The sequence below is a fragment of the Nematostella vectensis genome, chromosome 14, assembly GCF_932526225.1.
Source record: "Nematostella vectensis chromosome 14, jaNemVect1.1, whole genome shotgun sequence".
NCBI classification, from domain to species: domain Eukaryota; kingdom Metazoa; phylum Cnidaria; class Anthozoa; order Actiniaria; family Edwardsiidae; genus Nematostella; species Nematostella vectensis.
The window spans coordinates 3,469,385-4,606,259 of NC_064047.1; the positions used below are offsets into that span (position 1 = coordinate 3,469,385).

The window sequence follows — 1,136,875 nt, forward strand, 5'->3', positions numbered from 1 at the left end:
TGATTGTTCACGCGCGTCTTTTGATTATCTACGCGCAATGCTAGTTGTTTTCTCATTAATTCTGATTGTTCTCGCGCGTCTTTTGATTATCTACGCGCAATGCTCATTGTTTTCTCATTAATTCTGATTGTTCACGCGCGTCTTTTGATTATCTACGGGCACTGTTTATTGTTTTCTCATCAATTCTGATTGTTCACGCGCGTCTTTTGATTATCTACGCGTACTGTTCATTGTTTTCTCACCAATTCTGATTGTTCACGCGCGTCTTTTGATTATCTACGCGCACTGCTCATTGTTTTCTTATCAATTCTGATTGTTCACGCGCGTCTTTTGATTATCTACGCGCAATGCTCATTGTTTTCTCGCTAATTCTGATTGTTCACGCGCGTCTTTTGATTATCTACGCGAAATGCTCATTGTTTTCTCATCAATTCTGATTGTTCACGCGCGTCTTTTGATTATCTACGCGTACTGTTTATTGTTTTCTCACCAATTCTGATTGTTCACGCGCGTCTTTTGATTATCTACGCGCAATGCTAGTTGTTTTCTCATTAATTCTGATTGTTCACGCGCGTCTTTTGATTATCTACGCGCAATGCTCATTGTTTTCTCATCAATTCTGATTGTTCACGCGCGTCTTTTGATTATCTACGCGCAATGCTCATTGTTTTCTCATCAATTCTGATTGTTCACGCGCGTCTTTTGATTATCTACGCGTACTGTTCATTGTTTTCTCATTAATTCTGATTGTTCACGCGCTTCTTTTGATTATCTACGCGCAATGCTCATTGTTTTCTCATCAATTCTGATTGTTCACGCGCGTTTTTTGATTATCTACGCGTACTGTTCATTGTTTTCTCACCAATTCTGATTGTTCACGCGCGTCTTTTGATTATCTACGCGCAATGCTCATTGTTTTCTTGCTAATTCTGATTGTTCACGCGCGTCTTTTGATTATCTACGCGAAATGCTCATTGTTTTCTCATTAATTCTGATTGTTCACGCGCGTCTTTTGATTATCTACGCGCAATGCTCATTGTTTTCTCATCAATTCTGATTGTTCACGCGCGTCTTTTGATTATCTACGCGCAATGCTCATTGTTTTCTCATCAATTCTGATTGTTCACGCGCGTCTTTTGATTATCTACGCGTACTGTTCATTGTTTTCTCATTAATTCTGATTGTTCTCGCGCGTCTTTTGATTATCTACGCGCAATGCTCATTGTTTTCTCATTAATTCTGATTGTTCACGCGCGTCTTTTGATTATCTACGGGCACTGTTTATTGTTTTCTCATCAATTCTGATTGTTCACGCGCGTCTTTTGATTATCTACGCGTACTGTTCATTGTTTTCTCACCAATTCTGATTGTTCACGCGCGTCTTTTGATTATCTACGCGCACTGCTCATTGTTTTCTTATCAATTCTGATTGTTCACGCGCGTCTTTTGATTATCTACGCGCAATGCTCATTGTTTTCTCGCTAATTCTGATTGTTCACGCGCGTCTTTTGATTATCTACGCGAAATGCTCATTGTTTTCTCATCAATTCTGATTGTTCACGCGCGTCTTTTGATTATCTACGCGTACTGTTTATTGTTTTCTCACCAATTCTGATTGTTCACGCGCGTCTTTTGATTATCTACGCGCAATGCTAGTTGTTTTCTCATTAATTCTGATTGTTCACGCGCGTCTTTTGATTATCTACGCGCAATGCTCATTGTTTTCTCATCAATTCTGATTGTTCACGCGCGTCTTTTGATTATCTACGCGCAATGCTCATTGTTTTCTCATCAATTCTGATTGTTCACGCGCGTCTTTTGATTATCTACGCGTACTGTTCATTGTTTTCTCATTAATTCTGATTGTTCACGCGCTTCTTTTGATTATCTACGCGCAATGCTCATTGTTTTCTCATCAATTCTGATTGTTCACGCGCGTCTTTTGATTATCTACGCGTACTGTTCATTGTTTTCTCACCAATTCTGATTGTTCACGCGCGTCTTTTGATTATCTACGCGCAATGCTCATTGTTTTCTTGCTAATTCTGATTGTTCACGCGCGTCTTTTGATTATCTACGCGAAATGCTCATTGTTTTCTCATTAATTCTGATTGTTCACGCGCGTCTTTTGATTATCTACGCGCAATGCTCATTGTTTTCTCATCAATTCTGATTGTTCACGCGCGTCTTTTGATTATCTACGCGCAATGCTCATTGTTTTCTCATCAATTCTGATTGTTCACGCGCGTCTTTTGATTATCTACGCGTACTGTTCATTGTTTTCTCATTAATTCTGATTGTTCTCGCGCGTCTTTTGATTATCTACGCGCAATGCTCATTGTTTTCTCATTAATTCTGATTGTTCACGCGCGTCTTTTGATTATCTACGGGCACTGTTTATTGTTTTCTCATCAATTCTGATTGTTCACGCGCGTCTTTTGATTATCTACGCGTACTGTTCATTGTTTTCTCACCAATTCTGATTGTTCACGCGCGTCTTTTGATTATCTACGCGCACTGCTCATTGTTTTCTTATCAATTCTGATTGTTCACGCGCGTCTTTTGATTATCTACGCGCAATGCTCATTGTTTTCTCGCTAATTCTGATTGTTCACGCGCGTCTTTTGATTATCTACGCGAAATGCTCATTGTTTTCTCATCAATTCTGATTGTTCACGCGCGTCTTTTGATTATCTACGCGTACTGTTTATTGTTTTCTCACCAATTCTGATTGTTCACGCGCGTCTTTTGATTATCTACGCGAAATGCTAGTTGTTTTCTCATTAATTCTGATTGTTCACGCGCGTCTTTTGATTATCTACGCGCAATGCTCATTGTTTTCTCATCAATTCTGATTGTTCACGCGCGTCTTTTGATTATCTACGCGCAATGCTCATTGTTTTCTCATCAATTCTGATTGTTCACGCGCGTCTTTTGATTATCTACGCGCAATGCTTATTGTTTTCTCGCTAATTCTGATTGTTCACGCGCGTCTTTTGATTATCTACGCGAAATGTTCATTGTTTTCTCATTAATTCTGATTGTTCACGCGCGTCTTTTGATTATCTACGCGCAATGCTCATTGTTTTCTCATCAATTCTGATTGTTCACGCGCGTCTTTTGATTATCTACGCGCAATGCTCATTGTTTTCTCATCAATTCTGATTGTTCACGCGCGTCTTTTGATTATCTACGCGTACTGCTCATTGTTTTCTCATCAATTCTGATTGTTCACGCGCGTCTTTTGATTATCTACGCGCACTGCTCATTGTTTTCTCATCAATTCTGATTGTTCACGCGCGTCTTTTGATTATCTACGCGTACTGTTCATTGTTTTCTCATCAATTCTGATTGTTCACGCGCATCTTTTGATTATCTACGCGTACTGTTCATTGTTTTCTCGCCAATTCTGATTGTTCACGCGCGTCTTTTGATTATCTACGCGCAATGCTAGTTGTTTTCTCATCAATTCTGATTGTTCACGCGCGTCTTTTGATTATCTACGCGCAATGCTAGTTGTTTTCTCATCAATTCTGATAGTTCACGCGCGTCTTTTGATTATCTACGCGCAATGCTAGTTGTTTTCTCATCAATTCTGATTGTTCACGCGCGTCTTTTGATTATCTACGCGTACTGTTCATTGTTTTCTCATCAATTCTGATTGTTCACGCGCGTCTTTTGATTATCTACGCGCAATGCTCATTGTTTTCTCACCAATTCTGATTGTTCACGCGCGTCTTTTGATTATCTACGCGTACTGTTTATTGTTTTCTCATTAATTCTGATTGTTCACGCGCGTCTTTTGATTATCTACGCGCAATGCTCATTGTTTTCTCATTAATTCTGATTGTTCACGCGCGTCTTTTGATTATCTACGGGCACTGTTTATTGTTTTCTCATCAATTCTGATTGTTCACGCGCGTCTTTTGATTATCTACGCGTACTGTTCATTGTTTTCTCACCAATTCTGATTGTTCACGCGCGTCTTTTGATTATCTACGCGCAATGCTCATTGTTTTCTCGCTAATTCTGATTGTTCACGCGCGTCTTTTGATTATCTACGCGAAATGCTCATTGTTTTCTCATTAATTCTGATTGTTCACGCGCGTCTTTTGATTATCTACGCGCAATGCTCATTGTTTTCTCATCAATTCTGATTGTTCACGCGCGTCTTTTGATTATCTACGCGCAATGCTCATTGTTTTCTCATCAATTCTGATTGTTCACGCGCGTCTTTTGATTATCTACGCGTACTGTTCATTGTTTTCTTATTAATTCTGATTGTTCACGCGCGTCTTTTGATTATCTACGCGCAATGCTCATTGTTTTCTCATTAATTCTGATTGTTCACGCGCGTCTTTTGATTATCTACGGGCACTGTTTATTGTTTTCTCATCAATTCTGATTGTTCACGCGCGTCTTTTGATTATCTACGCGTACTGTTCATTGTTTTCTCACCAATTCTGATTGTTCACGCGCGTCTTTTGATTATCTACGCGCACTGCTCATTGTTTTCTCATCAATTCTGATTGTTCACGCGCGTCTTTTGATTATCTACGCGCAATGCTCATTGTTTTCTCGCTAATTCTGATTGTTCACGCGCGTCTTTTGATTATCTACGCGAAATGCTCATTGTTTTCTCATCAATTCTGATTGTTCACGCGCGTCTTTTGATTATCTACGCGTACTGTTTATTGTTTTCTCACCAATTCTGATTGTTCACGCGCGTCTTTTGATTATCTACGCGAAATGCTAGTTGTTTTCTCATTAATTCTGATTGTTCACGCGCGTCTTTTGATTATCTACGCGCAATGCTCATTGTTTTCTCATCAATTCTGATTGTTCACGCGCGTCTTTTGATTATCTACGCGCAATGCTCATTGTTTTCTCATCAATTCTGATTGTTCACGCGAGTCTTTTGATTATCTACGCGCAATGCTCATTGTTTTCTCATCAATTCTGATTGTTCACGCGCGTCTTTTGATTATCTACGCGAAATGCTAGTTGTTTTCTCATCAATTCTGATTGTTCACGCGCGTCTTTTGATTATCTACGCGCAATGCTCATTGTTTTCTCGCTAATTCTGATTGTTCACGCGCGTCTTTTGATTATCTACGCGAAATGTTCATTGTTTTCTCATTAATTCTGATTGTTCACGCGCGTCTTTTGATTATCTACGCGCAATGCTCATTGTTTTCTCATCAATTCTGATTGTTCACGCGCGTCTTTTGATTATCTACGCGCAATGCTCATTGTTTTCTCATCAATTCTGATTGTTCACGCGCGTCTTTTGATTATCTACGCGTACTGCTCATTGTTTTCTCATCAATTCTGATTGTTCACGCGAGTCTTTTGATTATCTACGCGCAATGCTCATTGTTTTCTCATCAATTCTGATTGTTCACGCGCGTCTTTTGATTATCTACGCGAAATGCTAGTTGTTTTCTCATCAATTCTGATTGTTCACGCGCGTCTTTTGATTATCTACGCGCAATGCTCATTGTTTTCTCGCTAATTCTGATTGTTCACGCGCGTCTTTTGATTATCTACGCGAAATGTTCATTGTTTTCTCATTAATTCTGATTGTTCACGCGCGTCTTTTGATTATCTACGCGCAATGCTCATTGTTTTCTCATCAATTCTGATTGTTCACGCGCGTCTTTTGATTATCTACGCGCAATGCTCATTGTTTTCTCATCAATTCTGATTGTTCACGCGCGTCTTTTGATTATCTACGCGTACTGCTCATTGTTTTCTCATCAATTCTGATTGTTCACGCGCGTCTTTTGATTATCTACGCTCACTGCTCATTGTTTTCTCATCAATTCTGATTGTTCACGCGCGTCTTTTGATTATCTACGCGTACTGTTCATTGTTTTCTCATCAATTCTGATTGTTCACGCGCATCTTTTGATTATCTACGCGTACTGTTCATTGTTTTCTCGCCAATTCTGATTGTTCACGCGCGTCTTTTGATTATCTACGCGCAATGCTAGTTGTTTTCTCGCTAATTCTGATTGTTCACGCGCGTCTTTTGATTATCTACGCGAAATGCTCATTGTTTTCTCATCAATTCTGATTGTTCACGCGCGTCTTTTGATTATCTACGCGTACTGTTTATTGTTTTCTCACCAATTCTGATTGTTCACGCGCGTCTTTTGATTATCTACGCGAAATGCTAGTTGTTTTCTCATTAATTCTGATTGTTCACGCGCGTCTTTTGATTATCTACGCGCAATGCTCATTGTTTTCTCATCAATTCTGATTGTTCACGCGCGTCTTTTGATTATCTACGCGCAATGCTCATTGTTTTCTCATCAATTCTGATTGTTCACGCGAGTCTTTTGATTATCTACGCGCAATGCTCATTGTTTTCTCATCAATTCTGATTGTTCACGCGCGTCTTTTGATTATCTACGCGCAATGCTCATTGTTTTCTCGCTAATTCTGATTGTTCACGCGCGTCTTTTGATTATCTACGCGAAATGTTCATTGTTTTCTCATTAATTCTGATTGTTCACGCGCGTCTTTTGATTATCTACGCGCAATGCTCATTGTTTTCTCATCAATTCTGATTGTTCACGCGCGTCTTTTGATTATCTACGCGCAATGCTCATTGTTTTCTCATCAATTCTGATTGTTCACGCGCGTCTTTTGATTATCTACGCGTACTGCTCATTGTTTTCTCATCAATTCTGATTGTTCACGCGCGTCTTTTGATTATCTACGCTCACTGCTCATTGTTTTCTCATCAATTCTGATTGTTCACGCGCGTCTTTTGATTATCTACGCGTACTGTTCATTGTTTTCTCATCAATTCTGATTGTTCACGCGCATCTTTTGATTATCTACGCGTACTGTTCATTGTTTTCTCGCCAATTCTGATTGTTCACGCGCGTCTTTTGATTATCTACGCGCAATGCTAGTTGTTTTCTCATCAATTCTGATTGTTCACGCGCGTCTTTTAATTATCTACGCGCAATGCTAGTTGTTTTCTCATCAATTCTGATTGTTCACGCGCGTCTTTTGATTATCTACGCGCAATGCTAGTTGTTTTCTCATCAATTCTGATTGTTCACGCGCGTCTTTTGATTATCTACGCGTACTGTTCATTGTTTTCTCATCAATTCTGATTGTTCACGCGCGTCTTTTGATTATCTACGCGCAATGCTCATTGTTTTCTCACCAATTCTGATTGTTCACGCGCGTCTTTTGATTATCTACGCGTACTGTTTATTGTTTTCTCATTAATTCTGATTGTTCACGCGCGTCTTTTGATTATCTACGCGCAATGCTCATTGTTTTCTTATTAATTCTGATTGTTCACGCGCGTCTTTTGATTATCTACGGGCACTGTTCATTGTTTTCTCATCAATTCTGATTGTTCACGCGCGTCTTTTGATTATCTACGCGTACTGTTCATTGTTTTCTCACCAATTCTGATTGTTCACGCGCGTCTTTTGATTATCTACGCGCAATGCTCATTGTTTTCTCGCTAATTCTGATTGTTCACGCGCGTCTTTTGATTATCTACGCGAAATGCTCATTGTTTTCTCATTAATTCTGATTGTTCACGCGCGTCTTTTGATTATCTACGCGCAATGCTCATTGTTTTCTCATCAATTCTGATTGTTCACGCGCGTCTTTTGATTATCTACGCGCAATGCTCATTGTTTTCTCATCATTTCTGATTGTTCACGCGCGTCTTTTGATTATCTACGCGTACTGTTCATTGTTTTCTCATTAATTCTGATTGTTCACGCGCGTCTTTTGATTATCTACGCGCAATGCTCATTGTTTTCTCATTAATTCTGATTGTTCACGCGCGTCTTTTGATTATCTACGGGCACTGTTTATTGTTTTCTCATCAATTCTGATTGTTCACGCGCGTCTTTTGATTATCTACGCGTACTGTTCATTGTTTTCTCACCAATTCTGATTGTTCACGCGCGTCTTTTGATTATCTACGCGCACTGCTCATTGTTTTCTCATCAATTCTGATTGTTCAGGCGCGTCTTTTGATTATCTACGCGCAATGCTCATTGTTTTCTCGCTAATTCTGATTGTTCACGCGCGTCTTTTGATTATCTACGCGAAATGCTCATTGTTTTCTCATCAATTCTGATTGTTCACGCGCGTCTTTTGATTATCTACGCGTACTGTTTATTGTTTTCTCACCAATTCTGATTGTTCACGCGCGTCTTTTGATTATCTACGCGAAATGCTAGTTGTTTTCTCATTAATTCTGATTGTTCACGCGCGTCTTTTGATTATCTACGCGCAATGCTCATTGTTTTCTCATCAATTCTGATTGTTCACGCGCGTCTTTTGATTATCTACGCGCAATGCTCATTGTTTTCTCATCAATTCTGATTGTTCACGCGAGTCTTTTGATTATCTACGCGAAATGCTCATTGTTTTCTCATCAATTCTGATTGTTCACGCGCGTCTTTTGATTATCTACGCGAAATGCTAGTTGTTTTCTCGCTAATTCTGATTGTTCACGCGCGTCTTTTGATTATCTACGCGTACTGTTCATTGTTTTCTCATTAATTCTGATTGTTCACGCGCGTCTTTTGATTATCTACGCGAAATGCTAGTTGTTTTCTCACAAATTTTGATTGTTCACGCGCGTCTTTTGATTATCTACGCGTACTGTTCATTGTTTTCTCATTAATTCTGATTGTTCACGCGCGTCTTTTGATTATCTACGCGTACTGTTCATTGTTTTCTCATCAATTCTGATTGTTCACGCGCGTCTTTTGATTATCTACGCGTGCTGTTCATTGTTTTCTCATTAATTCTGATTGTTCACGCGCGTCTTTTGATTATCTACGCAAAATGCTAGTTGTTTTCTCGCTAATTCTGATTGTTCACGCGCGTCTTTTGATTATCTACGCGTACTGTTCATTGTTTTCTCATCAATTCTGATTGTTCACGCGCGTCTTTTGATTATCTACGCGCAATGCTCATTGTTTTCTCATCAATTCTGATTGTTCACGCGCGTGTTTTGATTATCTACGCGCAATGCTCATTGTTTTCTCATTAATTCTGATTGTTCACGCGCGTGTTTTGATTATCTACGCGTACTGTTCATTGTTTTCTCATCAATTCTGATTGTTCACGCGCGTCTTTTGATTATCTACGCGCAATGCTAGTTGTTTTCTCATCAATTCTGATTGTTCACGCGCGTCTTTTGATTATCTACGCGCACTGCTCATTGTTTTCTCATCAATTCTGATTGTTCACGCGCGTCTTTTGATTATCTACGCGCAATGCTCATTGTTTTCTTATTAATTCTGATTGTTCACGCGCGTCTTTTGATTATCTACGCGCACTGCTCATTGTTTTCTCATCAATTCTGATTGTTCACGCGCGTCTTTTGATTATCTACGCGCACTGCTCATTGTTTTTTCATCAATTCTGATTGTTCACGCGCGTCTTTTGATTATCTACGCGCAATGCTAGTTGTTTTCTCATCAATTCTGATTGTTCACGCGCGTCTTTTGATTATCTACGCGAAATGCTCATTGTTTTCTCACCAATTCTGATTGTTCACGCGCGTCTTTTGATTATCTACGCGTACTGTTTATTGTTTTCTCACCAATTCTGATTGTTCACGCGCGTCTTTTGATTATCTACGCGAAATGCTAGTTGTTTTCTCATTAATTCTGATTGTTCACGCGCGTCTTTTGATTATCTATGCGCAATGCTCATTGTTTTCTCATCAATTCTGATTGTTCACGCGCGTCTTTTGATTATCTACGCGCAATGCTCATTGTTTTCTCATCAATTCTGATTGTTCACGCGAGTCTTTTGATTATCTACGCGCAATGCTCATTGTTTTCTCATCAATTCTGATTGTTCACGCGCGTCTTTTGATTATCTACGCGAAATGCTAGTTGTTTTCTCATCAATTCTGATTGTTCACGCGCGTCTTTTGATTATCTACGCGCAATGCTCATTGTTTTCTCGCTAATTCTGATTGTTTACGCGCGTCTTTTGATTATCTACGCGAAATGCTCATTGTTTTCTTATTAATTCTGATTGTTCACGCGCGTCTTTTGATTATCTACGCGCAATGCTCATTGTTTTCTCATCAATTCTGATTGTTCACGCGCGTCTTTTGATTATCTACGCGCAATGCTCATTGTTTTCTCATCAATTCTGATTGTTCACGCGCGTCTTTTGATTATCTACGCGTACTGCTCATTGTTTTCTCATCAATTCTGATTGTTCACGCGCGTCTTTTGATTATCTACGCGCACTGCTCATTGTTTTCTTATCAATTCTGATTGTTCACGCGCGTCTTTTGATTATCTACGCGTACTGTTCATTGTTTTCTCATCAATTCTGATTGTTCACGCGCATCTTTTGATTATCTACGCGTACTGTTCATTGTTTTCTCGCCAATTCTGATTGTTCACGCGCGTCTTTTGATTATCTACGCGCAATGCTAGTTGTTTTCTCATCAATTCTGATTGTTCACGCGCGTCTTTTGATTATCTACGCGCAATGCTAGTTGTTTTCTCATCAATTCTGATTGTTCACGCGCGTCTTTTGATTGTCTACGCGCAATGCTAGTTGTTTTCTCATCAATTCTGATTTTTCACGCGCGTCTTTTGATTATCTACGCGTACTGTTCATTGTTTTCTCATCAATTCTGATTGTTCACGCGCGTCTTTTGATTATCTACGCGCAATGCTCATTGTTTTCTCACCAATTCTGATTGTTCACGCGCGTCTTTTGATTATCTACGCGTACTGTTTATTGTTTTCTCATTAATTCTGATTGTTCACGCGCGTCTTTTGATTATCTACGCGCAATGCTCATTGTTTTCTCATTATATCTGATTGTTCACGCGCGTCTTTTGATTATCTACGGGCACTGTTCATTGTTTTCTCATCAATTCTGATTGTTCACGCGCGTCTTTTGATTATCTACGCGTACTGTTCATTGTTTTCTCACCAATTCTGATTGTTCACGCGCGTCTTTTGATTATCTACGCGCAATGCTCATTGTTTTCTCGCTAATTCTGATTGTTCACGCGCGTCTTTTGATTATCTACGCGAAATGCTCATTGTTTTCTCATTAATTCTGATTGTTCACGCGCGTCTTTTGATTATCTACGCGCAATGCTCATTGTTTTCTCATCAATTCTGATTGTTCACGCGCGTCTTTTGATTATCTACGCGCAATGCTCATTGTTTTCTCATCAATTCTGATTGTTCACGCGCGTCTTTTGATTATCTACGCGTACTGTTCATTGTTTTCTCATTAATTCTGATTGTTCACGCGCGTCTTTTGATTATCTACGCGCAATGCTCATTGTTTTCTCATTAATTCTGATTGTTCACGCGCGTCTTTTGATTATCTACGGGCACTGTTTATTGTTTTCTCATCAATTCTGATTGTTCACGCGCGTCTTTTGATTATCTACGCGTACTGTTCATTGTTTTCTCACCAATTCTGATTGTTCACGCGCGTCTTTTGATTATCTACGCGCACTGCTCATTGTTTTCTCATCAATTCTGATTGTTCACGCGCGTCTTTTGACTATCTACGCGCAATGCTCATTGTTTTCTCGCTAATTCTGATTGTTCACGCGCGTCTTTTGATTACCTACGCGAAATGCTAGTTGTTTTCTCATCAATTCTGATTGTTCACGCGCGTCTTTTGATTATCTACGCGCAATGCTCATTGTTTTCTCGCTAATTCTGATTGTTCACGCGCGTCTTTTGATTATCTACGCGAAATGCTCATTGTTTTCTCATTAATTCTGATTGTTCACGCGCGTCTTTTGATTATCTACGCGCAATGCTCATTGTTTTCTCATCAATTCTGATTGTTCACGCGCGTCTTTTGATTATCTACGCGCAATGCTCATTGTTTTCTCATCAATTCTGATTGTTCACGCGCGTCTTTTGATTATCTACGCGTACTGCTCATTGTTTTCTCATCAATTCTGATTGTTCACGCGCGTCTTTTGATTATCTACGCGCACTGCTCATTGTTTTCTTATCAATTCTGATTGTTCACGCGCGTCTTTTGATTATCTACGCGTACTGTTCATTGTTTTCTCATCAATTCTGATTGTTCACGCGCATCTTTTGATTATCTACGCGTACTGTTCATTGTTTTCTCGCCAATTCTGATTGTTCACGCGCGTCTTTTGATTATCTACGCGCAATGCTAGTTGTTTTCTCATCAATTCTGATTGTTCACGCGCGTCTTTTGATTATCTACGCGCAATGCTAGTTGTTTTCTCATCAATTCTGATTGTTCACGCGCGTCTTTTGATTGTCTACGCGCAATGCTAGTTGTTTTCTCATCAATTCTGATTTTTCACGCGCGTCTTTTGATTATCTACGCGTACTGTTCATTGTTTTCTCATCAATTCTGATTGTTCACGCGCGTCTTTTGATTATCTACGCGCAATGCTCATTGTTTTCTCACCAATTCTGATTGTTCACGCGCGTCTTTTGATTATCTACGCGTACTGTTTATTGTTTTCTCATTAATTCTGATTGTTCACGCGCGTCTTTTGATTATCTACGCGCAATGCTCATTGTTTTCTCATTATATCTGATTGTTCACGCGCGTCTTTTGATTATCTACGGGCACTGTTCATTGTTTTCTCATAAATTCTGATTGTTCACGCGCGTCTTTTGATTATCTACGCGTACTGTTCATTGTTTTCTCACCAATTCTGATTGTTCACGCGCGTCTTTTGATTATCTACGCGCAATGCTCATTGTTTTCTCGCTAATTCTGATTGTTCACGCGCGTCTTTTGATTATCTACGCGAAATGCTCATTGTTTTCTCATTAATTCTGATTGTTCACGCGCGTCTTTTGATTATCTACGCGCAATGCTCATTGTTTTCTCATCAATTCTGATTGTTCACGCGCGTCTTTTGATTATCTACGCGCAATGCTCATTGTTTTCTCATCAATTCTGATTGTTCACGCGCGTCTTTTGATTATCTACGCGTACTGTTCATTGTTTTCTCATTAATTCTGATTGTTCACGCGCGTCTTTTGATTATCTACGCGCAATGCTCATTGTTTTCTCATTAATTCTGATTGTTCACGCGCGTCTTTTGATTATCTACGGGCACTGTTTATTGTTTTCTCATCAATTCTGATTGTTCACGCGCGTCTTTTGATTATCTACGCGTACTGTTCATTGTTTTCTCACCAATTCTGATTGTTCACGCGCGTCTTTTGATTATCTACGCGCACTGCTCATTGTTTTCTCATCAATTCTGATTGTTCACGCGCGTCTTTTGACTATCTACGCGCAATGCTCATTGTTTTCTCGCTAATTCTGATTGTTCACGCGCGTCTTTTGATTATCTACGCGAAATGCTCATTGTTTTCTCATCAATTCTGATTGTTCACGCGCGTCTTTTGATTATCTACGCGTACTGTTTATTGTTTTCTCACCAATTCTGATTGTTCACGCGCGTCTTTTGATTATCTACGCGAAATGCTAGTTGTTTTCTCATTAATTCTGATTGTTCACGCGCGTCTTTTGATTATCTACGCGCAATGCTCATTGTTTTCTCATCAATTCTGATTGTTCACGCGCGTCTTTTGATTATCTACGCGCAATGCTCATTGTTTTCTCATCAATTCTGATTGTTCACGCGAGTCTTTTGATTATCTACGCGAAATGCTCATTGTTTTCTCATCAATTCTGATTGTTCACGCGCGTCTTTTGATTATCTACGCGAAATGCTAGTTGTTTTCTCATCAATTCTGATTGTTCACGCGCGTCTTTTGATTATCTACGCGAAATGCTAGTTGTTTTCTCGCTAATTCTGATTGTTCACGCGCGTCTTTTGATTATCTACGCGTACTGTTCATTGTTTTCTCATTAATTCTGATTGTTCACGCGCGTCTTTTGATTATCTACGCGAAATGCTAGTTGTTTTCTCACTAATTCTGATTGTTCACGCGCGTCTTTTGATTATCTACGCGTACTGTTCATTGTTTTCTCATTAATTCTGATTGTTCACGCGCGTCTTTTGATTATCTACGCGTACTGTTCATTGTTTTCTCATCAATTCTGATTGTTCACGCGCGTCTTTTGATTATCTACGCGTACTGTTCATTGTTTTCTCGCCAATTCTGATTGTTCACGCGCGTCTTTTGATTATCTACGCGCAATGCTAGTTGTTTTCTCATCAATTCTGATTGTTCACGCGCGTCTTTTGATTATCTACGCGCAATGCTAGTTGTTTTCTCATCAATTCTGATTGTTCACGCGCGTCTTTTGATTGTCTACGCGCAATGCTAGTTGTTTTCTCATCAATTCTGATTTTTCACGCGCGTCTTTTGATTATCTAAGCGTACTGTTCATTGTTTTCTCATCAATTCTGATTGTTCACACGCGTCTTTTGATTATCTACGCGCAATGCTCATTGTTTTCTCACCAATTCTGATTGTTCACGCGCGTCTTTTGATTATCTACGCGTACTGTTTATTGTTTTCTCATTAATTCTGATTGTTCACGCGCGTCTTTTGATTATCTACGCGCAATGCTCATTGTTTTCTCATTAATTCTGATTGTTCACGCGCGTCTTTTGATTATCTACGGGCACTGTTTATTGTTTTCTCATCAATTCTGATTGTTCACGCGCGTCTTTTGATTATCTACGCGTACTGTTCATTGTTTTCTCATTAATTCTGATTGTTCACGCGCGTCTTTTGATTATCTACGCAAAATGCTAGTTGTTTTCTCGCTAATTCTGATTGTTCACGCGCGTCTTTTGATTATCTACGCGTACTGTTCATTGTTTTCTCATCAATTCTGATTGTTCACGCGCGTCTTTTGATTATCTACGGGCACTGTTCATTGTTTTCTCATCAATTCTGATTGTTCACGCGCGTCTTTTGATTATCTACGAGTACTGTTCATTGTTTTCTCACCAATTCTGATTGTTCACGCGCGTCTTTTGATTATCTACGCGCAATGCTCATTGTTTTCTCGCTAATTCTGATTGTTCACGCGCGTCTTTTGATTATCTACGCGAAATGCTCATTGTTTTCTCATTAATTCTGATTGTTCACGCGCGTCTTTTGATTATCTACGCGCAATGCTCATTGTTTTCTCATCAATTCTGATTGTTCACGCGCGTCTTTTGATTATCTACGCGCAATGCTCATTGTTTTCTCATCATTTCTGATTGTTCACGCGCGTCTTTTGATTATCTACGCGTACTGTTCATTGTTTTCTCATTAATTCTGATTGTTCACGCGCGTCTTTTGATTATCTACGCGCAATGCTCATTGTTTTCTCATTAATTCTGATTGTTCACGCGCGTCTTTTGATTATCTACGGGCAATGTTTATTGTTTTCTTATCAATTCTGATTGTTCACGCGCGTCTTTTGATTATCTACGCGTACTGTTCATTGTTTTCTCACCAATTCTGATTGTTCACGCGCGTCTTTTGATTATCTACGCGCACTGCTCATTGTTTTCTCATCAATTCTGATTGTTCACGCGCGTCTTTTGATTATCTACGCGCAATGCTCATTGTTTTCTCGCTAATTCTGATTGTTCACGCGCGTTTTTTGATTATCTACGCGAAATGCTCATTGTTTTCTCATCAATTCTGATTGTTCACGCGCGTCTTTTGATTATCTACGCGTACTGTTTATTGTTTTCTCACCAATTCTGATTGTTCACGCGCGTCTTTTGATTATCTACGCGAAATGCTAGTTGTTTTCTCATTAATTCTGATTGTTCACGCGCGTCTTTTGATTATCTACGCGCAATGCTCATTGTTTTCTCATCAATTCTGATTGTTCACGCGCGTCTTTTGATTATCTACGCGCAATGCTCATTGTTTTCTCATCAATTCTGATTATTCACGCGAGTCTTTTGATTATCTACGCGAAATGCTCATTGTTTTCTCATCAATTCTGATTGTTCACGCGCGTCTTTTGATTATCTACGCGAAATGCTAGTTGTTTTCTCGCTAATTCTGATTGTTCACGCGCGTCTTTTGATTATCTACGCGTACTGTTCATTGTTTTCTCATTAATTCTGATTGTTCACGCGCGTCTTTTGATTATCTACGCGAAATGCTAGTTGTTTTCTCACAAATTTTGATTGTTCACGCGCGTCTTTTGATTATCTACGCGTACTGTTCATTGTTTTCTCATTAATTCTGATTGTTCACGCGCGTCTTTTGATTATCTACGCGTACTGTTCATTGTTTTCTCATCAATTCTGATTGTTCACGCGCGTCTTTTGATTATCTACGCGTACTGTTCATTGTTTTCTCATTAATTCTGATTGTTCACGCGCGTCTTTTGATTATCTACGCAAAATGCTAGTTGTTTTCTCGCTAATTCTGATTGTTCACGCGCGTCTTTTGATTATCTACGCGTACTGTTCATTGTTTTCTCATCAATTCTGATTGTTTACGCGCGTCTTTTGATTATCTACGCGCAATGCTCATTGTTTTCTCATCAATTCTGATTGTTCACGCGCGTGTTTTGATTATCTACGCGCAATGCTCATTGTTTTCTCATTAATTCTGATTGTTCACGCGCGTGTTTTGATTATCTACGCGTACTGTTCATTGTTTTCTCATCAATTCTGATTGTTCACGCGCGTCTTTTGATTATCTACGCGCAATGCTAGTTGTTTTCTCATCAATTCTGATTGTTCACGCGCGTCTTTTGATTATCTACGCGCACTGCTCATTGTTTTCTCATCAATTCTGATTGTTCACGCGCGTCTTTTGATTATCTACGCGCAATGCTCATTGTTTTCTCATTAATTCTGATTGTTCACGCGCGTCTTTTGATTATCTACGCGCACTGCTCATTGTTTTCTCATCAATTCTGATTGTTCACGCGCGTCTTTTGATTATCTACGCGCACTGCTCATTGTTTTTTCATCAATTCTGATTGTTCACGCGCGTCTTTTGATTATCTACGCGCAATGCTAGTTGTTTTCTCATCAATTCTGATTGTTCACGCGCGTCTTTTGATTATCTACGCGAAATGCTCATTGTTTTCTCACCAATTCTGATTGTTCACGCGCGTCTTTTGATTATCTACGCGTACTGTTTATTGTTTTCTCACCAATTCTGATTGTTCACGCGCGTCTTTTGATTATCTACGCGAAATGCTAGTTGTTTTCTCATTAATTCTGATTGTTCACGCGCGTCTTTTGATTATCTATGCGCAATGCTCATTGTTTTCTCATCAATTCTGATTGTTCACGCGCGTCTTTTGATTATCTACGCGCAATGCTCATTGTTTTCTCATCAATTCTGATTGTTCACGCGAGTCTTTTGATTATCTACGCGCAATGCTCATTGTTTTCTCATCAATTCTGATTGTTCACGCGCGTCTTTTGATTATCTACGCGAAATGCTAGTTGTTTTCTCATCAATTCTGATTGTTCACGCGCGTCTTTTGATTATCTACGCGCAATGCTCATTGTTTTCTCGCTAATTCTGATTGTTCACGCGCGTCTTTTGATTATCTACGCGAAATGCTCATTGTTTTCTCATTAATTCTGATTGTTCACGCGCGTCTTTTGATTATCTACGCGCAATGCTCATTGTTTTCTCATCAATTCTGATTGTTCACGCGCGTCTTTTGATTATCTACGCGCAATGCTCATTGTTTTCTCATCAATTCTGATTGTTCACGCGCGTCTTTTAATTATCTACGCGTACTGCTCATTGTTTTCTCATCAATTCTGATTGTTCACGCGCGTCTTTTGATTATCTACGCGCACTGCTCATTGTTTTCTCATCAATTCTGATTGTTCACGCGCGTCTTTTGATTATCTACGCGTACTGTTCATTGTTTTCTCATCAATTCTGATTGTTCACGCGCATCTTTTGATTATCTACGCGTACTGTTCATTGTTTTCTCGCCAATTCTGATTGTTCACGCGCGTCTTTTGATTATCTACGCGCAATGCTAGTTGTTTTCTCATCAATTCTGATTGTTCACGCGCGTCTTTTGATTATCTACGCGCAATGCTAGTTGTTTTCTCATCAATTCTGATTGTTCACGCGCGTCTTTTGATTGTCTACGCGCAATGCTAGTTGTTTTCTCATCAATTCTGATTTTTCACGCGCGTCTTTTGATTATCTACGCGTACTGTTCATTGTTTTCTCATCAATTCTGATTGTTCACGCGCGTCTTTTGATTATCTACGCGCAATGCTCATTGTTTTCTCACCAATTCTGATTGTTCACGCGCGTCTTTTGATTATCTACGCGTACTGTTTATTGTTTTCTCATTAATTCTGATTGTTCACGCGCGTCTTTTGATTATCTACGCGCAATGCTCATTGTTTTCTCATTATATCTGATTGTTCACGCGCGTCTTTTGATTATCTACGGGCACTGTTCATTGTTTTCTCATCAATTCTGATTGTTCACGCGCGTCTTTTGATTATCTACGCGTACTGTTCATTGTTTTCTCACCAATTCTGATTGTTCACGCGCGTCTTTTGATTATCTACGCGCAATGCTCATTGTTTTCTCATTATATCTGATTGTTCACGCGCGTCTTTTGATTATCTACGGGCACTGTTCATTGTTTTCTCATCAATTCTGATTGTTCACGCGCGTCTTTTGATTATCTACGCGTACTGTTCATTGTTTTCTCACCAATTCTGATTGTTCACGCGCGTCTTTTGATTATCTACGCGCAATGCTCATTGTTTTCTCGCTAATTCTGATTGTTCACGCGCGTCTTTTGATTATCTACGCGAAATGCTCATTGTTTTCTCATTAATTCTGATTGTTCACGCGCGTCTTTTGATTATCTACGCGCACTGCTCATTGTTTTCTCATCAATTCTGATTGTTCACGCGCGTCTTTTGATTATCTACGCGCACTGCTCATTGTTTTTTCATCAATTCTGATTGTTCACGCGCGTCTTTTGATTATCTACGCGCAATGCTCATTGTTTTCTCGCTAATTCTGATTGTTCACGCGCATCTTTTGATTATCTACGCGTACTGTTCATTGTTTTCTCGCCAATTCTGATTGTTCACGCGCGTCTTTTGATTATCTACGCGCAATGCTAGTTGTTTTCTCATCAATTCTGATTGTTCACGCGCGTCTTTTGATTATCTACGCGCAATGCTAGTTGTTTTCTCATCAATTCTGATTGTTCACGCGCGTCTTTTGATTGTCTACGCGCAATGCTAGTTGTTTTCTCATCAATTCTGATTTTTCACGCGCGTCTTTTGATTATCTACGCGTACTGTTCATTGTTTTCTCATCAATTCTGATTGTTCACGCGCGTCTTTTGATTATCTACGCGCACTGCTCATTGTTTTCTCATCAATTCTGATTGTTCACGCGCGTCTTTTGATTATCTACGCGCACTGCTCATTGTTTTTTCATCAATTCTGATTGTTCACGCGCGTCTTTTGATTATCTACGCGCAATGCTAGTTGTTTTCTCATCAATTCTGATTGTTCACGCGCGTCTTTTGATTATCTACGTGAAATGCTCATTGTTTTCTCATTAATTCTGATTGTTCACGCGCGTCTTTTGATTATCTACGCGCAATGCTCATTGTTTTCTCATTATATCTGATTGTTCACGCGCGTCTTTTGATTATCTACGCGTACTGTTCATTGTTTTCTCACCAATTCTGATTGTTCACGCGCGTCTTTTGATTATCTACGCGCAATGCTCATTGTTTTCTCGCTAATTCTGATTGTTCACGCGCGTCTTTTGATTATCTACGCGAAATGCTCATTGTTTTCTCATTAATTCTGATTGTTCACGCGCGTCTTTTGATTATCTACGCGCACTGCTCATTGTTTTCTCATCAATTCTGATTGTTCACGCGCGTCTTTTGATTATCTACGCGCACTGCTCATTGTTTTTTCATCAATTCTGATTGTTCACGCGCGTCTTTTGATTATCTACGCGCAATGCTAGTTGTTTTCTCATCAATTCTGATTGTTCACGCGCGTCTTTTGATTATCTACGCGAAATGCTCATTGTTTTCTCATCAATTCTGATTGTTCACGCGCGTCTTTTGATTATCTACGCGCAATGCTCATTGTTTTCTTATCAATTCTGATTGTTCACGCGCGTCTTTTGATTATCTACGCGCAATGCTCATTGTTTTCTCATCAATTCTGATTGTTCACGCGAGTCTTTTGATTATCTACGCGCAATGCTCATTGTTTTCTCATCAATTCTGATTGCTCACGCGCGTCTTTTGATTATCTACGCGAAATGCTAGTTGTTTTCTCATCAATTCTGATTGTTCACGCGCGTCTTTTGATTATCTACGCGAAATGCTAGTTGTTTTCTCACTAATTCTGATTGTTCACGCGCGTCTTTTGATTATCTACGCGTACTGTTCATTGTTTTCTCATTAATTCTGATTGTTCACGCGCGTCTTTTGATTATCTACGCGTACTGTTCATTGTTTTCTCATCAATTCTGATTGTTCACGCGCGTCTTTTGGTTATCTACGCGTACTGTTCATTGTTTTCTCATTAATTCTGATTGTTCACGCGCGTCTTTTGATTATCTACGCGAAATGCTCATTGTTTTCTCATCAATTCTGATTGTTCACGCGCGTCTTTTGATTATCTACGCGCAATGCTCATTGTTTTCTCATCAATTCTGATTGTTCACGCGCGTCTTTTGATTATCTACGCGTACTGTTCATTGTTTTCTCATCAATTCTGATTGTTCACGCGAGTCTTTTGATTATCTACGCGCAATGCTCATTGTTTTCTCATCAATTCTGATTGCTCACGCGCGTCTTTTGATTATCTACGCGAAATGCTAGTTGTTTTCTCATCAATTCTGATTGTTCACGCGCGTCTTTTGATTATCTACGCGAAATGCTAGTTGTTTTCTCGCTAATTCTGATTGTTCACGCGCGTCTTTTGATTATCTACGCGTACTGTTCATTGTTTTCTCATTAATTCTGATTGTTCACGCGCGTCTTTTGATTATCTACGCGAAATGCTAGTTGTTTTCTCACTAATTCTGATTGTTCACGCGCGTCTTTTGATTATCTACGCGTACTGTTCATTGTTTTCTCATTAATTCTGATTGTTCACGCGCGTCTTTTGATTATCTACGCGTACTGTTCATTGTTTTCTCATCAATTCTGACAGTTCACGCGCGTCTTTTGGTTATCTACGCGTACTGTTCATTGTTTTCTCATTAATTCTGATTGTTCACGCGCGTCTTTTGATTATCTACGCGTACTGTTAATTGTTTTCTCATTAATTCTGATTGTTCACGCGCGTCTTTTGATTATCTACGCGTACTGTTCATTGTTTTCTCATTAATTCTGATTGTTCACGCGCGTCTTTTGATTATCTACGGGCACTGTTCATTGTTTTCTCATCAATTCTGATTGTTCACGCGCGTCTTTTGATTATCTACGCGTACTGTTCATTGTTTTCTCACCAATTCTGATTGTTCACGCGCGTCTTTTGATTATCTACGCGCAATGCTCATTGTTTTCTCGCTAATTCTGATTGTTCACGCGCGTCTTTTGATTATCTACGCGAAATGCTCATTGTTTTCTCATTAATTCTGATTGTTCACGCGCGTCTTTTGATTATCTACGCGCAATGCTCATTGTTTTCTCATCAATTCTGATTGTTCACGCGCGTCTTTTGATTATCTACGCGCAATGCTCATTGTTTTCTCATCATTTCTGATTGTTCACGCGCGTCTTTTGATTATCTACGCGTACTGTTCATTGTTTTCTCATTAATTCTGATTGTTCACGCGCGTCTTTTGATTATCTACGCGCAATGCTCATTGTTTTCTCATGAATTCTGATTGTTCACGCGCGTCTTTTGATTATCTACGGGCAATGTTTATTGTTTTCTTATCAATTCTGATTGTTCACGCGCGTCTTTTGATTATCTACGCGTACTGTTCATTGTTTTCTCACCAATTCTGATTGTTCACGCGCGTCTTTTGATTATCTACGCGCACTGCTCATTGTTTTCTCATCAATTCTGATTGTTCACGCGCGTCTTTTGATTATCTACGCGCAATGCTCATTGTTTTCTCGCTAATTCTGATTGTTCACGCGCGTCTTTTGATTATCTACGCGAAATGCTCATTGTTTTCTCATCAATTCTGATTGTTCACGCGCGTCTTTTGATTATCTACGCGCAATGCTCATTGTTTTCTCATTATATCTGATTGTTCACGCGCGTCTTTTGATTATCTACGGGCACTGTTCATTGTTTTCTCATCAATTCTGATTGTTCACGCGCGTCTTTTGATTATCTACGCGTACTGTTCATTGTTTTCTCACCAATTCTGATTGTTCACGCGCGTCTTTTGATTATCTACGCGCAATGCTCATTGTTTTCTCGCTAATTCTGATTGTTCACGCGCGTCTTTTGATTATCTACGCGAAATGCTCATTGTTTTCTCATTAATTCTGATTGTTCACGCGCGTCTTTTGATTATCTACGCGCACTGCTCATTGTTTTCTCATCAATTCTGATTGTTCACGCGCGTCTTTTGATTATCTACGCGCACTGCTCATTGTTTTTTCATAAATTCTGATTGTTCACGCGCGTCTTTTGATTATCTACGCGCAATGCTCATTGTTTTCTCGCTAATTCTGATTGTTCACGCGCATCTTTTGATTATCTACGCGTACTGTTCATTGTTTTCTCGCCAATTCTGATTGTTCACGCGCGTCTTTTGATTATCTACGCGCAATGCTAGTTGTTTTCTCATCAATTCTGATTGTTCACGCGCGTCTTTTGATTATCTACGCGCAATGCTAGTTGTTTTCTCATCAATTCTGATTGTTCACGCGCGTCTTTTGATTGTCTACGCGCAATGCTAGTTGTTTTCTCATCAATTCTGATTTTTCACGCGCGTCTTTTGATTATCTACGCGTACTGTTCATTGTTTTCTCATCAATTCTGATTGTTCACGCGCGTCTTTTGATTATCTACGCGCACTGCTCATTGTTTTCTCATCAATTCTGATTGTTCACGCGCGTCTTTTGATTATCTACGCGCACTGCTCATTGTTTTTTCATCAATTCTGATTGTTCACGCGCGTCTTTTGATTATCTACGCGCAATGCTAGTTGTTTTCTCATCAATTCTGATTGTTCACGCGCGTCTTTTGATTATCTACGTGAAATGCTCATTGTTTTCTCATTAATTCTGATTGTTCACGCGCGTCTTTTGATTATCTACGCGCAATGCTCATTGTTTTCTCATTATATCTGATTGTTCACGCGCGTCTTTTGATTATCTACGCGTACTGTTCATTGTTTTCTCACCAATTCTGATTGTTCACGCGCGTCTTTTGATTATCTACGCGCAATGCTCATTGTTTTCTCGCTAATTCTGATTGTTCACGCGCGTCTTTTGATTATCTACGCGAAATGCTCATTGTTTTCTCATTAATTCTGATTGTTCACGCGCGTCTTTTGATTATCTACGCGCACTGCTCATTGTTTTCTCATCAATTCTGATTGTTCACGCGCGTCTTTTGATTATCTACGCGCACTGCTCATTGTTTTTTCATCAATTCTGATTGTTCACGCGCGTCTTTTGATTATCTACGCGCAATGCTAGTTGTTTTCTCATCAATTCTGATTGTTCACGCGCGTCTTTTGATTATCTACGCGAAATGCTCATTGTTTTCTCATCAATTCTGATTGTTCACGCGCGTCTTTTGATTATCTACGCGCAATGCTCATTGTTTTCTTATCAATTCTGATTGTTCACGCGCGTCTTTTGATTATCTACGCGCACTGCTCATTGTTTTCTCATCAATTCTGATTGTTCACGCGCGTCTTTTGATTATCTACGCGCACTGCTCATTGTTTTTTCATCAATTCTGATTGTTCACGCGCGTCTTTTGATTATCTACGCGAAATGCTCATTGTTTTCTCATTAATTCTGATTGTTCACGCGCGTCTTTTGATTATCTACGCGCACTGCTCATTGTTTTCTCATCAATTCTGATTGTTCACGCGCGTCTTTTGATTATCTACGCGCACTGCTCATTGTTTTTTCATAAATTCTGATTGTTCACGCGCGTCTTTTGATTATCTACGCGCAATGCTCATTGTTTTCTCGCTAATTCTGATTGTTCACGCGCATCTTTTGATTATCTACGCGTACTGTTCATTGTTTTCTCGCCAATTCTGATTGTTCACGCGCGTCTTTTGATTATCTACGCGCAATGCTAGTTGTTTTCTCATCAATTCTGATTGTTCACGCGCGTCTTTTGATTATCTACGCGCAATGCTAGTTGTTTTCTCATCAATTCTGATTGTTCACGCGCGTCTTTTGATTGTCTACGCGCAATGCTAGTTGTTTTCTCATCAATTCTGATTTTTCACGCGCGTCTTTTGATTATCTACGCGTACTGTTCATTGTTTTCTCATCAATTCTGATTGTTCACGCGCGTCTTTTGATTATCTACGCGCACTGCTCATTGTTTTCTCATCAATTCTGATTGTTCACGCGCGTCTTTTGATTATCTACGCGCACTGCTCATTGTTTTTTCATCAATTCTGATTGTTCACGCGCGTCTTTTGATTATCTACGCGCAATGCTAGTTGTTTTCTCATCAATTCTGATTGTTCACGCGCGTCTTTTGATTATCTACGTGAAATGCTCATTGTTTTCTCATTAATTCTGATTGTTCACGCGCGTCTTTTGATTATCTACGCGCAATGCTCATTGTTTTCTCATTATATCTGATTGTTCACGCGCGTCTTTTGATTATCTACGCGTACTGTTCATTGTTTTCTCACCAATTCTGATTGTTCACGCGCGTCTTTTGATTATCTACGCGCAATGCTCATTGTTTTCTCGCTAATTCTGATTGTTCACGCGCGTCTTTTGATTATCTACGCGAAATGCTCATTGTTTTCTCATTAATTCTGATTGTTCACGCGCGTCTTTTGATTATCTACGCGCACTGCTCATTGTTTTCTCATCAATTCTGATTGTTCACGCGCGTCTTTTGATTATCTACGCGCACTGCTCATTGTTTTTTCATCAATTCTGATTGTTCACGCGCGTCTTTTGATTATCTACGCGCAATGCTAGTTGTTTTCTCATCAATTCTGATTGTTCACGCGCGTCTTTTGATTATCTACGCGAAATGCTCATTGTTTTCTCATCAATTCTGATTGTTCACGCGCGTCTTTTGATTATCTACGCGCAATGCTCATTGTTTTCTTATCAATTCTGATTGTTCACGCGCGTCTTTTGATTATCTACGCGCAATGCTCATTGTTTTCTCATCAATTCTGATTGTTCACGCGAGTCTTTTGATTATCTACGCGCAATGCTCATTGTTTTCTCATCAATTCTGATTGCTCACGCGCGTCTTTTGATTATCTACGCGAAATGCTAGTTGTTTTCTCATCAATTCTGATTGTTCACGCGCGTCTTTTGATTATCTACGCGAAATGCTAGTTGTTTTCTCGCTAATTCTGATTGTTCACGCGCGTCTTTTGATTATCTACGCGTACTGTTCATTGTTTTCTCATTAATTCTGATTGTTCACGCGCGTCTTTTGATTATCTACGCGAAATGCTAGTTGTTTTCTCACTAATTCTGATTGTTCACGCGCGTCTTTTGATTATCTACGCGTACTGTTCATTGTTTTCTCATTAATTCTGATTGTTCACGCGCGTCTTTTGATTATCTACGCGTACTGTTCATTGTTTTCTCATCAATTCTGATTGTTCACGCGCGTCTTTTGGTTATCTACGCGTACTGTTCATTGTTTTCTCATTAATTCTGATTGTTCACGCGCGTCTTTTGATTATCTACGCGAAATGCTCATTGTTTTCTCATCAATTCTGATTGTTCACGCGCGTCTTTTGATTATCTACGCGCAATGCTCATTGTTTTCTCATCAATTCTGATTGTTCACGCGCGTCTTTTGATTATCTACGCGTACTGTTCATTGTTTTCTCATCAATTCTGATTGTTCACGCGAGTCTTTTGATTATCTACGCGCAATGCTCATTGTTTTCTCATCAATTCTGATTGCTCACGCGCGTCTTTTGATTATCTACGCGAAATGCTAGTTGTTTTCTCATCAATTCTGATTGTTCACGCGCGTCTTTTGATTATCTACGCGAAATGCTAGTTGTTTTCTCGCTAATTCTGATTGTTCACGCGCGTCTTTTGATTATCTACGCGTACTGTTCATTGTTTTCTCATTAATTCTGATTGTTCACGCGCGTCTTTTGATTATCTACGCGAAATGCTAGTTGTTTTCTCACTAATTCTGATTGTTCACGCGCGTCTTTTGATTATCTACGCGTACTGTTCATTGTTTTCTCATTAATTCTGATTGTTCACGCGCGTCTTTTGATTATCTACGCGTACTGTTCATTGTTTTCTCATCAATTCTGACAGTTCACGCGCGTCTTTTGGTTATCTACGCGTACTGTTCATTGTTTTCTCATTAATTCTGATTGTTCACGCGCGTCTTTTGATTATCTACGCGAAATGCTCATTGTTTTCTCATCAATTCTGATTGTTCACGCGCGTCTTTTGATTATCTACGCGCAATGCTCATTGTTTTCTCATCAATTCTGATTGTTCACGCGCGTCTTTTGATTATCTACGCGTACTGTTCATTGTTTTCTCATCAATTCTGATTGTTCACGCGAGTCTTTTGATTATCTACGCGCAATGCTCATTGTTTTCTCATCAATTCTGATTGCTCACGCGCGTCTTTTGATTATCTACGCGAAATGCTAGTTGTTTTCTCATCAATTCTGATTGTTCACGCGCGTCTTTTGATTATCTACGCGAAATGCTAGTTGTTTTCTCGCTAATTCTGATTGTTCACGCGCGTCTTTTGATTATCTACGCGTACTGTTCATTGTTTTCTCATTAATTCTGATTGTTCACGCGCGTCTTTTGATTATCTACGCGAAATGCTAGTTGTTTTCTCACTAATTCTGATTGTTCACGCGCGTCTTTTGATTATCTACGCGTACTGTTCATTGTTTTCTCATTAATTCTGATTGTTCACGCGCGTCTTTTGATTATCTACGCGTAATGTTCATTGTTTTCTCATTAATTCTGATTGTTCACGCGCGTCTTTTGATTATCTACGCGAAATGCTCATTGTTTTCTCATCAATTCTGATTGTTCACGCGCGTCTTTTGATTATCTACGCGCAATGCTCATTGTTTTCTCATCAATTCTGATTGTTCACGCGCGTCTTTTGATTATCTACGCGTACTGTTCATTGTTTTCTCATTAATTCTGATTGTTCACGCGCGTCTTTTGATTATCTACGCGCAATGCTCATTGTTTTCTCATTAATTCTGATTGTTCACGCGCGTCTTTTGATTATCTACGGGCACTGTTTATTGTTTTCTCATCAATTCTGATTGTTCACGCGCGTCTTTTGATTATCTACGCGTACTGTTCATTGTTTTCTCACCAATTCTGATTGTTCACGCGCGTCTTTTGATTATCTACGCGCACTGCTCATTGTTTTCTCATCAATTCTGATTGCTCACGCGCGTCTTTTGATTATCTACGCGAAATGCTAGTTGTTTTCTCATCAATTCTGATTGTTCACGCGCGTCTTTTGATTATCTACGCGAAATGCTAGTTGTTTTCTCGCTAATTCTGATTGTTCACGCGCGTCTTTTGATTATCTACGCGTACTGTTCATTGTTTTCTCATTAATTCTGATTGTTCACGCGCGTCTTTTGATTATCTACGCGAAATGCTAGTTGTTTTCTCACTAATTCTGATTGTTCACGCGCGTCTTTTGATTATCTACGCGCGATGCTAGTTTTTTTCTCATTAATTCTGATTGTTCACGCGCGTCTTTTGATTATCTACGCGTACTGTTCATTGTTTTCTCATTAATTCTGATTGTTCACGCGCGTCTTTTGATTATCTACGCGTACTGTTCATTGTTTTCTCATCAATTCTGACTGTTCACGCGCGTCTTTTGGTTATCTACGCGTACTGTTCATTGTTTTCTCATTAATTCTGATTGTTCACGCGCGTCTTTTGATTATCTACGCGAAATGCTAGTTGTTTTCTCGCTAATTCTGATTGTTCACGCGCGTCTTTTGATTATCTACTCGTACTGTTCATTGTTTTCTCATCAATTCTGATTGTTCACGCGCGTCTTTTGATTATCTACGCGCAATGCTCATTGTTTTCTCATCAATTCTGATTGTTCACGCGCGTCTTTTGATTATCTACGCGCAATGCTCATTGTTTTCTCATTAATTCTGATTGTTCACGCGCGTGTTTTGATTATCTACGCGTACTGTTCATTGTTTTCTCATCAATTCTGATTGTTCACGCGCGTCTTTTGATTATCTACGCGCAATGCTAGTTGTTTTCTCATCAATTCTGATTGTTCACGCGCGTCTTTTGATTATCTACGCGGACTGTTCATTGTTTTCTCATCAATTCTGATTGTTCACGCGCGTCTTTTGATTATCTACGCGCAATGCTAGTTGTTTTCTCATCAATTCTGATTGTTCAGGCGCGTCTTTTGATTATCTACGCTCACTGCTCATTGTTTTCTCATCAATTCTGATTGTTCACGCGCGTCTTTTGATTATCTACGCGCAATGCTCATTGTTTTCTCATTAATTCTGATTGTTCACGCGCGTCTTTTGATTATCTACGCGCAATGCTAGTTGTTTTTTCATCAATTCTGATTGTTCACGCGCGTCTTTTGATTATCTACGCGCACTGCTCATTGTTTTATCATCAATTCTGATTGTTCACGCGCGTCTTTTGATTATCTACGCGAAATGCTAGTTGTTTTCTCATCAATTCTGATAGTTCACGCGCGTCTTTTGATTATCTACGCGCACTGCTCATTGTTTTCTCATCAATTCTGATTGTTCACGCGCGTCTTTTGATTATCTACGCGCAATGCTCATTGTTTTCTCATTAATTCTGATTGTTCACGCGCGTGTTTTGATTATCTACGCGCAATGCTAGTTGTTTTCTCATCAATTCTGATTGTTCACGCGCGTCTTTTGATTATCTACGCGCACTGCTCATTGTTTTCTCATCAATTCTGATTGTTCACGCGCGTCTTTTGATTATCTACTCGCAATGCTAGTTGTTTTCTCATCAATTCTGATTGTTCACGCGCGTCTTTTGATTATCTACGCGAAATGCTAGTTGTTTTCTCATCAATTCTGATTGTTCACGCGCGTCTTTTGATTATCTACGCGAAATGCTAGTTGTTTTCTCATTAATTCTGATTGTTCACGCGCGTCTTTTGATTATCTACGCGAAATGCTAGTTGTTTTCTCACTAATTCTGATTGTTCACGCGCGTCTTTTGATTATCTACGCGTACTGTTCATTGTTTTCTCATTAATTCTGATTGTTCACGCGCGTCTTTTGATTATCTACGCGTACTGTTCATTGTTTTCTCATCAATTCTGATTGTTCACGCGCGTCTTTTGATTATCTACGCGTACTGTTCATTGTTTTCTCATTAATTCTGATTGTTCACGCGCGTCTTTTGATTATCTACGCAAAATGCTAGTTGTTTTCTCGCTAATTCTGATTGTTCACGCGCGTCTTTTGATTATCTACGCGTACTGTTCATTGTTTTCTCATTAATTCTGATTGTTCACGCGCGTCTTTTGATTATCTACGCGCAATGCTCATTGTTTTCTCATCAATTCTGATTGTTCACGCGCGTCTTTTGATTATCTACGCGCACTGCTCATTGTTTTCTCATCAATTCTGATTGTTCACGCGCGTCTTTTGATTATCTACGCGCAATGCTCATTGTTTTCTCGCTAATTCTGATTGTTCACGCGCGTCTTTTGATTATCTACGCGAAATGCTCATTGTTTTCTTATCAATTCTGATTGTTCACGCGCGTCTTTTGATTATCTACGCGTACTGTTCATTGTTTTCTCACCAATTCTGATTGTTCACGCGCGTCTTTTGATTATCTACGCGAAATGCTAGTTGTTTTCTCATTAATTCTGATTGTTCACGCGCGTCTTTTGATTATCTACGCGCAATGCTCATTGTTTTCTCATCAATTCTGATTGTTCACGCGCGTCTTTTGATTATCTACGCGCAATGCTCATTGTTTTCTCATCAATTCTGATTGTTCACGCGAGTCTTTTGATTATCTACGCGCAATGCTCATTGTTTTCTCATCAATTCTGATTGTTCACGCGCGTCTTTTGATTATCTACGCGAAATGCTAGTTGTTTTCTCATCAATTCTGATTGTTCACGCGCGTCTTTTGATTATCTACGCGAAATGCTAGTTGTTTTCTCGCTAATTCTGATTGTTCACGCGCGTCTTTTGATTATCTACGCGTACTGTTCATTGTTTTCTCATTAATTCTGATTGTTCACGCGCGTCTTTTCATTATCTACGCGAAATGCTAGTTGTTTTCTCACTAATTCTGATTGTTCACGCGCGTCTTTTGATTATCTACGCGTACTGTTCATTGTTTTCTCATTAATTCTGATTGTTCACGCGCGTCTTTTGATTATCTACGCGTACTGTTCATTGTTTTCTCATCAATTCTGATTGTTCACGCGCGTCTTTTGATTATCTACGCGAAATGCTAGTTGTTTTCTCGCTAATTCTGATTGTTCACGCGCGTCTTTTGATTATCTACGCGCAATGCTCATTGTTTTCTCATCAATTCTGATTGTTCACGCGCGTCTTTTGATTATCTACGCGCAATGCTAGTTGTTTTCTCATTAATTCTGATTGTTCACGCGCGTCTTTTGATTATCTACGCGCAATGCTAGTTGTTTTCTCATTAATTCTGATTGTTCACGCGCGTCTTTTGATTATCTACGCGCAATGCTCATTGTTTTCTCATCAATTCTGATTGTTCACGCGCGTCTTTTGATTATCTACGCGCACTGTTCATTGTTTTCTCATTAATTCTGATTGTTCACGCGCGTCTTTTGATTATCTACGCGCAATGCTAGTTGTTTTCTCATCAAGTCTGATTGTTCACGCGCGTCTTTTGATTATCTACGCGCAATGCTCAATGTTTTCTCACCAATTCTGATTGTTCACGCGCGTCTTTTGATTATCTACGCGCAATGCTAGTTGTTTTCTCATTAATTCTGATTGTTCACGCGCGTCTTTTGATTATCTACGCGCAATGCTAGTTGTTTTCTCATCAATTCTGATTGTTCACGCGCGTCTTTTGATTATCTACGCGCAATGCTCATTGTTTTCTCATCAATTCTGATTGTTCACGCGCGTCTTTTGATGATCTACGCGCAATGCTAGTTGTTTTCTAATTAATTCTGATTGTTCACGCGCGTCTTTTGATTATCTACGCGCAATGATAGTTGTTTTCTCATTAATTCTGATTGTTCACGCGCGTCTTTTGATTATCTACGGGCAATGCTCATTGTTTTCTCACCAATTCTGATTGTTCACGCGCGTCTTTTGATTATCTACGCGCAATGCTAGTTGTTATCTCACCAATTCTGATTGTTCACGCGCGTTTTTTGATTATCTACGCGCAATGCTCATTGTTTTCTTATTAATTCTGATTGTTCACGCGCGTCTTTTGATGATCTACGCGCACTGCTCATTGTTTTCTCATCAATTCTGATTGTTCACGCGCGTCTTTTGATGATCTACGCGCACTGCTCATTGTTTTCTCATCAATTCTGATTGTTCACGCGCATCTTTTGATTATCTACGCGCACTGCTCATTGTTTTCTCATCAATTCTTATTGTTCACGCGCGTCTTTTGATTATCTACGCGAAATGCTAGTTGTTTTCTCATCAATTCTGATTGTTCACGCGCGTCTTTTGATTATCTACGCGCAATGCTCATTGTTTTCTCATCAATTCTGATTGTTCACGCGCGTCTTTTGATGATCTACGCGCAATGCTTATTGTTTTCTCGCTAATTCTGATTGTTCACGCGCGTCTTTTGATTATCTACGCGCAATGCTAGTTGTTTTCTCATCAATTCTGATTGTTCACGCGCGTCTTTTGATTATCTACGCGCAATGCTAGTTGTTTTCTCATCAATTCTGATTGTTCACGCGCGTCTTTTGATTATCTACGCGCACTGCTCATTGTTTTCTCATCAATTCTGATTGTTCACGCGCGTCTTTTGATTATCTACGCGCAATGCTCATTGTTTTCTCCTCAATTCTGATTGTTCACACGCGTCTTTTGATTATCTACGCGCAATGCTAGTTGTTTTCTCATTAATTCTGATTGTTCACACGCGTCTTTTGATTATCTACGCGCAATGCTAGTTGTTTTCTCATTAATTCTGATTGTTTACGAGCGTCTTTTGATTATCTACGCGCAATGCTAGTTGTTTTCTCATTAATTCTGATTGTTCACGCGCGTCTTTTGATTTTCTACGCGCAATGCTCGTTGTTTTCTCATCAATTCTGATTGTTCACGCGCGTCTTTTGATTATCTACGCGCACTGTTCATTGTTTTCTCATTAATTCTGATTGTTCACGCGCGTCTTTTGATTATCTACGCGCAATGCTAGTTGTTTTCTCATCAATTCTGATTGTTCACAAGCGTCTTTTGATTATCTAAGCGCAATGCTCATTGTTTTCTCATCAATTCTGATTGTTCACGCGCGTCTTTTGATTATCTACGCGCAATGCTAGTTGTTTTCTCATTAATTCTGATTGTTCACGCGCGTCTTTTGATTATCTACGCGCAACGCTAGTTGTTTTCTCATCAATTCTGATTGTTCACGCGCGTCTTTTGATTATCTACGCGCAATGCTCATTGTTTTCTCATCAATTCTGATTGTTCACGCGCGTCTTTTGATGATCTACGCGCAATGCTAATTGTTTTCTCATTAATTCTGGTTGTTCACGCGCGTCTTTTGATTATCTACGCGCAATGCTCATTGTTTTCTCATCAATTCTGATTGTTCACGCGCGTCTTTTGATTATCTACGCGCAATGCTCATTGTTTTCTCATTAATTCTGATTGTTCACGCGCGTGTTTTGATTATCTACGCGTACTGTTCATTGTTTTCTCATCAATTCTGATTGTTCACGCGCGTCTTTTGATGATCTACGCGCAATGCTAGTTGTTTTCTCATCAATTCTGATTGTTCACGCGCGTCTTTTGATTATCTACGCGCACTGTTCATTGTTTTCTCATCAATTCTGATTGTTCACGCGCGTCTTTTGATTATCTACGCGCAATGCTCATTGTTTTCTCATTAATTCTGATTGTTCACGCGCGTCTTTTGATTATCTACGCGCAATGCTAGTTGTTTTCTCATCAATTCTGATTGTTCACGCGCGTCTTTTGATTATCTACGCGCACTGCTCATTGTTTTCTCATCAATTCTGATTGTTCACGCGCGTCTTTTGATTATCTACGCGAAATGCTAGTTGTTTTCTCATCAATTCTGATTGTTCACGCGCGTCTTTTGATTATCTACGCGCACTGCTCATTGTTTTCTCATCAATTCTGATTGTTCACGCGCGTCTTTTGATTATCTACGCGCAATGCTCATTGTTTTCTCATTAATTCTGATTGTTCACGCGCGTCTTTTGATTATCTACGCGCACTGCTCATTGTTTTCTCATCAATTCTGATTGTTCACGCGCGTCTTTTGATTATCTACGCGCACTGCTCATTGTTTTCTCATCAATTCTGATTGTTCACGCGCGTCTTTTGATTATCTACGCGCAATGCTAGTTGTTTTCTCATCAATTCTGATTGTTCACGCGCGTCTTTTGATTATCTACGCGAAATGCTAGTTGTTTTCTCATCAATTCTGATTGTTCACGCGCGTCTTTTGATTATCTACGCGAAATGCTAGTTGTTTTCTCATCAATTCTGATTGTTCACGCGCGTCTTTTGATTATCTACGCGAAATGCTAGTTGTTATCTCATCAATTCTGATTGTTCACGCGCGTCTTTTGATTATCTACGCGCACTGCTCATTGTTATCTCACCAATTCTGATTGTTCACGCGCGTCTTTTGATTATCTACGCGTACTGCTCATTGTTTTCTCATCAATTCTGATTGTTCACGCGCGTCTTTTGATTATCTACGCGAAATGCTAGTTGTTTTCTCATCAATTCTGATTGTTCACGCGCGTCTTTTGATTATCTACGCGTACTGCTCATTGTTTTCTCATCAATTCTGATTGTTCACGCGCGTCTTTTGATTATCTACGCGCACTGCTCATTGTTTTCTCATCAATTCTGATTGTTCACGCGCGTCTTTTGATTATCTACGCGTACTGTTCATTGTTTTCTCATCAATTCTGATTGTTCACGCGCGTCTTTTGATTATCTACGCGTACTGTTCATTGTTTTCTCGCCAATTCTGATTGTTCACGCGCGTCTTTTGATTATCTACGCGCAATGCTAGTTGTTTTCTCATCAATTCTGATTGTTCACGCGCGTCATTTGATTATCTACGCGCAATGCTAGTTGTTTTCTCATCAATTCTGATTGTTCACGCGCGTCTTTTGATTATCTACGCGCAATGCTAGTTGTTTTCTCATCAATTCTGATTGTTCACGCGCGTCTTTTGATTATCTACGCTTACTGTTCATTGTTTTCTCATCAATTCTGATTGTTCACGCGCGTCTTTTGATTATCTACGCGCAATGCTAGTTGTTTTCTCATCAATTCTGATTGTTCACGCGCGTCTTTTGATTATCTACGCGCAATGCTAGTTGTTTTCTCATCAATTCTGATTGTTCACGCGCGTTTTTTGATTATCTACGCGCAATGCTAGTTGTTTTCTCGTCAATTCTGATTGTTCACGCGCGTCTTTTGATTATCTACGCGCAATGCTCATTGTTTTCTCATCAATTCTGATTGTTCACGCGCGTATTTTGATTATCTACGCGTACTGTTCATTGTTTTCTCATCAATTCTGATTGTTCACGCGCGTCTTTTGATTATCTACGCGCACTGCTCATTGTTTTCTCATCAATTCTGATTGTTCACGCGCCTCTTTTGATTATCTACGCGTACTGTTCATTGTTTTCTCGCCAATTCTGATTGTTCACGCGCGTCTTTTGATTATCTACGCGTACTGTTCATTGTTTTCTCATTAATTCTGATTGTTCACGCGCGTCTTTTGATTATCTCCGCGCAATGCTAGTTGTTTTCTCATCAATTCTGATTGTTCACGCGCGTCTTTTGATTATCTACGCGCAATGCTAGTTGTTTTCTCATCAATTCTGATTGTCCACGCGCGTCTTTTGATTATCTACGCGTACTGTTCATTGTTTTCTCATCAATTCTGATTGTTTACGCGCGTCTTTTGATTATCTACGCGCACTGCTCATTGTTTTCTCATCAATTCTGATTGTTCACGCGCGTCTTTTTATTATCTACGCGTACTGTTTATTGTTTTCTCGCCAATTCTGATTGTTCACGCGCGTCTTTTGATTATCTACGCGCAATGCTAGTTGTTTTCTCATCAATTCTGATTGTTCACGCGCGTCTTTTGATTATCTACGCGAAATGCTAGTTGTTTTCTCATCAATTCTGATTGTTCACGCGCGTCTTTTGATTATCTACGCGCACTGCTCATTGTTTTCTCATCAATTCTGATTGTTCACGCGCGTCTTTTGATTATCTACGCGCACTGCTCATTGTTTTCTCATCAATTCTGATTGTTCACGCGCGTCTTTTGATTATCTACGCGCAATGCTAGTTGTTTTCTTATCAATTCTGATTGTTCACGCGCGTCTTTTGATTATCTACGCGAAATGCTAGTTTTTTTCTCATCAATTCTGATTGTTCACGCGCGTCTTTTGATTATCTACGCGAAATGCTAGTTGTTTTCTCATCAATTCTGATTGTTCACGCGCGTCTTTTGATTATCTACGCGAAATGCTAGTTGTTATCTCATCAATTCTGATTGTTCACGCGCGTCTTTTGATTATCTACGCGCACTGCTCATTGTTATCTCACCAATTCTGATTGTTCACGCGCGTCTTTTGATTATCTACGCGTACTGCTCATTGTTTTCTTATCAATTCTGATTGTTCACGCGCGTCTTTTGATTATCTACGCGAAATGCTAGTTGTTTTCTCATCAATTCTGATTGTTCACGCGTGTCTTTTGATTATCTACGCGTACTGCTCATTGTTTTCTCATCAATTCTGATTGTTCACGCGCGTCTTTTGATTATCTACGCGCACTGCTCATTGTTTTCTCATCAATTCTGATTGTTCACGCGCGTCTTTTGATTATCTACGCGTACTGTTCATTGTTTTCTCATCAATTCTGATTGTTCACGCGCGTCTTTTGATTATCTACGCGTACTGTTCATTGTTTTCTCGCCAATTCTGATTGTTCACGCGCGTCTTTTGATTATCTACGCGCAATGCTAGTTGTTTTCTTATCAATTCTGATTGTTCACGCGCGTCATTTGATTATCTACGCGCAATGCTAGTTGTTTTCTCATCAATTCTGATTGTTCACGCGCGTCTTTTGATTATCTACGCGCAATGCTAGTTGTTTTCTCATCAATTCTGATTGTTCACGCGCGTCTTTTGATTATCTACGCTTACTGTTCATTGTTTTCTCATCAATTCTGATTGTTCACGCGCGTCTTTTGATTATCTACGCGCAATGCTAGTTGTTTTCTCATCAATTCTGATTGTTCACGCGCGTCTTTTGATTATCTACGCGCAATGCTAGTTGTTTTCTCATCAATTCTGATTGTTCACGCGCGTCTTTTGATTATCTACGCGCAATGCTAGTTGTTTTCTCGTCAATTCTGATTGTTCACGCGCGTCTTTTGATTATCTACGCGCAATGCTCATTGTTTTCTCATCAATTCTGATTGTTCACGCGCGTATTTTGATTATCTACGCGTACTGTTCATTGTTTTCTCATCAATTCTGATTGTTCACGCGCGTCTTTTGATTATCTACGCGCACTGCTCATTGTTTTCTCATCAATTCTGATTGTTCACGCGCCTCTTTTGATTATCTACGCGTACTGTTCATTGTTTTCTCGCCAATTCTGATTGTTCACGCGCGTCTTTTGATTATCTACGCGTACTGTTCATTGTTTTCTTATTAATTCTGATTGTTCACGCGCGTCTTTTGATTATCTACGCGCAATGCTAGTTGTTTTCTCATCAATTCTGATTGTTCACGCGCGTCTTTTGATTATCTACGCGCAATGCTAGTTGTTTTCTCATCAATTCTGATTGTTCACGCGCGTCTTTTGATTATCTACGCGTACTGTTCATTGCTTTCTCATCAATTCTGATTGTTTACGCGCGTCTTTTGATTATCTACGCGCACTGCTCATTGTTTTCTTATCAATTCTGATTGTTCACGCGCGTCTTTTTATTATCTACGCGTACTGTTTATTGTTTTCTCGCCAATTCTGATTGTTCACGCGCGTCTTTTGATTATCTACGCGCAATGCTAGTTGTTTTCTCATCAATTCTGATTGTTCACGCGCGTCTTTTGATTTTCTACGCGCACTGCTCATTGTTTTCTTGCTAATTCTGATTGTTCACGCGCGTCTTTTGATTATCTACGCGCAATGCTCATGTTTTCTCATTAATTCTGATTGTTCACGCGCGTCTTTTGATTATCTACGCGAAATGCTAGTTGTTTTCTCGCTAATTCTGATTTTTCACGCGCGTCTTTTGATTATCTACGCGCACTGCTCATTGTTTTCTCATCAATTCTGATTGTTCACGCGCGTCTTTTGATTATCTACGCGCAATGCTAGTTGTTTTCTCATCAATTCTGATTGTTCACGCGCGTCTTTTGATTATCTACGCGTACTGTTCATTGTTTTCTCATCAATTCTGATTGTTCACGCGCGTCTTTTGATTATCTACGCGCAATGCTAGTTGTTTTCTCATCAATTCTGATTGTTCACGCGCGTCTTTTGATTATCTACGCGAAATGCTAGTTGTTTTCTCATCAATTCTGATTGTTCACGCGCGTCTTTTGATTATCTACGCGCACTGCTCATTGTTTTCTCACCAATTCTGATTGTTCACGCGCGTCTTTTGATTATCTACGCGAAATGCTAGTTGTTTCCTCGCTAATTCTGATTGTTCACGCGCGTCTTTTGATTATCTACGCGAAATGCTAGTTGTTTTCTCATCAATTCTGATTGTTCACGCGCGTCTTTTGATTATCCACGCGCACTGTTCATTGTTTTCTTATCAATTCTGATTGTTCACGCGCGTCTTTTGATTTTCTACGCGCACTGCTCATTGTTTTCTTGCTAATTCTGATTGTTCACGCGCGTCTTTTGATTATCTCCGCGCAATGCTCATGTTTTCTCATTAATTCTGATTGTTCACGCGCGTCTTTTGATTATCTACGCGAAATGCTAGTTGTTTTCTCGCTAATTCTGATTGTTCACGCGCGTCTTTTGATTTTCTACGCGCAAAGCTAGTTGTTTTCTCGCTAATTCTGATTGTTCACGCGCGTCTTTTGATTATCTACGCGAAATGCTAGTTGTTTTCTCATCAATTCTGATTGTTCACGCGCGTCTTTTGATTATCTACGCGAAATGCTAGTTGTTTTCTCATCAATTCTGATTGTTCACGCGCGTCTTTTGATTATCTACGCGCAATGCTAGTTGTTTTCTCGCCAATTCTGATTGTTCACGCGCGTCTTTTGATTACTAACGCGCACTGCTCATTGTTTTCTCGCCAATTCTGATAGTTCACGCGCGTCTTTTGATTATCTACGCGCAATGCTAGTTGTTTTCTCATCAATTCTGATTGTTCACGCGCGTATTTTACATCCATCCATCCTATAGCTTCCGTCTTTTACGGCTATCACATCCATCCTCTGGCTTCTAAATCTATCCCTTAGTCGGTGACCAGTCTCGCCGATGTATACTTTGGTGACACATTTTTGCACGAAATGCAGTAAGCTAAGCCTTTTCGAGGTGTATGTATGTCTGCCTTTTATCTGTATTGTTATGGTGGGATTTTGGTTCACAAATGGATATGTTCGGCAATCTCGTCTGCCGCAAGGGTAGGTTCCTACTACTTGATCAGGGTTTTAAAGGCATGCTGCTGTAACCCAAGATGTCCTCCAAGTTCCGATCACGTCTGAATAAGGCTTTCAGAGTGGCTTTAGTGAACATTTCTTTCGTATTGATATCGTTGCGTAAGATGGTAAAATTACGTTCTAGGATGGTGGACACCTTGCGGTTCTTTTGTCGAAAAGTTGTGACAAGTGGTTTTGATTACGCGCAACGCTCATTGTTTTCTCATCAACTCTGATTGTTCACGCGCGTTTCTTGATCATCTACGCGAAATGCTAGTTGTTTTCTCATCAATTCTGATTGTTCACGCGCGTCTTTTGATTATCTACGCGAAATGCTAGTTGTTTTCTCATTAATTCTGATTGTTCACGCGCGTTTTTTGATTATCTACGCGCAATGCTAGTTGTTATCTCATTAATTCTGATTGTTCACGCGCGTCTTTTGATTATCCACGCGCACTGTTCATTGTTTTCTCATCAATTCTGATTGTTCACGCGCGTCTTTTGATTTTCTACGCGCACTGCTCATTGTTTTCTTGCTAATTCTGATTGTTCACGCGCGTCTTTTGATTATCTACGCGCAATGCTCATGTTTTCTCATTAATTCTGATTGTTCACGCGCGTCTTTTGATTATCTACGCGAAATGCTAGTTGTTTTCTCGCTAATTCTGATTGTTCACGCGCGTCTTTTGATTTTCTACGCGCAAAGCTAGTTGTTTTCTCGCTAATTCTGATTGTTCACGCGCGTCTTTTGATTATCTACGCGAAATGCTAGTTGTTTTCTCATCAATTCTGATTGTTCACGCGCGTCTTTTGATTATCTACGCGAAATGCTAGTTGTTTTCTCATCAATTCTGATTGTTCACGCGCGTCTTTTGATTATCTACGCGCAATGCTAGTTGTTTTCTCGCCAATTCTGATTGTTCACGCGCGTCTTTTGATTATCTACGCGCACTGCTCATTGTTTTCTCGCCAATTCTGATAGTTCACGCGCGTCTTTTGATTATCTACGCGCAATGCTAGTTGTTTTCTCATCAATTCTGATTGTTCACGCGCGTATTTTACATCCATCCATCCTATAGCTTCCGTCTTTTACGGCTATCACATCCATCCTCTGGCTTCTAAATCTATCCCTTAGTCGGTGACCAGTCTCGCCGATGTATACTTTGGTGACACATTTTTGCACGAAATGCAGTAAGCTAAGCCTTTTCGAGGTGTATGTATGTCTGCCTTTTATCTGTATTGTTATGGTGGGATTTTGGTTCACAAATGGATATGTTCGGCAATCTCGTCTGCCGCAAGGGTAGGTTCCTACTACTTGATCAGGGTTTTAAAGGCATGCTGCTGTAACCCAAGATGTCCTCCAAGTTCCGATCACGTCTGAATAAGGCTTTCAGAGGGGCTTTAGTGAACATTTCTTTCGTATTGATATCGTTGCGTAAGATGGTAAAATTACGTTCTAGGATGGTGGACACCTCGCGGTTCTTTTGTCGAAAAGTTGTGACAAGTGGTTTTGATTACGCGCAACGCTCATTGTTTTCTCATCAATTCTGATTGTTCACGCGCGTTTCTTGATCATCTACGCGGTTTTTTTTATAAATCCTTTTGCATATTATCTACTAGCACTGTTCATTGTTATCTCATCAATACCGATTGTTCACGCGCGTCTCTTAGTGCTTAGACCATAAGACAGGGGGACTCCACACAAGCCAAATATATCCAAAGCTTTTTATTTTATTCGATATAAGCACTCAATTAAATCTACCATTTTATATATTTTAGCCTAGTCTAAAATTTTACAAGTCGGGTCTGCAGTCGAATATCCTGATCCTGATTAGGACGCTGATCTACCAATCAAGGATTCGAGACGAATCACTTAAATGACGTCAAACCGAGTTCTCAGGTCCTCACGGCCATGTGGTGGTTACGAAAAGACTGGGGACGAAACCGTTATACAAGACGTCACTCAGGGATAGGGGGATGTTAACGAGTCTTAGGCGCAAGGCAGGAAGAGATGGAAATGTTTGATAGCCTTCATGAATACACCTTATCATCACTGGAATTCTTTCGCAGGGTAGACAAAGGAATTTTTATATTTAGGTCTATAAATGAAATTTTGATCAATTTGATTATGTGAAAATGTCGTCCAAAACTACTCTTATAAATCCATATCTGTTTTGTACAGCGAGTGCTGAAAGGGTGCCCATTCCATAGTTGTTATTACAAAAAAGTCAGACCTGCCCCACACAGCCTAAATGCTAGGTTACATGAGACGCAGTTGATATTAGAGTTCGGGTAATATTATGGCATTTTGTTGAATGTCGGATAATTGCATATTATATTAAAGTACAAAACTAAATCAGCCTAGTATTCAATGTTCGTGTAGGTGGGTTAGCATCCCAGCTGACGGAGACATGTGAAGAAAGAATCCACGTCACCTGAAATAAAGAAAATTCAATTTTACATATTAGTATTCATATCATGTCAACGTCCAATTTCAAATTCTACTACGCTTATTGGATGGGACTGATCATTATCACACCTCATGCACCCCACCCCACCCACCACCCTGGTAAAACAAAATGGCCAAAAATTTCTTATTAAGGAATCTTCCTTTTTCCGTGAGGAAAAAGGAAGAGTCAGGCCTTCGGTTTGGGAGCTTTAAAGAGCAGTAAGGGGAATGGCCTTATAAGCCAGCGTAAGGAGCAAAACAAAACATAACCACAGTCAACCGTTACAGTGAGGACACAGAAAACGGGCCATGTTGAACTTTGACCAATCAGATACAGCTTGAACACCGTAAACATTTTGAAAAAGAAAATCCAGTCAATCAGGTTAGGGTGTTCCCACGCTTAATCGACAAAAATAGAAAAGTAAACATTCTGAGAGGAACTACTTTCGATATACACGCTGTGCAATGAATTATCCGGTAGAACTAAGGTACATTTCCTTGTGATGTGAATGAAAAATAGACAAAAGTCTAAAGCAATCTTGCCCAAAACATATATCCGATAAGGCCCGCACGGGCCCGTGTTTCCCACGGTCGACTGCACATACGAGGTCAAATAAACAACGTCCGGCCTCTCATTGGGTTACGGTTTTCAAGCCGAATCTGATTGATTGGTCAAAAGTGAGGTAGCTTTCTGTGTGTTTCTGGTGTTCCCCAGTACTTTCTGGCACACATCTGTGCTAAACTTCAGAATACCAGTCCACATTTTAATGCCTCTAAATTTCATCGGTCCGCGGTCCGCAGTCCAGAACTACTCCAGAATATAAAGTCCAGAATATGAAGTATACATCATTGCACAATTAATTTATAATACTACTCAATATAAAATATCCATCATTGCACAATTAAATTATAATAGGATATGTCATGTTGGTTCGCGGTCCGCGGTCCGCAGTCAAAGACTACTAATTCATCCATAGGCCTCACAGCAGACTGCGGACCGCGGTAGCGGTGACTTAGATTACTTAAAGTTATCATTTTGATACTTCGTTCTATAAATATGCAAAGCGGCTTCACAGCGGACCGCGGACTGAGGACCACGGTAGCAGTGACTTAGATTAATTAAATAATTTCGTTAGATGAATCTGAAAGACAGCTCCACTGCGGACCACGGTTGTAACGTGGCTCCACAGCGGACGGGTATTCTGAAGTTGCTTGTCTGACTGACCTGACAATGGCAGGAATTACAAGTTCTCAAATTGGTCAACACGACTTTTGGTGTTCCCTTGTCGAATCTGTTTTAGCGTTTTGTACTTGTCACGTCCGTGCCTCGCGTTTTCATCGTGGAGCTTGTCATAATGAGTCTGTTTCTTCTCATCTCTGGCAGCAGCCAGGTCCGCACTTAGATCCTGGCGCAGGACAACAAACAACATTTAACACGAGTAATATACACAAGGTTTTTACCCCTACTGAAGGGCCTCGAAATCACAAAACAACATTAACCAATAAAAACTATATTCGGCTTGTGATCAAACCTGTTTGTAGATTATTGCTGTCAGTACTGGAAAAGCTCTTAAAATCAAAACCCAACTTACTTGTAAAGCTTTGCTGCGATTTTGAGGTTGGCGATTTTCCTCAGATCGATCGCCAACAATGCCTTCATGGCACAGGTCAGAGCTTCTATCTCCCTGCTCGTCCTTATCAGGGATGTGCTCCGCTGGCATCATCTTGGACTGGACGAGCATTTCCTCTTGCATTCGGAACTCCTCTTCACGTCTTTGTTGGTCAAGTCTAAGCTCATCCAGCTGGGATGAAAAGGTACAATAAGGTGGTATCAAGTTCATAAACCTATCTCTTATTGGTTGCACTCCAAGAATCCATGTGCTCTAACCTGTATTGAATCGTAATTTTGTGACATGAACAGCATAATAATTTCAGTAAAAAATAAAATAAATACAATACCCTTCCAAGTTTTTGTCCATTTTGACATTGACTTTTTTCGCTTCAATACTAAGTAAACTTACATTTTGATGTTGCACAGCATGACCTTATCCTAGCGTTAACAGATATGCAAAGCTATTAAAGATTCACATCTACAAAAACAGCGAGTTTTGACTCGCTTTAAGCGAGAACTGTTTGACAAAAAGAAAAATAAATAGCACATATAAAAAATAGATGGCTATCCAAAACCACTTGAGTAGGATTTTTTTTAATGTACGCCAGCATGTTTTGCCTGTGCAAGTATCCTAAAGGAAGGTATTGATATCATGGTATTTTAATTATACATATTACATTTATTGTCTTTGTAAATAATTTATAATTGAACAGTAAGTGTTCTGGTTCTCGCTGCAATCTACAGTAGTTCAAAACTTCAATAACGATGAGTTAATAATATTCACTCTATCGTGCCCAATATGCAGATACTAACATTTTAAACATACTTTGTTGCAAAGCTAGAGAGTATTGTTTTAGTAAGTTGGTGCTAGTTACAGTAGAGCAGAGTGGAACATAGTCGAGACGAGTTGATTGCAGTAAAGAGAGAACAAAACAGTGACGGAAAGAAACAAAGATGGAACCGAGAGAAAGGTTAGCACTTTCCTGGCATGCTTAGAGTAACACATGCAACTAGAATAAGAGGAAAAAGTGGTTTTAGGTAGCTGCAGACTAGCTAAAACAGGGGTAGGACCAGTTTCATGCATGGCTTCACCCATGCAAGACTAGAGGCTACCTTCCAGAACTTGCTGTAAAGGTTGGTAAGCTTTCCCAGCTTTATCCTTGTTTTCTCCGCCTTGGCTTCTACTTCATGATACTATTCGCAAGGTGGTAACAGAGGAGAAGAAGACAACGCATGGATGAGTAAAAGGGGAAAGAAGAGATGTGACAAAGATGGAAAGATAGCACTGAAAGCCTGACTGCAAATCAAGCATATTTTGCAAAAGATGGTAACAGAGGAGAAGACAACGCATGGATGAGTAAAAGGAGAAAGAAGAGATGTGACAAAGATGGAAAGATAGCACTGAAAGCCTGACTGGAAATCAAGCATATTTTGCAAAAGATGGTAACAGAGGAGAAGAAGACAACGCATGGATGAGTAAAAGGGGAAAGAAGAGATGTGACAAAGATGGAAAGATAGCACTGAAAGCCTGACTGGAAATCAAGCATATTTTGCAAAAGGTGGTAACAGAGGAGAAGAAGACAACGCATGTATGAGTAAAAGGAGAAAGAAGAGATGTGACAAAGATGGAAAGATAGCACTGAAAGCCTGACTGCAAATCAAGCATATTTTGCAAAAGATGGTAACAGAGGAGAAGAAGACAACGCATGGATGAGTAAAAGGGGAAAGAAGAGATGTGACAAAGATGGAAAGATACATAGCACTGAAAGCCTGACTGGAAATCAAGCATATTTTGCAAAAGCCTTATTGGCAACAGAAAAAAAAATAGGTGAATTAAGAAGTGAACCCAACAAGACTGTCTTACAGTAGTTTACGTATAACTACATACATTGCTTGTAGATGGTAAACTGGTTGCAAACGAATCCTCATAAGCTCACCTTTTTTAAGTTATCCTCCAGTTCTCTCTGTGTTGCAATTTTTTCCTCTTCCAGACGCCTCCGCCTCTCCTCTTCTGCTTGTTTCTCTTCTTCCCTTCGCTTGGCTGCTTCAGCAAGCTCCTCTTTCTCATGCATAGCATTTTCACGTTCTCGGGCCTGGGTCATGATAACAAAAATGTTTAAATTTATATTATACAATTCACACATTATTAAAGGTCCACAAAGCAAACCCAAAGTAAAAGCTAAAAATCATATTAACAATCATAAGAGATAAAACAAAACAAAACCATAAAGCTCTGAAAAAAATATGTGAACAAGTTACTTCACTATTTTTGGATGATCAAAACGAATGGGTTAAGAAAGAAATTACAAAAAATATATTGTTTATACAAAGAATACTAGTTATCAAAAGGTGGGGAGGAAAGCTCTTCCCGTCGTATCTTTTGTTATAAATTTCGCACTTTTAAGCGACAGGATCATAGCGTGCGTTTGAGAGATCCACGCTCCTCTTAGAAACCGTCCAATGGTAAGCTATCTGCTGTAATATTTACCTTGTTCTGTCTATCATTGATTTGTTTACAAGATCCGGGCCTTTTGAGGGTTTGCATTTTCTGTTTGTAGTTTTCATGTCATGCGTGGCGCTCTTCAGGGCTGGACGACCGCAGTGTTTAAAAAAATATTTAATTATATTTTATTGTGCCCTCGCTTACGAAGTGCTGCATCGTTCCGTGATTCCGTTTGTTTCGCTTACCACGCTGCCTACTGATTTGTTGTTAGTAAATCTTTATATTTTCGGGGAGCTCATGATTAGCATTAGCCTTGGTTTTTGTATGAGTCTCTTGCCTTACCATTTCTGCCTGTAGTTATTCTATATATAATCCAACTGTAATTATGGCAAACAAATAAACTGAATCCAGTGCAATAAACAATTCTTCGCTGTTCTCTAGCTCGTTGAGGTGTCTCATTGTATGAAATTGGACATGCGAAATGTTTGCTGTTGTAATAGGCATTTTTACCCTGGAATCTAAACAGTATATATATATAAATATATATAAACAGTTGAACAGTATTCGACTTGTCAAAGTCCGCAGCTCGTACAGATCGTTTCTCTGCGGTGTCCTTGATCAACTGACGCCGATAATATAAGTTATTAGCAATGCGTGCCGGGAATTAGGAGTTTCTGTGTATGAGAAAGGTTGATGGGATGTGTAATACATCTGTAATACTGCTACTACATAGGGATACTGTATCTTACCGCTCTTTCAAATTCTTCTTGAAGTCGCTGGGTCTCGGCTTCTTGTTCCTGAACTCTCTTTTCGAGTAACTCCCTATTCTGCTCAATCAATTTTCTCTCCTTTTCTAGTTCCTCCTTTATTCTCCTTTCTGGAAGAATAAAAAGTTATAAATATATATAAGTTATTAGCAATATATCTACATATAACAGGGGATTACAAAACTAAGATTATGTATTTTTCAATTCTTATAAAGAATTTTATTGTTATAAAGAAAATATAGGATAAAAAAAATCATGACTCCGATAAAAGTAATAATAAGATAAATGGAAATAAAAATAAAATAAAAATAAAAAATAAAACAACTTCCTTTAACAACAACAATAATAATAACAATATACTTTATTAAAGCCTTTCGTAAAATAATTGAGATAGTACAGGCGCTCTGATTGGTGGGATTGGTCACTTTCATTACATGATAAAGGTCATGCGATGCCGCAGCATAAAATTGTGAAGGGGAATTCGTGCATCATCACTCAACAACCCTGTGAACTCCCAAGAACTTTTACCTTTTAACACTAAAAAATATTATTCTTCAGGAGAAAAACGTGTGTCAAAGAATAGGAAATGTAAATATTGCTTGGAATCTGAAGCAGTTTTTCAAACTGTTTTCTGCACGTGCGCTGACGTACACTTGAATAAACCCAATAAGTGCACGCTGTTGTTTTTTTATCGTTTGTTCTCTATCTTTTGCGTAGGATTTAAAATAATTTTACAAAAGAAAACATTCTTTTTGTGCCTTATTTGAGTTTTTATTTCTTAATTGTAGTGTGACTGAATTACAGGCTATGTGTGCAACTAAAGTTGATATCTAACAGTAACAAATTTAATCTGTATTTATGGCGACAGGGTGAGACCTCCTTCCAGACCTAAGGCACATCAGATCCAAGGCACATCAAACCTAAGGTGCATCAGATCCAAGGCACATCAAACCTAAGGAGCATCAGATCCAAGGCACATCAAACCTAAGGTGCATCAGACCTGAGGCACATAAGCTATAAGGCACATCAGAATCAATGATTCTGTTATGAATCAGGGCATAAACAAAACTACTAGGCTTAATCTGATGCCAGCATGCTGGTTGATGTTGGCGCTACTGCATTTGGATGGAGCTTTACACAATACTCAATAACAGGGAAGAAGAATTCTTTACAAGGTAGTGCCATAGCACCATACTCTATGTGCTTCACATTTCAACATGTGGGTGTTCTTAGACTTTTACCTTCTTCCTGGGCAGCCCTCATTTCTTCTTTTTCGGCCTCACTTTGTTTTAATTTTTCTTCAAGTAACTTTCTATCATTCTCAGCCTTTGTCCTTGCTTCTGCCTCCTTAACAAACGCATTTCTGGAAATAACACACAACCGCCATGTCATGGAATTTTTAAAAGTGAATAAATAAACGGTATCAGGGACGATCGCCGTCACGACGATCACAGTTTATCATGATCCCCTACTTAGAAAGAACTATCACATTAGTCGTACTTGGCATGCTTCTGACAATTCTCATAGCAACACTTTCCCCCCTTCTCCCCCCCGATTAATATGGGTGAGAGGCGATTTTTCAGCTCAAAACACAGTCGCTAGGTGATCATTCACCCTCCAACATTGAGGAGGGGGAAGTTTTGTAACAGAACTGATTATCTCAGAAGTGGAATGATTGGAATTTGTCATGCACTAGCCATTTCCTTGTTTTAATATCACACAATTTGCGAGGTGAAAAATTGATATATATCGTGTGTATGAATGTGAACAGCAATTGTTCAATAACGATGAAGATAAAGAGTCGTCAAGTGCCTAGCGTGTATCTGATAACTTATACCCAGGCTGATATAGAAAAAATTGCCACTAGAAAGTTTTTTGTGGAAATTGAGAGAGGCCTTTGAATACTCTACCACTAGCCTAGTTAAAAACCCTCAGTCATCTCATATCATTTCCCAATGGGTGTGCATCAAGGAACAACACACAGAGTCAGGGTTTCATTACCACATGGCAGTAATATTCAAAATGTTTCGAAGGGGCTTGCAGCTCTCAATACGGAGCCAATGTAAATTTCTCCAATCAACACTCTAATTACTACATAGACAATACCCAACTAAGGATGATAGAAACTTCATAAAATCCGAAGGCTATCCGGATCTTGCAAATGGCGAAGCCCCAAGGACCGAAAGAGCAAGCCAAGCTCGACAAGCAGGGAGACGTCCAAAGGGAAAGCAAGCTTGCAAAGCATGGTTTAGTGTGTACGAGTTGGAAATAGTTGCAGCTAAGAAAATCAGATCTTGGCTGCAGTTAATGGCATATGCACAAGCTCAAAAAAGGAGGGGGGCACAGATATTGCTGAGTTCATCACTTATCGAGTTGCAAAGAAAATAGAGGAGGCTATAAGCATTGCATGGGAGTTAAAAGAAGCACCAGAGAAGCAAAAGAGAGCGCAATTGTCACGTATAGACATGGCAAATGGCTCCCACTAGCCTAAGAGATACTTGGGCAAAATGGCATCGGTATTTACGACTTCTCGGAGGCAGTGCGATTGTTTCTGAAAAAGGGAAGATCTGCAGATCTGTGAAGCTCGGAAGGACGAGAACTGGAGTAAATTGTCGTATCGTGGTGACCGTCGATGGGAGATGAGTTTCTAAGTCAGAGACATAAGTTGAAGAGCATCGGCCCGAGGATGGATCTCTGGGAACACCAAAAGTCCAAACATATCCAGTAGTGAAAAATATTGTGACGATAAAGAGTCAGGAGCACCCAGTAGATCGATATTAGTGTCACCTGTGAGCACCAGCATTCCATCGTAGGAAGAGGTCATATATGCTCAAACGCCTCCGCCTATCCTCACCTGACGATGACGGAATTCCATTTATTCTTAAGAATGCGTACAATTCATCATAAAAAAACAGTGTTAGTAGAAATTCTCTGATTAATTATTTTCATTGGAATATTTTACATTGAGAATACTAGGTGATAACTCGGGCCACAATATTGCTAGTCTAGTCTAAAGGTTCTAAGCACTTTAACCCTTTCACCCCTGGGTACTTTTGAGAAAAATTGTAAGAAAAACAGACTGAAAACAGATACCTCCCCCTATTTCAAGTCCAAGACTACCAGTTAAGCTACCGCTGACCCAAGATGGTATGCCTTGAAGTTTCCAACAATGCACTGCGGTGCCTTTTCAATCTAGCAACGGCATTGCTACAACCTGTTGCTTACAACCTTTTTTTGCTTGTAATTTGCTTCAAATCTATAGCTTTTTCATATCTTGAGAGTGCCTTAGGACATCATGAAGTCTATTTGGGCATATCAGTGCTTATGGATGTTTGCATGATGAGGTTGATTCAATGGGATAATTCCTTGTTTGGGTTTCACCGAGTGAGAAAGAAATGTTCTTGTGAATGGCCTTATACACTCCAATGTGAATGTATTTCCAAACTCCCATTATGCAGTGCAGGCATCCAATTTAGCCTAGACAGGGAGACTTGCTTCTAATGAAGGTTTTAGCATTTATTATTGTGGCTGATGGCTGTTAAAATGGGACCTGATGGAGCGCAATAAAGGTATCTATTTGTGACTTGATCTGTGTTTGCTTGTCTCTATTTGTAGTTCAGAATTTCATGTCTTTTTCGGTATGAAATGTTTCTGAGTTTAAGCATTTGTTTACGAATTGGTAAACAATCAAGGCTAATATTTTGCAGTGGAGTCAATTCTATTACATTGCTTGGATACGCTTTTGAAAGTCGTCTATGCCTTGGATGAATCCATAAGTATCAGGGTCTGGTGATGTTTAGTTTGCATTTCTGACGAGTTGGGCCTGTATTTTACAGGCGTCTGAGGACGTTATAGTAACGAAAGACCTGACTATATACTGAAGGCTACACCTACCTTTCCTTTTCCCTGCGTACTTTCTCCTCCCTGGCTTGCGCCTTCATCTGTTGAACTTCTATTGTGTCAGGCTTTCTGCGACGCATGTAAAGCTCATGGTTACCCATGCACAGAGCCAGAATACGCTTGTTCGACCTCAGACGTGGAGAGAAGAAAATGAAGTCCTAGAGAAATGAGTACTTAAATGTAAGCTGAACAGTAGTCAAAGATGTAAGACTTATCCACAAAGCCAGGATACACTTATTTGTTCATTAAGTCGGAGAATTGAATATATAACCAAAAAAGGAGAAAATGTTAGTGAAAAATAAGACGTTTTGACACGAACCTCATGGGCTATTGACTCAGAGAACATTCAGGCTTCAGGATTAATTGTAAAATAGATGAAATCTAAGGCTTGTTTGCTTCTAATTTAATCATATTTTAGCAGAAATACCAATTGGAGAAGAAAAATTGGAGCTATTATTTAAACCAGGTAAGTTTTGTGTATACATTATGTATACAATTATGACAACATTTGAAGTTATCTTAATTGACTACACCCACTAGACTGGACCCTTTAGACTGGACCCAACAGACTAGACCTGCTAGACTAGACCTGCTAGACTGGACCCACTAGACTAGACCAAACAGACTAGACCAAACAGACTAGACCAAACAGACTGTACCCCACTAGACTGGACCCCACTAGACTGTACCCCACTAGACTGTACCCCACTAGACTGTACCCCACTAGACTGTACCCCACTAGACTGTACCCCACTAGACTGGACCCCACTAGACTGTACCCCACTAGACTGTACCCCACTAGACTGTACCCCACTAGACTGTACCCCACTAGACTGGACCCCACTAGACTGGACCCCACTAGACTGTACCCCACTAGACTGGACCCCACTAGACTGTACCCCACTAGACTGTACCCCACTAGACTGTACCCCACTAGACTGTACCCCACTAGACTGTACCCCACTAGACTGGACCCCACTAGACTGGACCCCACTAGACTGGACCCCACTAGACTGGACCCCACTAGACTGGACCCCACTAGACTGGACCCCACTAGACTGGACCCCACTAGACTGTACCCCACTAGACTGTACCCCACTAGACTGTACCCCACTAGACTGTACCCCACTAGACTGGACCCCACTAGACTGGACCCCACTAGACTGGACAAAACAATCTAGACCCAACAGACTAGACCCAACAGTCTAGGCCCTACTAGACTAGACCCAACAGACTATTTATGATCAGCTTACCGGTGCTTTCTTGTCAATGGGTTTGATACAAAATTTCTTATCATTGAAAGATATATTCCTAATTTCACTCCAAGGAAAACCAATCTTGGGAGTCAACCTATAAATCAGAGAAAGAAAAAACATTATTATGGTCTGTAAAGAGTCTATTTCAGTCACCATTTTGTCATCCTTGCAAAACGAAAGTGTGAGAATGCATCCATTTGCAACAGCTGATTTGGGCAGAGCTACTGCGTCAGTACCATCGAAAAGTTTAAGCTAGCCCAAATTTCAGCATCTGAATTTCGGAAAACTTTTAAGGCTGTTGTTTTTGATTTTCGTTTGATGTGAGCTCTTCATCTGTACACCGTACTTTCCTAAGGCTGGGACAGCATTAAGGAGGATTCATGTTATTAGGGGAGCAGACAAATGTGATTATCGAACAACCCCTCATATGTATGAAAAATGTTTGGGGTTTGATGTTTACATATGTAATGTGAATGCGGAAAGCATGTTGCTGTTGCGTAGTCCAGACATTGGAATGTAACACATCTCAAGATCTTTACATTCATCTCACTGTTCTTGAACCTCATGATAACGATAAGTAATTGAATAATTATTTTAGGGTATTGTTTGTCATAAAAGGCTTATTGTTTGAACGGAGGCGCTAACGTTTGTAAGAAGCACGCAAATGACTTTTACAAAATAATATTGTTTGCACATGCTGTAATAAAAATGTTAATGAATATTTCGTTTACTGTATTGATTGCGAGGTCTTGTATTATTGATATTTTGTTTGTGTTATTGTTATGTATCAACGCGCAAATGAAAATAGATTTTTTATTCCTGGTTTTTGAATAGTGTAAATGAATGTGAAGAAAATGCAATTGTGTGCACTCAATTATGTAAAGGTCGTTTATGTATTTCCTTTTAGTTCGAATGATTTTACTTTCGTTTAAATGACAGTACATCGGCGTAAATGTTTGTAATTTTGGCTAAAATGAATGCATATTTCTCGGTAATGAAAAACAAAAGGTGTAATATTGATGAAAATATTGGCATTTCAAGTGAAATTAGGTGTTATTATTCACTTTGCTTAAACGGGATGTCTCGAAAGCATTCTGCAAATGTGGCAAGTGCAACATTGACTAAGGTCACTTCAAACTGGATTTTCTACATAAAAGCTACCATTCCACATGGCCGCCAAGATATTTTTGAACACCTGAATAAACAAGCTTTTAATTGAGCCTAAGCCTGCGTGTTCTCATAAAATGAGTACCTGGACCCAATTTTGGGCTCTTAGGTGATGGACTAACAAGCTGACAAGGGATCTTTAGTACTAATGAAATTGTCTACAATTTTATAATTAGGCACTTTAAATCTCTTTTGCTTGGATAATTAGCTGTTTACATACTTGTCGTTTTGATCATAGATGTTGAGTCCCAGAGCATCAACACCTAGGTATAGATCAGTGTGTTTCTTGTTCTTAATTTGGAAGTAGTTTACTCCATACATCTCCAAATCCTGTGTAATCTTCAAGTATTCAATGACAGCATCTTCCCTACAAAGCAACGTAAGAAATAAAAAATTTAGGTCTGTTAAGAAAACGGCAATTCGTTTTATTATGATTCATAAGTGTTTACTGAGCTATGCTCAAACATCAATAAAAGTAAAAAACATCGAGAATGAAGTGGTTTTAATGTGTTCTCTATCTCGAGCCAAAAAGCAGGAATGCTCATTTGAAACCCTCTAATTATTAATGTTGTGGACCTTTGCACATGCAGAGACATTTCGCAAGGGAATAAAATGACACTATTGTTATGCAGCAAAGTTATTTCAAGATTGCATTACCAGTTTGCTACATAACACTTGAGAAATGTCTCTATGCACGTGCAAATGTCTCCCAGGTGCCAACATAAAAAAATTAGTGTTAAAAATACTTCATTCTCGATATTGTGCTTCAAGATAAGGACAAAACTTGGTGAGTAACTGTATTGTAGGTTCACTAAGCTCCATTAAAAAGAGGAAGCACGGAATTGCTTGTTTTTCGATTTTTAAGCGAAGACATTGAATTTTTAAGAGGATTCGAAATATAAATAATAATTGTAAGAATTCTCTCTTTGGTCATGTTGAATCGAAATAATCTACACCTCTGTCCTTTGCATATATATGAAGACAACCACTAAGCTTTCATTTGCTGAAAACAACAAAGGTGTATCTGCTTTCTCTAAAACAAATTGAAGGATAACGCAACGTTGCCCGAAGCAAAGGTAGAAAATGGGGTATGAGGACATAAAATTTTACATGGTCAGTTTAGACTTGCCACTATGATCCCATCATGCTTAAGTGTAAGTTATGTCTCTCCGCAAATTTAAAGAAAAAGCATCGGTTATTTTTGGAAATATATCGGAAAGTTCATAAAATACTGGTCCGTTCATATGTTAAATAACGTTTAATTGGTAACCGATAAATAAAGTAAAACAGTAGCACATCAAATACGGATGATTAAATATCATCCTCCGAAAACATGAATGAAATCGACGAGATGTGAGACTACTAGATGTCAATTTTATAACGAGTAAGTTGAAAAAAATGCTATAAAGAATTACTTTCGATCCTCCTTAATCACAACGTTTTGTGACCAATGTGTTAACCCTGTTCTATTCCTTTTAATAGAAACACATTGGAACATTGAGTATATAATATATATAGTATATAATCAATTTTTCCTTAATATCACATAAGTATCCAGGTATGAATTTTCTTACTTTGCCATCCGACCATGCTCCTTCCACCACAGGATAATTCTCTCATCCCATTGTTCCTTGGACAGTGTGTGCTGGTCCAAAACCCTGTTTAAACAACACACACAAAGTATAAATTTTAATGCTTAACAACTCCACAATCTAAGTGGTGCAAACATACTTAGAAATGACAACACATGTGACACTCAACAAACAATGAGCAAACAATGGTGCTTCTATAGGAGTAAAACAATACATTATTTACACAATTGGTCTGTGGAAAGTTTTCCCCTAAGACTGCAAGTACTTGGGATTTTTGACACTATAGCCATTAAAAAAAAACTATATGTAGCAATGTTTCTTGTACTTGGGCATGGAATTATTCTTGATTGTCAGGGATTGCTAAGTTGCTATCTTTACCTGTCTGGAAGAAGTTTCTCATCTTTTATTAAGGCTGCTGATTCATCAGTATATTCTCCATGCTTAGCTTGACACTGAATGGAAATAAGGTCAAATTTTTATACAGTTGTCTGCATATTTGCTTTCAATGCAATAAATTTCTATTAAAAATGGCAATATCACAAATAATTCAGCAAGTCAGATGTACACAAAAAACATGTTCCAGTAAAAAAAACTATTGATCCATTGTCTCCTAAAACTTTATCAATCATTTGCATCATTTTAGTTTTAAAACAGTTATAGTTTTCATATCACTTAAAAAGACAAAATGAGGGGGGGGGGCAAAAGCTTAAAACCACTGACATTATTTATACAATCAGTGCTTAGAGCAACTTTGTCACCAGTTAACTTACTTAAAAACACGAATAATTGTTAAGGCAGCAGCATGTCTTTTGGAAGTTTCTTCGATTATATGATTGATAATTTGGAGTGGATGCTTCCTGCACACTAGCGCTCATCCCTTTGCAAAAGGTGAATTCCTTCCCAATGTGGTGAATTCTATTGCTAACTACATTTGCAATTGTGGCAATTGCCCGTTTCCTATACTCGTGAATTTTGAATCACAATCTTTCACCTCAATATCATATTTCTAAGGGATGGGATGGCCTGTAAAATAGCATGGATTCTGATAGATTCTTTTGTCTCTAGTGGTTGAGGTTTCCATAGACAATCCAAAGAAATACTTGGTGATAATGTCGCTTTAAACTCTTTTAAATACTGTAGGACAGCAATTTGAAAGGGACAAGAATTGCTCAGGAAAACAGCAAGTGAAAAAAACAATAAACAATGTCATAATACTAATTAGCACACGGGTAACATCTGATCAACCTTTTCAAATCTATTGTAAATCTGAATGATTATTTTTCTCCTGCACTCTGTTTACAACTTCTTACCATGTAAGATGCAAGCAAAACAGTGGTCTCAGGAGGACAAAAAACATCTGAGGTGAAGATGGCTTCCTTGATTTGAAGGAAAAACATTTTCTGAAATACAAAAAAGGGGTCCATCATTATTCATGGCAGATAATAAATGCACTGGTCAATATTTGCTCTAAAATTGGTCTACTCAGCAGTACACAAATTAATTATAATAATTGTTATAATATTATTTTTATATCATAATACAATACTGCAGGAATTTAGAGTGTCATTTTTTGGTTATGGAGTGTTGTAAAATTCCAACTACCAAAGTCCCTCAATTGGACACTGGGCCAATGCCACGGGTGGATCTAGAGGATGGCCAGGCAGACCCCAATGCCCCCATTTTCAGATATTTGGCTTAAAAATAACAAGAAATATAAGAAAAATCCATGATAGAACAATGCTCTGCCTCCTCCTTTCTTAAAAAGCCTTGTTTTGGCCGCTCCTTTTTGGATCTCATGGCCTCGCCCCTGAATGCTCCCAACTCACTTGGGTGACTTCTTGGATGAGCTCCTCAGCGACATCCTCAGGGAAGAACTTGACACGGAACTTGAACTGCAAAGGAGTTTCCTTCTTTACATCCTGACTCATTACCTGGTGTTAAAGGAATTCAACATGAGGTTGGTAAGGCAACAGTGATCTATTATTCTGTAGAGAACTCTAGAATAGTTAAGCTTTAACACTGAAGTTTGTGAAGTTTTGTTAATCGTCTCTCTTTTGGTGGACTTAAGAGTGTGGAGAAGAGGGAAAAACAATGTCATGAAGTAGTTACAGGAAGCCAGTTACGATTTCACAAAATCACTTAACTGCATGTTTTGTTAATTAAGAGTTTTGCATACAGTGATTTTTCATAATAAGAGAGATTGGAAAAGGTAGCATAAAGATCTATAAGAAGCTGCATTTGGTTTTCTTAAAATAAAGGGTTTACTTGGCTTTTTAATCAATTAAGTCAAGGGGAAATCAATATGCCTGGGCAAAAAAAATTTTGACTAGATTGGAGTTTAAAGCAAAGAAAGATATACATCTAAAAACGTCATAATGTCCACAACCACAGTTTTCAAGCTCATTAGGAAACTGTTACACTTTAAATCAATTGGGTGTTTATATTGTATGGTACAAAAAGCGCACTGAATAGATTAGCACCTAATAATGTTTAGTATTATGTTAGATCCTTTTACAGTAGGCAAAGGAAGACTATAGGCTAGATGGTGCCTCCTCTTGTAAGCAGTCCAAAATAGATTCAATATAGGAACATTTTAACCTAGACGGGGACCCATTTACTACGACATAAACAGGCATAAACCCTTATTACTGGAGCTCTGTATGACAAGACTGAGGCAATGTGATAAAATTAATAGGTCTGCTTCCAATCCAGCTAAAAATAGAAAGAAATGTTTAGTTTATCATATAGTTTTGACAAAAATTGAGCCAAACAGCCAAAAGCCTTTAGCAGTTTTTGCTAAAAAGATTTTAAAGAAATTATAAATTGGCAAGTTTTATTTTCTTTCCAGGTATAATTGAAGATTGTCATTTCTACATCTACAGCATGTTTGCATGCCCAGACAAAGTCTTTTTATTTGGTGAATTGAATTAAATTTACCTAAGATCTACTGTAACAACAATTTCTAGGTACAACCATTAATTACTTTTCTTGGACAGAATAATTTGTTTGCCAACTACAGGCTTACAGATAATGTTTGAATCTATGTGTACCTCACATAAGCCTTTGTCTAAACCCTTGAATGATCCCTCAAAACACAAATATGATAGAAAAGGCCAAATTTAGATACTGTTTATTATCTCTATCCATAGAAACAAAAAATATATACCCAGTAGAAGAAATAGCACAAGGGAAATTTGGGTAACACACAATGATCATGGCCAGTGCTGCACAATGGTTGGCTGATAAAAAAAATTATTATATATGTATGAGCCAAACAACAACAAGCTTTAGATATCTGGAATGATTCACTCTGCTAAGAGCTGACTGAACACATTCTTAACATTAAACAGAGAATGTTATTCAAAAAGTGTGTTTTGATGGGGTGGTGTAAATATATCACATCTACAGAAAGCTTTATAAACTCAGACTTTTCTTAGAGGTTTCCACATCCAATGCAAGCAGTAGTCTAGAGGTCTCTATTTTGTGAATGGGAGAAGTCAAGCAAAAAGAGCAAAAGTGGGGTACGCTAGTATGCATGACTGCATTGGGGCTCAAATCCCACTTTAAGTAAAATATTTTTAGAAATGTTGTCGTCACGTTTGCATTTCTGAAAATTACAGCTTCAGATCAATTGAATTGACAGGTGATATTAAGTGCAAAAGAAATCGGTTTGTATAATTTATAACAAAAAAGCCCTATAATACGAAAATTTTTTCTAAAAAACGATATAGAGGCACATTAAAACCAAAGATTATCTCACGCGAGGCATGAATAGAGAGATCAATGGCATAGGACAAATGGAGTCTTCCGATCCCAGGGGAAGAACGACCATGCAAATTCAGCGTGCCATAACAACAACGCAATAAAGAAGCTAAATCATAGACCCGGCCTCTATAACAAAGGTTCACACGAATAAATACTAAGGGTCCCGGGAGATATTATGGTTTAGACTTTAAACCGAACTTAATCGAAACATTCTTTAAATATCCCTAAAGTTAGTCATTATTGTGCATGTTGCAATTATAAATAGCACTGAGTAGCTGACAATCAAGCAATATCGATTCGATTGGGCAAGCTTTTGCTCTAACACGCAATCAAAACAAACACAAATGGGAACAAAAATTATCTCTGGATCCATCTACGATTTTTGTATTATGTTTGATTATTTTCTTTTGCTAACCTTCTTGTTCAGTTTGAGCCAGGAAGCGTCTCCTTTATTATCAGTGAATTGCAATCCAAAAAACCAAATCTCCCTCAATCCGATGGTTTTGACGACCTAAAATTCGTTCAAGACAAGAAATTATACAAGGCATTTTGGAGGAGTGACAATATATAGAACATTTCCCAAGTTCATTAAGCAAGTATCAACAACACATTACAGAGGACCAACGTGTTTAGGGTTCGAGCTTTGCACGAAATTTGCGTGCAAACATCCTTATAAATGTATAACAAAATTACTTGCCTGGTCGAATAGTTGTTTGCCGGTAGTACTGGGTTGGATTGCGAATTCCAACTCCGCATCCATGGTGGTAACACGGACGTTTATCTAGAAAAGGAGTTTGGAATTATTATTCGTGGGAATTCGAAAACGTTGAAATGTGGATGTTTAAGTAATTCGCAACGATAAACTTCAGCAAAATAAAATTCCTAATGTCCACACCAAGGTCTTGTCAAATGGTTATTTAGATTCATAGAATATACTTACTGCTTTCGGCATTTTGGTCGTGGGATGCTAAACTGCGTTAGCTAAATCAGGAATAACAGAAACAAAATGTGTAGATTTTGAGAGATTTCGAAAGGTACCCCTCTAAACCAACTTGCAGAAAATCTGTGGAAATAAGAGAAATACGAGTTAAAATAGTACAGAATTTGAGTGAATTCTGGTGTTACAAGAATAGCTGCACAATAAATAAGTGGTTCCCTCCCTATGTATAAAATTCGCAATGATAAATTCATTCAAATTTGGCTCATTTTCCAGTCAGTTTTGAACGAAGTTGTCTCGTGCAACGACGAGGTTGAGAGTGCCGATTAACAAGCTGTGAATTAGCCTTCACGATAATTCAAAATTTACCAAATTTCGAATAAAGCAGCTTCAATGCTTGGTCACTAGTCCTATGGAGTTTCTTGAGGATTTAGAAAATTTAACGGATAGTATCGCAGAGTTTTCAAACATACCTGAGCAAGCCTACGTTGCAACAAGATGGGTGTGCCAAATAGTCGTCGGTCATTGAGCTGACCCCTTACGCATTATAATGGACCCCCCTCAAAGGACTATTGTACCGCTGGACATAAAAGCATTCGGCTCAACACCCGGAAACGAAGTCCCTTGTGTACTAGTCTTAAATACTGTATAAGGTTATACGATTTAGATGTTTAGCAGTCCGACTCTGAAGACATGTTTATTAGTGGAAAGTGGATATATAAATTTCGGAATTTCGCCACTGACCGCAGACCCTAGGTTGTTTTTATGTACACCACAGGGGGCCCATAATAAGGACATTATCCCGGAAACGGCGCATCCCCCGTGACATGGATTTCCGGTCGAGTCAGTAGATCCTCCCAAAGGGGGAAGGGGTCTGGTTCCCGTTTTCTCTATCGCGTTTTTCCCATTTCAGTATTCCCGGCCGCTTTGCAGAACACCGTTTCCGGATATTGTGGCTGAATCCGTCCCAACGCAGGAAAACATGTCTCCTGTCCAAAGTTTTTTGTCTGGTTTGGGCTGAATGCATTTTTTCCAGGCTTTTTATAGTGTATGAATTTGTTTGTTACCTAACCAACCACGGCTTCACTTTTCTAAGCGTAAAGCGAGAGGAAGGGAAGGGGGGGGGGGGGGGGTGACTATTTCCGCCTCGTTCTGCGAGTCAGCGGCTACACGTAGGCTACGTTACGCTGACGATGCCCTGTTGTTTCTCGAGGATGTTTGTTGACTAATTCTCTTTGCACCAAAGGTAGCAAGTAAAAGAGACTCACATTATTAAATAAACCCTCTATTTTGCTATTTGGGTTGCAAATCTGGCAAACGTACATTCCTTTGTTTCGATGACAATTATTCGAACAACGCAGTATCCCTATATTCTGCCACTTTTTTTCTCAGAGCAACCGGTCCTTTTATATTTGGAAAAGAGGAAAATGACCAAATGCGAGAGGTGTATCCAAGGGGAGGAGGGGGGAGACAGGGTCGTCGCGCAGCCCCCTCCCCCCCCCCCCCAAATAACCCCCCCACACACCACACACGCTTTTTTCGCCAGTAGAGGTGGCTGTGCAATGTCCACGTCATGTCTTTGTATCGTCGGTGGTATCGGAGATGGAGTATATATGATGGAATATACGCGCGGGCGTCAAATGTGCATATTTTAGCCCCGAGTGTGAAATTTTCTTACGAGGTGGTGGTAGCTAGATCGATCACTGTAATATATACCGACTACTACAGAAAACTCGACCAAAACCGGGAGTCGATAAGACTTCTTTTTGTACATTTTTCTACTTTTATCCCTTGGATCCCTGGTAACTTACCCCGAATTCGAGGCATCGGAAGTTAACTTAACGAGAACAGACGGATTTCGAATCATATTAGAGCGGGTAAAGCCCGGGCTAAAACGCATCCGGACTGCTTTGACACGCCTCGTTTAGCAACCTTATGCTGGAGGTGAAATACGATAGCCTCTTCCTTTTAACGATTTTAGAGGAGTGTTTGCCATTTCAATGGGCAATTCGATGCTTGAATACTTCATCTAAGTGTGTTTAGATAAGCCCTGTCTAGCCTAGCCGGCTCGGCTGAGATTCGCTGGTGCCTAGCCCCCCGCAGGCGTCTCGAGTGTTTTGGGCCTTTTATTGGGGGAAAGTAGAGGAAAAGGGTTTTTTATCTTTTTCGGGCTTCCTGTGGTGTGATCATAAAAAAAAAAAAAAAAAAAAAAAAAAAGCGAGGGTCTGGGAGGATAGGAAGAAAGGTAGGGATAGTACCATAGGAAAACCAATTCATAAAAACAGATGCTGAGATAGTACAAACACTCGAGATGCCCACGGAGGAGGCAAACTGGGGCCGAGGTTAATAACCCCAAATAAGAGTCGACCAGCAGGGTATGGCGTTTGCTGACTAAACATCGACTTTTTTTTTTTCAAATGTGCGTTGTTGTAGTCTTCTGCGCAGCAGCCCTTACGGCAGTCCTTAGTGTCAGTCTCGACGAGACTGACACTAAGGACGGCTGCGCAGGAGACTAGCGTTGTTGTCGACTTTTTAATTTTACAGTGCAACCAGTAAAACCGTGAATACATAAAATATGTGTGGAATGTTTATAGTCTTCTGAGGAATCAGACGCGAGAATTCAGACACTGGGACTTGTGTTGAGACATGTTTTTAGTTGACTGTTTGAATATCTTGCGAGGTGATTGATGATCGGAACAAGTTTTGCAGAATTAACCCTCGAATCACGACTCGGGAGCTCAAAAACGTAAATTATTTTCCAAAGGAAAAAGGTTTTAGATATCTTTGCCAAAATTGACGCATTAGGGATAAATAGAATCTCTAGTGCTGATCCAGTTGCTGTTTATTTTACACGCCCCATGCAAAGGCTAAATTCTTTAATGAAGAAACACACAATCTACAAGATTACAAGTTTGATAAGCGAGATTTGACATCCCCGCAAAGGTCTGATAATAGTGTCCATTTGACTTTATCTTCACTTTTTTGGAATTAACTAATGCATAGCTTACATAGTCTTGGAATTCTTTAGAAATAGTCAGTGGACCGTTTTCCGGATAATGATATTCTTGTGGTGCAGCTTATTTTTACTATAAAATCCATGGTATAGATATATAAACCTCTATTGCTTAAAAGGTTACACACTATTTTTTTTTGACGGTTTGAGCTTTGTCAACCTAATGCGCAAGGGTCTTGGGTAGCTATAATGAAATACCATTAATATTTACGATAAACCCGTGAATACACACTCTTATTATCCTTGGTATATAAAAAAACACATAAACCTCTATTTCAAAAAAGGTTACACTCTATCACAATGCATGTGTCCAAAATAAGCAAATAAACTAAAAAAAATAATGTTTGAAGAGCTGTTACATTCTTGTACAGTAAAAAAAACTGTTATCTATAAGCCACTGCGGGCAGTAACACTTTTTTTCTAATCATAGTTACTATAATAGATGAAATCACAACTCGAAATTTATTAAAACTTATGATCATCTCTTAAAACTGTCATCTTTGAGTGCCCGAATGTATATAAATAAACAAAGTGATTTCACCCGATAACAAGAGCTAATTCAAACTTAATTGAACATTTTGTACATGACAGTGAAATAAAATGGACTAGAGCAAGCGAAAATGGCGGCCGTTGAAAAAGGCCAATCACGCCACCAAAGCATCCATTCCCATCGGCTAATTCAAGCAAGTAAACAAGATATTCTCAATCAAATATCGCCAATAACATATCAGACTTCATTCATATATTGTTTTTGGAGTTTTCTTTGCGAATAAACCATTATATTTGCAATTATAAACAATAACAAAGGAGTGATTGATAGATATTCTTTAGCTTTCTTTTTTCTTTGTTAAATAAGCAGTTCACCGCCTACAAACATGTTTAGAACATGCTAGCACTTATCAGGAAAACATGTTCTCCTGCTTTTTTAAATACCTGCAGGCGTAATAGAGGAATTGAATTGGGTTATTGCGAGGTTGTACACGTAAAAAGCAGGCCCTTGTAAATTTGAGAATATGACAGAACATTCCAGACCGCAATCAAATGAGCCGTATGTATGGAATTGCTGCTCGCGAAAAACATCAATTTTCCCGCTAAAAAACACAGGTAAACCAACAGTAACAGTAGTGAAAAATTTTATATCCTAGATTACTTTTTGACAAAAACTTTTACATGCATTTTGTTGTTGCGATTAAAACCCCCTGCGGCCCGTTTGTGCGTGAGTGTGCCGCATCCGTGACGCATTTGCGTGACTAGCCGACCGTGACGTGACACGAAAAGAACACACGAATTAAAACTTCGCCTAAAAAGGCAATTGATTAGATCTTTATCTAAGCGTTTACTGGTGTAGTTCATTATATATTTTAGAAAAGTGTCTAAAAGAAATTATCGAGTGAAAAGCTAGGAAACTAATGTTAAAATCTCTCAAATATATTACATATCTGAAAATTATGAAGAATGGAAAATCAATTTACATCACCCATATAATGGTTCGAAATGGTTAGTCATTCTCATAAGAACGCTAGCACGTTAACGCTATTTTTGTTTTCTTTCAATTGATGCCATAATAATGAAGATGCACAACGGTTTGTCGGAGTTTCTTGGGAAACTATTCCGACAATTTAATAATTATTATGTAATATGAGCTGTACTAACCTTAATACCGTGGAGAGTTGTAAAGATGTTCCAAAGTCTCTTAGAGGTTGGAATTTTTAAAGCCCTAAAGCGAATGATGCTGACAACAACCGTCTCGATGAACTCCTTGCTTCGGGAATAATCAGGCAAAGAATGCGAAGAACAGTGTCACACTGAACTGAATGATCCCAAAGTGTTATCGTTTGGTAAGCAAGTGAGGTAGAACGATTGGTTGAAGGCTGACGTGTGGGGGTGTAAAGTATGATAACAATGCAAAAACAATGGTTTCCATGGAACAAAAGATCAAACTAGAAAAGCTTTAAGTTGCTGGTTAATATCAAAACTGCAACATCTTTATAAAAAGATGTTACTCATTTTTTAGATTCAAAACGTAGGGAAAAAGCAAGATCATTTTTTTCTTCCAAGTTCTGAATTTTATTACATTTAACAAGCGGTAACAATACCCATGACGAACATATTTTTCAGTTATTTGCTAAAGTTCTTGTGACATACAATCTGACACTTCTGTGTGTTATATCTCTTTATCAAACGATTGTTAACACTTTTAGATATTTAATTATCCAAATTAATTGATTTTCAGTCTTTCTTTCATAACGCTCTAAGCATGCTACCCTATGTACCTATGTACCTATGTACTTCGTAGAGTTTTAAACGACAACAGCCAAGATCCAGTTTCACGTAAAAAAGAACAATATCAGACAAAACCTCTCGACCCTTATCTCTGATTATCTGTCTGTTTTATTTTCTATGTACAGCAGACATCAACACTTCGCAACACGTCATCAACTCATCAACTAGTATCAAAAACTTCACGAAGGGCAGAACACTGGAAACGAGGCCGCGTCATCCCCAAAGCATGTAAGAACAGTTTGAGATATTATAAACAAAACATAAGACCAGGTTGAAATAGCATTTTACGTAGTTCCAAAACATGTAAGAACAGTTGGACATTTGAAAACCATACACCGTAACAGCCAAACATGTAAGAGCAGTTAGAGACAGCATTTACCGTAAACCCATAAACACAAAGAATGTTGTTAGTTTGAACCCCCAGCCGCAAAATGCATCAATCATTAAATAAATTAGTCTTCTTCGCAGACGACGGTGCGTGATTGGAGCGTTGTGATAAATAAGCACCATTAAGATTGTTTTGACGGTTGAAGCGTAACAGGCGTAACGGCGTGAGAAGTGAACCAGCGTTGCGAATCTAAAGGCCTGGCTAAACAAGACGACATGTCACATGCATGTCTCACAATTAGCCACCCAGCCCAGGGAGACATTGACGCGCTTTACAAAATTTGTCACGCACTACATGTTTTTGGCGGTGGCTAAACTAGGAAACATTTAGGGGACATGACTCACGCTACATGTCGCCTAGTTTATCAGGCGTGGCTCAGTTATTTGTTCAATAAAACCACCACGTATTAAAGAGCTTCCCCCCCCCCCCCCTCCCCCCTCTTTGGTATAGTTTTCATAAACTGAAACACATTTCCAAATATGTCTGGATCATCATTGCTTCGTCGCCCGGGTCGAGTCCAGTGCCCCCCTCGACACAGGAATCCCGAACCCCCAAAAACAGTAATTGCCGAATAAATCCACGAGAGAGCCTGCTTCGGCTAACAGTCTCGTGTGCGGTAGACTCTTGATTTGATCCCCGTGTAGCTTAAAGCCGCGTTGTCACCAGTTTACTTCCGGAGGTCCGACGGAAACCTCAACCGTTTAAAGACAAAAGAATCTATTAGAATCCGAGATATTTTACAGGCCATCAGCTCTAAATTATCGATCACATCTTCAAAGAAACTTCCAACAGACACACTGCTTTCAATATTTTGAAATATTTTTCGCGTTTACCGTTAAAAATCATCGGAGATTGCTGCGTAATCGACCGGAAGTAAACTGGTGACAATGCGACCTTAAGCCTCTCGCTTTTGCTTATCTATCAATCATTATGCTTTGTTAGGGAGAGGGGATATAGTCATAGATATCGTATGCACCTAGCCAGGCATTATAGACATAACGATATTAAATTAATTTTCTCTTGTTTATCGTTCTAATGTTTTGTAATGCTGGTTTGGCCTGTAAGGCCGTATCTCCTAATGGCGATGGGGTAATATAAAGAAAAACTGTAATTTCACTAAATTCCTTCTATAAGGGCATCTCCTCCCTGTGTACACCAGCATCCCCCCTTGTAAGACAAAAAAGATTAGAGTTTCTGCCTACCAAATAAACACAGCCATTGAAGTAACAGGGGGGGGGGACGGCTGGGGGAGGAACGAGGACTGCTCTCCAGGGATTCCCGTTGGAAAATTGGAAAAATACGCCGACAAAATACCTGCACGCCAAAAATTTCTACCCTAAAAAATACATCAGAAGCCCTAAAAAATACCATTTCTAAGAGAAAAGCCTATTTTTTTTTCTCGGATACCCCCTAAAAATACCTGAGGCCCGATTTTGACCCCTAAAATACGACGAGCACCCCTATCAGGTCGTCATGGGAAGAACCCCCCCCCCCCCCCCCCCCGGTTCCCTTAGATCCCATGTAGCCAAATACAGCCAAATGGCAAGATGGCAAACACTCAGCGTCTTATCCGTTTTGTTTTATCAGTCTGGTGATCGATAGACAGTCCTTAGCCACTCATCACGCTTAATTGATTTGATCGGTAAGCCAGTGTGTCTCCTTCAGTGTCACTGATCTATATCACTGGGTGCCATTGCCGTTTATTTGACGCCATTTCGTGACTCTTGTTCAGCCTTCCTATTAGTGACACTCTCGGCTGATGCGAAAATTGTCATTTTCTTGAATTAAAGTAAAATAAAGCGAGACATATGGAATACTTTTTTAAAGAATACTTGAGCAACGGAATGGTTTAAAATGGAAAACATAGTATTGTTGCATTTCCGGGGATTCATTTCAGTTTGTGCTCACCAATTGTCATGTAAAAGTCGAGTGTGTTAAATTTTTTTGGCTAAGCTGGGATTGGTCTGTTAGTTATAGTCCACATCACAGGGCGTGTAGATCATGTACACTCTTTTTTATATAAAAAACGTCTAATTTTCAGATGATAAGGCTGGACCGTTCGTATTTTAGGAGCATTTTAAGGCTGAGCACGTTCTTAACGGTGTTTTCAAATTTTAGTGTATACAAAAATATAATACTCAATAATACCCTTATTTGGCAAATGATCAATAGCGATGATATTTAAGGTTGTGTGAACACAATTCCATTCGTCATTTTAGAACGAATCAGAGCCTCGGCATGTATTTAGCATGTTGTCAAGATGTTCAGAACATTTCAAATTAAAATCTGGTTAAATCTCAGGCTGGGCGTTCATTTAAAAAAGGTTTTTATAAAAAAAAGAATGTATCGCTTTAACAAAACACAATTATCTTCTTATACTTATCAACAATGGCGAGGGATTGTTAGGTGTTTTCCAGCATATATTCCCTGGTGGTTTGTTTGGGATACCTGTTGTTGGCCTCGAGGCGAGAGAGGCTGGGGAAAGCCAACCCACAGGGGAGAGGGTGATGTCACGTCAGCAACCTCAGGAAACCCAAAACACTATAAAAACTAAACAGGCAAAGGCAAATCATTATAAAAATATATTTTTCTTTCATTCAATAAAAGTTATTAGAATCACAACAGCATGTACATCTTAATAATTAATAGAAAATGATCGTTGAAAGTCTTTTTCGTAAAGAGTATACGTATAAAAGTTTTGAGATGCGTTCGCCTGCGAACTTTCCTTATTTTTCATTACAATCTAGTGTCTCCTTTAAACAATGTCTCGTCGGCCTTGATAGTAGGGGACTCGGGACGACCCAAAGAATCCGAGCCTATATCGATTTTTTCCGTTCCTTCGTCGTCGGTCATCGGAACTAGTTGCAGGTCGTCCTTGGGTTTGTGAAAGAACCAGGAGAGGAAGAAGAAGAAGAATGTGATACCTAACATGGAAAGTAAATTATTAAAATATCGTGCGAAAGAACCGACAGTTACAAATGCGAGAGTAACAATATTTACACGAGTTTACGATTAATTGTAAGTTTCGGCCAGGCGTCGCGTCGGCGTCTGTTCGTGCGCCACTCGGCAGCTAGAGCTTGCAGCTCAAATTTTGCAAAGTGGTTTCTCAAGCAAACACAGAGAGCGAGTCAGTGCAAGTTCAGACAGGACTTTGTAGTTTTATAATATAGCCTAATAAACTCTAGCCTATCGCATTTGAACCTTCCAATATCATCAATAGGAATCTATGCAAACGTTAAGCAACTACAACAGCAAGGAGGATAAAAAAATACCACTTTGTGTTTAGAGCTCAATCCCAAATTAGATTTTACATATATTTTTTTCTTTTTTTCTTCTTCTTCTGCTGTTGCCGAGCCTTTGTTGCCTAAAAAGGATGTCCGGGAAAAACTGGATCAAGAACCCCCTTCCCCCCCCCCCCTTTCACAACATTTACACATGCAAACGATGTCACGTACCTCCAACGATAAGTCCCATAACGCCAAGGTAAATAGACAGGGTACCCATGTCGTAAACCATACAATTACCGCGCTGTCCGCAGCTCTCCCCCCATAGGATGCAGTTCGTGTCGAATAAATACCCGTAGAATATGGGACTTGGTAACGAGCCTAGGGCCCTGAAGAATACGAATTGAAGACCAAGGGCGTACGCGCGCTGATTGTCGGGAACGCACCTGTACACGACAGAGGGTTAACGTTAGGCGTTATGGGATATTTGAAGAAGAGATGATGACCGAAGCAGCCGGTGGTTTTCATCATTATAATCGCCTTGATCACTATTATTATCATCATCGGTGGTCTTGACTAGACTAAGCTGTATTTGCGTTCTTGTAGTCACTGACATCATTAACATCATCGTGGTCGACGTCTTCATCACCATCATAATCACCACCACATTAGCCTGCCAGCCGGCTTTCCATTGTGTACATTCGGAAACTAAAGCTGGCTCCGCTTTTAGGCAGTGCCTTTGACGAACGATTCGAAAATTCCAGTTTTGGGGGTTTTGGCATTTATATCGACGAGCTATCGAATTTTTTTGCACCACATGGAACCTGTCTCCCGAAAACGAGATTTTCCCCAAAACAACAAAATAGCCGGCTCGCAGGCTACCACCACCTCTGTCAACATCATCATTGTCGTCATCATCAACATCATATTTGTCGTCATCATCGTCATAATCACCTACACTATCAACAGCTTCATCAATCTACAAGATCCTCTTTGCGGCATCATCGCCACCATCATCATCATCATCATCATCATCATCATCATCATCATCATCATCATCATCATCATCATCATCATCAACATCAACATCTATATCATCATCATCTTCATCATCATCGTCGTCATCAATTTACAAGATCCTCTTCGCGTCATCATCAACACCATTATCATCGCCTTATTATTCATCCTAAACGTCTTACCTCAATACCACTGTCCGACTCGGAATCGCTTTTAAAAAGACAGTCAACAGTAGAACCAGGATCAAGACCAAGAATGCAATGTAATTACTACAGCCAGGTCCGCGATCACAGAACCCCTGTACAGAGGTCTGCTGGGTCCAGTTTGCTTGTGGGAGGACACAGCTACAGTTTGCATATTTCTGATAACATAAAACTAATTTTGGTGATTATATTTGAAGAGAGATAATAACAGACGCTGCATTTTTGTGTAACGTGCTCGTGTTACGTTATATTCTCGTGTAACGTGCTCGTGTTACGTTATATTCTCGTGTTACGTGCTCGTGTTACGTTATATTCTCGTGTAACGTGCTCGTGTTACGTTATATTCCCGTGTTTCGTGCTCGTGTTACGTTATATACTCATGCTACGTGTTCTTGTTAGGTTATATTATCCGGTTACCTGCTCGTGTTACGTTTATATTCTCTTGTTACGTGCACGTGTTAAGTTGTATTCTCGTGTTACGTTGTATTCTCTTGTTACGTGCTCGTGTTACGTTATATTCCTGTGTCAGTGTAACGTTACGCGCCCATGTCGCGTGTTGATGTTACATGACATCCTCGTGTTATGTTACCTATTACCGCTTCGTTACCTACCGTGTCTTCCGGAATCCCTCGACAGCCTGCGTGACACGGTGTGAAATACGTGACGTCATCAGCACCGCAGACCGGGTTGAACTGGGACTTGACGCATGCACAATCAGCGTTGCACGTCGCGTCCAGCCCAGCGAAAGAAATTGAACTATTAATATGGTATAGCGTTAGCCAAAAAATACTGAATACTAATTTGAAAGGGTCGAACGAGCCCACACGCCTAATTGGTGTGGGCTTCTTGGCACACAGGGGATCCATTTGCCTGGGAAGCATTATATCACAGGCAACCCACTCGCTTCGTTGCGTGGGGCTTCTTTGAACACAGGAAACCCACTTGCCTGGGAATCATTATACCTGCAAAGGTAACCCACTCGCCTTATTGATGTGAGGCTTCTGGAACACAGGGACCGACTTGCATGGGAATCATTATAATAGCACAGGCAACCCACTCGCCTCATTGACGTGGGGCTTCTTAGAACACAGGGACCCGCTTGCCTGGGAATCATTATTTTAGCACAGGTAACCCACTCGCCTTATTGATGTGAGGCTTCTGGAACACAGGGACCCGCTTGCATGGGAATCATTATACTAGCACAGGTAAACCACTCGCCTCTTCTTGAAACACAGGAAACCCAGGTAGCTTATCACTCACCTATTGACGTACGGCCTCCCCACCCCTGCAAGCTCGATCTGATCACATCCGGGTATGAACCAAGCGGTTGGGCCAACCATGGAGACCACTGAGAAAATGACAAGCAGCCTGGCGGCCATTCTGCAAGACTCGCGGACCTTGAATCGACGAACCAGGATTCCACCAAGCATGATACCGACTGGGCAGGAAAAGGGATTTAGACTTGGATACAAAATCTTCTGTGAGTATTTACGTTGTTGTCACTTTAACAGTTTTTTTAACTAACCCAATAAGGATGCAAAGAATCTGCAACTGAAAAATTTCCCGGTACATGATTGATTGCTTACTTGAGCATTGCCAGTACATTATTGGCTACTTACTGGACATTCCCAATACATGATTGGTTATTTCCTGAACATTCCCGGTACACGATTGGTTACCTCCTGAACATTCCCGATACATGATTGGTTACTTCCTGAACATTCCCGATACATGATTGGTTACCTCCTGAACATTCCCGATACATGATTGGTTACCTCCTGAACATTCTTGATACATGATTGGTTACCTCATGAACATTCCCGATACATTATTGGTTACTTCCTGGACATTTCCCCCACACGACTGGCTTCTTACTGAACATTGACTGTACATTTTTGGTTACTTACTGAACATTGCCGATACATAATTGGTTAATCCTGAACATTCCCGATACACGATTGGTTACTTACTAAACATTCCCGATCATGATTAGTTACTTACTGAACATTCTCGATACATGATTGGTTACCTCCTGAACATTCCCGGTACATGATTAGTTATTTCCTGAACATTCCCAATACATGATTGGTTACCTCCTGGACATTCCCGATACATGATTGGTTACATCCTGAATATTCCCGATACATGATTGGTTACCTCCTGAACATTCCCGGTACATGATTGGTTACCTCCTGAACATTCCTGAAACATTATTGGTTACCTCCTGAACATTCCCGATACATGATTGGTTACTTCCTGAACATTCCCGGTACATGATTTGTTACCTCCTGAACATTCCCGATACATGATTGGTTACTTTCTGAACATTCCCGATACATGATTGGTTACTTACTGAACATTCCCGATACATGATTGGTTACCTACTGAACATTCCCGGTACATGATTGGTTACCTCCTGATCATTCTCGATACATGATTGGTTACCTCCTAAACATTCCCGATACATGATTGGTTACTTACTGAACATTACTGGCACATGATTGGTTACTTACTGAACATGCTGGCACATGACTGGCTATACTTCATGAACATTCACGGATTGGTTACTTATTTAACATTCCCGGTACTTGATTGGTTACTTACTCAACATTCCCGGTACATGATTGGTTACTTACTGAACATTCCTGGCACGATAGCGGCACCTATGCTGAATCCGGTAGAAGATGACGTCGTGGCAAATTTGTCCTGCAAAATCTTAGGGAGAAAAGAGGAGATCCCAGCAGCAAAGAATTCTGCAGCGGTGGCAATTGTGTTCAGCAAGTAGGTCTTGTTTCGCAGGAGCTCTTTGGTAGCCGGGAGAAGATCCTTCAAATAAGACAGGTACAAAAGTAAAACAATGAACATGTTTTAGTATAAAATAGGTAAAACTGATAAATAAGTTTTGAATTAGGGAAAGACGACGAAAAGAAGGAAAAAAGACGATAGATAATATATATATATATATATATATATATATATATATATCCTTTTTCTTGTTCTTCTATAAGATGTCGGTGAGGTAGAAAAATTGTAGACAGAGAGGCTGATGAACAAGAGGATGACGATGATTATTATAGCGACGATGGTGGTAGGTGTGGTGGTGGCAGGTGTGGTGGTGGTAGGTGTGGTGGTGGTAGGTGTGATGGTGGTAGGTGTGATGGTGGTAGGTGTGATGGTGGTAGGTGTGGTGGTGGCAGGTGTGGTGGTGGCAGGTGTGGTGGTGGTAGGCGTGATGGTGGTAGGTGTGATAGTGGTAGGTGTGGTGGTGGCAGGTGTGGTGGTGGTAGGTGTGATGGTGGTAGGTGTGGTGGTGGTAGGCGTAATGGGGTAGGTGTGATGGTGGTAGGTGTGATGGGGTAGGTGTGGTGATGGTAGGTGTGGTGATGGTAGGTGTGATAGTGGTAAATGTGATGATGGAAGGTGTGATGGTGGTAGGTGTGGTGGTGGCAGGTGTGGTGGTGGCAGGTGTGGTGGTGGTAGGTGTGATGGTGGTAGGTGTGATGGTGGTAGGTGTGGTGGTGGTAGGTGTGATGGTGGTAGGTGTGGTGGTGGCAGGTGTGGTGGTGGCAGGTGTGGTGGTGGTAGGTGTGATGGTGGTAGGTGTGATGGTGGTAGGTGTGATAGTGGTAGGTGTGGTGGTGGCAGGTGTGGTGGTGGTAGGTGTGATGGTGGTAGGTGTGGTGGTGGTAGGCGTGATGGGGTAGGTGTGATGGTGGTAGGTGTGATGGGGTAGGTGTGGTGATGGTAGGTGTGGTGATGGTAGGTGTGATAGTGGTAAATGTGATGATGGAAGGTGTGATGGTGGTAGGTGTGGTGGTGGCAGGTGTGGTGGTGGCAGGTGTGGTGGTGGTAGGTGTGATGGTGGTAGGTGGGGTGATGGTAGGTGTGATGGTGGTAGGTGTTATGGTGGTAGGTAAGATGGTGGTAGGTAAGATGGTGGTAGGTGAGATGTTGGTAGGTGTGGTGGTAGTAGGTGAGAATCAGTCTTTTCTTTTTATAAAAAAATTACCAAAACTTTTTGCGTTATTATCTATGACGTTAAGCCGAAGATCTCGTCTAGACAGGAAAGGAAAGACCGTCCCGGATTCACATATCATTATCCTTTTTTATATCTATATTCGAATGTGTAGCACTGAATTCCATATGATCGAACACGATCGCAGCTCATTTGACAGTATGATTGCAACGGATCGCAGGGTGAGTTTCCATATAATCGTACACGATCGCAGGGTGAGTTTCCATAGAATCGTTCACGATCGCAGGGTGAGTTTCCATTTGATCGTACACGATCGCAGGGTGAGTTTTCATAGAATCGTACTTGATCGCAGGTTGAGTTTCCATATGATTCTACACGATCGCAGGGTAAGTTACCATAGAATCGTACCCGGTCGCCTTGCGATCATATGGAAACCAGCTTTTAGAGATCGAGCTTTTTTATAATCGCTTTACAAAACAACACTCACCTTCAGATTTCCCTTCATTTGTTTATTTCCTTTGGGAATATCCCCCCTCCTCATCGCCTCTTCGCGCATGGCTCGCGTTCCGGGTAACTCCGCTGGAAAACCCAGTAGACCGAAGGCGCTTACGAAGAGCACACTCCCGCCAATAACAAAACCGAGCCACCAGGCCCCAATCCATCTCGGGTCATCGGCATCGACGTTCACGCCTGAGGGCTGAGAACAAACACAAGAATCAAGACTGCTTTGCGCATAGATATCATAAACACGACTCAAACTCATCACTTTAATCTCTGCAGTAAGTAGGCTGAGGACTGATGTAAAAGAACCCTGAATAAACCAGTTTTACATGTTTGAAGCCACCAAACATACGTTAAAGCTCTGGCTCAACCGGTTTTACCTGTTTAAAGCCAACAAACATACGTTAAGGCTCTGGCTTAACCGGTTTTACCTGTTTAAAGCCAACAAACATACGTTAAAGCTCTGGCTAAACCAGTTTTACCTGTTTCAAGTCAACAAACATGCTTAGGAAGTACCCGCCAACGACAAACCCGAGCCCAGGCCCCAGGATAGTGGCCGCGTACCAAAAGGACAAATAGATTGGCATAGACTTGGGGTGGACATTCTCATCAATGTACGCGGGCCCCAGACTGAACAGCGGCGTCGTCCCTGCGCCCATGAGCAGCTGTGCGATCACGAAAACAAGCAAGTAATACCTAAGGAAGATAACACATAAGATTCGAGATTCGTCTTCCTAAATCCGTGGAGTTATGGCGCCTTGATAGCAGCGATGGGGAAGGGTGCTCGCTTGTATCAAAAAGTCTGTTTCACACAGACTATTTCTCAGTTGGCATGTCATATACTTCATTAGTCGAATCGCACTATTGGTCTGTTATTTATGCTCCATTCTGATGGTCAATTGCTCAATATGCTAGGTCAATTGGTCAATATAGTGCATTCTGATTGGTCTATTGTTTGGTCTGGCAAATGACCAGAACAAACAAAGTTTTTGTCTTTTCAGGCCTTAAAAGAATTGACGTTTTCTCGATGTTGTGTGGACATCCGAAATTTAAGTGGAGGAATCTATAGCAGCTTCTTTTTAACACAAGAGCGCCAGTATACATTTCCCAAAAGTAAATTTCCGATGCGCGCGCAACATCATGAAAGCTGCCAAGGACTTTTCCTTACCTCCTGATGATAAACCTTGAACTAGAACATATGTAATGTTGCTTTATATTTCAAAGAAGTTTTGAGACCCTACCAGTCGCTCTTGTAGGCTGAGATGCATGCCACCTCGTCTGCTGAAGTAACGTTTTGCGTGCGGTAACATAAGTCCTGTTCCGTAAAGCTACGGTTTGCAGAGAAAGTCCCGGGATAGTATGGACCAATCAGGAACTGAGGAAGCGCGAACATGAGACACCCAATTGCTAGTAGGAGAAACAAGTAGCTTACATAAGAAAAAAGTAGGAGCGGAGAGGGGTTGGGGAAGGGGACGAGAGAAGAGGGGAGGGGAGGGGTGGGGAGGGATAACATAACAATTTAGAGCAGAGAAAGGAGGGGGAAATCAAAGAATTGTAGAAAAGAGTAGAGCAGAAAAAGGCATTTTTTATACCAGTAAGATATGCACCATATCCAAGCCAGCGAATCTTGTTGCCATAGCCACCAAAGAAGCTGACAAAGCAGACAAGAACCAGGGCAGATGCGTCGTTACTGGCCGCAATAACACCAAGATCTGTCCCTTTGAATTGGTAGCGCCGCTCAATGTCGGGAAGTATCAACTTAGTGAAACCGTTCACTGTCATGCCTAGAAAGAAAAGATTCAATGCTGGTATCAATGACATAAACAGCAATGCCGATCGTTTCGGCACCATAGGTGTTTTATTTTGGAGGACCTACCTAAGCGGGCGTTTATTCGCTATCTTAGAGAGAGTGGGGGCACTATCAAACTTGAGTCTTTGTGCGCAAAACACCGGGTACCAGAAAGAAACCAGTTCCATCAAGTTATGAGGGAAACCTATGTGTGTTTATTTGAGAATGTATTTGGTAACTGAAGTAAGATACTTTATTTCTAAATAATACCTTCAAGGTTTGTATTTGATGTACTGTATAAAATCTATAGCACAGGTGCGATACAGTACTGGTAGACTAAAAGCAGTAGCCGCTTTGTTGAGTGTAGTGGTGACTCCTTGAAACTGGGGGCTGGGCACTGTGAAGCCCTTTCTGGAAAAAAGAGGGGCAGGCTCCCCCCACCCCTTAACTATTGTTTCAAAATATGCTCCCACATACTTTCTGCTGCCTCTTTTGATAGGTTAGTGGCTCACAGTTATTGTTTATGTGTTTATTTACTCAATCTCACCTTGTATACTTGAAAAGATTATGAGGAAGAACAAGAACCATTTAGGACCATTGAGAAACTGCAAAAATCCTGGCCTGAAACAACCCCACCCAAAGCGCAAGTCTCTTTTTTCTTCTTCAGCCATCTCGATATCTAGAGGAACATACTGTCAACATACATCTTTATTGCTTGTGGTTAAGAATTCATTTATGCAAGGCTGCACCCTTGAATGGGATGCTTAGTCTGTTTTGGGCCTTTGCTATTTTTAATACTGATATTATTATGGCTAGCATTAGGGGGGGGGGGCAATATCGTTTTATAGCCTTCCAAGGAAGTTCAGGAGGGAAAGGATTTCTCCCCTCACCCTTCAACCCCCACACCCCCTAAAATTAAAAAATCGACCTCTTGGTGATTTAAATATTGGAGTCCCCTTTTGGTGTAATCCCCCTGCCCCTCCCCCCTGGATAAATCCTGAACACAGAATCCGATCCTGACTGTTACAAGTGGGTGTGATTTAATTTAACACCTGTTGCTATCATTATCATCATCATCATCGTCGTCACCATCATCACCTCATAATGTGTTCTCTATTAGGCAAATCCTTTCTCTCACAGTGAACCATAATAATAAATCATAGTACTGCACTTCAAACAACTTAAGCATCCTACCTTGATGTTCTTATTACACCAATGAACTTAACAACTTTAATCCCAGCCTGTACGACAATCATTGCGCATAAGGCTATATCAGGTTTTTTCTTCGATAGGTAAATTACTATTCCTCAAAAGAATTTTAGTTGAAAAACATATAAAGATGCAGCAGCGTAGCCATGATTTTTAACAGGAGGGGGCCGAAAGGGACTTTAAATGCATTTTCTCCTGTATTTTATATAATGTCTCATACATTTACTTTTTTGGCTGCTTTTAGGGGGGTCCGCTAGGCCATCCCCCTGGCTACGCCACTGAAGATCATATTATGAAAAACATTTGTTTTGAAGAATCCGAGGATAATTGTTTCAGGAACCTCTATATTTTGGCCCTTGCCAATGTAAACAATGCAAAGATAATTTACATAATTTTAATTGAAAATAGGTGAGACATAGCTGTGAAACCTAGCATTTATCAGTATATCAACGGTCCGAATTATACCCGATTGATTGAGCAAATGCAGAGTGTTGAAGTATTTACCAGGAAAGTTGCTGGAAAACTGTTCAAGTGTGTTGCGCGAGCCAGGAAATGAGAAATTGATGCAACGAAAGCAACTAAATTATATTGCGAAATTATGTCACTTATATTTGTCTTCAAGTAAAAAATAGTTCAAGGGTCTTTGCTTTCAGTCAGGGAAATGTGAAAGAGCAGAAAAAATAATTGTAGCTAAAAATTGTAGCTTACCCGATTTCATATCAGAAGAACAAAATGTCACCAAGCCACCATGAGCGAATTTGATTGAAACCAATGTTGCTTGAAATCTAGCGGTGCAACCATGCTTGAGATTGTTCGAACTTTGTTCTAGGAATTACTGACCTTATAGCAGGCTCGATACTTGTTTCCACAAATGCAGGAATCAGTTTAACGTCAACAGTTTCTTGTCGACTTGTCTGTTGTTCTCGAGCAGCACTCGTCCCCATTCCGCGAGACAATGATTAAATGTCACGCAATAGATAGGTTGTGTGTCACGCACGGCGCAAAATCAAATCACTTCTCTTGGTTTATTATTTTGTATTAAATAAGCATATTTCTTCTGGAATTAAAATCAACCTGAGGGGTATGTGCAGTCGTAGATATCATTTGGAAAAAGATATAATTTGACGATCTTTAGCTATCTTTCAAAAATAAATGACCCATTTTTCCGGGGGGGGGGGGGGGGGGGGGGACTTTGAGAAAAACAGACGGGGTGCTTGACAGCAAAATCAATTTTAACCCTAAGGAATAGCACTTAGGGCGTGGTCAACAACAATTCGTACCCCTAAGAAATAGCACATTGGGTGTGGTTGAAGCAATGTTTAAACCTAAGAGATTAAAAAATAACCAAAGATAGTTTCAGATACAAAGATAGTTTGAGATACCTAGATGCTGTGGTTTCTCTTGTAAACTGTCAAGCCATTTGGTTGACATTTCCAATTAAGCACACTCGAACAATGCCCGTTTTAATTGGCTGACAGATCCTGTATTGTTATGTTGCCGACAATAAAGCAGCAAGTATCAACCGATCAGCTGACTTGTGGTTTACTGTAAAATATGTTTCGAGCGATTGGGCCACCATTTAGTGTGAGACACCCTAAAAGAATCAGAATCTGAAAAATCCTCCTCCCCGGGTGTGAAAACCCCGGGGAGATATAGCAGTTTCGAAAAATCCTAAAATACCCCTAAGAGATAGCAGTTGGTAAGTATTGCCTAAAAGATAGGTCAAGCCCCCCGTCTAGTTTTTTTGAGAGTCCCCCCCCAGCCATTTTTGCTGGCCAATGGAGTGCACATATATGCACATCCCCTGTGCACATGCCTATGTACTAGCCCACCCTCGATAGTAACCAACTCACCTAACAGAGCACTCGAAAAGTGAGAGGGGCTGAACCCTTGGAAACCCTAGAAGAGGGTAAAGGATTTTCATATTATTGTACCAACAATGGACATTTGTTAAAAAACAATAAGTACACAGGGGCGTAGCCAGAAGTGTGGCCAACCCCCCCCCCCCCCTCTCCTCTTCTAGAAGCCCAAAATACAGTGGATGTATGAGACATTATCTAAAATACAGGAGAAAATACCTTGAAAAGGTCTTTATGGCCCCTTCCTGTCGCCACTGTTAGGGATAGGATCCAAACTTATTAAACCTAAAGGTTAGCCTTATCATAGGGTGAAGTCCTCTTCACAGGCATTTTGAATCGACCTGCTCCACCTTACCCTCCTTCCTTCATCCCGCCCCGCCCTCCCCAGGCACACTGTGGCTAGAGGTAGGGCAGGAGCAAGCAAACCACACATCCCTCAGATGGCAAGAACACAGTATCATTAAAGAATAGCCAAATTTTTATATCTAAATTTATAAATTATAATTTTATATCTCAAATATAAATTTTTATATTTGCTGTGTCTACAGAGGTGGATCTAGGGGTAAGCTGAGCTGGCCCCACCCTCAACCCCCCTATTTTCAGATATTTGGCTTCAAAATAACAAGAAATATAAGGAAATCCATAGAAGAACAATGAATCCGGCCCCCCTTTCTTGTCCCCCCTTTTTTTGGACTCCTGAATTGGCCACTGGTCCCTAGCAAATCCTGGCTTTGCTTCCCCTTTCAAAAGAAAAACAATGCAATTAAAATATACAAAAAAAAAACCTTAAACGAGACTCTTTATTTTTCCAACATTTTTTGTTATCCTATCACACAAGAGTCTTTGAATAATGTATTAACAGATTGTTATGTTTAATGTGCACGACATCTTCTATTGTCCTCATGAAATACAAAATTATTGCTGCAAATATGATTGACTGCAAAGCAATATCGTCTCTCTCACTCTCTCTTTTCAACTAAGACTGCCATGGTAGATATTCCAGCTGCAAATTCAGTTTTTTAAAAACTCTTCCAAAAACTCTCCCTCAACTGCAGCATCAAATTTGTCATAATCCTGAAAAATAAATGTCAAAGTCAATGGTGTATGCACAAACACTCCTTTTGCATACTCGACTTCAGGGGGTGCAATAATATACAAGTTATTTACTGGCTGATGGTAAATTGATGGGCACTTCCTTTCGCAGTTAGTGAATATGAGAGTTTTTAAAAAGAAAAGAAAAAAAAGGCCCCCTTCAGGGGCAGATACAGGGGAGGTGTATTGGGTGGATATCCAACCCCCTTTTAGAGTAAAAAAAATGAAAAGTCACTTTGTAAGAAGAAAATAAATGTCTGAGGGACGGCAGGTATTGTCCATTTTCCTCCGCCTGCTTGACTTTGCTGAAGCGACAAATCCAATTAAGCATCAAGTATTGTACGATCTATGCGATGACCTACCAAGAACGAATTGATCAGTTATAAGTCGTCAATCCGGCAATAATCCACCCCCCATTTTGAAATCCTGGATCTGCCCCTTCCCATTCCCCGTACATTATCTAAATAGTCAAGTCTCAAATTCCACTTACCTACTAGTCAATAAGGATGCATAAAATAAATTCTATAAGGTATCAAATAATACATAGAAAGTTGTACTTTAAAAAGGACTGATGTAAGTTTTGAATATTCAAAACAAAAACAAAACAATATTAACACGCAAGTCAGATCTAGGAACTAGATCTAGAAAAAAAATTACCCCTTACCCCTAGGTAGACTCCTCCTCTAGCGATCTGTGGTACGATAGCATGCTCATTTTTGGCAATGTCCCTCATTTCTGCCTTCAAGTCATCACTGTTTGCTATATCTTTGTACTCAATCGTGATTTGCTTGTACTTTGTGCCAAGTATGTCCTCTATTCTTTTCTGTTTCTTTTTTATCTGGAAAATTATAAGGAAAAGCAAAGTTTATATGGAATTAATGAAAAGAAGGACATGATGTAAGCTCTTACTTTTCCACTTTAAAAATAATCCTCCTTTTCCCACATTTTCCCAGTATTGCCTAGTCTCCAGTGCATTCATTTGTATGGCAGCTAATGGGAGGGGTTTCAGACCGATAAGGACAGCGGCACAGGATACCAATAAGGCTGTAGCAGACAACTTTGTTTAGGGGGGCAAGCCTGAGGTAGCTTATTTCTTTTATTTGCTTCAGGAGCAAACACTATTTCTTCAAATGATTTTTGTAAATTCCTGAACTTCTAAGGGGGTAGCCGTCATCCCTGTCACCCTGCTAGCTACTTACCTGAAGACTAGATATTGCCAAGGTATGTATGCTTGCAAAAAGACACAGAGAAAAACAACTCACTTCCACCAAAATCTAGAGGTGAATACTTATCTATTATTTATTTCGGCATTAGTGGCACAGTTCCAGTGCTAACATAAAGATGGGCGAGGGGTGGGGGTAGAGGCTGAAGAGGAGGTCCTCAAACAATATCATAAAAATTTAAATAAAAAATCGAAAAGTTTCTGTGATGCACTTTGAATCTAAATTGCGTATTTTTGCGAAAATACTCGAAAAGTGACGGTCCTTGTAAACATATATTTGTTAGGCAGGATAAGGGTATTATTTTTTGTGCTTTTTGACCAATGACAAACTGTTGGCAAGTCCTCCAATTAGCGAAAGAGGAACACAGGGTAACACGAAAACCTATTGGTTTTGGAGCGATATTAAAAAAATAAACAGTAATATGGAACATTATTATTATGTATTTATCTATACGTCAATAGGTTATGCATCACCAAACATCGCGAAATAACATTCATGCGAATGCATTATCCATTATTCATAATATCTGACATTTCGAGCTGCAAAATACGAGCTACGTACAAAGCTTGCAACAGTTTTTCACTATAAAACATTATATCCATAACATTGCGAGAGAGACAAAGGAATATATGAAATTCACAACAAAAGAATATATGTGTGTGTTTCTTTGGCTTCATTTGCTCTATTCAGCGAGAGCTGAAGCGGAATTATAAAAAAAACAAACTTGGTTTTGGGAATATAGTGATACTTACATCTAATGTGCTGCAAATCGAAGAGTAGTAGACGGTAACTTTATCTCCCATGGTAGTATCTCGTCTTATTTTTTCTTTTTGTTTTTTGTGTGGGAAGAATTAAGCGTAAAAACGTTCGTCAATTTTGGGATTCGAGAGCAGACAACAGCACACCCTGAATACACGATCGGGAATAAGGAAACCTTTCAAGTGTATTTATTGGATGCCAGCATTTCTGATTGGTCAATCGTCCCACGTCACGCAACCTCACATCTCCTCTACAGGGAGGAGAGGGTGGGTGAGATTTCTTGGTTTTTCTTTCTTCTTCTTGCATTTTTTTGTTTTCTATTCTATGTATTTAATTTCAATTCTTAGTTTTTGTTTTACTCTTGCACCGTACTGGATATCTTTTGCTTAATTTTGCATTTGCAGCCTGTTTAAAATATTTGCGATGGGCCGCTGGCCTTACATAGAACATTTTAAAAATGATTTAAATTTAATGCCATCTGCTGGTCTAAGAAAAGAACTCTTCGATTTTTTGTTTAGCGTATATTTAATTGCCTGCCTATGACATTATCATGTCTAAGTTTATGGGTGGCCTGTGGTTCACCTAGTAACGCCTAGCTAACTTGACCTGGGTGTTTCAAGCAGTGATTTTCGCCTTCTCTCGTGCTGAGACCAGAAATAAGCAGAACAAATTTCCTTTTAACTTCTCAACGGTAAAGCAAGCGATCATGGGCAAGACTAAGATTACGGTATACATTTCCAGGCAGTCAGCTAATAATCAGGTACAGGATTAGCCTTGAGTCATGTTTGATAGTTATCGATGGCAGAATGCTTGACATTAATGGTTGTTTCCGTCCGCAAAATATAAGCTTATAAAGAAGTAAGCTCAAAGACTGACAAACACAGTTTAAATTCCCTTGACAACTTTATAAAATAACTAACCTCTAACTACTCAGGTAAAATTTTGTAAATGCGGTAATATAATCATATAAGTATATTTAATGAGATTTTGCTAAAGTCAAGGGTTTTGGTCAGGAATTTTCTGCCATTGAGATAAAGATATGAAATTGCAAAAAGCTTGAGAATAATTTATTAACTTAAATAACCAAACAATGAGCAAAAAAATGGCAAAATTGAAATTGTAAGGTTGTGTTAGCTCATATTTTGTTGATATTTTGCCTAGAGGTTCCTTGCACAATATAAAACAAAATAAGCTTTAGTACTTTTTGGTAGATTTTTTGTTCTTGAGATATTACTTTTTGGTAGAATGTTTGTTCTTGAGATATGATGGAGCAAAGTTGCCATAAATCATTAAAAAAGTAGCAAAGACAACCTTACAATCTGAACTTTGCCATTTTATGCTCCTGTTTTATGAATGTATTAATAAATTATGACAGCAGTCCTAGGTTATATATTGGTGAATGGTTATTCTTGAAACCTTAAGTTTAATTATTTCTGGTTGGTTTTGATGCATTCTCAGGGGTCATGTTTTGCAGTGTTTTTTTTGGAGACCTTTGTTTTCATTGAATTCAGTTTTTACTATTTAATTTTACAAAATTTCTTTCATTGTTATTTATCAACTATCTTAGATTTTTTTTTTCTTGAACCTACCATGACTGCAAATTCAGCAAGAATCTCTATTGAGATCAGACTTCTTGATGAATATACTTACATTCTATTTACAAAACAATAAGAGGGATTTCATGTAAAATATCTAATCTTTAATTGCATTTTATTTTTTCAAAAACTATTCATGAAGAATATATCAGAATAAATGTACCATTTGACATTTGTTTTGACCTTTTCTGGAATTTTGTTCCTCTTCAGATGAAAAAGCAGCAAAATTGGATTGATATGGTCCTGAAATCTGTAACAGATATTGAGGTTGAGGTGGTAGATATTTCTGTTGACCCAGAACTAAAAGACAAGATGCGGGCACTTATGAATGACGAGACAGCATTGCCGCCACAAATATTCAATGGAGAGCAATACTGTGGGGTATGTTGTACTCATGTATCCCCAGGTGATTTCCCAAGAAAACATCACAGTGAAGGATCTAGTAGATGAGATAGTGCTCTAATTTTCCAGTGATCAGGGACTGCGGAGCGTGTTGAAAAGTGGGTTGGCTGACAAAATTATCATATTGAAAAACAAAAAAGAAATTAATCGTAGCATTTGACCACAGCCGTCCCCCTCTGTGGTGCCTGGTCATGCAACTCAAAAAGATGTTTACTTCCTATGAGGAGAAATTGCAGAATATATTTTTTTAAACTTCCCCCTCCCCCCCCCCCCCTGCAAGCAGTTCAATATAATAGTTTGTAACACTCCTGTTACATGTATGGAATATATTATAATAAGTCATGTGACATTTGTAACATTAGAATTATGTTTTTAATGGGAAAACCTTTTCAAAATCAGCTATTATTTCTAACATTTATTATCAAACAACACCTTTCATCGCTCTGTATTTACATGTTTAAGTTTTCTTGTGAAATCCTCTGTCCGCAAAACTCTCATCAAATCTCTTCTGACACAATCAACAAAAACTATCATAAGCTCTCTCATGTTTGATTTGAATTCTATATAAGAGAGTGTGTGAGATGTCTGAGCATGCTCAAGGGGGACCCCTATCAGAGGAATTTGATTTGGAGTTGGACCCTATATTTATTTTTATATTCATTTGAATGAGGATAACTGCTGCACATCAACATATTATCACTTGTAATTTTACTTTTGATGTTCTGGTTCCTTTCAGGGCTATGATGAATTGTTTAACGCTAATGAGGATGGAACTTTGGAGGAATTTCTGAAGCTGTAGTAGTCCATATTTAGTTTTCATCTATGCTTTTAATTAAGCTTTGTCTGGTCTCAGTAAAATAACACTCTCCATTGGAGGATGATAAAATGTGTCTACACACTAATTATTTCCATTCAAGGACACTTTAAACGTATATACTCAATGAAGCTACCCACAATTCAGATTACACTTCTCTTTCAGCATATTAACTCAGTTCCCTGAATTTCAATGTCAAGTTATGGAAACCTCATCATGTTTTATACAGCCATGTTTTCTATGCATCATTGAAAATCAATTAGATTTCTAACATAGCCTACAATCAGTTAGTGCAGAGCCTAGTTTTCTGGGGGTTAGCTTAGATAGTTTATCTATGGCATCCCCAGTGGCTTGATTCTTGTGCCTAAATACAAATTTCTTTTTTCTTATTTTTTTTTTTTTTTCATTTTTGTACTAAGAAAATATAGGGGTTTTTGAATAAAGAACACAAAAAATGTGTGTTTGTCTGTCCTCTTCAAATATTTATATCAGGTTGCTAATATTTGTCATTCCCCTCACTAACATTACTAGAAAGATGACAGAATGAGGGACCAATAATATTTAGACTATATAATAAATACGCCCATAGACAATTCTTATCTTCATTGTGAGTTCATACAAAGAAAATCCTTCCACTCCAGAGCAATTTACTTGCTCTAAACTTTGAGCGTTTCGTCCCTGAGTATGAACGTGCCCAAGGATGATCAAGGAAAAAAATGTAAAAAGCTAAAATCTGGGTATGCGTATTTCGGCCTCAGGTTATGTGTTTGAAGTCATTTCGGAATACAAGAAACCGAAGGCCATTGTAAGAAATCGTGTCGTCTCTCTCGAATTTCGATTTCTCCAGGTTATTCCGTCATGTCATACCGTCGTCGTACATACTTTTATTTCACCCGATAACAAGTGATATATAATTTCTTAGCACTAATATAGGTAGGCATGCAGACAGTAGATATGAGCAAAACGTACATTTTATAAAAGAAATATTTGTTATTTTGGCGACCATTGGGGTAGTCGCAACCAGATAAGCGGATACCTTTGTCAAAGACTTACCGCAGTTTACGGGAAATGTTGAGGCACAAGCTATGAGTATTGTTACAACGGAGGCAAAGAGTCACAATCTACACTCCCACCGATTATTTGTTTTTTAATGTTTTTTTTTTTTAGTTTTCCTTAGTCAACTATTGAACTAGTGAAATTTTACATTAAAAATGGATGGGCACGATACAGATGCACTAAGAAATATTGGGGCACAGCCACGCCCCTACTGGTCATTTCCTTATAACAGAAGGATTGATCTACAACAAAAACGGATCCAAGTGATCGGCTCCAATATGCAGCTGGCAACGACTCCACAGAATTATCGTATATCCCTTTGCATGGTGACCAGTTTAACGGGTAATTTTAATTAAAATATAGCATCGTGAATAAGTGTTTGATAGGGATAAACCAAACAACTGGCTATAGAAATAGAAAGTAAACAAAACTTTGCCCACTTTTAAATCATTACCTCATTACTACTCAAAATACCGTCGACAAAATTAATAAAAGTTCTTTAACTTCGAATCTATACCTTAGCAACCCCTTATCTCGTACCCCTATAAATAGCACGCCAATTCTCGTCACTTTTCGTTCGTCCGTCTCGTCCATCATACGACCATAACGAGATTTTCTTAACCAGGGCAACATGATGTTGACATATCTCCCCCAGAGTGGTGGAGAGCAGGTGACGGTCAAACCCTTCCCCTGGGGGATGGTGTGAGACACTCCACATCTCGCATTGTTATTGGCCATTGTTCGACAGACTATCGCCAGTGAGAATCTCAATGTCTCTAAGATCCTGGTTAGTTCGCCGGGACAGTAGTCCGACCTGTTGGAAAGGGCTTGGAAACAGATTAAGCCTGTAATTCAGGCGTTAACCCGGTGTTTTTATAGCGAAAACCAACCTCGAGCGATTCGTGGCCGCCATTTTGGATTTTGAGCAGAAATCCCCCCTTGCCCGTTTTTCATTTCAGCACAAAATCCAAGACAGCGGCCACGAATCGCTCGAGGCTATTTTTTTATACTGCAAAACACACAATCAACAGTTTTCACATGGAATTTTTAATATAAGATTGCATTCACTATAATATACGCTCGGTGGCTCGTCCTTGGTTTCATCTTGGACGGCAGGACTGAGCTCCTCTTCGATGGCAGGAGCGATCACGCTAGGACCACGAAGACCAGCAAGAAAAGTAGTAACTAGCTAGTAGAGTGATTTTTATTAACCCGTGAACTACACTTTAGCGTATTACACTTTATTTCGATCTGATTTTATTGTTCTCTTTTGTGTTTTACTATTATCGTTTGTTTGACTACCACACTTTGTTTCACGGTTTAATGAAAAACACTCTAATTCCTTTCTAGTTACTTGTGCGACATCGAAATATTTCATTTGACTGGAGCTCTGGTGATATTTTGAGTAGCTTTCCCTAGCTGCACCTGTTTGGCTCCTGCCCCAAACTGCAGAGTACTAATTGTCTCACTAAGGTTCCACTCTGCAGGGCTAACATTAACAAACATACATGCCTTCCCATCACCCCCTAAAGACCCTTGCAAAAGCTGAGTCAGTTTAGAATTCCTGTAAGGGACATGCATGGCGTTGGTCCGTAGTGCTGTGAACACTTGACCTAGAGCAGAGAGCGACTTGTTTATCGCTGCGGCTTCTACAAGCCTTTGCCCGGTGGCCTCTGTCTTTGAAATTCTCTCCGAGCCGGCGAGGTCGACTAGAGTTAGAGTGCTGTGTGTGATCGCGTGGGATATTTTGTCGACTCCGTTAATGTGCAGGATGAGAACAAGGTGGGATCGTGAGCTACTCGTGTTCATCTTCGTGGCACCAACTGATCTGTTTGCATCACCTGCAAGAGTTTAACAGTCCATTTATTTACAATTTCCACCAGTTATACTGGTGCGGAAGGTACAACAGAGCTAGTTTCACATCAAGTACCCCCTTGAGTGTATTGCCTCTGCCAGAGGGTTTATTGCACCCCCGGTGGTTCTTTTAATTCAGGTTAATGTATAGAAGAGACGGGACCTCCGGTTTAGTGACCTTATCCGAAAAGACTGGAAACACGGGAGAATAACTACAACTCACATGTGACACAAATTCGAATCAAGACAGGAACCCGGGAAAAATCCCCAGTTTGAGCCAGGATTCGAACCTGGGCCACAACGGTGAGAGGCCGACGCGCTAACACACCAGGCCACCAGTGCATCCACATGCTCGGCAAAATAAAAGCAGCAACAGCAACTTGTTCAGGCGCTTACGAAAAATGCCTTTTTTCAGAAAGGGTTTAGTTTTATTTAATTTTTTTCGTCGTTCTTTGGTGTGACGGGCGCAGTCCTTTCTGTGTTTATTTTGGTTTGAATTTGCCACCCAAAAAGGTCACGTGATCTCTTAGCGTAAGTCCCCTTATCAGTAAATGGAGTATATATAAAACTGTTTTCAATTGAGGTTGCACTCAAGAATCCAAAGTAACCCGAAGTGCTTCACGAGATAGAAAAATATGAGTAAAATCACTGTAACTGAAGACGGAACCACAAGCCTGCGTTCCCATTCTTGTCCAGCTTCTCTAGATGCTATATGATGACCACACCCATTTTGATATCCCTAAGTTTATACTCTATCTTCTCTACGAGAATATTTGACTTTTATGGGGGAGTCCCCTCCCATTTCCCGACCCCTCCCCGGGTGGAAACCCCATACCTTTGGCCATGATAGTCCTGATAGCCTTGGCCGAGTTGACCTGTATCTCCGTCAGATGCGGCACAACAACTTGCTTCCCTTTTAGCTGAATACTTAGCTGGGTTCCACCACCAGAGCCGAACTCTTCTAAAAGGTCCTTCAGTGTCTCGTTATACACCTCAAGCATAGACAAGGACAAGGTGTAATCCACATTGGGTCTCTCGTTACAAACTCGCAAGAGTTCAAGTATAGACCTAACATTCACTCCAGGGTTATCTTCAGGCCCCATCATGGTGAAGGTTTTCCCAGCCCCTGGGAAAAAAATAATGCCATTTTGTTTGCTAGCAAGAGACAATGGAGGCAGGGGATGAAGTAGAGACGTAAGGAATGAAGGAAGAAGACATGCGAGGCAGGGAAGGAAACAGAGTCATGAGTTGAAGCAGAGATGTGAGGCAAGAAAGAAGGAAGCAGAGATATTAAGCAAGAAAAGGAAGCAGAGTTATGAGGCAAGGAGAAGAGCATGTTAGGCAAGGAAAGAAACCTAAAAGTGAGGCAAGAAAGGAAACATAGAAGTGAAGCAGGAAAAGAAAAATAGAAGTGAGGCAGGGAAGGAGACGCAAGGAATAAAGCAGAGACATCCGGCCAAGGATGAGCGAGAAGAAGGAGGAGGAAAGAGAGTGATTGTTGTCATGAAAGAGGCACCATTTCTAGAGGAGGGAGAAGGTATGCTATTCACCTTCCCCTGATCTTTCCAAAACTAGTTGCAATGCACCCAGGATAAAAACACATTTTTATAATTTTGATGCCTCATCTCAGTTTCATGCATGTGTCGCAAAGGAGAGTTGTGGGAAAACGTGGGAAAGGTGAATAAGTGAAAGGGATAATTTTGGATAAGGGGTGCCATTCTTTGGGGGAAGGGTGCCATGTTACAAGGGGGGGACCCCTATGTCAGTGGAAGATGGTGTCATGTTCCCTCCACCCCTCTTTTGCTATTGTATTAGTGCCATACCTGTTTGCCCATATGCCATTATACAGACATTATAGCCATCAACACAAGATGCAATGAGTGGCAGTGTATCCTCAAAAACCTGTTCCTGAGTGCTGTCCGGAGTAAAAACTCTGTCAAACATGAATGTCTTTCGGCCTGATGGGCCAACAGCCTGGATTTCCTGGTCGGAAGGAAAAGTCACAGCAACCTCTACAGTAGGGTCACGCCTACACCTACAGAATACCCGGATATTTCCACGCAACTCTTGTAATTTATTATAGAGGAGTTTTCTGTGAAGAGCCTCTTTATGGTATAGGGCTTTTAATTCTTCTATTTCGCTGTCATGTGATTTATTATTGAGTTGTAAGCTGTTAATAGCTTTTGATGCTTGCTGCAAGGTTTCTATCACTTCAGATCTGCCTCTAGAAAACACTTCCCGAAGATGACCAACCTCATTGAATAGCAACTTGAAAGACATTTTGACTGAAGAAGCTGTTTTCATTGAGATGTTTGCTTTCATAGGGGATTGCATTGGTGTTGATTTGGGAGTAGTAGGCTTTGCTTCAGTGAGTTTCTTTTCTGCAACGATTAACTCTCTTTTAAGACCTGTGACTTTGGAATAAAGATCATTTATTGTTGAGTCAGACTCATCTAAATGATACTTCAATCGTCTCTCAACATCTAGACTCTGCTCAAGTAGGGAATCTTTAGATTCTAAGGCCGCTTCTAGGTCAGTCACTTTTCTTTTGAGTCTTGTGATCTCAGAATTTTTATGTTCTAGTGCAAGGTCAGATTCCCCTATCACAGGATTAGATTTCTCTATTCGTTTTTGCCAATAATCCCCATGTAAAATGGACAAATAAGTTGACACCACCTCTTCGCTGTTATAGTTGCACTGCCGTAACATCGCAAGGATATCATGCCTGTCAGTCCAGGTCGGCAGTGTGTCCTGGATGCTGTCAATCATTTCCTTGATTGGCGGGGAATGCAGCTCCCAGCTCAATGGCAGCTTAAACCAAGTACCAGACGCTGGGTCGAACATGCAGTGCACATTACGATGCTCCTCAAAAAAGTATGTCATAAGATGTCCTAAAAAACATGACAACATATTGTGACACATGCTTAGATAATAATTATTAGTTTCATGATAAATCCCAACAGAATTGAACTAGTTGGATCAATGGGTATCAAAAATATAGTGTTGACAGTTTAACATAATTAAATTTTTGGGCTTACCATGACAAATTACTGTAGAAATAGTTTGGATGATTTTGTTAAGCAATTATGATGTTTATAAACATCTATAGCTCTACCACATCATTTTAACCCACCCTCTTCAATAAGCCCCCCCCCCCCCCTTAGCCACTTTCTGCTTAAATGTAAGTGCACCCTCTCTCAACCCCCTACTTCTCTTTCCCTTAGAAACATAAAAAAATATAATGTAAAACGTCTCTTAAAGTACAAGCGTTTCTTGCATGGTTAAAGGGCACCAAATGTTATTTATAATGTAGAGATAAGCATAATATACACTAATTTATGGTATCTTAGGCTTTTGTTAGGGTCAAAATACTTAGTATTGAAAACTGGAAACAAGATTGTGAAATAAGCCACCTCTCTCTGACATGACAAAAAAAACCTGGAAAATGCACAATTCTTAGAGAGAAAGAAAACACAATTTCTTACAATGGCCATAGGTTCCTTGTATTCAGGAATGATTTTTCAGGGCGGAAATGCACATACCTAGATTTTGGCTTTTTAAGAAATTTTTTCCTTGATCATCAGAGCCATAGCAGGCCGCATTAGTTTGAGGGGGGGGAGGCACTATGCAGAAACATTAAGAAAATATTGGGGGACACAGCCACGCCCCTACTAGCCATTTCCTCATAGTTTTTGAAAAATATTTGGAAGGGACATGCACCCAGTGCGCCACCCGCTGCTACGGCCCTGATCATCCTTGCGCTATGTATGAGCTCAGGGACGAAAAGCTCAAATTTCAATTACACTTAACAAAAAGTTGCATCTATTTTAAAAAGTTGCATTTAATATTTTGTTTGCTATTACTCACTAAGTACTTAGAGAAATTTTCCACCTTATTAGATGTGAAATGGGCTTATTTGAAATGCCATGACATTCTCTAAACCAAAGAAGAAATCCCCCAAGGGACTTAAATCAGAGATTTTAAAGTAAACCTGCAATGTACCTTTTGTAGGGTGGTCCAGGAAACCCAAGCGGTCATCATTCATATCATTTGTGGAGCTGTTCCCAGTCTCATCGAGTCTTACATCACTTGTGGAAACATTCTGAGATTGGGGATTGTTCCTGTCATTGCTCTGGATAAATCCACAGGATAACCACTCATCTGGGAAGGGCTGCCATTCATCTAAGGGGAGACAATCACAAATTAAGTGCAGTTCACGTACAATTTGTTAAATTGACAAAAAAAGCAATCACAATATCACAATACTGTATACTATGAGAAACCAGAGTTGTAGCTAGTGGGAGGCTGGTTGGGGGTTGTGGGAGGTACACTTAATAGCAATTGAATTTTTCCATTTATCTGTTGATGATAATCATTTGTTGAACATGTATATTAGTGACAACAATATCAGAGATTGTTCACACAGTTTACAATCAGGATCATAAACTAATGAATAAAATGAATATCTAATGTAGGTTAAAAGATGAATTATGAATTAGTTACACTAATGCAGTATAGCAATCTTTTAACAGAAATGGTCAAAGCCAGGGGCTCATAAGTAGTGGGAATCGGCTTCCCCACATTCTGGTGTTATATAAGTGTCACGGTACTTGTTATTCACGAATCGCCATCTCCCACAGCTGGCCCCAGCCCCCCTTTACCATCAGTACCTATTGCCCATGAATCACAGATGTCCCATAACCCCACCACCTCCCTTTACAATTAGTAATTGTTATCCATGAATCACTAATTCATAGATCTAATGTGTGCACGATTACCCAATCAGGAAGCAGCAAATAGAAGCCAGGGAAGTTGAAACCAAATGCCTCACAAATTGTATAACATATCAGATGCGGACAGTGAATCCTGCTTGTTTATCTAAGACGTTTACAGAGGTTTTCCTGCTACTTGGGAAATATAACACGGTCACCTAACATGATGGAAACTTGTCTTGTTGTCCAAGCTTGGTCTAAATCTTATTGAGAAGCATAGAAATAAATAACTTTGAGTTTCATTGTTGAATAGACAAGGCAGAATCCAGATCAAATATAAAAACTTTGGAATAATAAGATAAAGCGGTGCTCTCTTTGGTATGTACTATGTGTTTATGTGTTTTCAAAGCTGCTTTTTTGTCAACTTGCAGAGATTTAAGTGCAGGAAAAATAGAAGAGAAAGCAGAATTTGCTGTTTACGCCTGACTTCTAACCACCTTTTTCGGCAAACCTCAAGATTCACATAAAAAAAATAAAAACGACAGTCTCATTCTTATATGTATGGTCGATTATGTAACATCTCCGATGATTTTAACGGGAAACACAAAAAATATTTTAAAATATTGAAAAGTGTGTTTATTGGAAGTTTCTTTGAGGATGTGATTGATAATTTAGAGCGGATGGCCTGTTTAATATCTCGGATTTTAATAGATTCTTTTGTCTTTTAACGGTTGAGGTTTCCGTCGGACCTCCGGAAGTAAACTGGTGACAATGTGGCTTTAATGGTAGGACTTACACTGCTCTTCCATGTGGTTTGTGTTTTTCTGCAATTTGAGTCCCAACTCTCCACAAAAAGTGGCTGGTCAAAGAAAACAGGGCTAGCAATTTCTACGTTGACTGGAAAATGCTTATTTGCTTGTCCATATTCGCAGAAAAATATCCCAAACCAATCTTTTTTGCTGTCGATTACCAACTTTTTGTGGGACATTTGTGGGACCACATGGCTGTTATTGCATCATCTCTTTCCTGATTGGCTATTCATGCGTGTGTGATTGACATGTCAGATCTATGAATCTCCTCTGCCCCCTCCCTTTATCATCAGTACCCATTGTCCATGAATCACCAATCTCCTACCACCCGCAGCCCCCCTTTTCTTCACTATTTGTACCTATTACCCATGAATCAATGATGTCTCACCTCAACACCCCACCACGTCGCTTTACCATAAGTACCTGTTGCCAATAAATCCCCAACCCCCCACCACACCCCATCCCTATACCATTAGTACCTGTCGACCATAAATCTCCAATATCCCACCACACCCCACACCCCCTTTCTTTACCATCAGTACCCATCACCTAAAAATCTCCAATATCCCACCAAACCATACACCCCCTTTCCTTCACCATGAGTACCCATCGACCATGAATCGCCAATATCCCACCACACCCTACACCCCCCTTCCCTTAACCATTAGTACCTGTTGCCCATGAATCCAAGTAAAATCTTGTGCCGTCCTTATTAATGACAGTATACTCCCGGCCACTACGCTGATCATGGAACACTTCAAACACAATTTCATCATTAGCACTTGTAGCCCTGTTGTTATTTCCTTTAGGCCTCGTCTCACTATGCCTCTGTTTCTCTTTTTTCCCATGGTGTCTCTCAAGTCTCGGTTTATGAGTTTCTAGACCAAAGTCTCTTACTTGGGGAGCTAAAGCACTCTCTATTCCCTCGTCTAGTTCGTCCGGCCCGCAATCCGTGTTCACAATTTCATGTTGCCTGTTGTAATAATTCAGTTGCTGGTTGTTGTTTACAAAACCATAACTTGGTTGCTGCGGTTGTGAAAATGAATTTGCTGCACCAACTCTTGGCTGAACTTGGACAATTTTCTCAGTCCCTGTAGCTGCAGAACTTCCATTTCCCATGGTGAAGAACCAAGATTTTCAGTTGCAAAAATATCAAAAGACTGTTCATTTGAATTCATTCGATTGCGATTAGATGATCGGTTTGGAAAACAAACTTGAAATTTAGTTAGTTCAGAGATGCAAAGCCACTCTAAACAAACTAACAACAAGGGACAATACAGTCGAGCCTGATCCTGTCATTATTTAGCATCGATGATCAAATTTCTCGAAATTTTCAATTCATTATTCAAGCTTGAAGACCCAAAATGGCATAGTTTGCAAACATCGTCAAGGAGAAATGACCCGCGGGCTTCGGGGTCTTCCCGCTATGTTCCGTTCTCTCATTGGTCAAACGGTGACAGCTGTCAGACGACAAGAGCTATTTCGCGCAAGACTTTTTGCACATAGCCGCTGTTTCTTTGCGGGCTCACCCTTTAATCCAAGATGGTGGACGTTTTCAGTGCAGTTTTCGTATTTTTATGGCTTGTATATTTGTGGGAGTCGTACCTTTCATATAGACAGGTATTGTACTTACCTAAATTAGGCATGAAGCCATCTATTCATCATAGGTTTATATTCTTTGAATGTTTTTTTATTCTGTCTGTATATATTTTTTTCTTCTACTTTCGTCTTCTGTTTGGTGTCAGAAGACGAAACGTACTATGATTTCTAAATTTTATTGTTGTATTTTATCACGGTTATACTTTGCTTTCAGCATAAATTATTTAAGGAAACTGAAGACATCCCGGTCGAGCTCAAAGATGTGCTTGAAAAAGATACGTTTGAGAAAGCTCGCAAGTATCAACTAGATCGCAGCACTTACGGCTTCTATCATGGAATTTACTCACAGATAGAAACAAGTGTAAGGCCTTCTTATGTACGAAAAGCGATAAACAATCTATCAAGCTAAAGCCCACACAGGTGCAGTCATGGTGCAAGGATGTACCTAGGATTTGCTGAGGGGGGGAGGGGGGGGGGGCAGTGGTTCGGAGCTAGACTACAGAATTTAGGGCCACATCCAGGTTCATTAGCATTTCCGTTGTATTTATTGCGCCGTTCTATAGGAATCAAGGTGTGAAGTCCCACCGGCCCTGTACTCTGTAGTCGCTCCGTATTTGTGGCAAGGCAAGGGAAAAACGTTTTTTTGGACAAATCTGGGAGATTAGGGAACGCTTTTTCTATAATTAGGGAACAATATTTTTAATAATGAGGGAGCGATGTTGCTTTGTTATATCGTTCAGAAACAATCTTGTTCCCGGGGCACAATTGCAAGAATGTTTTTTTTTAAATTCAGAAGTTTTGTTTCTTTCAAATTCGAAAAAAACTAAAGTTCAAAAGATTGTTCTCTAAAATTCGGAAAGTTCAGAAGATCATTCTTAAAATTTGAAAGATTGTTTTCTTGAAGTTTGGAAGACATTTTTTAAAATTTGGAAGAATGTCCTTGGTATTTGCAAGGTTTTTATTAATCTTGTCCCCTGGAGAGAGCAATCAGAATTTTCACATTTTGTTTAGTTTATATTGAAAATACTTGATAACTTACAGTGTTGCAAATGTTTGAGCCGTATGCAAACTAAGAAAGCGAGTTGACTCTATTTGTCTTAGCAATACAACGACATGTTAATGGTGGTGACAACAACATGACGGTTCTCGCTTGCTACTAAACTTGCGCATCAAACAGACCTCTCTAAATTATCTCAGCTTTCTTTTGCCATTAGAATAGGCGTGATCCGTAAAGTTTGTTGTATGCCGAATGCAAATTAGTGAGTTGGCTCTTGATATTTTCTTGTCTTCTCAAAACAACCAAATGTTAATGGCGACCACTATAACTATGACAGCTTTGCTCTTGCTACATATTGCACTCACACATTAATATCTGAGCTTTAATTTGCCATTACGATCATCGCGATAGGTAAAGTGTGTTCAAATAGATCATGAGCCATATGCAAACTAAGAAAGCCAGTTACATAGCTTTTTAACTTTTCTTGTCTTTTCAAACCAACAACTTGTTAAACCGCAGCTTTAATGTCACATATGTAGGCTAAGCTGAAACAGCTCAAAATTAAAATTAACAAACCAAGCATTTCTCGAGAGAGCAATGTTGTCTTTTTGGTAACAATTATCAAAATCAGAAGAACATTTAAACCTTTGGGGCTCTCTTTCACTGTTTTTTTTTTTGTAAATCCTGGAGAGAAGTTCTTGTCTTCGTGAAGCCGATCATTTCTTCAGAAGGACAATCTTGAAAATCAGAAAAACGTTCTCGCCTTCGAGTGTAAAACTCGTTGATGAACGATATTAAAAACAGGAAAAACAATCTTGTCTTTAAAAAACCATATTGCCATCGGACAAATGATCTTGACTTCTGAGAAACAATCTAATAATCGGAGATAGGATCTCGTAGAAACCTGATATCATTCTGAATATCGTAAAAGCATTCTGCATAATCTGTCGAACGATATTTTTCGTTCATAGCCTGAACGCTTTTTCTCTAGTGTACGTTTTCCATTGCCGGGTCACATTTGGTAAAGGTAGGGGTGTAGGGTATGCTCGATGGTAGTATTTTCCTCCATATTTTTATGCATCACCATTTGTAAGCCCACCACTTTTGTCACAATTTTCAAATTGAATAAAAGCTAAAATTATTGTTCTTTTAACACTGTTACTAAAACTGTTTTATCTTTTTAAGTTTTAATTTGATTTACCAGCAAAGTTTATTCTGATGTTTTACTTCTTTTTATTTTGCAGGTTATTCTTCTACTAGGTGGAATTCCATTTTTGTGGAACATCTCTGGTAACCTTATAGCTAAGTTTGGGTTCACTACTGAATACGAGGTACATACTGTATGGTACTTGTATAACCTTGTAAGGTTACTATATAATTAGCTTTTTATTGTAGGTACAAATTGCACATGTATTTTTATAGTTTAATTCATAAAATTTTTTATTTCAATTATTTCAAATAACTCAATAACAATAATTCACTTGTTCCATGAGACTTTGTTAGTGCTATTTTATTATTATTTTTATTTTTATTTCACTTATACAGTAAAACTCAATAGTGTTATTTTCGTTTTGTTATTATTAGATCACTAATTTTATGAGACTCACTAAAATTTTATTTTCTGTGTTATTATTAGATCACTCATTCCATGAGCTTCCTGATCTATGCAGTGATATTCAGTACAATCACAGATTTGCCTTGGAGTCTGTATTCTACATTTGTGATTGAGGAGAGACATGGATTCAACAAACAGGTCGGTCAAACACACATAATTGTTTTCTGTTATCAGCAACATCACCTTCATGTTTATACATTTGTCATTATGATCCATCGCTTATCCTATCATCAGGATTATGTTATCATGTATCATCATCATCTCATGATGATGATATCATGATGCATCATCATTATCATCAAAATCATCATCATCATCATCATCATGGTCGTCATCGTCGTCATCATCATCATCATCCTGTTATCATTATGAGTCATATCTTATTGTCATTTATTATCATCATTTTCATCAATGATATTGTATTGCTTGGTTCTCCCCATTATCTTCCTCTTCAACATTGTCATGTTCATTGTAGTCATTGTTATTACCACCATGGGTCTTGCTTCTCCACCTCCTCTTCACCAATGTCATCATATCACCTCATTTGTTAGCCCACCCTCATGGCAATATGCAAAGCTATAGAATGAAACTCCAATAGGGAAAAACACTAGTTTATTGGCTTTGAAACTCCTTTACATACTTCTTGATAATTTGACATTTTACTTGTCATCTGTACACAGACTCTTGGTTTCTTCATCAAGGATAGCATTAAGAAGCTCGTGGTGATGATGGCCATTATGTTGCCCGTCTCGGCAGGCCTTATTTTCATCATCAAGTGGGGAGGACAGTATTTCTTCTTGTATGCCTGGCTGTTCACCATCTTTATCACTTTGGTGGGTGAATGAATATGTAAACAGGCATTTGCACAGTGACATTTCAATGACTCAAGTTATATGATTTTGTAAAATTACATTTTAATATTTTAGTCTTTTACTATGGTAATACCACAAGGTACCATGCATTGGTAAAACCTTTGAGCACCTGTATCATCAGAAAGCCAGTAATTTGTATGTAATGTGGGCTTTTTCCAACCAGTAAATGTTGCATTTTTTGATATTGTCATGAGTTAAGGAAAGCAAGACAGAAAAGTTGATAAGTTAGAAAATTCTTGGGTCTTGGAACAACTTCAGTTGATAAGTTAGAAAATTCTTGGGTCTTGGAACAACTTCAGCAATACCTTTTCTATTCTTGAGTTTCCATCGATATGGGAGCAAGCTTTTCTTGACTTCAATTTGTGGTCCTGATCAAGATACCTTTCAAATCAGTGGCAGATCTAGGGGGGTGGTTGTGGGGGTTGTACCCCCCTCCCCATGAGAGAAAAGAAATGCAATATATATTATTTAAAAAGTTTCTTATTTTGTTTCCATTTTGCAACCCCAAACTTAATTTTTTTTTAATTTTTTGTGAATCAGCTGTAAATTAAACCTAAACTTATTCCGTTTATATTCATTAATAGGTTATTGTGACCGTGTACCTGGACTACATCGCCCCACTGTTCGACAAGTTCACACCCTTACCTGAAGGAGCCCTGCGCACAGCGATAGAAAAGCTGGCTCTCAGTATCGACTTTCCCCTCACTAAGATCCTTGTAGTAGAAGGGTCTAAGAGGTCATCTCACAGCAATGCGTACTTCTATGGCTTTTACAAGAACAAAAGGATTGTTTTATTTGATACCCTTTTGGCAGAGAGCCCAACCAAAAAAGATGAAGATGAGATATCTGGAAAAGACAATGATAGCAAGACTGACAGTTCTTCAGAGCACAAGGTTTGAATATCAAAGTCTCATTTTTAGGAGTTCAAAAACTGATGAAATAGGTCAATACAGGAATGGGGTATATTATATATGAATGGAGGTTTATATACCCCTGAATAAAAAAAACTAAAGTTTTTTTCTATGATAACCCTATTTTCTATGATAGCACTATTTATTGAGGTTGATTTTACGTATGATGTGCTATTTGCAGGTTGAAGATATAGAAAAGCCCAAGCAAAAGGGATGTTCTAATGATGAGGTGCTTGCGGTGTTAGGACATGAACTTGGTCATTGGAGCCTTAGCCACAATCTCAAGAATCTCATTATATCACAGGTAAGGTCCGGGTTGGAGTACTTCACTGCGAATATAATATGGGCTCATATGCCAAACATTAGGGACTTGGTGTCCCCTGGAGCCTTCAATGATTTCTTAATCGGCCCACCACCAGTCCCCTCATCCTTGTCAAACGAGAACGCAAAAGGACAGAGACGTGACACAGATAATCGAACTGATAGAAACAAACAGGAAGAAAGCTGTGCTAGCAGGGTACCCAGCAAACATATCTGTTATGTTAAAGAACTGCTCTACAAGGCAGAGTTGTTATTCAGTGTGTGTACTTGGTTGTCTAATTATTCATGTAGACTGCTTGCCGTCAGTGTCGCTTGGATAGTAGTCTGGATGAAACCACAAAAAAAGATTAATTTAGAGCAGTTCAGCCTATGGCTGCAATTCTGAATAGAGTCATCCCTTGTTCTTTTCCTTTCTTTTAAAAAATATATACCGAAATAATCCGAAATAATTATACCCAAATAATTTTTTAAACTATAACAGACAAAAACAAACAAACTAAAAAGGTAAAGGAAAAAAATTTTGGACTCCCATCCCCCTGTCAGGCTAAGTCATGCTGCCCATCCAATGTAGATTATATTTTTTATTGGTGATAACATCTTGCAATCAGAATTGCTAATACTGTGTTATAATATTCTGTTGCAGTTTAACACACTGTTTTGTTTTCTGATCTTTGGCATCCTGATGCATGAGAAAGTCCTGTACGAGGCGTTTGGATTCAACAGCCAACCTGTGCTGATAGGTCTCATCATTATCTTTCAGTTTGTGTTTTCCCCGTATAACGAGGTGAGAAATTGGTCTTCAAAGCATAACGTTTGTTATTTGCATGGATGGCTTTTGTGTGAGGGTGTGTGTGTGTGTGTTGGGGGTGGGGGGGGGGTGGGGAGGGGGTGTAGTCAATGAAAAAAAAATTATTTTAAGCACACACTCCCTACACATGGCACACAACAGTTCTTAACATAAACCTTTCACATTTCTTCTACTCTATGCTATTGTGTCATCGTCTAAGTTATCTAACCTGTCCTGAGACTCCTTAGTACTATTTTCTATCTGTTTACACCCCTCTACATGAGACATTCAAATGTGCTCAAGCCACATAAACGTATTTATCTGAAAGACCAAGGAACATAAAATGAATCTGGGCATTTATTTTAGGTCCTACAAGGACTGATTCTCGGGCTAATTCTCCCTACTTTCCCCACATGTCAACTGATTTCCCTCCCTCTCTTTCTTTGACTCAAGTTTTTGCCTGGAGACAAGTGTGGTTGTGGCAAGTTTGCTGTAAACTGGCTTCATATGCAAATTGAAATTTTGTTATTATTTCTTTAGTTACTAGGTTTCCTGATGACCATCCTGACTCGTCGATTTGAGTTCCAGGCGGATGCATTTGCCAAACAGCTCGGCTTTGCGCCACACCTCCGCTCAGCACTTATAAAGCTGCACCAGGACAACCTTGGGTTCCCTATAGCGGACAAGCTTTACTCTGCCTATCACTACTCCCACCCACCTCTGCTAGAGAGGCTCAGGGCCCTAGGCCTTAAAAATGACTAAAAGTTGCTCCTTTTTACTTGTACAGAGAGGCTTATAATGTCACTTTATAGGAGTAACTTAATAAACTGCTTAAGATAGCATTAATCAGTATTTTTTATTGGAAGGCACTACTGTCGATGGCTTCTGATCATGCCAACTTAATATCAGTCAGCAACCAGACTGGGATTCTGTTCTGTCATGAGTCAAAAAATGTTAGGGAAGGGTATCATTTGACATCACATTATCACAACCACAGGAAACCCGAAACACCACAGGAAACCTGAAAGAGCACTGGAAACCCAAAAAGAATGCCTAAGCTTCACTCCAAATACCCTAGGTACCAGAGCCTCCAGACTTTTCTCATCCAGTGACCCTCAGCCAAAACGCCGCTCGTCTCAACTTTTTAGCTGAGCGTCACTGGGCGAGAGAAGTTTGGAGGCCAGGGTACACGCCAAACCAATCAGTCTAGAAATTAAGATGAGCATTTGCAGAAGAGAGTAAATTGCAAAACTTTTTTCTAATGGGAGCTGGTTTTCCATTTGCCCATTTGATCGTTTTAAATTGTTCAAATGTTTTTTGGTCTCTCTGCTATTGATCAAGATTTATCTGTTATCAACAGCTTTCAGGTTTGTCCTGTGTAGTTATTTATTCCAGCTGACAAATGTTGAAGTGTTTAAAATCAATGAATAGTTACCAAAAATTGTCTGGTATTCTTTTTTATCTTGCTTAATTCATAGTTGAACATGCATTGCATCCTGGAACAAGAAAGTTTTCGGCCCTTTATAACTAACAGGGTAGTGGACAACAGACTTCCAGTGAATGAATGCGTGCTACTGCAGAAATCCAAGAAATATAATTCTTACAAGACCTTCAATTCACAGATTTTAATTCCCTAATTACCTAGATGTTGCTTGAATAAATATGTTACATGGGATGGCAAAAAAAAAAAAAACAATGTTTGCAATCTTTATGTATGTATCATAAGCACTGACCACATAAACTCCCTGGTACAAAAAATAGGCTTTGGAGGCTTAACAAGTTTGATACTCTGGATATTTAGGAGCATAACCATGTTTCATAGCTGTCAACTCACCTGCAGCGGCATAGCCAGGATTTTTAACAGGGGGGACCCAAAAGGCCCTTTCAATGTATTTTCTCATGTATTTTAGATGTCTCTTACATTTACTGCTAGAAGGGGGCACCCCTGGCTACGCCACTGACCTGCGTTAGGCGGGTGTCACAAGATTCTCTCTAATTTTTGTGAGAATGTTCTTATGTTCTCTGTATTCACCTGCATTGGCTCTCTTGGGTTTTTTCACATATTAACTGTATTTCACAAGATTTGTGTCCAGGTTGACAGATATGACTTTTAGAAAGGGTGCCGCACAATTTCTCCCCTTGTACAAGTTTCCTAAAAATAAGGATGTCTCAGAAACCCTCTGGGTATAAAGCAGCTTCAAGTACTTTTTTTTTTTAGCATGTATATAAGTTATTAGAAAACCTCATTGAAATCAATAAACTTAAATAACTCCAGTAAGCTTACACAAGAGTTTATTCCACTTCATACCCTAGTTTCTATTTTCTTTCCATTCATCTGCACAAAGGCCAAATCCAAGGAATACAAGCCTAGCATGGGAAAACATGTTCTAATTATTATCCCCTCTTTTCTAAACCCTTCCAGTCTTTTTCTAGCATGTTAAAACAGACATGAACTCAGTTCTTTTTTTGCAATGTTTCAAGTCACAGCCACCATCTTGTTTAAATAAATAAATTTAAGCTAAAATCAAGTGCTAAATGCCTGCACATGGGCTAGTCTTTTTCAGCCCTTGTCTCCACCACTACCCTCTTCTGCCTATCTCTTGCATGTCTTCTTATTAAAATCCCTTCCCTAAATCACTCATCATGCTTTCGTTTCGTCTTCTTTGGATGTCTAGACCTACTCTTGGCCTTGCAAAGAGGGCAGATGGGGGCATTTCTGTGGATTTGCTGATGACAGGATAGGCATGCCTTCATGGGCGGGGGCTGCTGTTGGCGAAAGTGCCGCTCCCCAGATGGACCCCTCTTGTTAATAAGCTGTTGAGCGGCGGCAGCTGCTGCAGCAAGCTGTGAGGCAATGGATGGTGGTGGCGGTTCTGGAGGCTCTGGTTTCCATCCGCTTGGGGCCCTCTCAAGAATACGTCTGTGGAATACAAACAACTCGGTCATAAAGGCACTTTTAAAAACACTCGAGATTTGGTGTGATTTTAGGTGGCTTGTTAGTAAATCTTCTGTGGGGGGAGATGCCCTTCCCCCAAGTCCCCCCCCCGGCCCCCCCCCTTCCTCTTTGGTTTTGGCCTTGCTGTAGACTGGTTACAAGAGGTACCAGGCTTTAAAAATAAGCAAAGGAAGGTTAAAATCATGCCAGATCTCCCATGTTTGGGGATTTTATTGATAACCTCTCCCACCAGGTGAAGTGCTCTTCACACTTACTCGGCCATTATGTCTTCCTCTTCCACCTGTGGCATGTTCTCTAGACCAAGAGCAGCTCTCATCCTCTCTATCTCATGCTTTACTGGCTTATACTCATCATGCAGTCGGCGGATTATCTCCAACCCTCGCTCTTTCTCAGCCTCTGATTGTTTGATGGTGTTCTCCATCTGTCACAAAGGCAAGTGATGAAGTCAAGAAATTGGTTATTAAACATTCAGACAGAGTTTAAAGTTGATGGGGGGATAAAAAACACAAAATGTTAAAATATTGGATATTGAAATCTTATTGCTTTGGGCAATGGGCCAAGAGATTGATTGTCTTTCTTTATATAGAAAGTAATTTTATTTTGGGTTGGGAGCAATCAGTTTTTTAATATGACATTTTCTTTTGTGTAAAGGTAATTTACCAAGTTGATGTCAGCGTGTATCAGTCGAAGTTCCTCCACATGGGCCATTTTCTCATGCAATAAGGCCTCCATCTCTGCCTTGTAGTCCTTCAACAGCCTCTCTTCCCTTTCAGTGGCCTCCAGTTCCATACTAAGCTTGTTCTTTAGTTTACCTAACTGGGATGTCTTTGACCTATAATGTAAGCAATCCAAGGTTAATTACAGGTGGTCTTAGATGTGTGGTAAAGGCTTGGTGGAAGGAAAGTTTCTAGTTTTAGCTTCACTTGAGGATATTTGGATGAGCCAAACACATGCCAGTTGAGGTTTGTTCCATGGCTTGAAGGAAGAAAACCTCAGTCATTCATTTTATTTAATGGGGAGGGGGGCAGGTGCCATTTATTCCATGTTTTTTGTAAACATTCTGGCCCCACAGAGCCCAATATACCCAGTATTCACACAAGAAAGCAAGAGTAAATACAATTAATACTAGTAATTTAATAATCAGTATGTTGTTTTCTTGTATAGTGAATTAATCATATGGAGATACTCTCACATTGCAGATATCAAAACTTGGCAAATCTTCAGAATCTGTATTTTACTAATAAATATGAAGAATCTTACATCTGCCCTCCCCTCCCCTACCCTCCCCTTAACTCCCAACAAATACAATAAATGACTTGGGCTTGCCTCCCCTCCCCCAGGCAAAATTAATTAGCTAAAACCACGTTCATAATGAAAGAAACTACAACCCAAAGTATTTTGTGCCGATTTTTGTTTCACCTGAGATTGTTGTGGCTATACAGTAAAAAAATCAATTCCAAAAGAACTATTAAAAGACTATAGACTGTAATTTTCCTGTATATGGATTTTTTGCTGTTAAAGGGTTAGCCCTTTGAAACTGTTTTATTATTTCTTTTGTTGAGCACCTGTTTCAAGATAAACAAAGCATCAAAGAAACATTTACAGATCCATATCTAATCCAAGTATTTTATCTCATGTGACTTTCTTCAAATATATTCTCTCCAGCTAGGAGGAATAAATACTCTTGTTGTATTAGTGATACGTGTGTATTAGTGCTATTATGTTCAAAATTTTAATTTTCTAATCGCGTCTGGATTTTTTTCCACAAAGATATCATGATAGCGAAGACATCAACAAAAGATATAACCAGTTTAAAAAAATCATACCAATTTTTAAAGCAGTTACATTTCAGATTTTATGCCATAGAATCGGTGCAATAACCTCAAAGGTTTTAAATTGTCATAAGATAATAGCGACATAGGGATATACTTATATACCTACCTTTTACTAGTAATTTTGAAGACATCCCCATCCAAAAACTAAAAACTGATAAATTGTTTACACTAAACTTGTGAAAATTAACCAAATTAAATCTTCGTATGAAATCGACAAGCAAAGAATCCATTAGCTTAATGTCTTTAACTTTAAACAGCCAGTCGAAAAGTGTAAGCGTAAAAGAAGAGTTTCCCGTTACCAAATTCAATGAATGCTCAATTTAGTGCTAAACAAAGAAAGCAGAACCAACTAATTTTTGGGCTCATATTACGTTCAACTTGATTCAGTATACCGGTAAATAGTTTTAATCTTTTTTAAACTCACCGTATTTCCTGGATCGTCTCCAGTTTTTGCAAATAGAGTTCAGCGTCTTCTTGGTTAACCGGGCTAGATGCCATTTTGACGCCGATCTGATATTCTGAGCTTCCTCGCACTTACTAAAGAATATATCGAAGCTCATTATTGGCCCCTTTACACAATCGAAACTAATACGAACCAATGAAGTTCGGCATAAGAAACAATCAGGCAGCTGCAATGTTTTTCCGGAGTCTTTGTTTGGTAAAAACTTGAAAAAGCTTATTGTTGTTTTCGGAAATAATATATTTGAAACATTGCTAATGAATGGTAAAGAAAAGTTTTGTAAATATAGAAAAAATGAAATCGGAACATAGATTCCCTTTTCCGGGCCAACAAATTATAAAAGTAATCATTTAATTTTAAAAATTCAAAGCTAGAAATCTTTGAAAAAAGATCAGACTATAGAGTTATTGGTTAGGTTGAAAGAAGAAAAAGAGCAATATAAGTGTATAGGGTATAAAAAAAAAAACTAAAAATTTTAAGCGCCCGATAAGGGGCTCGAACCCTTGACCCTCAGATTAAAAGTCTGATGCTCTACCGACTGAGCTAACCGGGCCGCTCCTGTACGCTGAAGTCTTGATATAAATTATAAACTAAACTTCAATTAAGTAATCCATTGTTTGGCCTGGATTCTTTACAAACATTATCTATAACATGTAACTATTTGCAAATTTTTAAGAAAAGTGTATTTGAAGTTAATTTTGCCGATATTTTCATAATTTTATCCTCTCGTGATAAACTAATAACCTAAATAATTTAACATGTATCTTAAATAAATAAAAAACAGTTATCCGAAAAAAGAAGTGAAACGTGAATTTTTCATTGTCGATATGGGCTTTTTGTGTTTCCCTCCTCGTCGAGTAGCCACACCACAGGAAGACCGCATCTGGTAAATAAATTTGTGGTAGCGCGCACGTGCACATGCTCTGTCGTCCTAGATTATGTAACCGGTTTTTAGCCTTTTTTTAGGTTTTTAGCCACAGCCGATACCATTCTTACCAAACTTTCAGCTTAACCTTTGCATTAGGTGGTACACCTTTTTTTATAAGAACCTTTTTTTATAATAACGTCCAGTCTAAAATTTTAAGAACATGCCGAGGCTCAGATAGCATAAAAAAATCTTTTTTTAGTCCTGATGCGTTCTAAAATGCAGAATCAAATTGGCTCGTAGAAACAACCTTATTATTGCTATTGATCATAAGGGTAATTCTCTTCATAATGATTCATTGGGTATTATATTCTTATATACACTAAAATTTGAGAACATCGTTAAGAACATATTCAGCCTAAAAATGTCCAAAAAATAAGAACGGCCCAGCCTCAACTGAAAATTAGACCTTCTTAAAAAAAAAAGAGTGTCTTATTTGTCCTGTTTCATACGGGAACACTCTTAGAGTACCTCTCTATTCCAAAGCCTTTCTTCCAATTCCAAAAGCGTACTCTTAATTCCAAAAGCTCACTTCCAATTCCAAAAGCTTACTCTAAATTCCAAAACCTCACTCTCAATTCCAAAACCTCACTCCAAGAGTGAGATATCTAGAGACTGGGTCGAGCTCTTGGATTCCAATGCAGCACGTCTTCACGTTTCATGATGTTTTGCTCGAATTGCGGTAATCCATGCGATTGTGGAGCACGTTTTTGCTCACACTATGGACACGAAATCACCAACAGGTATGACAGGTTTGTTTTATTAATTGCTACTTTATTACAATTATTGCAAACTTTTTTTTTTTTTTTTTTTGCTTGTTTATTGCCTACCCGGTTTCCTGGTGCAGTAGCGCTATCCTAGAAATTCTTATTTCAGGGATACACGTATACATTACCGTAAATGATCTAATGAACGCCTCCTATCTAACGAACGCCCCCCCCCCCCCCCCCCCCCCCACCTCAGGTTTCTATTAAACGCCCCCCCCCCCCCCCCCCCTTCGGTTTTGGAATTTGAGGTTTTGGAATTTAGAGTGAGGTTTTGGAATTGGAAGTGAGGCTTTGGAATTGAGCGCGAGGCTTTGGAATTGAGAGTAAGCTTTTGGGATTGGAAGTGAGCTTTTGGAATTGGAATTAAGGCTTTTGAATTGAGAGCAAGGCTTTAGAATTCGGAGTTTGTATTTGGATTCGGATTGCACTTATGGGCCACCGTAGCAATATAATCTACAAACTTAGGTAGCTTCATCCACAAAAATTATACAAATATTATATTTGATTGACGATATATTGATAAAGGGAGGAGTCATTACATTCTTTTTTAAACAGCTAAACTGCACTCTACGGATAACATATGAGACAGAACATTTATTATTTCGTAAAACCTCCTTGTCTCGCAAATCATCAGAGATCCCTTGGTGCGATATTTTAAAATGGGCAATTTTGCATTATTTCCAAATGTTTTTTACTTTCATATTGCGGTTTTAGAGAATCACAAAACTACAGAACTGCAGTAACAAATTAACAAAATAACTAAATTAAACAGCCAAATAGTACATTTATATTTTATAATATTGTGCTAATGATCCTTTGGCGATTTACCTTAGCTCTATTGATCGCAAGCGATTATTTGAATAAAAATTACCCACGCCCTCTCCAGGCTCTGTCCGTATGTTAAAGGAATTTACAAATTAGTTTAATTTACAACTAGGGTATTGGTCACAAACCCAAAAGGATTGGAATTCAAAACAGGTTTTGGCCATAAAATATGAATCGCATTTCGAATCAATTAGGCATAAACCGTTCAGCATTTTCAGTGACTCTTATTTTAATATTGGGTTCACTGGAAAGAAAAATGCTGGGTATAAACAGATATAGATAAAGCTTGGATATTTCTACTGCCAATAAGAATATCTAGAGTTCAATTCTACCGAGAGTGCTAAAAGGAGATCTATTATGCAAAAACCATATCTTGAAACCCAATCGATCTTTCTCTTCTAGCATTTCATGCTTTGTTCTGAAGCGTGGGCAATTTACAAAAGGCAGACAAATCTTGAGAGAGATCTTCGTCCTTCACAATGCATCTACAGGTGAGAACACAAACCGAAGCTCAACGTTATGGTGTTACACTTTTATATATCGTAAAAGATGAAGGAAATTCTCCCTTCCTTTAATGGTGCTCGTTTTGAAAGCCACGTTTGATAAGTGTTTTCGTTTATTTTCTAGTCTTTTCTTGCATCTCACGTTGATATACTGCCACCATCGTTTGGTTGTGCCAACATAAAGTCACTTTTCGATGCTGTTAATCAAGTAATCCTCCACACTTCACGAGTCGGTTTTAATAAATGCGAATTTGGCCGTCAGTTTACGGCTTGCGATGATAGCAAAACTCATCAAACAATCTAAGCTTTTCTTCGAACACGTTTCGTGTTATAAAGCAAATAAGATAACTTATAACACCAGTATATGTATTTCTACGCATTTTGTGGATGCAACACACAAAACTAGAATAAATTACATTATCCTTGAAGTTCACCTGCATGATATGCCATCCTATTTCTCTTAGGCTATTTATACAAAACAGTTCAGCGGCGTAGCCAGGATTTTTAACAGTAGGGGCCCAAAAGGTCCTTTCAAGGCATTTTCTCCTGTACTTTAGATAATGTCTAAGACTGTATTTTTAGCTGCTAGAAGGGGGGAGCCGCCTCTCCCTGGCAACGCCCCTTCAGTTAATTTTTTTTTAAGATATTACGCTTACTGCCGTTTTCAGTGTTCTGCGAATCTCAAAATCGCCTTCTGGCTTCCATCATTTAAAATAACTGAACCGTTTTTATTGGCAGGGCCGTAGCAGGGGGTGGAGCACTGGGTGCACGTGCCCCCCCGCCCCAATATTGGGGCTGTGTCCCAATATTTTCTTAATGTTTCTGTATCGTGCCCCCCAATATTTTCTTAATGTTTCTGTATCGTGCCCCCCCAATATTTTCTTAATGTTTCTGTATCGTGCCCCACCCAATATTTTCTTAATGTTTCTGTATCGTGACCCACCCAATATTTTCTTAATGTTTCTGTATCGTGCCCCCCCCCCCAATATTTTCTTAATGTTTCTGTATCGTGCCCCCCCCCCCCCCCCAATACGGCCTGCTACGGCCCTGGTATTGGCCAGCTCTGAAATGGTTTCCAACATCTAACCCATCTCCCTAAGTCACTGACTTATCTAAAAACACCCAATTGTAATTCCGTTAGTTTGAATGATGGAAGCCAGAAAACGGTTTAGTAGTTGGAATTTGTAGACGGGAATTCGCAAAATATTTCAAATCGCAGTAAACGACAGTTTGGGCTTTTTGATTCTATTCAAATCGCAGTAATATACACCTATTTCAATAAAGGTTGTCAGCGCAAATGGCGAATGGCAATTGACAATTGGCAGTTCTACGATCGAAAGGTGCTTATGGGTATTAATTATTTGTGAAAATAAAGGTGGTAAATAAACTCAAGCGATGTCAAAAACATAAATTTATTACATTTAATGGAAAGTCGTATGTTTTATCGATATGTTTCCGAATTTGAAGTAATTTTTTTGGATCCATGGGTCGTATTAATTATTTGTGAAAATAAAGGTGGTAAATAAACTCAAGCGATGTCAAAACCATAAATTAAGTACATTTAATGGAAAGTCCTATGTTTTATCGATATGTTTTCCGAATTTGGACTAAATATATATCCTTTCGGTCGTAGAACTGCCATTTGTCAATCGCCATTTGCCATTTGCACTGACGTTTTTTATAAATAGGTGTATTTGGGGGGGACTGGGGGGTTTTATAGAAACGAGTAGGAGGCGTGATTCGCGCCTCCGGGCCTCCCAGCCCCGTCTCAGGCTGGGGGCTTTCAGTGGCACCGAAACGAGTTTCGGTGTAGACTAACAATTACTGGTTATTAATCTACGTCGGGACCACTTCGCGCAGATCCGAGCCGCCATCTTGGATAATTGAGCTTGGTACTTCATGACATACGTTTTTAAGAGCTTTCTGAGTCGCACTCTAATGAATAAAGCTGTTATGAAGTACCATTGCTATATTTTTCCAATGATGCAGTTCAAACCCCCAAGGACTTGCAATTAGACCTCCGTCTGTCCTGTGGTATACCGAGCGTTCGAAGGATGAAGTGCGGAAAAGATTATTGCGGGTGGCTAAAGATCGGCCACGCAAACACGTGCGGCCAGAGGTGCATGGACACCTACTGCAAGGTGCACCTCCAAAGGCTCCGTAAGGGCAGCCCCCTACCCGTGCCGTGCAGGATCTGCGGCATAGGGAAGCAGTGGGAGACGCGGTTGTGCCGCCCCTGCGGAGCGAATCGTGAAGGGCAGGGGATGCGCGGCGTCGAGAGGCGCGCTCGGGGATGGTTCGCACTCGTCCTGTCTGACATCGCAGCCCGCGGTACGGGCGATTAGAGACTGGGTGGCACAAGGCATACCCAAACACTCGTCCTGTCTGACATCGCGGCCCGCGATACGGGCGATTAGAGACTGGGTGGCACAGGCATACCCAAACACTCGTCCCGCCGGCCGTGGTACGGGCAATTAGAGACTGGGTGGCACAAGGTACACCCAAACACTCGTCCCGCCGGTTGTGATACGGGCAGTTAGAGACTGGGTGGCACAAGGTGTGCCCAAACATGGACGCTTACATAGAGGAGGTTCTCAATAGCATGCGTGACAAAGAGGCGCCCGCCGTACTGGCAGGGCTGGTCCAGAACATCCTGGACGAGGACATCCCCGACGTATCAAACACAAACTGCTTAAGCCGCTCGTACCGGCGAAAGTGTGGACAGAGGAAGTCTGGCGCGAGTTCGACCCTTTGCTGCCGGGACGGCGGCAAAAAGGCCCAGAGAGCTTAGACCCGGAGAAGTACTATTCTCTCTTCGTCGGGGGCGCCCATCTTCGTTTCCCAAGCGTGGATGCCACTCTTCGGGGCCGAGACATAAGCGCCGGCGTTTACCAGGAGATACGAGATCTTGGTGGAGCAGGTGTTATTGCTCTAAAGCCGGTTATGCGGGGGCCTGACATTAATGACGATGGCTCGGTGTGGTGGGTCTCGCACGAGCGGGAGTCTCTGCGGGCAAACGCAGTGTTGCCACCGGTGCTTGAGATGGTGGACCCCGACCGGCGTTACAGACTCTTTACGGTCGTTGGTAAGGCCCCCGCAGAGCCATTGGCGCCAATCACAGAGGAGGAAGCGCGTTCGGAGCACAAGATCGGTGGGTCATTAGTCAAAAGAGGGGGCCAAATCGCAGTCGGTGCCCTGGAAGGCATCGATGCGGGTATTTGGGAGAAAGGACAAGAGTATCTCGTCTACGTGAGATACGATCTTCGCCCTCTACCTGAGCAAAATGGTGAGCCTGGGCCAATGTTTGTGCGAGAGGGGAGTGACGCCTTCGTTAACTGTGTTGAGAGCTATGTTGCCGACTTCTTGAGGAATCGCGGCACCTCGCGCTCCCTTGGTCTAACCAAGACACGAGGCAAGATCCTCGAGCGATTTGACAAGAAGCTGGCCACCACGGGATGCACCAAAGAAGACCTCTTTGAGATGGAAAGGAAGCTCGAGGTAAAGCTAGTAGCCGTGGATGACCTGGGTAACGTCCTGTGGGACTCGGGGAAGTACAAGACTAAAACGAGGATCACTATCCCTTGCCACAATAACCACGCCTGGGCGGAGCTTCCGACTGAACCACCTGCGATCGCGAGCGTTCACGGCCTAGACTTCGAGGCTGAGGGGGAGCTTCGTTCGTTGTGCCAGGGGGAGGCAGCGCCTCGCGCTACCAGTAACGCCACAAAAACGCGCGAGGCAAAAGTGCGAGAGGTGCTCATTCGCTATATAAACAGGGCGATCCCCAGAAGCTCGAGGATCTGGCTGTGTGGGCGTGTTATAGTCACGCACGAAGGCAAACTGTACCGATCGGGACAGGACGGAGCGGCTATCGACATGGCGTTTACAGACGAGACAGGATGTGATCCTCAATGGCTCCCTGATGACCACCCAGCCTACCAAGAGTACACCGAAGCTACGCACTCGATGGGCGGTGCAATAGGGTATCGCTTCAAGAAGTGGATCCAAAGAGAAAACATCAGGCAAACGCCTCTTAAATACAGGACGTCTGGCGAGCGGCGCAGGTTTAGTCCAAAGTGTGGAATAGCAAGGAAAACTTAGGGGCGCAGCCTCATGCGCACATCGGCATGCGTGCGGCGTACCTAGGATGCGAGGACAGTGTCTTCGGCGGCGCCTCGGACGCCATTGATCTGGTACGGAAATACGGCTTCCCTACGAACGTGTATCGTATCGCGGATGTTGTGGGACGCCCATTGAGCGAGGTTCTTCAACTAACCGGGGCCATTCAGCTGACCGAGTGGGAGTTCTTTGAGGCCTGCCACCCCTACACTTCCGGGAGGGTGGGGCAGCACTTGGAGCGGAACGAGGGCTGAATCACCACGCCAGAGCTCAAATACCTGTTAGACTCGGGTGACCTCGTCATGGCCGCGGCGAGGGAGGTGTTGTATAGCGTCGGAAAAAAGGACTCCATCAAGCTCCCCCACTCCATCGCGCGCCGCCCCGGCGGCGAAGACTCGCAGTATTCTGAGGGTCGAGACCTCGCCGTCCGTTTCGTAGGCAGGTGCGCTCGCCACGGCGACGAGTCCTCGATCGTAGTCCGCGACCGTGAAGAAGCCGCGTATCTGACAAACCTCCTTGCGGGCACCGACCACTTACTTAATTTCGAGCATGCCGACGGGGCTCACCTGATCCAATACAAAGACGGTGTCCGGCGCTCACAATGGTACCATATCAGGGCCTTCGTCTTGGCGTACACAAACATAGCGTTGCGACGCATGTTGAGGCGGATCCCTCGCGAAGACGTCCTCCGAGTGTGCACAGATACCATATACGCAAAGGCGGTGCCCAGTAATGTAAAGGTCGTGGGGCGAAATCCGACGTATGGAGAGTGGCGCCACAAGAAGCCTGGGTACGAGTGGCGACCCGAAGCGGCTTGGGGTCCGAAGAAGTCGGGGAGCTTGGCTAGGGAGCCAAGCACTGCGCCGAGTCTGCCGTGCGATCTAGTGGCCGCAGCCTCTGCAAAGATGTATCTAGCCGGCCAAGGAGGATCGGGGAAGACCGAGTGGGCGGTGAGCATGTTCCGCGGCCGCAATGTTGTGGTGCTCACCCCCGAGAACAACCTCGCCCTCGACCATCGCAACAACCCGCGCCTCGCGGTGAAGGCTCAAACCTACCACCACTACTTCTGCATACCAGCGGAGAAGCCGATAGAGGAGTGGAGACCTTCCGAGCTGGGGCACAAACTCGACCGTCTCGCAGATGTAATCATCATTGACGGTACAGACTAAAGTGCTACGCGCCATCCTAGGGTATGTGGCCACGCGGCCGTATCAGGTAGTGTGTTGTGGCGACTATGGGCAGGTCCCGCCCTGGGGAGATAAAGAGGGGCCTCACGATATGCTCAAGGAGCGGGCACAAGGGAACATCCGCTGGTTCGAGTCCGACTACCGCTGCCTGTGTGAAGACTGCGGAAATCCGTACAGTACATGCGACTGCGGTTCTGCCGCGCCCTCCTCCAGCCTCCACGACATAAAGGGCCGGATTTGGTGTCAGCCAGATTCCCAACAGCTTGAGGTGTTTCGAGAGGAGTGGGATGGGGTGGCGTTCGACGCGGCGATCGAGCACCCAAGCGATATGTGGGTGTGCTCGACCAACAAGATGGGGGCCCTTGTTTAGCAGCGATTGGTAGAGCACCACAGGAAAAACTACCCCCGATTGCCAGCAACCATCCGCTTTGACCCCGATCCTAGCGTCGCGCATCGTTATCGCAAGCAAGGGCGGCCGGTGCCCGTGCCAGGCAAAAGGGGTGAGAAGGTCGATGCGTACAAAGGCACGGTAGTCGAGGTTCCTCTCGACGTTGTCCCTAACGGGCTTCCCCTCGGGTGGAAATACGCGGGCTGGGGGACAGTCCACCGGGTGCAGGGCAAGACTATCCAGATTCCAAGACGTTTGTTTATCATAGACCACAGCTTAGAGGGCTGGATCACGAATGCTGTATACACCGGCATCTCCCGCGTGCGGCGCGCCGACCAGATAGTCCGCGTGATCCCCCCCCGATAACACCCCCGGTGCCTTGGTTCCCACAGGACTGCAGGCTACGCCCAGTGAAGAGCCCATTATAGCGCGAATCAAGCGATACGCTATAGACGACAGGCAAAAGGGTCGCACGAAGTACACGGGAACGCACCACGTTCTGACGGTAGACCACGTACTCGGCATGATTGCTGACGCGGAAAAGAAGTGCACGGTCTGTGGCACTCAGCTTCTGCTTCAGGGGTACACCAAGAGTCATCCCCAATGCTTCAGTATCGGCCGGCTGGACGAAAGTCAGGGTCACTACAAGTGGAATGTCAGACTCACGTGCCTTAGCTGCAATAGAAGGCACAAGCGCTGATCACGCTAGCGTCACGCTAGCGTCACGCTAGCGTCACGCTACGCAACTGCGAACGCGTGAAGCCGTGCTTAGAGTACGCCGTGTAATACAACACTGGCTGTCCGGGCTCCATGACCCTTTTTAGTATTGGGTATGCCTTGCTTGTCCACCACGGGTCCGTCGCTCGCCGTCGGCCCTAGTCCTGAAGGTCTTTTCGTTGCGTTTATGTCCGAGATGACGATTGGCAAAGCAGTAACCCACTCGCGGTTTGTCTCGCCGGATGCAAGCTCCTTCGAGTACTGCGCACGAAATAGGCGCTGTGCCAGCCAGCGATGGAAAGACTCGGCGAAAGCTTGGCTCCTGTGGTGCCCTGACTCAGCCCGTCGGACCTCCACCCCGTGGTCTGTTAGGGGCTTTGTGGTAGCACCCTTGAACTCCGGCCGGGAGGCCGCGGCGCCGACCTCAAGAAGACTCTCAAAGTATTCGTCGCTCATCATGCACCCTCCTGCCGTGGCTAAGGTGCAACACGTGGATCAATGCGTTATGCCCTAGGGCATACGTGGGCGGTGGTTTACTGCGCTTACCGTTCAACTAGGGCGATGGTATAAGGGTGACGCAAGCAAAACTCTAACTTCGAGAACCTTTTCGTCTTGAGGGCCTTCATGCACTCTTTCATCTTCTCTTCTGAGAGCTCCGCGCCGTAGTCATGCAGGATAGCTTTCATGTCCGCCTTGCTCGGGGTATAGAAGACCACCAAGGCCGCGATGTTCTCACGGAACGGCTTCGTGATGCTGGTAAGCTGCTGCGTGATCACCCACACGCTAATACCCACGTGGCGCGCGCTGAACGCCAAGTTGACGAGCTGGTCAGAGCGCCTTTTTACGTCTTTCGAGGCCGCACAGTCGTCGAGTATGATTAGCGTATTAGTGCCTTCTAAGAGAGCGGAGACAAACCTCAGCAGTATGTCGATCTGACCCGCCTCAGGTGCGATGACAAACAGACGATTGTCGCCCTCGCCGAAGCCGTCGTATGTTTTGTTGTAGACAAAGGTAGGGCACATGAGTACGATGTAGTCAAACTTGCCCCGGAAAGGGCCGCGCAGCCGGTCCACTACGAATTGGGTCTTCCCGCATGACGTCGGGCCCACGATGAGAGCGTTAAATGGGTTGTTTTTTCGGGTCCATACCGCGCTGCCGCAGCGCTTCGCGCAGAAACACGTTTCGGTGTCCGTGCTCAGTATTGTATGGACTCTAGCTGTCCGTTCATAAGGTTCATTTGGGCGTCGGCTACCACAAACACGTGACAGTTTACGGTACCCTTGCCGCTTGCCGTGCGTTTTATCTCGAGGTGCACACCGTCGCGGGTATTGACCAATCGGAGACCACCCCCATGGATAGCACTGTCGTCCGTCGTTCGAAGGTCGATCCACAGAGCAAACTTTGCTAATCACGAAGGTCTTGTTAAGGTTCACTTGCTCGTAGAAGAACGTTGTGCCGTTTTGGTAGGCGGCGGCTGCAGACCGGGCGAGGTTGTCGTCCCTCAGGCTTTCATATTCCAGCTCTAGATTTTTGATGCCATAGGATAATTTGGTAGCATCGCTTCCGACTACTACCTGGTCAACCGTTGCGAACGTGATCTCGAAGAGCAGCGCCTCGGAGAGCGCCCTTGGGTACAGTACGCCGTGGTCCGTCAGCAGAGAATGGTCTAGCGGGATGGTGTACCTCGCCCCGTGGGCGGCGTTTAGAGCGTTCTCCTTGGCGTTACTAGTCGCTTTATCGCCAGCCTTGGAGCGAAGCTTGCGCATGTTTTCTGACTGTATGCCCTGCTCCAGGCGGTCCCCTCTCTCGACTTTGGACAGGTAAAGTTCCTCATACGTCTTGAAGACGTCGTAGCGGTTGGTGTCCTGGAGCGTTTCTCCTGCAAACGTGATTTTCAGGCGGCTCACGAGATTTCGGCCGACGTTGTTCACTACGGTATTATTTGCATGGCCTGAGATGGAGAGATCGAGACCGACCCTCAAGGAGCCAGGCACGAGCGTGACGCCTTCCGATAGCTTTGGGACCGCCACATATAGCGTCTCGCCTGGGGAGGCCGTCGACGGGTTGAGAGTGACCCGGTGAACAGTTCTCTCGGCTTTCAACCCCAGAGGAGTTCTGGGTGTTCGTTGGGGGTCGAGTTTATCGCTGACTGACATTACGTATATTACGTATATTATATATCGTATACGTATGTATACATAAAGTACGAAGCCGCGTGGCTATGGTGCGGACTGTTAGACATGTCTAATATAGCATAGCACGAGTTATGCGCACGCATCATGGGTGATGTTGACGTTGACATTGACGATACCTTGCCGGGTGCGTCCGCCGATCGCGGAGCGGGGGACGACGAGACGACGCCCCTTATCCCGTTTGACCCCGACGATGGGGAGTCGATCCCAATGACGAGCACGTCATCGCGTATGCATGCTGCGCATAGCATGGCTACGCGAAGCGCAACGCAAACGACCGCTGAAACCTCGTTCACCACAGAGGGTGCAGCGACAAGACTCGGTCTCCAGTCCCTCAGGGAGAAATACCCAGACCTTAACGAGAATCTGATACGGTTCCAGTCAGACCAGAGGGGGAAGACGCTAATACGGGTTCGTAACCTTGGCAAAGGCGGTTGGACTGAACCAAGACAGCTGTTCAATGAGGACGGGGGCGTTCGACAGGACGTTGCAAAGCTGCGTTGGCAGAGATAGACCCGGTCATCCAGGAAAACACAGAACGAGTCCAAGAGCTGCAAGGGGTGGTAGACACAGACAGGGAGACCATCGACGACCCTAACACGTCAGAGAGTCGCCGCCAAGAGGCCCGTGAGCGCAGCGAGGAGAGGCTGTCCGCGATTGACGAACTAGAACGCGAAAACCGAGAGCTCGAAAACCAAAAGCCGCTAAGAGAGCGCATCAAAGCCATCTTCAAAAAGTACGGCTTTACCGTCACCGCTATCGGGTTGGCCGTAGCGACGACGATCGCGGCCATTGTGACGTCGCTCTCCTCCGTGGCCAGAGGGGTCGGTAACGGGCTTAAGGCCATCGGGAAGAAGCTAGGCGAGCTTCTCCCTGGGTTAGTAGGCAGCATCGCGAACTTCGTGTTTAAGGCTGCAGGACAAGCGGTGAAATTCCTTGGCGTAAATGCGTGGCTGCTCATTCTAGCCGTAGCCGCGTTCTTGGTTCGTAGAATGCAAAGCAGTCATCGGAACAAGTAATACGCCGCGGCCACCGCGAGTGCCGACAACCCCGCCTTGAGGGCGGTGTGGTCACTTTTTTCGCCCGGTCCGGGTGCGCTTGCCGTGCCGGCGGCAGTCATGCTTTGCGCAGCGTGCGTACGTGGAGAGGGGGCAGGGGCCGCGCCCTCTGCGTGCACTTTCGCAGGGGCGGAAGTCTTGCTTCGCACCTCGCGGTCGATCCCAGGGTCAGTCACGTGTTGCACCCTAGGATGCCCACCGGCCATGTTATGAGCACCGACTGGCTTTGTCTCGGTGTTGATCGCGTTTGCGCGAGCGTCATGGAGTCTGTGGCTTTCTGCAGCTTATTGTTGTAGCCCACGACGCTTTGCGTGTTTATCACTAGATCGCTTGGCATCAGCCACACTCCTGGTGCAACCGCAAGACTCAGTCCCACCTTGGCCTCCTGCACGGCTAACCGGTACCTTTGCACGCTTTGAGCGATGTCGTTTTCTATGATCGCGTCTTCAAGCAGCTTCGTGAACTCCGCCTGCGCCTCCATGGCCGGCCCACCGGCCCCCGCGATATTGGAGCGGACGTTTACCTGCTCGCCAAGCACTGTGTAGACGAACGCCTCGACCGAGCGATCGAGTCTTTCTAGCCTGCTTTTGTCAGCCCCTCACCTTTGGGAGGCGCAAACCAGCTATATTGCACGCCCCCGTGGTCGTCGTTGCGTATGTAACCCACCTGCTTCCCACTATTGTACGTCCCACCTTCGTCGCTAAACAGATTGAGGTGGCTCGGGTACTCGTCCGCCGCCGTGTCGTAGCCACGGATCACATGCACGTTGCGATACCCCTCCCCCGGGTAGAACACAAACACATCGCCTAGCCCGTGGTTCCGCCCGCCTTTCCATCGGAAGTCCGGCTTACGCGGCAAACCGAACTCTATACATAGACGCTCGAAAGCGGCCTTCTTGTAGGGGTTACCTTATTGCGTGAACGGGCTGTCGCCAGGCAGGGGGGCGCCGAGCTCGTAGAGTATCCTCCGGGTGGTAAAGTAGACGTGAAACCTTAGAAATCCCCTGATGACAGAGGGGAGCGTGGCGAAAGCGGGGTCGACTAGGGACACCCCACATCCGGCGGTTGAGCACCAGACCGCAAACTTCAGTTGCTGTGGCCAGTACCCATAGGAAGGCTCCGATAGCCACCGGCGAGACTCCTTGGCGGACTTGTGTGTGACTACTGTCTCTTTGAATATGTCTCGGACCCTAGTCATGAATGATTTGTCCTCAGCCACGTGTATCTCTAGCTGCGTGAGTAGTGGGGTGATGTCTGAGGCCGTGCTCTCCACGGGGGTCGCGGGCACGGCGTAGAGCAGCTTTTGCGCGAGGGTCAGAGACCTAGGGAAGCCGGTTTTTGCGCGTTTGACTTGTTCGGCTATAGCGTGTTTGATATGTTCGGCTATAGAGGCTCCCGCCGCAACTGCCGCCTTCTTCGTCTCTTCCTCCTCCCTTCGGGGAATCGCCTCCTCGTTCAGCATCCGCCAGCCTTCCCAATCCATGCTCAGCCCTATTAAACACGAAGGCGGGCTATGTTCAACACAATGGTGGTCCTACATGCTGTGTTCACCGAAGGCGAACTGACGCTCTTCTTCGAGCAGCCGATAAGGCGCCCACGCTTCGTGGCGCTCCGGCAGTGCTTGCTGTTTAACAGCTGGTATAATCTCGAGCGGGAGCATCAGATAACGACCATAGCCCCCCTCCCGCCCATCGCTACTCTGCCAGCCGGGCACCACACGGCCGAGTCCATCGTGGAAACGATCAACCGCGCTGAAAGCAAGATTCTGACCGCGAAGCTGGATCCCCTCACCGGGAAGATCGCGCTCATGTCCAAAGGCGTTGCGTTCCTGAATGCCGAGCTTTGCGCACTATTTGGCCTAGAGGCTAAAGACGATCAGTTGGGGGGCGGGGCCTCGCACTGCGCTTGGGGGGGCCTCACTTAAGGTGACTTTGCCGAAAATAGAGGCCCTCTACATCTTCTGCGATATCGTAGACCGTACGCAATGCCTCGTCTTAGACGAGTCTTCAAACGTTCTCGCTTGCCTAGAAACCCGCGGAAGGCCGCACGAGAAAGTCGTCTATGGGCCCGACAACCCCGTTTGTGTCGCAGCATCTTCCTCTGAGTTTGTCTCGAGTATCCAAATATGGATCAGGGATGACCGCGGTAGACGGGTGGACTTTAAGGGCAAGCCTGTTCGCCTCGTATTAGAGCTAACCTAGGTCCGACATAACAAGCATGGCAAACAGCGACGTTAGCAGCGGTGCCATATGCCCCTCGCTTCCCAGCGTCTGCCCCCCGATTTGCCCGCAAACGCACATGACGCCCACCGCTCCGGCAAGCATCGGCGGCGACGTGCAAAGCTTCCGACTCCAGAAAATATGTGACACTCAGGCGGTTCTAGACAACGAGATAACGCATCATCGACAGGTGCGGAAGAAGTATAAGCGCGCCTTCGCCGTTACCCATGCTGTGTCTGTGGCATCCGGCATCGCTGCAGGGGCGCTTTCCAGCGCCGGGGTGGGGATCTCTTTGAGTGGGATAGGGGTTCTGATCGGCGGTCCGCTGGCAGGGGTCGCTGGGCTGGTCGGTGTCGTGGGCGCGGGGGTAGTCTCTAGGGGTCTTACGAGCAAGGTGGCTAAACACGATGGTTTTAGCGGAGAGTAAGAAAAACTCGATCAGCGAGCTGGTCTCTAAGGCTCTGCAGGACGGGCATATCTCAGACGAAGAGTTTCGGCTAATACTTCAGGAACAAGAGAGATACTACGCGCTTAAGGCCGCTATCAGAGCTCGACACGGCCTCGCACCGAGTGATAAAAAAAGCAGGAAAGGGCCCTCTCTGGAGACACGCGAAAAGATGGAAAAGAGGCTGCGAGAGATTCGCGAGGAGTTCGGGAGCGAGGTGTTCGAGTAAAACTCAGGTTTAAACGCCAAGCTAGCGGCTTTGAATTTACGGCCGAAAAACGGTTATTCCGCGCTCCGTAGGTTGGCGGCCCAATCCACGTTCCTCGTTTTCACGGCCCTCAGGTCCTAGCACAAGGCGCTGGCGTCCCCGACATAGATTAATGATTGCTAACCATCGCTAATTACCCATCTACGCGGAGTATGTTTTGCGTAGATTTACCCGGAGGGGCGATCCGCGCCTACCACTAGTTTCTATGAAACCCCCCAGTCCCCCCCCCTCCCCGTATTTTTCTCCATACTGAATGATCGCTTTGTGTATTCCTTTTCCCCACCGTGCAAGTTATATGGCAAAAAGCTACCAATAGTAAATAAAAAAACCCTCTGAATAGAATCAAAAAGCCCAAACTATTGTGATCTCGTAACAAAACAATGAATACAATACAATTATTAAGAAGACGGCAAATATTTTTGAGTCTGCCCTGAAGAAGTCTTATTTAAGACGAGAATTCCAGTTTTTGGTGTATTGTAAAAAAAAAAAAACTAAAATGTATCAGACGTAATTTTCCTAACGTTTTTGGTCGGTATGTCCGGCAACTTGCTCACTGGCTCGTTCCTTAGCTCACTAATTGACAGGTCTGTGAGCAACTGAACTGCCCCCTTGCTTTCCTTCGGTAACTTACCTTCGGTAAATGTCTTTTTGTTTATTTGTTCCTTAGGCTTCGTACAAGCCATGTTTGGTGTTTCGCATCACTGTCCTGCGAGGACGTGACATTTCTAAAGGCAAAGTGGCGGATTTGAGTAAGTAAATAACAACACTCATAGGTCCATATATGGACTCATTTAGATTATGATATTTCGTCATCAATCATCATTGTTTTATTATTATTTTTTTGCAGTATTTATTATAGAAGCCGCAAGAGACTTGGAGGGCGCATCTGGCGATTTTTTGGCATATTCGTACTTAGCAATCTTATTACCTTGGCTTGCGCTTCTAAAACCTCCCCCCTCTCGCCCGCCCAAACAGACACATTCGTTAAACTAGTTTAAGATTATCTCTGCGGTCCGTCTTCTCTGAAGTATGTTATAGTAACTATAGCTTACTTTAAGCTCTAAAATCGTGGTTTGTCTTCATAGTCGATACCCCTGACCCCTACGTCAAAATCCACATTCCTACCGCACCGAATGGAAAAGCCCAAACCAAAGTCATGGATGATAACCCGAATCCTGAGTGGCACGAGACCTTCGAGTTCCTTCTCGACCCAGACAGAGAGAATATTATGGGTAAGTCACGTGTTTCCGGTTCCTTCTCGATCCAGGCAAAAAGAATATTATGGGTAAGTCACGTGTTTCCTATTACTTCTCGATCCAGACAGAGAGAATATTATGGGTAAGTCACGTGGTTCTGGTTCCTTCTCGACCCAGACAGGGAGAATATTATGGGTAAGTCACGTGTTTCCGGTTCCTTCTCGATCCAGGCAGAGAGAATATTATGGGTAAGTCACGTGTTTCCTGTTCCTTATCGATCCAGACAGAAAGAATATTATGGGTAAGTCACGTGCTTCTGGTTCCTTATCGATCCAGACAGAAAGAATATTATGGGCAAGTCACGTGGTTCTGGTCCCTTCCCGACCCAAGCAGAGAATATAATGCTTAAGTCACGTGTTTCTGGTTGCGCCTGGTAGCGACTGCCTGGGTTTCCAGAGGGCGGAATCGTTTCAGATAAAATTCTCAGATAAAAAACTAGCCGTTTTTGTTGAACGGATTCCCTTCCATATAAGAAAAATAATCAAGTGCTTTGATTCTATTTTTTTCTTTAGAAATAACTCTGATGGAATCGGATCTTGTAAGCGATGATATTCTGGACAAGCACACGTTTCGACTCAATGACCTGGAACGAGAAACGCGTGTTGAGCAGACCTTCAAGTTTGCCGAGGTACAAAACACGAGGGTTTCGGATGACGTAATACGTCAACCACAGGAAACCCAAAACACCACAGGTAGCCCCGAAAAAAACGTCAGGGAAAAGACTAGTCTCATGCAGACCTTAGACGACTGTAAACATGTAACTTTTTTTCGCAGTAAATAAAATTCTTCCTGCGCTTCTCTCAGAGTCTGAGTTGTGCGAAAATGAAAACACACGCGAAAGATTAACGATGCAACAAAATGAAAGAAATAATAGCGCGTGAAAATTATTATTCGTTCATGTTGTCACTTGTTTTAATTCTAGACCTCTAAAGTAGATGTGGAGATGGAATTATGCAGTTGGTGAGTAAATGGAAAGAGAATCTAAATCACATTAATTCGGGTGACTAATAATGGGTCTTGGGTTAGTGATACTCGACCAGCTCGTACCCAGGATTGGCTGAAGGGCGGCGGGGGCCGGGGGGGGGGGATGGGCGCTAAAAGCATAGTATTTGAAGATTCATTAATAAGAAATGACCCACATTTTGGCCGCCAAGAGGGGATGCGCGCGCACCCTGCGCACCCCAATGTGTACGCGCCTGTATATTACGAACTTTTCGCTGTGAGCTGAAAAAGTTTATCACGGAAACTAGAAGCGCAATATTCGTGACAAATTTAACTTGTACGGTACCCTGTTCGCCACATCAGAGATTCTCTTCAGTGCTATTACATTTTGTTGTTGGCAATAAAAAAGATTTTGTTGTCCTAGAAGATTTATGTAGTGGGTCTTGTCAGCGGTCACCCTCTGAACATTGCAAAAGGAACCGCATAAGCAAAGTGATACACTTAGAGGTAAAAATAGACAGTATAAAAAAATAGGAAATTTGTATAGTAGGGAGGCAGTGGCCTTTTCTTTCCTCGACAAAAGAGATTTTCAGGCGCGTATCTAGGAACGTGCACACTGGCCCTTGCCTTCCTCCGGGCGCGTAGCTCGGAGCGTGCATAGAGGGGACACGCATCCCCCTACCAAGCGCGCACCACGCCCCTCCCTCCCCCCAGACATACCTATCCTTATGATTTACATATCGCCGCACCCCCCTTTCAGCATATTCTTACGCGCCTGGGCAGTGTTAGTAAAAAACAGTGTATGAGGCAAACGGTTCGGTTTTCCAAGGTTTACGTTATTGAAACGTTGTGTTTTTTTATTTTTATTGTGTTCAGCCCAGATCCCAGCGATCTTCGCTATAGTATTGAACTGTGTGATGAGGAGATGAACTACCTGATAAAGCGACGAGAGTTTGTCTACGAAACGATGAGAGAAGTGCTAGGAGATCGCGGCCCGAAAAATATCAACGAGGTGAGTCGTCAGGGACGTTGGGGAAAGTTAAAGAATGTCGGACAAACACTCTTTTGTTGGCATCTTGAAATACAGCTTTTATTTTGTAAGAAAACCTTAAAATAACAATCTACGATTGAAGTCTTTTGCTTTATTTAAAAAATATTGAAAGTATCTCAGTTACTCGCTTGAATCAGCCGCGGAAACGGATGCCTTATGACTCAGTATTGTGCGAGCGAGCCAATGGCGACGTGATCGGCCTTCTTTGATTGGTAAAAAAAAAAATATTCTCAATTGATTAGGGCTGGTACATCAGGACCTTAAAAGATTGCTCTCCAACTAAGCTCAATTAATCTCCTCGTATGTACAAATCGTATAGAAAACTGCTCAACCAGTATATTTAACATTCAAACCAGTGACCATTAAGATTGCGTCTTTCTTGCGTCCTTCTCGTACATGTTTGCGTGTAGCGCGCAACCTTCTCATCAACATTCGCGTCTGTTTTTGCGTCCTCTACATAAAACATGCATCTATTTTTACACTTAGTTCATGTTTGTTCGCGCCTCTTGAAAAAAATTATTCGCTTTTGACTTACCGTTTTCGCACATTTGCACCCCCAAGGTTCCCACTATCGCAGTTCTCGGATCCGGGGGGGGCTTTCGTGCCATGACAGCCTTTAGTGGCGTATTCTGTGCACTCAAAGACACGAAGATTCTCGACTGTGCGACGTACACCGCTGGCCTTTCGGGCTCAGCATGGTACCTCTCGTGTCTGTACTCGCATCCCGAATGGCCATCGATTCATCCACGACAAATAGTCGAGGAGCTTCGTGGGAACGTCGGTCAAAAGTGGACGCGTCGGCTGGTTCAACCTTCTTGGATGTACAAACACATGCAGACGATAAGCAAAAAGAGGGAAAATGGCCAGCCTGTTAGCTTTACGGATTTCTTTGGGCATTTAGTGGCAGATACTATTATTGCTGGGGTAAGGAAGAATTACCGTTACAGCTCTAAGCGCCGCGCTTTTATTTAAGTGACAATCTCGGGCGGATAGTTAAATGCATGGATAAAATTCAAGGGACATTGATTTGGGTTCGAATAAGTCAACTGTATTTCAATAAAAGTATTGTTTGTTAGTCATGATATTTGACCTTGACCTTGCATGTCATGATACTTGACTTTGAATATCATGATATTTTACCTTGACCTTGCATTTCATGATACTTGACCATGTAATGTCAAGATATTTGACCTTGACCTTGCATGTCATGATACTTGACCTTGTATATCATGATATCTGACCTTGACCTTGCATTTCATGATACTTGACCATGTAATGTCATGATATTTGACCTTGACCTTGCATGTCATGATACTTAACCATGTATTGTCATGAAATTTGACCTTGACCTTTCATGTCTTGATATTTGACCTCGACCTCTTCCCAGCGAGAGGAGTCTAAATTGAGCGAGCAAAAGGACAAAGTTGCGCATGGCGCCGTCCCACTACCGCTGTATACTTGCGTCCACGTGAAAAAAGACGTATCTGCGCACGCCTTTTGTGGTAAGTAACGCGCATTTGTTTATAAAGAATACCGCTTTCACAGTATCAGTCTGTGGACGCGACTCCATGACCTTCTGCACTACAACTAAGCTTCCTCGTCCTGTGCATAACGTGGACACAATATTGTAATAAAATACAGCAGCAGCAACAACAACAATGGACAGTAACGATAAATGCAGGTTTTTTGGTTGTGCAGAATGGTTGGAGTTTACACCCTATGAGGTTGGCTTTCCTAAATATGGAACTTTCGTTAGAAGTGAACTCTTCGGAAGTAAATTCTTCTGCGGAAAACTGATGAAAAAGTTTGACGAGTCCACACTACAGTACCTCCAAGGTAAGACCTCATCCTCACGATAGTCTTAGATTTAAAACGTTTTTTAAGGGGTGGTGGGTGTGGCTATTTGGGTGGGGTTGGGTTGGGGTGGTCATTTTATTCAGCGTACCAACATTATCCACATAAAAAGTGGCGCATTTCAAACTATTTATAGTAAAGTTCAGATAGTAAGCATAGAAAGTCCATGTATTTTTTCTATATCTTTGGGTGTTTTCTTGATATGCAAGGTTATGTTTAAAGCACTCTGTGCTTTGTTTCAGGGTTATGGGGAAGCGCGTTCACAATTTTACTTCAAAGAGTTGTCAAGGACGGACTTAAAGAACCCGACGAGACAGTTAGCAGCGTACAGAATAGAGGCGATTTGCGAAATGAATTAGGTAAAGGTTTTTTTTTTTTTTTTTTTCTCTCCTCGTCTTTTCTTCCCTTTTTTCTTTTCTCTTTGTTTACTCGTATTTCTTCCCCTCCCCTCCCCCTCCCCTCTCTCTTTTCTTGCCTTTTTTCCTCCCTCCTCTTTTTTCCCTTCTTTCTTCTCTATGCTTTCCTTCTCTTCTCTGTCTCCTGCCTGTATCTGAATAACGCATCAATTGTGTTGCGCAAAAAGCATTTGCAGATATTCTAATGCTGGTTTTAATGGTGGTTTCCAGAAGAGATGATCGCTTCCGAAGAGGATGACCATAACGAAGACAGCGATGACGAGCAAGCAAGCGATTCAGATGAAAAAGACGCGGCCAAAAATTCAAATGGTGACGACGACAAAGAGCAGAGCAAATTAATGGAGATCGTAGAGAAGGTTATTGACCGTTTTGATGTCTTCAAAACGAGGCAGGGACGAGCGGGCCTGGTTCATAACTTCCTGCGCGGATTACAGATTGCACCATCGCGTAAGTAGAGATGACTCTGGTTTGTCGAACACAAAGTTAAGTGTTTACCTATTTGTTTGACTAGAACTAAAATGGTTACCAATCCTCTCTCCCTCCCTGCCCCTGGGGAATGGGAGGGGTGGACCCTGAATCACGAGGATCATGGTTACCGTGCCCGCGATGGGGGGCAGAGGTAGGAACATACGGCGCATGTGCACACGCTATTAGAATCAGACCCCAAGAAAGAAGTGCTCTGGTTGTTAGTCCCCCCCTTTTTTTACTGGGCGCAAACGGTAAACTGACATCAAGGGAGGTGCTTATTTGGGGAAGGCGCCTCGAGCAATTACGGTTCTCACATGTATAACCATTCTCAACAGCCGATAATACATATGTAACTATTCTCAACAGCCGATGACGTTGACGCTGTCGCGTACCAGCAGCTCGTTTCCGAAGACAAAAGAATCTTCTTAGTAGACAGTGGGCTAGTGTTCAACTCACCCTACCCCCCTTTACTCCGTCCCGAGAGGGGGGTGGACCTGTACTTATCGTTTGATTTCAGCGCGCGAGACAAAGACGAAGAGTTCCCGTTTAAGGTAGTATAAAGGCGGCACACGCTTTTCATATGCACTTCGAGTTAGCCGTAGACACGTCTGAACGCCTTTTTTTACATTGATGCTGTTTCAGGAGCTTTTGCTTGCAGAGGAATGGGCCAAGAAAAACAATCTTCCGTTTCCCCCAATCAATGCGCATGAGCAGTATGAGACCGCTGGCCTCAAGGAATGCTACGTATTTCGTCATCCAAGCGACCCAGCATGCCCCGTGGTCATGCACTTTGTTCTTGTCAACAAGAGTTTTAGAGAGCACTCCAAGCCAGGTAAGTGGGCTACAGGGGCCCTTAGTCTAGGCGTTCTTACCCGGGTTTCTGATCGGGTTAACAGATGTGGCTCCCAGACCCTACGTTGCCTCATGGCTTATTTCCGAGTTCAGGATTCTAGGGAAGAAAGATTGGGACTAGCAGGTGGTTAAGAGGAGAGTTTTTCTTTAGTTGGTTTTACGTGCTTTCGTCCATTCTTAGATTTCGAGCAGTGTATTTCCGTACTGGTGACATACTTGACTCCTTGTGTCTGAGCGCGGAGGGATCAAATGGGGCGAGATGGGTTAAAGTGAGAGGTATCACGATCGTAACAGATCTTGATCCTTAGCAATGAGAGAGTAAAATCTGATTCAACAACGGACTCCGACAAGCCCGTACACATGTGGGGGGAGGGGGAGGAAAGCGCACCCTCCTTGCCGCCAAAAAGTGGGTCATTTCTTATTAAGGAATCTTCAAATACTATGCTTTGTCCAAATACCTACCACTGCCCCCCCCCCCCCCTCAGCCTAGTCTAGGTACGCGCCTGTCCGATGAGTTGCAATGAGTCCGCTTACTAGACGACAGAGGGAAAAATGGCATGAAATTTTCCAATTCTCAATATATAAGCTTAAGATTCCGCATACAAGTTCCTCTGACCAAAAGCTTAATTCCAAATTTTAAAGCAATTTAGAAGATATGAAATTTAGGTATTCGCGAGCAAAGTTGGGTTAATTTCTGATCAGAGCCCGACTTCTCCCTAAAAAAAAGAGAATTAATAATTTGAACATTTGAAAATTGCACTTCAAGCCTCATATCTCGAAGACGACTCCATTAGAAAAAAATAATTTTTGATATGTTGGTTTACATAACATAAGGAACCTCTATGCAAAGATTCAAGCTAACCGAAGTTAACCAGACCTTATTTTGGGAAAACTTGCCATTTTTTTGCTCTGTCCTTACTAGACCTGTTCCGTGTTATCTAGGTGTGCTGCGATTGACAGAAGCCGACAAACTCCAAGCAGAGTTCTCCATCTTCGAGGATCCCAAAGGCCCGTATAGCACGTTCAACTTCCATTATCCTAACGAACCTTTCGACCGTCTCACCTCACTCACGGAATACAACACTTTGATGTGCGAGAGACTTATCAAGGACGTGATGGCGGAGTGTATACAGAGGAGACGTGACAAGATCAACCCCAGGGGGAGAGGGAGAGTAGGGAAATGCGTCTTGCAGTGAGGTCATGTCCGTGGTGTGTTCTGGGTGAATCAAAACGGTGACCGAGCCACTGAAGAATGGAAACCATTACTAGATGGTCACATGATTGGTCTCGTGACCAAAGGACTTAGATTGAAATGCCAGATATGTACGCCTCTTCCCTCAAAAAATTCGGATCCGCCACTAGTTGATGATTAAAAGCCAGAAGTTTGCAAGAGTTGTTTAGCTGCATAAAGGCGGGTAAAAATAGCAAGAATAAAAATAAATGTATTAAAAAGGTTAATGGTTTGGTAGGTCGATACAAATTTCACTTGGTACCATAGACGAACAATAGCTACTTCCCCAAGTCCCTGTTTTTTTGTCTTTTTCAATCAAAATTACACTAAACACATAATGACAAAACAACTGTCAGCCCAAGAACATTTTATTCATCCTTGAATGTATTACTCTACGCATATTACATTGCAAGAAAAAAGAAAGTTCGACTCGTAGTTCATACAACAATTCACACGCATATTACATTGCAAGTGAAAAGAAAGTTCGACTCGTAGTTCATACAACAATTCACACTGATTGAAAGAACAAGTGATCACCGTAGAAATCGTATAATCTCTATCGAGTCCCCCATCTCATTTAAGTCACCCTTCCCCTAAATGCACTACGCTAGGATTTTCAATAGAAATGGCTACTAGAGCTTTTAAGGTATGCCAGTCTCGTAGATTATTCACGGAAAATACCATGCGCATGGTATACAACCACACGCATTTGGCAGCCTGGCTCTTTATGTTGATCCGAATTCCGTCATCCAATCCACGTATTTCTTGATATCTGCATCAGACACCGACTTGGAGACCTTCTTGAGGGCCATGTCAAAGTCCTCTTGATTGACAGGCAGGTCAAGCTCCTCTTTGGGGAGGTTCCTGATCTCCTCGGGGGTGAGACCTTTGATTCGTCGACGCATGGCCATCATGGACGCGTCCCTGGAACAGACGGAACATTGGGTCAGGGCTCAAAGCTCGTGATTTTTACTAGGCGCACGTGTGCGACCGGTTTTGACATCGCAGTCGCATTTAAGTCACTTAGGTTTTAGTAAATGGGGGGTGTACACTTACACAGATTCACAGACTAGCTTTGCAAACGATTGTTAACGCGTACTGTTGCTCGTTTTATTATAAAAAAACCCGACCAATCCAACCAGTTGATAGAAATAAACATCTCATGCTACAGAGTGCTAAATTCTTTTTTCATTTACTTGTTTTATAAAATCAGCTAAACCCTACAGATAAATACAGTACCTAATGCTGTCTTAGCAAGCAAAGACAGACCATGAGCTCTTGGTATTTTCACGTCGTATTGTTTCTATTACTATCGGGTGTACTTCGCTCGTAAGGTTATGCGTGACTTGGGGCAAATCTTAGAAATGGAGAGCACACAAGCAGGAAAAGGGGAGGTGGCCAAGTACAGTAGGCAAGGGGAGGTGGCCAAGTACAGTAGGCAAGGGGAAGGGGCCAAGTACAGTAGGCAAGGGGAGGTGGCCAAGTACAGTAGGCAAGGGGAGGGGGCCAAGTACAGTAGGCAAGGGGAGGGGGCTAAGTACAGTAGGCAAGGGGAGGTGGCCAAGTACAGTAGGCAAGGGGAGGTGGCTAAGTACAGTAGGCAAGGGGAAGGGGCCAAGTACAGTAGGCAAGGGGAAGGGGCCAAGTACAGTAGGCAAGGGGAGGTGGCCAAGTACAGTAGGCAAGGGGAAGGGGCCAAGTACAGTAGGCAAGGGGAGGGGGCCAAGTACAGTAGGCAAGGGGAGGTGGCCAAGTACAGTAGGCAAGGGGAAGGGGCCAAGTACAGTAGGCAAGGGGAGGGGGCCAAGTACAGTAGGCAAGGGGAGGTGGCTAAGTACAGTAGGCAAGGGGAAGGGGCCAAGTACAGTAGGCAAGGGGAGGTGGCCAAGTATAGTAGGCAAGGGGAGGGGGGTTACTAGCCGTGATGGGTTGTCACTTACCTGCACACGTTAGTGATGTCAGCACCGCTATAACCATCCATCTTGTTGGCGACTTCCTCCAGGATGACATCCTCAGACATCTGAACACCTCGAAGGTTAATCTTTAGAAGCTCAAGCCTGCCCTCCGCTACAAGCAACCACAACACCAAGTTTACTCAAAACATGGAATACAACCCAGCCCTAACACCTCCCTGGTGATATCTTCTGTATACAGTCGATTGACGAAACGTTGTCGCTGGCTTAGCGACTATGCAACAAGCCCTCATGTAAGCATGGGTAAAACCACTGAAGCGTTAGCTGCACATAGCACAGCATAACTTCAGGCAGACGCTGTGGCTAATATAGTAACTAGGCACTTTAATGGTTTTTACCCATGCTTACATGCCGGCTGTTCTGATTTTCGTTATTTTTGTATGTTAACTAGGAAATTTCTGAAAACAAGTGCTGCGCAGCTATGGGCTATGTATATTTGCGCCACGCAGCTATAAGCTATGTATATACTTGTACATAATATATTTATTTGTATATAGGTCAGGTTAATTTCTTTTTTGTTCATATAATATATATTATTATTATTAGTCGCAATGCCGGTTGATGACAATGTTTTGTCAATCGACTGTACATCTAGCATGATTTTCTGAGCATCTCACCTGTAGGGAGGGGAATGTAGATCCTTTTTTCCAGTCGACGCCTGAGAGCCTCGTCCAGATCCCATGGGAAGTTTGTAGCAGCGAGGACCATGACTTGCTTGCTTTCACCATCATCTGATGAACCTCCGACACCTATGGAAAAATACAGGCACACAGTAGTAAGAACCACCAACACCTACATAAATTTGCTCTCTACACTGGAGACTGTTAATTCAGTGGTGAGTTAAGGGGATCCAGATACCCCCTTGCACTGAGTTTCTAGAAGGAAAGTATGACAGCAGGTAAAATCAATAAATTGACATCCCATTGTATAATTTTATATCCTGTATATCATGTTGTTTCCAGTAAAACATGCTTAACGTCTTATATTTGTATACAACTATTTCAAAACAAACAATCAGTGCAAACAGTGAATGTCCTACGACCCAAAGATGCTTATGGTTACCAACCAACCATATTTTTTTGGATTTTGAAGAATATTGAGATTCATAGTTTGCCATTTGCACTTTTTTAGGTGTTTTTGAGGGTAAGAAGTACTGCACAAAGGGAGATGTGCTTCTGCCACACAAGCGATAATCCATGAGTTGAAAGTAAGTCTACCCTACCATCCATTTGCACCAGGAGCTCGGACTTGACACGGCGACTGGCTTCATGTTCACTGTCAGACCCTCTACGACTACAGATAGAGTCAATCTCGTCTACAAAGATTGTGCTGGGGGCGTAGAAACGGGCCTGAATAAATAGAGAAACATGGCACAAAAAGTTAAAAAACAGTGCAGTTTCATATACAATAAAAAAATACTGTTTAGGTCGATGAAATGGGCATGGACGGATAGATAAAACACGGCACAAAATGCAGTTGAAGAGAAGAAAAGAAGAAGCGAAGAGACTGTCCTGGATACTGTATATACAGTAGAATGGAGAAAACAATGTCACCAAAATCTGAAAACCAGTTGCTGATTCGTTTGAATATACTGTAAAGTTCAACTTTTTTTTACTTAAAGTTCAACTGATTTTGCTTCAGTAATCCATGCAATAAAGTTTAATTGTTTGGGAACCTATTCAAATAGAGCATATAAGTTTTGTAGTTATTCCATGCTCTCATCTGTTCCACTCAATAAACAGCATTTTCCAGAACAAGGTTAGGGCAATGAAAAGGCAATGTTCTACTGTGTTATTATCTACAAGTAGAGCTAAGTCTAACCATTTCGAATAGAATACGGACAAGTTTTTCGGATTCTCCTCGGTACTTGGATGTGAGTGTAGATGATGACACATTGAAGAAGGTGGTCCCGCACTCAGTGGCCACTGCTTTGGCCAGCATGGTCTTGCCTGTTCCAGGAGGACCTACCATCAACACACCCTGCCAGGGAGAGTGACAGAGTCAGCATGGCAAATTAAGACAGATTGATCTAGAAATTCAAAGCAATTTGATCAAGCAGCAGCCAAAAACCTTGTTACACTTCTTACCCGCCATGGTCTCCGAATACCCTGGAAGTAGTCAGGCATAAGCAATGGCAGAACAACAGCTTCTTCTAAGAGTTTCTTTGCTTCGTGTAGGTCAGCAATATCAGCCCTGTATACAAAACACTTCCATCTCATCAATACTTTTTCTTTTTACAGCATTTTTGATTCTTGCTCTCAATATACTTTATATTTATATAAAGGTATATATAGGTATATTTTGAGTTTGAAAACTTTCCCCAAAATAACAGCACTTGGGGTACAAAACTTGTGGGCATCTGGGGGGTTACATTTAGCTCAGCATTATGTAAACATGAAGCAGATTGGAGGTTCTAAGGATGGCATATTAATTAAAGATTTATCTTAAAAGGGGGGGGGGGGGGGGCGAAATTGTGAGGGTAGGGTATTTTCTGAGGTGGAATTTTGTATAATGGTATTTCCCGTCATGTTAACACCAAATCAAATCTCGTTTAGACACATACCAGTGTACATTAGGGTTTTTCTGCAGAATGTCTCGTTCCAAGGCTTCAACCAAATCCTTATCGCATCCACTTGGGTCAAACTTCTTCTCCCCATCCTCAGACTACAAGGAAAAAATCATAACAAAAACATTGCATTACCTATGTTATATGAAGCCTACACAACAGTATAACGTACAGTATAAGGCAAAGAAACAACCCAAAAACTAACATTTTACAGAGAGACCAACAGGGTGGGCAAAGCAAAAGTTTCTAGGGAGGGGGGTATATTTCCTTATATTTCTTGTTATTTTTAAGCCAAAATGCCTGAAAATAGGGGGGTCCCGGGCCCCCTCAGATCAGCCCCTGTATTATACACAACACTAAGCCAAGACTCACTTACAATGTACATATATCTTGGAGACCACATTAAAAAATAAATAATTGTATGTACATCTCTTAGTAGAAAAAAATGTGTTTAACAGCCTTGAAATAGCTTCACATACAAATTTACATACATTTTTTAGTTTAAAAATTTCTTATTCATAAAATATGATTAAAGTGCAAGATTGTTAGGGAACTTTAACACATTCGCCCATTAAAAAGTGGCTTTCCCATGAGAGCAAAGATTACCTTTTCGTCTGATTTCCTTCCCTTGTCCTTTTCACCCTCCTTACGTTCCTTGCTGTGACCTGGCCGCCCATGTGCTGGTCGTGACGGCTTGTTGCTGGGCGGAGCACCCTTACCTGCCCTCCTATCACCTGGTTTTTCTGGCCGTTTAGCGGGAGGGGCGTGTCGGCCAGCAGGTGAATAGTCATCATTTTTCTTCACCACAGGCCGAGGCATTGGTTTTGCAGGTCTGCAATAGTAAGATTTATAATACAAAAAAAAAAACAAATCAACATTTATATATAGCACTTATAGCTTATAGCCACTTGTGATTTCTATGATTTTTGGTGAATTTTTTTTATGGTCAAAGGACCATATATAACTTCCAGTTGTTTTCTTATGCATATAATTATTTTGGTAAAAATGGCTAATGAAATGTTTCTGTAAACTTTGAATTTTTTTCTGGGGTTTCCTTCAGTAAGGGGAATTACAGCTTATCACCTCAATACCTTTCAAAATAACCCCACCAACATGAAAAGGTTTCTCACTTTTAAGTACCCAAGTTTTCTTTACCAGGCTTGCTCAAATTGATGGTAGCCCTAAAACAATTTGTCTTAAGTGGTATCCAGCTTGAATTGATAAATTTGCAGATGATTATTTAGCTTAGAAACTAATACAAGGTACATCCAAAACTAATCTATAAGCATTACCTGCTATCCCTCTCTACGGGAGTTGGCGGAGGCCAGACATCAGGGTCCCTCGTAGGCTCTTCATGGCCGTGTTTGAAGCCTCCATAGTGCACAGTATCTTTCTTGAAATTCGCCAAGGTCTGGCTGATGTCCTTGACATGTTCATACTCTGTTGCGATTTCCTGGCGCACCTGTCCATTACATACACAATCAACTCTGTCAACTCTCACTTTCATGTCAAGGGCCTTTCACATGTGCATTTTTTTTCTCTTGCAACTTGTCTCACAAAAATTAATTCCTTGTCTCACTTTTCTCACCCATCTAAACTCAAGAGAAACTCAAAAGTGCTGAGAATAGTGAAAATGTACATAAAAATTCTGATTGAAATATCTAGTAGTAAAATAGCCATAGTGCTGTATAAGGGTGTAAGCAAACTGAGATGTACACTATATCCAATCCCATCCGCTTACTCAAGCAAGTAAATGACATATTTTTCATTAAAAATTACCATTGTTTGAAGTTTTCTTGCAAATAAACTGTTGTATTTAAAAATTTAAACAATAACAAAGGAGTGGTTTATCTATACTCTTTAGCTATAAACTAAGGGGTCGTCCACACTAACACAGATTCAAAAGTGTCTTGATTTGTTTGGCCGAAAATGCATCACTTGATTCGCGTCCACACTATTGTTTTTGCATCTTGTTCGCCTGGATCCAGCCGTCCACACTAACACAGATTCAAACGTTTGAAAACGCTGAAAGGTACAGGGTGACGTCATTTTTATGATATGCGCATGCTCAAAGCAGCGTGCGCCAGCGATATGACGCCATTACTTTCATTTTGATACTGATTCGACCATCCACCTACGGACGTCCGGATTTGCTGGATCCAGCACGCGTGTTAGTGTGGACAGAAGGCCTAAACGCATCAAAAAGTATACGGATTGAAACGAATACCTGTTGCCACTTTTGCTTCCTGGCGGGGTCCTTAATCTGAGACACCAGTTTCAGTATCTGTTGTAGGACACCCTGGTAATAGACCAAGGCAGTGTCATAGTTCCCAAGGAGGGCGTACTCTCGTCCCATCTTAGTATTCTCACAAATCTCACTGACGCTCATGACTGTGTCCTACCTAGTTCCTACAGTATAATAAATTAAAAAAAGTACAAGTTAGTATTTACAATTACATTTTTGTATTATCACAAATCTTACCGACACACATCATTTTGTCCTACTTCTTACAGTTTAATTATTATTATTTAATTATAAGTAAGGAATCACAGCATTACTTTTCTAAAATAAGTAAATATCCTCAATGACGGAATGAAGACTTTCATTTGGATGGTAGACAAATCACCTCGATTTCTTCGACAAGTAGTGAGGTTTTAATAAAAATTTCCAGGATTGTACTCAAATGAGAAATCCTTTTATTCATCGCATAACAAACGAATTATGTATTTTCAAGAATCTAACCATCGAAATCAAGGAAGAAGCCATTTAAATGATGGTAATAACAGAAAGAAAACCCCGTTTCTCGGGACAGAAACATCCCGAAAAAAACAACGCACAAGAAAAGAACCTCTATACCCAATAAAATGGCTATTGTGAGGACGTATGGATAATTAAATAGCAGTAAGATTCCTTTATACAGTACTCACCAAAGGAAATCCGATGAAAAATTTAGGCGCAACTTTCAACCGAAAATAAACTGAAGTTTTGGTGATAAGAATTCTATTGCGCATGACCATTATACTCCGCTGTGCAGATTTGCCGCGGTCTTAGATAATATAAGGACTGGAACTGAGAAATATAATACGACGAAAAACGACCAAAACTTACCATAATTATTTTTTTGCTTCATTGCTTTTACAGATTTCATTCCTCCCTTGGGGATTTTGCGCAGCTGTCTTTGTTAAAACGTGAATATTCGCACGTTTTGTACGAATTTCACCTCTTTACTTGCCACGAACTACACAAAATTTTAAAGAAATATAGTCTTATTCAACTACTTTAAATTATAATGATTTTTAAATCTATGATGATACCATGTTTTTGAATTTGGAATTTTATTAGGCTGGACATAAACTAGAACAAAGGGGCTCCCTGTGGCACGAACGCAAGGCATTGTGGTAAACAGAATTTTGCTGAAGACTTGCAAAACATGGCGATAACGTGAGAAAGACTTCGTTCGTAAAGTCGCCCCTGCTACTCGGCAAAAGGGTTACAACTGTCTACAGCCAATCGGGAATACTCTTGGATAACTGTGCTACGCCTCACAAGGCATTATTTACAAGTACAACTTTTGCTGAGGGTAAAATTGAAAGGTTGTTCGAGTTGCTTTTTTCATCATCTGTGCGGAAATTGCCAAGTTGATGGCAAACGTTTCACTAAAATGACATCAAATCTACGTGTTTGTTTTTTTAATACCCTGCCTTCGCTAACTTAAATCATTGAGCAATATTTTCAGTTAGAATTACTAACTGTTGGCACACATCAAGGATCCAATACTTTGGCTAACGGAACAGATCATCTGTTCGATTGAAGCAAGCGGTTTTGACAACAAGCATCAAAACATGGATTCCTCGTTTGACGAAGACGATTTGCAGTGCGATTCACCTCCGGGATTCGTGGAGGAGATAGATAGCGATGAGCTAGAAGTCATAGAGGTATGCCAACCTAAAACAGCTAGGCGCTATTCCCTATAATAACCTATTTATTTCTGTTGCAATAAACTCATTTTGTTTGTTTTGGTTTCGGTGTTGCGTTGTGAAATTCACCAGTCTTAAAATATTTTCGGAAATTGTGCAATACGAGTCGTTCTAAAAATTCATAAGTTCTATCAGTGGGTGTGGGCTATTGGTACGTAATAGTCATTTTGGTTTTCTGTAAGGAAAGGGCAGCAAACTGTATTGTAGGTTAAGTTTTAAGTAACTTAGGTGTTTACAGAATTGTCTGATAACAATGTTATTAACATAGTTGTTTTCACCAAGCATAAAAAGCCATTTCAAGAGGTTATTAAAGCACATCTCGAGCTTTTATCAAAATAATATTTTAAAACTTACTACTGCAGAGATACTGTAGATTCCATCACTCAGGTGCTATTTACTAGCCTTGACGTGTCGGTTACCCTTGGAAATAACTTATCCAGCCATTATTGATCTACAAAAAAACACACACCTTAAGTGGAACAATGAAATAAAATCACCTGGAAGGCTTTTCTGATATTCAGCTCTTATATCATATCTGTTTTGAATTTTTTTTTACATGTAATTATATTTACTTTTTTTGTTCATCTCTTGATGCATGTATCAGGTTCCTGATGTGGTGCAATTCCTGTTTTCCAAACTTATTTTATTACCTTATTTTATCTTACTCACCATTGCAGGCCCGTAGCCAGGATTTTGAGTGGGGGTGGGTTCATATACCCATTTAGCGGACCATTTTTTCTTAGATAGCTTGCCCTAGCTTGCAGTGGTACTCAATTTTCCTTCATTAGAGCGGACCTTCCAGTCGAGTGGGGTGGTTCTTCCGAACCCCCCCTGGCTACGGGCCTGCATTGACTACCACAAATCTCATTCCTATTCTGCTGAATTATGTTTCTTAGCCTTAAAAAGGACAAATTCTGCTTCCCATTTGGCCCTTTCATGGCCCTGTTATCAGGGAGCAGGCTTTTCTGACAGTTAGATATACCCCTATTTTTGAGCCTCTCACATGTTGCAATGATATACACTCGAAATGATTATTATTATGACCTCTGAGGCTTTGGTAAGCCCTGATGTCTATAAAAAATTTTTTTTCAGTGGAGGCAGCTATGACCTCCTGCGATCTTTTTGTAAGGATGCTTCTAATAAAATAAATACATTCTCAACACACATTCACTGCGTGCTTGTGTCTTTTATAGAATGTTGGGCGTGGTGCCTTTGGGGTCGTGTACAAGGCTCGGTGGAGGGAAAAATTTATTGTTGCAGTAAAGACCATTGAATCAGAAGCAGAGAAAAAGGCTTTTATTGTTGAGGTATGTACAGTGTTCAAGAGGATGGTAGAGTCATCAGTTTTTTGTCTATTGTGCAAGCTTCTATGGTATGTCATCCATCTTTGATGTGACGGTTTCGCAATTAAAAAAAAGGTACTAGCCAATCAGATTACTAAGATTTGCTTTTATTTATAGAACTTTAAAACTATGAGATTTCCATCTCAGTTCAGTTAAGAATTTCTTTGTTATGTTGGTTACAAAAATTTTTGGGAAGTTCATGTCAATCAGAAATTGACTCTCATGGTAAATTGTTGTGGTGGCAGGGCCATAGCAAGGTCTGAGAGAATTGGGGTATGTGCCTCCCCCAATATTTTCTTAATGTTTCTGTATTGTGCCCCCCCTCCCCCAATATTAATGGGCCCGCTACAGCTCTGGGTGGCCATGGCTATGTAAAATGTCACTTCTTTCAACTGTTTTTATTGGTTTAATCATCTTCACCTTAGCAAAAGTATCCTTCACATTTGTATTGTTGTGTCTATTGGTTAGAGACTTTTGGCTCAGCTAAGGTAGCCCTTGTTATATTAAAGCTTATATGAGTAGGTTTTTAGATGTATATACAAAGTGTTGTTCTTCTGTTTAGGTCCAGCAACTTTCTAGAGTGAGCCACCGAAATATCATCAAACTATATGGAGCTGTCACTAAACATGAACCGGTAAAGTGCAGTTTGAGTGAACAGTAGTTTGATTCTTTTTAGGTTTCATAAATCATTTCAGCACTTCAAGGAACCCTTACATCATTCTTTTTTATATTCAGGTTTGCCTTGTTATGGAATATGCTGAAGGAGGTTCACTCTACAACTGTAAGTACTGTATTCCCCATCTGATACATATCGTTCTCTGTGTCAGAATTACTGTACATTTACCAAAGAAACTGTGGATGGCAGAAATATGTATGGGGTGTTTATCATTGTGTTTGTCATTGTTTATCATGCTTTACAATATGTATTGGGTGTTTATCAATATTTATCACATTTTACCAAATATATTATTATATACATGGGGTTTTTATCAATATTTATCACCTTTTACCAAATATATATATGCATGGGGTGTTTATCATCATGTTTATCACATTTGTCTTTCAATAGACACTATATAATCAAAAGTGGCAATAAAGACACTTATGCTTGGTCTTCGAGAAAAGTTTCCATTAAAGTGTAATTGAATTTTACTAACATTTAGTTGGTAAAGGGTAAAAAGATGTTTTTTATGGTATTATATGGATAGTATTCGACAAAATTTCATTAAGAAACGACAGACTTTCTCAGACTTTTTGGCAGCCTGTACTCCATTAGTATGTGCCTTGTGCTGAGACTTGTAAAAAAATCCATCAAGGAATTGTGTGGCTGGTAACCACTAGACACTGATGAAGATTAAAAAGACAGGAGCCTAAAAATCTGTAGTATCTGTAGTCTGTAGTATCTTTTTTTTTATCTTTTTTTGCCCTATTCAATTCTATAATATCATACTTTGCTCTGAGTCTTTTAAGGTTTACATATCAATTCCTACTGTTATTCTATTTTTCAAGTGCTTCACTGGAAGAAGTCAACAAGCCGTGCACCCATCTACACAGCGTCCCACGTTATCAGCTGGGCACTACAGTGTGCTAGCGGGGTAGAGTACTTACACAGCATGAAGCCGAAGGCCATCATCCACAGAGATCTAAAGCCACCCAAGTAAGCAATGTCGAACCCTTATAGAAAAGACCTTGTCAACCTTCGTACTTTAAAAGCCCTAGAGGCAAAATTTGGAATAAGTTAAAGGCCATCATCCACAGAGAGAAGTGTAAAATTTTTCATACAGTGGGCCTTTCAAGAAGAGGGAGGGGAGGGGGGTGGTGCAAACAACCCTCCTTTTATGTGTCCACAAAAAAAATCTGGAAAAAAATGTGGAAGGGGGAGAGGGTTGTGGGGTGGGGCAATTGTTCCGTTGGACATAAAACTATATAAGTTATATGGTGACTAGGGGATATTTATGTCACCTATTGTAGGTACCATCCTAATCAGAATTGTTTCTTACTTCATAGCCTACTGCTAACTAGATGTGGGACTGTCGTTAAGATCTGTGATTTTGGCACAGCGTGCGATTTAAAGACCTACATGACTAACAATAAAGGAAGTGCTGCATGGATGGCGCCGGAGGTTTTTGAAGGTGAGAGCCGAATCCAGGGAGATTTTGCAGCTTCAAATAATATCATATCTGCTATGTGTTAATGTCAGTCATAAAGTGTATAGCAGAAAAGAGTACTGTAGCTTCCGTTTTTAAGTAACATCACAGGCAGCCCAAGGCTACTGTCGGTGGTTTATAAAGGAATGTATGGGGGAATTTATATGTTAACAAAAAAAATACTTTATCGTGAAAAATAAAACTTTAGACCATGTAATATTGTGCTTGAGTCTTCCTTTATTTAAATTTTGCCGATAGAATGTCAGTAGAACTAGTTTGAAGCCCACTAAGAATTGTGTTTCTTACTGTATATAAATATAAGAAAGGCTGGGGACTTCATCGGCTAACTTCGAACACACATCTACTTCCATGCCCGATAAAACTCGCAAAAATCGACAAGCCGCCAATCCAGCGCCAAAACACTTTGAAAACATCCCTTAGCTTTCAATTGAACCGTGTCTCATGTCACCGATTTGCGAATTTCACTCATATTTTTTCCACTTTTTACCACTGACTGTCGAATTCACCATCTGCTCACATCAAAAGTCAAAAATATATGCGTTTTCTTTTAATTATTTGCAGGAAATAATTACACAGAGAAATGTGATGTATACAGGTAGGCCATCCTGGTGCAATAACATCATTTTCTTTTCAAAGTTTGTGCTTTATGAAATTATCAAAAGAAGGAAAACTCTTCCTCTTAACCGTATTCATCATGTCTGTTACTTGGTTGCTTTTAGCTTTGGAATCATTTTGTGGGAAATGACATCTAGAAGAAAGCCATTTGATGACATGGCAGGTTCTCCACCCTTTAGAATCATGTGGGCTGTGCATATTGGTAAGTTTAGATGCATTTAATAAGATATTAATAAGAGAAAAAGTAAGTAAAAACAGGACATGAACAGCATTCTACCATGTTATATCATCTTGCATTACATATTGGTAAGTTAAGGTACAACAGTCAAAAGATATCATGAAGATATAGATATGATACAACAATAATAGGTTACCATGAAGAAAGTCACATGACAACATGTTTGGCTTTCCACTGTTTATAAACATGTGGTAAGTCTTTTTTCTTTTGTACATCTGTCCATACATTTGATAGCCAACAAGATTTACTTTTGTGTTATGTAAGGTCGCAGACCACCACTGATCAAGAATATCCCCAAGCCAATCGAAGAGCTTATAACCAGGTTAGTGAACACAGTCAATTAGGTCTGTTAATTGGATGTTGTCAGTGGAGCCATTAACACATGTATTTTGAAAGCTTTAAAGATGCTCTTTACAGTAGACCCTTTTTTTGACTGATTTTTGACAGACCCCACAAAAACACGTATGTTTTATAAATAATATATACCTCATGCACAGAGCTTTCTGTGTTGCCTGTTTCCTTTGCTCAGGGTAACATGTGTATATTGAGTATATTTTAATACACAGGGCAGACGTCTGCCCTGAAGAAGCCTTATTAAAGACGAAAATTTGGCAGAGTCGATTTCCAGTTTTTGGTGTATTGTATTCATTGTTCTGGTACGAGATCGCGACAGTTTGGGCTTTTTGATTCTATTGAGTACATTTTAGGTAGACTCAAAAATCATTCCACTGCCAATGAAGAAGAAAACAGTTCTACTAACCTTTTTTGTTTCTTGGGATGCATGCTTTAAAACATTATTTGTGTATGGATCAACATTCAGGAAAAATCCATTGTCATAATTTTGTTCCCTCTTTAGCTGTTGGGATAAAGACCCTGATAAAAGGCCATCATTTAGCAGGATTGTCATATTTCTTAATCATCTGATGCAGGTAGGAATGAAAGCAGTTTATGGATTCTACAGAACCCACTGTAAGCAGAAGCAGGGGCGGATCTAGAGGTGGGGCGGATCTAGGGGTGGGGCGGATCTAGGGGTTGGGTGGATCTAGGGGTTGGGTGGATCTAGGGGTGGGGCGGATCTAGGGGTGAGGCGGATCTAGGGGCTGGGTGGATCTAGGGGTGGGGCGGATCTAGGGGTGGGGCGGATCTAGGGGTGGGGCGGATCTAGGGGTGGGGCGGATCTAGGGGTTGGGTGGATCTAGGGGTGGGGCGGATCTAGGGGTGGGGCGGATCTAGGGGTTGGGTGGATCTAGGGGTGGGGCGGATCTAGGGGTGGGGCGGACCTACGGGTGGGGCAGATCTAGGGGTGGGGTAGATCTAGGGGTGGGGTGGGTCTAGGGGTGGATCTAGGGGTTGGGCAGATCTAGGGGTTGGGTGGATCTAGGGGTTGGGTGGATCTAGGGGTTGGGTGGATCTAGGAGTCGGGCGGATCTAGGGGTGGGGTGGATCTAGGGGTTGGGCGGATCTAGGGGTTGGGCGGATCTAGGGGTTGGGCGGATCTAGGGGTGGGGTGGATCTAGGGGTGGGCTGAGTGGACCCCACACCCGCTATTTTCAGATATTTCTGTCTTAGTTCCCTTTAGTCTTTGCTAGCTGTCTCTAAAACTTTCTTTTTTGTTGCCAGTTCTTCCCTGGTGCAGACACATGCCTAGTATTCCCACCAGGGTCCCCTGATCTCTTGGGCGAGCAGCTCCTCACCCCTGGCGCAATCACCGGGAGCTCCACCCAGTACAGTGACATGAGCGACACCGTCATTGAAAACCCTCCTTCTGATGAGAGTGGCGGTGAGGAGGAGGAGGGTGCATATGAAGTGGACAATGAAGAAAAGGAGGACAACTTGGCAGAGGAGGAGGGGCTTGCCTCGGAAACCCCTACTCCTGTACCCGCTACCCCACAAGGACACGCCCAAATTTACACCCCTGAGACACCAAGCCCTAGTGGAAATAACCACTCCATGGGGAATAATGGGGTTGCTAGTAAGGTAAATGTCCAGAAAAATAAGGGGAAACCTGTTAGTCCAATTCCTACCTGTCTTGCTGGAAAAGTCCCTCTAAGTCCAGATCTGGCTCACATCCCCCGAACACCAGGTGAGACAAGTGCGACAGGTGGAAGCGAAACAAGTCAAGTTCGCACTTCAAGTCCTAAGACTACATTTCCAGGCATTAACTGGCCAAGACATGGCCCTCAGGTATTTCCAAATTTTCCAGTTTCCAGTCATTCTGGATTATTACACCAAAGACCTTTAGTTGTGAACACTATGTCAAGTCATGACCCTGCAGGAGGTGTTAACCTCAGCCCTGGTACCCACACAAGTCCAGGATTTCCTCGACAGCTCTCTGATCCAGGTGGTAACCATCATTCCAGCAGTTCTGGACCATCCAACCTACCAGCCAGCCTTTTTGAAGAGGTCCCCATTTCTGCAGGCATCTACGCCGTACCTGGACAACACGGCAGTGTGTCAATCCCAGAGGGGCTACCTCTCTACACTCAGCAACTTACCGGACACCAGCTTCCCCAGCACGACTTTCCATCACCAACTGGCATTGGCTCTAGGTACAGCAACTCTATAGCCAGGCCAACTGCCGTGCAGCCTGGACAGGGAAATATGTACCCCCCTGAGGATGGGAGAGTGATATATGTACCCCCGACTCCTGGTCAACAGCAAAAGATTTACTACCAACCCTCAAGGTAAAATGGCTGTGTGATTTTCTTTCCCTGTGAGCCACCGTCTTTTTGTCATTTCAATTTTTCAACAAAAAGTATAGCGCCGTTATTGGATGCGAAAGTTAGTAAGAGAAATAAGCTTAATACAATAATTGTTATAATTGTCAGTAATTACTAATTATTAGTTTGGAATAGAACAAGTTAGGATTCTAGAGTATCTTTTTTATCTGTATTTCAAAAAATGAAAGAGATCGCTTAAAATTGATTGTAGGGTTTTGTAAATAATTGTTGACTGCCAACTAAACATTTATTTTTTCGTTCTGATTTGGCCCAGATAATACGTATTGATGATCTATCATTGTCGTTTTACAGATACCAAAAACCGGCTGGCCCTTCTGGTTTTACCCCTGTTCCCCCAACCACGCCCAGTAACACTCCTATACAAGGACTCGAGAGCATCGAAGACAACATGAACCTGGAAGCAATACGTAATGCTTTACGTGAAGACCTAACCCCTGCCGAAGGGCGACCCCCCTCCAGCGGCTCTAGCGGGAGGTCCACCCCTACAAGGTGGCATCCGAGGACTCCAGGTTCTGGCAACTCTAGCCCTTGCTCCTCCTCAACAAACAGCCCCTACGTAGTCAGAAAGTCCAGCGACCCTGGGAAGCCATCGCCAGGGTATGGGGACAGCCATGCTGGGTACAGAGAGCAGCGGCCACCGGAGGGGTACGTGGAGTTGTCACCCTCGGGGTACATGGAGAGGCCGACGCCTGGGTGGCAGCAGCATGGTGCTGGGGTTACTACTCAGGGCCATGGGATGAACCGGTCAATATCTGGCCCACCTCAGACGACCAGGAAGGTCAGCTGGGAGAAGGATCCACGTATTATGCGTCGATTTAACTCGGGTAAGATTAATGTAAGATGATTTTGCTTATCATCACCGAGTTCTAAGCGCTTCACATTTAAAATCATAGTGTAAAGAATAACCCATGGAACAGAGGAATACAAGCTTCTAGCTAGCGAACATACGTTCAACAATTAAAAGTAAGGGCCGAGAAAAAGAAAGGCGCCATTTTTGACCGTGAATCGAACCCTTTCGATTCCATAAACTGACGGGCTAACACACTGGGCCATTCAAAGCATTCATAAGCTGAATGAGGGCGTGGCCCCTTATCCCCGTGAAGATTTCATAGCTCCCGCTTTTGGCTTTGAAATTGGCGTCAATGCGTCAGACTTTTGAGAGTATTTTGATCCTCTGTCATTCTCGATCTGAAATAGGTCTTCAGTCGTCGCGTTGGACTGAACGAAATAACAATATGTTTGGAAATCATCTGTAGACTACCATGATTAAAACAATTATAGTTTTTATCCTCATCATATATATTAAACTACGTACATAAAAATGAATGAGTAAACATTTGATTTGTTCCCCTCGTTATGCAAATAAGATCGCCAAATTTTTTTTGCAGTCCAGTGACTGCAGGCCTATAGGCTGCGTACGCCCCTGGTTGGGGAAAACTCACGGGAATAGTGCTATATGGCCTCAAGCGAGTAAAGAAAAGCATATCATAGCGCATCAGAACAGAGCAAATCAATCAAAGCAATTCTTTGCCGAATTGTGGGCTGCATTTCTAAATTGTTTTTTAACCTTCACTTACATTTTTGTCTTATAAAGAAATGGAAACCAAACGGAAGAATTTCCGTGGTAAAATTCATCCAACAAAATCACTGCTAATAAAGTTCAATATCTAGTGTACTCATTACCGTTCATCTTATCCGAAAAACATCGCTGAGACCGGTAGAAAGTACGTAATACATTAAAAAACGTTCCACACTTTTGGTTTTTGCTTTGTCCGCAGTACTGTTCTACTGTTGATCTTTAATATGGCACGCATAGGTTGATGCGCAAAGCTTTGTTCACTCGTTTTCCTTTATAAACTCATCACCTTTTCATTTCAGAGAAAACAAAGCATACTTATGAGTTGTTGGAACCGCATTTACAGGTAAAAACTGGTATTCAACTCTATTTTCCTTTTACTATTTACCTCTGAGATACTTTATCAAGTCATAAATCTACTTTTTAACAAATCTCGCTGTATAAATACCCAAGGCAAAAGAACGTTTTAATATATTTCTTTCATCTGCAGCCCATAACTCCAAACCCCGATATACCGCTCTCCATGGAGCTCTTTCATCAACATCTGAAGGTGAGGCTCCCAAAACAACATTTTTAGCAGGGTTCTCCTCACTCTTCCTCCTCATACTCTTCGCTCTCTCCCTGCCTCCCTCCTCCCCTAGCCCTTGTCCTTGCCCTTGCCCACTCCACCCCCGCCCCCTCTTTGCCCCCTCTTTCTCCTTCTCCTCCTACTCCTCCTTTAGCAACTTCCCACCCACATTTCCAGAGTGCACTACTCTCCCTCTCCACCTCTATCTAAAGCAGTAAAAAACACAAAAAAGGTACTGAAGGTTTTTTTTCTTCATTTTAGTATGCTGAGGAGTACATTAAAATCCAGACCGATCTGGGGCATCTTTTGCAACGGAAGTAAGTCAAATAAAAGATTCTTTCAGTCGCCATCTTGACAGCCTATATACAAGTGTCCGGAAGCGTCAATTTCCATCGATTGATTTAGGCAAGCTAGTGCAAAATTGTCGAGCGAAGAAATATTTGACGCCTGAATAAAATATTGTAGCTACGACCTTGAATATTTCGGGACTTTGGAAAGGGGCTTTAATGAAGGGTAGTCCATTTAAGTCCATAGTCGCTTTAACATAGGTGCCATTGTGATTTGTCTTACAGGGCAGACCTGGAGCGGCAGCTAGAAGAGTACGAGTACGAGCAGCAACGTAGCGCCCCGTACGTGGAGCAGTTCGCCATGCTCGCCAGCGAAAAGGTGAGCCCGTATGCCGTCACAGCGGCCAAACGTGCGCATGCGTATTATAACAAATCAATGGAGCAGTTCGCCACGCTCGGCAGCGAGGTGAGCCCGTAGGCCGTCACAGCGGCCAAACGTGCGCATGCGTATTATTACAAATCAATAGAGCAGTCCGCCATGCTCGCTAGCGACGTGAGCCCGTAAGCCATCACAGTGGCCAATTGTGCGCATGCGTATTATTACAAATCATTGGGAAGGGGATTTCTTTGAGGGGGGCTTGCGATTGGTGTGTCTTCTTGAAGCCATGTTCCCACCGTTTTTTTGTCTGAATTCCCGCAATAATAATATACTAATACAATTTTATAATCCTTCGCAGGAGAATCTCCTCCTTCTCCACCGAAATCTTCGAACGCAACTAGAACAGATGCAACCACGTCAAACCATGCCATACCGATAGTGGAATGTAATAATGTGTTGGCAGCTCAGTACCTGGGGGTTGTTTTGGTTTCCCTGTGGTGTTTTGGGTTCCCTGTGTTTAGTAGTGACGTCATTGAAACACGTTCAGCCCCTCTCGCCTCATTGCCAACCATAGGAATCCCGAGCAGACCTCCAGGGACTAAGCTGATGTTCTGCAGGATAGCCTTTGCCAGTTACATAGTACGGTGGGACCCGTTTGATAATCAATTTTGTACATGAAGTATTTACGAGGAAAATATGAATTCTTGAGGGATTTCAAGTGCCTGTTGACTAACGACAATATCGTGAATTGATAAACAGATAAATAGAATTTATTTTTACATTTTGCCTCCAAACCTGAGTGTCACTCAATTTTCGTCTTATAGTGCTCTTCTTTTTTCATCCCCGTATGTGCGCAATGATTTTTGTGATTTGAAAGGGAATTGTATTGCGCATGCGTAGGGTACTTGTCCCAGAAGCCTTAGGGCTCTTCACGGGTTGTGCGAGGATTACGCACTCTTACTGTCAAACAAAAAGGCTAATTCACATGTTCCCTGTAACAAAATTCTGTAATTGGCTTTTGGGTATAAAGTCGTGTTTAAAATCCTAACCAAGAGTTCGAAACCCGAGAAAGCAAAATCCTTATGACTTACAAAAAGTCATGGTCATTTTGATGTACAGAAAATTGTAAGAGCATTTTTTAGAAATATTTTAAACCCCCGACCTTGTGTAGAGGGTGGCTTGTAATCAATGTTTTAAAAAAAAAAATAAATTCCGGTTATTTTGTATATTTTGTAGTGTTAGTAGAAATTAGTCTATGTTGTGTTAAAGTATCGTGGTGCCATTTGAAATAAAATCAATCGAGTAGGATGTGTTGTAATTTTGTGTCTGATATAAATTTAAATATTTCCTTTGATTTTGGCTCATTGCGAGTACGAAAACCTTATGCTACCTTCAAAATAGTTTAACCTCTTCTCACAATTCAGGCGTGGCGGAACTAGGAAAGTTTATTTTTTAAAAAGGACAATGTTAGTCTACCATCACTCAAAAAGACTCAGCTAATTTAGTCCCTAATTCACCACAGAAATGCGCCTAGTTCTGTGATATAACTTGGCAATACCATCTTTCTTTGTATAAGTCAGCGTAGCTTTAGTTCACTCAATTCGTTAACGTGCTATCCAAGCGATCTTCCCTTAAAACAACAAAAACGCGTATTTGCATAACCCTATCACCATCTGTTCCATCGCACTAGTTCCGACCAATGCTTATTTGCTCAAAAGGTAGTTATCGCTTGTGCCTTAATTAACTTTAGCTGACCCATGTCATGTTATACAATGACAACGTGTTCTCTTGGAGGTGTTGCGAGATACCTGTCAAAACGGGAAAGACCAGATGGTTCAAAATCAAGCCACTCCCCATGAAAAAATGAAATAAATAAAAGTAAAATTCAACAACAACAAAAAGAGACCCAAAATCACCCATTGGATAATTCTCACAAAAACAAGTTAAACTATTCTATTTTTTTTAAGAAAAAAAAAATTGTGAAAAAATTAAATAACATCCCCAGCTATGTTGCTGCCACCATAGATAATGTTTCTCCATACAGAAGGCTAAAGATTTTTGACAGCGAATAAGCTTTTTCTGACAATAAAATTAAATTCTTATCCTTTCGTTTGAATGGTAAAAAATAGGTGTGATTTGCTTTTGCTTTGTTTTGTGATTTGATTTCCTTTTTTTTTTGTAAATCCAAGACTAAATTTTTTTGATAGCGAATAGGTTACGTCTCTCGCCTTGTAATGAGGCGTCTAAAAAGGCCCATATATGCGTACAATCTAAATTAACTACAACGGGTGGTTAAGATGATTCGAGATGAGCTGATGAAATGTCGAGCTGAGCAATAGGGCCTGCAATAAAAATGACATAGTTAACCTTGACGTGACAGTAAAGAGCCCCCAGATGGACGTCTAATAATTTCTTATTTCTATTCGGCTTTTTGGGGGATCATGGTTGATAATACACAGAGTCATTGTCAGATTGTGAAAGTTGAGTATTTGTGAATCTTATGTTTTATGGTTACAAACCTCCAAAAAATAAAGACAAATCTATTGAAAGAATTGGAAGAAAATAACAATAGCGATCTAACTAGAAAAGATAGAAGTAGCTAGTAAAAAAACATACAAGAAAATATCCAAAGGCCCCCAATTGCGCATAGGATCAATAATTGGAATCAGTGTCAAGGCTTTTCAAGAGAATTCGCCGTATTTGATCAAGGTCTTGGATGCGTTGTCGTCATTCAATTTTAAGATATGATTGTTGACAGTTTCTAATTAGTTTTTTACTTTCGGTAAGAACGATTGTTTTTATCGCATAAGACGAAATATTAAAGTGAAACACAAAAAGGGTGCCTCGCTAGAACTGTCGTGCCCTCAAGAGTGTTCGATTCAAAAAAGTTACGAGAAAGGTACGTGATTTGAGTTCATGGTGTTCAATCAAGCATTTTGATTAAAAATTGTGCAGTTGAATTCCAAAGTTTGGGGGAAATAATGAGCGAGCCCAACAGACACCCAGTGGCCATAGATTTCGAACAGTTTTTAATTGTTCTTTCTAGCAATTGTAAAATTTGTTGCTGTTTTGTAGAAGAATGTTTTGAAAAGAAAGCGGGAATGGTCAACATTATAACACTATCATACTGTATTGTTGTAGTACATTTGGAATGAATACTTCGTAGTATTTCAGGGGGGGGCATCTTTCATCAATCTGCAACAAGCCACTGCGCCGGATATTTTTTCCTATCCGCTTATTTCCCATTTTCATTAAAAAATAAATAACTTTTGAAAATTCTTTAGAATATTCATTGTATTTTAAGCTCCTTGTCATAGATATCTGACCTAAAACCTCAAAACATCTGCTTCATGCCTTTTTGAATTAATTGTCTCATATGTTTTAAATTTTACTTTGCATTTGACAGAGTATACTAAGGGTAATCTACCAGATCTAGCTGATGGCTCACTTTCCTTAATATCTGTTTTAGAGTTAAGGAGGGTATGTCGCCTTTTAAAGACACAGAAAGAGCTACAAACTAATTTCAGAAGCCCAGGTGGCTCAGTTGGCAGAGCGTCGCTCTGTAGTGCCTGTGCTTCTCACCACAGGTTTCCCGGTTCCCCGGTTAGATCGCTATAACAATAGCGGTCTAACTAGAAAAGATAGAAGTAGCTAGTAAAAAAACATACAAGAAAATATCCAAAGGCCCCCAATTGCGCATAGGATCAATAATTGGAATCAGTGTCAAGGCTTTTCAAGAGAATTCGCCGTATTTGATCAAGGTCTTGGATGCGTGGTCGTCATTCAATTTTAAGATATGATTGTTGACAGTTTCTAATTAGTTTTTTACTTTCGGCAAGAACGATTGTTTTTATCGCATAAGACGAAATATTAAAGTGAAACACAAGAAGGGTGCCTCGCTAGAACTGTCGTGCCCTCAAGAGTGTTTGATTCAAAAAAGTTACGAGAAAGGTACGTGATTTGAGTTCATGGTGTTCAATCAAGCATTTTGATTCAAAATTGTGCAGTTGAATTTCAAAGGTTGGGGGAAATAATGAGCGAGCCCAACAGACACCCAGTGGCCATAGATTTCGAACAGTTTTTACTTGTTCATTCTAGCAATTGTAAAATTTGTTGCTGTTTTGTAGAAGAAGGTTTTGAAAAGAAAGCGGGAATGGTCAACATTATAACACTATCATACTGTATTGTTGTAGTACATTTGGAATGAATACTTCGTCGTATTTCAGGGGGGGGGCATCTTTCATCAATCTGCAACAAGCCACTGCGCCGGATATTTTTTCCTATCCGCTTATTTCCCATTTTCATTAAAAAATAAATAACTTTTGAAAATTCTATAGAATATTTATTGTATTTTAAGCTCCTTGTCATAGATATCTGACCTAAAACCTCAAAACATCTGCTTCATGCCTTTTTGAATTAATTATCTCATATGTTTTAAATTTTACTTTGCATTTGACAGAGTATATTAGGGGTAATCTACCAGATCTAGCTGATGGCTCACTTTCCTTAATATCTGTTTTAGCGTTAAGGAGGGTATGTCGCCTTTTAAAGACACAGAAAGAGCTGCAAACCAATTTCAGAAGCCCAGGTGGCTCAGTTGGCAGAGCGTCGCTCTGTAGTGCCTGTGCCTCTCACCACTGAGGGAGACTGGGTGGCGCAGTTGGCAGAGTGTCGCTGTGTAGTGCCTGTGCTTCTCACCACAGGTTTCCCGGTCGCTCTGTAGTGCCTGTGCCTCTCACCACTGGGTTCGATTCCCGGTTCCGACGTGAGTTGAGTTAGTTGGTCTCGCCTTTGCTCCGAGGGTTTTTCTCCGGGTTCTTAGATACGGTTTTCCTCCCTCCACAAAAGCAACAATTTCGATCCCCCTTCCCCCCCCTCCCTTTTGGATCAGCCACTGATACGCAAACATTATAAAAAATTGCGAGGGCATAGCCACGCCCCTACTGGTCATTTCCTTTTAATCTTTAACCAGCCTGTCAGATATCAATTTGATCAGTCAGTTATTCCTCTAACATGGCTGTAAAACACCATTCTATACACAGCTGTCTTTACTTAGTTAACACTTTTGAGTGTGTAAAAAAAACACTATCAGTTTTTGCCCGTTTGTTTTGCGTAGAAAGTACGCTTGTTAACATTTGAATGACATCTGAACATGACGGTTGAAAATTAAAGTTGCCTTCTTAAACACGATTAACTATTTCAAGATTTGTAGAAATTCGCGGAATAAAGCATTATTTTGCCACTCAAAGGTTAAGAACCCATCATTTCAGTTAGTAACCCAGTAATTGATCAGTGAAAAATAACTTTAAATTTCGTACGCGATGACTCTTTTCGACTGTTTATATCGATCGATTCTTCTTCACTGTAACTTGTGTCAGAATGTTTGTTGATCGCACGTTCTTCGCTGAAACTTGGGTGAGATGTGTATATACCTAAAGTAGCGATCCCTACAAAGACCTTTCATATAATCAGCATCAGAACATCATTCTTAAAAAGGTAATATTGAGTATGAGATATATTAATGTCAGGGCCGTTAGCCAGCAGGCGGACAGGGGGCAGCTGCTTATACAAGGTCAGGAATTCTACAAAAGACATATAAAAAACCCTCTGCCCCCGAAGCAAATAGGAATATCTGAAGATTGCCTCCCCCCCTAAAAAAACTTTCTAGCCACGGCCTTGAATGTGTTCGTAACGTTATATTTTCTTCCTTGCTTTATTTACAACAAATATTTATTACTGCGTCATGACGACGGGTCATTAACGGTAAGAACGCTTTTTCCCTACTATTTGCACGGTGATTAAGTGGGTGAAAAATCTGTTCAAATTGCTTGTTTCTCCAAATTGCCTCCTATTTTTTTCCTACCTGCTTGTCGAACCGTGTTTCTGAACATTTAGATGAAGCTTGTTGTGTAACCGAATCATTTGCTGTTAGAGCAAAAGGTAGTGCAAGCATTTCTGGTAAGTCTTCTCCTTTGTAGAACTTTAGACTTGAAGCCATTTTACACGATTGAAATTCACCCAATTTTTGCTAGTTTCTCGATAACGATGGATTGCAAACAAAATTTGGAAAGAAAATGAAACGCACAAGAAAAAGAAGGTTAATCCCAATAAAAAAAGAAACAAGCTTATATCAATGAAGAAAGAAATGATATGTGGTCGCTTTTGTATGTATTTTATTCATGTTTTTAGTATATTTTTCCTTATTGCTTTATTTAACGAGAGCACAGATGCAACGTGACTCGAAGGCATATAAAAGCGCAAGTCATTGATAGAGCTCATGTTTGACCACTATAAAGTCACAGCCCTGGTCAAAATTGTTGGAGGGAGGAAAACCCAGTATAAATCCTTGGAGAAGATGCAAGAACCAGCTATTTCAACTAAGAACCGCGAATCGAATCCAAAAAACACAAGCGTGACGCAGAGGCCCTACAGAGCGCCTGTATTTCGTTCTAATGCTAATCCACCAGATCACCATCTTTTTTTCTTTCTTTTTCTTTGTTCGAACATCGACTAACTGATGTTTGTATGACATACATTAGCTATTGCTAATTACAGCTTGCTTATATAGAGAATATGCAAGTTTTAAAAACGCTTTGCTAACTTTTTTTACTCTTCCGACGGCTTGCTTCCGATTATTTCTTTCAATCCTGTGACCTGTTAAACAGGTCGTAATTGTTGTACAAATAATATTGAAATACAAACAGAACAAGTTCTATAAAAGGCTGCACGTTTCCCCGACAACTCACACAGGGCTTTATAGTTCATTCTTCTTATTACAATGTTTTACTACCCCCTATTCTAGTACGGCACGGCTAAAAACAACTAGGCTATCTGCGTAGGCAGATGTAAAGGCCGGCTGATAAAACAGCTAACTGCAGTTTTAAATACCCTACAAAGCTATTGAGCCTAAATCGCCTTCTGACTTCGGTCATTCAGAGTCATTGAAGCCAGTTCTAGGCATCATATTGTTTTTAATCACTTAACCTCTCCGTAAGGCACTGACGACTAAAAAAAGTTACACCTGTAATTCCGTTAGTTTAAATGGTGGAAGTCCGAAACTGTGTAGCAATTGAAAATTATTGTCGAAAGCTCGCAGAAATTGAGAACCGAAGTAAAGCAAGACAAAGAGACCTCACAAACAAGCGTTGGGACAGAAATGAAATCACAAGTATTCCCATGATTTCTAAATATGATAGCAAGAAACACAGCAATCTATGTGTAGCCTCTTCTCGAGCAGCACAGCAACCCCATACACACAGACTTTAATTCTAGCCGCTCGTGCAGCATGACGTTGTTCTTTCTTCCCAGGACCTAACGAACTAGCGTCACTGATCATGAATATCACTGGTTCTCATGCAGCAGCCAATCAGAGCAACCTATTTCACGTGTGCAATGACGTCAGCAGTATCGTTCAGGTGGTGCTAATCACCATCATCATGTTCTTCTCGGTGATTGGCAACGGCATCATCTGTATGCTGCTCGTCAGGTTTAAGTATGTGGTGTATGAGCTGCGCACATGGCGAAAGGTGGGGGGTGGGGTAGGGATGGGAGCTGCGCACATGGCGAAAGGTGGGGGTGGGGATGGGAGCTGCGCACATAGACGAAAGCTGGGGGGTGGGGTGGGGATGGGAGCTGCGCACATGGCAAAAGGTGGGGGTGGGGATGGGAGCTGCGCACATAGACGAAAGCTGGGGGGTGGGGTGGGGATGGGAGCTGCGCACATGGCGAAAGGTGGGGGTGGGGATGGGAGCTGCGCACATAGACGAAAGCTGGGGGGTGAGGTGGGGATGGGAGCTGCGCACATAGACGAAAGTTGGGGGGTGGGGTGGGGATGGGAGCTGCGAACATAGACGAAAGCTGGGGGGTGGGGTGGGGATGGGAGCTGCGCACATAGACGAAAGCTGGCGGGTGGGGTGGGGATGGGAGCTGCGCACATAGACGAAAGCTAGGGCTGGGGTGGGGTGTTAGCTGCACAAATAGCCGGAATCTAAGGGAGTGGGAGCTGGACTATACTTATATACTTATACGAACTGCTTGCTCTCATCATTTACTCTAAAAGCAGGCGCGCAATTCCAGAGGTTTTTTTTAAACCTGTTTACGAAAGTAGGTCAAGATTTTTAGATATTTAAAAAAATAATTTTTTGTTAAGACTATAATAGTGTATTTATGTATTATCCCGGTATTAAAAACAGGTCATTTATTGAACTTACAGCTTCGGTGACTTGGATATTGATAAATTCACTCAGTTAATTAAGCTCGATAACGGAAGCTAACGAGTCTAGCAAACTAAGACGCATGATGAGAAAAGTAATTTACATTAATTATGAGCTGCATGTGTTCATTCTGTTAATTAAGGCGACAGAGTTCAGCGCTTTTTTCGTAACAGATCAAAATGCTTCCGCGCCTGCAAACGGCCAATTTATCGCCCGGAAGTGACGTCACGTACCAGTAGCCATATGCAAACACCACCGGCACTACTGGAAAGTTCGACCGTAGAACATGCGTCTCAGCATAATTCAGTTTGCTCGTCTCTGAGCATGAAAGAAGGCATTTACACGTGCGTGCGTGCGTTGAACAAAGATCAAAACAAAGTCGGCCGTAACAGACGGCCGTGTCATTCATGATGGCGACATCACTACGATACTACAGGAACACACCAATTCCCAACAGACGCAATTGTGAAAAAGACCCCGATATTCCCCACTCTACATCTCAGCAAGCTGTGCTTGGCGTAACCGACTAAAAAGGCCTGGGATCCTGGTTATTGCCTCCCCATTAATGCGCGGGTACCCCAGGTGCCTTTATGTTGTACAGTTCGCTAGATAGCGGTGCTGGAGCCGACATCTACAGTTTAGTCGTAAAGTTTTAAGCTGCCATACGGAGTTTACGTTTGGAAGTATGGTCTATTTTTTCTGATTTCATTTGATCATATAAGGTTAGAACCTCGTCCAATAGCCCTTTTTTCAAAAAACCTGAACAATACTTTTGTATCACTTCTTACATGTCAATGGGCTTTTCCAAAAAAGTAAGGGTTTGCCGACTTGGGATATGCATAGGCAGAGCAAAGACCGCTTTTTCCGGCGGAGGGGATTCATGGAGATCGCGCTACCTATCCTGGATCTAACTGACAATACATAACATCCTCGTGGCGAACCTAGCTCTCGTTGACATCGCGTGACCAACATGACACCATTTTCTCTCCCCCAGGACCTTACGGACAGTTCCTAACATCCTCGTGGCGAACCTTGCTCTCGTTGACATCGCGTGACCAACATGACACCATTTTCTCTCCCCCAGGACCTTACGGACAGTTCCTAACATCCTCGTGACGAACCTTGCCCTCGTTGACATCATTAACGCCCTGACCAATATGCCGCTGTTCATATCGTGGTACATCTGTCAGACGAGGTCCCTCAGTGGTCCATCCCTCTCGTGGTTTGTTGTGATGTTTTACGTCCTCTTCATGTACTTGACAGGTAGGATGGTCATACTACATACTGGTAATTGTCGTCTGGAAAAAGAGGAGAGATGGATAAAGAAGGTTTTTTTTCTTCTCTGTGTATATAGAAGAGTTTCACTGTTCTAGGGGTGGGACTGAGAGTCTGATTTTTTAGTAGCAGACGACATTTTATCCTCTGTATATGTCCTTCGTAATCTCTCTAATGCTCTGCCACCCTCCCCTTCACCCAGTCTAATAGCTACGCCCTGGTAAACTGGCCATACTATTCGTAGCTCGTCACAGCTACGTAGCAAGTTGTATTGGTGAGAATATGCTGGCATAGCTAGATTGAGTTTTTTAATACGGCGAAGAGAGTATTTCCATTCCGGGTGGGGGAGGGGGGGACTTTGAGAAAAACAGACGGGGATGCCCGACAGCAAAATCATTTTAACCCTAAGGGATAGCACTAAGGGCGTGGTCAACAACAATGGGTGTGGTTGAAGAACTTTTTAACCCTAAGTGATCATCAAAAATATCAAAAACAAATATAGTTTCAGTTTTCCTAAATTTTATTGCGGTCTTGAGATACTGCCATCAAGCACATCTCTTTTCTAGGCAGAATCGGAAAAAATCCTCCTCACCCCGCATGAAAACTCCTAATTTGAAAAATCCTTAAACACCCCCTAAGAGATAGCAGTTGGTAAGAATTTTATATTCTAAAAGATAGGTCGAGCACCTAATCTACTTTTCTGGAGAGTCCCCCACCGGGATTTCCATATAATAAATAGCCAAAAATTGCCATTTTTGTGGAAAGATGTATTTTCTTCGTATTTTGTGGGAAGATTTCATGGCTTTCTTTTCCGGATTTCTGTAGTTGGCCGTGAGGCAAGAGTGAGTGCGGGGAATGGTTTCGGAAGCACCACAGGAAACCCGAAAAGCACGCTAGGAAAGAAGACACCCTGATCGCTGGGGTCATATATTTTCTCGCTAATCTAGAAAACCCTTAGTCCCTCCAAATAAGTAATTTCTCTCCAGCCGCATTCACAGGATTAGCTGGAAGGGGGTGCACAGTCTTGGGTAGCTGGAAAAGCATAGCATATCAATCAATGGCTGTCGTTTTTCTAAATGGTATAAAAGAGCCTGGGGCGAGCGCGCGGGAGACCTGTGATATCCTAAAACGTTAGGGACTAGGCTCCATATCCAAGTTGACTGCCAGCAAAATCGTAGTAAACACGAATTCCTGCAAGTTTACGTGGAAATTCTCGACTTACAAAGCTCTAGAGCGATAAAAAAAGGCGAAAAAATGATAGAAGCGGACTCCCAAATATGGTATGTAATGCCTAATAAGAAAATGACCGAGCGAACTAGAAAAACGACAGTTTTAAAAACAAGACTGACTGATATGTATTTGACAATTCCTTAATAGGAAATGACCCAGTTTTTGGCCCCCAAGGGAGGGGATGGTGGGGGGTGCGCGCGCACCCTGCGCGCCTGCTCTCTACTAAAATCATTGACTTCTTCTACCTTCAGTTGCATCCCTAGTGGTTCTAATGCTGGACCGTTACGGCGCAATTGTACATGGACTGCGTTATCACACGTGGAAGACCCGGAACAAAGCCTACGTGTCTGTGGCGGTAATCTGGTTAGCTGCGACTGCATACGCTCTGGGGATGTTCAGCTTAGGAGTTCACATTGACATTGGCGATAAGCCGGTGTGGATGTACCGTATTTTGTACTTTAAAAAATTCGGACGCTCGTTTTTGATTCCAGGATACTTAGTTCCCTTTGCAGTGATTATCATTTTGGGGTATCTTATTTGGAGAGAAGTTCGTAAAAGCACATTGTTGAGAGTCTGCCCGAGGAGCAGCCTGGGTAAGCATGCGCGAACAGATATCAAAACCGCAAAGACTATCGGGATTACGATCTTGACGTATTTTTGGATGGGATGTTTCCCAGTCCTTCTCCACAGTGTTGCGAGGATTCACGGCAGTTGGCTACACTTCCTCGCGTTCTTTTTCATCTACATGAATAGCATGGCGAATCCTGTGATTTTCTCTTTGAGAGCTCAGCGCTTTCGAAAGGCGTTTGTTCTTCTTTTTCGGGAACCCTTCGGACACAGCCAGCCCATCGAAACAAGGCACACTACTTCGTCTGGGGTGACTAACTGGTCGAGTGTTAATCAAGCTATGATATAGTTGTTACAGTCCCGCTCATCGTATGTAAAACAAAGAAGTTTCTATCATTCTAAAAGTGTCATGGAAGGTGTCGCACCCCACGTTATGCCTTGTGTACCAACATTAACTTTCCCGCTCTCCTGTCAACTCTACTAAAAAGCTGAAAAGTTGTGGTGGCTAGTTTAAGTTTATGTTCTTTTTGTGTGTGAGCGAGTGTGACAATGATACATGAAATGAATAATAAATTGGTTAAAAAAAATATAGATGTCTCTATACTATGATTGCGCACGCTGTAGTTTTGTTGTTTATATTATATTCTTCGGATGGTTCTGCTGGCAAATTTGTGGAGTCGGACTAGTTGTGCTGGGAATATTTTTTGGGGCGCTGGAGCGGATGCTTGGGAGAAAAACGTCCCGATCGGTTATACGGGCAATTATTCATGTGCTAAAATGCCTAACCACTGCTGGCTGGGAAAAAAAAATTCTAACCAATTCTGGCTGGGAAAAAAAAATTCTAACCAATTCTGGCTGGGAAAAAGAGGGATGGTCCTTCCTATTCTGGGAAAAAGGAACATTTATTTTATTTTTCCCCAGCAACTTTTAAAATGGATATTTTTGGCATCAGAACATATCCAAACGACTAAATATGACATTTCGGGAAGGTAGGCTCTTGTTCTTCCTCCTCTTCTTCTTCTCTTCTCTTCTTTTCCCCCGTACCCAGGGGGATGCACAGGGTGCGAACCCCCCCCCCCCCCCCTTTTACGGCCGAAGGTCAACTTTCGGTTCCCAATGGACGTGCTATTTGTTTCGATCACTCTGGTATGTAGCCAAATCCGACAGTAACGTCCCGTGAAGATACTGCAAAGGCATAAAAAATCCCTTTTTCTTTTTTTTGGTGGATGGTCAGATTTTTATCAGAGAACTTATTCCCACCCACCCCCCCCCCCCCCCCCCCCATCAGAAAAATTAGGTCCACTTTTTCGGATTTCGCACCCCCCCCCCCCCCCCCCCAAGAAAAATTCTGGGTACGGGCCTGCAGTTATATTATTGAATCACACAATTGGTTGCTTGCGTACCTATAATTGGCGCCTATCGTTGAATATGGTAGAAATTTGAGTAAAAAAAAGGGAGGGGACACCGATACAGAAACATTAAGAAAATATTGAGGGCACCACAAACTCAATCAGAGTATCAAACTTTTGATACTCTGATGCGTCTGGGGGTCCCTGTGGTGGGAGTCCCGAGGGTTATTTCCCATACTGCCCCACTCGATGCGGAGGCTACCGCGCAAGCGTGGTGGTGCCAGTACAGGAAAGCTCCGTAAGCCGGATGAAGTATCGGCGTTTTGGTCTTCCATCAAAATTGCGAACTAAAACGCCTCAAATACTAAACGATCTAACCCCATTACCTCGCTGAATCCCAAGTAGTATTATCTAGCAATTTGTAGTGTTTAGACCATTGCGTGCGACGAAATGCACTAATAATGTTTTGATGCATAATCGAAGACGTGAGAAAGAAGACACGGTAGAAATTCCATTCAATGTTGATGTTAATACTGTACACCGGCTTCGCCTTGTAGAATCACACATCGATAGACTGGCAAAGGAATAACAAGTCTAGAAGTTAACCATGGCTGGTCTCGGCTCTCCCCAAGGTAGGATTAAGGAAAATTTCGAAGTTGATTTTGATTTAGTTGCAAAGCCCCCCTCTTATGCGAGCCGAGACAACTCCTAGTTCGCACACTTCTTGTTATAACGCAAAGCATGGTTTTTCTTTCCGATAGCACATGGACCATGGGTGATTGCACCGGAAGAGAGGACTAAACACGAAGCGACCTTCCATTCTTTAAAGCCGTCTTGTGGATTTTTATCTGGTAAATTTGTGATGTTATTTGACCTCTGTTTGTACACAAAACTAAGAGTTCAAATCGTTTTTTTAGCTACAAAAACATTAAAATAACTATAACCTCAATTAAGTTAAGTAATCTCGATGTACTCGAGTTTATTTTACCAATCCAATCTAACGTGATCAAGAGAAAGTCGAGGCATTTACAAAATCATACTTAAATATCTTAAATCTGAATTTTATTCTGAAATTCTAGATTAAATGCTGTTTTAAAGCCAGACTACCAAATAATATTTGGCATTTATTATATGATTCACAAACACCTTAAAATATACCCATTTGTAATCAATCTTGAATGAGGTTTCATTAATGTGCATAAATGATATTAGAAAAAGTATTGTTCATCAATGCACGATAATAATAATTCTAATCCTCTGAAAAGCAGGAGTATTTTTTTTTATATTACACAGTAAGTAAAAACTGTATACTCAAGCAATAAAGATTCTGGCAATTTAATTTTACTCCAATTCTTTTTTGTTTAAGATATTGTTTTTCTTGGTGTATTTTAATGTACTGTAATTTCAACAATAAAGTCAGATATGAATCAGATATGAATGTTCATGTCACATAAAATATTTGACTTTCTGTTTTTGGTCAATTTTGAATTAAGTTCTAGACACAGCAACTATACATATTTAATCCACAGACCTGAGAAATCCATTAGCTTTTATATCTTATTGGCTAGAGTTTCTGTAATTATCAATATTCTGTGAGCACTTGTCAGTGCTTACCAACTTACTTAACTGCTTCCTGGCTTCTGTCATTCAAACGAATGGAATTGCATTTTGTGCTTTTTGACTGGTCAGAGCATTGCTGGGAGGTTGTGTAAATTGAAACCATTCAGTGTTGGCTGAAGAATACTACGCTTCAAAGATTTTGAATGACAGAAGCCAAAATGTGATTTAGCCTTTGCAGAGAGTTTGTAGAATATTAAAAATGGCACTAACACCACATGTATTCCCCCAAAAGTATAGTAATGTCTGTGTATTGTCACTTTCATATCAGTCTTAGATGCCGTTTATTTTCAAAGGTGAACAAGCCAAGCAGTTTTTTCTCAAGTCCAACCTACCTGCCATGGTCCTAGGAAAAATCTGGTCAGTAGAGAAAACCTTGGGTTATGTGTTTAAAAATAAACCACTACTCTAATTATTTTGGAAAGGCTGGGTTGGTATTATATTTGGGAGGGGATTGGGCAAATACATCGGAAAAAACAAGAGGAATAAATACAAAAAGCCCAAATAGTCATGTTCGTGAACCAGAAGAATGAAAACAAACCCCAAAAACTGGAATTCAACTCTGCAGAGTCGAATAAAAAAAAAAAAAAAAAACAAGAGCATACAGCTTTCTCAGTTAAAAAAATCATAGCAGAGCTGGAGAAATGTAGGTAAACTTCCATAGGAAATGAAGTATTTATGCATCATAGAAAATGAAGTATTTATCCATCAGTGCAAACATTAATTGTCTTTAATAGCAAGCATACAAATATGTAATTTTCCACATAAAATGCTTTAGATTTGTTTATTGTTGATGAATTTGTTTGTATGCAAGATGTAGAAAACAACAATATTACATTATTGGAGTCTGACCCAATTCCTTTTGTTCACAGGAGCTTGTCTGACATAGACAGGGATGGCAAAATGACAATGCAAGAGTTTACCATAGCCATGCACTTGATACAAAATAAACTAAAGGGCGTTGAGCCCCCATCTGTACTACCCAACACTCTAAAGATGACATCCCTCCCTAGCACTTTCAATAGGAATCAACCAACCGCAAGTCCACAATACAGCCCGAGTGGTGTTCCTAGCGGAATATCTAATGGGTTTAGCTCCATGACTCTACCAAAGGCCTGTTTGAGCACAATGTCTGGTACAATGACTCTACCAAAATGTTCTGGAATTTCCTGGTCTGGCGTGAGTCAGCCTGCAGTGTCAGGATTTGGAGTATCTGGACTGAACCAGCCAGTTTCAAGTTCTGGGTTTGGAATGGGACTCCACCAGCCACCCAAACCACCAGTGTTTGGAATGGGGTTTAATCAGCCTGGTAATACACCCACGTCAGGATTTGGTGGCCAGGCAATGAGTGGTATAGGACTAGGAACATTAAATGTCAGCTTGGGTGGTTATGGTACGACAACAACCAATATGGGAATGCCTAATGGTCCAGGCATTATGGCGAGTAGTGTTCAAGGTCAGTCAGCAACTTCAGGGACGGGGCTCATGGGTGTTGCCCCTCTTGCTGGACAGACAGGGAGTACTATGACCTCTATTTCATCAGTAGCAAGACTAAAGTATACCCAGATGTTCAAAGCGCAGGATTTCAAACAGACTGGATTCTTGTCTGGTGAGTGAATATGAATTGCTGCACATACTGTATCGACTAACTGTAAATAAAAATACCAATGTTCTATAGCACATTTGTAAGGCACACTGTGATTTAAACCTCTTGGCAAAAGAGATTGTCTGTCGGTATCAGAAAGTGCCCCTAGGGCTAGGGTGTGAGTGGTGATATACTGGTGATCCTGTGACAGAGATGTTATTAAAACTTGTTATAAAAAATGTTATAAAAAATGCTCACACATATACTGTCACCTTGTTTTTCTCTAGCTTGCTGAATTGTGTTTCTAGTTATAAATACCTCTTTGTACTATCTACTGGAAGGACTGTTGGTGCGAGGTGCATGAGCCATTAATACTTTGTGCTGTTTGTTGAACAGGAGAGCAAGTGAGAAGCATGTTAATACAGTCTGGACTACCCCAACCATCTTTGGCACTAATATGGTAAGAACTGCATTAATAGGTACAGACTAATGCACCGACACACTCAGAACTTATGTAGTATTTATGGTTAGGACTTTATTACTATTCAGTATGAACACAAGCGTACACTGATACAGTCTGGACTACCCCAACCATCCTCAGGACTGTATCATAAGGACTACATAGCTGTCAACCCAACTTGGACAGAAATCTTGTGAAATCGGGTGAAATACAGTAAATATGTGAAAAAAACCAAGAGAGCCAATGTGGGTGAATACAGAGAATGTATATGAACATTCTCACAAAAAATTATTCTTTTGATTCTTGCCTAATGCTGGTGAGTTGACAGCAATGGGACTACAGTACATCACTGTTAACACAAACATACATTTATCCATTACGGTTTTCCTTACCCACCTTTAGCACTAAAATGTATGTTAAGGACTTCATCACTATCACAGACATAATGTGTACATTGATACAGTCTGGACAACCCCAAAGCATATTTAGCACTAATATGGTTACGACTGCACCACTACAGTGTGTAAACAGCAATACATTGATGCATACTGGTCTACCTCAACCATGTTGCCTACAAACTAAGAGTCACAACGTAGCATGATCACACACTGTCAGCTTGGGGTACCTGTTCTGTAACTATGCACCTGAAGTAAGTAGAATAACAAAGTACGAGTGACTCACTGTTAATTTTTTTCTAGGAAATTATCTGATGTTGACAAAGATGGCCAGTTAAATCAAGACGAGTTTATTCTTGCCATGCATTTTGTTGACATGGCAAAACTTGGCCACACCCTCCCACTAGTCGTCCCCCCTGAACTCCTGACACCCGCCATGCAGACAGCCAGCCGCCAGCATAGCGATAGCATGAGTAGTAATGACGGTCGAGAGCGATCTGGAAGCAACCTTAGTATTGATGGCCGTTCAAGGTCTGGTAGCACCACAGATGACAAGAGAACTATTTGTGAGTAAGAATCCTGGGTCTTTGGGATCTCATATTTTGTTAGCCTGTGTAGCAAGCGCATGGGGCTGGTGAAAAGGGAGATAGCACATGTCTGGGAGAAGGACAAGTGAGAGGGCACTTGAGGCTCCATCTGTCTACTGCCTCTCGGCTAGTGCACATGGCTGTGTGTGTTCACATTGTTCATTTAACTGACTGTGTGGCTGACTCAAAGATCGCATTTAATACAGTAACAGCCTGTTGCGCCTTCTAGCATGGCTCCACTATAAGTGGAGAAAAAGATGCAAATGTTTCATAAGAAATATTGAAAACTGACATCATGACAAGCTCGTGGAAAGCTTCTTGGTCAACCAGATCACAGTTTTACCTCTCATTAGAATTAAACTTTTTTGGGAAAGTATTTACAGTATATACAGGGGCTACTGCTCTAGAATTTGTTTACAGTGTGTCCACTGTTTTGCACAGTTTTTTGTACCTTTTCCTCCATCTTGTCTTGTTGCATACCATCTCATTAGAGCTCAGGTGTGGCTGACTTGTTCCATGCTTCTTTTTGTTTTTGTTTCATGAGGTGCTGTGGTGCTATCCATGGATTATAAGAGGATCCTCACATGTAAAAATGAGATCTACTATTTGTTGGATGAGACTTGGTGATCTCAACGATAACTGTATAATTATTAAACCTTACAGTGCACACAAAAGATTAAATGGGTTCTTTTATTGTTTCAGTTACATTTGAAGATAAAAGAAAACAGAACTTTGAGAAAGGGAGACTAGAGCTTGAAAAACGAAGACAGGACCTGCAAGACAAATTGAAACGCGAAAAAGAGGAACGTGAGGCTAAGGAGAGGGCAGAGGAAGAAAGGCGTCAGAGGGCAAAGATGGAGGCAGAGCAGAGGAGGCAGGCAGAGTTAGAGAAGCAACGGCAACAGCAAATGGAGATGGAGAGGGAGCAAGAGGTGCTACGGAAACAGATGATCCAACAGAGACTCCAAGCACAGATAGAAGCTGAGCGACAGCGGCAGAAGGAATGGCAGAAGAGGAAGGTTGAAGAGTTGCTGAACCAGAAAGGGCTTGAACAGGATATTGTTAACAATCTCAAACAGAGGCTAAAAAAATTGGAAGAGGAGCTGGCCACTGTGGTAAGCGTTTTTAGTCCAAAAATTTTTTATATTAAATTAAAATAAAATAAAAAACTGTGCAAGTTAATAAAGGGATGTATTAAGTTTATACAACCACACTCATAAATCACTAGCTCTGATTGGTCAAGGGTCCATGTGTTATTACAGGACACACACATGCTTAGCGTCAGCAAGTGTGCTCCCTTCCCAAACTAGCTCTGATTGGTCAAGGGTCCATGTGTTATTACAGGACACACACATGCTTAGCGTCAGCAAGTGTGCTCCCTTTCCAAACTAGCTCTGATTGGTCAAGGGTCCATGTGTTATTACAGGACACACACATGCTTAGCGTCAGCAAGTGTGCTCCCTTTCCAAACTAGTAGATTGGAACTTAAGAAAACATTTTTATTGTTGTATAAAACAAAATTATCTCGTTTTTGTGTGTGTCTGTCCTGTAATACGTAGATGCACAGAAGACGCCAAAGTGCATCATAAACAACAGTCACAGAGCGTCACGATGTCACAGTGTGTTATGAAAAAAGTGTGCAACAAGACACAGCCCAGTTGTGGACTGTTGTTCATGACATGGTGTATTGTCTTCTGTGCATCAATTAAAGGACAGACCACAAAAATGATCCAAAGAAAAAATGAATTATATTTGTTTTTGTACAAGAATTTAAACTTTGTTTTTATTACAGCACTCTTATAACAAATGGACCCTTGACCAGAGCACACATTTGGGAGTGGTATAAAATATGGCATTTAAGAGTTGCTTATAAAAATTTGATTATCAAAGCACTCTTGATTTCCCTGGCAACTGCACAAACATCACCTGTAGCATGAGGTGTGGCTGTGCCCCAATATTTCTTAATGTTTCTGTATCATGTCCCCCCCCCCCCCCCCCCCCCCGGATATTTCGAGGCCTGCTAAAGCTCTGGACTAACAGACTTGTTGGGTTATGTGCAGGTTGGCAAAAAGGCTTCTGTGCAGATGAGTTATGACCAAGAGCAGAGGGCCTGTCAAGATGCCAAAACCGCCTTGAACAAGGTCACCACAAATAGGGACATGAGAGTATCAGATATCAGCAGGGTGCAGTGTGATATTAAGGTACATACACCATGACAAACAGGGACATGCACACATCCAACATAAGTAGGTCTCAGGTAACATTCTATCATTCTGCCATTCTACACATGCAATGAGTCCTCATTAGCACTCTCACCACTCAAGAATCGAGGCTTGCACTTTTAATGAGGCAATTTTTAATAAAGTCACTTTTCTCTCACAAAAGTCTCACTGCTCACACACAAGGCAAGTACCAATGGTTTAGAATGATCTCCAGGAGCAATGGTGAAGGCATTTTTTTCCATATATGAAATTTTTGACACTATAAATGCTTGTGCAAGTGTTATTGTTTTCCACGTACAGTATGTATAGTGGTCCTGACTCAAAAGTCATTGTGCGAATTAGAAGATAAACTATTTCAGTGAACCTTTAAACCAGCAAAATTATCTTGGGTTTTAAATCCTGGCTGTCTTTATTAGAAATTTTGAATCTCTTAAGTAAAGATGTCTTTCAATACACTTCAATAAACTGTACAGATGCTTCGCTTAAACGCTGACTCACGCTTATTGATTGTAAACTGCAAGGAACAATGTTAATTTGTGAAAAGCAAATACCTAACATTTTATTTCATTTCTTGTTTCATACTTATAACTCAGTATTTATTTTCAGGAATACCAGCAACGTATTACAGCCCTTTCTAATGAGCGTGAGCGGGTGGCGCTAGAGATGAATAAGAGAGACACAAGCACACTAGCAGAAGCCCATGGTAATGCTATGGCAAGCCTCATTGATACGAAAGGCACCATCCGGAGGCTACAGGCCACTCAGACTACCATGGAAAAGACTTTAGAGGAGAGGCTGAAAGAAGTGGATAACCTTAACAATCAACTCAAGGTGTTAATAGATCTTGAATTGCTAAAACATGACCAGCAAAATATTTGCTCAATCATTTGGCAGCCAGTGGTTTGATTACAGAAATGTACTGTAGCCCTACAACTTACTTTTGATCAATACTGTACATGATCAATTTTAATGTGAGGAACTTAGGAAATTAGTAACTGTTATTAATAGGCCTCTGTAAACCTTGAGGTACAAAGGTTATTGACACAGTCTTGTGGGCATTCAAAGCATATTGGAAATCATGCAAGGGCAAATTCATCAGAAAAAAGGCCATCTACATGTACAGTATGTAAAAAAACGTTTAGCAGTACTAATAATATCCTTCATATAGAATTGCCCAAACCTCCCCTCAGAAAATGTTCTGTGCCTGAAAGACATCATTGTAGCTCTGAAGTAATAGGTCAACAAATCTTGCATGCTGATTGTTATTTTCGATGGTTGTTTATTTGGTAGCACAGTGCCACTTATAAAGCAGTCTAAACAAAAACGCACACAATTGTAGGTTTAGAAGCTAGTCTAGGATGCTTATTCAGTCCTAATTCCTTCCTTTCCCTTTCCTCCAAAAGGAAATAAAGACAAGTGTCCAAAACACGACAGCAGAAAACAGCCGTCTCCAGCATATGGCAGAGGCCAAACAGCGGGAGCATGTGCTGTGGAGGCAGCGTAAGGAAGAGGAGGAGAGGGCGCGAAGGGAAATGGAGGCAAGGCGCCGTAAGGGGGAAGAGGAGGCACGCAGACAGAAGGAGCGAGAGCTTGAGGGTATGGTTAACAGAGCAGTATGAGACCTGACACACCCAAAAGAGCCTGATAAAAGTGATGCCAAGAATGTAGTTTAGTGTTTCTAGCAGTTACAAGGAAGTGATGATGTAATTTGCGTCGTAGGGTGTGTGATGGTTACAGTTTGCCTTCTGTTATATGCCACTCTACCCAAATGAAGACAGCAAATCCATACTGAGTCAATTTTTAACCATTTTTGTCTCAATGGAAAAGAAATAACTATGTTTGGCCAAGCATTGGTGAAGTTTCTTCTGTTTAAAGCTCTTTTTAGTGTCAACTTATATCAATTATTAGAAGCCAATTAAAAGGTACCTGTGTAGATGAAGCCTTACCTCAAAAATATCGCAAAAAATTGAAGAGCCCTCCAGTTATTACTGGAGTTTTTGAAACATTAAGTTTAAAAAAAGTCACCAGTTTGGTTATGTTAGTATTTGTCTTTTGCAACTACCTTGTTATTTGCCACATACAGCAATGAGGCAAGAGCAGGAGCGGCAGAAGAAGGACCAAGAACTCCGCCGCCGCATGCAGGAAGCAAGGGAAGCTGAGGCACGCCAGAAAGAACAGCAACTCCTTAACAAAGACAAGATCGTGGTACAACAACAGCAGAACCTTGTTAACAAACAGCCTAACCTACCGGCCTGGCGGACAGAACCCGAGGGGGGAGGGGGTGAGGCCAATATGGGCAAGGTCTTGAAGATTGAGGAGAAGTTTAATCTGGAAAAAGTTGAGAAAGCACCCCAGCTGCAAGGTTTGTGTACATGTTGAATATACTCAACCAAGCCTGGTCTTAAAGGCATCTCCAGGAGTACAGGTAAACAAAAAGGTAGAGAAGGCAGCCCAGCAACAGGGTTTGTGGAGATATTAAATATACTCGATGGAGTGTAGTATGGCATTGTCAGGAATAAATGTAAACAAAAAGGTTAGAAGGAACTAAAAAGGAGAAAGTGCAATGTACAGTGTAATTGTATAGTTCTGTAAATGTAATTTTGGGGAAAAAATGATATTATGTTTTTTGTTATTGTTATTGTATTGTACTTATGTATCTTTTTGTATTATTAATGTAAAAAAATTATGTTGAATATCATAATAAAGACTGGAATTTAAAAAAAAGGTTAGAATGCACTCTAGCGACATCACTTCAAAGGTGATAAAGTTGTAGAAATCAGCTGGTTAACAGTATTGTATAGTACCTTGGCCTGTGATTTTACATTGTGCCTCTCTCTCTTCAGAACCCATGCCAAGACCTCGACCACGAGCTGTCAAGAAGCCGCTTCAGTACTATCGTGTACTGTACGCATTTGAGCCACGTAACCCGGATGAGATAGAAGTTAACGAGGATGACATTGTTACTGTGAGTATTGTAAGGGGAAAAGATCTGCTCTGACCATTCCGTTTGTTGGTTTGTTGATGAGTAGAGTTTTGGGGCAGAAAAATATACATTGATATTGATGTATATAAAAAAAGGCTTTGAAATCTTATAATCTCTTGTATGACATTGAAGTCTTATAAATCTTTGATCTTTAATTGGGAGAATGGCATTTGACCAGTGCTAATTTTATAATCGTGGGTGGGGATAGTAGCACAGCAATTATGTGTTGTTGCTTGTGATCATTGCTGCAGCACTTTTGTTACATCAGAAATAGTTATTACTTTCAAACATCTTAACATTTTTAGTTAGAATGTAATGGTCTTGACTTTGTTACTTTGTTTTTTTCTGAAGAACAAGAATAACTAAAAATATGAGTCTCTAAAAAAATTCATTTCTCCCTTACAATACTTTTTCTTTTTGCATAAGGCTTAACGTTATCCTCTGCTGTCCCTATTTTCTAGGTTGACCATGATAACTGCACCGCGCCCCTGGGCTGGCTGAGGGGCAAGTGTCATGGCAAAACAGGGCTTTTCCCAGCAAATTATGCAGAGAAAATCAGTGAAGAGGAGGCCAAGCAAGCACAGTCCCCCGGCACTACCCCACTGGAGCCAGAAAAGCCCCATCTAGAAGTATCAGTCAAGTCATTGGCGGCTTCCATTAGTCAGCAGCTTGTAGGCGGTCAACAGGCTACCAGCCGTTCAGAGACAGCAGTGACTGCGAAACCACCAATCACTGAGGTGAGAGAAATTTTTGCCATCCGCCATTTTGTCATCCTGGCAGGTAGCCGAAAAAAAAATTGTATCACCCTTTAAACAATTCTTTTGGTATTTTTAATGGCTTGATTGGTTAAAGCTGCATTGTCACCAGTTTACTGCTTGTTGATTACGTAACAATCTCTGATGATTTTTAAAGGAAAACACGAAAAAATATTTTAAAATGATGAAAGCAGTGTGTCTATTGGAAGTTTCTTTGAGGATGTGATTGATAATTTAGAGCGGATTGCCTGTTAAACAGTGCAGATTCTGCACTGAGGTTTCCATTAGTCCTCCGCAAGTAAACTTAAAGCCAGTCGATCCGATCTGCGCGACGCGTGGTTTTGTAGGCTATGAAAACCCCATGCATGTGAATAAATTAATGCTTAAATTTAACCCATCCTACAATAAAATCGACTCGATTATATTTCTACGATATCAAACAATGCTGGGTAAGTTATATTTTTCTAAATGATGCGAGTTCTAAACATCCAAAAAAATAAAAAATAACAGCGTCACACAAGTCGGATTCATGGACTTTAAGACAATGCGAGGCGCTTCAGATTATTTTGTAGTTTTATCCGTAAATAATGCAAAGCAATACAAAGATAATGGAGAGTACAACCGAGCCGATTCCTCAGTTACTTGAATAAAGCAGTGACTAGTATAGGGTGTACATAGTTTGGCTTTATTAAAGAAGTGATGATGTACAGTAATTTGCGTCGACGGGTGTGAGACGGTACCTTTCAACAGTGACAGCATTGCTCAGGCAATGTTGGTGCAGTTTGCATGTGGCTATCTATACAGTCTCAAAATCTATACATACTATATCTATACATCTATACAGTCTCAAAATCTATACACATCTATACGGAGGATGTAGTTTGATGTTCCTGCGTTTTGCAAGGAAGTGATGATGTAATTTGCGTTGTTTCTGATCGATTTGTTGTTTCTTTGGTAGGGTGTGACTTGCATAGGTACTACTTAAAATTTCTTAAATCTTAAATCTTATTTCACATTTATTAGGCCTTAAAAAGGTCTTAAATTTAGGGAAAAGTTTTATAGTAGTCTTAAAAAGTATAAACGTTTAGAATTTCTTGCGAAGCTTATGCTTTGTGCGGTTCTAATTTGTTGAGGGAAGTGGTGATGTAATTTGCGTCATAGGGTTTGAGATGGTTACAGTTTGCCTGCTGTTATTTGCCTCTCTGCCCAAATGAAGACAGCAAATCCACACTGATCCTTTGTCAGTAGTTTTTGATTTCATTACAGCTTCTGTTGCTATAGGCCTCTTTCACTTTCGTGGCCTTTTGAGTGGCATACACACGGCCAAAATAAACACAGAAATGGAGGCGAAAATCATGCCAGAGAGCGACAAAAAATTAAATATTTCAATTAAAATAATCCTTTTCTGACATTGAAACTAACTGCATGATTCGTAAGTGCTGAATAAGATGCTTTTAGTTGTTGTTATTTTACCAGCAACGGCCGGAGGACATGCGAGTTCACCATCCCCCCAAAAACACGTTATTTCTTAGTGCAGCCGTTAATGAATTCAACTTTAAACTGCTACTTTACTGAACTAATAGTGTTTGTGAGAAATTCATGGCTGTTTGTCGCATTCTCAGGGACCCAAGTCTGGAGGTGGTTCCCTCGCACCCCAGGGCTTGACCGCAATTGCCCTTTACCCTTACCGGGGCAAGAAGGACGACATGCTGTCCTTCAACAAGAACGATATAATCGCTATCAAGGAGCAGCAGGACACGTGGTGGTCAGGCGAGCTGAACGGCAAGATAGGGTGGTTCCCTAAGACATACGTCAAGTTGACAAGCACTGCTGTCAAAACGACTGGGTGGGTACCCTGTGTGACGGATGGGTGAGATTGGGTGGTTGGTTGTTTGTTAATTAAATTGTCGATGTTAGCTAATTGTTTTACTAAAATACTAAAATTGCCTTCAGTACCTTTTCTAACACTAACCGTTACCCTAAGAGATTTCTTTAATCTTAGTATTTTCAATAATATAAAGTGATGATGTTATTTCTGTGGTAGGGTGTGACTTGCATAGGTACTACTTAAAATTTCTTAAATCTTAAATCTTATTTCATATTTAATAGGCATTAAAAAGGTCTTAAATTTAGGGAAATTTTTTATAGTAGTCTTAAAAAGTATAAACGTTTAGAATTTCTTGCGAAGATTATGCTTTGTGCGGTCCTAATTTGTTGAGGGAAGTGATGATGTAATTTGCGTCATAGGGTTTGAGATGGTAACAGTTTGCCTGCTGTTATATGCCCCTCTGCCCAAATGAAGACAGCAAATCCATACTGATCCTTTGCTTTTTCTTGACCTATGAGATCATTTCGTACTCAACTCTGAACATGCCTCATCCAATGTGTCGTGTTTGAGCAAGGTTGTGTTTTGTTGGCTGTATGTTGATGTTGGGATTTTGCCCCCCTTATGTACAATGTTCCTTCCCTTCAGGCAAGGGGTTTTAAAATTGATGGATGTGGACTAGAAACTCAAATATTTACCTCCACATTCCTGATATTTTGCATCCTCTAACTAGGTCTTCGAGCAGTAATATATCGACCACACCCACTCCTACTCCGCCCTCCGAGCCACAGTTAGCCCAAACGGAGGATCTACCCATTCTTTTTGGTAAGAATATCGTGTATAAGTAGCAAAATAAGCGAATAGTGAATGTGTTACCTGTAGAGTAAGATAATATTTGAGACTGTTATTTAAGGGTATTGACTTCAATCACAGCAAAATACATGTAAAACAGCAACAACAACGAAAAATGCACACAAAAGACAGCAACGAAATGCAAAAAAAAAAAAATACAACAAGATCAACAACAACATGAACGAATAATGCACGTAAAAACAAAAACAGCAACGAAAAACAACGACAAAAAACACAAGAACAAAAGCACACATTGTAAAAGGTCATAATCCGTCGTCCAGAATGTGTCGCGCTGTACACTTATAATGTACCAGGATAAGGTGATATCTGTCAGTCATTCTGATTGAAATTCGTTCCTCATATACCCGCTTGAATCCCCAGAATGTTTCGCGCTATAGACTTATAATGTATCAGGATAAGATGATATCTTTCAGTCTTTCTGATTGAAAATCGTTCCTCATATACCCGCTTGAATCCCCAGAATGTTTCGCGCTAAACACTTATAATGTATCAGGATAAGATGATATCTTTCAGTCTTTCTGATTGAAAATCGTTCCTCATATACCCGCTTGAATTCCCAGAATGTGTCGCGCTGTACACTTATAATGGCGAGGAAGGTGACCTTAGCTTTAAGGAGGGCGACGTCATCGGTATCACTAAGGACGAGGGGGAATGGTGGGAGGGGAGACTACGGGAGAACTACGGACTCTTCCCTGCAAACTACGTCAAGAAGAAAGAGGCAGAGGTAGGGGGCAGAAGCTCGCATTTGTTTTTTGAAATCTTACGCCAGGCTAAGTTCAAGCGTTTTATTATCCATGAGCCGTATTTACTGCATATTAATAAAAATGAACCAGGCGTATTGTTTTATTTTCATTCGCCTGCATTTGAATACGGCTCATGAAAAGTACGACGTTTGTGCAACGCCTCAGTGCCCTTTTGTTTCGGACCGAACATTTGACATCCAACACAAGGTAACATATTTTCCTTGGCCAGTTAGGTTGCTCTATTTTGTTTTATTGGAATTTACCCGTCGTCGTCTTCGTCATCGCCTTCATTCATTTGTAATTATAATGCATCGCTCGCTATTCTGGCCACCATGACAAAGTTTTTAGAAAGTTGGTCAAGTAGCATGCGTGATTCAATCTTTTGGTTGATAAGAACTTTATAAGTAGGAGGATTTAATCGTGCTTTGTCGTGCCTGGAAGCATTTTTTGACACGCTGTTTAGCTAGTGTGGATTTGATTATATAAAGATTTATTAAAAGCATTTCCTTCCTTTCTTTGACCATAGGTACCTGTTGCTGCTCCAAGATCGAAACCTGGTGAGTTTTAGCCACTAATAGACTACCGGTCACTGCTTTTTCAGCGTACTTAAGCAACGCTGGAAGCAACAGCAGAAATCAATGGTAAATTTTAAATTTTCTTGGCCAGGGCAGGGTCTTAAGTTCAACTCCCTAGTTTGATACATTTCAGCAGTTCTCCTCCAAACCCCAACATGCCCAGATAAAAACGAAACTCCCAAGTATTATCCTTCAAAAGTCAATGTTACGTATCTGTTACGTCCTTCTATTCATTTGTATAAAGCGTTTCACCAAGCGCAAGTCTACTTTATCTCTTAACTCACTCTTTTGTTTGTTTTCAGAAATCGCGACAGTGGTTTCTCCGTACACTGCGATTGCCGCTGACCAGCTAAGCCTCGCCCCAGGTCAACTCATACGTGTTACTCGGAAAGACCCCAGTGGATGGTGGGAAGGCGAGCTACAGGTTCGTAATTTGATGTTCGCCCATAACGTATAAAATACATGCGTGATTAATGGTGCCCCTGATCACTCATTTCAAGGTCAATAATAAGCATTACTTGTAAGATAGCCAGTGCTGAAAAAAAAAGCAAGACAGTTTCCAGTTCCCTGTGTTTAAACCAGCCTTTTTGTTTTGAAATGGCGGCTTTTTACCTGCGAACTGTCACATTTTGGCAAATGCCAAGAAAATTAGCTCAAAGCTTAGGCTTTAATTTTCTTTTCGACTCCCTCATTATCTAACATATCTGTCGTCTTTTGTACAGTATGGTTTTAATGCTGTACACTTAGTAAAAACAGCGACTGAAGTCAGCCTTTCGTACCTTTACTCGAACGATTCAACACTCGTGGCCCCCTCGTGCGAAGTTCGTGGACGATCTCACCTTACTAGAAATAGTGCCTAGGAATTCTCCCCCGGTCATGAACTTCCTCGTGGAGTATATCCACGATTATGCGAACAGTCACAATATGGTTTTGAATCCCAAAAAGTGTAAATCAATAACCGTTGACTTCCTTGATTATAACAGCTGTGTGTGGGGTCCCATTGTTATCGGTAACGCAGTCGCGAAGCGCGCGAGCACTTTCAAATTACTCGGTGTTGTTATTTCTCACGACCTCACATGGGACGCTCACTGTGAAGTTATAATCAAAAAAGCCAACAAAAGGCTATATGCACTACGTCAGCTTAAGAAAAGTGGTTTAGGGGAAAGTGATCTAGTCAATGTGTATTGCGCCCTGATTAGATCGGTTGTTGAATACGGCTGTGTTGTTTTCTCTAATTTACCTAAACGCCTCTGCTATTCCTTAGAAAAGATTCAGAAACGGGCGCTCTCCGTTATCTACCCGAATCTGAATTATGAGAATGCACTTGTACAGGCTAATCTTCAAGACCTTGAAAGCCGTAGGCAAGATCTCTGTAAAAAATGCATGTGTAATTTATCAGAAGAAAACCCTGTACATAAACTTATATTGTCAAGGACTATAACAACGTACAGCCTGCGATCGAGTGTAACCCGGCGTGCTGCACCGTCAAGAACCAAAAGGCTCAGTGACTTTGTTTCTGTCAAGTATTTAAATGTTTTGTAATTGTTCCTGTAATTCAGTCCTATGGCTGCGATAGGAATAAATAAACACATTAGTTCACTATGATTGTGCTTGTTTTCGCCAGAGCACGTGCATGCGCATGCGCTATTCAGCACTGTCTATAAGGTAATGATGAGTGTATCAACGTCGGTGTGCGGTTTCCCGTTTTGCAGGCTCGCGGCAAGAAACGCCAGAGCGGGATCTTTCCAGCCAATCACGTGAAGATCCTCGCCAAGGGACCAGGAGGCAGCCAATCAGGATCCAGCACATCCACGCAGCAGCCACCTGAGGGGGGGAATGTAAGTAAATCATGTCACCCTGCTTAAAGTACGAAGCGCGCTGACGTTCAACCAAGGCTAAGTTCGACCGTTGTAATATACGTAAGCCAAACTCAATGCAACTGCATGGAATAGTCATTCGTCTCATCTTCATTTGCATTGAATATGTTTTATACATGATATGACGACTGAACTTAAGCCTACGATGAAGTTTTGGAAAAATATTCATTTAGCATTCAAGAATAGAAGTTTTCATTGACACGAGCCTGGAGGCTTCTGTCTTGTTTTGATACGCGGTTAGCTAGTGAAACAAATGTCAATCAGATAGTACTTTGTCTTGCATCTTGGCCTACTTCTTAAAACTGTCAAGGTGGCCACGGTAGCGGACTTCGACCTGTATTATACATTTGGTTAATAATTGGTATGTCTGTGGACGCTTAAAAAAGACAAGACACAGCAGTACTTATGCGATGTAAAACACTTGGATATGGGTATTCAAAAACTCAAGGATGATAATTTGCGTCGTAGGATGTGAGAGTATCAATTTGCAAGAAAAATGTTTATGAATTACTTCACACCATCTTCAACATGGTGTAGAAACAGTGAAAGCGTTGGTCCAGCAATTTTGGCGCGGTTTGCATCTGGCTTGATATTGCTCTGTTTTGATGATGGACGGAAAAGACTGAGCACCTTAGTTCTTACGAGTATGACAGAACAGATTCCACAGTTAACTGAATACAGCAATAGCTAGTAGAGTGTAGTTTGGTGTTCCTGGGTTTTACAAGGAAGTGATGATGTAATTTGCGTCGTAGGGTGTGAGATGGTAACGGTTTGCCTGCTGTTATTTGCCTCTTTGCCCAAATGAAGACAGCAAATCCACACTGATCCTTTGCTTTCTCCGATTTGTTATATAATATTTTTTTAGTTTGTTTGGAACATTCAAAACTCTTATCATTCATCAAAATACAGCTTTTACTGTAATATTTGATATTTTAAAAATAGAATTTAGCTGTTTTAGTTGCATGATGCATTAACTGACATATATCAGTAGACAATTATCTGCTTTATTTGTAGATTTACGAGGTTCCCAGCTCACTTGTTAGCGCAACACAAGGTAATTAGTCTCTCTTCACTGTCATCATCATCATTACCATAGTTGGCGCCTTCAACATCATAATTTTTGTTACCAGCTCCGCCCGCATCACTACTACAAGTAGCAACCAAGTTCTTGTTTTGACAGTTTTACTCCCTCTAAAACAAGTCTTCCTTGTTGTTCCCTCGTAACAAGTGTCCTTTGATTTTCCTTGTAACAAATGCCCCTTTATGTCCCCTCATAACATAACCCTTTATAACCCTTGATACCTCTGCAGGTCGACTGGAGCAAGTCCTGGCGATGTTTCCTTACACGGCCCAGAAAGGAGACGAGCTAACATTCTACAAGGGCAGCGTCATCAATGTCATGAGTAAAGATGGAGAGTGGTGGAAAGGAGAGCTGAATGGACAGGTCGGCATGTTTCCGTCCAACTACGTACAGTCACTTGGCGACCTTCCAGCGAGCACCAAACAATGTAAGTACTGAACCTTGCTTGAGTATCTTAGGCTAGGCCAGGAAATCAAGCTGAGTTTCTACATACACACGAGTGTTTACCAGACATAATTCAGCCGCCCAGTGCCTCTTTCCAGACGTCACAGTTCGACCGTAGGTGGCGCTTAGATGTAACTTTCCCTTAAAGAAGGCTTATCACGCCGCCATTACACGCTCCTGCACAATACCAAGTAACCTATAGCATCCATTTCCAACAGCTAATTCAAGCGAGTAACTGAGATACTTTCAATGTCATATCTTCTATCAAGTTTCTGACCTCTTTCGTGGATGGTTTTTCTGAGGTTTTCTCCTGACAATGTAGTATACATTGTATTTTCTAATGTGAACAATAACATTGTTAGACTTAGGCCTTATAACCGTATGGCTGTACAATAATATAACAAGGCAATTTGAAAACGAAAAGCGTTTCAGTGTAATGCGAGAAGCGAAAAGATGGGTAAAGTGAAATCAGTTCGCCGTGTCTAAATACGGCACAATAAAGGTCAATAATAGTCAAGGCTGGAGAGAACCAAATGGAAACCGACTTGGCATTCCTCCTGTCTACTCGTCTGGCATACGATGGCAGAGTGATAGTTATTAGGAATGTAGGATTAATGTTGTATCTTCTTTAATATTGAGATGTTAGTTCAGTTAGACAGATAAGATGAAAAAAAAACAACCCTAGTAGTAGTGAATTTTGTAGAGCTAGGACAAGCATATTTTTAGAGGTAGTCTCAGGTAGCTGTAATAAAATTTTCATCATTTAATGTCGTCCACTAGTCTTCTCCTCTGCCCCCCTTGACTTTTTATTCAGTACATACATCCCATTTGATCTCATCCAGCCTTAGTTGTGTGTAGTCAACCCTCGCTGCGTTTCCCGCCTTTTTTGCCTCACTTTCGTGCTCGTCCAATTAAAATTTAATACGGATTTATTCTCTTCCAGGATTGGCTCACGGAAGAAAGACCATAATGCTTTGGGGCCAGACTACTAGTTTGTAATTACTTCTCGTGTACTGTGTGTGTTGAATTTAAAAACTGACTTACTCTGTGTAAGTTGTGCCAAAAGACTGTTCTATTTGACTGGCTTTTGCCTTTGTGGTTGAGGAAAAGATGTATTATTATTTTAATCACATTATGGAATTCTTTTGCTTATAGAAATATTAGGGTAACGAAATGCTTTAGATAACTTTCTCGCTAGATAAGAAAAATATAATAAAATTTATAAGCTTTAAAAGTAACATGGTTTTTTTTATTATAGATCGGTTTTAAAATCCGATTCTTATTTTTTTATATTCTCTGTAACCATTTGGCAAAGATCGTTTTCGTCTGGTGGAGTGCGCGGGTGGTTGTGTAAGCTTGTTGTAGTTAGAATATAAAAGGCTTGTAATCTGGAGATAAGCGAATAAACAAACACTTCTGTCTCTGCTGTCTTATGTGTGCTTGTTTCCTGGTAGATCTGTTCCCAAAGCGATGGGTCTTTTTGTCGTGAACCAGTTCCTTCCTTTTAATAAATATAATCAGAACTTTTACACTCGTTTTCAGTCACTCGTCAGTCACAGTCACACGGACCTTCTGTTTTTCGTTTCCGAGCCGCTACTGGTTTTTCGTGACAGAAGCCATTTCGCAGAGGACTGCTGCCGTAGGACCGCTTACCAATGAGAGGGCGCCGAAAAGCACCAAGCGCCGAGGAGACAGCAGACGAAAACTACATACGCACATACTCACAAAACCAAAAACAACGCAAAGCTAAGGAACAATTCAAACTTTATTCAATTGCTGGCTTTGTGTTTATCGGTATTTTCTCGGTGACAGTAGCTAAAAAGGCGATCCACTTTAATGTTGTTTTGTTTGTGATCGATCTAAAGCTGTAGATACAGAATTGGAAGAATTCGTGAAGTCGTGATGACGTCCACCAAAAAGAGTTGTGACTCGTAAACGAAAAGCACAGGGTGGACGTGTAATGCCTAGTGCACACTAGCGACATAACAACATAACGACATGGGCGCGCGCACTATGTTTAACCCGACATAACGACATAAACGAAAAAGCGAATAGTATAAATCCACTCACATAATATCACGAATCTCGCAATTTAATTGGCTCCCGTACTCACTATCTTTATAGCCACAGATAGTGAGTAGCGAAAAAGCCGGCGTTTTCACAAAAAAATACTGAGAATTATTAAAATCGTCATTGATTTGAAGGTAGTATGTAGTGGATTTATACTAAAACAATTGTACTAGTCGTTCTCCTTTTCTATGAGTCGACTTAGCGCCTCGTTGACTATCTATTGACTCATAGAAAACTCGAACTCGTAGTCTAATTGTTTAATATAAAAAACGCATGTAAGTTCTGTTAGTGGCCTGTGTAGCAACTGTTTTTATTTATTTAAATGTTGGTGATATCTCAAATAGCTTTTCGAATGAAAAGAAATGAAATACGTCAATCAAGAATACCCCCGCCTCCCTCTAACATTTTGGTCAGCGGTTTCACGTTGCATTCTCTTCACTACCCCCGTGATTTGTCAGTTTCTGATAAATATGATGCAACCCCGCTCTTCTGTTACAGGGTTCGCCGCTATCAAACAAAGAGACAAAAATACCAAATGACCATATCAACAGCACTTCCAAAACAAATCAGAAGGCATTATTGTCACAAAATATTCAAGATTCGTTTTGTAAATATTGAAATCTGGGCACCAGTTCGTCAATTTGCTTGATTTGAACGAAAAGCAATATGCAAATCAATTAAAACACCCCACATGCATTTATAATGAGGTGTCTTTTTGGCGCGAAAGCGTTACGTTATTTCTGCCAGCGTGTAAAATATGACGATTTCTGGCGGGCTATAAAATGAACATTCGGGTGGTGCTTCACACTTTTGCCGAGAAAAAGCGAGAATTATTTACTATTGATTTTTGCGTGGTCCGTTATGGGATTTTCCCGTGGGGAATTCTCGTTTCTAACCGGTTTGCGTTCATCGGCGAGAAATATACACGTCAAGTCGAAGAGCAGTAGCAAGAGAAGTAGCAAGCGTAGAAAGGCGGAAAATCATAGAGTCACCATAACCGGCGGATCGAGTTATGTGCAAACCGGTAAAGCAAGTTTTTTCCGTTTTCCCATATCCTTTTTACATTTATGGCATTATTTGTTTGATCTTCATATTTGTATCTGTGGTGAAACTTGATTATTTTTCTACGATCTTTAATACCTATTATAAATAAACTGTTTTTCAATTCTCTCTCTTTTTGCGTAACGAATTTTTCATTCACGCGAGAGCTTTTATTCGCGCGATACTCAAAACGCGCGAAACCTCAAAAGCCGTCGTGGCTTTTGAGTGGCGTGGTTCAAAGTTTATGGTATAAAATCTTTTACAAAGTGTACATGGCGATGTCTTATGTTTATGCAAAAAAAAATTAGCCAAAAAACAAACAAACACATTTCTTGTTGTTGTTGTAGGGACTGGTTCATTCGACGCTGCCATCCTCGCTTCCATGTCTGACACTGAGCGCATGCGCCAGGTGAGTGATCGTTGACTTCACCGTTTGAGTTCTCAGTAGTTTTGACTAGATCTTCTTTTTCCGTGTTCTAGAATGCTATCTACGAATTGATTAATTCAGAACAAGCGTACATGGACCAGTTAAGCCTTACTCTTGAGGTGAGTGGAGAATGGCGGGGTTTGTTGAAATATGTATGGCGTATCACACATACTACGGAGTTTGTTTTTAGAACCCCGAGTTTTGTATGTATATAGGCATGAGAGCAATATATATTGATGGTGTTCCACGGAGTTTCTTCCTGGGACCCCGAGTTTTGTATATATTTAGGTATGAGAGCAATATATATTGGGGGTATACCGCGGAGTTTCTTTCTAGGACCTCCAGTTTTGTATATATGTAAGCATGTGTGCAATATATATTGATGGTATACCACGGAGTTTCTTTCTGGGACCCCCAGTTAAGTATATATTTAGGTATGAGAGCAATATATATTGGACCAGTGTTTAAACAAGTAACAAGTTTAAAGAAGACAAATCACGCCGCCATTTTATGCTCCCGCTAAATGTCGAGTCACACAAAGAATCCATTTCTATCGGCTAATTCAAGCGAGTAGCTGAGTTCAGACTTCAATCGTGGATGGTTATTTTGAAATTTACCTGCAAATAAACCGTTGTATTTTCAATTGTAAACAATAACAAGGGAAGGTTGATCGACATTCTTTAATGATCGTGCGTTGATTTTCAGGTGTTTTACAACCCTCTAGCGGAGTCTGGGCTTTTGACGGCAAACGAAATGAACACTATCTTTGTCAACTGGAAAGAAATTATCCATTGTAACATGAAACTGTTAAAGTAAGTAAAACTACCAGATAGAGCGCTGCATCAGACTCGATAACAGTGAGCTTAAGCTGGACATGTTTCTACGTGGTGCGATTTCTGCACAAGTTTTTGCGGAAATCAAGCGCCAGAATAAATAAGAAACCAGACATATTAAATGAAACTTTAAGAGAACGCGAAATTAAAAGAGCGCGAATATAAAAGTATGCGCGAGTACAAGTGCGTGAAACAAAAGCTCGCGAAAATAGGACCGCGTGGAAATAAATGCGCGTGAAAATTAAAGCATGCGAGTAAAAGTAACGCTAGCTTGCAAGCGTTTACCCGGTGTCTTTCGAGGAGTCTTGAACGCCATTTTTTTTTTCTGGCCGCGCGCGAGCTGGGGAGGAGAAGAGGGGATAGCGGCTGTAACTTGGCGCGTAGCGAGTATACGCTTACAAACAGTCTACGCGCAAAAAAGCACCGCGTGGAAGTAAACGCGCGAGGAAATGAAGTATTGTAAAGCCGATTTTATCTTCCATTTTAATGGGAACATTGTGTCATTGTCCTTCAGGGCGTTCCTTGTCCGTAAGAAGATGCAGAATAATGGGATGATCGTGATGATCGCAGACCTTATGTGCGAACAGGTGAGTCAATCATTTCAAGCAAGTGGCCAGCTTACAAACTCACTCTACCCATCATGCATTGCTTCCATAGCATATACATATTTATGATTGCAAAAGTCAACGCTTTAAAAGGGGGCAACTTGCACGGTTAAAGATTAATTTTCATTTGGAAGGCTTGAAAATCCTCGAAAAACACGCGAAATCAAAATACCCGTGAAGGTTTATTAAACGATGTTTGATATCTTAGATGAGTATAATAACGTGGTCTAAGCATCATATATCAAGCGGAGGGAAATGGATTGAAAATAATACTTTTCCGTTTTGGCACAGGTCTCAAGGTTACTAAAACCGACTAGATCATCTGCATAGCATCGATTCCATTGAAAATGTGTTCCTTTCTATTTATTGCACCTGGTGGTTATGTTACTACTAAAAAAATAGCATGATCTAATATTACTTTTTCCTTTGAGAAATGGTTTGCAAATATAGATTGGAATAGCCTTCTTGGCTCATGTTTCCTATTTGACATTTTGTAGCTCCCCCACTTGACTCCATACGTCCGGTTCTGCAGTCGCCAGCTGAAGGCGTGTCAACTGATTCAACAAAAAATCGAGACTTCATCGGAATTCAAACAATTAGAAAAGGTACCTGTACTGTTATGTCATGGTCACCTTTCTCTCAATCGGCATATGCATTTATTGTCATGATCATCGTGTTATCTCATTAGCCACCTTATCATCGTCACCTCTAGTGGTGCCACCTTCATAATTGGGATCCCTCCACCTATCTGGAACACGTAGGATGGTGTCATCACCACCAGCATCATCACCATCATTACCAACACCATCATCACCATCACCACCAACATCACCATCACCATCACCATAACCAACATCATCACCATCACCACCACCATCACCACCACCATAACCAACATCATCACCATCACCACCACCATCACCATCACCATAACCAACATCATCACCATCACCACCACCATCACCATCACCATCATCACCACCATCACCATCATTATCATCACCATCATCACCATCATCACCACCATCACCATCACCATAACCAACATCATCACCATCACCACCACCATCACCATCACCATCACCATCACCATCACCATCACCATCACCATCACCATCACCATCACCATCACCATCACCATCACCATCACCATCACCATCACCATCACCATCACCATCACCATCACCACCACCACCACCACCATCACCATCACCATCATCACCACCATCACCATCATCATCATCACCACCATCATCACCACCATCACCATCACCATCACCATAACCAACATCATCACCATAACCAACATTATCACCATCACCACCACCATCACCATCACCATCACCACCACCATCACCATCATCATCATCATCATCGCCATCATCACCACCTTTATCATCACCATCGCCATCATGATCATGATCATCATCATCATCACCATCATAATATCAGCATCACCATTAGACAGGTACCCAGTAATTGCTGAGAGGGGGAGGGGATGCGCAGGCATGAATATTATTTGGAAAAATGACAGTATGTGATGATCTTTCAATAAAAAATGGCCAAGTTCTCCTGGCGGCCAGGGGGTGGGGTGGATTGTGAGGAGGAAGGTTCGTGTGCACCCCCCTGTGTACATGCCTGTCACGCTATTATTATCATCATCACTACATAATCATGAACAACAATAGTCATCGTCACCACTACATAATTATGAACAACAATAGTCATCGTCACCATCGTCATCAAAATACCTCCCTCCTTTTCACAATGGTCGCCCAATATAGTAATTGAACATCTCTATTTATTTTCTATCAGAAATGTTGTTCAGATCGTCGCGCAAGTGGTCTTCCACTTAGTAGTTACCTACTCAAGCCTCTTCAGAGAATCTGTAAATACCCTCTACTTATTAAAGAGGTATGTTTTGGATTTCAGGGCATCTGTAAATACCCTCTACTTATTAAAGAGGAATGTTTGGATGTCAGGGAATCTGTAAATACCCTCTACTTATTAAAGAGGAATGTTGGGACTTCAGGGAATCTGTAAATACCCTCTACTTATTAAAGAGGAATGTTGGGACTTCAGGGAATCTGTAAATACCCTCTACTTATTAAAGAGGAATGTTTGGATGTCAGGGCATCTGTAAATACCCTCTACTTTTTAAAGAGGAATGTTTGGATGTCAGGGAATCTGTAAATACCCTCTACTTATTAAAGAGGACTGTTGGGACTTCAGGGCATCTGTAAATACCCTCTACTTATTAAAGAGGACTGTTGGGACTTCAGGGCATCTGTAAATACCCTCTACTTATTAAAGAGGACTGTTGGGACTTCAGGGCATCTGTAAATACCCTCTACTTTTTAAAGAGGAATGTTTGGATGTCAGGGAATCTGTAAATACCCTCTACTTATTAAAGAGGACTGTTGGGACTTCAGGGCATCTGTAAATACCCTCTACTTATTAAAGAGGACTGTTGGGACTTCAGGGCATCTGTAAATACCCTCTACTTATTAAAAAGGAATGTTGGGACTTCAGGGCATCTGTAAATACCCTCTACTTATTAAAGAGGAATGTTTGGATGTCAGGGAATCTGTAAATACCCTCTACTTATTAAAGAGGAATGTTGGGACTTCAGGGCATCTGTAAATACCCTCTACTTTTTAAAGAGGACTGTTGGGACTTCAGGGAATCTGTAAATACCCTCTACTTATTAAAGAGGAATGTTTGGATGTCAGGGAATCTGTAAATACCCTCTACTTTTTAAAGAGGAATGTTGGGATGTCAGGGAATCTGTAAATACCCTCTACTTATTAAAGAGGAATGTTTGGATGTCAAGGAATTTGTAAATACCCTCTACTTATCAGAGGTATGCATGAATGTGGCTCATGTTAGTCTCAGTATATCTTTTGGTGTGGCACGTTTTCCATTCGCCTTTCAAAAAAAATATATTTATGTATATTTGTGTGTAACAGTGTAATGATTTTAATAGTCTTTAATACTATGGCTATTTGAAGTCTAGACCAAATCGATTTCCATGCATAGATTCTACATTAATGGAGTCATGAACATAACTTAATTATTATTTTTTATTTATTTACCAGTGTTATTACTTTATTCTAGATTCTGAAGCATACCCCAGATATCCACCCAGACCGAATGAACCTCGAAATCGCCCTCGAAAAGGCCGAAGAGCTTTGTAACCAGGTCAACGAAGGCGTTCGGTCCCAGGAGAACTCTGACAGGCTGGAATGGCTACAGAACCACGTCAAACGAGAGGGACTGGGCGAGGTGAGTGTTGCGCATGTCACAATATGGAGAGGGCGCATGATGAAAGGCCACGTTCGCTTTTTTGTGATTGGGCTCTGCGCGGTGCCAGCTTTTACGACCTTATCATTAAGCTTTATTGATGAGAGAGATACTATCCTTAATGAAGGCGAATCACATTTTACGCTCCCTTACAATACCGAGTGACTAAAAAACATCAGTTTATGTTCGTGTGACTTTAACGTAAGCTGTTATGTCTCCTCCGCTTACTTTTTCGTCTCTGCCTCCTTCGTTTGTGAAAAGCTGGCCTTAGACAGTTTCATCATTCAATGAAGACGACAGGGTAGGCGTGACCGAGAATAATACTGTGCATATATTTGCCTTTGGAACGTCACATAAAAAAAGCCTTTTTGTTAGGCCTAAGCAAGTCAACCTTGCAAACGTCAACCTGGAATTTTTCACCTTAGAGTTTTCACGTTGTAACTTTATGGAAGATGGCTGAAATAAAGCAGAATGCATTCCTCTAGGCTTTTGGATTCTCTATTGTTTTCTGCGTTTGTCGTCGTATCTGCCGGTCATATTATTAGACGACGTCATCATTGGTCATACTCTGCGCGTGTTGCTGAGGTGGATTTACAGGCGATTGTTGTGAAAATGGGAAAAATAAATTTAAAGCTTCTCAGGAGTTCTACACATAAGCGACAAATTACGTTCCCCTAATCTTTGGTGCAATGTGTTATTGACATATTTTTTTTCTGTTTCTAGCAACTGATATTCAACTCGGCCACTAATTGCCTCGGGCCACGAAAGCTCTTGCACTCGGGAACATTGTTTAAGGTAACTGCTAATGTTTTGTCCGCCGGCTTAGTTCCCCGGTGGCGGGGGGGGGGGGGACTTGCCAAAACACGGGGAAATTGTTTAATAAAAAGTTAATTCCGGGATCGCATAATTGGTCTCGAGAAAAGATTTGATTTTTCAAATGATTTTTTTACTGGCATAGTAAGAGACTTAATACTGCTTCAGTAGTCCAAAGCGAGCTCAATCGGAATTAATGTTTTTCGCATAGGTTAAGAGCGGCAAGGAGCTGAAAGCGTTTCTCTTCAATGACTTTTTACTGCTGACCAGGCCTCAAAGTACGATCACGGGCACCCTTTCCAAGAAAATAGGATTTGAAAGTAACGATGCGTCCATCCAGTACACTATATATAGAAAGGTGAGGCAATTGTACATTATATATAGAAAGGTGAGGCAATTGTACACTATATATAGAAAGGTAAGGCAATTGCACACTATATATAGAAAGGTGAGGCAATTGTACACAATATATAGAATGGTGAGACAATTGTACACTATATATAGAAAGGTGAGGCAATTGTACACTATATATAGAAAGGTGAGGCAATTGCACACTATATATAGAAGGGTAATAGTGTTGGTGATAACGATATGACGATGGTGATAAGGGTAATAGTGTCGGTGATAACGATATGACGATGGTGATAAGGGTAATAGTGTTGGTGATAACGATATGACGATGGTGATAAGGGTAATAGTGTTGGTGATAACGATATGACGATGGTGATAAGGGTAATAGTGTTAGTGATAACGATATGACGATGGTGATAAGGGTAATAGTGTTGGTGATAGTGATATGACGATGGTGATAAGGGTAATAGTGTTGGTGATAGCGATATGACTATATGGTGATAAGGGTAATAGTGTTGGTGATAACGATATGACGATGGTGATAAGGGTAGTAGTGTTGGTGATAACGATATGACGATGGTGATAAGGGTAAAAGTGTTGGTGATAACGGTATGACGATGGTGATAAGGGTAATAGTGTTGGTGATAACGATATGACGATGGTGATAAGGGTAAAAGTGTTGGTGATAGCGATATGACTATATGGTGATAAGGGTAAAAGTGTTGGTGATAACGATATGACTATATGGTGATAAGGGTAAAAGTGTTTTTGATAGCGATATGACGATGGTGATAAGGGTAATAGTGTTGGTGATAGCGATATGACTATATGGTGATAAGGGTAAAAGTGTTGGTGATAACGATATGACGATGGTGATAAGGGTAATAGTGTTGGTGATAACGATATGACGATGGTGATAAGGGTAATAGTGTTGGTGATAACGATATGACGATGGTGATAAGGGTAAAAGTGTTGGTGATAACGGTATGACGATGGTGATAAGGGTAATAGTGTTGGTGATAACGATATGACTATATGGTGATAAGGGTAAAAGTGTTGGTGATAGCGATATGACGATGGTGATAAGGGTAATAGTGTTGATGATGAAAGAAAAAGAATAGAAAAAGAAAAATGAATCGTAGAAATGTGGTTGCGTGCCGTTGAAATGCACTTTCTTTGTAGATTATTTCAGTCAAATTTTCTCATTAAAATCAAGCAATAAACCAAAATATTACAGCGTTGTTATTATCACTATAACTTTTAGATTCCAATTTAATTAAGCTCCCGTAAGCGATCAACACCTATTGTTTAAGTTTTTGGCGCCCAGTGTTCGCTTATGAGAGCAAGCTCTCGTAAAAGACCAGCCCCGTTAACGAACACAATTCTCAGTTCCCAAGGTGGTCGCTTACGAGAGCTTCAACTGTATTACGTTTTTTGTGTGAATGTATGTAAACCGAATACTGGGAATCCATTGATTTTAAGAATTTATTTTCTTTTCAGCCTATTTTTCTTAACGAAGTTGTCGTCAAAAGGCCTGCGGATATGAACAGTAAGTTTCCAAAAGGGTTAAAATATATTTTTCTCTAAAATTGGCCAATTGACTGGTTATTTAGCTTTAAGATCTACTCACTAGGCAATTGTACAAGTGTATGGTTACTATATGGTTCATCAACACTTCGGGATTTTTGCGTTGGTTAATGCGACTACTAAAGTACTTTTCTTGATATATTGTTGCAACTTGCATTGTATATTGAGTCTTATATGGATGACTATCCACTATTAGTTTTGGTTGCCTTCTTGAAACTTTAATGCAGCATTTGCTCAAATATGATTGCTTTTGCACTCTCAAAACGGCTGAAATGTATCAGACAAAGTGCAGAGTGAATGTTCATGCCGTTGTCATCAGCGCAGACCTTGCTATTCATTATCTTATGGTGCAACGTCAACCCTGACCATGGGGGACTGTCTCTTTCCCTGCAAACGCTGCAGGTAGATCAGTTGCTCTTGATAAACCTCTGGTGCCACAACATTTACCCTGACAAAGGGGACACATCTATCGCTTTCTGAAATCTTCGAGCAAGTAAGAGCGCAACGAATCTTGCGAAGTTCTCTCCTGAAATCTGGCATCCGGAATGAATACACTAAAAAATTTGCAAGGGAATTTATGTATAGTACGGTCATTACGTACTTGTGGGTAGTTGTAGCAGAATACCTCACCCATGACATGTAGATGACGAGGAATACCGTTGGGAAGTAGCAGAAGTATGATATCAACGTCACAATGAATAACGCCGAAGTCAGCTTCGTGTTCCTTGGGGCCACACTAGCCGTATTATCACAAGGCGGGAAGAACTTGACTTTGACCCAAATAGCCAAGTAACATGAAAATATAACAGCGAGGGCCGCTCCACCTGAAATTACCTTGTACGAGTAGAGTATGTTGTACTGTTTTTTTGTTAACAGCGAGGGGTCGATGGCATTGAACAACCGGTGAAGGTCAAGAGTAGTTAGTATTATCCAGCCTAGTATGATAAATACCCTGTAGTGTGTTGGGCTCAGTGTACGATGCCAGAAGGGAGCTAACACAGCGAATCCCCTCTCTATTGCAATAATCATTAGAAACATCAGCGATGCGCCAGCACTAAAAAGATTAAAATAAACACAAAGATCATACGCTTTGCCTTCTTCTTTGCGAAGAAATCGGAAAAGTGAAATTATAATAAGGGTTAATCCGACCATCAGGTCAGCCACGGTCAGGTTGACGAGAAGATAACTCGACTTCTTCACCCGAAATGTCTTGCTCAGGAACACAGCGAGCGCCAGTGAATTTACAATAACTATCAACACAGCTTGTGTGCATTGGACTGTGAATAGTACCACTAGGGAAGTTCCAAGTGTTGCCGTGTTGTTAGAGTCTGTTGCCATTTTGTACATTTTGTAAATGTAGCAAGGTTAAGTTTGTAAAACTAGGTGTGCAGAGACCTTGGACGTGTTTAACGAAATGAGCTGATTAATAGAAACCATACAAAAATCGTTTTGTTTGCTTAACTTATTCATTCAGCTTTTACAAAGAAATAAAATATTGAAATGATTGGATCTGAAATTGACACTTGTGTCTTATCTTGAATCTAGCCAAGGGTTGGTTCACTTGCGAAGTGTTATTAAGGTCTTCGCATTTTTATATTTGTGGATGGTACTTAATATAAAATAAACAACTGTCAATTAAATTTGTATTGCTTTTTCAGTAAGTAATTTTCAGTAAAGAATAATCTTTTCAACGTCTTTCTTTGTTTATTTTTTGCGCTTTTATAACTTCAATTCCGATATCTATATATCTACTTTCTCTTTTGGAGTTGAAGCTGTCATGAATATTTTTTGTCACGCGCTCTCAACTTATTTACTAGTTTGCTTTCCCAACGCGGAATTGAATCGCAAGTCAAATCATACCATAGCTGAGTAGATACATTTCTGGATATTGAACATTTATTACCGTAAAACAGACTCGAAGTGAGCTTTTGTATTATGACTGAAATGAAATCTTGAGTTTGGACCCGCTTTTCAGTGTTTTTAAAATCAATCTCTAAAGTGAGAATTTATGTTTGAGTCAAACAGTGCCGAAGGAGGCCTCTCAATATTGGGGGCACAATACAGAAACATTAAGAAAATATGTGGGGGCACGGCCACGCCCCTAATGGCCTTTTCATTATATATTTTTTGAAAATATACGTGTGTGTGTGTGTGGGGGGGGGGGGGGGGGGATGGGGGGCGTACCCCCCAGTGCCCAACCCCCCTTCTACGACCTTGGTGCGATGACCTTGGATTTTGTCGTTTCATTTAAGGTGAAGAACCCGTGTTTTCGGTGTCCCACATCGATCGCGTTTACACGTTCAAAGCCGAGTCCAAGGGTGACAGGTAATACAGGTGTTGTCTGATGGTATACGCCTATTTCAAACAACGTTGCCAGTGTAAATGGAAAATGTCAAATGATAGATTTGCTATCGAAAAATGCAATGGATTTCGTCATTTTTCGTATTGAATACAGGCAAATATAGATAAATTATTAAATTGATTTACTTAAAGGCTCTACTCCTACGAATGGTTAATACCCATAGGTACTGGTCGGTCTTGGAACTGCTATTTGTAGTTTCACCATTCGCCAAATTTGCACCGACGTTTTTTGTGATAGCTGTTTTGTGCTTAATTTAGTGCGGGTTTTTTAATTTTGGAGAGGGATGGCTAATTTCCAATTCACCTTCCTGCCTCATATAAAGTAAAGCGAAGTGTCGAATATTTTTCAACGCGATGCTATTGATTGTCGAAAGCACATTTTTATTTTATTTTTCAAGTATGTAAGAGCAAGATACCATGGACACCCGCTGTATGTTCCATTTTACTTTATTTTTTTAATGTATCCTCTTTTTTGTTCTAGGAATCGATGGATTGAGAAACTCGAGAAAGCCGCTGAGCACTATATTGAGACTGAGCGATTTATGAGACAAAAGATGCATAGAAGTGAGTATTTATTATTTGATCAAAAGCATAAACAAAATATAATAAAACCTTAAACGGACTCTCTTACGGGGTGACGCGCGCTACCGTGGTCACCAAATTAGACCTAGAATGAGTCCATGCGAGAAATGTACTATTTCGGGCATGACGAAAAAAATGCGCAATTCTAGATAGAGAAAGAAGACATAATTTCTTACAATGGCAATCGGCTCCTTGTATTCCGGGCCGATTATTAAAACACAAATGACGTGAGGCCAAAATGCACATACCAATATTTTGGATTTTTAGATATTTTTTTCCTTGATCATCCTTGCGCTATGTATGGGATCAGAGACGAAAAAATCAAATTTCAATGACACTTTACAAAAGTCGCATTGATTCAAGAAAAGTCAGTTTGATTTTTTTTTTTTTTTGCTATTACTCAATAAGTACTTAGAGAAATTTCCCGCCTTATTAGATGTGAAATGGGCTTATTTGAAGCGTCATGTCACTATTTGGCTGACGTGAACTTCCTTAGCCAATTAGCGAGACAAAGAAATGCAAACCATGACGGATCCTTCTAGTTATGAAAAAGAAGAAAAAATGTGATTCTTGCTTGGTAATTAGCAAAATATAACAAATAGCAAACATATAGCGCGTCGCACTATATGTATTGGTGTGGCCACGGTAGCGCGCGTCACACTGTAACACGTTGTAGTGGTCACGGTAGCGCGCGTCGCACTATATGATACCCTAAACCTGTGCAATCGAATTAATGTGGTAATAAAAACAGTCAAAACGTTCAAACAGTGTTTTAAACACGTCAAAATAAATCTTTATGCTGGCGAGTTATAAAAGTAAGACGCAGTTTGAAAAACATCTGTGGCTTAGCACATGATTTAGGACATATTTGTTTTCTTCAGCTCGATCTATTCGTACGTCGGGCATCGGCAAACTTGTGGTTACGATAGTGGAGGGTGTGGATCTCAAGTCATCGGACCCGAGTGGTAAGATCTTATTGCAGAAACCTTAAGTGCAGTAAAAGTAGGCAGAGTTTTAGTTTTTTTTTCTAGTCAGATGAAAGGCGAATTATTTGACTTCAAAAACAACAAGAAAGTCACAGAATTCGACTCGCTTAAATCATTTTTTTAGAGAAAAATTCACCCTCTGACCTTCAAGGAATTTCAAGGGTTTAAATAACAATCATAATAATAGAAACGTTCTCTATAAAATTCTTAATTCTCAAAAAAGGGCTAAACGCTCGAAACGTCAAAGAAACTACACTGTTTTCACCTAGGCGTAAAACATACAATTTCAACGTTGTGATTTAGGCCTAGTTCAAACATCGTATTATCAATTGGCCATATTCAAATGCCAGAAATGCATGCAAACGAATCGAGTCGATTGTCTTATCTTTATTTGCATGCATTTGCATTGAAAACACCTCATGGATAATACGACATTTGAACTTAGCCTAATTATATGATTTCACCACGCCCACGCAGTCTATCTAGTTATTCTACAGCTTGCCTGTAGTTGTTCTTGTCATAACATGTGCACTGAGTGAGCATGTTTCCAGGTATGAGCGATCCGTACTGTGAAGTAAGCATGGGGAGCCAGGAGCACAAGACGCGCGTCTGCCCTCAGACTCTCAACCCGAAATGGAACTCGACCATGACCTTCACAGTCAAGGACATGGAGCAAGATGTGCTTTGTATCACAGTGTTCGACAGGGACTTCTTCTCACCAAACGGTAAGGACACTAAATTAGCCATTACGGCAATTGATCATATCCCTGCCTGCTACTCTTTCTCGGGCTGTTGTGGATGCACGGGTGGCCTAGTGTGTTAGCGCGTCGGCCTCTCACCGCTGTGGCCCAGGTTCGAATCCTGGCTCAAACCGGGGATTTTTTCCGGGTTCCTGCCTTGAATCGAATTTGTCACAAGTGAGTTGAAGTTATTCTCCCGTGTTTCCAGTCTTCTCGGATAAGGACACTAAACCGGAGGTCCCGTCTCTTCAAGCTGCACTACATTAACCTGAACCGAAGGGACGTAAAAGAACCACTGGGGGACGCAATAAACCCTCTGGCAGTGACCACCCCCAGTGACAGTGCTTACTTACCGAGGAATCGGTCTCCTAGTATTAGCGAAAGCTACCTATAGGAGTAATAAATCAAAGTTCAAAGTCAAAGTCAAAGGGCTATTAGTGCTGTAAGAGTGCCTTGTATAACTGGGTTCGACAGGGACTTATCGCTAAACGGTAAGGACACTAAAGGCCCTGTCACACGTAGACTTTTCGGTTGCAACTTGTCTCGCAAAAAAAAAAAATGTTGCAGGTCGCACGCGCCCTGTCACACGTGTTTTTTCCTGCGATTTGAAGCAATTTGTTGCAGAAAGTAGAAGAGCGTTCTACTTTTCATGCGACTTTGAGAAATGCAAAACAAGTTGCAAAAGGTTGTGTAACACGCAAAAAAAAAAATGCGCGTTCTCGCGAGAGAAAAAAAAAAACGTACGTGTGACGGCCTTAAAGCAGCCATTACGGCAATTGATCATATCCATACCTGCTACCCGTTCTCGAGCTATTTAGAACTGTACATGCTCTGTCTCACTGGGTTCGACAGGGGTCTACTTTATAGTTTAATTATTGCAAACTATACCAAACTTTTTCATAAGGGTTGTACTATTAAACCTATGGAAGCAGCCCGGCTGTAACATAAACCAGCTCAAAAAAGGTCCACCTTAAAAGAGTAGAGTTAAGTATAGATTTTTAAACAAGGACATATTTTTCTAAAAAGAAGACCACATAGAGCTACATTTATCCTCTTTTATCTTTTTTTTCACAGACATTTGATTGTTTTCTAACCACTGTTTTATTTTGCCAGATTTCTTGGGTCGTACGGAAGTCAGTCTTGCAAGTCTGTTAAAGAAAGGCAAGGGACCGTGGCACGAGAGGCTACTTCTACACGAGGTCACTACGGGCGAAGTGCTGGTTAAACTGGAGCTACATTGACTCACAGGGGACAAGTGACTTGTGGGAGAGGTCATAGTAACATAGGAGCTACAATGGCAAGTTACGTGCAGGGGGGGATTTTAGTCAAATTGGAGCTACAATGACAAGTTACGCGCAGGGTAGGTCTTAGTCAAGTTAGAGCTGCCGTGACAAGTGACTTACAGGGGAGGTCTTAGTCACATTGGAGCTACAATGGCAAGTTACGTGCAGGGGAGATCTTAGTCAAATTGGAGCTGTCGTGACAAGTGACTTGTTGGAGAGGTCTTAGTCATATTGCAGCTACTGTGATAGTGCCTCCCCGAGAAGGTCTTAGCCTCAAAGGAGAGGTCTAAGTCATATTGGAGCTACCATGACAAGTGACTCACAGGGGAGGTCTTAGTCATTTTACAGCTTCTGTGACAAGGTGGCTTACAGCTCGCCTTAGTCATCTTTGAGTACTGGTAACACAGGGATGTCTTGTTTTGTCCATACTATCTTGAGGAAGGCCTCAGAAGAACCATTATTAAGAACCTACAAATGGATAGCTTAACACTATTCACACACTCACAGCCCTAGTGATAGATAGACCAGGCGGGAACCACAGAGACCTAACAGTAGACAATATGGACCTTATACAATGATAGCCTCTACAACATTGAACTGGGAATTTGGTGAGGAAAAAGTAGACCAGGAATTTCTTGCTTTAGAGCTCCATGCCATCTTTCCAGTGCAAACAGTAAAACCATGAAGAACTGAAATATCTGTGGCATGTTTTTTGACTTCTGACGAATCAGACACAAGAATTCAAACACTGTAAATTATTAGAGACATTTAGCATTGCGTTTTCAGTTTTTTATCGCGAATTGCCGTTACCGGTTTGCTGTTTGACGTACTGGCGAAATCATAGTGTAGCACATTTGGCGGGAAAAAGTGCAAAACATGTGCTCGACTTCAACCAAGCCAAAAAGATTAGTAATAGTAAAGAATCAAATTATAAAGAACGCTAATTCATGGTTTCTAACATGAGCTCATAAAAAAAAAATGAGGGGAAAACTGCCGAGGTAAATCACTTGCCGCTAGACGGTGCTCCTGAGATCAAAGCGCGAAACGCAGACTGCAAACTTGACGCAAGGCCTTGTCACGTGCCACCCAGAGGTTTGACGTTTCCGAGAAAAAAAAACGCAGTGCTAAATGTCTCTATTGAGACATCTTTTAATGTGTGAAGAAACATTCTACACATATTTGCAGTGTTCACGGTTTTACTGATTGTGCTAGGTGACAACCTATCCTTTGTTTTTAACTCTCAACTGTGAAGGACCTACCCTGGTACCAAAGCTTCCAGACTTCTCTTGCCCAGTGACGCTCAGACAAAATGCCGAGACAAGGGCGGGTAGGAGAGAGAAGTCTGGAGGCCTTGGTACCCAAGGTATGAAGGTCCCACCATCAAAGCAGTATTAAGAAAAGCCCTACTATGGCATAACTTTTTTCCATCTAAATAAAACTATAGCAACACAATATTACAGACATTTTTAGTCTTGTATGTTTGAACTCTGAGTCAAACTATTTGTGATTTGTATCAATGCATCATTTTTTGCAAACATGTTTATTCCTGACCAAAAGTAGAAAACAATAAATGAACAAGTTAAACGGTTTATATTAGAAAAGGTATTTGTTAATTACATACAAAATGAATGTACACACAGAGATAACCATAAATGAACAAATTGAAGAAATTTGTTAAATAAAACACAATTGTACATACAAAGTTTTGAGAATAGATTACCATGATTATCATCAATTTATCAGCCATTCATTTTTCTTAAAACAACAGACCATCCCAGCTACAGTATAAGCTTGCATGCGCGTTTTTATTGTAACCTACCTCAACTACCAGAATGCAGCATGCAAATTTTTTAAGCTTGCACCAAACAAAGCGTGTGCTGCATGACGGTAGTTGAGGTAAGTTGAGCGCACGTGCATGCTTATACCTGGAGTGGCCTATTGGCACGGCGAGCAACTTGAAGTATTATTATTTGAATTTTTTTTTAAGGAAACTAAATTGATCTTGAGGACTTCAAAACACTAAAAGGCCCACAGTAAATGGCTCTTCTGTTGTGTAACCCTGCCACTTGTGGCGAAAATAAATAAAACTCAAATTTTAAGTAATGGGGGAATGGAAAAAATTGTCAATCAATGGCTGTTGTTTTAGGGGGAAGGGAGCAAGCAAGGAGTACAATTTTCTATAAGAAAAATATCTGAATAATTTTTTTAACCACTATCAGTTTAAGTACATTTTCCTTCCCCACATTGTTTTCCATTTGGTTATGTATTGACTGCAGCACTGATTTGAAACTATAAAAATCTTTCCACGATCAATTTATTTAATATAAGAAACAGTTTCTTTGGCCTTGAATGGTTCTTACTTTGAGGGTGCTTATTCTAGGCTACAGGTTTTTTTACTGTACTAGGTGTAAGGTTTTAACTGTACCCAACTTTTTTTCTCGGCATGAGCTAATTTCTGTGCTCTGTGAAATACATGTCTTTTCTCAAGTGATAATTTTCCTGTCCAGGAAGCTCCTCTTCTCCTTAACTTCCACACCAATCTTAAATTTCCTAAACTTGTACTTATTCCACTTGCTATGAGGGCTTTCTAGCTCAGGTATATTCAGCTCTTGAAGGAGTTGAAGGTAACCTGGAAAATCCTTGTTTTTTAGATGCTTCAGCTTTTTCTTACGCTGGTCTGTCAGCCAGTGTAGAAACACTTTGTTGTGTTTATCCTACAAGAAAGGTAAAACAATCACAACTGATGGAATCCAACCCACCAGCTGACCATCCTTCTGTTACTTGTTCAAAGAAAAGTCTTCTTTCTAGTGCAGGGACAAAATTTTGCATCCCAAATATACAGTACATTACTAAACCCCAAAGAGGCAAAGTTTTTAAACCCTAAAAAAATACAGGCAAAAAAATTAGAACACTTAAAAGATATCAAACCTGCTTCCAGGTCATGCCAATATCAGAGCAGCCCTCCCCTCCCCCCTGGGATATCAATACTTACTTTTGGCCTTTCTTTCATGTGTCTTTCAAGTGTGTTGATCTTCAAAGTCAGTTCAGCAACTAAAAGAAAGTTTACACAGAAATACAAAAACAACTTAACAAAAATGCTGCAAGAAACAAACATGCCAATACCTCCCAACGTTTTAGAATGCCCCTAAGAGCCTTAAAACATGAGTAACATTAAATTGACACAATTTAAGTTGTAAAGGACAGAAAGACTGGAGGTTACTCTCCTTTCCCCCCACCAAGCTTGGTTTGTGGCAGAGACCTGCATGACTCCATCAAAATCGGCTGCATAGGAGACTAGTCAATTACCAGATCTTTGTGAGTAGCCTTCATAGTTGTTTTTCACTTCTTGTTCTTCAACTTTTCTCTTCTCAACCTGTAAAATAAAAATTGGAAAATTGGAACTTGCATCATAAGGTTTGGCCTGGATTTGATTATGTGACTGAAAGCTTAAAGTGAAGAATAACGTAAGATAAAGATTGGGATGCAAGGGTTTTTCGCCATTTTTGTTTGATGTGGAATTGTGCTAAAAAATGATGTGTATGTGGGATCCAATCCTCATCAAAACTTTTATGTTCCATACCCTGTTCGCATTCTCAAGACTGAAGATTCTTTTCACATTCTCTGGTGCCCTGAGTACAGAATAAAGAATGAGAGTCAGATAACGTGCATGAGCCAGCCAGACATATTGCAAGTGCATGTGACTTTGTTCTCGAATGAGAGTCAGATGACTTGAATGAGCCAGCCAGACATATTGCAAGCATAAGTGACTTTGTTCTCGATTGCCTTTTTAAAAGTGTGAGTCTCAATTTCCATGTGTTGAGTTTTTATATAGGGCTTAAACCAGGCAGCACGCGACCTCGGAGTAATCATCGATTCGAGTTTATCTATGACAAAACATGTCAACAGCATCTGCAAATCAGCCTACCATTCTATAAGGAACATTGGCAGGATACGGAAATACCTTGACCGCAATAACTGTGAGCAGCTCATTCATGCTTTCATAACTTCAAAACTAGATGCCTGTAATAGTCTTCTGTCTGGACTCCAAGAAAAAGAAATAGCCAAACTACAGCGTGTTCAGAACTCTGCCGCAAGACTAATCGTTGGTGCTAAGAAGAGGGACGCCATTACACCCATTCTTAAGGAACTTCACTGGCTACCTGTTGCTTCTAGAATAGACTTTAAAATTCTTACAGTCACACATAAAGCTCTCCACAACCAGGCTCCTGAATATATCACTGAACTCTTAACACCGTATACGCCATCTCGATCCCTTAGATCTGCTAACAAGAACCTTCTCGTCATTCCTAAATCACGAACAAAAACTTATGGGGACAGATCTTTTTCAAACTTTGCAGCTAAATTATGGAACTCCCTCCCCCTACACATTAGAAACACCGACTGTCTCGGCAAATTTAAATCGTCTTTAAAGACGTACTTATTTTGTAAGCACTACAATAATTGATTAGTTTTTAACCATTAGAAATATAAGTAGAATAGAGTAGGATGTTTGTAAAGCATTGAGATTTTTATAATGCTATATTAAATTATTATTATTATTATTATTGATACTTGGTGCCAGTACGGTATCTTTAATTCTAGGATGGAATGAAATTCACCTTGATTCGAGTGCATTATTCACTACTATGATGAATATCTGAGTTGCATAGGATTTGTAGCCATTAAAACCACGCAACAGGCAAGCCAACAGACTTTTATATGAGCTACATACTTTTTCCCCTTTGGTTTGCAAATTTTAGGAAGTGCAACTGCAACTTGACATACTTACGCTTCAAGCTCTTTGATATTCTCATAACCACAAATCCACTTTCTTCCCATGGAAGAGTCTGTTGTTGTTAGGTCATCTATGAAAAGCAATAAACAATTACAAACAAAATTCATAGCGTGTTTAGCCACAGTTGTCCCCAAGCTGCAGTGGATGTGTTTTGTGTCTGTAAAACCTACGATGAGTAATTGCTTGTTAACATTCAATTGAGTAATTTGAAGAAGTTCAAGGGGTTACCTACCCAAGTTACCTACCCATTGCATAGTCACTATTTGAGAAGATTGTTAAAAATCTCAAATAATAGAAAAAAGCTGAGAACTTGACCCAAAGTGTTTACTAATTGAAAAACTAGAAATATTCTTTATTTCTCAGGCATCCATTGCAAGATACAGTAGTGACAAAAAATCCATTCTTTGACTCAAAAGATGTGAGGACAGAAAATTGAGTAAATTGTGACGATAACTGCCATGCAGCTCCCAACAAGTGTGACACATGAGTTTTGTATTTGTTACAGAGAAGAAACTACATTTTCAACAATTATGGTCTGTTTTATTAAAATAAGCATAATTTTTGCATTGTTTTCACAAATCTGCTGTCTGATAATAGGTTGTAATAGCATCCGATAATAGGTAAAAAAAACACTATTTGTCATTTAGGTTGTAGTACAAACCTAGGGTGTCCAAAAACAAGTATGACGACCATTCATGAGTAAGAAAAGTTTTTTCATAAACTCGTTGGAATTCTGAGATGGTAATAACACAAAATATTTAAAAAGAGTAGGAAAACCATGTAAAGCAGAGGATTTTATTTGAAAAAAACAAACTATCATTATGTTTATCATTTTAAGTTTTAAAAAGAGAACATACTTATGGGAATGCCATTGAAGCAGCAAATGTGCCAAAAAAAAACCACAACCTAAAAAAGTCTGCTATATTTTGCAGGTTTGTTTTCGTGAAGCTGAACAATTAGTAGTATCAGGTTTAGATACTAAGATTACAGGAAAATTTGTAGCCACACAATGATCTTCATCAACAACTAAGAAGACATGAAGAAGGGGACTAGTATATAATAATAATAATTTAACAATAATTATTAATTTATAAAGCGCTTAAACTATGTTAATACATTCTAAAGCGCATATTTAAAAGCATGCACATATATTTTCTTATGTGTTTTGATTGACATCTCGATCTACATCACAAATGACCCTGGCCTTCTCTTTCACAGTTTTTTTTCCGAAGGTTCACCATAATATGTAACTCAATATCGCAGGTTCTATTAACCCACACTAACACATAGCCTCCTCCACAGGCATCTCTTCTCACAGAAAGAAAAAGCGTTCTTTTTTCGATGCGGTATTCCTGTGGCGAATAGAGGAGAAAAATAACGCAGGGGGGAGGGGGGGGGGCGAAAAAAGTAAGAAGAAAGAGAGAGATGCCTACCATATATTGACACACTGGATGACATCTGCGCATGTGGCACTGCGCATAACGTTTTCTACCATCTATGGGAGGGTAATTAGGAATTTGTAAAGAATATGATACTAACTGGGAGGAAGAGTAGAAATTCATCCACATGTGGATCGTTTTATTGAGTCTCTCACTGAGACGAAGCAATTCGAAAACCTAAAGAATTCATGGCCACATCCAAACTTATTTGCATTTCCATTGTATTTATTGCGCTGTTCTATAGTAACCAAGGTGCGAAGTCCTGTATTCTACAGTTGGTCCGAAATTCGGGTTTATGCTTCTGTGCTTAGAACGCTAAAGTCCTAAGACGGCGAAGCCTCAATTGAAGTGAAAACCGAGACGGCGAAGTCTCAATCAAAGTGAAAACTCTAAACCAAGCTGAAAGCATCCAAGTCAATAAAGACAACAGAACAGTGCTGATCGAGCTTGATCACGTTGCCGCCGGTGAAGGCAAACATTCAGCATCGAATTCACTTTTTAGAATCTATGGTTCCTTTCTTTTCAATAACTTCCTGTAAACCTTGTTGTATCCCATACTAGCAAATGGCAAATGGTTTTTGACATATCTAGGAATGAGTTCGCTTTGAAGTAGAAGCTTCGCGTTCGCTTGCCATGTTTTTTTTCGCAATTAACCAGGATTTTTTTGTCGCGACATTAGTTACCTGTGTCAGCCCCGGTCAGGTAGGCAACGTGTCGTGTCCACTGAGGCGACACGCAATGTACCAACCGTTCGATATATGGCAGGCAACTCTTTTATCCCCTCCTCCCTCCCCTCGGTACCAGTATCCCGCGTCCTAAAAACGCAAACACAGGTATCCCAAATCTGAATAAAGGCCATTACAGAGTATAGTAGAGCTGCCTGAGAAGGAGGCTAACTAACACACATCTTTTGGAAAACCATTAAGGGGAAAATGTTCAAGAGAATTGAAAACAGAATTCTCTGTATTCTCCCGCATTGGCATTCTTGTTTTTTTTTTTTACACATATTTACTGTATTTCACAAGATTTTTGTCCAAGTTGGGTCGACAGCTATGACATTTATAAACACCAGGCCCTACCAATCGATAAAAATTGATCATTGGAAACTAATCGAATTAATCAATATTAATCGATATTAATCAGTTGATTATTACTGATTGATATTGGAAATCGATAATAAATCGATACTCACAGCCCAAGAGTACTCAATCATATTGATTATTATCGATTAACATCCGGTTTTATCGATTTCTTATATTTAAAACTGACCACTGGAAAGCAAGGAGGACGCAACGGCTAGGACAACACTATCGAAAAAGATGTTCTTGCATGTGGCGATCAATAAAAATTTGATAGCAATGGAATAAGCAAAACATTATAGTCAGAGACAGATAAAAATTAACTAAGGACATTATTTCTACAGTAGGCAACGAAGTTAGTGGAGTGGAGTTTATAGTGCAAACGTCCGCGTCCTTTACTGAGGGGGAAACTTAAAATTGTCATGTCGTGGTTTTATGGAAAACGGCTGAAATGTATCAGACAGAATGCATTTCCACTTGCTGCTATTGAATTCTTAATCAAATTCCATTGTTTTCTGCCGTCGTCATCCACGTTGCCGTCGTCGCTGCTCAAGGTCCCTGATTCATCTAGGTCGACATAATGTTGATTCAGATGCCATACCAATTGCATCATTCCAATGGGTCAAAAAGTTACTGTTGCATTGCAAAAACCAAAACAAATGCGGCACAACAAGGCTCGACGTTTAAAACAGTGTCAAACTTTTGCAGTGCCACATGTAATTGATTTAGACGTCGAGGTTTGGCGCGGAAGAAGCGCGGCTCGATATCTTGTATATCTTGAATGTGGTTTGCAAATGTTAAAATTGAGCCCTTTTGAAGCAATATAATGACTCACTTTGTTTATCTTACCTTGTTTATCTGATTTTATTTTTTGAAAAAGCAGTCAAACAATTGATCATGTCGGTTAAGGATGATACATTTTGACGGAATGGAAGAAATCGATATTTATCAATATAATCAATAATAATCGATAAGATTTCAATATTTTTTGATAAAAATCGATAATAATCAATACTCACACAGTTTCACGTTATTGAAACTGTATAAGTATCGATTTCTATTGATTTCAGATATCTATCGATTGATTGATTTTGATTTTTGATCGATTACTATTGATTATTATTGATTATCGGAATTATTATCGATTGGTAGGGCCGGGATAAACGGTTAGGTGGAAAAGAATACGACATATATTTACCTTGAGGTTTCACAGCAGAAAAAGCTCGAATTTGAGCTACGTTCACGAAACTAGATCGCAGTAAAGTTCGACTTGCAAGTGAAAGCCTTATCATAGTGTTTTCTAGTCCAACCTTCTAACATAACTTCTCTAAAGCCCTTGCTTTCACATGGGAACCGCCATCTTGGAAACAAATAGCGGCCAGCTATCGCAGGCTCACAACAGCTGGCCCGACAAACAATTTTAATTAAATTAAAAATTAAATTAAAATTAAAATTAAAATTAGAATTAAAATTCACCCAGACTTCCCACAGCCTGCGCGTCGCAAAGAGTTGTGGGAAGACGTAACGAGTCCAGAATTCGTGGAAAAGCGGAAGCAATTTATTCTAGATTCCAAGCAGTGAAACGCTCAACACAACGGCTACTGCTTGGATTCTAAACGTATTCGCGATTCGAGGGACATAAATCGAAAGATGTTTTTTGAAGTCCCAGTCCCGAAGTGAATTCAAAATGTCTATTTACTACGACGTGGATGATGAAGAATACGATGATGATGATGAATACGATGAAAGCGATTCTTACTATGATGATGACTATTTTGATAATTCTGATGATGACTATTTTGATAACTCTTATTACCCCGCTTATGGGCGCCGTTCTTTATCCCCGCCGCCCAAGGCTTTGCCAACGCTGGTCGACAGCTGCTGCAAAATTCTTTCTGCAAATTTCCCCATCAGTTATGTACAAGACCAATGGGAAACAGTCCCAGACGAGCTTCAGTTGAAAGTGATCTCAAGTTCTTTCCCTGCAGAGTTTCCTGCTACTGTTGGATCATCAAGTTCAGATTCTTCTAATCGTTGTTATTGCATACCTACCATCATCCAAACAGGTAAACATGGTCTAACCCACCAAATGCTTATCGCCTTGTGACAAAGAGTAGATTCAATTCTAGACGACATAAATTAGACATAATTTTAAATTCTTTTATTTAGTATACATAATCTAAGAGATAACTACAGGATAAGCTGGCTTTTCAAAAGAAAAATTAATGCACTAGTCACTTGAAACCACCAGCCCATGGAAGGGTGGAGGATTAGACTTTGATCCTGTACAAAACTGAGAAAAGCTCCCACCCCCTCGGGGAAAAACTGCAGTCAAATGCCCCTTCCCCTCAGGACTATAGGCGACTACCTGGCATTTGAGATAAAAAGTCATCTTAAATATCTTTCAAAGCAAGTACACTTAACTGAGTACATTTGTACCAATAACAATTAAGATAACCGTTACTAAAAAATGGAAAAATAAATAATCTTCATTTTGCATTAGCTATCACTCACATTTGTCTGCACACATATTGTCGTGCAGCTTGACACAGCCTAATACACAGAACTGCTTGCTACAGAAGAAAGTCTCAAACCAGAAACTGACTTGACTTTTGCAAAGTACATTTGTGAGGCTATTCACTTGTCCCAAAACCCCCAGGCTGGAGACAAACCTTAGAGTAAAAAACTGTCAATTCCCCCACCCCTCCGGATAAATTTTTGTTAAAAAGTGCTCTAAACCCCCACTTTTAACACCCCACTTCCCCGGGACCATGGGGGTGGGGGTTTCAAATGACAAAGTGCATAATTAAAAATTTTAATTTACTTGAAAGATCACTCAAATATTGATTGACAATTTTTTTTTTGATATACAACTCTTGCACATTTTTATATATCGTTCGAGAAACTCGTTCAAACAGCTCCGGAAGAACTTTCTGGATCCAATGTACGAAAGCTGATGAAACTCTGGGTAGGATTTTGTGCGATTTCGGTTTGCAGGGACACTATCCAAAAACCTCAAACTCACCGATACGGAGGGTACAAAATGCAGGTTGCAGGTCGTATGAAGGTTGAGTACAAAATGCAGGTCGGGTGATTTTATAGTTTTTGTAGCTATTGCGCATGTTCGAGTAGATGCTATGTCATCACGTCGAAAAAAAAAAAAAAAGAAAGAATCAAGATTTGCCGCGGTGTTTGCTGGGAAAATTTGACTTCGGGATATGATCGTTACGAAGCGCCAGCCTAGAATCACTTTATAAAGAAGAAAATATCAAAATAATCAAAAGATTTTGGGGTTTGTTAAACAATTCTTACATATTCGCTCCTATGCTAGCTTGCTTTGATAAACTCGAACGCGGCTGCATTCCATTCACATTCCGAATGATCTTTCAAACTTTACGTTAAGTTATTGATTTATAAAGAGTTTGCAATACGTGCCCAAACACACGAGCTCATGTAAAAACGCTCTCATTTGGTCATTTCGAGTATTTAAGCTCGGGTTTTTTCGCCCGTATCCGATTCCTTTTGACATTAAATCAAGTTGCAAAGCTTTATTGAGACAAGAACTTGCCCCCGCAAATTTACTTACGAATGATGATTTTGCACTTTTGATATTATATTAAGCAAAATACATATTGTACAAGAGTTATGTGATCAATTGTAGCAGGTATATCATCTTTGTGAAAGAAAAAGTAACTGGAATTCGACATGCTCGACGTGTCTTTTCGAACAGTTCAATACAAACACTAATCAGATTATTTTTAGAAGATATATTTTACGGTGTTGGCTTTGTGGCTAAGTGGTTTAGGTCAGTGATCGGAGTCCGTAAGTTACATGAAACCACGGGTTCGAGTCCTCCCCCCTGAATTTTTTTTTCTTTTTTTTAATCTTTGGGAGTCTACCGTTCATCAATACTTTTTATAGTATTATTATACTAAGAAATAACCTAGAGATATATGATAACATGCACGTTACGGGCCTATTTTTTCTTTTTGCTTTCTCTATCTCATTCAATTTCTAGGGCTCGCGTGACGCGTTAAAATATTGAATACTTAGATTCCCGTTTATTACTAAGCAATGACGACCTTTTGGAATAATACGAATATATCGCCAGCGATTTGCTGCACATAAAGCAAACTTGGGTCAAGTAACGTATAACAGTATAACAGTATAAATATCTCATTAAAAATTGTATAACAACGTAAACCCACGAATTTTTCTCCGCTACATGTTTAACGTACCGGTGCACCCCCGTTTCTCCCCTTCAAAAATGTCTAGATCCACCCCTGCTGTCCATTGCACTTATTAAAAAAGCTATATACTAGAAAGTAAACCATTTATCTAACAGATATAGTCGCCACATTATGGAGTTTATTCAATTTATTTTTGGTTGACGAGCAGCAAATCACTGGCGAGAAATTCGTAGTTTTCCAACGGTCACGTGATCTGTTACGCAACCACCTATACATATTTTTTTTCACTTGTCCATCTACCGTTATATATTAATTGACCCAAGTTTGGTTGATGTGCAGCAAAGTCACGGGATTGCTTATGCTTAGTTATGAAAGAGAATCTGAGCGTCACGTGAGCCGTAGAAATTGAATGAAATAGAGGAAGCAGAAAAAAACACAGTAAAATCACCCGACCTGCATTTCGTACTCAAACTGCATCCAACCTGCACCCGACCTGCAACCTGTACCTGCATCTTGTACCCCTCCGGTTTACCGGCGAGATTTAAATAATAAGAACGTTCAGAATCCCGCTGTTTAACTTCACTGTTTAAATTGACTGTTGTGTTTAGGTGCTAACATTTCCACGGTGTTTATCAAAATGTCTCCTTGCTAAACGAAAGAAAATTAAAACACACCCACACATAAACACACTGGACCTTAACCAACTAACACAGGACTAAAACTTTGCTTCACTTCTGTCACTTCCCTCCTCCCTCATATCTAATTACGCGTCCTCCGTGACTGCACACTCGCTCGATCTTGTTCAAGGGGGTAGCAAACCAGAAACCTTGGTAAGAAATGGACTGTGAAATGAGAATGTCAGGCCGATTTCAAATCCAGTATTTTGATCTGTTTCTCAGACAGTCCATATGGTTGTTCAATCTTTTGAATTTCACATTCGCATGTGTTGGATTTTCCTCCTTATATCTGAAAATAACTCATAGTGTTGGCAAACATTCCCTGCGATAAGCTGTACCGACATTCATGGCGAGCGGCAAATCAAAAGTGACGTCATTAACCGCAAAACCAATAGAAGCCAGGAAACGAGGCTAAATAACTCGTTGTTTTTCAACATCATGCCTAAGGTGGTCTATTTCTACAATGATAGCACTCTGTTTTTTTTGTACAAGCATTATGTTTTCTGGGAGCATATCCCCAGTTGACTGGAAACAAGGTATTCAATTCGATTACGTCATTTTTAATTAGCAATGTCAAACACAACACAAAAATCCATTTTTACGCATCTTTCTAATTTGTAGAGAGTATTTACCCCATTTTACATTCTGCGTAGAAGATTGCTAACCTGCTTAAAGGGCGATAAACATTTACCATTTTTATGTTTTGCTTGAATCAGAGTCAGAGTCCAATGCGATCAAATGCAATCCTGTTTAAGTCCGCATAGCAAAAGGTAGCAAAGCGAAGCTTGAAGAATGGAGAAGAAAAATTAAAGAATGTTCTGATTATTTCTTCTTTTCCAACAGGTTGTGAAATAAGGGCTACCGTTATGGACAACTATGTGACCATTCACTTTGATCGTGGCAAGTTCACCTCTGTAGACTGTACATGCAACTATCATAAGAACAGGGCCGAGGATGATCCCATGAATAGATGGTGCGCCCATGTTAGGGAAGCAGTTGCTATGCGGATCAATTATCCTGAAAAGATTAAATATTACCTCAGTCCTATCAACGAGTCACTTCAGAAACTTGACAGAATGAAGCTCCTAAAGCTAACAGGCTCTCTTCTTAATCGATATACCAACAATCCTGTTGTAGATTCTGCTCAAGAGCATCTCGATCAGCTATTGAACAAGACCAAGAACAGCAAGGCTTTCATCGATGTTTCGGGTAACCCAATTCCATCAGCTAGTCCTTTTGTGGCTTGTTCTTCAAGCTCATCAGGTTTTGATTCTGTCACCCCTTTTTCGTCATCCCTGTCGTCTAAAGGATTCAAGATGTATCACGATCTTAAAGACAATTCGACATCGTCTTTAAAACAGACGACAGTGAAAGAGGCTTGCGTCAGATCGCTAGTGGACTGCTGCTGCAACGTTCTCTCTGCAAATTTCTCGATCAGTTATGTACAAGACCAATGGAAAACAGTCCCAGACGAGCTTCAGTTGAAAGTGATCTCGAGTTCCTTCCCTGTAGATAAAGAAAAAGTAATGAAAATTGCAAATTTTGGTAGGAAAGAACACATGTATGGAAGCTATAGTGACCCTTTGAAAGCTATGTTCAAACCTAAAAACATAAGGGACATGAAGCAAATTGGTAAGTCCATTCAAAAGATCCTAAAAAAGGCTGTAAATATACTAAAATGCTCAATTATTTGTTATCTGAAGTAGCAAAGTTTTTTTCTCAGCCGAAACTGGAGTAGAATTAGGGACTCCTGTTTGTGAATTAGCACTAAAACGGCTAAACATTTGAAAATTTACCATTCATTTGTGACACGTCTTTTTTTTTTCTTTTCCTCAACTCTCTGTTTTCTGCGGCGTCCATGCGTGTTCAAAGCACATTTTAGTTAAAGTGTACAGTGCAAAACAGTGTGGTTGTGGTTATCTTCCAGGTTGTCGACTAAGTGCAAAGGTTTTTGGTTTGTTTTTTGTGACCATTTTCTTTGATCGCCGCAAGATCACTTCTGCCCACTGCTCATGCCAGTCACAGGGACCTTGGTGCAAACATGTGCAAGAGACAGCTCTTGAAAGGATTCGCCATCCCGAGAGAGCAACCTACCACCTACCAATCACTGACTCACTTTATCAATTGAACAGAGATGAACTTCTCAAGTTGGCAAGCATGCTTTTGAATTATCCTGATGAGATTGAAATGGTAGACAATGCCTTTCAGTTGATGGATGAGCTGTTGAACAAGAATGGCCAGCATTGCCATGCATAAATCAATGTCATGGATGGGGTGCCAGACGCTACCGCAGGACCAGGTATTTATTTAACGACCACTCGATGGTCATTACATGGCGTGGATAATTTGAGATAGCCCTCGATAGCCCACACATTATATTATCAGTTTTCCGTTGCTTGTAATTTCGAAACTCTTCAAATCGTCAAACATTTCCATTACCCCCCCTTCAAAGTGCATTTGTATACCCTTTTGTAAATATGAATATCAATATGGCTTTTGGAAATTGTACGACACACGGTGACATTACAACTACTTATACCGCTCTAGAAAAAGGTTTTGTTCTATGTTAATCGTTATTTGCTTTTTAGGTTTTCAATGAAATTATATACATTTCTCAAATAATTGAGAATATAGAGAAATCACAAAGAATAAAGTCCAACGCAAAGAATTTGGATTTTAAGCTCTTTGACCAATAATTTAAGGCCTGCCTGTTGCCTTTCTGTGGTTTTGGATATTCTTCTTAATGTTTTCAGTGTTCGATGTCACCCCAAGGTGCTGACCATTCAAAGGACGCTGTGTGTTTATATATTTTAAATTTAGTTGTTCAAATCGAGTGAACCGCTTATATTTGTTTGAAATGAGTCCTTGTGCTCAAAGCTCTGAATGCATAGAATGATGCGAAATCTAACAATGTTTCTTCCATTTCAGGTGTTGATGAAGAAAGTCATTGGGTGATATCTAAAGCAGATATCTCTCAATTCTTCATTGCAACCTACAGATTAGTGCAACCCATCATTTTTGAAATCAAAATATCTTCAAACACTCCTGCCAGCCCTTCATACACTCAAGAATCTCAAGAGCCCCAAGAGGAAACCCGCCATTGCAAGAGACCTTTCAGAATCAGTAGCCCTGTAATAAAAGGTGAAACCATTAGAATGTTCATATTAGAAAACAATGATGAAATAGTTTCAAATCACGCCACCTATGAATAAGGCACTGACCAATCAAAAAGCATGTAATTCTGTTATAGGACGGAAACCAGAGAAAGCGGTTAAGTTAATTATTGACGACAGTTAGCAGAATAGTGAATATCGCATCAGTAAATGGGCTACCTGTGGTAAATGGTGTTATAAACGGAGTTTAGATATCACAGGAAACTCTGTTTTTTTCCAGGCACCTGCACGAAGCATTTCCACAGCATTCACTTCCTCCCTACGAAACTTTTGGATACAGTCTATAGTCTGCTCTATGAAGACATTGACGAAGTACCCTTTATCATGACAAAGACCCTTGTTGATGGTCTGGAAAATAATGATGTGGCAAAACGGACATGGTGGACAGACTATCTTGATCTACCCATAACCTCGCTCGCTATGTCGTTCACTGCTACTCCTTTCAGGTAAAAATGCACTTTACACGTCCCCCCCCCCCATTGAAAGTGTGTATAATACAAACCAGGAGAATCAGATACGTATTTTATTTAAAAGCGTTAGACAACGCAATATGCATTTCTCCAAAAAGTATTTACCCTAAAATGATTATTGGTCGTGTATTTTGATATCTCGTAAAAGATTAAGGTCTTCTTACCACCCTGAGATATTTTTTAAATCATAACTTCTTTGACATCTTCAGCTGTGGGACGCTGTGTGATGAGCTGTCCAGACTTTGGCTGCTGGTTGTCCTCAATCCCAAGATGTCACACAGAAAGAAAGACGTTCTGACTGGATGGCTTGAGGAATTGGATTTGGAAAGTAAGTTGTCATGTTAATCTAGCCAAGATGAAACAAAGGATAAACGAAGTTCCTTAATGGGAAGTAAGTTTAGGTGAAAAAGGACGTATACACCTATTTCATAAAAGGTTGCACTCGAGAGTCAATGTTTCGTAACCCGCGGTGGTTCATGGGTAGCGCATAAACGGCTAAATCTTGTATCTGAAAGCCATGTGAATGTCCATAAGGACATAAACAAGAATTCTACAGCTTTTGAAACCTGTATTTGTATTTCATTCACGCTTATTTACTTGATACCCATGAAGCACCGCGAGTTACGATACACAGATTCTATGAGTGCAACCTTCGTTTCATAAACATGTGTTTTAGTCAGGTGTGGATCCAGAAGTTCTATATAGGGGGGGAGCAAGGTTTTCAGGAATGGGGGGCGGATTCGTTGTTCCTTTATGGATTTCCTTATATATGTTTCTTGTTATTTTTAAGCCAAATATATGAAAGTAAGGGGGCGGGCCTGTTAGTTATTATTGTACATTTTCTATACAGCAATCAATCAGTGTACCTCTCTAGGTTATTTCAGATATGACAACACTGAATGCGAGGTCTGTAGTTTACAGGGTCTTCAAGGATAAGCATCTTTTGCCTTGGATCGGTGTTGAGATTGCTCTTAACGTTTTACGGAATGTGGATTTGACAAGAGACGAGCTGAGATGCATAACAAACGAAGATGTTCCCTTGGCTACTGTCTCGGCAGTTAAAATGGTCCAGTTCAACCTCCAAAAATCAGACGTCGAACCAAATGAGCAAAGGGTTCGGCAGCCGTACACAATAAGGATTGGCACCGTGGATTTGGAAATTCAGACATGGTGTGCCATTATCCAAGCATTACAGTTTCGTCAATGCGATGCTGCGGCTACAAACTTGGCATTTGAAATCTCTGCAGCTTTAGTGAGCTTCTTCTTGGGTCAGATCCTTGGTCACTGCGACACTGACAAGTTGCCCTTCACTTTATGTGATCTAGCTAGCAGATCTGACGCCAAGTCGTACAGTCTTGAAGCAATGGAAGACGAGAAAGAGAGCAAACGCCCAGAACCTATTTGGCAACGAGATACCATTGTGGACGTCTCCACATTTGCTTTCCTGTTTGATGTCCTGAGTGTGGATGAAAGATTGACACAAGCGGCATTTGCACATCATCGCAAGTGTATTCTGAAAAGGCCTGACCAAGACGAGGAGGCCGTGAGAGGAATACATTCTGGAAATGAGATCCGGGATCTTATAGGACTGATTGGGCTGTTTCTTCCAAGAGTGCCTCTGCCTTTAACTGACGTAAGTTCTATAGATACAGTACCACCTAACTCGAACTTGGATTTTGCAAGATTTCGATTGGACTGGGTCGATTAAACATTTAAGATGAGCAAACTGTTATCATCTGTATATGCTTGATTTTACCACTCAATAATGTTTTTATTTAAAGAAGAATCACAATCTATCAAAATTACTATTTTGGGGAGAACAGAGAAAAAAGCTTGAGCTAACAGGGAAAAATCCGGGTTTTTGTTTAAGTTATGAGTAATAGCTGAGAATAAAACGGAATCCAAAGGTAATTTCACACTGATAGTTGTTTTTTCTTAAAATTATTTTAGGTTAAAATGATGTGTATAAAAATGGCATTAAAGTGCATGTATTTTGTATTGTCAGACTGATCAGTTTGACGCTGATAATTGGCTCGCAGTTCAACTGATGTCCAGACCAATCACTGTGAATTGGATGGTTCTCTGTCAGATAGCACAGTTTGTCCGTGACCACACAGCACACTGGTACCTGGCCCCGCCCAGCTCGCTCATTCGGGTCATCCTGTACCACGCCCCTTCGAACGCAGAAACCCTGGAGCTGGTTCTCGAACCTGTACTTTGTTGTCTTAGCTTTCCTTGTCCCAAGGCGGCGGAGACGGAGCATTTAGTGCTTTTGAATTCAGTGAATTCTCAACTCGTTGAAGAACTAGCAGTATTGGCGATCCTCAGATTAAGCGACTATGTAGATCGCCAGAAGATACTTGACGCAATCTTCACCCAAAATGGATACCTTAGAAAGAAGTTATTCGACATTGCCAAGTCTCTACGAATCAGAATGCTCCACAGTTCCATTAGTGTACAATGTGACACCGATAGATTGTCGTACGTAGCAAGAGCTTTGAAGGTCAGAAAAAGTGAGATTACTTTACGTTCTTACTGTCCGGACCATGATAATCAAGCCGACGAGCAGAAATTGATGCGGCTCATATTCAAGCTATCAGAGCACAGTCTGAGAATGAGCAAGTCGTGCAAGGGATATTCCAGGTCTGACGATCTAAGGTAGATAAATGTCATCTTCACGCCCTTGAAATACCTCTAATGATTCATCTTTTTTTTTCTGAGCGGTAGGGGGTTACAGTGTGCGTTTTTGAGAAAGCTATTCAATCTGGATAAGAAAATGGCATTCACAAGCTATTGACTATTTCTATCCCTACCCAAATGAATGATGCGACTTTGCATTTAACATTCGGCTAAAATATAAAGTTTCAGGAAGTTTACTTTTATTGTTAGCTGTAGACTGCAAAGCATGGGGGTATTCCTAACAAAAGGGACATGTTAAAAGCAGCTGTGAAGAGGGCTGCAGTGGCACTCAATGATCATGATACTTATTATTTGTAGGTTACTTTTAATTGTTGCTGATTCGTTTTATTGTAAACATCTTTCTAGCTGGCTGACGGAGCGAGTTCTGGAGATGGGAGAGCAAGGATTCTCTTTCTTCCTCACTTGCCTTGGTGGTGACTTGAGTGAGATGATAACAGCTAAAGAGGCTTTTCGGATGTGCGAAAAGTTCCTTGAGGTACCATTATGTATTGCTAGATGATATCATGAAAGAGGATATTAAATTGAATGATATTCCTGGATAACTTTATTTTCTCGTAACTTCCTGTTTATCTCTTCAAGAAATTCAAAATCTTCTTCCCGCTCGATGCGCCAAACAGAAAGACACCGGATCGTCCTGAGGTGAGAAATGAGATAATCATTTTGTTATAGAAGAAGAAAAGATGGAAAAACAAGTACTTGACGTTTTCTTTTAATTTTTTTTGCGTCAAACATAAGCCATGGTCCTGTATTAGTCTTTCAAAATCATTGTCCAAGAGGCCGAAAGATCTAATTGTTTTCAACTCACCAACGAGATGGCCAAACTTAGATAAAAATAAGGGACGCTTGAAAATGGTTTGTTTATCGGCGGTTGTTTTTCAGTGCTGGTCAATGGCCGCTCGTATTAGTTGCATTGAAGTGACTTCGAATTCAGTGCCATCATTTTGTCGAACAGAAGCATAAAGAACTTGAGACAGCGATTCAGCTAGTCATATCTTTTATTGGATAACTGAACTCTGTTTGACTTCTTTTCTGTAAATGAAAACCCGATAAAAATATTGCATCTCTCGGAAATTTCCCGCTGAAAGCTGGAGAACTTGAAAATATTACATGATGAATTTTTCGTTTTGGAGTTGTTTTCTTGCCGTTGTAAATCCCTTTTCCACTCTTAGTTTTCTCTTTAACTCGTGCTTGCAAAGCATTTACGAGTTATTGGAGGGACTTCTGTGTCACTCGATCATCGGATGATTGGAAGGATAACCCGTAAACTTTTTGTGGACTTTCTGTGCTTTCGCAACACAGCAATCCTTAGATCATCCTGTAAACTTCAGGTGTTCAACTTCCGGTTAAAGCTTAGTACTATATAGCCTCGTTCCCAGGCTTCTCCTTTGTAAGCTCTTTTTCCTAGGCTCCATGATGCAACGCGGTATTTTGTTTTCAAAATGGCGGAATGTTGTAGCGCTGACACTGCTTGAGAAAGCGGCAAATCAAACGTGACGTCACTAACGAGAAGCCGCGCAGCGAAAAGGAGCCTGGGACGAAGCTAAGTACTATAAATGAGGGCATCGACCTGTGACCGATACGGTCATTTCTTAATAAAGCCGTTAAGCATATAATAATATATAACCTAGTATTTTCAGAAAAGTCTTCGATGTTGGTTGAGCATGCGCCTTCGTCACCGACGTCAATCGATCTTTTACGGTTCAGTCCAATTCAAGTTGTTAGTTTGCAAACAAAAGACGTAAAATGCTAGCAAAGCTTTTAATTCTCTTTGTTTTAGTACTTGCCGATTCACGTCTCTGGGTTTTCGCGTTGTTTGTTTGAATTTGTGCTGAAAGAACAAATAGCCAAAACTTCGACTTTTAAGTCCGAGAAACATGAGGTGAAGGCTCGGTTACCTGGGTCTCTGTTTGCAGGGTAATAAAAAAAAAAGCCTCTGTTAGAAGGACAAAATAGAAGAGGATGGATTTCCACAAATTAATTTTTCACAATTCTTCCCAATCAACTAAACTAAATATCAAACAAAACTCGTACAAACACATACCCTGGTTCCAGAGCCTCGGACGTCTCTATTAATGGCCTTCGAGGTTGAGCGAAAAGAAAACTGTCAGAATTTCTTGGTTTCCATGGCCACGCGTCAATTGGCCAATCAGCGACCAAGTTCAGATTCTGAACCTTGCAGAAGTCGAAATAGCGCTTCGAGAGGCCAGAGGCTTCATCTTGCTTGCCACTAAACAGAGAGACGTTCGAGGCTCTGGAACCAGGGTAACAAACATATGGCCCCTGATTATTCACCGAAACAATTTTGCGCCTTTTTAGAATGTTAACATGCATAAAACACACTGTATGATAGTAGCGTGATAAATTATTGCGGGTATTTAATTTTGTTTCCGGAAAGAATGTGCTGAAAATTTCACATGCTAGCAAAAAGCTTTTCGATTCGTACGATACCAATAGTACTAAAGCTAATTTTAGTTACACGTCGACTCAGTAATGCCACGTTAGTGTAGCGGTGCGGACACTTGTCTCCGACCAGAGCGCTCTGCGCGAGAAATGGATTCCATGTCCAATACACCAAATCAATAACATAAGGATGAAAATATAATATGACGTAAAATTTTTGTTGATAGAAATAAATGTCACGTGAATAAGAGGCCCCGCCTTTTATTCTAGGACAAATTTCTAGCCCATATCGATATTTTTCCCTAAGTCCTCTCCAGATATTATGTAACGCATGGTTATCTAGCCTTGTGTGAATTTTTAGAGAGATCTGTTAGAGCGATTAAAAGCGAAAGCTTCGAAATATAGCAAATTTATTTAACAGCAAAGTTGCGATGACTACTTACGGCTCAATTTAAAACATCATTTTATGTTATATGTTCCTATCTCTGCCACTATGTTTTGGTATTTCTCAAGAAGCTATTCAGATGAAAGGGTTCACGCGATTTTGAATAAAAAGTCCATAAAGGTATAGTGGTGGCAATTGGCATATCTAAATAGTCCTTAAAAAAGTCGTCGCTATCCCACTATCGCACAACAGTCTTGACGCAGGGTCAATTCCTGTGCTAAGAATGTTGTTTTCTATTCGTTTCTCAGGTGGAAACTACAGATACGCTGTAAAGATACTGTTACTGTTAGCGATAGAGTGATTTTCATTAACCCGTAAACTACACTTTAGCGTATTACAATTTATTGTGATCTGATTCTATTGTTCTCTTTTGTGTTTTACTGACCATTACGCTTTGACTATCACATTTTGTTTCACGGGTTAATGAAAACCACACTACATATTCAAAACAGTATTAACAATTGGTCCAGTGAAGTGATTCCTGTGCTGGATTCGTAATCAAGAAATTTGCTGGGTTGGAAGACGTCATTAAATTAAACTGGCTTCCAGTTAAAGAGAACGTGAAATTTAATATATTAAAACTTGCTCACAAATCTTTATACAATAATAGCTTTCCTGAATATTTAAGACTAAGTGTTCGCAATGATACTGGATATAACTTGAGGTCATCAGCTGCTCCTGTTTTCTCAATTCCTAGAGAATCTGGAACTTTCCAACACTCAGCTGCCACTCTTTTTAATAAACTTCCACCATCGCTTAGGAACACTTCGGACTACAATGCTTTTTTGTAGGAACATTAAGAAGGACTTAAGACAGTCACTTTGAATACACGTTTAATCGACATTTTATATACATATTCTTAAATTGCATATAGATATTATAACTTAGAACTTACTATATTAGAATTTTTTTTATCAGTAGTGTATATTGTAGTGTATATTGTTAATTGTAAGTATCTAACAGAAGAAGAGCCTCTCAATTGTTGGAATCTGTAATAAACCATTATTATTATTATTATTATTATTATTATTATTATTATTATTATTATTATTATTATTATTATTATTATTATTATTATTATTATTATTGTTATTGTTATTGTTATTGTTATTGTTATTATTATTATTATTATTATTATTATTATTATTATTATTATTATTATTATTATTATTATTATTATAAGTTCTTCTTATAGAGTCTTTATGTTATTATGTAAAAACGTCATTTTTAGAAAGTGTCTAAAAGATGACTATATTGATTCTTTATAAACAGGGGGCAACTGCTTTGGTCAATGGCATCTTGGAGCTTTTCACAGATGTAGCATACAAGAATTCAAACTGGAGTGAAATTGAACTTTGCATTTCAAGGTATAACCGAAATACTGTGCCAAATGTTCGTTTTTGTGCCTAGCATCCACTTTTTCGAATAAAACTTCTGGTACGATAACGGAAAAGTTGATGGGTGTGGAGTTACTCACAGGAGGTGTACGTTTCAGTCCTGTCAAATCCAAAATATAGCTTTTTAATAAGATTTTTCTATTTAGGCCTTACCCATTCACCATTAAGGCGTTTTTTTTTTTATCACATTCAATTGTCACGCATTGGATAGTATGCCGTCCTCTCTGGTCCCCTGGATGGCTCAGCATCTCCGTGTGATAGCCCCTGACAAGCAAGTACCGTCAAGCATCCTACTATCTACTTCCAAGAAAACGTTCAATTACTTTAAGCAGGTAGGTTATATGGCCATATGTTAGAAAACTGTAATTCGGTTAATATGCTACCCTCGGTAAATAAAGATTATTGCATTGTATTGTAGATATCCACAGCGTTTGCTAATTCAAAGCATGAATTTATCGTGTAGTATTGTCCAAAAAATAGAAATAATTAATTCTGGTAGAATAACACACAGTTGCACCGCCGTATCAGGGGGTGGGGCGCTGGGGCATGTGCAGCCCCCCCCTCCCCCCAACATTTAAAAGAATTAAAAGGAAATAACAAGTAGGGGCATGACAGACCCCAATCAACGATTTTTTTTTTCAAAAATGGTAAAAACAAGGCGTTGGCAGTTCTGAAACACAAGAATGGGTAACCTCCTTTTTATTCCATATTAATGATTTGGAGAATAATCCACTTTCAATCACTCCGTTTTTTTTACATTTAAATCGCCCTAAATGAACTCGCTTCGTTTTTTTTGTCAGAATTTTCGGTCTTCAAGGGTCTTTTCCATGTCTCTTCAACAAGATGTGTATGAAGACACGACCCCTTTGTTGGTTGACCTGGCTTTTGATCTAGGCGTCCTGGGATTGAAAGCTTTCTCTAGCGAGTCTCGCAGGGATGATGACACGACAGACAAGATGCGTAGTTACATCAGTAACTTTTGTGACCATGATAATCAAGCCGACGAGCAGAAATTGATGCGACTCATATTCAAGCTATCAGAGCTTAGTCTGAGACTGAGCAAGTCGTGCAAGGGATATTCCAGGTTTAACGATCTAAGGTAGATAAATGTCATCTTCACGCCCTTGAAATCCTCTGATGATTCATCTTTTTTTTCTGAGCGGTAGGGGGTTACAGTGCGCGCTTTTGAGAAAGCTATCCAATCTGGATAAGAAAATGGCATTCACAAGCTATTGACTATTTCTATCACTACCAAAAAAAAATGATGCGACTTTGCATTTAACATTCGGCTAAAATATAAAGTTTCAAGAAGTTTACTTTTATTGTTAGCTGTAGACTGCCAAGCATGGGGGTATTCCTAACAAAAGGGACATGTTAAAAGCAGCTGTGAAGAGGGCTGCAGTGGCACTCGATGATCATGATACTTATTATTTGTAGGTTACTTTTGATTGTTGCTGATGCGTTTTATTGTAAACATCTTTCTAGCTGGCTGACAGAGCGAGTTCTGGAGATGGGAGAGCAAGGATTCTCTTTCTTCCTCACTTGCCTTTGTGGTGACTTGAGTGAGATGATAACAGTTGAAGAGGCTTTTCAGATGTGCAAAGAGTTCCTTGAGGTACCATTATGTATTGCTAGATGATATCATGAAAGAGGATATCAAATTGAATGATATTCCTGGATAACATTTTATTTCTCGTAACATCCTGTTTATCTCTTCAAGAAATTCAAAATCTTCTTCCCGCTGGATGCGCCAAACAAAAAGACACCGGATCGTCCTGAGGTGAGAAATGAAATAATCATTTTGTCATAGAAGAAGAAAAGATGGGAAAGCAAGTACTTGACGTTTTCTTTTAACTTTTTTTGCGTCAAACATAAGCCATTGTATTAGTCTTTTAAAATCATTGTCCAAGAGGCCGAAAGGTCTAATTGTTTTCAACTCACCAACGAGATGGCCAAACTTAGATAAAAATAAGGGACGATTGAAAATGGTTTGTTTATCGGCGGTTGTTTTTCAGTGCTGGTCAATGGCCGCTCGTATTGGTTGCATTGAAGTGACTTCGAATTCAGTGCCATCATTTTGTCGAACAGAAGCATAAAGTACTTGAGACAGCGATTCAGCTAGTCATATCTTTTATTGGATAACTGAACTCTGTTTGACTTCTTTTCTGTAAATGAAAACCCGATAAAAATATTGCATCTCTCGGGAATGTCCCGCTGAAAGCTGGAGAACTTGAAAATATTACATGATGAATTTTTCGTTTTGGAGTTGTTTTCTTGCCGTTGTAAATCCCTTTTCCACTCTTAGTTTCCTCTTTAACTCGTGCTTGCAAAGCATTTACGAGGGTTATTGGAGGGACTTCTGTGTCACTCGATCATCGGATGATTGGAAGGACAACCCGTAAATTTTTTGTGGACTTTCTGTGCTTTCGCAACACAGCAATCCTTAAATCATCCTGTAAACTTCCGGTGTTCAACTTCCGGTTAAAGCTTAGTACTATATAGCCTCGTTCCCAGGCTTCTCCTTTGTAAGCTCTTTTTCCTAGGCCCCATGATGCAACGCGGTATTTTGTTTTCAAAATGGCGGAGTGTTGTAGCGCTGACACTGCTTGAGAAAGCGGCAAATCAAACGTGACGTCACTAACGAGAAGCCGCGCAGCGAAAAGGAGCCTGGGACGAAGCTAAGTACTATAAATGAGGGCATCGGCCTGTGACCGATACGGTCATTCCTTAATAAAGCCGTTAAGCATATAATAATATATAAGCTAGTGTTTTCAGAAAAGTCTTCGATGTGGGTTGAGCATGCGCCTTCGTCACCGACGTCAATCGATCTTTTACGGTTCAGTCCAATTCAAGTTGTTAGTTTGCAAACAAAAGACGTAAAATGCTAGCAAAGCTTTTAATTCTCTTCGTTTTAGTACTTGCCGATTCACGTCTCTGGTTTTTCGCGTTGTTTGTTTGAATTTGTGCTGAAAGAACAAATAGCCAAATCTTTGACTTTTAAGTCCGAGAAACATGAGGTAAAGGTTCTGTTACCTGGGTCTCTGTTTGCAGGGTAATAAAAAAAAGCCTCTGTTAGAAGGACAAAATAAAAGAGGATGGATTTCCACAAATTAATTTTTCACAATTCTTCCCAATCAACTAAACTAAATATCAAACAAAACTCGTACAAACACATACCCTGGTTCCAGAGCCTCGAACGTCTCTATTAATGGCCTTCGAGGTTGAGCGAAAAGAAACTGTCAGAATTTCTTGGTTTCCATGGCCACGCGTCGATTGGCCAATCAGCGACCAAGTTCAGATTCTGAACCTTGCAGAAGTCGAAATAGCGCTTCGAGAGGCCAGAGGCTTCATCTTGCTTGCCACTAAATAGAGAGACGTTCGAGGCTCTGGAACCAGGGTAACAAACATATGGCCCCTGATTATTCACCGAAACAATTTTGCGCCTTTTTAGAATGTTAACATGCATAAAACACACTGTATGATAGTAGCGTGATAAATTATTGCGGGTATTTAATTTTGTTTCCGGAAAGAATGTGCTGAAAATTTCACATGCTAGCAAAAAGCTTTTCGATTCGTACGATACCAATAGTACTAAAGCTAATTTTAGTTACACGTCGACTCAGTAATGCCACGTTAGTGTAGCGGTGCGGACACTTGTCTCCGACCAGAGCGCTCTGCGCGAGAAATGGATTCCATGTCCAATACACCAAATCAATAACATAAGGATGAAAATATAATATATAGATTTAGGCACTGCCTAAAAGCGGAGCCAGCAAGCAATCAATTTAAGCCATATTATAATACCTATATATGTATGTATATATGTAATGTGTGAGTAAATCCATCCATAGAAAAGTGCTTGATGCACAGGTGTAGAGTGGAATATGTGTATATATATATTTTTATTGTTGTTTTACCCGGAAAAACTTGTTGGGTGTATATGGAGGTATCATACAATAGTGAATATTGAAGAGTTGAAAATGAATTAAAGTTTTTTACAGTAAAATGGGTGCTTTTTTATTCTCTTTAACATTTAAAACCATATCAGCACACAACGCGTTTCTATACATTAGCATATCGTTTTTGCCAGTAAATGTGCTCCATACTTGCCTACACTGTCCAAATTTACTTTCTTCCTTTCACATAGCACTACTACTAGATTTTTATAATTTTCTCTCAGTTGAAGGGTAATAAAAGTAATTTGGTAGAAATTACAAATATTGGGTAAACAGTTTTATCAACCTTCTTTACTGTTTTTTTTTTTGGCTAATACTCTTTGAATTGACACTTTGTCTTGGGTGGATCGTACAAAACACTGACCCTCGATGAGGAGAGCCATGGACCCACTAGATCCCCATGTTGAAGCATCATGGTTTCAAGGGTATGTAGACCTGGTATTTTTGTTTTAAAACATAAAATAGTGCCTGGTGTGGTATTACAAAAAGATGCAGTTTGTCAAAAAAAGGTAGCTATATTTTCATTTCACATCACTTCCATGAACAGTGCTAAATTATCTTTGAAATAACTGCAGGAAAGGTCAAATGGTACATTGCTGTTGATTTTTGCAAATATCATCTCAGATTCCTAAGTATTGAGCTGTATTCATATCAGCTATTTGAAAAGTAGATTGCTCACAAAACCCTGTGCAGTTAATTAGTTCAAATTGAAACTATATATTTTTTTTACTAGAAAACCCATTTAGTCCATTTGCAATAAGGGCCAATGTTGGTCAGTGTTTTGTACCAGCCACTTTGTCAAAGGGTGAATGAAATAAACCACTCTAACTTGTTTTCAAAGTTTCTGACTACTTTTAGTTTATTTTATTTGCCTGGTTAGTTTTTTTATAACAAGTTTTCATTTGTAACTATTATCTATCTTTTTGTTACTTAGCTGTATAAATGAATACATCCTGCCCTACACCATGCCTTTAAAGCTGTCAGCTTACTTGAGTTGGGATTCGCCTGAAAAAAAATTTGAGAACAGTGACAAAACGCTACGGAAGAATACTAAAGATGTAAATGTTATGCTGCACAAAACCTAATTGATAAACCTAAAATTAAAAATAATTCCAAGTAACCTTTAAAATAGAACATTGAACAGAAAATTAATATATGAAGTCTGTTTTTAGGGGCTAATGAGCCAGAGGTTGAATTGCCTTTTGACCTTTTTCTTAGGAAAAGCTGTAGAGAAAAACTATAGATATCGAACTAAATGCTGTCTTTAGTTTTCTATGAAAAATGAAGAGATAGGAGTTTTGAGATGTTGTATGAAAACGTTGAGCTGGGGTATTTAAGATTTCTTTTTGTGAAAAAGAATCATAAGCATAAAGGGAACTGTGTAGGTAAAGCAGATCTTTTTAGAACCTATTACCTCCATGAACCTTTTTTCTACATTAAATTTTATAAATGTTATTCGAACTCACAAAATATAAACTAAAACATTTCCTCGCTCGATAATTTTCTAAAAGAGCTGACAGAACTTAAATGTGATGAAGAATCTCCAGATAAGAAATCGTTCTTTATTTACAGTTAAAAAGTTATCCCACTTAAGTTAAAAAGGTTAAGATAAGGTTAGTTCACTTCTTGGATGAATTAAAAGCAAAGAAATAACAACATTTTCTAAAACAAACGCGACGTTTGTTTACGAACAATCAATCGCACAATTTCTATCCTTTTTTATGGGATAATGTACGAATAAAGTAGCTGAATTACTAGTTAGGAACTAGACATAATAAAACATCAACATCCCATCATGGCTTTAACTGTTTGAGTGCTAGAAATTTTCCATAGCTTCGACGAAGTTTATAAAATTGATAGCCTGCGAACAGGTTCTCTTTGTGCTGAATCGGACGTTTAGCCTTTTGAAGGTTCCTCTTTGTGCTGAATCGGACTTTTAGCCTTGCTAGTGTTCAGGAGCCATGTGGCGAGCGGTTTTAGTTGGAGGGGGCTTGGGGCCGAGCAAAGAAGTGCTTCGCACGTCGTAAAGCGTCCACAACAAACTGCCCACACAAACAAACTTTTCGCTCGGCCCACACACTAGCGCCTGTGTGCAGGCTATAAAATTGACGTCTTACTTACCTTCTTTTTCCAAACCCATCCTTTGTCCTTCCATTCATCGTTTGTACGTCTTTTTATTATAAAAGTGTTAAGATGTGTCGAATTTCTTTCTTGGCTTTAGCCACGGCGAAAATAATGCAAAAACTTTATCAATTCACGGTGTCGGCCGCGAGTTAGAAGAGCAAAACGCGGGAAAAATTAGACGCAGGGTTCCCGTGAGTGTAAATACAAAAACACTAGAAACTAAATAATTGTAATTTTTGATGCAACTTTCGGGGTTTTATTAAGTATGTAGCATTCTCGGATAGTGCTATAATATATTCTTGTAAAATTATTTCACTGAGGTGGCGTTTTGCTAAGTTATTGCAAATTGTGCTGGCTCCACGGACAGGCGGGCGACACCACAGGGTACCCGCGCAATGACCAAAAAAACTTAGTCGCATAGTTATATACCATTTCTCTATGCCTATGGAGCTTCGCGCGCGGCCTGCGGCCGCGCTGGATCCGCGATGAAATAAATGTCACGTGAATAAGAGGCCCCGCCTTTTATTCTAGGACAAATTTCTAGCCCATATCGATATTTTTTCCTATGTCCTCTCCAGATATTATGTAACGCATGGTTATCTAGCCTTGTGTGAATTTTTAGAGAGATCTGTTAGAGCGAAAGCTTCGAAAAAGCGAAAGCTTCGAAATATAGCAAATTTATTTAACAGCAAAGTTGCGATGACTACTTACGGCTCAATTTAAAACATCATTTTATGTTATATGTTCCTATCTCTGCCACTATGTTTTGGTATTTATCAAGAGGCTAGTCAGATGAAAGGGTTCACGCGATTTTGAATAAAAAGTCCATAAAGGTATAGTGGTGGCAATTGGCATATCTAAATAGTCCTGAAAAAAGTCGTCGCTATCCCACTATCGCACAACGTCATATTTAGAAAGTGTCTAAAAGATGACTTTACTGATTCTTTATAAACAGGGGGCAACTGCTTTGTTCACTAGCATCTTGGAGCCTTTCACAGATGTAGCATACAAGAATTCAAACTGGAGTGAAATTGAACTTCACATTTCAAGGTATAACCGAAATACTGTGCCAAATGTTCGTTTTTGTGCCTAGCATCCACTTTTTCGAATAAAACTTCTGGTACGATAACGGATAAGTTGATGGGTGTGGAGTTACTCACAGGAGGTGTACGTTTCAGTCCTGTCAAATCCAAAATATAGCTTTTTGATAAGATTTTTCTATTTATGCCTGACCCCTTCACCATTAAGGCGTTTTTTTATCACATTTAATTGTCATGCATTGGATAGTATGTCGTTCTCTCTGGTCCCCTGGATGGCTCAGCATCTCCGTGTGATAGCCCCTGACAAGCAAGTACCGTCAAGCATCCTACTATCTACTTCCAAGAAAACGTTCAATTACTTTAAGCAGGTAGGTTACATGGCCATATGTTAGAAAACTGTAATTCGGTTAATATGCTACCCTCAGTAAATAAAGATTATTGCATTGTATTGTAGATATCCACAGCGTTTGCTAATTCAAAGCAGGAATTTCAGGTCTAGTATTGTCCAAAAAATAGAAATAGTTAATTCTGGTAGAATAACACACAGTTGCACGGCCGTATCAGGGGGTGGGGCGCTGGGGCATGTGCAGCCCCCACCCCTCCCCCAACATTTAAAAGAATTAAAAGGAAATAACAAGTAGGGGCATGACAGTACCCCAATCAACGTTTTTTTTTTTCAAAAATGGTAAAAACAAGGCGTTGGCAGTTCTGAAACACAAGAATGGGCAACCTCCTTTTTATTCCATATTAATGATTTGGAGAATAATCCACTTTCAATCACTCCGTTTTTTTTACATTTAAATCGCCCTAAATAAACTCGCTTCGTTTTTTTTTGTCAGAATTTTCGGTCTTCTAGTGTCGGTTCCATGTCTCTTCAACAAAATGTGTATGAAGACACGATCCCTCCGTTGGTTGACCTGGCTTTTGATCTAGGCATCCTGGGATTAAAAGCTTTTTCTAGCGAGTCTCGCACGGATGATGACACGACAGACAAGATGCGTAGTTACATGAGTAACTTTTGTGACCATGATAATCAAGCCGACGAGCAGAAATTGATGCGACTCATATTCAAGCTATCAGAGCTTAGTCTGAGACTGAGCAAGTCGTGCAAGGAATATTCCAGGTCTAACGATCTAAGGTAGATAAATGTCATCTTCACGCTCTGGAAATGTCTCTGATAATTCATCTTTTTTTCTGAGCGGTAGGGGGTAACAGTGCGCGCTTCTGAGAAAGCTATCCAATCTGGATAAGAAAATGACATTCACAAGCTATTGACTATTTCTATCACTATCCCAAAAAAATGATGCGACTTTGCATTTAACATTCGGCTAAAATATAAAGTTTCAAGAAGTTTACTTTTATTGTTAGCTGTAGACTGCAAAGCATGGGGGTATTCCTAACAAAAGGGACATGTTAAAAGCAGCTGTGAAGAGGGCTGCAGTGGCACTCGATGATCATGATACTTATTATTTGTAGGTTACTTTTGATTGTTACTGATGCGTTTTATTGTAAACATCTTTCTAGCTGGCTGACGGAGCGAGTTCTGGAGATGGGAGAGCAAGGATTTTCTTTCTTCCTTACTTGCCTTTGTGGTGACTTGAGTGAGATGATAACAGCTCGAGAGGCTTTTCAGATGTGCGAAAAGTTCCTTGAGGTACCATTATGTATTGCTAGATGATATCATGAAAGAGGATATCAAATTGAATGATATTCCTGGATAACTTTTTATTTCTCGTAACTTCCTGTTTATCTCTTCAAGAAATTCAAAATCTTCTTCCCGCTGGATGCGCCAAACAAAAAGACACCGGATCGTCCTGAGGTGAGAAATGAGATAATCATTTTGTTATAGAAGAAGAAAAGATGGGAAAGCAAGTACTTGACGTTTTCTTTTAAATTTTTTTTTTGCGTCAAACATAAGCCATGGTCCTATATTAGTCTTTCAAAATCATTGTCCAAGAGGCCGAAAGATCTAATTGTTTTCAACTCACCAACGAGATGGCCAAACTTAGATAAAAATAAGGGACGATTGAAAATGGTTTGTTTATCGGCGGTTGTTTTTCAGTGCTGGTCAATGGCCGCTCGTATTAGTTGCATTGAAGTGACTTCGAATTCAGTGCCATCATTTTGTCGAACAGAAGCATAAAGTACTTGAGACAGCGATTCAGCTAGTCATATCTTTTATTGGATAACTGAACTCTGTTTGACTTCTTTTCTGTAAATGAAAACCCGATAAAAATATTGCATCTCTCGGGAATTTCCCGCTTAAAGCTGGAGAACTCGAAAATATTACATGATGAATTTTTCGTTTTGGAGTTGTTTTCTTGCCGTTGTAAATCCCTTTTCCACTCTTAGTTTCCTCTTTAACTCGTGCTTGTAAAGCATTTAGGAGTTATTGGAGGGACTTCTGTGTCACTCGATCATCGGATGATTGGAAGGACAACCCGGAATTTTTTTGTGGACTTTCTGTGCTTTCGCAACACAGCAATCCTTAAATCATCCTGTAAACTTCCGGTGTTCAACTTCTGGTTAAAGCTTAGTACTCGTTCCCAGGCTTCTCCTTTGTAAGCTCTTTTTCCTAGGCCCCATGATGCAACGCGGTATTTTGTTTTCAAAATGGCGGAATGTTGTAGCGCTGACACTGCTTGGGAAAGCGGCAAATCAAACGTGACGTCACTAACGAGAAGCCGCGCAGCGAAAAGGAACCTGGGACGAAGCTAAGTACTATAAATGAGGGCATAGACCTGTGACCGATACGGTCATTTCTTAATAAAGCCGTTAAGCATATAATAATATATAAGCTAGTATTTTCGGAAAAGTCTTCGATGTGGGTTGAGCATGCGCCTTCGTCACCGACGTCAATCGATCTTTTACGGTTCAGTCCAATTCAAGTTGTTAGTTTGCAAACAAAAGACGTAAAATGCTAGCAAAGCTTTTAATTCTCTTCGTTTTAGTACTTGCCGATTCACGTCTCTGGTTTTTCGCGTTGTTTGTTTGAATTTGTGCTGAAAGAACAAATAGCCAAATCTTTGACTTTTAAGTCCCAGAAACATGAGGTAAAGGCTCTGTTACCTGGGTCTCTGTTTGCAGGGTAATAAAAAAAAGCCTCTGTTAGAAGGACAAAATAGAAGAGGATGGATTTCCACAAATTAATTTTTCTCAATTCTTCCCAATCAACTAAACTAAGTATCAAACAAAACTCGTACAAACACATACCCTGGTTCCAGAGCCTCGAACGTCTCTATTAATGGCCTTCGAGGTTGAGCGAAAAGAAAACTGTCAGAATGTCTTGGTTTCCATGGCCAGGCGTCAATTGGCCAATCAGCGACCAAGTTCAGATTCTAAACCTTGCAGAAGTCGAAATAGCGCTTCGAGAGGCCAGAGGCTTCATCTTGCTTGCCACTAAATAGAGAGACGTTCGAGGCTCTGGAACCAGGGTTACAAACATATGGCCCCTGATTATTCATCGAAACAATTTTGCGCCTTTTTAGAATGTTAACATGCATAAAACACACTGTATGATAGTAGCGTGATAAATTATTGCGGGTATTTAATTTTGTTTCCGGAAAGAATGTGCTGAAAATTTCACATGCTAGCATAAAGCTTTTCGATCCGTACGATACCAATAGTACTAAAACTAATTTTAGTTACACGTCGACTCAGTAATGCTACGTTAGTGTAGCGGTGCGGATACTCCGACCAGAGCGCACTGCGCGAGAAATGGATTCCATGTCCAATACACCAAATCAATAACATAAGGATGAAAATATAATATGACGTAAAATTTTTGTTGATTGAGTCCTCTCCAGATATTATGTAACGCATGGTTATCTAGCCTTGTGTGAATTTTTAGAGAGATTTGTTAGAGCGATTAAAAGCGAAAGCTTCGAAATATAGCAAATTTATTTAACAGCAAAGTTGCGATGAATACTTACGGCTCAATTTAAAACATCATTTTATGTTATATGTTCCTATCTCTGCCACTATGTTTTGGTATTTATCAAGAAGCTATTCAGATGAAAGGGTTCACGCGATTTTGAATAAAAAGTCCATAAAGGTATAGTGGTGGCAATTGGCATATCTGAATAGTCCTGAAAAAAGTCGTCGCTATCCCACTATCGCACAACGTCATTTTTAGAAAGTGTCTAAAAGATGACTTTACTGATTCTTTATAAACAGGGGGCAACTGCTTTGGTCAATGGCATCTTGGAGCCTTTCACAGATGTAGCATACAAGAATTCAAACTGGAGTGAAATTGAACCTTGCATTTTAAGGTATAACCGAAATACTGTGCCAAATGTTCGTTTTTGTGCCTAGCATCCACTTTTTCGAATAAAACTTCTGGTACGATAACGGATAAGTTGATGGGTGTGTTACTCACAGGAGGTGTACGTTTCAGTCCTGTCAAATCCAAAATATAGCTTTTTGATAAGATTTTTCTATTTAGGCCTTACCCATTCACCATTAAGGCGTTTTTTTTATCACATTTAATTGTTACGCATTGGATAGTATGTCGTCCTCTCTGGTCCCCTGGATGGCTCAGCATCTCCGTGTGATAGCCCCTGACAAGCAAGTACCGTCAAGCATCCTACTATATACTTCCGAGAAAACGTTCAATTACTTTAAGCAGGTAGGTTACATGGCCATATGTTAGAAAACTGTAATATGCTACCCTCGGTAAATAAAGATTATTGCATTGTATTGTAGATATCCACAGCGTTTGCTAATTCAAAGCAGGAATTTCTCGTTTAGTATTGTCCAAAAAATAGAAATAGTTAATTCTGGTAGAATAACACACAGTTGCACGGCCGTATCAGGGGGTGGGGCGCTGGGGCATGTGCAGCCCCCACCCCTTCCCCCTAACATTTAAAAGAATTAAAAGGAAATAACAATAGGGGCATGACAGTTCCCCAATCAACGATTTTTTTTTTCAAAAATGGTAAAAACAAGGCGTTGGCAGTTCTGAAACACAAGAATGGGCAACCTCCTTTTTATTCCATATTAATGATTTGGAGAATAATCCACTTTCAATCACTCCGTTTTTTTACATTTAAATCGCCCTAAATGAACTCGCTTCGTTTTTTTTTTTGTCAGAATTTTCGGTCTTCAAGGGTCTTTTCCATGTCTCTTCAACAAGATGTGTATGAAAACACGATCCCTCCGTTGGTTGACCTGGCTTTTGATCTAGGCGTCCTGGGATTGAAAGCTTTCTCTAGCGAGTCTCGCACGGATGATGACACGACAGACAAGATGCGTAGTTACATCAGTAACTTTTGTGACCAAGATAATCAAGCCGACGAGCAGAAAGTGATGCGACTCATATTCAAGCTATCAGAGCTTAGTCTGAGACTGAGCAAGTCGTGCAAGGGATATTCCAGGCCTAACGATCTAAGGTAGATAAATGTCATCTTCACGCCCTTGAAATCCTTTGATGATTGATCTTTTTTTTTCTGAGCGGTAGGGGGTAACAGTGCGCGCTTTTGAGAAATCTATCCAATCTGGATAAGAAAATGGCATTCACAAGCTATTGACTATTTCTATCCCTACCCAAATGAATGATGCGACTTTGCATTTAACATTCGGCTAAAATATAAAGTTTCAAGAAGTTTACTTTTATTGTTAGCTGTAGACTGCAAAGCATGGGGGTATTCCTAACAAAAGGGACTTGTTAAAAGCAGCTGTGAAGAGGGCTGCAGTGGCACTCGATGATCATGATACTTATTATTTGTAGGTTACTTTTGATTGTTGCTGATGCGTTTTATTGTAAACATCTTTCTAGCTGGCTGACGGAGCGAGTTCTGGAGATGGGAGAGCAAGGATTTTCTTTCTTCCTCACTTGCCTTTGTGGTGACTTGAGTGAGATGATAACAGCTGAAGAGGCTTTTCAGATGTGCGAAAAGTTCCTTAAGGTACCATTATGTATTGCTAGATGATATCATGAAAGAGGATATCAAATTGAATGATATTCCTGGATAACTTTTTATTTCTCGTAACTTCCTGTTTATCTCTTCAAGAAATTCAAAATCTTCTTCCCGCTGGATGCGCCAAACAAAAAGACACCGGATCGTCCTGAGGTGAGAAATGAGATAATCATTTTGTTATAAAAGAAGAAAAGATGGGAAAGCAAATACTTGACGTTTTCTTTAAATTTTTCTTGCGTCAAACATAAGCCATGGTCCTGTATTAGTCTTTCAAAATCATTGTCCAAGAGGCCGAAAGATCTAATTGTTTTCAACTCACCAACGAGATGGCCAAACTTAGATAAAAATAAGGGACGATTGAAAATGGTTTGTTTATCGGCGGTTGTTTTTCAGTGCTGGTCAATGGCCGCTGGTATTAGTTGCATTGAAGTGACTTCGAATTCAGTGCCATCATTTTGTCGAACAGAAGCATAAAGTACTTGAGACAGCGATTTAGCTAGTCATATCTTTTATTGGATAACTGAACTCTGTTTGACTTCTTTTCTGTAAATGAAAACCCGATAAAATTATTGCATCTCTCGGGAATGTCCCGCTGAAAGCTGGAGAACTTGAAAATATTACATGATGAATTTTTCGTTTTGGAGTTGTTTTCTTGCCGTTGTAAATCCCTTTTCCACTCATAGTTTGCTCTTTAAATCGTGCTTGCAAAGCATTTACGAGGGTTATTGGAGGGACTTCTGTGTCACTCGATCATCGGATGATTGGAAGGACAACCCGTAAATTTTTTGTGGATTTTCTGTGCTTTCGCAACACAGCAATCCTTAAATCATCCTGTAAACTTCCGGTGTTCAACTTCCGGTTAAAGCTTAGTACTATATAGCCTCGTTCCCAGGCTTCTCCTTTGTAATCTCTTTTTCCTAGGCCCCATGATGCAACGCGGTATTTTGTTTTCAAAATGGCGGAATGTTGTAGCGCTGACACTGCTTGGGAAAGCGGCAAATCAAACGTGACGTCACTAACGAGAAGCCGCGCAGCGAAAAGGAGCCTGGGACGAAGCTAAGTACTATAAATGAGGGCATCGACCTGTGACCGATACGGTCATTTCTTAATAAAGCCGTTAAGCATATAATAATATATAAGCTAGTATTTTCAGAAAAGTCTTTGATGTGGGTTGAGCATGCGCCTTCGTCACCGGCGTCAATCGATCTTTTACGGTTCAGTCCAATTCAAGTTGTTAGTTTGCAAACAAAAGACGTAAAATGCTAGCAAAGCTTTTAATTCTCTTTGTTTTAGTACTTGCCGATTCACGTCTCTGGGTTTTCGCGTTGTTTGTTTGAATTTGTGCTGAAAGAACAAATAGCCAAAACTTCGACTTTTAAGTCCGAGAAACATGAGGTAAAGGCTCGGTTACCTGGGTCTCTGTTTGCAGGGTAATAAAAAAAGCCTCTGTTAGAAGGACAAAATAGAAGAGGATGGATTTCCACAAATTAATTTTTCACAATTCTTCAACAAAATTCGTACAAACACATACCCTGGTTTCAGAGCCTCGGACGTCTCTATTAATGGCCTTCGAGGTTGAGCGAAAAGAAAACTGTCAGAATTTCTTGGTTTCCATGGCCAGGCGTCAATTGGCCAATCAGCGACCAAGTTCAGATTCTGAACCTTGCAGAAGTCGAAATAGCGCTTCGAGAGGCCAGAGGCTTTATCTTGCTTGCCACTAAATAGAGAGACGTTCGAGGCTCTGGAACCAGGGTAACAAACATATGGCCCCTGATTATTCACCGAAACAATTTTGCGCCTTTTTAGAATGTTAACATGCATAAAACACACTGTATGATAGTAGCGTGATAAATTATTGCGGGTATTTAATTTTGTTTCCGGAAAGAATGTGCTGAAAATTTCACATATTAGCAAAAAGCTTTTCGATTCGTACGATACCAATAGTACTAAAGCTAATTTTAGTTACACGTCGACTCAGTAATGCCACGTTAGTGTAGCGGTGCGGACACTTGTCTCCGACCAGAGCGCACTGCGCGAGGAATGGATTCCATGTCCAATACACCAAATCAATAACATAAGGATGAAAATATAATATGACGTAAAATTTTTGTTGATAGAAATAAATGTCACGTGAATAAGAGGCCCCGCCTTTTATTCTAGGACAAATTTCTAGCCCATATCGATATTTTTCCCTAAGTCCTCTCCAGATATTATGTAACGCATGGTTATCTAGCCTTGTGTGAATTTTTAGAGAGATCTGTTAGAGCGATTAAAAGCGAAAGCTTCGAAATATAGCAAATTTATTTAACAGCAAAGTTGCGATGAATACTTACGGCTCAATTTAAAACATCATTTTATGTTATATGTTCCTATCTCTGCCACTATGTTTTCGTATTTATCAAGAAGCTAGTCAGATGAAAGGGTTCACGCTATTTTGAATAAAGAGTCCATAAAGGTATAGTGGTGGCAATTGGCATATTGAAATAGTCCTTTAAAAAGTCGTCGCTATCCCACTATCGCACAACAGTCTTGACGCAGGGTCAATTCCTGTGCTAAGAATGTTGTTTTCTATTCGTTTCTCAGGTGGAAACTACAGATACGCTGTAAAGATACTGTTACTGTTAGCGATAGAGTGATTTTCATTAACCCGTAAACTACACTTTAGCGTATTACAATTTATTGTGATCTGATTCTATTGTACTCTTCTGTGTTTTACTGACCATTACGCTTTGACTATCACATTTTGTTTCACGGGTTAATGAAAACCACACTACATATTCAAAACAGTATTAACAACCGGTCCAGTGAAGTGATTCCTGTGCTGGATTCGTAATCAAGAAATTTGCTGGGTTGGAAGACGTCATTAAATTAAACTGGCTTCCAGTTAAAGAGAACGTGAAATTTAATATATTAAAACTTGCTCACAAATCTTTATACAATAATAGCTTTCCTGAATATTTAAGACTAAGTGTTCGCAATGATACTGGATATAACTTGAGGTCATCAGCTGCTCCTGTTTTCTCAATTCCTAGAGAATCTGGAACTTTCCAACACTCAGCTGCCATTCTTTTTAATTAACTTCCACCATCGCTTAGGAACACTTCGGACTACAATGCTTTTTGTAGGAACATTAAGAAGGACTTAAGACAGTCACTTTGAATACACGTTTAATCGACATTTTATATACATATTATATATACATATTATTATTATTATTATTATTATTATTATTATTATTATTATTATTATTATTATTATTATTATTATTATTATTATTATTATTATTATTATTATTATTATTATTATTATTATTAAGTTCTTCTTATAGAGTCTTTATGTTATTATGTAAAAACGTCATTTTTAGAAAGTGTCTAAAAGATGACTATATTGATTCTTTATAAACAGGGGGCAACTGCTTTGGTCAATGGCATCTTGGAGCTTTTCACAGATGTAGCATACAAGAATTCAAACTGGAGTGAAATTGAACTTTGCATTTCAAGGTATAACCGAAATACTGTGCCAAATGTTCGTTTTTGTGCCTAGCATCCACTTTTTCGAATAAAACTTCTGGTACGATAACGGAAAAGTTGATGGGTGTGGAGTTACTCACAGGAGGTGTACGTTTCAGTCCTGTCAAATCCAAAATATAGCTTTTTAATAAGATTTTTCTATTTAGGCCTTACCCATTCACCATTAAGGCGTTTTTTTTTTATCACATTCAATTGTCACCCATTGGATAGTATGCCGTCCTCTCTGGTCCCCTGGATGGCTCAGCATCTCCGTGTGATAGCCCCTGTCAAGCAAGTACCGTCAAGCATCCTACTATCTACTTCCGAGAAAACGTTCAATAAGCATGTAGGTTACATGGCCATATGTTAGAAAACTGTAATTCTGTTAATATGCTACCCTCGGTAAATAAAGATTATTGCATTGTATTGTAGATATCCACAGCGTTTGCTCAGGAATTTCAGGAAGATGACGGTTCCATGTCTCTTCAACAAGATGTGTATGAAGACACGACCCCTCCGTTGGTTGACCTGTCTTTTGATCTAGGCATCCTGGGATTGAAAGCTTTCTCTAGCGAGTCTCGCACGGATGATGACGCGACAGATAAGATGTGTAGTTACATGAGTAACTTTTGTGAGCTTGTTCACTACATAGGTCAAAAGAGATGGTCAAAGAATTGGGAACGCACAAGGGAAAACGTCAAAGAGCGGCGAAGGTTGGAAAGACGAAGAGGTTGGCGCTGTGTAAAGAACGGTGCCGTTGGTGAGTCATTTTAAGATGCAATCAACAATCGACTACGTCCAAGAAAATCAAAGGCACAAAAAGGATCTGTTCCGCAGCCCGTTTATTTAGCTGGCTGGGAAGATGTTAGCCCCCTCGGATGCCGGGAAAAATTTGAAGAGCCGAACTAGTTGTGCTGAAAATAATTTTTGAGGCGCTGGAGCGGATGCTTGGGAAAAAATTGCCCCGATCGGTTATACTGGCAATTATTCATGTGCTTAAATGCTTAAACCACTGCTGGCTGGGAAAAAAATCCTCACAAATGCTGGCTGGGAAAAAAAAAGAAATGGTCCCTCCTGGGAAAAAGGAACAGATAACTTTTTTTTCCCAGCAACTTTCAAAATGGGTATTTTCGGCATCAGAACATATGCAAACGATGAAATATGCCAGTTTAACCTTTTTCGGGAAGGGGGGGTCGTTGTATGCCCTCGGAAAAATCCAAATTGTTCCTTTTTAAGAGATGCGCTGTGTAAGCGAACGACTCAATGGGTTGGGTCACCCCGCAGTCACGCAGCAACGAATTTAATGTGGAAAAAAGCGAATCAAAGGTTTTTAGGAAACATATTAATACTGTACATTCAAGGGCTTCTTTATTTGACTTTTAATTAACTTCTTTTTATATGGCGCTGGTATCTCGTGTTTTATTTCGATTGTTATTCATTCTTCAGCTTCAACCGCGTTTTGGCGGTCAAACTCCGAGCTCGAGAGTGCGTACCTCTCTCCGTTTGTTGACGCATTGATAGAAGCCGTGTGCGACCCAATGCTGCTTGACCAGTGCTTGCGAGAGGTATGTATAGGGACGAACCTAGCCTCCACAGGCATCTCAAAGACCAGAAAAAGAAAAAAAAGGATTGGGTTTCCTGTGGCAAAAAGACGGAAGTGACAAACCGGTGTGGCAAAAAAAACGGAAGTGACAAACCGCAATTTCGCCACAGGTAACCCATTCTTTCCGTCCTTTTCATTATGAGTTGCCTGCGGAGGAGGCTAGGACGAACAAAACAAGGCTGTAATTATTGCTACTTGATACACTCTTTTTGTTTTATAAGAACCTTTTCTATGTGAACTCCAAGCCTGAGTTTTCAACAAATTCTAAGAACTTGCTAAGAACATGTTAAAGCTTTGATATAGCAGCAAAAAAGGATTTGTTAGTCCGATGCGCTCTTAAAATGACTAGTCAAATTTTGTTCACAATAACAACCTATTGATAACTTCGTGTAATTCTCTTTTTTATCTTTTTATATACACTGATATGTTAATGTCCATTCCATGTCAAGGATTCTGTATGCTTAGAAAAACAAAAACATGTTCTGCTTTATTTATCACGGTTTCTTATTAGCTTAAGTAATGTTCATTTTGTTATTTCTTCAGGTATCTACTAGTCTGTATTCGTATCACAATAAACTAAACTGGAGAGGTTTCAAGGCCTGGTTCCAAGTCAGTCGTGCTGTTGATTGCTACTCTTCACTCAGCAAGCTGCTCGTAAAGTAAGTAATAACGCGCGGCCTGCAATCACCGATTTAACCGACCTAACAGGTCAGCTTCTTTATTGTATCAGTGTGTGGGGTAACTGTTCTAAAACACTCTTATTACAACTTTTACTAATCCAAAAGCGCGCTGCTAGAATTATCCTGTCTGCGGACTTCTCTGCTCCCCCCGTTGATCTTTTTCAAGAAATCAAATGGTTGCCTATTTTTGACTTGATAAAGCTTCGGAAATTACATGTATTGTATTGTAACAAATCCGGGTCTCACTCTAAGTGGTTGTTTCACCAACAAAGGTGATATAATTTATGGCTTAACTCATGAATGCTTGCAAACCATTTACTAGTTATTTGGGGGACTCAACCCTCATGGAATACTTTTCTAACAAATCTACCATATACATATACTTGTTACAGTCGTTATGAACTCGTTAAAGCCGCATTGTCACCAGTTTACTTCCGGTCGATTACGTAACAATCTCCGATGATTTTTAACGGAAAACGCGAAAAATATTTCAATATTTTGAAAGCATTGTGTCTATTGCAAGTTTCTTCGAGGATGTGATTGATAATTTAGAGCGGATGGCATGTTAAATATCTCGGATTCTAATAGATTCATTTGTCTTTTAACGATTGAGGTTTTCGTTGGACCTCCGGAAGTGAACTGGGTACCTTATTATGCAGAAGAGCCTGAATGTCTTTCCTCCCTTTTTTATAAAGGTCAAGAATGTAGAGCCATTTAAAATAATAATAATACTGGCTAAACGCATATATTCCGTATGTTTTTTTTTTCGTTTAGGACGATAGAAGCATTCAAAAAACGTGTCCTTGGCCCGAAGACAAAGGAACTTGTAACTAAGTTCATTAACCAACCAAACAAGCCTCCCCACAGAAACGCGAGTGAGGAGTTCAGTATCGGATTGAGATCTTATCGACCACAGAGGCACAAGAACAGTCTGGTTGAAATCCTAATGGCTGCGAAGGGCGTGATCAATACAAGAGATCCATTCGGTAGCACATATCGAGAGCTAGTGACTAGCCTAGTGACGCAGGAACCCGCCTTGAAAGATTTCGTCAAGTTCTGAGTCACGATTTCTAGATAGCGATCAGTGATGGCGGTAGTTGGGGAGGTGGGGGGGGGGGGGGGGGGGGGGGTGAGTGGGGGGATGGGGCTGGGCCAAGACCCCCCACCCCACCCCACACAACTTCTTACTAATCAGCAGTATTGCTGTGTTTATCAAGGGTTGTCATTCAGATCCCTCGACTAAAAAGAAAAACTAGCCTCGTATTTAAGGTATGTAGTCTGTAGTAGACACACTCTAGGTAGTGCGTATCTAGTTTGGTGGGTCCTTTTTGTTAGGATAAGCACATGGTTAACGTTCTGTAACCTGTAAGGGCCAGTGTATCCATAGTCCGGACCTGGGACTCTCTTTGCGCTCGACATTCTGGCTCGCGTGAAAGAGGGTCCAGTATTTAATGCATGCGCATGCGCGAAAATACACCGCATATAAATACACCGCATATATGCGGTGTGGCCTGGTTGCTTAGTTCAAGATGGCTGCGAAAGGGAAGAGCGAGGGTGTATTTCAGAAATAATACGCTGATTTTGGTCGTGGGTAAATACTTGATTGTCAGTCTTTTCTGAGATAAGGACAGATGATAATTAGAGTCTGGAAAATTATCAATCAAAGAGCTTTTCCGTTTTCGTTATTTTAAAGCGCGGGAATCGACCCTCCTTAGGCACGTTCGTTATTGCGCGCGCTCGTATTTCAACTTTTGCCGTGAAGATCGCTGATTGGTACATGTTCGCGCATGCGCATGCAATAAATACTGGACCCTCTTTCACGCTAGCCAGAATGTCGAGCGCAAAAAGAGTCCCAGGTCTGGACTAGTGTATCCAACGCATGAATACTTTTCGATTAACATATCTAAGTATAGTCATAGCTTGATAGAAAGAAACGTTGCAGTGAAACTTATATATCACCTCTAAGGTCGGTGAGGTTAGTTAAGTCAGAAACAGTAATGTTCAGGGTTCATATATAAGTAGTTACTTGAATGAATTATTATTGAGCTGTCATTTTCTCTATTACTATTTGAATTTTTAGATTTTTTTATGACATTAATAACTTGCTTTTACCACAAACCCACATATCCAGTATTCAGTGGTTGTAAATAATGGAATAAAAATTCCTGCAAAATCTGGAAATTGTCTTGAAATTGCCCATATCCCACTTCACTAAACCCCACCCATGATGCATTGCAGTACTATACCTGACATCCTGTAAACATGCAAAATAATTCACATATTACAGGGGTGGGGTGGGGCACTGCGAGCACGTGTTCCCCCTCCTCAGTATTTTCCAAAAATATAAGGAGATGATCAGTAGGGACATGGCTGTACCCGGATATTTCTTAATGTTTCTGGATCGTGCCCAGCCCCCAAAATAGTATTTTTCCTCGCGAACAGCTATCAGGGAACGGAGATCTATAGGTAGAAATGATGGTATAACTCTAGTCAAAATCGCATGGTAATGTGATAATTTCACGTGTCCTCAGTAAAATAGTTACATATTTATATACCTGTGCACTATTCGAGAATGCTTATAGACTGTCTTAGCCCCTCAGTTGGCGAACGTCAGTAAAAATAAGAAGAAAATCGGCCCTAGCCTATGTACAGCGCTAACTACCCTGACAACAGGCATTGTTGCAAGGTTAGTTAGCGGTTGTACACAGGCTAAATAGGACCGTGACGTGCGCGGTTCCAGCTCACCACAGGTATGTTTTCGCATAAGTTAATCGCTCTGATCGCCACACAAGGAGAACCACCGTAAGAAGGGGGTCCCCACCCCTGTGGCGCGACAAACCTATGGCCTGTGGTGACCTGGGACCGGCGCGCGCAACACGCGTATTCTCATTTTTACTGACGCTCGCCAAAGGAGGGGCTGCAAGTAGTCTAGAATGCTAAAATATTTGTTAAACCCCGCCAGTTAAACTCAAATCTACAGTAGTTTCATTTTCGCGTTGTTCACTTTGTTAGACGGCTACTGGAATACACTTTGCGGACCTGCCCTATTATTCGGTGTACAAAGAATGCAGTTAGCACCCCCCTCCCCCCCCCCGTCTTCCAAACCCCTCCCTCATGTTTGTGTTCCTTGTCTCGCCAATATGCAGGAAAGAAGAAAATTTTCATTTGCGTGCAATTATATTTTGGAACTTTTTAACTTGGCCTTACTTGCCTTCAAATAGCCTACGTACGTGTTACACCGAGAGCAGATCGGTCTTGATAGCCGTCCTAGTGTTTTTCTCTTTCGTCGGCAGCCATGGAAACCCTGAATTGTAGTATCATTAACCAATGTCTAGGTGGTGAGTTTAATGAAGAATCTTTCAGCTGTCACATTAATGGGTAATCAAAGAATCATTAAAAGTATTTGACATCTGCTAGAACCAAACTGAAAAGACTCAAGAGCGATGCTGGAGGGTAGAAATCTGCGGTATTTTACCTTTTACACTGCGGTTTTCAATATCCTGCGAACTTTCGTCAACAATTCCCAACTGCTCAGTGGAATTACATTTAATACTTTTTGATTGGCCAGCGCGGAGAGGTGGTGTTAGGGGAAGCCATTTCATTGCTGGCAAATAAAAATGCTCAAGGATTTTGAATGAAGGAAACTAGAATGCAATTAATCGTCCCGAGAGCTCACAACATAATTGATGGTATAATGCTTTCTCTGAAATAAGTGTACAAAAGAGACAAATGTCCTGCTTAAAAAATAACTTAACAGCATTAATTCAGACAAAAAAAAAGAAAAAAGATAGGATACTCGCTTTACTTGCGCAATTTAGTAAACCGTTGATATTTTTTAATGACACGTCCCTAAATCAAGCTCAATCAAATCTAATATTTTTGTTTACTGGGTGGCCGTGGAGACAAAAAGGGACTGGGGAGATTTGAAATCAAAGGAACACCCAAAAGGAAGACCAGAAAACAGTGTTGGGTTCTCTGTCCTCTGAGGGAGCGCACATAGCGCTTTGTTTCGAAGCCACGGACAAAGGGCACCGCTCAAAACAATTCAAACTATATTAAAACCGTCAAGGTGAGTTCCCTGACTGATATTAGGCAAATCTTCTTTCCTGTTCAATTTTTTGAAAACCTGTCTACGCCTGTAGTGTGTTATTGGCTGCGCGTTACGATAACATTAAAGATACGTTTGCTATTTCTAAGCTTTTATGTTATACTCAGATTTGATCTTATGGATATTGGGTATTGTCAGTGCCTGCTTGATTTGACAGGGTCAACATCGTCTTATCTACCTGAGAGGATTTCAACACATTTTAATTCTTCAACTGATAAAGATGAATTGCTCACGAATCGAAATTGGATAATGAATTGATGTTGAATGATCATTTGCTGAGTAGTAGATTACCCCCATTAGAATCCCCTTGAAAACATCTCATTCAATCAAATATTCAAGGAGTGAGGTAAATGGATTAGAAGACTGATAAAGATTGTGCTACCTCATTAATTAACAGAGGCTACGAATATTCAAGAGGGAGATCCTCCAGGCAATCCAAATCCTATGCGGCCTGAGAAGTTTACAGCTGGCGAAACTTTATATGGTTGAGAAAGACAAGCTGTGGAAATCCTTAAAAATCCAAGAAAAAACAGATTGTTCGTAAAATAAGAAGGGAAAAAGCATTGTTTCATGCTGATTCTGTTCTAATGCGTCACATTGCATGTCTGAAGTTTACGGCTAAATCCCTTCGTTCGTCATTGAAAACTTCAAGCTGTGGCTACACGATTACGGATCCAGGAAAAACAAGTTTAAAAAATGTGTATATGTGGACAGATTACATCTTTACGGTGAGAGGACGCATTCGAAGTTAGACGGATACAAAACGGATACAAAACACCCGTATGAATACTGCAGATTTTCTTATAACACAAGGCACATCATTGAGAATAGAGATGCCAAGAATTAATGCAAGCTCAAATTGCACTCTCCCTGAACCAAGCAACAACTGCGCAAGCGCTATAAATGTGGCATTTCTCACCGTAATCGGAGTCACAGCCCTTATCGCCAATATCATACTAGGAGTCGCATCGCATTCCATCTGGGCTCAAAACAAATCAGCAGACAAAATCTTAATTTTTAATCTGATGATGTCTTGTTTGGTCATGTTGGTTGGTCTCTTTCTTCATATAATTGCAATCATTAACATGGATTTATTCCTTGCCTGTGACAGTACGATTTATTCTGTCTACAAATTTAGAAATGCAACGTATATCAGTGCGATCCTCGCTACCCTAGCAACGCTAGTAGCCATTGGTTATGATCGCTTTGAAGCTTTAACGAAGTTTCCAGGGCAACGAAAACTGACAGTGAGGCGGTCTTGGGCCCTTGCAATTTTGACATGGGGCGTGTCGACAGCTGTGGCAGTGATACTTTACAGGGGACCTTTGGAACCAAATTGCGACAAAAAATGCGTCAAACCCGATCTAACCCTCGATATTTCAAGCAATCATACAAATGCACATTTACTCGGAAGGGTCCTTATGGTATCTGCTTACATCTTTATTTGTTGCGTGTTGACTGTCACGAGTTTACTTAGAGCGACTTGGGCGATACGTAGACCACCAGCAAATAGATGCGATGTATGGTGTGATGCGGGCTCGAAAAGAGGTCGACTTCACCAAAGTATGCGCTGCCATCATGGTAACTTACATCCTTATGTGGTCGCCCTCCGCACTGAGTCAAGTTGTGCGGTCCTCAAGACCGAGTCTGAGGACACTATGTGCTAATTATTGGTTGACGTCATTGGCTTTCAGCAGCGCGTTACTTGTGCCGGTTATTTATATCACACTTGATAAGCGCTTGTGGAAAGGTTTAACCAGACGCAAGCGACGTTTTAGAGATGAGCAGCAAAGAGATCACTCTCGCAGCCTCAACCAGTCAAGTGTCACCATGTTTAGTCATGTTACACATAGTAGTACGACCACACCGTTTTAAGTAATGCTCCGCGTAAGAGGCAACCCAACGGCAAATGCACGCTGGCATGTCAAAAATGCCAAAAAGGCCAATAAAACACAACATGATTCATAATATTTTTTTAATATTTTGGTAATAGGGTTAATTACTATGTCTGATCCAGCTTTTCAGGTACATTTTATATGGGGAACCTTGTAAATATAAGACGACTAACAGCTATTGTTCTGGCTTGTTCTGATTGGTTCACCCCAAAAATCACCACTAAGGTATATAACAAAGGACATGAGCAATTTCTTCAAAATCTTACTATCTTCTATGTGTCCTGCATGCATGTTTGGTATAAAAAAGATCCTATGTGGGAAAGCTATAATTAAGCTTTTTGCCGCAGGACAATGGGACTTTGTCTAGTTTTCACACGGAGCATTACTTAATACATTAAAATCCGTAGGCGAATCGTAAAGTATGCGGTACGAGGTCTAATTTTAAATTCAGTTAACCATAGTTAGTAGAGTTAACTATGAGTTAACAGCAGGCGTTTCAAGTTCTTTTTTTTTGCAGTAGTCCGGCGGATATGTGCAGTTTTTACCTTGAATTGCGCACTTTTTGCTAAAGTTACCAATTTTAGCATAGTGATAGTTTTTAATACCCCAGTTTGAAGAACATCTGTGGCTTAGCACATGATTTAGGACATATTTGTTTTCTTCAGCTCGATCGATTGAACTTAGCCTAATTATATGATTTCACCACGCCCACGCAGTCTATCTAGTTATTCTACAGCTTGCCTGTAGTTGTTTTTGTCATAACATGTGCACTGAGTAAGCATGTTTCCAGGTATGAGCGACCCGTACTGTGAAGTAAGCATGGGGAGCCAGGAGCACAAGACGCGCGTCTGCCCTCAGACTCTCAACCCGAAATGGAACTCGACCATGACCTTCACAGTCAAGGACATGGAGCAAGATGTGCTTTGTATCACAGTGTTCGACAGGGACTTCTTCTCACAAAACGGTAAGGACACTAAATTAGCCATTATGGCAATTGATCATATCCATGCCTGCTACTCTTTCTCGGGCTAAGTTCTCTAAGAGTGCCTTGTATAACTGGGTTCGACAGGGACTTATCGCTAAACGGTAAGGACACTGAACGCCCTGTCACACGTAGACTTTTCGGTTGCAACTTGTCTCGCAAAATAAATGTTGCAGGTCGCACGCGCCCTGTCACACGTGATGTTTTTCCTGCGATTTGAAGCAATTTGTTGCAGAAAGTAGAAGAGCGTTCTACTTTTCATGCGACTTTGAGAAATGCAAAACAAGTTGCAAAAGGTTGTGTAACACGCAAATAAAAATGCGTGTTCTCGCAAGAGAAAAAAAACGTACGGCCTTAAAGCAGCCATTACGGCAATTGATCATATCCATACCTGCTACCCGTTCTCGAGCTATTTAGTACTGTACATGCTCTGTCTCACTGGGTTCGACAGGGGTCTACTTTATAGTTTAATTATTGCAAACTATACCAAACTTTTTCATAAGGGTTGTACTATTACACCTATGGAAGCAGCCCGGCTGTAACATAAACCAGGTCAAAAAAGGTCCACCTTAAAAGAGTAGAGTTAAGTATAGAGTTAAAACAAGGACATATTTTTCTAAAAAGAAGACCACATAGAGCTACATTTATCCTCTTTTATCTTTTTTTTCACAGACATTTGATTGTTTTTACCACTGTGTTATTTTTTCCAGATTTCTTGGGTCGTACGGAAGTCAGTCTTGCAAGTCTGTTAAAGAAAGGCAAGGGACCGTGGCACGAGAGGCTACTTCTACACGAGGTCACTACGGGCGAAGTGCTGGTTAAACTGGAGCTTCATTGACTCACAGGGGACAAGTGACTTGTGGGAGAGGTCATAGTAACATAGGAGCTACAATGGCAAGTTACGTGCAGGGGGGATTTTAGTCAAATTGGAGCTACAATGGCAAGTTACGCGCAGGGGATGTCTTAGTCAAGTTAGAGCTGCCGTGACAAGTGACTTACAGGGGAGGTCTTAGTCACATTGGAGCTACAATGGCAAGTTACGTGCAGGGGAGATCTTAGTCAAATTGGAGCTGTCGTGACAAGTGACTTGTTGGAGAGGTCTTAGTCATATTGCAGCTACTGTGATAGTGCCTCCCCGAGAAGGTCTTAGCCTCAAAGGAGAGGTCTAAGTCATATTGGAGCTACCATAACAAGTGACTCACAGGGGAGGTCTTAGTCATTTTACAGCTTGTGTGACAAGGTGGCTTACAGCTCGCCTTAGTCATCTTTGAGTAACATGGCAACCCACAGGGATGTCCTGTTTTGTCCATACTATCTTGAGGAAGGCCTCAGAAGAACCATTATTAAGAACCTACAAATGGATAGCTTAACACTATTCACACACTCACAGCCCTAGTGATAGATAGACCAGGCGGGAACCACAGAGACCCTAACAGTAGACAATAAGGACCTTATACAATGATAGCCTCTACAACATTGAACTGGGAATTTGGTGAGGAAAAAGCTGGTAGTCTAGTAGACCAGGAATTTCTTGCTTTAGAGCTCCATGCCATCTTTCCAGTGCAAACAGTAAAACCATGAAGAACTGAAATATCTGTGGCATGTTTTTTGACTTCTGACGAATCAGACACAAGAATTCAAACACTGTGAATTATTAGAGACATTTAGCATCGCGTTTTCAGTTTTTTATCGCGAATTGCCGTTACCGGTTTGCTGTTTGACGTACTGGCGAAATCGTAGTGTAGCACATTTGGCGGGAAAAAGTGCAAAACATGTGCTCGACTTCAACCAAGCCAAAAAGATTAGTAATAGTAAAGAATCAAATTATAAAGAACGCTAATTCATGGTTTCTAACATGAGCTCATAAAAAAAATGAGGGGAAAACTGCCGAGGTAAATCACTTGCCGCTAGACGGTGCTCCTGAGGTCAAAGCGCGAAACGCAGACTGCAAACTTGACGCAAGGCCTTGTCACGTGCCACCCAGAGGTTTGACGTTTCCGAGAAAAAAAAACGCAGTGCTAAATGTCTCTATTGAGACATCTTTTAATGTGTGAAGAAACATTCTACACATATTTGCAGTGTTCACGGTTTTACTGATTGTGCTAGGTGACAACCTATCCTTTGTTTTTAACTCTCAACTGTGAAGGACCTACCCTGGTACCAAAGCTTCCAGACTTCTCTTGCCCAGTGACGCTCAGACAAAATACCGAGACAAGGGCGGGTAGGAGAGAGAAGTCTGGAGGCCTTGGTACCCAAGGTATGAAGGTCCCACCATCAAAGCAGTATTAAGAAAAGCCCTACTATGGCATAACTTTTTTCCATCTAAATAAAACTATAGCAACACAATATTACAGACATTTTTAGTCTTGTATGTTTGAACTCTGAGTCAAACTATTTGTGATTTGTATCAATGCATCATTTTTTGCAAACATGTTTATTCCTGACCAAAAGTAGAAAACAATAAATGAACAAGTTAAACGGTTTATATTAGAAAAGGTATTTGTTAATTACATACAAAATGAATGTACACACAGAGATAACCATAAATGAACAAATTGAAGAAATTTTTTAAATAAAACACAATTGTACATACAAAGTTTTGAGAATAGATTACCATGATTATCATCAATTTATCAGCCATTCATTTTTCTTAAAACAACAGACCATTCCAGCTACAGTATAAGCTTGCATGCGCGTTTTTATTGTAACCTACCTCAACTACCAGAATGCAGCATGCAAATTTTTTAAGCTTGCACCAAACAAAGCGTGTGCTGCATGACGGTAGTTGAGGTAAGTTGAGCGCACGTGCATGCTTATACCTGGAGTGGCCTATTGGCACGGCGAGCAACTTGAAGTATTATTATTTGAATTTTTTTTTAAGGAAACTAAATTGATCTTGAGGACTTCAAAACACTAAAAGGCTTAAAGGAAATGGCTCTTCTGTTGTGTTACCCTGCCACTTAAAAAATAAAGTGGCGAAAATAAATAAAACTCAAATTTTAAGTAATGGGGGAATGGAAAAAAATTGTCAATCAATGGCTGTTGTTTTTAGGGGGAAGGGAGCAAGCAAGGGGTACAATTTTCTATAAGAAAAATATCTGAATAATTTTTTTAACCACTATCAGTTTAAGTACATTTTCTTTCCCCACTTTGTTTCTATTTGGTTATGTATTGACTGCAGCACTTATTTGAAACTATAAAAATATTTCCACGATCAATTTATTTAATATAAGAAACAGTTTCTTTGGCCTTGAATGGTTCTTTGAGGGTGCTTATTCTAGGCTACAGGTTTTTATACTGTACTAGGTGTAAGGTTTTAACTGTACCCAACTTTTTTTCTCGGCATGAGCTAATTTCTGTGCTCTGTGAAATACATGTCTTTTCTCAAGTGATAATTTTCCTGTCCAGGAAGCTCCTCTTCTCCTTAATTTCCACACCAATCTTAAATTTCCTAAACTTGTACTTATTCCACTTGCTATGAGGGCTTTCTAGCTCAGGTATATTCAGCTCTTGAAGGAGTTGAAGGTAACCTGGAAAATCCTTGTTTTTTAGATGCTTCAGCTTTTTCTTACGCTGGTCTGTCAGCCAGTGTAGAAACACTTTGTTGTGTTTATCCTACAAGAAAGGTAAAACAATCACAACTGATGGAATCCAACCCACCAGCTGACCATCCTTCTGTTACTTGTTCAAAGAAAAGTCTTCTTTCTAGTGCAGGGACAAAATTTTGCATCCCAAATATACAGTACATACAACGCTTACTAAACCCCAAAGAGGCAAAGTTTTTAAACCCTAAAAAAATACAGGCAAAAAAATTAGAACACTTAAAAGATATCAAACCTGCTTCCAGGTCATGCCAATATCAGAGCAGCCCTCCCCTCCCCCCTGGGATATCAATACTTACTTTTGGCCTTTCTTTCATGTGTCTTTCAAGTGTGTTGATCTTCAAAGTCAGTTCAGCAACTAAAAGAAAGTTTACACAGAAATACAAAAACAACTTAACAAAAATGCTGCAAGAAACAAACATGCCAATACCTCCCAACGTTTTAGAATGCCCCTAAGAGCCTTAAAACATGAGTAACATTAAATTGACACAATTTAAGTTGTAAAGGACAGAAAGACTGGAGGTTACTCTTCCTCAAAGCAAAAAAAAAAAAAAGAATTGATTATTACTAGTCTCCTTTCCCCCCACCAAGCTTGGTTTGTGGCAGAGACCTGCATGACTCCATCAAAATCGGCTGCATAGGAGACTAGTCAATTACCAGATCTTTGTGAGTAGCCTTCATAGTTGTTTTTCACTTCTTGTTCTTCAACTTTTCTCTTCTCAAACTGTAAAATAAAAATTGGAAAATTGGAACTTGCATCATAAGGTTTGGCCTGGATTTGATTATGTGACTGAAAGCTTAAAGTGAGGAATAACGTAAGATAAAGATTGGGATGCAAGGGTTTTTCGCCATTTTTGTTTTATGTTCCATACCCTGTTCGCATTCTCAAGACTGAAGATTCTTTTCACATTCTCTGGTGCCCTGAGTACAGAATAAAGAATGAGAGTCAGATAACGTGCATGAGCCAGCCAGACATATTGCAAGTGCATGTGACTTTGTTCTCGAATGAGAGTCAGATGACTTGAATGAGCCAGCCAGACATATTGCAAGCATAAGTGACTTTGTTCTCGATTGCCTTTTTAAAAGTGTGAGTCTCAATTTCCATGTGTTGAGTTTTTATATAGGGCTTAAACCAGGCAGCACGCGACCTCGGAGTAATCATCGATTCGAGTTTATCTATGACAAAACATGTCAACAGCATCTGCAAATCAGCCTACCATTCTATAAGGAACATTGGCAGGATACGGAAATACCTTGACCGCAATAACTGTGAGCAGCTCATTCATATTTTCATAACTTCAAAACTAGATGCCTGTAATAGTCTTCTGTCTGGACTCCAAGAAAAAGAAATAGCCAAACTACAGCGTGTTCAGAACTCTGCCGCAAGACTAATCGTTGGTGCTAAGAAGAGGGACGCCATTACACCCATTCTTAAGGAACTTCACTGGCTAACTGTTGCTTCTAGAATAGACTTTAAAATTCTTACAATCACACATAAAGCTCTCCACAACCAGGCTCCTGAATATATCACTGAACTCTTAACACCGTATACGCCATCTCGATCCCTTAGATCTGCTAACAAGAACCTTCTCGTCATTCCTAAATCACGAACAAAAACTTATGGGGACAGATCTTTTTCAAACTTTGCAGCTAAATTATGGAACTCCCTCCCCCTACACATTAGAAACACCGACTGTCTCGGCAAATTTAAATCGTCTTTAAAGACGTACTTATTTTGTAAGCACTACAACAATTGATTAGTTTTTAACCATTAGAAATATAAGTAGAATAGAGTAGGATGTTTGTAAAGCATTGAGATTTTTATAATGCTATATTAAATTATTATTATTATTATTATTATGATACTTGGTGCCAGTACGGTATCTTTAATTCTAGGATGGAATGAAATTCACCTTGATTCGAGTGCATTATTCACTACTATGATGAATATCTGAGTTGCATAGGATTTGTAGCCATTAAAACCACGCAACAGGCAAGCCAACAGACTTTTATATGAGCTACATACTTTTTCCCCTTTGGTTTGCAAATTTTAGGAAGTGCAACTGCAACTTGACATACTTACGCTTCAAGCTCTTTGATATTCTCATAACCACAAATCCACTTTCTTCCCATGGAAGAGTCTGTTGTTGTTAGGTCATCTATGAAAAGCAATAAACAATTACAAACAAAATTCATAGCGTGTTTAGCCACAGTTGTCCCCAAGCTGCAGTGGATGTGTTTTGTGTCTGTAAAACCTACGATGAGTAATTGCTTGTTAACATTGAATTGAGTAATTTGAAGAAGTTCAAGGGGTTACCTACCCAAGTTACCTACCCATTGCATAGTCACTATTTGAGAAGATTGTTAAAAATCTCAAATAATAGAAAAAAGCTGAGAACTTGACCCAAAGTGTTTACTAATTGAAAAACTAGAAATATTCTTTATTTCTCAGGCATCCATTGCAAGATACAGTAGTGACAAAAAATCCATTCTTTGACTCAAAAGATGTGAGGACAGAAAATTGAGTAAATTGTGACGATAACTGCCATGCAGCTCCCAACAAGTGTGACACATGAGTTTTGTATTTGTTACAGAGAAGAAACTACATTTTCAACAATTATGGTCTGTTTTATTAAAATAAGCATAATTTTTGCATTGTTTTCACAAATCTGCTGTCTGATAATAGGTAGTAATAGCATCCGATAATAGGTAAAAAAAACACTATTTGTCATTTAGGTTGTAGTACAAACCTAGGGTGTCCAAAAACAAGTATAACGACCATTCATGAGTAAGAAAAGTTTTTTCATAAACTCGTTGGAATTCTGAGATGGTAATAACACAAAATATTTAAAAAGAGTAGGAAAACCATGTAAAGCAGAGGATTTTATTTGAAAAAAACAAACTATCATTATGATTATCATTTTAAGTTTTAAAAAGAGAACATACTTATGGGAATGCCATTGAAGCAGCAAATGTGCCAAAAAAAACCCACAACCTAAAAAAGTCTGCTATATTTTGCAGGTTTGTTTTCGTGAAGCTGAACAATTAGTAGTATCAGGTTTAGATACTAAGATTACAGGAAAATTTGTAGCCACACAATGATCTTCATCAACAACTAAGAAGACATGAAAAAGGGGACTAGTATATAATAATAATAATTTAACAATAATTATTAATTTATAAAGCGCTTAAAACTATGTTAATACATTCTAAAGCGCATATTTAAAAGCATGCACATATATTTTCTTATGTGTTTTGATTGACATCTCGATCTACGTCACAAATGACCCTGGCCTTCTCTTTCACAGTTTTTTTTCCGAAGGTTCACCATAATATGTAACTCAATATCGCAGGTTCTATTAACCCACACTAACACATAGCCTCCTCCACAGGCATCTCTTCTAACGGTAAGAAAAAGCGTTCTTTTTTCGATGCGGTATTCCTGTGGCGAATAGAGGAGAAAAATAACGCAGGGGGAGGGGGGGGCGAAAAAAGGAAGAAGAAAGAGAGAGATGCCTACCATATATTGACACACTGGATGACATCTACGCATGTGGCACTGCGCATAACATTTTCTACCATCTATGGGAGGGTAATTAGGAATTTGTAAAGAATATGATACTAACCGGGAGGAAGAGTAGAAATTCATCCACATGTGGATCGTTTTATTGATTCTCTCACTGAGACGAAGCAATTCGAAAACCTAAAGAATTCATGGCCACATCCAAACTTATTTGCATTTCCATTGTATTTATTGCGCTGTTCTATAGTAATCAAGGTGAGAAGTCCTGTATTCTACAGTTGGTCCGAAATTCGGGTTTATGCTTCTGTGCTTAGAACGCTAAAGACCTAAGACGGCGAAGCCTCAATTGAAGTGAAAACCGAGACGGCGAAGTCTCAATTGAAGTGAAAACTCTAAACCAAGCTGAAAACATCCAAGTCAATAAAGACAACAGAACAGTGCTGATCGAGCTTGATCACGTTGCCGCCGGTGAAGGCAAACATTCAGCATCGAATTCGCTTTTTAGAATCTATGGTTCCTTTCTTTTCAATAACTTCCTGTAAACCTTGTTGTATCCCATACTAGCAAATGGCAAATGGTTTTTGACATATCTAGGAATGAGTTCGCTTTGAAGTAGAAGCTTCGCGTTCGCTTGCCATGTTTTTTTTCGCAATTAACAAGGATTTTTTTGTCGCGACATTAGTTACCTGTGTCACCCCCGGTCAGGTAGGCAACTGAGGCGACACTGAGGCGACACGCAATGTACCAACCGTTCGATATATGGCAGGCAACTCTTTTATCCCCTCCTCCCTCCCCTCGGTACCAGTATCCCGCGTCCTAAAAACGCAAACACAGGTATCCCAAATCTGAATAAAGGCCATTACAGAGTATAGTAGAGCTGCCTGAGAAGGAGGCTAACTAACACACATCTTTTGGAAAACCATTAAGGGGAAAATGTTCAAGAGAATTGAAAACAGAATTCTCTGTATTCTCCCGCATTGGCATTCTTGGTTTTTTTTTACACATATTTACTGTATTTCACAAGATTTTTGTCCAAGTTGGGTCGACAGCTATGACATTTATAAACACCAGGCCCTACCAATCGATAAAAATTGATCATTGGAAACTAATCGAATTAATCAATATTAATCGATATTAATCAGTTGATTATTACTGATTGATATTGGAAATCGATAATAAATCGATACTCACAGCCCAAGAGTACTCAATCATATTGATTATTATCGATTAACATCCGGTTTTATCGATTTCTTATATTTAAAACTGACCACTGGAAAGCAAGGAGGACGCAACGGCTAGGACAACACGATCGAAAAAGATGTTCTTGCATGTGGCAATCAATAAAAATTTGATAGCAATGAAATAAGCAAAACATTATAGTCAGAGACAGATAAAAATTAACTAAGGACATTATTTCTACAGTAGGCAACGAAGTTAGTGGAGTGGAGTTTATAGTGCAAACGTCCGCGTCCTTTACTGAGGGGGAAACTTAAAATTGTCATGTCGTGGTTTTATGGAAAACGGCTGAAATGTATCAGACAGAATGCATTTCCACTTGCTGCTATTGAATTCTTAATCAAATTCCATTGTTTTCTGCCGTCGTCATCCACGTTGCCGTCGTCGCTGCTCAAGGTCCCTGATTCATCTAGATCAACACAATGTTGATTCAGATGCCATACCAATTGCATCATTCCAATGGGTCAAAAAGTTACTGTTGCATTGCAAAAACCAAAACAAATGCGGCACAACAAGGCTCGACATTTAAAACAGTGTCGAACTTTTGCAGTGCCACATGTAATTGATTTAGACGTTGAGGTTTGGCGCGGAAGAAGCGCGGCTCGATATCTTGTATATCTTGAATGTGGTTTGCATGGTAAAATTGAGCCCTTTTGAAGCAAGATAATGACTCACTTTGTTTATCTTACCTTGTTTATCTGATTTTATTTTTTGAAAAAGCAGTCAAACAATTGATAATGTTGGTTAAGGATGATACATTTTGACGGAATGGAAGAAATCGATATTTATCAATATAATCAACAATAATCGATAAGATATCAATATTTTTTGATAAAAATCGATAATAATCTATGCTCACACAGTTTCAGTTATTGAAACTGTGTTAGTATCGATTTCTATTGATTTCAGATATTTATCGATTGATTGATTTTGATTTTTTATCGATTACTATTGATTATTATTGATTATCGGAATTATCGATTGGTAGGGCCGGGATAAACGGTTAGGTGGAAAAGAATACGACATATATTTACCTTGAGGTTTCACAGCAGAAAAAGCTCGAATTTGAGCTACGTTCACGAAACTAGATTGCAGTAAAGTTCGACTTGCAAGTGAAAGCCTTATCATAGTGTTTTCTAGTCCAACCTTCTAACATAACTTCTCTAAAGCACTTGCTTTCACATGGGAGCCGCCATCTTGGAAACAAATAGCGGCCAGCTATCGCAGGCTCACCACAGGTGGCCCGACAAACAATTTTAATTAAATTAAATTAAAATTAAAATTAAAATTAAAATTCACCCAGACTTCCCACAGCCCGCGCGTCGCAAAGAGTTGTGGGAAGACGTAACGAGTCCAGAATTCGTGGAAAAGCGGAAGCAATTTATTCTAGATTCCAAGCAGCGAAACGCTCAATACAACGGCTACTGCTTGGATTCTAAACGTATTCGCGATTCGAGGGACATAAATCGAAAGATGTTTTTTGAAGTCCCAGTCCCGAAGTGAATTCAAAATGTCTATTTACCTCGACGAGTATGGACACGCTCATCGATGCTATGATGAATACGATGAAAACCAATATTCTTACTCTGATGATGACTATTTTGATAATTATGATGATGACGATTTTGATGATTCCTATTACCCCGCTTATGGGCGCCGTTCTTTATCCCCGCCGCCCAAGGCTTTGCCAACGCTGGTCGACAGCTGCTGCAAAATTCTTTCTGCAAATTTCCCCATCAGTTATGTACAAGACCAGTGGAAAACAGTCCCAGACGAGCTTCAGTTGAAAGTGATCTCAAGTTCTTTCCCTGCAGAGTTTCCTGCTACTGTTGGATCATCAAATTCAGATTCTTCTAATCGTTCTTATTGCATACCTACCATCATCCAAACAGGTAAACATGGTCTAACCTACCAAATGCTTATCGCCTTGTGACAAAGAGTAGATTCAATTCTAAACGACATAAATTAGACATAATTTTAAATTCTTTTATTTAGTATACATAATCTAAGAGATAACTACAGGATAAGCTGGCTTTTCAAAAGAAAAATTAATGCACTAGTCAATTGAAACCCCCAGCCCATGGAAGGGTGGGGGATTAGACTTTGATCCTGTACAAAACAGAGAAAAGCTCCCACCCCCTCGGGGAAAAACTGCAGTCAAATGCCCCTTCCCCTCAAGATGCAAACTATAGGCAACTACCTGGCATTTGAGATAACAAATCATATTAAATATCTTTCAAAGCAAGTACACTTAACTGAGTACATTTGTACCAATAACAATAAAGATAACCATTACTAAAAAATGGAAAAATAAATAATCTTCATTTTGCATTAGTTATCACTCATATTTGTTTTCACACATATTGTCGTGCAGCTTGACATAGTCTAATACACAGAACTGCTTGCTACAGAAGAAAGTCTCAAACCAGAAACTGACTTGACTTTTGCAAAGTACATTTGTGAGTCTATTCACTTGTCCCAAAACCCCCAGGCTGGGGACAAACCTTAGAGTAAAAAACTGTCAATTCCCCCACCCCTCCGGATAAATTTTTGTTAAAAAGTGCTCTAAACCCCCACTTTAACCCCCCCACTTCCCCGGGACCATGGGGGTGGGGGTTTCAAATGACAAAGTGCATAATTAAAAATTTTAATTTACTTGAAAGATCACTCAAATATTGATTGGCAAAATTTTTTTGATATAACTTATGTGAAACCTATAGAATTTAAGGTACAATACAACTCTTGCACATTTATATATATCGTTCGAGAAATTCTTTCAAACAGCTCCGGAAGAACTTTCTGGATCCAATGAACGAAAGCTGATGAAACTCTGAGTAGGATTTTGTGCGATTTCGGTTTGCAGGGACACTATCCAAAAACCTCAAACGCACCGATACGGGAGGGTACAAAATGCAGGTCGGGTGATTTTATAGTTTTTGTAGCTATTGCGCATGTTCGAGTAGATGCTATGTCATCACGTCGAAAAAAATCAAAAAGAAAAAAGTAAGATTTGCCGCGGTGTTTGCTGGGAAAATTTGACTTCGGGATATGATCGTTACGAAGCGCCAGCCTAGAATCACTTGATAAAGAAGAAAATATCAAAATAATCAAAAGATTTTGGGGTTTGTTAAACAATTCTTACATATTCGCTGAGCGGCTCCTATGGTAGCTTGCTTTGATAAACTCGAACGCGGCTGCATTCCATTCACATTCCGAATGATCGTCCAAGCTTTACGTCAAGTTATTGATTTATAAAGAGTTTGCAATACGTGCCCAAACACACGAGCTCATGTAAAAACGCTCTCATTTGATCATTTCGAGTATTTAAGCTCGGGTTTTTTCGCCCGTATCCGATCCCTTTTGACATTAAATCAAGTTGCAAAGCTTTATTGAGGTTTTCTGTAGGTTCAAACATTTCGTACAAAAACTTGCCCCCTCAAATTTACTTACGAATGATGATTTTGCACTTTTGATATTATATTAAGCAAAATACATATTGTACAAGAGTTATGTGATCAATTGTAGCAGGTATTTCATCTTTGTGAAAGAAAAAGTAACTGGAATTCGACATGCTCGACGTGTCTTTTCGAACAGTTCAATACAAACACTAATGAGATTATTTTTAGAATATATATTTTATGGTGTTTTGTTTTGTGGCTAAGTGGTTTAGGTCGGTGATCGGAGTCCGTAAGTTGCATGAGACCACGGGCTCGATTCCTCCCCGCTGAATTTTTTTTCTTTTTTTTTTTAATCTTTGGGAGTCTACCGTTCATCAATACTTTTTATAGTATTATTATACTAAGAAATAACCTAGAGATATATGATAACATGCACGTTACGGGCCTATTTTTTCTTTTTGCTTTCTCTATCTCATTCAATTTCTAGGGCTCGCGTGACGCGTTAAAATTTTGAATACTTAGATTCCCGTTTATTAATAAGCAATGACGTGACCTTGGGAATAATACGAATATAGCGCCAGCGATTTGCTGCACCTCAAGCAAACTTGGGTCAAGTAACGTATAACAGTATAACAGTATAAATATCTCATTAAAAAATTGTATAACAACGTAAACCCACGAATTTTCCTCCGCTACATCTTTAACGTACCGGTGCACCCCCGTTTCTCCCCTTCAAAAATGTCTAGATCCACCCCTGCTGTCCATTGCACTTATTAAAAAAAGCTATATACTAGAAAGTAAACCTTTTATCTAACAGATATAGTCACCACATTATGGAGTTTATTCAATTTATTTTTGGTTGATGAGCAGCAAATCACTGGCGAGATATTCGTAGTTTTCCAACGGTCACGTGATCTGTTACGCAACCACCTATACATATTTTTTTCACTTGTCCATCTACCGTTATATATTAATTGACCCAAGTTTGGTTGATGTGCAGCAAAGTCACGGGATTGCTCATTCTTAGTTATGAAAGAGAATCTGAGCGTCACGTGAGCCGTAGAAATTGAATGAAATAGAGGAAGCAGAAAAAAAAAACAGTAAAATTACCCGACCTGCATTTCGTACTCAAACTGCATCCAACCTGCACCCGACCTGCAACCTGTACCTGCACCCGACCTGCACCCGACCTGAACCCGACCTGAACCCGACCTGCACCCGACCTGCACCCGATCTGCAACCTGCACCTGCATCTTGTACCCTCCGGTTTACCGGCGAGATTTAAATAATAAGAACGTTCAGAATCCCGCTGTTTAACTTCACTGTTTAAATTGACTGTTGTGTTTAGGTGCTAACATTTCCACGGTCTTTATCAAAATGTCTCCTTGCTAAACGAAAGAAAATTAAAACACACCCACACATAAACACACTGGACCTTAACCAAGTAACACGGGACTAAAACTTTGCTTCACTTCTGTCACTTCTCCCCTCCCTCATATCTAATTACGCGCCCTCCGCGACTGCACACTCACTGATCTTGTTAAAGGGGGTAGCAAACCAGAAACCTTGGTAAGAAATGGACTGTAAAATGAGAATGTCAGGCCGATTTCAAATCCAGTATTTTGATCTGTTTCTCAGACAGTCCATGTGGCTGTTGAATCCTTTAAATCCAACTTCGCATGTGTTGGATTTTCCTCCTTATATCTGAAAATAACTCAAAGTGTTGGCAATCATTCCCTGCGATAAGCTGTACCGACATTCATTGCGAGCGGCAAATCAAAAGTGACGTCATTAACCGCAAAACCAATAGAAGCCAGGAAACGAGGCTAAATAACTCGTTGTTTTTCAACATCATGCCTAAGGTGGTCTATTTCTACAATGATAGCACTCTGTTTTTTTTTGTACAAGCATTATGTTTTCTGAGAGCATATCCCCAGTTGACTGGAAACAAGGCATTCAATTCGATTACGTCATTTTTAATTAGCAATGTGAAACACAACACAAAAATCCATTTTTACGCATCTTTCTAGTTTGTAGAGAGTATTTACCCCATTTTACATTCTGCGTAAAATATTGCTAACCTGCTTAAAGGGCGATAAGCATTTACCATTTTTATGTTTTGCGTGAATCAGAGTCAGAGTCCAATGCGATCAAATGCAATCCTGTTTAAGTCCGAATAGCAAAAGGTAGCAAAGCGAAGCTTGAAGAATGGAGAAGAAAAATTAAAGAATGTTCTGATTATTTCTTCTTTTCCAACAGGTTGTGAAATAAGGGCTACCGTTATGGACAACTATGTGACCATTCACTTTGATCGTGGCAAGTTCACCTCTGTAGACTGTACATGCAACTATCATAAGAACAGGGCCGAGGATGATCCCATGAATAGATGGTGCGCCCATGTTAGGAAAGCAGTTGCTATGCGGATCAATTATCCTGAAAAGATTAAATATTACCTCAGTCCTATCAACGAGTCACTTCAGAAACTTGACAGAATGAAGCTCCTAAAGCTAACAGGCTCTCTTCTTAATCAATATACCAACAATCCTGTTGTAGATTCTGCTCAAGAGCATCTCGATCAGCTATTCAACAAGAGCAAGAACAGCGAGGCTTTCATCGATGTTTCGGGTAACCCAATTCCATCAGCTAGTCCTTTTGTGGCTTGTTCTTCAAGCTCATCAGGTTTTGATTCTGTCACCCCTTTTTCGTCATCCCTGTCGTCTAAAGGATTCAAGATGTATCACGATCTTAAAGACAATTCGACATCGTCTTTAAAACAGACGACAGTGAAAGAGGCTTGCGTCAGATCGCTAGTGGACTGCTGCTGCAACGTTCTCTCTGCAAATTTCTCGATCAGTTATGTACAAGACCAATGGAAAACAGTCCCAGACGAGCTTCAGTTGAAAGTGATCTCAAGTTCCTTCCCTGTAGATAAAGAAAAAGTAATGAAAATTGCAAATTTTGGTAGGAAAGAACACATGTATGGAAGCTATAGTGACCCTTTGGAAGCTATGTTCAAACCTAAAAACATAAGGGACATGAAGCAAATTGGTAAGACCATTCAAAAGATTCCAAAAAAGGCTGTAAATATACTAAAATGCTCAATTATTTGTTATCTGAAGTAGCAAAGTTTTTTTCTCAGCCGAAACTGGAGTAGAATTAGGGACTTCTGTTTGTGAATTAGCACTAAAACGGCTAAACATTTGAAAATTTACCATTCATTTGTGACACGTCTTTTCATTCTTTTCCTCAACTCTCTGTTTTCTGCGGCGTCCATGCGTGTTCAAAGCACATTTTAGTTAAAGTGTACAGTGCAAAACAGTGTGGTTGTGGTTATCTTCTAGGTTGTCGACTAAGTGCAAAGGTTGCTGGTTTCCATTTTGTAACCATTTTCTTTGATCGCCGCAAGATCACTTCTGCCCACTGCTCCTGCCAGTCACAGAGACCTTGGTGCCAACATGTGCAAGAGACAGCTCTTGAAAGGATTCGCCATCCCGAGAGAGCAACCTACCACCTGCCAATCACTGACTCACTTTATCAATTGAACAGAGATGAACTTCTCAAGTTGGCAAGCATGCTTTTGAATTATCCTGATGAGATTGAAATGGTAGACAATGCCTTTCAGTTGATGGATAAGCTGTTGAACAAGAATGGCCAACATTGCCATGCAGAAATCAATGTCATGGATGGGGTGCCAGACGCTACCGCAGGACCAGGTATTTATTTAACGACCACTCGATGGTCATTACATGGCGTGGCTAATTTGAGATAGCCCTCGATGTGTGACACACGTTATATTATCAGTTTTCCGTTGCTTGTAATTTCGAAACTCTTCAAATCGTCAAACATTTCCATTACCTCCCCCTTCAAAGTGCATTTGTATACCCTTTTGTAAATATGAATATCAATATGGCTTTTGGAAATTGTACGACACACGGTGACATAACAACTACTTATACCGCTCTAGAAAATGGTTTTATTCTATGTTAATCGTTATTTGCTTTTTAGGTTTTCAATGAAATTATATACATTTCTCAAATAATTGAGAATGTAGAGAAATCACAAAGAATAAAGTCCAACGCAAAGAATTTGGATTTTAAGCTCTTTGACCAATAATTTAAGGTCTGCCTGTTGCCTTTCTGTGGTTTTGGATATTCTTCTTAATGTTTTCAGTGCTCGATGTCACCCCAAGGTGCTGACCATTCAAAGGACGCTGTGTGTTTATATATTTTAAATTTAGTTGTTCAAATCGAGTGAACCGCTTATATTTGTTTGAAATGAGTCCTTGTGCTCAAAGCTCTGAATGCATAGAATGATCCGAAATCTAACAATGTTAATGTTTCTTCCATTTCAGGTGTTGATGAAGAAAGTCATTGGGTGATATCTAAAGCAGATATCTCTCAATTCTTCATTGCAACCTACAGATTAGAGAAACCCCTTATTCCTGAAATCAAAATATCTTCAAACACTCCTGCCAGCCCTTCATACACTCAAGAATCTCAAGAGCCCCAAGAGGAAACCCGCCATTGCAAGAGACCTTTCAGAATCAGTAGCCCTGTAATAAAAGGTGAAACCATTAGAATGTTCATATTAGAAAGCAATGATGAAATAGTTTCAAATCACGCCACCTATGAATAAGGCACTGACCAATCAAAAAGCATGTAATTCCGTTGAAGGACGGAAACCAGAGGAAGCGGTTAAGTTGATTATTGACGACAGTTAGCAGAATAGCGAATATCGCATCAGTAAATGGGCTACCTGTGGTAAATGGTGTTATAAACGGAGTTTAGATATCACAGGAAACTCTGTTTTTTCCAGGCACCTGCACGAAGCATTTCCGCAGCAGTCACTTCCTCCCTACGAAACTTTTGGATACAGTCTATAGTCTGCTCTATGAAGACATTGACGAAGTACTCTTTATCATGACAAAGACCCTTGTTGATCATCTGGAAAATAATAAATGGACATGGAGGACAGCCTCTCTGTATCTATCCACAGAAAATGAAAATGATTTTGCAAAATTGTCATGGAGGAAAGAGTCTCTGGATCTACATATAACCTCGCTCGCTATGTCGTTCACTGCTACTCCTTTCAGGTAAAAACGCCCCCCCCCCCCCCCCCCCATTGAAAGTGTGTATAATACAAACCAGCAGAATCAGATACGTATTTTATCATTATTTAAAAGCGTTAGACAACGCAATATGCATTTCTCCAAAAAGTATTTACCCTAAAATGATTATTGGTCGTGTATTTTGATATCTCGTAAAAGATTAAGGTCATCTTACCACCCTGAGATATTTTTTAAATCATAACTTCTTTGACATCTTCAGTTGTGGGACGCTGTGTGATGAGCTGTCCAGACTTTGGCTGCTGGTTGTCCTCAATCCCAAGATGTCACACAGAAAGAAAGAAGTTCTGACTGGATGGCTTGAGGAATTGGATTTGGAAAGTAAGTTGTCACGTTAATCTCGCCAAGATAAAACAAAGGATAAACGAAATTCCTTAATGGGAAGTAAGTTTAGGTGAAAAAGGACGTATACACCTATTTCATAAAAGGTTGCACTCGAGAGTCAATGTGTCGTAACCCGCGGTGGTTCATGGGTAGTGCATAAACGGCTAAATCTTGTATCTGAAAGCCATGTGAATGTCCATAAGGACATAAACAAGAATTCTACAGCTTTTTGAAACCTGTATTTGTATTTCATTAACGCTTATTTACTTGATACCCCTGAAGCACTGCGAGTTACGATACACAGAATTTAGGAGTGCAACCTTCGTTTCATAAACGTGCGTTTTAGTCAGGTGTGGATCCAGAAGTTCTATATAGGGAGCAAGGTTTTCAGGAATGGGGGACGGATTTGTTGTTCCTTCATGGATTTCCTTATATATGTTTCTTGTTATTTTTAAGCCAAATATATGGAAGTAAGGGGGCTGGCCTGTTAGTTATTATTGTACATTTTCTATACAGCAATCAATCACTGTACCACTCTAGGTTATTTCAGATATGACAACACTGAATGCGAGGTCTGTAGTTTGCAGGGTCTTTAAGGATAAGCATCTTTTGCCTTGGATCGGTGTTGAGATCGCTCTTAACGTTTTACGGAATGTGGATTTGACAAGAGACGAGCTGAGATGCATAACAAACGAAGATGTTCCCTTGGCTACTGTCTCGGCAGTTAAAATGGTCCAGTTCAACCTCCAAGAATCAGACGTCGAACCAAATAAGCAAAGGGTTCGGCAGCCGTACACAATAAGGATTGGCACCGTGGATTTGGAAATTCAGACATGGTGTGCCATTATCCAAGCATTGCAGTTTCGTCAATGCGATGCTGCGGCTACAAACTTGGCATTTGAAATCTCTGCAGCTTTGGTGAGCTGCTTCTTGGGTCAGATCCTTGGTCACTGCGACACTGACAAGTTGCCCTTCACGTTATGTGATCTCGCTGGCAGATCTGACTCCAAGTCGTACAGTCTTGAAGCAATGGAAGACGAGAAAGAGAGCAAACGCCCAGAACCTATTTGGCCACGAGATACCATTGTAGACGTCTCCACATTTGCTTTCCTGTTCGATGTCCTGAGTGTGGATGAAAGATTGACACAAGCGGCATTTTCACATCATCGCAAGTGTATTCTTAAAAGGCCTGACCAAGACGAGGAAGCCATAAGAGGAATACATTCGGGAAATGAGATCCGGGATCTTATAGGACTGATTGGGCTGTTTCTTCCAAGAGTGCCTCTGCCTTTAACTGACGTAAGTTCTATAAATACAGTACCACCTAACTCGAACTTGGATTTTGCAAGATTTCGATTGGACTGGGTCGATTAAACATTTAAGATAAGCAAACTGTTATCATCTATATATGCTTGATTTTACCAGTCAATAATGTTTTTATTTAAAGAAAAATCACAATCTATCAAAATTACTATTTTGGGGAGGGAAAGAGAAAGAAGCTTGAGCTAACAGGGAAAAATCCGGGTTTTTGTTTAAGTTATGAGTAATAGCTGAAAATAAAACGAAATCCAAAGGTAATTTTACACTGATAGTTGTTTTTTCTTTAAATTATTTTAGGTTAAAATGATGTGTATAAAAATGGCATTAAAGTGCATGTATTTTGTATTGTCAGACTGATCAGTTTGACGCTGATAATTGGCTCGCAGTTCAACTGATGTCCAGACCAATCACTGTGAATTGGATGGTTCTCTGTCAGATAGCACAGTTCGTCCGTGACCACACAGCACACTGGTACCTGGCCCCGCCCAGCTCGCTCATTCGGGTTATCCTGTACCACGCCCCTTCGGACGCAGAAACCCTGAAGCTGGTTCTCGAACCTGTACTTTGTTGTCTTAGCTTTCCTTGTCCCAAGGCGGCGGAGACGGAGCATTTAGTGCTTTTGAATTCACTGAATTCTCAACTCGTTGAAGAACTAGCAGTATTGGCGATCCTCAGATTAAGCGACTATGTAGATCGCCAGAAGATACTTGACGCAATCTTCACCCAAAATGGATACCTTAGAGAGAAGTTATTCGACATTGCCAAGTCTCTACGAATCAGAATGCTCCACAGTTCCATCAGTGTACAATGTGACACCGATAGATTGTCGCACGTAGCAAGAGCTTTGAAGGTCAAAAAAAGTGAGATTACTTTACGTTCTTACTGTCCGGACCATGATAATCAAGCCGACGAGCAGAAATTGATGCGGCTCATATTCAAGCTATCAGAGCACAGTCTGAGAATGAGCAAGTCGTGCAAGGGATATTCCAGGTCTGACGATCTAAGGTAGATAAATGTCATCTTCACGCCCTGGAAATACCTCTGATGATTCACCTTTTTTTTCTGAGCGGTAGGGGGTTACAGTGCGCGCTTTTGAGAAAGCTATTCAATCTGGATAAGAAAATGGCATTCACAAGCTATTGACTATTTCTATCACTACCCAAATGAATGATGCGACTTTGCATTTAACATTCTGCTAAAATATAAAGTTTCAGGAAGTTTACTTTTATTGTTAGCTGTAGACTGCAAAGCATGGGGGTATTCCTAACAAAAGGGACATGTTAAAAGCAGCTGTGAAGAGGGCTGCAGTGGCACTCGATGATCATGATACTTATTATTTGTAGGTTACTTTTGATTGTTGCTGATGCGTTTTATTATAAACATCTTTCTAGCTGGCTGAAGGAGCGAGTTCTGGAGATGGGAGAGCAAGGATTCTCTTTCTTCCTCACTTGCCTTGGTGGTGACTTGAGTGAGATGATAACAGCTGAAGAGGCTTTTCAGATGTGCGAAAAGTTCCTTGAGGTACCATTTTGTATTGCTAGATGATATCATGAAAGAGGATATCAAATTGAATGATATTCCTGGATAACATTTTATTTCTCGTAACTTCCTGTTTATCTCTTCAAGAAATTCAAAATCTTCTTCCCGCTGGATGCGCCAAACAAAAAGACACCGGATCGTCCTGAGGTGAGAAATGAGATAATCATTTTGTTATAGAAGAAGAAAAGATGGGAAAGCAAGTACTTGACGTTTTATTTTAATTTTTTTTGCGTCAAACATAAGCCATGGTCCTGTATTAGTCTTTCACAATCACTGTCCAAGAGGCCGAAAGGTCTAATTGTTTTCAACTCACCAACGAGATGGCCAAACTTAGATAAAAATAAGGGACGATTAAAAATGGTTTGTTTATCGGCGGTTGTTTTTCAGTGCTGGTCAATGGCCGCTCGTATTGGTTGCATTGAAGTGACTTCGAATTCAGTGCCATCATTTTGTCGAACAGAAGCATAAAGAACTTGAGACAGCGATTCAGCTAGTCATATCTTTTATTGGATAACTGAACTCTGTTTGACTTCTTTTCTGTAAATGAAAACTTATTGTAAACAAACCCGATAAAAATATTGCATCTCTCGGGAATTTCCCGCTGAAAGCTGGAGAACTTGAAAATATTACATGATGAATTTTTCGTTTTGGAGTTGTTTTCTTGCCGTTGTAAATCCCTTTTCCACTCTTAGTTTCCTCTTTTACTCGTGCTTGCAAAGCATTTACGAGTTATTGGAGGGACTTCTGTGTCACTCGATCATCGGATGATTGGAAAGACAACCCGGAAATTTTTTGTGGACTTTCTGTGCTTTCGCAACACAGCAATCCTTAAATCATCCTGTAAACTTCCGGTGTTCAACTTCCGGTTAAAGCTTAGTACTATATAGCCTCGTTCCCAGGCTTCTCCTTTGTAAGCTCTTTTTTCTAGGCCCCATGATGCAACGCGGTATTTTGTTTTCAAAATGGCGGAATGTTGTAGCTCTGACACTGCTTGGGAAAGCTGCAAATCAAACGTGACGTCACTAACGAGAAGCCGCGTAGCGAAAAGGAGCCTGGGACGAAGCTAAGTACTATAAATGAGGGCATCGACCTGTGACCGATACGGTCATTTCTTAATAAAGCCGTTAAGCATATAATAATATATAAGCTAGTATTTTCAGAAAAGTCTATGAGGTGGGTTGAGCATGCGCATGCGCCTTCGTCACCGACGTCAATCGATTTTTTACGGTTCAGTCCAATTCAAGTTGTTAGTTTGCAAACAAAAGACGTAAAATGCTAGCAAAGCTTTTAATTCTCTATGTTTTAGTACTTGCCGATTCACGTCTCTGGGTTTTCGCGTTGTTTGTTTGAATTTGTGCTGAAAGAACAAATAGCCAAAACTTCGACTTTTAAGTCCGAGAAACATGAGGTAAAGGCTCTGTTACCTGGGTCTCTGTTTGCAGGGTAATAAAAAAAAGTCTCTGTTAGAAGGACAAAATAGAAGAGGATGGATTTCCACAAATTAATTTTTCACAATTCTTCCCAATCAACTAAACTAAATATCAAACAAAACTCGTACAAACACATACCCTGGTTCCAGAGCCTCGGACGTCTCTATTAATGGCCTTCGAGGTTGAGCGAAAAGAAACTGTCAGAATTTCTTGGTTTCCATGGCCAGGCGTCAATTGGCCAATCAGCGACCAAGTTCAGATTCTGAACCTTGCAGAAGTCGAAATAGCGCTTCGAGAGGCCAGAGGCTTTATCTTGCTTGCCACTAAACAGAGAGACGTTAGAGGCTCTGGAACCAGGGTAACAAACATATGGCCCCTGATTATTCACCGAAACAATTTTGCGCCTTTTTAGAATGTTAACATGCATAAAACACACTGTATGATAGTAGCGTGATAAACTATTGCGGGTATTTAATTTTGTTTCCGGAAAGAATGTGCTGAAAATTTCACATGCTAGCAAAAAGCTTTTCGATACGTACGATACCAATAGTACTAAAACTAATTTTAGTTACACGTCGACTCAGTAATGCTACGTTAGTGTAGCGGTGCGGATACTCTGACCAGAGCGCACTGCGCGAGAAATGGATTCCGTCCAATACACCAAATCAATAACATAAGGATGAAAATATAATATGACGTAAAATTTTTGTTGATAGAAATAAATTTTACGTGAATAAGAGGCCCCACCTTTTTATTCTAGGACAAATTTCTAGCCCATATCGATAGTTTTTCCCCTCCAGATATTATGTAACGCATGGTTATCTAGCCTTGTGTGAATTTTTAGAGAGATCTGTTAGAGCGATTAAAAGCGAAAGCTTCGAAATATAGCAAATTTATTTAACAGCAAAGTTGCGATGAATACTTACGGCTCAATTTAAAACATCATTTTATGTTATATGTTCCTATCTCTGCCACTATGTTTTCGTATTTATCAAGAAGCTAGTCAGATGAAAGGGTTCACGCGATTTTGAATAAAAAGTCCATAAAGGTATAGTGGTGGCAATTGGCATATCTAAATAGTCCTGAAAAAAGTCGTCGCTATCCCACTACCACACAACAGTCTTGACGCAGGGTCAATTCCTGTGCTAAGAATGTTGTTTTCTATTCGTTTCTCAGGTGGAAACTACAGATACGCTGTAAAGATACTGTTACTGTTAGCGATAGAGTGATTTTCATTAACCCGTAAACTACACTTTAGCGTATTACAATTTATTGTGATCTGATTCTATTGTACTCTTCTGTGTTTTACTGACTATTACGCTTTGACTATCACACTTTGTTTCACGGCTTAATGAAAACCACGCTACATATTCAAAACAGTATTAACAAGCGGTCCTGTGAAGTTCTTTTTATAGAGTCTTTATGTTATTATGTAAAAACGTCATTTTTAGAAAGTGTCTAAAAGATGACTTTACTGATTCTTTATAAACAGGGGGCAACTGCTTTGTTCACTAGCATCTTGGAGCCTTTCACAGATGTAGCATACAAGAATTCAAACTGGAGTGAAATTGAACTTCACATTTCAAGGTATAACCGAAATACTGTGCCAAATGTTCGTTTTTGTGCCTAGCATCCACTTTTTCGAATAAAACTTCTGGTACGATAACGGATAAGTTGATGGGTGTGGAGTTACTCACAGGAGGTGTACGTTTCAGTCCTGTCAAATCCAAAATATAGCTTTTTAATAAGATTTTTATATTTAGGCCTTACCCATTCACCATTAAGGCGTTTTTTTTTATCACATTTAATTGTCACGCATTGGATAGTATGTCGTCCTCTCTGGTCCCCTGGATGGCTCAGCATCTCCGTGTGATAGCCCCTGACAAGCAAGTACCGTCAAGCATCCTACTATCTACTTCCGAGAAAACGTTCAATTACTTTAAGCAGGTAGGTTACATGGCCATATGTTAGAAAACTGTAATTCGGTTAATATGCTACCCTCAGTAAATAAAGATTATTGCATTGTATTGTAGATATCCACAGCGTTTGCTAATTCAAAGCAGGAATTTCTCGTTTAGTATTGTCCAAAAAATAGAAATAGTTAATTCTGGTAGAATAACACACAGTTTCACGGCCGTATCAGGGGGTGGGGCGCTGGGGCATGTGCAGCCCCCACCCCTTCCCCCTAACATTTAAAAGAATTAAAAGGAAATAACAAGTAGGGGCATGACAGTACCCCAATCAACGATTTTTTTCAAAAATGGTAAAAACAAGGCGTTGGCAGTTCTGAAACACAAGAATGGGCAACCTCCTTTTTATTCCATATTAATGATTTGGAGAATAATCCACTTTCAATCTCTCCGTTTTTTACATTTAAATCGCCTTAAATAAACTCGCTTCGTTTTTTTTGTCAGAATTTTCAGTCTTCTAGTGTCGAGGAAGAAGACGGTTCCATGTCTCTTCAACAAGATGTGTATGAAGACACGACCCCTTTGTTGGTTGACCTGGCTTTTGATCTAGGCGTCCTGGGATTGAAAGCTTTCTCTAGCGAGTCTCGCACGGATGATGACACGACAGACAAGATGCGTAGTTACATCAGTAACTTTTGTGACCATGATAATCAAGCCGACGAGCAGAAATTGATGCGACTCATATTCAAGCTATCAGAGCTTAGTCTGAGACTGAGCAAGTCGTGCAAGGGATATTCCAGGTCTAACGATCTAAGGTAGATAAATGTCATCTTCACGCCCTGGAAATACCTTTGATGATTCATCTTTTTTTTTCTGAGCGGTAGGGGGTTACAGTGCGCGCTTTTGAGAAAGCTATCCAATCTGGATAAGAAAATGGCATTCACAAGCTATTGACTATTTCTATCCCTACCCAAATGAATGATGCGACTTTGCATTTAACATTAGGCTAAAATATAAAGTTTCAAGAAGTTTACTTTTATTGTTAGCTGTAGACTGCAAAGCATGGGGGTATTCCTAACAAAAGGGACATGTTAAAAGCAGCTGTGAAGAGGGCTGCAGTGGCACTCGATGATCATGATACTTATTATTTGTAGGTTACTTTTGATTGTTGCTGATGCGTTTTATTGTAAACATCTTTCTAGCTGGCTGACGGAGCGAGTTCTGGAGATGGGAGAGCAAGGATTCTCTTTCTTCCTCACTTGCCTTGGTGGTGACTTGAGTGAGATGATAACAGCTCGAGAGGCTTTTCAGATGTGCGAAAAGTTCCTTGAGGTACCATTATGTATTGCTAGATGATATCATGAAAGAGGATATCAAATTGAATGATATTCCTGGATAACATTTTATTTCTCGTAACTTCCTGTTTATCTCTTCGAGAAATTCAAAATCTTCTTCCCGCTGGATGCGCCAAACAAAAAGACACCGGATCGTCCTGAGGTGAGAAATGCAATAATCATTTTGTCATAGAAGAAGAAAAGATGGGAAAGCAAGTACTTGACGTTTTCTTTTAACTTTTTTTGCGTCAAACATAAGCCATTGTATTAGTCTTTCAAAATCATTGTCCAAGAGGCCGAAAGGTCTAATTGTTTTCAACTCACCAACGAGATGGCCAAACTTAGATAAAAATAAGGGACGATTGAAAATGGTTTGTTTATCGGCGGTTGTTTTTCAGTGCTGGTCAATGGCCGCTCGTATTGGTTGCATTGAAGTGACTTCGAATTCAGTGCCATCATTTTGTCGAACAGAAGCATAAAGAACTTGAGACAGCGATTCAGCTAGTCATATCTTTTATTGGATAACTGAACTCTGTTTGACTTCTTTTCTGTAAATGAAAACTTATTGTAAACAAACCCGATAAAAATATTGCATCTCTCGGAAATTTCCCTCTGAAAGCTGGAGATCTTGAAAATATAACATGATAAATTTTTCGTTTTGGAGTTGTTTTCTTGCCGTTGTAAATCCCTTTTCCACTCTTGGTTTCCTCTTTAACTCGTGCTTGCAAAGCATCACTCGATCATCGGATGATTGGAAGGATAACCCGTAAACTTTTTGTGGACTTTCTGTGCTTTCGCAACACAGCAATCCTTAGATCATTCTGTAAACTTCAGGTGTTCAACTTCCGGTTAAAACTTAGTACTATATAGCCTCGTTCCCAGGCTTCTTCTTTGTCAGCTCTTTTTCCTAGGCCCCATGATGCAACGCGGTATTTTGTTTTCAAAATGGCGGAATGTTGTAGCGCTGACACTGCTTGGGTAAGCGGCAAATCAAACGTGACGTCACTAACGAGAAGCCGCGCAGCGAAAAGGAGCCTCGGACGAAGCTAAGTACTATAAATGAGGGCATCGACCTGTGACCGATACGGTCATTTCTTAATAAAGCCGTTAAGCATATAATAATATATAAGCTAGTATTTTCAGAAAAGTATTCGATGTGGGTTGAGTATGCGCATGCGCCTTTGTCACCGACGTCAATCGATCTTTTACGGTTCAGTCCAATTCAAGTTGTTAGTTTGCAAACAAAAGACGTAAAATGCTAGCAAAGCTTTTAATTCTCTTTGTTTTAGTACTTGCCGATTCACGTCTCTGGGTTTTCGCGTTGTTTGTTTGAATTTGTGCTGAAAGAACAAATAGCCAAAACTTCGACTTTTAAGTCCGAGAAACATGAGGTAAAGGCTCGGTTACCTGGGTCTCTGTTTGCAGGGTAATAAAAAAGTCTCTGTTAGAAGGACAAAATAGAAGAGGATGGATTTCCACAAATTAATTTTTCACAATTCTTCCCAATCAACTAAACTAAATATCAAACAAAACTCGTACAAACACATACCCTGGTTCCAGAGCCTCGAACGTCTCTATTAATGGCCTTCGAGGTTGAGCGAAAAGAAACTGTCAGAATTTCTTGGTTTCCATGGCCACGCGTCAATTGGCCAATCAGCGACCAAGTTCAGATTCTGAACCTTGCAGAAGTCGAAATAGCGCTTCGAGAGGCCAGAGGCTTTATCTTGCTTGCCACTAAATAGAGAGACGTTCGAGGCTCTGGAACCAGGGTAACAAACATATGGCCCCTGATTATTCATCGAAACAATTTTGCGCCTTTTTAGAATGTTAACATGCATAAAACACACTGTATGATAGTACCGTGATAAATTATTGCGGGTATTTAATTTTGTTTCCGGAAAGAATGTGCTGAAAATTTCACATGCTAGCAAAAAGCTTTTCGATTCGTACGATACCAACAGTACTAAAGCTAATTTTAGTTACACGTCGACTCAGTAATGCCACGTTAGTGTAGCGGTGCGGACACTTGTCTCCGACCAGAGCGCACTGCGCGAGAAATGGATTCCATGTCCAATACACCAAATCAATAACATAAGGATGAAAATATAATATGACGTAAAATTTTTGTTGATAGAAATAAATGTCACGTGAATAAGAGGCCCCGCCTTTTATTCTAGGACAAATGTCTAGCCCATATCGATATTTTTTCCTAAGTCCTCTCCAGATATTATGTAACGCATGGTTATCTAGCCTTGTGTGAATTTTTAGAGAGATCTGTTAGAGCGATTAAAAGCGAAAGCTTCGAAATATAGCAAATTTATTTAACAGCAAAGTTGCGATGACTACTTACGGCTCAATTTAAATCATCATTTTATGTTATATGTTCCTATCTCTGCCACTATGTTTTGGTATTTATCAAGAGGCTATTCAGATGAAAGGGTTCACGCGATTTTGAATAAAAAGTCCATAAAGGTATAGTGGTGGCAATTGGCATATCTAAATAGTCCTGAAAAAAGTCGTCGCTATCCCACTATCGGACAACAGTCTTGACGCAGGGTCAATTCCTGTGCTAAGAATGTTGTTTTCTATTTGTTTCTCAGGTGGAAACTACAGATACGCTGTAAAGATACTGTTACTGTTAGCGATAGAGTGATTTTCATTAACCCGTAAACTACACTTTAGCGTATTACAATTTATTGTGATCTGATTCTATTGTTCTCTTTTGTGTTTTACTGACCATTACGCTTTGACTATCACATTTTGTTTCACGGGTTAATGAAAACCACACTACATATTCAAAACAGTATTAACAACCGGTCCAGTGAAGTTCTTCTTATAGAGTCTTTATGTTATTATGTAAAAACGTCATTTTTAGAAAGTGTCTAAAAGATGACTATATTGATTCTTTATAAACAGGGGGCAACTGCTTTGGTCAATGGCATCTTGGAGCTTTTCACAGATGTAGCATACAAGAATTCAAACTGGAGTGAAATTAAACTTTGCATTTCAAGGTATAACCGAAATACTGTGCCAAATGTTCGTTTTTGTGCCTAGCATCCACTTTTTCGAATAAAACTTCTGGTACGATAACGGAAAAGTTGATGGGTGTGGAGTTACTCACAGGAGGTGTACGTTTCAGTCCTGTCAAATCCAAAATATAGCTTTTTAATAAGATTTTTCTATTTAGGCCTTACCCATTCACCATTAAGGCGTTTTTTTTTATCACATTCAATTGTCACGCATTGGATAGTATGTCGTCCTCTCTGGTCGCCTGGATGGCTCAGCATCTCCGTGTGATAGCCCCTGTCAAGCAAGTACCGTCAAGCATCCTACTATCTACTTCCGAGAAAACGTTCAATTACTTTAAGCAGGTAGGTTACATGGCCATATGTTAGATAACTGTAATTCGGTTAATATGCTACCCTCGGTAAATAAAGATTATTGCATTGTATTGTAGATATCCACAGCGTTTGCTCAGGAATTTCAGGAAGATGACGGTTCCATGTCTCTTCAACAAGATGTGTATAAAGACACGACCCCTCCGTTGGTTGACCTGGCTTTTGATCTAGGCATCCTGGGATTGAAAGCTTTCTCTAGCGAGTCTCGCACGGATGATGACGCGACAGACAAGATGTGTAGTTACATGAGTAACTTTTGTGAGCTTGTTAACTACATAGGTCAAAAGAGATGGTCAAAGAATTGGGAACGCACAAGGGAAAACGTCAAAGAGCGGCGAAGGTTGGCAAGACGAAGAGGTTGGCGCTGTGTAAAGAACGGTGCCGTTGGTGAGTCATTTTAAGATGCAATCAACAATCGACTACGTCCAAGAAAATCAAAGGCACAAAAAGGATCTGTTCCGCAGCCCGTTTATTTAGCTGGCTGGGAAGATGTTAGCCCCCTCGGATGCCGGGAAAAATTTGAAGAGTCGAACTAGTTGTGCTGAAAATAATTTTTGAGGCGCTGGAGCGGATGCTTGGGAAAAAATTGCCCCGATCGGTTATACTGGCAATTATTCATGTGCTTAAATGCTTAAACCACTGCTGGCTGGGAAAAAAAATCCTCACAAATGCTGGCTGGGAAAAAAAAAAGAAATGGTCCCTCCTGGGAAAAAGGAACAGATAACTTTTTTTCCCCAGCAACTTTCAAAATGGGTATTTTCGGCATCAGAACATATGCAAACGATGAAATATGCCAGTTTAACCTTTTTCGGGAAGGGGGGGTTGTTGTATGCCTTTTCAAGAGATGCGCTGTGTAAGCGAACGACTCAATGGGCTGGGTCACCCCGCAGTCACGCAGCAACGAATTTAATGTGGAAAAAAGCGAATCAAAGGTTTTTAGGAAAAATATTAATACTGTACATTCAAGGGCTTCTTTATTTGACTTTTAATTAACTTCTTTTTATATGGCGCTGGTATCTCGTGTTTTATTTCGATTGTTATTCATTTTTCAGCTTCAACCGCGTTTTGGCGGTCAAACTCCGAGCTCGAGAGTGCGTACCTCTCTCCGTTTGTTGACGCATTGATAGAAGCCGTGTGCGACCCAATGCTGCTTGACCAGTGCTTGCGAGAGGTATGTATAGGGACGAACCTAGCCTCCACAGGCATCTCAAAGACCAGAAAAAGAAAAAAAAGGATTGGGTTTCCTGTGGCAAAAAGACGGAAGTGACAAACCGGTGTGGCAAAAAAAAACGGAAGTGACAAACCGCAATTTCGCCACAGGTAACCCATTCTTTCCGTCCTTTTCATTATGAGTTGCCTGCGGAGGAGGCTATGACGAACAAAACAAGGCTGTAATTATTGCTACTTGATACACTCTTTTTGTTTTATAAGAACCTTTTCTATGTGAACTCCAAGCCTGAGTTTTTAACAAATTCTAAGAACTTGCTAAGAACATGTTAAAGCTTTGATATAGCAGCAAAAAAGGTTTTGTTAGTCCGATGCGCTCTTAAAATGACTAGTCAAATTTTGTTCACAATAACAACCTATTGATAACTTCGTGTAATTCTCTTTTTTATCTTTTTATATACACTGATATGTTAATGTCCATTCCATGTCAAGGATTCTGTATGCTTAGAAAAACAAAAACATGTTCTGCTTTATTTATCACGGTTTCTTATTAGCTTAAGTAATGTTCATTTTGTTATTTCTTCAGGTATCTACTAGTCTGTATTCGGATCACAATAAACGAAGCTGGGAAGATTTCAAGGCCTGGTTCCAAGTCAGACTTGTTGTTGATTGCTACGCTTCACTCAGCAAGCTGCTCGTAAAGTAAGTAATAACGCGCGGCCTGCAATCACCGATTTAACCGACCTAACAGGTCAGCTTCTTTATTGTATCAGTGTGTGGGGTAACTGTTCTAAAACACTCTTATTACAACTTTTACTAATCCAAAAGCGCGCTGCTAGAATTATCCTGTCTGCGGACTTCTCTGCTTCCCCCGTTGATCTTTTTCAAGAACTCAAATGGTTGCCTATTTTTGACTTGATAAAGCTTCGGAAATTACATGTATTGTATTGTAACAAATTCGGGCCTCACTCTAAGTGGTTGTTTCGCCAACAAAGGTGGTCGTGCCCGCAAGAAACGTCGACCGGATGGAATAAACATCAAGATATTATGCAACTAGGGTTACTTCGAGGTCATGTTAAATTAATTATATCAGATTGCCCGCAGAAATATTAACGATTTGCCCAAGAGAAGTAAGCACATATAATTTATGGCTTAACTCGTGAATGCTTGCAAACCATTTACTAGTTATTTGGGGGACTCAACCCTCATGGAAAACTTTTCTAACAAATCTACCATATACATATACTTGTTACAGTCGTTATGAACTCGTTAAAGCCGCATTGTCACCAGTTTACTTCCGGTCGATTACGTAACAATCTCCGATGATTTTTAACGGAAAACGCGAAAAATATTTCAATATTTTAAAAGCATTGTGTCTATTGCAAGTTTCTTCGAGGATGTGATTGATAATTTAGAGCGGATGGCATGTTAAATATCTCGGATTCTAATAGATTCATTTGTCTTCTAACGATTTGAGGTTTTCGTTGGACCTCCGGAAGTGAACTGGTGACAATGCGGCTTTAAGCCTCGGGTACCTTATTATGCAGAAGAGCCTGAATGTCTTTCCTCCCTTTTTTATAAAGGTCAAGAATGTAGAGCCAATTATAATAATAATAATACTGGCTAAACGCATATATTCCGTATGTTTTTTTTTTTTGCTTTTGTTTTTTGTTAAAATTTTTCACTATGCACTTTGATTGACATCTTTTTTTTTCCTTTACGTTTTTCGTTTAGGACGATAGAAGCATTCAAAAAACGTGTCCTTGGCCCGAAGACAAAGGAACTTGTAACTAAGTTCATTAACCAACCGAACAAGCCTCCCCACAGAAACGCGAGTGAAGAGTTCAGTCTCGAATTGAGATCTTATCGACCACAGAGGCACAAGTACAGTCTGGTTGAAATCCTAATGGCTGCGGAGGGCGTGATCAATACAAGAGATCCATTCAGTAGCACATATCTAGATCTTGTGACTAGCCTAGTGACGCAGGAACCCGCCTTGAAAGATTTCGTCAAGTTCGATTTCTAGATAGCGATCAGTGATGGCGGTAGTTGGGGAGGTGGGGGGGGGGGTGAGTGGGGGGATGGGGCTGGGCCAAGACCCCCCACCCCACCCCACACAACCTCTTACTAATCAGCAGTATTGCTGTGTTTATCAAGGGTTGTCATTCAGATCCCTCGACTAAAAAGAAAAACTAGCCTCGTATTTAAGGTATGTAGTCTGTAGTAGACACACTCTAGGTAGTGCGTATCTAGTTTGGTGGGTCCTTTTTGTTAGGATAAGCACATGGTTAACGTTCTGTAACCTGTAAGGGCCAGTGTATCCATAGTCCGGACCTGGGACTCTCTTTGCGCTCGACATTCTGGCTCGCGTGAAAGAGGGTCCAGTATTTAATGCATGCGCATGCGCGAAAATACACCGCATATAAATACACCGCATATATGCGGTGTGGCCTGGTTGCTTAGTTCAAGATGGCTGCGAAAGGGACGAGCGAGGGTTTATTTCAGAAATAATACGCTGATTTTGGTCGTGGGTAAATACTTGATTGTCAGTCTTTTCTGAGAACAGGACAGATGATAATTAAAGTCTGGAAAATATATCAATCAAAGAGCTTTTCCGTTTTCGTTATTTTAAAGCGCGGGAATCGACCCTCCTTAAGCACGTTCGTTATTGCGCGCGCTCGTATTTCAACTTTTGCCGTGAAGATCGCTGATTGGTACATGTACGCGCATGCGCATGCAATAAATACTGGACCCTCTTTCACGCGAGCCAGAATGTCGAGCGCAAAGAGTGTCCCATTAACATATCTAAGTATAGTCATAGTTTGATAGAAAGAAACGTTGCAGTGAAACTTATATATCACCTCTGAGGTCGGTGAGGTTAGTTAAGTCAGAAACAGTAATGTTCAGGGTTCATATATAAGTAGTTACTTGAATGAATTATTATTGAGCTGTCATCTTCGCTATTACTATTTTAAATTTTTAGATTTTTTTATCACATCAATAACTTGCTTTTACCACAAACCCACATATCCAGTATTCAGTGGTTGTAAATAATGGAATAAAAATTCCTGCAAAATCTGGAAATTGTCTTGAAATTGCCCATATCCCACTTCACTAAACCCCACCCATGATGCATTGTAGTACTATAGCTGACATCCTGTAAACATTCAAAATAATCTACATATCTGTAATATGTGGGTTGGGGCACTGTGAGCACGTGTTCCCCCTCCTCAGTATTTTCCTGACTGGCTGTACCCGGATATTTCTTAATGTTTCTGGATCGTGCCCAGCCCCCAAAATAGTATTTTTCCTCGCGAACAGCTATCAGGGAACGGAGATCTATAGGTAGAAATGATGGTATAACTCTAGTCAAAATCGCATGGTAATGTGATAATTTCACGTGTCCTCAGTAAAATAGTAACATATTTATATACCTGAGCACTATTCGAGAATGCTTATAGACTGTCTTAGCCCCTCCGTTGGCGAACGTCAGTAAAAATAAGAAGAAAATCGGCCCTAGCCTATGTACAGCGCTAACTACCCTGACAACAGGCATTGTTGCTAGGTTAGTTAGCGGTTGTACACAGGCTAAATAGGACCGTGACGCGCGCGGTTCAAGCTCACCACAGGTATGTTTTCGCATAAGTTAATCGCTCTGATCGCCACACGGGGAGAACCACCGAAAGAAGGGGGTCCCCACCCCTGTGGCGCGACAAACCTATGGCCTGTGGTGACCTGGGACCGGCGCGCGCAACACGCGTATTCTCATTTTTACTGACGCTCGCCAAAGGAGGGGCTGCAAGTAGTCTAGAATGCTAAAATATTTGTTAAACCCCGCCAGTTAAACTCAAATCTACAGTAGTTTCATTTTCGCGTTGTTCACTTTGTTAGACGGCTACTGGAATACACTTTGCGGACCTGCCCTATTATTCGGTGTACAAAGAATGCAGTTAGCACCCTCCCCCCCCCCCCCCCCCCGTCTTCCAAACCCCTCCCTCATGTTTGTGTTCCTTGTCTAGCCAATATGCAGGAAAGAAGAAAATTTTCATTTGCGTGCAATTATATTTTGGAACTTTTTAACTTGGCCTTACTTGCCTTCAAATAGCCTACGTACGTGTTACACCGAGAGCAGATCGGTCTTGATAGCCGTCCTAGTGTTTTTCTCTTTCGTCGGCAGCCATGGAAACCCTGAATTGTAGTATCATTAACCAATGTCTAGGTGGTGAGTTTAATGAAGAATCTTTCAGCTGTCACATTAATGGGTAATCAAAGAATCATTAAAAGTATTTGACATCTGCTAGAACCAAACTGAAAAGACTCAAGAGCGATGCTGGAGGGTAGAAATCTGCGGTATTTTACCTTTTACACTGCGGTTTTTAATATTCTGCGAACTTTCGTCAACAATTCCCAACTGCTCAGTGGAATTACATTTAATACTTTTTGATTGGCCAGCGCGGAGAGGTGGTGTTAGGGGAAGCCATTTCATTGCTGGCAAATAAAAATGCTCAAGGATTTTGAATGAAGGAAACTAGAATGCAATTAATCGTCCCGAGAGCTCACATCATAATTGATGGTATAATGCTTTCTCTGAAATAAGTGTGCAAAAGAGACAAATGTCCTGCTTAAAAAATAACTTAATAGCATTAATTCAGACAAAAAAAAAAAAAAACGAGAAAAGATAGGATACTCGCTTTACTTGCGCAATTTAGTAAACCGTTGATATTTTTTTTAACGACACGTCCCTAAATCAAGCTCAATCAAATCTAATATTTTTTGTTTACTTGGTGGCCGTGGAGACAAAAAGGGACTGGGGAGATTCGAAATCAAAGGAACACCCAAAATGAAGACCAGAAAACAGTGTTGGGTTCTCTGTCCTCTGAGGGAGCGCACATAGCGCTTTGTTTCGAAGCCACGGACAAAGGGCACCACTCAAAACAATTCAAACTATATTAAAACCGTCAAGGTGAGTTCCCTGACTGATATTAGGTAAATCTTCTCTCCTGTTCAATTTTTTGAACACCTGTCTACGCCTGTAGTGTGTTATTGGCTGCGCGTTACGATAACATTAAAGATACGTTTGCTATTTCTAAGCTTTTATGTTATACTCAGATTTGATCTTATGGATATTGGGTATTGTCAGTGCCTGCTTGATTTGACAGGGTCAAGTCTTATCTACCTGAGAGGATTTCAACACATTTCAATTCTTCAACTGATAAAGATGAATTGCTCACGAATCGAAATTGGATAATGAATTGATGTTGAATGATCATTTGCTGAGTAGTAGATTACCCCCATTAGAATCCCCTTGAAAACATCTCATTCAATCAAATATTCAAGGAGTGAGGTAAATGGATTAGAAAACTGATAAAGATTGTGCTACCTCATTAATTAACAGACGCTACGAATATTCAAGAGGGGGATCCTCCAGGCAATCCAAATCCTATGCGCTGTGAGAAGTTTACAGCTGGCGAAACTTTATATGGTTGAGAAAGACAAGCTGTGGAAATCCTTAAAAAATCCAAGAAAAAACAGATTGTTCGTAAAATAAGAAGGGAAAAAGGATTGTTTCATGCTAATTCTGTTCTAATGCGTCACATTGCATGTCTGAAGTTTACGGCTGAATCCCTTCGTTCGTCATTGAAAACTTCAAGCTGTGGCTACACGATTACGGATCCAGAAAATACAAGTTATTACCAGTCAAACAAGTTTAAAAAATGTGTATATGTGGACAGATTACATCTTTACGGTGAGAGGACGCATTCGAAGTTAGACGGATACAAAATTATCGTACTTGAAACTACAAACTGTGGCTAGACGCGGTGCGTGGGGATTTTTAGCAAAACACCCGTATGAATACTGCAGATTTTCTTATAACACAAGGCACATCATTGAGAGTAGAGATGCCAAGAATTAATGCAAGCTCAAATTGCACTCTCCCTGAACCGAGGAACAACTGCGCAAGCGCTATAACAGCCCATATCGCCAATATCATACTAGGAGTCGCATCGCATTCCATCTGGGCTCAAAACAAATCAGCAGACAAAATCTTAATTTTTAATCTGATGATGTCTTGTTTGGTCATGTTGGTTGGTCTCTTTCTTCATATAATCGCAATCATTAACATGGATTTATTCCTTGCCTGTGACAGTACGATTTATTCTGTCTACAAATTTAGAAATTCAACGTATATCAGTGCGATCCTCGCTACCCTAGCAACGCTAGTAGCCATTGGTTATGATCGCTTTGAAGCTTTAACGAAGTTTCCAGGGCAACGAAAACTGACAGTGAGTTTGTCTTGGGCCCTTGCTATTTTGACATGGGGCGTGACGACAGCTGTGGCAGTGATACTTTACAGGGGACCTTTGGAACCTAAGTGCGACAAAAAATGCGTCAAACCCGATCTAACCCTCGCTATTTCAAGCAATCATGCAAATGCACATTTACTCGGAAGGGCCCTTATGGTATCTGCTTACATCTTTATTTGTTGCGTGTTGACTGTCACGAGTTTACTTAGAGCGACTTGGGCGATACGTAGACATCACCAGCAAATAGAGGCGATGTATGGTGTGATGCGGGCTCGAAAAGAGGTCGACTTCACCAAAGTATGCGCTGCCATCATGGTAACTTACATCCTTATGTGGTCGCCCTCCGCACTGAGTCAAGTTGTGCGGTCCTCAAGACCGAGTCTGAGGACACTATGTGCTAATTATTGGTTGACGTCATTGGCTTTCAGCAGCGCGTTACTTGTGCCGGTTATTTATATCACACTTGATAAGCGCTTGTGGAAAGGTTTAACCAGACGCAAGCGACGTTTTAGAGATGAGCAGCAAAGAGAACACTCTCGCAGCCTCAACCAGTCAAGTGTCACCATGTTTAGTCATGTTATACATAATAGTACGACCACACCGTTTTAAGTAATGCTCCGGGTAAGAGGCAACCCAACGGCAAATGCACGCTGGCATGTCAAAAATGCCAAAAAGGCCAATAAAACACAACATGATTCATAATATTTTTTTTTATATTTTGGTAATAGGGTTAATTACTATGTCTGATCCAGCTTTTCAGGTACATTACATATGGGGAACCTTGTAAATATAAGACAACTAACAGCTGTTGTTCTGGCTTGTTCTGATTGGTTCACCCCAAAAATCACCAGTAAGGTATATAACAAAGGACATGAGCAATTTCTTCAAAATCTTACTATCTTCTATGTGTCCTGCATGCATGTTTGGTATAAAAAAGATCCTATGTGGGAAAGCTATAATTAAGCTTTTTGCCGCAGGACAATGGGACTTTGCCTAGTTCTTACACGGAGCATTACTTAATACATTAAAATCCGTAGGCGAATCGTAAAGTATGCGGTACGAGGTCTAATTTTAAATTCAGTTAACCATAGTTAGTAGAGTTAACTATGAGTTAACAGCAGGCGTTTCAAGTTGATCTTTTTTTGCAGTAGTCCGGCGGATATGTGCAGATTTTACCTTGAATTGCGCACTTTTTGCTAAAGTTATCAATTTTAGCATAGTGATAGTTTTTAATACCCCAGTTTGAAGAACATCTGTGGCTTAGCACATGATTTAGGACATATTTGTTTTCTTCAGCTCGATCTATTCGTACGTCGGGCATCGGCAAACTTGTGGTTACGATAGTGGAGGGTGTGGATCTCAAGTCATCGGACCCGAGTGGTAAGATCTTATTGCAGAAATCTTAAATGCAGTAAAAGTAAGCAGGGTTTTAGTTTTTTTCTAGTCAGATGAAAGGCGAATGATTTGACTTCAAAAACAACAAGAAAGTCACAGAATTCGACTCGCTTAAATCATTTTTTTAGACAAAAATTCACCCCCTGACCTTCAACGAATTTGAAGGGTTTAAATAACGACCATATTAATAGAAACGTTCTCTATAAAATTCTTAATTCTCTAAAAAAAAGGGCTTAACGCTCGAAAAAAGGCTAAACGCTCGAAACGTCAAAGAAACCACACTGTTTTCACATAGGCGTAAAACATAAATTTTCAACGTTGTGATTTAGGCCTAGTTCAAACATCGTATTATCAATTAGCCATATTCAATGCAAGAAATGCATGCAAACGAATCGAGTCGATGTCTTATCTTTATTTGCATGCATTTGCATTGAAAACACCTCATGGATAATACGACATTTGAACTTAGCCTAATTATATTATTTCACCACGCCCACGCAGTCTATCTAGTTATTCTACAGCTTGCCTGTAGTTGTTCTTGTCATAACATGTGCACTGAGTGAGCATGTTTCCAGGTATGAGCGACCCGTACTGTGAAGTAAGCATGGGGAGCCAGGAGCACAAGACGCGCGTCTGCCCTCAGACTCTCAACCCGAAATGGAACTCGACCATGACCTTTACAGTCAAGGACATGGAGCAAGATGTGCTTTGTATCACAGTGTTCGACAGGGACTTTTTCTCACCAAACGGTAAGGACACTAAATTAGCCATTACAGCAATTGATCATATCCATGCCTGCTACTATTTCTCGGGCTATTAGTGCTGTAAGAGTGCCTTGTATAACTGGGTTCGACAGGGACTTATCGCTAAACGGTAAGGACACTAAAGGCCCTGTCACACGTAGACTTTTCGGTTGCAACTTGTCTCGCAAAAAAAAAATGTTGCAGGTCGCACGCGCCCTGTCACACGTGATGTTTTTCCTGCGATTTGAAGCAATTTGTTGCAGAAAGTAGAAGAGCGTTCTACTTTTCATGCGACTTTGAGAAATGCAAAACAAGTTGCAAAAGGTTGTGTAACACGCAAAAAAAAATGCGCGTTCTCGCGAGAGAAAAAAAAAACGTACGTGTGACGGCCTTAAAGCAGCCATTACGGCAATTGATCATATCCATACCTGCTACCCGTTCTCGAGCTATTTAGAACTGTACATGCTCGGTCTCACTGGGTTCGACAGGGGTCTACTTTATAGTTTAATTATTGCAAACTATACCAAACTTTTTCATAAGGGTTGTACTATTACACCTATGGAAGCAGCCCGGCTGTAACATAAACCAGGTCAAAAAAGGTCCACCTTAAAAGAGTAGAGTTAAGTATAGAGTTAAAACAAGGACATATTTTTCTAAAAAGAAGACCACATAGAGCTACATTTATCCTCTTTTATCTTTTTTTCACAGACATTTGTTTGTTTGCTATTTTTCCAGATTTCTTGGGTCGTACGGAAGTCAGTCTTGCAAGTCTGTTAAAGAAAGGCAAGGGACCGTGGCACGAGAGGCTACTTCTACACGAGGTCACTACGGGCGAAGTGCTGGTTAAACTGGAGCTACATTGACTCACAGGGGACAAGTGACTTGTGGGAGAGGTCATAGTAACATAGGAGCTACAATGGCAAGTTACGTGCAGGGGGGATTTTAGTCAAATTGGAGCTACAACGGCAAGTTACGCGCAGGGAAGGTCTTAGTCAAGTTAGAGCTGCCGTGACAAGTGACTTACAGGGGAGGTCTTAGTCACATTGGAGCTACAATGGCAAGTTACATGCAGGGGAGATCTTAGTCAAATTGGAGCTGTCGTGACAAGTGACTTGTTGGAGGGGTCTTAGTCATATTGCAGCTACTGTGATAGTGCCTCCCCGAGGAGGTCTTAGCCTCAAAGGAGAGGTCTAAGTCATATTGGAGCTACCATGACAAGTGACTCACAGGGGAGGTCTTAGTCATTTTACAGCTTGTGTGACAAGGTGGCTTACAGCTCGCCTTAGTCATCTTTGAGTACTGGTAACATGGCAACCCACAGGGATGTCCTGTTTTGTCCATACTATCTTGAGGAAGGCCTCAGAAGAACCATTATTAAGAACCTACAAATGGATAGCTTAACACTATTCACACACTCACAGCCCTAGTGATAGATAGACCAGGCGGGAACCACAGAGACCTAACGGTAGACAATAAGGACCTTATACAATGATAGCCTCTACAGCATTGAACTGGGAATTTGGTGAGGAAAAAGCTGGTAGTCTAGTAGACCAGGAATTTCTTGCTTTAGAGCTCCATGTCATCTTTCCAGTGCAAACAGTAAAACCATGAAGAACTGAAATATCTGTGGCATGTTTTTTGACTTCTGACGAATCAGACACAAGAATTCAAACACTGTGAATTATTAGAGACATTTAGCATCGCGTTTTCAGTTTTTTATTGCGAATTGCCGTTACCGGTTTGCTGTTTGACGTACTGGAGAAATCGTAGTGTAGCACATTTGGCGGGAAAAAGTGCAAAACATATGATCGACTTCAACCAAGCCAAAAAGATTAGTAATAGTAAAGAATCAAATGATAAAGAACGCTAATTCATGGCTTCTAGCATGAGCTCATAAAAAAAGGGGGAAACTGCCGAGGTAAATCACTTACCGCTAGACGGTGCTCCTGAGGTCAAAGCGCGAAACGCAGACTGCAAACTTGACGCAAGGCCTTGTCACGTGCCACCCAGAGGTTTGACGTTTCCGAGAAAAAACGCAGTGCTAAATGTCTCTATTGAGACATCTTTTAATGTGTGAAGAAACATTCTACACATATTTGCAGTGTTCACGGTTTTACTGATTGTGCTAGGTGTCAACCTATTCTTTGTTTTTAACTCTGGTACCCTGGTACCAGAGCTTCCAGACTTCTCTTGCCCAGTGACGCTCAGACAAAATTCCGAGACAAGCGCGGGTAGGAGAAAGAAGTCTGGAGGCTCTGGTACCCAGGGTATGAAGGTCCCACCATCAAAGCAGTATTAAGAAAATCCCTACTATGGCATAACTTTTTTCCATCTAAATAAAACTATAGCAACACAATATTAGAGACATTTTTAGTCTTGTATGTTTGAACTCTGAGTCAAACTATTTATTTGTGGTTTGTATCAATGCATCATTTTTTGCAAACATGTTTATTCCTGACCAAAAGTAGAAAACAATAAATGAACAAGTAAAACGGTTTATATTAGAAAAGGTATTTGTTAATTACATACAAAATGAATGTACACACAGAGATTAACATAAATGAACAAATTGAAGAAATTTGTTAAATAAAACAAATGTACATACAAAGTTTTGAGAATAGATTACCATGATTATCATCAATTTATCAGCCATTCATTTTTCTTGAAACAACAGACCATTCCAGCTACAGTATAAGCTTGCATGCGCGTTTTTATAGTAACCTACCTCAACTACCAGAATGCAGCATGCAAATTTTTAAGCTTGCACCAAACAAAGCGTGCTTCATGACGGTAGATGAGGTAGGTTGAGCGCACGTGCATGCTTATACCTGGGTGGCCTATTGGCACGGCGAGCAACTTGAAGTATTATTATTTGAATTTTATTTTAAGGAAACGAAATTGATCTTGAGGACTTCAAAACACTAAAAGGCCCACAGTAAATGGCTCTTCTGTTGTGTAACCCTGCCACTTGTGGCGAAAATAAATAAAACTCAAATTTTAAGTAATGGGGGAATGGAAAAAAATTGTCAATCAATGGCTGTTGTTTTTAGGGGGAAGGGAGCAAGCAAGGGGTACAATTTTCTATAAGAAAAATATCTGAATAATTTTTTTAACCACTACCAGTTTAAGTACATTTTCTTTCCCCACTTTGTTTCCATTTGGTTATGTATTGACTGCAGCACTGATTTGAAACTATAAAAATCTTTCCACGATCAATTTATTTAATATAAGAAACAGTTTCTTTGGCCTTGAATGGTTCTTACTTTGAGGGTGCTTATTCTAGGCTACAGGTTTTTATACTGTACTAGGTGTAAGGTTTTAACTGTACCCAACTTTTTTCTCGGCATGAGCTAATTTCTGTGCTCTGTGAAATACATGTCTTTTCTCAAGTGATAATTTTCCTGTCCAGGAAGCTCCTCTTCTCCTTAACTTCCACACCAATCTTAAATTTCCTAAACTTGTACTTATTCCACTTGCTATGAGGGCTTTCTAGCTCAGGTATATTCAGCTCTTGAAGGAGTTGAAGGTAACCTGGAAAATCCTTGTTTTTTAGATGCTTCAGCTTTTTCTTACGCTGGTCTGTCAGCCAGTGTAGAAACACTTTGTTGTGTTTATCCTACAAGAAAGGTAAAACAATTACAACTGATGGAATCCAACCCACCAACTGACCATCCTTCTGTTACTTGTTCAAAGAAAAGTCTTCTTTCTAGGGACAAAATTTTGCATCCCAAATATACAGTACATACAACGCTTACTAAACCCCAAAGAGGCAAAGTTTTTAAACCCTAAAAAAATACAGGCAAAAAAATTAGAACACTTAAAAGATATCAAACCTGCTTCCAGGTCATGCCAATATCAGAGCAGCCCTCCCCTCCCCTCCCCCCTGGGATATCAATACTTACTTTTGGTCTTTCTTTCATGTGTCTTTCAAGTGTGTTGATCTTCAAAGTCAGTTCAGCAACTAAAAGAAAGTTTACACAGAAATACAAAAACAACTTAACAAAAATGCTGCAAGAAACAAACATTTATGCCAATACCTCCCAACCTTTTAGAATGCCCCTAAGAGCCTTAAAACATGAGTAACATTAAATTGACACAATTTAGGTTGTAAAGGACAGAAAAACTGGAGGTTACTCTTCCTCAAAGCAAAAAAAAAAAAAAAAAAAGAATTGATTATTACTAGTCTCCTTTCCCCCCACCAAGCTTGGTTTGTGGCAGAGACCTGCATGACTCCAACACAATCGGCTGCATAGGAGACTAGTCAATTACCAGATCTTTGTGAGTAGCCTTCATAGTTGTTTTTCACTTCTTGTTCTTCAACTTTTCTCTTCTCAAACTGTAAAATAAAAATTGGAAAATTGGAACTTGCATCATAAGGTTTGGCCTGGATTTGATTATGTGACTGAAAGCTTAAAGTGAGGAATAACGTAAGATAAAGATTGGGATGCAAGGGTTTTTCGCCATTTATGTTTGATGTGGAATTGTGCTAAAAAATGTGTATGTGGGATCAAATCCTCATCAAAACATTTATGTTTCATACCCTGTTCGCGTTCTCAAGACTGAAGATTCTTTTCACATTCTCTGGTGCCCTGAGTACAGAATAAAGAATGAGAGTCAGATAACTTGCATGAGCCAGCCAGACATATTGCAAGTGCATGTGACTTTGTTCTCGAATGAGAGTCAGATGACTTGAATGAGCCAGCCAGACATATTGCAAGCATAAGTGACTTTGTTCTCGATTGCCTTTTTAAAAGTGTGAGTCTCAATTTCCATGTGTTGAGTTTTTAAATAGGGCTTAAACTAGTGAGTGGAGGTTATGATACTTGGTGCCAGTACGGTATCTTTAATTCTAGGATGGAATGAAATTCACCTTGATTCGAGTGCATTATTCACTACTATGATGAATATCTGAGTTGCATAGGATTTGTAACCATTAAAACCACGCAACAGGCAAGCCAACAGACTTCTATATGAGCTACATACTTTTTCCCCTTTGGTTTGCAAATTTTAGGAAGTGCAACTGCAACTTGACATACTTACGCTTCAAGCTCTTTTGATATTCTCATAACCACAAATCCACTTTCTTCCCATGGAAGAGTCTGTTGTTGTTAGGTCATCTATGAAAAGCAATAAACAATTACAAACAAAATTCATAGCGTGTTTAGCCACAGTTGTCCCCAAGCTGCAGTGGATGTGTTTTGTGTCTGTAAAACCTACGATGAGTAATTGCTTGTTAACATTCAATTGAGTAATTTGAAGAAGTTCAAGGGGTTACCTACACAAGTTACCTACCCATTGCATAGTCACTATTTGAGAAGATTGTTAAAAATCTCAAATAATAGAAAAAAGCTGAGAACTTGACCCAAAGTGTTTACTAATTGAAAAACTAGAAATATTCTTTATTTCTCAGGCATCCATCGCAAGATACAGTAGTGACAAAAAATCAATTCTTTGACTCAAAAGATGTGAGGACAGAAAATTGCAGTAAATTGTGACAATAACTGCCATGCAGCTCCCAACAAGTGTGACACATGAGTTTTGTATTTGTTACAGAGAAGAAACTACATTTTCAGCAATTATTGTCTGTGTTATTTCAGTTAAAAATAAGCATAATTTTTGCATTGTTTTCACAAATCTGCTGTCTGATAATAGGTAGTAATAGCATCCGATAATAGGTAAAAAAAAAAACACTATTTGTCATTTAGGTTGTAGTACAAACCTAGGCTGTCCAATAACAAGTATAACGACCATTCATGAGTAAGAAAAGTTTTTTCATAAACTCATTTGAATTCTGAGATGGTAATAAAACAAAATATTTAAAAAGAGTAGGAAAACCTTGTAAAGCAGAGGATTTTATTTGAAAAAAACAAACTATCATTATGTTTATCATTTTAAGTTTTAAAAAGAGAAACATACTCATGGGAATGCCATTGAAGCAGCAAATGTGCCAAAAACAACCCACAACCTAAAAAAGTCTGCTATATTTTGCAGGTTTGTTTTCGTGAAGCTGAACAATTAGTAGTATCAGGTTTAGATACTAAGATTACAGGAAAATTTGTAGCCACACAATGATCTTCATCAACAACTAAGAAGACATGAAGAAGGGGACTAGTATATAATAATAATAATTTAACAATAATTATTTATTTATAAAGCGCTTAAAACTATGTTAATACATTCTAAAGCGCATATTTTAAAGCATGCACATATATTTTCTTATGTGTTTTGGTTGACATCTCGATCTACGTCACAAATGACCCTGGCCTTCTTTTTCACAGTTTTTTTTTTCCGAAGGTTCACCAAAATATGTAACTCAATATCGCAGGTTCTATTAACCCACACTAACACATAGCCTCCTCCACAGGCATCTCTTCTAACGGTAAGAAAAAGCGTTCTTTTTTCGATGCGGTATTCCTGTGGCGAATAGAGGAGAAAAATAACGCAGGGGGGAGGGGGGGGGCGAAAAAAAGGAAGAAGAAAGAGAGAGATGCCTACCATATATTGACACACTGGATGACATCTGCGCATGTGGCACTGCGCATAACGTTTTCTACCATCTATGGGAGGTTAATTAGGAATTTGTAAAGAATATGATACTAACCAGGAGGAAGAGTAGAAATTCATCCACATGTGGATCGTTTTATTGAGTCTCTCACTGAGACGAAGCAATTCGAAAACCTAAAGAATTCATGGCCACATCCAAACTTATTTGCATTTCCATTGTATTTATTGCGCTGTTCTATAGTAATCAAGGTGCGAAGTCCTGTATTCTATAGTTGGTCCGAAATTCGGGTTTATGCTTCTGTGCTTAGAACGCTAAAGACCTAAGACGGCGAAGCCTCAATTGAAGTGAAAACCGAGACGGCGAAGTCTCAATTGAAGTGAAAACTCTAAACCAAGCTGAAAACATCCAAGTCAATAAAGACAACAGAACAGTGCTGATCGAGCTTGATCACGTTGCCGCCGGTGAAGGCAAACATTCAGCATCGAATTCGCTTTTTAGAATCTATGGTTCCTTTCTTTTCAATAACTTCCTGTAAACCTTGTTGTATCCCATACTAGCAAATGTCAAATGGCTTTTGACATATCTAGGAATGAGTTCGCTTTGAAGTAGAAGCTTCGCGTTCGCTTGCCATGTTTTTTTTCGCAACTAACAAGGATTTTTTTGTTGCGACATTAGTTACCTGTGTCACCCCCGGTCAGGTAGGCAACGTGTCGTGTCCACTGAGGCGACACGCAATGTACCAACCGTTCGATATATGGCAGGCAACTCTTTTATCCCCTCCTCCCTCCCCCTCGGTACCAGTATCCCGCGTCCTAAAAACGCAAACATAGGTATCCCAAATCTGAATAAAGGCCATTACAGAGTATAGTAGAGCTGCCTGAGAAGGAGGCTAACTAACACACATCTTTTGGAAATCATAAGGGGAAAATGTTCAAGAGAATTGAAAACAGAATTCTCTGTATTCTCCCGCATTGGCATTCTTGGTTTTTTTTTACACATATTTACTGTATTTCACAAGATTTTTGTCCAAGTTGGGTCGACAGCTATGACGTTTATAAACACCCGGCCCTACCAATCGATAAAAATTGATCATTGGAAACTAATCGAATTAATCAATATTAATCTATATTAATCAGTTGATTATTACTGATTGATATTGGAAATCGATAATAAATCGATACTCACAGCCCAAGAGTACTCAATCATATTGACTATTATCGATTAATATCGGGTTTTATTGATTTCTTATATTTCTTATATAGGACAACACGATCGAAAAAGATGTTCTTGCATGTGGCGATCAATAAAAATTTGATTGCAATGGAATAAGCAAAACATTATAGTCAGAGACAGATAAAAATTAACTAAGGACATTATTTCTACAGTAGGGAACGAAGTTAGTGGAGTAGAGTTTATAGTGCAAACGTCCGCGTCCTTTACTGAGGGTGAAACTTAAAATTGTCACGTCATGGTTTTATGGAAAACGGCTGAAATCTATCAGACAGAATGCATTTCGCCTTGCTGCTATTGAATTCTTAACCAAATTCCATTGTTTTCTGCCGTCGTCGTTTCTCAAGCTCCCTGATTCATCTAGATCAACACAATGTTGATTCAGATGCCATACCAATTGCGTCGTTCCAATGGGTCAAAAAGTTACTGTTGCATTGCAAAAACCAAAACAAATGCGGCACAACAAGGCTCGACGTTTAAAACAGTGTCGAACTTTTGCAGTGCCGCATGTAATTGGTTTAGACGTCGAGGTTTGGCGCGGAAGAAGCGCGGCTCGATATCTTGTATATCTTGAATGTGGTTTGCATGGTAAAATTGAGCCCTTTTGAAGCACGATAAAGACTCACTTTGTTTATCTTACCTCGTTTATCTGATTTTATTTTTTGAAAAAGCAGTCAAACAATTTATCATGTCGGTTAAGGATGATACATTTTGACGGAATTGAAGAAATCGATATTTATCAATATAATCAATAATAATTGATAAGATTTCAATATTTTTTGATAAAAATCGATAATAATCAATACTCACACAGTTTCACGTTATTGAAACTGTATAAGTATCGATTTCTATTGATTTCAGATATTTATCGATTGATTGATTTTGATTTTTGATCGATTACTATTGATTATTATTGATTATCGGAATTACCGATTGGTAGGGCCGGGATAAACGGTTAGGTGGAAAAGAATACGACATATATTTACCTTGAGGTTTCACAGCAGAAAAAGCTCGAATTTGAGCTACGTTCACGAAACTAGATCGCAGTAAAGTTCGACTTGCAAGTGAAAGTTTTATCATAGTGTTTTCTAGTCCAACCTTCTAACATAACTTCTCTAAAGCCATTGCTTTCACAAGGGAACCGCCATCTTGGAAACAAATAGCGGCCAGCTATCGCAGGCTCACAACAGGTGGCCCGACAAACAATTTTAATTAAATTAAAAATTAAATTAAAATTAAAATTAAAATTAGAATTAAAATTCACCCAGACTTCCCACAGCCTGCGCGTCGCAAAGAGTTGTGGGAAGACGTAACGAGTCCAGAATTCGTGGAAAAGCGGAAGTAATTTATTCTAGATTCCAAGCAGTGAAACGCTCAATACAACGGCTACTGCTTGGATTCTAAACGTATTCGCGATTCGAGGGACATAAATCGAAAGATGTTTTTTGAAGTCCCAGTCCCGAAGTGAATTCAAAATGTCTATATACCACGACGAGTATGGACACGCTCATCGATGCTATGATGACTATTTTGATAATTCTTCATCTTCGCCGCCCAAGGCTTTGCCAACGCTGGTTGACAGCTGCTGCAAAATTCTTTCTGCAAATTTCCCCATCAGTTATGTACAAGACCAATGGAAAACAGTCCCAGACGAGCTTCAGTTGAAAGTGATCTCAAGTTCTTTCCCTGCAGAGTTTCCTGCTACTGTTGGATCATCAAGTTCAGATTCTTCTAATCGTTATTGCATACCTACCATCATCCAAACAGGTAAACATGGTCTAACCTAACCAAATGCTTATCGCCTTGTGACAAAGAGTAGATTCAATTCAAAACGACATAAATTAGACATAATTTTAAATTCTTTTATTTAGTTTACATAATCTAAGAGATAACTACAGGATAAGCTGGCTTTTCAAAAGAACCTTATCAAAAAAATTAATGCACTAGTCAATTGAAACCACCAGGGAAGGGTGGGGGATTAGACTTTGATCCTGTAGAAAACAGAGAAAAGCTCCCACCCCCTCGGGGAAAAACTGCAGTCAAATGCCCCTTCCCCTCAGGATGCAAACTATAGGAAACTACCTGGCATTTGAGATAACAAGTCATCTTAAATATCTTTCAAAGCAAGTGCACTTAACTGAGTACATTTGTACCAATAACAATTAAGATTATCATTACTAAAAAATGGAAAAATAAATAATCTTCATTTTGCATTAGTTATCACTCATATTTGTTTTCGCACATATTGTCGTGCAGCTTGACATAGTCTAATACACAGAACTGCTTGCTACAGAAGAAAGTCTCAAATCAGAAACTGACTTGACCCACTTCCCCGGGACCATGGGGGTGGGGGTTTCAAATGACAAAGTGCATAATTAAAAATTTTAATTTACTGGAAAGATCACTTAAATATTGATTGGCAAAATTTTTTTGATATAACTTATGTGAAACCTATAGAATTTAAGGTACAATACAACTCTTGCACATTTATATATATCGTTCGAGAAATTCTTTCAAACAGCTCCGGAAGAACTTTCTGGATCCAATGTACGAAAGCTGATGAAACTCTGAGTAGGATTTTGTGCGATTTCGGTTTGCAGGGACACTATCCAAAAACCTCAAACGCACCGATACGGAGGGTACAAAATGCAGGTTGCAGGTCGGATGAAGGTTGAGTACAAAATGCAGGTCGGGTGATTTTATAGTTTTTGTAGCTACTTCGCATGTTCGAGTAGATGCTATGTCATCACGTCGAAAAAAAAAAAAAGAAAGAATTAAGATTTGCCGCGGTGTTTGCTGGGAAAATTTGACTTCGGGATATGATCGTTACGAAGCGCCAGCCTAGAATCACTTTATAAAGAAGAAGATATCAAAATAATCAAAAGATTTTGGGGTTTTTAAACAATTCTCACATATTCGCTCCTATGGTAGCTTGCTTTGATAAACTCGAACGCGGCTGCATTCTATTCACATTCCGAATGATCGTTCAAACTTTACGTCAAGTTATTGATTTATAAAGAGTTTGCAATACGTGCCCAAACACACGAGCTCATGTAAAAACGCTCTCATTTGGTCATTTCGAGTATTTAAGCTTGGGGTTTTTCGCCCGTATCCGATTCCTTTTGACATTAAATCAAGTTGCAAAGCTTTATTGAGGTTTTCTTCGCACAAGAACTTGCCCCCGTAAATTTACTTACGAATGATGATTTTGCACTTTTGATATTATATTAAGCAAAATACATATTGTACAAGAGTATTGTGATCAATTGTAGCAGGTATTTCATCTTTGTGAAAGAAAAAGTAACTGGAATTCGACATGCTCGACGTGTCTTTTCGAACAGTTCAATACAAACACTAATGAGATTATTTTTAGAATATTTATTTTATGGTGTTTTGTTTTGTGGCTAAGTGGTTTAGGTCAGTGATCGGAGTCCGTAAGTTGCATGAGACCACGGGTTCGATTCCTCCCCGCTGAATTTTTTTTCTTTTTTTTAATCTTTGGGAGTCTACCGTTCATCAATACTTTTTATAGTATTATTATACTAAGAAATAACCTAGAGATATATGATAACATGCACGTTACGGGCCTATTTTTTCTTTTTGTTTCTCTATCTCATTGAATTTCTAGGGCTCGCGTGACGCGTTAAAATATCGAATACTTAGATTTCCGTTTATTGCTAAGCAATGACGTGACCTTGGGAATAATACGAATATATCGCCAGCGATTTGCTGCACATCAAGCAAACTTGGGTCAAGTAACGTATAACAGTATAAATATCTCAGTAAAAATTGTATAACAACGTAAACCCACGAATTTTCCTCCCCTACATGTTTAACGTACCGGTGCACCCCCCTTTCTCCCCTTCGAAAATGTCTAGATCCACCCCTGCTGTCCATTGCACTTATCAAAAAAAGCTATATACTAGAATGTAAACCATTTATCTAATAGATACAGTCACCACATTTTGGAGTTTATTCAATTTATTTTTGGTTGATGAGCAGCAAATCAATGGCGAGATATACGTAGTTTTTCAACGGTCACGTGATCTGTGACGCAACCACCTATACATATTTTTTTCACTTGTCCATCTACCGTTATACATTAATTGACCCAAGTTTGGTTGATGTGCAGCAAAGTCACGGGATTGCTTATGCTTAGTTATGAAAGAGAATCTGAGCGTCACGTGAGCCGTAGAAATTGAATGAAATAGAGGAGGTAGAAAAAAAAACAGTAAAATCACCCGACCTGCATTTCGTACTCAAACTGCATCCAACGTGCACCCGACCTGCAACCTGTACCTGCACCCGACCTGCACCCGACCTGAACCCGACCTGCACCCGACCTGAACCCGATCTGCAACCTGCACCTGCACCCGACCTGAACCCGATCTGAACCCGACCTGCACCCGACCTGAACCCGATCTGCAACCTGCACCTGCATTCTGTACCCCTCCGGTTAACCGGCGAGATTTAAATAATAAGAACGTTCAGAATCCCGCTGTTTAACTTCACTGTTTAAGTTGACTGTTGTGTTTAGGTGCTAACATTTTCACGGTCTTTATCAAAATGTCTCCTTGCTAAACGAAAGAAAATTAAAACACACCCACACATAAACACACTGAACCTCAATCCACTAACACAGGACTAAAACTTTGCTTCACTTCTGTCACTTCCCTCCTCCCTCATATCTAATTACGCGTCCTCCGTGACTGCACACTCACTGATATTGTTTAAGGGGGTAGCAAACCAGAAACTATGGTAAGAAATGGACTGTGAAATGAGAATGTCAGGCCGATTTCAAATCCAGTATTTTGATCTGTTTCTCAGACAGTCCATATGGTTGTTCAATCCTTTGAATTTCACATTCGCATGTGTTGGATTTTCCTCCTTATATCTGAAAATAACTCATAGTGTTGGCAAACATTCCCTGCGATAAGCTGTACCGACATTCATTGCGAGCGGCAAATCAAAAGTGACGTCATTAACCGCAAAGCCAATAGAAGCCAGGAAACGAGGCTAAATAACTCGTTGTTTTTCAACATCATGCCTAAGGTGGTCTATTTCTACAATGATAGCACTCTGTTTTTTTTGTACAAACATTATGTTTTCCGGGAGCATATCCCCAGTTGACTGGAAACAAGGCATTCAATTCGATTACGTCATTTTTAATTAGCAATGTCAAACACAACACAAAAATCTATTTTTACGCATCTTTCTAGTTTGTAGAGAGTATTTACCCCATTTTACATTCTGCGTAAAATATTGCTAACCTGCTTAAAGGGCGATAAGCATTTACCATTTTTATGTTTTGCGTGAATCAGAGTCAGAGTCCAATGCGATCAAATGCAATCCTGTTTAAGTCCGCATAGCAAAAGGTAGCAAAGCGAAGCTTGAAGAATGGAGAAGAAAAATTAAAGAATGTTCTGATTATTTCTTCTTTTCCAACAGGTTGTGAAATAAGGGCTAACGTTAAAAACTCTTATTCAAGGGACTACTTTGTGACCGTTCACTTTGATCGTGGCAACTTTACCTCTGTAGACTGTACATGCAACTATCGTAAGAACAGGGCCAAGGATGATCCCATGAATAGATGGTGCGCCCATGTTAGGAAAGCAGTTGCTATGCGGATCAATTATCCTGAAAAGATTAAATATTACCTCAGTCCTATCAACGAGTCACTTCAGAAACTTGACAGAATAAAGCTCCTAAAGCTAACAGGCTCTCTTCTTAATCGATATTCCAACACTCCTGTTGTAGATTTTGCTCAAGAGCATCTCGATCAGCTATTGAACAAGAGCAAGAACAGCAAGGCTTTCATCGATGTTTCGGGTAACCCAATTCCATCAGCTAGTCCTTTTGTGGCTTGTTCTTCAAGCTCATCAGGTTTTGATTCTGTCACCCCTTTTTTGTCATCCCTGCCGTCTAAAAGATTCAAGATGTATCACGATCTTGAAGACAATTCGACATCGTCTTTAAAACGGACGACAGTGAAAGAGGCTTGCGTCAGATCGCTAGTGGACTGCTGCTGCAAAATTCTTTCTGCAAATTTCCCCATCAGTTATGTACAAGACCAATGGGAAACAGTCCCAGACGAGCTTCAGTTGAAAGTGATCTCAAGTTCCTTCCCTGTAGATAAAGAAAAAGTAATGAAAATTGCAAATTTTTGTCACCCTCTGACAGCTAGGTTGACACCTGAAAACATGAAGCAAATTGGTAAGTCCATTTAAAAGATCCTAAAAAAGGCTGTAAATATACTAAAATGCTCAATTATTTGTTATCTGAAGTAGCAAAGTTTTTTTCTCAGCCGAAACGGGGGTAGATTTAGGGACTTCTGTTTGTGAATTAGCACTAAAACGGCTAAACATTTGAAAATTTACCATTCATTTGTGACGCGTCTTTTTTTATTCTTTTCCTCAACTCTCTGTTTTCTGCGGCGTCCATGCGTGTTCAAAGCACATTTTAGTTAAAGTGTACAGTGCAAAACAGTGTGGTTGTGGTTATCTTCCAGGTTGTCGACTAAGTGCAAAGGTTTTTGGTTTGTTTTTTGTGACCATTTTCTTTGATCGCCGCAAGATCACTTCTGCCCACTGCTCATGCCAGTCACAGAGTCCTTGGTGCCAACATGTGCAAGAGACAGCTCTTGAAAGGATTTGCCATCCCGAGAGAGCAACCTACCACCTACCAATCACTGACTCACTTTATCAATTGAACAAAGATGAACTTCTCAAGTTGGCAAGCATGCTTTTGAATGATCCTGATAAGATTGAAATGGTAGACAATGCCTTTCAGTTGATGGATGAGCTGTTGAACAAGAATGGCCAGCATTGCCATGCAGAAATCAATGTCATGGATGGGGTGCCAGACGCTACCACAGGACCAGGTATTTATTTAACGACCACTCGATGGTCATTACATGGCGTGGCTAATTTGAGATAGCCCTCGATATTATATTATCACACCACATTATATTATCAGTTTTCCGTTGCTTGTAATTTCGAAACTCTTCAAATCGTCAAACATTTCCATTACCTCCCCCTTCAAAGTGCATTTGTATACCCTTTTGTAAATATGAATATCAATATGGCTTTTGGAAATTGTACGACACACGGTGACATTACAACTACTTATACCGCTCTAGAAAATGGTTTTGTTCTATGTTAATCGTTATATGCTTTTTAGGTTTTCAATGAAATTATATACATTTCTCAAATAATTGAGAATGTAGAGAAATCACAAAGAATAAAGTCCAACGCAAAGAATTTGGATTTTAAGCTCTTTGACCAATAATTTAAGGTCTGCCTGTTGCCTTTCTGTGGTTTTGGATATTCTTCTTAATGTTTTCAGTGTTCGATGTCACCCCAAGGTGCTGACCATTCAAAGGACGCTGTGTGTTTATATATTTTAAATTTAGTTGTTCAAATCGAGTGAACCGCTTATATTTGTTTGAAATGAGTCCTTGTGCTCAAAGCTCTGAATGCATAGAATGATCCGAAATCTAACAATGTTAATGTTTCTTCCATTTCAGGTGTTGATGAAGAAAGTCATTGGGTGATATCTAAAGCAGATATCTCTCAATTCTTCATTGCAACCTACAGATTAGAGAAACCCCTTATTCCTGAAATCAAAATATCTTCAAACACTCCTGCCAGCCCTTCATACACTCAAGAATCTCAAGAGCCCCAAGAGGAAACCCGCCATTGCAAGAGACCTTTCAGAATCAGTAGCCCTGTAATAAAAGGTGAAACCATTAGAATGTTCATATTAGAAAGCAATGATAAAATAGTTTCAAATCACGCCACCTATGAATAAGGCACTGACCAATCAAAAAGCATGTAATTCCGTTGAAGGACGGAAACCAGAGAAAGTGGTTAAGTTAATTATTGACGACAGTCAATACAGCAGAATAGTGAATATCGCATCAGTAAATGGGCTACCTGTGGTAAATGGTGTTATAAACGGAGTTTAGATATCACAGGAAACTCTCTTTTTTCCAGGCACCTGCACGGAGCATTTCCGCAGCAATTACCTCCCTACTGAACTTTTGGATACAGTCTATAGTCTCCTCTATGAAGACATTGACGAAATACTCCTTATCATGACAAAGACCCTTGTTGATCATCTGGAAAATAATGAATGGACATGGAGGACAGGCTCTCTGTATCTATCCATAGAAAATGAAAATGTTTATGCAAAATCGTTATGGAGGACACAGTCTCTTGATCTACCCATAACCTCGCTCGCTATGTCGTTCACTGCTACTCCTTTCAGGTAAAAATGCACTATACACGTCCCCCCCCCCCCATTGAAAGTGTGTATAATACAAACCAGGAGAATCAGATACGTATTTTATCATTATTTAAAAGCGTTGGACAACGCAATATGCATTTCTCCAAAAAGTATTTACCCTAAAATGATTATTGGTCGTGTATTTTGATACCTCGTAAAAGATTAAGGTCATCTTACCACCCTGAGATATTTTTTAAATCATAACTTCTTTGACATCTTCAGTTGTGGGACGCTGTGTGATGAGCTGTCCAGACTTTGGCTGCTGGTTGTCCTCAATCCCAAGATGTCACACAGAAGGAAAGACGTTCTGACTGGATGGCTTGAAGAATTGGATTTGGAAAGTAAGTTGTCACGTTAATCTCGCCAAGATGAAACAAAGGATAAACGAAATTCCTTAATGGGAAGGAAGTTTAGGTGAAAAAGGACGTATACACCTATTTCATAAAAGGTTGCACTCGAGAGTCAATGTGTCGTAACCCGCGGTGGTACATGGGTAGCGCATAAACGGCTAAATCTTGTATCTGAAAGCCATGTGAATGTCCATAAGGACATAAACAAGAATTCTACAGCTTTTGAAACCTGTATTTGTATTTCATTCACGCTTATTTACTTGATACCCCTGAAGCACTGCGAGTTACGATACACAGATTCTAGGAGTGCAACCTTCGTTTCATAAACGTGCGTTTTAGTCAGGTGTGGATCCAGAAGTTCTATATAGAGGGGAGCAAGGTTTTCAGGAATGGAGGACGGATTCGTTGTTCCTTCATAGATTTCCTTATATATGTTTTGTTGTTATTTTTAAGCCAAATATATGGAAGTAAGGGGGCGGGGCGGGGCCGTTCGACCCACCTATAGATCCGCCCCTGTTAGTTATTATTGTACATTTATATACCGCAATCAATCAGTGTACCTCTCTAGGTTATTTCAGATATGACAACACTGAATGCGAGGTCTGTAGTTTGCAGGGTCTTCAAGGATAAGCATCTTTTGCCTTGGATCGGTGTTGAGATCGCTCTTAACGTTTTACGGAATGTGGATTTGACAAGAGACGAGCTGAGATGCATAACAAACGAAGATGTTCCCTTGGCTACTGTCTCGGCAGTTAAAATGGTCCAGTTCAACCTCCAAAAATCAGACGTCGAACCAAATGAGCAAAGGGTTCGGCAGCCGCACACAATAAGGATTGGCACCGTGGATTTGGAAATTCAGACATGGTGTGCCATTATCCAAGCATTGCAGTTTCGTCAATGCGATGCTGCGGCTACAAACTTGGCATTTGAAATCTCTGCAGCTTTGGTGAGCTGCTTCTTGGGTCAGATCCTTGGTCACTGCGACACTGACAAGTTGCCCTTCACGTTATGTGATCTCGCTGGCAGATCTGACTCCAAGTCGTACAGTCTTGAAGCAATGGAAGACGAGAAAGAGAGCAAACGCCCAGAACCTATTTGGCCACGAGATACCATTGTGGACGTCTCCACATTTGCTTTCCTGTTTGATGTCCTGAGTGTGGATGAAAGATTGACACAAGCGGCATTTGCACATCATCGCAAGTGTATTCTGAAAAGGCCTGACCACGACGAGGAAGCCATGAGAGGAATACATTCGGGAAATGAGATCCGGGATCTTATAGGACTGATTGGGCTGTTTCTTCCAAGAGTGCCTCTGCCTTTAACTGACGTAAGTTCTATAGATACAGTACCACCTAACTCGAACTTGGATTTTGCAAGATTTCGATTGGACTGGGTCGATTAAACATTTAAGATGAGCAAACTGTTATCATCTGTATATGCTTGATTTTACCACTCAATAATGTTTTTATTTAAAGAAGAATCACAATTACTATTGTGATTACTATTTTGGGGAGGACAGAGAAAAAAGCTTGAGCTAACAGGGAAAATCCGGGTTTTTGTTTAAGTTATGAGTAGTAGCTGAAAATAAAACGAAATCCAAAGGTAATTTTACACTGATATTTGTTTTTTCTTAAAATTATTTTAGGTTAAAATGATGTGTATAAAAATGGCATTAAAGTGCATGTATTTTGTATTGTCAGACTGATCAGTTTGACGCTGATAATTGGCTCGCAGTTCAACTGATGTCCAGACCAATCACTCTGAATTGGATGGTTCTCTGTCAGATAGCACAGTTCGTCCGCGACCACACAGCACACTGGTACCTGGCCCCGCCCAGCTCGCTCATTCGGGTCATCCTGTACCACGCCCCTTCGGACGCAGAAACCCTGAAGCTGGTTCTAGGACCTGTACTTTGTTGTCTTAGCTTTCCTTGTCCCAAGGCGGCGGAGACGAAGTATTTAGTGCTTTTGAATTCACTGAATTCTCAACTCGTTGAAGAACTAGCAGTATTGGCGATCCTCAGATTAAGCGACTATGTAGATCTCCAGAAGATACTTGACGCAATCTTTACCCAAAATGGATACCTTAGAGAGAAGTTATTCAACATTGCCAAGTCTCTACGAATCAGAATGCTCCACAGTCCCATCAGTGTACAATGTGACACCGATAGATTGTCGTACGTAGCAAGAGCTTTGAAGGTCAAAAAAAGTGAGATTACTTTACGTTCTTACTCTCCGGACCATGATAATCAAGCCAAAGAGCAGAAATTGATGCGGCCCATATTCGAGCTATTAACCGATAGATTGTCGTACCTAGCAAGAGCTTTGAAGGTCAAAAAAAGTGAGATTACTTTACGTTCTTACTGTCCGGACCATGATATTCAAGCCGAAAAGCAGAAATTGATGCGGCCCATATTCAAGCTATCAGAGCACAGTCTGAGACTGAGCAAGTCGTGCAAGGGATATTCCAGGTCTAACGATCTAAGGTAGATAAATGTCATCTCCACGCCCTGGAAATACCTCTGATGATTCATCTTTTTTTTCTGAGCGGTAGGGGGTTACAGTGCGCGCTTTTGAGAAAGCTATCCAATCTGGATAAGAAAATGGCATTCACAAGCTATTGACTATTTCTATCCCTACCCAAAAAAATGATGCGACTTTGCATTTAACATTCGGCTAAAATATAAAGTTTCAAGAAGTTTACTTTTATTGTTAGCTGTAGACTGCAAAGCATGGGGGTATTCCTAACAAAAGGGACATGTTAAAAGCAGCTGTGAAGAGGGCTGCAGTGGCACTCAATGATCATGATACTTATTATTTGTAGGTTACTTTTGATTGTTGCTGATGCGTTTTATTGTAAACATCTTTCTAGCTGGCTGACGGAGCGAGTTCTGGAGATGGGAGAGCAAGGATTCTCTTTCTTCCTCACTTGCCTTGGTGGTGACTTGAGTGAGATGATAACAGCTGGAGAGGCTTTTCAGATGTGCGAAAAGTTCCTTGAGGTACCATTGTGTATTGCTAGATGATATCATGAAAGAGGATATCAAATTGAATGATATTCCTGGATAACTTTTTATTTCTCGTAACTTCCTGTTTATCTCTTCAAGAAATTCAAAATCTTCTTCCCGCTGGATGCGCCAAACAAAAAGACACCGGATCGTCCTGAGGTGAGAAATGAGATAATCATTTTGTCATAGAAGAAGAAAAGATGGCAAAGCAAGTACTTGACGTTTTCTTTTAACTTTTTTTTGAGAACTTGAAAATATTACATGATGAATTTTTCGTTTTGGAGTTGTTTTCTTGCCGTTGTAAATCCCTTTTCCACTCTTGATTTCCTCTTTAACTCGTGCTTGCAAAGCATTTACGAGTTATTGGAGGGACTTCGGATCGGATGATTGGAAGGATAACCCGTAAACTTTTTGTGGACTTTCTGTGCTTTCGCAACACAGCAATCCTTAGATCATCCTATAAGCGTCCGGTGTTCAACTTCCGGTTAAAGCTCAGTACTATATAGCCTCGTTCCCAGGCTTCTCCTTTGTCAGCTCTTTTTCCTAGGCCCCATGATGCAACGCGGTATTTTGTTTTCAAAATGGCGGAATGTTGTAGCGCTGATACTGCTTGGGAAAGCGGCAAATCAAACGTGACGTCACTAACGAGAAGCCGCGCAGCGAAAAGGAGCCTGGGACGAAGCTAAGGACCATAAATGTGGGCATCGACCTGTGACCGATACGGTCATTTCTTAATAAAGCCGTTAAGCATATAATAATGTATAAGCTAGTATTTTCAGAAAAGTCTTCGATGTGGGTTGAGCATGCGCATGCGCCTTCGTCACCGACGTCAATCGATCTTTTACGGTTCAGTCCAATTCAAGTTGTTAGTTTGCAAACAAAAGACGTAAAATGCTAGCAAAGCTTTGAATTCTCTTTGTTTTAGTACTTGCCGATTCACGTCTCTGGGTTTTCGCGTTGTTTGTTTGAATTTGTGCTGAAAGAACAAATAGCCAAAACTTCGACTTTTAAGTCCGAGAAACATGAGGTAAAGGTTCTGTTACCTGGGTCTCTGTTTGCAGGGTAATAAAATAAGCCTCTGTTAGAAGGACAAAATAGAAGAGGATGGATTTCCACAAATTAATTTTTCACAATTCTTCCCAATCAACTAAACTAAATATCAAACAAAACTCGTACAAACACATACCCTGGTTCCAGAGCCTCGAACGTCTCTATTAATGGCCTTCGAGGTTGAGCGAAAAGAAACTGTCAGAATTTCTTGGTTTCCATGGCCACGCGTCAATTGGCCAATCAGCGACCAAGTTCAGATTCTGAACCTTGCAGAAGTCGAAATAGCGCTTCGAGAGGCCAGAGGCTTTATCTTGCTTTCCACTAAATAGAGAGACGTTCGAGGCTCTGGAACCAGGGTAACAAACATATGGCCCCTGATTATTCACCGAAACAATTTTGCGCCTTTTTAGAATGTTAACATGCATAAAACACACTGTATGATAGTAGCGTGATAAATTATTGCGGGTATTTAATTTTGTTTCCGGAAAGAATGTGCTGAAAATTTCACATGCTAGCAAAAAGCTTTTCGATTCGTACGATACCAATAGTACTAAAGCTAATTTTAGTTACACGTCGGCTCAGTAATGCCACGTTAGTGTAGCGGTGCGGACACTTGTCTCCGACCAGAGCGCACTGCGCGAGGAATGGATTCCATGTCCAGTACACCAAATCAATAACATAAGGATAAAAATATAATACGACGTAAAATTTTTGTTGATAGAAATAAATGTCACGTGAATAAGAGGCCCCGCCTTTTATTCTAGGACAAATTTCTAGCCCATATCGATATTTTTTCCTAAGTCCTCTCCAGATATTATGTAACGCATGGTTATCTAGCCTTGTGTGAATTTTGTGGTGGCAATTGGCATATCTAAATAGTCCTGAAAAAAGTCGTCGCTATCTCACTATCGCACAACAGCCTTGACGCAGGATCAATTCCTGTGCTAAGAATGTTGTTTTCTATTCGTTTCTCAGGTGGAAACTACAGATACGCTGTAAAGATACTGTTACTGTTAGAGTGATTTTCATTACCATAGTGAAGCTGGCAGGCAACTCAGCAGGCAACTCGGTGAAGTTAGCAGGCAACTCAAATGTGATGATTTGTGTAATATCTCGGCAGGTATTTGGCCGATTGTCACGAAATTTTGACACGATTGTACAAAAAGTACAACAAACATATTCATGCATGTATGATATCAAATATTATTAATCACGTGACTGTGTGACGTTGAACGTTCCAGCAGGCAAGTCGTTACATCACAATTGTCGCGATAACTACGTCCCCTTTTTACCGATAGTCATCAAACTTTAACCTAAGTGTACAAATGTAATAACGAAGACAACGCCGTATTAGTTATTCTCATGACGTCATCAATCACGTGACCGTGGGAAAAAACATTTTCTCGAGTTCCTATTGAGAAAACATTACGAAACTTTCGAAATATGACAAATAGCACATGGGATTTTACAATCATGAACTTTTAAAATATGACGTCATCAATCACGTGACCGTGGGAAAAAAAGTCGATATCTAGAGTTCTGACTGAAATAACATTGCAAAACTTTCGAAATACGACAAATTATGTATGTCGTTATTAAAGCCTAACTTTTTTGGAATGTTTTCGTGATTTACTTTTATAAAAACTTTTAGCAGGCAACTTGACAGTACAGCAGGTAACTCGTGATGCACTGGGAATATCGTATTCGTCGTTATTAAAGCTTCACTTTTTTGGCATTTGTAAGTGATTAACTCGAATAGAAACATATACTGGAAATATCGTATTCGCCGTTGTTAAATGTTCACTTTTGGCACTTGCACGTGATTTACACATCTTAACCTGCACTGTAATTCCTACCGTTTCTCTGCCGTATCTACGCGTATTATTTTCGCTCGATATGGGCCATCGCTTAAGCTCATCGTCACTAACCTAGAGCGCGAATCCTAACAAACTCTATCTCTACACGACACAATATAAAAAACCCATACTCAAGGAGCCAACTGTCCAATACTTATATAACCACTATCTATCTTCTATTTGCCATCATTGATTTGTCCCCTGCACGCTTTCAGATATTATTCCTCACCGGTCTTGTTATTGACTTGATTTTTCACAAGCTCACATTACACTCACAGGAAATTATCAACAGGTAATTATCACCCTCGTTCAAAGGTCAAATACACTGTTCTGCCCTAACTCCAAGCCCGTTTTCTACATTTCATTTATAGCCACAACTCTTAACTAACATCCCCAATGCAATACACCATATATAATAGCCATAATTGCACACTTTAACCGGACCCTTTAACCCACACACTAACGTCTATCACCATACATTTTATAACCCCACACAGCCGCCTCGGTACGAATACCAGATTTAAATGTTCACTTTTTGGCATTTGTACGTAATTTACTCGAACAAAAACATATAACAGGCAACTCGACAGTACAGCAGGTAACTCGTTATACACTGGGAATATTGTATTCGTTGTTGTTACAGCTTCACTTTTTGGCATTTATACGTGATTTACTTTAATAAAAACATATAGCAGGCAACTCAATAGTACAGCAGCTAACTCGTTATGCGCTGGGAATATCGTATTCGTCGTCATTCAAGCTTTACTTTTTTGGAATTTGTACGTGATTTACTTTAATAAAAACATATAGCAGGCAACTCGACAGTACAGCAGGTAACTCGTTATGCGCTGGTAATATCGTATTCGTCGTTGTTAAATGTTCACTTTTTGGTATTTATACGTGATTTACTTTAATAAAAACATATAGCAGGCAACTCAACAAGCAGGTAACTCGTTATGCGCTGGAAATATCGTATTCGTCGTCATTCAAGCTTCACTTTTTTGGAATTTGTACGTGATTTACTTTAATAAAAACATATAGCAGGCAACTCGACAGTACAGCAGGTAACTCGTTATGCGCTGGGAATATCGTATTCGTCGTTATTGAAGCTTCACTTTTTCGTATTTGTACATGATTTACTTTAATAAAAACATATAGCAGGCAACTCGACAGTACAGCAGGTAACTCGTTATGCACTGGGAATATCGTATTCGTCGTCATTCAAGCTTCACTTTTTTGGAATTTGTACGTGATTTACTTTAATAAAAACATATAGCAGGCAACTCGACAGTACAGCAGGTAACTCGTTATGCGCTTTGAATATCGTATCCGTCGTTATTGGAGCTTCATTTTTTCGTATTTGTACATGATTTACTTTAATAAAAACATATAGCAGGCAACTCGACAGTACAGCAGGTAACTCGTTATGCGCTGGGAATATCGTATTCGTCGTCATTCAAGCTTCACTTTTTGGGAATTTGTACGTGATTTACTTTAATAAAAACATATAGCAGGCAACTCGACAGTACAGCAGGTAACTCGTTATGCGCTGGGAATATCGTATTCGTCGTCATTCAAGCTTCACTTTTTTGGAATTTGCACGTGATTTACTTTAATAAAAACATATAGCAGGCAACTCGACAGTACAGCAGATAACTCGTTATGCGCTGGGAATATCGTATTCGTCGTCATTCAAGCTTCACTTTTTGGTAATTGTGCGTGATTTACTTTAATAAAAACATATAGCAGGCAACTCGACAGTACAGCAGGTAACTCGTTATGCACTGGGAATATCGTATTCGTCGTTGTTAAATGTTCACTTTTTGGAACTTATACGTGATTTACTTTAATAAAAACATATAGCAGGCAACTCGACAGTACAGCAGGTAACTCGTGATGCACTGGAAATATTGTATTCTTCATTGTTTAAGCTTCACTTTTTAAGCATTTCTAAGTGATTTACTCTGATAAAAACATGTAGCAGGCAACTCGACAGTACAGCAGGTAACTCGTTATGCACTGGGAATATTGTATTCTTCATTGTTAAATGTTCACTTTTTGGTATTTGCAAGTGATTTACTTTATTAGAAACATATAGCAGGCAACTCGACAGTACAGTTCAATGCTCACTTTGTAGTATTTGTAAGTGATTTTCTCTAATACACAGGGCCGTAGCAAGAGGTGGGGCACTTGGTGCAAGTGACCTCCCTAATATTTTCAAAAATTATAAGGAAATAATCAGGAGGGGCGTGTCTGTGTCCCCAAATATTTTCCTAATGTTTCTGTATTGAGCCCCCCCAATTTTGATGAATATTGTATTATTTGTCTTTGCTATAGCTTTCTTTCTATTGTATTTGCACAATTTTAACATTAGTAGATATAGCGGACATAGTACAGTGTTGCTGTATTATATCTACTTTCAAATATGATTAGGGGGTTTGGTATTCTTATTATACTGGTGTTTTAAAATTTGAAAATAAGGAGTAATATAGTATATGTTTTTATCAGAGTGTATCACCTACAAATGCCAATAAAGTGAACATTTCACAACAATGAATGCGGTATTCCAAGTGCATAACGAGTTACCTGCTGTACTATCGAGTTGCCTGCTATATGTTTTTATTAAAGTAAATCACGTACAAATTCCAAAAAAGTAAAGTATGAATGACGACGAATACGATATTCCCAGTGCATAATGAGGTACCTGCTGTACTGTCGAGTTGCCTGCTATATGTTTTTATTAAAGTAAATCATGTACAAATACCAAAAAAGTGAAGCTTGAATGACGACGAATACGATATTCCCAGCGCATAACGAGTTACCTGCTGTACTGTCGAGTTGCCTGCTATATGTTTTTATTAAAGTAAATCACGTACAAATTCCAAAAAAGTGAAGCTTGAATGACAACGAATACGATATTCCCAGTACATAACGAGTTACCTGCTGTACTGTCGAGTTGCCTGCTATATGTTTTTATCAGAGTAAATCACTTACAAATGCCTAAAAAGTGAAACTTAAAAAACGTAGAATACGATATTCCCAGTACATAACGAGTTACCTGTTGTACTATCGAGTTGCCTGCTATATGTTTTTATTAAAGTAAATCACGTATAAGTACCAAAAAGTGAACATTCAACAACGACGAACACGATATTCCAAGTGCATAACGAGTTACCTGCTGTACTGTCGAGTTGCCTGCTATATGTTTTTATTAAAGTAAATCACTTACAAATACCAAAAAGTGGACATTAAACAACGACGAATGCGATATTCCCAGTGCATAACGAGTTACCTGCTGTACAGTTGAGTTGCCTGCTGTATGTTTTTATTAAAGTAAATCACGTACAAATAACAAAAAGTGAACATTAAACAACGACGAATGCGATATTCCCAGTGCATAACGAGTTACCTGCTGTACTGTCGAGTTGCCTGCTGTATGTCTTTATTAAAGTAAATCACGTACATATACCAAAAAGTGAACATTTAACAACGATGAATACGATATTCAAAGTCATAACGAGTTACCTGCTGTACTGTAGAGTTGCCTGCTATATGTTTTAAATAAAGATAATCACGTACAAATGCCAAAAAGTGAACATTTACAACAACGAATACGATATTCCAAGCGCATAACGAGTTACCTGCTGTACTGTCGAGTTGCCTGCTATATGTTTTTATTAAAGTGAATCACGTATAAATACCAAAAAGTGAACATTTAACAACGACGAATACGATATTCAAAGCGCATAACGAGTTACCTGCTGTACTGTCGAGTTGCCTGCTATATGTTTTTATTAAAGTGAATCACGTACAAATTCCAAAAAAGTGAAGCTTGAATGACGACGAATACGATATTCCCAGTGCATAACGAGTTACCTGCTGTACTGTCGAGTTGCCTGCTATATGTTTTTATTAAAGTAAATCATGTACAAATACGAAAAAGTGAAGCTTGAATGACGACGAATACGATATTCCAAGCGCATAACGAGTTACCTGCTGTACTGTTGAGTTGCCTGCTATATGTTTTTATTAAAGTAAATCACGTATAAATACCAAAAAAAGAACATTTAACAACGTTGAATACGATATTCAAAGCGCATAACGAGTTACCTGCTGTACTGTCGAGTTGCCTGCTATATGTTTTTATTAAAGTAAATCACGTACAAATTCCAAAAAAGTGAAGCTTGAATGACGACGAATACGATATTCCCAGTGCGAAAGGAGTTGCCTGCTGTACTATCGAGTTGCCTGCTATATGTTTTTATTAAAGTAAATCACGTATAAATACCAAAAAGTGAACATTTAACAACGACGAATACGATATTCCCAGCGCATAACGAGTTACCTGCTGTACTGTCGAGTTGCCTGCTATATGTTTTTATTAAAGTAAATCACGTACAAATTCCAAAAAAGTGAAGCTTGAATGACGACGAATACGATATTCCCAGCGCATAACGAGTTACCTGCTTGTCGAGTTGCCTGCTATATGTTTTTATTAAAGTAAATCACGTATAAATACCAAAAAGTGAACATTTAACAACGTCGAATACGATATTCCAAGCGCATAACGAGTTACCTGCTGTACTGTCGAGTTGCCTGCTATATGTTTTTATTAAAGTAAATCACGTATAAATACCAAAAAGTGAACATTTAACAACGACGAATGCGATATTCAAAGCGCATAACGAGCTACCTGCTGTACTGTCGAGTTGCCTGCTATATGTTTTTATTAGAGTAAATCACTTACAACTGCCTAAAAAGTGAAGCTTAAACAATGGAGAATACAATATTACCAGTGCATAACGAGTTACCTGCTGTACTGTCAAGTTGCCTGCTATATGTTTTTATTAAAGTAAATCACGTACAAATTCCAAAAAAGTGAAGCTTGAATGACGACGAAAATACGATATTCCTAGCGCATAACGAGTTACCTGCTGTACTGTCGAGTTGCCTGCTAAATGTTTTTATTAAAGTAAATCATGTACAAATACGAAAAAGTGAAGCTCCAATAACGACGGATACGATATTCAAAGCGCATAACGAGTTACCTGCTGTACTGTCGAGTTGCCTGCTATATGTTTTTATTAAAGTAAATCACGTACAAATTCCAAAAAAGTGAAGCTTGAATGAAGACGAAAACGATATTCCCAGTGCATAACGAGTTACCTGCTGTACTGTCGAGTTGCCTGCTATATGTTTTTATTAAAGTAAATCACGTACAAATTCCAAAAAAGTGAAGCTTGAATGACGACGAATACGATATTCCCAGCGCATAACGAGTTAGCTGCTGTACTATTGAGTTGCCTGCTATATGTTTTTATTAAAGTAAATCACGTATAAATGCCAAAAAGTGAAGCTGTAACAACAACGAATACAATATTCCCAGTGTATAACGAGTTACCTGCTGTACTGTCGAGTTGCCTGTTATATGTTTTTGTTCGAAAATTACGTACAAATGCCAAAAAGTGAACATTTAAATCTGGTATTCGTACCGAGGCGGCTGTGTGGGGTTATAAAATGTATGGTGATAGACGTTAGTGCGTGGGTTAAAGTGTGCAATTATGGCTATTATATATGGTGTATTGCATTGGGGATGTTAGTTAAGAGTTGTGCCTATAAATGAAATGTAGAAAACGGGCTTGGAGTTAGGGCAGAACAGTGTATTTGACCTTGGAACGAGGGTGATAATTACCTGTTGATAATTTCCTGTGAGTGTAATGTGAGCTTGTGAAAAATCAAGTCAATAACAAGACCGGTGAGGAATAATATCTGAAAGCGTGCAGATAGGGGACAAATCAATGATGGCAAATAGAAGATAGATAGTGGTTATATAAGTATTGGACAGTTGGCTCCTTGAGTATGGGTTTTTATATTGTGTCGTGTAGAGAGAGAGTTTGTTAGGATTCGCGCTCTAGCTTAGTGACTGATAATCGATGAGCTTAAGCGATGGCCCATATCGAGCGAAAATAATACGCGTAGATACGGCAGAGAAACGGTAGGAATTACAGTGCAGGTTAAGATGTGTAAATCACGTGCAAGTGCCAAAAGTGAACATTTAACAACGACGAATACGATATTTCCAGTATATGTTTCTATTCGAGTTAATCATTTACAAATGCCAAAAAAGTGAAGCTTTAATAACGACGAATACGATATTCCCAGTGCATTGCCAGTGCTATATGTTTTTATAAAAGTAAATCACGAAAACATTCCAAAAAAGTTAGGCTTTAATAACGACATACATAATTTGTCGTACTTCGATTTCACTGTTATTTCAGTCAGAACTCTAGATATCGATTTTTTTTCCCACGGTCACGTGATTGATGTCGTCATATTTTAAAAGTTCATGATTGTAAAATCCCATGTGCTATTTGTCATATTTCGAAAGTTTCGTAATGTTTTCTCAATAGGAACTCGAGAAAATGTTTTTTCCCACGGTCACGTGATTGATGACGTCATGAGAATAACTAATACGGCGTTGTCTTCGTTATTACATTTGTACACTTAGGTTAAAGTTTGATGACTATCGGTGAAAATGGGACGTAGTTATCGCGACAATTGTGATGTAACGACTTGCCTGCTGGAACGTTCAACGTCACACAGTCACGTGATTAATAATATTTGATATCATTTATGCATGAATATGTTTGTTGTACTTTTTGTACAATCGTGTCAAAATTTCGTGACAATCGGCCAAATACCTGCTGAGATATTACACAAATCATCACATTTGAGTTGCCTGCTAACTTCACCGAGTTGCCTGCTGAGTTGCCTGCCAGCTTCTCTATGGTGTTTTACTGACCATTACGCTTTGACTATCACATTTTCACGGGTTAATGAAAACCACACTACATATTCAAAACAGTATTAACAACCGGTCCAGTGAAGTTCTTCTTATAGAGTCTTTATGTTATTATGTAAAAACGTCATTTTTAGAAAGTGTCTAAAAGATGACTATATTGATTCTTTATAAACAGGGGGCAACTGCTTTGGTCAATGGCATCTTGGAGCTTTTCACAGATGTAGCATACAAGAATTCAAACTGGAGTGAAATTGAACTTTGCATTTCAAGGTATAACCGAAATACTGTGCCAAATGTTCGTTTTTGTGCCTAGCATCCACTTTTTCGAATAAAACTTCTGGTTCGATAACGGAAAAGTTGATGGGTGTGGAGTTACTCACAGGAGGTGTACGTTTCAGTCCTGTAAAATCCAAAATATAGCTTTTTAATAAGATTTTTCTATTTAGGCCTTATCCATTCACCATTAAGGCGTTTTTTTTTATCACATTCAATTGTCACGCATTGGATAGTACGTCGTCCTCTCTGTTCCCCTGGATGGCTCAGCATCTCCGTGTGATAGCCCCTGTCAAGCAAGTACCGTCAAGCATCCTACTATCTACTTCCGAGAAAACGTTCAATAAGCAGGTAGGTTACATGGCCATATGTTAATAAAATAGAAATAGTTAATTCTGGTAGAATAACACACAGTTGCACGGCCGTATCAGGGGGTGGGGCGCTGGGGCATGTGCACCCCCCCCCCTCCCCCTAACATTTAAAAGAATTAAGAGGAAATAACAAGTAGGGGCATGACAGTACCCCAATCAACGATTTTTTTTTTCAAAAATGGTAAAAACAAGGCGTTGGCAGTTCTGAAACACAAGAATGGGCAACCTCCTTTTTATTCCATATTAATGATTTGGAGAATAATCCACTTTCAATCACTCCGTTTTTTTACATTTAAATCGCCCTAAATAAACTCGCTTCGTTTTTTTGTCAGAATTTTCAGTCTTCTAGTGTCGAGGAAGAAGACGGTTCCATGTCTCTTCAACAAGATGTGTATGAAGACACGACCCCTCCGTTGGTTGACCTGGCTTTTGATCTAGGCATCCTGGGATTGAAATCTTTCTCTAGCGAGTCTCGCACGGATGATGACGCGACAGACAAGATGTGTAGTTACATGAGTAACTTTTGTGAGCTTGTTAACTACATAGGTCAAAAGAGATGGTCAAAGAATTGGGAACGCACAAGGGAAAACGTCAAAGAGCGGCGAAGGTTGGCAAGACGAAGAGGTTGGCGCTGTGTAAAGAACGGTGCCGTTGGTGAGTCATTTTAAGATGCAATCAACAATCGACTACGTCCAAGAAAATCAAAGGCACAAAAAGGATCTGTTCCGCAAAATATCTGTTCCGCAGCCCGTTTATTTAGCTGGCTGGGAAGATGTTAGCCCCCTCGGATGCCGGGAAAAATTTGAAGAGTCGAACTAGTTGTGCTGAAAATAATTTTTGAGGCGCTGGAGCGGGTGCTTGAGAAAAAATTGCCCCGATCGGTTATACTGGCAATTATTCATGTGCTTAAATGCTTAAACCACTGCTGGCTGGGAAAAAAAATCCTCACAAATGCTGGCTGGGAAAAAAAAAGAAATGGTCCCAAGGAACAGATAACTTTTTTTTCCCAGCAACTTTCAAAATGGGTATTTTCGGCATCAGAACATATGCAAACGATGAAATATGCCAGTTTAACCTTTTTCGGGAAGGGGGGGGGGGGGGGGGGGGGTCGTTGTATGCCCTCGGAAAAATCCAAATTGTGCCTTTTTAAGAGATGCGCTGTGTAAGCGAACGACTCAATGGGTTGGGTCACCCCGCAGTCACGCAGCAACGAATTTAATGTGGAAAAAAGCGAATCAAAGGTTTTTAGGAAAAATATTAATACTGTACATTCAAGGGCTTCTTTATTTGACTTTTAATTAACTTCTTTTTATATGGCGCTGGTATCTCGTGTTTTATTTCGATTGTTATTCATTCTTCAGCTTCAACCGCGTTTTGGCGGTCAAACTCCGAGCTCGGGAGTGCGTACCTCTCTCCGTTTGTTGACGCATTGATAGAAGCCGTGTGCGACCCAATGCTGCTTGACCAGTGCTTGCGAGAGGTATGTATAGGGACGAACCTAGCCTCCACAGGCATCTCAAAGACCAGAAAAAGAAAAAAAAAGGATTGGGTTTCCTGTGGCAAAAAGACGGAAGTGACAAACCGGTGTGGCAAAAAAACGGAAGTGACAAACCGCAATTTCGCCACAGGTAACCCATTCTTTCCGTCCTTTTCATTATGAGTTGCCTGCGGAGGAGGCTAGGACGAACAAAACAAGGCTGTAATTATTGCTACTTGATACACTCTTTTTGTTTTATAAGAACCTTTTCTATGTGAACTCCAAGCCTGAGTTTTCAACAAATTCTAAGAACTTGCTAAGAACATGTTAAAGCTTTGATATAGCAGCAAAAAAGGTTTTGTTAGTCCGATGCGCTCTTAAAATGACTAGTCAAATTTTGTTCACAATAACAACCTATTGATAACTTCGTGTAATTCTCTTTTTTATCTTTTTATATACACTGATATGTTAATGTCCATTCCATGTCAAGGATTCTGTATGCTTAGAAAAACAAAAACATGTTCTGCTTTATTTATCACGGTTTCTTATTAGCTTAAGTAATGTTCATTTTGTTATTGCTTCAGGTATGTACTAGTCTGTATTCGGAACACAATAAACGAAGCTGGGGAGATTTCAAGGCCTGGTTCCAAGTCAGTCGTGCTGTTGATTGCTACTCTTCACTCAGCAAGCTGCTCGTAAAGTAAGTAATAACGCGCGGCCTGCAATCACCGATTTAACCGACCTAACAGGTCAGCTTCTTTATTGTATCAGTGTGTGGGGTAACTGTTCTAAAACACTCTTATTACAACTTTTACTAATCCAAAAGCGCGCTGCTAGAATTATCCTGTCTGCGGACTTCTCTGCTCCCCCCGTTGATCTTTTTCAAGATATCAAATGGTTGCCTACTTTTGACTTGATAAAGCTTCGGAAATTACATGTATTGTATTGTAACAAATCCGGGCCTCACTCTAAGTGGTTGTTTCACCAACAAAGGTGATATAATTTATGGCTTAACTCGTGAATGCTTGCAAACCATTTACTAGTTATTTGGGGGACTCAACCCTCATGGAATACTTTTCTAACAAATCTACCATATACATATACTTGTTACAGTCGTTATGAACTCGTTAAAGCCGCATTGTCACCAGTTTACTTCCGGTCGATTACGTAACAATCTCCGATGATTTTTAACGGAAAACGCGAAAAATATTTCAATATTTTGAAAGCATTGTGTCTATTGCAAGTTTCTTCGAGGATTTGATTGATAATTTAGAGCGGATGGCATGTTAAATATCTCGGATTCTAATTTGTCTTTTAACGATTGAGGTTTTCGTTGGACCTCCGGAAGTGAACTGGGTACCTTATTATGCAGAAGAGCCTGAATCTCTTTCCTCCCTTTTTTATAAAAGTCAAGAATGTAGAGCCATTTTAAATAATAATAATACTGGCTAAACGCATATATTCCGTATGTTTTTTTTTTTTTGCTTTTGTTTTTTGTTAAAATTGTTCACTATGCACTTTGATTGACTTTTTTTTTCCTTTACGTTTTTCGTTTAGGACGATAGAAGCATTCAAAAAACGTGTCCTTGGCCCGAAGACAAAGGAACTTGTAACTAAGTTCATTAACCAACCGAACAAGCCTCCCCACAGAAACGCGAGTGAGGAGTTCAGTCTCGAATTGAGATCTTATCGACCACAGGGGCACAAGTACAGTCTGGTTGAAATCCTAATGGCTGCGAAGGGCGTGATCAATACAAGAGATCCATCCGGTAGCACATATCGAGAGCTAGTGACTAGCCTAGTGACGCAGGAACCCGGCTTGAAAGATTTCGTCAAGTTCTGAGTCACGATTTCTAGATAGCGATCAGTGATGGCGGTAGTTGGGGAGGTGGGTGGGGATTAGTGGGGGGATGGGGTTGGGCCAAGACCCCCCACCCCACCCCACACAACCTCTTACTAATCAGCAGTATTGCTGTGTTTATCAAGGGTTGTCATTCAGATCCCGCGACTAAAAAGAAAAACTAGCCTCGTATTTAAGGTATGTAGTCTGTAGACACACTCTAGGTAGTGCGTATCTAGTTTGGTGGGTCCTTTTTGTTAGGATAAGCACATGGTTAACGTTCTGTAACCTGTAAGGGCCAGTGTATCCATAGTCCAGACCTGGGACTCTCTTTGCGCTCGACATTCTGGCTCGCGTGAAAGAGGGTCCAGTATTTAATGCATGCGCATGCGCGAAAATACACCGCATATAAATACACCGCATATATGCGGTGTGGCCTGGTTGCTTAGTTCAAGATGGCTGCGAAAGGGAAGAGCGAGGGTGTATTTCAGAAATAATACGCTGATTTTGGTCGTGGGTAAATACTTGATTGTCAGTCTTTTCTGAGAACAGGACAGATGATAATTAGAGTCTGGAAAATTATCAATCAAAGAGCTTTTCCGTTTTCGTTATTTTAAAGCGCGGGAATCGACCCTCCTTAGGCACGTTCGTTATTGCGCGCGCTCGTATTTCAACTTTTGCCGTGAAGATCGCTGATTGGTACATGTTCGCGCATGCGCATGCAATAAATACTGGACCCTCTTTCACGCGAGCCAGAATGTCGAGCGCAAAAAGAGTCCCAGGTCTGGACTAGTTTATCCAACGCATGAATACTTTTCGATTAACATATCTAAGTATAGTCATAGTTTGATAAAAAGAAACGTTGCAGTGAAACTTATATATCACCTCTAAGGTCGGTGAGGTTAGTTAAGTCAGAAACAGTAATGTTCAGGGTTCATATATAAGTAGTTACTTGAATGAATTGTTATTGAGCTGTCATTTTCTCTATTACTATTTTGAATTTTTAGATTTTTTATCACATTAATAACTTGCTTTTACCACAAACCCACATATCCAGTATTCAGTGGTTGTAAATAATGGAATAAAATTTCCTGCAAAATCTGGAAATTGTCTTGAAATTGCCCATATCCCACTTCACTAAACCCCACCCATGATGCATTGCAGTACTATAGCTGACATCCTGTAAACATGCAAAATAATCTACATATTACAGGGGTGGCGTGGGGCACTGTGAGCACGTGTTCCCCCTCCTCAGTATTTTCCAAAAATATAAGGAGATGACCAGTAGGTACATGGCTGTACCCGGATATTTCTTAATATTTCTGGATCGTGCCCAGCCCCCAAAATAGTATTTTTCCCCGCGAACAGCTATCAGGGAACTGAGATCTATAGGTAGAAATGATGGTATAACTCTATGGTAATGTGACAATTTCACGTGTCCTCAGTAAAATAGTAACATATTTATATACCTGAGCACTATTCGAGAATGCTTATAGACTGTCTTAGCCCCTCCGTTGGCGAACGTCAGTAAAAATAAGAAGAAAATCGGCCCTAGCCTATGTACAGCGCTAACTACCCTGACAACAGGCATTGTTGCTAGGTTAGTTAGCGGTTGTACACAGGCTAAATAGGACCGTGACGCGCGCGGTTCCAGCTCACTACAGGTATGTTTTCGCATAAGTTAATCGCTCTAATCGCCACACGGGGAGAACCACCAAAAGAAGGGGGTCCCCACCCCTGTGGCGCGACAAACCTATGGCCTGTGGTGACCTGGGACCGGCGCGCGCAACACGCGTATTCTCATTTTTACTGACGCTCGCCAAAGGAGGGGCTGCAAGTAGTCTAGAATGCTAAAATATTTGTTAAACCCTGCCAGTTAAACTCAAATCTACAGTAGTTTCATTTTCGCGTTGTTCACTTACTCTGTTAGACGGCTACTGGAATACACTTTGCGGACCTGCCCCATTATTCGGTGTACAAAGAATGCAGTTAGCACCCTCCCCCCACCCCCCCCCCCCCCCCCACCTCGTCTTCCAAACCCCTCCCTCATGTTTGTGTTCCTTGTCTCGCCAATATGCAGGAAAGAAGAAAATTTTCATTTGCGTGCAATTATATTTTGGAACTTTTCAACTTGGCCTTACTTGCCTTCAAATAGCCTACGTACGTGTTACACCGAGAGCAGATCGGTCTTGATAGCCGTCCTAGTGTTTTTCTCTTTCGTCGGCAGCCATGGAAACCCTGAATTGTAGTATCATTAACCAATGTCTAGGTGGTGAGTTTAATGAAGAATCTTTCAGCTGTCACATTAATGGGTAATCAAAGAATCATTAAAAGTATTTGACATCTGCTAGAACCAAACTGAAAAGACTCAAGAGCGATGCTGGAGGGTAAAAATCTGCGGTATTTTACCTTTTACACTGCGGTTTTTAATATTCTGCGAACTTTCGTCAACAATTCCCAACTGCTCAGTGGAATTACATTTAATACTTTTTGATTGGCCAGCGCGGAGAGGTGGTGTTAGGGGAAGCCATTTCATTGCTGGCAAATAAAAATGCTCAAGGATTTTGAATGAAGGAAACTAGAATGCAATTAATCGTCCCGAGAGCTCACAACATAATTGATGGTATAATGCTTTCTCTGAAATAAGTGTGCAAAAGAGACAAATGTCCTGCTTAAAAAATAACTTAACAGCATTAATTCAGACAAAAAAAAAACGAGAAAAGATAGGATACTCGCTTTACTTGCGCAATTTAGTAAACCGTTGATATTTTTTTTAACGACACGTCCCTAAATCAAGCTCAATCAAATCTAATATTTTTTGTTTACTTGGTGGCCGTGGAGACAAAAAGGGACTGGGGAGATTCGAAATCAAAGGAACACCCAAAAGGAAGACCAGAAAACAGTGTTGGGTTCTCTGTCCTCTGAGGGAGCGCACATAGCGCTTTGTTTCGAAGCCACGGACAAAGGGCACCGCTCAAAACAATTCAAACTATATTAAAACCGTCAAGGTGAGTTCCCTGACTGATATTACGCCTGTAGTGTGTTATTGGCTGCGCGTTACGATAACATTAAAGATACGTTTGCTATTTCTAAGCTTTTATGTTATACTCAGATTTGATCTTATGGATATTGGGTATTGTCAGTGCCTGCTTGATTTGACAGGGTCAACATCGTCTTATCTACCAGTCTACCTGAGAGGATTTCAACACATTTTAATTCTTCAACTGATAAAGATGAATTGCTCACGAATCGAAATTGGATAATGAATTGATGTTGAATGATCATTTGCTGAGTAGTAGATTACCCCATTAGAATCCCCTTGAAAACATCTCATTCAATCAAATATTCAAGGAGTGAGGTAAATGGATTAGAAGACTGATAAAGATTGTGCTACCTCATTAATTAACAGAGGCTACGAATATTCAAGAGGGGGATCCTCCAGGCAATCCAAATCCTATGTGCTGTGAGAAGTTTACAGCTGGCGAAACTTTATATGGTTGAGAAAGACAGGCTGTGGAAATCCTTAAAAATCCAAGAAAAAACAGATTGTTTGTAAAATAAGAAGGGAAAAAAGCATTGTTTCATGCTGATTCTGTTCTAATGCGTCACACTGCATGTCTGAAGTTTACGGCTGAATCCCTTCGTTCGTCATTGAAAACTTCAAGCTGTGGCTACACGATTACGGATCCGCGTAAGAGGCAACCCAACGGCAAATGCACGCTGGCATGTCAAAAATGCCAAAAAGGCCAATAAAACACAACATGATTTGTAATGTATTTGAGAAAAACCTTAGGATCAAAACGAATAAACAGTAATGGCGGACTCTCGTTGTTTATTGCTATTACCCAGAAAACCTTGCGGTCATACAAACAGGAATCCCAAACATTACATACTGCCCCACCCAAGTTTACAACTAAAAGATACTTGCTTGCTGAGGCCAGTAAAACTATCAAATTTATACACACAACATGTCAATAAGTAAAAAACAACAACAATGTCCATGACAAGTTCTTGACAAGTTGTCAATCCATCAGATCCGGAAAAATGTACACAGTGTGTGATATGCTGCTTAAAATTAACATACATAGTCTTTGAAGTGAGTAGGTGTGGTTTTGATTCGAGTACTTCTTCGCAGAGTACTTGCAGGTTCAGAAGCTGGAAGCTCTGTCTTCTTCGGTTCCAATGAAGGTTCTGGAACTGTGATCTCAGGTTCCTTAAATTCCTCTGGAATCTGCTTGGGTACAGTTGTTTGCATTGGAACTTGGGCCAATTCTGTTGAACTCTGAAGATCATTGGCGACTGTGGGTGTGCTTGTCCTCAGGCGAAGATGGTCAACATGTCGTCGAAACACTCCACCTGAACTGAGTTGAACGACATACGAAACCGGTCCTGACTGTTGAATAATTGTTCCACATAACCACTTTGGACCATATGAAAAATTCTTGACAAATACTGGGTCATTCACTTGAAATTCTCTGAGTGGCACTAGATTGTCGTGTTGTTTCTTCTGTGCGAGCTGTTTATCTTCTACACGAGTGCGAATTGTGTCCTGACTAAGGGGGTTTACCAGGTCCAAGCGCGTCTTCAGCTTCCGGTTCATTAATAGCTCACCAGGTGTTTTACCAGTGGTTGCATGAGGTGTGGTACGATAGCTTAGTAGAAATCTGCTTAACTTCGTGTCTAAGTTTTCCTTTTCCCCTCCCATCTTCTTCATTGTTTCCTTGAAAGTGCGAACATATCTTTCAGCAAATCCATTGGATGCTGGGTGTTTAGGTGCTGAAGTGATGTGTTTTATGCCATTCTCAGACATAAAAAGGGCAAATTCTTCACCTATGAAGGCAGTTGCATTATCAGATACAATGATATCAGGCAGTCCATGTACTGAGAAGCATTCTCTTAACTTCTGGATGGTTACTGCAGCAGTACTGGAGTTTGTCTTGAATACCTCGATCCACTTACTATAGGCATCACCGATCACCAGGAACATGTGTCCTTCGAAAGGTCCTGCATAGTCAATATGTATGCGAGACCAAGGTCTAGACGGCCACTCCCACGGATGTAGGGGTGCAGTAGAAGGTGCCTTAGCATTACTTTGGCAGCTTGTGCAATCTTTCACCTTTTGCTCAATATCCGCGTCCAGGCCAGGCCACCAGAAATAGCTTCGGGCTAACATTTTCATGCGAACCATTCCAGGATGTCCATCATGTAGTTCCTGAAGAAGCTTGACTCTTCCTTGAGGAGGAATGACTACGCGAGAGCCCCAGAGTAGACAGCCATCCTGACAGCTAAGTTGGTGCTTTCTATAAGAGTAGGGCTTGAACTCAATGCGATCATTTGAATTGGGCCAACCGGACATTACTTGGTGTCGTACTGCACTAAGAATAGGATCTTTTGAGGTCCAACGCTCAATGTCCTTGACTTTAACGGGTGTGTTGACTTCAAGATGATTCATTACAAACATAATGTCGCCAGGCACTGGAACATCTCTGGTTTCATTTGGCAATGGCAGCCGGCTCAGGCCATCGGCATTACCATTTTTCTGGCTTTCTCGATATACTAAAGTGTATGAGTAACCTGACCGGAATACCGCCCACCTCAATATGCGTGGTGAGGCTGAGGTCGGTATTTGTTTAGTTGACTGTAGCAGACCCAGCAGGGGTTTGTGATCAGTGTAGATGGTAAAACTCCGTCCATATAAGTATGAGTGGAACTTCCTCACCCCGAACATGATGGCTGCTGCCTCTTTGTCGAGCTGTGAATAGTTCTTTTCGGCTGGGGACAGAGTACGTGAGGCATATGAAATAGGACGTTCAGTCCCATCATCCATCACATGTGAAATAACACAACCAAGACCATATGGTGATGCGTCACAAGCAAGGGTTAACTCTCTTTCCAAGCTGTAATGCACTAGAAGTTGTGAAGAGTGAAGTGTGGACTTGGCTTGGTTCCAAGATTTTTCATGTGCTTCACTCCAGTTCCAAGGTGTGTCTTTGACTAACAGCTGATGTAAAGGAGATAGTATTGTAGTGATGTTAGGTATGTAACAAGCGTAATAGTTAAGCATGCCTAAAAAGGCTTGCAGTTCTTTCAGATTAGAAGGTCTCGGTGACTCTTGAATTGCTTTGATTTTCTCGTCAAGGGGATGGATACCATCTTTGTCTATGCGGTGTCCCAGGTAAGTGACTTCAGGTGCTTGAAAAATGCACTTCGAACGTTTAAGACGGACGCCAGCTTTGTCCAGACGTGACAGGACTTCTGTTAGACTTTTGAGATGATCTGCTGATGTCTTCCCGGCAATGAGAATATCATCTATTCGTACTACAACATTCGGAATACCCTGCAGTAAATTTTCCATTGTGCGTTGGAAAATCCCAGGGGCTGAGGCAATGCCGTAGCACAGTCTATTGTACTCAAATAGGCCTTTATGAGTGGTGATAGTGGTGTACTTCTTTGATTCTTCATCTAACTCAAGTTGTTGATAAGCTTGACTCAGATCTAGTTTTGTAAACTGCACTCCACCTCCAAGTTGAGCTAGCAGATCCTCTGTTTTAGGAATTGGGTAATTGTCAAGTTTGCTAACTTGGTTCAAAGTAACTTTGAAGTCTCCACAAATGCGTATAGACTCATCAGCTTTGACAATGGGCACAATGGGTGTTGCCCATTCCGAAAATTGAACTGGACGAATTGTTCCTTCTTCTAACAAACGGTCCAATTCTCTCTCTACCTTCTGACGTCGTGCATATTCTACCGTGCGAGGTTTGAAGTACTTGGGTTTGGCTTGAGGATCAACGTATATCTTTGCTTTCACTCCTTGAATTGTCCCTAGTCCTTCCTTGAATAAATTTTCATGTTTCTTTAGCAGGTCAGACACATCAGGGGATACAACTTGAACTAGGAAAATCTCTGGCCATGACAACTTAACATGTTGTAACCAATCTCGTCCAAAGAGACTGGGCACCTTGCCTTGTACAACTATAACTGGCAAGTGTTCAAAGAAGTCCTTGTACTTGACTTCCACTACAAGCTTTCCTAAAACTGGAATTGTCTCCCCGGTGTATGTTTTCAAGGTTAGCTTGGTATCTTGCAGATTGAGAGATGAACCCTCAATGTTCTTCAATTGATCAAAAATGTCCTCTCCGATTACTGAAAGTGATGCACCAGTGTCCAGTTCCATTTGAACTTTAAGACCATTTAATTCAACATCTACTACATACGGATTTTGGCGGTTGCCTTGACTGACAGCAAACAATGGATATATATCTTCATCTTCTATTTCTTTATCAGTATCCAGGACATGAATTGCTGGTTTCCCTTGTTTTGGATGGTGGTTTGAATTTGGCTGGGTTGTCTCGGACGACTTTTTTGCTTTTTTGAGACATTTGGCAACAATATGTCCTTTCTTTTTACAATAATGGCACGTGGCCTCCTTGAAACGACATTTTGACGGGTGGTGATTTTTTCCACAACGATAACACTCTTAATTTTCGCTTTTAGAACGCGATAAGGGCGAAGAACTGACCTTTTTTACAGATGCAGACGTTGAACCTAACGTAGAAGGAGCAGATTGAAGATCGGCCATGTGCTGTGCGGTCGTTTCCATAGACGAAGCAATGTCGTAAGCTTTTTTGAAAGTTAAGTTCTCTTCTGATAGCAAACGCCTTTGGATTCTTTCATTGTTAATTCCAGACACCAGACGATCACGCAGCATATTTTCCAGACTGCCACCAAAATTGCAGTATTCTGCCATGTTTCGTAGAGCCGCTACAAAGTCAGACACGTTCTCCCCGCTCAATCTGAAACGGTTATTGAACTTGTGCCGTTGCACGCTTTCACTCGGTTTTGGGTTGAAATGGCTCTTTACCAAGGTGCACAAGTCAGCATAAGATTTCTCTCCAGGTTTCGCTGGGGCCAGCAGATCAGACATTAATTTGTAGGTTTTTTTCCCTACCGAACTGAGGAGGATTGCACGGCGTATTTTCAAGTCATCGTCAGACGTAGTTACTCCATTTGCTTCAAAATAGAAGTTTAGACGCTCGATATACTGTTCCCATGAATCAGAATCTCTGTCGAATTCGTCTATTTTGCCGTAGGTTGCCATTTTCGAAATCCTCGTCGCCAAAAAATGTAATGTATTTGAGAAAAACCTTAGGATCAAAACGAATAAACAGTAATGGCGGACTCTCGTTGTTTATTGCTATTACCCAGAAAACCTTGCGGTCATACAAACAGGAATCCCAAACATTACATGATTCATAATATTTTTTTTAATATTTTGGTAATAGGGTTAATTACTATGTCTGATCCAGCTTTTCAGGTACATTTTATATGGGGAACCTTGTAAATATAAGACAACTAACAGCTGTTGTTCTGGCTTGTTCTGATTGGTTCACCCCAAAAATCACCACTAAGGCATATAACAAAGGACATGAGCAATTTCTTCAAAATCTTACTATCTTCTATGTGTCCTGCATGCATGTTTGGTATAAAAAATAGCCTATGTGGGAAAGCTATAATTAAGCTTTAAGGCGTTTCAAGTTTTTTTTTTTTTTTTTTTTTTTTTTTTTTGCAGTAGTCCGGCGGATATGTGCAGTTTTTACCTTGAATTGAGCACTTTTTGCTAAAGTTACCAATTTTAGCATAGTGATAGTTTTTAATACCCCAGTTTGAAGAACATCTGTGGCTTAGCACATGATTTAGGACATATTTGTTTTCTTCAGCTCGATCTATTCGTACGTCGGGCATCGGCAAACTTGTGGTTACGATAGTGGAGGGTGTGGATCTCAAGTCATCGGACCCGAGTGGTAAGATCTTATTGCAGAAACCTTAAGTGCATTAAAAGTAAGCAGAGTTTTAGTTTTTTTCTAGTCAGATGAAAGGCTAATGATTTGACTTCGAAAACAACAAGAAAGTCACAGAATTCGACTCGCTTAAATCATTTTTTAGAGAAAAATTCACCCCCTGACCTTCAACGAATTTCAAGGGTTTAAATAACGATCATAATAATAGAAACGTTCTCTATAAAATTCTTAATTCTCTAAAAAAAGGGCTAAACGCTCGAAAAAGGGCTAAACGCACTGTTTTCACATAGGCGTAAAACATACAATTTCAACGTTGTGATTTAGGCCTAGTTCAAACATCGTATTATCAATTAGCCATATTCAACTGTTCAATGCAAGAAATGCATGCAAACGAATCGAGTCGATTGTCTTATCTTTATTTGCATGCATTTGCATTGAAAACACCTCATGGATAATACGACATTTGAACTTAGCCTAATTATATTATTTCACCACGCCCACGCAGTCTATCTAGTTATTCTACAGCTTGCCTGTAGTTGTTCTTGTCATAACATGTGCACTGAGTAAGCATGTTTCCAGGTATGAGCGACCCGTACTGTGAAGTAAGCATGGGGAGCCAGGAGCACAAGACGCGCGTCTGCCCTCAGACTCTCAACCCGAAATGGAACTCGACCATGACCTTTACAGTCAAGGACATGGAGCAAGATGTGCTTTGTATCACAGTGTTCGACAGGGACTTCTTCTCACCAAACGGTAAGGACACTAAATTAGCCATTACGGCAATTGATCATATCCATGCCTGCTACTCTTTCTCGGGCTATTAGTGCTGTAAGAGTGCCTTGTATAACTGGGTTCGACAGGGACTTATCGCTAAACGGTAAGGACATTGAACGCCCTGTCACACGTAGACTTTTCGGTTGCAACTTGTCTCGCAAAAAAAAAATGTTGCAGGTCGCACGCGCCCTGTCACACGTGATGTTTTTCCTGCGATTTGAAGCAATTTGTTGCAGAAAGTAGAAGAGCGTTCTACTTTTCATGCGACTTTGAGAAATGCAAAACAAGTTGCAAAAGGTTGTGTAACACGCAAAAAAAAATTGCGCGTTCTCGCAAGAGAAAAAAACGTACGGCCTTAAAGCAGCCATTACGGCAATTGATCATATCCATACCTGCTACCCGTTCTCGAGCTATTTAGTACTGTACATGCTCTGTCTCACTGGGTTCGACAGGGGTCTACTTTATAGTTTAATTATTGCAAACTATACCAAACTTTTTCATAAGGGTTGTACTATTAAAACTATGGAAGCAGCCCGGCTGTAACATAAACCAGCTCAAAAAAGGTCCACCTTAAAAGAGTAGAATTAAGTATAGAGTTAAAACAAGGACATATTTTTCTAAAAAGAATACCACATAGAGCTACATTTATCCTCTTTTATCTTTTTTTTTTCACAGACATTTGATTGTTTTCTAACCACTGTTTTATTTTTCCAGATTTCTTGGGTCGTACGGAAGTCAGTCTTGCAAGTCTGTTAAAGAAAGGCAAGGGATCGTGGCACGAGAGGCTACTTCTACACGAGGTCACTACGGGCGAACTGCTGGTTAAACTGGAGCTACATTGACTCACAGGGGACAAGTGACTTGTGGGAGAGGTCATAGTAACATAGGAGCTACAATGGCAAGTTAAGTGCAGGGGGGATTTTAGTCAAATTGGAGCTACAATGGCAAGTTACGCGCAGGGGAGGTCTTAGTCAAGTTAGAGCTGCCGTGACAAGTGACTTACAGGGGAGGTCTTAGTCACATTGGAGCTACAATGGCAAGTTACGTGCATAGGGGAGATCTTAGTCAAATTGGAGCTGTCGTGACAAGTGACTTGTTGGAGAGGTCTTAGTCATATTGCAGCTACTGTGATAGTGCCTCCCCGAGGAGGTCTTAGCCTCAAAGGAGAGGTCTAAGTCATATTGGAGCTACCATGACAAGTGACTCACAGGGGAGGTCTTAGTCATTTTACAGCTTGTGTGACAAGGTGGCTTACAGCTCGCCTTAGTCATCTTTGAGTACTGGTAACATGGCAACCCACAGGGATGTCCTGTTTTGTCCATACTATCTTGAGGAAGGCCTCAGAAGAACCATTATTAAGAACCTACAAATGGATAGCTTAACACTATTCACACACTCACAGCCCTAGTGATAGATAGACTAGGCGGGAACCACAGAGACCCTAACAGTAGACAATAAGGACCTTATACAATGATAGCCTCTACAACATTGAACTGGGAATTCTTTTCAGTGCAAACAGTAAAACCATGAAGAACTGAAATATCTGTGGCATGTTTTTTGACTTCTGACGAATCAGACACAAGAATTCAAACACTGTGAATTATTAGAGACATTTAGCATCGCGTTTTCAGTTTTTTATTGCGAATTGCCGTTACCGGTTTGCTGTTTGACGTACTGGCGAAATCGTAGTGTAGCACATTTGGCGGGAAAAAGTGCAAAACATATGATCGACTTCAACCAAGCCAAAAAGATTAGTAATAGTAAAGAGTCAAATGATAAAGAACACTAATTCATGGTTTCTAACATGAGCTCATAAAAAAAAATTGAGGGGAAAACTGCCGAGGTAAATCACTTACCGCTAGACGGTGCTCCTGAGGTCAAAGCGCGAAACGCAGACTGCAAACTTGACGCAAGGCCTTGTCACGTGCCACCCAGAGGTTTGACGTTTCCGAGAAAAAACGCAGTGCTAAATGTCTCTATTGAGACATCTTTTAATGTGTGAAGAAACATTCTACACATATTTGCAGTGTTCACGGTTTTACTGATTGTGCTAGGTGACAACCTATCCTTTGTTTTTAACTCTCAACTGTGAAGGACCTACCCTATGTACCAGAGTCTCCAGACTTCTCTCGCCCAGTGACGCTCAGCCAAAATGCTGAGACAAGCGCGGGTAGGAGAGAGAAGTCTGGAGGCTCTGGTACCCAGGGTATGAAGGTCCCACCATCAAAGCAGTATTAAGAAAAGCCCTACTATGGCATAACTTTTTTCCATCTAAATAAAACTATAGCAACACAGTATTAGAGACATTTTTAGTCTTGTATGTTTGAACTCTGAGTCAAACTATTTATTTGTGACTTGTATCAATGCATCATTTTTTGCAAACATGTTTATTCCTGACCAAAAGTAGAAAACAATAAAATGAACAAGTAAAACGGTTTATAATAGAAAACGTATTTGTTAATTACATACAAAATGAATGTACACACAGAGATTAACATAAATGAACAAATTGAAGAAATTTGTTAAATAAAACACAATTGTACATACAAAGTTTTGAGAATAGATTACCATGATTATCATCAATTTATCAGCCATTCATTTTTCTTAAAACAACAGCGAGCAACTTGAAGTATTATTATTTGAATTTTATTTTAAGGAAACGAAATTGATCTTGAGGACTTCAAAACACTAAAAGGCCCACAGTAAATGGCTCTTCTGTTGTGTAACCCTGCCACTTAAAAAATAAAGTGGCGAAAATAAATAAAACTCAAATTTTAAGTAATGGGGGAATGGAAAAAAATTGTCAATCAATGGCTGTTGTTTTTAGGGGGAAGGGAGCAAGCAAGGGGTACAATTTTCTATAAGAAAAATATCTGAATAATTTTTTTAACCACTACCAGTTTAAGTACATTTTCTTTCCCCACTTTGTTTCCATTTGGTTATGTATTGACTGCAGCACTGATTTGAAACTATAAAAATCTTTCCACGATCAATTTATTTAATATAAGAAACAGTTTCTTTGGCCTTGAATGGTTCTTACTTTGAGGGTGCTTATTCTAGGCTACAGGTTTTTATACTGTACTAGGTGTAAGGTTTTAACTGTACCCAACTTTTTTTCTCGGCATGAGCTAATTTCTGTGCTCTGTGAAATACATGTCTTTTCTCAAGTGATAATTTTCCTGTCCAGGAAGTTCCTCTTCTCCTTAACTTCCACACCAATCTTAAATTTCCTAAACTTGTACTTATTCCACTTGCTATGAGGGCTTTCTAGCTTAGGTATATTCAGCTCTTGAAGGAGTTGAAGGTAACCTGGAAAATCCTTGTTTTTTAGATGCTTCAGCTTTTTCTTACGCTGGTCTGTCAGCCAGTGTAGAAACACTTTGTTGTGTTTATCCTACAAGAAAGGTAAAACAATCACAACTGATGGAATCCAACCCACCAGCTGACCATCCTTCTGTTACTAGTTCAAAGAAAAGTCTTCTTTCTAGTGCAGGGACAAAATTTTGCATCCCAAATATACAGTACATACAACGCTTACTAAACCCCAAAGAGGCAAAGTTTTTAAACCCTAAAAAAATACAGGCAAAAAAATTAGAACACTTAAAAGATATCAAACCTGCTTCCAGGTCATGCCAATATCAGAGCAGCCCTCCCCTCCCCCCCTGGGATATCAATACTTACTTTTGGTCTTTCTTTCATGTGTCTTTCAAGTGTGTTGATCTTCAAAGTCAGTTCAGCAACTAAAAGAAAGTTTACACAGAAATACAAAAACAACTTAACAAAAATGCTGCAAGAAACAAACATTTATGCCAATACCTCCCAACCTTTTCGAATGCCCCTAAGAGCCTTAAAACATGAGTAACATTAAATTGACACAATTTAAGTTGTAAAGGACAGAAAGACTGGAGGTTACTCTTCCTCAAAGCAAAAAAAAAAAAAAAAAAAAAAAGAATTGTTTATTACTAGTCTCCTTTCCCCCCACCAAGCTTGGTTTGTGGCAGAGACCTGCATGACTCCAACACAATCGGCTGCATAGGAGACTAGTCAATTACCAGATCTTTGTGACTTTGTTCTCGAATGAGAGTCAGATGACTTGAATGAGCCAGCCAGACATATTGCAAGCATAAGTGACTTTGTTCTCGATTGCCTTTTTAAAAGTGTGAGTCTCAATTTCCAAGTGTTGAGTCTTTAAATAGGGCTTAAACTAGTGAGTGGAGGTTTTGATACTTGGTGCCAGTACGGTATCTTTAATTCTAGGATGGAATGAAATTCACCTTGATTCGAGTGCATTATTCACTACTATGATGAATATCTGAGTTGCATAGGATTTGTAGCCATTAAAACCACGCAACAGGCAAGCCAACAGACTTTTATATGAGCTACATACTTTTTCCCCTTTGGTTTGCAAATTTTAGGAAGTGCAACTGCAACTTGACATACTTACGCTTCAAGCTCTTTGATATTCTCATAACCACAAATCCACTTTCTTCCCATGGAAGAGTCTGTTGTTGTTAGGTCATCTATGAAAAGCAATAAACAATTACAAACAAAATTCATAGCGTGTTTAGCCACAGTTGTCCCCAAGCTACAGTGGATGTGTTTTGTGTCTGTAAAACCTACGATGAGTAATTGCTTGTTAACATTCAATTGAGTAATTTGAAGAAGTTCAAGGGGTTACCTACCCAAGTTACCTACCCATTGCATAGTAACTATTTGAGAAAACTGTTAAAAATCTCAAATAATAGAAAAAAGCTGAGAACTGGACCCAAAGTGTTTACTAATTGAAAAACTAGAAATATTCTTTATTTCTCAGGCACCCATCGCAAGATACAGTAGTGACAAAAAATCCATTCTTTGACTCAAAAGATGTGAGGACAGAAAATCACAGTAAATTGTGACGATAACTGCCATGCAGCTCCCAACAAGTGTGACACATGAGTTTTGTATTTGTTACAGAGAAGAAACTACATTTTCTACAATTATGGTCTGTTTTATTAAAATAAGCATAATTTTTGCATTGTTTTCACAAATCTGCTGTCTGATAATAGGTAGTAATAGCATCCGATAATAGGTAAAAAAAAAAACTATTTGTCATTTAGGTTGTAATACAAACCTAGGGTGTCCAAAAACATAAGTAAGAAAAGTTTTCATAAACTCATTTAAATTCTGAGATGGTAATAACACAAAATATTAAAAAAGAGTAGGAACACCATGTAAAGCAGAGGATTTTATTTGAAAAACAAACTATCATTATGTTTATCATTTTAAGTTTTAAAAAGAGAACATACTCATGGGAATGCCATTGAAGCAGCAAATGTGCCAAAAAAACCCACAACCTAAAAAAGTCTGCTATATTTTGCAGGTTCATTTTCGTGAAGCTGAACAATAAGTAGTATCAGGTTTAGATACTAAGATTACAGGAAAATTTGTAGCCACACAAGGATCTTCATCAACAACTAAGAAGACATGAAGAAGGGGACTAGTATATAATAATAATAATTTAATAATAATTATTTATCTATAAAACGCTCATACACATATATTTTCTCATGTGTTTTGATTGACATCTCGATCTACTTCACAAATGACCCTGGCCTTCTCTTTCACAGTTTTTTTTTTCCGAAGGCTCACCAAAATATGTAACTCAATATCGCAGGTTCTATTAACCCACACTAACACATAGCCTCCTCCACAGGCATCTCTTCTCACGGTAAGAAAAAGCATTCTTTTTTCGATGCGGGATTCCTGTGGCGAATAGGGGAGAAAAATAACGCAGGGGGGAGGGGGGCGGCGAAAAAAAGGAAGAAGAAAGAGAGAGATGCCTACCATATATTGACACACTGGATGACACCTGCTCATGTGGCACTGCGCATAACATTTTCTACCATCTATGGGAGGGTAATTAGGATTTTGTAAAGAATATGATACTAACCAGGAGGAAGAGTAGAAATTCAACCACATATGGATCGTTTTATTGAGTCTCTCACAGAGACGAAGGAATTCGAAAACCTAAAGAATTCATGGCCACATCCAAACTTATTTGCATTTCCATTGTATTTATTGCGCTGTTCTATAGTAACCAAGGTGCGAAGTCCTGTATTCTATAGTTGGTCCGAAATTCGGGTTTATGCTTCATGTGCTTGGAACGCTAAAGACCTAAGACGGCGAAGCCTCAATTGAAGTGAAAACCGAGACGGCGAATTCTCAATTGAAGTAAAAACTCTAAACCAAGCCGAAAGCAGTCACAATTACATGGTCAATAAAGACAACAGAACAGTGCTGATTGAGCTTGATCACGTTCCCGCCGGTGAAGGCAAACATTCAGCATCGAATTCACTTTTTAGAATCTATGGTTCCTTTCTTTTCAATAACTTACTGTAAACCTTGTTGTATCCCGTACTAGCAAATGTCAAATGGCTTTTGACATATCTAGGAATGAGTTCGCTTTGAAGTATAAGCTTCGCGTTCGCTTGCCATGTTTTTTTTCGCAATTAACAAGGATTTTTTTGTCGCGACATTAGTTACCTGTGTCACCCCCGGTCAGGTAGGCAACGTGTCGTGTCCACTGAGGTGACATGCAATGTACCAACCGTTCGATATATGGCAGGCAACTCTTTTATCCCCTCCTCCCTCCCCTCGGTACCAGTATCCCGCGTCCTAAAAACGCAAACACAGGTATCCCAAATCTGAATAAAGGCCATTACAGAGTATAGTAGAGCTGCCTGAGAAGGAGGCTAACTAACACACATCTTTTGGAAATCATTAAGGGTAAAATGTTCAAGAGAATTGAAAACAGAATTCTCTGTATTCTCCCGCATTGGCATTCTTGTTTTTTTTTTTACACATATTTACTGTATTTCACAAGATTTTTGTCCAAGTTTGGTCGACAGCTATGACATTTATAAACACCCGGCCCTACCAATCGATAAAAATTGATCATTGGAAACTAATCGAATTAATCAATATTAATCAATATTAATCAGTTGATTATTACTGATTGATATTGGAAATCAATAATAAATCGATACTCACAGCCCAAGAGTACTCAATCATATTGATTATTATCGATTAATATAGGGTTTTATCGATTTCTTATATTTAAAACTGACCACTGGAAAGCAAGGACGACGCAACGGCTAGGACAACACAATCGAAAAAGATGTTCTTGCATGTGGCGATCAATAAAAATTTGATTGCAATGGAATAAGCAAAACATTATAGTCAGAGACAGATAAAAATTAACTAAGGACATTATTTCTACAGTAGGGAACGAAGTTAGTAGAGTAGAGTTTATAGTGCAAACGTCCGCGTCCTTTACTGAGGGTGAAACTTAAAATTGTCACGTCGTGGTTTTATGGAAAACGGCTGAAATCTATCGGACAGAATGCATTTCCACTTGCTGCTATTGAATTCTTAATCAAATTCCATTGTTTTCTGCCGTCATCATCCACGTTGCCGTCGTCGCTGCTCAAGGTCCCTGATTCATCTAGGTCGACATAATGTTGATTCAGATGCCATACCAATTGCGTCGTTCCAATGGGTCAAAAAGTTACTGTTGCATTGCAAAAACCAAAACAAATGCGGCACAACAAGGCTCGACGTTTAAACAGTGTCAAACTTTTGCAGTGCCACATGTAATTGATTTAGACGTCGAGGTTTGGCGCGGAAGAAGCGCGGCTCGATATCTTGTATATCTTGAATGTGGTTTGCAAATGTTAAAATTGAGCCCTTTTGAAGCAATATAAAGACTCACTTTGTTTATCTTACCTTGTTTATCTGATTTTATTTTTTGAAAAAGCAGTCAAACAATTTATCATGTCGGTTAAGGATGATACATTTTGACGGAATGGAAGAAATCGATATTTATCAATATAATCAATAATAATCGATAAGATTTCAATATTTTTTGATAAAAATCGATAATAATCCATACTCACACAGTTTCACGTTATTGAAACTTGTGAGTATCGATTTCTATTGATTTCCGATATTTACCAATTGATTGATTTTGATTTTTTATCGATTACTATTGATTATTATTGATTATCGGAATTATCGATTGGTAGGGCCGGGATAAACGGATAGGTGGAAAAGAATACGACATATATTTACCTTGAGGTTTCACAGCAGAAAAAGCTCGAATTTGAGCTACGTTCACGAAACTAGATCGCAGTAAAGTTCGACTTGCAATTGAAAGTCTTATCATAGTGTTTTTTTAGTCCAACCTTCTAACATAACTTCTCTAAAGCCATTGCTTTCACATAGGAGCCGCCATCTTGGAAACAAATAGCGGCCAGCTACCGCAGGCTCACCACAGGTGGCCCGTCAAACAATTTTAATTAAATTAAAATTTAAATTAGAATTAAAATTCACCCAGACTTCCCACAGCCCGCGCGTCGCAAAGAGTTGTGGGAAGACGTAGCGAGTCAGGAATTCGTGGAAAAGCGGAAGCAATTTATTCTAGATTCCAAGCAGCGAAACGCTCAATACAACGGCTACTGCTTGGATTCTAAACGTATTCGCGATTCGAGGGACATAAATCGAAAGATGTTTTTTGAAGTCTCAGTCCCGAAGTGAATTCAAAATGTCTATATACCACGACGAGTATGGACACGCTCATCGATGCTATGATGACTATTTTGATAATTCTTCATCTTCGCCGCCTAAGGCTTTGCCAACGCTGGTTGACAGCTGCTGCAAAATTCTTTCTGCAAATTTCCCCATCAGTTATGTGCAAGACCAATGGAAAACAGTCCCAGACGAGCTTCAGTTGAAAGTGATCTCAAGTTCTTTCCCTGCAGAGTTTCCTGCTGCTGTTGGATCATCAAGTTCATATTCTTCTAATCGTTATTGCATACCTACCATCATCCAAAAAGGTAAACATGGTCTAACCTACCAAATGCTTATCGCCTTGTGACAAAGAGTAGATTCAATTCAAAACGACATAAATTAGACATAATTTTAAATTCTTTTATTTAGTTTACATAATCTAAGAGATAACTACAGGATAAGCTGGCTTTTCAAAAGAACCTTATCAAAAAAATTAATGCACTAGTCAATTGAAACCACCAGGGAAGGGTGGGGGATTAGACTTTGATCCTGTAGAATACAGAGAAAAGCTCCCACCCCCTCGGGGAAAAACTACAGTCAAATGCCCCTTTCCCTCAGGATGCAAACTATAGGCAACTACCTGGCATTTGAGATAACAAGTCATCTTAAATATCTTTCAAAGCAAGTACACTTAACTGAGTACATTTGTACCAATAACAATTAAGATAACCATTACTAAAAAATGGAAAAATAAATAATCTTCATTTTGCATTAGTTATCACTCATATTTGTTTTCACACATATTGTCGTGCAGCTTGACATAGTCTAATACACAGAACTGCTTGCTACAGAAGAAAGTCTCAAACCAGAAACTGACTTGACTTTTGCAAAGTACATTTGTGAGGCTATTCACTTGTCCCAAAACCCCCAGGCTGGAGACAAACCTTAGAGTAAAAAACTGTCAATTCCCCCACCCCTCCGGATAAATTTTTGTTAAAAAGTGCTCTAAACCCCCACTTTAACCCCCCACTTCCCCGGGACCATGGGGGTGGGGGTTTCAAATGACAAAGTGCATAATTAAAAATTTTAATTTACTTGAAAGATCACTCAAATATTGATTGGCAAAATTTTTTTGATATAACTTATGTGAAACCTATAGAATTTAAGGTACAATACAACTCTTGCACATTTATATATATCGTTCGAGAAATTCTTTCAAACAGCTCCGGAAGAACTTTCTGGATCCAATGTACGAAAACTGATGAAACTCTGAGTAGGATTTTTTGCGATTTCGGTTTGCAGGGACACTATCCAAAAACCTCAAACGCACCGATACGGAGGGTACAAAATGCAGGTTGCAGGTCGGATGAAGGTTGAGTACAAAATGCAGGTCGGGTGATTTTATAATTTCTGTAGCTACTGTGCATGTTCGAGTAGATGCTATGTCATCACGTCGGAAAAAATCAAAAAGAAAAAAGTAAGATTTGCCGCGGTGTTTGCTGGGAAAATTTGACTTCGGGATATGATCGTTACGAAGCGCCAGCCTAGAATCACTTTATAAAGAAGAAGATATCAAAATAATCAAAAGATTTTGGGGTTTTTAAACAATTCTCACATATTCGCTCCTATGGTAGCTTGCTTTGATAAACTCGAACGCGGCTGCATTCTATTCACATTCCGAATGATCATTCAAACTTTACGTCAAGTTATTGATTTATAAAGAGTTTGCAATACGTGCCCAAACACACGAGCTCATGTAAAAACGCTCTCATTTGGTCATTTCGAGTATTTTAAGCTCGGGTTTTTTCGCCCGTATCCGATTCCTTTTGACATTAAATCAAGTTGCAAAGCTTTATTGAGGTTATCTGTAGGTTCAAACATTTCGTACAAAAACTTGCCCCCGTAAATTTACTTACGAATGATGATTTTGCACTTTTGATATTATATTAAGCAAAATACATATTGTACAAGAGTTATGTGATCAATTGTAGCAGGTATTTCATCTTTGTGAAAGAAAAAGTAACTGGAATTCGACATGCTCGACGTGTCTTTTCGAACAGTTCAATACAAACACTAATGAGATTATTTTTAGAATATATATTTTATGGTGTTTTGTTTTGTGGCTAAGTGGTTTAGGTCAGTGATCGGAGTCCGTAAGTTGCATGAGACCACGGGTTCGATTCCTCCCCGCTGAATTTTTTTTCTTTTTTTTAATCTTTGGGAGTCTACCGTTCATCAATACTTTTTATAGTATTATTATACTAAGAAATAACCTAGAGATATATGATAACATGCACGTTACGGGCCTATTTTTTCTTTTTGTTTCTCTATCTCATTCAATTTCTAGGGCTCGCGTGACGCGTTAAAATATCGAATACTTAGATTTCCGTTTATTACTAAGCAATGACGTGACCTTGGGAATAATACGAATATATCGCCAGCGATTTGCTGCACATCAAGCAAACTTGGGTCAAGTAACGTATAACAGTATAAATATCTCAGTAAAATTGTATAACAACGTAAACCCACGAATTTTCCTCCGCTACATGTTTAACGTACCGGTGCACCCCCCTTCCTCCCCTTCGAAAATGTCTAGATCCACCCCTGCTGTCCATTGCACTTATTAAAAAAAGCTATATACTAGAAAGTAAACCATTTATCTAATAGATACAGTCACCACATTTTGGAGTTTATTCAATTTATTTTTGGTTGATGAGCAGCAAATCAATGGCGGGATATACGTAGTTTTCCAACGGTCACGTGATCTGTTACGCAACCACCTATACTTATTTTTTTCACTTGTCCATCTACCGTTATACATTAATTGACCCAAGTTTGGTTGATGTGCAGCAAAGTCACGGGATTGCTTATGCTTAGTTATGAAAGAGAATCTGAGCGTCACAAGAGCCGTATAAATTGGATTAAATAGAGGAAGCAGAAAAAAAAAACAGTAAAATCACCCGACCTGCATTTCGTACTCAAACTGCATCCAACCTGCACCCGACCTGCAACCTGTACCTGCATCTTGTACCCTCCGGTTTACCGGCGAGATTTGAATAATAAGAACGTTCAGAATCCCGCTGTTTAACTTCACTGTTTAAGTTGACTGTTGTGTTTAGGTGCTAACATTTCCACGGTCTTTATCAAAATGTCTCCTTGCTAAACGAAAGAAAATTAAAACACACCCACACATAAACACACTGGACCTCAACCAACTAACACATGACTAAAACTTTGCTTCACTTCTGTCACTTCCCTCCTCCCTCATATCTAATTACGCGCCCTCCGTGACTGCACACTCACTGATCTTGTTCAAGGGGGTAGCAAACCAGAAACCTTGGTAAGAAATGGACTGTGAAATGAGAATGTCAGGCCGATTTCAAATCCAGTATTTTGATCTGTTTCTCAGACAGTCCATATGGTTGTTCAATACTTTGAATTCCACATTCGCATGTGTTGGATTTTTCTCCTTATATCTGAAAATAACTCATAGTGTTGGCAAACATTCCCTGCGATAAGCTGTACCGACATTCATTGCGAGCGGCAAATCAAAAGTGACGTCATTAACCGCAAAGCCAATAGAAGCCAGGAAACGAGGCTAAATAACTCGTTGTTTTTCAACATCATGCCTAAGGTGGCCTAATTTCTGTTACGATATGATCGGTCTCCCTGTGGTAGCGCCCGCTAGGAGTCAGCGGACTTGTACAGAGCGAACACTCGACTTGCAATGGCCGAATAAAGACAAGTTCTAAACCCAGCTAGTACAGTAAATATGTACCGAAACAATTTCTACAATGATAGCACTCTGTTTTTTTTTTTGTACAAGCATTATGTTTTCCGGGAGCATATCCCCAGTTGACTGGAAACAAGGCATTCAATTCGATTACGTCATTTTAATTAGCAATGTCAAACACAACACAAAAATCCATTTTTACGCATCTTTCTAGTTTTTAGAGAGTATTTACCCCATTTTACATTCTGCGTAAAAGATTGCTAACCTGCTTAAAGGGCGATAAACATTTACCATTTTTATGTTTTGCTTGAATCAGAGTCAGAGTCCAATGCGATCAAATGCAATCCTGTTTAAGTCCGCATAGCAAAAGGTAGCAAAGCGAAGCTTGAAGAATGGAGAAGAAAAAATTATAGAATGTTCTGATTATTTCTTCTTTTTCAACAGGTTGTGAAATAAGGGCTACCGTTATGGACAACTATGTGACCATTCACTTTGATCGTGGCAAGTTCACCTCTGTAGACTGTACATGCAACTATCATAAGAACAGGGCCGAGGATGATCCCATGAATAGATGGTGCGCCCATGTTAGGGAAGCAGTTGCTATGCGGATCAATTATCCTGAAAAGATTAAATATTACCTCAGTCCTATCAACGAGTCACTTCAGAAACTTGACAGAATGAAGCTCTTAAAGCTAACAGGCTCTCTTCTTAATCAATATACCAACACTCCTGTTGTAGATTCTGCTCAAGAGCATCTCGATCAGCTATTGAACAAGAGCAAGAACAGCAAGGCTTTCATCGATGTTTCGGGTAACCCAATTCCATCAGCTAGTCCTTTTGTGGCCTGTTCTTCAAGCTCATCAGGTTTTGATTCTGTCACCCCTTTTTCGTCATCCCTGTCGTCTAAAGGATTCAAGATGTATCACGATCTTAAAGACAATTCGACATCGTCTTTAAAACAGACGACAGTGAAAGAGGCTTGCGTCAGATCGCTAGTGGACTGCTGCTGCAACGTTCTCTCTGCAAATTTCTCGATCAGTTATGTACAAGACCAATGGGAAACAGTCCCAGACGAGCTTCAGTTGAAAGTGATCTCAAGTTCCTTCCCTGTAGATAAAGAAAAAGTAATGAAAATTGCAAATTTGTGTCACCCTTTGGAAGTGTTCAAACCTAGAAACATAAGAAACATGAAGCAAATTGGTAAGTCCATTTAAAAGATCCTAAAAAAGGCTGTAAATATACTAAAATGCTCAATTATTTGTTATCTGAAGTAGCAAAGTTTTTTTCTCAGCCGAAACTGGAGTAGATTTAGGGACTTCTTTTTGTGAGTTAGCACTAAAACGGCTAAACATTTGAAAATTTACCATTCATTTGTGACGCGTCTTTTTTTATTCTTTTCCTCAACTCTCTGTTTTCTGCGGCGTCCATGCGTGTTCAAAGCACATTTTAGTTAAAGTGTACAGTGCAAAACAGTGTGGTTGTGGTTATCTTCCAGGTTGTCGACTAAGTGCAAAGGTTGCTGTTTTCTATTTTGTAACCATTTTCTTTGATCGCCGCAAGATCACTTCTGCACACTGCTCATGCCAGTCACAGAGACCTTGGTGCCAACATGTGCAAAAGACAGCTCTTGAAAGGATTCGCAATCCCGAGAGAGCAACCTACCACCTACCAATCACTGATTCACTTTATCAATTGAACAGAGATGAACTTCTCAAGTTGGCAAGCATGCTTTTGAATTATCCTGATGAGATTGAAATGGTAGACAATGCCTTTCAGTTGATGGATGAGCTGTTGAACAAGAATGGCCAGCATTGCCATGCAGAAATCAATGTCATGGATGGGGTGCCAGACGCTACCGCAGGACCAGGTATTTATTTAACGACCACTCGATGGTCATTATATGGCGTGGCTAATTTGAGATAGCCCTCGATATTATATTATCACACCACATTATATTATCAGTTTTCCGTTGCTTGTAATTTCGAAACTCTTCAAATCGTCAAACATTTCCATTACCTCCCCCTTCAAAGTGCATTTGTATACCCTTTTGTAAATATGAATATTAATATGGCTTTTGGAAATTGTACGACACACGGTGACATTACAACTACTTATACCGCTCTAGAAAAAGGTTTTGTTCTATGTTAATCGTTATTTGCTTTTTAGGTTTTCAATGAAATTATATACATTTCTCAAATAATTTAGAATATAGAGAAATCACAAAGAATAAAGTCCAACGCAAAGAATTTGGATTTTAAGCTCTTTGACCAATAATTTAAGGTCTGCCTGTTGCCTTTCTGTGGTTTTGGATATTCTTCTTAATGTTTTCGGTGTTCGATGTCACCCCAAGGTGCTGACCATTCAAAGGACGCTGTGTGTTTATATATTTTAAATTTAGTTGTTCAAATCGAGTGAACCGCTTATATTTGTTTGAAATGAGTCCTTGTGCTCAAAGCTCTGAATGCATAGAATGATCCGAAATCTAACAATGTTAATGTTTCTTCTATTTCAGGTGTTGATGAAGAAAGTCATTGGGTGATATCTAAAGCAGATATCTCTCAATTCTTCATTGCAACCTACAGAAAAGTGAAACCCATCATTCCTGAAATCAAAATATCTTCAAACACTCCTGCCAGCCCTTCATACACTCAAGAATCTCAAGAGCCCCAAGAGGAAACCCGCCATTGCAAGAGACCTTTCAGAATCAGTAGCCCTGTAATAAAAGGTGAAACCATTAGAATGTTCATATTAGAAAGCAAAGATGAAATAGTTTCAAATCACGCCACCTATGAATAAGGCACTGGCCAATCAAAAAGCATGTAATTCCGTTGAAGGACGGAAACCAGAGAAAGCGGTTAAGTTAATTATTGACGACAGTTAGCAGAATAGTGAATATCGAATCAGTAAATGGGCTACCTGTGGTAAATGGTGTTATAAACGGAGTTTAGATATCACAGGAAACTCTGTTTTTTCCAGGCACCTGCACGGAGCATTTCAGCAGCAGTCACTTCCTCCCTACGAAAGTTTTGGATACAGTCTATTGTCTGCTCTATGAAGACATTGACGAAGTACTCTTTATCATGACAAAGACCCTTGTTGATCATCTGGAAAATAATAATGTGGCAAAATGGTCATCGTGGACATACTTTCTGGATCTACCCATAACCTCGCTCGCTATGTCGTTCACTGCTACTCCTTTCAGGTAAAAATGCACTTTACACGTCCCCCCCCCCCCCGTTGAAAGTGTGTATAATACAAACCAGGAGAATCAGATACGTATTTTATCATTATTTAAAAGCGTTAGACAACGCAATATGCATTTCTCCAAAAAGTATTTACCCTAAAATGATTATTGGTCGTGTATTTTGATATCTCGTGAAAGATTAAGGTCATCTTACCACCCTGAGATATTTTTTAAATCATAACTTCTTTGACATCTTCAGCTGTGGGTCGCTGTGTGATGAGCTGTCCAGACTTTGGCTGCTGGTTGTCCTCAATCCCAAGATGTCACACAGAAAGAAAGAAGTTCTGACTGGATGGCTTGAGGAATTGGATTTGGAAAGTAAGTTGTCACGTTAATCTCGCCAAAATAAAACAAAGGATAAACGAAATTCCTTAATGGGAAGTAAGTTTAGGTGAAAAAGGACGTATACACCTATTTCATAAAAGGTTGCACTCGAGAGTCAATGTGTCGTAACCCGCGGTGGTTCATGGGTAGCGCATAAACGGCTAAATCTTGTATCTGAAAGCCATGTGAATGTCCATAAGGACATAAACAAGAATTCTACAGCTTTTGAAACCTGTATTTGTATTTCATTCACGCTTTTTTACTTGATACCCATGAAGCACTGCGAGTTACGATTTACAGATTCTAGGAGTGCAACCTTCGTTTCATAAACGTGCGTTTTAGTCAGGTGTGGATCCAGAAGTTCTATATAGGGGGGGGGGGGGGGGGCAAGGTTTTCAGGAATGGGGGACGGATTCGTTGTTCCTTCATGGATTTCCTTATATATTTTTCTTGTTATTTTTAAGTCAAATATATGAAAGTAAGAAGGCGGGCCTGATAGTTATTATTGTACGTTTTATATACCGCAATCAATCACTGTACCTCTCTAGGTTATTTCAGATATGACAACACTGAATGCGAGGTCTGTAGTTTGCAGGGTCTTCAAGGATAAGCATCGTTTGCCTTGGATCGGTGTTGAGATCGCTCTTAACGTTTTACGGAATGTGGATTTGACAAGAGACGAGCTGAGATGCATAACAAACGAAGGTGTTCCCTTGGCTACTGTCTCGGCAGTTAAAATGGTCCAGTTCAACCTCCAAAAATCAGACGTCAAACCAAATGAGCAAAGGGTTAGGCAGCCGTACACAATAAGGATTGGAACCGTGGATTTGGAAATTCAGACATGGTGTGCCATTATCCAAGCATTACAGTTTCGTCAATGCGATGCTGCGGCTACAAACTTGGCATTTGAAATCTCTGCAGCTTTAGTGAGCTTCTTCTTGGGTCAGATCCTTGGTCACTGCGACACTGACAAGTTGCCCTTCACGTTATGTGATCTAGCTAGCAGATCTGACGCCAAGTCGTACAGTCTTGAAGCAATGGAAGACGAGAAAGAGAGCAAACGCGCAGAACCTATTTGGCCACGAGATACCATTGTGGACGTCTCCACATTTGCTTTCCTGTTTTATGTCCTGAGTGTGGATGAAAGATTGACACAAGCGGCATTTGCACATCATCGCAAGTGTATTCTGAAGAGGCCTGACCAAGACGAGGAAGCCGTGAGAGGAATACATTCGGGAAATGAGATCCGGGATCTTATAGGACTGATTGGGCTGTTTCTTCCAAGAGTGCCTCTGCCTTTAACTGACGTAAGTTCTATAGATACAGTACCACCTAACTCGAACTTGGATTTTGCAAGATTTCGATTGGACTGGGTCGATTAAACATTTAAGATGTGTTTTGTGAGTAATAGCTGAAAATAAAACGAAATCCAAAGGTAATTTCACACTGATAGTTGTTTTTTCTTTAAATTATTTTAGGTTAAAATGATGTGTATAAAAATGGCATTAAAGTGCATGTATTTTGTATTGTCAGACTGATCAGTTTGACGCTGATAATTGGCTCGCAGTTCAACTGATGTCCAGACCAATCACTCTGAATTGGATGGTTCTCTGTCAGATAGCACAGTTCGTCCGTGACCACACAGCACACTGGTACCTGGCCCCGCCCAGCTCGCTCATTCGGGTCATCCTGTACCACGCCCCTTCGGACGCAGAAACCCTGAAGCTGGTTCTCGAACCTGTACTTTGTTGTCTTAGCTTTCCTTGTCCCAAGGCGGCGGAGACGGAGCATTTAGTGCTTTTGAATTCACTGAATTCTCAACTCGTTGAAGAACTAGCAGTATTGGCGATCCTCAGATTAAGCGACTATGTAGATCGCCAGAAGATACTTGACGCAATCTTCACCCAAAATGTATACCTTAGAGAGAAGTTATTCGACATTGCCAAGTCTCTACGAATCAGAATGCTCCACAGTTCCATCAGTGTACAATGTGACACCGATAGATTGTCGTACGTAGCAAGAGCTTTGAAGGTCAAAAAAAGTGAGATTACTTTACGTTCTTACTGTCCGGACCATGATAATCAAGCCGACGAGCAGAAATTGATGCGGCTCATATTCAAGCTATCAGAGCTTAGTCTGAGACTGAGCAAGTCGTGCAAGGGATATTCCAGGTCTGACGATCTAAGGTAGATAAATGTAATCTTCACGCCCTGGAAATACCTCTGATGATTCATCTTTTTTTTTCTGAGCGGTAGGGGGTTACAGTGCGCGCTTTTGAGAAAGCTATTCAATCTGGATAAGAAAATGGCATTCACAAGCTATTGACTATTTCTATCCCTACCCAAATGAATGATGCGACTTTGCATTTAACATTCGGCTAAAATATAAAGTTTCAGGAAGTTTACTTTTATTGTTAGCTGTAGACTGCCAAGCATGGGGGTATTCCTAACAAAAGGGACATGTTAAAAGCAGCTGTGAAGAGGGCTGCAGTGGCACTCGATGATCATGATACTTATTATTTGTAGGTTACTTTTGATTGTTGCTGATGTGTTTTATTATAAACATCTTTCTAGCTGGCTGACGGAGCGAGTTCTGGAGATGGGAGAGCAAGGATTCTCTTTCTTCCTCACTTGCCTTGGTGGTGACTTGAGTGAGATGATAACAGCTGGAGAGGCTTTTCAGATGTGCAAAAAGTTCCTTAAGGTACCATTATGTATTGCTAGATGATATCATGAAAGAGGATATCAAATTTAACGATATTCCTGGATAACATTTTATTTCTCGTAACTTCCTGTTTATCTCTTCAAGAAATTCAAAATCTTCTTCCCGCTGGATGCGCCAAACAAAAAGACACCGGATCGTCCTGAGGTGAGAAATGAGATAATCATTTTGTTATAGAAGAAGAAAAGATGGGAAAGCAAGTACTTGACGTTTTCTTTTAACTTTTTTTGCGTCAAACATAAGCCATGGTCCTGTATTAGTCTTTCACAATCACTGTCCAAGAGGCCGAAAGGTCTAATTGTTTTCAACTCACCAACGAGATGGCCAAACTTAGATAAAAATAAGGGACGATTAAAAATGGTTTGTTTATCGGCGGTTGTTTTTCAGTGCTGGTCAATGGCCGCTCGTATTGGTTGCATTGAAGTGACTTCGAATTCAGTGCCATCATTTTGTCGAACAGAAGCATAAAGAACTTTAGACAGCAATTCAGCTAGTCATATCTTTTATTGGATAACTGAACTCTGTTTGACTTCTTTTCTGTAAATGAAAACTTATTGTAAACAAACCCGATAAAAATATTGCATCTCTCGGGAATTTCCCGCTGAAAGCTGGAGAACTTGAAAATATTACATGATGAATTTTTCGTTTTGGAGTTGTTTTCTTGCCGTTGTAAATCCCTTTTCCACTCTTAGTTTCCTCTTTTACTCGTGCTTGCAAAGCATTTACGAGTTATTGGAGGGACTTCTGTGTCACTCGATCATCGGATGATTGGAAGGACAACCCGGAAATTTTTTGTGGACTTTCTGTGCTTTCGCAACACAGCAATCCTTAAATCATCCTGTAAACTTCCGGTGTTCAACTTCCGGTTAAAGCTTAGTACTATATAGCCTCGTTCCCAGGCTTCTCCTTTGTAAGCTCTTTTTTCTAGGCCCCATGATGCAACGCGGTATTTTGTTTTCAAAATGGCGGAATGTTGTAGCGCTGACACTGCTTGGGAAAGCGGCAAATCAAACGTGACGTCACTAACGAGAAGCCGCGCAGCGAAAAGGAGCCTGGGACGAAGCTAAGTACTATAAATGAGGGCATCGACCTGTGACCGATACGGTCATTTCTTAATAAAGCCGTTAAGCATATAATAATATATAAGCTAGTATTTTCAGAAAAGTCTATGATGTGGGTTGAGCATGCGCATGCGCCTTCGTCACCGACGTCAATCGATCTTTTACGGTTCAGTCCAATTCAAGTTGTTAGTTTGCAGACAAAAGACGTAAAATGCTAGCAAAGCTTTTAATTCTCTTTGTTTTAGTACTTGCCGATTCACGTCTCTGGGTTTTCGCGTTGTTTGTTTGAATTTGTGCTGAAAGAACAAATAGCCAAAACTTCGACTTTTAAGTCCCAGAAACATGAGGTAAAGGCTCTGTTACCTGGGTCTCTGTTTGCAGGGTAATAAAAAAAAGCCTCTGTTAGAAGGACAAAATAGAAGAGGATGGATTTCCACAAATTAATTTTTCACAATTCTTCCCAATCAACTAAACTAAATATCAAACAAAACTCGTACAAACACATACCCTGGTTTCAGAGCCTCGGACGTCTCTATTAATGGCCTTCGAGGTTGAGCGAAAAGAAAACTGTCAGAATTTCTTGGTTTCCATGGCCACGCGTCAATTGGCCAATCAGCGACCAAGTTCAGATTCTGAACCTTGCAGAAGTCGAAATAGCGCTTCGAGAGGCCAGAGGCTTTATCTTGCTTGCCACTAAATAGAGAGACGTTCGAGGCTCTGGAACCAGGGTAACAAACATATGGCCCCTGATTATTCACCGAAACAATTTTGCGCCTTTTTAGAATGTTAACATGCATAAAACACACTGTATGATAGTACCGTGATAAATTATTGCGGGTATTTAATTTTGTTTCCGGAAAGAATGTGCTGAAAATTTCACATGCTAGCAAAAAGCTTTTCGATTCGTACGATACCAATATTACTAAAACTAATTTTAGTTACACGTCGACTCAGTAATGCCACGTTAGTGTAGCGGTGCGGACACTTGTCTCCGACCAGAGCGCACTGCGCGAGGAATGGATTCCATGTCCAATACACCAAATCAATAACATAAGGATAAGAATATAATATGACGTAAAATTTTTGTTGATAGAAATAAATGTCACGTGAATAAGAGGCCCCGCCTTTTATTCTAGGACAAATTTCTAGCCCATATCGATATTTTTACCTAAGTCCTCTCCAGATATTATGTAACGCATGGTTATCTAGCCTTGTGTGAATTTTTAGAGAGATCTGGTAGAGCGATTAAAAGCGAAAGCTTCGAAATATAACAAATTTATTTAACAGCAAAGTTGCGATGACTACTTACGGCTCAATTTAAAACATCATTTTATGTTATATGTTCCTATCTCTGCCACTATGTTTTGGTATTTATCAAGAAGCTAGTCAGATGAAAGGGTTCACGCGATTTTGAATAAAAAGTCCATAAAGGTATAGTGGTGGCAATTGGCATATCTAAATAGTCCTGAAAAAAGTCGTCGCTATCCCACTATCGCACAACAGTCTTGACGCAGGGTCAATTCCTTTGCTAAAAATGTTGTTTTTTATTCGTTTCTCAGGTGGAAACTACAGATACGCTGTAAAGATACTGTTACTGTTAGCGATAGAGTGATTTTCATTAACCCGTAAACTACACTTTAGCGTATTACAATTTATTGTGATCTGATTCTATTGTTCTCTTTTTTGTTTTACTATTACGCTTTGACTATCACACTTTGTTTCACGGCTTAATGAAAACCCCACTACATATTCAAAACAGTATTAACAAGCGGTCCAGTAAAGTTCTTCTTATAGAAAGTGTCTAAAATTTGACTATATTGATTCTTTATAAACAGGGGGCAACTGCTTTGGTCAATGGCATCTTGGAGCTTTTCACAGATGTAGCATACAAGAATTCAAAATGGAGTAAAATTGAACTTCACATTTCAAGGTATAACCGAAATACTGTGCCAAATGTTTGTTTTTGTGCCTAGCATCCACTTTTTCGAATAAAACTTCTGGTACGATAACGAATAAGTTGATGGGTGTGGAGTTACTCACAGGAGGTGTACGTTTCAGTCCTGTCAAATCCAAAATATAGCTTTTTGATAAGATTTTCCTATTTAGGCCTGACCCATTCACCATTAAGGCGTTTTTTTATCACATTTAATTGTCACGCATTGGATAGTATGTCGTCCTCTCTGGTCCCCTGGATGGCTCAGCATCTCCGTGTGATAGCCCCTGACAAGCAAGTACCGTCAAGCATCCTACTATCTACTTCCGAGAAAACGTTCAATTACTTTAAGCAGGTAGGTTATATGGCCATATGTTAGAAAACTGTAATATGCTACCCTCGGTAAATAAAGATTATTGCATTGTATTGTAGATATCCACAGCGTTTGCTTATTCAAAGCAGGAATTTCTCGTCTAGTATTGTCCAAAAAATAGAAATAGTTAATTCTGGTAGAATAACACACAGTTGCACGGCCGTATCAGGGGGTTGGGCATGTGTAGCCCCCCCCCCCCCCCCCCCGACCCCTAACATTTAAAAGAATTAAAAGGAAATAACAAGTAGGGGCATGACAGTACCCCAATCGACGTTTTTTTTTTCAAAAATGGTAAAAACAAGGCGTTGGCAGTTCTGAAACACAAGAATGGGCAACCTCCTTTTTATTCCATATTAATGATTTGGAGAATAATCCACTTTCAATCACTCCGTTTTTTTACATTTAAATCGCCCTAAATAAACTCGCTTCGTTTTTTTTGTCAGAATTTTCGGTCTTCAAGGGTCTTTTCCATGTCTCTTCAACAAGATGTGTATGACAACACGATCCCTCCGTTGGTTGACCTGGCTTTTGATCTAGGCGTCCTGGGATTGAAAGCTTTCTCTAGCGAGTCTCGCACGGATGATGACACGACAGACAAGATGCGTAGTTACATCAGTAACTTTTGTGACCATGATAATCAAGCCGACGAGCAGAAATTGATGCGACTCATATTCAAGCTATCAGAGCTTAGTCTGAGACTGAGCAAGTCGTGCAAGGGATATTCCAGGTCTAACGATCTAAGGTAGATAAATGTCATCTTCACGCCCTTGAAATCCTCTGATGATTCATCTTTTTTTTCTGAGCGGTAGGGGGTAACAGTGCGCGCTTTTGAGAAATCTATCCAATCTGGATAAGAAAATGGCATTCACAAGCTATTGACTATTTCTATCCCTACCCAAATGAATGATGCGACTTTGCATTTAACATTCGGCTAAAATATAAAGTTTCAAGAAGTTTACTTTTATTGTTAGCTGTAGACTGCAAAGCATGGGGGTATTCCTAACAAAAGGGACATGTTAAAAGCAGCTGTGAAGAGGGCTGCAGTGGCACTCGATGATCATGATACTTATTATTTGTAGGTTACTTTTGATTGTTGCTGATGCGTTTTATTGTAAACATCTTTCTAGCTGGCTGACGGAGCGAGTTCTGGAGATGGGAGAGCAAGGATTTTCTTTCTTCCTCACTTGCCTTTGTGGTGACTTGAGTGAGATGATAACAGCTCGAGAGGCTTTTCAGATGTGCGAAAAGTTCCTTGAGGTACCATTATGTATTGCTAGATGATATCATGAAAGAGGATATCAAATTGAATGATATTCCTGAATAACATTTTATTTCTCGTAACTTCCTGTTTATCTCTTCAAGAAATTCAAAATCTTCTTCCCGCTAGATGCGCCAAATAAAAAGACACCGGATCGTCCTGAGGTGAGAAATGAAATAATCATTTTGTCATAGAAGAAGAAAAGATGGGAAAGCAAGTACTTGACGTTTTCTTTTAACTTTTTTTGCGTCAAACATAAGCCATTGTATTAGTCTTTCAAAATCATTGTCCAAGAGGCCGAAAGGTCTAATTGTTTTCAACTCACCAACGAGATGGCCAAACTTAGATAAAAATAAGGGACGATTGAAAATGGTTTGTTTATCGGCGGTTGTTTTTCAGTGCTGGTCAATGGCCGCTCGTATTGGTTGCATTGAAGTGACTTCGAATTCAGTGCCATCATTTTGTCGAACAGAAGCATAAAGAACTTGAGACAGCGATTCAGCTAGTCATATCTTTTATTGGATAACTGAACTCTGTTTGACTTCTTTTCTGTAAATGAAAACTTATTGTAAACAAACCCGATAAAAATATTGCATCTCTCGGAAATTTCCCGCTGAAAGCTGGAGATCTTGAAAATATTACATGATAAATTTTTCGTTTTGGAGTTGTTTTTTTGCCGTTGTAAATCCCTTTTCCACTCTTGGTTTCCTCTTTAACTCGTGCTTGCAAAGCATTTACGAGTTATTGGAGGGACTTCTGTGTCACTCGATCATCGGATGATTGGAAGGATAACCCGTAAACTTTTTGTGGACTTTCTGTGCTTTCGCAACACAGCAATCCTTAGATCATCCTGTAAACTTCAGGTGTTCAACTTCCGGTTAAAGCTTAGTACTATATAGCCTCGTTCCCAGGCTTCTCCTTTGTCAGCTCTTTTTCCTAGGCCCCATGATGCAACGCGGTATTTTGTTTTCAAAATGGCGGAATGTTGTAGCGCTGACACTGCTTGGGAAAGCGGCAAATCAAACGTGACGTCACTAACAAGAAGCCGCGCAGCGAAAAGGAGCCTGGGACGAAGCTAAGTACTATAAATGAGTGCATCGACCTGTGACCGATACGGTCATTTCTTAATAAAGCCGTTAAGCATATAATAATATATAAGCTAGTATTTTGAGAAAAGTCTATGATGTGGGTTGAGCATGCGCATGCGCCTTCGTCACCGACGTCAATCGATCTTTTACGGTTCAGTCCAATTAAAGTTGTTAGTTTGCAAACAAAAGACGTAAAATGCTAGCAAAGCTTTTAATTCTCTTTGTTTTAGTACTTGCCGATTCACGTCTCTGGGTTTTCGCGTTGTTTGTTTGAATTTGTGCTGAAAGAACAAATAGCCAAAACTTCGACTTTTAAGTCCGAGAAACATGAGGTAAAGGCTCGGTTACCTGGGTCTCTGTTTGCAGGGTAATAAAAAAAGCCTCTGTTAGAAGGACAAAATAGAAAAGGATGGATTTCCACAAATTAATTTTTCACAATTCTTCCCAATCAACTAAACTAAATATCAAACAAAACTCGTACAAACACATACCCTGGTTCCAGAGCCTCGGACGTCTCTATTAATGGCCTTCGAGGTTGAGCGAAAAGAAAACTCACAGAATTTCTTGGTTTCCATGGCCAGGCGTCAATTGGCCAATCAGCGACCAAGTTCAGATTCTAAACCTTGCAGAAGTCGAAATAGCGCTTCGAGAGGCCAGAGGCTTTATCTTGCTTTCCACTAAATAGAGAGACGTTTGAGGCTCTGGAACCAGGGTAACAAACATATGGCCCCTGATTATTCATCGAAACAATTTTGCGCCTTTTTAGAATGTTAACATGCATAAAACACACTGTATAATAGTAGCTCGATAAATTATTGCGGGTATTTAATTTTTTTTCCGGAAAGAATGTGCTGAAAATTTCACATGCTAGCAAAAAGCTTTTCGATCCGTACGATACCAATAGTACTAAAACTAATTTTAGTTACACGTCGACTCAGTAATGCTACGTTAGTGTAGCGGTGCGGATACTCCGACCAGAGCGCACTGCGCGAGAAATGGATTCCATGTCCAATACACCAAATCAATAACATAAGGATGAAAATATAATATGACGTAAAATTTTTGTTGATTGAGTCCTCTCCAGATATTATGTAACGCATGGTTATCTAGCCTTGTGTGAGATTTGTTAGAGCGATTAAAAGCGAAAGCTTCGAAATATAGCAAATTTATTTAACAGCAAAGTTGCGATGACTACTTACGGCTCAATTTAAAACATCATTTTATGTTATATGTTCCTATCTCTGCCACTATGTTTTGGTATTTATCAAGAGGCTATTCAGATGAAAGGGTTCACGCGATTTTGAATAAAAAGTCCATAAAGGTATAGTGGTGGCAATTGGCATATCTAAATAGTCCTTTAAAAAGTCGTCGCTATCCCACTATCGCACAACAGTCTTGACGCAGGGTCAATTCCTGTGCTAAGAATGTTGTTTTCTATTCGTTTCTCAGGTGGAAACTACAGATACGCTGTAAAGATACTGTTACTGTTAGCGATAGAGTGATTTTCATTAACCCGTAAACTACACTTTAGCGTATTACAATTTATTGTGATCAGATTCTATTGTTCTCTTTTTTGTTTTACTGACTATTACGCTTTGACTATCACACTTTGTTTTACGGCTTAATGAAAACCCCACTACATATTCAAAACAGTATTAACAAGCGGTACAGTGAAGTTCTTCTTATAGAAAGTGTCTAAAAGATGACTATATTGATTCTTTATAAACAGGGGGCAACTGCTTTGGTCAATGGCATCTTGGAGCTTTTCACAGATGAAGCATACAAGAATTCAAACTGGAGTGAAATTGAACTTCACATTTCAAGGTATAACCGATATACTGTGCCAAATGTTCGTTTTTGTGCCTAGCATCCACTTTTTCGAATAAAACTTCTGGTACGATAACGGATAAGTTGATGGGTGTGGAGTTACTCACAGGAGGTGTATGTTTCATTCCTGTCAAATCCAAAATATAGCTTTTTGATGAGATTTTTCTATTTAGGCCCTTTCACCATTAAAGCGTTTTTTTTATCACATTTAATTGTCACGCATTGGATAGTATGTCGTCCTCTCTGGTCCCCTGGATGGCTCAGCATCTCCGTGTGATAGCCCCTGACAAGCAAGTACCGTCAAGCATCCTACTATCTACTTCCGAGAAAACGTTTAATTACTTTAAGCAGGTAGGTTACATGGCCATATGTTAGAAAACTGTAATATGCTACCCTCGGTAAATAAAGATTATTGCATTGTATTGTAGATATCCACAGCGTTTGCTTATTCAAAGCAGGAATTTCTCGTCTAGTATTGTCCAAAAAATAGAAATAGTTAATTCTGGTAGAATAACACACAGTTGCACGGCCGTATCAGGGGGTTGGGCGCTCGGGCATGTGTAGCCCCCCCCCCCCTCCCCCCAACATTTAAAATAATTAAAAGGAAATAACAAGTAGGGGCATGACAGTACCCCAATCAACGATTTTTTTTTTTCAAAAATGGTAAAAACAAGGCGTTGGCAGTTCTGAAACACAAGAATGGGCAACCTCCTTTTTATTCCATATTAATGATTTGGAGAATAATCCACTTTCAATCACTCCGTTTTTTTACATTTAAATCGCCCTAAATGAACTCGCTTCGTTTTTTTTTTGTCAGAATTTTCGGTCTTCAAGGGTCTTTTCCATGTCTCTTCAACAAGATGTGTATGAAAACACGATCCCTCCGTTGGTTGACCTGGCTTTTGATCTAGGCGTCCTGGGATTGAAAGCTTTCTCTAGCGAGTCTCGCACCGATGATGACACGACAGACAAGATGCGTAGTTACATCAGTAACTTTTGTGACCAAGATAATCAAGCCGACGAGCAGAAATTGATGCGACTCATATTCAAGCTATCAGAGCTTAGTCTGAGACTGAGCAAGTCGTGCAAGGGATATTCCAGGTCTAACGATCTAAGGTAGATAAATGTCATCTTCACGCCCTTGAAATCCTTTGATGATTGATCTTTTTTTTTCTGAGCGGTAGGGGGTAACAGTGCGCGCTTTTGAGAAAGCTATTCAATCTGGATAAGAAAATGGCATTCACAAGCTATTGACTATTTCTATCCCTACCCAAATGAATGATGCGACTTTGCATTTAACATTCTGCTAAAATATAAAGTTTCAAGAAGTTTACTTTTATTGTTAGCTGTAGACTGCAAAGCATGGGGGTATTCCTAACAAAAGGGACATGTTAAAAGTAGCTGCGAAGAGGGCTGCAGTGGCACTCGATGATCATGATACTTATTATTTGTAGGTTACTTTTGATTGTTGTTGAGGCGTTTTATTATAAACATCTTTCTAGCTGGCTGACGGAGCGAGTTCTGGAGATGGGAGAGCAAGGATTCTCTTTCTTCCTCACTTGCCTTGGTGGTGACTTGAGTGAGATGTTAACAGCTCGAGAGGCTTTTCAGATGTGCGAAAAGTTCCTTGAGGTACCATTTTGTATTGCTAGATGATATCATGAAAGAGGATATCAAATTGAACGATATTCCTGGATAACATTTTATTTCTCGTAACTTCCTGTTTATCTCTTCAAGAAATTCAAAATCTTCTTCCCGCTGGATGCGCCAAACAAAAAGACACCGGATCGTCCTGAGGTGAGAAATGAGATAATCATTTTGTTATAGAAGAAGAAAAGATGGGAAAGCAAGTACTTGACGTTTTCTTTTAACTTTTTTTGCGTCAAACATAAGCCATGGTCCTGTATTAGTCTTTCACAATCACTGTCCAAGAGGCCGAAAGATCTAATTGTTTTCAACTCACCAACGAGATGGCCAAACTTAGATAAAAATAAGGGAGGATTGATAATGGTTTGTTTATCGGCGGTTGTTTTTCAGTGCTGGTCAATGGCCGCTCGTATTAGTTGCATTGAAGTGACTTCGAATTCAGTGCCATCATTTTGTCGAACAGAAGCATAAAGTACTTGAGACAGCGATTTAGCTAGTCATATCTTTTATTGGATAACTGAACTCTGTTTGACTTCTTTTCTGTAAATGAAAACCCGATAAAATTATTGCATCTCTCGGGAATGTCCCGCTGAAAGCTGGAGAACTTGAAAATATTACATGATGAATTTTTCGTTTTGGAGTTGTTTTCTTGCCGTTGTAAATCCCTTTTCCACTCTTAGTTTGCTCTTTAACTCGTGCTTGCAAAGCATTTACGAGGGTTATTGGAGGGACTTCTGTGTCACTCGATCATCGGATGATTGGAAGGACAACCCGTAAATTTTTTGTGGATTTTCTGTGCTTTCGCAACACAGCAATCCTTAAATCATCCTGTAAACTTCCGGTGTTCAACTTCCGGTTAAAGCTTAGTACTATATAGCCTCGTTCCCAGGCTTCTCCTTTGTAATCTCTTTTTCCTAGGCCCCATGATGCAACGCGGTATTTTGTTTTCAAAATGGCGGAATGTTGTAGCGCTGACACTGCTTGGGAAAGTGGCAAATCAAACGTAACGTCACTAACGAGAAGCCGCGCAGCGAAAAGGAGCCTGGGACGAAGCTAAGTACTATAAATGAGGGCATCGACCTGTGACCGATACGGTCATTTCTTAATAAAGCCGTTAAGCATATAATAATATATAAGCTAGTATTTTCAGAAAAGTCTTCGATGTGGGTTGAGCATGCGCCTTCGTCACCGGCGTCAATCGATCTTTTACGGTTCAGTCCAATTCAAGTTGTTAGTTTGCAAACAAAAGACGTAAAATGCTAGCAAAGCTTTTAATTCTCTTTGTTTTAGTACTTGCCGATTCACGTCTCTGGGTTTTCGCGTTGTTTGTTTGAATTTGTGCTGAAAGAACAAATAGCCAAAACATCGACTTTTAAGTCCGAGAAACATAAGGTAAAGGTTCTGTTAGCTGGGTCTCTGTTTGCAGGGTAATAAAAAAAGCCTCTGTTAGAAGGACAAAATAGAAGAGGATAGATTTCCACAAATTAATTTTTCACAATTCTTCCCAATTAACTAAACTAAATATCAAACAAAACTCGTACAAACACATACCCTGGTTCCAGAGCCTCGGACGTCTCTATTAATGGCCTTGGAGGTTGTGCGAAAAGAAAACTGTCAGAATTTCTTGGTTTCCATGGCCACGCGTCAATTGGCCAATCAGCGACCAAGTTCAGATTCTAAACCTTGCAGAAGTCGAAATAGCGCTTCGAGAGGCCAGAGGCTTCATCTTGCTTGCCACTAAACAGAGAGACGTTCGAGGCTCTGGAACCAGGGTAACAAACATATGGCCCCTGATTATTCACCGAAACAATTTTGCGCCTTTTTAGAATGTTAACATGCATAAAACACACTGTATGATAGTAGCGTGATAAATTATTGCGGGTATTTAATTTTGTTTCCGGAAAGAATGTGCTGAAAATTTCACATGCTAGCAAAAAGCTTTTCGATCCGTACGATACCAATAGTACTAAAACTAATTTTAGTTACACGTCGGCTCAGTAATGCCACGTTAGTGTAGCGGTGCGGATACTCCGACCAGAGCGCACTGCGCGAGAAATGGATTCCATGTCCAATACACCAAATCAATAACATAAGGATGAAAATATAATATGACGTAAAATTTTTGTTGATTGAGTCCTCTCCAGATATTATGTAACGCATGGTTATCTAAGCCTTGTGTGAATTTTTAGAGAGATTTGTTAGAGCGATTAAAAGCGAAAGCTTCGAAATATAGCAAATTTATTTAACAGCAAAGTTGCGATGACTACTTACGGCTCAATTTAAAACATCATTTTATGTTATATGTTCCTATCTCTGCCACTATGTTTTGGTATTTATCAAGAAGCTATTCAGATGAAAGGGTTCACGCGATTTTGGATAAAAAGTCCATAAAGGTATAGTGGTGACAATTGGCATATCTAAATAGTCCTTAAAAAAAGTCGTCGCTATCCCACTATCGCACAACGTCATTTTTAGAAAGTGTCTAAAAGATGACTTTACTGATTCTTTATAAACAGGGGGCAACTGCTTTGTTCAATGGCATCTTGGAGCCTTTCACAGATGTAGCATACAAGAATTCAAACTGGAGTGAAATTGAACTTTGCATTTCAAGGTATAACCGAAATACTGTGCCAAATGTTCGTTTTTGTGCCTAGCATCCACTTTTTCGAATAAAACTTCTGGTACGATAACGGATAAGTTGATGGGTGTGGAGTTACTCACAGGAGGTGTACGTTTCAGTCCTGTCAAATCCAAAATATAGCTTTTTAATAAGATTTTTCTATTTAGGCCTTACCCATTCACCATTAAGGCGTTTTTTTATCACATTTAATTGTCACGCATTGGATAGTATGTCGTCCTCTCTGTTTCTCTGGATGGCTCAGCATCTCCGTGTGATAGCCCCTGACAAGCAAGTACCGTCAAGCATCCTACTATCTACTTCCAAGAAAACGTTCAATTACTTTAAGCAGGTAGGTTATATGGCCATATGTTAGAAAACTGTAATTCGGTTAATATGCTACCCTCGGTAAATAAAGATTATTGCATTGTATTGTAGATATCCACAGCGTTTGCTTATTCAAAGCAGGAATTTCTCGTCTAGTATTGTCCAAAAAATAGAAATAGTTAATTCTGGTAGAATAACACACAGTTGCACGGCCGTATCAGGGGGTTGGGCGCTCGGGCATGTGTAGCCCCCCCCCCCCCCCTCCCCCAACATTTAAAAGAATTAAAAGGAAATAACAAGTAGGGGCATGACAGTACCCCAATCAACTATTTTTTTTTTCAAAAATGGTATTAACAAGGCTTTGGCAGTTCTGAAACACAAGAATGGGTAACCTCCTTTTTATTCCATATTAATGATTTGGAGAATAATCCACTTTCAATCACTCCGTTTTTTTACATTTAAATCGCCCTAAATAAACTCGCTTCGTTTTTTTTGTCAGAATTTTCAGTCTTCAAGGGTCTTTTCCATGTCTCTTCAACAAGATGTGTATGAAGACACGACCCCTTTGTTGGTTGACCTGGCTTTTGATCTAGGCGTCCTGGGATTGAAAGCTTTCTCTAGCGAGTCTCGCACCGATGATGACACGACAGACAAGATGCGTAGTTACATCAGTAACTTTTGTGACCATGATAATCAAGCCGACGAGCAGAAATTGATGCGACTCATATTCAAGCTATCAGAGCTTAGTCTGAGACTGAGCAAGTCGTGCAAGGGATATTCCAGGTTTAACGATCTAAGGTAGATAAATGTCATATTCACGCCCTTGAAATCCTCTGATGATTCATCTTTTTTTTCTGAGCGGTAGGGGGTTACAGTGCGCGCTTTTGAGAAAGCTATCCAATCTGGATAAAAAAATGGCATTCACAAGCTATTGACTATTTCTATCCCTACCCAAATGAATGATGCGACTTTGCATTTAACATTCGGGTAAAATATAAAGTTTCAGGAAGTTTACTTTTATTGTTAGCTGTAGACTTCAAAGCATGGGGGTATTCCTAACAAAAGGGACATGTTAAAAGCAGCTGTGAAGAGGGCTGCAGTGGCACTCGATGATCATGATACTTATTATTTGTAGGTTACTTTTGATTGTTGCTGATGCGTTTTATTATAAACATCTTTCTAGCTGGCTGACGGAGCGAGTTCTGGAGATGGGAGAGCAAGGATTCTCTTTCTTCCTCACTTGCCTTTGTGGTGACTTGAGTGAGATGATAACAGCTGGAGAGGCTTTTCAGATGTGCGAAAAGTTCCTTGAGGTACCATTATGTATTGCTAGATGATATCATGAAAGAGGATATCAAATTGAATGATATTCCTGGATAACATTTTATTTCTCGTAACATCCTGTTTATCTCTTCAAGAAATTCAAAATCTTCTTCCCGCTGGATGCGCCAAACAAAAAGACACCGGATCGTCCTGAGGTGAGAAATGAAATAATCATTTTGTCATAGAAGAAGAAAAGATGGGAAAGCAAGTACTTGACGTTTTCTTTTAACTTTTTTTGCGTCAAACATAAGCCATTGTATTAGTCTTTCAAAATCATTGTCCAAGAGGCCGAAAGGTCTAATTGTTTTCAACTCACCAACGAGATGGCCAAACTTAGATAAAAATAAGGGACGATTGAAAATGGTTTGTTTATCGGCGGTTGTTTTTCAGTGCTGGTCAATGGCCGCTCGTATTGGTTGCATTGAAGTGACTTCGAATTCAGTGCCATCATTTTGTCGAACAGAAGCATAAAGAACTTGAGACAGCGATTCAGCTAGTCATATCTTTTATTGGATAACTGAACTCTGTTTGACTTCTTTTCTGTAAATGAAAACTTATTGTAAACAAACCCGATAAAAATATTGCATCTCTCGGAAATTTCCCGCTGAAAGCTGGAGATCTTGAAAATATTACATGATAAATTTTTCGTTTTGGAGTTGTTTTCTTGCCGTTGTAAATCCCTTTTCCACTCTTGGTTTCCTCTTTAACTCGTGCTTGCAAAGCATTTACGAGTTATTGGAGGGACTTCTGTGTCACTCGATCATCGGATGATTGGAAGGATAACCCGTAAACTTTTTGTGGACTTTCTGTGCTTTCGCAACACAGCAATCCTCAGATCATCCTGTAAACATCAGGTGTTCAACTTCCGGTTAAAGCTTAGTACTATATAGCCTCGTTCTCAGGCTTCTCCTTTGTCAGCTCTTTTTCCTATGCCCCATGATGCAACGCGGTATTTTGTTTTCAAAATGGAGGAATGTTGTAGCGCTGACACTGCTTGGGAAAGCGGCAAATCAAACGTGACGTCACTAACGAGAAGCCGCGCAGCGAAAAGGAGCCTGGGACGAAGCTAAGTACTATAAATGAGGGCATCGACCTGTGACCGATACGGTCATTTCTTAATAAAGCCGTTAAGCATATAATATATAAGCTAGCATTTTCAGAAAAGTATTCGATGTGGGTTGAGCATGCGCATGCGCCTTCGTCAACGTCGTCAATCGATCTTTTACGGTTCAGTCCAATTCAAGTTGTTAGTTTGCAAACAAAAGACGTAAAATGCTAGCAAAGCTTTTAATTCTCTTCGTTTTAGTACTTGCCGATTCACGTCTCTGGGTTTTCGCGTCAGCGACCAAGTTCAGATTCTGAACCTTGCAGAAGTCGAAATAGCGCTTCGAGAGGCCAGAGGCTTCATCTTGCTTGCCACTAAATAGAGAGACGTTCGAGGCTCTGGAACCAGGGTAACAAACATATGGCCCCTGATTATTCACCGAAACAATTTTGCGCCTTTTTAGAATGTTAACATGCATAAAACACACTGTATGATAGTAGCGTGATAAATTATTGCGGGTATTTAATTTTGTTTCCGGAAAGAATGTGCTGAAAATTTCACATGCTAGCAAAAAGCTTTTCGATCCGTACGATACCAATAGTACTAAAACTAATTTTAGTTACACGTCGGCTCAGTAATGCTACGTTAGTGTAGCGGTGCGGATACTCCGACCAGAGCGCACTGCGCGAGAAATGGATTCCATGTCCAATACACCAAATCAAAACATAAGGATGAAAATATAATATGACGTAAAATTTTTGTTGATTGAGTCCTCTCCAGATATTATGTAACGCATGGTTATCTAGCCTTGTGTGAATTTTTAGAGAGATTTGTTAGAGCGATTAAAAGCGAAAGCTTCGAAATATAACAAATTTATTTAACAGCAAAGTTGCGATGACTACTTACGGCTCAATTTAAAACATCATTTTATGTTATATTTTCCTATCTCTGCCACTATGTTTTGGTATTTATCAAGAAGCTATTCAGATGAAAGGGTTCACGCGATTTTGAATAAAAAGTCCATAAAGGTATAGTGGTGGCAATTGGCATATCTAAATAGTCCTGAAAAAAGTCGTCGCTATCCCACTACCACACAACGTCATGTTTAGAAAGTGTCTAAAAGATGACTTTACTGATTCTTTATAAACAGGGGGCAACTGCTTTGTTCACTAGCGTCTTGGAGCCTTTCACAGATGTAGCATACAAGAATTCAAACTGGAGTGAAATTGAACTTTGCATTTCAAGGTATAACCGAAATACTGTGCCAAATGTTCGTTTTTGTGCCTAGCATCCACTTTTTCGAATAAAACTTCTGGTACGATAACGGATAAGTTGATGGGTGTGGAGTTACTCACAGGAGGTGTACGTTTCAGTCCTGTCAAATCCAAAATATAGCTTTTTGATAAGATTTCTCTATTTAGGCCTTACCTATTCACCATTAAGGCGTTTTTTTATCACATTTAATTGTCACGCATTGGATAGTATGTCGTACTCTCTGGTCACCTGGATGGCTCAATATCTCCGTGTGATAGCCCCTGACAAGCAAGTACCGTCAAGCATCCTACTATCTACTTCCAAGAAAACGTTCAATTACTTTAAACAGGTAGGTTACATGGCCATATGTTAGAAAACTGTAATTCGGTTAATATGCTACCCTCGGTAAATAAAGATTATTGCATTGTATTGTAGATATCCACAGCGTTTGCTAATTCAAAGCAGGTATTTATCGTGTAGTATTGTCCAAAAAATAGAAATAGTTAATTCTGGTAGAATAACACACAGTCGCACGGCCGTATCAGGGGGTGGGGCGCTAGGGCATGAGCAGCCCCCCCCTCCCCCCAACATTTAAAAGAATTAAAAGGAAATAACAAGTAGGGGCATGACAGTACCCCAATCAACGATTTTTTTTTCAAAAATGGTAAAAACAAGGCGTTGGCAGTTCTGAAACACAAGAATGGGCAACCTTCTTTTTATTCCATATTAATGATTTGGAGAATAATCCACTTTCAATCACTCCGTTTTTTTGCATTTAAATCGCCCTAAATAAACTCGCTTCGTTTTTTTTGTCAGAATTTTCAGTCTTCTAGTGTCGAGGAAGAAGACGGTTCCATGTCTCTTCAACAAGATGTGTATGAAGACACGACCCCTTTGTTGGTTGACCTGGCTTTTGATCTAGGCGTCCTGGGATTGAAAGCTTTCTCTAGCGAGTCTCGCACGGATGATGACACGACAGACAAGATGCGTAGTTACATCAGTAACTTTTGTGACCAAGATAATCAAGCCGACGAGCAGAAATTGATGCGACTCATATTCAAGCTATCAGAGCTTAGTCTGAGACTGAGCAAGTCGTGCAAGGAATATTCCAGGTCTAACGATCTAAGGTAGATAAATGTTATCTTCACGCCCTTGAAATCCTTTGATGATTCATCTTTTTTTTCTGAGCGGTAGGGGGTAACAGTGCGCGCTTTTGAGAAATCTATCCAATCTGGATAAGAAAATGGCTTTCACAAGCTATTGACTATTTCTATCCCTACCCAAATGAATGATGCGACTTTGCATTTAACATTCGGCTAAAATATAAAGTTTCAGGAAGTTTACTTTTATTGTTAGCTGTAGACTGCAAAGCATGGGGGTATTCCTAACAAAAGGGACATGTTAAAAGCAGCTGTGAAGAGGGCTGCAGTGGCACTCGATGATCATGATACTTATTATTTGTAGGTTACTTTTGATTGTTGCTGATGCGTTTTATTGTAAACATCTTTCTAGCTGGCTGACAGAGCGAGTTCTGGAGATGGGAGAGCAAGGATTCTCTTTCTTCCTCACTTGCCTTTGTGGTGACTTGAGTGAGATGATAACAGTTGAAGAGTCTTTTCAGATGTGCAAAAAGTTCCTTGAGGTACCATTATTTATTGCTAGATGATATCATGAAAGAGGATATCAAATTGAATGATATTCCTGGATAACATTTTATTTCTCGTAACATCCTGTTTATCTCTTCAAGAAATTCAAAATCTTCTTCCCGCTGGATGCGCCAAACAAAAAGACACCGGATCGTCCTGAGGTGAGAAATGAAATAATCATTTTGTCATAGAAGAAGAAAAGATGGGAAAGCAAGTACTTGACGTTTTCTTTTAACTTTTTTTGCGTCAAACATAAGCCATTGTATTAGTCTTTCAAAATCATTGTCCAAGAGGCCGAAAGGTCTAATTGTTTTCAACTCACCAACGAGATGGCCAAACTTAGATAAAAATAAGGGACGATTGAAAATGGTTTGTTTATCGGCGGTTGTTTTTCAGTGCTGGTCAATGGCCGCTCGTATTGGTTGCATTGAAGTGACTTCGAATTCAGTGCCATCATTTTGTCGAACAGAAGCATAAAGAACTTGAGACAGCGATTCAGCTAGTCATATCTTTTATTGGATAACTGAACTCTGTTTGACTTCTTTTCTGTAAATGAAAACTTATTGTAAACAAACCCGATAAAAATATTGCATCTCTCGGAAATTTCCCGCTGAAAGCTGGAGATCTTGAAAATATTACATGATAAATTTTTCGTTTTGGAGTTGTTTTCTTGCCGTTGTAAATCCCTTTTCCACTCTTGGTTTCCTCTTTAACTCGTGCTTGCAAAGCATTTACGAGTTATTGGAGGGACTTCTGTGTCACTCGATCATCGGATAATTGGAAGGATAACCCGTAAACTTTTTGTGGACTTTCTGTGCTTTCGCAACACAGCAATCCTTAGATCATCCTGTAAACTTCAGGTGTTCAACTTCGGGTTAAAGCTTAGTACTATATAGCCTCGTTCCCAGGCTTCTCCTTTGTCAGCTCTTTTTCCTAGGCCCATGATGCAACGCGGTATTTTGTTTTTAAAATGGCGGAATGTTGTAGCGCTGACACTGCTTGGGAAAGCGGCAAATCAAACGTGACGTCACTAACGAGAAGCCGCGCAGCGAAAAGGAGCCTGGGACGAAGCTAAGTACTATAAATGAGGGCATCGACCTGTGACCGATACGGTCATTTCTTAATAAAGCCGTTAAGCATATAATAATATATAAGCTAGTATTTTCAGAAAAGTCTTCGATGTGGGTTGAGCATGCGCCTTCGTCACCGACGTCAATCGATCTTTTACGGTTCAGTCCAATTCAAGTTGTTAGTTTGCAAACAAAAGACGTAAAATGCTAGCAAAGCTTTTAATTCTCTTTGTTTTAGTACTTGCCGATTCACGTCTCTGGGTTTTCGCGTTGTTTGTTTGAATTTGTGCTGAAAGAACAAATAGCCAAAACTTCGACTTTTAAGTCCGAGAAACATGAGGTAAAGGCTCTGTTACCTGGGTCTCTGTTTGCAGGGTAATAAAAAAAAGCCTCTGTTAGAAGGACAAAATAGAAGAGGATAGATTTCCACAAATTAATTTTTCACAATTCTTCCCAATTAACTAAACTAAATATCAAACAAAACTCGTACAAACACATACCCTGGTTCCAGAGCCTCGAACGTCTCTATTAATGGCCTTCGAGGTTGAGCGAAAAGAAACTGTCAGAATTTCTTGGTTTCCATGGCCACGCGTCGATTGGCCAATCAGCGACCAAGTTCAGATTCTGAACCTTGCAGAAGTCGAAATAGCGCTTCGAGAGGCCAGAGGCTTCATCTTGCTTGCCACTAAACAGAGAGACGTTCGAGGCTCTGGAACCAGGGTAACAAACATATGGCCCCTGATTATTCACCGAAACAATTTTGCGCCTTTTTAGAATGTTAACTTGCATAAAACACACTGTATGATAGTAGCGTGATAAATTATTGCGGGTATTTAATTTTGTTTCCGGAAAGAATGTGCTGAAAATTTCACATGCTAGCATAAAGCTTTTCGATCCGTACGATACCAATAGTACTAAAACTAATTTTAGTTACACGTTTACTCAGTAATGCCACGTTAGTGTAGCGGTGCGGATACTTGTCTCCGACCAGAGCGCACTGCGCGAGGAATGGATTCCATGTCCAGTACACCAAATCAGTAACATAAGGATGAAAATATAATATATAGATTTAGGGACTGCCTAAAAGCGGAGCCAGCAAGCAATCAATTTAAGCCATATTATAATACCTATATATGTATGTATATATATAATGTGTGAGTGAAGCCATCCATAGAAAAGTGCTTGATGCACAGGTGTAAAGTGGAATATGTGTATGTATATTTTTATTGTTGTTTTACCCGGAAAAACTTGTTGGGTGTATATGGAGGTATCATACAATAGGGAACATTGAAGAGTTGAAAATGAATTAAACTTTTTTACAGTAAAATGGGTGCTTTTTTATTCTCTTTAACATTTAAAACCATATCAGCACACAACGCGTTTCTATACATTAGCATATCGTTTTTGCCAGTAAATGTGCTCCATACTTGCCTACACTGTCCAAATTCCCTTTCTTCCTTTCACATCGCACTACTAGATTTTTATAATTTTCTCTCAGTTGAAGGGTAATAAAAGTAATTTGGTAGAAATTACAAATATTGGATAAACAGTTTTATCAACCTTCTTTACTGGTTTTATTTCGGCTAATACTCTTTGAATTGACACTTTGTCTTGGGTGGATCGTACAAAACACTGACCCTCGATGAGGAGAGCCATGGACCTACTAGACCCCCATATTGAAGCATCATGGTTTTAAGGGTATGTACACCTGGTATTTTTGTTTTAAAACATAAAATAGGGCCTGGTGTGGTATTACAAAAAGATGCAGTTTGTTAAAAAAAAGGTAGCTATATTTTCATTTCACATCACTTCCATGAACAGTGCTAAATTATCTTTGAAATAACTGCTGGAAAGGTCAAATGGTACATTGCTGTTGATTTTTGCAAATATCATCTCAGATTCCTAAGTATTGAGCTGTATTCATATCAGCTATTTGAAAAGTAGATTGCTCACAAAACCCTGTGCAGTTAATTAGTTCAAATTGAAACTATATATTTTTTTACTAGAAAACCCATTTAGTCAATTAGCAATAAGGGCCAATGTTGGTCAGTGTTTTGTACCAGCCACTTTGTCAAAGGGTGAATGAAATAAACCACTCTAACTTGTTTTCAAAGTTTCTGACTACTTTAAGTTTATTTTATTAGCCTGGTTAATTTTTTTATAACAAGTTTTCATTTGTAACTATTATCTATCTTTTTGTTACTTAGCTGTATAAATGAATACATTCTGCCCTAGCACCATGCCTTTAAAGCTATCAGCTTGCTTGAGTTGGGATTCACCTGAAAAAAAATTGGAGAACAGTGACAAAACGCTACGGAAGAATACTAAAGATATAAATGTTATGCTGCACAAAACCTAATTGATAAACCTAAAATTAAAAATAATTCCAAGTAACCTTTAAAATAGAACATTGAACAGAAAATTAATATATGAAGTCTGTTTTTTAGGGGCTAATGAGCCAGAGGTTGAATTGCCTTTTGACCTTTTTCTTAGGAAAAGCTGTAGAGAAAAACTATAAGTATCGAACTAAATGCTCCCAACAATAAGCTGTCTTTAGTTTTCTATGAAAAATGAAGAGATGGGAGTTTTGAGATGTTGTATGAAAACGTTGAGCTGGGGTATTCAAGATTTATTTTTGTGAAAAAGAATCATAAGCATAAAGGGAACTGTGTAGGTAAAGCAGATCTTTTTAGAACCTATTACCCCTCATGAACCTTTTTTCTACATTAAATTTTTAAAAATGTTATTCGAACTCACAAAATATAAACTAAAACATTTCCTCGCTCGATATTTTTCTAAAAGAGCTGACAGAACTTAAATGTGGTGAAGAATCTCCAGATAAGAAATCGTTTTTTATTTACAGTTAAAAAGTTATCCCACTTAAGTTAAAATGCTTAAGATTAGGTTAGTTCACTTCTTGAATGAATTAAAAGCAAAGAAATAACAACATTTTCTAAAACAAACGCGACGTTTGTTTACGAACAATCAATCGCACAATTTCTCTCCTTTTTATGGGATAATGTACGAATTAAGTAGCTGAATTACTAGTTAGGAACTAGACATAATAAAACATCAACATCTCATCATGGCTTTAACTGTTTGAGTGCTAGAAATTTTTCATAGCTCCGACGAAGTTTATAAAATTGATAACCTGCGAACAGGTTCTCTTTGTGCTGAATCGGACTTTTAGCCTTTCGAGTGTTCCTCTTTGTGCTGAATCGAACTTTTAGCCTTGCGAGTGTTCAGGAGCCCTGTGGCGAGCGGTTTTAGTCGGAGGGGCTTGGGGCCGGGCAAAAAAGTGCTTCGCACGTCGTAAAGCGTCCACAACAAACTGCCCAGCTTCGCACGTCGTAAAGCGTCCACAACAAACTGCCCACACAAAAAAAACTTTTCGCTCGGCCCACACACTAGCGCCTGTGTGCAGGCTATAAAATTGACGTCTTACCTTCTTTTTCCAAACCCATCCTTTGTCCTTCCATTCATCGTCTGTACGTCTTTTTATTATAAAAGTGTTAAGATGTGTCGAATTTCTTTCTTGGCTTTAGCCACGACGAAAATAATGCAAAAACTTTATCAATGCACGGTGTCGGCCGCGAGTTAGAAGAGCAAAATGCGGGAAAAATTAGACGCAGGGTTCCCGTGAGTGTAAATACAAAAACACTAGAAACTAAATAATTGTAATTTTTGATGTAACTTTCGGGGTTTTAATAAGTATGTAGCATTCTCGGATAGTGCTATAATATATTCTTGTATAATTATTTCACTGAGGTGGCGTTTTGCTAAGTTATTGCAAATTTTGCTGGCTCCACGGGCAGTCGTGCGGGCGGGCGACACCACAGGGTACCTGCGCAATGACCAAAAAAACTTAGTCGAAAAGTTATATACCATTTCTCTATACCTATGGAGCTTCGCGCGCGGCTTGCCGCCGCGCTGGCTCAGCTAATATGTCGTAAAATTTTTGTTGATTGAAATAAATGTCACGTGAATAAGAGGCCCCGCCTTTTATTCTAGGACAAATTTCTAGCCCATATCGATATTTTTTCCTAAGTCCTCCCCAGATATTATGTAACGCATGGTTATCTAGCCTTCAAAATATAGCAAATTTTGTTTAACAGCAAAGTTGCGATGACTACTTACGGCTCAATTTAAAACATCATTTGATATTATATGTTCCTATCTCTGCCACTATGTTTTGGTATTTATCAAGAAGCTATTCAGATGAAAGGGTTCACGCGATTTTGAATAAAAAGTCCATAAAGGTATAGTGGTGGCAATTGGCATATCTAAATAGTCCTGAAAAAAGTCGTCGCTATCCCACTATCGCACAACAGTCTTGACGCAGGGTCAATTCCTGTGCTAAGAATGTTGTTTTCTATTCGTTTCTCAGGGGTGGAAACTACAGGTACGCTGTAAAGATACTGTTACTGTTAGCGATAGAGTGATTTTCATTAACCCGTAAACTACACTTTAGCGTATTACAATTTATTGTGATCTGATTCTATTGTACTCTTTTGTGTTTTACTGACTATTACGCTTTGACTATCACACTTTGTTTCACGGCTTAATGAAAACCACACTACATATTCAAAACAGTATTAACAAGCGGTCCAGTGAAGTCCTTTTTATAGAGTCTTTATGTTATTATGTAAAAACGTCATTTTTAGAAAGTGTCTAAAAGATGACTTTACTGATTCTTTATAAACAGGGGGCAACTGCTTTGGTTAATGGCATCTTGGAGCCTTTCACAGATGTAGCATACAAGAATTCAAACTGGAGTGAAATTGAACTTCACATTTCAAGGTATAACCGAAATACTGTGCCAAATTTTCGTTTTTGTGCCTAGCATCCACTTTTTCGAATAAAACTTCTGGTACGATAACGGATAAGTTGATGGGTGTGGAGTTACTCACAGGAGGTGTACGTTTCAGTCCTGTCAAATCCAAAATATAGCTTTTTGATAAGATTTTTCTATTTAGGCCTGACCCATTCACCATTAAGGCGTTTTTTAACACATTTAATTGTCACGCATTGGATAGTATATCGTCCTCTCTGTTTCCCTGGATGGCTCAGCATCTCCGTGTGATAGCCCCTGACAAGCAAGTACCGTCAAGCATCCTACTATATACTTCCGAGAAAACGTTCAATTACTTTAAACAGGTAGGTTACATGGCCATATGTTAGAAAACTGTAATTCGGTTAATATGCCACCCTCGGTAAATAAAGATTATTGCATTGTATTGTAGATATCCACAGCGTTTGCTAATTCAAAGCAGGAATTTCTCGTGTAGTATTGTCCAAAAAATAGAAATAGTTAATTCTGGTAGAATAACACACAGTTGCACGGCCGTATCAGGGGGTGGGTCGCTAGGCCATGTGCAGCCCCGCCTCCCCCTAACATTTAAAAGAATTAAAAGGAAATAACAAGTAGGGGCATAACAGTACCCCAATCAACAAAAATGGTAAAAACAAGGCGTTGGCAGTTCTGAAACACAAGAATGGGCAACCTCCTTTTTATTCCATATTAATGATTTGGAGAATAATCCACTTTCAATCACTTTTTTTTAAAACTCGCTTCGTTTTTTTTTTTTTTTTTTTGGTCAGAAATTTCAGTCTTCCAGTGTCGGTTCCATGTTTCTTCAACAAGATGTGTATGAAGACACGACCCCTCCGTTGGTTGACCTGGCTTTTGATCTAGGCGTCCTGGGATTGAAAGCTTTCTCTAGCGAGTCTCGCACGGATGATGACACGACAAAGAAGATGTGGAGTTACATGAGAAATTTTTGTGAGCTTGTTAGCTACATAGGTCAAAAGAGATGGTCAGAGAATTTGGAACGCACAAGGGAAAACATCAAAGAGCGGCGAAGGTTGGCAAGACGAAGAGGTTTGCGCGCTGTAACGCACGGTATCGTTGGTGAGTCATTTTAGAGTGTAAATAACCATTGACTACGCCCAGGTAAAGCCAAAGTGGTTCTTTTTAAGAGATGCGCTGTGTTAACAAATTATTAAATGGATTCTTTACGCAGCAACGAATTTAATGTAACAAAAAGCGAAAAAAAAAAAGGGAAAAAATACTGTACATATTCAAGCGCTTCTTTATTTGACTTTTAATTGACTTCTTTTTATATGGCGCTGGTATCTCCTGTTTTATTTCGATTGTGTAGTTCCAGAAAATATCCATACCCCCCCCCCCCCCCTTTTAGGGGATTGAAAATTCCGGGGAGGTGGGGGTGGGGGATTCAAACGCCCAGGAATTTCCAGAGAAAAGGGGGGTAAAATGCCCTTTTTCCTGAACAGTTACTGTATTTATTTTTGTCCAGGGGGTTGAAAATTCCAGAGGGGTATGTATACGGAGGGGGGTATGGATATGTTCTGGAACTATACATTGTTATTCATTCTTCAGCTTCAACCGCGTTTTGGCGGTCAAACTCCGAGCTCGAGAGTGCTTACCTCTCTCCGTTTGTTGACGCATTGATAGAAGCCGTGTGCGACCCAATGCTGCTTGACCACTGCTTGCGAGAGGTGTGTATAGGGACTAACCTAGCCTCCACAGGCATCTCAAAGACCAGAAAAAGAAAAAAAAAGGATTGGTTTTCCTGTGGCAAAAAAACGGAAGTGACAAACCGGTGTGGCCAAAAAAAAAAAACCGAAGTGACAAACCGCAATTTCGCCACAGGTAACCCATTCTTTCTGTCCTTTTCATTATGAATTGCCTGCGGAGGAGGCTAGGACGAACCAAACAAGGCTGTAATAATTGCTACTCGATACACTCTTTTTGTTTTATAAGAACCTTTTCCATGTGAACTTCGAGCCTGAGTTTTCAACAAATTCTAAGAACTTTCTAAGAACATGTTGAAGCTTTGGTATAGCAGCAAAAAATGTTTTGCTAGTCCGATGCGCTCTAAAATGACGAGTCAAATTATGTTCACAATAACAACCTATTGCTAACTTTGTGTAATTCTCTTTCTAATACTTTATTGACTTTTATATTTTTTATATACACTGACATGTTAATGTCCATTCCATTTCAAGGATTCTGTATGCTTAGAAAAACAAAAACATGTTTTTCTGCTTTATTTACCACGGTTTCTTATTAGCTTAAGTAATGTTCATTTTGTTATTTCTTCAGGTATCTACTAGTCTGTATTCGGATCACAATAAACGAAACTGGGAAGATTTCCAAGTCAGTCGTGCTGTTGATTGCTCCTCTTCACTCAGCAAGCTGCTCGTAAAGTAAGTAATAACGCGCGGCCTGCAATCACCGATTTAACCGACCTAACAGGTCAGCTTCTTTATTGTATCAATGTGTGGGGTAACTGTTCTAAAACACTCTTATTACAACTTTAACTAATCCAAAAGCGCGCTGCTAGAATTATCCTGTCTGCGGACTTCTCTGCACCCCCCGTTGATCTTTTTCAAGAACTCAAATGGTTGACTATTTTTGACTTGATAAAGCTTCGGAAATTACATGTATTGTATTGTAACAAATCCGGGCCTCACTCTAAGTGGTTGTTTCACCAACAAAGGTGATATAATTTATGGCTTAACTCGTGAATGCTTGCAAACCATTTACTAGTTATTTGGGGGACTCAACCCTCATGGAATACTTTTCTAACAAATCTACCATATACATATACTTGTTACAGTCGTTATGAACTCGTTAAAGCCGCATTGTCACCAGTTTACTTCCGGTCGATTACGTAACAATCTCCGATGATTTTAAACGGAAAACGCGAAAAATATTTCAATATTTTGAAAGCATTGTGTCTATTGCAAGTTTCTTCGAGGATGTGATTGATAATTTAGAGCGGATGGCATGTTAAATATCTCGGATTCTAATAGATTCATTTGTCTTTTAACGATTGAGGTTTTCGTTGGACCTCCGGAAGTGAACTGGTGACAATGCGGCTTTAAGCCTTGGGTACCTTATTATGCAGAAGAGCCTGAATGTCTTTCCTCCCTTTTTTATAAAGGTCAAGAATGTAGAGCCATTTAAAATAATAATAATACTGGCTAAACGCATATCTTCCGTATTTTTCACTATGCACTTTGATTTACATCTTTTTTTTTTCCTTTACGTTTTTCGTTTAGGACGATAGAAGCATTCAAAAAACGTGTCCTTGGCCCGAAGACAAAGGAACTTGTAACTAAGTTCATTAACCAACCGAACAAGCCTCCCCACAGAAACGCGAGTGAGGAGTTCAGTCTCGAATTGAGATCTTATCGACCACAGGGGCACAAGTACAGTCTGGTTGAAATCCTAATGGCTGCGAAGGGCGTGATCAATACAAGAGATCCATCCGGTAGCACATATCGAGAGCTAGTGACTAGCCTAGTGACGCAGGAACCCGCCTTGAAAGATTTCGTCAAGTTCTGAGTCACGATTTCTAGATAGCGATCAGTGATGGCGGTAGTTGGGGAGGTGGGGGGGGGGGGGGATTAGTGGGGGGATGGGGTTGGGCCAAGACCCCCCACCCCACCCCACACAACCTCTTACTAATCAGCAGTATTGCTGTGTTTATCAAGGGTTGTCATGCAGATCCCTCGACTAAAAAGAAAAACTAGCCTCGTATTTAAGGTATGTAGTCTGTAGTAGACGCACTCTAGGTAGTGCGTATCTAGTTTGGTGGGTCCTTTTTGTTAGGATAAGCACATGGTTAACGTTCTGTAACCTGTAAGGGCCAGTGTATCCATAGTCCAGACCTGGGACTCTCTTTGCGCTCGACATTCTGGCTCGCGTGAAAGAGGGTCCAGTATTTAATGCATGCGCATGCGCGAAAATACACCGCATATATGCGGTGTGGCCTGGTTGCTTAGTTCAAGATGGCTGCGAAAGGGAAGAGCGAGGGTGTATTTCAGAAATAATACGCTGATTTTGGTCGTGGGTAAATACTTGATTGTCAGTCTTTTCTGAGAACAGGACAGATGATAATTAGAGTCTGGAAAATTATCAATCAAAGAGCTTTTCCGTTTTCGTTATTTTAGCGCGGGAATCGACCCTCCTTAGGCACGTTCGTTATTGCGCGCGCTCGTATTTCAACTTTGTCCGTGAAGATCGCTGATTGGTACATGTTCGCGCATGCGCATGCAATAAATACTGGACCCTCTTTCACGCGAGCCAGAATGTCGAGCGCAAAGAGAGTCCCAGGTCTGGACTAGTGTATCCAAAGCATGAATACTTTTCGATTAACATATCTAAGTATAGTCATAGTTTGATAGAAAGAAACGTTGCAGTGAAACTTAAATATCATCTCTAAGGTCGGTGAGGTTAGTTAAGTCAGAAACAGTAATGTTCAGGGTTCATATATAAGTAGTTACTTGAATGAATTATTATTGAGCTGTCATTTTCTCTATTACTATTTTGAATTTTTAGATTTTTTTATCACATTAATAACTTGCTTTTACCACAAACCCACATATCCAGTATTCAGTGGTTGTAAATAATGGAATAAAAATTCCTGCAAAAAATTTCTTAATGTTTCTGGATCGTGCCCAGCCCCCAAAATAGTATTTTTCCTCGCGAACAGCTATCAGGGAACGGGGAGATCTATAGGTAGAAATGATGGTATAACTCTAGTCAAAATCGCATGGTAATGTGATAATTTCACGTGTCCTCAGTAATATAGTAACATATTTATATACCTGAGCACTATTCGAGAATGCTTATAGACTGTCTTAGCCCCTCCGTTGGCGAACGTCAGTAAAAATACGAAGAAAATCGGCCCTAGCCTATGTACAGCGCTAACTACCCTGACAACAGGCATTGTTGCTAGGTTAGTTAGCGGTTGTACACAGGCTAAATAGGACCGTGACGCGCGCGGTTCCAGCTCACCACAGGTATGTTTTCGCATAAGTTAATCGCTCTGATCGCCACACGGGGAGAACCACCGAAAGAAGGGGGTCCCCACCCCTGTGGCGTGACAAACCTATGGCCTGTGGTGACCTGGGACCGGCGCGCGCAACACGCGTATTCTCATTTTTACTGACGCTCGCCAAAGGAGGGGCTGCAAGTAGTCTAGAATGCTAAAATATTTGTTAAACCCCGCCAGTTAAATTCAAATCTACAGTAGTTTCATTTTCGCGTTGTTCACTTTGTTAGACCGCTACTGGAATACACTTTGCGGACCTGCCCCATTATTCGGTGTACAAAGAATGCAGTTAGCACCCCCCCCCCTCCCCCCGTCTTCCAAACCCCTCCCTCATGTTTGTGTTCCTTGTCTCGCCAATATGCGGGAAAAAAGAAAATTTCATTTGCGTCCAATTATATTTTGGAACTTTTCAACTTGGCCTTACTTGCCTTCAAATAGCCTACGTACGTGTTACACCGAGAGCAGATCGGTCTTGATACCCGTCCTAGTGTTTTTCTCTTTCGTCGGCAGCCATGGAAACCCTGAATTGTAGTATCATTAACCAATGTCTAGGTGGTGAGTTTAATGAAGAATCTTTCAGCTGTCACATTAATGGGTAATCAAAGAATCATTAAAAGTATTTGACATCTGCTAGAACCAAACTGAAAAGACTCAAGAGAGATGCTGGAGGGGAAATATCTGCGGTATTTTACCTTTTATACTGCGGTTTTTAATATTCTGCGAACTTCCGTCAACAATTCCCAACTGCTCAATGGAATTACATTAAATACTTTTTGATTGGCCAGCGCGGAGAGGTGGTATTAGGGGAAGCCATTTCATTGCTGGCAAATAAAAATGCTCAAGGAGTTTGAATGAAGGAAACTAGAATGCAATTAATCGTCCCGAGAGCTCACAACATAATTGATGGTATAATGCTTTCTCTGAAATAAGTGTGCAAAAGAGACAAATGTCCTGCTTAAAAAATAACTTTTTAAGATTAATGATTTTTTTTTAATGACACGTCCCTAAATCAAGCTCAATCAAATCCAATATTTTTGTTTACTGGGTGGCCGTGGAGACAAAAAGGGACTGGGGAGATTAGAAATCAAAGGAACACCCAAAAGGAAGGCCAGAAAACAGTGTTGGGTTCTCTGTCCTCTGAGGGAGCGCACATAGCGCTTTGTTTCGAAGCCACGGACAAAGGGCACCGCTCAAAACAATTCTCTCAACACTATATTAAAACCGTCAAGGTGAGTTCCCTGACTGATATTAGGCAAATCTTCTCTCCTGTTCAATTTTTTGAACACCTGTCTACGCCTGTAGTGTGTTATTGGCTACACGTTACGATAACATTAAAGATACGTTTGCTATTTCTAAGCTTTTATGTTATACTCAGATTTGATCTTATGGATATTGGGTATTGTCAGTGCCTGCTTGATTTGACAGGGTCAACATCGTCTTATCTACCTGAGAGGATTTCAACACATTTTAATTCTTCGACTGATAAAGATGAATTGCTCAAGAATCGAAATTGGATAATGAATTGATGTTGAATGATCATTTGCTGAGTAGTGGATTACCCCATTAGAATCCCCTTGAAAACATCTCATTCAATCAAATATTCAAGGAGTGAGGTAAATGGATTAGAAGACTGATAAAGATTGTGCTACCTCATTAATTAACAGAGGCTACGAATATTCAAGAGGGAGATCCTCCAGGCAATCCAAATCCTATGCGCTGTGAGAAGTTTACAGCTGGCGAAACTTTATTTGGTTGAGAAAGACAAGATGTGGAAATCCTTAAAAAATCCAAGAAAAAACAGATTGTTCGTAAAATAAGAAGGGAAAAAGCATTGTTTCATGCTGATTCTGTTCTAATGCGTCACATTGCATGTCTGAAGTTTACGGCTGAATCCCTTCGTTCGTCATTGAAAACTTCAAGCTGTGGCTACACGATTACGGATCCAGAAAAAAACAAGTGATTAACAGTCAAACAAGTTTAAAAAATGTGTATATGTGGACAGATTACATCTTTAAGGTGAGAGGACGCATTCGAAGTTAGACGGATACAAAATTATAGTACTTGAAACTACAAACTGTGGCTAGACGCGGTGCGTGGGGCTTTTTAGCAAAACACCCGTATGAATACTGCAGATTTTCTTATAACACAAGGCACATCATTGAGAGTAGAGATGCCAAGAATTAATGTAAGGAACAACCAAGGAACAACTGCGCAAGCGCTATAAATGTGGCATTTCTCACCGTAATTGGAGTCACAGCCCTTATCGCCAATATCATACTAGCAGTCGCATCGCATTCCATCTGGGCTCAAAACAAATCAGCAGACAAAATCTTAATTTTTAATCTGATGATGTCTTGTTTGGTCATGTTGGTTGGTCTCTTTCTTCATATAATCGCAATCATTAACATGGATTTATTCCTTGCCTGTGACAGTACTGTCTACAAATTTAGAAATGCAACGTATATCAGTGCGATCCTCGCTTCCTTAGCAACGCTAGTAGCCATTGGTTATGATCGCTTTGAAGCTTTAACGAAGTTTCCAGGGCAACGAAAACTGACAGTGAGGCGGTCTTGGGCCCTTGCTATTCTGACATGGGGCGTGTCGACAGCTGTGGCAGTGATACTTTACATACATATATACTTTACCTTTGGAACTTAAGTGCGACAAAAAATGCGTCAAACCCGATCTAACCCTCGCTATTTCAAGCAATCATACAAATGCACATTTACTCGGAAGGGTCCTTATGGTATCTGCTTACATCTTTATTTGTTGCGTGTTGACTGTCACGAGTTTACTTAGAGCGACTTGGGCGATACGTAGACATCACCAGCAAATAGAGGCGATGTATGGTGTGATGCGGGCTCGAAAAGAGGTCGACTTCACCAAAGTATGCGCTGCCATCATGGTAACTTACATCCTTATGTGGTCGCCCTCCGCACTGAGTCAAGTTGTGCGGTCCTCAAGACCGAGTCTGAGAACACTATGTGCTAATTATTGGTTGACGTCATTGGCTTTCAGCAGCGCGTTACTTGTGCCGGTTATTTATATCACACTTGATAAGCGCTTGTGGAAAGGTTTAACCAGACGCAAGCGACGTTGTAGAGATGAGCAGCAAAGAGATCACTCTCGCAGCCTCAACCAGTCAAGTGTCACCATGTTCAGTCATGTTACACATAGTAGTACGACCACACCGTTTTAAGTAATGCTCCGGGTAAGAGGCAACCCAACGGCAAATGCACGCTGGCATGTCAAAAATGCCAAAAAGGCCAATAAAACACAACATGATTCATAATATTTTTTAATATTTTGGTTATAGGGTTAATTACTATGTCTGATCCAGCTTTTCAGGTACATTTTATGTGGGGAACCTTGTAAATATAAGACAACTAACAGCTGTTGTTCTGGCTTGTTCTGATTGGTTCACCCCAAAAATCACCATTAAGGTATATAACAAAGGACATGAGCAATTTCTTCAAAATCTTACTATCTTCTATGTGTCCTGCATGCATGTTTGGTATAAAAAAGATCCTATGTGGGAAAGCTATAATTAAGCTTTTTGCCGCAGAACTATGGGACTTTGTCTAGTTTTCACACGGAGCATTACTTAATACATTAAAATCCGTAGGCGAATCGTAAAGTATGCGGTACGAGGTCTAATTTTAAATTCAGTTAACCATACTTAGTAGAGTTAACTATGAGTTAACAGCAGGCGTTTCAAGTTGATCTTTTTTTGCAGTAGTCCGGCGGATATGTGCAGATTTTACCTTGAATTGCGCACTTTTTGCTAAAGTTATCAATTTTAGCATAGTGATAGTTTTTAATACCCCAGTTTGAAGAACATCTGTGGCTTAGCACATGATTTAGGACATATTTGTTTTCTTCAGCTCGATCTATTCGTACGTCGGGCATCGGCAAACTTGTGGTTACGATAGTGGAGGGTGTGGATCTCAAGTCATCGGACCCGAGTGGTAAGATCTTATTGCAGAAATCTTAAATGCAGTAAAAGTAAGCAGGGTTTTAGTTTTTTTCTAGTCAGATGAAAGGCGAATGATTTGACTTCAAAAACAACAAGAAAGTCACAGAATTCGACTCGCTTAAATCATTTTTTAGAGAAAAATTCACCCCCTGACCTTCAACGAATTTCAAGGGTTTAAATAACGACCATAATAATAGAAACGTTCTCTATAAAATTCTTAATTCTCTAAAAAGAGGGCTAAACGCTCGAAAAAAAGGCTAAACGCTCGAAACGTCAAAGAAACCACGCTGTTTTCACATAGGCGTAAAACATACATTTTCAACGTTGTGATTTAGGCCTAGTTCAAACATCGTATTATCAATTAGCCATATTCAATGCAAGAAATGCATGCAAACGAATCGAGTCGATTGTCTTATCTTTATTTGCATGCATTTGCATTGAAAACACCTCATGGATAATACGACATTTGAACTTAGCCTGATTATATGATTTCACCACGCCCACGCAGTCTATCTAGTTATTCTACAGCTTGCCTGTAGTTGTTCTTGTCATAACATGTGCACTGAGTGAGCATGTTTCCAGGTATGAGCGACCCGTACTGTGAAGTAAGCATGGGGAGCCAGGAGCACAAGACGCGCGTCTGCCCTCAGACTCTCAACCCGAAATGGAACTCGACCATGACCTTTACAGTCAAGGACATGGAGCAAGATGTGCTTTGTATCACAGTGTTCGACAGGGACTTCTTCTCACCAAACGGTAAGGACACTAAATTAGCCATTACGGCAGTTGATCATATCCATGCCTGCTACTCTTTCTCGGGCTATTAGTGCTGTAAGAGTGCCTTGTATAACTGGGTTCGACAGGGACTTATCGCTAAACGGTAAGGACACTAGACTCCCTGTCACACGTAGACTTTTCGGTTGCAACTTGTCTCGCAAAAAAAAAATGTTGCAGGTCGCACGCGCCCTGTCACACGTGATGTTTTTCCTGCGATTTGAAGCAATTTGTTGCAGAAAGTAGAAGAGCGTTCTACTTTTCATGCGACTTTGAGAAATGCAAAACAAGTTGCAAAAGGTTGTGTAACACGCAAAAAAAAAATTTGCGCGTTCTCGCAAGAGAAAAAAAACGTACGGCCTTAAAGCAGCCATTACGGCAATTGATCATATCCATACCTGCTACCCGTTCCCGAGCTATTTAGTACTGTACATGCTCTGTCTCACTGGGTTCGACAGGGGTCTACTTTATAGTTTAATTATTGCAAACTATACCAAACTTTTTCATAAGGGTTGTACTATTACACCTATGGAAGCAGCCCGGCTGTAACATAAACCAGCTCAAAAATGGTCCACCTTAAAAGAGTAGAGTTAAGTATAGAGTTAAAACAAGGACATATTTTTCTAAAAAGAAGACCACATAGAGCTACATTTATCCTCTTTTATCTTTTTTTTCACAGACATTTGATTGTTTTCTAACCACTGTTTTATTTTTCCAGATTTCTTGGGTCGTACGGAAGTCAGTCTTACAAGTCTGTTAAAGAAAGGCAAGGGACTGTGGCACGAAAGGCTACTTCTACACGAGGTCACTACGGGCGAAGTGCTGGTTAAACTGGAGCTACATTGACTCACAGGGGACAAGTGACTTGTGGGAGAGGTCATAGTAACATAGGAGCTACAATGGCAAGTTACGTGCAGGGGGGATTTTAGTCAAATTGGAGCTACAATGACAAGTTACGCGCAGGGTAGGTCTTAGTCAAGTTAGAGCTGCCGTGACAAGTGACTTACAGGGGAGGTCTTAGTCACATTGGAGCTACAATTGGAGCTGTCGTGACAAGTGACTGTGATAGTGCCTCCCCGAGGAGGTCTTAGCCTCAAAGGAGAGGTCTAAGTCATATTGGAGCTACCATGACAAGTGACTCACAGGGGAGGTCTTAGTCATTTTACAGCTTGTGTGACAAGGTGGCTTACAGCTCGCCTTAGTCATCTTTGAGTACTGGTAACATGGCAACCCACAGGGATGTCCTGTTTTGTCTATACTATCTTGAGGAAGGCCTCAGAAGAACCATTATTAAGAACCTACAAATGGATAGCTTAACACTATTCACACACTCACAGCCCTAGTGATAGATAGACCAGGCGGGAACCACAGAGACCCTAACAGTAGACAATAAGGACTTTATACAATGATAGCCTCTACAACATTGAACTGGGAATTTGGTGAGGAAAAAGCTGGTAGTCTAGTAGACCAGGAATTTCTTGCTTTAGAGCTCCATGCCATCTTTTCAGTGCAAACAGTAAAACCATGAAGAACTGAAATATCTGTGGCATGTTTTTTGACTTCTGACGAATCAGACACAAGAATTCAAACACTGTGAATTATTAGAGACATTTAGCATCGCGTTTTCAGTTTTTTATTGCGAATTGCCGTTACCGGTTTGCTGTTTGACGTACTGGCGAAATCGTAGTGTAGCACATTTGGCGGGAAAAAGTGCAAAACATATGATCGACTTCAACCAAGCCAAAAAGATTAGTAATAGTAAAGAGTCAAATGATAAAGAACACTAATTCATGGTTTCTAACATGAGCTAATAAAAAAATTAAGGGGAAAACTGCCGAGGTAAATCACTTACCGCTAGACGGTGCTCCTGAGGTCAAAGCGCGAAACGCAGACTGCAAACTTGACGCAAGGCCTTGTCACGTGTCACCCAGAGGTTTGACGTTTCCGAGAAAAAAACGCAGTGCTAAATGTCTCTATTGAGACATCTTTTAATGTGTGAAGAAACATTCTACACATATTTGCAGTGTTCACGGTTTTACTGATTGTGCTAGGTGACAACCTATCCTTTGTTTTTAACTCTCAACTGTGAAGGACATACCCTGTGTACCAGAGTCTCCAGACTTCTATCGCCCAGTGACGCTCAGCCAAAATGCTGAGACAAGCGCGGGTAGGAGAGAGAAGTCTGGAGGCTCTGGTACCCAGGGTATGAAGGTCCCACCATCAAAGCAGTATTAAGAAAAGCCCTACTATGGCATTACTTTTTTCCATCTAAATAAAACTATAGCAACACAATATTCGAGACATTTTTAGTCTTGTATGTTTGAACTCTGAGTCAAACTATTTATTTGTGATTTGTATCAATGCATCATTTTTTGCAAACATGTTTATTCCTGAACAAAAGTAGAAAACAATAAAATGAACAAGTAAAACGGTTTATAATAGAAAAGGTATTTGTTAATTACATACAAAATGAATGTACACACAGAGATTAACATAAATGAACAAATTGAAGAAATTTGTTAAATAAAACACAATTGTACATACAAAGTTTTGAGAATAGATTACCATGATTATCATCAATTTATCAGCCATTCATTTTTCTTAAAACAACAGACCATTCCAGCTACAGTATAAGCTTGCATGCGCGTTTTTATAGTAACCTACCTCAACTACCAGAATGCAGCATGCAAATTTTTAAGCTTGAACCAAACAAAGCGTGTGCTGCATGACGGTAGATGAGGTAGGTTGAGTGCCTTTGCATGCTTATACCTGGAGTGGCCTATTGGCACGGCGAGCAACTTGAAGTATTATTATTTGAATTTTATTTTAAGGAAACGAAATTGATCTTGAGGACTTCAAAACACTAAAAGGCCCACAGTAAATGGCTCTTCTGTTGTGTAACCCTGCCACTTAAAAAATAAAGTGGCGAAAATAAATAAAACTCAAATTTTAAGTAATGGGGGAATGGAAAAAAATTGTCAATCAATGGCTGTTGTTTTTAGGGGGAAGGGGGCAAGCAAGGGGTACAATTTTCTATAAGAAAAATATCTGAATAATTTTTTTAACCACTACCAGTTTAAGTACATTTTCTTTCCCCACTTTGTTTCCATTTGGTTATGTATTGACTGCAGCACTGATTTGAAACTATAAAAATCTTTCCACGATCAATTTATTTAATATAAGAAACAGTTTCTTTGGCCTTGAATGGTTCTTACTTTGAGGGTGCTTATTCTAGGCTACAGGTTTTTATACTGTACTAGGTGTAAGGTTTTAACTGTACCCAACTTTTTTTCTCGGCATGAGCTAATTTCTGTGCTCTGTGAAATACATGTCTTTTCTCAAGTGATAATTTTCCTGTCCAGGAAGCCCCTCTTCTCCTTAACTTCCACACCAATCTTAAATTTCCTAAACTTGTACTTATTCCACTTGCTATGAGGGCTTTCTAGCTCAGGTATATTCAGCTCTTGAAGGAGTTGAAGGTAACCTGGAAAATCCTTGTTTTTTAGATGCTTCAGCTTTTTCTTACGCTGGTCTGTCAGCCAGTGTAGAAACACTTTGTTGTGTTTATCCTACAAGAAAGGTAAAACAATCACAACTGATGGAATCCAACCCACCAGCTGACCATTCTTCTGTTACTAGTTCAAAGAAAAGTCTTCTTTCTAGTGCAGGGACAAAATTTTGCAACCCAAATATACAGTACATACAACGCTTACTAAACCCCAAAGAGGCAAAGTTTTTAAACCCTAAAAAAATACAGGCAAAAAAATTAGAACACTTAAAAGATATCAAACCTGCTTCCAGGTCATGCCAATATCAGAGCAGCCCTCCCCTCCCCCCCTGGGATATCAATACTTACTTTTGGTCTTTCTTTCATGTGTCTTTCAAGTGTGTTGATCTTCAAAGTCAGTTCAGCAACTAAAAGAAAGTTTACACAGAAATAAAAAAACAACTTAACAAAAATGCTGCAAGAAACAAACATTTATGCCTCAATACCTCCCAACCTTTTAGAATGCCCCTAAGAGCCTTAAAACACGAGTAACATTAAATTGACACAATTTAAGCTGTAAAGGACAGAAAGACTGGAGTTTACTCTTCCTCAAAGCAAAAAAAAAAAAAAAAAATTGATCATTACTAGTCTCCTTTCCCCCCACCAAGCTTGGTTTGTGGCAGAGACCTGCATGACTCCAACACAATCGGCTGCATAGGAGACTAGTCATTTACCAGATCTTTGTGAGTAGCCTTCATAGTTGTATTTCACTTCTTGTTCTTCAACTTTTCTCTTCTCAAACTGTAAAATAAAAATTGGAAAATTGGAACTTGCATCATAAGGTTTGGCCTGGATTTGATTATGTGACTGAAAGCTTAAAGTGAGGAATAACGTAAGATAAAGATTGGGATGCAAGGGTTTTTTGCCATTTTTGTTTGATGTGGAATTGTGCTAAAAAATGTGTATGTGGGATCAAATCCTCATCAAAACATTTATGTTCCATACCCTGTTCGCATTCTCAAGACTGAAGATTCTCTTCACATTCTCTGGTGCCCTGAGTACAGAATAAAGAATGAGAGTCAGATAACTTGCATGAGCCAGCCAGACATATTGCAAGTGCATGTGACTTTGTTCTCGAATGAGAGTCAGATGACTTGAATGAGCCAGCCAGACATATTGCAAGCATAAGTGACTTTGTTCTCGAATGCCTTTTTAAAAGTGTGAGTCTCAATTTCCATGTGTTGAGTTTTTAAATAGGGCTTAAACTAGTGAGTGGAGGTGATGATACTTGGTGCCAGTACGGTATCTTTAATTCTAGGATGGAATGAAATTCACCTTGATTCGAGTGCATTATTCACTACTATGATGAATATCTGAGTTGCATAGGATTTGTAGCCATTAAAACCACGCAACAGGCAAGCCAACAGACTTTTATATGAGCTACATACTTTTTCCCCTTTGGTTTGCAAATTTTAGGAAGTGCAACTGCAACTTGACATACTTACGCTTCAAGCTCTTTGATATTCTCATAACCACAAATCCACTTTCTTCCCATGGAAGAGTCTGTTGTTGTTAGGTCATCTATGAAAAGCAATAAACAATTACAAACAAAATTCATAGCGTGTTTAGCCACAGTTGTCCCCAAGCTGCAGTGGATGTGTTTTGTGTCTGTAAAACCTACGATGAGTAATTGCTTGTTAACATTCAATTGAGTAATTTGAAGAAGTTCAAGGGGTTACCTACCCAAGTTACCTACCCATTGCATAGTCACTATTTGAGAAGATTGTTAAACATCTCAAATAATAGAAAAAAGCTGAGAACTTGACCCAAAGTGTTTACTAATTGAAAAACTAGAAATATTCTTTATTTCTCAGGCATCCATTGCAAGATACAGTAGTGACAAAAAATCCATTCTTTGACTCAAAAGATGTGATGACAGAAAATCGAGTAAATTGTGACGATAACTGCCATGCAGCTCCCAACAAGTGTGACACATGAGTTTTGTATTTGTCACAGAGAAGAAACTACATTTTCAACAATTATGGTCTGTTTTATTAAAATAAGCATAATTTTTGCATTGTTTTCACAAATCTGCTGTCTGATAATAGGTAGTAATAGCATCCGATAATAGGTAAAAAAAACACTATTTGTCATTTAGGTTGTAGTACAAACCTAGGGTGTCCAATAACAAGTATAACGACCATTCATGAGTAAGAAAAGTTTTTTCATAAACTTGTTTGAATTCTGAGATGGTAATAACACAAAATATTTAAAAAGAGTAGGAAAACCATGTAAAGCAGAGGATTTTATTTGAAAAAAACAAACTATCATTATGTTTATCATTTTAAGTTTTAAAAAGAGAACATACTTATGGGAATGCCATTGAAGCAGCAAATGTGCCAAAAAAAACCCACAACCTAAAAAAGTCTGCTATATTTTGCAGGTTTGTTTTCGTGAAGCTGAACAATTAGTAGTATTAGTTTAGATACTAAGATTACAGGAAAATTTGTAGCCACACAATGATCTTCATCAACAACTAAAAAGACATGAAGAAGGGGACTAGTATATAATAATAATAATTTAACAATAATTATTAATTTATAAAGCGCTTAAAACTATGTTAATACATTCTAAAGCGCATATTTAAAAGCATGCACATATATTTTCTTATGTGTTTTGATTGACATCTCGATCTACGTCACAAATGACCCTGGCCTTCTCTTTCACAGTTTTTTTTCCGAAGGCTCACCAAAATATGTAACTCAATATCGCAGGTTCTATTAACCCACACTAACACATAGCCTCCTCCACAGGCATCTCTTCTAACGGTAAGAAAAAGCGTTCTTTTTTCGATGCGGTATTCCTGTGGCGAATAGAGGAGAAAAATAACGCAGGGGGATAGGGGGGGGGGAAAAAAGTAAGAAGAAAGAGAAAGATGCCTACCATATATTGACACACTGGATGACATCTGCGCATGTGGCACTGCGCATAACGTTTTCTACCATCTATGGGAGGGTAATTAGGAATTTGTAAAGAATATGATACTAACCGGGAGGAAGAGTAGAAATTCATCCACATGTGGATCGTTTTATTGAGTCTCTCACTGAGACGAAGCAATTCGAAAACCTAAAGAATTCATGGCCACATCCAAACTTATTTGAATTTCCATTGTATTTATTGCGCTGTTCTATAGTAATCAAGGTGCGAAGTCCTGTATTCTATAGTTGGTCCGAAATTCGGGTTTATGCTTCTGTGCTTAGAACGCTAAAGACCTAAGATGGCGAAGCCTCAATTGAAGTGAAAACCGAGACGGCGAAGTCTCAATTAAAGTGAAAACTCTAAACCAAGCTGAAAGCATCCAAGTCAATAAAGACAACAGAACAGTGCTGATCGAGCTTGATCACGTTGCCGCCGGTGAAGGCAAACATTCAGCATCGAATTCACTTTTTAGAATCTATGGTTCCTTTCTTTTCAATAACTTCCTGTAAACCTTGTTGTATCCCATACTAGCAAATGTCAAATGGCTTTTGACATATCTAGGAATGAGTTCGCTTTGAAGTAGAAGCTTCGCGTTCGCTTGCCATGTTTTTTTTCGCAATTAACAAGGATTTTTTTGTCACGACATTAGTTACCTGTGTCACCCCCGGTCAGGTAGGCAACGTGTCGTGTCCACTGAGGCGACACGCAATGTACCAACCGTTCGATATATGGCAGGCAACTCTTTTATCCCCTCCTCCCTCCCCTCGGTACCAGTATCCCGCGTCCTAAAAACGCAAACACAGGTATCCCAAATCTGAATAAAGGCCATTACAGAGTATAGTAGAGCTGCCTGAGAAGGAGGCTAACTAACACACATCTTTTGGAAATCATTAAGGGGAAAATGTTCAGGATAATTGAAAACAGAATTCTCTGTATTCTCCCGCATTGGCATTCTTGTTTTTTTTTTACACATATTTACTGTATTTCACAAGATTTTTGTCCAAGTTGGGTCGACAGCTATGACATTTATAAACACCAGGCCCTACCAATCGATAAAAATTGATCATTGGAAACTAATCGAATTAATCAATATCAATCTATATTAATCAGTTGATTATTACTGATTGATATTGGAAATCAATATATCAATATATATAAATATCAATATTTTTTTATAAAAATCGATAATAATCAATACTCACACAGTTTCACGTTATTGAAACTGTGTGAGTATCGATTTGTATTGATTTCCGATATTTATCGATTGATTGATTTTGATTTTTTATCGATTACTATTGATTATTATTGATTATCGGAATTATCGATTGGTAGGACCGTGATAGAAGGTTAGGTGGAAAAGAATACGACATATATTTACCTTGTGGTTTCACAGCAGAAAAAGCTCGAATTTGAGCTACGTTCACGAAACTATATCGCAGTAAAGTTCGACTTGCAAGTGAAAGCCTTATCATAGTGTTTTCTAGTCCAACCTTCTAACATAACTTCTCTAAAGCCCTTGCTTTCACATGGGAGCCGCCATCTTGGAAACAAATAGCGTCCAGCTATCGCAGGCTCACCACAGGTGGCCCGACAAACAATTTTAATTGAATTAAAAATTAAATTAAAATTAAAATTAGAATTAAAATTCACCCAGACTTCCCACAGCCCGCGCGTCGCAAAGAGTTGTGGGAAGACGTAACGAGTCCAAAATTCGTGGAAAAGCGGAAGCAATTTATTCTAGATTCCAAGCAGCGAAACGCTCAATACAACGGCTACTGCTTGGATTCTAAACGTATTCGCGATTCGAGGGACATAAATCGAAAGATGTTTTTTGAAGTCCCAGTCCCGAAGTGAATTCAAAATGCCTGTTTACCACGACGTGGATGGACACGCTCGATGGTATGATGAATACGGTGAAAGCCGATATTCTTACTCTGATTATGACTATTTTGATAATTCTGATGATGACTATTTTGATGATAATGATGATGGCTATTTGGACTATTATGAGTGCCGTTCTTCATCCCCACCGTCCAAGGCTTTGCCAACGCTGGTTGACAGCTGCTGCAAAATTCTTTCTGCAAATTTCCCCATCAGTTATGTACAAGACCAATGGAAAACAGTCCCAGACGAGCTTCAGTTGAAAGTGATCTCAAGTTCTTTCCCTGCAGAGTTTCCTGCTACTGTTGGATCATCAAGTTCAGATTCTTCTAATCGTGGTTATTCCATACCTACCATCATCCAAACAGGTAAACATGGTCTAACCTACCAAATGCTTATCGCCTTGTGACAAAGAGTAGATTTAATTCAAAACGACATAAATTAGACATAATTTTAAATTCTTTTATTTAGTTTACATAATCTAAGAGATAACTACAGGATAAGCTGGCTTTTCAAAAGAACCTTATCAAAAAAATTAATGCACTAGTCAATTGAAACCACCAGGGAAGGGTGGGGGATTAGACTTTGATCCTGTAGAAAACAGAGAAAAGCTCCCACCCCCTCGGGGAAAAACTGCAGTCAAATGCCCCTTCCCCTCAGGATGCAAACTATAGGAAACTACCTGGCATTTGAGATAACAAGTCATCTTAAATGTCTTTCAAAGCAAGTACACTTAACTGAGTACATTTGTACCAATAACAATTAAGATAACCATTACTAAAAAATGGAAAAATAAATAATCTTCATTTTGCATTAGTTATCACTCATATTTGTTTTCACACATATTGTCGTGCAGCTTGACATAGTCTAATACACAGAACTGCTTGCTACAGAAGAAAGTCTCAAATCAGAAACTGACTTGACTTTTGCAATGTACATTTGTGAGGCTATTAATTTGTCCCAAAACCCCCAGGCTGGGGACAAACCTTAGAGTAAAAAACTGTCAATTCCCCCACCCCTCCGGATAAATTTTTGTTAAAAAGTGCTCTAAACCCCCACTTTAACCCCCCACTTCCCCGGGACCACGGGGGTGGGGGTTTCAAATGACAAAGTGCATAATTAAAAATGTTAATTTACTTGAAAGATCACTCAAATATTGATTGGTAAAATTTTTTTGATATAACTTCTGTGAAACCTATAGAATTTAAGGTACAATACAACTCTTGCACATTTATATATATTGTTCGAGAAATTCTTTCAAACAGCTCCGGAAGAACTTTCTGGATCCAATGTACGAAAGCTGATGAAACTCTGAGTAGGATTTTGTGCGATTTCGGTTTGCAGGGACACTATCCAAAAACCTCAAACGCACCGATACGGAGGGTACAAAATGCAGGTTGCAGGTCGGATGAAGGTTGAGTACAAAATGCAGGTCGGGTGATTTTATAGTTTTTGTAGCTACTGCGCATGTTCGAGTAGATGCTATGTCATCACGTCGGAAAAAATCAAAAAGAAAAAAGTAAGATTTGCCGCGGTGTTTGCTGGGAAAATTTGACTTCGGGATATGATCGTTACGAAGCGCCAGCCTAGAATCACTTTATAAAGAAGAAGATATCAAAATAATCAAAAGATTTTGGGGTTTTTAAACAATTCTCACATATTCGCTCCTATGGTAGCTTGCTTTGATAAACTCGAACGCGGCTGCATTCTATTCACATTCCGAATGTTCAAACTTTACGTCAAGTTATTGATTTATAAAGAGTTTGCAATACGTGCCCAAGCACACGAGCTCATGTAAAAACGCTCTCATTTGGTCATTTCGAGTATTTAAGCTCGGGTTTTTTCGCCCGTATCCGATTCCTTTTGACATTAAATCAAGTTGCAAAGCTTTATTGAAGTTATCTGTAGGTTCAAACATTTCGTACAAATACTTGCCCCCGCAAATTTACTTACGAATGATGATTTTGCACTTTTAATATTATATTAAGCAAAATACATATTGTACAAGAGTTATGTGATCAATTGTAGCAGGTATTTCATCCTTGTGAAAGAAAAAGTAACTGGAATTCGACATGCTCGACGTGTCTTTTCGAACAGTTCAATACAAACACTAATGAGATTATTTTTAGAATATATATTTTATGGTGTTTTGTTTTGTGGCTAAGTGGTTTAGGTCAGTGATCGGAGTCCGTAAGTTGCATAAGACCACGGGTTCGATTCCTCCCCGCTGAATTTTTTTTCTTTTTTTTTAATCTTTGGGAGTCTACCGTTCATCAATACCTTTTATAGTATTATAATTATACTAAGAAATAACCTAGAGATATATGATAACATGCACGTTACGGGCCTATTTTTTCTTTTTGTTTCTCTATCTCATTCAATTTCTAGGGCTCGCGTGACGCGTTAAAATATTGAATACTTAGATTCCCGTTTATTAATAAGCAATGACGTGACCTTGGGAATAATACGAATATATCGCCAGCGATTTGCTGCACATAAAGCAAACTTGGGTCAAGTAACGTATAACAGTATAAATATCTCAGTAAAAATTGTATAACAACGTAAACCCACGAATTTTTCTCCGCTACATGTTTAACGTACCGGTGCACCCCCCCTTCCTCCCCTACGAAAATGTCTAGATCCACCCCTGCTGTCCATTGAACTTATTAAAAAAAGCTATATACTAGAAAGTAAACCATTTATCTAATAGATACAGTCACCACATTTTGGAGTTTATTCAATTTATTTTTGGTTGATGAGCAGCAAATCAATGGCGAGATATACGTAGTTTTCCAACGGTCACGTGATCTGTTACGCAATCACCTATACATATTTTTTTCACTTGTCCATCTACCGTTATACATTAATTGACCCAAGTTTGGTTGATGTGCAGCAAAGTCACGGGATTGCTTATGCTTAGTTATGAAAGAGAATCTGAGCGTCACGTGAGCCGTAGAAATTGAATGAAATAGAGGAGGCAGAAAAAAAAAACATTAAAATCACCCGACCTGCATTTCGTACTCAAACTGCATCCAACCTGCACCCAACCTGCACCCGACCTGCAACCTGTACCTGCATCTTGTACCCTCCGGTTTACCGGCGAGATTTAAATAATAAGAACGTTCAGAATCCAGCTGTTTAACTTCACTGTTTAAATTGACTGTTGTGTTTAGGTGCTAACATTTCCACGGTGTTTATCAAAATGTCTCCTTGCTAAACGAAAGAAAATTAAAACACACCCACACATAAACACACTGGACCTTAACCAACTAACACAGGACTAAAACTTTGCTTCACTTCTGTCACTTCCCTCCTCCCTCATATCTAATTACGCGTCCTCCGTGACTGCACACTCGCTCGATCTTGTTCAAGGGGGTAGCAAACCAGAAACCTTGGTAAGAAATGGACTGTGAAATGAGAATGTCAGGCCGATTTCAAATCCAGTATTTTGATCTGTTTCTCAGACAGTCCATATGGTTGTTCAATCCTTTGAATTTCACATTCGCATGTGTTGGATTTTCCTCCTTATATCTGAAAATAACTCATAGTGTTGGCAAACATTCCCTGCGATAAGCTGTACCGACATTCATGGCGAGCGGCAAATCAAAAATGACGTCATTAACCGCAAAACCAATAGAAGCCAGGAAACGAGGCTAAATAACTCGTTGTTTTTCAACATCATGCCTAAGGTGGTCTATTTCTACAATGATAGCACTCTGTTTTTTTTGTACAAGCATTATGTTTTCTGGGAGCATATCCCCAGTTGACTGGAAACAAGGTATTCAATTCGATTACGTCATTTTTAATTAGCAATGTCAAACACAACACAAAAATCCATTTTTACGCATCTTTCTAATTTGTAGAGAGTATTTACCTCATTTTACATTCTGCGTAGAAGATTGCTAACCTGCTTAAAGGGCGATAAACATTTACCATTTTTATGTTTTGCTTGAATCAGAGTCAGAGTCCAATGCGATCAAATGCAATCCTGTTTAAGTCCGCATAGCAAAAGGTAGCAAAGCGAAGCTTGAAGAATGGAGAAGAAAAATTAAAGAATGTTCTGATTATTTCTTCTTTTCCAACAGGTTGTGAAATAAGGGCTACCGTTATGGACAACTATGTGACCATTCACTTTGATCGTGGCAAGTTCACCTCTGTAGACTGTACATGCAACTATCATAAGAACAGGGCCGAGGATGATCCCATGAATAGATGGTGCGCCCATGTTAGGGAAGCAGTTGCTATGCGGATCAATTATCCTGAAAAGATTAAATATTACCTCAGTCCTATAAACGAGTCACTTCAGAAACTTGACAGAATGAAGCTCCTAAAGCTAACAGGCTCTCTTCTTAATCGATATACCAACACTCCTGTTGTAGATTCTGCTCAAGAGCAGCTCGATCAGCTATTGAACAAGAGCAAGAACAGCAAGGCTTTCATCGATGTTTCGGGTAACCCAATTCCATCAGCTAGTCCTTTTGTGGCTTGTTCTTCAAGCTCATCAGGTTTTGATTCTGTCACCCCTTTTTTGTCATCCCTGTCGTCTAAAAGATTCAAGATGTATCACGATCTTAAAGACAATTCGACATCGTCTTTAAAACAGACGACAGTGAAAGAGGCTTGCGTCAGATCGCTAGTGGACTGCTGCTGCAACGTCCTCTCTGCAAATTTCTCGATCAGTTATGTACAAGACCAATGGGAAACAGTCCCAGACGAGCTTCAGTTGAAAGTGATCTCAAGTTCCTTCCCTGTAGATAAAGAAAAAGTAATGAAAATTGCAAATTTTTGTGACCCTTTTGAAGCTAGGTTCACACCTCAAAACATGAAGCAAATTGGTAAGTCCATTTAAAAGATCCTAAAAAAGGCTGTAAATATACTAAAATGCTCAATTATTTGTTATCTGAAGTAGCAAAGTTTTTTTCTCAGCCGAAACTGGAGTATAGATTTAGGGACTTCTGTTTGTGAATTAGCACTAAAACGGCTAAACATTTGAAAATTTACCATTCATTTGTGACGCGTCTTTTTTTATTCTTTTCCTCAACTCTCTGTTTTCTGCGGCGTCCATGCGTGTTCAAAGCACATTTTAGTTAAAGTGTACAGTGCAAAACATTGTGGTTGTGGTTATCTTCCAGGTTGTCGACTAAGTGCAAAGGTTCTTGGTTTCTTTTTTGTGACCATTTTCTTTGATCGCCGCAAGATCACTTCTGCCCACTGCTCATGCCACTCACAGAGTCCTTGGTGCCAACATGTGCAAGATACAGCTCTTGAAAGGATTCGCCATCCCGAGAGAGCAACCTACCACCTACCAATCACTGACTCACTTTATCAATTGAACAGAGATGAACTTCTCAGGTTGGCAAGCATGCTTTTGAATTATCCTGATGAGATCGAAATGGTAGACAATGCCTTTCAGGTGATGGATGAGCTGTTGAACAAGAATGGCCAGCATTGCCATGCAGAAATCAATGTCATGGATGGGGTGCCAGACGCTACCGCAGGACCAGGTATTTATTTAACGACCACTCGATGGTCATTACATGGCGTGGCTAATTTGAGATAGCCCTCGATAGCCCACACATTATATTATCAGTTTTCCGTTGCTTGTAATTTCGAAACTCTTCAAATCGTCAAACATTTCCATTACCTCCCCCTTCAAAGTGCATTTGTATACCCTTTTGTAAATATGAATATCAATATGGCTTTTGGAAATTGTACGACACACGGTGACATTACAACTACTTATACCGCTCTAGAAAATGGTTTTGTTCTATGTTAATCGTTATTTGCTTTTTAGGTTTTCAATGAAATTATATACATTTCTCAAATAATTGAGAATGTAGAGAAATCACAAAGAATAAAGTCCAACGCAAAGAATTTGGATTTTAAGCTCCTTGACCAATAATTTGGTCAAGGAGTCTGCCTGTTGCCTTTCTGTGGTTTTGGATATTCTTCTTAATGTTTTTAGTGTTCGATGTCATTCCAAGGTGCTGACCATTCAAAGGACGCTGTGTGTTTATATATTTTAAATTTAAATGTTCAAATCGAGTGAACCGCTTATATTTGTTTGAAATGAGTCCTTGTGCTCAAAGCTCTGAATGCATAGAATGATCCGAAATCTAACAATGTTAATGTTTCTTCCATTTCAGGTGTTGATGAAGAAAGTCATTGGGTGATATCTAAAGCAGATATCTCTCAATTCTTCATTGAAACCTACAGATTAGTGAAACCCATCATTCCTGAAATCAAAATATCTTCAAACACTCCTGCCAGCCCTTCATACACTCAAGAATCTCAAGAGCCCCAAGAGGAAACCCGCCATTGCAAGAGACCTTTCAGAATCAGTAGCCCTGTAATAAAAGGTGAAACCATTAGAATGTTCATATTAGAAAGCAATGATGAAATAGTTTCAAATCACGCCACCTATGAATAAGGCACTGACCAATCAAAAAGCATGTAGTTCCGTTGAAGGACGGAAACCTGAGAAAGCGGTTAAGTTAATTATTGACGACAGTTAGCAGAATAGTGAATATCGCATCAGTAAATGGGCTACCTGTGGTAAATGGTGTTATAAACGGAGTTTAGATATCACAGGAAACTCTGTTTTTTCCAGGCACCTGCACGGAGCATTTCAGCAGCAGTCACTTCCTCCCTACGAAACTTTTGGATACAGTCTATAGTCTGCTCTATGAAGACATTGACGACGTACTCTTTATCATAACAAAGACCCTTGTTGATCATCTGGAATATAATTATGTGGCAAAATGGTCATGGAAGACATACTTTCTGGATCTACCCATAACCTCGCTCGCTATGTCGTTCACTGCTACTCCTTTCAGGTAAAAATGCACTTTACACGTCCCCCCCCCCCCCCCCCATTGAAAGTGTGTGTAATACAAACCAGGAGAATCAGATACGTATTTTATCATTATTTAAAAGCGTTAGACAACGCAATATGCATTTCTCCAAAAAGTATTTACCCTAAAATGATTATTGGTCGTGTATTTTGATATCTCGTAAAAGATTAAGGTCATCTTACCACCCTGAGATATTTTTTAAATCATAACTTCTTTGACATCTTCAGTTGTGGGACGCTGTGTGATGAGCTGTCCAGACTTTGGCTGCTGGTTGTCCTCAATCCCAAGATGTCACACAGAAAGAAAGAAGTTCTGACTGGATGGCTTGAGGAATTGGATTTGGAAAGTAAGTTGTCACGTTAATCTCGCCAAGATAAAACAAAGGATAAACGAAATTCGTTAATGTGAAGTAAGTTTAGGTGAAAAAGGACGTATACACCTATTTCATAAAAGGTTGCACTCGAGAGTCAATGTGTCGTAACCCGCGGTGGTTCATGGGTAGCGCATAAACGGCTAAATCTTGTATCTGAAAGCCATGTGAATGTCCATAAGGACATAAACAAGAATTCTACAGCTTTTGAAACCTGTATTTGTATTTCATTCACGCTTATTTACTTGATACCCCTGAAGCACTGCGAGTTACGCTACACAGATTCTAGGAGTGCAACCTTCGTTTCATAAACGTGCGTTTTAGTCAGGTGTGGATCCAGAAGTTCTATATAGAGGGGAGCAAGGTTTTCAGGAATGGGGGACGGATTCGTTGTTCCTTCATAGATTTCCTTATATATGTTTTGTTGTTATTTTTAAGCCAAATATATGGAAGTAAGGGGGCGGGGCGGGGCCGTTCGACCCACCTCTAGATCCGCCCCTGTTAGTTATTATTGTACATTTTATATACCGCAATCAATCAGTGTACCTCTCTAGGTTATTTCAGATATGACAACACTGAATGCGAGGTCTGTAGTTTGCAGGGTCTTCAAGGATAAGCATCTTTTGCCTTGGATCGGTGTTGAGATCGCTCTTAACGTTTTACGGAATGTGGATTTGACAAGAGACGAGCTGAGATGCATAACAAACGAAGATGTTCCCTTGGCTACTGTCTCGGCAGTTAAAATGGTCCAGTTCAACCTCCAAAAATCAGACGTCGAACCAAATGAGCAAAGGGTTAGGCAGCCGCACACAATAAGGATTGGCACCGTGGATTTGGAAATTCAGACATGGTGTGCCATTATCCAAGCATTGCAGTTTCGTCAATGCGATGCTGCGGCTACAAACTTGGCATTTGAAATCTCTGCAGCTTTGGTGAGCTGCTTTTTGGGTCAGATCCTTGGTCACTGCGACACTGACAAGTTGCCCTTCACGTTATGTGATCTCGCTGGCAGATCTGACTCCAAGTCGTACAGTCTTGAAGCAATGGAAGACGAGAAAGAGAGCAAACGCCCAGAACCTATTTGGCCACGAGATACCATTGTGGACGTCTCCACATTTGCTTTCCTGTTTGATGTCCTGAGTGTGGATGAAAGATTGACACAAGCGGCATTTGCACATCATCGCAAGTGTATTCTGAATAGGCCTGACCAAGACGAGGAGGCCGTGAGAGGAATACATTCTGGAAATGAGATCCGGGATCTTATAGGACTGATTGGGCTGTTTCTTCCAAGAGTGCCTCTGCCTTTAACTGACGTAAGTTCTATAGATACAGTACCACCTAACTCGAACTTGGATTTTGCAAGATTTCGATTGGACTGGGTCGATTAAACATTTAAGATGAGCAAACTGTTATCATCTGTATATGCTTGATTTTACCACTCAATAATGTTTTTATTTAAAGAAGAATCACAATCTATCAAAATTACTATTTTGGGGAGAACAGAAGAAAAAAGCTTGAGCTAACAGGGAAAAATCCGGGTTTTTGTTTAAGTTATGAGTAATAGCTGAGAATAAAACGAAATCCAAAGGTAATTTCACACTGATAGTTGTTTTTTCTTAAAATTATTTTAGGTTAAAATGATGTGTATAAAAATGGCATTAAAGTGCATGTATTTTGTATTGTCAGACTGATCAGTTTGACGCTGATAATTGGCTCGCAGTTCAACTGATGTCCAGACCAATCACTGTGAATTGGATGGTTCTCTGTCAGATAGCACAGTTTGTCCGTGACCACACAGCACACTGGTACCTGGCCCCGCCCAGCTCGCTCATTCGGGTCATCCTGTACCACGCCCCTTCGGACGCAGAAACCCTGAAGCTGGTTCTCGAACCTGTACTTTGTTGTCTTAGCTTTCCTTGTCCCAAGGCGGCGGAGACGAAGCATTTAGTGCTTTTGAATTCACTGAATTCTCAACTCGTTGAAGAACTAGCAGTATTGGCGATCCTCAGATTAAGCGACTATGTAGATCGCCAGAAGATACTTGACGCAATCTTCACCCAAAATGGATACCTTAGAGAGAAGTTATTCGACATTGCCAAGTCTCTACGAATCAGAATGCTCCACAGTTCCATTAGTGTACAATGTGACACCGATAGATTGTCGTACGTAGCAAGAGCTTTGAAGATCAAAAAAAGTGAGATTACTTTACGTTCTTACTGTCCGGACCATGATAATCAAGCCGAAGAGCAGAAATTGATGCGGCCCATATTCAAGCTATCAGAGCACAGTCTGAGACTGAGCAAGTCGTGCAACGGATATTCCAGGTCTAACGATCTAAGGTAGATAAATGTCATCTCCACGCCCTGGAAATACCTCTGATGATTCATCTTTTTTTTCTGAGCGGTAGGGGGTAACAGTGCGCGCTTTTGAGAAATCTATCCAATCTGGATAAGAAAATGGCTTTCACAAGCTATTGACTATTTCTATCCCTACCCAAATGAATGATGCGACTTTGCATTTAACATTCGGCTAAAATATAAAGTTTCAAGAAGTTTACTTTTATTGTTAGCTGTAGACTGCAAAGCATGGGGGTATTCCTAACAAAAGGGACATGTTAAAAGCAGCTGTGAAGAGGGCTGCAGTGGCACTCGATGATCATGATACTTATTATTTGTAGGTTACTTTTGATTGTTGCTGATGCGTTTTATTATAAACATCTTTCTAGCTGGCTGACGGAGCGAGTTCTGGAGATGGGAGAGCAAGGATTTTCTTTCTTCCTCACTTGCCTTTGTGGTGACTTGAGTGAGATGATAACAGCTCGAGAGGCTTTTCAGATGTGCGAAAAGTTCCTTGAGGTACCATTATGTATTGCTAGATGATATCATGAAAGAGGATATCAAATTGAATGAAATTCCTGGATAACATTTTATTGCTCGTAACTTCCTGTTTATCTCTTCAAGAAATTCAAAATCTTCTTCCCGCTGGATGCGCCAAACAAAAAGACACCGGATCGTCCTGAGGTGAGAAATGAGATAATCATTTTGTCATAGAAGAAGAAAAGATGAGAAAAAAAGTATTTGACGTTTTCTTTTAACTTTTTTTGGAGAACTTGAAAATATTACATGATGAATTTTTCGTTTTGGAGTTGTTTTCTTGCCGTTGTAAATCCCTTTTCCACTCTTGGTTTCCTCTTTAACTCGTGCTTGCAAAGCATTTACGAGTTATTGGAGGGACTTCGGATCGGATGATTGGAAGGATAACCCGTAAACTTTGTGTGGACTTTCTGTGCTTTCGCAACACATCAATCCTTAGATCATCCTATAAGCGTCCGGTGTTCAACTTCCGGTTAAAGCTCAGTACTATATAGCCTCGTTCCCAGGCTTCTCCTTTGTCAGCTCTTTTTCCTAGGCCCATGATGCAACGCGGTATTTTGTTTTTAAAATGGCGGAATGTTGTAGCGCTGACACTGCTTGGGAAAGCGGCAAACCAAACGTGACGTCACTAACGAGAAGCCGCGCAGCGAAAAGGAGCCTGGGACGAAGCTTAGTACTATAAATGAGGGCATCGACCTGTGACCAATACGGTCATTTCTTAATAAAGCCGTTAAGCATATAATAATATATAAGCTAGTATTTTCAGAAAAGTCTATGATGTGGGTTGAGCATGCGCATGCGCCTTCGTCACCGACGTCAATCGATCTTTTACGGTTCAGTCCAATTCAAGTTGTTAGTTTGCAAACAAAAGACGTAAAATGCTAGCAAAGCTTTTAATTCTCTTTGTTTTAGTACTTGCCGATTCACGTCTCTGGGTTTTCGCGTTGTTTGTTTGAATTTGTGCTGAAAGAACAAATAGCCAAAACTTCGACTTTTAAGTCCGAGAAACATGAGGTAAAGGCTCGGTTACCTGGGTCTCTGTTTGCAGGGTAATAAAAAAAGCCTCTGTTAGAAGGACAAAATAGAAGAGGATGGATTTCCACAAATTAATTTTTCACAATCCTTCCCAATCAACTAAACTAAATATCAAACAAAACTCGTACAAACACATACCCTGGTTCCAGAGCCTCGGACGTCTCTATTAATGGCCTTCGAGGTTGAGCGAAAAGAAAACTGTCAGAATTTCTTGGTTTCCATGGCCACGCGTCAATTGGCCAATCAGCGACCAAGTTCAGATTCTGAACCTTGCAGAAGTCGAAATAGCGCTTCGAGAGGCCAGAGGCTTCATCTTGCTTGCCACTAAATAGAGAGACGTTCGAGGCTCTGGAACCAGGGTAACAAACATATGGCCCCTGATTATTCACCGAAACAATTTTGCGCCTTTTTAGAATGTTAACATGCATAAAACACACTGTATGATAGTAGCGTGATAAATTATTGCGGGTATTTAATTTTGTTTCCGGAAAGAATGTGCTGAAAATTTCACATATTAGCAAAAAGCTTTTCGATTCGTACGATACCAATAGTACTAAAGCTAATTTTAGTTACACGTCGGCTCAGTAATGCCACGTTAGTGTAGCGGTGCGGTCACTTGTCTCCGACCAGAGCGCACTGCGCGAGAAATGGATTCCATGTCCAATACACCAAATCAATAACATAAGGATGAAAATATAATATGACGTAAAATTTTTGTTGATAGAAATAAATGTCACGTGAATAAGAGGCCCCGCCTTTTATTCTAGGACAAATTTCTAGCCCATATCGATATTTTTTCCTAAGTCCTCTCCAGATATTATGTAACGCATGGTTATCTAGCCTTGTGTGAATTTTTAGAGAGATCTGTTAGAGCGATTAAAAGCGAAAGCTTCGAAATATAGCAAATTTATTTAACAGCAAAGTTGCGATGACTACTTACGGCTCAATTTAAATCATCATTTTATGTTATATGTTCCTATCTCTGCGACTATGTTTTGGTATTTATCAAGAAGCTAGTCAGATGAAAGGGTTCACGCGATTTTGAATAAAAAGTCCATAAAGGTATAGTGGTGGCAATTGGCATTTCTAAATAGTCCTGAAAAAAGTCGTCGCTATCCCACTATCGCACAACAGTCTTGACGCAGGGTCAATTCCTGTGCTAAGAATGTTGTTTTCTATTCGTTTCTCAGGTGGAAACTACAGATACGCTGAGATACTGTTACTGTTAGCGATATAGTGATTTTCATTAACCCGTAAACTACACTTTAGCGTATTACAATTTATTGTTATCTGATTCTATTGTTCTCTTTTGTGTTTTACTGACCATTACGCTTTGACTATCACATTTTGTTTCACGGGTTAATGAAAACCACACTACATATTCAAAACAGTATTAACAACCGGTCCAGTGAAGTTCTTCTTATAGAGTCTTTATGTTATTATGTAAAAACGTCATTTTTAGAAAGTGTCTAAAAGATGACTATATTGATTCTTTATAAACAGGGGGCAACTGCTTTGGTCAATGGCATCTTGGAGCTTTTCACAGATGTAGCATACAAGAATTCAAACTGGAGTGAAATTGAACTTTGCATTTCAAGGTATAACCGAAATACTGTGCCAAATGTTCGTTTTTGTGCCTAGCATCCACTTTTTCGAATAAAACTTCTGGTACGATAACGGATAAGTTGATGGGTGTGTTACTCACAGGAGGTGTACGTTTCAGTAAACCTGTCAAATCCAAAATATAGCTTTTTAATAAGATTTTTCTATTTAGGCCTTACTCATTCACCATTAAGGCGTTTTTTTTATCACATTCAATTGTCACGCATTGGATAGTACGCCGTCCTCTCTGGTCCCCTGGATGGCTCAGCATCTCCGTGTGATAGCCCCTGTCAAGCAAGTACCGTCAAGCATCCTACTATCTACTTCCGAGAAAACGTTCAATAAGCAGGTAGGTTACATGGCCATATGTTAATAAAATAGAAATAGTTAATTCTGGTAGAATAACACACAGTTGCACGGCCGTATCAGGGGGTGGGGCGCTAGGGCATGTGCAGCCCCCCCCCCCCCCCCTCCCCCCAACATTTAAAAGAATTAAAAGGAAATAACAAGTAGGGGCATGACAGTACCCCAATCAACGATTTTTTTTTCAAAAATGGTAAAAACAAGGCGTTGGCAGTTCTGAAACACAAGAATGGGCAACCTCCTTTTTATTCCATATTAATGATTTGGAGAATAATCCACTTTCAATCACTCCGTTTTTTTTACATTTAAATCGCCCTAAATAAACTCGCTTCGTTTTTTTTGTCAGAATTTGCAGTCTTCTAGTGTCGAGGAAGAAGACGGTTCCATGTCTCTTCAACAAGATGTGTATGAAGACACGACCCCTCCGTTGGTTGACCTGGCTTTTGATCTAGGCATCCTGGGATTGAAAGCTTTCTCTAGCGAGTCTCGCACGGATGATGACGCGACAGACAAGATGTGTAGTTACATGAGTAACTTTTGTGAGCTTGTTAACTACATAGGTCAAAAGAGATGGTCAAAGAATTGGGAACGCACAAGGGAAAACGTCAAAGAGCGGCGAAGGTTGGCAAGACGAAGAGGTTGGCGCTGTGTAAAGAACGGTGCCGTTGGTGAGTCATTTTAAGATGCAATCAACAATCGACTACGTCCAAGAAAATCAAAGGCACAAAAAGGATCTGTTCCGCAAAATATCTGTTCCGCAGCCCGTTTATTTAGCTGGCTGGGAAGATGTTAGCCCCCTCGGATGCCGGGAAAAATTTGAAGAGTCGAACTAGTTGTGCTGAAAATAATTTTTGAGGCGCTGGAGCGGATGCTTGGGAAAAAATTGCCCCGATCGGTTATACTGGCAATTATTCATGTGCTTAAATGCTTAAACCACTGCTGGCTGGGAAAAAAAATCCTCACAAATGCTGGCTGGTAAAAAAAAAAAAGAAATGGTCCCTCCTGGGAAAAAGGAACAGATAACTTTTTTTTCCCCAGCAACTTTCAAAATGGGTATTTTCGGCATCAGAACATATGCAAACGATGAAATATGCCAGTTTAACCTTTTTCGGGAAGGGGGGGTCGTTGTATGCCCTCGGAAAAATCCAAATTGTTCCTTTTTAAGAGATGCGCTGTGTAAGCGAACGACTGAATGGGTTGGGTCACCCCGCAGTCACGCAGCAACGAATTTAATGTGGAAAAAAGCGAATCAAAGGTTTTTAGGAAAAATATTAATACTGTACATTCAAGGGCTTCTTTATTTGACTTTTAATTAACTTCTTTTTATATGGCGCTGGTATCTCGTGTTTTATTTCGATTGTTATTCATTCTTCAGCTTCAACCGCGTTTTGGCGGTCAAACTCCGAGCTCGAGAGTGCGTACCTCTCTCCGTTTGTTGACGCATTGATAGAAGCCGTGTGCGACCCAATGCTGCTTGACCAGTGCTTGCGAGAGGTATGTATAGAGACGAACCTAGCCTCCACAGGCATCTCAAAGACCAGAAAAAGAAAAAAAAGGATTGGGTTTCCTGTGGCAAAAAGACGGAAGTGACAAACCGGTGTGGCAAAAAAAACGGAAGTGACAAACCGCAATTTCGCCACAGGTAACCCATTCTTTCCGTCCTTTTCATTATGAGTTGCCTGCGGAGGAGGCTAGGACGAACAAAACAAGGCTGTAATTATTGCTACTTGATACACTCTTTTTGTTTTATAAGAACCTTTTCTATGTGAACTCCAAGCCTGAGTTTTCAACAAATTCTAAGAACTTGCTAAGAACATGTTAAAGCTTTGATATAGCAGCAAAAAAGGTTTTGTTAGTCCGATGCGCTCTTAAAATGACTAGTCAAATTTTGTTCACAATAACAACCTATTGATAACTTCGTGTAATTCTCTTTTTTATCTTTTTATATACACTGATATGTTAATGTCCATTCCATGTCAAGGATTCTGTATGCTTAGAAAAACAAAAACATGTTCTGCTTTATTTATCACGGTTTCTAATTAGCTTAAGTAATGTTCATTTTGTTATTTCTTCAGGTATCTACTAGTCTGTATTCGGATCACAATAAACGAAGCTGGGAAGATTTCAAGGCCTGGTTCCAAGTCAGTCTTGTTGTTGATTGCTACTCTTCACTCAGCAAGCTGCTCGTAAAGTAAGTAATAACGCGCGGCCTGCAATCACCGATTTAACCGACCTAACAGGTCAGCTTCTTTATTGTATCAGTGTGTGGGGTAACTGTTCTAAAACACTCTTATTACAACTTTTACTAATCCAAAAGCGCGCTTCCAGAATTATCCTGTCTGCGGACTTCTCTGCTCCCCCCGTTGATCTTTTTCAAGAAATCAAATGGTTGCCTATTTTAGACTTGATAAAGCTTCGGAAATTACATGTATTGTAACAAATCCGGGCCTCACTCTAAGTGGTTGTTTCACCAACAAAGGTGATATAATTTATGGCTTAACTCGTGAATGCTTGCAAACCATTTACTAGTTATTTGGGGGACTGAACCCTCATGGAATACTTTTCTAACAAATCTACCATATACATATACTTGTTACAGTCGTTATGAACTCGTTAAAGCCGCATTGTCACCAGTTTACTTCCGGTCGATTACGTAACAATCTCCGATGATTTTTAACGGAAAACGCGAAAAATATTTCAATATTTTGAAAGCATTGTTTCTATTGCAAGTTTCTTCGAGGATGTGATTGATAATTTAGAGCGGATGGCATGTTAAATATCTCGGATTCTAATTTGTCTTTTAACGATTGAGGTTTTCGTTGGACCTCCGGAAGTGAACTGGGTACCTTATTATGCAGAAGAGCCTGAATGTCTTTCCTCCCTTTTTTATAAAGGTCAAGAATGTAGAGCCAATTAAAATAATAATAACAATACTGGCTAAATGCATATATTCCGTATGTTTTTTTTTTTTTTTTTGCTTTTGTTTTTTGTTAAAATTTTTGACTATGCACTTTGATTTACATTTTTTTTTTCCTTTACGTTTTTCGTTTAGGACGATAGAAGCATTCAAAAAACGTGTCCTTGGCCCGAAGACAAAGGAACTTGTAAATGAGTTCATTAACCAACCGAACAAGCCTCCCCACAGAAACGCGGGTGAGGAGTTCAGTCTCGAATTGAGATATTATCGACCACAGATGCACAAGTACAGTCTGGTTGAAATCCTAATGGCTGCGAAGGGCGTGATCAATACAAGAGATCCATTCGGTAGCACATATCGAGAGCTAGTGACTAGCCTAGTGACGCAGGAACCCGCCTTGAAAGATTTCGTCAAGTTCTGAGTCACGATTTCTAGATAGCGATCAGTGATGGCGGTAGTTGGGGAGGTGGTGGGGGTGAGTGGAGGGATGGGGTTGGGCCAAGACCCCCACACAACCTCTTACTAATCAGCAGTATTGCTGTGCTTATCAAGGGTTGTCATTCAGATCCCTCGACTAAAAAGAAAAACTAGCCTCGTATTTAAGGTATGTAGTCTGTAGTAGACGCACTCTAGGTAGTGCGTATCTAGTTTGTTGGGTCCTTTTTGTTAGGATAAGCACATGGTTAACGTTCTGTAACCTGTAAGGGCCAGTGTATCCATAGTCCAGACCTGGGACTCTCTTTGCGCTCGACATTCTGGCTCGCGTGAAAGAAGGTCCAGTATTTAATGCATGCGCATGCGCGAAAATACACCGCATATAAATACACCGCATATATGCGGTTTGGCCTGGTTGCTTAGTTCAAGATGGCTGCGAAAGGGACGAGCGAGGGTGTATTTCAGAAATAATACGCTGATTTTGGTCGTGGGTAAATACTTGATTGTCAGTCTTTTCTGAGAACAGCACAGATTATAATTAGAGTCTGGAAAATATATCAATCAAAGAGCTTTTCCGTTTTCGTTATTTTCAAGCGCGGGAATCGACCCTCCTTAGGCACGTCCGTTATTGCGCGCGCTCGTATTTCAACTTTTGCCGTGAAGATCGCTGATCGGTACATGTTCGCGCATGCGCATGCAATAAATAGTGGACCCTCTTTCACGCGAGCCAGAATGTCGAGCGCAAAGAGAGTCCCAGGTCTGGACTAGTGTATCCAACGCATGAATACTTTTCGATTAACATATCTAAGTATAGTCATAGTTTGATAGAAAGAAACGTTGAGGTGAAACTTATATATCACCTCTAAGGTCGGTGAGGTTAGTTAAGTCAGAAACAGTAATGTTCAGGGTTCATATATAAGTAGTTACCTGAATGAATTATTATTGAGCTGTCATTTTCTCTATTACTATTTTAAATTTTTAGATTTTTTTATCACATCAATAACTTGCTTTTACCACAAACCCACATATCCAGTATTCAGTGGTTGTAAATAATGGAATAAAAATTCCTGCAAAATCTGGAAATTGTCTTGAAATTGCCCATATCCCACTTCACTAAACCCCACCCATGATGCATTGTAGTACTATAGCTGACATCCTGTAAACATGCAAAATAATTCACATATTACAGGGGTTGGGTGGGGCACTGTGAGCACGTGTTCCCCCTCCTCAGTATTTTCCAAAAATATAAGGAGATGACCAGTAGGGACATGGCTGTACCCGGATATTTCCTAATGTTTCTGGATCGTGCCCAGCCCCCAAAATAGTATTTTTCCTCGCGAACAGCTATCAGGGAACGGAGATCTATAGGTAGAAATGATGGTATAACTCTAGTCAAAATCGCATGGTAATGTGATAATTTCACGTGTCCTCAGTAAAATAGTTACATATTTATATACCTGTGCACTATTCGAGAATGCTTATAGACTGTCTTAGCCCCTCAGTTGGCGAACGTCAGTAAAAATAAGAAGAAAATCGGCCCTAGCCTATGTACAGCGCTAACTACCCTGACAACAGGCATTGTTGCTAGGTTAGTTAGCGGTTGTACACAGGCTAAATAGGACCGTGACGCGCGCGGTTCCAGCTCACCACAGGTATGTTTTCGCATAAGTTAATCGCTCTGATCGCCACACAGGGAGAACCACCGAAAGAAGGGGGTCCCCACCCCTGTGGCGTGACAAACCTATGGCCTGTGGTGACCTGGGACCGGCGCGCGCAACACGCGTATTCTCATTTTTACTGACGCTCGCCAAAGGAGGGGCTGCAAGTAGTCTAGAATGCTCAAATCTACAGTAGTTTCATTTTCGCGTTGTTCACTTTGTTAGACGGCTACTGGAATACACTTTGCGGACCTGCCCTATTATTCGGTGTACAAAGAATGCAGTTAGCACCCTCCCTCCCCCCGTCTTCCAAACCCCTCCCTCATGTTTGTGTTCCTTGTCTAGCCAATATGCAGGAAAGAAGAAAATTTTCATTTGCGTGCAATTATATTTTGGAACTTTTTAACTTGGCCTTACTTGCCTTCAAATAGCCTACGTACGTGTTACACCGAGAGCAGATCGGTCTTGATAGCCGTCCTAGTAAAAGTATTTGACATCTGCTAGAACCAAACTGAAAAGACTCAAGAGCGATGCTGGAGGGTAGAAATCTGCGGTATTTTACCTTTTACACTGCGGTTTTTAATATTCTGCGAACTTTCGTCAACAATTCCCAACTGCTCAGTGGAATTACATTTAATACTTTTTGATTGGCCAGCGCGGAGAGGTGGTGTTAAGGGAAGCCATTTCATTGCTGGCAAATAAAAATGCTCAAGGATTTTGAATGAAGGAAACTAGAATGCAATTAATCGTCCCGAGAGCTCACATCATAATTGATGGTATAATGCTTTCTCTTCCCTGCTAGCAGAGGCCTCTTTTCTCTGTATTTCGCTGGGCTGGAGTTCGCGAGGAAAAGATACCTCTGCCATGGGTCGCACGTTCGTTTGATCAAACCGCCGTCCACGATCGTGGACGAGATCCAGAGCGCATGCTCCGTTCATTAATTACTGGCCACTATTTTGAGCCTACAATGACTAGCGCATGCATGAAACGTATATCCGCTGCCGGATAATAAGCCCGCATTCGAAACGGCGTCCTCCGTAGAAATATCACGCGACGAATTATAAAAAGAAGCAATTCAATGCCCTCTTCATTCAGAATTTTCTCTCTTTTGACAAACGAGTCAATCTTCCGTTTACAGGTTTTGCATATTCTTCTGGGAATAGCTGATCTAATTTTACCAAAAAGTTTTGTAACATTTTCTTCGAATCCAACTGTGCGATATTTACATTGAAGAAACTCGCCTGCCCAGATGTCTTGAAATTAATCCCACAAACAAGACAAAACTCGTCTTTGCTGCGTTTGTTGCTCAATCTTTTTAGTGACGTTTTAGGTGATTGAAATTGAACAGTTGTTTTTTTTTTTCGAAGAGGAGAACTAACCGGAGTTTGATTCCTGATTTCCGACTAAATCCATGCAAAGCATATTGGCAGCTTTCGCGCGATGGTACGGGTTTTGGCACGTCGGTCGCTTATTAACGCTCACGCATGCGCAACAGAAACAGTCTCGACCCATGGCAGAGGTATCTTTTCCTCGCGAACTCCAGCCCATCGAAATACAGAGAAAAGAGGCTTCTGCTAGCAGGGAATGCTTTCTCTGAAATAAGTGTGCAAAAGAGACAAATGTCCTGCTTAAAAAATAACTTAATAGCATTAATTCAGACAAAAAAAAAACGAGAAAAGATAGGATACTCGCTTTACTTGCGCAATTTAGTAAACCGTTGATATTTTTTTTTAACGACACGTCCCTAAATCAAGCTCAATCAAATCTAATATTTTTTGTTTACTTGGTGGCCGTGGAGACAAAAAGGGACTGGGGAGATCCGAAATCAAAGGAACACCCAAAAGGAAGACCAGAAAACAGTGTTGGGTTCTCTGTCCTCTGAGGGAGCGCACATAGCGCTTTGTTTCGAAGCCACGGACAAAGGGCACCGCTCAAAACAATTCTCTCAACACTATATTAAAACTGTCAAGGTGAGTTCCCTGACTGATATTAGGTAAATCTTCTCTCCTGTTCAATTTTTTGAACACCTGTCTACGCCTGTAGTGTGTTATTGGCTGCGCGTTACGATAACATTAAAGATACGTTTGCTATTTCTAAGCTTTTATGTTATACTCAGATTTGATCTTATGGATATTGGGTATTGTCAGTGCCTGCTTGATTTGACAGTGTCAACATCGTCTTATCTACCTGAGAGGATTTCAACACATTTTAATTCTTCAACTGATAAAGATGAATTGCTCACGAATCAAAATTGGATAATGAATTGATGTTGAATGATCATTTGCTGAGTAGTAGATTACCCCCATTAGAATCCCCTTGAAAACATCTCATTCAATCAAATATTCAAGGAGTGAGGTAAATGGATTAGAAGACTGATAAAGATTGTGCTACCTCATTAATTAACAGAGGCTACGAATATTCAAGAGGGAGATCCTCCAGGCAATCCAAATCCTATGCGGTCTGAGAAGTTTACAGCTGGCGAAACTTTATATGGTTGAGAAAGACAAGCTGTGGAAATCCTTAAAAATCCATGAAAAAACAGATTGTTCGTAAAATAAGAAGGGAAAAAGCATTGTTTCATGCTGATTCTGTTCTAATGCGTCACATTGCATGTCTGAAGTTTACGGCTAAATCCCTTCGTTCGTCATTGAAAACTTCAAGCTGTGGCTACACGAGTACGGATCCAGAAAAAACAAGTTTAAAAAATGTGTATATTTGGACAGATTACATCTTTACGGTGAGAGGACGCATTCGAAGTTAGACGGATACAAAATCATCGTACTTGAAACTACAAACTGTGGCTAGACGCGGTGCGTGGGGCTTTTTAGCAAAACACCCGTATGAATACTGCAGATTTTCTTATAACACAAGGCGCATCATTGAGAATAGAGATGCCAAGAATTAATGCAAGCTCAAATTGCACTCTCCCTGAACCAAGCAACAACTGCGCAAGCGCTATAAATGTGGCATTTCTCACCGTAATCGGAGTCACAGCCCTTATCGCCAATATCATACTAGGAGTCGCATCGCATTCCATCTGGGCTCAAAACAAATCAGCAGACAAAATCTTAATTTTTAATCTGACGATGTCTTGTTTGGTCATGTTGGTTGGTCTCTTTCTTCATATAATCGCAATCATTAACATGGATTTATTCCTTGCCTGTGACAGTACGATTTATTCTGTCTACAAATTTAGAAATGCAACGTATATCAGTGCGATCCTCGCTACCCTAGCAACGCTAGTAGCCATTGGTTATGATCGCTTTGAAGCTTTAACGAAGTTTCCAGGGCAACGAAAACTGACAGTGAGTTTGTCTTGGGCCCTTGCTATTTTGACATGGGGCGTGTCGACAGCTGTGGCAGTGATACTTTACAGGGGACCTTTGGAACCTAAGTGCGACAAAAAATGCGTCAAACCCGATCTAACCCTCGCTATTTCAAGCAATCATACAAATGCACATTTACTCGGAAGGGTCCTTATGGTATCTGCTTACATCTTTATTTGTTGCGTGTTGACTGTCACGAGTTTACTTAGAGCGACTTGGGCGATACGTAGACATCACCAGCAAATAGAGGCGATGTATGGTGTGATGCGGGCTCGAAAAGAGGTCGACTTCACCAAAGTATGCGCTGCCATCATGGTAACTTACATCCTTATGTGGTCGCCCTCCGCACTGAGTCAAGTTGTGCGGTCCTCAAGACCGAGTCTGAGGACACTATGTGCTAATTATTGGTTGACGTCATTGGCTTTCAGCAGCGCGTTACTTGTGCCGGTTATTTATATCACACTTGATAAGCGCTTGTGGAAAGGTTTAACCAGACGCAAGCGACGTTTTAGAGATGAGCAGCAAAGAGAACACTCTCGCAGCCTCAACCAGTCAAGTGTCACCATGTTTAGTCATGTTACACATAGTAGTACGACCACACCGTTTTAAGTAATGCTCCGCGTATGAGGCAACCCAACGGCAAATGCACGCTGGCATGTCAAAAATGCCAAAAAGGCCAATATAACACAACATGATTCATAATATTTTTTTAATTTTTTGGTTATAGGGTTAATTACTATGTCTGATCCAGCTTTTCAGGTACATTTTATATGGGGAACCTTGTAAATATAAGACAACTAACAGCTATTGTTCTTGGCTTGTTCTGATTGGTTCACCCCAAAAATCACCAGTAAGGTATATAACAAAGGACATGAGCAATTTCTTGCAAAATCTTACTATCTTCTATATGTCCTGCATGCATGTTTATTATAAAAAAGATCCTATGTGGGAAAGCTATAATTAAGCTTTTTGCCGCAGGACAATGGAACTTTGCCTAGTTCTTACACGGAGCATTACTTAATACATTAAAATCCGTAGGTGAATCGTAAAGTATGCGGTACGAGGTCTAATTTTAAATTCAGTTCACCATAGTTAGTAGAGTTAACTATGAGTTAACAGCAGGCGTTTCAAGTTTTTTTTTTGCAGTAGTCCGGCGGATATGTGCAGATTTTACCTTGAATTGCGCACTTTTTGCTAAAGTTACCAATTTTAGCATAGTGATAGTTTTTAAAACCCCTTATAAGATAGGCTATAGAGCCAAGCTCAGTTCGGCTTTAATTTCTTATTAATAACGAGTATTGATTTGGCCGCCATTTTTAACCGGAAGTAAACTAATTTTTCCAAAAAAAATATATGAACTCGCTCATTTTGAGAAAGTTTACTTATAGACGAATAAAATATACATCAAAGAATGCATATTAACCAAAGAATTCTGAAAGTAACCGCAAATTTTTCATTTTTGTAACTTTTACGGTGATATTTTGAACCGGAAGTAGTCAAGAATAAATAACGGAACGCTTGTCTCACTTTGCGCATTTTAACAAAAATAAAAAATAAACTTATCTCAGAAGTATTTTCGGGGAATCTTTACAAGATAGGCTATGGAGCTAAAAAAAAGTCTGATTAAATCACGGATTATCTTGCGCTATTAAAATGGCCGATAATTTTCGGGAAGTGAAAATCACATGTAGCCAGCACAAGTTTACCAAATAAACATATTCAATAGCTGGATCAAGAGAAAAGAAAGAGGACGAAAGAAACTGCTTATGTGACAAGCCTGGTGGGGATACCAAGAGCCACGGTGAGCGGGCCGCTCCACCTATTGACTTCAACGTCTGTAAACGACCGCATACATGAATATGTGCAAGTGCTACAAGATTGGACAGTTCCTAACTATAGGAACCGTTTAACCTGTTAACTGGTGGCCCCGGGTGCGCGCTTATCACTCTTCTTGCCTTTCTTCCTTATTCTACAGAAAGGTGAAAGGAGTATCTCGCCAAATAAATACTCGTAGAATTTCACGCATTTACTGGCGTGATACTGTATCCTTTTGTGCGGATAGGGGGGGAAGACAGTACTCGCTGTATTCCCCGAAGCCACAGATGCTTTTCGACAGTGAGCCTTCAGGTCGGTTGAGATAAAAGACAGAATGTTTAATTAGAGTGTACAGAAACAGGTTTGAAAACTACTTCCTGTTTAAAAAAACGGTAAAATTAATAGCAGAAACCAAATCAGTTTTGCTTTTCCACAACTTTGTCAAATGGATTTCATGAATATAAACAAGATGTGCATCTCTGTGCGTTTAAAAATGACAAATTTAATCTCCGGTGCAAAATGGCGGCAATTTTAATCAACCATATTAGTCGGTGATAAAAGCCGATTTTATCTTGGCTCCACAGCTTATCTTATAAAGGTTATTTCAAACTACAACTGCAGTAGAATTGGTGTCTTTTGCTAAATAGCGCGGGGTGAAATAAACGTCCGAGGTTTTACTATCGACTACTTCCGGTTGAAGGTGACTATCTCCTTGAAAGTTCCAAGAATGAAAAATATGCGGTTATTTTCAGCAATCTTGGCAAAACAGCAGTCATGCTGATCTTGGCAAAACATTATCAAACTTTGCAAGTTTATTTACTTTTTTGAAAAAGGTAGTTTACTTCCGGTTCAAAATGGCGGCCAAATCAATACTCCTTATTAATCAGAAAATAAAGCCGATCTGAGCTTGGCTCCATAGCCTATCGTGTAAAGGGTATTAAAAGCCATCACTATTTTAAAATTGGTAGCTTTAGCAAAAAGTGCGCAATTCAAACACATATCCGCCGGGCTACAGGCGCACTGACGTCAACCGCAGATATAGCGCGTTTTAGGAGGTGGTGTTTGCCATTAAAGAAGGCAAATTACGCCGCCATTTTACGCTCCCGCACCATAATACCGACTCACTCAAACAATCCATTTCCATCGGCTATCAAACAAGTGAATGAGATGCTTTCAATAAAATATCGTTAATAAGGTATTAAACTTCAATCGTGGGTGGTCACTTTGAAGTTTTCTTGAAAATAGACCGAGGTATTTTCAATTTGATGACATTCTTTGCGTGGACTGCACACATAAAATAAGCACAAGGCGAGCGAAGCATATCACTCGCCTAACCCAGCCCCGAACCCAGGATTTTTTTGGAGGGGGGGGGGGGGGGGGGAGGGTGGTTGCGGAATCCGAAAAAGTGGATCTAATTTTTTCCGGGGGGAAAGTTCTCTGATAAAATCTGAAGAACAAAGAGAGATGTTTTATGCCTTTGGAGTATCTCCACGGAACGTTGATTGTCGGATTTGGCTACATACCAGAGTGATCTAGCTTATGCTTTATAGGGGTGCGTTCGCCACCCCCCCCGCACGCCACAGGAATCCAATAACCCGAAATCCAATCTGTAGCATTCAACATAAATGGGGTTTTAATATGGAATACCAAAAATTGAGTATTTATATGAGCTGGTCTAAGTGTACACTTCCGAACGAAGCAGAGGAGACTAAAGAGATGTCGTTTTCACTTGAAAACACTTTATCATTTTTAAGTTGTCTTATTTCTTTTTATCAATTTGTATGTGAATGACTTTCCAATGAAATATAATTAAGGGTGCTATAAGCTACAGCACAGTTTGTTGAAAATATTTAAAATCGCAGTATATACAAATACAGTAATACAAATACAAAGAGCACAGACTTTCATGATTTTACTTATGGATTTTATTCTTTGCTCACATCTGGGAGTATTATAAACATTACATCCAACATGTGACCTTGCTGCATTACTCCTAGTAAAACTATGTGTTTTTGTTTTATATTTTATCATCATAGCTGCTGATTTTTTAGTAAACTCCTCGAGGGGATCCATGGTCATCCACAAAAGGAACTTTCCCTGCATCAAATACTACATCAAATATTGTCAATATTTTCAACATGTTTATACTATTTGGCCAGATATTATCAAATTAACTGGCATCACTTTCTTACACTGGCATCAATTTCTAGCTTTGAAACTTGAATTTCACAATGTGCCACAGCAAAAGATAAATGCATCATAAAATTGAAAAATCCTTAGATGGAGGTCTGTTTTTATAAATCTTGCTTTACAGTAGAACCCCAATAATTCAAAATTGGGAGTTCGCTCAAACTTCCCACTAGACTCAAACAGTCATTGCTGTGTTCAGCATATCACTTACCTCAGTAAAACGCTCAACACAGAAGCGACTTACTTGAAAAATTATTTGATTCCCTAACAGGTTGGACCTGACTGAGTTCCACTTTTGTCCAAGGGAAGGGAAGAAAAAAAAAATATTGAAAGATTTGGTTAGATAGAAATCTTAAAACCCTGGGTTCCATTGCCTTGCACTTTAAATCATATAAGACTATTGCTTTTTTAGTACTTTCAAGGCTTTTTGGAGATTGTCTATAGCTGTAGGGACGTCTTCATACTGCAAAGCGCTGGTCGCAAATCTACAAAATTTGAGTGCTTTATCCATGTCTTCTTGAGAAGTTGCACCCGATTCACCTGTGTAGGAATCAGATGACGGAGCAGCTGGCTGTGGAAACAAGAAAATGTTCAAAGATCCGGCGTATTTTGTGAGCACTCCCAAAGGTCACCCCCGTCACCACCCACCTATAATTTCTGATTGGCAGAAGAGCAAACGAGTCTAATAATAGGGAAAGTCACCCATGCAACGAGCAAAGCAACAAAAAGGGTTATACATGTACCAACACGTTTAGGGCAGTAAATAGTATGAGGGCAAGGGGGGGGGGCAGCTACCAACCACCCATCTCCCCCCTAAGAAAAGCAAGATTTATTCTACAAAGAGCAAATGAAAGAAAATTGCACCAGCACCCCAAGAAATGACTAAGGCTTGTCACCATCAAAAAACATCTGCCAAAATATAGCATATGCATAGGAGCACATGCACAGTTCTTCGTTTTTGTTATGGATTAGAAGATGTAAAATCTAACGAATAAACATTATTCAATTTTGCAATAAGATATTTGCCATATTGAGAACAAGAGGCCCAGTTGAGGCTTTAAATAAATTGAGCATCCCCCGCCCTGCGCATTTTTCTTCAACCTCCCCCTGCGGAGCGCATTATCCATGATGGTGGCCAGGTTATGCAAACTCCGTGTTTACTGGGTTTTCGTGCCGGAAATACAATCAAAGCCTACAGGTAGGCTAAATCTTAACAAACAAACCTGTTGGAAGACAGTACGAGGTGCTGGCTTGGGTGGGGTACTAGACGGCACTTGAGGTTGGGAAGGCGTGTCCCCACCTGCATTCCATGCAGGGGGCTGGTCCCCACTTGAGGCTGACTGGTTAGAAGGGCCCTCACCACTAGCCGACGCCCCTGAGGCATCACCATCAAAATATCCACCAAATTCATCTTCTTCTCCCCCAGGAGGGCCAGGTGTAGGAGTTACACCCTCTTTTAAGCATTTGTTAATGTAAGTGGCTTTCCACTTGGAGTACTTTTGTCGCATTGTTGCTTCATCTGTGAGTTCCCCAAACTGAGCAAGAGTGTCGTAGATAAGACTTGCAGTGTAAAAGGACTTGATAACATTTCTACAAAATGCAGAAATTCAAATTTCCAATATTAACAAAGGCATTTTTGACAAACAAGCGTGCATATGCCATTAGGTTGCACAGTTCTTACACGGAGCATTACTTAATATTCACAAACAAATATTTCCCTTCAAAAGGATTTTTAGAAAAATTCTTAAATTTCAAAAGTATCAACTTTGAAAACATTACTTGTTAAATCTGGCAGCCCTGTCTTCTGTGTCGGCCCACAGGAAAAGTTGCCTGGCCTGCTCATCCATATGCGCCTGCCCTACAATGTCACTAGTGATGGCATCCTCACCAGCAAGCTCTTTCTTGGTCTATAAGGAAAAGAGTTCATGAGACCCTACAAGCCTTCCACTGTATATTGTAGCAGATGGCTTTAGTGCAAATTGTTACAGTACAATGCCACTATGCACCTTAACATGGGATTCCCTATAAATCAATAGTTCCAGGTGCTCCCTTTGACGTAAACAGGTCCGTAGACAGGAGGGTTCGGGGAGTTCAAGAGTGCTTTTTTAGCAATCCACAAAGAACAATATGAGCAAGGATTATTTCAGAAATTCAGAGGTTCAAAGGAACTGGAACATCAATATTATTAAAATTTACTAAGATATTTTAATTTCCATATATTTAGTTTTTGAATTTTGGAGATTTCAGCCCTGACGTCATGGAACACGATTATCCCCGCCATTGCGTAGAAGCTACGAGAGGAAATTTTCGCAAATCAGCGGCTACACATAGGCTACATTATGCACAACTTTCTTGATTTTCTGGTGTTACTTCTGTCATAAAGTATAATGATATGTTTGTTTTCATGATGTACTTAATTGGTGGTAAGTGACATAGCTGTCAGCTCAACCGCATCAGGTGGGTGTCACAAGATTTTGGACCTCATCACAAGCCTGTTTTTGTGAGAATGTTCATACATTCTCTGTATTCACTGGCATTGGCTCTCTTGGGTTTTTCACATATTTACTGTATTTCACCCGATTTCACAGGTTTCTAACAAGTTGGGTTGACAGCTATGAAGTGTACTCCGTACACCTGAAAAATGAGGTATAGCATTCCCATACACACACCTTCTCGAGCTTGTCCATAAGAGTAAATAGGAATTTCTTTCCATCTGGACTTTTACTATCTAGCTTTATACCTTTCTGGACTGCAAAGAGGTTACCTAAAACAATAATTTCCAATTATGAGTACAACCAGTGCTCATGCAATACACATCTAATATGGTCGAAGGCTGCATTTGCATAAGACAATTGCACATCCATTAAATTTAACATTATAGATTACAAAATGTTTGTAAATAAGTGTCTTTTTTCCTCTTAATTTCCAGCCCTAATCTGTGAAATGTATATATATTCAATACCCAGCCATCTTTTAAGAGGCGAATGCATTATACACAGGAATATGCCAAACCGTAAATGGTAGCCATGCCAATTTTACTCAGCATGAATGCTGTCAGCAACATCCACATTTACAGACATCTAAGCTATTTGGCAGCACCATTCTAAGGGATAAGCCTATATTTTGATAAAATGATTTTCATAATACAATGCATCTATCTATAAAATCTATTCATAATAATCGACACTATGTCTAAGATCCCAAACTTTCCAAAACTAAAAATAAACTATGACGTTTTGCCATCTTACTTGAAAACCTTGCAAAACAACATCAAGTACTCTATTGTGCGAGGTTTAAAGTCAAAGGATGGGACTCTCTACTCACAATAGTACGCTACGATTCGATCTCTCTTTTCGTATTCTTTAGCGACTTTTAAATACGGTTGGATTGGTTTTAGAGAAGGTGGAACGTCAGCCGCCATCTTGATTCTTTTTGTACTGCGGGCTCAAGTTGTTATTGGTCGACATATCGCGAAAGACTGGTGCGACTACAGGCAGTCCAAGATATTTTTTTAGTCTCCAAGAAGACATCATGGTTACTTTTCGATAAGCGACGAAAATAAAAAGCTTCAAGTGCGAAGCGTTTCCTAGAAACTAAATAAAATAACAACATTTGATGTAAGAAATTTTCAATTTCTTCAAGACATTACAACTCTCCAAATATGGAATTCTGATTAGTTGCTAGGGCAACAGGCATGTAGCTTTCGTCGTCAATCGAGCAAGAAGTGGTTGATCTATGTGAAAGGGCGCTTTAGAGTTTATTAAAAATGTCCACAAAACATGCAATGTGTACAACGGTAGAGCAGCCATTTGGTTCGACAGTCAGGACCAAAGGACCCGCGAAAAAGGAGGTTTGTACATGCGCAACACTTTTTTTTAAAATTTTAATTTTGAAAACCCCGCCATTTTTTTCGGTAAAACCTACTTTGAAGATGAATTCTATTTCGATAACAACAAAAGGACGTTTAGTTTTTAAGTTATTGAATTATTTGTAAGAAAAAATATATCCTTGTGAAATTAGCCTGTATACAGGCTAATGAGAAATAGGTATTAGTTGAATATTATTCAATGAAATAATCCATTTCGGCAATTGCCGAAAAGCCCTTTTCTTTTGTGTGTAAAGAAAATTCATCCGCCCTTTTTTCACAGACACGTGTGCTTTATCGTTCTACTAAGAATGGAGAAATAATAGCAGAGGCGTTTACATCGAAGTCAAGACTGCAGAACTCTATAGTAAGAATATCAGTTGTTCATCTAGAAATTTAAAAATGGATATATTTCAAAACACTTCCCTTTCTTTCACTTCCCTTTCCTTTTATTCTTTCACTCTTCTCCATGTGAAAAGGCTAAAGATTTGCTCAAGCCTCCTCTCTGATGTACTATAATGAAGAATATTATTTTATATAGGTGAAGCCTGCTCCTCCGGCTGGAGCATTTAAGGAAAGGCAAGCCCCACAAACAAACTTCAGGAAGTGCTATGACCGGGGTGACTTTCCAATTGCCCTAGAACACGACACCAAGGGGAACAAGATTGCCTGGAAGGTCGAGATTGAAAAACTGGATTATCACCATTATTTGCCATTGTTTGTTGAAGGTCTCTGCGAGACAAGCCACCCTTATGAGTTTTTCGCCAGGCAAGGTGTCCATGATATGTTAGAGCATGGGGGTAGCAAGGTGTTGCCGGTGATCCCACAACTGATCATTCCATTCAAGCAAGCACTTAACACAAGGAACCCAAAAGTTGTGTGCACAACTTTGAAAGCACTCCAGCATCTTGTTGTCTCTGCTGACTTGGTTGGTGAGGCACTGGTTCCATACTACAGACAAATCCTACCAATCCTGAACATCTTCAAAAACAAAAATCTCAACTCTGGTGATGGCATTGACTACAGTCAACAAAGAAGAGAAAACATTGGGGACTTGATTACTGAAACACTTGAAGGATTTGAGAGGCGAGGCGGCCCTGATGCCTTTATCAATATCAAGTATATGGTGCCAACCTATGAATCGTGCATGTTAAATTGATTTCCAGATAGTTTAAACCAACAACTACCTCACCTCTTGGTTTTTTTTTCAAAAGGACTAAACATTGACCAAATTAGTATTCATTTCTGTGCATATTTTTGGCTTGTTTTTTTGCCCTTTTTTTCTTTTGTACACCCAGTGACAAAAGATATTATATAAAACTGGATTCAGAAATATATTTTTCTTGTTTACTGTTGAACTTTAAATTATATATTTAAATTTTAATGTTAATTTTAAGAATATATATATATTTTTTCTACAAAATATTTTGTATTAATTCGCACATTTCTAAATGTGCTTCTGAATAACTCTTGTCTAAAGTTTTTCCAAAAACTTTATTTAATCGTCAAGTAATGCAATTATTCCTATAGCCCGTGAAAGAGATCATTAAAATGCATACTATTGTCCCGGTCAGCCATATATGGATCAAAATACTTTGGTTGCTAAGGGGGCTACAACTAAAGTTCGTCGTCACACTAAACACACAACACTGAGCGAGCAAGGAAAGCGTACAGAAAGCTCTTCCAAAGTTCGAATTATTTTTATTTTAAAATATGGCTACTAGAATGCGAACGAGAATTGAACCGCCTTTTGGCGCATCTATGAAAACTAAGACATCCCCGGACAAGAAGCAAGTAAGTGAATTCTCAAACTGTCTTCGATGAATATGGCGGCTTCGTGTTCCCTTACACGCACGTTCGATGTTAACGAATCTTTTTCCTTCTTTAGGCAACATCAACTAAGCGGCCTGAAGTTGTAGCAGAGGCATTCACTACAAAGTCAAGACAACCATTCTCTAAGGTAAATTTAGATTTTGCGTTTAATTTAGCTGGTAAAACAACCATTGTAATTTGTGTTTGTTTCCCCTAACAACAACACTGGTAAAATCTTGATATTCCTTGAATATCGCCGTTTGTACTTAGGTCAAATCGCCGCCCGCTGCTGGAGCTTTTGCAGAGCGGTCTGTTGCCCCGACTGCATTCAGAAAGTTTTATGAACGTGGCGATTTCCCGATTGCTTTGGAACACGACACGAAAGGTAACAAGATCGCGTGGAAAGTTGAGATCGAAAAGCTCGACTACCATCATTACCTCCCGCTTTTCGCGGACGGGCTCTCTGAGACAACCCACCCATACGAGTTTTTCGCCAGACAAGGAGTCCATGATATGTTAGAGCATGGTGGCAACAAGATTCTACCAGTGATACCCCAGTTGATAATTCCTCTCAAGCAAGCTCTTGCTACCCGACAACCAAAAGTGCTTTGTACCACCTTAAAGGTTCTACAACACTTAGTAGTGTCCGGTGATTTGATTGGCGAAGCGTTGGTACCCTACTACAGGCAAATCCTCCCAGTATTAAACATCTTCAAGAACTGCAACCTCAACTCCGGAGACAAGATTGATTACAGTCAGCACAAGCGGGAAAACATTGGCGACCTCATCCATGAGACTCTGGAACAGTTCGAAAGGACTGGTGGGCCTGATGCTTTCATCAACATCAAGTACATGATTCCAACATATGAATCATGCATGCTAAATTAAGTCTTAGTAAGGATGAATTTTGGAAAATTATCTGTGGATGTCAGTTAATTTTCCCAGGAAAGGGGAAGTAAGGGTCCAGTTTTAATACTTTGAAATCCTGACAAACCACAGAAATGAGACAAAGAACAGTGTAGCCTACCTTAAGGCTTTGATAGTTTTTCTGGTATAAGAACCCTGAAAACATGGAGTTTGTATATCACTGCCTTTGTCTTGGAATATGGGCTGCACAGAAAATGTGTGAACTCCATGTTTTTAGGGCTATCATACTGAAAAGACTATCAAAGCCTACAGGAAGTCTAAAAAGAGTGGTGTGCTTTACACCATATAAAGTTCCTAAATCATAATCTTTTGTCAGCTTTGTCTGGCAACCAGAACAGGTATGTTTCTGCTACATTTGATTATAATGTATTTTCTATCTTTGACTGGTGTCAGGGCCCTAGCAGAGAAAATATTTATAAGTGTGCTATCGGATAATCCTTCAAATGCCTTTTGCATCTTTAGTAAATAGTATTTAAGTTCATTCAGTTTTTTAGTTCATTCTGTGAATTATTAATTACAATCTCAACTATGCATTTGATTGTTGTCTCATTACAAATGTGATATTTTGAAGATCATCATATTTTATATAATTTACTGGAAATGTTTCTCTTTTCATCACTTCAAATCTTATTCAATTTTCTTTAGCAGTATACTGTTATTTCTCAAAATGTGTAAGAAATTATCTTTTTCAGCAGTGCTTAAAGCCAAAAAAGATTGTACTATATTGTATTAGTCAATAGTTTAGATTTTTATTTTGCAACAGATTCAAAAACAGTCATTATATATATTGTTATATAGCAGGTCTTTGTGTGGTAATTGTGTGTAGATAACAGTAGTAAAAGACAATGTTAAACACTTTGCATCTATGCTATTATCAGCAGCAGGCAGGTTCCCAGGGGGGGGGGGGGGGGTGCGCAGTCATAGGTGTCATATGGAAAAAGAATAGCATTTGAAGATTCCTTAATAAGAAATGACCCACTTTTTGGCTGCCAAAAAGAATAGCATTTGAAGATTCCTTAATAAGAAATGACCCACTTTTGCCGCCAAGAAGGGGGGGGGGGGGGTGCGCAGTCATAATGTAGGTATCATATGGAAAAAGAATAGTATTTGAAGATTCCTTAATAAGAAATGACCCACTTTTTGGCCGCCAAGGGGGGGGGGGGGGTGCAGTCATAGGTGTCATATGGAAAAAGAATAGTATTTAAAGATTCCTTAATAAGAAATGACCCACTTTTTGGCCGCCAAGGGGGGGGGGGGTGCGCAGTCATAGGTGTCATATGGAAAAAGAATAGTATTTGAAGATTCCTTAATAAGAAATGACCCACTTTTTGGCCGCCAAGAGGGGGGGGGGGGTGCGCAGTCATAGGTGTCATATGGAAAAAGAATAGCATTTGAAGATTCCTTAATAAGAAATGACCCACTTTTTGGCCGCCAAGGGGGGGGGTGCAGTCATATGGAAAAAGAATAGCATTTGAAGATTCCTTAATAAGAAATGACCCACTTTTTGGCCGCCAAGGGGGGGGGGGGTGCAGTCATAGGTGTCATATGGAAAAAGAATAGCATTTGAAGATTCCTTAATAAGAAATGACCCACTTTTTGGCCGCCAAAAAGAATAGCATTTGAAGATTCCTTAATAAGAAATGACCCACTTTTTGGCCGCCAAGAGGGGGGGGCACATGCACTCTGCACACCCCCTTGTCCACGCGCCTGATCAGGATCTAGATGGGGGGTGAGAGGTCCATAGCAAGAAATAGGAGGGTGGGGTGGCTTATTCATTTTCCTGGGTTTTCATATACTTTCTCTCCTCTAAACGAGCCTCCATTGTTACATAACATCTGCCAAGTTTGGTTGTCTAATATTTCTACTCATTATTACATGAATGGCAGGTGGTGTGTTATTACATTCACGATAAAGCACTTAACCACATTAATGGGCGACGACGGACATGTTATTACATTTATGGTTGGGTATTTATTACTTTTATTTTGGGCGCTTTATTACATTTATATAGGCATTATTACGTTTGTATGATTTGGGCATACAACGATAAACCCTGTGGCAGGGGTCACCCTCGGTGACAGTTCTGTGCTAACTTACAATTCACACACTTGTTCTGGAGCCTCGCTCTGTTATGCCTTCCGCACCAGTTGTTGAAAGTCGTACATACATCATCTCATCCTTGATATTCTCTAGCGCAGTTGCTGATAATAAAATCAAGCACCCAGGCTCGGATTACTCTTTTATTTTCATATGTTTATTTGCGTACCGTAAATGACCCTAATAAACGCCCGGGGCGTTTATTAAATTTCGATGGTCCGAGGGGGCGTTTATTAGATAGGAGGCGTTTATTAGAAAGGGGCGTTCTTTACAAACTATGAAAATATAACAAACCCAACAGGCCTGTAACCAGAAACAAAATTTTACCGAGGCAAAGTTAGCCACTGGATGATAAATCCAACAAAAGCAGGTGTTTTATCTCATATTTTTCAATTGTGAAACACTAAACATCAAAATTTTACCGAGGCGAAGCTAGCCACTGGATGATAAATCCAACAAAAGCAGGTGTTTTATCTCATATTTTTCAATTGTGAAACACTAAACATCAAAATTTTACCGAGGCGAGTGCCTCACTTGCCTCATACTGGCTACGAGCCTTCCTAAGTGCAGTTGGGGTTCTAGTTTCAGCCAGAATCATTTTAAATCATAGCCTGCGTAGCAAGCGTTTACCATGCGACGAATCGAATGCAATGATTCAACGGTGCAAGTATTCGGAAACGAGAAGTAGGCTTTATTCCTGGATGCTACACTGCGAGGACAAAACGAAAGAAAATTGCAGACACCCTAAGCAATGAGATAAGGAACGTTAAAGGGCGGTACCCTCATTTTGAACTTGACATTGAACAAGGCGCTACTCGCTTACCAGTGTTGATTAAGCGAAATGGCAATTAAATTACCATTTATATTTCCGGAATTCCTATGTCGTTTCTTTTTAAGCTGGCAGTGAAGGGAGCGGGGGGGGGGGGGGGGGGGGGGGGTTAGGGAGGGGGCGTTTATTAGAGAGGGGTGTTCATTGCAAACTTGTAAGCTTAGCGGGGCGTTCATTAGATCAGAAGCGTTCTTTAGATAGGGGGCGTTTATTAGGTCATTTACGGTATTTACATTAGTAAGACATTGTTTTCTTTAACCAAAGAAACACTGTCTGTTGGCGACGTAGGTTTCACCATATGTTGTCCACTTTTCAATTCATCTTCTAGTGTTTTAGTGGTATTGTTGTTTTTATCTTCCTCACTTTCATTCTTCTTCTCAGAACTCAGAGTACCAACAACACTTTCTAAGATAAGTGGACATTTTCTTATCATGTGTTCGATCGAACCACATTTATGACAAATTCTGCTCGTTCGCCTTTCGTATGGACAATTTCTCACTCGATGACCGCTATTGTTGCAGTTGAAACAAAGCGAAGTGTATTTTCGTGCGCCTTTTTTTACTCGGTTCTTACGCGATGCGCCCTTGACATTCCCGCCACCTGGTGACGTCACGCAGATAGCAACCTTGCCTTTGTCGCTATTGGAGATGGTGAGCTGCACGTGCTCGCCTTCCTCCAGACTGCGGTAACCGCTGGCCTTGATTGCGCTCTGCAGAAAAGCAAATAAGAGGAATTTACAAAGGAAATCTTCTGGCCTAAAAATAAAAATAAATAGCAAATCAAGACTACCACAAAACGGGTTCAAACAACACCAAAGAAGATCAAATGACGTCGCTTAAAATGGCTTGTCCATGTTCTCAGAATTGAACAAGAACGAATCCCCCAACATTAGCAAGATGGACCCCAATTATTGGGAAACCAGGACGGCCAAAGCAAACCTGGAGAAGAACTGTAGAGGTAGGATTACGGGATATGAGTCGCCCTATGACAGGTAATCCGGAATCCATGCTACTGGAATCCGGAATCCACACACTAGGGTCCGGAATCCAAGACTTAAGCTGGAATCCGGAATACAAGAATCCTGGAAAACGAAAATGGAATCCGGAATCCACGGGGAAAAAAAAAACACATGAAATCCGGAATCCACACACTAGGATCCGGAATCCAGAACCCTATTGGAGAACCTGACATGGAGCGAAATGAGGCTAACCTGGGGCGAGGCAAGAAAGGTTGCGAAAGACCGCAAAGAATGGCGTCACCGTGTCGCGGCCCTGTTTCCCACCAGGAAAGTAAGAAAGGTACATAGGAAATCAGCATTTTTCGATATTTTGGTCTTGGGTTTGTAACTTGAACATATCATCGCGACTCATTTCGCGAGGCATGTCAACGCGCATTTCAATATGGCGTCTTGAAAATTACCCAGAAGACCCTTTGGACGAGGTTGTTTCCGCGATTTTCGCTTGGTGTGTATTGCGCATGCGCTGCATTTTGCCCAATGCCGAAAGCTGTGCTGTTAAAATATTTTGTGTCTTGCGTGATGGGCCACATTCACTTTATTGGCTTCACATTATCAGCCCTACACAGCCATGGGATTATGGTAAGCTTTCCAAGGGGATAATCTGACCAAATTGGACGAAATTCCCACATAGATAAACGCAAAGCCCCGGGAGTCAGAAAAACATAAGTAAACGTCTGACTGAGATGAACACGCTTTTGGTGCTAAAATGACATCGCCTGAGATATAATCAAGAGACCATAAATATTAATGCTCTAGCATTTTTACTTAATGACAAACGAAGAAATCCAATTCTGCAGTCGCTTTGCGTTTCATGCTAAAATAACTTTGCGTTTCATACTAAAATAATTTAAAAAATATATATAAATAATCAAAATATAAAACATACCAGTACTTAAAAAACACAAAAATGTTGTTTTATCGTAAGACAACTCTTAAAGACGATTATGATTCTAAGATTTCAGGAATTATATGGGGAATTTATTCGTAAAACTAAAGATTAAAAAAGGAGCACTTTGTATGTGAATGATACGAGCATTCTTAGGCGTAAGGACGGTAAATAATATATTCAAGTAGCTCTTAATTTTATATTATAGAAGGGGCGTTAAAGCATCACCCAATCTACAAGATATTCGCGCAGTAATTATACCTCTCTCTGTGTCTTCACACGCGTTAAGACAAATTAAGCTAAGCCAATATTTAAAGAAATGTTCTTTAAAATAATTGTTTTGTTGCCCTGACAAACAGCATTTAACATGCAAATTGTTAAGTGTCAATTTCGCGATATGGCGCGAAAGACACGGCGCAGCTGTTGTATTGTGAAAAAATAAGTAAAAGTCAAAAATACTTGATACAATAGTTAAATAATGAAATAACTTAAAAATTTCAAGCACGTTTCTAAAGATTCAAAATAACGGGTGGTCTCTCGTTACGTTTTCAAAGGTTTTGTTTATGTTTTGAGATTACTGTATTATATTCATGAGGTCAAAACAAGTCAGGAAAAATTCCATCCGATATTTTGGAGTTTTGCATAAAACACAAGATGGCCTGTTATACTTACTGTTTTTAAAACGGATTAGAATTATTTTTACATACTTGATGAACGAAAACATCTTCACCGCCATCATCCCTTGTTATGAACCCAAACCCTTTGATAAGGTTGAACCATTTGACCGAACCAGTGCACGTTATTGTGTCTTTTCCGCCAACTTCTGTCGTCACCTCTGTAAAATAAAAACGCCATATGAAGACAAGTTTATCGACAAACGTTTTATTTTAATGTTTGTTTTTTTGCACAGACAATGGTATGTACCGAAAGCTGAAGATTTAAATGAAATTATGCTTTTCTATTCGATTAAATGGAATACAAGTAGTGACCGTTAAATGAAAAATAAAAGACAAGGATTGTATATGTAATTTTTGACCTTTCAATAGGTCTGTACAAAGAAATACTGAATAAAATATTAAATCGTCGTACAATGTTCCGCACAAGCATACAAACTAGAGTCGTGGACAATTGAATAGGCAAAATGCAATATAATTTACTCAAAAGAAAAGATGACATTTGCTCTGAGGGGCCTATCTATTGAAGTAAACGAGAGTTAGAGGCGAAAGCGCCTAAAATACATACCGCTCATTTGTTAATTTTACGATTCCTTGAGCAGTTCCGAATCTTCGTGCGACCAAATAAAGCAGAAGTAATAAGATAGCTCAACTACGCTGTGATTTCAATTTGTAAGACAGGCATTTACGGTGACGAGTTCGACCAAAACACTCAGCTGTTTCCTAAATTAAGCTCGCGTCCCCCACCGCTTTAAAATCAAGATTTCGGCTCTATGTTACCGCCAATAAAAGCATCCAATGAAACACGACCCTCTAGATATGCATCTGATTGAAGGAAGGCATCTAAATAACTCGCAAACAAAAGGGATTTATCCAATGTGTCAAATAGAAAGCATACACAGAAATTTACGCGTGCGCCATTTAATTTTTTTCTATAATCTAATCTCGCTAGAAATCCAACCGGTCGAGTTGTGGTTAAAAATGTCCCTTGGTCCTTGAGTATATTTCTTACAAAAACAGATTATAATCAAATTCGATCTTTGAAGGGTTGTTTATTTTAAGCACAAAGCCACTGAGAGGGTCCAAAGTAATCGAATTTTAAATAATTTAAAATCACTTTCAATAACAAGGGAACCTAACTTATAATAGGGAAACCCATTATGGAAACTTCAAAATCTGCGTCTACCAAAAGAGATTTTTCTACAAAGAATTCCGAATTGGATTGCGCATACAATAGTAACTATGTAATTGACCCCTTAAAAAAAAAAACAAATATTTGAGAAAGAACAAAGCATTTTGCGAATCAAAGTTTACAAACTGTCATCAAAGCATTTTTCTTTCTTCTTATTATTGCGGAAACTTTATTTCACAACCAAATACTTAGAAAATTTACTTTTTCCGCCACTCGCTTGGACATTTTCAGTACTAATCCCCGATATTATAGTGATTATAATATTGTATGCCCAATTGCTGCAAAACCCTTAATTCCATGAGTTCTTTTGGTGCAAAAAGTCTTAATAAGATAAAATTGTCTTAATCAGTTTAATTTAGATAACGGAGATCTTGCTGTGGTATATTTTTCTTCATAAAAATTGAAAGATTTGATATCAAAGTTTGCTTTATAGTACAAGAAAATACGAATTTCTACACGAGTTATAGAATCTAGTAGCTTTTTTACAAAGTAAAAAGAGGAGGAATACATTCTGGGATACTGTCATAGTCCTGGGATCAGGAGGTGTGGTGCTTCGATTCGCCCTACCTGGCTACCCTTGAATCTAGGTGCGGCTCCACATATTCACACCTACTAACGTAAACAGGTCAAAAGTTTATAGTACGTTAAGTAGAAGCTGTACGTCCAGGCCCCCGTACCCAGGACTTTTTTTTGGGGGGGGGGTGCGAAATCCGAAAAAGTGGACCTAATGTTATCCGGGTGGGAATGGATTTCTCCGATAAAAATCTGACCATGCCTTTGCAGTGTCTCCACGGGACGTTTTTTGTCTGATTTGGCTACATACCGGAGTGATCTAGCAGATGCCTTATATAGTTTTGTCTACAAATAGCACGTCTATTGAGAACGGAAAGTGGACCTTTGGCCGTTGTGTGTGTGTGTGGGGGGGTGGGGGGTGCGTTCGCACCCCCTGTACCCCTCCCCCTCCCTGGGTAAGGGCCTGATTTCTTCATTCTTTTTACGACAAAGCTTAGTGTTTTATTTCGCGTTAAATTTTTTCCCGGATACGCGCTCCGTTTGTTGAACTAACTTATACTATATGGACTATCCAGGGCCGTAGCATTGGGTGGGGCACTACGGGCACGTGATCGCCCCCCTCAAATATTAAAAAAAGGACCAGTAGGGGAGTGGCTGTGCCCCTTATATTCTCTTAATATGTATGTATTGTGTTCCTCCAATATTTCAAAGCCTGCTACGGCACTGCTATACGATATGTGAAATAAAAAAAACTGATGCTATCTGTCAGGGAAGTATTTTGTGTGTTTGTAGCGAGCAAGGCAAAGTGAAAAGTCAGCGACAATGGTATACGTTAGGAAACAAATAAGGAATAAAGATTAAAAGGCACTTTGAAGTCTATTTTCGAGTTCATATGTGCAACGTTCACAAGAGTTAGACTTGTTGATTGGCATTCGGCTGTTACGTGAACTAGTAGCTCTCGCTCCGATCATTTGGTTAGCAGTCTTCACAAACCATCACCACACAATTATCAGCAACAGCATCATCATCATCATCATCATCACTATCATCATCTTCACCAACATCATATCATCATCATCACCACCACCACCATCATCATCATCATCCCATCATCTAACATCGTCGCCAAAATCAACACTATCATCATCATCATCACCACCACCACCACCACCACCACCATCATCATCATCATCACTATCATCATCTTCACCAACATCATATCATCATCATCATCATCCCATCATCTAACATCGTCGCCAAAATCAACACTATCATAATCATCATCACCACCATCACCATCATCATCATCATCATCATCACTATCATCATTTTCACCATCATCATCAGCATCATCATCATCATCATCATCACTATCATCATCATCATCATCTTCACCATCATCATCATCATCATCACCACCATCATCATCATCATCATCACCACCACCATCATCATCATCACCACCATCACTCTCATCATCTTCACCATCATCATCGGCATCATCAGAGTCAACATAATAACATAATGATCACCAGCATTGTCAGCAACATTATCTACATCACCAAAGACATTCTATACAGCCACCATAGAACCCGCGCCCGATACACTGACAAATTTATGCACGACTTTTTTTCAGAATATTGGACTAGTTAGCTAGTCTGCCCGCAATATTAGAAATCCACATCACCATCATCAACGCCGCCATCACTACCATCACAAACATCATCCTAACACAAACATTATCATAACATCACCACCACCGTCACAAGCATCATAACATCAACATCATTATCAACATCATAAATCATCATAAAATCGCCACTACCACCATCATTACAAACATCATAACAACACCAACCATCCTCATTACCACCATCACAAATCATCATAAAATCGCCACCAACACCACCATTACAAACATTACCATAACATCAACACCAGCACAAACATCATCATAACAACACCAACCATCATCAACATCACAAATCATTATAACATCACTACCATCATCATCATCATCATCATCATCATCATCATCACCACCATCACAAATCATCATAGAATCACTACCATCATCATCATCACAACCACAAATAATCATAACATCACTACCATCATCATCATCATCACCACCACCATCACAAATCATCATAGAATCACTACAATCATCATCATCACCACCACAAATATCATTGTAAAATCATCGTCGCTCAACACCACTTTATATCCAGTAGGCTCGGTACTGAGGTATCAGAATTACACAATTTTCATATTTTATTCAAGAAGATATTCATGCTAGAAAAATACCGTGCATTTGTTATGTACATATTAAAAACTATAATACAGCTTAACATCTATACATACCTCTCGCTTCCTCACTATATTCGCAAGCGGGAATCATTGGAACAAAACTGGATAAATATTTACACACCCGGCCTGCAGGAAAATAAAGTACGACTACCTCGATCAAAACGTGACCAATAAAATACAAACATCCAGTAATGTCCGTGTGATTAAAAAAATACTACCGTCCATACGCGTTTATACCGCTAGTACGAGATACGATCCTAGTTGAGGTAAACGTTTATAAACATCTCATAAATAACATGCAAATATTCTGATGGGACGACATTGTATTTGTGAACTTGAGTTGAAGAATATGTGATCAGCGTAATGGCCCGGACGGCATATTGCTGTTTTTTGTGGACATTTTCATACCATTTACTATGCAGGTTTAAACCTAACGAGTTTTGTCAGCAAAAGTTGGTAAAAATTGCTACGAATATTATAGTAAAACAATGTACGACAACTAGAAAAAGTTATACTAGCGCGCCTGGCTGGTGCCAGGCGCTGCTGCTGCCTGCAGTAATACCAAACACTACATGACGGGAAAACATGACGTGACGGAAAAACATGACGTGACGGAAAAACATGACGTGACGGAAAAACATGACGTGACGGAAAAACATGACGTGACGGGAAAACATGACGTGACGGAAAAACATGACGTGACGGAAAAACATGACGTGACGGAAAAACATGACGTGACGGAAAAACATGACGTGACGGAAAAATATGACGTGACGGAAAAACATGACGTGACGGAAAAACATGACGTGACGGAAAAACATGACGTGACGGAAAAACATGACATGACCGAAAAACATGACGTGACGCTTCAAATAAGCCCATTTCATATCGAATAAGGCGGAGAATTTCTCTGAGTACTTAGTAACTTATAGTAAGCAAAATATCAAGTGCGACGTTTTTTTAAATTGATGCCACTTTTTTGTAAAGTGTCATTGAAATTTGAGCTTTTCGTCCCTGAACTGATACACAGGGCAATGATGATCAAGAAAAAAATATCTTAAAATTCCAAAATCTGGCTATGTGCACTTCGGCCTCACGTTATTTGTGTTTTAAGATCAGTCCGTAATACAAGGAACCTATAGCCATTGTAAGAAATTGTGTTTTCTCTCTCTATCTGGAATTGCGCGTTTTCCAGGTTTTTCCGTCATGTCACCAAGCACAGCATTACGTACACATCGGGTTACTGGGAGCGACAACAATCTGGCACCCAGGACTACTCAGTAGTTGTTCTGGCAACGGTTACCATAGCATTGCCGCCTTAATTTTCTTGTAATCGTTCTCTACTGCTGTCATGGACTCCATGGCGGTTGCTATAGCTTCGCGGATTCGGTTGCAATTGGCGTCGATGTTTGCAAGTGCGGCGCGGGCGCGCCTCTGGGACATTCCGCTGGCCATTGCGCGGTCGAAAGCAGATACACGGAGCTTGTCGATTTTTTGCTGAGTTTCCTTGAGCCTGTTGTGGGCCACAGGACAGTTAGACAAGACCTTCTTTGATGACTGGCAAAGCTGAAAGGGGAATATAAAGGATGAGATATTTAAAGATGGGCGTGGTCAAAAACAAATTGGATATGGGGTATGACTAGCGGTGGACCAAGAAGGACCGCTCCATTTTGGGCTAAAAGTTCTAGAACGATCTATTGGAGCCAATTCCCCCCTCCCACTAAGCTCGTGGTAAATTTTAAGAAGTCCACGGCAGCCAAAAGCCAACATACCGATCATTTGTCCACTATCCAACATTTACCTCCTGCTATATTTTATTGTATTGGTGTTCTGCTAGGCTGCTAGCTGGCTCTGGTTTATGGGGGCAGAACGCATTAAGTGCAAGCCTACCCAGTGTACCTCGTGCCGTTGTGTGAAGTATTTCTAATGTTCAATGGATTATAAAAATTTTCTGAATTATCCAAAATAGATGGCAAACTAGTATTCTCTCTTATAATAAGTAATGCTGGATCTGCAAATAGAAATGTTGATAACATACCTCATTGTGGAACGTCTTGAGTACTCTACTGACCGGGCCTGGGACATCCTTAACCTCATCCTCCTTGATTAAGAGCTTTATGTACCCTCCATCATCATGAGCCTGCAGAAAACTAGCAGTCAACCAAATGATAGTAGGCACAGATGTTATGTGAAAATAAAGCTAAAGACCCTGAACAAGCTAGGTCACCATCCTACCCTTATGTACCTGTACCCTTTGCCGAAACCCCTATTACCTCTTCCCTATCCTACCCCTACCACCTGTACTGCCCCTACTCCTACCCTAGCCTTACCCTCACTCACTTTGTCCACGCTCCCTCTACCCCTATTCTATCCCCAATACCTGTACCCCTTCCCCTACCTCCACTCCCTCTACTCCTGCCCTACCCCTAGTTCCTGTACCCCTGTCCTACCCCTAGTACCTGTTCCCCTATCCTACCCTTACTACCTGTACCCCTGTCCTACCCTTACTACCTGTACCCCTGTCCTACCCTTACTACCTGTACCCCTGTCCTACCCTTACTACCTGTACCCCTGTCCTACCCTTACTACCTGTACCCCTATCCTACCCTTACTACCTGTACCCCTGTCCTACCCTTACTACCTGTACCCCTGTCCTACCCTTACTACCTGTACCCCTGTCCTACCCCTACTACCTGTACCCCTGTCCTACCCCTACTACCTGTACCCCTATCCTACCCTTACTACCTGTACCCCTGTCCTACCCTTACTACCTGTACCCCTGTCCTACCCCTAGTACCTGTACCCCTGTCCTACCCCTACTACCTGTACCCCTATCCTACCCTTACTACCTATACCCCTGTCCTACCCCTACTACCTATACCCCTATCCTACCCCTACTACCTATACCCCTGTCCTACCCTTACTACCTGTACCCCTGTCCTACCCCTACTACCTGTACCCCTATCCTACCCTTACTACCTGTACCCCTGTCCTACCCTTACTACCTATACCCCTGTCCTACCCCTACTACCTGTACCCCTGTCCTACCCTTACTACCTGTACCCCTGTCCTACCCTTACTACCTGTACCCCTGTCCTACCCCTACTACCTGTACCCCTATCCTACCCTTACTACCTGTACCCCTGTCCTACCCTTACTACCTGTACCCCTGTCCTACCCCTACTACCTATACCCCTGTCCTACCCTTACTACCTGTACCCCTGTCCTACCCTTACTACCTATACCCCTGTCCTACCCTTACTACCTTTACCCCTGTCCTACCCCTACTACCTGTACCCCTATCCTACCCCTACTACCTGTACCCCTGTCCTACCCTTACTACCTGTACCCCTGTCCTACCCTTACTACCTATACCCCTGTCCTACCCCTACTACCTGTACCCCTGTCCTACCCTTACTACCTGTACCCCTATCCTACCCCTACTACCTGTACCCCTATCCTACCCCTACTACCTGTACCCCTGTCCTACCCTTACTACCTTTACCCCTGTCCTACCCCTACTACCTTTACCCCTGTCCTACCCCTACTACCTGTACCCCTGTCCTACCCTTACTACCTGTACCCCTATCCTACCCCTACTACCTGTACCCCTATCCTACCCCTACTACCTGTACCCCTATCCTACCCTTACTACCTGTACCCCTGTCCTACCCTTACTACCTGTACCCCTGTCCTACCCCTAGTTCCTGTACCCCTGTCCTACCCTTACTACATGTACCCCTGTCCTACCCCTACTACCTGTACCCCTGTCCTACCCCTACTACCTGTACCCCTGTCCTACCCCTACTACCTGTACCCCTATCCTACCCCTATCCTACCCCTACTACCTGTACCCCTGTCCTACCCCTAGTTCCTGTACCCCTATCCTACCCCTACTACCTGTACCACTGTCCTACCCCTAGTTCCTGTACCCCTGTCCTACCCCTACTACCTGTACCCCTATCCTACCCTTACTACCTATACCCCTGTCCTACCCCTAGTACCTGTACCCCTATCCTACCCCTACTACCTGTACCCCTATCCTACCCCTACTACCTGTACCCCTATCCTACCCTTACTACCTGTACCCCTGTCCTACCCTTACTACCTGTACCCCTGTCCTACCCCTAGTTCCTGTACCCCTGTCCTACCCCTACTACCTGTACCCCTATCCTACCCTTACTACCTGTACCCCTGTCCTACCCTTACTACCTGTACCCCTATCCTACCCTTACTACCTATACCCCTGTCCTACCCCTAGTTCCTGTACCCCTGTCCTACCCTTACTACATGTACCCCTGTCCTACCCTTACTACATGTACCCCTGTCCTACCCCTACTACCTGTACCCCTGTCCTACCCCTACTACCTGTACCCCTGTCCTACCCCTACTACCTGTACCCCTATCCTACCCTTACTACCTGTACCCCTGTCCTACCCTTACTACCTGTACCCCTATCCTACCCTTACTACCTATACCCCTGTCCTACCCCTAGTACCTGTACCCCTATCCTACCCCTACTACCTGTACCCCTATCCTACCCTTACTACCTGTACCCCTGTCCTACCCTTACTACCTGTACCCCTGTCCTACCCCTACTACCTGTACCACTATCCTACCCTTACTACCTATACCCCTGTCCTACCCCTAGTACCTGTACCCCTATCCTACCCCTACTACCTGTACCCCTATCCTACCCCTACTACCTGTACCCCTATCCTACCCTTACTACCTGTACCCCTGTCCTACCCCTAGTTCCTGTACCCCTGTCCTACCCTTACTACATGTACCCCTGTCCTACCCCTACTACCTGTACCCCTGTCCTACCCCTACTACCTGTACCCCTGTCCTACCCCTACTACCTGTACCCCTATCCTACCCCTACTACCTGTACCCCTGTCCTACCCCTAGTTCCTGTACCCCTATCCTACCCCTACTACCTGTACCACTGTCCTACCCCTAGTTCCTGTACCCCTGTCCTACCCCTACTACCTGTACCCCTATCCTACCCCTACTACCTGTACCCCTATCCTACCCCTACTACCTGTACCCCTGTCCTACCCTTACTACCTGTACCCCTGTCCTACCCTTACTACCTTTACCCCTGTCCTACCCCTAGTTCCTGTACCCCTATCCTACCCCTACTACCTGTACCACTGTCCTACCCTTACTACCTGTACCCCTGTCCTACCCCTACTACCTGTACCCCTGTCCTACCCTTACTACCTGTACCCCTGTCCTACCCCTACTACCTATACCCCTGTCCTACCCTTACTACCTGTACCCCTGTCCTACCCTTACTACCTGTACCCCTGTCCTACCCCTACTACCTGTACCCCTATCCTACCCCTACTACCTATACCCCTGTCCTACCCCTACTACCTGTACCCCTGTCCTACCCCTACTACCTGTACCCCTATCCTACCCCTACTACCTGTACCCCTGTCCTACCCCTAGTTCCTGTACCCCTATCCTACCCCTACTACCTGTACCCCTGTCCTACCCCTACTACCTGTACCCCTATCCTACCCCTACTACCTGTACCCCTGTCCTACCCCTAGTTCCTGTACCCCTATCCTACCCCTACTACCTGTACCACTGTCCTACCCCTAGTTCCTGTACCCCTGTCCTACCCTTACTACATGTACCCCTGTCCTACCCTTACTACCTGTACCCCTGTCCTACCCTTACTACCTGTACCCCTGTCCTACCCTTACTACCTGTACCCCTGTCCTACCCTTACTACCTGTACCCCTGTCCTACCCCTACTACCTGTACCCCTGTCCTACCCTTACTACCTATACCCCTGTCCTACCCCTAGTTCCTGTACCCCTGTCCTACCCTTACTACATGTACCCCTGTCCTACCACTACTACCTGTACCCCTGTCCTACCCTTACTACCTTTACCCCTGTCCTACCCCTAGTTCCTGTACCCCTATCCTACCCCTACTACCTGTACCACTGTCCTACCCCTAGTTCCTGTACCCCTGTCCTACCCTTACTACCTTTACCCCTGTCCTACCCCTACTACCTATACCCCTGTCCTACCCTTACTACCTTTACCCCTGTCCTACCCCTACTACCTATACCCCTGTCCTACCCTTACTACCTTTACCCCTGTCCTACCCCTACTACCTGTACCCCTGTCCTACCCCTACTACCTATACCCCTGTCCTACCCCTAGTTCCTGTACCCCTATCCTAACCCTACTACCTATACCCCTGTCCTACCCCTAGTTCCTGTACCCCTGTCCTACCCTTACTACATGTACCCCTGTCCTACCACTACTACCTGTACCCCTGTCCTACCCTTACTACCTTTACCCCTGTCCTACCCCTAGTTCCTGTACCCCTATCCTACCCCTACTACCTGTACCACTGTCCTACCCCTAGTTCCTGTACCCCTGTCCTACCCTTACTACCTTTACCCCTGTCCTACCCCTACTACCTATACCCCTGTCCTACCCTTACTACCTTTACCCCTGTCCTACCCCTAGTTCCTGTACCCCTATCCTAACCCTACTACCTGTACCCCTGTCCTACCCCTAGTTCCTGTACCACTATCCTACCCTTACTACCTGTACCCCTGTCCTACCCCTAGTTCCTGTACCCCTGTCCTACCCTTACTACCTGTACCCCTGTCCTACCCCTAGTTCCTGTACCCCTGTCCTACCCTTACTACCTGTACCCCTGTCCTACCCCTAGTACCTGTACCCCTATCCTACCCTTACTACCTGTACCCCTGTCCTACCCCTAGTTCCTGTACCCCTGTCCTACCCTTACTACCTGTACCCCTGTCCTACCCTTACTACCTGTACCCCTGTCCTACCCTTACTACCTGTACCCCTGTCCTACCCTTACTACCTGTACCCCTATCCTACCCCTACTACCTGTACCCCTGTCCTACCCCTAGTACCTGTACCCCTATCCTACCCTGACTACCTGTACCCCTATCCTACCCTTACTACCTGTACCCCTGTCCTACCCCTACTACCTGTACCCCTGTCCTACCCCTAGTTCCTGTACCCCTATCCTACCCCTACTACCTGTACCCCTGTCCTACCCTTACTACCTGTACCCCTGTCCTACCCTTACTACCTGTACCCCTGTCCTACCCTTACTACCTGTACCCCTATCCTACCCCTACTACCTGTACCCCTGTCCTACCCCTAGTTCCTGTACCCCTGTCCTACCCTTACTACCTGTACCCCTGTCCTACCCCTACTACCTGTACCCCTATCCTACCCCTACTACCTGTACCCCTGTCCTACCCTTACTACCTGTACCCCTGTCCTACCCCTAGTACCTGTACCCCTGTCCTACCCCTAGTACCTGTACCCCTGTCCTACCCTTACTACCTGTACCCCTATCCTACCCTTACTACCTGTACCCCTGTCCTACCCCTAGTTCCTGTACCCCTATCCTACCCTTACTACCTATACCCCTGTCCTACCCCTAGTACCTGTACCCCTGTCCTACCCCTAGTACCTGTACCCCTGTCCTACCCTTACTACCTGTACCCCTATCCTACCCTTACTACCTGTACCCCTGTCCTACCCCTAGTACCTGTACCCCTGTCCTACCCTTACTACCTGTACCCCTATCCTACCCTTACTACCTGTACCCCTGTCCTACCCCTAGTTCCTGTACCCCTATCCTACCCTTACTACCTATACCCCTGTCCTACCCTTACTACCTGTACCCCTATCCTACCCTTACTACCTGTACCCCTGTCCTACCCCTAGTACCTGTACCCCTGTCCTACCCCTAGTACCTGTACCCCTGTCCTACCCTTACTACCTGTACCCCTATCCTACCCTTACTACCTGTACCCCTGTCCTACCCCTAGTTCCTGTACCCCTATCCTACCCTTACTACCTATACCCCTGTCCTACCCCTAGTACCTGTACCCCTGTCCTACCCTTACTACCTGTACCCCTGTCCTACCCTTACTACCTGTACCCCTGTCCTACCCCTACTACCTATACCCCTGTCCTACCCCTAGTACCTGTACCCCTGTCCTACCCTTACTACCTGTACCCCTGTCCTACCCCTACTACCTGTACCCCTGTCCTACCCTTACTACCTGTACCCCTGTCCTACCCCTACTACCTATACCCCTGTCCTACCCCTAGTACCTGTACCCCTGTCCTACCCTTACTACCTGTACCCCTGTCCTACCCCTACTACCTGTACCCTATTATACCCCTAGTACATGTACCCCTTTCCTACCCCTAGTACCTGTACCCCTATCCTACATCTAGTACCTGTACCCCTGTCCTACCCTTACTACCTGTACCCCTTTCCCAACCCCCGGCTCCCTTTACCCCTATCCTACACCCAAATTACTGTATCCCTTGCCCTACCCCTATTCCCTCTAGTTTCCCTCATACCTCTACTACCTGTACCCCATTCTAACCATTTCCCCTTCTTTCACCACCCCTACCCTTCAACTCTAACTCTTTTGCCCCCTTACCCAACAGTTCCCATGACATACCTCCAGTCCTTCCTCATCATCATCGGTTCTGATGAGTTCCTTCAGCCCACCAATGCACTCCTCCAGTGACGCCTTCCCTGTGGATGTTACCCCGGCCACTGAGCATGCCCTCTTGAAGTTTGCCATGGACTCTATAAGGGCAGTACTTGTATTTTCTATGGTTTCTATTGGCTGGTTACAGTCAGCAAAAAACACATCAAACTGAAAGAAAAAAACTCCAGAAATTTAATAAATTCTTAAAGTGCCATCTGAGGCATGGTCAAGAGAGTATTCATGCCCCTAGCCAGGAGTTTGTGCAGGAAGTTCAGTTACCCTTTCAACCATTTTCTCTTAGATATCTCCTCCTACATGTAGCACACAGTGGTACTTAATTTTCTTTCAGCAGACCCTCCAGTCAATGGTGTTGGTTCTCTGAACCCCCCTGGCATCAAGCCTGGTACTCAAGACTTTTCATACAGGCTCATTCAAGGATTGTCAAATACTTCCCCCTTTTGGTATGATACCGACATGACGGAAAAACATGACTTAACGCTTCAAATAAGCTTATTTCAGATCTAATAAGGCGGAAAATTCTCAAAAAAGTCCTCAGTGAGTAATAGCAAACAAAATATCAAATGCGACTTTTTTTAAATTGATGCGACTTTTTGTAAAGTGTCATTGAAATTTGAGCTTTTTGTCCCTGAGCTCATACATAGCACAAAGGTTGTTCAAGGAAAAAAATATCTTAAAAAGCAAAAATCTGGTTATTTGCATTTCGGCCTCACGTTTTTTGTGTTTCAAAAATCAGTCCGGAATACAAGGAACCAATGGCCATTGTAAGAAATTGTGTCTTCTTTCTCTCTCTCTATCTCGAATTGCTGATTTTCCAGGTTTTTCCGCCTTGTCTATGATACCTATGACTGTGCACCGCTCTGCCAGGTATACTAAGTACCTTTTCAAAATGAAGTGCCTGCCATATATTATTGTCTAACCCTTTTGCTTTTGTTCTAAATACCCACTGCTCAGAACAGGGAACAGAAAGTAATTTTAGCCACTTGTTCACCCAAAAAATAATGCAGTGTTTGCACACTTACCAAGACTATTTACTGCCCCTTTTTCTCTCTCACCTCTGATATCTTGGTGTTGAGGAGAGGAATAAACTCTGGTTTCTCCTCATCATAAGGACTGATTGTTACAAACTTCTTCTCCTCAATTGTTTTGTCCCCACTGAAAAGCCCTCCTTTCTTCTGCTGGTGTCTCTTCTGTAGCATATGTCGGATGAGAGACTGAATGGCTGCGTGGACACTGCCATCACTCTCCTTCGCAGATACTGTCACACTAGTTTAGCAAAGGGTAAAGAAAAATAGGATTTAGTGACTTCATAGACTAACAGCTCTATCATTATTTAGAAGTATTTATTGACAATATTATTGGCCATGCTGCATATCTTAACAGAGGTGGCTTAGGGGTGAGAATGTAGCTAGCATGAGCAAAAGGAAGGGGGCTCAATGAAAGAGAATTTATATCTATCCCATGGCCAAGATTTTGACGGAGGAGTTGGAAAAAGTTCACCCATTTGGCAAACTATTGCTCTACATATTTCCTCCTAGATCACAGTTGTCTTTTATTGGAGCTGATCTTTAATTTGAGTGGGGTTGTTTTTCCAAAGCCCTGAACCTCCCCCAGCTACAGGTCTGTCTGCATGGCCCATGAACATACCTGTCAACACCAGAAAACCTCAAATATTAAGAGTGTTTTGTGGGGGAGGGGTTGGGTATATTCTTTTTGGAGGAGGGGTGGGTATACCCTTTACATGCATTTGCTGTACTGAAAGCTCTCGCGCAGAAATCAACTTATAGATATCACAAGGGTGTTAGATAAATTGCGCTAATCAAGGGAATTATTGTTTTAATTATTTGAACAGAAAATAGGCAAAATGTTGATTTTCCGTAGAATAATTTTTCGGAAGCAATAAAAATCACTAAAAAGCGGAAGATCTGGTGCTCAACCTGTCCAAAATCTTGAGACTTCCACCTAATGTAGGAGAGTTGACAGGCATGCATGAATGAAAATAAGTATTCTGTTGGTGCACTAGGGTATTAGGACTGTGCACTAGGGCTAAACTTGTTACCAATACCACCTTAACAAGCTCACCTTCCTACAAACCCATGTTGTATTGCTGCCTGCTCCAATATCTTCATCATCTCAGTTGGCCCGTCATAACCAGACACACTGTCCTCATCGCCAGTCAATAACTTGAGCTTGTCAGCCTTATTGCCCACCAATAAAATTGGTATAGACTTGGCAACGTCTTTCTTACCATCAGAGTTCATTGTATTAGGGTTTTCTGACTTCCCAGTAAATACAGCATTGTTTATGATATCTTGTTTCCAAGTTCCAGCTAAAGTTATACTGTCTAAATCATCCATGTCAACTACAACTGTGATAGAATTGTTTATTAGAGGCAGAAGCAAAAACACAACACAACATCACATGTAGTTAAAGAGTATATGTTAAAGAATATCTCTAAAACACTGACAAAGGTCGGGTGTAACTTTATCACATGTATATGGCAAATTAAAAAGTACAAAAACATCGTCTTTAAAAAAGTCTTGATTGTGTAAACTATGTGGCAGCATAGTGTACCTTATTTGGAAGATAAATAATTCAACCTTATTACGCCATTATTTAATTTGGATAAAGTGAGCAGGTACTAGCCGCTTGCCTACTGTATGTGCCCTGGTCACAAAATCTTTGTGACTTCTTGTTGGAAATGTGTGACAGTGACGTCTAGATTAGGTTTTACCTCGCATTTTATTAGACATTTATATTCTGTCATGATTTTTTTAATTCAAGTGAATAGTTTCTTTATAAAACTGTTCAGCTTTATTACTTTAGCTGTACTCATTCAATTCGACTCCATGATAGTGTGCTTTTTCCCTACGAATGGACATAAATTGTTCACTGCTGCCAATGAAGATAGCTTTGTATTGTGCAAGATGATTCCCAATAAAGACTTTCTTAAAATAGGTCTATAAAAAAGAGAATTGATGTTGTCTATATAAACATCAGCAATGACAGAGTTCAACATAAACATATTGTAGACTCACCAATAGCAGCATCAACATCCTTGTAATAGCTGCGGCGAAGATCCATTTCTTCCCTGCCTGGAAGGTCCCACAGTATGACAGACACAATGACTTCATATGGTATATTGACCTTACGAACAATGTTCCCGATGCTGACAGACATACTGGGTTGATAACTGTAGTCAAATTGGTTTTTAGTAAAGCGCAGGAAGATACTGGTCTTTCCAACTTCAGGGTCACCTATGATAATACAGAGCAATAAAAGAGTAATGGCATTGAAAATTGAGAAAACTGAGAAAAGATACGTAAGTCTTTGCTATACATTCGTTATATTGACCATCTTTTCTTTTCCAAATTTTCCCAACTGGAAGCAGACAATCCACCCCCCACCCCACCCCCACTGATTGACACCCCACCCCATCCCCACTGATTGACACCCCACCCCACCCCGACTGATTGACACCCCACCCCATCCCCACTGATTGACACCCCACCCCACCCCAACTGATTGACACCCCACCCCCACTGATTGACACCCCACCCCATCCCCACTGATTGACACCCCACCCCACCCCCACTGATTGACACCCCACCCCATCCCCACTGATTGATACATTTTTGTTTTGTAGATATACAGAATATAAGTAAATAAGTAGAATGAAAAAAAAGTGGGAATGAATAACATTGTTGAGAAAATTAATTTTCAAGCAATAAAATATTCTTAATTGGCACTAAACCCTCGGAAATGGAACATCATGAATAAATGATTATTCAGTTTTCTGTCAAAATAACACCTATTAAAGCAGAATAAAATTTAGTGCACTTATTTGTTCAAAAAGATTTAAGAGATCAATTCTACGACAACGGCTCTAAAATAACTTCTATAGTAGAGTGAGATTATTTATTTAGGGACTACTTTAGGGGAATATTAACATTCTGATTGATCGACAGAATAAAGTACACTTGACACTAATGTTTTTTTATCTCCAAAATACCCACACCAACAGGGTCATAAAATATTACTTGGATTTCAGCGAATAAATAAATACAATATCAAATAAAAAACTATTTTTTTCTCGAAATGGTGTACCTAAATTGTACCCAAATTGATTTGTGCTCAAACATCTAGGTAAGTTAAAAAGAAGGAAGTCTAGCGGACATTTTTCGGTATCGAAGGAAACAATCCTACTGTTGTAATGTCATCATGTTTGGAGTAAAATTGGCATAATTTGCGAGCAAAAGGTTCTTCAAGATGATCAAACTGATAGCATATCTTGCGTCTAACTAATTCATAAACTTTATTCTCAAGCAATGTGAAATACTTTATAAAGTATCGATTACAAAGTCGTACACAAAGAAGTCGAAGAAAGAGAAGCTTGATAATAAACTAACTTACCAACAAGCACGATTTTGAACGTCGGTATTTGGTCTTTCACTTCTATACCTTTGTGAGAATAACCACATAAGCTCTTATTAGGCATACGGTTGGGTAATTCATTTAATCTGGAGTGTTTTCTATCATACCTTTCCCCCCACAACTCGCTGCAGCCCCCATCTTGGATCGTGCTGAAGTCGGGCTGAAGTGTTTTGTCCCGAACCCGCGGGATGCGGGACTTTGCGGGATACGCTTCCGATGGTTTTCAATGCAACGTTCAAACTCTCACTTGATTTTTCTTGCTTTATAGGTTTAGTAATAAATTTCCTACAGCTTTCAAGTAATATCTTTAGTCGAACCCCCGATTACTAGGACCCTTCAGGCAAGTTAGTTCGTTTTCCTTCATAAGTCTATCATAATTCTAATATTTTTACTTCAGTTCTTAGAGGACAAAATAAATATATTTTATATTTTATATACATTTTATCAAATATAAGTGAAGGCTTATCAAAGTTGTATGAATTCTTCGCGTTTTTTCGAGTTTGAGCGACTAAATCACAGCAATAGTATGCGCTAGCAGACTAAAAGAGCCTGGGTACGAGATTTTCGTGTATGACGTCATCAATTAGCTGGAACCGATCACGAGTGTGAACCATAAACCGTCTTGAAGATCCTCTTTTTGAAGGCGGAGAGAGTTAAATTAACACTCTCGCCATGGGGCGATCTGCCCTTTGGCTGGTACTAGCTGTATGCTTCGTTCTCTCTTCTGCTGGTCCGATACCAAGAAATTTTGGAAAGCTCTCCGATGGTAAGAACACGCAGAGTAAATAATTCTGGCTTCGATTATTAGTTTCTGAGGATGCCATCGAAAAAGGAAAAAAAAATGAAAAAACGCAATACATTTTCCAAAGTTCTTATAAAAGTAATAGTCGAGAACCATTTGCCCCGCCCTTGTTTCTGCGGCGGTATATACATGGTCACAAGAACTACCCTTTCAAATGTCATAGATAAAGAAATGATTCTCGAGAACCCCGGGAAAGACTTTTCCAGTGGCGATGCATGGGAGGATCTTGAAGAACCTTTGATCATGGACGAGACTGAAGTATTCGACCCAGATAACTACGGAGTAAGCTCAACGCATTACCACACATGACAAGCCCACGATAACAGGAAAAAAACGTCCCTAGTCCTATTACCAATCCCTTTGGAATAGTTTAACTAGGGAAAACATCTCTCGGGAGAGGGGGCAAATTAAGAAACAAGGAAACAAAGGCAAAATGGAAGAAAATATAGATATTTGTAGTAAATTTAATCTATTTGGAGTAATTTAATCTATTACAACGAGTTTCAAAACCACCATGTCGCATGTGACATGTTTTAATTGTTTTTCTTTGTTGAGGGGGTCGAAGTATAATGTGTAATTGCATCTTTAATGCGCTATCGACTCGGGTCATGTAAAGCGAATTTATTGTATAGCGATTTGTGTCTAGTTTATAAACATGGGGGAGGGGGGTACCCTTTACCCTTTGAATGGGGAACAGCACAGTCTCCTCCAATCGATGAAACAGTTATCAAATCCGAGAATTCTTTCTCTGTACTAATATATGATGTGACAATCTTTATATTTAGGAATTTTCATCTGGTTTTGGGAGCACGGCGGGAGGCTCAGTGAACTTTGAAGGATCCCCTAATTTCTATGACGACGAAGGTAAATTTCTTCTCTAACGTCATGCACTATTTGAGCTTAATGGAGCGTCACTGCCATCATTATCATTATCCATCATCAACTTTGTGATCACAAGTATTATCATCATCATCGTCATCATATCATCACTGTCATCATAATTACCATAATCATCATCATCATCATCAACTTTATCGCTATCATCAGCAATATCGATAGACTGGCTACTAGATTGTTGCCACATTGTTTAAAGAGTATTCTTTTGTTAATACGTTTCGTTTACGTTTCTCCTACTGTTTTATTCAGATGACTACTCCCTGGACATTCTCCGCAAAGTTCCTCTACAAGACAACCTTGTAACTAAGACATTCGGCCCGTACCCTGAATCACACATCTCGAGCGCTGTGGATAGTGAGGATGATAGTGATACAGATGATGATGATTTAGAGATTGGCAGATCACAAATCGTTGATGCAGACGAAGGTATAAATCGAGCTCGTCGCTCAATGCGACATCCATCGCGTATTAGCCCGAGCTACAAACGAAGTCACGTCGAACAGATCCGTTTGCCTTCGTCAAAGAACGAAAAGAAATCGACAAACAAACAAGATCGTACATCTCATGTTCGTTCATCAAAGAACCCGATAACTATTCAACAACAATCTAGAGCTAAAGAAAGTGCTCTAGTGAGAAATCAAGTCAAGTTTGGCAAAACGAAAGATGAGCAGAATCCTGAAAGCTTTGAAAATGATTACGTGAAAAAAGCACCAAGCCAAGTTCCTCAAGTCTTGGAATCACAGAATCTGCCGAAAGACAGAAAAGTCCAGCCCACCCACCTTCTAAGCACAAGGGAGCGTGATAAAACAGACCGGGTGCGCCCAACGATTCGAACACCAATGAAAAGCCACCCTAAGGTCGCAGACGACTTTTATATTTTCCCTGAGGTCACTGTTTTAGAAGACGTCATACCTGATACTGCTGACAAGCCCAACAAACCTCTTGAGCGCTTGCTACCTAGCACTTCTGTTAGGGGGAAAGAAAAGACAATCGAGGAAATGTCAAAGTCAGATAGTGGGGAGCAAACGGATCACAGTGATGTCATTTCTGGTGAGTCAGAGGGGTCAGGGTTAAGGCTAGGGTGGTCACGTTTTCAGGGTTAAGGCTAGGGTGGTCACGTGATTAGGGTTAAGGCTAGGGTGGTCACGTTGTCAGGGTTAAGGCTAGGGTGGTCACGTTGTCAGGGTTAAGGCTAGGGTGGTCACGTTGTCAGGGTTAAGGCTAGGGTGGTCACGTGATTAGGGTTAAAGCTAGGGTGGTCACGTTGTCAGGATTAAGGCTAGGGTGGTCACGTGATTAGGGTTAAGGCTAGGGTGGTCACGTGATTAGGGTTAAGGCTAGGGTGGTCACGTTGTCAGGGTTAAGGCTAGGGTGGTCACGTTGTCAGGGTTAAGGCTAGGGTGGTCACGTTGTCAGGGTTAAGGCTAGGGTGGTCACGTTGTCAGGGTTAAGGCTAGGGTGGTCACGTGATTAGGGTTAAGGCTAGGGTGGTCACGTTGTCAGGATTAAGGCTAGGGTGGTCACGTGATTAGGGTTAAGGCTAGGGTGGTCACGTGATTAGGGTTAAGGCTAGGGTGGTCACGTTGTCAGGGTTAAGGCTAGGGTGGTCACGTGGTTAGGGTTAAGGCTAGGGTGGTCACGTGGTTAGGGTTAAGGCTATTGTGGTCGCTTTCACCTCTCTTTTGGGAGGCATATGAAGAAAACGTTGTCGTTTTGGGGGTCTGGTACCGAGGAAACTTAGTTTCTTTTCAGGGACCTTCTCAACTTACTAAAGATTGTCACAGTAACTGTTTTTCTCTTCTGGTTACAAGTCATAAACTTTACGAAGCCCCTGGGGTACGCTGACCTTAAAAAATACAAGAATAATGCAGATTTTCCAAATAAGGAATAAATTAGTTTCCTTATATGGAAGTGACCGCGTTTGCCAAATACGACAATTTTGGGCTCAATTTTCTGGATATGAAACATTGTTGAAATAAGACTAGATTTTATGATATATGCACAAAACCATGGCAAATAATGACGGCGCAGAGCTGTAGCAGAGCTCAAAATGTATGGAGGAGAGGGGAAAGGGGGGGGGCGATACCAAAACCGCGCCCCTACTGAACATTCAGAAAGTATTTTCTTGAAATATTTTGGGGGGGGGGGGGGGTGACCTCTGTCTGCTATGGCCCTGTGACGCTCCTTAATTTCTTATTAAAACACTTCTGCAAACAAATGCGTCATCATAATGCTTACGCAAAGAGTTCAGGGTTCTGCTTGAATGCGACACCTGGGTCAGCGCAGATAGAAAAGGAATGAATACCGTACAAACCAGCCTGGTATTTGGTGTTCTTATTAGAGTTCTTGTGCTGTGCCATTAACCATGTGGTAGACGGCTCCTCGTGACGTCATAGCTATATCACCAACTACAGGAAACCCGATCAGAATGCTTGTTACTGGGCTGTAAATAAACAATTTGGTATTTGCCCCTAGACATTTATAAAGCTAAGTAATGAGTTTGGAAGTGTGATATGAAAATTGATTGTTTGCAATTTTTACCAACAGAAGGAGTAAGTCTGCCAAATTTACCATCCGAGAATAAGAAGATCACTTCTAGTGCTGTTAACACTGATTTAATCGATTCTGATGCCAACGTTAAAGAAAGACTAGTGGGGAAATCGCCGAAAGACGACGATCAAGAAATAATGGCTGGCGACACCGAGCCTGTCGACGACTTGTCCCAACTAAGCCCAGAGAATCGGGACGACATTGAACAAGATCGTGACGACGTCCTGTCTGATTATAATACCGCAATAAACTTTGGGTCCGATAATGTTGACGACGACTTTAACGACAAATCTGAGTGGGATATTGTCAAGAGTAGCGGAGAAAATTTCAAGTCTGACAAATCTGAAGAAGATTCCGTACCCGATGACGTGGATGGTGATTTTTTTGGTTCAACTGATATTGACGATGGTGTCGAATCCAATAATGCAGACGACTTTATGCCTGACGATATTGATGACGAATTGAATTACGATCCTATTAACTCTGATGTCGACTCAAATGTCGACGACGATTTTGATCCTGAGAATAAAGATGATTTCTACCGAGAAGATCTAGAAGAACTAGACATTAACTAAGCGATGTTTCCTCTTTTCCTTGAAGACAAGCCCCTCGTGTTAATGATGAAGAAACTCTGGAATACATGCCTTACTTAATCCAGCCATCATTTATCTCCTTCCAAACGTACTTAACTAATAGATTTCACAAATAAACTATTTATTAACTCAGCATCCATTGCTACTACTATAATATCAGGCTAAGGATTACTAAACGGCAGAATGAAACAGTAGCTGATTTAGGGGGAGGGTTTAGGGCGTTTAACCCCCCCCCCCCTTGGGCTGCCAGAAAGCCATATGTAGCACAAAAATTACCTCCTCCCCCTCTCACTGAGCCAGCCCCCCCCCCTTAGCGCAAAGCTAGATCCGTCCGTGTGAAATCATATTTATCACGTCTATCACTGCCAGCTAGAACGATAAATGGTCCGCTTTATGGTAAACAGCCACTCTCCCCTCCCCCGCTCAAAATCCTGGCTACCGGCCTGCTCATGCAAATTTCGGTATTGGTTTAGTTACCTTTGAAATCCATTCACCCCGGGGCTCCATGAATCGTATCATTATTTGCAATTTTTTAGCGTGACATATGACATTTGCGAAGTCCCTCCCTACGCCACCAGAAAATGGCGTAAATATTTCACTTTCTTCTAAAATGAGCACATGAACCATCACCTTAGATTGCGCAAATTTCAGCATAGTTCAGTTTACTTTTCTTGTTTTTCGAATATGTCATATGCACGTGCGCGACTAAATAAAGGAAAACCAAAAGCTAAAGACGGTAATATTGTGCTTTAGGTCACAGCGTGTTGTGCATGACGAAATTACCACACTACTACAGCAACACGTTAATTCCCAAGAGACAGAAGCGTGAAAAAGACCCCGATATTTTTCAGTCTATATCTCAGCGAGCTGTGCGTGGCGTAACCGACTAAGACAGGCCTGGGATCCTGGTTATTGCCTCCCCATTAATGCGCGGGTACCTCAGGTTCCTTTGTGTTGTACAATTCGCTAGATAGCGGTGCTGGGGCCGAAATCTTCAGCCTAGCCGTAAAGCTTTAGCTGCCATACGGCGTTTCAGCGTATGTCTGGAAGTATGGTCTATTTTTTCCTCAAGTTTCATCTGATCTGAGGAGGTTCGATCCTCGGGCAATCTACTCTGACCTTTTTTTCTATTAGTTATATGTAGGGATGAACTAGCATACATGTGATCATCTGTGGTAATCATTTTTTAATTAATTCCTGCTGGATTCCTGTTTAAAAGGGATAGGAAGATTGTGTGCAAGGTTATGGATTCATGAGGGGAAGGGGGGGGGGGGGGGGGGTGCAGACTATCTGTAAAGAACTCTAGCTCTAGTATAAACTCGCAAACCCATGCAGGGAGAGCAAAGATTTTACCAATGTAACGAAGAGTATGACCTACGCCCGAGTCTTAATTTTAACTTCTAGTACGTCCATAACAAAGCAACTCTTGATCATAAAAGAAAATGAATGATACAAGAAAAATAAGTATGTAATTATCTCATTACTTATAGGTGTATCAAGGGTTTATCATGGCAATGAATGCTTCACGCAGTATACAATCAAAAGTAAAAGAATACACAGGGAGACCTACGGCTACGGCAGCTTGCCCCATGCATGAAATTAGCGATGCGCATACTCGGGGGCGGAAGATGAATTATAAATAATGAATTATGGCTGTAAAATGGTTGGGAATAATGAATTATTGGTTTCAAAACTTAAGAAATAATGAATTATAAAGTTTATCCAAAGAATGAATTATATGAATAAATCCGATTAAAAAAAATCAGAATTAAGAATTATGAATTATTAAGAAAAATGATGACATGAATAATGAATTATCGAAATAAAATAAGCTGGAATAGTGAATTATAGCTTGTAAATAATTCATCTTCCGCCCCCGAGCATACTCTTACCCAGTCGTAAAATAGGGGATCGCAAGGGATTGGATACGAGTCTTGATCGGCGCGGAAAGGATTGTGGGGCGTATTTGATCGGAAAATCCTGGCTATAAGTGCACAAACGCATTGAGCTTTGCATGGTTCAACTGGCCCATAAAGCGCTTCATTCAATGGCCTAAACATTTATCACTTTCTGAATATAAAACTACTTTAAATCTAAGACCTACAACAGCCCAAAAATTATAATTGCCTGGAAGAAAAGAAGAGGGGATTTTCGGACTTTCAAAGACCATGCAGCAAAATCCTTTCGGATTTTAATACCTTTTCCTCCAAAGTCCGAAAGCATCTGGAGCTTCAATAGCCCCCCCCCCCCCCCTTAAAATGTCAATTAATAGTAACTTCCACATTTTAAGTATTGATATTATTTAGATTTATTAGCAGACGAAGAGCCAAGTGGATGAGCTTCTTAACTAGCAGCTTATGCAGACTCGTACCCAGTCATAAAAATGGGGATCGCATGGGATTGTGTACAAGTCTGGATCGGCCCGCAAAAGATTGTGGGCACCTGGCTTTTTTTTCTTTTGAGGGACTGGGTACGAGTCTGAGCGATGCGTCGGTTCTTGTTTTGGCCCCTTTCCCGTAATTCGAATAAGATGCCACTCGGAATGGTAACAGGTATTCTATATCGAAACACTACCGAACACCTACTCGTAGGCAACCGTCCCCCGTTGTTCTCTTTTACGCCTCTTTATACGTTTTTTAAACCTTAGCTGATCGAGTAAAAAAATGGGAACCTGAGAGGAAGAAGGCAAAAGGGGAGGGAGATAATTCATGAAACAAAGCAACAGTTTTGTCTATATTTTAATAATAAAACTATCTGTACAGTGGATACTATACCCAATATCAAATGTCACAACATCTAAATACATAAATCTGTCACGATAACTGGCATGAAGATAGCTTGAGGATAAGAGCTGCAACAAAACTGTTTTTCAAGAGCGAAACGCCTACTTTTTATATGCCTTTCAAAAATTGAAAATAAATGCGAACAATCGACTTGGATTGTCATTTGCATTTGGAAAGCTCAAGACAAGAGCGGGGTAACACTAAGGAAAGACAGACATATACCTATTTCAATAAACGTTGAGCCCTCGAAGTGTAAAATCTTGCATCATAGTGCCAGAGGCGTAGCCAGGGGGGTGGCCCAGGGGGCCTGGGCCCCTCCTTTTAACAGCCAAAAATACAGTAAATGTATGAAACATTATCTAAAATACAGAAAAAACTGCTTTGAAAGGGCCTGTTGGGCCCCCTCCTGTCAAAAATCCTGGCTACGCCGCTGAGTGCTACGAACCCAAAGAACCCATGCTTTGGACATTGATTGACCACGCTTTGCTAAAACACATGAATCTCTCTCTAGTCCGCGTGGCAAGCTTTTGTGTAGGGTTTCAGTAGCACTAGAGAGTGAAAAGCGGCCATACTCTTCGCCTGTCTCTATTTCCGCTGATGACTCAAACAAACTCTTGCGACGCAGGCTAGTGGTAATACTTTTTTTTTTATAAATTACAATCCTTCCGAGGTGGTTTTGAATCATGGTACTTAGCCTAAGTTCAAACGTCGTATTATCCATAAGCCGTATTTAATGCAAATGCATGTAAATGAAGATGAAACAATCGACTCGATTCATTTGCATGCATTTGCATCGAATACGGCTCATGGATAATACGACGTTTAAACTTAGGCCAAGAACCATGATTTTACAACGGTCACTTGGTTTAGCACTATTTGAGATAGGTGTGTAATCGCTCATGTGAATGGAAACCTAAAATCATCGCAGCTATAATGAGGATAAAGGCCAATATTTAACTCTAATTTCCCTTTTTAACCAATACTCTTTGGAATCTAAACGAAGCATTCGAAATGAGACGTGTCCAATTAACGGTGTTTAAAGCCAAACACAACGTTTCCTCCTTGTTCCCGCACTAGCAGGGGCCCTTTGCTGAGCTGACACCAGGGAGAGGCCGCAGCTAGCAGGCTACTTGCTCCCCCCATACATTCAGGTCTGTAGCTAGGTAAAACAGTGTACACAAAACTTATCAAGTCCAAGTCTTTCGATATACCAGTATGTTGTGTTCGGGTGCTCAAAGGAGAGCGTAGTTATGTTCCAACAAGTCATTTTTAACTTCACAAAACTGCAAAGTGCCCAGAAGTCGCTTTTATCTACACAACAACTTCAAAGAGCCCAGAAGTCATTTCAAACTACACAACAACTACAAAGAGCAAATAAGTCATTTTTAACTACACAACAACTGCAAAGGGCCAAGAAGTTGTCCATTTCCAATATTTTCCCCTGCGTATGACATTTTAGGGATAGCCTTCCTCGTGTGTATCTTTGCTCTGGAGCGAATCCAAGAGCGGGTTCCAGGTTTCTTGCATCGACCTATCTTATCAGATCTGCTGTCAAGTCACCGTGCTGAAAACCATAGAGGAGGCCCGTATTCTTGGTACACCAAGTCACCTTAAACTTTTAGGAGTAACCTTCTAGATAAAATATTGTTCAATATACCTTGTCCTTCTACATGGAACAGACCATAACAACAAGCCATAACTCTCCAGATTATAATAAAGCCTGGACTTGTTAGCGGGCTTGTTGGAATCACTGTGTATAACACCACTTAAAACATGGTCACTTGGTAAGCAGTCCTCAGCAGTTGTACTCCAGAATACGATCATAGAATGTCGCATATCCCAGACTTTTTCTCCTTTTTGGCGGCCGCCTTCTTATCGCCCTCAGCAACAGTAGTGTCCTCCTTTTTATTCGCGTCAATGTTGTCGCCATCTTTATTTTCTTCTTCTTCGTCCTCCTCCTCCTCGTCTTCGTCTTCTTTTCCGCTTTTCTGTTGACAAACATTCCACACAAGTCAATGCACATTCTGAGACCACTGAAAAGCTCACATATAGATGCTACAGACTTTTCCCTGTATGTCTAGAATTCAATTCCAGTCAATTCTGGCACTACTAAAAAAATGTCTTGAGTTACTATTCTCATAAAATCTATTCAATTGACCAAATTCTTAGAAAAAGTCCAGTTTCGAATGGGCCATTTTTTAGAATGTGACGCGCGAAAGCAGGGCATTATAAGGTCTGGAGTTTCTTTATAGCTGTATTTCCAATATGTTCAATATATTTTTTTTACCAAACTATCGTATTTGAATCCCTAAGCCAGGATTTACCTTCAAGTTTTCCGAAAAGGCTAAAAAATACTTGCAAGATGACTGCAAACAAACAAACCTGTCAAAGCCTTGCGTGTATGCTCGAATTACACAGGGCCCCCGTAACGGTCGTGTTTACCTTTTTCTTTTCTTTCGGCTTGTCTTTCTTGTCCGTTTTTCCTTTCTTAGTTTTCTCGTTATCCTCCTCTGCCTCCTCGTCTTCGTCATCCTTTTTGCTTTTGCCTTTCTTTTTATTATCTTGCCCCTTTTTCCCTACAGAAAATAAAATATGAAATCGTTACGGCATCAAAGTAACAAATATCTTGATTCCTGAGCCAGCTGGTAAGCATGGCTTGTCAGTAACTGAGAGGCGTTCGAGGTACAGGGTTCCTATATGGGAAAAAGAACAACAACCTCGTTACTAATATAAGTACTTCAACCTACACCAACGCATCCTCGGGGACCCAGGGCGTCGCGGAGATCGGGCACACAGGGAGCGCGGCGCGAGAAAGAAACAGGCTTGACGTTTTTGAATAGTCATATACACATCCTCCATTGGTCAGAGGTTCTAGGAATACTTCTAACATTCTCCGAAAGGGCTTTCATTAGAATTTAGAATGCTGATTATACATAAGCCGCAAAAAAAAAAAAAAAAAAAAAAAAAAAAACTGGCTTAAGCAAAGTACCTTTTCCGGACGCTTTCTTGGAATCGTCTTCTTCGTCATCTTCTTCTTCGTCTCTCTCCTCTTCTTCGTCGTCATTTTTCTTGTTTTCTTTCCCTTTCTTTTCCTTTCCTTTCCTTTGTTTCTTTGCCTTTCCTTTTTCACTTTCGCTTGAATCTTTTTTTCCTTTCTTCTTTCCAGACGAATCTTCGTCCTCTTCTTCTTCATCCTCCTCCTCCTCCTCCTCCTCTTTTTTCTTTTTCTTACCTTCAAGAACAACGTTATATAATCGATCAACCCTGCGCTACAGCACAAGCAGGCGCTGGAGCTCCCACGCTACAAATTTGTAGGTAAAAAAGAGGTCTATTTGATATCATTTCTATTATAATATAATATTTTTCAGTTTATGTATTTTGTTATCACACCTTTCTTATCCTCTTTTTCCGCGGTCACTTGGCGGCTGGATGGCTTATTGCTCTCGTCTTCTTCGCTCTCCTCCTCATCATCATCATCATCTTCCTCGTCATCTTTATCAACTTTGGGAACTTTGTTTTCAGTTTCACTTGTCTTTGCAATTTTGGCAGATGCACTTGGCTTAGCCCCCTCTTCCTCATCCTCCTCACTTTCTTCTTCGCTTTCCTCTTCTTCTGATTCTTCCTCTGAGAGACAAAGGGAATCGTTACTCTTCTAGAGGTAAACACACCTTTGTTATCATTTTCAACCATTATTGAAACTATGATAAAAAATTTCAAAATAACCACCTAAAGAAATCTTACGTTTTATTTATCAAATTCAATCGAAATTATCGAGACAGTTTTCTGAAATCAGCCAATGGAAATGGATACTGTCTAGTTACTGGGGCTCCACTGTATTTCATCGAAAATCGCACTCATTTCTACTAATAAGATCTAGTAACATGAAAGTAAATGGAATATTTTGTACAAATTCATTAGATGATCTCAAAACATTTTCGTGTTTTCGTATTACCACAGACATAGTTCTATCAAATAAAAGGTTAGTGACGGTCTAGTCCCCGATGATCTTTTCTGACTTCCTGTGGTATTTCGGAATTTTGAAGGTACATTTGAGGTCACTCGAAGCCGCTCTCTCCAGCCCCTCGAGCCTCTGCTTACCACAGGAATCCCGAACAGATAGTCAGGGACTATTGTAGACTTGGTTTGAGTTAGTTATTTGGTGGGTACGCCTTAATCACCTTCTTTTTTGGGTACTTGTTTCACCTCTGTCGCTTTTGCTTTTAGTGCATCTTTGTTAACTTTTTCTGTTTCTTCCTCCTCCTCAGACTCCTCCTCAGACTCTTCTTCGGACTCTTCTTCCTCTTTCTCAGGCTTCTTTGTCCTTGGGAGTGGCTTGGGTAGGCCGCGGGGGAGTGGGCGGGGTGAGGCCGTGGGAGTCGATTCTGAAGTCTTTGAAGAGGTCTCCTTTATCAAGGGCTATTAGGTGTAAAATAAAGCAAACAAGCGTCACATCAAAGACGATATTTTTTACTTCAAAGAAATACACATTATACGGTAGCAAACGATTTTGGTAATAGTAAATTAAAAGCCAAAATCCTCATTGTGCAACCTATCTCCTAAATCCTTGTCTTGTTTTAGGAATAGTGCATACTAGTCAATCAAACAAAACAATTAAAACCGCCTTCAAAGTTTGATTGGCTACCCGCTATTTCCGAGACAAGGACCCGCAACAACGATTTTGGGTGCAAAGTTAATAGAGGTTTTGGTATATAATTATTACATGACATTTACATATTCCCTCTAATTTTTGCATCAAAACCAAGACGAAGGCTAGTCAACAGTGCGGAACATTACCATTTTTGGTTATATTTGATAAACAATCTGATTAACCAATCAGAGATGAGTATTACTATGCCCAGTCTCACGCGGACACGCCTCAACTCAGAGTGGGAAAACAAAATGGCGGTTCCGTTGAATCGGGAAAATCATGTTGAACGCCGCTTTTTAACTCTTTGCTAGCAGTGATTTCTTCTTATCTGTTTAAGCAGGGATTTCACCGACTCAGTGCGTCATATATACCCTATTTGTGTTGTTTCTCATCGGCAACAGACCTCATTTGCAGGGTTATTTTTACGACTTCACCGAATCGTACTGTAATGAACGCGGAAGGGTAAGCCACTGCTAGCAGGCTATAACATTGATCACCAATTATCTAGTTGTACGTTTCATCAAGTCATACAAATGCACAAAATTTCCCTGGATTTATCTTGCTTTCGCACTCGGAATGAAGACACTCCAAGAAAAAATTTAGCTGGGATATTGAAACTAAAATGAATCTTATACAGAATGGCAGCGAGTCTCATTAAAAAAAAATGAAGCTAAATCGTATACAGATTGGCCGCGAGTCACTGTTTATTGTATGCAATTTAAAGACACTACATGAAAGTACTGTTTAAATGTTTATATTTGATCCTGGAATAAATAGATTTGCTATGATCAGTAAATCTCAGGGATGGCAGTCATTATTCATTGCTGCATTACTTTGCTATTACTCGTTGTAAAAAAAAGTCCTTACCACAAATGCTCACATTATGGCTTTTTTTATAAATGGATTCTAGAGGGGGCACTTGTTTGAGGGGCTATGTAATGTGCTTATTCAATGAGGGGTGTATGTATACCTCAGTGTCAGAACCATCCCCAAAGGACTTCATTGTATCCAGCTCTGTTTTCATCATGATTCATTTTATTAAAAAAAAGGAAGTTTTGTGACACAAATCGTGCTTAATACACAGGTTCTAACACCAAGTTAGAGCCATTGAGGGTGTATTTCATTGTGTGTGCAGACAAATGGAAAAAGGCATAAAGTGTAAACTAGGGTGAGGAAAAGGCATGGTAAGGGCAAAGGGGTGGTGACAAAGGGTATGTCTAATTGGGGGTGCTGACACAGGTTGTGAAGATGAAGTAAACTTGTACCATGTTTGATTACTAGGCTTGGAGATGATAGGAGAATGGGAGTATAGTCATACCCTGGGTACCAGAGGCTCCAAGCTTCACTAGAGCAGATATCATATGGAAAATATCTATTCATATCTGGTGATACTTCAGGCTTATTTTTTTCTCGCCAGTTTCTATTATATGCGCAAAGAGTCTTTTTTTTTATAAAAAGGGAATTAAATTAATTTGATTTGATAGGCAAGCCTGAGTGTTGAAGCTCCCCTTTAAAACTATAGTGATATTAAGAATTTATATGTTTGGGGTATATAGGTTTGAGTAATTGTTTGGGAGGTAAGTTTCTATACTTGGTATATTTTATGTATAGAACTCAGGTTTGGGTAATTTTTTTTTTTGGGGGGGGGGCTAATTTGACAAAAAGTCCTTATCGCAAATGCTTATTTTAGCATATTATGCCCTTCTTTTTACCCCTCTTGTACCAGGTTTGATTACTAGGCCTTGAAGATTCTAGGAGTATGATTGTGCAGTCATAGATATCATACTGTATGGAAAATAAATATTTATATTTGGTGATACTTCAGGAGCATTTTTTATCTCAGTGCCTATTGCACAGAGTTTGTTTGTTGTCTTTTTTATAAAAATGGAATAAAATTGATTTTATTTAATAAGCAAATCTGAGAGTTGAAGCTCCCTTATAGCAAGATTTTGTATGCTTGGGCTATAGAATTTAGGTTTGGTTATTTATTTGGGAGGTAAGTTTCTATGCTTGGTATATTTTATGTATAGAACTCAGGTTTGGGTATTTTTTTTTGGGGGGGGGGGGCTAATTTGACAAAAAGTTCTTATCGCAAATGCTTATTTTAGCACATTATGCCCTTCTTTTTACCCCTCTTGTACCAGGTTTGATTACTAGGCCTTGGAGATTCTAGGAGTATGATTGTGCAGTCATAGATATCATACTGTATGGAAAACAAATATTTATATTTGGTGATACTTCAGGAGCATTTTTTTATCTCAGTGCCTATTGCACAGAGTTTGTTTGTTGTCTTTTTTATGAAAATGGAATAAAATTGATTTTATTTAATAAGCAAATCTGAGAGTTGAAGCTCCCTTATAGCAAGATTTTGTATGCTTGGGCTATAGAATTTAGGTTTGGTTATTTATTTGGGAGGTAAGTTTCTATGCTTGGTATATTTTATGTATAGAACTCAGGTTTGGGTATTTTTTTTTTTGGGGGGGCTAATTTGACAAAAAGTTCTTATCGCAAATGCTTATTTTAGCACATTATGCCCTTCTTTTTACCCCTCTTGTACCAGGTTTGATTACTAGGCCTTGGAGATTCTAGGAGTATGATTGTGCAGTCATAGATATCATACTGTATGGAAAATAAATATTTATATTTGGTGATACTTCAGGAGCATTTTTTTATCTCAGTGCCTATTGCACAGAGTTTGTTTGTTATCTTTTTTATGAAAATGGAATAAAATTGATTTTATTTAATAAGCAAATCTGAGAGTTGAAGCTCCCTTATAGCAAGATTTTGTATGCTTGGGCTATAGAATTTAGGTTTGGTTATTTATTTGGGAGGTAAGTTTCTATGCTTGGTATATTTTATGTATAGAACTCAGGTTTGGGTATTTTTGAGGATGAGTAGGGGGGGCTAATTCATCAAAAAGTTCTTATCAGTTCTTATCTTATGCCCCTCTAGCATTAGATTTTAGGGGGGGCACTGGTTTGAGTGGCTATGTAATGCGCTTACTCAATGAGGGCTATTTTATGGTGTGTGCAGACAAATAGGAAAAGGCATAGAGTGTAAAATTAAAGGTTGAGAAATGCATGGTAAGGGGAGTGAGGTTGTGATGACTGAGGGCATGTCACATGTGGTGTGCTCACACAAGGTGCGAAGACAAGGAAGTAAAATTCAACCGGGTTTTATGACTAGGGCCTTGGAGGTGAGGAGGATAGAGGTTTTTTTTTATAAAAGGGAATAAAAATAAATTAAATTTGATAAGCAAATTTTCCTTCTAAAACTTTTTTACGGGACTGGCAAGTTTCAAGCTTTTGTATGTTTTACGAATAGAACTCAGATTTGGGTTACTTTTTTGGGGGGAAGGGGGGGGGGCTATCTATTCTTGGTGGAGTTTTGGGTATAGAGTTCAGATGCAGGTATATTCTTAGGGGTGGCGCGGTTCCGTTCTTTTGGGGGCATAAAATGTTCGTATCTGTCGAAACCAACAGTCATGTTTACAGCTAGAGTGCCCCCCCCCCCTATGTTGTTGTGGTGGTCGCAGGGCAAGACATTTAGCTAAAGAATGATAAGAAGCGAACCCCCGAGAGACAAGGGTAGGGTAAAATGCTTTTCGGCTAAATGTTGACACAAATTTTCATACCTATTCTTCGGCGATTTTTCCCTGTTGTATAGACGTTGGGCCTTGACTCGCACTTTCGTCCTCACAATTCAACCTCCGCTCTTCTCAACTTTCACCATACCCTGTGGGCACTCGTTTCGGCTTGTGGTGAAAATTGTTTTAGTATGCCATGATCCTCATTTATCCTAGTTTAGTCCTGTCAAGGTCCTAAGCCGTAGAATTTGGTCCATCACACTCATATTTCTCTTTTTCTAAACGTAAACATTACGAAGAGAGTTCGATTTTACGGCAGTCTCCAATAAAAGCGCTCAATTTGAAAAGGTTTCCCAAACGATATTTTACTTTCGAGCACAAGAACTCATCAATCAAATATCAAACTTGGTATAGAGCAGGATATTTTGCTGTTTTGGTCGATTTTTGCGATGCGACGTCTCGCTAACAAAACAAATTCAAGTTTCAAACTCCGCGCGGCCATTTTGAATATTTGCATAATAAGTAGGTAAATCGATATAACCAAAAATGGTAATGTTCCGCACTGGTCAAACCCACCTCTTCGATTTTCTTTGCTGTTGTTTTGTTTTTAATGTTATTATCTTCATCAACTTGTTCTGTGGAGAAAAACGAGAAACAACTTTAGATTTCACATAATAGGCGAATTGCACTAAGAGATCACGTTCATCTTTTGAACCAACTCCAACTCACGCCAACATAACCACAGAAATGGCTGCGCGTTCATACTGGAGAGCAACATAACAAATAAAACGTCCTAAAAAAGAAAGCCCTTTCTGAGATATTTGTCTGATTAATAAGCACTTAATATTTTTTGGTAGTTGTTTTGTCAGCAAAATCTGGAGCGATACGATTTCTCAGTGCAATTTCCTGCACCATAATAAATCATGCCATTAATAAATAATTACCATCATCTGGTGGATGTATCTTGGGTAATCTTGACATGTCCAGAGGGTTTAGGGCAGCTTTGAGCGGTTTCTTCTCCCCTGTGCTTATCTTATTTAAGGCAGGTAATGTGCGCCCGCCTAACCCGCTTAACGGGGGGAGTGAGGATCTATTGATGGGTGGCAAAGAGCTGCCTAAACTATTACCAATACTCTATGAAGAAAAAAAGTCAGTAGTTGGTAAGAGGTATGTTCTAATTCTTTCTCTGTCATATCACCTTCTAATGTAAAGTATCAGAAAACTTATATGGTACCATATTGACTGATGGAAGGACAGCAACAATACAGCCGAATCGAAGTCAGTTCTGTGTTCAACAAAACCATAGCCTCTCCCGTTGGGAAATGTCATCTAAAGTCGGTCAATCAAACCCCTTTTAATAGTCAATTTCCTTGGTGTTTGCAACAAAATGTTTTTTAATGAAAAATTATCTATTAAACATGACCATTCCCCAACGAGTAGAAACTTTTGAATTCTAGGCAGTTGCAAAAACTACTAATTTTGCTGTAAAACCGATTTTTTTATATAAATATTTAAACTTACATCTAGATTTCTCTGGCGTCTTTTGTCCCGGGCTGATCCCCACGTTGCACTCATATCCGATGGTCCATCAACAACATCCAAGAGGGTTCCCTTATTTGATGATATTGACGATGACAAAACATCTTTCTCCGCCTCCTCCTCGCTATCTGTCATACAAACGCCCTCATCCTTGCGCTCTGCTGCCACCAACATATGACACCCTCCGCAAGTCACCATCTTTACAGTAAAGTTATTAAATCGTTTGACTTTCTCCGGCTTAAAGGTGTTAGAAAAACACTCATCGCCAAGTCCAAGTTTGCCATGCCGGCCATCTCCAAACGTGTATAAATTTCCATGCTTAGTTATTACTGCTGTGAAGGACTCCCCACAGCTAACAGTCCTGGCTTTGACTTTCTCAAATAATGGTATCCTCTCAGGGAACTCTGTCTCCATCATAGAGGATCCCAAGCCTAGCTGTCCCTGGTTGCCTTGACCAAAGGTATAAACAGATCCATTTTCAGTCACTACAGCAGTGAATTCAGCCCCGCAGGCTGCAACTACGACTTGGTCCTCTATGCTTTTAATTTTCTGTAGCTGTGAGGTGTTGTCTAATTGTTCATGGTCAAGGCCTAGTTTGCCTCCCTCCTTCTCTCCGCACATATATAGGGAGCCATCCTCTATGAAAGCAATAAATCTCACCTCAGAATGGAAGAAATAAAGAGGTAAAGTGCAACAAGCACTTCCTTGGCAACTTTGGTAGTTTAAGAAACTATGTAGCCAACTAGAATGTGAGAAACTTGTAAACATAGACTTGTATTCACTGTTTTAAGTAGTAACCACAGCCTCCACCCAAGGCTTTACCTGGGACCAAAGCCCATGGTAATAACCACATAAGAACCTTGCCAATAACCACATAAGAACCTTGCCAATAACCACATAAGAACCTTGCCAATAACCACATAAGAACCTTGCCAATAACCACATAAGAACCTTGCCAATAACCACATAAGAACCTTGCCAATAACCACATAAGAACCTTGCCAATAACCACATAGGACCCTTGCCAATGACCACATAAGAACCTTGCCAATAACCACATAGGACCCTTGCCAATGACCACATAAGAACCTTGCCAATAACCACATAAGAACCTTGCCAATAACCACATAAGAACCTTGCCAATGACCACATAAGAACCTTGCCAATGACCACATAAGAACCTTGCCAATGACCACATAAGAACCTTGCCAATGACCACATAAGAACCTTGCCAATAACCACATAAGAACCTTGCCAATAACCACATAGGACCCTTGCCAATGACCACATAAGAACCTTGCCAATACCCACATAAGAACCTTGCCAATAACCACATAAGAACCTTGCCAATGACCACATAAGAACCTTGCCAATGACCACATAAGAACCTTGCCAATGACCACATAAGAACCTTGCCAATGACCACATAAGAACCTTGCCAATAACCACATAGGACCCTTGCCAATGACCACATAAGAACCTTGCCAATAACCACATAAGAACCTTGCCAATAACCACATAAGAACCTTGCCAATAACCACATAAGACCCTTGCCAATGACCACATAAGAACCTTGCAAATAACCACATAAGAACCTTGCCAATAACCACATAAGTACCTTGCCAATAACCACATAAGAACCTTGCCAATGACCTCATAAGAACCTTGCCAATGACCACATAAGAACCTTGCCAATAACCACATAAGAACCTTGCCAATGACCACATAAGAACCTTGCCAATAACCACATACGAACCTTGCCAATAAAATGAATGGAATGATAGGCATTTCTTTGTTTTCTCTGATACCAAACTGTTCCCCACCTTCCTCTCACAGGCTTCGTGACTACACGTCAAGCCTGCATGTAAGCATGGGTAAAAACCAGTGAAGTACCTAGCTGCATATATTAGCCACCGCATTTAAGCTAGGTTATGTGGTGGCTAATAAACACAGCTAGGCACTTTGGTGGATTTATCCATGATTACATGCGGGCTATTCACAAGGTCAGTTGACGACAACATTTTGTCAATCGACTGTATTCCATTCCCCTCATGGGTCTTACCTGTGACTACGGCCATATGATAGTACCCACATGACACCGTGCGCACCTTGCCGTGAAGGTGAAGCCTGGTGGGTATCTCTGTGTCTTCTCCAAGGCCATTCTGACCCTCACCACAGGACCCCCATGTGTACAATTCCCCATTCTCTGTGGAATACAATAAACTTGTTTAAAAAATTGACATTTTGTTCTTTCTGAAAGAGATAATTTTTAAAAAGCCCCTATGAATAAGAGTTATTCTGACCTGACTACATTCTTTTTTCTGGTTTACAGGTTATACTGTAATATCAGTAGGAATGAGTTTGTGATTCTCATGGGTTTGTTATCAATGCCTGTACTATAACTTGCAATGTGCTTAAAGATGAGACTGGGTTATAATGAAAGTTAACTGGATCCCAAAAGTCTCTATGTCCAAGTCAAGCTTTCTGAACTAACGCTTAAATCACTATTCAACCATGCAAGGTCCTAAATAATCTCTACTGTGTAGTAATTAAGAGCACTCTAAGGGTTTTCTATTATCAAGCACTCCATGGTACCTGTAATAGCTGCAGAGAAGTCCGAGCCACAAGCTAAGTGCTTGTACTTCTGTACATCAAGACCTTCTATAATCTTAGGTACATGGGAATCCTGCGTGAAAAGAGATAATAATAGGGAAATGAATCAACACTGGTTTTAGAGCTTTTGTGATACCGAAATGCAGAAAATAGTGTAGTTTTCCTGTAGTTTAAAAAAATTTAAAATAAATAAAAGTCTGTAATAGTTTTTCTTTCTTACACTGTATGTCCGGGTACACTACTGAACTTCTGTTTGAGATAGAAATTGCTTATCATTTGAGATGGTTTTACATGGAGGTTAATTTTACCTCAGCATCCCCATGTCCGAGCTGCCCATCTCCACCACACCCAAAGCTATAAAGATGACCAGATTCTAGGGAGAACAACAATCAGGCTTTATTGCATGGAATCAACCAAAAAAATGCAAATTTATATACATTTTATGGGGATATTCAAAGAAAAAAGAAAATGTTTAAATAAATTACTCCAAGTGATTGATGCATTGCTATGGTGATGCCTATCGGCATATATGCTTCCCTGATAATACTTGTACTGTACATATCATATAGATTTGAAGAATTTGATAATAATTTGAATGACAGTCATTTAAGTGAGCGACAGTCACAAACAATAGTGGATCCAGGTGGTACATGGTGCACCCCTAACCCCTGGAAAGAAATTTTCCTTAGAAGTTATGTTTTATATATGTTCTTCCCTCTCCCATCAAATCCTCTTGCACCCCTCCCCTCCCTCCCTCCTTTGAGAAATCCTGGATCCACCCCTCTTTATACTTACCAGTTGCTGCAATGGTATGATTTCTGCCGCATGCTACCATATAAACCTTTTCAGGCTTTAGCTCTATGAAAATGATATTTAAATTCTTAGTAGGGTCAAGTACAAGATTTCACCTACAGGGCAAGACTACTGTATTTGTGTGTTGAATATGCACTTGGTAAGATCACATGACCTTTGACACAGGAATGACTGCATCCATCACGCCACAGATTAATAAAAAAATCTTCAAACTAAAAAAACCCTTTCTGAATTAAAACTTTCTGGTTTTATTCTAAGCACTAAACAACTGCTGTTATGTTGCTGCTAGAAGCCTAGCATGTGCTAGTTTGCCACCCAGAGAGTCAAGTGATCTCTTAGTGCAAGTCCCCTTTCTACAATAAAATGTTGCAGCCTTTAATAGTGAAATATCGATAAGATATTTCCATAAAAGATATCAAGTTACAAGACACAGGTGAAAATCAAAACTCTAGAAAATATATAATTAACAAACGAGTTACAGTGAAAAAATACCTGGTTAAAAACAGAGAGTAATTGAATTAATACCAACACAAAAAATTTTGATGCCATGCATCATCGAATCCTTTATTGTGTAGTTATTTATCTATCATACGAGGCAATCCTATCCCAATAAACAATAACATAATAAAAAGAAATTTAGCTATAATGAATCCTTTAACACTCAATATAGACAGGATTGAATTATTCATTACTCTAATTATGCAGCAAATTGCCAAGCCACAAATACAGACTTCTATAAAATATACATGCAAAGAGGAACAAAAGTTTTCCATCTTTAAATAAAAAAAAAATCAATTTCATACTAATCCCAAAGTCCTGAGAAGGTTTGATGGTTTATTTAATCGTTTGATTTGGTTTCTTGGTATTTCCATTATCTCGAGTTTGGTCTTTGAAACATGGTTGACAGTAACCAGGCAACTAGGCAATTACTTAATATACGCTACGAGACGGAAGTTTTAAAACTTATCTTACTTTTAACTACGCTGGGTTTTGTATAAGATTTCGTATTTCCATGACCAAGTTGTCCCCAGTCGTTGCATCCAAAGGTATATAATTTACCATTTGCTGTAAAAAGACAAGACAAGTTATTCTACTATTGGCGTTTCTCGGGTAAAAACACAAACTGTCGTCTTTGTTGAGAGTAAAAGAGATTGCGAACCTGTCTAAAATAATACTGAACATCTAGAATAGCAGTTCAAGCCCAAAGTGTGTCTTTACCTGTAACTACAGCTGAATGTTCATCTCCACAGGATAAATTAACCACAGCATCGTCTCGAATCCAGAATTTGTTTGCCAAGTTATCAGCAAAACGAGTTTTTCCAAAAGTGAAAACAGCACCCGATTCTACAAAATTAGCAACGAAAACAAACAAAATTAGATCGCCATACAAAACAAGTATAATCCTATTTTTGTCCTCTCTTAGCTAGAAGGATGCCTTGTCAGTGTTTATTAGGTATTATCGTTATTTTCGGCAGATAAACATACCGGGTACATCTTCATCGTCCGACGCCATTTTGGCTTGGCGTTATTTTTTTATACCTTTTGGTGAGAAACCGCTGGGATTTGGAGAATCCAGCAGACTGTGGTCTCTCATCCCGTAACACAGGAGACCCCTCTTATCATGCTAGCAAAAATAAAATCAACACAAAAAAAGCCCAAAAAAGGATAATTAATGAAAAGAGAAGAAGACTAGGTCTTTTTGAACAGAAATAGTTTCAGATTCATAACAGGAGATTCATAAATGTGCCATAATATTCTCTGTGCAAATTTTAAGACCCTACTTTTCTGAGTTCATTAATAGAATTAAATAAATGAGTAGGTATTGATAAAGCTATGACTTGAGGACAATAATCCCTCCATTAATGAGTTAAAATATTTGCTCCCGCCAAAATAAACGCACAAGGATCGGATAAGATAGTGGAAAAGGGGGGGGGGGGGGGGGGGGGGGGGAGGGGCCGGGAGGTTCTGAACTAGCAAGACCAAGATGGCTTCCATTCGCATTAGAATTTTATCAAGTTTTCAACGTTTCTCAAAGATTATATCGCCCAGCATCCACCATGCTAAACCATCTGGAGCTTTACTTTCCAAGAGAGAGCTTTCGAGCGAGAGGTAAGCTTGATGTTTTCCTTGTCTTTTTCTGTTTATTTGACACGTTGAAAGTTCTAAAGTCAAACTGAACACTATTCACACCTTTTAATGACCTTTTATTTATTTATCTATAAGAAGTATTTAAGTAGGTGGATCTAGTTCAGCAAAGGCTGGTTCGAATTGAGCTCTCAACTTGTTCCCTTTTCTTTCTGTTCTTGTTTTTCTTCGATAAAAAGTTATTATCACAAAATGGTTTGTATAAACATGACACGTAAATAGCACTCAAATTTCTAAAAAAAAGTAAAAGCGGAGAAGTCTCACGAGTTACAACGGGTTTTTAATTCAAATTTAATGCAATTAAGCTCGGCAAGAGTGCCAACCTTAAAAGTACGTATTCTTTATTCTTTTTAGGGACCGACATGAGTTGATGGGGGGGTCGGGGGGTGGATTTTTTTTTTTTTTTACATGAGCTTGAGCGCAGGATTTTTTTTTTAATGTCACTAAACTTTGTAGGAATTTTTAAGATCCAAAGGGCTTGCAGGAAATTTTTAACTTAAGATCTCCCCCAAAGCCCCCCCCCCCCTGAAAAGTTAAGTGGTTGACTACTAATGAACCATTTTTTCTTACCCCTAACCCCTTCTTGCATAATATTACATTACACACGTCCAGAACCATTAAGAAGGGGCCTCAAACAACAGAAAAAGCGACACCCAAACCTCCATGATATTATTTATGATTGTTCACATTTCAGTCATTCGGACCACCCCTTTCCATCTGTGAAAGGCCGTAATTTCTTGACTCTCAAGAACTTTACTAGTGATGAGATTCATTATCTTCTCTGGTGTGCCGCTGATCTCAAAGCGAGATTTAAAGACCCCAACTGGAAATATCTATCTGAGGTAAGAAACTTGCTGAGATCTCCTTGATGCAAGGTGTAGCGAAAATTTTGCAAAGTCTCAGAATCTCAGTGTGTTTTTTTTACACAAGTCTCGAAGTCTCATTTTCCCCAAAAAATATTAGGGTCTCGGTGTCTCTGATTTTTAAACGCAATCTCAGAGTCTCTGATTTGTTAAACACTATCTGTTTAATGTTGTTACCATGCTGCGGGTTCCCCTTGTAGCAAGACTGAATTGTAACTCTACTTATCCTTTTTTTTAACTGATTTTTATGACATACCTGAGCAAGTTATCTGAAAACAAGTTGGAAAAGCTTGGGCTCGGATTCAAATTTGACAAGAGTCTCAGGCACGGATTCGGAAATTTGACAGTCTCAGGTTTGGATTCTGAAACACGGTTCCCGACGCCTAGGCAAGTCTCGGATTTACCCATCGCTACCCCTATACTACTTTGGCTACCACTAAAGTTCAAAGTTAAGAATGTTAGCTAATTATCATATTTAAATCATAGACTCATGAATCATGCTCCATGCACAAAGCATTTATTTGCCTCATTGGTTGGTTAGGTGAATTTCATGTCAGCCAGATAAATGGTTTACTTCACAAAGTTGTCAAGGTGGCCACATTAGTGTGCCTTGCATGACAGTAAAAGAAACTCACCCAGCCCATCGTGTCTTTGAAAACCACCTCTAAGGTGAATAATTCAAAATTCTCATTTCAGTCCTTTAGTCCTCTGAGTGGAAAATCAGCTGCCCTCATTTTCCTAAAGCGCAGTACTAGAACACGCATTTCCATGGAAACAGGTATTGCGGCATATTTTTATTTTATTATAATGAATAAAACATTCTTGACACAGTAGGTCGTCACCCAGTATTTGCTATGGTGGTGGTGCACATTCATAATTAAATAATAGTATTTGACTATTTGAGTATTTTTATTAAGTAGTTTTTGACGATCTTTTAATAAGAAATGACCCACTTTCAGGATGGGTGCACACACCAAGATACACACCCCAGGGGTTGCACTGCCTCCCTCCTTTCTGGTCCATTCCAAACACCTGAAAAGACCTAAGCCTCGAAGAATGCTAATGATTAATTAAAAAGGGGTGGGGTTTTTGTTTGGTTAATGCTGCACCTTTGTTTTTCCCATTTATTGCTGGTAATTGGAATTCCAGGCCATCAACAGTTTTTTATTAATCCAGGTCTGTCTTTACTTGGCTGTCAGCCTGTGTTTCTCACTGATAAGGACATCCACCTTGGAGTTAATGAGAACATTTATGATACAGCAAGGTAAAGGGCGAATGGAAATAATCGTCACACCCAGGACAACATGTAGCCATACACCCCTTCCTATGTAAAGTAAGCCTAATGGTACAAAAATCATCTAGATTTTTCTTTTAAGACTATATTCTTAAGAGCATTTGTAAAGTGTTTTTGTTCTTTTTGTAAGAAAGTTGTGGAAAATAGTGTGTCATTGCCAAAAAAAGTGAAGCCATTCAGTAGTCTTTAGAATAGTTGAGGTCTTACATAGAGCAATTTGCAAACACACTAGAAGGTTCTCAGCGATAGAGATAGAATCAAAATTCAGACCACTGTCAAATCTTCCGCATTAGGCGGGATTCTCAAGATTTTGGGCATCTTCTCCTGCTCTCCCGCATGGAGCACCAAATCTCCCGCTTTTTAGCGATTTTTATCTCTTCCAAAAAAGTATTCTTAATAGAAAATCGATATTTTGCCTATTCCCTATTTTGCCTTGAGTTTTTCGAAGGTTGACAGGTATGAAAATTGGAATTGCTGCATAATTACAGAGCTTGTAAAAAGGTATAGATAAGCTTTGTGCAGAGTGTGGCACTATGCAAGGTGTAGAAAAGTGAAGAGAGATTGAGAGTTTGAAGCATTAGCAACAAAACACACTGCAGGGATTCTTTCCTAGAGTTGTTTACAGAGTAGCCAATGATTAAGGTTTGTTTTCACTGGGACGTAAGCACAAGAATAAGCGCAAACGGAAGCGCAACACAGTGTGAGTTGGTCAAACATAAGCGTAAGCACAAGAAAATTAAGCAGTTGCGTTCTCTTGCGCTTATGTTCTAGTGAGAATGGGAAAACTATGTGCGTTCCGCTTGCACTTATGTCCAAGAGAGAACCAGCCTTTAGAATTGAAGTTGTTGGAGTGACAGCCCTGTATTTGATTCTTTAAGCAAACCCTGCTTTTTTTAAAAAAAAACTCCTATAACCTTAAGTAAAGAGATAGTTGTAGCATCTTTATAGCAAACTAACTTCACTTAAATCACAACTGTCTCTAACTGGAATCTTTCCATTCTCACACAGAGTCTTGTCTGGGTTTGTTGACATCATCCTTGCACGTGTGAATAAACAAGAGGAGGTTGAGTCATTAGCTAATAATGCAACTGTACCAGTCGTCAGGTGAGAAGACTTGAAATAGTTATTTTAATAGATCCTCTTGTTTTAACATCTCAATTACCATTTCAGTGGCCTTTCAGACCTCTACCATCCCTTGCAAATTCTGGCAGATCTACAAACTCTGCAGGTACAAAATTTTGTATTGGCTGAATCTATAATGGAGAAGTTATCTTTAATAATTATTTTCTTGTATTTATAAAAAAAATGTATTCAGATATTTGTCAATACCAAACCCACAATGTAAATCAAAAATAACATGGAAATCAATAATAACTCTGTATTATTATATAACACTGTATTGAAAATTCAGTAAATTTTGATTACACACCTGAATAGGATAAGTGCTTTATGTCTCCTGAACACCACCTTAATTCCTTCCAGGAACATTTTGGTTCTCTGTATAACCACACAGTAGCATGGGTTGGAGATGGCAATAATATCTTGCATTCCTTTTTGATGGCTGCGCCAAAGATGGGAATGAAACTACAAATAGCCACTCCCAAGGTATTGTGAAGATTTTCTACTTTTTGGCTTTGGTGATGTGTTCTTTTCCCAGGGCAGGAGTTGGGTCTCCCTAAAAAAGGCAAATCTGCGCATTGAGAAAATAAATTTTAACCCTAAGGATGGGTGAGGTCAGCATCAATTTCAACCCCTAAGAATAATTGCTGGTCTGCAACAAGGCATTCTAAGGGATTGTGTATCTATAAAAAGGCCCATTAGGGATGGATTGCAGTTGCTTTATAGTTTTGTCTACTAGCACCTTTATTGAGAACCGAAAGTGGACCTTTGGCTGTTGTGTTTGTGTGTGTCTGTGTGTGTGTGTGTGGGGGGTATTCGCACCTCCTGCTTCCCCCCCCCTGGGTACGGGCCTGGATGGCACTTTGGCAGATCTTACACCCTGAGACATAGGCCAAGCAAATTATGATGACTTTTTTTGGGTATGTCAATATCCCCGCCCCCTATCTGCCGCCATTCCAAGATTTCCAGACCTCATTTCTATCTTTATCAATAGGGCTATGATCCAGACCCAGAAATTCTCAAAGATGCCATGGAATTTGCCAAAGAGGTGAAGTAATAAATTATCTTTGCTATATGATCTCTCAAGGCTGTAGCTGGGACTGGAGTGGTGACTGGTGACCCCCCCCCCCCCCCCAAATAGATGTTTTCGAGCCATTAATTTCAGTCCCAAGCAGTGTTCTTCAACTTTTATTTTGGAAACCAAACTCAACGAAACAAACAGCAATTTCTACTGTGAGAAAACTTACAGACTTACCTATAGTTAATCAAAAGCACTCATAAGAAAATATGCCATCAAGAAATGCACAGAATGAAAATAAACTTTCAAGGTTGCCCATTATATCTAACCTGCTTTAGTGTGCTATTTTTCTTAGGACATAAGTTTTAAGAATGTGAACCAATAGCAAAGCTAATGCCATAGCAAGGATATGCAGTCTTACAGAATTTAATATTTTGAGAACATTGTTTGCTTTATTAGTTTAAGACGACAATCGAGTTAACAAGAGACCCTCGTGAAGCATGTGAAAAGGCAGATGTCGTGGTAACGGACACATGGGTTAGCATGGGACAGGAGGAGGAGTCAGCGGCGAGACTCAAGGCTTTCCAGGGTTACCAAGTCAACAAAGAGGTATGATGTAATGTTGTCCATAGGAAGGCCTATAAACTTGGAAAGCTTATGGTGGCTTGGTATAGAACTAATTTTGACTGTAAGGAAAATGTCCCCCCCTCTCCCCTCTTATTTTTAGTATTGAAATATATTATCATTAATGGTTTTTAATTGCTGTATCCGACTAAAGTGGAATGACTTTTAATCTGAAACCTATATTTCATTTGTTAAACAAATCAAGTGACAAATCAAGTGAATTTTAAGGTATTTGAGGTTTATTTAGATAGCAATTACAGGGGGCGAGCCTTTAATATTGTTATTGTTGTTCTTGTTACAATGATCATCACTAGTGTGGTATGATTATTGTTGTTCTTGTTCTTGTTACTGTGATCATCACTAGTGTGGTATGATTATTGTTGTTCTTGTTCTTGTTACTATGATCATCACTAGTGGGGTATGATTGTTATTGTTGTTCTTATTCTTGTTACTGTGATCATCACTAGTGTGGTATGATTGTTATTGTTGTTCTTGTTCTTGTTACTATGATCATCACTAGTGTGGTATGATTATTGTTGTTCTTGTTCTTGTTACTGTGATCATCACTAGTGGGGTATGATTGTTGTTGTTCTTGTTCTTGTTAATATGATCATCACTAGTGTGGTGTGATTATTGTTGTTCTTGTTACTATGATCATCATGTGTGGTGTGATTGTTATTGTTGTTCTTGTTCTTGTTACTATGATCATCACTAGTGTGGTATGATTATTGTTGTTCTTGTTCTTGTTACTATGATCATCACAGTGTGGTGTGATTATTGTTGTTCTTGTTCTTGTTACTATGATCATCACAGTGTGGTGTGATTGTAGTTGTTGTTCTCGTTCTTGTTTCACTTGTTACTATGACCATCACTACATCACACAGTGTGGTGTGATTTTTTTCAGTTAATGAGCCTGACCAATCAGGACTCGGTATTCCTGCACTGTCTGCCACGCCACCCAGAGGAGGTGACGGATGACGTCTTCTATTCCGAAAAATCCCTTATATGGCAAGAAGCCGAGAACCGGAAGTGGACAGCTATGGTGAGTAGAATCCAAGAAGTTCAGGAAACACTAAGAACTGAATAGAAGCACATATCTACGGTATTCATATTAAGCATCGGTCAAATGGAAATTATAATTAATGAGATCGATGGCCTTTGACTGATAACGTGTCTGTTTTTATATATATTTTTTTCAGGCGGTTATGCTGTGTCTTCTGGAAAACCACACACCAAACATTCCCATGCCGACTTTCTGAAGCAATCATGTCTAGTACATAGGAAATATTCAGGTTTTAGGAAGATCGATAGCCAGGATGTGGCGGATGGGGGCTCGCTCACCTATTCGGGACATGCTGGCGTCTTGTGGCTAGTTTGAGCTAGACGTTGTCATCAATGCTGGATGTGTCGACCCGCTGTTTGCATAGTACTTTGCTATGTTTCTGAGGCCTTCGTCTAGCGCCGTTCTTTTCGTTTGAGTTCTAAATACTTATAAACAAGTATGCATTTGCATTTAGAACGGAACACAAAAAGAACGTTGTTTTCCCTAGAACATTGCTTAGCTAATTGTGATAAACATGTTTGAAACTCGATAGGACGAATAAACGCAGAGAAAAATACATTGGAATGTACCTGTCTTGCTGGTGTACGTACGCACTGACACCCCGTCCGCACGTATCCGTTTCATTTGAAAACGCAACATCTTTGTTACCATACGGCTTTCGTCCACACGTAAACGATGACCGAAAACGGAACAATTTGAAAAAGATGCATGCCCTTGTGGTGCCGTGTGGACAAAAACGTAACGTTTCGAAAATGATTGGTTCTCTTTGCGCGCGCGATGTAAACAAGGAAAATAGTTGGCAGACGCATGCGCGGTAGAGCTTGTTATCCTTTCTGTGTTTTCGTGTGGACGGAACCTTTCAAAATAAAAAGGATTCGTGTTTACGCGATCCTTATGAAAACGAAACAAAAAGATTGAACGGATATGTTGGGACGGGGTCGGAGTTACAAGACGACTAAGTGACTCCACCAATTTAAACTCATAATCGCATGCTGGTTTGTCGCGTGGCCAGTAATTGACGAAAATTCTCTCGTCTGTCTCTGTATATTAAGACCCCTCTCGAACCCTTTGCGTAAGCCAAGATTGGAGCCTAGAATCTCTAGTTGCGTTACGACAAAGAAGGCAACCCCTGAAGGTGAGGGCAAGGGAAGCAACCTCTGAGGGGGGAGGGCAGGCGGAGGCAGCCTCTGAGGTGGAAGGGTAGGTTGGGGAAACCTCTGAGGGGGGAGGGCAAGCGGAGGCAGCCTCTGAGGTGGAAGGGTAGGGTGGGGGAACCTCTGAGGGGGGAGGGCAGGCGAAGGCAGCCTCTGAGGTGGAAGGGTAGGTTGGGGAAACCTCTGAGGGGGGAGGGCAGGCGGAGGCAGCCTCTGAGGTGGAAGGGTAGGGTGGGGAAACCTCTGAGGGGGGAGGGCAGGCGGAGGCAGCCTCTGAGGTGGAAGGGTAGGGTGGGGAAACCTCTGAGGGGGATGGGCAGGCGGAGGCAGCCTCTGAGGTGGAAGGGTAGGGTGGGGAAACCTCTGAGGGGGGAGGGCAGGCGGAGGCAGCCTCTGAGGTGGAAGGGTAGGGTGGGGAAACCTCTGAGGAGAAGGGCAGGGAGAGGCAACTTTTTAGGGGAGACAACTTCTGAGGAGGTAGGGCAGGGGGAGCAAAGCAGATCCCGGTCAAGTGCTATGTGATATATCTAGACCCCAAATAACAGAGATGCAGTTCGTAAAAAACATAATTACACAAAGATTCAATCAGTGTAATCATTTTTTATATGAATTTTGCGATAAAATATTACAAATATTTTCCTCATAAATACTGTCTTGAGATATCAACAATGTGCAAATTACATTAAAAAGTTTCCAAGAGAAACAACTCGTACAAAACGTAACTTTTGGCTGGTACAAAATATTGTAGTAATCAATGTCAATAGAGCAATTGGGTCTCACCGGCCTCTCCACCAAAAGTTATTTATAGTGCCACGCGTGCTACCAAAAATAGCCAACTGGGAAAATTCCATCGTGTTTTGGTGCGCGCCGAAAATGTTAGTATGGAGATATTTCCTGCAATCACATTAGACACATTTCACATTTTGCCTCCCTTCTTCTTCCTTTCATGCAAAATATGTTCGAACATAACCATATCATCTTGATCTTAGGAAGAAGAAGTTCGTATTTCTCTGAGAAGTGATTCTAGCTCTTCGATTCGTTTTTGCAACGCCTCCTGTTCCTCAGGGGGCTGTTCCCTATACTGTCTTTCAAGGTCCTTGATTTGGCCCAGGTACTTAATCCGTAGGGCCTCAGCCGCGTCATCGGACAGCACCTCATTATGTGGGGACTCGATTCCATGTCCATTTTGCATACGATCCTTGCATACGTGATCTTGGTCTACATTGATAAACTTCTCGAAAAGGTCTTCTGCCAGGTCTTGGTCCCTTTCTTTGAGGGCCTCCGCGGTGCTGTCAGATGAGGTACCTTCGTGATAATGAGATGTCCTTTTTTTAACATTCGTCTGAGGCTCATTCAGAGTGTCCAGAGCATTCGACTGACTGACTCGCACCTGTGCGTTACCTATTAACGGGATGAAATGTGTTACCTTATTTGGCGTGCAGGGTACATGCACAACTGACTACTTACAACTAGAGAAAGGCATCTATCTAGTCTCAGGCACTTTATCCGGGTACCCTGTGCCTTTGTCTCAGGTATACTATCCGGTTGCCATCTACTTTCGGATCCCCTGTGGTGACGTCATCAAGACCCCTCGATCTAACCATACTATTACATAACTGTTAGATTGGTCCACTCTTAAGCTCCAAAATATAGATTTAAAACCTATCTATCTATATATATTTATTTATATATATAAAAAGATTGAAAATCTTTCACACAGAGCTTTGCTCTTTTTAAATATAAATAAAACTATCAGGATTACCAGCTCACCTTCAACGCAGCTCTTGTCGTCAATAACGGCCTTATTTTCGCCTCTACTCCCGCTCGGCCATAGTATCGGCGAGCTCCTGGTAACCAATCCTCGATCTGGTGAGAGCACTTTTCCCGTCCGGGGTATGCTCCTACTTTTCGCTTCTCTTGTCTCTCTCGTCCAATCTGTCGGCTTCTCTTGAACCAAAACCGATAGTTCATTTTTCATTTCGCTGGTACGAACTTCAAGATTCCGAGTGACCTTTTGAAATTCGTCGGAAAGGTCCGTAACAATCTGTTGGAATATCTCCTTTTTAGGGAGGGAAGAGTCGTTTTTGTCCATGTTTTTCTCAGTTGAAGAGAACTGTTGATCAAACTTTTTCTCCAGTCGCTGGATCTTGTGTTCGATTGAGCGTCGCGCGCTGTCGATGTCCGCACTGCACTGCTCCTGTCTTGCCTCGAATTCGAGGAGTGATCTCTGACACGCATGGCAGTGGTAGGAATCCTGTGGAAAGAGATAAAAAGGGCTTCAGGAGACATACTTCTTGGAAGGGGCGGGCAACCGGAAGTAGAGGGTCACGGTTTTTAAAAACGTCTGATTTTCAATTAAGACTGGGCCGTACTTACTTTTGGTGGTATTTTAAAGCTGAAAATATTCTTTACGATGTTCTTACATTTTAGTGTATATAAAAACATAATATAAAAATAAAAATGAATTATTAGGAAGAGTCAATAGCAATAATGGTTAATATTATAAACACAATTCGATTCTGCTTTTCAGATCAGAAAAACGAAGCAATATTTTTCTGCTATCTGAGCTTCGGTATGTTTATAGAATTTAGTTAAATCTCAGGCTGGACGTTTTTAAAAAAAAAGAGTGTATGTTTTTTGAACGCAGGTTTCTTATGTAAGCCAATGTGATGGATCGTAAACGTCTGCTTTTGGGGGATGGAATCTAAGCTTAACAAGGAAACAAAACGCTTGAAATTCCTTTTTCTGTCTATCGTCAAGCATCTTTGCGAACCATTGGTTGTCGAAGAAGGTGGAGGGGGTAAGGGGGGGGGGGGGGGGGGGGGGCGGAGTAGCCCAGTTACGCGCCTTGAAACTGGTTCTCACTAGGACGAAAGCGTGAGCACAACAGAAAAATTCTCCTATTCTCACTAGATTATCAAGCGCAATGGTGTTTTCACTTGCGCTAACATCCTAGTGCCTTTAGACGCCCTTACCTCAGAGTCAATATACACGTGTTTTTCTTTGCCCTTCATCTTCCGTCTCCTCTCCCTCTCCTTAGCTCTACGCGCCTTGTGATGCTCACATGACCTGCCTTGTGACCTCTCCACTCGCTCACGTGACCTTTGTGATTCTCGTGACCTAGATCTGTCACGTGATCTGTCGGCCTTTCTTTTTAAGCGTCCAAGTCCATCCAACTTATCTAAAATCTCTTTGAGTCCCTCGGAATCAAGTTCGAGGTTGTCTAGTTCATGGATTATTATCTTTTTCACATTTTTCGCTTTCTTTTCTGATTCGAGTCTATGTTTGTGTTTACGGCTCCTATGCGTGCCGCGTCTGCTATCGTTAGACGCATCGCTTCCTGAGCGCTGTGGTCTATGTTGTCTCTCGTGCGAATCACCGCTATCCCGTCTTGTCCGATCTTTCGACCGGTGTTTACTTCCGGACCTGTCCCTTTCCCTACTTCTATCCTTTTCCTTATCTCTATGTTTTGAAGAGTCTCTGTCCTTTTTACGATCCTTACTTCGCTCTCGACTTCGTTCACGTTTCTCACTCTTATCTCGTTTTTTCTCCTCCTTTTCCCGTTTCCGTTCCAATTTTACAGCCTTGTCGCTATGTCTCCGACGTTCCTTGCTCTCCTCGCGTTTCTTCTTCTTATCTTTATGTCTCTTTTTCCTTTCCTCTTTTGTCTCCCCCGTCTCGTTTTTCTCCCAAATTTCTTTTGCCCTTCTCCAGGAAGGATCTTCCGGAAATAGCGAATCTATCGGAAGTGAATTGTTCAAAGGTACGGGTTCTTCCACCGGAAGTGAATAACCCGGAAGTTCAGAAATTTGAAGAGCTTCAGTTGACAACCGATCAATATCTAGCTTATCATCAAGAATCTGGTCCACCGGTAGTTCGTCATCAACCGGATGTGTTTTTAACGGAAGTGAATCCACTCCATTGACCGGAAGTGATTTATCATACTCTCCACCTTCCGGTGCGTGCCTCTTCGCGGGAGATTTTTTCCTCCAACTAAAAGACCTCCGTGTTTTAGAGTTTGCGTGGAAGTCGGGATCACTAGAGCTGCGGAATAACCCGAAGAATGATGATTTCTTGCCGTGGGATTTTTCTCGATTTCCTGATGGAATTCCATTTTCTCCCACCGCTGCTGGGGGTACGTATGGTCCGTACTCTTCAAGGTCCTCACGACTTTTAGTGCTGAAATAAATATAAAAGAATTTAATTATTAATCAGTTGTCACACATAAATGGTCTCATGGGGCCTGGGACGAGCGCACATTAAAAACCTGTGATAATCTAAAACGTTAGTCTCCAGTGTTCTTTTTCAAGATAGCGGCAAGCAAAAACGAATTCCTTGTACTAACAAACCACGTGACATTTCAGGTGGCAAACTTGTCCGCTCTCCGACTTTTGGCGGGAAAATATCAACAACAATTTAGTTTGCCAATCAGCCAGAAAGTTTCTCAGTCAGAAAATGCTTATTTTGATTGAAATATTTCATATCAATATTTGGGTGACCTTAAAACTCGCTCGGCCAATCTCTTGGAGGCCTGGGTCTAAGGGCTTTTCAAGGCTTGTGTGATAAAGATTTGACCAAGCGATAAAGTTTTTTTGACACATTTTTGCCTCGAGTCTTAAATTTACAGGAATCAGCATTTTTCACCATGTTTTCTGGAGACCAGGGAGCGGGAAAACTTTAGCTCTTCTAAATATGGGCATCAATGCCCATATAAGGCAATGCATACGAAGGACACTATCCGTGGGGAATATGTTTGATATGGATATTTTACGTCCCTCTCTGGCGTGGAATTTCACTTGAATTTGCAACTCAAAAAGTCACGTGAATTCTTAGTGCAATTCGCCGAATATAATTAGGCGGCCGAGTGGTGCGAGCGCTCTTTGCGCAAGTAGAGACCCTTGTGTGCGCCCGCAATGATCGCTGGGCCACCAGGCATGGCCCATAACCCAATTTAAAGCCCGGTGTCCACAAAACGTAGACCTTAAACTTAAAACCTGTGAACCCAAAAGCTACGACTCCAAAAGCAACGACCCCCAAAATTTTGCCGCTATTAGCCTACCTTGTTTCCCAAAATGGCTACACAGCGTGGAAGTTTCATGTGAAATCAGTGAACCTTATGAGATAATAAGCTTATTCAATTTGTTTTTTTTCTTTATTGGAAAATAGTGAACTACTTGTGTTTCCATGTGGTCGTTTCTTGAAACGCCAATAAACTCAGAAACCCTGAATGTCACCCGGTAAACTATTTCGGGTGTTTCTTCCAAAATCTTAATTGCCCGCTAACTTTATACGGGAAATCGCTTCATGTTCTAGCTGTGTCGAGTTGTAGAAAGTTTTCATCACAGAGAAAACCATTCCACTGCCCGGAAAAAGTGGGCCAATCAAGGCTTACATCATTTTATCGGATTTCCTTCCAACCAATCAGGTTTCATCTCTTTCGAATGATTTGACATTTAGCTGTCACAGTGCGCCTAAAAATATAAACAGCTTTGCTTGTAAACCGTTTTGCTTGAAATTTGCTTAAAAATTACAGCTTTTTCACATCTGTAGAGTGCCTTAGGACATCATGAAGTCTTTTTGGGCATAATTAATGCTGTGCTCATGGATGTTTGCACGCTGAGGTTGATTCAATGAGATAATTCCTTGTCTGGGCTTCACCAAGTTAGAAAGGAATTTTCTGGTGAATGGCCTCATACTCTCCAATGTGGGCCATCCATCTTTGCTACCCAACCTTATTCAAAAATTGTTTTCAGGCTTATTCTAGGTTCCTTGGACCTGGAAATGTTTTGTTTGGCTTCGGGGCAAAGAGACTTATAAAAAAACTGTTATGATTCTGGAGGAGGAGATTGCCCGCCTGTCTGTCAAGGTGTTTCCATGACTCCCATGATGCAGTGCAGGCATGCAAAATAGGCTAAACATGGTGACTCGCTTCTAATGGAGGTTCTAGCATTGATTATTGTGACTTATTGCTGTAAAATGGGACCTGACGGAGCGCAATAAAGGTATCAATTGGTGACTTGATCTGTGTTTGCTTGTCTCTATTTGTAGTTCGGAATTTTGTGTCTTTTTTGGTAAGAAATGTTTCTTAGTTTAAGAATTTGTTTACGGATTGGTCAGAAATCAAGGTTGATATTTTGACAAAAAAGTCAATTCTATTACATTGCTTTGATGCGCTTTTGAAGGTCGTCTATGCCTTGGATGAATCTATGAGTATCCGGGTCTGGTGATGTTTAGTTTGCATTTTTGACGTTTTGGAGTTGGGCCTATATTTTACAGGCGTCTCAGGGCGTTATGGCAATGAAAGACTTAAAGCCTGAAATAACCACCTCACAGCACAGAAGTGTTTTGATATTAACTTTCCAGAAAAATTTAAATCCTGAAGAATTTGGACGAACCCTAGACCATACAGAAAAAGAAACAAAAACTGTTTTTACAAGTCAATAGAGTGTGTTAAAAATAAACTATAGGAATTAGATATTTCCGGATTCATAAATAAGCATATCATTATCGGATAAGAAAGCGTATAGTTAAAAGTATTCTATCAGCTTCATAATATCAGCTCACCATAAGGAATTGTAACGTGGTTTTAATAATACTTTACCACTGCTAACATCTGCTGTTAAATTTGTTTGACCTAGGGCAACAACTATATCACAGCTAGGCCCTCTCAAATCCCCGCATGCATGTTATATCGAGATTTCACCAACCTACACATCTTGGATTGTACAGTTAAATCCATTACGCAAATTTTGTCCCTAAACTATGCAATAATGTTACTTTTACTGCTTATTTCAAGAGCCTTTTGAAATAAAGTGAATTTCTACATTGTCTCTTTCGCAATAAGAGAATTGGCTTTGATAGGAAAATTAGTTTTGGGTAGTTTTTAATCAAAAATGGATTTCCTTTGGAATTGGACTAATTTGAAATTGGACTCTTCTATAGAGACCGCAAGATAAAATATGACTGCATAAATGCGTATGTCAACACAAAGTTAAGATGCCCCCGCAAAATATTCTCGAACCGCAAAAAGATAAAAACATGATCATTTAACCGATGTAGAAAGCTATATAAATCTGTTATCGCAATCTGACAAAACGTTTAAAAAATATGAGCCAATCAAGTCTATCTACAACTTCTTTGAAATCCTTTATGTAACCGACGAAAACATTCGTGCTCAAGAAACAGTGGATCCATCCTAAGCAAGCATTTTATTTGTTGACACAAGCAATTTTAGGGAATGAAATGGTCTTGACTTGGTTTTATAAAGAACACTTATTCTCCCCTATACAATCATTTAGAATTCATTTGAATTTGATCACAAAGAGTTATTTAGTCTCTTCACGTGGCACGAAGAATAATCGAATTTCAATTATAATCTTTATCTCAGTAACAATAAAATCAAACAGTTATTCGCACTTTTCCTTGAAAAACAGCCATGGCTCTAAATCTTTTTGTATGGAAATTCTGGATCATCAGAATCAAAACAAGCTCACAGTACGTGAAAATTAAAGGCTTTACGTTTTACCAGAGAGCAAAAGGTCTTATGTGGCAATTATGGACTGCGCGCGCGGTTTAGACACAATCAAGGACACCAGACACTAGAAAAATACAATTCCTCGCTGAGAAATAACTCGATAATAAGAATCTACAAAAAGTTCAGACTGCAAATAAATATCTGGCATATAGGTGTTGTCTTAATTAGTAGCATGTGATAAAAGTCACGCCATTTTCAATCCGTTATTTTACTAGAAGGCTAACAAAACGCGCGTAGAACAACAAACGATACGGGGAAATTTATACACGACTTAGGGCTTAGCATCTTTGTTTTATCTTAACCACTAAATCCTACACCCTGTGGTTAAGCAAAAGTTTGTTCTTTAAACAGTGCTTAAGATATACTAGGTACAATTGCATTTTTGCGGTTTAATTGGACGGCGCGAGTACCTGAAGTGGCGTGAAACGTTCGCAAGAGTTCTGCGTGCACACTAACCTTCTAACGACAACACAGCGGAGGCGCCCAAACATCGCGCTTAAAAAGAGCTCTCAGGTCGTTTCTAGTTCCATTAAAACCTCCAAAACTCTTCAAAAATTATTCTATGTTGATCGGTCTAGAACTCTTGACTGTAGCCTTAGAGATATCTAGATTTCTTGAGGCACCAAGGAGACTCGACCAAAGCCAAATCCAATCGAGCCATCCGCCAAACAACGTCGACAATTTGCATAAATTACATATATCTTGTCACATCTGTTGTCAAATAAGAATTTTCCTGAAGAAGAGTGCCCCTCAAATAGCTCAATGTAGGAAAATCGGTAGGCAGAAGCCTTCCAAGTATTTGGAATTTTGTTCTTTTTCAGGAGTTAATAGTACTTCGATACCGACGAGAGACGCTCAACCTGTGTGACCTTGTAATGGTCACACAATCCCGCCTACTGTGAAATTCGTAATGTTTTCTCTTGAACAAAGCCCATTATTTCTTCACAACGGGACTTCAAGCTTTATGACCCCACACAAATCATATATCATCTGCTTTTGTTTAAGTGCTGTCTTTTGAAAGTTTACACTTTGGAAACTAAGAAAAAGTTTTTGAAAAAAGAAAAAGATTTTGTTTAAAAATAAGTACATGCTCTAAAATTACTTAAACGAATAAAGTAAAACAATAAATGCTTGAATGCTTAATTTAAATATGTACCCTCCAAACGAGTATCACAAGAAACTCGTACAAATAAAATGAAATAAATCGTCTAATATAATAGCGACTTGGAAAAAAAAAACACCACAAATATCACCACTTTTTTGGGGGTCGTAAAAGCCGTAGGGGGAGCAGATGTGCTAGCTAAAATTTTGCAGTTTCAGTGCACCTCCTCCCCCCCCCTCCTTCTTTAGAGATTAAAAAACCATCGATGGCAGGCCCGCAGCCGTGGGATTTTGAGCGGGGGGAGTCGGCCACCCATAAGCGGAGCATTTTCTCTTAGGTAGCTCGCAGTGGTTCCCAATTTTCCTTCATTAGACCGGACAGGCCCTGGCTACGGGCCTGGACCAAGTTCCAAGAAAGTAGGTTAGCGCTTATCCAGGAATAAATATGGTTATTGAGACATTCGATAAACAACCCATGTATCCCTGGGTTAGCGTTGACCTGTTTTCGAGGAATTCGGCCCTTGATGGTAAAACAATATAGAGCATCAACCTTCCAACTGAAGATCTAGAGCAATTAGTGATTACATACATGTTTTTAGCAAAAAGCGAGAAAAGGGCACGAAACATGTAATAGAAAGGTTAGACTGCGAAACAAAGGTCGCAAGGATGACTTTGGCCATCTTGAAAACGTCTCACTTCACGAATGAAGAGATAAAAAGGGTTACTATATGTTTCGTTAATTCCCTGGGACGTTGGCAGACCTCTTATCTTGAAAGGAATTAGACCAATGAAATCCAAGGCTGATGAAAAAGTCTTAACCTACAATGGCTACATAGCAAGAGAAAGATGTTATAGTCATCAGACTAAAAGGGCTTTTTTATGCCTTTGCAGTATCTTCACGGAACGTTTATTGTCGGATTTGGCTACATACCAGAATGATCTAGGTTATGCTTTATAGTTTTGTCTACAAATAGCACGTCTTTTGGGAACCAAAAGTGGACCTTTGGCCGTTGTGGGGAGTACATTCGCACCCCCTGTACCCCCCATGGGTACGGGCCTGGTCATTTATATAGAATAAAAACGAAAGAAAAGCCTATAGAATAAAAACGAAAGAAAACCTTATCGATCTTTTCATTCCACGAATTCAAGAATTCAGTTATTTCAGAAAAAGTTCGACTTATAGATTTGGTCATGGTGAAATATATTTTAGAAAATGTTATCGAGCGTTCAAGCAATTCAAAACTATTCAATACTTAAACAGTAAGTATGAAATAATTCAATAATTATATAATATTTGTATGGGTTCTTTCTCCAGGATGATGGAGTCATTTTAAACGAAAAGAAATTGTAGAAATCTTTGCCGAGGCGAGAATGTGATTCGCGTTTCACTATCCCGTGTTACCTTACGCCCTTTACTATAGCTATGATAAAGACTGCCGTAAGCGGATATCTATCTGACCGCAAGCGAATTGAAAAGAGAGATATAATACTATTGGCTGGTGCTGTGTGGTCAAACATTCTTTCGAGCCCGTGCATCTTTATGCCAGCAGCACAATCGAACTCACGGGTAGGTCGTTATACAGTCGTTTGACAAAAGGTTGTCGTCAACCAGCTTTGCGACTACGCGACAAGCCCGCATGTAAGCATGGGTAAAGAGCACTGTATAACTTCTGACTTATGCTCCCGGAGGAGGGAGGGGGGGGGGGGTTCTTCAGGGTAAAAGTGATAAGGATGTTCGTTGGGAAATTCGAAAAATACCCCTAAAAAATACCTGCACGCCAAAAATTGCTACCCTAAAAAATACATCAGAAGCATTAAAAAATACCATTACTAAGAGAAAAGCCTATTTTTTTTTTTCTCGGATACCCCCTAAAAAAATAGCTGAGTCCCAATTTTGACCCCTAAAAAATACGACAGGAATCCCTATCAGTTCGACATGGAAGCCCCCCCGGGCTTATGCTGCATTCACACCAAAACCATGTTAAGTTACACAAGGTTTTTCTTTGCCTGATTTGCCAAGTTACTCATTGTGTTGCATTCTTAGCTAAATTATCACTTAGTAACATGAACAGTACCCTGGTTTTATTAACGATTTTAACGATGGGTATACGCTATTAGCGGTTTGTGTCTCTATTTATGTGTGTACTATACCTTTTTAGGGAGCATAAATACAACTGCACGTCCTTGAGTGAATTATGTCGATCCATCAATTTCCATTGAAGCAATAAACAGTAAATATATATGGCTAGTTCTTCGCCATTAGACTCGTCAACATATGTCGTAGATCCTCTGTTATTTCTCAAAGTCAGCGATCACTAAAACATTCTATTTAGATGGCGATAAAGATAGATCTGGAATTTTGTCAAAAATACAACGATGTTTTGCAAAGCTACCCATTAAGTGTCACACAGTGGGAACGCGTGTTCACTTCATTTGAGAACATGCATAATAAACAATTTGCCGGTGCTTTAGATAGAACCACAGGAAAAAAAAATCAATCCAGGAATTTGTTTATCTAGACTCAGGGGGTTAAAACCATTAAAGGGTATTCCTAAATCATGGCGCCATTCTTTGAACAATAATCATCTCTTTTGTTAAGCATGAAGGCGTGGCAAAAAGCTTTCCTAACCTGGCTCTAATTAACAACCAAAGTATATAAGCTGCCCCATAAAAGCACGTACAAAGAGGAAGATAATTACGACCCCATTATCGCTACATTAATTCTCAAGACTGTCAATTTAAGGTGTAATTCTTAGTGCATTTCCGAAACCAGGTTGTTTAGAAGTTTTGGCCTTCTGCTGTAGAGGTTATCGGGCAGCGCTCTCGCAGATGATAATATATTAGCAAGCTTTCGCCTAAACCTCTTCAAGCCTCTAACTGCTGAAAGCATTCTCTAGATGTCTCAGTTATCGCGAGTTTTGATCGCTCGGCATGCCGGGAATTCTTTATGTGCGAGGGTGTCCGCGTTGACACCGGAAACGGGAAGGTTTTCGCGTTGTCATTATATCTGTAGGACAGGATCAAGTTCGTTGCAGGAGTAAATAAAGGGTTGAACCGTGAACATCAGAATTTCGAGCTCTTTTTTGCTTCCTATGAATTTAAAAAATCAGAAAAATATCGCTCGATTCCCAGGATAAAGGGCTAAGAAAGAAATAGAGTATCAATTAACAATTCTGTGAGTAACTCGGTGAAAATGACCCGGTATTAAGTTTAAAGTGGAAGTCTAACGCGTTCAAGCACAAACAGCATATAATAAGAACGATTCCCTTTCCGCACACATATCTTTTATATTCGAAAAAAAGTTCGGGACCCCTGTTCTGGTAATATGCGGAAAGAGCTAGTAACACAAAAAGAGAAGCCTGCTGAGGAGGGTAAATAAGGTGAATGCCAACTAGGACATCCATAACAACCTCAGCTGCTTTCCCGCTCTCCAGTTGGTTAGTTCGGGAAATTATTGTTACCGGGCTTCCGGGATTCCTGTGGTGAGCAGTGACCCCTCCCCCCCCCCCCCCCTCCCCGAGCCCCAGGCATCGGCCCGAAAACCCCAAAACAGTAATTTACAAATAAAGCCGCTTTATCGAGAACCGGACAGCAGGCCTCGAACAACGACAATAAATGTTTTTAGTTTCTAGTCTCTCGGGACAATTCTACTAATTTTGAGCTTCTAGTAGAAAAAAGCCCTTCTTTCTGAGAGTGCATTACTCACCGTATAAGTGCACCGTTAGATATTGGAGTAGCTTTAAGGCCGGGATTACTCGTGGCATTAGGGCTTCCCTGGAAACACGCAACCACGAATACGTAAATTATAAATGATGATGGAGGTCTTCCCCGTAGAATTAGAGCTTCCCTTTAAAACACGCAAACATGAATACGCAAATATTAATGATAATGATGGTCTTCCCCGCAGAATTAAAGTTTCTCTGCTAGTAATAAACATATATCATCATAATCATAATCATCATCATCATCATCATCATCATCAACATCATTATCAACATCATCATCATCATCATCATCATCATCAACATCATTATCAACATCATCATCATCATCATCATCAACATTATTATCAACATCATTATCATAATGTGATGATCAGCGATTGATAATGATAAGTATGATGATGGTGATGATGATCGATGGGAATCATAATGAAGATGATATGATCATAGGATTGACCGATAGGATAGGGTTCTTGGGTCCAAATACCTCTGATTTGCGTCTCTCCCGAGGCTTCCTCTCCGGTGATTTTGGCCGATGAGGTCTGGATTGTCTTTGCGTTTGCGCACTGAACGCGCGCTCGATTGCGCACATTTCGTGGTATTCAAGTGGCCGCTGACCAGTATCGCCTCGTTGCCGTCGGCCCATGAGTTCCTCGTCCTTCTCTGCTTCCTTTTTGCGCCACTCAATATGCTTCAAGTAGTCTTTTCTTTCCCATGGGTACTGAAAAACATACAAACAAGGGCTTCCGTTTTTAGCTCGATCTTATCAATGGACTAAGCTTGATGGTCTAGAAGTACTACTAGAATTGTGACGCGCTAGAAATACCAAAATCAACTTGCACAAAAATTTCCTGTTCATTTTTTACTACGACTCGTTTTTCACCACCGCACGGTTTTGCCGCGCCCTCGCCCAAGACATTTTTTATGTAAAAAAATAGCTATTAGAAATTGATTAATATGTTACAATTTGAAAGGTTTTGATCACCAGCTGAAGCCCTTGAGTTATTAGAAATCCTTTGTATTGAGAGCTACACTAAAACGACAGGTGATTTTATTTTTGTCTGCGGTAACGGGCTCCCTGTGCTGTTACTCGACGCTTGTTTTCAGGGCTTCTCACAACCAAACATGGCGGGTCCATCAAGACTTTCACTAAACAAGGCCTCTGAGAGGATGATATGACATATGTCTGACGACAAAAGTAACCTATTGCCCAAAGGTAAGTATAGTTTGCAATAGTGCCAACAGTAAACAAGGGAACATGAAAATATTGGCCTTTAATGTCAAGCAAAATCCAGTTCGAATTTTGACGGCTTTTGAGATAAGCTTTTTTTTTTTGGGGGGGGGGGGGGGTGGGGGGGGGGGGAGAGGGGGATTGGGTAAAGGAGCATCCTATTTTGGGACGTTTGGTCATGCTTTATTACATTATTATTACAATTGTTATCATCGTTATTGTTTTTATAATACCCCACGGTAAGCATCATTGTTACAACACTTGTCATGGCTTTTTAGTATCATTTGATATTATAGGTAGTCAATCAAACCAAATTACAATACAATACAATATCCTTTATTTTACGAGGGTGACATTTTAACAATGCATATAAATAAAGAAATATATATGTATTTATATATCTGTTTTCTAACAAATGATTGAGTGATTTTGAGGAATCTGTGAATTCGCGCTAATGAATTCGAAGCATGAAATATATTACTTTATGGCCAGCATAGCTGTCAACTCTCCTGCATTAGGCGGGAGTCTCAAGATTTTGAACCTTTTCTCAAGCCTAACTTTCTTGAAAATATCCATACATTTACTGTATTCTCCCACATTAGCTATCTTCTGATACATTTACTGCATTTTCTTAATATTTTTCCTAAAGTGAGTCTGACAGCTATGGGTCAGGGCCATGGCACATCCCCTCCCCCAAATATTTAAATTATAAGGAAATGACCAATAGGGGCATTGTTGCGCCCTCAAATATTTTCTTAAATTTTCTCTATCATGCCCTCTTATACTCCGAGACCGGTTACAGCTCCACCAGTCTAAGGCCTTGAAGTGTTTTCATTGAACTAAACTTAGAATTGCCAATATGTCATCTGACAGAAATGCACTGAACAAGCAGAGGAAAAAAAGGTAAAATCGAAAACTTGGTCTGAAGTTTTAAATAGTTTATAAATTTTGGATTTTTTTTAAAATTCTTATAGTAATACTCAAAATAACTTCATAATTTCACATTATCTCCAAATAAGAAATGAATTTGAAATTAGACAGGTAATAAAAAAATACATCTGTAAACATATTTTTCAAGGAATTTTGATTACAAAAATGCACAGTTCCATGCAGATGTAAGCAGTTCTTTATTCTTCTCAAGTTTACATTCACATTAAGAAGGGTGCTGACTACATCACACTAACCCATTGATCCCTCAATCTGCCTATACTGGTGGTAAGAAGTACCCACAAGCCAAAAGAAAAAAAAAAGAAAAAAGAAAAAATAAACACAACAAGATTAAAATATCCAGGCATTAGTCTAAGAGATGAATGGTCTTGAAAGTATGCATCAGACAAGAGATCAATGGGTTAAAAATCAAGGTTCAATTGATATAAGTGCCATACTATGCACCTATTATTTATACTTAATAATATTCTATCTATATCTTCATATTATCTCAGTTTTCATAATTGTATCTTCAAAACAAATACAGGGCAGATCCAAGCATTGAGCAAACAAGGACAATGTTACCTGTATAACACAAAAATATAAGCAATACAATAATATAAATTAGATATCTTGACATTGAACAGTGTTTGGGTAAGAGATCCTCAACGACAACCCTATATACTAAAAAAATCCCTTTTCCCTCTTCCTCCAGAGCTTAGCCCCAGCCAAAGATCCATGTTATCCCCTTTCCACTGTCCTTTTTCTTCGTTTAGTAAAACAGCAGTGCTTCTGAGGGATAAGAGGGGGGAGATCTTCATGGACTAAAACTTTAGAAGGTCTATCATTGGGAGCTAAAATCCCTATATTTGATGTGTGCTTGAATTGAAGTAATGGTTTTGGGGTATAGAATTCAAGCTCAGGTATTTACTTGGTGTTTTGGGATACCAGGATGCCATACAGAAAGTAAATCAAACACACCCCCCCCCCCCCCCCCCTCCATTGTAAGGATCTGCCCTTGAAAAAAGCATAGGTGTCAACTCTCCCACATTAGGTGGGAGTCTCAAGGTTTTGGACCCCTTCTCCCTTTCTCCCACGTTGAGCAACAAATCTCCCGCTTTTTTGCGTTTTTTATTGCTTCCGAAAAATTATTCTATAGAAAATCATTATTTTTCCTATTTTCTATTAAAATATTTAAAACAATAATTCCCTTGCACAGCGCAATTTAACTAACCCCCTCGTGAGATCTATGAGTGTATTTGTTTGCAAAAGCTTTCTTTACGGCATTGCCTGCGAGGTTATACCCACCCCTCCCCCCAAAAAATGAATATACCTTATCCCCCCCCAAAAAAAAAATTCTCAAGCATTGAGATTTTCGGAGGTTGACACGTATGAAAAAGAGAAATTTAGGGATGCGACCCTGTAACACTTACCTATAGAGACATGACCAGTGCTGCTAGTATACTTTACTAGCTCGATATCCACTGTGTACAAGCTTTGACTATCTGTAATATTCACTGGATGTGCAGTATCTGTGTGATAGTCACCACTACGAATCCAATTATCCTTTACATTGGACGCCCAGCCCATGTTCAATACAGCCGATACTTGATAATCTGAATGCTCTTTGTCGGGTCTCTTGCTAACCACACTGTAATGGAAAGATGCACCTTTCTTGTAAACGCTTACATCGACTTGAGTTACCACTAAGATTTCGTGTCCGCCATCTTGTTTGCTCGAATCGGCGAAGGTGACTTTCAGATGCGAGTTCGCTGGGATAGACTCCGGTTCGGAGCCACTTTTGAAGTTTATTTTTCCCATAACTGTAATATTTCCCGTCACTCCCGCGATATTTCGCCGATATCTTTGTGATCTTGTTAAATTGGCGTCCGAGATCGAATCTCCGTGGCTTAACAAACAAAAAGTGCAAAAAATCATCACTAGAAAAGCAAATATTGGTGTAATAACTTTAAACGGCTTCCCTTGAGCAGATTTGCTTCCATTTCGAGGATGGCTTTTGCTTAATACGACGGATTCACCCATGTTTTACAATGATCGAGAGCTCGCCACCCTTCCTCATTTACCCTCACAGTTGTGTCAAATGCCTAGCAACGCTCTCTGAAATAAGATACACTCTTTTTTTTATAAGAACGTCAAGCCTTAGATTTCACCAAATTTTAAGAACATGCTAGAACATGCCGAGGCTCAGATAGCAAAAAAAAATTGTTTTTGCTAGTCCTGATGCGTTCTTGTGCTCATAGTAACAACCTTATTGTTGCTATTGATCATTAGTGTAATTCTCTTCCTAATAATATTGGGTATTTTATTCTTATATACACTAACATTTAAGAACATCGTTAAGAACATATTCAGCCTTAAATTGTCCCAAAAATAAGAACGGCCCTGCCTCAACTGAAAATTAGACGTTCTTTTATAAAAGAGTGTATTCGCAAAGCAGGACATATAAAAAGCACACCAAGCAAATGTATCATGCCAACAATGGTTTAACTAGGCAAGGCAAATGATCATCAAAAGAATATTTATTTATTTATTTATTTATTTATTTATTCATTATTTATTTATTTATTTATTTATTATTCATTATTGTTATTTATTTATTTATTTTTTTTATTTCTTATATTTTATTTCCTATTTATACCTACGATTTGTTTATTGTTTATTTGCTAGAATATACGAGTCGTTGATCATCTGACATGAAGGATCAACTGCTTAAAACCCCATAAGTTCGAGCTTTCTAGGTTCCTCTACACAACTAGACACACCAAGGAACAATATTAAAAATAAATAACAAGGAGTTCATAAAAGACGGAAAGACAATCACTTGCAAAGCTTCTATAAGTAAAAACCATAAGCGTCTAAAGTAAGCTGGGCGTTTTAGATTGGGGAAAATAACTGAAAATTAATAATTTCTTTCTTTGGCAACGTACATACCAATGGCTCCTACTGCAAATTCTCTGTATCTGCCATGCCGTCCACTCTAAGTGTCAGAATGAAGCAAGTTTGGAATATATATTCAGTTGTATTTATCAGCTCACACCGCGACTAACTAATGTTTTGCATTCTGTACATGACTTGCAAGAACCCCATGGAGAAACGATTAATTTCTCTTTTTTTTTTACACGACCTTTGGTCTGTATTGGAATAAAAATAACTACAACTACTCTACCTCCCCCTTCTACCCCTACAAAATATTATAAAAAGCAGTGGCGGATCTTGAGGATGGGGGGGGGGGGGGGGGGGGGGTTATACTGAGTATAGGAGTGCCGCCAAAGATCTGTAACCCTTGCCCTGTTTGGGATAAAATGTCGAAAAAACATTTATTGCTTATAAATGTGGACTTTAACAGCACACTACCAAACACACGTTGGCACCAGTCGGGCCAAGACGAGACGCTAGCACAGTCTATTACCGGTGCAGTTCGGCAACCATGGACAGCTGTTTCGTTCTTATTAGGACTCGTCAGCATGGCATAGCCGGTTTGCCTCAGTTAAACTTCATCGTCAATAAACTGCAGGGCGACTTCGACTCGAACGAAGTGCTTTAAACCACAGCTTAGATCCATGTGGGATCTAGAGCTGCGACCGGGCTAGTGTGCTAGTCCACATTTATTGTTTGTACTTGGTGATTAAAGTGTAAGTGAAATTTAATTCCAAAAATTAGATACAAATATCATAAAAATTCTATTGTATGAAAAAGCATTTAAGAAAATCATATAGTCTAGAATCTCCTCTATGAAATTGAAAATGAATGAATGCAAGGAGAACATAAGAAAAGATACACTCCTTTTTACTGTTAAAAAAGTAATGTGATCGTATTTTATGAAACAGTTGCATTTTCATTAAGGCCAAGTAAAAAAAAGACATGTTTATCGTCCCCGCCTGCATCCTTTTTCGGGGCCGCATCAATATTTAAAATAAAAAAAAAATATGTATTTCTGCTGCTTTTTTGATTGTTTGTTCCTCACAACCTTTGCGGTGCCTGGGCACTGAAATAAAGGCAGATGTTCCCGTTTCAAGGCTTTTCTTACGAATTTTTTCACCCGTTCGAAACATCGCGGAAATTTCCTTTGTGAACCGTAAGAATCTTTGATAAACCAAGAGAAAAAAATTAATTAAAAATATTAATTAAAAAGGGCCGCATGCTCCCTATTTTGATCTTATCAGGACAATAAACATGTATTCATTATTACTTGGCCTAAGCATTAAGCAGCATTTTCATTTTGGCTAATTTTTATCTCCTAATCCTGTATTATTCTAAAACCAATAATACTAATAAGGTAAAACTTTAATTAAAAAGAACTTCAGAGACTGAAAGCAATCAAGTGTCGCTCAATTTCAATGTATTTTATCAATATATAAAAAAAAACTTTCTACTTATAAAATAGCCATCGACCAAACAACTCGAAGCCACAACTAGACAATCTTTAAGGGAATGCTCTAACGTCACGATGGTGAACAGTACAAAAGAAGTTCCTGCACCTTTCGAGCATGTTCATTTAGTAGAGGCCATTGTGATTGTTATCGTAAATTTACTGGCGCTTGTAGTTTTTCTGAGAAGAAAATTTCGCAAGTCATATTACCTGCTCATCAATTGACTGTCGCTGATTTTATTGTTGGGTTGACGCTGGGGGGTAGATCAATCCACGAGCTAACAAAATTGATCAACTTGAATGACCAGCACATATATATTGGAGAATTTATAAACTACACTTTTCTCATAGGATCTGTGCTCTCTCTCATGGTTATAGCAAAGGAAAGGGCGTACGCCGCTCTGGTGCCTTTTATACACCGTCTTCTTAAAAATAAGACTTACTTTATTGGAATTGCTCTAAAATGGATTTTTGCATCCCTAACTAGTATTGACAAAATATTAGCTATAGCAAAAGTACTCACAACAGTGCATTACAACATTTAGGTAATAGCACGAGTTGGCCTTTGTGCAATCTCTCTTGTGGTTGTGTTCTCGTGTTATCTGGCCATCTGGATCAAGTTGAAGTTCGACAAACCTCTCCCAAACCAAAGACCAGCTAACAACAACAAAAACAACAAACTAACGATGACGCTATTTATCGTCACACTTATTTCAATTATTTGCTTCTTACCTGCTGCTGTAACTCTTCTAAGGAAAGTCTTATTTCATGACCAGAGCAGCTTAATGTATCATATTGCAAGAGCGATAGTCTACGCAAATTCATTCGCAAACTTTGCCGTCTACACAGTTCGGATGCCAGAGTTTAGAAAAGAGCTATGCACAATCTTTAAAAGGCGTCACAGAACTAAACCATCAGTTAACAACAGAATACCTCCAAAAGCCTCTGAGACCAAGGTCTCTCCTCTGTAATTGTTAGAACATACAAGCTCAAAACGCAGAAGACTGGATAAAAAAAACTTGTAGGTTCTGATTAATCACAACAGTTCCACATCCCCATCAACCCAACTCCCATCTAACCAACTCCCATCAACCCAAGCTCCCATCAACCAAACTCCCATCAACCCCAACTCCCATCAACCCAACTCCCATCTACCCAACTCCCATCAACCAAACTCTCATCAACCCAACTCCCATCAACCCAACTCCCATCAACCCAACTACCATCAACCCAACTTTCATCAACCCCAGCCCCCATCAACTCCAGCTACCATCAACTCCACTCCCATCAACCCATCTCCCATTAACCCAACTCCCATCAACCCCATCTCCCATTAACCCAAATCCCATCAACCCAACTCCCAACAACCCAACTCCCATAAACTCCAGCTCCCATCAACCCAACTCCCATCAACCCCACCTCCAATCAACCGAGCTCCTATGAACCCAACTCCTATCAACCCAACTCCCATCAACCCCAGCTCCCATCAACCCAGCTCCCATCAACTCCAGCTCTTATCAACCCAACTCCCATCAACCCAACACCCATCAACCCAACTCCCATCAACTTCAACTCCCATCAACTCCAGCTCCTATCAACCCAACTCCCATCAACCCAACTCCCATCAACCCAATTCCCATCAACCCCAGCTCCCATCAACCCAACTCCTATCAACCCAACTCCCATCAACTGCAGCTCCTATCAACCCAACTCCCTTCAACCCAACTCCCATCAACCACAGCTCCTATCAACCCAAATCCCATCAACTCCAGCTCCTATTAACCCAACTCCCATAAACCCAACTCCCATCAACCCCAGGTCCCATCAACCCAGCTCCTATCAACCCAACTCCCATCAACACAACTCCCATCAACTCCAGCTCCCATCAACCCAACTCCCATCAACCCAACTCCCATCAACTCTAACTCCCATCAACTCCAGCTTCTATCAACCCTACTCCCATCAACCACAGCTCCCATCAACCCAGCTGCTATCAACCCAACTCCCATCAACCCCAGCTCCTATCAACCCAACTCCCATCAACCCTAGCTCCAATCAACCCAGCTCCTATCAACCCAACTCCCATCAACCCCAGCTCCTATCAACCCTACTCCCATCAACCCCAGCTCCTATCAACCCAACTCCCATCAACCCCAGCTCCCATCAACCCAGCTCCCATCAACTCCAGCTCTTATCAACCCAACTCCCATCAACCCAACACCCATCAACCCAACTCCCATCAACTTCAACTCCCATCAACTCCAGCTCCTATCAACCCAACTCCCATCAACCCAACTCCCATCAACCCAATTCCCATCAACCCCAGCTCCCATCAACCCAACTCCTATCAACCCAACTCCCATCAACTGCAGCTCCTATCAACCCAACTCCCTTCAACCCAACTCCCATCAACCACAGCTCCTATCAACCCAAATCCCATCAACTCCAGCTCCTATTAACCCAACTCCCATCAACCCAACTCCCATCAACCCAAATCCCATCAACCCCAGCTCCCTTCAACCCAGCTCTTATCAACCCAACTCCCATCAACTCCAGCTCCCATCAACCCAGCTCCTATCAACCCAACTCCAGCTCCTATCAACCCAACTCCAACAACACCGCTTTCAACAACCCAACTCCAACAACACGGCTCTCAATAACCACACCCTCAACAGCCATATTCCAAAACCAGCCTATCAGCAAGTACCACAAGATTAGAACAAGAAGAAAAAAACTTTAGGCCCTTCTCCAAAGGACGGTTGTTCTCTGTTACTGTTTATTGATAACAAGGGGCAAACGGCATTGTTATTGTAATAAAAACTGCAAAACTTATGAAATTGATTTAACACAGGTTAAAAGGAAGCCGCACCATCATTATTGTTTTCAATCAATATGAAGACAAATTTTAGAGCAATTTGAAGATAACTACTAAAAAGTCTTAGTATCTATTTACCAAATTCAAACAAAAACAGCTTGCTAAAATCAGACGATTGTAACGGATGCTTTATCACATTCTTTGGTGAGATGCCAAAATGACGGCTGACAGCGCTCAGTAACATTTGTTCACCAACTGTCAATCATCAATGTTAGAATTCCAAATTATTGCAACTCTGGTCCACAATTTCATGTGCTTATGATAAGTACAAGGCCGTTGGTGTAAAATCGTTTCTGCTTTCTGTTTAAACAAATATTACTTAGAATTCTCTTTAATATTAATACAATTCAATATGATTATAATTTTTTTAATAAAGTCATAAATCAATTTCTTTGACAGAGATATGCTTTTGAAAAGAAGAAGCACAGGTGATAAACAAGTAATAAACTTTTAGAGGCAGACGCAATTGGCTATTTCTAGTTGAAACAAAGAAAGAATGATTACCTGATATGAAAGATATCATCAAATTTGTTTTAACGCAAATCCATAATGTTGCTTTTGGGCCTCACTTAGGTAACGTAACTACACGCTAAACATTTTCAAATGCAAATGGCAAACAACACGGACTACAAAACTGACTCCATTATTACACTTGCTTTTCTAACAGAGGCATGTATAATTGTGGTTGTTAATTCAGTGGCGCTCGCTGTGTTCCTGAGCGAGAAATTTCTCGTCAAGAAGTCGACTTATCTTCTTGTCAACCTGACCGTTGCTGATCTAATGGTTGGATTGACCCTCGGGTTTCAATCAGTTTGTGAGCTTGCGGATTTTCATTATGATCTACTTAAAACAATATTTAATTTTGTCAACTACACTTCATTATACGGATCTGCCTTTTCATTCATGGGGATAGCTATGGAGAGAGCGTATGCAATCCTGGTACCACTCAAACATCTTCTTCTTGGAAACAAAGTTTACTTTATTGTTATTTCATTCACATGGATTGGTGCAGTCGTAACAAATGTTGACAAAATATTTGAGGCTGTAAACGCGCGTACACAAATACACAGACAAATTCAGGTAACAACAAGAGTGATCCTTGGTGGTGTTTCTCTTTTGGTCATGTTCTTGTGTTATCTTGCCATCTGGATCAAGGTGAAATTTACAAAGCCTCTTCCCAACCAAGGGCAAGTTACCAACAACAACACCATCAAACTCACCATAACACTTTTTTGTGTAACAATTATCTCCATTGTGTGTTTTGTACCATCTCAGATTGTACTTGTCAGCATGCAATATTTTGATGTTAATCGAGCCAGGATTGTGTATCAAATAGCATTGATTATGGTTTACGCCAACTCTTTTGCCAATTTCGTTATTTACACAGTTCGAATGCCGGAGTTCAGAAAAGGGCTGTGCAAAGTCATCAAAATGTGTCAGCCTACTTGTAGACTATCAGCTGCTCAAGAAAACTATGCCACTACTTCAGAGAGTATAGGCCAGCCTACATTGATTATGATGAATAATGTATCATTAGCTGAAGGGGAAATTCCAAGTTACTTACAGCACGCAGAGAACAAAGGTAAACCTCGCTGTACAATAAGCTCAAGAGGAAATACCAAGTAACTTACGCCCTCAGAGAGCAGAGGTAAACCTCGCTGTACAATAAGCTCAAGAGGAAATACCAAGCAACTTACGCCCTCAGAGAACAAAGGTAAACCTCGCTGTACAATAAGCTCAAGAGGAAATACCAGGTAACTTACGCCCTCAGAGAACAAAGGTAAACCTCGCTGTACAATAAGCTCAAGAGGAAATACCAGGTAACTTACGCCCTCAGAGAACAAAGGTAAACCTCGCTGTACAATAAGCTCAAGAGGAAATACCAGGTAACTTACGCCCTCAGAGAACAAAGGTAAACCTCGCTGTACAATAAGCTCAAGAGGAAATACCAGGTAACTTACGCCCTCAGAGAACAAAGGTAAACCTCGCTGTACAATAAGCTCAAGAGGAAATACCAGGTAACTTACGCCCTCAGAGAGCAGAGGTCATCGCTTGCTTGATATGATGATTAATGTATCAACAGCCCAATTAATTACAGCATTCGAAGAACCAAGGTAAACACTCTCTGATTATGAATGCGTTATCACCTCAAGGGGAAATCCCCAGCTACTTACAGCGCTAAGAGACCAGAGGACAAACCTCCCAGATTATTATTACTTCAGAATTTAATGTAAATTACGAATATAAATTCAAAAGAAAATGCTTGTGATTTTATGTAAATATGAAATTCTGGAACTTAAGTATCTGTAGCATAATCAAGTCAACAATATCATATTTTTCTTTAAATTTTCGAAGGGAGTGGGGGTGGTCCAAAATGTGACAAATGTGTGCGCTTGTGAAGATGCCCACGCCCTAATCGTAAGGATGTATGCTTTTAAAGCATCGGTTGCTTTTAAAGAGCAGGTATTTCGTGAGGATGCAACATCTGCAGAAGGATTTTGGCAATACAGGTTTCCATATGGGAATATTTGGCATTGGTCTTATATATAACAGACTTACTCTAATAATATTGTAAATATTTTATGGGATAAATTTACAGAAAAACATCTGCAAATAGGTGATGCGCTTTCGCGTAATAGATAAAATATGAGCGGCTAATCTGTATATGGGAAATTACAATAGCGAGCCGCAGGCAAGAATACAATAAATTGTATGCTTCCAAGAGAGCATGAGATATCCTAGCTCTTTTGAGGCTTGTGCAATCGGTAATTGGGCCGCATTCCGAAATGCGTTCCCTAGAAAAAAGAAAGTGCATGAACGGAAAACCACAAATCGAATGTAAATTATTATTTAGCGACTGGAGGCCAAAATGCAAATTATTTTTATTTATTGCCAAACCGTCGAGATGGCGACAGCTCGTTTCCCTGTGCCAAAAACTCAAGAAGAGGGTTCTTTCCTTGCGCAAGTCTGGTTCTTGTGAAGCCAAGTGCAAAGAGTCAGAAACTGAAACTCAGGACTATAATTTTCATTTGTCTGGTGATATTTTGGCCTCTATTCCTATGTACATGTGGAACTCTTTTTGTATAAATTCTGTGCTTAACAACTGTATAGTTAATTTCATAATTAAGGCTAAGTTCAAACGTTGTATTATCCATGAGCCGTATTCAATGCAAATATGATCAATAATTCGATTGTTTTATTTTCATTTGCGTGCATTTGCATTAAATACGGCTCATGGGTAATGCGACGTTTGAATTTAGCCTAAGAAGTTAGCTAGTTTACTTATAGAGCGTTAAAATTAACGCAAGTATATCGCTTCAAAATTTGTGCTAGTTTTTAAATTAAGGTAAAAGAATTAACAAAAATATGTCGTTGTGTTTTCTATGCTAATCAGTAGATAACTGTATCGAAAGTTAATGCTGAGCAGGGATCTGTATTAAAAGTCAATGCTACTGTTTAATAATTCACCAACCCCAGCCTTTCCCTGCTATCTATTCAAACCCTCCCCGTGTTTGAGCACAGTAGAAATGTATTGGGGTTTACAGCTGTGTACATTTGACTTTGGTTTGCACCTTTATGAATAAATGATGAATTTAGCAATTATTTTTATTACAACCCAAAAGCATTTCTTACTTGATTGATATGAGGTAATAAACGGATATAATTCCAAAAGCTAAACTGCTTAGAAAGTATTTTTCATTAATGTTAAATAAGTGACAACTGGTCAAACTTATGGATTAATTATCTTTAAACTCTGTTAACTTCAAGCAAGCACAGTTCTTAATGAAGTAAAAAGTAAATACAAATACTACTACTATTATTATTAAAACGGAAAAAGCCAGAGGGTATCTTGAAATCTTGCATATTCAGCATTACTCGGATTTCAGAAGAACACACAAAGCGACGACGGCAATCGTGTTAGGATTTTACCCAACCAGGCCCGTAGCCAGGATTTTGAGCAGGGTGGTTCGTTTTTGCATTTTAGCGGACCAATATTCCGGTATACCCCTCTCCTCACCTTATTACATTCGCCCCAACCCCCCCCCCCCCCCCCCCCCCCCCGGCTACGGGCCTGCTAAATGTGTGATAGTGAACTGGCTGGCACTCGCTGTGTTCCTGAGCAAGAAATTTCGTGTCAAGAAGTCGAGTTATCTTCTCGTCAACCTGACTGGTACTGATCCAATGGTTGGGTTGACGCTGTTTGTTAAAATAGCTTACCTTTTTTTAATTCCGAAGAGACTGCTCTTGTCATCACTTTTACCCTGATCGACTATATCTCAGTAGCCTGTTCTTTCAGTTGTGTTACGGCCATCGCTTTGGAAAGAGCCTATGAGATCCTTGTGCCATTCAAGCATCGTCTCCTTGGCAACAAGACTACGTCATAGGTATCGTTACTATGGGTTTCTACAGTCTTCATTGACATAGCAAATGTACTAGAGCTAGCAAAAGTAATAGAAGAGTTTCATAGTGTCTCGACGGTCCTAGCCATCATAAAGATGTCCTTTGTTAAATTTTCTCTTGCAGTTGTGTTCACGTGTTATTTGTCCATCGGGATGAAGGTTAATTGCAAGAAACCGCTCACCAACCAAAGACCAGCTAAAGTCCCAGCTTACAACAACAAACTAACTCTAACACTATTCATGGTGATACTAATTTCTTTAATTTGTTTTTTAGCAACTGCTTTATTTCTTCTATAATACTTTACAATGATTGTGCCAATGTCATCTACCAATTCACCTAATAACGGTTTATGCCACACTCATTCTCCAACTTTGTTGTTTACTCTGTTTCTGTTTCTCCATAGGAAGTGTCATCCTAAATGTCAAGCAACAGCTAGAAACAATTGTTACTACCTTAAAAATGCGAAATTTCTATCTCAAGAAGAAATCCCCAGCTATTCAAAGAACTCAGAGAGGGCGAGAGGTCAAACCTTACTTTGCAACAAAGGGGGGGTTTGGCTTAGGGACAAAGGGGGAGGGGATTTTTTTTGTTACATAAGGCTTTCTGGCAGCCCAAAGGGGGGTTTAAACCCCCTTAACCCTCCCCCTTGATCCGCTACTGAAGATTATGATGAATGCCGTACTATCATCTCAAGATGAAATCAACTGCAGAACGAGTAGATATGAGCACTTTAATGAAGATGAATGCTATGCCATCAGAAAAAACGCACAACAGAGAGATCAAAATAAATAGTTATGGAGAAAGTCTTTAGCTTTGCTGGTCTGCCATTATTGCTTGTCTGTTTTGACTAGAAATGACACTTGCGAATACAACATTGCCAAGACGCAAAATAATCCAGTTAGGATCATAACTAAAATTGGATGCATTTTGTAAATAAAAAAAATATCCAATCACAGCAGAGTACCCACCCCCTCCCCCTTGGTATTTGTAGGCCAAGCTACTTGAAACAAAATGGCGGCGCGAAGGGGAGTACGAATATACAGCCTAACCGTTTATTTGAAGCTGTTTGACACCCCGAAAATAATATGCCACATTCAATATCGAAAAACACGCACTTATAGTTCACTAAACGCTGAACACAGACCCGGGAAGCACCGTCGACTCGATGCTAATGCGTTGTAATAAGCTAAGTACAGCAACTAAAACACTGTGTAAAAGTTTTACTTGATACAAAATTAAATAGAGAACTTCTAACTTTGCCCCTCTGTTCTTCTATCAAAATCACGAGGTATTTAAGTTATTTTAAACTGTTCTTCAAGGCAGGTACTTCATACCAGGGGTCTACTATAAAGCCGGAAATTATACATAGATTTTACTTAATTTTCTCAATAGTTTCACGTGTGATCAAAATACAACGGCGTACAGTGAATGCATCTAACAATAAAAGTACTTATAAAAAAATAAGCGAGAGAGAGAGAGGGCGCAAGCTTTACTTAAGTTACTTATGTTTACTTAAGTCATTGTGCTCCACTTGACCATTTAGCAGACATACTGTATGAGAAAAATTTGGTGACAGTTAACTTATATGATGGCTTCAAATGTCTTCAGAAGAAAATCACCCCCATTCCTACCCCTGGACCTGTCTCTGTATGGATGTGTTCATTAGAAATACGGTATAGACACGAAAGCCCTATAGAAAATATAGGACAACAGACAGAGTCATTTTCAAACATTAAAAATTATAAGCAAGAGAGAGAGAGTATTTTGGTTTAAAAGTGTGGTAAAGCAGCAGAAATGATCATGATTTTGAATGTAATATGCTGAGATTGCATTGTTTCTATTATTTTGTGCCACTAATTTACTTTGCGTATTCTAGCGGGGAATTATGTGATCCTGAGATTAGCATGTGTGCACCAGAAATTAAAACTAGCCACCATCATCTCCAGAAAACCAACCCAACAACCCCTTTCCAAATACTCCAAAGCATTAAGCAGACATATGAGAAAAATTTGGTGACAGTTAACTTATATGATGTCTTCAGAAGAAAATCACCCCCATTCCCACCCCTGGATCTGTCTCTGTATGGGTGTGTTCATTAGAAATGAGGTATAGAGACATAAAAGCCCTACAGAAAATATAGGACAAAAGACAGGATCATTTTCGAACATTAAAAGTTTTATTTTTGATATTAAATCAGCCATCCTATTTTAGCCTGACAATGTTTTGAAAATTATATTAAATCAGGCATCCTATTTTAGCCTGAAATGTTTTGGAAATTACAAAATAATATAACTGAATGATCAATTGTCAATTACACCCACATGAACTCTCTATTTTTGAACAGAAATTCTGTCCGCTTGACTAAAGGGTGCAACTTAGTTTACATGAACATTTTTCATCTTTATAAAAAAAAAGATAACAGGGGTTTGATGTATAAGCACTAAACTTCTGATTCCTTTCCATGCAGAAGTCTATGAAGAAGGCATGTATCTTTATACCAAGCCAAAGAGAATACGGCAGAAATTGCTTTGTTTATTTGGCAGTACCCACTCAAACTTTGCATCATGCACTGGATTTACGTAAAAAAAGGTGCCATCTAGCATAGTATAAGATAGGTATACAATGATTTATTTTAGAATACTGCAGAAAATTCCACTTGTCATGTATCTCAAGAGCATACCCCTTAAAAAAATACCCAATATAAATAAGCTCCTACTCATGTGCTCACTAGGCCAGTCCCTTTCAATTTCTTTCTCCTGCGACTTTGATGTATGCGAGTTACCTCAAACACGCTCTCAGGTACTGAACGTAAGATTCCATGATACAGCATGTAACTTGCGAAAATGTAAACAAAAACTAAATGGCGGGGTACCCATGGGGTACCCACGAGCGCTTGTTCAAAGCATCAAAATGATGAAAAACCATTGTAGATTCTGTCGATTCCCTTATACACCCATTTCAACTGACCTCTTGAAAAATATTCATACTCTCCCTGGCACAGTTTTCCCTTCCCTGGGACAATTTCACTTCCCCGAACGAAAACAGATATTTAAAATATTTTCGACTGACTGATAAGAAATTCCCCCGATCTGATGAAAATATGCCAAGCTGTGAGAGTTTTGCGGGAAGTTATTATTTGCCAACTGTTACATAGGGGCGTCTGAATAAATATGTAACCCCCAAGTTCTGTTTACAATAGTTTTGGAATTATCCCCCCCTAAAATAAATTTCATTTTGTTAAGCTGTTATTGGCAAATATGATTGTCTTCTTTTAATCATTACTGAGAAGTCGCTGTTTTAATTGATCTGTCAAAAAAAATCATAGTGTCTCGTTTTTAATAGAACCGAACTAAGAAACCGAACCAACATAATCATTTTCAACTTTCTACAAATAAATATATTGATAGAGTTCATTGTTTTCCATAATATAATACGCTGAACAAACAACACCTTGTCATAAAAAGCAGGATCGATTTCCTCGTAGGCAAAAACTCCATCAAAGTTGCGGTGAGGAAGATAAGATGACGAATAGCACAGACTCAAACGACACTCCCGGGGTTCTGTTAGGATTTTATCTAGCAGAGGCTTGTGTGATTGTGATAGTGAACTCGTTAGCACTCGCTGTGTTCCTGAAGAAGAAATTTCGCGCGAAGAAGTCGACATATCTTCTCGTCAACCTGACCGTGGCGGATCTGATGGTCGGGTTTACCACAATATTCAGAACAATGAAAAAGCTTACAGGTGTTGACTTTAAGCTATTTGATATCATTTGTTTATTGATAAACTATATATCGGTAAGCGCTTCCTTATTTTCTTTGACGGCTATCGCTATGGAGAGGGCGTATGCGATCCTGAAGCCCCTAAAACATCGTCTCCTTAGAAGGAAGACTTACTTCATCGGCATTGTAATAATATGGAAGGCAGAAGTCTTCACTGACATTGCAAAAATATTACAGCTCGCAAAGGATATTCATAGCATTGAATATAGAATTCTTCTCGCCATCAAAATATCATTTGGCTTGTTTTTTCTTGTGATTGTGTTCTCGTGTTATTTGGCTATCTGGATCAAGGTGAAGTTCGCAAAACCTCTCCCAAACCAAAGACCAGCTAACAACAACAACAATAGACTGACGTCAACTCTTTTTACTGTCACATTTGTATCCTTAATTTGCTTCATACCGATCGGTATAACACGTCTAGGCGAAGTCTTTAATCGCGATGGCATATTCAAAAGTTTGTTTCCTCTTGCTGCAGCGATGATTTACGGAAACTCATTCATCAACTTTATCATTTACTCTTCTCGAATGCCCGAATTCAGGAAAGAGTTGCGCACAATCATCAAAAAGTGTTGCTCTGAACAACAAGTACAAGAAAACGTTCCTTCCAGTTTCTTACAGAACTCGGAGGGGAAAGGACAGTCTCCCTGATTATGATAAATAATGCACAATCAGTTCAAGGGGAATGCCAGTTTCTCACAGCATTCAGAGAACAGATGTCCGCCCTCGCTGATTATTATGAATACCATCAGCTGAAGAAATCACAAGCTCATTTTAAACCAACCAATTTTCTCTTATTCATGAGCACCAATCAAATATTGTATAAAACTTTCCTGGCTTAGCAGGGCTCAACGCTAAACGCCACACAAAGCGACGCATGAGTGGAAAATTTGAGAATCGGTCGGAAACCGGTATAAGCCGTGTCGTAGCAGGCCTAGGAATGGGAGGTGCCCAGCGGTATACAACAAGATGGTAACATGGTGTGTATGACGTCATAAAAAACATATATCTCATGGTAGAGAAGCATCTTCTGACAACCAAATTCGAAAGATGTCATGTAAGTCTCATGTAATGTAAGACAGGACATAAGTGCTCTGTTTCTACAGCAACGACATATCAATCAATGGCAGTCGTTTTTCTAATTGGTCTAAAAAAGCCTGGGGCGAGCGCGCGGGATACCTGTGATGACCTAAAAACTAAAGGGCTGGGCGTATTTCAAAATGGCGGCCTACAAAATCGTAATAAACACAAATTCCTGCAAGTTTTACGTGGACATTTTCGACACATTCGCATCGTTACACTGTGGGATAGTATGATCTTGTCCACTTCAACTATGTGTAATAAACAGAAAGGAATATATATTACACAGTGGCTAAATGAGGGGTAGCCGCTCAAGACGCTCCTGTTCTGTGTACAGTCAAGAGAGCAAGTCTCGCATTGCGTACCTTCAAACTCCCGCTCAAGGTCTTGAAAATACACAATAAGCGGTAGATTTTTCTTCTCTTTAATAACCCCCAAAAATAACATGTTAGCAAGTAAACATAATTCTAGTTTGTTGTGAAACAAGAAGCGACTGGTGTTTCTTGACGCTTTCCGCTGTGTGTACACACTAATTGTGTATAATTTCGAGCATTCTTTTTTTTTTCACACTAAAAAGGTTTCGCATCACGAGCCCCAAACTCTCGCTCAAGGTCTTGGAAATACTAAATGAGCGGTAGTTTTTTATTTTTTTATAATATGGCTGCCAAATGTGTATTTTGCAAGATCTTGAGGGGGAGGCCGGTGGGCCCACGCGGGGCCCACTCGATGCGTGACGCGGGGCCCACGCGATGCGTGACTTAGCAGTTCGTAGTGTGTGCTCGAAATAGACTGAACACAAAACGGAAGGCGTCGGAATAATAAAACCAAATAAAAAACAATCGCTTCTTGTTTCTAAACAAAAATTAATTGTGTTATTAATTGTGTTATTTGCTTGGATGATTTTAAAATAACAAACTACGGGTCATTTTCAAGACCTTGAGTGTGAGAGCGGGCCTCACGCTAAATTTCTTTCTATGGGAATGCTGAGGCTTTAGCTGTGTACAAATAACGTAGAGGGTAAATAAAAAGGCACATTAGAATTTGTAATTTGCCCATTTTGTTTTCATACGAAGATTAACAACTTTTGGACAATAATATTAAAATGTGTGTCACCGGCTTACTACTCTTACTCGAATGCATAACACATTTTCAAAGTGTCACCCAAAATAGCGTTGTCCTACTGTACACATGCAAGGGGAATTATTTTTTTATTTCAAAGACATCAATACCTCGATAAATGTTTCCTCTATCTAAATAGAGATGGCAGGTCATTTGTTCGTCAAGGTAGCATTTTCTCGCGTTATTAAAAAAAACTACGCTCATTTAGCTCCTGATTTTTAGGTCACCTTAGCGGCTACCCCTCATTTAGCCATTGCGTGATAAGATTTATACAGAGGATCCTGTTGGTTTTTCCTTATAATCCTTTCTGTCTTCAATAAGATTCAAAAGTTTAATCAGGCTAGACAAACATATGAGCCTGCTTGATTAAAGTAATATTTTTTTGGTAAAGTAAATCAATTAATAATTAAAACTGAAGTAATTTGTTAAAGGGCCGTTGAAATGTTATTTTTTACTGGTCTTATAACTGCTACGAGGACAAATTCACAGCTGACAAGAGACAGGATGGCGAACAAAACCGGGTTCGATGTAGAATCTCCCTATTTGGCAAAGGCTCAGCTAACTGAGGCAAGTGTAATTGTGTTAGTGAACTCGTTAGCGCTCGCTGTTTTCCTGAGCAAGAAATTTCGTGTCAAGAAGTCGAGTTATCTTCTTGTAAATCTGACGGTGGCTGATCTGACGGTCGGGATCGCTCTTCTGACCACATCCATATGTAAAATCTTTCTTCTGGGCGATGAAATCGCCGTTGATTTAAGTACACGCGTTGGGTATCTTGCAGTAGATGGTTCACTGTGCTCTTTTATTGTCATCGCCATCGAAAGGACATACGCCGTTTTCTCGCCGTTCAAGCATCGTTTACTGGAAAACAAGCATTACGCTCTACTTATCAGCATTTCCTGGATTCTATCTTTTCTTGCAAATATTCACATAGTGCTCAATAGCCGAAAACATTATTTTTTTCTCAAAGTTTTGATGTCGCTAAATATGGTCATTGTAGGTGTTGGTGTTTTGGTGACGATTTCTTGCTATCTCGCTATATGGATCAAACTTAGATTCAACAAGCCTTTTCTCAACCGAAGAGCAGTTCCAGACACCCGTAAACTGACGAAAACCTTGTTTATTGTAACTGCTGCCTCCTTTCTCAGTTATTACCCAGCAACCTTTACGGTCGTTTATGCGCTTTGGTATGACACAAGAGTCGAGGAATTGTTTCCTTACTTGGAGATTGTTATGTACTCAAATTCATTTATCAACTTTCTGGTGTATTCATTTGGGATGGAAGAATTTAGAAAGGTACTGCAGGAGTTTCTTAGAAAGTGTATTCCAAGAAAATGGTGTACACCATCAGCTCAAAAAGAAATCCCAAGTTACCTAAATCAACAAGAGAGCAGGGGACAGCCCTCACTGATAATGATGAGTACCTTTGATTCGTCGTAAGAAGAATGAAAAAGATAAAACGATGATAAGCTATGTATCAACATCGTAGCATGACTTGAGTTATTCATTTGTCGTAATAGATGAACTATTAAATATTGATGGCAGAAACAATCAACTTTTAGGTTCACTTATTCTTGTGAATAATGTAGGTATATAGGCACATTAGCAACACGAAAGTGAACATAATCATTACCATATAAGGTAAAAACCGATGTTAATAAGGATATTACTAAAAAGCTTGTAAATCAACTCGACGCTGATAATGAATGCTTTGATTCCAATACATTATAGTAAATACAAGACTAATAACACAAGGGGTATGATCGCAGTAGTTTTATCCGAAAATTCACTTAGAGGTGGGGTGTGGGGGGTGGAAAAGAGGTTCACCCATTTAATGGGCCATATTCTCTTAGTTGTAAATCTCTTCCCATCATGCAGTGCGTCCCCCCCCTTCCTGGACTTCAAGGGCGTGTACCATGGAGGAATTGCTTGGAGGTGATGGGGGGAGCGGCGCGCACCGTCCTGTGTGACTGAGTATTGAACCATGGAGGCAGGCCAGAAAATCAGGCACGCGTCTCTAGTAGTACTAAACTTAATCCGGCAAACCCTCAGCGATTATGAAGGTGTCGTGAAAAACGTGTATGCCAAAATTTCCGAAATCAAGATTTCCGACACAAAGAATATTACTCAAGTTTGTCGATTCTTAATAAAACTTACCTTTATTTTTTTGTAGTTTATAACTTCTTTCGCTCAGAGGTCTCAAAATACAGAACTGAATCAGGCCACATAGGATTATGGGGGGGTGGGGCGGCACAGTACTGGGGGCTACAGCCACGCCCCTTCTGGTCATTTCCTTATATTAGGGGGACACGTGCCCCCATTGCCCCACCCCCTGTTACTTCCTTTATAGCAACCGTCCGCCATATTTGCTTGTTGCCAGGTTTTTTTGAAAACGAATTTTTGTGCCGAAAATTCTCACTGGGTCATCATTTTCAGAATCTTTCTTTGTAGAAAGGGAAATCAGGGGATTCGTACCTTCGGTCTTGGGCTCCCTGTGGTTGGTTTGGGGATCCAAAGAGGCGAGGCTGCTGAGCTGATAATTCCTGTTGAGGTCGCGGTCTCATAATGTCGCAATAAGTCCGCGACATCCGCGCTATATGGACGCACTCTCTTTTTTACGAGCTGAAAAAAAAAAAAATTAAAAACATTAAATAGCAACATGGTGTCGAACGATGCCAATATTGAATTGTGAATCTAACTAACGAAGATATTTTGAGAGCAGAAATGCAAAACCAACCATTTTCTAGCTTTCATTCAGTATCACATCAACATGTTTACCACGCCATGTTGAGTTGCGTCCCTTAAAATCGTCCCAGCATGATGTTCGCTTATCGACTCGACCCAGCCTGCTTGCAGGCGGTTCTCGGTGTTCACATCGCGGAAAACCCGCTCAGTTCGGTGATCTTGTATTTTAAGCCGCGTGGTTCCTGGAGGTGATCGCAAAGACGGACGCAGGGCAGGGGGGAGAGAAGAGAGAAGGACGGAAACAACTTCTTTCTCCTTTCACCAAACTGAGCGGGTTTTCCAACACCGAGTACCGCCTGCAAGAACGCTGAATTCAACTCAATCCTCGGCGGAAAAATGGCCAGTGGGAAAGTCTTTATAAATCATGTTATGGTAATTATATTTGTACCCGCGGTAGACTGGTCAGCGGAATGCGTTGTACGATGGATTTGTTTCCACAGCGAATGGCGACGTCTCGAGCGGTCTCTCCAACCTTAGACAGAATAGACAACACTGGGTAACATCTGGAAGCTTGATGCGATGAGAAAGATTAGGGGGAAATGATGAGATGAAATAAGAAAGATTAGGGGAAAATGATGAGATGAAATGAGAAAGATTTGGGGGAAATGATGAGATGAAATGAGAAAGATTAGGGGGAAATGATGAGATGAAATGAGAAAGATTAGGGGGAAATGATGAGATGAAATGAGAAAGATTTGGGGGAAATGATGAGATGAAATGAGAAAGATTTGGGGCCGCGAACAGGGAGGGTCGGCTACAGATGGCTGTTCCATGCATATTAAGATAGATTGTCTTTTTTCACAATGTGTTGAAAAAGAATAAAATAGAAAAAAAAAGGAAAACAAGAATTGAAAAAAGAAAAACAGGGGAAATGAAAAAAAACATAAGGGATGAATTGAAAAAAATGTAAACATCTTAGTTGAGATATCATATCCACTGTCCGCCTTGATTAGCTTCTGCTATTTGTAGACAGTGGAAATTGTTTTTTTTCTCTGTAATACTAAAGCAGCTTACAGTATGGTCCAGGAAAATATCTTTTTTTCTTCCACCAGTTTATCTAGCTATGAACACGTAGGTGCTTACGTTGTTTTTAGTTGCAATTAGTTGACCCCCCTCTAGTAACGCATCTACCACTGTAACGTGACCCAGCTGTGCTGCAATGTGGAGTGGCGTGTCTCCTGCCTGTATAAACCAATCAAATACAATATAACGCAATGTGATTATGAAGATACGATGTGAAGCCTCGCATTTTTGGATGCTTTACATGGATAATACTTTAGACCAAGAAGCCCTTACCTCGGGCTCAAGAGGCCCCAAGCACCACTTGTTCACTCTATTCTAAGCTTTACTCTATATTATCAGGCAAGGACACCCAACGACCATTTTCGGTCAAATATCTGTTCGGAAGCAAGGTCATCTACGGATTTCGGGGTCGGCCTAGAAATGTCTACTTTTTTTGGAATTTGTATTTCCAGATCACCTATGTTTCTCGGGAAGAGAGCTGGATCACCTATGTTTTTCGGAGTTGCTTTTGTTACCACCATCACCATTTTCGGGAGAATTTTTCGTCCGACATGCTTTAAAAAAAGGAACCCTAGTATTTTCGGGAGCGAGTACACAGGGACATTACATAGAAATCACGCTTAAGCACCTAAGAATCGCTAGGAGTTTCGGATGCCTCGGGATGAATAACTAGATTTTTCGGATGGCTGTTATTTCGCCTAGCAAATCTGAACAGATAAAAAATATCTAGGAAAGCTCTATATTGTATAAAACTGACTGCAAACGAATAAAAACGGTATCTTAACTCATTTTAGGCCGGTTGTGGAATTTTCGTCGTTGGGTGCCCTCGATTAGGATTGCAGGATTGCATAACTTCTAGAGGTTGTTGAATCAGGGCCGTAAAAGGCCTCGAAATCATATTGGGGACGGGAATACAGGGATGCAGAATATCCAGAGACATTGAGAATATTGCGGCTTATTGGTCACTGATCATTTTAAACCCCGCTACCGTGGCCATCTTGGACATTTTCAGAAAGTTAACTAATCAGGATGCCAGGAAGGCACTATTTGATTGATAAGAATCGCACTTGGCCAATCAGCATGGAAAAATGTCATCCAAGACAGTGAATCTCGCACCCTGATTGGCTAGGATTCTTAGAACTTTTCTTGGTGGCCACGGTAGCACGTGTCGCACTGTATTGGAACTCACGTTATTTTGGTCGGATTTGTTGGCTCCTTTTGAAAGCAAGATTGTGCAGACCTTGTGGTGTCCGTACCGTGAGGCGACGTGAAGGGGAGTGTCACCGTACTACAAATAAGCAACACAGCATGTAACGACGTCTTTGGACTGAAATACAGATTAGTTTGTTTTCCTCCCTCGTCTGCCCGTCTTCCGTCCTCTTGTTTCCTCTATGTCTGTCCGTCTATTCTGTCTGAACTGTTTCGTTTTTCCCAGGCGCGTGCACAGGGGGGTACGCAGGTGCTCGGGTAACCCACCTTGGCGGGCAAAAAGTTTAATAATTTCTTCAAATACTATGCTTTCTCCATATAATACCTATTGCTGCGTATCCCCCCCTCAGCCAATTTTTGTTACGGCTCTGTTTCCTACTGTCGGTTTGGTTCTGTCTGTTCGTTAATCTTTTCTGCCTATTTATCAATATGTCCTTGCATGCTCTATCCAATCGGCTGTCACTCACGTTATTTTTGGATACCGTCAAGGCTTTGGCATCTAGTAATAACTCAGTGACGTTGAGGTGACCATTCTGGGCAGAGAGGTGTAGCGCCGTGTAGCCTGCCTGGGAATAAAAAACAAGTAGTTATGGGTGTATGGAGACATGACGGAAAACCTGGAAAACGCGCAATTCCAGATAGAAAGAGAAGACACAATTTCTTACAATGGCTATAGGTTCCTTGTATTACGGACTGATTTTCAAAATACAAATAACGTGAGACCGAAGTGCACATAACCAGATTTTGGCTTTTTAAGATATTTTTTTCCTTGATGATCATTGCCCTGTGTATCAGGTTCAGGGACAAAAAGCTCAAATTTCAATGACACTTTACAAAGAGTCGCATCAATTAAAAAAAAGTCGCACTTGATATTTTGTTTGCTATCAGTTACTATTGTTTGCTATAAGTACTCAGAAAAACTCTCCGCCTTATTCGATGTGAAATGGGCTTATTTGAAGCGTCACGTCATGTTTTTCCGTCATGTCATGTATGGATGGATAATCATGATGGCAAGGACATGACGCTTCAAATAAGCCAGTAAACATCTAATAATGCAGAAAATTTTGTTTAAATACTTAGTGAGTAATAGCAGACAAAATATCAAATGCGACTTTTTTTTTAATTGATGCGACTTTTTGTAAAGTTTCATTGAAACTTGAGCTTTTTGTCCCTAAGCCCATAGATAGCGCAAGGATGAAAAATATCTGGAAAAGCCAAAATCTGGGAATCTGCATTTAGGCCAAACGTTGTTTGGGTTTTGAAAATCATATTCCGGAATACAAGGAACCGATGGCCATTGTAAGAAATTGTGTCTTCCTTCTCGAACTGCGCATTTTCTAGGTTTTTCCGTAATGTCGATGGCACGAGTGATCTTGATAATGATGTTGATAATGGTGGTGTTTGAGGATGGCGGTGGTGGTAGAGAGTATGATGATGATGGAGATGTTGATGGTGGTGGTGTTTGAGGATGACGGTGTTGGTAGAGAGTATGATGATGATGGAGATGTTGATGGTGGTGGTGTTTGAGGATGACGGTGTTGGTAGAGAGGATGATGATGACGGAGATGTTGATGGTGGTGGTGTTTGAGGATGACGGTGGTGGTAGAGAGGATGATGATGATGGAGATGTTGACGATGGTGGTGTTTGAGGATGACGGTGGTGGTAGAGAGGATGATGATGATGGAGATGTTGATGGTGGTGGTGTTTAAAGGTTGACGGTGGCGGTAGAGAGGATGATGATGATGGAGATGTTGATGGTGGTGGTGTTTGAGGATGACGGTGGTGATAGAGAGGATAATGATGAAAATGATGTTGATGATATTGGTGTTTGAGGATGACGGCGGCAGTAGAGAGGATAATGATGATGATGATGGTGGTGGTGGTGTTTGAGGATGACGGTGGCGGTAGAGAGGATGATGGAGATGTTGATGATGGTGGTGTTTGAGGATGGCGGTGGTGGTAGAGAGGAAGATGATGATGAAGATGTTGGTGGTGGTGGTGTTTGAGGATGGCGGTGGTGGTAGAGAGGATGATGATGATGGAGATGTTGATGATTGTGGTGTTTGAGGATGGCGGTGGTGGTAGAGAGGAAGATGATGATGATAATGATGTTGATGTTGATGGTGGTGATTTTTAAAGGTTGACGGTGGCGGTAGAGAGAATGATAATGGAGATGATGATGGTGGTGGTGTTTGAGGATGACGGTGGCGGTAGAGAGGATGATGATGATGGAGATGATGATAATCGATTGATGTTGTTTACTGGGGCGGTTATCTGAATGGTGGTGGAGATTGTTAATGAGGGTGATAATGGCATTGTCGATGATTATAATGATGGTGGTGATGACAATGATGATATTTAATGATAGGTTATCGTTGATGATGGTAATCGGTGACAATGTTGATAAGCACAAATTCGATGATGGCGGTGAAGATGATGGTGGTGATGGCGGTGATGATGGTGGTGGGGGTGATGATGATGATGGTGATGGTTTTGGTGACGATGGTGATGGTTTTGGTGACGATGATGATGGAGGTGATGGCGATGGCGATGGCGATGGCGATGGCGATGGCGATGGCGATGGCGATGGCGATGGCGATGGCGATGGCGATGGCGATGGCGATGGCGATGGCGATGGCGATGGAGATGGAGATGGCGATGGCGATGGCGATGGCGATGGCGATGGCGATGGCGATGGCGATGGCGATGGCGATGGCGATGGCGATGGCGATGGCGATGGCGATGGCGATGGCGATGGCGATGGCGATGGCGATGGCGATGGCGATGGCGATGGCGATGGCGATGGCGATGGCGATGGCGATGGTGATGGTGATGGTGATGGTGATGGTGATGGTGATGGTGATGGTGATGGTGATGGCGATGGTGATGATGATGGTGATGGTGATGACAATGATGCTGCTGCTGATGATAACGATTGTGGTGATGATGATGATAAGGAGGAAGTTGATGAAAAGATGATGATGATAATGATGTTGTTGATGATGACGGTGATAATGTTGTGATGATGATGGTGATACCTTGTTGTGGATATTCACGCGACATCCTGCATGTAGAAGCACTGTGACACATTTGTTGTATCCATTCCAAGACGCCTCGTGTAACGCGGTGTTACCCGTCTGTAAACAAGCGGCAACTTTATCCCAAATAATCGTAGAAAGAAAACCACTAGATTATTTCTATCAATCCGGCTGGTATGCGTCTGACTTTATGGTCTGCATCGACACTTGAAATATATGAAATAGATGTACCACTGTAGAGCTAATGTTTCTAACCCGAGAATTGACAGCATTATAGAACCACGTTAAGGAAGACGTAGAGAAATTTGAGTTAGCGTTTAACAGCCCCAACCCCAACAAAACGACTTAGCGAATTGTTGTTTGTTAAGTATTTAAATGTGTAAGTGTGCTACCTATTATTCAGTTCTTGACTGCGATTGGAATTGAAAATAAACATACATTATTACTATTATTATTATTATTATTGTTATTGTTATTGTTATTGTTATTGTTATTGTAATTGTTATTGTTATTGTTATTGTTATTGTTATTGTTATTGTTATTGTTATTGTTATTGTTATTGTTATTGTTATTGTTATTGTTATTGTTATTGTTATTGTTATTGTTATTGTTATTGTTATTGTTATTGTTATTGTTATTGTTATTGTTATTGTTATTGTTATTGTTATTGTTATTGTTATTGTTATTGTTATTGTTATTGTTATTGTTATTGTTATTGTTATTGTTATTGTTATTGTTATTGTTGTTACTAGTATTGTAGAGTGGGTATTGTCATTGCTATTGATACAGAGCCTTAGATAACTTAACGAACACAGGGTTCCCAAGCCCATTCTTACCTCGTCTTGCGCATCCACGTTGCATCCAGCATCGAGAAGTGCGCCCGCGATAAGTGAGTGATCAGCAATAGCGGAACGGTGAAGAGCACTTTGCCCGGCCTGCCACAAATGAAGCAATAAATAGGAATAACAAACGTGTTACAGATATGCGATTGCACTTTATTTTAAGAACCTCATTATCAGCTAGAATGACCGGTAGTCGAAATAACCATATCCAGACTTCCAGAGATTCTCGCGTCGCAGAAAAGAAGGCCGAAGGGAAGGCGAACTCACCCCTGACCGTCCACAGCTTTCTTCTAGCATCCAAGTATTTGGATCTTTCATATGATAACAAGTTTGTGTTGTTAATTTCTGCTCCAATCTATTTCAAAGCCTCAGTCTAGAGGGAGGGGGGAAGGGGGGGAGGGCCGGGAGGGAGGAGGGGAAGAGGGGAAGAGGGGGGGGGGGGGGTAAGAGAGGGGGGGAGGGGGGGGAAGCAATGCAGTATATTACAGGGTAACCAACCTGATCTGTGAAGTTGACATCCGCACCGGTGGAAATCAAAGCGTTGACGCAAGCAAGTTTGTTTTTGGTCGCCGCGTGGTGAAGAGCAGTCCATCCTTTCTACAATAAAAAAATTCGGTTAAACTGAAGAATTTACGTCGCAATGTCACGAGATGTTTGCTTGTTCTTGAGCGCGCGCACTCTGTTTAGCCCGACATAACGACATGGACATAACGACATGAGAGAAAAAAACATGTTTTTTTTTCTCTTATGTCGTTATGTCCATGTCGTTATGTCGGGTTTATGTCAAAATGTCGAACCATTCACACATAAGAAGATAAGAGTGCGCGCCAATGTCGTTATGTCGTTATGTAATGCCTAGTGCACACTAGCAACATAACAACAAAACGACATTGGCGCGCGCACTATGTTTAGCCCAACATAACGACATGGACATAATGACATGAAAGAAAAAACATGTTTTTTCTCTTATATCGTTATGTCCATATCGTTATGTTGAAGATAAGAGTGCGGTCGCCCATGTCGTTATGTCAATATGTCGCTAGTGTGCAGTTGGCATAACTAGTGTGCACCAGTCGAGTCCAAAGGATACAAGACGAGGGGTATCCGACACCTCGTCAAACGTAGTATATCAGCACTTACCGAGTCCACTCGTGAATTGACGTCGAGTCCAAGGGATACAAGACGAGGGATCTCCGACGCCTTGTCGAACTTGATTGCAATAAGAAATTGCTCTCCACCTGAATCGCGTTTCCGCATAAATCTCAGCTAAGAAATAAAATAAAAAAAATTCAAGGAATTACGATTGTGCCTTTTTACTCTGTAATCCGAAGAAGGCAGGTACTGGTCTGCCGAAATATTGTTCTAAAAAAACAGATCTGCGTTGTTGTTGTCGACTTTTTTATTTTAATCTTTTTTACTGATAAGATCTCTATGGAGGCAAATAACTGGCAATTGGAAGAACAAAGGCCTAGTTTAAACGCCATTCTTTTCATGTGCCGTTCCAAATAGAAGGTGTTAGTTACATGAAAATTACAGCGTCTAAATCAAATTAGACCGGTCCATTCTATTTGGCACGCTTGGCACGACTTAGGCGTTCTTCGCGCCATACCAGCCCGTGCCGAACGCCTGTAGACCGGGTTGAAATTAGACGCCGTTCTATTCAAGTACCGTTCCAAGTGCATAATGTTGTTTAATGACATTTAAATGCTGATTAAGCTGCCATGAAAAGAACGGACAATGAACGACGTATAAAACGAATGGCGTACTTTTTATGTGCCTAGTTTATTTAAATGAGATGGGTACTTCGTTATTCAAGCATCGCGGCTATTTTTTATTAAATGCCGGCGTTGCGCGCGACCTTAAACTAACTGACGAGGACATGTGCTGTAGTTCGTTACCAACATAAAATTCGAATGACTGGCTGCGCCATGTCGTTCTGCGATAAAAAAAGCAGGGGGGGGAAAGAAAATAAAAAACGAAAAGATGCTCAATATCTTCATTCCTCAGTATAGGCATTATATTCTCTTATAGTCAGTCGTATTCGGCTAGACTTGAGGGTAAGTAAATGTTTACTACTGACTTATTGCAAGTGGGCTGGTGGAGGAAGTGGGGGATATGTCTGACTTTATCAACAACCCCAACGCTGTTCTACAGCTCTGGCTTCTCTGTTCATAATACGTAGAAGAGAAAGCGCACCAAGGGCGGATCCAGGGGGTGAAACGGGTGAAATTATTCACCCACCCCCTTCTTTTCTAAGCCGCCTTTTTTCTTAGTCTTTGATTCTATTTATTTACAAAAATTAACCCGCCATTTAAAAATCTTGGACCTGCCCGTGCGCACTATTGCTGCCGACTCTATCCAAGTAATATTAATCTTATTTCTTGCAGCGTTTGCCTTCTTAATTTTATTCTCTGAACATGTCGAGCTTAAATATTAGTGCGGTTTTAAATGACAAATTTTAATTTGTCTAAAAATAGTTTTAACTAAAATGCACGCCTAAAGAGCGGCGTCTATATCGCCAGGCGTTCTTTTGTCTATTTCGACCGTGCCAAACGTGCATTCCAGGGGCGGCGGTAGGAAGGAAAGGGGCAGAGGGGCAGATCCCCCCACTTTTCTGAGCGAAAGTTTCTTTATATTTGAATGTTTTTTTAAGCGGTACATATGCAACCGGGTTTCAAGCGGTACATATGCAACCGAAAACAAATTTGTTGAACAGTTAAAAATCCCGTGCATAAAAACCTATTATCCCACGTGTCTTATAAATCGCGCTCAAGAATTTGAAACCACCACCCACCCCTTAACCCCTAAACCACCACCCACCCCTCCCCCTGAAACCACACCCAACCCTCCCCCCTTAAACCATCAACCACCCATCCTCCTGAAACCACTCCCCATATTAAGAAAATTGAGCCCGAAATTGTCGTTTTTGGCAAACGCGGTCACTTCCATATAAGGAAACTAATTCATTCCTTATTTGGAAAATCTGCATGATTCTTGTAATTTTTAAGGTGAGGGTACCCCAGGGGCTTCGTAAACTGTAAGACTTGTAACCAGAAGAGAAAAACAGTTACTGTGACCATCTTTAGTTAGTTTCCTCGGTACCAGACCCCCAAAACGACAACGTTTTCTTCATATGCCCCCTCCCCCCCCAACTTTCACCCCACCGCACTTATGGGACCACTCCACCGCCCCTATTGTTGAAACCACTGCACATTTACCGTATTGATACGACAACTCGAAACTTTTTGTTTTGTTTTTGTTTTTTTGTTTTTCATATATAGAATATTCCGGCAGGCGAGTGTCTGCTTTTTGATAGGGTGTCCTCAACCTACACAATTTAATGTGACCTAACACAGTTGCTCAAGCTTGATCTAATAAACATTATACCTAATATATATTTTTGGGCGCTACTATGGGACCTCGAGCCCGTTTGCTTCTCCTCGTGTGGAGGTTGAGCGTGTTTAAGTCAACTAAATAAATAAATTGATATACTAGCGTGATCGCAAGGCTCGCATTACCTGAAATACTCGCGTGACTACAACATTTCAAAGGCAACCTGATATACTAGATGTGGACTTTAAAAGCACACTAGCATACACACATCATACACACACATCATCGGCAAAAAAATGATGAAGTTTAACTGAGGCAAACCGGCTATGCCATGCTGACGAGTCCTAATAAGGACGAAACAGCTGTCCATGGTTGCCGGGTAATAGACTGTGCTAGCGTCCCGTCTTGGCCCGACTGGTGCCAATGTGTGTATGCTAGTGTGCTTCTAAAGTTCACATTTATGTATACATACTCGCAAGGATAGTTTGGCTATCCGACGGAGTTTTAGACTAGCAAAGGTCGCATGCGTGATCCGCACAATTGGCATCACGCTAGCCCGGTCGCAGCTCTAGATGTGACAAGTTGCGTGACAGAGCACGTGCTCAGAACGTGACCCTGGACCCTCGTAGATTGTGCAAGACTCATGGCTCGTTTCACCGTTGAATAAACGTCTACAAAACTTCTTATTATCCTCTTCTTACATGGTAGCAGCGGTTAACTATGGCCTCAGGATATGTCTTACCGCCGCCGGCGCCGCTGGAGATACACAATAGCAATGCTGCTGACAAATGGAAGCGATTTGTGCTCGCTTGGAAAAACTACTCGTTGGCGACTGGGTTGAACGAGAAAGCTGAAGCCGTACAAGTAGCTACGTTGCTAACAGTTATCGGTGAAGAGGCGAGAGAAGTCTACTCGACATTTACCCTGACCGAAGGAGAGACAGACAAGATAGAGCCTGTCATAAAGAAATTCGCCGAGTACTGTCAACCAAGAAAGAACGTGCCGTTTGAAAGATTCCGTTTCAACCAGCGAATGCAAGAGCCTGGAGAGTCCTACGAGCACTATAGAACAGCGCTGAGAAAATTGGCCGAGTCCTGCGAGTTTGATACGATTACGCCAGACGAAATACTTCGAGATCGGTTGTTATTTGGAATACATGACACGAAGGTCAGAGAAAGGTTGTTACGCGAGTCCAAATTAACACTAGCGAAAACAGATGAAATTTGCCGAGCGGCTGAGAGTATGCTTGCTCAGATGAAAATAGTCAAAGATACATCTGAGACAGACGTCAATGCCGTGAGTAAATTCGAGTCGAAGAAACCCAACATCAAAAATTATCGGCGAAAGCAACGAGGTCAAGGCAAACAATGTGACAACTGTGGATACCAACATATGGCAAATCAGGAATCGTGTCCCGCACGAGGAAAGGACTGCCGGAAGTGCGGAGCGAAAAATCACTTTGCCAATAGATGCAAACAGGAAGTCAAGGCTACCGAAGTCGAAGAAACAGATATGTATCCTGAGGAGACATATCAAACGGAGGAAGTATTGGCCGTCTGGTTGGATGATTCGCAGCTGGTCACATTTCAATCAGAGTCTGGAAGTTTCATCCGTTTCCAACCTGATACTGGTGCACAATGCAATGTGTTGCCAGTGCACATATACAAGCAGGCGTGTAACGACCACAAGCTAGTAAAAGTGAAACCCGTGCAAACGTCCTTAGTGGCGTATGGGGGATCAAAGATCAAAGTCGTCGGGCATGTCACCATTAGAGTGTGGAGAAACCATGTATCGTGCCAGCTGGATTGTCGCCTTGTTGACAGCCATGAAATCCGCCCGATTCTGGGGCGTAAGGCATGCCTTGGCATGAACATTATACAGTACAATGACAACGACCAGTTTCACAAACCGCAGAAAGATGGAGCGACAGTGTTCACCGTTGACCCCAAACCAGGAGCTGCACTAACAAGAGAAGAAATATTGGCTAAGTTCCCAGCAGTGTTCAGTGACGGGGTTGGCAAACTTGATGGAGAATACACCATCAGACTAGACACAAACGCTCAACCAGTACAACACGCACCACGTAGAGTTGCAGTAGCCCTAAGACCCCAGCTCAAGAAAACCTTGAATGATCTAGTGGACAAAGAGATAATAGCACCGGTGACCACACCCACCTCGTGGATCAGCTCTATGGTAGTAGTTCCCAAAAAAGATGGAAAACTGCGAATATGCCTAGACCCAAAGGATCTCAACAAAGCCATCCAGAGGGAAAACTATCCCCTACCAACCATAGAAGAGGTTGCAACACGATTACACGGTGCCAAGGTATTCACGTTGTTGGATGTCCGCAACGGTTTCTGGCACGTCCAGCTAGAGGAAGAGTCGACCTATCTAACAACTTTCCATACACCGTTTGGCCGATACCGATGGAAGAGAATGCCTTTCGGGATCTCCTCAGCACCAGAAGTGTTTCAAAGAAAGATGCATGAATTTGCCGAAGGTCTGACTGGAACCGAAGTTGTTGCTGATGATTTCCTGGTAGTGGGCTATGGCGAGAGCTACGAGGAGGCAACGGCGGATCACGACAGGAACCTCCTGGCATTCCTAAACCGTTGTGATCAACGGGACATACACCTGAATCCCGACAAGATGAGACTTAGGAAATCAGAGTTACTCTTCATTGGCCACATAGCAACTGACAAGGGACTTAAAGTCGACCCTGCTAAAGTGCGAGCAATTGTGGACATGCCCTCACCGACCGACAAGCTTGGGGTACAGCGTCTGTTAGGCCTAGCCCAATACCTTGCAAAGTTCCTGCCCCAGCTGTCAGACATCACAAAGCCGCTGAGGGATCTCACACAGAGCGACGTGCAGTTCATCTGGGATGATGCGCAACAGTCTGCGTTTGAAAAGCTAAAGGATGCCGTTACAGTCACTCCAGTATTGCGGTACTACAACCTAGACGAGGAGATTACGCTTCAGTGCGATGCGTCGCAGAGCGGATTGGGTGCCGCATTACTACAGAATGGCCAACCAGTAGCCTACGCATCACGTGCACTCACGCCCGCTGAGACGCGTTATGCACAGATTGAGAAGGAGCTGCTCGCGATTGTCTTTGCGTGTGACCGTTTCCATACGTACGTCTACGGCCGCGAAGTCGTCAACATCGAGACTGATCACAAGCCTTTGGAACCAATCTTCATCAAACCTCTGGCGACTGCTCCGAAACGCCTACAACGAATGCTGCTGAGTCTGCAGAGTTACAGTCTCAATGTGAAGTACAAGAAAGGCAAAGATCTTTACTTGGCTGACACCCTAAGCAGAGCTTACCTACCCGAAGTCAACGCCTGGGAGTTTACCAGGGAGCTGGAGGAGATTGACCATCGATCATGGATGCCAGTGAGAGAAGAGACTTGGCAGCAACTCAAAAATGCAGCAGTAGATGATGCGGTGCAACAAAACCTTCGAGAGGTTATAAAGAGAGGTTGGCCAGAGAGCAAAACAGACCTGCCGGAGTGCGTGCATCCTTACTTTGATATTCGAGACGAGCTAACTGTCCAAGAAGAACTCATCTTTAAAGGCCAACAGTTGGTGGTTCCTAGAGCCCTGAGGAAGGAGCTTATGGAAAAGACACACTCATCCCACATCGGTATAGAAGGCTGCATAAGACGAGCAAGAGACACGTTTTTCTGGCCGCGGATGACTGTCGAGTTGAAGGAGTACATCACAAAATGCGAAGTATGTTTGACTCATCGCAGTGGCCAACGAAAGGAGCCAATTCTCCAACATGAGTTTGTCGCTCGACCTTGGGGAAAGGTCTCAGCTGACCTCTGTGAGCTCGACAACCGAACACTGCTAGTGGTCAGTGACTACTTCAGCAACTACATAGAAGTGGCCCGGCTTAACACAGTGACGTCACGAGCAATAATAAAGGAGCTGAAGGCAATATTTGCCAGGTTTGGCATCCCAGACACCCTTATAACCGACAATGGACCGCAGTTCGCATCAGCGGAGTTTAGTGTATTTGCCAAGACCTGGATGTTCGAACACAAGACGTCATCCCCAAGATATGCCCAAGCAAATGGGAAAGCGGAAAATGCTGTACAGACAGTAAAGAGGCTGTTTAAAAAATGCAAGACATCCGGGGGGTCAGAATTCCAAGCACTTCTCGACTGGCGGAATACTCCGACTGCTGGAATCGGAACTAGCCCGGCCCAGCGCCTTTTCGGACGTCGATGCAAAACACTTCTCCCTGTGGCTGGTTCCCTACTACAGCCTAGCTACAACACTGAAGAGGACACCAGGAAGTTGATAGGTACCAAGCAACGCCAGAAGTTTTATTACGATAAGCACAGCAAGCCCCTGGAGCCCATCGCTGTCGGCGAAACTGTGCGCATGAAGCTACCAGGACAAGACACGTGGACGCCTGGTACGTGTTTAGGTCAAGCCGGACCTAGGAGCTACAACGTCGAGACTGAAGGTACCACCTACCGACGAAACCGCCGACAGTTGATCAGCACTGGAGAAACAAACAGCCAAGTACCTGATGTTCTGGAATCACCAGAACCCGATGATGCTCAGCAGCAACCCAGCCAGGTTGCCCTGCCACCAGATTCTTCACAGGCTATAACAAGGCCTCGGCGGGAGGTGAAGCCTCCTGCATGGCTCAAAGACTATGTGCCAAAATAACATTGAAACTGTTAGGACACTGAACATTAGTAATAATCCATCGTATGATTTTAGTTGTAAAATTTCGATTTTTACCCTTTGATTATTATAATGTTGTTTTAACCAACCGTTAGCGTTACTGTTAAAAGAGGGAAGATGTGACAAGTTGCGTGACAGAGCACGTGCTCAGAACGTGACCCTGGACCCTCGTAGATTGTGCAAGACTCATGGCTCGTTTCACCGTTGAATAAACGTCTACAAAACTTCTTATTATCCTCTTCTTACACTAGATCCCACATGGATCTGAGCTGTGGTTTAAAGCACTTCGTTCGAGTCGAAGTCGCCCTGCAGTTTTTTTGCCGATGAAGTTTAACTGAGGCAAACCGGCTATGCCATGCTGACGAGTCCTAATAAGGACGAAACAGCTGTCCATGGTTGCCGAACTGCACGGGTAATAGACTGTGCTAGCGTCCCGTCTTGGCCCGACTGGTGCCAATGTGTGTATGCTAGTGTGCTTCTAAAGTTCACATTTATGTATACATACTCGCAAGGATAGTTTGGCTATCCGACGGAGTTTTAGACTAGCAAAGGTCGCATGCGTGATCCGCACAATTGGCATCACGCTAGCCCGGTCGCAGCTCTAGATCCCACATGGATCTGAGCTGTGGTTTAAAGCACTTCGTTCGAGTCGAAGTCGCCCTGCAATTTTTTTTGCCGATGAAGTTTAACTGAGGCAAACCGGCTATGCCATGCTGACGAGTCATAATAAGGACGAAACAGCTGTCCATGGTTGCCGAACTGCACGGGTAATAGACTGTGCTAGCGTCCCGTCTTGGCCCGACGGGTGCCAATGTGTGTATGCTAGTGTGCTTCTAAAGTTCACATTGATATACTAGCGTGACTACGTAGCCATTTGCGCTCAAATTCTCGCGTGACCACAACTTTTCAAGAGTAAATCTGATATACGTGTGAAGTCCCATCGTCGACTTGTTTTATGGACTGGTTTTCTAAAATTGCTCCGCTAACTTTAACTCGGACGGAAAATGTAATCAGTTCGAGTTCCCTAAGTTTGATAGCCTCCGAGTTATTCCTTGAGTAATCCCACAATAGTCACTATTCTAAAAAGTCTGATAACCGTCACATATTATTAGCTGTCTCGGGCTGTCATTATCTAATAATGGTGCAATTTTTGCTGTTTTAATTAATAACCTCCTGCTTTCGATAAACCTGTTATATCTGATAAGATGTCAATCAGTTATTAGGAGTAGAAATAGATATGTCTGTAAAGATGAGCCGGGGTTTATTGGTGTCATCAAAACCAGGCATGATAACTAAAAACAATGAGCACAATTTCACTACGGAAGGCGCTTAAGTCGCAGCTTTGACGTACCAAAGATGTATCAAACGTGACGAATGGTTTATAATTACTCGTATAATAACTTACTCGAACGTGCTGAGAAATAACAATGTCCAAGTAAAAATAAACATGGCTAACACAGCGATATTAAGTTTCAATTGTTTGTTAACGTGGAAGCACTTAAGGGATAAATACCTTAAAGGATTTCATTATTTAAATGTTACTTTACTAATGAGTAAAGTATGCTAACGTCTAGACGAAAGTAACAAAAAAAAATTAGCTATAACTCGTTCATGGGACCATCGACATCCTGAACAAATTTATCTCAATTTATAAAGTAAATGAAGATTGTGCTTTTAGTATCTTATCCACAAAATAGCAGACAACGGCCTATTAAAAAGCGATGACGATAATATAACGTGGTAATGCTAGCGGTGATACCATGAAAAATAGATTATTAAAAACTCGAAGTACACACTTCTTAAATTTCTTGATTACATTGATAATGATAAAAACAAGCATAGAGGCTAAGCTACACCGTATGAGGTGATTGTATTGAATTTATGGTATCAAATTATCAAATAAAATTATATTACGATCCTTTAGCTGTAGGGGATTGCTTGGAAAACAAATCTTATCGATGTTTACTCACCTTAGAGCATTAACACGGAAAATATGGACCGGATCAGTGTCTTGGCTCTAATGAATACTAAACTTAAGGTATTCCCATTCTAATGTGTTTCAGCGCTGCTTCACAGGTCGCGATAATAGCATCTGACTTGAGGATGGGTTAGCGTGACAAGAGGTTGTGTGACGCGTTACAATGTAAAGGCTTACTCTTGGGGAGAACGTGTGGTTTCAGATAAGATCCATAACCCCGCCCAAGATACCATGGGATGGGAATTCCGGGGGTTTGGGTTCTCTTGGGGAGAAGAAGGTGAGATCTTTTGTTGTATCACTGTATGTGATTTGTTTCCTATTGTGTGACACAATAAAAAAGTATATTCCCCCTCCCGGTGGTATAAGCCCCCTTTCCCACCCCCCCCCCCCCCCTCTCCCCCCGGGCGGAAAATAATCCCTCGGGGGTAGAATAGACGGGAGCGACAAGTGAAAAGAGGCACCTTCAGAAAATAAAGATAAGAAATATGAAGAAAAGTAAGTCAAATGGTTTTACGCAGGACTACAAGGCAAATGATTACCAGAGAATGGGAAAACGAATGGGAAGTGAAGGATGGGAGGGAATAAAAGGGAACAAAATAGAGAGGTGAGTTGTTGATGTTCTATCTTACAATTCAAAAAAGCTGGTTCTAAGCGAAGGTTTTACCTAGGACGGCATTTTTTTTTTTTTTTTTTGCGATCGTGCTCGGCCGATTTGCGTGGTCTTACAAAAACGATCATTTAGGAAACACACAGTTTATACTTCTAGAATTTATTAATTGTATATGTAAATATATAACCCGCATTGTTTCAAGTGAGGTGGTAAGGCACTAGAGGCACGCCCTGTCCCCCCCCCCCCACACACACACACACTCACCACCAACCCTTATAAAAAAATATTAATAAGGGAATGACCAGTAGGTCTAAAAATACCCCCCCCCCCCCTCCCTCATTTCGATGCTCTAGTTCTCAACCGAGTGGGGAATTGGTGACTAGTAGCAAATCCAAGATGGTGGACGCATTTGGATTGTGGGAGCTAAATTTTCCTTGTTCTAGAGTGGACGACGATGACGATGAGGAAGAACAGATAACTAAAGAACAAGAGGAACAACTATGTCCGCAATTTGTATTTTCGCCTCAATTCTCAAAGGATGTGGGAAAAACTGAACCAATCGAATGTTCTGTTTTGGTGTTGGGAGTTGGAGAAGTCGCCTCAACTTTCTTGGAAGTTCATTTTCTTTGTGGAAATAATAGTTCTGTTGCTGCCGTTATATCTGATAAAAAGACAGAGAAAAACTTTGAGTATCTCGTAAAGAATTTACGGAATAAACGAAGCTCTTTGCTACATCAGTTAACACGCAATAATGATGTTATGGTCTGTCAAATCAGCTCACACGTGGAACAAGATAAAGTCTTCTACTGGACACAAAAGGTAGACAAAACCACCATAAAAAAAAATGTTTTTAAAATGATGTCAGTTTTAGACAAAAGAGACAGGAAAATGTGTTTCTTTGATGTCTTTAGTATTTTTGATTTGTTGAATACGACTTGATTATTTTCGCTGAGTCACGTACGCCGTGTGAATGGGTGTTAAGGTTTGCCGTTAGATGATGGGATTAATCCAAATTTTGATGTTGTTTTGGAGGACACATGACCATTACATTGCATTCTGATGTCCCCTGTAGCATTTTTATTTTTACCAAGTTGACTATTGAAGCTATGTGACCCAGCACTGGAAAAAAACCAATATTATCAAATAAATATTCCTGCTATGAAAAAATAAAATGCTTTAGGGAATATAGAGAATGGTTTTAGAATATTTAGAATGATAATAGATCTCTACAATAAACATATGCCACTTTTCAATATGTTTCTTTTCCATATTTTCAATATGGTTATTCTTCTTCTATGTTTAAAATTCTCAAGATTGATCTTGCTTATATATGACATAAATACAATGTGCACACAGCTATAAAATATAAACAGGAAAGCTAGCTGGTTTCACTGATTGACAATCCGATGTTTTCTGTAGATATTCAGTCACATCAGACCAGCTAAGGTGGTCATTCTCACTTCATCTCCTGCAAGCGAATACAACTCAGATGATCCAAGTGAGATAAAAACAGACTTTGTAAAGATGATGAAGACAAATGCTTGGTCAAACAGTTGTGCTGGTCCAGATATCACCTACATCCAAACGCCCAACACAGTCAAAGGATTAGCTGCCTCAGGTACTGCGCCATTATATACTTCCCTTTTTTTATATGAAATAATCAAAGTCGAAACAAACATAATCAACTTAGGCAGGAAGAGACTACAAGACGCATTTAAAATAATTGAGGTGCATCTTGTGATTGGTAAGAACTAAGCCATTGGACCAAAATCCACTAAAAGTATATTATTGTTCCCCATACAAACCTCTTCCTGCTTGTATTCAGGTGGCCATTGGCAAGTAAAGCTAAAAATCTGTGTAGGTTATCAAAGCTGGCAAAAATAAATACAAAAAAATATAGAGGCTTGCTAGGAAAACTTTTACTACCAGTGGATTTTGAGAATGAGATTTTGAGAAGAATAGGTCAGACTTGACCAGTTTTCGCAGTCATCAATTAAACTCTGATATTGGCCTTTTTTTCTCAGTGTTGACCAACAGTCAGATTTTTTCAAACTCCCTGCTGCACTATTCAAGTACTACTTGTTTTCTTCTCTTAGTATTGACCTTCTATCAGACTTTCCATCAGATGCACTATTCCTGTGCGACATCTAACAAATCTTTTTGTTTTTCCAGTGTTAACACACTGTCAGATTTACAAGCTGCCTGCCGCCCTGTTCATGTGCTACACAGAGTCCATGCATGTTGATGCCCAAGCTGTGGAGGCATTCAGGGTATTATTTGGAGTCAAGGATCTTTTTAGAGGCATTGAACAGGTATGGGTGATTTTTTTTTTTATAACTGAGCTTCTCCCTTGCTTCACAGTGCAAAGCGCCATATAAGCAGAGCAACATAGGTTTAGAAAGTGGTAAACTTTGAACAGGTATTGAAAAGGCATTGACAGAATTCTCATTGCTGCACAGTGCAAATCTTTGCATAATCAGATCACCATGGGTTTGAAAGTTTAAAACTATGTATTTAAAGGTATTATTTAAAGGTACTGTTATAGCAGAGGTCTTTTTAGTTTTTTTTAAAATTTTAAGTTAGAAAATAAACATTGATTCTGGATTCTCCCAAAGGTACCTTTCATCTTGCTGTTGTCTGCTTGTAGCTCCAATTCTAAGAATTGTAGCATTTTGTAGCCAGTGCAATGAACGACAAGCCATATTTTAAACCTATACTTAGCTTCCAATAGTAGCTGATATGATATGAATAGTATAGTGATACAGTGTATTATGCCTTTTATTTATATGAAGGTTATCTATTATTTACAGATTTCTTACTTTCGCCTTTTTACAATGCTTTCACATGGTGTGTAAATTGTTGAGAGCCCTACCGCTCAAGGCCAGGGCACCCAGCCCACACAGTCTTCTCAGGTTTAGGCTTGATGCTTGATGCCCAAAACTTCCATCTCAGTACAAGTTATAAAGCTGAGATTATAAGGTATTGAACATCAGGTGTGGCAACGCGAAGTTTAGAATGATCCCCAAAATGAGAACGTTTCTTTTCTTTGCATTGTGTCAGTGTTTTTTTTTTTTTTACTATTTATACTTTTTTGTAAATCTTCACTGCTTTACGGGAAAGAAAAGTCTCCATGATCACCATGTGTATTTCTGTCTTCTGTGTCCTATCCTTACGTCGCACTGGTGGTTATCTTATTTTCGCACTCTTCTCTTGTTTTCGTGGTACCAGTTTTCACGTGTGTAGCCTGAAGTCCCAGTAACTCACAGTAAAGTTTCCTGGCTCGGTCACTAAGTGCAAACGCCGCCGCTAGGTACACTCCCTGCAGGCAGTTCAGCGACACGAAAACGTACCACAGCGGCGACCACAAGAGAGCAGCACCGAATCCAAACACCCACGTGAAGCCCATCACTGATGCCAGGCGCACGTAGATACCGAAATGACCTCGCCTCTTGGAATTCTCTGCAGCCATTTGGGCCTGGCTGGCTGTGGTCTTTATGGCTTTGATGGTGAGGCCATAAAAGACGGCGTCAACTATTATTGCAAGCGCAATAGGAATGGCGAATACATAGACTGTGGCCAGGCCATTGGTAATCCAGCAAAACTGCAGGGAACCGTATCCAATAATAACGGCTTCTGATTGGTCAAGTGATACACAGGTGATGACAAAAATAGACAATGGAAGCCATCCGAGTGCCATGTACTTCAGACTTTTGCGTAATTTCTCACTACTGGATCCCAGGGCCGCGCGATAGCTTTTACTAGAGAAAGCCCTCCAAGTGTCATATGCGATGATTGACGTCCACGTGAATGACACCAGGTAGAAGTACTGCAGCAGAGCGGCAACAACTGTGCACGTGATTGGCGTGTCTGTCTGATTGACACCTGTGAGCCACGTGACCTGTGCTAGTAGGGTGGAAAGGGCGAGATTCATCAGGTTGACACCCGGTATGGTGCGGAGCTCGATGAACAGGAAGTAGGTGACGAGGAAGAAGACGAGTCCAGCGATGGACAGTAACATGCACATAAGAGTCAGCCATGACAGGGCGGGGTCATCGGCCCATGTCTTCTCACGCCTTGGAGGGAGATCCGTGCATACGTAGGTGGTGCCATTATGCACAAAGTACTCGGATTGATTGAGCATTCTGCCTGATACGTTGACATAAATGGATCTGTTCGGGAAAATTATAAAGTGTTCAACCTTCAAGAAGACTCCGGAACAGTTAGACACTTCATGGCGGCCAGCGTGGCACACGTATATGGGCCCAATGGTCACGTTAGTCCCATTTGTGTAGTAGTCTCTTGCGCGCAAGACTTCTCCAGACTCGTTGATGTAGACGGAGGCGGTCGGGGACACAAATGTCGCGTACTCGCTTTTCTCGTACTTTCTCAGGTTGGAACAAGAGAGGATTCTTTTTGTCGCCTTAAACACCTCGTATTCGGTACCACAGATGGTCATGTTAAATGGAGAAGTGAAATGCAGGACGCGGTCCAGGCTTATCGTAACCATAGCATCTCTCCTGTTTCTTCTGTTTTTGTAAGTTGCCTCCACGTCAAAATACACGTTTAAGTAACTGTGTTCCTCTTTCGTCTCGATGTTTGTGAATTTCCACGGGCCAGAAAATGTCTTGTAAAGCGCTAAGACAATATTAATATCACATGTACTGTCGTCAACATCGTTGATTCTGATCCAGAGCGTAACTCTGTACTTGTCGTTGGTTGAACTCTCCGGTGGAGAAGAATGGAAATCACTCGCGCATACCTCTGTGTAGGGATTATATACATGTCCTTTTGTACACTCAATTATAGAGGTTAATGGTGTCGAGCGATCATTTGTTCCAAAGTTGAAAATGATTGAAAATGGTGGGAGAAGTGGGGGACCTCCATTCTCAGTCTGAATCTTAGGTTGACACGATGAAGAACTCTCCGAATAGCAAAACGAGTTTCTGTAGTTCTTGTTTGCTGAACTAACTATCCCCACAGTGCCATTAGTGCACCTGGCATCACAGTCATTCGTATTATTTGAACACGACGCTACTTTGAAGCACGTTCTCCTAGGACTTCCTCTTGGGATAACCCACGAAATTTTCTCACCACATCGCGATACAAGAAAGTCCAGCTTCTCTTCGTTGCTCATCGATTCAGGAGCTGTGAAATTGCATTCGAAAGAGACTCCGTACACCTTGAGGGATGGTACACTAAGGCCATGGCACTCTGCGCAGTAGCGATTCTTGAAGACCTTGCCATCTGTCGTGTACACGGGTCTAGCATTCAGCAAGGCTTGAGCTGATTCTACCTTGGTCAAACTGAAACCGCTTACGCATCTAGATTTAATGGTGATATCTGTGAAGGCACTCGGGCATCCGATTATCATCCAAACAAATGTTTTGTCTGCAGTCCTCTCACAAGACCAATACTCCCATGTTCTATAAGAGTCCTCTCGTGCTTGGGTCCTTTCCTGAATCGATCTTCTTCTTCTAATTGAAGGCTGCATCGGTATTTCCGGTGGAAAAAATGATGATGAGTTGTAAGAAGGAAGTGATACCGATGTTGAGGATGTAGGTGTTTCAGTACCGCTGGAGTTCTCAAAAATATCCTCCTGACTATGTATTGTAAAGTTCCCAGTCGCGTTGAGTTTGCAGAAATGTTCATAATCCGCGCAGCAGTCCTCGAAGTTCTCACACTTTGCGTCGCAGTAGCAAGTGAGGTTAGAGTTGAACGAGAAGGATGGTGGATCGCGGCATTGCCCTTTGCATGACAGCCAAGTATCACAGACAGTCTTTCTATCATCAGACTTGCTTTCTGAGTCCTGCTCATGTTTAGTTTGTGAAGCTCTTCGTTTTCTGTTTTTCCCGCGGAATTCATTTTCTAGTGGGCTCCATTTTGTTATTGAAAGTAACCCTTGGTTTGTTATTTTCCTATTCTTCTCTTCAGTATTCATCCACGTATTTTCCTTAGGTTTCTTACGTTTGGATTTATTCCGCCGGACCACCATAGTTTTTCTATGTGAGCGTATTCCTTCGAGTTCCAATATTTCATTTTCCTTCTGTTGATGGAAAGATCTGATTGTGCATTGCTTTCTTTTTGGTGGGACTATGAATTCCTCACTTTGCGAGTTTGTAGATGCTTCTTTGTAATCGATTCTTGGACGGAGATCGGTCTTAAGTTGTTTATCTGTATTTTTATTACTCTGCTTTTCTATTTTGGCGAGAACAGGGAGTTTTGAAAGTGTCACATCTTCAACGCGCCGTCCTTCCGCGGCTCCTTTGTCACCGATTCTTGGACGAGAATCTGCCTTCTGACGTCCATCATTTTCTTCAACGTGAATGAAAAGTTTAGCAACCGACTGCTTCGAAATGTGAGCATCAACTCCTGACCTCCCTTCATCGGATAGGACTTGTTCACTTTTCACTTTCGTGGCCAATGTTGACTTTTCATCCGCTAAAATTACATTTTTTGTTTCACTTAGGCTGACTGCTTTTGAAGAACATAGAGTGGCAATCGCCAAAATGCTTGCTAGCTTATACTTGCTCATGGTTTCATCTTTTTGTTGTATTTTTGTTGAGGCTAGTAAATATTTGTTGATGCTGGCTGCTAGATTAATCTGAGCTCTCTCCCTTGCCAATACTGCATTTATATTTTGATTATTAATAAATAATTAATCACTTGAAGCAATCAGTCAGACTGATTAAAAAAGTGTAAATAAAGTGTTGACACTAATTAAAATTTATTATGATCATATGATTTTTCGATTCTGTATTTTTCGATTCGCTATTTTGAACAAAACCTACCTTATCATTAAAAACTGCTCATATATGTTATGTGTGATTAATGTTAAATTGTTCTGGTACTTTATATTATAATTCATACCTCAAAGTACAGAGCTGTTCCTTCGGATTAATGATAATCTAGCACAGTCAGCATCTGAATGGACTAGCGGGACATCTTGTCAAGAAAATGTCAATCAGGAGTTTTGATAAATCTCACAAAGAGCAGGAAATCTAATACATATTTTTAATTTAAAGTGATTATTGTTCAGTGCACTTGGATATTGAAAAAAATTGCGATATCTTTGAATGGGTCAGAATAAGGAAAATATGTTTTGGGATTTTTTTTTCTTTTCTTTTCTACTATCAGCATGAAGTGGTTCTTCATGTTGACTATTACTGAATGTAAAATAAAAAGGTATTTTTTTTTTCTAAAGCCCATGATTTCAATATATATCTGTATGCACAATGAAAGGAAGACAAACCTTGAAAAAGTATTTGCTCCATTTCAATGACAAGTGAAAAAAAAATTAATTGGAAATTTCAATAGGTCGACTCAAATTTCATTTTAATTTTGACACCATGATGACAAGAATATAATGAAATTGAAGAGTGGTACTTTATTATTAATAAGAAATATTCACTAGCTTTCTCAAAACATTTATTTTTACAACAGCTACTCCTACCCTAAGAGTCATTCCTGATCAAAATTAATCAGTCTACATTTACGTTTAATCATTAACGTTGAGTTTTTATTCACGCCTCGCCTGCTTTTCGCTGAGATTACATTTCACATAGAGTTAAGTTTTACATTTCCTTGAAATGGATTTTTTTGGATCTTACTAATTATACTTTTTAATTGTAAATTTAAAGATAAACTTACAAATTTTGGCGAAAGGAAATGTTTTTTTGAGATTTTACTAATCAATGTTTTTACTTTTTAATTTAAAGATTAAGTTACAAATTTGTGTGAATGGAAATGTTTTTGACATTATGCTAAACACTGTTTTATTTGAAAATTTAAAGATAAGTTTATTCTAAATTTAGATATTAGTTTATTCGTCTGTTAAGTTTCAAAACGTCCTAGTATGTAAGTATAGTATGTAATTCAATATTTTAAAGCTGTTGTTTTGTCCGAAATATTATTTGCAAACGTCCCTGTTACATGGCGACGTTAGGTTGCATTGTGCGCCCTTTTTTAGATAAAAAAATATATACATGAAAATAGAACTAAAATCGCATAATTGCAACTTAGGGCTCCATGAGCGTACAGGGATCCCGAAACTAAAATCGACTGCTTAGGAAGAGCCCACAAGGAAGCTAATCCTACCTGGGTTTTTTCCCCAGAGTTTGTTTGATCCTTTGAACTACCCCAATATAAATTGGTGCTAATAAAGTTAAAAAATGGAATAAAAATGGTTTGTTGAATAAATCTATAGTCTTACATTGGTCCCAGGCCCCATGGCGATTCTCTGTATCCATAGTACGTTCCACGCGATAGTCGTACATTTAATCAATATGCACGTGTTTTATTCTTATCAGGCGCATGCCGAGGATGCTGCGCGACTGATGAAGACCGTGGGCACAGGAGCGCAGCCTAATAACCTGTACATGTGAAGCTCAAGTTGGAGATTCCAGCTCTGTGGAAATGACGTTTTTCTTATTGGTCAGGCTTGAGATGCCCAATCCTTACTCCTGCCACGGTCTCGATAGACGGGAAATGGTGAGGGGCGAACCTAACGAACGAACCTCACTTCTTTGGTCGGAAGACACTGGTTTCCTTGCTCCAAACGAGAGACTTTTAGAAATTGGACGCTTCTGTTCCTGACATAGTAGAGCTTGTTCAACTATATGTTGCTAAACTTAAAAAAAAATTTGCATGGAATAACTTCTTCCATAGTTATATATTTATGTTCAAATTCTGGCTTGATTGTTTTTTTTTTTTTTTTTTTTTTTAGGGGGGGGGGGGGGGGGGTTTCGTCATTGACTAAGCAGCAGTTTTCCAGCCTGGTATGTGTATACTGTTTATTTTTTCTCTTTCTTCTTTTTTGTAAAATTTATCAGGATTGAAATGCTATGTATCTTTGTTTACAAGATCCTGACAAAATATGTCTATGTTTTGCACATCGACAAGGTTCGAGGATTAATAATTCAGACGTAATTGGAAGTTCTTTTGCACTTTATTGACGAAAAAGTCAAACTGAAAGAAAATACATAAATAGTATTTGATTAGTGTTATGGTTTGTTTGTGTCGCATAGTAGAAATCAGATTTACAGAAATACATTATTTTGCTATGAAGGCTGTCAATGTATTGCTCCTCGCTTACAGAGTGAGATTATTCAGTTTTAAACTGTTCGCTTATCATCGAGATTACCTAATGTTATATCTGTTGTTCATTCATATAGAGTTCAATGCCCAAAACAATTTCTTTTTGGTCAATGAAATAATCGGTCCCATATCTTAGTCATTTCTAAGAGTGAACTTTCCGCAACTAGCAGATTCATATCTACGAGTGAACTATACGCAGCTAGCAGATTCATATCTAAGTCATATCTATGAGTGAATTATACGCAACTAGCAGATTCATATCTAAGTCATATCTAAGAGTGAACTATACGCAACTAGCAGATTCATATCTAAGTCATATCTAAGAGTGAACTATACGCAGCTAGCAGATCCATATCTAAGTCATATCTAAGAGTGAACTATACGCAGCTAGCAGATTCATATCTAAGAGTAAACTATACGCAGCTAGCAGATTCATATCTAAGTCATATCTAGGAGTGAACTATACGCAACTAGCAGATTTATATCTAAGTCATATCTAAGAGTGAACTATACGCAGCTAGCAGATTTATATCTAAGTCATATCTAAGAGTGAACTATACGCAAATAGCAGATTCATATCTAAGTCATATCTAAGAGTGAACTATACGCAACTAGCAGATTTATATCTAAGTCATATCTAAGAGTGAACTATACGCAGCTAGCAGATTCATATCTAAGTCATATCTAAGAGTGAACTATACGCAGCTAGCAGATTCATATCTAAGAGTAAACTATACGCAGCTAGCAGATTCATATCTAAGAGTGAACTATACGCAGCTAGCAGATTCATATCTAAGAGTAAACTATACGCAGCTAGCAGATTTATATCTAAGTCATATCTAAGAGTGAACTATACGCAAATAGCAGATTCATATCTAAGTCATATCTAAGAGTGGACTATACGCAGCTAGCAAATTCATATCTAAGTCATATCTAAGAGTGAACTATACGCAGCTAGCAGATCCATATCTAAGTCATATCTAAGAGTGAACTATACGCAGCTAGCAGATTCATATCTAAGTCATATCTAAGAGTGAACTATACGCAGCTAGCAGATTTATATCTAAGTCATATCTAAGAGTGAACTATACGCAAATAGCAGATTCATATCTAAGTCATATCTAAGAGTGGACTATACGCAGCTAGCAAATTCATATCTAAGTCATATCTAAGAGTGGACTATACGCAACTAGCAGATTCATATCTAAGTCATATCTAAGAGTGAACTATACGCAAATAGCAGATTCATATCTAAGTCATATCTAAGAGTGAACTATACGCAACTAGCAGATTCATATTTAATTCATATCTAAGAGTGAACTATACGCATCCAGCAGATCCATATCTAAGTCATATCTAAGAGTGAACTATACGCAGCCGTACAACTCCACCCTCATGACGATGGCAAGCCTCCAAGTCTTCACCATGAATCGGACGTAACGTGTAACGAGTCGCTCGGCCAGTGTATGAGTAACTATGCCATCCAAGTTGGAATTTCCAGGAAAAATCTGCCAAAAAAAAAAATAAATAATCACATTTTTGCTCAACTTGTACGCAGCAGCTCACAACAGTCAGTTTTTATTACTCTGATCAATCGGGCTTTTACTTCTCTAACCTTCCCAAATCTTTAATACCCGTCCCCCTCCCAGTTCCTACTACAAAAGCTGCTTCTTCATCCCCACCCCACCCCAGAATTCTATGAGTAGCAATGCAAGTTTCAAGTTTTATTTGCCACATATTTACAATAAGTACATTAAATATATAATTAATTAGACGAATACATGGCGAGGAGGACCATAAAATCACAAGGCTTATACGAGACAGTCCTCCCCATTTATAAGAAAAAATACATATACTAAGTCATGGCTAAATATAAATAAGGAGATTACATACTAATATACCTGAACTATGATTTTATATATAAAAAACAACATCACATACACACATACAAAAAGTCAAAAAAAGGAAAAAATATATACTAGCTGAGAAGAACAGTTTTAAGGCTAGTCAAAAAAAAAACCAAAGTAGTTGCAGACTGAGTATCAATGTCTAGGGAATTATAAAATGCAGGCCCTTGATATCTAAGTGCAAATTTGCGTATGTTTTTTTTCTGCATTTAGGGATGTGAAATAGCTTAGCACGTCTTGTATTGTAATTATGAATTTGAGAATTGAGAAAAAATATATTGTCAAAGTATCGAGGAAGTATTTTAGTCTTAAATTGAAACATTAGCTTGCCAATATGAAATAAATAAATGCAGTGAAATTTCAAAATGTTTAGATCTTTGAATATTGGCTCAGTATGAGCATCATATGGCTTATTTGAAATAATGCGTACAGCTCTTTTCTGGATCAAAAAAAGACGATTGAGATTTGAAGGGTATGTTGAACCCCAAACACAGATACAATATTGTAAGTACGGATATATTAGAGAATAGTAGAGAGTCATAAGAGAACGCCTTAGGAAGGCAAAAACTTGATTTGTACATGATGCCCACTGCTTTGGAGACTTTCCTAGTAACATTAGAAATATGTGGAATCCACGTCAAATGTTCGTCTAAAACGACACCTAGAAAAACTATTTCTTCAACTTGTCCAAAGTTTTCTCTATGTAAATTTTATTCCTCCCCCCCCCCCCCCCCCCTAGAATGTCCAACGTTCTCCTACCTTCACAGTTCCGTTTTCTTTGTAGCTTTCCCAGTTTGACACGTCCAAGCTGTAGTCCAGTCCGTATGAGGTCACATATTGATGCGTATGTTGCCTGGAGTCGGGAGCACGGCCTTGTGTGGCCACCTTACTGATGAGTGTCAAGTTACCTAGAAATAGATAACCGTCAAAAACACAATCAAAATCAATTAATGAAGAATAACATAGGTTGACTAGTTATATTGCGTGTATCAGCGGCAATGTGGGGCGTTATTCGAGATTTAAAGACAAATTTTGCCCTTGGGGAAGGGGAATTACATCGCATTTGAAAATATGATACTTACCCATGGGATTACCCTGGGGATTTGTATGGTCAGCGGTAGTAAACAAGATTTCCCGCCATTTGGACTCGTGGCGGCCATATAATGTTCTGTTTATTATATGAAAATCATTGAAATTCCATTTTAGTGTCATTATTTTTTTCTGATCCCATTAGATAACAGTGGAGAAAACTTGTTATCTCCAGACTTCTTGGTATTTCATTGATTTATAAATAATAAGTACATTTATAAAGAAATAACGAAATTTGCGTTGCTCCCCGCCTGTAATAAGTCGCGTGCAGTCTATTGCTCGTTGATTGGTTTATATGTTCAGTTAAAAATAACGAGATTTGAGACGCGCCCCGCGTGTAAGCCCCGTGCAATATGTGGCTTGTTCATCAGTTCATCAGTTGATATGAACAGTTAGAAATAACGAGTTTTTGGTCGCGCCCGCCTCTAAGTCGCGTGCAATATATGTCCTTGAGCGCTTCTTGTTGGAAAATGTCTCGGGAAAAAAATCACAAACGTTTGACATGTATTTCTTGCAAAATAATGGAAGGGTCTATTTCTTTGTATATAGCTTATTTGGAACGTTCCCGAGGAATAGGGATTTTGTCACTTCTTTATTGCCCAATATTAGGTTTTTTTTAAAAACCCTGATTAAAAACCTGATTAAAAACCCTAATTACCAAAGTGCTTAAAAGCACTTTGATTGAATGTTTTTGCATATCCCCCATGGTCACCGGGAGTCGACCCCTGGGAAAAGCCACTGATACACGCATATTTGTCAGACGTGACCTCTATTTGGTAGTCATCACACGCTCATCCACGAGGGGCGGGAGGGAAAGGCCAAATCCCGTATCTCTTTTGTTCCTCTTATATCGTCTTCTAGGTCGTCTGTACTCCAAATAAATCCCCTTTTTGGGGAGCTATAACCAGATCCCTGATACCCCCCGGCCTATTAAGGCGAATCCTTGTTCTCGTTTTACCCTTCCTTAAAGCGGAATTGATACCAACTTACTTCCAGTCGATTACGTAGTAATCTCCGATGGTTTTTAACGCAAAACGCGAAAAATATTTTACAATTGTAAAAGCAGTGTGTGTATTGGAAAGCGCAGACTCTAATAGATTTTTTTTTTGTCTCTTGTCGGTTGAGGTTTCCGTCTGCCCTCCGGAAGCAAACTGGTGACAATGTTGCTTCAGGGAGAGGGGGAGGGAAGATATTGAGGGGGGAGCTCCGAAAATTTTTAACCACCAAAAGGGGGGGGGGCTCCGAAAAAAAAAGGTCCTGTAAGGGAAAATGAAAGAAAAATTTGGGGTTCTATAGGGAGGGGGGGACCGAAAAAAAGAGAAAATTTTGGGGTTCTAAGGGGGGGGGGGGGACTGAAAAAAAATGTTTACAATGAAAGGGGGGGCTCTGAAATTTTAAGGTGTCTTGAGTAAAAATCTTCCCTTTCCCCCCCTCGGTGTAATTAATGAACACTACCTTAAGGTCCCTGCTTTCGGGTCATTTTACCTAAGTAGGCCTGAAGGAACTCGTCCACTTGACTTTGTCTCGCATGCCAACCTCCTTGACACTTGTCGTCCCAACCGCGCCGAAGCCTCCCGCAAGTCGGGTGCAGCTGAGAGTTCCAGGAAGAGCTTGCGGCGAGGCTTGAGTCAGGAATTCGGTAGTCACCCATACCCAAAGGAGTGACGTCACACCCTAGAGAATAGTAACATGTCACGTAACGCTACCATGGTTAACGTCACGCTATGTCTGATTATCGTTACGCAGTGTATGATCCAGTCTCCTCCGCAGGCGTCTCTAAATGTTAGAAACCGAGACTCGGGATTCCTGTGGTCGACAAATTCCTTTGTTAAGGGGGGGGGGGGGGGGAGGGGACAATGCCAAAAGTGGAAAATGAGACCCGCTCGACGCATCACCACAGGAATCCCGAGCGCCTGTGTTTCTTTTCTTCTGCTTTCTGGGCAAAGTGATGCCTGCGGAGGAGGCTATGTGTGATCATGTTACGGGACTAGGGCGTCATGTATCCAATAAACGTTACAAGGCACAATGTAAGATAAAAAATGTCACGCAATGCACATGTTACGACTTCACGCAATTCGGTGTGACAGTGTCGTGACAGAGCAAAACGATTAGCAGATTGTTTATCGATGTTTTTTATGGCCTTACTTTCGTCGCATGTATCCCCAACAAAGCCCAATTCACACTGACATTCGCCAGTGTTATTGACATAGTTCGCTCGACATTTCCCGCCATTAGAACACTTGAGTTTGTCGCAAGGATTCTGAAAACACAAGTAGAAAAGCAAAACAAGTCTGATAGCTGTCATTTAACACTTAGGAAGTGTATTTACTCCAAGTAAAAAATGTAAAAAACGAACAATGAATTTAACACGAGGCAAGCAATATTTCAGTGTTGTTTTTAACATTTTTGCTGAACGTTTGTATATTATTTCATTTCTTACCACTTCACATATTCAGAAGTTCCTACATAAAACACACTCTTTGTAATATGTGAATATGTTATTAGAGGTTCAAACTTCCCTTATACAATTATCAAACTCAAAACATCAACTATTACCAACAAAAACACAATAAAATGCTTGGAAATAAGAATAATGAAGAGACCTTTGCAAAGGCTGTTAGAAACAAAACTTCCAAAGCTACATTCACGTTAAACATCCTTCTGTGTTAAGTCTGCTCTTCGATTCTTCGCACCGAAAATGTTTATATTGTATATTCTACATAAACAACACACGAGGTGTGAGGAGTGACGCGTACCAGTCTAATGGAGACAATATTACAAGTTTAATGTAAAAATACACAAACATGTTCATTTATCAACTAGCAGAAAACTGGGGAAAAACAACCCCGGAAAAAAAACGGCGCGTTATGCAAACTGGTAAGGTAAAGTGAAAGACAAATGTAATTAGCTAAATATATAGGCATGAGTGAACCTCTAGGGAACGCACAAGGCGCGAATTCCGAATGCCCAACATTAACACATTTCTTACTGGACAATTTGGAGTTCACGCTTTTCCTATGATGCACTCCCGGACTGTACTTACTGGAATGCTGTAATGGTTTGATGACGGGTTGTGGTTGAACTTCTCTGAGGCGTTAAACTTGTCGTCAGACAGAAGTTCGCACCAGATCTTGAAGCTTGAATCAGCAGATGCCTTTTTTCCCGAGTTGATTGACAAACAAGTCGGGAACTCATCCATGCACTTCAGCCAACAAGTCATTATATTTGGTTCCATCGTCTTTGCAAAGGCTTGTACCGCAAGATAGTAATTTAGATGTTCGTTGAAGTTTACAAAAGAGAATTCACCTCCGTCATTAACAACTGGTTTTTGTGTTTCACCATTCGAGCTGCACGCCATTAGAAGGCATGATACGATAAGGAGATACATGTTTTCGGGGCTTACAGGACGCAGCTGACTTGAGGCTTAAAATTCCGATGACTATGGGCAATGCGGACCCTTTAAAAGATTAATAGAAATTTAATTTATTGGGCCCACAGTGTGTGAGTCCTGCATTCAGATTCGTAGAATAACAAATTTCATCGTTTTCATGCTTTTGTCTTTTCAAATTGAATTTCATCAGACACAGCTTGACATATTTTTTTTAAATCGTAGATCAATCCCAAAAATGTGACCAATATTATTGATTTCAAATGTTTTGCCGAATTCTTGAATTATAAAATAAAAAGTGTTTCCATGTGCATTAAATTTGTGCAAAACATTTTACTGTATTACCAATTAGAGTTTTTTAAATAATAATAGTAATAATAGACGTTTATTCAATTCTTTGCATCAAAATCTGGATAACTGGATTAGTGATCAGATTACTTATATTTATACGTCACAAAATTTTCGAATCTGACAGACCGGCATTTTCTCTATAGTATGAATAATTCATTCCTGTGCATAAGATTAATTTCAGCAAATAAGAAGAACAAAGAAAGGATATTTATTTTCTTTCTTGCATTTCACATTTGTAAAGCGATTCGCGCTCAAAAACGCACTATCTGACTGATGCAGGCTTTGATTTACAGACATTTTTGTGGTACTTTATAAGTCATTGAATCAGAACATTGTTATAAGACGTACATATGGAGCACATGTCAATCAATTGCATTTCGCGGATGCTTATTGACTACCATTCTCAAAGATTTTTCTTGGTGGCCACCGCGGTAGCGATTATAACGATTATCACACTCTGCAAACTAGAAAGTGTCTTCAATGTAATTAACTAGCATCCGGGCCTTCAATAAGTTAACACCTATTCCATAATGCGTCCCGTCGTAGCTGTACACCCCTGACGTCATGGGGTACACGTCAAATACTGGAATGTTGCGTTTCTTGAGATATCTGTGGATTTTCTCATTGAATGCTAACACTCTATGGTTGCCCTGCTTTCTACGAAATTCCAGCGGTTTTACAAAGCCCTGCGCATGCGTGGTCACCCAAAGTATCTTGGGCCAATCAGCATCTTCGACTAGCTGCAAAATGGGTTCCAGGAAATTATCAATGGTTCTTTGCGCACTGAGGCCGTCGTGAAGGCCAATTCCGATGACAATAAGCGATCGCCTTCCTAAATTATCTCGAACCAATTCCATCACTTTGCCCGCGTGATTGATGGAATATGATTCGTTGAATTTGTATCCAAAATATGGCGAATCCTTGCAGAATTCTTTGTTAGTGTCCTCACGAGTTCTTGCAAGTTTTTCATGGCACATACTTCTTCCACTATCGACAAATTGTCTCTCTCCAGAGCAGTCTGTGGTGGCTGCGCTGGCTCTCGCGTGTGCCCCACTTGTGAAATCTCCCGTGAAAAGAAGCAGCAATGCGTTCGAAAAATGCCGCATCAACGAGTCTCCGACAATGATTAGATTTGTTAAGCGACTCGACACAATTTCACACGCATCCCTGCTCTCATGTGTCTTTATTTCGCATGTTTTATTTAAAGGTACCCAATCAAATAACTCGGCAGAAATAACTGTCTGAAAATCCGTGCATTTGGAGCATTTGCAATTCTCGGGTCCAGACCCACACAATCCAATATTTTCATTACAACAAGGCTTTATGCCGGCACGGTCACATTCGGCCGGGAGACTTTGCCCGAATTTAGGGGCTGAGACAGGGAAACCGGTACCACATTGCAGATCAGTTCTAGTTAACACAGGTATCCCACGAAATTCCCGCAAAGATAAATCCATGCGATAACGAGTTTGTTTGTCTTTGTCCGTCAGTCCTTGTTTTTCCCGCCATTTCCCACTACGTAGAATCTCTAGAATATTCGTGCATTGTTTTACCCGGTAAACAGTGTTTTGTCTGAAGTTAGCTTCGTTGTTCTTTGTGTAATGAAAAACAATGAGTGCTAAAGCGCCCAGAATTGTGACGACTAGCGATTTATAACGTCGTCCTGTAAACGAAACCATTTTCACGCGACAAACCAACTCCTTAGATATCACAATGAGTATTGCAAAAGGCTTGGTTACGATTCTCTCAACAAAGGAGCGACGCAAAAAGGCAGCTGGGAATCGAGTCTCGTAGAGGACTGCGTCTTAGAGGTACTGAAAATAGGAAAAGAACAATAAAAAAAATAATTTTCGAATGGAAACCCCACTAATTATTCAAATGCAGCACCTGATGAGCATAGCTCAGGCCCGTGACCAGGATTTTTCTTGGGGGGGGGACCTTATTTTTCCGGGGGGGGGGGGGGGGGAGAGTTCTCTGATAAAAATCTAAAGAATAAAAATAATTTTTTTTATGCTTTTGCAGTATCTTCACTGGACGTTTATTGTCGAATTTGGCAATTGAGGTTGAATGGTTCCTTTTTTTTTAGCATTTTTAACACAGTGCGTGAAAAACGACGACATTATAAGGCATCTAATCTAATTCTCGCTATTTTCCACTCTGTTTTAGCAGGGGCGGTAAGGGTTTTTTTTATGATCCGTGAACGACCTTTTTTGTTTATCGTGAATCGTGAAAAGGACAAATTGAAAACCGTGATTGCTACCTTCGCCATGATCCGTGAATGGCGAAACTTGCTCAACGTGAATTGTGAACTTTGCTCTTTAAAAATCGTGAATCGTGATCTCCGAGTAAAGATTTATCCTTGTCGTCAGTTTATCGTGAAACGCGATTTCCCATTTTTGAAACTCGTGAAACGTGTATGTAGGACCCCTTGTGACCGCCCCTGATGTAAGAAATGTTGCTAAAAAGGCTGTCTTTTAAGCAATGGTGTGTTATCGGCCGCTTGTGAACTCTATTCTAACTTTTTGGCTATCCCCTCAGTGAGCTCAAATGACGAATGACAACTTGATGCATTAGGTACGGCAGTTACAGGAAAAAATAATTTCCTTTCCACATATTCTCCCACTTACCATGAGCCGCCGTAATTCCAAACAGCGAAGCCAAAGTATTCCATTCCAGCCCTGTATGTGTACTTTTGTGGATTTCTACTTGGTTTTACGTGTCTCTTTCATTAACCATATGCGAGGCTCACCATGGAAACACTATGGATCTGTTAGAAATTTCGATATTGAAATTAAACAAACTGCATATGCGTTCGCTAATTTTAATTCAATGACGACTTATCGTGTAAAATTCTCAAACAAATGGTTTACCGTGCATCAGACTCAAATTGCCCCGTGATTCGTGAAAACAGGAAAATCGTTGTCGTGATTCGTAAATTTACTAATTTCTCTAAAGTGAATTGTAATTTCAAACCTCAAAATCCGTGAAACGTGTCATTTGGTCCCTTAAGCATAGAAAAATTAATCAATTGTGTGCAATTCTAATCGTGTGTGTGGCTTATTTCCGCGTGAACCGATTTTTTAACTCGTGATCCGTGTAAAAGCGAGAATTTACCTCGTGATTCCTGACTACACTCGCTGACAAAAGTAATCCAAGGGTCCCATAGACCATCACTACTAAACATTACTTATAATCTAATTTTCAAACACTTGAGGACACAGCGTTTGAAGGAACTGTGCAATTTCAAAAAATATATATCAAATGGCTGCCCGTGTCTTAAGCCACGGAATCCGTTAAGTGTCCTTTAGATGTTTAAAGTTTAACTTTGATTAGTTCAAAGTTCAACGCCTTAAAACTATGCATATGTACGTGCATCGTGCTCAGTTAAAGTATAAAGTTACGAAAACTGAATTCATAGACGAACGAGCTGGAGTGGACGAATTTCTTCATTTTCGTCTTTAGTACGTGAGTTTAATGCGATGCAAATCCGATTTCTCACACAAGGACTCACACGATACGACCGGCTAAGTAAGGCTTTGGCTTTTATCCCCAGGACCTCCCGGTCCCCCGGCCTCAGCATCCGGGGTTTTCCTTTCAAAATCCGTCTTACTCCCCCACATAGCATCTAATGCGCGAGCAAATTATGTCACGTACTTTCCGAGAGCAAAGTGGTCCTTTGCTTATAACAACGATACTCTTTTTTTTATAGCAAAAACTGTCCAGTCTGAGATTTTATCAAATTTTAAGAAGTTCGGATAGCAGCACATTATTATTTACTTGATGTGACTTTGAGTGATGCGTTCTAAAATGCAGAATCGGATTTGTTCATAACAACAACCTTAATTGATATTGATCATTTTCTAACTCTTTGGGAGCTATTATATACTAATATCATTTCATTCTCAGTGTAACTGATCACGAGCCTTTTTGAGTGTCCAATTCAAGCAAAAAAAAAAAAAAAAAAACAGAAATGCCGGCGCCCGTCTAGCAAGAGACCAACAAAAAATAAAATCTTTAAATGAACATAAGCTCTTTCTGACAAAGCAACCTCATATGTTGCTTTCATCAACTTATCTCCTTTATCCAAATGCGTTGTTTGATGATGATGATGAGTATGATGATGATGATGATGAATTACGATCGCGCGCGAACTGGATATGAGTACAAAAAGGGCACCCCAATGGTCTTTGGCGAGCACTTGCGAGCTTGCAAGAACCTTATTTTTTATGTGAGACCGGGCATTTTTAGTTGTTGAATAGATCGATCAGCGAGCACATCGAAAAAAACAATGCGAGCACGGCGGAAAAAATAGCGCGAGCATTAGCCGTAAACTGCGAGGACATCGAAATCTCGGGGGACCATACGGGGGCTCTCAAAAAGGCATCCAGCTTGTGCCTTGTGTTCATATCCAGTTCGCGCGCGGTCGTAACTCAAAATGGCGGCCATTCGAAGCGAAATCCGGGTTTGCTTCGCGGAAACACCATCAAACGCCTACTAGTAAGGCTATCGAAGCCACAATCTTGGATTTTGAACAAACAATAAGAAACGAGGGGGAGCTGAAGCTGGTATTTCGAAATAAAAACACCATATCTGTATACATCGGTATACAGGCCCCTTTGCGAAGTGTTAGAACAAGGCCTCGTATCTAGCCAAGGGCTATAGGAGAATGACCTGGGCCATTAAAAATTGACTTTAACTGCATCTACCAGCCTTATTCAAGTGCGTTCGCCATGAACAAACAAGGCGACGGCAAGAAGCAGCAGAGTAAATGATTTCTCTAGAATGTCAGAAATGCAGCTGCAACATATGGCTTTTTCAGTTGTACCCATGGTGTACTTTTTTTATTTACAGCCGGATGTGTCGAAAACGAAGACCTTTCACGTAAAAACAATTGTCTAAACCGTCTAAGTTCAGTTCTGTTTGATCAATTTATTTGAAGTTTTATTACAGTTTGCTCAAGGTCTACCTAAATAGCTTGACTGTTGACGTAGACATCTGACAGCAGTCAAAAAGAGCAGCATGGCCCGATTAAAAATTAACTTTTTTTCTGAGAAAAGTATATTATTTCAAAGTTACTCCGAATTAGTAGACCTAAGTCCATGGGCACGTCTTAAATGCCATGTAGCTTTATTTAGCTGTTGTTATAAATTTTGTTTAAATCACAAGCAATAATTATAACTGAAAAAAGGATTGACTTATGTCAAACTGCAACAATGGTGAAAAAGAAATGGGATTTTAGTCAATGTAAAGATAATTAATTATGTGTACAATGGATTGAAATTGGATTGAAAACTCAACATTTGTTTTTCTACTCAACAACAAGTGTCAAAACAAAATGTCATTACGATAAACACACCAGGCTTTTAGCACGTACTAAATTTATCGGTCAAACAGTTTATTTTATTTGTACACAAGGTCAATTATAACTATGTGATGTAAACTTATAAAAATCAAACGAAAAAGTCACTAGGGCAGACATCAATTGACCTTGCTTAAAACACACTTGAAAAATACATATGAAAATTTAGTCTATCACATCTAGAAGTCAATCGGAAACTCTTGGCGATATTTCTATTGGATAAATAAATGTTAGTATTCACATTGATTGTTTTGGCGGGTCAAAAGTCTGGGGTTAGACGTCCATGGCTCTGTGCCGGACATACCAGCCATACCACAATAATAAAAAAAAAAAAAATGCAAACAATACCATATGCTTAGAATCTTTTGGTTAGAATCCTATAGTTAATTTCTTACGGGCACCCTGATTGGCTAAATCAGAGTGAGATTTTTCTTAGGTACTCAATAATCAAGGTAAACACAGGTAAAATTTACTAATCAATTATGAATCTCACTATGGCATTATAAAATGTTTTCAGTCTAGATCTCTATAGAAATGGCTTATGTGCATTGTTAAAATTGTTTTGCTATAAAACTGTTCACAATGAGAGGTTATTGAAATAGGTCAGATAAATATGAAAAAAAATGTCTTAATTTTCTCGTGAGAGTATGACCCTGGATAGAACCTTGTACTACAAGTTTAGGGAGGGAGGGGAGACTAAAACATTTGATGTTACCCCTAGGGTCAGGGGGCGCCGATTTAGAACCACAATTTCAAGCAGCGGCTTCATGAAATTGTGGTTCTAAATCGGCGCCCCCTGACCCTAGGGGTAACATCAAATGTTTTAGTCTCCCCTCCCTCCCTAAACTTGTAGTACAGCTAGCACCCCAAAATATTGGGGAAGGGTGTGCACGATTGAGAAACATAAAGAAAATATTGGGGGCACACAGCCACGCCCCTATTGGTTATTCCCTGGATATTTTAAAATACCATCTATAAATATTTTAAAATACCATCTATAAATATTTGAAAATACCGTATATTAATATTTGAAAATACTATATATAAATATTTGAAAATACCATATATAAGCATTTGAAAATACCATATATAAATATTTTAAAATACCATATATAAATATTTGAAAATACCGTATATTAATATTTGAAAATGCCATATGTTAATATTTGAAAATACCATATATAAATATTTGAAAATACCGTATATAAATATTTGAAAATGCCATATATTAATATTTGAAAATACCATATATAAATATTTGAAAATACCATATATCAATATTTGAAAATACCATATATAAATATTTGAAAATACCGTATATAAATATTTGAAAATACCATATATAAGTATTTGAAAATACCATATATAAATATTTGAAAATACCATGTATAAATGTTTGAAAATACCATATATAAGTATTTGAAAATACCATATATAAATATTTGAAAATACCATATATAAATATTTGAAAATACCGTATATTAATATTTGAAAATGCCATATTTTAATATTTGAAAATACCATATATAAATATTTGAAAATACCGTATATAAATATTTGAAAATGCCATATATTAATATTTGAAAATACCATATATAAATATTTGAAAATACCATATATAAATATTTGAAAATACAGTATATAAATATTTGAAAATACCATATATAGATATTTGAAAATATCATATATAAGCATTTGAAAATGCCATATATAAATATTTGAAAATACCATATATAAATATTTGAAAATACCGTATATTAATATTTGAAAATGCCATATGTTAATATTTGAAAATACCATATATACCAGCTTGTTGTAGACACCAGGATCATCATTTGCCTGCTGCTTTGCTTTGGCCTCAACATTCCGGTATGCCTCAATGGCAATAGCATGATCTACTGTAGACAGGCGCTCATAACAAGAAAATACAAGGGGCCCATCTCCTTCTAGATAATAGGTGGCAGAAACGAAATGCTTGCCTGCATCAGCCAACTCCATTTCTAGGTCACGTGTAGTCTCAGGATCATCGAACACCTCCAGCAGCTTGGCTCTGCACATGGGTGAGAGGTGGTCATTCTCTCTCAAGAAGGGCTCCACATCTCCATAGTACTGGGTAACCGAATCAAGCACTTCATAATTACTCCACCATCTTGTCTCTGATCTCAGCTTCATAGAAGTCCCTGTTCTTGTCTTCCAAGCTAGTCTGGCTGCCGAGCTGTGTGAAAACATTGTGTTCCAGTATCTAGAAAATGTCTCTAGCACTGTAAACTCAAAATGTTTCCCAGCATTATCAATGGTATGTGAAAAGCACCTCACATTAAAAACATTTGGAAAGTTAAACCCAACCTGACGCAAGGCGGCTTCATTTACAGCAGCACCATCCCTCATTGCCGCCAGAAGATTATTAGGTAAAATGCCATATTCAACTGCTAATCATTGAATCAGTCGCTGAGCCAGCTGTTCTGCATTGAGGCTGAGAGCTAAAACTTCAATCTTGACAAGTCGCTGCTGGACTTTATATTGCTGATCAACATATCTTAATAAGATAGCTAAGGCCTCGCCAAGTCTTGTACTCCCATCAAAGATAACAGAGAACCCATTTGAGGCTGAGATTTCAGTCTTTATCAGCATCTTCTCTTTCTCTGATATTAAAGGGATGAACTCTGACAGATAGGATCGACTGGTCAATCGATGGCCATACTTTTCAAGGAAAGGTCTAAGAACATCAACTTCTGCAAGAGGAATCCCAGCTTTGAGCATTATCTCTACCAGCTCGTAGCGACAGAGGCGCATTTCCTCTGGAAGAGTGGAACCTTGAATGGTGCTATGTTTGGACAAAAGTTTCTTAATGTTCTGATCCTTCGCTTTGTCCTTCTCATAAGTAGCTTTAGCCCTTAGATGCTTTTGCGAAGTAACATGCTTTTCTAGAGAGCTCTTTTTTTTATATCGTCTCTTTACAGGCTTCGCACCTAAGTTTTCCAGATTGAGCAACCAAATGCTCATTTTGGAATTCCTTAACTCTCTGCCAAGTCGGCACTTCAGGCCCTGACGTTCCACCGACAGTCTTCTTCCCGGCAAGGTTGTCTGGGTGTTTTCTTTCTCGAGAAATTGTTGCTTTCTGAGGTGTACTTACCTTAGCTCCAGCTGTTCCAGATATTGCTAGAGGGTTGGATTCTATAATCAGTTCATCGTCACTCGAGGATTCCGCCATTTTGAATAATCATAGTGAAGAACGCTGACCATCAAAACTGCATGCTCGTCAAACCACAGGTCTACCAATGACCATAAATGATTACCAAGATTTATGAATGAGGTAAGAAGCTAAAAAACGCAAATAGTTCGATACCAAGAACAAGAAAAAAAGCAAAAAATGCACATTTGATGTGAATATACCCCTCAAAACCGAAAAAAAACAGCATAGTTGCTCTCATTTTAAAAAGATGCCCGGAAAGGGAAAAGTTGCCGCAAATCCTAAAAGTTGCTCAAAAGTTGCCGAGCATCTTTGGGACAGCCTTAGTCCCTCTACCTCACCGTCATGTGGTTTAATGTCAATGTCAATGTTTTTATTTTTTTTATTTTGCTAACGTTTTGAACACGCGCGAGTTTGCAACCCTAAAATTCACATGATCCTTTTTTGTTTATAAAAAAAAAAACACAATAAACATAATGCAGCCTGGAAACTACTTGAATCACAGAATTATTTATTATATTTTTCGACCGTTCGTCAATGCTGACGTCAGCAGGATTTACTGCACAAGGCCCTCAACACTAGCATCCTGAATATTTAGCACGCGCGCAAAGGATCATGGCATAGTTAAGTACGCTCGAATAGAATCAAGGGATTTGCTGAGCCCCGTTCCGGTTTGTCAACGGAAATTTGACGAAGGGGGAGGGGGTAAGCAGAAATCATACATAGCAAGCAAAAAATGCTTCGTATTATTTACTTTAATAATATGCACTTTCACTGATATACACTTGGTATAATATATATTATAATATAAATATCTATGTTCAAAAGAGAAAAGTCAAAGTTTTTTTAAGGAACTGAAAAACTGTTTAAAAATAATTCGTGTATCCCCTTATATTCAAGTGAGCTTTAAGCACGGTTTTTACCCGCATGTTTATTAATCTTGTGACCAAAGTTCCGTAGAACCAAAACTAGTGAAAACCAGGCTTGAACACTAAAGGAACTTTTGTGAAAATCATTGGTTTTACGAAGACGATGTTAAAAACCAGGTTGTAGCTCAGTCTACTAAATTGTGCACATTCGATGGTGCCTAATAATAACCTATGACAAGATGGAGGGCATTTTAGACCATGTAGTTTCATATATTATTATTATTTCGCTTTTTTTCTTAATCAGAAATCATATTTGATAAAATAAGGACGTTTGCCAAATCACTCTACCTCAGGAAACAATAAATTACTATAAAAACCGAATGACAGCCACCAATGAATTTAAGACGAACATATAGTTTTAAATAAAAAAGACCAGTTGTTATTTACATATATACATCAACATATATTCATATATAATATAATACTAATCTTGATCCAGTTATGGTCTGGGTTATTTTCTTGTGTTGTTCCTGATAGTATGACAAATATGACGTCTACTATGTGTATCATTGTTCTCTCAATCATTAGTGACGTCATTTATGACGTAAAATGGTTCTATTTCTGACGTCATACAATATTTTGACAGGAAATGGCGTGTTGCTTGGTAAAGGATCTCGTACGCTATAGAGGCAAACTCGTTGATTTCACTTGCATTGCAGGGTTTTCTTTGCACGGAATACCTACTTATATCGACATAATAAGTAGGATGACAACTTATTCCTACGTGTTTTAATCGGTTCATGACATCATAGTAGCTTTGCAATCAAATCGCAACACGAGTTCCACGAATACCATCCAATACCATCACGCACTTGAATAACGTATTGAAACCAAGCCTTGTTCGCACGTGTGTAACCAAGCCTTGTTCATACATTTGTTACCAAGCCTAGGTATCACGTGTTGTAACCAAGCCTTGTACGCACGTGTGTTGCCAAGCCATGTTTGTACGTGCGGAACCAAGCCTTGTTTGTACATTTGTAACCAAGCCTATTCATCACGTGTTGCAACCAAGCTTTATTCGTAAGTGTCTTTCCAAGCCTTGTTCGTACGTGTGTAATCAAGCTTGGTTTGCACACTTGCCTTATTCGCAAGTGTACATGTTGCTATCGAGCCATGTCCACATGCGATGACCACGCCTTGTTAGCACATGTCATACAACGCCCTGCAAGCACTGTTTCTCATACCTCTCGCTTAGACTTGGTCTTGCGACAGGATCGGATTTCACAGTATTGCCATCTTGTTTTCTCAAGTGTTGTATAACACCAAGGACGGTGCTTGCGCCCCCCTGGATTCCGGCAATAGTTATGCTTGCCAAGTCCTTCCCTGGCAGCCACCAGGGGGTCTGCCATTTCCGTATGTTGGTGCGGCCATTGTTCGTTCCAAGGTTGGCATGTTACGCCCTTGGCAGTAAAGTTCATTGTACCGCGGTAATCACGACCGTCCCTTGTTGTGCTGTTGAAGCACCTTTCTGAAAAAAAAAAAAACGACCTACAATAAGAATGACACATGAAAAAGATACACATTTGGCCCTAGACCCCTTCTTTCAGCTGGGATGCTGAGTAGGCATATGTAGATTGTGCTCAGCAGCTTTTAAGCAACTTTTGACGTTTTGAGCAACTTTTCGTAGGACCAGCAGCCTAGGGCAACTTTTGCCTTCCATGGCAACTTTTAAGCAAAAATTGGTATAACATCGATCCAAACCATCAAAACGTCCGTTGTTTATCTAAAAAAATATTTTATCAAACTAGATTTTATTAAAACGGCTCCCAAATGGTCCTGGACAGTCCTCACTTGTTTTACGTGTGCCCACGAAATCTGGACAGCCGCTATATTTATCGGGGTAGGTACTTCACTCGCGAAGTGTACTCTACAACTTAATTATTTCACAATAACTAACAATCTACTAATAAAATTAATAAAATACTAGATATAACTAGTAAATAAATAATAATCTTCTTCCGAAGAGTACGAATGTGATACCGACAAGAACCCTGAGTGGGGATATTGAAATTTGTGTAAAACAACTTAGTTACAAACGAGATAGCTTGTCCGATTAATGTGAGGCATGGCACCAAAAAAGCGAAATAATAAAACACAGTTTGATAACGTTATTCTTAAAAAATAATGAACACATTCTTATCTGTTTACATTGTTTGTTCCATAAATGCCAAATTTTGTGAAAAGACACAAGAAAATCATTATACTTCAAAGATATCCAAAATTTCCTGTGTTTATCAGTTCAAAATTAGAATGCGCGCGGGGGATTCACATGAGTATAGCTTTTGCCCGCAAGGCATATTAGGAGAATTCTGATAATAAATTTTACACGGATATTTTCCCCTCGACAAAGCTCAACAGGGAGGCAATAAGTAAGTTTTCTTTACTACTCATGAATTAGAAGAAATTTTCTGGCATCAGGGGGTCGGTAGACAATTACAGACGGTACCCCCCCTAGGGCTCCCTTCGGAAGTAATAAAATCGATTTTCGAAACTGAAGGAGAAATGTTTGCCTTAGCCGATAAGGGGAAATAAGAAAACTGAATAAAGGCCATTCCGACCAGCTATAAGCATGCGCACGCATTACAAGCTTGCACAAAACGAAGCGCGCGCTGCATGACGGTAGTTAAGGTAGGTTTCAATGTCGAGTGCGCGCATGCTTATAGCTGGAATGGCCTACATCAAGAGAGCATAAGATATATATTTTATGCTCTATTGCCTACATGTAATAATGAATTGATTTTTATGTAATCCACGCCAGCTATCGTATTACTGTGAGTTTTAAGATCACTTGACCAAATTCAACCAATGATAACGTACCTGGTTCTGTAATTCTATTGCAGTTGTACATTGCATGCACTTGTGCGATGTCTATCCACGACAAGCCCTTCCTTTGGCCTATTTTAGCGTCAAGGTCGCGATATTTCTTTCGTATTTTGATTGTGGGTTTTCCATTCCTGCTGAAGAATTTGGCTCCATAATGCATTATTGAGTAGAAATCATACGCGTAGCCCATTGAGTCCATCAATCTTTTAGGCATCTTATCTGTGGAGTAAATAAAATTTGAGTTAAACCTTTACGTGAAGATCAGAATACTGCCAAATCAGAATCCAAATAATTCTCTTGTTGGCGTCTCAAATGTGGATGACCCCCAATTTTTTTTCTCCGTGTTATCGTCCCCGTGGAGAAACAGATAGATATAAGAAGGTTTGACAAAATGTTGCTGCTTCTGATGATAATAGATGTCAATGATTGACTGATGATAATGTTGCTGCTTCTGATGATGATAGATGTCAATGATTGATTGATGATGATGTTGCTGTTTCTGCTGCTGATAGATGTCACTAATTGATGATGTTGCTGCTTCTGATGATGATATATGTCAATGATTGATTGATGATGATACATGTCAATGATTGATTGATGATGATAAATGTCAATGATTGATGATAATGTTGCTGCTTCTGATGATAATATATGTCAATGATTGATTGATGATGATACATGTCAATGATTGATTGATGATGATAGACGTCAATGATTTATTGATGATGATGTTGCTGATGATTGGATTCTAATACTGCCGTTGATGATAATGGCGCAGCTGATGATGATGGTGACGGTGATTGTGCTGGTGGGAATGTAGATGATGGTGGTTGATGATGGTGATAATGAGAAGAACAATCTTGTTTTAGCTGATAATGACATGATGGTGATGGATGTGAAGATGAAAATGACGGTGAATTTATTTTTATTTTTATAACCTTGAGAAGAATGATACTGGTGGTAATGATGACAATGATGATGATAACTTTGATGATAATGACGATGAGACTAATGATACTGGTTGTAATTATGATAACGATAAATTGATGATAATTGCGATTCTTTTGACGATGAGAATAATAATACTTGTGGTAATAATGATGATAACTTTAAGGCTAATGGCCATGCGTATGGAAACGCTGTTGGTAAGGATGGTCATGATGATGATCTTGACGCTAACATATACTTACTGAACTGATCAAGGGCGTCTGGTAAGATATTCTCTCGTATGATTCTGATGTAATCATCGCGGTCCCGTCGGCTCTGCTCGTGCCAAAACCCGATTGCGTGACCGATCTCATGAATAATAGTCCCGACAAACTCACATCCGGGACCTACAGATATCTTTTGCTCTCCGCCAGCGCGTCCAACGTAAGACCAGCAACTGAAATTAAAGAGTGACATTTAGCCGATTCTTTGTTGATGTTTACATCAAAGGTAAAACTGTTTATTTCGAGAAAAAATATCTGCCATTGATAATAATGGAAAATAATATATCTAATAGAAAAAATATTAAAATTTATACTCTCCGATACCCTAGATACTAGTAGAAGCGTAAAATGTTGGCTTAATTTACGTAAGGATGAATTATTGGAGCTAAATATTTTTCTCATGATTTTGAGTTTTTTTTAGACCACGAAAGTGAAGACATCTTTCAAGATTCAATGTGAACACAAAAACCACAAAGACATAAATGAAATGTAATATGTTTTATTTCGTCTAATGTCATCAATTCATCATATGCTCAGTGTTCGCTCATATCGTTATGATCGTTATTTTGTTATGTCACTAACTAGCGGACATTAATAAAGGTTTATATTCCACGCCACCACGCGAACTCTGACATACGTCACCGATTGATGACGTATCTCCGCGTGGCGCTTGTTTTCCGGTCCGATTGTTAAAATGCAAAGAAAAACTTATTCCACCACGCTTTCTTGCTAGACTTATCACTATATATAGAAACAGCTTCTATTGGTTTTTCCTGACCGCAAGGTTTATCGAGTCTCAGAGCGCTCCCAGCTATTTGCATACGCACAAGGGAGCGAAGTTTACTTGTAAATTCAACCGGGTCGTTTTAATACGGAGGTTAGAAAGCTTAGGTCGAAGTCTTTGTTGAGGCATTAGCATACCAATGCGTAAAACCTACTTAGAATGATAACTCAAGCCGAGAGTTTTTCCATAAAAGCACGTAATGTGAAGACATAGGGTAAAATTGTTGGCTCCGTGGGAACTACTAGAGGTTTGGTGATGCATTATTGGGTGTAATAATGCTTATCCTTGAGCTTTTTTTCGGTCCCTTAACCAAGGCTTATTAGGAAATCAAGAGCATTTAGGACTTAAGAAGTTTTTATATCTAGTCCACTTGTAGCCGTCATTCGGAACGAGTGACAGGTCCTTCATATTTCTTAAGCAGCGATCAATGTTTTTATCCTTCCACCAGAGGCAGCAAAACGAACGCGGCCAAGAAACTCGCACTCACTTCTACAGCGATAAATGACCTCCAGCGATAAAAAAAAAAGGAAAATCATGTCGAGATGTCATTACAATGGCAGACAAGCCTAAGGCTAAAAGGTTAAATTTCGCAATGGAACCCCTTCCCCAGTCGCTTGGAAAAAGGCACACAAACACTTAAAACCATGGCAAATATAATTATCCGATTTTAACTGATGTAAGCTTGAACGGCAGGTGGAAGAGATAGGCATCAAAACATGGAGGTGTGGAGTGCACTAGTTAATATTTCGGTAATTGTTTTATCACTAAGTGACATTTTGACGGGAAATGCCATCCTTATTCCGCATAGTTTGCGTTTTATTATTAGCATCAAGAGCACAAGAAGCTTACATTTGAGCTCCTTGAGTCTTTTAAAACAAGAGTGCGCTGCTTCTGCTATAAAAAGTCTTTCTAGACTAATAGGATTGTGTGAACGCCATTGTTATTGTTCGCTTGGCTTCTAGAAGTTACTTCTATTTGTCAAAGACACTATTCGATAAGTCACAACAACTGGGAAAGTTTAGCGATTTTATTATCTCCCGGGAAATCAAACGATATCTAAGTAATGCGGCTTTTACAAACGCTGTTCATGATTGGATAACGAAATTGCTGAAATTCCAATAGTTTTTTGTAAGGAAAAGGACTAAAAGTTTAATAAAAATTGCTTTGAAAGTAAGAGATTGTAAAAAGAGCAAATGAATTTTATTGAGATCCAATCAACATTTAAACGGCTGCCTTGTGAACTTAGTAGAAGAATGCAGTTTGACTTTTATGAACTTGAGAAAATAAAGAGCGATAAGCTTGTGTCAAAGTTGCTTAAACTTTGAAAGAAAACTCGCGTGCATCTCCACACAATGATGAATAAGCTCTTCATTTTTACCTGTCGTAGTCCACGAGTCATGATAAATGCGCGCCATGGTATATTCCTGCAATGTCAACTTGCAAAGTTGGAATTGTTTGCTTAGTAATCTAAACACGCTCAGCCATTCGTATGCTGAGTCCATTCATTTGGGCTCCACGCTACGAGAGACTCCTAACCCCTGGGAGAGCAATTGAGCAAACGATGTCTTTATCTATGTGTGTGCAAACGGTGTAGTAAGATTAGCATCGAATCCAGCGCCTTGCATACTTTATTTGCTAAAGAAATGCAAACGAAAAACCAAAAAGATCCGTTGTATGCTAGATAGGGTTCCGGTTGTCTTTCTCACAAGCTCCCTCTGATTACTGTTCACGGCTGAATGAACTCATTAATGCTATCTATGGCACTGCATTTCCGGTACTCAAACTCGACAACAAATACTGCTTGCTAGAAAAGGTTTCGAAAATGAAATAAAATCTTATACTCGTCGAGATAAGATAGCGATGATCAAAGTGTGTGGTCGCTGAATGATTATTTTTTCCTTTTTTTTTCTAAGTTTCTGACCCCGATTAAAGCTTCATCTATACATGTCCCTGGGCTGGTTTCTGTAGGATTACAATGGGCCTCTTGGTCGGATCCATGGATTTGATTGAAATTGCACGAAAGATCACTTGCTCAGCAAGGCGTCGAGCCATAGAAAAAAAAAAGCAGATATTTCAAAGTTGCGTGCAATTTTATTCAAATCCGTGTAACTATTGTGAGGCAATTTGGAATGGCCCGGAAGACGGCCGGGGCAGCCTTAAATATTTTTCTTCGGTAATACAGGACTTTTACTTACCCAGTTTCGTAGACGAATTTTATGTAGTCCGTATCATCTGCTCTTTTGTTTCGAAAGCGTAGACACGTTTTTCGCCTCCAGTGACGGATTGCTTTTCGGATCTCTTTTTTAAATTTCGTTGCTGTAAAACAACAAAAAAATGACAAGCCAATATGAGAATATTTCAAGTATATTATCTATTTAATTTAGTTACACAAATCTAAGCGTAATTATCGTCAATAAACAAAATTATCGCTAAAGGCATTGAGGAATTCTTATCTAGATCCTGCACCGTGGAGCGAAGAAATCAAAATAAGTTCCATTGTAAGAAACTAATTAGATATAACGCTAGGCACTCGTGTATCGCAATAAATTACCATTACTCCTTACAACTAGCGTTCTTCGAATAACCACGATGTCATATTAATTCTATAAATCTCTTGAGAAATGTCTTGAAGGTAGTCAAACCTGTGAGCTTCTGACACTTATCAAAAAGACCCGGCCGGCAACGTTGAAAGAAAGAAGAGAAAATTGCCCCCAACATGAGGAAATTAACCAAAAGAATAGATAGAAAAGACCTGGCAATGGCCTTCTTTATTCGTCGATTAGCACAATTCTATAAGCGGCCGATCACACAAAGTTATGTTGTTCCAAATTCTCCGACACTATTCGCCCGCCTGCGAAATACCAAAACACATCTGCTGCATTTTGTAATTGGCTTGAATGAAAATACGCCATTTTTTTTAACAAATATTAAAATCTTTTTCCCGTAAAATTAGAATGTTAAAAGGTGAACAATAAAGGCTGTGACACACGAATAAACTCTCAATTTCTTTACACAACAATTTAATTACTGCACACTTTTATATGTCGTACCTAGAGTAATAGGTCGCAACCCAAGGAAAACTTTGCTAAACGCTCAAAACCGGAAAAAGGTGACATTTGAAAATGACGTATCTGGAATTCTAGGGGTGTATGTCGCCTTAATGAAGGAACTAGATTCCCTTATGGTGTAAAAAACTAACTGCAAAATTATAATATTATGGGAGTCGGAAGAGCGAAATAATTAGGGTGTCAATGACAGCCATAATTTGTTCAAGCCATCCTTGTAAGCCTTTGCACACATACAAACCCAACTGCGCTAGGGTTTATTTGAGCAGTCAACTACTTTGAGAACTCAATTTGCAACGGTTCAACTTGTATTCAGACTATCCACCCCAGTCGCAAACAAGCTATACTGGAGAGTAAATTTTCAACGTTTAAAACTAACAAGAAGAAAAAAAATATCCAGGCTCAAAAATGACAACTGTATGGTCTACGTTGTTTACTTGTAACTGGGTTTTCTATGCGATTGTTTTGTGCGGTAATTCGTAAATTGAAGCGCTCGCCACTGATTAAGATTTGGTGCTGATAAAAAGTAAAAAATAGATAGTACTTACGGAGTCTTGTGCTAATTCTAAATGGAATTTCTCCGTTAGGCCAACGGACACTCGGGTCTTTTTTCACGGCTCTTCGCCTTCGCAAGTGCCCTCCTCGCAATAGCATTCTAGTCTTTGGATCTAGAATTATATCGCCTTCGAAGAACGGACTACCGTCATATAATCTACCTAAAAAGAAACCACATTATTGAGGGAAGATGCACATGTTACAAGTAACGCCGATCAAGTTTGTGTCAGGCCGCGGGCACATCGGCTATCAATGACGAGCTAATTTCTCAATTAAACCCGTCAACACTAGGTGCTTTGTACGAAGCGGCGAAATAAGGCCACTTGGGAACCCGAATGCCAGCTCGTGTAAGAACACTGATAGGCTTATAACACACCTTCTCGTAGGGTCACTTGTTCGTTTATCTCCCAAGGTTCTCTCGGTCGAGAGTGAGATTGTGTCCGTATAATTCGTGGCAACGTAGCCCTTGGTACCCGCGATTTCTTTTTACTGTCTCGTTTCGTATCCTCTAGTAATATTGGAGTGGCAGAGACATAAGCTACCAAGACCAGAGTTAGGCATAAACTCAGTTTGTGAACTAGCATTGTTATAGTGCCAATGCGTTGACGTCCGTTTTGGCGAAAATCAAATTCAGCCTCCAAGGGGCATACGGATCAGAGGAAGAATGACAACGTGCGATATTTGTGATGTCCGTTTGTTCGGAATCGACAGCTCTGCTCTCGTATTTAAATACTCGCAGTTTGCGAGAATGCAATAAAAGGGGCGGGCAAGACTTGTTAAATAGATTTAATACAGTGTCAGTCATCGAGCTGTTTTTCACAAACAATCGGCACTGACAGATTCTTGATGGGTTAGGAGGGAACACCGCAGGGCGCAGCTCGACAATTAGTCAATTCTAATAGGGGCACACGGGACTGGCCTGATCAGGGTTTAATGAGCGTGAAGCGACTTTTCCCCCGGAAGCAATCCCGCAACTCTTTTACACGACCTGTTCTATGCCCCAGCCGAGATCGCTCGGCAATTTCCTACAGGGATTATTAGAAGCCGATAACAACACTCCGGTACGGGTTAGTATGTTCTTATCTTGGGTTAATACTCTCACGGACAGCGCCGTTGAAACGCCACTGAGAGTCTAAGATCGCACCAACTTGAATCCAAGAGGGATAACCAAGCGACGATATCGACGCCAGCGGTGAAGATGAAGTGTCTTGACTTGGGCGATAATCAGGCTCGATAAAACTTCGATTAATCTGTCAACAGTGCTGTGACGAGATTTGGGGACGAGATTGCTATCAGGACTGCCCGGCTTGCGTTTTACTGCGACCAGTTTGGCTGCGCGAGGTTGTATTAATAAGCGCGCAAGCAAGGAGCCGTGAAGAAGTAAGCGCAAGACAATAGATGTAATTTTAATATTACCCCACTGTTTATATACTAGAATGACAGCTGACCATCTCTGAAAACACGCAAGCAAATTGCCTTTGTTACTAGGAGTTAAATGCGATGAGCAATTGTCGTGGAGAAGCCAATGGGTCAGCCCTTGCAAATTACAGTCTCAGGCTTCGGCACAAGCCACGAAAATAAGCAAATTTCGTAGATTGGTTTCGTGTTTGGATCTAGGTCTTTCGACACACACGTGGATTTTTCGGTCGGCTTACAACGCGATAAACACCACAGGTCAGCTAGGATACCTGTAGTACAAGGGATTTTGTGGTGATGCCGTTGGCTTGGACACGATCTAAGGCATCACGCCTCCACTTCATCCATAAAAATACTATCTCAGCGCTCTAACAAAATTATCTAAAATAATGCAAACTCTTAAAGCGCACGCACTATGACTTAAACTTCATCATTGGACTACCTAGAACTCTGTTCTTGGTATAGTTGTGTTTCATTGATAGTACATGGATATCCCTAAAAGTCATGTAGGTATATAAATATATATTCGTGAAGCGGGGACCTGAGAATTGTATCGGAAGAGGAGTGTACAATTTATTCTGCCAATACGACAGAAATAGTATCACTTCAACTCAGCCGTGTTGACGCCGGTTTACGGTATGCGACAATCTAAAATATGCAGAAGCTGAATTTTTCACATGCTTCATCGTCTTTTCAAAGTTTTACTAACTATAAGCAAACAACTTTGACTTTCACATAAGTATGGTAGTAAAACCACTTGAAGTAAAGGATTGAAACGTTTTAAAAGTCTGTCATCATGTATTGCTTTTCAGTATCTTCAAAGCAACAGAAAAAATACAGGAGGTTTTTCATAACTGAAATGGTTCCGAAATTCTAATCATATTTTCTTAACCTTATTACATCACTGATTCTTTCACATCGCTGTCAATTCATTGTTTCAAATGTCAAAAGAACAACAGGATATACTCATAACAAAGCACGATGGTGTAACAGTTGCAAACAAAGTTAGTATGATTGACAACTCTAAGATGCGCGCGAATAAAAAAAAACATTTTATCGCATTTTGAAAATCCGCACTCTCAACCAATGAAATGTCGTTGCATTTGTATCCGACAGAGTAAGTGATTTAGATAGGCGATGAGGTTGATAAATAAATGTTTTAAAGAAGTTTATAGTTGGAAGAGTTTTTTTTTTGGGGGGGGGGGGGGAATGAGACTAACAATAATTGTGGTAAGCTTTTAAAAGGGGATGTTTTAGTGGGCGAAGGAAGGACCTCATCACTGCTTTAAATGTCTCTTATTCCATTCATAGATTTATTTTGATAGATATCTAGGAAGCAATCGCTTAGACAACAGGATAGGATTCCTAATTTCAATGAATTTTCGGCATTTTTCCAAAAAAAACTAAGTTCGCGTAGGTCTAACTTTCCTAAGATCAGAATGCATACCAATGAAAAACAACCGTGTGCATTATAATGGAAAGGATTTTTCCCTCTTTGCGGGATCGGGATTATCAACATGTATTTCTAAGGTATTTTCATATGAATAGAGTTATTTCCCCAGGTCCATGGTAAATAACAAATGTTTACTTCGCGTTGGAATAGCTTTATAGGCAACCTGCTCGAAAAGTAATTACATTTTGAAATGCGACGATGGCTGTTTATTTAGTATCTTTTGTTGGATAGGAAAAAAAAACTTAATAAGAGAAATAATAAAGTAGATATCTAAGAAAAACGAGTAGGTACACACTGTATGCCTTACAAATAAAATTACTATAGTTATTGATATTCTTTGCTATGTTTTACTATTCTACCTGTATTTTCAGTACCGAATAACGTGCTGTTTTGACTATTAAAGAATTATTGTTTGTAGAAGACCCAGCTGCCATAGAGAGTAAGGACTTGTGAAAACATGTTTTCCAACAGAGAGAAAGAGCGTGCCGCATCCGTAGATTTATACCACCCATCAGACGACAAAATTCATCCTCTGCATTGTTCCTTTTTCCTATGAAATCTAACGTCATCGTGAAAGCAGGCGCCCAAAATAGCCCAAGGAAACAAAAGATTTCGTCATAAATCGACGTGCGAGCGACCTAAACGTTTGAGGCAAAATACCTAAGATTTTTTCAAAATTCGGTTTTATTCGTACTAGGAAGAACTTAGTCACATAATAGCGAAGAATTTTCTTTTTCATAAATAGTAGATTTGGTGAATTGTTCAACATCATTCGAAATTCCGGTTTTACACATTGTTTTTATGTAAATATAAAAGTAGTTTCCGAAATATTTTAACTTTACGCTAATACCAATACTTATAAACCTTTTGTTATATTCCTTTTGAATTAAGGATTGTTGTGTGTTCATATTGTTTACGTGTGTGCGACTTAATCTTCTTCTTTTTCTGATTTTTGCCGTTTTTCCGGTCGATTCTTTCATTAAAGCCAATCACCCGGTCACGATGTAACTGGCAAACGTCCAGCGAGTGAAATAAACGTAAAAAATTCTCCTATAAAAAAACTTGAAATATACTACACAAAAAGCCATTAAAAATAACCAAAAGAAATCCTGGGTTCCCCCAAAAAATCATATCATATAACAAAAATTACGAAATTTCCTTTTTGTATGGGGTAGCTTTTTGAGGCCCTGCAGAGATCGACGCAGGGGAGCATATTTCGCCGCAAAATACCCTAAAAGAGATACCATACTATTTTTTTTTGTAAACTCTAAAGAATCACTTGTTTATAATTGGAATTATTTGTTTTGAAAACTTAAGTTAAATGGTTACCCAACATGTGACGCTACCTGATAGCACAGGTTTGTTTTTAAAGAGTGTTTACGTGTCAAAGATAGAATAGGAGGAAATAATTGTGGTGAGGTTTTATATCACATTCCACGTGAACTTCCACGGGACCCAGGAAACTCATGCTGGAAATGGATTAAAGAACTACGTGCGGGTACGGTACAGCATAAGCTGCAGGAGAGAGAAGACATCTTTGACATCCGTTTCTCGCATTTATAAGCATGCATTTATAAGCGTTTAATTGAAATTAAACACTGCAAAACAACAAGAATTATGACTGAAAAGGCACGAATGCTGATACACCTTTCTCAAAACAACTTGAAGATAAATTGCAGACAAGCATCAACACAGTAGGTTCACATGAGCAAGTTAGCATGTTTTTTTCAAATTTTTAATTCAATTAACAGAATGTGACATAAAAAATATTAAAAAATTGAATGGTCGAAGGATTAGGTCATGGTGTAAGAATGATTTGTGAAATTCAAGGAGTTAGAGCAAATAAATGATAGTTTTAATTATTTTTTCAGGACAAATAACAGGGTTTTTTTAAAAAACAAAAGTTCATTATAAAAACTTTATGAATTAATAATAAAGGTATACCAAGGCAAAGGGCAAGACCACAGAAACGCGCACGTAGTCCGAATATTTTGGCGGGAAATTGTGCGGTTTTGGCGGGAATTACTCACGCGCGCTTCAATTCTCACAAGACGATGCAAAGACGGCGCAACACAATTGATCTCGCACTTTTTATGCACTAATTACTTCTGAATAGGCACAGGAATATCTAAGCATTGTGCGATGCCGCCTAAGCAGTTCTTTTCGGACGCGTTTTGCGCCAATAGGTGCCTTGTGAAAGTTGCCGCGGTGTACCGCACAAAAGTTAACCGTGAATGTGCTTACGACGTCACCTTAAGCCGCCATTTCCTAAACTTAGATTTTCATGCACGCGCGGGTTTTCAAGTGATACTGAATCTAATTACGTCAAACATAATTTTAATTGCCTGTTATCGCTCTTTTGTTTCATTTTATATGTGCGCGTGTTATAAAAATCACACAAAGAGAAGGTTATTAAATGTAGAATGCAAATTTACTAAGATTTTAAGACAAAGGTTTCAAGGCTGCAGCCTTATAAATGTTTTTTATTCTTGATTTACTCTTGATTCTCATTTATGCGTGGTGCGCTCGCGTATTTGGGCCCTGCTGAAAACCATTTTAAAAAAAGGCAGTAGAAATATCGGTTTAAGTTTTTGCCTACCACAGCTTCCATAAACAGAACGACCGAGTTAGAGTATTTGTCAACCGCCATTTTGCCGTCCTTGCAAAATACAATGTGCGAGAAAGCATTCAATCTGCTGATTTTGGAAGTATTAGGATATTTTCGATTGAATTGAGTAAACGAAAATTTCAAAGATTGTTTCTCGATTGTGATTTTGAGATTTAGGTTGAAGTGTACATTCAAGAAATCAAGAACCAAGGCGTGGCTAACAAGACCTCTATTAGGGTAACGGTTGGTAGGGAATCTACGACACATATCTATTCGTTTCCTTTTTTACATTTTTTGTTGTCTTATTCGTTAAACCGTTTTTAATGGGTTTAGTCAATCTCCCTTTCACACAGTGTATAGGCTTCTTATGTCTTTTGTCAATCAAACAATGGTAAAGATTCACCGATTTGTTCGCAGACATAATCACGGGACGTAGACATTTTTTTGTGTTGTGTATTTCGCACAAATTCATTACTCTCCAGGCCCGTACCCAGGATTTTTTGGAGGGGGGGGGGGGAAGGGGGGGGGTGCGAAATCCGAAATAGGTGGGGGGGGATGGGGGGAGAGTGAGTTCTCTGATAAAAATCTGACCACCCCCGAAAAAACAATATTTTATGCCTTTGCCAGTATTTCCACGGGACGTTTATTGTCGGATTTGACTACATACCAGAGTGATCTAGCTTCTGCTTTATAGTTTTGTCTACAAATAGTATGTCTATTGAGAACCGAAAGTGGACCTCCGGCCATTGTGTGTGTGTGGGGGGGGGGGGGGGGGGGGGAGTGCGTTCGCACCCCCTGCACCCCCCCTGGGTACGGGCCTGCTTTCTAGGCCATGTTGATAATTTGTGAAGTGTTCCTCTTAATTTTTGTTCTCTGTGTTAAACATTCCTTTAAGCTATTCCCCTTAATAAGTTTCATAAGAGCACAAGAGATTTTACAGCCAATTTGTTGTATTACAACAACACACAATCTAAGTCTTTTCTTGGCTGCTGGTAACAGAAGGTGGTAATTCTTAACGTATAAATCTGTCAATGATCAAATTAGAAAGACCACAAACAAGTTGCAGAAAAACTAGGTTGTCTGTGTAGGTACTATATTGTGGAAACAGGGTAATTAATTAACAAAGGTTTAAATTTGATGTTGTAAATCTCTTTGAAAACGGGAGTGATGCCGCAGATGTTTTGTTTTCAGCCAATTGTTATTTAATGATGCAAGGTTCCCAATGAATGCGTCTACTACCATGCCATAAACCACTAGCCTACAAACATCAAGGGGATTAAAGCCGCATTGTCAGCAGTTTCGCATGCGCAGTCGAGGCGACCGTTGAGTAATTAGCATAACAATCGAAGTGTGTGCGTTGGACCAGAACAATGAATAAACCCATCAAAACACTCAATGCGTGAGGTCTTGAGAGGTTACGTCGCCGGCTGTTTTCCCGCGTTATTTCGTAGGTTTTTAAAATACGACGGAATTATTGAACTAAAAAGAGGTTGGCTTAGAAAATGGAGGAAAGCATAGAGGAGGAGATCGAAAGAAGGACTCCTGATAGACAAAGCGTACAGGTAAGAAATGAGAATTTCTCACGTTCAGAGGGCAGAGCGGTAAAAGTGCATTCTTGTTTTCGTGTTAAAGAAGTAGGATTACTAGTTTTTCTAATGATAATAATGCACGTACATCTTGTAATTGCAAGAGCACTTGCTCTCGCAAGCGTGTTGAGGACGGAGCGAGAGCTCGAGGTTGCCCATGTAAAGGCGCAAATAAACACTGCAACTCCTCTTGTAAGTGCGATACACGATCAAAGCCGTGCCAAAATAAGGTAAGCAGTTATTATTTACTAAAACACACGACGAAAGTTATGCTATTTTCCTCTCCTGTAATTGTTGTTCGAAAAGTTACGGAGAGTAGACATCTTCGCTTGTGACCTTTCAATACTTTGCAAGGCCACGCTTCTTACAAAAATACACTTTTATCTTGGCTGGATTCCAACGTCAGTGATCAAAATAGAAAGCACAATACTCCAATACATACCATATTCATCCCATTGACTTATTTACTCTTTTAATTTTGTCGGAAGATATTGAAAATTCTAAAACCATACGTCACCCCTGTGTTTCATGTAAGCTTACTGTCTGCAATCCTTTAGTAAGTGCATGCTTCCATTATTTTTTTTACAGGAATCGACAACAAGAGAAGTTCATTCCACTTATGGTCCTGGTCCTAGGACGACACGAAAATCAGAGGAAGAAGAAATGAAGGAGGCAAATCGGCAAGTAAAGGTGCTGTTCAGGGCCGTAGCAGGGGGTGGGGCACTGGGGCACATGCCCCCCAATATTTTCAAAAATTATAAGTAAATGACCAGTAGGGGCGTGGCTTTGCCCCAAAATATTATCTTAATGTTTCTGTATTGTGCCCTCCCCCTACCAATATTTTAAAGCCTGTTACGGCACTGCTGTTTAATGCTGTTTTAGTGTAATAACCCTAACAAACCATCTCACATCATCCATAAGCTTTAGTCTCCTCCTGAACTACACTCCATTTATCCATGTTTTACCATTTCTGTTGACAAGTTATTAACTAGCATATCAAATAAATCAATAAAAAGGTAAAGGAAATTGATAACCAATCCCTCCCACCTGGGATGATGATGCTGATTTTACTTTCTTTAACTTAGGAATTTATAGACACACTGGATTTTGAAACAATCAAAAGCCTATGTGCAAAAAGCCTGCAAAGAGGAGTTGGAAGCATGGACTTCATTGACTCCCTTCTGGTCATGGAGGATGATGACAATGACAGAGAGGAGGAAAATCTTGGCCTTGCAATGGAACCAATGGATGTCGCAGGGCCAAGCACTCACCCACAGGGCCCCACTGCTGTTGGCATTACACCAGCACCAAGACCACCAGGGGAACCACTACCAGACTGGTGCAAATGTGGTAATTGCCGTGAAATGCCACAGCAAATTAAAAATGTTTGCTGTGGTAAAAGAAATTGTGAATCCACGAAAGCAAAGTTTGGCAAGCTCTGCCTGGATGTAGAGGTATTATCGCTTGGTATCAGGTCATCAGCAGATATTAGGAATGATTGGCACGACAGCAGTGCAAGGGCGTTTCGAAAGGCAGGCTACAGGAACTACATCCTTGACAAGCATGGGTACCTTGGCAAGAGAAAAAGAAGAGTGGCCCCCTCATGCATTGTATGGCAAATAAGACATCATTATCCTACTAGAACTGGGATTTACATGGGGTTCAGAGAGAACTAGAGAGGTTTAGCATAAACGTCCCTTTTTGATAAACCAGATAAACAGATGTCAGTGCAAACGACGAATGACAGTTCTATGACTGAAAGGTGCTTTTCGGTATTGATTATTTATAAAATTAAAGGCCATAAAAAAATCTGGCAATACCAGAGCCAAACATTAGCTTAATACGAATTATCCATATACTGTATTTGGTAAAAACTAGACCATGGTACATTTGATTTAAACTTCCATTCTCCAATTGCCATTTGCACTGACAATGTTTTTTTATTAGGTGTATGCAATTATGCTGATTGAAATTCGCCCATATAATAGAAGTACATAAATTGGACTATTTGAGAGCTGTTATTTAAACAAGATATATTTTTGATGCTTCAACATCAGGGTTATCTAAAGTAATTGTTGGGTTAAGCTGATTTGGAGTTTTACCATGCAACACAGTGGAATAGAGCTAATTTAAATAAATTGCCACAATGGGTAAATACTGAGTGGTAATAAATAAAACATTTTATTGAAAATTTCTCTGAATTGCTTGGCAATTGTTTTTAACAGCTCTGGTCAGAACAAAACAAACTTTGAAGGTTTCAGTTCAAAAGTGTTTATTTATATATCACAAATTATGTCTCTTGTAAAAATGGAATATATGTATATATATATATATATATATATAATATCAAATCAAATAACCTTAAGTGGTGTATAAGCTGGTTTCCATCACTCATTTTCGGTGCTAGGAGGTCTGAACCTCGACTGGCGTGCTTGAAACAGTTCAAGAGAGCTAACAGGCTTGGCCATTGCAAGGGTTGGTTGGATTCAGGCAGGGTCATCCTCAGCTAAACTAACATGCCGGGTAATTCCATCAATGTCAGTGAATCGTTTTCGGAGAATCATGGCCATCAGCATTGGGATGTAGTCATAAGTCTTGCCTACTTTGATTATTCTCAAATTCCACTCTTTAGTGCCTCTATTGTATTTTCTTGATACCATCTGCTCTCCCTTATCATTGACTGCTTTCTCTCTGCCTTGGTGGAAGTTCCAATCAATTGCAGAAAGCTGCTTTCGGGCCTTATATGCTTCATACCTATAACAGATAAAACAAATTTTTAATGTAACTGTGACTAACTTCCCTTTCCCTTTTAAAATCATAGGTATGAATTTGAATCTTCTAGATGTAATATCTATTCAGAATACAAAGTTTATTTACTCTAATGATTTTGGTATATAATTATTATCATTATTATTATTATTATTATTATTATTATTATTATTATTATTATTATTATTATTATTATTATTATTATTATTATTATTGTTATTATTATTATTATTATTATTTTCTGATTGATCCACATGGTATTTAGATAACTGCTTCACAGTATGTTGTTTCTGCAGACTTCATGGCCACTAATCCCTGGCAAATGATGCTGAATTCCATTTAGTGTCATTGAAAGTCATCCATTTAGTGTCATTGAAAGTCATGTGTCATGACAAATGATGAAGCAAAAACCACTGCAGTTCCAGATAGTAGGAAATTAAAGATATATATTGACATTTGTGATTTTTTCTATTGGAAATGATTTCTAAAATGGTGAGTGAATAGGGATTTATCCAAGTTTGAGTAAGTTTCATTAACAGAGTGTGTATTAACTTACTTGTCCCCCTGGTCACTGCCAGCTTCACTAAGAGATATCTCTGGGTCTGCCATTTTGTTGTGGTGCTTTCCTACTGGGGTTGACGTTTGCGGTTCTGATAGAACGGCATAGAGACAAATGATTAGTAAATATTTCAAATAAAAGTAAAAAACTAAGATGAACATCTGGTATCGATTCAGAGAGTCTCATTAGGAGGACAAGAACGCGGTAAAAGTCTCACCTCGTATGGCTGCTGCCTTTTGTTTTGGTCCGCCAGTTGTTGTTTTTGTAAACCTAGAATAGACACAAGAAGTAGGAAAAAAAACATCTTTAGCAAAGCAAAGTAACGACCTAAAACCTCTCGAAAAGAATGCGATATATAGCTCTAAGGACAACAAATGGCTGGCAAACGCCGAGTCGCTCGAGTAAATAGACGCTTTTCTTAACTCCTGCCATGTGCTATAAACATCTTTCAGCAATCGAACGCGTATGTGTTGCTGCTCCCATGTTTTTTTTCTTTTCATTGGATGCTCTGGCGAAAGCATTGGTCGACCGCCGAGTCTCGTGCGAGCACCCGGGCTCCTTGAAGCCATGATTTTTTACGGAAAACGCGCAAATAATTTCAAAATGGTAATAGCAATGTGTCAATTGGAAGTTTCTTCGAGGTTGTGACTGATAATTTAGATCGGATGGGCTCTTAGATAGCGTCGATTCTAATAGATTCTTTTGTCTTCCCTTTACAATGGCGGAGTTTGAGGTTTCCGTCGGACCAGCAGATTGTTACGTAATCGACCGGAAGTAAACTGCTGACAATGCGGCTTTAATTGATCGAGGTCACTACTAGAGTGAATACATGCTATTACCGAAGGAATGTAAACTCTTGATGACAGAGTTTAGGTATACTATAGTCTCATCAAGTAGTAACACCTCCACCTCGTACCAAGATGACATGACCTACAGCCTTCTTTTCCATCAAGGGGATTAATCAATAAATAATTAATTAATAAAAAAATCAAGGTGGCAGCTAGAGTACATACATGCTATTGCCAATTTGGACTCTTTGCAGGTGAGATACATTCAGGGGCGGATCCAGGATTTCAAAATAGGGGGTGGATAATGGAAGGATAGGCGGCTTATAATTGATCCAGTGGTTCTTGGTAGGTCACATAGTTGTCGCATCAGCAAAGTCAAGCAGGCGATGGCACATGGACAGTACCTTCTCTGTAGTTTCTTCAAACGGGGGGTGGATATCCACCCAATCCACCTCCCTCTGTATCTGCCCCTGACATGCAGCACATTTGCAGCTGAGATGCAGCGCTTCCTAAGGAATATCTTACTCTAATATAGGGCTGTAACTCCTACACTCTAACAAAGAGCACCACTGCTCACTTATTTCAAGGATGTAGCTTGAAGCTCTTGTTCACAGCATTTTGTCTCGTATGTCCTTGGTAAAATTTCAACTATACTAGTGAGAGGAGTTGCCATCTCCCACCCCCCCCCCCCCAATGCTAGCTATAAAGCCCTGATTTAAGTTTATTATTTATTATGACATATTCAATCTATCCACTGTTGTAGCACTTTGTTGTTTCCACTACTGAATACCTACCTTAAACTTTTGACTGTCATAACACACTACAACATCTCTGGTGTCCAAAAATGTGAAACAACCCTCCTTCTGTGTCAACTCCATCGTGGACATGGTCAAGGGCGGGCAACGGAAGACTTGGCTTGAATGCTTGAAGTCAGATCTGAAGGACTGAACTGAAGGACTGTAACCTTAGCAAAGTCTCACTGGACAGGGCATTATAGAGAGCTGGTGTGACACTGCTGCATGCCCAGAGCCTAGGGCGACCGCAAATATCAAATATTGTGTATTTGATCTTAAAGTATGGAATTTTAGTGAAAACTACTCACATTCATCAAGTCGCACAGGTTAGATAATTAGTGCACACTGTACACAAATTATTTTTGCAAGACGTTGCCACATGTTTTTGATGTACACTTATTCTTTCTGTTTTTCTTTCCTCACAGTAGAAAGATGGCTTTGATTTTGATGTTGATGGACTGATGACTGCTGATGTGTTTTCGCTTCTCGCGATATGCGGTAGGTACTTCATATATGGTCTTTTATATTGTACCGACATTAATCGCGAATACGACCGCTGACCTACGACTTACCTAATTCCTTGGTCTACCTGTGTGCAATATTTACATACAGCGAGCTGTCTAAACAGTGATCACCATATTTGTGCACAATTAATGTCTTCTGAATCAAAACCGAGAATTTCAACACTAAAAAAACATGATTTTTTTGTTTCTACAATCATGGTAAAAATCATTTGGACATTGTCGGAATTTGTCCAAATTTTCAAAACAATAATCCATGCAAGAACACAAAACCCGTAAAATAACATTTACAACCCCCCCCCCCTAGAACCCCCCCCTTCCCCTTCAATGTTGCGTCAAGCGTTTTGGCGTTGGCATCATCCAACAATCCAACATTGAAGAGGGGAGGAGAGGGAAAGAGGTTAAAGACGAGGGGGAGGGGGTAAATGGCGCGTTCCATAAAGTATGTGAAAGCAGCACTCAAGGCCTTATAACTTGGATGTTAAAACTCTTTTCGTGAAGTCCATAAACGCTAAGCTAATAGTCAATAGAATTAACTTTATTATAAAACAGTCCTGATTTGCGTTATTTTGACATTATAGGTTCTATAGGGGCATTCAACTCAAAACAAAAATAGAATATGCGCGCACGCTTTTTTAATCGCACCGGAACCCTGTGTCCCAAGGCAATTTGACCACGATTGTAGATCATGTGACCACGATTGTAGTGGACTATGTGTACATCTCGCTAGTGATTGGTCAGGGGCGGTGGACGGATAAAGGCAAGGGGGGAGGGGTTGTCGCTCTTCCCTTTGCCATTTTCTGGGAGGATGTGTCTTTTTTCTTTTTTTCACATGAACGCGCGAGTATATAATGTACCTAAATAGTGTTATAAATCGAGAAGCCATAAAAATTATGTAAAAAAAGCTAGAGTCAATTGCCCGAGGATCGAACCTCCACAATCGAACCTCCACAGATCAAATGAAACGAGAGAGAATACTTCCAGACATACGCTATAACACCGTATGGCAGCTAAAGCTTCACGGCTAGGCTAGAGATTTCGGCCCCAGCACCGCTATCTAGCAAACTGTACAAAACAAAGGAACCTGAGGTACCCGCGCATTAATGGGGATGCAATAACCAGGATCCCAGGCCTGTTAGAGTCGAGATGTAGACTTAAAAATATCTAGGTCTTTTTCACGCTTACGTCTCTTGGGAATTAGCATGCTGCTATAGTAGTGTGGCAATTTCGTCATCATGCATATATTACCGCCTTTTGCATTTAGTTCTGCTTTGCTCTGTCGGGTACGTGCATGTGACGTCTTTTGCGTTGTCGTCTTAAGCCTTTTGTTCGCGCACGTGTATATCTTTCGTGCAAACAAAAAATCGCCATCGGGGGCGTAGGGAGGGCAAAACAAGGTAGTGGCATACAAGAAAAGAAAACATTTGTTTCAATATTTGTTTTAACGTGCATCGCTGTTTCTCAAAAACAGCAGAAAACCCTATGTACAGAAAAGCCTTTGTAAAATGTCTCATCTTGTAAGTACACCAAACCATTTAAGGGCTACTAAAGGAATGCCTGATATCCATCGAAGTGAGTTGGAGCCACTATTGAGTCTTTCTTTCTAGGTTTTGGATTGGAATGTAATTGTATAGTATTTTGTTTTTATCTAGCAATCTATTGTGATTACAAATAAGGTAATAATAACAATGTCTCTAACGTACAACACAGGGTTGCCCTCATAATATCGAGGCTTAGCAAACATAATTTGGATTTCTTTTCGGACTACGCCTATGTACAATTGTATTGTACGATCTTTGATTAAAAAATGTAGATTTTTAAGAAAGGAACAGTGAATGAATCATTAAATTTTATTGAATCAAGTACATTTTGAATACATATGATAAGTATTTATCCAAACGGAGTCTACAACCCCTTTTACAAAATTATGGCTAAGCTTTGTAAAAAAAGCTGTGCATACGCTGTAATAAGGACTCACATTAACCTCCTTGGCGTGGATGCGAGGTTCAAATTAACCTGAAACTGGTGAAAAACATAGGTTGCGCACACATGCAGTAATACTAGGTTCACATTAACTCGTGGCTTGTGTTAAACACAGGTTACGCACTCATGCAGTATTACTTTTTTCACATTAACTTGTGGCTTGTGTTAAACACAGGTTGCGCACACATGCAGTAATACTAGGTTCACATTAACTCGTGGCTTGTGTTAAACACAGGTTACATCCCTTTTTCTGTGATGATAGTGGGGTTGAATTAAACCATGTGCCGTAACCATAGCATTGCTTTATCGGGTTCCAAATACTCGTGCCAACCAGCGTAATTAATGACAACTCTAAACTTCAGGTATGTTTCTCTAAACATCATCATTGACCAAGATTTTGTCATTTATTTGTTACCCATGGCGCAAAGCGGGCTACGACACATAAGTTCAACCTCATATTCACTATCCTGCCAAATATATCCAGAAGTTTAAAAAAGGGAGGGCGAAGCAAAAGTTTCAAGAAAATGGGGGGGGGGGGGGGCGATCTTATTGTTCTCCCGTATATTTTCTTATATTTCTTATTATTTTTAAGCCAAATGTCTGAAAAAAGGGGGGCCGTCGCCCTCCCCCCCCTAGATCCGCCCCTGATTTACTTTTTTTGGCTATGTTTATAAAGAGTTGAAATTTGATAAAGGATAATATTATTGGGAAATCAATATTGAATTTAGCTAAATAACGTACAGATTACCTGGTGCTCTAGCATATCTTTAAGGAGAACAGCCATCGGTTTCTTGTCTTACAATTTGGTCGTGATGCCCTGGTCAACCCCCCCGCCCCCTTGTAGTTGGTGGGGTAGCCCACACGTTTCTGGTATCGGTGAAGCCGTTTGGTGTGGCTGTTCAAACGTGCTGGGCATCGCCGAAGCCGTTTGGTGAAGTGATTTACACGTGCCGGGTATCAGTATAGCCGTTCGGTTCGGTGGTTCACACGTGCCAGGTATCAGAGAGGCCGTTTGGTGTGGTTGTGCATACGTGCCAGGTATCGGTCTAGCCGTTTGGTGTGGTGGTTCACACTTGCCGGATATCGGTGAGGCCGTTTGGTGGGATTGCTCACACGTGCCGCGTATCAGGGAAGCCGTTTTGTTTGGTGACTCAGACGTGCCAGGTATCGGTGAAGCCGTTTGGTGTGGTGGTTCACACTTGCCGGGTATCGGTGAGGCCGTTTGGTGGGATTGCTCACACGTGCCGCGTATCAGGGAAGCCGTTTTGTTTAGTGACTCAGACGTGCCAGGTATCGATGAAGCCGTTTCGTTTGAAGGTATAGACGAGCCGTGTATCGATGAATACGTTTGATGGGATTGTCCACGCTTGCCGGGTATCGATGAAGTCGTTTGGTGGAGTTTTTTACAGGTGCCGGGTATCAGTGAAGCTGTTTGGTTTGGTGGTTTATACAAGCCGGGTATCGATGAAGTCGTTTGGTGGGATGATTTCGTCGTGTTCGGCAATGGAGTCCCGGGGTTAGCGGTGATTGGTTGCACAAAGCAAGCAGAACAAGGCAAAGATCCGATCATTCTCTTACACGCAGCACGGACATCTCTTAATCTGAATAGATACAAGAGTGGGTTGATGAGGGAGTTCAAGTATACTATAGTCTCAGATAGCCGGTACACATGCAGCTCGTACAGAGACGTCAAGATATCTGTCTTCCATTTCTTCAGGATGGTATATACTGTCGTTACGCCCAGGTATTGGAAAAAGACTCCAAACAGGATCGCTGCAGTTAAAACCATCGTGATCATGGCATGGCAGTACTTGGCCAAATCTGCAGCTTCTGTTGCGGCATTACTCATGTCTGCAATTCTCTGCTTGTGTTTTCGTATGGCCGCGAAGCTTTTACTGTAGCTTACACAATCTACCACTAAACTCACAAAGATCGTAATCATAACGATGTACGCTAAGAGAAATAAATTTTTATTGTCGTAGGTGAGTGTAACTAGGGAATAAAGCCAAATGGCAGCAATTATATTGCACAAACTCTAAACTTTGTCACCACAAAACGGTACGAATTTTGCAAATAAATCGCTAAAAATCGATCGATACCGATGGCTACTGATGTAACGAGCGATGCAACGCCGAAAAGGAAATTCGTGATGGGTGCGGCGCTGAATTGCCGTTTCAGGTCGAGGCAGTCAGTGTTGAGCCACGAGGCTTGGACCACGCCCACTATTGATATGGGCTGTGATACAAGTCCAGTGCAAAGGTCTGTTAGGCAGGAGTTGGCAAGAAGGAGGTATAAAGGCGTTCGTAGTGTCTCACTCTTTACGATGGTGACGATGATAATGGTGTTAAGCACCACAGACATCGCCGCCGAAACGGACACCTACGTAATTGACACCTAATTGACACCTACGTAAAATACGAAATGCGCAGTGTTGTTTAACTTATAATAGCTTGTGCAATTCGCAATACTCATAATTGTCTTCAATTCACTCAGCTCAGGAATCAAATATATGCGAACCTCTGTATTACTTGTATCACCTCTTTTGTTATGAGAGTCTGAAAAAAAAACACATGTATTTTTAACCAGTATCCGTTTGTTAAAAAACCTTGGTGTGATCGTCTATCATTAATGCCACATTTCTGATTGGTTGATCAACTAGTAGGCTAGAGAAAGAGCCGGAATTGGAAGCCAAAAATGCCAAATGATCAGTTCAGGCATCGTTTTTGGCTACATAAATTTACCTTCTAGTGTGATGTGACCAAAACAAATATATTCTATTCGCCCTCATGGTCTTACTTGCTCATGAAGTTTCTGTCAGAGAAAGCGGTGCCACCTAAAACTTTTTTTTGCAAAAAAAGTTTCAGAAGAGGTGGCACTTTGTAAAGAAAAAAGGCATGGGAACGAATCCCCCGTCAAAAAAACGACGTGAAACGTGATCCATACCCTCCTTTACCAGCCTCTGGTAACTTAGCGCTTGTGAAATAATTTGGTTGTGGTTGTTCGCGTTTAAGTAGAAAATTATTAAAGAATTGATTGTTTGTTGCGCCTTGGAGCTTTGTCACAGAGTGTAACAGTTTTCCTTCTCCACGTAAAGTGATTTGGGGCCTTTTAAACTTAATTTAAAAAATAATAAAAAAAATTAATGAAATGATTAATAAAAAATTCAACATCCATACCCGAAAAAGGCTGATACTTGGTTTAGCCATCTCCCTCTTCATTGAAAAAAAAAAAACCATTTAGAATGAGGATAGTGTCTAACAGTCCTCGACGAGGAATACTTGTTCGATTTCTTTTTTTTTCTGATTTTGGCTTGCTTTTCTTGTGATTTTTGCTACCGAGAACTGACAGATGTCGAACAGGCGGTGCACGTCCAGCACTCTGTTCCTCTTGTTGCTGTTTGTCTTACCTGTCAGGAATTGCCGATTGAGAAATGTTCCTTCGCTGCTGGTAAAAGGGGAAAATAAATCCTATAGTCCTCGCAAAGAGAATAAGACCTTAATCCTGACAAAGCACTTTTGTGGTGCGAATTTTATACAATCACCCAATAACAAATGACAGATGTTTTGTGAAGCAATAGCAGCAAAAGAGGAACTAACCCCAAAGAAAAAAATGAGTAACATTCAGCTTATTTTGATATCATTTATTCTTGATTATATTCGCTAAAATGAGGGATATCCCAACTGGTGCATCCACGCTTTAGATGTAAGGGGCGGGGGGGGGGGGGGGGGGGGGGGGGTAACAAGGGTGGAAGATACAGAGAAGGTAAAATCTCTTATTTTATATTAAATTTAGTTTACTGTAAAGGAAGCATATTTTTAGCGACCAAAGATTTTTTTACAAGATTATTATTATAAATTCTCTACGGCTGTCTTACGTTTTTTTTGGCCCGAAAAAAGAGAAAACTCATAACTATAACTTTAATAATTTGTGGCTTTCTGGTGAAACACATGCTGCGCTTAGTGCGAATTACTGCAATTTCTGCAAGGAAACCCAAACATACAGAGACAGTTGTTGTTGAGAGCATATTGTTTCTAATTCCTGGTCTCTGCACGTTTTTGCCCCATATGATAACAAGCGCTCATGTTTTGGCAGAGAGGATTTAGCCTTTTATTTACAACATCATTGTGTTAAAAAGTGTATTACAGAAACACAGCTGCTTTGGGGTTTTGGAAAATAACTGAGATAATTCAGTCTGCCCGATAATTAAAGTTTTTTTGGTATGTTTATCCCACATTCGATATGGAACTGGGTGATTTATGCATATACCTTCCCTTTTTGCAGGGCCGTAGCAGGGGTGGGGCACTGGGGGCATGTGCCCCCCCCCCAAATAATTTAAAAAGTTATAGGGAAATGACCAGTAGGGGCGTGGCTGTGGCCCCCATTGTTTTCTTAATATTTCTGTATCGTGCCCCCCTCCCAATATTAGGGACCTTAAGCAACGACGAAGGCGACTACAGTCAGAACGTGATCCCCAAATCAGCTTCATACTTTGCGCTTAATTTTAAATTAGTTTTGATACAATTCACTCATTCATTTATTCCCCAAAAAACTATAGTAAACCCTAGAATCTTATTTCTAACATAGCGAACAAGGATGTCACCAGAGTGACGCGCCGTGAATATAAAATAACCATGTGAACTTCTAGTACTCAAAGCTCTAGACGAGAGTTGACGGTGTTTGTTCTACCATGAAAATGTCAGTATACGCCTATAAAGGCCATATTACAAGACTTCTTAATGAGCTTGACGTCCTTATTGCTGAAAATGTCCCTTCAGACACGGTTCTTAAGAAACGAAGAACTTTGGAAAATATAATTGAAAACTTCAAAGCTTGTGTTCTGAAATGGTATCAAGAAGTTGATCCAACCAATGCAATTAAGAAAGGTCAAATTGCAAAGACATTCAATGATGAAATTATCAGATTTAAAAGATTTCAAGCTGCATACAAAGAATGGCATGATCGTGTGTACGAGAGCAGATCGCTCACGCCATTTAAGTTATATTTGAATGAAATAGATGATGGAATTTTATATCCTGAGCATTCTCGCATTGAGGGCCGCGATACCCGAAGTGCCTGGTACTAATCAGCGGACTGCGCATTCTCATATTGAGCCTGCGAAACTTGAAGTTTATAGAAGCAGTCAGCGGTCGACACTTTCTCAAGCTGAGCCCGCGTTGTCCCAAGTTTACGACAGTGACCGCTGGTCAGCGGTCTACACCCATTCAATACGAGCATGAACCACCTCAAGTATATCGTAGTGGTCAGCGTTCATTCAGTGGTTCAAAGAAGTGGTCAGCTATCGGCGAGCGTGAAATGCTTCGTGACGCAAGACCTTGTTCATCAGCAGCTCGTTCACCAGGAAGTCGGTCTGGAGCTCGCTCGTCAGCGTCTTTACAGCGCCTCAAGGCACAGCTTGAGGTATGTCGATAGAGGGTCGGCGAGCCTTAAGCATCATCGAGAAGTCGGCAACGCTAGGCTATACCAGCTTTCTCTACCATGGAAGGTTGACAATCCGCGCCTTCCAGACAACAGAACCACAGCCCTTAGACTACTATGCTCATTAAAGCTACGACTACTCAAGGATGAGGTCCTCCATCGCCAGTACACAGCAACAATAGACGAATATATTTCTCAAGGTCACGCCAGACAACTTCCTACAGACCATCAAAGCAGCGATGACAGTCCGACTTGGTACCTCGCTCACCATGCAGTATTTCACCCGCAGAAACCCGACAAAGTGAGAGTAGTTTTTGACTGCGCAGCCAAGCATAAGAACATCTCATTGAATGATATGTCGCTTCAAGGTCCTGACATAACCAACAAGCTCGTTGGACTGCTTATACGTTTTCGTCAACATCCTGTGGCCTTTATGGCGGACGTAAAAAGATGTTTCATCAACTCAAGGTCTCACCACAAGATTGCGAAGCTCTCCGATTCTTATGGTGGCCGGGAGGTGATTTGTCAACAGCACCAGTTGAGCATCGAATGCTAGTTCACATCTTTGGAGCGAAGTCATCACCGAGCTGTGCAAGTCTCGCTCTAAGAAAGACAGCTGAGGATAACAAGGCAGATTTTGATGACGCGACAGTTGAAACTGTTCTGAGGAACTTTTACGTCGATGATTGTGTCAAGTCCGTGCAGACTACTGGCGAAGCTCTTAGTCTGGTGCATCAGCTGCCTGAGATGATGAATAGAGGTGGTTTTCACCTTACGAAATGGATCTGCAACAGACGTGAGGTTGTCTCGGTTCCAGAAAAAGAGCAAGCCCCTTCATTGAAAGACAAGGATATTGATCTGGATGCTCTGTCGATAGAAAGAACCCTAGGAATGACATGGAAAATTGAAAAAGATGTCTTCAGTTTCCGAACTCTTCAAAAGAGATCCGTTTCCACGAGACGTGGTATACTATCCATGACATCGTCAGTGTACGATCCACTTGGTCTGGCAGAACCACTTGTACTGCCAGCTAAGAAGATCCTTCAAGGCTTATGCAAGAGCGACTATTCATGGGATGAAGTTATTCCAGACGCAGAGCTCGAGATGTGGCGAGATTGGGTTGGTGATATTGGTTATATCACAGATGTAACAGTGCCTAGATGTGTGAAACTACAGCCATTGTCTAAAATACAGTCCATACAGCTGCACCATTTTTCGGATGCTTCAACTGAGGGATATGGCGCCGCGTCATATTTACGCGTTCAAGATACTGATGGTGTTGTGACCTGCAATTTATTGCTCGGGAAAGCAAGAGTAGCACCATTGAAGTCAGTCACAATCCCTAGGTTAGAGCTCACTGCCGCAACAGTCGCTGTGAAGCTACACAAACAGATCGAAGAAGAACTCGACCTACCGGTGCACAAGACTTATTTCTGGACAGATTCGATGATTGTTTTGCAAAGTATCAAGAGGGTTTAGACAACATGATTGAGAGGTATTCCTCCTTGTATGCCCTCCTGAAAGGAGTTGCTTGGATGATGCGATTTAAGAAGTACCTAATACATTAGGTGCGCCGACCATCCGACGTTGATCTTAAGATAGGAGATCTCACGGCCCAAGAGATTTCAGAAGCCGAGAACGAGATAGTGAAGTATGTACGACGACAGAGCTTTCCGAGGGAAATGAAAATCCTGGAAGTTGAAGAAAGAAAGAGAACAGAAGAGAAGAAGGACTACTCAAGATCTTCAGGTCGGCGATTGAACAGCGCACCATACACAAGTCCCCTTTTAAAGCTCCGCCCATTTGTACTCGATGGATTGATCCGAGTCGTAGGACGTCTTGATAGAGCATCGATCCAATACTCATCACAGCATCCAGCCATTCTCCCACGTAAGCACAACACCACAGACCTCATCATCCATCAAGTTCATAACAAAGGTCATGTGGGTCCAACCCAAGTGCTATCAAGCGTTCGTGAGAAGTATTGGATATTGAAAGGAGGGGCAGCTGTAAGAGCTGTACTGAAGAAGTGCATCAAATGTAAGCGGCCAAGGCCAAGCCTCAAGATCAGATTATGGCTCCACTTCCATTAGCGCGCGTCACACCTGATAATCCACCATTTACCTTTGTTGGAATTGATTACTTCGGGCCTATACAAGTCAAAGTAAAGAGAAGTTACGTAAGGCGATATGGATGCGTTTTCTCTTGTTTAACTATGCGTGCAGTTCATATCGAGATTGCCCACGAGTTAACGACAGACTCTTTTCTCCAAGCCTTCTCAAGATTTGTGAGCAGGAGAGGACCGCCAAGGGAAGTCTTTAGCGACAATGGAACTAACTTCAAGGGAGCAGAAGATGTCAGAGAAGCCTTGAAAACCTGGAACCAAGACCGTATCAGAGATACCTTGCGAGAGAATAAGATCGAATGGCATTTCAATCCCCCCAAAGCAAGCCACACCGGAGGAATATGGGAGAGAATGATAGGTTCGATTCGCAGAATCCTGCGCGTCTTACTTGCTAACCAGACGGTGGATGACAAAATTCTCAGTACCATGATGGCAGAGACAGAGAAAATTCTGAATGATCGCCCCCTGACGCGTATCACAGATGACCCAAACGACCTAGAACCCTTGACGCCTAACAAGCTTCTGTTAGTCTACAGAAATCCATGCATAGCTCCAGGAGACTTCTCAGTTCTTGCTGATAGATTTACCAAGCGCTGGCGTCATGCACATGACAGAGTATATGCAAGCTCTCCAAGAACGTCAGAAGTGGCTGAAACCAAGGAGAAATCTCAGCAAAGGAGATCTAGTACTAGTTGTGGATGAATCATTACCTCCTGGAAGGTGGCCTATGGGAGTGATTGATGAAGTAGTTCCCGACAAGTTCGGTGCTGTTCGCCACGTGATGATCAAGACTGCACTCTCCCATCTAAAGAGAGATGTACGCAAGGTCGGCATACTAGAAGCAGTATCCGCACCAACCTAGATGTCAAGATCTGCAAAGTTTGCAAACGACTTGTGAGTTTACAGACTCACTACTGACGACTTACAGATGAATGAACTTATCAAGTGCTCAGAGAAGTACCATCTGATATGAACACTATTCATAAATTAAATTAGTTGGTTTCGCAGTATTTGTGTTGAGTGTGTCAGGACTCAATGGTCCTTCGGGGGCCGGTTTGTTACAGCGAAACTCTGAATTTTTGTGTTACAAGATGTTTTGTTAATATGTTTGTACACCCTTTGTTCGTCGCCGGTTTAGTAGTTTCTCGTTAACACATCGTTTTATTGTTATTAGACTCAATGGTCCTTCGGGGGCCGGTTTGTTACAGCGAAACTCTGAATTTTTGTGTTACAAGATGTTTTGTTAATATGTTTGTACACCCTTTGTTCGTCGCCGGTTTAGTAGTTTCTCGTTAACACATCGTTTTATTGTTATTAAGAGTCCTTTGTCTAAGTCATGCTAATTTTCGATAAGTACATGTAAGCATTATGTATATGAGTCACTGCAGTTAAGATTTATTTAGTTCGTCCTCTCTGTCGTCTATTCGTCTGTATATTGTCACCTTTGAGTACTATGTCACATCTTGTAACACAAAAATTCAGAGTTTCGCTGTAACAAAGGCTATTCTAGTTTTCAGCGCAGACGTTCCCGTCCTCGCTAGACCGAGAAACTTGGAGTTTTCACGTTGTAGTTTGAAGGAAATTGGCTGAAATGTATAATATATAGATTTAGGCAGTGCCTAAAAGCGGAGCCAGCATTGAACACCTTCTGTGTTGACTGATTGAGGTATTTTTGGGGGATCTAGGATCCTGCTCTTTACTGAGATATATTTATTGTACCAACCAAATGGATCCAGGCCTTATTCAATAATTTAAATTATGCAGTACATCAAAGTTAACAAACCCAATTCCTGGTGTGAATATGGCTGTCAAAGTTGTCAAGAGTCTAATGGTAAATTCTTATGTCCCATCATAGAAGTTCCATTATAAATATTGTTTTTTAATCAAAACAATACTCCGACAAGCTTTGCCCTTGTGCAGAATAGGTCATGGATGTACCAGCATTCCAAAGATTTGAAATAATATATTTTGACTGTTTAGATGCCATACTCTTATTTTTATGTATTGATTTAGTGGCGATTCTCTCCTTCATTGGACCGAATATTCAGAAAAATGTCTGGAAATTAAAATCCAAAAATATATCTCCTTTCATGAATTACATATTGGTGCACCCACCATTTACCATATACTGGCCTTGTTGTTGGTGGCCTACTCCAAAATGAATGCAATGAAGAAAAAACAGATTGATTTTGGAAGCAAATCCTTAAAAAAAAACATCTAAGGCATCACTGACAGTGCTAAAATGCTAACTTCTAATTTCAAACCAAACCCTTTTATTGATCTATGTCTGGGGTAGAGAGGAAGGAAAGAATATCAATTGACTAAAAAATAGTCGACGGGGGAGGGGATATAAAGGGAATTGACTCAACTTGAAAGGTTTGTTGAAAAAAATATAACAGTAATGAAAATAATTTGATTGAGCATTTCTTGACATTTCCCCTTTCCCATTATCTTAACCCTTTCACCACCACAGGCCTCTAAAGAGGCCATGTCTATGCTATCCAAGCTATGTGAACAGAATTCTATTATTTAAAAAGAACAAGGTTGTTGCTAGTGTTATAAAGTTTAAGTATCTTGCCCTAAAAAACCCTTCCCTTAATAAAAGTTCCCTTTATGTACATTTGTAAAGCTACATTCTGACAAGCTTTGTCCTTGCGAAGAATAATGGATGAAACAGGATTTCAAAGATAGAATATAGTGTCAGACACAATTTTAGATAAGATGCAATACTGAAGTTTTAATGTACCATTTTAAGTGGTGATTTTCCATCCCCATGGGAATTAATATCTACAAATCATAGTTACAGTAATGCATTATATTTTGGTGTTTTTAGAAACCCTGGATCCAACCATTCCAATAAAATAAATGTTTAAAAAGAAAATATAATAACAATAATGTGATAATTATATTCAGTACTTTCCTAAAATATCCCTTTTCCCATTATCTTTAGGTTAATAGAAAACTGTTTTCGTTACAGATTTATTATTTAAAAAGCAAAATTATGTTTTTAGTTTTATATAATATAAGTATCTTGTTCTAAAAAAAACCTTTTGAGTGTGTACTGCTGAATCACATAGTAATGCCCTAGTCATTTGAGCCCCCTCCCTATGGTCCTGGGGAAGTCAGGGGTTAATGTGGGGTTTTAGATTACTTTTTAACCAGAATATGTCAAGAGGGGTGGTGGTATTGACTGTTTTTGACTCTTAACTTGGAAGCAGGCTTTTATTAAAGTTAAATCCCCCACCCTTCCCTGGGACCATGTGTGTGGGGGTATCAAATGACTAGTGAATAAGAACTCCCTACTGTCTTTCAGACATGTCTTTCAAGACATGGTTTTCAATTCTCATGTCTTCCAGTCCTTAGCATTCATCTTGGCCCTCAGGTAGTCCCTGGTTCATAAAAGAGTGACATTTCTTTCAAAACAATCTTTTTATCAAGACACAATTATAATCTGACTAATTTCCACAAATATTTGAAAAAAAAAATAAACACATGAGATGTAAGATGCAGACAATAACAATACATATTGGCAATAGGGGTTGAATTTTGTTTTGTTTTTATCCTCGGTAAGGACAATTTCTCTTGTAATTTGAAAAAGTTGCTGTATCTTCTAAGGATATGTATCTTCTTAGGACTAAGAGCACAGGATATAAAGACAAGAACGGTCTTCTTTACCAGTATAGGACAAATGCAACACGGTATTGGTTAGCTTTAATGAAATATTTCAACAGAATCAAGAATAAAGATAGAACAAAGAATGTCAAAACAAAAGGTGTTATGCTCATTTTCAAAGCAAACAAAAAGGGCAACAAAAAGCCCAATAACTGTCATATCCTCAATAGACAATAGAAATCGTCGTCTGAAACTCACCTTGCATTTTGTCGCTTTCTTGTGGTTGTGTTCGCTGTTGAATGTGAACTATTACTTACTTAAATTTACTAGCAAAAACCAGACATATCCTTACATCAATCTTGGCGTGAATGAATGTTAGTAGATCTCCTCTAGTTGACTTTAGCCTTAAGTCACAAAATTTGAGGCAAAAAGAAATAATCAACGCATGACAAGAACTTTTCCCTTGCTCCGTGCTTGTATTTAGCCGCCATTACGGGGCCGAGTGAGGCCTGGGAGTTGCGCGGCTGACTGGCTGGCTGGCTGGCGAGTGACACCACAGTTTACCCGCGCAATGACCACAAAACCAAGTCGCATAGTTATACCATATTTCTATACCTATGGAGCTCCGCCGCGCTGGCCCCGCTAAGACAGAATCCATTTCAGAGTACTTTTCACGTCTGGCTCTTTGAATTCTCAACTGTTTTATGCCGTCGCCGTCCGCGTTGCCGTTGTCGTTGCTTAAGGTCCCTAATTCGAAGTCTGCTACGGCTATGATTTGATTTTAGAATAATTTACAATTTGTTTGTAAAATTTAACCACTTTTTGGAAACAATATAGCTGCTTGAATTAAGAATTCTGATAATGCCTAGTATTTGCATCATATTGACAGTATTGACAGCGATTTTTTTCGTAACACTTGTAACACATGCTTTTTTTTCTCAAAAACTGGAAGGACGACTTACTTAATTCACTGTTTATTTTTCAAAACAGTTTATGAATTTTATTATGTGGAAGTACCATAAAATACCTTGGACCATTATGAGATAGATAAGAATAAACACGTTAGTTGTTGGTTATTTTTAGCAAAATTATTATAGCTTTTTAAACAGTAATTGGACATCAAAATCCCGTTGTTAACATCTATCAACAGTATTCAAGTAAATCTTTCTTTCTTATCTTTTCCTTAGCAAAAGTCTAATCAAAATCAGTGTTTTTAGTAAAACAAATATTTATCTTGAAAAACATTAGCAACATTATTTTAAGTGTTTGGGTTATGTTAAAATAGACAAGGTATCTTTATTTTGAAGTTTAGTCTCCCGCTTTACCCTCCAGATGATAGGTCGAAGAGAGTTACGTACAGTATACGCGCACGTCGCCTTTTTCTTCTAAAACACTCAAGTATATTAAAAAAGTAAGCCCGTTTGCTGTGAAAATATTTGCGCTCTCATCTCATCTGCGTGTCAAGATTTTCGCGCCAAATTCTCCCTCTTGTCTATTTTTGGAATGTCGATGCTCATTTGCATGCGCATCCGGGCATTTTATCTGACTGCTTGGCTACCAAATGACAACAAAATGGAGGAAAATTCATGCAAGGACTTCGAAAAACTTGCCAATATAACAGAATATAGCAGAATTGTGATGTTGATCGCCTCTAAGTGTCACTAACAATAAAATTTACTAAGATGGATGAAAGGCACTGGTGGTTTGCTACCAAACTGCAGGAAACATTTCACATTGGAGCGTTGGACAATCCAACGATGCTGGAAGATTTTATGGCCGAACAGACGACTTTGGATTACATCAATGACTTTTTAGCTCCTGAAGGTCACACAAAGCTATTTTTCTACTCTCCAAAACCTGATCCAAATAGCCTCCAGACAAGGAAAATGTGTGTGACTAGCACTTGCGCAAAGCTCAAAGAAGTGATGGACGAAGAAGCAATTTGTTTGTATTTTATTCGTTCAAACGTAAACCGGGTGATCGATCCAACTCAAGTAGAAAAGGAGGTTTATTGCGGAGAAATAAAAGAAAATCCTCTTGTTCACTTTAGCGCTTTGCTTTCCGAGGCTTTCGGGCCTGTACTTCATGCTCAAAAAGATTGGGGCCAATGCACAGACGAGGAACATCAACATTTTCTAAACCAAATTGATAAATACACCAACACTTTGAGCGAATATGCAAACGCTACAGTTGCACCACAACAGATCTTGAAGAAACCCGAATCACAAGTTACTACGGATTTCAAACAGAACCGGGCTGCGGCAGTCAACCCTGTTATTTTACAGGAATATGAGAATTTAGTGTTAGACTGGATTACCACTATTGAGAATATCCTCACAGATGGGTTGGAAGATAGGTTAGTTTTTTGTCACCTATTTATGCCAACAATTAACTTACCGGACAGTTCCATCAACGGACGTTTATAATCAACTTTTTATCAACTTTTTAAAATGCCATTGACTTTGGTTTACTACATATCTAGGGTGGAGAAAATCAGGCGCAACAATTATTATGTATCATGTGTATCTTATACTATAATATTTTTGTCTTGGACAGTAAGATTGCCTAGTTCTTGCACAGAGCATTACTTAAATTAAAATTTCTCTTTATATCTCAAGGTCGGATGGTCATGCAGGACCCCTGAGTGAGCTCGACAGATGGAAGAGACGGCAGAAGGTCCTTACAAGTGTGACAGACCAACTGAAGGGGAAAGAATGCAAAGCTGTAATAGCTGTTCTGATAACAGCCAAGTCAAAAGTGTTAAAGAGATGGAAGTCTATGGACGCAAGGTATTTTTGACGAAAATCCTGTAACATGACCTTGGACACAGAGAACTTAAAGCCACATTGTCACCAGTTTACTTTCGGAGGTCTGACGGAAACCTCAACCGTTAAAAGAAAAAAAAAATTTATTAGAATCCGATATATTTAACAGGCCATCCGCTCTAAATTATCGATCACATCCTCAAAGAAACTTCCAATAGACACACTGCTTTCAATATTTTGAAATATTTTTCGCGTTTTCCATTAAAAATCAATCGGAGATTGTTGCGTAATTGACTGGAAGTAAACTGGTGACAATGCAGCTTTAAGCAGCGTTGTCCCTAAGGGCTGTTTCCACTAGGACGTAAGGGCAACATAATTTTCCATTTCTTTCTGGAACACAAGAGCAAGCACTGGCAAACAATCACTTGTGTTTCCAAATTACACAATGCCTCAAAACCTTTAATGGAAACAGGTCTGACCCCAACATCATGCTGAAAAATTAGAAAAAAACCCTCAGAGGGGACAAGAGTTGTTTGCGTTCAATACAAGGAGTGGTAGTGTAGAGTATAGTATTGGTATACAGAGTAGCAAATTTGAACAGATAAGCAGATGGAGATGAATGCTTAGAGGGGCTTAGTATTGCTTGTACATTTTTGTGTTTCAGTATAACAGATGCCCTCAATGAGACTAAAGATAAAGTTCGCTACCTGGAATCCTTGCGAAAATACTTTGACCAGCTGTACAGTGGTGCTCCTGTTGGTACCATTTGTAGTAACACTCTTCCTGGTCTAATGGCTACTGTGCGCCAGATGGATGCAGTGTCCAGATTTTATGCCAGGAACGGCTACTTGGGCCTGTTGTTCTCAAAGGTGAGCTCAGCAGTAAAGAAACATTGTTTGGATATTGGGATTCTCACATACAGTACTGTGGTGTTTACCATATAATATAGATAGAATAGATACTGGATTATGCACATAATTTATAGTGTTAGCCGCATTGTTAATATACTTGGTTGGGCATGTACAGTACTGTAAGGTTGACTTTTTCACCCTTTTCCCAAGTATAATGTCATAACAGCATATTTAGTATCTGATTTTATTTTCTGGAAAAAAATATAGATTACCAATCAGCTTGTGACAGCTTGCAAGAACTACCTCAGAGCCACTACTATGACATGTGAAGAAGACAAGCTGTGGACTCGCGTCCAGGAAGAAACAGAAGCCTGTGCATCTGGCCATACCATCCAGGCAAAACCAAAAGCCAAAAAGAAAGGGCACAAGGAACACATAACACCTCAGGATGAAAGATTTCTTACAAGACTTAATGTGTGTCTGACTCTGCAGAAGCAGTATCGGGACATGCTACGGAGTCTTCGTGATAGTCTTGGGGGTTCTCATTCTTTGTCAATTACACCTAGTGGTGTTGGACCTGGCAAGAAACAGCCAATAGGAGGAAGCAATAGCAATGTGATGACACCTTCAAACACCTATCCTGTCCACACGAGGCTTCTCATCTCACAAAGTTAGTCCTTGTTTGGTTATGAGATGGAGATGTGATGGCGGGGGGTGGGGGGGGGGGGGGGCAAGCAGTTAATATAGAGTTAATGATATCATACTAAAAGTATAAGATGAAAGATGCATTAAAGAATATTTTGTGATAGGTTAAGAGGTAATTAATGGTTTGGAAGTCTCTATACAAAAAGTATAAGATAAAAGATGCATTAAAGAATAAAATGTGATAGGTTAAGAGGTAATTAATGGACTGGAAGTCTCTATAAGGAACCATACATGTACACTAACTAATTAAACTTTAATATCAGCAGTATTTCCAGAATGTATAAAAGGGGGTTTGAAACTTGAAAAGGAACATAAAAGTGGATTATTGGTACAAAAAAGGTATTTGAAATTAATCAAAATTGGGTTGGATAGCTACTGTACCCAATCTACCCTCCCTTGATCAGTGGTTGACAAGGACCTCAATTAGGTTTAACCAATGTCAGAGGGATGATGTCTGATTTACATGCTACAATTTGTTCGGCCAATTTTATGTATGTTTATTCTGTGTCGGCTTATCTTCTTTAAATCTGACTCAATAAATCTTTGGTGTTGGGTTAGATTTCGCACTTCACAAAACAAGCCTGGGAGGGGCCTGAAAAATGGCAGCTTGTGAGTGTTCTGGCCAACAATAAGCCTTCCAAATCAGTGTATGTTAATCTCAACCTTTAGAAGCACATCTTGGTAGTTCTATATTATTGATGTATCTAAATTATTTTCCCTCAGATTCCCGTCTTAAAGGAGATCATGAGAGTGTCACCAGTCAGGGAAGCAGCGGAATTGCCTTTGCTGATGAAGAATCAATTATTGGTTTCCTTGATGTCTTCTGTGTCCATGTACGTAACATGCTTGACATCATCCAGACACTTGGACAACTATCGCGGCTTGCAAGCGACGTCAAGAACCTGATGAGGATTCCTACAGAAGTAGTGATGTATGGCCCACCTGAGAATGAAAATGAGCAACCTGTCCCTTTCCGTGACCAGCAGTTAGGTGTGTCCGATGTAAAGGTGTCACGTCATCCCAGTTCTGTCGCCAGTGGATCAGAAAAGAGTTATCCTCAAGAAGGTACAGGAAACGTTTAATTTTTGGGTCGATAAAAACCAGATTGAGTCAACCCGAGACCTTTATTAGATAAGATACACCAACTGGAATAAGCCGTTCTAACGAGTAGCTGGTATTACGAAAAAGGAGTGGCCAAAAAGGCATGTTATATGTTTATTATCTGTTAGTATGTGTTATTTGGTGGATAAAAAATGGAATTAAAACCAGATTTAGTCAACCCGAGACCTTTATTAGATAAGATACACCAACTGGAATAAGCCGTTCTAATGGTAGTCAGCATTATAAAAAAGGAGTGGCCAAAAAGGCATGTTATATGTTATTATTTGTTAGTATGTGTTATTTGGTGGAAAAAAATAGAATTCACTTTGTTTTTAAGATTCTACGAGTAGTGGCAGAGCTAATGGAATTGGTCAAATCCTGGATGAAATTGACGAAGAGGAGAAAGTAAAAGAGATCTACAGTGTGGTTGTGACACCAAGCATCTCAAGCATTCTTTACGACAACATCTACGCCATGCGGTCACCCCTGGAGACTACCATAAGTACTGCTGTGTTCCTTGATGTAGAGGGACAGGGGTGCCAACTATTTGAGAATGGGTACACTGGCTTTGTGTCATCTGTGCTCAAGATTGAGAACTACATCTGCAATTATCTCAAGGTACAGATATGGGAGTTATCTTGATTCTGTTGTTTGTGATTTCGATTAAAAATAAATTGAAGATGCGTACACAGGGGGGGGGGGGTGTACAGGGTGTGTGCACTCCCCCTCCTTGGGGCCAAAAAGTGGGTCATTTCTTATTAACAATTCTTTAAAATTCTTTGCTTTTTTCCATGATACCTATGACTGCACACCCCTCCCCCCTCAGCCAATCCTGGGTACGCGCCTTAATTATATTCCCTGCTATCAGCTCTCTGACCTTGTGTCTGACCCTTTTTAAAAAATAAATTTTATTACATATATATGTTTACAATTTACAAGATCATACATTACACAGAAGGCGGCTTTCCCACTTATGATATTTCTCCCTGACCCTTTGTTATGTAGTGGGTCTGTAGATGTTATTCCCTCCCAGGGCCATAGGTAGCAAGGGTGACCGCAAGTAAATATACCTTCCCAGCATATGCCTTCCCCCCAAGAAAATAAAAGGAAGCCTTTTCTCAAAACAAGTATTTCTAACTAAGGCGCATTGCCTTTTCTCAGATTCCTCCTCTCAAAACCACCCTATGTTTCTAAAAGTCTGCCTGTAACAGCTGTCATGTAACAGTTGACAGTAAATTCATAACAACTGTAAATTTAACTGTGAAAAGTAACATGAATAAAATTTCTAGTTAGCCATCTTGCACACATTAACTTGTTGTTTTTTTTTTCGAATTTTTTGTCCAGTCACAAACTGTCATCCCAAGAAATTGAGATGGTGTTATGCTAAAATCACCGAAGTAAATGCCTGCATGTAGGCTTCATAAATAAATAATGTATTATAAATAAAAAAAATAAATACAAAATACAGTAAATGTTGGAAAATTCGCGTTTTTTGGGGTCCAAGGGTTAAATCTGCTATTTAAACCGTCAGCAGGTAATTTTTTTTTTTTGGGGGGGGGGGGGGTGGGACCTGACCGCGAATTTTCAGTGTTTGCGAATTTTCCGTTCGCGATTTTCCAACATTTACTGTATAGTACAAATAATGACAACAAAAAATATAGTGTTTCTCTTCATGTACCTCCAAAATGAATTACCAGAAAGCTAACAGTAGATACTGTAAAAAGAGAGTAAGAACTTTGATCAGCTGTACCCTAAATCTATATGTAAAAAAGCAAATTTTTGGCTACACAATTTTTGGTCATGTGCTGCTCGAATCTCTAACTCGCTTTTTAGAAACAAACTGTATTTAAAAATAAAAATCTTAAATTGTGTTCCCTGATTTGCTGCTGTAGGTGTTATTCAGGAAGTGCAAGTTTGGACCTGGAACCAAACATTTCCAAACAACTGTGAGGAATTAACATTAATTTGCACTGAGTCTTGCACTATCTCTGTCTAGGGAGCACTCAATAAACAGTAAACTTTTAATATCTACCAGCAGGCTGTAATTCAGGTGGCTTTATCTGTCAAAAATTAAAGATAAGAACGGTTGATTTTCCAAACTTGATTAGAATTTAAAAATATTTAAAAAAAAAAACTCATAACTTATTCAATAGGCTTTTCCCTAATTGGTTGAAGAGATTTGGTGTATTAACGATGGAAAAGGGTGTCTGTGTGAGGGAGATTTGACATACCTTGTTATAGTATACACATAAATGCTGATAATAAATACCAAACACAACCAAACAACAGGACGCACGTCACAGTCTAACTATTTTAATCACAAGATAAATAAAGAGATAATTAACCAACACCGATATTATACCGTCATCTTACCATTATCACCAGCACCACTCTCAAAGATTAGACCACAGAGATTCTCCTTATAGTGGTTGAACATTAAGTGTAGAGCCTGATTAACCATAATTGTTTTCTATGAGCACCCAAGGCAAAATTTTCAAACTATTGCACAATTGAAATAGAAGAGAGTTAATATGTCTAACTGATGAATTCTCGTTTTAGGGCGTGTTTACTCTGAAGTTGAACATCAGAAAAGCGCTTGGCATCCTTACAAGGTACTGTACACTCCCTTTGTGGGGAAGAGTAGTTTTTTTTATTAGTAGTTTTATTTTAATTTGATTTGAAAAAATAAGAAAAGCTCGGTCGCTAATTTAAAAAAAGGCGATTTGTCCAAAGAAATCGTGTGAATTTTTTGGCTGCTAAACTCGCGCGCGTTTGAGCTTTGGCGGCAAAATAACAAAATCAAAAAGCAACTTATTTAGCGCTTTCGAACCAACCGGAAAATGTCTTTGTCAGAAAGTGCTTATTTTTTTACAGTAACTGGCATAGTTTTTTTTTTGTCATGTATTGGTGCTTTTTACTTTGGCCCAAACGAAGACCCTAATGAAATAGTCTCCTGGGCATGCTTGTGTTTTGATTGGAATTGAATTTTTGATTGAGTTTTTTTAATCATTAGCTTTAACTGCGTTATGACTCGGCCTGGCCTGAGAGCTGTTTTCTCGGAAAAGTTCTTGGAAGTGTTTTCTTGGTTCGAGAATGAGTTGGAAGATGTGCAGAAAGTCTATGAAGCCGAAAAGGTAAGGCCCACATATCCACATGCTTGAGTGCAAATTCATAATTTTTTCGCGTTTTTCTGTCTGAGAAGTCTTGGAAAAAATTAAAGAAAAAGTATTGGAAAAGTCTGAGAAAAAATTTAGGGAAAAAGTTTTGGGAACAGTCTGAGAAAATGTATGAGAAAATTCCGAGAAAAAGTATTGGGAAAAGTCTAAGAAAACGTCTTGGGAAACGTCTAAGAAAAGTCTTGATAAGGTATAAAATTCTGAGAAAAAGTCTTGGGAAAAGTCTAAGAAAACGTCTTGGGAAACGTCTAAGAAAAGTCTTGATAAGGTATAAAATTCTGAGAAAAAGTCTTGGGAAAAGTCTAAGAAAACGTCTTGGGAAACGTCTAAGAAAAGTCTTGATAAGGTATAAAATTCTGAGAAAAAGAACACTTTACAGGAAAGCCCTCCACTTGTTCGCAATGCACCCATCGTCTCTGGAGCAATCACATGGTCAAGGAACTTACTGCGAAGAATCGAGGAGCCCATGAGGGTATTCAAAGAGAACAAGTTCACCTCAAGCTATCGGGTAAGAATGTTTGTCATATCACACGTATTTGTTATAAAGTTATCATTCGTATTTTGTTTATAACCCAGCCGTGGCCTCATATGAATATTTCGTACCATATGCCTTGGAAGTTGCAAAATCTCACGTATATTTGAAGAGAATCTTGTTTTCGTTTGTCCTATATAAACTTAGATGACGAAGGGGACTTCACACAAGAAGGAAAGTAACGATAACTGACAGTATTCTTGTAACAACATTTTATTATTGAAAGCTTGTTTTGTTATGGAAAAAGCGGTTCAAAGATTCGAACATAGCACAACCGGTTGAAAATTGGCCTTTTCTGATGGTCCAGAGTTGTTATTTGCCTTTTCTTGTGTAAACCCGGGACTCGTTAGGAAAATACATCGAGCTTTCCTGGCTGACTTTTCTAGTGAGAACGAGGTCTAAAGACTCGTCACAAACATAACACTAGTTGTCCCGGTTGTCTTTTCTAGTGAGAACGGGGTCTAAAGACGAGGACGGGGTCTAAAGACTCGTCACGAACCTAACAGTACTGTAGTTGTCCCGGTTGACTTTTCTACTGAGAACGAGGTCTAAAGACTCGTCACAAACATAACACTAGTTGTCCCGGTTGTCTTTTCTAGTGAGAACGGGGTCTAAAGACTCGTCACGAACACACAGTATAACACTAATGTAGTTGTCCCGGTTGACTTTTCTACTGAGAACGGGGTCTAAAGACTCGTCACGAACCTAACAGTACTGTAGTTGTCCCGGTTGACTTTTCTACTGAGAACGAGGTCTAAAGACTCGTCACAAACATAACACTAGTTGTCCCGGTTGTCTTTTCTACTGAGAATGAGGTCTAAAGACTCGTCACAAACATAACACTAGATGTCGTAGCGGTTCTTTGCCTGCTTGTAACGTCATTGGAATACCTTCGACGGCTTCTTTTACGACCTGCGCAGAACGACAACATTGTGCCAAATTCGCGCCTGTAGTTCTCGTTCATAACTGCATACACGCAAGGATTGCAGGCGCTTGAGGCGAAGACAAGCCACTGGGAGAAAAGGATAGCAGAAACGAGCACATCACTTCTTGAAGGCGACCCGTAGTCTACGTAGATGAAAACCACGTGATAGGGAAGCCAGCAAAGTGCGAACAGTGCCACAACTGTCACCAGCATTCGGATAACGCGTTTGTGTACTTGATGTTTATTGGCTGTAGAGAAATACAATAAACGTGACGTAGCCGAGGTGGTTTCGTAGGCTATGAAACTTATAAAAATGAGTATTCATCTCAGTAGTAAATCCATCTTACAACTGAAATTCAGCTTGTTTTTATTTCTTACCTATTCTTATTCTATTCTTATTGTATCAAATAATACAGAAATGATGATAGTTTTGAATATTTGAAGCAAGAACAAAATGCTTTTTTTCACGCCAGTCGGAACTTGAGAAAAAAAAATAACAAACTCACCAGTTAAAGAGCTTGGAACTGCAGGCATACTTCTAAGCCACACAGCTATCAAAACATACAACCACGAGATGAGGGCAAGCGGACACAGATAGAGCACAAGGAAAACAACCATTGTGTATACTTGACGGGACGTCATATCAGGCCAGATCTCCTCGCAAAACACCACCTTTTCCTCTCCCGCCCCGAACGATATCGTCTTCGAGAATATCAACAAGGGTGAGGGCACAATAACAGAGGAGAGCCATATTACAATGATGGCCTTGAAGGCTTCGTTTAGTTTCATTTGACGCCGCCTGAACAGGACGATGTGCCAGTAGCGATCGATTGCGATGGCTAGGAGGGTGAGGATTGATGCGGACAGGGTCCACCCTTGAAGAAAAGACAACACCTTACAAAGGACCAACCCGAACGGCCAGTGCCATAGGTGTGCGTATGTCACCACCGTAGGGATGTTAAACAACGAGACTAAGATATCAGCCAAGCCAAGGTTAGCGATAAGGACATTGGTGACTGTCTTCATTCGAGGCTTTCGCACCGCAAGGATCACCATGAGATTTCCTAGAACACCGAATACGAAGAGGACGGCATAGCCAGCGAGGCGCACTGCCTTTAGAGTCATTGATTCAAAGATTTCTTCCTGTGGGGAAAAATCCGTCGAGTTACTTGAGTTAGTGAATGAAGCAGCGCTTGCGTTTTCCATGTTCTGTACTTTAACAGCGAATCTCGAGCCGTGTAATTGTGCCTAATTTTTTTTAACAGCAGGGAATATTTGTCCCGTTTTTTTCGTAAACCCAGCGACCCCAACGCGTCCGTTTCCTCCGCTATGTGGACGTCTCTCTACGCCATTTCACCTATTATCGCAATCACTTATGACACTTAATTCCAATAAATTTTCGTTGTTTTGCGGGCGAGACTCACAACTTTGTGTAAGGCTCTCGAATTCGGTTTTCTTTGATCTCTTAAATTCTATTCCAAGGAAATACTGCTCGTTGCTGGATGGATTTCTTTGTGTTCCTCCGACTCTTCAGCGTGAATTCTCTCTGTAGCTCGGTTCTTTTTTTGTTCTGGTAAACACTCGTTCTGTTGCCACTAAAGGAGTATCATTCGCCCTTCTGTTTGGCGGATTTTTTTGCGATTCTCAATACGAGAAAAGTCTTTGTTGTTTTTTAGTCTGATCTATCTTTTCTCTTCTTACCCAACACTTCCCACACTTGTGATCTTCAGGAAAGTATCTGTTATCTGTGTCGTATGAGTTCCCTGTCGCTCTTGGTTTAAAGATTCTCTCACATCGCTCCTCTCCGCTCTTTGACGAGTGTATTCCTAAGCAGAATTTCAGAGAGCAATTAACCCTCTTCTAATTCCACTCTTAATCCTATTCTTTGCTGCCTACGGCACATCCAATATTCCTTTCAACGTGTTAATCAACCTATCTAATGTTTTTGTCTTTGCGGGATCAAAAGAGGTCTTAACAAGGAAAATAAACTTTCGTCTGTCAAACGTCTACTTGTCATCAAGGTGTTCTTGTTTTATCAGGAAATTTACTTTTTGTTTTTCTCTCCAAGGAAAACGGACCTACGCACTGTATAACAACTTATCCTTAGTTTAGCTACACCACGAACTGTAGAGCTTAAGTTGGTGGTCTAAAAGGTGCATTCACACTCGACCATTGTTTTAGTTTTGTTGGATTTATTTTTAGATGGCCGTTTGTTTGGAGACCAAATTTTGTTTATCACTGATAACTGAGTGCCTTAAAGTTCGTTGTTCATTCCTGTTTATCACGAAAGGTGACTTTTTTGTAACCTTTGTCGATATTGGGTTTGTTTTGAATAACATTTGGGGTCATAATCTTGTTATTTTCTCACTGTTTTCTCCAAAATTCTCAAGTAAGGAAGATTTTTCAATGACTGGTTATCGAATTATTAAAGAACCAAATTAGAAGCAGACACTCTGGAAAGTCTGGAAAGCTTTTAAATACTGGCGACATTCATCTTACCTTTAGATATTTGTCTTAGTGATTTGTGGTAATAAATATCTGGTTTCGGGAAAAAGTTTTTAATCTCCACATGTGAATTTAAGCTAAATGGTTTTAATGGATGGATGTGAAAATTGACAGTTCGGCCAGACGTCTAATGCCTAGTTGCCATGGGATGTACTATCTACCGCCTTAAATAGAGTAATGATTTTATTGTTTATATTTATAATACAACCCGGCAAGGTTTATTACAAGGAAAAATTTAAAAATAACCACCAACAGTCGAAGACTGATAATTAAATAACATTAAGTTTACGCGTATTTTAAAATTTTCCAATTTCACGATTTTTATTTTAAAATTTTCAATTTCATTCAAGGCCGTTTGAGTGCCCTTTCACAATAGCTAATAATTCAATATCCTCCTCGATTTTTTAAAATTCTGGTTACCAGATAAACTATATTTGTAAGCAATCGTAAGCGAGCGTCCTCATGCAATTGCCTCAGCGATCAGGTTTGGAGATCTTCCACAGGGGTTTCCCATTTTTTTTGCCCTCATGAGCGACCACCAAGAGTTTGGTCTTCAAATTGCCACCGTCCTGATCGGCAGCACCTTTTTTAATTGTTTTATTCAAGATTGAAATACAAATTATTTGGAGAACTCTCCAAATATCCATCTTAAAACAAAGTTTAAAACGTTTTTTAGCAACCTCGATCGGAAATATCGCGATAGCTTCCTTAAATCAGCTGAGGAAATGGATGCTTACACGCACTTGTTTTACTAAAAGGCAAATGTTAGAGACCCTTTAATGAGCCTTATCGGAGCTCCGATAACAACAACAGTTTTCCATTCCCTAGGGTGTAGTCCGTAAGAGTTTGAATGTAGTTTAATGGGGGTTCGCAAAGCCCAACAATAACCGTAAATGTTTATGTTTATGACTACATTGGGAAGTGTTGTAGGCGATATTATATCCTACCATTAAAGCAAAGGTTTCTTCCTCTTCCGTACGCTAGCCAGTTTAGAAGCCTCTGCAAGGGGATCCTTGTTATGATGATAATATTTTATTCTATTTGTTAACAGGATTTCAATCGGATCGTCAAGTTCTACAACAGGATTGCAACTGCTTTGGTAAAGTTTGAGAACCTGTGGCTGAGCTTATGGAAATCTCGTGTGGACAGCGCATGCTCAGGTCTCAAGGCAACACTGCTGACCAGACATCCAAACACAAAACAGATGGTGGTCAACGCTGATGGCAGGTTAGTTTTGTTAGATTTGTCATGCAAGCGTTGTGTCTTTGAAACACGAAGCAAGTCTCTTCTATAAGTCATGCCCATATCATGCAATTTGGTCTTCTTGTCACGCAAGCCATTTATTTGTGTCACGCAAGTCTTATCTGTGTGTCACGCAGGTTTCGTGTTTGTGTCATGCAAGTCTTGTTTTTGTGTCATGCAAGCCATTTTTTGTGTCACGCAAGTCTTTTCTTTGTGTCACGCAATCTTTGTCTTTATGTCACGGAAGTCGCGTCTACTTATCATGCATGTCTCGTCTTTGTGTCACGCAAGTCACATCTCTGCAAGTTTCGTCTAAGTGTCATGCAAGTCTTGTCTTTGTGTCACGCAAGACTTGCGCTTGTATAATGCAAGTTTTGTCTGCATCACGCAAATCTCGTCTTTATGTTTTCAGGATCTTTGAGCTCATTCACGAGTGCAGGTGTTTGAACAGACTCGGCGTGGAGCTGCCTGAAAATGCCGTGGAGATCCTCAAACAGGTACTCTTATGGCTGCTTTGGAATCGAGCACATCAATTGCGATAACTTTTAAAATGCCGTGGAGATCCTCAAACAGGTACTCTTATGGCTGCTTTGGAATCGAGCACATCAATTGCGATAACTTATAAAATGCCGTGGAGATCCTCAAACAGGTACTCTTATGGCTGCTTTGGAATCGAGCACATCAATTGCGATAACTTTTAAAATGCCGTGGAGATCCTCAAACAGGTACTCTTATGGCTGCTTTGGAATCGAGCACATCAATTGCGATAACTTTTAAAATGCCGTGGAGATCCTCAAACAGGTACTCTTATGGCTGCTTTGGAATCGAGCACATCAATTGCGATAACTTTTAAAATGCCGTGGAGATCCTCAAACAGGTACTCTTATGGCTGCTTTGGAATCGAGCACATCAATTGCGATAACTTTTAAAATGCCGTGGAGATCCTCAAACAGGTACTCTTATGGCTGCTTTGGAATCGAGCACATCAATTGCGATAACTTTTAAAATGCCGTGGAGATCCTCAAACAGGTACTCTTATGGCTGCTTTGGAATCGAGCACATCAATTGCGATAACTTTTAAAATGCCGTGGAGATCCTCAAACAGGTACTCTTATGGCTGCTTTGGAATCGAGCACATCAATTGCGATAACTTTTAAAATGCCGTGGAGATCCTCAAACAGGTACTCTTATGGCTGCTTTGGAATCGAGCACATCAATTGCGATAACTTTTAAAATGCCGTGGAGATCCTCAAACAGGTACTCTTATGGCTGCTTTGGAATCGAGCACATCAATTGCGATAACTTTTAAAATGCCGTGGAGATCCTCAAACAGGTACTCTTATGGCTGCTTTGGAATCGAGCACATCAATTGCGATAACTTTTAAAATGCCGTGGAGATCCTCAAACAGGTACTCTTATGGCTGCTTTGGAATCGAGCACATCAATTGCGATAACTTTTAAAATGCCGTGGAGATCCTCAAACAGGTACTCTTATGGCTGCTTTGGAATCGAGCACATCAATTGCGATAACTTTTAAAATGCCGTGGAGATCCTCAAACAGGTACTCTTATGGCTGCTTTGGAATCGAGCACATCAATTGCGATAACTTATAAAATGCCGTGGAGATCCTCAAACAGGTACTCTTATGGCTGCTTTGGAATCGAGCACATCAATTGCGATAACTTTTAAAATGCCGTGGAGATCCTCAAACAGGTACTCTTATGGCTGCTTTGGAATCGAGCACATCAATTGCGATAACTTTTAAAATGCCGTGGAGATCCTCAAACAGGTACTCTTATGGCTGCTTTTGAATCGAGCACATCAATTGCGATTACTTTTAAAATGCCGTGGAGATCCTCAAACAGGTACTCTTATGGCTGCTTTTGAATCGAGCACATCAATTGCGATAACTTTTAAAATGCCGTGGAGATCCTCAAACAGGTACTCTTATGGCTGCTTTTGAATCGAGCACATCAATTGCGATAACTTTTAAAATGCCGTGGAGATCCTCAAACAGGTACTCTTATGGCTGCTTTTGAATCGAGCACATCAATTGCGATAACTTTTAAAATGCCGTGGAGATCCTCAAACAGGTACTCTTATGGCTGCTTTTGAATCGAGCACATCAATTGCGATAACTTTTAAAATACCGTGGAGATCCTCAAACAGGTACTCTTATGGCTGCTTTTGAATCGAGCACATCAATTGCGATAACTTTTAAAATGCCGTGGAGATCCTCAAACAGGTACTCTTATGGCTGCTTTTGAATCGAGCACATCAATTGCGATAACTTTTAAAATGCCGTGGAGATCCTCAAACAGGTACTCTTATGGCTGCTTTTGAATCGAGCACATCAATTGCGATAACTTATAAAATGCCGTGGAGATCCTCAAACAGGTACTCTTATGGCTGCTTTGGAATCGAGCACATCAATTGCGATAACTTTTAAAATGCCGTGGAGATCCTCAAACAGGTACTCTTATGGCTGCTTTGGAATCGAGCACATCAATTGCGATAACTTTTAAAATGCCGTGGAGATCCTCAAACAGGTACTCTTATGGCTGCTTTTGAATCGAGCACATCAATTGCGATTACTTTTAAAATGCCGTGGAGATCCTCAAACAGGTACTCTTATGGCTGCTTTTGAATCGAGCACATCAATTGCGATAACTTTTAAAATGCCGTGGAGATCCTCAAACAGGTACTCTTATGGCTGCTTTTGAATCGAGCACATCAATTGCGATAACTTTTAAAATGCCGTGGAGATCCTCAAACAGGTACTCTTATGGCTGCTTTTGAATCGAGCACATCAATTGCGATAACTTTTAAAATACCGTGGAGATCCTCAAACAGGTACTCTTATGGCTGCTTTTGAATCGAGCACATCAATTGCGATAACTTTTAAAATGCCGTGGAGATCCTCAAACAGGTACTCTTATGGCTGCTTTGGAATCGAGCACATCAATTGCGATAACTTTTAAAATGCCGTGGAGATCCTCAAACAGGTACTCTTATGGCTGCTTTGGAATCGAGCACATCAATTGCGATAACTTTTAAAATGCCGTGGAGATCCTCAAACAGGTACTCTTATGGCTGCTTTGGAATCGAGCACATCAATTGCGATAACTTTTAAAATGCCGTGGAGATCCTCAAACAGGTACTCTTATGGCTGCTTTGGAATCGAGCACATCAATTGCGATAACTTTTAAAATGCCGTGGAGATCCTCAAACAGGTACTCTTATGGCTGCTTTGGAATCGAGCACATCAATTGCGATAACTTTTAAAATGCCGTGGAGATCCTCAAACAGGTACTCTTATGGCTGCTTTGGAATCGAGCACATCAATTGCGATAACTTTTAAAATGCCGTGGAGATCCTCAAACAGGTACTCTTATGGCTGCTTTTGAATCGAGCACATCAATTGCGATAACTTTTAAAATACCGTGGAGATCCTCAAACAGGTACTCTTATGGCTGCTTTTGAATCGAGCACATCAATTGCGATAACTTTTAAAATGCCGTGGAGATCCTCAAACAGGTACTCTTATGGCTGCTTTTGAATCGAGCACATCAATTGCGATAACTTTTAAAATGCCGTGGAGATCCTCAAACAGGTACTCTTATGGCTGCTTTTGAATCGAGCACATCAATTGCGATAACTTTTAAAATGCCGTGGAGATCCTCAAACAGGTACTCTTATGGCTGCTTTTGAATCGAGCACATCAATTGCGATAACTTTTAAAATGCCGTGGAGATCCTCAAACAGGTACTCTTATGGCTGCTTTTGAATCGAGCACATCAATTGCGATAACTTTTAAAATGCCGTGGAGATCCTCAAACAGGTACTCTTATGGCTGCTTTTGAATCGAGCACATCAATTGCGATAACTTTTAAAATGCCGTGGAGATCCTCAAACAGGTACTCTTATGGCTGCTTTGGAATCGAGCACATCAATTGCGATACCTTTTAAAATGCCGTGGAGATCCTCAAACAGGTACTCTTATGGCTGCTTTTGAATCGAGCACATCAATTGCGATTACTTTTAAAATGCCGTGGAGATCCTTAAACAGGTACTCTTATGGCTGCTTTTGAATCGAGCACATCAATTGCGATAACTTTTAAAATGCCGTGGAGATCCTCAAACAGGTACTCTTATGGCTGCTTTTGAATCGAGCACATCAATTGCGATAACTTTTAAAATGCCGTGGAGATCCTCAAACAGGTACTCTTATGGCTGCTTTTGAATCGAGCACATCAATTGCGATAACTTTTAAAATGCCGTGGAGATCCTCAAACAGGTACTCTTATGGCTGCTTTTGAATCGAGCACATCAATTGCGATAACTTTTAAAATGCCGTGGAGATCCTCAAACAGGTACTCTTATGGCTGCTTTTGAATCGAGCACATCAATTGCGATAACTTTTAAAATGCCAAGGGATTTGCTTCTCCTCAGAGGTGCCTAGATTAAAACCAAAAGTCAACTCACTGAAAAGACCTGGAAAAAGTTTTTAAAATTCCTTCGTAAACTGTAAACATGTCACCCAATAACCCTTACCTGTTAAACGACTTACAATCCAATTTGACCACAACACTAGAGGTTCAGCTGTTATATTATCTGAAACAAATCAAGACAAAGTTGCAGTGGCATTTTTACACCTTTGTCAAAACACAGTAGTTTCGTCAACGTTTCCCTAATTTCACCACGCCTACGCAGACCTCCTAGTTTGTCTACAGCTTTTCTGTAGTCCTTTTAATTTTACTCCGTATTATTATCTCCCAGGAAAAGCGGCTGAAACAGTACAAGCAGTCCCTGGAGCTTATTCTCCAGGATTATTTCAGCGTGTGCACCAAGGTCCCTGCACCCTTGACACGCCTACTGACCCCCCATATGGAGTCCGTTCAACATTACCTTCAGCCCGGCCTATCCACCTTGAATTGGAATAGCATGAACATTGACGCATATGTACACCAGGTATTATAGTGTGACGCTCATTACCAAGGACAAAGCAACATTTAAGTGTTTCCTTGCCATGCTGGTTGGCTAGAGCTTATATCAATCGGGTATTAATATAGTCTTACCGGCCTCATTGTGTTTATTAATGAGTTATGGGACGGAGATCTGGCGAGCCGAATGATAGCAGAAATGACTAAGCTAGTGGTGGAAGACAAGGTCCCAAGCAAGAGCACATCTAGGCCACATGGGAGGAAAACAATAGGAGCGCCCAACTAGTAGAGAAAAAGCGAATGAGTAATTTCCAACCACCCCCCTCTCCCACCTTCTTGCTGGTGACCCTCTTAGAAAAAAGTGGATCCACTGCGTTTGTTCGCGCACACCATGCTATTTATCCTTTGTTTTCCAGGTACACACAGCCACGAATCGCCTTCGCGAGATCGTAAATAACATCGAAGATGTGATCAAGGAAGGTGTGGAGGAGAAGATCGAGGAGATCAGGCGCATTCTGCTGTTTGATCCCAAGCTTGCTTACTCCAAGGTAACATCAGAACTTCTTTATTTTGTTAAAGAGCCTCAATCAGCTGCGGTTTTTGTGATCCAAACAATCTACCTGTATGACACACAAAGGAGGAGACTTGAACGACACAAAGAAAGAGACTTGCGTGACACGAAGGCGAGACTTGACACAAAGACGAGACTTGAATGACACAAAGAAAGAGACTTGCGTGACACGAAGACGAGACTTGCATGACACAAAGACGAGACTTGCGTGACGCAAAGACGAGGCTTGTGTGACGCAAAGACGAGACTTGCTTGACCCTAAGATAAGACTTGCGTGACACAAAGACGAGACTTGCGTCACACAAATACATGACTTGCGTGACACAAAATCGAGACTTGCGTGACACAAAAACGAAACTTGCTTGACACAATGACAATACTTGCGTGACACAAAGACGATATTTGCGTGACACAAAGACAAGACTTGCGGAACACAAATACGAGTTGTGTTTGTGTGCAAAGACGAGACTTGGGGGAAGCAAGAAAAGAAAAACCGATCGCCCCACCAATCTCCTTGAGCGCCCCTAGGCCCTTGACCCAGCACTCATGCGGCTCAACAAAATCGCTCGAGTTGTACAGACCCAGTTCGTATTCATCAGCTAGTTTGGGGAGGTAGAGCCAAAAGTTACTGACTTCTGCAGTTGTGATGTCCCTACCTACTTAAACTTAAACTTGAAGATGTTATGTTGTTATCCATTTTCCTTGTTATTTTTAGTGTAGTACGTAATCTTGTGTAAAACTGAGATGAATGTTATTGCTAATTGTTAAATTATTCTTAAGATGTGTGTTTTGTTTTTCAGGTTTGGCAGGTTGAAGATTTCGTGGAGGCCGAGGGTAAAGCAATCAAGGCACTGGGAAGAGTTTTATACGACTTAGTCAAAGATGTGGAAAATGCACTTCAGGTGAGTATAAAGGAGATATGAATACAAGAACAAACAAAATTAACGGCAGATAGAGGGGTTAATAAACGTATTGACGTTTTTACGGAAAAACAGACGAAGAAGCTGCCAGCGACTTATTAAAAACTGTCCATACTCCTTTGTTATAATAAATGAAAATTCAACGGTTTATTCGCAAGAAACTTAAACAAAACAAACAAAAAATAACAATCCACGAATGAAGTCTGATATCTTATTGATGATATTTGATTGGAAAAATATTGAATTCGCCGATGGAAATGGATGATTTGTATGAATTGGCATTGAGCGGGAGCATAAAATGGCGGGGTGATTTGCCTTTAAAACCATAAATAATTCGCGTTCTCGACATCTAATTTATGAATCATTGGCTTGGTTTGTTCACTCATGAATATTTCGTATTCCCCTTTACAGGAAGTCATAGCCATCGCCCACCAGCGCCGTATCACTTCCCCTGGCAGTCCCCTTCTGACCCCTACCCCCTCAGCCAGCTACGGGATCGACCAGATGGGTCACACCACGCCCCGTCAGACTCGCATCGGAACCATTATGTCATCGGCACCCCCGACGCGCGTCACCACTGCTGTCAGTGGACTCACCGAGGAATCAGTGATCGGGGATATTTTTGGTCACTATTGCAGCTTGGTTTTTGACGCGGTGCTGGCTTCAATTGTGTCGTCGCTAAGGCTTGTGGGGGATTGTGTTAAGCCGCTGGGCAGGGCAGTTAGTGGTATCCAGTACATGGGCTCAAGGTGAGTTGTGGCTTCATTGTGGCGTGATTTTACTACTCTTGATGTCCAGTCATGAAATCCTGCTTACTATTAAGCTTAGGAACCAGCGATTTAAGAGGACTTTCAGATTATAATTGAAAAACAGGGATAGCTATGTAAATTGTTAAAAAATTGCTTCGATCCCCACTGGACTCCCCTTGAACCTGGCACGAAATCGTCCCTGCACTTAAAAGCGAAAGCATCCCTGCTTCAAAAAGAGTGATAAATTGTGAAGAGTTGTGATATCACCAGTTCGCTTGTAACACATGGGAGGGGGGCTGAAGGACTTAAGCTCCCCCCCCCCCCTTCCCTACATAACATAGTTTCTCATACATACTTTGTAGTTCAGCCCCCATAATACAAATTCACTTATAAGCTTTCACTTCAAAAATACGCTGCGCGCCCTATGTGATTGGAGTGATTCTAATAGCGCCAAGTGTTTTGTTAGACTTTTCTCAAAGGGAAATGTTATTCTGTCTTCCAGGAGTGACTGGGATGATTCCGACAACGAGTCTGAGATGAGTGACTTCTCCGGGTCGGTTAAGAGTTCGTGGTCAGTCACAAACCAGGATGAGCTGCTCAAATTCGAGGTAGTAATTCTCCTTACGGTATTATTGTGTCTCCCTATGATAGGGTTGTGAGAAATCGGATTAATGATCATTTTGTTTTCTTTAGTTTTTTTCAAATCTTTCCAGTTTTTCCATCTCATTTCAAAGCTTTACAATCAAAAACATCCCCGAGTATAATTGCTTGTTTTGGTCTGTGTCTACGATGATCCATGTCTAGGGCTTACTTTGATTAAACACCTCTAATATCAAAATAGAGTTTTGTCTCTATTCATTGGTGGTTCACATGATCTAATAACTTGTCCACATGATCAATAGACGTGTTAACGCGATTCTTGAATTTCTCCACGTGTGATGTTTGTTGATTCGCATTTTAATCAACCCCTGTTGACGTTCGGTTCAACATTTCGTCTGTGGTGGAGCCTTCCTTATCCGTTCAAAATATCTCTGAAGTTGTTCACGTGATACTTAAACTTCCACGTGTTGTGATGACTCATTCACGTGATCTGCACCCCAGCTTCAATATCGGTTTCAGATTCCTTACGTCGTGGTGGAGCTGTCTCTGTCCATTCAACTTATCTATGATTTTTCCCCGTGTTATAATGACTCATTTACAATTTTACTTGTCCACGTGATACCTTGACCTTTTTTACGTGTCACAATGACGTGATCTGCACCCCAGATTGACAATCGGTTGAACATCCCTGACGTTGTGGTGAAACCGTCCTTATCTGTCAATCCATCTCTAAATTTTTTGCCGTGTTATAATGACTCATTAAAATTTGAATCTGTCCACGTGAAACTTGAACGTTTTCACGTGTCTTAATGACGTGATCTGCATTCAGGTTGACGTTCGTTTTAACATCCCTGACATCGTGATAGAGCCGTCGCTATCCATGATCCAAGATGGCGTCAATAAGGTCGCCCTGGGCGTGGTCAACGTGTCCCGCGGGATCATGTGGTGGGCTGCTGACGTCAACGAGTCATTCCACGGGATGGTGTCACGTGATAACAAGGTTCAGGCTCAGCTGCAAGATCTGTCCAGTTCAATCACGAGTGAGTCACGCTTTTTAAAGGATGTCAATAACCCACGCCTTTGTTATTGTTAATCATTGAAAATACAGCGGTTTATTCGCGAGGAAACTGATATGTTATTGACGATATTTGATTGAAAATATCTTGGTTACTTGATTGAATTAGTCGATGGAAATGCATTCTTTGAGCCGGCGTTGAGCGGGACTTTAAAATGGCGGCGTGTTTGGCCTTCTTGAAAGCTGTACATATAAAATATAGTTTCGAAGCGCTTCATATTATATAGCTGACCAAGTGCAAATATAAGCACAAGTTTGCGTTTTAGATTCTGCTAGTGAAAGTACCCCAATACCACCTCCTGTTTCCCTTTTTTGTCGTAGATATAGAGATCTCAAAGGATCAATCCGAATATTTTATTCTTTGGAGGGAAACGAGTTTGAATGAAATTACGTTGAAAATTTTATAGTGGCAATCTGCTTTTACTGTGGCGTCTGCCAGTTGTAGTGAAATCTTTTTTTATCGTTCAGGCCTTCAATCTACGGTTGATCATCAACTGCTCAAGTTTCGCCGCTACGACTTCCTGTGGAAAGACGACATGCATGCATTGTACCACTCCTTCGTTGAAAGCGACCCCGGCACTGCCAGGTAAGGTTGCACCAAGGGATCCATGTGTCGTAACTTGGTTTGGTTTATGGGTAATCCTGATCTCTGAAAGATCAATGAAGCACTGCGGGCCATTACCTGGATTTTCAGAGTGCAACAGAAGCAAATATGGTGTCTGTCTTCTAAAGAATGGTATAATTAACCTTTGAGGGTGGGGATCGGAAGATCCTGAAAAAAAACTGCACTGCAATGATGACTACCAAAAGACAAAAAAGATTCCTGCCCTAGGGGAACAGAATCTTGGTCACACAAAATCATTCCCTCAAAAATTGAATGGTCTGTCCTGTGGGCATTTTTCAGCAACCAAAACTGAACAGTCGGATTGCCTGTTCTGAAATGGTCGCCCTAGAAATAAAACATGATTCCTGTCCGAATAGTCATGTCCTGAGGACAGGATTCGAGAGGTCTATCATAGAATTCTCCTGACTTTTGTCCACGAAGAACCAAAACACCGCCATTATATTAAATAAATAAAAATAAGAATTTCACAGTCTTGCTTTGATGTTTCTCCAGGTTTAAGGAGGAGATCGAGAAGTTGCAGGCGATCGAGGAAGACGTGCTTGGTATCCCTGAGCGTTTGGGGATCGGTTCCGCCTGCCTCAACACCTCGCCCATCAAGGACTCACTGCACGGACTCTCAGTCGCATGGAAGATGCGATATTCCACGCAGCTCCACGAGGAAGCTAAGGTAACATAAAACATTCATGTGTGCGATACTCAACTTAGCTCCACAAGGAAGAGAAGGTAACGAAAGACCTTCATGTGTATGATTACCTCTGCAAACACGAGCCTTGGGTAGCGCAGTTTGCAGAGCGTTACCCTGTGTAGTGAATGTGCATCTCACCACTAGGTTCCATGTTCGACTCACGGCTCCAATGTTAGTTTAGTTTATTGGTTCACGCCTCGGGTCCGGGGTGACAATGTAAACCTTTTTTTCTTTCTGTTCCTTTTCTGCTACCATTATGTCATATTTTTTATTTTGTAAATTCACGTTGCATAATATATTTTATCGTTTTGCTGCATAGATTCAACTCCTCTTCAACTGCAATTTTTTTTTCATTTTAAATTCGATAAGATCGTGACCACCCGTATTGAGGTCTACAGCAGTCTTTCAGCAGATATTTTCTATTGTTTTGTTAATGGTAGTACTATATAACGGTGCCCTTGCTATACTTTAGAGTGACCGCAACCTCAGCTTACTCAAACTTGCACTTGTTTTAGATTGAACTTGACAAGATCGTGACCCAGCGTATTGAGATCTACAACCGCCTTTCTGTTAGTTTTTGTTACTGTCAATTTATCTTGGCAGGTACTGTATAACAGTACCTTCACCATACCATAGATTCACCGTTATCCCACCTTACAAAACCTTGCACTTGTCTTCGATTGACTTTGACATGATTTGAATCTGAAGCCGTCATTCAGAAGAGATTCTGAAGAGATTTTCTATCTCTGTGTCAATTAACCAAACTTTATAACGACAGTTTTACCATACCATAGATTCACCGTTATCCCACCTTACAAAACCTTGCACTTGTCTTCGATTGAGTTTGACATGATTTGAATCTGAAGCCGTCATTCAGAAGAGATTCTGAAGAGATTTTCTATCTCTGTGTCAATTAACCAAACTTTATAACGACAGTTTTACCATACCATAGATTCACCGTTATCCCACCTTACAAAACCTTGCACTTGTCTTCGATTGAGTTTGACATGATTTGAATCTGAAGCCGTCATTCAGAAGAGATTCTGAAGAGATTTTCTATCTCTGTGTCAATTAACCAAACTTTATAACGACAGTTTTACCATACCATAGATTCACCGTTATCCCACCTTACAAAACCTTGCACTTGTCTTCGATTGAGTTTGACATGATTTGAATCTGAAGCCGTCATTCAGAAGAGATTCTGAAGAGATTTTCTATCTCTGTGTCAATTAACCAAACTTTATAACGACAGTTTTACCATACCATAGATTCACCGTTATCCCACCTTACAAAACCTTGCACTTGTCTTCGATTGAGTTTGACATGATTTGAATCTGAAGCCGTCATTCAGAAGAGATTCTGAAGAGATTTTCTATCTCTGTGTCAATTAACCAAACTTTATAACGACAGTTTTACCATACCATAGATTCACCGTTATCCCACCTTACAAAACCTTGCACTTGTCTTCGATTGAGTTTGACATGATTTGAATCTGAAGCCGTCATTCAGAAGAGATTCTGAAGAGATTTTCTATCTCTGTGTCAATTAACCAAACTTTATAACGACAGTTTTACCATACCATAGATTCACCGTTATCCCACCTTACAAAACCTTGCACTTGTCTTCGATTGAGTTTGACATGATTTGAATCTGAAGCCGTCATTCAGAAGAGATTCTGAAGAGATTTTCTATCTCTGTGTCAATTAACCAAACTTTATAACGACAGTTTTACCATACCATAGATTCACCGTTATCCCACCTTACAAAACCTTGCACTTGTCTTCGATTGAGTTTGACATGATTTGAATCTGAAGCCGTCATTCAGAAGAGATTCTGAAGAGATTTTCTATCTCTGTGTCAATTAACCAAACTTTATAACGACAGTTTTACCATACCATAGATTCACCGTTATCCCACCTTACAAAACCTTGCACTTGTCTTCGATTGAGTTTGACATGATTTGAATCTGAAGCCGTCATTCAGAAGAGATTCTGAAGAGATTTTCTATCTCTGTGTCAATTAACCAAACTTTATAACGACAGTTTTACCATACCATAGATTCACCGTCACCTCACCTTACCCAAACTTGCACTCGTTTAATATTGAGCTTAACGATATCGTTACCCACCTTAACACAAAGTACAGCCGTCTTTCAGAGAACGATTTACTCTTTTGTCAATTTACTATACTATGTTCCCTAGAGTCACCATTGCCACTAAACCTTGCACTTGTTTTAGATTGAACTTGACAAGATCGTGACCCACCGTAACGCAATCTACAGCCGTTTGTCTCAGCCAGTAGTAACGCTAGATGAGCTTCACAGCGCGTTTGAGCTTCTCCAGGAACTTGGAGACATGGAAAACACGATAGATGACGTTTACCTGCCAGTGGAGAACATATACACCAAGCTCAGGTATGTCATGATGTCTTCTGGCTTAGGTGGTAATACGTGTGGCTCAATCGGCAATATGTGTGTCTCATTGGGAAAAATGCCTGGCCTAATTGGCAGTATTCCTGGCTCAATTGGCAACATGTATGGCTCAATTGGCAATATGTATGACTCAATTGGCAACATGTATGGCTCAGTTGGTAATATGTATGACTCAATTGGCAATATGTATGGCTCAATTGGCAACATGTATGGCTCAATTGGCAATATGTATGACTCAATTGGCAACATGTATGGCTCAGTTGGTAATATGTATGACTCAATTGGCAATATGTATGGCTCAATTGGCAACATGTATGGCTCAATTGGCAATATGTATGGCTCAATTGGCAACATGTATGGCTCAATTGGCAATATGTGTGTCTCATTGGGAAAAATGCCTGGCCTAATTGGCAATATGTATGGCTCAATTAGCAATATGTATGGCTCAATTGGCAACATGTATGGCTCAATTGGCATTATGTATGGCTCAATTGGCAACATGTATGGCTCAACTGGCAACATGTATGGCTCAGCAATTGGCAATATGTGTGGCTCAATTGGCAAAATGTATGGCTCAATTGGAAATATGTATGGCTCAATTGGCAATATGTATGGCTCAATTGGCAACATGTATGGCTCAATTGGCAATATGTATGGCTGAATTGGCAATATGTATAGCTCAATTGGCAATATGTATGGCTCAACTGGCAACATGTATGGCTCAACTGGCAACATGTATGGCTCAGCAATTGGCAATATGTATGGCTCAACTGGCAATATGTACGGCTCAATTGGCAATATGTATGGCTCAATTGGTAACATGTATGGCTGAATTGGCAATATGTGTGTCTCATTGGGAAAAATGCCTGGCCTAATTGGCAATATGTATGGCTCAATTAGCAATATGTATGGCTCAATTGGCAACATGTATGGCTCAGCAATTAGCAATATGTATGGCTCAACTGGCAATATGTACGGCTCAATTGGCAATATGTATGGCTCAATTGGCAATATGTATGGCTCAACTGGCAATATGTATGGCTTTATGGGCAATATTTGTGTCTCATTGGGAAAAAAGCCTGGCCTAATTGGCAATATGTATGGCTCAATTAGCAATATGTATGGCTCAATTAGCAACATGCATGGCTCAACTGGCAATATGTATGGCTCAACTGGCAACATGTATGGCTCAATTGGCAACATGTGTGGCTCAATGTGTAAGGTGTGTTTCAATTGGCAATATGTATGGCTCAATTGGCAATATGTATGACTCAATTGGCCATATAAGTGTGGCTCAATTGGAAATAAGGAGCAAGTGTCGGTAATTTTTGCCAAAAGTTCTGGTAAAGTTGCTTTTTGGATCTTTCTTCTTTCGTGAGTGAAAAGGTGAATTGAAAAAAAAAAACTCTGGGTTTCAGAAGCTGGGAAACTGACCATTGATTCTTTTCTCTAGGGAATACAAGCTAAATCTCCCACGTAAAGAGGTGGAAGAGGTCGACAGTCTTCGAGATGAGTGGGTCAAGCTCATGGAACTTGCTGAAAAGGTAGGCATTACTGGGGCTTTACTTGTCATGACTATCCTCTAAGCAGGACTTAGTTACTAGTCATATTTATTCCACTACACACTTAAAGGGGCGCGTGCACATTTTCGTGTTATTTCGGAAAGCTCGAGAGCAGTGAAAATCAAACGGAGCAGCTGAAATAACCATCAAGCCTATGATATTTTGATCTAATATAAATACATATAGCATATCTGTCAAAATGACAATTGTGAGTATAATGTAATTAGATTTTAATGATAGTGGTCATCTTATTATCTTTTCATAATTGTCAGGTTCGAGAGGAACTCCTAGTAAAGAAGCGTGGCATGTTTGAACAAGAGCTTGATAAAGAAGTCAAGGTATGTTAATTTTAAAATGTAAAGGGTGATGGAGACCCTCTATGCAGCTTCGCTTTCAGGCAAGAGGTCACTAGGTTGAATCCGGTGCAGCTTAGCTTGGCCATTCTTGTGAGGGTTAAAAACCTGGCTTTATACATTGGGGACTTTTAGTACCTTATCCTTTCGGATAATTCTATTATTTTGATTGGAGACTTCCTTCACACTCATGAAGTTACACTACCAAAAATAACAGTGAAGAGAGGAGAGCAAGCGGGCGTTGGTACCGGCGAAGCCAACAGACACATACGGATGCGGGAGCTTCTGTTAATCATTAGTTCCAATGCACTGACAAATGTATGGCAATGTTCTCTTCTATTGCTTATCCTTGATAACGCTCCAGTAGCCTCGATCGTTTCAGACAATGGCAAGCATAAATTTGACGGTGTGTTGGACAACCCCCCCCCCCCCCCTTTATCGTACTTATTGTATCCAGTATCCTATTCTCATTTCTATTTCCCCGTTGTCCTGCAGGCTTTTGTGGTGAACGTAATTCAGTTTCGTAACAGCTTCGACTCGCAAGGACCTGGTGTCCCTGGGGTGCGACCGGCAGAGGCTGTCGCCCGGCTTCACGCTTTTCAGCAGCAGTACACCCAGTACGAGTCGCATCGAAAGACTCTAGATGCCGTACAACAGCTGTTTGGCATCGTACCTACACCATTCCCTGAGCTGGACAAGACCGGAGAGGTGCGAATCTCTTCTAGCTTCTACCACTTCCTCACAACTTATTTCACCTCCTGCCTTTGTCTGGCTGCATTCTTTCAATTCTTTTCCATTTTTATATGCTTTATACTGTAAAGCTTCCATCCGTTCTTCGCGACTTCCTTTCCCCCCTACTGTTCCCTCAAGTTCCCCTAACTCTCCTGTCTATTCGTCACCATTCCTTCTTACTTCCTACACCTCGCCTCGTCCTCGTACCCCTCGCTTCTTTTGTTTGTAGCTTGTTCTAATAACCAGGCGTTCCTTTAATTCCACAGGAACTCCAACTTCTTGGGCACCTTTATGGCCTGTTCCAACAGTTCATATCATTCGATCAGAGGTAACATTTGTTATTCCTACCTCGTTATTAAGGACAATCCCGATCAGAGATAGCTAAATCTGTGTATTTTCACCCGCTTAATAAGGACACCGCTATAAAGACGCATTCTTACCAGTTTACTTCTGGATGGCCGACGGAAACCTTAACCGTTAAACACGAGGTTCCCATATAATTGTGAAAGCTCCCCCCACCCCCGGGCTCAAGAACAATCAGTTATTAATCAGCCGTCAATGAGTCAACATGTCAGGACAATTGCTCTGAGCGCTAAATTCAAATTTCATATTCTAAACCAATTTAAACATCACTCATAGACTTGTTCACCTAAAATGTTCCTATTTATAGTAAAGTTATGCTATACCAAGCTGTGCGCGCTCTAAAATACGAGCATTTTCATCACAGCGCGATAATAATTTATGCAGATGCGTCAGATTACGAACAGCGTACAATTTTAAATTTTGCACCGAAATTGTGAGTGGACATCAAATGACTAACTTATCAATCTCTTAACACAACTGTCTTGTTACTTTTTTACCAAAAAAAGTTTTATTCCAGCCGACTGAGGCTCAGAGATAAGTTATTTTACAGGAGGCTCATAATTTGTGACTGCTAGCGTGGCAGTGTTCTGGTTATAATTGCAAATTTGAGCCCGGGATGGGAGGAGCTTTCCCTTTTATAGCGGAACCTCGTGTTTAAGAGACATAGCACACTATTAGAATCCGCGCTATTTAACAGGCCATCCCCTCTAAATTATCAATCATATCCTCAAATAAACTTCCAATAGACACACTGCTTTCACAATTTTGACATATTTTTTGCGTTTCCCGTTAAAAATCATCAAAAAAAAATTACATAATAGATAGTAAACTGGTGACAATGTGTCTTTAATAGGATCGTATAATGGAGCCCCTGAAGTGGAACCTCCATTTGGCAAACTACACAAAAAATTGCATTATCAGCGTTGATAGAAAGTGATTCCCGCCCCTATGTGTTCTACTGTTTTTTGAATGTTGATCAAGATTACGATTTTTGTCTTAGATTTCGAGAAACTCTTTGGTCTGAAGTAGACTTGGCTGTTGAAAATCAAGAGGTAATTGTTATGATATATGAATGTGCTTCCCACAAAAAGCTTTTCTCTACTGTTTATACCCATGGTACTTAACTCTTCGGTCGTAGAACTGCTATTTGCCACACGCTATTACAGTTTGTTTGTGCTAAATAATACATTATATTGTTTCTAACCCTTAGATAGTTCTGCCGCCATTTCGTCCTCCTAGCAAAGTACTAAGTGTGAAAAAAAAATTATTTACATCGGCTGATTTTGGTAAACCAAAGTCATACTTTCGATAGAACTTGGAAATAAAGTATAAAAATTTGTTTTTGGTGGTTATTTCGATATATAGCACAGATTGTACCTTCCAATATTGAAATAAAACAATAACAAAGATGTGGCAGACAGGGGACCTTTAAAAGACCACTCTTGGGTGCTATTATCTCTTGTAGATGGAGCATTACTGGCAGGAGTGTCTACGGCTGCCACAGCGCATCCAGGGCTGGGAGGCGTACAAGGAGATGCGAGACGCCATTAAGGAATACCTGGATGTATTCCCCATTCTACACAAACTCAACTCGAAGGTACTGTTTTAATTCTCTTCGAATTGGATAGAATCCCAATTCTATATACATACTTAACTCGAAGGTACTGTTATAAGCCTCTTTGAATTGGATGGAATCCCAATTCTATTTACAAACTCAACTCGAAGGTACTGTTTTTTTTTTTCGTTCTCTTTGAATTTGATAGAATCACAATTCTATATACAAACTCAACTCGAAGGTACTGTTTTAAGCCTCTTTGAATCGGATGGAATCCCAATTCTATACACAAACTCAACTCGAAGGTACTGTTTTAAGCCTCTTTGAATCGGATGGAATCCCAATTCTATACACAAACTCAACCCGAAGGTACTGTTTTAAGCCTCTTTGAATCGGATGGAATCCCAATTCTATACACAAACTCAACCCGAAGGTACTGTTTTAAGCCTCTTTGAATCGGATGGAATCCCAATTTTATACACAAACTCAACTCGAAGGTACTGTTTTAAGCCTCTTTGAATTGGATGGAATCACAATAGTTTTAAGCCTCTTTCAATTGGATGGGATTCCAATTTTATACACAAACTCATTCAAAGGAAAACTCACCAAAAGTCATCCAGATGTGATGCGCATTCGATCATTTCACACGATTCATTTACAATTTCCTATTATGTTTTCACAGTACGTCTGTGGCTTTTTTTTTGCAGCTTACATTGCTTCTCGCTAGTTTTTGGGTTAATTTTTTTAAATATATGTTTCTTACATGTTTTGCTATCTGGGCCATTACATGAATCATGTGTTCTACTGCAGGAAATCCGTAACCGCCATTGGCTCCAGGTGATGAGCGTGACAGGCTCGTCCTTTCAACTCGAGGCACACATCTTTAAACTTGTACATCTCCTTGACATTGGTCTCCTGGAGTGAGTTAAATATATAGGCGGTTGTAGGGGCACTCACGGCGATACCTAGAAAACCTAGAACCTTTGTATTGTCGTTGTAGAGGGAGATGTGTCGACAAGGTTTTCTTTCTTTTTTTTTGGGGGGGGGGGGAAGCTTGTATAGTGGGACCTAGATAGGGCAAGGGAACGGAAAATTGCATCGTTATTTCGAGAACATAGTAAAATCGTTCTATTGAGTGTCCCTATATCGAGGAGCAGAAGCCATGTTATTATACCTATGCCCACCAAGCAGGCAGCTGCCCCTCCCCCCCCCCCCCCCCTTCAACCCATTCACACACATGCTAGGTACGGGACCCTGATAGTTTTACTGAGCGGCAACGCGACCCTTTAACGTAGTGATAATTACAAGGAATAATTTTTTTTGCGTTTGGTATTAAGGAAAGCTCAGTCCTTTATCTTTACAAACTTCATTGAAACAAATTACGTTTTGGATTGAGCTATTATTTCATTATTCTTCATACAACGACAGATTGCCATCTATCACTGAATTTCGGAACTTCTATTTGCCAGCAATCCTAAAGTGGTCTTTTTCGGAATATACTCTTTGGGTGGCTGCCCCTCCTCTCACTTCTCCCCCGTCTTCTACAACTAAACTTCACCATTGACAACATCCTGCAGGCACCAGAAGAAGATTCGAGACATCTGCCGCTCAGCAAGCCGTGAGCTGGAGCTGGAACTGAAGATGAGGAGTATCGAGGAGGAGTGGACCGAGCAGGTCAGTTAATGACTCGTGTTGAACTAAACCGTACCAAACTAACGCTACAACAGATCATGTTAAACCATACCAAACTAACGCTACAACAGATCATGTTAAACCGTACCAAACTCTGCTACCAGAGACCATATTATGTTAGACTTAACCGTTCCAAACTAACGCTAAAAAAGACCATATTATGTTAGACTTAACCGTACCAAACTCTGCTACCAGAGACCATATTATGTTAGACTTAACCGTACCAAACTAACGCTACAAAAGACCATATTATGTTAGACTTAACCGTACCAAACTAACGCTAAAAAAGACCATATTATGTTAGACTTAACCGTACCAAACTAACGCTACAACAGATCATGTTAAACCGTACCAAACTAACGCTACCAGAGACCATATTATGTTAGACTAAACCGTACCCAACTAACGCTACAAAAGACCATATGTTAGAGTTATAACCGTGCCAGACTAATCCTACAAAAAAGAATAAAATAAGAAAATGTGAAAAACGTGAGTTAATGATTGTACAATGTTTATTATCATCATATCCTAGTTTTAACGTTTTTTTTTTTCAAGAATGTCGATCAACCACTCCTTTGTTTATATTTACAGCGATCTATTTGCAAGAAAAAATAACCATAAACAGTTGAAGTCTGATAATATTAAGGCTTCTCTATGGAAACCATGTCAGTTACTTGCCTGAATTCGCCGACGAAAATGGATGATTCTGTGACTTGGTATTTTGCGGAAGCGTAAAATGGTGGCATTAAGCATGCAAAAACGTAAAACGCCGCGGACGTTAGATTTGCGTGCTCGCCGTGCTCGACGTTTCAACTACGGTTTTAACTTTGGGTAGCTAGTGGCCAGCCCCCTTTTTCACGTCATTGACAAGGAGAACCTATTTGGCCCTCGGTGACGTTGTTTCCATCTTATTATAGGTCTTAACGTTTGAGAACTTCAAGAACCGTGGTCTGGTGTGCTTAAGTCACGGTAACACCGAGCACCTCCTGGATCTGCTTGAAGACGCTCAGGCCACCCTAGCAGTGATGCTCACATCCAGGCACATAGGACCTCTCAGAGACGAGGCGGCGGCGTGGGCCTTAAAGCTCAAGGAGATATGCGAAGTGCTGGAGCAGGTGCGATGGGGGGAGCTATTTTAAGTCCATTTATCCATCAAATATAGAGCTGTTTGGTTTGTGACAGGTGATATGCGAAATATGTGAGCAGATAGGATATCCTTAAAGTCCACCTACGGCACTTTCAAATCTAGAGCTGTCTAAGACAGGAGATATGCGAAGTACTCGAGCAAATAAATGGGATATCCTTAAGTCCACGTACGACAACCTTCCAACCTAGAGCTTTCAGTGACAGGAGATATGCGAAGTACTCGTGCAGATATATGGGATATCCTTAAGTCCACGTACGACACCTTCAAATCTAGAGCTGTCTGAGACAGGACATATGGAAGTGCTCGAGCAGATATTTCAGTTTAGTTTAATCTTTGTTATCGAGGGTAACATATTTAACCGAATATACAGTTTTCTAACATATGGCCCTCAGTTAGTAAGCACTGTCACTGGGGGTGGTCACTGCCAGAGGGTTTATTGCGTCCTCAGTGGTTCTTTTACGTCCCTTCGGTTCAGGTTAGTGTAGTGCAGCTTGAAGAGACGGGACCTCCGGTTTAGTGTCCTTATCTGAGAAGACAGGAAACACGGGAGAATAACTTCAACTCACTTGTGACACAAATTCGAATCAAGGCAGGAACCCGGAAAAAATCCCCAGTTTGAGCCAGGATTCGAACCTGGGCCACAGCGGTGAGAGGCCTACGCGCTAACAAACTAGGCCACCTGTGCTTCCAATAAATGGGATATCCTTAAAGTCCAAACACGGCACCTTGAAATCTAGAGCTGTCTGATACAAAGGAGACAGAATAAGAATCGCTTTTTATAAAGCTAACTGGCTAATTGTCTACCTGTTTTTGTAGTGGCTAACTGTGCAAGACTTGTGGAAGCATCTAGAAGAGGTCTTCAGTCACGGAGCCACAGCGAAGGTAAAACATTTTTGTTTCATATCTATGGCAGATGACAAGTATTGGACGTGTTTAAAGAGCTACATAAACCTTCTTTATACATGGTATCTTACGTGTTTCTGAGCGGTGGTGTATTAATGGACCACCCATACGTTTATCGTTTCACTAAAGTAATTTGTCTTGGAGTTGAACTGTTTATTTGTCTATATAGGAGCTACCTCAAGAGTATAACCGCTTTGCACGTGTTGACAAGAGTTACATGAAGATGATGAAGAGAGCGTATGAGACCAAGAACGTTCTGCAGGTATGACTACCACTACCATTACAATCATTGTCCCAATTTTCATAGTTTTATTTAAAGACAATGAACGACGACGACGATGATAATGATGATGATAATGATGATAATGAGTGATGATGATGATGATAATGATGAGGTTGATGCTAATGATGATGATGATGATGATGATGACAATGATGATGATGATGATGATGATGATGATAATGATTATGACAATGATGATAATGATAATCATAGTGTTAGGCATCACTTTCATTATTATCATTAACACCACCACCATATCACCATCTTCCTCGCCATTATCATCACCATCAACATCACTACCGTTTTCCACACCATCTTCTTGTGATCATCATGATCATCATCACCACGATAAGCATTATCATCAACATCACCACCAACATTGACGTCATCAACATTTGATCATCATCATCACCACCTTATTCATCACCTTGATTATCATCATCACCACCATCATCACCACGATGACCATCAAGATCACCACCACCATCATCACCATGGTCATCATGATCACCACCAGCATCATCACCATCATCATGATCACCATCTTTTATTGTTGTTGTTATTGACATTGCATTTTTTTTCTCTTTCTTTAAGTGCTGTGTAGGAGGCGACGTACCCAAGAGCCAAATGTTGAAGCACTTATTTGAGGAGCTGGAGATTTGCTTCAAGTCGCTCATGGGATTCCTGGATTCCAAGAGAAAGGTGAGATGTTTTTAGTTGACAAGGATGTTTTGATTGCTGGTGTTATAGAACATAAGCAACGGCGACGGCAAAAACGATGGACGCTGACACACTTTATCATAAAAACTTTCTCAATTATGACGTCACAATGACGTCATAAATACGATGTCTAGATATTCTTTCAAATATTGCCTATCTAAATTATCAGATATCGAGTTGAAATCATTTTACATCATTAAGATATGACAAAATCAACCTTTTAACAGCTTTACAATGCAAAAAGGCCATAAAAACGTTTTAAAATTTTTTTTGAGGAATTTCCGCCATCTTGGGTCCGCCATCTTGGATCCGCCATCTTGGATTCTTATGATTTTTGCAAAAGAAAAAAAAATCTGTAATCGTTACAAAAAGAAGTATTTTCATACATGTATTACTGCTCATAGTAATGATAAATGCATAATATTAATATAATAATACAAACTTTTAAAGTGAAAAGAGGCATTTAAATCTGAGAAACAGGACCAAAATATAAAAAAATCACTACTTTTTAGTTTTTGGGAAACCTATGTGTGAAAAAACGGTTGCCATGGTAACATGGAGCGTCTCCTTGACCATCAAAACGTCCGCAGATAGATTTGAGAAAAAGTTTAAGCCTCTTAGCTTATGTTAAGCCTCTTAGTTTAAGCCTCTTAGCTTATGGTTCAGAAGTTATAGCAATTTTCCCGGAGGAGGGGCTTAAAGAGCCCCCCTCCCCCCCCCAGTCTGAATAGGGTTAAGAAAATAATATTCACGTAAAAATGAGCACGTTCTCCTTGCCGTCGCTGTCTTTGATGTCTTATCTCAAGCTTTTTGTTGTCATGTTTGATGCGGCTTCTGTTTGTTGTTGACCAGTTGTTGCTGATATTCCTACAGGTCTTCCCGCGCTTCTGTTTCGTGACGGATGCTGTTCTGCTTGGAATGCTTAGCAAGCCTCATAACCTCGAATCCGTGAAACCCTATATCAGGTACAGCTTGACATTAGAATGTGTTATGTGCAACCCTATATCAGGTACAGCTTGACATTAGAATGTGTTATGTGCAACCCTATATCAGGTACAGCTTGACCTTAGAATGTGTTATGTGCAACCCTATATCAGGTACAGCTTGACCTTAGAATGTGTTATGTGCAACCCTATATCAGGTACAGCTTGACCTTAGAATGTGTTATGTGCAACCCTATATCAGGTACAGCTTGACATTAGAATGTGTTATGTGCAACCCTATATCAGGTACAGCTTGACATTAGAATGTGTTATGTGCAACCCTATATCAGGTACAGCTTGACATTAGAATGTGTTATGTGCAACCCTATATCAGGTACAGCTTGACATTAGAATGTGTTATGTGCAACCCTATATCAGGTACAGCTTGACATTAGAATGTGTTATGTGCAACCCTATATCAGGTACAGCTTGACATTAGAATGTGTTATGTGCAACCCTATATCAGGTACAGCTTGACATTAGAATGTGTTATGTGCAACCCTATATCAGGTACAGCTTGACATTAGAATGTGTTATGTGCAACCCTATATCAGGTACAGCTTGACATTAGAATGTGTTATGTGCAACCTTATATCAGGTACAGCTTGACATTAGAATGTGTTATGTGCAACCCTATATCAGGTACAGCTTGACATTAGAATGTGTTATGTGCAACCCTATATCAGGTACAGCTTGACATTAGAATGTGTTATGTGCAACCCTATATCAGGTACAGCTTGACCTTAGAATGTGTTATGTGCAACCCTATATCAGGTACAGCTTGACCTTAGAATGTGTTATGTGCTACCCTATATCAGGTACAGCTTGACATTAGAATGTGTTATGTGCAACCTTATATCAGGTACAGCTTGACATTAGAATGTGTTATGTGCAACCCTATATCAGGTACAGCTTGACATTAGAATGTGTTATGTGCAACCCTATATCAGGTACAGCTTGACATTAGAATGTGTTATGTGCAACCCTATATCAGGTACAGCTTGACATTAGAATGTGTTATGTGCAACCCTATATCAGGTACAGCTTGACATTAGAATGTGTTATGTGCAACCCTATATCAGGTACAGCTTGACATTAGAATGTGTTATGTGCAACCCTATATCAGGTACAGCTTGACATTAGAATGTGTTATGTGCAACCCTATATCAGGTACAGCTTGACATTAGAATGTGTTATGTGCAACCCTATATCAGGTACAGCTTGACATTAGAATGTGTTATGTGCAACCTTATATCAGGTACAGCTTGACATTAGAATGTGTTATGTGCAACCCTATATCAGGTACAGCTTTACATTAGAATGTGTTATGTGCAACCCTATATCAGGTACAGCTTGACATTAGAATGTGTTATGTGCAACCCTATATCAGGTACAGCTTGACCTTAGAATGTGTTATGTGCAACCCTATATCAGGTACAGCTTGACCTTAGAATGTGTTATGTGCAACCCTATATCAGGTACAGCTTGACATTAGAATGTGTTATGTGCAACCCTATATCAGGTACAGCTTGACATTAAATGTGTTATGTGCAACCCTATATCAGTTACAGCTTGACCTTAGAATGTGTTATGTGCAACCCTATATCAGGTACAGCTTGACATTAGAATGTGTTATGTGCAACCCTATATCAGGTACAGCTTGACCTTAGAATGTGTTATGTGCAACCCTTTATCAGGTACAGCTTGACATTAGAATGTGTTATGTGCAACCCTATATCAGGTACAGCTTGACATTAGAATGTGTTATGTGCAACCCTATATCAGGTACAGCTTGACATTAGAATGTGTTATGTGCAACCCTATATCAGGTACAGCTTGACATTAGAATGTGTTATGTGCAACCCTATATCAGGTACAGCTTGACATTAGAATGTGTTATGTGCAACCCTATATCAGGTACAGCTTGACATTAGAATGTGTTATGTGCAACCCTATATCAGGTACAGCTTGACATTAGAATGTGTTATGTGCAACCCTATATCAGGTACAGCTTGACCTGAGAATGTGTTATGTGCAACCCTATATCAGGTACAGCTTGACCTTAGAATGTGTTATGTGCAACCCTATATCAGGTACAGCTTGACCTTAGAATGTGTTATGTGCAACCCTATATCAGGTACAGCTTGACCTTAGAATGTGTTATGTGCAACCCTATATCAGGTACAGCTTGACATTAGAATGTGTTATGTGCAACCTTATATCAGGTACAGCTTGACATTCGAATGTGTTATGTGCAACCTTATATCAGGTACAGCTTGACATTAGAATGTGTTATGTGCAACCCTATATCAGGTACAGCTTGACATTAGAATGTGTTATGTGCAACCCTATATCAGGTACAGCTTGACATTAGAATGTGTTATGTGCAACCCTATATCAGGTACAGCTTGACATTAGAATGTGTTATGTGCAACCCTATATCAGGTACAGCTTGACATTAGAATGTGTTATGTGCAACCTTATATCAGGTACAGCTTGACCTTAGAATGTGTTATGTGCAACCTTATATCAGGTACAGCTTGACCTTAGAATGTGTTATGTGCAACCTTATATCAGGTACAGCTTGACCTTAGAATGTGTTATGTGCAACCCTATATCAGGTTAGTGTGTGTAAGCACTGTCACTTTAACGCATATACATCTTCAGCTTAAAGCGGCATTGTCACCAGTTTACTTCCGGAGGTCCGACGGAAACCTCAACCGTTAAAGCCGCATGGTCACCAGTTTACTTTCGGTCGATTACGTAACAATATCCGATGATTTTTAACGGAAAACGTGAAAAATATTTCAAAATATTGAAAGCAGTGTGTTTAATGGAAGTTTCTTTGAGGATGTGATTGATAATTGAAAGCGGATGGCCTGTTTAATATCTCGGATTTTAATAGATTCTTTTGTCTTTTAACGGTTGAGGTTTCCGTCGGACCTCCGGAAGTAAACTGGTGACAATGCGGCTTTAAAAGACAAAAGAATCTATTAAAATCCGAGAAATTAAACAGGCCATCCGCTCTAAATTATCAATCACATCCTCAAAGAAACTTCCAATAAACACACTGCTTTCAATAATTTGAAATATTTTTCGCGTTTTCCGTTAAAAATCATAAGAGATTGTTACGTAATCGACCGGAAGTAAACTGCTGACAATGCGGCTTTAATGCAGTGTGTTTGGCTAGGCGGGACTTCCGGCGTAACTTTATTATCTGAGAAACGAAGGATTTACTTTCCCTTTCAATGTAGAGAGACAGGTTTTCACTTCAGGTTTTCAAATCAAAGGTTGCGGTGGCCGAGTGGTTAAGGCGTTGGACTAGAAATCCAATGGGATCTTCCTGCGCAGGTTCGAGTCAAGCCCCCCAAAAATTGTTGTCCTTACCTGAAATTATTCCCCGTTCCACTGGCCTGAGAAGCGAAGTCGGTGTCATTGAGCTAGATACCGTCCAATAGAAAACAGCGTTGTGTTGCATTTTTCTAGCCCAGAGTGAGTTAAATATAGTTAAATAGAAAAAGAAAATAATCCAAGAGCAGATAAAGTTAAAAACGTGCAACAGCCGTAACTTTTTAATAATAAAACAAATATCATGTTTCTGCAGGTAGCAGAAATAGAAACCAATTCAATTTCTCTTGCATCTTGCAAATAAAGAACAACAACAAATTCGTTGTAATTTGCAGAAAAAGGATGTTACACGCTCAATCTTTTTTGCAACTCACAACGCAACAAAGTTTTCTTTCCTTTCGCAAATTGCCTCGTGGCATTAATGCTTCTGCCTTTGCCAGGTGTATCTTCTCCAGCGTCCGCGATGTCACCTTGATCCAGCAAGAGCCAGAGACACCAGCAAACAAGAGTGCCTTCATGGTGTCTGCCACTCACTGGAGGCAGAAGGTTAGAGACGGAGACGGCTTGTCTGTTTCTGGCTCTCCCAAAGAGGACGTCCACAGTGCAAGGTAACGTACATTATAAATACACCTATATCAATAAAGGTTGTCGGCGCAAACGATGAATGGCAATTGCTAAATGACAGCTCTATGAGAGAAAGGTTTTATGGATAGTAAATATTTGTAAAAATGAAGGTGGTAAATAAACTCAAGCGATGTCAGAACCATATATTGATTACATTAAATGTAAAAGTCGGATGTTTAATTTATATATTTTTTAGTTTGGAGCAAATATTTGGGGATCTATGGGTCCTTTCTGTCGTAGAACTGCCAATTGTTAATCGCCATTTGCCGTTTGCACTGACAACGTTTTTTGAAATAGGTGTATATAGTTGAATGTAACGTAAATTCAAGTTTTTAACGAAGGTAAATGTGGATGTGAGTGTGAATGCGAATTTGAATGCAAATGTGAATCCGAATGTAAGTGTGGATGTAGAGACAAATTCGACAATATTTATTAAATAGGTTCAGGAAAGGATCGGAAATGCCGCCCATGTCTGCAAAGGAGTCTGAGTCTGCCATGCGGCGGTCAAGCGTCCTCCAATCCAGCACAGCCGACATACGCTCAGGGGATGGGGACTGGAGAAGTACGATCCCACAGAACATTGCGACCGCGGTCAGTTCTGAACTTGGCGAAACGGTGCAGCTTAGAACTCAGGTAAAAAGTTGATCTCGGGATTTCTTGAAATTGTATCTTACAATAGTGGACATTTCTTACAAAAGGGGCATACAGTAGAACCTCTATGATATTAGAAAATTAATCCGAAAGGAACCCGCAGCCATTAAACTATCTGGTAGCCTCAAGAGCCTGCCTTTGTTGCATATGCAACTCGTATTTAAAGAAGGTCGATCACCCACTCCTTTTATTTGTTGCTCTTTATTATTGAAACTACAGCGGTTTATTCGCAAGGAAACACCAAAATAGCAATCTACGAATGGAGTCTGATATGTTATTGACGATATTTGATTTAAAATATATCGGTTACTTGCTCACCCGATTGCATAAGCCGATGGAAATGGATGCTTTGTGTGACTCGCCATTGAGCGGGAGCATAAAATGGCGGCATGATTGTCCTTTTTTAATATTTAAGGTTCCCCTGAACTCCAGTGTAGATCAGTGGCTGGCTGCACTTCTGAAAAGCATCAAAGAATCGTTGCATGCGGACATAGTTCAGTGCATCAGTGACATCGACTCTAATCAATCTGTGGAGGAGTGGGCAGGAAAGGTAAGTAGTGACACAACAACAACAACAACAGCAGCAGCAGCAACAACAACAACAACACCAATAACAACAACAACAACAACAACAACAACACCATCACCAACAACAACACTACCACCACCATTACCAACATCAACAACAACAACAATGACAACAACAATTCCACCAACAACATCAACAACAAAAACACCACCACCACCATTACCAACATCAACAACAACAACAATGACAACAACAATTCCACCAACAACATCAACAACAACAACAACACTACCACCAACATCAATAACAACAACAACAACAACAACAACAGCAGTATTAGCAACAACAGCAGTAGAAGCAGCGACAACAACAGCAACATTAACAGCAGTAACAGCAACAGCAACAATAAAAATATAACTCTAGCAGCAAAACGGCAACAAACACCCAAATAAATCCATCAAATAAAAAAAAGACAAAAGTAAAAACATAATGTTATGAAAAGCTATATTGACAATAAGGAATACCTGGTTGAACTTTTTGTCAAACGTTATACCTGTTTGACGTTCTCGTTCCAGTATCCCGCACAAGTCTGCAGACTTGGCCTTCTCTACGTCTGGACCAAGGAGTGTGAAGCGGTAAGCAGTGGACCGAAGCCCCCAGTAGGAATGTTATACCCATTTTTCCAATACCAGGGTTCAGGGAAATAATGCTATGCCCAGCCTCCCAATACTAGGAACTAGGAAAATAAAGGTTGAACAAGTCCCTCCTATCATACCATAAGACCAGGAATGTCTGCTTATAATTAAAGCGGCAACGTCACCGGTTTACTTCCGGTCGATTACGAAACAATCTCCTAAAATTTTAAACGGAAAACGCGAAAAATATTTCAAAATTGTAAAAGAAGTGTGCGTATTGGAAGTTTCTTTGAGGATGTGACTGATAATTTAGAGCGGATGGCCTGTTAAAAAGTGCGGATTCTAATATTCTTTTCTCTGTCGGTTGAGGTTTCCGTCGACCCTCAGGAAGTAAACTGGTGACAATGCTAAGAATGTCTTTTTTCTCATGCTGTCCAAATAAGCGCCATCTAATTGATCCAGTTGAGCCTAGCAAGAAATGTCCAGTTAACAATAGGCATTCTTGGCTATATTGTTTGGTTATACTACAAAAAAATCTTTCTATTCATACTATGTAATGCCAGGGATATCTGATAATACTTAATGGTTTTACCCACAGGGCATAACAGACATCCGTATTGACCGTAAAGCCATCCCGAATGCCGTGAAGCGATTCTGGTCTGGACTTAGTCGCTTGCCGAATCTCTTAGCACGTTGCTCTTGGAAACACAGCGATGGACCCATGCCAGCCTACCACCGCGTCCGAATTGAGGCTTTGCTCTCGGTATGACGGCAATAAATATTGGTGAAGGATTACAGTTGATGGTCCTTTACCTGCCTAACAGTGTGTATTCAATCTCGGTGTGATTTCACTAAATTTGGTTATGGTGGTGAGTGGCTTGATGGCTGAATGAATGACTGGCTGGGTGGGTGGATGGCTGGATGAATGACTTGCTGGGTGGGTGGCTGGATGAATGAATGACTGGCTGGGTGGGTGGGTGGCTGGATGAATGACTGGCTGGGTGGGTGGATGGCTGGATGAATGACTGGCTGGGTGGGCGGGTGGCTAGATGAATGACTGGCTGGGTGGGTGGGTGGCTAGATGAATGACTTGCTGGGTGGGTGGGTGGCTAGATGAATGACTGGCTGGGTGGCTTGATGAATGACCGGCTGGGTGGCTGAATGAATGACTGGCTGGGTGGCTAAATGAATGAGTGGCTGGGTGGCTAAATGATTGACTAGGTGGCTAAATGACTGGCTAGGTGGCTAGATGAATGACTGACTGGGTGGCTGGATAAATGACTGGCTGGGTGGCTGAATGAATGACTGGCAGGGTGGCTGAATGAATGACTGGCAGGGTTGCTGAATGAATGACTGGCCGGGTGTCTGGATGAATGACTTGCTTGGTAGCTTGATGAATGATTGGGTTGGTGGCTGGTTTGCAGTCTGGATGAGTGATTGGCTGGGTGACTGTGTGGATGTATTAATTGGCTGAGTGACTGGGTGGATGTATTGATTTGCCGTGTGACTGGGTGGATGTATTGATTGGCTGAGTGACTGGGTGGATGTATTGATTGGCTGAGTGACTGGGTGGATGTATTGATCGGCTGAGTGACTGGGTGGATGTATTGATTGGCTGAGTGACTGGGTGGATGTATTGATCGGCTGAGTGACTGGGTGGATGTATTGATTGGCTGAGTGACTGTGTGGATGTATTAATTGACTGAGTGACTGGGTGGATGTATTGATTTGCCGTGTGACTGGGTGGATGTATTGATTGGCTGAGTGACTGGGTGGATGTATTGATTGGCTGAGTGACTGGGTGGATGTATTGATCGGCTGAGACGTTGTGTGGATGTATTGATTGGCTGAGTGACTGGGTGGATGTATTAATTGGCTGAGACGTTGTGTGGATGTATTGATTGGCTGAGTGACTGGGTGGATGTATTGATTGGCTAAGTGACTGGGTGGATGTATTGATTTGCCGTGTGACTGGGTGGATGTATTGATTGGCTGAGTGACTGGGTGGATGTATTGATTGGCTGAGTGACTGGGTGGATGTATTGATCGGCTGAGTGACTGGGTGGATGTATTGATTGGCTGAGTGACTGGGTGGATGTATTGATTGGCTGAGTGACTGGGTGGATGTATTGATCGGCTGAGTGACTGGGTGGATGTATTGATTGGCTGAGTGACTGGGTGGATGTATTGATTGGCTGAGTGACTGGGTGGATGTATTGATCGGCTGAGTGACTGGGTGGATGTATTGATTGGCTGAGTGACTGGGTGGATGTATTGATCGGCTGAGTGACTGGGTGGATGTATTGATTGGCTGAGTGACTGGGTGGATGTATTGATCGGCTGAGTGACTGTGTGGATGTATTGATTGGCCGAGTGACTGGGTGGATGTATTGATTGGCTGAGATGTTGTGTGGATGTATTGATTGAGTTCGACTTGTGCTTTGTTCCCAGTCTGGGATGTACCTTAGGGACACCCTTGATGACCTGGGTCGCCGAAAACTGCGAGACGTCGTTGACTTTGAGTGGAAGCGGAACATTCGTTTCTATGGTAGCACCGTCAAGGCGATCGGTAAGACACCTAGTTAACAACAAACGATATATGAGCTTACTAGAAGCTTGTGTTCCTCAGTTCCAAGATGGGCAATTCTTAATGTATTAGGATTTTAAATGTAAAGCGCTTAGAACATTATTTGTATAAGTGCTATATAAATTCTTTATTTATTTATTTTACTTTTTTGTATAACCGATCTCACTTCTACGCGTACACATTTTTTTTTCGACGGCTTTTTTCGACGTTCCCAATTCGACATTCTGATCCGACGTTGGGTAGCCATGCCAAACGGGTATGACGGGTTTGAATACTTTCAATATCGCCGAGATACATTGAAACAGTCAATATACTAAAAGCTCTTGGTAAGAGGACTCGCGTCGGTTAAATTACGATTTTTTAAGGGCCAATTAAATGCCTTGAATTAATAAAGGCATTTTTTACATGGCAGTGTGAGCTTGCCGTTAGGTTGCCTTGTTCTTACGTGGAACATTACTTAACATCAGTGAATGCAACACTGTACAAAATTTGATACAGCAAAGTTTTACAACAACGGCTCCAGCGGGCATAGTAATTTTCATGCCATCTCCCGAATGTTCCAGACCCTTCGCCTGAGGTGCAGGTAGAGGATAATGGTGCTGAAGGCACGGTGGCGGTGGAACCCTTTCTCATCCACATGCTTGATGCCCAGCTGCCGTACGGGTGCGAGTTTTATGGGGACGAGAGCGGTCTAGCGCTAACACCCATCACTGAGAGATGCTTTTTGTCACTTACACAGGTAGGGTTAATATACTGTAGCGTCACGTGACGTGATGTGTTGTGTGACATAGCGTGACAAAGAGTGTGACTTGTAAGTGTGGCGTGACGTGACGTCTGTTGTGATAAGTGGTGGTCTTTGAGCCTAGTGTGACGTGACGCAGGTCATCACATGATGTGTGACGTAACACATTGTGGAGTATGACTTAATGTTTGATGTCACGTTAGGCCTTGTGTAACGTGATGTGTGACATGGTGAGGAGTAGGAGTTGACTTTTGATGTCACGTTAGGCCTTGTGTAACGTGATGTGACATGATTAGGAGTATGGCTTGACTTTTGATGTCACGTTGGGCTTAGTGTGACGTGTTGTATGATGGGTTCCGGACGCGTCTGCATGATGAAGAGTATGACGTAACGTGTTGTGTTACGTTGAGCTTAGTGTGACGAGATGTACAAAGACGGTATCATATTATGTGCCGTTGTCCGCCCATGACTCTAAAGCATCGATCTATCAGCCTTTGATTAACCCTCCTGTCCCGTTTTTCTCGCTATGTCCAGGCCATCTGGGGATTCTCCGGAGGGGCCCTGCAGGGTCCGACAGGAACAGGGAAGACAGAGACCGTCAAAGGCCTGGCATATCTCCTTGGGCGTTACCTTCTAACCCTGAGCTGCTCATCTAGAATGGGTGCGTTGGGCGTGGGCAAGATCATCATCGGACTAGCAGAGGTGCGTATTGCTCGCTTATACAGACTAGTGAGGGTCTAAGATTTGAAAATTATTATTAGAAGTTTAAAGATTCCACCTCCATATTAACAACGTTTGTAACCAGGCTCTTATTTTCTTTTTAAATCGACCTCGAAAGATAAATTTTCTTTTGAAGGGTCTTTATTGGCACGACCTAACTGACAACTGCGAAAAACGTTGAATGCCAATTTGGTCGAGGTTCTGGTAGCCTCAGGAACACTATCCTTTAGAGTTTTCTTCTTTTCATCTGCAGTTTTAGGAGCCCTAAACTTTCGTTTAGAAGGCACGTTTAGTGTTACTAAACTCTCTAATACTAAACCTTGTGTGATTTCAGTTTATCTAAAAATTACGCACTACCATACTCCATCCACGTGCCTCTAGCAGGTTTCATCTGTAAAACATACATGTCTTCTTTCATGGGGCTGGAGCAAAAACAAAAAAGGACAACGTTAAACTTCTGGTTGCCGCCCATCGCTAAAAAACGCGTTTGCTTAATTTCCCTATTGCGTTATATAGGAGGGCTGTTGGGGTCTACTAGACGAGTTTCATCAGGTGAACAACGATGTCCTGTCTGTCCTGCTGTCCGAGATACAGTCCGTCTTACTCGCCGTGAGGGCGGGGCAGAACATGTGCACCCTTGACGAGGGCAAGGAGGTAAACAATACACTAAACTCTACTATATTCCCACTACAATATTATTTGATCAGCTGATTTTACAATAACAATTGCGAGATCATTCATGAATTGAATAAATGTTGTCCTTAAAAAAACTCGATTCGTATCTTTTTTAGAATAAATTTATATATATATATTTTAGATCTCAGTCCATCAAAACTTCTCCGTATTTCTGACCTTCTGTACCACCCGTCATAACTACGAGCTCCCACCGGAAGTCCATGCGCTTTTCCGGTCTGTTTCCATGGTGATGCCGGATGTGGCGCTGATATTGCGGGCTCAGTGTGCCGGGCAGGGGTTCAAATCCCCTAGGATGCTTGCTGATCGACTCAAACTAGTCACTGAGATCTGCTCCAAACAGCTGTAAGTGGAACCTCATAATCTAAATTGTATCTCAGTCTAATTTCTGTTACAAAATGAGCTCAGTAACCCATTCTGGCCTCTGCCAGGCAATGGACTCAGTATCTCGTTTTGACCTCTTTGTTATAAAAAAACAAAACAAGAAAAACCAGAAAAAAGGTGCATTTTGACCTTTATTAAAACTAAGACATGTAAGATTCGAACCTAGTTTAGAATATCGTACTTCGAATAAGCCCCCCCTCTTCTCTATCGCTATTAAGCTACTCTTTCCTAAATGATTTTATGTAGAAATCAGCGGTATAAGATAGATAAGATCTTTAACCTCAGCAGTACAGCAGCCCGCTCATAAGGCCGCGTAACTGTCTGGATATTAGAGAGCTTAAGCAAGTCAACACGAACGGCATCAAAAACGGCGCGCGCGCTCACGAATTGCTGAAAAACGGCGTTGACGTCCGTGACAGGAAATCTAGAACGGCATTTTCCCTATTTTTACGTTCTACGCGCGCGGTCACGGACGTCAACGCCGTTTTTCCAACAATTCGTCAGAGCGCGCGCCGTTTTTGATGCCGTTCGTGTTGACTTGCTTAAGCTCTCTAATACCTCCTTGTTCTATTGTATTCCCGTTCTAGTGTTTTCCCATTGTTTTGTCTGTGGTGCATCAATCCAATGAGGTGAAATCTTCTGAGAGCTGCTACAATACTATTCAACTTTATCTTTAAATGTGCAGGACAGTCTTATAATTTTGAATGCTGTCTTAGGGGTGCAAGTGTGCAACACAACTTTAGCCTCACGTCGCTACTTGGTGTCATCCAGTATGCAGGGAAGAGGCGAGCGGCGCAAGGCCCCATGGGAGGCAAACTGAACACCACTCAGGCAGACTTTGGCAGACCGTCGAGCTCACAGTCTGTGGCTCCAGTTGGTAGGGGAATATCTGTTATCTATCAGAATGATGATGAGGGAAATGGTGATGTTTTTTTATATTGATGATGATGTTTTCAATGTTGGTGTTGATGACATGAATTGTGATTCGATGAGGGTTACACAAGTGTTGATGATGATGATTGTGATAATGATGATGATGATAATGAAAATAACGATAACGATGATGATGGCGGTGATGATTATGATGGTGTTGGTGGTGGCGGTGGTGCTGATGATGATGGTGGTGGTGGTGGTTATAATGATGGTGGTGGTGATGATGATGATGATGATGATGATGATGATAACAACAACTAATTTAACGACAAAGCTAAGGGTCGTAACTATTCGAACTAAACTAATACTAATGCTAATATCTAATCATGCTAATATTTAATAATGCTGATATTTAGTAACACGTATGCTCAGTTTATATAGAGAATTGAGCAATAAAAACATCGACATGAAGATGGGAGGCAATTAATTTCAAATGTGTAAGAATTATCTTGGCGGAGAATATTTTAGCTTTTTAGTTTTAGAACAATCTGTCTCAATACTAATGCTAATACGAATATAATCCTAACTCGTTTGACTGCCAAACGGAATTTGTAGTTCTACATGGTTCCCACTTTACCATGATTAATGTGTTCTTCTTTAAAACATAAATAAGCAATCATATATAATGACGTGTCAATAACAAAGTAACTGTGTGCCGTTTAACTCTTTATACTGTTGCTTTCAGGTGTCAGAGCAATGCGTAATACCAAAGTGATGGCAGCAATAATCGGAACTCTAGGTTAAAAACACGGTTAAATTATCTTGCAGACAATTTTTCTCTCCCTTGTAGTCGCCTGATTATTATTATATACAGTCTGTGCCCAAAAGTGAAGTGTGATTTTGTTGTTATTTCGGAAAGCTCGAAAATATTTTGATTACCTTTGTACATAACTATGTACCCCCAAAAAAAACATGTACTTAAAGATGGAAAATGTGAAGAGTTTCTAAATTATTTAAAAGATTTCTCCAAAACTTTTTAAACATGCAATGCATCATGGGCAGGTTAAGGGACGTGATTTTGTAATTTCAGTTGTCTGCGAGGAGTTTTGACCTTAGTTGAGTAATGATCTAAGATAAACGTTAAGATAATCTAAACAAAAATAACCGATATAAACTGACCACTTTAATATTGTATAACTAATTATTATGATGCAATAATATTAGGATGCGATATTATCTGGACAGCACAAACTATTATACCGATATGGATAGTATCAACAGGGAATCGGCAAATTTTTTTTAATGATTATCATTACAGATTTGATAAAGCTTGACAATTTGTGGTGAAACTGCTACCAAAAGAGCGAGGATGCTTGCCACTTGTTTGGTTTAAAGCAATAAATTAATGTACCTTGCTAGAAATTTACCTCAAATTCGATAATTGTGATGATTTTTTAACTAGCTCAGGGAATTAAAAAAACGAGAATTGAAACTATTATTGTTTGTGTTACTTCTCGGCCACCTCATTCAGATGAAGTCTCGACGTTGAAACTGCAAATATTCTTACCTTACTCAAATGTGTTGACTCTCAGTCGACTTATTTTCAATCTCGACTTTTATAAGAGTTTATTGTTTACAAAACTTTTGCTCACCCCAAAACGCCGCCAACACCCGCGACAGCTAAGTTATCTCTATAAAAAAAAAAGAAGGGATAATCGCCTGTAAACAATCTATAACTTCAGCGATCTTTTGACACGCGTGTATACCAACGCGTGTATATAAAAACACTTTCGATTAACGTAAGGATGTTTGTAGCTTGTTTACCTTCTTTGTTAGCCTCGAACAAACGGCCTTAAAAGTTGCGTTAGTGTCTGCATCTTATAATAGAACATTCTGACTAGCGTTCCTTGTTTCCTCAGGATCAAGAGACCGCGGCTCTTATTTTGGTCAGCAGAAGGATAAGAAACCAAGCACGCCGTCCGCTTTATCTCCAGCGGCAAAACTCGAGCATGCGTACATGCTTCAATCACTCCTGGACTGCATCGGACCGAGGCTCAATCCTGACGTACGTATGGCCGTGACCATTGAAAAGTTACATAGTTAGCTAACCAAGATGCAGAAAAGTTTAGTCATGAAGAGCGTATGGCCGTGACCATTTAAAAGTTACATAGTCAGCCTACCAAAATGCAGATAATTTTTAGTCATGAAGAGCGTATGACCGAGACCATGGATAAGTTACATAGTTAGCTAACCAAGATGCAGAAAAGTTTAGTCATGAAGAGCGTATGGCCGTGACCATTTAAAAGTTACATAGTCAGCCTACCAAAATGCAGATAATTTTAGTCATGAAGAGCGAGTTGTTCCAGTTTAATGATGATCGTCTTGTTAACGGCACGAACGTCCCCGTCCTCGACAGACCATGAAACTTCGTGTTTTTATGTCAAAGTTTGAAGGAAAACGACTTAAATGAATGAGACAGTGTACTTCACATGTGGGTCCTTGAGCTTCCGTCGTAGTTAGTTAAAGAGTTCTAGTCAGCCATACTTTTGTTATTGTTTTCATACAAAATTGGAAACCCACAAAACAAAGTTTTATACTTCATCTACCAAAGTTCATCGATAATATCGCAATGCCTTCCCCAAATCAGCCAATGGAAGTAGAAGTGTTTTCTCACTCTGACTATTATCAAGGATAACAAAATGGCGGCTGACAGACTCTTTTTAAGTTCCGTATTGTCAATCAACCCTAGTGGCCGCTATACCCCACGTCGCACTGATCATAAAGACCTAGATGAGGTCCCTTTCCCAACTGTAAAAACTTATTCAATATTCTGAGCTACTTTTTCCTTTACAGGAGCTAAACATCTTTTTCACTATTCTTCGTGACGTCTTTTACGGCCTTCCCAAGACGCCTCAGCCGCCCTATCACGTGACCAAGGAACAGCAGGATTTCGAGAATTCATTGCTGCAGTACACCAGGGAGAGGGGACTGGTGGCGCACCAACCCTGGATCATCAAGATCAACCAGCTGAGAAACTTATCCAAGCAACATCATGGTATGGCCACAAACGCACAATGAAGTTCCATGCAAACATCGCTAGCATTACTGGTGAGATGCTGGCCTAGTAAAGCTGGCGCTGTTTGTAAAACCTGGTTTCCATATAGTCGTAACAGGGTATATAGTCGTAAGGGTCGTAACAGTCGTCTGTGACCAGTACGACTATATGGAAACACTCGATGGGACGACCCTTACGATAGATACGACCGCAGCAACGGGTCGTTGCACGGTCGTCAGAAATAGAACCAGTCACGACTGTTAAACCTTATCGGGTGGCCCAGTAAAACAGGCGTGTTAGTATATCATGTAAGAAAGAGCATTTCCTTTGTCTTGTGGTCAGTCGACCCAGACTTCGTATGCAATTTTGGCGGTTGTTGAGGCTGTTTGCGATTGGCTGAAAGCGGCAACCGCACCAATTTACTTCCGGGGGTCGGCGACGGACACATCAACCGACAAGAGACAAACAAAATAAATTAGAATCCGCGCTATTTAATAGGCCATCCGCTTTAAATTATCAGTCACATCCTCAAAGAAACTTCCAATAGACACACTGTTTTTACAATATTGAAATAGTTTTCGCGTTTTCCGTTCAAAATCATCAGAGACTGTAACGTAATCGACCGGAAGTGAACTGGTAACATTGCCGTGACATGGACGTCTTAATACTTGGATTGACAGTGAGGGTTGTCAATTTGTACTCCTCTCAGTGGGAGGGGGTTCTACCGCGACTGTTTTGCGGTAGGCATTAGGTTCCAAGCTCGCACGGCCAAAACCGGTTGCTATGTAAATAACCTAGAACAGTATATTACCTACATAGGATTACCAAAGCGAAGAATTATTGCCATTTATCACATCCTTCAAATCATTCCTTAGGCATCATCGTCGCGGGTCCTCCAGGTACTGGCAAGTCTTCATGTATCTCGGCCCTGATAGAGACTCTGACGGAATGCTCTGCTACCAAGCACAAGAACACTGGCTCTCCCATGCACACCCACAAACTGCAAAAGGTTTTAACTTTCGGAAAAAAAAACAACAACACTGAAATTACTTTTCAACTCAAAATCACTCCACAACCATGTTACTGTGATACTTAATTTTCTTGTTTTCTAACTGGAAACTGCTAAAAACACTTTCTGGTTTCCTTGGTTTCAAACTAAATGAGTAGTCATTGCCTTGCAAGGTGGCGTGAATGAAATAATTTCACTGTTGTCCAATAAAAATGCTTTATAGCGATTCTCAATACATCGCGACCATTCGCCTTGACATTCTAACGGTAGTTTTGGTTAGTTCGTGGACGTCAATCATCCGCGTGCAGGACCGTACCCAGGATTTTTCTAACCAAAAGCACTGTTAGAATGTCAAGGCTAGGGGTCGCGATGTATTGAGAATCGCTATAAGAATATTGAATGACTGAGGTTCGAGTAAAAATAGTCAACAAATCTTTTGGCATTTGTAGGTCTACTCCCTTGGCGTGTCTGTCCCCGTCCTTATGTTTGGTCGCATTAATTCTTATCATTTGTAGGTTTACCCCTTTGTGTGTTTGACCCCGCCCTCATATTCGATGCATTTGTAGGTCTACCCCCTTGGCGTGTCTGACCCCTCCCTGATATTTGATGCATTTGTAGGTCTACCCCCTTGGCGTGTTTGATCCCGCCCTGATATTCGATGCATTTGTAGGTCTATCCCCTTGGCGTGTCTGATCTTGCCCTGATATTCGGTGCATTTGTAGGTTTACCCCCTTGGCGTGTTTGATCCCGCTTTGATATTCGATGCATTTGTAGGTCTACCCCCTTGGCGTGTCTGACCCCGCCCTGATATTCTGTGCATTTGTAGGTTTACCCCCTTGGCGTGTTTGATCCCGCCTTGATAATCGATGCATTTGTAGGTCTACCCCCTTGGCGTGTCTGACCCCGCTCTGATATTCGGTGCATTTGTAGGTCTACCCCCTTGGCGTGTTTGATCCCGCCCTGATATTCGATGCATTTGTAGGTCTATCCCCTTGGTGTGTTTGACCCCGCCCTGATATTCGATGCATTTGTAGGTCTACCCCCTTGGCGTGTCTGATCCCGCCCTTATGTTCGGTCGCATTAACACATCCGGGGATTTCGAGGACGGAATTTTCACCGCGTATTGGCGTAAGGCGAACAAGGAGCACAGCGTGCATCAGATGACCACGTGGATCTGCCTGGACGCCCCGCTGCATCATGGGTGGGCCGAGATGCTAAGCAGTGTTCTGGACAACGGAGGGGTAGGATGATGATTTATACTACATTGAAACCTCCAGTAGGCGCCTGTTAACGGACCGGCTTTAACTACTTCTATTTAACTGACACTTTTAAATTCCCGGTGACCTTGTGGCTAGGGAAGCAAGCGTTTCAATATAAGCCTTTAGCTAAGCTAATACCTTGTAGAGGTTCGAGCAATGCTTGGGCTGAAATACTGTAACTAAAAGATTCGACCCCTACAACCTATTCTATGGCAGATTTAAAAGGTTTCTTTAATTGGTCTTGCGATATAATTTGAAGGCTGAATGCGATGTTATTGTAAACTTTGGCCCTTATTTTCACGGGCTTCCATCAAAATTTAAAAGCATGACACTGAAATTCTACCCATATCGATACCTTTTAAAATATACCAAAGCCAAGTGAAAAGGTGTCTTACTTTTTATTAGTAGTAAGATTTTGACCGCTGTCCGCTCAATTTGCTAGAAGCTCTGAAACAACCAGTCGTAACTAATGGAGTTTTTGTCTTCAAGTACCTGAGCCTTCTGAACAGCGAGCGCATGTATCTGTCAGAGGATGTAAAGCTGTTGTTTGAAACAGATGACCTCGCCAACGCTTCTCCAGCAACAGTATCACGATCGGTATGTGTATTCTAGTCTCATACCTCAGTCTTTTGCTTCTCTTTCATTTGATTCCTTTATGATTTTGGATACAACTATCACTAGGGCTGATTCCGCAATAAGGAGCCAATTCACAACGAAAATCATGGTGAACTCATCACGTGATATACGGAAACATTAGGGTATTTGATTAGATTATTTCTGAATCAAAAATTAAAAAGTATTTTAGATAAATTAATATATAGGTCCATATCTATCGGTCTTCTTAAGACCGAATTACGAATTCTTCTTGAGGTCGGTTTTGGCTAATACAAGGATGTATATGTCTTTTTGTTGACAATTAGGGTCATCATCTGTGTACAGATTTTTATTCTTGGAGTCTGGTTTAGGGCATTACAGGGTCGTGTGTGGTAAAAATGCTAGATTATTTAGTTCATGATGGGTACAAATAACTTATTATTATTTATTATAATAATTAGTTCACTAAGCGTCGTTAAACATGCTAGTCTTCTTGTTGATGTTGTAGGCCATCGTATATAATTATTCAGGCTGTCTGGTTTAGGTCATTAAACGTCGTTAAACTTGCTTGTCTCCTTGTTGATGTTGTAAGCCATCGTATATAATTATTCGGCTGTCTGGTTTAGTGCACTAAAATGTCGTTAAACACTATAGTCGTCTTGTTGATGTCGTAGGCCATCGTCTATATGGATGAGAGCGTCCTTGGCTGGCGTCCCCTGGCAGAAGCCTGGCTGGCAAACAGGTCCCCGCAAGAGGTCCACGTAAGTATGCCTTGACTACTGCGAGCTCGAGAATTCTGATTGAATAGTGTTCTTTGTGTATGCACGCTCTGATTGGTCTGAATCGTTCTTGCTATAAGTGTATCAATTCAGACCAATCAGAGCGTGCCTACTATAAGTACACAATTTAGACCAATTAGAACGTGTCTACCATAAGTACACAATTCAGACCAATTAGAACGTGTCTACCATAAGTGCATATTCAGACCAATTCGAACTTGACTACGTGCAGAATCCTTGCCAACGAATTCCAACTTCGAAACCGCTTGCTTCTGTCAGTTTAACAAATGATGATTATCCGAGGAGGAATGGGACAGCTGTCTTCGTGTGGTAAAAAAAATGGGGAGAAAGGCATTTAAAAAAGTATGAACAAGATCTAACTTTATCTCCGTCGTCGTAGTTGCTTAAACTCTCTATTAACTGCATTTGACATTCCTTCTATTTATGTAGTGCCTTCAAAGAGCATTCAACAAAACCGTCGACGCAATATCGCAGTTTGTCCAGTTTGAAGCAAGGTGGGTAGAGACCATTGAAACCTTAGTATAGAGATGCTCATACGAAGTTAAAAAGAGTGCGCAGGAAAAAGTTGTTAAAAAGAGTGCGCAGGAAAATGTAGCAGAGATATAAGTGCGCATATAAAGGTAGCAGATACATTAGTGCTAAAAGTGTTAAAAGGTAGCAGAGATGCGAGTGCGTGTAAAAAGGTAGCAGAAATGTGAGTGCGCGTAAAAAGGTAGCAGAGATGCGAGTGCGTGTAAAAAGGTAGCAGAGATGCGAGTGCGTGTAAATAGGTAGCAGAAATGTGAGTGCGCGTAAAAAGGTAGCAGATATGTGAGTGCGCGCAAAAAGGTAGCAGAGATGTGAGTGCGCGTAAGAAGGTAGCAGAGATGTGAGTGCGCGTAAAAAGGTAGCAGAGATGTGAGTGCGCGTAAAAAGGTAGCATAGATGTGAGTGCGCGTAAAAAGGTAGCAGAGATGTGAGTGCGCGTAAAAAGGTAGCAGTGATATAAGTGCGCATGAAAATTTGGCATTACATAAGTTATCTTGGTTTAATAAATACAGGCTAGTTTATCGTTACTCTGCCTAGGCTTTCCTTTGCCTGGTTATATGGTAGTCATAAAGTGCTGTGTTTTGTTTTTCTAGGCCTCATCTAAAGATCTGCGAAGTAGGACTTTTCAGCACGTGTCTTGCGATGGTTAAAGCGTTGATTGAGGTAAGCTGCACCCCAAACATCAAGTGACACATTTTGTAATGAGATCCCTAAATAACCATCTAAACAAAATTACATACTTGGTTTTCCCAAATCAGCTGATGGAAAAAAATGCATTCTCACCAAGTATATTGCTAGAAAAACAAAATGGCGTCTAACTGAAACAATTTAAATCGTTTAACTAGTAGCATGCGTCGCAAGCGTTAATAATCTTTCAATTGTTTGGGTTTGCACGCCATGTAAGAAACTATGAACTGGCACTATTTCCCTAACCATAGCCCTAAGCCTACATGAAGTACTCACCATGGGGACTTGTTTCTACCGTCGCCAGGGTAACACAGATATCGGTGGAGAACTTCACATCGAGCGGCTTTACCTCTTCTCTCTCATCTGGTCTTTTGGAAGCCTCCTAGATGATCACGACCGCAAAAAGTTCAGCGAGATTCTGCTCTCATTAACCACTGCGTGAGTATAACGTGACGTAAAGTTAGTGAACAAGAACAGGACATCTCTTGGTTCCTTCTTGTGTGGTTACCTACATCTCATTTCCTTGTTGTCATCTAGTTACCGGATTATGACCATGAGATCTTCTTGTTCGACATTGTAAAGTTTCTCCCATTATTTCCCTGTGGTGTGCTCTAGCTTGCCTGATAATGATCATAAGGAAAAGTCGTGTTTGACATTGTAAAGTTGTTCACTTTATTTCCTCGTTGTGTTCTAGCTTGCCTGATAATGATCATAAGGATAAGTCGTGTTTGACATTGTAAAGTTGTTCACTTTATTTCCTCGTTGTGTCCTAGCTTGCTTGATAATGATCATAAGGAAAAGTCGTGTTTGACATTGTAAAGTTGTTCACTTTATTTCCTCGTTGTGTTCTAGCTTGCCTGATATTGACCAGGAGATCTCCGTGTTCGAATTTGTTAAGTCTCCGATATTATTCCCTCGTGTTCTAGCTTGCCTGATTATTTTCAGGACATCTTTCCTGAAAAGAATAATAAATTAAGTCCATAAAGTTGCTCACAATATTTTTCTTCGTCGTGTTCTAGCTTGCCTGACTACGATCAGGAAATCTCCGTGTTTGATTATTACGTGGATGAGTCAGGCGAGTGGGACCCCTGGCAGTCCAAGTAAGTAATACTTATCGTTAGGGCGGACTCAGCATTTCATGAAAGGGTGATATGGGGGGTGGGGGGGGGGGGGGGTGTGGCACCGAACCATCAAGGAGGGTCCAGTATAAAGGATATATTGGCGTGGTAAAAGTGGAGAATCTTGCTCCGATACATTTATATTTCTTGTTCTATTTAGTGCGAAAAGGGTATTAAACTTTCCAAATTCAATTTATCAATTTCTAATCTACTTATAATAACATACGCATAAGAAATATTTGGATCAAATTTTGGACATGACGTTAGTACATTAGTAGGAAAAGCCTAATGATGATTAATAGATTAACGTAACTTTATAAAAAAAATCTATTGATTATTTACTTGATCCAAAGGGTTTTGATAGAAGAAAGTATATTGATCAAAAAAGATTATTTACTTGTAAATCTACTTATAACGTCACTTCATACGCGGTCCAAATATCTCTAACGGGCGAAACAGCAGCACAAACTTTGCTCTTGGTAAGTTTGCCTTTGACGATGTGATAATGTCAACGCTGCTGACATACCTCGTGTCCCGTACTAGGGTTCCAGACGTGAGTTACTTCGACGCCGCTGATCTGCTTGGCGAGGTGTTTGTAGAGACGGTGGACACTGTGAGTATTCCCCCCCCCTCCCCCCCATTCTTCTTTTAGTGATGTAGTCTTTTCACACTCTTCCGCGGTTGTTAACGCAGCGCAAGGCAAATGCATGCGCCTTAACAAGTGAGAACCGGCGACATAGAAGTGTGCGCGGTAATAAAGTATTTGTGTTCTCTTGCTCTTGAGATTAGGAAAAATGCGTGCATTGCGCATGCGTCCTTGTGGAAACCAACCTTTAAGGACTCTGTATTCGACTTGCATAAAGCTGTTGTTTCGGGTTTTATTTTGACTGTATCTTATCATTTTTGGGAAATATAGGTTATTTTATGCTGTAGCAATAGAATGGAGCCATTTTTTTATAGGATGGAATAAATTTAAAAGTGGTTTCAGATCATATCATATGTTTTGGCAAACATGTGGAGTAAGTACGCAGCTGCTTTGTCTCCTATTATCTGTGTTCTACAAAGGAGTTCTTTTGTCTCTATTCTTCTCGTTCTTTGTGTCGGGGTGCGGATATTGTTCATTTGCCCAATCAAATTGCAGCTTGTAAGAGCTGCGTACTGACCCAACATGTGGGATACAAAATCTTAAGATTGGCCATATATTTTATTGGTATGACTAGAAAAGACAAGCTGTGTCGCTTACACAGACCACCCTAAGGTGGTCTGTGTAAGCGTGTAGGGATCAGGGAAATAAATTAACACAATGTTTTGCACTGATATTTCTAGCGTTAGCTGTACTTCTACTCTTTTATCGCAGAGACTTAAAACATTGTCCACCTTGTGTTGGCTTATTTCCTCTATTCTTTTGAATGCTTTTGAGCTGTGACAACGCGTCGAATCTTCCCCATACGTCATTGTTCCTTTAAGTGACATCATTTCCTGTTTTAGGTACGTACCCGGATGTTCATGGACCTTGCAAGTACTTCCGGTCGTAACATATTACTTACTGGACCTCGGGGCTGTGGAAAGACATCCCTTATCAACGATTTCTTGGACAAGCAAGGTAACCAAGATAATACGGTGATAAGAATGCCTGCTTAATAAAAGCACCTCGTTTTTAAGGATATCTATAAGGTCCCAACGTGACAGAACTGGTGGAGATCTGGTGTTTTATGTAAGTTTCAACCTATCTAATAAGGGCACATTCTGATGAAGGATCTTTTTAATTTTCCCCTGGTGTCCCCTCTTTCCGCCGTACCGTATATAGGGAAGGTATGAATCAACACAAGGTTGAAAAGGCATGCTTAACGCCTCTGTGGAACAAAGTGGTTGCGCTGACGTTTCGAGCGTTAGCCTTTCGTCTTATTTTTCCTTTTGCTCCGACGAAGGGCTAACGCTAAGGGCAACCACTCTAGGGCTAAGGGCAACCACTCTGTTTCACAGATGCGTTTAACATACCTTTTCAACCTTGTGTTGATTCATCCCTTGTCTACACCACACCTAACGCAGACCATCTAGTTTTTCTACAGCTTGTCTGTAGTCTTTCTAGTTATACCGTAAGTAGAGAACTAGTTACCGAGGACAGCGATGGCGAACGCAACGGCCCCAAAATAATGAACACATCATCTCTGATATATCCCTTGCTTTATCTAATCAAGCTATGATTGTTTTTTTTTCGGTCGGTGACTAAGAGTTCGCAAACATTATGTTTACATGTTCCTCAGAGTTTAATAAGGGAGGAACGCGATTGTGTGCCTTGCTATGGGGAAAATGTTTTTAGGTAAAATAATGCCTTTAACGTGGATGAACATAATCGTTGAAAAAAGCACACGTTCTATTTTAGATGCTTGTTTTTCTTGACAAAAGCGTTCAATTTAACTACACAATTTTTCACTGTCATTTACTGAAATTAAAGGCACGAACCTTGTACCCCCCTATCTCCCCTCCCCCCAGCAGTGTTTAACACTAACTGAGACCTTATCTCGATCTTATCTTATTTTCTGTGCACAGAGGACAAGAACCAGATTGTCAAGCGATATGTGTTCTCTGGTACGTCTAAGGCAGTGTCGCTTCAACAGTTTATTGAGAATAACATCTACCACAGACAAGGTAAGATTTCTTCTTGATGCTACTACCATTTCCCTCATCTCAGGATGTAATTGCAAGTGCATGTGATCTTATTTTTAATTGCTATTGGTTTTGTTTGTCAGGGTTTGTTTTTGGTGCGAAGAAGGGCAAGGCCTTAAACATGTTCATTGATGACTTGAGCATCCCACAGCCAGATGATCATGGTGTGCAAGAAGTAAATGAGGTAATCATTATCGTCATCATCAACATCATCATCATCATCATCATCATCTTATTCTTCTCCATCATCACCACTACCAACATCGTCACCACCATGATCACCATAACGACCACCACCACATCATCACCCACCATTAGCATCACTACCATCATCATCACAACCGCTACGATTATCACCACCACCACTATTATCATCACCGTCATTATCGCCACAACTACTACCACTATTACCACCACCATCACTATTATCACCACCACCACCACTATCATTATCACTATCACCACCATCACCATCATCAACACCTTCATCATTACCACCATCATCGTCGTCATCATCGCCTGTATCACAACCATCGTCATGATAACGTCTCGTCTATGTTTATAGCTGCTACGGCAAGTCCTTGATCAACAAGTCTTCTTTAACACCAAGAAGCCATTTGACCGCCGCGTGCTGGAGGGCGTGAGTGTGACGTCAGCAGTGAGCCTACACAACGAGCAGAGTACAAGCGGTCAACCACAAAGAATACCAGAGAGACTCAAGGTATGAGAAAACGGGAGGCCGTTAGACAGGAACATGGGTATAAAGTGGGCACCGAAACATGGGTATAAAGTAGGCACCGAAACATGGGTACAAAGTAAGCACCAGAACATGGGTATAAAGTAGGCACCGAAACATGGGTATAAAGTAGGCACCGAAACATGGGTATGAAGTAAGCACCAGAACATGGGTATAAAGTAGACACCGAAACATGGGTATAAAGTAGGCACCGAAACATGGGTATAAAGTAGGCAACGGAACATGGGTATAAAGTAGGCAACGGAACATGGGTATAAAGTAGGCACCGAAACATGGGTATAAAGTAGGCACCGAAACATGGGTATAAAGTAGGCAACGGAACATGGGTATAAAGTAGGCACCGAAACATGGGTATAAAGTAGGCACCGAAACATGGGTATGAAGTAAGCACCAGAACATGGGTATAAAGTAGACACCGAAACATGGGTATAAAGAAGGCACCGAAACATGGGTATAAAGTGGGCAACGGAACTTGGGTGTAAAGTAGGCACCGAAACATGGGTATAAAGTATTTAGTGTGATTTCTTTTCAGCGGCACTTTGCCATGTTTTCTTGCTTTGTCATCATTTTCACTCACTCTGTTTAATGTGATTTATTTTCAGCGGCACTTCGCCATGTTCTACCTGCCTGCACCAATAGGAGAGTCGCTCTTTACTGTCGTTAACTCTGTGCTTGAGGTAAAGAATAAGGAGGCGACTCACTCTACGATAATGCATCCCTTATAGAGTCTCTGTCGACCGCCATTTTGCCAAGCTAACAAATACCAAGTGTCAGAAAGCATCCGTTTCCATGGTCTTCAGAAGTCGCAAAATGTCTTCATCATCCAATTTCACTTAAACTTCTGATTATATTGTTTGGTTCCACTTTGGGAAACAGTTTTTATTTGTTCCTATAGTTGTCAGAAATCTATCGCACTGCTTATATGCGAATTTGGGTATTAACAGTCCTAGTCAGCCACACCAGTTTGATACTTTATTTACCAAGTTCAAAATCAAAAAGATCGCATTGGCTTCCAGAAATATGCGGACAGAAATGGATGCCTTTTCCTCTTGGTACTTTGCTATTGTGACAAAATCTCGGTTGACCCTTCAGGAAAAATCGTTAGGTACCCGTGTTTGGTGATGAGTAATTTGCATAATTGACGCTTAGAACCCTTCTTTGGCACGCATCGTCATTACAGGGCGTTATAGGAGTGAAAGGGTTGAATAATGTAAAACTATATAAGCCATAACATAGTTTATTTTGTTCCCAGGCAAACATGGCACAGAACCAAGGCATGGGTCTACCACAGGACTTCCACGACCAGATTGTGACGGCCTCCTGTCAGCTCCTGACAAGTGTACAGAACGTGCTGCGTCCCTCACCCACCCCCGGACGGTGCCACTACCAGTTCAACCTCCGGGACCTCACTAGGGTTTTCCAGGTAACGCAATGGGCCATTCCAACTATAAGCATGCGCGCGCACTCACATTGGGACCTACGTCAACTACCAGCATGCAGCGCGCTCTTCGTTTGATGTAATTCTGGTAGTTTAGGTAGGTTTCTGTGGTTATGCGCGCAAACTTATAGCTGGAATGGCCTATTCTCTGCAGTATTCTCTCACAGGCTAAAAATCCCATGGTGTTTTAAAAGATTGCAGACGATGGAATTTCAGATTTGTTGATATTTGAGTAGCGAATATTTTTTTATGTCGGGCACGTTTCGGCTAGCGCGTCGTGGACAGTTCTCGCGCCACGGGGTAGTAGCTCGGACTACGCAACGTAACTTGACCCGGGTTTTCAAATCAAACATAAAGAGCGCGTCGCAAACAAGGCACATTTTTTCCAAATTAGAGGGAAATTCGTAGTTTATTATCATAATTTAGCCTAGCCATCACTATTCCTACCTCCCTTGCCTTGCATCAACACTATTCTCTTTCAGGGTCTTAAGAACTGCTCGGAAGAAATGCGAGCGGATGACGAGTACGTGGTGTCACTATGGCAACACGAGGTGATGCGAGTGATGAAGGACAGAGTGTGTCGTGCTTCAGACGTCAAGTGGTTTGAGAAAAATCTCAAAAACATCGTCAAAGAGGTGAGTTATGAAAATCTGCATGTTTTTAGTTCCCTCCAATGTGCGACTTGCATTAAGGAACCATGTGACTCTCTGAGTGGCAAACCCACCTCAAAATAAACCCAGAAATCGCTGCGGCCGTCACTAGAGAAAATAAGCCCTTTCTGGCATATAAACTGGCCGCATTGTCACCAGTTTACTTCCGGACGTCCGACGGAAACCTCAACCGTTAAAAGACAAAAGAATCCATTAGAATCCGAGATATTTAACATGCCATCCGCTCTAAATTATCAATCACATCCTCAAAAAACTTCCAATAAACACACTGCTTTCAATATTTTGAAAGATTTTTCGCGGTTTCCGTTAAAAATCATTGGATATTGTTAGGTAATCGACCGGAAGTAAACTGGTGACAATGCGGCGTTATGCGCTGAATAAGATGCTTTTTGTTGTTATTTTGCCGCCAAAAACTGGAGCACAAGTTACATAATTTCTTAGTTGAAGTCGCTTTTTACTGGGTAATCGTATACTGTTTGACAGATCATAAGGATTGTTTAGATTAGAGTGATAATTGGGTCCCGTGAGCGCGCCATGTCAATATTTTTATTCTTTTTATTTATCCTTCTCCGGTGCTTCTTGCATAGGAGCTTGGCTAGCACAGTTCCCACAGCATTGTACTATAGTGCTTGTGCCTCCCATTACTGGGTTCTTAAAGTGATTTCTGGTTTCGACATGCGTTTAATTTTTGTCTTTCCCTTTTTGTTTTCAGAACTTCCCCACTCTACCTGCTAACAGCCCGCCTCCTGTTTTTATCACGTTTCCTCTTGACCCCGGCTCGTACTCTGGACGTACTACCACACAGGCGAGGACGGCGGCACCTAAGGTATGGCAAGTCATCCTTGCAACACAACTGGCTAAACTAGGAGACATGTAGCGTGCAATATTTTGCGTGCGGCAGAATTTTGTAGAGTGCGACACTAAATTGTTTTTCAACTATCCGAGAAACATTTCTTTGTCGCTGCTACAAGATTTGGCTCGCGCTTCAGCGTCTCTCTGGGTGGCTAAACTAGGAGACATGCAGGCGACATGTCACGCTCGAGATGTCGCCTAGTTTAGCCAGGCCTTTAGATAACATCTACCTGTACACATTTTCTGTGTACCATTGTCGATAAAAAATGAAAGATTTTTGCTTACAGAAGCCACGATGGGCTTGAAAAATAATCAATTTTCTTTTACGTCTCTCCTTTAGTCAACCCTTCAGAGCATTGAGAACGTGAAGGAGGTTGCGCCGTGCCTTCAAAACTACCTGAGGCGGTACAACGACGAGTTTACCGAGGGACTGGGACTGATGGTATCTACCCACGTGATGTACCATGTGATTCGACTTCATAGGATCCTCAGCTTCAAAAACAGGTGTGTCATCGTTATCCATCAACATCTATTATCATCATAATTAACATCATTCACCATCCAATATTATCATAATCATAATCTCGACACCATCAATCATCGTCGTCATCACCATCATTCTGATCATCACAATAATCATCACCTCTCATCATAATCACCGTCGTATTTTTCATCATAACTTTACCAATACCTTCATCATCAACAAGGGACTATTCTGTTGCGCATGCGCATTTCATTGCGCGATAAGGCGATCAAAATGGCGGATGTGGAATGTTATGACAAAACTCGCACTGTTTGTGGACTGTAGAGATATCTTTTTTGACCAGAATTCCCACAGAAGGCAAACATAATGTTTGTATGTAGTTTCACTCGAATCAGCGATTGCCGGATACCGTTTTGCGTGCTAAATATTACCATAAAGATGCTAAACAGCTAACCATTCACAGGAATCGATGGTGGCGTGTTATGATTTCTACATGAATTTCGAGGATGATATCTCCGTTGTTTGAGGGCGACTGTACTGGAGCCCTGCACTATGTCAGTCTTTCTTCTATAGTTTATTTGATTTGGATATTATGATAGAAATCTGTACTCTTCCGTTCGGATAAACTTTACAATTACGGCGTAATTTGCTTGATTCACCGTTTGAGCTTAAATTGACAGTGATTATCTCGGGATCTGGGAAATAAATCCACAGTTCCCAGGTTGTGATCACTTTTATCGTCCCTTATTCATCGGGATTTTATGGGTGCCCTTTAAAGGAAAATCGGAGAAATATCTTGAATATTTTTTTAGTGTGTGGTATCCATTTTCTTGGGTATGATTGCTGGTAGAACTGTATGCGGTTTTCATATCAAACACAAGTTGTTCTGAATCACATACAATTATCATACCCTTCTATAAACAACCCTTTCATTTCCCAGAAATCGGACAAATATTTTTGGAGATATTGTCGCCTAAATAAACATTTAGATATCACTTCTCACAAATATTGAATATTTCATTATTATTGATAATCGAGTAATAAAACCACACAAATGATGCCACTATGTTGTGCACAGCTATTAATAATTTCATTATTTGTTAACATTTCAGTTAAGTTTCTGTTTCAGTTTAATCTTTGTTTATCGAGGGTAACATATTTAACCGAATATACAGTTTTCTAACATATGGCCCTCGGTTAGTAAGCTCTGTCACTAAGGGTGGTCACTGCCAGAGGGTTTATTGCGTCCCCAGTGGTCTATACTGGCAAAATTGGAGAACACCTTTAACTTTACTTGTTTTGTGTCAGTTTTGAGGATAATTACGAGGTCATTATGGTAATTCATTCTTTTGTTCCATGTAGTTTGCAATTCATCTGGCTCAATTAGTTCCTCAAGGACAGAGAGCCGGAAATAAAGCCTCCCAAGTCATGTAAACACAGAATTTCTATAAATGAAACAAAGCTTTCAATATGTTGGAAACTTGCTTCAAAAAGAAAGAAGGAAAGAAAGAAAAAACACACTTGTTTAATCATTTAGACATTCTGAAGACGTGCATAGGATTACTAGCAAGAAAAAAACATTCGAACATATTTGCAGATCTAAATCTCGCGCTATGGGTCAGTGGTTTCCCCTAAGGAGAGCCTGCAATCGTCGGATGTCGGTCAGCATCTGCGCGCATGGTCATACATAATAGTCCCTTGTTTTCATCATCATGGTTACCATGGTTTTAATCGTCATCTTCTGTACCATCAGTCATCATCGTCCTTTTTCCTTTAAAACAAAGACTTGAAAAGATACGAACACTTCGACACCAGGAAAATAATGGTGGGGGTGGGGGAGGGGGAGGGGGAGGGGGGTTAATGTTATCTATAACCTGATATTGTTTTGCTATAACTTGAACAGTTGACATATTCGCTTTTTGTTCACGTGCCCTTTGTCTATGTGAGCTGTGATAGCCACCTCATTTGTAATATTCTCCCTTACCCTCAACAGGGGCAACGCCCTTCTCGTAGGAGCAATCGGCACTCACTTGCATTCCCTGGCACATCTTGCCATGTACATGCTGGAGTATCCCATCCACCCAGTCGACTGCTCCTACCCAAACACTTTCCTGGACGGGCTGCGGTCTGCCGTCAGGCAGGCAGGATGTGACGGCAAGACTACCACTGTTGTTCTAACGGTAAAGAAAATCTCTGATGTTGTGAAATAATGAAATGGTGATGATATTTGAAGTAAGATGTACCCCTCCTGTTCTGACTGCCGAAATTCTAATATTATGGTGACACTTGTAACAAGTTAGATTATAGTAGAGGAAGGGTGTCTGTTCTTGTTAGTAGAGAAATGTTATATGGTATAACTAGAAAGACTACAGGCAAGCTGTAGGAATACAAGATGGTCTGCGTAGGCGTGGTGTAGACAAAGGTATGAATCAACACAAGCTTGAAAAGGTATGTTAAACGCATCTGTGAAACAGAGTGGTTGAAGTTTCGAGCGTTAGCCCCTCGTCGGAGCAAAAGAAGAGCGTTCTTTTGTAATAGTAGAGAAAGGCTGTCTTTGTTATAGTTAGTCGTCACGTGTCATTGACCATGGGCAGCGTACATTACTAGAGAATACATCTGTTTCAGGCGGAAGATCTCAAGCAAGACATGTACCTAGACGCCCTGAACAGCCTTCTCATCAGCGGAGAGTACCCGCCCTTGTTCTCAGAAGACGAGCTTGATAGTTTGCTTCAGGTAAAAATATTCATGTCCCTGTTCCTGTGCTAATCTCAGCTCACGGTTTGTGATAAGTTTTGGTTATTCGAAAAACGTGTTATTTACGATCAAGCACTTTGGTGATGTGAAAAGTTGGTAATATTCTTAGTAAGATATATTTTTTTGTTTTACATGAACCAAACAGTGTTTACGCTAGTTACCAGCTAGTCCAAAAGGTGTACTGATAAACGTTTTCTAAAAAGATTAATTAACATTACTGCACTTCGTTTTCTCGTTTTCTCGAGTTTTTTAGTAAAGATGTCTTGCAATTAACCACCAGGAGCTTTCCGATATAAATGTCCTTAAATGCCTTTAAGTCTATGCATTATTAAAATTCTTAGGGCTTACGTATGCTCTTAAGCGGCTGCTTTCCTCGGTTATGAAGATGTCCGCTATTAAAGCGGTAATGTAACCACAGTACGTCCTGTCGATTATGTAACAATGTCCGATGATATTCAACGGAAAATGAGAAAAATATTTGAAAATTGTAAAAGGAGTGTGTCTAATAGATGACTGATAATTTAGAGCTGATGGCCTGTTAATTAGCGCGGATTCTAATAGATTTTTTATCTCTTGTCGGTTGAGGTTCCCGTCGACCCTCCGGAAGTAAACTGGTTACAATGCCGCTTCAAACAAATATATACATGGCATTCAGACATATATTTAAACATGTATCTCATTTTATTTTTTTCAGGCGTTAATGCCAGCAATCAAGCGCAAATTCTCGAGCTTCCTTGCCGACCCCATGAAGTTCTTTATCACGCGCGTCAAGGCCAATCTGCACATCGTCTTGTGTTTGCCCCCCACACATCGCCTGCTGCGGGTAGGGTCCAGCCATTACCCGGGCATTCTTTACGGATGCCAGACGAACTGGGTCAAGGATTGGCCTATCTATGCACTCGAGGGCGAGGCCACCCACTACCTGGCCAAGTACGACGTTTGTCAAGGGATCGAGGATCAAATAAGGTAAGTAAGAAAGACATTGGTGTAGACCTTCCAGGCCAAGTATGACACTTGCCAAGGGATTGCGGATCAAATAAGGTAAGTAAGAAAGACATCGGTGTAGACCTTCCACGCCAAGTACAACGTTTGTCAAGGGATCGAGGAGCAAATAAGGTAAGTAAAAAAAAACATCGGTGTAGACCTTCCTGGCCAAGTACGACGTTTGTCAAGGGATCGCGGATCAAATAAGGTAAGTAAGAAAGACATCGATGTAGACCTTCCAGGCCAAGTAAGACGTTTGTCAAGGGATCGCGGATCAAATAAGGTAAGTAAGAAAGTCTTCGATGTAGACCTTCCAGGCCAAGTACGACGTTTGTCAAGGGATCGCGGATCAAAAAAGGTAAGTAAGAGAGACATCGGTATAGACCTTCCAGGCCAAGTACGACTTTTGCCAAGGGATCGAGGATCAAATAAGGTAAGTAATAAAGACATTGGTGTAGACCTTCCTGGCCAAGTATGATGTTTGCCAAGGGATCGCCGATCAAATAAGGTAAGTAAGAAAGACATCGGTGTAGACCTTCCAGGCCAAGTACGACTTTTGCCAAGGGATCGAGGATCAAATAAGGTAAGTAATAAAGACATTGGTGTAGACCTTCCTGGCCAAGTATGATGTTTGTCAAGGGATCGCTGATCAAATAAGGTAAGTAAGAAAGACATCGGTGTAGACCTTCCTGGCCAAGTATGACGTTTGCCAAGGGATCGAGGATCAAATAAGGTAAGTAAGAAAGACATCGGTTTAGACCTTCCTGGCCAAGTATGACGTTTGCCAAGGGATCGAGGATCAAATAAGGTAAGTAAGAAAGACATCGGTGTAGACCTTCCTGGCCAAGTATGACACTTGCCAAGGGATCGAGGATCAGATAAGGTAAGTAATAAAGACATCGGTGTAGAAAAACCTGCTTAACTATGGCTTTTGTTGAGTGATTGGGGATCAAATAAGGTAAGTAATAACGACATTGATCTAAAAAAAACCTAACCAAAAATGAAGGTTTTCAAGGGATCGAGGATTAGATAAAGTAAGTCAAGGATGTATCCTGTATTGGTCCTGCTTCTGGTAGCTTTGTCCTCGTCTTAGCCGGGGCTTGATGCTTACTAGTGCTCTTATCTTAGAAATACTTGTTTATTTGTATCTCAGGGAAAAGGTCGTAGCGTCAGTCTCCACCATTCACGGCCACGTGTTGCGAGAATGCCACCAAATGCCTTGGGGAGGAAACTACAAGTCCCTCAGGCCCGCTAGCGTCGCCTCTCCTCCCTCAGACGAGGACAACGACCTCCTCCTGTCCAAGAATATTCTCCTGGAAAGAATAACACTCAAGCATCAGTCCTCCGGAGGGAGCGCACTGGGCAATGTGTTTGTCGGACCAACTACGTACATCCAGTTCATGCATTGCTTCAGACACATATTTAGGGACAAGAGACGCGAACATAAGGAGCGTGTTCACAAGCTCAGGTAAATGTCGATTTACTGATTTGACGGGCAGATTCTCAGCTAAAACGTTTACAAGCTGCGATTTGTCAGGCCCTTTTTTCGGTTAAGAAAACGTTTGAGCCTGACAACAAACACCTTTTTAGTCGTGTGAGATTTTCTGAATGAAGTCGAGTTAACACTAAATTCAAATTGGCTTGAAAAATCATCGGGCGTATTGCCTTTCTCCCTTACGTCGGTCTGTCGTCTGTCCTCTTCTTATCATTTTGTTGTGTTTTTCGCCTCACAAATCAGAGTTCTACTTCGTTTTCCAGATATTTATTCAAGACTGTAAAATAACTGACACACTTAGTTTATACGCTAGATTTGCATAATCTTAGGTACACGTGCCCCAAGAGTATTGCATGTATTGAATTCCATAACAAGAAGAGTATCTCATGTATTGAATTCCATAACGCATTTGTTTCTCTGTATGTTCTCTTTTCTGCCCTCCAGCCGTCCGTCCGTTTGTATATATGTCCTGTTTTTTATTTTATTTTCACGTATGTCTGTGTGTCCTTTTTATGTGTCCGTCTCTCTCTATATATGTCCTGCTTTTTTTCTGTCTGTACGTGTGTCTGTCTGTATGTCCCGTTTCTGTTACAGTATGTCTGTCTGTCTTTTTGCCTGACTGTCGTCCGTTCATCAAAACCAACGTTTTTCAGTCTAGCTCTTGCCACGCTGGACCAGACTCGTAAAGACGCCATTATCATCAAGGATGTGATCTCCCAGACCAAACAGCAACTAGAGGTGGCGACTATTAAGTCAGACGACCTCCTGAAAGCCCTTACCAGCAAGGCGACTGTGCTGGAGAAACTTAAAGCCAAATTGGGCATCGGAAGTACCACCCTCAGCGCCTTCGTTGCCCTTATTGATAGCGAGATGGACGAGGAGGATGCTGATCTTCTACAGGTACTTTTCAGTGTTTTTAATACCTCGTCCACATTATGATGACTGTTTTAGGTATCTATTAGTTACTGTCTTGTTCACACTTTGTTCAATTTAGGTATCTCTTAGTTACTGTCAGATTAACACTTTGATCAATGTAGATATCTCGTAATTACTGTCAGGTTCACACTTTTTGTAGATATATTTTAGTTACTATCTAGTTCACACTTTGAGCAATGTAGGTATCTTTTAGTTTACTGCCTCGTTTGTTCTTTGGAGTTGTTCGAGGTATGTTTGCTAGTTACTACCTGGCTTACACTTTTTATAGACTTCTCTAAGTGACTGCCTGTTTGTTACGGCTAATGCCAAAGTAGCATATTTTAAATGGTTTTTAAAAACCTCTATATTACGCCCCCACACAATACCAAAACACAAGAGGCTTATCCAAGCGAGTACCTGATAAACTTTGCTAAATGGCTACTAGCAGTGACCTAACAGAAGGCCATTACCAGGCAACATTGAGTCGCACAAGACGTCCATGTCATCGGCAAGTTCAAGCGAGTAACTGAAAATATTCCAATCAAATATCGTTAATACAGCACCAGGCTTCAATTGTCGAAGTTTCCTTGCAAAAAGGCCGTTGTTTATTATTTATTTACAAAGCGAAGCTCCTGATTGATTCTGTTTAAATGTATTTCAGGTCGACGAAGAAGACGAGCTGGACGAGGAGTTTGAGAAGATCAAGATGGCGAAGATGAAGAGTCGTAAGCTCAAAGTGCTAGAAGAGATGGCCCGGGCGGAGCAGACTTTGGTGGAAGCCAAAGCCCAGCTGAAGAAAGCGGAGGACCACGTAAGGGATGATTTGATTTACATCATTATTTTGTCATCGAAATACTCCCTCTACGTCATCACCATAAGTATTGTCATCTAAGTCAAACGAAGGAATGAACACTGTAGCGTAGCTCGTTGCCTGTTTAAGATCAAATGAGGGCAAATGGATTTATTCTATTGGCCCTATATCTGCTAGGATGGAAAATAGCATGTGACAGAGCCAATTTGAAAACATCATTTTCCACCGGCTGTTTTGGGTTGCGACATTTTCCATTATACATTTGGTAAAGCAAGTATAAAAAATTTTAAATTTTTATAAAATTACAAATCTTTAAATTCCATCCAGAATTTGTCTCCCAATATTAAATGTAGAGAATAACAAATTGTGTGGTTGACGAGGCCTATTGAAAGCCCGTCGATCCAACCTTCGTGACGCGTGGTTTTGTTGGCTATGAAGCCCTCTGTCCATCACAGTTGTGAATTAAATCCGCTTGAATCACGGTCAATTTCAATCCATCCTACAAATAAAAGAGCCCATTTCTATTTTTAAAGTGTCAAATAGTACAAGGACATATTTAATGATAAGCGAAATCTCAAAACCAAACCAAAACAATATCACGCAAGTCGATCTACAGAGCGAATTCGCATTCTGTCCCAGGTCCTAAAGTGGCAAGCCAAGGTAGACCGCTCTCTATGCGAAAGACTCCGTGCTTTCCAGAGTCCCCCGCCTATGGCAGGTATCGTCATGGTGATGGTGATGGTGCTGATGGGAAGGCCCGAGTTTGCCGCTGGTATCGGTGGCGCCGGAAGTACTTATACTCCCGGGAGCAGAGAGAGAACTAGGGAACCTGTGGGGACGTCTAACTCTGACGAAACGTCACGGGCGAGCTCTGCTTCGAGGAGGCGAACAGGCCCAATTAAAGGGTCCTCGTCATCAACACAGAGCACCTTCTACGGTAAGATTCGCAGAATATTTTTTGTAAAGTGCTTAACAATAGATCTTACTTTAGCGTGCGTCTGTTCTCTAAAGATCTACCGAAGATTCGCAGAATATCTTCTGTAAGGTGCCTAACGAGTAGATCTCATTTTTGCGTGCGTCTGTTCTCTAATGATCTACCGAAGATTCGCAAAATATCTTCTGTAAGGTGCTTAACAAGTAGATCTCATTTTCGCGTGCGTCTGTCCTCTAGTGATCTATCAAAGATTCGCAGAATATCTTCTGTAAGGTGCTTAACAAGTGGATCTCATTTTTGCGTGCACGTGTCTTCTAATGATCTACCGAAGACCTTGGATGAACAAATCAAAGGCTCTGTGAGCCAACTCGTTAATGCAAATGTATTTTCCTAGTTATTTTTGTGTGTGCATAAAATGTATAGAGGGTACAAAACAAAGTATTAAAAATAAACACATCAAAGTTGCTTAGAGTAAATTAGAGTAAATTTTTTTTTCTACTTGATGACATAGCACACCATGTCCTAACCGTTAAGCCACCGTGCATTTACTACTTTGAGAGGGGACTTATTATAGTTTTCATAGTAATCGTTCGATTGGTCAGTACCTTGCGGAGAGGTGGCGTGAGGATTTTGAATGACGGGTGTCAGAAGATGATTTAGCTGTTTTGAGATCGTCGCCGAGAGTTCGCAGAACATTGAGACCTGCAGTAAGACTTTTGTTTGCGTTTCAGGAGTAAACTCCGAAGGAAAGGTTGACCGTGCCTCGTGGAAGTCCATACAACAAATCATGAACGATTCCCAACGCTTTGTCGAGACCTTGCATCACCTTAACTGGAAAGAAGGATTGAGCAGCGAGATCCTTCGTGGTGTCCAGTCCTTCTTTGTCACATCTAGCGAAGGGAACCTGGGTGTGACGGATGACCTAGGAAGTGCCGCCGCAGGGGCAAGCGCGAGTAACTATATTGGATCTCCTAGTGGACGCTCTACGGCGACCCCTTCAGGTAGTGTAGTCATAAGAGTGTCCCTATGTCAGACGAAATTTTGTCAGTCTAGCAAAATACCAACTATAAGAGAGCATCCATATCCATAGGCGGATTCAACGCCGCGGCCAGTAACTGATTATTTTATTTTTCCCTATCAGAGACTCGCAGAATCCAAGGCATTACCATCGCGGCGGCCAAATAACTAATTTATATTATTTTCCCTGTCAGAGTCTCGCAAAATCCAATACGTAAATATCGCTGAGGCCAGATAAGTGATTAATTTATTTTTCCCTGTCAGAGTCTCGCAAAATCCAAGGCATTACCATCGCGGCGGCTAAGTACTCTTCAGAAGACGCGGCCGTACTGGTGGAGTATGCCATCGCCCTTGTGGAGTATACTCGCCTGTATAACCCGTACCGTAAGGCCATGATGTACCTGGATGAGCTACAGAGGGAGAAAGAGGAGAATGAACAGAGGGAACTGATGGAAGCTAACATGGAGGCGGAGAAAACCGAGGTACAAACGGGAAAGGGACGGGGAGAGGGGACGAGGTACTGGGAGGAGAGCCTGGGGCGAGCGTGCGGGAGACCTGTGATATTCTAAAACGTTATGGACTAGGAAGAGAGAAATGAGAAGAACTATGGAAGAGATCTGTGGGCAGATGGGAAGTGCTGGTGGAACACGGAATGGAGGAGAGATGAGAACAAATTAAAAGGACAGATATACACTAATATTGAGACCAAGAAAACAAGTTGAGTGGTGTCACTGAGGTACGAAGTACTAAGGAGTGACTAAGGGGGAAAGAGAAGAATAGAAGGGAGGCGAGTAAGTTGGGTGAGCACGGAATAGTTGGAGATTTTAACGTGGAGGCGAAGAAAACGGAGCTAATGAGGGGGGATGGGCTGACGCTAATAATAGAGGACGAGAACAAACTAAGGAATTTAATGAGGAGGGTTACAAAGTGGAAATGCAGAGGGGTTGAGGATGTCATGAGTAATTAAAGGGGAAAAACACACCTAAGAAAACAAATTGAAGCCAACATGGGGGGCTGAGGAAGCTGTTTGCAAGCAGACTGTTAATATGATTAAACTGTGAAAATCTTATTGGCCTTGAAAATGAAAGAACAACTGGAGATTTAGGATTTTGAACAGAGACGAATAGTCTAGTAAAATCAAGGTGCATTTCATTTTGCTTATGACTTCGAAGTGTCGAACAGCGATCATCAGAATAAAAATTCTTATATTGAAGGAGCCTGAACCCGAGCCCGAGCCGGAGCTGACAGAAGCCGATCTCCCCGGACTTGAGGCGGACGTGCTGAGACTGCAAGAGGAATACGACGAGGCAGTCGTACACAAGCATAACCTGGCGAACGAGGTCAAGTCGTGCAGTGAGCGGCTCAAAGCGGCTACAGACTTGCTTCACAGGTACAGTGAATATAAGCTCCTACATGGTAAGATACCAAATACGTAGATTGCATACTTGTGCCGACTTGGGCACAGGTACAGTGAATATAAGCTCCTACATCGTAAGATACCAAATACGTAGATTGCATACTTGTGCCGACTTGGGCACTTATAGCGGCTAGAGACTTGCTTCACAGGTACAGTGAATATAAGCTCCTACATCGTAAGATACCAAATACGTAGATTGCATACTTGTGCCGACTTGGGCACTTATAGCGGCTAGAGACTTGCTTCACAGGTACAGTGAATATAAGCTCCTACATCGTAAGATACCAAATACGTAGATTGCATACTTGTGCCGACTTGGGCACTTATAGCGGCTAGAGACTTGCTTCACAGGTACAGTGAATATAAACTCCTTCATCGTAAGATACCAAATACGTAGGTTGCATACTTGTGCCGACTTGGGCACTTATAGCGACTACAGACTTGCTTCACAGGTACAGTGAATATAAACCCCTACATCGTAAGATACCAAATACGTAGATTGCATACTTGTGCCGACTTGGGCACTTATAGCGACTACAGACTTGCTTCACAGGTACAGTGAATATAAGCTCCTTCATCGTAAGATACCAAATACGTAGATTGCATACTTGTGCCGACTTGGGCACTTATAGCGACTACAGACTTGCTTCACAGGTACAGTAAATATAAACTTCTTCATCGTAAGATACCAAATACGTAGATTGCATACTTGTGCCGACTTGGGCACTTATAGCGGCTAGAGACTTGCTTCACAGGTACAGTGAATATAAACCCCTACATCGTAAGATACCAAATACGTAGATTGCATACTTGTGCCGACTTGGGCACTTATAGCGGCTAGAGACTTGCTTCACAGGTACAGTGAATATAAGCTCCTTCATCGTAAGATACCAAATACGTATATTGCATACTTGTACCGACTTGGGCACTTATAGCGGCTACAGACTTGCTTCACAGGTACAGTGAATATAAGCTCCTTCATCGTAAGATACCAAATACGTAGATTGCATACTTGTGCCGACTTGGGCTTCACAGGTACAGTGAATATAAACTCCTTCATCGTAAGATACCAAATACGTAGATTGCATACTTGTGCCGACTTGGGCACTTATAGTGACTACAGACTTGCTTCACAGGTACAGTGAATATAAACTCCTTCATCGTAAGATACCAAATACGTAGATTGCATACTTGTGCCGACTTGGGCACTTATAGCGGCTACAGACTTGCTTCACAGGTACAGTGAATATAAGCTCCCACATCGTAAGATACCAAATACGTAGATTGCATACTTGTGCCGACTTGGGCACTTATAGCGACTAGAGACTTGGTCACAGGTACAGTGAATATAAGCTCCTTCATCGTAAGATACCAAATACGTAGATTGCAAACTTGTGCCGACTTGGGCACTTATAGCGGCTACAGACTTGCTTCACAGGTACAGTGAATATAAGCTCCTTCATCGTAAGATACCAAATACGTAGATTGCATACTTGTGCCGACTTGGGCACTTATAGCGGCTAGAGACTTGCTTCACAGGTACAGTGAATATAAGCTCCTACATCGTAAGATACCAAATACGTAGATTGCATACTTGTGCCGACTTGGGCACTTATAGCGGCTAGAGACTTGCTTCACAGGTACAGTGAATATAAGCTCCTTCATCGTAAGATACCAAATACGTAGATTGCATACTCGTGCCGACTTGGGCACTTATAGCGGCTACAGACTTGCTTCACAGGTACAGTGAATATAAGCTCCTTCATCGTAAGATACCAAATACGTAGATTGCAAACTTGTGCCGACTTGGGCACTTATAGCGGCTACAGACTTGCTCACAGGTACAGTGAATATAAACTCCTTCATCGTAAGATACCAAATACGTAGGTTGCATACTTGTGCCGACTTGGTCACAAGTACAGTGAATATAAACTCCTTCATCGTAAGATACCAAATACGTAGATTGCATACTTGTGCCGACTTGGGCACTTATAGCGGCTACAGACTTGGTCACAGGTACAGTGAATATAAGCTCCTTCATCGTAAGATATATACGTAGGTTGCATACACGTGCCAACTTGTGCACTTTTGTGCTGATTGTAATGGACGCAGCTATCACGTCCATTGAGATTGTTTTATGATTTTGAACGTATACATGTTGAAACAAAGCAAAGGTTAAGTGTTTAGTTCTTGGATACTTATTTGGCGTTCAACGTTGTGTTCAAATTTCCTTATAAAACACCCAGCCGTAGAATGTCTTTGGCAACAGCACACGCGCGCATGCTCTATTTCCTTATAGCATATATTGGAAGTGTATCTGAAGTATCGGAAGGAGTGCTTTTGCATAACACTTGCGTGACATCTAAGCTAGCGTGACACTCCTTATTGTTATGTGCTAATATGTTGACTTTCCCATTCAGCCTCAAGCACATGGAACGTGAGTGGAAGGCGTATGTGGAGGAGTACTCATCACCGGAAGTGCTGCTGGCGAACTGCATTGCAGCGTCCGCATTCCTGACGTACTGCGGACCCATGGGAATCGATCGAAGGTCAGTTTTACTTCATAGCATCGCAAAGGAAGCCAAGAACCCCATTTTAGACCAAGTCTTACCTTGTCAATCAAGTTCACTTTTAGCTTTTAAGTTCACTTTTCACTTTCAGCTCACTTTTAACTGAGAATAAATGGGAAATTCGCGGTTTATTTAAGGTTAGGGGTAGGTTTAGGGAATGATCGTGGAATAATTCATGTAATAATTCCGGGCTTTATTTCCTTGTACAGGAAACGAATGGGCAAGTACTTCATGCAAGTATGCCGGGATAACGGACTTCCCATTCAAACCAAGCACCTGTTCTCTCGTCTGACTCTATCAGAGTTCCTTAAAGGAAAGGTAAGAAACATAACATTCATACGACATTAGTCAGGGTCGTTCCAATTATTTGCAAAATGAACCAGCATAGGATCATTCATTTAGCAACATCAACCAAGATTGGGACAAACCTATATAAACCGACATTGTGCCAATTTATGGGTAACATGAACAACATTTGGCCAATCATGCGTAACATAAACCAACATTGGGCCAACCATGGCCAACACAAACCAACATTGGGCCAATCATGGCCAACATTAACCAGCATCAAAACAAACCAGGGCAATATAAACTGACATTGTGGACGATTGACAAACATAAAACCAGCCGAAGGGAACAGTTGCAAACTTTTAACCGACATAGTTAAACCATAAGTCGACGTCGAGTCGAAATTTTTTTAATGAAGCACGAATTTATTTTCTAGATAAAGTTGAAAAAGTGGGAGAACCTAAATCTGCCGACAGACGCCCTTTCTCTTGACAACATGTGTATCGCCACCCGAGAAGAATCCTCCGATACCTGGCCCCTGCTGTGTGATCCACAAAGGATCGCAATTACATGGATTAACACAATGTTAGGACAGACAACCACTGTCAAATATAAGGTGAGGAGTACGGGGTATCAATTGGACGATTACATGGTTTAACACTATGCTTGGGGGGGTATTAATTGGACGATTACATGGATTAACACTATGCTTGGTGGGGGGTATTAATTGGACGATTACATGGATTAACACTATGCTGGGACAAACAACCACTGTCTAGTATAAGGTGAGGAGTATGGGTGTGACTTCTCTAGAGGTGCATATTAATGGAACCAACAAAATGGATTAACACAATGCTGGGACAGACACCCACTTAAAGTATTATGTGATGGGTGTTGGTGTGACCGCTCTAGGGGTGCATATGGATTACATAGATTAACACTATGTTGGGATCAACAACCACTTAAAGTTTTAGGTGAGGGGTATAGGTATGGCCACTCTAGTGGGTTTGCATGGGTTGAGACAGTCACCCTTTTCAGTATTAGTTGAGGGGTATGTGTGTGACTGCTCTAGGGGTGCATATTAATAGGGAATTAAATTGATTGACACTATGTTTGGACGGGCCACAACTGTCAAGTTACGGTGAGGGGTTTGGGTTAAGTTAAGGTAAGGGTAAGGGTTTGTAAAGGGGTATGAACATGCCTCTGCCTGTCTTTCATTCCACCTAAACCTTATCCGTCCCTCTAGGAGCTCCGTGGTCACCTGGAGACGTGTCTGATGGAGGGGACGACACTACTTATCACGGACGTGGACGTCAACGACTTGTTGCACGACACCAGATTTTCGCACGTCATTCGCAGTCGCTACCGCTTTCTCACCTCTACAACGCCTTTTAAGCTCATGGTACACCTCTTTTGTATTGACGAATGTTGTCCGTCCGTTAGTTCATCTGTTTGTCTAATCGTCTGTCCTTCCGTCAGTCTGTCATGTTCATGTTCAAAATGGCAGAAGGTATTGCAGGCATAAACTGTTTGTCAAATCCACAGGTTGGTGAACACGAAATAGAATGCCAGTCGGGTTTCAGGATAGTCTTCGCCACCACGTCCCCAGCCGACACGGTCCCGTCAGGCCTTGCGGCATATGTAGGCGTGGTCGAGTTTTGTCAATCACGTGATGGATTAGAAGATATGTTCCTTGACAGATTCTTGCGTCTTGAAAAACCCCGGATGCAAGACACTAGGACCCAGGTCGTCACGGTATGTTTGTTTAAGGAAGCCCGACGTGTTAGACCGTTCTTTGCTTTACGCAGCCACCCTCAGATGAAGTCCCAACGTCCAAACTGAAATACGCTTCCGTCAATCAAAATTGTGGTGTTGTCCAATCCCAAAAAACGGATTTTTCTGTTGGGCACTTAAATTGTGTCTTACTTTTAAGTATGACAACATCAGCTATTTGGCATTGGTAGTTTCTTGACATTGTAGTTTAATAAATGATTCACAATTCTAGGCAGAACGAATAATGTTTGTTCAATCGCTCAGTTTTGGCGGCCATTTGAACACAGTCCCAACAAAAGCGCCAACACTGGCCAGAATTGCTAGAGAAGTCCCGCTCGACTGCCCACAAGACAAAGGAAATGCAGGCGAACTTCTTCGTTGCTTTGCAGGGCCAGCATGACAATGCAACCGTTTCTTGCACTAGGATTTACCCTGCATTAGTATTTGAAGATTAGAGTTCAGATTTTGTCTAGGGTGGCCGCGGAGTTGTGAATAGGGGTGAGAGACCCCTACGCGCTAACACACTAAGCCACCCGTGCTTCATACACCAACAGGAGATAGTCACACACATGGACGGCCTACACGATGCGGAAGAGAACATCCTTGAATGCCTGGGCAGTGGTCATCGCCTACTTTATAATCTCGCTGCCACAAAGAAACTTGCCTCTATACGACGGCTTCACGAGGAGACTTCGGAAAGGTGAGTGCTAACTCGGACCTTACGATTACTTCACGAGGGAACTTCGACAAAGTGCGAATGGGCCTGATGATGACTTAATAAATCTTTGGGAGAGCGAATGATACCTGGAACCTTTCTACGATCTGACGATGTTTGGAAGGTAAGTGAGTACTCGGACCGTCATAAGGCTGCACGGGGTCTTGACGAGGAAACTTCCGAGAGGTGAGTAAAAGTTTGGACCTCATGATGACGTCACTAGTATGACGGCGTCATGCCTTAAGAAAAGTGCACAATAAAACTTTCAAAAAGCGAAACGATCGTAAAAATTTTAGACGGCTTTACGAGAAACATCGTGGTTCCCGTTATAAGTGGGGGAATCCATTGACACTGTTTTTCGGTTTCAGTCTGATGCGGTCACGTGGAATGGAAAACTCGCTGCTGCAGTCACGTGAGGGCTTTCGTCCAATCGCTCGTCGCGCTGCCGTCATGTTTGACGTAGCACGTATAATGGCTGAGATCAACCCCTCGTACCAGACCTCTCTCGCCCAGTTCCTGATCGTGTTTGACGCAGCTATCACGCATTCTGAAAGGTGAGATTTGACTTTGTCTGCTCATGTTTGTTTAGTACTTTTAAAGAGTTTGTGTCAGCCTCCATATTGTCATCCAAGCAAAATACCAAGTTTAAGAAAGCATGTATTTCCATCGGCTGATTTAGGAAAGCTGTTTTCGATGCAAGACAGTATAAAACATTGTTTTTAGATAAATATTTCGTAATTTCCTCACACAATGTCTCTTTCACTATTGGATGATACCGAAAAGGGTGTGGCTGACAAGAGCTCTTTAATGATTGTCAATCAGTCACTTCTTTTTTTTATTGTTTAAATTCTGAAATACAACGGTCCATTTGCAAGACAACTTCAAAATAGCCATTATCAACGGCTTAATTAGGATTACTTGTGGACGATATTTGATTGAACGTTCGTGTCAAGCAAACAGCGAATCTTGTATGCTTATTGAGAAACTTTCTTGAGACTTAGTATTGGTGGCCACGGTAGCGCGCGTCGCACTATAACCATTACAATTCTATCATAGGACTGCAGTGAAGGCTGTGGTTGAACGCCTGGGCCAGAGCGCCTTCTACTCCACAGCAAGATCGCTCTTCGAGCAAGACCGGCCTCTCTTCGCCATTCTCACCGCACTAGAGGTAGGACAGTGTGCGTTGCAGAAAAGACTAAGGTCTTTAAAGTCTGTGCGCGAACTCGCTCACACGATTTTTCATTGGTTGCTTTCTTCGATTCTAACACTTTCGATGATTCACTCCCTCTAGAGAATTGATTTTATAACTGGAGTCTTTGACATTAAAGCCGCAGTTTACTTCCGGAGGTCCGCCGAAAACCTCAACCGTTAAAAGACAAAAAAATCTATTATAATCTGAGATATATAACAGGCCAACCGTTCTTAATTATCAATCACAACCTCAAAGAAACTTCCAATAGACACACTGCTTTTAATATTTTGAAAGATTTTTCGCGTTTTCCGTTAAAAATCATCGGAGATTGTAACGTAATCGACCGGAAGTTAACTGGTGACAATGCGGCTTCAAAGAAAGCCCAAGTCATCAGATGGTTAATGAACATTGCACATCTGAGCCGAACGGAAACCTCCTGATTTCGTTTCAAGAAAAAAAAAACAGCTAAAACTCTAAATTACTACCCTTTTGTATATAATGTTGCCAACTGTGAATTTGCAGGTCGAAGACTCTGCCAACCACTTGAGCGCAGGGGATCGGGAATTCATTATCCACCCGACTTACGGCGCCACGGTCAAAACAGCACTTAACCCAACACTAGTCAGTGAATCCGCCTCGAAGATTCAGGGAAAGAAGCCCTTTGACTGGATGATGGACGAACAGTTTTCCAATCTGCAGGTAGGTGACACACTCATGTTACACATGTGACACACTCATGTCACACACTCAATTAATTTAAGTCACAATACATGAACAAATGTCAACGTCTCAGATGTCAAATGTCAAGCAATCGTGACCAATCTAACGTTCTCGGGTATTATGTCACTAATGTCACGCAATCGAAACAAATACCACGTTCGATTCTCGGGTAATATATAAGTAAAGTCATACAATCGTGACAAATGTCACACTTTTAGGTTAGAACGTCACACAATCACCACGTCCCAGGTGTCATGTCACAAATGTCACGCATTCGTAACGAATTCCACGTTTACCGGTGTCATGTCAGTAATGTCACACAACCGTAACAAATATCACACACCTAGGTCAGAACATCACACACTTAGGTCAGAACATCACACACCTAGGTCAGAACATCACACACTTAGGTCAGAACATCACACACCTAGGTCAGAACATCACACAATCAAAGTAAATATCTCGTATTCAGGAATCATGCGACAAATCCACAACCATTCTTTAATAGAATTGGCCATTGTTGGCCTTCAATTAGACATAATGTCCTCCTCCTCCTCAATGTCGCCCATGTTTGACCTTGATGTCAATGACCTTGGCCTTGACCTTAGGCCTGATGTCGTCGTTTGCCATAGGAGGGCCATGCTTTGATCGTGATCCTGATCTTCACCTGAACACATTTTTGTGTTTTAGTTGTTGGCCCAACACTTCGAATGGTTCCAAGACCCATTTGATAAAATGCCAAAAGATGGCCGGGAAATGCAATGGCGACAGATAACTGAGCACGAGAAACCCGAGATGGTTGCCCTGCCAGATAACCTGGACGACAAGTAAGTGTTTCCTGGAATTAGCTTGAGCTTCCTGGTAGAAAAATATCACTACCCATGACTGGTCTCCCTCATGTAATAAATGACCTGGAATACAAGTGTTTCCTGAAAATTTGTTTGAGATCCATAAAAAAGATGCACCTATTTAGCAGTTAAACGAAGTCTTTCTATGACTCCCAACCACTCTAACACTTGTTGATTGTGTTGTGTGTGATTGTGTTGCCACTATAGACCTATTTATCGGTTCATGGAGACTTCGATAGACTTCATACTATCCTAACTCTCATAAATTGGTTTGCGTGATAGGTTTTGCACATATTCATCAGTTCATGGAAGTCTTTTTAAAATTCCCCACCACCATAACTCTTAACAATTGTGTTACGTCACAGGTATACGCCTATTAATCAGTTCCTGGAAGACTTTGTATGACTCCCACCCCCTAGCACTTGTGTTGCGTGACCGGTATACACCCATTCAGCGGTTTATGGTAGACTTTGTAAGACACCCCCTTAACCTAACTCTTTTCAGATGCGTTGTGTGAAAGGTACACACCTATTCAGGGGTTCATTTAAGGCTTTGTAAGACACCCCACAACCCTAACTCTTTTCAGATGCGTTGTGTGACAGGCATGCACCTATTCAGGGGTTCATGTAAGGCTTTGTACGACACCCCACAACCCTAACTCTTATCATCTATGTTGCGTGACAGGTACACGCCTATTCAGCGGTTCATGGTGATCCGCGCGTTACGCGGTGATCGAGTCTTGCAGGCGGGGATGTGCTTCGTTACTTCAGTCCTGGGAAAACGGTACGTTGTAGCTTTCTATGGCTTGCCAAGCCCGTGTCAGTCAAACTGGCCGCTTATTGCTGGAGAGCAGCGGGACAGGGGGACTGAGAATAATGGTGTGATTGGCTTGTTTTTGTTGTTTTTTTGTTTGTTTTTTAGTTTGAGCGCGGTGCTAGTCTTGTGGTATCAGTGTAAACGCGGTGTAGTTCTAAAAAAAAATGTTAGTGCGAACGTGGTGTAATTCTAAAGAAGTGTTATTGCGGACGTGGTGTAAATGTTAAAGTGTTAGTGCGAACGTGGTGTAATTCCTAAAGTGTTAGTGCGAACGTGGTGTAATTCTTAAAGTGTTAGTGCGAACGTGGTGTAATTCCTAAAGTGTTAGTGCGAACGTGGTGTAATTCTTAAAGTGTTAGTGCGAACTTGGTGTAATTCTAAAGAAGTGTTATTGCGAACGTGGTGTAATTCCTAAAGTGTTAGTGCGAACGTGGTGTAATTCTTAGTGTTAGGGTGAACAGGTGATTTTTTTTGTTGTGTTATAATGAACTTTTAATTTGCAGGTACACATCTGAGCTGTCTCTGGACCTGCCCTACACGTATCGTCAGAGTGATTGCCGCACGCCAATAGTACTGCTGTACACGCAAGAAGCCAACATGGTGGAGAAACTGGTCACGGAGGGCGCGGAAAGGAAGCAGGTCAGCGGATATTGTGATTACCTAACAATGTCCCTATTTTTGCTTGCTTAAGTTTACCATATTTGGCTTTCCATGTTTTCAGGTTGAGATTCAAATAGTGGCTCTCTGTAATACAGGAAGTAACGAGGAGCGAATGGCAAGGAAACTCATACACAGGGCAATGCAACAGGTAAATTATACGTGACTTTTCCCCACTGTTCGTGCTAATTCCCACGGTGCGTGACTAATTCCCACGGTGCGTGACTAATTTCCATGGTGCGTGACTAAATCCCACGGTGCGTGACTAATTCCCACTGTGCGTGGAATGGAAAGGAAGGGAAGCTGGGCCGACTTTATCCAGAATTGCAGCCATAGGCTGAATTACTCTGGATTTACATTACACGGGGTCTTATTCGGACTGTTATAAGGCGCACTGTGCTGCCACGCAGTTTACATGGATGAGAGAGTGTTGGCATGTCAATGCCCCTTTTGGTTATGCGGCCAAGTACAGACACTGACGATGGACTCTGCCTTCTTCAGTGGTTCTTTAACGTATTACGATAACAGGTTGGTCAGCTAGGTTTTTGCAAGACGGGACCGCCGTAGTCATCCGAGCCACGAGGGATACACATTCCCCAACGTAGAGAGCCAGGTTTTTTTACACCTCTGAAAAAAAATCCCAGTTGACCTGACCTGGGTTCGTACCCTGGTCCTCTTGCTGGAGTTGCGAAGCCCGTACCACTGAGCTATCGCACCACGTAATTGATTCCCACCGTGCGTGACTATTCCCCACTTTGCGTGACTAATCCCCACTGTTCGTGTCTTCACAGGGAAGTTGGGTGCTTCTGCATAACGCTCACAACTCGCCTCGTCTGTTGAGCGCTCTCGACTCTCTCATGCACGACACAAAGACGGTGGACAGCGAGTTCAGACTCTGGGTCTCAATCATTCCGACCGGGAACATCCCCTCCACGCTTCTCCAGTCAGCTGTAAAGGTCGTCGCCGACTCACCAAAGGTTAACGAAAGATTTTGGCCAATAAGCAGCCTTTTGTTCTTTATATGGTTCGCTGATTGGTTGATGTTGTGTCAATCTTTCCACTTTTTGGTTGATTTATTTTGAGATATTTTACACTGATAGGTTGCTTTTTGTGTTCCTTTCCGCTGATTGGTTGATTTCGTGGTAGTTTTCGTTGATTTCCATCCTTTGCGAGGACTGGCTGATTTTGTGTGACACTAAGTGCTGATTGATTGATTTTGTGCAATTCTCTGCGCTAATTGGTCGCTTTTATTATCTTTGCGCTTTGTTATTGATATTCTAAAATACTTTACGCCTATCGGTTGCCTTTGTGTTGCACTGATTGGTTGATTTTGTGTACTTCTTTGCGCTGATTGGTTAACTCTCACCTTCAGAGCACCAAAGACAGCCTGCAGCGCTCCATGACGTGGGTGGATAATGAGCTGCTGAGGATCAGTAATCGGCCCGAGTGGCCCGCGCTGCTCCATAACCTCTGCATGCTGCACAGTATCGTGCGGTTACGAACGAGATTCAAGCTGGCGGGGTGGAACAGACCAGAGGACTTCAAAGGCATAGGCACCGCTGAGCTATGGGTATGTAACTACAACAAAGAAATTGAAGTGAATGAACACAAGGTTGATAACAGTTTTATTTATTAACGGGTGTTATCTCCCTATTGCTGCCCACTGTGCTTTCCTTGATGGAAACTTGTCTATAGTGCCCATAAGTCAGGTTGTAATAATTCATCTGACATAGCTGAAGGTCACAGCTGTGTAGCCAGGATTTATAACAGGTGGAGGCCCAAAAGGCCCTTTCATGCATTTTCTTCTGTATTTTAGATAATGTCTCATACATTTACTGTATTTGTGGCTGAAAGTAGGCGGGCCCGGGCCCCCTGGGCCACGCTCCTGGCTACGCCCCTGCGTCCCAGCGTTTGTAACCAGGGGGTCACAGTTTTTTAGCAGACCATAGCTTCCGCAATGGTTAAACGCTGTAGTTTATTTACTGTGGAATATATCAAATTTATCCATCCCTCTGAAGCTACATTTCATTGTCAGTAGTAATCAAGTATGTTTGTTTGTTTTTGTTGCCTAGCAATCCCTCGATCTGGCTGTCCGCGAGTTCCAGGATACCGCTGACATGAACGCGGGCGGTAGCTCCCGCAGTATTCAATGGAACGGTCTACGCTACATGCTTTCTGAGGTGTGCAATCAATGATGCCAAGCTTACCGTAATTGCTCCAATTAGCATCGAATAAGTGCATGAATAACGCCTGGCCTAAACGTGTTACAAGGGAATAACAAAATCTGACAGTACTAACCGCCACAATATTTTATCAATGAAAGCTTGTTTTGTTATAGTTCTTGGGAAATATAAAACCTTGCATTTAGTAAAAAGCACTTAGTAGAGTGGTTTTCAAAAACCCGTGAAATACTTTTTAGTTTATTTAGTACTAATACACTGTAATGTCGTTGTTCTCTTTTGTTCTGGCTTGACTATTACACTTTAACAATTACATTTTGTTGCACGGGATTTTGAAAACCACTCTATAAGTAATTCTTGTGGTTAATGTGAATCATACAGCAGATTTATTAAACCATGTAGGGAAGACGGTTCACTTGGGGGATTATTCAATCCCCAGAGGTCGTGTCCTACGCTCCGGTCACCAGTCAATTCGCCCGAATGTGGCGAGGACAAACCGCATGAACGATTTGTTAACATTTGAATTTCAATTGTATTGAATAATATTCGTGTCCTGCTGACGGGCCCCGTGATCCAGCCTGGAAGGCTGCAAAAGGGTTTAATAAACCATTGATTGATTGTATAACTAGAAAGACAACAGGCAAGCTGTAGAAAAACTAGATGGTCTGCGTAGGCGTGGTGTAGACAAGTTCCCCACGTTCCCCGCATGAACGATTTGTTAACATTTGAATTTCAATTGTATTGAATAATATTCGTGTCCTGCTGACGGGCCCCGTGATCCAGCCTGGAAGGCTGCAAAAGGGTTTAATAAACCATTGATTGATTGTATAACTAGAAAGACAACAGGCAAGCTGTAGAAAAACTAGATGGTCTGCGTAGGCGTGGTGTAGACAAGGTATGAATCAACACAAGGTTGAAAAGGTTTGTTGGACGCCTCTGTGTTTCAGGGTGGTTGCGCTGACGTTTCGAGCGTTAGCCATTCGTCGGAGCATTAGCGTTAGCCTTCGTCGGAGCATTAGCGTTAGCCATTCGTCGGAGAATTAGCGTTAGCCCTTCGTCGGAGCAAAAGACGAAGGGCTAACGCTCGAAACGTCAGCGCAACCACTCTGTCTCACAGAGTCGTCTAACATACCACCTTTTCAACCTTGTGTCGATTCATACATTGATTGACTGATCGATTAATAGAAACTTGCATACAAGAACAGCCAGGCTAAAATTGAATAAAATGAGCACATGCATGAAAGCAAAGTCAGCCTGAAAAATAAGAATGCAAGGAACACATGCGACATTTCATAAAATCGGTTTTATTGTACTTGAGTTTTGATTGGTCTATTCTCGGTAATTATCTATGACCTTGACCTCTGATTGGTGTATCTACAGGTGGTATACGGCAGCTGCGTCAGTGACGATTTTGATCGACAGGGGCTCAGTGCGATCATTGATTACTGGGTGAGCCCTGCTGCTGTCAAGAAAGAGTTCGAAGCTGCCAAGAGTATGTACTCGGTTTGCGTTTGAGCTATCACCCTACCAGGGGCGGGTCCAGGAGTTCAAAAAGGGGGGGGGGGGGGGGGGGGGGCGAAGCAAGGGTTTCTAGAAAGGGTTGCCGGATTCATTGTTCTTCCTTGGATTTCCTTATATTTCTTTTTATTTTTACTGTCGAATCCGTTGTATCGCGACGCCGCACTTTCAAAACATCGATTTGTTTTTGTCTTTTTTTGTTCCGCCAGTCAAATTATTCTAAGCCAATCAGATTCTTGCCATCTCTCACCTAGTGCAGTTGCCCGGCTTTCTGTCGCGACACTGTCTGGTTTTTGTCCAGAGGATAGCCAAAGAGGTGCACAAAGCGAGACTCTGATTGGCTCAGAATGGTTTTACTGACGCGGGTCGCGATACAACAGATTCGACAGTAAGCCAAATATCTTAAAATAAGGGGGCCGGGGCCCGCTAAGCCCATCCATAGATCCGCGCCTACTTATCCATGGTGTAATGCTTTGCTGATGTTTCTTGTGTTTAGCATTGGTTGGAGTTATCATCCAAGCCAGCCTAACCTTTATGTGGATACCTCTGTTTATAGCGGACGCATTTAACGGCACAGCGGTTCCACTGTATAACCCTCACTATGTCTGCTATTTTTCAGCCAAGTACAAGTTACCGTCAGCTCTGTTCACCAGCTCTGTGCGCATGACAAATGTACTGTCCGGTATGGAGTCCGTGGCGGGGGACGTCTTGGAACTACCTGAAGCTTGCTGCTTGCATACATCACCTGAGGTGACTTCTCTCTTGTTTCTCTGCTTACCGCAATGTTTTGGCCCTCGTAGCGCCTCCTATCTCCCCTTCTAACCTCGACTTTTATCTTATTTGTAGCTTTGTCTTGTCCACCTCCCTACCTCCTACCCGCTACCATCTTACCCGTCCATCTTTCCTTTTCACCTCTTATCTCATCCTCTACCCTCTACTCTCCCATTGTCTTCTTCCACTTTTCTCTCCCACCCTTTTCCTCCTATCTTACCCTTTTGTCAACCTCCCTACCTCCTACCCGCTACCCCGCCCCTCTTTCTTCTCAATAATCGCCTCTAATCTCGTCCTCTACCCTTGACTCTTCCATTGTCTTCTCTTCTTCCCTCTTCTCTCCTCCTTCACTCTAACCCTCTGTTCTCTACCATCTTACTCTACATCTCTTTTTTTTCTTTCCCATTGCCCTTCGTCCTGACTTTACAACCCACGCGCTACCCTCTATCCCCATCCCACATACATCTTTAAGGTGCGCTCGATTATGTTGTTATGATTTAGTGTGAGCCAGACATAAAATTTAATGCGCCCTTTTTCGTTTTGCAGACTCATCTTCCCGACCACCAATACGTGTTCACACGTCTGAACATGCTGCTAGACCGCATGGCGTCCACAGATAGCCTGACGCACGCCGTCTCTGATCCGTCCACACTAATGCCTACGTCAGGAGTTATCCTGCAAAGCTCAAGCGCACAGGTTCGTCCCCAGAACAATGACACTCGAGAGTTGTATATCGGGTATATTAGGCCTCTTACGAGGAGGATAATCATACTTGTGGCGCACGCCGTCTCTGATCCTCCACGCTTATTTTCATAGGGAGAAAATAGCGTTAATTAAGATCAAAATCAGCTATGTTACTGTCCTAGTTTGGTTTGGGTGTACGGGACTTGTGGAGCCACGAATTTTTCCCGGTTCTATAATTCTTCGGTTCGCACATCCACACACCGTGTCAATAATAGGCAGCCTAGTCCCAGGCGTTCTTATCGGGTTTCCTGTGGTTGGGTTTTCTGTGGATGGTAAGAGTTGTGACGTCACAGGAAACCATCTCCCCGAACGCCTAGTGTGGGTGAGCTTGTCCCAGCCCCCAGGCTACCCCACGGTTTATCTCTGAGCACAGGAAACCCGATAAAAACGCCTGGGACTATGCTGAATAATAGGTATATAATATGGTCTTAGCTACCATGATGGCTGCCGTCTGTATCGCGAGAAGATGGGGTATGCGCCTGGTTCAGCCCATTGATATTTTTCAGCGCCTGTTGTGGCTGTATGATCCGTGTCTTGAACGACAGGCTCTGTTGCCGTTGCTATTGATGTAGTCAGTTCCTGGGTCTGTTGGGGCTTGTGCTGCCCTCTGCCCTCTCTTCACCTCCCACAGATCCTCTTAATCCGCCACGCACATTACTGAAAACCAGTTTGATACTAATGTTGACTTGCTTCTCTTTTAGGCTATTGGTGCGGGCGCGATGTGCGTAGTGGAGGCCGGGGTGTTTGCTAGCGCGAGCATGGTTGCTCTCAGAAGTCGCAAGGAGGTCGACCTGAATGAGGTCTGCACAGCGATGATATCTAAGCTGCCAAAAGTTTGGAATAAGGTAAGAGCGGCTTTGGATTTGCCTAAAGTTTTGTCGGAATTCGATTAGTCGTTTATATTTTGGATTGACTCGTTACTGTTAATTCTTGAGAGAAGATCCTACTCTGGATTGGCTCGTTAATCGTGGACCTGCGGTACAAAAAGTGCGCGGCTGATCTAAGTCCTAATTCCCGAGATATTTTGTCGAGTGTTATACGAACGCCGTGACGAGAGTTAGACTTCAATGACACTAGTTGCAACAAATTGAATAAGCCATATTTGATTTTTTTTTTCTCTCGTGTTGCTCACTATGCACTTTCGGCAAGTTTTGTACAGGAACTTAAATTATCCCAGTACCCGAATCGAGCCCCAAAAGTCCCCCAACTGATCTCGGGGACACATAACATTCCAGGGCACTACCCAAAACGGATCCCAAAGAATTGCAGTTTCTTCCGCCTAATTTGATGAGCCTATTTTAGCATTTTCCCGCCAATTCGTTATTATTCCAGTGCTTTTATAATGTTGTTCTCATGCTTTCCATTCTACTTCTCAGGAGAGCGTCTATGAGCGGATGAAGAAAGCCGGTGGCACGACGCCATTCAATCTGTTTGCGATAGCTGAGGTGGAAAGCATGTCACGCCTCCTTGTTGCGGTCAAGGAATCTCTGGTGGTGAGTCATTGCACGCTTGGCATTAGGGGACTAAAGATTCACGACGGCGCACACGTTGTATTTCTCCGCGTGCTAAAAGAAAAATGTGGTAGCGCCGCGCTGAAATCTTGCGAGTGCGCCTTCCTCGACTCTCCACCGTCGTAAGGTTACTAATTGTTTTTTGGAGTGAAAGAGGTGACAGTTTCCTTTTTTCCATTGGGGCCCGACTGTGTTTTATTACTAAAGATATATTTTTTTTCTTTAATAAGGCCTTCTCAGGGGCAGACTGATAAGGGGAGTCGTAACAAGCTCCCGTCTCGCGCCACTAATTTGATGTAAAGAAGCTTGTAACAATTTATAATCTTCAGTCTGCCTTGAAGAAGTCGAAAATTTGGCATAGCCGAGTACAAGATTTTGGCGAATCTTATTCATTACTCTGGCTCACGAACTCGACTTTTTGGGAATTTTGACTTATTAATCACAGGATATAATATAGTATTTATTTAACGCTAATATAAAGTATCAACGATGTTTCGCGCACTTCACATTTACAATCCTTATACGTATTGATGCTGGTTTCTCTGGAGAACACAAGACCTTAGTGACCTCACGTACGTTCAACACCTCAAATATAAGGACAAGAAACAGAAAGATACTATGTCCCGATCGGGAATCGATTCCGTTTTCAGCATAGGTGAGAGGTCTGATAACCTGGCGCGCTAACACACTGGACTACCTAAAATATCTCTAACCAATTCTTCCTTCCTCGTGTGGATTGTTTTGGTGACGTAAAGGGTATGAACATTTCCTTTATTCTTTCGGTTTTCAAGTGCATCATCAAAGGAGATATGTGACTGTCGGTACCCAATTCTTGCTGCCTCTGTAGATTTGACCGTTTCCTTTCACTGTATCACTGGAGATATCCCTAACTCTCTTGTAACATCCAATTGTTCTGCCTCCCTCTACCCTAGACTATCATTATTTGGCGAAAGGGGGTTACCATTTTCTTTCACTGTATCACAGGAGATATTTCAAACTCTCTTGTAACATCCAACTCTCCCTGCCTCCCTCTACCCCAGGCCATCGCTTGGGGTTTCAAATGTATAATCTCGGGAGATATCTCCAACACTTCCTGCCTCCTTTTACTCCAGGCCATCAAGGCTGCCACGGATGACAGCGTGTATGGTGACCAGCTCAGCGAGGAGATGCTCGATGCGGCCGATGACCTCTACCAGCTGCGCATCCCTAAGCTCTGGTGTACCTTGGGCGGGGACGCCTCCCCTCCCGCTACCTGGAGCCTGGCAGCTTGGTTCACAGACCTCGGTAGTCGATTCTCCCACATCGACAGGATTGTTGTGCAGGTAGGTCACGGTCATTAAAGCAGCATTGTCACCAGTTTACTTCCGGAGGTCCGACGGAAACCTCAACCGTTAAAAGACAAAGGAATATATTAGAATCCGAGATATTTAACAGGCCATCCACTCTAAATTATCGATCACATCTGTAAAGAGACTTCCAATAGACACACTGCTTTCAATATTTTGAAATATTTTTCGCGTTTTCTGTTTATAATCATCGGAGATTGCTACGTAATCGACCGGAAGTAAACTAGTGACAATGCGGCTTTTTAAAGATGATTACTTAAAAGTAATCATTCATGCAAGAAGGAACCAAGGTCCAATTCTTCTGTGGCAAAAAGCCTTCCCCATGATCTTTTTATATAAAACATACTGGTAAGAACATGTAGAATATAGTTTGATTTTGAGGAAACTATGTGGAAAATGTGCTCCCTAATACTGTATATCTTATTGGTGATTTTCTGTTTTGAACCCATCAGATGGAGCAGGGACAATGATCTTTTTCTCTTCTTATTTTAACAAGGTTCCCTACATCAACTTTCTCTAATAAGCCATATTACAAAAAAATAATCCCTAACAATAAAAATTTAAAAACATAAGGTAAAATCTTGTTTTAAGTGTAACTTATGCTTGAATTCTGTGTTTCGGCCAACAAATTTCTAGTATTAACAGAGATTTTTTACATGCCAGTGTGCATTTTGCATTCCATGCATTTATCGCTTGACCTCTCTGTTTATCCGATTTGCATGACGTGTAGTTGAGAGAGAGATAGAGAGAGAGAGAGAGAGAGATAGACTTTATTTAAGACACGCTTGCCCCGTCAACAACAGCTGATTTCCACAAGGGGCGTGTGGAAAAAATATATATATATATATATCTATAATAATTAGAAATATAACTATAAGTAAAAGTATTTAAATAAATAACGAAAGAAAAAAAAAAAAAAAAAAAAAAAAACTTGATCTATGTGGATATATAATACTATAAATACGCTAAACTAATTATTTGTTTAGATAAAAGTGTGAGCCTCTAATTCTCTGACAAATGATGATAAACTTGTACAATCACGACTAGCCTCTGGGAGGGAATTCCATAATTTAGCTCCATCATAGCTGAAACTTTTTTTCATAAATTCAGTTTTTGGGAGTGGCAGCTGTAGCGAGGTGGAGGAGCCTCTGAGATTGTAATTTGTAATATTTTTCTTTAAGCTGAAAAGGTCCGTGAGACAGTTTGGAGCCATATCATGCAAAACTTTAAACATTTGTTTGGCTTTTGTCTTTGCTCGCTGGGTCTCTAAATTTTGCCAGCCAAATTCAGCTAGAGCCTCTGTGGCAGGGGTGTCATTTGACCTGTTTGTGATCACCCTTGCCGCCCTATTTTGCAATTTTTGAAGACGGATTGTGTTACATTGCCCAAGAGTATCCCACACCTCGCTACAGTAGTTAAGGTGTGGTTGGATGATTGCATTATAAATAGAGACTAATGTATTTTGATTAGCAAATTCAGAAATTCGTTTCATGGCTCCTATACCAGAACTGACTTTTTTAGCAAGAGAATCAATGTGCTGATCCCAATTTAGGTGTTCGTCAATTTCCACACCAAGAACCCTACTCTGCTGAACTTGTTTTAGTTCCTTGTTATCAATAGAGATAGAAGGTTTGCAAGGAAGGGTTCTTAGCTTGTGGTGGGATCCTATTAATAAGAATTCTGTTTTTGCTACATTGAGACTTAATTTATTAGCCAAGAGCCATTCTTTCACTTGCTCAAGGTCCGAATTCATGGCCAACTCAACTTCCCCTACAGTACTACCAGACGCTGTCAAGTTTGTATCGTCAGCAAATAATCTAGGAGTAGTGTGCAATAGACACTCTGGTAGATCATTAATATATAAGAGGAAGAAAAGTGGGCCAAGAATTGAACCCTGAGGAATGCCACATGTGATTTTACTTTCAGAGGACACTGTACTGTTTAGCTGGCATTTCTGTTTACGGTTGGACAAATAAGATTGAATTAATAAAAGGGCATTTCCAGTGATACCATTCAATTCTAGTTTTCGAAGCAAAATGTCATGATTAACGGTATCAAATGCCTTTTTTAGATCCAAAAATACAACTAAATTAAACTTTTGTCTGTCCATGTTAATATACCAGCTATTAGTGCTATCAAGGAGAGCAGAAACAGTAGAGTGTAGTCTTCGAAAGCCAAATTGTTGTTCGGATAAAATTTGGTTTGCTGTAAAATGATCGTATAACTGTTCATACATTATTTTTTCCATTAGTTTGCTAATCACTGGTAATATACTTATTGGTCTATAGTTGTCGGGAATAGTCTTAGAGCCTTTTTTAAAGAGGGGCAAAACCCTAGCCATTTTCCACTCATCTGGAAAACAGTTGGAAATTATAGAGTTGTTAAAAATGTAAGTGAGAGATGGAGAAATGGCATGGGCTGCACACTTGAGTATTTTTCCAGAGATTTTGTCAATACCAGTCGCTTTTGCATTAGAAAGGCAACCCAAAAGCTTTAGTACTTTTGTATTGGATACTAACTTAAAACGTGACATTTGAGCACTACATGGCTTAATGAAATGCTCAAATGATTTACTAGGGTTTGCCATTGAACTTGCCAATTTTGGACCAACATTAGAAAAATAATCATTAAATGCTTCGGCAATATGTTCTTGTGAAAAAAGGCTTTGGTCGTCAAATTTAAGTTCATTTACAGTTGTATTTTCTTTGGTGCGACCAAGTAGACTATTTATCGTTTTCCAAGCCTCTTTGGGATTATTCTTTTGATTTGCAATCTTATTACGATAATAGTTGGATTTGGCTTGGCGCAAGGCAATGTTTACTTTATTTCGGGATGCCTTAAAATCATCCCAGTCATTACGTAATTTACTCACCATTGCTTTGCGCTTTAACTTATCTCTGTTATTAATTAAATCTTTGATCTCTCTGGTCAGCCATGGGACATTAAATGCTTTTTTTCTTTTAGATTGTACAGGGGCATGCCTGTCTAACACGTTTAGAAACAGGTCTTTCCAATGTGCCCACATCTCATTAGTGTCATGACACAAAACAATCTGTTCCCACGACTGAGTAAGGAGGTCCTTTACAAACTTTTGTTGATCGAAATGTTTAAAATTACGTGTTTCAATGGTTTTTGCTTTATCTCGCGCACACCTATAAGGGTTTATCTTTCTTATTCCATAGATCAAACTATGATCACTCGGACCAATGTGAATTACGCCTGATGAGTTTATTTTGTCAGGAGACGATGTGACAAAGTGATCAATTAGGCTTTTAGAATCAATTGTTATACGCGTAGGCTCGTTTATCAACTGGGATAGTTGATATGCTTCATAAATTGATTTTAACTTTTTTGTTTTATTATCAAAGACTTTCTTCTTGAGTAAACAACAATTTAAATCCCCAAGAATCACGTGCTCTTTGTCTTCATCGTCTACTGCCTTTATTAACTCTTCGAAGCGATTAAAATATTCGATCGGAGACTCAGGACGATAGACAACACTAACAATGAAAGGCCGACTGTTTGGTTTACGAATTTCTAAACAGACAGCTTCGACATCTTCAGGAACAATTTCTTTTCTATTAACACAATTGATGGAGCTGCGGATATATACACACACACCGCCACCATCGCGATTTCTGTCTTTCCTGAAGATATCATATCCATGAATTTTTAATTCAGCGTCTGTATAAGTGTCATCGAGCCTGGTCTCACTAAAACCTAAAATATCGAATGAATTCATTAATTTAGACGTCCGAATTTCATCTATATATTTTGGAATACTGACAATATTTAAAAAAGCCATTTTGAAGCCTCTAGCTGTTGGGCCAGATGGAATATAATCATTGTTAGATGAAATATTTTTAGAAAATAATTTAGGCTGGTCGAGAAGTGAATAAGCCGGCGAATTAGCGCTCACACTTTCACCCAATCACTTATTTAACATTGAATTAAAATTTCTCTGGAGTACCTGGGTGCCTGACTTGTTCAGGTGAAGTCCTTTTGTATTTAGATGAGCCGATGTAATGTTGGTATTAGGGACAAATTCCCAACCGTTCTGGTTACAAAAGGAACGAAGTTGAGCAAGAGATTTTTGTTTCAGTTCAACAGGTTGAATCGCTGTGAGATTCAACCCATCCAGCAGTAAAAACGACTCTATTATTTTTCTAACGTACCAAAAAATGCAGGGAAAGTTATATATTTTTTAAGTTTAACATTATTAAAATCAAAGGCAAAAGGATATCGTGACACAAGCCGGATCGACGGATTTTAACTGATTCATAAGACAGGGCTATATACCTGAGTCATAGAACTGAGTCATAACAGGGCCATTTAACGGATTCACATAGCAGGGTTATTTCACAAGGGTCATTCAACTGAGCAATTTAACGTGTTTATATAACCGAGTCGCAAGATAAGGTCATATAACAGCACCATCTGTAGCATTGAGCGCTTGTTACGTGAGTGTATTCATTAATCCATTCCCTCCCGTGTCCTCTAGGGGCGTGACCGTGTACCTGCGTACTGGCTTGGTGCGTTTTTCAATCCTCGTCGTCTGCTGTCCATCGTCAAACAAGAGGCCGTCCGAAACGCCGAGTCCAAAGCGTCCGGTACTGAGCCATTCGTCTTTCTAACCGAGATCACCGGACGGGACAAAGATCATGTAAGCACGTGTCTGTAATTGTCCGTCATGTGTATGTCTCATGTTTGTGTTCGTCTGATGTGTGTACGTCTCTTGTTTTTATTCGTCTGACATGTGTAACTCTCATGTTTGTGTTCGTCTGTCATGCGTACGTCTCGTGTTCGTACTCATCTGTCACGTGTAAGCCTGATGTTTGTATTCGTCTGTCATGTGTACGTATCATGTTTGTACTCGCCTGTCATGTGTACGTCTCGTGTTTGTACTCGTCTGTCACGGGTAAGTCTCATGTTTATACTCGTCTGTCACGGGTAAGTCTCATGTTTATACTCGTCTGTCACGTGTAATTCTCATGTTTATACTCATCTGTCATGTGTGTCTCGTGCTTATACTCGTCTGTCACGTGTAAGTCTCATGTTTGTATTCGTCTGTCACGTGTAAGTCTCATGTTTGTATTCGTCTGTCATGTGTAAGTCCCATGTTTGTACTCGTCTGTCATGTGTACGTATCATGTTTGTACTCGTCTGTCATGTGTAAGTCTCATCTTTGTACTCGTCTGTCATGTGTACGTATCATGTTTGTATTCGTCTGTCATGTGTACGTATTGTGTTTGTATTCGTCTGTCATGTTTACGTATCATGTTTGTATTCGTCTGACATGTGTACCAATCATGTTTCTATTTGTCTGACATGTGTACGTATCATGTTTTTATTCGTCTGTCATGTGTACGTCTCGTGTTTGTATTCGTCTGTCATGTGTACGTCTCGTGTTTGTATTCGTCTGTCATGTTTACGTCTAATGTCTGACTGTGTATGTCTCATGTATGTCCCTACCCAATTCTCACTCGTTCATATCTAACCCTTCTGCTTACCTTCTAGCTTCGTGAGCCCCCTCTGGATGGCATGTTTGTGTATGGAATTTACCTTTGGGGCTGTGCCTGGGAGAAGACCACGGGAGACCTCCTCGACGCACCTCCCAAATATGGTCCCACCCCCCTGCCTGTGGTCCATATCACCGTGGTGCCCCAGACGGAAAAGGCGTCCCTAAATGACCCGTTGCGCGCTGCTGTGTCGTATTCATGTCCCTGTTACGCCTCAAGGATCTGCACCCGCGATCCTGTTATGCTGCTGGATATTGACAACAAGGATATTTCCGGGACAAGATGGCCCCTTCGTGGTCTTTCAAGTACACTTAGGCCCTTTTAGGGACACGTTTGCGATAGTGTCCGTCGAGATTCTGATATATGCTTTCATATAGGCACTTTTTGGGACTATTTTGTTGGTGCAAACATTAGGCCCTAGTTAGGCTAATTCATAGGCTCATATTTTGAGCGCGTTTAAAAAACGTCTTTCGATCACTTTTCTTCCCACATGAATGCGTAAAAATTGTATGTACAAACTGTGGTCGTACTTTTGAAGAGGTCACTAATTAATGGCTATGTATATACAACTTTGTATTGAATTGAGATCTTGTTGAAAGCGTGAGTTCCTGGAGTTTTGTTGGAATTTTGTAATATTGCAGAAAAATATTTTTTGAAATTCTAGACTCTTTCTTACGGTTGTGTGTTGTTCGTGTACATCCTTAAATATACGCTGTATGTACGTGTTGCCAATGAAAGTTAAAAAATAAATTATTCCATTTTAATAAATGGTTGTGGCTGTAATATCGGTCTCTTATAAGTACGTAGCGACATAACAGGGGCGGGCAGACTCAACCCCCTTTCCCACCTCCCTTCAAAAATACGCTGTGCGGCCCTGAATAAATAAAGCAAGTCGACGAGGTTAGTTCTCGTCATATTAATCGCCGTACAAACAGCGCCGATATTGCTAGCCGAGTTTAGCGCTGTATGAACGGTGATTTCCTGTGAACACTAGGAGATATGTAACGTGCTACATAGCGTGCGACATTGTCCTATTTAGCCAGCTCGAAAATCATTGTAGTGCGCACCAAATCTCTTAGCAGCGACAAAGAAACGTTTCTCGGATAGTTGAGAAACATTTTCGTGTCGCGCTCTACAAAATTTGTCGCGCACTTAACTAGGAAACATTGAGGAGACATGTTGCACGCTACATTTTCGCGCTCGACATGTCGCCTAGTTTAGCCAGGCCTTTAGTTCGTCCAAACAAGGAAAACCACTTTTGCTGTTTGCAATATCGTCCAAGGGGTACAGTCGCCCATGCAATCTCTTTCTCAGAGTCCACGTACCTTTGTAGGAGACTAAATGAGATTTGATCTTCCTGCTACATGCCACACTTCCCCCACCCTCTCCTCCCATACACACGTCATGTGAGATCTTGATAGCTCCAATACCCCGCTAACTGGGAGTGATTTATTCTCTACTGTAGGAAGCTTTTTCAGACACTTAAATAAGCGTCAATCCTCGACTAAGTGTCTACCTCCTGACGCTGTAGGGTTGTGACGTCACAACAGGCCTCCCAAAAGTCTAAATTCGGTCGCAGTTTGCCAGACATTTTCTTTCATTGGAAATTAATATTTAAAAAAATGAAGCACTTTTTAGCACATTGTTCGCGCCTAGTTCAGGGTGTTTCTAACATTTTCAAGCCAAAATCTTTCATATTTCTATTTTTGCGTCTTTTACTCTTAACGAAAGAATGATAAAAAGTGGTTGCTTAGTTACTATGAAATTTGTCGCTAAGTACCTTCAAGTCTATCTATAAAAAAGATCGCGATTATTTTGTCTACATTTTCTAATGACGATATAAAACCTTCTATATCTGGAAATAATGCGTATTTTGTTAATTTTGCTCCATTTCTCTTGATGTTATATCATAAAAGAATACAGGAAAATCTATTGATAAATTTAACGTCGTATTTCGGATTCTGATAATTGTGACTGTAGATTTTGCCGACTTTTGACTTTACAAAACACATATATGATTTTCTTATTATCAATTGTTTCGTCTATCATGCGTTGCGGTTTCGGATTAAAGCAAAACTTTGTGCGGATCAATGGATTTTCGAGAAAAAAAAGAAGAGCGGATCGGCGGATTTGGAGACCCCTATTCATCCCCTCCCCATAGAAACTAAAGCGCTAAGGCAACGGATAAGTTTATGTAGTTGTTGATTAATGAACTGGTTTAATGATCTAGTTACTTCTGATGAGCGTGCTTGCGGAGTACTTTGCCGTTGCCTTGGGTTCACAGAGAAAGAGACTTTCGCCAGAACAAGACCCTTCTGCGAAAGCCACGTCTTATTTCTGAAGGAAAGCCTCGACACAATGAAAAGTAAGTCGATTGCTGAAGTGTTCAGTGTATGCTTCTGAGATTTTTGTAGCATTCGCTGAAAATCCAAGTAGTGGAGTGGATTTTTTTTTATTAATGACAACTAAGATGTATTGAAAATAATATTAGAGTGTTGAGACTATGAGGTTATTTTAATCAAAGCAGGGTAGAAATTAAGGCGCTTTTCATGGGTAAAAACTTTGTATAAGGAGAAATCCGATGGGACAGTAATGGAAATCCCCCAACAGATTCCATCAGGTCCAAATCTCTAAGGGAAAAAAATAGAAGAATAAACCCTAAGCTCAAATGTAAATGCGATATTTAAAAGCAAAAATATCAGGCAAGCCAACTGGCCGAAGAAAATAATATCGATCAGGAAAACAAATCAGATATCAAAGGGCGATCCCTTGACATTTTTGGGCAAAATGCGGTGACTGTGTGACTTAAATATTCACTTGAAAAATAAGTTAATTGAATAAAAGGATTCACGTAAGTCTAAGTTGAATATTAAAAAAGGGGATAATCTACTCCATGAAGTATATACGTTAAAGTATAGCAGTTTAAGTACGCAGTTTTACTGATCATCCTGGCCCTTTTCTCGTTTCTAGTGAGTCACTCCATGTTGTTGGCCCTTGCCCTGTGTTGCCTCATTTCTGGGGGTAAGTGATGAAGGAGATTTGAAGTGAAAGAATTAATTTATCTAAAAAAATATAATTCGATAAACGTTTTCGTTCCCTCTCTCTATATAACCCCCTTACCCCCAAACACCCCCCTTCCCACGCAAACACCCCATGCGCCCTCTCCAGTTGAGACATTTCTTTTGAGAGGTTACAGGTCAGAAAACCCGAGAGGCTAGTGAATATCAGGGAATGATGCTCAAACTCGTAAACTAACAATAAGTGCTCGTGCTTGCAAAAAAACAAAAACAAGAAAAAAATTATAAAAAATAAAACCTAAAATCCCGTGCTTGCCCAATCATTTACTACCCATTACCAAAAAATTGGTTTACAGTTAAAAAAGGGCGACTTTTTTTAAGTTGTTCCCCTCTCACCATATAATGATAGGCTTATCACCATATAATGGAAGGGGGACGCTGGGTTTTGCGGTATTGCGCCTTTTTTGTACGAGATTGCAGTAGAAGAGCAAAAACATGCGGCGATGCGGTATTTTAAAACACTACGAGAAGCGAGATTTTGCTTTTTTAAACGACAATTGCGGTAAAAAAATAAATACTGAGGTGTTGCGGTGTTAACGGGATGGTGCGCATGCTTTTCAAAACCTCGTCCTTCTGTGCGGTATGCGACATTTCCAAACATTTTGTGCGGTATTGCGGTAACTAGACCCCCCAAAAGACCCCCCCCCCCCACAAGAAACAAAAGCACCCCTTCTTTTACTGGATTCTAAAAGGAGAGTCTGGGTTTTCATCAGGATCATCAGCGATCACGTGTTCTCAAGTCACCGGCTACCAGTCGGTAAAACAAGGCTGTCGTGTGGATCTTCACAGGGGATTGAATATCTTGTTTGACATTAGAAGGACACAGCATTACGATGAGACCGACGTAGTCCAGTACAACAGGTCAGCATTCAAACTGAAAGAGCCACACGTGGCTGTTTTCCTAAATGGTTTTATAGCTCCAACAGCTAAATCAGCCGATAGGTGTGGGTACTGGCGCTTTCTTCACTCCTTTTGCTAAAGTTTATTTGTTAATTTATTATTAATATTATTATTAATATTATTAATTTATTATTAATATTAATATATTTATTATTAATATTATTTATTTATTCATTTATTTTTCGGGGGGGGGAGATTAAGATAAGGAAAATATCTTGGGCTATTGCCTCATCAGTATTGTGTGGCCATATGATTTGCTGATCATGTTTGACATGTTATCTCACAGTTTGCTATGCCAGTGCATGCAGAAGGCTATGGACAAGAATCACATGTGGTTTGCTGTGGAAAAGATGGGCATATGTTTCACCAAAGATGTATCTTTGTCTACTTATCTCACCGAGTGAGTACTATTTTACCATGTAACAATGAAAAGTGGTAGACCTAGTTTTTTTTAAACACAGGGTGAGAGGGTTTTATTCATTTAATTTGTCAAATGTTGTTTATTGCTTTTTCTGTTTTTGTTTTATTTCTTTTGTTTTATAAGCCGCTTTAAAACTATGCGTTTTAGAAATGTCATGCATAACTTAAAAGTGCTTCAAATTCGGATAATTTTAATACAGTTAATTTTAAATGCTGAAAAAAATCGCAGCAGAATAACCAAAGGTCGACCTATGCGTATCAAATTCTTTTGCACTAGTTTCTTTTCTCATGGAAAATCGTAGAACATCGCAAACGAGCTATTCATTTCTTTTGCGTCGTTGCGATATTCAAAGATATTTTTAAATTTCACAAAGTGTGATCTCGCACCTTTTTTTTCATTTGGATTTATTGCGATTTTCTGAGATATTCCAGGATATCACAGAAACTCGACTATTATCTCAAAAAGTGAATATACTCATGATATCAGTGTGTATAAATCTTGCATTAGCTTGACTCAGTAGTTTTGAAATACTCATGATATCGGTATATATATTCCGGTGTTAGCTTGTGTCCAATAGCTTTCATGTCCTTGACCTTGTCCGCCTTTTTCTGCCTGACATCCAAGTCATTCCAAAACTCCGCAAATAGCTCCTTCTTCTCAAAACCTGGTATTTGAACAGCGTTTATATTCAAGTCATCTGCAGCTACGCCTACATATGCATCATCAGTGTGAAATGGAATTCGTGTCCTTGTATGGTTTAAAATCTCTGGTACTACATCCGCAGATAGTATATGAAAGAGACCGTAACAAAAAGGAGGCCACTCAAAATAGGGGTAGTATTTCTTACTAATACCCCATGGAGAACATGGGTCTCTGGAGATCTCACTATTTGTGTAAATATCCCCACCATAAAACCTCGAGTGAGATCTTCTTGCTTTCAACCATGCAATGACTCTCGGGACTCTTATATACACATCATCATCAGCCTTGAGAATATAGCAACAGTCAAGAGACGACGCCCAGAGGTGACTCATCATAGTTTTTATGATTAAGTTGAGGTAGATGTCTTTGAAATCCCCTATCAGCATGTCATTGTGCTTATCTGCTTCCTGGAGATTTTTCCTGTCTTGTTCGTTGTATGTTTTACCCAGAACAAAAAATACTTCCCATTTTGAATCCTCTAAAGTGGAGACCTCCCTATCCTGCCTTGCCCATGTTTGTCTTATAGCCTGTCGTTGTTGGAAGTATTTCTCCCCGTTAGCTCCAGAATTAACCACAACAACTAGGAACAGCTTTTTGCTCCGTAATACAGGTTTGATTGCAGGAGAGACCAGTTTGAAATCAATTTTGGGGTAGTAATCATCCACTGGCATGGCAATATTACATGAAGGTTTTCTGGAGAAGATAATTGTGGAAGTTGTTATAAATAGTAGTAGGGTTATAGCACCTGCTATTTTTCTTGAGTGTGGGCGGCGAATTGGGCAGGAAGTAAAAGGCATAGCATCACAGCTTTGAGAGGACACCAAATGTATGATATTCTAGAAAAAAAAAAGATAACTTTTAAACAAAAGATTACTTAATATCAACAACTTTGGGAATGATAAAAATAACAACAACAACAACAATCATAATGTAATTTGGAAAGTCGAGAGTTGTAATAAAGCATGGACTATACAAATATAGTCTGTCACAGAACCAACTTCTGGGAAATCAGCGAAAAGATTGGGCTTTCAAAATGGCACCCATTAAGGGGCGGACCATTTGACTTTTAAGGGGGGGGGGGGTGGGTGATTTTGAAAAAAAAAAATATCCTGCAAGCTACATTTAAAAGAAAAAAAAGCATGCAAAGCAAATGATAAGCAGAAAAAAAACCCTCATTGCGAGGCTGTTTCAATAAGAAAAATAACCAAGAAAAGAAAAAGCTGACTGGAATAACCTGACAAACATCTTGCTTCAATACTTTTCTTTCATAATCTCGCGAATAAAAATAAATTATTCGCGAGTCAGCAGCTACACGTAGGCCAAGAAACTCGGTATTTTTCTTCCCATATCTATACTATTATAAGCGTTCCGTCTGTCGGTATGGCGTCATCAACCTGCACAAGAAGTATTCTGAAAACACGCTAACCGTGCAAGGAGTGCAAGATATCTAAGTTTATCGACATTCTTGGAGATAAGGACGTGAAGCTCTTCTGAAGGCGGTCCTTAGTGTAAAGAAACAAACAGCGTTTGTCTGACGATGGGGAAGATTAATGGATTCAGATCGAATCGCGTTTTGGGAAATGTCGCCGAGAAAGCAATTTAATTAAGGCCAAGCAAAAATAAAATATTCTACCTGAGAATCACGCAAAACTCCTACTATCTCTTGGGAAGAGTGTAAATACACTAAAAGAAATAAAAAAAAGTAGCTCCGCTCGAATTTTTATAGAAATCCAAACGGCAAACATTTGTTTTATGTTTACTTGGCCTAAGCCTGGAAAAGGAAGGGTCGCCGTGACAAAGGAAGGGGCGCTTTGAAAAAGGAAGTGATCGCTTCGCTATCGAACTAAAAATCTCTTAACTGCATGGGAATCATGAAAATTGACGTTGCGTTAGCTTGAGATACATTCAAGAACTTGATCCTGGGACTTTTGAGTTTAGCATTATGAGTTGAGAAAGAAAAGCAATCAAGTTAAACGTGTTTCAAAGCTAGACATCGACGCTAGTTGAATTTGATTCAGTCTTTAAAAAAAAATAGCTCTATTGAAAGGTTCTGTTCTGGTTATCACATTATTACCTCTTATTTTTTCTTTAATGGTTTAATGCTCTATAGAAATCCCACAAACTACGATTAAGTACTTTATAACTACTTTATCTCAAGATCCAGACTTCGCGCGAGAGTTTTGTAACGTGTTATGCGTCAACAAGCATTTTGAAAGAAAGAAACGATGAAAACATGTTCAATCAAAAATAGAAACCTTACCTGGCGTGAAATTGGGATCGGTAAAAGCCAGCTATTCTCGAGATTAAGTCGGAATATTCCACACTGTGGTTTCCATTCAGTCTTGTCTTTGACAAGTCAGCTAGAAAATATGCTAATTTGTACCACAACGGCATAGCGGAAAAACGTATTGCGCATGCGCGTGACTTTTGGAGCATTTCATTCAAGATGGCGGCTGGAGAGGAGCGAAATCGCCATGTGCTTACGTCTTTCAAAACGCTTTTCGCTTGTAAGTTATCGGGTTAAGACTTAAAACAGGTTTATCCTGGTAGGGGAAGATAATACAGCATTCATGGTCTACTTTTTATGTGCATTTCGAGATTCAAGCTGATTTTACGAGAGATTTGCGTTAAAATTCTCGATTTTCATTCAAGATTTGACACAGATCCGAAAAGAAAACAGACAAGTTTGCCGTGAAAAATACCATTCTGTCAGGCAGAATGTTTGCATTTATTTCTGTTTCCATCGTAATAGTCAATTCAGAACTTAAAACGGACCTTACTGCTCCGATATTCTCTCGCGAAAACGATTTTCGAGCTCATCTCGAAACCTGGTTACATCGTGGTACTCCCTCGTTTCGGGGACCGTCTCGCCCAGGCCGTCATCATCGTCGCCCTCCCCGTCGTCCTCGTCATCACATTCATCGTCTGTGCTCCTTAGCAAGCCACTATTGAACGACTCCGCAAGTTTGTCCAACAAATTTGGCAAGCAAATCGGACATGTTTTACGGTGACATTCTCGGTGGAAGGAGTGACCGCATGTCAGAAGCACGTGCTCTGATCCCACACTTTGACAACCGATGAAGTCGCACACTTTGGCTGGATCCGGTTGCTCAAAATTCCAAGCATACCCCAAGGGAAGGCTTCGCTGGTCAACCGTAGTAGCGTCCAGTGTTGGTAAGTAATATGGCTGTAGAAATAAAATTCAATTATAGCTGTCAATCAAAAAGTAGGAACAAGCCCCGGAATGAGATAAGAACGAATTAGAATGTCTACCGCATATAACTGAAAGCCTCAGAAAGCTTTAACATTTACAGACGAATCTGTGTACTTTCTTAAAAACATTTTATCTTTCATGTTTAAAACCATTTAGAAAAAAATCGATTTCCCATGTTTATGAATGATTTAGTTTACCATTTTGAAAAACTGAAATCTGTAGTACCCAAGTCTCTTGTGCATTACAGTTGTGTATAAGCAAACAGTTGTGTATAAGCATTATTTGCATTTCGTTACCTGATATTTCTTGCGGCCTCTTGGGAGGATCACCACTTTATCAGGGCAGTTCCATACATCAGCAAACAAATCAACCAGAAATTCTGCCGCTTTTCCGCAAACAATGCTGTAGTCGCACTTGCCCTCTCTTTGGTATTTGTTGACAAAGTTGTCACTAAAGTTGTGGAACCTGTTTGTATTTAGGATTCTTGCAGCGTTTTGAATTTGTGCCACATTACTCCAAGGCTCTATATTTCTGAAAATTTAAAGAATATTGCAATATTATATTTGTAATGAGTAAGCTAAGATATCTTACATATTATCTTTGTCTCCCAGTAAAAAGTTTAAAAGATGTCAAAATTCAGCATAATAGGAAATTTTAGACAAAACCAAAAGTGGTTAATTTAAAAGGGTAAATAATTATAATATTGATAAATACTACAAAGGAGGTTGACAAGTCCTCATTTTGTCATACCTTCATAGCAATGAATGAAATGTCTCTACTTTTTTCTCTGTCAGGGCGCTCAGGATGGTTCCCTGATGTTTGTGGTAGAGCATGTCACTTAGCTGAGCCAGGGTCGCCTTGTAGTAATGCCTCCGGCAGTGTATAACAAACATCATTGCAACATGCAACAAGGAGTGTTGATATTCTTAAACACAAGGAGACACAATCTCATCTAGTAGGTGAATTAATGTCATATACTCTGTCCCTTTGTATTTAGTGCCAAACTGCCTTAACACAATTTCCCTAACAAGCAGCCAGCCCCCAAAACATGCTGTTATTAGTGTACTAGTACGATACGATTTTGGTTTCTTTGCAAGGATTTTCCTTGCACCAAAAATTGCCTTATACATCAGCTCAAACAGAAATCTATAAATGACAACGACATTCTGCTGGGCATTATAGGAGATGTGGAATGGCCCATGCCACGGGATCAGGGATATCTGAAAATTCAGTTGCCGTGGGTTCCACTGAAAGAAAGAAAAACACAAAGTTTTTACCATTTGCTAAACTCTAATGGAATAATTTAAACTGTTCTGTGTGTGTATTTATTTTAAAATCACTGTGCTTACAGACAGTTTCCCTCAAATTCTGAAATTAGAGAATCGTTTCTTTTTTGTGCATACAATATCACTTAAGTTCATTATACAGTATAGCCAATGCTATATCTTACAACTGATGCACATCAAAACTATTTTTGGTCATTGTTTTGCTTTGGAGTTCTTGACATTTTAATAAATTTCCTTTTTTTTTTCATTACCTGTGCGATCATTTTCTTTTGAAAGTAGTATGTCGGCCAGTCTCCTGTTGTGATCATGAGGTACTGTATTTGTCAAGGTAGTCAGTCATGATGGGCACTTCACTGTTGATATGTACCCATGCCTCCTCATATCCTGCAATTGCCTTCAGGGAGCTCTCTCCTTCATCTACCAGAACAACTGTTTTAAGAGAAGCTTTCTCAGCATTCTCAGGATCAGCGTAGCCCCTAAACAAAATAACATTTTAGTTGGTTTGGTAATTTGTATTTTTGTATGCCCTCTGTATCACATATTCTCTTATTCACCCTACTTGTATGCCATTTGCGAGCAAATAGTGATTTAAAAAAAGCTATTTACCCTAAATGTTGTATGGACTCCTCAGCATCTGCCATGTTGAAAATTCTTCTTTCAGGTGGGAGGGCACCGAGATATGGCTGTACAAGATAACCCTCCAGGAATGTGCTGAATTCTTTCCTGGTGCTGGACTGTGGATTCGGGCCTAGGTACTGCCTCGGCTTCTTGAATGTCAAGAAGCTCAGTTGCCATGTGCAATGTTGTACTGGTCACAGCTGCTTTTGGGTCCTGAACAGTGTGGGTGACGTGGAAGTCGTCAATTATTGAAAGCGTGAATTTCTTGTTCTGGAAGGAAAAAACTGGCACATGTTAAACATGGTATAACTAGTTCACTCTGTGAAACAGAGCACCTTGTGCTGATGCTTCAAACCTTACAATAGTTTTTTACAGAGCAAAAAAATAAAGGTTAAAATGCCAGTAAAACTACAGTACTTTGTTTTCAAAAAGGCATTCAACATACCATATAAATCTTATGTTGATTTATTGACATGTAGAAACAGTTTTTCAGAGTTTGCACTCAAATACTGTACTAGAGCTGTGTCCGACTCTTTACAGTGCAACCAGTAAAACTGTGAACATCTAAAATATGTGTGGAATGTTTATTTTCTTCAAATGAATCAGAAGTGGGAATTCAACTCAGAGACTTAATACGATATGTTCCTATTTGGCTGTTTGAATATCTCTTGAGTAATTGGATGTAACAAACATCCATACATATTTCTGCTGTCCATGGTTTTATGTACTGGTTAAGCTGTATTTGTACTGTACCTGCATGGCCTCATTGATCTTGAATTTGGTGATATCAGCACTTTTCACAGCAAGGTCCCTTTTTTTGCTTTGCACTGTGCGAGGGTGAGGGGAAAATCCCATCATGCTTCCTGACATCAGTCCTTGCTGGGAAGTGCCACAGGCAGAGAGAAAGACTCCACAATCAACTTGCAGCTGGTTGATTTTCTAACAAATTGAAGAATGTTATAAAAAAAAACACTGCTTGAAATGTAGCACCAGCCCATCTTGCACAGAATTTTGTTGAAAAGACAAAAACTTCAGACACTTTGTTTGTATGAAAATACATAGACACAGAAACATAGAGTACTTGACTTCTGAAAAATGAGAGGATATGCAGGATTGCAACTGTTCTCTGCTTGTTCTGTTTTCTTCTCCTCTCCATGTTGAGGGCTGGTGATGGTCTCGTGTATTCGGAAAGTTTGGGCATCATAGAGAGGTTGGCCATTAGAGAGGTAGTGCTGAGTCAGTGAATGGTGGAAGCCCTGGAATAATCTCTTAAATGGTGGAGAGGCTGTTGGGGAAATTAAATAATTAAATTTTCAATTATTTCATTATATTTAAGTAGTATATTTCACTAAATTTATTTGTCTCTTTACTTTATTTATTTAATTGTTTTTTATACGAATATTTAATAAATTCAACTCGCATTGAATTTGTGCTCTTAAGGACAGTACTTCAAATGTCAGGGCGGCATTTTTGGATCTGAGGACAGTGTTCTCCTCCTCTAATGAAGACACCTGCCTTAGCAGCTCTTTCTCTTCGCTCTGATCATAAGACACTGGTGTTGCACTTCGCTCACATTTTAATTAGTTACATTGTGTATAATCTTACAAAATAGTAGACATTTTTTTTTTTGTTTAACCACAAGCTTATATTTTAATTCTTACTTTTCTCGTTGAAGGGTAGATGTATTTGGGGTTGGAAGTCACTTCTTCGTCGTTGTCTGCGACTTTTAAGTGTTTTTCGCAGATGGCTGTTCCGATATATCCCTCATCTAAAGCGTCAAGCACACCGAAAAGCCGTTGGGGACACGGAACAATTTTTCCCCCACAGGGTTGGCCCTTTTTTGCAGGGAAGCAGCAGCGGGTTTTGCTATTGTTTACGTTTTCGCGCAGATGTCTGACGCAAACCGTGATAAAAACCCTGCTTGCGCAAGCCCTAGAATCTCTAATGCCTGTTACGGATAAGTTCCCCGAGCAAAAATCATTAGATAATCTTTAACGGGGGGCAAAATGACAAACCCGCTCCATGTTGTAACATTGATAACAGTTTGCTTTGACCTTCAAAAGCCGCTAAATGGTTTGCAAAAAAGAGCGGGAAATGGTACGCGCGCATGTCTATTTTTCCCCGCCCTTTTTGTCATAAGCAGGAAAGTTGGTTGAACAATACAACACAGTGATTAAACGACGACTTCAACTTTACTTAGATTTAAAATACAGTATTCTTCATTCTAGCGATCACAGATAACGTGTTATATACCCATTAACTCTGCTATTTTTGGTTGTCCAAACCAGATAAACAATCATTACGTAAGTATGTAAAACTTCGATCGGAGTCAAATCTAGAAACTCAACATTCAAACCCTTTTCAACAGATCACATTCAAAAGTATGAAGATTACATTTGATATTTTTTAAAGAAAGTCTTAGTCTATCATCTAAAGAAGTATGAACCTTATCTATTCACAAATGTCCTTATTTTTCAATATTTTCTAAACCCATTCGGGAAAACTTGAAAATACCATACACTTCGGCGATCGTTGACAATATCTTCAATTTGTACCAATGTAAGGTGAATTCCTAACAGCAGATCCATGTCAGTATCTTCAGATGTACACTATACAACTGCCCATGAATTGCATGGGCAATCGCTCTCTCCATTTAGGTGTACGAAGCAGCAAAAGTTGCTGCAAATTTCCCCGTTCTCGTCCGCCATCTTGGATTCCAATGGGTCTGATACCTCGCGCATGCGCAATACGTTTTTCCGCTATGCCTACCACAACAGGTAAACCAGGCAATGTATATGTAAACCGATGAGATATAACAATAACAGTGTTAGTTTGAGAGTGAACCCAAACCCCGCTATTTGCCGTGTGTTTTGTTGTGAATATCAAAAAATAACATACGAACTTACAACATAATTACCAAGGGTGCTGATATGTTTTTTTTTTTCAAGAAAAAAAAAACGTAATTAGACTCCATTAGAACATTTATATGTGCCCCCCCTCCGAAGAATCATGTCTCAAATAACAGTGAGAATAGGCGAAAGAATAGAATAGCAAAAGACTAGCGAAATTCTGCAGTGAATTGATACGATTTAAGAGCTTTAAGGGCTATAAATACTAAGTATTGAAAAATACCTCCCTTTCAGGCCACACCGCCGCATCAGAATCCGAAACTAACATAAATACTAACATAAATATACTATTTTCTCACAGACTCCCCCTTGATGTTGACAAAAGCTGTGACGCGCCATTTGTACCCAAGAGTAACCTAACTCATAATGGAGTCCCGTGCTTCGGCGGCGAATTTCGCGCAATGTTCTACAAAATACAGAGCTCTATGGTCGCTTCTAACTCAGACGAGACCCCCCAAGAGAGCCCACTTGAAGCGCCGCTCGAAAGCCCTATTGAAAGTCCAATTGAAAAGCCACTTGAAAGCCCCCTGGAAAGCCCCCTTGAAGCCCCCCTTGAAGCTCCTCTTAAAGAGCCAGTGCTTAGTAAGTACAACGCTCACGAATATGAGTACAGGAAGTGAGAACTGAGCTGGCCAAAGGTTGCGGTAGAGGTTCAAAGCAAAAGATATTCTTAGGGGAAGAGGGAGTAATTTCATGTATGCTACATAAGCATAAGCGCAATTTAGCATAAGTTAAAATCGAGGATGACCGCGCGCTCCTGGGTCTAGCCCCTGCTGCGTCTTGGGCGCCCCCGGTTATTCAGGCCTTGGCACGTTTGCATCCTCTCTTAGAGTTCTGCAAATCTCGCTCGACTCAACACTGGATTCGCGGGTTTTTCGCCCCTCCCACCACACCCTTAGGGTAGCATTCAACTAACTAGGTAAGTATATTCCACCGAAAGGTGTGACGGGTATCCCCCTGGGGAGCGGGGAGCTGTGGCCCGGAGGCCTGGCTCCTCGGGTGCGCTTGCTTAGGCGGTTACCAAGCTATCCGATACCTGACCCCAAACTTATCAGACGATGAGTTTAAAAAATATAGACTTCTTTATTCGCAATTCTTATGTTGCGCGGGGATTGGGTAGAGTTGATAAGCGAACAGCATGCTGGGAGTTTAGGGGATGCAATTCAACATGGCGTTGAACAATGCAAATGTTGATGTTGTGAAACTAACATCGAAGATATCCCGGGAGAACATAATTGCCAAAACCAACCATTTTCTAGCTTTCATTCAGTATCTCATCAATATGACTCTATGTTGAATTCGTTCCCTATATAATCGTCCCAGAATACTGTTCGCATATAAACTCGACCCAATCTCCTGCGCAACGTAAAGGCCTGGGTAATCTAGGCGACATATCGATGTATATGTATATGTGTCGTGCGACAAATGTTTCCTAGTTAAGCCACTACCAATAACATGTAGTGCGCGACAAATTTTGTAGAGCGCGACACGAAAATGTTTCTCAACTATCCGATAAACATTTCTTTGTCGCAGCTACACGATTTGTTACTCGCTACAATGTCTTTCTGGGTGGCTAAACTAGGGGACATGCAGGCGACATGTATCGCTCGACATGTCGCGCTCGTCATATCGCCTAGTTTAGCCAGGCCTTAAGAGTGGCGAATCATTGGAGATCGAGAGAAGGTGCGCTTGACCCCAGAGCTCGCCAGCTCAATGAATGAAGAACAAAATAAAACTGCAGTAAAAGCACCCCATAACGGAGTGTTACTATCATAGCTTGCAGCAACAAGGCGGATGTGGCGATCTTCGTGGATGTCTCTGGTAGCATTGGACCGGTCAACCTCGTGAAGGAAGTCAAGTACATCGAAAAGTTCTTCGACCGGTTTGACTTTACGTCTCAGAAGACGCGTGTTGCTTTGGCCGAGTTTGATGTGGATGCTCGCTTTAAACTGGACCTAGTTGGAAGTGAGGCTAGGTCCCTGGCGCAAATCCGTGAGGTACGGGGGACGGGGCCTTAACCTCTTACAAACAGACGATAAAAGGACGATTTTTAAATAAATTGAATTAGTTTTGAAAAAAAAAATTGACATTTTCTTGTACAAATTTCTAAACCTAGGTACTATCATATGTAAAATATAGTCCATAGTCAGGGGAGTACGGGGAATTTAACAAGTTGCAGTCAAAGCATTCAGAAGCTAAATGAGAGCGTGGCCCCTCATCCCGCAATCCCAATTAAAATAGTTTTTGAAGATGATAACAAATAGCCTACTTTAGCCGGCCCAGGAATGTGGGGGTAGGGGGATAAGGGGGGGGGGGGGGGGGGGGAGGGGGAGGAGGAGCTGACCCAGGTACGCCGATAGTAAGTATGCAATTGCCGCAATGTGGCCTTGAGATCGCGCTGAAAATGACATATTGACGATTAGGAGAATAAGAGACGGGGAGGCTGAGGAAGACAGTAGCCCTAGAAGAAGATAATGATTGGAGCAAACGCGCGAGGGGCCTTCAACACTAGGCTGCGTAGCAAGCGTTTCTGTGTGATATTAGGGAGAAGAAATAAGAAGAAAAAAAAAACGATTGTTTTACTATTTGACTGCGCATTATATGGGATGAGAGCAAAAAAGGGGGAGGGGTGGAGAGGAGTTTTCCCCTTCCCCCTCTCCCTCCCCCTACTCCTTTTTTGTGCCCGTTTAATTAACTCTAATTGTCTATAACTTGAGTGCAAGCAAGGATTTATAGCGCGAAACAAGAGAGCATCTTATTCTCTTATGCTTTTGCGAAATTATTCAAGCTTACGTGGAAATTGATGAAAATATTCAGAATCCAACAAATCCCTAAAATATATCCTATTGCCTTGCCTACTAGTCTCCCTCGAAGCCGTTCTGGACTTGTCACGCTAGGCGGCGCTTATGAGCTCGATCGTGACGAGTCCCGAAAGGCTTTATGGGATACTACTACCACCCCCACCGTCCTTCTTCGCAGTAAGCCACAAGAGGGGACTGGGGCTAAGAGATCACGTGACCTTTCTGGATGACAAATTCAAAACAAAACAATCACGGAAATTACTGCACCCCTCACATCAGAGAACGACGAAGAAATAAATTTTTCTAATGAAACTAAGCCATTTCTGAAAAAGAAATTCTGGATTATTTCAAAAGCGCTGAGCAAGTTGCGTTTTGTTGCCGTTATTTTGTCGCTAAAAGCCTGAGCGCGCGCTAGTTTGCCACCCAAAGTCCCCTATCTATCCCTAAATTAACCTTTACTATAGCCGTAACTGCTGTCTTGTTTTCTTGACGTCAGATTGCAAAGACTCAGTTTTTCTTCACTGGCTCATGGACGCGAACAGACGTCGCTCTTGGTCGAGCCGTGGAACTTTTTACCAATCAGCAGAAAGAGGGGGTACCGAAGACCCTAGTTCTGATGACCGATGGAAGGGCGTGGCTCGACCAGACCACGTTCAAAAACTCTATAAACGCTCTCAAGGTATGGCAGGCAAACGCCTTTTTCGAATAAGTGCATTTGGCAAACCATGGTTCGTATCCCGAAAGGCGCAAATTAGATGGGAGTTGACTTGACCCGGCGGCCCATGCACCCCCTATCCATTTTTATTGTTGTTATTATTATTATTGTTGTTGTTGTCGTTGTTGTTGTTGTTGTTATTATTTTGAAATGACCATCCATATATAGCCAGAAACCATTTGATATGATATTCGCAAATTTTATTCTTATATTATGGCACTGCATTTTCAAAAATGAATTTCCCGATATTTTTTTCGGGTTGGCCTTTGACCCACGCACCTCCGAACTGTTTTTGGGATTTTTTTTTTTCAATTTTACAAGATTGCTTATTAAAGGTTAACAAAGCTGCCGCGTTTCTGTTTATCGTGATCCTGTATACTTTCAGATAGCCTAACCACCCAGAAATAAAAGTTTTGATTTGCTTCATTTCGCAAATTAAGCTGAAAATTTCTATACAGCTAATAGCCGATATGGAAATGAATGCTTTCTCACACTTGGTACTTTGCTAGGATGACAAAATGGCGGCTGACAAAGACTATGAATGACCTTGATTTCTCTACTTAGAATCTGAACGTAAATGTAGTGGCGATCGCAGTTGGATCCAGTAACGATATTGATCTGGACAACTTGTACGAGATCTGCGGATCTTTGGACAAGGTCATCCAGCTTGATGGCTATGACACCCTGGTTTCATCTGCTTCGAGCACTCTCGACAAGCTGGTCAAGTCCGCATGTGTGCTGTAGAAGATGCCACGCTTAGAGGTACAGAAAACTTATAGTCCAGTATCGAGTTCCACTGTGCCTGCTGGTCATAGGCACCGAGGACGCATAAATACAGTGCAAGACTCGGTTTCAATTGAATCGATTGCAAATACCATCGTGGTCATGTAGTATTCACAGGTTTCTGCATTGTTTTATTCCAAGTTCCAGAGGATTCTCGCTGGTATGCGCATGATTTTTGCCTCAAGTCGAGGCTTAAACTGTATGTATGCGTCCTTAGTCTGTAAGTCCAGCGGTCATAGTGGAACTAGGAATTGGGCTATTCAAAAAACGCCGTTTTAGTGCAGATGGCGAACCGCAAATGGCAGTTCTATGACCGAAAGGAGCCATTGATCTCAAAATATTTCTTCCAAACGCAGAAATATGTATAAATCGTACGATTATCCATTAACGGTCATTAAAGTATGGTTCTGGCATCGCTGGAGCTTATGTATGACCCCTTTTTCTTACAAATAATTAGTACCCATAAGCCCTTTCGGTCGTAGAACTGCCATTTGGCATTACCATTCGCCGTTTGCACTGACAAGTTTGAAAAAAAGTGTATACATAGGCATGTGACTTTTTGGGTGGCAATAATTCAAGCCAAAGAAAACACAGAAATGGCTGCTCCCGTTACGCCAGAGAGCGACAAAAGAAATTAAAAATTAAAAAAAAAAGAAAATACTAATTTGAATAATTCGTAAGCGCTGTATAAGTTTGTTTTGGTTTTGTTATTTTCCCGCCAAAAGCCGGAGCGCGCGCGGGATGCCACCAAAAAAGTCACATTGGAAAACAAAAGGGGACTTTTCTCAAAGCTGACATACAGCGGCCAGCCTTTCAGGACAAACCTATTAGTCTCTAAATGTATTTTTGATTGACAGGTCATGTGTGACGTCAGCCGCTGCTTGATTCTCAGACAAAGATGACAGCTCGTAAGCAGCGGTTAAAATAAAACTAATATTAAAACTGGTGTAAGGTATTAAAGCTAACCAGATTGCAACGTATATTTCATTTTTTATTAACACTTTATTGGCAATTTAAATAGGGTAAAATTACATAATTATATGTCAAATTAATAAATTGCATAAGTGGCATTAATATAAACACCAAGATTCATTTTCATAAAGATTGATTATATTCATCCAGTTCCCAAATTTTATCCCTTATATAACTGAAATTTGAATTACCAAATAAAAGGCAATCATTATACTTTTATCATTGCATGCTTATTCAATTTAATTGTATGGTATATATAAAATTATTAATCAAAACATTTTAAATGGTGACTGGTACTGTAGGTAAGGTAATCAAATATATTATATACCTATCTATGACTAAAGCTACCACTTTCTGCTCTTTAATCTAAATTATCTTGAAAAAAGCGTTAAATATGTGTTCTTATTTAACTCCAAGTCTCTTCGCGTTCGATTTTGAAAAAGGCCTCTTTTCTCCTGCGCTCAAAATCTAATTCCCAGGAAGCCACACTGCGATGTTTAAAGTCCGTTTACCCGACTTGTGTGACACGTGGTTTCGTAGGCTATATGGTACCCTATGCAAAATGAATGATCTCAGCCGGACTTTAGGGCTGGATCGACGAGACATTGCTGAGGTTCCGGTCCAAACTCCCCTTGCATACTTGCTAAACTAGGGGCATTTAGATGTTTTAGATCACCGAGAGCCACATGAGTGAAGATATCACCATATCACACATAATTCTTCGTAAGGTCATTATATTTTAATTTTGCGCTGCCTTACTTAATTCGTTAAATGTCGTATGAAAGCTCTCCTTTCTTTTAGACTACTCCTGGATATAAGGGTTTTGCACTCCAAAAATCAATTTACCAGCCATTCATCCCCGCGAGTCGGATTTTTACTGGCAAATGAAACAGTGACGGAGAAAGTACGCTAATTAGCTGATGAGCGCTTGGAGAGTACACGAACGTGGAGTAAGCGTAGACGGAGAAAGAAGAGAAAAGGAACCGTCACGTTTCTTCCTCCACTTCCTTTTCCCCTTGCGTCTTCTTTTCACTAGCGCGGTAAACATCTTACCGCCTACCCATACTTCGCCAGAGAAAATAGAATTCCGAAATACATAAGGGTTTACTTACGAAGCGGTTTTTTACGTCAAAGCCTCCGAAGCCTTTTTGAACTCTTTAAGATTTTGAAGGATATAGACTCTCGTCTCCCACAACATCTTAACCAATATGCGATCATCAGTCTCGTCTAAGCCGACATCAGCCGACATCGGCGAACTGAACCGGAAGTATTGGGAGCCAATCATCTCGCACCATGCCCTGGCGCGGTCTACAACGGCTCCATTGGTAGCAGTGGCCTGCGAAGGAAAATGTAACAGTTTAATCATCAAAATTATATATAATATGGTAATGTAAAAAAGAAAACACAATCATCATCATCATTATCATCTTCCCTATCGCTATCATCATCATACCAACAGCTATTATCAAATAACAATAGCACCATAAAAAAGGTTCTAAAAAGGTTGTCAACTAAAACGGCGAATGGCAATTGCCAAATGGCAGATCTACGACCGAAAGGTGCTAATTAGTAATTGTGTGAAAATGAAGGTGGTAAAACAACTTAAGCGACGTCAGGACCATATATCAATTGCATTTACAGCCAAATTTGTTGTTGCGCGACCTCGGCGAATCCAAAATCCATGTCTCGTTTGGGAATAGCGCGTAGTCAGCTTTGGGGGCGGTTTGTCTGGTTTTGATTGTTTAGTTTGCTTGACTACGCGCTATTCCCAAACGAAAAAAAGGGAATTTTGGATTCTGGCAGGTCGCGAACAACGAATTTGGCTATCACGGTTAGTCGCATGTTTTTCTTTTTTTTTTTTCTGAATTCGGAACAAATATTTTGGGACCCATGTCTCCTTTCGGTCATAGAACTGCAATTTTTCAATCCCCGTTTGCCGTTTGCACTGACAGCGTTGTATATTAATATGGCAAAAAAGCACGTACCTGGTCCACCATTAACAGTCCTAGTGCGCGTGCGCCGAGCAGTACATTCGTTGCATCCCACATGGTCTCGGGCTTGAACACGTCAAAAGTGGGGACATGCTCAGGGGGAGGGACACCAGTGCCAAGGGACACAACCAAGCCTATGTTAGAGTTCCCTGGTCCTTTTTTGTTGTGGGGCTCATGCACGCAGTAGTACTTGTGGACCTCTGAGAGAACATCCAATGTTGGGTTATTTGCGATGAGACCCCCGTCTAGAAACCTGCCCATGGCGCGGAAAAATGTAGGAGCGGCACCGGAACCACGAGCTGCTCGCCAGACTTGTTGCACTAGAAGGCAAAATGACGTCACCTTAGTAACGGTGGTTACCTAAGCAACCGTAGTGACCTTAGGAACCAGAGTGAACTAAACAACTAGGATTACTTATGCAACTATGTTGAAATAAACTTTTGGGACAGCCAATCGATCAGGCCCAAAAAAGAAAAACAATCAAGCATTTGAAATACCTTATTACACTTATTTTTCGCGTCACTTTAACTTCGCGAATTTCGCAATTTTAAAGGTTCGCGAAAATTAAGAAGCCATTGGGGGAATATTGCCCGTTTTATAAGCTTTATGGAAACACTTTGTGTATTTAGTAACTAATGTGCATAAAATCTAATGAGGTCCGTAACTAAACAAGATAACCTAGAAATAAGGAATAACATGACAGCAACTACACAAAATTTAACAATGACCACCTTTTCAACGATAGCCTTGGTAACTATTATGGCAACAGTGTGATGAGCTTAGCAACCACGACTAGGCAGGTAGCGATGGTACCCATGGGAGGGTCCAGGGTTTCTTATGTTACCAGCATTTTTACCTTAGCAACCATAAGCTAAGCAACCGTTGACGTTAGCAACTATAACAGTATTATCAAGCATTGGTACTGAACACTTACCTGCTGGTACGGGAGGGGGAGGGAAGGGGTTATTTTTGCGGATGGGCTCTAGATCTTCTGGCATATTATAGTTGCGGAAGAAGTACAGAGTCGCCGGACGACGATCAGCTAAGACAGCGGTCACTAACGTCCTACAAAAAGGGGGATTCTTATATCAAATTACAGAAATAAGAACCGAATTGCATAACAATAATCATATTTCCTTTTTTGGCCTTTTGGTTGATTTTGTATTGCTCGAAAAGATAACAATAAAGTAAAAACAAAATACTCTGCAAATGCAACATAGACGCGCAGAAAGAAGTCAGGAAAGTGAAGCAAGAATCTTTTTTAGTAAAATATGAAGCTTGGTTGGACTTTCCATTGAAAAGGACTTCCTAACCGGAGCCCTGGGTAACTCGAGCCTCCCACAAAATTCAATTTAACTGTTACTTATTTAGGCAAATAACAGAAATTTTCAAAGGGAACAATTGCCAGCAGAAATAATGCATAGTTATCTCCCGTTAACTCGAAAGCATAATAAATTAAACCAGTTCTGACTTTCCTTGTTTCAAGTTATCATGAGTCAGCTGAGAACATTGCACACTGAATTACTACTGTTACTATGGTAACATCACATACTTTGGATGAGTGACAGCTGTCATTTTTGTGTTCTCGCCAAAGGTTTCTTGGAGGAGTTTCTCCAGGGGCTCTGTGTCGTAAGGCCGGGGACCTTTGAACACTTTGTCCTTCATACGAAACAGGAAGCCTTGACAGAATGACACTGATTTACCTGTGTGAGGGGAGGGTTGAGGTAAGATTAGTAAACCAGTGGTTCTGTCCCCACCCCCTCTCCCACTGAGTCCCAACCCCCTCTCCCACTGAGTCCCCATCCCCTCTCCCACTGAGTCCCCACCCCCCTCTCCCACTAAGTCTCCACCCCTCTCCCACTGAGTCCCCACCCCCTCTCCCACTGAGTCCCCACCCCCTCTCCCACTAAGTCACCACCCCCTCTCCCACTGAGTCCCCATTCCCTCTTCCACTGAGTCCCCATCCCCTCTCCCACTGAGTCCCCACCCCATCTCCCACTGAGTCCCCATCCCCCTCTCTCACTGAGTCCCCACCCCCTCTCCCACCAAGTCCCCACCCCCTCTCCCACTGAGTCCTTACCCCATATCCCACTGAGTCGCCACCCCCCTCTCCCACTAAGTCCCCATCCCCTCTCCCTCGAGTCCCCACTCCCACTGAGTCGCCACCCCCCTCTTCCACTGAGTCCCCACCCCCTCTTCCTCTGAGTCCCAACCCCCTCTCCCACTGAGTCCCCACCTCCTCTCCCACTAAGTCCCCCCCCCCTCTCCCACTGAGTCCCCACCCCCTCTTCCACTGAGTCCCAACCCCCTCTCCCACTAAGTCCCAACCCCCTCTCCCACTAAGTCCCCACCCCCTCTCCCACTGAGTCCCCACCCCCTTTTCCACTGAGTCCCCACCTCCTCCCCCACTAAGTCCCCACCCCCTCTTCCACTGAGTCCCAACCCCCTAGCCCACTGAGTCCCAATCCCCTCTCCCACTAAGTCCCCATCCCCTCTTCCACTGAGTCCCAACCCCCTCTTCCACTGAGTCCCAACCCCCTCTTCCACTGAGTCCCAACCCCCTCTCCCACTGAGTCCCCACCTCCTCTCCCACTAAGTCCCCACCCCCTCTCCCACTGAGTCCCCACCCCCTCTTCCACTGAGTCCCAACCCCCTCTCCCACTAAGTCCCCACCCCCTCTCCCACTGAGTCCCCACCCCCTTTTCCACTGAGTCCCCACCTCCTCCCCCACTAAGTCCCCACCCCCTCTTCCACTGAGTCCCAACCCCCTCTCCCACTAAGTCCCCACCCCCTCTCCCACTGAGTCCCCACCCCCTCTCCCACTAAGTCCCCACCCCCTCCCCCACTAAGTCCCCACCCCCTCTTCCACTGAGTCCCCACCCCCTCCCCCACTAAGTCCCCACCCCCTCCCCCACTGAGTCCCCACCCCCTCTTCCACTGAGTCCCAACCCCCTCTCCCACTAAGTCCCCACCCCCTCTCCCACTGAGTCCCCACCCCCTCTCCCACTAAGTCCCCACCCCCTCCCCCACTAAGTCCCCACCCCCTCTTCCACTGAGTCCCAGCCCCCTCTCCCACTGAGTCCCCACCTCCTCTCCCACTAAGTCCCCACCTCCTCTCCCACTAAGTCCCCACCCCCTCTCCCACTGAGTACCCACCCCCTCTTCCACTGAGTCCCCACCCCCTCTCCCACTGAGTCCCCACTCCCACTAAGTCCCCACCCCCTCTCCCACTGAGTCCCCACCTCCTCTCCACCTAAGTCCCCACCCCCTCTCCCACTGAGTCCCCACCTCCTATCCCAATGAGTCCCCATCCCCTCTCCCACTGAGTCCCCACCTCCTCTCCCACTAAGTCCCCACCCCCTCTCCCACTGAGTCCCCACCTCCTATCCCAATGAGTCCCAACCCCCTCTCCCACTGAGTCCCCATCCCCTCTCCCACTGAGTCCCTACTCCCACTAAGTCCCCACCCCCTCTCTCACTGAGTCCCCACCCCCTCTCCCACTGAGTCCCCACCCCCTCTCCCACCAAGTCCCCACCCCCTCTCCCACTGAGTCCCCACCTCCTATCCCACTGAGTCCCCACCCCCTCTTCCACTGAGTCCCCACCCCCTCTCCCACTGAGTCCCCACCCCCTCTCCCACTGAGTACCCACCCCCTCTTCCACTGAGTCCCAACCCCCTCTCCCACTGAGTACCCACCCCCTCTTCCACTGAGTCCCAACCCCCTAGACCACTGAGTCCCCACCTCCTCTCCCACTAAGTCCCCACCCCCTCTCCCACTGAGTACCCACCCCCTCTTCCACTGAGTCCCCACCCCCTCTCCCACTGAGTCCCCACTCCCACTAAGTCCCCACCCCCTCTCCCACTGAGTCCCCACCTCCTCTCCACCTAAGTCCCCACCCCCTCTCCCACTGAGTCCCCACCTCCTATCCCAATGAGTCCCCACCCCCTCTCCCACTGAGTCCCCACCTCCTCTCCCACTAAGTCCCCACCCCCTCTCCCACTGAGTCCCCACCTCCTATCCCAATGAGTCCCAACCCCCTCTCCCACTGAGTCCCCATCCCCTCTCCCACTGAGTCCCTACTCCCACTAAGTCCCCACCCCCTCTCTCACTGAGTCCCCACCCCCTCTCCCACTGAGTCCCCACCCCCTCTCCCACCAAGTCCCCACCCCCTCTCCCACTGAGTCCCCACCTCCTATCCCACTGAGTCCCCACCCCCTCTTCCACTGAGTCCCCACCCCCTCTCCCACTGAGTCCCCACCCCCTCTCCCACTGAGTACCCACCCCCTCTTCCACTGAGTCCCAACCCCCTCTCCCACTGAGTACCCACCCCCTCTTCCACTGAGTCCCAACCCCCTAGACCACTGAGTCCCAACCCCTCTCCCACTAAGTCCCCTCCCCCTCTCCCACTGAGTCCCCACCCTGCCCCACTCCCACTGAGTCCCCACCCCCTCTCCCACTGAGTCCCCACTCCCACTAAGTCCCCACCCCCTCTCTCTCTGAGTCCCCACCCCTCCCCCCTCCCACTAAGTCCCCACCCCCACTCCCACTGAGTCCCCACCCCCACTCCCACTGAGTCCCCACCCCCTCTCCAACTGAGTCCCCACCCCCTCTCCAACTGAGTCCCCACCCCCTCTCCCACTGAGTCCCCACCCCCTCTCCCACTAAGTCCCCACCCCCTCTCCCAAAAAGTCCCCCAAATACCCACCATGAACGAGGGCAAGGGCAATGATGCCACCAATGCTGGTCCCGCTTATCCAGTCAAAAAGGCTATTGATAGATTGACCGCTGACTTCCTCTATTGCAGACAGTAATTGAGTAAGTACCAGGCCCCTAATCCCACCCCCGTCCAAAGTCAAGATGGCGTCTTTCTTGTGTTTCTGTTTATAAATAGAAGAGGCACTCTTCACGCTTTTACCATCCACCGCATCTTTCCCTGAAAAGGAAATCTGAAGGTTTAGGATTATCAAACAAATGTCCTGTTGTGAACTAGAAAACTCTCAATCTTTAAACAAACCTGTGCATTTCACAAAACACATCCCGCATGGGACTCCGTGTCCCGTTGCACCTTTATAGTTAATTATACGTTGAACTTATCCGTCGCGTATGTCTTTGTTTTGTATTGTTTCTGTACTTTTTTTAGACGGGATTTTATCGCCTTGCCCGTTATTACCTAGCCTGCTAGCCGACTCTCCAGTGGGTTATTCGGAAATTCCTGTTTTGGGGTTGTCGGGATTGCTGTGGCGACCTCCCCCACTCCCCTCACTCTTGATTTTTGCGCCACGGGGATTTTGAACAACGAAAACACACAGGAGAGCCGGCTCGCAGGCTAGTTATTACCAACATGTGGGCCCCTGGCCATATACGCTGGTGTTAGACATTCCTGTGCTAGCTGTCCTGTCTAGCTGCTTAGACATTAGCAAAAGCTTAATTAGGCGAAATCTATTTAAGTATTTAGTAAGCATGCCTCGCTATGTTTTTCCTCTGCTTTTTGTGTTTCCGCGGCTTCACACAAACTCAAACCACACTGTAAAATCTCATGACATCGAACCTTACCATACCCAGTCCTCCTCACCTTTTCCTGATCCTAATACAGCGGCTGCTGCAGCCAATCTGAAGAGATCTTCATACACAGGGAGCCCAAATAAACCGGAAGTCACCTGATTCGGGGTAACCCCTAAAAGATGACAACTTAGTGCCAAACATTCTTTCGCAGTATTATTTAGAAAGCTTAAAAACTGTTACACATTTTAACAAGGGAAGCAACGGTACATACACAAAGTTGACACCAAAATAATTATTGATATGTTGTTATATGCATTTGCGCTTGCATACTCGCCATAGAAAAAAAAAAATGGGCTTCTCGTTAGCTTCTCGTTTTCTTGGAGGCTTCGTACCACGCAAATCTTAACCAACCAGTGGCATGTACACCAAAGGAATACTGTGCGTCACACTCAAACAAATATTTATAAATAATGCTCGCCAAGAAGAATTTCGATATTTTTTTTTCTCGTTGCTAGAATTTTTCGAATCTAAAATGCCCGATCTTGTACAAAACTACAGGGTGCTTTCTACTAGTTGGTTGCCGTGAAATATTCACCTATTGTGACGGTTCCCTGGAAAGTCTTGCTGCATTCCAACGTGCACCCTGATTGACGTGTGTCACAGGGTCCGGCCCCCACGAACCCGAGTGCCTCGACAACTTCAACCCAGCGCTGGCGGCGGCCAGCCGTAGCGATGTGACGTGGCGTATGGTGGGAGTGGTTCGTCACGTTGATGTTGGCGCCAAAAACAATCAGGGCGCGTACGATATCCGGGTCGTCTACCTGTGGAAAAGACCGAAATGCATCGCATGTAAATTAGCCTGCGGTAAAACCACGTGAAAAGGTGCTCCCTTCGTGTTTCTTAATTAAAATGGATGGTTTAAGTTTGTCTACCCAATCAGTATCGGTATATATCTATCCGTTCCACCAGCTCGATTTGAAACGTTTAAACCACAACAAATTATCAAACAAGAGAATTCTGAAAATCGCAGTTAGCTGAAAATCCTAAAAGCTACTTTCCTGGCTCTAGAGCCTTGACCGTCTCTCAACTACTGCTTTCTCGGCTCTAGACCCAAGGTACCATAAACCTGCAGTCTTGGCACATGGTAAGTCACGTGATTACCTCGGCTGCGACGTGTAGAGCGGTGCATCCCTCGCTGCACGCAGCATCGACCGCGACACCATGGGCCAGCAGTGCTACAATGCATGCCACGCGCCGTCGACGCGCCATGACATGCAGGGCGGTCTCCCCCGCATTGTTTCTGCTTTCCATATCGGCGCCTTTTTCCAGAAGTATCTCAACAGCCTAAAAAAAGCCAAAGTATTTTAAGCATGCTTTAACAGAGATCTTTTCCCGGGTATCCAGGGCGTCGAGGTCAGCATAATGTGGCGTGAGAACGAGGCGACGGAGGGGGGATGGGGCGGGAGATATGAGAAAGGAGGGACTTCTAAACCGCCCCTTACTCCTCCCCCTTCACCGGCCTTGTTCCGCCTCGTTCTCGCGCCTGTGACCAAGACGCCCTGGGTTCCCGAGGGTGCCGGAGATCCAACACCTTTTTTTTAGTTTTCTTAAATTCTATAGCAGTCCTGCCTTGTCTTTTCAGATGAGAATGCTGTCAAACTTTAGACGTTTCAGGCTACCATTTGCGTGAAAAGAATACCACTTGTCTTTTCAGATGAGAATGCTGTCAAACTTTAGGCGTTTCAGGCTACCATTTGCGTGAAAAGAATACCACTTGTCTTTTCAGATGAGTATGCTGTCAAACTTTAGGCGTCTCATGCTACCATTTGCGTGAAAAAATACCACCTCTTGTGACAATGGGTTGGCGGGGCGTCCACCTCTAGCTAGCACCTGAAATCCTAATATACTCGGTAAACGTGATGCTATAAATTGTCCAATAAGGATTCAATCCGTGAAAGACGGAAAAGCCGAGCTTGGTTGCGCGAAAAAAGATGGAGGCGATTTTTCCGATTCTGCTATCTTTTAGGGGTTTTCACGCCCGGAGAGGAGGATTTTTCCGATTCTGCTATCTTTTACGGTGTCTCACGCTAAATGGTGGCCCAATCGCTCGAGGCGTATTTTACAATAAACCACAAGTCAACTGATCGGTTGAGACTTCCGGCTTTTTTGTCGGTAACATAGAATACAGGAATCCGTCAGCTAATTAAAACGGGCATTGTTTTCTAGTAGGGTTAAAAATTCCTTTGACTACACCCAATGCGCTATCTCTAAGGGGTAAGAATTGTTGTTGACCACGCCCTTAATGCTCTCCCTTAGGGTTAAAATTGATTTTGCTGTCGAGCACCCGCGTCTGGTTTTGTTGAACCCCCCCCCCCCCCCCCCCCCTGGGTACAACGGCTTGTCGAGAGACTGTTTCGCTGTTGTTTACTCGACCTGGAATCAAACCTATCTAATGGCAGGAAAGTGATAATGGTATTTAGCGAACTTAGAGTAACAAACCAAAACACCTTGGTTCCTACCTCCTTGGTTTTCACCCAGTGAAGAGGAGAGCCACCGTACTTTAGGTCACGTGCCGAGATTAGTTCTGGGTGGAAGTCGATTAGGAGAGAAGCACAACGGGTCCCATTTGCTTTCAATGCTGCTCAAAACAAGAGAAGCAAGCTCAGTCAATATTGTCATTTTGTTGTCATCATCATCATCTTCAACGAATCATCATCATTATTGTAATCATCATCATTGTCATCATCAACATTGTCATCTTCATCAACATTATAATCATCATTATATCACCACATCATCATCATGAACTCTATCAGCATTATCATTGTCATCAACAGCACTATAATTTCTGTGTTACTAAATCTAAAGAATCAAAATCATCTACATATTTCAATTGTCATCACCATCACCATCATCATTAGCAGAATAATTTGTCAGTAACATATAAAACATTTCTTTAATAGTTAAATCAAAAGATCTTTAAAAATTAAATAAAAATAATAACAAAGGTGTGGCTGACAAGGACTCTTTAAATAATGCACCCCATCCCAGTGCCGTTAATTGCAATAATGCACCTGTGTGTATTGGCAAGGCATAGCCATTGACATGATTGACATCAGCACCAGCTTCCAACAAGACACGGACACCTTCATCTTGAGTAAACCTGCATGCGACATCCAGTGCCGTCTGGTCATCTTTGTTACGTGAATTGATGACATCCACTAGTTGTCCATCTGAAGGTTGTAAGAAACATGCAAAGAGATAATCCTGTATCAATGGGGTAGGTAGGATTTCCCTTCCTGGGAATAAGAGAAAGAGCATAATAGTAGAAATGGTATTTGCTCAATAGCAACACAAAGAATAGCTACACAAGACCCTCTGTCTCTCCCCTTTCCAGACAAAATCTCTAGCTACCTATTGTTTTGCCAAGTGTATATAAAAATAAAAATATTCACTGTGTTACAGTAGAAACCACACAGAAAAAAAAACATTAAAGCCTACAAACACTGTAGAATGAGCGATTTAGACTAAGCAGCTGGACAAAGAAATAATTTTTGGGTTGAACACTTGTGCACACTCTAGCTTTTAAGTACATAAACAATACAAACAAAATAACGTCACTCTGGTGTGACAGGCTAACACACTTCTTAATTGCCTAATTCAAATTACAAGATATTTACAAGAAATTTCAATTTAATGATTTAAAATGGTTTATATAGCATATGTGAAGGAGTAACAACAGTTATTTTTGTCTAACTTGGGCTTCGGGGGTTCTAGAACGTCCTAATTTAAACCAAGAAAATGAGGTGTTATATTACGAGGAGCTCCTGGCTATATGTCATCTGGAAACAGTATAGTTACATTACCTGAACATAAAACCAACAAGCTAGCAGACATATTGTATCATATGGTAACTTCAACAGCTCTGACATATCTCTGAGGCATTCATAAAACGTATAAGTGATTTCAACTTACGTAGTAATTGAGCCTTTTGAATAACAGATGTCAGGATCTCTGGGTAGTTTTCTGCAGCATAATGGAGGGGTGTGTTACCAAGTTTATCTTTCACTAAGCTTGAAGGATCAAAATCTCTTATTGCTTTCTGGATAAAGTCAACTTTTCCACTCTGCAAAATAAAAATGAAATAAATAGTAAGGAATTACTACACCCACTAAGAGGCCATCAAAATTCTAAATTATTCAGGCAGTTGCTAATGATAACCAACATCATTAGATTGACATCCAGGCACATATCCTGCTCTTTTAGGAGTCAAGGGTGGCGGGATACACATGCCCAGTGGGAACCCCCCTAGATACATGTCTGGCATCCATTCACTTAATAGAGATTCACCTTAATCAACATCATAATCATCATCATCATCATTACTAGCACCACCATTATCTCCATTGTCATCATTACAACCACCACCATCATCATCATCATCATCATCACCACCAGCATTAATATCATCCTCACCATCATCATTATCACCTCACCACCAACATTATCATCCTCACCACCATCATCATCATCATTACAACCATCATCACCCTCACCACCAGCATTAATATCATCCTCACCACCATCATCATTACAAACACCACCACCACCATCATCATCATCATCACCAGCATTATTATCATTCCCACCATCATCATCATCACCTCACTTACACCTATAATCCCATAATCACACCCACCCTGACAGCTAAGTGAAGAGGTGTGGCATTGTTGTCCTTCTCCGATGCCGCTATATCATCATGCTTCAGACATTCAGGCAGATCCAGGCTTTTTGCAACTTGCGCTAGTGACCAATCAGGATGTTGCTCAATGCATGTAATTACCTCTTGCAATGTACCAGCATTGAGGCATCTAGTTGAGCTCTGGTAAAATGGTGCTAGGTTTTTATAAAGGTATCTAAAACAGCAAAACAAATGTTGCTAGTCATAATACTGTATTATTTTATTGGATTGTGGGAACTATCTATCCTTAGAAATTTTATTGGCAGAAATTTTAGGTTTTGATACCACCCCCCCCCCCCCCCCCTATTCCCCTTCCTTTTACTCCCCATCAAGTTTATGATAGCTGTGTATTCCCATGGGGGAAGGGAGGGAGGTGCAAGAAAACAAAGCTTTATAACATGAAGGGTTAATTTTCTGTACAATACCAAACATCTTCCATGGGAATCCTGGGATGTAGGCAGGGTTTTCAAAAGGAGTAAACATAGAACAAGAGCCCTTGTTAAGTCATTAAGCATCCAAAACATTCTACTGTATATTTTCTAGCTGTTAGAAGGTGGGCGAAGGCTCGTGGTACCTGCCCTAAGCTGTGCCCTAGAACTCATTAAAGAATATCTATTGGCAAGAATAATCAATAGATTATACAAAAAGTGTTAAATGCTATATATAGTAAACAATAAATTCATTGTGTAATTTTGATTTTTCAAAGCGTTATATATATTGTCCATCATATATAGCGGAGACATATGCATATCAATCTTTGTATCCCCCATATGGTGTCCGGTTTGTATTTTGATGATAGTAACATAAATCACGACTTTAAATAAAACTATAGTAAGGTCATGACTTATTTAGTGAGTTTTCTTTTAAGATTAATTTTTACCCTCTGGAAAAAAAATGTATAGATAAATAGTATAAAGCTTAACAATCAGAATTAAAATTGCTTTTCAAAACAAAAAGTGAAATTCCTTTAGGGTAATTCTTTCAATTAGAATAAATAAACTAATGTTTAAAAGTTTTGGTGCGTTGCATGATCGACTTTTGATAAACAAAACATTTTTAAACCTGAATTTTTCTCTTGCTGCTTTTTCCTCATCCATTCTGAAAAGACTGAAGCATTTTGGATGCCTATCAGAGTTCAAGACGGCTTCAAATCGGCACGAAGTCACTTGATATAAAGTGAAACTTTCTCTCGGTTCACCCTCTTTCTCAAGAACTTTGGCGTACGAGTAGTGCAAAGGGTTGGCTTCATCTACACGAAAACTAGAGGGACTGGCTCCCATTTTGTGCACTTCTATATATTCTTAGTAAACGCAATAATAATAATCTAAAGAGTTCAAAGTCAATTTTAACCTTGCAGAAATAAAAACGTTCAATTCTGCGAAATGAATCAACAAATATTATGCGATTTAGCAAACCAATTTGTGAGCCCACTGTACAAATATCTTAGAGATTGTGTGACTCATGTGTGTGTCACGCTGCAGCATAAAAGTTGGAGGGGTGATAGGTGCCATCCCCTTCGCACTTTTCCTTCGCGTAAATGACAAACCATAAGTATTTTGTACGGTAGCTGCTAATTTGAACGAATTTTTTAGTTTCTAGCAATATTGATAAAGTGAAAATAATAAAGGGCGAAATTGAATATGCGTGACATAACAATACCCCCCCAGCCCCCCGCGCGAACCGGGGCGAGCGCAAACAGGTACTGTTTTAGTCTCCTTTTAGTTTCCTACAACAAACAAAATCACGGAAGTATGGAAAACTCAAACTCACCCTACAACGAAACTCTGCCCAACAAGATCCTCACCACAACTGCTGGAAGCTTATCGATCTTTGGGACTTTAGTAATTTTCTTGACTTTCTATATTTGGAAAGATCTTCGCACGGCTTCGCGGAAAATATTGGTGTATATCTCTATCGGTGACTTCCTTACAGCACTTGTAAACATCTCGGGTCTTTGGCTGTCAGCTACGTTGTATAATAAGGTAACAGACAGCAAGCATGATCATGGCATGTACATTGATCTATGTACGGCGGAAGGATTTGTGAATATTGCAGCTATTATATCGTCATTCTTTTGGACTTTTTATCTATCTGTGTACCTTTACCTTGCCGTATGCAAAGGCCTAGAGAGCAGCACAGAGAGGATAGTTCTGCGAGTGTTTCACGTTACTGCATGGGGAATACCGCTTGTTATTGCGTGCCTAGCATTAGCGTTGAATAATGTTGGTCCGCTCGTTTATCCCAATAAAGTATCTGATGGCTGGTGCTGGGTCAAAACGGGTTCAAAGAATCCGAATCCTAATGAAATAGCGTGGATGTTTATTGCTGGTAAAGGCTGGGAAATATTGGCATATATAGGAATCACAGCTTTCTATATAAGAGTCAAGGTCCATCTTCGGCAACAGGTTAGTGTTACAAGGTCCGATAGTATGTAGGGTCTCCTGCGCAGTAACTCGGTCACGCTAAAGGCTTAAGCCGAGTAATAAAAAAAACTTGCTTAGGAATACTAATAAATTTGTAAGGATGACCTAAACAAGTTCTTGTGGAAGGGTAGTTAGAATTTTTTTGTCATTTTTTGAAGAAAAGATGTCATCCTCCAGATATTATATAGCTCTAAGTACTTTCACAACTGACAAATGCGGACAACAGCGAGGAGACTACCAGATATAGATTTTGTAAAATACAGAAACAATTGTTACCATGGTTACTCAACAGGTGTATTCCTGCCAGGGTGCTCCATTTCTGACGATGGGTTCAATCGAAGCTGCAAGAAAAGCGGACCGCAAATTCACTTTCATACCTGTCATCTTCATCTTGCTACGAATGTGGGGAACTATTAGGTTCTTCTTATATATTTCTGGACAAGGCCACCCAGAGTATGAATGGCTTAGAATACTTCATGTAAGTCAATAAAAATCCGCCAAGTCCAGGGGAGGGCGGGGTTATGCTAGACAAAGGTACCCCAGATCTAGGGTTGTGCAGAGCGGGACAAGAAATATAATGAAATCTATCCAAGAACAATTAATCCACCACCCTATTTATTATTTTTTTTGTATTAATTCTTTGTGGGAAGAAAGTATCTGATATGCAGTCTTTTGCCATAATAATGAAAATTGTGTTTATCTTTACAGGGCATTGGAGACAGTAGTCAAGGTTTTGCAAACTTCGTCATATTTTGTGTCTTCACTGAGAAGATGGGATCCCATTTTAAGTACTGGTTTTCCAAAATCTTCCCATGCTGTAGTAAACCAATGGAGAGTTCAGCACATGTTGGTTATGAGAGCACCAACATACTTACAGATCATAGTTATGAGACGTAGGTAAAGGATGCAATCCTAAGTACTGGAAAAATCTAGGGACGTGGGCTATTTTAGCTTTTAGCCTACCATCTCTGTTTTGGGACCAAACTTGAAAGAGGTAGCCCTTGGCCAAGCACCGCTGAGGGGTAGGCTTGGCGGTGACCCCACCACTTTTTGCGACAGAAACAAGTCAAATATTATGATTTATTCCTTCTTTCAATTGTCGGCCCACCCACTTTTCAACATGCTCTGCAGTCCCTATACACTGCGCAGCAACACTTCTCACACAAGGGCAGGGCAGATCCCGGGGTTCCAATAGGGGAGAGCCAGAGCAAAGAGAGGAGGAAGGGGGCAAATTCATTCAAAATCATTAAAAATAGATGGGCTAGTACGAGAGAGTTTGCCAGCCCACCGCTAGACCCACTTACCTGAATATGAGAAGTTAGTTTGTATTAAAACGTTTAATCAAATTGTCAACCCATTGTCTGTGTTGGTTCAGGAATTTCTTAGTGTATTGTTTTTGCCATTTGGGGTAGCAACTTTCATCATTAAGTCCACAGGCATCACTTTTGATAAATTCACACGTAAAATAAATAAATGTATTGTATGTTTATGTAATGGTACATCTCTATGATCCTGTTTCTATGGATGACCCCTGAATTAACAAGAATCTGTGAGCTCTGTCAACCACAGAGATGCCACACATAGCATACCCTGCTTTTTATTGATCACAACTCTAATCAGAGTGAACAGAGTAATACAATTACTTGGTGCATTTGGCATGGTGTTTCAATCTGTGTAACAAAGAGTTAATCATTGTGTCACCTGGTATCATCAGGCAATAGACCTTAAACAATTGAGTCATAGCCATCATTACAGAGTACATTAGACTCATCTTTGAAACACTACAAGCACTCGTACTGTGTGTAAAAGTCCCTGATATGACTGGACATATCATAATCTATATTGTACTTCCTCTATTTCCGTAATGTAAAATGCTTGTGAGAAGAATAAAAAAAAAGATGATGTAGTTATCGTAGAGAGAGTGGACAAATCCAGAAACTCTCTCCAAAAAAATCCAGTTGGTTCCGAAAGTGAGAAAAAAAATATGCAACCAAAACACAAAAATAATGACCAGTAGACTAGAAAGGAATAATACTAAAACAACTTCCACCCCCTAAAAAATCATGCATCTAAGAAAAGTTCAGTCCTCCCTTAAAGTATCTAATTAATTTCAGAATAAAATGTGATGATTTCTAAATACTTGATTTGAGCTGATTCAACAAGCGAGAAAAGACCTTCTTGAATGTATCTGGAGGTTGAGCCCCTGAAAAGGCTACAGGGGGGTCAGGACATCCCTTAGCGATGATGCTAAAAAACGGCACCCCATTGACTCCATGCTGTCTTGCCTCTAGTCCCTCTGCCTTGACCCTTGAAGCCACACCCTTATCATCAACATGCTTCATTGCTGCAGTTGCATCTAAACCTGCCTCGGATGCCACTTGTTGAAGAACGTCTTCACGGCTGATGTTGTGTGCTTGCTCAAAGTAATGATGGAATAGGCTTTCAGCTACTGCATCCTGCTTGTTCTCAGTGGCAGCATAATCTAGCAGACAGTGCGACTTCAGGGTGTTTACAACATGCCGATTGGGGTTGAAGCTGATGCCCTGGAGAAATACCAATGTACTATACAAGCTCTATAAAACACAAACGTGTGTAATTAAAGTACAGGGCCGTAGCAGGGGGTGGGGCACTAGGGGCACATGCCCCCCCCCCCAATATTTTCAAAAATTATAAGGAAATGACCAGAAGGGGTGTGGCTGTGCCCAGAAATAATATTTTTTTAATGTTTCTGTTTTGTGCCCCCCCCCCCCCCCAATGTTTTGAGGTCAGCTACGGCACTGATAAAACATAAATGTGTGCTATGAAAGTAGCATGCCAAAGTGAAATAAAAATAAGCTGCTGGAATTTTTAGAACTGTTGCAGCAGTATTTCACAAAATATATAGAGAAAATAAAGATCCAGAAGTTCCAGAATGGGGGGCGAAGCATAAGTTTCAAGAAAGAGGGACCCGGAACCATTGTTTTTTTGTGGATTTTCCTAACTTCTAGGTACTTTCAAGCAAAATTGTAAGAAAAACAGACTGAGAACAGAAACCTCCACCCTATTTCAACACTACCAGTTAAGTTTATCTGGAGAATGCCTTAGGACACCATGAAGTCTTTTTGGGCATAATTAATGCTGTGCTTATCTGGATGTTTGCACACTGAGGTTGATTCAATGGGATAATTCCTTGTCTGGGTTTCACCAAGTGAGAAAGGAATTTTCTGTTGAATGGCCTCATACTCTCCAATATGGAACATCTTTGCTACCCAACCTTTTTCAAAAATTGTTTTCAGGCTAATTCTGGGTTCATTAGACCTGGAAATGTTTTGTTTGGCTTCGGGGCAAAGAGACGAAAGGTGTTTCCAAGACTCCCATGATGCAATGCAGGCATGCAATATAGCCTAAAGATGGCCACTTGCTTCTAATGGAGGTCTTAGCATTGATTATTGTGGCTGATGACTGTAAAATGGGACCTGAAAGGGCACAATAAGGGTATCTATTTGTGACTTGATCTGTGTTTGCTAGTCTTTATTTGTATTTGGGAATTTTGTGTCTTTTTTTGGTAAGAAGTGTTTCTAAGTTTAAGCATCTGTTTACGAATTGCTCAGAAATCAAGGTTGATATTTTGCCAATGGAGTCAATTCTATTACATTGCTTACATGTGCTTTTGAAGGTTGTCTATGCCTTGAATGAGTATCCGGGTCTGGTGATGTTTACTGTAGTTTGCATTTCTGACATTTTAGAGTTGGGCCTATATTTTATGGACGTCTGGGGTCGTTATAGTAGTGGAAGAATTAAATTTCTTGTCATTTTTAAGCCAAATATCTGAAAAGGGGGGGGGCGAACGGGCACCACCCCCCATTCACCACAAACCTCACAAAGTTCACCACAAACCTCACATCTGTGAACGATTTAATGGCTTCTTCAAGATGCCTAGATCCCCCCTGATATGTTACACAGCCCAAGTCCACATGCATGGGTGGTGGACAAGGGGACAGCGTGGGTTGCCCCACCCCCCTGCATCTCAGATAAGAAGTATCAAAATATAAATGGAAGAAATGAAGAGAAAAAGGAGTTACATCAGTCAAACCAGGTGAAGTGTGCCCCCCACACCCCCCCCCCCCCCCCCCCCGTAGAGCTGATTATTGAGTTCATTATTTAAATTTTCATTTGATTATTTGCTGAGAAGTTTCCATTCTTAAAATGGCTCGGATCTAGGGTGTATGCATGAACTGGTTTGACTGTAATGACACTATTGTTCATTAATTCCAACAATTTTAATCATTTTAGAAGATAAAATATGTCAAAGCTCAAAAACATCAGCCGGGTGAGCACGCCTCGACCCCAATTTATGTGAATAATATTTAGTCTCAAAATTCTGACTCTGAATTTTGTTTTGAGCCTACCCACTTATAGGCCAGCTTCGCCGCCACTTACCACTGAGCGCCCTGCGTTTGACAATGGGCCAGTACCCGAGACAGCATTTTTGGCAACTTCTGCGCCATACTTGCTAGCCAGGTAATCCAGTAATGGTACACCATCATCAGAAGCACTTGGATTCAGGAAGAAAGGCTTCCAGTTCACCACAAACCTCACATCTGTGAACGATTTGATGGCTTCTTCAAGATGCCTCTTCCCAACAAAACACCTGTATATACCGATAAAAGATAATTACTATTCTTTATCGAAAATACAGAGATTACTACAATATGGGATGACAGTACGACGAGAGAACCATAGCTGTCAAACCAACTTGGACAGAAATCTTGTGAAATCAGGTGAAGTACAGAAAATATGTGAAAAAACCCAACAAAGTCAATGCGGGTGAATACAGAGAATGTACTTATATGAATATTCTCATAAAATTTAGGCTTGTGATGAGGTCCAAAATCTTGTGACACCCGCCTAATGCGGTTGAGTTGACAGCTATGGGATATTGTAAATTGCCACTTACCATGGTCAAATATTATCTGATATAACGTCAACTACAATAGTAGGTTTTTCTGATGCCATTTTAGGCGAGTCACCTTCGAAGAGATCGATAATAAACACACAAAACTTTACACTAACTCTGTTATCGGGAAAGCCAAAAAAGTTTAGTTTGGTCCCAGGATCACTCGGCTAAATTGTAAAGGCAAACCGACACCGAAATTGGCCGTAATAGCGCTCTTTTGTGTATCAAGCCTGGTATCAAGTTATGAACAGTTTTTTGAAACTGCTTTAGCATTTTATAAGTTCAAAAATGTCCAAAAATTTTAAGAGCTTCCAGTCTCTGAACAAAGTCTGACAAACTTGATGCGCTTTTGTAATAAACTAGAATTTGCATGTTAGCAGGTCTTATAATCACATTTAGAGGAAGGTATTTTCGGGGATGCAAGAAGAGCATAGTTACTTGATGTCATGTAGGTGTCGAAAAGAATGGTCACATGATGTCATCAGATGACATCATCAAAAAAACATTATTCACATTTTCGGGAAAAAATCGCAAGGCAACTATATATATTATAGTCGAATTCATTGTTCCGCGACCTCCCAGAATCCAAAAATCCTTTCTTCGTTTGGGAATAGCGCGTAGTCAATTAAACCAAACAATCAAAACTAGATCAAACGCCCCCAAAGCTTGTGTCTGACTACGCGCTATCCCCAAACGAGACATGGATTTTGGATTCATCGAGGTCGCGCAACAACGAATTTGGCTGTAAGTTAAAACAATGTAAAGATGGTGTATTGCTGTGAGTATTATTTCTATTCACGGGCGTTGTGTAAAAGGTACGGTTATACGAGCAGCAAAACAGTACCACTTTTGTGGCAGCATTTGCAAAAAAAGTTCGAAGGCGATGTTGCGCGTTTTACTACCGGTAAACCAACTTTTGTCGAAGCAAAGGATAGACTGGTACTTGCTGTTGATCCACCATCTTTTTTCTCCGAGACACTGATGTGTGACTTGTCAAACCAATCACAAACGCTAATGCATTTGCTGCGAGACAAGTTGGGTTGTGTAGAAATACGGGCAGCATCCACTAGTTTTGCTGCTAAAAGTAGAAGAATTTTCTACTTTCTGCAGCAAACTTTTTCAATTTGCAAAAAAAAAAAAATTGCTGCGCCAAAGGTTGGTTTGCCGTTAGTAAAAGGTGAACTTCAACTTTTTTTTCGCAGCAATGCTGTCACAAAAGTTGTACGATTTTGCTGCTCGTATAACCGCAACTTAAAGTGTAAAAAGTCAGGAATTTTTAGGAGTATAGAATTTGAGTGAAATCGAGTGACTACTCAGGGTAACTATTAAGCGTTTTTCAATAAAAGCATACAAATTAGATTTCAGTGCATCATTCCTTTTTTTAATTGTAGATAGCAGTACACAATTTTATCGTTTAAACGTATACATAAGAAAAGTATGTTTTTCATCTGGGGCTCATAAGTACAAATAGGCAAAGAAGAAAAGGAAGCTGTTAAGGGTGGACCTAGCTTTTTTACTGAGGCGGGAGCACCAATAACAGTTTGCAAATAACAATTTCCCTTGTTAGAAACGGCCATATCATCAGTTTACTTCTGGTGATCCAACGAAAACCTCAACCGACAAGAGAAAAAAAATATTTTAGAATCCGCGCTATTAAACAGGCCATCCGCTCTAAATTATCAGTCAGATCCTTAAAGAAACCTTCAAAAGACGCACATCTTTGACAATTTTGAAATATTTTTCACGTTTTCCGTTAAAAATCATAGATGATGATTAGGTAATCATCCGGAAGTGAAATGGGGACATTGCCGCTTTAAACTCCTCCTCCTCTAGATCCGCTACTTCTACTCCTCTTTATACGAGCCCTGTGTTTATGCACGTCATGACCGTGAACTAGTGTAACCATGATAGCATGCAATGATATAATTGATAAAAAGTTACACTCCTGGTTGTACAATCCAGCTATGCACAACTACTCACACCCCTAGTTACCCATGATAGCATGCAATGATATAATTGATAAAAAAGCTACACTCCTGGATTTACAATCCAGCTATGCACCCCTACTCACACCCCTAGCTACCCATGATAGCATGCAATGATATAATTGATAAAAAAAGCTACACTGCTGGTTGTACAATCCAGCTATGCAACCCTACTCACACCCCTAGTTACCCATGATAGCATGCAATGATATAATTGATAAAAAAAGCTAAACTCCTGGATGTACAATCCAGCTATGCACCCCTACTCACACCCCTAGTTACCCATGATAGCATGCAATGATATAATTGATAAAAAAAGCTACACTGCTGGTTGTACAATCCAGCTATGCAACCCTACTCACACCTCTAGTTACCCATGATAGCATGCAATGATATAATTGATAAAAAAAAATACATCCCTGGATTTACAAACCAGCTTTCCATCCCTTCTCACACTTCAAGTTACATATGATAGCATGCAATGATATAATTGATAAAAAAGCTACACTCCTGGATGTACAATCCAGCTATGCAACCCTACTCACACCCCTAGTAACCCAGAACTAAACATCCCTAGCTAGCCCATAACACCCCTAGCTAGCCCTCAACACCCCTAGCTAGCCCTTAACACCTCTAGCTAGCCCTTAACACCCCTAGCTAGCCCTTAACACCCCTAGCTAGCTCTTAACACCCCTAGCTAGCCCTTAACACCCCTAGCTAGCCCTTAACACCCCTAGCTAGCCCTTAACACCCCTAGCTAGCCCTTAACACCTCTAGCTAGCCCTTTACACCCCTTGCTAGCCCTTAACACCCCTAGCTAGCCCATAACACCCCTAGCTAGCCCTTAACACCTCTAGCTAGCCCTTAACACCCCTAGCGAGCCCTTAACACCCCTAGCTAGCCCTCAACACCCCTAGCTAGCCCTTAACACCCCTAGCTAGCCCTTTACACCCCTTGCTAGCGCTTAACACCCCTAGCTAGCCCATAACACCCCTAGCTAGCCCTTAACACCTCTAGCTAGCCCTTAACACCCCTAGCTAGCCCTTAACACCCCTAGCTAGCCCTCAACACCCCTAGCTAGCCCTTAACACCTCTAGCTAGCCCTTAACACCTCTAGCTAGCCCTTAACACCTCTAGCTAGCCCTTAACACCCCTAGCTTGCCCTTAACACCTCTAGCTAGCCCTTAACACCTCTAGCTAGCCCTTAACACCTCTAGCTAGCCCTTAACACCTCTAGCTAGCCCTTAACGCCCCTAGCTAGCCCTTAACACCTCTAGCTAGCCCTCAACACCCCTAGCTAGCCCTTAACACCCCTACCTAGCCCTTAACACCCCTTGCTAGCCCTTAACACCCCTAGCTAGCCCTTAACACCTCTAGCTAGCCCTTGACACCTCTAGCTAGCCCTTAACACCCCTAGCTAGCCCTTAACACCCCTAGCTAGCCCTCAACACCCCTAGCTAGCCCTTAACACCTCTAGCTAGCCCTTAACACCCCTAGCTAGCCCTTAACACCTCTAGCTAGCCCTTAACACCCCTAGCTAGCCCTTAACACCACTAGCTAGCCCTTTACACCCTTAGCTACTCACACACACACGTAGGTACCAATGATAGCTTCAATTTAGCTCCTTTATGCCAATGCCTCGCACATAAATCCCACAGGATTGCCACTATCTCGGAAACGACCAATTGCCGTGGTAACCATGGTAACAGGCGTCGTTTAACACCTAGCAGTTTGCCCCTGCTATTTTTATCCTTAAACGTTTTGGGCATTATGCGGCTGCATCTAACCTCTCCGCTTACTCCAATGTTGCTCCAATGTTCCAATGTATAGCCTTCTAACCGGCTCTCCATCGGTGTTTTTTCTTTAACAAATTTGGAACCTTCGTATGTGCAAAGCTGCTACGCACTGGATCGACTTAAGTGCAGAGCCGTAGCAGGCCACGTTAGGTTGAAGGGGGGGGGCACAATACAGAAACATTTAGAAAATATTGGGGGGCACAACCACGGCCCTACTGTACATTTCCTTCTAATTTTCGAAAATATTGGGGTGGGGCACGTGCCCCCCGGTGCACGAACCAAAAAAAATGGAGCGGCAACTCCAATAAACTTAAAGATTTCCTAGTGCGCCTGATGAAGGAAGGAAGTAACGAAAAACTAGTAAGCGTAACCAAATCGGGACGACAAGTGCACTAAAATTCGAATCGGTGACCGTCAACCTTTACACGAGCACGAACACGCTGCAGGTGCAAGGTGCGGGAAAAGACGTTTATATAAGTAAACTCACTACTCTAGCTACTAAATGCTCGGTATGAGGAAATCGAGGCCTTCATGGCGACTCAAAGAGTGTTTAACGCTAAAATTCACAAAGAATACCATCAAGATCGGAGAGCAAAGTATAGAAATAGAAGACTGGAAACAGAAGACAAAACACGGAATCTCCGATGTTAAAAGGGAATGTGAAAGTAAGATTGAAATTCTACGGTCCGAAGTAAGCGCTAGCATAAATGATGTTGCAAAAAAAAAAAATAACAAGCCTGACAAGTAAAGTGACAAGTGAATTTAAACTGATAAAAAACAAATCGACGTCAGCGGCAGAGACGATTCTGAAGATACTGGGAGAGCTGGAAGAAATTAAAGAGCAACTCGTGAATACAGAATAATCACTCACATCACGGATCACCAAATCGCCCTGTCTTAACCAGACCGAGGGCTCCACGATAGAAGTCACCAGCCCGCAAGACATGAACAGTCATAAAGATAGCCAGAGAATTAGTAAGGACGACAGTTGGGGACAAATCACATACACAGTCGATACTAAAATTCGTAACAGTAAGTCCGTAAGGTAAAAAAAGTTGGAAATTCTATTGAGGAAAAATATATATATGTTATTTCCCAGCTAAGGGTCGCTCCGTATCGTAAATTATACCGTGACCTTGGCCTTAAAAACACCAGGCCCGTAGCCAGGGGGGGGGGGGGGGGGTTATGGGGGTTGGGAATAACACCCCCAGTCGACTGGAAGGTCCACTCTTATTAAGGAAAAGTAAGTACCACTACGAGGGAGGACGAGCTACCTAAGAGAAAATGGTCGGCTTTATGGGTAAACGAATCCCCCCTCCCACCCCCTCCCATCCCGGCTCAAAATCCGGCCTTCGGCCTCGGTCAGTATTTTCAAGACCTCGGTCAGGGTATTTCACGATACGGACCTCCCAGTTGGTCGATAACATAACTGATATATAAATAATATATAATATAATAAACGTGTGATCTCTGACAACTGTTTTCACTGCCAGAGGCTCTTGAAAACGCTGAGAGCTGCTCAGTCTTGAATCATTGTAAGCGCGTCATGTCTAGTATGAACACAAGCCGAAAACACGTCCTTGTTATAAGCAAACGTGTGATCTCTGACGACTGTTTTCACTGCCAGAGACTCTTGAAAACGCTTATAGCTGCTCAGTCTTGAATCATTGTAAGCTCGTCATGTCTAGTATACAAACAAGCTGACAACACGTCCTTGTCGTAAGCAAACGTGTGATCTCTGACGACTGTTTTCACAGCATTGGCGAAGTAGCAACGCCATTTGACGTTTTTTAGATCAACTCTCGTGTCGAAAAGGGCATAGGCGGGAGCAAAGCAACCGGCCGAGGGGATAGCTGCTATCAGATCTCGACAATACTGATCCCTATGGCTACGGGTGACAACACCGGTTGACAAATAAACATGGTCCAGATGAACCAATGACAGTAGGGCGATAAGCCGTAGTGCTATAAGCCGTAGGGCAATAAGCCGTTGGGCGATAAGCCGTAGTGCTATAAGCCGTAGGGCAATAAGCCGTAGGGCGATAAGCCGTAGGGCAATAAGCCGTAGGGCAATAAGCCGTAGTGCAATAAGCCGTAGGGCAATAAGCCGTAGGGCAATAAGCCGTAGGGCAATAAGCCGTAGTGCAATAAGCCGTAGGGAGATGAGCCGTAGTGCAATAAGCCGTAGAGAGATGAGCCGTAGTGCAATAAGCCGTAGGGAGATGAGCCGTAGGGCAATAAGGCGTAGTGCAATAAGCCGTAGGGAGATGAGCCGTGGGGCAATAAGGCTTAGTGCAATAAGCCGTAGGGAGATGAGCCTTAGGGCAATAAGCCGTAGTGCAATAAGTCGTAGGACAATAAGCCGTAGTGCATTAAGCCGTAGGTTGATACGCCGTAGGGCAATAAAATCCCATGTAAAACCCTTCAGCTTATCGCCCTACAGCTTGTTGCACTACGGCTTATTGCCCTGCGAGCGTGTTGGACATTCAAAATAATTAGATGATTACGGCTAGCAGCAACCAACTGAGCAAGGTCAGCAGATTACCCGTACTGTAAAACGGTTTAAATACCGTATATATCGTTAAACATAGCGGGTGTATAGCAATCTGAGTTCTGCCTATCTCCTTACTGTTAACGATCTAAATACCTTGTATCGGGTAGTACATAGCGGTGTATATCACTCTGAGTTCTGCCGATCTCCTCGTTTTTTAACGATCTAAATACCGTGTATCGGGTAGAACATACCGGGTGTATAGAACTCTAAGTACTCCTGTATGACGACATCTTCGTACCGGGGAGAGCTCCGCAGATCCCTCCAACTGACGAGGTTCCCCGACCACGTTCCGCAAAAAAATTGATTTTGCTGTCGAGCACCCCCGTCTGTTTTTCTTGATGTCCCCCCTCCACCCCCCGGGTCCAAGCTTTGCTTCCAAAGACAATGACTAGGGTCGTCGTCGCTTTGCAGCTCTTTGGTAGAGCTTGGAGCCTGTGGTACCCAGGATACGGCCCCTGAATTGTCACATAAGCTATTGCCATACGAAAAAGTGTAACACCAAATATCTTGTAGAAGCAAGGGAGCACGGCAGAATGTGTTTCATTTACCGCGCGATTGAGATCGTGCTCCCTCCTCTCGGAAAGCATTCGGGCCGATGATACGAACAAAGACCGTGTTGACAAACATAATCCACTTCATAATCCGAGCCCCACACCCTCAACAGCGCGACTGATATCTCCCCTTACAAAACAATCACACATGACGCGTTGCATAACAAAGTGGTTTATTTTCGTAACAATCTCAATCGCGCGGTAAATGAAACATATTCTGCCGTGGTCCCTTGGTTGAATAACGTCTTGTGCGTTTGTGTTCTCACCTAGAGAATCTTGTTCCTGTCCAAGAATAAGAGTCCCTCCTCCAATAATTGTGCTGCCGGTTTGAAGGCCGGTCACCTCATACTTGTTTTCTCCATTTATGTAGCTATTGTATTCGCCGTTAGTTGAACGCCACTGGGTACAAATGTTATTCCATTCACCGATGCGAAGATTCTGAGTAATGAGGTGATGTGTAATTCTGCCAAAGGCGTTTTCATATTATTAGAAAATAAATAATGAAGATAATGATAAAAATATATCATGTGTTAATAAATTAAAATCATATACTGATAATGTCCGAAGTCTTTGTCCTGGCTATCGTTATTCCCAACCCTATCCCCATCCCCATCCCTATCTTCATTCGTCTTCCCATCCCCGTATACATCCCCATCCCTATCCCTCCTATTCTCCATATTTCCATCCCTATCCCCATTAGCTAATCCCCATCCCCATCCCTCCTATCCCTCTTATTCCTATCCCTCTTATTCCTATCCCTATCCCTATTCTTATTCCCATCCCTATCTCCATCCTCATGCCCATCCCCGTCCCCGTCCCCACCCCCATTCCTCCTATCCCTATCCCCATCCCCATCCTCACCATCATCCCCATCCCCTTCTCCATCCCTATTCCCTATTCCCAACCCTATCTCCATCCCCATCCTCATCCCTATCCCCTTCCCCTTCCCCATTCCTATTCCCATCCTATCCCCATCCCCATTTCCATTCCCATTCCCATTCCCATCCCTATCCCCGACCCTATCCCTATTCACATTCCAATCACCATCCCTATCCCCATCCCCATTCCTATTACCATTCCTGTTCCCGTTCCCATTCGCATCCCCATCCCTATCCCCGAACCTATCCCTATCCTTATTCCCATCACTATCCCCATTCCTATCCCTATTCCCATCCCTATCCCATCCCATCCCATCCCATTCCATCCCATTCCATCCCTATCCCATCCCATCCCATCCCATTCCATCCCCATCCCTATCCCCGACCCTATCCCTATTCCCATACCTATCCCTATTCCTTCCAAATCCCTATTTCCATTCCCATCCCATCCCATCCCCATCCCTATCCCTATCCTCCCTATCCTCATATTCCCTGTCTCCATCGCTATCCCCATCCCTATTACATTTACTTACCCGTTATTAATAAATATCCTGAGGATATTTTCTGCTACCAAGTGCAGAGAAAATACATTATCATGCAGACTATTGGCATACGAAAAGAGTGGAACTAAATAGCTCGTAGAAGCACTAGTTTTTAACCAGATACAGGCTGTTATAGACATCATATTCGGAATGATGCCGTGATATTTGATGTAATTTCCGTATGAACGTGTGGCGATCACCATTTGGTAATTGTTGTCTCGCGCTAAAATGAAATAAAACTTTATTGATCAAAATTAGACTATAAGAATGATTGGGAAGTTGTATTCCTTTTATAATTTATATTTTCTAGATGAATAGTACTGTCGATACATTTCTGACTCTCCGATTAATGGGGATTCAGACAACAAGGGAGGGGGGCCAAAAAAAACATCTCATACCCAAAATATAGTACCAAGTATCAAGAATTAAATAAAGACAGACTTTTATTTGTGCAGTTCATGTATGAATAGAAACCTTACACTTTGTCCTCCAAAGGGAGCCCAGTATTCTGGGTAAGACTTACAGGTAATTGCGAACTCGGGTTATTCCAAAGGGAGCCCGGTATTCTAGGTAAAACTTATAGGTAAATGCAAATTTGGAATATTCTAAAGGGAGCCCAGTATACTGGGTAAAACTTATCGGTGGTTGCGAATTCGGGGTATTCCAAAGGTAGCCCAGTATTTCGGGGAAGACTCACCAGTCAGTGCGATGTTGGGTCGTTCTTCAGCCTGCACATCTCCTTGAACGTAGTCCCTCAAACTAGGCCAGGCTACCAAGTCACCAACCTCGGATCCAGGCCCCAAGGACATTCCATCGATCATCTCGCGGAGGAGAACTCGGCTCCAAAGGTTGAATTGAGTCATGTTACCCATATAGATTCTGCCATCGGCATGCGTCTCTTCTGCTGTTTGCCGCTGACCTATCCTCAGTCTCCCCCCTCCCTCTACGCTCGCGCCCGATTGCCAGCCAATATGGGTCGCCTTCTGTACGCCGTCGTAATATTGTTTAAGGATGCCGCTAACGCTGTCCCAAGTGAGGCAGAGGTGATTCCAAATGCCGTCCAGCATCCATGGGCTACCGAAAGGTTTTTGTCTTGAAAAAGGATCAATATTTAGGATTAACATGACTTAGACAGCCTATCAGCCGCCATTTTGTCATCCATCGGATGATTTTGGGAAGCCAATACGAAATTTTTGATTGAATTTGTTAAATATAGTATGAAACTTTGTTTTTTAAGTTTTAAAGTAAAATGAAAATTACAACGAAGGTAAGGCTGACAACGATTCTTTAATTAAGTGTTACGCGTGCTGTGCTTAGCTCATTCAACAAAGGAACGGACCATTAGGTCAGAAGTGACTTATTCAAAAAAAAAATAGAGAAAGGCCCTAAAAAGGAATCGAGCAAGCAAAGACTGTCAGAAAAATCCGACATCCTTCGTGAAAAAAATCGAACTGTCCGGGCAAAAATCGAGCAAAAAAAAATAGCCTTTTCCCCGTCAAATATTTAATGTCAACTTACATCTTTGTATCAACTGTCTTTCAATATATTGAAAGACAAATGATGTAACAAAACTCCGTAATGACCATCTAGGCTTTATACACTCTTTTTTTATATAAGAACCTTTTTTATAAGAACGTTCGGCCTGAGATTTCACCAAATTTTAAGAACATGCTAAAGACATGCCGAGGCAGAAAATTTCTTTTTTTTTTTGGCCTGATGCTTTTTAAATGCAGAATAAAATTGTGCTCATAGTAACAACCTTATTATTGCTATTGATCATTAGTGTAATTCACTTCCTAATAATCCATTAGGTATTAAATTCTTATAAACACTAAATTTAAGAACTATACACTAACAGTTAAGAACATATTCAGCCTTAAAATGCTCCAAAAATAAGAACGAACGGCTCAGACGTTCTTATAAAAAAGAATTTAATTTACCCAATACAAAAGCAATGCTTCCCCTATTCAACCGATGGCTGGATCTCCCACTTAGAATTTTGTCAGGATGACAAATGGCGGTTGACATGGACTCTCTTTGGCCCACAGAAAATTGGGGATGGGTGCCTTAATTCATTACTTTATAATAACTCTATGCACACTCAATTTCCTGGGGATTGTAAACGAGTCAATAAAAGGGAAGTAAAGGTGACCACTATTGTCACTCTACTCGAAGCCGTCGGTCGGAAAACTCTTTGAGTGCGACCCACCCACCCGCCCCTAGTAGGAAGCCGGGATTGACTTGACCGCCGCACACACACCTTATTCTTCGCCTGGCTAGGGCGTGTCCCAGGCCAGAGCGATCCCAAATACCTTATTACCATCTAATGAATAACAATACCCATGGAAGAATATTACACTATTCATAATAACTTTATAAATAACTATGTATAACTCACTTGTTGCTGAGCGATATGGTGACTTTACAAGGGTCATCAAAATATATTTCCAAGGCACGATGGTAAGTGGCGGTTGCATAGCTGAAAACTGTTCGATAATCCACAATAAGTGCCAGAAGCACGCCGTGAACTTTGTGAGGGTGGGGAGGGTCGGGGGCTGAATGTAATTCGCAGTTGTACTTGTCTTGTACTGGAACAGATAATCAGACTTATTTACTGAAAAAAATCCAAAATGAAAAGACATATTAGTATTGAAAGATAGAAAATGTAGAAATATGTTTTATGGGCATTTGCTCGCTTATATGTACTTATAAAATTTAAGTATGAAATACTAAAAAAAAAATGTCCATGTCTACATTATGCGTTTTCTGTAAAATAGATATTATGCAGCTTGCTCTATGCAATAATTATGTCCATTTCCAAGCCATTTAATAACCCTGAATTGTCACTATGTTATGTTAATGTTTCGAAATGACACAAAATCACTGCTCATTTCAACATGAATTTTTGTGTTTAGCTTGTTATTGCTACCTGGTGATCGACAGCCTGATGGGAAAACCATCTTGACGTCACCATGGTAACTATCAAAGTTGAATTCCCTCCAGAATATGAGATCTCCTCTCTCTCCTGCGCATGCTCGTGAGCGTTCCTTGATCACGTGATCAGTAGCCACGCCACCCCACATGTGGAACTGACTCAGTGCACCGACATAAGATTTGCCCTCTGAGAAATTGCCGCCGTGTAGGAGTCTTGTCTCTGACCTAGTACCAGTTTTCCACGGCCTTGGAATGCGTATCCGACTTTGAAGTTTGATCCGTGACCACGCTTAGCGCCGTCGACGTAGAACGCCCATTAGCCGTCAGTACTGTTCCACTTAACACAGACTTGATGCCATTGACCGTCAGCCAAGGAATCTACTTCTACGAAACTTCCAAGACAATGAGGAAATGTTAGGGATATTACTTTAAATAGAAGGGACTGAGAAACACACAACTCTTGGCGGATGATATCCCAAGCTCTGCTGTATCTTTTACGATAAATATGTTTCTCATCAACATAGATTTTCCCATACATGCCGTTATAGAACTGCTGATAGTAGCTTGGGCTGCCTGTGCTTTCTTCGACTCTCATCTCCGTTTAGATAGATAGATGGATATTTTAATCATGGCACCTTATAAAACATTAACATCGGCGTGAATCCACAAATTATTAAATAAATCATATTGAATGGTTTTGTAATTTTTTTTTTACTTTTCTGGCATTTTTTTTTATTCTTGTTGTTTAGAATGATTAGGTAACGTCACTGTACGTTGTCATCAAGCTTCGCATTTCTTGTCTTCATACATTCAAAAATATGTTTCGCTAAGCGCCGTTTCACGTTTTCATTCCGACTCAAACCCATATTTCTGACGAAACTTTTTTCTTTGTTGGCATGAAGTCTAACATTGACACCTGCATGCGTTTTAAGGAATTCCAGTAAATCATCCCGATCATTTTTGTAGGCCGTTCATTCTAACAGAAAATGCTCTTCATCCTCCACTTTACCCGTCTGACATACTAAGCATTTTATTTCGTTAGGTTTGTTACATGGCCTTTCATACCTTCCAGTTCCAATTGCTAGCTTGTGATTGCTTAGCCTGAATTAATCCTATGGTTAATATTTTTACGTCCGTTTTAATTTTCTGAGCGTACGCAATTTCTTCTTTTGGGCTTGGTCTTTTCTGTTGTCATTTTTAATAGAGCTGAGCCATGTCTGTTGTTCAATGTCATAAAGCCTTTGTTGAAGAAAAGTGTATGTAGCTTAGGGAGTGTTTGTGCCAGTCAGCCAAATATCGCTCCTACCCGCAAGGTCTAGTATTTGTTTAATTTTTCTATGCTAAAAGTTCGTTATTCCCATTGTTGTTTGAAATTTAAGCCAAAGTTTGATCGCTCTACACTTGCTTTTGTTCTGAGAGGGGATCGTCCTAATTCAGCCCTACACGCGTTCGAGCTACAATCGGTTTACGCCGAGAAGCCATTTTAGAAACTTGGTGTGGACCATTTCTATTGGATCTTCTTCTAACTTTCCCGTGCAGTCCGTTCCTTATACTACGCTTCAATAAAGTAGGATTGGTTGTATCAAGGTGTCAAAAAGGCGGAGAGTTAGTTTGATATCTTGTCTGAAGTGCTCTCCCATTTCTTTTCTTAACTTGAACATCGCTCTCAATGCTACTTTTGTGAGCTCCTCCTTAGCCCAATTAAAATTCCCATAAGGGCAAAAGTGGAGTCCAAGGTACTTATAACTTTTGACATTTTCTATTTTATAGGTTCCGTAAAAGATTCGGTAATTATTCATAGTATTCCCGGTGTTATTAAAAATTATTTATTTTGTTTTAATCTAAATTGATGGATAGTTCGGATGATTTGCAATATTCTTCGAGGCTATTCAGATATTCTTGCAGACCCTTTGCTGATTTTGATAGTATAACTAAGTCGTCGGCATAGAGAATGCAACTTAATGGCACACCGTTTAGGTCAATATCATTTCGGCATTTTTCATTTAGTTTTTCTGGGAGGTCGCTCAAGTAAAAATTAAACAACGTTGGCGAAATAATACAGCCTTGTTTCACGCCTGCGTAGCATCGAAAGGATTCAGTTATGGAGCTTCCAATTTTTACGGAAGACTTGTCATTTGAGTACATTGATTGGATTATGTCGAAGAAACGCCCAGTAACACCTACTGCTTTCAGTTTTTCAAATAGTTTCGCCCTAGGGACGCAGTCGAACGCTTTACTAAAGTCCACGTAGCACGCAAACTGGACGTTGCTTGTTTTGGTGGGTTTCGCAGTCTATTGTTCCCTGCTCTTTCCTAAAACCACATTGTTTGATCCGGTCGATCGGGCTGGCAGACGGGGAGGGGTGGGAGGGGGAGCGCCCCCCATATCAATATTTGGGTGACCTTCATACCCACTCGGCCGACCTCTTGGAGGCCTGGGTCTAAGGACTTTTCAAGATCAGTGAGAAAAAGATTTGACCAAGCGATCAAGTTTTTCTAACAAATTTTGGCCGCAAGTCTCAAATTGACAGGAATCAGCATTTTTTTTACCATGTTTTCTGGAGATCCGGGAGCGGGAAAACTTTAGCTCTTCTAAATATGGGCATCAATGCCCATATAAGGCAATACATACGAAGGACACTATATGTGGGGAATATGTTTGATATGACTTTTTGTGCGGATGTTATGTTTTTTTTTCTTTTTACATGAGCGGGCTGGTTTCATGCCCAGATATGAATAAAGTGTTACATGTTTAAATCTATTGCTTGAAAAGGGGCGATACTATATATTTTGAATTTTTTTTTAACTGTTTAGATTCGTTTTAGCGGTACTTGGTACTCTATGTGAAATCCAGGTATCACCCACCCCAGCCCCCTCGAAATCGCCACCTTCCGACTGTTACATGACTGTTACATGACCCCCCCCCCCCCCCCCCCCCCGCCCACTGTTACATAAAAAGAGCCACTTCTCAAAACTCACCTCGCAACTCCGTCAACCGTCAGATGACACCTTTTCATGCTTTCTCTACAACCAACGCGGATTTGGTGCGGTTTCGCCTGCTCTTCATACGAAAACAGGATAATGGGGTCGGCAGAAGCGAATGTCGTGTTTAGCCAAATGCAATAAAGAAAGTAGAGCTCGCAAAATATTCAAAATCGCATTCGAAAAAAATAATAGAAAATTCCTCTCTGATAAGCCCTTGCAGTAAGTAATTTGGTTTAATAATCAGTGCGTACGCACCACTTTTTCCCCTTTGCTTACCAAAAAAGGTCTCACATTGACGACCAATAAAATTCTTCGGGCAGATGCACTCGCACTCTTCGTAATCATCGCAAGACCTGACGCAGGTTCCGCCATAACGGCATGGGGACGATGCGCACACACCGGGGCTCTACAACAAGGGAACCACGTAAAAGAGCCGAACAAACTCAACTGAGCGGGCTTCGCCCCCAGACAACATAGGAACCGTAGCAAGGGGGGGGGGGGGGGGGGGGGGGCTACTGGGGGCACATTTTCCCTCCCCCACCCCTACTCCCGCATATCAATCAATGGCTGTCGTTTTTTTGTAAATGGTCTAAAAGAGCCTGGGGCGAGCGCGCGGGAGACCTGTGATAAACGTTATGGACTGGGCTCCATTTCCAAGATGGCTGCCATCAAAATCGTAGTAAACACGAATTCCTGCAAGTTTACGTGAAAATTCCCGACTTACAAAGCTCTAGAGCGATAGAAAAAGCGAAAAAATGATTGAAGCGGACTCACAAATATGTTATGTAATGCCTAATAAGGAAATGACCGAGGGAGCTAGAAAAACGACATTTTTTGAAACTAGAATGTTTGATATGAAAAAAATTGAAAACAATGACACCATTTGGTATTCTAAGATGAATGAGATTTATAAAAGAGCTATGGAAACAAGAGACGTTTCAGCGTTTGTGAATTTATCCGTCTATTGTTACAAGCCCAGGCGTGTACACAGGGGATGTGCATGTGTGCGCACCCTACCCCCCACATTTTGACAGCAAGGGGGAAGGGGGGTTGGGCCCCATATCCCCCCTTGGCTGTCAACATGTGGGTAATTTATTATTAATTATCCTTTTAATAGCATTTAAAAATGCTATTTGTTTTCCATATAATACCTATGACTTTGCACCATCCCTCAGCCAATCCTGGATACACGTCTGTAAGCCTGACAGCACATTCAGAGTTTGAAACTAAGGTTGGCTTGGTCATTATAGACGATTCAAGATAATTAGTCACTGCAGTCGCACAATAAATCTGCTCACGCTTGTAGCTGGGAGGGGAGGGGGGGCATAATATTGTTATCTTATTTATGCAAAAATCGCCAAAAGCGCTATTCGCATGCGGCTTGAGACTTTCCGCGTATGGTTCCCACGTCACAGGTAATACAAAAAAAAAAAAAAAAAAAAAAACAGCAACCAGTTTTGTTTACTTACTGTCGGGCCGTAGTATGAAAATTGTTCCCGTTCATTCAAAACTTCATTTGAGCTGGCAGATGCGTTGTTCAGCTCACATTGATGAAAATCGCTGCTTTCTGATTGGTAGTTAAATGATTGGCAGCTGTCATGTCCTACGCATTCGATTGCGCAGTCTACTTGCGAATCGACGAGCACTGAGGAAATCGAGTGATTAGCGAGGAACTTCCCTGAAAAACACGAGGGCGAGTTTTGTAAAGGTGTGAGTGTTGTTGAAAAGTAATTGCTCTGAGCGTTAAATTCAAATTTTATATTCTAGACCAAATTAAATATCATTCCTAGAGTTGTGCACCTCAAATTCTTCTATTTATAGTAAAAATAATCCTATACCAAGCAGTGTGCGCTCTAAAATACAAGCATTTTCATCACAACGCGATAATGATTTATACAGACTCGTTAAATTTAGAATAGCGCAAAATTTAAAATATTTAACCGAAAACGTGACTGGACAGCAAATCACCTGTGTAAAAATAGTTTGTGTCTGCTAACGTGGCAGTGTTCTGATTTATAATTGCCAAATCGAGCCCGGGGGTGGGAGGAGGCAACAATATTTCGGGAACCTAACTGAGGTTGAAGATGCAGTGTTTGTGTGAAAAATACTTCGGGACTTGGGGGGAGTGGTCCCTTAATAGAGGGTTGAAGACACAGTGTTTCAGTAAACAATACTTCGGGACTTTAGAAAGAGGTCACTTAAAAGAAAGTAGCGGTCTTATACGTGGGCACCACAACCACTGCATTGTATCAGTATCCAGCGGCGGATACAGGGGGGTGGATTAGGTGGATATCCACCACCCCTTTTAGAGTAAAAAAGTCACTTTGTTTGAAGAAAATAAATCTCTGAGGGACGAGGGTACTGTCCATGTGCCTTTGCCTGCTTGACTTTGCTGACGTGACAAATCCAATTCAGCGTGAAGTATTGCTAGATTTATGTGACCTTCCAAAAACCACTGGATCCGCTATAATCCGTCTATCCGGCCATTTATAACCCCCTATTTTGAAATCCTGGATCCGCCCCTGATGTTATAGCAAATATTACGAACAAGAGAATCATTGATACCCAATAGCGGACAACCTAGGAGCAACTCGAGGCAAGAAAGGTTGTCAGGCGCGCGGTGTGGCTGATTATCCGGGAACTTCAAGTTTTAAGGCGGGAAAAATATTGGCGGGAAAATGTTTACGCGCGCTAGTGTTTTCGAGTTGTTCGTGCCGTTCGTAGGCTATCCGATTTATGTTTGACACTTGCATATGTACTCCCGTGGGAAATCACTGAAGAAAGCAAGCGACTATGCTAGTTGTGTTCAGGGAACTTCACTTAATAAGAAAAGTGATGTTTCCAAGTTTGCCTTAGACTATGTTATTGGTATTTTTTCCCGGTGTACCCACACCGTCGCTCGAGCGACGCCTGCCTAAAAACACCTGCGAGGGAGGCTACCCACATTGGGAATTGCACCGGAATTGCACCATGTGGTGCAAATTCAGAATTTAGCAAAAATAAAAGCAGAAAACGGCAAAAAACCTTGTGTAGTTTAGGTATACGGACCCTTTTTTTTACGACATATGCCCCCCGACTATTATATTTATATAAAAGAATTTTTCCTACCATGAACAGGGTTTTCAAACTTGCTTTCTTTAACGCATCCACTTCTAAGTGGTGCCACTGATCCATTTGAACGTAGCAGTAGAAGAGCAGTAACATGCGAAAACAGCAGTTCCAGGCCCTTTATATGGCTTCACGGCGAGCAGCCGAAAAGATTATTTCCTGCTTGAAAAAAATTCGCAGTCAGGACATTTGCTGTTTTGAAAAAAAAAATAGCACCAAAGCACATGAATTAACGGATAACTAATAAAACAAATATACAAAGCTATAGATAATTCTGAAGCTCCAAGAAAATGTTCGTTTGTACACCTATTTTAATTTGTTGACTCAACTAAGAAAATGGAAAATGCCTCCTACTAGTACAAGTTAGAGAATACAAGTCTTGTATCATATTTATGGCATTTCCAGTGAGGCCCATGTAGTGAAAGCATGCATTTTAACATTGTTACCAAATTTTGTTTTATCTGTGAATCAAAATATGTTTTTCAATGAAACGCGTTGAACTTTATAATATCTACAATATTTGTCGTAAAATTTTTCATTTGCAGTAAAAGGTGGCACAAACAAACGATAACAAACAATAATGCACAAGAAAAGAGAAAAAACGTAGAGAATCACATTAAAATGTGGCACTTACCAATTAAGAATACTTAGTAGTAGTAAAATGTTCTTGACCTGATGACATAGGCCATCGAAAGTCAAGGAGAAAGACTTTATATCACTTCAGTAAATGATACTGCAAAAACACATCTAAAATGGCTTACATATTTTATGACAAATTCCTTTGTTTGCACTGGTGATATGAACGCAGGTGAGACTGATTGTTGCATGTCAGCTCAGCACACTCCCATGAAATCATGAAACCCGATTAAACGCGGCATTGTCGCCAGTTTACTTTCGGGCGATTATGTAACAATCTCTGATGTTTTTTAAAGGGAAGCGCGAAAGATATTTCAAAATTGTAAAAGCAGTGTGTGTGTTGGAAATTTATTGGAGGATGTGACTGATAATTTCTTGTCGGTGATTATCGCGATCTTTCATTATTTTTCTTCTATGTTAGGAAAACAATGAGGTTCTTCTCACTAGGGTTTTCAGATTACACGCGGCCTTATTCGCCGTCAAAAAAAAAATCTACGGCATTATTTGACTTTTGCTGTAGTGCGCTGTCAATCAATTATGCTCTTGACTTATCACAGTCTAAAGCAAGGCCTTTCTGAACGAATGAAGAACTGGACCGGTGAGAAGCGTGAAAAGCAACTTTGGGGTTATTTCAAGTCTTTCTTTTCATTGTACCCTGAAACGCCGGGGTACACAGGAGAAATCTCCTAATAAATAGCTTCACAATACAATGCAATACAATGGACTTTATTTACCCAGGATAGCAAACTAACCGTACAAGATATTTGCTATCTCAGGGCTCAATCGTTACGTTTTCTGGTTTCATCAGGCGTACGACCTGGTAAATATTTAGTCAAAAGCCATCATCACAGAAAAATAAGACTTTTATCCATTTAGCGGACTATTTTCTTTTATGTAGCTCCTCCTAGCTCGCAGTGGTACTCAACTTTTCTTTATTAGAGCAGACCTTCCAGTTCGGGAAGGAAGGGGGGGGGGGGGGGAAGGGGGGATTCTTCTGAGGTTTCCCCCTGGCCTGTGACACATCTATTAATGGACCTGGATGTCAACATACTGTATGCAAAATTGAATCGTGTCTTATTATGTTCAATCTAGTCTTTTAGCGCAGACATTTTCGCCGTATTTGAGTGGCTATTGGACCGTAAGCGTAAGAGTCTTATGTCGCGCTAGAACCGGCTCGACGTAAGCGCAAGCATAAGCGCAAGACGAACTGGAAGTTTTGATTACGTCTATGATACGCTTACGTCGCTTAAAACCGGATCAACGTAAGCATAAGCGGAACATAAGCATAAATTAACCCATCCAGCTTTGGCTCGTCGAGGAGGTATGGGCACTAGACTACGAACTGAGCATGCGTAAAACCTTGCGCTTACTTCGAGCAGGTTCTCTCGCGACGTAAGACTCTTACGCTTACGTCTCTCGTGAGAACCAGCCTTAACGGTCCAATAGTTTCCGTCTCCGCTTATGCTTACGTCGTCGGAAGAACCAGCCATTAATAGTTTTAAGGGATAGGGGGAGCTGGGTGGGAAAAGGAATGGCCCTCATGCCAAATGAATATTTTAGTTGCAATTTCTAACGCTAAATATGCTGGTCCAGCATTTTAGTAAAGATCTCCTTAAAAGTATCTGAAGATTGGACCCCTGATAAGGCAACTGGAGTGACACACCCTTTAGCCACAATACTATAAAAAGGAACACTACTGATCCCCGTTTTCCTTGCCTCTAACCCCTCCCCCATGACCCTAGCAGCCACGCCCTGATCTTGAATGTGCATTATGGCCGCAGATGTGTCTAAGTCTGACTCAGATGCGACCTGCTGAAGAACGTCTTCACAGCTGATGTTGTGTGCCAGCTCGAAGAAATGATGGAAGAGGCTTTCAGCCACAGCTTCCTGTTTGTTTTGGGTGGTGGCGTAGTCGATCAGACAATGGGCCTTGATTGTTTTCACCATGAGGGGGCTTGGGTTAAATTTGATGCCCTAGATAAATGTAGGATCATGTCAATTGTCTGGATTACTCTGAGAAAAGTCTAAGCATGGCTTACAGCAAGTTAGTCTTACTATTTGTAGCAATCAAGGACAATGAGATGCAGTTTTAAATAGTTAAGGGAATTAATAAGCCAATGCCAACCCAAAGGCCTGTGCAAAAAGGGCCAATATTGCGCTTTTGTAAAATTCTAGCTCTACTAGGATGGGGACGGGGGGGGGGGGGGGGGGGGGGGGTAAGTAGCCCCATGGGTTCTACACTCTCAAAGTTTTACCGCTCTGACAGAATCAAAGTAGAGACATTTATATTCATCAGCAATCTTTTTTTGTTTTCAAAGAAATATTTTAATTTAAATGTATAGCTAGAGATTGATTTACTTTACTTGGGGTACTTCTAGCTGGGTACCCTGTGTGCCTGGGGATAGTTCACCCAGGCTTCAAATAAAAGGTGGACAGGGCCGTTGCAGGCCTAGAAATTTTTGGGGGCACAATACAGAAACGTTAAGAAAATATTGGAGAGGGGGGGCACAGCCGCACCCCTACGGGTCATTTCCTTATGATTTTCCAAAATATTGGGGGGGGGGGGCCTAGCTGAGAAATAAGTCACAGACAAGAGACATACTAGCCCATTCCCCCACTCACCCTTTCATAGGCATTCACTCCTCATACTTACAGTGTTTTGCAGAGCAGGAACCTTTGAAACAAAGGGTACTAGCTAGGTATATATGGTATACCAGAAACTTATAGGTTTCTAGGTCAGCTAAATTGGTTGAAATACCCTCCCCTCCCACTTCAACCCCCACCCCCTTTTACCACATATTCCAAACACACAATCCGACTCTTGCAATAAACTGGCTATGTGTTATATCATTGCATTAGAGTAACATATGTGTTCCCTGTGTTGTGCATTGGATAACCCTTCTTCTTACCACTTTTCGGCAAGAATCTCCGGCACTAGAGAGAGCAGCTTCGGCAGCCTCTGCGCCATACTTGCCGGCCAGGTAGTCCAGTAATGGAACACCATCATCAGGGAGACTTGGATTCAGGAAGAAAGGCTTCCAGTTTACCACAAACTTTACATCTGTGAACGATTTGATGGCTTCTTCAAGATGCCTCTTCCCAACAAAACACCTGTATGTATAAATACCAATGGCCTTAATTTAACCCTTTCCTCAGGGTCAGTGAATCACATTTCTGTTAGTAGAGGGTTTCAGGTGCATAGCTAGGGGTGGAGGAGAATTCAACCAGCCACCTCCCTAAGGGGGTCTCACATTAATCTAAGTATATAGATCATCCTCAAAGGCGGCAGACAAGGGAAGGGGTTCTGGGTGGCATTTCGCCTATAGCACCCCCCCCCCCCCCCCCAAAAAAAAAAAAAAAAAACTGGGTGCGCTATACTGTACTACGAACAAACAAACGTTATAAATGCACGTTAAGAGTCATAAATGCATACAAAGTAACGCTAGATTGGTCGTCTTTGCTGGGATGAATAACTTGAAGTCAGTCAACCCTTAAAAAGCAGAATTAATTTTCTCTCTGTAGCTTATTTTTTCAACAAATTGTATCCCTAACTGCTTTTAGTCCAACTCACAAGTATCACGTATTGCAACATACACACGAAAACCTAAAAGAAGACCATTTTAAAGATAATACGTTTGGAACTCTTCTCGTGACTGACACTCACTGTTCGATTGTAAATTCCTTTGGACAAAAAAACATATCCTAAAAAGAAATATTTCACACTCACTGTGGTCATGTATTATCAGATGTGACATCCACTACAATAGTAGGACTTTCTGTGGCCATATCTATCGGAATACTGTACAAATCTCCGATAAAACAACCGACCACTCACTTATTTTGCTATCTTCGATGCGATCTAAACTGAAACCGATCTCGCTCGTGTTACACAGGGTACCCGATTGCGTGACCTTGAAATATGACTATGACTTAAAAAAGTGAGCTTGAAACTTTCGGTAAAATGTTGTTTAGCTGCTTTATAATCTCAATACTTGAAAAAAAAATATCAAAAAAGCTTGCCTACTTTTTCCGCTCCTTTCTTTCTCAAATAATTAAAGTCACGCTAGTTTTCACGGAGAAGTCACGCTAAATAGCTGTTGATTGAGTTGCCACGACAACATTATAATCGACTAATGTTTTGGGTCACGTGATATCCGAGTTCTAGGGAAATATCAGAATGAACGAAAACATGGCGTCTGGTTCGCCGACAGCGGTGTAAAAGATACCATAAACTGGGCAATAACACGGACTTTAGACATTTAATTTCTCACAGAGTATGTTTAGTCTCATGGCTAACTGTTTCTCATGGATAAAATGGAAGCGGGAGCCTGTAAAGTATGTCTGAAACGACTGAAAGATATATTACTGTTTCCCTAAAAATAAGTTTCTTTCTCGTTATTTTGTTTTGTCAGAAAAGTTACGATTTTAATGGTTGGCTTGGACAATGCAGGGAAAACATCCACGGTAGCCGATCTGAAAGGAGGTTTGTGTAGTTCTTAAAATATTTAATATATTGATAGTTTTTTTAATACTCGTAGAAATTTATACAACGAGTTACAATGGATGAGACTTTTTAATTCACGATTATGAATATTACTTATTTACGTTATTATCCCTTTAAACATTCCTCTCTCTCCTTTTAAGTGTCACACAAAATGCCATAAGTACTTTTGAATCAATCTTGAGAGAATCGAATCATGCCGAATTGTATTCACTCTTTTTGAAAACAAGTGATTTGAGATCTCTTACGTATTTCCTTCTCTCTTTTGATTGTATTTGTTGATAACAGAAGTTGCCCTTGTAAGTTATTCAATGTGAGTGAAAATTTAGACATTTACTTGTAATGTTGAGCCAGTTACTATGTAAGGCCCTGTTACATGTATACTTTAGTTGCAACTTCAATCAAATCAATCAATCAATTACATTTTTATTAACTTCTTACATGTTCGCAGAAATTGTTCTCTGAGACTTGAAGAAGTTTGTTTAAAAGTAGAAGCACATTTTACTCTTCGTGCAAATTCAAAATAAGAAAACAAGTTGCTAAGGGGATGTCACGTGAATAAATGCATAGGATTGACTTGGATTTATTTTTTGCTTGCTCTTGCTCTTAATAATTACAATTTAGTCAATTATGCTTATACTATTTTTGTGCTATTAGTAACCTTGCAGGTAATGTTTGTTAACAGACTTATGTACTGAAGAATTAATAAAGCACAGCAGATGTTAACAGTTTTAAAAACAGTACATGTCATTAAAGCAATCTGCTCTAAGCTCTGCCTTAATAGTTCTAGCAAGGAGTAAATAAAATTTAATATTGTTCATGTTTTGTTTGTTACAGAGGCTTTAGATGGTATAACGCCGACTGTGGGTTTTCTTTCGTCAAACTTCAACATGTATAGATTCAATGTCACTGTTTATGACCTGGGCGGTGGGGCTAAAATAAGAGGAATATGGAAAGATTATTACGCTGAGGTAAGGTGGAAGCTTTTGTCACTACAGTCTATTTTCCAAGTATAACTAGAAAGACTACAGACAAGCTATAGACATAGTTGGCATCTTTAGCCATAGGGGGATAGGCAAATAGGTCATTATAAGGTTTACTGTTAATATTCTGCCTGTCTATTTTTATTATAGTATTTATAACTGTAAAAAAACTACAGACAAGCTAGAGAATCTAGGTGGTATGCTTAGCCATGATTGAAATAGGCAAATAAATCAATACAAGGTTTAATGGAATATTATACACTTCTAAAAAACAATGATTTGAATAGATGGATAAATTTGGTTAGCTAATCACTCTTATTGCAGCTGGAATGCTGGATTATGAGAGCAAAGACATGCAAAAGAGCCCAGGCTAATGCTGTAAATGTAAAAAAAAACTATGTTATCACATAGGATTAAATCATATGACTTCAACCTTGATTTATTCATCCCCTACTTCTATCTTTAATACTATTGCCAGGATTAAATCATATGACTTCAACCTTGATTTATTCATCCCCTACTTCTATCTTTAATACTATTGCCATTGCTCTGATATTCCATTACACTCACACATGCAGTAGATATTCCACTTTTCAATAATAGCTAACTTTGCCATTCAATTAAACACTATAATTATATAACATGTGATAGAGCTGTCATATGAAACCTTGATATACAGTATTATCTTTAAGTTGTCATAACAGTAACAATATCCATAATACATTCTGTGTAGTTACATTTCAGAACTTGATTACTATTAATATCATGATGAATACGTAGATACAGTATCTATATACTTTAAGATAGGTAGATAGCAAAGTTTATTTTATACCTTTTGAAGACAAGGCTGAATTACAGGTATTGTCAGGCTACACTATTGTGCTTATACATGAACAAATGATTCAACGCAGCTGGCTGGCATACTTGTACAGGGCTTTTGGAATTACGCAGGAAAAAACTCAAAATTACGCAGGATTCTTGGCTAAATTACGCGCTAAATTACGCAGAAAATCAATCATTAAGCGCTAAATTACGCGGGATTTTGCAATACATTTTTCTTTAAAAATCAAAATTTTGCGGAATTCTTTACTGAATTACGCGCTAAATTACACGGAATATCAACTGTTATGCCCAAACAACATTTTGTACAGAAGGAAAGCACGAAATAACTTGAAAAGGTTAATTTTCTTGCGTGTAAATATCTTAGGCCAGTTTTCATTGGCTCCTAGCCACCAGCCAATTAAGAAAAATTATTTTATTATTAGTCCTAGGCCTTCGCAGTTTAGCAAAGAACGCCTAGTCATTTTATTTGTTTTCGGAAATTCAGTTCGAAATATCGCACTCTTACGAAGAATATCTCTCTTTTTTCACGAGAAATAGAGGTAACAACCCTAAAGGAACACATCAGCTGTGCAATTAAATGTTTTGTCTTTCAAAATTTAGCCAAATTACGCGGGATTACATGGAAATTTGTGGATTACACGGATTACGCGGAAAAAGCCAAATTACGCGCTTCCGTACAAGTGCGTAATTCCAGAAGCCCTGCTTGTAAGATACAAATACATAGTCCAAAGTGTCCAGTGTTCGTTTTAGAGGTTATCTTCTGTGCAAGGTGATGAAGGCTGCTGAATGCCTGTTTGGAGACATGAATTGTTTTATTTCCAGGTGTTTGGCGTGGTGTTTGTGGTAGATGCAAGCAATCGGGAAAGAATGGATGAATGTAGATCAATCCTACATGAAACTAAGCAAAATCCAAGGGTATCTGGGAAACCTTTGTTAATGTAAGTTTGTTTTATTTTCCACTTTCATGCCCCTTATTCTCTGTTTACAAAAGGGTTGAACATTCCTTGAAAAAATGGGGGGCATGGTATGTAGATATTAAGAAAACTGTCATGGGGGCAGCCACACCCCTACTGTGGGAGGGGGCAATGTCCCTCCAGCCCCTATAGGTTGTATAAAGTATATAGTTAAGGGCCGTAGCAGGAGGTGGGGCACTGTGGGCACATGTCCCCTCCCCCTCACCCCCCAATATTTTAAGAAATTAAAAGGAAATGACCAGGGGCGTGGCTGTGCCCCCAATATTTTCTTATTGTTTCTGTATTGTCCCCCTCCAATATTTCGAGGCCTGCTGTGGCACTGTAGTTTGATTGACTGCATGCTACTGTAAATAATCCCATATGAACAAAAAAGCTAAATTCTGGGCTAATTGAGATATATGTAAATGTAAGGTTACAAGACAAAAGTAAAAAACTTAAGAAACCCGAATCTTAAGTTAATCCACTGCATCTAAAAAGATCAATCTCTATTGTTGACCCAACCCCCTGGAACGCCCTCCCTGATGGCTTGTGAGCCACCCAGTCTTTAGATGTTTTTAAAGTTTCACTCACCTTTTTAATATATCTTTTAGTTATTATGTACTGTATGATGTCATGTTACTATTCGCCTGCTAAACGAACATGTCAAAAAAAGTCTAAAGCCATGTAATTTTTCTATTTCTATTCATGTCTGTATGAATAGTATTTATATTTTTTATACTTATCTTACTTATCTTATTCTTCTTATTTTTATTCTTATTTCTTGTTCTTGTTATTAATTATTTTATTATTATTAAGTGCTATTGGATTTTTAAGAAATAGCGCTATATTGTATAAATAAATTATTATTATTAAGTCTTCCCTTGCCTCAAGCAGGCTTTATTATACATATGTACAATATCCTCATTTAAACCCTTGTTGTTTGTCTACAAACAAGAATTTTGCAGAAGTGTATTTTATTCATTTCCTTTACTTTTTTGTTTCGCAGACTTGCAAACAAGCAGGACTTAGAAGGTGCCATGAATGACGATGAGGTGTACCAGTCGCTGGATCTTGGTGCCTTAATCGCTAAGCACAAATGCCCCTGTCAAGTGGTATGTTGTTTCACAGCAATGAACTAACATGTTAAAGACAGAACATGCCAGAGTTGGGCTAGCTGTGTCCAACACAGTGTTACGACCATCTTATAAGCATCCTGGGCGTTTTTTGTAATTTTTCAGGTCTCAAGAAAGTTCTAATAGGTGTTTTGCAGAAAAAAAAATCTCATTTTTGAGTGGCACATTCTAGCCAAAATTACTGATTAATTTTTGATTTGCCAGGCTTATGTTAAAATCTTAATATTCTTGGTTAAAAAACAAGAGATATGTCTGAAAACAGTGGGATAAATGTTTATCCTAACCAAGCTTTTGTTTACCCTTCAATAATTGTTGGGTTTGAGGAAAATTTGCAAATCCTTGCAATGTGTTTGACGTATGAGGTATAGAACATACACTATGCTCTTATACTAAGTTTTCTTGTTTTTTAGTACACATGTTCAGCTTACATAGGACAGGGAAATAAAATTGATAAGCAAATAAAGAAAGGTAAGTCATCATTCAGTAGAGAGGCACGACTCTTTATTGTATGCAGTAGCACATCCTGAAACCAGGTCTCACCTATCTCAATCTGTAATTCAGATTTTCTGAATATATTACATTTTTGTGGATTTCATTCTATTGCATTTTATTTTTGTGGCTTGTAATTTATCTCATTTCCATATTTTTCTTTCCTCCAGGATTTCAGTGGTTATTATCAGAAGTGTCTAGTAATTTTGCCTCAATCTCACTAAGAGTGGAAAAGGATATAGCCGAGAAGGTGTGTACAACTATTGTAATAACTAGCTAATAGGGTAGTACTGCTGGTGGCACAGTTGGTAGAGCGTTGGTCTTGTAATGCATATCTGTCAACCCCAGAAGGGAGATTTTCCTCCCAGATTGATTTGATTTACATTTTAAGGGACTGCCTTGGGATAATGATTTAGAGTAGAAATGCTTAGGCATCTTAGGAATGGTTTCCCATTTAGCAGACAGAAAATTAGGCTTTTATGTAAAATATTGATGAAATATAAAATAAAGGTTCGCATTCAAGGCACATATATGTGGGGAGTCTTTGTTCTTTGGGTTGAGAATAAGAGATGGCTGTGATACTGTAAAAGTTTACTTTTCTTGCAAATACCACTCAAGTTCTTTAGCATTCCCTTTAAATTGTATGTCAAGCATTTGGAGAGGTGGCCTTGGTTTTATGTCTCATAAAAAAAAACGTAACCAGTAACAATTAATACAGTAGATTTAGGTATACTTAAATGGTATACTAACTTCTTCTAGACACGGGAGGAGAGTATTACATGTTGCAAAAAACAGCTGGAAATATTTGTTGTTTTTCTTTTAGAAAAGAATAGATGCTGCAGAGAAGAAAGCTAAACTTGAAAGAGTACGCAAAGCAAGGGCAGAACGGTATATATTTTTGTGATTTTGAATCAAATTGAACTATAGTTTCACTTGAGTTGAGTTGAGTTTTTTTTTCAATTTTTACAAAATTATCAATTTTTTTTTAAGGGCCGGATAAGCCAGTTCAGGAGTGGATGTATTAAGTATATCTGTTCTGTATCCAGGGAGCGTGAAGAACAAGAAGCAGCTGAACGTGCTAAGAGAATGGAAGAGGAGTCTGATGATGATGTTGTGATAGGGGGTGGAAAGGTATAAACACTAGACATTTAATCACAATATGATTAATCTTACTGCATTTTTATTATTCAGCGAAATCTCTTTCCAACTGCTTTCTTCCTTTTGTCATTCGAACTAACTGCCATTCTGGAATCCACTTCATTTAAATGTATATAATAAAAGGCTGAGGTATAAACAATTTTAATTTTATTTTTTATTTATAAATTAAATGTTTTGGTATTTTGACACCGCTGCTTCAGTTTTGGTCTTCCTTATTTTTTATTATATTTTCTATTTTTTTATATTTTGTTTTCTTTTATAAAATTCCCCAAATGTCTTGCTTGATGGGTAACCCTTCGCAAGGCCCCCCATATGTAAATGTAGATGTTTTTGATTGAACAGCGCCAGGCTGAAGCCATTTCACTGCTGGCCAATGTAAACGCTTTAAGGAATTTGAATGACGCGTGCCAGAAGGCGATCCAGCTGTTGGAAATCGTCTGGGAGAGTTTGCAGAATACCGAAAAGCGCAGTAATTAATTGGTTCAATCGGTATTTTTTTATTAACAAGGTGCAGTAACAAATATATATATTTATATAATATATATTTCAGAAGACAAGTAAGCGATCGACTCCATCTCCCGACCCAAGCACTCCAGAGAAAAAGAAGAAAAGGAAGAAAAAGAAGAAGGTGAAAAAAGAGTTTTCTCTTGATGCTGTCGATGGAAATTCGTCTCCTGTCAGGGTAAGATATTTTATGGCTTTTTTTAACTAAGGGTGTGTCAATTTAATATCCTGAGGAGGGCAGGTAAGTTATGGGGGGACCTCAGGGTACGTAATTAAGCTGGTTTGTTATGAATGACGAGGGTTTTGAATAGTCAAAGCAAAAACAAAACAACAGTGTCCTGTAAGTAGGTATAAAAAGTGATTGTGAACAATATGTATCACTTTATCTCTATGTAATTATAAACTCGTTGTGTATAGACTAACGTCTGCCTTCAATTTCCTTCAGGATACTGTTGCCTCAAGCACAGAAGCAGTTAGCATGAATGGACTTTACAACAGACTACAGCTCTTAGAGGGCCCCGACAACCGAGCTGGCAGACTCGCCCCAATTACCAATTCACCTGAGCTTTCAAACACTGCGGAAGATTCAGGAGAGGGAAAGAAAAAGAAGAAGAAAAAGAAACGAAAAGGAAACAAGACAGCGCCAATCAGCGAAGACACAGAGAATGTCCAGGAATTACCGCCATTGTCTGCCTGGGGGACCCCGCCTGGTACGCTGAATGGCTTTCCTGGAAATGCTGGTGGTCGAAGACTTGAGCCGCTGGCTAGCCCTAGATTTTCTGGTACTAAAAATATCTACTGTATCATTAACACCATTGTTACATTTCGTCAAATTACCATGTTCGTCATTTACAACACCACATAATCTTCAAGTATTTCTGCAATATTCTTTGAACTCTGATCAGTGATTGACATCTGCTAAACTGCTCATGGTAAAATGCAGCTTGGAACTCCTCCTCATCATCATCATCACCCATCAGCAGCATAATCACCATCAAAATCACAATCTCCGTCATCACCATCATCAACGACAACATTATCATATCATTATCATTAAATCATCACCGCCATTTTTATCACCACCATCATCAACCATCAGCACCACCACCGTCAACATGATTGCAATCTGACCTTATTCTAATTCTGCTTGCGTATTTTCTGCCAGGCTCACCGTTTAGTGGTCCCTCCAACCAAGAGAGTGATGAGGTAAGGAAAGACGATCCTTTTTTGGACCATGACCGCCAATGCAATCGGCTGAAGTGAACCAAATTACCCTTGTGGCTTTTCAAATTTCATTTTAACCCTATTGTTAGTTATTTTGCACTGCTGATGTATACCTCATTTCTCCTTAGGATACCAAGCCACTTGGACCAATCAGGAACAAGTCGTGGGTGCGCACGCGCCCTAACAGTGAGGATCATGACGTCATGACGTAGCGCAGTTATATTAGTTTCCAAGAAATTTCCTAGAAAATTCTTAAGTCGAATTAGCAAATTATTATTTTAATTTTAACACAAGCATTGTACATAACGATATAGAATCACTTTTTCTATACTGAGAACGACTCACTCGTTTTTTTTTACTAAGAAAACGGCCAGCTTATATTGTCATCGTGCAAAAAAACACTGTAACTTCTAACATCCTTCCACCAAAGGGGAATTTTTCTTCACTATGTTTATCATTAAGAAAGCTCGAAAACAGGCGAAATCATGTAAATACTCAGAAATCCATCGAGGAAATCAAAATAGCAAGTATTGCTAATGCCTTTTTAGCAAGTGACTTCTTTGAACTTCGACAACAAAGTTCTCAATGGTACTCCAGTACTTAAGGTACTCGAGAAGGGAGGTACATTTTAGACAGATTTTTATCTTGCCAAAGTGTACAAAGTCATGTACATATGTCAGATAGAAAATGATATTTATTTAAAATATACAAATATTTGATAAGCCAACCGTTGCTTGTGTGTTCTCCTGTTATTTGCGTCCAGTTCTGAAGATTCAAAGACATTTAATGTGTTTGTTAAGCTTAAACCCTGTCGTAACGCAAGCGGTCGCAAGTTTTGAGTCCACTTGCGTTGACTTTTTGCGTCGAATTTGAACATGTTTAAATTTTGAACACAAGTTTGTCAACTTATATTCTCTTGTCTAGCCACCCAACGCAATTCAGTTCAAGTTCTCGCAAGTAAATTGGACAATTTTTCATCTCAAAACTTTCTCAATTTTGGCGATATAGATTATTATATGGCAACATCCACTTCTGGTGGAATGGCGCACCCTGATTGGCTGTTGAGCGGTCCGGGTCCTCCTGTAACGACCGCGGTCGTTACAAAAAAATTTCCGGACCGACGACTCACTCGATAAAAACAACAACACTGTAATAGCGATTTGTTGCCACTTTTCTGCAAGGATGAGTTTCAATAGTTATATTCAGACAGTGAGTTTTATTACATACTTAAGCTTACTTATCTTATTTTTTTTTTCTTCAAAATAATTTTCAATTTTGTTTACCTTTCTTCAGCAGTCGGTTCTGAGAGTTTCGCTGATGTTCATGAAGATTTTGTTCTCATTGACCATTCAGTGAAATCCAGTTCGTATTTCCACACAATGTTTTTATTCGTTCATGAATTGTTACCAACAATTTTGTGAAATAATTTAGTCCCAAGGACAGGATCAAAAAAAAAATTCACGCATGCGCACTAGAGACAAATTCAATGCAAAGAAATAAAATGGCGGCCCGAAACGTATAAACTCAAGGGGATCTTTGAAGGCTTCTCACACTTATATTATTGGTGTGATTTCCCTTAGCTTCGAAACCTCAAGTGTATAGATAACAACAAATAGTAAGGTCAGCTTCGATTGTACCTGTGTTATCTTCAATAGTGAATAAATCCTCTTATATTGCTTTTTCACGTGTTCGCATCGTGTTAACCTTCGTTGAGTTATCTTCACGAAATTGCGAAATATAAGGTCTTGGCTTCATAGATAAGCACTCGGTTTGTATTCTAGTACGCAAGAGAATTTGTATAGAGATCAAAAAATGGAAAATTAAAGAAAATAGACTTTCTAGCGGACTCACCTTATTCTTGTCTGTTTTTGGGATCTCTCACTGAGTAGTATGAACCCATTTTACTCATTCGTTTCCATTTCAGCACCCATACAAGACGTATGTATGACAATAATGAAGTGAGTCCACTATGAAGTCTATTTCCTTTAATTTTCCACTTTTTTATCACTATACAAATTCTATTGCGTACTAGAATACAAACCGAGTGCTTGGGTTACCTGTGTTTCCACTCGAATTGATCGTAGTGATGTTTTCTTTCACTCTAATTCTCCACAGACAGTAAGATATATTCACTAAAATACTTCTCTTGAATGAAGATACATTATGCAGGTAAATTCCTCGAGTAATTTGCGTTTATTTCCCGTATAAAGAGATGATTGCTACCTTTTTTTTCGCAAATAAAATTTCAGCAAACTTGAAATTGTCGCGCGCGTTGCAAAATCATTATGGTGGGAAATCTTGAGATTGTCATAACACAGGGAGTTTGAAGACGATTTTCCCTAAAGGAAATATTAACATAAAAGAAAGGATGTTTTATTGTGAAGGTCGGTAAATACGGCGTGAAATGCAATTTTCGATAGTCATTTTACAAATCCACCTATCGAAAAATCTTACAAATCGATTATTTCGAGCTTTTGAATTGAGCACTCGTGGCTTGTAAATCCAGAAAGAAGGGTTTCTTCTTTCACTTCAACACAGGTGCGGATCTAGATTTTCGTTAAAGATGGGTTTGGCTCAGTGACAAAGGGGGGGAGGGGTATTTTTTTTGTTACACATGGCTTTCTGGCAGCCCAAGGGGTGGTGGTTAAGCCTCGCTACCCCCCCCCCCCCCCTAGATCCGCTACTGCAGCAGCATAAGTTTTCCTTCTCGTACAAATATTTTAAAAAGCCCTATAATAAATAACTTATTAACCTCGCTTGCTCGGTCCGTACTGAGAAATCTCAGCCCTTGGTCTTTTTGCACAGACCTCGCCTGCGGCGTCGGTCTGTACAAAAAGCCCGCGGGCTGAGATTTAATAAGCGCTCGGCTAATAAGTAGTATGTAAAACAATCATACAGACCATAGCCGAGCATGCCGCGCGAGAAGCCCCAAGATAAATGGTATATTATATTACTGTGCGACTCAGTTTTTTTCATCACGCGGAAGCCCTGTGATTTCGCCTGCCAGTCCGGTAATCTATGTAACCACGCAGTCTTGACACGGTCGCCGCCACTCGAGAAAACACCTTCCTCTATCAAACTTCCAAACATCTAAGAAATGGAAAACAATTTTAGAAACTTTTACAGTTAAGGAATCCACAAAGAATCTTATGCCGGATTTCTCCTCGAACAAACTGTCGTGATCCGTTTTGCCAGGTCTTTATTCCCAAATTATCTGATCGGGTTTCCTGTGAGTTATGACGTCAAAGTCAACCACGTTCCCCAGTCCTTTTGCCTCACGGTCAACCACAGAAATCCCGGACAACGCCAGGGACTTGATTGCGTCGTACACAGTTTTTGACGCAATCTCTTGAAGAACGAGTTTGACATTGAGTAAGAGTACCACTTATCTTAACTTTGCTAAAGCCCAAAATTTTCTTGAATGCTTTCTTGAAACTCTTGATTCTTGCGCAATAGACAATGGGATTTACTACCGAAACCAGTAACGCAATGTTCAGTGCTATTGGGCCAAACACCATCAGCTTTTCTTTAAAGATATTTGATACAAATATTAAGCCGTAAGTAAACAGCCTTAGGGTAGTTACGATAATAAACAGCGCGCGGACCGAACTAAACTTGAGGCGATTTCGCGGTAGCCCTGTGGTGATGTGGTCAGCGGCAATCTGTCTTTGATGACGCCTACTGATTTGCATAATCTTAAAGGAGCAGTAAACAGATGTCAAGACACTTAAGGCCACAACAATCATGACAAGATACAAGTTATACGGGGAGAGAGTATCGATGGAGCCTGCTATGTTAAGAAGTATTGGTAACAAACAGGCTGCGGCAATGACGACTGTCAGGCGACGTGACGTTACGATCACCAAATGACGTAACGTGTACTTTAACGAGATGTATCTCTCAACGTTAAGAATCGCCAGGATCATGATAGAAACCATGGAATTAGTTCTTCCGATAAGCATGCTTGCGTCCTCCAGCTCACAGGGTGGTTCTTTCCCTTGCAGGAAAAGTGACTCCTGGGCCACATACAGCGGTTGTGTTATGAGCCCACTAACTGCATCACTGATTGCCATGGCGCCGAGAATCAAGTTGGACGTGCCACGAAGCGACCTGAACTTGACTAGCGATACAATAACCAAGATATTTAGAGCAAATGTAAACGGCGCAGTCGCTGCGTTGATGACAAGCGTCTGCAGAGCAAGAGCATGAGTAGTGGTTGCCCCTAGCAACTGTCGCCATGGATACTGCTCCCTGAAAAGACACCATGGACCATGCAGTTCAGTGAAGTTCATCTCTTCGTGCTTCTAAAACTATTGTTAAGCTAGAAACAATGTTATTTGGGCTTTATCAAAAACGGCAATAGTCCTGCGATGTTTGTCTTTGTGAGCTTTCTTGGAATCGAGCTCAACACTGTTTTTGTTCGACGACTACTTGTTTTTGCTTTCAAAGAAATTCTTCGGCCTTTTTTTCTTTGCTGTCAAGCTGTATGTTGACATTTTCTTGCTTACTTAAATTTTGATACTTTGACTATTCGTCACATACACACTCGATTAATTTCTTTCGACGCCATTGACACGACTTGACAATTTCATTCGAATTTGTCGAATTTTCTACAAGAAGTGGTTTCCTACATTTGGACGATCACTCACCCAAACTCAATGTCAAGTGATAACAGCTCTGTTCGATATATCGAAAGCGTTCTTCAGGCACTACCATCTGTCTATTCTCACGATATTTCTTAAACATGCCAACTTAATGACAAATGATAAACTGACTCTGAGACAACTTGAGAGACATCTTTAGGCAGTGTTTTTTCTGCTCCTTTTTCTAGTGTTTTTCTTTAGTAGAACGTAAGTAGTTTCGGCGATTTTTTTTTACGTTATTCAAACACATCGATGTACTTTATGAATGTTTATATCAAGCCAAAGGCGAGGAGTTTTGACCATCTTATTTCCCTGACACCTGCTATTCATCACACACACGTACAAAGAGTGTGAGAGTATTATCGTCAAATGAGCTCACTTGTGTTTCTTCAGTAAAAGACTATCTGTCTTTAAAATGACACTATTGAATCAATGGGGGGCCTTGGTTGTGGGTGGGCTTCTTTCTGGTTGCTGTGCCTTACCCACTGAATTCTGTCTGTATCCGATTTCCGGGTTCTTCTCAGGTTTTCTCCCCTATACTATACAATACATAAAAAAACAATTTCTTATAGTGGCCAAGGCGGCCTCGTGGTGGCTAAACCTGTGTGGTGCCTTTTTATGCCTTTGACTCGAATTTGCGAGTTGGGTAATATTGTAGCTTCACAAATTTATTCAAAGGGAAAAAAGTTTAGCACAAAAGGATTAATTTGAGATAGCACACCTTTACATTGAACTATGGGAATTATAAACTATAGAAATGAAAATACGCACAAAAATAGCACAATATTATTCATCATCAAAGAATAGATGGTCTCTTCTAGTTGATGTTCCTTGACTTCCTTGATAACTTCCTTACTAAATTAAACAAAAAGAATGCTGTTTTTCTCAATATTTTCTTTATTGTGCAAAGTAGGAAAGCGGGAATAGGAAGAAAAACAATCTTCTAACTCTATTCCATTAGCTTCTTTCCCTTTTGAGAACCTCTAAAAGCGCAGATTGTCTTAAATAGTACAGCTGGCTGTCTTGAAATTATGCCGACCTTTCTTCCTGGCATTTTTCAGTTAATGCTTTTCCCATTAAACATTTGCCCAGGGGGCAAACAACAACAAAACAACATAAAAGTTTTTAATAAACACAAAATAAGTCATTGAAAGGCTCTTACGAGAGCATAAAGTGAAAAGTTGAACGTTTTAATTATACGTGCAAACTGTGTTTAAGTGTTTGCAGTAGCGGATCTAGGGGGACGGTTTAGGGGGTTTAACCCCCCCTCCCCCTTATGTGATGCTAAAAAAAACATAGGTTACAAAAAAAACTCCCCCCTTTGTCACTTTGGGAAGAGTGTAATATAATATCAACTGGCAATACACTCTTGGGCCGTTATGATTTTTTTAGCATTTTAAGGCGAAAATGTACGGATGTTCCTGAAATTACGCATTTCCGCAGGGATGCAGTAGCAGACAGACATTTAGTATTTTGATCTTTTAGTGTTTAGAAAGAGCAATCAGAAAAGTAATTTCCATTATCATTGTTTCCCACCGAAACAAGAAGTAAGAATGCCATCAAATCAAACCACTAGAGAAATCGAAATTTATTCGGGTAATCGGGTGTTGAGTCATCAGTATTCCAAATGGGTTCAATATTCACACTAAAGTAACTATATTACTTGTATTACCATATCCCTTATCATCGCTCAGGTACATATAATATTTTGTACCAAATGATATATAGATGTAAGAACAACCAATTACCACCCATACCATTAAGATGTCGCCAATTTATCATTTTACATCCCTTTTATTAAAAAAAAAAACACCAAGCAATCAGCTAGTCTTTATGAGCTGGGTTTGTCATTAATCATAGAAATGACGCCTGTTTATCATCTGCATACTACATACACCTATTTCAAAAAAGGTTGTCAGTGCAAATGGCGAATGGCAAATAGTAAATGGCAGTTCTAAACCCGAACGGTGCTTCTGGGTACTAATCATTCGTAAAATTAAAGGTGTTAAATAAAGTCTAGCAATGTCAGAGACATACATTGATGATCTTTAATGGATAATTGTTTGATTTATCCATACTCTTCAGCATTTAGTAGAAATGAGACCCATGGTTCCTTTCGGTCCTAGAGCTGCCAACCGCCATTTGCCGTTTCGCACTGACAACGTTAAATGGTCATAGGCCCACATAAGAGAACCATAATCACCTCTCCAAGCACTTTTGAAACCCAAAGGTGTTTTTTTTTCGATTGTCGTTTCGTGAGTGAAATTTTTCCGGGGGGGGGGGGGGGGGGGGTCTCTGATAAAAATCTGACCACCCCCAAAAGAAACAAAAGAACAAATTTTTCATGACTTTGCAGTATCTCCACGGAAAGTATATTGTCGGATTTGGCTACATACCAGAATTATCTAGCTTATGCTAGATGTTTTGTCTGCAAATAGCACGTCTATTGAGAACCGCAAGTGGACCTTCGGCCGTTATGTGTTTGTGTATGTGTGTGTGTGTGTGGGGGGGGGGGGGGGGGGGGGATACGATCGCACCCCCCACCCCCCTGGGTACGGGCCTCGGGGTTCAGTTTGCGTATCCAAGGACCCTGCCGTAGGAATAAAGCCAGCCAAATATATAAAAGAGATTTAAAAAGACGCCAACCGTAATAATGGGAAATCGTGCCTTCATATTTGGCTTATATTTCCACTTAAAAAAGATTTCAATGTAATGTTGCACATGAAGAGCTAAAATGGTCAAAACAGATTTATATCAATCTGTTTTTAAAAGATCTGAATTGTCAAGTTGTTACTAATCTAGTAGCCTACGTGATCCGGTTTCAAAATTCTTACAATAAGAATTTTGAAACCGGATGCACGCAGGCTACTAATAGAGCACTTTTATATCATAGCCGAATTGAGAAAGGAGTTGTTTTTGGCCACAAAAAATCATTGAGGAAGCAATCTGTGACCATTTTTCTTATTGAATTTGAACTTGTCAAAAGAATAACCCTAAAGCAAAAATAAAAATAAAAAGGTTGTGCACAACTATTGCAATGAGTTTTGATAAACAGGCTATTATTATAATCATCATCATCATTATAGCATGCTTTTCAGACATAAAACGGAGTTTATGGGAATGTTGATTAGAGTGATTGTAATTTAACGGTTTTGCAAGTCGATAAGCGTGGTCACCTATTTAAAAAGATGATGATTTGGCTATAACATGAATCACCGAACCAGGAATAGTCCAGTTTCGAGTTCCACTGTGCCTGCTGGTCATAGGCACCGAGGACGCATAAATACAGTGCAAGACTCGGTTTCAATTGAATCGATTGCAAATACCAGAGGAATCATGAAGCATTCACAGGTTTGTGCATTGTTTTATTCCAAGTTCCAGAGGATTCTCGCTGGTATGCGCATGAAATTTGCCTCAAGTCGAGGCTTACACTGTATTTATGCGTCCTTAGTCTGTAAGTCCAGCGGTCATAGTGGAACTAGAAATTGGGCTATTAAACGCTAAATTCCACTTTTTTTTAAACTACTCTCATCAGCTCTCATAATCTCCCTCTGATCGAGGCTTTATGCTTTCTTGATGCCGTCTAAAAAGAATTAAAGTATGACGCTATTTATAAAGCTAACCAAAACATAACGTCTAGTACAGCAGCTGCCAGCTTGACCGGCCTTTACTCCGAGGTTCAATTAAAAGGAAAAAAAAAATATTCCGAGTAACACTGCCGAAAAAAACTCTATCGTTCACAACTTGCCAAGCGCACTAATTCAATTCAAAGCCAAAAAAGCATGTGAATATGACCCCAATAAAAAAACGCAAACTCAATGTCCGACTCTACCAGATCGATTTTTTTTTTCTAAATACTAATATACTGTTATCAACTTTGAATCTCAGTCATTTACTTCTATTCTGTGGTTGATTTGCCATTGGTTTTCGTCCACTGGATGTTCGAATAAATTATAAAACAAGACTACATAAATGCCGTGTCTGGTTAAGCAGTACTTTCATAGACATATTCCAGAGAGCATAAGATAAGAGAGGGACACTTTTTGGTATTACCCGCGCGCCATGTCGATTCCGAATCTGGCTATTTTTAGTAACCACCACCCCACCACTGCGCATGAGCGTTTTTTACCCTCCCTACCCCCGCGCTTTGGCATTTACATCTTGTTGTTTGCCGCTGTTTTGTGACTTGAAACCGAAAAAAAACCCACCCTTTTTGCACAAATACCATCGAAAATTTCATTCTAGCATCAAGGATACGGGCAATTGCGGTGTAGTACTTCGAGGATTGCAAGATTTCGAAAACGAGCCTTCATAAAAAATAGAGCAGAAAACCTTGTGCTTCAAACCAGTTGCGGATCTAGGATTTAGAAAAGGGGGGTGACTTTTTTGACAGGCTGTCTCGATTTTTTTTCCAGATTTTAAGGAATATATATTTCATGTTACAAAATCTTCTACAAAATTTCGAGAATACATTTATTTTCCCTGCTTGTGAAAATAACGTTACTTATTGTTTTATAAGTTTTTAATTAGAGAACCAAAAGCATACCAGCTCCTCTTACTACGACTTTACTGGAGGGACACTTAGAAAAGAAGATAACGCCATCCGCCATGGTTGCGCTGCTATAAAACGACCTCCATTCTGTCGAGCGACACTATTACATATCATATCGTGCAACCCAGCAAATTTTGCAAAAATTTCCCAGTTTGCGCTTTCTATTTTCAAGTGCAAGTGCATCAATCACAACACAATTTTAAAGAATTCTGCTGGCGAGTTGTCAAAAAAAAAAAAACTGGTGCTGACTTAGCTATTCCCACATAACCACATGCGTGACAGCCATGTACTTGTGTGTATAAGCTGCTAATAAACTATATATCTATCTATAAACTATCTATCTATCTAACCTCCTACCGGCTCATCTACGAACTCATATGCCTATGCCCGCGGCAGTTGGTTAAAATATCATTTTTGCCAGGAATTCTTGTATCGCTGTTGCTAAAGCAGTCGCAGCTTCAGTTTGCTTATCCACTTTACTATGTGCTAGCATGAATTTTCCGGTTGAGCTCCGTCAAGCAAGGTAGGGGGGGAGGGCTCTCTATAAAAGTAGACGATATGGTGATCGCCCTATCTTTTAGGGCATTCAATTCAACCAACTGCTATAAAATTCTTACGCTTTTGCTATCCATTAGGGGGTATCGCAGGCAGTGATTTTAGAGCCTGGGATTAGAAATTGCTTCGACCACACCCGATGTGCTATCTTTTAGTGTTAATAATGTTGTTGAAAAGTGCTTTTCTGTTTCGCCAGTCAGAACATTCTGATTCAAAACACATGCCTTGTTTCGCCTACGTCAGTGGCCTGGCTTACTGTCACGAACTTTGCTTGATTTCCGTCCAGTGAATAGCATCGCGATACATCCAATTCGGCTATAACAATTTGCAATGATTTATCTTTTGATGTTTAAACGTTGTTTTTTCTTTGCCCAAAAGGGGATCCACCCCTGGATCCTCCACTGCAAACATCGTTTTCGCTCTAACTTGCTGCTTCTTCGCGGTTTCTCAACATTCATTATCTTCCTAATGGTCAAACGAAATCTGTAAGTTAGACATTAGATGATATTGATTTTTGTGAATATTCCGTTGAATTGAGAAGGAATCCAAGAAAAATACATTTCATATAACTATCCTTGTAGCGAGGGAATGCATTTTTGTGATGATCAAAGCCAGCAAGCTGAAGTATCTGAGCTTTTGTAATAGTGAGAAAATAAAGAGGGATATATTACTGTACTTCTTTAATGTTGTTGTTATTATATTTTATATTATTATGTTGTTATTATACAAGCTGTTCGGTATTTAAATCAAACGCGGAATTACAGCCATTTTATCGCTCGTCGGTTTTTTCTTTCTTCTTCACTTGACTCCGCCGCTCAGACAAACAAAACAGTCAAACTATTCAGGGATTTAGCTTTCTGTGAGTATATTTGCCAATCTAGTTTACTTATGTTAGACTTGTTTTCCTCTTCCGAGTTATTTCACATGATCTCCTTTCATTCCTATCAAGTTGGTAAAACAACACGCAACCCGCGAGGGAGTAGGACAACATAAAAGGAGCAAATTCTCCCGCGCAGTGGTGGTTACTAAAAATAGCCAGATTCGGAATCGACATGGCGCGCGGGTAATACTAAAGTATCCTTCTCTTATCTTATGCTCTCTTGACATATTACAGTATTAGAGCGACAAAACAAACAAGCAAGCTGTTCAAGTCCAACTACAAAACTGTTTTATTCTCGCCCCAGGCCACACGGTCAAGGGCGCATTGCGTGACATAACATGACATGCCGAAAATGGGTTTTGATTCAAATTCTTTGGTGTTTATCAAAAGAACACCAGGAAGCCACAGCACATCCCTCCTGTGTACCCTCATCCCCCCCCCCCCTGTACGCACCTGACACCTATTAGCAAAGTAGGAAACCCAACATATGTATCTAATATCTAACCAGTAATATTCAACACAGTAACACATTCTTTTTTTATCAAAATCTATTGGAGTGTATAGCTTATATATGTACAAGTTGTCAAACTGATATAAAATGGTGGTTATGCATAATTGAGTAAACTTAAAATAGTTTTAATCTATCTTTTATCTTAAAATCGTTTTTATATATTCTATCTTTGTACATTATTCACCTGATTTGTAAAAACACGGATATTTACAAAAAAAGAGAAGTCAATGGCATTTTTACAAAAATATTTCAAGGACAAAAGGCACTATTACCCACAATGCATCAGTGTTATATTGATTGTCTACTGGACACGAACGTTATTTAAAAAAACGAAAATAAGTACTTGGAGAAAGATAACAGGTAGTTTAACTAGTGTTCTGAATGGAGAAAAACAACAAGAGTTTCTAGCCAAAAAGCTACTTTTTACAAACCGAGTTGAAACACGTGTTAAGTTTACCATCACGTAGTTATAATTGAATGAATATGCATCGATAAACGTTTTTTTTCCAAAGAATTCGAAGCTTTGACATTCTCGGAGGTATAGTCTTCGCTTTTCCTTATTCTATCCCGCCCTGTTGTAGTCCCGTAGCTTTAAACTCGATGCAGAACGAGTTAGAACAGAAAGAAGAACCGGCTTCTTTATCGTGTTGATGGTTTCAAATCAATGGTCGCTCCAACCAAATGCTGTAAACAAACACAGCTTTTGCGAAGAACTCCTGTTCTATTCATTCACATAATAGTTGACTTTTTAGTTTCATTCTTCAGGAGGAAGGCTTCTCGCATCGCCGTTTTTCGTTTGTTTCAGCAAACAAATGTTCCTCAGGCTCAGACTGTAAAATGCTTTCGCTTTTCCCGCTCAAATGTTCAACCGGGGACGACATATTTTCGGGATGTTTTCTTTTTCTCTCGATACGTATGCAACAGTGGGGCGAATAATATCCATCTAGAGAATTCAGGATAAAACACTCTTTTTTGTAGTTAGCCACCAGCTCTTTTTCAATCGAGGAATGGAAGATTTCCTTGGTGTTTCCTTCGTTCATGTTTCTGTTGTGGTTTTGTAGTTTTGTCTTCTGTGAAACCCAACACGGATCAAAAGCCGTCTGGGAATTTACTTCCGGTTTGCTATACCGCTGACCAACCGGAAATTAAAATAGATATTTATTTTTATTCTTTCTTTTTGCTTTGCACAAAAAAATATAATCCAAAATCCAAATTCCTTTTCGAAAAGACGTGTATGTTTTCATGTTCGGGTATAGCAAAATAGTGTTGTTACGGTTATTTCCTTCATTTCCTGTGCTTGTATTGCAACGCCTTGTCAATTTGTCAAGTGGAAAGATCAAGTAACTTTTTGGGACGGGTGGGTTAACAATATCATATAGCACATAAAAGTATTTATAAAAGCAAAAAAAGAAATTGGGAAACAAATACTTAGATGTAATAATCTTTATCTGATACGTGTTCTGTTTAAATTTTTGGAATATACAGATGGATAAGTTTTGATTTCTTTTAATAGTCTATAAAATGCGTTGTCCCCTCCCATGTGAATTATCGTGTTTATCACCTCATTTCGCCCCCGTTTCGATGGGCGCTTATACAGCGTTGGTGTTTGTGCTCGGACGCGTAATATCGTGAAATAATCACGGATTTCTTAGAACACGAATAACAACCTACAAAACCGACGAGTACCTTGACATAGAAGCTGGTCTGTCCTAAATATCGAGCGGAAACATGGCGGATTTTAGAGGTGAAAGATCGCCACGAGAGAAAATCACAAGACTAGTTCAAACCCTACCTTCGCCTCAAACTACATGAAGATAATTCCATTTCTTCCTCAGTTAGAAACACCAGGTAAGAATATGTATCCTAGTATTATAGTATAGTAGAATCTTAGAGCAAAATTCATTTATTTGACCGTATTAGAGGGATCCTTTGCATATAAATCCCCATGTTTATGTCAATGAAGCTGCGATCTCTGCTGGCGAATCTTAATCGTAGTCTGTCAAATTCCTGCTTGAACACATTTTGAGGATTCGCGCTAACCAAAGTATCCCCCTAAAACAATGACAGGTTTTCATCATATTTTTTTTTCTTCGACTAGATTATAGACGCAAAGCTTTAATTCTCTATGTTCCATTCTAGATATCGCCATATGTCAAGTGATGGTTCTATCTTCTATTTTATTTTCTACGACGATCTCACCAGTTTAAAATATTTATTTTCGTACAAAGATTATGGTTTGGCCACCGTTTTTAATCTTTTTATTAAAAACATTGAAAGCTAACGTCTATAACTAACGATCTCACGCAAATGCTAAACTGTATGAATCCTTCTGTGGAATCTTTCACAAATGGGAGTATATTATTAAAAATGGTTACTATTAGTAAGTATAAAATTCAAATATGGGGTTTAAAAAATAATCAGTACTTTATAATGCGGAATTCAAGCATTTTTCTGGTGAACAGAATTCGTTGAATTATCTCAGCAAGGACTAAGATGATAACCACAATTATTTTATACTGTCTTCTAGTACTACATGTAGTTAGAATATTTAGAGTATATATACGTGCCCAAAATAGTTAATTGTGCTCCTGTTTTTTATTCATTCCATTCCTAGCACTTTAAAATAAAGGATAATATATGTTTTAAGATTATCCATGAATTTTTGAATATGCAGCAAATCATGTTTCATTTCCCAATCATAAATATTTCATTCACTTATTTCAAACTATGCACATGCTTAGTTTGTTAGCCATTCATAGTGTATGTCTAATTAACCAATAACTGGCTTAGTTCCTCCTTCCTTGTTTTTATTTTCATTATAGTTTAAAAAAAAAGAATTTGGAAGTGCAACACTATATCTTATTATTTGCAGGATCAAATTTTGTTTGTATTTGAAATATTAGTTTGTTTTCATGATTATCCTATGTTGTTACTATCATTTGAAAGCCCCATTGTTCATGATTCTAAAAATATTCACTCACTGTTGTCCCTAGAAGTATTATCAATCTACTGTACATATATTCTTGTTGACTGGTAATATACACAAATCCGTTTGAGATTTTACAGAACAGAAACAAATGATTGTGTTTGAATCAAAGTATAGAAGAAATATGCTTATTACTGGCAGTAATTACAGCACTAAACAGTATACTGTTAATTCTGAAAAATTTCATTTCGATTTTTTGAACTGCTCTGCCTTGATTAGTTCTAAATACCTATGGATTAGTGAAAGTAATAATGTGAAAATACAATAGAAAAATTAGAATTTGGTATAATTAAATTCTATGAGGGTTATTTTGGGAGTTTTTTTTGTTAAAAGATTCCTCTTTGTGGTATTTAGGCACATGTTTGCAATAATTAATCAGATTACCACCAACATATTTAAAAATTATATCAAATTAAAAATGACAAGTTCTGTATAAAAGAGAAAGTTCCTATAGTACAGATTTCTTATCATTTATTATAGAAATTTGCCAGCTTTTCTATCTGCTGATCTGAGATTGTTTGCACTAGGTTCAGACTATGGGATTTGTGGTTGATGAATCACGTTTTGAACAAATTGCTTTCATTGTCTGAAAGAATTCCACATTTTCATCTATTTGATTTGAACCTACCGAACTACATGTATGTTTTCCAGGTGTAATATCTAAATTGAGTTACTTAATTGAAAACTTGACAACCAAAGCTTTTTGCTTATCAAGATATTATTCATAAATTTTAATTTAGACTGAGAAAATAGGGGGCTACAGATAGACTGACTTTTTTTGTATTTTACAGAATATACAGTGCCATGTCATGCTTCTGATTGTAGTCCAACTGTTTGTCTGTTCACTCTGTCTGTGGCCGCCTCCTTGTCATCCTTTTTTTGTCTAATAATTCACATGCCTGCTTCCTTTAATTTGAGCTAGATGAAAATCAGTTTCAAATTTATCCATGTTAATTGTAATGGCTCCCCTAGTGTTTGCCAATCAAACCTACAGTATGCTTGTATCCTTGTAGACTGTACAGTTATTGCGTATTTACTGTAGTGTACTGTATGACAATTAATATGCTTGTATCGTTGTAGATTTATATGGCAGCCCCAGTGTTTGCTTATGCTGGTGAGCTCCTCCATCAAGCTGCTATATACGACCAGCGGGATTTTCTCAGGTCCCTTCTCCAGTCAGGGGTACAGGGAGATGCAAACTGCAAGGATCCAAGCGGTCTAACTCCTGTCCACACTGCATCAGTGCACGACAGCCCTCAGTGTCTTGAAGAGCTGCTGAGTAAAAAATGGAAAGGTACATTAAAATTATTTTCTTATAAGAATACTGAGTAAGTGAGTATGTATGTATGTAAGATCTCTGAATCATGGGTCATGACACAATTTATTGCTCTGATACTATCAAATAGAAGCTGTGATTAATTTTACATTTATAAATCAAAATCAAAAGTGATCACGAACTATAGGCTTAAAACCATTTTTATTTCTGAAACACACCACAGTAAATCTACATTTGAAAATGTAATGTCTGACTGAATGGCTGATAGAGAACTGACTTGAATGAAAAAATAAATAAATAAAAGGAGATCTCCAATCAATTTATCAAAATTGAGCTTCGATCCATCAGAGTGTGTTATGTTTTTCAGGTGATCCTAATGTTACGACTGGAGAACTCCATCATTTCTCTGTAAGTGTTCAATTGAAATACATTATTTGTTTACAGAAGTACCTGATATTAATCAATGTAGATTAAATTTGCACATGCATTATGACCCAATAGTCTAGTTTCGAATTCGAAAATGACAGCTAGACAGATTAATTTAGGGCCCATTACAGTGTTAGCCTCGAAGTGAAGAAAATTATTCATACATTTTCACTCAAAATACCTGAAGTATTCACAAGTACAATCATTGTATAGTTTTCAGGATCGGTAGTTTTTCGTTGGAATGTGTGAGTGAAATTTACTTCACGCCGAGGCTAACACTGTAAAATGCACCCTCAATTAATCTGTCTAGCGGTCATTTTCGAATTTGAAACTGGACTATTCTATGCACATATAGATGGAGTGTTGTACTATGAATTCAAGTGCTGAAAATGCTTGTTGTGGTCTTCATTCAGTTAACAGTTGTATTTTTATCAGACGCCTCTTCATTTAGCTGCTCGCAATGGTCACCTTAAGTGCCTCAAGATACTGGTTGATGCTGGTGCAGATACAGAAATTAGGAGTAGCCAGGGGCAGACAGCACGAGAGATTGCAATAGCAGAGGGAAAATATGAGTGTGCCAACTTTCTCCGCACAGTGGAAGGTGAGTCAAGATGTACAGTAGCCCGCGGTCAATGTTAACACTCTCCACATAGTGGAGGGTGACTCAAGGTGAAAACACATGGTCATGCTAACTTTCTCCGTACGGTAAAAGGTATAACATATGGTCATATTAACTCTCTTTGCACACTGGAAGGTATAACATACAGTCGTGTTAATTCTCTCTGCACAGTGGAAGGTGAGTCAAGGTGTACAATACTGTCGCATGAACTATTTTCACACAATGAAAGGTGTTGCTGGCAATCATGTTTTAATGAGTACTGTACTATAATGTATGTAAGATTTTGCTTAAAGAATTTAGGACAATTCATTGAAATAAGTGTCCCTCTTCATTACTTTTTGTAATTTATTTGTTTAATCTACAAAAACTGTTTCCATATACTGTATCCGTATCCTAAAATATTTTTTTTCTTTTAGTGATCAAACGAGCTGCTAGGGAGGAGGAGGTTTGTCAAGGTATGAACTTTGAACAATGATTTACAACTTTGTGCAGTAGTTAAAATACAAAAATAAATATGTATTTTTATGTTTAGAAATGTTTGCTGCATGTACCACTGGAGACTTACAAAAAGTTGTAGCACTCCTGCCTGAAGTCTCCCCTACCAACATTAACAAGATTTACCAGGGCGGCTGCACATTACTGTACAAGTAAGATAACGTTCCTATTGCAAGAAGTTTTTCACGAGAAAAGTGACCCATTGTGGCCCAGAGTTTTAACGCGTTGGTGTATGGGGCCTCTCACCTCTGCTAAAACGGGTTCGACTCCTGAGCGAGACATGAATTACAGTATGTATTTCTCGTTTTCAGCACCGAATTTAACTTGTTGAATGTAAGCTAGAAGCTTGTGTTCCTCAGTTCCAATATGGGAATTCTTATACATACGTAATAGGATTTTAAATGCGGAACGCGTAAACTGGTTTATAATGTATAAGCGCTATATGGATGCTTTCTATTCTTTTATTTATTATTTTCTGCTTACAGGGCTGCATATGGCGGCTTTTTCGAAATCACTAAACTCCTATTAGAACACGGCGCTGATGGCTCTCCAAACACGTTCAGCGGAATGACACCTCTTTATGGCGCATGCCTGAAGCACCACGCGGACGTCGTGTGGTTATTGGCTAAGACCATGCCGCATCACGTGAACACTGCTACAAAGATGGAGAAAATGACCCCGCTCCACGTGGCCGCAGGGGAAGGCAACGCCATCATTATAAGGATTCTTCTGCAGACTCCTGGGTATGCGAGATGTGAACAAGGTTTTCAATTATTCCATGTGCCGGGTGTGATATTGATCGTACACGTTTCTACATATATTGCTTGACGGTTTTGGAACTAAATATTTACTTGGACGTTCGTCATCAACCACTCCTCGACTCGAACCTGAGCCGTGGTAGACGGAAGACAATAAAATAAAAAAGCTTTAATGCAAGCCTGTTCTACCTTTTTCTCTTGCCATAGCTGGCACGTTTTTTCCTAGCCCTTGGCTAATGTCAGTGCGTTAGTTAGAACGATACGTTAGTCAGTTTATTTTTAGTTAGGTAGTTGATTAAAGCCGCATTGTCACCAGTTTACTTCCGGTCGATTACGTAACAATCTCTGATGATTTTTAACGGAAACTGCGGAAAATATTTCAAAATTTCAAAAAGCAGTTTGTCTTTTGGAAGTTTCTTCGAGGATTTGACTGATAATCTAGAGCGGATGGCCCGTTTTATAGCGCGGATTCTAATAGATTCTTTTGTCTTTTGACGGTTGAGGTTTCCGACGGACCTCCGGAAGTAAACTGGTGACAATGCGGCTTTAACGGTAAAGGTTTTAGTTAGTTAGTAATTTTAGATGAGGAGTGAGTATTTCATGACCTCATTAGCTTCGCTGTGATTTCTATCGTGATTAAAAAAAATATATATATTTATTATTATTATTAATGGGTATTTCAGGAATGGTTGGGAGCCCTCTCCGTGTAATGGTATAGACGTGAATGCGCGGACTTCTAGTGGGATGACCGCCCTACATCTCGCCGCGTCAGGGGGTAGTGTGGAGGTAGTGAGACTGCTCCTAGAGAATCGCCACAAGTGGTGAGTACACGGATTCCTGGGCAGACCAGGGGGGTGGCCACAGGTGGGACAGATAAGGGAGGGAGGGAGGGAGGGTTGGGGCTAATAGAAGCAAAGATAGAGATGGAGAAATAAGGGTGTTTTTAAAGTCCGTTCGTGACGCGTGGTTACATAGGCTACGAAACATATGCAAATGAGATGTTTTATCCTAGTAGTGAATTAATTACGCCCAAATTACGGTCTCACAATCAAAACAGCTCAATTCCATTTTGAAAGAGTCAAATAATACAGGGAAAATGTATTTTTAAAAATGAGTTTGAATATACAAAACACAAACAAAACAGTATTGTCAAGCAGCAAGTGTCGGATCTACATACGGACGTTAAACGAAAACGTTTGAGCAAGCATTTCCATAAGCTGATTTGGGAATGGTTTGGCCATATTTCCGAATAAATGTGAAAATTCCAATATTGAATGTAAAGGCTGAGTCTTTTGATCTTCGCAGCGAACCACCATGCAAAGCAAAGAGCAAGGCGGATATCAACGCGCAAAGCATCATGGGACGGACTGCTCTCCACGACTCCATCACAGTGGGCCAAATCGAAATCGTCAGGCTGCTACTGGACAAAGGAGCTGACGTCAACTTGGGCTATGACCCGGACAAGGTACCGGACATGCATTATCGGACATTTCGGTCCGACTACGTATACTACACATACCTTAGGCTGTCAAGAGCGAACTGTTGGCGTGTCGTACAGTTGTAGTTTTATAAATTATGTTTATTCCTTTTTCAAAAACCTTATTTCTTTTTCACGTAGCTTTGGATTAATGATCGACAAACAAGCAGCATGCCTTCGATAACACATCCTTTACTATTTTCCTTTTACTCTTTTCAGTTGATGATGGATGACGAGCCTAAGAATGAGATCTCGCGCGTCGTCCGTCAGCTCGCGGAGGACTCGCGCCTGGAGGACAAGACGCCCCTCGGTATCGCGTGTACCCAGGGAAACCTCGAAATTGTCGCGATCCTTGTTTCGGCGGGTGCAGAGGACGTGGAGAATAGATGCCTGGAGAACGCGGTGAAGGCGCATCACCACGCGCTTGTACACTTGTTACTGAGCAAAGGTAAGGAGGCAGTGGGGAGGGGTGAGGAGCGAGATCGCAATGCGTCACGCAATAGTTTACTGAGCAAAGGAAGGGAGGGGAGTAGGTAGGGGGGGTATGGAGCGAGTTGACATAGCGTCAGGCAGTGGGGAGAGGTAAGGAGCGATATGACACAGCGTTGTCACGCACTTGTTACTGGGCAAAGGTTTGTGGGGTTAAAATCCGCCACTCGGTGCCTTGAACCCTGGGGATACGGAATACCCTTGGTAGATAGGAAATTACTCCGCTTTTCGTTCAAAAAACCTAATAACGACTTACTTTTCTAGGTGTAAATGCCGACAACGAGCACAAAATCCCCCATTCCCGCGGAAACCACAGTGCCGAGGAGACCTGGAAACTAAACTCCAAAGCCGTAGCCATCATCTGGAACGCAATGAAACTGGTCAGCGTTCATCCCCAGTGGATCGTCGACGCCGCTAAGAAGCTCAACCCGCAAGTGGCTGCCGGGAACGTTGGACTTCACCCGGTCTTAAAGACCATAACGAGGATCGATATCTCGTGCAATAAACTCACCAAGCTGCCGCAGATAATCTTTCAGCTACCATCACTGAAGACTCTGAATGCGTCGGACAATCAAATTAGCAGCCTTCCGAGTCTATATAGCGGAGGTGTGCGGGTTCAGAATAGTTGTTCGTCGGCAACGGCCCCTAATGGGAAGAAATTTATGTCGTGTGATAATATTGCCGACAGCGTGATTACCGAAATAGAAGACAATGACTTTACGTACGCGGAATCCAGCTGGAATTGCCCCCACTTGGAGGAAATCGAGCTTCACCATAACTCCCTTACGAGCTTGCCAACTTGTGTGTTTGAGTTGCCATCTCTGAGATACCTTAACGTGTCCAGTAATGACATTGTGACGCTGCCGTTTGCTATGTGGCTGGCACCAGCCTTGAAGATCTTTGATCTCAAGAATAACTACCTTAAGGCGCTCCCTATTTTTAGGGAGAAGGGGAAGAAGGGAGCGGGGAAGACGTCGAGCTTGCCAAGACCCAAGAATAAACTCTCGAAAAGCAGGGATGCGCTGAATAGCCAGTGAGTATGGTACCCATTTAAGTGTCTCAGCCGTCTTTTTGCCGACCTAGGTCGTCATCCATCGTTTGATTTGGGGAAAGCTATTGCGATTTTTTGGGTAAACGAAAACTTCGTTTTAATATGGTCATTTTTAAAATTTTATCCCACAATTTGTCTATTTTAATATTGAAAGAATTCAATAACAATCTTGTGTTTGGCTACGACTCTTTAATTAGGACGTGTCATTCACACACTTTTTATTGTTTTTATTATAAAGTTAAAGTATGTGAAAAGATCCTCGAAATAATTATGTTTAAACAAGATTTTAAATTCACCCGAAAATATTAAAATTACCTTCCCCAAATCAACCGATGGAATTGGTTGCTTTTTTACACTTAGTATTTTGCTAAGATGGCGGTTGGCAATGGAAACAGAACAGTGGAACACCCTTTTAACGAAGTGCCCTTTTTAAATGGATATCCTTAAAGGGGCAGTGTCATGGTAAAAGCTTTGCAATAGCTTTCCGGCCCGGACACAATGAATTTCAGTCAAATTCTAATATTGACTTATGAGCCTTTGGTACATGTGGGAGATTAAATTCAAAGGAAATTACCACAAACTGACAATAAACATAGTCTCCAATAAAATATTGCATATTATGTTAACAAGGCATCGACAGCCCAAAGTTCATCTGTTTGTAGACAATTACAGTGAGGACACAGAAAGCGGGCCATGCTGAACAACTTTGACCAATCAGAAAAAAAAAGTTCAGCCAATGAGAAACGCCGGACGTTGTTTATTTGACCTCGTACGTGTAGTCGATCATTTTTGTCTGTGAGCGTGGGAACACCCTAACCTGATTGGCTGGAACTTATTTTTCAAAATGTTTACGGTGTTCAAGCCGAATCTGATTGGTCAAAATTGTTCAGCATGGCCCGCTTTCTGTGTCCTCACCGTAAAAGCCTACAGTAAACACTGACTTCAGACATACGCGGTACCATGACGCTGCCCCTTTAAATAAGTTGACTGCGCTTTTTTATAGATCGAGTTAATTTTATCTGTTTCCACCAGGTCCATTCCAGAGTTCGATGCTTCCCCGAAAAAAGGCAGCAAGGTAGATGAATCAAAGTCGTCAGAAGGTGTAAAACAAAAGCCAGGCTCCCCTGAGCCTTCCAAACCACAGCACCTGAAGGTCTTCTGCCACAGCCAGCTATGGGGAAAATCAGGAACAGACGAGATAGAGGAATCGGAAGATGAAGAGGATGATCAGGAATATAATAAAACTTTCACGTTACAGAAACTTGATTTATCAAACAACAGAATAACTTCTGTACCTGTTGGAATGCCTTGCCTTGCAACGAGTTTACAGACCTTAAATTTATCAGGGAATAACATCAGCGAGGTGAAGACATTAGCTCAGTTCCCTTCCTCACTGTCTTCTCTTGATTTATCGAACAATAGACTCAGCGAGTTTCTGCCTATTGCGACAGAGCCTCCGTGGTTCGGCGGAGATTGTTTCGGGATTTCGGAAAGTCGTCGGCCGGGTATCAGTCGCCGAACAAGCGCCGAGTCGAGCCGAAACCGCGTTCGGTATTGTAAGCACACTCGGCACCGTTTATTATCTCAGCTAAAGAGATTGGACTTGAATAAGAATAACATCAAAGAGATTGGGTTTTCGAGACCAGGGGCCAGGGTTCGCTCTGTCGGTGATGCCAAATCCCCGACCGGACCTAAAAACCCGGCATGGCTGATGACCGGGGATTTGAGCGCTACTCAAACCTCCACAGTGATATACCCGTCATTGCAGTCGCTTAACATTTCTGGCAACCCTATTGCGGTATTACCTAAGGACGTAGGGCTGTTAACAAAACTCGGGTCCCTGCATATAAATCAAACGGAGATCTCAAAACTCCCTCCGGAGATTGGGTTGCTATCCGATCTTTGGGACTTACAGTATCAAGGGCTGACTTTACAAGACATTGAACCAAGCGTGCTGGAGCGACGTAAGACCAAGGATTTAGTGAGCTACCTCAGGTCGATACTTGAGAGGTAAAACATATGCACAACAAACCAAATAATGAACGAAAACGAGGTTGCAAAGGAGGAGGAAGAGGCAAAAAATCATTTTCTAGGAAATATATAGGCGTTTTCAAGTACCTGACGTTTATTTATATGTCGTTATTTTGTATTTTAATAATTCTTAAACTGATTTTTTTAGGTCTAAGGCGTAAGGCGTACCTCTATATAAAGTGGGCAGATTGTATTTTCCTTTCCGGCATTTCTTTTAATGACATTTGTGGAAGGCGTTCCACGTATGAAGCGGGCCGCTCTGTTGCTTTCCGACAATTATCTTAGGTTTTTTTTTATACGAAGGGGCACCATTTATTAACGTCGTATACTTTCAATGCTGTCTCTAGGTCCAAGGCGTACCCCTGCATGAAGCTCATGTTTGTGGGCGTGTCCAACATCGGAAAGACGACGTTACTGAATCAACTGCGTCAGGAAGGAACTGGTAGCTTTCAGAGCTCGCCAAACACTGGATGGACGGAACGACAGCGACGAAGGAGAGGAGCAACTACTGGTAATGTTACCGGAAGCGGTGTTGAAGATAGTGGTGGCGGTGGTGGAGGGAGGGGGAAGGGAGCGAAGGAAGGCTTACCGATTCGTGGTCGTTCATGGTAATAGACGGATGGGCAAATTTGAATGAGAGTTACTTCGGTCGTGCTTCTTGGGAAAATAGTAATGGTTGACGGCAGGCATTGGGAAGAAAAGCACAAACAAAAGAATTAACGACGTGAATTAATTTTTTGTCAAAAAAATTATAGGCTACGTGTTGACAATAAATCAACTCATTTGGATCGGGCCTTGCTCACTATTTCAATCCAAAATTGCTTTTCTTTTCAAAACAGTGCTTTAAAACACGCTATCAAGACAATCCATTGGGATTTTACCGGCCCGTAGCCAGGAGTTTGAGTAAGGGGATTCGATTCCCAATTTGGCGGACCATTTTCTCTTAGGTAGCTCGTCCTAGCTCGCAGTGGTACTTAATTTTCCTTCATGAGAGCAGACCCTCCAGTTGAGTGTGTGTGTGTGTGTGTGGGGGGGGGGGGGGGGCTTCCTAACCCCCCTGGCTACGATCCTCTTTTAGAAGTTCTTCATATTCCAGAGCGTTTCATTTCTCTCATTTTCCAGTTCGACCCAAGAAACAAGATCGTAACATATCCACGGTTGGTGTAGACGTGTCCGACTGGACCTTTCCAAAGCGGAGTGAATTCTTTAGGGGAGACGCCAGCAGACCCAGTATCAAGTTCAGCACGTGGGACTTTGGAGGACAGGTATGTCAGTCACGTGATCATCGTGTGCAAATGTTCAGCACGTGGGACTTTGGAGGACAGGTTTTTCAGCCACGTGATTACCACGTGCACATGCTCAGCACGTGGGGCTTTGGAGGACAAGTTTGTCAGTCACGTGATTATTATGTGCGCGTGTTTAGCACGTGGGACTACAGGTTGCCTAGTGTGTCAGCTTATGGGGCTCCTCAACACAGGTTGCCCAGTGTTTCAGCTTATGGGGCCTCTCACCACAGGTTGCCCAGTGTGTTGGTGCTTCAGCGAATGGGGCCTGTCACCTCTGCTGAACCGGGTTCGATTCCCATAGGGGGTATCTTTCTGTTTCTCGACCCTGGATTTGACTAGAAACTTGTGTTCCTCAGCCTCCACGATGGACATTCTAAATGCGTATTAGGATTTTAAATGCGTCTAGAAAATGTGTGATAGGCTCTATACAAAGTCTTGTATTTATTTGAATTATTAATTTATTTTTATTTCTGGTTCCAGCGTGAGTACTACGCCACGCACCAGTGTTTCCTGTCTCACCGCTCGCTCTACATTGCCATGTGGAAACTGACGGACGGTGAGAAAGGTGTGATCGATATTGAACCCTGGCTACTCAATATACAGGTAAGGTATTCCATGAGTCTTTTCAGCCCCATTTTGTGAGCTTAGTAAAACACCATGTGCGAGAATGCATCCACTTCCATCCCCTGATATTGGTAGCTTTTGCGATATCTCTGATTAAATTTGGTTATGTAAGTAAAAATAGGTTATTTTGAGATTTTATTGCATCATTTGTCTTCCCTGACCATGCCTCTATAAAGGAACCTGTTTTCTCGTTAATTTTTTGTCTTCCTTTTGCACTATTTGCAGAAATCTAAACACACAGTAACAATCCAAATACATATCATCATGTTTGACTTATCAAATATGGTCCTGTGCATCCTTCAGTTGATCAGAGTGTTTTTTACACAGCTAAGGTCGCTCTTATTGGTTGGTTAGCATCCCCATACGGCCGCTCAGAAACGACGCTTTCTTTAAACGCTAATGATAAGTTTCTTACTGTAATCGTTCGGGCCGTATTGAAAATTATGGAGGAATTTTCTATCCTTTTGTGGCACCCTCGAGCTTCGCTTTTGGGCAGTAGAATGACGGAAATATCCAAAATTCCCGTACGGTCGCACTTCGGTCAATAAACGGTGTGTGTTTTTAATAGGCACGCGCTCCCGACTCGCCCGTGCTCATAGTCGGCACCCACTACGACATGCTGACAGCCGAAGAGCGACGCTCCGACCTCCTCCCGACCCTCCAGGCCATGATTAAAGAGCGGTATGTGGCCATGGAGTACGGGGGAGGGGTGCAAAGCCCGCGCGAGCGGGGGCTACCGAAGGTGGTCAACCGGATCGAGGTCAGCGGTAAGACGGGACACAACGTGCGCGAGTTGAGGCATATGATTTACAGTGTGTCACTGGATATAAAGGAAAGAGGTAGGTCTAATACTTTATGGGTGACAAACTCCCGAGCGCTCCGGCTTTTGGCAGCAACAAAGACAAAAAGGATTTTTTCAGCGCTCACGAATCAGCTAGAAAGTTTTTGTGTCAGTTAAGGTTTATTTTCTTTAAAAGTTTTATTTTTCATGCTATTTGGCGTGACGGCCGAAGCCATTTCCGCACCCTGACTGCATCTCTATGGTGTAGGATTTCCTTCAAAGCAAAAACGATTTAGCAATCGCGCTCCACCGTACCATATGACCATTAATCCGCATCGTGGTTTTACCACTCGTTCAAACACGGCTCTACTATTCGAATGCTAACCGCATTTGTTACCGCAAATCCGTAGTTCACTTATATAAGAACATTACTCTCATTACGCTTTTAAACACATCGTGACCGCAACTCCGTGCTGTGCATTTTTTGTTTAGTCAGTTTTGGAAGGCGTCAAGGTTACAGGCGCGAGAACGAGGCGAAACAAGACCGGCAAAAGGGGGGTGTGGGGGGGGGGGGGGGGGGGAGGGCAGAAGAGAAACCCCCTCCGCTGCCTCGTTATCGCATCGTGACCACAACTCCATCCTGTGCATTTCTGACTGATCAAACCACCCTCAGAGGGCGTCGAGGTCACAGGCGCGAGAACGAGGCGAAAAAAGACCGGCAGAGGGGGGGGGGGGGGGGGGGGGGCAGAAGAGAAGCCCCCTCCGCTGCCTCGTTATCGCTGTTTGCCAAAGGCTCTACCTCATGATTTTGCGGTGTGAACTGTAACTCCACACAAATCCGGCTCGTCGTGAATAAACCCATGAATCAATCGTGAATAAATCTGACGAAAGCACAGACGCAGTATTGCTCATGCATATTCGTTCAAGTCCGTAGATCCAACCCTCTTCTCTTTGTCACGTGACACAGGTAGCCGGACCCCACTGCTGGAGACCCCGATCCCCGCGAGCTACCAACACGTGGAGGAGGCAGTCATCAAGATCCGGGAACACTGCTACCACGAAGACCAGACACCAGTCATGCGCTCAGAGTTTTTTAGGTGAGTTCGTGGAAGGTATCACGCGGTTGCGTTCACACGCCTGTCGTACTAGATGAAATACTTTTCGCGTCACATTAACCCATTGAAACCTCAACCGGCCTGTACCGGACAAGTACCACATGCCATAAAAACCATAAATGAAAAATAAACACAATAAGATCAAGGTACTAAGGCATCAGTCTACCAAAATGCCACATCGCAAGCTTATCTAGCGTGTTTCCCAGCTTTTATAGTAAAACAAGTGAAAACTTGAAAAACGTTTAAAAATCAACTTCGATTTAGCAAAGCTACTCCCCCGCTCTTGGATGTTATAGGATTTTAACTATCATAAACGCTCCATTCATAGTATTATAATTTAAGAATAGGGCACTGATGCTTTGAAAAAAAATTGATTTGTTTCTAGAAACGCGGTTCAGAAGGAACTTAAAAAACAAAACCATCGACTTCGTGACTACGACGAACTACAACAAGCCACGAAGTTCCTTCACGACAATGGTATGTGATACGCAATGCTCTTATCACACCATAAACATTGTAGCTAGGGGATTTTGTCCTCTTACTGTATTCTTAAAAAATACATTTTAGCTCAAGGGATTTGTCTAAGGTGGGGGGAGACAGTCGTGTTCCCTCCTTTTCTTCTCTTTAAACATACATTTTATTTTATTTTTATATTTTTAATTTTATATTTATTTTATAGTTTTTTTATTGTTTTTTTTTTGTGGGGGGAGGGTGGGGGGTTTGCTATAAAGGGTGACATTCCCTTTTTATATCCTCAGAGATTTATATGCCTGTATATTGCGTTACTCGTGACATAATGTGACCCAAATTGCGTTACTCATGATAGGTGTTCTGCTGCACTATGACGACCCACTATTGCGTGACCTGTACTTCCTGGATCCACAATGGTTGTGTGACATGCTTGCTCACGTTGTCACCATTAGAGAAGTCAACCCTCACATAAACAACGGTAAATGTTTAAAGTTTATACCAAGCTCACACATCTTGGCGCAACCTCAGCGCCTTAAAAAATACATATAGAAGCAGGGCACTTATTCTTGGTACTTGTAATACGTACCGTGACGTTTTAGTTACATATATCTTAATTAAATGACTACCTTCTGAAAGAGGTACATTAAACGGCCTCTGGCAGCCGCCATTTTGTCATCCTGTGTGAAAAAGTGTGAAAAAGTATCCATTTCCAGCGGCTGATTTGGGGAAGCCAATGCAATCTTTTCGATTGTATTTGGTGAATAACGTATTAAACATTCTTTTTGGAAGAGTAGCTCTGGACGCAAAAGTGATCTTCAAATAGCAGACGTACAAAAAGCCTGTGCACACTATGATGTCAAAGTTGCGAGTGTTCTCAAATCAATGTTCTCAATTTTTCGAGTGTTCCCAATCATCACTAACTGTTGTACAATTAAGGTAATTCCCTTGAAATAGTTCTACAACCCAGAATTTTTTAAACTTGACATAAACAATATTGAAGTTAAGGGCTTTCAAAAAATGTAATAAAAAAATGGGGGTACCGATCTCGTTTTCACAACAGAGGGGCGTAGAGTTGACGCGTTTTTACTGATCGCGCCATGAAAAATCCCAACTCTTAGTTTTCAAAAAGAGTGCCTATAGACTTTAGAAAATTAAGTTCTGTTTGTCGAGCTGCAAAAATCCGATCTCCTAAACAATAACCCGTAGTAGCTAATGTTCAAAACAAATCACATTTTAACGCGCGCCTTTTGCTTTGTTTTCTTGTACAACTGTGGCACGCGAGCGCACTTAATACCGGAAAATTCAAACAAACAGCGCGCGCCACTATGCGCAGAAGGGGTGCGCAGTGCAATTCAAGGGAATTACCTTAACATTACTCAATTGTCTCGGTTTTTCTCTCTTTTTCAAGGCGTCATGAAGCTATCAGATCTCTCCCACATATTCCGATCAGAGAACTTCCCCGCGAATCTCATCAAACAGTACATCAACCTGTTGAGCAAGTTCGAGGTTGCGTTACCATGGAGCTCAGAGTACCTCCTAGTCCCCTCACTACTTCCAGACAGACAACCTATTAGTAACCAGCCTATAGCCCCTGGTGGGAACCCTGTGGTGACTCGCGCCATGAACATGACTGCTTACACCAAGACTCGGGTACTGAGAAGACAGTACATAATGTCTTATATCCCTAGCGGGTTTTGGCCCAGGCTGATAACAAGGTATGTGTGGGAAAACACAGTACATGATGTCGTATATCCCTATAGGGTCCATTCTTTTTTATTTTTTTTTGTATTATTATTATTTTCCTAATATAATGTGTTTTTTTTCTTCCTCCTCCTCCTCTTCTCCAGCTTGTACTTGCTCTTTTTGAAATTGCTGTAGCGGTTGTCATCCACTTCTTGTTGTTTCTTGCTCTTTGCCAGGATATTTACATAATTTCTTAACAGAATACTTTCATGGATAGCCAAACTCTATTGCTCCCCAAAACTCTTCTTTTCTCAATATTTCCATTTTATCATTCCCTCCAGTTTTTCGACTTATTTTAACTCGTTTTCCATGCTTTTCAGTGATTATTTTTTCACAATTGACATCGTTAAAGCATCATAATTTAGGCACACTTTTTTCAATGCTTTCATTTATTGTTGGAAAATAACATAAAAAGATATAGAAATGGCAATTCAAAAACAACACATAGTGAATTCAATCTAAAACATCGCAACAACATTCCCGAATTATCCGACAGATATGGGTTTTTCTCCCACTTTGTAATTTGTTTCCCTTCAGGGTGATAGCTGACGAGGAGGTCCGTGATGTTGTGCGATGCTGTTGCCAGCTTGTGATGGAGGGCGAGGCAGAGGAATCTGACAAAGAGAAGCTCGCATTTGTCGCTCAGCCTGACTGGTCCTGCTGGAAGACTGGGATCGAGTTGTCTTGCTTTGGGGTCAAGCTTCTGAGGATTTGTGACCTTCAGGGCTTGCCTTTTTATGGGGCCCCGGGTAGGTGTTATTTGTTATGCAAGCAATGTTATAACGTGCAATAATCAAAGAGCGACTTGGATCTTTCTCCGGACAAAATGTTAAAGAAGGCCAATCACGCCGCCATTTTATCCTCCAGCACAATACCGAGTGACTCAAAGAATCCATTTCCATCGGCTAATTCAAGCGAGTAACCAAACTATTCTCTATCAAATATCATCAATAACATATCAGACTTCATTCGTAGATTATTATTTTGAAGTTTAATTGCGAATAAACCGCTTAATTTTCAATGATCAATAGTAACAAATGAGTGGGTGATTGACATTCTGTAAGGCTATTGAAGAAATGGTCGACTTTTTTCCCTCCTGACAAGAGGACACACGACTCGTTGGCTTCTGTGATATCTTTTTTTTTTGTCATATGGCATATGTCATATGGCTTTACATTCGAGTAGAGATGCTGACTACTCCACACAGTTTACAACCATGAATGTAGGTTAGTGTGTAAGCTCTGTCACTGAAGATGGTAACCCGAGCCAGCAATACCAGCGGTTCTTTTAGGTTCCCCCTAAATGTTGATATAGAGTGATACGGAAGCTAGCACCTTCGGTACGTTCCTATCAGTCTCTAGTCCCCACCCCTCCACCCTGGTGTACTAACACGCCTCACCCTTCCCCACAGAGGACGCAGTCCATCCTGTCCACTATCGCCAAGAGATACACGATACAACGTGTTTTTCTACCGTTGAGGTGATCGCTCCAAGCGTCAGCATTCTGATGGAGAAGTTTGTACAGAAACGGCGGGTTAGCAAGCGGCGAGGAGGGAAGCAGTTCACCAGACAACACGACGATGGTAAGCGAGTTAACGGGTTAGTTAAGGAGTAAGCGAATTAACGAGTTAGTTAACGAGTAAGCGAGTTAACTAGTGAGAAAGGTAATGCGCTAGAGATGGCATACTAAAAATACGATACAGTGAACCTTGGTAAGTCGACACTAAATCACCATGACAACCTTCAGAACTCTTAATCACCATATTTGGAAGTTTGTGTGCATGTGTATTTGAATACATTTCCGAGAGTAATTTCACAAACTTTTTGTTTTAAAAATAATGTGATGCATCAGGGACATGAATTAGAACTCGTTTGAAAAAATATTGCAGAGTTTGTATTCCAATACGCTGCCTTGCAAGTTAGCGCGACGTTTCCAAATATATAAACTTGTTTTAAGACGAAGAGTTCCTGCTGCGATCTCATAGCTTCGTCGGCTTTCGAGTTCAAGTTATTCGTTCGAGTTATTGGTGCGACAATGTTTTAGACGACAATGCGTTGCTGGAATCTCGTAGCTTCGACGGCTACTGAGTAAAGATTTCGGGTTACTCGTCCGAATTATTTGTTCGAGTTATTGGCTCACTACTCTACCTCGTTTCCGGAGTAATTCGTTCGATCTCGAGTTACTCGTTCGAGTTACTTGTTCGAGTTTTGGGCTGACAACTCTCCTTTGTTTGTAGACGACGAGTCCCTGCTGGAATCTCGTAGCTTCGTCGGCTTCCGAGTAAAGACGGTTACAGACTCAGGGGTCCAACTCGCCGCCAGACTTATCGCGATCGTTGTTGAGCACATGGACACGCTCATCACAGATTGGTTCCCAGGCCTCGATGCGTTGACCGTACATGGGTATCGCCTGGTTACCAGGTCAGCTTTTTTCTGGCATATTGAAATAGCGAGAAGAAACCAGATAAAATAGTCCCCAAACCGCTTACTCTCGGTAGCTGCTGTACTATATTCGCGGCATTAGATACGTGCGCGATGCAGTGATCAACATCATCAAGTTTTAAGGAAATGGTCTATTTTCATGGATGTCTGAATCATAGTTTTATTTGGCATTAACGTTGTGATCACTCAAGCATTCCTTTGCCACGCTGGTTAGCTAGAACTGGAATATGTTAATACTCCTCGAAGCAACATCGGTGCTTTCTGGAAAATGATGAAAACAAAAGAGTGGACATTTTGGTATTCTGTAAATTGCTGTGTCTTGTATCTAGACTTATACCCTGCCCGAAATGCATCACGGCCCTCTCTGAGAGTGGCTCCGCTGACCAGGACACTGAAGGTACAGGGGGTGTACCCATCACACCACAGGGTGACAGTGGAGCTAACTTGACGACCGACACAAGTAGCACAGGGGGGTCTCCTTGGCCCAGTCCGATACACGTTGCCGTCCGTAGGGACATAAGATTGGACAACAGTCCGCTTCTCAGAAAAAGTAAGTGAAAAACTTGCAGCCCCTTTCCCTACCCCTCTAATGTTTTGCTATCCTGCTGGCCCGCGGGACCGTACTTAGCCTCGAATCCAACATGGCGGCCGCTTAGACCGCTTTGGAGGGCCACAATTTTATTAGCATAGATATTATATGTTACCCTCATTCTAAGAAAGTCTTCACTCACTCACTCACTCACTCACTCACTCACTCACTCACTCACTCACTCATTCACCCGCCCGCCCACGGCTGTACGGCTGTTTCGGCAACAAAACTGTTCTCAAGCAACGACTTAATTTATAACAGCATTCTCTTTTATCCAGAGTCCGGAAGTATAGCTAGCCAAGACAGCCTAAACAGCGAAAACCCTGACAGCTCTAGCGGGGCGCCCCTCTCACCAGCACTGATCGTCCAAGACCTTTCTACACCAGACCGCTTCACGTACAAATCTGCCAGCAGTGGCTTGGGTACTAATGATAGCTCTAGCTATTTTGAGGACACGTCAGAGCAAAGTACGGACAGCCACGAGGACCATGACAGTGAGAGTAGCACGGGGCCTAAAGGTCAGTTCCTAAGGAAGAGTAGCCGTAAGCCTACTGCACACTAGCGACATATCGACATAACGACATGGGCGCGTGCACTCTTATCTTCGACATAGCGACATGGACATAACGACATAAGAGAAAAAAAAGGTTTTTTTTCTTTTATGTCATGTGCGCGCGCCCATGTCGTTGCTTTGTCATGTTGCTAGTGTGCACTAAGCATTGCCATATTACACTTAATTTTCGAGACGTCAGAATTTCGCAATTTTGAAATGGCGATATTACATGACACTTAATTTTCGCGATTTCGCTTTTTTTCGTTATAGAAGGGTCACTTTATTTTCGCGATTTTGGGACAATAAAATCAAGCAAAACAAGTCGAATAGAATCTCGTAGCTTCGTCGGCTTCCGAGTGAAGACGGTTAAAGACTATAAAATCAAGCAAAACAAGTTGAATTAAAATGAAATCTCGTAGCTTCGTCGGCTTTCGAGTGAAAATCAAGCAAAACAAGTTGAATTGAAATGTGCTTTAATCGTCAAACTGAAACAAATTTTAACAAAAACATGAATGGGCTTAATTTTGTTCCACAAAAATCTATAAATCAGTTCAGAATTGTCCAACTCAACCCCTTACGGTACTATATGTATATTAGAGGGATAAATAGATAAAGTGTTTCCATAAAACTTATCAACTGGTAACATTTCACCCAAAGGCGTTTTGTGTACCCACTTAATTGTCGCGACACATTATTTTCGCTTTATTTTCGCGAATTTTTTAAAATCGCTTTATTCGCCAAATTAAAGTGACGCGAAAGTAAAGTGTAATAAGATAGCTGTTGGTTGCTAAGGATTGTTGATCTTGCATAACAGGGTAGTTAGACTAATGGCCACAGTTCCTGAAAACATTTTGCTAAAATCAAGGTAACAGGTTCTTGAGATGTATAGCAAATTTTCTGTGTAGAGAATAGTGATTGTATGGCGCCCTATCTGTTCCAGATGCAAAAAAAGGCAAAGCTCGTCGCCAGTTTTTCGGCAGCACAGATAGCGAGGGTTCCCGCGAGGGATCCCGCGGGAGTGACGCTAGTGTCGAAGTACGCGCGGGATCACAGACTGACTCGCAGAGGAGTCGAGGTGAGTCACGTGATATTTAAGATATCCGCGAGGAGTCCCGTAAGGTACGCGCGGGATCCACAGACTGACTCGCAGAGGAATCGTGGTGAGACACGTGATATTTAAGATATCCGCGAGGAGTCCCGTATGGTATGCGCGGGATCACATACGTAAGTATTCGAAAGTACTTCAGCCAAATTCTCCTGGTTTAAACTCTCTTAAAGGTATTTAGAAGCACAATAAAGATATAACTGCTAAAGTTTCCAAACCTGTAACAGGGACGGATCAAGGACTTCAACGAAGGGAAAGGCGGAGTGTAAATTTATGGAGCTCATCTCCAAAACGTCTCTTGTAAAACCAAATGGAAGGCGGTATCTGCCCCCGATCCGCCACTGGAAAATATCAATTGAATTTATTTCCTTCATTTGATACGCGGGCTACGGCATGTATAGTCTCACAGTGAAACTTGAAATTCATGCTCGATAGTAGATCGTTTGAGCCGATATTTTTTTTATGATTGCTAGTTATAGTTTATTTTCCCCGATACTTTATTTTCTGTTCTCATCGTTTGTTATAATAATTTGCTTTTATGCCGTATTAACAGGCAGTACTGACAGTTCGTCCAGTTTCCGTCGCGGTGGTCGCTATGGGTCTTTGCGCCGACGTCCCACAGAGCACGACAAGGTTATCTACGCGTTTGAGTTCGACGAGTGCGTCATGTGCGCGTACAACACAGAGTCCATGGCGTGCAAAGAACACGGAGAAATGGACCTGAGAGAGATAACCCCTGATGTGGTAAGAATGTAAGAGAGGGTCAGTACAGAGAGATGGGAGGGGGCGGTGGGATGGGCACCCTGTGGTTAGCTAGAGCATGGAGAGATGAACCTGAGAGAGATAACCCCCGATGTGGTGAGGATACAAGGGAGGGCCAGTACAGAGAGATGGGAGGGGGCGGTGGGATGGGCACCCTGTGGTTAGCTAGAGCACGAAGAGATGAACCTGAGAGAGATAACCCCTATGTGGTGAGGATACAAGGGAGGGCCAGTACAGAGAGATGGGAGGGGGCGGTGGGATGGGCACCCTGTGGTTAGCTAGAGCACGGAGAGATGAACCTGAGAGAGATAACCCCTGATGTGGTGAGGATACAAGGGAGGGGGGGGGGGGGTCAGAACAGAGAGTTGGGGGGAGGGTGGTCGCTGTGGTTAGCAAAGAGCTAATCAGAGATGAAGATGAAGAGAGAAGAGATGAATCAGAGAGAGATTGCTCCTATTGTGGTAGTTATACAAGGTAGGGGAGGTAGAGAGGGTGTTGCAGTTATTTTGATAACGATGGTGGTTAGGACATTCAGAATGGTTGGGCACCCTGTAGTTAACAAAGAGCAAGGAGAGATGAATCAGAGAGAGTGTGGCGAGGATACAATAGAGGCGCGTAAGAGGCTGGTTGTTTTGGTGATCGTGGGTGGTTAGTAGTCCTGACCTGGGACTCTATTTGCCCTCGATATTCTGAAAGAGCACGGGCAAAACGTTGGTAAGATTACCCTGCTTTGTGAGTAAACGGGGGAGGGGGAGATAGTATTGACTTGTTGTTTTGGTAAAGTGATAGGGGGATACAGTAAATACCCGTGTATTAGCTTATAAGCTGATCAAGGATGATTAGGTTTTCATAAAAAGGATACTTAAAATGCCAAATTTGAGCCTGTAGCTTAATCCTTAGGTTCTTATACTCATGTTTTTACTGTTTGGGGTATGCAATGCACACAACATTTACCTTCGAGAGAATGCGCCTGTTGTGGTGAGAATACAGGGACTGGCTTTGATAGGGAGGGGTAGTATAAGGTCCTTGTTGTTTTAGTCGAGTGGGGCGTTGTTGATTGAGTGGAGGAGCATGGGGATATGAGCCCGAGAGAGAATGCGCCTTTTGTGGTGAGATTAAGGGACTGGCTTCGATAGGAGGGGGGGAAGGGTAGTATTAGGCGGCTTGTTGTTGTAGTCAAATGTTTGTTTGTAGGTTTCTAGGTATCGGAGCGTGAGGATATGAGCCCGAGAATGTGCCTGTTGTGGCGAGAATGTGTGGAGCCTCGTCGGGGGTAAATAACGTGTATTAATGTGTTTAAAAAACCGTTCTTTCCCTTTAGATGTTCGAGGACATCGCACCGCACTTAGCCATACACTCAGGAAATATAACCCGAGGGAGGTTTCTAGGCAAGGGCACATTTGGGTCCGTATTCCGAGGGGAGCTCAGGGATGCATCCGGGGAGTCTATCAGTATCGCCATGAAGATGCCGCTGAACAACGAGATCGGCGACGACGCGAAGCCCGAAGAAAGGCAGGCTGCCGAGGCTGCAAAACGCGCGCTGCGTGATAACCCAACTATGGCCTTGAATGACGCCTATAGGTAAGTCTTATAACGTAAATTTGGGCGCTGCGTGATAACCCAATTATGGCCTTGAATGACGCCTATAGGTTAGTCTTATAACGTAAATTTGGGCGCTGCGTGATAACCCAACTATGGCCTTGAATGACGCCTATAGGTAAGTCTTATGACGTAAAATGGGCGCTACGTGATATCCCAACTATGGCCCTAAATGACGCCTATAGGTAAGTCTTATAACGTAAAATGGGCGCTGAGAGCTGATCCATGACATACTTATTTTGCTGTATATTGCATTGAAAACAAGCTAGGTATTTCAAACGATTCACTATTACAATTGTGTCAGCTATTACAAAGTGTTTCAGGTGTTACAAAGTGTTTAATGCGAAGTGCGTCACTTGTTATAAAGTGTGTCAGGTATTACAAAGTGTTCGTCAGTTATTACAAAGTGTGTTAGGTATTAAAATGTATCTCAGGTACTAGTGTATTAAATATTACAAATAGTGTCAGATTTATCAAAGTAGGATCTCTATCCTACTGCCCTTGCGCCATCATAACATAACATACATTTTTCCCCCATGTTTCCCATCTCACGCAGTGGTAAAAGGTCTATATTTACCGCAGGACGATTCGCCAGGAGATCTCTATCCTACTGCCCTTGCGTCATCAGAACATCGTCGCGCTGGAAGGCTTCTGCCTTAGCCCCCTCTGCCTTGTTTTGGAGTTCGCACCTCTTGGGGCCCTGGATCGAGTCTTGGTGAACTACAAGCGCGCGGGAGTGAGGCTAAATCCTTACGTCATGCAGAAGTGTATTGTTCAGGTCAGGAAAAATGCGTGTGTTCCGGTAATTATTATTATTATTATAACTATTACTATTACTATTACTATTACTATTACTATTACTATTACTATTACTATTACTATTACTATTACTATTACTATTACTATTACTATTACTATTACTGTTACTGTTACTGTTACTGTTATTAATTGTTATTGTTATTGTTGTTATTATTATTATTGTTATTTTTATTGTTGTTATTGTTATTGTTATTGTTATTGATAAAGACTTTTTTGTTAGTGATGTCGATGTTGGCAGTGGTGGTGATGATGTTAGTATTGAAGATGTTGGTGGTAATGGTGATGGTGATGGTGGTAGTAGTGATGTTGGCGGTAATGGTGATGGTGGTGGTGATGGTGGTGGTGATGGTGATGGTGGTAGTAGTGATGATGGCGGTGATGGTGGTGGTGATGGTGATGGTGGTCGTAGTGAAGATGTTGGTGGTGGTGATGTTAGTATTGAAGATGTTGGTGGTAATAGTGATGGTGGTGGTGATGGTGGTAGTAGTGATGTTGGCGGTGATGGTAATGGTGATGGTGATGGTGGTCGTAGTGATGTTGTCAGTAATGGTGATGGTGATGGTGGTGGTGATGATGGTAATAGTGATGTTGTCGGTAATGGTGATGGTGATGGTGGTGGTAATGGTGATGGTGATGGTGGTGGTAATGGTGATGGTGGTGGTAATGGTGATGGTGGTGGTGGTGGTGGTGGTGATGGTGATGGTGATGGTGATGGTGATGGTGATGGTGATGGTGATGGTGATGGTGATGGTGATGGTGATGGTGGTAGTAGTGATGTTGTCGGTAATGGTGATGGTGGTGGTGATGGTGGTGGTGATGGTGATGGTGATGGTGACGGTGATGGTGATGGTGGTGGTGATGGTGATGGTGGTCGTAGTGAAGATGTTGGTGGTGGTGGTGATGGTGGTAGTAGTGATGTTGTCGGTTATGGTGGTGGTGATGGTGATGGTGATGGTGATGGTGATGGTGATGGTGATGGTGATGGTGATGGTGATGGTGATGGTGATGGTGATGGTGATGGTGATGGTGCTGGTGATGGTGATGGTGATGGTGGTGGTGGTGGTGGTGGTGGTGGTGGTGGTGGTGGTGATGGTGGTGGTGGTGATTGTGACGGGAGTGATTAGTTCTGATATTTATAATTCATATGAATTTATTTATAGTAATAATTATGATGAAGCTGATGATGATGAAGATGTTGTTTATTTTGATGATGATAAGACGACGACGGTGATGATGACGATGATAATGAAGATGGTGATGATGATGAAAATCAAGATAATAACGATGTTTTCTATCTCCCCTTCAGTGTGCATCAGCCCTGAAGTACCTCCACAAGCATCACATCATCTACCGCGACCTCAAGTCCGAAAACATCTTGGTCTGGACCTTTCCTCAGCCCCATGCCCCCGAGCAGAACCGCCACGACGTCCTCATTAAGGTTGCCGACTACGGTATCAGCCGGTCAGCGGCATTAGCAGGAATCAAAGGGCTTGGGGGCACCCCTGGGTTTATGGCCCCGGAAATTGAGAAGTACGTCGGCAAGGAATGCTATACGGACAAGGTGAGAAGTTTATATATTTGTCAGAGTCAAAACACACTAGCAGGTAATTTGTATAGCCAAAATAGTCTCGTCTGGTCTGGTGCTTTTTTTAACTTTTTTTGGCTAATTCAGAACTTTTCTCTACTGATAGACCATTTAATTTTTTGTTGCGTTGTATGTTACAAAAAAAAGAATTTTTTTGCAAGAATTAAGTATCATGTTGTTGCAATATACATTTTTTTAATTCGTCAGGGATGGGTGCCCCCCCATATTTAAAATATGGGAAATGACCAGTAGCAGTGTGGCTGTGCCCCCCCCCCCAATTTTTTCTCAATATTTTTGTATCGTGCCCCTCCCCTAACCCCCAATATTTCGAGGCCTGCTACAAGTCTGTTGTTGCTTCGTGAATTACAGAACAAAAACGCATCGTGTTACATGGCCTTCCTTAACAAAGCGATCATTTTGCAGGTGGACTCGTTCTCGTTCGGCATGTACATCTACGAGTTGATAGCGCTGCACCAGCCCTTCTGCGACCTGAACCCCGCCCAAGTGAAACAGATGATCGTGGATGGACTACGACCACCGCTGACACCTAAGGTAACCAGGGTAACTTGCTATTTTATCTTGGAAATTATTATTGGATGTTTTATAAATATTTTTCCCGTGTTTACAATACTGAAAAATTAATCAAAACAGTACAGTTATGCAAGTTCAAGAGAGCGACTTCTAATGCCTCCCTCGTTTTAGTAAGACCGATAAGTTCTTATAGTTATTCGATCCCTTAAAGTTTAAAGAAAGACTCGCCCCCATATGTTTCGCACAAAAACAAGTCATGATAAACATCTTATCCCATCGACTTCCATTGAGTTACTGACATACTACGATTATATGACGTCAGGGTCTTCTACTACGAGCACACTTACATAAGTTATGAAGTCAATAGAGCCCATAACTTCCATCGTGCATAATTATTTTGAACGTTTCCTGCCATTAGATCATTGTTTTAATTTTCAAATGTGGCTGATCAGCATTCTTTCAACTCAAAGTAACTTGCAATCCTTCGTTGTAGGACCGTAAAGCACCCGTGTTCGCTATGGATCTGATGGCCTGGTGCTGGGAGCAGGACTCTGAAAAACGTCCAACCTCAGCCCAAGTCTACGCCTTAGCAGCCTCGCCTGAATTCTCGCGCTTGGCAGACGTGATTACCTTTGACAAGCAGCTGACCATCAACTGCGCCGTGACCGCGGGCTCGCGCGTGAGTGCGGGCTGTGGCGCGGATGGGAGGCCGAGCGTGGGTAACGAGGTCTGGGTCTGCCGCAAAGAATTGAATGCCGGGATTGGTACCGGGAAGATCAATGTTATGAGTTATAACGGAGGGCGCTGTACTCACAAGGAGGTAGGGATTCTTGATTTAAGATAGTGTTAGTCAGCTGTTATTTTGTCATCCATTTTGTCATCAAATTCTGTTTTCATTAGAGGGGGGTTCATGTTCTCAGTGACCCAACCCCTGCTATGCCCCACCCCTGATGTTGCCTTGGATTTGATCGGTTCTTTGCAGGAGTTGACGGTTGGGAAGTCATGCATCCATGTGGCGTGTAGCGTGGGCAGTACGGTTTGGCTCGGTACAGAGTCCGGAACCCTCCACGTCTACTGTGCTATCACCTACCGAGAGCTGTGCAAGGGCGTGGTCAAGTGTGCAAAGTATATACTAAGTATGACCCACGTGCCGAGGTGCAACTGGGTGCTAGTGGCGCTAGCAGATGGATCACTCCTTGCGTATAATGACAATATATGCAACCACTACTATTACAAGGATGATAGGTAATTATTATAATGACAATATATGCAACCACTACTATTACAAGGATGATAGGTAACTATTATAATGACAATATATGCAACCACTACTATTACAAGGATGATAGGTAACTATTATAATGAAAATATATGCAACCACTACTATTACAAGGATGATAGGTAATTATTATAATGAAAATATATGCAACCACTACTATTACAAGGATGAAAAGGATCAGTTGTTATAATGAAAATTTTGGCAACCACTACTATTACAAGGATGAAAGGTAATAATTATTATAATGACAATTTAGGCAATTACTACTATTACAAGGATGAAAGGTAATAATTATTATTATGACAATTTAGGCAACCAATACTATTACAAGAGTGACTGGTATCAATTATTATAATGACAATTTAGGCAACCAATACTATTACAAGAGTGACTGGTACTAATTATTATTATGACAATTTAGGCAACCAATACTATTACAAGAGTGACTGGTATCAATTATTATAATGGCAATTTAGGCAACCAATACTATTACAAGAGTGACTGGTATCAATTATTATAATGACAATTTAGGCAACCACTACTATTTCAAGAGTGACTGGTATCAATTATTATAATGACAATTTAGGCAACCACTACTATTTCAAGAGTGACTGGTACTAATAATTATAATGACAATTTAGGCAACCACTACTTTTACAAGGTTGCACAATTTACATAAAAAACCGTTTAGCTTGAAATTTGTAGTTAGGGAAAAAAAGAAAACTTAGGCTCCCTTTGTATAACAACCTGTTTGGACTAACTTAGGAACATACAGGTTTTGACTGACAGGTTTTTACTGTATTATCATTATAATCATCTGCACAACCATCACCATCGCCATCATCAGATTCACAAGAGTCCGCGCGATTTTTGCTTACCTACTTAACCCTTCCTAGTATGACACCCACGCAAGAGTTGTTACCAAGCCGCGGTTACCCTGGCAATGGGAACCCCATTCACTGCATTGCATCACTGCCAATCATGTATCCTCGTATAAAGGAGTCAACTAACGAACCCAGTTCTTCTCTGGCCGATGAGTACATTTGCGAGGTGACGTATTGCTGATTTGGCATTATTTTGTGTATTGGAATACGTGATCGTTTTAGAAGTCATTATCTATGGATTATTTTATGTATTTTATTATTATTCCATGTATTGTGTTTTATGATTGGCATGACGTCTCGTGTCCTGAAATACCGTGCCGTGTTGTGTCTTGACTACCGTGCCGTTTTGTTACGTGACGTACCGTGGCGTGTATGGCACGACGTACAGTGCCATGCCGTGACAAAGAGTGGTGTGATGTGACATGAAGTGTCGTGACATGCAGTGACGCAACGTGTGTCATTTTTCCTTTAGGTGTGGTGTGGTCAGGAGAAAGGCGAGATCACCGTCCTAGACGGAGATGAACTTCAGAAGATCACCACAATGCCGGCCGAGGATAACGACTCAGACGTGACTTTACTCAGGGAACAGAGTGTCTCGCACCTAGAAACTGCGAGGACATTCAGATCCGGTGGGTACCCCCTAGGGGCCATGTACCTAGAGGGGTGGGGTGGGTTAGGTTGAAGGGGTTATTAAGGGTGAGACTGCTTGGTTATTCAGAGCCGGTGGATACCCCCCAGGGGCTATGTACCTAGAGGGGTGGGGTGGGTTGGGTTGAAGGGGTTATTAAGGGTGAGACTGCTTGGTTATTCAGAGCCGGTGGATACCCCCCAGGGGCTATGTACCTAGAGGGGTGGGGTGGGTTGGGTTGAAGGGGTTATTAAGGGGTTGTTAGGTTATTCAGAGCAAGTGGGGAGCTGAGTAACTGCCACCTCATGAGTTCTAGGTCATTCAATGTCAGTGGGTCGTTTGCTTACGCTCTTTATACCGTATATTAGCCACCGCGTATACTGAAGTTATGCGTTGGCTAATATATGCAGCTAGGCGCTTCAGTGGGTTTTACCCATGCTAACATGCGGGCTTGTCGCGTAGTCGCGACAACTTCTTGTCAATCGACTGTATATCTAACTCTTGTGTTTCTTCCACAGGGTTCTCGTCAGATGACCCCATCGCACGATCAGTTTGGGTGACCTTGTACCCAGGCACGCGCGTCTTCCGATGGGATGCCCAGGAGAAGCGCGTCGTACGAAGCGTGGACTGTTCGCTCTACAAGCCAAGATTCGAAGGTACATGTTGCACTGCCAGCCGCCATTTTGCCTTATTACCAAAACAGAACCCCAAGTGTGAGAAAGCATACATTTCCATCGGGCAATTTGGGAAAGCTTTTGCGCTATTTCCTATTGAATTTGGTAAATAAAGAAAAATTGAAAAAATAAATTGAGATTTTTTTTCTTATTTGTCAACTTGAAACAATAAAAATAAAAATAAAATAAAATTGTAGGTGACTAAATGTATTGCCTGGTCTTTGTGTCACTTAATTCAATCAATATGAATACCAAAAATTCATATAGAATTAAATTAAGTCAATACATTTTTACTGGCTCTTTAGCTGCTAGCATAATCACCACACCTTTAGAGTGTATCTGTCATCCTAGCGAAATGTCAAGTGCGAGAAAGCATCCATTTCAATCGGCGGATTTGGGAAAGCTATTACGATATTTTTCACTGAATGATAAAACTTTGCTTTTTAGATAGATATTCAAATAAAAAATTTCACATAATTTTTCTTCAAATAACTTTTTAGTAAGTATCAGAAGAAAGAAATTGTTCTTATACCTTTTTTTTTATTCAGTACTAACCGGAAAGCTTACTCGTGCTCGCTACCTTGTTCAAAAGCCATAAAATATGCGCGCATTTCCGCGAGACAACGCATTATTTCTCCCTCGTGGTTCTGCAGGTCCAAAGACTGGCAAGTCGTCTCTCACGCGAGGGTCAGGAATGAGACAAGGCCAGCTGAGTGGTAAGAGCGCTTGGTTTATACGTTTTTTTCCTGTGTGTACGTGCGTGTTCCTGCGTGTGTCTATGTGCGTGCGGGCTCGTGAGTGCAGTGCGTGTTCCTGTGTGCTTGGTCGTATGTGCGCATATGAGGGTATTCGTGCGTGTCCGTGCGTGTCCGTGCGTGTGTTTACGTGCACGGTGTGCGTATACGAGCTCCCCCCCCCCCCTCTATTTTCAGATATTTGGCCTTGAAATAACAAAAATATAAGGAAATACGTGGAAGAACATTAAATCCGCCCCCCCCCCCTTTTTTTTGAAACCCTTGCTTCGCCCCCCCCCCTTTTTGGAGCTCTTGATCCGCCCCTGGTTGCTGCTGTAGATGTTGATCCGACAGCATAACTTTGACCCTTCTCCCCTGCCCCGCGTACCCAAAAAATAGCGTCGCACTTGGGACCCGCAAATCGGCTATTAAGAGATTCACAAATTCTTTTTCAGCTGCTCGGGCGCAAGTAAACTCGCTCCTGGCTGTAGACAAAGAGCTGTACGTCGGCACAAGCTGGGGCTGCATTCTTGTCTGTAACAGCATCACAATGATGGTCTACTCTGTAATACGATCCCATGAGGATTCAGTGGGCTACATACTGCCGATGGTAAGAAAGCATCTCTTTTGAGTTTCCCCCGAGATGTTCACGGTCTTTTATGACCGGTCCTCTAGGACCCTATCTGGAAAACGCAAACGCATTTTTTCTAGCTCTCGTTGTCCTAGCCGTCGCCGTCGTCCTTGCTTAAAGCGGCATTGTCGCCAGTTTACTTCCGGAAGGCCGACGGAAACCTCAATCGACAAGAGACAAAAGAATCTTAACAGGCCATCCACGCTCTAAATTATGAGTTGCATCCTCAAAGAAACTTCCAATACCCACACTACTTTTACAAATTTTGAAATATTTTTCGCGCCTTTCGTTAAATATCATCGGAAATTGTTACGTTATCGGCCGGAAGTAAATTGGTGACATGCCACTTTTAAGCTCCCTAATGACGTTAACATCTATTTCTTGGGTCTTAGGTCAGTAACCATATTGGGGCTGATACCCATAATGCACTAGTGATGAGCTTTGGCCGAGGCTACCGTAGCATTGGCGCTGGTCTCCATGGCAACAACCCGTACCCAAGCCGGCATAGTGGGAAACCGCTGGGCAAGCGCGAGTCCGTCCTACTCGTGTGGTTGTCCGATCCTTGGGGCGAAACTGAGTGAGGAAAACGAAGAATGGGCATTATTAGTCCCGGAGCTCAATGCGATAAATTTGAAATTACGCCGCATGCGCACAACGTGTTATTTTCGTGTCGCGTGATAAAACGTGTATAACTTTAAGGGCCATGTTACGTGTTGTGACTTCGTTTTGAACAAAGTACGCGTTCACCTTAAAGGAAACTTTCTTAATGGGAACAGATATTACAGAAAATATGAAAAAGAGGAGCATGAAATGCATGTTAGGGTTTTCAAGTTGATTCAAAATTGTGGTGCTTTTGTGATTCTAGCAATTGAAAGCTTAGTGATAGTTAATATTATTAAATAGACAGATAAGAGATATCATGACCCATATGATAACTAAGAATCATAATTTATGTACTTCTTGTGCGCTTTATTCATGGCAAAATGCAGTCATGTACATAGAACCCTGAAATGCCACAACATCATCAAAATATTTAGTTTTGTGATCTATGTATCAGCCCAGCTCCTCATAATTATGTATTTACCTCCCAGGCACATTTCGTTTCCTGTGGCAAGAGATCACCAGTATGTCACATTCTCGTCGCAAATTAAACATGCGTTAAAAAAGTTGTCACCTTGTAGGCGAAGGTCAACATATCTATATTTGATATGTGGTGGCAATCTAATACTGCCTTAAATTTGTATGTAAGTATCATTATTAGTAAATTAATCATATTCAAATCAAATAACTTTTTTATTTCAGCATTTTATTTAGTTTTGAGTTATATTTTTTTATGATGATTGCTACTCCAAAATTACAATTGATGTCCTTATATGGTCAGTGATATTAAGCGCATGCGTGATCGATATCCTTCACGTTCTTTCGGGCATGTAACTATGGGAACTACCGTACAATTATAAATAGAAGACTGAATGAAACTCAAATAAAAGGCAAAAAGATCACTAAAAGAACAATACTAAGTTCTGTCTAGTGCCAGCCCTTCGCTGTTAAAGCGGAAACTATCGAGTAAGCCAGTGCTGAAAAACGCAAGACTAGTTCCAGTACCGCGCGGTTAAACCAGCCTTTTGGTTTTGAAATGGCGGCGTTTTACCGTCGAACTGCCACATTTTGGCGAATGCTAAGAAAACTAGACCAAACTTAAGGCTATAATTTTCTTTATGACTCTCTCATTATCACACAAATCTGTTATCTTTTGTACAGTATGGTTTTAATGCTGTACAATTAGTCAAAACAGAGACTGAAGTCAGCCTTTCGTACATTTACTCGAACGATTCAACACTACGATTGTGCTTATTTTTGCCAGCGCATGCGCATACGTTATTCAGCACTGTCATCGAGTGACGATCGTGGCCTAGGCTCAATCTTATGCTAAATTCCACAGTTCCCCAATAAACAATGTTGTTGCGAAAACCGTTGTTTTTTAGGCTTACTCGCTCAGTTTTATTTTACTAGGATATAAGATACCATATTTCATTTTTAAGTGTCTTTTTCCCTTTTAGAACAGCTAAGTGGAGAACCAGATGATTTTAGTCATGAGAGCGGTAAGAGCAAGATGGAATTGATGAAAACTAGTTTGATTATAAGATAAAATGAAAGATAAGATGAAAACTAGTTTGATTATGCCTCTACAATGAAAAATCAAGATTGAAATTTAAAAACAGATGTTTTCTTTGCCTTTCAAATCCACACTGCCTTCTCCCACTGGCCCTCATTACTCAATCCCGGACGATTTAATTTCCATACCCTTGCCTTTTATACTGCAATCTTCAAAGTACTATATCCCTTTAATAAACCGCAACTGCCCGTATCCTTGATGCTAGAATGAAATTTTCGATGGTATTTGTGCAAATATTTGTTGAAGTCACAAAACAGCGGCAAACAACAAGATGTAAATGCCAAAGCGCGGGGGTAGGGTGAGTAAAAATGCTCACACGCTGTGGTGGGGTGGTGGTTACTAAAAATAGACAGATTCGGAATCGACATGGCGCGCGGGTAATACCAAAGTGTCCCCCTCTTATCTTATGCTCTCTTGTCACTATTCAATAATGTATGAAAAACACACACACATGAGTTAACTTGCGACTCCAACTTTAGTTTCAGGTTTCATTTTACTTTACATTCAATAAGGAAATTATTGACAATTTCTGTTGCATTTTGACGGATTTTTCCCGCGAATTTCGTGCGTTTTTTGCTGCTAACCTAGAAAATCACGCGCAAGTGCTCATGGACAGGGTGTCAAACCCCCCCCCCCCCCCCCCTACCCTATGCGATACCGAGCATTTTTAGGCGGAAAAAATTGCGCGAGCATGCGAGCACGGAGAAAAAAATGCGAAATTTCGGGGTACCATTCGGGGGCCCTAATGTGTAGGCGTGGCTGATCCACCCCTTTTCCATTTGACGACTGAAAAAGCGGCCATTCCTATAAAGAATAAAAAAGATTGGCGTTTGCTGCATATGATGAGAGACGGAACATTAGAAAAGTGATGGGGGGGGGGGGGGGGGGGGGTGAGGAGTTTCGAAGAGGAAATTATTTTTTTTGTAGACTTGGATTTTTTTTTTCTACATTTACTGGCTGGCAATATTTTTGTTTAGTTTTTTTTTCTTTTTTGCATTAAAATTTGTTGTTGCGATTTTAATAAACCATTCTCATCGACATAAATCTACTTATATTTATCTGTTTATTAAAAAAGAATACAAACTAAGACATTTATCTACACTCTTAAAATTGTCACAGACTTGTAATTTCAAAGAAATATATAAAACTATCGATGGCAAATGTACGCTGCCAAACCATTTTTTTCATACAGCAAGTCCTTATAATTCTGTTTATAACGGCACACCTATATCTTTCTCAGTGTCTTTCGATAAATTTTAAGGTGTCTAAAATTAAGTTGCATTCCTAAAAGCAGTGTCTTCAGTTCCTTTTTTTGGTCGACAGTATGTCGTTTATTATTTAAAAGTGTACCACGCTTTAGCAAAAAAGGGGGCAGACCACTTTTTTATTGACCACACCCATCTTCATTATTGGCAATATAATTATATTTTGTTTGCTTGGCAGACAGAAATATATATACATTTTTCACAAGAACTGAAGAACATAGGAGATGAGTATAGATAAAAACTGAATAATGCACTTCCTTTATATGTAACTACCCGCAGCTACACTAGTTATTGCGACTTAGGATCAATGACGTTTGTCAAATAGCGTTCAATAAGTTTTGACAAGGCCCGATGTAACGAGTCAATGTTTATGTCTGCGTGGGTACGTGTCATGCGGCTCAATTAACCTCGCATTTTTATGGTTCAGGACGCGGTACTAAGAAAGAAGACTTGGCTTTTATGAGCATTCTTTATATAATAGTAAATTTACATTGTTTAAATTTGCCTTTCCTTTTTTTTTACATTTCACATTTGACAGAACGTACATACACGCTAGTTAATGATGTCCCCCCTCCCTCCCCTCCCCTATGAGTCAGGATACAGCTCAAATCAGAAGAGTGATCGGTGCGCGCAGAGCTCTCCAGGTATTCAATCGAGGATTGCAATTAAGAAAAAAAGGTTTCCATTTTTTACGATGGTTGTGATTGTTAAATTTTCTCTCGCTATATGCTCTTCTAATGTGCACATGATTTTTGCCCTTACTAATCAATATTTTTACAGAAGGAAAGAAATTATTAAGTTTGGCATTGAAAGTTAGATATTTGGTTTCAATTATGATATAGTAGGAAAACAGAGTACGAATCCTCAGACAAAGTTGCACCTAGGATAACAGTTTTTAAACCAGAAAACCAAAAGCAGTTACAATTTTCAGCTAAGAACTTGCTGACATCCATCCAAAATGCATTGATTATTGGGCAAGTGAAGAAGAAATGTTCCAGGGATTTCTCATCGTTTTTGCACCAGTGACAGAGGCGTTTCAGAGATACCGAATTTGAATAACTTGACATTAGTATAGATTGCTAATATATATTGCTTTGTTGGTTCTAAGCATCTTACTCCAGGGTGGTTGTAAGGCATTGCAAATACTAAACAAGAAAAAAATTTGGGCCTAGGAACCGTGTTTACTACAAGTTCGCCGGTAGAGTTAAATAAGCTGCCTATTCTTAAGAATCCTCTATATTATCATCATATACTGAATATTTATTTAAGCAAATATCTTTGTTATTCCAAATGATTTGATTTCTCGACAATTGCCATTGATTTAAGCAATCCCTATAAAAATCAGGAATTACAGGAATAGATAGAACTTTTGTGTCGAAACTGCAATGAAAAAGAAATTTGCCACCAACATTTTTTAGATAAAAGTCAAAAAACATTTTCCAGCCTGAATTTTATTTCAATAAATATTTTTTATACAAATAATTCGCTGTACTGTTATCATTGTCTCAATGCTCGGCATTTTTAATCCGCCATACTCTAGGGGCGCTATTAATGTTAACCGTTTTATTTTGTCCCTTCGCCCTTTCCAGACAAAATTGTAGAGTAGTGTATTGATTTTTTTTTAATAGTCTGCAGTGCATGAAATCCTGGATATTCGATAGAGGAGTTTGGGTAACGCTATTGATTTTATTATTTGTATTCTTCCGATTAAAGTTAGTGAACGCCAACCCCAAGACTTAAGGCATTTTTTAAATCACTTTCTATGGACTCAAAGTTAAGACGATAAATTAAGGCAGTTCCGTGACAGAAGTTAATTCCTAAGATTTTAACGACTGAGCTAATTTTCTTGACGCCTAGTTCTGTTGGATCATTCAAAGGCATAGAACAAGATCCGAAGTCCTTTAGAACATCGAAGAACCGTCGATACGATGTTTTATTCCTTACGAAAAATGTCAAGTCATCAGCAAACATAACCATTTTAATTTGGGAATTACCTACTGTAAAACCTTCGATGAGAGAATCATGACGGATTGCTATTGCTAAAGTTTCAATTACTATAATAAATAGGAAAGAAGAAAGGGGGTCGCCTTGGTGAACTCCGGAGTTCACGCTGAAAAAGGGCGTTGCGATTCCATGTTCGTAATACAGCTCGATATACCCTTGTAAAACGTCTAAATCCATTGAATTAGGGATCTTCCCAAACCAAAGGCTTCCAGACAGCTGTAAAGATAGCTTCGATTTACAGAGTCGAAGGCTTTCTCGAAGTCAACAGCAGTTAAAATACCATCTAGGTTTCTTGATTTAGAGTAATCCATTACATCGCTGATTGTGCGTACTGCGTCGAAAATTGTCCGGCCTTTAATAAAAGCATTTTGATCAAAATTTATTATGCTGGGGAGAACCTTTTCAAGCCTTTGTGCTATTTCTTTCAGGCCCGTAGCCAGGATTTTGAGCGGGGGGGTTCGTTTACCCGTTTAGCGGACCATTTTCTCTTAGGAAGCTCGTCCTAGCTCGCAGTGGTTCTCAATTTTCCTTCATCAGAGCGGACCTTCCAGTCGAGTGGGGTGGTTCTTCCGAACCCATGGAACCCCTTCTGGCTACGGGCCTGACTTTAGAGGCTATTTTTGTATCTACGTTTCTGAGGGAAATCGGTCTCCAGTTAGTTTTACGTCTCCTATCTTTATTTTTCTTTTCGATTAGCGTGATTATTGCTTGTGTCTGCGAAGTGGATAGCTCACCGTGCTCATAGGAAAAATTTAGAGCATTCACTAGTGTTTGGCCAATTTGTGCCCAGAATGTTCTGTAGAATTCTACAGGGAGTCCATCACTTCCTGGAGTTTTATTATTCTTGAACTACGTGAGAACCTCGAGGCATTCACACAACTTGATTTTTCCTTTTTGAGCAATGCTAGCATCGGAAATGGTAGCTCTCGGAAAATAATGGTACAAATTTACTACCGTATACGTATATGCTCCAGTCCCCCCTCCCCCCATAAAGCGATCTGAAAATAAAATCTTTTACCACTAATATATGCACATCGCATCAATTCGGTTCACTCTCATAACTAGAATCTGAAAAATAGTTAGCATTATATATGGCGATTTCGAGCTATAGAGAGCAAGATACTTGATGAAGTGAAACAGGGATCCGCTTGCTCGAGACTGTTCAAGTGTACTTTAAGTGAGGGAGGGATAAGAGAGCGATGGAAAAACAGTCACAGCAAAATCTAATGAGGGAGAAATTGATAATCTAATTGGGTCAAATTAAACGTACCGATAACTCGAGAACCACCTTTTAATTAAAATAAGAAATAATTCGAGTTAGCTCGAGAATAAGTTCGAGTTGAGGTACTAAATAGAGGAGAACAGAGGCCACTTATAGTTGGTGAGATGTTCAAGTTATTGGCTTATATGCTATAAATTTATAAATCAAACTCATAAACCCAGTTTGGCAAACTGTTTAGTGAAACATGAATCACTTTGCTTGATATCGGTGTTCAATTGCACTTTAAGAGGGGGAGGGATAAGAGAGCCATGGAAAAACAGTCACAAAATCATAATTGACCCACATAATTATGTAAATTATGTAAATTATTTACTGGGTCTAGTGAACGTACCGATAACTGGAACCCCCTTAATAAGAAATGATTCGAGTTAGTTCGAGAATAAGTTCGAGTTAAGGTACTAAATAGAAGAAAACAGAGGCCACTTATAGTTGGTGAGATGTTCAAGTTATTAGCATTCTATCTAATCTCGAGGGTTTTATGTTGGTACTTCTTTTACGTTCGCAAACCGTTGTAAATTTTAATTACGTGATTGCGTTTTGCGCGACACGGAAGGAAGAGTTAATGTGTCCTGACGTAGGGGTGTCATTGAGGACAATATGGCATCTTTGCTTCGCTGCACATCAATTAGCTGTTGACAATAGAAGCCTTTTTTTGCTCAAGTAAAAATACATACCGTAGGAGGTTGCTTTGTTAATGAATAATACAAAATTTTAAAATAATAGTGAAAATCCGGGCTAGGCCTCGTTAGGACAACATGTTTTATTATTATACATTGTACTCAATTTTTGGACACCACGCAATCTGAGGGTTCGTTAGGAGATGTTTTATTATTAAGAGTAAAGACAAAGAAATTAGTCGATGAAGAAAGTTAATAATTAAACGGGAAATTCACTTTGCGTTTCTGCATTAGAACGCATAAGGACAAAAAAAGGTTTTCTGTTATCAGAGCCTGTTCTTATCATGTTCTTAACATTTGATGAAATCTCAGGTTGGACGTTCTTATAAAAAAAAAGGTTCTTATAAAAAACTAGACCTTATGCCAAGGTTAACTCGTGCCCATTCTGCATAGGAAGGCTAAGGGGTGGCGACCAGATTAATGCTGGTCTCTTCGTTTTTAGCTGCTAGGACAGCCCCCTCACGAATGGAAGGGGTAGCGACCAGATTAATGCTGGTCTGTTCGTTTTTAGCTCCTAGAAGAGCTCCCTTACGAATGGAAGGGGTATTCTTGAGCCTTATGTAACCTTCGGCGATAAACATGGGCAGTAAAAACGCCAGAAAGAACCAGAGAATGGTCCAACTCCAATGACGCAACAACTCGTGAACGAATTTCTGCTGCGTAGTCGATCAATCGGCGCGCGATACCGCTGGACTAAACACAGGTAGCCCAATTCATTGTGACCAATTTCCTCTCGACTGCGCGAGGAACGCCTGTCTACGTTTGCCTGCTAGCTCGACGACGGACGACGCTCGACGGACAGTGCTGAATAACGTACGCGCATGCGCATGTTCTGGCGAAAACAAACAAAATCTCAGTGTTGAATCGTTCGGGTAAAGGTACGAAAGGCTGACTTCGGTCGCTGTTTTGACTTACTGTACAACACTAAAACCACACTGTACAAAAGATGACAGATTTGTTTGATAATGAGGGAGTCATAAAGAAAATTTTAGCCTTAGGTTTGGTCTATGGGTCTAGTTTTCTTAGCATTCGCCAAAATGTGACAGTTCGCCGGTAAAAAGCCGCCATTTCAAAACAAAAAGGCTGGTTTAACCGCGCGATACTGGAACTAGTCTTGCGTTTTTCAGCACTGTCAACGAGATGCGGTTCATTCAACAAGTTATAAAAAGACCCGAGGAAACCTGAAAACGAGTCAATGTTTATGTCTGACAGGCGCGTTCCCAGGGATTGGCGGATTGGTGCATTAATAAAGCATAAAAAGGTGCTACTTGTGTGACCTATTGGAATATCCAATCAATTCCAAAACCTGTAAAAACCGGAATAAAAAATCTTATCTAAAAGTTTATATGGACTATAAAGTTTTAGCGATTTCCATGATATTGCCAAATTTCAGGAGTTGCCGGTTTAAGCCAGTGGCTGCAGATTGACTTTTACCTTTTAACAGTAAAAAATATTATTCTTCTGGAGAAAAACGTGTCCCTATTTCGTGCAAATTTGAAGCACTAGACTGCGGTTTAGCCGTGCTCTACTGATCTGCTCTCGAATTCTCCCAAAAAAATCACCTCGGTTTTCACAACTAAATGAAGGCACGCAAAAAAAACATTAAAAGACAAAGAAATTTGTTGATGTTATAAGTTAATAATTAAACGGGTATTTTATTGGCTTGCAGCAATCTTCTATTTGTTAAAATTCTCGTTTTATAACTTACTCGACGAGAATTACCCAGAATATTGAGGTGTAAATAGATGTAAACTTTCTATCTTTATTTAACGTCAAATTTCTTAGCCGATGCTCCTTACTTTTTCTGATTCGATAAGAAAACAACGTAAAATCTAGAATATTCTTTTATCTGCGTCACGTGCTCACTCAAGCCTGAGTTTCCCGCTCGATTTGCATTTCTGCCAAGTTCTAGACCCATGGATTATAAAAACAACTTAATGTCCCAATTAACTCACATTGCCCTCGACATGCTGTAATACCAAGTCATTCCATTAGATGTCGTAAAGAAATAAACGTTGGCAATTCTTGTATGGCACATTTTGGACAGGAAACGAGGAAAAGGCGATGAATTTTCGAATGTAATTAGTATGCGCATTTCTATCATAAATTAATTACTTTCAAAATCGACACGACACGTAAATAACGACAGAATTCATGTTCCGTGGTTTCAGATTGTATTTACAGTGTGGAGTGTATTGGACATGAGATTTTATAAGGGTCGACGGGATTAAGTAGCATCTTTTTATTTAAATTATCGGTGAAATCAATATATACAAGACTGGTGGCGTGGTTTAGCTATTAGAACTCCGTGTAAATTCAGTATGTTTGGTAAGATAATTCACTCAAAATTTGGTATGGTCGAATCATTTTGCCTAAAAATACTTTCAAAATATCTCAATGTTCTGTTACTTGGAAAAAAATCGTCGAAAAGATGCATGAATGTCGAGATTACTAAGCTTTGGTTGAATTTCGCAATCAGAAACGCGGATGTATACGAAACACACCCCGAAATAAAATCATTCAAGAATCCTGAAAACACTTTTATTTCAACAAATATTCGACTGTATATCACAGCTAGACGACTTATCATCGAGCACATTGCGATTACCACCGGCGAACAGGTTGTAATTCGACCGCATGTTCGGCGAAGATTTGGCGGGCAGAGATGAGTACATACAAACACGTGCTATTCAACGACGGACATTTATTTGCCAAGTAAACACCTCTCAAAAGCGACAGACAGCTATACAATCGTCGTAATCCATACGCTATGTCCAAACATTGAAGATGAGCGAAGTATTTGGCGATCTTTTAAGCGACTAGCAAAGACAACGCCCAACGGTTAGGTGTTCGTCATCCTTCTGTACGCAAAAGACCTTTAAATAGAAATATAGACATATAATTCATAATACAAGGTCAAACTAAAGCTTAAAGCACTCTTTAATACTCAAGTAGAAAATAACAACTGAAATTCTTATAAATAGACGGGATGAAAATGCTAACAAGCTGTACATAGGTGAACGAGCTAATATACATAATGACTAAAGCTAGAAGGCTGAAAAATTACAGTTGCATCATGAGAAAATGCCTTGCTCGAACTGTCTTAATGCTGTAAGAGTTACTTATCTCTTTCCAGATGGATTGAGAAAGAGTTCTTCGATTTTACAGAAGCTTGTGATAAGTTCAGGCGCGACTTTCAAAGCCACGCCATTTCAATTCATTCAGCATTGTTGAAGCAACCGCCAGAACAAGTTTTCTTCGTCGCAAATCAATTTAGTAGGGGTTGGTATCTTGACCAGGTCCAGAGATTCTTGTAAAAAAGTCACGGATAACTAGTACATCTGTAATAGTTCGCCCAAGGAGAGATTGAGTTGAGTAGTAGACGAGCCGGTTCAAGTCTTTCATTGTGCCGGGCACGTTCTTGAAAATCAAACACTTGTTACTTGGTGGGGAAAAGGCAGGCTAAGTTTTTCGTTCTCGGTAGAGTTTGTCACAGGGAGAGCTCCATGGGCGGAAAGAAAGCAATTTAGAACAACTTGACGAAGGCGCAAAGGACGAGAGACATGAGGAAAGACGGCATGAACTGAATGGCCATGCTAGTGGTTGGCGCGGCCGTCGTTGATGCTGCTGTAGTCATGTTAACTTGAGCGGCGGCTGTCGATGTCACATTACTTGACATGGTGGTGTTGTTTTGAGCCTGAGCGGCCGCGATGAGGAAGACGCATAGAACAGCGAAGACGGCGAACTTCATTTTGAAGGTGTAATTCAACAAGATTTTCACTGTACAAGCGTAAACTGCTCTCGCTGGACGGCAAAGGACTGTGAAAGGCGTTGGAAACCGCCTGCGTTCAAATAGACATTTGTGACGTCAGCAAGAAAGAAAAGTTTCACACATTCTGATTGGTCACTCCCATTTGTGAAAAACGCTCAACCAATCAGAGCGCGCGTTAATCACGTGAACACCTTGCGGTAGACTTTGTACCTACCGACAAAGAGTAGCCTCGTCTTGGTGGGTGTCACAATCCAAAATGGCGACCATTGTGCTTGCCAAAGAGTATGGCTATGTCGTTTTAACTGGCATTTCTTCCGCTTTCATGCTCACATATTTGGGCATAAGAGTCGGAGTGGCTAGGAAAAAGTTCAAAATACAGGTAAGTTCGTTCATGGATTATTTTCATAGGTATTTCGACGCTAAATAGCGATCCTTACTCTTAGGGATTTGGTCGATGATTTCATTACATAGGAATCAAAGTCTATTGTTTCATATCTCTGGCCTTTGTCCAATGTTAAACCACCCGTGTATTTGTTTATATTTCCGTCTCCACGTTATTTATGTCCCAAGGGTTTTGGGTATTATAATTAAGCTAAACTTGCAAGTTGCCAAGAAACAATGAAACAAACATAACAAATATTGCAACCTTTAAACTTTCTCGAAAAGTTTTTATAGCCATCAAAAAACTATTATTTTTAGTGGGTTCAGCTCAGTGGTTGGTAAGGAATGTGTTTTTCTTAAGTATGACATGGTTATATAGTCACAAATAAAAGTTGATGTCGAAATGTTAGAATGACCTAGAAAAACTTCCCACTACAAATAATTGCACTCTTACTCACACACATGCATCATTATTTTTAAACTCTAAAACAGGTCTAAGCACTTTTTAAACTTTGGTTTTGAAAGTTCGCTAGTTCTTCTAAGTGGAATTTAAATAAAGAATGTAAACAGCCAAATGCATTTTCGTTTAAGTAACCTCATTAAAATATAAAAATTTAACTTGATTTTATGTGATTTTCATGTTTTCTTTTTAAACATTTTAACTGATCTTTGTAGGTCTATTATATCCATTATCCTTAGAATGCCAACAGTTGCTGTTCAAAAAGCAAACGATTATTTTGACCATGTTTTTTTCAAAGCTCCAGAGTTCTGCTAAAACTAATCCAGTTTTTAGTAAACACGAGTAAAAAGCGGACTCATATTTTTTGCTAAATTCCTTTACATCTCAGTATCTATAGTTTGTCCTATTGTGATTTGTGAAGACAGATGAAACAACCCCATCAGTTAATTTAATTGTAATCATTAAAAAAACAAAAAAATATTTGTTTGTGTAGTGCATTGTAAAATATGAAAAAGTGTGCTTAACTTGGGACTGACTCTACTTGTGAGTATAGTTACACATAGTTTGCAGTTTGCAGTGTGTAAAGTACTGTCACTGAAGATAGTGCCATGAACCAGAGTCCTCTACAGTTCTTTACATCCTCAATTGCAAGAAGCAAAGCAAAACTAGACCTCAGGCCTAATATCTGAACTGAATAGTGAGAAAGATTTTTGTGAAGAAAAAACAGTTCATTGTTAAAGGTCTGATATCTAACCATTTTTTTTTGTTTTTTCCCGGAAAGAACAGTTTTAATGCTTTTAAAGATGATGTCAATGCACATAATAAATCTTAATTAATCAAAATTTGACATCAGAGTTTGTCATGTGTTCCAAATATTTGGCTTATGATTATCCAATTTTAGGTATTTTATATTCTATAAAAAGAGCTTAGGTTATTGAGTCCTTTACTTGTCTTGAACTTGAACCTGTTTTTTACCTTATCCGAATGTAATGCATTCAATGTCTTGATTTGTTTCCATACCTTCCATTGCTTTTTGAAAACGTCTTGACAATTGTTTTTCATTTCAATAATATATGATTTTTCTTGCATACTCGTCACTTCATATATGGTCATGGTATTGGATTATAATTGTTGTAAACAGATCGTCTGCAAGGGGGAATCTTAACTGTTCATTTATTATGAAGTAGTACCACTCTTATCAAGCATTTATATATATCTATTTGTTTCTTCTTTTATATTCCATTTTCTAGCGTTGTTCTTGGGTATTTTATTTGAAGCATTGAATAATTTAGATTCTGTTATGGATCTTTTAAAAAAGTTACAAAGTAATTAATTCACCAGTATTCATCACTTAAGGCTGGTTCTCACTAGCATGCAAGAGCAAGCACAAGATAATCAAACTGTTTCATTTCCTTGCACTTGTCTTCAGCTAATTCTCACAGCATTTGTGCTTTGAGTGCTTTTGATAACAAACCTGAACAAAGGTTTTAGTTTCTCGTAAATATGAAGTTAAATATCAAGAAAAATAGCCTCAGTGCCACACACTCTCATGCATTTTAAAAGGGTAGTGTTATTGTGAGAGCTATGCAATAGCTCTCCGTCTCTGACACTCAATTTTCTAATTTGACTTATGAGCCTTTGGTATATGTGGGAGACTTAAATTCAAAGGAAATGACCACAAACTGTCAATTAAAACATAATTTTCAATAAAATATTGCATATTTTTTTAACAATGCATTGACAGCTTAAATGTTCAACTGTTTGTAAAGCCTAGAATAAACACTGACTTCAGACATGCGCAGTACCATGATGCTGCCCCTTGAAGGCGGTACAAAAGTTTTCGAGATATTCTAAATCAAAGTTTCCCTGCTAGGAGAGGCCTCTTTTCTCTGTATTTCGCTGGGCTGGAGTTCGCGAGGAAAAGAGACCTCTGCCATGGGCCGAAACTGTTTTCATTGCGCATGCGTGAGCGTTTCTAAGCGACCGCATGACGTGCCAAAACCCGTACCATCGGGCGAAAGCTGTCAATATGCTAATTTTTGTCGCAAATTATGAATCAAACTCCGGGTTAGTTCTCCTCTTCGAAAAAAGAAAACAACTGTTCAATTTCAATCACCTAAAACGCCACTAAAAATATTGAACAGCAAACGCAGCAAAGATGAGTTTTGTCTTGTTTGTGGGACAAATCATCTGAATGACATCTGTGCAGGCGAGTTTCTTCAATGTAAATATCGCAGTTGGACTCGAAGAAAAAGCTACAAAACTTTTTGGTAAACTTAAATCAGCTAATTCCAGAAGGATATACAAAAGCTGTAAACGGTAGATAGGCTCGTAAGTCAAAAGAGAGAAAAATCTGAATGAAGACAGGGCATTGAATGGCTTCTTTTATAATTCGTCCATGATATTTCTACGGAGGACGCCGTTTCGAATACGGGCTTATTATCCCACAGCGGATATACGCTTCATGCATGCGCTAGTCATTGTGGGCTCAAAAATTGTCCAGTAATTAATGAACGGAGCATGCGCTCTGGGTCTCCCGTCCACGATCGTGGACGGCGGTTTGATCGAACGAACTTGCGACCCATGGCAGAGGTATCTTTTCCACGCGAACGCCAGCCAAGTGAAATACAGAGAAAGAGGCCTCTGCTAGCAGGGAAAATCAAAGTTGCACTGCGAAGGAAAGTTTTGCACCAGTACTTTATACTCAAGCTTCAAAAAACCAATGGCCATAAAAGTGGACCCATGCAGCTAGTTTGACACATATTGATCAAATCCCCATCCAAAGTCACGATTCCCAGGAAATGATTGAAGTTTTGTCAGAGGAGGAGCTCTCCAATTTCACATATTACTGTGTGCCACTCACCGCTTGTGCAAAACTACAGTGCGTTCGATCTTCTCGATCCTTCCCTTTTCCTTTAGAACTTTACTATGTCTGGGGTGTGTAAATTAGTTTTTAAGCTGTGGAGTATAAACAACAAATTTTGTTTCACATTATGCTAGCAGAAACTGCATTCAAACAAATATGCGAGGATGCCTGAGCGCTGGACTCTATTGTTCTCTGTGACAGTTGCTATGCAGCATCTCCAGAATGGCATGTGATTGGTTTAGCGGGAAAAATAGAGCTTCATATATGGTAATTTTAGCCTTATAAAGCGTATATTTTGAATGTTTTTCCGCTGTTTTCGATACAGCAGGGTCAGGTTTGACAAGATGCGTTTGAGTATGTTCCCGAGGAATGTGGCGAAGAAATGCGCTCAATTGCATGGATTCAAATCAAGAGGCTCTATCTGTATCAGGATTTATTCGATCGAACTGAAACTTGGCAATCAAAAACTAGACACAATTTAGAAACTTTTCATCAGAGTGCGCCATCGATTTATATTTCAACTCGGAATAATCTCAAACAAAACTTGAATTTAGATTTTTTGCAACTAATTTCTCGCATTTCAATTTTTTTGGCGCACTCTGATGAAAAGTTTCATTATATCTATAGGTAATATATACTGAATTTATATTGGGTTACATTGAAACGCGTTCGCTCTAGAGAAAAGAAGGCATTTTCGGCTTAATTGACAGCCTGCTCTTATTAGCCGAATTTCTTTTAGATATGACTAAAATGACAATTTTGTCATAAAGTTGGATAATCTGTTTGTTGTGAAAGTTTCAATCATTTTTATGCAAAAGCGGCCTTATAAATGTACTTTGAGCGCTTATTTGCCTTGTTTGCCTTTTGTACTGCCTTAAGTTATAGCACTTGAAGCATGTATATTGTATACTATACAGTATACTTCATTCAGGGTCTGTATTTTTTATTTTTTTTAAGAACCCAATTTTTTTATATCCGTTGTTTTTGTTATATAAATTATATTTGATGCTTCATTCTATTTTGCAGTAACCTCAATTTTAGAGAAAGACGCAATATACTTCTAGAATTACAATGTAGGGTAAAGGTTTAGGCACAAATGCAACCGATAATAACAATTGGAAAGGAACACGATGACATGATGTACAGACATAGTTTGCAAGCCGAAAAGACAAGGGGTGGATTTTATGTAGTCTTATTAACACCTTTTTCAGTTAAGGTTGACTATAAGAAAATGGAAAATGATGATTGCCACCACTGGTTATGGAAACAAGTCTTGGATCAGTTAATAACATTCAGTGAGGCTTAATTAAGTTTGGAGCGAGGCCCTTGTATGAATATACACATTTTGAATACTTATAGTCAAAATTCAATGAAATAGGTGTATATTATGTACTATACAGTGGGTTTTGCTGTTTTTTATATAAGGGTACATATTTGTACAAAGTCAGCTTTATAGAAACAATAGCAGTACAAGCAACCTCACCAAACAAGAACACATTATTTTAATATTTAATTTAGTCTACTGCCTTTTCCTTTGTTATATTTTAGTTTCCTTTTCAACCCATGAAAAAGAAATAATATACAATTTAAAGCAAAGGGGCCTTACTAATATAAGTCCTCGTGTTTTTCTTTAATATTACTGCCATTGAATTATTTAAGTGATGCTTTTTCATGCTTTGAAACACCTCATAGCAATAGGCTTGTCCTTATCAACTAGCGGGTGTTGTGTTGATTCTATTACTTGCAGTGAAACTCTCATCTTTGTCTAGCTTTGTCTACTGTCACTTCCATGCATTTTTCAATATTTGTAAGCTGCCCAAAGCCATTACCACCTGCTGCTTTGTTTTGTTGTTGTTTTTTTCAACCATGCGGTCAAATTGATCATGAGATGCCTTTCTTTTATTTTGTGCTTTTAGATTTCTTTTTTGGTTTTGTTTGCTTATAGCCTTAGTATTTTAATAATAATTTGATAAGTGATAAATTGCATAGATTTCTTTTTTGGTTTTGTTCGCTTATAGCCTTAGTATTTTAATAATAATTTGATAAGTGATAAATTGCATTATAAAAATCATTTAAGAAGTTGTTTTTCTCACTTTAAGTTTGTTTTGACTACAGTGGGTTTCCACACTTCAACAATTAAGTTGGTGCCATAAAATAGTGTGGAACATATTTTACATTATCATTTCTTTTAATGCTGGGGGGGTTAGTTACTACATAAAACCGTTTTTGCATGCAGATTTAGTTGTAAAGGTGCTCTCCTATAGATTCCACCCTCGTAGGGACAAACTGTCTTCACACTCTTCCACCCCTCCCTAAATACAGTAGCTGATCCATCAACAGACTTGCTGTTCTCCAATACTCCCTTTTTCTTGATCTAACCTGTGCATTTTATTTGGTTTTAGTATCCTAAGATGTACGATGACAAGGAGATTGTGTTTAACTGCGTGCAACGAGCCCACCAGAACACGTGAGATTCCCTCTCAAGATAATTTTAACTATAGTAGTTTCACACACCATGGTGATTATCTGACTAACTACAGAAAGTCTACCTATAACTATTAAACCTTGTGATTTCATTTATGGAATTTGTTCTCATATCTGCATTTTTGTTACAAGTTGCAATATTTTGTTAATCATTTCATTTCACTTGATTTGTTTGTTGAAAATACATTTGTGTTAGATTCCCTCAATATAAGGTATAAACCCTCCCATCAATGGATTGCCCCCCCCCCCCCCCATCAATGGATTGTTTAACATTTGTGTTTCTTCCCCCCAGACTTGAGAACTATCCCCAGTTCTTGATGCTTCTGTTCCTAGGAGGGCTTGAACACCCTGTGAGTATATTCATGCGCAGCATATCCTTTCTCCCTGTTGGTGTAGATAATATATATATATATGCAACAAGTCGTTGCTAGTGGCACTTTCTCACTATACCCTTATTTCAACTTTACAGATGATATTATGTTAAAACATTAAACGTCTGTAAAATTTATGTATTTTTTTATGTATGCTTTTTACCAATATATATTTACTATAATTGTATCATGTTGTACAAATCAAAAGACAGATTTCAGAAGAGTATCAAGCGAATTGTTACCTAACATTTTGTACTTTGAAAGTTTGCATCCTAGCTGTGAAATGCTAGGTACTTCTGCCATCTGGGAAATGGCCCACAGGGCTGTTTTTAGGGGTGGTCCATTTCACTGCTTTCTTGTTGAGCAGGATTTTTCACTTGGGTGCAGAAAATGTTTCTTGTCATTTACTGTTTTCTCTTGTATAGTGTTTCCTTATGCCAAACAAAGCAAGATATTTTTTTCTTACTTGAAGGGTATGCTTGAAATATTTGTTGCAAAAACCCTCTCTCAAAAGTTGAATGGTCAACCCCTAACCTATTCCAGTGGTGCACCTGATGTTTGACTATCTGTTGCCAGATTGTGTGCTCCCTGGCTGGGCTGGTCTGGATTCTTGGCAGGATTGTGTATGCACATGGATACTACACTGGTGGTATGTCTAGGCCACAGTTTATTTACAGGCTTTTCTTTAAGAAAAAAAAGTATCTTACACAGGGGTTTCATTAGGCACCAGAAGAAGCGCCAGCTATTTTCCACTGATCGCTGACTGAAGTGCTGACCGAGCGCTGACTGAAATTTTAAGTGAAATAAAAAGATAAAATAACTTCCACTCCCTACTTATCAATCTCCACCGCCTACTCTGAAAGTTAATGAAAGCCCTGTTAAATAATGCACAAGGTTAATAATATTGATATTTTTGTGGTATGCAAGAAAACCACCTAAAACCTAGAGTTTCCCACATTTAGAAGCCATGGGAAAATACAGAATATGATAAAAAAATGTTGATGAGGCAGGTTACAGTATGTCTGTTGATCTTCCTGAATACTGTACTCTTACAAGACAAAGCTCTATTTGCCTTGTAATTTAATCCTTAGTACTCTTTAGTAGTACCCTCCAATGGGCCTCTTCTCTTGTCTGTTTTGTTTTTATGTTGTTTGTTTTGCATTCTATTCCTATACTCTTTTTTGTTTGTTTTCTCATAGACCCTTCCAAGAGGTCCCGTGGGGGATTTGCCTACCTGGGTCTATTCACCTTACTTGGGGTAACCGGCAAGATGGCACTTCGTCTTCTGGGCGTGGTCTAAGAGGACACCCCGCCCTTTGCTCTGCCCTCCCCTGTAGACCTTCCTGTCAATCTACCTAAGAGCTCTTGTCAGCCACACCTTTGTTATGTTTCATTCATTGATAAAAGACAAATTGATTCTAAGACATTCTGGAATAATCATTAAATACAGAGTTTTTATACTTAATAAACCAGGATCAACAAATATAATTACAATAGCTTCTTCAAAACAGCCGATGAAAATGGATGCTTTTTCACACTTGGTATTTTGCTAGGATGAAAAAGTGGCGGCTGTCAGAGACTGTTAAAACACTTTATATGTGTATTTAGAACGTCATTTAGAAACCTGGAAGTAGAATGTTTTCCAAAAACTGAGTTGCTGCAAGTAGGGTATGTCACGAGTTTTTCGTGTGCGTCATGGCATAACATCTCATAGCAACTCGCTGACTGTAAATAACCCTTCATAATAAAATAATTTCTTTTGTTTATTTGTTTCTGGTTGTGTTATTGCATTCCCCTTCAACTGAAAGTCTAGTCAGTCTATGAAAAATTAATTGCAACAAAATTTAAAAATATTCAAAATGTTTGAAAAGCCTCAAATTTAATGTATGCAGTTGGTCTCCTCGACCGGTCAAACGTCTTATGAATTGGAAGGGCTGTACTCATTAGTGGGCTTGCCGAGATTGCGCTTGCGGAGTTCCAGCTGTCTGGCAAAAAAATATTTTCATTTATAGATATATTATAATCGCCACGAAAACTGCCCAGAAAAAAGCCAAAAAAAAAAAATGATAACGGAGAACGCTACAGAACTGCAAAACCGCACCCCCTAAAAAAAAAAAAAAAAATAAAAAACCACATTAATTTTATAAGACAGCCGCAAACCCCTACACCGTCTCCTCATATCACAGATTTGAGCTATTTCCTCATAAACATTCGGAACCTGCCCATAATGCAACGCGACCCAAGATTCACGAATCATTTATTCGATCGATATATCTTGCTCGTTAATTATAAACAAGTATAAAACCGCACAATTGCGAACGCCTTTCTATCGTATAACACCTTATTGTTTCCTTCTCAATAACATCACCTAAGCTATTCGTGATTGATCGGTTATTTTCCTTAGTAAATGTTTAATTATTTTCCTCCTTATAACGTAATTACCTGGAAGGTACAGTGACATCAAAGGAGAGAAAAGGATTTGCGAATATGGCGCGAATAACGACTCACTTTTTCTTGTTATACATCATTTCAGGTGCGTAAAATACCAACTGTAGTTATGATGAAGTTCAATTGCTATGAGCTGTGCTCATTTAAATTCTTTAAAATTGTTCTTCGTTTTTAGGAATACTTCTTTCGCTCTTAGTCAATTATTCATTTTAAAAGTAGTTGTGAATTTTTCGATACGCTTTGACCCGCTAAAGCTATGAAAAATTCCGGCAATTGAAATATATCGAGTGAGAAATTTTAAGCTATTTTCTCCACGGATAGGTGTTGACGATTTTAATTTACAAAAAGATATTCTTTGCGTGTTTGGGACCAAATAACTGATATCTAACGAATCGGCACACTTTTTTCATAGGAACTTCATTTGAGGCTGCACCATTCTTATTTTTGAAGCATTAAAAGGCTGAAAATGTTTTGGTGCATATTAGAAAAAAATACCCGATGAATTATTAGTAAGAGAATTACACAAACGATCAATAGTTTAACAATTTCGAAGTTTCAAGACTGGCTAAAATAACTTTCATGTAAGGCAGCTTCATTGCTTTATCATTATCGATATTTTTATTCTTTTTTTCACGATTAATTGTGATCCTATTCTTTGACACCTGTCCGAAGAAGAGCTCCCCCCTCCCCTCTCTTCCCCTCCCTGTGGGGATACTACTGGTATTGTACGCTACAACACATTTTGTGTCGGGTTTCAGATTTTGCGGGGTGCACTGCGTATGAGGACCATTCCAGACAAAAACGCAGCGCAGCCGTAAGTATGCACTTTGTACGACAACACAGTTTTGATACCTTTTAAAAGGGACATTCTAGGGATTTGAAAAACATATAGAACCTCTGTATATCGAGCACTTTCACGCCTTAAAAGTATCCAGTGTAAAAATGGAACCCCTATATGACGGACAAACCCGCGCGTCGGCAACGTACCCGCGCTGGCTGGTATGAGTGCCTGGCGCGCACACAGGGGGGGTCCGCTGGGTGCACGGGCACCCGCCCCCCTACTCCCCCCTTGGCGGTCAAAAAGTAGGTCATTTCTTAGGAATCTTCAAATACTATGCTTTTCCCAGGTGATTCCTACATATCAAGAAAATCTAGATAAAACTTCACAGACGCGGTCACTCCCATATAAGGAAACTAATATATTCCTTATTTGGAAAACCTGCATGATTCTTGTCATTTTATAATGCTGCCGTGCCGCAGGTGCTTCACAAACTTTATTAATTGTATTCAAAAGAGAAAAAAAAAGTGACTATGACCATCTTTAATCAATGTAGAAAGCCTCTGAAAAGAAACTAAAAATCCTCGGCACCAGACCCCTAAAACGACAACGTTTTCTTCATATGTCCCTGCGCATTCCCCCCCCCCCCCCCCACCCCCCCCGTCTCCCCTCAGCCAATCCTGGGAACACGCCTGAGCGCGCACCACAATATGAGACCCTTCATAAACGCTTTTATTGAAGACAATCTATTGAAGCAAATATGGTTAGTTCAAGCTCTGTTGATATTATGTGTTTTATTTTGGGATTGACGTTTCGTTTTTTAGGCGCCAAAGCTTGAGATGGAGGCTGCGTATGGAAGTAACGTTACGGATTACATGGACTCTGGGTGGGTAAAGAAGCACCATCCCACCCCATCCCCCAAACAACCCCCAACCCCACCTGTGCTCAAAATCCCCCATACGGAATGCCTGTTAAAACTCATCCGAATCCCTGTCCTCGTTGTTCAAACATAGCAATGTTTCGGACTATGAATAAATTCCACCTAAATCTATATATTACATGACTATGCTAGCCCTTCTATGACTGACCGTATAAAATGGGTTATGAATCCTGACTAACTAATCTACCCATCTCTTACTGCACGTATAAGCCAGGTTACGAATCTTGACTACCTAATCTACTCATCTCTTACTGCCCGTATAAGCCAGGTTATGAATCTTGACTAACTAATCTACCCATCTCTTACTGCCCTTATAAGCCAGGTTATGAATCCTGACTAACTAATCTACCCATCTCTTACTGCCCGTATAAGCCAGGTTATGAATCTTGACTACCTAATCTACCCATCTCTTACTGCACGTATAAACCAGGCTATAAATCTTCACTACCCAATCCAATAATCTCTTACTGCCCGTATTCCGGGGTAAAAAATCCAAGACACCTATTACACTCCTTACACGCTGCCCGTAATAACGAGGCTTCCCTATTCACCAGGAGCACGTTTCTGTTCCGCACCACCCTGAGGCATGCCGGGGATTCCAAGGGAGACGCAAAGGGCGTCCGCGTGCTGTGGATCCTGTCGCCATTCGTCAAATTTGACACGCTTTTGACAGTGACTGGCACTAGTCTGTCACGCCCCTCGGCCGAACTTAAGGATGACAGTGTTACTTTCAAGGTATAGTTATGTGTCAATCAAAGAGCTTTCCCTCCTCAATAGAATGCAATAATCAAGCCACCCAAGTAATCTGCCATTTGAAAGAGTAAGGATACACTTTCGGATATGAAGAGACGAGTGCGTGAGAGTGCACGGTCGAACGGCAGGCCCGTAAGGGGGGAAGGGGGGGGGTGCGAAGCCGAAGGTCTACCTTAGGTTCTCAATAGACGTGCTATTTGTAAACAAAATTATTATAAAGCATCATAAGCTAGATCACTCTAGTAAGTAGTTGTTTGTTTTTTCGGAGATGGTCAGATTTTTAACAGAGAACTCGCCCCCTCCCCCCGGAAAATTAGGTCCAATTTTTCGGATTTTGCACGGGCACGGGCCTGAACGGTCGTGCGAGTTGGAAGTTTTTTCAACTCCTAACAAATCTGTTTGATCGAGGCTTGTAAAGCAAGCTTCCATATGGGACGAACCATTAGGTAAGTGAAGGGGGTGAGAGTGGGGGGTTTATTTAACTACATGATGAAAGGTTCCAAACAAAAAAGGATTGATTGAGTTATTGATTGTTTCTTTTCATGTCTGAAAGGCGTGCATGATTTCTTCCTTTTCTGTATGAACATTTTTTCTGTCTGGTTTGGGATGCTTTCTTATTTTCAGGTTATTTTTTCGTGTGTATTTTTTGTTACTTGCTCACCCCTCTCATCACTGTTTTAATTGTCTGTTCCTTGCTTGATTGCAGATGGAAGAACTAAACTGGGGATACGACATAACTTTCGAGTTTCGCGTCAAGTTCAACGACAACAAGTACCTAAAGCCCGCTCGTCACCACGTGATAAACCACGCCCAGCTCTCTTACTATAACAGCTATAGCGTGGATGCCAGCGGTGCCGTTACCAAGGGCAACTTCTTCTCTGAGCCAATGCGAACGCTGGATTTCGTCACTGATATACCAGGTTGGGATAATCGGTAGTGTAAATAGACTAAGAATCAAGACATCAATAGCGGCATATCGATATGCAATTGATATTCCATATAACAAAAAATTTGATTATTGACTAGCACATAGCATCAATGCAATGTGTGTAGATTTTTTAAATTATAGACAAGTAGCAAAAAATTCCGTTATCATGATCGTAATAATAAATATCATCATAGCTTAGATTATCGTATTTTAGTAGCACCAATATCATTACTATCAAAAACACACCATACCACCGACGTCTATACGGTGTTGGGGGGGGGGGGGGGGGTGGCTATATAAAACAGAATCCCTTTATTAACGTGTAGCGCCACATCGACTGTAGACAACATAGGAAAATAGTCTTCTTTGGAAAAGAAGAAGATTTTTAAGCCTGTTATAAAATGCAGTGTTTGTGTCTAGGTTGTAACAGTCCTCTTGGAATGGAGTCCGGAGACATCAAGGATTACCAGCTAAGCGCATCTACCAGTTACTCTGACCTGCAGCCAAGTAAAGCCAGGAAAAGTACGTTACACACAAAAAAACACAAGTGAAGTACGCTATGTCATTTTTTCACAATTATGGTCATCACGAGGGAAGGATCTAGCTTTTCGCTAATTGACCCAGTCGCAATACAGGGCACAGATACCTTATTTAAGAAGGTAGTTTCTTCGATTAAATGTGTTGCAATAAGGTTTTTCTTCCCCAAGAAGGAAATCTCTTATCATTCATGTTGAATATTTCAATTTCTCCATTCACCATTTTGAGTAAAAATCAACAAAACAAGTAAACAAAAGGCTACAATTTTCTGTATAAATCCTATACAAACAGAAAAATTCCTGTATTTTTTTCGACATTACGGTCCAAATCAACAATTCAACGCTTTGATTCAGCAGCTACGCGCATGCGCAAACGATTTCAACCACTGTTGGGTCAACTGTGGGCCTTGTGTCTCTTTCAGCGTCTGACGAGGCCTGGTGCTCACTGACGCAAGTCCAAGGGCAATACCTTCAAGTAGATTTCATGCAGCAAACCCATATAACCGGTTTGACTACATGGGGACGAAATGGGAACAAATATCATTGGACCAGTAGCTACCTGATTGCGTACACAGTAGATGACGTCACATGGGCAAATTACAGCGTCAATGGTTATGACAAGGTTTGACTGAGGGGCTACTCACACTCTTTGTCTTTTTTATCATTCTATTCGCTAAAATTTTAATGTTTATAGAGAAACGCCGATGCATCATTCCCGTAAACTTAATTTAGCTTCGGGATAATTACTCGGAAATAACCCTCCGTTTACCGTCATTTTGTCCTTTAAAAATCGCAAACCTGTCAACGTTAAGGCCGGAATATTTTTTTTACATGCCTGGTATTTGCTTGATATACCTCTACATGAAAGGCGCTTTTTTGTGCTTAATGGCTACCAAGGAAAACGGTTATGGTTTCGTTTCCTGCGAAATGGCTTCCATGTCACGGCCGCGAAAAGGTGATGAACACTCTCTCAACCCAAGCAGAATTCTAAAAATATTCTGACAGTACTAAGAGGTAACTACTTCCTGTTATTGTACATCCAAATTAACACACTTTTAAACGCCACAGATGTTTCAAGGAAATAGAGATCGCTTTACGCCTGTCACACATTGGTTGGAGAAGCCATTTTACGCTATTGCCATCCGTATTATCGCGATGGCCTGGGACGAGTTAATCTGTATCCGTCTGGAATTATACGGATGCGCCATCCCCGGATCTGAAGGTATGCATAAGCCACGGAAAAAGAAGGGGAGGGAGGGGGCTACGTTCCTAGTGTCCAAGAATTTTGCCTCTACCAGCGCCTCTGTCTCCCCGAGTATACACAGAAAGTAGATGTGTTGGGATGCCACGCCTCGTCTATAAAATATAGCATAAACATGGCGAAGGGCCGAGTATGGACCTGTGTAGAACGTCACGCACAGATCAGCAGACATGTACTCCAGCCAACATAAGTTCCAAGTAAAGATCCTTACGGAACTCCACACCTGAAACCACCAGCATATACTCTAGCTGACTATAGTATAGATATACATGTCCTAGTATTGATATGTGCGGCACTCCATAGGATCAAGCAGAAAGATGCTAAAATGACGAAATAAGAGGTCCTACTATCTGATTATATAGATAAATAAAAGAAAGAAAGAAAAAAAAAATCGAGATGTTCTATAAATTTTAACGATCTTCTCTCTTTGCTTCCCCCCCCCCTCCCCCCCAAAAAAAAATAATTCTGAGTACGATTCATTTATTCCCTTCTACCCTTTCTTTCATGACTTTCAGTTAAATGCATCTCCCCCCTCGGAATGGAAAGTGGGCAGATCCCAGACGAGGCTCTCACTACCAGTGTTCCCAACGATTACCAGGGAGGTGTTAGCAAGGCTGCCAACGGTCGCCTTAACAAAGTAGTTACCAGTTATCCGAACGGGTGGGCAGCCAGAATGCAAGCCTCCAACGACTATCTTCAGGTACGGGATAATACTTGGGCTTCCTGTGTACATCCGGGTCCTTACTACCTTGTGTTTTTCGTTTACGCGTCGCAAACTGGTTTTTGGTGACGCAAGCTATTCCACAGTTACGGCTGCCGTTAGATCGCTAACCAATGAGAGAGCGCCGGAAAGCACCAGGCCGTCGCAGGTCTCGATATATGGGGGGGGGGGGGGGGGGGCACAATAAAAGAAAGATTAGGATAATATTGCCTCCAGTGCCTCACCCCCTACTACGGCCCTGAGAAAAGATATACATTACGTGCAACGCGCTATTCGAGAAAAGAAGGCTCAATTTCTTACAATTGCCATAGGTTCCTTGTATTCCGGGATGATTTTCAAAACAAAAATTACGTGAGGCCGAAATGCGCATACCAGATATTTTTCCCTTCATTCTTGCGCTATGTATGGGCTTAGGGACAAAAAGCTCAAATTTAAATGACACTTTACAAAAAGTCGCCAAATTCTTTGTTGCGCGATCACCAAAAATCGAAAATTCCTTTCTTCGTTTGGGAATAGCGCGTAGTCAATCAAACTAAACAATCAAAACCAGACAAACCGCCCCAAAAGCTTGTGTCTGACTACGCGCTATTCCCAGGTCGCTCAACAACGAATTTGGCTGTAAAAATAAGTCGCATTCGATATTTTGTTTGCTATTACTAACTAAGTACTTAGAGAAATTTTTCGCCTTATAAGATGTGAAATGGGCTTATTTGAAGCGTCATATGTCATGTTTTTCCGTCGGTATCCAGTCACTTCGTCCACAAACCGTGTCGTCCACAAACCGTGTCGTCCACAAACCGTGTCGTCCACAACCAACTCGTCCACAAATTGAGTCAACTCGTCCACAAGTAGAGTCAACTCGTCCACTAAATCAACAACAACGTTGCTAAGATTTTCTCGTGCAATTAGTTGATTAATTAATTAATTAATGACATAATTAATTAATTAATGACTTAACTCCGACTTTCTCGTTTTTAGTGTTGATGCTGTTTGTCTTGTGCATTTTTAAGTACGACGCTTCCCATTTTAGATCGACTTCGGCTCGTTGCGAAAGGTAACACGGGTGGCGATCCAAGGTGCTTATAGTGGCAGCCGTGACGTCATGTTCTTCACAAAGGCGTACACCCTGTCCAGTAGTCGGACAGGGTTGGCCTGGACGGGGTACACCGAGGATGGAACACTGAAGGTTCGCTTGAAAATAATCTTATCACCGGGAAAGTACCCCACACAGTCGCTCTGTACAGAGCCGTAGCATAGCAGGCTACCTTAGATTGCATGGGCACAATACAAAAACATTAAGAAAATATGGGGGGGAGCACAGTCACGCCCCTACTGGTCATTTCCTTATAATTATTGAAAATATTGGGAAGGGGGGGGGGGAGGCACATGCCCCCAGTGCCCCACCGCCTACTACGGCCATGCTGTGCTGAAAAAACAATCAACCTGCATTAAAAAAAATCACCTGACATTTTGGATGGCGAAGTCACGCCAAAATGAACAGAGAAGGCTGCTAACTTCACACTAAAAAGAGTCGAAAAAATAATTCAATAATAATAATAATAATAATAATAATAATAATAATAATAATAATAATAATAATAATTGCCGTTCAATTGTCGTAATTTTTGCCGCCAAAAGTCAGGGCGAGCGCGAGTTCTCAACAAAAAAAATCACATAATTTCTAGTTGTAAGTCGCTTGTTAGCGTGACAGAGCTCAGATTGCCTGGAGTATACTCAGAGCCTCTACTGGGTGGGGGAGGTCTTATTGAAATCCGAAATGTTACTACTCGTGTATTTCTAAAAACATATTCTCTCCAGGCCACTATCCTATATAAACATCCTTGCCAAACTAGACAATTGTTGGTCTTAAAACGTTTTTTATTTGTTGAGAAATGTGTTCCGAAAGTTATAGCGTGAAGCAAAACAATCATTTGAAAGCCAATCACAGCGCAGTGGTCACGTGAGTGATAGACTATCCGCCCCTGCAGTCTCACTTCCCTTTGTTTTAGTATGTAATGTCTACTCCTCATTCGGATAACTCGAATCTTCTTCCTCAGAACATCAAAGGGCCTAGCGATTCTGGTGCCGCTAAATGGCCGCTTCTTTACAAACTGAAAAAGCCGATAGTTGCACGTTACCTTCGCATACATCCTACCGAGATGATGATTTCACCGGTGCTTAGAGCTGAGGTGTACGGCTGCCTGAGTGAACCATTGCCTTTGTACACAGGTAACCCATACATAATGCCACAGGTAGCCCATGCGACCGACCACAGCTAACCTTATCACAAGAAATCCATACAAACAGTCATAGTTACCATAACCACAGAAAACCTATACAACCAGTCGTAGCTAACCTAGCCACAGACTTCCCACATAGCCATTCGCAGGTAAACCTACCACAGGTACCCCATACAACCAACTTGGCGCTTGCTAAGATCAAAGGCTTATCACTGAGTGGAGACCGATAGAGCCACAGGTAGCCCAGACATCCAGGTCAAGAAAACCACAGACATGTGCATGTGATCCATACCGGGGGCTGATTGGCTGAGGTACCCCACCACTGGTATCCCGTGGACCATGTTGGTTTTAATGTGCGTCTTTATTCCGTAGAGGACATAGACTATATGAGACGGTCGTTTCTGCTGGACCCGAAATCCGAAAACTTTTTTGTCTGCATGTACAGCGAGACAAGGTATACAAGAAAACAAAGAAAAAGCCGTAGTAATGGATGGAGAGACCGTCCCTCGCCTTTTAGACCGTTTTCACGTTGTTGCGCGCAAATTCAAAATTGGAGGGCCACAGCTGACCAAAAATGCGGACGAAGGGGAATTTGACTCCAAAACTCCGCGAAAGTAGCACTCTACCAGTGTTTTCTATAGCTTTGTCTGTAAACTCCACTTCGTACACCCTTTTAGATCAGTGGCCCACCAGTCTGTGGCATTTTGGATGCGCGCGCAACATCATGAAGATGGGGATGATGATAATAATGATTATGGTAATTGTTTCGGTAGAAGGAGTCTGCTAAGTAGCCACCCTTGTTTTGTTTGTTTTTTTCTCGAAAATCCGCCGATCCGCACAAGGGTTTGCTTCAATCCGAGTCCGCAACGCATGATAGAAGAAAAAAATCGAAAATTATAAGAAAATCATATCAGTCAAGTCGGATTTTCTTAAAATCCGTCGATCCGAAAACCTACTCACCCCACCCCCCCCCCCTTCTGCCCACCTCTTGTATCTGCCACTTCCAATAGATGGAAATTACCTTTTATGACGATCATGCTGCTTCTATTGATGATGACAAGGAAGAGGGTGTTTGTTCTTGTTAAATTAAAATGGTTGTGAAAATGATGATAGTGTTGATTATGAGAAGAAAAATATGATAATGATGATGGTATTTATTACTTTTCCAGTGATGAGAGCAGCTGCTTTGTAAGCAAGAATCACCAGGAATGGAGGTGTAAGTGAAAAATTCTTTACACTCAAATTCAAGTGTCTCTAGTAGATATTACATTGCCATCTGCCTCAGCTTTATACAATATTGGTATAACAGAATCATGATGTGCTTATCCCTACTATAACTAAATGTCACCTGTTATTGACTCTGACCTCATTGAATATCACTATTCACTCACCCTGACCACCATTAAACATCACCAGTTATTGACCCTGACAATCATTGAATATCACCAGTTATTGACCCTGACAATCATTGAATATCACCAGTTATTGACCCTGACAATCATTGAATATCACCGGCTATTGACCCTAACCTCATTAAACATCACCAGTTATTGACCCTGATAATCATTCAATATCACCAGTTATTGACCCTGACGTCATCTCCATTATTGGTATCAACACGCTCGACGATGAGCTGTATAGCTTTGATCGCAGGCTCAATCTCTTTCGGAGCAGGGACCTGGGACTCACTTGGTCCCAGATCTCTCCGGAATACCTCGCACACAGACGCAAGGAGTCTGGGTTCCGCAAAGCCAGCACCATTCCGGAGAACTTCGTCCAGTCACTCCCAACAGCCAATCAGACGCTGACCACGTCTAATGGCGACCAGTGGGGAGGTACGGAGTGATATTCAACTACTGGGGGTACTGGAATGTGCGTGAATAGGATTTGCTAAAGGGTTTACCATACCCTGATTGCAGGCGTTTACCCGGTGTTTTTTTTTTTCGCTATGCGCTGGGTCGCCATCTTGTTTTTGGCTGCGCTAGCTTGGCGCGAGTGACAAAACGTGACAAAAAGGGGCGCTTTGCGCCCGTTCCAGCTTTCGCGCGGCCAGAACAAACAAGATGGCGGCCACGACTCATAGCGAAAACACCGGGGAAACATTGAAAAAAATAACACCGGGTTAACGCCCACAAGCAGGCTAGGTTTGCCATGGCAAAGAGAACGTTACAAAAAGGCTATCATGTTTAGAGCTCAATAAAAAAAATGGATTTCGATTCAATTAGTGGACTGCACCCCTGTTCCCTTAGCAAATCCTGGTTATGCGCCTGTTATATGTCGTTTATTTGTCAAGAACTATTTAAAAACATAGAAAAAAAAGAAAATCTCTTAACTCCTAAGATTTCATCAAGACGCTAATTTCTTACCTTCTTTGTATTTCTTTCCCAGTTTCTTCCAACTTCATACATTTCAAAACCGCTGGTTCAAGCGAGTGGATCCCTGTGGGCTCATGGAAATGTTGCGGAGAGTAATTCAACTGCTATGTGTCATATGATTAAATTCGCATGCGCCAACAATTATTATTTATGCACGAAGACCCAAATAAATCTAATCGCTCATTCTCTTAACGAAATAGATATAAAACAAAAATGAAAATAGCCGAGCTCTAAGCAGATTATGTTAACAGTAATATATATATTCATAAATTAGTATTTTGAGTCCGGCACCAAGTTTCTTATGTCATTTCCTGTACCCTTAATAATTTGTATGCTTAACCTCTCCTCTATATCCGCCCTTGTTCATATGGAACTGCCAAAAGCATGAGAAAACAAAACGTCATATTTCTATAATCTATTGACAAATCAATATAATATTGATGCATATCAGAAGTATAATGGTATCTCTATGAATTAAGAGGCTACTTCCGGGACCTTGATTTAAATAAGACAAAGACAGGAGAAAGTACAGAATTCTCGAATCTCGGGTCGAGTTGTATTATGGGAAGGTCACGTGATCATGCGCGAAGAGACCTATTTCATGATGTTGCGAGGGCATCAAAAATGCCACAGACTGTCGGGCCATAACTAATCTAAAATGCAGACGAAGAGGTAAAACACCGCGAAAAAAGCACTCTGACAGTATTTTCTAGCTTCGTCTGTAAACTCCACTGTGATGAGCAATTTTAGATCAGCTGTTACGTAGGGGGTGGGGGTGGGGCTTGCGGTTGGATGCGCGCGCATTATCGTGAAAACGGTCTCTTTGTTAGACTGCCTTGTTTCTACGATACTATGATGATGGGGGTGATGATTATAATGATAATCTAATCATTATGATAATGGTTGCGCTGAAAGGAGTCTGCTTAGTAGCCACCCTTGTAGGGGGAGGGGGGGAGGGGGGCTGGCTTGCCAGTTCGGTTGACAAGTTGTCACACCATAGAGGTACCATTATTAAAGGAAACCTTTCGCCGATCTTTGCATGTCACGGGCATGGATAGAATTTGAAAAAGAGGTAAAATAAAAATGTTTATTTCCAGTGTTTGGTCATGTCTGTTTCGCGAGACGCGCATATCAAATATCGCATTATATTTGTTTATAATTTTATAAAGTTTTGAAATTATCGCCATTATTTTGACTATACACACATTTGACACCACGATTCTGTGGGTGAGAGCGGGAGAAGTGAGAGAGGGGTACTGACTAAAAGGTGTGTGTGTGTGGAGGGGGGCTGGGGGTGAATTCTCCCAATTCCAGTCGACATAGAAATGCAAAAAAAAAAAAAGAGCCAAAAGAGGCGTCACTGTCCTAAATCTAGGATAGGCCGCAATTCCTTTGATTGAGATTTGAGAAAAAGGGAAAAATTGTGCTGATTGTTACCAGGGGCTCATAAGTACTTATGAGCCCCTGTTGTTACCAATGTTTGAATGTGTGAGCAGGGGAGCCTCGGCCAGTAACCAAGACATGTTTTTGATAAAATAACAGTCTGGATTTTTTCATCAACTCTTTCAGATTTACCTACTAAAATATGAAATGTTTTGCAGATAACATCGTTCGTTTTAGGGATAAATCTTAGAGTGTTATTCTACGAACAATATGACGACCCCCAAAAACATTTTATTCTAAACACCATACCATACTCAAATACTATTTTACATGGAAAATGGTGAACCTCAATAATATGGCTGGTTTTAGAAATAATATCCCATTTTAACACGGTTGAGTCTGAGTGCTAATGCATTTGGTAAATGGTTATCAGGGAAGTGTCGTCAAAAATTACTTCGGATTGGTCGATTTCCAAACGTATGATAGTGTTAATGTTACACAATAGCTGTAAATTCATAAAAAAATCAATTATTTATTGTGAATGGTTGTCAATTGCTTTAAAGAGGGATGGAACAACGATGTTGGGCATTGTAGCTTCCAGCGACAGTTTAGACAACTTCGGCCTGACGTGTTTACCAAGAAGATGAAATTTCTTCTCCTGTTATTCGTCGCTTTTTGTTTTTTCGAAGATGAGTTTGCTAAACATAATGCTTTGAGATCAAGCGCGTATAAAAAGGGATTGATCTTTTGGGGGGCCTGTGTATTATTCCAAAAAAGGATGGAAAGGAAACTGGTTCTTTTTTTAAAATAATTTTCAGGACCCGCATTTGTGTGAAAATTTTAAAAAACTCTCCCTACGTCTGAAGCAAAAGACACAATTTCATTTCCTTTTTTTTTCTGGAATCGAGATTAGTAATTTATGAAGCATGTTCTCTTTAAAATCGTTTTTTCCGTTCTATCACTCATCGTCTTTCATTTCCTTATTGTCGAAGCCTATGCACTAAAAGAAAACAGCAGACGCACCAAAAGAGCGCTTGTATGTATTTTACATTACAGCCAAATTCGTTGTTGCGCGACCTCAGCGAATCCAAAATCCTTTTCTTGTTTGGGAATAGCGCGTAGTCAGACATAAGCTTTTGGGGCGGTCTGTCTGGTTTTGATTGTTTGGTTTGATTGACTGCGCGCTATTCCCAAAGAAGAAAGCAATTTACGATTCTGGGAGGTCGCGCGACAACGAATTTGACTATAACGAGCTGTCTTAGTAAAAGAGATGGAAAATTTAGGCTGTCAATCTTAAATTTTTCGAAAATGCCAGCGCAAATGCCAGAGCCACTGCGCACGGCTTCGGAGACTATCTTTAATCTATGGTAAGAAAGAAATGCTATTCACGGTCGTAGCGTAGAAGGATTGGTACCGGGGGTATGTGCGTGCCCCCCCCCCCCCCCAACATTAAAGACAATCAATTGAGTATGTTCATTTTGTATGCCCACACTTACACGTAGCCAAAACAATTGCTTCAGAAATGTGATAGATTTATAATATAAATGTATAGAAATAAAATTTCACTGTAAAATATAAGATTAATCTGACGCTAACATCTCTCAGTGGTAGTATGGACGAAACATTACAGTTCGGATATGATTTAGATGCTTGCATCGTGTGAGGGACCTTGCGCGGGCAACGATCGTCACCCCCCCCCCCCCCCCCCCCCCCTTCCCCTACTTATTCCCTTAACCTAATCCCCCCTACCCCCATCCCACTTGAATATCAATTATTCTTCATTTTTCTCATAGGAGCCAAAGATTGAGTTTCAGCTCTCCTACCAGAATGTTAACGCGTCCATGACATCCGGGTAAGGTCCAGGTAAAGCTACTGGAAACACATCAAGCATTTCGTGTAAATGCAGGCATGGGCCAGGATTTTGAGGGGGGCGGTTGGCTTCCCATGAAGCGGACCTTTTTCTCTTAGGTAGCTTGTCCCATAGTGGTCCTTAATTTTTCTTAATAACAGCGGACCTTTTTCTCTTAGGTAGCTTGTCCCCATAGTGGTCCTTAATTTTTCTTAATAACAGCGGACCTTCCAGTCGAGTCGGGGGGAAGTCTTCCGAAACATTTGAACACCCCCCCCCCCTGGCTACGGGCCTGAAATGTGCTAGGAGATTGGTGCGAACGCGTGAATTAAATGCCGAGTTCTTCTGGGGGAATATTATAATAATTATATTTTTCAAAGCCAAAGAAGTTTAAGGTCTTCTGCAAGTTTGCTTCAAAGATATCTCTGACGCCATTCAAAGGACAAAATGAAATTGGAAGGACAAATTTTTATTCAAGCAAAGATGCTTCAATATGTGTTTTTGATAGCATTATTGTCTTTGTTGAAACAGGTCAACGTACACGTACCACACTCTAGTCAAACACTCGCCCCAGTCCTCTGCCGACGCTAAGGGAGTTCACGTGACATGGATGCTCGCCCCATTCCTCTCATTCCAAGATGTGACCTCATACAAGTGGCAAAGGCCACGAGTCGAGAAAGAAGAGGGTCATAGCACGTTTGTGGTAAGGGTCAAACTACTACAATAGGGGCGCCTCATTTTGCACCAACAGCATAACGATTATGCTGAATCATGATGTTAATTATTGATTAAGCGTGGCTAATGTCTATTTTCTAATGTAAGCAGGATTATGCTTTTTATTCAATGGCAAAGCGATAGAAAATCATTTTAAATGATGGTAAACAGCGTGTCGATTATTTCTTATGTGACATCCGATATTTTTTCTATTTTCAAAGCATAGTAGTCACTCTATGCGCTCTTCTAGGCGGGGTGCAGCGGCGTAGCTCATACATTTACTGTATTTATGTCTGCTAGAAGAGGGGGGCACGCCCCCTTGGCCACCCCCCTGGCTACACCCCTGGGGGTGGCTGGATGAGTGCTGGTTTAGTTTCTTGATTGATTAATTGATTAATTAGCCACCCTCTCATGCGTTTTTAGGCAGGCTTCGCTTGCTCCCCCTCCACAAGGACGCCTGCCTAAAAACGCCTGCGAGGGAGGCTATTGATTAATATGCTTACACTAAGAAGTCACGTGATTGAATGGCAACGTCAAGCCAAAATAAACACAGAAATGGCTACGGCCATAACGCCAGGGAGCGACGACAAAATGGAATCTTTAAGTGAGAATAAGCCCCTTCTGACAAAGAAACTTTCTGGCTGATTCATGCTTTTTGTTGTTGTTTCGTTTTGTTTTCTTTTTTTTGGCGTCAAAAGCTGGAGCGCGCGCGTGACCGTGAGAACTCACGGTCACGTGATTTCTTCGTGCAAGTCACCAATTTACTGACTTGATTGTCAGATTCCCACACTACAATGGATGCAAGAAATTGAGTTTACGTTTACCGTGATGTTCGACCACGACCGTAAGCTAAAGCCGGGTAGACACCACGTGATCACACCAGTGCACATGCATTACTACAAGGACTACACCGAGGACGCCAGGGGCCTGGTACTCAGCAAGGGGCAGTATTTCTCGCAACCGCTGGCCACAGTCGAGTTTGTTCTCGAAGTTCCAGGTTAGAGAAGTTGAAAGGGAATAATTTTGGTATTTTAATCTATAAATGATTCAGTTTAACACGACGCTCATGATCAAAGCCCTAACCCTAAACCTAAAAAAAAAATACTAGAAAGATTTTAAAAAGATTCTAAAAAGACCAAAAAAGGCTATTTTACTCATGAGCAAAGGATTAATCTAAGGAGGCTGATAACAATTAGAGTTTAAGCAAATTGGAAAGAGATCGAAAATCCCCCTAAAATATCGAGCAGACGAATCACATCTATATCTATGTTTACTAAAATAGTATTAACAAAGCGCTACGGCCACCACAAATTTTGAAACATTGGACGTTGAATTTAAAAAATGGACAAAGATCAAAAGATCCAGTATAACCAAGTGCACCCCTTTTCTAAAATAGTGTCACAGAATTTTTGTTATTATCATCATTACATGAGTTCTTTATTAAAAGCTATCGTTATCGCTATCTAAGTATCGTTTTTTTTTCTTTCAAATTGGAGGGGACATGACACCCCTTTGGACCACGCCCGATGGTGGACATTCTATTTGCGTATTTCAAAGGTTATTCTAAGCCATTAGGAATGGAATCAAGGGATATCGCAGATTATCAGATCACCGCATCTTCCAGTTACTTACTAAGAATTATGTCTTATCGTTTTTTTTTTCTTGTCTATTTTTTTCCTTTTTTTCCTTTTTATTTTATTTCATTAACTTCGCCTCAAGTGGCAGGGTACCGCAAAAGTATAGCTATTTACTGCGGGCTCTTCAAAGGCTATTTTTTTTATCTTCTAATAAGCGAGCTGTATCATTCATCTTTGCCTTTCGTAGACATTTTCCCCCTCTCTCTAGTGAACTGCATCAGTCCCCTTGGCCTATCTTAGCCATTTTCCCCTCTCTCTAGTGAGCTGCATCAGCCCCCTTGGCCTATCTTAGCCATTTTCCCCCTCTCTCTAGTGAGCTGCATCAGTCCCCTTGGCCTATCTTAGCCATTTTCCCCCTCTCTCTAGTGAACTGCATCAGTCCCCTTGGTCTAGAGTCCGGGTCAATCCCTGACGCGGCGCTGATTCAAAGCACAGACTCGCAGGCAATGTCTCGTGCTGTGGACATCCGTCTAAATAAACCTGTGACGGAGTTCACAGGGTGGCAGGGTGAAATCGAAAAGCCGGACTATCTGCAGATCGACTTTGGGACACTTAGGTGAGGACACTGATTAAGATGCTGCTGCTGCTAATGATAACAGTGGACTTTAGAAGCACACTAGCATACACACACTGGCACCAGTCGGGCCAAGACGGGACGCTAGCACAGTCTATTACCCGTGCAGTTCGGCAACCATGGACAGCTGTTTCGTCCTTATTAGGACTCGTCAGCATGGCATAGCCGGTTTGCCTCAGTTAAACATCATCGGCAAAAAAAACTGCAGGGCGACTTCGACTCAGTCGGTCGGTCTGGGGTTTCCCCCTCCCTCACACGAGATTTTGGGGTTTTTACTCCCACCCCGCGACTTTATGCTGTCCCCCCCCATATTTCATACATTTTTCTCTCCTATTAATTTAATCTTGTGAACTTTAAATGACCCCCACGGATCCTTTAAACCGACACGTCTGGAATGAGGCGACCTGTTTGTTTATAGCACACACGAAGCGCTAGTAAACTTTAGCCGGAGAGCGTTATACTTTCATTTTCTCAAACCTTTTTTATTTTTTTTTTATTTCATTTAGGTTCTTCAGAGCTGGACGAGTACATTATTGGTGTGATCGCTGCTCATCCGGATGAACACGAGGTTTTCGGCATCGACGCTTCCATGAACTTCTTCGTCAGCAGAGATCGCGGTGCATCATGGTCAGCCATATCATCCAAGCACTTCCGCTGTCCAAAAGGCGACCGCGCTTATTATGGCCAGCGGAGTTCCCGATAATCTCGTGTCTGATACTCCTTCTTCGATGTCAGCGGTTTCTTCAAAGGGAACTAAGTGGGGAGGTGAGGGGAATTGCCGTTGGCGAGGGTTGTGGTCGTAAGTTTTTTTTTTCGAGGGGGGGGGGGGGGGCATTGGCTAAAACAAGCGCGTATTAAAACACCTCATGTCAGCAAACATTTCCTTTCTTTGGTATTTGGGTTAGTTATTTTAATCTAAAACAGTAAAAGAATTATTACTTTTTATTATTATTTTTTTCAGTATCTGGTTTAGGGATCCATATGATGACCGCTGGAAGCAGCACCTGGGATATGGAAATGCTGCGGCGTGTCATGTTTAATTGCATGCGCATGCTCAGACAAGGAACCACTGATCGTATACTGAGATATAAACACTGGATCAATTGAAACTTGTAACTTACTCAACAAAGCTTAGTTTAGCAAATTTAATTATTTACAGAAAGCATGATCAGTCTGCAATGGGCTATTAACCAGATACCGGGCTCCTGTGGTATTTAGGTGACGCTTTGGCAGGTTTGAGCCATCAACATTTTGTGCCTGTAGACCAATGTCTATAACATAAACGCGGGGGATCTATATTAATCATCTTTCAGGGGAAGGACTGGTACTTTAATCTGTAAGCATTAAAGGGGTGATATCTTTACAGGTTCTTGTGCTGTGTCAAGATGGTTGGGTACAAGGGTGGATGGTAGGGTAGCTGGTAGGGGAGAGCGTAGCTGGTTGGATGTTAGGGTAGCTTTTGGGTGGATGGTAGGGGAGAGCGTAGCTGGTAGGGGGTTGGATGTGGGGGTAGCTGGTAGGGTGGATGGTAGGGGAGAGCGTAGCTGGTAGGGGGTTGGATGTGAGGGTAGCTTTTGGGTGGATGTTAGGGGAGAGGGTAACTGGTAGGGTACGGATGGTAGGGAAGAGGGTAGCTGGTATGGTGGATGGTAGGGGAAAGGGTAGCTGGTATGGTGGATGGTTAGAGTGAGGGTAGGTTGTAGGGTGGATGGTAGGGAGTAGCTGGTAGGGTAGATGGTAGGGGAAAGGGCAACTGGTAGGGTGGATGGTAGGGGAAAGGGCAACTGGTAGGGTGGATGGTAGGGGAAAGGGCAACTGGTAGGGTGGATGGTAGGGGAGAGTGTAGCTGGTAGGGGGTTGGATGTTGGGGTAGCTGGTAGGGTGGATGGTAGGGGAGAGCGTAGCTGGTAGGGGGTTGGATGTGGGGGTAGCTGGTAGGGTGGATGGTAGGGGAGAGCGTAGCTGGTAGGGGGTTGGATGTGAGGGTAGCTTTTTGGTGGATGTTAGGGGAGAGGGTAACTGGTATGGTACGGATGGTAGGGAAGAGGGTAGCTGGTATGGTGGATGGTAGGGGAAAGGGTAGCTGGTATGGTGGATGGTTAGAGTGAGGGTAGGTTGTAGGGTGGATGGTAGGGAGTAGCTGGTAGGGTAGATGGTAGGGGAAAATGCAACTGGTAGGGTGGATGGTAGGGGAAAGGGCAACTGGTAGGGTGGATGGTAGGGGGAAAGGGCAACTGGTAGGGTGGATGGTAGGGGAAAGGGCAACTGGTAGGGTGGATGGTAGGGGAGAGCGTAGCTGGTAGGGGGTTGGATGTGGGGGTAGCTGGTAGGGTGGATGGTTGGGAAGAGCGTAGTTGGTAGGGGGCTGGATGTGAGGGTAGCTTTTGGGTGGATATTAGGGGAGAGGGTAACTGGTAGGGTACGGATGGTAGGGAAGAGGGTAGCTGGTATGGTGGATGGTTAGAGTGAGGGTAGCTTGTAGGGTGGATGGTAGGGAGATAGTAGCTGGTAGGGTAGATGGTAGGGGAAAGGGCAACTGGTAGGGTGGATGGTAGGGGAAAGGGCAACTGGTAGGGTAGATGGTAGGGGAAAGGGCAACTGGTAGGGTGGATGTTAGGGGAAAGGGCAACTGGTAGGGTGGATGTTAGGGGAGAGGGTAGTTTGTAGGGTGGATGGTAGGAGAAAGGGTAGCTGGTAGGGTAGATGTTAGGGGAGAGGGTAGCTGGTAGGGTAGATGGTAGGGGAAAGGGCAACTGGTAGGGTGGATGGTAGGGGAAAGGGCAACTGGTAAGGTGAATGTTAGGGGAGAGGGTAGCTAGTAGGGTGGATGGTAGGAGAAAGGGAAGCTGGTATGGTGGATGGTAAAGGAGAAGGTAGCTGGTTTGGGGAGACAAAGTTGATTGTAATATGGGCACAGAAATTGTGAATCTTGATTGGCAATAATGGGTTTATCATAGAAAATTTAACTAAATAATAATATTATAAATGTTATTATGAAAGAGCTACAGGTCCCGCCCTACCAAGTCCTGAGGCATTTCCAGCGCCACCTTTCTGTGATGTCATTGCCTATTGGTGTTCCCACACATTTGTACAATATTCACATTTACACAGATCAATTTGAATGATTTTTTTGATAGCAACTAAGATGTGTTTCTCTCTTGTTGTTAAGACTTGTTGGTTTTCCAGATCTCATAGAAGACCCATCTGGCAGAGAGTTAAGGTGATGTATCTAAGAGGCGAAAAGTAATCGGGTCCATTTAAAAAGACGCGTGAATTTAAATGAAGAGTGATTTTAGTGAAATTGTATAGAGAGCTCGGAAACAGTCAAAGTGTTGATAAAGGAGCTTTTACCTTCGAAAACCACAAGAGGTCTGAATGTCCAATTCCTTTCAGTATTGCTACAGGCGTTATGTTGACTTCAACCGGAATTACAAAGAAAACTCGCTAGATCACACGATCCATTTCACAGAATATTGGTCCCTTACAATTTTTTTTACACTTGAATAAAGTAAACATGAAAATTCGCAAGTGCCCACAAAAAAAAAATTAAAATCTGGATTGGGAGGAAAGCTGTCCGTTGACCCCAACTAGCTAGCCACAGCTACTACTGTAGTGCAAATTGTTGTGTGTAAAATGAAAGAATGTGAAAGGATACAGTTCGTGGTATGATGGAACACACACAGTCTCTTTGGTAAACTCCACCGGACACTCTAGCTTCTTCAGTTGACCCTCAAACATTGTCAGGGAGTCAAGCTCATTAAAACTATTGCCCTGAAACAATAACCGTACAAACATAAGTGCATGTGGTCAAATGCTCATAGGAAGCTGGGCTCTACTAACGGACACCAGCCCAAAATAAAGGCCTTGTTTTTCTATATCTAACTGAACTAGATAAATGTAAAAAAAAATATGTACCCGAGTATTTTAAACACATGCTTGGATAAACTTGGTTCAGCCAGAGCGGTAGCAGACCACGTAAGATTGGGGAGGGGGGCACAATACAGGAATATAAAGAAAATATTGGAGGGGTACAGCCATGCCCCTTCTGGTCAATTCACTAAATTTTGGGGTGAGAGGGGGGGGGGTGCACATGCCCCAAGTGCCCCACCCCCATCTACGGCCCTGCTTAGCTGATGAAGGTGCCTTACACAGATCTGTATTTTTCTGAAGTGTTGAATTGAAGCCTGATTGGGATTAAAGAAAATTCGAGGAATAATAGATAGGGGTCGTTTATTAGACAGGGGCTTCATTATTACCTAAAAATATAACAAACCTAAGTGTAATAGGGTTTTAATTTCAGTCAAGAGCACGTTAAATTAAAGCCTGTGTAGCAAGCAATTTTTTTACATTTAGCAAGACGCTACTTGCTTAGATTAGGCAATTAAATTTTATTTATATTACCCGAAATCCTATGTCGTTTGTTTTTATGCTGGGAGGGGGGCGGGGAAGGGTAGGGGGGGGCGTTTAATAGGTGGGGTGTTTGTTAGAGAGGGGTGTTCAATACAAACTTCTTGGAGTGGTGGGTGTTCGTTAGATATTAGGTGTTCCTTAGTTAGGTGGTGTTTATTAGACCGTTTACGGTATATGACAAAGTCATAACTTTGACTTATTTTCACAACCTCCAACCCGTTAGGGCCTACTGTACCTGCGTGAAATATTTCCCCGTTGGAGAGAGAACCTTCATAGATAGGTCCAAGATTAGTTGCAGAAAGTCCCATTGGTCGCCTACAAAATTAATATAACGAGCTTCAAAGTTTGCAAATACTCACACAATATTGAAACGCAAATGTTTCCTGATATAAAATGGTACATCTACAATATTAAGTTGCTATCAAAATAATCAACATTCTCTAATATAACCACTGTATGACCCTGTAAAGATCCATTAATTAATGTCCTGCTAGTAGAGCTTCCTTCCTGTCTGTTTCTATCAGTTTATTTATCCATGTCGCACTTCTGTCCTTTCGCTAGAAAGAAACAAACAGGAAAAAAGCTCTGCTAGCAGGGTAATTCACAATACAGAATGGAAGATAATATAACTGAATATGGGCACTATGGCATTGTAGTAAGGCATGAAGGTTAAAAGGCATTTAAGGTGCGCCTACCTCTAGCCTCAGTAGTTATCGGGATGGCTGTCAGGTCGTTGATAACATAATCAAATAATTTTCCTTTATTGATGCATTTATTCATGATCTCAACGCAGTCTCCAATAATTACCTAATGACATCAAGAAAAAAAATGCCTTTGCTAATTAAAATTCATGTAAACCAGGCCCATTCCCAGGATTGGCCAAGGGGGGGGGGGGGGAGGGGTTCACAGTCATAGATATTATGTGGAATAGGCATAGTATTTGAATATTCCTTAATAAGGAATGACCCACTTTTTGCCTCCAAGGGAGGTGCACGCACAAACTGCGCACCCCCTTGTGTATGTGCCTGTAGATATAACCAAATGTTTGTTTACTTTGAGGTGCTCAACACAATACTGTTTCACTTTAATTCCCTGTTTCAACTATGTCTAAACAATCCACCTAGTTTTTCTACAGCTTGTCAGTAGTCTTGTTATACAACTTACGTACCTCGTAGTTTGGTCCAATTAAGGAATCCATCGAATCACCACATATTCCTCTCAAGTGCTTTACAGCAAGGTCCACTACCATCTGGTCAATGTGCAAATTTGTCAAGGAAATTAACCAGCATGCAGGCAAAAATATGAAATATACCTTATTCCGCTTAATGTTTGCACATACTTAAAATTGCGATGCTTAATTTGCATTGTGAGAATCAGCGCAAAGCATGCAAGTGGAGGATGAAGCTTGCATCTCCTTTCGACGATTTTTGTTCAAACACGATCACTGCATCTCTGCTTCCAGCTTATGCCAGATTCCTTTCCTAGTGAAAAGCCAGCTTAAATAGTAAGGATATCTCTGCCATGATCACTTGCTTGGGTTCCTCCTTTAGAACATGATGCAAAATTCCCCCATCTCCACCGCCAAGAATCAGCACTGTTTTATCCTTGTAGTTCTCTTTACCATTACCAGTGATAGCTTTGGTATAACTTAAGTCACTCTCTGCTAAATCTGGAGTGAAGGTCAAAGACACAGATAATGTGAAAATGAGATGTTAAAATGTTATTTGGCCCTAAAAAGTTTGATGCAGGCCCCAGATGATTATCAGGACCAGATACAGTACAAACCAGTTTGCAAACTAAACCAATTGCGAGGCATTGAGCAACAAAAGTAAGCACTGTCATAAACTTTACTAGTCAACCAGCGAGCCTAATGCAGGTAAGTTGACAGCTATGTTATGCTACTACAGCAGCTTAATGTGGATCGACTCTGGATTCTGAAACACAAGGCTGTACTTACTGATATCGTTATTAAGCACTAGCATATTTCCAAACTGGTTGGAATGCAGGATTTTAATGTTCTGGTACTTAGAGTCCACATTTACAATTTCCCTGTGAATAGAAAAAAAATGCATCAAATCTTACATCTTTACCAATAATACAGCTTGAGGTAGGTACAGTAAAAGCTCTAATAATTATTGTGTGGACGCGCGCGCATGTGTGTGTGTGGGGGGCTTAATACAGAGAAGGGGCTCATATTTCAGAATTGCTATTTTCAGTTTTTGACATATGTCTCTTACAAAAGTCCCAGATTATAAATATTCTTTTTTTTTTAAATTTGGTGCCCTTTTTACATTAAAACCAAGCAAGCTTCATAGGGGTAATGCAGGTTAATGAACAAATTAGGCATAAGGGGAGGGGGGATTCATGAGAAAGGGGTTGGGAAAGGGCCCCAAGAGAGACAAGGAGATTAACACTTACACCTACCTATCTATATCATACTGCATTATAAGGTTGTCAACTGTTGGCAAGTAGGGATTTAAGGGTCCTTTGCGTATGATAGGCGGAAGAGCCCTACTCTTTTCTGTGGCAAATACTTTTGCCAATGACTCCTTAATGGCCTTGCTTTCCTAGACATTAAACACACTCACTAAAGAATAATACAAAAACAACATAAGACTGATAAAGGGGCATAAGTTGGGCCCATAGTTAGGGAAGGGGGGGACCCATAGTCAGGGAAGGGGGACCCATAGTCGGGGGAAGGGGGGACCCATAGTCAGGGAAGGGGGACCCATAGTCGGGGAAGGGGGGATTCATAGTCAGGGAAGGGGGACCCATAGTCGGGGAAAGGGGGACCCATAGTCAGGGAAGGGGGACCCATAGTCAGGGAAGGGGGGACCCATAGTCAGGGAAGGGGGGACCCAGTCAGGGAAGGGGGGACCCATAGTCAGGGAAGGGGGGACCCATAGTCAGGGAAGGGGGGACCCAGTCAGGGAAGGGGGACCCATAGTCAGGTAAGGGGGGACCCATAGTCAGGTAAGGGGGGACCCATAGTCAGGGAAGGGGGGGACCCATAGTCGGGGAAAGGGGGGACCCATAGTCAGGGAAGGGGGACCCATAGTCGGGCAAAGGGGGACCCATAGTCAGGGAAGGGGGGACCCATAGTCAGGTAAGGGGGGACCCATAGTCAGGTAAGGGGGGACCCATAGTCAGGGAAGGGGGGACCCATAGTCAGGGAAGGGGGGACCCATAGTCAGGGAAGGGGGGACCCATAGTCAGGGAAGGGGGGACCCATAGTCAGGGAAGGGGGATCCATAGTCAGGGGAAGGGGGGCATGGAAGAAGTGCCCACTTGACTGATACAGGGCTTTTGGAATTAGGCGCTTGTGCGGAAGCGCGTAATTTGGCTTTCTCTGCGTAATCCACAAATTTCCGTGTAATCCCGTGTAATTTGGCTAGATTTTGAAAGACAAAACATTTAAGTGCACAGCTGATGTGTTTTCTTTAGGGTTCTTGCCTCTATTTCTCGTAAAAAAAAACAGATATTCTTCGTAAGAGTGCGATATTTCGAACTGAATTTCGAAAACTTATAAAATGACTAGGCGTCCTTTGCTAAACCGTGAAGGCCTAGGACTAATAATAAAATACCTTTCTTAATTGGCTGGTGGCTAGGAGCCAATGAAAACTCGCCTAAGATATTTTCGCGCAAAAATAAACCTTTTCAAAAATAAAACTTTTCTTTCGGTACAAAATGTAGTTTGGGCGTAACAGTTAATGTTCCGTGTAATTTAGCGCGTAATTCAGTAAAGAATCCCGCAAAATTTTGATTTTTAAAGAAAAATGTATTGCAAAATCCCACGTAATTTAGCACGTAATGATTGATTTTCCGCGTAATTTAGCAAAGAATCCCGCGTAATTTTTAGTTTTTTTCCGCGTAATTCCAGAAGCCCTGCAAATAGGACCAGTCTACCTAAACAAAAGAAAAATGTGAAAAGGATAACTAATAAAGATTTAAAATGATCTGTTTATGGCCAAACGAATCCTCTTTGTTTAATAGAAGATAATCTTCTTTGTTCCATAGATAATAATATTTCTGTCACCAAGAAAATAACAATAAACACAAAGCGAGCAATTGAAAAGAAGTTCAAATTGTTTCTAAGCTTTACATTGTTGTTGATCTAGTGTGTATGTATCACTTGTCTGCTTGCTTAATTGCTTAAAAAGCTATAAAACATACCTCATATCTATTATTATACCAATCATTGTTATTACTCTCTGCTCCAACAGTTACAATATCCAGACAGGCATGGCCATTCTTGAAGCTACGCAGAGTCCAATGCCTGGTCAAAAACATCAAATAGGTGTCATGCTGAGAAAACTTTAATAGGGTGCACATTTCTGGAGATAGTATTTATTGTAGGCTTCTAATTGTCTACAAACCATTGAACTTTAAGCTGTCAATGCAATATTTTATTGAAAACTATGTTTATTAACAGTCTGTGGTCATTTCCTTTGAATTTAAGTTACCCACATATCCAAAGGCTCATAAGTCAATATAAGAATTGGACTGAAATTTATTGTGTTGGGGCCAGAGAGCTAGTGCAAAGCATGACACTGCCCCTTTAAATATTTTTATTTGGAGCTATTTGCAAAAGCTGGGCACACCGGGCTATTTTGATAACTAGATTAAAATCTTTAATTCGCGCTTCCTTTTATGGCAGTGAGGCTGGTACTGTATTATTCACACTGTAATCGGATATTGTCTTTTATGTTCCAGCTAGTGCTAGCGAATGGACTTTGATTTAATGTGTCTATATACTATAGTCTATTTTTCTTTCCCACCCCCCCAACCTAACAATGGGCTGATACGTCTATTGTTTTTTTTTTTCAGTACAGCTTTCACCATTTTTATTGTATTATCTTTCAATAAACTTCTCATTGTGCCAAACTCTCGTCTTTGTGTTGTCTAGTATTTTACTGCGGAATTATAACAAGAAATTTGAGTAGACAAAACACTACATACCTGACAGCCTGAAAATAGCGAGGAAAAATCCTGAATGAGAATCTTAAAGCAATTTACATCATTTCTGGAGTGATTATGATTCATATTTTTTACATAAAGCCGCAAGTTAACTCACAGGCAAGGTTCTCAAAAGCCTAGAAACCTGACAGCTACCAAGCTATTATATATATAGTTATTATCGGTAGTTAAGAGCGATTTAAGATCGCCCTTTAAAATAGCAAAAATAGCAATATACACGTTTTGAGATTAGTTAATGTTTTAGAGATAAAAAAAAAAAAAACCTGTCGGGTATGTAGTGTTTTGACAATCAACAGCGTAGCCAGGATTTTAAACAGGAGGGGGCCCAAAAGGCACTTTCAATGCATCTTCTCCTGTGTTTTAGACAATGTTTCATACATTTCTGTATTTTTGGCTGCTAGAAGGGGGGCCCGGGCCCCCTTGGCCACCCCCTGGCTACGCCCCTGACAATAGCTCCCGTGAGGTTCGTTCGCTCGAAATTTTTCCATGTGTCGACTCGAATTTCTTTGTTATGGTGTGCACAGCTTTTGCGAATTACTCTAAATATAAAACGCTTCTTGCATCGGAAACGCATCCAAGTTTTTAACAAAACTACATGGATTTGAATCGATAAATATGACTCATATGGCTATTTTTTTTACAAATTATAAAAATTGCCGGGTAGCTAGTAAGTTGCTGGGCATGCGTTCCCGGCTCTCGTGTATTTATACACTTCGAACATCAAAGTGTCGAATATGTTAACCCTTACCCGCTATTTGGGCCAACAAATACAAACATGAAACCTCTTTCTCCCTCTAGCTCTGTAGAAATGATCGGCCCCTTTGCTTTGTGATTCCGCAGCACTTCGAAAACTTTACTCCGAGATTCATTGTTGGCGAAATCGAGTGTAACATCGGAGAAGTCTAGCAGATCGTGGAGGATCGACATTTTTGCGAACCAAAAACGTGCCTTAGCGCATTGGCCTTTGCGTGCGCGTTTGGAAAACACACTTCCGATCATCTTTCTACCAATCAAAAGCCGTCGTTATTATATCGTCGACTGGTCGATGTTTGCGAATCATTATCGACTGATAGTATGAACTATTTACTCAGTACATAATGAATTTTTGAAAATTCTTTATTGTGTAGACAAGATGATTACAGCTTTTACATAAAATGTTGGAAATATAAGGCAGTTTATTTGCTTGCGTCCTTTTCTCTAATAATCAGGACACACAAATTGGTAAATAATCTAAAGTTTTCTTGCTCATAATAATTTTTGATAAATACAAAATAATTTTGAAAATTGACTAACTTTATTTTTGAAGAGTACTTTTCTCCTTGCTTTTCGCTTTCTTTTCTTTTTATAATAGATTTTAATCTATTATCTCGGTAGGTGACTTTAGGGACGATGGTCTTCCTGTGGTGTCCGTGTACTTCGAAAAACGTGCCGATCTTTTATATGCACGTAAGCTTTAGTTCTCACAAAATGCACGAAACTTTGCACGCCAGACAGCCGAAAGCATCAAAAATCCATCTAAAGGGTAAAAAAGAGCATAGAGAATGCGATGGAAATCAAAACGGACCAATTCTTATGAACGGGGACATGGAAGAAGCAATTGCATCGGAAGAGAAACCTCGTGTTTCATCGCTACATTCTTCGTGCAACGACAGTCGAAAAGTTGACTTTGGACCTCGTTTAAAAATAATAAAGATGAACAACCAAGTGCGAGAATTACAAACTATACTAAGAGACAGGTGAGAGTTGTTCAGTTTTGGGGTTTATTTAACTTAATTAGGTGGTTATTGCGGGGTTTTTTTTACCGTCGACTCAAAACCTGAACTCATTCAAGCAAAAATGCACCACGCGGCAATGTTTCGCGGCTATAATTTAAAATCTTCTAAGCTTTAAATACGAATTATTTTAGCATAGCTACACTATATCTGTATCTACCATATCTCTTTTAGTATTTTCTTTATTTTTCTTTTATTTTTTTTTTATTTTTCTTATTTTCTTATCACTTTGATCGTTTTAGGACTCCGAATTAAAAAGTAAACAGAGTTTGCATAAAATTACACACAAGCACGCTACAACAATAACATTTTTTGTGTGAACTTTCGCCTCCTTTTTCTTCTTTGTTTAAACTGAAGTTTTCTTCGAGGGTTGTTTTTTATGCTCTGTTCGGTTCGAACTCCGTAAAAATTCACACTAGAGGTGATATGGAATGATTTTTTTTCGCTCATCCATTCATTTTATAGCAAGCTTCACGCGAAAAAAAAATTAGGGAATCATTCGCCAACGAAGCTCTTAAAGTTATTTATACAATACTAGCATCTGAGACCTCGCATATTCTATATTTTTTGCATTTTCCCAAACATTGTTGTGGCATTACAACCATGTGGTACGTAAAATTTGATCAATAAAAAAATAGAAAGGGATTTTGAATAAAATAACCAAGATTTTTCCCTGCTAGCAGAGGCCTCTTTTCTCTGTATTTCGCTGGGCTGGAGTTCACGAGGAAAAGATACCTCTGCCATGGGTCGAAACTGTTTCTGTTGCGCATGCGTGAGCGTTAATAAGCGACCGACGTGCCAAAACCCGTACCATCGCGCGAAAGCTGTCAATATGCTTTGGATGGGTTTAGTCGGAAATCATGAATCAAACTCCGGTTAGTTCTCCTCTTCGAAAAAAAAAACTGTTCAATTTCAATCACCTAAAACGTCACTAAAAAGATTGAACAACAAACGCAGCAAAGACGAGTTTTGTCTTGTTTGTGGGATTAATTTCAAGACATCTGGGCAGGCGAGTTTCTTCAATGTAAATATCGCACAGTTGGATCCGAAGAAAATGTTACAAAATTTTTTGGTAAACTTAGATCAGCTATTCCCAGAAGAATATGCAAAACCTGTAAACGGAAGATTGACTCGTTAGTCAAAAGAGAGAAAATTCTGAATGAAGATAAGGCATTGAATGGCTTCTTTTATAATTCGTCGCGTGATATTTCTACGGAGGACGCCGTTCCGAATGCGGGCTTATTATCCCGCAGCGGATATACGTTTCATGCATGCGCTAGTCATTGTGGGCTCAAATAATGGCCAGTAATTAATGAACGGAGCATGCGCTCTGGATCTCGTCCACGATCGTGGACGGCGGTTTGATCAAACGAACTTGCGACCCATGGCAGAGGTATCTTTTCCTCGCGAACTCCAGCCCAGCGAAATACAGAGAAAAGAGGCCTCTGCTAGCAGGGAACCAAGATTTCAATCCATATTTGTTTTTCAGAACAACAGAGAGAAGTGACTTTATGTTCTATGCGGACCGACTGGTAAGTTTTGAACCACTTGCAAAATATGAGACCTTTAAAAGCCTGGCTAAACCAGCAATATGTACCACATCACATTGAAGGCTCGTAGCAGGTCTCTAAATATTGGGATACAGCGACACCCTTTCTGGCCATCTCCTTAAATTTTTACAAATGCAACCCCTCCGTTGCTATGGCCCTGTTATCAGTGTGTTGCCATGGGTGGCTAAATTAGTTTTCAGTTCATTGATTCGCCTATGTCAGTGCAATTGAAGAGAGAGTGCTGCAGATAACATTGATGATGAGGCAATATGCTTTCATTGGCACCATGCTGGAAAACTCAGTGGACTTTGTGGTTATTCCCTAAAGGTCCCTACTGTATCTCAGGGGGGCACTAGGGTCCCTATTTCATAGGGGCCATGGGGGTTCTTAACTCTAAGTGGCAACTGGGGGGTCCTATTTTCAAGGGGCTACTGGGGGTCCCTATTTTCAAGGGGCTACTGGGGATCCCTATTTAAAAGGGGCCATGGGGAGTACTTATCTCTAAGTGGCAACTGGGGGGTCCTATTTTTAAAGGGTCCCTGGGGGTCCCTATCTCAGTGGGGCCATGGGGGGTCCTTAACTATAAATGGCAACTGGGGGGTCCTGTTTTCAAGGAGTCCCTGGGGGCCCCTTTCTCAGAGAGGCCATGGGGGGTCCTTATCTCTAAGTAGCAACTGGGGGGTCCTATCTTCAAGGGGTCCCTATCTCATGGATTAAAAGAAATTATGCTAAAAAATTGTTCGTTTTGCATTGTTTTTTAGGTGGCTAAATTTCCCTGTTATTTCTGATTCACTCACTGTATATTTTACAAAGAAACTGATCAGGTTATTTTGAATACAGGGGAAACAAACTTTTTCATCCCATTTTGTAGGAATTGTTTGGTAGTTGATGGATTAGCCTTCAATACTAGATGCATTCAATTGCCTACTGAATACAGGCTGTTGATAAGGGGAGGGGCGTTGCAGAGTTGTTTGTTTAGGTATGCAGGATTAAAACACAACTTCTACTTATATCACATCTGTGACAGTGCATTAAAAAAAGGCTTGAGAAACACTTCAGTACTAAAATATATTTACTCTCAAATATCTCACACTGTCTTTTTTCTCTTGACACATATTCATTTAAGTGAAAGTTTTCCATAGTTTGTGTGATAGTTATCAATTTCTGCAATGCAACTTCACTAAATATTCATGTTTGCAGTACCAAGTTCATACCAGGTTGATTTTGTGTAGATACGACTAGTAGTAGAAGAAGGTCTCAATCAGCTGCCGTATGACAAGTGTAAAGTCAAAACGCCCACTGGTGAGTCTCAAACACAATTTCCATGATAATTCCACTTTTTATTAGTGTATGGACCAATTTTTGGTTGATGTTCGATGTCCAACAACTTGATAACGAAGTATGTAAATTTTTGGCATTTCCTGCCTGCCCTTAGTTAAAGCAAGATAAATAGAGTTGTATATTGTATTTATTGTGTATTTGTGCGCAACCGACGAAGCTATTTAAATAAAATAAATAAAATATTTGTATTGAAGTGTGCAACTACAGTCAATCCAGGTCAACCATGTCCCCTATAGCCTATTATGGAGTTCATTATGAATAATTTCATTTGATTATTTGCTGAGAAGTTTCCATTCTTGGAACAAGTTTTCGAATGTTCATACTCATACGTAAGTCTAGTTTAAAATGAAGGCAAAAAACCTGCCATGGTTGTGTATATGAGCCAAGAAAGCCTTATTTCTTTCTTTCCATCGGGAATCGATCGATTTATACAATCATGGTTTCTCTAAGGAACACATTGGGATTTGCAGCTGTCAGTGAGAAAATTTGAAAACTTGTTTTAAGAGTGGAAATTCTCAGGAAATGATAAATGCAATTCTAACAATAAACTCAAACCTGGTTTGACTGTAATATGTAGCAGGGATTTCATTAGGCCTTGGTGGCCGGTGGTAGTGCCGGCTATTTTCCACAGAGCGCCGGCTTCTTTTTTTTTAAAAAGTCTTGAACTAAAAAGATAAAATAACTTCCACACCCTACTTATCAATCTCCACCGCCGACTCTGAAAGTTAATGAAAGCCTTGTGTATGCTATAAAATGCCAGTTTCATTCAGCAAATCATTTTTCTGTAGGGCTTTTGGTTCCCCAAATTATCGAGTTAATTGATTCAAATTTCATGACAGGCGCTGACTATGAGGGACTGTCATTCAAGAGGGGAAATTGTGGTGTTAGTATCATGCGAAGTGGTAAGAACTTAAGTCGTCAGATTATGTTATGAATTAATTTGGTCCTACTTGTCGGGAGGGAGTTTGTTGTGAACTTTGAAGGCCTCATCGGGTGAGTCAGTCGGAAGCATAATCTGATGGCAATGAGGGCTCTGAATGTGTGATTTCCTAGCAGATAGAAATAAGATATGGAAATAAGATTAGATTCAATGGCATCTGGTGAGATCAGACTTAAATGTTGCGAGGGAATTTGGAATATTGAATTCCAAATGAGCTAGAAGCCAATTACTTCGGTTTTTACAGCAGCCAAGGGGCAAAGTGTGCTACCTTTTTCTCTTATATGTACAAGGGGAACAGAACAACGCAACTCTCAAAATGCCAGTCCAAATGGCTTGAAACTTCACCCAGACCATATTTAAGACTCCACAGTCAGGTCATAGTAAAGTGAACCTCTTAATCCAATCGATTCATGTTTACTGTAAACCATGACACACACAACGTAACATGAACCGCTATAATTTATTCATACATACAGTAAGCTTAAGGTACCTGTGATCTGTTGTGGAGCCAATTCATACAGTATGGACCTAAGGCATGGACCTATGTAACTGACCCAGTAGGAAGCTGTAATTGGTTGGACACATTTCAACTAAAGATAAGGCAAATTGCTGCCTTATCTTATAGAACCCTGGCTTCATCCTCATGCGGTTACATACATAAACAGATACAGTTACAAAGGACACAGGGTTTCCTCTGTAGTTTCTTTCCAACAGGACCAACTGTGCATTGTTTAGAACTGTAGAGTATGGTGGCATGACAGAAAAAAATCCAAAGAAACTGATCTCACACCAGAGAATTCTTTTAAGTGCTGAGCGAGTAAAAACCAACAAGATATCAATAGTGAGGATTTAGACTAATTGTTGTAGCTTTTGTTGTGTTTAAATTCAATGATTCAGTCCATGTCTTTTTTACAAAAATCTCACAATGTTTGTGTGTGAACAGGTGAAGCTATGGAAAAGGGACTACGGGATTGTTGTCGCTCCATCAGAATTGGGAAAATATTGATAAAAGTCAACAAAGAGACGTCCACACCAGTGGTAAGTCAAGGGCTTGTCATCAGTTCATTCTATTGAAGAAAAATCAGTTAAAGAAATATTGAAATAGCCATCTAGAAATGAAGTTTTATAATTTATTAACTCTTATTAACTTATTAATCCAATAATTGTCAAGTATTGTCCAATCTTCCCTAATTCAGCTGATGGAACTGGATTCTTCCTTCTTTCTTTAGGAATTGCATAGACACTTGACATGATTTGGGGTTTGATTCACTCACGATTTATAGGGAATGAAACTGTGTGCTTTTCATAGGAGTCTGTAAGCTGCTGTTATCAACCCCTTGCTATCTCTCCGTTTTTCTCTCTCTGACCCCAGAAGTATGAAGAGACACCATTATTATAATTACTTTAATCTTGCAGGTATATTATGCCAAGTTTCCACTGGATGTGAAACAAAGGACTGTGCTATTGATGTATCCAGTTCTGAGTAAGTCATTTAAAAATAAATAAAACATTTAGTTTTAATGCATTCATTATATAGTAGAAGTAGGTATGTAACAGATACCAGGTAATTCGGCAACTGTCCCAAGTCGTTCGGCAACCTGTTGCCTAATTACCTAAAGCGGTTGCCTAATGAATTTCACAACAATGAAAGTTTTCTGATAATTTTTTAAAGTTAAGTAGATTAATTGTATTATTGTCCAAGTGGCGATCACCTCCAGTGATTTGCAGTATAAAATCCTAAATCCTTATTCTTAGATACTGGTGCCACAGTTATTGCTGCCCTGAATGTACTTATTGAACATGAAGTGAAAGAGGAGAATATTATCATATTAACAGTTTTCGCAACTCCAGAAGGTTTGTAAAAGCTATGATTATAAATATTTTACCTTTGTTTTATTATGACCCTATTTTTTACTTTTTTTTCAATTCACGTGTCACCCAAACTGCTTATAGTCAATTTTTTTTCTGAGTGAAGTCAAATAGTTTGTTAAACATGCAAATCATTAGGCTGGATTTGCAGCCCTCGCTAGGCCTCATCTGCCCCACTAACGACTGGATCAATGGTCACGCACGCTTGTCTGTGATGTCACTTCCAATATTATGCAACCTCTTTGCATCTATTCGCGCTATAAAACACCCATAAACACTTGAAAAGGTAAACGGATACAGGAGGAAGTGCAAAATCAGCATTTCAATGACTAACAAAGCTCGCTAAAATGTGCAAAGTAAAATATAAGTGCCAACAGCGATCACTCACCGTCACATCAAAACAGAATATCTTATTTGCCTACATAATCTTTGATAATTAGCTTTAAAGTAAAATAAAGATTTTGACTAACTGTGAACCATTTTTATCATCCTACCGAGGCTGGGAATTTTGAATCTCACAAATCCTCACACACTTTCGAGTTTTGTCATTGTTCCCCTGTCCCATCATCGGTCAAGGGTTGTAAACATCCTGATAAAAGCCCTATTCTCAACCCAAGGGTAAACACAGACGTTCCAAAAAACTCAAAGCCATTGACATGGAATACAAAAATATCTCTGTCAGAAACATTTTAACCTTGCTGATCCATTGTATTTTGATTTAACAGGGTTTCTGGAATTACGCGCTTGTGCGGAAACGCGTAATTTGGCTTTCTCCGCGTAATCCACAAATTTCTGCGTTATCCCGCGTAATTTGGCTAAATTTTGAAAGACAAAACATTTAAGTGCACAGCTGATGTGTTTTTTTTTAGGGTTCTTGCCTCTATTTCTCATAAAAAAAAAACAGATATTCTTCGTAAGAGTGCAATATTTCGGACTGAATTTCAAAAACTAATAAAATGACTAGGCGTTCTTTGCTAAACCGTGAAGGCCTAGGACTAATAATAAAATACCTTTTTTAATTGGCTGGTGGCTAGGAGCAAATGAAAACTCGTCTAAGATATTTTCACGCAAAAATAAACCTTTTCAAGTTATTTCGTGCTTTCTTTCGGTACAAAATGTAGTTTGGGCATAACAGTTGATATTCCGTGTAATTTAGCGCGTAATTTAGTAAAGAATCCCGCAAAATTTAGATTTTTAAAGAAAAATGTATTGCAAAATCCCATGTAATTTAGCGCGTAATGATTGATCTTCCGCGTAATTTACAAAGAATCCCGCATAATTTTGAGTTTTTTTCCGCGTAATTCCAGAAGCCCTGTTTGAAGCTTTTAACTTGAGCCTTCTTAATGGTCAGAAGTCTTCTGCATGAGAGCTATCCAGGCACTTCTCTGATTGGCTGAAATGTCAATCGCAGGACAAACGACCAGGGGCCGGTTTCTGAAAGGCTGGATAAAGTAATCCGCGGAAAAAGTTATCTTTTGTATAGGATTTGTTTAGGATTTATCTGTTGAATAAGCATTTATCTACAGATAACTCTTATCTGGCCTTCTAGAAACCGGCCCCAGACCAGTTATCCAGCCGTTGAGTAGGGCACGTTCTCCGGGCTCACAACGAGCTGGAAATGGAGCCTAGCAAATCATTTAGATTTGGGTGGTTCAAATAATGTAATTTTTAACTTGCTTTTGCACTGTTGTTGTTTGATTTGAGCAGATTCCTGAGTAAATCAGGGCGAAGGGCTGTCTGAACCCTTGCCTGCCAACTTTTAGGCCTCAAAAGCCCTTGAGTAATTCTAACGAAAATGTCAGGCTTTGCGCAAAAACTGGGTGATTTTCTCTTGTATATGAGTGATCTTGTTAACCCAAAATGATGTGACAGCCATCTTATGTAAGCAAGTTGACAGCTTTGTTCGAGGGACAGGGATGTCAATACAATCAATCAATCAATCAATCAATCAATCAATCAATCAATCAATCAATCAATCAATCAATCAATCAATCAATCAATCAATCGTTGATGAAGATAATGTTTGCACTCTAGGCGTTGAAGCAGTACTCAACCAGTTTCCCGCCCTCACAGTTCTCACATCAGAGGTCCACACAGATTGTCTTGTTCAGTTTGGAGAGAAATACTTTGGAACTGACTGTTAAACAGAGAAATATATATATAAACTTATGTATAAAGTCTAGAAGCCTAACCAAAGTTGAATATATTGTTTTAGAAAGTGAAGTATTTAATACAACTCAACTTTCATACCTTTCTGAGTAGAATCTAACCAGTTATAAAGGGGCACTTGCATGGTTGTTCTTCCTGATTTCTGCACCGTGTTCTTTCTGATTACTGTACTTGCAAGTTTCTCCTTCGAACTGATCCATATACAGGTCTATAGCCATTGGGGGCAGTGGGGGGAGGTTGCATATGAGTTCATTTTTGTTATTAAAAGATCATCAAATGACAGTGCCCCTCACCAGCAAATTGTGGCTCCTGAATGTGCCTGTAATGATGTCTCTTATGGGAGTTCATTTAGGCAAAGTATAGACTCCGTTCTGTCCATGTACCGTTCCAAATGCAAATACATGCAAATGACTCAGTCAATTTTTTGTTCATCTTCATTTGCATGCATTTACACTTGGAACGGCACATAAAAAGAACAGCGTCTTAACTAGGACTTATTCATGTAAATAGCACTCAAGGGAGCCCCGTTCATGGTATGTGTGAAAGTGAAGCTTTTGCTTTGACAAGATGTGGAAAGAAAGTGCTTTTTTGATTTTTATCGGTAAAAGGATAGGAATTGACTGTCTGAAAGCAGGCAAGAGCAAGTACATAGCTGTCAAATCCATGTGTCTGCCAAATCTATAGGTCATGGCCCACAGTGGTTCATGGGTAACGTACAACTAGCTAAATTCTGGTCTCTGACAGAGTAAATACGCAGCTGCTTTGTCTCCTATTATCTTTGTTCTACAAAGGAGTTTTTTTGTCTCTATTCTTCTCGTTCTTTGTGTCGAGGTGCGGATATTGTTCATTTGCCCAATCAAATTGCAGCTTGTAAGAGCTGCGTTCTGACCCTCGAGGTGCGGATATTGTTCATTTGCCCAATCAAATTGCAGCTTGTAAGAGCTGCGTTCTGACCCCTCTGACAGCCTTGCGGGTGTTTCCAGGCACATAAACAAGAATGCTACAGCTTTTCAAACCTGGATTTGTTTTTAGTCACGTGTCTATTTGCTAATGTATTTGATACCCATGAAGCATTGCGGGTTACATCGCATGGATTTTCCAAGTGCAACCTTATTTGAAATAGGTGTAAGTACAAACAGCTCGTGTTTCACTTGTCTAAATTCTTGCTTCTTGTTTGTGAGGAGGCAATAAACACCCCACATATATATTAGAGGGTGTTCATTGTTTTACTGGGGGAGGGACGTTGGGGGGGTCTAATTACCGCAATACCGCACTTATTTTTCGAAAATATCGCCATGACACTATTCTGCTTAGCAGCCTCTCTTAGTGTCACACACACTTTAGAGTGACTGCTTAGCAGGCTTACACCAGCACTTTGGATTTTCCTTTTTTTTTTCAGAAGATCCTTTGTGTATAATTCCTGTAATATTTTATTTCAAAGATATTTGTTGGTATTCAGTTTTGTGTATCATACTTGGATGCCGTTTGACATTTGTCATAGTTATGGGGGGAGGGGTGCATATATCACAAAGGGATTATCAGAAACTTCCTACTATATGAATGTCATTTACTTGTCCAGATGGTATACGATGTTAAAAAAATAAATAAAATACTGGAATTCAAAGCGTATCTAATAACATTGAATGTTTGTATCTTTACCGGGAAATCTAAAAAGAGGGGGGGGGGGAGTTCTTTTGTATGTCACAAGACATTTCCCTTTGGGGTCTTAAATTGTCTCTCGCACATTCCTGTATTTTGGCTGCTATAAGGAGGAGATGTACCAACATATTTTCAACTTTACAATTCTCTAAAAATAAAAACGGAGCGTAGATCAGCAAACCTGTCAATTTTCCCGCAACAGGCGGGAGTCTCGACTTCTTCTTCGCGTGGAGCACCAAATCTCCTTCTTTATAACGACTTTTGTCTAGTCGAATCGACATTTTGCCTATTTTTCATCAGTAAAAAAATAATAATTCCCTTGCATGGCGCCATTATTCTAGCACGCACCACGCACGATTTTATAAGTGGTTTTGTGCGCGATATTTTAGAATAGCAAATGTCTGCTGACTGGCTCAATAATAGCATAAAAACAATTAAGCTGTTAAAACATACAAATGGCGTGATAGAGATAGTTGTACATCCCCAAAAATATAACTAGCCCCCCTCCCCCCCCAAAAAAAATCCTTTTTTTCGGAATGACAGCTAGGGCCGTAGCAAGGGGTAGGGCACTGGGGGCATGTGCCCCCCCTCCCCCCCCACAATATATGGGGCCTGACTGTGCCCCCCCAATATTTTCTTAATGTTTATGTATTGTGCCCCCCTCCAATATTTCGAGGCCTGCTGGGGCCCTGACAGGTATGGATCAGTATAATTTATTGATAGTAAATTGGGATAGTAGTGGGATATTATTTATTAATGAGAAAGAGCGTTAAGCATTTTTAGAATGATACTGGGAAATACTGTAAGGAATAAAAACAAGACGCCAGACTAAGGCATTCTGGACCAAAAAGCGGATAAGCTGATAAAAGTACAATTTATTGACAGGACTCGCAATAATGTTTTTTTCTCTACTTATTTATGGGGAAAGGGAATTGCGCAAATGTTACTGTAAGAAAACTAAAAGAAAATAAAAAGAATAGAGGAAACAAACAGTGAAACAACTTGGATAATATGCCGCGCGGGCATTGGGACATAGCCTCGACAGGAAACCGAGTCCTAATTTGCGAATGGTCACTCATATCGCCAGCTCATTAGTATGTCACATTTCACCTGTACTATTTGTACTCTGGCAACACTCACTTCGCGTGAATTATTCATCGTCTACCCCTCAGAAGAGGCGAAAGAGTCCTAATTCAAAACAAACCAGGCTTTTGATTAAAAAAACGCTCTTTAAGCTAAAACAGCGTCCCTGGAAACTTCCGTTTCTTATAATGCAAAACGACAAGAATCTGGAGGATCTGAAAGAGTGCTTTTTATTGTACGACAAGCGAGGCGATGAGAGAATTGAATGTAGCCAAGTTGGGGAAGTTTTGCGCGCGTTAGACGTAAACCCGACGGAACACGAAGTGCAAAAAATTGTAAACAACATCGATCCTGCTGGAGAAATGAAAAGAGTCAGCTTCGAGGAGTTTTATCCTATGTACCAGAACCTAAGAGAAAGGCATCGAAAGGAAAGATCAGGTAAATAAGTGACGTGTTTATTTGTCCAATATTCAGCCTCCATTTTCGATACAGTTGTAATATTGAATATTAATCAGCTTCAATTTTCGCATTTAATTTGGGGTTTGAAAATTTCGCTAAGTTTGTTATGTTCTTTGACTGTTTTGTAGTTCGGATAATATCATAATTATTATGCGTCGTTATCTTACCAAAACAAGTGGATTTGATATTGATCAAGTTTTTTGTAACGGTTCGCGGCACAACAAAATTGAATTCGCTTATACAATTTACTTAACCTTTTATAGCATCTTATCAACGATTCTTTAGATATTATATTTCGGCAATTCCGGATTAAGTATTATTATTTTTCTCTAACTTGCACTTCTCTAGAAAATATTTCTTCACAAGTGAGTGATTTTGTCACAGAAAAAGGAATTCAAATATGGCTTATAGTAGTCTGTCTGTATCTCAAAATTGATTGAGTGTGAAGAAAAAAATTCTTTTAATGGTTTGATAATGCATAACAAACGCTTGCTCATTGAACTTTAAAGACAGGAAACAGGAATTCGATATTAAACTGGAGTATTTCTATGCGAGTCATGTTTGTGTTTTAATTTTGCATCGAAACATCATAAAAACTCCAATCCAATAACAAAATATTGCAATCAGTTCCCTATATGAACATTTTCTCTTCTGTTTCTTATAACACTTGAGCTTTTATCGAGTTTTGCGCCTTGTATATTGGTACATAGCACAGCATGTTTGACAAGGCTTTCGAGACTCGCCTAAACTTCAACTTGTACGAGCATCGCAGAATGCTAGGAACGCGACATCACACTGTGTGCTGACACGCGCGGCACGGACTGGGATAGATTACACGATAACCCGGTACTCGTACCGCCTATTAGTGCCGAACCCCTGGAGATGTCAAAGCTCTATCAGTTCAAGTGCGTAGAAAAAGCTAAATAGTTGAAGTGCGCAGAGACTTAATTTATACACGGTGCGGAAAATGTTATTCACACACGATGCTCAAAAATGCATTTATTAAGAAGTCTTATTTACACAAGCTGCGCAAAAGCCCATCTACACACGGTGTGCAAAGTCCCAAACCAAACACGTTGCGCGAAGGCCATTTTGCATACGATGCGAAAAGTCTTATTTACTTACGGTGCGCAAAATCTTATTTAATCATGGTGCGCAAAGTCTTATTTACACAGGGAGCGCAAAGGCCCATCTACTTACGGTGCTCAAATACTTATTTACACACGTTGGGCAAAGGCTCTATTGCTCACGGTGCGCAAAAGGTCAATTAGTCATGGTGCGCAAAGGCTAAATTACTTATGTTGCGCAAAGCGTGCGTTTACTCACGGTGCGCAAAGGTTCTATTACTCAGGGTGCGCAAAGGATCTATTGCTCACGATGCGCAAAGGTTCTATTACTCACTGTGCGCAAAGGATCTATAAGTCATGGTGCGCAAAGGCTCTATTACTGACGGTGCGCAAAGGCTCTTTTACTCACGGTGCACAAGGCTCTATTACTCACGGTGCACAAGGCTCTATTACTCACGAAGCGCAAGGGCTCTATTAATCACGGTGTACAAAGGCTCAATTGCTCACGATGCGCAAAAGGTTAATTACTCACGGTGCGCAAAGGCTCTATTACTCAAGGTGCGCAAAGAATCTATTACTCACGGTGCGCAAAGGCTCTAGTTCTCACGGTGCGCAAAGGCTCTATTACTCACGATGCGCAAAGGATCTATTACTCACGGTGCGCAAAGGCTCTATTACTCACGGTGCGCAAAGGCTCTATTACTCACGATGCACAAGGGCTCTATTAATTACGGTGTGCAAAGGCTCAATTGCTCACGATGAGCAAAAGGTTAATTACTCACGGTGCGCAAAGGCTCTATTACTCACGGTGCGCAAAGGATCTATTACTCGCGGTGCGCAAAGGCTCTATTACTCACGGTGCGCAAAGGCTCTATTATTCACGATGCACAAAGGCTCTATTACTCACTATGCGCAAATGATCTATTACTCACGGTGCGCAAAGGATCTATTACTCACGGTGCGCAAAGACTCTATTACTCACGGTGCGCAAAGGCTCTATTACTCAAGGTGCGCAAAGGCTCTATTACTCAAGGTGCGCAAAGGTTCTATTCCTCACGGTGCGCAAAGGCTCTATTACTCACGGTGCGCAACGGCTCTATTACTAACGGTGCGCAAAGGATCTATTACTCACGGTACGCAAAGGCTCTATTACTCGCGGGGCGCAAAGGCTCTATGACTCACGATGCACAAAGGTTCTTTTACTCACGTTGCGCAAATGATCTATTAGTCACGGTGCGCAAAGGCTCTATTACTCACGGTGCGCAAAGGCTCTATTACTCACGATGCACAGAGGCTCTACTACTCACGCTGCGCAAAGGCTCTATTACTCACGGTGCGCAAAGGCTCTATTACTCACGCTGCGCAAAGGCTCTATTACTCACGGTGCACAAAGGCTCTATTACTCACGGTGCGCAAAGGCTCATTTACTCACGGTGCGCACGGACTCCGCTTCTCACGGCAAAAAGACGTATTTACACCCGTTTTGCAGTCTTATACGTTGCGCAAGAGTCGATCTTCTAACGGTGCGCAAAGACTAACCAATAGGGGGACCTAGAACTTGTTCGTGCTATGTGTTCTGACTGATGCCTCTTATTCAGTTTATTGTAAATGAACTGCCAAAGGTCTTCAATAAACGTATCTACCTACCTACCTACCTACCTACCTACCTACCTACCTACCTACCTACCTACCTACCTACCTACCTACCTACCTACCTACCTACCTACCTACCTACCTACCTACCTACCTACCTACCTACCTACCTACCTACCTACCTACCTACCTACCTATCTATCTATCTATCTATCTATCTATCTATCTATCTATCTATCTATCTATCTATCTATCTATCTATCTATCTATCTATCTATCTATCTATCTATCTATCTATCTATCTATCTATCTATCTATCTATTTAGAACCTATACGTAAGACATCTACAAAGTAAAACTAAACACATTTACTTCTGAAATGCACGGTACTTTTTCTTTTCAGAAGTCGACGTTGACTACTTCATGGAATGCTTCAAAATGTTTGATCGTAACTGCAATGGCCTGATCGGCGCTGCCGAGCTTCGTCACCTCCTGGCTAGCCTTGGGGACAAGCTGTCGGACGAGGAGGTGGACAATCTCATGGTGGGATTTGAGGACAACCAAGGACAAGTCTTTTACGAGGATTTTGTACGGGCCGTCATGAATGGCTAGGGCCACTACATGTAGCGAGCTAGCCGGCTCTTATTTGGGGTTCGTAAATGCGTGTTTTTGAACATTGGGAATCCTGTGGCGCGCGAAGAGAGCTAGGTCTTACTGTACGCTACAATCGGCCTTCACGCGCTCAAAAACACACATTTTCGGATAAAACCAAATGAGGGACTACTAACTAGCTTAAGTACTCACGCAGATCGTATATAACACAGCATTTTATATAGGATATGTACGTTAGTGTTGCATAACATAGAGTGTCGTACCAGAGTCGTGCCAATAAATTAATGAAATCTAATAGAGAATTTTGTTTCACAAGCATTGGCGCGACGTCTTGAACATGCTTGAGTGGTTTGAGGTTTTTTAATATACGTACCAAACTTCCTGTTAAAAAATAAAATTGTGCGCAAGATTCTGGAGAAATGAATTCTGTAGTGGGGGAAATAAAGCAATGATAAAACGGGAGAAATACGGAAAGAAAAAAAAACATTTGGCACAAATCTGCGAGCTATCGATTTCCGAGTGCAACGTTATTTGTATGCACGTACGCAACTGAGCACAGGAGAAAAAAGGCTAAAGGTCCGGTAATACGAGCACCAAAATCGTACAACTTTTGCGGCAGCATTGCTGCAAAAAAAGTTCATGACGTTGCGTGTTTTACCACGGGCGCGCCAACTTTTGTCACAGCAATTTTTTTTGTTGCAAGTTGAAAAAGTTTGCTGCAGAAAGTAGAAGATGCTTTTACTTTTTGCAACAAAACTCGTAATGTAGCCCATATTACTACAACAACCCAACTTGTCTCGCAGCAAAGTGATGTCAGGCATACGCCAGCAGTTGCTATAAGGCTTGTGATTGGTTGAACGAGAGTCACACATCAGTGTCACGGAGAAAAAGATGGTTGATCAACAGCCAGAACCAGTCTATCCTTTCCTGCGACAAAAGTTTGTTTCCCGGTAGCTTGTTAGTAAAACGCACAACATCGCCTTCGAACCCCCTTTGAAAATGCTGCCACAAAAGTTGTACGATTTTTTTCGCGACAGAGCAGAGGGCAGAAAATGGCTGAAGGCGGCAATATATGCCTAGTTCAAAGCGTGCTGTCTGATGACGAAATCATCACACTACTATAGCAATACGCTAGTTCCCAAGGGGGGGGGACTAGGGGGTTTCAGTGAAACTAGTGGGGGCGCGAATCGCCCCTCCGGGCCTCCCAGCCCCCACTCCAGGCTGGGGACTTTCGGTGTCGCGTGGATTAATAATTAATCTACGTCGGGACCACTTCGTGTAGATGGATACTTAGCAGACGCAAAACACACTCCGCGTAGATGGTTAATCTATGTCGGGGAGGGCCGTGAAAACGAGGAGGGCCGCCAACCTACGGAGCGCGGAATAGCCATTTTTCGGCCGTAAATTCAAAGCCGCTGGCGTGGCGTTTAAACCTGAGTTCTACTCGAACACCTCGCTCCCGAACCCCTCGCGAATTTCTCGCAGCCTCTTTTTAATCTTTTCGCGTGTCACCAGGGAGGGCCCTTTCCTGCTTTTTTTCTCACGCGGTGCGAGGCCGTGTCGGGCTCTGATAGCGGCCTTGAGCGCGTAGTATCTTTCTTGTTCCTGAAGTATTAGCCGAAACTCCTGCAGAGCCTTATAATAGCGCGTTTTTGGTCAGGGCTACCCCGGTTTCGGCTACCTTTTTGGGGTTGCCCAAACTTCGAATTAGAGGATTGGTAGCCCAAGGTATACAGAGCAACCGAAGAGTTGCCCTAGGAAGTAGAGCTACCACAATGGCAGTACAAGCAACGTTCCAGACCATGGGCCTGTGGACCGAAAAGGCCGTGGCAGCCCACCTTCTCCTGGAAAACACGCACGAGAGCAATCTTGTGCCCGACATCGCCCGGGTCGACTACCTAGCCGGCAACCTGGGTCGCACACACCTGCGCCCCCTAGAGGGACTTCCGACGTTCGTCGACGACGTATACGTCTTTGGCTACCTGCGCCGCGAAGACTGCGTAGTCCACGGCGGACGCCTCTCTTGCACGACCGGATCTCGACCGCTGTTTACGAGAGTCTGGGAAAGGCCCCCGACGGCACCGCCCGAGGCCACATACAAACGAGCATCGTCCTCACAATTGCGGTCCGAGAAAGGACAGAGGAAAGTGCTATCCGGGAGATCATTGCCCGGATCGGGTTCGACACCGACAAGAAGGCCCTGGCGAAGTGGCAAGAGCTATACCCAGGAACCGAACCGGCTGGCCTCTTCGTGGCGAAGGTAGATGTGTCCGAGATCCCCATGGACGAGCTACAGGCCTCCTTGCCGGCGTTCGAACGCCAGCTGTTGCGCGACGGCTACGGCCTGTACTCCATCGACTACACGAGAGACTTCTCGGGGATCCTCGACCGTGAGACGCTCGTAGAGCACCTCTGCGCATTCGAAGGGTTCCGCGAGCAAGGGGACTTCGCTGCCGCCATGCACGCAGACACTCCCACGATACTGGCGAACACCGATAGCGTGGGGAAGCACGTCTGCACCTGGGTCCGCACAAGCGATGCCGGCTACACGGTGCGCACGAAGCTCTACAACAAGGTAGTATCGAATTTCGAAGCGGGCGAGGTCCGAGAGCCAATCGGCGGCCATCTGGCCGACTATGTCGACTGCCCGAACAAGCACCTACGGCAGACCTTCCTGCACCCAGAGGTGCAGGCCAGAGGATGCACCCGGATCGAAGTCTCTGTCTACGCCTGCAGCGGGCGGGACCTCTCGGCCGACACTGCTACCGAGGTGGTGGAAGAGACCTTGGCCCTGGTATCCCCCAAAGATCTGCCGGAAGAAGAAGGCCTCTTCGTGGTCCAGCCACCGGCCAAGCAGTGGGAGAACCTGGCCGCATGCCTCTACCGGTGCCTTGTGCTGGCCGACCGACCACAGGGCTCGATCTTTGTGGCCTGGTATGCGCACACCACAACGGGTAGGGTCTCGGGCGTCCGGGTCCGCCCCACCAAGGCAAACTTGTGGTGCTTGCCACGGCCTTTTCGGTTCACAGGCCCATGGTCTGGAACGTTGCTTGTACTGCCATTGTGGTAGCTCTACTTCCTAGGGCAACTCTTCGGTTGCTCTGTATACCTTGGGCTACCAATCCTCTAATTCGAAGTTTGGGCAACCCCAAAAAGGTAGCCGAAACCGGGGTAGCCCTGACCAAAAACGCGCTGTTATAAACGCGGAGTGTGTTTTGCGTCTGCTAAGTATCCATCTACGCGAAGTGGTCCCGACGTAGATTAATTATTAATCCACGCGACACCGAAAGTCCTCAGCCTGGAGTGGGGGCTGGGAGGCCCAGAGGGGCGATTCGCGCCTCCCACCCGTTTCACTGAAAGGGGGCTGGGAGGCTCGGAGGGGCGATTTGCGCCCCCCACTAATTTCACTGAAACCCCCTAGTCTCCCCCCCTCCCCAAGAGACGCAAAAGTGAAAAAGACCCGTACATTTTTCAATCTATATTTTAGCGAGCTGTGTGTGGCGTAACCGAATAAGACAGGCCTGGGATCCTGGTTATTGCCTGCCCATTAATGCGCGGGTATCTCAGGTTCCTTTGTGTTGTACAGTTCGCTAAATAGCGGTGCTGGGGTCGAAATCTCCAGCTTAGCTGTAAAGCTTTAGCTGTCATACGGTGTTTCAGCGGATGTCTGGAAGTATGGTCTTTTTTTCTCTCGTTTTATCTGATCTGTGAAGGTTCGATCCTCGGGCAAATGGCTCTTCCGTTTTTTTTTTAACTGCCATACATTTGGTAATCTGTCATTTTCTCTTTTATTTGTCATTCATTCCTGTTGACTTTCTGCGATTTTGTGATTACTTAAAAGTACTTTAAAACCAGCTTAAACGAGACGTTTAAAGCGTTTGTGAAACATGACATGGGGTTTGGCTGGCTGCTTTGAAGACTACTCTATATAAAAAGAAAAAGTGAAAGAAATGCGGCCACACTTCGTTGTAAGATGATAACCAAATACATTACATAGTGACAAGAAATGAATGTAAACGAACCATCAACTTCACACTCGTGAACGTCGGATGAGCACCACCCTCCCCCCCCCCCTTTTCCCCATCACTGCTGCCAATTCTCGTTCCCAGAGCTCCTCCGCTGTTGTGTGTCGACGGGAAGCATGACCAAGGAGCTCTGGGAACGAGAATGTGCTGTAGCCCTTTTCTATGGCGTGCTGTGATATTTCAAGGAACGCCTGGCTTATAGGAGCTGTTGGTGGACCCTGTTGGAATGTGATGCGTTCTTTCTTGAGAGATTTTCCACACCATATTTCCCTGTATGATTTCCTCAGTTGAATATCGACACTTTTTAAGGTGCAGTTTTGGTATCTGGAATTTATTTTTTTATCAAGTTTTAATATAAAATCATTTTGTGTTTATTGTCACGACCTTGTTATTGGGCTTCCGCCCTAAGTTGATCTTTGAACGCAATTGAAAACTCGTTAACGCAAATATCTTTCTAAGCAACGATTACTGTCAAACAACAAAGTCAAGAAAACAGTCAAGCTGCTTGTGTTATTTGAGGTAACTTGGATCTTTTGATCAAGTAAGAGACGTTAATAATGAGCATCCAAAACCAAGTGCAGTCAGACACCGAGACATCGCTAACATCTAACACTAGCGATCATATTCACGACGAAGAGCCGCCAGCTATTATTGTAGGATTCAAGAACCCACTGCTTGCATCTGTTATAACTACTTTATGTCTGATTATCATCTGGGCCGTCGCTTTGCTGCCATTGTACTTTTACTTATCGCCTCTGCCTTCGCCCGCAGAAGGACCGGCCACGAATTCCAGGTAAGGTATCACAGAGGGCATCTTCCATAAACGTCCTCGACATAGTGTTTTCATTTCTCCTATTTGGACTTCTTTGATATCCCTTAAATGGCTGAAGAATACATCAGCTTGGTGGGCTAAATTTATATTGGGCTTTTACATACATATTACATATTTTATTTTCACACCTTCAGTACAGCAGTATAATGTTACAGATTTTGGGAAAAAAGGTTGCAGTTAATAGTTTTTTTTGTAAGGTGTCCAGGAGCTAAGTTAACACAAGGTTTTCTAGTTAGCTCCTGTTGGAGAATTGTAAGAACCTCTACCTGTACATCGGATTAAAAGAAAATGTGTTGTAAAAAATAACAATTTTTGGTGAAGTGTAGTAGACGTAAATACCCTGAGGTGTAAAATATCTCAAGATCTTTAGAATGATATTTAGATTTAGGATGTTGATTAAGTAAGTTTATATTAATCGTTTTTGTATAGTCAAGGTATAATTTGTCGAAATTTAGTCATACTTCTTAGGTGGTGAACACACACCCCTTTTATAAAAAAAAGCAGACTTTCATTATATGAAACTTTGTATGTGTCATGGGCAAATCTAGAGGTTTGCTGATTGGCTCCCCCTATTCCAAGAGATTTTCCTTACAAGTATAGATAATTATAATCCCTGGTAATTCAGAGAAGAATAATTCATACCCCTTTTTTCTTACATACCCTGCTTTGACCCCCCCCCTCCCACAGCTAATCTTGGTGGTATGCCTGATGAATAGGGGTGAGTTTGTGTAAAGGAAACTAGAACACCTTGAATAGGATTTTCATGGATATTTAAATTTTTTGCTGGAGTTTCTTGAGTTATTTAGACTAGTATTGTGTCTGTAAAAAGGAATTATTATTATTACTAAAACTAGTCTCTTTTTTGTTCAGCAATTTGACTTTACCTCACTATCCATGCAACGCGCCACTCATCTTGAATCCAGTAACACATTTGTGCACTCTGCCTTGTGGTTGGAGGATGTTCACGCCCCTGCAAGCCAAGGCTGGGAACATCGTGGACAACATCTCCCTTGTTGTCAGTCTACTGGGATTTCTTTTTATCTTTGCAACATGGATGGCCATCAAGCAACTGTAAGTTGAAATTCTTTATGGAATAGTAACAATGGTTTATTTTTTTGATGATAATGTTATCATCCTCAGCAGCAGTGCATCATCATCATCATCATCATCATCATCATCATCATCATCATCATCATCATCATCGCTGCTGCTATCATCACTATTATTGTCATCAAACATACCTACAACTACATCACTATTATCATGATCCTCAAAAATTATCATCGTCATCACGAAAATATACAAATATTATTGGTTTATGTATTACTACTATCATTGCTATCTATCAGTGTCACCCAAAACATCGTTGCCATCTCCATTTTTGTATCTGCTGTGGCTTCTAACCATGATCTTGTTTTCGTATTTTTTCAGGCGCATGTTCCCTCACATAATCCCGCTGTATATACAGTGCCTTTCCTCTATAATTTGTAAGTATGTCTTTGTCCTATAGATGTGTAGGGTGGGAGACAGGTGCCTTTTATAGAGGGATAAGGCATATCTGGGTGATGTCTAAAGGGGTGCAATGTAAGAGAGGCATATTGAGGGTAAAGGTGCATTAAAAAGGTTCTTTTAATAAAAGGTATTTTATTGGTCTGTAAGAAAGGGTTGTTATATCTTATAGCTGTATTTTGTAGCTTTTGTGATCGTTGTTGGTAATGGTATGGGTCAAGAGAAGTCATTTTGCACGGATGAGTTCTATCCAGTTCCTGAAAAGCGCCAGACTTCTTTCTGCACAGCCCAGGGCCTCATCATACAGTACCTGTCCAATGTTCTTGCTCTTTGGTTCGTTGTCTACAGTTTCACTTTGTTAAAGGTATGCCTATTCTACCCACCCCTCCCCCACTACACAAGATACCTCACCTACCCACCCCTCCCAACTACACAAGATGCCTCACCTAACCACCCCTTCCCCACTACACAAGATACATCACCTAACCACTCCTCCCCCACTACACAAGATACCTCACCTACCCACCCCTCCCCACTACACAAGATACCTCACTTAACCACCCCTCCCCACTACACAAGATACTTCACCTAACCACCCCTTCCCCACTACACAAGATACTTCACTTACCCACCCCTCCCCCACTACACAAGATACTTCACCTAACCACCCCTCCCCCACTACACAAGATACTTCACTTACCCAATCCTCCCCCACTACACAAGATACCTCACCTAACCACCCCTCCCCACTACAAAAGATACCTCACCTACCCACCCCTCCCCCACAACACAAGATGCCTTACAACCTACCTAACCACCCTAAAAAAGCCCTGAATTTCCTTAACAGTTTATTTGTTTCTCTTCAAATGGTTTGAAGTTATGTATGAACCATGTTCCAGAAAGAATACCTTTTTCCTTGTTAAATAAATGTTAAATTGCTTGATATTTTCAGATGATCAACTCAAATACCATCAACCCACGTCAAAACACACAAACACCCCACCTTTTGTACTCTGCAATTTGCTGGCTTCTTCCTATCATTTCTGTTGCCATGGTTTTGAGCAAGGACAAGTATGCTCCGTTTATTATGCGCATTTGTGCACCAAGTAATAGCAAGTATGCCTACTTCACCAACAGTGCCATCACCCAGCTGGCGCAGGGCGTTGGCTGTACCTGTCTCTTCTTTGTTGTCTACAAGCTTTGTCAGGTAAAGCACTTATCATGGCACAGTATAACCCAGATAAACTGGAAGGTGAAGTTATATACCATATTCGATCTGCAAACATATCATATTTAATTTCCCAGCTCTGTGAATAATATGTACCAAAGTAACTACTGTATTTTAAGAAGTTTTTTTTATGCCAAAAAGTGTCAATGAATAGAGGGGGGGTGCAGGTTGCAGGGGGTCCACAAGCAAGAATGTAAGGGTAGGCAATTCCAGCTTTAAGTGCGAACTCTCGTTTTCGCGAGCATTGGCATAGTTTGTTCAACCAATCTAACACAGTAACCAATATGCCGTACACACATTTGTTTTAGCTTTAAAGGCCTATTTGCTCCCACGATGTAAGGTTTTGATGGTTGGAAATGCCTAGGTAGTGATGCATCATGGGTAGCATGAGACACTCCCTTGAACAATATTCTTGGTGTTCCCAGATGCGCAACCTAGATGGGGTTGCCGGCATCCAGGCCCAAAGCAGACGCAAGAACATGGATAAGATTGCTATCCGTCTGGTCTGCCTGATGTTTGCCTACGCTATGTGTGTCGCCCTGGTGTATATCCCGACATGTGTTCAACTGAGACATAAGAATCTGTTGCAGTTTTATGTCAAAAAATATGTCGCTTGCCTGATGTTTGCTCAAAGTTCTGATTTTTGCCCTAAAGGTTAGCATTTGTTAACTTTGTTAGGCCAGGACCAGGGTGGAGAGGGAGCAGGGCTCTCATCCTTTTTGGTAAAGAGTGGTGCAACCAAGGGTCTGTAATTCTGATTCTGTTAAGGACAACATATATCTAAAATAAAATACCCTGTTTAGAAAAAAAATCATACCCTGTCTAGGACAAAGAACAAATGATTGCTAAAAACTTGAATTACCCCGTGAACCTAGAAGTCTTGTAATAAAATGGTTTCATGAGATTGTACTTTGCAATTCATGTGAAAGAAAAATAATTAAATTAGGACCTCTTGTTCAGGGCAGCACTTGCTCTGTATAGTGAATAAAGGAGAGTACCCGAGGGGCTGGGTTTACTGACGGAGGGTGAACAGGCATTTGACATTATTTAAGAAGAACAACATTTGCTGATTCTTCAGTAAGTTTGAGTTCCAAACAAAAAGAGAAGCAATTTTTGATATTGGTTTTGCATGAAATTCGTTTTGAATCTCACTTGAACTAATTTCCGAACTTACAGACACAAAAGGTAAATAAATAAGTTCTGGTTTCCTTTTTTTTTTCAGAATATGAACAGTTCACCTTTGCAGACACCTGGATAGCCTCCTATCTTAGCTCTGCCTTGTTTGCCATTTCAACTGTAAGTTTCCTGGCATTTAACAAGCAGTCTCGTCATCTGTGGGCACACTGGTGGAATCTGATAGTTCTGTGTTGCTGTCCACCAGAACAGGAAATGATTGAGGTCCATAAGTCAGGCTAATAAAAATATATGACTTGTGCGACAACAGGCACGTACAGGGGAGGGGGGGGGGGGGGGTGCGCACAAAAATAGGGTCATTTCTTATTAAGGAATCTTTAAATTCTTTGCTTTTTCCATATACCTATGACTGCACACTCCCCCTTGGCCAATCCTGGGAACGTGCCTGTAACAATGTTGTTTGAACTGTTGTTTTAAACAATGTTTTTAAGAATACAACTTTCCTAGCATTATTTGATACAGTAGAATAGAGCAGTATTGTTATTGTATGGTGGATTAAAAATTAATCGTAATTCAAGTATATTTAATTCACTACTGAGCATAGCGGTCAACACAACTTGGACAAACATCTTGTTAAACTGGGTGAAATACAGTAAATATGTGAAAAAACCCAAGAGAGCCAATGCAGGTGTATACAGATGTTGTATGAACATTCTCACGATAATTAAGCTTTTAATGAGGTCCAAAATCTTGTGACACCTGCCTAAATCAGGTGAATCGAAAGCTATGACCGATATCATTATCTCATTTGCATGGATTTTATAGCCACTTTGAAACCATTATGCAAATTGCATAATTGCATGGCGGACAGTCTCTTTTTAGCATCTCTGTCAACCCCCATTTTTTACCCTTAGCAAAATAAACTATGGGAAAGCATCTATTTTAATAAACAAGTTTTAGAAAGCTTTATTGCAATATTTGATTGAATTTTGAAAAAGAAAGTATTCAATATATTTCAATATTTCTCCATATAACTTGTTTTCCAATATTAAATGAAAACAATATCAAAGGTTTTTCTGACTAACCTTAAGTAAGAACATTGTGAAATACAGAAACCCAATGGGGCTTAGTCCCTGGGAGAAAAAAACATTGAAGAGGAAAATAATTTTTGTCTGCTCAATTTGTACTGTACATGGAATGCACACACAATCATATATTTTTTGCATGTTACTTGGGGAACAGTACAAATGTTTTTGTTATTGCAATGACAACCTACGATTCCAAGTAGGTATCATTTAATGAACAAAATAAGCCCACAAAACACAACAAGCTGCTGCCTCCACTAAGACTTGTTTTCAAATTAGCCGTCAGCAAGGCAGCTTATACCACCATGCCAGAAACTATTGCTAGCACACAAAAACTTGTCTTGTCTACATGGTTATAGGTGGTCAAATAATTTTCAAATGTGCTATACAAGTTAACTGTACAAATTAATGAGCGGACATGCCTTTTCAACTACTAGTAATCAGTCTGTTTGAAAACCCTGACTAAAAACAGAACTGTATAAAAAAATTTTAACTAGAAGTTATAGAGATAATATTTAGAAATCAAATTTAACTAGATTTTTAGAGAACATATTTAGAAATAAAAGTGTTACAGCAAAGCAGACATTAAACTCTGTTTTATTGAGTAAGATATTATATTGAATGTATTTTAAAGAACAAACATGTTTTAGTACTAACTTTAATAACCGATAAACTCAATACAACTAAGGCCCAATTCATACATCGCACTCCTGCTATGCAGAATCTAATTGTCTATTTGCATCAACACAAAACCTTTTGTACCTTGGGTTAAATGTATATTCTTCACCTTCAAGTGAAATTAAACATGTGAAGCTCGAGCCTCTAGTACTCAAGGTATGTAAACGAATGTATTATTTTGTTATTTAGCGGCTTAGACAGGTGTTAACGTAGTTTTCCATAGGTTTCGTAAATTAGAGAAGTCGCCACAATAGTGTTAAAAGCCCTGCTGTCTTATAAAAGTCAAATTTCACCCCATGTTCTGTGCGGCATTTTATGCATTTTCACATACTCCACAGGATGTGAGAATGGCAGAAATTGGTCAAACAATTGAATATGCATGGACTACCACTGTGTGGCCATCTTCATGGATTTAATCTATTTACATGAATATATATATATATATATTTCATTTGAAAATATATCCATCTAATAATCTCACTGCAAGCTATGCAATGGTGGATCTAGAATTTGTCGAACTGGTTCAATCTGCGATCTATGTATCTATATCTATATATCTTTATCTGCTCTTAAGCATACAATCATACAATCAAAAAGGGTGGCCCTATTGAGTAAACAGAACCAGCCCTTGATTCACCACTGCAAAAAGAACAAGTGGCCAGTCTTCTAAGTCTTGTCCTTGATGCTCACCTAAATCAGTGCCTGCTATGACATTTTCTAACACCCTCTTGGCTTGCCTACCTTCCACCAATCATTAGGGTAATGATATTTCTGCATTTCTACCTTGCCGTGTGGTACATGCATACTAAAGTTACCGAACTGTGATGTTGGCATTGGAACCTTCACAAGGCGTGCCGGGAACATATGAAAATGTCTGTAGTTGACGAAAAACAAGTATGCCTCCCAGCCAGTCCTGTGCATCCATCCACTGTTGTAGAAATCACGGTAGATCATGATATCCCCTCTTGCTGTGTGCCGCGTAACACGGTTACGTTTTTTTTTTAACTGCCATACATTTGGTAATCTGTCATTTTCTCTTTTATTTGTCATTCATTCCTGTTGACTTTCTGCGATTTTGTGATTACTTAAAAGTACTTTAAAACCAGCTTAAACGAGACGTTTAAAGCGTTTGTGAAACATGACATGGGGTTTGGCTGGCTGCTTTGAAGACTACTCTATATAAAAAGAAAAAGTGAAAGAAATGCGGCCACACTTCGTTGTAAGATGATAACCAAATACATTACATAGTGACAAGAAATGAATGTAAACGAACCATCAACTTCACACTCGTGAACGTCGGATGAGCACCACCCTCCCCCCCCCCCTTTTCCCCATCACTGCTGCCAATTCTCGTTCCCAGAGCTCCTCCGCTGTTGTGTGTCGACGGGAAGCATGACCAAGGAGCTCTGGGAACGAGAATGTGCTGTAGCCCTTTTCTATGGCGTGCTGTGATATTTCAAGGAACGCCTGGCTTATAGGAGCTGTTGGTGGACCCTGTTGGAATGTGATGCGTTCTTTCTTGAGAGATTTTCCACACCATATTTCCCTGTATGATTTCCTCAGTTGAATATCGACACTTTTTAAGGTGCAGTTTTGGTATCTGGAATTTATTTTTTTATCAAGTTTTAATATAAAATCATTTTGTGTTTATTGTCACGACCTTGTTATTGGGCTTCCGCCCTAAGTTGATCTTTGAACGCAATTGAAAACTCGTTAACGCAAATATCTTTCTAAGCAACGATTACTGTCAAACAACAAAGTCAAGAAAACAGTCAAGCTGCTTGTGTTATTTGAGGTAACTTGGATCTTTTGATCAAGTAAGAGACGTTAATAATGAGCATCCAAAACCAAGTGCAGTCAGACACCGAGACATCGCTAACATCTAACACTAGCGATCATATTCACGACGAAGAGCCGCCAGCTATTATTGTAGGATTCAAGAACCCACTGCTTGCATCTGTTATAACTACTTTATGTCTGATTATCATCTGGGCCGTCGCTTTGCTGCCATTGTACTTTTACTTATCGCCTCTGCCTTCGCCCGCAGAAGGACCGGCCACGAATTCCAGGTAAGGTATCACAGAGGGCATCTTCCATAAACGTCCTCGACATAGTGTTTTCATTTCTCCTATTTGGACTTCTTTGATATCCCTTAAATGGCTGAAGAATACATCAGCTTGGTGGGCTAAATTTATATTGGGCTTTTACATACATATTACATATTTTATTTTCACACCTTCAGTACAGCAGTATAATGTTACAGATTTTGGGAAAAAAGGTTGCAGTTAATAGTTTTTTTTGTAAGGTGTCCAGGAGCTAAGTTAACACAAGGTTTTCTAGTTAGCTCCTGTTGGAGAATTGTAAGAACCTCTACCTGTACATCGGATTAAAAGAAAATGTGTTGTAAAAAATAACAATTTTTGGTGAAGTGTAGTAGACGTAAATACCCTGAGGTGTAAAATATCTCAAGATCTTTAGAATGATATTTAGATTTAGGATGTTGATTAAGTAAGTTTATATTAATCGTTTTTGTATAGTCAAGGTATAATTTGTCGAAATTTAGTCATACTTCTTAGGTGGTGAACACACACCCCTTTTATAAAAAAAAGCAGACTTTCATTATATGAAACTTTGTATGTGTCATGGGCAAATCTAGAGGTTTGCTGATTGGCTCCCCCTATTCCAAGAGATTTTCCTTACAAGTATAGATAATTATAATCCCTGGTAATTCAGAGAAGAATAATTCATACCCCTTTTTTCTTACATACCCTGCTTTGACCCCCCCCCCTCCCACAGCTAATCTTGGTGGTATGCCTGATGAATAGGGGTGAGTTTGTGTAAAGGAAACTAGAACACCTTGAATAGGATTTTCATGGATATTTAAATTTTTTGCTGGAGTTTCTTGAGTTATTTAGACTAGTATTGTGTCTGTAAAAAGGAATTATTATTATTACTAAAACTAGTCTCTTTTTTGTTCAGCAATTTGACTTTACCTCACTATCCATGCAACGCGCCACTCATCTTGAATCCAGTAACACATTTGTGCACTCTGCCTTGTGGTTGGAGGATGTTCACGCCCCTGCAAGCCAAGGCTGGGAACATCGTGGACAACATCTCCCTTGTTGTCAGTCTACTGGGATTTCTTTTTATCTTTGCAACATGGATGGCCATCAAGCAACTGTAAGTTGAAATTCTTTATGGAATAGTAACAATGGTTTATTTTTTTGATGATAATGTTATCATCCTCAGCAGCAGTGCATCATCATCATCATCATCATCATCATCATCATCATCATCATCATCATCATCGCTGCTGCTATCATCACTATTATTGTCATCAAACATACCTACAACTACATCACTATTATCATGATCCTCAAAAATTATCATCGTCATCACGAAAATATACAAATATTATTGGTTTATGTATTACTACTATCATTGCTATCTATCAGTGTCACCCAAAACATCGTTGCCATCTCCATTTTGTATCTGCTGTGGCTTCTAACCATGATCTTGTTTTCGTATTTTTTCAGGCGCATGTTCCCTCACATAATCCCGCTGTATATACAGTGCCTTTCCTCTATAATTTGTAAGTATGTCTTTGTCCTATAGATGTGTAGGGTGGGAGACAGGTGCCTTTTATAGAGGGATAAGGCATATCTGGGTGATGTCTAAAGGGGTGCAATGTAAGAGAGGCATATTGAGGGTAAAGGTGCATTAAAAAGGTTCTTTTAATAAAAGGTATTTTATTGGTCTGTAAGAAAGGGTTGTTATATCTTATAGCTGTATTTTGTAGCTTTTGTGATCGTTGTTGGTAATGGTATGGGTCAAGAGAAGTCATTTTGCACGGATGAGTTCTATCCAGTTCCTGAAAAGCGCCAGACTTCTTTCTGCACAGCCCAGGGCCTCATCATACAGTACCTGTCCAATGTTCTTGCTCTTTGGTTCGTTGTCTACAGTTTCACTTTGTTAAAGGTATGCCTATTCTACCCACCCCTCCCCCACTACACAAGATACCTCACCTACCCACCCCTCCCAACTACACAAGATGCCTCACCTAACCACCCCTTCCCCACTACACAAGATACATCACCTAACCACTCCTCCCCCACTACACAAGATACCTCACCTACCCACCCCTCCCCACTACACAAGATACCTCACTTAACCACCCCTCCCCACTACACAAGATACTTCACCTAACCACCCCTTCCCCACTACACAAGATACTTCACTTACCCACCCCTCCCCCACTACACAAGATACTTCACCTAACCACCCCTCCCCCACTACACAAGATACTTCACTTACCCAATCCTCCCCCACTACACAAGATACCTCACCTAACCACCCCTCCCCACTACAAAAGATACCTCACCTACCCACCCCTCCCCCACAACACAAGATGCCTTACAACCTACCTAACCACCCTAAAAAAGCCCTGAATTTCCTTAACAGTTTATTTGTTTTCTTCAAATGGTTTGAAGTTATGTATGAACCATGTTCCAGAAAGAATACCTTTTTCCTTGTTAAATAAATGTTAAATTGCTTGATATTTTCAGATGATCAACTCAAATACCATCAACCCACGTCAAAACACACAAACACCCCACCTTTTGTACTCTGCAATTTGCTGGCTTCTTCCTATCATTTCTGTTGCCATGGTTTTGAGCAAGGACAAGTATGCTCCGTTTATTATGCGCATTTGTGCACCAAGTAATAGCAAGTATGCCTACTTCACCAACAGTGCCATCACCCAGCTGGCGCAGGGCGTTGGCTGTACCTGTCTCTTCTTTGTTGTCTACAAGCTTTGTCAGGTAAAGCACTTATCATGGCACAGTATAACCCAGATAAACTGGAAGGTGAAGTTATATACCATATTCGATCTGCAAACATATCATATTTAATTTCCCAGCTCTGTGAATAATATGTACCAAAGTAACTACTGTATTTTAAGAAGTTTTTTTTATGCCAAAAAGTGTCAATGAATAGAGGGGGGGTGCAGGTTGCAGGGGGTCCACAAGCAAGAATGTAAGGGTAGGCCATTCCAGCTTTAAGTGCGAACTCTCGTTTTCGCGAGCATTGGCATAGTTTGTTCAACCAATCTAACACAGTAACCAATATGCCGTACACACATTTGTTTTAGCTTTAAAGGCCTATTTGCTCCCACGATGTAAGGTTTTGATGGTTGGAAATGCCTAGGTAGTGATGCATCATGGGTAGCATGAGACACTCCCTTGAACAATATTCTTGGTGTTCCCAGATGTGCAACCTAGATGGGGTTGCCGGCATCCAGGCCCAAAGCAGACGCAAGAACATGGATAAGATTGCTATCCGTCTGGTCTGCCTGATGTTTGCCTACGCTATGTGTGTCGCCCTGGTGTATATCCCGACATGTGTTCAACTGAGACATAAGAATCTGTTGCAGTTTTATGTCAAAAAATATGTCGCTTGCCTGATGTTTGCTCAAAGTTCTGATTTTTGCCCTAAAGGTTAGCATTTGTTAACTTTGTTAGGCCAGGACCAGGGTGGAGAGGGAGCAGGGCTCTCATCCTTTTTGGTAAAGAGTGGTGCAACCAAGGGTCTGTAATTCTGATTCTGTTAAGGACAACATATATCTAAAATAAAATACCCTGTTTAGAAAAAAAATCATACCCTGTCTAGGACAAAGAACAAATGATTGCTAAAAACTTGAATTACCCCGTGAACCTAGAAGTCTTGTAATAAAATGGTTTCATGAGATTGTACTTTGCAATTCATGTGAAAGAAAAATAATTAAATTAGGACCTCTTGTTCAGGGCAGCACTTGCTCTGTATAGTGAATAAAGGAGAGTACCCGAGGGGCTGGGTTTACTGACGGAGGGTGAACAGGCATTTGACATTATTTAAGAAGAACAACATTTGCTGATTCTTCAGTAAGTTTGAGTTCCAAACAAAAAGAGAAGCAATTTTTGATATTGGTTTTGCATGAAATTCGTTTTGAATCTCACTTGAACTAATTTCCGAACTTACAGACACAAAAGGTAAATAAATAAGTTCTGGTTTCCTTTTTTTTTTCAGAATATGAACAGTTCACCTTTGCAGACACCTGGATAGCCTCCTATCTTAGCTCTGCCTTGTTTGCCATTTCAACTGTAAGTTTCCTGGCATTTAACAAGCAGTCTCGTCATCTGTGGGCACACTGGTGGAATCTGATAGTTCTGTGTTGCTGTCCACCAGAACAGGAAATGATTGAGGTCCATAAGTCAGGCTAATAAAAATATATGACTTGTGCGACAACAGGCACGTGCAGGGGAGGGGGGGGGGGGTGCGCACAAAAATTGGGTCATTTCTTATTAAGGAATCTTTAAATACTATTCTTTTTCCATATGACACCTATGACTGCGCACCCCCCCCCCCCTCTTGGCGGCCAAAAAGTGGGTCATTTCTTATTAAGGAATCTTCAAATGCTATTATTTTTCCATATGACACCTATGACTGCGCACCCCCCCCCCCCCCCTTGGCGGCCAAAAAGTGGGTCATTTCTTATTAAGGAATCTTCAAATGCTATTATTTTTCCATATGACACCTATGACTGCGCACCCCCCCCCCCCTTGGCGGCCAAAAAGTGGGTCATTTCTTATTAAGGAATCTTCAAATGCTATTCTTTTTCCATATGACACCTATGACTGCGCACCCCCCCCCCCTTGGCGGCCAAAAAGTGGGTCATTTCTTATTAAGGAATCTTTAAATTCTTTGCTTTTTTCATGATACCTATGACTGCACACTCCCCCTTGGCCAATCCTGGGAACGTGCCTGTAACAATGTTGTTTAAACTGTTGTTTTAAACAATGTTTTTAAGAATACAACTTTCCTAGCATTATTTGATACAGTAGAATAGAGCAGTATTGTTATTGTATGGTGGATTAAAAATTAATCGTAATTCAAGTATATTTAATTCACTACTGGGCATAGCGGTCAACACAACTTGGACAAACATCTTGTTAAACTGGGTGAAATACAGTAAATATGTGAAAAAACCGAAGAGAGCCAATGCAGGTGTATACAGATGTTGTATGAACATTCTCACGATAATTAAACTTTTAATGAGGTCCAAAATCTTGTGACACCTGCCTAAATCAGGTGAATCGAAAGCTATGACTGATATCATTATCTCATTTGCATGGGCTTAATAGCCACTTTGAAACCATTATGCAAATTGCATAATTGCATGGCGGACAGTCTCTTTTTAGCATCTCTGTCAACCCCCATTTTTTACCCTTAGCAAAATAAACTATGGGAAAGCATCTATTTTAATTAACAAGTTTTAGAAAGCTTTATTGCAATATTTGATTGAATTTTGAAAAAGAAAGTAAAAAAAAAAGACTTTGTATGATGGGTATTTCAATATTTCTCCATATAACTTGTTTTCCAATATTAAATGAAAACAATATCAAAGGTTTTTCTGACTAAGTAAGAACATTGTGAAATACAGAAACCCAATGGGGCTTAGTCCCTGGGAGAAAAAAACATTGAAGAGGAAAATAATTTTTGTCTGCTCAATAATTTTTACTGTACATAGAATGCACACACAATCATATATTTTTTGCATGTTCCTTGGGGAACAGTACAAATGTTTTTGTTATTGCAATGACAACCTACGATTCCAAGTAGGTATCATTTAATGAACAAAATAAGCCCACAAAACACAACAAGCTGCTGCCTCCACTAAGACTTGTTTTCAAATTAGCAGTCAGCTATACCACCGTGCCAGAAACCATTGCTAGCACACAAAAACCTGTCTTGGTGTCTACATGGTTATAGGTGGTCTAATAATTTTCAAATGTGCTATACAAGTTAACTGTACAAATTAATGAGCGGACATGCCTTTTCAACTACTAGTAACCAGTCTGTTTGAAAACCCTGACTAAAAACAGAACTGTATAAAAAAAATTTAACTAGAAGTTATAGAGATAATATTTAGAAATCAAATTTAACTAGATTTTTAGAGAACATATTTAGAAATAAAAGTGTTACAGCAAAGCAGACATTAAACTCTGTTTTATTGAGTAAGATATTATATTGAATGTATTTTAAAGAACAAACATGTTTTAGTACTAACTTTAATAACCGATAAACTCAATACAACTAAGGCCCGATTCATACATCGCACTCCTGCTATGCAGAATCTAATTGTCTATTTGCATCAACACAAAACCTTTTGTACCTTGGGTTAAATGTATATTCTTCACCTTCAAGTGAAATTAAACATCTGAAGCTCGAGCCTCTAGTACTCAAGGTATGTAAACGAATGTATTATTTTGTTATTTAGCGGCTTAGACAGGTGTTAACGTAGTTTTCCATAGGTTTCGTAAATTAGAGAAGTCGCCACAAGAGTGATAAAAGCCCTGCTGTCTTATAAAAGTCAAATTTCACCCCATGTTCTGTGCTGCATTTTATGCATTTTCACATACTCCACAGGATGTGAGAATGGCAGAAATTGGTCACACAATTGAATATGCATGGGCTACCACTGTGTGGCCATCTTTATGGATTTAATCTATTTACATGAATATATATTATATATTTCATTTGAAAATATATCCATCTAATAATCTCACTGCACGTAAGCTATGCAATGGTGGATCTAGAATTTGTCAAACTGGTTCAATCTGCGATCTATGTATCTATATCTATATATCTTTATCTGCTCTTAAGCATACAATCATACAATCGAAAAGGGTGGCCCTATTGAGTAAACAGAACCAGCCCTTGATTCACCACTGCAAAAAGAAAAAGTGGCCAGTCTTCTAAGTCTTGTCCTTGATGCCCGCCTAAATCAGTGCCTGCTATGACATTTTCTAACATCCTCTTGGCTTGCCTACTTTCCACCAATCATTAGGGTAATGATATTTCTGCATTTCTACCTTGCCGTGTGGTACATGCATACTAAAGTTACCGAACTGTGATGTTGGCATTGGAACCTTCACAAGGCGTGCCGGGAACATATGAAAATGTCTGTAGTTGACGAAAAACAAGTATGCCTCCCAGCCAGTCCTGTGCATCCATCCACTGTTGTAGAAATCACGGTAGATCATGATATCCCCTCTTGCTGTGTGCCGCGTAACACGGTAAAACCCAAATCTGTATGAGTAGTAGCATTTAATGCCATAGTTTTTGAAAGCTTCAATGATCTCTGCTTCAGAGTGTTGACTGATCTCATTGTACAAGACACCATAATCGAAGTCGTTATCCCAGGGGAGTGGGCGGTTGTAGCGAAGAGCTCCCCACAAACTAAAACAAAAATTATGAGAAGGGCGTTATAATATGTATATATATATAGGAACTTCAATTACTTTTGGTTATTCAGCATTCACAATTGCTTCCGGTTAGGTTTGGAACCGAAAAAAACACAACCAATCAGTCTAGTGTACCTATATTCAAGTCAAAAGGGGGGGAGAGCACCTCTTCCCAGCATGCATTGCTAATGACTTATATTATCAACAGCTTCGCCCCCGCGAACACGTTAGTTGGTCCTCCCGGCATGCGTAGCTATGACTTATATTATCAACAGCTTCGCCCCCGCGAACGCGTCTGTGGATCAAGGACACCACAGAGAAACCATCTCTGCGAGCTGCTGACTTTGAAAAGTCGAAAAATGTTCAACTGTTTATGTTTACTATTACAACAGCAAACATTTCGCATTTCCAATTTAAAACAATAATTAGACACTTAAGTTTTTCCCAACGAGCTAGGGAATAGCGAAGAATTGTTTATTGCACACTGGATTCACTTTATTTGTTTGCCATAATTACAGTTGGACTACATACAATAACTACAGGGAAAAATGGCAAGGTGAGAGGCCCACAGAACAACCAGGGCTTATGCGAGTCATGAGCTCCCGGAAAATATAGAGATTTATGAACGAAAAATTTGTAGGCAACATGCTAAGCGAAACAAACAATCAGGGAAGGATACAGCACTTGGCACAATAAAAATTATTCTAGTGAGGTCTCCTTTTCTGAGGCTTCTTATGAACTGTTTGCTTGTTCCCTTTTCCCAGGCCTGTCAGTAGAATCCTAAAAAATTGAAATAAAAACAGTTAAAGACAACTAAAGTATAATTTAGGGCTCTGACACAAACCAATCACTCTTTTAGAGGTTATCCAACCTTGACGGGAGCAAAAAATAGCCAATTTTGAACGTCCCAAAAAATGATCAAAACATGGAGTAACATGGAGTTATATCGATAACCAATATTTCTTGGCTATTAAATGGTTGGATCAAGTAAAAATACAGCGTGTTACTCCTTTGTTTACGAGGGCCACGCATGACGTAAATTACAAACAGAAAATACAAGCACTCAAAAGGCACAGATCTTGCAAACAAATCAGTGAGAGACAGAACATAAGGTAAATATAACAGCAGATAGCTTTACTTACCATTGGACGCTCTCTGAGAGGAGCGTGAAGCTCTCAAACTCACGCTATGATCCTGTCGCTTCTCAGATTTTTCCGCTTAGAAGTGTGAGATTTATAGCAAAAGGCATGACGGGAAGAGGTGTTTCCCCCCCTTGTCAATTCATGTGTTGCTCTGGGTGATAGTGTGAAACAGCAAGAATATCAACTTGAGTTTGAGATTTTTGTAGCTAAGCAAAGTTTCCTAGCAACAGAAGTTATAGGTAAAGAAATATACCATTGACCTATAAAACATGTTGTATTCGGTTGAAAGTGAATCTAAATTAAGTGCTACAGAAATAAAATAGGATGGGAAATCAAAAAGAGCAATTGCACGATCTGTCTATAATTTCTAGAATTCTTTTCAAAAGATTTGTTCCTTATTTTGCCCGATGGATTGAAAGTAATAGAAGGTGAAAGTTGAAGTTGAGTATTTAATAGGATAAATTCTTTATCTGTTCATGCAAACATCTACTGTCAATCATTCCCAACAATTCCAGGTGGGCCGTACCCAGGATTTTTCTTGGAGGGGGGGGGGGGGGGGGGGGGGGGAAGTGCGAAATCCGAAAAAGTGGACCCAATTTTTCTGGGAGGGGGGGGGGAGGGAAGAATTAGTTCGTTGATAAAAATCTGACCATCCCCGAAACAACAAAAAGTGATTTCTTTATGCCTTTGCAGTATCTCCACGGGAAGTTTATTGTTGGATTTGGCTACATACCAGAGTGATCTAGCTTATGCTTAATAGGTTTGTCTACAAATAGCACGTCCGTTGTGGGGGTGCGTTCGCACCGCCTGCACCCCCACATGTTTTTCAAAAAAATCAGTCTTATGTTCAGGTGTTAGCAAAATCAGCTTGGAGCCTTTCCCTCTGGTAAGAGGGAGTCACTTCGTTCCAACTTCTAGGCTTCCAAACCGAGAAATAACAACAGCACAAGTTCAGTTAAGACTTATACTTTTATTTTACACTGTTTTCTGGAACTCTGAAGTGATTTTAAGCAATTTAGCGAGTTTTTCGATGATGCTTATACGAACACTGTAAAAACACTGTAAAACTACTGCATATCCCCATCAAAACAGTAGATAGATTGTACTTATAATGAACTTGGACCGCCTGTGGTGAAACGTATTTCTCTCAAGTAAGTTATAGACTGTCAGACAAGTAATGTACAAAAATACTATCAAGCCAAAAGCAAAATGGTCGTGCCTATATTGGGTAATAAATAAATAAAAGCCCTATTTACTTAAGTTAAAAGGTTAGACTTTTACTAATAAAATTTTGTAAGTAACTTAAGTATCTCATCCATTGCAGTATTGCGAAATTTCTTACCTCCCGTAAACGAGAAAATGGTTGATTTTCAAACTAGCGAGCACTTCATGTGTGTCTTGGGCTAAGGATTGCAGATCTTCCATAAGATGCTTCGGGGTTTCACATGGTTCGTTGGCATTGCGATTATACCAGGCGAAGTTATGTAGGCTCGCCTCGTAATACAATACTGCAACGACGAGAAGCAGAACCAAAGCAACACTTGCACGACAGAGAATGGGACTTCGGCTGCTTGTAGCCACCGATAAACGCTGTTTTCTCCACATCACAGGGATACACCAATATCGTTGAAGTATTGAATAACCGCTAGCTATTCTTTGGTGATATATCAGGGACAGCTTTTGTGCGGCGAGCCAAGAGAAGGGTCAACAGCCTTATGGTCAGTCAGTCTATGATAAACCGGATTTACCACAGCTCAATAACAACAGCAGAGTAAAGGAAACCCGTAAACAGCTTGTGTGTAGCTTTACCACGGCTATTCCCGTCTTACTTTGGCTCTACTGTTGAGTTGTTGAACGGGGACGGAACGTGCATCAAATCATGGCGGCCCCGTCGTCCGCTTTGAGAAATCACCCTCCTATTTCTAGTTTGCATAATTTGACATGCTGGTTGCTTAGCAACTACGTCATGGGGAAAGACAATGCAGCTGACAAAACAAAAATACTGTACTACGAATTTGTACGCATTCCAGCGAAGTAATCCAAAACGAATTTGTTGGATGTGTTTTGGATTACTCTCCCCCGAGATAAGAGAGCTTGAGCTACCTGTGCGGGTGTATAATATTAATCTTCTTTCTTCTCTCTACCCTCCCCTTTAAACCACAGGGCCCCCAAACTTTGGTTCCCCCCCCCCGCTATTTGGCCCTGTAGAACAATTGGACAGTACAGAACTTGCCAAAACAGTGATAGTCGCATACCCAGGAGTGAAGTCATTCTAACTATTATTTCATATAGAATTATGCCTGAAGCGTGCACACTTTTATATTCGTATTTTCGAGTGCGTGAACGGGGATGGGGGGGGGGGGGGGCTGGTACTCCATTATAGGGGCTATACAGGGACATGCCGCTGGACAGAGTATGGTTTTTTACCTCTCTGTCCTGAACAGGGTACATAATTTCAAGCAAGGCTGTCCTAAACAGGGTACTTGCTAAACCTCGTAACCGCTGATCCGGCTGCTGGTCTGTCCGCCTCACTTGCTCTCACATGCTATACAGGGTCCTAAAATCAAGGGTGTTGTCCTATACAGGGTCCTAAAATCAAGGGTGTTGTCCTAAACAGGGTATGGTTTTCCAGAATTTTTGTCCTAAACAGGGTCAGGTTTCAAAACCCCCAGCAGCACCCCTATACCCAAACATAGGCTGAGAACCCCCCGCAGGTTCTACATAAAGACATAAGACCGACATAACAACATACGAAAGCTGCAACCCCAGCCACTATGAGGCAAACAAGGCACTTGGCATTTCACTGGCCACAGATGCCCAAAGATGCCCCATGAAGGACAAGCTTAGCCTGGGAGAAGACACAACACAATTTAATACTTATTGTAAATTTATTGGGACATGACCCATGTACTATTCTCTATCGCACCCCAATAAATTATGTCTCTATTTGTCGTTGTATTATAGTTTTGTGCATTGGATTGACAATGCAGGTTCAGAATTGTTACATGTCATTATATTGTTGTGATACTTTTTTATATGATGGATAAATGTTAGCTTTCATTTCCAGGCAAAGCTGTCACCCTCGTAGGCATTTTTTTATGCAGGTCGCTCAGTGGGAAAGAGAGAAACCTGCCTGAAAATGCCTGCGAGGGAGGCTTTAGCTGATGGGATGACCCCATATATATAAAATAGATCTCAACTTCAATAAATTTCTTCAAGAATTTTAGTGGGGGGGGGGGGGGGGTGGTGGTACTGGCTCCCCTGGACACCCAGGATTTGCCACTGATCTTGTATACTGTAACTGTAAGCTATAGTGTTACAATAACAATATCCCTTGCATTCAGTGGTGAACCACCATTTCCAACCATATCATTGGGTTCACTAGTGAAAACATACTCTCAACACATTTCCAGTGAAATAAAGACCAAAAAGTATATCCAACTTTAAAAAAAAATTCCCTACAATTATGTGCATTTCTTTTCTCACTTGTTCTATTTTTAATACAGCCTCCTGTGGCTTTTTAAGATCTATATATCCTACTCTAAAAAGTCACTTTAACCAAAACCCCAAAAGTTTGGCACTCTAGGGAGTATTGTTCTCAAGAAAGCAAGAAACATCCAAAGCTCATTACTGTCTAAGATGTAAATCTGTGAGGGTGCCAAGGGGAAAAGTTGTCAAACTTATTGGTGCCAACTAGGATGATTGGGTATGGAGTACAATCTAAAAAGAGGCACTCAAAACCTTCCAAAACTTGCAGAAAAACTGCAAAATAAGGCAATATTTGGTTGCTGAAAAATTGCAGTAGGAATCAACTCTCACTGTCTGGTCTTCTTGTCTGTACAACATTACGAGGTAAGCTTTTCAGAGGGTGGAACTTCTTCCCTGTTTCATCCATGCTACCATCCCCCTGATCCTCATCATCACATAAATGTACTACTATGCTTGGACATTCTGTGTCAGGGGGGTGCAGTTCATATGGTTTTGAGGTGTCTAAAGATGCTACAGCGCTCAGTAGGTCATAGTTAATGATCGGGCTAGCTTCATGTGTTTGCTCCCATCCAACAGGGGGTGATGCAGGTGGCGAGATGAGGAACTGTTTGGTGAGTGGAGGCGGTTGCAGTTGAGTTGTTGCGCTTGTGCTAGGGCCAGCATTGACAGGCTACAATTACAACAAAATATAAATTCTAAAATTCATTGCATGAAAATTATAAGACAAATAATTTGCCATATAAAAGAACACAAATAAGGGGAAAATGGAGGAATACATAAATTGTCCCAAATAATGCAAGTAACTGTCAAGGCTCTAAACTATGTCATGGCTCTAAACTCTCTTAGCAGAAATTTTGACCCTCAACAGCCACTTCCACTGCTACAGGTCTGAGTGAAGGGTGGTGGTGGTGGTGGGGGTGAGGTTGCAAATTTAGGGAGGCACTTCCCTAAAAACCTTGCTGAAAAACACTTCAAATATCTGTGTTTTCTTTTCTTAGCTAGTACCTTTTTCCCAAGGCAGACCATGTGTACTATCATTATTTTAGAAAACAGCATTTTACCTGTACATAATACAAGCCAAGCTCTGCCCCTCTGTACTTAGCACCATGAAGGACAAGCTTAGCCTCTGTTGCAGTCTCGTTTCCAGAGAAAAACACTCTGACTCGACGGAAACTCTTCAGATAGGAGAAGGATGCATACTCATCAAATGCTTGGAATATCTTTTCAAACTCGCCCTAGAATATATATGATTCAAATGAGGATGGAGTATAGAGATTTAGTTGGCAGACATGGGAGTCTAGGTGTTCAGTTCATTACTGTGTTGACTACAGTAACTTAATGGTACAGTTTTCTTTTTCAAGCCAGGCATTTAGAAGCAGGGTATCTTCATTTGCTAGCTAGATCACCACTCAATAGGCCTAATTCATACATCATGCTTCTGCCGTGACATATCTAATTATTTGTATTGGGCACATTGAGCAGTTTGTTGTCCAAATCAATTAAGTTTACCATGGTGGCATTAACGTTGGCAAGGTGATGAGTTAAATGCCGCTATTTTTTAAATTATTTTGTGCAACAGAAACTCTACATCATGTTGACTCTCTTTAGTGCACGGCCCATTCAGTGTGATGTCTGAGCCAAAATCCAAGCCAATATATCAGGGTTAACACAAATAAACAATTACATTCGGCATGGCAGGAGCGCAACAGTCAATCTACAGTATATAGCATGTGATGTGCCTATGGTTACAAAGAATATTGTAGTATGTACTTCATACATATATAGCATTCTGTCTTTGTTGTGGTTTAAAAGTATTCAACAACTGATGACAAAATCCCTTTACATCACCTTGACTTTATCTTAATGGTTAGTACTTAAGCTAAAATAAAACGCAAATGTGTAAGTAGACGCGCCCAAATGTGATTTATAACACACTAAAAACCATCAACAAAGACACAGATTGACGTAGCTGTCACAAATTGTCTCGTAAACAAAGACAATATAAGACAAGCAGTACCTTCACGTTTCCATCATCAAATAAAATACCAGGAACATTAGTTACAGACAGACAGCTTGAGGTGTTTGTGTTTCCCTGGTTTCCCTCTGTATCAATATCCATTGCTTCTTCTTCGTCTGATGCCGCCATGTTGGGATGGTTCGACAAGTTTTGTTTCATCGTCGCTAATTTAATGACGCGCCTTCGCCATTTACGTAGATGGATATTTTTTTAGCTAACCCGAGGGTCACACCGGCGTTTTGTGAGCTGATTGAGAGATCTAGCATTACATTTCGAGAAATTTGTAGAGATATTTTTTCCCGCAAAACGGAAAACGGAGTCGGTGTCAAATGATTAGTAAACAATGGCGCGCGATGATGCCTGGGTAATATTCCAGAAGCGGCCCCAAAAATAACGTAAGCTGGAGCTATAATGTCATGGAAGAAAAATGTGAAAGCGAAATTTTGGGTATGCTAATGAGCTTCACGAGTAGCACGCTAACACGATTACTTAAGTGTTTTGCATGACCCAAACAAAATGCATAGTACATACAAAAAGCACATATATGGGTTACCTGTGTATAATTGACTGAGAAAAGACTGTGTCCTCATCCGGGACATTCTTCACATTTGCTACCATCATGGCGGCGTTGAAAAGTTGCCGGTTTCTCCAGAAATCGCCTCTTTTGGTGAGCTTTTTATTTCTAAATATACTAACAAACATCTTCCTAGTATCACCAATATATATTGTATTAATTCATTAATTCTGATGTTTTTTTTATTTCTTTTGTGTGCAGAATAATGCCCGACAACTCAGCCTCTCATCGACACGATCTGCGGCAGAATTCGTCAAGGTTGGTTCTAGTTATATTTTAAATTGTATTTTCTAGTCTGCAAACTACACTTTATGAGATTTATTAATGTTCACCTATTTATTTCCAGCCACCCATTCAAATTTTTGGCATCGAAGGGCGCTATGCACACGCCGTTTATTCTGCTGCTGCGAAATCAAAGCAGTTGGAGACAGTAGAGTCTGAGCTGAAAAATCTCGAGGTATAAGCATCCTTTGCCTTTGAATATAAACAAAAAGGCCTCATTTAATATAAATTGTACTACGCTTGATCAATCCCCTTGAACACTTCTACACAGCTATTTCTCGTACAGTGGGGTGCTCAGTTTCTAGATATTTGAGATGTGAAGTTAATATGTTCTCCAAATTGACAGTCAATGATGAAGAAGAGCGAGAGACTTTCTGATTTTATCGTGAACCCAACCATGAACAAGACAAAGAAGCAATGTAAGTGATCATTTTTACCATCCTCATCACCATCATTATCATCATTATTTTCATGATCATTGTTGTTGTTATCATACTGTAACATAGCAACTTCTTCTTTGTTATTGTTTATAGTTAAACATACAATAGTTTATTTGCAAGGAAACTTCAAAATAACCATCTGTGATTGAAGTATGATGTTTTAATAATGATATTTGAACAAGAGTTTCTAAGTTACTCGCTTGAATTCGCCGACAGGAATTGATTTTTTGTGTGGTTTGTGTGGTTGGGCATTGAGTGGGAGCATAAAATGGCAGCAAGTGTTGTGATTAAACATAAATAAAAAATGACTTTTCTTATCATGATTGCCACAACTTTACAGGCTTTTACTGTACCCACTGCCAGTTTCGTCATCACTTAGTTAATGCATGCTATTGTCTTTGTTTACCTTCTTAGCTGGCTTGACACAGCTTCTTAAAGAGCAGAAGTTCTCAGATCTTACCATCAATCTGCTTAGTAAGTTTAAATGGTCAATCAGATAATCTTGACATTATATGTGTTTTATATGCTAAGACATTACAAGATTCTTAATTGATCCTTCTTGGCTCATAGGTGCAATGGCAGAAAACAATAGGTTGGGTTACATCAACAGTGTTGCTAATGCATTCAGCAAGATTATGAGTGCCGCTAGGGGCGAGATAATCTGCTCTGTCACCTCTGCTAAGGTAGATATTGCTTTCTTACCATGAGGTACTGTACAGGGGTTTCATTAAGTTTCGGAGAAGTTGGTGGAGATTGATTAGTAGGGGGTGCAAGTTATTTGGTCTTATTAATTCAAATGAAATTTAAATCAACTTTTTAAAACAACTAGCCGGCCTCCGGTGGAAAATAGCTGGTGGTTTCGCGAGCTGCCAGGGCCTAATGAAACCCCTGCTATTGTCAGAGCTGTCGATACGAGCTGTAAAATCTGTTAGAGCTGAGCTCTTGCACAAGTCTTTACTACCGAATATGAGAAGTTCTTTGTTTAGCTGGAGCACTTTTCAAGCTAACTGGCAGAAAAGCAAGACAGCTTCGGGAGTGTACTAGCTGCTTATCAACCAATGCAAAGCGCACATAGCACCATAGCTGTATAACACATGCACATGTACTGATATTTTTATTCTGGTGTAGCCATTAGATGCTAGTCACATGAAGGAACTCCAAACAGCCCTCGATTCTTTCCTGAAAAAAGGAGAGACACTCAAACTGGAGACAAAGGTAAGGAATCACAGGCCCGTTCCCAGGGGGGGGGGGGGAAGGGGGTGAACGCACACTTCCCACAAGGTCCACTTTTGGTTCACAATAGACATGCTATTTGTAGTCAAAACTATTAAGCATAAGCTAGATCAGTGTGGTGTGTAGCCAAATCCGACAATAAACACCCCGTGGCAATACTGCAAAGGCATAAAAAAAATCCTTTTTTTTTTTTTTTTCGGGGTGTTTAGAGAGCCCCCCCCCCGAAAAAACCTTTTCAGATTTCGCACCCCCCACGAGTATGGGCCTGAATCATGCTCAATAAATCTACAAATCTCACAATAGAGGTCACTAATAGACTGATTTTCAAAAACCAGTAAAATACTACTTAGTTTATTTAGTATTAATTCACTGTAATATCTTTGTTCTCTTTTGTTCTGGCTTTTACAATTACATATTGTTGCACAGGATTTTGAAAACCACTCTAAAGTTTAACATTGTTGTGAGACTGTTCATGTATATTTATTTGTATTGACATACTGTATATATCTGAAATTATTACGACATTTTCATCAATTTGGCCAGGCAAAAAAAAGCCCACAATTTAACTGAACCAACTCAGTTATTTTACCCCAACTAATCACAACTTTCTCTGTCAAGGTGGACCCATCGCTAATTGGTGGCCTCGTGGTGGACCTGGGTGACAAACACATCGACATGTCCATCTCCAAAAAGATTAGGAACATCACTAATGCTATGAAGCAGAGCCTGTGATTTGTTTTATTTGGACTGTTAAGGTTCAATGTAATGGGTGTGTTTAGCAATAAATGACTTTATGTTATTGCCCTCTTCTGAAGGGAAAATAACTGTGGTCTGTTTCATGTGTACTTGATAAAGGAAAGGGGGTTTGATTTATGCACAACCTGTAGAACCGTGCATATTAAAAATATGTGTTTAAGTTTTTGATGAATCAGTAGCGAAAATTCAAACATTGATACTTGTTGAGACATGCCTCTAGTTGAATCTTTAAAAATTGGAGTGTGAATGGTCAGAACAAACATTGTTTTTGAAAACTTTTCTTTTCAAGTAAGAGAACTCTGTAGCTTTGTACTGTTTGAATGTCTGCATCATTTAATTGTTGTTGCAAAGCATGGAGACTTCACTTTTAATCACTCATACTTTTATTATTCAGCTTTTCTATAGGCCTTCTTTCCACCCATTGCTAGGCCTAATCGGCCCAACATACAAGGCTCAACATACACAATTTTAATTGTTTTGGCTTGATTCCTAAAACTACAAAATATTACATCTATCTCTTAGGAATTTGTACTTTTCTTTCTAAAACCAGAAACAAATTTGTGTTAGTTGTTTATGTACTTTATTTATTTAATGGATTTTTTCACCCGCATGGATGACATTGATTCTGATATAAGTTTACAAAACATGTAAAATGACAGAAATATTTTTTTATTTTACAATATATTTTGAAATAAAAAAATTATATTATTATGTTAAAAATAGATAGGAGTTCCCTATCCAGTGTAACTAAGGCCTAGTGTTGCTAAGGTTCAATGTTGTAAAGGTTTAGTTTTCCCATACTTCTAAATGACAGGCTCAACATTGTTCAAGCTCAACATTTGTAAGGTCCAGTGTTGCTAAGGCTCAGTGTTACTACGGTCAAGTGTTGCTAAGGCTAAAGGTTACTAAGGCTCCACACTGCAGCAATTACTCCAGCATGTGGCTCGCCGTGTTATTAACTGATCCTCCATACTCCATAACCCGAAGCGTACTTGCTGTAGGAAGTTAATAAAACTGCTGTTGTGTCCGAAGTCATTCTGCATTCTGTTATTGTCTGCCATTGCATGATGGTCTTCGTGCTCTGTCCGGAAGGGGCCATATGCATACACCTGGGGAAGTTTAAGTAAAGAGTCTCTGTAAGATGCTATTCTGTCATCATTTACAAATAGTGTGAGAAAGCGCCATTTCCATTGGCTGATTTTGGCAAGTTGTTTCATTATTTCCGATTGATCTGATTTATTGAGAAATAATATTTCATTTTATTCTCAAGGTTACATTACATTTCTATATTTCTTTGCAAATTTTAAATTTCTATATATTACATATATTATATTACTATATTTATTTGCATATTTTGAACTCCAATATTAATTGAAAACAATAGTAAGGCGTGGCTGTGGCAAGAAGATCGATTGATCATGCCTCCATTTTATTAAACATGTCTTCGTAAATATGTTTATGTGATACTGAATGAAAGCTCCGGAATATCTTTGTGAGATTCACAACATCAACATTGGCATCGTTCGACGTCATGTTGAATTGCTTTCCCTAAAATCGTCCTAGCATTCTGGGTGTATGTTTGTGGTGAACTGATGTATATAATGCAGGCCCAGGATGTTTCTAGTGTGGGGGGTGAGGTGTGTGCGAAATCCGAAAAAGTGGACCTAATCTTACCGGGAAAGGGGGGGGGATGAGTTCTCTGATAAAAATATGACCACCCCTGAAAGAACAAAAAATATTTTTTATGCCTTTTCAGGCCCGTAGCCAGGATTTTGAGGGATGGTTCGGGGTGGTTCGTTTTTCCATTTCAGTGGACCACATTTCCGGTATACCCCTCTCCTCACCTTATTAAATTAGGTAATCAATCTTGTTTTTAAAATGTTATTAATAGGGAGCTTTGTAACATATAGCGATAATTATAAAGATAATTATTAGAAAAAGATTTTTATAGTCATTTTAAAGACATTGATGTGCACGGTATATCTCCAGCCAAATGTTATATAGCTTTGTTTGTTCTGATCGGACCTTCAAGCCAGGTGTGTGTGTGTGTGTGGGGGGGGGGGGGGGGGGCTCGTCCGTACCCCCCTGGCTACGGGCCTGCTTTTACAGTATTCACAGGACGTTTATTGATCCAAAAAAGCCTGACTTGTAGATTACTGGCATACCAGAGTGATTAGCTTATGCTTTATAGTTTTGTCTACAAATAGCACGTCTATTGCGAATACAAAGTGGACTTTCGATCGTTGTAGGGGGGGGGGGGGGTGGCGTTCGCACCCCCTGCACCCCTCCTCCCCCGGGCACGGGCCTGTAATGTGTTGGCTTTGCGAGACTGAGCAAGTTATCTCTTTACCTGCAACTCGTACTGTGCCACGTAATGTCGTAACACAATGTAATGCTCCAAGAATGCATCCACTTTGCCCTCCTCCTTGAAGCGCTTCAGATGTCGTGGGTCTGAGAGCATCTTTTCCTGTGAATCGGACAGTGCGTGCTTCATCGATTTTACTTCTTTTTTCAGCTGACCTAGAAAGAAGGAAAAAAGCCTTCCAAAACCCTGTCGTTTACTTAATTGTTTACATCTGTTTACTGTTTTGAGTGGAGTGCGCAGGAAACCTGTCCAAAAAAACGTCAAGGCCTAGGCCTTTTTTTCAAAATGGCGACCTGTAAAAATGAAAAAAAAAAAAAAAAAAAACGAATTCATGCAAGTTTACTCGGAAATACTGGACGTACCCTGTTCTACGGCTACACGAAGGCGAAAAGGCCCTGAAACACCCTAAGAGTGGCATAACAGCTCAGTGGGTTCGGGGACTGTGAATGCCTCGTCTACTTTTATAAGGTTGTTAAGCCGGAGGTCCTGTCTCTCACCGCACATCATTAACCTGTATTGGTTACGTAAAAGAACAGCTGGAGACGTTGACCTGTGCTACCATCTCCAGTTACAGTGCTTACGCTAGAACTCACACTAATGGGTGTAAATTGTAAACTGTGCAGTAACAGTCATTTGAGTGAGTTACCTGTTAGGATTTTGGCACAGGGTAGCCAAATCAGTGCTATTCTTTCCCTGACTGTTTCAATGGTTGCCTCACCTATACGTGTCCTGTCGTCTGTGATTGAAGAACCCTCTGGGACCCACTGGGACCCCCCGGTGCCTATGTAGTCTAGCGCTGGGTCACCTGTTGAATAGAGATGTTTAATTTCAACGTATAAAGGATACGAACATCAGACTGCGAACATGCCGTTTTGTTGATGCAATGCCATTAGCATACACTGAGACTTTGAAAGACTGGGAATTTGAAATAAGCCCCTCTTTCTATTACTGCCCTTTTCAAAATTGTGCGAACTTTCGTCAACAAGTTCCAGTTGCTGAACCGTTTTCTAGCATCCGTCATTCAAACAAACGGAATTACGTTGGTATTTTTTATTGGCCCGCGTCTTGCGGAGAGATGGCGTGATTGGGAATCATATTTCAGTGCTGGCCAATGAAACTGTTTCAATGGTTTTGAATGACAGTCAGAAGGCGATTTAGCTGTTGGAAATCGTCGGCTGAATATTAAAAATTGCAATGATAGAAAGGGGTTCGCAAAGTAACATGCAGAAATCAAATATAAGCCCTCCTCTTCGAGACAGAAATAAAGTTAGGATGGGGAGTAATTGCATCATTGCTGTCTCGTCCTACCATATTCTTGACACTTCTTGACGAGTTTCGTAAAACATCTCCATTCCTTAGGCTGATAGCCAAGCGTATAACACACTCTCAGGATCAGCAGAGGCAGAATGCGCGGAGAGGCAAGGAACTAGAAAACAAGCCAACCCTCAGCTAAGCCACGCCTATTCCTTATACTGGGCTATGCGTAGCGCCGAAACCACAGGCGATACCGATACTAGTACACTAGTATCGATACTACAGGCGATACCGATACTACAGGCGATATCGATACCATAGGCGATACCGATACTAGTACATTAGTATCGATACCACAGGCGATACCGATACTACAGGCGATACCGATACTAGAGGCGATACTGATACTACAGGCGATACCGATACGAGTGTTTATACCGAATAGTCAGCTGTATTACCTCATCAACAGTGCCAAATATTGCTTGACAGAAAAGTATCCAGAAAGTCTTTATTCCGTATGCTTTGAGCATATCCGGGATACTCATCCAATGTGCCGTCTGGCTTACACGAGGCGGAATCTTAGCTGCAGGGGCAAAGCAATAATGTGGTCACGGGAATAAGGCGAGGGCATGGGGGAAGGGGGGAGTATCTTCGGATGTCTTTTAAATCGCAGCGGTCAAAGCGGGATTAAAGCAAGGCGATGGTGATGGTGATGGTGGTGCTGATGGTGATGGTGATGGTGATGGGTGGTGACGAGGCGATTATAGGTAGGTCCTTCTAATTAAATATTTGAACGATAATGTTGAATACATTGAAAACTTCCTCTGTCCTTACGTTCAAAAAGATGAGACATCGTCTGACCAAATGCCATCACCAGCGCCCATGTGACCGGGTTAAAGTACCATGCAATAAGCGTAAACCCGTTATAGAAATAGAAGTCTCGGTACAGCTTCGTATTATTCCAGCAGGCTTCCGGAGGAAAACTTATACCCAGGATCTGACGTGTATTTTTCACGGCAAGCTGGAAACAGACGTTGGCGAGGCAGTACAATACGAAGAGAGGAAGCACCATAAAGATCTGTGAGAGAATCAGGAGAGTAAGGTATTGTCCTGTCATTACCGATTTAACTTATACCAAGCTGTGAGTGGCTTATACTACTTGTACTAGAACACAGGTAAGGCTGACTAATACCTGCTCTTACCTCCTGATGGCTAACCTTGTACTAATTCAGTAAATTTTATACTTTAGCAAAAGAACAGAGCCGTTTTTAATTTTATTTCATTGTAGGTAAATTATTGCATTTCACAGAGATCAGGCTGATTTTGTTCGTTTTATTTTCCAAATTGACGTTTCAAAACTTAAACAGAAGTGCCAAGTTAATTGCGGGGCAAAGATTGAAGACAATCGGAAAACTTACTCCCATAAAAGGCGTTTTCTGAATGAGTCCCCATATGATGTACCACACAAGAAAGATGGCGGCCAGGACTGCAGCTCCGTTAGGTACCAGGACGGAGATGTTATCAGTAGTATAGCATCCTTGGAACCGGAATTGTGCAAAGAAAGTCAGCATGGCCAGTACTACCAGAGGCTGAGGGTGCAAAGGATACAGATCGAGTGTTTATCATTCCTTATCACTGCCATCATCAACATTGTGAAAGCTAGCCGACCAAACTCGTCAAAATATCATAATCAACAACACCATTATAAAAAAACCCGCCAAAGTAGTTACCGCTATCTTCAAAACAGATCATCATCAACATCAACATCACCACCATCATCGCCATCGCCATCGCAACCATCACCACCGCCACCGCCTTCACCATCACTATCATCATCATTACAAATATTAATCATTACCATAAACATCATCATTCAACATCATTATCATCACCGGCATAACCAACGTCGCCATTACCGCCATTATTGCTATCATGTCCACTACTATCACTATATCGATTTACTTTCTTACCATGAATAAATAATGCCCAAGCTTTGTCCAGAACCTTGTATGGAAAATCTCGACCAGGTAAAGCTGGTAGTGAAGACTAAGGCCAGTGACATTGGTCAGGGGGGCCACAAAGAATGTAGCTATGAAACGAGGGAGGGGTCTGTCAGAACGTAGAATGCAGTCACAGTGACTGCGCCAGCATTTCATCTCCCAACTATCAGGCCAAAAGCGTTTTGCCGGGGACACCTTAAAACACATTGAATGGAATCTCTGTTAAGCGACCACTTTTCTAATTCCAAAGAACATGGCATTCAGTCAAATCGTTGCCGCCGCGTGGCTCGGAGCCTCTGGTACCCAGGGTATTAAGTCCTCTGAAAAAGGGTCGTTAAATAACTCCCGATCCACCCGCAAGATTTTGGGCCTCCAGCTTTTTTTAAAATTTAACCGGCTTTTCACACTTAATTACCACTGCATTTGCGTATGTTATGCCTAGTACATAACGACATAGGCGCGCGCACTCTGTTTAGCCCGACATAACGACATGGACATAATGACATAACAGAAAAAAACATGTTTTCTTCTCTTATGTCGTTATGTTCATGTCGTTCTGTTGGGCTTTAGGCAAAATGTCGAACCATTCACACTTGAACATATGAACATAAGAGTGCACGCGCTTATGTCGTTCTGTCACTAGTGTGCACCAGGCATGAGCAAAAAATGCCGACCACCCCCCCCCCCCCCCCCCATAACAAAAAAAAAGCAACGCACAACTGGAGACGGTAAAATACCAAGTGCAATAAGGCATCCAGTTTTTTTTCAATTTCTAAACAATAACAAAGATGGGACTGACTGAGGCTCTTTAAGTACCAAGTAACAACTCTCCTTACTGGTGCCAGCAGCCTTCGACGCTCTTCATCCCGTGCAGCCTCGGCATCAACTGATTCAATGTGCTGAGCATCCTCTTCATCTACACCCCCTTGGGGAATACCCTGTCGAGGATCCATGCTTCCATACCCCACCCCCTTAAGTATTGATCCACTACGACACATGGTCTCGTACACTATACTGTCTCTGTTATGTTTTTTGAGTTGACTCCACAATGGCTCTGAGAATAAAAATAAACAGTAATTTTAATTAAATCGTGAAAAGGAAAAGAGATGGGTTAAAATTTCATTCATCTTGATTCATTAATGAGTCCCTCTCAACTCTATTTTCTGCTTAAGGTTATCCTTACCCTCTGTCATTCTTCCTTAAAGAATGTCAATCAGCCACTACTTTATTATTGTTGACCATCGGTTAATTTGCAAGAAAACTTCAAAATAGCCACCCACGATTGAAGTCTAATACTTTATTAATGATATTTTTTGAAAAGCATCTCAGTCACTTGCCTTAATTAGCCGATGGAATTGGATTTTTTGAGTGAGTCAATATTGCGTCTTAGCGTAAAATGGCGGCTTGCTTGGCCTTTTTTAAGGGGGCGCGTAGGTTCAAGGGTCTTTTTTATAATACGTGCTAATACTTTTGTGTTCGAGTAGTCCTAACTAAGATTTACACCTCCACTCCCCCCAAGGATGCAAAGCACTTACGGAACAACACAGCGCTTGCTTGCTCTACATCAAACTCAGACACTTCCTTATATGTCTTGCCGTCTTGGTCCGTGTAAGGAAGTCGAATAGGAATACACAAGCCCTCTGTGTATCCCCCATAGTCATCATCAGGTAGCCGTAGCCACGCCTTGAAGCTACTACTGCTCTGGTCCGCGGGATGAACAAGTTCCAATTCTGTTATTTGGCCAGCCACCATTATCTACACCCACAAAATGAATAAATCATCTGGGTGAAAAAGTTTCTACTTGTTATAGGTTATATATTCATTTGCGGATCTACCTTTTGGCTAAAGTGGGGGTTTGGCTCAGTGACAAAGGGGGGAGGGGGAATTTCTTTTGTTACATATGGCTTTTTGGTAGCCCCCAAAAAAGGGGGGGGGGGGGGTAAACCCCCTAAACCCTCCCCCTAGATTCGCCTACTGTTATTGGAATAATAAACAAATCAAAATGGAGAAAAGAGGTTGTAAGCACGTTCCATAGGACCCATAGCCTGGAATAACCACCTCCAGGAGTATGGGGGTCCTGAGTAGTAATTCAATAGTTCTAGCAGCATCCTTAGCTCTGGTAATAGGTCACTAGATCCATCTAGAAACTGTTTCTATCAAAATGCACAAATAAAAGTAACCACCTCTCTAAACGACTGTAGTCAACCGGATTTGAAATCATTTGATCACAGGATCAGGCTAGGGTCATCTGGAAACTGTTTCTATTAACCACCTCTCTAACTGCTGTAGTCAACTGGAGTTAAACCCATCTTGCCACAGGATCAGACTGGGGTGGGGTCACACCCTTGAGCCACCCTATGTTCACCACCTGACCCCAACCTATTTAACATGCATTTAAATATTCACCCCAGTCTAATTCTGTAAAACATAATGTCCCGAAATTTGGGTGTTTGAGGAGAAGAAGAGAACAGAGACAGTGATAGTGGAAGTGATAAGGGCTGAGCTATTGGTAAGGGGCATCCTAGACTGTAAACTACCCCATGAAAGAGAAAGGGAGCTGTCGTCGGTCTGTATGACCACCATACCTGTCAACTCTCCTGCATTAGGCTGGAGTCTCAAGATTTTGGACCCCTTCTCCCGCTCTCCCACGTTTAGCACCAAATCTCCCTCTTTTTAGTGATTTTTATTGCTTCCGAAAAATTATTATATAGAAAAATGTCATTTTGCCTGAACAATAATTCCCTTGCATAGCACAATTTATCTAGCACCCTCGTGAGATCTACAAGTGGATTTGTTCATGAGAGATTTCTATATGGCAAACGCCTGCAAGGTTAAACCCACCCCTCCCCCAAAAAATGAATATACCCCACCCCTCCCCCTCAAAAAAATTCTCAAGCCTTAAGATTTTCGGAGATTGGCAGGTATGGACCACCTCTTTTATAATACTCTTCCTGGTCACACCCTGTTAAATGTTCTAGATCCCTCTTCAGGGGTTGATTTCCCGGAGGGGCCCCAGGGGGTGGATCCAGTTCTATGAAAGAGGGGGCCACAGGCCTGAAAAAAGGGGGGTGGGGGGGGGTGGGGCACTAGTATATAATGGCATTACATTAGGCCCCAGGCCCCCCCTTTTAGCAGCCAAAAATACAGTAGACGTATGAGACATTATCTAAAATACAGGAGAAAATGCCTTGAAAGTCCCTTTTGGGCCCCCTCCTGTTAAAAATCCTGGCTACACCACTGATAAACTTGTGGACTTTAGCTCCCATACTTTTTTTTATAAAGCTTTAGTTGCCTCACCCCACCCAAACACCCCAAATCTGTAACTTGGACCATTAGGGGCACAAAACAAAACAGTACACTGTTCTAAATGTTTTAGCAGTCCGCGCTCAGCTTACCTCATATCTGTAGCGATCTGGTCGCTGCTCCTCATCGTCATCAAAGCATGCTGCCGATGCTGCCATTTTTCTGATCCCATGGTGATTGGCCACTCGTAGGCTGCATGGTCTCCATGACAACCCAAAGTCCACATAGACAACCACTTTGTCACCAACATCAGCAAAGGTTTTGCACACATTCTCGAGGGCACACAGTTTGATAGATGGTTTTTGAAGCACTGGTTCTTCAACAACCAGTAGCTTTGGGGGTTGGGCTAGACAGAGGCGGCTCACGGCACAACCCATTACTTTGGGAACCTACTAAAATAGGATAATATTAGATAAAAGTAAAAGAAATTGCATGGAATGAGTACGCGTAGAAAGAGGATATAAACTTTTATCGTGTTACAATTTCACAAATTCAATTGCCAAAGAAGCAAGGAAAAAAACATTTGAGGTGCAGATTCAATTGCCAAAAAGCATAGCGTATTTGTCCAATGAACGCCATCTTCTTTCTCTCTCTTGCTTGCGTCCTTGCGATAAGACTGGCTGCGGTTTAAAGTTATATGCGTGACATTGCATCGCGTGACTAGTCATTACGTGACATAATCCTGGTTATTCCCCGAAATTCGCTTGCATCAGCTTCCAGGAGCGTTTTGCTTCAAACAAACGGAACTGAATTTTTTCTGGCGAGCTGAAAGTAAAATGGCAACCACCAAAGCGTGTAATAGCCATAATATATAGATTGTATGACGCATGTATGCCTGTAATTCAGCTCTTCAAAAGGCTAGCTAGTAATAAACCCCAATAAACATACGTTATCCGAGGAGATCTGGTGCAGTGACACTAAGTTATAATTCGCCAACTTGACGGAGATGACAGTTTTCCGCTAGATTGTATACTACAGTTATTTAAGGAAGTTTCCGATTCCTGTCTACCTTAAAAGAAGCAATAAAGCGTTCCCGACTTACTTGGATTATCGTCCACCGTGTGAATGGGTTGTATTAACTAACTTCAATTGCTTTCGATACCTTTATCCAACCAATAGATATTAATTTCCGAGCTATTTCTACGCTTTTTTTTAGCATGGAATACTTTACATATATGCACTCGTCGACTGCAGCGGGCTGAATGAGTTGTAGTACCAAAAACTGGATTGATTTATTGATCCCTGAAGCCCGGAAGTCAAATGAGGTGTTATGTTACAAGGCGTCACATGACTGTAACCATTCAAGCAGAAAACCCCTGAAGAAATGAAAGCGCCTTAAAATTTCGAAACGGCAAGGCGTTTTAGCTTTAGAATATTTGTTTGCCGACATTGAAGCACCTTTATAATTTATATATGCTACAATTTTGGGTTTTATCAGGATGTGAAAGCGCTTTCAGTTTCTGGCTCCTTGTGCTCGCCACTAATGCCATTTTAAAATCAGAGTAAGGGTTATTCCCCGCTCCAAATGCAATCACCTTATGAGAAACCTGCCGTGTCGCATTTCTTTAAGAAAAAGCCTGACCCCAACTATTCCTACTTTGTCCATGGAATTCAATTTCAACGTTGGTGCGATTAATAAACCTTCATTTTTCCCGCGCCAGACAGAACTCGGGACCTGCGCGTGACTAGAAACGAATTCGGGGAAAACCCTAGGAGTGTACACTATTACACTTAGCCTGCTTGCAGGCGGTACTCGGTGTTAAACCCTCTCCGTTCGATGATCGTGCGCAATATTGTATTCTAAGCCGGTACTCGGTGTTATCGTCGCGGAAAACCCTCTCCGTTCGATGATCGGGCGCCATATTGTATTCTAAGCCGCAAGGCGCTCGCCCCCAGGAACCGTGCGGCTTAGAATACAATATGGCGCTCGATCATCGAACGGACAGGGTTTTACGCGATGATAACACCGAGTACCGCCTGCAAGCAGGATATATTACACTAGATTCTCTAGGCTCGAATTCCAGCTCGTTACGGTGAGCCCGTATACAAACAGGCAAATTGGGGGCGATGACGCCTGGAAATAGAGCCTATTACTTTTTTGCGACGTTAACATTTTAAGATTTTGAAAGGTTGATATTTCACGACTCTATTTTTGCGGTATTTAAGCCGGAAATAGCCAAATTTGCATACGGCAACTTTGAAATAAAATAGCTCTTCGATGGAAAAAGATATGGAAAATGAGAACCTGTACAGGACCCGAAATGATCCCCAAATGTACCCCAACTGATCCCGGGACCCGAAACGATCCCCAAGAGTCCCCGAAATAAAGCCCAAGGAATTGCAGTAATGGACAAACAAATAGAATGTGGAAGGATTGGCTTTCAGTTTTAAAAACATATGAATAACATTTTAGAGTCATTTTTGTCACTATCCAGAAATTTGAATTAACTAAAATCATAGTATTAAGATTTTTATATACGACTGCGCGGGAAATACAGATTTCGACAGGCTTGGTTGAGTCAGCAATTGGGGTCAAATAAAAATTGTACAGGACCCGAAATGATCCCAGGACCCGAAACGATCCCAGGACCCGAAATGATCCCCAAAAGTACCCCAACTGATCCTCGGACCCGAAACGATACCGAGGAGTCCCCGAAATCAACCCCAAGGAATTGCTGTAATGGACAAAGGGAAAGCAGAAGAAATACTTGCAATTCTTGAAGCATAATAAAGGGTTAACAGCGACTCGATTTCTAAACAACGTGACATAAAAATATTAAATTCCAACACAATACTTCTATTTATTACATTGCCCGGCGTTAAACCCATAAACAGAGTCCAAAACAAATACACAACTTTAAATTGCTACTGAAAGGAATATAGCATAAACATAGCACAGCTTTGCTCAGATCAACCAAACTTTTGACCTTCCATCACACTCTTAACATTTTGCGGTTCCGACACATGACTCCGACACTATAAATCTCATTTCCGGTAAACATCACCCCTAAAAATTAATATTCATCTGACAACCAAACATGTATTTCACCACGAAATCCTTACACATTCATTTAGTTGTCTATTACTGAAATTCCTTGGGGTTCATTTCGGGGACTCTTGGGGATCGTTTCGGGTCCCGGGATCAGTTGGGGTCCTGTACAGGCCAGTGGTTGAGTAGTGTACATTGCCTTAGTATCGGGCCTTCAGGGTTTTAAGGATAGGAGATATTGAAGCTTTTTAAAGTCACGTGACCTATGACGTTATTGACATTGATTTACACTCGTCATCGAGGCCAGTGGTTGAGTAGTGTACATTACCTTAGTATCGGGCCTTCAGGGTTTAAAGGGTAGGAGATATTAAAGCTTTTTAAAGTCACGTGGCCTATGACGTAATTGACATTGAGTGGTACTCGTCATCGAGGTCAGTGGTTGAGAAGTGTACATTGCCTGAGTATCGGGCCTTTGTTTTAATTTTTTTTATAATGCTTCAAATAGTATTTCCTTCCACTTTCCCTTTGTCCATTCTGGTAATTCCACGGGGTTCATTTCGGGGACTCCTTGGGATCGTTTCGGGGCCCGGGATCATTTGGGGGACTTTTGGGGATCGTTTCGGGTCCTGGGATCGTTTCGGGTCCTGGGATCATTTCGGGTTCTGTACAAACCTCTTTTAAAAGTTGACATGTACTGATGGAAATAAGACGTATTGCGTGAACCATAGGTGCGCAGTAAAGATACCAACATTTTCGCTGAAGTCAACAGTATGGGTTTTGTTTTGGATTTCGGCCCCGAACTAAATAATAAAAAAATCCTCATAGAAAAAAAAGCCATGGGTAGATGCTCAATTGTAATACGAATCAAAGTATGCGCAGTTTTTTTGCAATTACCAAAAATCTGGCGCGCGCATTTGATTTCTAACGCGACACGGCCGTGAACAGGTGAAGGTGAACCATAACCTAAAGCTTAATACTGTCTGGGTATACAATTCTATTGTTTTTGAGGCTCGATGTTCACATTTATATTGAAAGGCGCCAAATCACTCTTCCCACAATGTAGTTTTGACGTTGTTCACTTGTAGTTGTTTGTATTTTCCCCACAATGCATTTGTTGTTATTTTCACCCATAAAAGATAATAAAATAAATTATATCTTAGAGAAATTTTATATTATTTATATAGACTTTCTCTAATGAGACTTACAGGTATATGTACCACCAAGGCGGAACACAGAAATCTAAAATTCAAATCATTAATTAATCAAATAATAAAATAGAAGACTGTAAGTAGAAAAAAAAGAGTGCACCTGTGCAAGCTGTCAAACCAACTTGGACAGAAATCTTTTGAAATCGGGTGAAATACAGTAATTATGTGAAGTACCCCAAGAGAGCCAATGCAGGTGAATACAGAGAATGTATGAACATTCTCACAAAAATTAGGTTTGTGATGACGTCCAAAATATTGTGACACCCGCCTAATGCGGGCGAGTTGACAGCTATTTAGAAATCTTAAAAAGCTGTAAAACACAAAGAATAGTCCTAAAAACCCCAAAAAGCTATGCTACTAACAGGGCTTCACTTTCTCTTTTTTTTATTTTTAGCACTTTACATGCTGATTTGAGTTTCTGAGTATTCACGTTGTTCAATTGTAGTTATTTGTATTTCTTCCTCACCATAGAAGGGAGAAAAAGTAAAACTAAAAGTAGCTAAAACCACACATACAGGTACGAAACAAAAAACATTTGGCCTCTGTTAGCAGGGCACACCTGTTAGCAGGGCACACTAAAAAACTCCTCTCCCTGAGAATGTATCAAATGTTAACACCTTCAAAGAAACTACATGTCTAAATGATTGCCAAAGAAAGGCAGTGAAATGGTCTTAACTTGGAGACTATCTAAGGTTAAGTGCTACTTCCAAGTCTATCCATGGGTACCTAAATCTCATTTATTATGTACAAGCACAGTGCAAACTCCATATTACAGACCTCTATTAGCAGAGCCATAGCGGGGAGGGTTGTACACTATCTATATTTATAATAATAATTATAAGAAATAATTATAAGAAAATGAACAGTATACCTGTTCCCCCTCTGTGTCATCTATGGTCTGCTATGGCCCTGTTAAGAGACCAATCTTTTTTTATCTTGAAGGTGTTCTGTACATTATATAGAGTTTCCACTGTAATATCTGATCAACAACAAAATCTCAACGACCAACAGTCAATGTGATCATGAGTTGACCCCAGCAGGCATCTGTAGCATTTAGAATTCTTTGAGAGGACCAGACTATGCCATGCAGCCAGAGAAGCATCTCTTCACTGCATCCCTGAAAAAGAAATAGAGTTGAAGTGGTGGAGTAGCAACTGGTAATTTCAATTTGCAAAATCTGGTCCAAAGAAATGGGTAGACCATCAGGGGATCTATTTTCAGATATCTGGCTTACAAATAACAAGAAATATAAGGAAATCCCAGAAACCCTTGATTTTTTTGGGACTCCAGGATCCACCCCTGACCATAATGCTAATGCTTACAAGTGGAGAAGTGTGGATTTAGATGAAGATATATATTCTGGGGGATAAATACAAAAAGCCCAAATAGTAATGTTCGTGAACCAGAAGAATGAATACATTAAGCAAAAACTGGAATAAGACTTTGCCAAATTTTCGTCTTTAATAAGACTTCTACAGGGCAGACTGTACCCTTACATTACTAGGTCTTAGTAATTTAAGGGTACAACTTATATCTTAGTGTAACTCTGGGGCTCAGCTTAGGGAAAGGGAAGGTCAGTGATCGGCTTAAGTCTATCTACCCGTGGGGTCTTAATAGTGACGACTTTTTTTGTAGTAGGAACCAGTGTAGAGATATGTAAATTATTTTTGCCCATAGCGCACACTATTCTAGAATATGCACGTTTTTGTCAGTTGTTATGTGCGTCTCGGGCCACTATTCTGATGTAAATAAGCTTGTAACAATTTACCTTCTTCAGTCTGCCCAGAAGAAGTCTTATTAAAGACGAAATTTTGTCAGAGTCAAATTCCAGTTTTTGGTGTATTGTTCTGGTGGATAATATTTTATCATAGAATACACATAAGTTGAAAAGGAGTACTACATGTACTTAGCAAAAAACGTCTAAGGGGGTTCTATTTATTTTAAACCAATGATAGTTGATGATGGAGAGGCCATAATCAATAGTATGGATGATATTGTACCTGGCAAATGGGATGTAGGACAGGCAGTACCTAAAACAATAAGAAGGTATAAATAAGATCAGGAGACCCTTGTCTAAACGAAATAGTCTCTCTCAGCTACATTACCCTATTGCAATTTACAATTTTGCAAGAATAATCTCGCCTTTCTGTTTTATTTTTTGTCTTTTTCTAAATATGCTGTTAAGTCCAGAATTGCCAAGCACTAAAAGTTTTTTCTTCTGAGTCATGCTGCCCTAGCCCTTTTCACTGTTGAACCTTTAAAAAGGTCCCTAATTCACACAATGAGGTATCGTAGGATTTCCTAGGCTCGATTTCCAGCTCGCCTCTGTGAGCCCGCAGTACGTGCTCCCATCAACGGCTGGATCACTGGTCTGACCGTTTGTCTCGAGATCGAAATTTCAGCCAATCAGGAAAGAGCCTGGTTGGTTTTCATGGGGAAGACCGCTAACCATTAGCAAGGCTCAAGTAAACTGCTTGTCGCCTTGAACGCGACGGGCTAGAAGAATCTGTGTTAAAAACGCTTCAGATAGAGAGTCTCTTATATTCCCTGTCAATGGCTTTGAATTATCTTTTACATGGAGAGGATGTGCTCAGCCTACAGGCTTCGGAAATTTGCTCGGGTTTACACAAACCCCTCGTCAACAACGCGACAGCAATAATAATGAGAACGATCAAAATTATGTGCGGATCAGCGAGTAAATCACACATCCCGGCCTCAGTTGGATGGGGAAAATGCTTGAGAGTTTGGCAAAATCCTTATTTATTACTTGAAAATTATCGGAACTTGTAGAGGCAAAGCAAACTAGGTCTTACACATTTTGACGCGCCAGTGTGTGATCGCTGATATCCGTTGGCACTTTTCTCTTACTTTGTACATTTGAGCGAGCTCGGTCGGGCTGTGAAACTGATTTTGCACAAAGTCTATGCCCTTGTGTATTCCTTAGCCTTTTGGAGTGTTTATGAGTGTTTTATAGCAGGAATAGATGCGAAGAAGTCGCGTAAAAGCGGAAGTGACGTCATAGACAAGCAAGTTTGACCATTGATCCAGCCGTTAGTGGGGCCGATGTGAGGCCTAGCGACGGCTGGAAATAGAGCCTAAGGATGTCCTAGCCATCACTATCTTCAAACTTTTAAAAAGTTCTTTACTCACCAAGTCATTGAAAGATATTGTAGGATGCAGAACACGATGGCAAGTCCTTTACTATGCCACTGTGAATAAAAAAGGTACACATATTTTAACAGACTGGGTTAAAAAAAACACAAGCATATCCAAAGTAGATTACATTACCCATAGTGCAGCACAGAGTGTTAATACAAGGCAAGTCTGGAAACAATAAAACATTATTAATTATCAAACTTACAAAATACTGCTACCAAAAACATAGCTTCATCTTTGGCTTAATCAATTGTCAAAAATGCCAAAGGAATGTAAATTATATCTGATATTTGCAAATGGATTCTTTTTTCACCTTTAAGGCCTTAAACAGCCTCTGTCAGCGGCTATTTTTTTATCCTAGCAAAGTACCAAGTGTGACAAAGCATCCATTTCCATTTTAAGAAACCAATGTAATGTTTTTCGATTGAATTTGGTAAATGAAGTATAGAACTTTGTTTTTAGATGGTTATTTCCTTAACACATCATGCGTCGTCCAATAATAAATGAAAACAATAACTAAGGTGAAGCTGGCAAGGGCAATAAGTTTTTTTTGCATTGTGCAGTTGAGTGAAAAAAAACAAAACAAAACAGAAACAAATCACTATTGTTGTTAGGCCTTGAGTCCCTTCAAAACTCACCAGCATAAGTATTGTTGCAATAAGTCTTTTCTCTTTAAACATATTCTTTAGCTGCTTACAAGGACCCATTAGAAAGCATGTGCTGCAATGTGCAAGAGACAATCATGTGTGATAGAACACAAGATGGCAAGAGTTCATTTGGATTCTCAAATTAAATAAATTTGCTGCTATCTGAGCCTTGCCATGTTCTTAGAATTTAGTAAAAATCTCAGCAATTTATTATTAAAAAAAATGGTCTATAATCTGTTCAATAAAAAATGCTGGTAAAGATTAACTTTTGATGATAAAGGTTAGCACCCTTGAGGTCAAAACCATTAAGAGTTGAAAGAAGCAGCAAAAAGAAAATATCAAGTTCAGCTTTCTTTATACTTACCTCAAAAGTGCTGTGATATTACCCAATGTATAAAACACTGCAAATAATTTGATGTCTCTAATGAGCAGAAATGTACCCTATAAACATAAAAATACTCAGAGTTAAATAGTAATTTATTGAAACTTATGATTTATTGCTTATTTAATGGCATAACTATCAATATAAAGTTTTCAACCAGCTATCGTATATCATATTATAATACCAATAAATACCAATTAAAGAGAGAATTAAACAAATAATATATAATTATAGGCCACTGGTATGAACACAACAAATGTTTTGATGCTATCTAAGGCTTGAAATGGTTCTTAGCGTGTTTTTAACATTTGTTAAAATCTATAAAAAATAGAAAAAGTTAGGAAAAGGGAAGTATCTAACCTGTAGCCTTTTGATATTAGGGATTTTACTAAGTCCCTTATTTCTCCCCCAAAAAATGTTTAACAACACTTCCTCCACCCCTTCCCAACAAGATTCAAGACAAACATTTTCATTCAAAATGTCCATATTATTGTCCAGTGCTGGAACTAAAAAGCATTTAATACCAATGCTTCACATCTGGGTTCAAAGGAATGGAGAAAATAGATAGCTTACACCAGGTCCCTAAATAGCTGTAAATAAATAAACATAGTTATGTTAAGTTATGCTATGTCCTACTTAGACAAACCCCGAAAAACTGGTCTATCTATTCATGGTAAACACCCACCAATATTGAAAATGAGCAGCCGACAATAAAGCATATGGCAAAGCCTTTGATCCTGGTTGACCAACTTAGTGATGTAGCATCAGATATCTGAGGGGGAAAGTAAAATTACACCACTTGCAAGACGCTCAGGATTTTGGCAGCAAAATAACAAAAAAAAACAAAAAAAGCCAACTTATATTCAGTGTTCGTGAATCTGTTTCTATGTCAGAAAGGGCTTATTTTCAAAAGTGTATTTTTTTTTGGTTGCTCCATGGTGCGATGGCTAAGTCAGTACATCTTGTCATGAGTTTGCTTCCCAAAAAGTCACATGATTTCTTAGTCCAAGTCGCCTATCAATATTGTTAACATTGATTTTCATTTAAAGAGACAGGGCGACTTTATAAGCAAGTCTACCATTCACCTACACAGGGGGGTGCGCAGAGTGGTGTCCAAAATGTGCGCACCCCAGGGTAGGGAGAATACATAATTCAAGAATAGGGGATATAGTACAGAAACACTAATGCACTAGTCAATTGAAACCCCCACCCCCATGGTCCCGGGGAAGGATGGGGGATTAGACTTTGACCTTGAACAGAGAAAAGCCCCCACCCCCTCGAGACAAAACTGTAGTCAAATGCCCCCTACAGTACCCCTCGGGATGCCAACTATAGGCAACTATTGAGCTGGCCCCAGTTGTCGCCGATATATACAATTCGAGCTTGAAGGATGGCTATCTTCACCCGATATTGAAGCAGCTGTTTCTCCAATACCCAAGCAACACCCCCTGCCACTGTTGAGGACGATATTAGACCCATCGCATTGACATGCCAGCTAGCAAAGATGTTCGAGGGCTTCACTCTCACAAGAGCTCTCCCTAAGATCCCCCGTAATCTCGATCCCAACCAATTCGCTGTCGCTGGGAAGTTGACTATTGATGCTCTGGTGTACATGTTACACTGGTTGCTGGACGGTCTTGATACGGGTAACTGCTCGGGGATGTTTTTCTTCGCAGACTTCAAAAAGGGGTTCGTTTTTTTTTATCACAAGATATTGCTGGCCAGACTCCATGGCTACGGTCTTCATCCATGCTTAGTCCGTTGGATTACAACCTTCTTGGAGGGACGAACCCAGTTTGTACGGATTTCCTCAGTAACGTCATCTGTTCAGCCCATAAATGGAGGGATTCCTCAAGGGACCCGGCTCTGCCCGGTGCTGTTCGCAGTCATGGTTAACGACCTCATGGCCTCGTGGCTCCCTCATGCGAAGTTCGTGGACGATCTCACCTTACTAGAAATAGTGCCCAGGAATTCTCCCCCGGTCATGAACTTCCTCGTGGAGGATATCCACAATTATGTGAACAGTCACAATATGGTTTTGAATCCCAAAAAGTGTAAATCAATGGCCGTTGACTTCCTTGATTATAACAGCTGTGTGTGGGGTCCCATTGTTATCGGCAACACGGTCGTGGAGCGCGTGAGCACTTTCAAATTACTCGGTGTTGTTATTTCTCACGACCCCACATGGGATGCTCACTGTGAAGTTATAATCAAAAAAGCCAACAAAAGGCTATATGCACTACGTCAGCTTAAGAAAAGTGGTTTAGGGGAGAGTGATCTAGTCAATGTGTATTGCGCCCTGATTAGATCGATTGATACGGCTGTGTTGTTTTCTCTAATCTACCTAAACGCCTCTGCTATTCCTTAGAAAAGATTCAGAAGCGGGCACTCTCAGTTATCTACCTGAATCTGAATTATGAGAATGCACTTGTACAGGCTAATCTTCAAGACCTCGAATGCCGTAGGCAAGATCTCTGTAAAAAATACATGTGTAATTTATCAGAAGAAAACCCTGTACATAAACTTATATTGTCAAGGACTATATCAATACCGCAAACGTACATCCTGCGATCGAATGTAACCCGACGTGCTGCAACGTCAAGAACCAAAAGGCTCAGTGACTTTGTTTCTGTCAAGTATTTAAATGTTTTGTAATTGTTCCTGTAATTCAGTCCTATGGCTGCGATAGGAATAAATAAACACATTAGATCTACCTGACAACAAGTCATCTGAAATTAGCCTTCATCTTTTAAAGCCAGTACACTATAACTATGAAGATAACAGTTAATAAAAACGATGGAAAAATAAATCTTTTTCATCTGCCATTAGTTACCATTCATATTGTTTTTGCACATTTTGCCATGCAGCTTGCCACGCGCAGACATGATATTTGTGACATGATATTTGTGACACTATTTACTAGTCTCAAACCCCCACGTTGGGGATAAGTCTTTGAGTCAAAAACTGTCAATTCCCCAACCCCCTCGGGACAGATTCTCAGCCAAAAGTGCCCAAAACCTCCATGTTAACCCCACACTTCCCCGGGACCATGGAGGTGGGGGTTTCAAATGACTATAACATAAGGAATAATGACCAGACCTTAAAATGTAAAGCCAGGGGCATAAGGAGGGGTGGTTGGGGAAAGTCTGTTAGTAAGGTAATCTAGTCGGTATTTCTAGGTGTATGAAACTCGGGCCCTGTCAGACCTTATGTTATGATTAACACTGAGTAACACAAGTTTTCCCTATATGTTTGACTTTATCTTTAACAAACATATCTTCAAATGATGTCTTTATACTGTCAATGAAACAAACATACAGTAATTTAACTGAGTGAAAACATAGAGGCATAAAAACGGGATTTGCAATGTTTCCACTAAGTAGAGATTATCCTTTACATACAACAATCAAAATCAAATACGACTTGATCGAACACTACTCCGCCATAATCTCGTTAATATCCGATAAAATATAATTTGAAAAAAAAATGTTGGACATGTTTTCTATTTCTAAAAAAACGTCAAATTTCAGAAAAAAAACCGACAAATTTCAACTTTCGAATTTCACTTTTAGCACATTTTCACCTGATAAAATGCTTATTACAAGAGAAATCTGTGAATTACTTTGATATCTGAGTCTTGTAGTCTGTAGCTGTGTTATAGATCTAGGGTTTTTACCTCTGTTATTAGCGAATCGTCTTGCGGTTCGTCTCCAGAAATGGCGGATCTGAGTTTCTGGATGGTGGAAGGCGCCATGTTTTTGGACGGAGAGACGGTACTTCCCGACAGGCTCCGCGTGCTTGCTATACCACAGGGAGCAGTTACATAAAATGAGCAAAATAAAACAAACATAGAACAACTAACTTTATACAATTACAATAGATCTGCCTGTGTTAAAAGAGCAACATAACATCTATGGATTTCAAGAAAAGACAGTAATCAGGTAATAATTGTCATTAGTCACTAAGTTGATTTTTTTCCTCATTGATAAGACTTGGTATCCCTGTGGTAGAATACAATCCAAAATGGCTGCAAAGAGTTTCCTGTTCTAACACGAAATATGCTCTTCTGCAGAATCCTCTAGGACTAAGCTCTATGCAGACACGCGCAGTGGTGTACAAGAGGACTGAGGGTGGGTTAAAAGGGGAATATGAGCTGAAAGAAACGGTGGGTCACGACAAAGAAAACATCTAACGGTGCGGACTCCACGAGTCAAGCAATCGCTTCATATTCTTGTAAATCTTCAATGGAAATTGTTCCAGCTATACCCCTGTTGTTTTTCTTGTCATAGTTTGAGTGCCCCCAAGTTGATGAGGGGAGTGTAGTTGTGAAGATCAAAGCATGTGGACTGGATCTTATCCGAAATAGAAAGGTAATGTTAATATAAAAATAAAAATAAAAACCTCACCCGATATAGAAACAAATATTAGATTAGATTTTCAAAAAAACGGCTTGCTTGTACTGTGGTTGAATTGAAAGCAAATGCTCTAAGAAAGGGACACAGTGACCCTGTTGGCCCACCAAGGTCAGCCACCAGTAATACTACCATACTTGTCAGCCTCCAAAAATCTCATGGCTTAAGAATTCTTTTTGGGGAGTGGTGGTGTCTATTCTTTTTTTGGGGGGAGGGGCTGGTTGATCTTGCAGGCATTTGCTGTATTGAAAGCGGGAGATTTGGTGCTCAGTGTGGGAGAGCGGGAAAAGGGGTCCAAAATCTTCTGCCTGATGCGGGAGAGTTGACAGATATGTACTATCGCCATCTTGTAGATTCTTGAGGACATGCATCTGTTGGCTGGACAGGAGCAGCCGGTTGGTGCAGACATCTCTGGAGTTGTCACTCAAGGTCAGTAGTAGCCGGGCCATAGCAAGTGGGGGGCGTAATACAATTCACATAATGAAGAAAACCTAGTCGTTTTGAGGGATCGGTACCGAGGACTCAGGTTATTTTCAGGTACTTTCGCCATTGAACAAAGATGGTCACAGTCACTGTTTTTCTCTTCTGATAACAAGTCATAAAGGAATATATTAGTTTCTTCATGTGGAAGTGACCGCGTTTGGCAAAAAGAACAATTTGTGGCTGAATTTTCTTGATATGTTAAAAAAGGTGGTTGAGGGGAAGGAGCACAGCCACACCCTCTTAGCCCTCCTAGCCCCTCCTAGCCCCTGCTATAGGCTGTACAGCAATACGTAGTATGCAAATGAAACTCATTTTCTTCTGAAGTGTTGTTGTTGTTATTTCAGTTGGTTCAGGTGTGACAAGAGTTTCTGTTGGAGATGAAGTAGTAGGTAGATATCTAGCCTAGTGTTGGGGAGAATGGGGGTATTCCCCAACCCCACCCTGGACCAAGGGACAAAGGTGGTACTACCCCACCCCACCCTCAGCATGGGGACAAGGCTGGTACTACCCCACCCTGGGCATGGGGAAAAGGATGGTACTACCCCACCCTGGGCATGGGGACAAGGGTGGTACTACCCCACCCTGGGCATGGGGACAAGGATGGTACTACCCCACCCTGGGCATGGGGACAAGGATGGTACTACCCCACCCTGGGCATGGGGACAAGGGTGGTACTACCCCACCCTGGGCATGGGGACAAGGGTGGTACTACCCCACCCTGGGCATGGGGACAAGGGTGGTACTACCCCACCCTGGGCATGGGGACAAGGGTGGTACTACCCCACCCTTGGCATGGGGACAAGGATGGTACTACCCCACCCTGGGCATGGGAACAAGGATGGTACTACCCCACCCTGGGCATGGGGACAAGGGTGGTACTACCCCACCCTGGGCATGGGGACAAGGGTGGTACTACCCCACCCTGGGCATGGGGACAAGGATGGTACTACCCCACCCTGGGCATGGGGACAAGGGTGGTACTACCCCACCCTGGGCATGGGGACAAGGGTGGTACTACCCCACCCTGGGCATGGGGACAAGGATGGTACTACCCCACCCTGGGCATGGGGACAAGGGTGGTACTACCCCACCCTGGGCATGGGGACAAGAATGGTACTACCCCACCCTGGGCATGGGGACAAGGGTGGTACTACATCCCCTGGGCATGGGGACAAGGGTGGTACTACCCCACCCTGAGCATGGGGACAAGGGTTGTACTACCCCACCTTGGGCATGGGGACAAGGGTGGTACTACCCCACCCTGGGCATGGGGACAAGGGTGGTACCACCCCACCCCACCCTGGGCATGGGGACAAGAGTTGTACTACCCCACCCTGGGCATGGGTACAAGGATGGTACTACCCCACCCTGGGCATGGGGACAAGGGTGGTACCACCCCACCCCACCCTGGGCATGGGGACAAGGGTTGTACTATCCCACCCTGGGCATGGGTACAAGGATGGTACTACCCCACCTTGGGCATGGGGACAAGGGTGGTACTACCCCACCCTGGGCATGGGAACAAGGGTGGTACCACCCCACCCTTGGCATGGGGACAAGGATGGTACTACCCCACCCTGGGCATGGGGGCAAGGGTGGTACTACCCCACCCTGGGCATGGGGACAAGGGTGGTACTACCCCACCCTGGGCATGGGGACAAGGGTGGTACTACCCCACCCTGGGCATGGGGGCAAGGGTGGTACTACCCCACCCTGGGCATAGGGACAAGGGTGGTACCACCCCACCCCACCCTGGGCATGGGGACAAGGGTGGTACTACCCCACCCTGGGCATGGGGACAAGGGTGGTACTACCCCACCCTGGGCATGGGGACAAGGATGGTACTACCCCACCCCACCCTGGGCATGGGGACAAGGGTGGTACTACCCCACCCTGGGCATGGGGACAAGGATGGTACTACCCCACCCTGGGCATGGGGACAAGGGTGGTACTACCCCACCCTGGGCATGGGGACAAGGATGGTACTACCCCACCCTTGGCATGGGGACAAGGATGTTACTACCCCACCCCACCCTGGGCATGGGGACAAGGATGGTACTACCCCACCCCACCCTGGGCATGGGGACAAGGGTGGTACTACCCCACCCTGGGCATGGCGACAAGGGTGGTACTACCCCACCCTGGGCATGGGGACAAGGGTGGTACTACCCCACCCTGGGCATGGGGACAAGGGTGGTACTACCCCACCCCACCCTGGGTATGGGGACAAGGGTGGTACTACCCCACCCTGGGCATGGGGACAAGGGTTGTACTACCCCACCCTGGGCATGGGGACAAGGATGGTACTACCCCACCCTGGGCATGGGGACAAGGATGGTACTACCCCACCCTGGGCATGGGGACAAGGATGGTACTACCCCACCCTGGGCATGGGAACAAGGATGGTACTACCCCACCCTGGGCATGGGGACAAGGATGGTACTACCCCACCCTGGGCATGGGGACAAGGATGGTACTACCCCACCCTGGGCATGGGGACAAGGATGGTACTACCCCACCCTGGGCATGGGGACAAGGATGGTACTACCCCACCCTGGGCATGGGGACAAGGGTTGTACTACCCCACCCTGGGCATGGGGACAAGGATGGTACTACCCCACCCTGGGCATGGGGACAAGGATGGTACTACCCCACCCTGGGCATGGGGACAAGGATGGTACTACCCCACCCTGGGCATGGGGACAAGGGTTGTACTATCCCACCCTGGGCATGGGGGCAAGGGTGGTACTACCCCACCCTGGGCATGGGGGCAAGGGTGGTACTACCCCACCCTGGGCATGGGGACAAGGGTTGTACTACCCCACCCTGGGCATGGGGACAAGGATGGTACTACCCCACCCTGGGCATGGGGACAAGGATGGTACTACCCCACCCCACCCTCAGCATGGGGACAAGGATGGTACTACCCCACCCTGGGTATGGGGGCAAGGGTGGTACTACCCCACCCTGGGCATGGGGACAAGGATGGTACTACCCCACCCTGGGCATGGCGACAAGGGTGGTACTACCCCACCCTGGGCATGGGGACAAGGATGGTACTACCCCACCCTGGGCATGGGAACAAGGATGGTACTACCCCACCCTGGGCATGGGGACAAGGATGGTTCTACCCCACCCTGGGCATGGGGACAAGGATGGTACTACCCCACCCTGGGCATGGGGACAAGGGTTGTACTACCCCACCCTGGGCATGGGGACAAGGATGGTACTACCCCACCCTGGGCATGGGGACAAGGATGGTACTACCCCACCCTGGGCATGGGGACAAGGGTGGTACTACCCCACCCTGGGCATGGGGACAAGGGTTGTACTACCCCACCCTGGGCATGGGGACAAGGATGGTACTACCCCACCCTGGGCATGGGGACAAGGGTTGTACTACCCCACCCTGGGCATGGGGACAAGGATGGTACTACCCCACCCTGGGCATGGGGACAAGGATGGTACTACCCCACCCTGGGCATGGGGACAAGGATGGTACTACCCCACCCTGGGCATGGGGACAAGGGTGGTACTATCCCACCCTGGGCATGGGGGCAAGGGTGGTACTACCCCACCCTGGGCATGGGGGCAAGGGTGGTACTACCCCACCCTGGGCATGGGGGCAAGGGCAGCATTTCCCCTTACCATGGTTACCAGGGCTTAGTGGTATCCAGGCTTCAAATTCAAAATACTGTGAAACCTAGAGTGAAGCCCCTCCCCCTGAGGACTATTAATAGTGTACTGTGGACATCATATTCAACAATGCAATCATCATCAAATTCTGCCTTTACTATCGTCCTAATAATATTCTATTTGCATTTCCATAAGTATTTTCTGTTCCTAAAGGTGTGGTCCCTCTTTCAAGTGAATCTGCAGGGTGCTCAATGAACTGTGTTCTGTCTGAGTATGATCTTGGTATGCCGCCTACCAGTTTTAGAGATAAGGAGTACATTAATTTGTCTTGCAAATTTAGTATTCACTGTAATGGCATCAGGGCTTCTGGAATTACGCGGAAAAAAACTCAAAATTACGTGGTATTCTTTGCTAAATTACGCACTAAATTACGCTGTATTACGCGGAAATTACACGCTTCCGCACAAGCGCGTAATCCCAGAAGCCCTGTAACAGGGATAACCAGATAGTGTATAACATATAGTGTATTAACACAATAGCTCAAAAAAGAGCACTCATGTTTAATTCAGGGTCAGGTTAGCTTGATAAGCATGTTCCATGCTGGTGAACTTTAAAAACATTTGAAAAAAATGTTTAATTCAGGATCAGGTTAGCTTGATAAGAATGTTCCATGCTGGTGAACTTTAAAAACATTTGAAATGTTGGGTACAAAACAAAAGGCCTACAAGGCACCAATTTTCCCTTTTTTATATAACACAAATGATGAGAAATCGCATTATTATCACATTTGTAATCATGTTTGGTGTCACCCTGTAAAAGCTTTTATTACATTTTGTCCTCCCTTATAATGAGGTACATAGTCAAATTTATTTAGTGGATAAAATGTGCAGATTTAGATCCTAATATCCAATTACTGCTCTGTGACTGGGTTATTTACTGTCTGAGTGGATAAAGTGTGCAGATTCAGATCCTAATATCCAAATGCTCTGTGACTTGGTACTTTACTGAGTGGATGAAGTGTGCAGATTTAGATCCTAATATCCAAATGCTCTGTGACTTGGTAATTTACTGAGTGGATGAAGTGTGCAGATTTAGATCCTAATATCCAAATGCTCTGTGACTTGGTAATTTACTGAGTGGATGAAGTGAGCAGATTTAGATCCTAATATCCAAATGCTCTGTGACTTGGTAATTTATTGAGTGGATGAAGTGTGCAGATTTAGATCCTAATATCCAAATGCTCTGTGACTTGGTGATTTTAAATAAGAAAAAGTCCTCCTTGGGACATCAAAGGGATCGCCTTCTAGCTTATGTGTCTGATACACATGTCAGTTGTCATTATATTTTTCAGTATCAAAGCCAGAGAAGGTTGGCCACGTAGATGCTGCAGCATGCATAGGAGATGGAATCAAAGCATACACTGGACTGTTCTACCAGGCTCATGTCTGCGGTGGCGAAACTGTTCTTATCATGGATGGTGCATCTGTAAGTTAGGGCCCCTGCATGGTCCCTTAAAGTTTGTATTTGACAACAAAATACCTGCAATGTAAGCATGCTTCACAGAGATCGTATACTTAACTTCTAGATTGTGGTTTTCTAGCATTTTTAAGACAACATTTATTAACAATTGCTTGCAGTAGTGCTCATTGAAAACCATTTAATGGGGCTTTTGGCTAATCATAGTTTTAGGGAGAGGGGTGGGTTTACAGGCTTGACACTATCAAGGCTTAACAGAGTCTTAACCGATGTAGAACATCAGTTAGAGTATCTCAATGAGATATTGTTATAAATACTTTTTACCATAATTTTTTTTCTCAGTCCTTTGGTCTTGTTGCCATCCAGCTAGTGCAGTCTTGGGGAGCAAAGGTGAATAGTATTATTTTTACTCTTACTTTACTTGTCTCGCAAAAAAAAAAATTATGTGCATACTACATGACTTCCTCTTACTCAGTAATGCCCTTTGCAACTTTTTTCAAAATCACCCGAATAGTAGAATACCCTCTCCAAGTCACAGAAAAAAATACTATTAACATGTGACGTGGCACATGTGAAATTTCTTATTTTACTGCCGTTTTCGATATTCTGCAAACTTTTGTAAACTAAACCACTTTCTAGCTCCTATCATTCAAACAGTGCTTTTAATTGTTAAGTGTCTTACCAGTGGTTGAATCACAAACCTTTTTAGTGAAACATTTTGTACAAGAAAACAACATTGTTTATCAAACATACTGTGGCCATTTTCTTTTTGTTTTGTAAAATAGCTGTTTCCTGTACCTTTACAGGTTTTGACAACAGCTGCTAGCGAAGAGGAGGTCCTCCTTCTCGAGAGTCTACAGCCTCATGTTGGTATGGTGTTGCTTTGTACTGATATCCCCTGTTCTTTTTTGCAAGGACCCACTTTGCAAAGGCCTAAAGTGTGCTTGTGTGCGTGCGTGCTTGCATGGGAAGGGCGGACGGGAGCTAGAGACAAAATTCTGAGACTGACCTTACTGAACCCGGAAAAAAGCATACCACTCAAACATACTACCAGAATGAGAAGAGGACGGATGCTGCTCAATTTACAAGGCTGGGGTGCTATATACCAGTGCCTATACTTTGAAACATATCTTTTTCTCATTCCAAACAGGATATGTGATAGACATGAGAGAGGGGTGCTCCCTGGTGGACACATGTATGGAGGAGACAGGGGGTCTGGGTGTGGACTGCATTATTGACAATGGAGGTATGGGTGTTTACCATGGGTCTTTAATGGGTTACCTGTTTAATGCTCTGTTTAATAGACTTGTTAAATACACAGGCGTGTACCAAAGGAGGTGCATGCACACACCCCTGATGCACCTGAATTTTTTCAGTCTACCTGATCCAAAAATGGATGGCTTACAGTAGAATGATGAAAATGTTGTAGGGGTACTAAGAATTGCAGGTTAATCAAGGTTAAATATTACTGTTTTTAGACCTCTCATGTTTTGCGGTATATACAATAGTGTTTTATGGTAAATACGTGTTATTACAATCTCTTGGTTTTCTAGTTACCCTCTATTCTGAAGACTTCACAGAGCATGCTCCGCAGTCCAAGATACATGGTACAGCAGGTCACGGCATTCCCACCAAACATGATTTACTGAGCTGTCTTGCTGTTGGTGGTCGTTGGGTGACATCGCAGGCGGATCTTCAAGTAAGGAAGCATTCAGAAGCAAAAATTGGATTGAGAAAGGTGTATGCTTGATTATCTGGGGCAAGTCCCAGTTACTTGTGGAGGAGCAACTAACACAGCCCCCTGACTTCCATCCCTAGTATCTTATCAAGCCATGTCTTTTTTTTCTTTGAACTCGACCCCCTGACTATGAGTTGATGTGTCCCCTACCCCCCTCCCTATCTTGACCATATGACCTCATGTCTCTCCCTTTTAGCCGTCCCCCCTCTCCCGACTCTCAGTTGATGTGTCTGACACAGCCCATGAAGTCCCTTAACCTCTCCCCATTTTACCCTATTGACCATATGACCCTATATTTCTCCCTTTAGCTGCCCCCCCTCCCCCGACTTTCAGTTGATGTATCTAACACAGCCCATGATGTCCCCTACCCCCTCCCTATCTTACCTGTTGACCATATGAACCCATGTCTCTCCCTTTTAGCCGTCCCCCCCTCCCTTACCAGACTCTCAGTTGATGTGTCTGACACAGTCCATGATGTCTCCTGACCCTCTCCCCATCTTACCTGTTGACCATATGACCCCATGTCTCTCCCTTTTAACAACCCCCTCCCCCGACTCTCAGTTGATGTATCTAACACAGCCCATGATGTCCCCTACCCTCTCCCTATCTTACCTGTTGACCATATAACCCTATGTTTTTCCCTTTAGCTGGACCCCCCTGACTCTCAGTTGATGTATCTAAAGGGAGCCTCTCTCAGCTTTCTGTTTGAGCATACATGGACTCTCTCAAGAGGTGAGGCAAACTAGCTGCAAGTCCTGCCACTGTTGGGTTGTGAAAATTTGAAAAATCTTCTAAAACAGAAAGATCTTGAAAAATATTATTTATGACCTAGGTTTTAATTTATTTGGTGGAACCATAACTCAATGGTAGGATTCACTTAACCATATAAATTATTCTTGTGCTCTATGTTTTCAGGGCAGCATGGGAGATATCTTCATATCCTTTTCACAACTGATGAAAAAAATGTTAAGGAGCCACTGCCAGCCACACCATAGTTCTTGTTTACATTCAGTGTTGAAGTAGAGGAGTTTTAAATGTATTCAATACTGGTTGTTTGTATTTCCCTTGACTCTTTCCATATATTCTAGCGGATATTATGGAGAAATTGGCCAACTCTCTAATCAGGTAAAAAATGTAGACTATGGTATATTTATGTCGTTCTTGGTACAACTTTTTCACTCCCCACCCCCCAAGATTTGTATGGTAGCTTATTTTCTGTTTGTTGGTAGGCCTGTGGTACATAACAATGTAAGATAGCTTATTTCTTGTTTTTTTGGTAGGCCTGTGGTACATAACAATGTAAGATAGCTTATTTCTTGTTTTTTTGGTAGGCCTGTGGTACATTACAATGTACGATAGCTTGGTAGCTTATTTCCTGTTTGTTGGTAGGCCTGTGGTATGGATAGCTTGGTAGCTTATTTCCTGTTTGTTGGTATGCCTGTGGTACATTACATTGTACGATAACTTATTTCCTGTTTGTTGGTAGGCCTGTGGTACATCACACAGTCTCTCTGGACGACGCGTGTAAAGCGCTTCAAAGCCTTCACAAGCAGAGGGTCGGCAAAGTCGTCGTTACCATGTAGATATCGTATTTTGTAGCCATATAAGAGAACTGACCGATTTCCAGGTAATTGGGGGTCCTGTGGAGATTGACCGCAAAAGCGAGGCGTTGACAGTCAGAATTTGTCTGATGACAGAAACTTTTTGTCCGTCTTTTTGCTGCCACAGGGTGGAACAGTACTATTAGTCGCCATTTTAATCAGATACCAGTGCAGGCAACAAGGACTTTGACAATACTACTAATCTTACTCATACTACTAATCTTACTAATACTACTAATCTTACTTATAATACAGAAATCATATATTTTGAGCCTGCTTTTTTTTATTTTCAAGGGGAAACATTTACGCATGGCATGATGGGAAGGGTGATGATTGATTGTCGACCCTCCCCCCATGATGCACAGCGCCCGGAGCATCCTTGGGGCCCCAGGCTTTCGGTCTCCGCGTCGCCCTGGGTTCCATTTTAGCTGTGCGCCTTTATGGAATCGCGCACAAAGTGACATTGTAATAACGTATTTTTTTTTACCTTTCCCGTGGTCCTTTGCATACCTTTTACCCTTCCCATGATGCGACGCACGCGACGAGGCAGCCAGGCAAGTTTTCTTGTGCGCATCTGGGGGAGGGGTGGTTGGGGGTGAGGGATCGCGCACGAACGAACTTATTATAGACAGACCAGCGACTTCAGCTAGCAGTCTAGCAAGTACAGTATTGAATTAAGACACATGACTAAACAAGAAAGGCTTCTGCTAACAATGTTACACTTCTTACGTGCATCTCCAAGAATTCTGCTCTATTGTATCCCAGGGATCTTGCGAAAAAGTCAAAGAATTCATTATCGCACGTACCGGAAACTGTAACGTTGTTCCCCGGAAAATACCGCACCAATAAAAACACCAGTGTCAGGGCATGATACGATCAGCACAAATCTGCAGGGATGGGCTACGTGTCTATTTATGAAACCACAAGGAAGTTATATTGATCCAACGGAAAAACAATTCATCCGCTTGTTTTGCCGATAAATAAAACCGGAATGGATGGACTGAATGATGGATGGATGAAACGCGCGAAGTTTGCGTGCTTCGGCTTTCTCTGGGTGAAATTATTGAAAGGTTTTTCGCCTCGAGCGGTTTTTCAAACGGAAAGAATTAGTCGTAAACATTCAAGAAATGCAATAAGTTGGGAAAGAAGTTCTTGTTTTGCATCTGTGGTGTAGAGTGGTTCTACTTGTCAAGTTTTGTATTCAACGGGTGTTAAGGGATAAATATATAGATAGCGGACTATCTTTAAAATGTGATTAATAACACAAGAGAGATTTAACATTTATCCCCGAACAAGCCGACAATTGCCTAATAAAAGGATGCAATTTCCAGCCGCATAAATGTAAATACGCCTCGATATTTGTTTTAGGCCAAAATCCGTACTTTCTCACTAAGTATTATGATGGTATATTTGTTACGTGTTTTTAGTTCAAGCTAACACAGTAACTTGAATCTCGGTCCTTCTAATTAGAGGCAAATGTTCCTGTTTCAAACTGTTGAAATATTAAGATTCGCTTAGGCAAAAGTGTTAAACATAAATAAATAATTCACATCGTGGTTTATGTCGACTAAATCAAATCAACGATATTGATATAATACGTAATATTCTCTCTACCTGATATTGGTTATATCCTTCGAAGTGTCAGGCTAAAAATCGAAGTCTGAAAATGTAAAACTTGTGCCAGTAATTTACCACAAATTTTGAATGAAACTTTCGCTGAGTGTGAAGGTCGAACGCTTTAGTCTGTCTTTTGTTTTCTCTTAAAGTTATCCGTGTTTTCTCGTACTTCAATATGTCAAGAAGCGAAACAAAATCGCACTTGACCTTTGAGGAATCGCTTTTTTACAGATTTCTTCTTAACTCTCATTGACAAACGTCCAGCGTAATAACGCCTGAAGCAACAATCGCTTAAAAATTGGATATGCAGAAAATGGGTTAAATTGTTAGTGTCTTACGAACTTAATGAGTTAAGGGACACTTATTAAGCTAGGGACTCCATTAAACTTATGCTTTGTTCGCGAAATTTTCATAAATAGCTCGCTTGCTTTCCGACACAAAAGCAGTCACTATAGAGCTATCAACGCAAAGCAGATAATTTTATGAGTTAACCCCAAGTCAAGGCAGATTTTCTACGCAGACCAATTAGGAAATACTAGAAAAGTTAACTAATCATTTCGTCAAATTTTTCAGCGTCAGAATTTATGAAGTTGAAGGGGAAACTAATTTCAGCGTGGTCACAGAAAGATGGCTGTGACAAAGAGCAGGGTTTGTGTCATCAACTTTTCAATTAACCCTAATCTGCGAGCAGGGCCGGCTTCTTTTAATCTAGCAAGATGTGTTTTGATTGGCCAAAAGGCGAACAGCTAATGAGCCGACCAATCAATGTTCAGAAATCTCAAAGACGTTATTGACACATATGACAGTTTTATTAGAGATTGGTTTCCCATTCATGAAAATTAGATCGTGTCGGTCGGGTAGCGTAACAACAATCAGCGACTGCAGTCGGGGCTGGCTTTTTTGGGTTCACAGAGACCACAAAGAGAGACAGTGAAAACACGACAAAGGAGACGCTGTGAAAGTTATTTGTATTATCGGCGGGGTTCTCGAAGTTTAAGTCTAGTGTTACAGGCACTGTGACTGAAGAGATATGGGGGCTAAGCGTTTAGCTCTAATCCTCTTGCTGTTTATCACCGTGAGTGCTATGGTGTATGGACAGCGATCAGAAGTACCTAACAGCAAATGCACTCCGATAACTATCCCTCTTTGCATGGGGATCGGTTACAACGCGACGCGCTTTCCGAACTTCCTAGCGCAAGAAAGCCAAGAGGAAGCCGCGAAAAGGATTCACGAATTCAAACCCTTGATTGCGGTGAATTGCGCGCCTCTTCTACGCTTTTTTCTGTGTTCGGTTTTCGTTCCGATGTGCACGAAGGAAGTGAACGTCCCTATCTACGCGTGCCGGTCTATGTGTGAGTCAGCGCGCGATGGTTGTTCGCCGATGATGCAGCGTTTTGGCTTCAACTGGCCGGATACTTTGGACTGCGATAGACTCGCGAAGAAGGGCGACCCACGAGCTAAGAGTGACCCAACAAAGTTATGCATGGCGGCGCCAAACATCAAACAAACGGCGCCTTTAAACGAAAGCGATATTTGGAGCAACTTCGAGTCCCTGGGCCCTGAATTCAAAAAAATGTTCAAGAACCTTGCGGGTAAAATCCCGAAGAAGGAAAAGGACAAAGATACAAATGAACCCCCTACTGGCAAGTATGATATCGACCTTAATGGGGGGTCACTGGACAACCTTAACAAATCGACAATAGAAGCCCTTGCACTGCAAGCGTGTAGAAACAACACAGGTCCTCTTCGATACAAATACACCTATGTCGAGAAGTACGATCAGTGCGTCCCCCAATGTAAAAGCGACCTGATGTTTTCATCCAACAACAAACGGTTCGCCAATGTGTGGATATCCGTATGGTCGGTGTTGTGCTTTATTTCAACTGCTGTTACGGTGCTTACGTTCGTCATCGATACTTCTCGCTTCAAGTACCCCGAGAGACCTATCATATTCTTGTCTCTCTGCTATAATTTGTACTCGTTAGGCTACATCGTGCGCGTGACGGCCGGTCGTAACGAAGTCATCTGCGACGAGACCGAGAGTTTTGTCATCCGCGCTGGGATGAACATAGCGGACCATGCATGCTGCTCGGTCGTGTTTCTTTTGTTGTATTATTTCGGCATGGCATCGGCGGTATGGTGGGTTGTGCTGACATTCACGTGGTTCCTAGCAGCGGGAAGAAAATGGGGGCAAGAAGCGATTGAGCGAAAGGCCACGTACTTTCACGCCGTGGCTTGGACAGTACCAGCAATACAGACTATAATGGCGTTGATAATGCGAAAAGTCGACGCGGATGAACTGACAGGTCTTTGCTATGTGGGAAACATGGATTACGAGAATCTAGCAAACTACGTGCTAACACCACTCTGCCTGTATCTTCTCGTAGGGACCTTTTTCCTTCTAGCAGGATTTGTTTCGCTATTTCGTATCCGCACCGTGTTGAAAAACAAGGAGACGAACACAGACAAACTTGAAAAGCTCATAGTGCGTATTGGAGTATTCAGTGTGCTTTATACGATCCCAGTTTCTGCCGTGATCGCGTGTTCATTCTACGAATACAATAATATGGACGTGTGGAAAGTGCGCGCGCCGTTTAACACTTATATTTGCCGCGGTGATCAGGCATGTCTTGAGAACTACGGCCCCAGTATCGAAGTTTTCATCGTAAAGTACTTTATGCTCCTGATTATCGGTATCACATCTAATATGTGGATTTGGTCTACAAAAACATTCAAGTCGTGGCGGAAGTTTTACTCTAAACGAAAGGGAGGGGAGGCGAAGAAAAAAGTGGACTATAGCGCGGGAAGCGCACCTCCTAAGAACTCCCTTCAGGTACATATGCCCCCCCCATCAGTGCAACCCGTGTATCACCACACTTCAGCCTTCGCGCCAATCGCGCCTTCACCTGCTACTAGATCTGTAGGGAGTTCTCCGGCACCGAACTCTTTGACATACAGTAAAAACAGCGGGCTAAACCCCATGGTGACTGTCTAAATAGAACCCACAAGAGGCCAGCGGAGAGAGCTGTAAACTTGTGAACAAAGACTTTAAAGTAAGCGCTGAGAAACAATACTCATTGCTTCTGGAAATGCTATTAGGGGATCCAGTTAATTGGCGCTCCGGGTTGTATATTTTGACCCTTGACGAATGCGGAATCGTTTAATTCTATTCGCGTCGGGTCTTTGGGTGTCTCCTTGGCAAGCTATGTAAACACCTGAACTAAAAACCGTGTGGAAATAGGGCGCGATTTCATCAGACGTTTGTAATTGGTTTTACTTTTGCCAAGAATGTTTTTGTTTTGGAATAGTTTAATGATATCGAGCTTATCTCTAAGAAAAACTAACACCTTCAAATAGGCACGTGGTATCTAGCAATCAGTTTAATAACTTCCAGTAATTTTAGATCTTTTGATAAAGAAGACATAACAGTATTTTTGTTATCGAAAAAATCAACCAAGAATCAGTCGTGCGTTAGGTGTATGAAGCAAGATGTATTTAGTTTGAACAATGAAAGCTTTTGTGAACTCTTTTGAATAGGCACATTAGGAACTAACTCCAAAAACAAACAAATATGTTTATGAATACTTTAATAATCAGCGAGAATTTTTGCTTGATTTAATTTGATAAACCCTTTATCACTATTAGACTTGGGTTCAAAGATGTCCTCGATTCATGCAAATAGCACCAGACTGCCCTGTCTATGTAATGATTTGCAATTTAAATGATATAAAAGTGTCATCGAATTTTGCCTCGAGTGAATCCACATTAAAACGATTTAGTCTATCGTCTGTAATTTGATTCACGTCGCTTAAGGCAACCCTATCTATCACGTTCTTAATACCCTTATACAAAGACTAATAAATTGAATTTCACTTAAATAAATGTATTCGTGCTTCACTAAGTGACCAGGGTTCTCTCAATACGCACCGCATACTTATCGATTTACTCAATTTCCGGGCACCTAGATACGTACTTTACCGCAAGAACAACAAACATTGCATTTCTATCATCTAAACAATGTCGCTACTCTAGTTTCGGCGATATTGCCAAATTTTGGAATTCGAAAACGAGAGGGTTTTTATCGAGTCTGTGGCTTTCTGGCGGAAAGGGCGCGCGTTTTTCTTTTTCTTTTGATTGATGGATCCGACTTTAATCTCTATGAGGATCTGTGGCGAGCTACCGGTAGTTGCTTTCAATAGCGGCATAAATGACTCGCTCTTAAATAAAGTGCCTTTGCTAAGTGGACTATAGGAATACAAACGAGCGAGAATTGACCTCAGAATGGAGAGAATGAAAAAATCGAAGAGGTCTACGCGTTTTTTTAAAGGTGAAAATTGAGGATATTATTTTTTTCCAGCTGTCTTTAGAAAAATCGATATTTTTCTGTTCAAATCATTTTTTTTCAGCGGAATTTTATCTACAATTGAACCACTACAAATTAATCTTAGACTTTTTTCTACACAGTTATTCATAATGAAATTTGTTCTTTCTTAGTTTGCTTTTCTGCACAATTTTATTTTTGTTGTAACTTTTGTTTAGGCTTTTTATGCCACAAAGCAGTTAACGCCGGCTGTTTTTAATGGATGCAAACATATTTGCGCTCCTGAACTAAGCATAGTAATCATTTTTTTTTCAGATTGAGTATTATACGAGTGACTAGAGTCCTTGTTTTTCATTTCTTTTTCTTCAGAAATTAATTGGCTACCTCCCTTCTTTAGCTAGCTGGATTTGTATCTCAACATTATTTTTTACGCACCAAGAAAGCAATTCAACTAAATTAAGTCGCTTAATGATAAATTCTGTGGCGTCTCTATGCCCAAGGCGATTACCAAAGCTCCGTGAAAGCCTTTTTCTTTTTATCCAAGAGTTCCCTCTATCCTATCTATTCCTTTAAGCTATCAAGAAATAGTGACTCTAGATCGAGTTACTCCACTTTTTAAAGGTTAAATCGTAGGAAACAGAATGTCGTTTCTAGTAGGTAGTGGTTTGACCGTAATAGTCTAGTGTTTGACTTTTTCCCGCTTCCTATCTCAGTTAATTCTCGCAATTCTAAACATCAACTAAAAGCTTAGGACGGGAGTAATCGAGTTTTAACCGGATACCGCGGGAATTAATAACATCAATTTTATAAGCTTTTAAGCATGGAAAATGAATTACTTCTCGCCAAATTGTCAGTGGCTTTTGAAAATGGGATCGGTATGTTGTATAAATATCGTCGTAATACGCGCTCCCTTGTTTACTTTTTCGTTTTCTCATTAGCTTATTGCGCACGAAACAAACATGTCCACACCTTGAGAATAAAGTTACATAAATACAATTCTTGGAATCTTTTGAGGGAGGGACTATTTTAACATTTCTGAATACTACTACTAGTCTTAGTAGTACAGTTAGACACATAAGTGAAACTGTCAGAGATTTTTAAGGGAGGGGGCCTTTTCTTTTTTGTATTTTGATTTCTATTGGAATTGAAAGACTTTTTTACATCTTAATATTCATAATTTCGAAACCAAAAATAGTAATGATTAAACAGATTCAACCATAAGATAAAATGTGCCATTTTCAGAAACTTGGTTGTGTTTTTTTTTTTTTAAATTTCCAAGCAATTCAGCCTATCATTTCTAATTTTTCCCCGTCGTCCAAAGAAAAGTTTTTGTTTACTATTTTCTCAGAGCACATCGCCTTTGAAATTGAAACACTGATACAGCCTTTTGTTGGGCGTATTATATTCATGTGTGATAAGAAAGAAAGGATGCTGTCTTTAGTTTTAAGGTTTTTATTTGAGATAGCGGGGACCTCTACTTGGCTCCATGCTAACACGCTGTTTTGCTGTCTTCACAATTGATTGAGGAAGTGAACAATTGCCCCGAGCATTGAACAACGGAAAAGAACTCCTATACACTTCATAGGACGCTCAGAAAACTACTCAATGACGTTTTGTTTACAAGGAAGTAGTGACTTTCTTATTAGAAACTACGGCAAAAACGATAGTATTTTAAGTTTTTTGGATGGTGGTCACGATGTAGAAAGAAGCGTTATAGTTCGAAACTTGCGAGATTAAACTTTATTTACGAAGATAGGGCTACGTTCGTATTATCCATGAGCCATATTCAATGTAAATGCGTGCAAATGAAGATGAAACAATCGACTTGACTCATTTGCATTGAATACTGCTCGTGGATAATACGATATGTAAACAACAAAACTAAAAAAAAAACAATTTCATTTGCCTTTGCGTGTAAAGAAGTTGGAATTAGCTCCATAACACATAGCAGGTTTACAAGGTTTCGTTGTAAGGGTCGGAAATAAACAGAGAGCAAATAGATATGTATGCGAACTTCAACTTGCATGTAAACACCCTTTTTCGCGCGAAATATTTTTTTGCATGAAACGCGTCCCATCTCATTTGTCTTTTATAATACACGGGATATATGATTCCTATAACATAAGCTACACTCTTTAATTAGTTTCTCAATGCTCAAAGAGCTTCCTTGCTTACACAATAAGATTGTTCGTAGGTAGGTAGCATACAATTGACTTTGTTAGCGTAGCTGGGAAAAGAAATGCGAATGAGACTCCATTTTAGACAGTATGTACAAAAACTGAATACACTCTTTTTTATATATATAAGAACCTTTTTTTGTAAGAAAGTCCAGTCTTAGATTTCAACAAATTTTAAGAACATTCTAATGCCCGAGGCTGAGATAGCAGAACATTTTTTTTAGTCCTGATGCGTTCTAAAATACAGAATCAATTGTAACAACCTTATTATTGCTATTGATCATTAGTGTAATCATCTTCCTAATAATTCATTGGGTATAATATTATTATATACGTTAAAATTTTAGAACATCGTTAAGAACAGTTACATAGCCATTAACTATGGCCTTAAAATGTCCCAAAAAAAAAGAACGGCCCAGCCGCTCAACTGAAAATTAAACGTTCTTATATAAAAAAGAGTGTATTAAAAAAGACACCAAAAAATAACTCTCAGAACCCCATCGAATCAAACTGCCTGCCTAATTCTCTTGTGAAGCTTTTCGATTTTCTCCGAACAAGCTAACGTTGTAAATAACGAGCTGATCTTCTGGCGCATAGTTGCGATGCTTTGGTTTGGAACCTTCGTTCATCCACAGGTAGCCAGTTGCTAACCAAGGGACGATTCTGTACTACTGTAAATAACAATGATATCTTATCAAAATCTTCGGGTGTTGTTTTCTCGTAGTTGTTTGTGGTGTGTTTGTAGCGCGATTTTGGGTCTAATTCTAAAATAACCAATGTTTCCTGTCACTACATATTTCCATGTGTGGTTGATCCATCCAAGTTGATCCATCCCACGCCTTACTAATTCTCTGTCAAACACCTCGTGTTTGTACTGAAAATCAAGCGTGCTTTGTTGCGAGGAAGCGAGTTTATCTTATCACTAATGTACTAGTAAACCACGGATTACTTCATTCAATTGAGGGATTAGTTTAAGAATGCAACTCAAAGCCATTGTGTCAGGTTATGGCGTGGCATAATCCATACCAGCCAGTCCCTGGCTGGTTTGCTCCACTTGGATTTTAATTCGCAGCTTTCCCCTATGTTCGAGTTAACGAGGCGTCATGCCTAGTGCACACTAGCAACATAACGACATGTGCGTGCGCACTATGTTTAGACCGACATAACGACATGGACATAATGACATATAAGGCCTGATGCAAACTGGCGATATAACGACATAACAACATAAGAATTTGACATAATGGCATAAGGAAAAAAAATGGTTTTTCCTTTTATGTCGTTATCTCCACGTTATTATGTCGACGTTATTGCCATAAGTCGCACCCTTCACACTTGAAAATAAGGACATAAGAATGCGCGCGCCTATCTTGTTATGTCATTACATTGCCAGTGTGCATCAGGCTTAAGAAAAAACATGTTTTTTCCCTTATGTCGTTATGTCCATGTCGTTATGTCGAAGATAAGAGTGCGCGCGCCCATGTCGTTATGTCGATATGTCGCTAGTGTGCACTAGGCATTAGCGAGGTATCCGTGAAGGAAGAGCTCACTGTATTTTGTTTTTCTTTATTGAGGTGGGCTTCCTGTGTCACTTAGCTTCTCCTAAAAGCGCCACAGGGATCCCATCTGGAACTACTTTGTGGCAGAGCAAGATTGATTCCTGGTGGCTTTTTTGATGGAGGAGATATGAATTATTTGCTTCATCGCCTGTGGCCGTGTGCTTTACATGTGGAACATGCGTGGGAATGCAAATTTCGTGTCTGGTTTTTTATAAGTCAACTGTTTACTGACAAATAAAACCAAACCCTGCTCTTATTCAAAGTCAATTCTTCGCTAATGGAAATCGTCACAACCAGAACTCTCGGCTGATGGACCCTATCGTAAGTGGGCAGGTCTACCTTAGACCCTGGCCTTCTAAGTCAACTCTTCGCTGATGGACCCTATCGTAAGTGGGCAGGTCTACCTTAGACCCTGGCCTTCTAAGTCAACTCTTCGCTGATAGACCCTCTCTTAAGCGGACATTTTCAACCAGTCCATAGCATTCTAAGTCACTTCTTCGCTGATGGACCCTCTCTTTTAAGAGAGGGTCCACTTAAAAGTGGACATCTCAACCAGACCCTGGCATTCTAAGTCAACTCTTCGCTGGTGGACCCTCCTCTCTTAATCGGACATTTTCAACCAGTCCCTGACATTCTAAGTCAAATCTTCGCTGATAGACCCTCTCTTAAGCGGACATTTTAACCGGACCCTGGCATTCTAAGCTAACTCTCGCTGATCGACCCTATCGTAAGCGGACATTTTTAACCGGACCCTGGCATTCTTAAGGCTGAGGAACCGCACGATTTAGTCGTATGCAACTTGCCTACAGCATGTCTTAGCCCTAAATTACATACTACAACTTAAAGCAGTCGAGCATCGTAATGGGGTCGCAGGTTGATTTACACTTTACGACTCCAGTTGTAGAGGTATCGCGGGCAAATCGCATACGACCAAATCGTGTTGTTGAAAACTCTTCGCTGATAGACCCTCTCATAAACGGACAGTCCTACCAGACCCTAGGCGGAGCGGCTACTAGTGGGGGTGGGGGGTGGGGGAGGGGGTGGGAAAGGGCGTGGCAATAAGAGTAATGATGATAGTTGGTTTATTTAGACCTATGACAGTAGACAGAATTAAAGTTATTTGCGATATTTTCAAGGGCGTCTATTAGTGGGGAAGGCGTGCGTGACATTAAGAGCGGCTGCCAAGCAGACTTAACTCTAGTCTGTTCGTCACTTAGTCGATGATTGATGACATAGTATGTTTTTTATACACTTTATACACAACGTATTTACAAGTCTGAATAATGTAACACGTGATTTATGATTGAATCAGAGATTGCACCGGATGTGCCGAAATTATTGGCCGAATGTACCCTGGTTCCAGAGTCTCAAACGTCTCTCTATTTAGCGGCCAGCGAGCTTTAGACGTCTCAAGCTCGCTGGCCACTAAATAGAGAGACGTTTAAGGCTCTGGAACCAGAACTCGAAGCTCTGGAACCAGGGTAGACCGAATGTAACGTCATTCAAGAACTGTTTAGAGACATGCGTATGTTTTCAGCGGGGAATAACTTGACGCTGTCTGTACCAAAAACCTCTCCCAGTCGATATCTGTTGATCTCGCAAAATCTAGAAAGGAACGAGAAAGGGATTGATTAAAAAAACTACTCGCATATGACCCTAAAACATTTGATTGACATGCACGTGATTGACATGCACGTGATTGACGTGCACATGATTGACATGCACATGATTGAAATACACATGATTGGCATGGAGATGATTGACATGCAGACGATTGACATGCACATGTTTGACGCTGACTTGAAACTGGCAACTGAATGGTATGACACACATTAGTGGCACGTGATTGGCACTTTGTCAGCACGTGATTGGCACTTTGTCAGCACGTGATTGGCACTTTGTCAGCACGTGATCACTCACCTGTCCCCCGTGATGGTGTTCAGATATTTCCAGTACGATCGCCGAACGTGCTGGGCCTCAAACGTGAGCTGAAAGAAGAGAATATGCTTTATACAAACGTGAGCTGAAAGAAGAGAATATGCTTTATACAAACGTTAGCTGAAAGAAGAGAATATGCTTTATACAAACGTTAGCTGAAAGAAGAGAATATGCTTTATACAAACGTGAGCCGAAAGAAGAGAATATGCTTTATACAAACGTGAGCCGAAAGAAGAGAATGTGCTTTATACAAACGTGAGCCGAAAGAAGAGAATATGCTTTATACAAACGTGAGCTGAAAGAAGAGAATATGCTTTATACAAACGTTAGCTGAAAGAAGAGAATATGCTTTATACAAACGTGAGCCGAAAGAAGAGAATATGCTTTATACAAACGTGAGCCGAAAGAAGAGAATATACTTTATACAAACGTGAGCTGAAAGAAGAGAATATGCTTTATACATACGTGAGCTGAAAGAAGAGAATATGCTTTATACAAACGTTAGCTGAAAGAAGAGAATATGCTTTATACAAACGTGAGCCGAAAGAAGAGAATATGCTTTATACAAACGTTAGCTGAAAGATGAGAATATGCTTTATACAAACGTGAGCTGAAAGAAGAGAATATGCTTTATATTAACGTGAGCTGAAAGAAGAGAATATGCTTTATACAAACGTGAGCTGAAAGAAGAGAATATGCTTTATACAAACGTGAGCCGAAAGAAGAGAATATGCTTTATACAAACGTGAGCCGAAAGAAGAGAATATGCTTTATACAAACGTGAGCCGAAAGAAGAGAATATGCTTTATACAAACGTGAGCCGAAAGAAGAGAATATGCTTTATACAAACGTGAGCTGAAAGAAGAGAATATACTTTATACAAACGTGAGCTGAAAGAAGAGAATATGCTTTATACAAACGTGAGCCGAAAGAAGAGAATATGCTTTATACAAACGTTAGCTGAAAGATGAGAATATGCTTTATACAAACGTGAGCTGAAAGAAGAGAATATGCTTTATATTAACGTGAGCTGAAAGAAGAGAATATGCTTTATACAAACGTGAGCCGAAAGAAGAGAATATGCTTTATACAAACGTGAGCCGAAAGAAGAGAATATGCTTTATACAAACGTGAGCTGAAAGAACAGAATATGCTTTTTATAAACGTGGGCTAAGAGAAAAGAATATGTTTTATACAAACGTGAGCTGAAAGAACAAAATATTCTTTATATAAACGTGGGCTAAAAGAACAGAATATGCTTTTTATAAACGTAAGCTGAAAGAAGAGAATATGCTTTATATAAACGTGAGCTGAAATAGAATATGCTTTATACAAACGTGAGCTGACTAGAAGGTCCGTTCAAAGTCTGTCTGTCTGTCTGTTCTATCGTTGTACCTTTAGAAAAGCAATATTATACCATCCCTGTACTCACCCCGTGAAAGACCATCGCTGTACTAACGGAGTATAACAACACCGTGGCGTGTGGTAACGAGGGAAGCAAGCCTTGTGCTTTGCCGTGCTTGTACGCCGTCTGGAAGAAAATATTCACCATTGAACCTTCTTAAAACGGACACCGGGAAAGAAATAGCGTCCATTAATGGAGTCATCTGCTTAAGTCTTTCATTGCCATAACGCCCTGAGACGCCTGTAAAATATAGGCCCAACTCCAAAACGTCAAAAATGCAAACTAAACATCACCAGACCCGGATACTCATAGATTCATCCAAGGCATAGACGACCTTCAAAAGCGCATCTAAGCATCTAAACACAGATCAAGTCACAAATAGATACCTTTATTGCGCTCCGTCAGGTCCCATTTCACAGCAATCAGTCACAATAATCAATGCTAGAACCTCCATTAGAAGCGAGTCACCGCACCATGTTTAGCCTATTTTGCATGCCTGCACTGCATCATGGGAGTCATGGAAACACATTGACAGACAGGCGGGCAATCTCCTCCAGAATCATAACAGTTTTTTTTATAAGTCTCTTTGCCCCGAAGCCAAAAAAGACATTTCCAGGTCCAAGGAACCCAGAATTAGTCTGAAAACAATTTTTGAATAAGGTTGGGTAGCAAAGATGGCCCACATTGGAGAGTAGATGGCTATTCACCAGAAAATTCCTTTCACACTTGGTGAAGCCCAGACAAGGAATTATCCCATTGAATCAACCTCAGCATGCAAACATCCATAAGCACAGCATTAATTATGCCTAAAAAGACTTGATGTCCTAAGGCACTCTCCAGATGTGAAAAAGCTGTAATTTTTAAGCAAATTACAAGCAAAACTGTTGTAAGCGACAGGCTGTAGCAGTGCCGTCGCTAAAAAGAAAAGGCACCGCAGTGCATTGCTGGAAACATCAAGGCATACCGTCTTGGGTCAGCGGTAGCTTGACTTGAAATAGGGGGGGGGGGGGGTTCTGTCTGTTTTTCTTACAATGTTGTTCAAAAGTACCCAGGAGTGAAAGGGTTAAGGGAGAATCTATTTATAGCACTTGATTGGGGGATTTGACATCGTGAATGTGTTAGTTATATAGAGTCCGCTTAAGCCAGGCGCACATGGTAAGAAAATATGGTCCATACAGTATCAGACTTCATTCGTGGATCCTTATTTTGAAGTTCGCTTGAAAATAAACCTTTGTATAATTGGGAAACCTGTGGTTACCTCGATAACTTTGAAGGCAAGGTATGTGGCAACCGTCGAGCTTCGATAGAAAAACATCGACAGGCCAGATAAACAACCTGCAAAAAGACAAACAATGTTAGCAGAGAACCTGACTTCAACAAAATGTTAATCTTTAAGTCATTTACATGAGACTTCCATGGCGTGAAAATGTCGTGATTTTGTATATACTTTTTAACACTGTAACTTTCAATATCCTGCAAAATCTTGTCAATAAAGAGCTGCTGTAACTGCTTTTTGGCTAATATTTGGTGCTCTTTGGATGGTTAGCGGCTTATGGAAAGGGCGTGATTGGAAACCATACGTGATTGTATTACGATTCAAGAATTTTGAATAACAAAAAATTGGAAAAAGTTGGAAATGAAAACTGGAATAGTCTTTAAAAAAATCCAAAGCAAAGATTTCAACCCCCCCCCCCCCCGAAAAATAAAAGGAAATCCCAAACAATCGAGCCTCCAAAAATATACGACAAAGCCCCACTCAAGCTACTCTCCCCTGGGTTGCCTGTGTGGCAAGGGTGGGTTGCCTGTTTGGCAAGGGTTTCAGTGGGGTTTCAGCAAAAATATAGAGCCACGCGAAAAGTGGGGACAAAGGATGAGAGAGGTGAAAGTACCTCCCTTCCCCCGCTTTCCACTCTTTGCAAACATACTCTTTGCTTGCTCTCTATTTCTGCTAACATTCACTACAGTCTACCCCCTGGGCATCCGATCAGACTGTTAAAGACTAGCCCATACCACGCCCTAGAGACCTACCAGCAATTGCCGCATTGTACTCGTCGTGCGTCTTTCTTAGATACGTCAGGGCATATTCTACCGACTAAAACAACAGTGACATTGATTAGAAAAACACATTTATTTTCTTCAAAATGGTGAAAATACCTACAAACCTTATAAATTGCTACATAGCTCCCTAAGAAAAGTCCACAGTTGAAATTCTCAGAGTTCCAAAGCACTTTAAGAAGTAACCCTGTTTACAAATACAAGATAATAGGAAATGCAAAAAATATATAAAAATATCACAAATTTGTATGCTAGAACAGCATAATACACACTTATTATTTAAACAGCTTAAATATAAAATAGCAAATTGTAAAAAAGCAGCAAACCACTGCTTATGGGTCTAATTATTTGTAAGGATGTTGTAACTAAACTGTTCCCAGTAGAAATATAACCTAACCAAGGGTATTTTCGATAGTAGACCTGTTATTTGCGATATGCATTTGTCACTTGCATGATTTTCCAAATAAGTAATGGTAGCTTTAGGTTTCTTACAGTAGTAGTGTATTAGAAAATAAATAATTTATCCTTTGCTCATTGTATGGATGTGCACTCCTGCAACAGGTAGTCTGCAAGGGAGACTACAGGGCTGGAGACTTGAATTAAAGCAATTTTACTTGCTTTTACTTCATAAGTGGTTTAGTCATTTTTCTCCAGAATCCACAATAGAGAACACTTACCAGGCCTTTTTATCAGTTTAGGAATTGATGGAAGAACTTGAAGAATATAGCCAGTGATAAATGCCTTCAGGGATTGTTTGATACTGTGAAATATAACGACACCTTTAGATGATGACAACCAACCTGATGGCAGCATATTTTTATCACATCGCAACCAGTAAAACTGTGATCATCTCAAACTATTTATTTTTTTAACTGTTACTGTAGGCGAGAAGCAAGAGTTTGGTCAACTGAATCTTGTTGATATTTGACTGTTTTAATATCTTGTGTGATTGGTCAGAACAAGCATTCCATCATCTAACTTTAAGATCCCCGTAGCCAGGATTTTGAGTGGGGGATTTTGTTTACCCGTTTAGTGGACCATTTTCTTTAGGTAGCGACCTACCTCGCAGTGGTACTCAAAGTCCCTTTATTAGAACAGACCAGTTGAGTGGGATGGTTCTTCTTCTCCCCCCCCCCTCCCCCCCGGGAACTGGTCTGTTCAGCTGACTGCAGTTATGTTAGTTGCGCTGTAAATTTTCTTACCACGATAACGACATCTTGTATTCTGATCTATTGAAAAATAGCCAAGGTTTTTCTGTCTTTTTAGCTAGTATTTCCTCTGGATTACTTGAACCTATAAAATACCTAGTACAAGGAAATCAACATCATCATTATTATGATTATTATCATCTTTACCATAATAATAGTAAACATCATAACTTATCTTCATCATCCTCACAACTTATCATCATCATTATTATAACATATCAGCATCATAGCTTATCAACAAGGGACTATTTAGTACGACCATGCGCGCAGATGCTGATTGACATCAACGATTGCAGGCTCTCCTTAGGGGAAACCACTCACCCATAGCGCAAGATTCAGATCTGAAAAGATGTTCGAATGTTTTTCTCTTGCTAGTAATCCTATGCACCTCTTCCGAATTTTATAAATGATTAAATAAGTGTGTTATTTTTTTCTTTCCTTCTTTTTTTTTTTTTTTTTTTTGAAGCAAGTTTCCAACATATTGACAGGTTTGTTTAATTTATAGAATTTATGTGTTTACATGACTGGGGAGGCACTATTTCTGGCTCTCTGTCCTTGAGGAACTAATTGAGCTAGATGAATTGCAAATTACATATGGAACAAAAGAATGAATTACCATAATGACTTTCACCTCATAATTATCCTCAAAACTGACACAAAACAAGTTGATGGTATTCTCCAATTTTGCCAGTATAGACGCTAACAAATAATGAAATTATTAATAGCTGTGCACAACATAGTGGCATCATTTGTGTAGTTTTATTACTCGATTTTCCATATATATTTTTAATGAAATATTTAATATTCATGAGAAGTGATGTCTAAATGTTTATTTAAGCAACAATATCTCCAAAAATACTTGTTTTTTTTAGAGAAGGGTATGATAATTGTATGTGATTCAGAACAACTTTTGCTTGATATGAAAACCGCAAACAGTTCTACCAGCAATCATACCGTAGAAGATGGATACCACACACTAAAAAAATTATTTAAGATCTTTCTTAGATTTTCCTATAAATGGCACCCATAAAATCCTGACAAATAAGGGACGTAAAATTGATCACAGTCTGGGAACTGTGGGTTTTTTTTCCCAGATCCCGAGAAAATCACTTTCAATTCAAGCTCAAACGGTGAATCAAGCAAATAACGCCGAAGTTGTAAATACGTTTATCTGAAGGGAAGAGTACGGATTTCTATCATAATATCCAATCAGATAAACTAGATAAGAAAGCCCGTCATAGTGCAGGGGTCCAGCACATTCACCCTCAAATAACAGAGATATCATTCTTGTAATTCATGTAGAAATCATAACACGCCACCATTAGATTCCTGTGAATGGTTAGCTGTTTAGCATCTATATGCTAATATTTAGCATGCAAAACGGTATCCGGCAATGGCTGATTCAAGCGAGACTGCATACAAACATTATGTTTGCCTTCTGTGGGAATTTTCTGGTCAAAGAAGATATCTCTACAGTCCAGAAACAGTGCGGGTTTTTGTCATAACATTCCAAATCCACCATTTTGATCGCCATATTGCTCAATGAAATGTGCATGCGCAACAGAATAGTCGCTTGTTTAGCTTAGCAGCATCATCTTAACTTATTAAATCATAACTGATCATCATCATCACAATAATGTACCAACACTGTAACTTATCAGCATGATCATAACTTATCATCATCATCATAACTTATTATCACCATTACTTATCACCATCATTATAACTTATCACCATCATCAAAACTTATTACCTTGATCATAACTTATCACCATCACCATAACTTATCACCATCATCATAACTTATCACCATCACCATAACTTATCATCATCATCATAACTTATCACCATGATCATAACTTATCATCATCATAACTTATCATCATCATAACTTATCATCATCATAACTTATCAGTATCATCATAACTTATCACCATCATAACTTATCATCATCATTATAACTTATCACAATGATCATAACTTATCATCATCATAACTTATCACCATCATCATAACTTATCACCATCATCATAACTTATCACCATCATCATAACTTATCACCATGATCATAACTTATCACCATCATCATAACTTATTACCATGATCATAACTTATCACCATCACCATAACTTATCACCATCATCATAACTTATCACCATCATAACTTATCATCATCATAACTTATCACCATCATCATAGCTTTTCGCCATCATCAAAACTTATCACCATCATCATAACTTATAACCATCATCAAAACTTATCATCATCATCATAACTTATCACCATCATCGTAACTTATCACCATGATCATAACTTATCAACATAACTTATCACCATCATCATAACTTATCACCATCATAACTTATGACCATCATCATAACTTATTACCATCATAACTTATCATCGTCATAACTTGTCATCATCATAACTTATCATCATCATAACTTATTATCATCATAACTTATCACCATCATCAAAACTTACCATCATCATAGCTTATCACCATGATGATAACTTATCATCACCATAACTTATCACCATCATTATAAGTTATCACCATCATCAAAACTTATTACCATGATCATAACTTATCACCATCACCATAACTTATCATCATCATCATAACTTATCACCATCATAACTTATAATCATCATAATTTATCATCAACATAACTTATCATTATCATTACTTATCACCATCATCAAAACTTATCATCATCATAACTTATCACCATGATCATAACTTATCATCATCACAACTTATCACCATCATCATAACCTATCTTCATCATCATAACTTATCAGTATCATCTTATCACCAAACATTTTCTTTAGTATCCAGCTTACCCAATAAGAGATCGAAGAACTCCTTTTTTCATTCCAGTTCTTGATCTAAAAGACGCAGAGAAGGAATTAGTTGGATTGTTTTATATTTGGCACTGGATAACAACAAGAATAATGCTATACATAACGAAAAAAATAATAACCATATCAGTGACAGTGTTAAACATTACTCCGCACTCATAATGTGGAATGTTCCTATGTTGACATGTGCATATCTTTTTCCCTTTGTGTTAAGACTGTAGACAGGGTTTCTCCTATACGGCAAGAAACACACAAGGAATAACAACGGCTTTGGGTTTTACCATTTTAGATCCATACCTGTATAAATACATCATTATGGCTGTTGTAATACTAAACAACCACACCTGAAAAAGAACAAAAAGTACACCACTAAAAATGAGACTTTGCATAGACTAAAATATGGACAGCCCTTTTACAAGCTACAAAGTGTACTGAAATTAAGAGTGTGTGAGGGAAGGGGGGGAGGGGAGGGAGGGGGGTATTGACTGAACACGATTCAGGATGAAGTTTGAAGTGTTCTTGTGTAATTCATTGTCGGACCTCAAAAAGGGGTATATAAAATATTAAAAAATTGAAATGGAATACATCAAACTAATATTGCGAATTAAAACTGTTTTTCAAACACCATTGAATTTTAAGGCTAAGCATTGCATCCTATTATATATTTTTTTCAGGGGATGTAAGGTAGTCCTAATTAAAGTGAACTCACTTCACCACACCACACTGGAGAAATGTATCCCATTGCCTTTAGTTTCTGGTAGATCATATCTGCAGCCTGAAAAAGGAAAAATGGATACAGACACCATATTAGGCTCATTAGCTAGCTTTGCCTTCAAATTGTTACTGTACCTGAGCATATATCCGGCGGTTGCGGTTGATTAGTGTGGGGTGTGGGCGCAAGGTGTGGTTTTTAAGGCTCCCCAATAATAGTCCTAGTATATTTCCTGTAGTCATGTCTCACGAATAGCCGCAAAGGATATTCTAGAAGAGCCCATGTCCGCCCCAAATATTCTGATTTTAAAGTTTATTTCTATGCGAAAAAAAGTATGCATCATATAGGAGTAAATACAGTGTATATGCCCATTTCTGATAGTGATAAATCGGGGCCGTAGCTGGGGATGGGGCACTGGGGGCATGTGCCCCCCCCCCCAATATTTTAAAAAATTATAAGAAAATGACCAGTAGGGGAGTGGCTCTGCCACCCAATATTTCTTAAAGTTTCTGTACCATGCCCCTCCCCCCCAATAATTCGAAGCTTGCTACGGCTAAGTACATAATATAGGAACAAATCACAAAACTTCACTTATGCATACCTGATTACACATGTAAAGACAAAGGACTCCTTGTCGCTCTCTCCTCTCAACGCTGATGCCGAGAAATGAGGCAATCAACCCAGGGAGGAATATCATTGACAGGTAGTAAAAACGTCCAAACAGCTTTCTACAGAGAGAAAAATTGGGGATTTTAGAATCTGGATTTCAAATAACATGAAGAGGCCAGACCACAGAATGACATTCTTCATTTGAATTGATTTATAACCACATGTTGGGCAATTTTTTTTCAAAATTAAATTAACTATCACACATTGAATAAAAATATAGAATAACATTCTAGAAGGAGCAACTCAAAGATGTATTTTTCGCCTCTTTATGCAATGTCAGACCTGTACACAGGGGTGTGGGCAGGGTGCAAGGTGCGCACCCCTCTTTGGTGGCCAATAAGTGGGTTATTTCTTATAAAAGAATCTTCAAATACTATACATTTTCCATATGATACCTATGACTGCGCACCCCCTTACAGCCAATCCTGGGGACGCGCATGAATTTTGTGGTTTGAGTGACAACTCATACCCTCTTGTCTTCTGGTTCAAGATTATAATGGGCATTTTGCATGATATTTTTGATAAACACAAATAAAAATAAAACCAAACCAAAATTCATTCAGTGACACCCGATAAATTTTTCAGCACATAAGATGTTCTAACAGCCCCTTGACGTCCTTCTATATATATCATACCTGTCAACTCTCCCACATTAGGCGGGAGTCTCAAGATTTTGGACCCCTCGCTGTCCCGCGATTTTTATTGCTAAAACACCCACGTGAGATCTATAAGTGGATTTGTTCGTGAGACTTTTCTATACGGCAAATGCGTGCAAAGTTAAATCCACCCCTCCCCACAAAAATGAATATACCCCACCCCTCTCCTCAAAAATACCAAGCCTTGAGATTTTTGGAGGTTGACAGGTATGTTCAATACATATGTATGTGCCTTCAAAGTTAAAGTTTACTGATATCCACCTTAAAATACACACCTAAAGACACATACACCCGCAAGGACCCCACTACCATTCACAGCTATTGCCAGAGATGACTGCAAGATATCTCGAAAAAACCTAAACTTGAAATAGTCCATGCTTTCTTTTCTCAATAGAGCACCAATCTACAAAGAAAAGTGTGAATTATTAATAATACAAAGTCAAAGAACACTGTTAATCATAGAGCATGTGTCGTATGCAGGGAGCAAATTTATTCTCGAAAAAGGAAATATTTCATTCCCTACTACCAGAGGCCTCTTTTCTCTGTTTTTCACTGGGCTGGTGTCCAAGAACCAAGAACAGATGTACAGGAGAAGTTAGGCCTCTGCAAGCAGGGAAATATTCCAACAAAAAGGGAGTGAAGGGGAGATCAAACACAAACTTTACAAATCCTAATATACTCATTTCTCCATCTCTCTCTCTCCAAACTACTTCTCTTTCTATGCATGAAATGCTACATCTTAACAATAATATAATGGTGCGATTTGGTGCTACGCATGCTCTCAATGGTTGATTAGTGGGCCGCAACACTCTGTGATGATGTTTATATCAAAACACTGTATAATGTGTCTTGTAATCCAAAATTCATTTCTTCAAATTCTTTAAATGTCTTGCAACCTCTAAGAAGGTAAAATACTAAACCTAAAGTATACCCCCCCCCCCCCTTCCCTGGATCTCCCTTGGATTTGCCACTGTGTATATGTTTACACCCTATTACACCTCCCCCACCCCCTTCCCTGGATCTCCCTTGGATTCACCACTGTGTGTAAGTTTACACCCTATTACACCTCCCCCCCTTCCCTGGATCTCCCTTGGATTTGCCACTGTGTATATGTTTACACCCTATTACACCTCCCCCACCCCCTTCCCTGGATCTCCCTTGGATTCACCACTGTGTGTATGTTTACACCCTATTACACCTCCCACCTTCCCAGGATCTCCCTTGGATTCGCCACTGTGTATATGTTTACACCCTATTACACCTCCCCCCTTCCCTGGATCTCCCTTGGATTCGCCACTGTGTATATGTTTACACCCTATTATACCTCCCCCACCCCTTCCTCCAAAATTTCGCGATTGAACTTTGTACCACGCGGAGCCGGCATCACTAAATAAACAACCCTAACAGCTTACAACCCATCTTAAAACTCAATTTAATGTTCACAGGTCGATGAGTAAGTAAATAAGCCTTACCAGATATATAGGCGGGTAGATCCGTGTGATTGAGGTGATCATTACCGATAAAAACACATCCCAGGACCCCATAAAGCAAGAAGGAGTCCAAGTATGGGTGATATCAAAACAGCTATTTGTACACGATGTAGGCGACATCAGCCATGCAAGAGCTGATAGAGGCAAAGGCACATCAGACATGGCGGCACCCTCTACAAATCACGTATAAAGTCTAGGTAAAAATGCGCTAAACAACATCAAACTTCTCCTATTTCCCGCGCATGACAATTCGTCCTGCTTTGATTTAGCATTGCGTGACGTATGGGTACCCTGTGTGTATCTTGGAAGCGCGTCAACATTCTACTAGTCACGATGAAAGCGACCCGATTTGATCCAATATTATTGCACATGAACTAAGGTACAGGGCTTTGGTCCCTTTATATTGAGAATCGGATGTGTTTTGGAGTACGATTTATCGAGAAATTATTTATTGCCAGGCATGTCTCCTAACTGCGGACAATCAGGTCTCATCCAGAATTCTTTAGAAATCCTGTCGACAGCGCTTCTCTATACCACCGCTTTCCTTGGAGGATGTAACATTGTAGGGATGGTGTTCCTTTGCCTTCTTCTTACTCCTCTTTGGTTTGTGGTTGTGTTGTACCTTGGCTGGGTGTTTTACGATTGGAATGCACCGGAAAGAGGAGGTCACCAGTTTGGTAGTGACTTCATAAGACAGCTAGCACTATTCAGGTAAAACGGCATCATTCAGTGTTTCTCTGACAGTTTTTGTTCGATTTAAGTCTACCACCTAACATTTGCTGATGTATAATTATTTCATATTAAGGGTGGGTCACCATTCTTAGGAGAAGAGAGGCTGTTGGTTGAGTATAAGAATGTTGTTGCAAATTTACAAAACAATTTGTTAAATTAACCACCCACGTCATACAGTACATACAGTATTTGATTGAAAGCTCCCCACACCCCTATTTGACTGCCAAACTATGGGTCATTTCTTTTTAAAGAATTGTAAATTACAATCCTTTTTCCATATGATATCTATAACTGCAAATCCCAGCAAATCCTTTATGTGCCTTCTCTGCATGGGTAAAAGTGGGTGAACAGTGATGGAGAGAGCTGGTAACGATGCAAGATGATTATCCTTTGCCTTTTTCAGTCTCAACCATTCCCTTGTGTTTCAGGTACATAAGGGATTATTATCCAATCTCAATAGAAAAGACCTCTGACCTGGATCCTAACAAGAACTATATCTTTGGCTATCACCCTCATGGATATGTTGCAGAGGGAGCAGTAGTTGGGCTGATATCAGATGCTTGTGGATTTAGGGAACTATTTCCAGGCATCACAACACATATGGCAGTACACTCCTGTAAGTACACCACCTCCCCCCCCCCAATCCCACTCCAGACACAAAGCAAGGACTCTCTTTCCTAAACAGGGTATACATTTCAGGCCTCTCTGTCCTGAACAGGGTATACATTTCAGGTCTCTGTCCTGAACAGGGTATATATTTCAGGCCTCTCTGTCCTGAACAAGGTACATAATTATTTTAACCCATTGACTCCTGGCTATTTTTGATCTGAATTTACAAAAAACAGACTGAAAACAGATACCTTCCCCCTATTCTGAGTTTTATACAGCCCGTCAAAGTGAAACACAGCTGCACCTAGTCAGCGGTATCCAAGCTTTACAACAGTGCTTTGCGGTCCCCACTTTTAATCCCTCGTCGTTGTGCTGAAGCCAGCACAAGTTGATGGTTGCTTGTATTTTTCATAAAAAATACAGCTATGAGCATATTAGGAGAGTGTCTCAGGACATCATGAAGTCTTTTGGGGCATAATTGAGTTCTTTGCTTATGGATATTTGCAAGCAAAGGTGGATTCATGATGATTTTTTCTTGTTTGGCTTTGCCTGGATGAGAAAATAATTTTCTAATAAATCACCACAGCTCTCCTAAATGCTGTCTTTTCTGAAACCAAATTGATTCCAAAATTGTTTACACTTCTATTTTGGGTCTGTATGACCTGGAATTGATTTTTTTGGCTTCGGGGTGAAAAGACTTTTAAAAACCCATCTGACTTTGGGGAGAGGAGTGTTGACTGGCCCTCCCCTCGTGAATTTTTCCCTGGATCTCCCAGAATGCTTTTCAATCCGTAAAGGCATCTTCGTGGTTTTACAAGCCTTCAAGGAGTGGACATTGTGTTTTGAGGCCATGGAAAGGAACCTGGAGGATCAGAATAAAGGTATCTATTTGTGTCTTGAGCTGTGTTTGCTGATCTCTCTCCCTTGTGTTGTATTTTGAGCGTTTTATTGAGAGGGGTGATTCTGCTTTTCTTTCCTTGTTTGATTTGAAATTTGTCAAAGAACCTGTGCTATTATTTGGCTTAAGAGTAGTTGCCAACACCTTGGTTGGATGCATATCTTCAAGACCATTTATCCCTTAGACTGATGCCTGAGTATCTTTATCTTGTTGTGTTTAGTTTGCATTTATGAATTCTTTGGGTTGTGGGTACTTCCCAAAGCAGGGAAGGCTGGTTGAGGGGTCAATGTGTTAAGCAAGGCTGTGCTAAACAGGGTAACGATTTCGTTGCCTTGCTAAAACTCGTAACCACTGATCCTGCTGCCAATATGATTGCCTTGCTTTCTCTCACATGCTATACAGGGTCCTAAAATCAAGGGTGTTGTCCTAAACAGGGTCCTAAAATAAAGGGTGTTGTCCTAAACAGGGTATGGTTTTTCAGAATTTTTGTCCTAAACAGGGTCAGTTTTCGAAACCCCCAGTGGCACCCCTATACCCAAATATACCTGAGTCCCCCCCTCCCCGGGAGCAGGGGCTGTACATGCCCCCTGTGCCCTCCCCTAGCCGTGGGCTTGCAGATTCTGACAGAGACCAAAATTTCATAGCCCCAAAATAATCAAGGATAGAGCCTCCAAACATACCTCTAGTCTTTTTAACTCTTTCCCAAACTTCCAAGTATTTCTCAATGGGGTATATATAAAAATATATCAGAAAAGGTTTTCATACCCCTGCAAGAAATGTGTGGAAGCACCATCATGCTAATATCCAAGCACCCCCTTCTATCGCATGTTCTTGTTACTTTCTGATACAAATAGTATCTGAGTCAAAGCCTTTGTTTAGTCCCAATAAAAGCACTACTGCACCGGGAGATTTTGATGAGCCTTGGATTTGTAAATGCCTCACGGGAGTCCCTTGAGTGTATATTAACCCAGCTAGGCCCAGGCCACTCTGCCGTGCTAGTCGTTGGGGGAGCAGCAGAATTGCAACATGTCCGTCAAGGCACGTATGTTGTACCCCTCAACAACCGCAAGGGATTTATCAGACTGGCATTGGAGACAGGGTAGGTACCATTATCAGAGAAACCTTAAAGCCGCATTGTCACCAGTTTACTTCCGGAGGTCCGAGGGAAACCTCAACCGTTAAAAGACAAAAAAATCTATTAAAATCCGAGATATTTAACAGGCCATCCGCTCTAAATTATCAATCACATCCTCGAAGAGACTTCCAATAGACACACTGCTTTCAATATTTTGAAATATTTTTCGCAATTTCTGTTAAAAATCATTGGAGATTGTTACGTAATCGACCGGAAGTAAACTGGTGACAATGCGGCTTTAATATTGTGTAAGTTGGCCTTCTAATGGCATGGACAAGGAAAAGGAGGGTTTGGGAGGGGGCTCACCACGTAATTGAGATTAAAATTCAGTATTGTTGTTGCCACCAAATCGTCTTTTACATTCATTGTAACATTTTTTGTCCATGTTTTTTATGATATTATCCTTTTTGTGTGTTTTTGTGTGTATTATCTGAAGTCAGACTTAAAGCTGCATTGTCACCAGTTTACTTCTGGTCTATTTTGTAGCAATCTTTCTTTCAAATTGTAAAATTTTATTGGAAGTTTCTTTGAGGATGTGACTGATAATTTAGAGCTGATGGCCTGTTTTAGAGCATGGATTCTAATAGATTCTTTTTTCGGTTGAGGTTTCTGTCAAACCTCCGGTAGTAAACTTTTGACAATGCGGCTTTTACTTACCTACAGTAGTTGATAAATAAAGACAGACCTGTAGCAGGCCTCAAAATATTTTTTGGCAGGGGAGGGTAGGCAGGATACAGAAACTTTTAAGAAAATATTTGGGATACAGCTTGTGATATGATGATGATAGACAAAGTGTTGCTGATGGGATATGATAATTATATGATTATTATGATGTTGATGACGACAATGATGATAATGACAATGATGACAGTGATGTGGATGATAATGATTTTTATGATGACGACAATTATGATGATGATGATGATGATGATGATGATGATGATGATGATGATGATGATGATGACGACAATGATATTGATGATGAATAATGATTATGATTATATTGATGGTTAGACCTGTTTATAACCTGTAAGCTATCTTTACAGATCCCCTCTTGTTCCTGTCGTCGCATATGGCCAGAATGATGTCCTCCATCAGCTTGGTAACTCGGTTGGTTCTCCTTGGTGGCGATTCAACGGGTGGATGGGGGATGTCAGTAAAAAGTATCTCGGATTCTCCACCCGTTTTGGCCTGATCCATGGACGCTTTCTCCTTATGCCATATCGGATTCCCATCCATGTTGTAGGTACGTTCTTCCTCAGCCCAGTCTCTGGCTGATCGGATTTCCTGTGAGTGGGGTAAAAGCACAGGAAACCCAGTAAATGCGTTTAAACTAGCCTGGGCTAGATGTCCTCTAGGCGGGAGTTAAGTTATCGTAGATCTTTCTACTTAGCGTAGCCTAGGCCTGTAACTAGCGTGAGGCTATGAGGCCCTCGTACCCTGGTTCCAGAGCCTCGAACGTCTCTCTATTTAGTTGCGAGCTTGTGACGTCGCCTCGGTTAAAAAAATCTTTAAATAAACCAAATTTAAACTAGAGGTTTCAGATGTAGCTTTGACTTCTGTCTAAGATATTTAATGTTATTTCCAGTTGCCGCTGTTTTTGCTGTTGTTCATTATAATGCCACTTTCCACTTGCACCAAATCGCGCGCTTTTCGTATTGCCGTTGGCCACAGGCAGCCCAAGTTCATTATAAGCAAATACTCAAGCCCGTACCCACAATTGGCTGAGGGAGGGGGGGGGGGGTGCAGCCATAGGTATCATGTGGAAAAAGCATTGTATTTGAAAATTCCTTAATAAGAGATGACCCACCATGCACGCTCCCCCGTGTACGCGCCCGAATGAGTCTTGAGTTAACTTTTGCCCCTGTATCACCCATAAATGTAATAACACCCATAAATGCTACAACAACCATAAATGTAATAACACCCATAAATGTAATAACACCCATAAATGTAATAACACCCATAAATGTAATAACACCCATAAATGTAATAACACTCATAAATGTAATAACACCCATAAATGTTACAACAACCATAAATGTAATAACACCCATAAATGTAATAACACCCATAAATGTAATAACACCCATAAATGTAATAACACTCATAAATGTAATAACACCCATAAATGTAATAACACTCATAAATGTAATAACACCCATAAATGTTACAACAACCATAAATGTAATAACACCCATAAATGTAATAACACCCATAAATGTAATAACACCCATAAATGTAATAACACTCATAAATGTAATAACACCCATAAATGTTACAACAACCATAAATGTAATAACACCCATAAATGTAATAACACTCATAAATGTAATAACACCCATAAATGTAATAACACCCATAAATGTAATAACACCCATAAATGTAATAACACTCATAAATGTAATAACACCCATAAATGTTACAACAACCATAAATGTAATAACACCCGAGATCAGTAGCACAGTCACCTATCCATTTTGTGTTACACTAGGTTAAAAAACCAAAATGCTTTAATTTCCCTATTCAAAGGTTCTACAGGCTAATTATGAAGTATGTTTTGACAAACAGTTGAAATTATTTCATATTTTACATTATTTCATGATTTTTGTGATTTTTTGTGTTTTACCCACAATGCTTTGCGGGTGTGGCTCCCACTACAATATCACACAGAATACAGTATAAGTAACACTAAATACTTTAAAATGTCACTTTTCTCAAAGAATGGCAAGGATGGCTTCATTTTCCTTCAATGGAAGCTTGTAAATAAGTTTCTTGCCTCTTTTCTTAGTGGGGAGGTCACCACAAATATGGCGGACAGTGGCCGCATAAACAACTGCAATCCGTTTTTCGTTTAAGGTGAAAGTCATGTCATGAATATTATCACGGAGATAAAAATGCCCTTTCAAGACAGACTCTCCTCTCAGTGCAGTGTTGTGGTAATCATCAGTGTAGTCATGTTCTAGCTCCTCAACACCTGCTGACGTGACTTTGAGGAGATAGAAATCGTACATTCTATCACCTTCAGCCTCAATGGCAACAGTGCTGCCGCACGCAGCCAGATCTGCCATGTGTGATGCTGTATCATGTTCAAGAGCAGGCTGCTCTGTGGCTTGACGAGTGATAGCAACTGAACCATCTCTAGGGATAGTCACTTCTTTCCACTCATCAAGCCATGCCTTATTGGTACATGAATCTTCATCTTTCACAATGCAGCTCACACAGTAGCATGTCCGATGCCGTACTAGGACCTTCTCTTGCTGGGGAAGTGTCTTGACACAGTGCCATTTTCTTATGCCCTTTGCTTCCTTGAACTTTCGCCCATCACGGTTCCTGGAGACTGCACCCTCTCCTTTTGCAGGAACATAAAAGAAAACACGGCGCGTCAGCTGGGTAGCCGTTCTACGAGCAGCATAGCTAGTTGCTGCTGGCTCTGTAAAGTTTGCAACCAGATAAGCATACATGTCCTTTGCAGAATTGATTTTAGCTTTTCTGCGTAGGACGGCTTGGCTGGTTTTCTGCTTTACATGAGAGCCAGCAGCATCTTGCTCTCCTTTAGCATGGGAGGTTTCGAAAAAGCTTCTTTGGATGGGATATCCAAAATCTGCCAGAGAACATGACAAATCTCCAATGCAGTGTCGTGACTTATATTGTGCTGCGCACCCATCTGTAAATTCATGCAAGAGCTCAATGCTATAGCCCACATCGTTGACCAGGTAATCATGAATAAGCTCTTGGGCTTTGTGCACACTGTCATGGTCTTGCGTCGGATCATCGGAAACCACAAACAAGTGCTCTTTGATCAAGTGTGGCTCAGCCTCTGTGCTTGTGATCCCGTCTTTACTTTCAACAGCATGGCGATGTAAGATGGTAACATGTAGAGAAGCCTTGGTTACGTCAAAGAACTCTGATTGGATCTCATCTTGCTGGCGACACGCATACCCCTCAGAATAGTCGTGAATGCACACGACATGGCCAAGTGGCAAGTGTTCCAAAAGATTATCAAGTTGCTCACGTTGCCATTTAGCCATGAATGAATGCAGGGGATAGGCTTCCAAAAGCTTTTTGAAATATGTAAACATTTCTGAGGGTGGTGTTTCTTTGGGGACCAAGGCTATCTTCTTTTTCTCTTGACCATTGGCAAGGAATTTTCCAGTGGGTAGGTACTCGTACCTAGACCAACAAACACTTCCTTCATTGCTAGACTCCTCTGGAAGTAGTTTTATTTTCTCCACAGAGCATCTGTTGCAATCTCGCTCCAAGCACTCGATTTTATGGTGCTCTATCCCATCTTCCTTTGAGCATAAGGTTGCATCAGCCGCTTCTGTCAACGTTTTGAAAATGGGCGACTCTTCGCTCTCGTTTCCCGTCGTCTTGACCACACCCTTTCGAAACTTCATACATGCGTCGAAAAGAATTTTCGTTTCGACATGTTTTCTGCAAAGGCAAGATTTTCTGTCCCTTTCTCTTGCTTGTTTTACAAAGTAAGGTTTTAACATCTCGAATTTGCGTTGCGCTACTTTTACTTCAGGGTGAAGCTTCGCAAATTCCTGGAAAGCCTCCGTTTGGCTCGTTTCGAGAACATGCTTGGGGTGGGTTAAATACTGTTTTTTGCCAACTCTGTTTTTCACAAAGTCACTTTTGTCTCCTGTAGGACGACTAGCCGAACTGGCCCAGAAGCAGTAAATTTTTTCAACGTCTTCTTCTGGGAGCGCATCTCGTCGTGTTTTTCTTTTTACATAAAGCCAGCTTTCTCCTTCTCCCTTTAAAATCTCCTCCCTTGTTTTGATGGCTTTACTGATGCTCTTTTCGTTAAGGCCGACTAACTTTCCTAGGGACTTTTTTGCTCTCGACTTTTTTATATTATCTCCAAAAGCAAGTGATTTAAGTGCTTTGTAGGCAGCGCGTTTTTCGTTCGATCCCGAACGTTTGACGTGTTTCAAACCTTCAGAGATGTCCGACGCGAGGGCTTTCAACGTGTTACTTTCTTTTTCTTCTTCTGGAGTTTTCACTACCCCTTGCCTGGAAAGTATTTTTCTTGTTCTCGGGCTGTTTATCAAAGTTTCTAGTACTTCGGCTTTTTTCTCGGGAGTTTGCGGAAGTTTATCTTTGACCTTGTCAGTAACACGTTTTTTGGACGTGCGGTTCTTGAATCTCTCCCCAGTGTTCTGCAAAATTTTTTTCTCCTGTCCTTGTTCTTCCTTATTTTTCTGGCGGTATCTACGGACCCTTTCCCTTGTCTTTTCTCTTGCTATTTGTCTTTTTCTTTCAAGTTCTTCTCTGGCGGTAGCTCGTTGTTCTTTGCGTCTCTTCTTTGACGCAGCTTTCTTTATTTCCGTTCTTGTTCGTGACTTGCCTTTTGTCTCCTCTCGTCTCGCTTTTCGCCGCTCGATTACTTGAGCTATTTTCTTGTTGCGATTTTTCTCGTAGTAATCTTTGTCTTTTGCCCTTTTTATTTCTTTTTTCTTGAGTGCTGCAGCTTGCTTACGTGAAACAGGATTTTCCATATGAATATTCAAAGGTTAGCTTGTGTATTGTGTTGCCGAATGACCGACTACACGTGCTACGCACTCTCTGTGCAATACCCGCGGGCGTTTATTTTTAACTTATGACGCACAAAACCCCTGCATTTTGTGCTGGGACCCCCATAAATCTATTGTTCTAGGCATGTGATCTCGTGGAAGTCTTCGAGGACGAGGAAAGAAGCAAGCAGAGACAATATTTTGAAACATTTTAGCAGTTTTTCTTCGCGTTTTCTTCCAGCTGTAACGCTCGTTACGCTTTGTGAGCACTGTAATAATGCACAAAAGTGTTTCCGAATCATTGAAATTTGATTTTCTCGCTCAAAACTATTGCAATTCGGCTGAAATCTTTAGGGATGTCGGCTAAACACAAGCCCAAAGCGGGGATGTCGTAGTGAGTACCGTTTGATAAAAGTACTATTACTAAATTTTGTGTTTTGTGATTGCGATGGTGTAAAATTAAACTCATTTTCAATGTAACAGAAAGTGTTTCCGAATTATTGGTTGTCTTTTTTTCGCAAAAACTATTTGGTGGATTGTCTGAAAACTTCGCTTACAAGGAGTTTATTTGTTGCCCATCATAAAATTAAAATTTAGTTTATCACATTTGTTTTAATAGTACCTAAAATCGGTCATTATTTGTGGAGCAGGTTTGTTAATAACACGAGCGTTACATGCTGTTTAGACGCATCATCGATATTTTGTAAATCTTAATATCTGCAAATACAATAAATGAATTTGTTTAAAATTACTTGTATATGTTTGTTATATTATTATCCTTATTTATGTCGGTTCAATTTAGCAGATTTTTTCAAAGCCTTTAAGAAAATTTAACTAAAATGTTATTTTGTGATGCGGTGTTAGACCGGAAATGTAACGCGTTACATTCTAAATTTGCTGTGTTTATTAAATTTCTAGATTTTTGTCAAGAAATGTCTACTCAGAAATATAATATTTTTTCCTTGGTCTTGTAAATTGGTTATTGGACTACAATTATAAAAAGTTTCATGTGAAAAGCATAAGAACTGAGAGAGATATATACTATTTTGTGCGACAGTTTGTTGTTTTTGCTAAAATGGTGCCATGATTGTGCTACTGATCCCATAAATGTAATAACACTCATAAATGTAATAACACCCATAAATGTTACAACAACCATAAATGTAATAACACCCATAAATGTAATAACACTCATAAATGTAATAACACCCATAAATGTTACAACAACCATAAATGTAATAACACCCATAAATGTAATAACACTCATAAATGTAATAACACCCATAAATGTAATAACACCCATAAATGTAATAACACCCATAAATGTAATAACACCCATAAATGTTACAACAACCATAAATGTAATAACAGTCAACTGTTATTAACATAGAATTTACAGCTGTTCTTGATGACGTCATCGATGACGTCGTGTCGAGGCACCATATCGTTGCATCCCCTTGACACCTACATGACATCTGCCAAGTTAGACCGCCTTATGATTTTTCAATTATGAGATATGTGTATTGCCGTTTTTAGTGACGTCATCGATGACATCATGCCCAGTTGACATATCGTTGCACCCCCCTTAACATCTACATGACATCTGCCAAGTTTGGTTGTCTAATGTTGTTTCTACGAGTCAAAATTATAAGTTATAACATTTATGGGCGATGTGTTCTTACATTTATGGTTGTTATTACATTTATGGGTGACTGTTATTACATTTATGGTTGTTATAACATTTATGGGCATGTGTTCTTACATTTATGGGTGTTATAACATTTATGGGTGTTATTACATTTATGGGTGTTATTACATTTATGGGTGTTATTACATTTATGGGTGTTATTACATTTATGGTTGTTATTACATTTATTGGTGTTATTACATTTATGGGTGTTATTACATTTATGGGTGATATTACATTTATGGTTGTTATTACATTTATGGGTGATATTACATTTATGGGTGTTATTACATTTATGGTTTTTATTACATTTATGGGTGTTATTACATTTATGGGTGTTATTACATTTATGGGTGTTATTACATTTATGGGTCATATTACATTTATGGGTGTTATTACATTTATGGTTGTTATTACATTTATGGGTGTTATTACATTTATGGGTGTTATAACATTTATGGGTGTTATTACATTTATGGTTGTTATTACATTTATGGGTGTTATTACATTTATGGGTGTTATAATATTTATGGGTGTTATTACATTTATGGGTGTTATAACATTTATGGGTGTTATTACATTTATGGGTGTTATTACATTTATGAATGTTATTACATTTATGGGTGATATTACATTTATTGTTGTTATTACATTTATGGTTGATATTACATTTATGGGTGTTATTACATTTATGGGTGATATTACATTTATGGGTGTTATTACATTTATGGGTGATACAGCCCCTAGGGCTGGAGGAGGGTCCTCATTTTACGAAGCCATATAAACACCAAAGTATTTATTTGGGCCGCCTGTGATCTTACGAAAGAGAGAGAAGGCTACAACCCCCACCCACCACCCCCCTCTACCCCCGGTAACACCACAATCTTCTATATACACTATTGCTCATTTCTTTTGACTAATACTTTGTCTGTTTCTCAGTTGGACAACCAATCAATGTACTTATGACAGCTCAACCATCAAAGCAGGAAATAGACAGCTTGCACGCGTTATACTTAAATAAGCTTCGAGAACTGTTTAATAGTCACAAGGGCAAGTATAACGTTCCCAAGGAAACCGAGCTAATATATCTATAGAAATCTCAGGCAGGTCTGTTATTAGACAACTACGATGTTACACGCGCTTTCGTGGTATATTACAGGCCGTACTCCGCAAAACTGCTGAAAGGCATTTTTCGCAATATTTGAACAACCAACCGTGTGATTCTAGAATTTATTTTAGTTATCAATAACATAGTAAGTTTCTTGCATTTTTTTGGCTTTGCCTATCAAAAATATCAAGGCGGCGGCCCGGTTACGATAACAGAGTTACAGTATCAGCCAATGAAATCAGTGTCTCAGAACCTGAAAACACTTACACTCTTTTTTTGTTTTTTGAAAGAACGTCTAATTTTCAGTTGAGGCTGGGCCGTTCTTATCTCTGAGTCATTAAGGATGTTCTTAAATTTTTAGTGTATATAAGAATATAATACCCAATGAATTATTTGTAAGAGAATGGCAAAAATGATCAATAGCAATAAAAAGGTTGATACTTTGACCACAATTTGATTTGGCATTTTAGAACGCACCAGGACTGAAAAAGAGAAAAACAAAATCTGCTATCTGAGCCTCGGCATGTTCTTAGTCTTTTTTTTTTTTTTTTTAATTTTATACTATCTCAGGCTGGAAGTTCTTTTAAAAAAAAAGGTTCTTATAAAAAAGGGTATTCCATAAAGGTCTGTCAGTGAAAATTGTAAATGGTAAATGGCGGTTAAGACCGAAAGTGCTCATGGGTACCAATAATTCGTAAAGATTAAGGCGTTTAGCGACAATGTCAGAGCAATACATCGATACTTATAATCATGGATAATTGTATGATTTATCCATATTCTCCGGCATTTGGTAAAAATTTAATGAGACCCATGTGTTGTGACCAAAGAAGAGAGACGGATTTCCCTCAACGCTTTTATTTACGACTGCGTCCCCAAGAAAACTCTACGCCGAATTCGCCGAAAACTTACCCCTCAACGGGCGCTTTCAAAGGTCGCTACCGCAAAAGAGCGGTAACAAATTGTCACGAGTGGTATTCTGTTAATTTCTTCCTGGAAATTGGTGCGATCTCAATGTAATTAATGTGGATGAAAGATCTTACTAAGACCCTTCATCTGTATGAGTTTGGTTTGATTCAGATCAATTGCTATCGAATTAAAGCCAATTGTCACGAGTGGTATTCTGTTAATTTCTTCCTGGAAACTGGTGCGATCTCAATGTAATTAATGTGGATGACAGATGAGTGGTATTCTGTTAATTTCTTCCTGGAAATTAGTTTTCAAGACGCTTGTGTTCTTCACGAGTGGTTGTCACGAGTGGTTTTTACAAGTGTTCGTCACCAGTGGTTTTGTCACGAGTGGTTGTCACGAGTGGTTGTTACGAGTGGTTGTCACGAGTAGTTGTCACCAGTGGCTGTCACGAGTGGTTGTCACCAGTGGTTTTGTCACCAGTGGTTGTCACGAGTGGTTGTCACGAGTGTTTGTCACGAGTGGTTGACACCAGTGGTAAAAAAACGTTTTGACCCCTGCTCAAAAGAGCTCTTCTGCGGTAGTGACCTTTGGGAGCGGCCGCAAAGTACGCTGGATCCTCGAGCATGACCTCTCATGTGTGACTCGCATAAACTAAATGTCAATCAAACGTCTGACGTAACAACGTTACGCGAAGCGCAGCATAATTACCTCTGCTAGTACACACCATGGCTCCTTACATTCAGAACTGTCTATCGCCATTTGCCATTTGCGCTGACAACCTTTTTGAAATAGTTGTATAATGGTATGATATAAGGGTGAAGGGCTACGGTAAAACTGGCAAAATGACAGTAATTTCTAAAAATAGGCGAAAACTGACCGCTTGGCTAGCCAGGTCAATCAGCTTACTGTCAAACACAGCGGTGTCGTTTTAAAATGTCGTTTTAAAATAACGTTACGCACTCAAAATTCGTTAAAAAATGTTTAGAGTTATAGGATTAAAAAACCCACAGGTCGATAGCTAACACAAAAGAAAGGAATACATCGAGATATAAGAACAAAAATGGATCCGTCAGTGCCGTTAAAACCGGTAAAGAACAGGTTTTCTAGTTACTGAAGCGTATCCTAATCATATCAAATTCGCATATTGCGTAAATAATCTATTTAATTTGTGGTTTGTCAGAGGGGACAATATGAAAGTCTTTCTTGCCAACAAACAGCCCAAAGTCGCGATCGGAAAGACCCAATTCCGTGGAAAGATCCTGACTTCACTTGAGGATAACGTGGGGTTTATGTTTGCGGAGGTTAATCTCGAGAATGGCTTTACAGGAACACTTATCCAACCGTACGATGAACACAACCACTTGTATTACTTTGTACAAGGTATGAAGGGGAAATTGAAGTTTTGAATTTTAGTAGTACGGATACAGGCCTGTGGCCTGTACCCAGGGGGGGGAAAAGGAACAGGCGAACGTAGCCCCCAAACAACGGCCGCAGGTCCACTTTCGGTTCTCAATAGACGTGCTATTTGTAGACAAAACTATAAAGCATAAGCTAGATCAGTCTGGTTTGTAGTCAAGTCCGACAATAAACATCCCGTGGAGATACAGCAAAGGCATAAAAAAATCTTTTTTTGTTTTTTCACCTCCCCTCCCAGAAAAATTAGGTCCACTTTTTCGGATTTCGCACCTCTTAAGAAAAATCCTGGGTACGGGCCTGGGATATTGCTTGAGCCCCCTCGAATAATTAGAAGCTTATTTGTTGAGGTTCTGGGAAGACTGTTATACATTGTATGTTGTTAAAAGGCATTTTTTTATTACAAGATAAATGGATTTTAAAATAAGCGCTTCCCTCGTATAAGGTACAAACGAGAACGCGAAAGAACAGAGACGCGACACATATAAGTTAACTGATAAACACAGGAAGAAAAAGGCTCTTCTAGCAGGGAAGGCATTCCCGAGCCTAGCTGGAGTTGAGCATAGAGGATTTTAGACAAGTTTCGCCGCGCTAGAAAAGGGGGTGTTTTTATATTCAGTGACCACCCCATATATTATCAGCTATATCGATATTTCAGGGAAATGTGAGGTGGCAATTGAAAATAAAGAAATATTCGTCGCGACCGCTGACTCAGTGCTTGCCTTGTCATGGGAAACTCAAGCTTCGATCAAAGTCTTGGAGCATGCGCGGATCGTCATTGTCTCTGTCCCTCGGGATCCTGCTATGAATCCCGCGAGTGCAGTGTTTCGCACTATGAAGAGCCTGCAAGACATGGACCGCTGGGTGGACTATGGCAAGGGTATCAGTCGGCGATTTTTCACGAGAAAAGACGGGTTTAACATCACGGTTACTAATACTACGATTGCCCCCAACGAGAAGGCACCAATGCAGGTAACGGGAACGAGAGTGCGTGGTTCGGTTTTTACTTCAGGGAGTAAAAATTCTGGGGTTAGGGGTATGTCTTTGTTCTTGTTCGTATCATCGGCCCGAATGCTTTCCGAGGGTTTGTTCATCCTTCGTCGGCACTTCGTGCCGACACTACGCGTATCCAATATCTTTATGGGCCGGACGAACAAAGACCGTGTTGACAAACATAATCCACTTCATAATCCGAGCCCCACACCCCCAACAGCGCAACTGATTATATCTCCCCTTACAAAACAATCACACATGACGCGTTGCATAACAAAGTGGAAAGTGTTTATTTTCGTAACAATCTCAATCGCGCGGTAAATGAAACACATTTTGCCGTGCTCCCTTGCTTGCACCAAAGGTGGCTTATTCTTTCAAACTTAAAGCTGGAATATACTCTAGATTTTCTAGATGCGTTTTGACTCTCTTGATCTGGTTGTACAGTACCGGCACCACTACGAGGCTAACTTCATGGTTAGAGGGAGTGGCAGCTACACGTGGAATGATGGCGCTAGTACCCAGGCCTTCAACGAGACAGACCCAGACACGCGCGACGGGGTCATGTACTTACTGGATGATCACGACGCGCATGTCTTAACTGGGGGACCCGCTGGTGCAGAGATTGTACTCGCGTTCTTCCCCGCGCTGGAAGGTGACGAAGTTCACGACTTTAGCGGTGGTTTCTCCTCCTACTAGAACGATTTTTTTGTGTGCCCCCGAGCGCACACATAAAATAGGCTCGATTTCAAACTCGTTTCTGTGAGGCCGCTGGAAAATAGAACCTATCCGTCCACAAAGAGAAGGAAGGAAAAAGTGTAGAAAATTCAAAGGTTCTTGAGGATGAAAGAATTTTTTTCAGAGAAAAAAAACAGTTTTACTTAAACTGATGTTGCACTGTCAATTGTCATTAAGAGACATGTTGTTTATGGACTCTTTGATCCAACAAGATTGACATGATATGGTAAGAGGGGTTTCAGCCTGGTCTACCAATACTGCATTTTGAATAATTATAAAATAAACGCAACTTGTGTAATCGTGTAAACTTGTACTACACACTAAAGAGAATAAAGGGAAGCTTGTATATTTGTTTTGAAGCCTAGTCTCAGGTATTCATATTGGGTTTCCTGTGCTCATAGATTAACTGTGCACAACTGTAGGTCCTGGGACGACAACAGAAAAACCGTTCAGGATACATGGCACTAAACTGTTCATTTTACTCATTTATGATAAAAAAACAACCTCAGAACAATAGTGATTTTCATTAACCCGTGAACTACACTTTAACATTTTTACACTTTGTGATCTGATTCTATTGTTCTCATTTGTGTTTAACTGACTATTACCCTTTTACTATCACACTTTGGTTTACAGGTTAATGAAAACCACTCTAAGTGTGTTTTGGCCTCAATGACACTATGTAAATTTACATGTCCACGTTTTACATCATTATTTGCGAGATATGGATGTATTACCCCTTTTTATTCCAGATCTCAATAGGTGAAATAAAAATAAAAATATTTTACGTGAGCCTTGGTTATCCCTCAAAATCAGTGCCACAGGTACAGCACGGCCAGGAGGGTGTGTTAGGCTAAACTCTGATAAACCAGACCAAACTATTTTCAGGTTGTCTGAAATCATGAAATATTTTGATTAGTCCAGTAGGTCTCAGGTATCTTGGGGGGACTGCCAGTGCGCTTAGATTTCAAATATATTTTAACTTGACCTGGTTTTCTAGGTTAGCTGGAAAGCGTTTCAAAAATCAAGGAATGCTCTAGTCAAATTAGAGGGAATATTAAATTTATCAAAATTTAGCCTAATATCTCTGTCCCCCCTGTCCTGGAAACAGCTAGAGTATCAGGGGCGTAGCCAGGCGGTGGCCTAGGGGTCCCACCCCCCCCCCCCTTCTAACAGCCAAACATACAGTAAATGTATGAGACATTATTTAAAACACAGGAGAAAATGCCTTGAAAGGGCCTTTTGGCCCCCCTCCTGTTAAAAATCCTGGCTACGCCGCTGAGTTGACCTAGTACAGCAGCTTAGCCAGGATTAGGTGTAAAGCCAACAGTCAGGGCTATAGCCAGGAGAGTTGGAATGGTCATGTGAATCACCCCACTGAAGTCAGAGATCAAATAAAAAAATAGTTTGCCACTAGCAAGAGACAAATTAGAAGACAAATTAGTCGTAAAATAAATCAAAATTCTTGCTAGGGCCCAATACAGTCTACCCACAAATATTCACTCAGTGTTTCCAAAAATCCCTTCTCTTAAAACATAAAAAACCTGAAAAAAAGCAAACAAATATTCTGAAGGTTTCTACAATACATTGGGATGACTGTATACAGATAATAAAGACATGATAATAATATATGTAACAAAATGTTCCTCAAAATTGCAAGATTTTTACACTAAATTTTGTTGTCAGGACATCAAAAAAAATGGGTCTTGTCTGGGAAATATGTGAAGTCAATCAAATCTGGCAGTCATGATACAACAAGTTTGGTGATGTCCATAGCACGCACTTCAATTCCATGCAGGGCTTTGTCATCAATTGGAATCAAGCTTGAAATGTTCTTATCTCAATCAGCAATGAGTTTGGTACAAATTCTCCAAAGGCAACCCTTCTTTATGGTTTTAATTTACCTCTGATTATTGGTGCAGTTTTTGCTTGCATAAGTTGGACCAGTTCATTAGTGGCCTAGTTCATCCATACACATGTTAGTTTAAGCCTAATGGCTCTTCTTCCATGATTTCTTTGCAGTTAGAAAGTATTGCAATCGGGTGTTATATTTTAACACTATGAAGTCCCTTTTCACTGACTACTGCACTGTCCTATCAAATCACTGCAGTCTGGTGTATTCAAACGACTCCTGTACAGTCCTATTAAGTCAATGTTTTGATCTGGTGCATTCAAACACTGCTCTCTTACCACTATCAGAATAAAATCAGAATTCCAATGAGGTGGGACCATATGCAGTCTCCATTGTCTTATCATTTCAGGGTATCCATGTAATGGTTTCATACGCTGCTGAGTTTAACCAGGCCCTTATCGCTGTCGGCTTTGAGTGCATCTTCCATGTTTTTTTCTGGAGTTCTGGTGCTGTCTTTTGTCTCATCAACAGTTGTCACCTGACTGATGCCATTTGGCGATCCTGGACGAGGCTGAAATGATCAAGAAAAGATCACTGCTTAGAAATACAAAAAGCATTTCTCAGGAGGTGAGGTTGGGGCTTCAGCAAGAGAGTCTGATGGTTGTGGTTGGTGTGTATACATGGGGTGGGAGTGGGTACATGTGGGGAGTGGAAGAAGAGAGTGTGATGGTTGTGGTTGGTGTGTATACATGAGGTGAGAGTGGGTACATGTGGGGAGCGGAAGAAGAGAGTCTGATGGTTGTGGTTGGTGTGTAAACATGGGGTGGGAGTGGGTACATGTTAGGAGTGGAAAAAGAGAGTGTGATGGTTGTGGTTGGTGTGTATACATGGGGTGAGAGTGGGTACATGTGGGGAGCGGAAGAAGAGAGTCTGATGGTTGTGGTTGGTGTGTATACATGGGGTGAGAGTGGGTACATGTAGGGAGTGGAAGAAGAGAGTCTGATGGTTGTGGTTGGTGTGTATACATGAGGTGAGAGTGGGTACATGTGGGGAGCGGAAGAAGAGAGTCTGATGGTTGTGGTTGGTGTGTAAACATGGGGTGGGAGTGGGTACATGTTAGGAGTGGAAAAAGAGAGTGTGATAATTGTGGTTGGTGTGTATACATGGGGTGAGAGTGGGTACATGTGGGGAGCGGAAGAAGAGAGTCTGATGGTTGTGGTTGGTGTGTATACATGGGGTGAGAGTGGGTACATGTAGGGAGTGGAAGAAGAGAGTGTGATGGTTGTGGTTGGTGTGTATACATGAGGTGAAAGTGGGTACATGTGGGGAGCAGAAGAAGAGAGTCTGATGGTTGTGGTTGGTGTGTAAACATGGGGTGGGAGTGGGTACATGTTAGGAGTGGAAGAAGAGAGTCTGCTGGTTGTGGTTGGTGTGTATACATGGGGTGGGAATGGGTACACGTTGGGAGTGGAAGAAGAGAGTCTGATGGTTGTGGTCGGTGTGTATACATGGGGTGGGAGAGGGTACATGTGGGGAGTGGAAGAAGAGAGTCTGATGGTTGTGGTTGGTGTGTATACATGGGGTGGGAGAGGGTACATGTTAGGAGTGGAAGAAGAGAGTCTGATGGTTGTGGTTGGTGTGTATACATGGGGTGGGAGTGGATACATGTGGGGAGTGGAAGAAGAGAGTCTGATGGTTGTGGTTGGTGTGTATACATGGGGTGGGAGTGGATACATGTGGGGAGTGGAAGAAGAGAGTCTGATGGTTGTGGCTGGTGTGTATACATGGGGTGGGACTGGATACATGTGGGGAGTGGAAGAAGAGAGTCTGATGGTTGTGGTTGGTGTGTATACATGGGGTGGGAGAGGGTACATGTTAGGAGTGGAAGAAGAGAGTCTGATGGTTGTGGTTGGTGTGTATACATGGGGTGGGAGTGGATACATGTGGGGAGTGGAAGAAGAGAGTCTGATGGTTGTGGTTGGTGTGTATACATGGGGTGGGAGTGGATACATGTGGGGAGTGGAAGAAGAGAGTGTGATGGTTGTGGTTGGTGTGTATACATGGGGTGGGAGTTGATACATGTGGGGAGTGGAAGAAGAGAGTCTGATGGTTGTGGTTGGTGTGTATACATGGGGTGGGAATGGGTACATGTTGGGAGTGGAAGAAGAGAGTCTGATGGTTGTGGTCGGTGTGTATACATGGGGTGGGAGAGGGTACATGTTGGGAGTGGAAGAAGAGAGTCTGATGGTTGTGGTTGGTGTGTATACATGGGGTGGGAGTGGGTACATGTTGGGAGTAGAAGAAGAGAGTCTGATGGTTGTGGTTGGTGTGTATACATGGGGTGGGAGTGGGTACATGTTGGGAGTAGAAGAAGAGAGTCTGATGGTTGTGGTTGGTGTGTATACATGGGGTGGGAGTGGGTACATTTTGGGAGTGGAAGAAGAGAGTCTGATGGTTGTGGTTGGTGTGTATACATGGGGTGAGAGTGGATACATGTGGGGAGCGGAAGAAGAGAGTCTGATGGTTGTGGTTGGTGTGTATACATGGGGTGGGAGTGGGTACATTTTGGGAGTGGAAGAAGAGAGTCTGATGGTTGTGGTTGGTGTGTATACATGGGGTGAGAGTGGGTACATGTGGGGAGCGGAAGAAGAGAGTCTGATGGTTGTGGTTGGTGTGTAAACATGGGGTGGGAGTGGGTACATGTTAGGAGTGGAAAAAGAGAGTGTGATGGTTGTGGTCGGTGTGTATACATGGGGTGGGAGAGGGTACATGTGGGGAGTGGAAGAAGAGAGTCTGATGGTTGTGGTTGGTGTGTATACATGGGGTGGGAGAGGGTACATGTTAGGAGTGGAAGAAGAGAGTCTGATGGTTGTGGTTGGTGTGTATACATGGGGTGGGAGTGGATACATGTGGGGAGTGGAAGAAGAGAGTCTGATGGTTGTGGTTGGTGTGTATACATGGGGTGGGAGTGGATACATGTGGGGAGTGGAAGAAGAGAGTCTGATGGTTGTGGTTGGTGTGTATACATGAGGTGAGAGTGGGTTCATGTGGGGAGCGGAAGAAGAGAGTCTGATGGTTGTGGTTGGTGTGTAAACATGGGGTGGGAGTGGGTACATGTTAGGAGTGGAAAAAGAGAGTGTGATGGTTGTGGTTGGTGTGTATACATGGGGTGAGAGTGGGTACATGTGGGGAGCGGAAGAAGAGAGTCTGATGGTTGTGGTTGGTGTGTAAACATGGGGTGGGAGTGGGTACATGTTAGGAGTGGAAGAAGAGAGTCTGATGGTTGTGGTTGGTGTGTATACATGGGGTGGGAATGGGTACACGTTGGGAGTGGAAGAAGAGAGTCTGATGGTTGTGGTCGGTGTGTATACATGGGGTGGGAGAGGGTACATGTGGGGAGCGGAAGAAGAGAGTCTGATGGTTGTGGTTGGTGTGTATACATGGGGTGGGAGAGGGTACATGTTAGGAGTGGAAGAAGAGAGTCTGATGGTTGTGGTTGGTGTGTATACATGGGGTGGGAGTGGATACATGTGGGGAGTGGAAGAAGAGAGTCTGATGGTTGTGGTTGGTGTGTATACATGGGGTGGGAGTGGATACATGTGGGGAGTGGAAGAAGAGAGTCTGATGGTTGTGGTTGGTGTGTATACATGGGGTGGGAGAGGGTACATGTTAGGAGTGGAAGAAGAGAGTCTGATGGTTGTGGTTGGTGTGTATACATGGGGTGGGAGTGGATACATGTGGGGAGTGGAAGAAGAGAGTCTGATGGTTGTGGTTGGTGTGTATACATGGGGTGGGAGTGGATACATGTGGGGAGTGGAAGAAGAGAGTGTGATGGTTGTGGTTGGTGTGTATACATGGGGTGGGAGTGGATACATGTGGGGAGTGGAAGAAGAGAGTCTGATGGTTGTGGTTGGTGTGTATACATGGGGTGGGAATGGGTACATGTTGGGAGTGGAAGAAGAGAGTCTGATGGTTGTGGTCGGTGTGTATACATGGGGTGGGAGAGGGTACATGTTGGGAGTAGAAGAAGAGAGTCTGATGGTTGTGGTTGGTGTGTATACATGGGGTGGGAGTGGGTACATGTTGGGAGTAGAAGAAGAGAGTCTGATGGTTGTGGTTGGTGTGTATACATGGGGTGGGAGTGGGTACATGTTGGGAGTAGAAGAAGAGAGTCTGATGGTTGTGGTTGGTGTGTATACATGGGGTGGGAGTGGGTACATGTTGGGAGTGGAAGAAGAGAGTGTGATGGTTGTGGTTGGTGTGTATACATGGGGTGGGAGTGGGTACATGTGGGGAGTGGAAGAAGAGAGTCTGATGGTTGTGGTTGGTGTGTAAACATGGGGTGGGAGTGGGTACATGTGGGGAGTGGAAGAAGAGAGTGTGATGGTTGTGATTGGTGTGTATACATGGGGTGGGAATGGGTACATGTTGGGAGTAGAAGAAGAGAGTCTGATGGTTGTGGTTGGTGTGTATACATGGGGTGGGAGTGGGTACATGTGGGGAGTGGAAGAAGAGAGTCTGATGGTTGTGGTTGGTGTGTATACATGGGGTGGGAGTGGGTACATGTTGGGAGTAGAAGAAGAGAGTGTGATGGTTGTGGTTGGTGTGTATACATGGGGTGGGAGTGGATACATGTTGAGAGTGCTTGGGCCAGTTCCAAGAAACCAGGAATAAATACGGCCATCTTGACATTTGATTCAATAAAAAGAGCATTCATCCCTAGGTTAGCATTGACCTGCTTTCTAGGAACCCGGCCCTGGAAGAATGTTCGGGTGCTAGTAGCTTTGGCATGTGTGAGGGGATGGGAGTGGTGGGAGAAACTGTGATGGTAGTAGTCAGGATCATACTCAGAACTTTTCTTGAGGGTGTGTGTGTGTGTGTGGGGGGGGGGGGGGGGGGAGAGTTTTCTGATAAAAATCTGATCACCCACGAACCAAAAAAGGATTTTTATGCCTTTTTTGTATCTTCAAGGGACGATTTGGCCACAATAAGTCTGACTAATGGATTGATGAGATACCAGAGTGATCTAGCTTGCGCATTATAGTTTTGTCTACAAATAGCATGTCTACTGGACTTTCGGCAATTGTAGGGGGGTGCATTCGCAACACCTTCAACCCCCTGGGAACAGGCCTGGTGGTTGTGGTGTGTGAAGCCCAGGCACCTAATGGGAGCTGTGGGAGAGAGTGTGATGGGTGTGGTTTGTTTCTACATAGGGGGAGGGGTAGGGGGGTGGATGGAGGGTTGTGGCTTTCACCTGGCTAGTGGTCCCTAGAGCACCATAACTATCAGCACTCTCGGGTGGTTCAGGTATCACCATTCCTCTTCTATCTAATAAACTAAAACAAAGGCCATGGCAATCAATCTTAGTTCAAAGGCAACATTGTTCTAATAGCATACAGTAGTAACCATCTGACCACCAAGAAATAACAAAGACCAATCACAATACAGTAAATAAATGTATGTATGTTAAATGGAGATGTCTACCTAATAGGGGCACAATTTATAAAGTTTAACTGTCATGAGAAACTCTATACATTTTGACCTTAAGTACAATTTTGTTCATTACAAGTTGTATATTCAACTGCAAGTTTGAAATTAAGCTGGGCCCTAATGGGCAACAAATGAGACCAACAGTGTCATGTGTGGCATTTGGTACTGTTTTGTTAATTATCTGAAGCTAACCTTGGCTCCATTGGACCACAAATGACAGCTAAGCAGTTACCACAGGAACTACCAACACTGTAGGGATTATAATTATCTTGCCCTCGCCTGGAGGAAAAGGAACCTTTGATCTGTTGGAAGAGAAAAAAAAAATTAATGAAACAATACAAGAACAAAGTGGTTTGTGTTGTTGGTGGTAGTTGTGACTGTTGCAGTCCTTAATGGGTTTGATCAGACGCATACCAAGGGTGTTTGCAGGGTGTGTTCGCACATTGGCCACAAAATAGTAAGTCTTTTCTTATTGGAGGATCAGCAAATATCCATTTTCCAGATACCTATGACTCCCCCTCAGCAATCCTGGGTAAATGATATTGCATGAAGATGGTCATAATAATGAAGATTATTATTATCATAAATAATGACTGTTACTAATAATGGTGAAAAATATACTGAAAGCAAGGTGATAATGATGCCTAATCAAGCAAAACAGCCATGGAAGAGTTAGGGAGAAAAAGGCCCACTCAATAGAAAGTCTGCTCCAAGATTTACTTGTTCTTGTCTGCTTGACTATACAGTACTTGCTGTATCTACAGTAGAGACCTCCATTTAGTGGCCAACCTTATTTGAGCAGCCACTTCTCCTGCAGAAGTGGACCCATGAGTTTCAAGAAACCAAGGGGGCAGATTCATTGTTCTCCCATGGATTTTCTTATATTTCTTGTTATTTGAAGCCAAATATCTTAAAATAGTTGGGGCCCACTTGGCTAACCACTAGATCCGCCTCTGTCCTGACCACGAAGTTGGCCGGTTAATGGAGGTAATACTGTGTGAGGGACTGACTTACATCTTCATTAGTAGTTTGATTGGATGCCACAAGGTATGTGTGGAAACCCGTTAGACCAACGATGGACCAGATGGAGAAAAAGCACACAACAGCTTCCAGAATAGTGATGAACAGTCAAGGAAGATCAAGACTTGGCAAGGGATAGCGTTATGGCTTGTTAGAATGTTGAATATGTCGGATATAGAGAAAATCTATAACTAAGGTCTGAAAACAGCTGATAGCTCGCATTTCTGTGAATATTTTTAAAAACAATTGACACTATAATTAAGGAAATAACATTTTTTTTATTGATTGTCCAACAGAAGTCCAACTTCCAATTAAGCTAGGGAAAAAATGAATCTAAATACCTATTATTTGGTTCTTTTAATTGTGAAAACATCAATGCAATGTTTTTTCAGGAAGGATTAGAGCTAACTTTGAATGCTTGATCCATTTATTGCTCATTAATAATATTTCAATGGAAATCTTTCTGTACTTGTTGGTGTTTTGTTGTTATAGTGTAACTGTCCTTAATGATTACTGTGATAAACAGTAAAAGGATATCTTGCTGGGGATTCTTTCATAGCATCAACAAAAGATCTGTTTTCTCTATTGGTTACTGGAAAAAAAAATGGTACAAGGATCATGAAAGAGAAAGCATACTTTAATAAATGTATTTACAATGTAAATCAATCTCATTCCCAGAGCCTGTCCAATGCTCGAGTGTTGCTATTAAAAGCTGCAACCTAGATTTCTGGCAGTAGTGATGTGGAATTTCTCGGGACCTTTCATTTGGCAAAACTTGCACAAAAAATAAGAAAGGCTCAGGGATCAAGATGGATCAGCTGCATATCTGAAGCAGGATTTAGAGTGGATTTACAGTGCTCAACAAGACAACTAACTTACACATGACTAGATGAATGATGACAAAAGCGAATATATAACAGCAGTGAATAGATAGGGAGAGAAGGAACATGTAGAAGAACTTGTAATTTCTCTTGCCGACACAGTTACCAACCTACAAAACAAGACAAACAACAATCAGAACATACTTAGCACACTTGACTGAACCCTCAATAACTCAAACATCTGACAAGCTACAGTAAAATAAGGTTATTTTATTTAAATTTTTTTTTCCTCTCCAGATAACTTGAGCTACTTTTATTTTTTTCTTGGAGGTTAAAGTACAGTGATTGAAATTCAAACTGTAAAACATTGAGTATTATCAAGCTTTAATTATTCCCAGGGCAGAGTTCTCAATCCACCTCTATATATTTACATGAGATGAGCATGTTTCAGCTACAATACTCAATGGGGTTCAAATACAGTAGCTCAAGATTGCAGGTCAGATTTTGAAATGTCACCGACTAAACACAGAAATGGCACATCAAATTGCATTTCATATGAGCAAACAAAGCAGAAGATTCAGTGATTTTATAGGGTACATTTGTAGCCTTGCAAACGCTGTCATTATCTCGTTATAATGGATTATTTTCATTCAGAATTTGACATATTTTGTACCAAAGATGTAAGATACAACAAATATTGCAATATCTACTTACCCAAGGGCAGTGATGGTCAAACCGTTCTGCAAATAGAAAACAAAAAAGATAATTAAATAACTATGACTTAAGTAACCATCCATGCAAGAACTAGGCAAAGTCCTGTTGTCCTGCGGCAAAAAGCTTTATCAAAGCTTTCCCACATAGGATATTTTTTTGCAATAAACACAAAGGCACAATATATAGAATATAGTGAGATTTTGAGGAAATTACATTGAACGTGTGCTCCCTAATATATCTTATCTGACATTTTCAGTTTTGAACCATTTAAAAGAAGAAAGAACAATTGTTTATCTTGACATAATTTTCACAAGGTTTTGGATAAATTTTGGATAAAGGCATTTTTAACATACAAGCGTGCATATGACGTTAGGTTGCCTAGATCTTACATGAAGCATTACTTAAATAGCAAGTTTCAAGCAAAAGAAGTGAGCCAATGCAGGTGAATACAAAGAATGCATGAACATTCTCACAAAAATTAGTCTTGTTATGCAGCATTACTTAAATAGCAAGTTTCAAGCAAAAGAAGTGAGCCAATGCAGGTGAATACAAAGAATGTATGAACATTCTCACAAAAATTAGTCTTGTTATACGGCATTACTTAAACAGCAAGTTTCAAGCAAAAGAAGTGAGCCAATGCAGGTGAATACAAAGAATGTATGAACATTCTCACAAAAATTAGGCTTGGTATGCGGTCCAAAATCTTGTGACACCCGCCTAATACGGGTGAGTTGACAGCGATGACAAAGTTGATACTCACCGACACAATTGTCACACATGCTACAGTGAGAAGTTCGTGGCGGGCGGAATATTTTACACGTGAAACAGAACTTGAGTTTGATTGTCTGCCCATTGACGGTCACCTCTTTTGTGCGCGGAGGGGGTCTGTATGTCTGAGGGTCCCCTGATGGTGGCTCAGCTGACAAACACAAAGATTGTCAGTGTTATTGCTCACAAAATATGCTTTCTGTGCTCAGTAGAAGACAAGACACAAGACTTCTTAAAAAACAATCAAAGTAGCAATGTCATCACCAGTTTACTTCCAGTTGATAGTGTAACAATCTCTGGTGATTTTTAACGGAAAAAGTGACAAATATTTTAGAATTGTAAAAGCAGTGTGTTTTGGAAGGTTATTTGAGGATGTGACTGATTAGAGCAGATGGCCTGTTATATAGCACAGATTCTAATAGATTTGTTTGTCTCTTGCCGGTTTAGGCTTCCGTCGGCCCTCTGGAAGTAAACTGGTGACAATGCTGCTTACAAGCATACATACAACAAAATGTTTTCCTAGCTAATCAAATACACAATTTCTTTACACATTTAAGGTTCCATGCAATAAAAACATTCCACTTGCAAAACATGTGAATGCCTGCATGCATAAATGTCATTTTCCTTTTGTGAACTTGTTAACCTTCCTTTAACAATGTTAATGGAATAGCTGTATGTATTTTAAAGAAATTATGACTGAAACAGATAGTCAGCAAATTGGACATATAGGCATCACATTGAGTCCTTACCCATGCTCTTCTCAATGTAGGCTGCTTCATCTGCCGACGCCCTCGGCACAATCCCAGGATCACTAAAGGCTGTCCTGAGCAAGGTGGCCATGACAAAGAAGAATAACCAGGCAGCTATGATGGGTACAGCAGGAGAAAGGTGTTTGAATAGGTAAACAGAGCTGCGGAGTAAACAAACATGTCTAGGTAAACAAACAACCTTATAATCTTTTAACTGTCAGTGGGCTGTTTTAGAAGCAAAAGGGGCCCAGTTGACACGAAAATGGAAATAAAATTTCAACCATTTCTTCAGCTGTAATTCAAAGCTGTAAACTTTACTACTTTCTGCAGTATCACCTGTTCCTTTGCATGACACAGCTCATTAAATTTACTCTCTAAGAAGTTGGTCACAAGTTCAGCACAACAAAACATCAATGTTAAATTATCTTATTTGAGTCAATTTTATGGATTTGCAAAGGGGTTTGTATGAGTGCCTCTTCTTAATATCATCGCAACACAAGGTAACAGTAATTGGTATAAGCTTTATGTATGCTTTAGGTGATCCAACAATTGAATAAATCCAGAAATGATTGTGTAGAGTATGTAAATAAGAAAGATTACAGTCAAGCAAAACAATTTTATAGGATTATATACCAAACAACATTTAATCTGCTGCATAATAATTGCAATTTCAAGATTTTTTTTCTTTTAGTCCAAAGTATACACTCAGTACACAGGAAATCTTGAACAAACTAATAACCATTAAGATCTCTTGAAAACATTTTTGGGACAGTTGTCTCATTTAAAAATAGACAGTTTGAAAAATTGTGTGTGTAAACATATAGTGTAACAATATATTTCAGCATTGAAATCATAAATATGCAATCAATTCAAAAGCTACATTATTGTTCTAAAATCACATTAGAAAGAACAATAGTCTAAGAGCTAAAGCTTGTTTTTAAAACACAAGCTTCATTTACACTGTACAAAATCTACAGGCATAAACATCTGGAAAACATATGAAAAAAAAACTACTTCTTCTCTTTAGAGGGTATGGATCTACTGCTATGAAGATAAGTAACTCACTGCTACTATATGAAAAATAAGTAAACAGCAATAAATATTGGCTATTAAAGGCTATTATTTTCTAGGAAAAAGGAATGTAAAGGGCATAACTGGCAATCATCATCTGTCTATCACTTTATGGAGCCATTTTAACATTATGTATGACTAGCATTATTATAACATCTAGCTTTTGTAGCAAGTTTGTTTAGGAAGACCGCAATACATATTATATTACTTTATCAGACAGAAACTAAAAACCACTATTAGTTTAGGAGAAATAAATATAATTGTATCACCACAGGGAGCTGGTTTGATTAAAGTTTAATTTGTTTTCAAGCTTAGCAGTGTTACTGATTTAGAAGACAAATTTGTATGTGTCTTTAGTCTGCGGTTCAGAAGCCTGGTGTTGTGTGTGCTCTCCCACTGGCTAGCAGCATGACAGTTATTATTTGCCACGAAATGGCTTCCTTGTCACAGAGCAGCTGTGGTGGTACCAACAATGGCAGTCACCTACATTTATCAAAGCTTATTAAAGTGCTGTTTTTAGCTATCCCTATTAATTAAGAAGACAACTCCTATTAAGCGGCCAAATAGGGATCAATCTTAGAAAAAATTATTCTGTTAGGACTCTGTATTTTATTAAGCTAGGAAATAGAGCTGGCTAGGAGATGCAAAGTTATTCTCAGTCGGGAATTAGCCATCAGCCAGCCCATGGGAGACAAAAATTATCATAACATTGTTATTTGGACGTGTGAGTTAAAAATACTGATAAACCAAGTTTTCCTGAAAGTTGGTAAAAAATTTGTAAGGGAAAAAATAACAGAGATTAGTACAGACGTAAAATAAATCTTGACGGGCGTTCTCAGGGATAAAATGTACACAAAACAAATTATAAGTAAAACATATAAAAACGTATCGATGCGTGCAATGAAGCAGCCAAAACATCAAAGATTAGCATAGAAATTGTTTCCTTTAGAAATTATACACTATCCCCCTTATATCGGTAAACGAGGAATATGAACGTTAAAGGGCGGACAGAGAATAATATTAAATAGACACTTAATACATTTGTTAACAGTATAATCCATTCTTAAAAGTAAATTTATTTATGACCTTACTTAGCTAAAGAGCAAAACGTCAACCCATTTTACATCGGCACGAAACATGGGAATCTGCACAAATGATCAAATACTTACTCGAATGCGAAGAACAATCCTGTCGTTATAACTATGAGGATGACAGTGAAGTAAAAAACACCGTTATTTCTCGCCATTATGATGCGGCCATCACAGTAGAACTTATTTCGTCCGGGAAAAACCTCCCAATTTCGCCGTGACATGATCGGAGAATATTGCTTGGTTTTCGCCGTTTCGCTGGTCATTTGTGGGCATGGAACGTATCAAACCCAAACAGATACAACCTGCAGTTCTCCAAGCCTGCCTTGGTGTCCTGGGAAGGTTATTTGGGGGATTAAACGGGTAGTTTTTTGTTCGAGACCGGTGGCATTTCAAAGCCCATCTTGAAGACAAGTTTTCATCCGCTGAGCGCCACCCGACTCTCAAATACACTACGCATGCGCATTGGTACGCGAACAGGGAGCCCAACAGGCTGCATTAGCATAAATTATGTTGATGGTTTTTGCCGCCTTTATCCTTTTGCAAACACTTTCTTTTAAAAATAGTGCTTTTCTTGGTATTTTAAGCTAAAACTGCTAAAGAAATTAGCACAATTGTCCTCCAGGCTTTTAAAAGCAGTACATTAAAACAAATGGCTAAAATAATGCATCATTCTCATGGCAATAGAAACATGATTAAATGGCAGGACATGATATAAAAAATACTATGATTTCATTAGAGAATTATTGATCAAGTAAGAGTTAAAGGCAAGTAAGTCGATTTTGTCTCCTGCTGACGGGCACCCTGTGTAAAGCCAGCGGCTTTTACGTGCGACGTAACACACTTATGATTCCAGACGTACATCTCCATGAAAACAACCTCAGGACTTCACCGAAACAGCGAAAAATATGGTAAAAAAAATCAGTTATTTTTAAGCTCGTGCATTCAGGGTTTAATAAGTTACTGATGCCTTTTAATGTTTTAGTCGTCGAGGGCAAGCTCATCAAATGCAAGACCGCCAAGCGGAATTTCTCAAACAAGCGGGAAGAAAACCCCAAACAGACCACCGAGCGGAGGAGGGAGACCCCCTTCAGGCAAAACCAAAAACGTAACACAGCATCTACTCAGCAAAGAGGAGGAGTACATGTACGTGTAGCCTGTAGTGTGTCCAGAAATATGATGTTGTGTGTGTAATTATAATTATGTAATATTGGCAACAACCGTTAATGTACTTTTGTATGAAGGCGACTCAATGCAGAGCTGGAGGAGCGAACAGCCTCTCTCATCAAAGAAGCTGAGGAAGTAATGGTAAGCTGAGCCATAAAGCCCCCGGGTGTGTGTGTGTGCGGGGGGGGGGGGGGGGGGATAAAACTAAATCCTAGACAAAAATTGTAGCATAAAGCATTCATATTCAAACCAAAAGACTCGGTTGCCTAAAAAACAGACACTTTCTAACCCCCTGCATTTTTCTTTTCAGCATGACCAGGATGAGTACTTGTCCAGACAAACACCGTCAACCTATTACCTTGACCTTGGGGATGACCTTGCTGAGTAAGTGTGATGTCTGGTACTCCCACATACAAAATACAAAATCAGATCAAGGATTGTTTATTTGATGTGTACATGTTTATATACATAATGCAGTGTTTGTGTCTTCAGTAGTTTATTATCACTGATACTAAATTTGCTGAACTCAAAATACTTTTTATATGCTATGTATACATGTTGCCTAGTGTCTGTTGTGTTCTTAGTAGTTTGTTATCGTTGACACTAAATTTGCCTAAATTTGCCAAACTCATAGGACTCTTTTATATGCTATGTAACTAATGTAGTATATGTTGTGTCCTCAGAGATTTGTTACCATTGACACTAAATCCACCAAAGGACAAGCCTCCATCAGCTGGAGCGGTCTGTGTTATATTTCTCAGGTTTACAAAACATCAAAGAGATAATAATAATTATAATGACAAATAGTTTATGAATATAGAAGTTGACTTTCTTTTCAGAATACAAAAATTAATGCTACAACTTCAAGGCCTACTTCAAAAACTAAGAAACCTTCAGCAAGGTACAATTCAAACTTGCATATGTAGCTACATAGTAGAACCTGAATGGTATTGCATTGTTTTACTGTATTGAGAAAATACTGTAGTTAAATCACAATTTATTCCCATGGATTATATTGTTTGCAGAACTGAAATAAAACATGATAATTGCACAGAGATTATTGTTACAAACAGGAGTGGATTCAGTATATACAATACAATACAATACAATAATTTATTTTCCGTCGATGACGTGAGGAGTGGTCACCCAGTCTCCCGAGCTCGGGGAGCTCATCGTACAAACGCTCGACCTGACAACGATTACATTACACATTACATAATAATTCTAATTATGGGAAATAGGGAGAATTTAAATACAGTTGCTGCATTGGCAGCCATGTGGAATGATGTCGGGTAGGTTCTTGCGGAACCTAGAGACGGAATTAGCAGCTTTAGCAGAGTTAGGTAGTTGGTTCCAAAAATGTGATATCAGGTAGTAGAAAGAGTTATGCATATATGACGATTGATGGGATGGCTGTGTAAGATTATGAACAGAAGAGCGCAAATTGTACTGTGAAGACTGGGTTACAAAGAAGTTGGCAATATAAGTAGCCTGTTGCATCCTATATGATTTAAAAAATAATAGAAGAGCCTGAACTTGTCACCTATGCTCAAGTTTACGCATATTGGATATGGCTAAACAGTTTTCATACGATGAAAATTTTTAAGAGGAGGGTGGGACTAGGCACAGAAGTGCTTTCTATAGCTTTTTTTTTCTCATAGGGGGTTGCGACCCCAATAACCCCTCCCAAAGATCCTGATATAAAGTAATGCTAATCATCTTTCTAATGTCCAGGCCAAAGTCTAAGACTACAGATCGCCCAAGAACCACCACTCCTGCAACGTCCAGTCGCTCTGCTTCAGCTGCGAGCCATACCCCAGAAACTAACAACATCCTTCAAGAGAGAATCAATCTGGCAACTGTAATCAGTAACATGGAGGATGGAGCACATGATGACAGCTACACAAGCAACCTTAACAATGATGTATTACCCGCAGGGGCAGAGGATATGGGCTCAGGTGTGTGATAAAAAAAAGTATTATTTATAGTAGGTTACATACATTCATCAACATTCACATGTTCTTCAAGATGAGAAAGGCTTGAAGATTTGGAGCGAAAAAAATTTAAGAGGCCAGGTCTTGTTTGAAACCAGAAAATTATGGAGATTGTGTGGTTTGATGATATGTGTAAGGATCATGATGATAATGATGATACAGATGTTGATTTATGGTGATGATGATATTGTTAGGGCTATGATAGTAATGATAATGATGTTATTTATTACAATGACATTGATTGCCACGTTCATGCAGCCCCTTAAGAAATATTGCCCTAAATGCACTGTAGCCATTTGTAGTCATTTTTATTTGAGCCGGGTTGCATTTTCTAGAGGCCACCATTCGCTTCCTCAAGGCAAAGCTGAGGGTGATGCAAGAGGAAATGGATAGAATATCTGCAGCATTTGCTAAAAAGGTAATACGAAATACCTAAACCCCAGTAAAGGATGGATTTTGCAAAGACCTATAACAGAAAGTTGTGCAAGTGTCCCTTGCAAATATCAGAAATGACTGAAGACTTCCCCTTCCCCCCCCCCCCACCCCCCCGAAAAAAAATTGTTATTTGGCTTAATTTATTATAAACCATTGTGTTTTTTCACTGAATTTCTAGGAAGAATTAATCACGGAGTCTGAGAAGAAAGTCAAGGAACTCTCTGAAGAGCAAGGAAGGCTTCAAAAGACCAATTCTGCCCTTCAAGTAAACAAATTCATACTGTAGTAATTTTTAAACACTTTGATATGTGTGCCCATAGCCAGGGATGGTTTTAAACTTGAATATCAGCTTAAGTTAAAAGTAAGAAATGTGCATTGTGTTAGAAATATGTGAAATAAGATGATGATAGTCTGTGCCCCTGTTTGAATTTACCTATAGGGCCGATCCAGAGTTGGCAGCTTTTAGTATTTTTACTAAAAAAGGCCTTGTTGCTATTATGTTTAAAATGTCCATAATAGTCAAAGACTCTGAATTACTCCTGTTCCTCAACATTTCACATCATGTCTTGTGTGGTTTTAGTCTCAGATTGAGAAGTACAAAAAGCTGTATGAGGAATCGAAGCAAAAGAGTGATGGTCTGGAGCAGCAGCTGAACGCCACTCGAAAGGTTTGCAGGCTCAACATTATGCTATATTATTTCTACATTCTTAAAGTTGTTTTCTACTCAAGCCTACTAGCTCGCTCTGATTTGGGGTTATTTGGAAATGGTTTGTTTGTAAACATTTGGAAAATCTTGTGGTGTGCAAATGGACAAAGTGGTTTAGATTGGCTTTCACACATACCTTTCCAAGTAACCCAAAATGCAACCCCAGTATGCCATGTTATGTTATTAAGCCACATCCTTGTCACTTTGACATTCTGCTAGTAGAGTATAACCTTCATTGACCTGGCCCTGTAACATATGATATAGAGAATGAGGGAAAAGATGGGAACAGATGATGAAAAAGTGGTCATATTCTGCTATAACTTTCTATAGGAACATAGCAACATGCTGGATTGAGATTAAGGCAAAATTTAATAACATTTTATTCTATCTAGGAACTTGATGGACTGCAACGTGATCAGAAAGCTGCTTCCAGTAACAAGAATGTGGTCGAGGTTCGGCTGAACCGAGCTCTTGAAGAGACTGAGAAATATAAAACGGCACTGCAGAAAGCCAAAGCACAGTCTAAGGTAAAACTTGCATGCAACACAAACAATGCCAATAGTGCAATGTGAAACTTGCATGCAACACAAACAATGCCAATAGTGCAATGTGAAACTTGCATGCAACATAAAGAATGCCAATAGTGCAATGTAAAACTTGCATGCAACATAAAGAATGCCAATAGTGCAATGTGAAACTTGCATGCAGCATAAAGAATTCCAATAGTGCAATGTAAAACTTGCGTGCAACATAAAGAATGCCAATAGTGCAATGTGAAACTTGCATGCAGCATAAAGAATGCCAATAGTGCAATGTAAAACTTGCGTGCAACATAAAGAATTCCAATAGTGCAATGTGAAACTTGCGTGCAACATCAAGAATGCCAATAGTGCAATGTGAAACTTGCATGCAGCATAAAGAATGCCAATAGTGCAATGTAAAACTTGCGTGCAACATAAAGAATTCCAATAGTGCAATGTAAAACTTGCATGCAACATAAAGAATGCCAATAGTGCAATGTGAAACTTGCATGCAGCATAAAGAATTCCAATAGTACAATGTAAAACTTGCGTGCAACATAAAGAATGCCAATAGTGCAATGTAAAACTTGCATGCAACATAAAGAATTCCAATAGTGCAATGTGAAACTTGCATGCAGCATAAAGAATGCCAATAGTGCAATGTGAAACTTGCATGCAGCATAAAGAATGCCAATAGTGCAATGTGAAACTTGCATGCAGCATAAAGAATGCCAATAGTGCAATGTAAAACTTGCATGCAACATAAAGAATGCCAATAGTGCAATGTGAAACTTGCATGCAGCATAAAGAATGCCAATAGTGCAATGTAAAACTTGCGTGCAGCATAAAGAATGCCAATAGTGCAATGTAAAACTTGCATGCAGCATAAAGAATGCCAATAGTGCAATGTGAAACTTGCATGCAGCATAAAGAATGCCAATAGTGCAATGTGAAACTTGCATGCAGCATAAAGAATGCCAATAGTGCAATGTAAAACTTGCATGCAACATAAAGAATGCCAATAGTGCAATGTGAAACTTGCATGCAGCATAAAGAATGCAAATAGTGCAATGTAAAACTTGCATGCAGCATCAAGAATGCCAATAGTGCAATGTGAAACTTGCATGCAGCATAAAGAATGCCAATAGTGCAATGTGAAACTTGCGTGCAACATAAAGAATGCCAATAGTGCAATTTGAAACTTGCATGCAACACAAACAATGCCAATAGTGCAATGTGAAACTTGCATGCAGCATAAAGAATGCAAATAGTGCAATGTAAAACTTGCATGCAACATAAAGAATGCCAATAGTGCAATGTAAAACTTGCGTGCAACATAAAGAATGCCAACAGTGCTATGTAAAACTTGCATGCAACATATAGAATGCCAATAGTGCAATGTAAAACTTGCATGCAACATAAAGAATGCCAATAGTGCAATGTGAAACTTGCATGCAACATAAAGAATGCCAATAGTGCAATGTGAAACTTGCGTGCAACACAAACAATGCCAATAGTGCAATGTAAAACTTGCATGCAGCATAAAGAATGCCAATAGTGCAATGTAAAACTTGCGTGCAACATAAAGAATGCCAATAGTGCAATGTAAAACTTGCATGCAACACAAACAATGCGAATAGTGCAATGTAAAACTTGCATGCAACATAAAGAATGCCAATAGTGCAATGTGAAACTTGCATGCATTATAAAGAATGCCAATAGTGCAATGTGAAACTTGCATGCAACATAAAGAATTCCAATAGTGCAATGTGAAACTTGCATGCAACATAAAGAATTCCAATAGTGCAATGTGAAACTTGCATGCAGCATAAAGAATGCGAATAGTGCAATGTGAAACTTGCATGCAACATAAAGAATTCCAAAGTGCAATGTAAAACTTGCATGCAGCATAAAGAATGCCAATAGTGCAATGTAAAACTTGCATGCAGCATAAAGAATGCCAATAGTGCAATGTGAAACTTGCATGCAACATAAAGAATGCCAATAGTGCAATGTAAAACTTGCATGCAACATAAAGAATTCCAATAGTGCAATGTGAAACTTGCATGCAACATAAAGAATGCCAATAGTGCAATGTGAAACTTGCATGCAGCATAAAGAATGCCAATAGTGCAATGTGAAACTTGCATGCAGCATAAAGAATGCCAATGGTGCAATGTAAAACTTGCATGCAACATAAAGAATTCCAAAGTGCAATGTAAAACTTGCATGCAGCATAAAGAATGCCAATAGTGCAATGTAAAACTTGCATGCAACACAAACAATGCCAATAGTGCAATTTGAAACTTGCATGCAACAAAAGAATGCCAATAGTGCAATGTGAAACTTGCATGCAGCATAAAGAATGCAAATAGTGCAATGTAAAACTTGCATGCAACATAAAGAATGCCAATAGTGCAATGTAAAACTTGCGTGCAACATAAAGAATGCCAACAGTGCAATGTAAAACTTGCATGCAACATATAGAATGCCAATAGAGCAATGTAAAACTTGCATGCAACATTAAAAAGCCAACAGTGCAATTTAAAACTTGCATGCATTATAAAGAAAGCCAACAGTCCTATAGGTAAAGCTTTTAAAAGTGCATTAACATATCTATGCCAAAGCGGTTTATAGTCGTCATTTTTGAAAAAGAATTGTTTGTCAGGATTCCAGTGAACAGGAGAGGCGGCGGGTGGAGCAGCTGATGGCGGAGAACAAGCGACTGGAGAAACAGAAAAACGAGCTGATGGCGGGATTCAAGAAGCAGATGAAACTCGTTGACGTGCTTAAGCGGCAAAAGGTGCAAATTTGCTACTCTTCTTTAAAAAGAGTCTCTCACATCCTCCAGTTTGTCACCATAGATATGTTCTCTTATATCATGTTCTCTTGAAAGTGCTGAATAACGTATGCGCATGCGCTTGTTCTGCCGAAAACAAACACAATCTCACCACGGGGATTAGGATACTTTGTCAGCGATTTCTTAATAAAATAAACAAAAATGCATTCCCAATTTGTGTTGAATATTGTATTCAGCGAATAAAATATCGCTAACCTTTGTGCGAAATGTCTCCTTTGTCGCGATTCAGCGAAGTCCTTTCCCGTTATATTTCTATTTCTCTTGTCTAAAAACCCATGCGATCGTTGTTTTCAACTCTCTAAAAAATTGAACAGTACTGAGTAACCTTAGCCTGTTGAGTGTTCGTGACTAGCCCGAACGCTCTCCGAACCTAACTTCGTATTTAGGTTCTATATAAAATAGGAAGGGAAACAACGCTTGATTCCATTGTTTCGCCCCATGACAGGTTCTCCAATAGGGTTCTTGATTCCGGATCCTAGTGTGTGGATTCCGGATTCCATGTGGGTTTTTTCTCGTGGATTCCGGATTCCAGCAGCATGGATTCCGGATTCCATATCTCATTTTTTCATGGATTCCGGATTCCATATCTCATTTTTTCATGGATTCCGGATTCCATATCTCATTTTTTCATGGATTCCGGATCCCATATCTCATTTTTTCATGGATTCCGGATTCCGGATTACCTGTCATGGGGCGAATTGTTCGAAAACCTGCCTAGTTACAGCCAATGTTGTGATGTTGGTATGAGACATGATTGATGAGTGACAGCCCACTTTCTCCGCCATTTCAAAACAAAAAGGCTGGTTTACCGCGTGGTACTGGACGCCCTGGGTCCCCGGTATTGTGCAGAGATCCATCGCCACAGTGCTGTTGACTGGAATACACATTGTTCAAATGACAAAGGTTATTTCACTTTTCCCTCGTGTTTCTCTAGATGCACATAGAAGCGGCCAAGTTATTGCAGTTCACTGAGGAAGAATTTGTCAAAGCGCTAGACTGGGGTAATTAGACACAAGACACACCAAGTGAGCCGTGGGGTGTCTCTTCTCGGTGGAGATGAAATCCCAGAAGCACAGCCTAGCCCTGGCGTTTCTATCGGGTTTCCTGTGAAAGAGATTGGAAGTGCGAGCTGGCCCTCTAGGAGATTGTTGTAAGTGTGAACTTTTCCCCGCCCGTCTTCACATTTCTGAAATCAGGAATGGCAGGGCGAACAAAAAAAAAAAAAAAAAACGATGAAAACAACTTTTTATTCTTTATTTAAAAATATTGTAAATACCAAAAATGTTGTAAACGATTAGCTGTTGTACTATAAAATCTTATAAAAGCTACTAGATAAACATGTGTTTTGTTTTCTGTGTGCTGATTGGCTGATTTGCTTATATACCTCCAATTGGTGAACTACAGATATATGTTTTCGCGCGCGTACCCAGGATTGTCGTACCCTTAGTTTTCGCGCTGTCGTCGTCTTTTATGCGCTTCTTATTTCGCGGCACGCTAATTCTGTTTTGTGTTAGCAACATTTTTCGTTCACAGTGCGCAGATCCCCCCCCCCCCCCCCCCCCCTCGGCGGCCAAAAAGTGGGTCAATTCTTATTAGGCAATCATCGAATGCTATACTTTTTCCATATGATACCTACGACTGCGCACCCCCTCACTCAAATCCTGGGTACGCGACTGATTCGCGTTATGGTAAAACAGTTCTCCGATCAAGTGATAGTAGAAATACATGCAGTTGCTGCATTGTTAGCCACGTGCAGTGGAGGCAGTTCGGAATATTTGATTGGCACAAATGGTAGCTCTTTGGCCGTAAGGGTCGTAAAGCGGACGGTCTATATTTCTACCAAATGCAGGATATGGATTTGTCAAATGATAATCCATGAAGGCCATCAATGTTTGGCTCTCGAATCACTGTGTTTATGTATCACACTTATTTTTTGGCGAGTGAGAAGTAGCCGAAAGCTTCTTTCGGCCGTAGAACTCTCATAACGGGACTCTTCGGATACTCGCTGTTGGATTGATTTCTAAGTCCCTTCTTGTAAATAATATGAAATTGCCTCATCGCATAAAAGGGATGTTGAATACAATCGAGTCCCAAATAGCCCGTATGCGAGTTCTAGCCAGATTGAGAATTTGGAAAAATATTCAGGGGCGAATCTAGGGATGGGCCGAGTGCCCCCCCTTTATTTTCAGATATTTGGCATGATAATTAAATAACAAGAAATAAAATGAAATCCAAAAAAAAACAATGAACCTGTTTTCTCTTTCTTGAAACCCTTGCTTCGCCCCCCCCCCCTCCCCCTCCCTTTCTAAAACTCCTGGATCCTTCCCTGATATTTGTCGTAGAAAATAACCCCATGAAGCAATGCATCGTGGGCAGGTAGAGTAAGCTCCTTTGTTTTTCAGGAGAGTCTCATGTTTGGTACAGTATAATGCAATATACAACTTATGTTTGGCTCAGTATAACTCAATATAACACTCATGTTTGGTTCAGTATTTAGTAAATAAACCCCTTCTGGCGGCTGTGATATCGGCGGATAATGTCCAAGAATGAGAAATGGTACGAAAAATAAACAGTTGGCCGAGAAGCGAAGCTTCGCAATTCATCACTTGGATATAAAACCCAATATACAACTCATGTTTGGTACAGTATAACCCAATATACCACTCAAGTTTGGTACAGTATAGCCCAATATACCACGTTGAAAATCCCGAACGCCACCGGGAACATGATCCGCGTGTAGCTCTCCAGTTTATCCGCGTTGAACCTCAAATATGTGTCCTTCACCCGTCTAACTTTGACGGACGCGCCCCTTTTTACCACCTGGCACTGCGAGGGCTGGACTGCCATGGACTCGGTAGACGTCGTGGGGAGCGCGCTACCATTCGCCAAGTGATTACAGTCGACGACGGCTTGGTCTATCTGCTTATTGAAAGATATCGCATAAGCAGCCTCTTTTTGACTCTCCTGGAGGGTAAGGTATAAAGAATGAGTTGAGCAAAGGGGTGGATAGACGCATGGTTTCGTAGTCTATGGAACCCTATGCTAACTAGATGTTGATCTCGTAGTGAATTATGAAAAGTGATGGTGACAAATGCTGATGGTGCTTGTTATGGTAATAATAGGATGCTGGTGCTAATGTTGATGGAAATAATTTATTTAATAATAAATTATTATTATTATTATCGTATGTCCATGATATTATTAGTAATGATGATGATGATGATGATGATGATGATGATGATGATGATGATGATGATGATGATGATGATGATGATGATGATGATGATGATGGTGGTGATGATGATGATGATGATGATGATGATGATGATGATGATAAGGAGGAGGATGGTGATGATGATAAAATATGTGAATAAGTGCCGGTAATAAAAATTACGATTGTGATGCTGATATTTTGATAAAAATGATGATGATGATAACGATGATGATGATTATTGTTATCAAGGCTGCGAGGTGACGATGATGACGATGATGAGGATCCTACCTTCTTAGCCTCCTGTTTCTCACAATAAGTCATTCCACAATGCACCAGAGAAAACTCCAACAGGCTTGTGAACACGAACACATAGCAGCTGATAATATACACGTCCAGAGCTGTAGCATAGGATACGCTCGGACCCTCCCCTCCGTGCAGGAAGCTCCCCATGGCAAGGATAGTGATGACACCCAGGGAGACTCGAGCCGGAACGGAACGGGGGTCAATCCAGAAGGAGATCCAGCTTAGGAAGACCACAAGGCCTGCGGGGAGGTAGTATCCATACACGTAGTACATCAGGCGACGTTTCAGTTCTATGGTAGCTATGGGCTCAGAGAAAACGCCTGGGGAAGTAACGAAGAAGTTCAGTTTGGTTAGGAAGAGGGGTTGGGAACAACGTCATATAAAAACAACAGCCTTCTTCGCAGGCATCGCTTTTGCCCAAAAAGCAGTATAAGAAAAACACATGGCCGTTAGGGAATCGTAAGCGCGAGGAGCCTGGAACGAGTAACGAAGTCACGAGTTTCTATATATTTTCAACGTTTGGTATTATCCCCTCCCCTGTTATTTTAGCAAGTGAATCTGTTCACCACAGGCAGTCCGAGTAGCTATTTCCATCCATCTCGGCTTTTCTAACTTTTAAAGACACCTTCGGAGGAGGCTTTAAAAAAGACGGTTTTCTACCGTTATGGTGGCAACGCTTCACGCCTTGAAAAGGAGAAATTGAAGAAGAAGTTTATTTTGATAATTGATCCTACCCGTATTGTACACGCCTTTAAAGTCGCGACTCGTCACGTCTGTAATCGAGTACTGAGAGATCTCTACTTCGTCTGAGATGATCAAGCCCTTTCCTCCCCGCCAGCGAATGACGATATCATCCTCGGTATGCCCATCTGTAAGACACAAACTGTTAGTATAATACAAGACTCGTGGTGTTGCCATGCGCCGCGCGCTATCGTGGTCACCTTGACAGCTTTGTGAAGGAAGTGGATACGTATCAGGGGCGGATCTAGGGATGGTCCGAGCGCCCCCCCCCCCCCCCCCTCCTCTTTCAGGCTTACAAAAATAAGACATTTAAGGAAATCCACGGAAAAACATTGAATCCCCCTTTTTTTGGAAACTTCTGGATCCGCCAGTAAGAAACACAATTCGTAGCGGGCTTATCAAAACTCGCTCTACTGACATTCTATCGGCAAAATTGAAATAAAGGAAGACTTAAACACAATATTACATGGTTTAAAGTTTTATTATTCACGATAAAGTATTTTTCGCTAACATATAAATTCCCTTATACATTCCTGCACTGACATAGCTATGGGCTGCCTGTGAGCCAACCGGCATGGCAAAGAAAGGTTTGAGTGCAAATCAGAAAAGGCTGGAGTCCTTTTAGCTATGAGGTTCGTGGTAATTGGAGCAAATTATTTTCGAATGCTTATTGGCTAATTTTTTTTTCGCAGTGGTCACGGTAGCGCGCGTCGCATTGAAGCTCTACTTTCTCATCACGTAACACCAGAACTTGTCTTGTAAAAGAACATATAATGGATGCGTAGATGTTACGGATTCTACATGACCACTAATAAAAAAATTGATTATATATATGATGACGGTTGTTTTGACTAATAAAATGGAAAGATTATTGATAGATAATGACAGTGACCAATGCCATCATGAGTATCCCCTAATATATTATTATAATATAGTGGCTATAGAACGTCGCGTACGTCGCGGGTAATACTCACAGCTTCCGGTCTGGAAATGGCATTTTTGGACGTCCATTGGGAAGCGTCTGAAATTCATCTGGCAGCTGAGAGTTGTAGTGATTCTAAACGAGAAAAAAATATCAAATGCATGACCATAACTAGAACATTTTGCATGAGGGGGCGGGGGAGGATCAATCCTTAGCCTAAGATTGTCGCGTAAGAAACGGTTTCCTTGTCAGCCGAATCTTACGGGCAAGTTTCGGCTAGCTCTTCGGCGTTGGTTCGTGTTCTATGAGGCAGTTTTGCAACGTCATTGACACTTTGCCCGGTTATCTAGGCATAAACTGTTTGAGTACATTACAAACGACGTGTCGCATAACCAAACAAAGCATATTATTCATAGTGAATCTGAAGAGGATTTCGTGTCTTAGGGGTGTTCTTCCCTGCCCTTGGTTATGAGCTATATGTACCTGGAGCTTAGGAGGATATTCCCGTCAGGGGAGATGCCGTACATAACATTGTCTGAGGGCACCTCGTGGAAGCGCGCTTCCTTGCTGTTCTTGATGAACACATCCGGTCTCCAAGTGTTTTTTAGGAGGACTGGGTTTAGGATCAGCCGCTGACCACTGCCCTTCCCAGCTTGCGGTAGATAGCAAAGTCTTTCTTCCCTCCATCTTTGACGAAAAAATATGTCTACCGAGAATTCCTTCAGGTAATAATAGAACAAAGATAACACATTAGTTATTTAAAGTATCGAAACAAGCCACACGAGCCTTTAAAACGTTTTAAATCTAAACCTTAATGGCAGGTTTAAAGCAGACATGACTTGCGCAGTGACTTGCGATAAATGAACTAAAAAGTAAGGTTATGGATAAATGATAATGAAAAACCCTAACGGTAGCACGTCATCAACGAACGAAAATGACGCTTTTTCCTTCTGTAGCTCAGTAGGCATCGCCTCGCTCAGCCGATCACAAAACAAGGAAGCTAGCGAACACTTTGCAGCTACTCCCATAATGTACAAACAGCGATAGTATTGGACAGCAAAGCTAGCATCATTGTCACAAGGCTTTATGTTTGTGGAAATATTAAGGAGTTTCAATGCGTCAGTTAGACCTACCATTTTTTTCTCATCTATCGCTCCGATTGAGGCGACATACGCCTCCACGTCTACAATTACCGGTCCCCCTGTGGATACAAATGAACCCCGGTTACATAGTGTTTGTCGAGGATTGATAAACTGAGTTGAAGTCACTCATTATATACACCTATTTCAAAAAACGGCAAACGGCAAATGGCACGACCGAAAGGACCCATGGATCCCAAAATATTTGTTCCAAATTTAGAAAATATAAAAAAACATACGACTCTCCATTTAATGTTATTAATATATAGCTCTAACATCGCTTTAGTTTATTTATTACCTTTATTTTTACAAATAATTACTACCAATAAACACCTTTCGGTCGTAGAAATGCCATTTGGCAATTGCCATTCGCCATTCACGCTGACAACGTTTATTGAAATACAGCAGCACAGCTTCTAAAACAGCACAGCTGGCCCATTTCAGTTACACGCGGTCAAAGTATATGAGACATTGATTCACAAAACATAAACTCCATGTTTGTATATACGCCAAATGGGAAAGTTTGACATTCTTTAATTATTTTTTTAGCTCCGTATCTTCAATCACCTGTTACATTTGGTCTGACCATATTGTCAATAAGAGTGGGGGGGGGGGGGGAGGTGAGGTAAGGATTCGCATCTTCAATCACCTGGAACATTTGGCCTGACCGTGCTGTTATGCGAGGGTGGGGTGGTTGGGGAGGGATTCGCATCTTCTCTCACCTGTAACATTTGGCCTGACCGTGTTGTTATGTGAGGGTGGGGTGGTTGGGGAGGTATTCGCATCTTCTCTCACCTGTAACATTTGGCCTGACCGTATTGTCGTATTGGCCGCTCTTGATCCATTTGATGAGTTCTTGTGCTGTTCGGTTGCATGAGTAACACCTGATGGGAAAAAGTGAAAGGTCTTTACAGGTCCAGCGTCATCATAGCTCGTGTGACACTCGCTACAGTATCTACTATGCAACACGTCTTTAGTCTCATTTCAGGCCCGAAGGCTGAGGGAGGGCAGTGGGTGCTCTTGTTTTTGAATGAGCATTATAAAAGGAAGAAAGAAAGAAAGAAAGAAAGAAAGAAAGAAAGAAAGAAAGAAAGAAAGAAAGAAAGAAAGGAAGGAAGGAAGGAAGGAAGGAAGGAAGGAAGGAAGGAAGGAAGGAAGGAAGGAAGGAAGGAAGGAAGGAAGGAAGGAAGGAAGGAAGGAAGGAAGGAAGAAAACTAACGCTTCTGATTACTTAAGCCAAGGCGAGTGCCATTTAGCTGGAAGCCGTGCCTCTCTTGACCACACTAAAAGTTTTATATTTGGACTTTCCATGGGGGCCAGAAATATACCCCACAAGCCAAATCCCGGCCAACGGGATTTGAATTTGGGAAAATCAGATAAAAGAGATGGTTGTCTATGGTTGTCTAAAGTTCTATCATGAAAATGGTAAAACTTTCGATAAACTTACTAGATTTGTAGATAAATGAAAAGGGTAGTTGTATCAAAAACGGAAAAGCGCGATAAGCAGATAAGGCTAAAAAAATCCACGAAGGTCCCTTCCTTTATTTATCACGCACCATCTCGATTCACCATAATGTCATGAGATTGTTTTTGGCATCTATCGGTCTACGTGGTTTACGCGTTGTTTTCAGCTAATTTCGCGTATAAACACTGGTGACGAGTCGCATTGTTTAACAGGTAAATTCAACCCCAGCTAATTATTACTACATCTCCTCGTTTCTCCATAATTAATCAGCGAAACCAAAGATACAATAAATACTATTGCAGTCAGCTCACAATGAAAAGAACAGAGGACAACAAGACGCCTTCAAACTTCTTCTTTTTAAAGCATCCCTACACTTCCCTCCTTTTCACGTCTCCTTCAATCGCCATTTCGTAAACCCAGGAAAACACAAGTATGAGAAAGCATTTATTTCAAGAAAGCTAATAAATTGCGATGTCTGCGAATATGGTAAATACCATGCTTTTAGATTGTTATTTGGAAAAGGAAGGATGAGTAAAAGTAGGATTAGTTTGCCTGCACGTAGGGTATTGCGGTTAGCCTCTGCCCGCGGGGAAAATAATCCCAGTTGTACCCCGATACCTTCCGCTGCATGACATCTGTTACGAGCATATTGCCGGTGTAACCGCGCGCGCCACACTGTGACATGCAGGTGATGAAATAAAAGACATAAAGTAGACTTTGTAGTGAAATACAAGGTGATTAAATTAAATTTATAAAGTAAAGTTCGCAGGTTCTCGTTCATGGTAACAAATTAAGGAATCCTACTCGTCTGGAACTTCCGTTTTGGTTTTATTTGAATATAAAGATATATTATGACTATGAATTATTTGTACCCATGGTACCAGAGGCTCCTAGCTTCACTACAAAAGGCAAAGACTTAGCGGCCCATTGGTAGCGAGGCTTGGAGCCTCTGGTACTAAGGGTTAAAGCTGCATTGTCACCAGTATATTTCCGGAGGTCCGACGGAAACCTCAACCGTTAAAAGACAAAAGATTCTATTAAAATCCGAGATATTTATGAGGCCATCCGCTGTAAATTATCAATCACATCCTCAAAGAAACTTCCAATAGACACACTGCTTTCAATATTTTGAAATATTTTTTGCTTTTACCGTTGAAAATCATCGGATATTATCGACCGGAAGTAAACTGGTGACAATGCGGCTTCAATTACTTGATGCTATGGAATAGAATAGGGCCATATTTATTGAAGATTGCATTGACTTTCACGATGATTCAAGGGGTCTCACTTGTTCCAATTGCATTTATTGTTGCTGCACTGAAAGATTCGAAACACAATAAAAAAACCCAGTGTCTTCTGACCCTAACTTAGATCCTTTGCACAACCGGACCGTAGCAAGGGGTGGGGCACTGGGGGCACGTGCCCCAAAAATATTTTCAAAAATTATAAGGAAATGCCGTTGCTGTGACTCTAAAATACCCACTATTGTTGATGTATCACTAGCATTGACTTTATACGTTATATCTAACTTTAATCTACACTCTTTGATGAAGTTCTCAGCTTTGTTTTTCCTCCCATTTCCAAAATATAAAAAGCATCAACAAACAACAGATACATCATTTATACCCCTCTACGCTAAAAAGCCATTTTGACAAACTATCTTTGTCCTAGACTGCCCCAGAACAGCCCAACTTGAAAAGTGCGGTTTCAGTCCCAGGACGATTTATTATATTATTTTTGAAGCTATTGTGATAAGGATTATTCTTTGGCTGTTAAAGACCCAGCGGGGGAATTCTGGAAGGTTGTCTGAATATGCGACAGACCTATTTCTTTTTTCATGTTTTTAGAATGGAATGACAAAAGCGCGGTGGGCAAGTTTGTGAAACAGGATATTATTTGTATTTTCATATTGCCAAGGTCATGCAAAGTTCGAAGAAATTGCTAAGAAATATTTAATCTAGTCTTCATTTCATTCGATGATTTCTAATACTGTATGCTCGTTATGGTCTATCAATTCATTGAGTAATTTACCTATTATTTTTTTAGAACTCTGATTTTGAAGTGAATCGAAATATAGAAAAGTAAAATGACCATATTTTATTGTTTATGGTCGGAAATTAGTTGATGAATTCAATGAGTTGATAATTGTAGTACTAAAAGCATAAAGTTTCCAAGTTCGAAATAATCTTTTTTCTTCTTTAAAGCTAAAGCTGAGATTAAATTTATTATTTTAAAAAATAAGATTGAATATCTTTTTAAAGATAGTCCGTTCTTGACTAGATATAATTGTTCAGATGCGTAAAGAATCGGTCGAGCGACTTGGAGGGGATTTCCAGCATTTATAGCACAGTTTGCAGAATCCGAATTTCGGTAAAATGCTCCAAAATGACGTAATAAAAAATAGTATTAGGCAGAAAGAACGAAAATTTCCAATGATTTCTATATTTATTGGAGAATATCATAAAAAAAGTTGAAAACCTGTCTCGTTGGTGTATGATCGGCGAGAAAGTCAATAACAACATAACAAATAAGATGCTTACCAGCTTTCCCTTAACGTCAGGAACAAAACGACGAAACCAGCGCAGACCCTTCTTCCAGCCATCTCGTTAGCCTCTCTGCGATTTTAAGCTTTATTAACGCTCCCTTTCAGCCGCACTCGAACTCACACCCTCTAATCAAAATAAGTGCATTCTAATGAACACACTTGCTTCGCTTGAAGTGAAAATTGGGGCCTGTAATGCCGCTTCAAATAGGAATCTGCATGGAAACCTTTCAATTTTTATTCTTGCGGCTCGGGTGACACCACGTAGGGTCTGTTACCGTCCCATTTGTTTCCATGCAATAAATCTGATATTCGTCTTACGAGTTCTTACCACAGAACAGGTAAGTCTGAAGTGCATCCGTTATTAAGTGTATATTTTTGTGGCTAAACGTTGAAACCACCCGCCACCGAACCTGTTTATTTTTAATGAGAGGAAAATCGCGGGATTTTTGAATATCAATTCAGAGTACGTAACATGCGTACCAGGACTCACCTGATGCGTTGCTTTATTTCGAAACTTTACCGTGTTCCTTAGTAGCAGTACGTAACCCAGAAGCAGTTGACTTGAAAAAAATGGGGGATCTTTTTTACATCTGCCCTTAACACGTTTTTTTCTTGACCCAGTTTCCTTTTTAGGCCTTTTAGCTCCCCCCTGTTCTTTCTTCTCAACAAACAATTGCAACAACAACGATAAAAATAGTGGCAATATATCTTATTGTACCACGAAATGAAATATCAATTACAATTACTAAGAAAAACTATCTTCTTCTTCTTCTGTTTTTTTTTTTCCTCTTCATTTTCTCCTTCTTTCTTTTTCTTCATCTTAGCTGTTTCTTTACTACTACTCTTCTTCTTATGATTGTTGTTGTTTCCTTCTTTTCTTTCTTCTTCCTCCCCCTTTATATTTTTCTCATTTTCTCATTTTTTATTTCGTCTTGTCTTCTCCTGATTATTACTCCCTCACATTCTAAACAAGTTTTTAAAAAGGAAGGAAAAAGTTAACAAAGGATCTAATTATCATGGGATAGTTTCCTATTACAACTTCTCGGTCGCGGGATTCATCGGAACTTCTTGTTTCCGAAATGCTTATCACCCGAATCAAAAGCACCATTTTATTTGTGTACAGATGCCTTACAATTTATCATATTAATTCACGTATGAGCTGTACGTGTACAAGCATTTTTTACCAATATGATTACGGCTTATCATAATAAACAAACGACAAAAGGCACTTGGTAAACAAAAGCCGCTTCAAATTGCGCTGAGGGAGTTGAATAAAGACAGCAATTGTATGCCCTCTCCAATCAAACGCAATTACAATATACATAGCTCAAAAGCTTCCAGAGCATTATCAAATACCATCACGAGGAATTAGACTGGAGGACTTTGAAAACGATTGAAAAACAGTGTTTTACTTCCTCTAGCGGACTTTGTTTAGGTCTAAAAGCCATTGGCTGCGTGGAATTGAGTTCTATAACCTCCCAGAGGAGGTCATTGTTAAAAAGAATTTGTTTGCGAATGAAAAACCCACAAACTCGGGACTTGAACGCTTAATTATTTACGAGGAGCAAGTCTTGAAAGACAACTTGTTTTGTGGAGGAGTTCTGAGCTTCTAGGAACTGTTGGCCCGCAATGAGTGAAAGAAGACAGCGAAAAATCAGCACTGTCCAACAACCTGGGATTCATCGTTTTCCCGAGGACTTGATCATCCGCGAAACTATTCCCGGTCACGACGCCGCCAAAGAGCTTGAAGAAATCGCCCATTGTGACTTAAAACTCGACGTAAATTTTCTAAATGAATACGGGCATACTGCTTTGGGGACTTCAGCGTTTGTGGGCAGTCTTCGTTGCTGTCAGATCTTGATCCATTTAGGAGCAGAAGTGAGTAAGAAGGACAATGATGGCTGGACGGCACTGCACTATGCTCTCGCAAAGGGATATTTAGACATCGCCAAACTGTTGATCATGAATGGTGGAAATTTGTACACTAAGAATTCAGATAATGAGACTGCGCTGGACTTTATTGCCGACTCTGAGCTAAAGGATTCTTTACTTCAATTCCAGAACAAGTGTTCTATGACCCATACTGAACTCTAAACCAATGAAATATCATAGTCGCATTTGGTCTTTAATTTTTAACTGTCTTGGCACAGAAAAGTCAAGTCCTAATTATCTAAGAATTATCGCTTTGCATATTTCTTCTTTCTTTTTAAAACAAGTGTGCATTGACTTAAATCGAAATCTAGATTAGTGAAATATCACCGTATAGTAGTAGTAGCATTTGAACTTTAAGCTTTCTGTTTAGAAAAGTTAATTCGAACTCATCTAAAATGATCGCTTTGTAATTAACTTTTTATTTTCATAGTTCGCATATTAGATGTTAATTTGCGAAAGTATCACAATACATTTTGCAAAGAATCAATCACAGGCGCGTATCCAGTACTTGCTCCATAACCGCTTAATACTTTTAAAATCTTATCTTACCCTATTTGTTCAACATTATGCTAAAAAACGTTCGTATCGCGAACTGTGCAACGTGTCGTGGACGTGTGTAAATATCATACTTGGTCATGATATAACCGTTCCTGTTACTTTTACTATAACCGAGACAGGACCGTGTCGGGAGTGTGCGTGACATATCATAAAATTACCTGACCGTGCTTTAAGAGCGCACGAACGTACCGTGGGGGTTCGTGATTGGGCCGCGAGAGTGCGTGCTCGTGCTATAAGAGTGCGCGACCGTGCCATGAGAGTGCGTGCTCGTGCTATAATGCTGCGCGACCGTGCCATGAAAGTGCGTGCTCGTGCTATAAGACTGTGCGACCGTGCCATGAGAGTGCGTGCTCGTGCTATAAGACTTGCCGACCGTGCCATGAGAGTGCGTGCTCGTGCAATAAGACTGCGCGACCGTGCCATTAGAGTGCGTGATCGTGCTATAAGACAGCGTGACCGTGCCAAGAGAGTGCGTGCTCGTGCTATAAGACTGCGTGATCGTGCCATGAGAGTGCGTGCTCGTGCTATAAGACTGCGTGATCGTGCCATGAGAGTGCGTGCTCGTGCTATAAGACTGCGTGACCGTGCCATGAGAGTGCGTGCTCGTGCTATAAGACTGCGTGACCGTGCCAAGAGAGTGCGTGCTCGTGCTATAAGACTACGCCACCTTGCCATGAGAGTGCGTGCTCGTGCTATAAGACTGCGCGACCGTGCCATGAGAGTGCGTGCTCGTGCTATAAGACTGCGTGACCGTGCCATTAGAGTGCGTGCTCGTGCTATAAGACAGCGTGACCGTGCCATGAGAGTGCGTGCTCGTGCTATAAGACTGCGCGACCGTGCCATGAGAGTGCGTGCTCGTGCTACAAGACTGCGTGACCGTGCCATGAGAGTGCGTGCTCGTGCTATAAGACTGCGCGACCGTGCCATGAGAGTGCGTACTCGTGCTATAAGACTGCGCGACCGTGCCATGAGAGTGCGTGCTCGTGCTATAAGACTGCGCGACCGTGCAATGAGAGTGCGTGCTCGTGCTATAAGACTGCGCGACCGTGCAATGAGAGTGCGTGCTCGTGCTTTAAGACTGCGCGACCGGTCATGAGAGAGAGTGCGTGCTCGTGCTATAAGACTGCGTGACCGTGCCATGAGAGTGCGTGCTCGTGCTATAAGACTGCGCGACCGGTCATGAGAGAGAGTGCGTGCTCGTGCTATAAGACTGCGTGACCGTGCAATGAAAGTGCGTGCTCGGGCTATAAGACTGTGCGACCGTGCCATGAGAGTGCGTGCTAGTGCTATAAGACTGCGCGACCGTGCAATGAAAGTGCGTGCTCGGGCTAAAGGCTGTGCGACCGTGCCATGAGAGTGCGTGCTCGTGCTATAAGACTGCGCGACCGTGCCATGAGAGTGCGTGCTCGTGCAATAAGACTGCGCGACCGTGCCATTAGAGTGCGTGATCGTGCTATAAGACAGTGTGACCGTGCCAAGAGAGTGCGTGCTCGTGCTATAAGACTGCGTGACCGTGCCATTAGAGTGCGTGCTCGTGCTATAAGACTGCGTGACCGTGCCATGAGAGTGCGTGCTTGTGCTATAAGACGCGACCGTGCCATGAGAGTGCGTGCTCGTGCTATAAGACTGCGCGACCGTGCCATGAGAGTGCGTGCTCGTGCTATAAGACTGCGTGACCGTGCCATTAGAGTGCGTGCTCGTGCTATAAGACTGCGTGACCGTGCCATGAGAGTGCGTGCTCGTGCTATAAGACTGCGTGACCGTGCCAAGAGAGTGCGTGCTCGTGCTATAAGACTGCGCCACCGTGCCATGAGAGTGCGTGCTCGTGCTATAAGACTGCGTGACCGTGCCATGAGAGTGCGTGCTCGTGCTATAAGACTGCGTGACCGTGCCATTAGAGTGCGTGCTCGTGCTATAAGACTGCGCGACCGTGCCATGAGAGTGCGTGCTCGTGCTATAAGACTGCGCGACCGTGCCATGAGAGTGCGTGCTCGTGCTATAAGACTGCGCGACCGTGCCATTAGAGTGCGTGCTCGTGCTATAAGACTGCGCGACCGTGCCATGAGAGTGCGTGCTCGTGCTATAAGACTGCGTGACCGTGCCAAGAGAGTGGGTGCTCGTGCTATAAGACGCGACCGTGCCATGAGAGTGCGTGCTCGTGCTGTAAGACTACGCGACCGGTCATGAGAGAGAGTGCGTGCTCGTGCTATAAGACTGCGTTACCGTGCCATGAGAGTGCGTGCTCGTGCTGTAAGACTGCGCGACCGGTCATGAGAGAGAGTGCGTGCTCGTGCTATAAGACTGCGCGACCGTTCCATGAGAGTGCGTACTCGTGCTATAAGACTGCGCGACCGTGCCATGAGAGTGCGTGCTTTTGCTATAAGACTGCGCGACCGTGCCATGTTCCTTAGAATTGGATTGATTTGCTTTTATAGGTTTTTAGAAACTATAATACTGCAGTTTCCCCCCCTTTCCCGTAACCACCCCCCCCCCCCCCAATATCACACCAGGGGAAGTAATACGGATGCATGTAATATTGAACATTATTTATGCTTTTTTGAAGCAATTCTTGTACTTATTTAAATTCAATAATTTTATTTGGCACCTTTTCATCTTTAATTCACGGGCGTTGCTCCAAATACATTCATTTTGAAAAAAAAATTAACAAATTGTTTTCAATTATATTCCTATTTACAATAAATTCTCTATCATTGTACTTTGTAGCGATGTCATTATATAAATTTAATTACAAAGCACTTTTCCTTATTTTTGTTGCTTCCCAAACAAATTGAGCTATTTCTTTTTTGGTTGCACTCTCCTGTTTCAAACTAATCACCTTCAAAAATGCTATGGAGGAGGCATTGCTTTTAGATTCTGTTTTGTTGCCGATGGATTGAAAAACTTAAGGGACCTTCCAATTTCTTCTCTTATATCACACCCAAAGAGAGTACATAATTGGGTTGAATCCATGAGCTATTCAGGAGCGGGGTTTAAACCCAAAAATTTTCGTCATTATTTTACCTTCGTGACGGTTTTAGAAAAGACACAATAAAATCACTAACGAATGGCAGCCCAAGAAGGGGAGGGGGGGGGGGGGTGGGGGTTAAACCTCCCTAACCCTCACCCCCGTAGATCCGCTACTGCTATTCTAAGGCGCTCTCGATGACAGCTGCAGAAATACGACTTAGGCTGCTTTCTGTTGAGGACCGCTAATGGATCACAAACTCACTTAAACATGCTCTAATGTCTTTGTTCTTTGTATACACACTTTCTTTTCACGAATTAATGAAAAACAATCCAAGTGTTACTTATAATCGGATGTTATTGGTATTGTTGAAAAGACTTAAAATGAATGATTCTGTGTTTAAAAGCTAGAACTCTGTTTAGTTTGCAAGTCAAAGTCTTGGATAATGGCAAGTTATTTTTATGGAGTTTGACCTTTCGTTAAATTCTTTAGGTTTTGAATTTGTTTCATTTCCATTTTTTTCGTCAAGAAATTATTGACCCAGTGGTTGTTTTTAGATAAAGCAAGAATTCTATGACCACTTTTATGATTACTAAGATGATTGAGGCCGTTACTGTAAAGCAGTTTGATTTTGTGTGTTCTTATATAACAATTGCATTCAATTTGGCAGGTGGTTTGCGGTTAAAAAAACCGTCTTTCTCAGTGTCGCAACGGGAGCTCAGCAACTCACAAATATTCATCTGCGGAAAACGCTTCGTAATATCATAGTCTACCTTTTCTTTTTTTTGGAAGCAAAGATTAGGGGATGACTCAAATAGGAACATGTCTCCTGTTTTTTAGCGGATTTCTGCTAAACACAGGAAAGTAAGTACAGAGTATTGTTATAAGAATAATTGAAAAATCCCTGCACCTAGCAAAACAATTTCGCCTGTCCGCGAAGTACCAGTGTATTGTACACAATAAACCTTATTGTTTCAATTTTTTTCCGCTTCGCATAGGTGGTTTTCTTACTCATATGTTTTTTTTCTAAGCCCGTATTTACATATAGGAATTTAGTGGTCGGTGCAGTTGGTTGCTAAGTAAATTTGTTTTCTAACGAAACGGGTGCAATTAATAAATGTGGGAAACCAACAAGATACAGGCAACCTCAATCGGTAAACACATTTTCAGAAGACCTTTAAAACCCCAAAAGCCCTTAGAACTCGAATACAATTTGGCTAATTTAACACACTGATTTGAATAGCAATTAAGATAAAGGAAATATATTTTATGGGTTAAGATGATTCATTTGGTTGCATGTAGTATCAAAAAAGGTTCAAACAACTTTCAAAAAACACCTCGACCATATAAAACTGTTTAGTGATGTACGTAACAAGCTACAGTATCTAAAATGTGCGTCTATTCACACTTCAGTTTTAAGGTAGCTTACAGTCAAAGAAACCGCAGTTTACCTCAAGTTGTGCCGCCGACAATATAATAAATAATTTATCCTAAACTTGTGTTTGAAATATCTTGTGGTCCTCTCCTTTTTTCTGTCCAACAAAATGCTTTATTATTTTCTACTCTTTGATGCTTTGAAATATTTTGATTTTTAAACTCGTAAATCCCCCCTTTACCCCATTGAGACTTTTAGAGCAGCGGGGATGTGCAGATAGGGCTAACTTCACGTATTATTTATGTTAGTTGCTTTGACAAAACTTTGACAAAGCAGTAATTAAGATGTCCACTGAAGAACCGAGGGCGATAGAAACACAGCAACTATGCTTCCTATTTCTAATAAGATCGTTCATATTAAATCATGAAAACCGTGGTGACTGTAAAATCCTGCGTTGACGTGAAACTAAAATCAGTCTCTGAAAGCCATGTGGATGTATAGAGGCATGAAAACCCTCTATATAACGGAACTCCGTTTAATGGATATATAAAACTAACACTTCTTAAAATTTATAATTTTAAATAAATAAATTTATCCCATTTACGGGTTGTATGTGAGGCCGGCATCCAATTGGCGGTGGCGCTTAGCCAGTAAAACTCGGTATTTATACAAAGTCTTGTTTCCACAGTTCATATTCCTCAAGTAATTGCTTCGATGGCGGAAATCGGACGGCGATGGACTTGGTTTACTGTGTCGAGAACCAAATAAATTACAGTAAAGCCAGTAGACCCGCAAGGACAAACACCTCTGGTTCGTATGGATTATGGATTTAATAAAGATTCCATCATTGCTTGTAACTCTTGAGTTCTTATTTTGTTAGTTGAGAAAACAACCGTCATGGTAGATGTAGCTGTTTTGGCCTTAGGAATCAATGAAGCTGCAGGGGTGAGCTTATTATACTCATAATCACCATTACCACCATTACCATTACCATCACCACCACCATCACTATTACCACCACCACCACAATCACCATCACTACCACCACCATTACTACCACCACTATCACCACTATCACCACCACCACCATCACTATTACCACCACCATCACTATCACCATCACTACCACCACCATCACTACCACCACTACCACCACTATCACCACTATTACCACCATCACCATTTCCATCACCACCACCATCACCACCACCATCACCATCATTTCCACCATCACCACCACCATCGCCACCACTATCACCTTCACCACCATTACCATTACCACCATCACCATCACCATCACAATATCACCATCACAACATCACCATCACCATCACCATCACCATCATCACCATCGCCACCACCATTGCCACCGCCATCACCATAATCATACCATCGCCATCACCATTACCGTCACCACCACCATCACCACCGCCATCACCATCACCATACCATCACCACCACCATCGCCACCACCATCGCCATCATCATCACCATCATTAAACATGCTCACATGAACAAAAAAAAAAGGAAAATGAAACTCATTATCTGTCAAGTGTGATGATTGTAATTTCCCTTTTCACGATATTTTCTCAGGAGTTCTCACTTGATATCTTCCTGCGCCAAGGGTGGCATGATCACGCTCTCACATATGACGCCATTCGCTACAACAAGACAAAGGAATTCACAGTGTTTAAAGTAAGCCACCTGATTATTATTACGCTCTCACATATGACGCCAAGACCATTCGCTACAACAAGACAAAGGAATTCACAGTGTTTAAAGTAAGCCACCTGAATATTATTACGCTCTCACATATGACGCCAAGACCATTCGCTACAACAAGACAAAGGAATTCACAGTGTTTAAAGTAAGCCACCTGATTATTATTACGCTCTCACATATGACGCCAAGACCATTCGCTACAACAAGACAAAGGAATTCACAGTGTTTAAAGTAAGCCACCTGATTATTATTACGCTCTCACATATGACGCCAAGACCATTCGCTACAACAAGACAAAGGAATTCACAGTGTTTAAAGTAAGCCACCTGATTATGATTACGCTCTCACATATGACGCCAAGACCATTCGCTACAACAAGACAAAGGAATTCACAGTGTTTAAAGTAAGCCACCTGATTATGATTACGCTCTCACATATGACGCCAAGACCATTCGCTACAACAAGACAAAGGAATTCACAGTGTTTAAAGTCAGTGTTTAAAGCCACCTGATTATTATTACGTTCAAATTCCCTTTGAGAATAGTGCGTAGTCAATCATAAAAGCCCCTACATTGGCTATCAATTGTCTTGCAACGGTTAACTATTTAGAGGCCTGTTACAACACGTTGTTTAAAGTTGCTTTTTATTTTATTGACTGCTAGGTTGACCTGATCGAGAAAATCTGGACGCCTGACACTTATATAGACAACAGCAAAGACATTCGCACTAAATACGGCCACGGAGCGCTGACAAACGAGGGGCTGAGAATCTACCCTGATGGCAGGGTCTTTAGAAGTACAAGGCGAGTACAGGGTGTAGGATGGGTGTTTGTGATTTTTGAGTAAGAGAGTGGTGGTGGTTGGAGGGGGGGGGGGGGGGGTGATCAATGACCACTCTCACAAACAAGGGTCTTAGATGGCAGGGTATATAGAAGCTCAAGGCGAGTACAGGGTGTGGGGGAGGGGCGGTTGAGAGTCAAATGCCACCCACAGACGAGCTTGCCTGATGAAACGGTCTATAGAAGTAAAAGGCAAGTACATGGACTTGAGGTGATGATTTTAGAGAAGGTTGGGAGTGGATGTTGGGGGATCAAGAGCAACTTACAATTGAGGGAATCGGAATCTTTAGATTTTTACAAGAACCTACCCTGATGAGGGTAATTGAATGAATAGGGATGACGGGGTGCTGTTAAGAAGAAAGGGAGTCAACAGGGTACTGACGAATGAGGGGCTGAGAATCTAGCCTTATGGGAAAAGTATGTTGAAGTACAAGGCAAATAGTGGAGAAGGTGGCCAGGTGGCTGTAAGATCAAAGAGCACAGATAAAAAGGGTGTTACGAATCTCTCCTGGTGGAAGGTTCTCTAGGAGACACGGGGCAAGGGGTATAGGGGATGATTTGGTGTGGCTGCAGTAGAGGGGGATTGGATGAGATATTAAAACGGTGGGAAGAGAGGAGCAAGGCGAGCTCATGGGAGGGAGATGGGGTGCAGGATGCTGGGAAAATGACGGGGAAAGACGAACGAGGGACTGTTCGGCACAAGGAAGAAACGGTAATCAGGTTGTTATTGTCGTCTTCTCTAATGATAAGACTACTTTTGGGTACGGGTAATGGAATTCAAAGAAGGTGATGACTAATTGACAAGGGAGGGGCGACAGGTAATATTATAAATGCAGCAGAATGGGAGGGGGTAAAAGATTTGGGGTCTATGTAAGAGAAATGCTTAAAAATCTATTATTAATTACTGATTGCAGACTAAGCATGTCACTGTACTGCCAAATGGAATTTCACTGGTTTCCTCTCGACATTCAGGACTGCTACTTGAACATATCAAGCTGTGAGTAGTGATTCCTTTAGTCGGGCAGGGATATACAGTAAGACCTTGCTATCAAGGGTACCAGCTATATAATGGACAGCAGCTACCCCTTCCCCAGTAAAATCGGGGTGTTACAAAGAACAAACAGAAAAAAAGGAAAAATGGTGTTTTCCCCTCCTCACCCTCCCCTCCCACAAATCAAGTAATGATTGAGGCTTGCCGCCTCCCTACAAAAACAAAAAATGATTGAGCCCCTTCCCTATCAAATACAAGAAGAAGTGACTGACCCCCTTCCCTCCCAGAAAAAACAAGAAATGACATGGCTATGGGTCCCCCTCTCGCCACTCTGCCTATATAAGGCCATGTTGATATGGAATCTTTCTAGACTTTCACCCCGCGGAGCATCTTGTGTACCACTGGAGACATCTGTCAATAGACAATCAGATCAAGATACCAAAGTTTGAGCTCAGCAAAGTACTACGTTGGGAGAATTTGCTAAAATTCTCTACTGGTAAGTAGCGCGACCCACACCCGAAAAAAAAAAGCCGAGTCACTTCCGAATACAATCGGAGTCCGCACCGCCGAACACCATCGAGTGTTCCCAAAAAATTCCGAGTCACTTCCGAATACAACCCAGTGTTCCCAAATAATATCGAATTACTTCCGAATACAGCCGAGTGTTCCCAAATAATACCGAGTTACTTCCGAATACGGACAAGTATTCCCAAATAATACCGAGTTACTTCCGAATACCGCCGAGTGTCCCAAATTATACCGAGTTACTTCCGAATACGGCCGAATGTTCCCAAATAATAACGCGTTACTTCCTAATACAGCCCAGTGTTCCCCAAAAAATACCGAGTTACTTCCGAATACAACCCAGTGTTCCTTAATAATACCGAGTTACTTCTGAAAACAACCCAGTGTTCCTTAATAATACCGAGTTACTCCCGAATACAACCCAGTGTTCCTTAATAATACCGAGTTACTTCCGAATACAACCCAGTGTTTTCTAATAATACCAAGTTATTTCCAGATACAGCCGAGCAAATAATGAGTGACGAGTAACTTCCGAATATTAGTGCCTGATTATCATCAACACACTCCCAGGTCATACCTTTAACCAGTAGCACGATGAAGTGCTTTGATGTCTCGTGGCCGTTAATAAGAGCAATTCAAATACAAGACACAACCACTGACCGCTTCTCTACCCTCCCCTCTCGTCTTTTTCTATCCTATATCTAACTTTGTATGTTTTGTACAGGTAATTTCTCTGCGCTGACGGTGGGTTTCAGGTTCCGACGAGAGGTGTACTACTATCTGTTCAGGTTTTATATCCCGGCCTCTCTCACTGTTGTCATGTCCTGGGTCAGTTTTTGGATATCGCCCTTAGCGACTCCGGCGAGGATCTCATTGACGATTATCACAGGTAATCAGGTCCTTAGCGACCCCGGCGAGGATATCATTGACGATTATCACAGGTAAGAAGGTCCTTAGCGACCCCGGCGAGGATATCATTGACGATTATAACTGGTAAGAAGGTCCTTAGCGACTCCGGCGAGGATCTCATAGACATCCTTAGCGACCCCGGCGAGGATATCATTGACGATTATCACTGGTAAGCAGAAGTCAAACGATGTCAAAGAGTGCGAAAGCATCTATTTCCATGGGCTGATTTTAGGATGCTATTTCGATATTTCCAATTGAATTTCATAACTGAAGTATGAAACAAAAGTCTCGTCGACTAGTGCTTTTAAAGGGGTGGGGGCGAATTTATAGTTAGAGTTTAGTATAGAATCAGTATAGAATGAGTTGTTAGACTATAGAATGAAAAGACTCTAGACAATAAGCGTGGCCCACGAATAGCTCAATGCGCAAATCATTTGCGCAGATAATGGCCTAACGAGCTCTTTACAGCAAAATTCGTTGTTGCGCAATCTTGGCGATTCCAGAGTAGGTACGTATTATCTGTGTTCTACAAAGGAGTTCTTTTGTCTCTATTCTTCTCGGTCTTTGTGTCGAGGTGCGGATATTGTTCATTTGCCCAATCAAATCGCAGCTTGTAAGAGCTGCGTACTGACCTCTAATCCAAGATCCTTGTCTCGTTTGGGAAAAGCGAGACAAGGGTCTTGGATCCGCCGAGGTCGCGCAACAACGAATTTAGCTGTAAGGCTATTGTGAGAAGATATTTCACTAATCGGCCAAACCTCGCGGCTTACTTCTGATTCGTGCAAAATAAGGCACTCTTTTTTTTCCAAACATTTCGTGCCTTGCTTAATCTCAGATATAGTTCCAGGTTTTGTCCCGCAAAAGGTTGCTCATCGCGCTGTATTTGCTTGAGTCCAGTTCTAGCGATGGCGGGGTTTTTGATCGGCGATCATCCGGATTTCCCCAAGTCTTCGTACGCAAGGTCCTTTGACGTGTACATGATGATGTGCTTTGTGTTCGTGTTTGGTTGCCTCGTGGAGTACGCTGCGGTCCATTACTTGCTAAGAGACGATAAATACAACAAGAAGGTATTTAAGCATTTGGTAAGGTGACAGGTTAAATGAGGCTCATAGTAAGGGCGTGGCTGTGCCCCCTTAATGTTTCTGTATCGCCCACCCCCCAATATTCTGAGGCCTGCTACGGCTATGAACATGATACAGGACGACCGGAAAAACAAGAATGGTACGGAGTCAGGCGCGTAGCCATGATTTCACAGTTACTCCATACTGTTTTTTTTTGTTCGCAGAATGACATCAACAGAAATCCAAACTTAAACAAGATAGCCCCAGCAACTCCAAGCGCTGAAACGGCCTTGAGTACACAATCAACAGATCAATGTACAAACCGGTCAGTCAAGCTTAACACAAACGAGTCAAACCGGATTTCTGCGACAAGAAACGGCTGGAGAGACAACTCAAGTATGGATGTCGAGCAGGCCTGGGGACCACCAAGAGATCCTCCTAAAGCTTCTTGTTTATCCTCATTGCGCAGGCGCCTTAAAGCCAAACAAATATCAGGGAAACTGGACGAAATATCTCGAATACTATTCCCTGTGATGTTTATCTTGTTCAATACGGTCTATTGGGTGCTCAACCTTAATATGAACCACACGTCGTATTTCCCTTCTGATCCAAATGTGTATCACGTGACTTTATGACCATGCGCACTACATGAACTAGATGTTGTATTTCCCTTCCGGTCCAAACGTGTATCATGTGACTTTACGACCATGCGCACTACATGTATTGGATGTCGTATTTCCCTTTCGGTCCTAATGTACATCATGTGACTTTATGAGCATGCGCACTACATGTACTGGATGTCGTATTCCCTTCCGGTCATAACGTGTATCACGTGACTTTATGAGCATGCGCACTACATGTATTGGATGTCGTATCCCCTTCCGGTCCTAACGTGTATCACTTGACATTATGAGCATGCGCACTCCATGTACGCTGGATGTCGTATTCCCTTTCGGTCCTAACGTGTATCGCGTGACATTATGAGCATGCGCACTACATGTATTGGATGTCGTATTCCCTTCCGGTCCTAACGTGTATCACATGACTTTATGAGCATGCGCACTACATGTACTGGATGTCGTATTCCATTCCGGTCCTAACGTGTATCACGTGACATTATGAGCATGCGCACTACATGTATTGGATGTCGTATTCCCTTTCGGTCCTAACGTGTATCATGTGACTTTATGAGCATGCGCACTACATGTATTGGATGTCGTATTCCCTTCCGGTCCTTACGTGTATCACGTGACTTTACGAGCATGCGCACTACATGTATTGGATGTCGTATTCCCTTCCGGTCCTAACGTGTATCACATGACATTATGAGCATGCGCACTACATGTACGCTGGATGTCGTATTCCCTTACGGTCCTAACGTGTATCACGTGACTTTACGAGCATGCGCACTACATGTATTGGATGTCGTATTCCCTTCCGGTCATAACGTGTATCATGTGACTTTATGAGCATGCGCACTACATGTACGCTGGATGTCGTATTCCCTTACGGTCCTAACGTGTATCACGTGACTTTATGAGCATGCGCACTACATGTACGCTGGATGTCGTATTCCCTTACGGCCCTAACGTGTATCATGTGACTTTATGAGCATGCGCACTACATGTACGCTGGATGTCGTATTCCCTTACGGCCCTAACGTGTATCATGTGACTTTATGAGCATGCGCACTACATGTACGCTGGATGTCGTATTCCCTTACGGTCCTAACGTGTATCACGTGACTTTATGAGCATGCGCACTACATGTACGCTGGATGTCGTATTCCCTTTCGGTCCTAACGTGTATCATGTGACTTTATGAGCATGCGCACTACATGTATTAGACGTCGTATTCCCTTCCGGTCCTAACGTGTTTCACCTGACTTTATGAGCATGCGCACTACATGTACTGGATGTCGTATTCCCTTCCGGTCCTAACGTGTATCACATGACATTATGAGCATGCGCACTACATGTATTAGACGTCGTATTCCCTTCCGGTCCTAACGTGTTTCACCTGACTTTATGAGCATGCGCACTACATGTATTGGATGTCGTATTCCCTTACGGCCCTAACGTGTATCACATGACATTATGTGCATGCGCTTTACATTTATTCGGCGCTCACCCTCAATATGAACGCATAAATATATATCTAACATATATTTTATTAGAAATAAAAAAAAGTAAAAAGATGCAGTTGCATATGATGCACCTAAGGAGTATGGATGTTGCTGGAGATTTTTTTTTAAATCCCACGCTTTCAATTAATGCTATAGGCGCAATTGGCACCCCAAAAATATATTCGATTCTGCAATAGCAGACGTTTGTCTAGCAGCAGGGGTACCCACGATTTTCTGAGAGGGGGGGGGGGGGGGGGCTAAGGGATATAAGTATTTGACGACCCCTTAATAAGACATGCCACGCCTTATATAAGCGCATGCCCGGAACAAGATCATTATTCGAGTATAGCTTCGTTCCCAAAGCTCGACCAGCTTTCCTTGCGCTAAAGTCTGGTTCTCACTAGGACCCAAGCATATGCGCAAACGGAAGCGCACCACAAGTGAGAATCGGTCAAACACAAGCGCACCACAAGTGAGAATCGGTCAAACACAAGCACAGCATAAGTGAGAATCGGTCAAACACAAGCGCAACACAAGTGAGAATCGGTCAAACACAAGCGCACCACAAGTGAGAATCGGTCAAACACAAAGCGCAGCACAAGTGAGAATCGGTCAAACACAAGCGCACCACAAGTGAGAATCGGTCAAACACAAGCGCACCACAAGTGAGAATCGGTCAAACACAAGCGCACCACAAGTGAGAATCGGTCAAACACAAGCGCACCACAAGTGAGAATCGGTCAAACACAAGCGCACAACAAGTGAGAATCCGTCAAACACAAGCGCACAACAAGTGAGAATCGGTCAAACACAAGCGCACAACAAGTGAGAATCCGTCAAACACAAGCGCACAACAAGTGAGAATCCGTCAAACACAAGCGCACAACAAGTGAGAATCGGTCAAACACAAGGACAAGCGCAAGAAAATCAAGCAGCTGCATTATCTTGCGCTTGCATTCTAAATCGAAAAATTACGTGCGTTGCGCTTGCTCTGGTTACGTCCAATTTTCTATTATATCCCAAAAGGTTTTTTTTCACTCAAAGATTTCTTTATTCTCTTGCGTGACGGGAGCAATCATTTATATGTTTATTTTGGTTTGGATATGCCACCCACGTGATCTTTTAGAGCAAGTCCCCTATTCGGCTTGACGGTATTGATGTTGTATGCGCATGCGCGTGCACACAATCGTCATGGGCAATCGTTTGGTCGCATTTTCCAAAAATAAGTCAGTTTGCCTGAAAATGTTTCTATTTTGAAGCAAAATGCTGGATTAACCTGAAACTATTCTTGAGTTTACCAGCATTGTCATTCAGGTTCAAAATGGTGGATACAGGGGGGGGGGGTGGATTGGGTGGATATCCACCCCCCTTTTTTGTAAAAAAATAAAAAGTCACTTTTAATGTCTGAGAGACGGGAGGTATTGCCCATGTGCCTTCGCCTGCTTGACTTTGCTGATGTGACAAATCCAATTTAGCGTGAAGTATTGTAGATCCGTCTATGTGTCACACCAAGAACCACTGGATCAGTCATAAGCCGCCCATTATCCATCCCCCATTTTAAAATCCTGGATCTGTCCCTGCGCCATATTAAAAATTACCCAGAAGACACTCGGTTGCTAGGACTAGACTAATTCTTACCATCTGTGTGTCCGGTACTCTATAAGTCAGCAGAAGAAAAACTTTGACATTAATAACATACTGAAAATAAAACAACAACTATAAACTGCTAAGTATCCGACTTTTGGCAACGTAGAGCAAAGAAAAAAAATACATTTTCGTTCTTTCACATGACGTATTTATTTTTATTTTGAAAACAATTCAAAAGTGCTGACTAACATAACATACATATAGGTATTATTTTGATAATCTCCCACATCTTTTTATACCTCTTGGTTACAAACGCGAATATATGTTTGAAACGTTACGCATTTTTTTTATGTTATTGTGATTTTTGGTATTTTTTGTTTGTATTTGTCGTATTAATTTCACTTTTGAGACTCAAAAAGGGAAAAAGTGGAATCTAACCTTGTTGATGTCTTTAAACACCTGTTAATACAGAAATACTTCAGATGCATTCATATGTAAAGAAAGTTCTAGAGAAATGTTAAATATTAATCCACTTTTGTTTGAAGAAGTATCCACGAAGAATATGTTATCTAAGAATTGTCTTACTTGTTTTCACCTATTTTGTTGAAGTTTTTGTTTACTTCTAACATTGTTTTGTTTCAATCTCTTATATCCTCCTTTTGGCAGTATTTTGATGAAATATTGAAGTTAAATTGAATTGGGTTAAAGATAATTCTAAAAGCGTTATTTTAATTGTTTTATTTGTTAAAATTAGTATTCCTGAATTTAAGATTGAATTTATCGGGATCAGAAAAAAAAGGCCTTTATATAGCTATGTTATCTTGCGTTAAAAAAGCACTTTAGATTCTCTTTACTCTATTGACCTTCCATTCCTACCTCCAACTGTAATTAAATAGCGTGGAATGAAATTTTCATTTGAATTTGGCTTGTTGCAAACAGACAATAAGATCGATATGTTTTGAATGACAAAAAAAAAATGATGACCTTCGTCTCAGCGTGACTTAACCATATTTGCTGACATTGCACCAATTGATGACTTCGTTCGCCTCGTCTCCCCGAACGTTCTCTAGGTAATAACTCGGCGGCATGAATCCTACCAAAGGCCAAGCCATCCAATGGCCGAGGGGCACATTGAGCGCACTGGGTAAAAATAGGGAGTTCTAAAAAGATGTTCAGAGCTTCTTTCAGTCTTGAAGATAGATGCCGATATGATGTCTGCGTTTTGGATTGTGGCGTCGTTAGTTCTGGGAGTTCTTGAAACAGTCAGGTAAATGTTATATGATATAACATGATGAATACCCTGAAAGGTGCAATTTCCAAATGAGTTTTAAGTGTATTGGATTCAGTGAAAAGTCTAGGCGCGAGAAACCTTTTTTTAATACCCTTACAAGCTTTTTTTAATTGTTTTTTTTTATTGAGAAGTACCTTTTCACAGCTTTTGTAGTTTTACATATTGAAATTTACGCGGCAGCTTCTCTTTGTGTATCTATAGTTTAGAAGTCGTAGTTTACCAAGTTTACTTTCAATTTTCGTTTTAAAAATATAAACGAGATTTGCGTCTTTTGTATAATCAAAGTCAAATTCACTTGTCGTTACTCTGGAACTGGGTACATTAACAACTGGAATACCAACTACTGTAAGGATATGACCTTTTTTTTTCTACACTTTCTTTTTATAAGAATGTTTAACTCATTCCTCGGTTAAAAAACTTTCTTTTTCTCAATTTCCACCGCACATGATTTCAATTTTGTTGCTTGCCCGGAAAGGAATTGCCCTTGCAGCAAAATCAAACACTCACAATGGCTTCGGAAGTTTTTGATTGGTCAAGCAGTTATTGGTCATAGCAACTAGCAACAAACAAATCCCTCTGCCTTTTTTTTTTTTTTTGCTTGTTGAGTATAGCGGATATTTTCGGGTCTTTATGTGCGCGAAATTGAATTATTTCTTTGACACCTGTCAAAGAAACAGAGAACAATCAGAAATTTAAAAAAATATATTTTCGGGGTGTTATGTATGCACACTGGACAACAGTCAGCACATGTACTGACGTAGTTAGTTGTCATAGTTACTGGACGTATGCAATAATTATTTCTTGTTGTGTTGATCTGTAATAAACTCAGTGTAAGCCTCCTTTAGGCCGGGTTCTGATAATAAAACACTACACGGGGTGTTTGGAATTTCCGCGCACAATGATCATAACTCGATGGAACTAAAGAAAAATTCCAAAAAGAACACGTTTTCAACGTTGATTCGCTTTTCTGCACAAGTTCACCAAGAAATAATATTCGCCTGTTTGAAGCATAAGCATTGCACTCCATAACTTATAAAGAGTGATCTCCAGTGGTTCGTGTCGCGTAAACAAATCCTAACCTCTCCAGGGGCGGATCCAGGATTTCAAAATGGGGGTGGATAATTGAGTTTCAGTTTCAGTTTAATCTTTGTTTATTGAGGGTAACATATTTAACCGAATATACAGTTTTCTAACAATTATGGCCCTCGGTTAGTAAGCACTGTCACTGGGGATGGTCACTGCCAGAGGGTTTATTGCATACCCAGTGGTTACTTTACGTCTTTTACGTCCCTTCAACTCACTTGTCACACAAATTCGGATCAAGGCAGGAACCCGGAAAAAATTCCCAGTTTGATTCGAACCTGGGCCACAGCGGTGAGAGGCCGACGCGCTAACACACTAGGCCACCCGTGCTTCCACGAAGAAATAACTTGTGCTACTGGTTTTGAAAACATTGCAGAAGAACTATAAAAATTTTAGTTCCGGAAATATATGACTTGCGAGTTGTGTTTATTTATAAACATTTAATATTTCACCTCAGAGAATCACGCAAAACTCCTACTATCTCTGGGGAAGAGTGTAAATACACCTCGAAGAAATAGAAAAAAGCCTCCCGCCCTTTCGAATTTTTTTTTAGAAATCCGGAGGGAAACATTTGTTTATTTTAACAGGCCCGTACCAAGGATTGTTCTTGGGGGGGGGGGGGGGGATCCGCAACACCCTTGGGCACGGGACTGTTTAATTTGGCCCATACCACACACACACGATTTGCTAATTTGCTAATGACCATTCTTGATTCAGGGCTGAACCAGGTCCAAAATGTCGGCTTCCTAATAATAGAACTATCGCCCAAGTTACGGATTGTATCAAGCATGATTATGACAAAGTTCAGAGACCTTTTTCTGAGGGTAAGTTAACCTTGTTTTGTATCTGCTTTTCTAATTCTTCACTTGCTATTGTCCTTTGTGTTGGTAATTTCCTCTACTCATTTTGTATTTTGTCTTATCAGATGGAGGCCCCCTTCGTGTCCATGTTGACCTCGTTGTCATCAAAATCGGAAATCTAGATGCACAGACGAACGTAAGTCCTGAAGAAAAGATGGACATGACGAATAGATGCAAAATGACGAATAGATGCGACTTAAAGAATAGATAGGACATTTCGTTAGATGGCCACTGAGAATAAAATAGTAGATTTGCACTAAGGAAACATATGACTTTTTGGATGGCAAACCCACGCGCCCTCCGTTTTAAAGAATGTCCATCAACTTCTCGTTTGTTTATAATAATACAACGGTTTTATTTGCAAGGAAACTTTAAAATAACCATACACGATTGAAGTCTGATACTTAATTAATAATATTCGATTGAGAGTTTCTCAGTTTCTTGTTTCAATTGGCCGATGGAAATGATTCTTTGTGTGACTCGGCATTGAGCGGGAAAATAAAGTGGCGGCGTGGTTGGCCTACTTTAAAAACAAAAAAAAGCAATTTATTCAGAGCTTACGAATCAGCCAGAAATGGCTTATTTTCACTGAAAGGTTTCTTTTTTTCGCTGTTCGTAAATAATTCAAAACAAAACACAAGAGATGCTTTTGAATATAGTTTCCCATTACTTGAAGCTCTCTACATTTTGCCATTAATTCCTGATATTTGCCGAAATCTTTTGCGGTATCTAAAGACGGCTAATATGTATTATTTATTTCTTTTTCTTATTTCATTCTCAAGGATTTTTCTTTTGAGTTTTACATGCGTCAACGATGGATCGACCCTACATTAAAATACAACAAGTCTTCCCTCTATAACAAGAACTACTCTTATGCGATCCTGGATCATACACTTGTGAATAACCTCTGGAAACCGGACACGTACATAGAGAACCTCAAACGTCTAGAGATGGGCTTTAGCGGAGGACCCTTTATCAACGAGGGATTGAGGCTCTTCCCAAACGGACTTGTCTTGATAAGTTCAAGGTAATAGGTATAGTCTCCAGCGCAGCCGTCCTTTGTGTCAGTAACGCGGGAGGGAAGCGTGACCAACACAAAAGACGGCCGCGCGGGGGACTAGGTAATAGGCGACTTTCGCTAAGAAATCACGTGGCTTTTTGGCAAACTCGCGCGCGCTCCGCCTTTTGGCGGCAAAATAACACACAATAAAATACAAATTATTAATAAGTGCTCCCTCCGTATAAAGGGTATTGGTCTGTTGTGGCGCGTTAGAGGCACAATAGAGAAACATTAAAAAAAACAATAGGGGGCACAGCCACGCCCCTACTGGTCATTTTCTTATAATTAGTGTTAATATTTGTGGGGGGGGGGCACGTGCCCCCAGTGCCCCACCCCCCTGCTACGGCCCTGAATCTATAATTACATTACCAGATAAAATCAACTAACTTGCCGCCACACACTACTTAGCAACCGATCTGACAACCAATAATTAATGAAAAGGGGTGGATTCAAAAGTAGCAAAGCAAATAATGCTTATCTCCAGTGTAAACAACTTAAATTGAAAGGCTGATAAACCACTAAAGCATTTTTTTAAATTTATGATCTTTTGCATTGTGTATTATATATTTATGCACTTTCTGGTCTAATGTATTATGTCGTTATATGCTCTTGGCTGTCATTAGGGTCAGCGCTACTTTGTCATGCGCAATGAACTTTCACAACTTCCCAATGGACAGACAAAGCTGCTCCGTCACTATCTCAAGCTGTAAGTAGACTTTTACTTTGGGGAGAGAGGGGGGGGGGGGGGGTCTTTCTCAAGCTGTAAGTGGAACTTTACTTTTAAGGGGCCGTCTTTCATCGAAAATGATGGAGACTGGAACCCAGACAAATATTTATTGTCCAAGTGGATGTGTTTGAATATTTAGAATCAAAAATACAAAACTCCAAAAAGCAGTTTTCCGTTGAAGATGACTATGCATTTACTCCCAATTGGAGATAACGACTGTAGATAAATCAACATTTTTTTTCTGCCAAAAAAATTTAAAGTCATTTGTTAATTGGTTAACGACGCACCAAAAGTAGCTAGAGACTACCTTGCTTAACAATATTGTTGAAATATCTTATTTGCTTGGGAAACATCGTTATCCATAGATTAATATTTTATGCGTTAGAAAAAGAAAGGAATGCAGTTGCCTTTGTTAATGTAGCTGAGTGAATTTAATTATTGTTTAAAGTCTATTTAGTTCGCTTTTCGAATGTACAGCTCATTTACATTCTGATGCAAAGATTTTCTTTTGCGATCATAGACATAAGGCATCAAACCATTTGATTTTTTTTCAAATTGTCAGATTTTTTCACGGAAGATGACTTGTACTACGATTGGAATGATGTGTCCATCTACAAAGGCAACCTGAGCCAGTTTGACTTGCTCGGGCTGGTCAGTCTACGTAAGAGTCTCGTCTTCACATCAGGTCCGTCAGTAGTATAGTTGGGACCGAATTAGCCGTTTCTTTGTTCACATCAGGTCCGTCCTTCTGTCTGTCTGTTCTTCGTCTTTCTGTCCATCTGTCCCTCACTATGTCTGCCCTCTGTCCACCCTACCTTCTGTCCGTCTTTCCATCCCTCTGTTCGTGTGTCTATTTGTCTGTCTGTCCATCCCTCTGTTCGTGTGTCTATTTGTCTGTCTGTCCATCCAACCTTCTGTCCTTCCGACCCTCTGTCTGTCTGCCCGTCCGTCTCCCTTTTTGTATGTCTATTTGTCTGTCTGTCTATCCGACCTTCTGTCCGTCCGACCCTCTGTCTGTCTTTCTGTCGGTATTCGTCTGTTTATCTGTCTGACATTGTACATAATGTCTTTCTTGTCAATCTATCTGTCCATCCAACACACTGTCCATCTGTATGTCTGTGTGTCTGTCTGTCTTTCTTTCTGTCAATCTGTTTGTCTATCTTTCTGTGTCACTCTGTTTCGTTGTCTGTCTCGCTAGGCATTAAATCATCTCGTCCGTCAAAAGCGCATTTTTATCACTTGTTCTTGTTGTAGGGACCTACAGCTCGTTGGTCGCCACGTTTCGGTTTCGTCGTCGCATCCAGAACTACCTGCTCTCGTTCTACGTGCCGACCATCCTCACCGTCATGCTGTCGTGGGTGTCATTCTTTATCAGTCCAAACTCGGCTCCTGCTCGGTGCGCCCTCGGGATCATCACGGTACTCGCAGTCGGAGGTTTTTTAACCAATCAGAGGAAGTCATTTCCAACAGGTGGGTCACCTATTTTGAGTTTATTTATTTTCCTCCTTTCTAGTCAACAAGTATGCGCACGCTAGTACAAACTAGTGCAATCGTAGTGTGCAAATTATTCGAGTTAGCTATAAAATTTAGTCGCTGTTTTAAAAAAAAGGAGCACAAAACGTAATTAAACAGTCACGAATTTTAGCGTTTGCTTTGCGTCAATTATCTTGATTATCAAAAGGTTTGACTACAGTTTTTGAAATTTATTTATTTGACGTCATTCGTTGCGTGCGCAGTGTCCTACGTCATGTCCGCTGACCTGTACATACTGGTGTGCTACGTCTTCGTTTTCTGTGCCCTCCTGGAGTATGCTGTAGTTCATTTCTTCTTCGTCTACGACAAGCAGCTCCTGCAATTCCAGCAGCAGCAGGAAAAGGTATAATGAATTTCAATTAAAATCAACCCTCACTTAGATGTTGGCTGTCTTTCCGTTATGAAACAAGCATGAAGATTACATATGGTGGCTTGAAAAAGCCTGGGTGCGGGGGAAAGGGGTGTGTGTGTGTGGAGGGGTGGGGTCCCAACAGAATTCCTGCTAGTATCGCCGGAATAAAGGAATATCCACAAGAAGAGAGCTTATGTAATAACAGTGATAAATAAGCCAAAGGAAGTACTCTATTTAGGGCTGGCCCAAAGTCCTTCAATGGGATTTCATTGTATTTTATGAACGCATGTAGCGATACTCTGTGATGTAATGTTAATGATGATGATGATGATGATGGTATTAATTTTTTACAGCTCATGAACCAGAAAGATGGCAATGCGCAAGACATAATCGATGAAGGAGAGTTCGAAGAGGACGCAGACGACGACAATAACCAAGACGACCAAAAACCTCCGTCGAAGCAAAAGCCCTCTTTTACAACAGTAGAAGCATTCAACAAGGTCGCACCCGAATGCGAGAGTCCTGGGAACAAGCCAGCACGTGGTTTCGGCCGCACCTTCTTGAAGGTTCTCTTGTTGCCACTGTTGTTTGTGAAGAAAGGCTTGAGAGAGATCAGCGAGAACGCGTTAATCGTAGATAAGATCTCACGTGTTTTGTTCCCAGGGACCTTTGCTCTTTTTAATGCCATCTATTGGGGTATTTATCTTGAAGAGCATTAGATACTTTTTGGTACTGCATTTCACTTCTTGTTTATATCAAGTATAATTTGTAGTATGAGTAAAAAAAAAATTGTTTGGGAACGGTGGTTTCTCGTCTAGCTCGGCCAATTTCTTGAAAGGACATTACATACCATTTTTATATTTGAGAGTATTCCTTATGTCTTTTATTACGTTTTACTTAAAAAAGTCAAGAATTTCACGTAAACTTACAGGAACTCAAATTGTGTTTTGGTGTTGGGGATTTGCTGCTAGTGTTGCGCTGCTGAGGGAGTGGGAGTAAGGTAAATGATGACGGTTTCCAGAATGCGTTCAAGATTTTCTATGAACAGCACAAAGAATGAATAAACCGCTTTCATTGTGGCTTTCAAACGGGGTTCATTACTAATGCAAATCTTATGACGACGTTCTTTTCGTATGTAGTTGCTTTGAATCTAAACAGTGCAGGCGCGTACACAGGGGGGTGCGCAGATTCCCAAGACGCTTCCCCCCCCTCGGCCAATCCTGGGTACGCGCCTGCAGTGAGTTAAATAGCCTGAAGAGCAAGCACTTATTGGAGTTTCATTTACACATTTTTGCTGAAACTGACCTCAGGGAATTTTTATCACACAAACTCGGCAAAAGGTTGACACCATGAAAATCTTAACGGCAAAAAAAAAAAAAAAAAAAAAAATAGATACATGAAAAAAAGGGTTGCATGATTTAATATTAATCAGGGGGATGAAGGGTTCGTGATAGTGAAACAAATTTGCTCCATGATTCGTTAAAATTGAAATATAAAGGCCGTGATTCGTGAAATTTTATGTTTTCTTGAACCGGAATTAACGAATTTATCTTGCGTTAATCTTGGTTTTAAAATCTCGTGAAATTCGTGAAACGTAGCTTTTGGTCTAAATAGCATTCAAAATGCTAGTTGTTTGGTAGTTAGTCTATCGTTTCTTTACTTTGTTATTTGGTATTTTCAAGGATGATTTTAAAAACTAACTCTGCCATTCGTAATTGCTACCCCATCCCCCCGTTCATCCCCCTGAATGATGGGTTTACATAACATGTATTAATATTTAGGTAATTTGTTCTTTGAGTAATAAAAAGAAAGCATTTTCTTGCAAAACATCTGCCTGCTGTCGTGTGTTTGAATGAATCTTTTGCACCTCCCCCCCTTTCCAAGCTACATGCCTCCTCCCCCGATATAAAATCTTCCCCTTGACATGTAAAAAACTTGGAGAATACATGAAACTTGGAGAGTACATGTTCTGTACAGCATTATTTAGACAAGGTCGCGTCTCCAGAAGAGAGAGTGGGGACGGAAAAAAGCGCCGCTGGTAAAGTTAGTCGTTTGCCAGGCTACAAAGGGTTACAAAGGGTGTCGTTTGAAAGTGGTACTAGGTAACGCGTAGGGACAGAGATCATACGAAGAAGGAAAATATAACCAGTTTAGGTAGAAATACGTGCTTTATTCAACACTTACAAAGCGTCATGGAGTCAAGTTATCCTATAGCCCGTGGGGTAACTAGCCAGCGGTCTCACCCTATTCGTCAAAACACGTTATGCAATATGGCCACCGTGGCTGTGCAAAACCTCTGCTTTCTACGCCACCATCTCCACTCTAAAGTGACCTACAGCATGCTTCGCTGTGCAATTGTCACTGTGAGAGCTGCCTCAAGTGCAGCAAGCCAAAAGCCGAACTTAAATGTGAGAGAATGCTACATGTTATTAGGCCTTGAAGAAGGGAAAACTGGATCGGTCGACGCGAGGGAAGCCTATCTCAAACTCGCCAAGCAGTATCACCCAGATAGGTAAAAAAGCAAAATAAAAAGAAGACATGGCCGACTTTATTCACAATGATTTCCAATGGCTAAATCACCTTATGGCTTCAGTCATTCAAGATTCTTATAGCCAATTTGATTTCTGATTGCTTCTAATTCCAACACCTCTTGGCAAGATGCTAACCAAAAAAAAAGGGCCAAATGTTACTCTGTTAGTTTTGAGTGACAGTATCCACGTAGCGACCACAAAGTGGTTGGGATGATGAGGATAGACCCTGCATGCTTGGAGAGAAGGATGGAGTGAATAGGGAAAGGGAGTGCTTGGAGCCGGTTCTTGCAGCTGACCCCTGTTTTTTACCCTGTGCCTCTTGGCTATTGCAAGATTGCAAGAAATCCTTCCCTCTTTCTAGTCCTTTGGGCTTCCCAACAGACAGGCTAGAGTGACAGAAGCCAGAAAAGATTTTTTGCTGAGGCTGAGAGGCTGCAAAATAGTGAATAGGGCAGAAAATGCTGGGCTAGACTACAGAATTCAGGGCTACATCTAAACTTATTTGCATTTCCATTGTATTTATTCCATCGTTCAATAGGAATCAAGGTGTGAAGTCCCATTGGCCCTGTATTCTGTAGTCCCTCCAAAAGGTGTTAGCAATTACGGCGCAACCAGTAAAACTGTGAACACCTAAAATATGTGTGGAATGTTTATTGTCTTCTGACGAATCAGACGCGAGAATTTAGACACTGAGACTTGTTGAGACATGTTTCTAGTCGACTGTTTGAATATCTCACGAGTGATTGGTCGGAACAAACATTCCATTCATATTTCCGGTGTTCACTGTTTTCTTGGTCGGGCTGTAATAACTGTTATAACGATAAATTTTCCTGTATAGTGGAAAAAGCACAGCCGATGGCGAGAGGTTTGCCATGATAGAACATGCCTATCGTGTGGTCTTGATGAGTATAGAGGAGGGAGAGTCTGCTCAGAAGCAAGAACAACAAGCAAATTCTGATGAAGAGGACAAGTTTGACATTAGACATACTGCACCACAACACAGGTATAGCATAGTGTTTGTTACCCAGGGGGGGGGGGGGGGCTCCCATACTAGCGTCTGATGCTGGGTGTATGTTGGTAATTTTTGTGTTTGGTTTTACCTTACATCAAGAGATTTCAAAACTATGTTTTATGTGCCATGTCTCAAGAAACAAGTTCAATTTAGGAGGCAAAAATGTGCTAAGAAATCTGTGACTTTTTCTGGGTGGCAATAGCAACAACATAAATCAACTTATTCAGTGCTTACAAATCAACCAGAATGTTTCTTTGGGAGCCTAGTGTAATACCTAGGTGGCGCAGTTGGCAGAGTGTCGCTCTTGTGCCTGTGCCTCTCACCACAGGTTTCCCGGTCACCCTGTAGTGCCTGTGTCTCACCACAGGTTTCCCGGTCGCTCTGTAGTGCCTGTGCCTCTCACCACAGGTTTCCCGGTCGCTCTGTAGTGCCTGTTCCTCTCACCACAGGTTTCCCGGTCGCTCTGTAGTGACTGTGCCTCTCACCACAGGTTTCCCGGTCGCTCTGTAGTGCCTGTGTCTCACCACAGGTTTCCCGGTCGCTCTGTAGTGCCTGTGCCTCTCACCACTGGGTTCTGGGTTCAATTCCCCGTTCCGACGTGAGTTGAGTTAGTCGGTCTTGCCTTTGCTCCAAAGGTTTTTCACCGGGTTCTCTGGTTTTCCTCCCTCCATAAAACCAACAATTTTTGTAATCTGTGGTCAGACATTAGTTTTATGGCGGCTGCAGGGGCACCTTCCCATGTCTTAAACTCATGAATCTGCCCTCTCATAATCCAGTATCTTGCTGCAATTAGAGTGATTACCTGCTCCAATTTTATTTAATTATTTTGTCAAAAAAGGGATTTTATTTTTTCGTCACTCTCTGGATAGCCACACTTGTAGCCATTTTTAGGCAGGCATTGCGAAAAACGCCCGTAAGGGAGGCTACTCTCTGGAGTGAAGGGCCCAGCCATTTGTGTTTATTATGGCTTAAATTTACCACTCCTGTGATTTCTAGGTGCAACTCACTTTATTTCTTATGCATTGACAATGTCCTTATTTAGCAACATATATCTTTTTTAATAACCAGGAGATTCCTAGAGTATGGTGGCTATGGCTCTGGGACACCATCAATGCGTGAAAGGCAATTCCAACAACATAAAGTACAAAGTGCCATTGACAAAGTCTTTGAGCACAAGACCAAGCAGTTTGGGTCAGAAGAGACATCTATCGCAGCAGCAGAGAAAAGAGCAATTCGTAGAGCCAAGATTTCTGGTGCCATTGAAAGACTTGTAGAAGACCTCATCCAAGAGTCAATTTCAAAGGGAGAGTTTAAGAATCTGCCAGGGAGTGGAAAACCTTTGAAGGAAGATAAGATTGCAGATCCATATCTGGGTATGGTATGGTTTATGCTCTTTTACAAGGGCGACAAACGGGGAGGGGCACTTGTGTCTATGAGAATTTTGGGACCACTGAGCCACCCCTGTTTTAGGAAATTGGCACAAATTAGACATCATTTCATAAGATCACCAAAAGTTCTAAAAAATTATTGGTCTGGCTTTAGAAAGTTTATCATTCTTTTCTGTCTCAAGTCAACTCTAACAAATCTACATGTGCTTTCGGCCCCCCAAAAACGTGTAAAAATTAAATTTGATATTTTTTTGTTATTTTCACCCCTGCTTAATATTTTTCTGTTTTTATTACAGATTCTTCTACAAGGAGACTGAACAAGATTCTCATAGACACAGGTTATGTTCCAGAATGGATCGCATTAGAGAAAGAGATTCGGGAAGACAAAGAGATTTTACGGGAATTACTCCTGAAGAAAAGAACAAAACTTGGCCCCATGCCATTCTCCAAAGCCAGCGCACTAGTCTGGGATAGAAATCTGGACCAATTCCATGAAAGAGTGAAACTTATTAATGGAAAAATTGACAAATTAAACCTTGTGGTTCCAATAATGAACCGGCAGCAGGTCCATATGAATTATGAGAAAGAAGTTGAGAAAATCTTGACAAAATTTGGTAATGGAGATTTTGAGTTTACTAACTCTACTGAAAGCGACTTGAATGATAGCTCTGAAAATTTTATACCTGCTGAAGCTGGTTCAAGTGCACAGCTATTTCGCACAGTATGGAGATTGTTGCGTGTTACACTTTCTTCTTGGAATGACAGACTTTTCAAGAAGGAAAGTACTAACAGAAGAGAAAGTTAATTGAAAAAAATGTTATTTTATGTGATATTTATGTGTAGCAATAAATTCTTCTTAATGAACTTATGATCCCCATAATTCCTTGTTTTATGGCCCGAAATAGAGCCATAAACTGATGGAAAAATTATAGGCTTTCCAAGCTGTTATACGGCATCAAAAATAGGACAATGAGACATTTATTGTATGCAATGTTTGGAGTGCCTTTTTCTCTCAGTGCAATGTGTTGCGTTGTTTTTGAGCGGAAGGTTCCAGGATGTAAGCAGACATGTGACCAGATGGGGGTGTCTGAAGGGCCTGGACCACACTCTACTTATGTGACGAGATGAGTTCCACTCCAGTTGACCACTTTGTTGGTAGTGAAGAAGACGGTTGATTTTATGTGTGTATTTGGATAGAAAAAGTTTCTAGATGGATCCAGTGACCTATTACCAGAGCTAAGGATACCAATTTGAACATACTACCCTTCACCCCACCCTACGTTTGTTTCTAGACACGCCCCCGGCCTATGGCCCATCAAAACAATTAGAGCTGGCGTAGCACCGTAGCTTTATGATAAAAAAGCAAAGCTGTCGAGAAGAACAAATCTCATGTCGGATTTTGTTAAATTCCCATGTTTTTTTTAGTTACACTCAGTTCTAAGGAGTGATTTTTACAAAAACCAAAATGGTAATTCGTGATTTATATCATATGACCATTGAGACAATATTGTGATTGAAACGTCTCAGAAAGAAATATTACTTTTACGTTTCTGAATTTATTCTGTACTGACTGTAAGCTTATACAACCCTCTTGCATAGGGTAAAGCAACTAAATCCCCCAGTCGGCACGTAAACATTTTCCTTCACTGGAAGTTTATTGTAATTGGATTAGGTAAAAACATGAAGATTGAATCCGCTTTATACGTGAATAACGAAATAAGCTGATAACTATTAAATAAGCACTGTGGAATCTTAAAAGATCCGTCATCAGTTAATTAAGGGGGAAACCTCGCCTAAAGTAACCGGAATTTGGTGAGAAGAAAGTATGAACAACGATGCGTTTTTTTTCTCATTAAATAATTTAGCGCAAACGTTATGACACAAACACACATAAGCACAAGGCATTAGTATGATATGCTTGCTAGCTTCACTAAAACATAGCTGTCAACCTCGCCCTAAGGAAAAATCTTGAGAAATACAGTGAATGTATCAGAAGTACCAAGATAGCTAATGCGGGAGAATACAGTAAATGTATGGATATTTACAAGAAAATTAGGCTTGGAAAAGGTTCAAAATCTTGAAACTCCTGCCTAATGCAGGAGAGTTGACAGCTATGCTAATTATCCACGACAGTCTAGTTAAGTTGTTTACGCTATTTCTACACACCACAGAAGGGCAACTTCCGAAGCTTTACGAATTTATCCCGATTAACTATCGACCGATTACAGTCACGTGCCTTATTGTTATGCGCAAACTCCTGTCGAACGGAACTAGTGGACTTCGATTTTCGCACAAAATGCACCTTTCTCCCCTCGTAATTTAACCTCAAAGGGGTGTTTTGACGGGAGAACAGATTGCAGGGAGTTTATTGTGTTATTTGGTAGCTGACAAATGTCTAAAGTCTGCACCGCAAAGGGTGAAGACAGCGAAAAACATGATTCCGTGAAGGCATTGCAGTCTCGATTCCCGGAGTTACCATTGGACGTTATCGCAAAATTTCTATCCCAGGTTAGTCTTTACCTATGATTTATCATCGTGTTGACTAAGAAAAACCTCAACTCTTTCTGAATTCCCTTACAAATAGTGTTGTTGGTTGAAAAGTGAATGCAAATACAAGTATTGTTTGGTGGCTGTATTTTGTAAGGGGTTTGTTTTGGGCTCGGTTAGCAGGCTGACTATTGAAATGGAAATTTTATTTCTAAATTGCGATTTAACCATTTACAATAAAATAAAAGAACCCTTCAGTTATTTCGGAGTCATTGAGAGCTCATGTGCGTGGTTTGAGGTCAAGATATGAACGTTAGTTTGGTCAACCCGAGAGACTCAACTTTATTTCCAAGTTTTTGCTGATGAAACTTATTCAGCAGACTTCCTGTTCTAACATATCTCACAAGTTTCGAGTGTATTATAATTGGTAAAGCATTCTACAGTCCTTTAGTAAGATGTATTCAAGCTAGCAAAGCCTCACTTGTATTGGTTGTTTTGCGATCACACCACATTACGTTAATGGTAACAGAATAATAAGAAACTCCCACACAACCCACACAATGTTTATAAAAATCTTACAATTTATCATGAGCATTGTTTATAAAATAAGTTATTTAGACTTAGATCTAACGAGTTTGTTATTATAAACCAGATGATAAATTTTCCTATGCAGCTGTGCTACATTGTGATTAATTTTGTAATGTCACAACATTAAGTTACTGTCCCATGAATACCAGAAAACAAATATTCTTATCATTGCATTAATTTGAATGTTATAGTCACACTGTATACTTAACTGCATCATGTTTATTCATCCAAGTCAAAGTTTCATCCAATTTCAGATTTTCTATGATATATAACGCCAATCCTATCTCCAATCCCGGGTAAAATGTATGGAGAAGAGTCTCATTTGTTATAAAAAAATTTTCTTGTTATAAGCGACCATTTTGTGCACCTTCAAAATCTATCAAGATATTACAGTATACAAGCAACTTGTATCAATGCTTATAATATATTTGCGTATTACAATTCTATTCATAGTGTACACTAAACTAATCCTACACAATTTGCCATATAGGTTGCTTCCATGCACTCAACAAAGTTTTGCTTATGGTATATTAAAGCTGAGGTATTGCTAGTTGCTTTAAAACTTGACACAAAATTTATCTCAATTTTGCAGCATGCTGGAAATCTTGAGAAGTGTATTGTAATTCTAAGCCAAGAGAGTGACAAATACCTATATGGAGAGGACGTCGTGGCTGATAGCCCCACCCCTGTACCTGTTCAACCAAGCACATCTTCAGCGGCAAGTCGACCAAATCTATCAGCTTCTTCTGCACCTTTAGAACCCTTGTCAATCACAATACCACCGTCCAATATCACAGAACGGGCTCCTGGCTATGGTCCTCTATCTGTAATGCCAGTTACAAGACCTTTGACAATTGCCATTCCTTCATCTAGCTGTCTAAGCACTGTGTCTGAAGCTGAGGCTGCAAATACAAGACACCAATCAATAGATGCTTATAGTCAAAGTGAGTTCTCAAAGACTACTCTCCCCCAAATTTGGGATGCCATCCCTTTTGGGAATCCTCTAACGACCCTTGTGAACTTTTACAAGCTCACACTCATATCATTCCGAGAAGTGTGGTGTTAATGCTGTGTTAATACAGCCATCTTGATGTGTGTACCACAATATGACCTGGATGTTTAATAACACATCCCTCACATCTGAATTTTATCAACTTCCTGTCGGCCACATAATTGTTTTTCCTTTCTCTCAAATATTTTGTCCTTTTCTAGAGCTGATTCAACATCAGCAGCAGAGACTAGAAAGAATAAAAAAAGTAAGTCAAGTTAAATTATTTGTACTGATTATGATCATAATGCTTTTCGTTTGAGTGACCGTTCTGCACATATTTTTTTTTATTTTTCACAGGAATTAGAACACGAGAGAGAGAACTTATTTAAATTACAAGTAGCTGTTCGGGAAAAAGAAGAAGAGCTGTTCCACAAGAAATACAAAGTAGCAGATAATCCAACGGTAAGGTGTAAAGTGATGGTACTACACAGTTCATTTAAAAGAAGCTTTTAAATCTCTAATTTGTGATTATCTCCATGAAAACTGTGGACCTTGGAAGCAGAATTAAGTAGAACCCTATGGTGGGACCCTAAGGGGGGGGGGGGGGGGGGGGGGGAAATCAGTTTGTCTAGCAAAGTTTTCAGTTAACAGGGCTGGTTGAAAATTTATATATAAGCTGCTTGTGGTTTTGTAATGAACCAAGTATCACTGCTATCCTTGTATTAATGGATCCACTCAAGATATGTGAAAACAAAATACTGAAAGAATTATAATCAATCAAGATTGCTATTCATGAGTAGAAAGATGAAAGTTTGAGTTATCCAGCTGTATTACTGTATTTTGTCATTGAAAGCTCTAAAAATAGGGTAGCGCTAGTTTATAGGTTTTTGATTTCCTGTTATCCTGTTATTAAAATAACTAAAATTAGGACCAAATCCAAGGTTAATCATATAAAATCAGTTTGAGTTTTGAGAATTTGTTCTTGGTGATTATTTCTGGTAGGAGTCTAACATTGCTCATTTGCAAGAAGAGACTGAAGTCTTACGATCAGAAGTGGATCAGATGGCCAGTCAGATTGACAAATTAAATCATGGTGGTGAGTCTATATCTTTGTGCATAAGGAATGCCTTGTTTACTGTAAATGATCTGGGGGTGCGCATTAAATGTGTAACCCATTGTTCTCAGTATGATAAAAAGCGGAAATCAATAAGAAAATGCGGCGATCCCGTTGTAGTTGAGAAATAGTCACACAATCGCTTAAAAAACATAGTAAAAAGTATTCCAAATGAAGAATAGTATCTTTAGCCTCCTCATCATTTCCTTAGCAATTAATTATGCTTCCTTCTCCATTTTCTTGTTGTACGACATGTTGGAATTTACTCGCCCAAAATAGGGGTAACTGCCGTGAACGAAGACAAGCTCGCATTCCAATGTTCCATGTGAAAATAAGAATGTTTAGCAATGAGAATAACAATTTTACAGTTGTGCTAAGATGCGCTTGTTATGCCTAAGAGGTTCAAAGTGATTATCACCTTCACAAGCATGTAATTTGGCTTTCTCTGTGTAATCCACAAATTTCGCTAAATTTCCTGCATAATTTGGCTAAATTTTGAAAGACAAAACATTTAAGTGCACAGCTGATGTGTTCTTTTAGGGTTCTTAACTCTATTTCTCGTAAAAAAAAGAGAGATATTCTACGTAAGAGTGCGATATTTCAAACTGAATTTTGAAAACAAAATGACTAGGCGTTCTTTGCTAAACCAGGAAGGCCTAGGACTAATGATAAAATACCTTTTTTTAATTGGCTGGTGGCTAGGAGCCAATGAAAACTCGCCCAAGATATTTTCATTTACAGTATTGTACATTACTTTTTTTTTGACAATGTGCATTCTTGTTTGTACTATGTTGCACTTCACTCCTCTTAAAAGTGTATACATTTTTTAAGTTCGATTTGCAGTATCCAATTGATTCTATTTACAAGGAAATGTCAGAACAAGTTAAGACAGTATCCAATGCATCTCAACAAATAGAAATTACCACTTTTACCTTGGCCAACATTTAGATGTAAAAACCTGTCTCAGTTCTTGTTGTATTATGATTATTCAAATGTTTAGTCACACAGCCTTTAAATGAAGCCACAAACTGTTTTTATAAAGTGAATCGTCCTGTCAAAAAACCAGTGGGTCTCTTCATGTTCAACTCATTCATTGAGCAGGGATGGCAGAGGTTGAGGGGCTATTTTGTGTGGATGACGTTTGTTTGCATTTAAGCTAAAGGATGCAAGCAAATTCAATTGATTGCTGTGCCTTGGTCCCCCTCCTCCCCACCCACCCCTCCCCCACACATTTGGGACTGCTCCACCACCCCTGTTGAGAATGCATAAAATTAGATAAAACCTAAGATTGTTTAGTTTGTGAATTTCTTTACCAATCAAAATGATTTAAAACTTCCTTTATTACCTTTCACAGCAAGTCCACCACTCGGCATTATCAATCCCCAGCAGGATGTCTACCAGTTTCCTACTCCTCTGCCGCAAAGCAACCATTACCACCAGGGAGGTAAGTTGACTAACTGTACGCGCCTTGTGGTTGTATACTGTTGAATGACAAAACATTGTTGTCAACCGGCTTAGCAACTACTTGACAAGCCCACATGTAAGCATGTATTAACCACAGCATAACCTAGCTCAGAAGTTGATTAAATGTGCATGCCTTGAGGTTGTTTATAGTAATGACTGCAGGATTCTTGCATTCTGCACTGATTTTCCCCACTCAAAACTTTGATAATTGTGCAATATAAATGCAATAAATTAAATTATAGATAGATCTTAAGGTGAAAAGTATGACAGAAATGGCTTATCATTCTATAGCCGCTTACAGCACCAGGATGAAAGTAATATTTCAAAGATTTTGCTAAAAGCTGCCTCATTAAAAATAGTTACAAGGTATTGTGTTTACTCTCACTTAAAAAATCTAACACTATTGCCAACCTTATTACCGTAGGTATAAAATGAGCTAATTTCAAACATTTGTTGTCTGTACATCTTGATAAGAAATGCATACAAATATGAGCTGAAATTAGTTAACTTTTTAAATGTGTTGATAGGCCGGCATCAAATGAGAAAGAGCTTAAGTTTTCTGTAAATGTGAGCTGCAATTAGTTAACTTTTTTAATATTGTTAGGCCGGCATCAGATGAGAAAGAGCTTAAGTTTTCTGTAAATGTGAGCTGCACTTAGTTAACTTTTTTAATATTGTTAGGCCGGCATCAGATGAGAAAGAGCTTAAGTTTTCTGTAAATGTGAGCTGCACTTAGTACCCTTTTTGATATTGTTAGGCCCGCATCAGATGAGAAAGAGCTTAAGTTTTCTGTAAATGTGAGCTGCACTTAGTTAACTTTTTTAATATTGTTAGGCCGGCATCAGATGAGAAAGAGCTTAAGTTTTCTGTAAATGTGAGCTGCAATTAGTTAACTTTTTTAATATTGTTAGGCCCGCATCAGATGAGAAAGAGCTTAAGTTTTCCACGAGATCCAGGTGTTCTGCACTATGGTCCGCCTCATCGGCAACACCCTCCATATCCTGTCCAGCAACCACCATACCCTGTGAATGGGATGCCTGGGGCAATGCCCATGCCGCCATGGATACCACCGTATAATGCCCATCATGGTGGGTATTTTCTCCCATAAACAGCTTTCAATCACCACAAACCACCACAACTGGAGAGGGGAGGGGAATTTATCTAGGCCATAAAGAATAACTTATCAGCAAAGGGGTAAAAGTAAATAGGTTGTTTACCATTTATTTGGAAATTCCAGAAAGAGGTCCCAGTTTTTCTGGGATGCAATAATGGTAAGAAAAAGTTTCATATATTCCAGAATTTCTGGGGTGAGTTATGTACCATTTGCATCTATCCAGAAATTCTACTTTTGGGGTTCTGGGGAATAATAGTGGCTGATGGGGGCCTCTATGTAAAACTGCAAATGGTACATCATTTTGCAGAATTTTTGGTATCCCTGGTGAAAGTGGACTACTTCTAAAGCAACTCCACATTTTCCGGAAATTTTCCAGTGGGAGGAATAGGGTGTATGCACCATTTACAAAATAACCAGAAGTACCAGAATTTCCGATTAAATGGTAAACAACCATATGTATCTCTGCCAAACATGGGGGTCTTTATACCCTCTCCACCCTAGCCCTACATAGGAGCTTTTTGCTGGCTGTATTCACAACAACCTGTTATCATTTTATATTCTGACTGCACTCTTTCAGGTGAAGAGGGAGTTAATCCAAACCAAAGCCCTACTAGAGACCCTAGCCTCGAAAGGCAGGGGTGGATTCTTATTCCTCCTAGTGACCTTCCCAGGTCCCCCTCTGTGTCATCTGTTACTAGTTGCCCAGAACCCATACAAGAAGGTAATTTGGACACTTCCCATATCCCCGTATGTTGAAAAGGCTTGAATTTCTGGGACTAAAAGATGTTTAATAATGACTGCTTAGAGATGCTTAAGGCTGGTTGTCATATTGATAGCGCAACATTTCAAACAATCGCAGGGTGAGTTTCCATGAAAACATACACGATCCCCTGTGATTATGTGCGATAAATAGCAATTTTATGGAAACCAGCCATACCAAACCCAAATATCAAACATTTGACATCAATGATGGCCTTTGTTGTAAAATAAAAAGGATTTTCACTATTTTATCTTTGACTGTCTTTCAGAAAAACCCTGGCAATGTAAGCATTGTACATTGGAGAACCATGGTGCTCTTAACGTATGTGAAGCTTGCGATATGCCAAGAGATTGACCAGCCATATGGTTACTCTTTACAACTACCAGCCCTACTGCTATGTAGACTTACAGACATTGTTGCTTGTATCTGATACTGCTCTTGTTAGGACACAAGCTAAAAAAGTGAAAGAAAGTGACAGTGTATACCATGGAAGATTCACTTTGAAACCATTGGGGATCTTTGGACTGTGTCAATTTGCAAGAAATTTATCCTGTACAGATATGACATATCATGTTTACTTTCAGTATGGAGTTAACAGTACATTTACATTATAAGTTTGGTATTCCAAACTGAGGCATGATGTTTGTGAGCTGTCCCAACATCTGTTCATGAGTTTTCTAGTCCTTTGTTGGCACTTTCGATGTAGATAAGCCTTATGTAAGCAAAGTTTGTTTTTAATGGTTTTTGGGAAAAGTGAATGATTTCCATTACTGTGCATTGCCTAATGAATTTCAGTCTGAAGAGCTTTCAACATCCACAGGTCACTTATGACACAGTTGGATTTACTTTAAAAACACAGTGTAAATATATCAAGATTTTTTTATGAGGAGAAGAATGATGGTACATACAATGTACTCTGACATCTGAAGATGCTTTATACTTGGAAGTTGTACATTTGAATCCAGCTACAGAGAAGAAGGAATTTTACTCTGGGATTGCACTGGAGATGTAGCAAGAGTATTGTAGTTTATAAATGTAGTAAGAGAAATAAATGAACATTAATCAAAAAATAGAAATACATTTGGTCAGCCTCTTCTTCTAACAACAGAGATAATAGGGACCTTCAAATTAAGAATTCCGCGAAGAACAATACGACAGTGCATGCACAAGATTTCAACGCACACTAAAACATTGTTTTAAGCATGTGGAGAAATACAATATATACACCATTATGTGGCAATGGAGGTGGTTTGGCCAGTCTTAGAAAGGAGGGGTCACTAAGTTTTAATAACTAAGTCCTTCAGGCTTTGTACATGGCTTGCTTCTCAAGCCAGACAATCCTGTGTCAATTTATTAGAAACAGGCTAGTAGGCTGAATTAGGGATGGGATGGGTATATTTTTATAAGGCTCCCAAAAAAGTTCAAATATGTATACTTTAACCAATAGAATAGAAGTCATGTTTCCACTTATAAATGTAAAGTATATTCTAACTTGTTGAGTTTTTTTTGGCATACTGAACTGAAAATAGGGACTTTAAGATACGAGTACAGTTACGAAAAGGGTGATAGTGGTAAACAATAAATTTAATTTGAGAATTGAAAGGCTGCACATGAAAATGCGTTCTGTCTGATAGATTTCCAACCGTTCTCCCCCAAAACACCACGTGAAATTCCAAGTATTGCGGTCTGGCAACTATGTGGCCCGTTGTAGTATAAATTCACCTATCTCTGTTTCCTATTCTAGAAATAAAGTTTAAGGTTAATTTCAGTTTGTTCCTGAATATAAAGTCTATGTAATTTCCTCGAAACTATTGTGGAATTTGCTCCAAGCATTAAAGTGTTATCCCAGTCACTCCGTCCTAGCTGTAGCCGCATCTAAAGTCCCTAATAACAAAATAGGCTGTGCGGTGGTGCATCCCCACCCTCCCAGCCTGAAAAAAAAAAACTACATTGCAAGTATAGGATAACTAGGCCTGCATGGGCCTTTTTGGGACAGGAACATAAGCCTGAAAAAAAATTGATAATTACAGAAAGGTGGCATGCAACTACAACCCTTGGTTTATTTCCTTGTGTCTGGCCAGCCTTTTTTAAAGATTAACATTTCCTTGCATTAGATAGAAAGCCAGATTATTTTACACCTAAAAGATTGCCATCTGGTTGGTTTCAGGGCCTGGCTTGAGAAGCAAATACCATATCACATTGACTATCAAATTAAGGGTCTAACTTAAAGGGCTTTATAAAACCAAGAGTTACTACATAGATACTTTGAAAGCCCCCTATGCACTGGAAATAGGATAAACAATGATCTAAAATGATATTATTAACATTTTTAATGAGAATTCTCATTGAACATGACTGACAGTGATAGCAAAAATATTATCTCAAGCAAGAAACAGGAGTGGATGCTGCCTATTTACAGATAAGCATTTTCTGCATATTTACATCCACAATCTTTTAAATTACAAATAAATCCAAATGCTTGCCCATCCATCATGTTACATGACGTTCTTGAACAAAAGCAGGTCAACTTGCGACAGAAGGTTATCCCAAACTGCGATACGCAGGGTGTGGCTAAAGGGCATACGTCTGTTCCACTTTCACAGGAATAACAACATAAAGGGCCACACATAAACCAGAAACACTGACTACAGCAGTCTGAGTGTCTGTCATTATAGCTGTCAATCAAATCCCAATCTCTATTAGGGCAATCCCCAAATGTCTCAGGGCAGACTTTTCCACAAATCAGACAAGTCACCACTCCTGGTACGCAGATAGCAGCATAAAGCAAGAAACCTAAACAATTATAACAAAAACATTCTCCTTGTTTTGTACAAGGCCTCCATTTGCAAGCCGCGCAAAAACAGTTCGAATAAAACGCTTTGGGCTGAGAAACAATCGAGGTTTGAAGGCCTGGCTGGTTCATCGCAATGTGTTGGTCCGTGTTCTGTAAAGTATTATAGCTTGTCTGTGGCTGGCGTGTTATAACAGTCGACTCTTCCCAAGCCGGTCTCGGTGTTTCACGTTGTGAGCCCCCTGTATTCTCAAAACGCGTCTCTGTTTCGCTGTAAACCGGAGGTGGGCCTCTCTCACCAACAGCCTCGCTGTACGATGGAGGAAGATCGGCCATTTCTGTATCAACCATAACTCTAGAATATCTAAAATAGCGTCACATTTCCGCCTTCTTTGTGTGACCCGGTCGAGTTGTTTTGATTGTCGTCCGTTTCTATGTCTGGACGTCACGTGATCTTTTGACACAGGTATACCACATTTTTTCGACGATGTTTTATTTTACTTTTACTCTTTCTTTCATTTTCAGAAAACAAACTAATCCCAGCCACAGGCTGAATGTTTACAAGGCACGAAAGATTTTTAAAGTAGACAAACATATGTAGTTCTGGTGAACATGGTATTATGCACGTTTTTATATCGTTAAAGTTCAGTATGAGCTTTTAATATTGGGTATCATTATTACAATCTCCAGTAAAATATGAATAAGTAATACTGACATTTAAACGTTTGGGAATCCATCACTACATGGTAGTGGGTTTTTTTTTTCTTTAAAAAAACATGTGTGTGTTTGGTAAAGTGTACGTCGCTTAGGGCACCAGACACAGACTACTTCAGAAGTATTTGAGTTCTCTTTGGATTAAATTATTAATATTGTAAAAATCTGCCAGCGATTTGCATTCTTTGTTTCTAAACCCTTCGAGTTCGGGAGTATTTCCCTTAGCCGGTTTCACCCCATAAAAGGTAGAACAGGAGGTGTGTCGATGACGTAGAAGTCATATTGTGGTGTGATTGGCCGAGCGGCTAGTGCGGTGGATGGCCTCGATGTCACATCATTTGGATTGTCCAACGCCAGGGTTTCAAGCTCAAATCTAATGAGAAATTTCGCCAAAAAAACAGGGATTTCTACATCAACAAGGCTACAAAACCTTCTAGAACAGACTCCAGCGATTGCCTCACACAATGAGCGATGATGAAGACTTCATTTATGAGGAAGATTCGCTCAGGGATTTTAGTATTTTGCGAACAAGAGATGCTAATGTCAGAGGCCAGTTTCTAGATTCGCTGGTGAAAGCATACAAGACTTGGGCAAACAGAAGAGATGAAACCATTAACAACGGCCGCCAAAACTTATTTGTGGAACTTCTACCTTGTATTCTAAGCCTTTCAATCCGTTGCCCTTTTCCAGATGTTAGGGAGAAATGCTCGAAAGTTTTGGAAAACGTTAAGGTTGGTATCGACTAAGGGCATCAAAGAGAAAATCGTTCGTCTACTGCCCTATTTGACAAGCTAAATTAGAGTTTTTTCTGGCGTATGGTCTTTCCCCTCATACAATCCTCTGTTTTGCCCACAGTCAAGCACTATGCCCGTCCCTAGACCACTTTTCAAGGGTCCTTCGTCTTTCATACCATCGAAAGAGGTGAGTCCTTCTACATTTTGTCAAGACCACAATTCCACTTACTTAAGCTTATTGCTCCCAGTAATTTTACTTTCTCTTAAAAAATGCGTATGTCAATTATGCAAGATAATATGACATATTTTGCTAAGATATATCTGTTTCCCCTCGAATCGTGGTGAAAAACGGCTGAGATAATGATACAAACATTTGAGTGAACATCTAAAGGTGGAATTCTGACGATTGTTGGACTTATTTCATCATACAACATATGACAATCCTTATAAGAACAATAACTCTCGCTGTGTTTATATATATATTCCATCAGTGCTCCTCTCTGCTTGTCAAAACATGGATGTCTCAAGAACCTCTAATAGTTCCTTTTACATGCTAAAGGCATTTCGAGTTTCAACTATTTTCCAAAGCCATTAAAATTATGGATGATATATTCCAAATCAAAACATTTACTTATGCTTTACCCACTGCCCAAGGGACAGTTTTTAAGTGCAATTTTATTTTCTTGATAATTATTTTTATGCCTATTTTCACTTATTCAAATGTAACAGGTACAGTACACCACAATGTGGTACTGTTATTACATTATGTATATATTTTCACACTGAATAATACAAATAAATAGAGTATACTGCAAGCATGCCTTGAAATAAACTTAACTTTTATACAAAGCTCAATAAATATGGTCTCATAGAGTTATCCTTTTTATTGATATTTGCACAAAAAGAATCAGATTCATGAAAATGTAGTATACTTCTAGGTTTTTGAATAAGTCTTGTCTATTATTATGCATGAAAAGTCATAGACAGAAGCACTACAGGGTACCTATTTCATTTTTTCCCTACGTACTGTAAACAGCCAAATGTAAAACATATGCAAACAAGCTGATCACTTAGATCATAATTTCTGTTCAATAGAAAATAAAAAAAGATTTTAATAATAGTTTTGATTTAAAACATAACTGGTTGTAAGTAAAGTACATGAGCAAAATCAATACCACAGGGTAAAAACTATCAAATAAATTAATTCTATTTTTGTACTATTTTAGTACTAACTATTGTACATACTTTAGAACAATGGATGTTAATACAGTGTTATGAATGTTACATATGAGTGTTTTAATTGCTAAAGGCAGAGGTCAAATGTTTGTGTGGATTTAAAACATGAATAAACATCACACCTATTTTTCTTTCTCTGTCTCCTTTCCACATTTATCTTCTGCCCGAAAAACAAAAGAAAACACATTTTATTTATAGAAGTTGTTGAGTATGGAAAAAAAAAATGAGAAAAAAGGTCTTTGGGTCCCCCTTTTTATATGGCCCTAATGTAATTACAAATTGCGTTGAGAGGATTTATCATAATAATGCCCAGCAGATTTTATATGCATATGCCTGTCAAATGAATTGCTAAATATAGAACACTGTCCACAAATGTAAAGAGGTAAATGTTTTTATAGTATGTGTAGCACAACCAGCCATGGATATTTTTTTGGAAGAATGCAGGTAGAATGATGTACTGTATTTAGCAGTAATGAATGTTATGAAACAAGGTCTGCTGAGAAACTCAGCTTAGCATAAAATTAATTTTCATAGAAAGCATAAACCCCTTACCTATAGTACAGGTTGGATGATGATTAAATACTGTTAGATATTTCAGAATATTATAACTTAATTTATTAGCAAGAACCTTTGAAGGTTCCAACAGTGCATTGAACAATTTCCTTCAATGGGTGTAAAAAGTATAGGACTAGGAAATTTAAAATTCTGCAACAATAGTTTTGGTTTCTTGAAAAACATAGACATATCAGTAATCGTGTGTGGTGTTTCCATTAAATTATCTTGGTTTATGATTTTTTGGCCTTAGACTGCTCAAAGTTCTTATCAAATTCTCTGTCTCTTTAATTGCTAGGTTGTTTTACTAAGTAGAGCATCAAATTTTAAGAGCATTTGCCTAGACAGAAACTTACATGAATATTGGCTATTTTGCAATCTAAGTTGGCATTGAATAAAAGAGGTCACTTCTAAGATTTTATTTAGGAATTTATTTACTAACCCCCTTCTGTAGTTCCTGCAATTTTAAATACATTTAACTAACTACACCCTGCTGTAAAAATTGAGTATTCATGGTGCTGTTATTGTGTTAAAGACTGTGTGTGTTAATGAAATATCCCCCATGTTTACAGCTGCCATCAATGGACACAGATGATGAACAGACCCACAGTCTTTTGGTTGACTCCTTCTTATTTAATGGGCGTGTCCCTAACGTGACATGCATAATTGGTGTGCACCCCCAGTACTTGGACTGGAATGCAAGGACGGAATACTTTCTCATGCGTGGGGAAGGGCCTTTGCCTTATGATTGGCGACACTACATTGCTATCATGGTGAGAGGATAAGATTTCTAATAAGAAGATAATCTCCAAAAGATATGCTATACACAGTTGCACATAATTTAAGTTCTTTGCTCTGAAATCCTATTGTACAAGATGCCATCAAATAAACATAATCTAAGTTTGAATTAATTTGCATTCTCTTGAATGATACACAACCCCCAAAATGTCTAAATCTTGGGCCAGTATACTTAATATTACACAAAAAACACTGGAAACACAGTTGAACCACACTCTAAGGACACCTCAAGTTATATTCTGCTTGCTTATAATCTTATTTCCCAAAAGTGTCCTTTTAAAAAAGCAGTGTTTGCACTAGTTTAAGCCTGTGGAAGCTCAACTGACAAAATGCGAAAGAATCTATAAAATTTGCGCTAATTAACAGACCATCCGCTCTAAATATTTATCAGTCACATCCTCAAAGAAGCTTCCAATGGACACACTGTTTTCTGCTTAAAATCATCAAACATTGTTATGCAATTTACCTGAAGATCTGGTGCAACATCTGCTTTAACATGATTCCACAGTGGTTATGTGATCAAGTTGGAGAAGTCAGTTGCTTTGAATCAGCAGTACTGCTGTAACTTGTATTGAGTCGCTTGCCAACCAAATGTTTTTATTTATTGCACACAGGCTGCTAGCAGGCACCAGTGCTCATATCTGGTGAGTATAACTGGCTAATAATATTGAGTTGTAGGCACTAGTGCTCATATATGGTGAGTATAACTGGCTTATAAAACTAGGTTTGTTGTAGACACCAGTGCTCATATCTGGTGAGTATAACTGACTTATAATAATATGCTGTAGACACCAGTACTCATATCTGGTGAGTATAACTGGCTTATAATACTAGGTAGGTTGTAGACACCAGTGCTCATATCTGGTGAGTATAACTGGCTTATAAAACTAGGTAGGTTGTAGACACTAGTACTCATATCTGGTGAGTATAACTGGCTTATAATACTAGGTTTGTTGTAGACACCAGTGCTCATATCTGGTGAGTATAACTGGCTTATAATACTAGGTAGGTTGTAGACACTAGTACTCATATCTGGTGAGTATAACTGGCTTATAAAACTAGGTAGGTTGTAGATACCAGTGCTCTTATGTGGACTGGTGAGTATAACTGCCTTATAATACTAGGTTTGTTGTAGACACCAGTGCTCATATCTGGTGAGTATAACTGGCTTATAATACTAGGTTTGTTGTAGACACCAGTGCTCATATCTGGTGAGTATAACTGGCTTATAATACTAGGTTTGTTGTAGACACCAGTGCTCATATCTGGTGAGTATAACTGGCTTATAATACTAGGTTGGTTGTAGATACCAGTGCTCTTATGTGGACTGGTGAGTATAACTGGCTTATAAAACTAGGTTGGTTGTAGATACCAGTGCTCTTATGTGGACTGGTGAGTATAACTGGCGTATAAAACTAGGTTGGTTGTAGATACCAGTGCTCTTATGTGGACTGGTGAGTATAACTGGCGTATAAAACTAGGTTGGTTGTAGATACCAGTGCTCTTATGTGGACTGGTGAGTATAACTGGCTTATAAAACTAGGTTGGTTGTAGATACCAGTGCTCTTATGTGGACTGGTGAGTATAACTGGCTTATAAAACTAGGTTGGTTGTAGATACCAGTGCTCTTATGTGGACTGGTGAGTATAACTGGCTTATAAAACTAGGTTGGTTGTAGATACCAGTGCTCTTATGTGGACTGGTGAGTATAACTGGCTTATAAAACTAGGTTGGTTGTAGATACCAGTGCTCTTATGTGGACTGGTGAGTATAACTGCCTTATAAAACTAGGTTGGTTGTAGATACCAGTGCTCTTATGTGGACTGGTGAGTATAACTGGCTTATAAAACTAGGTTGGTTGTAGATACCAGCGCTCTTATGTGGACTGGTGAGTATAACTGGCTTATAAAACTAGGTTGGTTGTAGATACCAGTGCTCTTATGTGGACTGGTGAGTATAACTGGCTTATAAAACTAGGTTGGTTGTAGATACCAGCGCTCTTATGTGGACTGGTGAGTATAACTGGCTTATAAAACTAGGTTGGTTGTAGATACCAGCGCTCTTATGTGGACTGGTGAGTATACGCATAGGATTTGAAGGGGGGTGCGACCACCCTGCATATACCCCTTTGATGTATGATGTGCCTGATCAGTGCTGATTAGTTTTTCAAGGGAAACCTTAAAATTTCACCACTCCAAACTCAAATCTAGCCTAAGGTCCTGCAGTTTAACTGATCATAAAATTATACCCCCTGCTAGACCATGCCTGATCTACATTTTTGTGGTTTCTTACAGGTTAGCATTTATGAACGGGAGTTTTTGCGTTACCATGGTGACAAGCAGTGGCTTAAGGGTATCCAGCACATCCCTAAAAAGCTTCATGCGTTGTTAGACATGAACAAGTACCTAGCTCATCAGCCGTGGCTTGTCAGCACTCAGCTAATAGAGGTGGGTTTACAATTGGTGTGACGGGGCTGGTGAATCCGCACTGTTTAAAGCCGCATTGTCAACAGTCTATTTCCGGTTGATTACGTAACAATCTCCAATGATTTTTAACAAAAAACGCAAATTTTTTTTCAAAATGGCGAAAGCAGTGTGTCTATTAGAAGTTTCTTTGAGGATGTGATTGATAATTTACAGCGAATGGCCTGTTAAACACTGTGGATTCTTGAAGTTGAGGTTTCCATTGGGCCTCTGAAAGTAAACTGGTGACAATGCGGCTTTAACAGGCCATTGGCTCAATGATAATAACAGGACAATTATCAATGACATCCTCAAGGAACATCCCATAGACACATTGCTTTCACAATTTTCTTTAAAATTTCCTTAAAATCCATGTTATGTAATCTACCGTAAGTAAACTGGTGACAATGCAGCTTTAAGATAAGTGCTTAACTAATAGAGAAGGGTTTACCAGAGCTGGTGTTGCAGGGCAGGCAGTGAAGGTAAATCTTTTCTGGCTTGTTAGGTAGGGTGGTTAAGGGCACGTTTTTTTACTCGTTATTCTGGAATGAGAATGATTAGAATAAAAAAAGCTATTGTTCATCTCGCGTTCCCATTCCGTAATGGTATGAAGGCCATTCCTCCCATTTTGCTACCTGTAGCAGAATGACTAAAATGCCATTTTGAAATTCTCTACCAACCATTCCAATTATAGAATGATAGAAAAAAAATGCGCTCTAAGAAACACGCTTTCCCAGTAGGGAAGGGTTTACAAAAGCTACATAAAGTGATGATAGCTTTAATGTCATACAAAGCTGGTGGATCAACTGATAATAATGCTTGTTGATGTCTAACGTACCACCCTGTACATGTGTACATCAGGGCTGTAGCAGAGGGTGGGGCACTGTGGGCACGTGCTCCCCCAAGCTTAAAAAAAAATTATAAGAAGATGACCAGTAGGGGTGTGGCTGTGCCCCAATTGTTTTTTTATGTTTCTGTATCGTGCAACCCCCCCCCCCCCCCCAATAATTCGAGGCTTGCTACAGCTATGTACATGTAACATGGTGTCATTAATATTGATGGAGCTCACTTTCAGTACAAGCTGTTGTCGTTCTCATTGCATTATGAGAATTTGTTCCTTTTTATCCATATTTCCTATTCCATGTCACCAACAGAAACTGCTTAAAGGTGAAGACAACTGGTCCTTATCCGAGCTGGTCCATGCCATAGTCATCATGGCCCACATTCATGCGCTCTCCAGCTTTGTCTATGGCTGCGGTGTCGTCCCAGAGATAGACTCAGAGAATGGACACACCTTCAAACCTCCGACTTTGACAGAGACAAACCAGGCAAGCTTTGACTCTGGGAACGCAACCACAGGCTCTGAGTCTGTCAGATCGTCAACAATGACTCGGGATGAGCTGATGGCCAGGATGAGGGAGGTTCGGGCCGAGCAGGACACATTGATGGAAGCTTCACAAGAAGAGCTTTTCCAGCACTTCGAAAAGCTGGAGAGTGGAGAGTGTAAGTGTTTTTTCACACGTCTGTGTTGCTAGGGGTCGTTGCTAGAGGGTGTGTTAGCCCATTTGGTTATTTAAAAAACATTTTTTAATTGAATGAAACCAAATCTTAGACCTTCTTGTATAATACATGGCCTACTCAATTATATGACCTACTCAGAAAATCCTGACTTCATACCATTGGTATCTTTTCTTGCAACATTGTCTTGGCTCTACTTTTCAATCATGAATACAGTATAGTTTTTAATTTAATGAATGAATGAATGAATAAATAAATAAACATTACATTAATCATTAATATCAAATTCAATAAAAAATGTATTGCAATAGCTTTCAAGGCAAGAATGACAAAAAAAGAAAATCTTTAAATGAAACTAAACCCTACCTGAAAAAAAAATAATAAATTCTGGATTTTTTGTAAGCGCTGAATAACTTGCTTTTGGTTGCTGTTATTTTGTTGCTAAAAAGCCTAAGGGCATTTTAGTTTGCCCCCCATAAATTCACATGATCTCTTAGCGCAAGTCCCCTATTAATATGGGATGTTTTTGTTTACTTGGTATTTTGTTAGATGACAAAATGATGCCTTAAGGAGTCTCTATTACTACTCAGAAACTTTTGGCAGCTGTAAAGTTCTAACTCACTCAACTGTGTCTTTCTCTCTCAGTGGCCCACTTTAAGGATGAAGCTGCATCAACACCAACAGAATCTCTAACCACTGACCTCGCCCGATACTTGGAGGACCCCAACTTCCGCTACCAGGATTTTGCCAGCCGCCCCCAACAAGACATCTCCACCTTCAGAATACAGGACTGTTCCTGGGAGGAGCATGGATTTTCGCTCTTCAATCGACTTTACCCTGATATTGGAACATTATTGGATGAGAAATTTAGTTCCACTTTAGGGCTAACTTATTTTACGTAAGTTGTTATTATTTTTGTTATTTATTATTTTTTTGTTATTATGTTGTTTGTGACCAAATTATATACTTTTGTCACATTTTGAAAAGTCTAGTTTCAAATGCAGTGTTAGCCGCTAACACAAAATAGTAGTCAAGATTTCTTTTTTTTTATTATCTTTAGCTTGGGGGACCGAACAAATGTGGACACCACGGTGTTTAGGATGGCAACTTGGAACTACATCCATCTTATATTTGGCATCTACCACGATGACTACTTGTACACAGAGGTGAGGACGTGCCAGCAGTTTTCACTTTCTGAAGAGTTAGACCTGCAATCAATAAGCCTTGATTGGGTGGTACACTCTAAGAAACTTTCATTGACTCTGAACATGCTCAAGTCCAACAAGAGTGCTAATAAGAGTTTCCTCAGTTTGATCACAGGGAAAGAGTCGTGAGCTGATTGCAGTTGAAATTAAAAAAAAATTGATGATCATTCCTGACCATCTCATCAGCTCTCAAACACTCTCCATAGACCAACCATGTGAGAATGGAACTATTTTTATTTCTCATCTCCCTCCCCTACAGATGATACATCCCACCCAGAATTGAACAGAAAAAGGGCTTTAAAACCCAAAACCATGAAATTCCATCTCTTGGGGTGGGGGGTCTTTTCTTGGAGAATAACACATCTTTGCTAAGATATTATTATATATTTCAAATAGAACCAAACCCTGCTAGCCAATTCGCAATAAACTGTAATTTTAAGATTGCACAGATTCGTGATTATACTTGCGCTTTTACTGACTTGTCGATGTCCTGAAACATAATCTACCATGACAATTCCTCCATAAACTAATACTGTTTTGTTTTGTTTAGGTTAACAAATTAATGGAAAGATCCTACAAAAGATATATAAAAAAGGTAGTCTTGCCGGACTGATTCACTTATTAGCGTCGTTCTGTTTTTTTGTTTTTTTTTATATTACTCACTAAATGTGATGTCGTTTTATTGGTAGGTTGCCTGTGTCCCTGAAAAGGCAACACAGGAAGATTATCTGGAATTCATGCCGGAGCTTACTCACTCTGAAAAGGTACCACCTTTCGAATTCCCTATCCTAAAAAATTTAGTCTTTCGATTTCCTTAAGAGCATAATTCTTCCTCCGTGCTGTCATGGTCCCACTTCACAAATTAACTGTGCTGTTATGGTCTCACTTCTTGACTAAACCGTGCTATCATTGTCTCACTTTACAACTAAACCGTGCTGTCATGGTCCCACTTCATAAATTAACCGTGCTGTTATGGTCTCACTTCTTGACTAAACCGTGCTATCATTGTCTCACTTTACAACTTAACCGCGCTGTCATTGTATCACTTCACAACTTAACCGTGCTGTCATGGTCTCACTTCTCAACTTAACCGCGCTGTCATTGTATCACTTCACAACTTAACCGCGCTGTCATTGTTTATCTTCACAACTTAACCATGCTGTCATTGTATCACTTCTCAACTTAACCGTGCTGTCATGGTCTCACTTCTCAACTTAACCGTGCTGTCATTATATCACTTCACAACTTAACCGTGCTGTCATTATATCACTTCACAACTTAACCGTGCTGTCATTATATCACTTTACAACTTAACCGTGCTGTCATGGTCTCACTTCACAACTTAACCGTGCTGTCATGGTCTCACTTCACAACTTAACCGTGCTGTCATTGTCTCACTTCTCAACTTAACCGTGCTGTCATTGTATCACTTCACAACTTAACCGTGCTGTCATGGTCTCACTTCTCAACTAAACCGTGCTGTCATTGTCTCACTTCTCAACTTAACTGTGCTGTCATGGTCTCACTTCTCAACTTAACCGTGCTGTCATTGTATCACTTCACAACTTAACCGTGCTGTCATTGTATCACTTCACAACTTAACCGTGCTGTCATGGTCTCACTTAACACCTTAACCGTGCTGTCATTATATCACTTCACAACTTAACCATGCTGTCATGGTCTCACTTAACACCTGAACCGTGCTGTCATGGTCTAATTTCACAACTAAACCGTGCTGTCATGGTCTCACTTCACAACTAAACCGTGCTGTCATGGTCTCACTTCTCAACTAAACCGTGCTGTCATTGTATCACTTCTCAACTTAACCGTGCTGTCATTATATCACTTCACAACTTAACCGTGCTGTCATTATATCACTTCACCACTAAACCGTGCTGTCATTGTCTCACTTCTCAACTTAACCGTGCTGTCATGGTCTCACTTCACAACTTAACCGTGCTGTCATTGTCTCACTTCTCAACTTAACCGTGCTGTCATTGTATCACTTTACAACTTAACCGTGCTGTCATGGGCTCACTTCTCAACTAAACCGTGCTGTCATTGTCTCACTTCTCAACTTAACCGTGCTGTCATGGTCTCACTTCTCAACTTAACCGTGCTGTCATTGTATCACTTCTCACCAAAACCGTGCTGTCAAGGCCTCACTTCACAACTTAACCGTGCTGTCATTGTATCACTTCACAACTTAACCGTGCTGTCATTGTCTCACTTCTCAACTTAACCGTGCTGTCATTGTATCACTTTACAACTTAACCGTGCTGTCATGGGCTCACTTCACAACTTAACCGTGCTGTCATTATATCACTTCACAACTTAACCATGCTGTCATGGTCTCACTTAACACCTTAACCGTGCTGTCATGGTCTCATTTCACAACTAAACCGTGCTGTCATGGTCTCACTTCTCAACTTAACCGTGCTGTCATTGTATCACCTCACAACTTAACCGTGCTGTCATGGTCTCACTTCTCAACTAAACCGTGCTGTCATTGTCTCACTTCTCAACTAAACCGTGCTGTCATTGTATCACTTCACAACTTAACAGTGCTGTCATTGTATCACTTCTCAACTAAACCGTGCTGTCATTGTCTCACTTCTCAACTAAACCGTGCTGTCATTGTATCACTTCACAACTTAACCGTGCTGTCATTATATCACTTCACAACTTAACCGTGCTGTCATTATATCACTTCACAACTTAACCGTGCTGTCATTATATCACTTCACAACTAAACCGTGCTGTCATTGTCTCACTTCTCAACTTAACCGTGCTGTCATGGTCTCACTTCACAACTTAACCGTGCTGTCATGGTCTCACTTCACAACTTAACCGTGCTGTCATTGTCTCACTTCTCAACTTAACCGTGCTGTCATTGTATCACTTTACAACTTAACCGTGCTGTCATGGGCTCACTTCTCAACTAAACCGTGCTGTCATTGTCTCACTTCTCAACTTAACCGTGCTGTCATGGTCTCACTTCACAACTTAACCGTGCTGTCATGGTCTCACTTCACAACTTAACCGTGCTGTCATTGTCTCACTTCTCAACTTAACCGTGCTGTCATTGTATCACTTTACAACTTAACCGTGCTGTCATGGGCTCACTTCTCAACTAAACCGTGCTGTCATTGTCTCACTTCTCAACTTAACCGTGCTGTCATGGTCCCACTTCACAACTTAACCGTGCTGTCATTGTATCACTTCACAACTTAACCGTGCTGTCATGGTCTCACTTCTCAACTAAACCGTGCTGTCATTATATCACTTCACAACTTAACCATGCTGTCATGGTCTCACTTAACACCTTAACCGTGCTGTCATGGTCTCATTTCACAACTAAACCGTGCTGTCATGGTCTCACTTCTCAACTTAACCGTGCTGTCATTGTATCACCTCACAACTTAACCGTGCTGTCATGGTCTCACTTCTCAACTAAACCGTGCTGTCATTGTCTCACTTCTCAACTTAACCGTGCTGTCATGGTCTCACTTCTCAACTAAACCGTGCTGTCATTGTCACACTTCTCAACTTAACCATGCTGTAATTGTCTCACTTCTCAACTTAACCATGCTGTCATGGTCTCACTTCTCAACTTAACCGTGCTGTCATTATATCACTTCACAACTTAACCGTGCTGTCATTATATCACTTCACAACTTAACCGTGCTGTCATTATATCACTTCACAACTTAACCGTGCTGTCATGGTCTCACTTCTCAACTTAACCGTGCCGTCATGGTCTCACTTCACAACTTAACCGTGCTGTCATGGTCTCACTTCACAACTTAACCGTGCTGTCATTGTCTCACTTCTCAACTTAACCGTGCTGTCATGGTCTCACTTCACAACTTAACCGTGCTGTCATGGTCTCACTTCTCAACTAAACCGTGCTGTTATTGTCTCACTTCTCAACTTAACCGTGCTGTCATGGTCTCACTTCTCAACTTAACCGTGCTGTCATTGTATCACTTCACAACTTAACCGTGCTGTCATTGTATCACTTCTCAACTTAACCGTGCTGTCATGGTCTCACTTAACACCTTAACCGTGCTGTCATGGTCTGATTTCACAACTAAACCGTGTTGTCATTGTCTCACTTCTCAACTTAACCGTGCTGTCATTGTATCACTTCACAACTTAACCGTGTTGTCATGGTCTTACTTCTCAACTTAACCGTGCTGTCATTGTATCACTTCACAACTTAACCGCGCTGTCATTGTATCACTTCACAACTAAACCGTGCTGTCATGGTCTCACTTCACAACTTAACCGTGCTGTCATTGTCTCACTTCTCAACTTAACCGTGCTGTCATTGTATCACTTCACAACTTAACCGCGCTGTCATTGTATCACTTCACAACTAAACCGTGCTGTCATGGTCTCACTTCACAACTTAACCGTGCTGTCATTGTATCACTTCACAACTTAACCGTGCTGTCATTGTCTCACTTCACAACTAAACCGTGCTGTCATGGTCTCACTTCTCAACTTAACCGTGCTGTCATGGTCTCACTTCTCAACTTAACCGTGCTGTCATTGTATCACTTCACAACTTAACCGTGCTGTCATTGTCTCACTTCACAACTTAACCGTGCTGTCATTGTATCACTTCTCAACTAAACCGTGCTGTCATGGCCTCACTTCACAACTTAACCGTGCTGTCATTGTATCACTTTACAACTTAACCGTGCTGTCATGGTCTCACTTCACAACTTAACTGTGCTGTCATGGTCTCACTTCACAACTTAACCGTGCTGTCATTGTCTCACTTCACAACTTAACCGTGCTGTCATTGTATCACTTCACAACTTAACCGCGCTGTCATTGTATCACTTCACAACTAAACCGTGCTGTCATGGCCTCACCTCACAACTTAACCGTGCTGTCATTGTCTCACTTCTCAACTAAACCGTGCTGTCATTGTCTCACTTCTCAACTTAACCGTGCTGTCATGGTCTCACTTCACAACTTAACCGTGCTGTCATGGTCTCACTTCTCAACTTAACCGTGCTGTCATTGTATCACTTCACAACTTAACCGTGCTGTCATTGTATCACTTCACAACTTAACCGTGCTGTCATTATATCACTTCACAACTTAACCGTGCTGTCATGGTCTCACTTCACAACTTAACCGTGCTGTCATTGTATCACTTCACAACTTAACCGTGCTGTCATTGTCTCACTTCACAACTTAACCGTGCTGTCATTGTCTCACTTCTCAACTAAACTGTGCTGTCATTGTATCACTTCACAACTTAACCGTGCTGTCATTGTATCACTTCTCAACTTAACCATGCTGTCATGGTCTCACTTCACAACTTAACCGTGCTGTCACTTCAGGTCCACATCAATCTTCTGCTATTGGAAGCCCGCTTGCAGGCCGAGCTCCTATACGCCACCCGCGCCATCATGAAGTACATGACCTGACGTGATGTCATAAATCGCACCTGCGCCCGCGATCAGTCAACAGTCTACCAAAGTACTTGGTAGACGCGTGACACGAGTGCTTGACTTTTGCATGAGTGTCCCGTATAGTGGTATATTGATATAGTTGCTGGAATATGTCTAACAAGAACACTTTTTGACAATTGTCATCATTGTGACCGTTACGGCTACAGCAAAAATAAATAGCTCCTTTATAGAAAGTATCTTTGATTGGTACACAGTGTCTTATCTGAGCAAGTGCTTATTACTCTTAGAACATTAGATAGTTGGCTGTGCACTTGTTTTTGATAACGTTGGACCGTTGCACCGTGTATCGCATTAACTATAGCCTGAAAAGCATCATGAGTACTAAGTATTACCAGCACTCGTGCTCTTAGCTGAATAATGATTAGAAATTGAGGACTTAGACCCAAAGCATGGGTCGTAAGTTTCAATTAACTGCGTGATTGGAAAACTTGAAATACGGTTTATCGATCCAGTGCTATTTGAAGTGCCTCAACACAGCCTTAAAAGTTATATATAGCTTTTTATACCAACTTAGCAAAAATAGCTTTCTAGAGAAAGTAGGCCTAAACAAACGGAATTGCTATAAAACAATCTGGACAAGTCCATAGATGTTGATTACCTTCAAGTGAAATGTAGTTTATTCCAGTTATTCCCTGAAGGGGAATGCGAAATGCGAAATTAGAATAATTATACTTGTTGCGTTGTTTTTGTAAGCATCCAATGTTTCATATAAGTTTTTTTTAAGCGACTCGAAAATTGGTTAGTTTTGAACATTGCCTTTTGTTTCCTGTTAGAAACTTTTGATTGTCTGCCTTTTAAGAAAGGGTATTTTGTACAGGAAATGTGAGCTTTAAAAAGCTATTGTTTTCTCTTTTCATATCCTGGTAATTTAAACATTGTGCCATTCTCCTCGGCAAATACGGAAATTAAAATTAGCTACTCAGCAAGTTTGTTTGATCGAAACTAGATATCTATTTCTATACTGAAGATATTACTTATTCTTTGATTGTTCAAAGGATGTCTTCAGGATGCCCCCATCTGAAGTGACAAAAATGCCAACTTTTCCACCTTAATGATTTTGTTGTGATTTTGTTGAGTTCTCACGATTGTAGCCATGGAATAAGAAGCCCCCTGTAAGGGCCTTTCCTTCCTTTTTTCTCATTTAATTTAATGGCACAAATTGTAAATTTCAGTCACATTACCAAAAAGATCAAAGATTCCAGGTGATGGCAAACTGCGGCGATATCAACAATACCATGCATATCCCTATTTCGAAAGAGAGATAGACCTATGGGGCTTTACGATCGTAGAATTAAAGCCCCGTGCGAACAGCACCAGGCAGCACCATGTACCGATTCGCTCGTTTGATCGTGCGAACAGCGCTAGCATTGCTGGGCGGCCAGTGTTGTTGGTTTGCACGGGGCATGACATGTCATTTACAATCCGCGAAGACAAATCTAGGAGTAGATTTCAGATAGCGTTTGTCGCGGCAAAGCTTGTGTTTGCCTTTTGTTATGGTTATTATATAATTTGAAAGGAAATATATATAAATCGTGTAGGTTTCGCGCGACAGTAAAACTATGGAAAATGTGAGCAGAAACAGAAGCGACATCTCACATAGGTGTGCTATATATAAATATATTTGTGAAGGATTGCAGTTTGAAATTTAGAGTTTTTATGGTTGGATCAGTTACAAATAAAAAGTTTACAGAGGAATTTTGTGTTGATCTATTTATTGTCCTTGCAACGTACCAAAAAACTTCCTCCACATTACAACATAAAACTTTTGCCTTCTCAGAAGGCAAAGAACATAAGGCTCTCAGCCTGATCCCTGTCACTATGAACTGGCTTCCTGTGGTTTTTAAGAGCTGTGACGTCACTTAAAACCAGCCCCACAGCCACAGGTACCCCAAACGCAAAAGGCATGGTACTGGGTTGGCTCAAGCCCGTGTAGTAACGAGAGGGGGAGGGGGGGATTTTCCCCTTGAACCCCTTTTTGTGGATTCGAAGTTCTGCAGAGAAATTGTTAACGCAAACATAAGGAGTGGCTGATGTTTGCTTATGAATGAATGATAAATATCGTTCTTTGTTTGAAATTATTTTCAAAAGAATTGCAAGCTTACCTGTATGTTTTTAATGTGAGTCTGTGAAACCGTACTATACATGAGTCCAGAAGAGATTTTGACGCCCTGTCTTCTATCTATATCTACATAATCAAAACGACAACCAGACTGCAAACCCCCTCAAAGCTTCTTATCTGTTACCTTCTTATCTGGCATTTTGCGACATTCTAACGGGTCTTGTTTTTCACCCAGTAAACGCCCTATGCACTGTGCGAAGCGTGTACTCAAAATCGCGCAAAGATTCTTCATGTGTTTTGGGTGAATATTCGGAGTTAAAATAAGCGGGGCTACTATCAATATTCTCACGTTTACAAGCATTGATCGCTTTCTAGCGATCTAAACGATAAGGAATAACATCTCTGATCTTCTCTATCAACGGCGGGAGTCATCTACACGTCGCTTGGAACGTATATTATGACTATCTGTGGGTTTATAAACCTGGCTTGTATCACGCCTTTTATCTTTTAGCTTTCTGCTTTGTGCTCTCTGAAATGCTATGTAAAACGTGTTTGTGCTGAGAGCAATGCTGATGGGAATCCTGAAACAGCTTTAATGTCGCCAAGTTCCAGCGTTCCTTTAACACGATGGCAATCGTTTTTATTTTCACTCTCGCTTGCTATGCCCCTTCCGCTCTGTCGTTATCGGGTCTAGTAGATATTAGCTAGCAGTAAGAGGCGTTTTAGTAAATTCCTCACTGTCGCCGTTTGTGTATCTGTGGCGCATGACCGACCTACCCGAAGCTTTTAAAGAGAAAGTCAAGGTTTTCTGCCGAATTTAGAGAAACTGTGACACACTTTTTATTCATACATAATGGGCTTTTATTTCTTCAAAAATGAAGTCTGTTAGATTATTTACATAAATTTTACATGTTTGAGGAAGTGCACAATCAACAGAAAATGGCACTCAAAAGTGATCAATTGAGACATTTGGTACATCAAATTTACACGCAAATCTGTGTATTATTATTGCAAGATATTCCCGATAATTTTGAATTAGAATTCGACAGTGAAATCGTCAAATAAAGCAATTTTAATGTTGTATTCATTGTAATAAATCGGAGATAACCAAAAATGGGACACGGGTGAAAACGACAAACACAAGGGACAAGGAAATCTTTGCATCTGCATTTCAAGTGACTAAACATTCCAAGGCAGAAATATAAGTAAGAAATTGTTTATGTAAAAACACAGAAAAAAGGAAACAAACTTTTCTTCGTTACTTTATCCAAGTGACGGCGATATTCTTGCAACTGCAAAACGTGTCCGAAAAATACATATTTATTTGTGTTTTGTTATTTGAATAATATGCAAATTCTGGAAGGTGTCCTAAGCTGGTCTTTTAACCTGCCATCCAGCCTGTTTATAAAGGGATGGGGGGTGGGGTTTGTCCAAAGAGATTTATTTTTCTTTTCGAGCAGACGGATAGCAGCAGAACGCATGAAAAAAATACTTCGAAAGTGAGTAAAACATCTAAAAACATTACCCGACTAGCAGACGACTCGAACGTAAATCTAATTGTCTTCTGTCATTTTATCACGCACTTAATCCGTGATATAATTCGGACGATCCTTCGTTTGCTTATACACCTTAAAAATATGCGATTCGCACTAAAAATCACATCACTTCCTCAGATAAAGACACCAAAATGTTTTAATGAAAATAAGGCATTTGCGATAGAAACTTTCTGGCTGATTCGTAACCGCTGAATAAGTTGCTTTTAAATCTGCTGCCAAAAGACGCGAGTTTGCCACCCAAAAAGTCACGTGATTTGTCAAGATAAATTTCCTCTTTTTGCATAGGCCTACCAACTATGGCCTATGTGAGACACCTCACATAGGCCATAGTTAATGTCACTTTTCACGGATCATAACTCGCGTTAAGCTGGTACCTAACTGCGCGATAAACGATACATCGGTTGAACGCTAGTTCAGACAGGCGTATGCAGAAAGTCATAACTGGTGTCCGTCTTGCGCTGGTTTTTCCCATGTTACCGGTAATGGACCCTTTCCATTAAAGAAAAAAACAAAAACAAAGCCTTGCTAAAAAAACTCGAACTGTCTCAATGCTAACGAGGGCAAACAGAGCATTCCCTAACGCTTGAGGCTATCGTGGTTCCTTACTACCGCTATGAGTATCAGGCAATGAACGGTAACATCTACATTTTGTAGGGCGTGGCACTCGCCTTAGTTGCATTCTCCCTTGTTCTACGCGTTTAGATCACATGTGAGATCCCAAAGATCTACTAAAAACAATGGGAGCGGACCCTTTTAGTCCTAACCAAGAAATAAATTAGATTCTTTCTGTTAATTCAAATCAGTGAACTCAGATAAGTGCAACAAGTCCAACCTGCTTTCTGTGAAGTGTGAGGTATTGTTGGTTGCAATCACAATATGATATAAATATTTAATGATTGTTTATCTCCAAAGGAGAAACATATAAAGGGTTTTCTTTGGAAAAGCAGGTGAGTTTGAATGCAAACAAATTCTCCAGCCTATTTCATATATTTTAGGGCATTCCCTCGAGATTCGATGAGTTTAGAAACCGACCATTACTAACGAAAATGCCAAAAAAAAATAGAGTAAAATTAAAAAAAAAATCTAACTAGCAAACTTAAGCTCTAAGGTTCGTAATCCCCCATAAATATCAAATGTTCCGCCACTTTTAAGGTTCATTTCTTGACATATGGACCAATAAGTAGGCGTGTGGAATGGAGAATTGACAGTTTCATTAAATCTTTTGTGCTTTAAGTGATTGATTTGCGTAAACGTACAGGGGGGCTTCTAAAATTACGCATTCAACAGCAAGATAATCCTATTTTAATTTTTCAAGTTATGAATGATAATGATAAATATTATAATCATAATAATATCATAGTCCACTCCACCCTATCTTCGTCTCTGGGATAAATTCATTTAAGTATTACATTTTGTGGCAAAAGTTATTACATTTTGTGTCATTTTAAGTATAACATTTTTGCTGCAAAAGTTATAACATTTTTTGTTAGTATTACATGCGAGTCTTGCATTTCTTGGCATAACAAGAGTTATGGTGAACTTGGGATGTCTATCAATTTGCTTGGCACCTTTTTCGCTCTTGTTGTTGCCAGGGACAGCGAAATAGTTCATACGGACGTAAGGTTACTTTATCCATACTATGTAGGGTACTCTAGGGGCATGGACAATCTGAGCAGGGCCTAAGTCAAGTGAGAGACTGGATAATGGCCTGTTTTATCCATAGATATCTAGTAAAACAATGGGAGCGGTTCCTTTATTCCTAGAAAGCATGTGAACGCTAACCCAGGGATAAATGCCCTTTTTATCCAATCAAATATCAAGATTAGCCTTATTTATCCCTGGGTTAGCGCTAACCTTCTTCCTAGGAACCAGCCCTTATCAATAAATGAAATAGAATTTTCCTGTTTATTCAAATCAGTGAACTCAGATAAAGTGCAAAGAGTCCACCTGCTATCAGTGAAGTTGTAAGTATTGTTGGTTGCAATCACAATATAATATGAATAATTTATGATTCTTTATCTTCAAATGAGGTATTGGTAGGCAATGAAAAACATATAAAGGGTTTTCCTTAGAAAACAGGCAAGTTTTAATGCTAAGCAAATTGTTACCGCCCATATGAGTTTTTAAGGAAATTACTTCGGAGATTCGATAAGTTTAGGAACCGACCATTACTGACGAAAATTAAAAAAAAAGTTAAAATTAAAAAAAAAAATTAAACAAGCAAACTTCGGCTTTTAAGTACGGTTTAATCCCCCCTAAATATGAAATGTTCGGCCTCTTTTAAGGTTCAATTCTTGAAAAATGAACCAATAAGTAGGCGTGTGGAATGAAGAATTGACCGTTTAATTGCATTGTGCTCTTAGTTATTGATTTGCGTAAACGTACAAGGCGCTTCCAAAATTACGCATCCAATAGCAAGACAATCATATTTTAATTCTTGAAATTAATTATGCAATGATTATGGTAAATATCATAATGAATATCATAATCATCATAATATCATATTCCGCTCCACCCTATCTTCGTCTCTGGTATAAATCCATTTAAGTATTATATTTTGTGGCAAAAGTTATTACATTTTTTGTCATTTTAAGTATAACATTTTTGCTGCAAAAGTTATAACATTTTTTGTTAGTATTACATGCGAGTCTTACATTTCGTGGCATAACAAGAGTTATGGTGAACTTGGGATGTCTATCAATTTGCTTGGCACCTTTTTCGCTCTTGTTGTTGCCAGGGACAGCGAAATAGTTCATACGGACGTAAGGTTACTTTATCCATACTATGTAGGGTACTCTAGGGGCATGGACAATCTGAGCAGGGCCCAAGTCAAGTGAGAGACTGGATAATGGCCTGTTTTATCCATAGATATCTAGTCAAACAATGGGAGCGGTTCCTTTATTCCTAGAAAGCATGTAAACGCTAACCCAGGGATAAATGCCCTTTTTATCCAATCAAATATCAAGATTAGCCTTATTCACCCCTGGGTTAGCGCTAACCTGCTTTCTAGGAACCAGCCCTTAATCAATAAATGAAATAGAATTTTCCTGTTTATTCGAATCAGTGAACTCAGATAAAGTGCAAAGATTCCACCTGCTATCTGTGAAGTGTTAAGTATTGTTGGATGCAATCACAATATGAATAATTTATGATTTTTTATCTATAAATGAGGTATTGGTAGACAGGTAAAACATATAAAGGGGTTTTCCTTAGCAAAGCAGGTAAGTTCAGGAAAATTTAAACAAGCAACTTCGGCTTAAAGGTACGTAATCTCCCCTAAATATCAAATGTTCGAGCTCTTTTAAGGTTCATTTCTTGACATATCGACCAATAAGTAGGCGTGTGGAATGAAGAATTGATTGTTGTGTTCTTAGTGATTGATTCGCGTAAAAGTACAAGGGGTTTCCAAAATTACGCATTCAACAGCAAGGCATTCCTCTTTTAATTTTTCTAGCGGAGTTTCAAATGTTAAATTTCTAGTTCAAAGATCTGTAGGAATATAACCCAACTATTTTTAACGCATCAAACACAATCATTTCACCCAATATACAGATATTTTATTGACATTTTTCAGTTAAGGCATGGCATTTTAATAGTTTTATTTTAATGATTGTATCAAAATCCCGCTAATGATACAGTACAAAACCCACGTGTAAGAACCTATACTGTAGTAAGAATTTTTGGATTTTAAGAACCTACTAAGCCTTAAAATTCAAAAGGTTCTTATATGATGGGTTACTCCAATGAAAAAAACTGGATGAGCGGAAACGCATAAAAAATTAATAAGCTGTTGGAATCTTACACTAAGCGGACAGGAAACGGGTCCCTTAGGATGAGAACTCTTACTCTTTTCCTTTGTTTCCATTGGACGAAGGAAATAATTTACGCTGCACTTGTCTCCTAACGAAAACAAATGCTTTAATTTTAGATCTTATTACCAGGCCTGAATCTTTTAAACAACCTTCAGTCGAAACTATGTACACATTCTCGGGGACCCAGACGCGGAGGCCAGAAGACGTTTTTCCCCTTCTTTGGTCTTTACGCGCATTCGCGTAAAGACTGGTCGCTCTGGGTCCCCGAGGTTACTACGTACACTGTACGGTTCTAGTTTGCGTTTTGGCATAGAAAAGTCCTAAGCGTATACCATATATATAATTACCCAGAGGGGTCATGTCAGTCTTGTATTTTGTTAAAGGTTCTTACGATGTTAGCCACGTGGAGATGGGTTATCTTCCTGTGCGCATTGATCATGGGGCACCACGTGATCAACGCGAGTCAGTTGTACCAGCAACAAGTGAACTTCGCAAGAGCTCTGCGTGAACGCGAAGCCAGAGGTGAGAGAGGCGTTGAACTATGAGATTTCAACTCGAACTTGAATAATATAGCTCCAACTCGTCGCTAAGTCACGTTGAGTTTTCTAGAGAATAGTTTTAAGCCATCTTTTGACTTGGATATCTCAGGGAATTATGGTTAGCTAGAAGTCCACGTAAGACAGGCGCCGCCCCCCCCCCCTCCCCCTTCCTTGGTCGCCAAAAGTAAAGTGGGCCATTCCTTACTGAATGTTTGTCAAATATCAACCCATTTCCCATATAAATAACCATCTGAATAAGAACGACCTCGTTGGTAAGGACAGTTCCCAAGGAAAATCCCGTTTTTGACAATATATCGTTATTCGGCTTCTTTGAAATGAAAAACCGTACCGCCTAGCACGTAAGATGCGGTTTTTTGAGGCCATTCATGCTTTTGTTACCGTTACAGAGACTCGTGAGCAGTCAGCCAACCACCTATCCAGACGATCGTTTGTAGCATCGCACAGAAGTGAGTAGGGAGTCGCCCATGACAGGTTCTCCAATAGGGTTCTGGATTCTGGATCCTAGTGTGTGCATTCCAGATTCCATGGTTTTTTTTCCCATGGATTCGGATTCCATTTTTGTTTTTACGGATTCTTGAATTCCGGATTCCAGCTTAATTCTTGGATTCCGGATCCTAGTGTGTGGATTCCGGATTCCAGTAGCATGGATTCCGGATTTAAAGTCACATTTTTTTATGGATTCCGGATTCCGGATTACCTGTCATGGGTCGAAAAGGAAGGGTCATGGATGGTGCTGATATTAGTAAGTATAACATTCTACATGTTTCAGGGTTGACTATTACTCCTTTGTTTCAGATTCCACGTCTGGCATTGCACGACACGTGCAGGCACAGAAACGTAAGTAAGAATTTGCAGGCAGGGAGGGGTTGGTTAGGGCCCCCGAATGGTTCCCGAAATTTCGATGTGCTCGCAGTTATCGGCCAATGCTCGCATGAGCGCGCAATTTTTTCCGCCATAAAATGCTCGGTCTCGCATAAATAAACGGGATGCTCGCAAAAGACCATTTGGGGGCCCTTGAGTTGGATGGAGCGTGGGAAATTGCCTCAGCACTCCCATTCCATAAGAGTCCACATACATTCACTGATATTCATTAGAGGATATTTCCAATTTTCGGTCAGACCAGATATTTTGCAATTTGGCACCCACTCTTTGACTCAGGCCCGTAGCAAGAGAATAGTTGGAGGGTCCACTTAGATAAAAAAATATATTCACAAGAGAGAGTGATCCGTGGTCGCGCAAAGGACCACGGGAAGGCGGACCGGAGGGCAGCTCTTGTGACGGTCCAGCATGCATTGCGTTTGCATTGTCTTGCTTCTCACTGTCCGTGAGCCTTTGTTCGACATTTTTTTTCCTTTCTCCGCACACGATCAAGACTGGGAACGAGTCTGAGATTGATCCATTACAGATGGATGGGTGCTTCTTCCTAGATACGGCCAGCTGCGGGCATGGTAACACCGTGTGCTGCTTAGAGTACTGTTTTGTCTACTTCAACTGTCTTCATGGCTGTATCTGAACTCTCTTTGCCATATCATTTTGAAGCCTAATACACACTTTGTTCAGCTGGGAAGGTATTTATGCCGCTCGCCAGTGATAGTTGGCTCAAATTAACGTCATCCTTTCCATTTCAGGGTTTATTTTCACTCTGATATTTATCGTCTCTGTCGTCACCGCTGTCGCCGCCACAACAGTCGAGACGATCTATGACCTTGCTGGTTGCTGTGGACTGCATTACAAATCGTTGTGTAATTTTGAGGAAAAGTTTAATACCCAAAAAAGGGAAATTGAAACGAGAGCTAAAAATCTTGATGATAGAATAGAAAAAGGTAGGCCTTTTTATAATATACCATGATGAGGGACTGTGGAATAATTACAAGGATGGGGGCTGTAAAACCAGAGGGAAGGGGGGCACTAAGTGAATTTGTTGCTGAGATAGACAAGAGATATAATTGGTGATTATTATATCCTTTGTCTAGCCATCAAGACAAGAGATAACATTGATGAGTTTTACAACGCGCTGCAGCGTTCCGGCGAGGAGGTGGAGCGAATTGTTTCACTGCAAGAAGAGATCCTGGAAGCAATGGACCCAAGGCTCCGAATGGGGATGACCAAAAAGATCAGACTTCTTGAGGTAGGCGCTTAATAGTGAATATGGTGTTTGTGTTAGGTGGAAAAATTATCTTTTGCTTACCACGAGTACAAAACTAGGGCGTCGGTACTAACAGTCGATTCCCCCTAGCATAGAGCTGATGCCAACAAGCGAACTTTCACCTTCTCTACCATATCATTGCAGTAGTTGTTGCGGACTCCTCTATTCCAAACACCAGCAATCAAATGACAAATGTTCTTTGTCTCGCTGGGAATAAAATCTGTAACGTCTTTTCAGTCTAACCTTACTATCATATCTCACTTAGAACAGCTTTTATCCACGCTTTGATATTGAGGCTTTGCCGCTGCTACATTTCATACTTTTCAATTTACACGATCGTACGCCATTTGCATTTATGTTTTGTGTTGTTGTCAGTTTGTTTTTGTAGTTGTCTCTGGTCAGGTGAAGTTTAGCAGTTTGTCAAACTCGTACGCAGTTTTATCATTTTCCATTTTGTGTCTTCTTTATCGTTTATTTAGTGTTTTTTCTACCAGAAAAAAAAAAAACAATAGAAAAACTTTTTGTACGTTTATTCTTTTAATCTCGTGAATTAAAGCTCATTATATGTATTAGTTCGCTGTATGCGAGAACATCCAAATTTAGGAGTATTTTTTTAGGGGACCTCTCTGAGATTTAACCTAGAAATACCGTATGTTTTTCATGTTAAAGCTGCTCTAAGGCACACTTTCAGAAAGCCAATTTGGTAAAAACGTGAATTTCTAGTCCCGTCAGTATTTGCTCTCTTAGGCTAAGTTCAAACGTCGTATTATCCATGAGCCATATTCAATGCAAATGCATGGACTTGGAGACAAAACAATCGACCTGATTCTTTTGCATGCATTTGCATTGAATACGGCTCATGGATAATACGACGTTTGAACTTAGCCTTAGTTGACTTTTGTTGTCTTAAACACATACACTTATTTCACGAAAGATGTTGTCAGTGCAAATGGCAAATGGCTTATGGGTACTAATTATTCGTAAAATTAAAGGCTTTAAGTAAAGTCCAGCAATGTCAGAGCCAAGCATTGGTAACCTTTAATGAATAATTGTTTTGATTTATTCATATTCTTCGAGACGCATGGTTACTTTTGGTCGTAGAACTGCCATTTGCACTGACAACCTATATTGAAATAGGTGTGTTCTCGTACATGACGAATACACCGCTGCTATAGGATAGTCCCTCCCAAGAGACCAAAGGCGCCGAAATAGACCTCAATATTTTTCACTCTATGTTACAGCGAGCTGTGTGTAGCGTAACCGTATAAGCCTGAGGTCTTAAGGGCTAGGAACCTGGTTATGGCCTCATGCGCAATACCTGTGTGTTACAGAGTTCGCTAGATAGCTGTGTTGGGGCCGAAATCTCCAGCCTAGCCGTAAAGCTTTAGCTGCCATACGGAGATTCAGCGGATGTATGTTTTATTTTCTTACCTTTTGCTTCCGTGATTATCTGGTTCGATCCTTGGTGAAAAGGTTTTTTTTATATTTTTTACAATTGTTTTTACTTTTTATTTATTGTTTAGTTTTTTTTGTTTACTTCTCCATCATTTTATCACCAATTAGATTAATTTTAATTGTGATTGAGCGCTGACTTGCTCGGAAGAACTTTTTTGGGTTTCCTGTGGAAAGCAGCTGCATGAATGTGCTACAAGAAAACGAAGATGCAAGAAAACCAAAAACCAAGATAACCAAAAATGTTGCTCGTAAATAAGTAACTCGACCCCCAGCGGCGCGTTTTTTCTCTTCCCCATTGGCGGCGGCGGTAACACAGCGCGTCGTTTGAAAGGTCGCAAGCTCGTAGGGACAGAGCTGGCTGTACGTGCGAAAACAAGGCAAATACATCCACTTGAAGTAGGGATACGTTATTTATTCAACACTAACCAGACATTAGAGTTCATTTCGGGGTCCAATTATCCTATAGCCCATGCTTGAAGACGATGAAAAACCTTTATGCTTATATCCGCATTGTCACCAGTTTACTTCCGGTCGACTACGTAACAATCTCCGATGATTTTTAACGATTAACGCGAAAAATATTTCAAAATATTGAATGCAGTGTCTCTATTAGAAGTTTAGAGGATGTTATTGATAATTTAGAGCGGATGGCCTGTTAAATGTCTCGGACTCGAAAGTAAACTATTGACAATGCGTCTTTAACACAAAAGCGGTCAAAATCATGCGAAATAAGTAAGCTTCCAGGAGTGTTAAATTATCAATTTGCGGTTTGAACGGCTCACACCGAGCTCTAAATGAATTGAAAATAGTACTTCTACGTTTTGGACTAGGCTGTACCTCTTCTCAAACCTTTAAAATACATAAATAACTCTAAGAGGGCCGAGTAGGGGGAACTAGGGGCACGTGCCCGCCCCCCAATATTTCCAAAAATCATAAGAAGGGGCTATATATATTTTCTTGATGTTTCTGTATCGTGCCCCCCACCCCCCCAGAAAAAACAAACAAACAATATGCTACAGCTGTACATAGAATCCCTTAAAGGGAAAGTTGTTTTTTGTTCAAACTTATTATGCTTGGGCGAAGTAATCTGAAAGATTTCACCTTGGTTTTTTACAAACTTCTTCATATATTATATATATTATTAAAATTTCCTAGAACCAGCTTGCGAGTTGCCCCTTAAACGTGAAATTTCACGGGGACACACTAGTATACATAAACACACAATCTCAAAATCAATAGATAAAGATGAGACCGATAGATCTCATCTTAAAAACAACCAACCCTATTTCAAATAAAGTTTGGTGCTCGTATAACGCATGTTTGTTTTTCTTAAAGGAACAAGCCGAGAAGGCTACCAATGGCATCGAGGAAATGACTCTGAATAACGTGGAAAACAACGTGGACGCGACGCAGAGGACCTTAAAGCTCGTCATGTCATGGACAGCTGGTGTAGGAGTATTGGGACTAGAACTCATCACGACAAAAGCGTACAAGGCTTACAAGATAGGAAAGGTAGGCGTATATTGCTTACAAGATAGGAAAGGTAGCGTATATTGCTTACAAGATAGAAAAAGTAGGCGTATATTGCTTACAAGATAGAAAAGGTAGGCGTATATTGCCTACAAGATAGAAAAGGTAGGCGTATATTGCTTACAAGATAGGAAAGGTAGCGTATATTGCCTACAAGATAGAAAAGGAAGGCGTATATTGCTTACAAGATAGGAAAGGTAGGCGTATATTGCTTACTAGATATATGAAAGTATACATTTCTTACAGATCGGATAGATAGGCGTATAAGGTTGACATGTTAGAAAAGGAGGGCGTGTATGGCTCAAGTTAAGTTTTCGAAAAGTAGGAAAGGAAACGATGGTAAAGGTTCAAGGTAGGGACGATACATGTACTTCTGGATTCTGGATCCTAGTGTATGGACTCCGGATCCTAGTGTGTGGATTCTGGATTCCGTGTGGGTTTTTTTCCATGGATTCCGGATTCCATTTTGCTTTTCCAGGACTCTTGTATTCCGGATTCCAGCTTAAGTCTTGGAATCCGGATCTGTGTGTTAGGATCCCGGATTCCAGTAGGATGGATTCCGGATTCCAAAGCTCATTTTTTCATGGATTCCGGATTCCCTGTCATGAGGCGAATGTACATGCTTACAAGAGGGGATAGGAGTACAACCCTCGGAATCATTGGACAGTGAACTCAACAGAGTTTTAAGGAAATTGTTTTGTTGGCAGATCTACAAAGTGTTGAAGGCAAAGCATGCAGCGAAGTTGTTCCAGGCGACCAAAGCACAGAAGCTTCTTGGTTTCACTAGCGATGGAGCAAAAACATTCCTCAAAGCAACAGCAGTGTCGCGTTTCGGTGCCAAAAGTGCTAAGATGCTTAAATTCGCCAAATTCTTTAAGGTTGGAGGTGCTGTCCTTTCAGCTATAGGAATAGGTAAGTGAGAAGGGAGAGATTACCTGACACAATACCAGGCACGTACCCAGGATTGACTGAGGGTGTGTGCAGTCATAGATATCCCATGGAAAAAGCATAGTATTTGAAGATTTCTGAAGAAGAAATGACCCAATTTTTTGGTCGCCAAGGGGTGAGGGGTACGCGACATGATACAGATAATGGGCCTATGAATCTCTGTTTCCCTTTTTCCGGCTCTTTTGCTAGCCCTCGTTCCGACACTCACATATGTGTTTTTTGTATTATCAAATAAAAAGTTTGCATAGTAGCATTATAGTGATATTCCTCTCCATATTCAGTGTTTGATATCTACAACATCGTTAATACGTTCGTCCAGTGCGATAGAAAGTCCGACGAGGCCGCGCAATCGCTTAGAGACTTTGAGAAGGCTCGAAGGGATCTGACGAAAACAGAGAATGACTTAAAGGAGTTTACGCAGACTCTGCGAGCCGCGGTGCGTTTTACTTAAAAGAACGTATACCTATTTCAAAAAGTAAGGTCTGGGGAATGCACAAGTTACCAAATAGAAGCTCTATAACAGAAAGGTACACCAATGTGCACAAAAGTGATACAAATTCGCTGTCTGCGCGGAGGTCTTATTGATTAGGTATTCTTTTGTCAGATCCAAACTTAAATCGATGTTCTACGCCATAAGCATATGATATTCTAAATCGTAAATTTAGACCGACTGTGCTTCTGTTAAAACCGTTAAAATCTTTAAATGCTTGTCATAAACAGATCGTTATGTAAGAAAACTATTCTAACATTTCCCCTCCATCCCGTTCAGTTTCTGCAGCAAGTCCAGCCAGACGCTCACAACCAACTCTTACATAACGCCCTCAACGGGGTCAAAAACATCATTTCTGGTATGGACCAGACCGTTACGAGGACCTGGGATTACAAAGCCTGCCAGAATAAGATCCCAAGTTTGGTCAATAATCTTGGGGATTTGTCCTCGTTAGAGCAGCTTCCTAGCCTTACAGCACAAATTACCGACGTGACAGATAGTTGTATGAAGACGCTGCAGTTCATGATGGCCTGTTACCTCGGCAAAATGAAGATGATCACAGAGGTGAGCGAATTGTGTTAGAGAATGCCAATCATCCGCCATTTTACGCACGGGTGGCCTAGTGTGTTAGCGCGTCGGCCTCTCACCGCTGTGGCCCAGGTTCGAATCCTGGCTTAAACTGGGGATTTTTTCCGGGTTCCTGCCTTGAATCGAATTTGTCACAAGTGAGTTGAAGTTATTCTCCCGTGTTTCCAGTCTTCTCGGATAAGGACACTAAACCGGAGGTCCCGTCTCTTCAAGCTGCACTACATTAACCTGAACCGAAGGGACGTAAAAGAACCACTGGGGACGCAATAAACCCTCTGGCAGTGACCACCCCCAGTGACAGTGCTTACTTACCGAGGAATCGGTCTCCTAGTATTAGCGAAAGCTATTTATAGGAGTAATAATCAAAGTCAAAGTCAATACTGACTTACTCAAAGAATCCATTTCCATCAGTTCAATCAAGAAAGTGACTGAGATGCTCACAATGAAAATCGTTATAATAAGTTATTAAACTTAAACCGTGGGTGGTTATATTTTCTTACAAATACACCGATGTATATTTAATTGTAAACAATAATAAAGTATGAGTGGTTGATTGAAATTCGTTGAGGGACACGGCTGAAGAGAGTTGTTTTTAAAGCTACGAAAACAAATCATGAAAAAAAAAACCAGTAATAAACATCCAGGCTCGTTAAATGACCACCGCTCTTTTAAGTAATAAAAAAAATATTCTCCTTTGATGGTATATCAATTGGATGGGAATGGGTTACTATACGATGAACATGATTTAAGCTTACTTGAATTAAAAATGAGTTAATGACATGGATATGCTTTCACACAAATAAAAATCTAGGTAAGATAATGATGTCAATAACCCTTACTTAATTATCATATTGTCTACTATCATGTGCTTTTATCATCATGCTACACGGGACGTATAGAATGATGTAAATGATGAGGAAAAGAAGTTGATGAGACAAGTACTCCAATATAGTTAATCATTATAATTCTTCTATATTTCAACTAGGTAATCAACGGATGCAGAGAGGGGGCAGACACTTTTGAAAACCTCTACAAAGCCACATTACTTCCATATTCAAGTTTCATGTGTGTCGATAACAACGGCCGGCCATACGCTACTAAAGATGATGTGAAGGAATCCCTGAAAAGAGCGGCAGCGGACGAAGGCTTTGACCTGGAGTGTCGAGCGAACAGCGCCACCGTCCGGGCAACAGTGTGTCTAAACAAGGACATGGGCAAGACTGCAGCGCAGATATCGGTCATGAGCTCAGTGAACCTGTCGTCTGGTGCAGTGACGAGGATCATGAACAAGTGTCCAGCCCAGGGCACTGATACAGTCGTCCTGTCGCCGAAACAGGTGAAGGAAATTTGCGATTACAAGCGAATGGAGCTGCCAATGGAAGACATTCTCATGCTTGTTGAAGCGGGAATTGACGAGGCCACAGTCGAAAATCTGGAATGCCCAGGAATGGAATAGAGGGAGGTTTTAGTCTAAGAGACAGACCTTCTGAAGTAGAACAATGAAGTAGATAACATAGTAAAATTATGTGAACTCATTGACTTGTTAGGGGAAATGTTCTCGATTATGGTATGTACGAGACAACGGAAAGAGAGAGCCGAGAATGCACAATGGAAAAAAATATTATAAAACATCACTAGTTATATGGAACCATTGAAAAATGTAAAACAGAATAATTGACTTGAATAAAACAGACTTGATTTGTCATTACGATATTATGAATGAAATCAAGATTGTTCATGATATCAAGCCCCCCCCCCCCCCCCCCCCCCACAAACAAAACCCTTTTCGAATTAGACAATTCTATAAATGAATTCTGTGGCAAAAAAAAATCCGAATGTTTTGTGTCGAGAACTACGAATGTGAGAAATCGGGAAATTTTACTTTAAAAAATTTTTACTTAAAAAAAGAATACTCGAGCTTGCGGGGAGAGTCGAGGTCATTGTACAATAACCCATTTGAGTGGGTTCACTAATCATTTTGGTTTCGGAAAGATCCGCCCATTGTCAGGTGGTCTTTGGAGGATGTGGGTTAGGAGAATATATTATTTGATCCTATTCGCATCGACGAAGAGAAAAAATACCCTGAAACAGTGGAGATGAACAGAAGAGAGTATCAAGAGTAAAATACCCCTAATGTATGCGAAAGCAAATCCTTGAATTCGAAAAAATGCAACAAGCCATCCCCCCTTCGCTGAACCAGCAAAAGCCATTGTTGGTGTCAATGGTGTCAATGTACCCGTGTTGAGTTGTATGATTAATAGATTATCAATATTTTATTGTTGTTTGGTATTAGAGGTATCGTAAGTAGCAAAAACAGAAAAGGGTCACTTAAGTTTTTCAAGACGTCGCAGGAGGTACGCGGAACTCACTTAGACTTTGGGGAAGGAATGCAGTGTTTTTATTTAAAGTTTGGTAAAAATGTAGTATAAAACCATAAGATGGCGATATTTCTTGCCGTTTTTTTGTCTTAAAACATTGAATGAAAACAATAACTTGACTTTTACTTAGCGACTTTTGATAATCCAATTTTAGGTGTCCTTGTTGAAAGATCCCTAAAAAAGGGTAGATGAAATTATTTATTGCTCTCATATTGCAAAATGACTTTTTTTTATCCATGTCATCTATTTTGAAGAAGGACTTTGAAATTGAACAATCTTAATTTAGATTTTCATCAAATTTGTTGTGATAGCTTTTTTTAATCAATACATTGCAAATGTATATTTGCCTTTTTATTATAATAACTTTTATCATAGCATTTTTGAAAGTAATCTAAGCCTTTTCTTTCTTTGATCACCTATTTCAAATCTTATTAATTAATATTATTAATCTTATAATTACCTTATTACGCTAGGAGCCATAATCACATTAAGTGCCACTTGGTATTACGCTATGAGCCAGTTATTACATTAAGAGCCAGTTGTTATTAAGCTAAGAACCGTTATGACATTAAAAGCCAGTTATTACACTTAGGACTTCAACAAGCCTACTAAACGAACTTGTAAGAACAACCCTACAAAGAAACAAAAATGCTTGAAGGTCTATTTCAAGCCCGCGTGTACCCAGAGGCGGAGGGGGTGCAGCGGGTTCGTTTGCCCCCCCCCCCTCCCCCCACAACAGGGGAAAGTCCTCTTCCGGTTCGCAATAGACGAGCTTTCTCTTACCCCCAGAAAAAAATTGCTTTTTTCGGATTTTGTCCCACCCCCCCCCCCCCCCCCCAAATCCTGAGTACGGGCCTGTATTTATAACATTACAAAAAGCAATAAGGCGTTCAATGTTTCTTGCACACATATGAATAACGATAGGTTAATGATCGAATGTTACCGGTAACGATAAAATGGGGTGAAATTCTTAAATTTGAATACTTTATATTTGGGGGTGTACTATGCGATTTTTAGAGTTATTGAAAATAGATTTCTAACCCTATTCAGACTGAGCTATTTTAAGCTGTCTGTGACTGAGGGGGGGGGGGGGGGCTAAAAGGGCTTCCCCTCTATATTTCATGAACCGCTTATGCTATCAGCATCAAACTTACAGACAATGATCACCGGCATGTAAAGAATCGCCACGCCCTTTTTTGGGTGTGGTCGCAATGACGTCATAAATACGATGTCTAGAAATTCTTTCAAATATTGCCTAATCAGATATCGGGTTGAAATCATTTTATATCATTTACATATGTCAAAGTCAACGTTTTAACGGCTTTAAAATGCAAAAAGGCTATAAAAACGTTTATAATCAATTTTTTTTAAGAATTTTCGCCATCTTTGGTCCGCCATCTTGGATTCTTATGAAAATAATCTGTAATTATTGCAAAAAAAGTATTTACATGCATGTATTACTGCTCATAGTAATAATAAATGCATAATATTAGCTTTTATAGTGTCATCTAGTAAATCTAGTGACATTTTAACCAAGCTTTGCGAGAGCAAAATTTACCCACCCCTACCCCGAAATATCCGAGGTAAAACAATTCTAGCGCTGTTGTGAAACTTTTCATCTAAACAAACTTATAAAGTCAAAAGAAGTATTTAAATCTGAGAAACAGGACCAAAAAAAATCGCTACTTTTTAGTTTTTGGGAAACCTATGTGTGAAAAAACGGTTGCCATGGTAACATGGAGCGTCTCATCGACATGTCAAAGGCATCAAAACGTCCGCAGATAGATTTTAGGAAAAGTCACCAAGTTTTAGCCCCTTAGCTTCTATGGTTCAGAAGTTTTTCCGGAGGGGGAGCTTAAAGAGCTCCCCATCCCCAGTCTGAATAGGGCTAAGGGTGCGTTCGATTGACCCTAAAAGAAAACATTCCAAGTTTTCCGGAATTAGAAAACAAATCAATCCAACGATCTTTCCGTTTTTTTTCCAAGTTTTCTTTTTCCGGTCAATCGAACGCACCCTGATACAAACTACATGCCATGGACTGCCAGTAAAAAAATGTGATGCAAATAAATGAGAAAAAAAGCAGAAATAAAATCATGTCGTGCCATTTATTTGATAGACTTGCCAGAATGCGAACCACGTGGAGATGGGCGCTCTTCCTGTGCGCATTGGTCATGGGTCACCACGTGATCAACGCGAGTCAGTTGTACCAGCAACATGTGAACTTCGCACGAGCTCTGCGGGAACGAGAAAGCGAGCAGGGTGAGTAGGTACTGGTGGGTGGGGTACTGGTGGGTGGGGTACTTTATCTGCTTATCTTATCTGCTCGTCGTGATAGCCTCTGTGAGAGTTTTGTCACCAAAGCGAAGATATCGCCTCCTCTAAACTATATCATTCCTAAAGCTACAGAAGTCAACCATAGCTACTCACTCCGGTCTGGCTACATGCGTACCGATAGGTTAGGAAATACAGACAGGTTTAATAATTTTGTTAGTGTGCGATTTTTATTATTATTATTATTATTATTATTATTATTATTATTATTATTATTATTATTATTATTATTATTATTATTATTATTATTATTATTATTATTATTATTATTATTATTATTATTACTGGTGGGTGGGTTACTGGTGGGTGGGGTACTGGTGAGTAGGCTACTGGTGGATGGGGTACTGGTGGGTGGGGTTCTGGTGGGTGGGTACTGGTGGGTGGGATTCTGGTGAGTAGGGTACTGGTGGGTGGGGTCCTGGTGGGTGGGGTACTGGTGGGTGGGGTACTGGTGAGTAGGGTACTGGTGGGTGGGGTACTGGTGGGTGGGGTACTGGTGGGTGGGGTACTGGTGGGTGGGGTACTGGTGGGTGGGATACTGGTGAGTAGGGTACTGGTGGGTGGGATACTTCTGAGTAGGGTACTGGTGGGTGGGGTACTGGTGGATGGGGTACTGGTGGGTGGGGTACTGGTGGGTGGGGTACTGGTGGGTGGGGTTCTGGTGGGTGGGGTACTGGTGGGTGGGATACTGGTGAGTGGGGTTCTGGTGGGTGGGGTACTGGTGGGTGGGATACTGGTGAGTAGGGTACTGGTGGGTGGGGTACTGGTTGGTGGGGTACTGGTGGGTGGGGTACTGGTGGGTGGGGTACTGGTGGGTGGGGTACTAGTGGGTGGGGTACTGGTGGGTGGGGTACTGGTGGGTGGGGTACTGGTTGGTGGGGTACTGGTGGGTGGGGTTCTGGTGGGTGGGGTACTGGTGGGTGGGATACTGGTGAGTGGGGTTCTGGTGGGTGGGGTACTGGTGGGTGGGGTACTGGTAGGTGGGGTACTGGTTGGTGGGGTACTGGTGGGTGGGGTTCTGGTGGGTGGGGTACTGGTGGGTGGGATACTGGTGAGTGGGGTTCTGGTGGGTGGGGTACTGGTGGGTGGGATACTGGTGAGTGGGGTTCTGGTGGGTGGAGTTCTGGTGGGTAGGCTACTGGTGGGTGGGGTACAGGTGGATGGGATACTGGTGGGTGGGGTACAGGTGGATGGGATACTGGTGGGTGGGGTACTGGTGGGTAGGGTACTGGTGGGTGGGGTACTGGTGGGTGGGGTTCTGGTGGGTGGGGTACTGGTGGGTGGGATACTGGTGTGTGGGGTTCTGGTGGGTGGGGTACTGGTGGGTGGGATACTGGTGAGTAGGGTACTGGTGGGTGGGGTACTGGTTGGTGGGAAACTGGTGGGGTGGGTACTGGTTGGTGGGGTACTGGTGGGTGGGATACTTGTGAGTAGGGTACTGGTAGGTGGGGTACTGGTGGGTGGGATACTGGTGAGTAGGGTACTGGTGGGTGGGGTACTTGTGGGTGGGGTACTGGTGGGTGGGGTTCTGGTGGGTGGGGTACTGGTGGGTGGGGTACTGGTGGGTGGGGTACTGGTGAATAGGGTACTGGTGAGTAGGGTACTGTGGGTGGGGTTCTGGTGTGTGTGTGTGTGTGGGGGGGGGGGTTGAAAGCACGGGGCACTTGATCTATCGACTCATCGGCCGTTGTCTTGGATTTGAGCAGACAATACAGGCCCGTACCCAGGGGGTTGTGGGGGGTGCGTTTGCTACCTCCACAACGGCGGAAAGTCCACTTCCGGTTCGCTTTAAATGTGCTATTTGTAGACAAAGCTATAAAGCATAAGCGAATACGATAAAAATAGCATTCTAGATCATTCTTGTATATAATAAATCTATAAAAAAACGATTTAAAAAATCTATTTTTTTGTAGCCAAATCCGGAAACAGACGTCTAGTTGAGATACTGAAATGGCATAAAAATTTCCTTTTTCTTTCGGGGATGGACAAATTTTTAGCAGACCCCCCCAGGAAAAATAAGGTACACTTTTTTCTTTAGTTCGCACACCTCCAAGAAAAAGTCCTGGGTACGGCTCCTAGCCTATCATTGCATTCATATCATTGCACGGGGCATCGAAATACTGGGAGGGGGGTGGGGGGAGTGTTCGCGCGATGCCGAAACATCAAGAAAACGGGGGACCGCCACGCTTTATATGGTTATTCAAGATTTCTTTAACTATTCCTCCCACCCACTCACAGTGTTACCGCAACTCCCTTATCAGCTGTGAATCATATCAGCAGAGGCTTGTTATTTTATAATATTAATAGTATTATCCATCCATATTCTCATTTTTCAAAAGAACTTCGTGAGCACTATGAAAGGCACTTCTCGAGGCGATCTGTAGCAGCGCCACACAGAAGTAAGTATGATAAGTAAGATCGTTCATTCATGTATTTCAGAAAAATTTATAGAGATGAACACGTTCCTATTCTCCTCGCTATTAATTTCAGATTCCACTTCTGGTATTGCAAGACACGCACAGGCTCAAAAACGTGAGTGAACATTTTATTCGCAGCAACTAGAAAGGCATAATTGCCAACTGGTCACGAGGTTTAAGGCTAAAGCCCCGTGTAATGAGTGCCAATCTCAGACAGCATTGCTTAAGCCAACACGCTCGGATGACCAGAAAACAAAAACTTGGCCAACTAAACCAGCTTAAAACGCTGGTTTATCATTCATCCCATTTTAGGTTTTATTTTCGCTCTAATTTTTATCCCATTATTGATTATATTTTCACTTTCATTTTCGTCCCACTCTTGGTTTTATTTCTCTCGCATTTTTGTCCAATTCTAGATTTTGTTTTCATTGTCATTTTCATCCTGTTCTTGGTTTTATTTTTATTCCCATTTTCCTTCATTTCCAGGTTTTATTTTCACTCTCATTTTTATCGTCGCAACTGTCACAACTATCGCTGCCACAGTCGTGGAAACAATCTATGACCTTGACCTTGCCGGGTGCTGCGGGCTGGGGTTCAGCTCGCTCTGCGGATTTGAGGAAAGATTCAATCGCGAAAAAGCCGCAATTAAAGACAGAGCCACAAAGGCCGATGCTGCTATAAAGGAAGGTACGCGCATGTTAATCTTATTGGAGCTCTGATGAATTGAGCGTCCAATAGCGTCGCTCTGTAGTGCCGGCGACTCTCTACACAGGGTGCCCGGCTTAAAACCCGGTCCGGGCTCTTCGGTTTTTCCTCCCTCCTAAAAAAAAATTCTAAGCTGTGACCCTTGACCAGACATGAATCGTATTGCAGTATCGCTGTCTATTTTTAAAAAAATACCAAATGAGTGGCTTACGACATTCTTTAATGAGAAGCTCTTAAGCTGGGCCTCCTCCACAGGCAACCTATGGGGCAAAGGTAAAAAGGCACGAAGAGGGTTTTGGTCTCCCTGTGTTACGGGTTGACTGGGACGTGAGGTAGTTGGATCAGGGGACTGGGGTCAAACAGTCACTCGTACACAGGAAGTCCAATTCAATACCTTCCAGTTTCCAGTCGTCTTATTTGTTATCATAACAAATGCTTGTGGATAAGACTAGTCCCATTCCTGAGTCGAATTCATATTAATACAACCCTGTTTTCAGCTATAAGTAAAAGAGATACCATAGATGCATTCTACGAGGCACTTCAGCTATCTGGGACGGAAGTTGAACGAATTGTAGCAATTCAAGAGGAAATCATAGGAACCATGGACCCTAGACTTAAAGAAGGAATGACAAAAAAGATCAGAGTACTGGAGGTATGAATTTCGTAAATCTAACCTCACTATCTAGGGTATGCGAAAAGGCAGCGAGAAGGACCACCTCTTATCTACGCAGTCGATATGATCTGACACGCTCAGTAACGGTTATAATGACTTCATAAGCGACTACCCCTCAAAATAGTCCTCCCCCTAAATACGGATTTGCTCACATGCTAGACTTTAAAACCGATTTAAAATAATCAAACAACTTCTTGCAGTTAGCTGCTGGTGCAGAAAACTGCATGCAATTTCAAGAGTTTCGACAATCACACCTAATCACTTTATCTTGTCTGGTGATGATGACGCAAGGATTTTTGCAAAGTTAAATTGCAGTGTTTTATTTCAAGGATGGCAGTCTTAATTAAAAAAAACACCGGCATAAAATAGAACTTTTACCCCATTACCGTATCCACGGTTTGCCGTAGTAGGAAGGAATGAACAAGGCGGTGTCACGTCCTGAGGGTGGTAATACGCTAGCTCCTTGCTACGCTCCTGCGACTTATTTCCATCTCATTCTTTACATCTTTGTTTACCCAGGAACAGTCTGAAAGTTCCACAAAGGGAATTGATCAGATGACGCTTGGTGATGTTGAAAAGAACGTGGACGCGACGCAGAGAACCGTGAAGCTCGTCATGTCATGGACAACCGGTGTAGGAATATTGGGACTAGAACTCATCACAACAAAAGCGTACAAGGCTTATAAGATAGGGAAGGTAGGCGTATATTGCTTACAAGATAGGAATGATAGACGTATATTGCTTACAAGATAGGAATGGTAGGCGTATATTGCTTACAAGATAGGAAAAGTAGGCGTATATTGCTTACAAGATAGGCATGGTAGGCGTATATTGCTTACAAGATAGGAATGGTAGGCGTATATTGCTTACAAGATAGGAATGATAGGCATATATTGCTTACAAAATAGGAATGGTAGGCGTATATTGCTTACAAGATAGGAATGGTAGGCGTATATTGCTTACAAGATAGGAATAGTAGGCGTATATTGCATACAAGATAGGAAAAGTAGGCGTATATTGCTTACAAGATAGGAATGGTAGGCGTATATTGCTTACAAGATAGGAATGATAGGCGTATATTGCTTACAAGATAGGAATGGTAGGCGTATATTGCTTACAAGATAGGAATGGTAGTCGTATATTGCTTAAAAGATAGGAAAGGTAGCGTATATTGCTTAAAAGATAGAAAAGGCAGACGTTTATGGATTACACGATAGGGAAGGTAGGCGTATATTGCTTACAAGATAGGCAAGGTAGGGGTATATTGCTTGCAAGTTAGGAAAGGTAGGCGAATATGACATTTAGGATAGGAATAGAAGCCGTACAAGGCTTTCAAAATAGGAAATGTAGGCGTATACTGCTTACAGAATATGAAAAGTTAGGCGTATATCAGGTTGACAACATAGGAAAAGTAGAAGTATACGGCAATAAAAGAAAAGTAGATGTACAAGGTTGACAAGATAGGTAAGGCAGGCATCTATTGCTTTCAAAAATAAGAAAGATAGGCGTATATGGCTGACCGATAAGATATGAAAGGTGAAACGAAAAAGGCTGATAAGTTATGAAAGCTAGGCTTGCATGGGGTACAAGGTAGAAACTACAAAGCTGATTGGAAAGGTAGGCGTACACAAGATAGAGAAGTTGTACAAGGCACGGTCATTGTTCTGTTAACAGAAGTGTTGAAGGCAAAGCATGCAGCGAAGTTGTTCCAGGCGTCCAAAGCTCAGAAGCTTCTGGGTTTCACTGACAATGGAGCAAAAGCATTCCTCAAAGCAACAGCAGTGTCGCGTTTCGGTGCCAAAAGTACCAAGATGCTGAAGTTCTTTAAATTCTTCAAGATTGGAGGAGCTGTCCTTTCGGCCCTAGGAATAGGTGAGCACAAAGACCACAAACAACAAATATAAGGAATGAATAATAAAATATGGAAAACAGGAAAAAGAAGATGAAAGTAAGAAAAGGAAGTAGAAAGATGAAATTAGAAAAGAAAGTGAGATATGGAAGAAAGAAGATTATATAGCTGAAGGGAAGGGATGCATGATAGAGGGTGTAAGAAACAGAAGGCAGTGCAGTCATTTAGAGGGAGAAAAGAACAAAAAATCATTACGCAAGAAAAAAAAATTACATCTTTCAAAACATAACACATATCTCTATTTCCATTTCGTAGTGTTTGACTTGTATAACATCATCAACACAATTGTCAAATGCAATGACAAGTCAAACGAGGCCAAACGGACACTCAGGGATTTCGAAAAGGCACGAAGTGATCTGACGAAAACCGAGAATGACCTAAAGCTGTTCACCAAGACACTGGAAACCGCAGTAAGTTGATGATGTATATCTTTTAAAAAGAAAGTTTTATACCTAATTTAAAAATCATATTAAAAAAATATCGCAATAACTTTACAAGACCAGCTGACAGAAATGGTTGCTTTCTTGTATTTATCATTCTGCTATAATGACAATCTGATCTGAAGTGAATGACCTAAAGCTGTTCACCAAGACACTGGAAACCGCAGTAAGTTGATGATGTATATCTTTTAAAAAGAAAGTTTTATACCTAATTTAAAAATCATATTAAAAAAATATCGCAATAACTTTACAAGACCAGCTGACAGAAATGGTTGCTTTCTTGTATTTATCATTCTGCTATAATGACAATGTTGCAGCTGACAGAGTCTACTTCAGCACAGCTTCCTTCTAGCTATGAATCAGAGATTTTTATTCTTTTTATTTAGGACTCTTTATAAATGCTTTCTTATTTGGGTCGTTTCTAATGTACACAAGAGCTTAGAAAAATTTCATTGTGACTGTCTTGATCAAGTCCTGAGTGAGAATCTTCAAGTGCCCTTCAGGTATTATATAATAAGTACAAATTCTGTTGTTTGCAGTTTCTCGAGCAGGTAATACCAGATGCTCACAATCAACTTCTACATAACGCTCTCAACGGTGTGAATAATGTAGTCGCCGGCATGGACCGGTCAGTTACTAGGACATGGGATTACAGCATATGCCAGACACTCATTCCAAATCTGGTGAGCAACCTGAAGGGATTAAACTCACTGGATCAGCTTCCTAATCTAACGAAACAGATAAACCAAGTGACAGACCAATGTATGAAGACCCTGCAGTTCGTCATGGCTTGTTACCTTGACAAGGTCAAGCATTTAGATGTTCATAAGCTTTGAATATTTATTTTACGACGTTTCGACAATGCTGCCTTAATGATGCCATCCTCGGATTTCCAGGGCGTCTAAGGCAGGGTTACCAGGCGACGGGAGGGAGTTTCTTTCTCTTCTCTCCTCCCCCCTCCGGCCGGCCTTGCTCCGCCTTGTTCTCGTGCATGTGAGATCGATGCCCTGGGTTCCCGAGGTATGATGCGTGCGATGTTGATGATCATATAATAGGCAGTTATAATCAGAACATTGCTGTTGTATTTATTATCGTTATTTTTGTCATGTCTTCCAAGTTGTCGCAGTGATTAATTAACATTAGTGTTGTTGCTGTTGTTGTGGTTAATTTTGTTTTCCTCTTCCTTATTGTTGCCTTAGCAGGACGGAGATTGGCCCTTCCTGGTTATGCTCTGTTGTAAGGGAGTTTAAATTTCCCATTTTCTCCCACCTAGGTGATCAACGGCTGCAGAGAAGGCACCAAATCCAAAGAAGACCTCATCCGAGAACATTACTTTGTCAGTGTTTTCTGCATGGACACCAACAATCGTCCTTACACGACCAAAGCAAACTTGGAGGAGTCCCTGAAATCAGCGGCAGCGGACGAGGGCTTTGACCTGGAGTGTCGAGCAAACAGCAACACTCTCCAAGCAACAGTGTGTCTAAACAACGACATGGGCAAGACTGCAGCGCAGATATCGGTCATGAGCTCAGTGAACCTGTCGTCTGGTGCAGTGACGAGGGTCATGAACAAGTGTCCCGCCCAGTCCACTGATACAGTCATCCTGTCGCCGAAACAGGTGAAGGATATTTGCGATTACAAGCGAATGGAGCTGCCAATGGAAGACATTCTCATGCTTGTTAAAGCGGGAATTGACGAGGCCACAGTCGAAAATCTGGAATGCCCAGGAATGGAATAGGGGAGCTCTCGTCTGAAAGAGAATCAGTTTGAAGCACGACGCCCGACGTTTCTTATAACCTTGTATTGGTGGTAAAGGTAGTGCACGCAACTCTATAAAAGCATGAATTTATCGAGAAATTATCAATGCAATATTTTAATTTAATTTATTAAATGAAAACCTACAAGTAAATAAAAGCATACAAAGTCTAAAATCGTGTTGCCTATTAAGTCATGCCAAACATCGTGGCTTCATAAAAAGTTTGGAGCCGATGTGAAATGCAATTGTTTTACTTTATCATTTGTAAAACTTTATCAGCCACACACTTTAATCTTTGGCGATTGAATGGAGATGTCTTTATTGTAGAACGGTAATTCAAGTGGGTTGTTCTTGCTACTATAATGTACATCTTATAGATTTATTTCGACATCAAAAGTTTCTTCGAGGTGTGGCACACACGTCGGCTCCAGTCGTTTTAATAATACAGTGACTTTCCTTTCTAATTCTCTTAAGCACAGTTAACTACCTTATTACTCCATTCAGATTAAGGCGTATATTTTTTTGTGTGCAATGCATTTTGGTTGAGTATTATTTCTGCCTTCAAAGCTTGTTATCTGTAGATCTTTTAAAGGCGTCACATATCTCAGACATTGAGGACAGATTGTCCTCTTGGCCCAACCCTCCATCTGTACCCCTTGCGTCCCGTCCATCTTTGCTGGCTAGGTCACTAAGCAGTTGGTTTTGCGCTTCTATCATCATGATGATAGCCTTAATACGTTGTTTATTTTTAATGACATCTTGCTTTATGACGTCATTCACATCACTTATTCCCTTGGCGTTATCCCCATCGTCAAGAGCTGACTCGAATGCTTTCTTTAAAGCTGATTCCCTAGGTAGAGAAAACAATGGGTCAAAGAAATTAAAGATTGCGATTACTTTATCGGCCATATCAGTAAAAGGCCTAAAATGATCTACATTAGGAGGCATTATCAGAAATTCAATACCACCGCCTGAAACGAATAAAGTAAAAAATCGATGACATCGAAATAACTGTAAATTGGGGTGGACGAGAGAGTTTCTTTAAATCAGGACTGTTACTGGACCGTTTTTGCCACCAACAATATGCTATTAAATGATTACTATTGAAAACTAATACTATAACCACATGATTTCCATTGAAAATACCGCACTAGCTTTTCCACATCAGCCGATGAAAATGGATGCTTTTCCACAATAAGTACGTTTTGCTAGGATGACAAAATGGCGGGTGAGAGATACTTTTTTAAAAGGCAGGTAAGTCTCCCTTAGGCGTTGATCGTCTTACCGTAAGGCGCGTTTTAGCTTGCTGCGGTTCGGTTGTTCTACCAGACGATCCTTATAGACCCGTCGCAACAAAAAACGCGGGTATTTCTGCTCTAGAGACGCTGCGTACGACACCATCATGGAGAGACGGTTCAGAGTGCCCTGTCGACGAATGGCCTCAATATCACCGACGGCAAGACCCACCTGAAATGGGAGTTAAATACATGTTGAACCTAGCTCCTTTTGCTCCGACGCTTAGGGCTTACACTAGAAACGTCAGCGCAATAACTCTGTTTAACAGAGGCGTTTAACATATTTGTTTCAACCTTTTGTGGATTTATATTTTGTCTTGCACACGCATACGCAGACCATCTAGTATTTCTACAGCCTGTCTGTAGTCTTTCTACTTATACCATGATTGATGGTATTTATATAGTAACTGTGCAAAGATTATAACAGGGGACTAAGCAATGACAAGGTGGACGGCCACTGCAGGAAACTTCCACCAAACCACGAAGTGAAACTCAAAGCTCCACGGTCTCAAGGATACTGTTTTTTTTTTTACCTTTAAAATTCCCTAAGCTATGTTTATTGTTTGAGCTATTTTATGTCGTTAATAAGGCCTCTGATAAGTAAGTACCAGAAACTAGAAAGTTTCATGAAAAATATCAAGATTTTTGTCAACAGGCCCAGAGATAAAAAAATCTGACCTGTTTTTGAAAAAAAAAAGCTCTGAACTCTGGCGCCTCAATTAACAGAAGGTCGTGCACCTTATAATTAAAGTACAAAGAGCTCTAAACATTTTGACCTGTTTACGTACACAGGTCTGGAGCCGCGCCTGGTCAACTTGTTGTACCAGGCTCCTTCGGTAGAATATACATCCCATTCATTTTAGTTGCCTCTTGGTACAAATGCATTTTGGTCAGGCTGGCACGGAGCCTTTTTAAAATTACTCACCAGTAAATTCATCATTACTATCACGGAGAAGACAATGAAGAAAAACAACAACAAAAAGGCCACCAATGGTATAGGGTTGAGCAGGGACCCAGCGCTGTCCCTTTTGCCAACAGAATTCACAAAGGTGTCATCGTAATTGAGATCCCCGGTTGTCATGACGATTACACGGAGAATGGAGTAACCAAAGTTTCGAAACGAGGGCTAGAAGATATAAAGGGCTAAAGATTAGTGCGAATATAAACCTTATTTTATACAAGCATTTTTCGCCTTTTCCCTCCTACCATACTACTGTGCATGTTTTTTGGAAAAAAAAAGTCTTCATTTCTTGCAATGTGAATTATTTGTGGGTTCCTACGAAGACTCGAAACAATAACAATAATAATAACAACAACAACAACAACAACAAATGGTCGACGTTTGATTAAAACTATTTCAAATTTGACCACTTTCTGCATTTCTAGCAGTTATACAACTAATATGTTTACTTTCAAGCTGTCAAGACGGCTGCAAACAGAGTTTTGCTTTCACGCTGACAAAACGAGCTTGATTGTCATTATTTGGAAAACGGCCATTTGGATTGCCGTGATCATCAATACTATAAAAACAAAGGGACGTTATCCCTTAAAATACCTGCTTGTTCAGAAGCACAGAAAATGCCACAGCAAATGCCAGGATGAAAACAGAAAATGCCATGAACGCTCGAAAAACGGTCTTGGCTACTCCCAGCAGCATTGCTATATACAGACCAATCATCTCGAACCTTCGCAAGAACAGTACCAAGTTGAAGTACGTGAAGAAGATGGAAACAAGTCCAAAGGACCAGAAGTACTGACCACCGTTTCGTGCATCGCCCGTGATTGATTCCAGTTGTTCAGCCGAGAGGAAATACGGTGCCAAGTAAAGCAAGGTAAAGACAATCAGCAGCCAGTCAGCGATGTTGCTACTTTCCTTGAAGTAACCCCTTCCTTGGAACACAATTTGCGAAAGTTCCTTTACAAAGAAGAAGCACGTGAGTACGAGTGAGATCCACTTTGCTCTTAACATGGTTGCGTTTTCAGGGGCCGTAAATAGATCAATTGCCGCCCGAGTAGAAGTGTTTGTAGACCCAAAATATGGTTTAGAGCTCTCTGTAATCAGGAAGATGCTGTATACCACTAAGAACACAATGTATACGGCACAATTAAATAAGTAGGCGTAGCGGCCAAGGTTCCGCCATTTTGTTGCGAGGAACTTCTCCGTCAAAGGGTGAAGGAGCAGATCCTCTCGCGCGTGTTTTATCATCGCCGTAGGAGCGAAAAATGGGTGCCCTGTGGTGGCTTCGACGGAGTCAGGGTCTGAATTGAGGAACCGGAAATCGTATGTGATTGTGAAGTCCGGATCAGACGGGCGCCCTGTGTGCTGTATACACTTATCCATCACTATCTGCGCAGCAGCCGGGAAACGCTGGATGAGATCGCGCATAAGGTCGTGGTTATGCTGGAGAATTTCTTCCCATCTACAACGAGAAAGAAGACAATGATAATACGCCAATGACGAGTCCTCGATCTTATCCTCCCTCCCCCCCCCTCCCCTCCGAGCTCGCATCAGAAACACGACACGACGATAACAATGAAAACTAGAACCCACCAACAACAATTAAAGATAAAACAAGCGCAAAAAATAAAATAAAAAATACCAAAACGCGATGAATACAGCAACAACGACAAAAAAATCACTACGTTCAAATCAACTACTTTCATACAACTAGAAAACTACCAACAGCACTGATCATACCTCTCATGATTGACAATCGCCATGGCAACCGATAAATAACTGACGTCGAACTCCACGTTGATACCTGCCCCGCGATCCAGAAAAAGTTCTACACACCCTGGGCTATTGCTCTTGATAGCAGAGCTAAGAGCTGTCTCCATATCTATGGTAACCTCGACAATTGATGCCTGGTTGTCAAGGAGAAGTTGGCAAGTCTTGGGGCATCCATGTTGCGCCGCGAGCATCAGCGGTGTTGCGCGCTTAGCATCCTTAGCGTTGACGTCACTTCCGGATCGCAGCAGAACGGAGCAGACTTTTCTGCAAAGAAAGAGTGGCTTTAATAGTTTTAACTATTTAAAAAAAAACCTCTTAGCAAATATATAAACAGGGGAAAAAAGGTAGTGTAAAAGAAGAAGTGGAGATAAAAAAAAATTGCTGCGCTTATCTTTTAAACCACATAAACGCACCGAAGCGAATAAAAAGGGCGCATTACAGTCACATCAGCTACAGGATATTCGCTGGACAAAAGCGCTAACAAATCAGATATTTTGAGAAGACCTTTGACTTGAATAATAATTTGTAAAATTCCAATCAAACGAGTTCTATGAGTTTATAAGAGTTTTTATCCGAGCAGATAGAGTCATATATGTTAGAGTTATATATGTGTAACTAAATGAGTTTAGAGAAAAAGCTTGAGAGAAAAATCAATCGGAACGTTTCACCACGTGATTTATAAATAGAAAGTTATACTTACTTCCACCCCCCTGCGGCGGCAAGGTGCAACGGCGTCCTCCCTTGATCGTCGCGTTCGTTTACTCCCGCCGCGTATCTAACGAGAGCCTCCACGTGCTGAACCAGGCCCCGCGCGGCCGCAAGGTGCAAGGGAGTCTGCTGACTGCTGTCTCGTGGGCTCGCATTAGGACCAAAGCTGAGAACTGTTTCCAGGATCTGAAGCAATAGGTATGAATAATGAGTACATGAATGGCAAAAACTCATATTCCTCAAAGACATATAATCATAGCCAATAGCACTCATCAATAAGAAGCATTCTTGACCCAGCGCTCTCTTTCTAATGCCGCGAAAATCATTGTCTACCTCGCAGCCGTTCTGGACTCGTCCCGCTAGGCGGCGCTTGAGCCCAAGTAACGGCTGCTTAAAGCCGCATTGTCACCAGTTTACTTCCGGAGGGCCGACGGAAATCTCAACCGTTAAGAGACTAAAGTGTCTATTAGAATCGTCCTATTTAACGGGCCATCTGCTCGAATTCAGTCTCATCCTCAAAGAAACTTCCAATAGACACACTGCTTTTACAATTTTGAAATATTTCTCCCGATTTCAGTTAAGAACCATTGGAGATGTGACGTAATCGACCGGAAGTAAACTGGTAACAATGCTACTATGCTGTTACGCGCGCCTGCTACCTTGTAGTTATCGGTGACGGCGGCGTAGTGTATGGCGGACTTATTGTCAATATCTGCGCGTGAGAGACACATCTGGCTACTGATGGTGAGGAGCTTATCCAACGCTTCCGGGTGTGCATACTCGATGCATATTTGCAAGCAGTTACGGCTTAATGTATCCGTGGCAGCCGCATTAGCTCCTGTATAGAACAGTGGTGATTTTTTTTACTGGCTAAGATAATCATGATTCACAGTTGCCTGTTCTTAATGATCTCGAGGATTATACTGTAATATAATTGACTGATACCATCACCCCTACATAAAACATTGGATGATTACTGGCTGAGTTAATCATGATTGACAGCTGCCTGTTATTTTTTAACCAAGGCTAAAAGTGTAAGCTTCAACCGGTTTACCTAGATTCCATAGCTCTTCTACGGCGTAACAGGTCCCAGATTGCACTGCGGTCAAGAATGGCGTGAAGTGATCTGAGTCCACGGCCTCCAGGTCAGCGCCATGCTGCACAAGGAATCGTATCACACTTGTACAGCCCATCATGGCGGCGCTGAAAAAGAGACAAATTATGATGTACCATTGTAACTTTCAATCCATTGCAAACGTCAAAAAATATGAAAAGAATAAAAAATAGAATTTAACCCATTAACTCCTGGCTATTTTTTGAGCTGAATTTACAAAAACAGACTGAAAAAAGGTACCTTCCCCCTATTCTGAGTTTTATACAGCCCGTCAAAGTCAAACACAGCTGCACCTAGTCAGCGGTATCCTAGCTTTCCAACAGTGCTTTGCGGTCCCCACTTTTAATCCCCTGGTCGTTGTGCTGAAGCGAGCACAAGTTGATGGTTGCTTGTATTTTTTATCAAAAATACAGCTATGAGCATATTAGGAGAGTGTCTCAGGGCATCATGAAGTCTATTGGGGCATAATTGAGTGCTTTGCTTATGGATATTTGCAAGCAAAGGTGGATTCATGATGATTTTTTCTTGTTTGGCTTTGCCTGGATGAGAAAATAATTTTCTAATGAATCACCACAGCTCTCTTAAATGTTGTCTTTTCCGAAACCAAATTGATTCCAAAATTGTTTACACTGCTATTCTGGGTCTGTATGACCTGTAATTGATTTTTTGACTTTGGGGAGAGGAGTGTTGACTGGCCCTCTAGAATTTTTCCCTGGATCTCCCAGAATGCTTTGCAACCCGTAAAGGCATATAAGTGGTTTTACAAGCCTTCAAGGAGTGGTCATTGTGTTTTGAGGCCATGGAAATGAACCTGGAGGATCAGAATAAAGGTATCTATTTGTGTCTTGAGCTGTGTTTGCTGATCTCTCTCCCTTGTGTGGTATTTTGAGCGTTTTATTGAGAGGGGTGATTCTGCTTTTCTTTCCTTGTTCGATTTGAAATTTGTCAAAGAACCTGTGCTATTATTTGGCCTAATAGTAGTTGCCAACACCTTGGTTTATTGCATATCTTCAAGACCATTTATCCCTTAGACTGATGCCTGAGTATCTTCATCTTGTTGTGTTTATTTTGCATTTATAAATGTTTTGGGTTGTGGGTACTTCTCAAAGCCGGTACAGGCCGGTTGAGGGGTCAATGTGTTAACAGGTCCCTTATAATATTAAGTAGGAAAAAAACATGAAAAAATTATTTCTTCTCAAATCAAGCGTATCTCAGGTATATTTGAGGTCAATATCAATCAATGGCAGTCGTTTTCCCTAAATGGTCTTAAAGAGCCTGGAGCGAGCGCGCGGGAAACCTGGGAAGTTCTTATTCCAAAATGGCGGTCTGCGAAATGGAAGTATACACGACATCCTGCAAGTTTAAGTTGAAATTATCGACGTCCACAGTTCTAGGGCGACAAATTAGCGAAAAAATGATTGAAGCGGACTTCAAATATGGCATGTAATGTTCTAAATGAGCAATTGACCAAGTGAACTAGAAAACAAAATTGAGACGGCCTGTTCCTAATTATGCCAACGATTCGAATTCTGGGGCTTTCCGCTTGTTATCCAGGTTAGAATAGGAAAGAAACCTCCATTTTGCACCCAAACCAAGGGCCATGCCGTTTGTCAAATGAAAAAAGGAAACCGTCTAAATCTAGGCTGACAAAATGGAACCAGGAACGACATTTTAGCAGCATTTAACGATCAGGAAAGGGATTTATTGTAAACAACGGTCATGAAAACGGAAATGAGTGAAAGTCGACCTGAAAAGCGTGACTTATACCTTTGTTTAGCTAGTTTCTTCCAAATGTTAGGCTTACCTATGTAACGGTGTCCTGTGATTAATGTCCACGACGTTCACTGGCGCTCCATGTTCTACCACAAGTCTCACGCATTCCAAGCTACCTTTAGCCGCAGCCACATGGAGCGCAGTGCTTCCGCAATTTAACGTCTCGTTTACACAGGCACCCTTCTCCAGGCAGTAGCCCGCAATGTTGTGGTCAGCGGCCTTTACGGCTAAGTGGAATGCAGTGTTGCCGTCTATGTCTTTATCGCTCATTAGTGTGACCGCTGGTATTTCTTGTGCCAACGCTGGTAGTAATAGGAAAACATAAGGGAGATGGGTAATAATAATAATATCTATTTTGTGGCGAACATGCGTTCCATTTGAAACACATGACTGTGAATCCATTGTTTCTCTGGGGTTAAGGGTGCTGAAACATATCTCGTTATCTCGATTCGGTTGTTAGCTGCATCACGATCATCCGGGAACACACATGGGACATGATGAGCGCTTTACAATAAAAACATGACAGGGGTTGGGATGAGGGTTTCGAGCCCTGAATTTCCTAAAAATGTCAGTTACATAGGTAAAGTGTTTTCTTTCTCTGCATTACAGCCAAACTCGTTGTTGCGCGACACCGGCGAATCCAAAATCCTTGTCTCGTTTGGGAATAGCGCGAAGTCAGACACAAGCTTTAGGGGCTGTTTGTCTGGTCTTGATTGTTTGGTTTGATTGACTACGCGCTATTCCCAAACGAGAAAAGTAATTTTGGATTCTGGGAGGTCGCGCAAGAACGAATTTGGCTATAAGAGGACAAAAAGTCTTTTTGTTTGATTGTATTATTGCATGTAAAGAAAAATCTTGTAATGTAATAACGAGTGCCATCAGGCCCGAATCGTTAATTTCCTAAAAATGCCAAGGATGGAAACGAATACCGCCTGATTTTCCCAATTTTTTAACCCCACTGTCATGCTTATATCCGAGTCATACCTTCCCCCAACACACACCTATACACTCTGCGCTGTCAGGCCTGTTACCAGGATAAAAATTTTACCAAGGAAAAGCTAGCCACTGGATGGTAAATCCGCCAAAGCTGATACTTTTTAATTGTGAAACACTAAGCATCAAACTTTTACCGAGGTGTCGCCCCATGACAGGTTCTCCAATAGGGTTCTGGATTCCGGATTCCATGTGGGTTTTTTCTCTTGGATTCCGGATCCCAGCAGCATGGATTCCGGATTCCATATCTCATTTTTTCATGGATTCCGGATTCCATATCTCATTTTTTCATGGATTCCGGATTCCATATCTCATTTTTTTCATGGATTCCGGATCCCATATCTCATTTTTTCATGGATTCCGGATTCCGGATTACCTGTCATGGGGCGAGAGGTGAGTGCCTCAATTGCCTCATGCTGGCTACGGCACTGGTTGTTCGTACCTTTCTCAACGATTAGCTTGACTATCTTAAGGTTCTTTGACGATGCCGCCATATGCAGTGGGGTCAGGTGACCAGATGCCTGCGCCCTGAGGTCCACCCCGTGACTGATCAATACCTCGCTCAGCTCGAGGTTACCAAGGTGGCACGCCAGATGCAATGGTGTCTGCTGGACTGTGTTTCTGGCGTCCGCGTGTACCTGGGGGTAGTCCAGGAGAAGCTTGGTCACGTGCACGTTTGCCTGCAGCACAGCGTGGTGCAGCGCTGTGTTGCCATGGTGATCAGGGGTCTCGGGGTCGGCGCCCAGCTCGAGAAGACGCTTAATAGTGTTTACACTATCGCACCTGGGGCACAAAGTTTTCATCAGAATTGCGGGACATTGTTTATGAGCGTGACATTTCTTTGTTACCATGGGGTCGGCGATCAATGGGACGCCTTACAGTCTTTTAAGTATGTTCGTGCTCTCGCAAAGTTTTCATCAGAATTGCGTGACATTGTTTATGAGTGTGACATTTCTTTGTTCTGTGCTTAGTCTCTGCGATCCTTCGCACAGAAAATGTCAATATTGTATATTCTACATAAACAACACACGAGGTGTGAGGAGTGACGCGTACCAGTCTATTTAAGACCATATAACAAGTTTAATGTAAAAATATACAAACATGTTTATGTATCAACTAGCAGAAAACTGGGGAAAAACAACCCCGTAAAAAAACGACGCGTTATACAAACTGGTAAGGTCAAGTGAAAGACGAATGTAATTAGCTAAATATATAGGCATGAGTGAACCTCTAGGTAACGCACAAGGCGCGAATTCCGAATGCCCAACATAAACACATTTGCCTTCAGATCGGCGATCAATGGGACTCCTAACAGGCTTTTTATTATGTTTGTGCTCTCGCAAAGTTTTTATCCGAATTGCGTGACATTGTATTATAAGCGCGACATAGATTTGTTCAGAAATGCGTGACATTGTTCTACGACCAAATTCCATTAGTGTAGTTGTAGCATTTTTACCGGGGATCTCGCCTGTGATCTGATAGGGGGGGGGGGGGGGGGGTACGTCACATCTCAATCTCTCACCATTTGGACTTAGCAATAGCCCTTAGATAATCTATCATACAAGTCGACTTGTATGACTGCTGTTTTGTTTTGTTTGTTTAGCATAAATTTCTTATAAAGTAGAAAAAATGTTTATTCATTCATTTATACTAATTAGTAATAGAATAGAGCCATTTTTGTAGGATAAATTGGATCTTACAGTGGATTTACCTAGCTACTAAAATTAACATATCATTTGCTTTGTTTTCTTGCGGCACTAAAAGACTCACAGATGGTAACACTCATTTAACATTTACATCAATTACTGTTACCCGAAAAGATGTTCAAATGTGATGTCATCAAAGCTCTATGGGGTTATGTACTCATTTATTGTTCACAAGTTTATACAGCAGCGGAAACCACATAATTGCAAAGAAAAACAAATAAACGTGAGACGATAACATCAGATCAGAAGTACCAGTGTTAGGTGACTAGAGAACTTGGCTCGCTATATTTATACGCTAAGACCAGACAGTAATCTATGTGGCAGTCCCACATGGAAGGAAATAAACGTGATGTGCATAGTGAAAACACAGCATACCATCTTATAGCGTACCTTATAGCGACTTGTATCGGGGTGAGTCCCTCGTCTGAACGCACATCGACATCAGATCCGTTCTCAACCAGCACGACCACAATCTCAGCTCGATCATATCTCGCGGCGTGGTGCAGAAATGCGAGCCCTAATGAGTCAAGTTCATTCACCTCTCTCCTGTACTCTTCCCGGGCGAGAAACTCAGATACACAATTCGTCTGTCCGTCCTTGATGGCGCTAAGGATAGATGTCGGTCGTTGGGTACGTGTTAGCGGGATCGGCTGATCTACATCGATGATGTTGACATTAACTTGCCCTTTAGTACCGTCAACAGGATCTTGGAGACGTTTTTTGTTGTGAAATGGAGCCCGGTGGCGTTTTCTAAAAGGACTTTTAAGAAGCCCCAAAGACATTTTTCCCTCTAAAATTCTAAGCCTTGCATCGGTGACATTGCAAAATGTAAATTTAAATTGCTATGGTTCAGCTTTAAAAAAGAAAGCGTTCAAGCGAAACATTGTTCACGTAAAGAGGCCACTCAACACACTGGGCTACTGAAGTGAGTTGTTACGCAATTTCCTGCATACGTCAAACCACGCTCTCACCAATCGGTAATGCAACAACTATACCACAAGAATCCACACAATAATTGGAAATACTCCATCTACCATCTCACATGATACAAGTAAAATAAAACCAAACAGAATAACGAGCAATGGAGCAACTGCAGAATACCCGTCCACAAAGAGTTAACAATGAGACTTCACACCCCGATTTCTATAGAACGAGGCAGTAAATACAAGGAAAATGCAAATAAGTGGACGGGTATTCTGCAGTTTAGCCCGAGCAATTTCTATCAATAGACATCAAATACCGAGAAGTCTGCAGTAATAGTTTTAATATTTCCATCGAAATGACTAAAAAGTGCCCTTTTTTTCCGAACCCACTATCGGTAGTAAGGAAACATTTCTGAGGACCTATCCAATATCTTTCCCCACCCCCCTCTCAGGGTTTTTAATGAACACTTTCTTATCAATATTATTGTTTTTGTACCCAAGACTAATATTCAAAACTATCTATTACTGACTTCAAAAATATAGATTTTCCAGTACTAGGAATTGTTTAAGAGACAAACCAAGGACGGAATCTAATCCATTGTCTACTAAGAGAGAAGAGAGGGAATTTTGAGTGTGCCTATTTACCAGAACTCGAGCCAGAACTCGAGCCAGGACTCGAGTTAGGACTCGAGCCAGGACTCTAGTTATAAATAAAAAAAAGTATACTATTTTAAAATTTATTCAATTTATAAAAAGTACTCTCTATCGGCTGAGGTTTTAGTTTCCAAAACTTTTGGATGTATCGACCTGATATCAATGTACCCAATCCCACCCCCAGAGTTGGGCATTACATCTTGACATCCTTGAAATACTGTCACCCCGACGTGACCAATCCCACCCCAAGAGTTGGGCAGTACATCTTGACATCCTTGAAATACTGTCACCCCAACGTGACCAAATGCCACGGCTGCCATGGACAGCTCAAAGGCAGACGACTCAAATCCCGCAACCACCTGAAGATCTTGTGGTGGTGGCCATGATGTCACGCTAGTTCTCTCATGAAGGTTCCTTATGGATGAAGACGGGAAATGTATATTTTCATACAAATGTGGGGTGTATTCGGCAGGTGTTGCCGCATTTTGTTAGCTCGCTGATTTTACTGCAGCCAGGGTTTCCATCTGTAAGCCATGCAGATAAGATCTTGTTTTAAGTAATCTCAATCTTTCTTTAAAGACACAATTTATGGCTTTAGACTACTTTTCAAATAAGCAGCGACCATTTTGCGACCAGCGAGCATTCTGTGTGTACAAGGTTTGTGTGGGTCAAATCACGTTAGTTCAGGATTGAGCTATCAGCTGATATTATTTTGCCGACTAAACGCACTATACAGGAGATATTTTAAAGTGCTGTGTGTACAAGTTTGGGTGGAAATCACGTTAGTTCAGGATTGAGCTATCAGCTGATAGTATTTTGTCGATTAGCGCACTAAACAAAAGATGTTTAAAGTGCTGTGTGTACGAGTTTGGGTGGGTTCAAATCACGTTAGTTCAGGATTGAGATATCAGCTGATAGTATTTTGTCGATTAGCGCACTAAACAGAAGATGTTTAAAGTGCTGTGTGTACAAGTTTGGGTGGGTTCAAATCACGTTAGTTTAGGATTAAGCTATCACCTGATAATATTTTGCCGACTAAACGCACTATACAGGAGATATTTTAAAGTGCTGTGTGTACAAGTTTGGGTGGATTCAAATCACGTTAGTTCAGGATTGAGCTATCAGCTGATAGTATTTTGTCGATTAGCGCACTAAACAGAAGATGTTTAAAGTGCTGTGTGTACAAGTTTGGGTGGGTTCAAATCACGTTAGTTCAGGATTAAGCTATCAGCTGATAATATTTTGCCTGCTAAACGCACTATACAGAAGATATTTAAAGTGCTGTGTGTACAAGTTTGGGTGGGTTCAAATCACGTTAGTTCATAATCGAGCTATCAGCTGATAATATTTTGCCGGCTAAACGCACTAGCGTTTTTCATAATGCTGTATGGGTCAAATCACGTTTCTCATTCGTTTAGGTCTAAGTATTTTTAAACGAAATATTTATTGTTGCAATTGTTATTGTGGAGTGCATATCACGCATTTTCGTGAACACAACACGGAAGATATAACATGAGTACGTCCCTTCATTTGATATTAGATATAAGGATTTGATTTACTTTTAAACCTGTTCGTTGTTTATTGTATGCAGTGGAACATCTTCGGAATCTTGCCCGAAAAATATCGGGATCTCCCGGGGACTCTCCCTAAAATATGTACATATTCCTATCCCTTAGGGTATAAAATTCGCCCCAAGTGCTATCCTTTAGGGTATTTAAAAAATCTGCTATCCCTTTGGACTAGAAATCGATTTGACATTGCCAGGTTGATTTAGATTAACTTTCACACACTAAGTATAAGTAACTTGGATTTGATAATATTTTGAGGGTCCGATTCAGCAGACAAGAAATAACAGTAATGGCGGGAAAAAAGAAACGCTATTCATGCTCGGGGATCCAGCGCCACTAAGATTCTGCGCGCTCGCACGCTGGATGATCGCGAAAGTTTTGGAAGCTAAGACAGTAGCCTCCTTTGCTTTTTGTTTCGGTCCTCCCCATTCTAGCTTGTATGGGGAGGATCTGAGACCGACACAAAGAGCGGCTGCAAAGGAGGCTAAAACCTCAGCCGATAAATAGTACTTTTTATAAATTGTATTAATTTTTTAAATGTTATTTTTTATAAATTTTAAAAAATCAATTTAATTTTTTTTTAGAAAACTAATTTTTATTTATTTATTTATTTTATAACTTGAGTCCTAAATCGAGTCCTGACTCAAGTCCTGACTCGATTCCTAACTCGAGTCCGAACTCGAGACCTAACTCGAGTCCTAACACGAGTCCTCGCTCGGTAATTAGTATATCTCGGATTCTCTTCCTTATCTTCTGATAAGCGCAATAAGCATGCCCATTGGAAAGCTCAATCAAAGCTTTCTTTGTCAAGCTATCATCTTGATTCTTGTAAGTCAGACTAATATTATAATAAGAACATCTTTTTTATTGTATAGTTTTCTAAGGTGATTTGTGTAAAATTCTCGCTTACATTTATCTACATCTTACATCTACTTTTCTATCATAAAAAAACCGGCTCAGCGAATGACAAAGCCTGATATTCTAGCCAGAAAAAAGACTTAATGGATTTTGCGTATCCGATTTTGTAATATCGCGTATACTTATATTCAAGCGATATATTTTGTGGAGCAAATATGTCCCTGTGGTCAGCCTTTTGTCTTGTTCACGATAAAACTAATCAAATATTTAAAGGATCCTTTGAGAATAATGCGCATTAAAATTCAAAACCAAAGCTACTTTTCTATAGATGAGACTTCGAATATCGAAAACAATTCAAGACACCAAGGATAAAATCATGGCTGATGCTAAAAATATTTCACTTATTCCAAGACCTCTTCTGGAAGTTCTTATTTCGCTGGATATAACAGAAGCACCGGAAGAGTGGGACTTGCACTCAGACGAGGATGAGTTCTCGGTGGCGCTAGTATGGAAAAGAGCGAAGGGCAAAAATGAGAGTCATTCAAGAGATAATACAAAGACATTGACAAGCTCAAAGTACGAATTCCTCAGGGGAAGGCCTTTTAAGCCGAAGAAAGTGCTAACAAAAAAGGAATCGATCTCATCTGAAGAGAATTCCCAAAGGGAACCGCAGGCGTTTATAATTCCACAACGTTCGTGTTCAAATAGACAAGTTAAATCTTCGAAAATTTCTAACGACTTTTGTAGTGAAAATCACTTCAACGCAAGAATAGGAGACGAAAATGATATAGTTGAGAATATGCTGGAAGGCGAGAACCCTTTCCCGGAAGCGGAAGCAAGCGAGGCAAGAGTAGAGTCCCCGGATGCAATCCCAAGCACCTCAGCGCTCCAAAGTGCCCCGGTCAGCAGACGGAGCAGGCATGTATTCGTCTTCAGAGAAAACAAGGAGCATGATCGCAATGTGCTTAAGACAGCTACTAGTAATTTTTTCGGTAACCAAGGCAACAGTAATCAGGGCAACGGGAATGAGACCAAACGCATCCTGAAAAATGGCCAGGACAATCTCCAAACTTTAGTAGGAAAACCCCCTTGTCAAAGCTCGCTCAGTAGTAACAGTGACCATAGCGATGACAGCCTTAGCAACCGTTGCCATGGCTACAAAGCTGTGTGTTCTTGTGGGGACCAGTTTCGTTATAAGGAGAAAGCGATTCGGCACATTCTTTTCAACTGTCCGGTAAGCCTGTGTTTCCGGATCGATCTAGACGTTCGCATCCATCGTGCAATCGACCAATGGGAAAGCGAGACAAAAAGGATGATGGGAAGAAAATGGTGGCACGCTTACAAAAGCAGTGGAGCCCCGGATACGATGACGTCATTTCCGGAGTCCGGGATGAACGAGCTGGAGGGAATGGTGAAGGACTTCATCGAGAAGGCGGCGAGTAACGAGCTGCTAGACAAAGGCGAAAACAAGTTTGTACTGATGCGAGGGATGGAGAATCTTCCCTTTGAATTGCAATGACAAGTTTGTACTGATGAGAGGGATGGATAATCTTGCCTTTGAATTGCAATGGCAAGTTTGTACTGATGCGAGGGATGGAGAATCTTCACTTTGAATTGCAATGGCAAGTTTGTACTGATGCGAGGGATGGAGAATCTTCACTTTGAATTGCAATGGCAAGTGTGAACTGATGCGAGGGATGGAGAATCTTCACTTTGAATTGCAAGTTTGTACTGATGCGAGGGATGGAGAATCTTCCCTTTGAATTGCAATGACAAGTTTGTACTGATGAGAGGGATGGATAATCTTCACTTTGAATTGCAATTGCAAGTTTGAACTGATGCGAGGGATGGATAATCTTTACTTTGAATTGCAATAACAAGTTTGTACTGATGACAGGGTTGGATAATCTTTACTTTGAATTGCAATTGCAAGTTTGAACTGATGCGAGGGATGGATAATCTTCACTTTTAAATTGCAATAACAAGTTTGTACTGATGAGAGGGATGGATAATCTTCACTTTGAATTGCAAAGTCGCTATCCCAGGTCGTTAGATGACCCTTTTTATGTAACACGTTCAAATATGTTACAAGTTGCAAACAAATAAAGATATGCCAAAGCCTTTGCCAAGATCACCAGAGGAAAGGGCTATGCCACACTATGTACATAAAAACAAATCACTTTAAGTCAAAATTCACGTTATATTCAAGCAATAAATCTTTACACTGTATGCCTATAGATAATTGTACAATATTTACAGTTTTTCAGGTCAAAAGAACCTGCAATTCATTATCAATAAATAGTGATTTCATATTTTATAAGCAAAAGATTGGACCCTAGAGGGTCATCAAATAATTTTTACAATATTTTGGATTAGGTCTTGAAATAGCATGCGCACAGCGCCAGCATTGCTATAAAAAATTAACGTAAATGCTCGTTTTAACGATCAGCCCCCAATAAGCTAACAGCGATTTAGCGTCCTCCCTAAGGAGAAAAAAATCTATTAACCCCTCTCCCACCACCACAAAAAATACTTTCGATGGAAAATACGACGTTTTCACTTGGCTTAAAATGAGTTGAGTAGACTATCTCTAAGACATGTCCATGTGGGATGGACCGGAAGTATTCACAAATGTTACAAATCCATACTACACATAGAACCCCACGAGGGACCGGATCTCAATTTAACCGGAAGTACCACAGACAGCTTCACTGCGTTCTCCATTTCCGACTTGACTATTTGCGCTACTCGCTCCAGATCTCGCTCGGCCACCTCGAATATCAACTCGTCATGCAATTGGAGAACCATCTTTGCGCCGCGAAAAGCCTGGGAACTATTAGTCTCGGTAGTTTGCGCGAGGCACGAGCTGCGACGTCTCAGCCTTGTTGGCTCGTCGGAGTGGTCTCGGGCGTCTGGCCTATGGCGATGAGTGCGAAGGCACGTCGGGAAAACTTCGAGTAATTTCCTGTCGATGTTGATCATGGCTGTCTTGACAAGATCTGCCGCTGACCCTAAATACATTCATTTCTTGAGCTTTGTGTATACTCGCGCGCATTATCGCAGAGGCAGCTTCCGGTCAACCAATCAATCGACCGACGACCGACCGACCGATCGATCGCACAATCAATCAATCTTTATCGACAAAAGAGTACATGAAAATTTTAGAAATAAAAAGATGGGCGGCAACAACAACAAAAAAATCATGTAACAGAGAAAGGAGTATGTTATTCAAAGCATGATCGGCTCGAATAAAAGAATGTTTACAATTTTGTACTCTGTATAAAATAAAATAAATACATAAAAGGACCATTCAAATCAAACCGGCGCTCAATCCCGGACGACAGTGAGTGAAGCTTTTTGTTACGGATACGGGTATTATCCGCACTTCAACGCGAAAACGATGACCGAAAACGGAACGATTTGTAAACGATCTCCAGAGTGAAACAATTTGAAAACGTTACCCTATTGGTGCCGTGTGGACGAACGAAAACGGAACCTTTCGAAAACGATGGCGTCACTTACTTTGCGCGTGCGATCTACTCATACGCTGTAGAGCATTTCATCGTATTCGCATCGTTTCTTCATTTTCGTGGGGACGGGTCGTATCGACATGACGAAAAAACGTGACGTGACGCTTCAAATAAGCCCATTTCACATCGAATAAGGCGGAGAATTTCTCTGAGTACTTAGTAACTTAAAGCAAACAAAATATCAAGTGCGATTTTTTAAATTGAGGCGGCTTTTCGTAAAGTGTCATTGAAATTTGAGCTTTTCGTCTCTGAGCTGAAACAAAGGGCAATGATGATCAAGGAAAAATTATCTTAAAAAGCCAAAATCTGGTTATGTGCACTTCGGCCTCACATTATTTGTGTTTTAAAAATCAGTCCGTAATACAAGGAACCTATAGCCACTGAAGAAATTGTGTCTTCTCTCTCTATCTGGAATTGCGCGTTTTCCAGGTTTTTCCGTCATGTCGGTCGTATCAAAATGGAAACGCTTCGTGGGGACCTTGATCTCGTTTTGAAAACGGAACAAAAAAAATTGCGTTTTCAAACGAAAACGGATACGTGGGGTCAGGGTGTGAGTAGATCAGAGCTTTAACAAATCATCCATGTTCACTTCTTTTATACGATTATGGGGGCTATCGGGCGAACACACACCGACACACAAGGGAAATATGCTAACCTTGGATCGTAGTATTTACTGCTTGTCTCTCCGCCTGGCTGCGCGCATGCGGGTGAGTCGAGTTCACCGCTGGCAGGTATCGCCGGCGCTTGGTGATGGTCGTGACATACCCAGTCTTCCTGCACTGTTCCACTGTGCTCTTCAGATATCTGCGGATTCCGCTGAATCGCGACTTGAACTTCTCTATATACATGGACGCGTCCTCCTCACCCAGCTCCAGTTGCTCCCCGAGGGCTTTGGCGCCGATACCATAAATTATACCGTAGCAGATCTGAGGGTAACAAACACTTCCTTAAATATTACTGCAAGTCAATATCGAGCCTTGCAAAGAAAGGTTCACCTTTTCTGACGACTAACCATTATCTCGCATGTGCCGACTCATTTCGGTAGCAGTTTTTATACTAATGAAACATTGATAAATCCAGTTCTAGGTCGAGTCCAATGAACGAAGAGACCGAAAGGTATTTTCTGCGATAAATGCGTAAGGAACAGTACGAAAATCACAAACAGAGCCCCTCAAGTCTCGCTGAAACGGGATCGAAATCCAGTCTACAGAGCAAAAAAATGGCAAGTTTTCCCAAAATAAGGTCTGGTTAACTTCGGTAAGCTTGAATTTTTGCATAGAGGTTCCTTATTTTATGTAAACCAACATATCAAAGTGTTTTTTTCTAATTTTCAAATGTTTAAAGTATGAATTCTCCTCGTTTTTAGGGAGAAGTCGGGCTCTGATCAGAAATTAAGCCATCTTTGCTCGCTAATATCCAAATTTCATATCTTCTATATTTCTTTAAAATTTGGAATAAAGCTTTTGGTCAGAGGATCTCCTACTGTAGTATGCGGAAATTTGAGCTTATATATTGAGAATTCGAAAATTTCATGCCATTTGTTTTGCTCTGTCGTCTAGCCAAGGGAAGAAGTTTCCATCTCAGCAAATTCCATCTAAGTCGTTTACGTCTGTTATTGTGCTTACCTGCTTGGCTCTTTGCCTTTGCTTGTCATCCACCGACCCAGGCTCCAAGCCGGCAAGCGAGCCCGCGATCATCCTGAACACATCGCCACCGCCATTCAGTACCTTGCGCAGGCGCGAATCATCCGCCAAGTGAGCAATGAGCCGCAATTCCAGCTGAGAGTAGTCAGCGGCTAACAGCACACCGCCCGCGCAAGGAACAAAAGCAGTTCGCATGCTCACGGCGCATGACATCCCGGAATGATCCGACCGTGCCGGTTTCTGGATATTTTCGCGCCGTCGGGTCCCTAGAGGGGGGCTCTCTGCAATGACGCTAGGGAGCTCGATCTCGAAGTCCCGCGGCACGTTTTGTAGGTTGGGTTCGTTGAAGGAGACACGCCCCGTGGTGGTGTGGGTCTGGCTGGTCGGGTAGATGCGGCTCATATGCAGCGATTTGTGAAAGAGCTTTTCTCGTTGGACGGGAAAGACCACCTAATAGCCGAATAGCGAATTGCGTGTCAAATTTGATATTGAACCGACTTAGATTGCTTCTCGGTCTTTATTTTGAATGTTGACATATTTTTTTACTTTGAAAAAAAAACTCAATGTGTAATGTCATTCTTTAGAAATACAATTCTTAGAAATGCAATTCTTATTGTGGCATGGACTAGATTTCCCGAAAAATTAACGAATTCGTAATTTCTGTGGCCCGCATTAAGGCTTAAAAGTCGAGGGAAGGGGAACCGCTTTAAGGTCTGTTTTTAGCCGACTTCCTTTTTCCCCTTTTACCCTACCCCTCCCTTTTCAACTAGAATCGTTATGTGTGTGTATCTAGTGAACTATTGATATCCGCTATAACCGAGCCGATTTGCTCTTTTCTGGACATTGAAATAATCCCAATTTACCCTCCGACCTTTAAAGAACCCTCACAATTGGCCACAAACCTGTTGTTCACCTCCAGTACAATGAGCTGTATACGTAGTGACCCGCACATGTTAGCGACTCGGCTCGGTTATAGCGGATATCAACAGTTGCACACACATAACGATTCTGATTGAAATTCAAATGCTCAAATGTTCACAAACAAATTTTTAAAGATTAGTTTAAATACTGGGACTATCCTAGCGCCCGTGCCCCGTCTAGGCAGGTTCTACTGTATAACGTAAAAATACCGTAAGTCCCATATTGCCCCGTTTAGGCGGGTTCAACTGACTGGTCACCCTGTACCTTTGTCAAGGCGCAGTTGACTCGTCGCCACTCTAGTATGATTCGCGGTAGAGGATGCAGACTCTTCAACCTCTCAAGAACTTCCTTGTTTGTACTTATATGCTTCACCGTTTTACGTCTCCCAGCAGCACTTGCGCCCCGGCGAGATGAGCCCAGGGTACGCCTGGCTGGGGCAGCGGTCTCATCTGGCTTGCCGTCAACTGGGAGGCGAAGTTCAAGGAAGAGAACCTAGGTCAGAGAAGACGGATATTATTTCCAAAAGTAAATACAGCAAAGTCTGCAAAGGCAGCTACGAAACAGCAAAGTCTGCAATCGTAGCTAAGGAAACGAAGAAAACGACGGCAAAGAGAAAGTGACCTTAAAATTGCTTCCATATGGTAAACGATCAATTCTATTTTTTTTTTATAGTTCCAAATAAGTACAAAAAGCTAAAGACCATGTTCCATTGCAATTTGGGTTTACAGCACAAAAGTTCCAATTGGTGTTTTAACCCTCAGTCAAGAGGACTTGTGAGAGATAATCGTATTTACTAGAGTAAATATCTTTCGATATTTACCCTAGTTACGTCATGTGAGCTAGTGAGAGAGAAGCAATGATTGGCTTATTGGAACTTACCCTGGCTACGTCATCAGGGCTTGTGAGAGAGAAGCTGTGATTGGCTAATCGGTAGGCCTCTTGTTCGAGTGTGCGCAGTTTAGCCTGTAGGATGGCCTTCAGTCTGTCGCATTCCGCCTCGGAAAAGCCGAAGCCGTTAAGCTCCATACGCACTAGGCATTGCATTACTGGCATCTCAACCTAAAAGACAAGAGAAGGGGACACATCTTTACATCTATTTCACTAATATCTGTACATAATTTTTCCTTACAACCTGTTTACTGGTAATTTGAGATAATTTTACGCGACGTTAAAATCTAGATTTTGAAAGGGGAACAAATAGGCTATTTGAGATTAAGACCGTTACCTTCTGAAAAGCATAGTCCAGGCCATCCTCTGCCAAGTCTAGCCGAAGCTTCTTCATCATGGAGAAGACTAGTACCGACTCGGTACAAGCTCTTACACGGCCGCTCAAGGTGTTTTGCGAGGCTAGTGCCAGGCTTCCTGTCAATGATCCACCTCCGGTTCCTAATACAGTCAAAATAGAGAGGGTATACGAGAAATTCAATTCTACATATGAATATGTTATATGAGTATGTTTTCAATGAGGTCAAGATAGAGAGGGCATAGTGAAACCTTTAATAAGCGTCAGTACCTAATGCGGTCAAGATAGAGAGGGCACAGTGATACCATCAATAAGATTCATTTTCTAATGCGGTCAATATAGAGAGGACATAGTGAGGCCTTCATTAAGCTTCAGTTTCTAATGCAGTCAAGATAATGAGGGTATAATGATACCTTTAACAATCGGTAGTTCTCAATGCTGTCAAGATAAGGAGGGAGACCTTCAACAAGCTTAATTTTCTAAGAACCAAACTGAAAGATCGGCGTACGAAAAATATTCTTTTATAACTAAGGCACTAAAACACGGTATTTCACCTTCCAGAATGACCATCTTGCTTGAGGCATATTGACCAACCAAGTGCTGTAGAGTTTTCTCTTTACATCCGGGATCTAACAACCATGAAGCAACCTTAGGGTCCTCGCACTCTCCGCTGACCGTAATACCGCAGCCCTGGCATAGGGCCTTGTACACCAAAAGAGGAACATGGCGTTATAAATCAGAATTAAAACAATCGAAGTAACATAATCCAATATGTGTGGAAAACAACACACAAAACACAAACAAAAGCAGAGAAAAAAGCGTGTTCACATAACTGCTCACACTGTGCTTTTATCGCAGAGTAAAGGGCCGATTGTTAACTATTTAATTAACTAACCTTGCATTGCTGAATGTAATCGAAACAGATCTTGATCCCGCTCCGCTTTCCCTTCGATTCCAGTACAGATTTTATTGCATCAACTCTATATTTCACGGACAAGTCAGTGGCAACCGCTGGTCCGCTTGATCGCGGGGTGCCAAAGGTCTCATCAGAATCTGGATCCATGAGGGACATAAAATAAGAGTCTGTACTTCCCCAGCAAACAGCAAGACCCACGACCACTTCATCCGTACCCTCGATGTCAAGGCCCTTGGAGGTCCTCCTCAACACTGGCCCATTATCAAATCGGCTACCAATCTTAGGGACATTATTGAGAAGTCTCTCGCAGGCCACGGCAAAGGCACTCATTTTACGAGTCTTCCATTCTTGGATGAAAGTTTCGAAGAGCAATTTGTTTGCACAGAGATCGATGATTGATACAGACTCACCAGAGCTCGTGCTATTCGGCGATTGAGCCGTGGCAGTCGGAGACAGTAATTCTTCCGGGAAACTTCCGAGATCATCCCGGGCGCCGTTTTGTGAGCTCGGGATGAAGTCGGCTTCCGGAGTTTTTACGTCAAGTCGGGCATCTAAATCAGAGGCTTTCAAGCGGTCTTGGAAAAGCACGTCATTGCCATTGCCCTGACGTTTTGCCACAGACTCTCTAGACGGTTTGGACTTCAATTTGGTAAACTTTGCCTCAAAGCACTGGGATGTGTCGTTTATTGCTTCTATGTCTTCTGTATTTTCCACGAGACATATTTTCTGCCTGTCTTTAGAATGATCATTTTCATACACCCTCCCCGAGGCTCCAGTTACGAGAGTGAACTTGGGGTTTCTTTCGGCTTCAGGGCTCGCTTCAATGACACCCTCATTCTTTGAGCAATGGAGCATTTCTTCGACCTCACCCAACTGGGTTTCACCTTGACTCTCGGAAAACGAGAGTTTCAGAGAAAACGACCCAGACTCCTCCAGGTCAGACTCATCAGGCTTTTCCTGGAAACTCACTTCGGCACCAGACTCCACACGCATGGAAGACACCGAGGGAGAAGGTGCAGATATAGAGGCCTGGGTCTTGCATTGTCCGGTGACTGGATACTGAGGATAAGAATCGAATTCCCCAATAACGTCATCCATGTGGCAGTCTACGTCATTTGTTTTGGTTATGACGTCATTATCAGTCTTTGTGATGACGTCATTGCGATTATTGTCACCATTGTCGGGATCGGTCAGCTCAACACATTGTGCAATATCATCATCACACAAAGAGATCAGTCCCTCGTAGTCCGAGAAATCTTCGTGGGACCCAGTATGATTTTGAGGTATACCAAATTTAGGCTGTTTAACAGATTTCGCGGTATCACGTGTTCGATTACGAGGAGCAATAAATTGTTCATCACCGATAAACATATTTTTAAAGGCTTCTTTGTGTATTCCATTTGTCCCTGTATCGATTCGTGGAGGGATACACAGAGAAACCTCCTGATCAACGTTAGCTGAAATTTTATTGGGCCCGCAAACTCCCGGTAAAGCACCACATGTACTTTTTCTATCATCATGTTGATTTGAAATGGCGACACCGTTTTCATTTTGTGAAGATCGGCACTCTTTGCTGTTGGCTACTGTTTCTTTAGAAGTTTTTTGCTGCGCCTCGGGAGTACAGTTATGGGCCTGGGAGACGCCACACATCGCAATGCAACTATCACTCATGGTAAATTCCAGCATTTGGGATTCAGGCATCTCAAAGCCTTCTCCTTCATCGCGGAATGGGGCGTTCTGGTTATCTTCTACCGGTTCTGAGTAAAGCTCGAATGAGGTCAATTGCTCAGGTTTAGGGCCTGACGTATTTATACTCGAAGTATCAAAAAGGATTGCGGAGGAACAGGACTCCTCTTGGATGGACACAGACTCCGAAAACATCTCCAGATCTTCACAGATAGGTCTCTCATGGTTTTCTGTACTTGTTTGACCCTTAAACGTATCGCCGGCTGATCGGGTATTGGTTTTGGCGTCGCTGTGTGAAGCTTTTACAAAATCCTCTCCAATAGATCTTGGAACCTTATCGGTTATTGTTGAATGATTTCTTTCTGACTCTTCGTAACAATTCCGCACGTGGCTCGTCGTGTTTTGTGGTTGTTCTATTTCAGTGCTGCATCTGGGGAGTTTCTGTTTTGGAGAGCCCCCAACATAAGCATTAGGAGAGCAACGTTTTACGCCAGCTAGACTTTTGCTTGACGTTTGGTTGTTTTCAGCGTTGCAAGAGAATACCACTGTATGCCTCGATTCGGGAATTTTTCCTTCAAGATTGGGAGCCACCTTTTCAGTAAAATGAGATTCAACTGAACGAGGATTATAGTCTTTAGGCTTCTTCCAAAGTTTAGTTCGCACAGTTTTTTCTTGCTCAACTTTTCTATTTTCAAAAGGTCGTTCTTGGACGATTATATCACATGCCTTGATTGTTAATACTTCATCGGTGTCTCTACCAATATCTGTGTTATTGCATAGTTTTCCTTCTTTAAGTTCCACGCGTGGGTCTTTTTCCTGTCTTTCTGAGGGATAAGAAGAATTTTTAACACGTTCACGCATTCCTGCTGATATCAAATAGTCACAGTTCTCTTCTGTTGGCTTGGAGCGTTCAAAAGAGCCTTCCCCCTTCATGGTGACACCCCCCGAGCCATGGTCACTATCAAAGACATCATCTACACTTGATCTCCCGTCAGCTGCAGACCTAGAAGGGCTCGTTTCTCCATCATTTATCTTACGATTATTGTTTTGATCATTAATGGTTGGGTTACCCGAAGTACTAGGCAATACTCTCTGGATAACACAAGAATTCGAGCCAGTCTTGTTTTTCTTTTCTCCGAAGGCAAAATGTCTCGTGTCTCTGGTCTTCCTGTTGCCATGCATGCTTCGATCATTAACATTAGGTTCAACAGAGATACCTGCCACTGCTTTCTGTTGGGCATCAGGGCCTTGTACACTTCTAAAGCTGTCGGTTGGCTCGTTCTCTTTCCCTTTATCCCGTGCAGACCTCCGTCTCGCCTGATTGAAGTGAGGAGGCGAAATGGACGCCTTTTTACCGTTTCCCGACCGTCGCTTGCCTAGTAGCCTCCTGGTAGACTTGGAAGAGCTTCCCAGTAGTCTGCTGCGAGGTCCGAGGGCGGGACGAGGGGTGAGTTTGCTTGAGTCGGTGCTGGAGTCGCTAGCGCTGGTAGGTGAGTTGCACGCCTTGGTCTTGCTGGCTGATTCACGATTTGGCACATGCTGATGATGGAAATAAAAGGTGATGACATGACATGTCACTCGAACCCTCGAAGGGCTCGACATGAAAAGGGCTTGATTTAGCCCGGAATTCGAGTTATCTGAGTAGAAATGATTGAAAACTTCGAAGTCACTTAGCGGGAAGTTCGAGTTTTGGGGACGCAAGGCGTCTGGCGACGATGAGAACTCGGTTATCGAATTTTTACTGTATTCATGATCTCTATTCAAATGGAAGGAAACGTTTTTTGGATCGACGAATATTTTGGGTGACAAAAGTTAAACTACATGGACAAGCTGGTAGATGACATAACCAAAAGCTCTTATCGTGACTACGCCTCTAATAGACGGTTAACTGCGGCTCTGTTAGACATACAGTACAGTATTTTTTATTTCATCATTTTTCTTGTGAGCCCAAGCCAACCACTGTAAGAGGTCTCTGATGTAGAGATATTTCTGAAGATACAAACACAACTAATTTCTTCACGTACGCCGTGTAGTACCTTTTGGGCTACCTCTGGGGGACGCCAGTTCACCCCCAGCTGCGCTACATCCCCTTGTAGCAACTGCTTGGCTTCTGACACGATGACATCAGCAGCCTCTCGCTCGCTGAGCCCGCGCTTTCCCGCCACCCATATGACGCGCGCGTCTCTTCTATGCTTCACCTCTAAGTCCGTTTCACCTGAAAACAGACATATAGACTTTGCTAACGAAACGAATTAGGCAAATAAATGCTGAAATTACAATGGAGTTAAAAAGAACAGAAAGCTCCATTGGAATATCATCTAAACCCAAAATCACGAAAAGCTTCCAAAATCAGACAATGGGAAAGGGTACTTTCTCGACAAAATGGCGGCTGACAGTGATTACCTTGGTGCTTCCTCTCGCTGATAAACGGTACCGCATTTCTCAACACTGTCTCTACAGCTTCAGGCGAGGCTTGAGCCAGTAGTGCAATCGTATGGAATCCAGAGTTATACAACATTCGCGCACGCGCGGCATTTAGCACCGATATTCGCACCAGGTCACAAAGCTCTCGCTCGACACCAAAGGACAAGCGAGACTGGAACTGGTCAAGCAGTAACTCCAGATTTACCCAGCCAAGCTTTTGACAGAACACGGTAACCATGCCAGCAAAGGTGGACGCTGAGCCCTGGAGCGACTGGATCATCCCGCGGGTTGCCCCGTAACGACGCGCGACAACGTTGAGAGGGACCTCGTGGACGAGATCCTAGGAAAGATGGAGAGATTTTTGTATGAATAAAAAAACATAGGAGAATTTGTGATGACAGTAGAAAAGTGATGTCGGGTGGGAGACAAGAAAATATATTGAAAAAAAGACAGACAAATTCGTGCAGGTCGATCTTACCCTAACAAAGCTTTCTACAGCAAGAAAAAAAAATTCTGCAAACTGAGGGTTCCGATATTCGAGTAGACAAAAAAATTCTACTGGCCCGTCCCTTATTTGCCAAACATGTGGCTGTTTTCCGGGCTCGAACTATTTTACAGACTTTATGGTAATTTTTTTAAAGATTCATTCCCCTAAAAGGATTTGGAAATACTGAAAGTACAACAAACATACAATAACAAACATTTTTTCTTCTTCATATTTTCTGGCAGTGCGAGGGTATGCACAGCAAGCTGCTGCCAAAGTTGTTCGGTTCTATACGAGAAATTCAATTTAACGCACTAATTTTGCTATTCACCTGCAATGCGAGGGCGGCGAAGAATCTCCGATGCACAGCGAGCTGCTGCCGATGTTGCTCGGTTCTGGTCGGGATACGGCCTCTTGCGGCGAGTGCGATGTAGGACTCTTTGATGCCGACGATATCAGCTACACGGCGCATGTGGGACGGCATTCTCTCCCAGGTATTGTGGAACTGGTCCCAGTCGATGTTCGGCCACTGAGCCTGTATGTAAATAGGCGTTACCTGGTAGATGACGTGCAGCTCACTCTCTAACACGAAGCATTTCCTGGCTTTTTGAAGCTCGGCGAACACGGCTAGGGCTTCATCAGGGGAGAGGGCCGACACTACTGTGGCTGCACCGAGTTGAGTTGGGACGTACTTGTCGGTAGGAGGGGCATCGCCTTCTCCTTCGCCCTTCGCGTCAGAGGTCACAAGCCGAACAAACTCGTTCTCCACTAGGAACCTGATGGTGGCTGGGATGGCGGACTCGCTTGTGACGTCACGGTCACGTGATGACGAGGCGAAGAAGGTGCACGCGGCGTAGCTCTCGACGTCACGTGGTCCCGTCACCACGCCACTCGCGATCACTTCGAGGAGGGCGCGCTTCAGGCCACCCGTTCGCTCTTTGTCTGTGCATTAGAAAAAAGCTGTAAATTTAAATAACTGCGATGGGGGAGAAGTTAAGGAGAACGTCACTAAAACACTTTCATGTTAAGAGTATAATGCTGAACTAGTTTCGATGACACAAACTCGTTGTTGTACTGTTAATATATATATAAGACCTTGTTTCTGCCTTAGCGGAAAAAGATTCACAAGGTATGGCGAACAAAGATTAAAGACGGGAAAGACAATGAAAAACGGAAAGCTATTTGAAATTTTCATCCCTTTTCGCCGCTGCAGTACGCGTCGTCGTTGCATAAACTCCCTAGTGAAGCTTTTCTATAGTGCGGCACATGTGACTGAGATTGGGAAGTGTTTTATCTCTCTCTCCCGTCCTTGTTTTCGTACCCAGTAAACAGCTCTCCACGGCATTAAGGGAGGACTTCATTAGCGTCGTTGCCTTTGCGCGCTCGCTAGTCTTACAGATGAGCACGCTCTCGCCCAGGGCGTCGACGCCTTTGCGTCCTGCGCGACCCGCCATCTGCTTGTAGACCAATGGGTCCACCATACGCCCGTGGAACGTTGGCGTGCGGATGACGACGCGGCGGGCGGGGAGATTCACTCCTAGAGAAGAGCAGCGAAATGGATTAGCATCACATCGTCGTCGTAGTTTTTATCACCGCCACCATCAGAACACAGTGCAGAGGTGACTACTCTATCAATCTCTTGTCTGAACCACTAACCTGAACAAATTATAGACATGTGGCTACTCTAATGGTCGGAACGTTTTCTCATCGATGTAACCACTAAACTGAGTATAAAGTAGACTTTGCTACTCTAATGGACCCTTGTCTGAACGCTCCCTCATAAAGTAAAACCACTAACCTGGACATTGTAGACGTCTTTCTCATTGCATATGACCATGGCTCCCTGTCTGAACGCTCCCTATGTCTTTCTTATTGCATATAACCATGGCTCCCTGTCCGAACGCTCCCTATGTCTTTCTCATTGCATATAACCATGGCTCCCTGTATGAACGCTCCCTATGTCTTTCTTATTGCATATAACCATGGCTCCCTGTATGAACGCTCCCTATGTCTCCCTCAATGCATATAACCATGGCTCCCTGTCCGAACGCTCCCTATGTCTTTCTTATTGCATATAACCATGGCTCCCTGTCCGAACGCTCCCTATGTCTTTCTTATTGCGTATAACCATGGCTCCCTGTCCGAACGCTCCCTATGTCTTTCTCATTGCATATAACCATGGCTCCCTGTCTGAACGCTCCCTATGTCTTTCTCATTGCATATAACCATGGCTCCCTGTATAAACGCTCCCTATGTCTTTCTTATTGCATATGACCATGGCTCCCTGTCTGAACGCTCCCTATGTCTTTCTCAATGCATATAACCATGGCTCCCTGTCCGAACGCTCCCTATGTCTTTCTTATTTCATATGACCATGGCTCCCTGTATGAACGCTCCCTATGTCGCACTCAATGCATATAACCATGGCTCCCTGTATGAACGCTCCCTATGTCTTTCTCAATGCATATAACCATGGCTCCCTGTATGAACGCTCCCTATGTCTTTCTCATTGCATATAACCATGGCTCCCTGTATGAACGCTCCCTATGTCTTTCTTATTGCATATAACCATGGCTCCCTGTATGAACGCTCCCTATGTCTTTCTCATTGCATATAACCATGGCTCCCTGTATGAACGCTCCCTATGTCTTTCTCATTGCATATAACCATGGCTCCCTGTACGAACGCTCCCTATGTCTTTCTCATTGCATATAACAATGGCTCCCTGTACGAACGCTCCCTATGTCTTTCTCATTGCATATAACCATGGCTCCCTGTATGAACGCTCCCTATGTCTTTCTCATTGCATATATCCATGGCTCCCTGTATGAACGCTCCCTATGTCTTTCTCATTGCATATAACCATGGCTCCCTGTATGAACGCTCCCTATGTCTTTCTCATTGCATATGACCATGGCTCCCTGTCTGAACGCTCCCTATGTCTTTCTCATTGCATATAACTATGGCTCCCTGTATGAACGCTCCCTATGTCTTTCTCATTGCATATAACCATGGCTCCCTGTATGAACGCTCCCTATGTCTTTCTCAATGCATATAACCATGGCTCCCTGTCCGAACGCTCCCTATGTCTTTCTCATTGCATATGACCATGGCTCCCTGTATGAACGCTCCCTATGTCTTTCTCATTGCATATGACCATGGCTCCCTGTATGAACGCTCCCTATGTCTCACTGAATGCATATAACCATGGCTCCCTGTATGAACGCTCCCTATGTCTTTCTCAATGCATATAACCATGGCTCCCTGTATGAACGCTCCCTATGTCTTTCTCATTGCATATGACCATGGCTCCCTGTATGAACGCTCCCTATGTCTCACTCAATGCATATAACCATGGCTCCCTGTATGAACGCTCCCTATGTCTTTCGTATTGCATATAACCATGGCTCCCTGTATGAACGCTCCCTATGTCTTTCTCATTGCATATGACCATGGCTCCCTGTATGAACGCTCCCTATGTCTTTCTCATTGCATATGACCATGGCTCCCTGTATGAACGCTCCCTATGTCTCCCTCAATGCATATAACCATGGCTCCCTGTCCGAACGCTCCCTATGTCTCACTCAATGCATATAACCATGGCTCCCTGTATGAACGCTCCCTATGTCTCACTCAATGCATATAACCATGGCTCCCTGTATGAACGCTCCCTATGTCTCACTCAATGCATATGACAATGGCTCCCTGTATAAACGCTCCCTATGTCTTTCTCAATGCATATAACCATGGCTCCCTGTCCGAACGCTCCCTATGTCTCACTCAATGCATATAACCATGGCTCCCTGTATGAACGCTCCCTATGTCTTTCTCAATGCATATAACCATGGCTCCCTGTATGAACGCTCCCTATGTCTTTCTCATTGCATATAACCATGGCTCCCTGTATGAACGCTCCCTATGTCTTTCTCAATGCATATAACCATGGCTCCCTGTATGAACGCTCCCTACGTCTTTCTCATTGCATATGACCATGGCTCCCTGTCTGAACGCTCCCTATGTCTTTCTCATTGCATATAACCATGGCTCCCTGTATGAACGCTCCCTATGTCTTTCTCATTGCATATAACCATGGCTCCCTGTCCGAACGCTCCCTATGTCTCACTCATTGCATATAACCATGGCTCCCTGTATGAACGCTCCCTATGTCTCACTCAATGCATATGACCATGGCTCCCTGAATGAACGCTCCCTATGTCTTTCTCATTGCATATAACCATGGCTCCCTGTATAAACGCTCCCTATGTCTTTCTCATTGCATAAGACCATGGCTCCCTGTCTGAACGCTCCCTATGTCTTTCTCAATGCATATAACCATGGCTCCCTGTCCGAACGCTCCCTATGTCTTTCTTATTTCATATGACCATGGCTCCCTGTATGAACGCTCCCTATGTCGCACTCAATGCATATAACCATGGCTCCCTGTATGAACGCTCCCTATGTCTTTCTCAATGCATATAACCATGGCTCCCTGTATGATTGCTCCCTATGTCTTTCTCATTGCATATAACCATGGCTCCCTGTATGAACGCTCCCTATGTCTTTCTTATTGCATATAACCATGGCTCCCTGTATGAACGCTCCCTATGTCTTTCTCATTGCATATAACCATGGCTCCCTGTATGAACGCTCCCTATGTCTTTCTCATTGCATATAACCATGGCTCCCTGTACGAACGCTCCCTATGTCTTTCTCATTGCATATAACAATGGCTCCCTGTACGAACGCTCCCTATGTCTTTCTCATTGCATATAACCATGGCTCCCTGTATGAACGCTCCCTATGTCTTTCTCATTGCATATAACCATGGCTCCCTGTATGAACGCTCCCTATGTCTTTCTCATTGCATATAACCATGGCTCCCTGTATGAACGCTCCCTATGTCTCACTCAATGCATATAACCATGGCTCCCTGTATGAACGCTCCCTATGTCTCACTCAATGCATATGACCATGGCTCCCTGTATAAACGCTCCCTATGTCTTTCTCAATGCATATAACCATGGCTCCCTGTCCGAACGCTCCCTATGTCTCACTCAATGCATATAACCATGGCTCCCTGTATGAACGCTCCCTATGTCTTTCTCAATGCATATAACCATGGCTCCCTGTATGAACGCTCCCTATGTCTTTCTCATTGCATATAACCATGGCTCCCTGTATGAACGCTCCCTATGTCTTTCTCAATGCATATAACCATGGCTCCCTGTATGAACGCTCCCTACGTCTTTCTCATTGCATATGACCATGGCTCCCTGTCTGAACGCTCCCTATGTCTTTCTCATTGCATATAACCATGGCTCCCTGTATGAACGCTCCCTATGTCTTTCTCATTGCATATAACCATGGCTCCCTGTCCGAACGCTCCCTATGTCTCACTCATTGCATATAACCATGGCTCCCTGTATGAACGCTCCCTATGTCTCACTCAATGCATATGACCATGGCTCCCTGTATGAACGCTCCCTATGTCTTTCTTATTGCATATAACCATGGCTCCCTGTATGAACGCTCCCTATGTCTTTCTCATTGCATATAACCATGGCTCCCTGTATGAACGCTCCCGATGTCTCACTCATTGCATATAACCATGGCTCCCTGTATGAACGCTCCCTATGTCTCACTGAATGCATATAACCATGGCTCCCTGTATGAACGCTCCCTATATCTCACTCAATGCATATAACCATGGCTCCCTGTATGAACGCTCCCTATGTCGCACTCAATGCATATAACCATGGCTCCCTGTATGAACGCTCCCTATGTCTTTCTCATTGCATATGACCATGGCTCCCTGTATGAACGCTCCCTATGTCTTTCTCATTGCATATGACCATGGCTCCCTGTATGAACGCTCCCTATGTCTTTCTCAATGCATATAACCATGGCTCCCTGTATGAACGCTCCCTATGTCTCACTCAATGCATATAACCATGGCTCCCTGTATGAACGCTCCCTATGTCTTTCTCATTGCATATAACCATGGCTCCCTGTATGAACGCTCCCTATGTCTTTCTCATTGCATATAACCATGGCTCCCTGTATGAACGCTCCCTATGTCTCACTCAATGCATATAACCATGGCTCCCTGTATGAACGCTCCCTATGTCGCACTCAATGCATATAACCATGGCTCCCTGTATGAACGCTCCCTATGTCTCACTCATTGCATATATACTCATATAAACTGAGTATAAAGTAGACTTTGCTACTCTAATGGACCCTTGTCTGAACGCTCCCTCATAAAGTAAAACCACTAACCTGGACATTGTAGACGTCTTTCTAATTGTATATGACCATGGCTCCCTGTATGAACGCTCCCTATGTCTCACTCAATGCATATAACCATGGCTCCCTGTATGAACGCTCCCTATGTCTCACTCAATGCATATGACCACTGAAACTGTAACATAGTGTGGACTTCGCTACTCTAATAGACCCTTCTCTGGACGATCCCTCATCGTGTGTAACCACTAACCTGAACATAGTGTAGACGTGGCCACGAGTACTCTAATAGTTCCCTGTCTGAACGCTCCCTCAATGATGTCTCTCTCGTCGAAGGTGAGTCCAGCGTGGTGAAAGGCGACAGCGTGCGGTATAGTGCGCATGAGCACTGAGTCTAATCCCACATGGGTCCGCTTCAACTGCTCGAACACCTCCCTAAGTGACTCGTAATCAAACGAGATCAGGTCCGAAGCGCGGACGAAGCCAGTCCCTTGGCCTGGTAACAGTGTGAAGGGAGAACTGTTTAATGCCGCACCAAAGGAAACCAGCGTGCAGGCTAATTCGTTTTTGTAGATCAGGTATTGTAATCATAAGCACGATGTTTGTTATCTACTTGGTAAGCACTACAGTGGAAGACGCCCCCTTATAAAACCCTGTGCTGTAGTCTTCCTCCAATACTCTATTAGAACAAGACTGAATACTACAGTACATATGAGAATATATCACAGAGAAAATTGGGGTTGCCTTCCCCTATTTTTGGTTATTCGGGAATTATTTTTTTCGCGAAAATTTGGAATCCCGTGGCGCACGCAGTGACGGTGTGCGCCAGATTCTAGCTTCTGCAGTAGTGTTCCTCGACGTTGCATTCGAAAAATAATAGCCAAACTGTAAATGAGAGTTAGGTAGCACCCTTATAAGAATATCAAAAATCGAATCTGATGCGCAATGTGTCCCGTCAAAGAACGAACACAATATGGCTAGGCAGGGGGTAGGGGGTGGGGGGTGGGTGTGGCGATGGGGGTAGAACGCTGACCGTTTTTGGCGGCAAGTGCAGCGGATCCAATCTCAGCAAAATGTCGTGCTATCGCTTCAGCCTGCTTCTCGCACCAGTTCTTGGTTGGACAGAATATCAGAACCGAGTGGCCCTGGGAGATAGTCTCTTTACACAACGGAATCACGTGATCGTCATCCCTGGCAACGGCCTCTGACTGGTCAATATCGCGGAGCTTTTTCAAGTCGGTGTCGTAGATGGTGGGCCCGATTTTAACCATCTCGGTCAGGGGGACTGGGCGAAAGGTGGTGTGGTAGAGGTTGGCGCCGAGCCAGCTAGAGAGCATGTCTAGATTGGGTAAGGTCGCACTCATGCCCACTATCTGTACCGCAGATTCAGCGGCTGGAGAGAAAAGCGATTCAATGTTGGTACTATAAATGTTAGTTGACTGAAGACTGTGGTGCCGATTGCAATAATTATAGGTGGTTTTTGTTGCTGTAGTACCAAGGACGACAATCATTTTCTTTATTTAAAACACCATTGTACATATCAACGGTTTTGAACACAAACAATAGAGCGCCCAATCCAATCTCCATCCATCCCCTGATAGTGGCCATTCTCACCTCGGTGTACCTCCTCCTGGCTTGAGAGGTACCGTATCTTGGTTAGGAAAAGTTCCAGCAGATAACCTCGGTTAGGATCTCCCACTATGTGTAACTCATCAATCCCCACCCATCCCCTGATAGTAGCAATTCTCACCTTGGTGTACCTCCTCCTGGCTTGAGAGGTACCGTATCTTGGTTAGGAAAAGTTCCAGCAGATAACCTCGGTTAGGATATCTTACTATGTGTAACTCATCAATCTCCACCCATCCCCTGATACTGGCCATTCTCACCTTAGTGTACCTCCTCCTGGCTTGAGAGGTACCGTATCTTGGTTAGGAAAAGTTCCAGCAGATAACCTCGGTTAGGATCTCCCACCATGTGTAACTCATCAATCCCCACCCATCCCCTGATAGTAGCAATTCTCACCTTGGTGTACCTCCTCCTGGCTTGAGAGGTACCGTATCTTGGTTAGGAAAAGTTCCAGCAGATAACCTCGGTTAGGATATCTTACTATGTGTAACTCATCAATCCCCACCCATCCCCTGATAGTAGCAATTCTCACCTTGGTGTACCTCCTCCTGGCTTGAGAGGTACCGTATCTTGGTTAGGAAAAGTTCCAGCAGATAACCTCGGTTAGGATATCTTACTATGTGTAACTCATCAATCCCCACCCATCCCCTGATAGTAGCAATTCTCACCTTGGTGTACCTCCTCCTGGCTTGAGAGGTACCGTATCTTGGTTAGGAAAAGTTCCAGCAGATAACCTCGGTTAGGATATCTTACTATGTGTAACTCATCAATCTCCACCCATCCCCTGATAGTGGCCATTCTCACCTTAGTGTACCTCCTCCTGGCTTGAGAGGTACCGTATCTTGGTTAGGAAAAGTTCCAGCAGATAACCTCGGTTAGGATCTCCCACCATGTGTAACTCATCAATCCCCACCCATCCCCTGATAGTAGCAATTCTCACCTTGGTGTACCTCCTCCTGGCTTGAGAGGTACCGTATCTTGGTTAGGAAAAGTTCCAGCAGATAACCTCGGTTAGGATCTCCCACCATGTGTAACTCATCAATCTCCACCCATCCCCTGATAGTGGCCATTCTCACCTTGGTGTACCTCCTCCTGGCTTGAGAGGTACCGTATCTTGGTTAGGAAAAGTTCCAGCAGATAACCTCGGTTAGGATATCTTACTATGTGTAACTCATCAATCCCCACCCATCCCCTGATAGTAGCAATTCTCACCTTGGTGTACCTCCTCCTGGCTTGAGAGGTACCGTATCTTGGTTAGGAAAAGTTCCAGCAGATAACCTCGGTTAGGATATCTTACTATGTGTAACTCATCAATCCCCACCCATCCCCTGATAGTAGCAATTCTCACCTTGGTGTACCTCCTCCTGGCTTGAGAGGTACCGTATCTTGGTTAGGAAAAGTTCCAGCAGATAACCTCGGTTAGGATCTCCCACCATGTGTAACTCATCAATGACCACTGTCCCTAGCGTGGAGACTTTTCCCTCCTCCATCAGACGGTTGAGAAGGCTGTTGCCCTTCTCGATGGTACAGACGGCAATGTCAGTGGCCGCAAAGCCCCCGGCTGGACTATGGCTTCCCATGAAGCCTTCAACACGCACACCAGACTCTTGGAACAGCCGCTAAAATAGGGAAGTTCCCAGTTAAGCCTTGTGCACAAAGAGCAAAAAAAATGGCATGACATTTTTCCATTCTCGATGTATAAACCCAAGATTCCTCATACAAGGAGTTCCTTTGACCAAAAGCTTAATTCCAACTTTTTATGAAATTTAGAAGATATGAAATTTAGATATAAGCAAGCAAAGTTGGCTTGATTTCTGATCAGAGCCCGACTTCTCCCTAAAAACGAGGAGAATCATTTGAAAATTGCACTTCAGCCTCATATCACGAAGACGAATCCATTAGGAAAAAAAAAACACTTTTTGATATGTTGTAGGGACCTCTATGCAAAAATTCAAGCTTACCGAAATTAACCAGACCTTATTTTGGGAAAAACTTGACATTTTTTCACTCTGTCCCTTGTGCATACAAGTGGCACAACAACACAAGGGTCGGGCACTCTGCTTGGATGGTTCTCGAGTGTGAAAAATAAAAATCGCCCTTAATTCAACGTCACAGCGACGATATGAAAAACGAGATAAACTCCATTATGTTATGTTTATGTAATTTCATTAAGGTTGATGTAATTGCTTATTTTGTCAAGCCCTGATCATAAAGCCTCTCAGCACTTATAATGCGACCGATTGTCAGGGCAGTATAATTTTAGATACTGTTCCACACATATAATGGGTGTCAGTCAGCGTGTAAACACAGTCATTGGACATGGTACCAGGAGGCAGCGTCCCCAGCGGTTCTTTTAGCTCCAAAAATGCAGGACAAAGTAAATGCAGACAATAACACCCCCAGATGAGTTCAGCCAAAAGTGCCAGCAGTTAGTCACCAGTGCTGGCTGTTTGGCCAGCATTACTAGCCCGGCTTGCAAATGGATATTGGTTGCGAAAATGCAACCACATGCTTCACCCCACCTGAAGGTAGAACATCTTCTCCCTTGCGACGCTGACAAAGGGCAGGATGAGCAGGGCCTTCCTCTTGGTCTCCAGCACACGCTTGAGCATCAGCAGCTCTGCTACCATGGTCTTACCCGCACTTGTCGGTGCAGAGTAGACCAGGTTACCTGGAAACAATACTGGGGTTAAGGTAATCATGCGAAATCAACTAAAATAGGGGACTTGCAATAAGAGATCATGTAACTGTTTGAGTGGCAACTAGGGAACGCTCAGGCTTTTAGCGGCTAAAATAACAACAAAAAGTTACTTATTTAGCGCTCACAAAGAAAGCCAGAAATTTATTTTTTGGAAAATGTTCAGTTTCATTTAAAGATTTTATTTTTTCGTCGTTCTCTGGTGTAACGACCGCAGCTATTTCTGTTATTATTTTGGCTTGAGTTTGCCACCCAAAAAGTCACATAATCTTTGTGCAAGTCCCCTATTACTGTAAAATCTGGTGAATTTTTCTATTTCCAATCATTTTGACTCTTAAAATACAGCATTTTCAAAGCTTTTAGAAAAAGCTTTCAAAATCAGAAAGGTCTATGCCTCTAAGTGAGAGGTTGTTATCAACTTATGCGAACTTTGATGAAACACTCTGACTACAAATAATCATTCTGTACCTTTTTAACGAACTGGGTAACAAATGTACTAATCTCAACCCTGAAAATTTTCCTGGACGGATGACTACAAAAAGTGAATGAAACACCCAACACGTATCATAAACAGTACCTCCTTGAAGAACATTTCCAGTGCAGAGACAATCCGCTTGCCATTGGAACATGTGTGTGATCCCAATGTCATGGTACCTCTGAAGCACTGCTGGCGGCAGGCCCCATGAGGCCAGCTCAAGGGTTTGTGCGGATGGGTTGGGCTCTAGGATGATGTGGCTCTGGTCTGAACTACTGCTGTATGACTCCCTGGAATTAAATTTCCAGAAAATCTCAGTCAGTGCATAAGTTGTTTTTTTTCTACATTTGAAGGTATGTACAGCGTTATAGACGGTACTGGGGTGGCAGTTTGACCCCTTTTCCTTTAGACTGATAAGAGATACATTATACTGTAAGAGATCAAAAACCAATATATTTAGCCCAAGTCATTTTAATAATTATGCATATAGTATACAGTAACTCCTACACTTTAAAAAAAGCTGGATGTGCCCCTGATAATTTTAGAAAGGTATCTGGTATCTCGGTCACTTACTTGAATTTTAGTAAAAATAGAAATGGATATTAGTCTCAAAGTTTTAAAATCAACTTATCACCATTTCAAGGGGGTTACAGTAGAAAGGTTCAATCTTAGCATGATTTCCCTGTAGAGAGGTTGTAATAACTTCCCAACCAAGTTGGAAATTTCTCATTATTATCTAATAATTATGAATAAACATATTTACCCTGACGTCTGTTTTGGACTCTTCCTATCGCGCTTTCTCTCAGAAGGGCATGCATACTTGGCACCCTCACTTGTTGTCATGGTAACAGGTGAGAATGCTGGCGAATGTGCCATTGACGACAGAAGAACATGCTCTCCCTCGTCAACAGGAGTAGAAATCCTTTCCCTACCTCTCAATGGTGTAACATGTTGGCCAAGCTGTGGTGTTTTGTGTGATGCTATTGATGCAGTTGTTTGAGAAGTGACTGCACTGATAGTCTTTGTTAAGTTAGAGCATTTTGTAGTCTTACAAGTCTGGAGTGATATGGTTGATAAAGGGCTAATGTTTGTATTATTGGATGTTGGGGTGTGAAAAGGTGTTGTTGCTTGAGGGATAAGGTCTTTCTCCATCTTGTCCACTTCACAGAGAGCAGCAGCGTCAAAGTCAAATGACATGCTGAAGGAACTTGAGGGGGAGAGTAACAGCTGGTCAGGTTGGGTGGCATTCTGTGGTGAAATAAATCAATCTGCACATGAGATGTTGTTTACAGTGAAACCCTTATTTAATACCTTAATTACACTTTTGGACCCACAAGCTCTCCTCAGATACTGCAACCCTTTTAATAAGAACAGTTCTAGACCTATAAGCTCTTCTCAGATAGTGGAAACCCCAATGGTGGAAACAGAAACATCTTAAGTATACATACAAGCATTCCTAAGTTGGTGTACACATAGCCATCAACTTTAGGCGGGTTTTGGACGTCATCACAAGTCTGATTTTTGTGAGAATGTTCATATACATTCTCTATATTCACTCCCATTGGCTCTCTTGGGTTTTTCCACATATTTACTGTATTTCACCTGATTTCACAAGATTTCTGTCCAAGTTGGGCTGACTGATGTGTACAATACAAATGACTGCCTTTTTAATAGCATCATACCTGAGCTTTCCTAGCATGAGTATCCTTGCTATCCTTAGTTTGGTTTTGAGTTTCTCGACTACTAAACTTGACAGAGTGGGGCTTGAATGCTGGCGGGGATAAAGCAAACAGTTGTAAGAGAACATTGGGTTCTGAGAGTTGAGTTATATTTACTATGTTGTGAGCTCTCTGAATTGATATAACATTTGTCAAATAAATATCGTCAAAACCGAAAAATCAGATTTGACTTGGCAGAAAAGCTGAGCCAAACATTAACTTACAGTACTTACTTATTGCTACGATTATTATTTTTTTCATGTTTAGATCTGAAAAGGAAAGGTAGCTAGAAATAGCCTGCCACGAGTAACAAGCTTTAAATACCTCCTGCAAGAGCTACAGAATCCTAGAAGAAATGAAACATTTTGATTTTTTTAACCTGGGTTCTTGTCACCACCTTGGTGAGTTTGTTGTTTGGGGGTCGAGTTTGTCTTTGCGTTGGACAGCGATGGTCGTTTCTGCTTCCATGTTTGCGACAACCGTTTCATCCTCACAGATAACACAAATGTCGGCTATCATGCCTTTATAAATTAACTTAATATAGTTACAATATAAACAATAACGGTGAATTGACAAAAATTAACAGAACACAACGAAGACGATGCCATTTTGATTTTTGAAATGACCGCCACAATCTGTCACGCATGCTCAAACGGACCCAGATGAGGTTGAGGCACACGGGCCCGAATGAAATAAGATTATTTCCGATTCAAATTCATAAATAAGTAAATATAGAGGAAAAAAAGAGAAAACGCGCCGCAAAATGAAGGCAGAAAATATAAAACAGACAAATTTATCAAAACTTGCAATCAAATTTTAAATTGGGCATCCTGTGGAGAGAGGCTAAGGCCAGGCATGTGTGGTCACTCAGCCCGGTGAAAAAGAAATCTAAATATTCCGGTAAAACAAGGAAAATATTTCCTTTTGTCCCTTTCCCCAACAAGTACTTAATCTTTAAATAGTCTCATCATTTTATGTTGAGAAGTGCTTCACGAGCTTGTCATCTTGCTAAAAATCTGATCTCCCTGGACTTGAGATCGTCGTCCAGTTTACGATTTTCTGGATCCATTCGGAGGAAGTTGAGACTTTCGACCACGAGTGTTGTAAACATGGCTTCTGCCGAGCCGGACTCCACCTTGACTCCGGAGCAAAAACACCAGCTGATTACAAGGAACCTCCAGGTATTGTCTACCCTTGATCTACTTTTATTGTTAGGTTACACAATGGCCTTGAAATAAGGTTACATAAAGATATTTGGTTTAGCAAAATTGTTGTGTTTCCCACGTGTTTTTTAGAGAGATCGATTGATTTATTTTAAAATCACGTAGTTTAAAATTCTCCCGTATACATATCTATTTTTATACCTTCAAATTTTTATCAAACGTCTTTTTTCAAAATATCTTCCTTAATCTATGACTCTATTTCACATCTCAAAAATGTACTAAAGCCTGTTCCAGTATGTCCTAAAGATGATGCAATCAAGAAGTTACTGTATTTCTCAAATTAACACGAATTGTTAACAGTAATAACAGAAAAATCTGTGATAGAAATTTCTAAATTAATATAATAAAATATTTAAAAAAACTGCAACAATATAGGTTGATTGTATGTACTGTTATCATGTCAACAAGTTTTACATAAAATTGCCAACTCAGCATATTTGGATGATGATCATTTGATTGTAGTAATATTATTTTTTTCGGGGTCCAGTACCCATCAAATCAAGTGCTTTGATTGGCTTTTGTGAGGTCCGGTACCCTACTGTCCAGACCCCCGATACCGAACTGCTCACCTCCAAAGCTTGAAATAGTGAATTGATTTGTAAAATGACCATCGAAAACTGAATATTTACTCGCCAGGTTATAGATCTTCACACTAAAACAGCATTTTGACATTTTATCTAAAATCATTGACCTTACAGAAAATCAGCTTCAAACTCCCTGTGTTTTGACAATTTCCCACCATAATGATTTTGCAATGCGCGCAACAATTTCAAGTTTCTGAAAGTTTATTTGGGATAAAAAAAAAGGCAGCAAATCATCTTTTCGTACGAAGAAAAACGACAAATTACTCTAGGAATTTACAGTCTGCATAACCAGCTTAACGTATACACATTCAAGATAATTTCTTTAGTGAATATATCTTATCATCTTGGCCTTCGGCCTTGGTCAGTATTTTCAAGACCTCGGTCACTGTATTTCACAATACGGACCTCCCAGCTGGTAAATAACATATGTAGTTGATGGTGATGATATGCTGGTAGTAGAAATGATCATGTGATGATAAAAACATTAAAAGGTGCTGATTCTCACCAAAAAAATCATGGTTAGAATATGGTCATGATTATTATGATTATGATAGTGATTGGTGATGGCAATAGCCCATTTTAATATTGTTTGGCCAGCGCTTACTGATGCCAAAATTAGACAATGAAAATTCATAACCAAAAATGTGTGTGTGTGGTTTGGGGTGAGTGATTAGCCTAAGTCAATTTTAGTTTTGATGGCTTGTTGTTGAGAGTTTTATCACCTTATCATTCCCAGGAAGTGATTGGAGATGACAGACTGAAGGTTTTACTCAAGACTCAAAACCTCAAGTTGTACTGGGGCACAGCCACCACAGGGCGCCCACACGTGGCTTACTTTGTGCCTATGACCAAGATTGCAGATTTCTTACATGCTGGCTGTGAGGTAGATATTAATGTGCTGTTGATTGATACTAATGACATTAATAAAAAGTAATGGAATGGAATTAAACATTTTGTTCGACTTGTTCTAAAAGACATGGCTCTACTGTAGCTAGAGGTGTTAATAATCTTGGGAGAAATGTGCTTATTTTTATTTGAGGTTGGTTTAGACAGCACATTTTTTGTGTGCGACATTTGTGTGTCACACACAACTAGTGTCATTAGAATGTTAATGATGATGTGCTTGGCTATGACATAAGAAATGGAAATGTTGCATGGAATTGGTCCCCTTCTAAAGTACTGACAGAAAGTAATGCAACCGAATTTTGCCGAAATTCGCCATATGTTCAGCAATAACATCCCAACACACCTGTAATTTGCCGAAAGTTCAAATTTTGTTTTGCAAGCTCCCGAAATGTCGGTGAATTTTCACCTAAGCAAGAATTTTAGGCAAATGTGGTTCTAGCAGAACTTTGCCGAAATTTCGCCGTTCTAAATTTCAGGTAGACTTATATGTACAGCAGAAATTCCTGAGAATGTACGGACACTAATCTGCGTACTTCAAGCTCAGGACAATTTATTTCACCTTTCTATTCAAACATTGAGCATCAGCCATTTTTTCTCTGGAAGTACATTTGAAAAGCACACACTCATTTACTTTCTAATAGCACTCGCTGGCATAAGACCTAAGATAAAAGAAAATTAGGAGGTCGCATGCAATTTCTAAAATGACATGGATGGAACAGATATTTATCATATACGTACTGCTTTATACAAACCACTTTGTAAATAAAAATTGTGCAGTCTGAATCAGCCACATGATTCTCATGTGGATAGTTCATAATATCTGCAGGTGACTATTCTGCTGGCAGACTTACATGCCTATCTGGACAACTTGAAAGCACCATGGGAATTACTGGAGCATCGTGTGAAGTACTATGAAGAGCTGATTAAGGTGCAGTATTGTATCATTTTGGGTCAATAAAATGACTAAGGTTGAGCAATTATATTTTCTCTGATTGAGGTTGAAGTTTGGATTGGGATGGGGAGGGTGTGAGGGGCTGTCCTAAACACAGTTAAAATAAAATAGCTTACAGTATTACATAGTTTTCGCCTGATTTTTTGTCAAGACCATCATTATGTCTTCACTAACTTATTAATGTATGTTCTTTGTAGGCAATGTTAGAGTCTATCAATGTCCCTCTCGATAAGCTGAAATTTGTTAAAGGCACAGAGTATCAGTTAAACAAGGATTACATCTTAGATGTCTTCAAAATGACTACTATTGCTACTGAGGTATGTCTTACTGGGTTTAAGTGTGTATGGCTAATACAAAAAGGTTATCTTATTTTGTTTCAATGTTCTTACAGCATGACTGTAAGAAGGCTGGTGCTGAAGTTGTGAAACAAGTACAACATCCATTACTTAGTGGCCTCCTCTATCCTGGATTACAGGTATATAATAATAACAATGCTGGTGATGATGGTGTTGCCGTGATAACAACGACAACAATGATTAATAAGTTTATTCAGCTCATTGCAGGAAATAGCTGGATTATGGCATGTGTGCAACATAACATATAAATAATCTAAAATACTTCTACACCACAACATTTAAAATATAGCAGTGTTTGCATTTAGTGATATGTGGGTTTATGCATTTACCATGGTGCTTGAAAATTTTTTTGTTTTATCTAAGGCCCTCGATGAGGAGTACTTGAAAGTAGATGCACAATTTGGAGGTGTAGACCAGAGAAAAATATTTACATTTGCAGAAAAGGTATGATTTTAATGTCCATCCATGGTGGCATCTTATTCACATTGGAATACTGTAATCATGCCATCTGTTTTTAATTTTTATTTTTCAGTACCTTCCGAATTTAGGTTATCAAAAAAGAATTCACCTTATGAATCCAATGGGTAAGTTTTCTTCTATTAAAAAGGAATTAGCAAACATCTTTTGTTTAAGGGGCAAGGTCTTTAGAATGATCAAGAGAATCAGAAATGACATCATGTTGGACTCTTTCAGCTAGGTTTTGCCCCTAATAGCAATGTAGGTGATTTGCACTGAGAAATCTCATGATTTTTGAGTCGTGGCAATACACATGAAAAGAAAAACAGAAATTACTGCTGCTGTCACCCCAGAGGGCAACCAGAATCTTTCTTATATATAGAAACTTTCTGGCTGACGCCACCCAAAAATAGCCTGCGTGCAGCCGGGAATAGAACTATTTCCGGCTGCACGCAGGCTACCCAAAAAAAGACATGCATTTTGTGTAGTCGCTGATTGTTTAGTAAAATTGTGGCCCATGGGAGTTGGCCAAATCCCATATATGTGACAAATCCCATATAGAATAATCCAAACCATTTTTTTTCTCCAGTTCCTGGTCTAACTGGTGGTAAAATGAGCTCTTCGGAGGAGGTATGTTAAATATTGTGCTAATCAACAATGTAAGTAGCCCTTTCACAATTCAAATTCTGAGCAACCTGCCAAACCTTTTAGGGCTTTTGCAAATAAAGAAATAAAAAAATGATTTACTACACAGAGCTATGATAATTCTGTGACGGTCTTACGAAAGTACAGTGTACAGAAAATTAGAGCCAAATTTCCGGCGAAAATACCCAGAATTTCAGATTGAGAAGAATAGATAATTAAATTTTTGGCAAAATTTGACAGATTTCCGTTGCATTACTTTCTGTCAGTACTGTACTTTGAACCTTAATATCAACCTCTGATGCAACTCTAACCAATCACTGCTGTGTGTATATACTGTATAATAAATGTTTGGTGATTTTAAAAGCCCAAAACATTCTTACCAAATTTATCTGCAGGATTCTAAAATAGATATGCTGGATAGTGCATCTGTGGTGAAGAAAAAGGTTAAAAAAGCTTTTTGTGAGGAGGGAAACATTGATGACAATGGCGTACTTGCATTCGCCAAATTTGTCCTTTTTCCCATTCTGGAGCTGAAGAACCAAAAAGGTACAACACTGACTCAGTAAAAGCCTAGATGGTGTCTCTTTTGAGGCAAGAAGGTCGGTTAGATACTGTAACTGGCCAGTGGTTATTACTGTGAGTTTAACAATTTACTTTATTATTATTGCTAACGATTTTTGACACACATGTAATACTAAACCACTTGCTTCCATTGGTCAAATGATAAAATTTTCATCAGAACTACATTCATTTATAAGTGTAATCTAATTTGTTTAAGATAAATTAATTTTTGTTAATTGGAATTCCTCGATTATGTATATGGTTTTACAAAGTATTCAAAATACAGAACAATGCGTTTATTTTCAGAATTTGTTATTGAGAGATCAGAAGAGAATGGAGGAAACCTGGTATTTGCAGACTACAGTACACTAGAGAAAACATTCGCTGAAAAGGTGAGAGCCATTTGTCTTATAACCTGGACCAAAAAGACTGTAACCAATTAAGCTACATATAATAACATCTTCTTTTTTCTCAGGACCTTCATCCTCTTGACCTGAAGAATGGAATTTGTAAATTCCTAGACCAGGTAAATTATGACTTTTTTATTGTATTTGCTTTTCTTTATTTTCTTCCTGTTACTTAAAATTCTGTTGTTTTGTGCTAAATTTTCAATGGCCTAAAAATAAATAAACACCATGCTAAGAGTCGACAGCTACTATTGCTAAAATTTAACACGATTGCGCAAAAGAATTTTGAGCAAAAAGGCAAAAATGGTGATGCATGGAAATTGCTTTGGGCAATCACTTCTGCGTTTGCAGTAACTTGACATTCCTGTGAAAAAGTTACTGTATGGTTTTTGTGATCTAGATTTCTTTTTTCTTGTTTCCAGCTTATGGACCCAGTGAGGAAAAAGTTTGAGCAGCCAGAGTTCCTGAAAATTAAAAACCTTGCCTACCCTCCCCCTAAAAAGACAAGTAAGTGATTATAAGAATATGTTTTAGGTCAGGTTTGGCTTGCTCTCTCTCTAGAGCCTTGGAACGTAGCTTTTTTCAAGCTTAAGAGGAGTTTATTAGCTTGACCTTGACTTGTAAGTGAATGAGGGACATGTGAGGTTATTTTCCCTTTGTTTGTATTGCCTTCATTTGTTCCAGTATATTGCTTGAACCTAGCAGGAGGTTAATGGCATTCAAGCTTAATTTCTATGTGACAGAGATACTTGCTCAGGTTTGATACCAGCTTGGCATTCAAGCTTTATTTCTATGTGACAGAGAGACTTGCTCAGGTTTGATACCAGCTTAAGGTATAGCTGATATCTAGTAAATTCTTAGCAGAGTGTTCCCCATTTCTGATTAAAGATATAATTATTATCATGCTAAAAATTTCAACAGTGACAGAGCAATTCCATAACCACAGGCATACCGGTACAGTGCTGGTTAGTTACATAAATGCTACAAAGATAAAAGTTTGATAGCATCGTGTAGGGCCAAAGCACTTCCCCACCTCTTAGTGAAAGAGTTCATCATGTTAATATTTTGAATGCGACATAGCAACTCAATTTTAACTTTTATTATGCTGGAAACATAATTACAACTCTTGGGTTTTTCTCTTTCAGAGACCAAAGGTGGTGGCAGCGCCAATGCAGAAAGAGCTGTAGATCCCTCCCGTTTGGATCTCCGGGTAGGAAAAGTGGTCTCGGCGAAAAAAGTGAGTGTTATGTACATTGCTTGCACTTTGGACTGAGGTCTAACCTGTGTGATCTTAGAAGTATGACAACTTACCGGTTTTTATGTAACTCCAGGTGAACATATCACAGTTATACGTTCCTAGTGATGGCTACTGGTATCTTACTCTTAGAGAACATATCACAGTTGTACGCTCCTAGTTATGGTCTCCTGGTATCTAATTCTTAGTGAAGATATCACAGTTGTACGCTCCTAGTGATGGACTCCGGGTACCTAACTCCTAGTGAACATATCACATTTGTGCGCTCCTAGTGATGGACTCCTTTCATCTATGCACTCCTTTTGATAGGTTCCTGTGGTCTTGTTTGGATATAGAATTGAGGTTAAAAGTTTTTTTTGGGTATGAAATGTTGGGCTCTAATGGACCCCCTTTAGTCATGTTAAGGGCTGACTACCCCCCCCCCCCCCCCCACCACCACCCCCCCCCCCCCCGGGTACTATACTGAGGCCGTAACGCGTTGTGTTGTAGCATCCGGATGCAGACGCTTTGTATCTGGAGCAAGTGGATGTTGGCGAAGAAGGTAAGAAAGACGTCATCCATGACTTAACGATACAAATCTCAATTCCAGGCTTTCTTCTGACCTCGATACAACGATTATACTCTTAAATAAAGTGACAAACTCCAGTGGCATGTATTCTTCTGTTTAAATATTTCATTTTCTCGCTATCTGTATATGAGGATACATTATTACACACATATTTTTCAATGATAATTATCTTGGAAAAGTTTTACTTAACCAATTAAAAATCAATATTCTAGATTTTGCGCTTCATATCGTAAGATCCAGAACCTTTGGAAAGACACTTCAATTTTACTACACATTTTGATTCCCACAAGGGATGTCGTAGGGAACTCAGGCTCCACTGTCTTATAGGAGCTTGATTAGCTGATTATTACGAAACAAAAGTATGAATACATCAGCTTGAGAGATAATGTGATAACATGTACTCTGTGCTCTTCTTCAGCGCCGCGTACTGTAGTCAGCGGTCTGGCAGAGTACATTTCCCTGGAGGATTTACAAGATCGTATGGTTGTGATGCTGTGCAACCTGAAGCCCGTCAACATGAGAGGTAGATACATCCTCTGGGACCCGATCGGACACACAGGGCGCGCGCGAGAAAGAAAGAGCTCTTTCAGCCTGTTTCTTTCTCGCGCCGCGCTCCCTGTGTGCCTGATCTCCGCGACGCCCTGGGTCCCCGAGGACAGTATGCACATCATTGTCATCAGTTCACTTCCGGAGGGCCGACGGAAACCTCAACTGACAAGAGACAAAAGAATTTATTAAAATCCGAGATATTAAACAGGCCATCCGCTCTAAATTATCAATCAGATCCTCAAAGAAACTTCCAATAAACACACTGCTTTCAATACTTTGAATATTTTTTTGCGTTTTCCATTAAAAATCATCGGATATTGTTACGTAATCCACCGGAAGTAAACTAGTGACAATGCGGCTTTCAAAAGGCATTGTCATCAGTTCACTTCTGGAGGGCCGACGGAAACCTCAACTGACAAGAGACAAAATAATCTATTAAATTCCGAGATATTTAACAGGCCATCCGTTCTAAATTGTCAGTCACATCCTCGAAGAAACAACCAATAGACACGCTGCTAACTTTTACAATTGTGAATTACTTTTTGCGTTTCCGTTAAAATCATCAGAGATTGTTACGTAATCGACCGGAAGTAAACTGGTGACATTCCGCTTTCACTAACTTCCGGTTATTCTTACTAGCCACCTTCATCCACTTTATATTGCATTATTGTGATGTCACCGATTTATTATATATATTAGTATGTTACAGTATATTTCTGTATTTTTAACAGGTGTGAAATCTGAAGCAATGCTTTTGGCAGCTTCTATTATAGGGTAAGTACGATAGAGATTAAGATCTACATGAAGGCAGACTAATTGGCGGATAGAAAGGCTGTCGACTAGATAGACATACATACATACGTACAGACGGACGGACGGACAGACAGATGGTCTGAAGGACGGACAGAGAAACGGGCTAATGGACAGACTAATAGACGGATGTATGGACAGACAGACAGATGGGCAGACGATAAATAAGATCGACAGACACACGGTAGGGAAGAAAGCAGATTAACATGTCATGTTTTTTTTTCTTAATAAAGAGAGGATGGTAAGCGGACTGTGATTCCATTGGACCCTCCAGTTGGTAGCAAGCCTGGGGACCGCGTCGTGGTGGAGGGGTATGGGCATGACGTCATAGGTGGTAAGTGACGTCACGCATTCGGTGCAACCAAGACTGCTTCAAGCGTGAAACTGTATGACTTCATAATCCTTAGGTTGACTCAACTCATTCCATTTTTGAAACGCGCTCTTACGTGTTTACTTCAAAAAGTCATTAAGGTTACATTGGGTAATTTTTGCTTTACCCTGTTCTCTTACACGTTTTACCTCATTATCCACAGCGCCAGATGAACAACTAAACCCCAAGAAGAAAGTATTCGAGACACTCAAGGTACATGCCTTTTTGGGGAAGGTAGTCTAATAAGGTTTTCCACGTTATCGTCAATGGACCAAGTCATGTTTTCCATGGGCCATTGTTTTAAAATTTGGAAACCTGCCATCTTGAATCGAGTTTTACATGAAACCAAGAAAGGAATGTAACTGGTCACCCTACTACCTAGCACGATAAGAAAGTTTGGCCGTCCCATCAAGACCTACCCCCCCCCCCCCCCCTTCCCCACTTCCTGTCCCATTCCTAAAAGTTCGTCCCTGTGTCCCTCATATTTTCAGCCCGACCTGGTTGTGTCTAGCTCTGGTGTAGCCGAGTACAAAGGAAGTCCCTTTGTGACCAGTGTTGGCCAAATCACAGCAATGTTGAAAAACGCACAAATCAGTTGAGACGAGCTGAAAGGCCTACTAATAATGCAGGCTTTTTTCTATGAATTATAGTCTGGAACTTAAAGGGGACAGATCACCCTTTATCCATGATGCATTGCTTTCGCTGCCATTTTACTGTAGAAAGCAATGCACTGTATACTGATAAGGGTGCGCTTGTTACCTCAAGACCCGTTTTCCTGTTTGAATAGTGCTAGCATCGTCCGAAATTGCTTGGTTGACCACAAAATAAAAGCAAATTTTGGCAAGTATATTTTAACATTTTTTTGCAAACAGACGTAGAATACTAGTAATGTTACTCTTTTCCCAACGATTTCGTTACTCCTACCACGATTCTTTATTCATTTTACTCCCAACTGCTAAAGATACCAATTCTACTATAATGTGATAGCACGTAATGTGATAGCACATTCTCCATTAATGGAGAAGAGAGAATATAATGCGAGATCAGTTCAGTGCGACATTGTGACAAAATATAAATATGGAAATTCTCACCACCATGTTACTTTGTTGGTCATAGTAGCATATGGTTATTTTTTTTAAATATATAACTCTTTCCTTGGTATTTGTCTAGCGATTTGTCAAGCGATTGACAAATTGTTTACTTAAAGGATGAATGTAAATTTGTCAAATGAAAATGTTAATTTATATTCCTCTATCTGTTAGCTCAGTTAAGATTAATTCTATTTTCACTTTCAAATTTTATTGTCCGTGTGCATAAACCAACTTAATATCCTGTTGTGAGAATATTAGCATATGAAAACTTTCAGAATTTTGTATTTGATTATTTTAATTTTTTAAAACTTCAAGCATAGTCGGTCAAGGTCTCAGTTCTTTATTTCAAATCCAAACGAAAAGTTTTGTACAAGATGGCATGTTTCTTTTTGGAAATATTATGCTTTGCTTGTTTGTGCTTGTGTAGGAGAATAACTTTTAATTTGACTCGAAAACAGAAGAAAATGACGACCTTTTTTTAGGTTTCATTGATGGTCCAGACCTCCCAACAACTTCAGAAGTGTTTTCATTATTATTAGTATTTATACCCCAACCATACAGATCTCTGCTATTTTCTTCCAGCTGTAAACTTTCGCCCGAAATTCTTTGATAACTACCTCGTCTTGAGTCCCGAGGATTTCGTCCTCGTATAATTTCCAATTCATTCGCAAGAGGCCGCATCATACGGCTGAGAAACCTTTCGCCGCCTCCAGTCGCTTCGGTCTCCATTCCTATCTCGTGTTGTTGTTTCTGTAGGTTATTTTCTGATTTATTCAAGCTTCTGCTAGAATCTGTTGAAGTGATTTGCTCCATTACCCTCGTTTGTCTGTTCACGTAATAGTCTTTCTTGGTAGTATTATCTTTAGCTTCATTCATCGAGTTGAAATTCGGCGTTTGTTGTGTTGGAACATTCTCCGTGAATTCGCTACCAGAGTCCTCTAACGACAAGTGAATGACCTCGTCCATGGTTGAACATTCATGGTAAAGGGTGTATGTCTAAGCCCTTCTCTTGGTCTCACCGCTAAGGCAACCAGCAAAACAAAACTAAACACGCATCAACAATTATCGACAATATCTCTTAGCTTTTTGTTCCGAGGTTTGTTTTGCATATTTTCAAGAATTATAATATCCCGCTTGGGGAGCTATTGGGTGAAATATTGTGCAAAATAAAAACAAATTGTTAATGTTCTATGCAATTTGTTTAACCAGTTCCTGGTCAGCTGAACAAAGAAATCGTATTTTTATATAAATGTTATTAGATTATGTGCAAGATACGCAGGATCTTTAAATTCGAGCGATTTCCTTTTTTAACAGTGCGACTTAACAGATTTGAATCAAAGGCACTGTGAGCCAATTTGTGAATGCAAATGTATTTTCCTAGAGACTAAAAATTAGTTTTAATAGTATCGTACAGTTCGATAAGCTTTTTGCTAGCATTTCAAATTTCAGCCTATCCTTTCCTAAAGCAAAAGTAAGATACCCGCCATAATTACGCACGCTGCTGTCATACAACAGCGTGTTTATGCATGTTAACATGCTAAGGCGCAAAACCGTTATTCGATTATTAATCAGAGGCTACGTATTTGTACGAGTTTTGTTTGATATTTAGTTGGTTGGGAAGAATTGTGGAAAAATAACTTGTGGAAATCTATCCTCATCTGTTTGCCCTGCCAACAGAGGCTTTTTCCTCGTGTTTCTCGGGCAAATTTAAACTAGACCCTGCGCGCAGAGTTGACTGGGATACCTGGAGGGGGAATGTTGGGGTTCCTGTGTTGTGACGTGTACAGTGTTTGACGTATAAATGATACTGCAAAACTGGCGGCCATTTTGAAAAAGTTTGTCTCTGTCATCAGTGATGGTGTACTTGTGCCGAGAATTAAACAAAGGTAAATGGACTCGAATGTCTTATGATATAATTCAAGTATTTAGAATAACCAAGGGAATATACAAAACAACAGTGGCTAAGTCTAAATCTCCTATCGGATAGACTACATAAGAGTTCACGGACTCATGCCAGAAATAGGTTTCCGTTAAATTTTCGCGCTATCAATTTTTCACACGTTCCGCACTGTTAGTTTTCGCCCCGCATATTCAATGTAACTCGCTATTGTTCCTCTTACCGCCTTAGCTAAAACTATCAGTCTATTATTATGTAAATTTCAATGTTAATAGTATATATACGATGGTAGGAATATTCTCATTAAACCCCCTGATGAGTGGGCAACCACGAAACAGACCTGTAGGGAAACCTATGTAGTTTGTATTTTTCTCAAACCAACACTATACTTCTAGTTATTGTTATACACTGAAAGCTGGAAGTATCTATATTATGGTTTATAAAGACAAAAGTATTAAACATTGGTCATTTGGCTTAATATTCAATCTGTATTTTTGCTACTAACAAGATCATATCAGTAAAATTAAAGCTGAAAAATACGGCTCCTAAGAGCCCCCCCTCCCTTTAGAGGACGTTTTTTTTGGAGCATCCCCCCTTTTGGTTGTTAAAAATACCCCCCCCCCCCCCTTCCCCCTTCAATAACCCCCCCCCCCCCCCCTTTGGTGTATTTAATGAACACTTCCTAACAATTTGAATTGGATTGAACCGTAGAAAATCGATTGACGTCTGGTGACAAATGTGAGGCGCATGCGCACACGGATGGAAAACTTTTCTGACAAATCTAGCTTATAATGTGTCGACCAAGGTCTGATGTACAATATCCTATAGCTTATTTGTTAAAAATTTTTCCGTTAGCGAACAGCACTACGAGAATAGTGAATTATACGGGTTCACCGTTGCGTTGCCATAGGAACAGCAATGTAAACACATGTTACATTTTTTTATAAAGTTCATCCCTAGCTGCATGGCATGGCCAAATAGTTTGATGGACCGATCCCTGTAGCAAAAGATACGAGTTGTGATTGACAGTATGGTTGGGAATTCGGAAAACTGTACCGCATCTCAAAAAATACCTCTTTCTGGTGCTTGCATCTAATCGAGGTAGACAAGGACGCTTTTGAAAATTCTATTCCCTAAAGATATGTAAGACTAACGGGAAAAATAGCGCTACACAACTACTCAACTTGTCCCGCAACAATCAGAAAAATACGATGTTCTTGTTTATGATACACTTTTATTGATTATGTTTATTAATAAGACCCATGTATGCCCATATAATAGTTTAACATTAATAGTTAATATTTCAATTTTAACTTGAGCTTGTCATTGCCATTTTCAAACAGTTGATTTCTTGCTGCCCTGAAAAAAAAAAAAGAATAAAAAGAGAGAAAGATGTCATTTAGCATGGACGACCAGTAACGGAAAAAAATAGATATTTCGTTTCAAGTAAAATACAAAAGAAATCATACGCAGCTTTTAAGAAGCAGATTCTAGGTAGCGGCCCCTAGAGCCCGAGTTCAAAATGGTCGATTAATTAGGCTCGACTTTGTACCTGAAGTCCTTATTCTTTAACGTGCTATTTGCTATTTGCTTGTTGTTGGTACAGTTGTTCTTCGTGGTTGTTGTTGTTGCTGTTGTTTTTTTCGCGGTTGTTGCTGTTGTTGGTACAGTTGTTGTTTGTGGTTGTTGCTGTTGTTGTTTTCTCTTCGCGGTTGTTGGTACAGTTGTTGTTCGTGGTTGTTTTCTTCGCGGTTGTTGCTGTTGTTTGTACAGTTGTTGTATTGTCTTCGTGGTTGTTGCTGTTGTTGGTACAATTGTTGTTGTTTGTTTGTTTTGGTTTGTTCTGTTTGTTTTTTTTTTTTTTTTTTTGTTTTTTTTTTTTTTTTTTGGGGGGGGGGGGGGGGGGGGTTGTCCGGACCTACCTTAGACACAATTGTATCTTATCTCGATGTACTTGTATGTGCCGACACACGGATCCCCGTACACCGAGTTCTTGGCCTGGAGTGTGCACGAGTTTTGCCCTTGGCACGCGGCAGTGATCGTCGCAGAGCTGGAGACGCAATTCGTGTTTTTTATGGAAGCATTAGGGCAGGCTTCAGACCCGGGGGCTGTTCGACCGTAGTTCGCGTACGAGAGGTCAATTGTCTTATTGGCTGGGCACTGGATTGTACGATTGTGGCGCTCGCATATTATGTCTGGTGAAGGATAAAGGTGCAGGTGTTTCAGTTTGTTAGTGCGTCAGCTCATGAGGACGTCATCCCTGATTTAACACGCTCGAGGCATGGATATTATCATCTTTTTCTTCTGAAGCTGATGTTATTAATATATGTATTAGGATTTTAAATGCGGAGCGCTTGCTGTAGGCTTTAAATAACAGGTAAAAAATAACTAATACATAGTAATGACAACGTTGAGACCAAATTTGCAACGCTTTTCTATCATAACTTAAAAGTACTTAATTGCTAAAAAAATAAATATCTTCAGAGGCGAACCATGAGATTTCAAAAATATTTTAATTCGTTCCGCCATACTTTGGATAGGTCCCAATATCTCATTTTCCAGCCCACTTTTTTCAGCCCACATGCCCCCCCTTTGCATCCCTAGAACTTGAAGAGGTAAAAAAAATACGTAGAGCTTACCTTTAAATCCGTTAATTCTGTATACTAAATTCGCCCAGTTCTCTCCAACGCCATTAACGCACTGAGATGATGCACCGTGCATGCTATATCTCGAGGCGGCCCAGACATCACTCCAACACTCGCCATAGAACTGAACACCAAACATGTCGGCGAAGCCTTCCTTGAAAGCCTCCCTCGCACATGCACTGATGACGTGGGTCATGTTAGGCCAAAGTGCCCACACTATTTCTGAGCGGTGGTTGTGGTAGAGGGTACGGAGCGAGCGGTTAGGGGCGTCTTCGTCATTGTAACATCCGACATGTCCGAGTGTGGCTGTTTTGCCATCTCCAATGCTCACCTCTATTTCACCCTAAAGTAAAGAACAATACATTTTGGTATAAATCGCAACCTCCCCTCTCCCACGAACACGTGTGTGTGTTCAAGCTACGAGACAGCATAAACTGGCCTAGTCTCAGGGAAGTTTAAGCTGAAATAAAGGAGTTTTGATAAAAAAAATCAAAACATATAAGCAGAAGTGGGGTCTAAACGCTATAAAAGGAAAAAAAATGAAGAAAAATCTTGTAAAATATAAACAGTAATCAAAGTTACTGTTTAAGTTTTTAGAGTTTTTAAAATTTTGTGGCTTTTCGAAAATGCAACGCTCTTACACGTATGTTATCAAGAAGCAAAGGGAAACATGTTTACTAGAAGGAAAGGGAAAAAAGCAAGAAGCAAAGTGAAACATGTTAACAAGAAGCAAAGGGATACAAAAAGAAGGAAAGGAAAACATGTTAACAAGAAGGAAAGGGAAACACCTTAACAAGAAGCAAAGGGAAACGTTAACAAGAAGCAAGGGGAAACATGTTAACAAGAAGCAAAGGGATACAAAAAGAAGGAAAGGGGAAACATGTTAACAAGAAGGAAAGGGAAACGTTAACAAGAAGCAAAGGGATACAAAAAGAAGGAAAGGGGAAACATGTTAACAAGAAGGAAAGGGGAAACATGTTAACAAGAAGAAAATGGAAACATGAAGCAAATGAAACATGTTAACAAGAAAAATGAGGAACACGTTAACAAGAAGCAAAGGAAAGCAAGAAGCAAAGGGGAACGTGTTAATAGAAGCAAACGGAAACATGTACCGTTCCATAGACGGAGATCAAAACAGAGGCGAACACAGCGCCAAGCGCTACCAAAACAATCCTCGAGGCCATGTTGTCGTGCAGGGGGTATAACTGAACTGGTTGTGACACGGTAAGGACACGGTGAAACGGTTAGGAATGGGACGTCTTATATAGGTTACATTGGTCATTTAAAAAGTCATTTGTATGATTAATTTTGACAGCCCGCTTTTCTCGTTAGCTACATTTTCGCCCATAGATTACAGATTTACCATTGGTAACTGAATGGTACATGACATTAATTCTATTATTTTCATTTCTGGTATAATCCGATGAAAAAAAAAGTCGCAAACAGATTAAATGAACACCAAGTAGTGGATAACGCAGCCCTAGCGCCTTCATCGGTTAAAATTCCTAATAATCCAGGTATTAAAGAAGATACTCAGACGTTGGCAGGCGAACCCAGGTTTGATATCATTTAGCTAATATTTTACCGCCATTCTTGTCCCATGGGAACGCGAGTGATAGATAAAAATTCAATAGAATTAGATATATTTATGACAATAAGGTAGATTTTTTTTGGTATCGTCAAGTTTCTTTTTATTTATTTATTTTTTTACAGATTTTATTTGCAAACGGAATTGAAATGTTTTGTTGAGGTGGCAGAAAGGGCGAGGCTTCTCATCGTGTGCTCGCGCCACATGAGATAACATCACACTCAACTTGAAACGGTGTTGTGCTCTTTGCGCGCTCATCTCAGAAAGGAATAAAGCATTATGACTATCATCAACATTAGAAAACAGTCCATTCAAAATATAATAGAAAAAAGGTAATACAAACATCTTCTAGAGTAGGTAAAAAAGGCCTAATACCTGACGAATCAAATCTTTGTTTTTTCTTAAAAATATATAATTAGTTTTATTCAGTTGAGACTGCTATTGTAAACTTGTGGGTTTTTGTCAGGCCTTCTTTTACAAATTTCAGATTAAAAAGTCTTTTAAATTTAGGATATGGTTTAACAGGGTGCTAAGTGTGGTTAAGGGCCAGTAGGATTAAAGACAGACAAAATACATGGGCCACTATAGATAATCACACACTTAACCTTTGTATCCACTTCTGTGCCACAACAAAAATTACCGACAAATACACAAGAAAGCTCAATGTAACGAAGACTATTTGTAGTCATGCTTCAAAAAGGTTCAATATCTTCGCCTTGGTCGTGATGTTATTATCTCACTTTACACACAGACATGTCTCTGTATGCGTCTTTTATTTCAAAGCCCTTAAAAGATATTTCCGAGATGTCTTGCTTTCATCACGACTTTCATCGTTTTGGGTCGTTTATTTGTGTAGTTTAAGAAAAACTACACAACGATAACCTATACGGTAAAATAAGTTATCATCTATGCAAGAACTGTAGGCAGAAACCCATTGTCCTGATAATGCTAAACTTCCCCACATGGAATTTTTTGTACCAAACACACAGACATAGTAGTGGTCTGTATCCAAATATTTTATGCACTAGTCATTTGAAACCCCCACCCCCATGGTCCCGGGGAAGTGTGGGGTTAAGGTGGCAGTTTAAAGCACTTTTGAACGGGAATCTGTCCCGAGGGGGTGGGGGAATTGACAGTTTTTGACTCTAAGACTTATCCCCACCGTGGGGGTTTGGGACAAGTTAATAGTGTCACAAATATCATGTTAGTTTCTACCTTGAGACTCTTCTGTAGCAAGCAATTCCATGTATCAGCGTGTGGCATACTGCACGTCGACATGTGCAAAACGAGTATTAAAAAAAAAAAATGCCAGATGACGATTATTTGTTTTACCATCTTTTTTGTAACTGTTATTTTCATAGTAATTGGTACAAATATACTCGCTGAAGTGTACTGGCTTTGAAAGATAAAAAAAAGCTTATTTCAGATGACTTGTTGTCGGGTAGTTGCCTATAGTTTGCATCCCAAGGGGTGGGGGCATTGTTATGATGTGAATTTGGAGTTATTTAGCTTGCCGTAGCAGTCAAAAGCACTCACGCTTTATTATAATCATACTCAAATTAGGATATATTTACTCAGGGATTTCAAAAACAAAAACAAAAAAAAATTATATAAGCATTGATTTTCAAATTATCTTTTATCGGACATCTTCTCTAGTTTAGCACGAATCATTTACATGATATATCAAATTTTCAAGCGGGGACGCTTGTCTTCAAAGGGGGAGGCCATGTTATGATAGGTTATGTTTGAATGAACCCGTATTTTACTAATTGTAGTAAGCAAATAGACAAAGTTAAGATATTTGCTCTAGCTGAAAGGGTTGTTCAAGGTTGAAAGTATTCTTGAGGCATTGTTAGTTTTTGTTGATTTAGCTGAATAGGAATTTGTTCGTTTAATTAAAAGAATTAGCGAGATAATGACATTTATCGGGTCGTACCATGTTTTGGGACTTATCTGTCTCAACTTCCCATTAAGTTGGTAAACTTACAAGTCTTCTGTTTATATAGTTTCCTTTAGATGTCGGACGTTAATTGTCGGTATCATAGGCACAGCACGTAGGATCGCCCACACTCAAGTAGGAGGTGCTTAGCTCTGCAGTGTTGGCAATCTGATTATCTATGCTAATCTAAGTCAGCAAACATCACATCTACGCTGCTTGAGCGACCAGTTCTTTCCCCTTCCGTTCAGTAACTTTCGATTACAAGTTACATATTTGTTTCTCCAAAGTTACCTTTTTACCTTTCCTACCGACTCCCTTAGTTTCATGGCAAAGGACATTCGTTTTGTATCCTTAAATTCTTTTTAAAGCTTTCCTTTGTTATCGCTAATTTTGTTTGCATTGTCAAGTACCGTCCAATCACCGCACTCTGCACACCTGGTCAGTGCTTGTCAATCAAACGTACTACCTGTTTTGCTACAAATAGGACCACATTGTAAATCCTCATCACTCTTCATCCAACTGACTCAGAATAAAGGTACGACCCCAGTCAATAGAATTCCTCCCGTCGTATTATTACATTGGTGAAGAACCCTCGATTCTGCAAAAGAAAAGCAAGTAAGTCAGTGGGTGACGGGACCAGTGGGGAGCCTAACCCCATTCTTTCCCCCATCCTGAATTGGCATCATTTATAGGCAGCACACGTCTTTGAGAATGATCTCAGTGACTAGCGGTTGTGTTGTTTGCCATTCCTATGTAGTTGTAACTGACTTCTAGCTATTCATACCTATAGTATGTTATTTTCTCGTATGTGCGAAATTGTGTCATGTTCTTCCCACAATCGTAACTTACGTAGCTTTTTCTCATCTGTTTCAAATGTTAGTAGTCACTCGCGATTAACTTGGTGACCTTACTGTCCATTACGATTTGTTTTTCGTTTTGCTTATCCTATACGTAGCGATACGCTACTTATTCCATAGTCACCGTGTCGGCCAAAGTTAAAAAACCTCCGCGCTCGTCGGTCCCACCCTCTAGCATTCAGACTCGATCACAGACCATGGCGGCAAGGTATCCTGAATCGCCCGAATCGACACCTAGGCGTATTGAGACTATAGAAACACCTAGGACCCCACACCAACAGGCTCCTGATGTCTCACCCGAAGTGATACGAAGCTTGATTTCCTCTTTTGACCATCTGAGAAATGCTGTAGAATACAAACATTTACAGCAACAAAATAGTTTAGCGGCTTTAGAAACAACAGTAGAGGAAAGCGGCGACCTTTTGGGACTCCGCGCAGGAATGAAGCCCCCTACCTTTAGCGGGGATGGCATATAAGATGTAAATGATTTCATCACCCGTTTTCAACGGATGCCTGAATTCTATCGCTGGGACGATGAAAGAAAGTTACGGGCCCTTTATCTTACGGGAAACGCCAGCGTTTGGTTCAACAGCCACCCTAGGGCAGCATTGAACACCTGGGACGCAGCTCTCACACAATTAAAAAATCACTTCGATTCTGGGGCAAGCCAGTGGCTCTTGCGCCAGCAATTGGACCAAAGGGTCCAAGGAAAGTTTGAACCCCTTGCCCAGTACACCGCTGACATCCGCCGTTTATGTCAGCGGCTCAAATTGCCAAAAAGCGAGTGGTTGCACCAATTTGTGCGCGGCCTGCGGGGACCACTCAAAGAGTACGTGGTACTCCAATCCCCGGCGGATTTTGAGACGGCTGAAACACAGGCTCGCCTGCGCGATGTTGTGTCCGGCCCTCCAACCGATTTGGCTACTGTTTCGGATGAGCTTACTAAACGGGTTATCAACGGTGTAACCGGGGCTTTAGCTAAGACAATCCCCTCATCTAACCCTTCTAAGATTGCTGCTTACGAACCCACCCCCGACACCAGCCGCCCGTCCCATCGGCCTGGAGCCGATAACCTGACCAGGGATGACATTAGACAAATCATTTAGCAGGAATTACGCAAAGAGCTCCGCAGATCGAATCCCGCAAACCAAAATTACGATCGTAATCGTAACACTAGTAACACTAGAGGCCATACGGCTTACTCATGTCGCGCCCGGGATTCCCGTATTCCCAACCCGCGCAACCAGAACCCCAATTATCGCCCCTCCTTCCAGAGACCACAATGGCAAATTAATGGGCCTCCCAGACGTCTCAACCAGGGAAACTGATAGCGGCTCCTGGTTATCGGGAACTACTAGGGGCCCTGGATTTTAATGACAATCATAACTACACAAACAACAATCAAAGCGCGCTTACAATTAACGAAGAGAACTTTCAACAACACACACTACCAGCCAATGACGCCACCTTTGACGCCAACATGGACGACTTACATTTTTACACACCAACTAATGAACAATTTCAGCTGGACGAATTAGTCTTCCCGAACAATGATTCGCCAGAGACCAGACCGTGGAGAGTTTTGAAATTAATAATAACGATTTTTCTTCACAAGAGAATGCACAAAGCAATCCAAATTTGGATAATAATGATCGGTTCAGACCAGTACGTCGCACAATTTTTTCTGATGAGGTTATACAGGTCGAAGAAAGACCGCCTCGTGAATGTTTTCCACCCTGAGGAGATGTTTAATTTTGAAGAGGGAACAACTCCCCAAGTATTGGCTGAAGGCCACAGTATATGCGACGAAACGTTTAATGACAAGCATCAATCAATCCTAGATATGGATTTTGGAATGGATAACAGCATTCTACAGCAGCCAATGAGTCCCAGTCCAGAAGAGACTGAGGAAAATTTACCAGAAATCAACACGATTATTAATACTTCAGATTCAAATTTCGGCAATCAAAATAATGGCACGAATGTTACGGTCAATGTTCCATTTCTTACAACGGACAATTTAATGCTTCACGGTCAAATCTCTGGCCACAACGTCGACTTTTTGGTAGATACTGGCGCCGCGATAAGCTGCATCAGCTCGTCTACCTGGCGACGGCTAAACACAACAAACAATTTACAGCTGCGCGACCCCAGTTCAGCAGCGCTTCAGACGGTAGACGGTCCCAGCTTAACAATACTAGGCATATTTACAGCAGATTTATCACTAGGCAACAGGGTATTCACCCTAGATTTATTGGTAATCAAGAACCTCACTTATGATGCTATTTTGGGAAAATATTTCTTAATGCAGCATAACGCGCAGATAGACTTAGCGTCACGCTCCTTGAACCTAAGACCACCTTTTCAATGCCCATTTAATGAATTCCCTTCATTAGATTCACGCGTTCCTCAGCCTGCAACGGTATACGCACACCAGGTCCTCATCATTCCGTCATTTTCCAAGTTTAGTGCACCCGTTCATATTGATAATCGCAAGCTCACTCAAGAACAGCCTCCGCTCACTATACCATCACAAAACCTACACATTAATTATAACTTTACAAGAGCGCAAGTATTGGCTTCTGTCAAACTAATCAATCCAGGCGCACAACCAGCCACTATCCACGAGCGCACAACACTAGGGACAGACGTTCCCTCCCTTCCGGGTAATCAACCAAAGCGGGAAGTTTCCGTTTGACCGAGGAATTATTTGTAAAAACATCATTAAAACCCAAGAAAAACGTTGGGACCATCGGTAACGGCAAGGTCGTTTACTTGATAAAAAACGGTGGACAGTATGGCTACGAAGTTAAAACGCGTGTCCGAGGACATGAAAATTGTCAAGGATACATTTGTCCGATGGCGGCTAACCTTTCGGGATTTTGCTAAAAAGGACAATTGCAACAAAAACATGCAAATGGAGTTTTTATCAAAGTATGCCATGGAAATTAACACTGCATTTGCCACAATCCTGCGCTTGTCGGAAATTCGTGATACAGTCGCACAATTTTCTAGGATAACCAGTAAAACACTTGTGGGATACGACTCACTTCCGCCCTATATCAATCGTCAAGTGGCGGACAGATTGGAAACGGATCCCTCCCTTATAGTGACAAAACAATTGTTAGATGAAGGCGTTCCACTTCTTATGGAACCTATCGTGGATTTTACGCTTTCGGACGAAGGCAAAAAGCTCTCTGTATCCCAAAGCAAGCTAGAAGCCACTATGCTTTTTACACTACCAATTGTTACTTCGGTACAACACATGTGTACTATGGAGAACCTTACCCCCTTAAAATTTAACGTATCCAACACTTGTTTCACCGGCCCATTTCTTCAGCGTAATCTACTACTAATCACATGTAAAAACAATCAAATGCTGGTCACTGATGCCGTTCTATCAAAGTGTATGTCAAACAATGAGTTTGTTCTGTGCCCCACTAACCTTCTTAATGTCGTACAAAATCCAAATTGGTTGGGGTTTCCTTGGTCTCCATACTCTCACATGGCTTATCCACGACACCACATAACATCAAAGAACTGTGACGGCCTGAAGGCAATTCACCACATCGGCGGACGTTACTTCTTGTCTGTAACATCCGGGACGTTTATCACAAACAGTGGCCCCATGCGTGTGACACCTCTGGCGGTATTCCATTTACCCTGCAACGAATCCTTCGAGAGCGCTACGTCCGGTATCGGCGAATGCCCACAGCGTATGGAAATCGAGTTACCGATCTTTGGAGAGACACATCTCCAATATGTCTCTTGGAAGTCGGTAATGGACGATAAACAATTAGACCTTACTTCCGTACGCTTATCATTCCGCCGGTCACCGTCATGAACCACACCATTCTTCGTGGGCTAGACGAGACGTACCGCGTGATCGATCGACAATTCACGGCACTGATTGACAAATTCCACGGCGACATTGATGCCATCAGCGAGGTTGAGGTAAACACAATCAACGAGATTCTACTATACACTTCAGTAGCTGTCTCACTGTTGAACTTCGTCCTTCTTATGGCATACGCTTGTTATCATCATTGTGTTTTCGAGCGCCTCAAGCATCAGCGCCGCACGCCCCCCAAACGCTCATCACCTCCACACGAACCCCACTTTGAGTTGGTACCGCCACCCAAGAAACCACGCTGCGAGTCAGAGGAGGACGACGAGGAGGAGCATGACCTCGAGCGACCGTCCGTTGTTGACGACACAGAGCTGGCACATCCAACGGAACCTCTCTTTAACTTTAAATAACTTAATTGCCATTAGCGAGCTAATTCGGCAATTGGCGGTCAGTGGAGGCTGGCGCGTGAGAACGATAACGGACGTCAACACGTACAAAAACAATGATAATACAATGAAAATACTTTCGATGCGCATAACTTAACGTGACATGCAATAGCAAACAAATGAAAAACACGATGAAAGCCCATCATCGGATTAGCTCACTAGGTAAGGCCGCTACAAAGTTGGCTGCAGATGGTAGACAGGTAAAAACTGCCTGCGGTAAAGCATTCCAGACGGGGATAGTGCGTGAATAGGAGGAGAACTGGAAAGCGTTAATTTTAGCTGGGAGGAGTGAAAATTGGTAGCTATTACAGGCACTGGTTCTTGTGAAGTAGACGGCAGGCGGAAAATCAATTTTGACGAGGCCGGAGTTTATCTTATAAAAAAGTGCGAGGTCACTAACTATTCTTCGATGTTGGAGTGACTGCCAGCCTAACACATTAATCATTTGGGTAACGCTACTTGTTCTTTGGTAATCCCCTGTGGTAAAGCGTGCGGCTCTACGCTGGAGAGATTCCAACGTGCTAATATCCCTCTTGGTATGTGGAGACCATGCAACCGAACCGTACTCAAGGATGGGGCGGACGAGTGACGTATAGGCTCGCTCCTTGATTCGGACTGAACACGATGAAAGGTTCCTCTGTAGCACTCCTAAGACTCGATTCGCCTTCTTCTCAGAGCAACTTACGCTTAACCAGCCACTTAAACACCTCCATCCGGATGGACTGAGTCCATGCTGCGACATCGCATGAATTCTAACTAGGCAAAAGGACACTCTCTCGCTCTGTTCTTTACGGCCTACAATTCACCTAAGCCAAAATAGACTACTTTCTATATACTTATTACTTTCTGTTGCTCGGATACGAGATTCGTAAGCGACAATATTCGTTTACCTTTCAACTTGGTAAATATTTCATGTTATAAAAAGTGTTTTCAATCACACTGTAAAATTCATTCTTAGTTTTTTTTTTTTTCAACAGAAAGTCATTTTTTAGTTCTCTTTGGTGAATTTGGAGTTATTTAGCTTGCCGTAGCAGTCAAAAGCACTCACGCTTTATTATAATCATATTCAAATTAGGATATATTTACTCAGGGATTTCAAAAACAAAACAAACAAAAAAGTTATATAAGCATTGATTTCCAAATTATCTTTTATCGGACATCTTCTCTAGTTTAGCATGAATCATTTACATGATATATCAAAGTGTTTTCAATCACACTGTAAAACTCATTCTTAGTTTTTGTTTTTCAACAGAAAGTCATTTTCTAGTTCTCTTTGGTGAATTTGGAGTATTTAGCTTGCCGTATCAGTCAAAAGCACTCACGCTTTATTATAATCATTCTCAAATTAGGATATATTTACTCAGGGATTTCAAAAACAAAACAAACAAAAAAATTATATAAGCATTGATTTTCAAATTATCTTTTATCGGACATCTTCTCTAGTTTAGCATGAATCATTTACATGATATATCAAATTTTCAAGCGGGGACGCTTGTCTTCAAAGGGGGAGGCCATGTTATGATAGGTTATGTTTGAATCAATCCGTATTTTACTAATTGTAGTAAGCAAATAGACAAAGTTAAGATATTTGCTCTAGCTGAAAGGGTTGTTCAAGGTTGAAAGTATTCTTGAGGCATTGTTAGTTTTTGTTGATTTAGCTGAATAGGAAGTTGTTCGTTTAATTAAAAGAATTAGCGACATAATGACATTTATCGGGTCGTACCATGTTTTGGGACTTATCTGGCTTCAACTTCCCATTAAGTTGGTAAACTTACAAGTCTTCTGTTTATATAGTTTCCTTTAGATGTCGGACGTTAATTGTCGGTATCATAGGCACAGCACGTAGGATCGCCCACACTCAAGTAGGAGGTGCTTAGCTCTGCAGTGTTGGCAATCTGATTATCTATGCTAATCTAAGTCAGCAAACATCACATCTACGCTGCTTGACCGACCAGTTCTTTCCCCTTCCGTTCAGTAACTTTCGATTACAAGTTACATATTTGTTTCTCCAAAGTTACCTTTTTACCTTTCCTACCGACTCCCTTAGTTTCATGGCAAAGGACATTCGTTTTCTTTTCAAAGCTTTCCTTTGTTATCGCTAATTTTGCCGACAGTTAATGATATCTGATGTAACTGTTTGCATTGTCAAGTACCGTCCAATCACCGCACTCTGCACACCTGGTCAGTGCTTGTCAATCGAACGTACTACCTGTTTTGCTACAAATTGGACCACATTCTAAATCCTAATCACTCTTCATCCCACTGACTCAGAATAAAGGTACGACCCCAGTCAACAGAAGTCCTCCCGTCGTATTATTACAGCATTAAACTGCTGTTTTGTCCCGAGGGGGTGGGGGCTTTTCTCGGTTTTGTACAGGGTCAAAGTCTAACCCCCCACCCTTCCCCGGGTGGGGACACCAACTCATTTTTTTTTTTATCGGAGTGGACCTTTTTGTTGAGTGAAGGGTTATTCCGAATACAGGAAGCATAAATTTGGGGAAATAATGAAATTGTAGGGAAATTGTCGTGCAAGGGGTATAACTGAACTTGTTGTGACACGGTAAGGACACGGTGAAACGGTTAGGAATGGGACGTCTTATATAGGTTACATTGGTCATTTACAAAGTCATTTGTATGATTAATTTTGAAAGCCCGTTTTCCTTGTTAGCCACATTTTCGCTCATAGATTACAGATTTATACTTGGTAACTAAATGGTACATGATATTAATTCTATTATTTTCATTTCTGGTATAATCCGATGAAAAAAAAAAAAGTAGCAAACAGATTAAAGGAACACCAAGTAGTGGATAACGCAGCCCTAGCGCCTTCATCGGTTAAAATTTCTAATAATCCAGGTATTAAAGAAGATACTCAGACGTTGGCAGGCGAACCCAGGTTTGATATCATTTAGCTAATTGGGGGGACTGGGGGGTTTCATAGAAACTAGTGGGGGGTGCGAATCGCCCCTCCGACCCCCCCAACCCCATCTTAGGTTTGGGAGGCGCGGCGCGCCCCTCCGAGCCCCCTAGCCCGTCTCCCTCCTTCTATATATATCAAGCATATAATGTTTCATGTACATAAATAATCGGCAATTGTTTATGTAGGCCGGGCCGTTTCACGTACATAAATAATTGGCAATTGCTAATGTAGGCCGGGGCCGTTTCACGTACATAAATAATTGGCAATTGCTAATGTAGTCCGAGGCCGTTTCACGTACATAAATAATTGGCAATTGTTCATGTAGGCCGGGCGCGGTTCGCGTACACGACTTTTTGGGGCAAATTGCGATGGGTCGGGGAGGGCCGCGAAAACGAGGAGGGCCGCCAACCTACGGAGCGCGGAATAACCGTTTTTCGGCCGTAAATTCAAAGCCGCTAACGTTTAAACCTGAGTTTTACTCGAACACCTCGCTCCCGAACTCCTCGCGAATTTCTCGCAGCCTCTTTTTCATCTTTTCGCGTGCCTCCAGGGAGGGCCCTTTCCCGCTTTTTTTATCATGCGGTGCGAGGCCGTGTCGAGCTCTGATAGCGGCCTTGAGCGCGAAGTATCTCTCTTGTTCCTGAAGTATTAGCCGGAACTCTTCGTCTGAGATATGCCCGTCCTGCAGAGCCTTAGAGACCAGCTCGCTGATCGAGTTTTTCTTACTCTCCGCTAAAACCATCGTTTCTTCGTGTTTAGCCACCTTGCTCGTAAGACCCCTAGAGACTACCCCCGCGCCCACGACACCGACCAGCCCAGCGACCCCTGCCAGCGGACCGCCGATCAGAACCCCTATCCCACTCAGAGAGACCCCCACCCCGGCGCTGGAAAGCGCCCCTGCAGCGATGCCGGATGCCACAGACACAGCATGGGTAACGGCAAAGGCGCGCTTATACTTCTTCCGCACCTGTCGATGATGCGTTATCTCGTTGTCTAGAACCGCCTGAGAGTCACATATTTTCTGGAGTCGGAAGCTTTGCACGTCGCCGCCGATGCTTGCCGGAGCGGTGGGCGTCATGTGCGTTTGCGGGCAAATCGGGGGGCAGACGCTGGGAAGCGAGGGGTATATGGCACCCCTGCTAACGTCGCTGTTTGCCATGCTTGTTATGTCGGACCTAGGTTAGCTCTAATACGAGGCGAACAGGCTTGCCCGTAAAGTCCACCCGTCTACCGCGGTCATCCCTGACCCATATTCGGATACTCGAGACAAACTCAGAGGAAGATGTCGCAGCATCCCCCATCACAAACGGGGATGTCGGGCCCATAGACGACTTTCTCGTGTGGCCTTCCGCGGGTTTCTAGGCAAGCGAGAACGTTTGAAGGCTCGTCTAAGGCGAGGCATTGCGAGCGGTCTACGATATCGCAGAAGATGTAGAGGGCCTCTATTTTCGGCAAAGCCACCTTAAGTGGGGCCCCCCCACGGGCAGTACGAGGCCCCGCCCACCCAACTGATCGTCTTTAGCCTCCAGGCCAAATTGTGCGCAAAGCTCGGCATTCAGGAACGCAACGCCTTTGGACACGAGCGCGATCTTCCCGGTGAGGGGATCCAGCTTCGCGGTCAGAATCTTGGTTTCAGCGCGGTTGATCGTTTCCTCGATGGACTCGGCCGTGTGGTGCCCGGCTGGCAGAGTAGCGATGGGCGGGAGGGAGGCTATAGTTGTTATCTGATGCTCCCGCTCGAGATTAAACCAGCTGTTAAACAGCGAGCACTGCCGGAGCGCCACGAAGCGTGGGCGCCTTATCGGCTGCTCGAAGAAGAGCGTCAGTTCGCCTCCGGTGAACACAGCATGTAGAACCACCATTGTATTGAACAAAGCCCGCCTTCGTGTTTAATAGGGCTGAGCATGGATTGGGAGGGCTGGCGGATGCTGAACGAGGAGGCGATTCCTCGAAGGGAGGAGGAGGAGACGAAGAAGGAGGCAGTTGCGGCGGGAGCCTCTATAGCCGAACATATCAAACACGCTATAGCCGAACAAGTCAAACGCGAAAAAACCGGTTTCCCTAGGTCTCTGACCCTCGCGCAAAAGCTGCTCTACGCCGTGCCCGCGACCCCCGTGGAGAGCACGGCCTCAGACATCACCCCACTACTCATGCAGGTAGAGATACACGTGGCTGAGGACAAATCATTCACGACTAGGGTCCGAGACATATTCAAAGAGACAGTAGTCACACACAAGTCCGCCATGGAGTCTCGCCGGTGGCTATCGGAGCCTTCCTATGACTGGCCACAGCAACTCAACTTTGCGGTCTGGTGCGCAACCGCCGGATGTGGGGTGTCCCTAGTCGACCCCGCTTTCGCCACGCTCCCCTCTGTCATCAGGGGATTTCTAAGGTTTCACGTCTACTTTACCACCCGGAGGATACTCTACGAGCTCGGCGCCCCCCTGCCTGGCGACAGCCCGTTCACGCAAAAAGGTAACCGCTACAAGAAGGCCGCTTTCGAGCGTCTATGTATAGAGTTCGGTTTGCCGCGTAAGCCGGACTTTCGATGGAAAGGCGGGCGGAACCACGGGCTAGGCGATGTGTTTGTGTTCTACCCGGGGGAGGGGTATCGCAACGTGCACGTGATCCGTGGCTACGACGCGGCGGCGGACGAGTACCCGAGCCACCTCAATCTGTTTAGCGACGAAGGTGGGACGTACAATAGTGGGAGGCAGGTGGGTTACATACGCAACGACGACCACGGGGGCGTGCAATATAGCTGGTTTGCGCCTCCCAAAGGTGAGGGGCTGACAAAAGCAGGGCTAGGAAGACTCGATCGCTCGGTCGAGGCGTTCGTCTACACAGTGCTTGGCGCGCAGGTAAACGTCCGTTCCTCTATCGCGGGGGCCGGTGGGCCGGCCATGGAGGCGCAGGCGGAGTTCACGAAGCTGCTTGAAAACGCGATCATAGAAAACGACATCGCTCAAAGCGTGCAAAGGTACCAGTTAGCCGTGCAGGAGGCCAAGGTGAGGCTGAGTCTTGCGGTCGCACCAGGAGTGTGGCTGATGCCGAGCGATCTGGTGATAAACACGCAAAGCGTCGTGGGTTACAACAATAAGCTGCAGAAAGCGACGGACTCCATGACCCTCGGCGCAAACGCGATCCACACCGAGACGAAGCCAGTCGGTGCTCATAACATGGCCGGTGGGCATCCTAGGGTGCAACACGTGACTGACCCTGGGATCGACCGCGTGCCGTCCCGGCGGCGAAGCAAGGCTTCCGCCCCTGCAAAAGTGCACGCAGAGGGCGCGGTCCATGCCCCCTCTCCACGTACGCACGCTGCGCATGGCATAACTGCCGCCGGACCGGGCGAAAAGAGTGACCACACTGCCCTCAAGGCGGGGTTGTCGGCACTCGCGGTGGCCGCGGCGTATTACTTGTTCCGATGACTGCTTTGCATTCGACGAACCAAAAACGCGGCTACGGCTAGAATGAGCAGCCACGCATTTTCGCCAAGGAATTTCACCGCTTCTCCTGCAGCCTTAAACACGAAGTTCGCGATGCTGCCTACTAACCCAGGGAGAAGCTCGCCTAGCTTTTTCCCGATAGCCTTAAGCCCGTTACCGGCCCCTCTGGCCACGGAGGAGAGCGACTTGCCAAGCGACGTCACAATGGCCGCGATCGTCGTCGCTACGGCCAACCCGATAGCGGTGACGGTAAAGCCGTACTTTTTGAAGATGGCTTTGATGCGCTCTCTTAGCGGCTTTTGGTTCTCGAGCTCTCGGTTTTCGCGCTCTAGTTTGTCAATCTCGGGCAGCCTCTCCTCGCTGCGCTCACGGGCCTCTTGGCGGCGACTCTCTGACGTGTTAGGGTCGTCGATGGTCTTCCTGTCTGCGGCTACCACCCCTTGCAGCTCTTGGACTCGTTCCGTGTTTTCCTGGATGACCGCGTCTACCTCTGCCACGGACCCCATCGCCAGCTTGAAGCCTTTCAGCTTTGCAACGTCCTGTCGAACGCCCCCGTCCTCATTGAACAGCTGTCTTGGTTCAGTCCAACCCCCTTTGCCGAGGTTAAGAACCCGTATTAGCGTCTCCCCCCTCTGGTCTGACTGGAACCGTATCAGATTCTCGTTAAGGTCTGGGTATTTCTCCCTGAGGGACTGGAGACCGAGTCTTGTCGCTGCACCCTCTGTGGTGAACGAGGTATCAGCGGTCGTTTGCGTTGCGCTTCGCGTAGCCATGCTATGCGCAGCATGCGTACGCGACGACGTGCTCGTCATTGGGATCGACTCCCCATCGTCGGGGTCAAACGGGATAAGGGGCGTCGTCTCGTCGTCCCCCGCCCCGCGATCGGCGGATGCACCCGGCAAGGTATCGCCAATGTCAACGTCAACATCACCCATGATGAGTGCGCACAACTCGTGCTATGCTATGTTAGACATGTCTAACAGTCCGCACCATAGCCACGCGGCTTCGTACTTTATGTATGTATAAATATATGATATATGATATACGTATACGATGTCAGTCAGCGATAAACTTGACCCCCAACGAACACCCAGAACTCTTCTGGGGTTGAAAGCCGAGAGAACTTTTCACCGGGTCACTCTCAACCCGGCCTCCCCAGGCGGGACGCTATATGTGGCGGTCCCAAAGCTATCGGAAGCCGTCACGCTCGTGCCTGGCTCCTTGAGGGTTGGTCTTGATCTCTCCATCTCAGGCCATGCAAATAATACCGTCGTGAACAACGTCGGCCGAAATCTCGTGAGCCGCCTGAAAATCACGTTTGCAGCAGAAACGCTCCAGGACACCAACCGCTACGACATCTTCAAGACGTATGAGGAGCTTTACCTGTCCAAGGTCGAGAGAGAGGACCGCCTGGAGCAGGGCATACAGTCAGAAAACATGCGCAAGCTTCGCTCCAAGGCTGGCGATAAAGCGACTAGTAACGCCAAGGAGAACGCTCTAAACGCCGCCCACGGGGCGAGGTACACCATCCCGCTAGACCATTCTCTGCTGACGGACCACGGCGTGCTGTACCCAAGGGCGCTCTCCGAGGCGCTGCTCTTCGAGATCACGTTCGCAGCGGTTGACCAGGTAGTAGTCGGAAGCGATGCTACCAAATTATCCTATGGCATCAAAAACCTAGAGCTGGAATACGAAAGCCTGAGGGACGACAACCTCGCCCGGTCTGCAGCCGCCGCCTACCAAAACAGCACAACGTTCTTCTACGAGCAAGTGAACCTTCATAAGACCTTCCATATTAGCAAAGGGACGGACAGCATAATCAACGAAAGTGTCAACCTGCCGCGAAGGTCTATGAGCGGTCTGTTGCTCCTCTTTGTGGAGCCATACACGGCAGAGGCTCGCGACTCTGAGAAGTTCGTGTACCCCGACATCAAGAGCGTTCGCGTTACAATCGACGGCATGCCAAACAAGGTCTTCAGCCAGGGGCTGCGCCCCACGGATTTCTGGACGGAGGCGAAAAGGCGGTTCGTCCGCCCCTCCCCGGGGGGGGGGGGGGGGGGGGGGGGCACAGCGGAGCGCCTGCCGCCCCGGCAATCGGCCACGAGTCGTTCTATGGCGATGACAAGTTTGCTCTGTGGATCGACCTTCGAACGACGGACGACAGTGCTATCCATGGGGGTGGTCTCCGATTGGTCAATACCCGCGACGGTGTGCACCTCGAGATAAAACGCACGGCAAGCGGCACGGGTACCGTAAACTGTCACGTGTTTGTGGTGGCCGACGCCCAAATTAACCTTATGAAAGGACAGCTAGAGTCCATACAATACTGAGCACATACGCCGGAGCGTGTTTCTGCGCGAAGCGCTGCGGCAGCGCGGTATGGACCCGAGAAACATACCATTTAACGCTCTCATCGTGGGCCCGACGTCATGCGGGAAGACCCAATTCGTAGTGGACCGGCTGCGCGGCCCTTTCTGGGGCAAGTTTGACTACATCGTGCTCATGTGCCCTACCTTTGTCTACAACAAAACATACGACGGCTTCGGCGAGGGCGACAATCGTCTGTTTGTCATTGCACCTGAGGCGGGTCAGATCGACATACTGCTGAGGTTTGTCTCCGCTCTCTTCGAATGCACTAATACGCTAATCATACTCGACGACTGTGCGGCCTTGAAAGACGTAAAGAGGCGCTCTGACCAGCTCGTCAACTTGGCGTTCAGCGCGCGCCACGTGGGTATTAGCGTGTGGGTGATCACGCAGCAGCTCACCAGCATCACGAAGCCGTTCCGCGAGAACATCCGGCCCTGGTGGTCTTCTATACCCCGAGCAAGGCGGACATGAAAGCTATCCTGCATGACTACGGCGCGGAGCGAAGAGAAGATGAAAGAGTACATGAAGGCCCTCAAGACGAAAAAGTTCTTGAAGTTAGAGTTCTGCTTGCATCACCCTTATACCATCGCCCTAGTTGAACGGTAACCAACGCCCTAGGGCATAACGTGTGTGTGCACACATATACGTACGTACATACGTAATCACACGT

At 40.8% G+C, this 1,136,875-nt stretch overlaps 81 protein-coding genes, 14 long non-coding RNA genes and 1 other non-coding gene across 152 annotated transcripts; 53 read left to right on the forward strand and 43 right to left on the reverse strand.

Moving 5' to 3' along the window:
* Nucleotides 1-40,736: 40,736 nt before the first annotated feature.
* LOC5502534 (moesin) lies at nt 40,737-63,734 on the reverse strand. Of its 3 annotated transcripts, none has more exons than XM_032370803.2 (17): nt 63,580-63,734; nt 58,917-59,039; nt 58,674-58,757; nt 58,392-58,487; nt 56,038-56,142; nt 55,522-55,611; nt 54,590-54,663; nt 54,194-54,277; nt 52,840-52,986; nt 51,450-51,546; nt 50,191-50,354; nt 47,538-47,659; nt 46,279-46,406; nt 45,024-45,179; nt 43,067-43,276; nt 42,700-42,880; nt 40,737-41,460 (listed from the first exon to the last, which is right to left on the reverse strand). In XM_032370803.2, exons 2-16 carry the CDS (start codon nt 58,926-58,928, stop codon nt 42,716-42,718), a joined length of 1,734 nt encoding a protein of 577 aa, XP_032226694.2. In that variant the 5' UTR covers nt 58,929-59,039; nt 63,580-63,734; the 3' UTR covers nt 40,737-41,460; nt 42,700-42,715. The 3 variants fall into 3 exon arrangements, with proteins under 3 accessions (XP_032226694.2, XP_032226693.2, XP_032226695.2); XM_032370802.2 differs by lacking the exon at nt 63,580-63,734 and adding an exon at nt 59,387-59,539; XM_032370804.2 differs by lacking the exon at nt 63,580-63,734 and adding an exon at nt 59,283-59,421.
* LOC116610002 lies at nt 63,631-64,598 on the forward strand. Its single transcript, XR_004293212.2, has 2 exons — nt 63,631-63,764; nt 64,335-64,598. It is a non-coding gene; the product is annotated as an uncharacterized LOC116610002 (long non-coding RNA).
* Nucleotides 64,599-67,166: 2,568 nt separating this feature from the next.
* LOC5502533 (solute carrier organic anion transporter family member 4A1) lies at nt 67,167-77,584 on the reverse strand. Of its 2 annotated transcripts, none has more exons than XM_048722030.1 (12): nt 77,357-77,584; nt 75,855-75,986; nt 75,111-75,302; nt 74,760-74,925; nt 74,001-74,214; nt 73,505-73,714; nt 71,678-71,867; nt 70,302-70,479; nt 69,653-69,797; nt 69,021-69,199; nt 68,053-68,267; nt 67,167-67,521 (listed from the first exon to the last, which is right to left on the reverse strand). In XM_048722030.1, the coding sequence occupies exons 2-12, from the start codon at nt 75,976-75,978 to the stop codon at nt 67,334-67,336; spliced, it is 2,001 nt and encodes a 666-aa protein (XP_048577987.1). In that variant the 5' UTR covers nt 75,979-75,986; nt 77,357-77,584; the 3' UTR covers nt 67,167-67,333. The 2 variants fall into 2 exon arrangements, with proteins under 2 accessions (XP_048577987.1, XP_048577986.1); XM_048722029.1 differs by lacking the exon at nt 77,357-77,584 and adding an exon at nt 77,225-77,337.
* A 1,573-nt stretch (nt 77,585-79,157) lies between these two features.
* Nucleotides 79,158-81,645, reverse strand: LOC116609997 (SH3 domain-binding glutamic acid-rich-like protein 3). The gene is made up of 3 exons (XM_032370799.2): nt 81,443-81,645; nt 80,132-80,305; nt 79,158-79,449 (listed from the first exon to the last, which is right to left on the reverse strand). The coding sequence occupies exons 1-3, from the start codon at nt 81,491-81,493 to the stop codon at nt 79,387-79,389; spliced, it is 288 nt and encodes a 95-aa protein (XP_032226690.1). The 5' UTR covers nt 81,494-81,645; the 3' UTR covers nt 79,158-79,386.
* Nucleotides 81,646-82,036: 391 nt separating this feature from the next.
* Nucleotides 82,037-84,717, forward strand: LOC116609998 (SH3 domain-binding glutamic acid-rich-like protein 3). The gene is made up of 3 exons (XM_032370800.2): nt 82,037-82,209; nt 83,255-83,425; nt 84,183-84,717. The coding sequence occupies exons 1-3, from the start codon at nt 82,156-82,158 to the stop codon at nt 84,243-84,245; spliced, it is 288 nt and encodes a 95-aa protein (XP_032226691.1). The 5' UTR covers nt 82,037-82,155; the 3' UTR covers nt 84,246-84,717.
* A 1,626-nt stretch (nt 84,718-86,343) lies between these two features.
* LOC5502536 (kinesin-like protein KIN-14R) lies at nt 86,344-94,072 on the reverse strand. Its single transcript, XM_001623656.3, has 5 exons — nt 93,363-94,072; nt 91,173-91,352; nt 88,994-90,061; nt 88,006-88,296; nt 86,344-87,157 (listed from the first exon to the last, which is right to left on the reverse strand). Exons 1-5 carry the CDS (start codon nt 93,808-93,810, stop codon nt 86,691-86,693), a joined length of 2,454 nt encoding a protein of 817 aa, XP_001623706.2. The 5' UTR covers nt 93,811-94,072; the 3' UTR covers nt 86,344-86,690.
* Nucleotides 89,906-92,406, forward strand: LOC116609999. The gene is made up of 2 exons (XR_004293211.2): nt 89,906-90,044; nt 91,182-92,406. It is a non-coding gene; the product is annotated as an uncharacterized LOC116609999 (long non-coding RNA).
* Nucleotides 94,073-94,091: 19 nt separating the features above from the next.
* LOC5502532 (CAAX prenyl protease 1 homolog) lies at nt 94,092-102,067 on the forward strand. Its single transcript, XM_032370798.2, has 9 exons — nt 94,092-94,311; nt 94,505-94,651; nt 96,532-96,618; nt 96,924-97,040; nt 97,583-97,735; nt 98,359-98,667; nt 98,867-98,989; nt 99,650-99,790; nt 100,334-102,067. Exons 1-9 carry the CDS (start codon nt 94,234-94,236, stop codon nt 100,553-100,555), a joined length of 1,377 nt encoding a protein of 458 aa, XP_032226689.2. The 5' UTR covers nt 94,092-94,233; the 3' UTR covers nt 100,556-102,067.
* A 1-nt stretch (nt 102,068) lies between these two features.
* On the reverse strand, nt 102,069-105,142 carry LOC5502531 (zinc finger C4H2 domain-containing protein). The gene is made up of 4 exons (XM_001623655.3): nt 105,009-105,142; nt 103,410-103,581; nt 103,004-103,170; nt 102,069-102,713 (listed from the first exon to the last, which is right to left on the reverse strand). The coding sequence occupies exons 1-4, from the start codon at nt 105,080-105,082 to the stop codon at nt 102,428-102,430; spliced, it is 699 nt and encodes a 232-aa protein (XP_001623705.2). The 5' UTR covers nt 105,083-105,142; the 3' UTR covers nt 102,069-102,427.
* Nucleotides 105,143-105,524: 382 nt separating this feature from the next.
* Trnak-uuu lies at nt 105,525-105,597 on the reverse strand. Its single transcript has one exon. It is a non-coding gene; the product is annotated as a tRNA-Lys (tRNA).
* Nucleotides 105,598-107,655: 2,058 nt separating this feature from the next.
* On the forward strand, nt 107,656-128,882 carry LOC5519297 (cytosolic phospholipase A2). Of its 2 annotated transcripts, XM_048721937.1 has the most exons (14): nt 107,656-108,052; nt 121,324-121,405; nt 121,742-121,888; nt 122,425-122,540; nt 122,835-122,872; nt 123,731-123,866; nt 124,467-124,829; nt 125,293-125,407; nt 125,604-125,741; nt 126,002-126,118; nt 126,386-126,622; nt 127,010-127,194; nt 127,286-127,475; nt 128,438-128,882. In XM_048721937.1, the coding sequence occupies exons 1-14, from the start codon at nt 108,041-108,043 to the stop codon at nt 128,689-128,691; spliced, it is 2,130 nt and encodes a 709-aa protein (XP_048577894.1). In that variant the 5' UTR covers nt 107,656-108,040; the 3' UTR covers nt 128,692-128,882. The 2 variants fall into 2 exon arrangements, with proteins under 2 accessions (XP_048577894.1, XP_048577895.1); XM_048721938.1 differs by lacking the exons at nt 107,656-108,052; nt 121,324-121,405; nt 121,742-121,888 and adding an exon at nt 122,018-122,047.
* Nucleotides 128,883-129,078: 196 nt separating this feature from the next.
* On the reverse strand, nt 129,079-136,339 carry LOC5519322 (katanin p60 ATPase-containing subunit A-like 1). The gene is made up of 11 exons (XM_032364184.2): nt 136,194-136,339; nt 135,493-135,674; nt 134,558-134,727; nt 133,872-134,097; nt 133,263-133,363; nt 132,787-132,892; nt 132,521-132,679; nt 131,922-132,048; nt 131,317-131,448; nt 130,667-130,793; nt 129,079-129,650 (listed from the first exon to the last, which is right to left on the reverse strand). Exons 2-11 carry the CDS (start codon nt 135,652-135,654, stop codon nt 129,452-129,454), a joined length of 1,509 nt encoding a protein of 502 aa, XP_032220075.2. The 5' UTR covers nt 135,655-135,674; nt 136,194-136,339; the 3' UTR covers nt 129,079-129,451.
* Nucleotides 136,340-136,652: 313 nt separating this feature from the next.
* On the forward strand, nt 136,653-148,466 carry LOC5519317 (mitogen-activated protein kinase kinase kinase 7). The gene is made up of 17 exons (XM_001639157.3): nt 136,653-137,201; nt 138,437-138,550; nt 139,149-139,220; nt 139,322-139,367; nt 140,096-140,243; nt 140,594-140,718; nt 141,316-141,349; nt 141,474-141,571; nt 141,872-141,929; nt 142,464-142,536; nt 143,228-144,291; nt 144,640-145,172; nt 146,227-146,270; nt 146,415-146,474; nt 146,754-146,809; nt 147,065-147,158; nt 147,517-148,466. The coding sequence occupies exons 1-17, from the start codon at nt 137,109-137,111 to the stop codon at nt 147,595-147,597; spliced, it is 2,793 nt and encodes a 930-aa protein (XP_001639207.3). The 5' UTR covers nt 136,653-137,108; the 3' UTR covers nt 147,598-148,466.
* Nucleotides 148,467-149,942: 1,476 nt separating this feature from the next.
* On the forward strand, nt 149,943-158,822 carry LOC5519305 (neuromedin-U receptor 2). 5 transcript variants are annotated; one of them, XM_048722142.1, is made up of 5 exons: nt 149,943-150,057; nt 150,628-151,109; nt 154,467-154,650; nt 156,456-156,634; nt 158,128-158,822. In XM_048722142.1, the coding sequence occupies exons 3-5, from the start codon at nt 154,493-154,495 to the stop codon at nt 158,790-158,792; spliced, it is 1,002 nt and encodes a 333-aa protein (XP_048578099.1). In that variant the 5' UTR covers nt 149,943-150,057; nt 150,628-151,109; nt 154,467-154,492; the 3' UTR covers nt 158,793-158,822. The 5 variants fall into 5 exon arrangements, with proteins under 5 accessions (XP_048578099.1, XP_048578100.1, XP_032220122.2 ...); XM_048722143.1 differs by lacking the exon at nt 150,628-151,109; XM_032364231.2 differs by lacking the exon at nt 149,943-150,057 and having other exon boundaries at nt 150,088-151,109.
* A 1,165-nt stretch (nt 158,823-159,987) lies between these two features.
* LOC5500390 (intersectin-1) lies at nt 159,988-196,498 on the forward strand. Of its 3 annotated transcripts, XM_048721475.1 has the most exons (36): nt 159,989-160,424; nt 160,554-160,643; nt 161,706-161,769; nt 162,282-163,018; nt 163,391-163,454; nt 164,153-164,415; nt 165,139-165,551; nt 166,497-166,637; nt 167,265-167,489; nt 168,062-168,254; nt 168,742-169,020; nt 169,502-169,623; nt 170,103-170,378; nt 172,019-172,242; nt 172,955-173,046; nt 173,655-173,818; nt 174,364-174,394; nt 174,715-174,836; nt 176,125-176,250; nt 177,304-177,343; nt 177,600-177,797; nt 181,273-181,334; nt 181,406-181,471; nt 182,058-182,164; nt 182,700-182,772; nt 183,288-183,395; nt 184,606-184,704; nt 185,908-186,075; nt 186,817-186,888; nt 187,118-187,264; nt 188,758-188,806; nt 191,097-191,169; nt 191,687-191,769; nt 192,669-192,752; nt 193,325-193,498; nt 194,627-196,498. In XM_048721475.1, the coding sequence occupies exons 1-36, from the start codon at nt 160,400-160,402 to the stop codon at nt 194,752-194,754; spliced, it is 5,382 nt and encodes a 1,793-aa protein (XP_048577432.1). In that variant the 5' UTR covers nt 159,989-160,399; the 3' UTR covers nt 194,755-196,498. The 3 variants fall into 3 exon arrangements, with proteins under 3 accessions (XP_048577433.1, XP_048577432.1, XP_048577434.1); XM_048721476.1 differs by lacking the exon at nt 160,554-160,643 and having other exon boundaries at nt 159,988-160,424; XM_048721477.1 differs by lacking the exons at nt 159,989-160,424; nt 160,554-160,643; nt 161,706-161,769; nt 162,282-163,018; nt 163,391-163,454 and adding an exon at nt 163,949-163,953.
* A 596-nt stretch (nt 196,499-197,094) lies between these two features.
* On the reverse strand, nt 197,095-203,501 carry LOC5516662 (28S ribosomal protein S15, mitochondrial). 2 transcript variants are annotated; one of them, XM_048721483.1, is made up of 7 exons: nt 203,308-203,446; nt 201,025-201,086; nt 199,586-199,661; nt 198,377-198,425; nt 198,103-198,169; nt 197,789-197,847; nt 197,095-197,510 (listed from the first exon to the last, which is right to left on the reverse strand). In XM_048721483.1, exons 2-7 carry the CDS (start codon nt 201,047-201,049, stop codon nt 197,280-197,282), a joined length of 507 nt encoding a protein of 168 aa, XP_048577440.1. In that variant the 5' UTR covers nt 201,050-201,086; nt 203,308-203,446; the 3' UTR covers nt 197,095-197,279. The 2 variants fall into 2 exon arrangements, with proteins under 2 accessions (XP_048577440.1, XP_048577439.1); XM_048721482.1 differs by lacking the exon at nt 201,025-201,086 and having other exon boundaries at nt 203,308-203,501.
* Nucleotides 203,502-203,615: 114 nt separating this feature from the next.
* Nucleotides 203,616-209,232, forward strand: LOC125559888. Its single transcript, XM_048722062.1, has 3 exons — nt 203,616-204,175; nt 207,820-208,608; nt 208,904-209,232. The coding sequence occupies exons 1-3, from the start codon at nt 203,797-203,799 to the stop codon at nt 209,230-209,232; spliced, it is 1,497 nt and encodes a 498-aa protein (XP_048578019.1). The 5' UTR covers nt 203,616-203,796.
* On the forward strand, nt 204,479-205,367 carry LOC125559789. Its single transcript, XR_007306443.1, has 2 exons — nt 204,479-205,158; nt 205,195-205,367. It is a non-coding gene; the product is annotated as an uncharacterized LOC125559789 (long non-coding RNA).
* Nucleotides 208,592-401,272, forward strand: LOC5516654. Of its 5 annotated transcripts, XM_048721471.1 has the most exons (47): nt 208,592-208,608; nt 208,904-209,275; nt 209,905-210,117; nt 210,370-210,595; nt 210,829-210,947; nt 211,534-212,252; nt 212,625-213,277; nt 213,665-213,794; nt 213,899-213,958; nt 217,437-217,531; nt 217,773-217,893; nt 218,362-218,660; nt 219,047-219,176; nt 219,282-219,341; nt 224,597-224,691; nt 224,929-225,049; nt 225,521-225,819; nt 226,206-226,335; nt 226,441-226,500; nt 228,858-228,952; nt 229,188-229,308; nt 229,773-230,071; nt 230,458-230,587; nt 230,693-230,752; nt 234,005-234,099; nt 266,700-266,820; nt 267,288-267,598; nt 267,986-268,115; nt 268,221-268,280; nt 354,020-354,114; nt 354,352-354,472; nt 354,947-355,245; nt 355,631-355,760; nt 355,866-355,925; nt 357,966-358,060; nt 358,298-358,418; nt 358,505-358,534; nt 358,886-359,196; nt 359,582-359,711; nt 359,817-359,876; nt 365,491-365,585; nt 396,717-396,831; nt 397,192-397,513; nt 398,221-398,339; nt 398,921-399,036; nt 399,898-400,373; nt 400,955-401,272. In XM_048721471.1, exons 2-46 carry the CDS (start codon nt 209,242-209,244, stop codon nt 400,181-400,183), a joined length of 7,491 nt encoding a protein of 2,496 aa, XP_048577428.1. In that variant the 5' UTR covers nt 208,592-208,608; nt 208,904-209,241; the 3' UTR covers nt 400,184-400,373; nt 400,955-401,272. The 5 variants fall into 5 exon arrangements, with proteins under 5 accessions (XP_048577428.1, XP_048577429.1, XP_048577431.1 ...); XM_048721470.1 differs by lacking the exons at nt 208,592-208,608; nt 208,904-209,275; nt 209,905-210,117; ... (30 more) ...; nt 399,898-400,373; nt 400,955-401,272 and adding exons at nt 253,063-253,629; nt 257,395-258,183; nt 258,477-258,848; ... (20 more) ...; nt 367,912-368,015; nt 368,874-370,857; XM_048721472.1 differs by lacking the exons at nt 208,592-208,608; nt 208,904-209,275; nt 209,905-210,117; ... (30 more) ...; nt 399,898-400,373; nt 400,955-401,272 and adding exons at nt 253,062-253,629; nt 257,395-258,183; nt 258,477-258,848; ... (17 more) ...; nt 365,856-365,942; nt 366,387-366,538.
* LOC125559791 lies at nt 240,163-241,176 on the forward strand. Its single transcript, XR_007306445.1, has 2 exons — nt 240,163-240,460; nt 240,897-241,176. It is a non-coding gene; the product is annotated as an uncharacterized LOC125559791 (long non-coding RNA).
* LOC116603586 (28S ribosomal protein S15, mitochondrial-like) lies at nt 245,396-252,955 on the reverse strand. Of its 2 annotated transcripts, none has more exons than XM_048721480.1 (6): nt 252,772-252,955; nt 249,062-249,137; nt 247,851-247,899; nt 247,636-247,702; nt 247,278-247,336; nt 245,396-246,991 (listed from the first exon to the last, which is right to left on the reverse strand). In XM_048721480.1, exons 1-6 carry the CDS (start codon nt 252,863-252,865, stop codon nt 246,761-246,763), a joined length of 576 nt encoding a protein of 191 aa, XP_048577437.1. In that variant the 5' UTR covers nt 252,866-252,955; the 3' UTR covers nt 245,396-246,760. The 2 variants fall into 2 exon arrangements, with proteins under 2 accessions (XP_048577437.1, XP_048577438.1); XM_048721481.1 differs by lacking the exon at nt 252,772-252,955 and adding an exon at nt 250,499-250,538.
* Nucleotides 276,649-279,680, forward strand: LOC125559786. Its single transcript, XM_048721479.1, has 2 exons — nt 276,649-277,645; nt 278,078-279,680. The coding sequence occupies exon 2, from the start codon at nt 278,532-278,534 to the stop codon at nt 279,594-279,596; it is 1,065 nt and encodes a 354-aa protein (XP_048577436.1). The 5' UTR covers nt 276,649-277,645; nt 278,078-278,531; the 3' UTR covers nt 279,597-279,680.
* Nucleotides 280,139-282,799, forward strand: LOC5516664 (intersectin-1). Its single transcript, XM_001636669.3, has 3 exons — nt 280,139-280,367; nt 280,958-281,131; nt 281,861-282,799. The coding sequence occupies exons 2-3, from the start codon at nt 280,960-280,962 to the stop codon at nt 281,986-281,988; spliced, it is 300 nt and encodes a 99-aa protein (XP_001636719.3). The 5' UTR covers nt 280,139-280,367; nt 280,958-280,959; the 3' UTR covers nt 281,989-282,799.
* Nucleotides 283,499-331,998, reverse strand: LOC116620805 (30S ribosomal protein S15). Of its 4 annotated transcripts, none has more exons than XM_048721484.1 (6): nt 331,857-331,998; nt 328,189-328,264; nt 285,666-285,714; nt 285,395-285,461; nt 285,028-285,086; nt 283,499-284,741 (listed from the first exon to the last, which is right to left on the reverse strand). In XM_048721484.1, the coding sequence occupies exons 1-6, from the start codon at nt 331,948-331,950 to the stop codon at nt 284,511-284,513; spliced, it is 576 nt and encodes a 191-aa protein (XP_048577441.1). In that variant the 5' UTR covers nt 331,951-331,998; the 3' UTR covers nt 283,499-284,510. The 4 variants fall into 4 exon arrangements, with proteins under 4 accessions (XP_048577441.1, XP_048577442.1, XP_048577443.1 ...); XM_048721485.1 differs by lacking the exon at nt 331,857-331,998 and adding an exon at nt 330,270-330,353; XM_048721486.1 differs by lacking the exons at nt 328,189-328,264; nt 331,857-331,998 and adding exons at nt 286,166-286,242; nt 289,847-290,030.
* Nucleotides 290,653-293,077, forward strand: LOC125559788. The gene is made up of 2 exons (XR_007306442.1): nt 290,653-291,512; nt 291,549-293,077. It is a non-coding gene; the product is annotated as an uncharacterized LOC125559788 (long non-coding RNA).
* On the reverse strand, nt 332,751-333,076 carry LOC125559790. The gene is made up of 2 exons (XR_007306444.1): nt 332,935-333,076; nt 332,751-332,901 (listed from the first exon to the last, which is right to left on the reverse strand). It is a non-coding gene; the product is annotated as an uncharacterized LOC125559790 (long non-coding RNA).
* On the reverse strand, nt 377,705-383,446 carry LOC5516670 (30S ribosomal protein S15). Of its 3 annotated transcripts, XM_048721490.1 has the most exons (7): nt 383,246-383,381; nt 382,521-382,652; nt 380,394-380,469; nt 379,894-379,942; nt 379,623-379,689; nt 379,258-379,316; nt 377,705-378,970 (listed from the first exon to the last, which is right to left on the reverse strand). In XM_048721490.1, the coding sequence occupies exons 3-7, from the start codon at nt 380,441-380,443 to the stop codon at nt 378,740-378,742; spliced, it is 456 nt and encodes a 151-aa protein (XP_048577447.1). In that variant the 5' UTR covers nt 380,444-380,469; nt 382,521-382,652; nt 383,246-383,381; the 3' UTR covers nt 377,705-378,739. The 3 variants fall into 3 exon arrangements, with proteins under 3 accessions (XP_048577447.1, XP_048577445.1, XP_048577446.1); XM_048721488.1 differs by lacking the exon at nt 382,521-382,652 and having other exon boundaries at nt 383,246-383,446; XM_048721489.1 differs by lacking the exons at nt 382,521-382,652; nt 383,246-383,381 and adding an exon at nt 381,832-381,871.
* Nucleotides 383,578-391,739, forward strand: LOC125559785 (zinc finger SWIM domain-containing protein 8-like). The gene is made up of 7 exons (XM_048721478.1): nt 383,578-384,116; nt 387,834-388,583; nt 388,881-389,252; nt 389,895-390,107; nt 390,359-390,584; nt 390,830-390,948; nt 391,527-391,739. Exons 1-7 carry the CDS (start codon nt 383,729-383,731, stop codon nt 391,586-391,588), a joined length of 2,130 nt encoding a protein of 709 aa, XP_048577435.1. The 5' UTR covers nt 383,578-383,728; the 3' UTR covers nt 391,589-391,739.
* On the forward strand, nt 384,123-385,348 carry LOC125559787. The gene is made up of 2 exons (XR_007306441.1): nt 384,123-385,144; nt 385,181-385,348. It is a non-coding gene; the product is annotated as an uncharacterized LOC125559787 (long non-coding RNA).
* A 7,631-nt stretch (nt 401,273-408,903) lies between the features above and the next one.
* On the reverse strand, nt 408,904-412,647 carry LOC5516655 (vacuolar protein sorting-associated protein VTA1 homolog). Its single transcript, XM_032386575.2, has 5 exons — nt 412,511-412,647; nt 411,856-411,950; nt 410,966-411,093; nt 410,410-410,776; nt 408,904-409,757 (listed from the first exon to the last, which is right to left on the reverse strand). Exons 1-5 carry the CDS (start codon nt 412,605-412,607, stop codon nt 409,584-409,586), a joined length of 861 nt encoding a protein of 286 aa, XP_032242466.2. The 5' UTR covers nt 412,608-412,647; the 3' UTR covers nt 408,904-409,583.
* A 194-nt stretch (nt 412,648-412,841) lies between these two features.
* LOC5516658 (parkin coregulated gene protein homolog) lies at nt 412,842-414,256 on the forward strand. The gene is made up of 3 exons (XM_001636672.3): nt 412,842-413,036; nt 413,335-413,418; nt 413,593-414,256. Exons 1-3 carry the CDS (start codon nt 412,953-412,955, stop codon nt 414,208-414,210), a joined length of 786 nt encoding a protein of 261 aa, XP_001636722.1. The 5' UTR covers nt 412,842-412,952; the 3' UTR covers nt 414,211-414,256.
* Nucleotides 414,257-414,668: 412 nt separating this feature from the next.
* On the forward strand, nt 414,669-416,645 carry LOC5516673 (parkin coregulated gene protein homolog). The gene is made up of 3 exons (XM_001636673.3): nt 414,669-414,845; nt 414,940-415,011; nt 415,134-416,645. Exons 1-3 carry the CDS (start codon nt 414,765-414,767, stop codon nt 415,749-415,751), a joined length of 771 nt encoding a protein of 256 aa, XP_001636723.2. The 5' UTR covers nt 414,669-414,764; the 3' UTR covers nt 415,752-416,645.
* Nucleotides 416,646-418,908: 2,263 nt separating this feature from the next.
* LOC116620807 (protein lin-28 homolog A) lies at nt 418,909-422,228 on the reverse strand. Its single transcript, XM_032386611.2, has 3 exons — nt 421,863-422,228; nt 421,328-421,455; nt 418,909-419,425 (listed from the first exon to the last, which is right to left on the reverse strand). Exons 1-3 carry the CDS (start codon nt 421,867-421,869, stop codon nt 418,946-418,948), a joined length of 615 nt encoding a protein of 204 aa, XP_032242502.2. The 5' UTR covers nt 421,870-422,228; the 3' UTR covers nt 418,909-418,945.
* A 4,246-nt stretch (nt 422,229-426,474) lies between these two features.
* Nucleotides 426,475-438,512, reverse strand: LOC5516669. The gene is made up of 8 exons (XM_032386590.2): nt 438,399-438,512; nt 438,271-438,318; nt 436,896-437,114; nt 435,940-436,225; nt 434,913-435,123; nt 433,807-434,007; nt 427,348-427,449; nt 426,475-426,875 (listed from the first exon to the last, which is right to left on the reverse strand). The coding sequence occupies exons 1-8, from the start codon at nt 438,427-438,429 to the stop codon at nt 426,609-426,611; spliced, it is 1,365 nt and encodes a 454-aa protein (XP_032242481.2). The 5' UTR covers nt 438,430-438,512; the 3' UTR covers nt 426,475-426,608.
* A 319-nt stretch (nt 438,513-438,831) lies between these two features.
* LOC5516657 (protein starmaker) lies at nt 438,832-443,266 on the forward strand. Its single transcript, XM_001636674.3, has 5 exons — nt 438,832-439,057; nt 439,257-439,375; nt 439,879-439,957; nt 440,240-441,040; nt 442,538-443,266. Exons 1-5 carry the CDS (start codon nt 438,964-438,966, stop codon nt 443,113-443,115), a joined length of 1,671 nt encoding a protein of 556 aa, XP_001636724.3. The 5' UTR covers nt 438,832-438,963; the 3' UTR covers nt 443,116-443,266.
* A 2,587-nt stretch (nt 443,267-445,853) lies between these two features.
* LOC5516656 (X-linked retinitis pigmentosa GTPase regulator) lies at nt 445,854-460,659 on the reverse strand. The gene is made up of 15 exons (XM_001636717.3): nt 460,601-460,659; nt 460,334-460,459; nt 460,088-460,180; nt 459,098-459,160; nt 458,611-458,675; nt 458,285-458,375; nt 457,752-457,895; nt 455,672-456,327; nt 455,095-455,284; nt 454,727-454,785; nt 450,095-450,332; nt 449,307-449,540; nt 448,906-449,148; nt 448,359-448,492; nt 445,854-447,904 (listed from the first exon to the last, which is right to left on the reverse strand). Exons 1-15 carry the CDS (start codon nt 460,626-460,628, stop codon nt 447,737-447,739), a joined length of 2,532 nt encoding a protein of 843 aa, XP_001636767.3. The 5' UTR covers nt 460,629-460,659; the 3' UTR covers nt 445,854-447,736.
* A 418-nt stretch (nt 460,660-461,077) lies between these two features.
* On the forward strand, nt 461,078-467,797 carry LOC5516660 (ornithine transcarbamylase, mitochondrial). Its single transcript, XM_001636675.3, has 11 exons — nt 461,078-461,224; nt 461,955-462,102; nt 462,820-462,901; nt 463,300-463,387; nt 464,426-464,521; nt 464,588-464,645; nt 464,900-465,022; nt 465,531-465,584; nt 466,014-466,163; nt 467,083-467,220; nt 467,378-467,797. Exons 1-11 carry the CDS (start codon nt 461,100-461,102, stop codon nt 467,435-467,437), a joined length of 1,122 nt encoding a protein of 373 aa, XP_001636725.3. The 5' UTR covers nt 461,078-461,099; the 3' UTR covers nt 467,438-467,797.
* Nucleotides 467,798-468,980: 1,183 nt separating this feature from the next.
* Nucleotides 468,981-519,530, reverse strand: LOC5516651 (protein phosphatase 1 regulatory subunit 12A). The gene is made up of 15 exons (XM_048721593.1): nt 519,417-519,530; nt 510,547-510,672; nt 509,905-510,003; nt 509,401-509,499; nt 508,565-508,663; nt 505,993-506,091; nt 505,506-505,604; nt 504,377-504,475; nt 503,682-503,765; nt 503,024-503,170; nt 481,240-481,473; nt 480,737-480,804; nt 471,371-472,574; nt 470,166-470,649; nt 468,981-469,796 (listed from the first exon to the last, which is right to left on the reverse strand). Exons 2-15 carry the CDS (start codon nt 510,661-510,663, stop codon nt 469,381-469,383), a joined length of 3,348 nt encoding a protein of 1,115 aa, XP_048577550.1. The 5' UTR covers nt 510,664-510,672; nt 519,417-519,530; the 3' UTR covers nt 468,981-469,380.
* LOC116620770 lies at nt 481,513-495,380 on the forward strand. The gene is made up of 3 exons (XR_007306474.1): nt 481,513-481,968; nt 494,473-494,560; nt 494,980-495,380. It is a non-coding gene; the product is annotated as an uncharacterized LOC116620770 (long non-coding RNA).
* LOC116620768 lies at nt 482,145-485,027 on the reverse strand. The gene is made up of 2 exons (XM_032386548.2): nt 484,344-485,027; nt 482,145-483,495 (listed from the first exon to the last, which is right to left on the reverse strand). The coding sequence occupies exons 1-2, from the start codon at nt 484,951-484,953 to the stop codon at nt 483,443-483,445; spliced, it is 663 nt and encodes a 220-aa protein (XP_032242439.2). The 5' UTR covers nt 484,954-485,027; the 3' UTR covers nt 482,145-483,442.
* Nucleotides 513,460-517,428, forward strand: LOC125559889 (uncharacterized protein K02A2.6-like). Its single transcript, XM_048722063.1, has one exon. The coding sequence runs from the start codon at nt 513,460-513,462 to the stop codon at nt 517,426-517,428; it is 3,969 nt and encodes a 1,322-aa protein (XP_048578020.1).
* An 861-nt stretch (nt 519,531-520,391) lies between the features above and the next one.
* Nucleotides 520,392-533,238, forward strand: LOC5516677 (proteasome assembly chaperone 1). Of its 2 annotated transcripts, none has more exons than XM_032386580.2 (4): nt 520,392-520,853; nt 521,454-521,652; nt 522,207-522,346; nt 531,819-533,238. In XM_032386580.2, the coding sequence occupies exons 1-4, from the start codon at nt 520,431-520,433 to the stop codon at nt 531,846-531,848; spliced, it is 792 nt and encodes a 263-aa protein (XP_032242471.2). In that variant the 5' UTR covers nt 520,392-520,430; the 3' UTR covers nt 531,849-533,238. The 2 variants fall into 2 exon arrangements, with proteins under 2 accessions (XP_032242471.2, XP_032242470.2); XM_032386579.2 differs by lacking the exon at nt 531,819-533,238 and adding an exon at nt 528,341-531,400 and having other exon boundaries at nt 520,393-520,853.
* LOC5500917 (contactin-associated protein-like 2) lies at nt 528,960-543,515 on the reverse strand. 6 transcript variants are annotated; one of them, XM_048721838.1, is made up of 7 exons: nt 543,028-543,515; nt 538,490-538,629; nt 535,167-535,470; nt 534,269-534,383; nt 533,609-533,797; nt 531,794-531,942; nt 528,960-530,635 (listed from the first exon to the last, which is right to left on the reverse strand). In XM_048721838.1, the coding sequence occupies exons 2-7, from the start codon at nt 538,531-538,533 to the stop codon at nt 530,495-530,497; spliced, it is 942 nt and encodes a 313-aa protein (XP_048577795.1). In that variant the 5' UTR covers nt 538,534-538,629; nt 543,028-543,515; the 3' UTR covers nt 528,960-530,494. The 6 variants fall into 6 exon arrangements, with proteins under 6 accessions (XP_048577795.1, XP_048577794.1, XP_048577797.1 ...); XM_048721837.1 differs by lacking the exon at nt 543,028-543,515 and adding an exon at nt 538,977-539,782; XM_048721840.1 differs by lacking the exon at nt 543,028-543,515 and having other exon boundaries at nt 535,167-535,580; nt 538,490-539,779.
* A 1,633-nt stretch (nt 543,516-545,148) lies between these two features.
* LOC5500920 (zinc metalloproteinase nas-4) lies at nt 545,149-558,425 on the reverse strand. Its single transcript, XM_001622244.3, has 6 exons — nt 554,155-558,425; nt 553,772-553,939; nt 552,354-552,474; nt 549,354-549,547; nt 548,158-548,382; nt 545,149-546,808 (listed from the first exon to the last, which is right to left on the reverse strand). The coding sequence occupies exons 1-6, from the start codon at nt 554,360-554,362 to the stop codon at nt 546,519-546,521; spliced, it is 1,206 nt and encodes a 401-aa protein (XP_001622294.3). The 5' UTR covers nt 554,363-558,425; the 3' UTR covers nt 545,149-546,518.
* A 2,114-nt stretch (nt 558,426-560,539) lies between these two features.
* LOC5518084 lies at nt 560,540-564,072 on the forward strand. The gene is made up of 4 exons (XM_048721749.1): nt 560,540-560,817; nt 560,922-561,071; nt 561,430-561,531; nt 561,927-564,072. Exons 1-4 carry the CDS (start codon nt 560,758-560,760, stop codon nt 562,515-562,517), a joined length of 903 nt encoding a protein of 300 aa, XP_048577706.1. The 5' UTR covers nt 560,540-560,757; the 3' UTR covers nt 562,518-564,072.
* On the reverse strand, nt 563,097-564,522 carry LOC5516739. Its single transcript, XM_048721750.1, has 3 exons — nt 564,387-564,522; nt 564,167-564,260; nt 563,097-563,595 (listed from the first exon to the last, which is right to left on the reverse strand). The coding sequence occupies exons 2-3, from the start codon at nt 564,217-564,219 to the stop codon at nt 563,328-563,330; spliced, it is 321 nt and encodes a 106-aa protein (XP_048577707.1). The 5' UTR covers nt 564,220-564,260; nt 564,387-564,522; the 3' UTR covers nt 563,097-563,327.
* Nucleotides 564,523-580,962: 16,440 nt separating this feature from the next.
* LOC5516681 (dynein axonemal heavy chain 5) lies at nt 580,963-678,090 on the forward strand. 4 transcript variants are annotated; one of them, XM_048721752.1, is made up of 100 exons: nt 580,963-581,784; nt 582,047-582,217; nt 582,858-583,062; nt 583,312-583,714; nt 584,473-584,814; nt 585,188-585,468; nt 586,743-586,796; nt 587,410-587,462; nt 587,864-587,984; nt 588,406-588,534; nt 593,040-593,215; nt 593,643-593,727; nt 598,010-598,201; nt 598,590-598,721; nt 599,545-599,646; nt 600,076-600,413; nt 600,916-601,021; nt 601,843-602,053; nt 602,557-602,674; nt 603,206-603,380; nt 605,636-605,811; nt 607,283-607,373; nt 607,664-607,729; nt 608,240-608,452; nt 608,743-608,804; nt 609,840-609,891; nt 610,305-610,436; nt 611,205-611,314; nt 611,972-612,068; nt 613,004-613,201; nt 614,050-614,115; nt 614,306-614,398; nt 615,014-615,121; nt 616,013-616,104; nt 619,911-620,078; nt 620,535-620,727; nt 621,161-621,295; nt 621,850-621,909; nt 622,508-622,672; nt 624,361-624,478; nt 625,060-625,235; nt 625,773-625,940; nt 626,475-626,612; nt 626,776-626,996; nt 627,752-627,912; nt 628,654-628,707; nt 629,828-629,973; nt 630,762-630,963; nt 631,839-631,972; nt 633,007-633,213; nt 633,721-633,828; nt 634,500-634,586; nt 635,055-635,119; nt 635,747-635,816; nt 636,145-636,278; nt 636,860-636,940; nt 637,502-637,571; nt 638,447-638,561; nt 639,509-639,607; nt 639,709-639,809; nt 640,191-640,346; nt 640,985-641,059; nt 641,635-641,805; nt 642,303-642,455; nt 643,204-643,317; nt 643,684-643,847; nt 645,821-646,007; nt 646,453-646,560; nt 647,276-647,547; nt 648,719-649,033; nt 649,714-649,960; nt 650,637-650,786; nt 651,426-651,723; nt 652,452-652,721; nt 653,002-653,219; nt 653,952-654,127; nt 656,575-656,703; nt 656,934-657,042; nt 657,449-657,628; nt 658,259-658,414; nt 658,558-658,767; nt 659,340-659,485; nt 659,869-660,054; nt 660,557-660,668; nt 661,215-661,391; nt 662,103-662,239; nt 662,945-663,043; nt 663,580-663,715; nt 663,798-663,884; nt 664,525-664,710; nt 665,106-665,303; nt 665,806-665,913; nt 667,294-667,405; nt 668,051-668,181; nt 668,749-668,898; nt 669,648-669,791; nt 670,323-670,439; nt 671,570-671,779; nt 676,305-676,466; nt 677,321-678,090. In XM_048721752.1, exons 1-100 carry the CDS (start codon nt 581,111-581,113, stop codon nt 677,645-677,647), a joined length of 15,783 nt encoding a protein of 5,260 aa, XP_048577709.1. In that variant the 5' UTR covers nt 580,963-581,110; the 3' UTR covers nt 677,648-678,090. The 4 variants fall into 4 exon arrangements, with proteins under 4 accessions (XP_048577709.1, XP_048577711.1, XP_048577710.1 ...); XM_048721754.1 differs by lacking the exon at nt 628,654-628,707; XM_048721753.1 differs by lacking the exon at nt 586,743-586,796.
* LOC116620774 (neuropeptide FF receptor 2) lies at nt 589,335-591,617 on the reverse strand. The gene is made up of 2 exons (XM_032386557.2): nt 589,990-591,617; nt 589,335-589,731 (listed from the first exon to the last, which is right to left on the reverse strand). Exons 1-2 carry the CDS (start codon nt 590,687-590,689, stop codon nt 589,376-589,378), a joined length of 1,056 nt encoding a protein of 351 aa, XP_032242448.2. The 5' UTR covers nt 590,690-591,617; the 3' UTR covers nt 589,335-589,375.
* Nucleotides 678,091-679,515: 1,425 nt separating the features above from the next.
* LOC5516714 lies at nt 679,516-695,939 on the forward strand. Its single transcript, XM_032386556.2, has 9 exons — nt 679,516-679,687; nt 680,293-680,343; nt 681,113-681,260; nt 681,586-681,699; nt 690,751-691,031; nt 692,226-692,446; nt 693,747-693,929; nt 694,530-694,727; nt 695,606-695,939. Exons 1-8 carry the CDS (start codon nt 679,531-679,533, stop codon nt 694,707-694,709), a joined length of 1,335 nt encoding a protein of 444 aa, XP_032242447.2. The 5' UTR covers nt 679,516-679,530; the 3' UTR covers nt 694,710-694,727; nt 695,606-695,939.
* Nucleotides 681,294-684,808, reverse strand: LOC5499852 (beta-1,3-galactosyltransferase 5). Its single transcript, XM_048721757.1, has 2 exons — nt 684,683-684,808; nt 681,294-683,258 (listed from the first exon to the last, which is right to left on the reverse strand). The coding sequence occupies exon 2, from the start codon at nt 683,217-683,219 to the stop codon at nt 682,224-682,226; it is 996 nt and encodes a 331-aa protein (XP_048577714.1). The 5' UTR covers nt 683,220-683,258; nt 684,683-684,808; the 3' UTR covers nt 681,294-682,223.
* On the forward strand, nt 685,465-687,906 carry LOC116605760. 3 transcript variants are annotated; one of them, XR_007306526.1, is made up of 3 exons: nt 685,465-685,596; nt 686,431-686,595; nt 687,584-687,906. It is a non-coding gene; the product is annotated as an uncharacterized LOC116605760 (long non-coding RNA). The 3 variants fall into 3 exon arrangements; XR_007306527.1 differs by having other exon boundaries at nt 686,431-686,591; XR_007306525.1 differs by lacking the exon at nt 687,584-687,906 and having other exon boundaries at nt 686,431-687,164.
* Nucleotides 686,741-687,668, reverse strand: LOC116618910. Its single transcript, XR_007306528.1, has 3 exons — nt 687,529-687,668; nt 687,174-687,398; nt 686,741-686,883 (listed from the first exon to the last, which is right to left on the reverse strand). It is a non-coding gene; the product is annotated as an uncharacterized LOC116618910 (long non-coding RNA).
* LOC5516683 (85/88 kDa calcium-independent phospholipase A2) lies at nt 695,731-709,389 on the reverse strand. Its single transcript, XM_048721756.1, has 13 exons — nt 709,018-709,389; nt 707,914-708,130; nt 707,190-707,340; nt 706,289-706,447; nt 705,734-705,852; nt 704,376-704,558; nt 703,810-704,035; nt 703,285-703,386; nt 702,418-702,645; nt 699,264-699,414; nt 698,646-698,776; nt 697,706-698,031; nt 695,731-697,056 (listed from the first exon to the last, which is right to left on the reverse strand). The coding sequence occupies exons 1-13, from the start codon at nt 709,233-709,235 to the stop codon at nt 696,844-696,846; spliced, it is 2,424 nt and encodes an 807-aa protein (XP_048577713.1). The 5' UTR covers nt 709,236-709,389; the 3' UTR covers nt 695,731-696,843.
* Nucleotides 709,390-709,635: 246 nt separating this feature from the next.
* LOC5516684 (G-protein coupled receptor 157) lies at nt 709,636-712,284 on the forward strand. 2 transcript variants are annotated; one of them, XM_001636687.3, is made up of 3 exons: nt 709,636-710,360; nt 710,671-710,856; nt 711,087-712,284. In XM_001636687.3, the coding sequence occupies exons 1-3, from the start codon at nt 709,707-709,709 to the stop codon at nt 711,273-711,275; spliced, it is 1,029 nt and encodes a 342-aa protein (XP_001636737.2). In that variant the 5' UTR covers nt 709,636-709,706; the 3' UTR covers nt 711,276-712,284. The 2 variants fall into 2 exon arrangements, with proteins under 2 accessions (XP_001636737.2, XP_032242455.2); XM_032386564.2 differs by having other exon boundaries at nt 709,636-709,937.
* A 10,615-nt stretch (nt 712,285-722,899) lies between these two features.
* On the reverse strand, nt 722,900-723,403 carry LOC125559890 (protein qua-1-like). The gene has a single exon (XM_048722065.1). The coding sequence runs from the start codon at nt 723,401-723,403 to the stop codon at nt 722,900-722,902; it is 504 nt and encodes a 167-aa protein (XP_048578022.1).
* A 10,588-nt stretch (nt 723,404-733,991) lies between these two features.
* Nucleotides 733,992-736,980, reverse strand: LOC116620785. The gene is made up of 3 exons (XM_048722066.1): nt 736,946-736,980; nt 736,191-736,392; nt 733,992-735,255 (listed from the first exon to the last, which is right to left on the reverse strand). Exons 1-3 carry the CDS (start codon nt 736,978-736,980, stop codon nt 734,857-734,859), a joined length of 636 nt encoding a protein of 211 aa, XP_048578023.1. The 3' UTR covers nt 733,992-734,856.
* A 447-nt stretch (nt 736,981-737,427) lies between these two features.
* Nucleotides 737,428-745,796, forward strand: LOC5516717 (ADP-ribosylation factor-like protein 13B). Its single transcript, XM_001636688.3, has 13 exons — nt 737,428-737,616; nt 737,694-737,764; nt 738,620-738,753; nt 740,431-740,546; nt 741,568-741,673; nt 742,105-742,162; nt 742,354-742,433; nt 743,007-743,071; nt 743,230-743,314; nt 743,892-744,023; nt 744,291-744,627; nt 745,011-745,051; nt 745,198-745,796. The coding sequence occupies exons 1-13, from the start codon at nt 737,558-737,560 to the stop codon at nt 745,279-745,281; spliced, it is 1,368 nt and encodes a 455-aa protein (XP_001636738.3). The 5' UTR covers nt 737,428-737,557; the 3' UTR covers nt 745,282-745,796.
* Nucleotides 745,797-748,350: 2,554 nt separating this feature from the next.
* LOC5516718 (adenosine receptor A3) lies at nt 748,351-749,361 on the reverse strand. Its single transcript, XM_032386608.2, has one exon. It carries the CDS (start codon nt 749,359-749,361, stop codon nt 748,351-748,353), a length of 1,011 nt encoding a protein of 336 aa, XP_032242499.2.
* An 8,409-nt stretch (nt 749,362-757,770) lies between these two features.
* Nucleotides 757,771-790,160, forward strand: LOC5516719 (leucine-rich repeat serine/threonine-protein kinase 1). 3 transcript variants are annotated; one of them, XM_048721810.1, is made up of 39 exons: nt 757,771-758,058; nt 760,277-760,490; nt 760,840-760,880; nt 761,334-761,499; nt 761,934-761,972; nt 762,050-762,164; nt 762,498-762,755; nt 763,454-763,591; nt 764,076-764,235; nt 764,467-764,695; nt 765,001-765,769; nt 766,820-767,797; nt 768,166-768,329; nt 768,941-769,083; nt 769,585-769,707; nt 770,297-770,567; nt 771,477-771,606; nt 772,010-772,101; nt 772,451-772,573; nt 773,504-773,810; nt 774,376-774,587; nt 775,250-775,420; nt 776,075-776,258; nt 776,609-776,829; nt 777,147-777,386; nt 778,362-778,496; nt 779,080-779,270; nt 780,610-780,869; nt 781,470-781,665; nt 783,013-783,267; nt 783,715-783,843; nt 784,316-784,642; nt 784,805-785,067; nt 785,998-786,151; nt 786,458-786,614; nt 787,132-787,269; nt 787,941-788,003; nt 788,477-788,631; nt 789,045-790,160. In XM_048721810.1, exons 2-39 carry the CDS (start codon nt 760,283-760,285, stop codon nt 789,231-789,233), a joined length of 8,094 nt encoding a protein of 2,697 aa, XP_048577767.1. In that variant the 5' UTR covers nt 757,771-758,058; nt 760,277-760,282; the 3' UTR covers nt 789,234-790,160. The 3 variants fall into 3 exon arrangements, with proteins under 3 accessions (XP_048577767.1, XP_048577768.1, XP_048577769.1); XM_048721811.1 differs by lacking the exons at nt 788,477-788,631; nt 789,045-790,160 and having other exon boundaries at nt 787,836-787,973; XM_048721812.1 differs by lacking the exons at nt 757,771-758,058; nt 760,277-760,490; nt 760,840-760,880; nt 761,334-761,499 and adding an exon at nt 761,689-761,694.
* Nucleotides 790,161-798,740: 8,580 nt separating this feature from the next.
* LOC116620760 lies at nt 798,741-800,184 on the reverse strand. The gene is made up of 2 exons (XR_004297205.2): nt 800,043-800,184; nt 798,741-799,898 (listed from the first exon to the last, which is right to left on the reverse strand). It is a non-coding gene; the product is annotated as an uncharacterized LOC116620760 (long non-coding RNA).
* Nucleotides 800,074-808,156, forward strand: LOC5516721 (microsomal glutathione S-transferase 3). The gene is made up of 5 exons (XM_001636691.3): nt 800,074-800,207; nt 805,938-806,002; nt 806,312-806,369; nt 806,967-807,039; nt 807,590-808,156. The coding sequence occupies exons 1-5, from the start codon at nt 800,085-800,087 to the stop codon at nt 807,688-807,690; spliced, it is 420 nt and encodes a 139-aa protein (XP_001636741.1). The 5' UTR covers nt 800,074-800,084; the 3' UTR covers nt 807,691-808,156.
* A 526-nt stretch (nt 808,157-808,682) lies between these two features.
* LOC5516686 (lactadherin) lies at nt 808,683-820,466 on the forward strand. Of its 3 annotated transcripts, XM_001636692.3 has the most exons (15): nt 808,684-808,923; nt 809,597-809,652; nt 810,441-810,502; nt 811,111-811,291; nt 812,016-812,229; nt 812,658-812,759; nt 813,196-813,395; nt 813,842-813,995; nt 814,550-814,734; nt 815,786-815,941; nt 816,813-816,984; nt 817,368-817,449; nt 818,165-818,211; nt 818,576-818,830; nt 819,384-820,466. In XM_001636692.3, exons 1-15 carry the CDS (start codon nt 808,878-808,880, stop codon nt 819,464-819,466), a joined length of 1,995 nt encoding a protein of 664 aa, XP_001636742.2. In that variant the 5' UTR covers nt 808,684-808,877; the 3' UTR covers nt 819,467-820,466. The 3 variants fall into 3 exon arrangements, with proteins under 3 accessions (XP_032242379.2, XP_001636742.2, XP_048578082.1); XM_032386488.2 differs by lacking the exons at nt 818,576-818,830; nt 819,384-820,466 and adding an exon at nt 818,412-818,449 and having other exon boundaries at nt 808,683-808,923; XM_048722125.1 differs by lacking the exons at nt 808,684-808,923; nt 809,597-809,652; nt 810,441-810,502; nt 811,111-811,291 and adding an exon at nt 811,735-811,755.
* Nucleotides 820,467-826,398: 5,932 nt separating this feature from the next.
* On the reverse strand, nt 826,399-835,895 carry LOC5516689 (spermine synthase). 3 transcript variants are annotated; one of them, XR_007306540.1, is made up of 11 exons: nt 835,663-835,895; nt 834,111-834,213; nt 832,362-832,504; nt 831,895-831,986; nt 831,452-831,606; nt 831,106-831,195; nt 830,633-830,744; nt 830,173-830,252; nt 829,183-829,298; nt 828,548-828,731; nt 826,399-826,798 (listed from the first exon to the last, which is right to left on the reverse strand). XR_007306540.1 is itself a non-coding variant. In XM_048721846.1 (10 exons), exons 1-10 carry the CDS (start codon nt 835,839-835,841, stop codon nt 828,692-828,694), a joined length of 1,110 nt encoding a protein of 369 aa, XP_048577803.1. In that variant the 5' UTR covers nt 835,842-835,895; the 3' UTR covers nt 828,461-828,691. The 3 variants fall into 3 exon arrangements, 2 of the variants coding, with proteins under 2 accessions (XP_048577803.1, XP_048577804.1); XM_048721846.1 differs by lacking the exon at nt 826,399-826,798 and having other exon boundaries at nt 828,461-828,731; XM_048721847.1 differs by lacking the exons at nt 826,399-826,798; nt 828,548-828,731; nt 829,183-829,298; nt 830,173-830,252 and adding an exon at nt 830,462-830,494.
* A 401-nt stretch (nt 835,896-836,296) lies between these two features.
* LOC5516690 (uracil phosphoribosyltransferase homolog) lies at nt 836,297-846,184 on the forward strand. 2 transcript variants are annotated; one of them, XR_007306541.1, is made up of 9 exons: nt 836,297-836,650; nt 838,176-838,218; nt 839,469-839,538; nt 840,417-840,479; nt 841,461-841,555; nt 841,934-842,000; nt 842,273-842,371; nt 844,421-845,386; nt 845,452-846,184. XR_007306541.1 is itself a non-coding variant. In XM_048721848.1 (8 exons), exons 1-8 carry the CDS (start codon nt 836,304-836,306, stop codon nt 844,528-844,530), a joined length of 894 nt encoding a protein of 297 aa, XP_048577805.1. In that variant the 5' UTR covers nt 836,297-836,303; the 3' UTR covers nt 844,531-846,184. The 2 variants fall into 2 exon arrangements, 1 of the variants encoding a protein (XP_048577805.1); XM_048721848.1 differs by having other exon boundaries at nt 844,421-846,184.
* Nucleotides 846,185-847,324: 1,140 nt separating this feature from the next.
* LOC5516722 (myosin-2 essential light chain) lies at nt 847,325-851,436 on the forward strand. The gene is made up of 2 exons (XM_032386599.2): nt 847,325-847,735; nt 850,819-851,436. Exons 1-2 carry the CDS (start codon nt 847,486-847,488, stop codon nt 851,025-851,027), a joined length of 459 nt encoding a protein of 152 aa, XP_032242490.2. The 5' UTR covers nt 847,325-847,485; the 3' UTR covers nt 851,028-851,436.
* Nucleotides 851,437-855,236: 3,800 nt separating this feature from the next.
* Nucleotides 855,237-861,423, forward strand: LOC5516691. The gene is made up of 7 exons (XM_032386600.2): nt 855,237-855,845; nt 856,755-856,955; nt 857,316-857,371; nt 857,579-857,757; nt 858,346-858,600; nt 859,047-859,275; nt 859,844-861,423. The coding sequence occupies exons 1-7, from the start codon at nt 855,610-855,612 to the stop codon at nt 860,035-860,037; spliced, it is 1,350 nt and encodes a 449-aa protein (XP_032242491.2). The 5' UTR covers nt 855,237-855,609; the 3' UTR covers nt 860,038-861,423.
* Nucleotides 861,421-873,876, reverse strand: LOC5516723 (uncharacterized protein RP689). 3 transcript variants are annotated; one of them, XM_048721626.1, is made up of 3 exons: nt 873,284-873,876; nt 870,607-870,794; nt 861,421-862,480 (listed from the first exon to the last, which is right to left on the reverse strand). In XM_048721626.1, the coding sequence occupies exons 1-3, from the start codon at nt 873,544-873,546 to the stop codon at nt 862,236-862,238; spliced, it is 696 nt and encodes a 231-aa protein (XP_048577583.1). In that variant the 5' UTR covers nt 873,547-873,876; the 3' UTR covers nt 861,421-862,235. The 3 variants fall into 3 exon arrangements, with proteins under 3 accessions (XP_048577583.1, XP_048577584.1, XP_001636781.1); XM_048721627.1 differs by having other exon boundaries at nt 861,421-862,431; nt 870,558-870,794; XM_001636731.3 differs by lacking the exon at nt 861,421-862,480 and having other exon boundaries at nt 869,546-870,794; nt 873,284-873,870.
* On the forward strand, nt 862,979-867,800 carry LOC125559812. The gene is made up of 7 exons (XM_048721625.1): nt 862,979-863,587; nt 864,498-864,698; nt 865,055-865,110; nt 865,318-865,496; nt 866,084-866,338; nt 866,785-867,013; nt 867,582-867,800. The coding sequence occupies exons 1-7, from the start codon at nt 863,352-863,354 to the stop codon at nt 867,773-867,775; spliced, it is 1,350 nt and encodes a 449-aa protein (XP_048577582.1). The 5' UTR covers nt 862,979-863,351; the 3' UTR covers nt 867,776-867,800.
* On the reverse strand, nt 871,238-872,487 carry LOC116620801. The gene is made up of 2 exons (XR_004297225.2): nt 871,942-872,487; nt 871,238-871,579 (listed from the first exon to the last, which is right to left on the reverse strand). It is a non-coding gene; the product is annotated as an uncharacterized LOC116620801 (long non-coding RNA).
* A 934-nt stretch (nt 873,877-874,810) lies between the features above and the next one.
* Nucleotides 874,811-877,786, reverse strand: LOC5516692 (calcipressin-1). The gene is made up of 3 exons (XM_001636732.3): nt 877,448-877,786; nt 876,492-876,665; nt 874,811-876,100 (listed from the first exon to the last, which is right to left on the reverse strand). The coding sequence occupies exons 1-3, from the start codon at nt 877,604-877,606 to the stop codon at nt 875,750-875,752; spliced, it is 684 nt and encodes a 227-aa protein (XP_001636782.3). The 5' UTR covers nt 877,607-877,786; the 3' UTR covers nt 874,811-875,749.
* Nucleotides 877,787-877,967: 181 nt separating this feature from the next.
* LOC5516724 (ATP synthase subunit O, mitochondrial) lies at nt 877,968-880,800 on the forward strand. The gene is made up of 8 exons (XM_001636697.3): nt 877,968-878,114; nt 878,223-878,279; nt 878,368-878,478; nt 878,650-878,722; nt 879,158-879,217; nt 879,314-879,426; nt 879,872-879,958; nt 880,595-880,800. Exons 1-8 carry the CDS (start codon nt 878,067-878,069, stop codon nt 880,706-880,708), a joined length of 663 nt encoding a protein of 220 aa, XP_001636747.3. The 5' UTR covers nt 877,968-878,066; the 3' UTR covers nt 880,709-880,800.
* A 297-nt stretch (nt 880,801-881,097) lies between these two features.
* Nucleotides 881,098-891,524, reverse strand: LOC116620786. Of its 3 annotated transcripts, none has more exons than XM_048721605.1 (12): nt 891,190-891,524; nt 889,747-890,043; nt 887,887-888,106; nt 887,188-887,405; nt 886,322-886,546; nt 885,770-885,940; nt 885,186-885,429; nt 884,810-884,934; nt 884,406-884,523; nt 883,816-883,902; nt 883,083-883,252; nt 881,098-881,841 (listed from the first exon to the last, which is right to left on the reverse strand). In XM_048721605.1, the coding sequence occupies exons 2-12, from the start codon at nt 890,029-890,031 to the stop codon at nt 881,638-881,640; spliced, it is 2,067 nt and encodes a 688-aa protein (XP_048577562.1). In that variant the 5' UTR covers nt 890,032-890,043; nt 891,190-891,524; the 3' UTR covers nt 881,098-881,637. The 3 variants fall into 3 exon arrangements, with proteins under 3 accessions (XP_048577562.1, XP_048577561.1, XP_048577560.1); XM_048721604.1 differs by lacking the exon at nt 891,190-891,524 and adding an exon at nt 890,697-891,155; XM_048721603.1 differs by lacking the exon at nt 891,190-891,524 and adding an exon at nt 890,697-891,153 and having other exon boundaries at nt 889,747-890,046.
* On the forward strand, nt 885,326-886,347 carry LOC125559807. The gene is made up of 2 exons (XR_007306479.1): nt 885,326-885,453; nt 885,719-886,347. It is a non-coding gene; the product is annotated as an uncharacterized LOC125559807 (long non-coding RNA).
* Nucleotides 891,525-893,797: 2,273 nt separating the features above from the next.
* On the reverse strand, nt 893,798-901,842 carry LOC5510167 (vesicle transport protein SFT2A). Its single transcript, XM_001630606.3, has 8 exons — nt 901,713-901,842; nt 898,722-898,808; nt 898,019-898,095; nt 897,646-897,727; nt 897,140-897,175; nt 897,002-897,060; nt 895,852-895,881; nt 893,798-894,968 (listed from the first exon to the last, which is right to left on the reverse strand). The coding sequence occupies exons 1-8, from the start codon at nt 901,788-901,790 to the stop codon at nt 894,929-894,931; spliced, it is 489 nt and encodes a 162-aa protein (XP_001630656.1). The 5' UTR covers nt 901,791-901,842; the 3' UTR covers nt 893,798-894,928.
* Nucleotides 901,843-901,862: 20 nt separating this feature from the next.
* Nucleotides 901,863-911,653, forward strand: LOC5510157 (quinone oxidoreductase-like protein 1). 3 transcript variants are annotated; one of them, XM_001630579.3, is made up of 15 exons: nt 901,863-901,977; nt 902,109-902,201; nt 902,326-902,406; nt 902,802-902,877; nt 903,276-903,320; nt 906,781-906,849; nt 907,919-908,052; nt 908,386-908,433; nt 908,850-908,913; nt 909,194-909,289; nt 909,597-909,742; nt 910,429-910,513; nt 910,697-910,717; nt 910,861-910,906; nt 911,268-911,653. In XM_001630579.3, exons 2-15 carry the CDS (start codon nt 902,130-902,132, stop codon nt 911,362-911,364), a joined length of 1,080 nt encoding a protein of 359 aa, XP_001630629.2. In that variant the 5' UTR covers nt 901,863-901,977; nt 902,109-902,129; the 3' UTR covers nt 911,365-911,653. The 3 variants fall into 3 exon arrangements, with proteins under 3 accessions (XP_001630629.2, XP_048577624.1, XP_032235152.2); XM_048721667.1 differs by lacking the exon at nt 901,863-901,977 and having other exon boundaries at nt 902,034-902,201; XM_032379261.2 differs by lacking the exon at nt 901,863-901,977 and having other exon boundaries at nt 902,041-902,166.
* On the reverse strand, nt 906,703-910,531 carry LOC125559816. The gene is made up of 3 exons (XR_007306497.1): nt 910,394-910,531; nt 909,601-909,736; nt 906,703-906,858 (listed from the first exon to the last, which is right to left on the reverse strand). It is a non-coding gene; the product is annotated as an uncharacterized LOC125559816 (long non-coding RNA).
* Nucleotides 911,654-912,881: 1,228 nt separating the features above from the next.
* Nucleotides 912,882-916,896, forward strand: LOC5510155 (frizzled-9). Its single transcript, XM_032379260.2, has one exon. The coding sequence runs from the start codon at nt 914,030-914,032 to the stop codon at nt 915,992-915,994; it is 1,965 nt and encodes a 654-aa protein (XP_032235151.2). The 5' UTR covers nt 912,882-914,029; the 3' UTR covers nt 915,995-916,896.
* A 5,398-nt stretch (nt 916,897-922,294) lies between these two features.
* LOC5510154 (transmembrane protein 135) lies at nt 922,295-934,318 on the reverse strand. 2 transcript variants are annotated; one of them, XM_048722282.1, is made up of 15 exons: nt 934,037-934,318; nt 932,840-932,967; nt 931,841-931,967; nt 931,237-931,302; nt 930,825-930,871; nt 930,510-930,554; nt 927,657-927,758; nt 927,132-927,214; nt 926,562-926,641; nt 926,428-926,491; nt 925,658-925,734; nt 924,427-924,525; nt 922,977-923,044; nt 922,597-922,661; nt 922,295-922,446 (listed from the first exon to the last, which is right to left on the reverse strand). In XM_048722282.1, the coding sequence occupies exons 1-15, from the start codon at nt 934,214-934,216 to the stop codon at nt 922,436-922,438; spliced, it is 1,242 nt and encodes a 413-aa protein (XP_048578239.1). In that variant the 5' UTR covers nt 934,217-934,318; the 3' UTR covers nt 922,295-922,435. The 2 variants fall into 2 exon arrangements, with proteins under 2 accessions (XP_048578239.1, XP_048578238.1); XM_048722281.1 differs by having other exon boundaries at nt 922,295-922,661.
* A 24-nt stretch (nt 934,319-934,342) lies between these two features.
* On the forward strand, nt 934,343-950,143 carry LOC5510156 (2-acylglycerol O-acyltransferase 2). Of its 2 annotated transcripts, XM_048722284.1 has the most exons (8): nt 934,374-934,765; nt 935,215-935,402; nt 937,173-937,392; nt 938,475-938,674; nt 945,577-945,687; nt 947,835-948,034; nt 948,726-949,039; nt 949,505-950,143. In XM_048722284.1, the coding sequence occupies exons 1-6, from the start codon at nt 934,515-934,517 to the stop codon at nt 947,846-947,848; spliced, it is 984 nt and encodes a 327-aa protein (XP_048578241.1). In that variant the 5' UTR covers nt 934,374-934,514; the 3' UTR covers nt 947,849-948,034; nt 948,726-949,039; nt 949,505-950,143. The 2 variants fall into 2 exon arrangements, with proteins under 2 accessions (XP_048578240.1, XP_048578241.1); XM_048722283.1 differs by lacking the exons at nt 947,835-948,034; nt 948,726-949,039; nt 949,505-950,143 and having other exon boundaries at nt 934,343-934,433; nt 934,513-934,765; nt 945,577-946,229.
* LOC125559957 lies at nt 939,912-944,060 on the reverse strand. The gene has a single exon (XM_048722280.1). It carries the CDS (start codon nt 942,933-942,935, stop codon nt 940,146-940,148), a length of 2,790 nt encoding a protein of 929 aa, XP_048578237.1. The 5' UTR covers nt 942,936-944,060; the 3' UTR covers nt 939,912-940,145.
* LOC116616972 (L-ectoine synthase) lies at nt 947,944-949,756 on the forward strand. Its single transcript, XM_032379266.2, has 3 exons — nt 947,944-948,034; nt 948,726-949,039; nt 949,505-949,756. The coding sequence occupies exons 1-3, from the start codon at nt 947,944-947,946 to the stop codon at nt 949,754-949,756; spliced, it is 657 nt and encodes a 218-aa protein (XP_032235157.2).
* Nucleotides 950,144-950,250: 107 nt separating the features above from the next.
* LOC5510169 (palmitoyltransferase ZDHHC14) lies at nt 950,251-963,823 on the reverse strand. Of its 2 annotated transcripts, XM_032379264.2 has the most exons (10): nt 963,450-963,822; nt 961,210-961,370; nt 960,453-960,611; nt 959,693-959,718; nt 959,037-959,148; nt 958,695-958,749; nt 958,152-958,254; nt 957,330-957,439; nt 956,902-956,983; nt 950,251-952,218 (listed from the first exon to the last, which is right to left on the reverse strand). In XM_032379264.2, the coding sequence occupies exons 1-10, from the start codon at nt 963,632-963,634 to the stop codon at nt 952,075-952,077; spliced, it is 1,137 nt and encodes a 378-aa protein (XP_032235155.2). In that variant the 5' UTR covers nt 963,635-963,822; the 3' UTR covers nt 950,251-952,074. The 2 variants fall into 2 exon arrangements, with proteins under 2 accessions (XP_032235155.2, XP_032235156.2); XM_032379265.2 differs by lacking the exon at nt 960,453-960,611 and having other exon boundaries at nt 963,450-963,823.
* A 322-nt stretch (nt 963,824-964,145) lies between these two features.
* Nucleotides 964,146-972,388, forward strand: LOC5510171 (testis-expressed protein 9). The gene is made up of 13 exons (XM_001630582.3): nt 964,146-964,279; nt 964,354-964,514; nt 964,613-964,676; nt 964,846-964,919; nt 965,219-965,276; nt 965,375-965,436; nt 966,270-966,493; nt 966,865-966,947; nt 967,143-967,229; nt 967,545-967,631; nt 968,063-968,197; nt 970,860-970,994; nt 971,986-972,388. The coding sequence occupies exons 1-13, from the start codon at nt 964,277-964,279 to the stop codon at nt 972,058-972,060; spliced, it is 1,248 nt and encodes a 415-aa protein (XP_001630632.2). The 5' UTR covers nt 964,146-964,276; the 3' UTR covers nt 972,061-972,388.
* A 1,042-nt stretch (nt 972,389-973,430) lies between these two features.
* LOC5510153 (glycine receptor subunit alpha-2) lies at nt 973,431-981,742 on the reverse strand. The gene is made up of 8 exons (XM_048722285.1): nt 981,376-981,742; nt 978,166-978,254; nt 977,365-977,432; nt 976,715-976,950; nt 976,284-976,366; nt 975,303-975,437; nt 974,554-974,888; nt 973,431-974,015 (listed from the first exon to the last, which is right to left on the reverse strand). The coding sequence occupies exons 1-8, from the start codon at nt 981,435-981,437 to the stop codon at nt 973,716-973,718; spliced, it is 1,308 nt and encodes a 435-aa protein (XP_048578242.1). The 5' UTR covers nt 981,438-981,742; the 3' UTR covers nt 973,431-973,715.
* Nucleotides 981,743-982,671: 929 nt separating this feature from the next.
* On the forward strand, nt 982,672-983,799 carry LOC5510168 (notch-regulated ankyrin repeat-containing protein). The gene has a single exon (XM_032379327.2). It carries the CDS (start codon nt 983,010-983,012, stop codon nt 983,472-983,474), a length of 465 nt encoding a protein of 154 aa, XP_032235218.2. The 5' UTR covers nt 982,672-983,009; the 3' UTR covers nt 983,475-983,799.
* A 3,783-nt stretch (nt 983,800-987,582) lies between these two features.
* Nucleotides 987,583-996,470, forward strand: LOC5510160 (gamma-aminobutyric acid receptor subunit gamma-4). The gene is made up of 11 exons (XM_048722072.1): nt 987,583-987,699; nt 988,899-989,020; nt 989,091-989,155; nt 989,804-989,991; nt 990,337-990,421; nt 990,595-990,734; nt 991,685-991,767; nt 992,132-992,257; nt 993,011-993,175; nt 994,093-994,262; nt 994,481-996,470. The coding sequence occupies exons 1-11, from the start codon at nt 987,641-987,643 to the stop codon at nt 994,889-994,891; spliced, it is 1,614 nt and encodes a 537-aa protein (XP_048578029.1). The 5' UTR covers nt 987,583-987,640; the 3' UTR covers nt 994,892-996,470.
* Nucleotides 996,471-999,000: 2,530 nt separating this feature from the next.
* LOC5510163 (glycine receptor subunit alphaZ1) lies at nt 999,001-1,006,701 on the forward strand. The gene is made up of 9 exons (XM_001630585.3): nt 999,001-999,235; nt 1,001,060-1,001,166; nt 1,001,268-1,001,338; nt 1,001,985-1,002,229; nt 1,002,886-1,002,968; nt 1,003,552-1,003,674; nt 1,004,244-1,004,459; nt 1,004,726-1,004,865; nt 1,005,228-1,006,701. The coding sequence occupies exons 1-9, from the start codon at nt 999,177-999,179 to the stop codon at nt 1,005,591-1,005,593; spliced, it is 1,410 nt and encodes a 469-aa protein (XP_001630635.3). The 5' UTR covers nt 999,001-999,176; the 3' UTR covers nt 1,005,594-1,006,701.
* Nucleotides 1,006,702-1,007,115: 414 nt separating this feature from the next.
* Nucleotides 1,007,116-1,010,669, forward strand: LOC5510165 (dnaJ homolog subfamily C member 28). Its single transcript, XM_032379326.2, has 4 exons — nt 1,007,116-1,007,386; nt 1,008,244-1,008,408; nt 1,009,486-1,009,790; nt 1,010,102-1,010,669. Exons 1-4 carry the CDS (start codon nt 1,007,145-1,007,147, stop codon nt 1,010,608-1,010,610), a joined length of 1,221 nt encoding a protein of 406 aa, XP_032235217.2. The 5' UTR covers nt 1,007,116-1,007,144; the 3' UTR covers nt 1,010,611-1,010,669.
* A 1,371-nt stretch (nt 1,010,670-1,012,040) lies between these two features.
* On the forward strand, nt 1,012,041-1,019,393 carry LOC5510151 (TGF-beta-activated kinase 1 and MAP3K7-binding protein 2). Of its 3 annotated transcripts, none has more exons than XM_048721962.1 (10): nt 1,012,171-1,012,313; nt 1,013,473-1,013,598; nt 1,013,754-1,013,824; nt 1,014,093-1,014,136; nt 1,014,229-1,014,333; nt 1,014,874-1,014,967; nt 1,016,340-1,016,429; nt 1,017,361-1,017,537; nt 1,018,141-1,018,284; nt 1,018,592-1,019,393. In XM_048721962.1, the coding sequence occupies exons 2-10, from the start codon at nt 1,013,534-1,013,536 to the stop codon at nt 1,018,675-1,018,677; spliced, it is 876 nt and encodes a 291-aa protein (XP_048577919.1). In that variant the 5' UTR covers nt 1,012,171-1,012,313; nt 1,013,473-1,013,533; the 3' UTR covers nt 1,018,678-1,019,393. The 3 variants fall into 3 exon arrangements, with proteins under 3 accessions (XP_001630637.2, XP_048577919.1, XP_048577920.1); XM_048721963.1 differs by lacking the exon at nt 1,012,171-1,012,313 and adding an exon at nt 1,012,586-1,012,719; XM_001630587.3 differs by having other exon boundaries at nt 1,012,041-1,012,313; nt 1,013,473-1,013,824.
* Nucleotides 1,019,394-1,022,146: 2,753 nt separating this feature from the next.
* LOC5510164 (sestrin-1) lies at nt 1,022,147-1,037,523 on the forward strand. Its single transcript, XM_048721975.1, has 11 exons — nt 1,022,147-1,022,559; nt 1,022,684-1,022,749; nt 1,024,923-1,025,123; nt 1,025,763-1,025,792; nt 1,027,443-1,027,595; nt 1,028,765-1,029,113; nt 1,029,774-1,030,026; nt 1,030,189-1,030,294; nt 1,030,884-1,030,928; nt 1,031,023-1,031,097; nt 1,035,697-1,037,523. The coding sequence occupies exons 1-11, from the start codon at nt 1,022,293-1,022,295 to the stop codon at nt 1,035,781-1,035,783; spliced, it is 1,632 nt and encodes a 543-aa protein (XP_048577932.1). The 5' UTR covers nt 1,022,147-1,022,292; the 3' UTR covers nt 1,035,784-1,037,523.
* Nucleotides 1,037,524-1,040,187: 2,664 nt separating this feature from the next.
* LOC5510161 lies at nt 1,040,188-1,052,677 on the forward strand. 3 transcript variants are annotated; one of them, XM_032379283.2, is made up of 11 exons: nt 1,040,188-1,040,390; nt 1,043,639-1,043,777; nt 1,044,202-1,044,261; nt 1,044,611-1,044,652; nt 1,045,444-1,045,638; nt 1,045,789-1,045,943; nt 1,048,752-1,048,928; nt 1,049,654-1,049,858; nt 1,050,176-1,050,330; nt 1,050,664-1,050,948; nt 1,051,958-1,052,677. In XM_032379283.2, exons 2-11 carry the CDS (start codon nt 1,043,648-1,043,650, stop codon nt 1,052,426-1,052,428), a joined length of 1,875 nt encoding a protein of 624 aa, XP_032235174.2. In that variant the 5' UTR covers nt 1,040,188-1,040,390; nt 1,043,639-1,043,647; the 3' UTR covers nt 1,052,429-1,052,677. The 3 variants fall into 3 exon arrangements, with proteins under 3 accessions (XP_032235174.2, XP_032235173.2, XP_001630639.2); XM_032379282.2 differs by lacking the exon at nt 1,040,188-1,040,390 and adding an exon at nt 1,042,605-1,042,664; XM_001630589.3 differs by lacking the exon at nt 1,040,188-1,040,390 and adding an exon at nt 1,042,631-1,042,705.
* Nucleotides 1,052,678-1,053,259: 582 nt separating this feature from the next.
* Nucleotides 1,053,260-1,062,632, forward strand: LOC116616983. Its single transcript, XM_048722073.1, has 9 exons — nt 1,053,260-1,053,326; nt 1,055,467-1,055,609; nt 1,058,021-1,058,080; nt 1,058,172-1,058,213; nt 1,058,585-1,058,785; nt 1,059,301-1,059,455; nt 1,059,996-1,060,172; nt 1,061,641-1,061,795; nt 1,062,365-1,062,632. The coding sequence occupies exons 2-8, from the start codon at nt 1,055,477-1,055,479 to the stop codon at nt 1,061,743-1,061,745; spliced, it is 873 nt and encodes a 290-aa protein (XP_048578030.1). The 5' UTR covers nt 1,053,260-1,053,326; nt 1,055,467-1,055,476; the 3' UTR covers nt 1,061,746-1,061,795; nt 1,062,365-1,062,632.
* A 1,050-nt stretch (nt 1,062,633-1,063,682) lies between these two features.
* LOC116616984 (transient receptor potential cation channel subfamily A member 1) lies at nt 1,063,683-1,074,936 on the reverse strand. Of its 2 annotated transcripts, none has more exons than XM_032379291.2 (11): nt 1,074,292-1,074,936; nt 1,072,638-1,072,978; nt 1,071,234-1,071,504; nt 1,069,370-1,069,518; nt 1,068,975-1,069,153; nt 1,068,308-1,068,501; nt 1,067,671-1,067,871; nt 1,066,432-1,067,296; nt 1,065,802-1,066,002; nt 1,064,867-1,065,048; nt 1,063,683-1,064,431 (listed from the first exon to the last, which is right to left on the reverse strand). In XM_032379291.2, the coding sequence occupies exons 1-11, from the start codon at nt 1,074,681-1,074,683 to the stop codon at nt 1,064,143-1,064,145; spliced, it is 3,264 nt and encodes a 1,087-aa protein (XP_032235182.2). In that variant the 5' UTR covers nt 1,074,684-1,074,936; the 3' UTR covers nt 1,063,683-1,064,142. The 2 variants fall into 2 exon arrangements, with proteins under 2 accessions (XP_032235182.2, XP_032235181.2); XM_032379290.2 differs by having other exon boundaries at nt 1,067,575-1,067,871.
* Nucleotides 1,074,937-1,080,084: 5,148 nt separating this feature from the next.
* Nucleotides 1,080,085-1,104,290, reverse strand: LOC5510166 (DNA polymerase theta). 3 transcript variants are annotated; one of them, XM_048721995.1, is made up of 21 exons: nt 1,103,891-1,104,289; nt 1,103,476-1,103,564; nt 1,102,557-1,103,041; nt 1,101,896-1,102,083; nt 1,101,143-1,101,291; nt 1,100,057-1,100,239; nt 1,099,561-1,099,648; nt 1,098,028-1,098,387; nt 1,097,248-1,097,490; nt 1,092,073-1,092,288; nt 1,091,083-1,091,693; nt 1,090,247-1,090,607; nt 1,089,880-1,090,058; nt 1,086,137-1,089,382; nt 1,085,796-1,085,943; nt 1,085,224-1,085,384; nt 1,084,878-1,085,057; nt 1,084,263-1,084,490; nt 1,083,060-1,083,527; nt 1,082,090-1,082,360; nt 1,080,085-1,080,915 (listed from the first exon to the last, which is right to left on the reverse strand). In XM_048721995.1, the coding sequence occupies exons 1-21, from the start codon at nt 1,103,997-1,103,999 to the stop codon at nt 1,080,539-1,080,541; spliced, it is 8,340 nt and encodes a 2,779-aa protein (XP_048577952.1). In that variant the 5' UTR covers nt 1,104,000-1,104,289; the 3' UTR covers nt 1,080,085-1,080,538. The 3 variants fall into 3 exon arrangements, with proteins under 3 accessions (XP_048577952.1, XP_048577951.1, XP_048577953.1); XM_048721994.1 differs by lacking the exon at nt 1,099,561-1,099,648 and having other exon boundaries at nt 1,099,969-1,100,239; XM_048721996.1 differs by lacking the exon at nt 1,099,561-1,099,648 and having other exon boundaries at nt 1,080,684-1,080,915; nt 1,082,200-1,082,360; nt 1,099,969-1,100,239; nt 1,103,891-1,104,290.
* Nucleotides 1,104,291-1,104,377: 87 nt separating this feature from the next.
* Nucleotides 1,104,378-1,113,998, forward strand: LOC5503455 (tyrosine--tRNA ligase, cytoplasmic). The gene is made up of 19 exons (XM_001624480.3): nt 1,104,378-1,104,692; nt 1,106,055-1,106,201; nt 1,107,051-1,107,152; nt 1,107,374-1,107,493; nt 1,107,568-1,107,651; nt 1,107,896-1,107,976; nt 1,108,065-1,108,116; nt 1,108,578-1,108,618; nt 1,109,029-1,109,179; nt 1,109,501-1,109,586; nt 1,109,670-1,109,720; nt 1,110,024-1,110,108; nt 1,110,747-1,110,838; nt 1,111,346-1,111,397; nt 1,111,843-1,111,947; nt 1,112,705-1,112,747; nt 1,113,017-1,113,117; nt 1,113,317-1,113,366; nt 1,113,645-1,113,998. The coding sequence occupies exons 1-19, from the start codon at nt 1,104,486-1,104,488 to the stop codon at nt 1,113,750-1,113,752; spliced, it is 1,758 nt and encodes a 585-aa protein (XP_001624530.3). The 5' UTR covers nt 1,104,378-1,104,485; the 3' UTR covers nt 1,113,753-1,113,998.
* Nucleotides 1,113,999-1,117,358: 3,360 nt separating this feature from the next.
* On the reverse strand, nt 1,117,359-1,120,054 carry LOC5503457 (polycystic kidney disease protein 1-like 2). The gene is made up of 4 exons (XM_032371808.2): nt 1,119,899-1,120,054; nt 1,118,781-1,119,129; nt 1,118,064-1,118,336; nt 1,117,359-1,117,500 (listed from the first exon to the last, which is right to left on the reverse strand). Exons 1-3 carry the CDS (start codon nt 1,119,968-1,119,970, stop codon nt 1,118,065-1,118,067), a joined length of 693 nt encoding a protein of 230 aa, XP_032227699.1. The 5' UTR covers nt 1,119,971-1,120,054; the 3' UTR covers nt 1,117,359-1,117,500; nt 1,118,064.
* Nucleotides 1,120,055-1,136,875: the final 16,821 nt, after the last annotated feature.

Excerpts from the sequence above, each read along its gene's own strand:
- LOC5516684 (XM_001636687.3), top strand. The coding sequence starts at position 709,707 with ATGGAAAACTCAAACTCACCCTACAACGAAACTCTGCCCAACAAGATC. Across the intron at positions 710,361-710,670 it reads AGGTCCATCTTCGGCAACAG|GTGTATTCCTGCCAGGGTGC; the intron begins GTTAGTGTTACA and ends GTTACTCAACAG. Across the intron at positions 710,857-711,086 it reads AATGGCTTAGAATACTTCAT|GGCATTGGAGACAGTAGTCA; the intron begins GTAAGTCAATAA and ends TTATCTTTACAG.
- LOC5516717 (XM_001636688.3), top strand. The coding sequence starts at position 737,558 with ATGTTTAGTCTCATGGCTAACTGTTTCTCATGGATAAAATGGAAGCGG. Across the intron at positions 737,765-738,619 it reads GGTAGCCGATCTGAAAGGAG|AGGCTTTAGATGGTATAACG; the intron begins GTTTGTGTAGTT and ends TGTTTGTTACAG. Across the intron at positions 740,547-741,567 it reads TCTGGGAAACCTTTGTTAAT|ACTTGCAAACAAGCAGGACT; the intron begins GTAAGTTTGTTT and ends TTTGTTTCGCAG.
- LOC5510156 (XM_048722283.1), top strand. The coding sequence starts at position 934,515 with ATGTCTCCTAACTGCGGACAATCAGGTCTCATCCAGAATTCTTTAGAA. Across the intron at positions 934,766-935,214 it reads AGACAGCTAGCACTATTCAG|GTACATAAGGGATTATTATC; the intron begins GTAAAACGGCAT and ends CTTGTGTTTCAG. Across the intron at positions 937,393-938,474 it reads AGACTGGCATTGGAGACAGG|ATCCCCTCTTGTTCCTGTCG; the intron begins GTAGGTACCATT and ends CTATCTTTACAG.
- LOC5516664 (XM_001636669.3), top strand. The coding sequence starts at position 280,960 with ATGAGCGACCCGTACTGTGAAGTAAGCATGGGGAGCCAGGAGCACAAG. Across the intron at positions 281,132-281,860 it reads GGACTTTTTCTCACCAAACG|ATTTCTTGGGTCGTACGGAA; the intron begins GTAAGGACACTA and ends CTATTTTTCCAG.
- LOC5516681 (XM_048721752.1), top strand. The coding sequence starts at position 581,111 with ATGGATGAAAGGCACTGGTGGTTTGCTACCAAACTGCAGGAAACATTT. Across the intron at positions 587,463-587,863 it reads GCGCTTGGCATCCTTACAAG|CTTTAACTGCGTTATGACTC; the intron begins GTACTGTACACT and ends TTTAATCATTAG. Across the intron at positions 658,415-658,557 it reads CAACGCCTTTTAAGCTCATG|GTTGGTGAACACGAAATAGA; the intron begins GTACACCTCTTT and ends TCAAATCCACAG.
- LOC5516658 (XM_001636672.3), top strand. The coding sequence starts at position 412,953 with ATGTCCACAAAACATGCAATGTGTACAACGGTAGAGCAGCCATTTGGT. Across the intron at positions 413,037-413,334 it reads AAGGACCCGCGAAAAAGGAG|ACACGTGTGCTTTATCGTTC; the intron begins GTTTGTACATGC and ends CTTTTTTCACAG. Across the intron at positions 413,419-413,592 it reads CAAGACTGCAGAACTCTATA|GTGAAGCCTGCTCCTCCGGC; the intron begins GTAAGAATATCA and ends TATTTTATATAG.
- LOC5516718 (XM_032386608.2), bottom strand. The coding sequence starts at position 749,361 with ATGAACTTCACTGAACTGCATGGTCCATGGTGTCTTTTCAGGGAGCAG.
- LOC116603586 (XM_048721480.1), bottom strand. The coding sequence starts at position 252,865 with ATGATAAGGCTTTCACTTGCAAGTCGAACTTTACTGCAATCTAGTTTC. Across the intron at positions 247,703-247,850 it reads GTCTTGAGAATGCGAACAGG|TTTGAGAAGAGAAAAGTTGA; the intron begins GTATGGAACATA and ends TTTATTTTACAG. Across the intron at positions 246,992-247,277 it reads ACATGAAAGAAAGGCCAAAA|GATAAACACAACAAAGTGTT; the intron begins GTAAGTATTGAT and ends CCTTTCTTGTAG.
- LOC5516662 (XM_048721482.1), bottom strand. The coding sequence starts at position 203,401 with ATGATAAGGCTTTCACTTGCAAGTCGAACTTTACTGCGATCTAGTTTC. Across the intron at positions 198,426-199,585 it reads AATATCAAAGAGCTTGAAGC|GGCACCAGAGAATGTGAAAA; the intron begins GTAAGTATGTCA and ends TTCTGTACTCAG. Across the intron at positions 198,170-198,376 it reads GTCTTGAGAATGCGAACAGG|GTTGAGAAGAGAAAAGTTGA; the intron begins GTATGGAACATA and ends TTTATTTTACAG.
- LOC5516669 (XM_032386590.2), bottom strand. The coding sequence starts at position 438,429 with ATGGGGGCTGCAGCGAGTTGTGGGGGGAAAG. Across the intron at positions 438,319-438,398 it reads AGCGAGTTGTGGGGGGAAAG|GTATAGAAGTGAAAGACCAA; the intron begins GTATGATAGAAA and ends ATTCTCACAAAG. Across the intron at positions 434,008-434,912 it reads TCAACACCAAGATATCAGAG|TTTGATGTGTTTTTTGCTGA; the intron begins GTGAGAGAGAAA and ends TTTTTCTTTCAG.
- LOC5510151 (XM_001630587.3), top strand. The coding sequence starts at position 1,012,197 with ATGTCTAAAGTCTGCACCGCAAAGGGTGAAGACAGCGAAAAACATGAT. Across the intron at positions 1,013,825-1,014,092 it reads AATAGATGCTTATAGTCAAA|AGCTGATTCAACATCAGCAG; the intron begins GTGAGTTCTCAA and ends GTCCTTTTCTAG. Across the intron at positions 1,017,538-1,018,140 it reads ACCGTATAATGCCCATCATG|GTGAAGAGGGAGTTAATCCA; the intron begins GTGGGTATTTTC and ends GCACTCTTTCAG.
- LOC5510155 (XM_032379260.2), top strand. The coding sequence starts at position 914,030 with ATGGGGGCTAAGCGTTTAGCTCTAATCCTCTTGCTGTTTATCACCGTG.
- LOC125559812 (XM_048721625.1), top strand. The coding sequence starts at position 863,352 with ATGAGCATCCAAAACCAAGTGCAGTCAGACACCGAGACATCGCTAACA. Across the intron at positions 863,588-864,497 it reads GGACCGGCCACGAATTCCAG|CAATTTGACTTTACCTCACT; the intron begins GTAAGGTATCAC and ends TTTTTTGTTCAG. Across the intron at positions 866,339-866,784 it reads TTGTCTACAAGCTTTGTCAG|ATGTGCAACCTAGATGGGGT; the intron begins GTAAAGCACTTA and ends TGGTGTTCCCAG.
- LOC5510166 (XM_048721995.1), bottom strand. The coding sequence starts at position 1,103,999 with ATGAAACGGTTGTCGCAAACATGGAAGCAGAAACGACCATCGCTGTCC. Across the intron at positions 1,097,491-1,098,027 it reads TGCACTTGCCGCCAAAAACG|GCCAAGGGACTGGCTTCGTC; the intron begins GTCAGCGTTCTA and ends CACTGTTACCAG. Across the intron at positions 1,080,916-1,082,089 it reads AGTAAATACTACGATCCAAG|GGTCAGCGGCAGATCTTGTC; the intron begins GTTAGCATATTT and ends GAATGTATTTAG.
- LOC5516670 (XM_048721488.1), bottom strand. The coding sequence starts at position 383,339 with ATGATAAGGCTTTCACTTGCAAGTCGAACTTTACTGCGATATAGTTTC. Across the intron at positions 379,317-379,622 it reads AGGCTACTCACAAAGATCTG|TTGCTGAACTGACTTTGAAG; the intron begins GTAAATGACTAG and ends ACTTTCTTTTAG. Across the intron at positions 378,971-379,257 it reads ACATGAAAGAAAGACCAAAA|GATAAACACAACAAAGTGTT; the intron begins GTAAGTATTGAT and ends CCTTTCTTGTAG.
- LOC116620786 (XM_048721605.1), bottom strand. The coding sequence starts at position 890,031 with ATGGGTTGTGCCGTGAGCCGCCTCTGTCTAGCCCAACCCCCAAAGCTA. Across the intron at positions 885,941-886,321 it reads TTGGGCATTATTTATTCATG|CCTCTGGTAGTACTGGCCAT; the intron begins GTAAGAAAGTAA and ends TTGCACCCTCAG. Across the intron at positions 883,903-884,405 it reads CAAGAAGTGTCAAGAATATG|GTGACCCAGCGCTAGACTAC; the intron begins GTAGGACGAGAC and ends TCTATTCAACAG.
- LOC5516691 (XM_032386600.2), top strand. The coding sequence starts at position 855,610 with ATGAGCATCCAAAACCAAGTGCAGTCAGACACCGAGACATCGCTAACA. Across the intron at positions 856,956-857,315 it reads TGGATGGCCATCAAGCAACT|GCGCATGTTCCCTCACATAA; the intron begins GTAAGTTGAAAT and ends GTATTTTTTCAG. Across the intron at positions 857,758-858,345 it reads ACAGTTTCACTTTGTTAAAG|ATGATCAACTCAAATACCAT; the intron begins GTATGCCTATTC and ends TGATATTTTCAG.
- LOC116620768 (XM_032386548.2), bottom strand. The coding sequence starts at position 484,953 with ATGGGTGAATCCGTCGTATTAAGCAAAAGCCATCCTCGAAATGGAAGC. Across the intron at positions 483,496-484,343 it reads CACTGGTCATGTCTCTATAG|GTAACATTGTCCTTGTTTGC; the intron begins GTAAGTGTTACA and ends TGTGTTATACAG.
- LOC5516673 (XM_001636673.3), top strand. The coding sequence starts at position 414,765 with ATGGCTACTAGAATGCGAACGAGAATTGAACCGCCTTTTGGCGCATCT. Across the intron at positions 414,846-414,939 it reads CATCCCCGGACAAGAAGCAA|GCAACATCAACTAAGCGGCC; the intron begins GTAAGTGAATTC and ends TTCCTTCTTTAG. Across the intron at positions 415,012-415,133 it reads CAAGACAACCATTCTCTAAG|GTCAAATCGCCGCCCGCTGC; the intron begins GTAAATTTAGAT and ends GTTTGTACTTAG.
- LOC5510153 (XM_048722285.1), bottom strand. The coding sequence starts at position 981,437 with ATGGCTGGAAGAAGGGTCTGCGCTGGTTTCGTCGTTTTGTTCCTGACG. Across the intron at positions 978,255-981,375 it reads CTGACGTTAAGGGAAAGCTG|GTGTTACTCATGCAACCGAA; the intron begins GTAAGCATCTTA and ends TTTTCCCATCAG. Across the intron at positions 976,367-976,714 it reads AATATCCTCCTAAGCTCCAG|AATCACTACAACTCTCAGCT; the intron begins GTACATATAGCT and ends TTTCTCGTTTAG.
- LOC5516721 (XM_001636691.3), top strand. The coding sequence starts at position 800,085 with ATGGCGACCATTGTGCTTGCCAAAGAGTATGGCTATGTCGTTTTAACT. Across the intron at positions 806,370-806,966 it reads TAGGAGGGCTTGAACACCCT|ATTGTGTGCTCCCTGGCTGG; the intron begins GTGAGTATATTC and ends ATCTGTTGCCAG. Across the intron at positions 807,040-807,589 it reads ACATGGATACTACACTGGTG|ACCCTTCCAAGAGGTCCCGT; the intron begins GTATGTCTAGGC and ends GTTTTCTCATAG.
- LOC5519317 (XM_001639157.3), top strand. The coding sequence starts at position 137,109 with ATGGATTCCTCGTTTGACGAAGACGATTTGCAGTGCGATTCACCTCCG. Across the intron at positions 146,475-146,753 it reads TCTTTCATCAACATCTGAAG|TATGCTGAGGAGTACATTAA; the intron begins GTGAGGCTCCCA and ends TCTTCATTTTAG. Across the intron at positions 147,159-147,516 it reads CCATGCTCGCCAGCGAAAAG|GAGAATCTCCTCCTTCTCCA; the intron begins GTGAGCCCGTAT and ends AATCCTTCGCAG.
- LOC5516677 (XM_032386579.2), top strand. The coding sequence starts at position 520,431 with ATGGTGGACGCATTTGGATTGTGGGAGCTAAATTTTCCTTGTTCTAGA. Across the intron at positions 521,653-522,206 it reads CAAAGGATTAGCTGCCTCAG|TGTTAACACACTGTCAGATT; the intron begins GTACTGCGCCAT and ends TTGTTTTTCCAG. Across the intron at positions 522,347-528,340 it reads TTTTTAGAGGCATTGAACAG|GCGCATGCCGAGGATGCTGC; the intron begins GTATGGGTGATT and ends TATTCTTATCAG.
- LOC116616972 (XM_032379266.2), top strand. The coding sequence starts at position 947,944 with ATGTTTGCGGAGGTTAATCTCGAGAATGGCTTTACAGGAACACTTATC. Across the intron at positions 948,035-948,725 it reads CTTGTATTACTTTGTACAAG|GGAAATGTGAGGTGGCAATT; the intron begins GTATGAAGGGGA and ends TCGATATTTCAG. Across the intron at positions 949,040-949,504 it reads ACGAGAAGGCACCAATGCAG|TACCGGCACCACTACGAGGC; the intron begins GTAACGGGAACG and ends CTGGTTGTACAG.
- LOC125559957 (XM_048722280.1), bottom strand. The coding sequence starts at position 942,935 with ATGGAAAATCCTGTTTCACGTAAGCAAGCTGCAGCACTCAAGAAAAAA.
- LOC125559786 (XM_048721479.1), top strand. The coding sequence starts at position 278,532 with ATGAATACTGCAGATTTTCTTATAACACAAGGCACATCATTGAGAGTA.
- LOC5516719 (XM_048721810.1), top strand. The coding sequence starts at position 760,283 with ATGGCAGCCCCAGTGTTTGCTTATGCTGGTGAGCTCCTCCATCAAGCT. Across the intron at positions 761,500-761,933 it reads CTTTCTCCGCACAGTGGAAG|TGATCAAACGAGCTGCTAGG; the intron begins GTGAGTCAAGAT and ends TTTTTCTTTTAG. Across the intron at positions 788,004-788,476 it reads GAGACAAGGCCAGCTGAGTG|CTGCTCGGGCGCAAGTAAAC; the intron begins GTAAGAGCGCTT and ends ATTCTTTTTCAG.
- LOC5516722 (XM_032386599.2), top strand. The coding sequence starts at position 847,486 with ATGCAAAACGACAAGAATCTGGAGGATCTGAAAGAGTGCTTTTTATTG. Across the intron at positions 847,736-850,818 it reads GCATCGAAAGGAAAGATCAG|AAGTCGACGTTGACTACTTC; the intron begins GTAAATAAGTGA and ends TTTTCTTTTCAG.
- LOC116620807 (XM_032386611.2), bottom strand. Across the intron at positions 419,426-421,327 it reads AAGATGTTTTCGTTCATCAA|AGCGCAATCAAGGCCAGCGG; the intron begins GTATGTAAAAAT and ends GCTTTTCTGCAG.
- LOC5516723 (XM_048721626.1), bottom strand. The coding sequence starts at position 873,546 with ATGTGGAGAAAACAGCGTTTATCGGTGGCTACAAGCAGCCGAAGTCCC. Across the intron at positions 870,795-873,283 it reads CATTTTCTCGTTTACGGGAG|TTTGTGGGGAGCTCTTCGCT; the intron begins GTAAGAAATTTC and ends TTTTTGTTTTAG. Across the intron at positions 862,481-870,606 it reads TACGCGGCACACAGCAAGAG|GGGATATCATGATCTACCGT; the intron begins GGGATATCATGA and ends ACACAGCAAGAG.
- LOC5516714 (XM_032386556.2), top strand. The coding sequence starts at position 679,531 with ATGAACTGGTTTAATGATCTAGTTACTTCTGATGAGCGTGCTTGCGGA. Across the intron at positions 680,344-681,112 it reads GTGTTGCCTCATTTCTGGGG|GATCATCAGCGATCACGTGT; the intron begins GTAAGTGATGAA and ends GGTTTTCATCAG. Across the intron at positions 681,700-690,750 it reads TTGTCTACTTATCTCACCGA|ACTCCCCCTTGATGTTGACA; the intron begins GTGAGTACTATT and ends ATTTTCTCACAG.
- LOC5516692 (XM_001636732.3), bottom strand. The coding sequence starts at position 877,606 with ATGAAACAAAACTTGTCGAACCATCCCAACATGGCGGCATCAGACGAA. Across the intron at positions 876,666-877,447 it reads TTGATGATGGAAACGTGAAG|GGCGAGTTTGAAAAGATATT; the intron begins GTACTGCTTGTC and ends TATATATTCTAG. Across the intron at positions 876,101-876,491 it reads TTGGCTTGTATTATGTACAG|CCTGTCAATGCTGGCCCTAG; the intron begins GTAAAATGCTGT and ends TTGTAATTGTAG.
- LOC5516689 (XM_048721846.1), bottom strand. The coding sequence starts at position 835,841 with ATGTCGATCCTCCACGATCTGCTAGACTTCTCCGATGTTACACTCGAT. Across the intron at positions 831,607-831,894 it reads AGTGCTTAATAACGATATCA|ATTTAGCAGAGAGTGACTTA; the intron begins GTAAGTACAGCC and ends CCTTCACTCCAG. Across the intron at positions 830,253-830,632 it reads GATAACTACTGAGGCTAGAG|GCGACCAATGGGACTTTCTG; the intron begins GTAGGCGCACCT and ends TTAATTTTGTAG.
- LOC125559785 (XM_048721478.1), top strand. The coding sequence starts at position 383,729 with ATGCCTGTTTACCACGACGTGGATGGACACGCTCGATGGTATGATGAA. Across the intron at positions 384,117-387,833 it reads ACCTACCATCATCCAAACAG|GTTGTGAAATAAGGGCTACC; the intron begins GTAAACATGGTC and ends CTTTTCCAACAG. Across the intron at positions 389,253-389,894 it reads AGACGCTACCGCAGGACCAG|GTGTTGATGAAGAAAGTCAT; the intron begins GTATTTATTTAA and ends CTTCCATTTCAG.
- LOC5502536 (XM_001623656.3), bottom strand. The coding sequence starts at position 93,810 with ATGGGAAATGGAAGTTCTGCAGCTACAGGGACTGAGAAAATTGTCCAA. Across the intron at positions 90,062-91,172 it reads CCTGGACCACCCTACAAAAG|GACATCTTATGACATACTTT; the intron begins GTACATTGCAGG and ends CATGTTTTTTAG. Across the intron at positions 88,297-88,993 it reads AATGGCATATGGGCAAACAG|GGGCTGGGAAAACCTTCACC; the intron begins GTATGGCACTAA and ends TTTTTTTCCCAG.
- LOC5510171 (XM_001630582.3), top strand. Across the intron at positions 965,437-966,269 it reads ACTAAGAAACCTTCAGCAAG|GCCAAAGTCTAAGACTACAG; the intron begins GTACAATTCAAA and ends TCTAATGTCCAG. Across the intron at positions 970,995-971,985 it reads ACGTGCTTAAGCGGCAAAAG|ATGCACATAGAAGCGGCCAA; the intron begins GTGCAAATTTGC and ends GTGTTTCTCTAG.
- LOC5516655 (XM_032386575.2), bottom strand. The coding sequence starts at position 412,607 with ATGGCGGCTGACGTTCCACCTTCTCTAAAACCAATCCAACCGTATTTA. Across the intron at positions 411,094-411,855 it reads TTATGGACAAGCTCGAGAAG|ACCAAGAAAGAGCTTGCTGG; the intron begins GTGTGTGTATGG and ends TTTTCCTTATAG. Across the intron at positions 409,758-410,409 it reads CTCGTACTGTCTTCCAACAG|CCAGCTGCTCCGTCATCTGA; the intron begins GTTTGTTTGTTA and ends TTGTTTCCACAG.
- LOC5510157 (XM_001630579.3), top strand. The coding sequence starts at position 902,130 with ATGCAGACACGCGCAGTGGTGTACAAGAGGACTGAGGGTGGGTTAAAA. Across the intron at positions 910,514-910,696 it reads TACATGGACTCTCTCAAGAG|GGCAGCATGGGAGATATCTT; the intron begins GTGAGGCAAACT and ends CTATGTTTTCAG. Across the intron at positions 910,907-911,267 it reads TTGGCCAACTCTCTAATCAG|GCCTGTGGTACATCACACAG; the intron begins GTAAAAAATGTA and ends GTTTGTTGGTAG.
- LOC125559888 (XM_048722062.1), top strand. The coding sequence starts at position 203,797 with ATGTCTATTTACTACGACGTGGATGATGAAGAATACGATGATGATGAT. Across the intron at positions 204,176-207,819 it reads ACCTACCATCATCCAAACAG|GTTGTGAAATAAGGGCTACC; the intron begins GTAAACATGGTC and ends CTTTTCCAACAG. Across the intron at positions 208,609-208,903 it reads AAGGGACATGAAGCAAATTG|GTTGTCGACTAAGTGCAAAG; the intron begins GTAAGTCCATTC and ends GTTATCTTCCAG.
- LOC5510163 (XM_001630585.3), top strand. The coding sequence starts at position 999,177 with ATGATGTCTGCGTTTTGGATTGTGGCGTCGTTAGTTCTGGGAGTTCTT. Across the intron at positions 1,002,230-1,002,885 it reads CTTGTCTTGATAAGTTCAAG|GGTCAGCGCTACTTTGTCAT; the intron begins GTAATAGGTATA and ends GGCTGTCATTAG. Across the intron at positions 1,003,675-1,004,243 it reads GAGTCTCGTCTTCACATCAG|GGACCTACAGCTCGTTGGTC; the intron begins GTCCGTCAGTAG and ends TTCTTGTTGTAG.
- LOC5510164 (XM_048721975.1), top strand. The coding sequence starts at position 1,022,293 with ATGAGCGATGATGAAGACTTCATTTATGAGGAAGATTCGCTCAGGGAT. Across the intron at positions 1,027,596-1,028,764 it reads TCAGCACTCAGCTAATAGAG|AAACTGCTTAAAGGTGAAGA; the intron begins GTGGGTTTACAA and ends TGTCACCAACAG. Across the intron at positions 1,031,098-1,035,696 it reads AGCTTACTCACTCTGAAAAG|GTCCACATCAATCTTCTGCT; the intron begins GTACCACCTTTC and ends CTGTCACTTCAG.
- LOC5510167 (XM_001630606.3), bottom strand. The coding sequence starts at position 901,790 with ATGGCGCCTTCCACCATCCAGAAACTCAGATCCGCCATTTCTGGAGAC. Across the intron at positions 897,176-897,645 it reads TTGCAACAATACTTATGCTG|ACTTGCCTTGTATTAACACT; the intron begins GTGAGTTTTGAA and ends TATTGTTTCCAG. Across the intron at positions 897,061-897,139 it reads CACTCTGTGCTGCACTATGG|TGGCATAGTAAAGGACTTGC; the intron begins GTAATGTAATCT and ends TTTTATTCACAG.
- LOC116609997 (XM_032370799.2), bottom strand. The coding sequence starts at position 81,493 with ATGGGAGATAAAGTTACCGTCTACTACTCTTCGATTTGCAGCACATTA. Across the intron at positions 80,306-81,442 it reads CGATTTGCAGCACATTAGAT|ATAAAAAAGAAACAGAAAAG; the intron begins GTAAGTATCACT and ends ATAATTTTCCAG. Across the intron at positions 79,450-80,131 it reads GAGGAGGAGTCTACCTAGGG|GATTATGACAAATTTGATGC; the intron begins GTAAGGGGTAAT and ends TTTATTTTTCAG.
- LOC5516656 (XM_001636717.3), bottom strand. The coding sequence starts at position 460,628 with ATGGCGTCGGACGATGAAGATGTACCCG. Across the intron at positions 456,328-457,751 it reads TCATATGGCCGTAGTCACAG|AGGATGGCTCCCTATATATG; the intron begins GTAAGACCCATG and ends TTGCTTTCATAG. Across the intron at positions 448,493-448,905 it reads CAAGAAAGCGTCCGGAAAAG|GGAAAAAGGGGCAAGATAAT; the intron begins GTACTTTGCTTA and ends TATTTTCTGTAG.
- LOC116620805 (XM_048721484.1), bottom strand. The coding sequence starts at position 331,950 with ATGATAAGACTTTCAATTGCAAGTCGAACTTTACTGCGATCTAGTTTC. Across the intron at positions 328,265-331,856 it reads TTCTGCTGTGAAACCTCAAG|ATGACCTAACAACAACAGAC; the intron begins GTAAATATATGT and ends TGCTTTTCATAG. Across the intron at positions 285,462-285,665 it reads GTCTTGAGAACGCGAACAGG|TTTGAGAAGAGAAAAGTTGA; the intron begins GTATGAAACATA and ends TTTATTTTACAG.
- LOC5516683 (XM_048721756.1), bottom strand. The coding sequence starts at position 709,235 with ATGGGAGCCAGTCCCTCTAGTTTTCGTGTAGATGAAGCCAACCCTTTG. Across the intron at positions 705,853-706,288 it reads TGCCTTGCCAATACACACAG|CATTGAAAGCAAATGGGACC; the intron begins GTGCATTATTGC and ends TGTTTTGAGCAG. Across the intron at positions 698,777-699,263 it reads ACAGCTGTCACTCATCCAAA|GACGTTAGTGACCGCTGTCT; the intron begins GTATGTGATGTT and ends CCCTTTTTGTAG.
- LOC5502531 (XM_001623655.3), bottom strand. The coding sequence starts at position 105,082 with ATGGCATCTAGCCCGGTTAACCAAGAAGACGCTGAACTCTATTTGCAA. Across the intron at positions 103,582-105,008 it reads GAGACGATCCAGGAAATACG|GTCAAAGACATCCCAGTTAG; the intron begins GTGAGTTTAAAA and ends CTTACATTATAG. Across the intron at positions 102,714-103,003 it reads GAGGAAGACATAATGGCCGA|ACGTATTCTTGAGAGGGCCC; the intron begins GTAAGTGTGAAG and ends TGTATTCCACAG.
- LOC125559889 (XM_048722063.1), top strand. The coding sequence starts at position 513,460 with ATGGCCTCAGGATATGTCTTACCGCCGCCGGCGCCGCTGGAGATACAC.
- LOC5502534 (XM_032370803.2), bottom strand. Across the intron at positions 58,488-58,673 it reads GCAAACAACTATTCGACCAG|GTCGTCAAAACCATCGGATT; the intron begins GCAAGTAATTTT and ends AACGAATTTTAG. Across the intron at positions 51,547-52,839 it reads ATCTATGATCAAAACGACAA|GTTGACTCCCAAGATTGGTT; the intron begins GTATGTAAACAG and ends TCTGATTTATAG.
- LOC5516657 (XM_001636674.3), top strand. The coding sequence starts at position 438,964 with ATGGGGCGATCTGCCCTTTGGCTGGTACTAGCTGTATGCTTCGTTCTC. Across the intron at positions 439,958-440,239 it reads TAATTTCTATGACGACGAAG|ATGACTACTCCCTGGACATT; the intron begins GTAAATTTCTTC and ends TGTTTTATTCAG. Across the intron at positions 441,041-442,537 it reads TCACAGTGATGTCATTTCTG|AAGGAGTAAGTCTGCCAAAT; the intron begins GTGAGTCAGAGG and ends TTTTACCAACAG.
- LOC5516660 (XM_001636675.3), top strand. The coding sequence starts at position 461,100 with ATGGCTTCCATTCGCATTAGAATTTTATCAAGTTTTCAACGTTTCTCA. Across the intron at positions 465,023-465,530 it reads TACAAATAGCCACTCCCAAG|GGCTATGATCCAGACCCAGA; the intron begins GTATTGTGAAGA and ends CTTTATCAATAG. Across the intron at positions 467,221-467,377 it reads ACCGGAAGTGGACAGCTATG|GCGGTTATGCTGTGTCTTCT; the intron begins GTGAGTAGAATC and ends TATTTTTTTCAG.
- LOC5516654 (XM_048721470.1), top strand. The coding sequence starts at position 253,248 with ATGTCTATTTACCTCGACGAGTATGGACACGCTCATCGATGCTATGAT. Across the intron at positions 253,630-257,394 it reads ACCTACCATCATCCAAACAG|GTTGTGAAATAAGGGCTACC; the intron begins GTAAACATGGTC and ends CTTTTCCAACAG. Across the intron at positions 354,473-354,946 it reads CGTTCAATTACTTTAAGCAG|AATTTTCAGTCTTCAAGGGT; the intron begins GTAGGTTATATG and ends TTTTTTTGTCAG.
- LOC5510169 (XM_032379264.2), bottom strand. The coding sequence starts at position 963,634 with ATGACCAGCGAAACGGCGAAAACCAAGCAATATTCTCCGATCATGTCA. Across the intron at positions 961,371-963,449 it reads GGATTGTTCTTCGCATTCGA|CTCTGTTTACCTATTCAAAC; the intron begins GTAAGTATTTGA and ends TTTACTCCGCAG. Across the intron at positions 956,984-957,329 it reads TGTGGTCCAATGGAGCCAAG|TTTATTAGATAGAAGAGGAA; the intron begins GTTAGCTTCAGA and ends CCTTTGTTTTAG.
- LOC5500390 (XM_048721475.1), top strand. The coding sequence starts at position 160,400 with ATGGCTGGTCTCGGCTCTCCCCAAG. Across the intron at positions 163,019-163,390 it reads ACAGACTGGATTCTTGTCTG|GAGAGCAAGTGAGAAGCATG; the intron begins GTGAGTGAATAT and ends TTTGTTGAACAG. Across the intron at positions 191,170-191,686 it reads GCCGAGTCCAAGGGTGACAG|GAATCGATGGATTGAGAAAC; the intron begins GTAATACAGGTG and ends TTTTTGTTCTAG.
- LOC5516724 (XM_001636697.3), top strand. The coding sequence starts at position 878,067 with ATGGCGGCGTTGAAAAGTTGCCGGTTTCTCCAGAAATCGCCTCTTTTG. Across the intron at positions 879,218-879,313 it reads TCTTACCATCAATCTGCTTA|GTGCAATGGCAGAAAACAAT; the intron begins GTAAGTTTAAAT and ends CTTGGCTCATAG. Across the intron at positions 879,427-879,871 it reads GCTCTGTCACCTCTGCTAAG|CCATTAGATGCTAGTCACAT; the intron begins GTAGATATTGCT and ends ATTCTGGTGTAG.
- LOC5519297 (XM_048721937.1), top strand. Across the intron at positions 122,541-122,834 it reads AGACCTTCAAGTTTGCCGAG|ACCTCTAAAGTAGATGTGGA; the intron begins GTACAAAACACG and ends TTTTAATTCTAG. Across the intron at positions 124,830-125,292 it reads CAGATACTATTATTGCTGGG|CGAGAGGAGTCTAAATTGAG; the intron begins GTAAGGAAGAAT and ends ACCTCTTCCCAG.
- LOC116609998 (XM_032370800.2), top strand. The coding sequence starts at position 82,156 with ATGGGCAAGACTAAGATTACGGTATACATTTCCAGGCAGTCAGCTAAT. Across the intron at positions 82,210-83,254 it reads GGCAGTCAGCTAATAATCAG|ATGAAAAAGCAGCAAAATTG; the intron begins GTACAGGATTAG and ends GTTCCTCTTCAG. Across the intron at positions 83,426-84,182 it reads ATGGAGAGCAATACTGTGGG|GGCTATGATGAATTGTTTAA; the intron begins GTATGTTGTACT and ends GGTTCCTTTCAG.
- LOC116616984 (XM_032379290.2), bottom strand. The coding sequence starts at position 1,074,683 with ATGTCTTTGGGGCTTCTTAAAAGTCCTTTTAGAAAACGCCACCGGGCT. Across the intron at positions 1,069,519-1,071,233 it reads CACAGGACACCGTTACATAG|CGCCGCCATGATGGGCTGTA; the intron begins GTAAGCCTAACA and ends TCTCTTTTTCAG. Across the intron at positions 1,067,872-1,068,307 it reads GCCGCCGCAGGGGGGTGGAA|AAAAGTCTGCTCCGTTCTGC; the intron begins GTAAGTATAACT and ends CTTTCTTTGCAG.
- LOC116616983 (XM_048722073.1), top strand. The coding sequence starts at position 1,055,477 with ATGCGAACCACGTGGAGATGGGCGCTCTTCCTGTGCGCATTGGTCATG. Across the intron at positions 1,055,610-1,058,020 it reads GGAACGAGAAAGCGAGCAGG|AACTTCGTGAGCACTATGAA; the intron begins GTGAGTAGGTAC and ends ATTTTTCAAAAG. Across the intron at positions 1,058,786-1,059,300 it reads CGATGCTGCTATAAAGGAAG|CTATAAGTAAAAGAGATACC; the intron begins GTACGCGCATGT and ends CCCTGTTTTCAG.
- LOC5519322 (XM_032364184.2), bottom strand. The coding sequence starts at position 135,654 with ATGAGCGTCAGTGAGATTTGTGAGAATACTAAGATGGGACGAGAGTAC. Across the intron at positions 132,680-132,786 it reads GTATTCGGAGACCATGGCGG|GGTGTGTTGATGGTAGGTCC; the intron begins GTAAGAAGTGTA and ends TCTCCCTGGCAG. Across the intron at positions 132,049-132,520 it reads TCCGTATTCTATTCGAAATG|GCCCGTTTCTACGCCCCCAG; the intron begins GTTAGACTTAGC and ends CTATTTATTCAG.
- LOC5510160 (XM_048722072.1), top strand. The coding sequence starts at position 987,641 with ATGACTCAAATAGGAACATGTCTCCTGTTTTTTAGCGGATTTCTGCTA. Across the intron at positions 990,422-990,594 it reads AGGAATTCACAGTGTTTAAA|GTTGACCTGATCGAGAAAAT; the intron begins GTCAGTGTTTAA and ends ATTGACTGCTAG. Across the intron at positions 994,263-994,480 it reads ACGATAAATACAACAAGAAG|AATGACATCAACAGAAATCC; the intron begins GTATTTAAGCAT and ends TTTTGTTCGCAG.
- LOC5518084 (XM_048721749.1), top strand. The coding sequence starts at position 560,758 with ATGGAGGAAAGCATAGAGGAGGAGATCGAAAGAAGGACTCCTGATAGA. Across the intron at positions 560,818-560,921 it reads CTGATAGACAAAGCGTACAG|GCACGTACATCTTGTAATTG; the intron begins GTAAGAAATGAG and ends AATGATAATAAT. Across the intron at positions 561,072-561,429 it reads CAAAGCCGTGCCAAAATAAG|GAATCGACAACAAGAGAAGT; the intron begins GTAAGCAGTTAT and ends TTTTTTTTACAG.
- LOC5510165 (XM_032379326.2), top strand. The coding sequence starts at position 1,007,145 with ATGGCCACCGTGGCTGTGCAAAACCTCTGCTTTCTACGCCACCATCTC. Across the intron at positions 1,007,387-1,008,243 it reads AAGCAGTATCACCCAGATAG|TGGAAAAAGCACAGCCGATG; the intron begins GTAAAAAAGCAA and ends TTTCCTGTATAG. Across the intron at positions 1,008,409-1,009,485 it reads CATACTGCACCACAACACAG|GAGATTCCTAGAGTATGGTG; the intron begins GTATAGCATAGT and ends TTTAATAACCAG.
- LOC5516690 (XM_048721848.1), top strand. The coding sequence starts at position 836,304 with ATGGTCTTCCTGTGGTGTCCGTGTACTTCGAAAAACGTGCCGATCTTT. Across the intron at positions 836,651-838,175 it reads CAAACTATACTAAGAGACAG|AACAACAGAGAGAAGTGACT; the intron begins GTGAGAGTTGTT and ends TTTGTTTTTCAG. Across the intron at positions 838,219-839,468 it reads TGTTCTATGCGGACCGACTG|ATACGACTAGTAGTAGAAGA; the intron begins GTAAGTTTTGAA and ends GATTTTGTGTAG.
- LOC5500917 (XM_032369292.2), bottom strand. The coding sequence starts at position 537,541 with ATGGTTTCGTTTACAGGACGACGTTATAAATCGCTAGTCGTCACAATT.
- LOC5503455 (XM_001624480.3), top strand. The coding sequence starts at position 1,104,486 with ATGTTGAGAAGTGCTTCACGAGCTTGTCATCTTGCTAAAAATCTGATC. Across the intron at positions 1,104,693-1,106,054 it reads TGATTACAAGGAACCTCCAG|GAAGTGATTGGAGATGACAG; the intron begins GTATTGTCTACC and ends TATCATTCCCAG. Across the intron at positions 1,109,180-1,109,500 it reads GGAGCTGAAGAACCAAAAAG|AATTTGTTATTGAGAGATCA; the intron begins GTACAACACTGA and ends GTTTATTTTCAG.
- LOC5516739 (XM_048721750.1), bottom strand. The coding sequence starts at position 564,219 with ATGGCAGACCCAGAGATATCTCTTAGTGAAGCTGGCAGTGACCAGGGG. Across the intron at positions 563,596-564,166 it reads GGCAGTGACCAGGGGGACAA|GTATGAAGCATATAAGGCCC; the intron begins GTAAGTTAATAC and ends TATCTGTTATAG.
- LOC116620785 (XM_048722066.1), bottom strand. The coding sequence starts at position 736,980 with ATGTTTTTTTGTCCAAAGGAATTTACAATCGAACA. Across the intron at positions 736,393-736,945 it reads AAGGAATTTACAATCGAACA|GTGTTTTGTTGGGAAGAGGC; the intron begins GTGAGTGTCAGT and ends TTATACATACAG. Across the intron at positions 735,256-736,190 it reads GAGATTCTTGCCGAAAAGTG|GGCATCAAATTTAACCCAAG; the intron begins GTAAGAAGAAGG and ends ACATTTATCTAG.
- LOC5503457 (XM_032371808.2), bottom strand. The coding sequence starts at position 1,119,970 with ATGGCCTCGAGGATTGTTTTGGTAGCGCTTGGCGCTGTGTTCGCCTCT. Across the intron at positions 1,119,130-1,119,898 it reads TGATCTCCGTCTATGGAACG|GGTGAAATAGAGGTGAGCAT; the intron begins GTACATGTTTCC and ends TCTTTACTTTAG. Across the intron at positions 1,118,337-1,118,780 it reads CAGAATTAACGGATTTAAAG|ACATAATATGCGAGCGCCAC; the intron begins GTAAGCTCTACG and ends ATCCTTCACCAG.
- LOC5510161 (XM_032379283.2), top strand. The coding sequence starts at position 1,043,648 with ATGTTAGCCACGTGGAGATGGGTTATCTTCCTGTGCGCATTGATCATG. Across the intron at positions 1,045,944-1,048,751 it reads AAAAGATCAGACTTCTTGAG|GAACAAGCCGAGAAGGCTAC; the intron begins GTAGGCGCTTAA and ends TTTTTCTTAAAG. Across the intron at positions 1,048,929-1,049,653 it reads AGGCTTACAAGATAGGAAAG|ATCTACAAAGTGTTGAAGGC; the intron begins GTAGGCGTATAT and ends TTTTGTTGGCAG.
- LOC125559890 (XM_048722065.1), bottom strand. The coding sequence starts at position 723,403 with ATGGAATGGGATGGGATGGGATGGGATAGGGATGGGAATAGGGATAGG.
- LOC5500920 (XM_001622244.3), bottom strand. The coding sequence starts at position 554,362 with ATGCTAGTTCACAAACTGAGTTTATGCCTAACTCTGGTCTTGGTAGCT. Across the intron at positions 552,475-553,771 it reads TAGAATTAGCACAAGACTCC|CAACGAAATTTAAAAAAGAG; the intron begins GTAAGTACTATC and ends GTTGTTTTACAG. Across the intron at positions 549,548-552,353 it reads AAATTCGTCTACGAAACTGG|TTGCTGGTCTTACGTTGGAC; the intron begins GTAAGTAAAAGT and ends CTTTAATTTCAG.
- LOC5519305 (XM_048722142.1), top strand. The coding sequence starts at position 154,493 with ATGAATATCACTGGTTCTCATGCAGCAGCCAATCAGAGCAACCTATTT. Across the intron at positions 154,651-156,455 it reads ATGCTGCTCGTCAGGTTTAA|GACCTTACGGACAGTTCCTA; the intron begins GTATGTGGTGTA and ends TCTCTCCCCCAG. Across the intron at positions 156,635-158,127 it reads CCTCTTCATGTACTTGACAG|TTGCATCCCTAGTGGTTCTA; the intron begins GTAGGATGGTCA and ends TTCTACCTTCAG.
- LOC5510154 (XM_048722281.1), bottom strand. The coding sequence starts at position 934,216 with ATGTCTGATGTGCCTTTGCCTCTATCAGCTCTTGCATGGCTGATGTCG. Across the intron at positions 930,872-931,236 it reads CTCCAGTGTGGTGTGGTGAA|GTGTGGTTGTTTAGTATTAC; the intron begins GTGAGTTCACTT and ends GTTCTTTTTCAG. Across the intron at positions 924,526-925,657 it reads TTGCCTTCAAAGTTATCGAG|ACGGCGTACAAGCACGGCAA; the intron begins GTAACCACAGGT and ends ATTTTCTTCCAG.
- LOC5510168 (XM_032379327.2), top strand. The coding sequence starts at position 983,010 with ATGAGTGAAAGAAGACAGCGAAAAATCAGCACTGTCCAACAACCTGGG.
- LOC5516651 (XM_048721593.1), bottom strand. The coding sequence starts at position 510,663 with ATGCGGAAACGCGATTCAGGTGGAGAGCAATTTCTTATTGCAATCAAG. Across the intron at positions 480,805-481,239 it reads GGGAGAGACGCAAATCAGAG|GGAAGCCCTAATGCCACGAG; the intron begins GTATTTGGACCC and ends GCGTGTTTCCAG. Across the intron at positions 470,650-471,370 it reads ACGTGTATATTGACTCTGAG|GATTCCTACCACTGCCATGC; the intron begins GTAAGGGCGTCT and ends CTCTTTCCACAG.
- LOC5499852 (XM_048721757.1), bottom strand. The coding sequence starts at position 683,219 with ATGCCTTTTACTTCCTGCCCAATTCGCCGCCCACACTCAAGAAAAATA.
- LOC5502532 (XM_032370798.2), top strand. The coding sequence starts at position 94,234 with ATGGTGGACGTTTTCAGTGCAGTTTTCGTATTTTTATGGCTTGTATAT. Across the intron at positions 98,668-98,866 it reads ACAGTTCTTCAGAGCACAAG|GTTGAAGATATAGAAAAGCC; the intron begins GTTTGAATATCA and ends TGCTATTTGCAG. Across the intron at positions 98,990-99,649 it reads AGAATCTCATTATATCACAG|TTTAACACACTGTTTTGTTT; the intron begins GTAAGGTCCGGG and ends ATTCTGTTGCAG.
- LOC5502533 (XM_048722029.1), bottom strand. Across the intron at positions 73,715-74,000 it reads TGTTTGTTGACTTGAAACAG|CCCTCAGGCGTGAACGTCGA; the intron begins GTAAAACTGGTT and ends GTTTGTTCTCAG. Across the intron at positions 69,798-70,301 it reads GGGAGGCCGTACGTCAATAG|TTCAATTTCTTTCGCTGGGC; the intron begins GTGAGTGATAAG and ends CCATATTAATAG.
- LOC5516686 (XM_001636692.3), top strand. The coding sequence starts at position 808,878 with ATGGCGCGAATAACGACTCACTTTTTCTTGTTATACATCATTTCAG. Across the intron at positions 811,292-812,015 it reads ATGACAGTGTTACTTTCAAG|ATGGAAGAACTAAACTGGGG; the intron begins GTATAGTTATGT and ends GCTTGATTGCAG. Across the intron at positions 814,735-815,785 it reads CCTCCAACGACTATCTTCAG|ATCGACTTCGGCTCGTTGCG; the intron begins GTACGGGATAAT and ends TTCCCATTTTAG.
- LOC116620774 (XM_032386557.2), bottom strand. The coding sequence starts at position 590,689 with ATGGAAAACGCAAGCGCTGCTTCATTCACTAACTCAAGTAACTCGACG. Across the intron at positions 589,732-589,989 it reads AGTTCCAAGCTCTTTAACTG|CCAATAAACATCAAGTACAC; the intron begins GTGAGTTTGTTA and ends ATTTCTCTACAG.